Genomic DNA, 1,142,500 nt, shown 5'->3' with positions numbered 1-1,142,500 from the left:
ATTTATTAAAGCTAATATTTCTATAAAAATAACCTCATGGAGAATCAAGAAAGATTAATGTATAGTCCATCGAGAGAAATCACCAGTCAAATGACTGTCAATTGCACATTATTTCAAATTTGAGGGGGGGGGGGGGCACTCCACACAGCGATCATTTCACAGTCCTGTTCCTAGTAGGTAGATAGCATCTTAATACTGAGCCACCAGGCATGTATCCAGTATCTCGTTAATGTAAACACAAGCCATTTAGTTGTGTCAGATCTAAACACACGTAGGGAATCTGTTAGTCATGTGAACGACAAAGTCAGCATACAGGAATTATTCACCTTTTTCTAATGTGTACGTAATAAGGGCAGGTAAACGTACAATGTTCTATAGATTTAGGGCATTGACCCCACACAGGACACAGTGAAGTTACAATAGCATTCTTCCATCATCCTCATCAATTAAAATGTATTCGGTTTTGACAAACCATAAAAGTCACACACATAAAATACATGAAAAACATGAGAATTGGGAGAAAGCAGCTCGGCAAACTCAGAATTCATGAAAATACATCACGATCAACTAGGTCAAATCATTTAAGGTTTGTTATCCTTACTCGATAAGGCGATAATCATTCAATTTTCGAACGACGCAAAACCCCAAGAGTATACATTCTTTAAAGTGCATAGTGCCTGTAACAGTAACCAGAGAGGATGGAAAAATAATCATACAGGTGTGTTCAGACGCAATGCTAAACTCAATAAATAAAATGTTCTTAAGGTGAATAATGCCTTTCAAAGTGCCCGACAAGATTAGGTCAAAAGGAGGCTGTTATTCCGTTTTTCCGGGAGACAAGGCCTGATCAAAGAATTCATTATAGAATTTTCCAACACAGCCTGCAACCTTGGAGACAAATGGCCCCCCTTTTGTGTTTTATTTCTTAAGTGCGTTGTGTGATTGAAAAGTGCCAGAAAACAAAACAAAAAAACATTAAAAAAAAAAAAAGTCTAAATCAATACAGAAAACTTCACAAAGAAGACAATCATTTTCCCACTAGCCCCCTTAAGCGAATTGCAGCAGAAATTAATGTATATATCATTTCCCAGATATATTCTGACTGGAGTAGCCGGAGGTAGAATAGAGCCGGTCTGCATTTTCTAATATTCAACACCCTCAGCAGTGGTAAAACGATGTCCCTGCATGGTTCATCATATAGCTGGCAGAAAAAGAAGGAATGCAACATATTCTGGCTTGAATTGCAGTCGCAGGGGCAGTGATCTAGGTGGACCTCATGATATATTTGACTTGGGTACAACACTTCAAGTAAGCAATGCCAAATCTAAATCTTGTAAGAGAGAACTTTTTAGAATGGCTAAAAGGATACAGAAGATATCGCTCCATTCCTTCCATAGTAACCAGAGGTAGATAATCTGCTACGTGCTTTTTGCTGAGCTCCGCATATTCTCTGCGTTCCATTAAGATGTTTAAAAAAATCTCTTTTTAGTTGGGATTTCGTCACAGAGGTAATAAGAGAAGTGTTTGTAAAACTCAGTGGCCAGATCACTCATGAATTCATTAAATCTATTAACAAGTGTAGGGAGCTTGCTCTGTATATACTATACCAAAGTGCAGTATAGTGTGCACATAGTCCAGTGGAACCCCAAAGGTAGGTAGAGGTAAAGTTAGAAAGCACCTCACTCTCTATTTGTGGTAGTGTGGTCAAGCAGTAAGGCAGTATCAGAGGACAGTGTTGGCATTTGTTGTGCACACTCAGTCAGCAAATGAATTCACACACTCAAAGACTGAACTTCAGACCAATTGTTTTTGTATAAAAATATTCTTTTAGTTATTTTATTTTCTAGAACCAAGCAAGCCTGGCACAGGTAATCAATAAATACTTGACCGTAGTAATGCAGTTTCTAAACAGTTTGAATTGTAATTGCATATGCACTTTGTTTTAACTTACAGTATAGTTGCAGAGAAATGCAATATTTTGTAAATACAGTACATAGACTTGATTGGGCTTTTCAGTAAAATACCAGGTAAGTTACTTTTTGGATTACTTTTCTTACACACCTAGATAGATTTCCTGTAAACAGGTAAGTAAAATCTTTTTTGTTAAACAGTACAATTTTAAGGAATTTCTTTAGGTTTTCAAGCTCCACACTTAAAAGCATTTTCAAGAAAAGCAGTCAATGTTATCCTATGGAGAAAAAAAGTGTTACTGGTTTTAAGGTAAGTATTTGGGAGTGGGAGTTGAGGTTCTGGTGGCGGACTCAGGGGTCCCCCAGGGTCAAGGATGCAGTCTTGTTACACCCTCAGCGGCATTAGGGCGGCCTGGTGCAGAGTCCTGAGGCCCACTGTTATCCAATGAGTGAAAGGGGGCCTCCGGTTGGTGGCTGTTGATGAGCAGGCCACTTGGTTGTTGGAGCAAAGCTCCTGGACTTTAGCTCAGGGCAAATGAGGAAACAAAGTAGCACCAAAGGTGCACCCTCAGCGGCACTAGGGCGGCCGGATGCAGGGTGCAGTTTCGACATCGGGCGCCCTGTTGTTTGTAATGGGGAACCTCCGGTTTAAAAAGGCACTGCAGGCTTGGGGACGAAGGTCTTCTGGATGCGACCACCACTTCGAGAGGTGATTTGGGAAGTTGGGGGTTGGTTATGCCCCATCGGTTTGGCCACCCAAGGCCGTGGGGTGTCTGGTGCAGGGGTGCCTTTTGGGGTCGGATCTTCTTACCAGCTCCTGGTCGCGGGTGGGGGGACCTTCCAGATTTAGGCTGCAGGCGTCGGCTGGAGGCTTGAGGCAGGTCAGAGGTCGCCGAATCTTGGGTCAGGATCGCTGGGGGGACCTCCTCGTGGTGTTTGCCCACTCGAGCTTGGGCCGTGGATGGCGGGTGCAGAGTGGTGCGTATTTGCGGTGTCCGGCCAGAGGTAGCAGATGAACAAATCCAGTGTTCACAGGAGACAAAGTCTTCGTGGTTGAAAGCAGGCAGGTCCTCTGGGGTTTTCGAGGTTGCTGGCAGGAGCAGGTTCGAGGTGGAGACAGTCCGGTAGGGCTGGGGCCAAGTCAGTGGGCGTCTTCCGCTTGTTAGCCTCGGCACGGCTGTTCGGTCCTTCTTCTTCTTCTTTGCTTGTTGCAGGTTTTTGTCTGATGAAGCAAGGTGCAGGGGTGCCCTTAAATACAAAATGTAGGCGCGTTACAGGTAGGTAAAAGGTAGGGACCAATGTGTCCCTTCCCTGGGGTGGGTACACCCCCTATCATGCCACCCCCCAGTGGGAGGGGGGCATGAGCATGTCCCTGGCTGGCGGAGTCCCCCCATCTGCAAGATGGCGAGGACTGAGAGTTGTGCTTCATCTCGCCTCCCCCACCTGAGGGGTGGAGTTGGCAGAGGTGGGCACACCTCTCTTCCTCATTTGTTTTTCCTGCCGGTTCTCCCGCCCAAAGTGGGGTCAGTATCAGTGGGGACTAGTTGCTGAAAGCAGCAAGTGGCCTGGGGAAGCTCAAAAAAGGCAGCAAGCCTTTGAAGCTTCCCCTTTGTGAACCCTGCCCATCCTGGGGGAGAAGGCTTGGCACCTCGTCCCAGGATGTGCATTGTTTCAGGCCCCCGAGAGCAGCAGGCTCTCGACCCCGGGGGTCCAGAAACATGGTGGCAGCTGAAAGCAGCCACTCAGCCTGGACACTAGTGGTAGGTTAGTTTTCAGGGGGCATCTCTAAGGTGCCCTCTGTGTGCATTTTTCATTAAATCCCACACTGGCATCAGTGTGGGTTTAATGTGCTGAGAAGTTTGATACCAAACTTCTCAGTGTAGCCATTATGGTGCTGTGGAGTTCGTAATGACAGACTCCCAGCACCGTATACTCTAAGGGTGGCACAATAAATGCTGCATCCCTTAGAGGCCTTCTCTGGTCACAGTGCCCTGGGTACCCATGGTACCATTTACCAGGGGCTGACCTGTGGCCAGAGATCTGTAAGAAAGTGGCTCTGTATATACTGCACCAAAGTAAGGTACAGTGTGTACAGAGTCCAACAGTCCCCAGACGTTTGGGAGAGGTTAAAGTTAGATATAACTTTACTCTCTTAAGTGGTAGCTTGGTCGAGCAGTAAGGCAGTATCCGAGGACAGTGTAAAGCATTTATTGCACACACTCAGTCAGCAAATGGTCTCACACACTCAAGAACTGAACTCTAGGCCAATTGTTTTGTATATAAAAATATATTGTTGTTTTATTTTAGAACCACAAGTAGGTATAAAAATACTTTCTCAGAATGAGATGCTCTAGTTGAATACTTTCAATAAGCAATAGACTTTTCAATGCAATAGATACAGTTGTTGCAATATGCAACACAATCCTAACACAATAATAACATTGAGCTCAATGGGAATTTTAAACAAATTGCAATAACATTTACTTTACGTGGGTTTTTCTTACTCAGGGCTGGATCCTGGATTCAGCCCTTGTGCATCTCCTGAAAACAGTCGAAGGAAATCGTTTTTGTTATACAGGCGATTTAGAAGGAATATTTGTAAGATGCAAAAATCGACAGAATAATTTCTGGCAAAAACCAGGCAATGTTATCCTATGGAGGAAAGTTTGGTTATCGGAAAATCGCAGTTGTAATTACTTTTTAGAGTCGGTGCTGGGCATCAAGATCCAGCACTGGGATCTCTCCTGGTAACAGGTGAGTAATTTCGTTTTGGTTGATCGGATGATTTTTAGTGAATATTTTAAAGTTTCAAAATTCGACACTTTGACTAGTTTTCCCTTGGAATTTCTTCTAAGTTAACCTATGGAGAAAATGTGAGTTATCGACTTTCAGGTAAGTACTCGACTGGCAGAGTTAAGGTTCTGGGGTTAGACTCAGGGGTCTCCCAAGTTCAGGTAGGTACAGTAGTTACACCATCTGCTGCACAGGGGCAGCCGGGTGCAGAGAGAGTAGGCCCAATTTTAGCCTATGGCGGGTAGGGGATCTTTGGTTGGTGGCTGCTAGCACGCAGGACACACGGCTGTGAGAGCGGAGCTCCTGGTCACTTACACAAGGCAAGTGGGGAAGTAGAATCGAACAGATGCAGCACTTCCAGGGGCACTCGGGCGGCTGGGTGCAGGGTGCTTTTGAGCCGTCGTATGCTCAATGGATTTCAATGGGAAAGCTGTGTGACGAACAAAGCCTGGAAGCTCGGGGACGGAGATTCTTCAGGTGCAACCACCACTTAGAGAGGTAAGTTGGGAAGCTATAGGTTAGGTAGGCACCCAGGAGTTGGGCACAGGGGGCCGCAGGGCGCCGGGTTCAGGGGTGTCTTTTGGCGTCGGGAAATCTTACCCTCTGCTGGTCGCGGTTGGGGGGGGGGGGGGGTCCCTGGAGTTGAGGCTGCAGGCGTCGTCAGGAGTGTCGAGGAGGGTCCTTGGGTGCTGGATTCTTGGTCACAGTCGCCGGGGGGACGTCCTCGTGGTCTTTGTTCACTCAGGCACAGGCCGGGCTCGGCGGTTGCAGAGTGTGCTAGATTCGCGGTTCCTGGCTGGCACCAGGGGTTGTTGCTTTTTGAGCAGAACCAATGCACGTGGGAGTCCCAGTCTTTAGATGAGCAAGGCAGTCAGGTCCTCCGGGGTTTTTGAGGTTGCTGACCACTGGAGACGCCGGGGTTTAGCAGGAGCAGGTTCGAGGGTCGACAGGCCGGTAGGGCTGGGGCCAAGTCAGTTGGTGTTTTCCTGTTGTTAGCAGCTGCATGGCAGGTCTTCTTTCTTCTTGTCCTTCTTTGTAGTTTCGGAATCAGGATCTGAGGAAGGAAGGTTCAGGGTTGCCCCTAAATACTAAATTTAGGGGCGTTACAGGTAGGGAAAGGTCAGGGACCAATGGGGCCCTTTTGCTGGGGTGAGTAGATCCCCTATCCTGCCACTCTCTAGTGTGAGGGGGGGTAGGAGCCTAGTCCTAATTGGGTAGGGCTCCCCATCCTCAAGATGGCGAGAGCCCGGAGTCGTGCTTCACCTCGCCTCCCCCACCTGAGGGGTGGGGTTGGCAGAGGCTGGCACACCCCCTTTCCTCACTTGGGTTTTCCCGCCAGTCTTCCCGCCAGAGTGGGGGTCAGAACCGGTGGGGACCAGTTGCTGAGTACAGCAAGTGGTCTGGGGAGGCTCACAAAGGTGGCATGCCTTTGAAGCTTCCCCTGCCCATCCTGGGGGAGGAGGCCTAGCACCTCGCCCCAGGATGTGCTTTGTTGCAGGCCCACGAGAGCGAATGGCTCTCTACCCAGGGGGGCAGCAACATGTCTGCTGGGTGGCAGCCTAGGCAGCCTCTCAGTCAGGACGTGGGTTAGTTTCAGGGGGCAACTCTAAGTTGCCCTCTGTCGTGCATTTTACATTAAATCCCACACTGGCATCAGTGTGGATTTAATGTGCTTAGAAATTTGATACCAAACTTCTCAGTCTTCAGTGTAGCCATCATGGTGCTGTGGAGTTCGTGATGACGATTTCCCAGCACCATATACTCTTAATGGCAGTACTGCACTTACAGTGCACAGGAATGGACCTGGGTACTGTAGGGGTACAGGGCTCATGCACCTGTACCCACACCACTGGCATAGGGCACCCAGCTAAAAAGGTGACTGAGGTATGCTTGGGCAGTGTGTTGTGGGCATGGCACACAGGGATGTGTGCCATGTCGACTCTTTGTTTTGTTCTGTACCAAGACACTCAGCCTGCAAAGGCAGTGTGTGTGTGTCAGGGTCTCTAAGGGTGGCACAATAAGTGCTGCAGACCTTGGGGGGCCTTCTCTGGTCACAGTGCCCTGGGTACATAGGGTACCATTTACCAGGGGCTGACCTGTGGCCAGAGATGCCAATTGGGTTTAGGTTTCAATACAGTTTTTAGGGAAGGAACACAGGCCATGGGCACCTGATTGGCAGGAGCCCAGGGCACACTCAGTCAAAGTACATCAGCAATTCAGCAAAATGTGGGGGCATACCATGCAAGAAAGATGGCACTTTCTCACAAGATCCCAATTGGGGTTAGGCTTCAGTGCAGTTTTAGGAAAAGAACATAGGCCCTGGGTACCTGATTAGCAGGAGCCCAGGGCACACTCAGTCGTAGTACATCAGCAATTGAGCAAAAAGTGGGGGCATCCATTCAGAAATAGGGCACTTTCTCACAACAAGGCTTTGCAACCCCACACCTGTTCTTGAAATGAATATGCAGTCATCGGTGTATATTAGAGCGGGAGATTTCTTTGCCCCACCCTTGGCACGTCAGCCCCTCTTCATTCAGGCAACTCTCCAAATCATTTATATACAGACAGAACAGGAAAGGGGCTAGCACGCATCCCTGACGGACGCCGCTGTTCATTTTAATCGGTGATCACAGTTCTCCTTCCGCCCCATACCTCCCTTTGCTGGTCATGCCGTAATACATCTGTGCTAAAAAGTGGACCAGCGGAGCATCTATGCCCATTCTTAACAACTTTTGCCATAATTTCCCCCCTCACTACGCAATCAAAGGCTGATGTCAGGTCCATGAAGCCCAGATATAAGCATTCTTCCATTTACTTTTGGTGGCCTTCAAAGAAGCCCTGGACCTAAATTGTAAATAAAGTGCATTGCATATGAAGGTTCAATTTCATCCATAAAGATTTCAAACTGGAAGCAATTTTTGAAATCTAAAAATCTATCAGTGAAAGTGCCTGGCGCTACAACATTAAGACATGTAAACTCAGTATAATCCCAAAATCTTTTTTTTAGTTTGGGAGGGGGAGGGGGGGGGGTAGTTTTTCCGTCATGGAATTTGATTCCTCACACAAAACCCTGAGCCCCAGTTTTAACAGCAACTGCTCAACCTCCCTAAACCAAACCAATTGCCATTCCTGTTTTTCAGTGGTTAGTAATTCATATACTGCTTCCTTTTACCAGGAACTGAGTGGTTCGAGGCATGTGGGCTGCTGAATTCATATCTGTGCATAGATCGCCGCCTAGTGTTGGGTCCGGATGTTTGCACGTTGTTGTCCTGGAAGAGTCTTCGAAGTATCCTTGGATAGGTGACTCCTCCCCTGGACTACAGTGCGCATGGGCATCCTCTCCATCCTCAGATTGTTTTTTTCCGCCATTGGGTTCGGATGTGCTATCTTCGCTCAAGTTAGGAAAATATTTTGTCGAGGCCAAAAGGCCTTTAGTTTGCGTCGGTACTGTTTATCGATCGGGTTTCGATACAATCTTGTTAGTTTACTAACTTTCAGCACCGACTTTTTTCGCATTTACCTGTCCATCGACTACTTCGACGATGGAATCGAGGACGCCATTCAAAAGGTGTCCGGTATGCAATGCGAAGTACCCACACATCGACGTCCATCCGGTGTGCAACAAATGCCTTTCGCCGGACCACGACGAATCGACATGCATGGCCTGTGCCCGGTTCCGTTCCAAGAAGACTCTACGGAATCGACGAGCGGCGAGACTCGAGGCGCAGCATGCGGCACCGGCCCCAACAGACATTTTCGACGAGGCCGAAGACGTCGAGGAATTAGAAGTCTTGCCCTCCAGTCCCGTTTCCGAACACGAACCCGGATCGGACGAGGTGGACGAGTCACTCTTCCACAGAGGTGAAGACGACACCGAGGTAGGAGACGACGAGGAGGCCTTAGGGGCCGAAGAGAGTAGCTCCAATGATGAACAAGGCCTACCTGTTCAAACCGAATAAACACCAGTGCCACAGCCTATGGCTCCGGTCGAGGGATCGCCTTCGGGCCTTACCCGAGACCCATCCCGCAGTTCTTCGGCCCCGCCCTCGGGCCCGGCCTCGGACGTTCAGCGGCAGCCATTACTGCATAAACCAGCTGGTTTCCCTACCGCAAAACCGAAACCGAAAGCTGCTCCGGTTCCTCCGAAACCGAAACTGGCGCTGGTCGGATCGAGGCCTTCGACGCCAGCGCAACGCGTCGGCACCGACCGCACCAAGAGAGACTTCGGTGCCGAACTTGAAGCGGGTGACGTCGGAGTCGACAAACGGAAAAAGGCCATCGGCACCGACAAACCTGCTCGGCTACCGGCACCAGCGACACCGAGGGCCGTATCGCCTGCTGCGTCTCGCATCGCTCCCTCGACGACGCCTAAGCCTCACGTATCGAAGACTTCAACGGTGATCTCCGCACCTCGACTCGAGGAACCGCCGGCGCCGAAAAAATCCTCGGCCGCCTCTACGAACCTGGCCGGTGCCAAAGCCTCAAAGACGCCCCAAGTACGACCTGGTGCGACGCAAGGCAGCAAAACCACGGCTGTCCTCCAGGACACGTCGGGTTCCGGTTCGATCGGAGCTCCAGCAGCCTCTTCGGTGCCGGCCAACATTACCTTCGGCTTGCCTCCGTCGACAATCCCAAAAATGTTCCAACTCAGGACACGGGTCACCCAAACTACGGTCACACCTGCTGAGACGTCTCCGGCACGTGTCATCGACGCCGACACTGGCAGGATGATTCTCCACGACCGAAGGATAACTTCGGAGCCGCCATTGGACCCTTTCAGGATCCCACTAAAAAGGAAGTTGCCTGTAGAATCAGAACCTCTCCTTTATGAACCTTTCCATTCATCCTACCAGGATCCACACCGGTTCTCCCCCACACGCTCCGACACGGATGCATTGGAGGACTACATGGATGACCAAGTCCCCTACCATGTAGACACAGACCCTGATGACCAGCAGGACCCTGATCAAACTTGGGGCGACCCTGCAGACCCCAGTGCACCTCTCGATGCACAGGACCCACAACTCTATGGGGCAAAAACATCTCCTACGGAGGATACTGCGGCGTTCAACGCTCTTATTGAACGTGCTGCAAATAACCATGGGGTACAGCTTCACTCTGATACCATCGAAGATGACTTTCTAATGGACACCTTTGCATCCTCAGAAAGACATGTAAAGACTCTGCCAATGTTGAAGGGGGTCCTCAAACCAGCCAAGGACATTTTCAAGGAACCCACCAGGGCACGAGTGATAAACCCCAGGATTGATAAGAAATACAGATCAGCACCTGGGGATCCTACTTACATCAGAGGCCAATTACCACTCGACTCCATCGTCGTAGCGAATGCACGCAAGAGGGCACACTCGCAAACGACAGGTGACGCTCCTCCCCCGGACAAAGAGTCCAAGGTGTTAGAGACCTCTGGCAAGCGAGTTGCCGCCCAAGCTGCCAACATATGGCGCATAGCCAACACTCAAGCGCTCCTTGCTCGCTATGATAGAGCGCACTATGACACACTGGAGCAAATATTCCAACATCTCCCTGACCAGTTCAAGGAAGGCGCAGAAATGCTCATCAGAGAAGGACAGCTACTCACGAATGCTTCCATCAAATGTGCACTAGATGCTGCAGACACGGCTGCCAGAGCCATAAACACAAGCGTCATGCTGCGACGACATGCCTGGCTACGGATCTCAGGATTCAAGCCTGAGGTACAAAACAATATACTCAACCAGCCCGTCAACCCCGACTATTTATTCGGGCCAGAGGTTGACACCACCCTCGAAAAGATAAAAAAGGACACGGACACTGCAAAGTCCATGGGCGCCCTACAAACTCAGTCCTTTCGGAGCGGCTCCTTTCGTCGCCCCGGAAACAAGGGAGCAGGTAGAGGACAGGGGTCACAACAAACATATAACAAAGGCAATACACAGACCACCTACGATAAAAACAGCCGAGGTGGATATCGTGGCTCCAGTACAAAGGGCAGAGGACGTGGCTACGGCAACACCAGGTCCTCCCCCAAGAACAAGCAGTGACGCCCTCTCCCTTCCTCCCGACCACATAACACCTGTCGGGGGAAGGCTACAAAGGTTCCTGTCCACGTGGAACTCCATCACCACGGACAGGTGGGTCAAAGATATTGTAAAATACGGTTACTGTCTGGAGTTAACCTCCACTCCACCCACAATACCACCAAGAAGCCGTCCTATGTCCTCAGAGCACTTAACGCTCTTACAGCAAGAGGTGCAAAGTATGCTTCTAAAAGGCGCTATAGAGGTCGTACCCATCCAAGAGCAGGGTACGGGAGTGTACTCCCTCTACTTCTTAATTCCAAAAAAGGACGGGTCGCTCAGACCTATATTAGACCTGAGACCCCTGAACCAGTACATTCTTTCAGAGCACTTTCACATGCTCACTCTACAGCAAGTCCTTCCGCTTCTCAAGCAGGGAGACTTCCTAGCCACACTGGACCTCAAGGATGCGTACTTTCACATACCCATCCACCCCTCACACAAAAAATACCTCAGGTTCACTGTTCAAGGGCAGCACTATCAGTTCAAAGTCCTTCCCTTCGGCGTGACAACAGCGCCCAGGGTTTTCACGAAGTGCCTAGCTACGGTGGCAGCACATCTACGGAGGCAGCATATACACGTCTACCCCTACCTAGACGACTGGCTCGTTCAAGCGAAGTCAGCCCAGCAATGTGCAAGCCACATGTCCCGCACCATTCACCTTCTTCACAGTCTGGGGTTCTCACTAAATTACCCAAAGTCCCATCTCCAGCCCGCACACGTACAACAGTACCTAGGTGCGACTATAGACACTCTGGCGGCCACAGCTCAGCCAAATTTAGTGAGGATCAACAGCATACAACTGCTGATCTCCAAGTTCAAACCCAATCACTCACTTCCAGCGCGAGTGTTTATGCAGTTGATAGGCATGATGGCCTCCTGCATCTTCATAGTCCCGCACGCGAGATTACATATGCGCCCACTTCAGGAGTGCCTAGCACGTCAGTGGAATCAGGCTCAAGGACAGTTGAAGGACCTAGTGTTGGTGAGTGGTCGGGCATACAACTCTCTGCATTGGTGGAATCCACAAAACCTTTGCAAGGGCCGACCATTCCAAGAGCCTGTCCCACAGATAGTACTGACAGCGGACGCGTCTCTCCAGGAATGGGGAGCTCATGTACTCCACTACACAGTGCAGGGACTATGGACAACACAACAAAAGAAGTTGCACATCAACCTTCTGGAACTGATGGCAATCTTCCTAGCCATGAAGGCATTCAAAGTACATCTATGCAACAAGGTTGTGTTGATCCGGACGGACAACATGACCGCAATGTACTACATACAGAAACAGGGAGGAACACACTCTCCACAGTTGTCTCATCTGGCTCAGAGCATGTGGAAGTGGGCCATTCAAAGGAACATGTTCCTCATGGCGGAACACCTCCCTGGCAAGGACAACCAGATGGCGGATCTGCTCAGCAGACACAGCCACCAGATGCACGAGTGGGAGTTACACCCATCAGTACTCCAACCGTACTTCCAGCAGTGGGGTCATCCGGAGATAGACCTATTCGCGACAAGCGAAAACGCAAAATGCCAAAGCTTCGCCGCCAGATTCCCACATCCGCAGTCGCAGGGCAATGCGATATGGATGAACTGGTCCGGCAGATTTGCGTACGCTTTTCCCCCAGCGCCATTGATACCGCTGGTGGCTCGCAAACTCCGACAACACTCCCTGACACTCGTCCTAGTTGCTCCCACTTGGGCACGCCAGCCGTGGTACACCACCTTCCTCGAACTTTCCGTGGTGCCGCATCAAAGGCTGCAGATCAAACCCGCGCATTTGACGCAGAACCATGGAGAGGTTCAGCACCCAGATCCGCAACAGCTGAACCTGGCGATCTGGCTCCTGAAGTCCTAGAGTTTGGCTATCTCAACCTGCCACCTGACTGTATGGACATCATCAAGGAGGCCAGGAGACCCACCACCAGAGCTTGCTATGCAGCCAAATGGAAAAGGTTCGTCATTTATTGCGGTAATAATGACATCAACCCGCTGGACGCATCCATCCAAAACATCATCTGTTACCTCTTACACCTATATCGATGCAATCTGGCGTACACCTCTATACGTGTCCATTTGACCGCAATCTCAGCCTATCTGCAAACTAGGCAGCACCTCTCTCTATTCAGAGTGCCTGCCATCAAAGCATTCTTGGAAGGACTCAAACGAGTCATTCCACCAAGCCACCCACCGGCTCCAATGTGGAACCTCAACTTGGTCCTCACACGCCTGATGGGTCCACCCTTTGAACCTCTACACTCATGCGAGATTCAATTCCTTACCTGGAAAGTGGCCTTCCTTGTAGCGATCACTTCCCTAAGAAGAGTTAGTGAACTCCAGGCACTAACCGTTCAAGAGCCATTTATACAGGTTCACGCCAACAGGGTCGTACTACGTACCAACCCCAAATTCATGCCCAAAGTAATATCGCAGTTCCACATGAATCAGACTATTGAACTGCCAGTTTTCTTCCAAAACCCACAAACTGTTGCAGAAAGGGCACTACATACACTAGATGTACGGAGGGCCCTCATGTACTACATCGATAGGACTAAACCCTTCAGGAAGACAAAACAACTGTTCGTTGCCTTTGCCCCACACCACAAAGGTAACGCCATCTCCAAAGCAGGGATAGCCAGATGGATAGTTAAGTGTATTCAAATCTGTTATCAAAAAGCAAAACGCACATTAACTATTCCACCACGAGCCCACTCAACACGTAAGTTGGGGGCTTCCATGGCCTTCCTAGGAAATATTCCCCTGCATGATATATGCAGAGCAGCCACATGGTCCACTACACACACATTTACAAAACACTATTGCGTAGATGTGCAGTCAAAACAGCAGGCAGCTGTAGGACAGGCTGTTCTCAAAACACTTTTTCAGACCGCTGCAGCTGGCACGGGTAGCCGCCGCCAATAGAGGGCACTGCTATGTATTCTATGCACAGATATGAATTCAGCAGCCCACATGCCTCGAACTGAATATGCTACTTACCAGTATGCATCTGTTCTTGGCATGTAGGGCTGCTGACATTCATATCGCCCTCCCTCCTCCCCGGCGCCTGTCGCAGCTGCAGCTCTCAGAATTACTGCAAGCATGGTCATCACTTTCTGTATCTACTCCATCACTGCCACAATGGCGAAAAACAATCTGAGGATGGAGAGGATGCCCATGCGCACTGTAGTCCAGGGGAGGAGTCACCTATCCAAGGATACTTCGAAGACTCTTCCAGGACAACAACGTGCAAACATCCGGACCCAACACTAGGCGGCGATCTATGCACAGATATGAATGTCAGCAGCCCTACATGCCAAGAACAGATGCATACTGGTAAGTAGCATATTCATTACTGGTCCTTCAGAACAGCAGTAAGTGAAATGTTCTTTATCCCTAGGTCTTAGCGAACCGGGAGCAGTGACGTATTTATTGGTAGATTTAGGATTGATCTTGTACATTTTTTTTCCCGCCACCTCTAGTTGTTTCAATTGTTCCATGCCCCACAATATTCTGCACCATAGAGGGCAGCACCCACCCATCTGGCCCAATGTATTTCAATTGCAAGGGAAATTAGGCAGAAGACAGATCGATTAAGTTTCTTAACAATTGCTCTTTCTAAATGCTTGAGTGTGAAAGTGCTCTTTTGTATCTGGGTGCCCATGTTAGATTACTGGTTAATCTAACTCCCAGATGATCAAAAACCTTGACCTGGTCTAATATATTTGGAACCAGCCTCTGTTTCACTTTAAAAGATTTATGAGTGTGTATATATACCCACTGTGTATTTATAATTTTTGCAGCGTGAATCTTTCTGGATTCACTATGCTGTGCATTATTCCGCGATCTGGTGGTTAGGTCCGGATTCGTAGTCTTTCTTTTTTTTTTTTGTAGCCCAGGTGGGCGTCGACGTCCCACCATTTGGTGTACCTCTCGTGACGTCGGCGTGCTTCCTGCTGAAGTCCCACCTTTGGGGCGCCATCTTCAGATTCTTTTTTACGCTGTTGGGTCTGGATCGTCAACGAGAAGCTCCAGAGTTTGAACGAAGAAAGAAGAAGAGCACGAGTTTCATCGAAGGAAAATAAAGCAAAGACTACAGAGAGGAAGATCATAGAGCCGGTACGACGAAGAAGGAAGAGAACCTCGAAATCTTCGACGTCCAACGGAGAATGCGCACTCAGGAACTCTGAGCGCAGGAATGGACAAAACACCTTTTAAATTCTGCCGTAACTGCCACCACAAATACGCCAGAAGGACCAACATCCGGTCTGCAACCTTTGCCTGCCTATCGACCACGAGAGCAAGGACTGCAACGCCTGCTCCGCCTTCACGCCGAAGACCCTCCGGGTGAGAGAGAGGTAGAGGAGAGCCAACTTCAACATGGAAGGCAAGGGTAAGGCCCCGTCTCTGTACGACCTGGGCCTCTCCACCGACGATGAAGACAACATCGCCGAGGGACCTGATGACTTCACGGTCGCAGAGACCAATAAGAAAACGTCTGACAAGGTAGGAGAGATGTCGAGCACAAAACCCCCGAAAGGGCCCCGAAAACCAGACACTGACTCGAAAAAGTCAAAGTCCTCGAAAGGAACACCGGCGCTGAAAATTTCGACGACCGCGAGTGGATCCAAGGACGATAGGCCCAGCGGATCCTTCGAGAAGGACTCCCAGGTGCCGAAGACCACCGAAAAACAAGGTTCGTCGAAACAGGCCCACGAGGTGGGACGTTCGACTTCGAAAGTCAAGGCCGCGTCGACGCAAGCTCCGTCAAAAAGACCAGCGCTCGACGCCGAACATGCCTCCGAAATGGAGAAGCAAAAGAGAAGGCTCAAGGCGGAGATGGAGAGCATCCTTCAGAGGAAGAAGGAGTTCGATGAAAAGATAAAGAGATTCACAATCCCAGCGAAACCGGCGACGGTTCTCGTCGAAGTCAAGGAGCAGGAAGAGTTCGACGCCGAAGAGCAGTCGAAAGCTCCAGAAGAAGGGGAAGATCTCTATTATGAGGGAGAAGAAGAGGAGGAGGAGCAGTCGATCTACGGCTCGGCACCGTCGACGACGCAAGAGCTGGAATGGCAGGACCTCGACGGCGAAAACCCAGAAGAGCCCGTAGAGACATATCATTCGAGGCCTTCGCCGCCAGATGATATTGGGGCGTACAACATGGTCGTCAAAAGCGCGGCAGCAGCTTTTGGCGTGAAACTAGAGGAGGAGAAACCGAAAGCAGATTTTCTACTCGAAACACTGCTACCCATCCAAACTAGGAGCCAGTTCCTCCCCATGCTCCAAAGTGTGATGAACCAAGGGAAAGAGGCGTTTAAGGACCCAGCAACATGCCGATCCATCACGCCCAGAAGAGAAAAGAAATACAAACACTCCTCACAGGACCCTCCATATATCAAGGGATCCGTCACTGCTGACTCCATTATTGCATCCACGGCCAGAAAAAGGGCCAATGTCCCGGCGACCTCGGGGCCACCTCCTGACAAGGAGAGCAGAAGGATGGACCTCACTGGAAGGAAAATAGAGAGGAACGCTGCAATGCACTGGCGCATGGCGAACTCACATGCGCTACTGAACCGGCACCAGTACCAACATTGGGGCGAGATGGGGGACCTAATCAAACATCTTCCCAAACAATACCAACAAAGGGCTTCCCATCTAGTGGAAGAGGGGAAGAATATAGCTAACTCATGCCTTAAGACGGCATTGGACGGGGCAGAGACATCAAGCAGAATGATGGCGATAGGAATCACTGAAAGGAGGCAGGCCTGGCTCAGAATTTCAGGATTCAAACAAGAGGTCCAAAATAATATACTGAATACCCCTTTCAACGGAGAGACACTGTTCGGGGCACCAGTGGTTGAGAAGCTCACCCAACTCAAAAAAGAGAATGAGACGGCAAGGTCCATGGGGGCCCTGCAATTCAGGGGGATGCAAAGAGGTACCCCGACTCGGAGACCTTACGGAAGGGGAGGTAACCAGCCGGGAACGTCACACCAAAGTTGCCAGCAAGGTGAGAGCCACGGCCAACAGGGGCAACAGAAACAAAACTGGCAGTACCAGCCTAGAGGCCAGTCCTTTCGCGGTAGGGGGAACGGACGAGGACAAAGAAGAAGAGGGGGAGACCAACCCACATCAAAGTGACTTCGCACGGAGAAGATGGCTCACCCACAATATACCTCCGAGGGTGGAGCACAAAAAGAACAAAATGGGGGGGGTACACAAACCAAACGCCTACGAGCATGCAACACCAGTAGGCGGAAGACTGAGGCTTTTCCTTCGGGAATGGCAAAAAATAACTACAGACAAATGGATACTCAACATCATTCAGTACGGATACTGCATAGAGTTGGAAAGGAGCCCTCCAAACAGAAAACCAAAAAGAAGGGAACACTCAATACAGGAGCTAGCACAACTCGCAGAGGAGGCACTACAGCTGCTCCAAAAGGAGGCCGTAGAACCAGTACCTTTCAAGGAGAGGAACAAAGGAGTGTACTCAAACTACTTCCTGGTACCAAAGGTGGACGAGACGCTAAGACCCATCCTGGATCTACGGTTCCTAAACAAGTACGTAAGGACGCAAAAATTCAAAATGACATCCCTACAAGAACTACTCCCACAGATGGGAGACGGGGACTTCATGTCCACAGTGGATCTCAAAGACGCCTACCTGCACATCCCAATGAACAGGCAGCACAAAAAACTGTTAAGGTTCACAATCAACAAAGATCACTACCAATTCACAACCCTGGCATTCGGGCTGAAGTCCGCACCAAGGGTTTTCACAAAATGCCTTGCAGCAGTAGCAGCGTACCTGCGGAGGGAAGGGATTCATTTGTATCCTTACCTCGACGACTGGCTAATAAAAGCAAGTTCACGCGAAAAATGCGAGGAACACGCACAGCGGGTCACAAGGACACTAACGGACCTGGGGTTCTCAATACACTGGGGGAAATCATCAATGAAACCAGAGCAGGTGAAGATATTCCTGGGGGCACAGATCAACACCATAGACAGAACGGTGATGCCCAGCGACAAGAGAACAATAGCCATGCTGAAGGAGACGCGCCTCTACCAGAAGGGGCAAGCTCTGACAGTGAGAACAGCGAGCAAGATCATGGGGATGATGGCGTCATGCATCCACCTAGTCCCCAATGTACGGCTTCACATGAGACCATTCCAGGAATGGCTGCAACAGCAATGGTCACAGGCAAGCGGAAGTTGGGAGGATCTAGTGGTTGTTACGCACGCAGTGCAAGAGGAGATAGCATGGTGGAACAGGGAGAACATAACTATAGGAAAGCCCTTGACACCACCAAGCCCAACTGTGACCATCACCACAGACGTATCCCAGATAGGATGGGGAGCACACATGAACAAGCTCAGAGTGAGGGGTCTGTGGACTCCAGCAGATGCGGTCAGGCGCATCAACTACCTGGAATTGAAGACCGTACTGCTAGCCCTGAAGGCCTTCCAGAGGCAGCTATACAACCAAAAAGTGTTGATACAGACGAACAATACTACAACAATGTTCTACATCAACAAGCAGGGAGGAACACAATCGTTCCCCCTTTCCACTCTGGCACAAGAGATTTGGAGATGGGCCATCCCACTCAAAATAGACCTGCTGGCCATACACCTACCAGGGAAAGACAATGTGGAAGCCGATTGGCGCAGCAGGCAGACCTCGGCATCCCACGAGTGGGAGCTCAATGGACAAGAAACGCAAAGGCTATTCAAAAGGTGGGGTACACCGACAATAGACCTGTTTGCAACACACCAGAATGCAAAATGCCGAAACTTCGCATCCAGACAACCAGAAAAACAATCCCAGGGGAATGCCCTATGGATAAGTTGGTCAAGGACATTTGCATACACTTTTCCACCAATACCAATGATACACAGGGTACTCAACAAGTGCAAGACCAGCAACATGACAATGATACTGGTGGCACCACAGTGGGCAAGACAGACATGGTACTCACAAATAGTGGAAATGGCACAGGGCCCTCCACACAAATTCGCAAAAAGAAAGGACTTGCTCTCCATGCAGAACGGAGAGGTTCTACACCCAGAGCCAGAGAGCCTTGGACTGGCAGCTTGGCACCTGAAGACATAGAGTTCGCACACCTTAAACTAACTCAAAGTACTATGCGAGTGCTGCGGGAGGCAAGGAGACCAACACCACGAATGTTGTGGGGAAAAGTGGAAAAGGTTCACAATGTGGTGCAGCAAAAATGAACTGCAAAATAAATTGACAAGGGAATCAACGGTGCTTAGATACCTCACACACCTACTAAAGGCTAAACTATGCTTATCCTCGCTGAGGGTCCACCTAGCGGCGATCGTAGCTTACACACGAGGTGAGACAGGAGGGAGTTTCTTTACGTCACGAGTAGTAAAGAGATTCCTGGAAGGGGCAAAAAGAATAGCGCCACCAAAGAGGATGCCGCCTCCGGCATGGAACCTCAACATAGTCCTTACGGAACTTATGAAGGCGCCCTTTGAGCCCATTCACAAGGCCTCCCTTCAAATGCTAACAATGAAGACAGCCTTTCTGGTGGCAATAACCTCACTGCGCAGAGTAAGCGAGCTGCAAGCGCTAACACTGCAAGAGCCCTACATCCAGATACACAAGGACAGAGTCGTAATGAGAACGGACCCACACTTCATGCCAAAGGTGGTGTCAGCATTCCATATAAATCAGACAATTCAAATACCAAGTTTCTTTCAGAACCCAGCAACAAGCGCAGAAAGGGCACTGCACACCCTAGACGCTAGAAGGGCGGTGATGCACTACATCGAGAGAACCAAAGAACACAGGAAAACCAAGCAGTTTTTTGTGTCCTGCGCAACGAGCTTCCTGGGTAGACCAGTGACAAAAGGCGCCATCGCACGATGGATTGCACTAACAATACAATTCTGCCACAAACAGGCGGGGCAAGAAATATCGGAGGGGCCACGGGCCCACTCCACAAGAAAGAAAGGGAGCAACAATTGCCTTTCTGGCAAATACACCCGTTCAAGACATATGCCTGGCGGCAACATGGGCTTCGGTGCACACGTTCACCAAGCACTACTGCGTGGATATACAGATGAACAAGGAAGCACATGTAGGACAGAAGGTGCTCCAACATATATTCAACGACCAACGCTCATCTTCCACCCAGCCGCCACAGAGATAAGAAACCGCTACAAAATCTATGCACAGCATAGTGAATCCAGAAAGATTCACGCTGCAAAACAAATAGTTTCTTACCTGTCGGTGTAGTTTTGCAGCTTGAAGATCTTTCTGGATTCACTAGCGAACCCACCCACCTCCACCAGGAAGATGAGGCAGGAGAAAAAGGTGGAAAGACAAAGACTAAAATAACAAGATAATACTGAAAGGATATATAAAAGGGAGATTACTAAAACGCCTAGGGTAAAAAAAAAAAAAAGAGCGAGGAAGGGAAAAAAGAACCCGAAGATGGCGCCCCAAAGGTGGGACTTCCGCAGGAAGCACGCCAACGTCACAAGAGGTACACCAAATGGTGGGACGTCGACGCCCACCTGGGCTACAAAAAAAAAAGAAAGACTACGAATCCGGACCCAACCACCAGATCGCGGAATAATGCACAGCATAGTGAATCCAGTAAGATCTTCAAGCTGCAAAACTACACCGACAGGTAAGAAACTATTCGTTTTTTGATTTAGCTATAACTTTTGACCACATGAATAGATTTCAGCTTAGTTTTGTGACGATCCGTTAACGAGGGAAACATGTTAGGTGGAGTGAAATGATCATTGATATCTTATTTTGGTACCCAATGAAATTAATGGGGAAAAACACAGTGACCATAACTGGCAAATGGTCATATGTCACTCAAGAGTTGTGTGCTATATCCATGGGACAAAGACCATCTTTTACACTCATAATAGGATAATACCATCCACTTGCACAAGTAGCACTATCCAGGCTTCTGGCTAGGGCCGGACTGACCTTTTATTCTGTCAGGCATTTCACTGATGGACTGGAGCCATTGGAGGCAGAGTTTGATATCAGCAGCTGCTTTTGCTACCTCTGTCTCTTTCCCCAGTTCCCTGAGATCAGTTGCAGCAGGCACAGGTGGCATCAAGGGAGAGAGAGAAAGAGGGGGAGAGAGGATGGGTGGATGGAAATAGAGAGCGAGGAGGGGAAGGAAGCAGGGTTGAATTGTACATTTTTGCCATTGCAGCCCTACTACTGACAGACACATGACAACATACTATTCCCTACCCAAATAATGCAGTCAGATAGAACACCATATTGTTATTTCTGAATTTAGTTCCTAATTTATACTCCTTTATATCATATTCCACCACACTATATACTTACTAAATAATAATAAAAAGAAAAAAAGAAAGTCTCTTTCAGATGCCTCCTCTGCTGAAGAGCGAAGTAAGCTCTACCATTTCCTCAGAAATCTCTGTAGCTAAAGCCGCCATTTTCTACCTATGAGTCATGGAAATGCACTTTACCCTTTCCCGCCTTCAAACAATTTGCATCTCAGTTATTTACATAGGGTACTTCAAACCTTTTTCAAAAGATGTTTCTGAGCACTTCTGACCTCCTTTTAAGAATAGAAAACAATGAAACGAAACCTTCCTTTTTCAGCAACTTATCAAATTGCGTCGCTGCTTATATGCTAAATACAGTACACGAAGTGAGGCTATTCTGGGGTAGCTCTTCCTGATGATTAAATGTTTTGAAATTCGGTCGTGTATTAGAAAGCTACTGTGATATAAATCAAACGCGCAGTTTTTCTATTCGTCAGTCGTGAAAATTAAAGGGCCATTGACAACAATGTAAAATACATTAAATAAAATGTTTGATTTATCTTTTCTCTTTCTACATTTTATACAAATAAATGACAATTCCCATTTCCCTTTCACTCCAACCTATCAATACAATTTTTATTTGTTTTCATTCCATTAAAAGGGCGTGCAGTGCTTTGTGAAAATCCTACACTTTTGGGTTTCATGTATAAAATACGGACTGCATTTTTAGAGACTGTAGTGGTTTGCCCTGGAGGTCACAGCACTTACTAAGCCCTCAATCTGCGGCCACCAGCTATATAAACATTACTTTGACCCCCCTATGGGTTCCATAGACACCCTATAAATGAAATGGCGCTCACGATGTATTGAGTGTGAGCTAGAGATTCCTCATACAGTCTTTTACGTTGTAGTAACATCATAGATCCCTTTGAAAACCTAATATTTTTGGGCAGAACAAGATCCTGAAGATAGACCTCTTCTCCCACTTTGCTCAATGATCCCAAGATCTTTGTTTCATTCTGCCATTTTGTGTTTTTTAAAATCTTCAACAATTGAGTACATGTAAATCCTGCAACCCAGTACTACAAAAAACATTTCTCCACACTTGGCCGTGAGATAAGTGCCAGAAAGGGTTTTTTCCTCTTTCAACAAGGAAAGGTCCCAACCACTCTGAAACAAGTGATAACCTCTGCGATTGAGAAAAAATTATCAGCCGGCCCTCTGGAACCAGTGGCTTTACAGGTCCATCTCAAACCTCCCCTTCATTGGCACAGTTTGGAAGGAGAAGTTGCTCCTTAGCTGCAAGAACTCATACAGTCTCACTCCGTTGTGCATGACAGACAATCTGGATTCGGACCGTGAACAGGGACCATAATCCCAACATCAGACCTTAAAGAAGGGGAAGTTACTTGTAACCCTAGGTGCGCATGTAGGAACAATTGAAATATATACCAAGGATGTGCAAACAATACAGGCTAGATCTGGCATTATTTCTAAATGCAGTAACAGCCTCCAGTGCCTACACAGGCTAATGTTTTCCGTAGTTGGGAGTAACGTTGGTATCTATGAACGCTTGATTTATTTAGTTTAGCACACAGCTGAAAAATTAGCTTCCTATTATGCGTGAGTTTTCTTTTCACAAATACTAGATTCCTCGCTGGTGATTGTTGGACTTGATGTGGCAGGATTCCTCTCCGTCTTTGACCCGCTAGGAGAGCAGGGCTAAAACAAAAAGGAATATTCGCCCTTCCCTTTATTCGTAACATGACTCATTTTACTCTTCCACCTCCCCAGTATCTAGGTTAGATGGGTCCTCCATGCTGGCTAGGTTTTTGGTGCAATTCTAGATACTGCATGGGTGTGAATTCTATTGTCTGTCTGCATCCCTCTCGACTCCTATACCATGTCGTCATGTAGAAGACACATGCAAGCATGGACTATGCATCTATCATTGTAAATTGTGTATTGGTTAGCTCTGGAATGGTATGGGAGTAATGAAGATCTTATGGACAGCATTACTTTGTCAATTCTTTACCCCACATCACATATGCAAAATAGGTACATGATGTCCTGCCTACATCCCCCTTCATAATCTTGCCTTCTCCTTCCAAAACACCTGCCCTCCAACGCATCCCTTAATAACCTTTTTCCAGAGAGCCATCCACCAGCCCTTCAAATCTCTCGGGTCTACAAAAACCCGGGGAGTTAGGAAAGGTGGCGGTTCATCATTTGTCATTCCACCACTCCATTTGGATTCATAAAATCAGAAGTGGCTGCATATCTTCAGCTGACCTTTTTCAGCTTTTCTTGGGTTTCTGGATTCTTAGGTAAGGTAGAGGGAAGACTTGGGGATTGGCTGCTCCCTCGTTATTACATAAAAGCAATGAAACACTTTTGTTTACTAAGAGTAGTTAATAACTAGTTTTCAGCCACCCCTGTCTGTTGCTAATCACTTGTAAGCTATACTCGAGAGTATGTTCCCTCAGACCAAGAAAGAAGCACCAGTCCCAGTTTTAAATGACAGCTCAATGTAAGCAGATAGCAGTGGGCTCAACTTTTTCATTTGCATTGCTTGCGTTTGCTCTCAAGGGTGTTTCGTGAGGAGGATTATATTAATAAATCCAAAGGAATTTAAAATGTATATGTGGAATTCTCTCCCATAGGTATTTAGCATTGCACTTCGGTATGAGGGTCCCCTGTTCTTTAAACCATGTTTCTGGAGAATACATTCAGCTTTTGAGGTTAATTGGCTTACTTTCTGTTTGCACAAATCTGTTTGAAATGCTCAAACGGCACAAGCCGTGACGGAACGGGGACTGAGGGCTGAAATGCAGGCTTGAGGAGGAGGCCCCTGCAGTGTCTACCACCTGCCACTGGACCAGCGCTACACAGAAGAGCCTGCTACATCTGTGTCTGCTGCCGGGAGGGTCCTGCCGCCTCTAACCCGAGGGGGCTGCCTCCACCTTCAGGGACACTGCTAACAGACGGGGAAGCCGTCGCAGATGCACAAATTTCCTGTCAGCGACGAGAGAAGAAAGAAGCAGAGAAGAAACATGCACGAGAGGACGCTACGCTGCTTGCAAGGGGACGCTGCCTCCACCTGGACTACACCATATTCGGGACTGCGAGGACCAGGCTGCTTTGTGGTCATCTCACCTGGTTCCTCTTCCCGACTCCTCCCCCAGCAGGTACTTGACGCCTCGCGGCCCCCGCTTCGCGGGGGCCGCTCGCAGGCTCTGACATTCTTCTCACTCGCTTGGGCTCATTTGCTGTTTTATTGCAACAGAGGACGCTACGCTGCTCGCAAGGGGACGCTGCCTCCACCTGGACTACACCATATTCGGGACTGTGAGGACCAGGCTGCTTTGTGGTCATCTCACCTGGTTCCTCTTCCCGACTCCTCCTCATCCGGCCCCCTCCTTTAATAGTAGAGTCCCGCCTCTACGCGCCAGCGGGACGCGCGCGGGACGTAGCCCGGGGCGAAGACCGGGCAAAGAGCGGGCCGTTTGAGGCCGTTCGAGCACGGTCGAGGTAGACCCAGGTCCCACCCCTTAGTCCAACAATCGTATACCAGGGATTTATCTGAGGTTTGCCGCACGGATCATGTCTCCCAGAGAAACCAGGAGTAAATCAGCGCTGGCCGCTGGAGCGGCCACTGGCACCCTGGATATGTACTTTTCCAAGGCAGGTTCCTTGTTGATCGATGAAATAACTACCTTGGAAAGGCGTATCTCTCAGGAAATTGATTGGGTGAGGAGATCCTCCCTGGGACCCCTTGCACAGGTTACCTCCCCAGTGGCCCTTAATGCGGGGGTCGAACCTGGCATCCCTGAGCCAAACACTTTGATTACTTCAGTCGCAGATTGTGACATCTCAGTCCCAACAGAGCTTAGTATTTTATCCCTTCCACCACCAAGATCCCACCCTGCTCAAGCTATCCCAAAACCTAGTACCTCTGTCCAGGTTCTCACTTTGGCTAGAAAGCATCTAACTAAACCGTCAAGTCAGGGGGAGCGGGAAGGTGCAATCCCGAAGAGGAAAAGAAGGGCACAAATTATAAGGGGGCAAAAGTCTAAGATTGCAAAGCTTAATCCGTGGAGTGAAGACAATCAATTAGGTGTAACTGATACAGGGACTAACCTACTAGACATATCTGATCACACACTTCAGAGTCATAATGTTACACCGCGAGAGGCTGATCTCTCTCTCTCGGATGTAAATTCTCTTTTAAAGAAATCACTTACCCCATTAGTAGACCGTCTGGCACAACTAGAATCATCCCTAGCGAACCTCCAGAAGGGAATTGATTTACTTTTGGACTTTTGTAGATTAGCTAGCCAACATGCGAATCCTACGCAAGCACCCCCAGTTAAGGAAGGTTGTCCTTTACCTAAGCCCTCTCAAACTCATCACCCCAGGCCATCCACCCCTCACACATTAAAATCTCTGACTTCACCTTGTATCGCTAATTCTAGCTCTCATGGGACGACAGCAGAACCTACAGCAGTGATACAAGGTAATGGTACTAGATGTAGGCCAATTAATTTACCTCCGGAGGCAGTCCCCTATACAGTCATCCTAACCGGTATTCCTGAACTCCAACCATCTGTCAAGGAACCAGCTGAGGCTCTAAAACATAAGGTCATCCACTGGCTCTCCTCAAATAGACCCCTCCCACAGGGTATTCATAGTGAGGTCCTTATGGTGAGGAGAGTTCCTTGGCATGTAAATACCAGAAAAACCATCCATGGAGACTGTGCATTGATCAACTTCAGGGACCCCCGCACAGTCTCCCATATATGCAGTTGGCCTTATAATACCCAGGGGTCCTCCATTCAATCCCTTCCACTCTCATTCTTTTACCCGCATATGACGTCTGACCAGGAGGAGGAACGATGGGTATTAGTTGGTAGGAGAGGGAACAGGGGCGGCCAAGGGACAAGAAGGGAACACCCTGCCATGGGACCCCCTCGATCTGACCACCTTCCCATATATAATAGGTTTAGCACTTTAGATATGGTGGATTGACCGTCTGCCATGCGGGGTGGAGGTGACCTGAACCAAAGCAAGCCTTATACATCCCCCATTTACCTAGACACTTCCACCGAGAAGGAGTACCTGGAACACAGCCAATCGCACGCAGAAGGATGTTTAGGGATTATTTGCCCTGCATCCAAATTGGCCATGAACAGGTGTCCCCATGAATGCAATTCTGCTTTTAACCTATCTATGGGGTCGAATTCTGGTCCGGTTTTTGATTCAATTGTACATCCTGCGACAGCCGTCCAGTCTCCCCTCAAGATTTTATCTTGGAATGTCGCGGGTCTAGCTACTAAATGGAATAACCCGGCCTGGAGATCTTTTATCGAAGACTAAGATATTTGTCTGCTCCAAGAGACCTGGGCAAGGGAAGACACCACCCATGCGGGTTTCGCAGCATTTTCTACTCACGCAATTTGGGGGGGAAAAGGGCGTCCCTCAGGAGGCCTAGCAATATGGGTGGCAACCGATTTGGGTTGTAGGGCTTCTATCTTCCCGACAAATTCAGAAGACATTCTAGCTGTATTGCTGGAATGGCCTAATTCCCAAAGCCTCCTATTGATAAATATTTACTCAAGGCCAATTAACATAACACAGGAATCGCGTACAATTGCGAAGCTTGTGTCGGTCCTTAATGTAATTCCGGAGGGTACCCTTTTTTTAATTGGAGGTGATTTAAACTGCCAGTATGAGCCCCTCCCAGGCATATTGGAAGGACTGTCCTCGGAGGAGGACCTTTTGTGGTCCATCCCGCCCCCACAGGCTCCGGTCCGAAGATCGTGCTCCCCCTTAGCCCTACAAATCACTTCCTTGTCCCTGAAATTTGGCCTTCGGGCCTGCAATGGAAGGTTTCAATCGGATATCCCTTCCAGATGCACTTTTAATCGAGTGGGCAGTGAATCACGTCTAGATTACGTCCTGGTTCCCCTGACTTTATGGCTACACATTAGAGACTTTTGTGTCATAATTAGGGATGACAGTGACCACAATGCCCTCGAATTAGTTTATGATCATCCTGGGCTTGAGGCCAGAGATCTACAAAGGGTGCTCCCTGAGGACGGCCTGGCTCTTGCAAACAACAGGCGTAGAGTAAAATGGGAGCAACTAGCTTCACATCCTGGGAAGATACCCAAACTATATGCGCAGGTAATTGCCGTCTTTGAAAAGCTTCAGGCACTCAAGATGGAACAAACTTCCCAGGACACATTCACTCAATTGGGGCAGATTCATGGTGATCTGGTGAAATCACTCTCCGAATGCTTAACCCAGAATATAAATAGGTCTAACAGAAAAATTGCCGGTTCCCATTGGTATAACAACGCTTGTCGAAAGGCAAAAACTGAACTTTTGCTCTCAATTAAAGAGGGAAAGGGCAAAGAGGAAGTCAGGGCAAGAAGAGCTGCCTATAAGTCTTTGATTACTAATGCCAAAAGTGAATGGGAGCACGACAAATGGGCAAGACTTACTACCTTTCTGGCTAGAGGGGACTCACGCAAATTTTGGTGTTGTGTCAACACGGGCTCGGAGGAGCTTGCCTCTGCCATACAACCTAATATATCACCTAAGGTATGGCAAGACCACTTTCAGTCTCTATATAAATTACCGCAGGATGACCCGACAAGCTCCACTCTTATGTCCTGTCCAGTTGGTACTGGGGAGTTGTTTACGGTGGGCGAGGTATGAGCGGTCGTAGTTGGTCTGGCATCTGGAAAGGCACCAGGCTTGGATGGCATGCCTGGTGATGTATTCAAGCAGGAGCCGGATGACTGGGCACCCTACTTCATGATCCTTTTCAATGCTATCCTTGAAGGCATGGCTATACCGGGTACTTGGCTGGGCGCAGAGATTGTCCCAATCTTTAAAAAGGGCTCTCCTCTGCTCCCAGCCAACTACAGACCTATTAGCCTTATTGATGTGCCACAAAAGATCTTTGGCAGACTTATGTTAAATCGCCTCCAGGATTGGATCGAGGTGAATGCGATCATGAGCCCATACCAGGCAGGGTTTCAAAGGGGTATTTCAACTACTGATCAAATCTTCCGCTTGAACCTCATCTACTGGAAGACGGTGCTGTTCGAGGGCGGCAGTTTATACACGATTTTCGTGGATTTACGTGCCGCCTTTGACCTAGTCCCCAGGGACAAATTGTGGGCTGTATTACTGGACCTTGAGGTTCCCGCGGACATCTTAACAATCCTGAGGAGACTGCATCAGGGAAACTTTGCCAGGGTAAGATGTGGCAGGGGGGGCTCTCTCTCAGATGCCTTCCCCGTTGACAGGGGGGTCAGGCAGGGTTGTGTCCTTGCACCCACCCTTTTCTGCCTCTTTGTCAACGGGGTTATAAGTTATCTCAATGAGTTGAGTAACATCGACGCCCCTAAGCTTGATGGCAGCAGGGTACCCGCAATCATGTTTGCGGATGATACCCTGCTGCTTTCTAAATCCCCCATGGGCTTGCAGCGGGTTTTGGATGGGTTCACACGTTTTTGTGCGGGCGGCGGATTGGAGATCAATGCTGGAAAAACTAAGTATATGATCTTCAACCCGCCCCCCAAAACCCGCGTATCCCCCCTCATAGGGACCTCAAGACTAGAGCGGGTTCATACGATTGAATACTTGGGGATAGTAATCAATCAGTCCATGTCGTGGGACCCCCACAAAACCAAGGCAAATATGAAACTCTCTCAGTTTGTGGGGGGTATTGCAAGGATGACGAAAGGATTAATTTATAGGCCATTCACGTCCCGCTTGCAAATTTATAAAACCCAGGCTAGAGCAACAGTGACTCATGGAGCTGAAATATGGGGCCATACGTCAGGGCAGAAGCTGCAGACCACGGAGAATAATTTCCTTAGGCAACTAACACCTTTACCAACTAGCACCCCACTCTTGCCACTCAGATTGGATCTGGGCTTAAGACCGATCTCAGAGGTTCTGGGTCTTAAACCCTTAACTTTCTGGTGTAAAATATGGTCTTCCCCGGATCTTCTGAAATATAGAGCTGAGCTGTTGGAGATTTTGCGTCTTTGCAAAAGCATTCAAATCCCATGGCTCAGCTACATCAAGTGCATTTGTGAGGCAGTTGGCAGACCAGAACTGTGGTATGATCCGGCATCTGCTTGTCCCAGGGTCTCTCGAAAGCTCATTTCGAAGGCTTATTATGAACACAATTTGAAAGCTGCCATCATGAGCTCCCGAGAGGGCTCCCAAACAGCTCATTTCTTGGGGTTCAAAGATTTTTATCACCTGGAGCTTACATTTGATGATATGGGCCCATCATTGACTAGGAAACTTTTCATGCAATGGCGCTTTAACACACTACCCCTTAGGGCATATACGGCTCTGTGGGCACATTCAAATCACACAGCCCAATGCCCTACTTGTGCGCACTCCCGTGAAACAGATTTGCATGTTATATTTTTCTGCCCGGCCTATCAAAGACCAAGGAATTACTGGCTCCGTCCCATTCTCAGAAATATGGGTTTCAGACAGCATGCCCCAGCTTACAGAATATTGAAATCAGATCTTTCTGCTCCTATTGTATTTGCGGTTGCAAAATTTTTAACCTCAATGTGGTTTATCCGTACGCACTGTTTTAAGTCCTTTCAACCGAATGAATTATTTTGATGATTTTAGTCTAATTGTTTATGTTTTTGAATCATTATCGCTATTTTACTTTGTATAATTACTGTTGCATTATTTGTACTCTTTTATGGTCCTGGTGACCGAAATAAAGACAAATTGATGATGATGATAGGAAACTCCATTGCCAGTGAGCTGTCAGAATTCGCTTCCATTTCACTCATAAGCGCTTTGAGGTATGAAGTAGATGAAACGTAAACGATGACAGCCGAACCTTGCGATTCAGTTGTACTGAGTGAGGGCAGTGGCTGCCAGGTCTGTAATAACCTCATATAAAATAGTTTTTTTTTAAACTTTTATATAGCAGCCACAGATTTTTTATTTTTTTATGACTGAATTGCTTGGAACATAATATTTCTGCCTTTTCTAAGCAATAATCAAGACTTTTCTTTTTTCCACAGCTACCATGATATGGCTGGTAAATATGGCAGATGCAAATCCCACAAATGACTTACAAGGTGCTGAAAGCTCCCGCCGCAGTGCACAAGGTACATTCTTAAATGTCATCTGTTACCCATTTGAATACATGTAAATAGGATTATTTTTATGTTGCAGTTCAAAGTTATGTTTGAAAACATGATTCTCTCTCATATGATCTTCATCTATATGCATAAAGACTAAATATTGTTGCCCATGTGCATGATCAAACATCAGTACTTGAAATATTTTGACAATCATAACTAAACAATGTGTGTAAAGAAAAAAAAACATTTTCGTTTAATAAAAACAGGTGTATAATCAATATTAGCAATCCCATTTAAAAATTAAAAACTGGTTTAAAACACTCTGGCCCTGATTAAGATGTCACTTTTTTGGTGAAAAGCCCGGGGATCCCGCACCGAGTAGGTGGCAGAGTGGGGTAGGACCCTTGATGTTTGTTTGACTACAGGGCTGCCCTTTTAACCCGTGTGGTGCCCGGAGATGAGTTTCCTCTTCCATGAATGGATGGAGTGTTAAGAGGATTAAAAAGGATAAATGATCTTTTATCAAAAACAAGGAGCAGCTACCTGCCCTTTATTCAAAGCAGTATAGGGAATCTCCTTCTGCATTTTTCCAGGGAGGGTGATTTTTTTTGTTGCCCTGAAGAAAGTCCGGGACCTATTCAGGCCCTTGCAGGACTGAAAAATGTGGGCATTAGGGTCATAGGACCATAAATACTCCAATTTGACCCCTCATTTTATATTTTGAACGACCCTAGCAAATCTAAGAATAAAGGGATACTGGGATTTGCTTGTGTTTTTTTAATCTTTATTCTCCCTGGTCATTTTATCATAAAGAGCTTCCTGGAATATGGTTGAGCCCACCCTGACTTTTAGGCGTCGGAGTGATCCGATGATGAAGCATGACACCACTAGGGTGTGTGAGGGTAATTAAAATAAAAGGAATCATTTCCTTCCCAACTCCTTACTGAGTCTCTTCATCTTAGGACTTCCCATCGGACCCTAAATAAGACTTATTATGAAGAATAGCGTGGTGTAATTCCACGCACCCAAAGAATACTCATCGTGATGTAGTATATTAATAGAGGTAACCCACCGACCATAAGGTTGGCCATCCAGAACACCTGATTACGATGCAACTGCACATGGTGCGGTTGCAAACTCCAATTTCTCTGTAGGAGCTTGTGCGGTGGGCGGAAATCGCCCGCAGCACATGCTCCCATTGAGAAATGGGAGTTTGTAAAAATCCCTGCACCGTGTGGCAGGCACCTCATGGTGCCTGCCACACGGTGCAGGGATTGCCCCCCCAGGCCCAGATGCGGAGGGCCAGGGGAGGAAGGGGGCCCTGCTAGTGGCCGCAATGTCACTTTCTGACAGCCTTTCCATGTCTACATCATAATCCCGACGGTGGAATGCCGTCTTTACGGGATTATGAGGAGCTTCCAACCGACTGACAGGCTCCATGAGCCCGTCGGAAGGTGTCGGTCGGTCCCTCCGACTTGTGCCTCTGACCGCACACATCTGAATGCATCGGTTGGACCACAGCAGTAGATGCGGTTCAGACAACAACCGACAATCTGTCGGTTGTGGTCCGAACCCATCGTAATGCGGCACTCTGAGAGGTATTACCTATAGACCACTTTTAATTTATTCTTTTTTAAAAAGAAAGGTCATAAAAACTACTTCACACGCATACAAGCAGTCATTAAGCACCACAATGCACAGTGCAGTGGTAGTTGGCCATTAGTTCCTTTTCTTTTTTTGAGGGTGAGATCCCTGACTGGGCTCTGCCATTTTATCTGTATTCGCTCATAATTGCTCTTATGAATAATTTTTGGTCTTCTCTCAAATCTTAATGTTGTCTACATTTTGAAATGAGGTAGTTTTGAAATGCATCTGTTTCAACCCTATTTCATGATATCAAAGACCTGTTTTTTCTGAAAGATTTATCTAGACCTTGACCTGGTGGCTGCAAATTTGATGAAACCAACCAAAGTATGTTTGAAGTAATCAGCATCTCTAGCAGCTAGGTCTAAATCATATAATCTGGACATCATATCTACTTTACTTGAACCGCACATTGGAACTGCATCGAAAGGGGACCACTCAAATATGAAAGGAAGTGGCAATGGGAGGAAATGTTAAGAGGTGTTAGGACATCAGAAAGAAATGCGGAAATGGACAATAATGCAGTACATCATAGACATACGAACCGAAGTATATGTTATATACCCTCCATCATTGAGGTACAGAACAATGTCCACATTCTTGTCAGTGTCAGGGGTTGAGAGCAACAAAAGTCTCTGAGCAGTTGCCATATGTCCTTTGGTCACGAAGACGGAGGCTATAAAGAGGCATATACTCAACTGTAATATCACAATATGTCAAGTCTCGCAGCCATGCCGCTTCAGTGGGGCTGGAGGCACCACACCAATGTAGAGCAACCTGTTGCGTGCAATTGCAGTATATGGCGGAGCACTTGTATGTATTGGCTTAACATAGCCTAATAGGGCTAATAGTGGGTTTGGTGCGAGTGTCTGGCCCGTCATGCGTGATAGTGTGGAGTGGACAGCTTCCTAAAATGTAAGGATAGGACTCCATTCCAAGCCCAGTTGGCGAAATCAGCATATTCTGCCGCACACCTGGGGCAGCGATGCGACCTAGTCGGGTCAAAGTGAGCCAGAAACCAGGGGGTAGCATAGGCACGGTGCAAGTACTTAAAATGTAATAACATGACAATGGTTATTGGAGATCAGCCCAATTTGCGCACAACAATAATACCACATTTTATCAGGTAAGCACCCCAGATCCATCTCCCATGCAGCCCTCGCTCATTCTGCCCCAATAGGTTTCAGCCATATGCAAGTGTGATATATGTGGGACACTAGATGAGCATTATCTAGGACTGTGATTATCATAGTGAAGAGTGGGAAGTCATTAGGTTACTTAGGGTATGAAGGAAGAGTGGCATGCCGAGTACCATGTAGCCTGTGTAAGATAAATCTATCCATGTAGGGCGCATCATGGCCCTCAGTCAGCGAGGAAATAGGCCGTAAGTCAGAGTTAGTAAATAAATCGCCCACGGTATGTAAACGATATGTGGACAGGGTGTGCTGGGTCAGCTTCTCCTTAGCTCTTCCGGAAGTGGCGGCCTCTTTGGCAAGCTCATTCACTAACCTTGCGCTCCTAGCTGATTTTAACCTACATTTTGACGACCCAAGTAAAACTAATGCCTTGGAACTCGCCCAAAACCTTGCAGCAATTCAAGTAATACAAAAAGTCATAGGGCCCACACATATTAAAGGCCATACTTTAGACCCTGTGTTTACCAATAACATGGAGCTGGCAGTTCAGACACCCATTCCCCTACCTTGGTCAGATCATTCACTGATCCCTTTTTCCTTAAAATCTTTCACCCAACGTGATCCTTGGGAACCGAGCACCAGGAAAGCCCGCCCTTGGGCCAAACTTTCTACAGAGTCTTGATCTGCTGTGCTTAATAACTCAAAACCCAAGCACTGTCCTATCATCCGAGACATTTACACACTAGATAGAGTCCTCACTGGACATTCCTGTTAAAACTACCCACCGTTAGATGGAGAGAAAATCTTTCCGTGGTATTCACCCAAGCTTAGACTGCTTGAACATACCTGTAAACGACTGGAGAGGAAATGGAGGAAGGACTATAGTGAGTCAAGCAAAATGAAATATAGAGAGTCCATAAAATGCTATCAAGCAGAAATTTAAAAAGCTCAGGCACTTTATTTCGAAGAAAAAAAGTATTCAGTGGCTAATGCCCCCAGAGAAATCTTTCGTATCGCGAAGACCCTCGTGGAGCTGCCTCTCCACCAATACTTCTACAGGAATAACCTCCGATCGATGCAATGAACTTGCAGAATATTTTCAGGGAAAAATTCAGACTATATATATAACACGTTTCCAGACTCCCCATGTCCCAGTGATCTCCTTGTCCCGGTGACCAGGGACCGCCCTACTATAAACAGGCCTCTGGACCACATTAAGCACACGCTGGAGGAATTTCCACTCCTGGACCTGGATACCCTATCAGATATTATTGTGCAAATAAAGTCGGGCTCACCTCTTGACCCTGCCTCTCCTCACCTTTTGTGTAAGGTTGAAGATGTGGTGCTACCGGTCATACTGGATGTTATAAATCTTTCTATCACCAATGGCCTTGTACCACCTTCTTGGAAACATGCCATGGTAAATAATAATAATAATAGCAGTTTTTTCTTGACGTCGGCCAATTCCAGTCTAATGGAACGAAGGACACCAGCATGTTTAGCTGTACAGATATTTGTGTCCAGACACTGGGGGGCAGAATAAAATGTATAATCTCTGCTGTGTGGGTGTCTGGATCTCCAGGCATCTGCAAGATGGAAAGAGTTCAATAGACTGGAAAGAACATGCATGGCCTGTGGCCTGGCGACATGAGAGGAGCCAGGAGAGTCAAGGGCAGGGTGCAGGACTAGATTAAAATCGCCACCCATGAGGACATGATAAGCATGTATACGGGTTATGTGAGTGGCGAGCTCATAAAGGAAATCTGGAGAGTCCACATTTGGGGCATAGACATTGACTAGCAAAAAAGATCTTGCTGCGAGTGTACCAGCAACTAAAAGAAAGCAACCCTCTGGATCAGCAGTTGTCTTCCGTGCAACGAAGGGAATACTTTTATGGAATAAAATGCAAATCCCCCCCCCCTGGATTAGGAGCTATACCTAGCAAAGATACGGTTGGCTCCCCAGGCAGGAGCATAGGCTGAACGCCATGCCTGGTCAAATAGGAGAGGATTTGTCTCCCTTTCCGAGGATTATTCAGCCCACTAATGTTCCATGTTATACTTAAAAGGGGCATAATCCCAGCACAGTTAATCGGCGGCCCCATACTCGGTACAGTGGGTACATGACTGTGCGTATGTATATAGATAATCCATGGCATAAATGATAGTACAACCTCTGTATATAGAACAACATATTACAACGGTGAAACAGCACACCACCCACACCGAAGGAGAATTTTTTGTTTTTTTGTTTTTTGTAAACCCAGTGAAGCCCATTAATGCCCAGAAGCAGACGGAATACTCCTTGGGGTATGGCAAAGCTCATAGGGAGAAATGCAGTGATGAAACAGTGGTGGTAAACTAAGATTATATCAGTCTTTCAAACAGAATACATTAATTGAACGAATCGTATATAGTGCCTCATTACTGCATATTGAACAGCATGTGGGGAAGGGGAGTAAAGTTTGCAGCCTATAATTTTACACAGCCCGCATGCCTTCAGGACTGTGGAGTAGTCTGCAAGTCTTTGGATGGTGGGCTCGGCGAACGAGCAGAGGGGCGGTCCTTAGCTCCAAATCCCAGCTGCTTGCAGAAAAGGACGGCATCCCCCGGCGAATCAAAGATATATTGTCGACCAGCTAACTGAATCCGCAAGCGAGCAGGGTACATCATTGCGTAGCTCACATTGTACTTCTGTAGCAGACGATTGACATCAGTATGTTCGAGGCATGTGGGCTGCTGAATTCATATCTGTGCATAGATCGCCGCCTAGTGTTGGGTCCGGATGTTTGCACGTTGTTGTCCTGGAAGAGTCTTCGAAGTATCCTTGGATAGGTGACTCCTCCCCTGGACTACAGTGCGCATGGGCATCCTCTCCATCCTCAGATTGTTTTTTTCCGCCATTGGGTTCGGATGTGCTATCTTAGCTCAAGTTAGGAAAAAATTTTGTCGAGGCCACAAGGCCTTTAGTTCGCGTCGGTACTGTTTATCGATCGGTTTTCGATACTCTCTGTTAGTTTACTAACTTTCAGCACCGACTTTGTTCGCATTTACCTGTCCATCAACTACTTCGACGATGGAATCGAGGACGCCATTCAAAAGGTGTCCGGTATGTAATGCGAAGTACCCACACATCGACGTCCATCCGGTGTGCAACAAATGCCTTTCGCCGGACCACGACGAGTCGACATGTATGGCCTGTGCCCGGTTCCGTTCAAAGAAGACTCTGCGGAATCGTCGAGCGGCGCGGCTCGAAGCGCAGCACGCGGCACCGGCCCCAGCTGACATCTTCGACGACGCGGACGACGTCGAAGAAGTAGAAGTCTTACCCTCCAGTCCCGTTTCCGACCAAGAACCCGGATCGGACGAGGCCGACGAGTCACTCTTCCACAGAGGTGAAGACGACACCGAGGTAGGAGACGACGAGGAGGCCTTAGGGGCCGAAGAGAGTAGCTCCGATGATGAACAAGGCCTACCTGTTCAAACCGAGAATTCACCAGTGCCACAGACTATGGCTCCGGTCGAGGGATCGCCTTCGGGCCTTACCCGAGACCTATCACGCAGTCCTTCGGCCCCGCCCTCGGGCCCGGCCTCGGACGTTCAGCGGCAGCCATTACCGCTTAAGCCAGCTGGTTTCCCTTCCACGAAACCGAAACCGAAAGCTGCTCAGGTTCCTACGAAACCGAAACTGAAAGTGGCGCTAGTCGGATCGAGGCCTTCAACACCTTCGACGCCGGCGCACCGTGTCGGCACCGACCGCACCAAGGGGGACTTCGGTGCCGAACTCGAGACGGGCGACATGGGAGTCGACAAACGGAAGAAGGCCATCGGCGCCGAAAAACCTGCTCGGTTACCGGCGTCGACGCCACCGACACCGAGGGCCGTCCCGCCTGCTACGCCTCGCAGCACTCCCTCGACGACACCGAAACCTTACGTGTCGAAGACGTCGACGGTGATCTCCGCACCTCGGCTCGATGCACCACGGGCGCAGAAGATATCTGCAGCCGCCTCGACGACCCTGGCGGGGGCCACGACCTCTAAGGCGCCCCGAGTACGGCCTGGCGCAATGCCAGGCTGCAAAACCAAGGCTGCCCTCCAGGACCAGTCGGGTTCGATCGATCCAGCGGTTTCGTCGGTGCCGACCAGCATTACCTTCGGCTTGCCTCCATCCACAATCCCGAAGGCGTTTCAACTCAGGACACAGGCCACCAAAACTGCGGTTACGCCTGTCGAGCCGTCTCCGTCACGCGTCATCGACGCCGACACTGGCAGGATGATTCTCCACGACCGAAGGATAACTTCGGAACCGCCATTGGAACCTTTCAGGATCCCGCTAAAGAGGAAGCTGCCTGTGGACACAGAACCTCTCCTGTATGAACCCTTTCATTCACCCTACCAGGATCCACACCGGGCCTCCCCCACACGCTCCGACACGGATGCATTGGAGGACTACATGGGTGAACAAGTCCCCTACCATGTGGACACGGACCCTGATGACCAGCAGGACCCTGACCAAACTTGGGGCGACCCTGCAGACCCCAGTGCACCTCTTGATGCACAGGACCCACAACTATATGGGGCAAAAACGTCACCCACAGAGGATACTGCGGCGTTCAACGCTCTGATTGAACGGGCGGCGAACAACCATGATGTACAGCTTCACTCTGATATCATCGAAGATGACTTTCTAATGGACACCTTTGCATCCTCAGAAAGACATGTAAAGACTCTGCCAATGTTGAAGGGGGTCCTTAAGCCAGCCACTGACATTTTCAGGGAACCCACCAGGGCACGAGTGATAAACCCCAGGATCGATAAGAAATACAGATCAGCACCTGGAGATCCTACTTACATCAGAGGACAATTACCGCTCGACTCCATCGTTGTGGCGAATGCCCGCAAGAGGGCACACTCGCAGACAACGGGTGACGCTCCTCCCCCGGACAAGGAGTCCAAGGTGCTGGAGACCGCCGGCAAGCGAGTTGCCGCACAAGCTGCAAGCATATGGCGCATAGCTAACACTCAAGCGCTCCTCGCTCGCTACGATAGGGCGCACTATGACACAATGGAGCAACTCCTTCAACACCTCCCTGACCCCTACAAAGAAGGTGCAGAAATCCTTATCAGAGAGGGACAGCTACTCACAAATGCTGCCATCAAATGTGCACTAGACGCTGCTGACACGGCTGCCAGGGCCATCAACACTAGCGTCATCCTACGACGTCAAGCCTGGCTACGTATCTCAGGATTCAAGCCTGAGGTACAAAACAATATCCTTAATCAGCCCGTCAACCCCGACTTTTTGTTCGGGCCTGAGGTTGACGCCACCCTCGAGAAGATAAAAAAGGACACGGACACTGCAAAGTCCATGGGCGCCCTACAAACTCAGTCCTTTCGGAGCGGCTCCTTTCGTCGCCCCGGAAACAAGGGAGCAGGCAGAGGACAGGGGTCACAACAAACATATAACAAGGGTAATACGCAGACCACCTACGATAAGAACACCCGAGGTGGCTATCGTGGCTCCAGTACCAAGGGCAGAGGACGTGGCTACGGCAACACCAGGTCCTCCCCCAAGAACAAGCAGTGACGCCCTCTCCCTTCCTCCCGACCACATAACACCTGTCGGGGGAAGGCTACAACGGTTCCTGTCCACGTGGAACTCCATCACCACGGACAGGTGGGTCAAAGATATTATAAAATACGGTTACTGTCTGGAGTTAACTTCCACTCCACCCACAATACCACCAAGAAACCGTCCTATGTCCTCAGAGCACTTGACGCTCTTACAGCAAGAGGTAGAAAGTATGCTTCTAAAAGGCGCTATCGAGGTCGTACCCGTCCACGAGCGGGGCACGGGGGTTTACTCCCTCTACTTCTTAATTCCAAAAAAGGACGGGTCGCTCAGGCCTATATTAGACCTGAGACCCCTGAACCAGTACATTCTTTCGGAGAACTTTCACATGCTCACTCTACAGCAAGTCCTTCCGCTTCTCCAGCAGGGAGACTTCCTAGCATCACTGGACCTCAAGGATGCGTATTTTCACATACCCATCCACCCCTCACACAAAAAATACCTCAGGTTCACTGTTCAGGGGCAGCACTATCAGTTCAAAGTCCTTCCCTTCGGCGTGACAACAGCGCCCAGGGTTTTCACAAAGTGCCTAGCTACGGTGGCGGCACATTTACGGAGACAGCACATACACGTCTACCCCTACCTAGACGACTGGCTCGTTCAAGCGAGATCAGCCCAGCAATGTGCAAGCCACGTGTCCCGTACCATTCACCTTCTTCACAGTCTGGGATTCTCACTAAATTACCCAAAGTCTCATCTCCAGCCCGCACACGTACAACAGTACCTAGGTGCGACTATAGACACTCTGGCGGCCACAGCTCAGCCAAATTTAGTGAGGATCAACGGCATACAAGCGCTGATCTCCAAGTTCAGACCCAACCACTCGCTTCCAGCGCGAGTGTTTATGCAGTTGATAGGCATGATGGCCTCCTGCATCTTCATAGTCCCGCACGCGAGATTACATATGCGCCCACTTCAGGAGTGCCTAGCACGTCGGTGGAATCAGGCTCAAGGACAGTTGAAAGACCTAGTGTTGGTGAGCGGTCGGGCATACAACTCTCTGCATTGGTGGAATCCACAAAACCTTTGCAAGGGCCGACCGTTCCAAGAGCCTGTTCCACAAATAGTACTGACAGCGGACGCGTCTCTCCAGGGATGGGGAGCTCATGTACTCCACTACACAGTGCAGGGACTATGGACGACACAACAGAGGAAGATGCACATCAACCTTCTGGAACTGATGGCAATCTTCCTGGCCATGAAGGCTTTCAAAGTACATCTGTGCAACAAGGTCGTGTTGATCCGGACGGACAACATGACCGCAATGTACTACATACAGAAGCAGGGAGGGACACACTCTCCACAGTTGTCTCATCTGGCTCAGAGCATGTGGAAGTGGGCCATTCAGAGGAACATGTTCCTCATGGCGGAACACCTCCCCGGCAAGGACAACCAGATGGCGGATCTGCTCAGCAGACACAGCCACCAGATGCACGAGTGGGAGTTACACCCATCGGTACTCCAACCGTACTTCCAGCAGTGGGGTCACCCAGAAATAGACCTATTCGCGACAAGCGAAAACGCAAAATGCCAAAGCTTCGCCGCCAGATTCCCACACCCGCAGTCGCAGGGCAATGCGATATGGATGAACTGGTCCGGCAAATTTGCGTACGCTTTTCCCCCAGCACCGTTGATACCGCTGGTGGCTCGCAAACTCCGACAACACTCCCTGACACTCGTCCTAGTTGCTCCCACGTGGGCACGCCAGCCGTGGTACACCACCTTCCTCGAACTTTCCGTGGTACCGCATCAAAGGCTGCGGATCAAACCCGCGCATTTGACGCAGAACCATGGAGAGGTTCAGCACCCAGATCCGCAACAGCTGAACCTGGCGATCTGGCTCCTGAAGTCCTAGAGTTTGGCTATCTCAATCTGCCACCTGACTGTATGGACATCATCAAGGAGGCCAGGAGACCCACTACAAGAGCTTGCTATGCAGCCAAATGGAAACGGTTCGTCATTTATTGCGGTAATAATGACATTAACCCGCTGGACGCATCCATCCACAACATCATATGTTACCTCTTACACCTATACCGATGCAATCTGGCGTACACCTCTATACGTGTCCATTTGACCGCAATATCAGCCTATCTGCAAACCAGGCAGCACCTCTCTCTCTTCAGAGTGCCTGCCATCAAAGCATTCTTGGAAGGACTCAAACGAGTCATTCCACCTAGTCACCCACCGGCTCCAATGTGGAACCTCAACTTGGTCCTCACACGCCTGATGGGTCCACCCTTTGAACCTCTACACTCATGCGAGATTCAATTCCTTACCTGGAAAGTAGCCTTCCTGGTAGCGATCACTTCCCTAAGAAGAGTTAGTGAACTCCAGGCACTAACCGTTCAAGAGCCATTTATTCAGGTTCACGCCAACAGGGTCGTACTACGTACCAACCCCAAATTCATGCCCAAGGTAATATCGCAGTTCCACATGAACCAGACTATTGAACTGCCCGTTTTCTTCCAAAACCCACAAACTGTTGCAGAGAGGGCATTACATACACTAGATGTACGGAGGGCCCTCATGTACTACATCGACAGGACTAAACCCTTCAGGAAGACAAAACAACTGTTCGTTGCCTTTGCCCCACACCACAAAGGTAACGCCATCTCCAAAGCAGGGATAGCCAGATGGATAGTTAAGTGTATTCAAATCTGTTATCAAAAGGCAAAACGCACATTAACTATTCCACCACGAGCCCACTCAACACGCAAGTTGGGGGCTTCCATGGCCTTCCTAGGAAATATTCCCCTGCATGATATATGCAGAGCAGCCACATGGTCCACTACACACACATTTACAAAACACTATTGCGTAGATGTGCAGTCAAAACAGCAGGCAGCTGTAGGACAGGCTGTTCTCAAAACACTTTTTCAGACCGCTGCAGCTGGCACGGGTAGCCGCCGCCAATAGAGGGCACTGCTATGTATTCTATGCACAGATATGAATTCAGCAGCCCACATGCCTCGAACTGAATATGCTACTTACCAGTATGCATCTGTTCTTGGCATGTAGGGCTGCTGACATTCATATCGCCCTCCCTCCTCCCCGGCGCCTGTCGCAGCTGCAGCTCTCAGAATTATTGCAAGCATGGTCATCACTTTCTGTATCTACTCCATCACTGCCACAATGGCGAAAAACAATCTGAGGATGGAGAGGATGCCCATGCGCACTGTAGTCCAGGGGAGGAGTCACCTATCCAAGGATACTTCGAAGACTCTTCCAGGACAACAACGTGCAAACATCCGGACCCAACACTAGGCGGCGATCTATGCACAGATATGAATGTCAGCAGCCCTACATGCCAAGAACAGATGCATACTGGTAAGTAGCATATTCAATTTACGGTGTGCGCGTCCTGCACCTGTGATGTAAAGTCTGGGTACAGTGACACAGTCATACCCCGATAGTGCAGTGGCCCTTTACGGGCCAGGCGATATCACAATCCCAGTAGTGGAGGAGCCTGGCAATGATGAGGCGTCTCCCCCTGTATCAGTCACGGATCAGGAGTCCTGTGTGCCTGCTTAATCATGAATGCAGCTGTGAAAGAGTGCCTAACAAAGAGTTGGACTAATAGGTTCTCAACAAAGGTATCCATGTGACCGAGTTGGTGGTCTCGGGCGCCCCCACAATGCAAATGTTGTCCCGGCGGGAACGTCCCTCCAAATCTTCACTTTTCGTAGCCATCACTTTGAGAGTTCGCTCCATCTTCTCAAATCATTTATTCATCATAAATAAATAAATAAATAAAATCGTAGTGCCGCCATTCTCTGTCAGAGATTCGTTGCTCAGTAGCGTCTAATCTAGTTTCATGCCTCTGCATGCGTTCGTGCATACCATCTAGCTGCATAGAGAGAGCGTCGAAACAAGAGTCTATAGCCTTGAAACCAAATTTCAGCTCCGCCATTATTTCAGCTGCTCACTCAAGGGGGGAAGCATTGGACGTAGACGGAACAGAGTCTCCCTAAGTGTGGTCCTCCGAGTTCTGATGCCAAAGAGGTCTGGTCGAGCCAAAATTAAGATGCCGCTTCTTAGGATAACTTAGGCCCATTGCACCGTTATGAGAGCAAGTTAGGAATAGTCCAATTATGTTGCAATCACGACTGCGCACAGTAAAATTGCTCTAGGGCACAATAGTAGGTCCAAACCAACCACCAACCAAGTGATTGTAAGGCAGGTATCAGAGGCAGGTCAGGCTACACTCAAGCCACCCTGTGTGGGAAGGCACCGACCAACAGTTCCAGTCAGCAATCAGCACCGCTGGGGCACAGAGATCAGGCGTAGTCAGTAATAGAGAGTAGAAAAAGATCTGCCAGAAAAAAAGGAAGGACTGCCTAATCAAACGGTGTTCAGCTGTGTACGACAATACCGGGATCCAGAGGTACCCTCACCACAAGGATTGATACCGCCCCATGCAGTAAACATTGGGGATGAGGCACTCCGATATGCGCCACCAGCCAAGCCAGCAGGATCCGCCCCACAGGGCAGTGTCCAAAGATGGGCTGAGGGCCCACCGGCACCCCCCATGGGGGAAAACCGGGAGGGAACAAGAGGGCCCGCGGCAGAGCTGTACCCAGGGAGCAACCGGCAGCGGCTGGGCAGAGGCACAGGGCCGCACGCACACTCTGGAGACACCGTCCAAGCCCGGCTCATCTCCCTCAGCGGCTGCTGCTCTCCGCTCCCGGGCCGGAATGGCCTACCGGCATAGGCAGGACGTCGCAGTGGAGTTAGGTCACACAGCAGCAACGTCCAGCAGGGCTCACAGCAACCGGGGGCTAGCCAACCAGGCAGAAGCGCCACCCCGCCCTCAGGCTCACCCTTGGCCACGGGGCCTTTGAGGACTGCTTCAGGCTGCAATTGCCGACAGGGTGGCAACAGACCTTGGCAGCAATCCAGGTGTCATCCAGCAGGTACATCAGGATCCCCTCACTTAATTCCCCCGATGCCACTTGGCCATGGGGATAGGGGTGCACTAATTCATGCCGACAGGCGGCCATACATCGGCAGGTCCTTTAGAGCTTCAGTGCCGAGCAGCCATCTTGGTCCTCGGCTCGGCCACGACCCCCGGCTGTTCCACTTTTCTAACCACATCACTGCACGTTCAGGATATTGTCAGCATTTTCATGATTGTTTTCTAAAATTATTTTCATTACTCTGTCGCCGCCTCTGCCTGTTTTGCCCTTGATGATGAGTTAAGAAAAAAAAAAATCTTTACATGTACAAAGCATTCAACTCTTCTCTCTTGTTTTAGCTAAGACGCGAGACCCAGCTAACAAACCAGACATTGAGGTTCCTGTGGAGGATGAGGGTGGCTTTGGTCCTCAGTGGCAGCAGCAGAGGGATCAGACCATTGGCCCCTATGAATCCACTCCAGAAACACGAGCTGCTGTTCAAGCAATGCCCCACAACAACCCGCCAGCTGAGGATCCTGAAGAAAGTGAGTACCTTTTCCCAAGTATTTTCAGCAATAATGTACAACACCTCAGTTCTTACTTGGGAATTTACCCAGATTGACTAAAGATTTGTATTCTAAGTGTACAATTAATGGACAGGATATTTGTCCTCAGTGTAAGAAATTGGGGTAGTTGGTTGACTGGGGTGTGAACTCTGGTCAAGCAGCTATCACAATCCTTGTTACGGTGAGGCACAAGCCAGCCCTAAATTAACCTGTGCTCAAGCCTCTGGTAGCTTAGAACAGAGAAGTCAGACTTAACTTGCAGGCGATGTGTAAAGTATTTGTGTAACACTTCAAACAATAATAAAGTGTAAAACACCACACAAATAGGTAGAATCCCACATCAAGGTAGAAAAATAGTTATTTTTAATAAATAAAACAAAATGACAGAAATCCAATCAGAAGAACCTGAGATATGCAATTTTAAAGATTGCAATAAAAATAGTGCCAAAAAACACAAAGCGTCAACTATGGACATCTGGTCACGCCAGACTGGGACAAAGTCAAAAGTTTAGTCAGACCACGAAGGGGCACTGGCCAGCTGCAGTGACCCAGTTTGGTCCGCTGAACAAAGTCCCTTAAATCCTGGTTTGTGGAGCGTTGCAAGGAGCCGTGTCGAAGATTCTTCACTAAGCTGAGGTCGTTTGAAGGTGCGAAGAGGCTGCTATGCAAGGTCCTGCGTTGTCGTTGAGGATCCATTGACAAGGGCTTGCAATGCGAAGTCCGGTGTCGAGGATGTGTTGCGCAGTCAGGGCGATGGGTCGTTCTGAGGAGCTGCAAGGCTGTGATGTGCCGTCCAACATAGTTGTCCAGGCAGCCGTTGATGAGGGATGCGAAGGCCTACTGCGAGGATGCGTCGCACAGCTGCAGTTCTGATGGGTGATTGGTTGCGATGCTGGTTCTTGCAGCGATATCGATACACGCAGCAGCGATGGGTCATTTCTGTTAAGAGTTGTGCTGCACAGCAAAGGAGATTCGTTGGTTCCGCTGGATTCGCAGAGGCTGGCAGAGCACCTTAGGCTCACTTCCAAGGGTCCACGACTGGGGTGGCACCACTTGTCTGTGTTAACTCACAGATGGCAGAGTCCAGGTGCTGGCTTCAACGTTGTTGGACCCTTCTGGCCCTGAGGCTTAAGTCTGGAGGCCAACCAACTCGCCCTTGGAAGTCACCTTGGGGTCCTGAGAAAACAGATGCAGGTCCAGTCCTTCACACCCAGGTATGAGGGCAGCAGGTCAGCATAGCTGGGCAGCAGTCCAATAGAATGGCAGTCCTTCTTCCTGGCAGAGTATCCACAGGTCCAGAAGTGTACTCGAGTTGTTGTCTGAGGTCCAGTATTTATACCCAGTGGGGAGAAGCTTCTAGAGCCAGGCCTTTAAAGTGCACAGGTGCCCTGCCTTCCTTGACCTGGCTCCAGACTAACTACAGGGATATGCAGCCCTTTGTGTGGAGGCAGGCCACAGCCAATTCAAGTGTAAGCGGGGATGTGCCCAGCATCTCCCTCCCACCCTGCCAGTGAAGGCCCATCCAGGCACACCTAAGCTTCCTATTGTGTGTGACTACTTAGGGGGAATATTCAAAGCCCAACTGTCGACTACATCCAGTCATGTGACGTAGGCATCAAATGGCTACTGCAGGAAAATGCCAACTTTCTAAAAGTGACATTTTCAAAATTGTAATTTAAAATCTGACTTCACCATAAGTTATGATTTTTCATTACAATTCCACAGATTCCAAACATGAACTGGTTATCTGATCCCTTTTGGAAATTACGACTTATTAAATATAACAAGGTAACTCCAAGCTGTCCTATGGAGAGGTAGGTCTTTCAATAGTGAAAAATGAATTTAAGAGTTATTCCCTGTCAGGACATGTAAAACTAAAAAGTGCACCCACAAGGTTTTTAAAACTGCACACACAGGCTGCAATGACAGGCCTGAGACAAGTTTAAGGTGCTACTTAAGTGGGTGGCACAGTCAGTGCTGCAAGCCCGCTAGTAAGGAGCTTTTAATTTACAAGCCCTGGGCACAGGTAATGCCACCTTACTATGGACTTACAAGTAAATTAAATATGCCATTTGGGTATACGCCAATCTTACCATGTTTTAAGAAGAGAGCACAAACACATTAGCACTAGTTAATAGTGATAAAGTGTGCAGAGTATTAAGGCTAGCAAAAAAGAAGTCGGCCAGACAGGAGGCCTGAAGGCAAAAAGCCAAACCAAGGATGACAGGTCTAACACTCACTCTTTCCTTTTCTTAAATATTCCAGCTTATTTGCATGTGAAACATATCTCATATATGCTCTTTTGTTAGTCACTTCTTCCTGTGAAAGGTATTTGACAGGTACATGTTAACTGGATCTACTTTGGTCTCCAGCAGTCATGACTGGTTCTTTCCTAAGTGGCCAGTGGATAGCTTTCTACTGGCAATCTAAAGTTGTCACATGCCTTTTGGTTCCCTTTCCTTTTGGTGTTCCTGTGGCGTTAGGTCAGTTTGGGTCAAACTGATATGCATTGCCAATCTATTTATTACAGCACAGCTGAATACCATTTCATCCAAATATGTGCTATAAGCCAGCCTTTTCTCAACACAAGGCTTAATATTTGGTGGTTGTCAGTCTAGCATGAACGAACTTGCTATGGAGCAATAGCACCTCTGTGTGTCACAACAGCATGGATGAACAAACATATTATATGTGAAAAGATAAATCACAAACTACACTTACATGTAAGGTTAGGGTTACATTTTCATCGTAAGAGCTCACTAGTCTATTTTAAGTGACGGGACATGGTTCTTTGTTAAACCCATTTGGTACTGTGGTAAGGAGGTGCTAGTCCTGATGGCAGAGGGGATAATAGGGTAGATGAGCAACATTGTCAAAGGCAGCAGACCGATTACGTAGTGGAAGAGAGCTGGTCGTGGTTAGCAAATTGGCTATCTACATGAAGGTCGTTTCTGTGGAGTGAAGATCATAGAACTCCGACTGAAGGGGAAATAAGGAAATAGGATAAAACTAGTAAAGACAAGGTGTTTCAGTATTTTAGGGAATAAAGGCAACAGGGATACTGGATGGCAGTTTGAAGAGGTGGCAAGACCTGTCAGGTGAGGGGAACAACCTTTACAACGTAACTATTACAACGCACTACACTTACAACGCAATTTTTACAACGCAACATCCACTACAACGCATTCCATTACATCGCATGACACTACAACGCATTTTTAAAAACTACCTTTACAACGCATTCCATTACATCGCATACTACCTTTACAACGCATACCATTACAACGCATAATATTATCCAACACTTACCCTACTGTTGCACCCCCTGGAGTTAGAATAGTAATTTTTACCCCCATACTATCCAACACTTACCTTAAATGCAATGTAATATTATGCGTTGTAATGGTATGCGTTGTAAAGGTAGTATGCGATGTAATGGAATGCGTTGTAAAGGTAGTTTTTAAAAATGCGTTGTAGTGTCATGCGATGTAATGGAATGCGTTGTAGTGGATGTTGCGTTGTAAAAAATGCGTTGTAAGTGCATGCGTTGTAAAAGTGTGCGTTGTAACGACATACATCCGTCAGGTGGCTTGATGATAGAGGTGGCATCACAGTAGAACATGACTGGAAGATGCCAGATTTGACTTCCTGATTAAAAAGATGTTAAGTAGAGTCTTCACAGTTTGAGGATTGAAAAAATCAAATGGATCATATACAGAGATGGCAATTTTGGTATAATCATGAGCTCTGTGGGTTATGCTGAAATGAATACAGAGAACCTGGCAGTGTGGGTCTAGGGTAATCTCGGGGTGTAGGAGGGTTCGGGCGGAACAGTCAGACGTGTGTTAAGGGTTTGTAGGAAGCAAGATCTGCATTGTGGGATGGTTGTTTATGGCTGAGAAAGTAGATTATTGATAGTACGTACTAGTTGATTTTAGGTGGTGTAGAAGAGAGCCAATGAGATTTAAGCAATAGATTTGCCATTGTCTTTGTTCAGCTTTGGCATTATCTAAGGTAGTTTGAATGCATTTCCAGTGCTAGTTTGTAAATTTATATTCCTGCACTTTTCAATTAACATGCACATCTAGATCTTCAGTGACCCAATCGGAGGAGTGATCCAGGGTGGAGGACTAGATATGGGTGGGAAGCAAGTATTGATGCCTGCAGAACAATCTCTGGCCCCTGCCTAACTAGTCCTCACTATAGTATTCAGCCATCACTCTGTTCACCTGGAACAGCATTCTTCGTGAATTTGTGAGTGGGATGAATACTCCCCTCATAAATATCAGAGTAGTTCTCACTGGATTGGACCAGGTCAATATCCGGGAGTTTTGGGTAGTTAGTGCAGTCAAACCCTGCTTCAACTTGCTGAGATTGATGCTGGATGCAATGGCCGTTGTGTCTGCAAGACTAATTGCAGAGCAAAGGCTTGATTCATCTACAGAATATCTGCAGTGACCTAGAGTGTGGTAGGTTAGGACCATTGTAATTCAGTCTGCGTTGGTGAAGTCTCTATTGTATAAAGAATTTGCAGAAATTACGCTGTGGTTTTGCTTTCGCTCTAGAAATAGAAGTGTTTTATTTTTTCCTAATTGTAAAAGGTTGAATTCTGCTCATATAAAGGGCATTTCACACGCTGGGCACAGCATTGGTGAAATTCTGCCCACAAGGTATTTTATTGTAATCCTTCGATTGCATGTAGGGATGAATTTGATTGGGTATCGTAGAGTTCTTGGCTATGTTTGATGCTGTAAGACGCGCTTGTGTCTGTTATCTGTACTGCACAAGACTAGGGACTTGAAGCTCCGCCCACTCTCCCCATATTTTTCATTTGCTTGTGTCATGGTCCACTGTAAACTGTAACTGTTCATTTATCAATAGGCTTAGTAGTTAGAGTTGTTGTTATTCAGTAGGCTTTAATTACAACCTCCGAGCACTATTTTCTCAAATAGCTTTGTCCTGCCTGCTGGTGCAAGCAGAATACGCTCTCTCCTAATGCTTTTTTAAAAAAAAATGCATAGCTCGAACGCATTTGCAATAGGTCACACATTTGCGAGAGTTTAGGCTATTGGCATTGTAAATGACAATGCCTTTTATTTATCAATTTAAAAACAACACATAAATAGAAGGCATGATCATTTACAATGCCAATATCTCAAACTCTCGTAAATGCTAACAAAAATGTAATGATTGTGATCTGGAGTAAAACACACATACCAAATACCTCCAAATCTAGCAGACATATGCCCTGATTTAGAGTTTTGGTACAAAAGGGGGTGGTGAAGGACTGAGCATCAGAACCAATCAAACACTCACACCCAGTCAAGAGATGTGGGTTTAATCCATCACCGTTCTTTAGCCCACTCTGCCACCCCAGTTCAGACATGGCCATATGCAAATCAGTCTGACCCTGTGCCTCATGGGAACAGTCCAGCCCGAACTGCCAAGCCATGTCTTCCCTGGACCGGAAACAAGCTTCCTAGGACCGGTTTCTGGCATTTCAGCCGTCTTCAGCCAGGCTTGCTTGAATCCAGTGGCAAAGTGAGCAAGGGACTCACGTCTGAGCATACCCTGCCAACTTATGGCGAACAAAGCAGTACAAGCTGGACTGTTCCCATGAGGCACAGGGTCAGACTGATTTGCATATGGCCATGTCTGAACTGGGGTGGCAGAGTGGGCTAAAGAACAGTGATGGATTAAACCCAGATCTCTTGACTGGGTGTGAGTGTTTGATTGGTTCTGATGCTCCGTCCATCCCCACCCCCTTTTGTACCGCTTTGTTCGCCATAAGTTAGCAGGGTATGCTCAGACGTGAGTCCCTTGCTCACTTTGCCACTGGATTCAAGCAAGCCTGGCTGAAGATGGCTGAAATGCCAGAAACCGGTCCTAGGAAGCTTGTTTCCGGTCCAGGGAGGCATGGCTTGGCAGTTCGGGCTGGACTGTTCCCATGAGGCACAGGGTCAGACTGATTTGCATATGGCCATGTCTGAACTGGGGTGGCAGAGTGGGCTAAAGAACGGTGATGGATCAAACCCAGATCTGTTGACTGGGTGTGAGTGTTTGATTGGTTCTGATGCTCCGTCCATCACCACCCCCTTTTGTACTGAGTTAGAGTTTGGCAGACAAGTGTGATACATATGCTGTCCACCTTATTACAAGTGCATTAGGGTATAATTAAGGCTCCGTGTTTTCCGTTTTTATTGATTTCACAGATGAATACAGATATACAAGAGTTTGTATTTTTTTGAAATGTGGATAAACAAGGAAATTATAATGTTTTTGAGTGATTGTAAATGTTGTCACTCATGTCATTCCAGACAGCTGTTGGCCTGGCCACCAAGTAATGGAGCTAAAAAAGATAGACATTTTAGGAATGAGTTTGAAACGACTGGAGATGTGAACACTTATGATACTAAAATATTTGTTTTCATACAGGACTATTCATTTATTGCCTGTAGGTGTTCATATGATTGAATCCTGTTAAGCACTCAAGTACTAGTGTACTCTTCTCGGTTTAATATATGTGGAAATGTACTAGTGTCTGCTTCATTTTTACACAAAACCAAAAATAAATAAATTACAGATAAAATTTGCAAAAAATAAATATGGATAAATACAGAAAGAAATGTCAAGAAAATAAATACCATAAAATGTGATCCCTAGATATATTGGACCTTTTATAAGTTGGAGGGCATATCCCTCACATTTGTGGTGGAGTACCCATTTGCCACACTCTGGATCAGCCCCGTAGTCTTTACCTTACTTAAACAAGCATTTGCAATGCAATAGGTCTCGCATTTGCAAAAGTTTAAGCTATTAGCAATGTAACTACCTTTTAGTTATGTTTTAAAAATCAACACATAAATAAAAGGCATTGTCATTTACAATGTCAATAGCTCAAACTCTCCTAAATGCGAGACCTATTGCAATGCAAATGCTTGTTACCCTTACCCGCAGGGTGAAAAAAAAATCTTAACTCTAAAGCAGTACCACCCTTCACTGCTTTTGAGGTGATTTCAAAGAGAATCATTACAGTTCTTTCAGTCTCATTTCAAAGCTGAAGCATTTTCATTGTTCTATAAAATGAAACCATAGTTGTTGCTTATTAATCTTAGGCAACCAACAACCACTGACAAAGTCAATAGTTGTGGCTTGTTGTAGGTGTATTGTTACATCTTGTATTAAATATCTGATGCAATGACAGAAGCAGCAAAATACAGTCGGGCTAAGCACATATGTTTAGCCTACCAGTTTTTAAGCCACACCCTTAATTAGAAGAGCCATGCCTCCTGGAGAGACTCACCCTTCCGTCCACAAACACACACACACAGTTTTATCATTCCACCTAAAGCCCTGAGTAAAAATATGAAAGGTCTGTACATATAATTACATCAATAATGAAAAACTGATTTCGGGAGACTATCGCAACAGACACTTTTAAAAGCTGAAGAGATGCAAAGATCCAGTTGAAACCTCAGGATTCAAAGTCAGAACTTGTAGAATTCCTGTAGTAGTGTTGCGCAGCATCACAACATACTGAGCCGTTTTCCAGCACCCGAACATGTGATCAGCAAGCTAATTAGGAGTTTGATTAATTAAAAACAATATATATATATATATATATAAGATTCTGCTGTATGTTATTGCAATACACATTTGTGAACTGTAGGTTACACTCAATATTCTTGCAGCAGGCATATTAACCCCGTTGGGTTATTTTACGGCAATTCAAAACCGTGACCTAATTAAACACACAGTTCCCTGCAGAAAATGTATTCAACGTGAATTATTTTACAAGTATCATATTTCTTAGACAGACAGGTTACAAGTAGATGTATTGTAAAGCAGATGCATTAACCCCCTAAAGCCGTTTTCAACTACTGCCTGTCGATGGCCAATAACCTAAACTTGAACAGTATTTAAATCTCATTCGACCATGTTAAATTTCGGGGGGGGGGGGAATAACATTAATACTTATGCGATCCAAGGCTACAAGCTGTCATTTACTGTTTCTCGTCTCGGAACTCCATCCTCAATTTGTGGGTTCTCATGCAGCCATTTTTCCCCCAGCAACGACAGGAGTGAATGGTTAAACAAAGCAATATTAAAAACCTTACATAGATTCAGATACACTGAATTCCACCCCTTACCATAGTTTTGCAGCGTGAATCTTTCTGGATTCACTTTGCTGTGTATTATTCCGCGATCTGGTGGTTGGGTCCGGATTCGTAGTTTTTTTTTTTTTGTGTACCCCAGGTGGGCGTCGACGTCCCACCATTTGGTGTACCTCTCGTGACGTCGGCGTGCTTCCTGCGGAAGTCCCACCTTTGGGGCGCCATCTTCAGATTCTTTTTTCCGCCGTTGGGTCTGGATCGTCATCGAGAAGCTCCAGAGTTTTAAACGAAGGAAGAAGGAAAATACGCGAGTTTCATCGAAGGAGAATTTACAGAAGACTACAGAAAGGAAGGTATTACAGCCGGGACGGCGAAGAAGGAGGAGATCCTCGAAATTCTTCAACGCCCGTAGGAAAATGCGCATTCAGGGACTCTGAGCGCAATGGACAAGACACCATTTAAATTCTGCCCTAACTGCCACCACAAGTACGCGCAGAAGGACCAACATCCGGTCTGCAACCTTTGCCTGCCGATCGACCACGAGAGCAAGGACTGCAACGCCTGTTCCGCATTCACGCCGAAGACACTCCTGGTGAGAGAAAGACAGAGGAGAGCCAACTTCAACATGGAAGGCAAGGGTAAGGCCCCGTCGATGTACGATCTGGGCCTCTCCACCGACGATGAGGACAACATCGCCGAAGGACCTGATGTCTTCACGGTCGCAGAGACCGATAAGAAAATGCCTGACGAGGTAAGAGACACGTCGAGTACGAAACCCCCGAAAGGGCCCCGAAAATCTGAAAGTGACTCTCGAAAAACAGAGTCAAAGTCCTCAAAAGGAACACCGGCGCCGAAAAATTCGACGACCGCGAGTGGATCCAAGGAGAGAAGGCCCAGCGGATCCTTCGAGAAGGACTCCCAGGTCCCAAAGGCCGCCGAAAAACCGAGTTTGTCGATGCAGGCCCACGAGGTGGGCGCTCGGCGACAAAAGACAGGCCGCGTCGACGCAAGCTCCCTCGAAGAGACCTGCGGTCGACGCCGAACACGTCGCCGAAATGGAGAAGAAAAAGAGAAGGCTCGAGGCGGAGATGGAGAGCATCCTTCAGAGGAAGAAGGAGTTCGACGAAAAAATGAAGAAATTCAAGATCCCAACGATCCCGTCGACGGAGGTCGTCGAGATTGAGGAACAGGAAGAATTCAACGCCGAAGAGCTGTTGAAGGATCCGGAAGAGGAGGAAGAAGGCCCCTACTATGAGGGAGAAGATGAAGAAGAGGATCAGCAGTCGTTCTACGGCTCGGCGCCGTCGACGACTCAGGAGCTGGAATGGCAGGACATCGACACCGAAAATCCCGAAGAGCCCGTGGAGACTTATCCTTCGAGGCCTTTGCCACCAGACGACATCGGGGCATACAACCTGGTCGTCAAGAGCGCTGCGGCAGCTTTTGGGGTGTAATTGGACGAGGAGAAGCCGAAAGCAGATTTCCTACTCGAGACTCTGCTCCCCATCCAGACGAGGAGCCAGTTCCTCCCCATGCTCCAAAGCGTGATGAACCAAGGGAAGGAGGCGTTTAAGGACCCAGCAACATGCCGGTCCATCACGCCCAGAACGGAAAAGAAGTACAAGCACTCCTCGCAGGACCCTCCTTACATCAAGGTATCGGTCACTGCCGACTCTATCATTGCTTCCACGGCCAGGAGAAGAGCCAATGTGCCGGCGACCTCGGGACCACCTCCTGATAAGGAGAGCAGAAGGATGGACCTCACTGGAAGGAAGGTTGAGAGAAACGCCGCAATGCACTGGCGCATGGCAAACTCTAATGTGCTACTGAACAGGCACCAGTACCAGCATTGGGATGAGATGGGGGAACTAATCAAGCATCTCTCAGAAGAGTACCGACAAAGGGCTTCCCATCTAGTGGAGGAGGGGAAGAATATCGCCAACTCATGCATTGGACGGGGCTGAGACTTCGAACAGACTAATGGCCATTGGGATCACTGAAAGGAGGCAGGCCTGGCTCAGAATTTCTGGATTCAAACAAGAGGTCCAAAACAACATACTGAACACCCCTTTCAACGGTGAAACGCTGTTCGGGGCACCGGTGGACGAGAAGCTCTCCCAACTGATTAAGGAAAATGAGACAGCAAGGTCCATGGGGGCCCTGCAATTCAGAGGGATGAGAAGAGGCACCCCAGCTCGGAGACCCTACGGAAGGGGAGGTAACCAGCAGGGAACGTCACACCAAGCATTCCAGCAAGGACAGCAGGGTGACAGTCACAGCCAACAAGGACAGCAGAAGCAGAACTGGCAGTACCAGCCTCGAGGCCAGTCCTTTCGCGGAGGGGAAATGGACATGGCCAAAGAAGAAGAGGGGGAGACCAACCCTCATCTAAGTGACTTTGCACGCAAGGAGACGCTCACCCCCAGCATACCCCGAGGGGTGAAGCGCAAAATAAAACACAGTGAGGGGGTACACAAAACAAGCCTCTATGAGCATACAACACCGGTAGGCGGAAGACTGGGGCTTTACCTTCAACAATGGCAAAAAATAACCTCAGACAAATGGATACTCAACGTCATACAGCACGGATACTGCATAGAGTTGGAGAAAAGGCCTCCAAACAGGAAACCAAAGAGAAGACAACGCTCTGGTCAAGAGCTTGCTCAACTCAGGGAAGAGGCGCAACAACTACTCCAAAAGGAGGCCATAGAACCAGTGCCATGCAGAGAAAGGAACAAGGGAGAGTACTCAAACTACTTCCTGGTCCCAAAGGTGGATGAAACACTAAGACCCATCCTGGATCTACGATTCCTAAACAAATTCATAAAGACGCAAAAATTCAAAATGACATCGCCACAAGAAGTGCTACCTCAAATACAAGGCAGAGACTTCATGTCCACCGTGGATGTCAAAGATGCCTACCTGCACATCCCGATGAACAGGCGCCACAAGAACCTGTTAAGGTTCAACATCAACAAGGACCATTACCAATTCACAACCCTGGCATTCGGTCTAAAGTCCGATCCAAGGGTTTTCACAAAATGCCTTGCAGCAATAGCAGCGTACCTAAGGAGGGAAGGGATTCATGTGTATCCTTACCTAGATGACTGGCTAATCAAAGCAAGTACTCGCGACAAGTGCGAGGAGCATGCAGAGCGGGTGACACGAACACTAACAAGCCTGGGGTTCTCGATACACTGGGGGAAGTAATCAGTGAAACCAGAACAGGTGAAGATCTTCCTGGGAGCACAGATCAACACCTTAGACAAAACAGTCATGCCCAGCGACAGGAGAACGGTAGCCCTGCTGAAGGAGACGCGTCTCTACCAGAAGGGGCGAGCTCTGACAGTGAGAACAGCGAGCAAGATCATGGGCATGATGGCGTCATGCATTCACCTAGTCCCCAATGTACGGCTTCACATGAGACCGTTCCAGGAATGGCTGCAACAACAATGGTCACAAGCGAACGGAAGTTGGGAGGATCTAGTGGTTGTTACGCACGCAGTGCAAGAGGAGATAGCATGGTGGAACAGGGAGAACATAACTATAGGAAAGCCCTTGACACCACCAAGCCCAACTGTGACCATTACCACAGACGCATCCCAGATAGGATGGGGAGCGCACATGAACAAGCTCAGAGTGAGGGGTCTGTGGACTCCAGCAGATACGGTCAGACACATCAACAACCTGGAATTGAAGACCGTACTGCTAGCCCTGAAGGCCTTCCAGAGGCAGCTATACAACCAAAAGGTGTTGATACAGACAGACAATACTACCACAATGTTCTACATCAACAAGCAGGGAGGAACACAATCGTTCCCCCTTTCAACTCTGGCACAAGAGATTTGGAGATGGGCCATCCCACTCAAAATAGACCTGCTGGCGATACACCTACCAGGGAAAGACAATGTGGAAGCCGATTGGCTCAGCAGGCAGACCTCGGCATCCCATGAGTGGGAGCTCAATGGACAGGAAACGCAAAGGCTATTCAAAAGGTGGGGTACACCGACAATAGACCTGTTTGCAACACGCCTGAATGCAAAATGCCGAAACTTCGCATCCAGACAACCAGAAAAACAATCCCAGGGGAATGCCCTATGGATAAGTTGGTCAAGGACATTTGCATACGCTTTTCCACCAATACCACTGATACACAGGGTACTCAACAAGTGCAAGACCAGCAATATGACAATGATCCTGGTGGCACCACAGTGGGCAAGACAGACATGGTACTCACAAATAGTGGAAATGGCACAGGGACCTCCACACAAATTTGCAAAAAGAAATGACTTGCTCTCCATGCAGAACGGAGAGGTTCTACACCCAGAGCCAGAGAGCCTCGGACTGGCAGCTTGGCTCCTGAAGACATAGAGTTCGCACACCTTAAACTACCTCCAAGCACTATGCGAGTGCTGCGGGAGGCAAGGAGACCAACAACACGGAAATGTTATGGGGAAAAGTGGAAAAGGTTCACAATGTGGTGCAGCAAAAATAAACTGCAAGATAAAATGACAAAGGAATCAACGGTGCTTAGATACCTCACACACCTTCTAAAGGCGGAACTTTGCTCATCGTCGCTGAGGGTACACCTAGCGGCAATCGTAGCTTACACACGAGGTGAGACAGGAGGAAGCTTCTTTACGTCACGGGTAGTAAAGAGATTCCTGGAAGGGGCAAAAAGAATAGCGCCACCAAAGAGGATGCCACCTCCGGCATGGAACCTCAACATAGTCCTGACGGAACTTATGAAAGCGCCCTTTGAGCCCATTCACAAGGCCTCCCTCCAAATGCTAACAATGAAGACAGCCTTTCTGGTGGCAATAACCTCACTGCGCAGAGTAAGCGAGTTGCAAGCGCTAACACTGCAAGAGCCCTACATCCAGATACACAAGGACAGGGTCGTAATGAGAACGGACCCACACTTCATGCCAAAGGTGGTGTCAGCATTCCATTTAAATCAAACAATTCAAATACCAGGTTTCTTTCAGAACCCAGCAACAAGCGCAGAAAGGGCACTGCACACTCTAGACGCTAGAAGGGCGGTGATGCACTACATCAAGAGGACAAAAGAACACAGGAAAACCAAACAGTTTTTTGTGTCCTTCGCAACGAGCTTCCTGGGTAGACCAGTGACAAAAAGTACCATCGCACGATGGATTGTGCTAACAATACAATTCTGCCACAAACAGGTGGGGCAAGAACTATCCTAGGGGCCACGGGCCCACTCCACAAGGAAGAAGGGAGCAACAATTGCCTTTCTGGCAAATACACCCATTCAGGACATATGCCTGGCGGCATCATGGGCTTCGGTGCACACGTTCACCAAGCCCTACTGTGTGGATATACAGATGAACAAGGAAGCACAAGTAGGACAGAAGGTGCTTCAACATATATTCAACGAACAACGCTCATCTTCCACCCAGCCGCCACAGAGATAAATGACCGCTACAAAATCTATGCACAGCATATTGAATCCAGAAAGATTCACGCTGCAAAACGAATAGTTTCTTACCTGTCGGTGTAGTTTTGCAGCTTGAAGATCTTTCTGGATTCACTAGCGAACCCACCCACCTCCGCCAGGAAGATGAGGCAGGAGAAAAAAGGGTGGAAGGACAAAGACTGAAATAACAAGATAAAACTGAAAGGTTATATAAGGAAGTTACTTAACGCCTAGGGTTAAAAAAAAAAAAAAGAAAAGAGAAAGGAAGGGAAAAAAGAACCCGAAGATGGCGCCCCAAAGGTGGGACTTCCGCAGGAAGCACGCCGACGTCACGAGAGGTACACCGAATGGTGGGACGTCGACGCCCACCTGGGCTACACAAAAAAAAAAGAAAGACTACGAATCCGGACCCAACCACCAGATCGCGGAATAATGCACAGCATAGTGAATCCAGAAAGATCTTCAAGCTGCAAAACTACACCGAGAGGTAAGAAACAATTCGATATCGTAGAAAAGTGTCGCCATACAGATGGAGCTTTACTTAAAACAACTCTGGCAATCAGGAGTGTAAAATTGCCCTGTCATACTGAAAACCTATTCAGTGATTTGCATTTCAAGAGCCGAACTAGTCCCCCTACCCCGACGTACAAGTTTCATGAGCTTTCACACATGCCTCTCCCAGCGCACACACGCCCCTCTATCTTTGGCAACAGACGGACAGCTCTCTTCTTCTGGCACCCACCCCATGCATCACCATTCCTCACCTATGGCGAACCGTTCATCTCGATATCGTAATCCTGCATATCGAGTTTTCCCTCGTGGCCCTTGTTTCAGCTGGTCCCCAATGCACGGGGTTTCATGAGCCTGTGAATAGTCACTAGCCTGTCACAGCAAGGGCGATACATCACAGTTCTACATTGGTTGGTGCCATACCTAAAGTTCCATGACCCCTCCGCGCTCCGAGTTTTAGGGGTTACTTCCTCCAGCCTCCACGCACCGCCGCTACACACAACGTAAGTGATGTCACGATTAAGACAAGGAGGTGCTGATTGTGGCCTTACAGTTTTGAATAGTCTTGGAAACTTAACGCGGAGTGGGGGTGGGTAAAGACTTGGAATGGGAGGGGGAACTAGGAAGCAGGCAGGTCTCCGCAGCATGTGGGCGTGAGTATAATGGCTATACCACATCTTACTTGAGTTGGTCAGAAATTACAGCAATTAGGACGGTCAGACATTCGCATCAAACGTATGTGCAATCCAAAATGGTGCGGTATTCTGAGGTTTCGGGACAAACGGTCGGGTTCGCTTGAGGCTGCTGAAGGAAACTGAAGACATCAGTTGCAGCCTGACGGATGCTCACCGGTGCCTCCTTCCGCAGCCCTTCCCTCCCGGTACTATAAAATATTCAGCCCACGGAGCCGTCACGTGTGCAGCGGGGGCATTGAGCACTCGAAAGTGAAAGCACGGTGGAAGCCCGCGAGACGCCGTGAGCGTGCACATCTGCTGTCCGGCCGCAAGATGACATCGCCAGAGAAGAGACGGCGTGAGCGTGCACATCGGCTGTCTGAGCAAGTGCACATCTCCTGTCCCCTTTCGGCAACCAAGTTGACCACAATAGATCTTGCCAAGGCAAGCAGCGCATGCGCTGCGTCGCTAGGCGAGACCTAACAAGGCGAGCAGCGCATGTGCTGCGTCGCTAGGCGAGTCCTAAAAAGAGAAGCAGAGACACACATTCAGTACTGAGTATTTGCCACATAACTTGCTGAGAACACAGTTTTTATGTTCATGGATAAAATATGGCTATTCATGATTAGTGCATGGACGACCAATGTTTAATCTTGTTTTGAACATGTTTTTGTCTGAGGTAGCCACTTAAATATTATCCTTCTTGTGCGCTCTACCGATTACGCTCATGGCCTCTCAAATTCCAAAAATGTACGGCTGCTTTTTAAAATAACGAAAGATGTGAGTAACTTACAGCATAATCCATCTGTTGCATAATTCACAGATTTAACCCAAAAAGGTCAAATTGATCAAAATGTTATCTAAACAACTGCAAATGTGGTGCAGCAACACACACATGCTACAAAGGTTGGCTACCGTTCAGCTGTTGATTGCTGTATTAGGTTCATTGACTGATATTATTTGACTAAGTAGATTTACTTTTAGCTACAGGAGAAAACAAAACATCTACAAAATTAAAGGCATTTCAAACCTGGTCTAAAGAGCAATTCCTTATTTGTGTTGAAAATGCTTCTTTTACCATTGCATTTATTTCTGAGATTTGATGGGACCAGTATTGGCAGCCTATTTTTCTGTTATAAGTACTCCTCCTATACATTTTCTGGCGAAAAAGAAATTCTTAATAGTTAATTCTGGCCTTCTACAAGCTGAGCGATTGGGGGGGGGGGGGGCATATTATGAGCCAAAAGGATCAGGCTCGCAGCTGAAGAAGAAAGAGGGAGATGCTTTGATGTCCAGTTTGCAAGGGCGACTAATAAATATAGGTGTTTAATGGGATTATTAGCAAAGCAAAAGGCTTCTAGAGAAACAGATATTTAGCTTCAAGTTAATGGCTTCTGTCATGCTTATGTGAGTGTCAGCAAAACACATGCACTAGGATAAGAAAGGAAAGCTTTATGCTATTCCTTGTCTTGTTATTTTTCCCTTTTTTTTTTCCAGTTTTATATAGCGCAAACTCGACCCAAAGGTATCTGAGCGCTTTTCATGAGTGCCAGTTGCATTACAGATGGACACATTCATTTTTAGGCATGGGGAGATTAAGTGATTGGGATAAATCATGTTTGTATCCTTTTCACCCTGCTACGGGAGACCTGAGCTGGGAGGTTGACGGGACGATAGTACAATGGCAACCGCTGACGTTTAGATATCTGGGGATTTGTATCTACCATAGTGATCAAGATCTTTTAGATGGCAACATCACGGGAGCGGTCACAGCGTTAAAATCCCAGATTGAATTCTGGAAAACACTTAATCTTTCGGTCATCAGCAGAGTGGAGTTAATAAAAATGGTCAAGTTGCCACGTCTCGTCTATTATTTTGCTAATTTGCCACTCCACCTACCGGTGTCCTCCTTCCGCTTTCTGAAGAGGATTGTCCGTGACTTTGTTTGGAATCATTCCCGGTGCAGGGTGGCGCTGGTAAAGTTGTACCTACCTCGCTCAAGGGGGGGTGCTGGCTCTACCTAATTTCGAGCATTATTTTCGGGCATCGCAAATCCTGTGGGTGGTGGAATTACATATATCGGACTCGGTGGATCGTGACCCCCATATTCTTTGGAGCAGATTCTTTCTATATTTCACCCCTATAATAGATCAAATGAACCTCTTCCGTTGCTGGTTTTGGCTGCACTGAAGTGTTTTCGGAGGGCGCTGCGTCTTTCTAGATACGTTACACCATATGCGCCGGTAGTGCCTTTATTAGGTATGCCGACCATTCAGAGACGTGTATGCAGCTCTGATTTGACAGACTGGGAAGGAGCAGGCATATCTACTTTGGGGGATCTCTACGGAGAGAGTGTATTGCAGACCTTCCTAGATGTTATGGAAGTGGATGGGGTGTCTCCGGGCCAATTCCTTAGTCATGCCTCCTGGATGGTCGCGATGAGGCGCTGGTGGGGCGATGTTGCGCAGGAACATCCGACGCATCCTATGATGCAATATGTGCACGTTTTGGGTACGGGGCACCACCTGGTAAAATGGTTCACAGAGTCCATTAGGGAACATACCTTGACGGACATAACGCTGTTCAGCGCTTAGTGGGAGGTCGACCGAGGAGGGCCCTATTCGGAAACTGAATGGTCCATGGTCTTGGAAAGCCCCAAAAATGTCCCCAGAAATGCTCGCTTTCAATTAATACAGTTTTATATTGTCAATAGGGCTTATCTTTCCCTGGACAAGATTAATTTATATTTTCGTAGACAAGATGCGTGCTGTCCGCAATGTAAGATGACGGACGCGAACCTCCTGCACATGCTCTGGGCCTGCCCCACTCAGCGTGTTTACTGGGAGGGAGTGTTTGAAGCATTGGCCGCATGTACGGATAGGGAGGTGCCGAATACATGAGAGACCTGCATTACTGGTGTCTTCCCCAGAAACAAAAAACACAAAGCATCCACCTGGTTTTTGGATCTGGGTTTTACGGTGGCCAAGCGATTGATCACCCACCGGTGGAAGGCGGCAGAACCTCCGTCAACTAAAGCTTGGTTTCTGTCAATGTTGAACTGGGTGAAAGCGGAAGCGGTTTCATTGGTTGGGGAAGACACAATGGGACTGTGTAAATTCCCTATTTCCGCTGAATGGAATATAATGTTGTGTGCGTTACAAGGGCTGTTGCTGCCACACTGGATGGTCATCTCTCCTAACAATCTAGTTGTGCATCTATGAGTTAACTGACGGGCTCTCCCCTTTGGATTCACGGGGGTCTGTGTCTTTTCCCACACCTCTTTGCGGTCCCTATTTCCTTTCCCGCCCCTATTTCCTTTCCTGCACCCCCTTTTTGGCAGTTTTCTCCCATGTTAGGGGTTTGTGTTTTTTTATTTTCCAAAAATTGTTTGGCTATCTGCACAGATTAATGTGATATGGCGGAGTGAAGCCAGAAGTGTACTTGTGATTGACACGACTTGTTCGAATATCATCTTCTTTATTGTACAATAATGTGACGATGCAACATTCTGATTGGTGGGTAGGTATTTTTTGACTAATGGGACATGCTATATGCCGATTTCAACCATGTCAAATCGACAAATGTACTAATGTTAGCGTACAGCTACTTTGTGATTTAGGCTTGATTATTCTCTCTACTAGCCTTGTATGGTGCTCTATACGATGATACACTTTCTTCTTTATATGTTCGCAACCACAAATCTTTAATAAACAGATCCAATAAAAAATAAAATGGGGAGATTAAGTGATTTGTTCAGAATCACAGGATGTTTGAGCCTCCTGCCAGTCTTGAACCTGGTTCCCCAGCTTCAAAGTCAGCTGTCCTACTCGTTAAGCCACACCCTCTTTTTTGGCATTTGTATAATGAAATGTCTAAATTAAACAAGCAGTAGCAGGCCAATGGGTCTCGCCTTTGGGAACTGATAGGCTTTGCCAGTGGTTTTTAGGTAAAAAAAAAAAACTGAAAAAAAACCACCTATGATGCAGCCACGATGTCCTTTTAAAGGCGCCTGCAACACGCATGGACACTTTCAAAATGACATGGGTCCTTTTTTAAATTTTATTTACAAATCTACGTTCGAACAAAAAATACCATGCTAAAACTTTTTTTTTTTTTAAGAAGCAAGGGAAGCAACATAGGAACGGAAGCAACTTCGGAGCGAGGGTGGGGTTACGTAACACGGGAACATGGATGGTGCAGGTGGGGGAAGCAAAATGAAGGGGATAGTTTGGGGGCTGGAGAAAATAAAACGGTTAATATATAGCAACGTGGAGTTGTAGAGAGACAGACATTTTTTGAAATTCTGAATTTTTTTATCTTTGACTATGCGATATTAAGTAAAGTTAAATCACAATTGTATTGGTTGAAGAGTTGCAGTGATTTTAATTAATCTTGCAATTCGTTCAGGCAAAGAAGCAACGCAGAAGCACACAGAAGTGAGCCCATCACAGAGGAGAGTGGGGAAGAAGCACACGTGGTAGATCGTTGCAGAGGGCGGTGGAGAAGCACACTAGGGTACCAGCTATAAAACGCATGAACTCTCTTGGAGTGCTTATGACAAAATAAAAATAATTACCTAAAAGTGAGCAATGGAAGTTGGCAGTGCTCCAGGGGTGAGGACAGACTGAAGATGGACAAGGCAAGCTATTGAACTAGAAGCAGGCAAATGAGAGTGACGGTAAAACCAACCAATAAATGGTAAGCAATGGGCGGGCTACAAGCAGCTCTATGTTCTTGGTAAGCCCACAATATGCCTTTCACAACCAGAAAGCTTGCTGCCTGGTAGGCTGGGCCAACAAAAAGATACATGCAAAAAATTTGACTTCCTCAGTGAAAAAGATCATTAAACGTACTAGTCAATCTAGCCCTCACTTTGTTTTAAAATGTCATTGATTAATGAGATGGCGTAATATAATCACAGTTCCCTAGATGTAAAACTTCATGGCTGTCACGTGGCATGTTTACAGTCCAGTGTAACAGAGAAGTACAAGTTTGTTGCATCCTTTGGGTCATGGCTGAGCCGAAGATAGAACCAGATGCTTGAGCCAAGGGCTCCCCAGTCCCTGACCTGCAAACCAAATTAGCATGTAGAATCTTGGGGGGGAAAGCATAGAATCCATTTGGTTAGTAAGTTACTAACATCATAGTGAAACAACCTGCATAAGAAAAAGATGGTGCTCAACCTTGCATGACGAAGCATCAGACACTAACTAGATGAGCATCTGAGATCCCCCCCCTTGGCTCTCCTGAAGAAAGGTAGGCACTCCTGTAGGTGATGGCCCATGAGCGGGTGTCTCTGTGAAACGGTGAGCGCAGCATGGGAGGGATGTGCCACAAACCCTGAAAAAAACAGGAAGCAAAGACAGTCCAAGGTGCAGGAGCTTGAAACATAACATCTGGCGGCATTGCATCTGGAAGACACTCAACCTGCTGCCCACTCCTAGGGGAGTGAGGTGCACCCTTACCCAGAGGCAGGACCTGAATAGATCAAATTTCAAGGCAAAAAAGAAGCAGGATGCCACAGCCACCAGTGATATCTGCCCCTGTAGGGTTTTAGGAATTGCTACTAAACCAAGCAGAGAAGGCAACCAGAAGGTATCTGTAATGCCACCTGAGAAGGGGCCAATTTGTCTGTATTAGCGCCTCTCCTCACTTAGGGAAACTGACATAAAGACGTGAAGACAGGATGCCCTATGGAATTCCACTTGCTAAAAGGGCCAGTAGCTTGAGTACTGTTGGGGGTGGGGGGGAGGGGGGGAGGGGGAGGGGCCTCCTTCCTTCTCTCACAAACAAGTAATTACCGCAGAGCTACAGCAAACCGCAAGTATCAAAGCAGAGAAATAGGAATTTACCATACAGTGCCCGGAGTCCCCACAAAACACGCTGAGAGACAAGACAGTGGAATAAAACAAAGGTAGAGTAAGAGAGGCATTATGTATTTATTTCTTATTAAGCGCTTCTGTCACCCAAAGGGTATCCTGGCGCTGAGACCCCATTAAACCATCGGAAGAATGTTTACATTGCCCTAGGGAACAGATAGGTCTTAAGGTCCCTTTTAAAGGAGAGCAGATCTTGATTACCCCTCAGCGCCAGAGGAAGGGAGTTCCATAGTGAGGCGGCCGTATAGCTAAAAGCGCGGCCACCTATCCTTGCTCTAGTGATCCTTGGAATCCGCACCAGAAACGCCGATGAGGATCTCAGAGGTCGGGCAGCTTGGTACCATGAAAACAGACCCTGGAGTGGAATTGGTCCGAGTCCATGCAACGCCCTAAATACAAGACATAACGCCTTGAACGCGATCCTCTGTTGTATCGGCAACCAATGTAGATCAGCTAAAGCTGCGGAAGAAGAAGCAGAGCGTGGGCGCGATAAAGCCAGTTTCGCAGCCATGTTCTGGATCCTCTGCAACTTAAGGATCAGTTTTTTAGGAGCTCCTAGAAGCAGTGCGTTGCAGTAGTCTAACCTACTGAGTATGATACTACGCACCACCTCTGCTCTGACACCTGGGGGGAGTATTGGCAAAATTTTGCGCAGGGCACGAAGCAGGCCCATACAGGTCGCTGCGGTCTTATTTACTGAACCATCCAGCTGTAGGTCAGGTTCAAATACCACCCCTAAGTTACGAGCCGACTGTCAGGTCCCCAACCAAGAGGTCACATGTCAAGAAAGGAATGATGGTGGCTGTGTTGTCAAGACTGTGCAAACAGCATTTGGTGCGAGGTCGAATGCAACATGGCGGCAGAGCGTTCCATAATCCGAAACGGGTTAGCGCTCTAGTTGATCGGGCAGAATTGCGTGATACCGGTGAGGCGCGCGGAGAGCTGCGCACTTCACCTGAACCGTGAGAGGAGTAGGAGGTACCTTCAACGCGTCGCGTTTAGTCAGGGAAAAGAAGATACGCGTCGCGAGAATTCTGAGGAGAATTAGAGATTGGAAGCAGCCAACAACCCCAAGTAAGACTGTTCCATATTTTCTACCACAGAAAACGTTCCGAACTTCGCAGCAGCGGAAGTTTAACTGAAGCACCGGTTCATGTGAATGAAATTACAGCGTTCAAAAGACAACACAAGTTCTGACGTAGCATAGTTTTTTGGGTTCGAGTTGAGTTAGCTCAAGTCAAAGAATATAACAGGTTTTCAGGTACACTGAGTAGTTCCGATTCCTGTCAATAAGAAAACATAGGGAGTGGATACTCTTGAGGGCAGAATACAAATGACACAGAAAAGTTAGAACAAAACTACAGAGAAGCAACAGTAGTTAGAACAACCAATAAGAGGTGAAGAAGAATAAGAAAATAAACCAAGGCTTCCGTTCTCTGTCCAGTAAGTGAGTTTAGAGAAAAAGGGGCTAGAGAGAGATCAGGAAGGGAGAAGGAAATATAATAACACCAGATTTTTATCTTACAGCGAAAAAACATAAGAACAGAAGAACGAGTAGCATAGAAGAGAAGCAAAGGCACACAGCAATCAGGGTGGGTACAATAGAGAATAAGGAAAGACACAGGAAGGAAGAAAAGGGAAGTAGAAAGTGATTTACATGTAATTGTTTATTACAGCTCACGAACAACAGCAAGAGCCTGAGAAAAGATAGACTACATAAGAAGAAGCAGAAAAGAAGACCACCAGTGTGTGCATTCTCTTCTCTGTCCAATTCCCCTTTCCCCCTTGGGGCTCTTCTGGCTACGCATTTAGAAATTGTGGAGGCCGGGGAGTTCAGAGGAGGAATTGGGAGCTTGCGTCATCCTGCTCCTGTGTCAACCACCAGCGAGAGAAGAGCTGGTTCTGACAGAGTGAAGTGCCCACGAGGTATTGGCACCTGAGCAGAATGGCGGAAGGTTTGGATTTGAAGAAGCTAGGAAACATTTTGGATGAGATACAAAGAGAACTAATTACCGTTAGAGAAGAAAACAGGGAACTCAAAAAGGACACCACAGAATTGGCGCAAAGAATAGGGAGTTTGGTTGCGGGAGATGAGTATAAGATATCTTCCCCAGTTTTGGGTTCATTTGAGGAAGCAACTCCGTCCCAGTCAAGGGGTAACACACAAGTAATACATTCTTTATCCCCGGTGATTCCCTTAGCACCTCCAGAACGCTTTAGTGGAGACCCCCAGAAGGCCCAAGTCTTTTTAACTCAATGTTCCTTGCACTTTATGTGCAGACCAGCCTTGTTTCCTGATGCTCAGTCTCGAGTGGCATTTATCCTTTCCTACTTAAGTGGGGATGCCGCAGCTTGGTCAATGCCTTTGGTCACCAGAAACGACCCTGTGCTATTCCATTTAGAAGACTTCAAGAAAGAGTTCATGCGAATTTTTGACCGTCGGAAGGTGTCTCAAGCTACCGACAATGAACTTTTAGAGATCCGACAAGGAAACAGAGAGTTAGTTGCATACTTGGCCCAATTCAACAAGTTGGTGTTAGAAACGGAATGGCCAGAGAACAAACGAGCCGCAGTATTTTATCGGGGGCTAAAGGATGAGTTAAAGGATGCCTTAGCACAAGTTCCCAATCGTCCCACAGACATCTCTGCTTTGGTGGATCTAGTGTTGGAGATCGATTTTCGCCAGAGCGAGAGAAGAGGCGAGAAGAAACGAGATTATCGACCCAGTGTACCGCGTTTTGATAGAGCCAGATATGAACCTCACAAGGAGCTAGATACCAATCGCGGAACCGAGCCTATGCAAATAGGAACTATCCGTGGACCTCTTACAAAGGAGGAGAAGGAGAAGAGGCGGAATAATAAGTTGTGTCTCTATTGTGGAGGAAGTGGGCATTTTGTTCGAGATTGCCCCAAGAAGCCCAAGACGCAGTCGGCGGAAAACGCCACGCGCCACCAGTAGCTGGAGTTGGACTGGTGGTTGCAGAAACAAAGTCAGCTCCAATGAATCATGCTTTGGCAAATACGTTACAAGCAGACACTCCTCATTTGGTGATATCTGTCACTCTGAGCTATCGAGAACAAAAGAGAAATCAAATAGCTGTGATGATAGACTCGGGAGCGACAGGTAATTTCTGCGATTTACAATTCGCAAGGAGAATTGGATTACTAGCAATCCGAAAGGAGAAGAGTGAGCCCGTCAGAGCAGTGGACGGTACTAATCTGTCATCAGGCCCCATTGTGAGTCACACAGAGCCAGTGCATCTAGAAACCACAGAAGGTCATCATGAAATATTACAATTCAATCTAATAGACGCTCCGCAATTTCAATTGATCTTAGGGTTACCATGGCTCACGGAGCATAACCCCACCATAGATTGGGCCGCAAGAACAATGACCTTGAACTCGGATTACTGCAAGGAAAATTGTTTCAAAGACTGCAAAATTGAAATAAAAGAATCACCTGCTTATCATTTAAGTGTAAACGAAAATTCAGTTTGTTTGATAGACACGGTAACCTTGCCAAAGAAATATGGAGAATATCAGGATGTCTTTAATGAAGCTGAAGCAAAGAAATTACCTCCTCACAGGGAGTATGATTGTAAAATAGACTTGGAACCAGGAGTGAACTTACCCTGCAGTAGAATCTATGCTTTGACCGAACAAGAGGATAAACATTTAAAGAAGTATCTGGCGGAATACTTAGAGAATGGGTTCATCCGACCTTCGCAGTCTCCAGTATCCTCCCCTTTGTTTTTCATTCCAAAGAAAAATGGAGAATTACGCACGTGCATAGACTACAGGGCAATAAATCGAATAACAATCAAGAATCGTTACCCTTTACCTCTGATTTCCACTCTTCTGGACCAGGTGAAAGAAGCTAAAATCTATACCAAGCTTGATCTGCGAGGGGCTTATCACCTGGTTCGAATCAGAGAAGGCGATGAGTGGAAGACGGCGTTTAGAACGAAGCAAGGTCTATTCGAATACCAGGTGATGCCATATGGGCTATGCAACGCGCCAGCTGCATTTCAACATTTTATCAATGATGTATTGAAGGATTGCATAGACCAAATAGCAATTGTGTATATTGACGACATATTGATTTACTCGACAGAAGTAGAGACACATGAAGAACATGTCAAGAAGGTACTACAAAGACTTCGTGAGAATGGGTTATTTGTCAAATTGGACAAATGTGCATTTGATGTAACCACAGTCGAGTTCTTGGGATTTGTACTTGCTCCAGGAGGAATCACCATGGATGAACATAAGATAAAGGCTGTGACTGAGTGGAAATCCCCTACCTCAGTTAAAGAAATCCAAAGTTTCATAGGATTTGCCAACTTCTATAGAAGGTTTATTCAGTCTTTCTCAAAAAAGTTAATCCCAATCACACGTTTATTGAAGAAAGGAGTTCCTTTCCAGTGGGATGCGGAAGCAGAGGCAGCATTTGAGCAATTAAAGAAGGATTTCACCACAGCGCCTATTTTGTTGCATCCAGATCCTGCAGAACCATTCTTTGTTGAAACGGATGCGTCAAATCTGGCCTTGGGAGGAGTGTTATCGCAGAGACACAAAACTACAGGTCAGCTCCATCCAGTGGCCTTCCGCTCTCGAAAATTAACACCTCCAGAAATTAATTATACAATCACTGAAAAAGAATTACTGGCCATAAAGGATGCTTTCAAGGAGTGGAGGCATTATTTGATGGGAGCTCGACATGTAGTAACAGTGTATACTGATCATCGAAATTTGAAGTTCCTAAAATCAGCCCGAACTTTAACTCCCAGACAGCTACGCTGGTCCTTGTATTTCTCTGAATATGATTTTGTAATCACCTTTCGACCTGGAGCCCAGAATGGAAAAGCGGATGCCCTATCTAGATTAGAGACGGAAGGAGTCACGGAAAAGGTTCTGGATCAGGCAATAATTCCAGCGGAAAAGGTGATCAATGCCGTCTTGCAAGAAACCGTAGAAAATCAAGAGAAAGAAGATCCTTTGAGTTGCGAAGAGATGAGGAGTTGGTTAAAAGAAGATTCCAAAAGAGAAATTCGAGAAGGACTACCCTATCACCATGGAGCATTATACTTGCCCACTCCAGAGATGCAGTTAAAGGCCTTAAAAGAATGTCATGATAGCATCTTATCAGGACACAAGGGAATTAACAAGACTAAAGAATTGGTACGCAGACGATTCTGGTGGCCAAACATGATCAAGGATATACATCAGTATGTGGCGACTTGTGAGACTTGTGCAAGAGGAAAATCAGAAAGGAAACGTCCACAAGGCCTGTTACAGCCCTTGCCCACCCCTCCGTTTCCCTGGCACACTGTGACCTTAGATCTCATAGTAGATTTACCCTCTAGTCATGGTTATGATTCCATTCTAGTGTGTGTGGACGCCTTTACAAAGATGGCGCATTTTGTGCCCTTGAAGGGGGTACCTTCTGCCCAGGAGTTAGCAGATGCTTTCAGTCAGCATGTAGTTCGTGCACATGGTATACCTAAGGTTTTGGTGTCAGATAGGGGCTCTCAGTTTCTGTCACATTTTTGGAAGGCATTCACCAAGCGTTTAAACATAGAGAATCGATACTCCACTAGCTTCCACCCAGAGTCAGATGGGCAAACAGAACGCACAAATCAGGAACTGGAGCAATATCTGAGATTGTGTCTTTTAGAACAGGAGGGAGATTGGCCTGATTATTTATGGGCAGCAGAATTTGCACATAATAACACTACAAATGCATCAACTGGATACACTCCATTCTTTCTGAATACAGGTAGACATCCACAACATTCCTTAAACTTCCAAGAAGTGGGTGTTCCAGCAGTATCCAATTGGGTAGAACAACTGACACAAGCCCATAGTAGAGCTATCAAGAATCTGACAGTAGCGAAGGCAAAATATAAACACTACGCAGACAAAAAGAGAAGAAAAGAACCAGAATTGTTGGTAGGAGACAAGGTTTGGTTAAGTACAAAAAATATTAGATTAAAAGGGGTTAGGAAGTTCCAACCACGATACATTGGACCTTATCCAATTGCAAAAAAGCTTAGCACCTTAAATTATCAGCTAAAATTACCTAAGAGGTTGCGGATACACCCAGTTTTTCATGTTTCTTTATTAAAGAAGGCAGAACCAGAAGTTAGATTGAGTAAGACCCCAAAGCCAATTCAGACTGAGAAAGGAAGCGAGTTTGAAGTTCAACAAATTTTAGATTCCAAACTACAGAATGGAAAGTTGTATTACTTATTAGATTGGAAGGGTTACGGTCCGGAGGAAAGATCCTGGGAGCCAGAGTCTGAAGTGAATGCTCCACGACTAGTAGCAGAATTCCACAGAAGATTTCCAAGCAAGGTCCGGAAGGAAGGAAGATCTTTGAGGGAGGGTACTGTCAGGTCCCCAACCAAGAGGTCACATGTCAAGAAAGGAATGATGGTGGCTGTGTTGTCAAGACTGTGCAAACAGCATTTGGTGCGAGGTCGAATGCAACATGGCGGCAGAGCGTTCCATAATCCGAAACGGGTTAGCGCTCTAGTTGATCGGGCAGAATTGCGTGATACCGGTGAGGCGCGCGGAGAGCTGCGCACTTCACCTGAACCGTGAGAGGAGTAGGAGGTACCTTCAACGCGTCGCGTTTAGTCAGGGAAAAGAAGATACGCGTCGCGAGAATTCTGAGGAGAATTAGAGATTGGAAGCAGCCAACAACCCCAAGTAAGACTGTTCCATATTTTCTACCACAGAAAACGTTCCGAACTTCGCAGCAGCGGAAGTTTAACTGAAGCACCGGTTCATGTGAATGAAATTACAGCGTTCAAAAGACAACACAAGTTCTGACGTAGCATAGTTTTTTGGGTTCGAGTTGAGTTAGCTCAAGTCAAAGAATATAACAGGTTTTCAGGTACACTGAGTAGTTCCGATTCCTGTCAATAAGAAAACATAGGGAGTGGATACTCTTGAGGGCAGAATACAAATGACACAGAAAAGTTAGAACAAAACTACAGAGAAGCAACAGTAGTTAGAACAACCAATAAGAGGTGAAGAAGAATAAGAAAATAAACCAAGGCTTCCGTTCTCTGTCCAGTAAGTGAGTTTAGAGAAAAAGGGGCTAGAGAGAGATCAGGAAGGGAGAAGGAAATATAATAACACCAGATTTTTATCTTACAGCGAAAAAACATAAGAACAGAAGAACGAGTAGCATAGAAGAGAAGCAAAGGCACACAGCAATCAGGGTGGGTACAATAGAGAATAAGGAAAGACACAGGAAGGAAGAAAAGGGAAGTAGAAAGTGATTTACATGTAATTGTTTATTACAGCTCACGAACAACAGCAAGAGCCTGAGAAAAGATAGACTACATAAGAAGAAGCAGAAAAGAAGACCACCAGTGTGTGCATTCTCTTCTCTGTCCAATTCCCCTTTCCCCCTTGGGGCTCTTCTGGCTACGCATTTAGAAATTGTGGAGGCCGGGGAGTTCAGAGGAGGAATTGGGAGCTTGCGTCATCCTGCTCCTGTGTCAACCACCAGCGAGAGAAGAGCTGGTTCTGACAGAGTGAAGTGCCCACGAGGTATTGGCACCTGAGCAGAATGGCGGAAGGTTTGGATTTGAAGAAGCTAGGAAACATTTTGGATGAGATACAAAGAGAACTAATTACCGTTAGAGAAGAAAACAGGGAACTCAAAAAGGACACCACAGAATTGGCGCAAAGAATAGGGAGTTTGGTTGCGGGAGATGAGTATAAGATATCTTCCCCAGTTTTGGGTTCATTTGAGGAAGCAACTCCGTCCCAGTCAAGGGGTAACACACAAGTAATACATTCTTTATCCCCGGTGATTCCCTTAGCACCTCCAGAACGCTTTAGTGGAGACCCCCAGAAGGCCCAAGTCTTTTTAACTCAATGTTCCTTGCACTTTATGTGCAGACCAGCCTTGTTTCCTGATGCTCAGTCTCGAGTGGCATTTATCCTTTCCTACTTAAGTGGGGATGCCGCAGCTTGGTCAATGCCTTTGGTCACCAGAAACGACCCTGTGCTATTCCATTTAGAAGACTTCAAGAAAGAGTTCATGCGAATTTTTGACCGTCGGAAGGTGTCTCAAGCTACCGACAATGAACTTTTAGAGATCCGACAAGGAAACAGAGAGTTAGTTGCATACTTGGCCCAATTCAACAAGTTGGTGTTAGAAACGGAATGGCCAGAGAACAAACGAGCCGCAGTATTTTATCGGGGGCTAAAGGATGAGTTAAAGGATGCCTTAGCACAAGTTCCCAATCGTCCCACAGACATCTCTGCTTTGGTGGATCTAGTGTTGGAGATCGATTTTCGCCAGAGCGAGAGAAGAGGCGAGAAGAAACGAGATTATCGACCCAGTGTACCGCGTTTTGATAGAGCCAGATATGAACCTCACAAGGAGCTAGATACCAATCGCGGAACCGAGCCTATGCAAATAGGAACTATCCGTGGACCTCTTACAAAGGAGGAGAAGGAGAAGAGGCGGAATAATAAGTTGTGTCTCTATTGTGGAGGAAGTGGGCATTTTGTTCGAGATTGCCCCAAGAAGCCCAAGACGCAGTCGGCGGAAAACGCCACGCGCCACCAGTAGCTGGAGTTGGACTGGTGGTTGCAGAAACAAAGTCAGCTCCAATGAATCATGCTTTGGCAAATACGTTACAAGCAGACACTCCTCATTTGGTGATATCTGTCACTCTGAGCTATCGAGAACAAAAGAGAAATCAAATAGCTGTGATGATAGACTCGGGAGCGACAGGTAATTTCTGCGATTTACAATTCGCAAGGAGAATTGGATTACTAGCAATCCGAAAGGAGAAGAGTGAGCCCGTCAGAGCAGTGGACGGTACTAATCTGTCATCAGGCCCCATTGTGAGTCACACAGAGCCAGTGCATCTAGAAACCACAGAAGGTCATCATGAAATATTACAATTCAATCTAATAGACGCTCCGCAATTTCAATTGATCTTAGGGTTACCATGGCTCACGGAGCATAACCCCACCATAGATTGGGCCGCAAGAACAATGACCTTGAACTCGGATTACTGCAAGGAAAATTGTTTCAAAGACTGCAAAATTGAAATAAAAGAATCACCTGCTTATCATTTAAGTGTAAACGAAAATTCAGTTTGTTTGATAGACACGGTAACCTTGCCAAAGAAATATGGAGAATATCAGGATGTCTTTAATGAAGCTGAAGCAAAGAAATTACCTCCTCACAGGGAGTATGATTGTAAAATAGACTTGGAACCAGGAGTGAACTTACCCTGCAGTAGAATCTATGCTTTGACCGAACAAGAGGATAAACATTTAAAGAAGTATCTGGCGGAATACTTAGAGAATGGGTTCATCCGACCTTCGCAGTCTCCAGTATCCTCCCCTTTGTTTTTCATTCCAAAGAAAAATGGAGAATTACGCACGTGCATAGACTACAGGGCAATAAATCGAATAACAATCAAGAATCGTTACCCTTTACCTCTGATTTCCACTCTTCTGGACCAGGTGAAAGAAGCTAAAATCTATACCAAGCTTGATCTGCGAGGGGCTTATCACCTGGTTCGAATCAGAGAAGGCGATGAGTGGAAGACGGCGTTTAGAACGAAGCAAGGTCTATTCGAATACCAGGTGATGCCATATGGGCTATGCAACGCGCCAGCTGCATTTCAACATTTTATCAATGATGTATTGAAGGATTGCATAGACCAAATAGCAATTGTGTATATTGACGACATATTGATTTACTCGACAGAAGTAGAGACACATGAAGAACATGTCAAGAAGGTACTACAAAGACTTCGTGAGAATGGGTTATTTGTCAAATTGGACAAATGTGCATTTGATGTAACCACAGTCGAGTTCTTGGGATTTGTACTTGCTCCAGGAGGAATCACCATGGATGAACATAAGATAAAGGCTGTGACTGAGTGGAAATCCCCTACCTCAGTTAAAGAAATCCAAAGTTTCATAGGATTTGCCAACTTCTATAGAAGGTTTATTCAGTCTTTCTCAAAAAAGTTAATCCCAATCACACGTTTATTGAAGAAAGGAGTTCCTTTCCAGTGGGATGCGGAAGCAGAGGCAGCATTTGAGCAATTAAAGAAGGATTTCACCACAGCGCCTATTTTGTTGCATCCAGATCCTGCAGAACCATTCTTTGTTGAAACGGATGCGTCAAATCTGGCCTTGGGAGGAGTGTTATCGCAGAGACACAAAACTACAGGTCAGCTCCATCCAGTGGCCTTCCGCTCTCGAAAATTAACACCTCCAGAAATTAATTATACAATCACTGAAAAAGAATTACTGGCCATAAAGGATGCTTTCAAGGAGTGGAGGCATTATTTGATGGGAGCTCGACATGTAGTAACAGTGTATACTGATCATCGAAATTTGAAGTTCCTAAAATCAGCCCGAACTTTAACTCCCAGACAGCTACGCTGGTCCTTGTATTTCTCTGAATATGATTTTGTAATCACCTTTCGACCTGGAGCCCAGAATGGAAAAGCGGATGCCCTATCTAGATTAGAGACGGAAGGAGTCACGGAAAAGGTTCTGGATCAGGCAATAATTCCAGCGGAAAAGGTGATCAATGCCGTCTTGCAAGAAACCGTAGAAAATCAAGAGAAAGAAGATCCTTTGAGTTGCGAAGAGATGAGGAGTTGGTTAAAAGAAGATTCCAAAAGAGAAATTCGAGAAGGACTACCCTATCACCATGGAGCATTATACTTGCCCACTCCAGAGATGCAGTTAAAGGCCTTAAAAGAATGTCATGATAGCATCTTATCAGGACACAAGGGAATTAACAAGACTAAAGAATTGGTACGCAGACGATTCTGGTGGCCAAACATGATCAAGGATATACATCAGTATGTGGCGACTTGTGAGACTTGTGCAAGAGGAAAATCAGAAAGGAAACGTCCACAAGGCCTGTTACAGCCCTTGCCCACCCCTCCGTTTCCCTGGCACACTGTGACCTTAGATCTCATAGTAGATTTACCCTCTAGTCATGGTTATGATTCCATTCTAGTGTGTGTGGACGCCTTTACAAAGATGGCGCATTTTGTGCCCTTGAAGGGGGTACCTTCTGCCCAGGAGTTAGCAGATGCTTTCAGTCAGCATGTAGTTCGTGCACATGGTATACCTAAGGTTTTGGTGTCAGATAGGGGCTCTCAGTTTCTGTCACATTTTTGGAAGGCATTCACCAAGCGTTTAAACATAGAGAATCGATACTCCACTAGCTTCCACCCAGAGTCAGATGGGCAAACAGAACGCACAAATCAGGAACTGGAGCAATATCTGAGATTGTGTCTTTTAGAACAGGAGGGAGATTGGCCTGATTATTTATGGGCAGCAGAATTTGCACATAATAACACTACAAATGCATCAACTGGATACACTCCATTCTTTCTGAATACAGGTAGACATCCACAACATTCCTTAAACTTCCAAGAAGTGGGTGTTCCAGCAGTATCCAATTGGGTAGAACAACTGACACAAGCCCATAGTAGAGCTATCAAGAATCTGACAGTAGCGAAGGCAAAATATAAACACTACGCAGACAAAAAGAGAAGAAAAGAACCAGAATTGTTGGTAGGAGACAAGGTTTGGTTAAGTACAAAAAATATTAGATTAAAAGGGGTTAGGAAGTTCCAACCACGATACATTGGACCTTATCCAATTGCAAAAAAGCTTAGCACCTTAAATTATCAGCTAAAATTACCTAAGAGGTTGCGGATACACCCAGTTTTTCATGTTTCTTTATTAAAGAAGGCAGAACCAGAAGTTAGATTGAGTAAGACCCCAAAGCCAATTCAGACTGAGAAAGGAAGCGAGTTTGAAGTTCAACAAATTTTAGATTCCAAACTACAGAATGGAAAGTTGTATTACTTATTAGATTGGAAGGGTTACGGTCCGGAGGAAAGATCCTGGGAGCCAGAGTCTGAAGTGAATGCTCCACGACTAGTAGCAGAATTCCACAGAAGATTTCCAAGCAAGGTCCGGAAGGAAGGAAGATCTTTGAGGGAGGGTACTGTCAGGTCCCCAACCAAGAGGTCACATGTCAAGAAAGGAATGATGGTGGCTGTGTTGTCAAGACTGTGCAAACAGCATTTGGTGCGAGGTCGAATGCAACATGGCGGCAGAGCGTTCCATAATCCGAAACGGGTTAGCGCTCTAGTTGATCGGGCAGAATTGCGTGATACCGGTGAGGCGCGCGGAGAGCTGCGCACTTCACCTGAACCGTGAGAGGAGTAGGAGGTACCTTCAACGCGTCGCGTTTAGTCAGGGAAAAGAAGATACGCGTCGCGAGAATTCTGAGGAGAATTAGAGATTGGAAGCAGCCAACAACCCCAAGTAAGACTGTTCCATATTTTCTACCACAGAAAACGTTCCGAACTTCGCAGCAGCGGAAGTTTAACTGAAGCACCGGTTCATGTGAATGAAATTACAGCGTTCAAAAGACAACACAAGTTCTGACGTAGCATAGTTTTTTGGGTTCGAGTTGAGTTAGCTCAAGTCAAAGAATATAACAGGTTTTCAGGTACACTGAGTAGTTCCGATTCCTGTCAATAAGAAAACATAGGGAGTGGATACTCTTGAGGGCAGAATACAAATGACACAGAAAAGTTAGAACAAAACTACAGAGAAGCAACAGTAGTTAGAACAACCAATAAGAGGTGAAGAAGAATAAGAAAATAAACCAAGGCTTCCGTTCTCTGTCCAGTAAGTGAGTTTAGAGAAAAAGGGGCTAGAGAGAGATCAGGAAGGGAGAAGGAAATATAATAACACCAGATTTTTATCTTACAGCGAAAAAACATAAGAACAGAAGAACGAGTAGCATAGAAGAGAAGCAAAGGCACACAGCAATCAGGGTGGGTACAATAGAGAATAAGGAAAGACACAGGAAGGAAGAAAAGGGAAGTAGAAAGTGATTTACATGTAATTGTTTATTACAGCTCACGAACAACAGCAAGAGCCTGAGAAAAGATAGACTACATAAGAAGAAGCAGAAAAGAAGACCACCAGTGTGTGCATTCTCTTCTCTGTCCAATTCCCCTTTCCCCCTTGGGGCTCTTCTGGCTACGCATTTAGAAATTGTGGAGGCCGGGGAGTTCAGAGGAGGAATTGGGAGCTTGCGTCATCCTGCTCCTGTGTCAACCACCAGCGAGAGAAGAGCTGGTTCTGACACCGATTTAGCTCCTTCCACAGAACCCGGAATAGAAGGTGGCCAAAAATCGTCAGGCAGCGCACGAGGGAGGCGATCAGCAGAGCAATGGAGAACCTCCGTTTTTGACCCGTTGAACTGGAGTGAGTTAGCTCGCAGCCATTCGGCTGTGGCCGACATACAGCGATGAAAAGTGTCTTTCGAAACCGACTCACTGCCCTCAAATGAAAAAATCAGTTGAGTGTCATCGGCATAATTGATGACTGATATGCCGAATGACTTAATAAGTTCTATAAGGGGTCGAAGATATAAATTAAACAGGATCGGACTAATCGCCGACCCTTGAGGGACACCCTGATTCACCTGTCGAGTGGCTGATCGAAATGGTGGTAAAGCCACGGCTTGCTGTCTGTCACTGAGATAAGACGTTAACCAACTTAGGGCTAAATTGGTTACTCCCACACTTTGGAGACGCTCCAAGAGAACCGCATGGTCAACCGTGTCGAACGCGGCCGACATGTCGAGCAGCACCAGAAAAACTGATCTGCCCCTGTCGACACGCGTTCGTAGATCATCCAACACGGTAACCAATGCGGTCTCAGTACCATGGGCCGGTCTAAAGCCATACTGAGCTGTATCCAGGCAAGAGTTTAATTCCAGATAGTTGGACAAGGCTCTTGTGACCCATCTCTCAAGGACCTTTATTACAAAAGGTAAGAGCGAGATGGGCCTATAGTTGGCTGGGCATGATGGATCTAAAGAAGCCTTCTTTAATAGTGGAGTTACTATTGCCACTTTCCAGCTAACTGGAACTGTCGCCGTCATCAGTGACTGACAGCAAATGGAGTAGAGTGGAGGGAACAGCTCATCCTGAAATGCCTTCCAGATCTTATGAGGCATTGGATCCAGTGGTGAGCCCGAAGACACTCCATTGGCCAATGCACCGAATTCTTCCGATGAAGGAATGGGAAAACAAGGCAAACAAAAAGTATCTACCCTGTTGTTATCCCGGAGCGGCACCGAGTGGCAGAGGGATTCCAGTGAAGGAGGTAGCGGTGACACCAACTGTCCGGGCACTGAGAGTCCATTCAGGATAGTCCTAATTTTCTCCTCAAATGCAACGGCCAGAGAGTCACACAGATCTTGGCAGGTCGGAATAACTGGAGCTGTACAAGATGGATTAGATAAGTTGTTAACCAGCTTAAATAGGGTTTGCGATTTATTTGTGGCCTTGTCCAAGGTATCTTCTAAGAACTTTGCTTTAGCGCTTCTTAGTTGAGTCTTATATACCTGTAGGGCCACTTTATACGCTGCCCTGTCCGACTCCTTGTATCCTCTCCTCCAAGTACGCTCAGCCTGTTTGCAGCAGATCTTATGCTGTCTGAGATCGTCATTAAACCAGGCGTTAGTCACTCTGGATCTCTCCCTCACCCTCCGCAGAGGGACCAATTCGTCTAGGGATGTCGAAATTTGCTGACAAAGTGCAGTATAGCTCTTATCTACACTATCCTCCACCTGGAAACCCCTAGGCAGTTGGGCGGCTCTCTAAGAAGGCGAGCCCATTGACGATTAAATTTAAAGCCACTTATGTTGGTTGATTTTAACAGCCCAGGTAAAACAATGGACATATTAATCAAAGAGTGATCTGTCCAGCCCTGCTCCAGGATCTCTTTCACTACCACCACCTTCTTCTCAGCGAAGATCAGATCTAACATGTGTCCCTTAACATGCGTGGGTGATGAAACCAACTGTGTGAACTGAATTATCAGTCTATGGGTGATGCTTAGGGACCCATGAGAAAGTGAAGCAAAAGATGCCAACTCAGTGCTTGTGCTGGCAGCAAAGGAAACTAATTCAATTAATGACAGGAATTAAGCAAACACTGGGGACCTCCTGCAAAATGTTGAGTTTATCCTGGACACCTACACAGACCACATCGACAAAACCTTACAGGCTATGCTTGATACTAGTACTGCATTCGAGACCGAAGTAGACATGGAGGCAGAGAGCGACTCCACAATAAGAGCTTTCTGTCTAGACGTGCAGAATTAAATGTCAGATCTTGGAGCCTACAGCAGGAAACATGGAAAGTAATAACGTACTCGTCTTCTTCAACTAAAACACTGCAGTACAGTGACAGTCATTCCTTCGTGGACATTAAGAAACAGTTGCCCCAGATGAAACTGAAATATGTACTAATACACTCCGCACAGCTGAGAGTTGTGACTACGCATTTCATTGGCTGACTCTTTAGAGACTTGGGATTGGCTAGAGAATAGAGGTCGGTCCTAATAGAGCAACCGGCAAAACTTGGCCCTCAAAGGGTCATCCACCAAGAAGCACAACAGCTGCTGTCGCCTGGAAAAGCCCTAGATAGAAGAAGCAGCAGCGGTAGGAGCACGACCAGTGGCAGAGGTCATGCAACGATGTGACCCCCCCCCCCAGGCAGTAACATGGAGCAGCGAACTAGAAGCCCAAGGAGAGGATGCCAAGTCTGTCACTGTGGACTCCATCAAAGACCTAATCTTAGCCCAATGGTCAACCCCATGATGGCTGATGACATTGTATGAATGCCACAAAAAGAACACTGAATGGAATTGAGGTAAACCAAGTAGACCTCAGCAATAGCTGGTTGTATGTATCTACAATCCTATAATGGAAAAGACGGGCAAATGGGGGTGGGACTGCCGGGCTCATGACCCAAGCGGAGAGCCGTTTTGAAATTGTGTATTGGCTAAGGTCGAACAATTGCTCTGACATGGACTGAGGAGTTGGGAAAAGGCTTTTTTTGGTCTAGAGCTTGGGCTCAAGCAAACCAGGAATAGACAGCAATGGCAGGGTTAAAAAACCTACGGATAAAGTTAGGCACACATGTCCAGAACCTTGCTTGTGGCCTCCACGTACCAGGGGTCACCTGTCAAAGGGACCCTGGTCTTACCTGGTAGCTGACCCTACCTATGGGTTCAGGTACTAGATAGAAATGTATTAGGTGAAATGTGCGAGCAATGTCCACGCTCGCCAAATGATACAGAACCATGCTTATTTGAAATGGGTGAATACCTATAAATTTCCTAAAAAAAATAAACTTATGTAACCAATGAAGACCTAACACAACTGTAAAGTGGAGGTGATGTGGCACTGCTTATTTGATGTACGCCAGAGGTCCACCAGTTTATTTTAATAGCGCACTGGATTCCCTTTAGAGTAAAAACACAACATATTTATGAAGAAAGCAGTTCAGTTATGTTCGATGACACATTAAAGTGTGAATTGGTTGTCTAATCAAGCACAGTTCTTAGTCATTCACCCCAAACCTGTTGCAGCCTGAAAAGAGCAAAAATATGGAGGGGAGACTTAACGGGACAGGTTCACACATACTCTGCAGGGCATCTATAAGCAAGTTATTGCACATAAATTCAACACCAGCCTTCAGCAATGGCATCTCCTTGATATCTGCAGAGAAATGCACCCTGACTCCTTTAACACCCCAGTAGACGTGATACACACTTGGCTGAACGCGTTCTTGTGTACAGCAGAAGGGTGGCAGTTCATAATAAAGTCAGAATACCTGGCGGACACCAAATCTGATCACAGCACGTTACTAGTGACACTGAAATGGGTGGACCCATTCCCGCCATACCTACATGCCGTTTAAAGGCAATGGCTCTACAAGATGCAGTCTTAAACGTGGTGAGGAAAAACAAAGACAGTACATTGAGGAAAACATGACACAGCACTTGAATGGGACGCAATGAAGGGGAATTCATCTCAGAACTTCACATGGAATCCAAAACTTTATTCAATAATTGGACTTAGAACGCCACATTACTGGAGCAAATTAGGTGCAGCTACGTATCACCCTTGATGGTATCCAGGCGCTGAGGGGATGCGAGTAAATTGGGAGGAGAGTGCGGAAATCATGTCTCTGCCCACTGAGGCCAATGGAAGACATGGAGTGCCTACAACTACCTGTGACTATGCTGAAATGGAAATGGAATTCATTCGGATATCTAGGCATGCAAATATATCACTACGAGTATAGCTTGGTAGCTGGTAATCTCAGGAAAGCTTTAGCAGCGATTAGACATTACATCCCATTCTGATGCAAACTACACCTCGCACTGATGGGCAGGATCGCCATAGCCAAAAGGATAATGCTACCAAGGCTACTTTGCATTTCTTGAGCTGTACTATTCTGTGTAGCATTGCATATGTAATCATCAGAACTAAAGTGGAGCTCAGAATGGAAAGATGGGTAATTGGGAAAGTTCAGCTACCCTTAAATAAGGGAGGATTAGGGGTCCCAATTTTGAAGTACATTGCCCACAAGCCCAGATACAAGGGCCAATAAGGTGATTTCAAGAAGATGATTAGCCTGAATATCTCGGAGTGCTTGCCACTGACTCGATACTCAAGGCAGTGCAGAGTGATGGAAAAATGATACCTTCCTGCCCAAAACTATCAAGACAAGATACTGCTGATGGAGATACCTGAAACGGCTAACTACCACGGCATCATAGGCACCAGACATTCCGCTATGGTGCCTCCAGAGATTCCATTAGATAAGACAAATACCCTTGACTGGAAGCAGGGGTAAGGAGAATTGGCACCCTATGTATAAAGGGCACTCTCTGCACCTACGCCAATATGAGAGACCGGTACGGCATCACTGTAGGCCTGGTCATGACATAAAATGCACTGAAAGAACTGCATAGCTAACGTGGGGAGAGGAGTTGACTGAACCACCCAAATCCAATTTTAGCAAATGCATGTCCCTGGCAGAAGAGTGATGTCAATGATTTATAACCAGCATTAGCTACTTACTACACAGACCTCACTAAACCGAAAGGAAAATAAGTGAAATTGAGAAGGGGACTGTCAGACCTTGAACAAGCAAAGAGTGTGAAATACAGGAAAGGGGTGCAGAGAAACCGAGATTTAAATTCACCCAATTCAACTATTTGTATCATACATACTATCCTCAAAGAGAATAGGTCATATGTACAATGTGGCATCAGACGACCCCAGTACCGAGCATCAGCAGCGGACTTCATATGGTGAGGGGAGTGCGCTGGATTCTGGATCACAGTGGTGAATTAGTTTCAGAAATTACAGAAAGATAATTAGGATGTAATCTGGGCCCATGCTTGCTGGGACAAATACCCAGAACCAAAAGTAAATTAATTTACCCAGCCTTCATAATGACAACACAAAGGATAGCCAAAACTTTGGAGGCATCACCAGTCAGGCTATGGCAAACAGCCCTTAAAAGATGGGCCACTGTCAAAAGTTACACTCCTAGCACTGCAGAGGTTAAGGTGAAATAGAACAAGGCTGCAAAGATTGACAACTGATCCCTGAGGAGCTTTAATGCTTGAAATACGATTGAAGCCCTGCTAGAGAAAGCAAATTAGAAGACTCATCCACTATATGCTCCACCTTACCCCAAGAACTAGAATGATGGTAATGGGATGGCAAAGTACAGACTGATTAATGGACCGTGACACACATACATGCTACCTACGTATTCATCAGGCATTAACTGCACAGAGGTAGGACTGACATGGGTGATGGGACCAGAAGGAGAGACACAGGTATATGAGCCAGACCAAACAATTACACCTACATAACAAAATGCACCTGGCCTCTACCCCTGCACCTATTAACCTCGCTTATTTACTACTGACTCTGGCAGTCTGTATTTTGCCGCAAAAGGGCTTGCAGTTTGTTTTGCCATTGGAGCCAATACTGATGTCTGAGACTCCTCTGTTTTTAGAATTGTCTGGGGGCAGATTGCTTTTGTGTGTCGTGGAACACAGAAAAGATCTAGCTTGGGCCCTTTGCAGGCCCTGATCAGGTTTCAGTCAAGGGCTTTTGTAACTAGGTGAGTAGTGAGGTGATTCATTTTACTCTTATTGGCACTCTGAAGAGGGGCCCCTTTTTGGGTCTATTGAACCTCAATGACTTTAATTATTTTTCTAAGGTTTTCCCTTGACGGTACCTTTGACGGATTTTCTATCTTTTTAAAGTGTCTTAGGCTAGGTGGTTGAGTTCCTAGGATTGCTTTTGCTAGTTGCAGACATTAAGGTTCGACAACAATCCTCCAGCCCGCAGCATCCATATCAGAGCCACTGTTGCTTTTATGTTCTTATGTCCGCTTGGGTTAGGCCAGCTTCTGTGCAGGCTGCCCTTTGCCAAGTTTCTGCAGGTAATATCTCCCTGCATGTCTTCTGGATGTCTTCTCATTTAGAAACCATGGGACTGGTTCTACAGATTCCTATTTTTATAGGAAATAATGCAGGATGTTTTACCTTTGACAAAAATTCTCAGTGGATTGAGACAATAAGAAATACGTTGTTTTACTATGGGAGCCTGGCTGTTCATTCATACAGTGCTGCATACCTTTTGGCTCGTTATTCCATGCTGTTTGGGAGATAGCCATGATGGTGGTTCCCCCTTTCCAGGACCACGCAGACTTTTTGCTGAAGTAGTATGTGATGGATTTGGAGCATCTTTCCTACTTTTTAGGTCCTATCTTTACATTGTGGAAACATTGACCAAGTCTGTGAGCTCTTCTGTGGCTCTTCATAGGAATGCTTGGTTGCCCCTCTTGAACCAAGAAATGTTTAAGAAAATGTGTTGGACACAACCTTTAATAGTTCCCACCTTTTTGGCAAGCAAACTGTCTTGGCTTTAGATGGCACTACACAGAGTCACATCTATGCCAGATCTTGGAGATTTGAGATCGTAGATGGGATGGTAGAATCACAAATTCTACAACCGTACAAGCTTCACCAGCACTTCTGACCTGATCAGCAGCTATCTAGAATGCCTTTTGGCTACGTAGGTCGTGGTGTTTTCAAGGGGCAACCAGACCAGCAGCTTTAGCCTTCATCTCCCATGGCTTCCACAATCTCTATGTGAAGCATGTATGGTTGAGGAGAAGAAAAGTTAATTTTTCTCACACATCGTCCATAAGGGTAATTGTAGCCTTTGGCCCATGCATGGGGATTTGTTCCTGCTTTCAGGAGCCCATCTGATGAAATGCTCTTATTCAAGTCCCTCTGCCGTTGCTTTAAAATTGCCTGGCAGGTTGCTGGTGCTACAAGGGGCTACTTTGGATTGGATCCTTTTTCCCCTAAAGTGCATCTCATGCAGGTCCTGACACGTGGTTTTTCCCTGTGGTTTGTTGTTTGGTTTTGCTGCTGGATATTTACTTGATACTTCAACCCTCCTGTTTAGTGTCGGCACTTCTATGTCCTCTGGCAGCTGTTGATTGTGCATCATGACTCATGGGCACCTTGTGTCCATAGCTTGGTTTCTTTCTGTGCACTGGTTGGGCCATGTTATTTCCTCAGACATTGTTGTCTTTTCTGAGTTAGTACCGTCGTGATAGTCTATCCTTTAGCTTATGCTACATACCTCTTGTCTTGAGTGGGTGTACTATTTTATTATTATACTTGAGAACTGGCACCATAGGGCACCTTTTGGGGGAAAATTAATTATGCACAGGTTTGATTGTGCCACAGTTCCAAGGTTTGTTGTTTGAAGTTATGGAGTTGGATCTTGTAAACGGGTGCTGTGGATGCTTTTACCCAGCCTGTGCTGGGAACGGAAGTATGAACAATCTCCTTGCTCTTGCTACGTTATATAAATGTCTCTGAATTGGGTCTGTTCCCATCTTCAGTGGGCTTCCTATTGGTGCTTGCCTTTTTTGGTTGTGCTTGCTCCGATCCCGTTTGGGACCTTTGGGTGACTTTTCCCTCTTAGCAAGTCTTTGATTCTGTCTACCTATGCTTGTGTTGCAGCGTGTGGGATTGTGAAGGGTGACTCATTGTTCTACCACTCCTCTGTCTGTTCTTCATCTTCAACTTACGTTGTCTAGGATTACCTATTTTTTTAGATGGTTAGCGCCTTCACACGTATATTAATGCTTGATTTTCTTGTGTCTGAGTAGGGGTTCAGATGATGTGGGAAGTTGTCATATGCCCATCTTATGGTGCTACCCATCTGTCGATATTGTGTGTGGTATATCAGCTGCACCTTTAGGTACTCGAGGTGAAGGTATTTTTTCACAGGGAAATGGATTCCTCCAGGTCGCTGTTGTCACCATGCTTGCTAGTAAGTCTTTTAACCTGCTAGTTCTTGTGTTTTATCTTTAGGTAAGGAGCCTCTGTCTGGCCTAATTAGTTCCAGTTTTGAATAAGTTTGCGGTTCAAACAGTGCTCAGTTGTCTTATGGCTGTTCAGTCTTGTATGTGTATTTTGAGGGCTACGTGTTTGGTCAGTGTTCCACCTTACTGCATTCTGTCTGTTGTATTAGTTCTGCTGGGTAGGCATTGTTCTACTTTTATCTCTGTTGGAAATGTTGGGTTATTCAGACTCTGTCTGCATGGTTTTGAGTGGTTATTCTTGATTTTACTGATGTTTTCACTGTTAGATTATTGTTGGAAATGTTAGCCCCTTTTAGGCATGTTTGGCCTGACTTAGGTTGATTTCAGGCTGAACCATTGAAAAAAAAAAATAATTGGTGCGATATAGTGGATAGTAATGATCTGGGCACATATCAACTTGTCTAGCTTAGGTGTTTTGTGGGCTCTGAGCCGTTTTTAAACAGTATGGCTGGATCTTTTCCACTATCTACAAGTGTTCCTAGACTGTTGTGAGGGTCCGATTCTATTCATCATCAGCCATTTATTCCACCCAAGGCTTGCAGGCATGGCTGCTTACATTTCACGGCTGCAGGTGAAACTATCTAACAGAAGAATAAGTTACTGTTCGTAGTGTTTGTGGATATAGATGCACATGCTCCGCATACTCCCACCACCTGTTGTTTGGGTTGGATGATTGCAAACTTTTTTTATCTTTGAACAAGTCTTTTGAGTAACACGGTCTCAGTAGCTCCTTCATTGGTCTTGGATGCGCATTGTTAGATTTGTTTTCTCTGCCATCGGGTTGGAACATTATTTGACTGTGCTCCTGGCCTCGATGAGCTTGTCAATTCCCTTCGTGGCCTTGGAGTACGTTCTCTTCCACCCTGTCTCGAGATGGCTTCTTGCATCACTAACAGTGCCAATCCCATTCCTCCAGTCTAATTCTGTTTCGACTGTAGGGTCCTCTCAGCCCTTGAGGCCTTTTGGGTTGCTGCCGAAAATGTCACGCCTGAGGTACTGGAACGAACAGCTTTCAAGAGATGGCCCCAGCATCACTCTAAATACCCCTGGGTCGATCTTCTCAACATCTGCAATCTGCCTCTCACTTGAGCACGAAAAGAGCCATTGTGACTGTTGCTTGGCTTTCTGAAAAAAAAGACTGTATGCCAGCAACAAGAGTGACAGTGGTCCCACAGCAGGATGGCACAATCCTCCTTCGAAATGGCAGACATCATTGGTGATGACAATCCCTCAGCGCCGATGAGGAGGAAGAAGCACTTGGTGAGTCGCCTGGCCTTCCAGCATACCAGCCCAGTCCTGTGTTTCTCCACTCTTGACTTCTCAGAGTCTGGTGAGGAGGAACCCTTGGAAGAAGAGCATGTGTACTAAGATGTTCCATCCACCTCAGCCATATCTGGTCCACATTTGAAGACCATGCCTCGCATGAGTACTACTAATGCACCAACGCCTCTAAAACCTTCAAAACAGCTGCACACCTGAGCCAAGCACTGCTCCTCCGGGGGACAGGCTTCAAGCCTTGTGCCGAAACTGCAGCCATTCATTGGTATGCAACTGCCTCTAAGCACTGGCCAACTTCGACCCAAGGCTTCCGTGCAAAGAAAAGCTCCACCCAGAGGTTTCTGTCCTCAACCAGCCCATAGCCAAAGGTCCTCGCTCGGTGCTGAGCCATTGAAGGCGGCTCTACCACCAAAGCCGAAACCATTGTCGCCACAGTTGACACGGAAGCCATTGTCTGCTCTGAAACAGTCTGCTGTTGATGTTGAGGAACACCCTCTTCTCGAGAGTCTACAGCAGGAGCTGGACGAATGCCAGAGAAGGATCATTATCCACCCACGTACTGGAAAGATCTCTGCCTCTAAAAAGACTTTACCCAAAAAACCGAGGCTTGCCTTTGAGGAAGTCTCTCCATCTGACCCTTCTGTGCCCATCTTGCTTCCCAAGCGGCCTAAGAATGCGGTTCCTCCTCCTCCGCCTCCTCCCCCACCACTAAGAGTATTTCTGAAGGATGCTCTATCTACCTAAAGATTCTAGATTTCACATTGACCTTCCTTCTTCCCCATTCTGAGGAATGTTGTGTGTTTAATATGATTCCAGGTTATTTTTTGTGCACTGCGTTTCTATCACTTTTGGCAATCCCGCCTCCTCTAATAGAGACGGTACCAATGTCGATTTGGGACCATTGCACCACCTACAAGCGCAGAGGAATTCATATTTCTAAGATCCACCCGGGGGAGATTCATGAGATTTAGAGCCTGCGGGTAGATGGAGTAACTTAAAAAAATATCATTACCGAAGGTATGTAACTTGTTCTCACCACTTGAAGAGGCAGAATGAAAGGAGGCTGGGGAGTGGACAGGAGAAATATAACTGGGAAAAGGAGACGCCTCAAAAGGGGCGAGAAAGGTGAAAGAATGAGACTCATGCAAGGGTATTGAAATGGAAAAGGGAAAGCAAAGACAGAAAATGGACTGCGCTTGGGCAGGGGTAGAAAACAAGAAAAAGGAGGAGGAAAATATGGAGGAATAATTATCTCTTTTTGCGTCTAGGGGTTCTTTCCACGATTTGCCAGCATTTGTCCACGCTCCTGGTGCTTACCTGTGTGCTTCTGTGGTGCCTGGGGCTGCCGCCTCTCCTGTTGGTTCCTGTCCCTCCCTCCCGCCGTCGCCAGACATCGCGACCGCAGTGTGGGGGGAGTGTAAGACGGGACTACACTTCCCAGAAACCCTGGAACCCCGGAAGCGGAATTTGCGTATTTTCGCGCCCTGAGGCGCTACTAAAGTGACTCTGCCCCCGGCAGAGCGGGGGTTCTTTCCACGATTTGCCAGCATTTGTCCACGCTACTGGTGCTTACCTGTGTGCTTCTGTGGTGCCTGGGGCTGCCGCCTCTCCTGTTGGTTCCTGTCCCTCCCTCCCGCCGTCGCCAGACATCGCGACCGCAGTGTGGGGGGAGTGTAAGACGGGACTACACTTCCCAGAATCCCTGGAACCCCGGAAGCGGAATTTGCGTATTTTCGCTCCCGAAGGCGCTACTAAAGTGACTCTGCCCCCCGCGTCGCGGGACCGCGCGCGGGCGGCGCCGGGCTAAGCCCGGGCAAAGGGCGGGCCGTCTGTGGCCGTCAGGGGTCAGAAGAGGCCGGGTCGGGCCACCCCCCTAAAAAAAAAAAATAATAATAATAATCTACCACCAGAGTCAGTAACCCTTTCATATGTGGGCATTGCTGTAAAGTACTGTGATATATGCAATTGTTGGGACTATAGTAATACTTTGTATGTTGAAGATCTGCCCTCAGCTGTATAGCGCTGATTAGGTCTGCGCCCTTTGCACGCGATACATCTTGTTATTGCGGCGTGTTTTTGGGCCTCATCATTTCGTGGTCCCAAGAAAATTGGTTTTTTCCTGGATTGCAAAATCATTGCACCTTTATTAATTACTTTTTGTTGTTTGTTTTTAAGGTCTGACTCCGGGTATAAAGGTGTGCATATTTTATACTTTATGTTTAGTTTAGTTTAGTTTATAGTGTTAGTGTCATTTCATAGTAAGTGCTATTTTTATAGGCAGTAACTTATCCTTGCTATTTTATTATTTTTTCAAGGCAACATGTCTAAGACAGCTGGGACTCCTCGCCCCATCGTTTCTACACTTGATAATTATTTAGTCAAAGTAGTAGATAAGATTAATAAGGAACGACGATTATCCCTGGGTCTGGGTTGTGGCAATGTCCCTGATCTTACGAACCAACTAGTTACTGTCGAGATCCACCCCATTGATGATAGTCATGTAGCGGTTCCTATAGATTCTCCAACGAGGGAGGGTACCTGTGGAATTGAACCAGCACAGGTTCTCCCCTCTGATAATGACCCCTCTAAGGTATCTGATATCAGTAGGTCCCCTAATGATCCTGTTACCTTGGGCTCCGCGGTCCCCAAACTGCAAAGAGTATTAAGGTCAGGGTCACATCAAAATAGACCTGTTCTGTCCAAAAAAGGGGGTCGTAAAAGTAAAAAGACCGCCGTCTCTGTCCCTAACACGGGCACGTCTGAGCCTATTTGTTTAACTAACGATAACTATTCCACTTATTTAAAATTGGCACCGGATCAGCTTGAGTTGCTAATTGGTATGATTGATAGTAAGTTAGATAAAATCATCCTGCCACTCTTAGACAAACTCGAGGCTGTTTCTAGGGAAGTAACCAGATTGGGGGAGTTGATGCAATCTGGAATAAATTTTAATTATAGTCCACAACCGCCCGCTGTGGCCAGCGTGACTGCGGGTAAGCCTAGCAAGTCTGTGCTACCCTCTAAAGACCTATCCAGTGTTGGTCCGATATGCGCGGGTTCAAATATCCCCTTACAGCCAATTAGTAAGACCACTTCTGCTACTGAGCGGCAGGGCTTTGCTGGTAATCTAACACGACCTGATTCTGGGGACATCTTTAGTGCTATTCCAGCTACACCTTCTTGCTCTAACGACATCCCCTTAAACGTTGCTACCTGTGCCCTGGGGAATGCGATAAGGACTTCTGGAAGGACTTCTGGTAGGGGGAAGTCCAACAACTGTGGCCTCCCGCAACCAAATCTGCCACCTGACTGTGCACCTTACGTGGCAGTTCTGACTAATGTGATACCTATTAGAGAGGATGGTTCCTATCGTTCTTTGGAATCACACGATTCCCTCAAAAATAAAACTGTGGCTTAATCGGGAGTGTGGCTTCCCCGTGGCTATGGCAGATCAGATTCTGGCTACCACTAGAACCAATTGGATTGGAACGTCTCCAAAAAATATTCCAGGGGATTGTTATCATCAAGTTTAGTAACCCCCACCTTGCTACGACAGCTCTGATTTGAGCCACATCTCGGCCCAGTAATAATCAGGGTATCTCTCTCCGCCCTCTAGGCTTTTTCTATAGTCAGCATATTGAGCACTCTTCACTGTATTGTGGGGGGGGGGGGGGAGATCGAGGAGAGAAGAGGTGCATAATTTGGTAAATAGCTCTCAGGTTAACATCGCTAACCGGTTTCAATGTTTGAGTGGGCTGGACCAAAATGACTGACATGAGTTGGGTAATACACGAGAGTTAACCAAAGATACCATACCTATGGATAAGGAGGGCGACCCTGTAGGCTGTTCGGAATCCCGTCTGGAGCTGGGTATGGTTCCCCTGGATACAACGGGGAGTCAAGTTATGCCGGGTACAGGCCTAAATGTGTGTATTCCAGGGTTAATGGACAATATCTCTGGGTTAACCGTAGACTGTACGCCTCTGGATAAGGAGGGAGATCCAGTAGGTAACCCTGTGCCAGTTAAGGAGACCCCTAACACCGCTAGCCCCCTACAGGGCACAAATTGTCCCCATATGGGGTCAGGTATCCATGGCTCCTCTGGCTGTTATATCGCCAGTTGGAATATTGCAGGAATCAGATCTAAATCAGATAGCCTGGGGTGGGCGGAATTTTTAGATCTTTTTGATATAATTTGTTTACAGGAAACCTGGTGCATAGATTTTAAAGGATATAATGGTTTCATTTCATACCAGCTACCCGCTATTGGCTCAGTTTCGGGTAGAGCCAAAGGGGGCCTATTGGTCTTGATCTCAGTTAAAACCCCTTTGTTGGTTAAAAAATATGTACAAGTTGGGGCTCACTCCCAGATTCTATGGCTGCATAAATCTGGTGGTAGGAATATTCTTTTAATTAACTTTTACAATAATCTTTTTAACGATTCTAGGGATCAGGCGGTCAAAGTTCTTTCAAGGGCTCTGGAGGATTTTCTCAAGGACTCCAATGAAATCTTCGACTTATTTCTAGCAGGGGATTTTAATGCCACCACCTGTCCTCTCTCAGATGTTAATGTTTGTGGGTTGGTAGATGGCCACTGGGATGGGATTCTTCATTTTCAACATAACTATTATGGAGATGCCCTAAATAACCTCCTTGCATCATATAATATGTATATTATGGCCAATGAGAAAAATGATAAGGGGGAGATTTGTCCTACCTTTATCGGCCGGGGAGCAAATTCAGTAATTGATTTTATTTGTATCTCCTCGAGTCTTGAGGCCTGGACCACGGCACCTAAAGTAATAGATACCCAACTTAGTGACCATAACTGCTTGGTAGTTAAGGTTATGTTATGGGAAAATAATGGTGCCCGGTTCCCGGGTCGGACCGTTAATAGTATCGAGGCTGAGCGCCCTAATGGTACCAGACTCAGATGGAAGGGGGACAAGGCTGATATTACGTCTGATCTTATTATATCCAGTTGCCTAGCAGACATTACTGCGATCCTAGAGGACACCCAAGGCACTTTTGGCTCCATTGAGCATTTCATTGGCATTAATGCGGCCATCGACTCTAAGCTAACTAACACATGTAAACTCAAGGAGGACCGACCGCGGGGTAGGTTCAATTCATCCTGCACTTTGGCTTTAAGGGAAGTGAAATCTGCTCTATCAGTAATACCAAGAGATAAGGGCCTGGTTGTAGATTTAAGAGCAAGATATAAAGAAACCCTTAAACGTAGAAAATTGGAATTTCAACAGGAGGCATGGGACAACCTGACAAAAGCTGCTGAATTGAATAATTGTTCCCTGTTCTGGAAAACTGTCAATTCCCCATTCCTTAAAGATGACAAAATTCCGGAACTAACCTCCAATGTCATGCAGGAAGAGTGGGTTTTACACTTTTCAAAATTTTTTGAGTCAGATGGTGCACCAAGGGATTTAGGGGACAGATGGCTGCATAGGCCACTAAATTTTACTGTCCAAGAGGTTTTAAATAGTATAAGGGACAGTAAAGGGGGTAAAGCACAGGGCCCAGATGGGGGTACCAATTGATGTGTATAAATTGGTACCAGAAATATGGGGGCCCTTGCTAACCAATATTTTTAATGCAGCTGTCAGTAACGAGATGCCCCCGACCTGGGAAGAATCCATCCTAATCCCAATTTTTAAGAAAGGGAACCGTGGCGAAGCCAAAAATTATCGCCCAATTTCCTTGTTGGATTCTTCCGTAAAAGTCATGAGCCGAGTGCTCTTAGTGAGGTTGGAAGAATGGGCGGAGGAAAATGGCATTTTAGCTGAGAGTCAGTTTGGGTTCAGGAAGGGTCGTGGTACGATTGAGCAGTGTTTAAATTTAGAACTGCTCATCGGTAAATATACTTTGGCAAAGACCGGCACTATTTACCTCTGCTTTGCAGATCTGAGTAGTGCTTTCGATCTGGAGGATCATGGTATTCTCTGGGCAAAGTTGCTAGAAATGGGGGCCCCAGAGGGTATCGTGTTCTTTCTAGCACGCCTTTTCTCCAAACTGAGAGCATGTGTTCGCTATGGACCTAAAGGTGAATGTACAACTATGTTTAAGATCGGGCGTGGAATACGCCAGGGATGTGTGCTGGCCCAACTGCTTTTTACTCTTTTTATTAACGAGTTAGATTCTTCCCCTAAATCCCTGGCAGTGGATGCTCCTAAAATTAATAACGAGTATGTCCCTGTGTTACTTTACGCGGATGACGCGGTTTTAATTTCACGTACCCCATATGGTCTTCAACAGCTGTTGGATGGTTTTATGCAATTTATAAAAAGGAGAAAGTTAGTGCTAAATAAATCCAAAACATATGTCATGGAATGTGGCCGCAGGTACGGCAAGAAACAGCCCCCTTTTTTTTTATAGCGGGACAAAAGGTACAGGCTATTGACAATTTTTCGTATTTGGGGGTTACTTTTACAAATAAGAATACTTGGGTAAATGAACATAAGAATGTTCGGTCTAAAATGGCCAGGAGCGCTCATGGAATTTTTACTATGGCTACAAAGTTGAGAGATAGGCGGGTTAATGATATGTTGAAAATTTTTCAATCACGCTGTGTTTCAATCGCCTTGTACGGAGCTGGCATTTGGGGCTATGCCCCTGCAGGGTCTCTCCAGGTTGAGGAGAATGAATTTCTGAAGAAACTTTTGTGCCTGCCAAGCTCTGTCTCTAATGCGTTCGTGCACAACGAATTGGGTATCCACCATCTCGCCGATTTGATTCTCCTTAGACCATTGACCCTATGGCGCTCCATTTGGATTAAAGAAGAGACCTCTTTGTGCAGAGCTATTATTTCTGATTGTCTCTCTTTAGCCCATTATTCAAAAATCCCATGGCTAAAGTATGTTGTGGATAACTTTCGGGAGATCTTTAACATTAATATCATCGTGGATCACTATGGGGCAGCTGAGCTGTCCAAATCCGATCTCAAGCAGTGTCTCCTTGATCAGTTTTCCATCAGAAGACATCAAAAAAGCTCTGATCTTTCATCATATGTTTCTTACCATGATTTAAATGAATTTGTGGGTTTTCAACCATATTTGTCTCAAGTAACCTGGAAGGCACACCGGTTTGGGTTGACCAGACTTAGGATGGGAGTAGTCCATAACCTTGTTGCCTTCCTCTCTTTGCATTTACATCCTGTCGGCCCATGTCCATGTGATTACACTACATCTCAAAGCACTGTGCACTTTCTCTTGCTCTGTCAACTGTACAAACACTTCCGGACTGCCTATTTGAAACCCCTGTTTGTTAAATTCAGGGTTAGGTCATTACGCGACTGTATGTGTTTACTTTTTAATTTACATAACCCTGATGTGTGTTTTTATACGGCTACTTTTCTTCTTAAATCAATCAATGCTAGGAAAAGTATGCTTTTTTAATTATTTTTGCTGATGTATTTCCTGCCTCTGAACATTGTAATATTGTTGTCTTTTTTAATGTCGTGCTTTTATGAACTTGTTTTTATGTTCGAATAAAGCCTTATGAAATGAAATTAAATGAATGCGTCTAGGTAATTTGCCAGTTTTATCTTTCCTGCCCCCTTTCCTATTCTCGTTTCCTTCTATCCCTCCAGTGCGTGGGTGTTGATGAAGTTGTAAATAAGTAGCATGCGATGGAGCTGATGGGTCCCTGGACATTTGAGCAGCTCCATTAAAGCCAAATACTATGCGTGGTCCATGGGTGTCTCCAGCAGTGCACTGCCCGTGTGGAATGTTCTGTGACCGTTTAAAACATGTTTAAGCTTACCACATTCTGTCTGTTTATTGTCTTTGATCTATGGTTTGAAATCAGAGTGTGTAGTTGAAATAAACATGCTCATGTGTATTTACCCGTAGATGGAATGCCTAAAATATTTATGTGATATGATCTTCTTAGTAGTAATGCCTCTGCACCGATGCCCATGCCAATGGTTCTCCACCCCCTATTACACCCCAGGAGACACACAGTTCCGATGCTCTTGTTTTCACACTTCCAATACTGCTGTTTTTAGCTCTTGGCTACAGATCTCTTTTCTGTAAGCAAACACATCTCTTGCAGACATACCTGTGGATTGCAGCTAGCTAGCTAGTAACTCCAAGGGAAGATGTGGACATGTTCTTCAAACCAGGGCATTTCATCGACTCTTTGGTAGCCCTCCTGCTTTGGGAACCGCCTGTGACCTACTAGCAGGTCCTGTATGCAGTCTCTCCATAAACAGTAGGATGCCTAGAAGGAATCCATAGGCTGTAGTCCTCTTGTCAACATGTAGACCACCTCTTAGATCAGTGGGATAGGCAGGTAGGTGTATTCCAATCATAAATGTGCCACCTGTTTAGTGTAGAGCATGCTGTTTAATCATGGGGTCTTTGATATGTCTCCATAGGTGTGCACTCTTCAGTTGCTCTCTGGGTCAGTGGAGCGGTTTCTAAGCGCATGGGTTCTGGTAACTTAGGGTACCGTCAGTTTGTAGGTATTGTATTAAGGATGCGAGTATGTGGCATTAATTGCTAGAGTATATTTTACATCCCAATTAATTGAAGGTCATGTGAACTATATGAGATATGTTTTTACTGCTGCTTTCTGTGCATTCGTTTTACTGTGCATGCTGAGAACAAGAACTCAGGAATGCAAGGACTGCTTATTAAAAAGGTAGCATTGAAGGCTTCGTGCATGATGTGGTACACTAGGTAGCCACTTCTTGTGGTACACTAGGTAGCCACTGCTTCTATTGCAATGCATGGATGGTGAAACGTCCACCATGCCCTCCAGCTATTTTCTACATGCCATTACTCCCATAAGCCAATTCTAGATATTTTAAAGATTGCTGTTGCAGAAAAACCTAACTTGTCTGCCTCACCATCTGTTTGGCCATTATCTCTACCCTTAATTAGTCTCCGACTCCCATCCCACATGGTCCTTTGGGGGTAACAAGCTTTTACATTTTGTTTCTTAGTTGCTCACCACATTCACCAACGGTCTTGTGGAAATATGGATTTTTCTGGTCAATTATGTCCCCTATCTTGGACCCCAACGGTTCTATGTGCATGTTACAAGTACATGTATGTTCCCTCCAGTTCCAGTTATGAAGACGCAAATACATGTGCGTCCACCGTTAACATGTCCTCTTTTAGATCCGCCATGAATGAGCCGGATATTCCATTCCTAAGTACGAAAGGCCACCGCCTTTATATGGTTCATTTATGCCATTTTACAGTCCAGGCAAGTAGGCCCTGATCCTGTCATCAAGCTTTTCTGCTTTCTGCCTCTGAAAGCTCCAGTCTGAGCCTGCATCTGTGACCATGAACTTTGTCTCATCCTCTGCGCGGCTCACAGTGCCTGACATCAGCTTGCTGCCTGCCAAGAACTGTATTTCACCTTCGGAAATTATCTGCTCCGCTCCCTGCCCAATGCATTCCTGTCTAGTAGCTTAAGTAAACATTCTGCCAGCTACCGAGCAAAGGCCCGGCTTCTCTGTCTTTATGCAAGTAATTCATAGCCCTGTTACTATGGAAGATTCCTGCCCTCGCATCTAGTGTAGACACTTAGACGCTTGTACACGCACTAACAGTCAGTATAGTCAGTATAGAATAAGATTCTACTCCAAGAAGGCCTCTCTTTTGGATAACATAGTTCTTTAAACATAGGATGTTAGATATGATTTAGGATTAGGTTGACTTGACCCTCCAGACATCTGTCGCCACATGTAGAGCTAAATGTCAAGTCCCCTTCACCCCCTAGCTGCACGTCAATCACACGTCATGCTGCTGCGCGCGCATCTCTGCAAAGTATTTCTGCTGACATTGCGAAATTATTTCATAGGTCCACCCATATGTAACATCACAACCAATGACGTTTCCTTGTTACTCCCAATTACGCCTCCTTCAGCTACGCATGTGAAATGTTATCTTTGCTATCAAATGTTACGCCTCTTGCATTTGCTTCGCTGTAATGCCTATTGTATAAAAGTTATTAATTATCAATAATGTATGTACTTCACTTCCTGAACCTCCGTGGTGATGGAACCTGGAGACCACGATTCCGAATCGTCCATTGGAATAAAGCCCATTCCGAACCTCTAATACCACGGATTCTGCCTCTTATTTATTGAGCTATTTTTATTATGTTCCGTATCAAATTAAGTCCCGGTAATTAAATTATTTACCACATAAATGGCGCCCGAACAGGGACACTTTCTCATCTCACGCGCCGGCGGTGCGTTGCAGGCCCGGTCTCCTGCCACAGCTGGACGGACAACAACGCGTACCAGCAGGATTTCCTGTATCTCCCTCCGGTCAAGCGGGGGCGACTGAGGCTGCGATCAACACCCAGACGAGGCGGTGAGAAGTGCGAAGTATCCCGACCAGAGCCTAGCTGAGAGAGCAAGATCCGAGGTATACAGAGGCCCACCAGGTTTCCGATGTCCTGAAGTGTCCGAAGTTGTCGAGTCCAGTCCAGTCCAGTCCGGTCCAGTTCAGTTCAGTTCCGTTCCGAGGCCTTCCGTTCCGAGCTACCCGGTGAGTACCATTACTGGGGAGGCGTTCTGGCGTGCACATAAGTTGTGCCGGTCCAGACGGGTTTGGGTACACAAATCCGGTCTGCACTGTTTTAGCAGTGTATCTGTACTGTTTAGCAGTATATCTAGTATATCAAGTATATAAATTCAGAATAATTCCGTTTAAATGTCGAGAATTACGTTTTCTGATTAAGTTTTCTAAGATCGTCATCTTCATTGCTGCTCATTTAAAAATGTTAAATGTTAAATGTATTAATACGTCCTGCATATTGTGGTGTGAATGACTGTTCATTATCGTGGTTTATTGTATTAAGTTTGTTCAAGACCAAGTATCAGACCAGTTCTCAAATATGCCGCTCTTTTCGAAACTAAGACAGATCACAACTAGAAAAGGGGTACTCGAAGAAGCTGTTCCTATTCCTCCTAGGGACACTCCAGGGTACTTCATGTATCATAAACACGGCCTAGACGCTATATTATTTCTTGATCTATGGGTAGACTACACTAAGGAATTACCAGAAAGTCAGAGGTGGCCCGCAGCTGGGACCTGGGAAGCAGAGTGCATCGTGAAAGTAGAGGAAGAATTATGGAAAAAGAAAGCTAGACAATCACAGAAAGACGCCATTGAATTATGGCGTAAAGAATCGTATAGACGTACAGAAAAAGCACGTAGACAGGAAGAGAAGAGTAAAGAGAATTCAAATAAAGTTCAAGAAAATCTATTAATTGAAGAAGGTACACGAGTGAAATCAGAACAAGTAGACAGACAAAGACATGCCCTTATGAAGGGTATGTATCCCCTTCTGACCGAAGGATTACCTAAGGCTACTGCGGGGATACCAAAAGACTTGCCACCCCCATTATTTCCAATAAAAGTACATCCTAAGGGGCATCCTAGAACCGCAGAAGATGTTTTTCTTTCCTCATATTTAGATGACGCAGCTCCCGAGTATGCTAACCCCGCCCCACATAGACCGTCGGCCGGGGAGGTTCAACGCCAAGATCCTGTATCTGTATCCTTACAGCATCAAATCCTGACACAAGTTCCGGCAAGCACGTCCGTTTCCACATCTGTTCCTACAGCTACTTCTATAGCTGTGTCGTCCACACCTATAGTTGCTGTATCGCGTTCTACGAATCCTTTCACGCCCGATACTCCAGACGGGGCTACTGGAGGTGCTACCAATATTTTTTCTACGCCACCCAGAGTAAATAAACTTACCTTTCAAGAGTCAGCACATCCACGTACCCCCAAACTCATAAATGCCCGCACGCTTAAGGAACTTCTAGTAGATTGTAGATATGACCCTGTGCCCGGCAAAGAGGACGAAATGATCATGGCATCATTACGTATCAGACGAGCCGCGGTGTATTTAGGGAAGTTACCAGGAATGACTGTGCATCTAGATAATATATATCATTATGTCCAAACAGGGCGAGATTCTGAAAGTATTAACAGAGCTATGGAATACCAGAAAGTGGAGATACAGGGGGAACTGTTACGTTTCCTCATAAATTGTGTGATCAGAAATCAAGACCGACCGGGGGTAGATCCGGAAATAATGCAAACTCTTACCAGATGGAGCCAGAATATATCAGAAGGGAGACATGATAGGCAAAAATGTATAATAGCCATGTGCAGAAAGATCCGAAAAGAAATAGAACGCCTACACGAAGAGAGATTAGCGGTAGACCAGTTTGAACAAAACGAGGAGGAGGGAGGATCAGGACTGTCCACAGGACAGTCAGAAACCATAGCCTATGTAGGTAGAGGAAGATCTTGTAATAATACTAGATACTTTACTGACCCAATACGTCCGATATGTCCAGATAATAACAGGAATTTCCAAGCACCTATAATAAATATGAGATCCCCCGAGCATTCGTTCCAAGCCGCTGACAAATTACTGCGAGAACGAAGGGGTTATCATTTTCTTGATTCTATGGATGAACAAGAATTAGCCAGGTCAGCCGTTCATTGGATTGACAGTCCCGGAAAGTATGATGATGATACAGTAGCACACACATTTTTGAACCTCACCCCAGATGAACAGCGTTTAGCTGGGATTTATATGATTCAACAACTCCTTATACTATATAAAGGCCAACATTCAGATCCTGGTCCCTTACCTGATATATTGACTGAATTACTCACGAATAGATGGAAAGGTTCAGGTACTAAGTTAATTAAGGAAATACTAGAATCTAGAAAACAGTACATTCTTTTTGTATGTCCAGAACATGTTTCATTGCCCATCAAGGAAAGACCGATGTATTACATGGACAGACAGAATCCCTTACGAGAAGTACACCCAATAAAGGGCGAGGACAATCAGTTTAAACGTGTATATGTATATACGCCTATATCGAAAATAGAATTGTTAGAAATGAAGAAAGTGGTACCCAGTCATGACAAAGACCCAGCGGGTTTCCACCGAGAAATTAAAGACATGTTACTCATGGGAGAGTATACCTATCCCGACATTATGACAATATTAAAGGTATTAATGCCTGCTGGCATTTATGAAAAACTCAAGGAAAAAGAGTGGGAGGTAGGAGACCAAAAGATAGATTGGACAGCATTAGAAAATGAAGAAAAGGCCCGAGGTCCAGGTTCGGGGCTTGGGGACAAAACTAAAGCACTGCCAGGTTTACTAGTACAGGTACTGCCACGTTTATTAACTACGAAAAAGGAAGACTGGGGTGCAATCTCAGCCTGTAAACAAAAGCAAGATGAAGACACTAGTGATTTCTATGCCCGATTCGAAAAATGTTTTGGTATAAATAGTGGTATAAAAGCAAGTAGCGAGTCATACCCACATCTGTTTGTGACAAAATTAGTTGAAAATTCCTTGCCCCAAGTGAAGAATAGAGTATTAAAATTCGAGAGTACCTGGCAAGGTAATACCCCATCACAAATGTTACAAATGTTACAGTACCATTACAATAGAATTAGAGAGGAACAAGAACATGAACAAAGACGCATGAAAGACACGAAAATGAAAATGCTAGTCTCCCAGACAATTCCAGCTGAAGGTCATAAAAAGGGTACGACACATTCCGGTGATTCAGCAGGACCTATAAAAGGGACATGCAACTATTGTAAACAGCCAGGACATTACATACACGATTGCCCAGTCCTGAAGCGTAATATCGCCACAGGTATTACAAAAGAAAGACCACGGCCACTTAGACAGGATCAGAATGAACAAGGAGCACCGCAGCATGCACAGGCCATGCCAGCTCCACAACAGTCTATACAGTTTGTGCCAGCCGCACCAGCGTTGCCTGCTGCTGCCACACAAACCACGACACGACAGCTGTACCAGACCGCACAGTATGACTATCCTGATTATCAACGATATGCATGAACCAGCCTAGAGAGGGAAGTTGACTTACCCCTTATCGAGGTCCCTGTAGACCAAGAAGGACCTTATGTACATAGTGAATTATTAGGCCAAGATAGAAAATTTTTACTAGATACAGGGGCAAGTCGAACAACTATAAAACGTAGTGAAGTTCCAGGGGCACCCCTCTCAGGCTCACAGAATATTTCCCTTGGTTTTTCAGGAAAACCTATTGTTAATGAAGTATCACAGCCTCTTCCACTTACGATAGGACCCTTGACCAGAACTACAGATTTATTGCTTACTAAATCATGTCCAGAAAACTTGTTAGGTATAAAAACACTGAAAGCTCTAGGAGCTATAATATGTTGTTCTCCGGAAGGAGTAAGATTGTTTTTACGTGATTTCAAAGGTCATTATGTGTCTCGAGACATGGATTCCCGACTGCAGAATTTGCCCACACATTTATGGGCACAAGGCCCTACAGATGTTGGTTGCATGAACATTACGCCATATCGAGTCACACTAAAGGCAGGAGTGGTACTACCACGAATGCGACAATACAAGTTACCCCCAGATGCTGTAATGGCTTTACTGCAAATCATTGACGAACTTATCGGCCAAGGAGTGGTTGTGGAGACCGACTCCAATGTATGTAATTCACCGATAATTCCGATTCTTAAACGAACTGATCCAAAGGCTCCCCCAGTATATCGATTGGTTATTGATCTGCGCGAATTAAATAAATGTATTGTACCACAATACCCCGTAGTTCCAGACATCTCTTCATTACTGACAGCTATTGATTCCGAAGCAACGTTCTTTACTGTAATTGATCTCAAGAATGCCTTTTTCAGCGTCCCAATAGATCCAGAAAGTCAATACTTGTTCGGATTCAGTTTAAATGGACGTAGCTTTAAATTCACACGCGCACCTCAAGGATTTACAGAAAGCCCCAGCATCTATAGCCAAGCATTGAAACGAGAACTTGACAGTATACACATGCCAGTCAACACTGCTCTGCTTCAATATGTCGATGATCTGCTGATCACCGCCCGAAGCGAACCTGAATGTGAAAAAGCATCACTGACGGTTTTACAATTTCTAGCCGAAAAGGGGCACAAGGTGTCCCCTTCTAAGCTGCAATTCTGTGTCCAGCGAGTTATTTACCTTGGTCACTCGCTGTCCAAGGAGGGAAGGCAGCTTACACCAGATCGTATCCAGTTAATAGCTAATATGCCAATACCCAAGACACAAAAGGAGGTGCGGGCTTTCATAGGCCTCACTTCATATTGTAGGCAGTGGATCCCTCAGTATGCATTTCTAGCAAAACCACTCATTCAATTAACAACACAGGAGGCAGCCACATCGACTGTCCTCCCTTGGACTCAGGAACACACACTAGCTTTTGAAAGCTTAAAGAAAGCTCTATGCCAAGCACCTGTTTTAGTAACACCATGTTACAGAAAACATTTTACACTCTTTGTTACAGAACGAGAAGGTACTGCCTTGTCAGTACTCACACAGGAGCAAGCAGGATCACACAAACCGTGTGCTTATTTTTCTAGTACATTAGATCCCGTAGCTCAGGCTCTGCCTGCGTGCCTGAAATCAGTGGCAGCGACAGCTTTAGCAATCAGACAAAGCGATGCCATAGTGTTAGGACATCCATTGACAGTACAAGTACCACATGCAGTAGAGGTTCTTGTGAATCGAACGCAAACACAACACTTGACTATAGCGCGACTTACAGGTTACGAATTAACATTGTTTCAGCCACATATAGAAATCAGACGTTGTAACACATTGAATCCTGCCACACTTTTACCTGTAAATGGAACAGACCCACTAGCTCATGATTGTATTGATGTTATTACAATAACGACGAAACCCAGACAAGACTTGACAGATGTCCCATTGTCAGATCCAGACCTGACGTTGTATGTAGATGGTTCATGTATGAGAACAGGTACAGGAGAGTTAGTGGCCGCTTACGCAGTCACAACAGACACTGAAATTATTGAAACCAAGTGTATAAATACCTTGTCCGCTCAAGCAGCAGAGCTCGTCGCTCTGACACAAGCCTGTATTCAAGCCACAAATAAAAGAGTCAACATATACACTGATTCACGTTATGCATTCGGAGTTGTACATGACTTCGGCGTGCTGTGGCGAGAGAGAGGTTATTTAACTTCTCACGGTGCCCACATTCAGCACGGACCCCTCATTCATGCCTTATTAGATGCAATACATCTACCCATTGCAATATCGATTATGAAATGTAAAGCTCATACGAAAATTACTGATATCATTTCTCAAGGCAATGATCTAGCTGACAGAACAGCTAAACAGACTGCTCAAACTCAAACATCCGACATGACAAAGACAATAGTCCAGACACCAACACATTGCATGATGGTTAAGGATCCCGCTCTTGATGTAATGGACATACAGACACATGCTACTCCAGACGAAATAAGGAAATGGACTGAATTAGGAGGGATCCAAACGGATCAAGGATGGATGACGAAGGAAAAATCTGTGTGGTTCCTTCCTGATTCAATGGTCCAAGTCATTATTAACACTATCCATAGTCCAGCACATCTAGGAGAAAAAGCTATGCTAGACAGCATTCAACACATTTGGTTCAACAAACATTTACGAGCAGCAGCCAAACAAAAAGTCCGTACCTGTATGATCTGTTGTCAGTTCAACCCAGGAAAAAGCATTCCCGTAGAGCAGGGTGGATTTCAGCCTCCTGATCACCCTTTTGAAATTCTCCAGATGGATTATATCCAGATGGAACGATGTCGAGGATTCAAATATGTTCTCGTAGTTGTTTGTGCTCTTTCCCGTTGGACAGAGGCGTACCCGGTTTCAGATTACACTGCCCCGACTACTGCCAAACAATTAGTTCGAGAATTCTTCCCACGATACGGTTTACCACGTGCTGTCTACTCAGATAACGGCCAGCCGTTCTCATCCGAACTAATGAAACACGTTTCACTTCTGCTAGGATATCAGTGGAAGTTTCATTGTGTCCGACACCCCGAGGCAGCAGGTCTCGTGGAACGACATAATGAAACTTTGAAAATCAGATTGTCCAAAATATGCAGGGAGAAAGGTGTCGACTGGGTAGTAGCATTACCAGTTGCACTCTTTTACATGAGAATGGTAGCACACTCTCGAACAGGGCTATCCCCGTATGAGGTGATCTTTGGCAGACCACCAAATATGTGGGGGACGCCTATACCACGTAAAATAACTGATATTGACTGTAATATGCTGACAGATTATTTGGCTTCCTTGATGTCTGCACTACAATCTTGTCGTTCACAGGTAGCTGCAGCTTTTCCTGACAACACTGAGGTGAAACCCCATGACGTAATTCCGGGGGATCTCGTTTTAGTGAGGAACTTTGATCGAAAGACTCAGCTGGATCCTAGGTGGAAGTCGCCTCAATTGGTCTTGCTCACCACAAGGACAGCCGTGAAGATCGAAGGCAGAAAAGGCTGGGTACATTCAAGTCATATCAAGAAATTTTATGGATTACCATCAGATATAAAAACTACACCTTGCGTGTCTTCACCCATTGACTCAAAACTTCCTTTGGTTGACTCAGGTAGTCACGAACATTATAAACTAAAACTCAGATCTAATCAGTCAGGAAATTTGATTGTTTAAGTCCTCTCCAAGGTGAAGCGGTTGAATTTGTCTCTGACATGTATCCCTTAGATCTGAATAGAGAAAGAACCCGAAAAATGTTGAAACGACATACATACTGTAAATCACTGCGTAGTCATTGCACAGTGACGTTATTAATTTTGTTTTTCCTAAGTCTTTTAATAATTACTGCAAGTATATTGTTGCACATATGTTATCCTATTTCTAGACATGTTTATAATATTACTGCTGAACATTCTTTTAGCGAATTACCTCCGCATGAATTGTCATACAGATTTGCGCTGCGCAATAACACTTTTATTAGTATGTTACATCATTCCCATCAGGTTAGCAATGCTACAAATTGTTGGATATGTGGCCGACTCCCTCCCTATCAGAACTATAAAGGAATTCTACCTCTTTTTCCATACCTGTTCACACACAACGGCTCCTGTGGAGCATGGTTTAGTTTAATTAATTCCTTAGATTCAAATTCTGCAGTTTATCAAGACAACTGGGTATGGGGAAATCTGAACTTAGTTTTACTTAAAGTCTGCCACCCCAACAAGGAGGGACTTCCCAAAAGAACAGGAACTGATCTAGAAAATGAAGTATATGGATTAGGTAACTTTACGCTTAATCTTATGATCCTAAATATCGAATCCGAAGCTACTCCAACTTTGCCCGCCATGTCAGTATTTCCAGTAAAAGGTGAATTATGTGTAAGAAAGAATGGTTCCATACATATGGGCCATAGTAGATGCACCACTGTAATAGAATTTAGTGATCAAGGCAAATCGACATTTAGAGCTTCCCGCCATTCCTATTTTATATGTGGTCAGACGGCATATGTACGTTTGCCTCTAGATTGGGAAGGTACCTGCTACATTGGATTCCTTTTGCCACCTGTTTTTCTAGCTCCTCCCGATTATCACAGAAATACTCATTTAGTACACAATAGAGAAAGGAGAGATCTCCCAATAGTCGATTACACTGAAACAGCATGGGAAAAATACACAGATTTCAATAAAGGTCTCTTTCCCTATATAGGTACCGTTACTAATAGTAAGCTGATACGTAGATTGACTAGAACCCTTGAAGCAGTAGTGAACGAAACTATTTCCGCCTTAGGCAATTTAACAGAAGAGCAGTCTGCTATGCGGATTGTTGTGCTTCAAAATCGTCTTGTCCTTGACGTCATCCTGGCCGATAGGGGCGGAGCTTGTAGGGTCATCGGATCAAGTTGTTGCGTTGTGTCGTCGTACCAGAAAATTCGCCCTCTGTATATAAAGCCATAACGCGCCTTCATAAGATTGTGAGCCAGATACACCAGAATCCAGGCACTTGGACTTGGTCCGGGTGGTTTTGGAGCGTGTTATCAGCCTGGGGATGGAGAGTTCTATCCTTCCTAGGTATTGGCCTTCTCATACTATTCAGTTGCTGCTTATGCCTGCAATGTGGACCAGCGATTTGTGGTCTGTGTGCCACATCGTGCATTCCACATCAAGATTTTCATTCAAGATCCCGGAAGAAGAAAGAAGAACAAATGATGCTATATGAACAGATCAATGGATTAATGAAGATTGATATCTCTTGACGGGCAAGTAGGGGACAAGGAGGGAATGTGGAAATATGGATTTTTCTGGTCAATTATGTCCCCTATCTTGGACCCCAACGGTTCTATGTGCATGTTACAAGTACATGTATGTTCCCTCCAGTTCCAGTTATGAAGACGCAAATACATGTGCGTCCACCGTTAACATGTCCTCTTTTAGATCCGCCATGAATGAGCCGGATATTCCATTCCTAAGTACGAAAGGCCACCGCCTTTATATGGTTCATTTATGCCATTTTACAGTCCAGGCAAGTAGGCCCTGATCCTGTCATCAAGCTTTTCTGCTTTCTGCCTCTGAAAGCTCCAGTCTGAGCCTGCATCTGTGACCATGAACTTTGTCTCATCCTCTGCGCGGCTCACAGTGCCTGACATCAGCTTGCTGCCTGCCAAGAACTGTATTTCACCTTCGGAAATTATCTGCTCCGCTCCCTGCCCAATGCATTCCTGTCTAGTAGCTTAAGTAAACATTCTGCCAGCTACCGAGCAAAGGCCCGGCTTCTCTGTCTTTATGCAAGTAATTCATAGCCCTGTTACTATGGAAGATTCCTGCCCTCGCATCTAGTGTAGACACTTAGACGCTTGTACACGCACTAACAGTCAGTATAGTCAGTATAGAATAAGATTCTACTCCAAGAAGGCCTCTCTTTTGGATAACATAGTTCTTTAAACATAGGATGTTAGATATGATTTAGGATTAGGTTGACTTGACCCTCCAGACATCTGTCGCCACATGTAGAGCTAAATGTCAAGTCCCCTTCACCCCCTAGCTGCACGTCAATCACACGTCATGCTGCTGCGCGCGCATCTCTGCAAAGTATTTCTGCTGACATTGCGAAATTATTTCATAGGTCCACCCATATGTAACATCACAACCAATGACGTTTCCTTGTTACTCCCAATTACGCCTCCTTCAGCTACGCATGTGAAATGTTATCTTTGCTATCAAATGTTACGCCTCTTGCATTTGCTTCGCTGTAATGCCTATTGTATAAAAGTTATTAATTATCAATAATGTATGTACTTCACTTCCTGAACCTCCGTGGTGATGGAACCTGGAGACCACGATTCCGAATCGTCCATTGGAATAAAGCCCATTCCGAACCTCTAATACCACGGATTCTGCCTCTTATTTATTGAGCTATTTTTATTATGTTCCGTATCAAATTAAGTCCCGGTAATTAAATTATTTACCACAGTCTGGTGGCAACATTCCGTCCAACTGATACACGGTCATTACAAGAAACAACACATTCAATTGAATAAGCCCTAACCTTTTGGCTTTGCCAATGCTTATTTTTAATGGAAATAAGTGCTTCCAGCGCCCTTACAGTGTTATCGCAAAGTGAACTCGGAACTGGAAACACTTTATAAAACCCAAGTTGAATGCTCATACTAAAAGCTTCACCGTTCATTACAAGACAGGTCCATATAGGCTTGTTTTCTGCCGAGTTAATCATTGTATGGTTGCAAACGGTATTTTATTACCGGAGATGGAAAGTGTTTAGTTAAACAAAAGATGGCACCTTCTCTATCTTCGGCTTGTAACAAGGTGTTAAAATGTCGAGATGTTAATGCCACACTGTGCAACACTATGTTTCCTTTTCTTGATAGATGATCTTTCTTTTTTCCAGACCGTTTTCTCATGGTGGTGGCTGCTACCTACACAAGGCCACATCGTTGTGCAGAGTTTTAAGGCATCATTTAACTGTCTTTTTTTCCTGTCACAGGGGGAGTGAAACTTGGTCTTGGAGACTTCATTTTTTACAGTGTACTTGTCGGAAAGGCCTCTGCCACTGCCAGTGGCGACTGGAATACCACTCTGGCATGCTTTGTCGCCATATTGATAGTAAGTATAATTTAAAGATGCAGCTTTTAGAAAATGTGTGATCAGTGGAGGGAGCATCCGAGAGAAGATAAATGAGAGGCAAAGCTTGGGTGTGCTGCCCCATTTGTCGATGTTCATTGCATGCTGTTCTCGCTCCACATATGGATCCGGTATATCCAACGTAGACCCCAGAGGGCTGTAGTCTCCTGATCTTTTCAGGATTGAACACTAAGTAGCATGTTTACATTTAAATTGATTGTAAACTTATCTCATAAGGATATTCTAGCAATGTGTCTTGGATCCGGCCCTTCCGCACCTACTACATTTACAGTAAGCCCCTCCCAGTTACAAAAGGGCAGGAGGTGGGAAAAGAGCATCAATAAGATAATTTTTTAAAGAGACAAAGTAGCATCTCTAGAGGGGTTGCCCTAAGAGGAATGAGAAAACTGTGTGGGTGGTGCCTTGTTGGCCCTGCCTTTGTGTCTTTTGAAACAGAAAGGGCATTTGTACATTGCACCTATTCTAGATTCACTTGTTGTGCATTGTTATGTTTGACGTTCCTTCCAACATACATTTCTCTTTTTCTCTGCAGGGCCTGTGCCTTACTCTTCTGCTCCTTGCCATTTTTAAAAAGGCGCTGCCAGCTCTCCCAATTTCAATCACCTTTGGGCTCGTGTTCTACTTTGCGACGGACAACTTGGTGCAGCCCTTTATGGACCAGCTAGCCTTTCACCAATTTTATATCTAGCTCTCTAGAAAAGGAACATTTCCCCATAATTTTTGTCTACTGGCAAATTTGCTAAAACTGGAAGAACGGAGGATGTCCTCAAGAAATGAAAGAGATGGTCAGCCTGAAGCTTAAAACAGCTCTTCTGTTTTGTTCATGGCAGTAATATTCGTTGTGAACACCTGTTCAAATATCGACTGGAATCGTGCATTCCCATTTCTGGCTGCTAGGACATCATGCACTAACAGGGGTCACTACTCTAGCCAAGCCTTTGTTTTTAAAGGAAATTGGGCTTTTTACATGGCACAAAGTGCAATAATAGCCTTCAGGGTACAAAATTGTTTTCATTAGCAAACTGGTAACTTTTGGAAAAGGGATTATGACGCATACACCTGTAAATTGCTCTGCCATTGGTATCCCACATTAGTAGTGACCAGAATTCACTTTCTTTTCAGTGACCTGTGTGAAATAAGTTGATGGGGTCAGTGTAAATCCTTTTGGCCAGTTTTTGTCGTCACTTAAAACACCGTCACATTTTGCACTGCCTCAAATCCAAGGATTGAGTGAGCGTGGCATCTGGACTGTGCTTTGCCATCAAGATAAAGCCTTTTATATGCAGGGTTGCTCATTCAAGCTTGCAGTACCATTGCCTATAGGCTAAATTATCCCTGGATACTTGGATGTCTTCAGAGTTCTGTGCTTGCAGTGCTTCACCTTCCACAAGCATAAGATCTGCTCATCATTATAGATTTATGTAATTAAAAGAAATGTGTATTATTGTCAATTAGGATTAAAGACCCTCAACCTTACCAAGACTGCTGAGTTTCACCATAACTACATTATTCATTAGAAAATGTCCACCACTAACTGAAAACAGTAGTTCCGCTGTAACAGGTAACCGGGATTTCCTCTGTAAATCTGATGCATGAAAATATGATAACCATTGGTGCTAAGAACTTCCTCACAACTTCTCTACCAAGATTACTCTACAGGCGTTCAGTGGTCTCCAACCTTCTGGTAGTTTTACAAGGAGGCTTTGATTTGTAAATGAAATCCAAAGTTTTGGAGGAAAAAAAGTGTAAACCACTATGGTTGAACAGGCAGTCAAGTAAATATTGAACTCTGGATGTACATGGTTGGTTGTGTGCAAACCATGGTGTATCCATAAAAGTGAAACCATCCAGTGCTCAAAGAAAATCCAGTACTCTTAAGTGTCTGCATGCTAGGTGGACCTCTTATGCTGACGAGTTGAACCACCTTTAGCCCATTGCACTGGACAGTGACATGGCTTCATATGCATTTGTGGTCTTTAAAGACTTTCTCAAGTTCATGGTTTAATGTGGGCCACAGCATGAAAGTTTGAAATTCAGATTGTCACAGACTTACATTGTACGTCTTTGGCAAATACAAGTGCTTCTTGTATAGTCTTGGCGACACCCAAAGGCATTCTTTAACAGCACTTTAACATGTGGAGTGAGGACCATTAGTCACCTGGATTGTACCCGCGCAGGGTTCACTTCATATCTTAGACACAAGCAGCAAAGAAAACAGTCTGTCAGTATTTGGTTATTTCTATTATTTCTGTGGATTTTTATTTGAAATTAGTTTTTGTACCTTTTTTTTGTACTTGTGTTCATGTTTGTGAGAGGGCTGAGAGGGGACCTTGACTGAAAGTGTAACTGTGCCTGTAAAAACAACTTCTTGGATTTCATGTAGTGAGATTAAATAAACTGAGAGATTTCGCACAGGGACCTCTGTGTTTACCAATATATGCCTTTTATCTTTTTCATTTTGCCCTTTGTGGTTTGAAGGGGTGTTGAATCAAAATACTTCAATATTGAATTTAGGGATTTCACTGTGTAAGGCGTCCAAGTCAATGGTCAATAAAATTGTGACGCGCAAGCTACTGCATGAGTTGGTGGCCTAACAAAGTTCTTCTTATAAAAAAAAATCTCTTCCGCAAATCTTTTGTGCATCATAATGTTGATACTGGATTTTTATTTGTAAAATATTGCAAATTTAATGATTTCTTCAAAACAAATGCTGGACCGTTCCGGGGTGGTTCTTCTCTGTCCAAATCTTCGGGTAAGTTGAAGAAAAAAACATGAGAAATCTAAGCGAGACTCGGCCTCTTCCTGCCACTCAGACTCCCTTGAGAAGGCACAAGGGCGCCACCATATATCTCATTCTCACTCCCATAGTTATTTGACTTTGGAGTCGATCTTTCAACTTATTCCGTAACAACCAGAGTTTACAGGCCCGTCCACCACTCCGAAGTAGTTCCGCAAAGCCATGCTCTGAATCTTTGGATCTTTCCCTACTCTCTTAAGGACGCCAGTTGGCCCCATGGAGCCAAAAGGTTCTCCACCTGGATAACCACTAGCAGGCTCCCCTCTCTGCCATCTGAACCCTCTAATCCGATACCGACGGTGCCATATGTGGCTCCACTCTTGTCTCCTCGGTCCACACCAACTCCTGGCACATTGACGCCGATACCGACTCTGTAGATGCCAGACGATGAGGCCCCCATTGTCCTCTTGGAGGTTGAGCCAGCACTGGTCCGACCTCAATTGGAGTCGCGCCCTGCTGCTTGTCCTTCATAGACATGCTGTTCGATGGCACTCGCCTATTTGGGGACAAGGCAGACTTTGCTTTCGAGCGGGTCAAGGAGAACAGGGTCACTGCATACTCCCTCGGCTTATTTGCCTCACCTCTACAGCCGCATCTGCTCCTTTCGTGGCTTCAACAGAGGTGCCACATACCGCCAGCCAATCCAACCTCCACAAGGCACCAAGCACTTTCTCGGTCGAGGCATGATGCCCACTGCTCTTGCAGTCAATGTTACCCGACTCACCGGTCCACTATTCCCACTGCCGCAGCGCCACCTGCCAAACCCCTGTGCCCTTAGTGGAGCACAGCCACCTGGGAGGCAGAATCTGACGATTCTTGCTGGGTTGGCACGGCCATCAGACAGGTGGGTCCTGCAGATTGTTCAGTGAGTATATGCTCTACCTTTTTGTTCTCTTGCTGCCGTACCTTCCATTGTCCCCACAGCGACTGAGGTAAACCTTTTTGGCCAAAGAGGCTGTCTTGAGATTGCCAGCTCCAGACGTAGTACATGGTTGTTATTCCCCCTGCTTTCTAGTGCACAAAAAGGATGAAGGCCTTCATCCTATTTTTGGACGTGTGCCTTTCAACGCCTATCAGCAGAAAGAGAAATTCAAAATGCTCATGTGGTCTAGGTCTTGTCTGTCCTCTAATCTGAAGCTGGGCTTGCAGGATGCCCATTTCCATATATCTGTCTTGCAGGCCCATCGGCACTACCTGCGGTCGTCTGGGGTCAGAAGCATTTTCAGTTCACTCTGCTTCCCTTTGGTGTCACCTAGTGGCGGTTGGTGAGGCGTAAAGTATTCCTATGTATCATGTATGCACCACACAATAGGGACACCTATTCAGATAAGATAGCAGTTATTGTAATAGGGACCTGGTCCGGAAGAAAGCCAGAGACACCATCTAGGGATTTTGCATTGGCTGAAACATGATGACCTATGGACTCAAGGGCTAATTACTACCCTCAGTGTCTCACCTGCTTTTAACTTTACCTTATTATTGAGGTTTGAGTAAAACAATATTGTGTACCAATAGTTAATTTCATGTCAGTTTATGTCACGTGTTTTCTTGTTTAAAATACGCATTTTTCTCTCCAAACTCTCACATGCAGATTATCCATCAAACTTGTATTCATTTCTTTCTAAAAGAAGACAGTGGATCTCTGAGGCTATCAACTCCCCTGGAGAATGCCATTCATTCCAGGCGCAAAATGCTCATCATTCTTGTTTTATAAGATAATCCCTTCAAACCTAAAAATGCTATTCTTTCTCTCCTCTCTGTTCATGCATTCTTATTCTGTCTTAAGCCATTGCAACATTCACTATTTTTCTGTGAGACCACTATATTTCCCCAAAGTGTCATACACTACATTACAGTAAGCCATTCATCCTGCCATTCTTCAACAACATTGTAGCAGCACCATGTGTGCCCGCAGTTCTTCCAAAAGGCCCCTTTCCACCTTCAAATTCCCTTCGGCTGCAGCATTGCGGCGATTCAACTGAGAAATAAATTATGTCATTTGCTTCAGATTTGGCTCATCAGAAAATGCACTTCTTGTCCCACCAGAACGCCCTTGTGGTCCTCCCAGACAGGACCACTCACTCACCTCGTACGTGCTCATAATGCCCAACCCATAGAAGACTGGTAGGAACACCTCAGAGCTGATCACTACCACCAACTCTTCCTCAGTGGACACAAGCCTCATTACTTCAAATGAAAGGGAAACTGCAGAGAGGCCTGTGAGCCTTGACTGATGGCGGAGGCGCACAGGGTAGAGATTGTCACCTTGTGAGAAGCAAGGGGCTGGGGAGGTGGGTCAATGCCTTACCCAAGCTCCGCACTTACTCCCGGCTGCAGAGGTTGCCAACTCACCGACCACTGGACCCGGACCAAGGGATGAGGCGCACACTGACTTACTGACCCTGCCCAGTCACATAACTTCTTTCTGCTATTGCCAGTAACTTGGAGGCAAAACACCAGCTGGAGTAGGGTTCTGAGGAAAACGAATACAAAACTGCAAATATATCTGTGGTGTATTCCCAAGTCCAGAAGGGTAAGGACCAGGAAGCAGCATGAACATCGTGCAGCGCTTTTGCTTCCCAGGCGCTATGAGTCAAGTGCTCCAAGGGTTGTCATCACACTCTGTTTGAAAGTGTACAACAGCACAGCAGTTCGGCCTTCTGTCCCACCCCTGTGATGCCTGGCCTGAACTAATAGAGGTGCTGCAGAGCAACGCAATTATTGGCTGGGTCAGGCTCTGCGACCGCTGCTAAGGAAACTTGGGGGCTGTGGCAACAATCCCCAAGCTCCTGCACTGCGCAGTGATAGACGAGGGTTTAAGTGCGCATGTCTGGCTGGACACAGCAAGGCACCGGTCCAGCCCCACATGCGCACTTCGCCTCAAGAAGCCTTTCAATCCACAAGCTCCCAGTCACACCCCTATCTCGTTTGCCCGCTGCAGCAGGCTGTAATAAAGCCAAGCCATTCAGCATGGCTAAAAAAAATAATTACTAAATGAATGTATGTATATATGGGTAAAGTAAACCGGGGGCACCAATACAAACGGGGGCACGCCCCAATGAAGAAACCGCCACTGGTCTCACCAGCGCCCCTCTGGTGTTCAGAAAAGTGGTGTTGGTTTGGCAGCACACCTTCAGAGATTAAGGATGCTCGTCTTCCCCCTACTTCGAAGACTAGCTGTTGAAGGCTGGCTCATTCCAGGCAGTCGTCAACCACCTCCAGACTATGCAAACCTCCTGTTATCTTTGGAGTTCACTGTCAATGTGCCAAAGTCACACCTGGCTCCTCTTCAGACGCTCCCCTTCATTGGAGCCATTTTGGATTTGTTTCAATTTCATGCCTTTCCCCCAGAAAAGAGAGTCCAGGGCATTCAAGCTATGATCCTAATCTTTCAGCCACAGTCCTGGATCTCAGTGAGGTTGACTCTGAGGCTGCCTGGACATATGGCCACCAGCATCCTGCTGATCGAGCACACTAGGTGGCATATGTGAGCTCTGTAGTGTGATCTGAAGTCTCTGTGTGCCCAGCATCAAGAGGATTCTCCGACAACACTCAGATTTCAGAGGAGACTGCTAATCTTCCATGGTGAGTACTGGACTACGATTGGGTCTGCGGCAGACCCCTCTCCCTTCCCCACCCAGAGCTGACCGTGGTGACTGATGCATTACTCCTGGGTTGGGGTGGCCATTTGGAAGTGGTTCTCCGGCTGATATCAATCTACTGGAGCTGAGGGCCATCCTCTTGTCATTAAAAGCCTTCCCTCCAGCCATCAAGGAGAGGCTGGTTCAGGTGGTCACAGACAACACCACTGCCATAAGGTACTGAAGCAAACAGGGTGGGGCTGCAGACCCTATGCCAGGAGGCCCTGCGCCTCTGAAATTAGCTGGGCCTCCAAGGAATTTTCTTGGTGGTGAACCATCTATTACGCTCTTTGAATGCCAATGTGGACGAACTCCGCCGTTGACGGCTAACGGAGTATGAGCGGCTCTTCTGTGAATGGGGAGAAGCTTGGCGCAATCTGTTCACCACCACAGAGAACACACAATATCAGCACTGCTGCACATTGGAGTTTCCGAAGCATCTCTCGCTCAGAGACTCATTCAGCCTAGATTTAAACTTGTGACTCCTGCATGACTTCCCGCTGATACCAGTCCTGCCCCAAGTTCTCAAGAATATCAGGACCGACTTAGTGGCTCAAGATTGGGTACGGAGAGTATGTTATCCAGAACTCCTGAGCTTGAGCATTTGTCTTCCTATCAGGCTGCCCCTCCATGAGAATCTGCTGTTGCAGCAGCAGGTCAGGGTTCTGCAACCGGCCTTCATGCTTAGAAACTGAGCGGCATCAGCAGATCACGTTTGACCTTCCTCTGGAAGTAATTGATGTCATCTTGGCAGCCAGATGTCCCTTGACAAAAAACTGTATATGCCTGTTGTTGGGACAGATTAGTGGTTTGGTGTGGCATATGCTAGATGATCCTCTCCAGGCCAAGTTGTCTGACGGTCTGTTGTTTGCTTTATCTCTCGCTTGGCAAGACTTTGCTCTGCGCGCAGTTGAATGGTACCTTCCAGCTCTTTTACAGTTGCCGGATCTGCCTTTATTGTTTAGATCTGTAGTTGTTTCGCATTTTTTTAAAAGGGTTACAACATTTATTTTCTCCCTCTCTCTTTGATATGCCCTAGTGGGACCTTAGCTTGATCCTTACATTCCTGATGGGCATTCCCTTTGAGCTGCTTCACACCTGCCCCTTGTAGCTTTTCATCCTCAAGACAAGTGTTCCTCATCACCATTACATTTGTGGAGTGTGTGAGTGAGCTTCAAGCTCTCTGTCAACCTGCCGTACACCACCTTTCTTCACCGACAAGCTGGTATTGTGGAAACAGGCATCTTTCTTGCCTGAAGTGTTCATGCCGTTCCACGTCAGTCAGAATATCACCTTGCCAGCCTTCTATGTTTTGCCTCACCTGTCTAAGGAGGAGGAGAGACTCCATTGCTTGAACCCCAAAAGCACAGAACTTTTACATCTATCGTACCAAAGACCACAGGGTGGACGATCAACCCTTTGTGGGGTTCTCTGGAGGGAAAAAGGCAAGGCTGTGCAGAAGAGAAACATCTCCCGCTGGAATATGTGCTCTTCATTAGGATCTGCTACGCATTGGCCAAAAAACATTCTTCACAACAACTGCATGCTTATTTTACCGGGGCCAAAGCTGCCACTGCTACGTTTGCATGCAGAGTCGCTGTCCTGGACATCTACCAGACAGTTACGTGGGTGTCCCTGCATACGTTCAGGAATCATTATTGTCTGGACAGTCCGGTTTGCTCCGAGGGGCATTTTGCCCGCTCAATCTTGCAGGACTTTCTGTTTTGAGTGCATTCACCGACCCACCTCCAAATAGGTACTACTTTAGTATCTATTCAAAAGGTGAAGAATCTCTCATCTAGAAGTCTCTATCAGATGAACAAGTTACTTACCTTTGATAACATTCTTTCCGGTAGAGACTTTGTCTACATGCAGATTCCACGCCGACCCGCCCATTCTCCACTCTGTCTTTGATTCGATTTTATCCATTAATAACATCCCAATTCTATGAATCTGCACACTGATCACACCAATTTGCTTTTGGAGCTCTGCGTCTGGAGGAGGCGGACACTCTTGAAAGCAACTGGTGTCCGCTCACGGGAGTTACGCCTATATAGGCTCTGCACTTAGTTTACTGAGCAGAATGGCGTAAGTGCATAACCACACTGCGCCACCACATGCGGGCATGCACGGGTACACTTAAAAAGTTTCCCGATCTACTCTGGCGCCCAAGGAATATTCAAAAGGTGAGGAATCTGCAGCTAGATATTCTCCACCAGAAAGAGTGTTACAGTAGGTAAGTAACTTGTTTGTCTTGAATGCTAATATCACCAGAACTTCCCAGGAATTGTTGTTAAGTTTGCCTAAGTCAAAAAGATTTTCTCGACACTCAGTTTATTGGACTTCCAGGAACTCGGACAGCTCTTTTGTGATATCTAGTGTGAGAGCCTCTGACATTACCTCCACCAGAACCTTCAAAAGGCTTACGTTGGATCCCTGTTTTGAGTTTTCTAGTGCCTCGATCCTCTTTTCTGTGTGTCACCAAGGCCCACAAACCATTAGACTTGTAGGTCTTTACTTATTTTAGTCTAGTGCTGAGCATTTTTGGGATATCTGGGACACTTTACGCTTAAAGCTCCATAATTTGATTTCCAAAAAAAGTACCCAGGCCAAATTTGCATCCTTTCCCACAACCCCTATCCCATCCCGTGTTGAGAATTCTAAAGGTACCCAGGTTTTGTGGTATTATCTTGGAGGGAACAAAAAAATAAAAAATAAAAATGTAAATTCTTTTCTAAAGATCTGAAAAAAAAAGTCCTGTGCCAGAAAGCGTAAAATAACAACTAAAATGTTGCTGTGCTAAGATCACCATCTTCCAAGCTTTCAGCAATAACTAGAGTTGAAAACAAGGTGTTCGAGGCATATGAGCTGAAGATCGCATACTTTTGCATAGATCGCCATCTGGTGTTGGGCTCGGATGTTTGCACTTTGTTATTGTGGAAGTCTTTGTAGTCACGAGATGGGCGACTCCTCCTTTTGTCAGTAGTGCGCATGGGCATCGACTCCATCTCCAGATTGTTTTTTTCCGCCATCGGGTTCAGATGTGATTTGCTGCGGGTCGGTGTCATTTAGATTCCCCTTCGACGCCTAAAGCTCTCACCACTCGACAGTATTGTTTTGATTGTGATCTCTTGACGCATATCCAGTTTCAAAGAGATTTTCGAGTCCGGTTGTCGACGTGAGCCGTCAGGCCGATCGGCGCAGTCAACCAGCATATGGAAAGGACTCCATTTAAAAAATGCAAGAGTGGGTCTAAATTCCACACACAGATCTCCACAAGATCTGCAACCTTTGTCTCTCTCCAGAGCACGAGAGTTGACACTGCCAGGCCTGTAATTCTTTCAGGTCCAAGAAGACTATACGTGATCGCCGGGATTGACGTCACGAAATGTCTAGATCGACCGTTTCGGCACTGGACAACATCTTCGAGGCAGGCCCGATGATCTGGAACCTGAGACAGGAAATGAACAAGCCAGCGTCTCCGAAGCCGACAAATCAGACTCAGAAGACCAGTCGATTACTCCAGGTCTACGGAGCGTGAGTACTGACGTAGATGGCCGTGCCCCGAAAAAACAAAATGCTCCGGTAACACCTTCACCTTTGAGTCCGGCTCCGAAGCCCACAAAGCCTTCAGGCAGCTTGGGATCGAGCCAGCCACATCACGGTGCAGAAAAACCATCTTCGGCACTGAAACATAAGCCCAAGGTACCGTCGACACCAGACTCTTTGGCACCAAAGCAAATTCAATCCAAGACTTAGAATCCGGAAAAATTGCCTAAATCTTCGGAGTCGAAAACACCACCTAAGCAGAAGGACACAAAAACCCCTCGTAAAGGTAAGGAAGGTAGGCCAAAACACCACTCGGAGCCCAAGTCCTCGGCGCTGAAAAAAGACAATGGATCCAAGGAACCTTTTCATCCAGATCCACCGGATCCTAAGCAAAAGACACTCCATATTGACCCCATTACCTGACAAGTCACCTCTATACCACCTAAAAAGAGGAAATTGGACACCCAAAACACCTGAGGTACCCTCAAAGAAAAAAGGCTCAGCCACCTCACCTATGAGGCCTTTTTCGCCACCTCCACAGCTTCCAACCATTATACTTTCTCCAGCACTCTCTCCAGTTCCTCCTCTATCACCTGCACCACAAGATGATGATGAGGATTTAGGGGGTGGGGATGAAGACATAGACCCACCCCATCATGATACAGATATTGATGATGACACCCACAGTATCCCACCTCATGACTCTTGGGAAGATTATAATGTCCCAGATATACCTGAGCCAGATTTATACCCCTCCAGACCATCCCCTCCAGATGACAACGTAGGTTTTGCGCAACTAATAAACAGAGCTGAACAATACCATGGGGTTCAACTCCATTCAGACCCCCTGGAGGAGGACTTTTTATTAGAGACATTCTCGCAGCCTCAAAAAACAACAAACACTCTCCCTATGCTCGAAGGGATGATTAAACATGCCCCTGAATATTTTAAAGACCCTGTCAGAGCTAGGGTGCTCAATCCTAGAATTGAGAAAAAATACAAACCAGCTCCAAGCGATACGGCTTACATTAAAGGTCAAATTCCTCTTGACTCATTAGTAGTGGCAAGTGCCGTAAACGGGCAAATCCCCAAACCGCAGGTGATGCACCTCCGCCAGACAAAGATTCTAAACTACTGGACGTATCAGGTAAAAGAGTTGCGTCCCAGGCGGCAAACTTCTTGGGTATCGCCAACTCACAAGCCTTACTAGCGAGGTATGACAGGGCTCACTGCGTTGAGCTTGAAAACCTCATACAGCCTCTTCCAGACCAATATAAGACCAAGGCAAACTATCTTATACAAGAGGAAAAGTTCATTACAAATACCTCTATTAAAGGTGCCCTGGATGCAGCAGATACAGCATCTCGCACAATTAATACAAGTGTGTTACTACGCAGTCATGCGTGGTTACGCATATCTGGTTTTAAGTAAGAGGTACAGTCTACCATCCTCCATCAACCCTTGGATCAGGAACACTTGTTTGGATCTACTGTGGACACATCTTTAGAAAAGATGAAAAAGGACACAAACAGCCAAATCTATGGGGGCTCTACAAGCAACAACTAGTCAAGGTTCCTTTCGTCGCTCCTCTTATAGGGGCGCCTCCAAAACAACTGGCACAGAAAACACCTCTTCCACATACAGGAGCCCCACTCAAGCTTCCCCTAGCAGAGGATATTTTAAGAGGGACTTACAGAGGCAATAACAACAGAGGGAGAGGACGTGGTTCTAACAACTGCAACTCCCCCACCACAATACTGTGACTTCCCCCCACTCCCCCCAGACAACTCCACTCCAGTCGGGGGAAGACTATCACAGTTCCTACCTGTCTGGAATTCCATCACCACAGACAGGTGGGGAAGACAAATTATCCAGTATGATTTCTGCCTGGAACTCACTTCTACCCCCCCCCCCCCCCCCCACATACCTCCCAGACAACGTCCAATGTCCACAGAACATCTAACGCTTCTGAAGCAGGAAGTTCTCTCTCTCTTGCAAAAACATGCAAGAGAACTGCTTCCCCTACACCAGCAAGGTACAGGGGTTTACTCTGTACCTGTGTATATACAATCCGACCACTTCCACATGGTCACGTTACAACAGGTCCTCCCGCTGCTCCAACCAGGCGACTTCCTTGCCACTCTAGATCTCAAGGACGCCTACTTCTACATTCTTATTCACCCTGGTCACAGGAAATACCTACAGTTTGTACTGGACGGACAACATTACCAGTTCAAAGTCCTTCCATTCGGAGTCACAACAGCACCCAGAGTCTTTACAAAATGCCTCGCGGTGGCAACACATTCATGTGTTTCCTTACCTAGACGACTGGCTCTTAAAAGGCAAGTCACGCACTGATTGTGTGCAAAACACACAACACAATCCAGCTGCTACACAACTTAGGATTCACAATAAACCTCACCAAGTCACATCTCCAGCCGTCCTACACCCAACAGTATCTAGGTGCAACAATAGATACTTCCAAAGCTCTTGCATACCCCACCCCAATCAGGATAGCCAGTATGCAAGCCCTCATAACAAAATTTCAACCGCAACGCTTACTACCAGCCTGGGTGTTCATGCAGCTAATAGGGATGATGGCCTCTTGCATCTTAATCGTCCCTTACGCAAGACTCCACATGCGTCCACTACAGGAATGTCTAGCACAACAGTGAAACCAAGCACAGGGTCAACTTACAGCTCTGGTATTGGTAGACAGCCGCACATATCGCTCTCTGCAATGGTGGAGCACAAGAAATCTTTCCAAAGGGAGGACGTTCTTAGACCTGGTTCCACAAATAGTGCTAACAGCGGACGCATCGCTCACCGGCTGGGGAGCTCATCTCTTAAACCACACCATTCAAGGTATGTGGACCCCTCAACAGAAACTCCTTCATATCAATCACCTGGAGTTACTAGCCATATTTCTCGCCCTAAAATCATTTCAGAAGCATCTCCTAGGCAAAACTGTCCTAGTCCGAAAGGACAACATGACAGCAATGTACTATATACAAAAACAGGGGTGTGGGGACACACTCTCTGCGGCTTTCACGCCTAGCACAAAGCATTTGGAGATGGGCCATTCCTCAAAAGATATACCTCTTATCAGAGCACCTACCTGGGATACACAATCAAATTGCGGATCTGCTCAGTCGTCAACAACAGCAGATTCATGAGTGGGAACTTCATCTGCAAGCTCTTCATCCGTCTTTTCAAATGTTGGGCCACCCAGACATAGATCTGTTTGCCTCTCATTTAAACACAAAATGCCCAAGCTTCACCTCCAGATATCCACACCCACTGTCCAAAGGCAATGCGATATGGATGAACTGGTCAGGCAGATTTGCGTACGCTTTTCCGCCTCTCCCGCTCATTCCATTACTGGTGCGCAAGCTCAAACAACAGTCTCTCACAATGATCCTGGTTGCGCCAACATGGGCCCGACAACCATGGTTCACAACACTGCTGTAGTCCCACACCAAAAGTTGCACCTTTCCCTAAAGCTTCTCACACAGAACCATGGAGAGATAAGACATCCAGAACCAGTTCAACTGAACCTAGCGATCTTGCTCCTGAAGTCTTAGCGTTTAGTTACCTCAATCTCCCATTAGACTGCATGACCGTCATTAGAGAAGCTAGACGTTCCACCACTAGAGCATGCTATGCAGGTAAATGGAATAGATTTGTCGTTTATTGCAATAACACCATCAATCCACTAGATCCTTCAACTCAAAACATTATTTGTTATCTCCTGCATTTACAAAGATGTAATCTAGCATATATATCCATACGATTTCATCTTGCTGCTATAGCAGCTTACTTACAAAACAGACACCTCTTGTCATTGTTTAGGGTGCCTCCCATCAAAGCTTTCATGGAAGGCCTTAAAAGGATAATTCCTCCCAGAGTTCCACCCTCTACAGTATGGAATCTAAACATTGTCCTAACAAGGCTCATGGGTCCCCCATTTGAACCTTTACATAAATATGAGTTACCGTTCCTCACATGGAAGGTAGCTTTCCTTGTGGCCATCACATCTCTCAGAAGAGTGAGTGAACTCCAGGCATTAACCATACAGGAAACAACCAATATAACAAGGGGAACCCCTGGCCGATTGATGTAGGTAGGAAATCAGGGGAAAAATTGAAAATCACTAAGAAAAAGAATATTTATCTACCTATATATTTCAATATGTACACAGTATCATTTATTAAGGCATTGACACTAACTAGACCAATAGACAGACCATTTAACACGGAAGAAAAATATTCATTCTTAAATTTTATTTTTCATGTTATATTGCGGTCAAAATTGATCAGTTCCAAAATAATTATATGGACACAATTTATAATAATGCATTAAAGTGACAAAGCGTTATATGTACAACAATGTGAATCAAACTACAAAGAAAGGTCCCATATAGAGTAATTCACAACAGACTCTCAAACTCACACCAATGTCATACAGCACCATCAAAACATCCATCTCACTTATACCGACAATAGCTCAAATGAACATAGAGGTCCCGCATACAAAAGAATCAAAATTCAAAAATCAATATATAGATATTCAGTACAGTGTATAATCGTACATATTTTTTTATATATATATGATATATATAATTTTAAATACAATTTAAATCTTTAAAGAGCAAACAAAAGAAATTGTATGGAGGGTCTCATTAGATGCGCCGACGCGAGTTTCTGTGACCACACCCTAATTCGGGTACCACCTTCCTCAGGGCGTACAAAGACCGTAAAGAACGGGCTAACGATGTAATGGGACCTAACGGATATAAAATAATATGAAGAGAGAATTAAGATATGAAAACTCGCATAGAATACCTCATTTATTTCATTACTCTGAAATTACTCATATCGTACAATGGTCTTCAGTCACGAGTGTCAAAGCCACACAATTTTTCAAAACTTGAACAACACTAGAAAAACGCATGATAGCGATTGCACCAATTCAAAGAAATGCAGACATAGAAATCAAAAAGATAATAAGATGAAATAAAAAACAGTCTTAAAAAAAAGAATACAATGAAATACATATGACAGAAAGACATAGGAGGGAGTGTGAAAAAAGAAAATAGTCAGAAAGGATGAAAAAAGAGGGAAAAGGAGAATCAAGAAGGGCTGGCAAATAGTGTCCAAAATCAAAAAGCCTCAAACATAATGAAAAAGCAAGAAAGTGAAAAATAGAGAATAAAAGTATATAAAGCAAAACCATACAGGAACCATTTTTGCAAATCCATCACAACAAAATGGTTCTTTGGACAAACCCTAAATTCTTACCTAAAGTAATTTCGACCTTTCACCTTAACCAGTCTGTTGAACTCCCAGTATTTTTTCCTCAACCAGACTCAGTAGCTTAACGGGCTCTTCATACGCTTGACGTCAAAAGAGCTATTCTTTACTACATTGAAAGGACAAAAAGTTTTAGGAAAACTAAACAACTTTTCGTAGCTTTCTCACCACTACATAAGGGCAATCCTATATCAAAAGCTGGAATTACCAGGTGGATCGTTAAATGCATTCAAATATGCTGCCAAAAAGCAAAGTGTACATTATCCATTCCCCTAGGGCACATTCCACACGCAAGCTAGGGGCATCCATGGCATTCATAGGAAACATCCCCATGGATGACATTTGCAAAGCCGCAACATGGTCTACACCACACACTTTCACAAAACACTACTGTGTAGATGTGCAGGCAAAACAACAAGCTAGTGTGGGCCAGGCTGTACTGAGAACACTTTTTCGAACTACTGCAACACATACAGGTAGCCACCGCTAACAGGGTAACTGCTGTATAGTCTATGCAAAAGTATGCGATCTGCAGCTCATATGCCTCGAACGGAAAATGCTACTTACCAGTATGCATCTGTTCTTGCCATGTAGAGCTGTAGATCTGCATACGCCCACCCGCTTCCCCGGACACCTATATGTGTTGCAGTACTATCTTACTTAGATACATTAAATAGGGACATCTTTTCTATTTCTAACTAACTCCATCATCACCCTTTATGGCAAAATCAATCTGGTGATGGAGTCGATGCCCATGCGCACTACTAATCAAAGGAGTCTTTACCTATCTCGTGACTACAAAGACTTCCACAATAACAAAGTGCAAACATCCGAGCCTAACACCAGATGGCGATCTATGCAAAAGTATGCAGATCTACAGCTCTACATGCCAAGAACAGATGCATACTGGTAAGTAGCATTTTCCTTTTTGTGTGGTTTTAACGTATTAGCAGTTTGTTGTTGAGAAAGATATACATTTCTGAAAACTAGATGAACCTCTGAAATCAGTAAGGGGTTGTAGGAGAGTAGGGTCTGCTTTTTATAGTTACCCCCACTTTTTGCTGATGTTTCACTGTTTTTGACTTCGTCTGGCTGGGATCCTGCTATTCAGGACCCCAGCCTAGCTGCTTTCTCCTCTAAATTGATTGCATGTACTTTAGGTACACTCCAGATTGGATTCTGGGGTACCCTTATTAGTCCCTAGTATATGGTATACTATATGCCCAGGGCATAGGTACCCCAGAGGCCTCTCAGGGGCTGCAGCATGTATTATGCCACCCCTAAGAGGCCATTCAAAATGACACAACAGGTCTGCTACAGCAGCCTGTGTAAGGTGGTATATTCCCCCATACATAGATATAGGTTCACTATATCTATCCATATCACTGCACATTACATATATCAGTCACTCCTATGGTAGGCCTTCATAATCCTGAAGGCAGGGTGCTTGGTTTTATGTGAGAGGCTGCTCCTGCATGAGCAGAGCCCCTATGCAGCCTTCGGAACCTCTATTCCGGGGTGGTTTGTGATGGAGCCAACCATATTAAGTACATTATAACCTCGCGGTAAATGCTAACTTTAAAACGGCTGCATGGAAACATGTCGTGTTTGGTGTCAAACACCTTGGAATCATACCTCCCTGCCAGTAACTGAAGGGGAGGTATGATTCCACCATCCTAGAGGGAGAAATATGACAGCACCGGTACATCCGGTACCAGCTTTCTCGACCCTGGCATCACTAGATAGATGCTGCCAGCCACAGACACGCGTCTGCCCTCCTGCTTCTGGACGAAACTCCGGCAGGGGAGGCTGGACAATAGGTTTCCTGTTACAGGGAGGTGTGACCACCTCCCAGACAGGCTTTAGTGTATTGGAGCTGGGTGGGTGCACTCCAAGAGTGCTTGGATGTCTGCACTGGGGGCACATTTGGTGTCCCTGTGCATAGTCCAGCTCAAACCGGTTGCAGGGGCTATCAGTCCCTGCTCTGGCGCGAAACTGGACAAAGGACATGGGTGTAGCCACCCCTCTGTCCTGACCCTCCCATAGGTGGGTCCCCAGAGATTGTCCCACCCCTTCCTTGGATATAAAGTAGGAACCCCTGGCTACAGGACTTTAGATTTTACCTGGACTAAACTCTGCTACAGAAACCAAGTATCCTTCGATGATCTACGCTCTGCTGGACAACTGAAGAATTTCCCTTGGAGTAAAGGAGTTACTCCCCCGCAAGGCAGGCACTGCGACGCATCTCACCGGTTTGCATCTACGCAGCTCCTGGAGGACTCCGAAGATTTTGCAACACAGAAGGTGGGTTCCTAAGCTTCCCCGAGGCCGACTAGTGCTCTCAGCAAACCTGAGACCGCAGCCCTCGTGGGGAGCTTGCAACCCATACCCCTGGACACCGCGAATACTTGCATCCGCATATGCTTTTTGGTGATCCCTGAGGCTGTGCTTTGGGCTACTTGTAGTCAAGACCCCGAGCAGTGATTCCACCGAAGATTACCAACCTACACTCCATGAGTGTTCCGTGGGCTGGTATTTAGTGATTCCTCTCGAGGTCCCTTCACGATCCCTGGTCCGTCGACCTCTGGGTCCCTGAGATGGGAACTTTAACTTTCCGTGGGCTTTCCTGGTTGTTCCAGACGTGCCCTGACTCTCCATTGCTTGGGGCGTCCCCAGGACCTTGCTGGTCCTCACCCAAGCATCTTTTCTCTGACCGCGTGGGTTGTAGTTGCCAAGGCTTGTTGGTCTCCAATCCAGACACTAACCCCCCAGCGCTCGACATCCTTCGTGGGACAGCTGGCCTGCGGACTTTGGTCATTGTCGTCGTCTTCTGGGCCCCGTGGCTGCAGAGTCCAGCTTCACCTCATCTCACCTGAAGCACCCGACATCGGTGGGCATTCGTCTACCGAGCCCCTGGTCACTGGCAAGTGACCCAGACTCTGTCCCCTCTGTTTTCAGGTTCTTCTCAACTCCGATCCAGGCTTGGATCACACCAGACACTTTTCCTCTTCACGGCAGCAGCACTTTGCAGCATCACGCCATTGAAAACGACAAAGATTCCCGACACCATTTGACACCTATGCACCCGGCTTCCCTGTGTTAGGTAACACGAGTACTCCGGTGCTCACTTGGGTGCTGGCCTTAGAACCTTCTAAGTTCGACAGGGTTTGCTCAAAGTCCTCTCCTAAGTGTCCTTATTCTGTAAAATTCCAACTGCGACTTTCCCATAGGATTGTACGGAGCTCGCGGCTGTGTTCTCACACTGCACGCGTCCCCGTGGGTCCCCTGTGTCACTACCTTGAGAGGTTCTTTGGGGTCCCAGTGATCCTACGTGCTCTAGGCACTGTGTCTAGTCAAGTTGTGTTCGTTCTACCACTTTCTTAATATATGGTTTAGTCTCCCCCTGGGACCCACTGTGTATTGTGCTATTTACTGTTCTAGTACTGAGATATTGTGTGCTTTGTTCTCTAATCTCATAAAGAGGTTAGGAGAGAGTATTTAGAAATAAATACATATATTTTATATATATCTTGTGTGGTTCTCCTTTCATTTGGTCATTCAAGAGGTTATAATCTGGTAAACCAAGCTGCTTTACATTCCTTCGAGGCTTAGCCTGAAGGCTGCTCTCCATAGCTACCACTAGGATAGCTTTCAATAAAGGTTGTCTTTAACCTAATCATCAATAAGGGTCGTTTGGACTGGTGCAAGGTGCCCACTATAACTAGTGGACAGCATCTACCAGGCCAACTTCTCACAGGGGTCATTTGTTCAGATCACTCATGGTATACCCAAGGCGAATAATAATTGAAATCAACACAGTTGGCATCCTAAGCCTTTCCTTCCACACTCCTTGTACCCCAGCACTGATTATCACATAATTCACTTAACTTTTTGTGACTGCAAAGTGAGAGGAGTTTACACCAATCTCCATGTTAGGAAAAATAAGCAGCTATTTGTCAGAAGGCATAGCTTGACACTTGACCTCTGTCGTTGAAGTGCAGCAAATGTGACAAGATACAGAATTTAAAAGCATCTTTATTGCTTGGACTTTCACGACCCGCCAAAAATAAGCTTGCAGCCCACAATTTGGGGAACACTGGTCTAGTGTGCTTTCTGCTCCCTGGGAAAGCAGGTTTGGAGACACCCCCACCCCAAACTGACTCCCATGGTACATGGCTTGATGCCTGGGTGGGGACCCCGTCCTCTTTAATATTTAACAGTTTTTTCCCCCTGGTATCTAGTGAGCATTGTATCTCTCCTCTGGGCAGATGGGCAGGCGGTGTCCCCACCTCCCTCATCTGCCACCACAGCAGGGGAAAAACGAATGCTTGTACCATACTGATAATGGGACATCACCCAATGTCTTGGGGGAAGGGGATGGTGAGTGGATCCTACCCCTTTTTTTAATTTAACGTTTTTACCCTGTAGTCCTTTTCCCCCTTCATCCCAAATTGAACACCAGACACAAACGAGAACCAAAAGTAAACACAAAGCTTGAGCACGGCACAAACCATGGCTTAGTGGGGTCTTGGAACAGAAAAAAAGAGAGGCTTAACAGTGGTTGAACATTGAGCACACCGAGGATGGACACGGAGGCTAAACACCGGCCACCTAGACGCTGAACACCGAGCACCCAGACGCTGAACACCGAGCACCCAGACGCTGAACACCGAGCACCCAGACGCTGAACACCGAGCACCCAGTCGCTGAACACCGATCACCCAGACGCTCAACACCGAGTACCCAGACGCTTAACACCGAGTACCCAGACGCTGAACGCGCTGAACACCGAGCACCCAGACGCTGAACACTGAGCAGCATTCAAGCTGTACTCTGGACAAAATTCTGAACTGCCAATACACCATAAATCTGAGTTCCAAGCACACTATGACTAAACTCTGAGCATACCAAGGCTGAACTCTGTTGGCAGAAAACAGTGGGTATGGGCTGAACACCAAGCATACAATGAACAACCAACTTGAAGACCTAAGCAAAGGCGCCCAATGAGAAGTTAGCAGGGCTGAAGTGTCATCCCATAACTCAAGTTGTCAATGGGGTTACCAGCATCTCTTGCAGGAAAAACGACGGTTTAGGGTTTTTGCTGCCGGAACCTGTAAAACACAAGTGTTATGTAATATTTTGCACCTTAGGACTCGAGAGGTCTGCTATGGGGGGGACATATATATTATTAAGGGAGGTTTGGTGCTTTGACATTACTTTAAATGGCAAAGTTGAGTGAGCAGTTAAAACTTCTCTATCAATCTACTGTGGCTGTCTGGGATACATTTTATACTGTGTCATGTTTGTAATGGCGCAACTAGTGCTGCGGTCCACCAGTGACGCTTTAAATTACAGGCCTGAGGTTCCCCTGGTACCATATACTAGGGACTTACAAGTAACTTAAGTAATGCCAATTGGGTTTTAGCCCATCAGCCATCCACATTTACAACGATCAGAACCATTACACCAGTGCATGCACATTCATTTGGGAACATTTTCACCTTTGTACAGAAATAATTGAAAAATGTATGCGCTATCATAATACTTCATTAGTTTTGAATACTTGCAGTCTCCCCATAGCTGGTTATGCAAGTGTGAGGAAACTTTGTGCGTTTCTGACAGGCAATGTAATTGGGCTCGCACGTCACTGACACGCAGCGCACTTGCAGCCTAAGTCGTGTCGCGAGCTTGGCTTTTATGTCATTAGGAGCGCACATAAGCTTCAAAACGTACAGCCATTTTATTTTAAGCCAACATCTCTGTGCGTGGTTGAGAAGTGTAGCAAACTATTGGAAACACACGTACACTCCCATCGTGCCGCCATCTTGATGTGAGCTACAATCTGTCTGCAAGGCCCTGAGGTGGAACAGCTTGCACAAATATTAATTTGAGTACTCCTGAGGTTCACTTTTGTAAAAAAACTAAATTTAATGAGCAGCTTCTCACAAGTTCACAGTGTATCGCAAATTACAGGAGTCTTTGCAACTTGTTATATCTGATACGGTGAGTCTTACCTGATGTAAGCCCTGCTGACAGTCCTTCCCTTCTGTTTTTTTAACGGTGTTGCTTTTAACTGTTGCTCTGTTTCTGCTGACTCTTTTAATTACTGTATGTTTGCACACTCGGGGGCAAATCGTTTAGAATTGTATTTACGCAATCCTTGCTCTTTTGCACTTGATCACGCCCGGTCCACCACAGCTGAGTGCTGTTTGCGCGGAGGGCAGGGTGATCACTGGGTAGTTTCCGGTAGGCCAGGCCAGGAGGAACACCTGTTTCCGGTGGTGAGCGGTCTAGCTATTCCGCCACCGCGCTATTTAAACTGCATGGAAAGGACGCGCAGCGGGCGCGCCAAAGGCAAGCCCGTCTGCGCCCGGACTGTGGTCCTGGCCACAAACCCTGGTCCATTTAAACCAGATGCTCTACAATACACTAGCGAAGAGATCCGTAATCTAAACAAGCTAGATTCTAACCCAGGCTGCATTAGATGTATCCTGGACAATGGATTTTGGCCCTATCAGTTTACATGCTCTTGTGGTTTCGCGCTCCCTGATCAACATGTGATGAAAATAGGCTATGTAGCTACCATGAAGCCCAAATTCAAACAGACACATACTCCCAGATGGACAGAGATACACTGTGGTCTAATTAATGTAAGGTCACTTGCTAAGCATAAAGTTGAAATCGCAGATACCATCCTGCAATATAATTTGGATGTGTTATTCCTCACAGAAACATGGGCATACCTGACTTTGTGATCGCAGTCCCACAGGGCTTTGTCTCATCTAGACTTGACAGACCCATTAAGAGACACAATCCTCATTACGAAGGGTTGAAGTTCTCGATAGAATCAAACCCAAAACATACCTTTAATGGCCCTCTAGTTTACCGCCCTCCTGGGTCTAGAACGCATTTCATTACTAATTTAGACTGCCTTTTCGAACCTTACCTCTCTACAAAGATGTCTACGATCTTGGGTGACTTTAACATACACCTTGAGGTGCTGTCCGATAAAGACACAGTCAAGTTCACGGAAACTTTAGGCATGTTGGGACTAATACAGTTGGTACACAAACCCACGCATCAGGCAGGGCACATCCTTGACTGTATTTTCTCCTCGGTACCAGGGATGATAGTGAAAGATCTACATCCACTCGTCTGGTCAGACCATTCCTTAATTATATTTGATTATCCTTCCCAAACAAAACCAGAAGCAAGGGCCGCTAAAGCACAGGAAAAAAGCAACAAAGCATAAAATAGTTATAAACATGCTTGAACTCCAACTGGAACAGATAAAGAAACGTTCTCCTGCCTCGACTCCACCTTGTTTTCCCTGACTCCATTTTGTATCGCCATTTCTTGACCTTTTTCCTTCTGCTGATGCTGAGACTATCGTATGCCTTGTCCTTCCCGCTCCTTGCAGTTAAGCCGGTTTTCGGAAAGGGATTGAGAACACACTTAAGCCACCGCCCCAGGGCCGTCTTATCTGTACCAGATACCCTGCCCATAACAATCAGCGCCCTCTGGTCACGCCACAATGTTGCAACTGCTGCCCTCCCTGAACAACGTGCTTGGGCAGGTTTAGGCTATGTGGAGCCAGGTTGCACCCAGAGCGGATTGTGTGCTTTTGTGACTGATGCAATAAGGGTCGGGGAAATGGGTATAAGAGGTTTGTACGCTGCGGAGTGAAGCAGCAGCCTCCTTGGTCTTGTCTCAGACGGGCTTGGGATTCTGTTCCATAGCCCGGGCTATACAAATAAATCTTGTTCTCTCTGCAGTCGAAGGCTCCTGTGTCTCCTTTTTTGTATGATACAAGATGGATAAGGTAGATTTAGGCGTCCCCTGCGCCAGCAACTCCCAGACATCCCGGAGGATTGGGATCATTGGTTCTACAAATGGCGCCTGAACAGGGACCCCACGGGAGCACAGGTCTGGCCCGGTGGATGTGAGGACATCCGTGAAGGAAGCCCGACGGAGGTACCCTACCCGAGGGACTCTGAAGTCCGATAGACCGAAGGTCCTGCTCACGGGCCCTCCCCACACGGTCTGGGCCACTTGACCGTGCCTCCGCTGGGGTCCCCCGGAAGGGGATTTCTGTCTGGAGTTGGACACAGTCCTGCGTCTGCAGAGAAGTACTAGGTCTGTCAGGTAAGGGTGGACTGATCACCCACCTAGACCTCTGTCTGTACTGTTATTGACTTTTGCAAAAGCCAAGCCAGCGAGGTGAGTTGTTTAGACCCGCCTTTGTCTGTCTGAGAATGCCGGTGTGTAGTGAGTTCAGGAAATTATGTTGTTGTGTATGTACGCAGGACTCCCAACTGGAGGCAGTGTGTCCGCTCCCTCCAGAAGGGACTCCCAATTATGAAATGTATGTTAAATATGGCCCCTCCCCTATCATGTATTCTTCCTTATGGAGTAAATATACAAGAAAAAGGAACATAGAATTGCAATGGCCAAGATAAGGGAGTTTTGATCCTCAAGTTTTGGGCAATTTAGAAGAACAGCTTTTTAAGAAGAGGTCTAGACCTGCCATGTTTGAGGCCATACGATTATGGAGAAAGGAAATAGATCAACGGGTTAAAAACAGAAAGCTATAGAAAGGAAGCAAGAGAGAATGACTATGGCCGACCACGCTAAGGAACATCACCGAGCCCAGATAGAGAAAACTATAGAAGTAGTAGACAGAACACATCAAGCCAAAACCCAGGGCTGTTACCCTGTCCGCAATAAAGGGCCACTGGGTGGTCATGATGGGGAAGAGGGCGATTCCCTGGTAGATTCCATACTTGAAGCCCCACCCACTTATGCACCTATGTATCCAGCTGTCGCCCCCGCCCTTCCACTCCCTTCGCCGGTAGTGACAAATCCTGTGGTCCCCAATGCCCCTCAGGTTCAGCAACACATACCAGTCTCTCTCCCTCCATCTCATACTGCCCCAATTTCCTTGATTGCCCTCACCCCTCCACCCTCCAGTGCGTCTGTATTACACCCTCCCTCCCCGAGTACCTCTAACCCTCATAACCCATCCACGCTCACTGACACTCCTGTCCGACCCCATGATGACTCGGCCTATTCCTTATTGTCACTGCCTCGCAGTCTACAGGGATGGTTCATGAACCCCAAGAAAGTCATTACGATCATACAGTTATTCTGGTCTCAACGAACGGGATGCCCAGAGACAGCAGTGCCAGAGCTTGATGGACAATGGAAATATTTACCCAGTTGACATTATTTGGTCTACTCTCAACCAATGGACGACTATACAACAGACAGACAAGTCCGCATATATCTGTACATTGGTAATGAAAAGGTATGAAACGCTTCTGCTGTCTATTCCCAAGGGACTGATTGATCTACGACTACGATTGACAAAAAGTGACGTTCAAGGGTGCGATATGTATAAGGCACTAGTCACTTTGGTTGCCTTCAGGGATGCCACGTCCCTCCCTGAGTGTCCCGGTAATAAAGCCATACCCATGAGAAAGGTAGCACCGGTCTTTGTTGACACGGTAGCCGCCGATGTCGATGCCGGCGTAGCTGCAGCCCCTGCCCACTGGCGTCGGATGTGGGTTCATGTGCCATGGAAAAGAACAGATGTTTTGCAACTCAAATCCCAGTTGCCAGACCCCCGGAAGAATCCATCTGCTTACTATAAAGAATTAGGTCAGATAGTAGCATCAGGCATACTAACGATTGACGATATTGACTTACTGTTTGGAAGTGTAGTGCCTACTGAGATTTGGGAGCGGATCTGCCATACTGACCTTGTGGCTGAATTAGGAGGAACATGGGGGGGCCCTGGAAGCAATGGAGGCACGGCAAGAAGGTGGGGTATAACCAGATCCGGCTGTGGTAGCGCTACCTGGCAGGTTGATTACATTCATGAAGACTTACCTGCCTGAAAGGGTTGGTAATTGGGATAAGATTAATGCATGTAAGCAAAGAAAGGAAGAGAGTGTAGCCGATTTCTTCATCCGCTTTGAAACAGAATATCAGGGCCATAGTGGACTGGACTCACGTGCCGAGGGCTCCAGTCAAGTGTTCACAGATAAATTTGTCAGTAATTTGCTTCCTGATCTGTCCACAAGACCGAAGAAAGTCGAAAGTACCTGGTCGGCTCAATAGAGAGAATGAAGAAAAGGAGGAGAGCAAAAAAGAATAAGGATTTAGGGACATATGTATCAAGCCCTTTTCCCGTTCGCAAACGGGCCGATTCTCAGAATCGGGCCGTTTGCGCACGGGAAAAGGCATTTTGGGATGTATCATCCTAAAAGGGCATCGCAAATTAGAGAATCGCAAAATTTGTGATTCTCTATTTTGCGATTGCATTTAAGGAATCGCAAATTGCGATTCCTTAAATGCACTGTATGAAGCACAGAAAAAGTGCAATTTGGACATAAGGAATCGCAAATTACCACCAACTTGAAGTTGGTGGTAATTTGCGCTTTCTTTGAAAAATTCACTTTTTGGCATTTTTCAAAGTGCCATGTGGCGTACAGACATGCCCTTAGGGCATGTATGTGCGCCACATGCGCACACATACATATTTCAGGGGTGCAACAGGGTGTCCTTTTGACACCCTGGCACCCTTGAAATTGCATTCTCATTTTGTGAATCTAAAATTGCGAATCGCAAATGGAGAATGTCTTTCCATTCATTCCTATGGGCCTCCTAGCTCATAGGAATGAATGGGAAGGTATTCCTTAATTAAGGAATGCCAAGGAATCGCAAAACATTTGCGAATTATTTGTTACATCCCGTTTGCGATTCTCAAATAACGATTCCCTAAAAATTGCTATTTGAGAATCACAAATACGGTATTTGGTACATATGCCCCTTAAAGACTAAAGCCCTGCTGCAACAAGTTTACCTGCCAAAGCGACCAGACGCTAGAAATAACGCTTCCTCCTCCAACAGTGAGGGCGTCTTTCTGAAACTTCCCCAGCTACCCCCCCCCCCCCACACCCTCTTACTCCTCTTCACAGACACCGTCTGGGCCCTTGCACAGCGATCAGTGTGCTTACTGTAAAGAATACTGTCATTGGGTTAATGAATGCCCCGTTCTTGCAAGAAATATCCAGACAGGCAAGACTCGGCCAAGGGAACGCAGAGAAATTGGGAGGGACAGCGCTTCGTGACCCACTAGGCCCAATAGGGATGACGGCCCCCTTCGAGACAGACACTTGCCCTGCGTTCCGGTCCACCCAACAGATTCGATGGCGGTCACGAAGCAACAGGAACATACTTTAATGATGATTACTATGAAGAAGATGAGACTGGGTTCTATCAAGCATAGGACAGCCAGGAAAGGGGAGGACGAAGGGTGCGCATTCCGGTAGATCAGAGGGGTCCATATGTTAACTTGACGGTCTCTGGCAGTAATAAGAACGTCCTCGTTGACACGGGGGCTACCCAATCCTCTGTTGCACACAGTTCCGTTCCGGAGACACCCCTTTCTGGCAATACTAATGTCTCCGTGGGATTTTCAAGAATTCCTGTTGTTATCCCCGTTTCTGAGCCCCTTCCCCTGGATATAGGTCCCTGTCATGTTAATGCCCCCCTTGTTCTCACCACTGGGTGCGGTGAAAATTTACTTGGTCTTGACATACTCAAAGCCCTACATGCGACTATTTCCTGTACCCCGGAAGGAGTGTCCCTTACTATACAAGACTCCACAATACGACATATGTATCTGTCCGGCTCTCTCCCAACGGAATTGCAACACCTTCCCGTCCTCCCTTTGGGCCTCTTCGGACACTGACGTGGGCTTACTTCACATTCCCCTACACGTGGTTCATATCCAACAGGGTGTGATTTTGCTAGGCTACGCCAATACGAATTGCCGCCCGAAGGTGAACAAGCTCTTCTTGATATCATCACTGATCTCGTTAACAATGGAGTGGTGGAAGAAACACGTGGCAATGTGTGTAATAGCCCCATTATTCCAGTTCTTAAAAAGAACGTTGAATGTCCTGACGCTCCCAAGGTATACAGATTTGTTATTGATTTGAGAGCTCTTAATAGGATTACCGTTTCACAATATCCTGTTGTACCTGACATTAATGCCCTCCTCACTATGGTTCCATCTACTGCCACACATTTTTCAGTCATTGATCTAAAAAATGCCTTTTTCAGTATCCCTATACACCCCGACAGCAGACACCTTTTCGGGTTTTCATTGGGTGGGCATAGTTTCTGTCGCGCACCCCAGGGTTTTACAGAAAGCCCCAGCATTTACAGTCAAGCCCTCAAACAACAGTTAGACACATTGGTCTTGCCACGGGTTCGGCGCTACTACAATATGTAGATGACTTGCTTATTGCCGCAGACTCCGAAGCTATTTGCAAGGAGGCCACGGTGCGTCTCCTTCAGCATCTCGCCACCCATAAACACAAGGTGTCCCTCAAGAAATTGCAGTTTTGTCGAGAGAAGGTGACCTATCTCGGACACCTCCTCTCGAAGGAGGGTAGACTGCTTACAGCAGACCGAGTGGCTATCGTTATGTCTATGCCACCCCCACGCACACAGAAGCAGGTACGTGCCTTTATAGGCCTCACCTCATATTGTAGACCATGGATCCCCAGTTTTTCAGCAATAGTCAAACCTTTGCTCACCCTTACCACGAAGGACGTTACTGATCAGGATTTTCCATGGACAGTGGAGTGCACAGAGGCTTTTCAGACACTAAAGGATGCCGTGTGTACTGCACCTGTCCTGGGCACCCCTGATTATCGTAAACAATGATTTCTCTTCGTCCATGAGACCCACGGTTGTGCCTCTGCTGTTTTGGCCCAGTTTTTCGGTGGCCAATATAGACCATGTGCCTATTTCTCTACTACATTAGATCCAGTCGCTTAAGCACTTCCAGGTTGTTTAAGGGCCACAGCGGCGGCAGCGCTCTCGGTGAGGCAAAGTGCAGGCATAGTCATGAATTCACCTCTGACACTGATGGTACCACACTCAGTTGATACACTTCTGAACAATACCAAAACACAGTATCTCACAAGTGCACGACTTACGGGTTATGAACGGACCCTTTTCGCCAGTCACATCTCTATCAAGCGCTGTACTGTACTTAACCCTGCTACTCTTCTCCCTACACATACATCGGCCATGCATTCAGACCCCCATGATTGTATTAAAAGGACAGAAGAAGAAACAAAGGGACGGGTGGACCTACAAGACCTTCCACTCATAGATGCAGAAGGGACACTGTACGTGGATGGGTCCTGCCTGAAAAGACCAGATGGGTCTACGTCAGCGGCCTACCCCATCACTTCCCTAGTAACAGTAGTAGAGAATGCCCAGATACCTCAATCCTCGGCGCAAGCTGCATGACTAATGGCACTGGCCAGAGCCTGCGAACTCAGTCGTGGGATGACGGTAAATATTTATACTGACAGTCAGTATGCCTTTGGGGTGGCCCATAATTTTGGTTGCTTGTGGAAGGAAAGGGGGTTCTTAACATCCCATGGAGCGCGGATTCAACATGGTCCACTGATCCATCGCCTGTTGGACTCCCTATCACTCCCTAAGAAGGTAGCTATCATTAAATGCAAAGCCCATAGGAAAGTGACCGACGACACAGGAAGGGGCAATGCTTTTGCCGATCAAATAGCTAGACAGACATGAGTAAATCTGATCAAATGTATGTGGCCGGTCCAGCTAGATGAGTGTGCGAAGGGGGGCATGATTGAAGATACTGTTCAGAATGTGATAGCTATTCAGTCACACGCCACTCCAGGAGAGTTGGCCAATTGGAATGAACGCTGGGCCGAGCTAGATGAGCATGGATGTTGGGTACGACTGGGAGAGGAACGGCAATGGATGTTGCCTGACAGTTATATTCTACCAGTGGTCACTATGGCTCATGGACCCTGTGGTAAATATTTCATTACCGGTACTATTTTTTATGCGGTAAAGTCTAGTAAGAATAACTCAGTAAATATAAGAGGCAGAATCCGTGGTATTAGAGGTTTTAAAAGGCTTTATTCCTATACAAAGGAATACAATTCGAATTGTAGGCTTTCTATTCCATCACCACGAAAGTTCAGGAAGGAAGGGCATACATTATTGACAGATAAGCAGTTTTATAGAAAATGCATTACAGTGAAACAGATGCAAGAGGCGTAACAGCTGATAATACAGATAAACTGTGCATACGTAACTAATAGAGGCGGTCTTATGGGCGTAATTTAATAAACGTCATTATACATGATGTCACAAGTGGGTGGATCCATAAAAGAATCCTGCAATGTCAGCAGAAATATTTGGCAGAGATGCGCGCGCAGCCGCATGACGTGTGATTGACGTGCAACTAGAGGGTGAAGGGGACTTGACATTTAGCTCTACATGTGGAGACAAAAGTCTGGGGGTCATGTCAACCTAATCCCAAATCATATCTAATATCCTATGTTTAAAGAACTGTGTTATCCAAAAGGAAAGGTCTCTAGGATAGAATCTATTCTATACTGACTGTTAGTGCGTGTACAAGCGTCTAAGTGTCTACATGAGATGCGAGGGGGTAGGAATATTCCATGGTAACGGGGCCTATGAATTACTTGCATGAGGACAGCGAGGCCTGGCCCTTTGCACGGTAGCTGGAGGAATGTTTACCTAAACTGCTAGACAGGAATGCATCGGATGAGGAGCGGAGTAGATAATCTTGAAGGTGAAATACAGTTTTTGGCAGGCAATATGCTGGATCAGGCACCGTTAGCCGCGCAGGGAGTAGGACAAAGTTCATGGATACAGATGCAGGCTCAGACTGGAGCTTTCAGAGGCAGAAGGCAGGAAAAGGCTTGATGACAGAATTCAGGGCCTACTCGCCTGAATCTGTAAAATGTGGAAAGTGAACCACATAAAGTCGGTGGCCTTTCATACTTAGGAATGGAATATCTGACCCATTCATGGCGGATCTGAAAGAGGACATGTTGACGGTGGACGCACATATATTTGCGTCTTCAAAACTGGAACTGGAGGGAACATACATGTACTTATAGCATGCACATGGAGCCGTTGGGGTCTACGATAGGGGACATAACTGATCACAAAATTCATATTTCCTCATTCCCTCCTTGTCCCCTACGGACCCTCAGGAGATATCGATCTTCATCAATCCATCGATCTGTTCATATAGCATCATTTGTTCTTCTTTCTTCTTCCGGGATCTTGAACGAAAACTTGGATGTGGGATACACGATGTGGCACACAGACCACAAATCGCTGGCCCACATTGTAGACATAAGCAGCAACTGAATAGTATGAGAAAGCCAATACCTAGGAAGGATAGGATTCTCCATCCCCAGGCTGACAACACGCCCCAGAACCAACCGGACCAAGTCCAGGTGCCTGGACTCTGGTGTATCTGGCTTATAATCTTATGAAGGCGGGTTATGGCTTTATATACTGACGGTGAATTTTCTGGTATGAAAATGCAGCAACTTGATCCGATGACCCTACAAGCTCCGCCCCTATCGGCCAGGATGACGTCAAGGACAAGACGATTTTGAAGCACAACAATCCGCATAGCAGACTGCTCTTCTGTTAAATTGCCTAAGGCGGAAATAGTCTCGTTCACTACTGCTTCAAGGGTTCTGGTTAATCTACGTATCAGCTTACTATTAGTGACTGTACCTATATAGGGAAAGAAACCTTTATTGAAATCTGTATATTTTTCCCATGCTGTTTCAGTGTAATCGACAATTGGGAGATCTCTCTGTTGTCTATTGTGTACTAAATGGGTATTTCTGTGATAATCAGGAGGAGCTAGGAAAACAGGTGGCAGAAGGAATGCTATGTAACAGGTACCATCCCAATCTAAAGGTAGACATATATATGCGGTCTGGCCACATATGAAGTAGGAATGATGGGAAGCTCTAAATGTAGACTTGCCTTGATCACTGAATTTTATTACAGTGGTGCATTTACTATGGCCCATGTGTATGGAACCATTCTTTCTTACACATAATTCCCCTTTTACTGGGAATACTGACATGGCGGGCAAGATTGGTGTAGCTTCAGATTCAACGTTCAGGATCATGAGGTTAAGTGTAAAATTACCTAATCCATATACTTCATTTTCTAGATCAGTTCCTGTTCTTTTGGGGAGTCCCTCCTTGTTAGGGTAGCAGACTTTAAGCAAAACTAGGTTCAGGTTTCCCCATACCCAGTTGTCTTGATAAACTGCGGAATTTGAATCTAGGGAATTAATCAAACTAAACCATGCTCCACAGGAGCCATTGTGTGTGAACGGATATGGAAAGAGGGGCAAAACTCCCTTATAGTTTTGATAGGGAGGGAGTCGGCCACATATCCAACAATTTGTGGCATTGCTGGTCTGATGGGATTGATGTAACATACTAATGAATGTGTTGTTGCGCAGCGCAAATCTATAGGACAACTCATGCGGAGGTAATTCGCTAAAAGAATGTTCTGCAGTTACATTGTAAGCACGCTTAAGAATAGGGTAATACATATGCAATAGTATGCTGAAAATAATGATCAGAAGACTTAGAAAAAACAAAATTAATAGTGTTACTGTGCAGTGACTACGAAGTGATTTACAATACGCATGTTTTTTAAGCTGCATCTGCTGATTTCTTTCTCTATTCCGGTCTAGAGGATACATGTCAGAGACAAATTCAACCGATTCACCTTGGAGAGGACTTAAACAATCAAATTGTCTGACTTGCTAGACCTCAATTTTAGTTTGTACAGTTCTGGTTTTGACAGCTCAACCAAGGGGAGCTTTGAGTCTGTCTGTGAGGGAATACGAGGTTGAGTATTCACACTGGATGGTAGTCCATAAAATTTCTTGATATGACTCGAGTGCAACCACCCTTTCCGTCCCTCGATCTTCACGGCTGTCCTTGTAGTCAGTAGAACTAGCTTCGGTGACTTCCACCTAGGCTCCAGTTGGGTCTTCCGGTCGAAATTCCTGACCAAAACCAGGTCACCAGGAACCACGTCATGGGGCTTCACCTCAGTATTATCGGGAAAAGCTGCGGTTACCTGTGAACGACAAGATTGTAGTGCAGACATCAAGGAAGCCAGGTAATCTGTCAGCATATTACAGTCAACATCAGTGATTTTGCGAGGTATAGGCGTCCCCCACATATTTGGTGGTCTACCGAAGATCACCTCGTACGGGGATAGCCCTGTTCGAGAATGTGCTACCATTCTCATGTAAAAGAGTGCAACTGGTAAGGCTACTATCCAATCGACACCTTTTTCCCTACATATTTTGGACAATCTAATTTTCAGAGTTTGATTATGGCGTTCCACGAGACCTGCTGCCTCGGGATGCCGGACACAGTGGAATTTCCATTGGTAGCCTAACAAAAGGGAAACATGTTTCATTAGTTCGGATGAGAACGGCTGGCCGTTATCTGAGTAGACAACACGTGGTAAACCGTACCGTGGGAAGAATTCTCGAACTAACTGTTTGGCAGTAGTCGGGGCAGTGTAATCTGAAACCGGGTAGGCTTCTGTCCAACGGGAAAGAGCACAGACAACTACGAGAACATATTTGAATCCTCGACATCGTTCCATCTGGATATAATCCATCAGGAGGACTTCAAAAGCATGATCGGGAGGTTGAAATCCACCCTGCTCTACGGGGATGCTTTTACCTGGATTAAACTGACAACATATCATACAGGTACGAACTTTTTGTTTAGCTGCTGCTCGTAAGTGTTTGTTGAACCAAATGTGTTGAATGCTGTCTAGCATAGCTTTTTCTCCTAGGTGCGCTGGACTATGTATTGTGTTAATGATGACTTGAACCATAGAGTCGGGAAGAAACCATATAGATTTTTCCTTCGTCATCCATCCTTGATCTGTTTGGATCCCTCCTAATTCAGTCCATTTCTTTATTTCTTCTGGTGTAGCATGTGTCTGTATGTCAATTACATCAAGGGCGGGATCCTTAACTGTCATGCAATGTGTTAGTGTCTGAACTATTGTCTTTGTCATGTCAGTTGTGAGAGTCTGATTCTGAGCAGTCTGTTTAGCTGTTCTGTCAGCTAGGTCATTACCCTGAGAAATGATATCGGTAACTTTTGTATGGGCTTTGCATTTCATAATCGATATTGCAGTGGGTAGATGAATCGCGTCTAATAGGGCTTGAATGAGGGGTCCGTGCTGGATGTGGGCACCGTGAGAAGTTAAATAACCTCTCTCTCGCCACAGTACGCCGAAGTCATGGACGACTCCGAATGCATAACGTGAATCTGTGTATATGTTGACTTTCTTATTTGTGGCTTGAATACAGGCTTGTGTCAGAGCGATGAGCTCTGCTGCTTGAGCTGACAAAGTGTTAATACGATTTGTTTCAATGACTTCAGTGTCTGTTGTGACTGCGTAGGCGGCCACTAACTCTCCTGTACTTGTTCTCATACATGACCCATCTACATATAATGTCAGGTCTGGATCTGACAAAGGGATATCTGTCAAGTCTTGTCTGGGTTTCGTCGTGATAGTAATGACTTCGACACAATCATGTGCCAATGGATCTGTTCCGCCCACTGGTAACAGTGTGGCAGGATTTAACGTATTACAACGTCTGATTTCTATATGTGGCTGAAACAATGTCAGTTCGTAACCAGTGAGTCTCGCTATAGTCAAGTGTTGTGTTTGTGTGCGGTTCAAGAGAACCTCTACTGCATGTGGTACTTGTACTGTCAATTGGTGTCCTAACACTATGGCATCGCTTTGTCTGATTGCTAAAGCTGTTGCTGCCACCGATTTCAGGCACGCAGGAAGAGCCTGAGCTACTGGATCTAATGTACTAGAGAAATAAGCACATGGTTTGTGTGATCCTGCTTGTTCCTGAGTGAGTACTGACAAGGCAGTACCTTCGCGTTCTGTAACAAAGAGTGTAAACTGTTTACTGTAACATGGTGTTGCTAAAACAGGTGCTTGGCATAAAGCTTTCTTTAAGCTTTCAAAGGCGTGTGTATGTTCTTAAGTCCAAGGGAGGACAGTCGATGTGGCTGCCTCCTGTGTTGTCAACTGGATGAGTGGTTTTGCTAGAAATGCATATTGAGGGATCCACTGCCTACAGTATGAAGTGAGGCCTATAAAAGCCCGCACCTCCTTTTGTGTCTTGGGTGGTGGCATGTTAGCGATTAACTGGATACGGTCGGGTGTAAGCTGCCTTCCCTCCTTGGACAGCGAGTGCCCAAGGTAAACAACTCGCTGGACACAGAATTGCAGCTTAGAAGGGGACACCTTGTGCCCCTTGTCGGCCAGAAATTTCAAAACCGTCAGTGACGCTGTCTCACATTCAGGTTCGCTTCGGGCGGTGATCAGCAGATCATCGACATATTGAAGCAAGGCAGTGTTAACTGGCATGTGGATACTGTCAAGTTCTCGTTTCAGTGCTTGGCTATAGATGCTGGGGCTTTCTGTAAACCCTTGAGGTGCGCGTGTGAATTTAAAACTTCGTCCATTTAAACTGAATCCGAACAGATATTGACTTTCCGGATCGATTGGGACACTAAAGAAAGCATTCTTGAGATCAATTACAGTGAAGAACGTTGCTTCTGAGTCAATAGCTGTTAGTAATGAAGAGATATCTGGGACCACAGGGTATTGTGGTACAATACATTTATTTAATTCGCGCAGATCAATAACTAATCGATATACTGGTGGTGCTTTTGGATCCGTTCTTTTAAGAATCGGAATTATCGGGGAATTACATACATTGGAGTCGGTTTCGACAACCACTCCTTGTGCAATGAGCTCGTCAATGATTTGCAGCAACGCCACAACAGCATCTGGTGGTAACTTGTATTGTCGCATTCGTGGTAGTATTACTCCTGTTTTTAGTGTGACACGATATGGTGTAATATTCATGCAACCAACATCAGTGGGGCCTTGTGCCCATAAATGTGTAGGTAAATTCTGCAGTCGGGGATCCATATCTCTGGACACGTAGTGACCTTTGAAGTCACGTAGAAATAGTCGTACTCCTTCCGGAGAACAACATATTATAGCTCCTAGAGCTTTCAATGTTTTTATACCTAACAAGTTTTCTGGACATGATTTAGTAAGCAATAAATCTGTAGTACGTGTCAATGGACCAATCGTGAGTGGAAGAGGTTGTGTTACGTCATTTATTATAGGTTTTCCTGAGAATCCAAGGGAAATATTTTGTGAGCCTGAGAGGGGTGCCCCTGGAACTTCACTGCGTCTTATAGTTGTTCTGCTTGCCCCTGTATCAAGTAAAAACTTTCTGTCTTCCCCTAATAGTTCACTATGTACATAAGGTCCCTCTTGGTCTACAGGAACCTCAATAAGGGGTAAGCCAACTTCCCTCTCTAGGCTGTTTCATGTATATCGCTGATAATCGGGATAATCTGCTTGTGCATACTGATACATCTGTTGTGTTGTTGCTTGTGTTGCAGCAATAGGCTGCGCTTGTGGTGGTGCTACGATCTGTTGTGGAGCTCCCTGTTGCGGAGCTAGTTGTTGCGGAGCTAACCTAGGTTGTGCATGCTGAGGGATTTGTTGTTGATTCTGATCCTGTCTAGGTGGACGTGGTCTCTCCTGGGTTCTACCTGTAGCAATATTATGTTTCAGGACTGGACAATCGTGTATATAATGACCTTGTTGTTTACAATAGTTGCATGTCCCTTTCGTAGGACCTGCGGAATCACCCTTTTTATGACCATCAGCTGGAACTGACTGTGCAACAAGCATTTTCATTTTTGTATCTTTCATACGTCTTTGTTCGTGTTCTTGTTCTTCTCTAATTCTATTGTGGTGATATTGTAACATCTGTAACATCTGTGATGGGGTATTACCTTGCCAGGTACTTTCGAATTTCAATACTCTATTCTTGACTTGTAGCAGAGAATTTTCAACTAATTTTGTCACAAACAGATGTGGATATGACTCACTACTGGCTTTTATACCACTATTTATACCAAAACATTTTTCAAATCGGGAATAGAAATCACTAGTGTCTTCATCTGGTTTTTGTTTACAGGCTGATATTGCACCCCAGTCTTCCTTTTTCGTAGTTAATAAACGTGGCAGTACCTGCACTAGTAGTCCTGCTAGTGCTGTAGTCTTTTCCCCAAGTCCTGCTCCTGCAGCTCGGGCCCTTTCTTCGTTTTCTAATGCTGTCCAATCTATCTTTTGGTCTCCCACCTCCCATTCCTTTTCTTTGAGTTTCTCATAAACACCGGCGGGTAATAGGACTTTTAATATTTTCATAATGTCGGGGTAGGTATACTCTCCCATGAGTAACATGTCTTTTATTTCACGGTGGAAACCTGCTGGATCCTTGTCATGGCTGGGTACTACTTTCTTCATTTCTAATAATTCCAGTTTAGTTATAGGCGTGTACACAAACACGCGTGTAAAGTTATTACCGTCACCTCTGATTGGGTGTACTTCGCGTAACGGGTTCTGTCTATCTATGTGATACATTTTTCTTCCCATGATGGGAACTGGAACGTGTTCTGGGCATACGAAATTTAAATATTGGTTTCGGGATTCTAGAATTTCCCTAATCAAATCAGTACCTGACCCTCTCCATATGTTCGTGAGTAGTTCTGTCAATATGTCAGGTAAGGGTCCTGGATCGGAGTGTTGGCTTTTATATAATATAAGGAGGTGTTGAATCATGTATATACTAGCTAAACGCTGTTCGTATGGGTCAAGATTCAGAAACGTGTGTGCAAGTACATCATCATTGTATTCGCTGGGACTATCAGCCCATTGTACTGCTGACCTAGCTAATTCTTGTTCGTCCATGGAATCGAGCATATGGTACCCCCTTCGATCTCGGAGTAATTTATCAGCGGCTTGGAATAGGTGTTCAGGGGATCTTGTATTTAACATAGGGTTTGGAAAATGTCTATTATATTCTGGACGTATTGGACGTATCGGGTCATTAAAACCTCTAGTATTATTATGGGGTCTTCCTCTACCTACATAAGCTATCGTTTCTAATTGTTCTGATTCTTGCTCCTCCTCCTCTTCTGATTCTACTCTGTCTGTTTCTCGTCTTTCTTTATGTATTCGTTCTACTTCCTTGCGGATCTTTCGACACATGGCGATTATACACGCCTGTCTATCATGTTTCTCTTCTGATATGTTCTGACCCCATTTGACAAGTCTTTGCATGGTATCGTGATCTGCCCCGGGCCTGTCTTGATTCCTAATTACACAATTTATGAAAAAACGTAGTAGTTGTCTTTGTACATCCACTTTCTGGTATTCCATAGCTTCGTTAATACTTTCTGGACCTCGCCCTGTTTGGACAAAGCGATATATATTGTCTAGATGTTCAACCATTCCTGGTATCGTCATTAAATATAATGTAGCTCGTCTTATACGAAGTGATGATATGAGCAATTTATCCTGTCTACCTGGTACTGGGTCGTATCTACAATCCACAAGCTGTTCTTTAAACATGTCGGATGTCGCTAATTGGGGTGTACGTTGGAGTGCTAAATCTCTAAGGGTCTGTTTATTTCGCGGCGGGGTGGCAAACATGTCTGTCGTACCTCCTGTAGCACCATCTGAGGCGCTAGGCACGAAAGGATTCGTTGGACGTAGGATAGAGATTGTGGATGCGGGAAAAATTGTAGAAACGGACGGACCTGTGGGAACTTGTGTAGGAGTTTGTAGTTGCGGGGATACAGACGGATGCTCTTGGTGTTGAACACCATCGGCAAGCGGTGTGGGTGGCATAGCATTAGCATACTCGGGAGCTACGTCATCTAAATAGGAGGAAAGGAAAACGTCCTTTGCTGTTTTGGGATGTGTTTTGGGATGTGCTTTTATCGGGAGCAATGGAGGAGTTAAATCTTTTGGTATTTCCGGGGTAGCCTTAGGTAACCCTTCGGCCAGAAGAGGATACATACCATTCATAAGAGTGTTTCTTTGTCTATCTACTTGTTCTGAGTTTACTCGGGTACCTTCCTCAAGTAATAGATTTTCTCGAGTTTTATTTGAATTCTCTCTACCTTTCTCTTCCTGTCTGAGTGCTTTTTCTGTACGTCTGTATGATTCTTTACGCCATAATTCAATGGCATCTTTCTGTGACTGTCTGGCTTTCTTTTTCCATAATTCTTCTTCTACTCTCATGATGCAATCTGCATCCCAGGTCCCTGCTGCGGGCCATCTCTGATTTTCTGGCAATTCTTTGGTGTAGTCCACCCATAAATCAAGAAATAATACGGCATCTAGGCCATGCTTATGATACATAAAGTATCCTGGAGTGTCCCTAGGTGGGATGGGAACAGCTTCTTCGAGTACACCTTTTCTAGTTTTGATCTGTCTTAATTTCGAAAAGAGCGGCATTTTTAGATCTGGTTACTTAATCTTAAACACACTTAATACAAATAAAACACAATAATGAACAGTCATTCACACCACAATGTATAGAACGTATTAAAACATTTAACATTTAACAGTTTTAACGAACAATGATAACTAATAGGAAACTAGTTACTGACATAATACTGACACTAGATAATATTTATTTATATGCAAGACATACTATATATACTGCTAAACAGTACAGATACACTGCTGAAACAGTGCAGACCGGATTTGTGTACCCAAACCCGTCTTGACCGGCACAGACTATGTGCACGTTAAATGCCTCCCCGGTAATGGTACTCACCGGGTAGCTCGGAACGGAAGGCCTCGGAACGGAACTGAAACTGGACCGGACTGGACTTGACTCGACTGGACTCGGAACTTCGGAACCTGGTGGGCCTCTGTATACCTCGGATCTTGCTCTCTCAGCTAGGCTCTGGTCGGGATACTTCGCACTTCTCACCGCCTCGTCTGGGTGTTGATCGCAGCCTCAGTCGTCCCCGCTTGGCCGGAGGGAGATACAGGAAATCCTGCAGGTACGCGTGTTTGTCCGTTCAGCTGTGGCAGGAGACCGGGCCTGCAACGCACCTCCGGCGCGTGAGATGAGAAAGTGTCCCTATTCGGGCGCCAATTTATGTGGTAAATATTTCATTACCGGTACTATTTTTTATGCGGTAAAGTCTAGTAAGAATAACTCAGTAAATATAAGAGGCAGAATCCGTGGTATTAGAGGTTTTAAAAGGCTTTATTCCTATACAAAGGAATACAATTCGAATTGTAGGCTTTCTATTCCATCACCACGAAAGTTCAGGAAGGAAGGGCATACATTATTGACAGATAAGCAGTTTTATAGAAAATGCATTACAGTGAAACAGATGCAAGAGGCGTAACAGCTGATAATACAGATAAACTGTGCATACGTAACTAATAGAGGCGGTCTTATGGGCGTAATTTAATAAACGTCATTATACATGATGTCACAAGTGGGTGGATCCATAAAAGAATCCTGCAATGTCAGCAGAAATATTTGGCAGAGATGCGCGCGCAGCCGCATGACGTGTGATTGACGTGCAACTAGAGGGTGAAGGGGACTTGACATTTAGCTCTACATGTGGAGACAAAAGTCTGGGGGTCATGTCAACCTAATCCCAAATCATATCTAATATCCTATGTTTAAAGAACTGTGTTATCCAAAAGGAAAGGTCTCTAGGATAGAATCTATTCTATACTGACTGTTAGTGCGTGTACAAGCGTCTAAGTGTCTACATGAGATGCGAGGGGGTAGGAATATTCCATGGTAACGGGGCCTATGAATTACTTGCATGAGGACAGCGAGGCCCGGCCCTTTGCACGGTAGCTGGAGGAATGTTTACCTAAACTGCTAGACAGGAATGCATCGGATGAGGAGCGGAGTAGATAATCTTGAAGGTGAAATACAGTTTTTGGCAGGCAATATGCTGGATCAGGCACCGTTAGCCGCGCAGGGAGTAGGACAAAGTTCATGGATACAGATGCAGGCTCAGACTGGAGCTTTCAGAGGCAGAAGGCAGGAAAAGGCTTGATGACAGAATTCAGGGCCTACTCGCCTGAATCTGTAAAATGTGGAAAGTGAACCACATAAAGTCGGTGGCCTTTCATACTTAGGAATGGAATATCTGACCCATTCATGGCGGATCTGAAAGAGGACATGTTGACGGTGGACGCACATATATTTGCGTCTTCAAAACTGGAACTGGAGGGAACATACATGTACTTATAGCATGCACATGGAGCCGTTGGGGTCTACGATAGGGGACATAACTGATCACAAAATTCATATTTCCTCAACCCGCCCACATCAGTGCTAAAGGTATATGCAAGCGTCTGGAACCAACATGGTATAATGATAAGATGCCCAGCTGTGCGGAAAGACTAGTAAGACACTGTATGATTTGCCTTATGCATAATCCAGGAAAGGGAACGCAAACGCCAGTGGGTGGGTTCTCTCCCCCATCTTATCCTTTTGAAGCTCTACAGATGGATTATATCCAAATGGATAGGTGCAACAATCTTAAGTACGTGTTAGTGGTGGTTTGCGCCTTCAGCAGATGGGTCGAGGCCTACCCTGCTAAGGATTGTACGGCAATGACCACAGCTAAGGTGCTTCTGAAAGAATTCTTCCCCAGATTCGGTTTGCCTCGTTTAATATGGAGGAACAACGGGCAACATTTTACAGCAAAGGTTGTGGAAAATGTGTGTAAGGGGTTGGGAATAAACCAAAAATGTCATGCTGCTCACCACCCATAATCTGCAGGATTGGTGGAAAAATATAACGGAATATTGAAACTAAAAATAGCCAAGATTGTTGCTGATTTGGGTATTTCCTGGGTAGACGCTCTTCCCTTGGCCCTTTTCTGTCTGTCAGAACGACTACTCATTCCAGGCTAGGTGTCTCTCCCCATGAGATAGTGTTCGGTAGGCAATGTATGGGGCATCCCTAGACCCAAGAAATTGTCAGAAGTTGAATACCCTGTCTTGACTGATTACTTGTACCAGTTGACTAACACCTTTCGTACCATTTACCATCAGGTTCAGAAGGCCATCCCAGACAAAAGTGAGGGTCCAGGTCACGCCATCCAACCCGGTGACTGGGTCCTCGTAAGAAATTTCCAGCGTACCAAGAGCCTCGAACCTAGGTGGACATCTCCTAAACAGGTTCTGCTGGCCACCCGCACTGCACTGAGGGTCGACGGCAGGAAGAACTGGATTCACGCCTCACACTGCAAAAGAGTACCCCTACCCCTGCCTTATGACCAATGGGTCAAGGAGGGTATTCAGGATACAGAGATTGAGGTGGTCCCTTCCTTCGTTCCCTTCAGCGACACGCGCCTGCAGCATACATTAACAGAAAAGGACAGTGATCGAGAACTTCAAGGATCAATAGATCCCGAACGCAGAATAAAGGAACAGAACGACCAGCTGTTTCCGGACCACACTGAAAGAAGGGCCCTTGACTTTGTCTGGTTCCTATAGGCCGTAGGGCTGTGATCTTTTCGGCTGAGACCGGTGCTGCAGTGTTGGACCAGGGTATGTCCCTAGGGCTCCTGGTATCCACCTTCAGTGAAGCAACCACCAATCACAGACAGCCGCTAGTGGTCCCAGACTTAGCGCAATGGCTTCCATTCATTACCCTCCAGTGCAAAAGAAATACGGAACGCTTTTGCACAGCAAATGTTTCATGACTACAGTTGTAGCCCTTCTTACGTTCCTCATTCTCTCTGTTGTTGGATGGCTATTGCTCCTCGCCTAGCCTCCGTCACCTCCTGCAACTGTTCCGACACCCCAGGAACATGTGCACTTAACGCTACCTGTTCACGAGCTTCCCCGTTGCAGGGAATATTTCAACAACACCTTCATCCAAATGCTACATCAGCCCCAATTGGTGGTGAATAATTCGGACTGTTGTGTTTGCGGTCTCCTTCCTCATTCTATGGATAAAGGCATCCCCTTCTTCCCATATCCATTTTCTATCACAGGCTCTTGTTTAGCCTGGATGATGCTCGCACAGGATGCATTCACCAAGAATGGCTCTACAGACCAGGTCTTTGGGGAATTCCGGGAATCATTCTATCGAAATAAATCAGGTGACGTCAACTACCCCTTCTGTCCCGCCAATTTTTCGATATCTCTACCCCCTCAGGAACTGGGTGAGATGGTGGTGTTCAATTCCTCTACCAGGATGACCTTTTCCTGATTCCGCATTCGGCAGCAGGTTCCGAAGAAAGTGACACCACTACTTGTTGTTCATGCTGAAGGACGTGTCTGTATCACTAGTCGGGGTTCAAGGCCAGTGGGTACACCTGCGCTATCACCCGAGCCTTCAATACTACTACTCCTCCTCCCCTGATTGCGTCTCCTAGTACCTACTTCGTTTGCGGTACCTCTGCTTATATTTGGCTCCCCGGCAACTGGTCGGGTACTTGCTAGCTGGCCTTTCTTCTGCCACCTACGTATACAGCATCTCCGGCCCATCATCAACAGGATACCCGTTGGCTAGCGCGCAACAGAAGGGACGTTGTCTCTGCTGAAGATACGTCTGGCCAGGAGGCCGGGGATTTTTTCAAAGGTTTTCTGCCTTTCTGGGGTCCGATGGTCAATAGCCGTGCTATACGTGGCCTCACCCAGGTCCTCGAAGCGACTATTAAAGAGACAACGGGCGCCCTCTCCAACCTCACTGCGGAGAAGTTCGGGCGGATCGCCTCATGACGCTACAGAACCGCATTGTCCTTTACATCATCCTGGCTGACCGTGGTGGTGTCTGTAAACTGATCGGATCAAGCTGCTGCATGTATATACCAGACAACGCTCCAATGGTGTACGAGGCCATACAGAGGCTACATAAGATCTCGTCAGACATTCATCAGGATACCGGTACTGGGTAAGTAACAGGTTGGCTCTGGGGCCTGATATCCGACTGGGGCTGGAGGATTCTGATCTTCGTTGCCTTGGGAGCCGTAGTCCTTCTGTCCTGTTGCCTCTGCATCCAGTGTCTGCCTATGCTTTGTGCTATGTGTATGCAGGCACTTCGGCCGCCTCCAGTGAATATTCACGATACCAACAACAAGATGATGCTGCAACGTGAAGCATACGACCTTATGCAAATAGACATTTCATAAGTACCTCTGTTTTGCCACTCAATGGCAAAAGGAGGGTCTGAAGAAACGTGCTCCTGCCTCGACTCCATCTTGTTTTCCCTGACTCCATTTTGTATCGCCATTTCGTGACAAAACCCTACTTGACCTTTTCCCTTCTGCTGATGCTGAGACTATCGTATGCCTTGCCCTTCCCACTCCTTGCAGTTAAGCCGGTTTTCGGAAAGGGAACAAGAACACATGTAAGCCACCGCCCCGGGGCCGTCTTATCTGTACCAGATACCCTACCCATAACAATCAGCGCCCTCGGGTCACGCCACGATGTTGCAACTGCTGCCCTCCCTGAACAACGTGCTTGGGCAGGTTTAGGCTATGTGGAGCCAGGCTGCACCCAGAGCGGATTGTGTGCTTTTGTGACTAATGCAATAAGGGGCGGGGGAAATGGGTATAAGAGGTTTGTATGCTGCGGAATGAAGCAGCAGCCTCCTTGGTCTTGTCGCCGACGGGCTTGGGATTCTGTTCCATAGCCCGGGCTATACAAATAAATCTTGTTCTCTCTGCAGACGAAGGCTCCTGTGTCTCCTTTTTTGTATGATACAAGGTGGATAAGGTAGTTTTAGGCATCCCCTGCGCCGCCGACTCCCAGACATCCCGGAGGATTGGTATCATCGGTTCTACACAGACACTACCGACCTTGAGCACGAAGGTGGATCAGGCTGTTGAGGAATACATAGATTGGCTTAATAATGCTTTTACGGCGACAGTGCCGATCTGTAAAAACACTCAATCAAAATTTGTAAAGCGCACTACATACCCGCGAGGGTTTCAAGGTGCTGAGGGTGGGGAGAGGGGGTGCTGAAGCTACTGGTCAAACAGCCAGGTCTTGAGTTGTCTCCTGAAGGCTAGATGGTCTTCGGTCTGTCATAGGATGGTGAGAGAAGGATTTGCCTCCGGCTGTGGTTCTACGGATGTGTGGGACGGTAGCCAGGGAGAAGTCTGCAGAGCGGAGTTTCCTGTTGGGCACGTAGAAGGAGAGGCGACTGTTGAGATAAGCTGGGCCGGTCTTGTGGAGTGCCTTGTGTGCGTGGATCAGGAGCTTGAAGGAGATTCTTTTGTCGACAGGGAGCCAGTGCAGGTTCCTCAGGTGGGGGGTGATGTGGTCGTGGCGCGGGACGTCGAGGATCAGGCGTGCGGAGGCATTCTGGATTCTTTGCAGTCTGTTGATAAGCCTGGTCGGGGCTCCGGCGTAGACGGCGTTTCCGTAGTCGAGTCTGCTGCTGACTAGGGCCTGGGTGACTGTTTTCCTTGTGTCTGTGTGGGAATCCACCTTAGATTTTACGGAGCCTTCGGAGGGTGTTGAAGCAGGTGGAGGAGACAGCGTTGACTTGTTTGGTCATGGTGAGTTTCGAGTCGAGGATGACTCCCAGGTTTTGTGCGTAGTTGGTGGGTGCGGGGGCCGTCCCCAGCGACGCGGGCCACCAGGAGTCGTCCCATGCTGAGGGGTTGGGCCCGAGGATGAGGATCTCCGCCTTGTCTGTGTTCAGCTTAAGGCAGCTATCCTCCATCCAGTCGGCGACGGCCTTCATGCCCTGGTGGAGGTTGGATTTGGTGGTGAGGGGGTCCTTGGTGAGGGAGAGGATCAGTTGCATGTCGGCGTAGAAGATTATGTTGAGGTCGTGGTGTCGGGCGATGCGTGCGTGAGGCGCCATGTAGACGTTGAGCAGCGTCGGGCTGAGGGAGGATCCCTGCGGGACGCCGCATATGATCTCGGAGGCTTCGGATCGGAATGGGGGAGGCAAACTCTCTGGGTTCTGCCGGAGAGGAAGGAGGAGGTCCAGTCCAGGGCCTTGTCGTGTGCGTAGTGTACGTAGTGTGCGGTGGCAGACGGTGTTGAAGGCGGCAGAGAGGTCCAGAAGGATGAGGGTCGCCGTTGTCCAGTAGGGTCCTGATGTCTGTGGCGACGATGAGGGCAGTCTCAGTGCTGTGGTTGCTGCGGAATCCTGACTGGGAGGGGTCCAGGATGCTGTTGTCTCCGAGGTAGCGGGTGAGCTGGATGTTGACTATCTTCTCGATGACCTTAGCTGGGAACAGAAGCAGGGAGATGGGCCGGAAGTTTTTCAGTTTGCTCGGGTCCGCCTTGGGTTTCTTCAGTAGGGTGTTGATCTCGGTGTGTTTCCAGCCTTCAGGGAAGGGCGCTGTCTCGAAGGAGAGGTTGATGATTGGGGTGCGATGGAGCTGCCGGCTTTGTTGAAGATGTGGTGTGGAAAAGGGTCAGACGGCGAGCCGGAGTGGATTGTGCCCATGGTCTTGATTGTGTCTTCTGTGCTGATGTTGGCCGAGGTTGTCAGGGGGTCGTGGTCGGTGGTGGTTCCGGCGCTTTGGGGCTTGTTAGGGTCGTCCGGGGGTTGAAGCTATTGTGGATGTCGGCGATCTTGCGGTGGAAGAAGGTGGCGAGGGAGTAGCACAGGGCTTGCGATGGCGGGATGTCGTTGGAGCTGGGGTTGGAGAGTTCCTTCACGATGTTGAAGAGCTCCTTGCTGTTGTGTGCGTTGTTGTCGAGGCGGTCTTTGAAGGAGGTCCTCTTGGCGGTCCTGATGAGGTGGTGGTGGTTGCGGATGGCGTTTTTGTGGGCTGCGCGGCTGCCCGGCGACTTCTCGCTGTGCCATATGTTCTCTAACTTCCGGCAGGTGCGCTTTGACGCTAGGATTTCCGGGGTGAACCAGGTTGCTCTCTTGCTCGTGTCTTTGAGGGTTTGTTTTTTCAGCGGGGCTAAGGTGTTGGCGCAGTCGTCCATCCATCGTCTGAGGGAGCGTGCATCATCGTCGGGGTTGGTCGGTGGTTTGAGTGTGAGGTTTGTTTGTAGTTGTACTTCGGTGATTTTGCCCCAGCAGCGACGGGGGATCTGTAGGGTGCGGTGATGTGTGACGGTTTTCCGAAAGGTGAAGTGGATGCAGTGGTGGTCGGTCCAGTTGGGTTCAGAGACGTGGCTGAAGGAGACAGGGGGGCTTGAGGAGAAGATGGCGTTGAGCGTGTGTCCGGTGATGTGTGTCGGCGTCGTGACGAGCTGTTCCAGTCCGAGGTTGGCGAGGTTGTCTATCAGGGTGGAGGAGTTGCTGTCGTTGTTGTTCTCCAGGTGGAAGTTCAGGTCTCCGAGGAGGATGTAGTCGGTGGAGGTCAGTGCGTGTGTGCTGGTGAAGTTGGCAATGGCATCGCAGAATTGTGGTCGGGGTCCGGGTGATCTGTAGACGAGGGTGCCTCTTAGCGTGGTCTTGGGGTCTGTGTGGATCTGGAAGTGCATGTGTTCGGCGGTGCTGAGAGTGTCGTCGGTGTTTGTTGAGACCCTGATGGTTTTCTTGTGGACGATGGCGATTCCTCCTCCGACTCCGTTGGTGCGGTCTCTGCGGGCGATCTTGTATCCGTCGGGGATGGCTTTGGCGATGTCTGGAGAGGAGGTTTCGTTTATCCAGGTCTCGGTCAGGAAGGCAACGTCTGGTGCTGCGGTGTCGAGTAGGTCCCAGAGCTCGACGGCGTGTTTGCGTGCGGAGCGGGTGTTGATCAGGATGCATCGGAGCTGGTTGTGTTTTGTCGTGGTGGGTGTCTCTGCGTCTTCGATGCAGGAGAAGCTGCAGTTCCGGCAGGCGAAGGGACCGTGGGTGCGCATTGGGGTGGTCCTGCAGCAGGAGGGGGTCCGTCCTGGGTTGAGAGCGATGAGGGTGCTGGCGTCGTATCGGAGGCGGTCTTCATGGCTGGTGCGGGGGCCAGGGGTTCTGGCGCTGGGCGCGGTCCAGGCGTGGACGGGCTTGCCTTAGGCGCACCCGCTGTGTGCGGCTGCCATTTTAAGGGGAGGTGGGAGGGAGGAGCAGCTGGGAGGCGGGTGACAGGGGGCAGCGAATGGATGCGGGGCCGCAGGGGATGCAGCGGCAGGAATGCACAGAAGGAAAAAAATGGGCAGCGGGGCACCGGGGGACAAAGGTAGACACAGGAGCGGGGAACAGAAGAAAATGGGCAGCGGGGCACCGGGGGACAAAGGCACACACAGGAGCGGGGAAACAGAAAGAAAATGGGCAGCGAGGCACCGGGGGACAAAGGCACACACAGGAGCGGGGAAACAGAAAGAAAATGGGCAGCGGGGGACAAGGCACACACAGGAGTGGGGAAACAGAAAGAAAATGGGCAGTGGGGCACCGGGGGACAAAGACACACACAGGAGCGGGGAAACAGAAAGAAAATGGGCAGCGGGGCACCGGGGGACAAAGGCACGCACAGGAGCGGGGGAACAGAAAGAAAATGGGCAGCGGGGCACAGAGGAGCAGGGCACAGGACACTCAGAGCGCAGGTGGCGCTGCAGCGGAGGGGAGTGACCTACTTGGCAAGGTCAAGGGTCGCTCTCCTCACCGCGCAGCAGCCGCCATTTCAAGGGGAGGTGGGAGGGAGAAGCAGCTGGGTGGCGGGTGGCAGGGGGCAGCAAATGGGCGCGGGGGCGGGGCCACAGGGGATGCAGCGGCAGGAATCGCAATCTACCCTCAGCCCTCTGGTTTACAAGAGAAACAAAAATGTCGCAGACTGGAAAGACGCTGGAGAATGAATTATGAGGCAGAAGAAAAAAATAGTTACAAGCATGCACTAGCCAACTATAAAACCTTACAAGCTACTGAAAAAAGGATCTTCTTTACCCATCAGATAGAACATTCCAAAAATTCAGCAAAAGGGCTATTTTTGGTGGTAAAGAAGCTCACGACCATACCGAATAGATCAACTCCAGGGAGCAGTCAATCCTTATGTGATGGCATTGCCAGTGCATTTAGGAATAAAGTCAACGACATATATAAGATTTTCTCTGCCACCCCCAATAAGCCAGTCAAAGTTGCTCCTATCATTGAGACTCAAAAGAACGGGCTTTTGTTTTTCCCACAGGTATCTAGGGAGCTGGTGGGGAAAATTTATTCAGGAAATTAAATCAGGATCCCCACTGGATCCCTGACCCCCTGCAGTTCTAAAAATTATAGCAGGGGAGCTAAGTCCAATATTAACAAACATATTTAATAATATGTTCTCATCAGGCACCTTCCCAGCGGTTTGGAAAGATGCAACCATTCTCCCTTTATTAAAAAAAGCAAATCTAAACACATCTATAACTAGCAATTATCGCCCGATTGCCAGGCTAACTTTCCCCGCAAAAATGGTGGAGAAAATAATTAACACCTGTAGGAAGGTGGATATCTGACTATGGTTACCCCCAAATTTTTGCCTAGTGTCTAGCTGGTTTTTCGACTTAGTTGGCCTGAGATCCTGCTATTCAGGATCTCAGCCTGCTGTTCTCTCTACTAAATTAAAACTATGCACCCTAGGTGCATAACCAATTGGAAGTGGATCACCCTGTCAGCCCCTGTACCAGTGTACACTAGGTACCCAGGGCATTGGTGTACCCAAGGCCTGCCAGGGGCTGCAGCATGTATTATGCCACCCCAGGCTTGGCCTAACAATCTGACACAACTGGCTGATCACTCAGCTGGGGTAAGTTGGTGTAATCACCTCTTACTTAGGTGTAGTATACCTATACCTAACCTTAAATGGGACACCTGGTAACCTCTAAGTCACTCCTATGGCAGGCCTTAACAATCCTGAAGGCAGAGTGCTTGGTTCCATGTGAGATGGTGCTCTGGCATGAGCTGAGCCTGTCTGCAGTGGTCGGAACAACTTCCTTCTACTGTTTCCAGATATCGTCATACCATATACTCTTAAGTGCATTATGAACCTCGCGGTTAAATGCTATCTTTGGTTTGGCTTTATCAAAACATGTCGAGTAAGGTGTCATACGAATTGGAATACTAACCCCTCGCCAATTCTGGCGACGGGGTTAGCATTCCACCCTTCTAGAGGGACACGACATGTACAGTACCTGAAACCCGGGTAAAATCAGACATAGCCTCAGCTCCACAAAATGGATGCTGCCACCACAGACACAAGTCTGCCCTCCTGCTGCTGGGAGTCCTTCCAGCTTGGGAGGTGTGGACAAAGGGTTTCCTGCCAGGGGAGGTGCGTGCACCACCCCAGACAGGATTTTGTGTATTGGTCAGGTAGGGCTTGAAAGAAACCAGACATGCCTGTGGCTCACAAGGAGCCTCGGTGCATATGCCAGTTCAAACCGGTCCTGGGGCACACCAGTCCCGGGCCTGGGGCGAGCTGGACAAAGGATTGGAGGTGTAACCACCCCCCTTCCTGGTCCCACCCATAGGGAGGGACCTAGCAGGTAGTCCGGCCCCTAGAATCCGAATAAAGGTAGGAGCTGTGTCCTAAGACTTCAGACATCCTGGAATCAACTTGAAACTAAGAAGAAGACGGGAACTTCGACATTCTGCTGCACAGAAGACTGAAGAAAATCTCCCCTGTGGTCAGGGAGTGACCACCTTGCTAACGCAAGCACCATCCAGCGAATCAACGTCTGCTTTGCCGCCGCCTCCCGCCGGAGCCCGAGCCCAGAGACTGACAAGACCTGGACCTCCAGACCTCTCACCGCCCGATCCACAGTCCCTGCAAAGAGGAGACCCGTGGAGGCACCGAGACACGTGGAGCCAGCCATCTTGGAACGACTACGACAAGCTGACCAGTGCAACAACCGAGGCTCCCTCCAAGTTGTGCTTTGGGTCCTGAGAAGCCCAACCCTCGAGCAGCATCTGCACCAAAGGTGAGCCCTCCAGCATCTCCACGATCTGCGTGGGGCCCTTCTGCATTTTGCCACTCGACGCGCCTAACCGGTTGCTGGCCCGCTGGCTAGTGGCCATCTTGGCGACGAAATCTACGACAAACACCGCTGGTCTGGTTGCTCCAGACTGGCCCTTGCTCCCCTCCAAAGGAGCAATCCCTCTGACCTTGCTGGTCAGAACCAACAGCTGATTTCCGATTCCTCCTACAATTGCTTTTGCCAAGGCTTGTTTGCTTCGATCAAGTCGCCGACACCGCCGACAGCGAGAGCCTGCGTGGGACAGCTCGTGAGCCGACTCCTGGACGTCGTCGACCTTCAGGGACCACGTGGCTGCGGAGACAAGCTACCCCTCATCACCTGTTTGCACCCGACATCGCCTGGTACCCACCTGGTGCCACGCTGGTCACTGGCTAGTGACTGTGAACACTGTCCCCTCTGCTTACAGGTCTTCAACATCTCCGATCCACTCTTGGATCCACTGCATCTCTTCCCGACCGACCGCCTGCAGCATCTTTGTCCCAGGCTCAACGGAACAGATAGAAGAAACCCGACGCACTTTGAGGCCTATGCACCCGCTTCCTGTGGGTGAGGTAAAGCTGGTACTCCGGTGCCCATGTGTAGTAATACATCTCTAGTGCCTGTGTTCCAAATCTTAAGTTCCTAGGTCATCCGGAAGATTCCTTTTGCAGTAACTTTGTACTTTTTACGCACCCATTGAAACCTATGGGAGCCCGCGTGTGACTATTTGCTCTGCACACGCCACCCGTGGACCTCCTGGTCACTAACTGACGTTAGCTCCTCGTAGGCCCAGCGATTCTAGAGGCCCTAGGCCTTTTCCCTTTTCTGTTCGTGGTACTTATACCACTATTTTAGTATATGGTTCGAGTGGCCACCAGGGCCTATCCATATAAAGTGCAACTTCTGTGTATTCTGTGATAATCTTGTTTGACGATTTGTGCTCCTGTGCTCATAAAGAGACTAGGGGTTACTTTGAGAAATAAATACATATATATTTTGAATATATATCTGTGTGGTGTCCTTTCATTGGTATAAAAGGGGGTTACTATTGGTAAAACAGCTTGCTTAACACGCTTCACGAGTTTAGCCTCAAAGACTGCTTAGCCTACGCTACCACTAGGGCAGCTAGTCCGAAAAGGTTGACTTACAACCACACCATAAGGGTTGCTTGGCATGGTACAAGGTGATCACTTTAACTAGTGAGCATCATATACCAGGCCAACTTCTCACATTGGTGGCAGCGGTGGGATTTGAGCTTGCTGTGTTTTACCATTGTAATCTCTTGGTTACCAATTGAAAGATCACATAGGTACCTGTAGGTACATATAAAACAAGATTAGATATACTTAAGTTCTACTGAACTTAGTTGTTGTAGAGCAAAGGGAGTAGCACACCCTGACTACAACTACTAGATAGGTTTAGTAGGTAAACCCAAGTGTAGGTAGATTGCAACACATCCACCCACACTTAAGAGCAATGGCCGGGGCAGAGGGGTCCACTGTACCCATCTCTGTTGAGAGTGACCCCCAGAGGGCACCATCCAGCTTTGCTACCCTTAATCAGAATGAGCTCAGGCATTTGGCAACTCTTAGAGGCCTTAAACAGCCCAAGAACCCAAACTCTGCTGAGCTCAGAGAGCTCTTACAGAATGATGAGAATCAGAGAGCACTCAAGAAAGCTTCCCAGTTAGCCCCCTTAGGGACAGGAACAGGAGGCCCCCCTTCTAAAGATGCCACTGAAGTACCCCTTCCCAATAGTCACCCCTTAGATGGGATGCCTACCACAGAGGATGAGAGTGAAAAGGATACTGACAGTAGTGAGGATGAAGGGAGAACTAGCCCAGTGCCAAGTATTATACTTGGCCCAGCTAAACCAAGGCTATTGGGGACTGACAGTGGGTTCAACCCACTGGATCTCCCCAGTGGACTTAACACAGGGCTTGGAAGGCAAAGGAATCGCTCAGGTGACTCCAATGCTTCCCATGGCTCTAGAGGCTCTCAAGGTCACTCCAGGAGAAGGATGACCACCCCTCAGAGGAGGGAACATGAGGCCAAGATGCAAGAAGCCCAGCTGAGGATCAGGAAGCAGGAGCTAGAAGTAGCCCTGATGGAAGAGAAACTGAGCAAGGCTAGGCAGCATAGAGAGAGTGGGTCTATACCCACTGGTGGCAGCAATGTCCCTAGGGACAAAGATAGGGTCTTTGACAATAGGAACCTGTCCAAGATTGTGCCCCCCTACAAAAGTGGGGATGACATCCACAAATGGATGACTGCTCTTGAGAGAGCCTGCAAAGTGCAGCAGGTTCCTGAAGACCAGTGGGCAGCAATCTTATGGCTCTCCTTTGAGGGGAGAGGCAGAGATAGACTCCTCACTGTTAGAGAAGAGGATGTCAGAAATTACAGAGTCCTGAAGAGTGTCCTAGTTGATGGGTTAGGCTTAACCACTGAACAGTACAGGTTAATGTTCAGAGACACCCAGAAGACACAGACTCAGGACTGGTCTGAATATGTGGAATGTGCCACTAAGGCTCTGGAGGGTTGGTTGCTGGGAAGTAAGGTGTCTGATTATACAGGATTGTACAATTTGATGATGAGAGAGCAGATTTTAAGTAATTGTCAAAACCAGCTTCTCCATCAACACCTGGTAGACTCAGATTTGACCTCTCCCCAAGAATTGGGAAAGAGGGCAGATAAATGGGTCAGGACCAGGATCAGGCCTAAAAACCAGGGTGGTGACCAAAAGAAAGATACCACCAAGCCTCAAGAGAAGGGTGGGGATAAAGAAAAAGAGAAACCTTCCTCAGGGCCCCAAAACTCCACACAGAGTGGTGGGTCCCAAGCTCCCTCCTCTACCACAGCTAAAAAGCCCTACTGCCATGAGTGTAAAACTCCTGGGCATTGGAAAACTGACAGCGGTTGCCCAAGGGCTAAAAACAAAACTGTTCCTCCAATTACTCCTGTCACACCACCTATTGCTGTCAGCAGTAATCCCCCAGGTGGTGGGAGTGCCCCCAGAAATCTGGGTGGGTTTACTTGGGGAACACAGGGGGACCCTGGCTTAGCCAATTCCCCTGCAGCAGATACTCTTGTCTGTGATGGTGGCATGGGGTTTGCCAACTTCACTGCCTGTCCCAACACTTTGGGTAGGTACAGACAGGAGCCCTACATCAATGGTACAAAAGCTGAGGCCTACAGAGACACTGGAGCTAGCATCACAATGGTGGCCCATTGGCTAGTTCCCTCTGAGCAGCTTTTGCCTGGTTTCTCCTACCAGGTGACCAACATTGATGGCAAACAGAACAGTCATCCCATGGCAGAGGTATGTCTCAGCTGGGGAGGTGTCACTGGCCCTAAAAGGGTGGCAGTGTCCCCAACCTTGCCTGTAGACTGCTTACTGGGGAATGACTTAGAACTCTCAGCTTGGGCTGGAGTTGAACAAGACACCCATTCTAAAATGGTAGGCCTGTCACAAAAGGGTAGGGGGGTTGTGCCATTCACAACCCCTGTCCAAATAGATTTCCTCCCTGAAAAGGTTGGAAGGGCAGTGGTAGCCACAGCCCAGGCACAGACAGACTTCCCTGTAGAGACTGGCAGAGCTGTGACAGTCACAGCTCAAACACAAACTGAGTGCCCCCCTGAAAAGGTTGGCAAGGCTGTAATGGTCTCAGCCTATACTCAGACTGACATAGGTGTAGTGAAGCCTGAAACAATGGATCACTCCACACAAACTGAGAGTAGTGGGGAGGAAGAAAAGTCTCCCTCTCCCCAGACATTAGGAAAAGGTCAGCCTCCTCAGGGATCTGACCTCACCCCTTGTGAAGGAACTGCCCCAGAGGTAGCCAGGCCTGGCCTGGCAGAGCCTCTGATGTCAGTGGCCCCTTCCAAGGTGGGACCCAGTCTGGTGCAGGTAGCCTGCCTCTCTCTACCCTGCCTCAGTCAGCCCAGGGCTGCAGAGGTCAGGGAGGCCAGTGGACCCCCAGAGGGCCCCTGTCCACAAGAACCCCCCCATCAAAAGAATGAGGATTGCCTGGCTAGTAGCCCTAGTCAGGTGATGGGTAAAAACATTCCTGAGGGATCTCCTTTACAGGTAGTTAGGGACCTCCCCCAGAGGGATTCTGTTGGGCACAGGCAAACCTGGGACCTTAGGGCCCCAAACCTGACCTGTCCCTCCAGTAAGCCCACAAAAGGGACCCAGCCTCCAGCTTTAGGTAGCCAGAGGCTGACCCTGAGAGCACAGTGCAACTCAGTTAAGGAAAGAAAGGCATCCATGGTGGAGGGGGATTGGAGGAAGCTGAGGCCTCACTTTGAGGACACTCACTTCAGTACTCCATCTCAACACCAGCCTTTTACTTTGCCAAGACACACCAAAGGTAGAGATTCCCTATGGTGGAGACCCTCTGATACCCTTAGGGTGAGGGATTGCTTAGTGGACCATGAGACAGGGGTTAACCATGCCAGTGCTGGTTCCTCCTTATATGGCCACTTGGGCAATATAGGCTTACCTGGTCAAGGTCAGCCTTATCTCCCTTCGTTTGGGGGGGGGGGTTGTGTAGGAAGGTGGATATCTGACTATGGTTACCCCCAAATTTTTGCCTAGTGTCTAGCTGGTTTTTCGACTTAGTTGGCCTGAGATCCTGCTATTCAGGATCTCAGCCTGCTGTTCTCTCTACTAAATTAAAACTATGCACCCTAGGTGCATAACCAATTGGAAGTGGATCACCCTGTCAGCCCCTGTACCAGTGTACACTAGGTACCCAGGGCATTGGTGTACCCAAGGCCTGCCAGGGGCTGCAGCATGTATTATGCCACCCCAGGCTTGGCCTAACAATCTGACACAACTGGCTGATCACTCAGCTGGGGTAAGTTGGTGTAATCACCTCTTACTTAGGTGTAGTATACCTATACCTAACCTTAAATGGGACACCTGGTAACCTCTAAGTCACTCCTATGGCAGGCCTTAACAATCCTGAAGGCAGAGTGCTTGGTTCCATGTGAGATGGTGCTCTGGCATGAGCTGAGCCTGTCTGCAGTGGTCGGAACAACTTCCTTCTACTGTTTCCAGATATCGTCATACCATATACTCTTAAGTGCATTATGAACCTCGCGGTTAAATGCTATCTTTGGTTTGGCTTTATCAAAACATGTCGAGTAAGGTGTCATACGAATTGGAATACTAACCCCTCGCCAATTCTGGCGACGGGGTTAGCATTCCACCCTTCTAGAGGGACACGACATGTACAGTACCTGAAACCCGGGTAAAATCAGACATAGCCTCAGCTCCACAAAATGGATGCTGCCACCACAGACACAAGTCTGCCCTCCTGCTGCTGGGAGTCCTTCCAGCTTGGGAGGTGTGGACAAAGGGTTTCCTGCCAGGGGAGGTGCGTGCACCACCCCAGACAGGATTTTGTGTATTGGTCAGGTAGGGCTTGAAAGAAACCAGACATGCCTGTGGCTCACAAGGAGCCTCGGTGCATATGCCAGTTCAAACCGGTCCTGGGGCACACCAGTCCCGGGCCTGGGGCGAGCTGGACAAAGGATTGGAGGTGTAACCACCCCCCTTCCTGGTCCCACCCATAGGGAGGGACCTAGCAGGTAGTCCGGCCCCTAGAATCCGAATAAAGGTAGGAGCTGTGTCCTAAGACTTCAGACATCCTGGAATCAACTTGAAACTAAGAAGAAGACGGGAACTTCGACATTCTGCTGCACAGAAGACTGAAGAAAATCTCCCCTGTGGTCAGGGAGTGACCACCTTGCTAACGCAAGCACCATCCAGCGAATCAACGTCTGCTTTGCCGCCGCCTCCCGCCGGAGCCCGAGCCCAGAGACTGACAAGACCTGGACCTCCAGACCTCTCACCGCCCGATCCACAGTCCCTGCAAAGAGGAGACCCGTGGAGGCACCGAGACACGTGGAGCCAGCCATCTTGGAACGACTACGACAAGCTGACCAGTGCAACAACCGAGGCTCCCTCCAAGTTGTGCTTTGGGTCCTGAGAAGCCCAACCCTCGAGCAGCATCTGCACCAAAGGTGAGCCCTCCAGCATCTCCACGATCTGCGTGGGGCCCTTCTGCATTTTGCCACTCGACGCGCCTAACCGGTTGCTGGCCCGCTGGCTAGTGGCCATCTTGGCGACGAAATCTACGACAAACACCGCTGGTCTGGTTGCTCCAGACTGGCCCTTGCTCCCCTCCAAAGGAGCAATCCCTCTGACCTTGCTGGTCAGAACCAACAGCTGATTTCCGATTCCTCCTACAATTGCTTTTGCCAAGGCTTGTTTGCTTCGATCAAGTCGCCGACACCGCCGACAGCGAGAGCCTGCGTGGGACAGCTCGTGAGCCGACTCCTGGACGTCGTCGACCTTCAGGGACCACGTGGCTGCGGAGACAAGCTACCCCTCATCACCTGTTTGCACCCGACATCGCCTGGTACCCACCTGGTGCCACGCTGGTCACTGGCTAGTGACTGTGAACACTGTCTCCTCTGCTTACAGGTCTTCAACATCTCCGATCCACTCTTGGATCCACTGCATCTCTTCCCGACCGACCGCCTGCAGCATCTTTGTCCCAGGCTCAACGGAACAGATAGAAGAAACCCGACGCACTTTGAGGCCTATGCACCCGCTTCCTGTGGGTGAGGTAAAGCTGGTACTCCGGTGCCCATGTGTAGTAATACATCTCTAGTGCCTGTGTTCCAAATCTTAAGTTCCTAGGTCATCCGGAAGATTCCTTTTGCAGTAACTTTGTACTTTTTACGCACCCATTGAAACCTATGGGAGCCCGCGTGTGACTATTTGCTCTGCACACGCCACCCGTGGACCTCCTGGTCACTAACTGACGTTAGCTCCTCGTAGGCCCAGCGATTCTAGAGGCCCTAGGCCTTTTCCCTTTTCTGTTCGTGGTACTTATACCACTATTTTAGTATATGGTTCGAGTGGCCACCAGGGCCTATCCATATAAAGTGCAACTTCTGTGTATTCTGTGATAATCTTGTTTGACGATTTGTGCTCCTGTGCTCATAAAGAGACTAGGGGTTACTTTGAGAAATAAATACATATATATTTTGAATATATATCTGTGTGGTGTCCTTTCATTGGTATAAAAGGGGGTTACTATTGGTAAAACAGCTTGCTTAACACGCTTCACGAGTTTAGCCTCAAAGACTGCTTAGCCTACGCTACCACTAGGGCAGCTAGTCCGAAAAGGTTGACTTACAACCACACCATAAGGGTTGCTTGGCATGGTACAAGGTGATCACTTTAACTAGTGAGCATCATATACCAGGCCAACTTCTCACAACACCCAACTTACACAATTCATTCAAGAAAATGGACTACTCGACCCCTCTCAGTTTGGTTTCCGTCCAGAGTATAGCACGGAGACAGCTCTTATCAAGGCCACCGAGGAGATCAGAGCAGTGATGGATAAGGGCGGTGCCGCTGTGCTGATTCTCCTCGATTTGTCAGCGGCCTTTGATACTGTGCCCCAAGATACACTGCTTCAACGTCTTGAACACATAGGGGTCAAGGACCATGCTCTTTCCTTGATATCATCGTTCTTGAAGAATAGAAAACAGACAGTGTCCTTAGATCAGTTTCAGGCAACTCCATACGTACTGCCATGCGGGGTCCCTCATGGCTCTTCACTAAGCCCATCCTTGTTTAATGTTTACGTATCAGAACTAGTCCCGTTAATACAACAGTTTGGTTTCAATTTGACATCATACGCCGACGACACTCAGGTTGTGGTCGCGGCATACAAAAACACATTATCCCCTGCAATACAGTTTCAAAAATGCATGAGGGAAATCATCTACTGGATGGGAAGACATTGTCTAAAGCTGAACTTGGATAAAACCGAAGTGGTGATCTTTGGTAACCTTCAACCTAAATGAGATGGATTATGGTGGCCGGCTGAAATTGGACAGCTCCCAAATCCAGTAGAGAAGGCCAAAAGTCTTGGGGTGCTGACAGACAGCAAACTCACCTACTCCCAACAAACCAACGCCACAGTTTCAGCCTCATTCTATCTGATAAGGAAACTTAAGAAGGTACTGCCTTATATTCACAAAGATCTCAGGAGAACAGTTGTAACAACTTTGGTGCTGTCAAAATTAGATTATTGTAATGGCCTGTACCTCGGGCTGCAGAAACAACATCTGAAAAAACTTCAGATGGTGCAGAATGCTGCACCCAGGCTTTTACTGAACATACCTAAGTACCAATCAATCAAAGAGGAGATCCAGAAGCTCCACTGGTTGCCTGTGGCGCAACGTATTAAGTTTAAGGCGCTCTGCCTTGCCTATAAAGCAGTGAATAAGTTAGGACTCGTACCTTTGAAAAATCTCTTCTCATGGTACCACCCAGGCAGAGAGTTAAGATCTACCAATGCCAGATTAATGTTGGTACCAAGGATCCGAACTGCGAGTTGGGGAGGCCGTAGTATTGGCTATTGCACGGCCAAGCTATGGAATACACTCCCTGCACACACGAGAGAGGCCAACTCTCTCCTCTCCTTCAGAAAAGAATTGAAAACTTGGTTATTTTTAAACTAACTCCACCCCTTCCTACCTTCTCAGGGTTTACGTTCCAGTTCAGTGCCAAGACACCCCAGGGTATTCGCGCGCTTTAGAAATCATATTAACATTAACATGTTTGAACATAACTTAAAATTGTAACTATGTGTAGTGACATGTTTAAACTATATCTGCATCAATTATAAGTTAGTAATATCCTCACATAGCATGGCGTCTGGCAATATTTGGAATCTATCGCCACTGCAATCTTTTTAACGTCTTGAGAATCAACATTAAAGTGGGAAGAGTGGCGTCAATATTTTGTCCACTACATCTCTACATTTAAAGATGATGATGAAGAGGATCATACTCCTGAAAAGAAAAAAAAGATAGCATTTTTGGATCCTGAAGGTTTCACATCAATTAGATGTTTTTAGTAATGATTTAGAAGATTTAGATAAATACTTCAAACTCACTGTGTGTGTGTGGCAATAGATCGATATATATTTTTCCACAGGAACCAGGGTATGAAGAAACAGTTCACAGAAGATTTTGTGGCAGCATTAACATTTTTGGCTCTCAATTGTCGTTTTGGCAGTGTACATGACAAACATATTTGAGATTAAATTGTAATGCATGCTGCAAATTTGAGTATTCAAGACGGCTTATGGTGAAGGGGGAATCTCCACTCTAAGACGTAATTGATATTGTAAAGAGCGGAACTAACCAGCAGGTACACGAAGGTGGTGAGAAAAAAAAGGGGTGGATAGAACTAGAAATGCTAAGATAAAAGGTACAACGTCTACAGTTTCTTGGCCTCAGGAAAAAATATCGCAAAAACAACTTTGATAGAAAACAAAATCAAAATACCACTTCAATGAAGTGTTATATATGCGGATGCAGCAATCATCTGCCCAATGACAAAAAGAGTTCGGCTCGTAAACAGAAGCGTTCAAATTGTGGCCAGCTTTGTCGGAAAAAGATGGATAAGTTGGTAATGATGCTAGATTCAGCTGTGGAGTCTATATCTGGCTCATCTGATAATGAACATTTTAATATGCTTGTATTGAATATTACCATAGATGTTTTGAGTGTGGGTGGTAAGAGCAAGAGGCCAATGTGTGTAAGGACTATTGAGGGTGTAGATGTATCCATTGTAGTGGATTCTGGTTCCCCTTTCACAACTGTAAATAAGAATGCGTGGTATGACAAATTTGACAATATGTCAAATTTGTTCTTGTATTAGGAGAGAATTTGGAACAGCCTAATATTGCTCCCAAGACATTTACGGTAGAACCTGTAGACATGGTTGAGTATAGGAAGTTAGTATTCAAATTTAAAAACAGAGAGGGTCTTGGGAAATTATATGTTTGATCAAGGTGAATTGGTGATTATGTTGAACCCTATTAGCCCAGAACCGGTTTTGTTTCTGCAAGCAAATGAGGAATTGGGACAAGATAGTTTGAAAAAGTTTCCAAATCTCCAAAAGATGTTTTCAGGTAAAACAGAAAAACTTTAAGGGATCCAACATAAAATATTGTTGAAACTGGATGCTGAACCTTGCTTACATAAGTTTAGTATACCTTTCAGTTTGAGGGACAATGTGGCAAAGAGATTCAGGAATTATAAGCCATGGGGTGGTCGAATAAGTTAAGTCTGCAGGGTGGGTGGCACCTTTTGTTGTAGCAAAACATTCCTATCGTATATTGAGATTTTGTGCTGATCTTAACAACCTTTACAAAAACATATGATAGATCTTTTCCCTTTACCAAAGATCAATGAAATGCTGTCCCTTACTAAAGGTTATAAATGGTTTACCATAATTAATTTAACAGCAGCTTAAAAGGTTCCATTACATCATCATAGTAGAAGTCTCACCACAATCGTGTCCCCCACTTGGTTGTTTCAGGTCTAAGAGCTTACCTTTCGGATTGGCCTCTGCAGCAGCCCTGTTTCAAAGGTTGATGCATGAATCATTCAAAGGCATTAAAGATTTAATATTTTTTCCAGGTCGATATCTTGGTCATGAGTAGAACCAGAGAAGAACACGACTTAAAACTTACTCAAGTGCTGAAGATTCTAGAACATGGAGGGTTGGCAGCAAAAGACGGCAAGTGCAGGCTTGCTAGGAACGAAGACATGTGCTTGGGTCACAGGGTTATAGGTGATGGCATTAAATCCAAAAGAGAGTTACTGGAAGCTATCAGGGATTCACCCAAACTAAAGCATAAGGACGATGTATGAACATTTTTAGGCCAGGCAAAAATTTGTTCTAAATTTGTTAAAGATTTTTTTGTCTAAAACGTACTATATATGTCAGTAGCTTAAAGGTAAGAACAAATTTGAATGGTCTGAAAAATGCCAGGAAACTTTTCTATCTCTAAAATCTGATATATGCAATGCACCCCAATTACATGGTTTTGATCCTGCTTTACTGAAAGGGTAGTTACCACTGAATCAAGTGGGAAAGGCATTGGGCGATTCTGTCTCGAATTATTCTGGAAGGGTATCACCATTTCATTTGCTTCTTGTTTATTACCACCTACAGAAGAAAAGTATTCTGTCATTGAGTGAGAAGCGCTTGCTTGTATGTAGGGATTTGAACATTTCAGGCAGTACTTTTGGGGTGTCAGTTATATTATGCAGTGACCACAAACCACTTACTAAGCTTTTGACCACTATAGTGTTATATGGTGTATCACTAAGTCTTTCTCGTATGTCTGTAAAGTTGCAAGACTACAATTGTGAAGTGTACTCTGGGTGTGAAAAATGTTGTTGCTGTCTTTTTAGTCGATTGCCATTACCTTTGAGAGAAGCTTGTGAAAATTAGTGTAATTAATTTTGCGTTGCAAACATCACCAGGGACACTTCTGGTATTACATGTGAGGAAAGGTTGGATGCTCAGAGAAGTGACTGGACACTTACAGTAGTGAGTAAAATGATCATTGAAATTTGTCCAGAGAAAAGACATTTGGAGACGTTAGTGAACATTTTGGTATTTAAGGTAAGGGTTATCCTTTGTAGGTGGATTCGTTATGAGAAAAGGCAAGGTCATTCCTCCAGAAAAATTGAGACCAAAGTTATTGGAGATTTGCCATGAAGGACATTTAGGTATTGGTAAGAGCAAATGCAGAATTTGTATTGGTGACCAGGTTTAGATCGGAAGATAGAAAGGAAGGTGAAAACTTCCATATAATGTGAGAATTCTCACAAAACTCATTCTACACTCAAAATCACCTTTACATCCTATCTGTAGCCCATATGTGCTGTGGGGAAGAATAGGAATAGATATTACTGTTTCTATCTCGGAGAATGGTGAGCAAAAGTATTTGAGTGTTGCAGCTGGCCATTTTGCTAAATGCCCTGAGATTGAAATTGTGCACAAGACAAATTCTAACACGATTGTGCATTTCTAGAAAGGGTGTTATTGAAGGAGGGAATGCCCAAGTTTGTTTTTAGTGACAATGGTCCAAAATTTACTTCAGATGTTTTCTAGTTGTTTTTGAGTAGGAATGGTATCTCACACAAAACTACTTTGATGTATCATCCTGCGGTTAATGGTGCTGTAGAACGGTTTAACCATGTCATTAAGGGAACTATCCAAGTGGCTGATAGCAATAAGTTGCAGTGGAAAAAGGTATTGCTCCGCACTGTGTGGACATAAAGGTTTACTCCATGTGCTACTACACGATGTAGTCCTTTCGAGCAAATTATGGGGGAGAACACCTCATGTGACACAGTAAAGACAAAGTTGTCTGAAACCCAATCAGTATATGGGGAATTTTATGACAAAAACATAGTAGTGAACCTGTTCACATCATAGTGGGTGATTGGGTGACAGTGAAAAGCAGTGGAATATTGAAGAAAGATCAAAGTAGGTTCTCGCAACCACTGGTGGTAGAGAAATTATTTTGTAATTCTATGTTGAGTGAGGGTAAAGTATGGCATCTCAACTCTGTATCCCTATGTAAAAGAGAGAATGGAGCTGAGTATGCCAATCAACATTGACAACTGACCGGGGCACCACATAATTTCCAGGCTATTATGAGGGAGAAATTTGATTAAGATGAATTGCACGGTTAGATAAATCAGGAAGTGCCTGGGTACACAATGGCAGTAGTAGAAATATCAGAGAGCGGTTGTGTAAGAGATGAATGACTACAATAATCTAACATTGATGTTGATAATACAACCGGTTTGTGTGGACGAGCTGTGAAAAGACTAAGGAGGCTGGAAGGTGACTAAATGAATGTTAGGATTAGAATCCTAATTTATGGACAGCATATGTATAAAATTGTCCATAGACCTTCATAGAGTTGAAGTTTAAATTAGTGAATCAGCTATATTATGTTTGACATTGTACTTTTATTTTTGTATCTGTAGGTTTAGTATTAGATAATGCAATTGCTTTTGTTATTTAAAGGAGGGAGGAATGTTTTGATGTATTTGCTTTAGGATAATTGTTCCCTGCAAGACGCTGTGCATTATTAATGTTCTGCTTGGAATTTGGATGTGATGAGGGTTTCTAGAATGTAATGAGAGGGTGCATTGAACGATGAAGGACTTTAGCACAACTACCTCCTGATGAGGTGATGGGGTTTATTGCTTGTAACTTAAATATTGGATGTCGCATCATATGCGTATGAGGATAATATTACACATAGCTTAGGTGAACACGAAAGACAGAAGATCAACACCAAACATGGAAGTTAAACACAGGAGATGAAAACAGTCAGTGGACACCAAACAAAATTGCTGCGCATGTATAAATGACCAGCAAAAGCAGAGGATGAACATCAAGTGCAGCCTGCAGAGGGAGACCATAGGCAGGAATCCTGAGCGAATGCCTATTGTCTCCGCGCATTGGCTATTATTATTATTATTATTATGTGATTTCTAGAGCGCCTGGTGACCCGTAGGCATCCCCGCGCTATAAATCTGTGCAGACCAGGAGAGGGGGAGAGGGGGAGGATTATTTAGGAAACAGAAGGGTCTTGAGTTTTTTACGAAACAGGGTGTGCGAGGGTTCCAGACGTAGGCTGTGAGGGAGTGCGTTCCAGCCTATAGAGGCTTTGACCGCAAAGCGACGGCCGCCGGTTCGAGCCTTCCTGAATTTTGGTACAGAGGCCAGATGTTCGGCGTCAGAGCGGAGGGGTCTGGAAGCTTTATATGGGGTAACCGTGTGTCTTAGTGCGGCTGGGCCAACTCCATTGATAAGCTTGTGGGTGGTGCACAGGGCTTTAAATTCTACTCTCTGGCGGACCGGGAGCCAGTGTAGGGCTTTGAGGGCAGGCTTGGCTGAAACTCTGGGGGGGAGGTTCATAATGAGCCTGGCCGCCGCATTTTGGGTGCGTTGGAGTTTGGCCAGGGTGTATTCCGGAGCCCCAAGATAGATGGCGTTACTGTAGTCGAGCCTGGCTAAGACAAGACCCTGGATCAGTAATTTCCTGGATAGCGGGGGGAGAAGGGGTAGGATCTTACGCACGGACCGCAAGAGACCAATGCACGTACCAGCAGTCTTGGTCGCCTGCGTCTTCATGGTCAGGTCGGGTTCCAACCATACTCCTAGAGTTTTGATCTCCTTTTTAGGTGCGGGGATTTCACCAAAGGAGTCAGGCCAAGCTGAGGGTGGGATGGACGTCCATTTGTTACCCAGAAGCATGATCTCGGTCTTTGCCCCGTTCAGCTTCAAGGCCGAGTCACACATCCAGGTATGGATGTCCTGGAGGCAGTTCAGCAGGCTGTCAGGATGGTTATCCAGGTGAGACAGGGAGACGACTAGTTGAGTGTCGTCTGCGTAGTTTATTATTTTTATACCATAGGGGGCCACTACGTCTTCCAGGGGGGCCATATAAACATTAATGCGTGATCATGGTGTGATAAGGGGGGAGGGTCATAGAATTCGGGATTATAGGATAGCGCTTCAGACGTGAAAAATGACGATGTGCCGCGACATGCATCTGTGGTTGTGATATAAACAGCACTACAAGTCTCACCCAGAGTAATGTCACTTCCGGAGGCTACATCTGACCTAGAGCTGCACCAAGGGCATAACCAAGCAACATCAGGGAAAATCTGATGGCATTTTAATGTCTGGCACATGATGTCAGATGGCATGTTCAATGGCACAGGAAGTGTGTGGGCCATTTTGTCTCTAGGCCCAGCACTTCACCAGTTTGTAAGTCTCCCAGCACAGGATTTGCTATGTTGGGCATGTTACTAGTCCGTTTATTATATTAGGTTCAATTCCGCCCGTTGCTTGATTATGTTTTTTTACTGCTGTGGACATTGTGTTTTTCCCAGCACACAATTTCCTGATTGCCATACAAGTGGATTTGATGCAGGAGAAGAAAACACAATGCCATTGCTACATTCCACCCACTGAGGGTAGATGTTCTAAATTAAACAGAGAACAGAAAAAAACAAGCATTGGAATGTTGGCTCTTTAAGTCTGCACCAGCCATTACTGGCCCTGTGCCCTTCATTGTCTTCAAGTGGAGCTCGCAACATTCCAATGTCTTAATTAGGCATTATTGCTGGCACGGCGGACAATAACTGCTGTTAAGTGCCCTCCCGCAGCCATGGGCCTGAGCTGCAGGCGCACATCATGGCCTCTAATGAGGACGCCATGTGCCCGTCCATAAGCGCCCTTCTGCTCTAACACAGCAAGGTAGCATTACTGTTCCTGGCGGCGCCTTTACCCCTGGTGTATGAGGTGCAGTAGAAATGTCATGTTCGTGTTGCTTTTATGACACACATTATTTCTAATTGAGTTTTCAGAACTGGTGTTTTTCTTTATCCTTCGTTTCTCCTATTTATTGATTACCCTTTGTGATATTCCGCTATCTGAATTTGAGTCGTATCTAATTTAGTATTGTTTTTCAAATTCTTACAAAACAATGGCTGAACAGCGCTAGGAAATGCATCTTTGGGATTCACGTGCTTTGTACAATCAATAGTTCTCCCTCCTGGTATTTTCGAGTCTCCCTCTTACATCATTTTCTTCAATGGAGATTAATGGGAAAATAGAAGTCTCCCAGTATCTGCCTCTGATATATGTGTGTGTGTGTATATATATATATATATGTGTGTGTGTGTATATATATATATATGAGTGTGTATATGTATATATGTGTGTGTGTGTATATGTATATATATGTGTGTGTGTATATGTATATATGTGTGTGTGTATATGTGCGTGTGTATATGTATATATGTGTGTGTGTGTGTATGTATATGTCTATGTGTATATATATATATATATCTATATATATGTGTGTATATATACATATATGTATGTGTATATATATGTATTTATACGAAATCCACACTCCTGATATGGCAGCAGGACAAACAGGTACGGACCACAGCGTGTTCTGGTTTCAAAAAGCGGTGCTTTATTGAATGGTGAAAATAAATTAAATCAGCATCACAGAAATGCGAAGACTAGTGTCCAGCCTGGCGCGTTTCGACCGCGTTTCCGCGGTATTTTTCACATGACGTGCTGGACCAATCAGAACATTTTTATTGAGTGCACATTCTAGAATCACCTCCCCTGGAGCCATCACAATGAAAGAAAGACTTTGCAATTCATAAACCTGCCCGATACTTTCTATGCATGTGTCACAAATATAACCAATTAATGTCTGACGACATAAAATACTGGTTAAAAGTGAATTAACACGAATAAATATGTGACTGATGAAATAGTATAAAACTCGATATTACAAACTATACAATCTGAAAGAAATACGTAGTGATAGATTCCTTACCTTAGAATTTTCCCCAGGCGTCAGACTGGATCCGGAAAGTTTTTCGTCAGCAGTACCCCTGCGCGTCGGTAGGCGACTTCGTGCGGCTCCGTGTAAGTCATTGGCGCCGGGATGACGTCGCTGCAGCTACTTAGACGCGCCCACGCGCGCTGACGTCAGTTCTTTCTTTTTCCGCACCAGCAAGCGCAGATCCGCGAAGAGTTAGTACCCCCAGTCATTTTATTTTTTTAAACTTTTTATTGTTTTTGTTGTGAACAAAACAGCAAGACACTTGAGTAGACATTTTGCTCGTATCTTTTGACAATACAACATCTAAATTTACACCCCAGACAAAAACATCATATCGGCAATGTGGTCCATAGCCGGCATCAACCATTCCCATTGCCTCCCCAAGATCTACTACATCAGTCTGAATCAGAGGTGTCATCATGTGGCGTCGGTGGTGGGTCATATATGCCTCCCCTGAATTTGTTCCATGCCCCCCATACCTTGTCCCACTTGCGGGGGCAACCCCGCCTGATAAACGCTCAGCGCTCAGCAAACATGGCCGCGTCCATATCTCTTCCCCATGCGGTCTGTGAAGGCACCCCCCCACTTTTGGGCTATGTTCTTTTTCGCCGTCATTATCCCCAGCGTGGCCCAGCTCTGGGCCTGGCGACTGAGGTCATTGGGTTCCCACACATTCAGCAAGCAGCGTCGGGGCTCCGGCACCAACGATACGCCGCACGCCTACGACATTGTCCGCATCACCCGCTTCCAGAAATCCTGGATTACGGGGCAATCCCAAATGGTATGATAAAAGGTGCCTTCCTCCCCACAACCACGCAGGCAGAAGGGGTGGGATGCTCTGCCCATTTTGTGTAACAAATGTCTGGTATAGTACGAACGGTGCAAAATTCGGAGCTGCACCAGCCGCAGCCTTGATGGTATACCCGCCTCGCGCGGCGAGGCCACCACCTCGCGCCATTCCGGATCGTCAAATTCGCCGATCTCATCAGCCCACTTCTCCCGCAAGGTCCGGCATGTTATTGATAAGCTTGCGGTACGTGAAGGACGTAGCCTTCTTAAGCATGTATTCCGTCAGTAACCTGTCCTCCAACGGGGATGCCTCCGGAACCTCCCTGCCGGGAGCCAGCTTTGCGATCAGGGCATGTTTAATCTGAATGTACCGGAACCATTCCGAGGGAGCCAGGTCATATTGCTGCTGTAAGCGTGCGAACGGGACGACTGCCCCCTTCTGCCAAATATCGCCTATCACCGAAATTCCAATGTTGTCCCAACCATCGAAGCCCTTACTTTCCCTCAGCCGTCCCAACTGCTTTGCATCCCAGAGCGGTGTGAGTTGCGTCAAAACCCCCCGCCACCCCAATTTGGCCTGGGCCGCATGCCAGATAGACACAGTTTGTCTCAGCGGGCCAATCAACGTCGGGGCCAGTCTCCCATCATATAGTGGCGACAGTATGCCCCTCTCGCCCAATATATCTCTATCTGCCTTAAATGCCGGGTCCGACTGTGGTGCGTGGAGCCATTGATTAATTACCTTCAGCTGCGCCGCCCAGTAGTAGAGTTGGATATCAGGGAGCGCAATTCCCCCATCGTACCACCCACAAACTAATTTACACTGCGCAATTCGCGCTGGCCCGTTGCCCCAGAGAAGGCTAGAGACTTGCGCCGCAATCACACGGAAGTAGGCCGGGGGGACCGGATACGGTGTGTTCTCCAGCACGTATAAGAAACGTGGCAAAGCCATCATTTTGAAGAGCGCTGCTCTCCCCAACAGGGTCAGCGGCAGTGTTCCCCAGTGATGCACATCCCGCTTGAGGCGGTCCATTGGGGGACACAGATTGCGCCGGAAAAACTCCGTCTGATCCAGTGTGATGTGGACACCTAAGTATTTGAACGTTCCGTCTGCCACGCGGAGCGGATATCCCGCCGGCAGCTGCGGGGGAGGGCCATGCAGTATGAACAGGACCAACTTTGACCAATTAATCGTGTAGCCGGACGCTCTGCCAAAGATTTCACAAATATTAAGTAGTGCTAATATAGAACGTCTAGGGGAGGACAGATACAGCAACACGTCATCCGCGTACAGGGAGACGCGGTCCTCCCAGCCGTCAGACCACTTGAGACCCCGTATCATGGGCTCCCAGCGTATCCAAGTCGCAAGTGGCTCAAGTACCATGGCAAAGAGCAGTGGTGACAAAGGACAGCCCTGGCGCGTGCCACGCGTCAGGGGGAAGTCCTCCGACATATGTCCATTGGCCATGACATGGGCCACTGGGTTAGTGTATAGGAGTCGAACCCAGGCACAGAATTTGGGCCCAAAGCCCAGATGCAACAACACTGCAAAAAGAAAGGGCCATTCAACCATATCGAACGCCATTCGCGCGTCCAGAGAGAGAAGCACCGCCGGTTCATGCAACCGTTCCGCCCGGGCCAACACCCCGTGCAGTCGCCTCAAGTTATGGGATGTACTTCTGCCGGGCATAAAGCCTGTCTGATCTGGGTACACAATCTCGGACAAGTGCGGCGTCAGTCTGCTGGTCAGCAGCTTCGCGAGGATCTTGGCCTCTGCGTTAAGCAGCGATATGGGACGATAGGAGGTACACTGATCGGCAGGTTTATCTAATTTTGGAATCACCACAATTGTGGCCGTGCGTTGGTCTAATGGGAGCTCGCCCGATCGCAAGCTATGGGTAAACATATTTAATAAATGTGGGGCAAGTGTCTCGGACAGCCTCTTATAGAGTTCAATCGGTATGCCGTTAGGCCCCAAAGCCTTACCGGGCTGCAACGTGCCAATAGCCGCCTGTATCTCCTCCACCGTGAGTTCAGCTTCCAGGGCCTCCCGCGCTACAGGCGTGAGTTTGGGCATCTTGAGGTCTCTGATGTATGTCAGCGCCTCCTCCACTGTCATAGAGGAAGCGGAAGAGTAGACCCCCCGAAAGTGCCCTGCCAGAGCACGCACTATCTTGCGCGGGTCGGACGTCCTCTGCCCCTTATCCGTGCTAAGTTGCGCAATCCACCTATCGCCACTGTCACGCTTATCAAGCCATGCCAGCAACTTTCCAGTTTTATCACCCACGTCATAAACTGTGTGCCTCGAAGCTTCCAGGCGCTGTCTGGTGCGTTCTGCGAGGTGCTCCCTATATTTCGTCTGCACCAATCGCAGTTCGTGGGAGGCCGCGGGAGACGGGTCTTGGGCCTGGTTGGCCTCCGCCGCTTGAAGCTCAAGCTCCAGTGACTGCAGCTCAAAAAGCTTTCCACGCTTGTACTCCGCAATGGAGGCCATAGCCTGTCCCCTAACGACCGTTTTGTATGCCTCCCAGAGAACAGCAGGGGAATCAACCGAGGCGGCATTTTCTTGGAAGTAAAGGCTCGTCACCTTCGCTATTGATTTACGAATATCAGGGTGCCGTAGGCAGCTGGGATGCATCTGGTAGGTGCGGCGCCGCATCAAGTGATAGCGGGTGTACTGCAAGAGTATCGGGGAGTGATCAGATATCCCTCTAGGTCTAATTTCTATACTATCCATATTTTGGAGGCAGCGAGACGACCCCAGGAAGTAGTCTATGCGTGTTAAGCTATTGTGCACCCCAGAGTGATACGTGAATTGCTGCATCGCCGGGTGATGCAGCCGCCATAAGTCCGTTAGCCCAGTTGCCTCCGCAAAGCTCTCAAGATGCGAGACTCCCCCACCCCTCGTCCGGTCATGGAGGTCGTTCATAACAGCATTGAAGTCTCCGCCCATTCTCACCTCCCCCTCCGGTAACGCCAGCAGAAACTCGCTGAGCGCCGGGAGCGCCGTGGCATGCAGTGCAGGTGGAATATAAACAGACACTATGTTAAGGGACCGCCCCTCCCATTGGGTATGGATCGCCGCAAATCGCCCGACCCATCAGTTTTAACATTGTGCACTATTAAGTGGGACTGTCGGCGCACCATTATGCCCACCCCTTAGATCCGAAGGTAAATTCAGACAGTGTCACCATCTTATAGCCCCATCTATCCATCGCCCTACTAGCAGTGCCAGTAAGGGGTCTCTTGAAGCAAGACCACCGCCGGGGCGTATCTCTTTTAATACTCTGCAGGACCAGTCCCCGTTTGATTTTGTCTCCCAAGCCCCGCACATTCCACGTGAGTAGGGAGAGAGGCCGCACCGGGGTCAGATTGGTCTCAGTGGGTGTTTCTTGCGTTAGATCTGACATTACGGCAGGTGGGGCAAAAGGCAGCGAACATTGCGGCGAAACCGGTGTAGGACATGTGTAGTGCAATGAAGGCGTGCATTGTGTGATGTAAGTGTCATTGTCATCAGAAACTCAAACATAGAAAAAAAACAGTGAAACAATCCCCACCCCCCAAACCCTCTCCCTGCCTCCCTGCCATACGGACCTAGAACTGCCCGCCACCCCAACTCAGCAGAGTGCTCAAACCCCTTAACCCCAAACAGTACTTGCGTGCAAAGGAGCGGGAGGTCCGAGGAAGACCAAGACATCCCCTGCCCCAAGGACCCATAGACTGTTTAATAAAGTAACATGAAGCAGGCCACTCCGGTGGTAGTAGGTCTCTAAGTTCACTAGATATCAGCATGTCTAGAGAGGCGCCGTAGGAGCGCTTATCCGGCAGATCCCTCCTCTGCCTCCTCCGTCCGCCGGTCCCGACCACCAGGGTCCTCCGCCCCCCGGGCTGTCGTCCCCTCCGGTTCTGGAGGCGGAGGGGCGGCGCCACCTGCGCCGCCTGGAGAATGGCGTCTGTCGCAGAAGTTGAACATGCGAGTCAGGACCGGTCTAGGGGGCGCACCAACCTTCGGTCGGCCACCAGGTAATCTGTGGGCACGCTCCACCGAGAAGAAGGCCGAGAGACCCCTGGGCTGCAGCTTGGACTTTATCAGGTCCTCAACATAAAAGTCCATGGCAGGATGCCCCTCACTTTCGGGAATCCCAGTGATGCGCACGTTGTTGCGACGGGAGCGTCCCTCCTGGTCGTCCAGCCTAGCCGCCATGCGCTTGTTCTCCGCCTCCAGCTGGGACACTTTTTGTAGGAGATAGCTAGAGTCTTTTGTTAAGGTAGCCGTCACTTGCTCCACATCCGTGACCCTGGCCGACATTTTCTGAAAGTCCGCACGGAGGAGGGACACGTCCGAGGAAATCGTTCCCACGGTGGATTGTACCTGCGTCAGGGCAGCCATAATGTCCTCCAGCATTACTTTCGGCGTCACCGGCTCTGCTACCATCTTGTCGGCGCGTCCGCTGCGGTCCAGCGTGGAGCTAGAATCCTTATATGCGAATTTGTCCAGCTTGCTTTGCTGACTCGCCCGGGCTCCCTTCCCACTCATGACCGCTTCGGGAGACGCCGCCAAAGATATCCCTCAACCGTCGCCAGCCAGTCGGCGGAACAGGGAGCCCCGACCGGGCACCGGTAGGCCGAGGCCAGCGCAGGAGTTGTCCACCACAGCGGGCCACACCCTCAGATACAGTACGGGTAGTCAGGCGCAACACCCAAAGCAGTCCAGGGCCCAACACCGATCACCCCCGCAGCCCGCAGCTCACCTCGTCGATCTCAGCAGGAGGAGGGAGCGCCGGGGGTCCCCAGCACCGATATTTAGCAGCACCACCAGTCGCTCCTCGGCCGTCCCACGATGGGCTAGGGGCAGCACCGTCGACCGGAACTCCCCCGGGGCACGCCCCGGCCGCCACCTGCCAACTGCCTCCTCCGGCACGGGAGGGCCACGGCCACTGGGCCCGACCACGAGTCTTCTGCGGGGTCGTCTTCCCTTGGGCCGCCCAGGCCCCGCCTCCTCCCGGCTCCGCCAAAGCACCAGGCAGACAGGGACGATCCAAGCGGGGTGCGATCCGCACGCACCACTGCAGGGCCCACCGCGAGCTCCCCCGGAGGGCCCCCCAAGCCGGGCCAGATTTTCCTTGCGGCACCCGGGACACTCCGTCAACTCGAGGTCCCGGCATCAGGCACCGGCGCAGGCCGCAACCCTCCGGGCAGCACCAATAACGTTCTGGGCCACATAGAGACCCAGGAATTGAAGCAGGCGGGGTCGCTTCGCCTCAACTCCCCGTCCAGGGACCTTGGGGGTAAAGTCGGACACGGATGATCAGTCGGATGGAAGGGGAGTCAGCCTCACCCTCGGAGCTCGGTTAGGCTGCGGCCATCTTGCTTGGCCGCTAGCCACGCCCCACCAGAGTTTTTTCGAGGCCCGTTGTCTCATTTTCTCGAGTCGATCAACTCCTGGTGTCATAGGGATGCCCGGGTTTAAGAACTGTGGGGACTGTCATCGCATGATGTCGGTGACGGACCCATACCGTGTGTGTCTCTATTGCCTGGGGCGCGACCACGACTCCAAGTCGTGGCCCAACTGCCAGACCATGGCGCCGAAATCTTTGCGGTAGCAGTTCCGAAAGTTGCTTGAAGTCCGGCAGTCTGCTCCGCGCCGCTCAAGGTCCCGGACCCGGGGGAGGTCGAGACCAGTCACGGAGCCGTCACCATCATTCTTCTGGATCTAAGTCTTTGCACTCAGGGTCAGGTAAGTCGAAGCATTCCAAAAAGAAGTCGAAGAAACGTCGTCGCTCCTCGACTTCCCCTTGCCGGTCGCGCAACGTGGCTGAGGGTGCGGGTGGTGCCACCACCACGGCTCCGGCCGAGCCTGCAACGTCGCCGCCGGCCTACCCACCCTTTCCGTGTCCATCGGCGACACTTGCCCATGTGCAAGAGTTTCTTGCTGCCAGGGCCCGACTCTTAGGGCCGTCTGGCCCCACCGGTGCACCTACGGGCCCCGCAGGCCCAACTAGGGGTCCTGTTCTTCCATCGCTGGCAGCTCCAGCTCCAGCATCGACGGCAGCTCTGGCTCCGGCACCACAGGACCCCCTGGGATCCGGGATCGGACCCTGGTCGATGCCGTTTGACCTTTTAACGCCTCCACCGACGTCGACCCCACCGGCACTACCTCCGGCGTTGCCCACTCCTCGGGGCGACGTCGTCCCCAGTTTCAGCCCTGAACCGGACACGGTGCCAGATCGGCTCCACTTGCCGCCGATTCCGACGCCGATCTGGGCTTTTTCCCCTATGTCTGTCCTCCTTATTTTCAGCCTGTTCCACAGACTTCGGAGGAAGGGGAAGACTGGGAGGGGTCTGAGGAACCTCTCGCACAAGATTGTGCTTATGACCCGGACTGGGCAGAGGATTTGGGGGATGCCAGTGGTCTTGACACCTCACCTGACCTTGGCATGCTGTCTCCTCCTACCGTGGCCACGGAGGAGGGAGCCAGTTACGTAGTGGTGTTGCGCAGGGCGGCCGAGGCCCTCCACCTCGAACTCCCTACAGTGGCCATCAGGACTAACCTCCTGACAGAAGTGCTCCAGCTGGCGGCAACCTCTTCGGAGCACTTGCTGCCCGTAATGAAGCACTGTCTGATGTTCTTTTGGGCACCTGGTCCAGGCCCAACACAGGGGCTCCTCTTCCTTTCCCAATACCCCACTCCTGAGAGCTTGGTTGTCAAAGCCTCGACTTCCCAGAGCACGTTCCCTTCTGCACCTCCGGATAGGGAATCCAAGAAGCTGGAGCAGCTTGGCAAGAAGCTGTTTTCTTCTGCCTGCTTAGGGCATGCCTCTTGGGCTGTTATTCCCACTCTGTGTAGGACACGGTTGCGCAGGTGCTGCCTAACTGTCCGGAGGAGGCCCAGACAGTACTCTCCCAAGCTATTGCTGCTGGGAGAGACGCAGCTAAGTTCACCATCCGTTGTGGGCTTGACACCGCCGACTCGCTGGGCAGGGCGATTTCCACGACGGTGGCGCTTAGGCACCACGCCTGGCTGAGGACAACTGGCTTTTCGGGGGATGTCCAAAACACTCTGATGGACATGCCGTTTGATGGCATTCACCTTTTTGGCCATAAGGCAGATAGTGCGTTGGATCGCTTTAAGGACTCCCGGGCTACGGCCAAGTCCTTGGGGTTGTCGGCTACTCGGCCTCCTCCGCCTTCTGCTTTTTGCTCCTTTCGTGGCCACGGAAGGGGTGCCCCACCACGTTTGCAGGGCCACAGGCCGGCGCAGCCACAACATCAGCGCGCCCACGGACGTGGGAACCGTCGAGGCGGTTCAAGGGGCCATCGGGCGTGTCAGTCCACCTCCACACCCGCAGCATCCACTGCAAAGCCTTCCTAGTCCAGAATTTCAGGCCCATCAAACGCCAGTGGGTGGCAGAATTCGCCATCATCTCCCCCATTGGCGCAACATCACTTCGGACAAGTGGGTACTGCAAATTGTCCGAAGGGGCTACTCCCTCTCCTTCGAGACTACCCCTCCAGCAATGCCACCTCAGTACCACCGCATGTCGGGGGACCATCTTGCGCTTCTTCAGCAGGAAGTCATGGCCCTCTTGTCCAAGGGGGCCATCGAGCACGTTCCTGGGCCAGAAGTAGGTCGTGGTTGTTATTCCCACTACTTTCTGGTCCCCAAGAAGGACAAGGGCCTGTGTCCTATCTTGGACCTCAGGATCGTCAACCGCTTCCTCCGGAAGGAGAAGTTCAAGATGTTGACGCTATCCTGGAGACTGGATGGTAGCATTGGACTTGCAGGACGCATACTTCCCCATCTCCGTCCTGCCAGCCCACCGGCATTACCTGCGGTTTACGGTAGACCACGAGCACTTTCAGTTTACCGTGTTCCTCTTCGGCCTTACCAGCGCCCCTCCGGTGTTCACGAAGGTGATGGCGGTTGGCGCGGCTCATCTGCGAAGATCAGGGGTCCCAGTCTTCCCCTATCTCGACAACTGGCTGTTAAAGGCGGGCTCGCCCCAAGCAGTCGTCTCCCACCTCCAGACTACGGCCGACCACCTGCATTTGCTGGGGTTCTCCATCAACGTGCCAAAGTTGCACCTGATTCCCTCTCAGAAGCTCCTCTTCATCGGAGCGGTTCTGGATTCGGCGCAGTTTCGGGTTTATCCTCCCGAGCAGCGAGTCCGGGATATTCAGGCTATGATTCCGATCTTTCAGCCTCTATTCTGGGTTTCGGTCAGGATGACCCTCCAGCTACTGGGCCTGATGGCCTCCTGCATCCTGCTAGTGGATCATGCCAGATGGCATATGCGGGCTCTGCAGTGGGACCTGAAGTTCCAGTGGGCACAGCATCAGGGTAACCTGTCCGACCACGTTCAGATCTTGGAGGGCACTGCACGACAATTGCAGTGGTGGCTCACGAATCGCGATTGGGTCAGTGGCAGATCCCTCTCCCTTCCCCAACTGGAACACACAGTTGTGACAGACGCTTCCCTTCTGGGATGGGGCGGCCACATGGAAGAGGGGGATATCAGAGGCCTCTGGTCTCCGGCGGAGTCCCGGCTCCATATCAACCTTCTGGAGCTTCGGGTGATCCGACTTGCACTGAAGGCATTCCTTCCCTCTGTCGTGGGGAAAGTTGTGCAGGTGTTCACAGACAACACCACCGCCATGTGGTACTGCAACAAACAGGGCAGGGTGGGGTCGTGGACCCTTTGTCAGGAGTCTCTGCGCCACTGGAATGGCATCTGAACTCGGGCGTGGCGCAAGGTCTCTTTCAGCAGTGGGGAGAGCCTTGGTTAGATCTATTCGCTACCGAAGAGAACGCGCAATGTCATCAGTTCTGCGCGTTGAAAATTCCAAGGCGGCACTCACTAGGTGATGCTTTTCGTCGCGAGTGGAGTTGCGATCTACTATACGCCTTTCCGCCTACACCACTTCTATCCAGAGTGCTAAAAAGATCAGGCGCGACCGGGCCCAAGTCATTCTTGTGGCTCCAGACTGGGCTCGAAGAGTATGGTATCCTGAGCTACTCAGCATGGCGATCGATCCCCCGCTCTGACTGCCTCTTCGGGAGGATCTTCTGTCGCAGCAGCAGGGGAGGGTCCTTCACCTGAACCTGTCCAGCCTCCACCTCCTTGCGTGGGGATTGAGTGGCGGCAGTTGACGTCTTTCGACTTGCCTCCCGAAGTCTGTGACGTAATCTTGGCAGCCAGACGTCCCTCCACTAAAACGGTATACGCCTGCCGGTGGAAAAAGTTTGTGGCATGGTGCACAGCAAAGGTTGTGGATCCCCTTTCTGCCACTCTTTGAGGTCCTTCTGTTTCTCCTTTCTTTGGCCCAGCAGGGCTCTGCTCTGGGCACTGTCAAGGGCTATCTCTCGGCCATTTCAGCCTGTTTACGGCTTCCAGATCAGCCATCCCTTTTCAAGTCCCCGGTTGTAATTAGATTCTCAAGAGGCATTACTCATCTGTTCCCTCCTGTTCCTTTCATAATGCCTCAGTGGCACTTGAACCTGGTTCTGACCTATCTGATGTGTGCTCCCTTTGAGCCACTTCACAACTGTCCTCTTTGCCTTCTCACTTTAAAGACTGCTTTCCTGCTTGCCATCACCTCTGCCAGAAGAGTGAGTAAGCTCCAGGCTCTTTCTTCTAAGGACTCGTCCATCTTTTCTGCCAAAAGTTGTCACTGCCTTTCACATCGGGTAGACCATCACTTTTCCCACCTTCTTTCCGCCGCCGCATCCCTCAAAAGAGGAAGAGAGGCTCCACCGTCTGGATCCAAAACGTGCGCTCTCATTCTACCTAAACCGCACACATCAGTTCCGGGTGGATGACCAACTCTTTGTTGGCTACGCGGGCGCCAAGAAAGGTCGGGCTATGCACAAGCGCACCATCTCTCGGTGGGTCCTTCTGTGCATAAAGGCTTGTTATTCTTTGGCTAAAAAGGAGCCTCTGGTGGGGCTGCGCGCCCATTCTACCAGGGTGACGGCAGCCACTACTGCTTTGGTACCAGGAGTTCCCTTGCATGACATCTGTCAGGCAGCTACGTGGGCCTTGCTGCACACTTTTACTAAGCATTACTGCCGGGACAGCCAAGTCCGGATGTGGAAAACTAGCTGCCATGGCTGTTTGCATCAGCTGAAGCCATTTTGTTTGTGGCAGCCATTTTAGTTAGCCATGTGCTCGCCATGTGCTTTCCCCCTCTTCACTGTTGACTGCCCTTGTATCCTGCTTGTGTCATGTGATATAGCTAACTCCTTCAGCATTGAGCCAGAGCCTTGTACATGCTCAGAAAGACCTGTAGCTGCCAATACCCCTGTCCTACTATGTAACTGTCAGGCGATTCTTACTGATGTAAATAGTTTAGTCTCTCCTCCCACTCTGTTGACTAAGCGATTCTTATGTATCTTGATATGTATTTGTGTGCACACTTGTACTGCCTCTTTTTGAGTCTTCATGCTAACTCAGCAATAAACTGGCCATAAAAGGCCCCTGTTCTCTGTGCTCCTTAGACTGTCTCCTACAGTGGCCTGAGAGTACTGTATGACACAGTCTCCCTCATGTGAGGTTAATAAACTTGTTCTTTTGATATTACAGCTTCCGTGCCAATCTCTTCTTTGTTGGTTTAAGGACCAGGTGCATCAGAGAACCCCTTAAAAGGTTTTTGATTTCTTCAAATTGACGCCCGACGTGAACCTCATCGGAGAAGTGGCTATTCAAGGGAGTGGTCGTGACGGAAGACAGGAATCTACTGAGGAGGACAGGAATCTGCTGAGGAGGTACCCTGCGCACAGAGATTCTTTGTCCTTGCAGCCCAATGTGTTTCTTGTTTTCCTGATCTGACCCTTCAAGTGTTTGCCGCTCCCGACTGAGAACTTCTTTGGAGTGAGTATATTAAAACGACCGTTAGGTCACTCAGAACTTGGCAGTGGAAGCTGGAGACTTTGGTTTGGTAAGGTTGCTGTAGCAACACTTTTTGGAATGACTTGGCCAAGCTTTTGGTTTGTTTGTTTGTTTGCTGCAGCAAATGAAGGCAGGTAATGAGGAGATTTTTTTCTAAATTTTGAAAACTTGAAAGGCACACATTGAATTAAGTGTCCCTTTGTGAATAATATTGTATATGCTACAATATTCTTGGCATGCCTGTTTTTAGTACACTTCGTAGAACGTGTTGCTGTCTTGGAGGTACCAATATGGATTTAGGAAGTACTCAGCTGATTCCCCTAGAGGGGATACCTAAATAGGTTTAGGTATATTAAAAAAATGCTATTTCTTCCATGATGACTAGTACCACATCGAACAAAATATGTATATATAAAACGGAGCCTGATCTGCGCACTTAGTAAAATTCACAAGTGGTGACATGGAGATCTTTTGAGTGTTCTGTCAGCCCAACTGGTCATTTGGTGTATTATTGGAAAAGGTCTGAGGCGCGAGCCTGTCTTTTTGAACATGGCAGTCTTTTGGCTGTCTATTTGTCTTGGTGTAATCTCTGTACCTTTTTTGAGAGTCCTTTCGTTTGTAAATATGACTTACAATTGGTATTTACAAATGGTTTGGTTTGAGTACAGTCTGTGGGCTGTCTCTTGCTTCGTCCCAAGTGTTGATTTGTGGGTTAATTGTTTTTTTTTGTTGTATGTGGATGTGGACTGACATACTTATGAAGTACTTGTTTCAGTAAGTAAACTATGTTTTTTGTGTGAGAATGGCTTGCTGTAACAAGCAGTGTGGTGTGTTCTGAGTGTATGACCCCCTTCTTGAAAATGTCTGGAATGAACTCAATTTGGTTTGTTGTTGTCATTCTGTTATGCAAATTTCATTGAAAGGATTACATTTTAAAATTCAAGAAATGAATTATGTAACATATGCTAAATAGCTGCACGCTACCATTAAAGTGAAAAAGTAAGAAACTATAGATGTGTGACAATTGCAACAATGGTAAAGATAAATTAGAATTCACACTCAATAGGAATAAAATAGGCAACATAGAAAGGAATAACTAGGACTAAAATACAAAATGTTACAGCATTTTCCTTAGATACATTGTATTAGATACTAAAAGGCATTAACATTATTTGAGTAATTAGTTGCTGTAAAATAAAAGCGCCTCTTTTGGACTACATTACAAAACGATAGATTTTGACTGGCTTGAAATGCCTGAGTTTTAAATAGATTAAACTGTGCTCACATTTCAGCGCCAGAAAGAGAACCTTTCCTTTTACAGCTGTTCAAAGCTGTCTGTACCGAAGGAAGCTGTCAAAGGTTAGAAATGGTTTGCAAACTTTTTCGGGACAATACAGTAAAAGGGGTTTTCTCCTGAAAAAGCTTAAGAAGTTGACACCTGCTGGTCGTAAAAAGCACAGCTGAGTAAATAACACATGGCTATTCCTGGCCATAAGCCACAGAAGTAAATGCTGGGTAAACTAGATCTTAAGTTAGTGCAACATTGTATGAAGGCACGCACATTAAAGGCTACTGATTTTGAAAAGTTAGAATTAAGGTTTTATTATTTTGGATAAAATAGAAAGGATTAAAAGTGTAGGACTTTCTTTTTTGTTGCTTTTTACATAAGTACATCTGTGAATCTGATGGTAAAATGATTACTGCCCTTTAAAAAGTGGCGCAGGCTATTTCATGTTTCAGTAAAGCTTCTGTGCTTAGTGTTATCAATAAATGCATTTAAAGGCGAAAGGAATAAGGCTTGCTTTTCATATGTGGAACGATCAAAAAGGGTTAGTGATCATTATTCAGGAAAGATGACTACATGAAAAAAATTGTTCAAACCCATTGCATTAAAATCGTTTTTACACTAACAGGATTGTTCTAATGTCTAATACCACTATTGTGAAAATTCAATAATATTTAGCACTGTAGAAAATTACTCTGTGCACGTTGTGCGTTTAAATTTCAATGTTTAGATGGTTATATACTGTGCATCAGAATTTAAAAGGTGACTATTAGTTTTTTTAACAATGACAACATTACTGAATCTTAGGGACAAACTTAATGATTCCTAGTATGGCCTGTAGTCTGCAGTATCAAATACATTTACAAAGTTATGCAAAGAGTACACAGACATGTGAATTACATTACAAGCCTTTATGCAATCTTTCTTGTACAAGAATTCTGAGCACATTATGGCATTATGAAAACTTTAGTTCTTTAGGTGCAAGAACGCACAGTGCACAATAAATAAATAATAATATGGAATATAAGTTATATCCTACCTTTGAAATGTAAGCACACAGACACAGAGCAGGAATATTTTTCAGCCATGCTTAGCCCTTGCACAGAGACGGGACAGCTGGTTTAAGGGTCAAGGGGTCGAGTTCTGCATTTAGCAGCCTAGCAGGGCTATGGGCAAGGTTTGCTTTGGCACTTCGACCTCTGAAAAGATTCTGAAAGAAGAGATGACAGCGCAGAGAGAGAAAGAGAAGCTTTGCTTATTATTTGTGACAAAAGACCAAGCAAGTTTTGCACAGTCCTAGGAAGAGAAGGAAAGGCAGTAACATATGTGGGCCTGTGTAGAGCATAGCTCTGCCATGTATATAAAAATAATGGTTTTAGCTTAAAGATTACTGTGCAAGGGCTAAGATAGGGAGGCAGTGGGATTTAGTTTGCATTCATGCGCCCTCATGTTAAAATAGTACAATTGCTAAGTGAATTGGTAATTGGTTATTAATGCTTTTTAAGTTAACTGAATGTGCTTGTGTTAAGCTGAACAAGAAAATTGCCACTTTCTAAAGTGCTATTTTCAAACACAGAATTTAGGAACAATCCTTCCTAACAGATGAGTTATTACATTTTGAGTTCAGGGATACCAGACTCTATATGTCCATCTTGCCGTTATGGGGAGATATGCAGGTAAACATGTTACACAGCATTCCCATGTCATTCTGTGGCCAAGATAGCCTTTCAATAGTGAAAAACGAAATTGACAGTATTTCACTATCAGGACATGTTACCCACACCAGTACATGCCCTACCTTTTACATACATTGCACCCTGCCCCGAGGGGTACTTGGGGCCTACCATGGGAGTTTCCAATGTGTGAGAAAAGGGAAGGGTCAGGCCTGGCACGTGTGTACACTGGCCAGGACAACATGACAGTTCACAGACTGCGCAGGGGCACTGTGGTGGCAGGCCTGAGACACCATTTTAGGACTACTCCTGTGGGTGGCACAATCAGTGCTGCAGGCCCACTAGTAGCAGTTGAATCACCAGCCCTGATATACTCTGTGCACTTTACTAGGAACATACTGGTAAGACAAATAAGTCAATCATAGATAATTAATTAAAATAAAGGGTAGAAGATGCAAAAGAGTTTGGGGATAACACTGAAAAAAGGGCCATTTCCAACAGAGAAGTGTCTGCAGTCCTGTACAAGTAGTGAAAGGTTATGACTTATGAAACACAAGCTTGTTAAGACAAGAAGCACAAAAGAATGCTTGTTCTAAAACTTCCCTTTCTTGGGGTTCTTAAGATGATTAATATAGGAATACACAAATATAAGGATTTAGAATATATCTGTATTGTTTTTCTTTTTTTGCCCCTCGGAATTTAGTAAATGAACATAGACTTCCTTGGCTGCTTCAAATAGTGTAACGTTTTACTCTTGTCAGTTCACCAAAAAGTTCCTTTTATACTCGCTAATAGGTCCAGGCTGTTTTTTTTACTCTCAGATAAAGTGGTTCTTGGGTGCCTTGCTAATGTATGGGGCACCCCAAGACTAAGAGAGTATTCTGAGAGTATCCTCTCTGTTGATAGATTAATTGTATGCCTTGTCTAAAGATTTTTTGTTCTATCCACCAATAGATATCTGCTGCCGTACAATCATTGCCAGAGGGGCCCGGACATCAGATTCAGTCTGGGGAGTCAGCGCCAGTCCAGCTTGAAGCCAAGGTGAAGGGAACCAGCACAGGCATTGTTGGCAACTAGGACCGCAGTGAAGGTAGAAGGCCGGAAGCACTAGTGTGTACCCCTGCCACTGTCTTGGGCGAAAGACGGGGTCACAAATCAGAATGGAGAAATTGTGAATGCAGTTTTTGATGCCCAGCTGAGAGAGTCACAGACCGACAAGGACGGCAAGGAGGCTTTTGCTTGAGGTGACCCCCTTTGATACAAGGGTTGCTTCAGATATCCCAGCATCAAGCCTTTGAGTCCTGGTCTCCAAGTGAATGCAAGTCTGCACCTCTGTTTGTTGATCAAGAGATACCTGGGCATACTGGGTACAATCTGTGGCCCCAACAAAAGAGCAGTGCGCCAGCCGAGCAACACAGGAGTTAGGGAAGGACTTGAGTTCAGGGTACAGGTGCTGTGCCTTTGGTGCCTGTTAGATTAAAGTGAAGAAAACAGGTGCACTGCCTGAGACACTGGACAGGATCGTTGAGGGCATTTGCCCCGGAGGGTGATTGCCCTATCTTGAAAGAAGAAACTTTTCCCTTAAAACTGGGCCGTGATTGTTTTCTTGAGTTGCAAGTTGTGCAGCTCCACCATTGGATGAACAATAGGAGCCTGCCTGTGAGGCTCAGACGGACAAAGGGAGAAGACTCCTCTCTGGCTGGTTGTACAGCGGCTTCAATTCCCCAAGGACTTTTTGTTAGTACTGTACCCGTTTGGTCGTCCCATTTTTGAGGAGGAGCAGCACTTTGCGACTCCTCGTCCTAATTCCCATGGCCCCGTTTGGTCCTCTGGTCCCCTGCAGCCAAGATAGTTTTTGTAATGATCCTTGTATTTTCTTTAATATTTGCATTAGTAATGTTTATTCTGCAAGAGAAACATTTTGCTAAACAATTGATAAATTCTTCTTTGCCCTCTTCCTAAAGTATATTAATTGATACTCTAGCCCTCATAAAAAGAACATTGGAAAGGTCTATTAAAAATACATAGAATGAAACATAGAATTGGACTGGATGGTTTTGGGATTTGCTTTCTGCTTGGGGTTGGAAAATATTAATAGTTCTGTTTGTAATAATAGCCATTATTTTCTCCTGCTATCTGTGTGTTCATTATGACCCAATGCTCTGTTCCCTTTGTGCTCCTGTCTATACCTTATATATGCCCGCTTAACAATGTTTAGAATGTAAATACCCACCTAGCAATGGATCAAGATATTAATTTGAGAATTAATGTGCAAAATATTTCCTATATTCCTTCTAGATCATAGCGGATGTCTTCAGCTAATGCTAAAACGGCCATCTGTGGAAAACTAGCTGCCGTGGCTGTTAGCAGCAGCTGAAGCCATTTTGTTTGTGGCAGCCATTTTAGTTGGCCAAGTGCTCGCCATGTGCTTTCTCCCTCTTCACTGTTGACTGCCCTTGTATCCTGCTTGTGTCATGTGATATAGTTAACTCCTTCAGCACTGAGCCAGAGCCTTGTACATGCTCAGAAAGACCTGTAGCTGCCAATACCCCTGTCCTACTATGTAACTGTCAGGCTATTCTTACTGATGTAAACAGTTTAGTCTCTCCTCCCACTCTGTTGACTAAGCGATTCTTTTTTTTTTTTTTTGAAAATTCTTTTTATTGGCATTTATGAATATAAGCATACATACATCACATTCCGTGGAAATGAGTATGTTACATGAGTAGCAGAATAAACCATTATCAATATAGAAAGCACATATGTGTCTTGTTCCGTGGAGATGCGGTCTGTACTGTAGCAGATTTTTGCCCGTAAAGAAAACTGGGGGGGAGAACCAAACTGGGAAGTGCCATGAAGTTCTGAATGATTGGGTCAGGGCTATGTCCTAAGTCTGCCATTGCCTATTCGACAGTATAGCTGCCTCCCACCTGGGGGGGGGGGGAATGGGCGCGTGCGCAATCCGGTGTGGGGAACCGTGGGGTGCGTCAGGTGAGCAGGGGTGAACCCAACAGGCCCGAGGGTGGTGTGGGGGGACACTGGGGGGGATCCCCCGCCGTGGGGACCCGCACCGCATGAGGCGGGACGGTGTCGGGGGTATGCATGTCGGTAACCGGGGCATCCAGGTTCTGGGATTGTCTGAATTGGTGCAATAGGAGCGCCCATTCTAGAGAGATTGGGGTTTTGCAGGTACCTTTGGCCTCCTCCTCCCGTATTGCGTCCTCCTCAGCTGCAGCCCATTTAAGAACCGCCCCTACCCATGCCGCAATCGGAGGACCAGTAGGGGACCGCCAGTGCATGGCTATACAGCGTTTGGCCAGTAGGTGGGCTAGGAAGACGAAGCACATCGGCACCTTGTGTCGCTTCCTCTGCCCCAGTATACCCAGCGCGCACCCCTCCCAGGTAGTCAAATGGGTCAGTCCGGTAAGATCTCTAAGTGTCGAGTGGATAGATGACCGATAGTTCTGAATGCCCGGGCAGGTCCAGAACATGTGGAAAAAGGCTCGGAGAGGCACCAGTAGCGGGGGTGTCAGGTTTAGTTTAGTTTAGTTTAAAGGAGCTTGTAAAGCGCCTGGTGACGCCTCCCGGCGTGTCCCCGCGCTAAGGAGAGAGTTAAATGCGAAGAAGAAAAGAGCTTATCGCGGATCGAAGAGGAAGGTTTTCAGTTTTTTCCTAAAAGAGGGCTCGTTCACCTCTAACCTGATGTCCATGGGCAGGAGGTTCCAGGACTTCGCTGCCATTGTGCGGAAGGATCTACCTCCCATTCTGGCCTTTTTAGGACGGGTACTTCTAAGCAGCCCTGTACCTTTGGATCTAAGGGTTCTGTTAGGTTCATATGGCGCGGCCAAATCCGACATATAGGCAGGTGCCTTGTTATGGAGGATCTTGTGACACCATAGCAGAGCTTTAAAAGTTATCCTCTGCTTGATAGGCAGCCAGTGGAGAGTTAGCAATGAGGGTCGAGAAGGGGCTCTGCGGGGCAGTCTTAAAACTAGGTGTGCTGCCGAATTTTGTATGACCTGTAGTTTCTTTATGTTTTTCTCCGACGTGCCTAAGAGTAGAACATTCCCGTAGTCAATCCGGGAGGTAATTAGTGCCTGCGTCATTGTCCGTCTGGAATTGAGAGGCAGCAAGTCAAGGGTGCGGTTGAGGGTCTTCATCACTCCGAAGCACTTGCCTACAGTTCTCTTTATGTGGCTATCAAAAGATAGCTTATTGTCAATCCATACCTGATCGATTTGTACAACCATGTAATAAGGTGTCGACCCCACCCCATTCGTAAAATTGTGTGGAGGACTGGGTGTGTGGGAGGCTCCCCCAATGTAAGATCAGAATACGGTCGAAAGTGGCTGAGGAGTTGACAGTGAAGCAGGAACTGGCCTGGGGGCAGATCGTAGACCTCCATGAGCTGCCGGTACAGCCGGAGCTGTCCCTCGTCAAACAATACTTCTGCCTCGACAATGTCCCTAGCCGCCCACTCCCGAAGCATGGCGGATGTGAAGAATCCTCCATTTCTGGGCCAGCCGACTAGTGGTAGTAATGGCGTGTATGGAGGGCAGCGCGGTGCCATGCTGTGTATACGTTGAACGCCTTTCCGGGCGATGTCTACCTGCAGGGGGTAGGTTCACGTGGGGCGGGAGCCCGGCAGAAGCAGGCGACGCAACTCGGGCATGGGCATATATCCTGTGGCAGTGCATGTCTCGAGTGTGTATCTCTCCGCCGTCCAGTATGAGAGCCACTGGAGCTGCGACACCAGGAAGTAGGCTTCGAATGAGGGTGCCCCGAGTCCCCCTTGCGTCGTGGGCAGTTTTAGCTTGGCCAGCGCGATTCTGTGCCGCCCCTGACCCCATATTAGAGAGCTGAGGAGTGTATCTAAATCTTTGAAAAAGGAGCGGGTGGGATCACTGGGAGATTGGTGAAGTAGTACAAAAGCCGCGGGACCAGTATCATCTTTGCCAGGGCTACCCAGCCAAACGGGGCCAACGGGAGGCTCCGCCAGAACCCAATGGAGGATCGTATCCCTGCTAGTGCCCTACGATGGTTACCCTCAAACATGTCGACTGGGGAATGATATAATAGGATCCCGAGGTATCGGGGACCCTCCGTCGCCCAATGCAGCTTCCGGTCACCGATCCAGACCTCCTGGGAGGAGGCGCCCGGGTGGAGGGGGTAGACCATTGACTTGTCCCAGTTCACTTTCAAGCCCGAGGCCTCCGCGAACTCCGTCAGGGCGGTATCGAGCATGGTGAGATCCGCTGTCACATCCCGTATATAAATGAGGAGATCGTCCGCATACATGGATACGCAATGCGTAACGTCCGCCAGTGGGATACCCCAGGCTTGCCCGTCCCTACGGATCCGGATGGCCAAGGGTTCTACCTTGTCGCGTGCCAGGGGCGTAACAAACACCCCCGCAGCCCCCGCGGTGCGGGGGGGCCCCCAGTCTTCGGTTAGGTGAAGGGGGCCCCCTCAGCTCTTCGGTAAAGAGCTGGGAGAGAAAGGCTTGCTGTAGAAAGCAGGTGCAGTCTGCAGCCTGCTCAGAGCTCCTCGCGCTGACCCAGGGCAGGACTGAAGAGAAACAAAGTAACAAGTTAAATTGTTTGTCTTCAGTCAGAGCCCGGCCGGAAAAGGGATGGGGGTGGGGGCCCCAGAGAGAGCACTCCCCACAAGGCACAGCCTCTGAGAAGGGAGGAGGAAACAGAGAGTTGGCAGAGCCAGGAGAAGGTTTGCAGCTCCAGGAACAGGACTCTGTTGGGACGCATTGGAAGGTAAGCAAGCATTGGAAATGCAATTGGCTTCGCAGTCTCCCTGGATGGCACGGAGTGTTTCCTCGGTGGCCTGCAGTGTCCCCGATGCTGATAGTGAACATGGAAACCTTCCCAGATCTCCACAGAAGAGATAAAAAAAAATGGCTCAAGAATGTTTGAATATGGATGTACGTGTACAAAATGACAGAGTACTTTTTTTAATAGTTCAATATAGCGCAAGCTCGTCCCTAAGGTATTGGAGCGCTTTACACAAGCACCAGTTACATTACACAAGGCCACACTTATTTTTTTAAGTGATTTGCCCAGAACCACAGGATGTTGAACCAACGCTGAGACTCGAGCATGATCCCCCAGTTCCAAAGCCAGCATCTCTGGCTGCTATGCCACATTCCATTTGTATCAGTGGTCTTCCCAGTTGCAAAGGAAGGGAGAACATGTCTGTGGTTGTTGCACATTTTTGAGCGACATTTGAGACCAAGTGCAAAACTATCTGGAGCCTTCAGCAAAATTCAATTTGGCACTGTCTGGTGCTGGCACCCTCGGCACCTGCCTAGTATTATTGACTCGCTTTATCATCAGCCCTTTTATTTACTTTTAGACTCTGGCCATGGGCGTACATACCAATGGTGCCGCATGTGCAGTGGCATCGGGCCTAGGAATGGGAGGGGCACACTGACTATAGCTGTCTTTCAGTACCCAACCAGGAGCCAGGGGGCATTTTCACCTCCTTAAATGAGGGCGCGTGAGGCTCGTGCTATGCCATTGACTCCAGCTTAACTGAAAAACTCACATTTTAGGGGCCTCCAGAGTACTATAGAGTTGGGGAAAGTCATTCCCAGGTTCCACAGCACAGAACCTTCATTTTCTTTATTTTAAATACATTTTAGGTATTCAGTTTCTGCCCATGCTGTGCACTTTTTATTTTATGTTTGTTTTCCTATGAATTCTATTTCTTGTTATTCACATTGGTAATATTCTAATTGAAGAATCCAATAAAGAGCAGGTTATAAATTGGTACTTAAAATCTAATGAAACATAGAACGAGCCCAGAAAAGCAACGAAATGCTAAAAATAATAGAGATATATTCAGGTAAATAAATGGGACTGGAGTGTAGCAAACAATCACCAGTCATATGGGAGAGAGTAGGACACACATAAGAAGGGAAGGACATTATGGGTGGAAGGGGAGAATCCATGTAAGATGTCATATCTAATAAGTATTGGCAAAGCCAATAGTTCTGACGTTGGTTGCAGGACTATTGGCTGTACCAATGTATGTTTCTTTTGCTGTAGTTTATTATGACTTTATTGTTCCAAGATGGCTAATGGATGCTGAGAGAAGAAAGACATGAAGAAATCATTGAAATACGAAAGGGTGTAAATACAGTGGGTGGACAGTGGTGTATGAGAGACAATGAAATACAGGGTGTAAATACAGTGGGTGGACAGTGGTTTATGAGAGACAATGAAATACAGAGTGTAAATATTGCAGGTGGACAGTGGTGTATGAGAGACAATGAAATACAGGGTGTAAATACTGCAGGTGGACAGTGGTGTATGAGAGACAATGAAATACTAAAGGGTGTAAATACAGTGGGTGGACAGTGGTATATGAGACACATTGAAACACTACAGGGTGTAAATACAGTGGGTGGACAGTTGTGTATGAGAGACAATGAAATACTACAGGGTGTAAATACAGTGGGTGGACAGTGGTGTATGAGAGACAATGAAATACAGGGTGTAAATACAGTGGGTGGACAGTGGTGAATGAGAGAATGAAATACTACAGGGTGTAAATACAGTGGGTGGACAGCGGTGTATGAGAGACAATGAAATATCAAAGGGTGTAAATCCAGTGGGTGGACATTGGTATATGAGAGACATCGAAACACTACAGGGTGTAAATACAGTGGGTGGACAGTTGTGTATGAGAGACAATGAAATACTACAGGGTGTAAATACAGTGGGTGGACAGTTGTGTATGAGAGACAATGAAATATGAAAGGGTGTAAATACAGTGGGTGGACAGTGGTGATTAAGAGACAATGAAATACAGGTTACAAATACTGTAAGTGGACAGTGGTGTATGAGAGACAATGAAATACAGGGTGTAAATACTGCAGGTGGACAGTGGTGTATGAGAGACAATGAAATACGAAAGGGTGTAAATACAGTGGGTGGACAGTGGTGTATGAGAGACAATGAAATATGAAAGGGTGTAAATACAGTAGGTGGACAGTGGTGTATGAGAGACAATGAAATACGAAAGGGTGTAAATACAGTAGGTGGACAGTGGTGTATGAAAGACAATGAAATACGAAAGGGTGTAAATACAGTCGGTGGACAGTGGTGAATAAGAGAATGAAATACAGAGTGTAAATACAGTGGGTGGACAGTTGGATATGAGAGACAATGAAATACTACAGGGTGTAAATACAGTAGGTGGACAGTGGTGTATGAGAGACAATGAAATACGAAAGGGTGTAAATACAGTGGGTGGACAGTGGTGTATGAGAGACAATGAATATGAAAGGGTGTAAATACAGTAGGTGGACAGTGGTGTATGAGAGACAATGAAATACGAAAGGGTGTAAATACATTGGGTGGACCGTGGTGTATGAGACAATGAAATACTACAGGGTGTAAATACAGTGGGTGGACAGCGATGTATGAGAGACAATGAAATGCAGGGTGTAAATACAGTGGGTGGACAGCAGTGTATGAGAGACAATGAAATGCAGGGTGTAAATACAGTGGGTAGACAGTGGTGTATGAGAGACAATGAAATACTACAGGGTGTAAATACAGTGGGTGGATAGAGATGTATGAGCGACAATGAAATACAGGGTGTAAATACTGTAGGTGGACAGTGGTGAATAAGAGACAATGAAATACTACAGGGCGTAAATACAGTAGGTGGACAGTGGTGTATGAGAGACAATGAAATGCGAAAGGGTGTAAATACTGTAAGTGGACAGTGGTGAATAAGAAACAATGAAATACAGGGTGTAAATTCAGTGGGTGGGCAGCGGTGTATGAGAGACAATGAAATACACGGTGTAAATACAGTGGGTGGACAGTGGTGTATGAGAGACAATGAAATATTACAGGGTGTAAATAAAATGAGTGGACAGCGGTGTATGAGAGACAATGAAATACAGGGTGTAAATACAGTGGGTGGAGAGCGGTGTATGAGAGACAATGAATTACAGGGTGTAAATACAGTAGGTGGACAGTGGTGAATGAGAACCAATGAAATACTACAGGGTGTAAATACAGTGGGTGGACAGCGGTGTATGAGAGACAATGAAATACAGGGTGTAAATACAGTGGGTGCGACAGCGGTGTATGAGAGACAATGAATTACAGGGTGTAAATACAGTAGGTGGACAGTGGTGAATGAGAGACAATGAACTACTACAGGGTGTAAATACAGTAGGTGGACAGTGGTGAATGAGAGACAATTAAATACTAAAGGGTGTAAATACAGTAGGTGGACAGTGGTGAATGAGAGACAATGAAATACTAATGGGTGTAAATACAGTGGGTGGACAGCAGTGTATGAATGACAATGAAATACAGGGTGTAAATACAGTGGGTGCGACAGCGGTGTATGAGAGACAATGAATTACAGGGTGTAAATACAGTAGGTGAACAGTGGTGAATGAGAGACAATGAAATACTACAGGGTGTAAATACAGTGGGTGCGACAGCGGTGTATGAGAGACAATGAATTACAGGGTGTAAATACAGTAGGTGAACAGTGGTGAATGAGAGACTATGAAATACTACAGGGTGTAAATACAGTAGGTGGACAGCGGTGAATAAGAGACAATGAAATACTGGGTGTAAATACAGAAGGTGGACGGACAGTGGTGAATAAGACAATGAAATACTACAGGGCGTAAATACAATAGGTGGACAGTGGTGAATGAGAGACAATTATATACTACAGGGTGTAAATACAGTAGGTGGACAGTGGTGAATGATAGACAATGAAATACTACAGGGTGTAAATACAGTAGGTGGACAGTGGTGAATAAGAGACAATGAAATACTACATGGTGTAAATACAGTAGGTGGACAGTGGTGAATAAGAGACAATGAAATACTACAGGACGTAAATAAGGTTGCACGACATAGACCATGAATGAAGACAGGGCAGGGAGTAAACACAGTGGGCTCTGAAGTCGTGACCCGCAGCTGTCCTGCAGAGAACTGTACGCCAGTGCCCCATTGTGAGAAAGTGGTTCTGTATATACTGTTCCCAAATAGGTACAGGGTGTACAGAGTCCACAATCCCCAAGGGTTTGACAGAGGCTAAAGTTAGATATAACCTTACTCTCTAAAGTGGTAGCTTGGTCGAGCAGTAAGGCAGTATCAGAGGACAGTGTAAAGCATTTGTTGTACACACTCAGTCAGCAAATGGTCTCACACACTCAATAACTGAACTCTAGGCCAATGGTTTATATATAAAAAATATATGCTTGTTTTATTTTAGAACCAACAATTGGAATTAAAATATACTTTCTCAGAATGAGATGCTTTATATAAATACTTTTGCAAGATGTAATTGACTTTTGTAAACAGTTACAAGTGGTTGCAATAGGCAACACTATTTTAAACACAATAATGCATTGAGTTCAATGGAAGTTTCATGTTATTTGCCACGGATTACTTTTGGAATTCCAGGACTGGATCCTAGATTCAGTCCTGGGTCAGTACTCAGAATCAAGTGATGAAAGTTGACTTAATTACTGTAATGATTTTTAAACAATTTTTAGCTATTTTAAAAGTTGACACTTAGAAAATATTTCAAAGAAAACAGTCAATGATTCCCTATGGAAGAAAATTCAGGTTACAGGTACAGTATGTTCTCGTTACTTTTGTAATCCAGTACTGGGTGCCTAGACTCAGTACTGGGACCTTTATCCAAAACAGGCAAGTAATTACGTTTTCAGATATTATACGATTTTTGAAGAATATTTAAAAATTGCAGAAATCGACACTTAGAAGACATTTCACAGAAAAACAGTCAATGGTTTCCTATGGAAGAAAATTGAGTTAAGGGTAAGTACAGTTGTAGGTATTTTTCAGAGTCAGTGCCGGGCACCAAGATCCAGCACTGGGAGCTCACCTAAGAGTAGGTGAGTAAATTTGTTTTTGTCTCTCGGCTGATTTTTGGTGAATATTTGAAGATTTGAAAAGTCCACACTTAGAAGAAATTTCAGGAAAAAGCCAGTCAATGTTACCCTATGAGGAAAATAGAGTTTGCGGTTCAAGGGTAAGTACTCGACTGGCAGAGTTGAGGTTCTGGGCACAGACTCAGGGGTCCCCCAGGGTCAGGTAGGTACAGTTGGTTCACCCTCAGCGGCTCTAGGGCGGCCGGGTGCAGAGAGAGTTAGGCCCAATGTTATCCTATGAGGGATAGGGGGGCCTTGTTTGGTGGCTGCTGTCTGGCAAGCCACGCGGCTGTGGGAGCTGGGCTCCTGGTCACTTACTCAGGGCAAGTGGGGAAGTAGGTAGGTGTAGAGTTTTCACTGCCAGGGCCACTCGGGCGGCTGGGTGCAGAGGGCTTTTGAGCCTTCGGGCACTCAATGGATTTCAATGCTACAATTTACAATTTTTATTTACAATTTACAATGGGAAATCTCCGGTTTAGAAAAAGACTGCAAGCTCGGGGACGAGGATTCTTCAGGTGCCACCACCACTTCGAGAGGTAAGTTGGGTAGTTGGAGGATAGGTAGCTACCCCGGGATTGGGCACAGGGGGCCGTGGGGCGCCGCGTGCAGGGGTGCCTTTTGGTGTCGGGAAATCTTACCCTCTGTTGATCGCGGTTGGGGGGGGCACCTTGTTCTGAGGCTGCAGGCTTCTTCAGGAGTGTCGAGGGAGGTCCTTGGGTGCCGGACTCGGGGTCACAGTCACCGTGGGGTCGTCCTCAGGGTCTTTGTTCACTCCGGCACTGGCCAGGCTTGGCTGGTGCAGAGTGTGCTGGGTTCGCGGTTCCGGGCTGCTGCCAGGGATTAGAGATAGGTTTTGAGTAGAGCCTCTACTCATGGGAGTCCCAGGGGCTTAGAGCCAAGAGGTAGCCAGGTCCTCCGGGGTTTGTGAGGTTGCTGGCCACAAGAGATGCCGGGATGGAGCAGGAGCAGGTTTGAGGGTCGACAGGCCGGTAGGGCTGGGGCCAAAGCAGTTGGTGTCTTCCTCTTTTTAGCAGCTGCAGGGCAGGTCTTCTTTCTTCTTGCTCTTCTTTGTAGTTTGGAATCTGGAATCTGGGGAAGGAAGGTTCAGGGTGCCCCTAAATACTACATTTAGGGGTGTTACAGGTAGGTGAAGGACAGGGGCCAATGGGTCCCTGTCCTGGGGTGGGTACACCCCCTATCCTGCCTCTCTCCTGTGGGGGGGAGCAGGAGCCTAGTCCTGATTGGGCAGGGCTTCCCATCTTCAAGATGGCGAGAGCCCGGAGATGTGCTTCTCCTCGCCTCCCCCACCTGAGGGGTGGGGTTGGCAGGCTGGCACATCCCCTGTCCTTATTTGGGGTTTCCGGACAAGTTTCCCGCCAGAGTGGGGGGTTGCAGTGGCCTGGGGAAGCTCACAGAGGCGGCATGCCTTTGAAGGTTCCCCATGCCCATCCTGGAGGAGGAGATTTAGCACCTCGCCCGGGATGTGCATTGTTGCGGACCCAGGAGAGCAGGGGCTCTCCTACCCAGGGGTCCAGCAACATGTCTGCTGTGTGGCAGCCTAGGCAGCCTCAGAACAGACGTGGATTGTAGGTTTTGGTTTCAGGGGGCCTCTCTAAGATGCCCTCTGTGGTGCTTTGTACATTAAATCACACACTGGCATCAGTGTGGATTTAATGTGCTGAGCAGTTTGATACCAAACTTCTCAGTCTTCAGTGCTGCCATTATGGTGCTGTGGAGTTCGTGTTTGACAAGCTCCCAGCACCATATACTCTTAGCTGGCAGCACTGCACTTACAGGACCCAGGAATGGACCTGGGTACTGTAGGGGCACAGGGCTCCTGCCTCTGTGTCCACACCACTGGCATAGGGCACCCAGCTAGAGGGGTGGCTGATGTATGCCAGGGCAGTGTAGGTTGTGGGCATGGCACACAGGGATGTGTGCCATGTCGACTCTCTGTTTTGTCTTGTATCCAGACACTCAGCCTGCAAGGGCAGTGTGTGTGTGTTAGGGTGCAGGGCCTCTAAGGGCGGCACAATAAGTGCTGCAGCCCTTAGAGGCCTTCCCTGGTCACAAGGCCCTGGGTACCTAGGGTACCATTTACCAGGGGCTGACATGTGGCCAGGGTTTGCCAATTTGGGTTTTGGCTGTTAGGCAGTTTTTAGGGAAGGAACACAGGCTCTCGGCACCTGATTGGCAGGAACCCAGGGCACAACAAGGAAAAGTGCATCAGCTATTAGGCAAAAAAGGGGGGGGGGTTACTGCAACAGAAACCCACTTTCTTACACCCATAGCCAATTACAGACCCCGCATCACGCATAAAGGTCAAGCTATTTTTATTCTCTAAAATTTCTCCCCATACTTTCCTAAATAAGTAACCATTCCAGGATGGTTGATATGCATTTGACCTGTGGAAGGGTACACGGGACAGATGGGTGTCCTTGTGTACTGTGGGTAAGGCTGTGACGAGAGTGGGTGGACTGTTAAATAGACAAACAAGGAAGCAGTTCATATCTTGTTCTCTCTTTTCCATAGTTGCGGAGAAAAAAACCAATCACTAGGTAAAGAGGGGAGCTTGTCATGGCCACTAGTGAGATTCTACAGAGCTACCCCATTTCAACACCAGCAATGTTCCATGATTGTGTACTTAATAAATAAAATAACATGACATAATTTTGGCCCTGCCATAATGGTGGCACATATCGGCCCAATGTGCTCACCCATGGTATAATGGAGCCCAAACCGGGTAAAATGCGGGCACTGGCATAATAGTGGTAATTCCTGTCTGATTGCGTGGTGCACAGCCCTCATGCTTGCTTCGGCATAATGGCGGTAATTCTTGGCATAAGATTGGCGCATATGACATGCAACTATGACACATAGATAAGGCGGAATCTATCATGTGTTTTAGTGGTTCATGACAATAATTGAACTTTTTCACAAAAAAAATAACCTCTTGATTTAGGGAATTTTAATTATTTTTCAAGAAGGCAAAGCTGGTATTTAATAGCAAAACGTGTCTGCTTTCATAAACTGACAAGCTGATATTTTGGAGACAAATGACTGAATTTATTTAAAGCTGAAATTTGAGTGGTTAAAGGGCCCACTTGGGAAGGCCAACCCCGAACACACCTCTTTCACTTTGGTGTGCTTGCTGTACTCACTTGCTCCTTCAACTTGGTTCTCAGCTTTTCGTTACACCACTTTTAGGATTCACCAGCCGCCACTGGTGCATGCGCAGCAGGCCCCTGACCTGAGAGCTCCTGACTGAATCCGGAGCGTGGGGGGCCCCCTCCATATTCTTTGCAGGGGGGCCCCCTCAAGTTTCGTTACGCCACTGTCGCGTGCCCCTGTGTATTGCGAATTCCGGGGAGATATAGCGACCGAGGCGGACCCGGGACGTAAGTTTGGTGTAGAGCAGGCGAGTGTAGGCTGTGAGTGTGGGGCCGAGGCCCGCCCATCCCAGGACGGCAAAGTGGAATTGCCACGTTAGAGTGTCAAACGCCTTTTCAAGGTCCAAAATCAGACACGCCGCGTGAGGAAATCGGTCACCAATCTGATCCTGGATGTGAAAGAGGCGCCGGATATTATGAGAGGTATTCCTTCCCGGAACGAAACCGCATTGGTCCGGGTGTACTAACGGGCATATGATTTGTGAGTATCTGTCCGCCAAAAGTTTCCCTAGAATTTTGCAGTCGGCTGTGAGTAGTGTGATGGGGCGGTAGGAGGCTAGGAGTTGAGGGTCTCGGTCGGGTTTCGGAAATGTCACAATCACCGACGCTCTCATGGAGCCAGGTAGTTCGCCGAGTCTAATACTGCTGACAGACGAGGGGTCAGCAGTGGAGCAAAAGTGGCGTAATATTCAAGTGGGAGCCCGTCAAGGCCTGGGGCCTTGCCGCGGGCCAGTGCTCATACCGCGCTTGTAATCTCAGTGGTTTTTATCTTTGCGTCCAACCCCTTCCGGTCTGCAGCGGAGATTCGGGGAAGGGGAAGAGGGTCTAGGAAGTGGTCGACGGCCCCGGGATCGAGAGATGAGGGAACAGTGTAGACTGCCGAGTAATGTTGATAGAACGCCTGGAGGATCTCGTCCTGAGACTGCACCAGGGCGCCCTGGGGATTTATAATTGCGGTGATAGGCCAGACTTCAGTATCTTGCTTAGCAAGCCATGCCAGGAGTGTGCCCGTCTTGTCACGGTCCCTGTGCATTCGGGTGCATACGCCCGAAAGTTGTGACGACGGAGGTCCACGCACGCCGTCTGGTACTCCGATTTGGCGTGGGCGACCTGAGCTACCGTCGCCACTGCTCGGGCATAATCCGGGAAGATCATGATGTGGTTGTTTTCCACTCGCAAAGGCGCTGCCAGTCGCGCCGCCCGAAGCACCGCATCTCGATCCCGGAAGTGGAGGAACTTGGCGAGGGATGGTCGAGGAGCCGCGCCGGGCGGGGGCTTTAGGGCTGGCACTTGGTGAGCCCGCTCTATGGAAAAGAATGTTGTGCGGTCTGATGGCGGGGTAAAGGATTTCAGCCACGTGTCCATGTAGTCTATGGGGTCGGCACCCTCGACTCCCTCTGGCAGCCCCAGCACTCGGATGTTACAGCGTCTTGAGCGGCCCTCCAAATCCTGTGCGCGTTCCTCCACCGCGGCTAGGCGAGTAAGGACCCCCTGGAGCGTCTTCTGTTGCTCTTTTAGCATTGGCTGTATTTCCTCTAGTGTCTGTTCCTCCGTACGCACCAGGTCCGCCAGTTTACGGTGATCATCGCGGAGGAGGTCGTCTGTCGCCAGGGTACCAAGGCGTTCTTCCATAGACAGACGGGACAGTTCGATGGCGGCGAGGACTTTATCCAACTTGTCCGAGATTGATAGGTCTGTGGAGGGCACCGTGTTGGGGGACCAGGTCGAGGTCCGAGGCATGTTCTCCTGGGCCGTCTCCGGGACCGCTTGATGCTGCGCGCGTTTTGACTTCCCCATCTTGATTCCACGTGGTATGGAGGGGTCGGCGTCGTCGACCAGGTTGCAGGAGCCCTCAGTGGCGCCAGGGATCCGCGGGAGGGCGAAAGGCGCAGCAGCGTTGTCCCCCGGGTGAAGCCGCACAGGGAAGTAGCAGCCCGGGCCGGTATATTGGATCTCCCTCCGCGGACAAGGCACCGGAGTCGTCCACGCCAGCCACCAGACACCACAAGCAGGGCGCTCCCAGTACCAGGTCACCCCCACTGAGGCTCCGTTGGCAGCCGACGCTACGGGAGGTCACCTGCGGCGTTCCCAAGATCGAGGGGGGACTCGAGAGCCGATCTCGCGGCCTCCGTATAGGCGAAACCCTCTCTCAGGGCCCACAGCCGAGGCGAGGCCACCGAAGTCCCCCAGTATATCGGTGTCCGGGTCCCGACGCGGGCGGCCGGGGGGCCCGGGCCACGACACCCCCCCTCAAAGCTGTCGCCACCCGCGTTCTCCTCTACGCAATCCACAGCGTCCAGCACCTTGGGTGTCCTCGTCGGCCCCGCCGGGCCCCGTCAGGCTTCGGGACCCCCCGGGGTACCAGGGGGGGTCTCGTCGGCCCGTAGCGGGCAGGCGGCCGGCAGGTCTGCCGAGGGCACAACAACTCCCTCGGGTATCGCCGGAGAGGCCGGCGCCTCGATGGTCACAGGGATCAAGGCCTCACCGGCTGCGCTGGGGAGGATCCGGCGTCACCTGGGAGGCCATGTTAAGCTCAGGCGGGTTCCGATCGGGCAGGCTGAAGGGCCTCCAGGTCCCGCCGCCCCCACCGGAGCCCGGCGCTCCCCTAGCCCCCTCCAGAGCCGATCACAAGGGGTACCTGGGGTGTACAAGGGCTACAGCGGGGCCACCTCCGGCTCACGGCGGGTTCAGTGCGTCTAAGATGGCGGGTGTGCCCGGGGTGGCGAAGCCCCTCCACCTCACGATGTTCCATGTCGCTCTCCGTGGGTCCGTTCCCAGTTTACACCCTCCGGGCGTCAGTGCAGACAAGGCAGGATGCGCCGCAGGTTTCACCGTCTCTCCTCACACCGTCTCCCGTTCCGTTGCGAAGAGCTCCGACGCCATCTTGGGTCTCGGGCTCCGGTGTTGGCGGCAGCAGCCGGACAAAGTCCCGTTCTGAGGGCTAGGAATGCGCCCAGGCGTCCGCCGGCATCACACTATGATGTAGCCACCTTCCGACGCCCCCTGTGCCGATTAGCACCCATGTAGACGCTCCATAAGGCTTCCGAGAAGCGCCCAGACGTGGAGCCTCAGCAAAGCAGGACCGCCATCGTGGCTTGCTTAGCCACGCCCCCTTGACTAAGCGATTCTTATGTATCCTTATATGTATTTGTGTGCACATTTGTACTGCCTCTTTTTGAGTCTTCATGCTAACTCAGCAATAAACTGGCCATAAAGGGCCCCTGTTCTCTGTACTCCTTAGACTGTCCCCTACAGTGGCCTGAGAGTACTGTATGACGCAGTCTCCCTCATGTGAGGTTAATAAACTTGTCCTTTTGATGTTACAGCTTCTTTGTTGGTTTAAGGACCAGGTGCATCAGAGAACCCCTGAAAAGGTTTTTGATTTCTACACGGAGAGACAGCTACTTTGGCCGTTCTGTTCTCCAGGACTTTCTGGTGTGATCTTGGTTCACAGACCCACCACCGGGGTAGGTATTGCAGGGGTATCTATTCTAAGGTAAGGAATCTATCACTACGTGTTTCTTTCAGATGCACAAGTAACTTACCTTCGGTAACAACATATCTGTAAGAATCATTAGTAGGGATAGATTCCTTACCGCCCCACCCATCCTCCCCGTTCTGCGAACTGATTTCTAGGGTTAAGGTCATCACTTTCAGGGCCCTAGTTTCATGGCACCAGTGGTCAGTTTCTTGCATGGCTCTGCGTTCCTGGCATGGAAAGTCGTGTACAGAACTGACGTCAGAGCGTCTAAGTAGCTCAGTGACGTCATCCCGGTGCCAACGTTGCACGCGGGGTCGCACAACGACGCCTACCGACGCGCAGGGGTACTGCTGACTAAACACTTTCCGGATCCAGTCTGACGCCAGGGGGTAATTCTAAGGTAAGGAATCTATCACTACTAATGTTTCCTACAGATATATTGTTACCGAAGGTAAGTAACTTGTGCTACAGGATAAAACATGGATAAAAAGCAAAGTGCATACTTCATCAAAAACCATAGGGTTACTCATGTCAACTCCTGTATAGAAAATAGTTCCTTCAGTCCTAGAGCATAGATTTGGCTGTCGCTACCGAACAAAGTCATTAACTTTGAAAATGTATCCAAGCTCCCCCATAGAGTGCAAAAGATTGAAAGTGCAAGTGCAATAAGGTGCAAATTAGCTAAACGTGTGCAAAATATACAATTCATAGATTTATGGCAAATGTATGAGCAACTGTTTGAATCTTTAAATACTAAAGTGCAAGTGCACGATGAACACATCGGTTGAATGCAAATAGGCAATAATTTATCATAATTTGCTTGGTTGGCATCATCTGAGACAGCATGGTACATCTCAGCCAAAAAACACAACAACCTCAAAGTAAAAACTCAAAATAAATAATCAGAGTAAAAATGATCAAAGTAAAAACCAGGGTCAAAACCGACAAATACACTATAAGTATATACATCAATAAAGATTACAGTACATTGGAAATTGAAAACCGGGACGGAATGAAATAACATCCTGGAACATTAAAGATAGACTGCACGAGTGGAACCAAGCTGTTGGGACATTCATTGTTGATTCACAAAAAGTTGTGAAGGTCTTCTCCCGTATTTAGACCATTTGGCATTCGAGTGTCTGGTAGAACAATGAAGTGTGATTCCTTCCAACTGGCGCGACTCTTTCTCCCTGTTGCCACCACATAAGGACTTTGGTACAGAACCAATCACATAAGATTTGAGGTCATTCAAGTTGTTATTATGGACATGTTTTAAGTGCCTGGCGACTGGGTAGTATGGATCCGAATTAACCGCAGCACGAAGGTGTTGCACGAAGGTGTTGCACCTGGAGTTTAGTACTCCCTACGTACTTGAGTTGTCAGGTGCATTCCAAAATGTACACTGCGAACTCTGTACGGCACGTGAGATGACCCTGAATTCTAATAGGTCTATCATCGAATGCTGTGCTGTATTCGGTGATGTTTTTACCAAAATTACATGATCGGCACGTGTTACATTTAAAGCAACTTGACCTGGGAGACAACCAGTTATCGGAAACAATTACCTCCGGGCTGCTCTTAACAAGTGCATCACGTCTAAATGTGAGAGTAGGAAGTTTGGGCACGATTTGAGATAGTGTTAGATCGGATAACACTATCGACCAATGTTTATAGATAATCTTCCTGATTTCTCTCTCCTGGCAGATATAGGCAGTTATCAATCTGACTGGTTCTGGGATATCAGTCAACTGGATGAGTAGTTGTACTCACATTGGTGGTGGCATTTTGATCCTGAAAGAATTCCTCTCTATTATGTTCATTAGCCTTATTCAATGGCTGTATAAGCTCAGTCTGCTTGTAACCCCTGGCTAAGAATCTCTGTAGAGCTTCCGCCTGACATTTGGCAAGATCCGCATCTGAACCACAAATTCTTCTAATGCACAGAAAATCCCCATGGGGATGCTGCGGATTAGGTGGGGTGGGTGAGCACTACTGGCGTGTAGCACAGAATTGCCAGCAGTGCTCTTCCTGTGAAGTCTAGTCTGAATGATGTTATCCTCTACATATAACTCCACATCATGGAATTGCACACACCTGATGATGATATGCGCAGTAAAATTCAGATTAAGCTTGTTGACCTTGATGTTATGAACAAACTGATGTGCAGATTCCTCAGATCCCCTCCATATGATACAAACGTCATAAATAAACCTCCACCAATGGAGGACGTGTGCATCATAGACCTCCCTGTGGTCAACCCTGAGGACATGTTCCTCCCACCAGCCAACGTGGAGACACGCATAGCTGGGGGTGAAACATGACCCCATGGCAACTCCCGGTAGTTGCTGAAACAACACCTTGTTAAAAAGGAAACAATTGTTACTGAGACACATTTCTATCATGGCTACAATCATCAGATTATGCTCATGTAGCAGAATACTCCTAATGCCCAGATAATGTTTGACTGCATTAGGACCGTCTACATGGTTGGTGTATACTGGTATACAATGAACAAATGTCCATTACGATAAATAAGCAGTCATCATCCCACCTTACAGATTGCAATTTGGACAGCAAGTGGCCAGTGTCCTTTATGAATGATGGGAGACCCTCCACGAATTCCTGTAGATAATGGTCCAGGCTCTAGGAGACTTCGTTGAGCCGAAATGATCGTTCTCCCTGGTACCGGTGTAACATGTTTGTGTACCTTCGGGATAAAGTACAACACTGGAGTGATCGGATGTTCGTTCTTAAGGAAACTGAATTCATGCTTAGTAATGAGACCCTTGCACTTCCAATGAACCAGCTCTTTATGCACAGTGTCTCTTAAACGTGCCAGATCAGTGGGCAAAGCTTTCCTGTAGCAGTCGATGTCATTTAAGTGGCGATCAGCCTCCTGTAAATATAAACCCCTCGGCCACAGGGCGATATTGCCCCCCTTGTCTGCCTGGTTCACAATCAAGTTCTTATTGGTCCTGAGTCTTTGCACAAGTTTGGAGAATTGTATATCTCTAGACTTCCTGTGGATTTTCTTGCGCATGATCTTCCTGTTTAACTGTTTGAAATCCTCAGTGACACAATCATTGAACACATCTGTGGCGTCCTTGGGCATCATAGGCACGAAGCTGGAAGCTGGACGGACGGGAATCACTGGAGCAGAATTGCTACTGATGCCGATGTCCGATATGTCCCATTGTGATGGCTCCGGTGTTGCTTCATCCTCATTAACTAGGGATTGTAAAGTTCTTAATGTATTGATGTCAGAGACCTGAAGTGTGGGAAAAGAATTGGAAAGTTGTTTAGACCCAGGGACACTGTCCGAGGCGCTCTTAAGCTTGTAAAATTTGAGCAATTTGAGTTTTCGTATTAATTTGAATAGGTCCACCCTCGATTTAATATACTTTAAGTTTGTAGGAGGGCAATATGATAAACCTAGAGATAGCAACTGGGTTTCCGCAGCGTATAGAACCATTTCAGAGAGGTTTATCACTGTGTTGTCTGCGCCAATTACCGTTGAGACCACTTCTCCTTGTTGTATCCTCCCCTGTCGCGATTGCTTTTTTTTTTCAAGTAAGCTGTTGATTTTCTCGATCTCCTTGAGAATTTCAATCCTGCCAATTTCAGCATATTTAATTAGGATAGACTCCATGTTCAATGATGCTTCTAGGTTATTTGTTGCCCACTCTTTCATCATCAAAGGATTAGGGTTTTCAAAAGTTGGTGCAATCATTATTCTTAATCCCTTTGAGCTTCTATAAACTTCACAATATTTTTCTAAAGATTTTCTCTTTTCTCTCCCACCATTTATTAAGTGTGCATATATATATATATATATATATATATATATATATATATATATATATATATATATATATATATATATATATATATATATATGTACTTGCATTTTCTTCTATATTCCTCGTAGCTTTTGATGGCTTTTTTCCGAAAGCGCTGCCTTGAGATCTGATCAGCACAGAAACGTGACCCACTTTTGAACTCAGTCCTTGGTGGTTAACAGGCCCTTTATAAAGCCGCATTAAGATGTTGCCTTGTGATCAGATTTCCTTGAAGCGCGCCTGATGGTCCCTGGAAGGGGGGGGGGGGCGGGCGCACTTCTTGGGATTCAGATGCTTACTGCAGTAGCGCAATTCCATCCAGCCTTTTTTCCTTAAACTTTCTTAAATCAGTCATGTAATAAAGTGTTGTTATTGCTCTCTGCTCGTGGAGTTATTAATAGGTAATGCCCTTTGCCGCGGTTATTAACCACAGTTATTTACATGTGCTGCAGGTTTGCTTCTGAATGAAGGTGAAGATGCACACTGACAGAAAGGGCAATTAACAGCTGTTAATGTCTGAGAGTATGCAGGCAATACACACCTGAACCTAGAATGCATGCATGCAATTGAAGTTAGTGCCCGCATTGGCGTAGCTAGTCTCACTCGGTGCAGAGTGCCAGGTATTATTAATTCTTGAGTGAAACCATAAGGTTGATTGAACCATGGGCTGTGCTGTCTCCGGGGGCATGCACGTTAATGTCATTACTGCTACTAGATGACGCAAAGCGCGGGTCATGTGCATTTTCCTATAGTGCTCCAGCAGTAAGATGCTTACAGAAGCTAAGAGGATTAGGGTGGAGGACAGGCAGGGGAGGGATAGGGCGGAGAGGGACAAGGCACACAGACCATACACAGGAGGCTGAATTCCAGGTTTGCTGTGCACAGTTGACCATCGGCTCGTGTCCACTCTCCTGAAGGATACTGACATTCACGATCACCTCTCGCCACCATGTCGAAGGAGAAGCTGGAGTCGCTGGTAAAGAACATGGAGGTCATGTTGTCCGAGGTGGAGCAGCTGAAGGCCCAGTGCACCAGGCAGATGGAGGAGGCCAACAACGCCATGCTGGAGCTACGCCGCGAGAACAAGGAGCTGGCTGAAAAGTATGGGCAGATGACCCAAGACATGCGGGAGGCCCGGGAGGCCATTGTCCAGCTTCAGGACACCAAGTTCGCCTTCGAGGCCAAGGAGCGACAGGCGCAGAAGCTCAGCCGGCAGCTGTGAAGCAGGCGTGGGTTCAAAGGAATCTATGCCCAAAAGGGTGGTCTTAGCTGCGAGGCCTTATTTCGGAGTATTTTCTGGATCTGGCTGGGGAGGAGCAATGCAGGTCATTCTTGCAACAAAATATGCACTCTAGACCATGGTGCATGGCTCTTCAAACCTTTTTGTGACCCAACTGCACCTCCTACAAGGTGGACACTTGGTAGTGGATGCACACCACCCCAACCGGTGTGCAGAGACTTCTGAAGGCCACAAATGCAAGACTTTGACTCCGATTGTTGTTGAAAGACACTACAGTGGCCTCCGGTTCCAAATTCACCACTCAACGCAATCTCATCGATCATCGAGGTGAAAATTTGAAACCTCAGCGAATATGACTCTCAGGACGATGAGACAAGTCCTGACCTTATATTATCCGCCCTTAGCACTTGGATTTCAGTATTTCCTTGTGACTTGCAATGATCTTTGCCTGGGAAGTGCTCTGTTTGTCAAGAGCCTCATCCTCTCCTGCTGCTTCTAGCTTGGAGGAGGCTGCGAGGGGAATCAAGCTTGGAGCAGTCGGAAGGACACCAAGCATCTGAGAAGAGTCTGCTTATAGCACTTAAGACTCGTTGACGCATCTGTGTTTTTTATTAAAACAGTACATATGTGTGGGTCACTCTATATTGTTTTTGTTGTAAGGGGCTGTACACCACTGCACCTCTTTCCCCAGTTTGTCACAGCTTAGGAGCCCTACCCAAATCAAACCTATTGCTAACCAACCTGATGGCATTTTCATTTATATATTTTTTTAATGAATTATGAGGTTTCTTTGGGCTTTTTGAGTATGTTTGCACTTATTGCTTGTAAGGAAAAGAAAACAAGCATTGGCAAAGCTCGCGGGTCTAGTGTTGCCTTCCAGCGTTTTGGCTTTGTCAAAGCTTGTTTCATCATGGCCTTTGCAAAACTTTATTGTTGGAAAAGCTTGCGGGCTCTTGCCAGTTAAAACAAAAAAAAAAAAAAAAAAGATTTTCTACAGCAAAAATATTTTTGGTCTCAAAAGCACACGTTGCCATATTAGCCCCTGGCACTGATTTACTCTGTGTGCGGATGAGCTCCTCCTGATAGGGCCATTCAGAGTGAAGTTAACAGATGATTGAAGGGGACGGACACACTGCCCCATGTTGTGCTGTAGTGGGCAGAAGAAAAATGAGAATGACACAATAAAAGACCCGCGGGATGAAGAAGGCTGGCTGAAAGTCCCTAAAAGTAAGTATATTATACATTTCATTCTAGTAGCATCAAAAGGTCTCTCTGACGCCAGAGCTCAGAATACGCAGGGGTGAGATTACCAGCCCTACCCTGGGATTTCTTGACCTCTCTCTGTTCCACGAACTTGATTCGTCTTGGCCTTTCATTCCAGTGCGTCATTGGAACACAACCCAGTTGAATCCATGTTATCAAACTTAAGATAAAAGGCGCTACTGGCATGAGTGGGTTTCAGACCTATAGGGCTGCAAGTTAAACACCCTAATCTCAACAGCAGGCACTAAACCCTCTGAGCTATATACCCTACGAGGCTGCATTATGTGACTCTGGAGCCATTGTAAATTCTGTATAATGATGTCTTTTTACTGCGCTTCCACATAATTACAAATTGCTGCATAATTCCAGAATCCATCACCAAACAGGGTGATTCCAAAGGGTTCAAAGGTTATGGAGAGCGTTTCAGATGACATGCACTGTAGCGATGGATAGATGGCAAAAGGAAACTAGTTTCAGTCTGTTGATTTATGTATTCAAGCAACAACAGGGTGTAAGAGTCTCCCAGGTGCTGCTGACATCCCTAATATAGTCTAGAGCCATGGGGGGGTGGAGGGGGGGGGGTGGAGGGGGTGGTCGTTACTGGGTTATGTTCATTGTTCATTAGGCATCGGCATTTTTATTAGGCCTCATTTTTATATATTTAAATATGTTTCGAACAAGGAATGCTTTGTTTTGGTGTCGGTGCCAATCCGTGTTTGTATTAAAGTATTTCAAAGAACATTTCTTTAAAGGGGGATGGAACGGTGGATTTAAAAGAAATTCGAATATTTAGCATCTCTTGGTAAAATCTTTGTTGCCTCCTAGAGAGGCGTTTTTCTGATAAATATGCAATGTACAATGCTGTTGTGCGGGTCCGTTCCTTAAAACGCACGGTTCCACAACCCCTCTCCGTGTGTGTACACAGACGATATCTGACACTGGAATAGACAACTGTGAACGCAGCTGGGAGGGCCCAAAAAGAGGCACATTTTCTTTTTGTCAAGGTGTTTGTGTGTGCGTACAAGCTTGTGTTGCTGCGTATTTACCTTTGCAAATGTTGATATGTGGCCCAGCGGCCAGAGCTGCCCTTGGAGGTGGGTGGTGGGGCTCGGGGGAATCCTCCCGCCCGTCTGCCAGCTCAGTATCCTGTGACTGGGGCAAATCACTTCTTCTGTAATCTGATGCTCATGTAAAACGCTCTGATGCCCTCGGGTCACATTCGTGCTGTATAAAACTTCCCAAAAAACTACTCTGGGAGGAAGAAAGGAGCATGTAAATAAAAGTGCACTTTTGTGTTTCCAAGACAGACAGAATCATTCGTGAGCGGTGGAAAACATATCTGCTAAATGTGTGTTTTTATTTCTTCCGAGTATTTCTGGATTGTCAATGCAGCAACTTGTAGTCTACGGATGGCCGCGAGTGTTAAAATGTAATAGTAGTTGCCGGACGACATACCAGACTTAAGGGCCAATGACTGGGCCGAGGCCATAGCTACCCTCCGGGGCTGACTGGGCCGAGGCCATAGCTAGCCTCCGGGGTTGACTGGGCCGAGGCCATAGCTAGCCTCCGAGGCTGACTGGGCCGAGGCCATAGCTAGCCTCCGGGGCTGACTGAGCCGAGGCCATAGCTAGCCTCCGAGGCTGACTGGGCCGAGGCCATAGCTAGCCTCCGGGGCTGACTGGGCCGAGCCATAGCTAGCCTCCGGGGCTGACTGGGCCGAGCCATAGCTAGCCTCCGGGGCTGACTGGGCCGAGCCATAGCTAGCCTCCGGGGCTGACTGGGCCGAGGCCATAGCTAGCCTCCGGGGCGCAGCGGTGTCCTCCCGATATCGCCTCGTCCAATTCAAATATGTACACCGGGTACATTATACAAGACTCCGCTCTGGGGGATGGGGGCCGTCCAGTCTCCCCAATGTCTTTGTTGCAAAAGTGACGAGGGATCCTTCATACACACAGTGTGGAGCCGCACAGCCCTACAACCCTTCTGGCGTAAAGTCTCTGCATGTTTGGGCAGGGTTTTACCCTGGGATCTCCTCATAACCCAAAACTGTTCCTACTATACCGCACTGACGGATAGGGGGTAATCGGTATAAACAGAGCCCACTCTTCCTGGCCCTTACTATCGCTAAACGGGACAGCGCCCAATTATGGAAGGGGGTCTTCCCCCCCCCCCACCCGACGGTGGGGAAATGGAACAAGCATTGGCATAGCCAATAGGTCTCGCCTTTGGGAACTTGTACGTGTTTAGCCATGCAACAGTTGTTGTTGCACCAAAGAAATTGTGCTGCCTAAATAAATACTATAAGGTCCCAAAAGCGAGACCTATTGGCTATGCCAATGCTTGTTCTTTGTAAAGAAATAGATGCTTGTTTCTATTTCTTTACTTTTGCTATAATCGCGGCACCTGCGCTTTATTTTTAACATTAAAAGTAAAGCGCCGGAGCCGCGATTATACCAAAGGTAAAGAAATAGAAACAAGCATCTATTTCTTTACAAAGATGAGTGGCAGAAGAATGGGCTGGAAAAGGGGGAATAACAGGAGGAGGCAAAGAATGAAGGTGGAGATACTGGACTGTGAAACGAAGCAGGTGAGGACTGTTCTTGGCATATCTTGATGTAGCGCCTTCATGAAGTACAGTACCCGTGACGGATACATATGGCGGCTGCGCGCGTTCACGCGCACATGCACGCAGGCTTTAGGCCAGCGGCTGCAGCACTTTGAGAATCCCCTTACAAAAATTCGAGCAACAGCGCATGCGCTGTTCTAGGCTCCACCTAAAAAGGACCTTGACAGATGTATGGGCGCAGAGCTGGCGGTATTCCAGGCGCGAGGCTGCCCCCGGAAACACAGGAAAATAGGGTCCCGATGGGCTACATACCAGGGTATCGACCTTCCCTCCTCCCTTCTCAGACCCCCTGATGGGTGAAGTTACCGGCACTTCCCTGACCATTCCAGGCCGCACACTATGTACCATTGCTGCGTGTTCGAATGCTCACCTACACTTCCTTAAATGTATGGGTTTTGGAACTGTCTGCGCAAACTTCTTGTTGTTTTATATGTCAATTGCAGTTAATAATGTATACCAACCCTGTACATCCGAACTATCTCGGTGTCAATGTATGTATGTAGGGCTACAGCCCAGCTGGTATCACGGAAATACAATAAAATGTGTTATTAATAAAAATGTCATAATAGTTCGAATATAATGACATAAAACCTGTTGTGTAATTTGTCTTTTGATTGTATAAAATGCTGCATAATTCACCCTACCCTTGCTGTCTGTTTCTTCCAGCCTGCCACAGAGTGGGCCTGGGTTGCCGCATAATTCATCCTACCCTTGCTGTCTGTTTCTTTCAGCCTGCCACAGAGTGGGCCTGGGTTGCCGCATAATTCATCCTACCCTTGCTGTCTGTTTCTTCCAGCCTGCTACAGAGTGGGCCTGGGTTGCCGCATAATTCATCCTACACTTGCTGTCTGTTTCTTCCAGCCTGCTACAGAGTGGGCCTGGGTTGCCGCATAATTGCAGGATTCGGTTTATTGTTGATAGTTTACAATTTTAGTATAACTGTGGTAAATAATTTAATTACCGGGACTTAATTTGATGCGGAAAATCTATAATAATAGCTCAGTAAAATAAGAGGCAGAATCCGTGGTATTAGAGGTTCAGAACGGGTTTTATTCCTATACAAAGGAACATAATTCGAATTATGGGCCTTCTATTCCATCACCACGAGAGTTCAGGAAGGAAGGAGCATATATTATTGACAGATAAGCAGTTTTATAGAAAATACATTACAATGAAACAGATGCAAGAGGCGTAACAGCTGATAAGAGGTGCATACGTAGCTAATAGAGGGCGTAATTTAATAAACGTCGTCATACATGATGTAATATGTGGGTGGATCCATAAGAGAATCCTGCAATGTCAGCAGAAATAGTTGGCAGAGATGCGCGCGCAGCCGCATGACGTGTGATTGACGTGCAAATAGAGGGAGAATGGGACTTGACATTTAGCTCTATATGTGGAGACAGAAGTCTGGGGTTATGTCAACCTAATCCCAAATCATATCTAATATCCTATGTTTAAAGAACAGTGTTATCCAAAAAGAGGGGTCTCTTAGGATAGAATCTTATTCTATACTGACTATACTGACTGTTAGTGCGTGTACAAGCGTCTAAGTGTCTACACTAGATGCGAGGGGGTAGGAATATTCCATGGTAACAGGGCTATGAATTACTTGCATGAGGGCAGCGAGGCCTGGCCCTTTGCACGGTAGCTGGAGGAATGTTTACCTAAACTACCAGACAGGAATGCATCGGATGAGGAGCGGAGCAGAGCAGATAATCTTGAAGGTGAAATACAGTTTTTGGCAGGCAGATAGGCCGACAGGCCGAGTCAGGCACCGTTAGCCGCGCAGGGAGTAGGACAAAGTTCATGGATACAGATGCGAGCTCAGACTGGAGCTTTTAGAGGCAGAAGGCAGGAAAAGGCTTAATGGCGGAATCAGGGCCTACTCGCCTGGACTGTAAAATGGGATAAGTGAACCATATAAAGCCGGTGGCCTTTCATACTTAGGAATAGAATATCCGGCCCATTCATGGCGGATCTGAAAGAGGACATGTTGACGGTGGACGCACATGTGTTTGCGTCTTCATAACTGGAACTGGAGGGAACATACATGTACTTGTGATTTATACATGAAACCGTTGGGGTCCAAGATAGGGGACATAACCGACCATAAAAATCCATATTTCCACATTCCCTCCTTGTCCCCTACTTGCCCTTAGGAGATATCAATCTTCATCAATCCATCAATCTGTTCATATAACATCATTTGTTCTTCTTTCTTCTTCCGGGATCTTGAACGAAAACTTGGATGTGGGATACACGAGGTGGCACATAGACCACAAATCGCTGGCCCACATTGTAGACATAAGCAGCAACTGAATAGTATGAGAAAGCCAATACCTAGGAAGGATAGTATTCTCCATCCCCAGGCTGACAACACGCCCCAGAACCAACCGGACCAAGTCCAGGTGCCTGGATTCTGGTGTATCTGGCTTACAATCTTATGAAGGCGGGTTATGGCTTTATATACTGACGGCGAATTTTCTGGTATGAAAATGCAACAACTTGATCCGATGACCCTACAAGCTCCGCCCCTATCGGCCAGGATGACGTCAAGGACAAGACGATTTTGAAGCACAACAATCCGCATAGCAGACTGCTCTTCTGTCAAATTGCCTAAGGCGGAAATAGTTTCGTTCACTACTGCTTCAAGGGTTCTGGTTAATCTACGTATCAACTTACTATTAGTGACTGTACCTATATAAGGAAAGAAGCCTTTATTGAAATCTGTGTATTTCTCCCATGCTGTTTTAGTGTAATCGACTATTGGGAGATCTCTCTGCTGTCTATTGTGTACTAAATGAGTATTTCTATGATAATCAGGAGGAGCTAGGAAAACAGGTGGTAGAAGGAATGCTATGTAACAGGTACCATCCCAATCTAAAGGTAGGCGTATATATGCGGTCTGGCCACATATAAAGTAGGAATGACGAGAAGCTCTAAATGTAGACTTGCCTTGATCACTGAATTTTATCACAGTGGTGCATTTACTATGGCCCATGTGTATGGAGCCATTCTTTCTTATGCATAGTTCCCCTTTAACTGGGAATACGGACATGGCGGGCAAGATTGGTGTAGCTTCAGATTCAACGATCAGGATCATGAGGTTAAGTGTAAAATTACCTAATCCATATACTTCATTTTCTAGATCAGTTCCTGTTCTTTTGGGAAGTCCCTCCTTGTTAGGGTAGCAGACTTTAAGCAAAACTAAGTTCATGTTTCCCCATACCCAGTTGTCTTGATAAACTGCTAAGTTTGAATCTAAGGAATTAATTAAACTAAACCATGCTCCACAGGAGCCATTGTGTGTGAACGGATATGGAAAGAGGGGCAAAACTCCCTTATAGTTCTGATAGGGAGGGAGTCGGCCACATATCCAACAATTTGTAGCATTGCTAGTCTGATGGGAATGATGTAACATACTAATAAAAGTGTTGTTGCGCAGCGCAAATCTATATGCCAACTCATGCGGGGGTAATTCACTAAAAGAATGTTCAGCAGTAACATTGTAAACATGTTTAGAAATAGGATAATATATGTGCAACAATATACTTGCAGCGATTATTAAAAGACATAAGAAAAATAAAATTAATAACGTCACTGTGCAATGACTACGCAGTGATTTACAGTACGCATGTTTTTTCAACTTCATTTGATTATTTCTTTCTCTATTCCGGTCCAGAGGATACATGTCAGAGACAAATTCAACCGATTCACCTTGGAGAGGACTTAAACAATCAAATTGTCTGACTGACTGGACCTCAATTTTAGTCTGTATAGTTCTGAGTTCGTTTGCTCAACCAAAGGGAGCTTTGAGTCTGTCTTTGAAGAAACACAGGGTTTAGTCTCTATATCGGATGATAGTCCATGAAATTTCTTGATATGACTCGAATGTATCCAGCCTTTGCGACCTTCGATCTTCACGGCTGTCCTCGTGGTGAGCAGAACAAGTTGAGGCGATTTCCACCTAGGATCCAGCTGAGTCTTCCGGTCAAAATTCCGCACTAACACCAAGTCCCCGGGAACTACGTCATGGGGTTTCACCTCGGTGTTGTCGGGAAAGGCTGCAGCTACCTGTGAACGACAAGATTGTAGTGCAGACATCAAGGAAGCCAGGTAATCTGTCAGCATATTACAGTCAACGTCAGTTATTTTACGAGGTATAGGCGTCCCCCACATATTTGGTGGTCTACCGAAGATCACCTCATACGGGGATAGCCCTGTTCGAGAATGTGCTACCATTCTCATGTAAAAGAGTGCAACTGGTAAGGCTACTACCCAATCGACACCTTTCTGTCTACATATTTTGGACAATCTAATTTTCAGAGTTTGATTATGTCGTTCCACGAGACCTGCTGCCTCGGGGTGTCGGACACAGTGAAATCTCCATTGATAACCTAACAAAAGTGAAACGTGTTTCATTAGTTCGGATGAGAACGGCTGGCCGTTATCTGAGTAGACAGCACGTGGTAAACCGTACCGTGGGAAGAATTCTCGAACTAACTGTTTGGCAGTAGTCGGGGCAGTGTAATCTGAAACCGGGTATGCTTCTGTCCAACGGGAAAGAGCACAAACAACTACAAGAACATATTTGAATCCTCAACATCGTTCCATCTGGATATAATCCATCTGGAGGACTTCAAAAGGGTGATCAGGAGGCTGAAATCCACCCTGTTCTACGGGAATGCTTTTACCTGGGTTAAACTGACAACAGATCATACAGGTACGAACTTTTTGTTTAGCTGCTGCTCGTAAATGTTTGTTGAACCAAATGTGTTGAATGCTGTCTAGCATAGCCTTTTCTCCTAGGTGCGCTGGACTATGTATTGTATTAATGATAACTTGGACCATTGAGTCGGGAAGAAACCATATAGATTTTTCCTTCGTCATCCATCCCTGATCAGTTTGGATCCCTCCTAATTCAGTCCATTTCTTTATTTCTTCTGGTGTAGCATGTGTCTGTATGTCAATTACGTCAAGAGCGGGATCCTTAACCGTCATGCAATGTGTTGGTGTCAGAACTATTGTCTTTGTCATGTCAGATGTGTGAGTTTTATTCTGAGCAGTCTGTTTAGCTGTTCTGTCAGCTAGGTCATTGCCTTGGGAAATGATATCAGTAACTTTCGTATGAGCTTTACATTTCATAATTGATATTGCAGTGGGTAGATGTATTGCATCTAATAAGGCATGAATGAGGGGTCCGTGCTGAATGTGGGCACCGTGAGAAGTTAAATAACCTCTCTCTCGCCACAGTACGCCGAAGTCATGTGCAACTCCGAATGCATAACGCGAATCTGTGTATATGTTGACTTTCTTATTTTTGGCTTGAATACAGGCTTGTGTCAGAGCGATGAGCTCTGCTGCTTGAGCTGACAAGGTATTAATACAATTTGTTTCAATGACTTCAGTGTCTGTTGTGACTGCATACGCGGCCACTAGCTCTCCTGTACTTGTTCTCATACATGAACCATCTACATACAACGTCAGGTCTGGATCTGTCAATGGGACGTCTGTCAAGTCTTGTCTGGGTTTCGTCGTGATAGTAATAACTTCAATACAATCATGTGCTAGTGGGTCTGTTCCGTTTACTGGCAAAAGTGTGGCAGGATTCAATGTACTACAACGTCTGATTTCTATGTGTGGCTGAAACAATGTTAGTTCGTAACCGGTGAGTCTTGCTATAGTCAAGTGTTGTGTTTGCGTGCGGTTCAAGAGAACCTCTACTGCGTGTGGTACTTGTACTGTCAATGGATGTCCTAACACTATGGCATCGCTTTGTCTGATTGCTAAAGCTGTCGCTGCCACTGACTTCAGGCACGCAGGCAGAGCCTGAGCTACGGGATCTAGTGTACTAGAAAAATAAGCACATGGTTTGTGTGATCCTGCTTGTTCCTGTGTGAGTACTGACAAAGCAGTACCTTCGCGTTCTGTAACAAAGAGTGTAAACTGTTTACTGTAACATGGTGTTGCTAGGACAGGTGCTTGACATAAAGCTTTCTTTAAACTTTCAAAGGCGTGTGTATGTTCTTGAGTCCAAGGGAGGACAGTCGATGTGGCCGCCTCCTGTGTTGTCAACTGAATAAGTGGTTTTGCTAGAAATGCATACTGAGGGATCCACTGCCTACAATATGAAGTGAGGCCTATAAAAGCCCGCACCTCCTTTTGTGTCTTGGGTACTGACATGTTATCAATTAACTGTATGCGGTCGGGTGTAAGCTGCCTTCCCTCCTTGGACAGCGAGTGACCAAGGTAAACAACTCGCTGGACACAGAATTGCAGCTTAGAAGGGGACACCTTGTGCCCCTTTTCGGCCAAAAAATGTAAAACCGTCAGTGAGGCTTTTTCACATTCATGTTCGCTTCTAGCGGTGATCAGCAGATCATCGACATATTGAAGCAGGGCAGTGTTGACTGGCATGTGGATACTGTCAAGTTCTCGTTTCAGTGCTTGGCTATAGATGCTGGGGCTTTCTGTGAATCCTTGAGGTGCGCGTGTGAATGTAAAGCTTCGTCCATTTAAACTAAATCCGAACAAGTATTGGCTTTCCGGATCTATTGGGACGCTAAAAAAGGCATTCTTGAGATCAATTACAGTAAAGAATGTTGCTTCGGAATCAATGGCTGTCAGTAATGAAGAAATGTCTGGAACTACGGGGTATTGTGGTACAATACATTTATTTAATTCGCGCAGATCAATAACCAATCGATATACTGGCGGGGCTTTTGGATCAGTTCGTTTAAGAATCGGAATTATCGGGGAATTACATACATTGGAGTCGGTTTCCACAACCACTCCTTGGGTAATAAGCTCGTCAATGATTTGCAGTAAAGCCACTACAGCATCTGGGGGTAACTTGTATTGTCGCATTCGTGGTAGTACCACTCCTGTCTTTAGTGTGACTCGATATGGTGTAATGTTCATGTAACCAACATCTGTAGGGCCTTGTGCCCATAAATGTGTGGGTAAAGTCTGCAGTCGGTGATCCATGTCTCGGGACACATAGTGCCCTTTGAAATCACGTAAAAACAATCTTACTCCTTCCGGAGAACAACATATTATAGCTCCTAGAGCTTTCAATGTTTTTATACCTAACAGGTTTTCTGGACATGATTTAGTAAGCAATAAATCTGTAGTTCGTGTCAAAGGACCAATCGTAAGGGGAAGAGGCTGTGATACTTCGTTAATGATAGGTTTTCCTGAAAAACCAAGGGAAATATTCTGTGAGCCTGAGAGGGGTGCCCCTGGAACTTCACTACGTTTTATGGTTGTTCGGCTTGCCCCTGTATCAAGTAAAAATTTTCTATCCTGGCCTAATAGTTCACTGTATACATAAGGTCCTTCTTGATCTACAGGGACCTCGATAAGGGGTAAGCCAACCTCCCTCTCTAGGCTGTTTCATGAGTATCGTTGATAATCAGGGTAGTCATACTGTGCAGTCTGGTACATCTGTCGTGTCGTTGTTGGTGTGGCAGCAATAGGCTGCGGTGGTGGAGCTGGCATAGACTGTTGCGGAGCTGGCATGGCCTGTGCATGCTGCGGAGCTCCTAGTTGGTTCTGATCCTGTCTAAGTGGCCGCGGTCTTTCTTTTGTATTACCTATGGCGATATTATGTTTTAAAACTGGACAATCGTGTACATAATGACCTGGCTGTTTACAATAGTTGCATGTCCCTTTTACAGAAACTGCTGAAACACTGGACTGTGTCATACCCTTTTTATGACCGTCAGCTGGAACTGTCTGGGAAACTAGCATTTTCATTTTCGTGTCTTTCATGCGTCTTTGTTCATGTTCTTGTTCCTCTCTAATTCTATTGTGATGGTACTGTAGCATTTGTAACATTTGTGACGGAGTGTTACCTTGCCAGGTACTCTCGAATTTCAATACTCTATTCTTAACTTGGGGCAGGGCATTTTCAACTAATTTTGTCACAAACAGATGTGGATAAGATTCGCTACTTGCTTTTATTCCACTATTTATACCAAAACATTTTTCGAATCGGGCATAAAAGTCACTAGTGTCTTCATCTTGCTTTTGTTTACAGGCTGAGATTGCACCCCAGTCTTCCTTTTTCGTAGTTAATAAACGTGGCAGTACCTGTACTAGTAAACCTGGTAGTATTTTGGTCTTCTCCCCAAGCCCTAGACCTGGACCTCGAGCTGTTTCTTCGTTTTCTAATGCTGTCCAATCTATCTTTTGGTCTCCCACCTCCCAATCCTTTTCTTTGAGTTTTTCATAAATGCCCGCAGGCATTAATACCTTTAATATTTTCATAATGTCGGGATAGGTATACTCTCCCATGAGCAACATGTCTTTAATTTCACGGTGGAAACCCGCTGGGTCTTTGTCATGACTGGGTACCACTTTCTTCATTTCTAATAGTTCCATTTTAGATATGGGTGTGTATACAAACACACGTTTAAACTGATTGTCATCACCTTTTATCGGGTGGACTTCGCGTAAGGGATTCTGTCTATCCATATAATACGTCGTTCTTTCCTTGATAGGCAGTGAGACATGTTCGGGGCATACAAAAAGAATGTACTGCTTTCTGGATTCTAGTATTTCTCTAATTAACTCAGTACCTGAACCTCTCCATTTATTCGTGAGTAATTCAGTCAATATATCAGGTAAGGGACCAGGATCGGAGTGTTGGCTTTTATATAATACGAGGAGTTGTTGAATCATGTAGATACCAGCTAAACGCTGTTCATCTGGGTTGAGGTTCAAAAACGTGTGTGCTAGTGTATCATCACTATATTTTCCGGGACTGTCAACCCAGTGAACGGCTGACCTGGCTAATTCTTGTTCGTCCATAGAATCGAGTATATGATAACCCCTTCGTTCTCGGAGTAATTTGTCAGCGGCTTGGAACGAATGTTCGGGGGACCTTATATTTATTATAGGGGTTTGAAAATTTCTGTTATTTTCTGGACGTATTGGACGTATCGGATCAGTAAAGCATCTAGTATTATTACAAGATCTTCCTCTACCTACATAGGCCATAGTTTCTAACTGTCCTGGGGGCAGTTCTATTTCTTCCTCCTCTTCGGTTTGTTCAGGCTGGTCTACTGCTAATCTTTCTTCGTGTATTCGTTCTACTTCTTTGCGGATCTTTCGGCACATAGCTATTATACTTAATCGTTTATCATGTCTCCCTTCTGATATATTCCGACTCCATGTGGTAAGAATTTGCATTTCTTCCGGATTTACCCCTGGTCGGTCTTGATTTCTGACCACACAATTTATGAGGAAACGTAACAGTTCTCCCTGTAACTCCACTTTCTGGTACTCCATGGCTCTATTAATACTTTCAGAATCTCGCCCTGACTGGACAAACTGATATATATTTTCTAAATGTGTAGTCATTCCTGGTAGCCTCCCTAAATATATTGCAGCTCGTCGGATACGTAATGATGCCAGCAGCATTTCATCCTTTTTGCCGGGCACAGGATCATATCTACAATCTATTAGAAGTTCCTTAAGCGTGTTGGGAGTTACCAGTTTGGGCGTACGTTGGTGGGCTAATTCTTGAAAGGAAAGTTTATTTACTCTGGGTGGCGTGGAAAAAATGTTTGTTGTACCTCCTGTAGCACCGCCTGGGGTGCTGGGTGTGAAAGGATTCGTTGAACGTGATATAGCAACCATAGGTGTGGGTACAGCTGTAGAAACAGATGTGCTGGCCGGAACTTGTGTCGGAGTTTGTTGTTGCGGAGGTACAGACGGAGGGTCTTGGCGTTGAACCCCCTCGGCAGGCGGTCTATGTGGTGCAGTATTAGCATACTCGGGAGCTGCGTCGTCTAAATAAGAGGAAAGGAACACGTCTTCTGCGGTTCTGGGATGTCCTTTGGGATGTGATTTTATCGGAAACAACGGAGGTGGCAAGTCTTTTGGTGTCTCCAGAGTAGCCTTAGGTAACCCTTCGGCCAGAAGAGGATACATACCATTCATAAGGGCATTTCTTTGTCTGTCTACTTGTTCTGCTTTTGCTCGGGTACCTTCTTCAATTAATAGATTTTCTCGGACTTTATTTGAATTCTCCTTACTCTTCTCTTCCTGTCTGCGTGCTTTTTCTGTACGTCTATACGATTCTTTACGCCATAATTCAATGGCATCTTTCTGTGATTGTCTAGCTTTCTTTTTCCATAATTCTTCCTCCACTTTCATGATGCAATCTGCATCCCAGGTCCCAGTTGCGGGCCACCTCTGACTTTCTGGTAATTCCTTGGTGTAGTCTACCCATAAATCAAGAAATAATATGGCGTCTAGGCCATGTTTATGATACATGAAGTACCCTGGAGTGTCCCTAGGAGGAATGGGAACAGCTTCTTCGAGTACCCCTTTTCTAGTTTTGATCTGTCTTAATTTCGAAAAGAGCGGCATATTGAGAACTGATCTGATACCTAATTTTGAACACGTTTAATACAACAAAACACAATAATGAACATTCATTCACACCACAATATGCAGAACGTATTTAAAACATTTAACATTTAATATTTAATGAACAACAATGATGGCCATTTAGGGATCTAGTCACTAAGCATAATCCTCGACACTAACTAGGTAATTCTGAATTATATACTAGACATACTTGATATACTGCTGAACAGTACAGATACACTGCTGAAACAGTGCAGACCGGATTTGTGTACCCAAACCCGTCTTGACCGGCACAACCTATGTGCACGTCAGAACGCCTCCCCGATAATGGTACTCACCGGGTAGCTCGGAACGGAAGGCCTCGGAACTGAACTGAACTGAACTGGACTCGGACTCGGACCGGACTGGACTCGACTCGAAACTTCGGAACTTCGGAACCTGGTGGGCCTCTGTATACCTCGGATCTTGCTCTCTCAGCTAGGCTCTGGTCGGGATACTTCGCACTTCTCACCGCCTCGTCTGGGTGTTGATCGCAGCCTCAGTTACCCCCGCTCGGCAGGAGGGAGATACAGGAAATCCTGTGGGTACGCGTTGTTGTCCGTCCAGCTGTGACAGGAGACCGGGCCTGCAACGCACCTCCGGCGCGTGAGATGAGAAAGTGTCCCTGTTCGGGCGCCATTTATGTGGTAAATAATTTAATTACCGGGACTTAATTTGATGCGGAAAATCTATAATAATAGCTCAGTAAAATAAGAGGCAGAATCCGTGGTATTAGAGGTTCAGAACGGGTTTTATTCCTATACAAAGGAACATAATTCGAATTATGGGCCTTCTATTCCATCACCACGAGAGTTCAGGAAGGAAGGAGCATATATTATTGACAGATAAGCAGTTTTATAGAAAATACATTACAATGAAACAGATGCAAGAGGCGTAACAGCTGATAAGAGGTGCATACGTAGCTAATAGAGGGCGTAATTTAATAAACGTCGTCATACATGATGTAATATGTGGGTGGATCCATAAGAGAATCCTGCAATGTCAGCAGAAATAGTTGGCAGAGATGCGCGCGCAGCCGCATGACGTGTGATTGACGTGCAAATAGAGGGAGAATGGGACTTGACATTTAGCTCTATATGTGGAGACAGAAGTCTGGGGTTATGTCAACCTAATCCCAAATCATATCTAATATCCTATGTTTAAAGAACAGTGTTATCCAAAAAGAGGGGTCTCTTAGGATAGATTCTTATTCTATACTGACTATACTGACTGTTAGTGCGTGTACAAACGTCTAAGTGTCTACACTAGATGCGAGGGGGTAGGAATATTCCATGGTAACAGGGCTATGAATTACTTGCATGAGGGCAGCGAGGCCTGGCCCTTTGCACGGTAGCTGGAGGAATGTTTACCTAAACTACCAGACAGGAATGCATCGGATGAGGAGCGGAGCAGAGCAGATAATCTTGAAGGTGAAATACAGTTTTTGGCAGGCAGATAGGCCGACAGGCCGAGTCAGGCACCGTTAGCCGCGCAGGGAGTAGGACAAAGTTCATGGATACAGATGCGAGCTCAGACTGGAGCTTTCAGAGGCAGAAGGCAGGAAAAGGCTTAATGGCGGAATCAGGGCCTACTCGCCTGGACTGTAAAATGGGATAAGTGAACCATATAAAGCCGGTGGCCTTTCATACTTAGGAATAGAATATCCGGCCCATTCATGGCGGATCTGAAAGAGGACATGTTGACGGTGGACGCACATGTGTTTGCGTCTTCATAACTGGAACTGGAGGGAACATACATGTACTTGTGATTTATACATGAAACCGTTGGGGTCCAAGATAGGGGACATAACCGACCATAAAAATCCATATTTCCACATAACGAGTCATTTGTCATGCTTGTATTTTATGTTTACTTTAGTACTGGCAGCACTGACATAAGGAGAGGTGATGATCCTTTCCTTCCCCGAAGAAAGACACATATGTCATCAGTGATGTAATATCTGACGTCATCAGCAGCGGATTGCGGTCGCGTGAGTTATAGTTGCCTGCACTAACTATAACGGGGAATTTTCTTGATAATCGACTGCGTGTGCCGGATCCTTGCTGCCTACCTGCGTGGCCCTGTGTGTTCCTTGGGGCTACCTGTTCTTCAATTGGTCTTCACGACTCCCCCCCGCCGTCGCCTGACATCGCGACCGCTGTGTGGGGGGAGTGCTCGACGGGGACTACAATACCCAGGTCCCCTTGCGACCCGGAAGCTGAAGTAACGCATTTTGCGCGCCCGGAGGCGCTACTTAACTGATCCCGCCCCCCGCGTCGCGGGATCGCGCGCGGGTCGGCGCCGGGAGAAGCCCGGGACAAGGGCGGGACCGTCTGTGGCCGTCCGGGGCCGGAAGAGGCCGGGCTGGGCCACACCCTTTTCGTCCGTCATTGTAAGTAAGCCGCTGTTAGTCCCAAAACCTGGACAATTGATGATTATTGACACTTACACACTGTTTATCACTTCACGTTTGGTTCCGTGAAAAATGACTGGGAAGGGGAAGCGTCCCGTAGCTCCATCCACAATTGCAGGGACCATGGACCAATTTATCACCCGTGCTGTTTCGGTCCTGGAACATGAAATTGCCATTACTGAAAGACGTCTCTCGACAGACCCCTCATTTATTAGGCGTTCATCACTGGGCCCCCTAGCTCATGCAAGTTCACCAAGCAATAACAGAGAGCAGCCACGAGAGGAGGCACCACGATTCACATCAGTCACAACTGACTTAGTGGCTGCATCGCCAGTAGAGGAAGTAGTATCTATACTTGCACCTAAAACCCCTCGCCTCCAGACTAGAGCAGGGGCCAGATCTTCCACATCCGCTAGACTAGTTGCACAGAAAAGGAAAAGGGGGGGGGGGGGTGACGGATCGCTCTAGACCAGCTAAAGTTCCCAAAGTACCTAAAAACATTGTCCCTCTTGATTTACCAAATATTAGCCCCGGCACTTCTGTGGAGGAAGCTGGTAGACTTGAGTTACCTCCATTTGATCCAAGTAACTTTGCTCTCCAGTTAGAAAGCATCGTTCGTACCTTAATTTCCCCTTTAATGGAAAGGATCGAAATGGTTGCATCAAAAGTAGATAAACTGGAACAAACTATTTTGGATAATTTTTGCTCGCTGAAGAATGTCGTTAAATTATGCACCAAGGACATATCTAAAATTAATTACTCTGTTGGTTCTGCTGGTCCTGTTCCACCTACATCTGTCATACCGCCTGTCTTCGCCCCTACTCCAATTTCTGTAGAAACTTCAACCTTAAACAGCAATCAGCCATTACGGCAGGCGGGAATGACACAAAACTGTAAATCCCCGAGGCGTGAGGGTAGGTTAAGTAAAGCTACACAGGACACCAATACAAACACTATGCACTTAGGTGGTTCGAGCACTAATTCACACAGCTTAAACGTTGCTCCTCAAGGTAATGACTCTAGGCCATCCTCGATCCAACTCCATCTTCCTCGTGAATCCTTCCCCTATGTTGTAGTTTTAACGGGTGTTCCCGAACTTCCCACTAACAAAAATGAATCTTATGAGCAATTAAAAAACAAAGTTAGTCACTGGCTCAACATTCATAGACCAATTCCAAATGAACTGAATGGTTGAATTCTATTTGTTAGAAGGGTTCAATGGGTAGGATCCCTACCTAAAAATACTCAGGGCGATTGTGTCGTTGTTAATTTCAAAGATGTGCGCCTTTCAAAGTTTATCACGGAAAACAATCCCTATGGTCCTAGATCTGGAATTGAGGTGCACGACCTAAACTACTTCTATACCTCACCCATTTGTCATTGACAATTTCATAGCACTAATACCCCCTTAACTCCTATGGCATTAGGGGCTACTGATAATCTGACAATGGATGGATTGGTAATCACGCCTGAGATCTCATCGTTGTCATCGCACATGTTGGAAGTGAGGGCAAATGTATCTGGAAGCCCTGCTGAGCATCATGTCATATGTGCGGGTAAAAACTTGGGCACTCTTTTGTCTTGGAACCTGGCTAGTATTACAACCAAAATTGAAACACCTGAATGGGCGAGATTTATTAATGATTTCGATGTCTGCCTATTTCAGGAAACATGGTCCCTCGAGGCCCGGTACATGCCGGGTTATTTGAATTTTCATGTCCCAGCAACCAAAGGCCCCAAAGGCCGCCCTTCTGGCGGACTAACTATATGAGCTCGCCAGGATTTGTTCTCACGTGCTACTGGGATTGATACTGGGTCCCAGGATATCCAACTGGTCAGGCTCACGTTCGGCCCCAAGAGGACTGTGGATATATACAACATCTATCTTCGGGGCAAGAAGGGGAAGAAGTCAAGTGCGCTGGAATCCTTTTCTGCACTCATAGAATCTAAATCGAGTAGCAGGGACCTGATTGTAGCTGGGGACTTTAACGTCACCTTCGAACCCCTCCTAGACAGCGATTCTGAATGGGGGCTTGACCCCGATGAGGACCTACGCTGGGGCATCCCAGCCCTCGCGCTACCTCCCATCAAACGGTGGTCTGTGGTGGCAACACAGGTTAACGCACTCTGCCTAGAATTTGGACTCCGGGCATTGAACGGAAGAGTCAAAGGAGATAAGCTTGGAGCACCTACCTTCGACAACGGCCGCTCAAGCAGTAGGATTGATTATGTCCTCTGCTGTATGAGGCTGTGGTCCCTCCCTATAGACATGGAGGTGGTGCAAAGATTGGAGAGCGATCACAATCCTATTTGTGTCTCTCATAGCTGGTGGGGCAAATCATGTTCATTGACAAAAGAACCAATTTTGGCCCCCCCCGCAAGTGTGCCAACCAATGATCTTCGAAGGCTAAAATGGGCATCAGTAAAGTCTAATGATTCAGTAACAGCCCAGATTAACATTAATCTCTCTGCAATTATTGTAAATCTTGAGGATATTTCGCAAACCCGAGACCAAGTAATTAGGTTGCATGAGTCATTTTTCGAGGGTTTACGTCCCTTTTTTTTTAAGCAAATAAGGCAGGGTACTAAGCAGCCGCCCAAGCAACCTAGGTGGTATGACAAACAGTGTAAAAATGCAAGATCCACCCTGGATAAAGCCTTATCCAGTGGTAGCACCCCACTTATTCAATTAGCAAGATCTGCTTATAGGAAAAGCATCGCACAAGCTAAAATAAAGTGGGAAGAAATGTTTTGGCAGGACCTAAAGGAGGCCAGCGATTCCCGGGATGCTAGACTGTTTTGGAATGTTCTGAAGTGGGGCAGAGGAGGTCTATCAGAAAGACCTTCAAATCATGTCTCACAAGAGGATTGGCTGGGCTATTTTAAGCCCCAATATGCGCGTGATCCCCACTATATTAGTCAGGGCACAATGCCTTATGCCTTTTATCTGTCCGGGCCCTTCACCCCCGAAGACTCTCTAGCTGCACTGTCCTGTGTAGCTGCAGGACGGGCCCCTGGGTTGGATGGTATTCCTTCTGATCTCTTTCTAGAGAATAAAGATCCATGGAGCAAGTATATCGCTCTTATAGCGAACGCCGTGGCTGAAGGCGCGCCAGTACCTAAATCTTGGGGGGGCGCCGTCATAATTCCAATCTATAAAAAGGGCGACAAAAGCCTCCCGGGGAACTACAGACCCATCAGCCTAATTGACACAATTCAAAAAGTCATTGGGAGGATGGTTCTGAATGAGGTACTTAATTGGATTGAAGCGAATGAGATTCTTTCTAGTCTTCAGGCGGGTTTCCGCAAATCCATTAGCACCATTGACCAGGTGTTTCGCTTTAAGCAATTGTTATGGAAAGTTGTCGAACTGGGCAAAGGCAGTCTCTATGTCACCTTTGTGGACTTAAGAGCTGCCTTTGACCTCGTTCCTCGTGAACAGCTCTGGAGGGTCCTAGAAAAGCTAGGAATATCCTTGGAACTCCTGACCTTAATTAGAAGATTGCACGAGTTCAACTTTGCAAAAATTCAATGGGGTGGCCTGGGGGAATCAACCACTGAGTTCCCAGTAGAGCGGGGTGTCCGCCAAGGATGTGCAATGGCCCCAACACTATTCTCTTTGTACATTAATGGAATAGTGGACTATATGCTCCAGACCAACACTGATGCTCCAAAACTGGCAGGTGTTACAACACCAATATTAATGTTTGCCGATGACACTCTTATAGTGTCAAAAACCCCGAGCGGCATGCAGAAGGCATTGGCAATTTTTGAAAACTTGGACTGGAGGTCAACGTGGCAAAGACAAAGCTTATGACCTTTAACCCACACACTAGCTATAGGGTTGGTAAGCTTAGGATGAACGGCCAAACTCTGGAGGAGGTAACTAACTTTACATACTTAGGCATTCACATGTCCCACAATAATCGGTGGAATAGGCACCTGGAAATGTCAACATTGAAACTTACCCAAATATCGGGAACGCTGGTTAAAGAGTTTAAAAAATCTCTTACCAAACCTCTTAAACCGGTGTTACAAGTCTATGAGGCAAAGGCCTTAAACTCGGTTCTGTATGGAGCTGAGTTATGGGGCTTTGATACATTAACACCCCTCACGGTAGTTGAAAATAAATTTTTCCGCTCCATTACAGGCTTGCCACAAAGTACGCCAATGGTCCCACTGCGTTATGACCTAGGTAGGAAGTCCATCAAAGATTTGGCTAACCTCCGTCCAGTTTTATACTGGAGGAGATTATGGACTACTCCGGAGCTTCGACCCTACGCAGTGGGTATCATGGACGTAATTCAGGTTGATAAGTTTCACAAAATTAAGTGGCTAAGGAACCTCCGAGACTCACTAAATGCTTTGGGACTGGAAAACCTATGGAATGATCCAGTGGCCGCTGACTTTCCTATAAAAAAGCTTTTGAAAAAACTTTATTGGGACAAGGTAAATCACAGGGTGTGGGCAGCCTCCACTTCCCCTTCTATGACTAGTTGTTTTTTAGAGGCAAAGGTTATACCCCTTCTGGAACCCTATTGGGATCTGATAACATCACCAAAGGATAGGAAACTCTATTTCCAACTCAGAGCAGGCTCCCTCCCATTGAGGGCTTTAACTTCTGGGTGGTTTGGTGGAAGTACATGTACCTGCCCTGCTTGTGGAGACAAAAGAGAAACCACTGGCCATTTCCTTTTTGTGTGCCCTGTATATGCCGCCCCTAGACGTCACTGGCTTTCCCCTTTATGCAAATTGCTGGGTACTAGGAGCTCTGTTGTAGCTATTCGAATTCTATGCACGAGCACCTTACCAGTCCATTCATTAGGCCTAGCTAAATATTTGGGGTGGGCATGGTCACTTAGATTAAAAACCCTTCATTCTTTAGAGAATGCACTTGGGCAGGCTCAAAGCTTTTAAATGTACTGCTGTCACTTTTGCCTTAATTACTCCTTTTAATTCATGTGTATTTCACGTCATTTGTCTGCTGTTTGTTTAATATTTTCTTATCAAAAGGTTTTTATCTATTTATTGGAATGTATTTATTGAATTAGTGATTGTGATTTTTTATATATTTGTGATTTGTTGTGTCTTGTATGAATTATTTTTAATTCGAATAAAGACTTATGATGATGAGTTTCTTTCAGCCTGCCACAGAGTGGGCCTGGGTTGCCGCATAATTCATCCTACCCTTGCTGTCTGTTTCTTCCAGCCTGCTACAGAGTGGGCCTGGGTTGCCGCATAATTCATCCTACACTTGCTGTCTGTTTCTTCCAGCCTGCTACAGAGTGGGCCTGGGTTGCCGCATAATTGCAGGATTCGGTTTATTGTTGATAGTTTACAATTTTAGTATAACGAGTCATTTGTCGGTGTTTTTTTTCTTACTCATTGATTGGTAATGCCAACATAAGCCAGGCTCAGATCACGAGGCCATGGATTAACAAGCATTGGCAAAGCAGGTTGGGCTGGGTTTAGCGTGCTAATGTTTGCAGTAAAAGCACATCACAGCAGCCAAGACATTCAAGTTTGTGGGTGTTCACCCACAGCAGAGGTCTTCAAACTGTGGGACGCGCCCCATGAGGGCTCAAGGATGTGTTGGGGTGGGGTGTGGGGTGTGGGGAGGAGGGTCTCAAATAGGTCTTCAAGTACTTTTAACTGAAGATGACCTGTAGGCGCAAAAGGGGTGTTTCTAGGCTGCCTTCATTTACATGCCGCACTTGAAGCCATCAAAAAAGTGTGAGGACAGTACTACTGAGGGGCATGGGGCGGTGTCAGTGAGGGGGAAGTCGGGGGTCAAGGACATGGCTAAAAAGAATTACAAATTCTGCATGTTATTGTTTTTTTGTTCACCTTCAGGTGACTGCATATAAAAACATGCACACACCTCAAATGAAAAATAAATGCAAGTTAAACTAATCAAAGTGAAATGTACTCTTTTAACCTTATAAACCTCAGTTGGCTCGTGTGATCCCTGCAGATGTCTTTGTGTGACCAGAGAGTCACATAATTAAATCCTGATTGATGCAGTGAGGAATAGTGACTTGTTTATAGTGCTACGAAGTTCCAGTCTGTGACACAAAGCACTGAGGAAGTCAATATTTTAAAATTGTTACACTGTATGAAACAGGCTGCTATGAATACAAATTAAGAGACAAGTGCTTTAAAAATACACATTTTAGTGATAAGCATTCAGATTATGTCTATTGTAAATATTTTTGTGTGTGTCCATTCAAAAGGTGCACTCCTTTTAACGGACACATATACTACCTCTCAAAAAGATGAAATGTTTGTCATCATGAGGCTGAGTGACTCCATTAATTACAAGCTACACTGGCTCCAAAGCAGCCTTTATATTTGTTGATTAACCATTGCACACATTCACATTTCTTTCAGGAAGCAGGCACCTTGGTGAGAAGTCATGTTTCTACTTTAGTTCTCTACTGTCAGTTTCACAGCATAGGAGCCCCCCCCCCCGTTCCCCCCCCACCTTACCTGAGAGAGCACTGGACCCCATTATGGCAGTCGTATCATGAAAAAGAACATTGGGTGCATTTTCCTTGCTAGCATTAGGACCCAGGTCACAATTGTTGTGCATGGAACTGGGCCTGATCAACAGGGGAGAGGGGGGAGTAAATGTGTTTTATGTTGTTTTTCACACCAAGTGGCAGAAAGCTTGCTTTGGGTATCTGGCCTGGAAGTAACAGCCCTGCTGAGTGGGCAGAGTGGACAGCCTGCTTTGCGTATACCTGGAAGTAATGGCCCTGCTGAGGGAGCCGAGTGGACAGCCTGCTTTGCGTATCTAGCCTGGAAGTAATGGCCCTGCTGAGGGAGCCGAGTGGACAGCCAGCTGTGGGCATCTGGGCTAGACGTTACGGCCCTGCTGAGTGGGCAGAGCGGACACCTTGCTTCACAGAGCAGTAGGTATCACTGCTGCTGCAGCTGCAGGGTATACTTGCTATGCCAGTGTTTCTTTGAGCCTTGGAGTACTGACCCAAGGGAGAGGAGAAATGAAGCAGAGGAGACTCCTTGAGCGGGCATCAGAGAGAAGAGGGAGAGGGATGGTGAGAGGTGAGAGGGAGAGGGATGATGAGAGATGGGAGGGAGAGGGCTGGTGAGAGATGGGATGGAGAGGGATGATGGGAAGGAGAGGGACGTGGAGAGATGGGAGGGAGAGGGACGTGGAGAGATGGGAGGGAGAGGGACGTGGAGAGATGGGAGGAAGAGGGATGAAGAGAGATGGGAGGAAGAGGGATGAAGAGAGATGGGAGGAAGAGGGATGGTGGGAGGGAGAGGGACGTGGAGAGATGGGAGGGAGAGGGATGCTGAGAGATGGGAGGAAGAGGGACGTCGAGAGATGGGAGGAAGAGGGATGAAGAGAGATGGGAGGAAGAGGGATGGTGGGAGGGAGAGGGACGTGGAGAGATGGGAGGGAGAGGGATGCTGAGAGATGGGAGGAAGAGGGATGCTGAGAGATGGGAGGAAGAGGGACATCGAGAGATGGGAGGGAGAGGGATGCTGAGAGATGGGAGGAAGAGGGATGAAGAGAGATGGAAGGAAGAGAGATGGTGGGAGGGAGAGGGACGTGGAGAGATGGGAGGAAGGGGGATGAAGAGAGATGGGCGGAAGAGGGATGAAGAGAGATGGGAGGAAGAGGGATGCTGAGAGATGGGAGGGAGAGGGATGCTGAGAGATGGGAGGAAGAGGGATGGTTGGAGGGAGAGGGATGTGGAGAGATGGGAGGAAGAGGGACATCGAGAGATGGGAGGGAGAGGGATGCTGAGAGATGGGAGGAAGAGGGATGGTTGGAGGGAGAGGGATGATAAGAGATTGGGAGTGAGGGACGCTGAGAGATGAGAGGGACCCTGAGAGATGGGAGGAAGAGAGACCCTGAGAGATGGGAGGAAGAGGGATGATTGGAGGGAGAGGGACCCTGAGAGGGAGAGCGTCGCTGAGACATGGGAGGGAGAGGGACGATGAGAGATAGGAGGGAGAGGGCCAATGAGAGATGGGAGGGAGAGCGATGATGAGTGATGGAAGGGAGAGGGATGATGAGAGATGGGAAGGAGAGGAACCCTGAGAGATGGGAGGGAGAGGGACCCTGAGAGATGAGAAGGAGAGGGACCCTGAGAAATGAGAAGGAGAGGGACCATGAGAGATGAGGAGAGGGACCATGAGGGATGAGGAGAGGGACCATGAGAGATGGAAGGGAGAGGGATGATGATCGATGGGAGGAGGATGGCTGCTGCGAGATGGAAGGGGGAGGGATGGCGTGAGATTGGAGGGAGAGGCACCCTGAGAGATGAGAGGGAAAGGGAGGATGAGAGATGGAAGGGAGAGGGACGCTGAAAGATGGGAGGGAGAGGGATGATGAGAGATGTGGGGAAGAGGGATGATGAGAGATGGGAGGGAGAGGGGCCCTGAGAGATGGGAGGGAGTGGCACGATAGGAGATGGGAGGGAGAGGGACAATGGGAGTTGGGGGGGAGAGATGATAAGTGATGGGAGGGAGAGGGATGAGAAGAGATGGAAGGAAAAGTTATTATGGGACAATGAGGAAGAGGGACACTCAGAGATGGGAGGGAGAGGGATGCTGAGAGTAGAGAGGAAGAGGGAAGATGAGAGTGAGAGGGATGATGAGAGATTGGAGGGAGAGGCACCCGGAGAGGGACGATGAGAGATGAGGGGGATGATGAGAGATAGGAGGGAGATGGACACTAAGAGATGCAAGGGAGAGGGATGCTGATAGATGGGATAGAGGGATCCTGAGAGATGGGAGGGAGAGGAACAATGGGAGATGGGCAATGTGAGGGAGAGGGACGCTGAGAGATGGGAGGGAGAGGGATGATAAGAGAAGGGAGGGAGAGGGATGATAAGAGAAGGGAGGGAGAGGGATGATGAGAGATGGGAGAGAGGGATCATGAGAGATGAGAGGGATGATAGATGGGAGGGAGAAGGACCCTGAGAGATGGGAGGGAGAGGGCTGGTGAGAGGTGGGAGAGAAGGATGATGAGAGATGGGAGGGAGAGGAACCCTGAGAGATGGAAAGGAGAGGGACGAAGAGAGATGGGAGGGAGAGGGATGCTGAGATTTGGGAGGGAGAGGGATGCTGAAAGATGGGAGGGAAAGGAACGCTGAGAGATGGGTGGGGAGGGCTGGTGAGAGATGGGAGGTAGAGGGACCCTGAGAGATGGGTCGGAGAGGTATGATGAGAGATGGGAGGGAGAGGTATGATGAGAGATGGGAGGGAGAGGGATGATGAGAGGGAGAGGGACACTGAGAGATGGGAGGGGAGGGCTGGTGAGAGATGGGAGTTAGAGGGACCCTGAGAGATGGGAGGGAGAGGGATGATGAGAGATGGGAGGGAGAGGGATGATGAGAGATGAGAGGGAGAGGGATGATAGATGGGAGGGAGAGGGGCCCTGAGAGATGGGAGGGAGAGGGACCCTGAGAGATGGAAAGGAGAGGGACCCTGTGAGATGGAAAGGAGAGGGATGAAGAGAGATGGGAGGGAGAGGAATGCTGAAAGATGGGAGGGAGAGGGAAGCTGAGAGATGGGAGGGGAGGGCTGGTGAGAGATGGGAGGTAGAGGGACGATGGGAGGGAGAGGGATGCTGAGAGATGGGTCGGAGAGGTATGATGAGAGATGGGAGGGAGAGGGATGATGACAGTTGGAAGGGAGAGGGATGGTGTGAGATGGGAGGGAGAGGGATGATGACAGATGGGAGGGAGAGGGATGATGGGAGGGGGAGGGCCAGGGACACTGAAAGATGAAAGGGAGTGGTGCATTGAGAGATAGGAGGAAGAGGGATGATGGGAGGGAGAGGGATGGTAAGAGGTAGAGGGACCCTGAATGATGGGAGGAAGAGGGATGCTGAGAGATGGGAGGGAGAGTAATGGTGTGAGGTGGAATGCAGGGGATGATGAGAGATGGGATGGAGAGGGATGATTGGAGGTAGAGGGACCCCGAATGATGGGAAGAAGAGGGGTGATGAGAGGTGAGAGGGATGTGTGAGGTAGAAGGGAGGGGATGATCAGAGATGGGAGGGAGAGGGACAGTGAGAGATGGGAGTCAGTGCTGTTAACAAGTTTCAGAGGCGACAGCAAGGCAGTACCTATCATTAGTGAAACGGGTGCAGTGATACTTTTGCCCAGAGGCCCACTGCAAGTCACAATTATGAATGCTTTGCAATAAAAGTGGGCATGGTGGCTCATTTTATGTGCTAGCCTTAGGGTAGATGGTGCCCTTGGCACCAACAAGGGGGGCAGCATGGAGTAGCTCACTTTATTTTCAGAAAGATACTGGACTTGTTTCGAGATTGAAGTGACGGTCAGACATAGTGGGGAAGGAGTGACGGAAGAGGAGATACCCTGCTTCTCAGGGCGACGGCCGTCAGTGCAGCAGGTGGAGAGCAGTGGGGCCCACAGCACCCCAATAATGCGCAGTAGTGTTTTTGGTCAGTTGTGTTCTTCTTTGTTGCTGTTGCTTTTTTCTAAGCCCCACATTTAGTGTGGTTTATGAGCTACAGAAAAGCACCCCTGAAATGACCTCATGATTCCTGCCCCGTTATCACCCCTCCCCCACCCCAAATCCTTGCCATATCGTTTTGGAGGGGGGCCCAACTTCAATACATTTTGATTGGTGGGTGGGCCTCAGAGGAGAAAAGGTTTGAAGACCTCTGACCTACCCAGACATGTTGGTGCTCCCCAGAGCACCCCCACATTACTGCCTCTAACCCCAAACACCTGAATGATGCTGAGTCACCAGTGCCCCTAATAAAAGTGAAATCCCTCAAACCCAGGCTCTTTGAATGATGACGAAGGCTCACCGTTTTCCATTTTTACTGCTTCACGCACAGGAATTCGTTCACCACAAAACAATGTGTTTCCATTTGTATTTATTTTTTAAAGCAGAAAGATACAGACAAAGATCCTCCACTGAGAGACTCCACGCTGCAGACTGAGTGCCAAGCCAGTGAGGGCGCACATTAGCCTGGCCCGGGCTGGTAAAAGAGGGGTGACATCTTCTTAAATAGCTGCAGATGTGGACATATATGTAGAAATATTTTTCCCTATAACCGTGTTTCGGTATTCCATATGACAACTCATAGGTCTGAATCCTGACAGTCATCGTCACACCCTTGTGAGTAACTGTTAAATAGATGTGAAGATATACTAGTTTCAACATCCTTTTTTCACACAACAAACAGTAAATATAGATAAATTACAAAAAGATGAGCAAAAAATAAAGATGGGAATGGTAAAACAGTAAATACCTTAAAATCGAGAGCACCAATCCATCGCGCGGAAGTCGATAGAGCAGAGGGGAGGGTTGTTCTGCTGCTTTGTGGACTTCCGTGCAGCATTCGATCTCGTGGACCGGGAGCTGCTGTGGGAGACGTTGATTGGGTATAACATTCCAATAGATTTGCTAGGGCTGATCCAAGCACTTCAGTCTGATAATTGGCCCAGATAATTCTAGATGTAGAGGGGAGTCTATCTCAGAAAATACAGATTGCCAATGGGTTGAGGCAGGGGTGTGTATTTGCCCCCTTACTTTTCTCCTTATTTATTGCAGACTTACCCCTAATTCTAGGTAATGAAAGGGGGATTAGTCCGAAGTTAGATGGGAAACACATTTAATGTCTATTATATGCGGACGATCTTGTTATAATTGATCAAACTGAGAACGACCTACAAAGAAAGGTTTAATTAATATTGTGGTGCAAAAAAACTTGTTGTCAATATGGACAAGACAAAGATTCTATGCTTTGGTCGGAGGAAAATAGGGTTTGCATGGTTCCTGGGTTCTGAGAAGTTGGAAAATGTAGCTGAATATAGGTACCTGGGGATGTTGTTCGAGAAAAGTCTGCATTGGCACACCCACCTTGACGCTTTAAAGCTCAGGGCATCAGCATTGGTTAGTGGATTAAAAAAATTCAATGGTAATTATGGTGAAATGTCCGATAGGCCGGTCCTAAAAGCCTACGCAGCAATGGTACCACCACCATTTTTATATGGTGCTGAATTGTTATATTTGAGTGGCAAAAACGGGTGGGATGTTGAGGAGGGAAAAACCCTGAAAAACCTATTCTCATTGCCTAAATCTTCAATGTTCAGGCGGGGAGATTGGAATTGGGAATTACCTCATGGACTATAACAGCTTGCATGGCCCTATTACGATTCTGGCAGCGCCAGGGAACGGGAGAAGATTTCAAGATTTCGCAATGGTGCAGAAACGAGATTTTAAAGAGTGAGCATAAAATCTACTATTAGTAAAACGTGTTGCATGTTGAGGGTTAAGCTGTGTCCTCAGACTCATCAAATTGAGGTAGATAAGAGAGAACTCAGGGCTCTGGAAAAAGAAATCTCTCGAGCACAGGACCAAGATTACTGTCAAGAATTCCTGTCATACAAGGGAAACACGCCCTTATGTAAACAGGAGAGCTGTTACATAACTCAAGGGAAACACGCCCTTATGTAAACAGGAGAGCTGTTACATAACTCAAGGGAAACACGCCCTTATGTAAACAGGAGAGCTGTTACATAACTCAAGGGAAACACGCCCTTATGTAAACAGGAGAGCTGTTACATAACTCAAGGAAAACACGCCCTATAAAGGGAGGAACCGGGAGGTACAAGGCTGTCGGATATTGTGTTTACACCGACGTACCTGCTTCGTGAAGAGCAGTGTTCCGGAGTGGTGCTCCAGTAAGGCAAGAACGGAGGTAGGTCGAGTCGTTACTCCCTGGGCCGTGTCTTGCCCCATCGTCACCTGTGAAGGACCCGGAAGCTCTACCGGTCAACCATTGAGCTTCGCTTTTTGACTCGGCTGAGTCCAAGCGCAGTGGCGCTTTTGCTGGTTGGAGTCGTAACTCCCAGCCCGACCAGAGACACAGGGACTGCCAGCTGTAACGCACACCAGGAGGTGTTTGCCGCGTTACAGACTCGGAAGTCCACAGGATCGATCGAGCGGCTGCTCTCGGTTCAGTCTTCTTGCTTGTGATTGGGGTATCGGTGACGCATCACCAGGAGGTGACTCCGCGTCCCGGTGCAGTCTGAGGAAGAGGTTGAGCGGCTGCTCCCTTCAGGTAGAGACCCCGGCTGGGTGTTTCCCTGACTCCTCGATTCTCCCCAACACTCTTCGTGCCCCTCACAGCCTACCGATTGGCATTGTCGGCCATTTCATTTCTGCCCTCTGTTGGCATACGCCGGGATCGGCGTATATGCAGAGGACGGTTAGGACCATCCGTGCTGTGGGCTGGTAACGTACTTAGCCTGGAGGATTCCAGTGACTATAACTTTTGTTTGTTCTTTGTATTTTATTTGCCTTCATTAAAAGAACTAACCCTTCACAAGTGGTTGCGTCCTCATTGTCGTGTCTGTTAAACGATCCTGAGACGTTCAGGGCGTTACAATTACCTCCTGCAGAAAAGATCTGTACGCTTTATGGCCACCGCGTGGCACAACGAACTACATTTCCCTTACATTGATAGGTTGCCCTGCCGTTGGTTAAGAAGGGAATTACTAAGGCTAAGAATTGGGGTTAACCCCTGTTATGTTAATAATGGGGTAAAAAGATCCATGATTGATAGTAAGGGAAACTGTGTCTGCACCTTGGGAACAACTTGTGACATTTTACATATAGTATTTGACTGTCAGAAGGTTGTAGATATACGAAAATAGTTTTTACACCCGATTTTTAAAAAGTATGATATCAAAAATAGGGTTCAGGCTGTAAACCTTTTAACTGAAATGAGTACTTTGGACATTGCCTTTGCCATGGGGAAGTTCATTCAAAAAGTTAAAGTATTCCTCAAATGTGAATGTAATTGAAAGGCTGTTTTATAGTTTTAGGTGCTCTGTGTATATGAACTATGGATTGGACAATTGAGTGTATTACATGACATTTTATGGTGTTTTATGATGTTTTTAAGAATTGTGATTTAAAATGTTGTATTAATGTAAGTTTAAAAAATGTTTAAGGACTATTGGTCCAAATAAACTTGTTTTGAACTGACTGACTGAGAGCACCAATCATATTGTGAAGTTTATATTAGTTAATTGCCCTTTTTGTGTGTAAGTATTAAAACACCTGTGTTCAAGCACCATGCTTTCAGCACTTCACACCCATCCTAAGTCACAGCTACTATTAATCAGGGGTGTGACCCACCAGGCAGTACTGCGGTGACGTCAGTATGCAGGCAAAGAAGGACCCAGTGAATGACGTCACAATAGGTCCTAAGCAGGGAATGAGGTCCAATGTGGTCGTCATCAACTAAAGGGCCGCCCTGGAACCCTGGTCATGGCGAGTGTTGCTGATTGTGAACTGTGCAGTTGCTCCCCCTTGGGGCCCTGGGACATAATCCCGGCGTAAGTCCAAAGCCACGATAACACTCAGCACGGCACTTCATGATTGAGCACTTTAGAAGGTTTCCTTAGCGCCGACCAGTTCTTCTTTTCAGAATGTACGAACAACAGTGAAATATTACTATGCTCAGCTCTAGAATCCTTACGTTAATAATCTTTGCGATGCAGTTAGTGGTAGCCACACGAGCCCTTTGCCATTTTTAGGTCTCGCCTGACCCAGCGCATGCGCTGGTCTGGCGAGACTTTTTGAGAGGGCTCCAAAAAGTGCTACCAGGCCAGCCTAGAGCTAAAGTGCATGTGCGCGGGCGCGCGCGCGGCGCGCTTTACCGCAATTACTTTCACTTTCGCGCCCACACGGCTGCTTTGATGTTTGATCGCGATCGCCATCACTTTCGCGGCCACACGGCTGCTTGGCATAGCCAATAGGTCTCATTTTTGGGACCTTATAAGTATTTAGTTATGCAACGGTTGCATGGCTAAACACTTATAAGGTCCCAAAGGCGAGACCTATTGGCTATGCCAATGCTTGTTTTGGTTTATCCTCTGTTGAATTGTGTCTACCCTGTCATCCCAGACATCTACTGCCCAACTTCTGATGTTGGAAAACATTTTTTAGGACAGTTGCCTATGAATTGTCAGCATTTCTAAGGGTAGCGCATGGCACTTTACGATTTAGCATTTTAAAATAAAGTACGGCCCTTGACCAGTTCTTTGCTTTTTAGACGGTAAAAAACAATTATGAAACGCTTTATGCTCCGCTCCAGATGTTTTAAATTAACAACAATTTGAACCATAATCCCCGTTAGTAGAGTAGACTGTCGAGCTCTCTCATCCTCCAGCAGCAGCCAGTGGAAACTCTCATGTGGTCATCTAGTGAGGCCCTGGCGGTTTTAACATTTGATGTGAAGACACCGCCGCATGTCCTGAAACCTGACAGATGTTTCCGCGCGCTCGGTGCCGCTGGCGTCTCATCTTTCTATGAACTGACTGATGTACACGGTGACAATGTTTTTATGCATTGATTTTACTCCTTCACACTATTATTTTATGCTGCACTCACTTTAATGGACTGGAATGTCTAAATACAATATTTAAACTGTTGAATCAAACTGAATCTGGCGCAGAGATGTAGAACACATTTTTCAATGTATGCAAACATTCAGACATCCCCAATGGTAACTTGGTATTAATATAAAAGTTGAAACAAAACGTTTTTAATCGTCTGGTAACTGCTCAACTTGCCATTCGGAAGGACCGCGGAACGCTGCCAAGGAGGGCGTATTGTTAAAGTCTTACTTTTGCTCACGAAGGGTCGTGTCGCTGGTGGGAGCTCTTCCGCATTCGGCGGATAGCCTGCACGCTCCCAGCGTGCACTAGACTCCAGGGCTACCTGTCGACTTCACCGGGGGACTGCGAGGACCAGCAGCCCCTCCATCTAACAGCTGGTGCCTCTTCCCCCGGAGGTCACGCCCCCCCCCCTGACGCCTATTTACTTTTCGCGACACCCGCTTCGCGGGTGCCGCTCATCTGGTAACTGCTCAACTTGCCATTCGGAAGGACCGCGGAACGCTGCCAAGGAGGGCGTATTGTTAAAGTCTTACTTTTGCTCACGAAGGGTCGTGTCGCTGGTGGGAGCTCTTCCGCATTCGGCGGATAGCCTGCACGCTCCCAGCGTGCACTAGACTCCAGGGCTACCTGTCGACTTCACCGGGGGACTGCGAGGACCAGCAGCCCCTCCATCTAACAGCTGGTGCCTCTTCCCCCGGAGGTCACGCCCCCTGTCCTTCCTATTACAAATTGACCAGCCCCAAACGCAACGCGGGACGCGCGCGGGGAGAAGCGCGGGCGAAGCCCGGGCCAAGGGCGGGCCCGTTTAAGCCCGTTCAAGACCGGGCAGGACTGGACTGGGCCACCCCATTTACAGTTAGTGCTTTTAAACTTTTCTGCCATTGATATCTCACATTGACATTATTAATATTGGACTGAGAACAATTATTGATATTAATATTGTAACAACTTGTACGGTACAATGTCTCCGAGAACCACTAGGAACACTGTTAAAAAGCAAGCACAATTAGCTGGTGAGATCATCGGCCCAATTGACCAATTCATAACTAAAGCCAATGATGCTATTGAGCAGGGCATTATCCTACTGGATCGAAGGATCTCACAAGATCTGACGATAGCCAGGCGCTCATCGATGGGCCTATTGGGCACTGCAAAATCCCCCTTACGTCCTGTTGATCTACCTCCTCCAGCGATAGTGCATGCAGAAATGCACACTGTTCCTCGTACAGTGGACCTTTCTGCATCTCTGGATTTGTCTGACTCCCATCTATCCTTGGAAAAATCCCCAGTTATTTTTGCCACCCAACCAGATAACACATCCTCTTCAATGGCTAGGGGCACACGAGAAGGAGCTATCCCTAAGAAAATAAAGAGGAAGTCAACTGTTAAGCCTCCCCATTCCACCATTCCATCTGCTACAATCATCTCTGTAACTCCTCTTGTCTCAAATTTCCCCCTGGAAAACCTTAATTTTCCACCCCTCCATCACTCTCCTTCACTGCCAAATGTTCAAATAGTGGATTCTATTCCAGCTAACTTGAACATAAGCTCCACCAGCTCAAGCAGCAATTACAGCAGTGGAGATATGATGGACGGTAATTTCAAAATTAACGCATGCACCAACGATAGCTTACTGCTTACCAGAATTGGCGATCTGTTTAAATCTCACTTGGAACCCATAGAAAAGGCCCTACATATGGTTCAGTCTCAACTTACTCAACTGTCTCTAGTACTATCTCAAAGTACAGGACACAAGAAGGATTCCAATTTGGCGAAAGGCAGGCCCACTATTTCAAATACTCCTAACGCCAAAGCGTTAAAACCAGGAACCTCCGTTCAGAACCCCAAATCTAACAAACAAAAAGTCCCTGAGAAGCCTATTCAAAATCATTCCCTAGTATCTGTGAATCAGCCACAACCACCTCCTAAATCCTTTAACCCGTTACCATCTCGCCCTGTAATCAATCCTAAATCAATAGCACTTCCCCCACCAAACCCTCCTCCTTCCCTTCCCACTTCTATAGCCCCTACCCCTGCTTCTGTCCAATCCAATATTACTACCGGCTTCAACACTATTCCTATTAACCGTAACAGAAAGATTCCCCCTATCCATCTTCCACCCGAGGCCTCCCCATACGTAGTAATAATGACTGGGGTTCCGGAACTCCCCCCAAATCAGGATGAACCGGTTTGGTCCCTAAAAAATAAAGTAATCTTTTGGTTGTCCAACAATAGACCGCTTCCAATCTTTATGGACAACAGAGTTACTACAGTGCGTAGAGTGCCTTGGTTAGGCAACCAACCAAAAAATATACAGGGCGACTGTATAATAGTAAACTTTGAAAATCCCAATACAGTTGAGCATGTTTGCTCTTGGGGTAATCAAACTTCTACCGAAGGGATCGCTACTCATAATTTGTCGTACTTCTATCCCCCTAATACACGACGTAATGCAGGCCCTCCATGGTCCTGGATGAGGGTAGGGAACTGGGGCAGAACCAGCGACCGAAATCAGTGGTCGGGGCATGGTTTTAGCAACCCACCACCAGGCCACTTTAGTAATTGGAGAGGTCCACTACTGTCCAACAGATATGATTGCCTAGATATGGTGGATTGACTATCATCTCTACCTATGTTGGATAGCAGTTACAACAGCGCTTTTCCCAACCCAAAAGTCCCCTGTAAGACCATTCGGGTGGCCGGCTCCTCCTTGTCATCTTTGCATGGTACCCAGTCTGAGTCTTCTCTTCCCCAGTTTACCCTGGTCCAACAGCAGTCATCCTCCCCTCACCAGGACGCGTGTTACAGCATGTCAGCTACCCCTGCAGATCCGCTTCCAAACCCACAATCTCCTACTCCCCAACCCAGGGAGTCTAAACCCATCCCTCCCTTTCCTGCTATAACCACTCAGTCTCTGTCCCAACTTTCACATCCCTCTGCTGAACTTCAGCCCCCAAATTCTATTTTTACATCAATCCAGGATCTTCCAATTATATTCTGGAATGTAGCTGGCCTAAGATCGAAAATCCATCTTCAGTCTTGGGTGGAAGTTACTAATAAATTTAAGCTAATATGCCTTGAAGAAACTTGGGCAATTGACCCTATTCATATACAGGGTTTTAAAACATTTCACCTTCCTTCCTTACCGTCCACTCATGGCAGACCTAAGGGCGGTTTAGCTATCTATGTTTCCAATTTAATTCCTTTTACGATCTCGGAAGTTCAGTTAGACTCGTCAACTTTTCAAATCCTTAAAATAGTTCCTGACAATAATTCCAGTTATTATCTCATTAATATGTATAATAACTCCTCACCTAGCGACTGTGTAAAATCTTTGTCGGAAATTACTCAGTTTATACAAGACCAAAAAGTTATGAGTCAAGAGTCAAATTGTCATATTGTGTGGGGTGGGGATTTCAATGTGTATTTGTGCAACAATCATGGTAAGGGTATCTGTGGGCTCTCAGACGAGCACGATGTTCCCTTGGCCCACTTCACCCACAATGCAGTGGGTCAAGCACTAAATACCTGTATTTTCACATTAGAACTTGAATTCGCTAACACCCTAGTGTGTCCCGCTGTAGAGTTCAAAACGACTTTTCATGGTAGAGGTGCTACCACAACCATCGATTTCATCCTATGCTCTCAATCCTTAAAACACCGATTGAAGCAATTTACAACTGGCACCGACCCCTCAAGTGACCACTACCCAAATAGCATAACCATAGCACTAAATTCACCATCCTCAGCCTGCACAAAAACAAGCCTCTTAACGCAACACTCTCTGGAGATGAATAAAATTAATGGTTATACTGTCAAGTGGACGTCGATCAATCCCACAGAGATCACCAGTAAGATCATTCAAAAAACCCTTCCTCTTATTTACCATTGTTTGGAGACGTCATCTTCCCCCAAGCTGATTCTCTCCAGCTTCACCAAAATATTAGAAGTCATCAGACAAGAGCTCACCCGTTCCTATAAGACTCGTAACAATGATAAGGACTCAAGAGGGTGGTTTGATTTCCGCTGCCGTAAAGCGCAGCGTGCATTGAAAAACGCTCTTCAAAAAAAGACCAGGGACAAGCCCCAAATTGCCTCCTTGAGGAAAAATTATAAGATGGCACTGCAATCCCGTAAACGGGAAATAAAAAATAATCTCTGGGCCCAATTACACCAGAGTACTTTAACCAAGGACTCCACCATGTTTTGGAGAACAGTCAAGGCCCCTTTCCTAGTCGATGAAACTGCGATACAGCATCTAGATGTGGCAGTACCTGCTGATAAATGGGTAGCACACTACTCGCAGATCTTCGCGGATAACCCCTTGACAACTGAGGCCCCCAGACCAGAGGCGGAAGTTCCTACTAGTAATAACATCTTCCCCATTGACCTCCATTTCGATCTAGAGGAGATAATCATAGCACTGACCGCCTCCAAGACCGGTAAGGCGCCCGGCCCAGACGGGGTCCCCTTAGACATATTTGTGAGCAATATAGATCTGTGGTCTCCAATCGTCATGCAGGTCATGTCTGCAGTTACCCAGATTGGCCTTTTTGATTCCTGGTCTACTTCTGTGCTCCTGCCCATCTTCAAAAAGGGAGATCGGGACAATCCAGCCTGCTACAGGCCCATCTCCCTTTTGGATTCCCTCGGCAAGGTAGCTGGGAGACTAATTCTGGGGCGATTAAGGGATTGGGCTACAGAGAATAAGATCTTAACCGACTTACAGTTTGGGTTTCAGGAGGGCCTGGGCACCGTGGAACAGGCCTTAAATCTGACCTTACTCATAGGTAAATACGTAGGGGCCAAAGGTGGTAAACTTCATCTAGTCTACGTGGATTTGAGTTCCGCATTCGATTGCGTAATACACTCCAAGCTCTGGGCGATTTTGAAGCATCTGGGCATCGATCTTGCACTGCTGAATTTTCTCCGAGAGTTATACTCGGACGCAAAAGCTTGTGTGAGATACGGTATTAAAGGGGAGCTTACTGAATCCTTTAATATCGAAAAAGGCGTAAGGCAGGGATGCGTCCTTGCTCCATTCCTTTTTAACATCTATACTAATGGACTGGAGCAAGCGATGTTGGTTGACAGCAAAGATCTACCCTGCATAAGCTCCCGCCCCATCCCTGCATTATTGTATGCAGACGATTCAGTCATCCTAGCAAGGACACCGAATCAACTTCAGATCCAACTAGATAAATACTGCAAATTTATGTCTTCTCTTGGTCTCAAAGTCAACAAATCCAAGACTTTTGTTATGAACATCGGGAAGAGAGCCCAAAAATGTAAATCTCTCCTTATTGAGAAGACCAGATTAGAAACTGCCACTACCTATCCGTATCTAGGTATCCTTATTGATAACCACCTGTCCTGGAAATCTGCGATATCCAGCAAAAAACTGCAGTTTCAACGCACAACATCTGCACTGACTTCGTTCTCTAGGAAACTGGGTAAGCCCGCTCCCACTGTGCTCTTGAAGATTTACCAAGCCAAATGTATGAGTGTGGCAACATACGGTGCCGGAGTCTGGGGCTATGTGTCCACTGACGAGCTACAAATTATAGAAAACTGTTTTCTGAAATACATATTAGCCCTCCCTCGTAGTGCTCCCACTTTCGGTACCCATGTGGAACTCGGCCGGGAGTATCTGACCGATATCATTAGCTACCAGCCGATTCTACTATGGCACCGTATATGGACTAAGGAGCAATGTCATCTAACTAGGTCACTAATATCTGACTGTCTCTCTTTGTCCCATTGGAAAAAGATTCCCTGGCTGCTATATATATCGAGATTTTTAACTGATTTGAATCACCCTGCATTTTTCACTGACCCTGAATCCTTATCGGATATATCCAGAAAATCCTTGAAAAAGCTACGTGCTGATCATTTAAGTGATCTTCGTTTGTGTTCTGAACTTGTCAAAAAATCAAACGTTCATTTAACGATGGTCCAATCTCCTCATGGCATTCAATTGTATTTGTCATTTTTTCTGTCAAATTATGAGAGGTATGTTTTAACCAGATTTCGGTTTGATTTATTTTATCGTCTTGTCTCATTGCCTGTGCCCTTAGACTGGTCACGGGAACTACCAAATTGTCCCTGTGACGGTCTTACTTGCCAGTCAACCCTGCACGTAACCTTTTTCTGCGGTTTCTATAAGTCCCCGCGGAAACGTTGGCTGGTTCCTTTGCTTCGACACTTAGGGCTGAGAAGATGCAGTCCGGCTCTTTTGGCACTTCAATATCTAGATACCCCGTACATAGCCAAAACCGTAGCCTGCTTTCTTAAAGCCTGCTTGAAAACTCATTCTCAATTATTGGCAACTGTTTCTTAAGATTTTACAGATTGTTCGGCTATTATTTCCGTACATAGAGTGTTAGCGTTTACTCCTAAATGCCTGCTTCCCTCAACAGCCATTGAACAAACTGATTTTTACTGTTTACTGTGTTATTATTCTTTGTATTTAGAGTGTTAGTGCTTATATATAAAATGCGTTCCTTTTTAAGCAGTCAATGAGCAAACTGAATTTTTATATTGTTGTAATGCTTTAAATGTACTTTTTATGATTGTAAATTCAATCGAAATAAAGTATTTTATTGATTGAATAAACAATATTTAACCCGGTCGGGATTTTTTCCTACCACCGGCAATGAACAAGTGAGCAGATGTCAGCAGCGAGCGCTTAACCCAATCAGCTAGGATAGAGGGGCGGGGCCGCGGGATGCCGAGGGACAGCCTGGCCTCGTTCTCTTAAGCCCTGCTAAGTCTCTCTTCTGAACCCTAGTGCAGCAGGGCAGAGCACGCTGGCAGCAGAGGAAAACGAGGCACTGGGGACTCGTGTGTCTCACAAGCAGTCATCCCATGGGCCATCCTAAGGAGTTCTGGGACCCTGGGCCAGACGTGCTTTGGGGTACCCTGTTTGGAGAAATTGTACATTTATGACACATTTTCAGCTCAACCTAACCCCCTTCAGCACAGCGGGGGAGAGAAAGGCGGGTTTACTGATTGGTGAGGTACAAAGAGGCGAGACACAACGATATAGAGGCGAAGAGAGAAAAAAAGCAGAGCAATGTGAGGTAGAAAGAAAGAGGTAAAGAGGGGGGCTAGAAAGACAGGAGGTAGGAGTAAGTTATAGGGAGCTAGAGGTAAAGAAGGGGAGGGAACTGTGCAAGAAGAGAGGGGAAAGCACAAGAAATGAGCGCGGCAGAGAGAGTGGTAGGTTGAAAGGTGGTAAAGGGTCGGTAGGGAGAGCTAGAGGTAGGCCGAGAGCGGAGGGGAGAGAGGGTATTAAAGTGAGAGAGGGAGAAGAGAGAGAGAGAGACATACGTAGAGGGAGGGAGAGAGGAGAGAGAGCAAGAGAGTGAGAGAGGATGAAGAGAGAGAGAGGGGGAGAGAGAGACATGGAGGGAGAGAGAGCACACGTGAGAGTATTTTGCGACCTCGTTCTCAATTTCCCAGGAAGCCCCCTGGAAGATGGGGGACCTCTGCAATTGTCCACTTTTCCTGTGCCTTGGCAGGCCTGGGGCGCTTGGCACGAGCAGGGGCTCGGAAGCAGAGGTTGGCAAGCCAATAAAGTAACGGCGGGATCAAGGAACGCCGGGCGCCGAGTCGGGTTTACTGTCAGCGACTGCGGGTATTGTGCACATCCAAACATCAATAAACCTTGGGATTTCTTGGCGGGACCATCATATCAGAGACGGATATTATTCCTGTTTGGATATAAGACTCCTGTTTAAGACTTGAGACGAAATAGGAACATCAATTTTATTCTAGACTAATACCCAGTGACAGATAGAATACAGACGTCGAAATAGATCGAAGATATACGAGTACCATCTCTCAGGAATTATATGGTCCCTACACAGAGGACATATCAGATATTAAACTGATAAGAATACATTTTTTATGCTCTTTTGTCAGGAATTCGTGTCTGGTTCAGATACATACAATCGTCACCTTCCTCAAAGACCTCATTGTTTGGACGTGGTAGGTAACACACCTGACAACAAGTGCACAAGCTATCCCTTTGCCCTTTCACCTTGCTTGAAAATGATTACATCATCATCCAGCCCTGTGTGGTGCACATCGAGGATGCCCTCAGCAGTCACCACAGCCCCGTCTCCTTCTGTATCTGAGGGTAGGGGCTTGCCCAGCAACACTGAAGGGCCGTGAATCTTAGGTAAGCACACAAAAACGGCTACCTGTGATGGTCCTGCAGCGAGTTACACCTCAACTAGTGACACTAACTGCATGTCCCCACTGTGACCAATACAAAGGTCACATCAGGATGCATTGGTGGCCCGTCCGTTGACCTCCTCTGTTCTTTATTTTCGGGCTCACCCAGACTGATGACGTGAATCCATTTTTAAGTATACTTGGGACATTCTGTGATTGGAAACGTGTCCCACTTTGTGAATGTATTTTAATGTCAATAACTCATATTGAACCTTAAATAAGCATGCGTATTCGTTGGTTGAATTAAATAACATAATAAAGCTGTAATTGGTCAGTGAAATGCCAAATACTAAAAATTGGGATGTTTTGCTCTTTCTGTCCACACCTCTGACTCCATCCACCCTACCCAATCCTCGGGTTGTTCCCGTCTTCTGATTCTCCCTCCACAGTTCCTCTACTTTTTTTCACCCCGCTTCGACCACTGAGTGGGGGTAGAGTAGGGTAGATTGGAGTGGGGTAGTTGGATAGATTAGCATAGTAGATTTGAGTGGGGTAGATTGGGGCTGGAGTGAGGTAGAGTAGAGTAGAATGGGGTAGGTTAGAGTGGAGCAGATTGGAGTGGGCTAGATAGGATTCGGGTAGATTTGGGTAGAGTAGTATGGGATATATTGGGGTAGATTGGAGCAGAGTGGGGTAGATTGAGGCAGAGTGGAATGCAGTGTATTGGAGTAGAGAGGAGTGGATTGCACTGGAGAGGAGTAGATTGGCGTGGAGTGGGGTAGATTAGGCTGGAGTGGAGTAGATTAGAGTGGGATAGATTGAGTGGATTATGGTAGGGTAGATTGCGGTGAAGTGGGGAAGATTGGGGTGGAGTGAGGTATATTGGGGTGAGATAGATAGGAGTGGGGTAGTTTGGAGTGGTGTAGATTGGAGTGGAGTAGATTGGAGTGGCGTTGGATAGAGTAGTGTGGGATTGGGTGGGGTAGACTGGAGTGGAGTAGATTGGGGTAGATTGGAGTAGGGTAGATTAGATGGGGTAGATTGAAGTAGAGTAGTATGAGGTGAAGTGGGGTAGGGTAGATTGGAGTGGGATGAAGTCGGTTAGATTGGACTGGTGTGGGGTAGATTTGGGTGGCATGTAGTAGATTGGAGTGGAGTGGAGTGAGGTAGATTGAGTAGAGTGGAATTGAATGGAGAGTGGGGTAGAGTGGAGTGTGGTGGGGTAGATTTCTGGGTGGATTGGAGTGGGTAGATTAGAGTGGGGTGGGGTAGATTGGAGTGGAGTAGGGGTGATTGGAGTGGAGTCAAGATTGGAGTAGAGTGAGATGGATTGGGGAAGAGTGGTATAGATTATGATGAGTGGAGTGGGGTAGATTGGGTGGATTAGAGTAGGGTAGATTGAAATGAGTTGGGTAGATTGAGGAGGGAGAATTGGAGTGGGTAGATTGGAGTGGAGTGGGGTGAATTGGAGTTCAGTAGATTGAAGTGGGGTACATTGGAGTGGGGTAGGGTTCATTGGGAGGGATCGTGGAGTTGGGTGGGTAATTTGTGGTGGGGTAGATTGGAATGGAGTGGGGTAGATTGTAGTAAATTGGGTAGATTGGGTGAAGTGGGGTAGATTGCAGCAAAGTGGAGTGTGGTGGGATAGATTGGGCTATATTGGAGTGGAGTGGTTGGGATAGATTGGAGTAGAGTGGGGTAGATTGGAGTGGCGTAGATTGGAGTGGGGTAGAGTGGAATGGGGTAAGTGGAGTGAAGGGGCATAGAGTAGAGTGAAGTGGCGTGTTGTGTCGTGGAGTGAGTGGCATAGATTAGAGTGGCATGGAGTCTTGTGATGTGTCATAGAGTGTCTTAGAGTGGCGGGGAATAGAGTGGAGTGGCATGTCGCAGATTGGGGTGGAGTGGAGTGGCATTGAATGTAGTATACCACATAGGGTGGAAGAGCATAGAGTGGAGTGGAGTAGTATGGAGGATGCATGGTGTGGTAGCGCACAGCCATTACAGACAACACATTTTCTATTGAAATGACCATTAGATTTGCACTGAAAAACGGTTTTACTGCACACAAACGATAATGTGTGCAAATGCCATCACCTAGTATGTTAATGTGTTTTGATCGTATTCAGATATTTGCTTTCACCACACTTCAGAATTTCAAAATATAAAATGGTTCATCTGTACTAATTCTGATATATTCTGAAGCATCAGGACAGTTCGTTTTTTTGTTGTGTGCTAAAAAATAGCATCCTACACCCTCTGCTCTTACATGGATGCCCAGCAAGATTGTCACATAAATTCTTTCACTTTGAAGTCAGAGAAAGAAAATTAAACACCAAGCTACCTCCAAAGCGACAGCCTGACATTTGACCTCTGTCTTTGAATGCACAGCAAATGTGACAAGATAAGAAAAAGATTTAAAAGCATGTTTACAGAAGTGTTCTGGATCGGTGGGCTACCTAGACACAGGCCGGAGTTGTCGGGTGTCAGGCTAGTAACCTCTTTTCGGTTCCCAACTTGCGCAGGAGCAGAATCTCGCTAAATTCCCAATGCCCACTTCGGAACACCCCTGTTAGGTTTTTAGTCTCCTTCACAAGGTATGTGCCAAGGAGGGAAAGGGGATGGGGATAAGAAGCGACTGCCAAAGCTCTCTAATTCTGCTTGTTCTGGTTTCGTCTTTTTCTGTCTTCTTTTTAGTAGCTGAAACATATAACAATTCTCACAAAACGTTCTTATTATAGTTAATACATTTAATGTTTCTTATCTAACTCAATCTAACCAGAATTGCTTTTGGCCTTTGCCTCTCTTCTGAAGTCTTTCTATGTAGATAACCTTGTAACTTGAAAGGTCTTTAGTCAAGCATGGAAATGTTATAATTGTTGCTCTTTTTCTCTTCCAGGAAGAGCTTGTACTGGGAGCCATTCTGCTATATTCTCATCACCAGGAGAACTCAGGTAAGTATACAGAGAATGAGTTTCTTATTAATTCTACTTAAGAAATGCAGAAAACATTTAGGAGTTGTCAAGGTATTTACTATTTAGTCAATTTGATATGTCAATGGTCTGAACGTTTTATCTCTACTGTGGAAACTCTAATGTCTATTTATTTATTTATTGATTTATTTATTTTTGACATTTGTAAAGCGCTAACAAATACCCGTGGGCGTCTCGGGTCTCTATTTATTGTCTAGTTCTAAGTAGTTCTAATTTCTGTTAACCTAGGTATAAACAATAATATTTTTGAGGGGAAGATTCCACTTAGAGAAGAATCGATTCTTCACTCTCAGCTGAAAACGTTTTTAATGCGCGATGTTAAAACTTCACATACGTGCATTCATATCTTCAGAGAACGTTTGCTCCGTGTCTGAATACCAATACTTGAGCCGAGCATGCACTGAGAGAAATTTCAGTATTTTACGCGCGAGCATGCACAGCATCAGTCTGACCTGAAAACTGAAGACAGTCTACGAAGGCAGGAGCCGGTGAAAATGACATGTCGCCCGCCGACACTACCCTCAGCTGACTAAAGCGACGGGGAAGACAGGTACACTCTTGCCTCAGGAAATTCTACGGTGAAGTGCGCATTAGAATGTTGGTGCGCGCTTCAAATACAGGTAGAAAATCCAACTAACACTAGAGCGATGATCAAGGGGCAAGTTGGCGGCCATCTTAGAATTCCAACGCCGCCAACTCGGCTTCCATCTAGGACCTCTGTTGAGTTTAACACTCTGCCTAAAATGTTTTGAGTGCAAAATTCAGGCAATGGTGGGCTTGTGAGGAGGAAACCTCCTGGGAACCCTGACGTCGGGCGCAGAGTGGTCAAAGCTCCAGAGGGCCCCAGAGTTCTTTGTGTTGGTTGCTTGTGGACAGGGCCGCTGTCCTCAGGAGTTCTGGTCTTTCTCAATGAAAAGCAGTCCTCCTAGGGGTTGTGGAGGTACTAGCTGCAGGACATAGGTTGTTCTTTTTGCAGGGTCTCTGAAGCTGCAGACAGGCCGATAGGGCTGGGGCCAAATCAGTGGTTGTTGTCAGTCTTCTCTGCACAGCGTCTTCTTCATCCTTCTTCTTCTTAAGTAAGCAGGAAGTAGTTTCAGGGTCTGGGGAGCCACCTAAATAATAGATTTAGGGGTGTTTTAAGGGAGTGATAGATAGGGCCAATGGGCACCTTAACTGGGGTGTCTACACTTTCAATTATGTCACCCTGCTGTGGGAGGGTGCATAGACCTAGCCCTGATTGGAGGAATCCTCCAATCTTCAAGATGGCGGGACTGAAAAATGTGTTTCACCTCGCTTCTTACACCTTAGGGGTGGAGTTGGCAGAGGTGGGCACACCTCCTATTCTTCCTGGTATTTTCTGCCAGTTTTCCAGCCCAAAGTTGTGGTGTAAACCGTGGGCTGCCATCTTCTGCTAGCAGCAGAGCCTGGGGGGTCGCATTACAAAGGTAGCAGGCCTTTGAAGCTTCCCTCTCGAGCACTGTGCCCCTCCTGGGGGAGGAGGTATGACACCTCTGCCCAGGATGTGCTTTATTTCTGGTCCCAGAGAGCGGTGGCTCTGGACCCAGGGGTCCAGAAACACGGCTGCTGGTGGCAGGCAGCCTAAAGCCAGTTTGTGACTATACCAGGGTTGGTAGTTTTTCAGGTGGCACTTCTGAGGTGCCCTCTGAGTACATGTTTCAATAAATCCTACACTGGCATCAGTCTGGGTTTATTGAGAGGAGTAGTTTGGTACCAAACAGTCCTGGTTTCAGAGAAGCCATCATGGTGCTGGGATACTCAAGTTGTCGAGTTTCCAGCCCATGTACTCTCTATGTCTTCCCTGGCACTTACCATATCTAAGAATAGACGTAACTATTGTAGGGGCAATGCCCCATGCACCCAAGTACCATTTACTAGGGGCTTACAGGAGGCCTGAAGGGCCAATTGTGGAACAGTTTTAGGGAAAGAACACTGGTACTTGGAACTTGGACAGCAGAGACCCAGTACTCTACAGTCAAAGTTGCATCAAAAGCCAGGCAAAAGTGGGGGAGTACTGCAACAGAACCCCAGTTTCTAACAGTAAGCTATGATGTTTATGATAATAGGTGATGAACCCTGATAGACCGGTGAGGTTGGGTTACACCAGCTGTACAGAAGTCAACTCAATCCAGCAGGTCTCAGGGACAACTCTCCCATCCACTCTTGAGAATGTAAAAGAAGCAAAGAAAAAATGCAAGCAATGTGCAAGCTATAAATAATGCCTGGGCAATGGAGGTCAGAACCAAAAGTTCTATGATTTGGAGGAGCAGCTTGGAAAATACGGAGAAAGAAGCGAGGCCAGATAGTTTTCTCTATCAGGTACGAGAGACTGGTAGTATTGAACATGAGACGGAGCAAGAAAACTAAACCAAATAGCACAAGACATGGACTAATGCTAGTTCAGATTGTCTCACAAGCACAGCCCTGAAGAAGTCCCATATGTTAGGGGAAGATACACATTGGCTGTTCATTACCTGACCATGCATGAATTTGAATACTCCCAAAAAGTTGTTTTTCTCGGCTTTCAGAAAAACAAATGTCTACTTTTGGAGAATATACATTGATTATACTTTGCTATGAACCCGTTGGAACTATTCCAAATCAGATTGCATCTCCAATTTTTTTCCGGCATCGCAATGTTGATCTGAGTAATCATTTTCTTTGGCTCGCCCAGTAGCCAGAAGGTAAACCATTTACGGGCTTGTCGTCAATATTTTTGGTGCCTTTCACCATTTTACTCTTTAGAATACATGTCAACATGTGGACTGATAACAGAATAAAGAGCTTAGCCACAGGTGGCAGTCTTTTTGTAAAGTTAACACAATTGAAAGAAGCAAAATATGAAAAAAAACTAGAGCCGCTCTAAAAAGCATGAAGGTGTAGGTGAAAATTAAGACAAAGTGGGTGTGAGAAACACCTCAGTCCTCCACAGAGGTAGCTGTGGTACCCACAGAACCTTCCTAGTTCTGTGCAATGGTTCCTTCAGCAACAGAATTATGAATACATAAAATCATGAGTAAGTGGGCGGGGACTTCTTAGTGTGAGTTGGAACCTTCTGTGTTTTTCCTTGGGGCTCAACTTATCAGCAAATTCAAATTGATAATTCCTATCTCTTTGAATCAAAGCCCCAGAATTGATCAGTCCTACTGGCACTTGTCCTGATGATGATCCATGGTATATTCTGAGCGCTATGGTCGAAACATCGTTGACAAACCTGGTGGTTTTATGAAAACTGACAGACTGACAGGCCATTAAAAATATTGTGACTGTAACAAAAGGTCCTTAAAACCACTGTATAAGACATCCTCACTGTATAAATTATATTTATTGACATAGATGCCGCATACACTGTTCTGCTTTGGATCACTACTGTATTTTGACGAAAATACTAATGTTACTACTGAATACCACTAAAATATTGCAAAATCAGAAAAGGTGGTGTGTCCTGTCCACTGCCATATAGGAACAGAATATTTACAAATGATAAATAAATTAGATAGAGCTTTCCATTTTTTTTGTTGCAAGTAGAGATAGAATACCCCTCTTGAACAACCATGCCTTTAGCTTAAATTGATTAATACATTGATTTGTGGGTGCAAGGAGTCAGGAAGGTGAGCAGCAGCACTGCACACAGGAAGCACTTTTACATTCCCCTACCAGCCCTTTCAGTGGGACCCAAACAGGAAGGGCTCAGACCACCTGCACAGACCACCTGCTAGAGGAAATTCACATGACAGACACCTGTCACAGGGCATCATACTCTGGGATTCATTTGACCCAATAACAAGAGAACCCCTCAGCCATCCACTGTCCAGACAACCCCTGAAATGAATAATTACTGGGAAGATAGTTCAGTGAGATGAGTTCTTTCTATAGCTCTGACTTTTTACTGTGGACTGTCTGTGCGTCTGTCTGTGTGTTAGCGTGAATACACACCCTCTCTCTACACAATAGAAAGCCAGAGCTAAAAAAAAAATGACTGAGTGTGAACTATAGAAAGCCAGTCAACTTCAAGTACAAGAGCGCAGCAGACAAAAAAAGCATAAAAAGATAGAATATTTGTCATCCAGTAAAATTCAAAGTATATTTTTGACACCATATGTCAGCCACATATTGCCAAAGTAAAAACTCAGACCACATAACATATTATTGCTGTTGTCCAATTGTTGTAACTTAAGTTTCCTGGCTATTTCGATCTGTCCACACGCTGATACCGCGCCTCACTACTGACCTGTCAGCTTCTCCTACACCTCCCATTCACTTCCTCCCTTCTCATGCTTCAGAAGCAGTGTTATTAATTCCTCAAATACCCATCCCCTCCTCCGTCTACTCCCCTTCCTACTGGCATATTTTTAGGTCGAACCAACTAGACGGCGTTTGCGCTAGTTGTTGGCATAGTGTGAGTTACCAAGAACATAGAAAGGGCTTGAAGACCGCCCATTGCTGACGATTGGTTAGCTTTCCTCCTTGTCACTCTCATTTGCATGCTTCTTATTTGTGTCCCACCTTGTAAAACTTGTATTAGCCTCTCGTAGAGAGCATTGTGTTCTTTCCGTCGCTTTGATTGGCTGGGAATTTTGCTTCCAATGCTTGCTTTTAAAGCAACCCCTAAAGAGTGCATGTGTTTTCAAGCCGTCTCCTTCATGTACTTCTCTCCTTCTGCGTGGATGTCTGTCTTCCATTGGCACTCGTACGTGTGCTCTCGTACCGTCCCTCCCTCCTGTTGCTTCCCCCTCCCCCATGTGCTTCCCGAGCCCTCCTGATGCTTCCCGAGCCCTCCATGATTGGACCTCACCAGGGCACAAGTCCTAAAAAAAGAAGTGGGGGGACGCTCCAAGTTAGGTGGTGTCACCGGAAGTGACCTCACAGCCGGAAGTGACGTCACGAGATGGAGTCCCCACGAATTAACAAAGGTTAGAAGGCGATGGGGGCAGGTTCAAAGGGCAAAGGAGAATGTTTACGTTGGAATTAGTCACCATATTGACACTCAAAGGAGCGGGGAAATTAAACATGCGCTTGTTCGGTGCGTATTTATTGCCCACAGTAAATTTGCCGGTCTCCGTCTGAAATGCATAAACACATACTGACCTTTTCTAATATACGGCCACGAGCGCCCGTCTGTCATACTGAACGGCTCCATCAACGTGAAACAACTTAAAGAGCTCTGTTCGCCCTCTCTCGACAATAGAAGGTTAGGTTTGGTGAGTGCTGAGCGCGCGCGCAGGCTCGGGTACCGGCTCCATCTTTTGGGCAGGGTGGACGGCGTCCACCCGGTAAAAACACGGTAAAATAAGTGGGGGGACGCCGTCCACCCGCGTGGTACCCCGACTCGAGCCCTGGACCTTACACAGTTGAGGGCACAATTAACTAAGAATGCTCCTTAAATGAAGTCTGCTCGGCGACTCCTACTCCACAGGGCGGCGGCTCCACAAAACAATGCTTGTGCTTTGATTGGCTTGGAGTGTGTTATTGATGTCTGTGAACGCTCACGGATGGTCCTGTGTTGTCGGTGTGTTCGTTTTTGAACAACAGCGCAAATCCATGATAAAGAGGCTCCTTTTACATACGAGACTAAAGTGCGTGCCACAGCGCATCAAAACAAGCTCTGTACTATCGAGGCACACACACAAAAGAGGCGCTACATGGCACAGTTGATGAAATTGTTGCGTACAATCTGGCATCTATGGGATGTGTGTTTTCTTTGTAACTGCAGGAGCTCCATGCCGTTACGCAAAATGATGGCGCGCCCCCACTGAATATGATGTGGGGCCCCATATCCTCATATATCTCGAGTGCAGACCCATATCTACGAGGCCATGCAAAGCCACTTTTCTTTGCATGGCTTTTAATGGCCCCATAGATATGGTGTAAGTCAACGCAGCGGAAGCTGCTTCGTTGCCTTGCACTGCTTCAGGGAGGCGTTCCATGTGCATTGAGGTGGGTGTTCCCTCTCAACACCCATGGGATTTTACGCATTCCCAGATTTACAAGGATCTGTAAACCTGGGAATGCAAAAGTGTACGCCTCCCATGGTAGGCATAGCGAGGAGAAATATGTTTATTTACCCTCGTTTGTTGGTCTCGCCTGAGCCAGCAGATGTGCGGCTCTGCGAGACATTTAGTAGGTGGGTTTTCAAAGTGCTACCCCATGTTTTGGCTGGCCTAGCGCTTGCGTTCACGTGAGAGTGCACGCGCGCAACCGCCAGCTTTCAGCGCCCAATCAGGCGCCATCTGTCTTTCCTCTCGCTTGCTCTCTGAATGCTCCTCCGCCCCTCCCCTTAGCGTGATTTTTTGGGTGCGCGCGCATCACTAGCGTGTTTCTGAATCGGATGCCGTGTCTCTTATTAGAATAGAAGCTTCCCGCGTCGCGCCCCTCCTTCGCTCATCTTCCTTCTCAGCCCTGCCTTGTTTAAGCACTCATCAAAAGCGTGCTGTTTCCAGGTTCCTCCCTCGTGTACTCCTCACCCCCACCATGTTCCTCTTTCCTTCCCTTCCTCAGCAGGTGTTATTGACTCTTTCAGCCAACTTCCGTTGCTGCTCTGGCTTCCCCACCACATCCTTGTTTGAAAGTTGAGGTGTGGCGCAATTGTATTGTGGTAGTATTGATATAGCCCATGCTACCCCTATGCGGGGCGCTGAAGGGCTGGAGTAATGGGGCAGTGGCGTCTGGTGGCTCTTACCTTGCTGACAATGGTGGTGCGCGCCTCCTGGTATACCCAGCCGTCCTGGCAGGGGAGCAGTAGCACCCCGCTGCAGTTGGAGAGTGGCGCCCCGGGCCCCCCACAGCCCAGGGTCGTGCGCTTCCACTCGCTGTCCTCATAGCGCTTGCAGTGGCTGTGCGCCAAGCTGCCCTTCATCTGGTCGGGTGCTGCACTGCCCCCGCCGGGGGCACGGTGTAGTTCAGCTCCTCCTGCGCGCTCCAGTCGCAGTGCCTGCTCAGTTCGGCCACAGCTGGGCTGCGGCACCAGTACTGCTCCGGAGTTTGACCCAGAAAGACCAAACCGATGAAGAGAAATGCGAACGTTATGCCGGTCATGCACAGGAGCAGGAAGACCCTCTTCTGGTACCTCCCGAACTCCCCAACTTCTTTCAAAACCTCGTCAAAAGTAGCCATTCTGTCCCCAGCACTTGCCCTGCTGAGGCAGGCGCTGCTGGTGTGCGGTACTCAAGGAACAGCGCCGAGGCTCTGCTTGCCAAACTTACTGACAGTTGCATGGAAGTGCTGGAAGTGTTCCTGGCCGCCTCTCACTCTCTCTCCCCACCTCCTTATCTCTCTTCTCCTCCTTATCCCTGAGGCCTCCATTCATTTTACACATGTTCTAAAAAAAATTCTATTGACCTCTTCTTTGTACTCAAGTTGTGCGCATCACACACAGGTAAACCAAAAGTACAGCTCCTGCACACAGGGGCACACAGAACTCTCAAATATTCAATCACCATGTATTTTTCTTTGCATTCTGTAGCTTGTGGACGTTATTTTATAATGGGGATAAAAACTGCAAGTATCAGTGCAAACAAAAATACGTACCTGCAATGCAAAGAGGCCTTGGGTTGCCTTTGGCAATGCTTGTTTTGTAATCCAAGTTGGTCTTCGCACAGATAGTAGCTTCGTTGAAACCATATATGGCGCCCCTCCCACCTGCCGTCTTTAATTGACAGTGTATTGGAAAAATGGTAAGGTGAGGGTGACCAGAGTTAGGAGAGCCAGGAGAAGAAAAACACACAACATGTAGATATGGTTGCAGTACCTACCAGAAACTGTCCTTGACACAGTTTTCTTCAGTGCCAGGCAGTGCTTAATTTGAGCCTGTGGTTTCCGGTGCTCAGTTCCGGCACTTAATTGCCTGAAGCTGCACTCATGACAGCTGACACATGGTGGCATTGTTTGTGTAATTTAAAAATGAGCAGAAAAAACGTTATTTGTAAATTCAATATACATTAAAATAATCTAATACCTGCCACCCAAGCCATTCTTAAAGCTTTGGCGCTTCAAACAGTATCAATTGTCACACTTCAGTGTGAAGGTTAGTAGTTGTGTAAGTACAGTCGCAATGTATGGTGCAAACTGCGGTGTCCTCCTGACGAGGACCCTGGCAACTGTTTTTTTTTTTTACAAATTAAGTACTGAAGCCAGGTCAGAGGGAGACTGCTGCAGGCAGCTCCTGCGTCCCTTTGAAGGCCAGCACACTGGGCAGTCTGAAAAAACACATTGGCAAAAAGCAACAAGCATTGGCATAGCCAATCGGTCTCGCCATTGGGACCTTATAAGTGTTTAGCCATGCAACAGTTGGTGTTGTTGCACCAAGGATATTGTGCTGCATAACTACATACTTATAAGGTCCCAAAAGCGAGACCTATTGGCTATGCCAATGCTTGTTTCCTCTTTCTATGTGTGCTGCATTCTGCAGCACACATAGAAAGAGGAAAACGCCTCCATGGATTGTTTTGTGCAGGAAGGTCTTCCTTCCTGCACAAAAAGAATCCTTCCAACAACGCAGACACACTTGCGCCATGGTACAAGGGTGCCTGTGTTGGCGCTGGGTGCTATGCGCCATATTGTGCCCTAGCGCTGGCTGAAAGGACAGGAATGCACCGTATCTCGTTAATACCTGCCCTTTCTTGTTAATACCTGCCCTTTGAATTTGGCTCAGCAAAAAAACTTGCGGCATTGCCCTAAGCCAAGTCATTGTAAATGAGGCACCGCGCTTACACTGATAGAAGTCCGTGACTTCAGATCTGCGAGCTGCGATGCGACTTTAGCTGGCAATTTAACAAACATGCAAAACAAAAAGCGTGGGTTTTTTCACTCCAAACTGTTAAAAAAATGTTAATTTATTGATAGAGAAATGATTTAGCCATCAAAAGAGTAGACGTAGGTTGAGCACCCCCTACATTGTTTGATTTAAGTTTGTCTAGTTGCACTAGTTTTTTAACATAGCACAAACTCGACTTAAAGGTATTGGAGCACTTTAGATGTGCACCTGTTACGTTACACAAGAACGCAATCATTTAGTTTTTATATGTTTGGGCACGGGAGATAAGCGATTATCCCAGAATGACAGGATGTTGAGCCCACGCCTAATCTAGAACCTGGGGGCAGATATATCACTGAGTTCTGTCACCCTTGCGCCTCGCAAGGGGGTGCGAGGGCGACGCAAATACTAAGTCAGATGTATCAAGCTACGCAAGTCCACCCTGCGTTTCCCTGAGTGGTTCGATAAATGTAGTGTAACGCAATGCAGCCAAATGTTATGTTATGTTAGTACCACTTATATAGCGCCTAATTACCATCGGTCGCTTAGCCCTTGTCTAAGGGTCAGCAGACTGGCACCAGATAATACTTGCCAGAAACATTTGATCAAACTGTATCATGTTCAAAGGTCTGGTCGTACAAACTTTTTTACATCTCTTTCAAAATGAAAGGAGAGTGGTTTCTCTTTGCAAACTTTCTGGCAGTCCGTTCCACAGCTAAAGTATCGGGACAGAAAAAGCCTGACTGCCCCTAGTCAATTTGTTATAACATGGGTAGGTCAACAAAGTTGCCCCAGAGGAACAAACATAGCGTCCCGGTACATATCGCCTTAGAAGGTCCTTATTATAGACTGGCACCGTCCCATCCAGGGTCTTATGTGCAACACAAAATACCTTGAACCTGGCCCTCTGCTTTACTGGAAGCCAGTACAAGTGTTGCAGCAGCGGCACGGCATTCGTCCGTCTAAGTAAATTGAATATTAATCTTGCAGCGTCATCCATAACTACTTGGAGCTTACTAAGCAACTTGTCCGGGAGGCCAATGTATGACGCATTGACATAGTCCAGTCGCGACACAATCAGAGCTTCCATCACAGTTCGAATCATTGAGAAGGATAGGAGGGATACCAATTTCCGAAGGTGTCTAAGTAGTCCCACGCTGCTTCCTACCACTGTCGTCCCCTGCCCGGTCATCGGCACCTTCTTATCCAACTTCGTCCTCAGACTCTTCACGACATGCACAGATGTCGGGGTAGCACCTAACTCCTGGGGCCAGAAACGATCTATCCAAGGATTACCATAGGTGGGGATTGCTAAGACCTCTGTCTTATCTGGGCTCACTTTGATCGAGTTAGCCATCATCCAGTTCATCATAAGCCTAAGGATGTTCTGCGCGTTCAACTGCGCTAGCTTAGAGTTATCAATGGATATATGTCGATACAACGGAAACCAATACTTCGTATGCTTTTACAAGGAAGATTTTATTACGCAAATACCATTACAACGCATATTTATAGTTCGCATACTGTTGCTTCGCAAATGCATTTAAAATCATTTAAAATACTTTTACTACAAAATCAAATACTACGCATACTTTTACAATGCATTTTTAAACGAAATAACTATATATATTTTTTTTAATGTAACCTAACCCCTGTTACGGGATGCATGGTAAATAGCGGTTTAGGGTGGAGGAGTACAACTAACCTCCCGCAAACGTACTTCCATTTATCTATACCTCTACAAACATTTATTTTATACTTTTAAATTTGTCTTACCTGTTCACCATTCTTCCATGCTTCTCCACCTTTCCACCTCGATCTTCTATATTACATAATTATGTATACGCTTCTACGTACTACATTTTACTTAAAAATCAAGAACGGACAAATCTTTTCTTTAGACTAATATTTAACCGTGTCAATACATTTTAATCATCATTTTTATAACTAAAAAATTGGATCCGCAACACTTTGAAATAATTATTTTTTCTTTTATTCTTTTTTTTTGTTTAATTTTTCTGTCCCATATTATGTTACTCAAATTGGTACTGCCCCAACTCTTCCTCGCTTTTGATCACAATCTGTAGTGCACTTGCTGTACTTATCCTTGGGTTGTGGTGTTATGTCATATTTTTTCCTTTCGCGATGGAAATCTCACAGATATTATGGGATGTTGAGATTGAGTTTGAATATCAAGTCTTCTGATTTTCCTTGTGTTTGGATAAAAGAGCGATCCAGTCGCGCCATTAGGGCAGCTGGCATTTATAAGTGGGACCTGTCCTGTTATAATCCCAACTCGTTATGACGGGCCCCAGATCTCTTTCGCCGCTTTCAGAGGATGTCCCCCTTGTCATCGCCCCAACACTGGTGCAGAATTGATAGTTAAAGGCCCAGAGAGCTGGAAAAGTAGATAGCGGCTTGGAGAATAACAAGCGGAAGAGGCGCTAAAGTGACGCGCCCGTTATTAATCACCACAGCGTGAATCTCAGAGGGAGGTTGGTGAGAGCCATGTGGAACAAAACCATTAATCATTTCTAAGCGCCGGCAGCCTTTAGTGTCAGGGATAGCAAAGGCCATTAATGCGCCGTCACTCACATTTCACTACTTTTAATACTCAATTTAATACTCAATTACTACTCTAAATAATCAATTTAATACTCAATAAATACTCTTATTTATACAAATTACCTACATTGAAACACTATTTTCGTTGTTACAGTATTTGCGTTGTAAAGGTATTTGCGTACTAGAAACATGCTTGGAAAACCTTGCATAGAAATAACACCTGCGAAGTAAAAGATGCGTGGTAAAGGTAATGCGTAGTATTGGACGCGTACTAATGGAATTTTACCGTTATTAATCCGGAGGATCAACTGGGTGTCATCAGCGTAATTAAACAGTTGGCAGTCAGGCTGTGCTAATGCTGCCGACAAAGGCTGAAGATAGATATTAAATAGTTATGGGGACAGAGCAGATTCCTGAGGAACCCCACATGGGAGTGCTCTTTCTCTTGATACATAGCCGCCCTGCTGTACCTTCTGTGTCCGATCCTTCAGAAATCTTCATTGCATTGCGTTGCTCTGCACCAGATCGCGAGAGGATATCAAAAAAAGCTAGTACGAGCTGCTTTACAAAGGGCCTGGTTCACACCCAGAGAGAACTTACTAACACCTAAAAAACATGAAAAGACTGAATGCATGACATGTGTACCAACGTTTAACCCCAAAGCCAATAAAGTTAAAAACATAATCTTGAGAAATTGGAGGTTAATTGAACAGTTCAACATTCCTAAACCCCTGTTCGCCTTTAAGAAAGGTAAAAACCTGTGACAGCACTTGGTGAGAGCCATGCGGGAGCCAATGCAGAAAAAAGATACAAGATCTTTACTCGGTTTACCTGCTGTAATAGGGCATTATCGTTGCAACAATTGTGTGGCGTGTGCTAGCACGAGTAACACCAAAATAGTATTGATTAACAACAAAGAGCATGTGATACAAGCCTTTTCAAATTGTAATACAAAAAATGTTGTATACGCGGTGACCTGTCCTTGTGGGAAAATGTATATTGGGCAGACGACACAGATGGTGAAACTACGAATTTTGCAACATAAATCGCGCATTAGATGTAGAACACAGGGAGCTCCCTTGGTACAACACTATGTCGAAGTTGGCCATAATGAGAACGACATAGAATGGACAGTTCTTGCAGTTATCAAGGCAAACAACAAGGGGGAAGTAGAAATGAAGCTTAACCGTATAGAAGCCCGCCTGATTGAAAGGTACCATACTGCGATTGTGGGCTTAAACGAGAGAGATGAATTATGGGCCCTGATCTAAGAAAGGCGTATGATGAGATAGATATGCTTAGATGGTGATGTGACCCGTAATGTTTGCACATGTCTAGATATTGAGATACAAGAATGTAAGCCCGGCTTTTTCGAACATGCAGTGCCTTGGAATGACCTGAGGATGTATTTTACTTGGAATGATCTGAGGATCTACTGGTGGTAGCGGATTAACACATTGCTTTAATGAATACGAACTCTCAGCGCCGTATGCAAATCCGATACCCTTATACATTTTTGGTACACACAACAGTAAACATACATATGATTAGCTAAGGTTTTTCTCTACTTGTATAAGAAATATTGACGCTTGGGATTTTTACCTCCAACTTTTTAGCATGGATAGTATCCATTTGTTGAGGAAAAACGTGTCTTGGACTTTGCCCAGGGAGTGTGTGTTTTTTATACACCCCGGACATTTAATATGTAGAATATGAGCCTAGGTCTTACCATATATTTAAACTAGTACTATGGGCATATGGGACGCCTTATTTTCATGCAGTTCTTTTAAGTTCTTCAGTGATTGAGGAACAGCGCATCTTGAAGTTGACGCAAGGAATACGTATCTTTGTACATGATAGCTCCCGAATTGCATTAGGAGGTTTAGAGTATTTACCAATTACCTCCCCGTCGCAATTAGTTGAACAGACTTACTGAGCGCGGTAAAGCAGCCCCAGTATGCATATGGAGTGTTTGGAGGTGGGCCCTTTAAGAGTAAGCTAGGGATTAGTTCGCCCTTACTTTTCCCTTGAATCACGTAAATTCAGTACGCACTGATGCATACGAACGCGTATATACCGGAAGAGCATCAGGGAAATCGATGTGGTTTTCGAACGTGTGGCAGAAGCGGCGGACTAAAAAACGAGAGATGTTCTCAGCGACCGAGTAAGTGCAGACTGTTTGACGCCAGTGATATACTGAGGCAGGCGACCGAGACTGAGTGTGGTGATTTATTGAGAGCCATATGTTGGAAGTTTGGTGGTGAATTTTTTTGCACATGTTATGAGTTTTGAAGGCGGGGAATAGTGATTTGTTGTATTTGTTAAGCGATGTGAGCGGTGCATCTGAGCCAGGTGATCTAGAACTAATGTGGCTAATTACTTAGACCCTGCTTGTAGACTTAGAAGTAATGTGGCTTATTACGTAGACTCCCCATATTGGATGTGTGTCGGTGGTTTCGTGACACGTATAGAGAGATGAAGACTAGGAGCATTGAATAATTGTGTTTAATCAAGGTGTTCGTCTCTCTACATTCAGACTTGTACTTGTCTTCTAGTTGATGACATGGATGATACAAATTGGATGAAGAATAAGAGTATCCCGACCACAGTATAACTTAAGCGATTTGCGACATCAGTGCACTAAGGTAACTGACCAGCAACGCATAAGCTTTGGCTCACAACGAGTGATTATATGTTCTTTGAGCACATGTATATTCTTGTTGTACATATATCTTGATATCTGATGCACCACTACAGGTGCAGCAATGAAATGTTGACCCGGAGTACCCCGTGCCAGGGACCTGTGAGGATCCAATACAGGTACAGAGTAGGCACATAATCCTTGGGGTGAGTGGGTCCGGACCTATCCCTACCCTTAGAATATATTCATAGCTGCATGGGGTTGAAGGCTGTTTGAGGCCACGTTCTCCGGTTAGGAACATCACCGGTGGTTTATTCCTTCTTGATTTAGTTGTCGGGTGTGTGTTTTTTTTCCACTGACTGCTTTGAGTCTTTCCGAGCACTGAATGGGCAAATTGGGGCTAGTTTTATTAGAATATGTTTGATGGTTATTATATTATCATTATTATTTTTATAGATAGTTTGTATTGCCCGTCCTGAGGAAGCCAAATAATTGGAGGCTGAAACGCGGACGCGTCGACACACTGATCTATGAGGAGTCCACAGATTGGGTTGGTTAAAAAATCAGTTATTTTTGGCGCATATACAAAAATCAGGAGAGGAGTAATACCTCTGACGCCAAGAGGATTACCTCAGAATGTATTACTGTTAACAAGAAGTGTACATTATTTGTAGCAAGAGCCAGGGGAATTTATTTGTGACAATGTGTTGTGTATATAAGATATGTATATAGGTTGGATGAAGTTGTATATATAGGTTGTTATGTGATGAACTTGTCTTTATGTATGGTCAAATGTATATATTATGTGTATAGTACACTGATGTCTATCGAGAGATTCGCTTCTGAAAAATAATTGTTGAAAATTTTTGGATATAAGTAAATATTAACTACCGAGAAAATTCAGTGTTTCTTGTGTATAAATAAATAAGAGATTGATCCCTCTAAGCCCATTTTCGTTTATATATTAGCTCTGCACCAGAGAAGCATTCCATGGGTGGAGCGTGGGTGTTACCATGCACCCACCCATGGACTTTAACGCATTCCCATATTTACCATTACTGGGAGACCTGGGAATGCATCAAAATGCTACGCCTCCCCAGGTGAGGCGCAACGAGGAGAAATATCTTTATTTCTCCTTGTGTTTTTCCTCTTTCTATGTGTGATTCATTCTGCAGCACACACAGAAAGAGGAAAATGCCTCCGTAGATCCACGCACTCATGCTTCTAAGTATTCCCTGCAGACTCAGGATATATAATTATTTTCCCAAGATGTCTTAAGCCTGAAACACTCTAACAGCCCTGTTAAATGTACCAGAGGGCAAAACAAGTGTGGACAGGCCAGACCGAATGTGCAGACTCTCCTTGAGCCACCTTCATGCAGATTTTCTGTTTTATTTTGTGGTTTTGTTCTCACACACACATCACATTTTGTTACGTCTTTCTGAGTAGGTGTTGGTGTTTTAGAACTATAGCAAAGTTTGAAGCAGACATTTCTATTGGTCCCACTCAGATGTGGTCGACGAGACAGCAAATAGAAGTAAAACCTGTGACCTATCTGAAAAATGTTTTTATAATTGACTTCAAGGGCCCAGATCTCTCTTGGTAACACAGCAAGAGCCAGATTTTATCACAGTGTCACCCAAGTGCCACCCAATGCAGCGCAGCAGCCAAACATGCTGCACTGTTTCTGTGACAGGGAGGGAGCAAGAGAGGACCATAGCTACGGAGATGGGGGTCTCTCCTCCCCTCTCCCTAGCACTGGTGCAGAATTGTGCTGCCATATGCCACGCTCACACCTTTGTGCCACAGTGCGAGGGTGTGTGTGAGAGTCTAGTATAGGATTTGTACTGGGAGGGTTCCCTTCAAGTACAAAATACCATGCCTAAACCACATTTTTAAACCTTTCTTACTTTGTACATCTGCTGTGCAGTGCAGCACACATGCAAAGTCGGACAAAAAGGAGAAATAAAAACATTTCTACTTAACGGTGTAAATTTTTAACACAAAACCCTTTCTCAGCTTTTTGGTAGATAAGGTTTTGCGTCAAAAAGCCTGGATTGTTGCATGGGATTGCCATATAACTCCCCCTTGACGCAAAGTAAAGAAAAGCTGTGCGTTATTTTTAGGCAATTTTTAGTGCCAAGCAAGTTTTGCGCTGGAAAGAAGGGAAAAAAACATTTTGTGCTGGTTTGCGTCACTTTTGTGGTGCACACAGTGCACAAAATGTTGGTAAATCTCGCCCCAAGTTTCCCGCCTGGGCTTTAGTTTTATGAAGCAATCTTAGCAGGTTCGTGTATCCACCTGGTCCATTTCAAGCACAAGAAGTTTCCAACTCCCAGAGTGTAGTGACGTGTAAAATGTAAAAAATGGGTTGAAATCATGGCTGTAGCATGTTTTGCTAATTGTTGATTCATAGAATCCCGAAATATGAACTGAAATTGTAGTTTCATGAGCATGAATTCTTGGATCTTGCGAGCATGAAACGACGATTGAGAAGGCATTACTATTTTTTATTTCACCCCACTGTGTCCCATGGTGCTACCCTCCCCTCACTCTCACAGTTGCTACCCCAAAAACTCTGTGATTCTGCCCCTGCAATGCTTCCCCCACCCATGTTACTTTCCCAGCCTCTCTGGATACTTTTTATGTCTCGCCTACTTAACAAAGAGTGAGCCATCTGTTGCAAGACATACTTTTAGCATACAGTGGGTTTAGAGAACGCCCGGTGCTGACCGTTGGTTGCTTCATTTAACCCTCATTTCTTCTTATTCATTAGCGTGTGTGGGTTTTCCTTTCTCTTCTTGTGTTTGTCCCTCTCTTTGAGCATAGACACATTACTGGATCCTCAAACTTCTTGCTTTTTCAGGTGCAATATATATATATTTTTCAAGCCCTCTATGAGAGTGAATGTGTTTTCCATCCGTCTCCCCGTGTCTTCCATTTCTCCACCACACTAGTCTTGCTGTTTCTCTGCCCATGTGCTTCTCCCCCACCCCATCTGTGATGCACTCGACCTTGTGTGCTTCTTCACCTTGCTGCTTTTTCGCCCAAGTTCTTCTTTCTCCCAGCTCTGCAATGTGCTCTCTCTCATCCGTTTGCATCACCCTCTCTCCATTTGCTTTCATCTCCATGTTGCTTGATCCACCTGTGCTCCCCTGTTGCTTCCCTTCCCGTCCCTCCTGTTGCTACCCCAGTCCTCCATGATTCCCCCACCGGTGTTGCTCCCCCAGACTCACGCTATTTTTAGGTGGAGCCCTGCAGCGCGCATGCGCTGCTCTGCGAGGCTTCTTGTGCTTACTCTGTGTGGGTCTGACTCCTCCCACACATTGGATTGGCTTTTGCGTGTGTCTTTCAATAATGAAAGCACGCAAATGGCTAAAGGCGGGTGCATGTCCCATCTCTTTTGTAATGTTCACTCCCACGGTGTTTTGCTCTGGGGAGCGAGCAGCGGCGTGCAGGGTGGCAGCTGCATTCCTCATGGGTCAGGTTACTATTTACAGACAACGCGCCGAGCTTTCGCTTGTTTTGTTTGTTTCCTAAACAGCTCACATTCCATTTTTGTTTTTTTATTTCTTGATTCTTGAGTTGGTGGTTAACTTGGCAGAGTTCTAAGATAAATTGATTAACTACTGGTGCTAGAGATATATTTCCGTGCTAGGTTACAAAAGTAAAGTTTCTATAATTTATGGCCGACTGGGGGTGTCTTGTGTGAAAGACTTGGCTCTGTTGCTGGCGTGTGGCACGTCCATCGATGTACCTGACTTTCTAACTGCATTGTGGTACCTCATCCATATTTCACAGAGTTCGGCAGATTGCATTCTTGTGATGAGTGAATGGAATAGGGGTGTAACCTGAGTTGAAGCAACCTGTGTACATGAGTAGGCGGTTTTTGGAGGAAATTGAATAAACCACTTGTCCGCCCTCCGAGTTGACCTCTTTTAACGCCTTTATTTGATTTGTTTGAGCTCATTAGCTGCACACGTTTTTAATGCTACTCCCCGGCAGCAGCTCATTTAAGGTTCGAGTCGAATGGAACAGTAGGCACTGTACAAGATTGCAGGTGTTTTCCCAATGTGTCCCTCGTGTACTGCTGTTGCTCTCTCATCTGTGTGCTTGTCTCCCCTCTCTCAGTATTGTGTTCGCCCACGTGTGCTTCTCATAAAAGCTCCCCATTCCTCTTCATTGCCCATGTTGCTTCCTACCCGCCCTCCATATTGCTTCCCCCACCTGTGCCTTCTGCGTTGCTTCTGCCCCGACCTCCATGTTGCTTCCCCCTGTTATGCTTCATTCCCCACCTGCAGCCTTCGTGTTGATTCCCCCCACATGAGTCCTCTGTGTTACTACCTCCTAAAAATGCTATTGTGTTACATTTTTTAATTCACCAATCCAACTCGGATTTGTAAATAAAAAGAAAAAACAGCAAAGCCATTGCGAGACCTATTGGCTTTGCCAATGCTTGTTTTGTTCTGTTTGCAGGTGTCGGCATGCTTGGTGCATGTGCACATGCCTACAAGATGATAGAAACCACCTTGTTATAGGCTTTTTCAGTTGTTTTTTTGCCATGCCACACGCCATCTGAGATGCTGTACAACATGGCTAAAAACATTGTCAAAGCCAATAGGTCCCAAAATTGAGACCTAATAGCTTGGCCAATGCTTGTTCTGCTGGTAGAGACATCCATCTCACAGTGGTATAAAGGTCTGCCTTGTGTATTATCAGATTTGTTTAATCCACATATGCAATGAGTTAGCACCAACTGTGCGGCTGTAGTATGTCAGTGTTCTCATAGGGTTCTGATAGCCTATTTTTAGTTCTTTTAAAATTAAACATAGCAAATCTTTGATTGTGATACTTTATGACAGATTATTTGAAATTCAGATACGGAATCCCTATATTTTTTGTGCAAATAAACAAACAATTGCAAACGTAATGCAAGAGCACATAGCTGGCTCTTTATTCAACTTGATACGTTTTTGTTTTGCAGCCTGCAAATCTTGAAAAACCTGCTTCTCCTGACCCTTGACTTCTTGGAAAACCGGAGAACATCTAAGAACAGCATTAGAGCACTATAACAGTAAACATAAAGGAGACACACGTGAGAATTTAGAGAAAGCTATTACTGCCATGGCGTTGTGTTAGGAATGATATTTTAATAGGCGTGGCCTCTCTTCATTGGTCTATTTGGATGCAGCTGTGGTGCATCTTCAACAAACCAGTCGAGGCATTTTGAGATTATTATTCAGAAGGGGAGGCACAAAGACTGTCAGAGATTGTTTAGTTTATAAGAAATAGTAAAAATTTTATAAATCTAAATTAAAATATTGAAGTTTGTTCATTGTAAATAGTAAAAACAATGAAAATTAAATATAGAAATAATTGACTTCAGGCTCTTTAAAATCTGGGTGTAAGGGGCTTCTAGATGGCTGCATTTGTTGGCGCTCCACCGCAGCTCTAACTCTGCAAGGAGCGCGGAAGGGCCTTGGCATTGGGTGTCGGAAGGAGTGTGGGCCTGAGAGTAGCTCTCTGGGCTGCACCCTGCACTTCTTCCAGGTGAATGTGCTCACCTGGGGGTAGCGTTGAGGATGTTGGGCGCGCCCAGATCTCTGGGTTCTTCCTCCCAGAGAGCGAATCAGAGATTACGCCCACTGCTCCCTGCAGCGTGCTATGGAGGCCATCAAGGGCCGCATTGTAGTCTTTAAAGCAAGATGTGGGGTCCCTGAAACTGGTGAATTACTTGTTTTTGGGTGTACAATGCTGGTTGTTTACTTTACTTACCATGTATGGAAGTTACAGGGGAACTCGCGGAATAAGTTGTTACCAATAAAAAAATGCAATCTGAAAATATGGATGTAAACTGTGAGCTATGATCACAAGCCACGAGAGAAGGCGTCCCATGAAAATAATGTTGCCGCCTTCCAAATGATGTAAACGAGTAAATGAACAAGCGTTTGCAAAGCCAGTGGGATTGGCTGCCAACCTTTTGGCTTTGCCTGTGTTTGTTTCCTTTCGTCATTGCTTTTATAAAAAATGTACTTTCGGGAGAATTAACAGGCCCTTGCCAATATAATAAAAATGCCTAAAAACTAAAATGTAAAGACACACTGCCAATGCAGCCCCTAGCATAAAGGAACTGCTTTGTCTGTGCTTGTGCTCTTTGTGAACTAACAGAGTCACTCACTGTGAAGTTAGCCAATGGCTGAAGTGGACAAACCCACTTCCCCATGCTGCATGGGGTAGTGGGCAGACAACAATGTGAATGACACAACAGCAGACCAACGGATGAGGAGGGCTGGCTGAAAGCTCCTCAGTGTAAGTATATCAGACATGTAATTTTAGTAAAAATCAAAGGTCGTAGATAACCCGATATTGAACAATATAATAAATTATACAATGGACAGAACTGGATCCAAGCCAATACAATGGGCTATGTCACAGAGCAAATTCTCAACCACAAGATCTTCGTTTTCTCTAAGACAATGGAAGGTCGGTGCTGAGCTTAAATGTTCTGTGTGTGTTGTTATATTAAGGGAGATTTCCTTGTTGTCCTGCATCCAACAGGTTTCTTCAAAGTGTGGGCCACACCTCTCTGGATACCCTGAACCGAAAAATGACTTTACAGCCAGATATCTCCAGAGCTGTGTTAAGATTCATTCTGAAACATCAGTGGCTGCCAATGGACCCTTAAAAGAAGAGATATGTCTTAGTTGCCCATAAGTCACATACATGACTGACTTTGCATTATACAAATACTGATAGCGTATTGTGATTTCAAAGGGTTGTTGTGTGTTCCCTAGGTATTGATTTGACTCGTTAGTGGCCTCTTTGATAGTCACCAACTCCTCATTAGATATTGTAGCGTCATGCCTGTTGAGTCTCCTAGAGAAGTTTGTATTTGGGGTCATTATCCCATCTGCATGCATGTTACACTCGTCTATCTGACACGTTACTCACTCAGTGAGATCTCTTAGTGCAATACAACCATGTCAAGTTTGTTTCCCCACAAACCATAACGTATGTGCTGTTTCCTCTCCTTCACAAGGTAGCCAGGTGTGAGGACCAGGTGAGAGGGCTTCCTCTTTCTGAAATGCTTTCAATGCAGTTTTGGAGATATAAGCAGACCTGACGTCTCCTTCTGTAAGAGGACCAAGTAAAATTGCCCCAGGAAGATCCAACTTAAGATATATTATAGGCTCCTGGAATTGATCTACTAGCCGAACTAATATTGAATAGGTTTTGCTTCTTTACGGTGAGATCATTTAATATTGAATAGTATCTCATTTTACTTTATATAAAAGGTGCCTTTGCCGGTGATGAAGGTGGTTGAGAAAAGCCAGGAGTTCATTCTCCTCTGTAAAATGCTTCAAAAACGTGTAATTCCTTCTCAGTTAGTATCTGTGTTTTGTCATTGGGATAGGTTATCCTCGAGACTAATTTTTTTTCACAATTAAACTGTTTAGGAGGTGAAAATGCTCTGCACATTTGGGAAACCAGAAAATTAAGCGTCATCTGGTACTCCAATATTTTATACCATCTGTAACAAGTTTCTCAATATGCTATGATCAGTGCAAGCTTCATTTACTAGAGCGTTTGTTTGCAAAACACACTACAGAGTTGCAGAGTTTGTCTTAAAATATCGCCCTGGATCCCACCACGCCGCCGAGACCTGGAACACCCTGCCCCTCCACCACAGGGAATCCGTGTAGTTGAATCCGTTCCTGAAGGACCACATGACCTGGCTCTTCGACTGAACCTCCACACCCAGCCGGATCAGCAGCCCCCCCACCCCCCTCCCTCAGCACATTGAGACCCTCATGAGGTGAGTAGCTGCACTTTACAAACTCCTGACTGATTGATTGAGTGATTGAGTGACTGGTACCTACATTTTAGTTTTGATCCAATGACTGTGGTGACCACTTTTTAGGGGTATTTTTTCTTCTAGATGGGTTTATTTGTTCAGATTGTTGGTCTGAAAGTAATTTCCTGCAGCACTGCTTCAATTCCTCTGTACTTAATTTTGCAAATGATTGAAGCTACAACAGTCTCACAAAATGGGAATAAAATCACTTTTAGCTCAATGTTTGCCCTTCCTTGTCGTTGAGGCACCTTGTTGAGTGCATTCCTCCAGCCTGGTGCACTTCTTTGCGACGTGTCCCTTATACCTTAACAGCTTGAACTGATACCTTCTTTCACACTCTTGAGGAACCCTGAGGACTAGAGATACAGGACTCTGACCTGACATCCTTACAGCCTTAGTACCAGTCACTAAACTGGACATCACTAACACACCCACAGTAGATTGTCTGGTTTGCCAAGTCTGAGTCCTGTGGGCTCGGGCTCAGGATTTCCACTGACAGTCAATGAAACGAAATCCCTGCAACTCAAAATCAAACAAGGGACCATTCCTGGACAGACCACTTCTGTCTTTGAAGTGCATTGTGCAATAGAACTCCATGTACTCTGACACTTAGAGTACGATGAGGTCAGAGAGGGAATTGTGGGAGTTTTACGCCACATGTATCCTTGAAGAGCTCAGAAACAGTGTTTCGGTCCACGATTCTCCAGTAGTCTCGGCTCAGTTGCGCTGCGAATCACGCAGTGGACTCCACAAACACCTTCCATCGAATAACATGGGCCATGGGCCCCCATGATAACTGTATTTACAAAGCTTTGCTTTCAGGATCTACACCACAGCTCCGTCCAGTGACTGCATGTGGCAAAGTTCTGTTCAATCTACCTCCTGATTGCTAGAGGAAAGGGTGACATCACCCAGAAGCCAAGGTGTCACCCTGAAGTATTACAAATGTGAAAGGTGTCACGTTTCTCCTTAAGAGAGACCTCAACCGAGCAAAAAAGTAAGAAAAAAACATCCTTGGCAATTTGATAATGCAAGCTGGAAGATGGAGAATTATGTTTGTAGTACATAAGCCAGTTACAAAATCCTCCACTGACATCAGCAACATGCAAGAATGTCACTGATAACTGAGGAGAAAAATCTAAGTGGACTGCAGCTGCAAAAGGGAAAGAACCAGGAACAACAAGCATGAGAGGCAAGATGGCGTCCGCTAGCTCGTACGAGTGAGCTGGCTACTCCTGGATTCCCCCACCCGCATGACGATCTAATGTGCTGTGGGAAGGGGAAAAGCGCTTACCGACTGAAAGGCTGGCTGGGCGATTAATTGGAATTTCAGTCCTGCCGGTATGCTGGGCTCCGTCTTTGCTGTCTTATCGGTGAAACTTTGGCGGCTCCGCGGTGTTCATTGGAGCCTGGTGAGGAGTCAGCGTGGTTCCTCCCTAACGGAAGACGTGCTTCACGCAAGCCTGAGCGGGGAAGCTGACGGGCTGCAGACGATGCCTCCGAAGGTCGGCAAAGGAAAGCTGCATTCCTCGGGGGACCCCGCTGGTGTTGGAGCTACGGCTACAAACAGTAAGAATGTAGCAAACAGTAATAATAAAGCAGTGGGGAAAGATTCTGTTGCAACCTTGTCGGTAGCATACAGCTTGGGTAAGCGCACTATTCCCCTGCTCTTTTCGACTGGGAGAGATAAAAAAAACTGCTGCATCCTTTAAAAGTGGATGTGTCTCCATCTGCGGCTGAGGGCAAGAAGGGAACAGGATCTTTGAAGCAGTTGGACTCTGGGGAGAAGGATGTCAGTAATCTGTCAACTGGTTTGGGTGTTACTGTTCTTGGCCAACCAGTTATTTTGAAAGAGTCTCAACCAATTGATGAAACCACATTTGCAAGCTCATTATTAATTTCGTCTGGCAGTACTTCTATTGCCGAAGGGATGGTTAGTAGTCACGGTTTGGAGACATTTCTTGCCCCAAATGTTGTAACCTTATCGGAGTCACGTCCTGAAAAAGAGCTAGTTGATCAGACTGCACTATTTCTTGTGAAGGAGATAGATTCCGGGGATTATTTTTTTCCCCTTTCAGATCACTCAGACCCCTCTAGCGATGAACTAGAGTCAAGCGCTAAGAGGCAAGCCAGATCTGGTGGGGATATGAGTGACCACAATAGTACGCTCCCGGAAGATACGGGACGGGACACATCGGATGACTTTCCAGACAATGCATAAAAGCCCTGAAGATAGGGAAGGAGTTGATCAGCTAGATGGCAACAATGGCGCTAATGCTCTACAATGGGACTACTCCTTCTCAACCGGAACTGATAAGATCTCTGGTTCCATCAACAACATAAGAATTGGGTTGGTAGTTTGGTTTGCCCTGTTCCCATCATGCACTGGGACAGGCACAGACTAATTTGCATGTAGCCAGGTTCTGAGCTGGGATGGTGTAGTGAGCTAAAAAACGGTGATGGATTAAAACCATGATCTCTTGACTTGGTAAGAGTATTCTGCATCATTCAGAAACTCTGTCCATCACCACCCCCTTTTTACCAAATCGATTTTATCCACACTCAGTGTGGGAGGGTATGCTCAGACGTGAGTCCCTTGCTCATTGCACCATCAGGATTCAGGCAAGCCGGGCCGACGAAGGCTGTGATGCCAGAAACCGGTCCCCGGAAGCTTGTTTCCTTCCCAGTATAAGAATTGGCTTGGTAGTTTGGTTTGCCCTGTTCCCATCATGCACTGGGACAGGCACAGACTAATTTGCATGTAGCCAGGTTCTGAGCTGGGATGGTGCAGTGAGCTAAAAAACGGTGATGGATTAAAACCATGATCTCTTGACTTGGTAAGAGTATTCTGCATCATTCAGAAACTCTGTCCATCACCACCCCCTTTTTCCCAAACCCATCAACAACATGGACATGGTCAAAACAAAAATGGCTGAGACACCATTGGAAGAGGTCTCACTGGATCTCATCTACCAATCCATCATGACTCATAGGGAGGAGGCATGGGTTGAGAGTCAGAGGGCCCAAAGCTCATACCGTAAGCTCCAGAATTCAGTACGTCGCATAGCCAAGACTTGCACGGAATTTACCTCACGATTTACTGAAGCAGAAGCACGTATTTCAGGCGTAGAGGATGAACTCGCAGCACAGAAGGCCTTGAGTGAGACTCTTCGGGCTACAAAAGATGACACTTAATGGAAATTGGCTGACCTAGAAAATAGGGCTTGTCGTAACAATCTAAGAGTTCTCCAAATTCCAGAAGGTATGGAAGGACAGAATCCATGTAAGTTCATTATCGAGTTGTTTACAGAAGCTTTCCCCGAACTTGCCCAGTGGGATTGGCAGAGAGAGATTCAGAGGGCGCATCGGTTTCCGTTCCATGTGCACTCTCGACCTGGGTAAGCACCTACAAGACCCAGAGCTTTCCCGATCTCCCTCAACAACTTTCTTGCTCGCGAGGCCCTATATGATTTAGCTCAACCGGATAAAAAAAGAACTGGGAAGGGAACAGAGTTCTTTGTCCGACCTGACTTTTGCCATCAAACGGTCGAAAAGCGTTGGCAGTTGCGCCAGTTAATTGCACCTTTTCAGACCGAGAGGGCACAAGCTTCCTTACTGAATCCAGCAAAGTTAAAAGTCCTCCATGAAGAACATACTGAATTTTCTTACTTCTGAGGGTGTAGCTAAAGATTTTCTACAGTCTTTATGAATAGATTGTTGCCACATTTAGTTGCTGGCATTGGGCTATTCTGTAGCGTATTGGGTATAAACCTACTGTATTTTTGTTGAAAAATGTACAACCTGCTTTGTGGGCGCACCCTTTCCCTTGGGTCCTTTTTTTTTACACTCTATGTACACTCTATGTACAATTTCTAACTGGGTTGAGTTACTATAGCAGTTGTTTGGAACACCATCCCGCTGCACCTGTATTATAGTTGCTGTTATGAAAAATGTATGTTATTATTTTTTCTACGCAGGTGCAGGAGATGTGTTTTGTGAGCACATAGGGTGGGATCGTGGAGCGGGGGGGTATCCGGGTGGTGGAAGCTCGTCATCTCTAGGACTATCTGTCCTAAAGCCTCATTGAGGGGGGACACTTTCGGAGGGTGGGGTGGGTGGGGAGGGCAGGGGGTGGTGAAGAGGGGGGGTGGGGGGAGGTGTGGTTAAAAAGAAAAACAATCCACAGTGTCATTGTAAGTTCAAGAATCTCTAGGACGTTGGATTTTGGAATGGTATATTTACTTAATTTATGGCCAAGTTAGTTCTCCGAATTTGCACATTAGACGTCTGTGGCCTTAATAATTATAATTAGAGGCCAAGAGTGGCAGCAGAGCTCAGGTTGATTCAGCCCGATCTTGTGTGTTTGCAGGAAACACATACGCCATGGGGAAAGCGTCAGATTTTGTCAGACTTAGGTTACACTGTTTTAGCAGTTTCCAAACCATCAAATATGACTAGGGGGGGGGTTGCGATTCTAGCTAGGCCACCAGTATTTAATCGCAGGACGCGAGTATGTTGATAATCGGGGTCGTTGGGCGATCCAGGAATGTATTCTGCGGGAAATGAGGTTCACATTATGCTCTAATACTAATACTGACGAGGCCCTCGTTCTGGAACATTTAAATGGAGAACTCGCACTGGTCCTATGCGGTGATTTTAATATATATCAATCTGAGTGGGAATGAGCTACATACCGGGATCCAGAACTATAATGGTAGGAAACCTAAGGTTTTTAAGGCTCTGTCCCATCTGTTAATTGATCATGGTGTAGTGGATGTGTGGGATAGCTTCCATCCGCAAGACCCGGGGCACAAGTTCTGTTCTTATCCGCATAGTAAGCTGGTACGGCTCGACTATTTTTTTGCATCCCCTTTATTGTTTGCTGACACCAAAATACAAGTTTACCCAAGGATTACTTCGGATCATGTGCCAGTTGTAATTGACATTCTCATGTTGGTGACATCTAAATCCCCAAAAGGTTTCACTTTTGATAGGAAACACCTTTTGGATACTACTTTTATTGAGCACATGAGGGGCTGGATTAAAGACTTTTTTCAAACTAATCGGCATTGAACCCCGTGTGGTGTAGTCTGGGACACATTTAAAGCGTGCTTCAGAGGTGAAGTCATGAGTTATGGGTTTTTATAAATAAAGGCAGGCCAAGGTGTTAATTCAGGCGCAATATAGCAAACTTAAGACAGCAGAAGAAGGTCTGACAGGTGGTATAACCTCTGGGAATAATTTATCTGATCTTCAAGCAACGCTGGCTAGATGTAAAGCCAATATTAATCTAGTCTGGAGTAAAGAAATTGCGAAAAAATATAAAATCTATAAAAAAGAGTGTGATGAATATGGGGAGGCCACGGGTCGTTGCCTTCCTCAGAAGCTGAGAATGAAGGAGGCTCTGCAGAGAAATCAGGGTATGAAAAACTACTGTGGGTATTACAATATACAATCCTCAAGAGATCCTTAAAGTATTCTTTGACTTTTATACAAACCTTTATACTGAACAGGACGCGGGGGACCATTCTTTAGATTTAGGGCTTCCTTCTTCATTTTGGGAAAGGTTGGGTCGGGAGGAAGTCTAGATGTTGAACGTATTACTCTTGATGAATTGGAGCTGGCTACATTTAGTATGACAGGGGGGAAGGCCGCTGGCCCGGATAAACTCCCTGTCGAGGTGTATAAGACATTTTTTCAAGATCTTAAGGTCGATATGTTTGAGACTTTCCAAGTAGCTTGATTGGGGGATGCTCCACGATCCTGGGATGAGGCTAACATCATAATATTTAAAAAAGAAAGATAAACCTTCTGACCTCCCAGGGTCCTATCGCCCGATTTCACTCTTCAACTGTGACGGCAAAATTTATTCTAAGATTCTTGCGAATCGGTTGGTGAAATTTATCTCTCCCTTGGTCTCGTTACGACAACACGGTTTTATTCCGGGAAGGGGGACAGTGAATCACATTAAGAGAGTCGTGACCCTTTTCGACATCGCGCAAGTTGAGTCTAGGGCGTTGGGACTGGTCCTGCTCGATGCCGAAAAGGCGTTTGATCGCGTAGCCTGGGATTTCCTTTGGGGGGTCCTGCAGCGAATGGGGTTTGGCCAAGGATTTATTCAGGCTCAAAGGCTTTTATACCAATCTCCCACTGCTGAGATCTGTTCAATGGGTAGTAGCTCCGAGACTACAGATTTCCAGAGGTACACGGCAGGGCTGTCCTTGCTCGCCGCTCTTGTTCGCACTTTATATTAATCCTTTTATAAACATGTTAGAACCGAGCGATCAAATTCCACCTTTTATTGTTCCTCAGGATCAATATTCTGTATTGGCTTATGCCGACGATATTGCAATAGTAACTTCTGACCCTGACTTCTCTACCTGAAATTGAACATCTAGCATTTCAGTATGGTCTTGTATCTGGTTATAAGTTGAATACATCTAAAACACAAATTTTGTGTACGAACCAAACTTTGGTTAACGATCACAGAGTAGTCAAAGAAGCTTCGTATTTGGGCATCAAAATTCGATCTTGTTTAAAAGAGCTAGTTGAGGTCAATTGGGGCACCATCATCGATAAGGTGAAATTATCATTAGAGAAATGGGAGAGCTTACATCTTTCTTTGGTCGGGAGATCTAACCTTCTTAAAATGAATATATTACCCAGGGTCATGTACTTTTTTAGAGCAGTCCCCCTGGAAATACCTCAAGCCCAACTTCGCCATTTGCAATCACTCTGTGCTAGATATCTGTGGGCCCCAGGGAAGCTATGCAGAGCTGTTTGTTTTATGACTCTCCCTCGGGATAGAGGTGGATGGTCGGTTCCGGATTTTTTTTATTATTATTTAGCATGTATGTTGGCAAATATGCACATTTTATTGACAGGAGAGGAAGTTAGCAACCCAGATGAGCCCCCCTCTATATATCAGATGGTTCTTGGCTCTGAGGCCAATAATTGTCTGTTTAACCCTTTTGATGCGCATGACGGAGCGGTTCCGTCATGCGCATCGGTCGCGCTGTGCTGATGACGGAACCGCTCCGTCACGGCCCCGCCCGCGCAACGAACCTTCAGCACGGCGCGGTAATCCGCGCCGCGCTGAAGGGGTTAAAAGAATTGATGGCAGTTACTATAAGAGAACCCGTTTTAAAATCTTGGGATCAGTTTTTAAAGTTTGGAACACAGTTCGAAGAACTATTCAGATGCCAAGGGTATCTTATTATACACCTACTTCTGCAGATCAGATACACCCTTCGATATTCTGGGACCATGTTGCAGCTAATTGGAGATTGAAAGGTATCACTCAAATCGGGGATTTTTATCAGTGAGGAGGGATCTGCTCCTCTTTTTCATGCTTGCCGGAAAAATATCACTTACCGAAAACTCAATTCTTTAAGTTTTACAAATATTGGATGTTTTAGGTAAACATGCAGCTGTTATAACACCCTATAAGATTGTAGAAGCTATTCGCCGTAAAGAGAAAATGGTGTCTCTTTATAAACTATTGTTATCAGCTAGGACGGATGATTTGGATAAATTCAACTCCAAGTGGGGGAACTGGCTTGGGGGTAACTCGGTCTCTGTAGAGAGGTCGATAGAGATTGTAGAGAAAATCCTCCTTGCGGCAAATTTAAAGTCACAACACTATAAAATGGTATTTAATCTGTATCACACCCCCACAGTGATGTTGAAATGGGGGGGCCAAAATTATGGGAAATGTTTTCGGTGCGGTACAGATAATGCTGATATTCATCATGTATTTTTTCTATGTCCGAATTTAGCTTTTTTGTTAAGTGATATGGAACGGTTTTTGTCAGTGGTCACCGGAGTATCAGTAAAACGTACGGCTTCCATGATGCTGTTAGGGAGGATTTATGTCCTGGTATGCCAATGTATAAATTCCGTTATTTAATTTTCATTGCCACAGCGGTTGCACGGCTATGTATAGCGTCCTCTTGGCTTCAGTCGGAAGCGCCGTCTTTTGAGATGTGGCGTGCTAAGTTCCATAATATTTTTAATTTGGAGTTTAGTTTGTACTCTGTTAAAGGGCACAGAAGACGGAAACGTGGTCTATATGTGTGGAGGGCCATGATTGATTACTCAATGGATTGATACTAGTATTTTATCTAGAGTTTAGTTATGTTTTCATGGAATGAAATTAAATATTGAAAAAAAAAATGTTGTTTTTTGTTGTACATCGATTTTGCCACTGGATTTTTTAATAACTTTAAAAAAAAGAAAATGGAATAGGTCTCGCCTTTGATTAAGGTAAAGCCATTTGCTTTGCTAATGGTATTTTATAGCAAAGCAAATGGCTTTAACTTAATAAAAGGCGAGACCTATTGCATTTTTAATGCTTGTTTTGTTTGCAAGCATTTAACACTGCTGCTGGTGGGGTGACGGGAGGGTGTGTGGTGGGTAGAGTGGAGCAGAGGGGCTGGGGAGCTGGGCAGGTTCTCCTTTTGTCATGAGCTGTAAACAGGGAGCAGTGAGGGAGCCTGCAATGGTGAATAAATTGATAAAATGGAGAGAGGGTGGAGGGAAGGGGCAGGACTGCGGGAAAAGGGGAATGGAAGACATCTCTACTTTACACACACTTCGAGTAGTGAGCTGAAAACTTCACAGAAAGCAGCGACGCGAAGGACTGGGGGTCAGGAGCGAGAGAAGCGCAGATAGTATGAGAAGGGCACGGGGCCTTTTAGCCATGTACTGAAAACTTTATGGGAAGCAGCGGAGTGAGTGTGGAGGGCACCGGGCAGCAGCAGGGAGCGGGCGATGGGCAGAGTCCTCTGGACCGGCCAGGCCCCGTCGGTAGCCAGCCTTGGGAAGCGGAGACGTGTTCCAGCAGGGTGCCTTTGTCTGTGCCCCAAGTAGTTCAGCGCAGAGCATTAGAGCTTATGCTAATCCGATGGAGCAGCTGTCTCCTTTTGTCATGAGCTGTAAACAGGAAGCAGTGAGATAGCCTGCAATGGTGAATAAATACATAAAATGGAGAGAGGGTGGAGGGAAGGGGCAGGACTGGGGGCGGAGGGGAATGGAAGACATCTTTACTTTACACACACATCTAGTAGTGAGTTGAAAACTTCACAGAAAGCAGCGACGCAAAGGACTGGGGGTCAGGAGGGAGGGAAGAGCAGAGAGTATGAGAAGGGCGCAGTGCCTTTTAGCCACGGACTGAAACCTTTATGGGAAGCAGCAAAGTGATCGTGGAGGGCGCCGGGCAGCGCCAGGGAGCGGGCAAGGGTGGAGGGAAGGGTAGAGCGAGTAAACAAAGATGGCGTTGGGCTGTCCACATGAGCGTGCATTTTTTTGTCCCTCCGTACGCCGTACGAGTGCACATCTTGAATCAATTACAAAAAGCCCTCGCATGGCGAGAGCAATGCTGCGCGCTGCTAACGCCAGACGAGACCTAAAAATATAGAAAAACTGGGCTTTGAACATGATGACAAATTGGGCACGAATGCATTATGATGCATCTTTCTGTCATGATTGCCTCCCTTATACACAATTTAAACTGGAACTGACATCAAAGAAAAGACTCATAAGTCATCTTAGATTGGGGACTTCCAATACTCGTCTCTGGATAGTCAACCATCTTGGTAAGGGTAGTTCATATTCCTGACAATGCCTCTCAGGGCCAGCCCGGAAACCCAAACCAGCCCTGGCAATTTTGTCGGCCCAACTGCAAATGTGAAGCACAGCTGCTTTTGTAACTGGCGGTCGATATGGCAGCTCTGCTGCAAACCCAGTCCCTGGTAACAAATCCGGCGCCCAGTGCTGCAAAACCGGCCCCCATCCTTCCAGCATCCTGGGCAAATACCTGATGCCCTCTACAGCCAGTCAGGCACTGAAGCCTCTTCTTTCAGAATCATGGCGTTGGGCGAAAAGGCAAAGAAAAGTACTGAGTTTGACACCATTTCCCCGCTGCCAGATTCTGCATTCCCCTATTGTCCATGCTGGCTATTGTCATCTCTAATTGTGGAACACCCCTCCGGATGACTGGTATCCCTGAACTATAAGTGTAGCCCAGTTTGCGAGAACTCCCAGCTACGTGCTGGATGCACACCCAGCAACACACTGTCCGGGTGAGGGGCCTGCACACAGACTTCCTATGACTGCGGACAGTCTCTGATGAGTCCTGGCCACAGTTGTGACAATGAATAGGCTCAGGAGGTAGGATTCTATTAGGGGTTGGCTATTTGGGTAGGTGTCAAGGATTGGAAGATGAGAAGCTCTCTCTGGTTTCCTTCTTGATTGCCCTAAGAAAGCGCGCCACCTGGCACTTATCATACATGTCAAAGTAACAGGTCTAATTAAGAGGATTCCATTCAAGAGGAAAAAATACTAACAGGAGAAAAATACCTCTTTGGCAATACGGATAGTCTTGATTGAAGATGATAAACCTAACAAGAGCTGGGAAACAAGATACAAAAACTGGACTGAGAAAGGGTAGAATAACAGTCATGGGGCCAGATATATCAACATTACATTTTGCGAGTCTTAATAGCGAATTTTACTGATTCGCTATTATAGACTCGCAAAATGCAATGTATGTAGGAATCTGCAAATAAGGAATGGCTTCCCATTTATTTCTATGGGCCAAGAGGCCCATAGGAATGAATGGGAATTGCGTGCGCAATTTGCGAGTACCCAATAGGTACTCGCAAACTGCGCATGCAATTTCAAGGGTGCAAGGGTTCCTAAAGGACACCATGTTGCACCCCTGAAATGTGCATGTGTGCACATGTGGCGCACATACATGCCCTAAGGGCATGTATGTGTGCCACATGGTACTTTGAAAAATGCTAAAAAGTGCATTTTTCAAGGTAAACGCAAATTACCACCAACTTGAAGTTGGTGGTAATTTGCGATTCCTTACAGCAATATCGCAATTTGCAATGGCTACTAGAGCAGCATTTAAGGAACCACAAATTGCGATTCACTAAATGCTTGCGCAAAATAGGGAATCGCAAATTTTGCGATTCCTTATTTTGCGAGTAGGGTTTTTCATCCCTACATTGCACACAGCTAAATTGCGATCGCAAACGCTGAAATTCGTTGCGATCGCAATTTAGCTTGATACATCTGGCCCTAAATCGTCCAGCTGGAAAAATCCAACAGGTAAAACGGGGCAGAAGTCTATGATAAAAAGTTTTCAAGGTGATGAATAAACAAAATGTAGGAAAGAAAGTGCTGTGACACTGCCTTTTTTCGTATAAAGTTTCCTTATATATTAATAGAACAGGAAATGACTTCAAAGGAAAGTGGATGAACGCCATCTTCGGTAGGGAAGCTCTGGCAGCAGAAACTGGGGAAATTGCTATCTTGGATAGGAATTATTATAGCCCTGACCATACCCACAGGCACAGGAAAATGTTATTGGAAGCAATGCAGGAGGAAGAAGAGAGATCAAATGGTCCGCAACCTGAACTTGATCCAACAGTCATCTTGGATACTCTGTGCTGCCATACTCCTTTCTCAGAGCTTTCAGCTCAATATCATGCACCATGAGCAGAGCAGCCCAGCACCAGTGGAAGCTTTTCTGTGCTGTTGTCACCTTACTGAACACAGCAGAAGTGGCATCCTTCCTGCAAACCAAGCACACCTTCTCTGCAGAACCAAGGTCGCTCTCCTGTGGGATCTTTTCTGAGGATGCTTAATACTTCTGGATTTCACTAAGTAGCTGAAGATAAATCTCTTCAAGGAGTATTATCCCCTGGATCCCCAGAAAAGATAATCTGCTACTTACCCCTTGTAAATGATCAAACCTTGTCCTTGGTCCCTCGCCAAAGTACTCGGACAGCCCGTTGGAGCACAGCAACATTGTGGCTTTAGGCACCATCGGTAAAGAGAGCAAATCTTTACAGTTGCATCCCCGCAACTTCTAACTGCAGTGGGAAAAAAGGTGTCACTGTTTGCAGCTGCCAGTAAATGAAGCTCATGTGTGGTCTCTAGAGGGACAAAGTACAGTGTACAGTTCAAATGTAGTCCTTCAGTGAAAAAAGAACCTCTTCAGACCAACATCCACATTTGAGTGAGATCCATCAGTACTCCGACAAGCTGAAAATGTCCCACCCTGTGGAGCCCTTTGTAGCCAAGCATGGAAAAAAAAGAAATTTATATGCTGTGTTCGTAGATGTCCGTGTGACTTTTGACCGGTTGGAATGGCGCTCTTTCTGTGAAATGCTGCTTGCCATGAGACTGCCACAATGTCTTCTACACTCGGTTGAGGCCTTGCACTCCCTTACATGGACCAGGATTCATCTGGATAATAAGGGAGAATGTCGAACAAAATTATGAGTTAGAGCGGCCTCAAGCAAGGCCGTGTCCTGGCCACATTGTTGTTTGTATTATTCTTAGCAGATCTTCCGAAGGCTCTTTTCAAAGCAATGACCCTTCCTTCCAGAATGAAGGGTTGTCTTATACATATCTTACTTAATGCTAATGATCTTGCGCTGATTGACCTGGCTGCGATATAACTGCTAAGTGTTCGCTGCTCATTGCGCTATTGACTGCTTGATGATCAACCCTGCTATCAGGTGATGGAGTTTGGCAATTTACATTCTCCGTTTGGCCGGTCCTTGGAGGGCTTAAGGCTCACGGTGGTCAGGCAGTACAAGTACCCGCGAGTCTTACTCACAAGCAGTTTACATTGGTTTCCTCATTGGAAGAAGGAAACAGAACTTGCCCCGAGGGCCATGAAGAGCTGGGGGAGGTTTAATAATCTCCCCTATGATGGTTACTCCATCCAACCTGTCAGCAAGGCTGATAAGCAAACATGGTCAATGTTGCCATTGTTGAGTGTGCAGATCATCCTTTAGACTGTAACCCATATTGAGTAGAAGTAAAAGAGTGATATCTGAAGAAGGCCTTACACTTGCCCATGTTCACTAGTATTGAAGGGATAAGCATTGAATTAGTAAGTAATAGTGTTCTCAACAACCCACAATTGGGTACAATTATCATATAATTGTATGCTTATACAAAGAAATGACGTTATTCAGTTGGAGTTGGTTTTTCATCTTTATTCATTATGCAACCGCCAACGCGTTTCGTCCAAACATGGACTTCTTCAGGGCTACAAAAATATATGAGAAAAAATACTATTTACAAAGAGTATATACATACATTAAAAACAGTTTATACAACAATATGTACAATGTCGTTTGTGATTTATTATGAATTCCTTCTTTTTAAGCATACAGAATATAGGTACATATCACTTGATGTTTAGTGATATGCCCTGAGGCATTTTCCTCTCTCTATGTGTGCTGCAGAATGCAGCACACATAGAAAGAGGAAAGGAAAAAATGAGAAGAAATAAACATATTTCTTCTCGTTACGCCTGTCCTGGGGAAGCAGACGGGGCTCAGTTACAAACCCCTTGCGCCACCGTACATCACTTTTTCCCATGTAAAAGTGACGCACCAGTGGCATAACAGGCTTGTAAATAAGCCCCAGAGTTTTGAAGCGTCCCCAGGTTTATAGATCCTTGTCAAAATACATGGGTGTTCCTTGGGAACACCCGTGGAAAGCCTCCCTGACACAGTGTAAGGCAATGCAGTGATGTGCGCTGCGTTGTTTTACACACTACCTATGAGGCCATGAAAAGTCGCGCAAAGTGATAGATACGAGCCTGCACTTTGCGCCGCCGGAGCATCATAAAAAGTGACGCGCAAGGGGCTTGTAAATAAGCCCCTCTATTTTAAGGTTGAAGAGTTATGGCTGAGGTTCCTCAAGTGCTTGAGTAGATATGACTCAGTAGCTGGCCCCTGTCCTCGTGTAATCCTGGATAGTGGTTTAGTCTGGGCAAATGTAATTAAACAGCAAGTTCTAAAATTGTTTGATAATTATAAAATAGCAACTGTCCTGCCTTATCACACAGGCTTTGGATTTAACACAGGTCGCACGGGTTGTACCAAATTATTGTTCTTTTACAAGGAATTTCGGCTGTGTTGTTAAAAAGCTAACTTACAAAAGTTAGCTAACTATCCGGCATGTTCCTGGGGGTTGAAGCGTATTTAAATAGTGTGTCTGATTAGCTTAAGTGTCGTCTAACATTGATGGGTAAATTGGATTTGAATTAGTGTCCATACTGATCTGTAAAGATCTATGTTGAATATTAGGAAAACCACCTTTTTTTTCTTTTACACTCCAAGTCGTGTCACTTGTCATTTTTTGCCCAAAGTTCTGCATGCAGAAAATCTGTCTTTTTAACTATGATTTTGGGATATATGGAAATGCAATAAATCTTTCATTAAGAATGACTGGCATGGATATTGTGATAGGAGTTGGCAGATTTAAAAAAAAGTGTACTGTATTGATTATTTACATTTATGAATTTTCGGTAAATGTATCCTAGTTGCTTTAATACGATTGATATTCTGTTTGTCTAGACATTTGAAACTCATTAATAAATTAAAGTAAACACCGGTCCCCAGCAGATGGATAATTACTGAATACAAGGCTCTAGTACTGGGCCTGCCTGAAGTCACGAAGGTGCATGGCGTCGCTGAAAGCAGGAAAGACCAGCAGAAGATACACTCGGGTTCTAGAGCAGCAGGCACACACACAAAAAGCCTGCTGAATGCAAGAAACCCGAACAGGAGATAGGTTCGGGTTCCAGAGCAGCAGGCATGCACACACAGCACGCTGAAGCAGGAAACCCCAACAGGAGATAGGTTCCGATTCTAGAGCTTCATGCACGCACACACAGCACGCTGAAGCAGGAAACCCAACAGGAGATAGGTTCAGATTCTAGAGCTTCACGCACGCACACACAGCACGCTGAAGCAGGAAACCCCAACAGGAGATAGGTTCAGATTCTAGAGCTTCAGGCACGCACACACAGCACGCTGAATGAAAAAACCCCAACAGGAGATAGGTTCAGATTCTACAGCTTCAGGCACCCACATATAGCACGCTGAAGCAGGAAACCCAACAGGAGATAGGTTCAGATTCTAGAGCTTCACGCACGCACATATAGCACGCTGAAGCAGGAAACCCAACAGGAGATAGGTTCAGATTCTAGAGCTTCACGCACGCACACACAGCACGCTGAAGGCAAAAAAACACAACAGTAGATAGGTTCAGATTCTAGAGCTTCATGCACGCACATATAGCACGCTGAAGCAGGAAACCCAACAGGAGATAGGTTCAGATTCTAGAGCTTCACGCAAGCAAATATAGCACACTGAAGCAGGAAACCCAACAGGAGACAGGTTCAGATTCTAGAGCTTCATGCACGCACATATAGCACGCTGAAGCAGGAAACCCAACAGGAGATAGGTTCAGATTCTAGAGCTTCACGCAAGCACATATCGCACGCTGAAGCAGGAAACCCAACAGGAGATAGGTTCAGATTCTAGAGCTTCAGGCACAAACACAAAGCACGCTGAAGGCAAAAAACCCCAATAGGAGATAGGTTCAGGTTCTAGAGCTTCACACATGCACATATAGCATGCTGAAGCAGGAAACCCAGCAGGAGATAGGTTCAGATTCTAGAGCTTCACACACACACATATAGCACGCTGAAGCAGGAAACCCAACAGGAGATAGGTTCAGATTCTAGAGCTTCACGCACGCACACACAGCACGCTGAAGGCAAAAAACCCCAACAGGAGATAGGTTCAGATTCTAGAGCTTCACGCACGCACATATAGCACGCTGAAGCAGGAAACCCAACAGGAGATAGGTTCAGATTCTAGAGCTTCACGCACGCACATATAGCACGCTGAAGCAGGTAACCCAACAGGAGATAGGTTCAGATTCTAGCGCTTCATGCACGCACATATAGCACGCTAAAGCAGGAAACCCAGCAGGAGATAGGTTCAGATTCTAGAGCTTCACGCACACACATATAGCACGCTGAAGCAGGAAACCTAACAGGTGATAGGTTCAGTTTCTAGAGCTGCACGCACATATAGCACGCTGAAGCAGGAGATAGGTTCAGATTCTAGAGCTTCAGGTACGCACACAAAGCACGCTGAAGGCAAAAAACCCCAACAGGAGATAGGTTCAGATTCTAGAGCTTCACGCATGCACATATAGCATGCTGAAGCAGGAAACGCAACAGGAGATAGGTTCAGATTAGAGCTTCACGCACGCACACACAGCACGCTGAAGGCAAAAAACCCCAACAGGTGATAGGTTCAGATTCTAGAACTTCATGCATGCACATATAGCATGCTGAAGCAGGAAACCCAACAGGAGATAGGTTCAGATTCTAGAGCTTCACGCAAGCACATATAGCACGCTGAAGCAGGAAACCCAACAGGAGATAGGTTCCGATTCTAGAGCTTCATGCACGCACATATAGCACGCTGAAGCAGGAAACCCAACAGGAGATAGGTTCAGATTCTAGAGCTTCACGCAAGCACATATAGCACGCTGAAGTAGGAAACTCAACAGGAGATAGGTTCATATTCTAGAGCTTCAGGCACAAACACAAAGCACGCTGAAGGCAAAAAACCCCAACAGGAGATAGGTTCAGATTCTAGAGCTTCACGCATGCACATATAGCATGCTGAAGCAGGAAACCCAACAGGAGATAGGTTCAGATTCTAGAGCTTCACGCACGCACACACAGCACGCTGAAGGCAAAAAACCCCAACAGGAGATAGGTTCAGATTCTAGAGCTTCACGCACGCACATATAGCACGCTGAAGCAGGAAACCCAGCAGGAGATAGGTTAAGATTCTAGAGCGTCACGCACACACATATAGCATGCTGAAGCAGGAAACCTAACAGGAGATAGGTTCAGATTCTAGAGCTGCACGCACACACACACAGCACGCTGAAGGCAAAAAACCCCAACAGGAGATAGGTTCAGATTCTAGAGCTTCATGCATGCACATATAGCACGCTGAAGCAGGAAACCCAACAGGAGATAGGTTCAGATTCTAGAGCTTCACGCAAGCACATATAGCACGCTGAAGCAGGAAACCCAACAGGAGATAGGTTCAGATTCTAGAGCTTCATGCACGCACATAAAGCACGCTGAAGCAGGAAACCCAACAGGAGATAGGTTCAGATTCTAGAGCTTCACCCAAGCACATAGAGCACGCTGAAGCAGGAAACCCAACAGGAGATAGGTTCAGATTCTAGAGCTTCAGGCACAAACACAAAGCACGCTGAAGGCAAAAAACCCCAACAGGAGATAGGTTCAGATTCTAGAGCTTCATGCATGCACATATAGCATGCTGAAGCAGAAAACCCAACAGGAAATAGGTTCAGATTCTAGAGCTTCACGCACGCACACACAGCACGCTGAAGGCAAAAAACCCCAACAGGAGATAGGTTCAGATTCTAGAGCTTCACGCACGCACATATAGCACGCTGAAGCAGGAAACCCAGCAGGAGATAGGTTCAGATTCTAGAGCTTCACGCACACACATATAGCACGCTGAAGCAGGAAACCTAACAGGAGATAGGTTCAGATTCTAGAGCTGCACACACATGTAGCACGCTGAAGCAGAAAACCCAACAGGAGATAGGTTCAGATTCGAGAGCTTCAGGTACGCACACACAGCACGCTGAAGCAGGAAACCCAACAGGAGATAGGTTCAGATTCTAGAGCTTCACGCACGCACGTATAGCACGCTGAAGCAGGAAACCCAACAGGAGATAGGTTCAGATTCTAGAGCTTTACGCACGCACATATAGCACGCTAAAGCAGGACACCCAACAGGAGATAGGTTCAGATTCTAGAGCTTCACGCAAGCACATAGAGCACGCTGAAGCAGGAAACCCAACAGGAGATAGGTTCAGATTCTAGAGCTTCAGGCACAAACACAAAGCACGCTGAAGGCAAAAAACCCCAACAAGACATAGGTTCAGATTCTAGAGCTTCACGCATGCACATATAGCATGCTGAAGCAGAAAACCCAACAGGAGATAGGTTCAGATTCTAGAGCTTCACGCAAGCACATATAGCACGCTGAAGCAGGAAACCCAACAGGAGATAGGTTCCGATTCTAGAGCATCATGCATGCACATATAGCACGCTGAAGCAGGAAACCCAACAGGAGATAGGTTCAGATTCTAGAGCTTCACGCAAGCACATATAGCACGCTGAAGTAGGAAACCCAAAAGGAGATAGGTGCAGATTCTAGAGCTTCAGGCACAAACACAAAGCACGCTGAAGGCAAAAAACCCCAACAGGAGATAGGTTCAGATTCTAGAGCTTCACGCATGCACATATAGCATGCTGAAGCAGGAAACCCAACAGGAGATAGGTTCAGATTCTGGAGCTTCACGCACGCACATACAGCACGCTGAAGGCAAAAAACCCCAACAGGAGATAGGTTCAGATTCTAGAGCTTCACGCACGCACGCACATATAGCATGCTGAAGCAGGAAACCCAGCAGGAGATAGGTTCAGATTCTAGAGCTTCACGCACGCACATATAGCACGCTGAAGCAGGAAACCTACAGGAGATAGGTTCAGATTCTAGAGCTGCACGCACGCACACACAGCATGCTGAAGGCAAAAAACCCCAACAGGGGATAGGTTCAGATTCTAGAGCTTCATGCATGCACATATAGCACGCTGAAGCAGGAAACCCAACAGGAGATAGGTTCAGATTCTAGAGCTGCACGCACGCACACACAGCACGCTGAAGGCAAAAAACCCCAACAGGGGATAGGTTCAGATTCTAGAGCTTCATGCATACACATATAGCACGCTGAAGCAGGAAACCCAACAGGAGATAGGTTCAGATTCTAGAGCTTCACGCAAGCACATATAGCACGCTGAAGCAGGAAACCCAACAGGAGATAGAATCAGATTCTAGAGCTTCATGCACGCACATATAGCACACTGAAGCAGGAAACCCAACAGGAGATAGGTTCAGATTCTAGAGCTTCACGCAAGCACATAGAGCACGCTGAAGCAGGAAACCAAACAGGAGATAGGTTCAGATTCTAGAGCTTCAGGCACAAACACAAAGCACGCTGAAGGCAAAAAACCCCAACAGGAGATAGGTTCAGATTCTAGAGCTTCACGCATGCACATATAGCATGCTGAAGCAGAAAACCCAACAGGAGATAGGTTCAGATTCTACAGCTTCAGGCACCCACATATAGCACGCTGAAGCAGGAAACCCAACAGGAGATAGGTTCAGATTCTAGAGCTTCACGCACGCACATATAGCACGCTGAAGCAGGAAACCCAACAGGAGATAGGTTCAGATTCTAGAGCTTCACGCACGCACACACAGCACGCTGAAGGCAAAAAAACACAACAGTAGATAGGTTCAGATTCTAGAGCTTCATGCACGCACATATAGCACGCTGAAGCAGGAAACCCAACAGGAGATAGGTTCAGATTCTAGAGCTTCACGCAAGCAAATATAGCACACTGAAGCAGGAAACCCAACAGGAGACAGGTTCAGATTCTAGAGCTTCATGCACGCACATATAGCACGCTGAAGCAGGAAACCCAACAGGAGATAGGTTCAGATTCTAGAGCTTCACGCAAGCACATATCGCACGCTGAAGCAGGAAACCCAACAGGAGATAGGTTCAGATTCTAGAGCTTCAGGCACAAACACAAAGCACGCTGAAGGCAAAAAACCACAATAGGAGATAGGTTCAGGTTCTAGAGCTTCACGCATGCACATATAGCATGCTGAAGCAGGAAACCCAGCAGGAGATAGGTTCAGATTCTAGAGCTTCACACACGCACATATAGCACGCTGAAGCAGGAAACCCAACAGGAGATAGGTTCAGATTCTAGAGCTTCACGCACACACATATAGCACGCTGAAGCAGGAAACCTAACAGGTGATAGGTTCAGTTTCTAGAGCTGCACGCACATATAGCACGCTGAAGCAGGAAACCCAACAGGAGATAGGTTCAGATTCTAGAGCTGCACGCACATATAGCACGCTGAAGCAGGAAACCCAACAGGAGATAGGTTCAGATTCTAGAGCTTCAGGTACGCACACAAAGCACGCTGAAGGCAAAAAACCCCAACAGGAGATAGGTTCAGATTCTAGAGCTTCACGCATGCACATATAGCATGCTGAAGCAGGAAACGCAACAGGAGATAGGTTCAGATTCTAGAGCTTCACGCAAGCACATATAGCACGCTGAAGCAGGAAACCCAATAGGAGATAGGTTCCGATTCTAGAGCTTCATGCACGCACATATAGCACGCTGAAGCAGGAAACCCAACAGGAGATAGGTTCAGATTCTAGAGCTTCAGGCACAAACACAAAGCACGCTGAAGGCAAAAAACCCCAACAGGAGATAGGTTCAGATTCTAGAGCTTCATGCATGCACATATAGCATGCTGAAGCAGAAAACCCAACAGGAAATAGGTTCAGATTCTAGAGCTTCACGCACGCACACACAGCACGCTGAAGGCAAAAAACCCCAACAGGAGATAGGTTCAGATTCTAGAGCTTCACGCACGCACATATAGCACGCTGAAGCAGGAAACCCAGCAGGAGATAGGTTCAGATTCTAGAGCTTCACGCACACACATATAGCACGCTGAAGCAGGAAACCTAACAGGAGATAGGTTCAGATTCTAGAGCTGCACACACATGTAGCACGCTGAAGCAGAAAACCCAACAGGAGATAGGTTCAGATTCGAGAGCTTCAGGTACGCACACACAGCACGCTGAAGCAGGAAACCCAACAGGAGATAGGTTCAGATTCTAGAGCTTCACGCACGCACGTATAGCACGCTGAAGCAGGAAACCCAACAGGAGATAGGTTCAGATTCTAGAGCTTTACGCACGCACATATAGCACGCTAAAGCAGGACACCCAACAGGAGATAGGTTCAGATTCTAGAGCTTCACGCAAGCACATAGAGCACGCTGAAGCAGGAAACCCAACAGGAGATAGGTTCAGATTCTAGAGCTTCAGGCACAAACACAAAGCACGCTGAAGGCAAAAAACCCCAACAAGACATAGGTTCAGATTCTAGAGCTTCACGCATGCACATATAGCATGCTGAAGCAGAAAACCCAACAGGAGATAGGTTCAGATTCTAGAGCTTCACGCAAGCACATATAGCACGCTGAAGCAGGAAACCCAACAGGAGATAGGTTCCGATTCTAGAGCATCATGCATGCACATATAGCACGCTGAAGCAGGAAACCCAACAGGAGATAGGTTCATATTCTAGAGCTTCACGCAAGCACATATAGCACGCTGAAGTAGGAAACCCAACAGGAGATAGGTGCAGATTCTAGAGCTTCAGGCACAAACACAAAGCACGCTGAAGGCAAAAAACCCCAACAGGAGATAGGTTCAGATTCTAGAGCTTCACGCATGCACATATAGCATGCTGAAGCAGGAAACCCAACAGGAGATAGGTTCAGATTCTGGAGCTTCACGCACGCACACACAGCACGCTGAAGGCAAAAAACCCCAACAGGAGATAGGTTCAGATTCTAGAGCTTCACGCACGCACGCACATATAGCATGCTGAAGCAGGAAACCCAGCAGGAGATAGGTTCAGATTCTAGAGCTTCACGCACGCACATATAGCACGCTGAAGCAGGAAACCTACAGGAGATAGGTTCAGATTCTAGAGCTGCACGCACGCACACACAGCACGCTGAAGGCAAAAAACCCCAACAGGGGATAGGTTCAGATTCTAGAGCTTCATGCATGCACATATAGCACGCTGAAGCAGGAAACCCAACAGGAGATAGGTTCAGATTCTAGAGCTTCACGCAAGCACATATAGCACGCTGAAGCAGGAAACCCAACAGGAGATAGAATCAGATTCTAGAGCTTCATGCACGCACATATAGCACACTGAAGCAGGAAACCCAACAGGAGATAGGTTCAGATTCTAGAGCTTCACGCAAGCACATAGAGCACGCTGAAGCAGGAAACCAAACAGGAGATAGGTTCAGATTCTAGAGCTTCAGGCACAAACACAAAGCACGCTGAAGGCAAAAAACCCCAACAGGAGATAGGTTCAGATTCTAGAGCTTCACGCATGCACATATAGCATGCTGAAGCAGAAAACCCAACAGGAGATAGGTTCAGATTCTACAGCTTCAGGCACCCACATATAGCACGCTGAAGCAGGAAACCCAACAGGAGATAGGTTCAGATTCTAGAGCTTCACGCACGCACATATAGCACGCTGAAGCAGGAAACCCAACAGGAGATAGGTTCAGATTCTAGAGCTTCACGCACGCACACACAGCACGCTGAAGGCAAAAAAACACAACAGTAGATAGGTTCAGATTCTAGAGCTTCATGCACGCACATATAGCACGCTGAAGCAGGAAACCCAACAGGAGATAGGTTCAGATTCTAGAGCTTCACGCAAGCAAATATAGCACACTGAAGCAGGAAACCCAACAGGAGACAGGTTCAGATTCTAGAGCTTCATGCACGCACATATAGCACGCTGAAGCAGGAAACCCAACAGGAGATAGGTTCAGATTCTAGAGCTTCACGCAAGCACATATCGCACGCTGAAGCAGGAAACCCAACAGGAGATAGGTTCAGATTCTAGAGCTTCAGGCACAAACACAAAGCACGCTGAAGGCAAAAAACCACAATAGGAGATAGGTTCAGGTTCTAGAGCTTCACGCATGCACATATAGCATGCTGAAGCAGGAAACCCAGCAGGAGATAGGTTCAGATTCTAGAGCTTCACACACGCACATATAGCACGCTGAAGCAGGAAACCCAACAGGAGATAGGTTCAGATTCTAGAGCTTCACGCACGCACATATAGCACGCTGAAGCAGGTAACCCAACAGGAGATAGGTTCAGATTCTAGAGCTTCACGCACGCACATATAGCACGCTAAAGCAGGAAACCCAGCAGGAGATAGGTTCAGATTCTAGAGCTTCACGCACACACATATAGCACGCTGAAGCAGGAAACCTAACAGGTGATAGGTTCAGTTTCTAGAGCTGCACGCACATATAGCACGCTGAAGCAGGAAACCCAACAGGAGATAGGTTCAGATTCTAGAGCTGCACGCACATATAGCACGCTGAAGCAGGAAACCCAACAGGAGATAGGTTCAGATTCTAGAGCTTCAGGTACGCACACAAAGCACGCTGAAGGCAAAAAACCCCAACAGGAGATAGGTTCAGATTCTAGAGCTTCACGCATGCACATATAGCATGCTGAAGCAGGAAACGCAACAGGAGATAGGTTCAGATTAGAGCTTCACGCACACACAGCACGCTGAAGGCAAAAAACCCCAACAGGTGATAGGTTCAGATTCTAGAACTTCATGCATGCACATATAGCATGCTGAAGCAGGACACCCAACAGGAGATAGGTTCAGATTCTAGAGCTTCACGCAAGCACATATAGCACGCTGAAGCAGGAAACCCAACAGGAGATAGGTTCCGATTCTAGAGCTTCATGCACGCACATATAGCACGCTGAAGCAGGAAACCCAACAGGAGATAGGTTCAGATTCTAGAGCTTCACGCAAGCACATATAGCACGCTGAAGTAGGAAACCCAACAGGAGATAGGTTCATATTCTAGAGCTTCAGGCACAAACACAAAGCACGCTGAAGGCAAAAAACCCCAACAGGAGATAGGTTCAGATTCTAGAGCTTCACGCATGCATATATAGCATGCTGAAGCAGGAAACCCAACAGGAGATAGGTTCAGATTCTAGAGCTTCACGCACGCACACACAGCACGCTGAAGGCAAAAAACCCCAACAGGAGATAGTTTCAGATTCTAGAGCTTCACGCACGCACATATAGCACGCTGAAGCAGGAAACCCAGCAGGAGATAGGTTAAGATTCTAGAGCGTCACGCACACACATATAGCATGCTGAAGCAGGAAACCTAACAGGAGATAGGTTCAGATTCTAGAACTGCACGCACGCACACACAGCACGCTGAAGGCAAGAAACCCCAACAGGAGATAGGTTCAGATTCTAGAGCTTCATGCATGCACATATAAGCACGCTGAAGCAGGAAACCCAACAGGAGATAGGTTCAGATTCTAGAGCTTCACGCAAGCACATATAGCATGCTGAAGCAGGAAACCCAACAGGAGATAGGTTCAGATTCTAGAGCTTCATGCACGCACATATAGCACGCTGAAGCAGGAAACCCAACAGGAGATAGGTTCAGATTCTAGAGCTTCACCCAAGCACATAGAGCACGCTGAAGCAGGAAACCCAACAGGGGATAGGTTCAGATTCTAGAGCTTCAGGCACAAACACAAAGCACGCTGAAGGCAAAAAACCCCAACAGGAGATAGGTCCAGATTCTAGAGCTTCACGCATGCACATATAGCATGCTGAAGCAGAAAACCCAACAGTAAATAGGTTCAGATTCTAGAGCTTCACGCACGCACACACAGCACGCTGAAGACAAAAAACCCCAACAGGAGATAGGTTCAGATTCTAGAGCTTCACGCACGCACATATAACACGCTGAAGCAGGAAACCCAGCAGGAGATAGGTTCAGATTCTAGAGCTTCACGCACACACATATAGCACGCTGAAGCAGGAAACCTAACAGGAGATAGGTTCAGATTCTAGAGCTGCACACACATGTAGCACGCTGAAGCAGAAAATCCAACAGGAGATAGGTTCAGATTCTAGAGCTTCAGGTACGCACACACAGCACGCTGAAGCAGGAAACCCAACAGGAGATAGGTTCAGATTCTAGAGCTTCACGCACGCACATATAGCACGCTGAAGCAGGAAACCCAACAGGAGATAGGTTCAGATTCTAGAGCTTTACGCACGCACATATAGCACGCTGAAGCAGGACACCCAACAGGAGATAGGTTCAGATTCTAGAGCTTCACGCAAGCACATAGAGCACGCTGAAGCAGGAAACCCAACAGGAGATAGGTTCAGATTCTAGAGCTTCAGGCACAAACACAAAGCACGCTGAAGGCAAAAAACCCCAACAGGAGATAGGTTCAGATTCTAGAGCTTCACGCCTGCACATATAGCATGCTGAAGCAGAAAACCCAACAGGAGATAGGTTCAGATTCTAGAGCTTCACGCAAGCACATATAGCACGCTGAAGCAGGAAACCCAACAGGAGATAGGTTCCGATTCTAGAGCTTCATGCACGCACATATAGCACGCTGAAGCAGGAAACCCAACAGGAGATAGGTTCAGATTCTAGAGCTTCACGCAAGCACATATAGCACGCTGAAGTAGGAAACCCAACAGGAGATAGGTTCAGATTCTAGAGCTTCAGGCACAAACACAAAGCACGCTGAAGGCAAAAAACCCCAACAGGAGATAGGTTCAGATTCTAGAGCTTCACGCATGCACATATAGCATGCTGAAGCAGGAAACCCAACAGGAGATAGGTTCAGATTCTAGAGCTTCACGCACGCACACACAGCACGCTGAAGGCAAAAACCCCCAACAGGAGATAGGTTCAGATTCTAGAGCTTCACGCACGCACGCACATATAGCATGCTGAAGCAGGAAACCCAGCAGGAGATAGGTTAAGATTCTAGAGCGTCACGCACACACATATAGCATGCTGAAGCAGGAAACCTAACAGGAGATAGGTTCAGATTCTAGAGCTGCACGCACGCACACACAGCACGCTGAAGGCAAAAAACCCCAACAGGGGATAGGTTCAGATTCTAGAGCTTCATGCATGCACATATAGCACGCTGAAGCAGGAAACCCAACAGGAGATAGGTTCAGATTCTAGAGCTTCACGCAAGCGCATATAGCACGCTGAAGCAGGAAACCCAACAGGAGATAGGCTCAGATTCTAGAGCTTCATGCACGCACATATAGCACGCTGAAGCAGGAAACCCAACAGGAGATAGGTTCAGATTCTAGAGCTTCACGCAAGCACATAGAGCACGCTGAAGCAGGAAACCCAACAGGAGATAGGTTCAGATTCTAGAGCTTCAGGCACAAACACAAAGCACGCTGAAGGCAAAAAACCCCAACAGGAGATAGGTTCAGATTCTAGAGCTTCACGCACGCACACACAGCACGCTGAAGGCAAAAAACCCCAACAGGAGATATGTTCAGATTCTAGAGCTTCACGCACGCACATATAGCAGGCTGAAGCAGAAAACCCAGCAGGAGATAGGTTCAGATTCTAGAGCTTCACGCACACACATATAGCACGCTGAAGCAGGAAACCTAACAGGAGATAGGTTCAGATTCTAGAGCTGCACACACATGTAGCACGCTGAAGCAGAAAACCCAACAGGAGATAGGTTCAGATTCTAGAGCTTCAGGTACGCACACACAGCACGCTGAAGCAGGAAACCCAACAGGAGATAGGTTCAGATTCTAGAGCTTCACGCACGCACATATAGCACGCTGAAGCAGGAAACCCAAAAGGAGATAGGTTCAGATTCTAGAGCTTTACGCACGCACATATAGCACGCTGAAGCAGGAAACCCAACAGGAGATTGGTTCCGATTCTAGAGCTTTAGGTACGCACACACAGCACGCTGAAGCAGGAAACCCAACAGGAGATAGGTTCAGATTCTAGAGCTTCAGGCACGCATGTATAGCACACTGAAGCAGGAAACCCAACAGGAGATACGTTCAGATTCTAAAGCTTCACGCACGCACATATAGCACGCTGAAGCAGGAAACGCAACAGGAGATAGGTTCAGATTCTAGAGCTTCAGGTACGCACACACAGCACGCTGAAGCAGAAAACTCAAAAGGAGATAGGCTTGGGTTCTCCTGAATCTGGCATGTACACGCACCACACTGAAGGCAAGAAACCCCAATGGATGATAGGCTTGGACTCTGGACCTTTAGGCACACACTGGCATCACACTGAAGGCAGGAAGCCCGAACGGGAGATAGGCTGGGGTGCTATAGCATCCGGCGTGCACAGGCCCCACACTGAAAGCAGGAAACTCCGATTAAAGATAGGGTAGGGTTCTGGAGCATCAGGCACATACAGGCACCAAACTGAAGGCAGGAAACTGCAAAGGGAGATAGGCTTGGTTTCTAGAGCATTAGACAAGCACACAGAGCACGCTGATGGCAGAAAACACGAACTCGAGATATGTTCGGGTTCTAGAGCATCAAGCACATGTACACAGCACAATGAAGGCAGGGACTTAAGTAAGAGGAGAGGCTTGGGTTCTAGAGCACCCAGAATGCAGAGGCACCACGCTGAAGGCAGGAAACCTCAACAAGATATGGGCCTAGGCTCTAGAGCATCATGTATGCACACAAAGCACAATGGAGGCAGGAAACCCCGACAAGAAATAGACCCAAGTTCTAGAGTGTCTGGAATGCACAGGCACCACACTGAAGATAGGAAACCCCACCAGTAGATCAGCTCGAACACTAGAGCATCTAGCATGCACAGGCACCACACTGAAGGCAGGAAATCCAATGAGGGATAGGCTCGGGTTCTAGAGCATCTGGCATGCACAGGCACCACACTGAAGGCAGGAAATCCAATGGGGGATAGGCTCGGGTTCTAGAGTATCAGGCAAGCACAGGCACCACGCTTAGGGCAGGAAAGCCCAACAGGTGATAGGCTTGGGATCTGGAGCATTAGGCACGCACACATGCACCACGCTGAAGGCAGGCAGCCCCAAGAGCAGATATGCTCGGGTTCTAGAGTATCAGACATGTATAGGCTGCAAGGTGAAAGCAGTAAACCTCAATGGGAGATATGCTCAGATCCTGGAGCATTCAACATGCATACACACCATAATCCCAAAAGGAGATAAACACAAGTTCTAGAGCATCGGGCCCGCACACACACCCTTCTGAAGGCAGCAAGCCTCAAGAGGAGATAAGTTCAGGTTCTAGAGCATCGGGCCGGCACACACACCCTGCTGAAGGCAGTAACCCTCAAGAGGAGATAAGTTCAGGTTCTAGAGCATCGGGCCTGCGCACACACCCTGCTGAAGGCAGTAACCCCCAATATGAGATAAGTTCAGGTTCTAGAGCATCGGGCCCGCACACACACCCTGCTGAAGGCAGTAACCCTCAAGAGGAGATAAGTTCCGGTTCTAGAACATCGGGCCCGCACACACACCCTGCTGAAGGCAGTAACCCTCAAGAGGAGATAAGTTCAGGTTCTAGAGCATCGGGCCTGCGCACACACCCAGCTGAAGGCCATAACCCTCAAGAGGAGATAAGTTCAGGTTCTAGAGCATCGGGCCTGCGCACACACCCTGCTGAAGGCAGTAACCCTCAAGAGGAGATAAGTTCAGGTTCTAGAACATCGGGCCTGCTCACACACCCTGCTGAAGGCAGCGAACCTCAAGAGGAGATAAGTTCAGGTTCTAGAGCATCGGGCCCGCACACACACCCTGCTGAAGGCAGTAACCCTCAAGAGGAGATAAGTTCAGGTTCTAGAGCATCAGGTATGCGCACGCTGCAGGCAGGAAACCGAGAGATAAGCCCGGGTTTCGGAGTATTCGGCATGTACATGCACTACGCTGAAGGCAGAAAACCCCTACGGGAGAGAGCCTCAGGTTCGAGAGTGGCAGGCATAGCCTCAGGTTCGAGAGTGTCAGGCATGCACAGCCACCATGCTGAAGGCAGGAAACCCCTCCGGGAGAGAGCCTCAGGTTCGAGAGTGTCAGGCATGGCCTCAGGTTCGAGAGTGTCAGGCATAGCCTCAGGTTCGAGAGTGTCAGGCATGGCCTCAGGTTCAAGAGTGTCAGGCATGGCCTCAGGTTCGAGAGTGTCAGGCATAGCCTCAGGTTTCGAGAGTGTCAGGTATGGCCTCAGGTTCGAGAGTGTCAGGCATAGCCTCAGGTTCGAGAGTGTCAGGCATAGCCTCAGATTTGAGAGTGTCAGGCATAGCCTCAGGTTCGAGAGCATCAGGCATGCACAGCCACCATGCTGATGGCAGGAAACTACAAAAGAAGATACACTTGAGTTCTAAAGCATGAGACACACACAGGCACCAGAACAACAGAATGTAATCAATAGAACAATAGATTGTAACCGAGAAACATTCTAAAGGCTGTTGTGTAAATAAGCGTGACAACACAGGAAAGATATGGCAAATAGAGCAATGTAGCAATAAGAACTTGCTATAAAAACGATGTGCCCTGAGAACTTTCCCTCTTTTCTAGAGCCCAGACAGCACTTGTCTTTTTGAAACCCAGTGTTTCACCATCAGCTCATGTTTCGTCCACTCTCCATTGTTCTGTACATGCTGCTCGTGTCGGGGAGCTTACGAGCGAGGGTATAGTTACTGGTGGAGTTCCTTATACTGTGTTATTTTTACCTCGAACACTGGTTCTATAATATGTGAGGCAGAGAGAATGGAGCGGAGTCTTATGTAAAAGACACACAATTGATGGACGGAATGCAGAACAAATCAAAACATTCACCCCCAGTCAAGAGATCTGGGTTAAATCCATCATTCTTTTGCTCACCATGCCACCCCAGTTTGGACCTGGCTATATGCAAATCAGTCTTGACCCTGTGCCTCATGGGAACAGTCCAGCCCGAACTGCCAAGCCACGTCCCCCCTGGACCGGAAACAAGCATCCTAGGACCAGTTTCTGGGTTTCACCCCTCTTCAGCCAGGATAGCTTGTGTCCAGTGGCACAGTGAGCCCAGGACTCACGTCTGCTGAGTCTCATGTAGCCATCACAAGTGTTTTTTACCAAAGAGATTGCATAGCTTTGGTGCAATCACTAAGGTCGATATAGATTGGCTAGAAAATTCAAAGGATGGACTTGGGCGCCTGCGCTTCAGGCAGTATATTGTAAGTTGCTGTATAGCGCTTCCTACCCCTATGTGGGGTGTTGAAGCACTTGCCCATGCAGGTAGCACGCTGAACCGCGGGGGGTGTGGTTGGCACAGTGTTGCCTTTGCTTTGAGCGTATGTGAGAAGTGTTTCCATGTTGTGCGCAGTGACCACCGAGGTGTGGTTATTGTATTATCGCATGCAGCGCTTAGTGATGCATGTCCCTTTTGTGTTGATAGTTTATTAGTTCTCGCCTGACCCAGCGCATGCGCTGGTCTGGCGAGACTTTTTGTGAGGGCTCAAAAAATGCTACCATGGCCAGCCTAGAGCTACAGTACATGTGCGCGGGCGCGCGCTTAGGAGCAGAGGCTGGCAAACCTCGTCATGCTCATTAAGCACCCGCGATCACTTTCACTTTCGCCCGCGATCACTTTCGCGGTGCCCCTTTGATGTTCTCGTTCAAAGAACATCAAAGAACATGTTGTGTTAATGCTTTGCTGCGCCCGTTTGACTTACAATGTGCTTTCTCTTTCCACAAACTCGATGTTAGTGTTCCTTTATTTTGATATGCTTTTAGTATTACTGTTTTGTGACTTAAAGAACATTAAGGAAATGTTACTGTGAAACTGGACAACGTTCACAGTGTTTATTTCTGATTGCAGAGGCTGCTTCATGTCCGTTGCACCATTCAGGGAGTCCTTTCGTTGGCGCTTTCATGAGGACATGATGAGGAAGCTGGAAACTTTTGGCACATTCTCTTTAAAAGCACAGCATGTTGGCGACTGGTTAATCGATTAGACCTATGTAGCGCTTTAGATCTCAAAGCGCTATGGTGGGTGCAGCAGTTACAACTCATGAAATATGGGGTGCAACTCACAAGGAGGGGGCAGGTTTGAGTGCACAGTGGGTGCAATCGAACTCTTAAGACGATGGGCTGTGTGTTTCCATTATCAGCACTCAGTCTTCGCTAAGTGATCTTGTTTGTTTTGTTGTTGTGTTAATGCTTTGCTGCGCCCGTTTGACTTACAACGTGCTTTCTCTTTCCACAAACTCGATGTTTGTGTTCCTTTATTTTGAGATGCTTTTAGTATTACTGTCACACACACAACTACAACCACACACAACCACAACCACACACACACACACAACCACACCCACAACCACAACCACACACACACAACCACACACACAACCACAACCACACACACAACCACACACATAACCACACACACACAACCACAACCACACACACACACAACCACACACACAACCACACACACAACCACACACACAACCACACACACAACCACACACACAACCACATGTACAACCACACAACCACACCCACAACCACACCCACAACCACACACACACATCCACACACACAACCACACACACAACCACACACACACAACCACACACAACCACACACACAAACACACAACCACACACACACAACCACACACACAACCACACACACAACCACACACACAACCACAACCACACCCACAACCACACACACACACAACCACAACCACACCCAACCACACCCACAACCACACACACACACACACAACCACAACCACACGCACACACACACAACCACACACACAACCACACACAACCACAACCACACACACACACAACCACACACACAAGCACAACCACACACCCAACACACACAACCACACACAAAACCACACACACACACAACCACAACCACACACACAACCACACACACACAACCACACACACACACACAAGCACACACACAAGCACACACACACACACAACCACACACACACAATCACACACACACACACAAATCACACACACAACCACACACACACAACCACACACACACACACACACAACTACACACACAACCACATACACACACACACAACCACACACACACAACCACACACACACCCCCACATACCCACACACAACCACACACACAACCACACACACAACCATACCAAGCATTGGCATAGCCAATAGGTCTCGCCTTTGGGACCTTATAAGTGTTTAGCCACGCAACAGTGGATGTGGTTGCACCAAGGATATTGTGCTGCATAACTAAATACTTAGAAAGTCCCAAAAGCAAGACCTATTGGCTATGCCAATGCTTGTCTTTAAGGCTCTTCATCCGATTTCCAGTGCTGGTTCTGGTGGAGGTCATTCAGTCTGTGATATTACGGATCCACAAGAGGTAGCATCTGTCGAGATAAAGAGTGAGGTGGGTTCAGAGATTTATTTATTTATTTTATTTTATTTATAAAGTTTTATATAGTGCAAACTTGACCCTTACAGGTGTCAGAGCACTTTACAAATGTTCCGGATACAGGTGGAATAAACAACAACATCATCGAGGAGGGAACAAAGGGTAACAGAATCCACAAAGCAACCCCCTCAGGGGCCAAACTACAAAACCAAGAGAGAGATTTGCCCATATAGACTACATTAAAGGCCTCCATTGTATGATTGCAATCATTTCAATTGAAGAGATTGGCCAAGATGGAGTGTGGTGTCCTGATCTGGTTTGTCATCATAGAATGTCAATGCTCTCAGGATGTGACTGCTTGGGACCTGCAGGGCGTCTATGTCCCCGCCCTCTGTTGACCATACGTGCTTGTCTCGCTGATTTTGAGAAATCAGGGAATGAAGTGATACAGATAGTATATAGTAACATAGATCAAATCAAATTGATAATGAGGTTGAGCATCATGAAGACTAGATTAAAACTGAGAGCTAAATGATTATGCTCAAGGTGCCAGTTAACCAATCCCTTATGCTATATTCCTCCGATACCTTTAACAAATTAAGACAAGCATGGGAGTCAAACTGGGGCCAGCTAGCGAATGAGGATCAAACTTTTGTGCTGATGGCTTCCTGAGAGGCTGTGATACCCTCCAGACACCATCAGAATAAATCGAGTAAGTCCATAGAAGACATAGGTTCCCACAATGCTTATGACCGATGCAGTGTAGTCCTAACGTTCCACATCTAAAATGACCTGCTGAAGATGGTGGCTTTCTCCACATGAGATGGACATGCCGATTCACCTGCCACTTCTAGTTGGTGATACCTAACACTTTTTAGTGAGCCCTGAGCCTCATCGTAGATGATGAAGGATTCCCAAATGCTGACAAGAGACCGATCAGACTAGGACTAGTCCTAGAAGAACAAGAAATACCCCAAACCTGTAGGAGCATTAATGCCCCGAGCATCGGAAAATGGAAAGCTTGCATAGAGATGTGCTATATCTCTAAACTTCCTGTTTATGAAGCCAGTGGCTGTCACCAAAAACGTTATAAAAATTTAGGGAGGAAGTTCACAATATAAATAATAAGAGAACATGATCCCTGAAGCTAGAATCCTATGGCTAAGGGTAGTCACTGGGTAAAAGGATACTGATAAATGTGAATGATTTAACATTAAGCCATTGGTTGGCACGTCATATTGTATTGCTTCGCCCTCCCAAATAATAGAAAATACCGCCCTCCCACACGAAGGCTCAAACACGGCGAAGCAATAAAAACAACCCCAAACAGGAAAGGGATTTCACTCTCATAAAATGAGACACATCAAAAGACTGTCCTCAGAATAAGTCATGGGGTTTTATTTGTGCAACACTCTGTAACAAAAAGGCTTTCCCAGATGTCAAATTAACAGCATTCTAATGTATAAGTATATATATATGTGTGTGTATCTATATATAATATACAAGCAATAATATCACACTTATAAGTAGGCAAATGCAACTGTTAACTGTATGGATATTAATATTTAATGAAATACAATCAGATAATAATATGGACGTCCACTGCAAGAAATCAGAAAGCTATATACACTAAATACATCAGATGATTACAACCACTGAAGACTTGAATGTGCACACAGACACTCACACATCACAATGACGATTATAGCCACTGGAGACTTGAATGTGCACACAGACATTCACACATCACAATGTCAATAATTAAAAAAAAACACATCACCGGCTTCAAACTTCATCTTGGCCCACTACAGACTGGGGGATTCACAGCCGGGGTCAAGAGACTCAGCAAACCGTGAGCTGCTGCACTGTAGACGCGTCCGTCATTCAGGCCAAACCAATCCCAGCCTCCAAGTCAACAAACCCCAGCTTTATAATCTCAAAGCCCACTAGAAGCTTCCGAGAGGGCCTCCTCTGCGCCAAGGAAACTTACTGGAGTTGGCCATTCTCCATGCAAGCATTCCAAAGGCAAAAGAGTTCTCACGTTCCTTCTGCACTCTCACATGTTCCAGCCTTTATCTTAACGAAGCTTACGAAAGTCTCCAGCAGTACAGTCATCAATCTCCAAAAGTACAGCTACAAACAACCTTGAACGTGAATAACCTAACAACTTGAGTACTCTGCCTGTGTGTGCAAAAGTTCAAGCTAGCTGACAGAATTCAAGATGGCATGAGGGCATGTCACAGCCAATAGTAAGAACTTCATAACACTTCCCAATGTACAAGATAATGCATATTTGAGCACCACTGCTTATGTCACTGCAATCCGAGACCAAGAAGTACATTCCACACCTCTCTCTCTCGCTCATGCTTTCAAATGCACATCCCACACATTCTATTCCTGACAAGACTGTTCTACTCTGTGAAAGTTCTCTCCCTGCTACAAGGAGACACAAAATAAATCTTCAAGGAAAAAGGCACATGTAGGAAATATGATCTCGTACATTCAAGCTAGGGTAAAGTAAAACACCAAAAGTCAATTAAAATAATGGTAGTCAAGGAATTGATAAAAAAAGACTACATTAACTGTCCTTTGTGGGAAAGTGCCACTTTTTGACATGGTCACCCCCACTCTTTGCCCTAGTCCTATGCTTTTGACTGAAAGTGCAGTGGTTCCCTGCTAACCAGCCCCCCAGTGCCAGTGCTCAAGGTAAATGTCTAATTGTAACCCAATATGCAAGGACTTTAGTACCTCAGTAAGTCCCTAGTAAATGGTACCCCTTGTACCCAAGGTATGGGTTCTAAGGAGGGTCCCTATGGGGTGCAGCACGTATTATGTCACCCAAAGGGACCCACACAAAAACTGCACGCAGGCTGCTATTGCAGGATGTGTGAAATGATGCAAACCATTTTGAAAACACGACATGCCACACTTCCTGTGTGCCATGCCAAGGTTTACTGCAGATACTATAATTAAGTCACCCCTACAATAGGCCTTAGAGCCCTAGGGCAGAGTGCATTATATTTAAGGTTCCTGGTTTTCCGTTTAAACTGATCTTTACATATAAATACAGACAGAAAACATTTTTTCTTTGTCTGTATTTCTATATAAAAATGGAAAAATACTTACAAACCAAATGCTCCTGCTGCCTCTATGCTAGCTGTAAAATATGTATCTGAGGAGCACAGGGGCTGCGGAAAAAATATGAGACTGCGGCAGTCAAACTGCTGCTCTGAAGAGGAGTGATCAAGTGCACCAGGGAGCGCTGTGTCTGCAGAACGAGTGTTTCAATAGTCAGTGCTTCATTTTTTGGGCAAACCAAAATTACTATGTAAAACATTTAGGAAACGCAAATGGCCCTTTAAAAATGTATGTCTTAATCAGCATTTATGCACAAAGCATCTGTTCTCTGCCATGAAGTGATTGTACAGACCATTAAAATCATAGAAACCTGTCAAAAAGTGCTCGTTCTGCCTCATTTAAAAGGCCTGTGACTCTTGCCCACTATGGATAGCTGCAGTCCTGTGATGTTTGAATTTCAGTATCTCTTGCTGCACCAGTCTTCACATCCAGTTCCCTGTGTATGTTGAAGGTGACCTATATTAATCTGGTGTAGAGGCCCCTCATCCTGGTGCTCAAGCAAAAACTCATCTACAGGCAGCAGCAGCAGCAGCCCTCTCATAAAGACAATCTTCAAAATCAAACAAGCAGGTATCAGCCAAAAGGTTTGTTCATGTTTGGGTCGCCAGGAAGTAGGCTGCGTTCTAATGGCTGGAGAGAGGGCCTCCCAAAGCCTGGGCCCTGGAACTTCAAGACTCTCTGAATGTTTGTGTCATCAAGCAGACACTCTGTGATGGCTGATAGAATGCAAGTAAAGGAGGAAGTAATGCAGACTTTTTGCCAGACATCTGCGCAAACGAGACCTGATCAATAACACTAATTCACGCATCTTTACTTAGAGGACAGGCAAGACATTTGTTGCCAATATCTGAAGCGCACTTAGCATGGGCTCCAATTTGAAAGACAGTTACAACAACCTATAACAGCCAAGTGCAAGTGTGCATGTCTATTTAAGTAAATGTGGAAAAATACTAGCTGTAGCATCTTCTTTTGCTTGCGACAAAAATAAATGTGGGTTAATACAGATAAAATGACCAAAAAATAAATATGGATAAATACAGACAGAAATGTTTAAAAAGTAAGTACCATAAAACCTGGAGCCCTAATTTTTATTATATGTGAGGGCACATCTATATGAGCAGATAGACACCTGTGATATCTACTTCCATTAAAAGATATTCCAAATGATCAGGCAGCCATCTTAGGCCATGTACTGGGCACTGGTCATTACAAGTTACCCAGCTATATGATGGCTGCACTGAAACCAATATTGTTTGGTATCAAACACCTCATCTCAATAAATCTATACTGATTCCTATATAAGATTTATTGTGACATGCACCCAGAGGGCACCTTAGATGTGCCACCTTAATACCTACTAGTCCTCTAGTGTGCTGGCTGACTGGTATTGTCCAGCCTGCCACCACAGATGAGTTTCTGACCCCCTGGAGGTGAAAGCTTGTGCTCTCAGAGGTTAGAAGTAAAGTCTGCTCCAGCAGAAGGTGATCACACCTCCTCCAGCAGAATGGCAATTGAATTAACATGTCAAGGCCAGAGGTTTCAAAGCCTCTGCCGCTCTTGATCTGCGACAACGGTTTCTCGCCAGACCCAAGCTATGCCACCGACTGCCCTGAGGCCCATTTGGCACCAGAGCAGGCAGGAAATTAGTTCATCAGCAGGTGGGTCTCACTTTCGGGTGGGCCAGCTGAAGTGGACAGCCACGGAAGGGTTTCACCATTTTGAATTTCTCCCCAGGAAGTGGTCATTTAAGGGGTGTAGTCACCCCTGGGGTAAATCGCCCATTTACTGCTACCCTACACTCCCCTAAACCCCCCTAAATTCAGTATTGACACCAGGAACTCAGACTCATCTACTGGGAACTGAGGGAAGGTCAAAGAAGAGGCAAGGTCATGAGAACAGAGGTCCTGGACCTAAATTGGCACCAAATTCTGCTTGGCTAATTGCACCGCGACAATCTCAAAATCCAACTCATTCAGAAGCTGAACAACCTCCCCAAACCCTTGGAGGACTGTTCTCACCTTCAAAAACCCAGCAGGATTCCCCCTTGGGGGTGAAGGAGCCACCCCCTTTCATCTGCAGGCACCAACCGCATCGATCCAGTACTTCATCTTGCTGGCCATTGGGCCCACCGAATGAGCAACTCACCAGGAAGAGGTTGTCATGAGTCCAGCAGGTCTGTCCCATTTTTCTCATCAAGTCTCGATCTGCTGACCCGTCCAGTACTCTAGGCACAGGAGCCCTTGCAACTACCAAGGCTTGCTGCGTGTCCAGTCCAGACACAACTGATGCCAACACCAGCCTGCCATAGAGGGACTTCAGGATCCATGAGGTCTTCATCGGGAGTGGCCCTGCTGTCCTGTTTTTTCTCCCTTTCCAGGTCACCAAAGCTAAGTGAGAGCCTCTAATTACAGTGACACTCCGGACAAAATACCCCTGTGCCCGAGCCCCCTAGCTTTTGTTCACCTAAACCAGATGTGCCCCTGTGCTGCAGATACCCTCAAGAGCCACATCCCCCTTTGGGTTCTGTCAGACTTATCCCCAAGTCCCCACTTGCAGTCTTTCTTTTGCTGGTGCTTCTTCCATATAACGCGTAGCACTAGAGGCTACCAACGGCCAGCACTTGTGCACCTGGACACACAATGGCAGGTAAAACCGAACTACTGGTAGTTTCTTAGACCTTGGCCCCGTGCACCTTAAGTCCTAGAAGGCATCCCCAAAACAACTTTGCAAGTATATCTATACAGTGTATGTTTCTTCCAAAGGATAAAATTACCTTGTTAAAGGCATAAACCTCAAAATCGTTATTCAACTATATTTTCAATATCTGCAAGAAACGATCGCTCTGGAAGTACTTACCTGAGTCCGATGATCTTGGTATCTACAATTCTATAAAAATCTGAGTGTGTGTCCCCTTTATTGACTCTGTGTGTGCCACAAATGCTTAACACTCCCCTCTGATAAGCCTCAGCTGCTCAACCGCACTACCACAAATAGAGCACTTGGAATTATTAATTTACGCCCTGTAAACCAATATGGGTCGTCTGGACTTTTTGCATGGTGTGCCCTTACATTGGCACTACAACATAAAAAGCCAGCTTCCTACGTCATCCATCCTGTGGGTAGAGGTAGAAGGTAGAAGAAGACATAGAATACTATATCTATGAATTGAAGGGGGGGGGCTGCTTTGGGTAGAATCCCATATATCATGAGGGAGGTCTTTCGGTGCAGAATGGCTGCGGGTACTTCCAGTGTCGATTGGAGCATCATAGTTATTATATACTATGAGGCCGTGTTCACATGAACAAGTGATCGTGAGGATGGTGAGGCTTGTAACAAGCTGAGGTTTGCATCTTGTTCATAAACTTTTGCATCTCAGTTCATGAAAAGTATGTGTAGGTTCGAACACGCAGTGTGACTATGATCATTAGACACTGACTACTCAATCATCATAAATGATGATCTTGATTTTCATAATCAGATCTTGAAAAGGCAGGTGGCCGACTGCTAAGGAGCTCTCGTCGGGAGCTCCCAGGCTGGGATCGGCTTTATGACGTAAATCCCAAGAAAAAGCCCCCCATCAACCCATCATCCCTCTGCAAATGCAACGCAACGCAGGCGCGCAACGCCCATTGGGCTCAAAGGGCTTCAGCCCCCCGTTCCCCGTCGTGTGTGTCAGCCCGGCTGAGACAGCTTCCCGGGCACACACACAGCTGCACCGAGTGCTTCACAGGTCTTTAAAAGACCATTCACTTATTAACGAGGCTTTGTTGTGTTTTCACCCCTTCTTAGAGCCCCTGCAGCTCCACTCTGCATATTGCTGGAAGAATCAGCTCCCCCCGAAATCTTTAGTAGCCCCCCCGAAATTTGGCTCTAGTTTCGCCTCTGACGCAACGCAATGCTGATCGCAGATAGCTGATCGCGGCAAAGACCCTACAGTGGCGTAGTGGGAAGGAACCCGGGAAGATCCCCCGAGCTTAGGATCGCAGTCATCACAAATCCCCTGGCTGTTTTGAGATGTGCCTGCAGACGGCCAGCTGCCCTGCCATTCCAAAACACCCATCCCCTCTCAGAGAAACAGGAATTCTTTTTGAGCCAGGTCTAACTGTGGGGGCTCACTGCCTTTCCCGATCTTCTGCGCCCTGCAACATGCCGGAGAGGAAGAGAGCTAAGCAGCCATATTAAAGCAGGGTGAGCCCATCAATGCCCTCCTTTGCGGACCACTCGATGCCTGCAGCCGGCCTCCAGTCCTGATGTCCCGTACACGTTATTTCCTATTGGAGAACAAGCATTTGCAATGCAATAGGTCTCGCATTTACACAAGTTTGAGCTGGTGGCATTGTAAATGACAATACCTTTTATTTATGTTTTGATTTTTAATACATAAATAGAAGGCATTGTCATTTACAATGCCAATAGCTCAAGCTTGCGTAAATGCGAGACCTATTGCATTGCAAATGCTTGTGCTTAAGTGACAGGAGACAAGTCAATGTGTGGCTTCGCCTGTAGCAACGTTGGCCGTTATCATATTCTAGAAATAGTAATCAGATTCCGTAAATCCCTCGAGGCTCCATTCGAGCAGGCAGGAGAGGTGCCACTAGGTCTTTGTTCAGCTTCACCTGTGGGGTCCGTGCCAAGCGAGCATGGCTGCTGCAGACCCCATGTCAGTGAACACGTGGTCCAATAAACCCCAGATGCTGCTGATGGCGGGGTTGGCGACTCTTTGAGATTTCCTGAAGAGGACAATATTTTTTTTATACAGCAATTTCAATATGTCAATGATCCTCTGTGCAGTGACTTTAGTGCTTGTGAAGGGCACAGGAATGCACGAGAGACAGCACAAAAGAAAATGAAGGGGGTCCCAGCACAGTACGCCACTGCATCTGCACATGGCGCGAGAAGGCAGGCCGGGTCACCGTGCATTGATGCCCACTGCGGAGACTGCGCATGCGCACCACTTGCACTGGTGGTCTTGTGTGCTCATCTCAGCATAGGTTGTGGAACAAGCCCTGCAAGGACTTTTGGGCAGTGCCAGCCATACATCATGCCACAAATGTTGATTCACTGTTACATCGTTCACTGATACAAGCGCACACTGGAGATGAAAGCAGCTGTCCCTGATTGCATCTTGTTGCTTAAGAGACAAGGACTGGACGCAGTATCTCCCTTCTTTGGAAAAGGATGCTTACGGACACCTACAAGCCTCCGCCAGCTTCGGGTTAAAAGGAACCGACACCCCTCAATAACACGCATTGGCATAGCCAATAGGTCTCGCCTTTGGGACCTTATAAGTGTTTAACCATAGCTATTGGCATATATGGAGGATGGTTGCACTTGAGGCAAAAGTGCTCGTTAAGCATCAGGCATGCTGGTGGCATTGCGCTATATTGATGCATCCCTCGAGGCGCTAAGGAGGTACCCTTCCCAAGAGCAGCAGGGTCTGCGTGAAAAGTAAACAACTGAGGTCGGACGTCTTGAGGTAATTGAGGGGGTGGGCGTGGACGACCCCAGCACTGCAGGTTGTGCTACACTGACATAGTGAGACTGCCTAATGCTCATTGTCACTGAAATATTTAGTGCCTGAGCGGTTCGTACTTATTAGCATCTTTTTAGCACGTTAATGTATAATTTGTGGGAACTTTTAAAGGGTCCTCAAGCGGACAGTAAACTTGCAGAAACCCACACTCATCCCCCAGTACAGCGTGATCTGGAGCGCCTTTTATCATATCTTGTATATGACATCTGTTGCTTTATTTACATGCTGGTGATTTCTTTCAACGCTCGGCTCGGGCTCCCAGAGTCAAGCCAGACCCTTGGCTCGGCTCTAGCTTGGCTCTCCCTGTACATTTGTTAGCTCGTCACCTCTGTGATTGAGTAGTGGAGGGTTGAAAGAGAGTGGGGGAGGGACAGATGCAGCGCTTGCATCAAACACAAGACCGGTCACAGCAGAGTCGTGGCTGTCCCCATCCTGCAGCACTGCCTGGCGCAGCACTGGTCCCCTGGTGAAGGCACTTCTGAAGCCTCCCAAATGTTTATTCAAGCAACAGACAGGACAACGTCCCCACACGGCAGCCCTCGCACCATCCCCTGGACTGTTTCTGTATGATATCAGGGCTCTGATCAGCCCTGCCTGCCAGACCGTCCCCTCGTTGGAACCTGCCTTAAAATGACTTTGCAGCAATTAGCCATAGTTTCCTTCCTGGTTCCCAGAGAACCATCTGGAGCCTGCATGGGGGAAACGGATCATACCATCCCTGGGAGGAGCCAGGGCACTCGCACAGAAGCCTCCGTACGACTTGAAATTATTCCTTTGCCGCCCCTCCCCCCTCCGATCGCAGAAGGCGCACGCACTGTGGAGAGCGCTGCTTCGCTGCAAGTGATTGATTTCTCTTCTAATGCCAAGATCAGTTAATGGAGAAATGTGATTACGTTTCAGCCCGGTGCCGGGCCCAGTCTTTGATTGCACTTGCAGTTAACAAATATGCAGCGGCGATTTTTGTACCCTGGTTCTGGTTGCCATTAGCAGCAGCTCCATGTTAAAACAAGTGGGAGGGGTGGGGGGAGTTCAGCCGAGAGCACAAACAGCGTTTCCCTTGCGAGAGCGAGCAGGGGCACCATCTGTATCAAAGTTAATTACAAACAGATGTTTTCAAAGCTCGCTCCCGCAAGGGAATCGCCAAACATGCACGCGTTGCCATTGAAAGCAATGCAATGCGTGCACGTTTTTGGGCGAAAAAGGGAATCGATTTCAAGAGGTCCCCTCCTATGCAGCACATGCGCGCTGCGTAGGCGAGACGTAACAAGTGGCAAGCAGACGCTGTGTACACAACACAAGAGGGGGGAACGGTGTGCAGGCCTTGGTGGGGGGACTGGGGGTCTACTGAAGAAACAGAGCATGGCGCCACTTCAAGGACACTGCGATCGGTTTCTTTTTCTTTTTAGGTCTCACCTGACCCAGCGCATGCGCTGGTCTGGCGAGACTTATTGAGAGGGCTCCAAAAAGTGCTACCAGGCCAGCCTAGAGCTACAGTGCATGTGCGTGGGCGCACGCGCCGCGCTTTACCGCGATTACTTTCACTTTGGCGGCCGCTTTGAATAGCCAATAGGTCTCGCTTTTGGGACCTTATAAGTATTTAGTTATGCAACTGTTGCATAGCTAAACATTTATAAGGTCCCAAAGGCGAGACCTATTGGCTATGCCAATGCTTGTTTACTTTAACACTGAGCGCGGTGTCCTTCAAGCGAGCGCGGCGCTCAGTGTTAAAGTTAAAAATTATATAAAGAAACCGAGCACGGTGTCCTTAAAGCAGCGCCGCGCTCAGGTTTAAAATTTAAAAAAATTGAGTGCCAGAGGGCCCTACCTGCAACCACGGGCCAAAATAAAGCAAGGACTACACTGAAAAACCTTAAATACCCAACATCTGTTTACTTTTGGCCAAGGACACTCCGAGGAGAAATGAACTTTTATTGCCTCTTCCCTCTAAGTAGCTTCAAACTTGAATTCAAAATTGACGGCAGAGTTTGTGTGCAGGGCTTGTCGTACACCGGCCAGGAATTATCATTTAGAAACACTCATCATTTTGAGAAGGGAGAATACAAACAGGCTTCTGAAACACTGCAGATGAAAGGGGCTGATTGTTGATTTCTTGGCCGAGCGATCGCGGATAGAAAATTAATTACTGTTGTAATTTCCTCGGTGAGACTTAATAGCCCCGGCTTGGTATTGCAGCGAATTGTAAACAGCCTCCTAGCGGCCAATTAATTTCACTGGAGAAATCCCCACCCTGTGCCACCAGACAGACAGCCTTGCGCCTTCCCCTGCCGAGAAGCATTAATGAATTAGGCAGGGAGTGGAGATGGCAGGTGGGAGGGGTGCAAAGGTGATGAGAGTGAAGTGGTAGTGGCAGGGGAGAGAGGAGAGGTGGGGACCCGAGGTGGAGCTGTGGTGAGAAGGAGAGGCGTGTTTGGAAGAGGTAGGCGTAGAGAAGGACAGAGGGGAGAGTTAATGAGACAACAGAAGAAAAATCTATAGGGAACATGGCGCAGTAAGAGGTGTTGTGGAAAAAAGAAAATGTGTTACATAAAAAGTGGGAGAGAAAGGGACCAGGGAATGGAGACGGGTTGATGGAGGCTGGAATGACAGGAACACGGGGTAACCAACGGCACAAGGCAGGACATGGAAGAGGTGGATACATAAGGGTAGTGCATTGTTGGAGATGGAAAGAATGGCGAGCGGATTAAGGAGTGGCAGTCTAGAAGGCTGCCTCGGTAACCCCGGGCCTCCTAGAATAAAAGAGACACTGCTAGAGGTGTCGCATTGTAAAAAAGAAAGAGCGCGGTGTCCCTAAAGCGGGCACCACGCTCCAAATCAAAGTAAAAATAAATAAAGAAACGGAACGCCGTGTCCCTAAAGCGAGCACCTCGCTCCAAAATAAAGTAAAAATAAATAAATAAACGGAGCACGGTGTCCCTAAAGCGGGCACCTCGCTCCAAAATAAAGTAAAAATAAATAAATAAACGGAGCGAGATGCTACTTTAGTGGTGTATGTAAACAAGCTGTCAAAACATTGGACGGCCCACGGCGGCGCCCAAGGTAGATGGCAACAGGAGGACGTAAACAAGCTGTCGCCATTGTGAAAAAAATATAGTGCCTACCGACTAATTATGGCGACAGTGTAACACCGCAAGTAAACGAGCCAGTCTGGATGGCCCGTCCCAAAAGGAGACAGGGCGGTAACAAAGAAGCCTGATTTTCAATCGGAAGCCATCGTTTAGCATAAACAATGACGCCAGCCAATCAAAATGATGGGCGGTTCTTCAACTCCAATTCTGAAATCTACTCGATTACAATAAGCCTCGGAGAGCGAGCAGCGCATGCGCGCTGCAACGCAGGTCTGCAAGACCTAAAAAAGGAATTTGAGCTGGGTCCAAGCTGTGGAGGCGCTCGGATACTGCCTCTTCACTCGCCTACATGCTTGTAATTTGCCGGCTCAGTGGATGGTGAGAGTGAGGCAGCCATGATGTCGGATGGAGAGTCCAAGGCTGCACACCTCTGTTGTCAGCCTGCCCAGGCCCAAGGCGTGATCACTCCGAAATGAAAATACAAGGTAGGAGCGACTGCAAATCGAAAATGGCAGAAGATGGAAAGGTGAGCCCGACACTGCTCCCCACTTGCGCGCTCGGCAGATCTCAGTTCGCACAAAGGTCTCCCATTGTGTGTGGAACTCCCATGTGATCCGGGAGTGGCTCGTCCGACTGACCTACGGTGCCACCTGAGTGTTGCAGGTCTGCCCCAGATACTTGGTGACCAAGGGACTTCCACCCCCCCCCCCCCCCCCAAGCCCATCTGTGAAGCTGGGACAATTAAAGAGGAACCGCTCACCGCGCTATGGCTTTGGCGTTATCCTCATTCACTGCTCTATACTGTTGTAATATGTCCATATGCTATTTTATGCCTGCATGCTTTGTGTATTTTTTCAGCAACACTTCCAGCTCATGCACTTACAGCTATCTAAGTTGACGCGCCCCATCATAGCTGTTTCTGAGCTGTATTGCCTATATATCCTGCTGTCCAGCGTATACACTGCTACATTCAACAATTTTGAATTCTGAAAAAATAGAAGTAATTATTTTGGGGAATAAAACCTCCTTTTGGTCTCCAACTTGGTGGCCAGATTAATTAGGGTCTGTGCTGATTCCTGTCAAGAAAGCAAAAATCTGGGTGTCCTAACGGACAACAATATCACTCTTGGTGGCCAGGTAAACTCAAAGATACTACATTTCATCCCCTGGGAATGTCCATAAACAGTTGTGACTTCCCTTATCTTGTCAAAGCTAGACTACTGTAACGTACTATATCTCAATATGCAGCAGCAACACCATAACAAACTGCAATTGTTACAAAATGCTGCAGCCAGACTTCTGCTAGGCATACCTCAATTTAAGTAGTCAGAAAAAAATTAAATCAGAAATCTCCATTGGCTCCCAATAAGGCACAGGATCAAATTCAAAGCCCTCTGCATGGCTTTTAAGGTGTTACACGATATAGGCTCACTTCATCTCAGGCAGAGATTTAAATGGTATATTACCAATAGAACACATCGCTCTTTGGGAGCCCAGACCCTGGTGGTTCCCAAATGTAAGAAAACCAACCGGGGTGGAAGAAGCTGCATTACCTGCACAGCCAGTGCCTGGAATCAGCTCCTCTTTCGCATCTGTTCCTCCCCCAACCTGATCACTTTCAGGAAAGATTTGAAAACATGGCTGTTTAACAATTAGGCCCAGCAAAGCCTTAGTCGTCTTTCTGTCCATTTTTATTGAGCTAGCGCCAGGACACTTTCGGGGAACCGTTGCGCTCTATAAATTAATGTAACACATATATGTGATTGTCCATGTGGCTACATTTACTCCTCATGTAACTCGTACAGCTAAGACTGTCTATAATTGAGTTATGTGTATACGATTACTTTGCATTTTTTTCAACTTCAAGTACTTGCATTTACACAAATGTAACTCGGGTAACTATTCCTCTGCCATTCATGTAAAGTGCTCTGATACCTTCGGGTTGAGGTCCCGTTATACAAAGCTCTATAGATAAATGATTCCATAAAAACAAATCACGATGAACCGCCAACATGTGCTTCGTGACAACAGTGGCATTTTCATGTCTAATGAATCAATAGTCTTGTTCATGCAACAAATGTTACAAAGAAAATGTCTATCAAAGTCACAGTCATCTAAAATAGAGCAATAAATTGATAGAAGGAATTACTAGAAATCTTATCGAATTAAATTCTACAGAATGTGCACCCCCAAGATAAGGGTTACAAAAGAATAAAATGCATTGTTTTTAGAAATGCCCTGATAGTTTCTTGAATTGAATTCTATTCATCTTCATCCCAACAATAAGGATGTCAATATTGATTGAGATCAATCACAATCTCAGCTCTCACGATAAACTCAGCAAAATCTTGCAGGAGGACAGGAGACAAGACAGGTGCTGCTGCTGTTCACATTATAAATCAAAAACCAAAGAAGCCATGATTGGGCCAAGAGGACTACAACTGAAGGTAGATAACTGATCAACAACAAAAAAAAAACTCCCCACAGTGAGTGACCCTCAGTTGGGTGCTGAGATGTCATGATATATAACTAACGGATACCATTCTGGAGATGTTACATGTGTCTCTCTTTCAATACAATTAAGCTGTCCTTTGGTCTGTTTTAGTCCTTAGGAAGACCAGCCATGATGTATAGTCAATAACACTTGAACACAGGGTCGAAACGCCGACTACATTATGTTAGTTATCCTTGGAAAAATGCGATGAACATATAAGGATACACTGCACAAATTTGTTTTGCCCATTTTGATTATATGTGATTCAAAGGTCCCATATCTGTGTATGTGATTACTGGGAGATTTTGATTTACACTAAGTAAATGTTACTTTGATGTATTGTTTTTTATGTTCTTTATGTTCTCTGGACAGCTGTTGAAAAGAGAAATATGAAAATAGTTATATATATATCTTTTGATAGATGAAAAATAACATATTTAAAACATAATTTGATGCTGTATCGGTGGTAATAAGATATCATTTTTTTAAAAGATTTGTGTTATTTGAATCAAAAGAGGATTCACAGATGTTGAAAGGATCACTTATAGGCCCTTTATAGTATTTAATGTTCAATGAAAAACATTATGTACAATTCCCCTCGAGTAAATTTATTTTACCCGAGATAACTGTTTGTAGCTCATAAATGAATTTATCGTGAGAGCCGAGATTGTCAGATCTATGATCATTCTAATATAAAAAGGACTTTTTATTCTAAAAAAGATACCAAGAATCACAATTGTGTTGCTTCTACCTCTCTGTGATCAATTGATAGACTGATGTACTTATACATATATGTAAATGTGTAACATTTAAATACACTTTGGAAGGGTTTGATATACTATTCCCACTCAAATCTGAGCATAAGTAGGCAAAGTTTTGGACTTTGGAGGGGTCGCATATACCATTCCAATCACTTAACTTAAAAAAACATTTAATTCCATAGCAAAATGAAAAATATTTAATAATTTTTAAATACAAGATATATTCATTACATGCAAATAAAACTACATTTAATTGAAATAATACAGATTTCATATTAAAAAATGAATTAAAAAATACATAGGATTGTATTTTTAAATAAATGCAACTCCACCCCTACTTCTGAAAAATAAAACTAGTAACAGACCAATGAAACTATTAAAAGATATATATCAATGAAACATTATTAATATTGAATACATTATTAAATATAACTAAACTTAAAACAAATCATAAATATAAAACTCTTCATTAAAATAATATAACTGAATAAATAGCTCAACTAATTAACTAGTAATGAAAAAACAACACAATAATCGAAACAACAATTAATCAATTCAATATTTTACATAATTATCATTTAATAATTGAATTTATATAAAATCATTGGAAAAAAATGTATATTTTAAATAGCTTTCCTTGTCAATCCCGTACAAACCCAAAAGCCCATTTCTACATAAAACAATTACTAATAACATTTAAAAAATGTAAAATTTAACATTAATCATAATAACTATACTAAAATGTTTAAAATAACAAGTAGTCAATTGAACAATTTGCATACTTATCACCTATTAATTATGTAATCAACATAAATTATTAACTAAAAAAGAAAACAATTATATTTAAAAGAACTTCCCATAATTGTCTCCCTACAAACACAGTTACCCGTTACTAAATGTAAAATTACTAATTATGTTTAAACAAATTAAATTTCACAATCAAAATTACAAACTATACTTTAAAAAATTAAGCAAATGTTATCATAATACTAATATATAATAATATTCTAATAACTAACATATTGAATGAATTAATAAACAATAGTTCATAAAACTATATTAAAGAAAACAATATTCTAGTAACAATACTTTAAAAATTGATATTTTATGCCTAAAAATATATTCTTACCTTCTAAATTCTGTCCCATGATATTTTTAAGTTGACAACATTTATTGACACAATATTCCTGTATCACAATATGTTTTCCTCAATATTTTGCAGAACACATTTTGGCGGAGGTCAGTGCCCTGGCATGGCTAAAATCTTTCTTTCAAGACAGAGGTTAAATTGTCTTCCTGAGTCTTTATCACTCTGCTGTCAAAAAGTAGCACAAATTAAAAACAAGCATTGGCATAGCCAATAGGTCTCGCTTTTGGGACCTTATAAGTATTTAGTTTTGCAGCACAATATCCCTGGTGCAACAACATAACCCGTTGCATGGCGAAACCTTGTACCTTATAAGTGTTTAGCCATGCAACAGTTGATGTTGTTGCACCAAGGATATTGTGCTGAAGTTATCCAGCACAATATCCTTGGTGCGACAACATCAACTGTTGCATGGCTAAACACTTATAAGGTCCCAAAGGCGAGACCTATTGGCTATGCCAATGCTTGTTTTTTTCAGTTTTGTGTGCCTTTCTGGCTCTAGTTTGTCACTGTTTGAGTTTGTCTCCCTCCCTATGTGTCTCTCCGCAGTTCTAGTGCTAGGATGCCTGCGGATGACAGTTTCCTCTCTACAAATAACTACATAGAAACAAATAAAGAAAAGTACTGCATTCCTGCTGAGAAGTGCTGTTATTTTAATGTTGAAATAAAAGTAGTGTAGGTGCTAGGTACCGGACAGCCCTTGCCCATTTAAATCACCACTTACACTAATTACCTATAGTATTCTGAGTTTTCAAAATTAACTTTCTGCTCGATATCGCATGCTTGAAATCGTTGAATGTCAACTTTTTCTTTGAAACTGTTTGTTAAAGTCAGGAATCAGAGAGAAACTTCCTGGCTGGGTTCTTTGCACCAAGGAAACCAGAAGGGGCTCGGTGTGACACTAGACAAGGACGGCTGTTTCATAACACCATAACTATGCGTCCTTGCTGCACTTGATAAGGAGCCCCGAAGCTGGTGGGGCGGATTAACAGGAAAACACAAACTCATGAAATAAATAAAGCTATACTTTTTGTAGTGGAGGTAGGGACGTTTTAAGGATTTTAGGGGCCCTGGGCCAAATATATTTTGGGGGCCACTGTTCGGAACAGCTTTGATTTTAATGATCCAGTTTCAGCTCTTACATGCCCTCTTTGCTCAAATCAAAAACGTGAGTACTCTGATATTCAGGAAAAGTGATGTTTTGTTTTCAGTATTGTAACACAGCAGCAGCTCACTAATATTACTGTAAATCTCCGTGATACCCCCCATTTCACATATGTGAGGTCCTGTATTGATCTAAAAGAAACGTTTTATATGGATGTTGCAAGAAACAAAGACATTTTGTCTGCCAAATGTCTGTAATAGACTCTAACCGATTAAAAATAAATGATAGAAAAACGCTCTTTACAACAATCTATTCAAAACGTATTCAAGGTCATCAGGGCAAGGCCCAGAGGCGCAACTAGAGCCAAATTTCGGGGGGGGCTAAGAAAAAATTTCGGGGGGGCTGAATCTTTAAGCAATAGGCAGAGTGAACTGCAGGGGCTCTTAGAAGGGGTGAAACAACAGCGAGGCCTCATTAACATGCAAATGGTCTTTTAAAGACCTGTGAAGTGCTCGGGTGCGGCTGTGTGTGCCCGGGAAGCTGTCTCATCCCGGGCTGCCACACGCGACGGGGGGGCTGAAGCCCTTTGAGTCCAATGGGTGTTGCGCGCCTGGCAAGTCCCGTTGCAGAACAGAGCTGGCTCTGTCAGGGCCCCCTGAAAGGCTGAGGCCATGGGCCAGAGCCCACTTTGCCCATGCCTTAAAACGTCTCTGAGTGGAGGGTGGACAGCGCATTACAAATCTGTGCAAAGAAGCTATGCTAGTCTCTGACGTTGATAGCCAAAGCACAGGCAAAATGAGAGAAGGATTTATGATCCTGGTTGTCTCATGAAGAATGGTCCATGGTGAGCGTCCACTCCAAATCACTATCAAGCAGAAGGGAGGATGAGTGATGAAAGTGTCACTCCTTTCAGCCTTCCTATATCATTGGGTGAGTAGGTGGGTGAAGCGAAAATGTGCGTAAGGGTGGAAGAATACTAGTGGCATCACAGATGTTTGCAGCTTCCCTCTTCAGGGATTGGATGGATGTATGCGTCGTGACGAACTCTGACCTTTATCTCTATAACTTTCGATAACGTCCAGCTTTTTTTTTTATTGCAAGGAGGGTTCAGAGCGTACGGTAGACAACATTGTAATATAGGTTAGATTTTCATGTCATTGTTATGCATAAAATTGCTCTCACATTGAGCACAGAGGACATCAATACCCCTTTGAGGAATTATGGCTCTCATCAAAGATAGAAAGCCGTGCGGCCGCCCGTGAAAGTTAAACTGATCGCGATCATAGACACAAGACAAGCCCGGCTTCTAAAGTGGTGAGGGCGCGAGTGCCCGCAGCACGAAAGTGAAAGCAAATATGTCATATGTTTACAGTTACGGCAAGACGCGGCGGGGGAGGAGCGTTCAAAGAGCAGGCAAGAGGAAGGCAGATGGCGGTGTTAGCAAATTGGATAAGGAAGCTTTTGAAATGTACAGCGGAAACCAAAGTGCTCCTGGGACAAGGTATCTTTTAGGGCTTTGGTGGAATGTGTTCTCTGGCCTGATTCATACAGGGGAAAAAGCAGGGTAGTAATGCCGCGCGGCCGCCGTGAAAGTGAAACCGATCGCGATCATAGACACAAGACAAGCCTGGCTTCTAAAGTGGTCCGGACGCGAGCGCCCGCCGCGCGAAAGTGAAAGCAAATTTGTCATATGTTTACAATTACGGCGAGAGGCGGTGGAGCGTAGCGCGCGCGCTTGGCGGGGGAGCGCATTCCAGGCGGGGGAGCGGACCCTTTGAAGTATGATGCCGAGGTTGCGGCTACACGTGCACGCGCCAGTGGGCTGAAGCGCTTCCCCAAACGGATTGCATGGCGGCACGATGCACGTGATTGTGCGCGTGCTCGCCATGCAATCCACTTTTGGGAGCACTTTGAAATGCCCCTCTTACTAGAGTCTCGCATAGAGATTGCGTAAACGCAATAGCTAGGCGAGACCTAATGAAGACTGTAAGTGGAAGACAGTACTTTGGCTTAGAAGCAATAAGACAAAGGAAGCAAATACTTTGACCCAGAAGTAGTTAGTCACAGGAAGTAAATACTTTGAGATAATGAGGACTAGATAACCAGTGCTGAGCGCCAGTTTAAGAACAGTGCTGTGCACAATTGACTTGCATGTTTTATCCTATTAAAACCTGAAGTCTAACAATCCTCATTCTCTGTATATGGTCATTTCGGACCCGATTACGAGTTGGGTGGTGCTGTGCTGAGTCCGCCCCGCCGTCGCACTGCCAAACCCGTTAGGAGTTTCCTCCTGTCTGGCGGGCTTTTTTTTTTGCTGTTCCCTCAGCAGCGCCTCTAAAAACAGACACCGCAATGGAACGCCGCAAACAGTTCCTGCATGGCATGGGTTGTAAAGTTAAGGCTGTGCAGGAACTGGTGTGCATGCACAAAGAGGGGCATATGTTGTGCCCCCTTGTTTGCATCCACAGGCGCAGAGGCACCAGGGGGCCCTGTAGGATGGTCCTGTAATGGACAGGTTGTGCCGGGGGTGTCTTAGGCCGGGCATACAAAGAAAATGAAGGTATTCTTGGAAACCAACCAGTGGAAAAAGCTCTGGGGCGTATTCACAAAAGCATTTGTTAGTACCGGCAGTTGTCCTACAGAAACACTCTGTGTACTTTTACGTGCCTTTGTGAATCGGCCCGAAGCGTCCAACTCACTATTAGTAAAAGTGCAAGGAGGCCTCAATTCTGTCTATCTGAACTAATTTATATGGATAGTCCTTGAATATTATCATTTTATTACAATTTTAGATGCTTTACGCTAATTCACAAATGCATGTACGAGTACGTAACAGAGTGCTACAGTGAATAGCGCCCCCCCCCCCCCCCCCATCTCATCCGCAAGGAAGAACCTGAAACAAGCGTGGAGGGTCACACAGAGCGTCTGTGCAAGTCCCCAGATGAGAACAGCTCTGGATGCGAAGCTCCGTGGGGCCCCCACTGACCACTCTTGGAGTCTCTTTGGCATCAAATACTCTAGAAAGTCACACATGTGCGCCCGCGGGGTTACACCCTCTTGTGTGTGTGTGCATATACAACTCGTTGGCTTTGCGAATGTGGCAGTGTGTGTCCTTTGGCAAGGCCTCCTTGTCTGCCCTGGCCAGGGAGGAGTGTGTCCGACCCCCCTGATGTTAGTAGCATAGCCAGTGTGTTCACGGGCACTGGTTCAAGGTAGGAAATGGGGCCCCTGGCTACTTTCTGTTCTGTGAAATATAGCAATAATCAGGGTTCAGTGGGCCCCTCAGGTCCCTGGGCTCCGGTGCCACTGAACCTGCTGCACCGGTGGAAACTACCCCCCTGCCCCATCGCGCTCACCGGCCTTTGGGTGTCTGTCCCAGGCTGACAGACAGGCCGCTGCGTTCCTCTTTTTCACAGCTCCCATGTCCCCCGGGGGCTGCCAGAACCCAAGCCGAGAAGCCACACCCAGCCAGTGACTTATTGCGCGGTTAAAAAAAGTGTGTGAGGAGAAAAAAAGAGCGCGCGTGGAGGAATCCGAGCTGAGTCCAGCTGCGCGTCGTCTGGGGGTTTGTGGAGAAGTGCTCGGTGCCTCTCTTCTCTCGTAGCCAGCAGTGCCAACTCTGCCAGGGTGAGGTACCCTCACGCATCCTGCGTGACTGCACTGGGACCTGAGAGGATCTGAGGGGGCGCAGCGGAGACAGGAGGGCACCAGGGGGTCTGCACACCCCGGAGGCGGCGGGCCCACCCCACACCTGGCCACCACGCATCCACACGCCTGAGGTAAGACGCATCCCTGAAACGAGGGCGGGAGCCACCTCCTCCTCTGGCTCACCCCCACTCTTCCACCCCTCTCCCCCCGCTCACCCTCACCCTCCCACCCCTGCCCCCCTTTCTGCTCCCCTACCTGAGGATAGCTTCTTAATTTGCTCTGGCGTGCAGTGCCAGGTGTGTGCAGCCTGCAGTGTGATATACACAAGCACCTCATTTAACAATCACTCGCTTCTTCAAATAATTGTACTTGTGTTCTCAGTCCTCCGTAAGGATGGAGGACTGAGGCAACCCTCCTGGGATTCAAACGTGTGAACTCCATTTGCACACTGATTTCAGCAACGGGCGCATTCACCCAAAGAGTTGGACTGATTCGAATACCATGGGATAGTGAGGGAATGCGGTTCCTAAACTGAACAGAATGTCCCCGTTTTTATAGCGCTCGTCTTTGGAGTTACCTATTACTAAACGCTCTCAGTTTTCACTAACCGCGCCGCAATAAGATCGACATTTTCCTTGGATCACTCATACTGGTCTACAGCGGAGCCAGGATTTGAACCTAGGTCCCCTTGTTCTTTAATGGCATCTCGCACTTAGACTTCGCCATTCTTGTAGAAGGGGAACAAAACACCTCGATTTACAGACTCTGCGTGTTTCTAACCTCAGTTTTGCTTTCTTGCGTAGAACTGGCTCCGAGTTCGTGAACTGCGATTGATGTTAAACTGGCGCTTTTAAGAACACCCAGTGCTGGTAGACAAGGGGCATGCCCTGAATCACAACGCGGTCCCTGGGGAAGCTGGGATTGGAAGTTATGTCAACATTTTAACGATTAGGATTAGGGGAAGGACTGGCAGCAATTACTCCCCAGAGCAGGAAGTGTTTGTGTACAGTTGGCAGTAAATATCGTGTTACAAGCCGTAGCTCACTGCCTCACAGCACGAGGGAGACGGCGGGTTCGGTGCCTCGACCCAGGCAGCGCAGTCCCGCCGGGGACTACCTCTGTCTTTCTAAACGTACTGTAGACGTGCTGAGAAGTGCTGGTACCTTCCACTGAGAGCGCCGCAGAGCTGCTGTGAAGCGCTGGGACTGTCCTGGCAAAAGTGCTGCAGAGAAGTGCTGACACTGTCCCAATAAAGGTGCCCTAGAGCTGCAGAGAAGTGTTCATTGAAAGCTCCGTAGAGCTGCTGAGAAGTGCTGGTCATACCCAATAAAAGTGCAGTAGAGCAGAACAGTGCATTATTCCCCATTGAAATCTGTTCAGTTGATGAGAAGTGCCTGGACTTTCTCATTTAAAGTTGTATAGACTGGTAAGAAGAGCTGGGCTGTCCTAATGAATGTGCAGGAAAGCTGCGGAGAAGTGCTGATACTGTTTCACTGATACTGCCGTAGAGCTGATCAGAAGTTTTGGTATTGTCCCATTGAATGCACTGTAGAGCTGCAGAGAAGTGCTGGTACATACATATTGAAAGTGGTGTTGAGCTGCTGAGAAGTGCTGTTACTGTCCCTTTGAAAGTGCTCTACAGTCTATGACAAGTGGTGGTACTGTCCCTTCGAAAGAGTTATAGAGCATATGACCAGCTTGTATTGCATCGTTGAAAATGATGTGCAGCTGGTGAGAGGGTGCTGGTAATGTCCCATTGAAAGTGCTGTACAGCTGATCAGAAGGTTTGGCACTGTGCCATTGAAAAACTGTAAATCTGCAGAGAAGTGCTGGTACAGACAGTCCCATTGAAAGTGGTATTGAGGTAAAGAGAAATGCTGGCACTTATGCACTAAAAGTGTTGTAGAACTGGCAACAGGTGCTGGGACAGTCCCTTTGAAAGTGTTGGGGAGCTGGTGACAAGTGCTGGTACTGTCTCTTTGAAAGTGTTGGGGAGCTGGTGACAAGTACTGATACTGTCGCTTTGAAAGTGTTGGAGAGCTGGTGACAATTCCTGGCACAGTCCCTTCGAAAGTGTTGGGGAGCTGGTGACAAGTACTGGTACTGTTGCTTTGAAAGTGCTGTTGAGTTGGCGAGAAGTGCTGGTACCTTGTTATAAAGAGTATTGCAGACCAACATAGAAGTACGTCTACTGTTTTAGTAAATGTGTAGCAGTGCCCCATTAAATGTCATGCATGTCTTTATAAAACTGATGGAAATTGTTCCATTAAACGTCACAGAACTGCAGTATTTGAACTGTTATATGAAATGTACTGTACTATGTGTAGACTCGCTAAGGAGTGCAGGGACTGTCCTAGTAAATATTTTTCAGAGCTGCTGAGAAGTGCAGGGGCTGTTTTAGTCAATATATTCCAGAGCTGCTGAGAAGTGCAGGTCCTATCCTAGTAAATATATATTGATCTGCTGAGAAGTGCAGGTACTGCCTTGGTAAATATATCACCGAGATGCTGAGTATTGCAGGTACTGCATTAGTAAATATATTCCCGGGCTGCTGAGTAGTGCAGTTAATGTCTTAGTAAATATATTACCGAGCTGCTGAGTAGTGCAGGTACTGCCTTGGTAAATATATTGCAGAGCTGCTGAGAAGTGTAGGTACTGCCTTAGTAAATATATTACCGAGCTGTTGAGGAGTGCAGGTACTGCCTTGGTAAATCTATTACCGAGCTACTGAGAAGTGCAGGTACTGCCTTAGTAAAAATATGACCGAGCGGCTGAGAAGTGCAGGTACTGCCTTGGTAAATCTATTACCGAGCTACTGAGAAATGCAGGTACTGCCTTAGTAAATATATTACAGAGCGGCTGAGTAGTGTAGGTACTGCCTTGGTAAAATGAATTACTGAGCTGCTGAGAACTGCAGGTACTGCCTTGGTAAATATACAACCGAGTTGCTGAGCAGTGCAGGTACTGTCTTGGTAAATATATCGCAGAGCTGCTGAGGAGTGCAGGTACTGTCTTAGTAAATATATCACCGAGCTGCTGAGAAGTGCTAGACTGTCCAAGCAAACATATTGCAGAACTGCTGAGAAGTGGTATTATTGCCCTAGTAAATATGCTGCAGAGTTGTGGATAAGTGCAGGTTGCCCTGGTAAATGTATGACAGACCTGATGAGAAGAGCTGGGGCTGCCCTGGTAAATGTATTGAAGAGCTGCTCAGAAGTGCTGGGACTTCCCTATGAAATGTATTGACAAGCGGCTGCGAACTGCCGATACTGTCCTAGCAAACATATTGCAGAGTCGCTCCTAAGTGCTGGGACTGCCCTAGTAAATCTGCTGCAGAGCTGCTGAAAAGGCAGGTACTGTCCAGAGGTGAGGGCAGATACGGGTGCCGCCCCAGTGAACTCTTTGCAGAGCTGCTGAGAAATGCTGGCGCTGTCCTGTTAAAAGTACTAGGATCCTCCTGGCAAGGACTGGTACTGTCCCAGTAGAAGTCCTGCAGTCCTACAGACAAGAGCTGACTCTGTCCTTTGAACTGTAATTTAGCCTTACTGAGAACGAGTTGCATGAACCGTGTAATTGTAATTGTAACATTTATAGAGCACTTACTACCCCAGACTAGGCATTGGATGTCACTTTGTAACCATGTTCTGAAACAATATTTCTTCCTCATGTAAAGCGCTCTGATACCTCCGGGTCTAGCCAGCGCTATATAAAACTCAATAAATACATTGAAGCGCTTTTCGGTGAGTAGCACGCTACTCCGGAACCCAAAAAGGATTAGCGGTGAAGTAGTATTGGGAAATATGAAATTAATTGGGCATGTGAGTCTGTTAGTTGCATTGGAAATCTTTGTACTCAGCATGGACCTCCTGAGAAGTGCTGACATTTCTAGTAAGTGTATTTTAGACTTGTTGAGTAGTTTTTGTGTTGACCTGATAAAAATATTGTAAACCTGACTTCAAGTGCTAGTACTGTCCTATTGAACGAATCAGAACCCTCCTTAGAAGGGCTGACACTGTCCCACTGAAACCTTCACAGAACTGCTGAGAAGTGCTGACACTGTCCTATTGCATATATCCAAGACCTGCTTAGAAGGGCTGGCACTGTCCCACTAAAAGCATCACAGAGCTGCGGAGAGGTGCTGGCACTGTCCTATTGAACGAATCAGAGCCCTCCTTAGAAGGGCTGGCACTGTCCCACTGAAAGCATCAGAGAGCTGCTGAGTAGTGCTGACACCGTCCTATTGCACATATCCAAGGCCTGCTTAGAAGGGCTGGCACTGTCCCACTGAAAGCATCAGAGAGCTGCTGAGAAGGCCTGGCACTGTCCCATTGAAAGCATCAGAGAGCTGCTGAGAAGGCCTGGCACTGTCCTTTTGAATGGATCACAGACCTGCTGAGAAGACTTGACGCTGTCCGATAAAATGTATTACAGACCAGCTGAGAAGGCCTGGCACTGTTCTATTGAATGTATTACAAACCTGCTGAGAAGGCCTGGCACTGTCCTTTTGAATGGATCACAGACCTGCTGAGAAGACTTGACGCTGTCCGATAAAATGTATTACAGACCAGCTGAGAAGGCCTGGCACTGTTCTATTGAATGTATTACAAACCTGCTGAGAAGGCCTGGCACTGTTCTATTGAATGTATTACAAACCTGCTGAGAAGGCCTGGCACTGTCCTTTTGAATGGATCACAGACCTGCTGAAAAGACTTGACACTGTCCTATAAAATGTATTACAGACCAGCTGAAAAGGCCTGGCACTGTTCTATTAAATGTATTACAAACCTGCTGAGAAGGCCTGGCACTGTCCTTTTGAATGTATCACATGCCTGCTGAGAAGGCCTGGCTCTGTCCTTCTGAATGTATCACAGACCTCCTGAGAAAGCCTGGCACTGCCCTATTGCATACAACATGGACCTGCTGAGAAAGCCTGGCACTGCCCTACCGTATGCATCGCAGAAATGCTGAGAAGAGCTATCACTGTCCCATGAAATACACCGTATTATTTTTAGACCTCTTGAGCAATGCCAGAAAAATCCTATTAACTGTAGTGTAACCCCGAGAAGTGCCGGTACGTCTACGGTAATATAAAACAAGCGCTTGCATTGCAACAGGTCTCGCATTTGCGAGAGTTTAAGCTATTGGAATTGTAAATGATAATGCCTTTTATTTATGTTTTAAAATACAACACATAAATAAAAAGCATTTGCTGAAACTCTCTCAAATGGGAGACCTATTGCATTGCAAATGCCACACACACAAGCAGACACGCATACAGACTCATTAAAGAGTTGATAAACAAGTCCACTTTAAATGAAAAGGCAAGAAAGTAGTCGCACACAGGAAAATTAGGGGCAGATTTATGAGGTTTTGCCGTAGGGAAGCGCAGCAGGCCTTCCTGCTGCGCTTCCCTACGGCAAAAGAAAAGGGCAGGGATGCGCCGTATCTATGAAATGCAGCGCATTCCTGTCCTTTTCCCCTGCGCCGGCGCACAATGGGCTGCCTGCGCCAACGCAGACACCTCTGCACCATGGTGCAAGGGTGCCTGCGTTGCGGAGATGAATATTTTTGTACAGGAAGGGAAACCTTTCTGTACAAAAATAATCACAAAAGGTTTTTCCTCTTTGTATGGGTGCTGCAGAATGCAGCACACATAGAAAAAGGAAAAACGAGGAGAAATAAAGATATTTCTCCCCGTTGCGCCTCCCTTACGCCTCCCCTGGGGAGGCGGAAGCTTTTGGCGCTGCCTCAGATTTACGATTTCTCGTAAATCTGGGGCAGTGTCAAAAGGCCATGGGTGTTGCTGGGAACGCCCCCAGCAACACCCATTGCACGCCCCTTTAACGCAGAACACTGTGTTAAAGGGACTGATATTTATGAGGCAGCATTAAGCCAAAAAAAGTGGCTCAGTGCTGCCTGATAAATATCACGCAGGCTTCTGCGCCACGAAACGTCACAAAAAGTGACGTTCCGATGGCGCAACGGGCCTCATAAATCTGCCCCTTAGTTTGTAACAGAGTTTGTAATGGGCGCGGGTGCTCAGATTAGCCATATAACAAAGTTAGGTTAAGCGTACAGCGCAGCAGCTGCTTATCGTTGGTTGTGGGCCGCCATGTTAAAACACAAAGCACGTCGTGTACTGTGTTGAAAAACAACACATAATAACAGCAGCACGGCCGGCAGCCATGTTAAAAGGGTGTTGGGCGCTGTGTCGATAAATAATACAAAAGGGCAGCATGGCTGCCTTCTTAATACATGAAGCATGTCCGGTGCCTTGTTTGGAAAAAAATGTTGCACAAGTAATTAATTGTGAAAAAAGGCGGGCGGCCGTTGCATTTTTCGTTTCCATTTATTTGCTTTAGTAGTATTCGCCTCACGCCCCGCTTTAGATGTTTAAAGCTAAAGCGCGGCGTGCCGAGATTGCTACAAAAGTAATTAAATGGAAAAGAAATATTCCGTCTGCCCTCTCTTTTTTCTGTTTATTTGCTTCTGTAGCAATTGTGGCACGCCGCGCTTTACCTTTAAACATTGAAAGGGGGGCGTGACGCGAATACTACTAAAGCAAATAAATACAAAATAAGGCAGGCCGCCCACGTTACTGCTGCTAATAAAGTAAATAAATACTGGGGAAAAAACGCTTTACTTTGTACATGCTGGCTGTGGGAAAGCACCTCGCGATGGAATAGGGGAAAATTATTAAAGAAGTTAGTGTTCACAGCCTAGATAAAGCAGACTGTGTAACAACACAAGTAAAGAGTCCAGTCTTCATGGGAGGTTACAAATGCAGACAAGGCGTTACTAAGTAGGGACTAAGAATCCTATTAACGAATCAGAAGCAACCATTTAAAAAAGGACAGTAGCAGGAGCCAATTGAAAAGATGGGCGGAGAGTAGACTGTGCTTCAAGTCCATACCTGAATACAGCATGCTTTGCAGAGCAGCGCATGTGCTGCCCAGGCTCGACCTAAACACTGACACTGTCCTGTGAAATGCATTACATACCTCTTGTGAAGTGATGAATCTGTCTCTTTAATTACATTGTAGACTTGCTAAGAGGTGCTGTCGCTGTCCTATTAAATGCATTGCATTGTATAGGGACCTGCAGAGATGTCTTAGCGCTGTTGTGCTTTAAAAAGACATATTGGGCACCTATGGGCAAGTGTTGTCTTTTACCTGCATAGAGACATGTAGCCACTCCTGAATGCAAGGAACCAGAGTGGTGCATAAGTGCTGGTGCAGGCCAATCAGAGGCTTCTCTACAGGGAGGCAGATGAGGCTCGTGTCTCAGCTGCTTTTGTCCTGCCCCCAACCTCCTTTGTACCCCACCACCATAACGTCTGACGGTACCAGGAGGGAACACAAACAGACACTGTGTCCTACCACGCACTAATTTGTCCAACCATCTTTCACTGAAAACAGTGTTCTTTGCCTAAAATTTTTTAATCTGACTTTGTATGCATGTATGGGTGTGTATTTCTATATCTACATGTATTTATACAGATATATATGCACACATACAAAGTCAGATTCAAACATTTTAAGCAACATATCTATCTATCTATCTATCTATCTATCTATCTATCTATCTATCTATCTATCTATCTATCTATCTATCTATCTATCTATCTATCTATCTATCTATCTATCTATCTATCTATCTATCTATCTATCTATCTATCTATCTATCTATCCATCTATCTATCACATTTTGCAATAACACAAAAATAATGCAAAACCACTGAAATTCTCATGTTCTAGTTTATGGCACTAACTACAACTGATGCTAGAAAGTGTGCCTTTGTAATTCGGTGTGAATCCTTTCAGTGATTTTGGAAAAATTAAGGTTCGAAATGTATAGATATTTGGACAGTTTGGTTTGCGGGACTCTCCAGGAAGGCCAACAAGTATGCAAGTTGAAATAATAGAACAATCTGATTTGCTGAAAGACAGTGCTTGATTTGTGAAAGAATGAGTGACGGTCCCTGAAACTCTGCTCAGAAGGCTGCAGCCAGCGCTATTACAAGTCAGTGCCCTGAATACCAAGGCTGGTAGACTGAAATCCACTTCATGCCTCTTTAATTGACTACTGGACACCCCGCTGCACAATTATCTCACTCTTGCAGGTCCCTGCTTTCTCCCTTTGAGACAGGTTTTCTATCTTTCTCTTTCTCCTTCCACCCCTTTTGTTTATTTTTCCCTATTTTGCTCCTGCGAAATGCCCAATGTGGAAAAATAAGTGCCGGTCCCCAAAAATGAGTGTCGGTGGGCTCTACCGGCAACCGCTGGCTCAAATTAAGCACTGCCAAGGGGCATTTTTGCCCATCGGCCACCTGCGTGAGCTTGCACTCTGATTGGCTGGCCCCAACATGAAAACAAAATGTTGCAGCTACAGGGCATCGGGTGGCCTGAAAATGAAAAAAAGTTACATGCAGGGGGCATGGTAGCGGTACCCTGACTGACTGGACCTTGTGGAGGGGATCACAATCCAGCGAGGCAATCGCGGGAGCCAGCGTGGCTCTCTGTGCTCCTGAGAGAGTCTTGCGGGAAGACAGTGTGAGAGCTGGCTCCCCTGAAAGTCCCATGGGGTCGGGAAACATTTTTTTCCAAAGAAAGAGGGCCTGGGTGTCTGTGGTGGGTTGGTCGCATACAGGCGGTTGGTGCAGGTCCTGCCAAGCTGTGTGTGGTAGAGTGTTGGTTGCCTGAGGGGTGGGGACGGGAGTTGGCATAGTTACACATGCTAATGAGATCCTAATTAAAAAAAAGTTTAAAACTAGAAATACTGAAGTAACTACAACTTGAGCCCTTGCCATGTGCTGTTTATGACCTCACATATTACATCCCTCATGACATTTTCTTTGACACCATTGATAACATCACTGATGACATCTGAAATAACATCATTGATGACAACACTGTTCATTGGGAAGGTGCTAGTTACTTCAGTTGACAAGTTAACAATAACTGGTGAATTCCAGTGTTTTTGTAATTTAAAATGTTACATTTAAACTGACATTTTCACCTAACTATAGCTTTAAGATTTGCTTTTTCAAGTGACTATATATATATATTGACGTCATTCCACTTTAACCATTCTTTTAAGTATATTTAAGTATATATATATATATATATATACATCTTGCAGCTTTGATGCCTGAATTGCTGATTGCTTCAACACACAGGTACGGACCTCACAAAGTCTTCAAAGATGAAAAAATCACTTCAAACAACAGGGGTTACTCCATGATAGTAGTTTATTTGACCATCATAGTAAAAACAGACAAGTGTCCGCCCTGGACGCGTTTCGATCGCAAAAGCTATATATACATACATATATAGTCACTTAAAAAAACGGTTAAAGTGGAATGACGTCAAAGTTAGTTGCAGATATTAATTTGTAGGTGTCCCCACCAGTATATAAATATAACTTAGTAGGTGGTCCCACCAGTTTTATCTGTTGCCCAATGTGTGCCCCCCTAAAATTCACTTCTAGAGACTCCACCGACCCCAACACACGAGCTGTCATTTGCAGTGGTGAGATAGGAATGCACCACCGCATTACAGCACTGTTCAGAAAGGCTGCTATTTCCCCATTAAAGGATTAACACTCTGTATAGACATGTACTTGTGTCTCAATTAACTCTTGCAGTGCTGCACAGAAGTGCTGCTGAACATCAAGCACAAATATATATATATATGCTTAGCTATAAGAAATCACTTCTCTCACAAAGTAGTGCACTCCCAGTCGTGTGCGTGTGTGTGTGAGGGGGTATAGTTCAGCTTTTTCTATATACTAGATGTTATGTTTTGTTGAAGATTTTTATATAGCACACGTTCACTATTGATTTCTTGGCACTAGCGCTGGATCGTACAATGGAGTAATAATGCGCTTTCTTAAAAGGCCTGTTTTTTTAAATTATCCTGAAAAGTTTGAAGTCCAGTACCACGAGCGGGTGTACAGGAAAGAAATTCCATGGCGAAAAGAATATCAACTTTTGATTCTAGCATATTTAGTGGAATGTTTGTAACAATCATGTGTCTTTTCACATTTTTATGTCTGGTGTTAGCTAAGACCTTTTTATTTTTAACAAAAAAAAATATACATATATATATATGTACTATATATATATATATATATATATATATATATATATTCACTGAGAAAAACAAAGGTTAAAGTAACGTTATAGTTAGGTGAATTTCTCAGTGACATGTCATGTGATAAAGGCTCCCTGGAGCCGAAACGCGTAATTGCCGACAGAGTTTGAAGGCAATAAACTAGATTCTGCGCATCTAACTGTGGTCCGTGACCAATTTTGTTGAAACAACATAGCCGCTGTGCAGTGGAGTTCTTAGGATATATATATATATATATATACACACACATATATATATATATTTAGAAAAGAAACTCGGTAGCAATCCCCACCAAGATATCCACGGCAACAAGGAAGTCCAACAGCACAGCAAGGTCAGTCAATAACGTTTTATTTCATCTTCACCAGGTGCACAACAACAGGGACGGTCGACGCGTTTCGGCGAATGCCTTCAACTGGACCAAAAATATATATATATATTATCTACTGGCGGTCGCCAGTAGATAGTTATAGTTAGGACCGAGTTCCCATAGGAAATCTGAAAATTCTATTTTGAATAACTTTGGTGCCGGTTGACGAATCCTCGCAAAATTTTCAAAACTAATGGGGCGCTCCGCTCAGCTCCTACCCTGAAAGTCTCGGGGTGATTCGTCAAGCGGGGGCTGAGAAAAAAGGGGGGTCCCAAAACGCATTTTCCCCATGCATTTTCCCATAGGACCTTTAGTCAAAGATACAGCCCGAACGGCTGAACAGAATTACTTGAAATTTGGCAAAGAGGTAGTCCTCAGTTCAGGCATGTGCCTTTTGCATATATGGTGTCAATCTGTTCAGTAGTTCCTGAGAAAATTGCAGTTAAAAATACATAAATATCTATATGCGCGCACCGTACTCACCATGCGCACACGGTGCGCGCACCATAACGTGCGCGAGCGTAATTCTGATTGGTGGTTACATGTCAGTCAACATTCGAATCGGTCGAAATCAGGAAGTGTCGGCCGCCATTTTGTGTGTGACAGTGAAAAAGAAAGGTGGAGAACGTGAAAAGGGGGCAGGGTAGAGAGTTCCGGACCCCCTAGCCTTTGTCAGGGGGTCCCTGAAGGACCCCGAAGGGTGAAAAAAACATTTTATTTTTTTTTCCAAAAAACGCGGGGTGCGCGCACCATGAAAAAAACTTAAAAAAACAAACATTTTTAACTGTTTATAAGTTTATAGAAGGTATTAACTATGCTGTTCAACTTTATCCAAATTAAAAAAAAAAGAGCTGAGCCATTCCATATTACAGGATACAGTCAATCTATAACTATATACATAGGTAGTTTATTGTAAAATAAATATATAAAAAATATAATAATACATACATAAATTAGCATTTAAAAAACCTTACAAATTCACTTAAAAAACCATAGGTTTCACACATGTTATAGTTAGCTGGACATTTCACTCGTAAAAAACCATTGAAATTCCCCCGTTATAGTTAGTTCAGATAACTATAACTCGCGCGACCGCCACTCTATCACAAGGATGATGTCATCAGTGATGTCATGAGTGATGTCACTGACCATGTCATGAGTGATGTAATATGTGACGTCATCAGCAGTGGATTGCGGGCGCGCGAGTTATAGTTATCTGAACTAACTATAACGGGGGAATTTCAATGGTTTTTTACGAGTGAAATGTCCAGCTAACTATAACATGTGTGAAACCTATGGTTTTTTAAGTGAATATATATATGTATGTATATTCACTGAGAAAAACAAAGGTTAAAGTAACGTTATAGTTAGGTGAATTTCTCAGTGACAACATTAACGTTTTCGAACTAAAACAAAACACAGAAATTCACCAGTTATAGTTAGCAGAGGTAACTTTGACTTGCGCCCTGCCATGCACTGCTTATGACCTCACATATGACATCACTCATGACATGCTCTATGACATCTCACATGACATCATTAATGGCATCACTGATGACATCATCCAAACTTCGTTTTCACGCATATTGCTCTATAAATTAGTATGGCATTACAGGCTTGACAGTAAGTACAAAATAGCTCAGGAGAATATCAGACATCGTTACTGCCATCAGAGACCCAACACCATTAGGTGTAGGAAGCAAGTATTATGTGCAACATTGACCCTATACCATACACTTTACAGCTAGCTTAGTTCACATTAACAATCAGCCCCAGATATACGGGAAACCCTCATTGAGTAAGGTGTTCAATCTGCATTCTTCTGTTCAGAGAAAGCCAAGTTACTAAAAATAGTGAATGCCAGTTCCAAAACAAAAGACCTACTAAGGGCATTTTTTATCCTTATCAAAAACCTGAAGCTCACCAAACCTACATGGAGAAAAGAAGTTGAAATCTGTAGATAACTGGGTACTGTAAACAGTGCTTACTCTATGGAGAGAGTTTATTCTATACCACACTGTTTGCAAACAGTGAAACTTTCATAAGAAACATTCCAACGGAAAATTAAAAAGTATCTACTAACATCAGTGTACACTCTATTCCAAAGTAGTAAAAAATACACTATTTGCTTAAAATAGCCATGATCTGAAGATGTTAAACATTCTACAACCTGCCCCTTTTATACTGTCTTGAAAACTTTATAGCCCATCTTCTCAAGCAAAACAAGCACATGTATAGTAGGGGTGGGCGGAATTTGTGAAAGCGACTTTCGCAAATTATCGCGAAAATGTTAAAAATCTCCGCAAACACGTGGAAATATCGCGAAGATGCGGAAGTTTTTTTCCCGCCCGTTCGCGGTATTTTCTGCGTGGTCGCGGCTCGCCAACTTACCCATGCGGTTGCTCGCGGGTGCGGCGATCTTGTTTTCACTCTTCTCGCGGTGCATGATCGCGAGAAGAAAGACGTGATCGCGCGACGCATGACGTTAAAGCAGGTGCGAACTGTCGCGAGACAGCGCAAATGGCTACCAACAATCCAACATCTCGTGGAGAACGCGACCGGATCGGGAAAACTTGTCGGCGAACGCGGGGATTCAGGTAAGGCGATCGCGCGCGCGCGAGAATGTATTATTTTACAGCGCGAGCAAGAAAAAAATTATCGCTAAGCTGCGGTATGCGGAAATTTTGACATTTTCGCGCTCTCCGCGGAACGCGAAAATGTCAAATTATCGCAATTTCCGCGAGCGGAACGGAAATTTAGCCCAGGCCTAATGTATAGTAGAATCTTACTACCGTTGAACACGTTTTCTGCAGTACCAAAAGACTTGTGTGGAACATAATGAACACAAGTCATCAACTGTCACCTGCACACAGAGTTACTCTTGAATGCAAAGATTTATACCATCTTCCATACATCTACGCACCTATGGTGCATTAGGAAAGTGGCGTAACGAACCTTGAGGGCCCCCCCACAAAGTACGTGGAGGGGCTCACTCTGGACTCAATCAGAAGCTCTCAGACCAGGGTACTGTGCTGAGGGGGCCCCCTGGAGCTCGGGGCCCTAGCCGCACTGTGGGTGCTGCGGGGGCGTTTGTTACACCACTGCATTAGGAGCAGTTGTGTTTTGTGAACCTTTACACCCATTAGCTGGACCCGTGCTGTAAAAAATTAGGTTAAGTATGCTAGCACACTCATTGGATGGTGTCATCAGTGGTGACATGAGTGATGTCATCAATCATGCCATTTGAGATGTTATCATTGATGTCATAAATGATGTCATAGAATATGTCATGAGTGATGTCTTTTGTGAGGTCATAAGCAGTGCATGGCGGGGTGCAAGTTATCGCTAGCACTGCTAACTGTAACTGGTGAATTTCAGTTTTTAAAAAATGTTTCAAACGTTATGTTGTTATTGAGAAATTCACTTAACTACAAAATTATTATAACCTTTGTTTTTTTCATTGAATTTCTAAGGTTTATTTTTAAAATAAAAACAGATCTTTTTATAACATCTAACTATAACCTAACTGTAATCTTTGTTCTTTTTAAACATAAGGTAATATTTAATTATGATACGTTAATCCAACCCCGCTATGCTCTGCCCTCTCAGATGACAGGTGTTCGCCGTAGGGTGTGTTGATGGACTGGCCTCCCCTTCAAGACCTCTTTTACAGATAATGGGTGTGAGTAGTAGAGTGTAAGGATGGACTGGCCTCTCCTTTTAGACCTCTCTCAGATGACAGGTGTAAGTACTAGGGTGTATAGATGGACCAGCCACTCCTTTCAGACCTCTCTCTTAGATGATGGGTGTGCGTAGTAGAATGTAAGGATAGACTGGCCTCTCCTTTCAGACCTCTCTCTTAGATGATGGGTGTGCGTAGTGGGGTGTATAGATGGACTGGCTTCTCCTTTGAGACCTCTCTCTCAGATGACGGATGTGCGTAGTAGGGTGTATAGATGGACTGGCTTCTCCTTTGAGGCCTCTCGCTCAGATGACAGGTGTGTGTAGTAGGGTGTGAGGAGGGGCTGGCCTCTCCTTTCAGATCTCTTACTCACATGACAGGTGTTTGTAGTAGGGTGTGGGGAGGGACTGGCTTCCTGTTAGAGACATCTCTCTAAATGACAAAAGAAATATGCATTATAAACTTTGAATTGGGTCTGATTTAGTCTCAGATTATGCAGTACATACCTGATTGGTATTAACTGAAATTTTAAGAAACTTTGTAAATTGATTAAGAGCTATTTTCTATGATTGTTTTTTATATTTTAATATGATTATCATTGTAGGTGGTTAAATCAAATTGTGCATGATTGTGATATTTTTGTATGTAATCTCATCGTGCTTTTATGGTCATCTACATGACCGAATTAAGATAGCTCAGCGTCGCTGGCACTGTGCTAATTCGGTGCTTAGAAACTGCTAGAAAAACAGACCTTTGAGGTGAGCAGATTCAGAGTGTTGCTAGTGTTGCACGGTGCTCTATATAGGAGCTGTTCTCCAACTAAATTTGGGCACTACCCAGAGTTTCTTGCTTCCTATTTTGCATAATTTATTGGGCAACCTAAGCCTGAACGGGCATTGTTTTGCGATATATATATATATGTTGTTTTGTCATTAAAGATTTTCATTAGTTTTCCAACATACAGCAGCAGGGGCACCCCCTGAATATACCACCAGCAGGGACACCTACCTAAATATACCATCAGCAGTGATACCCACCCTAATATACCATCAACAGTGACACCTGCCTAAATATACCATCAACTGGGGCATCTCTCAAATATACCATCAACAGTGGCACCCACCTAAATATACCATCAGCGGAGGCACCCACCTAAATATACCATCAGCAGAGGCACCCACCTAAATATACCATCAATAGTGTCACCCACCTAAATGTACCATCAACAGGAGCAACCACCTAAATATACCATCAACAGAGGTACCCACCTAAATATACCACCAGCAGGAGCATCCCCTAAATATACCATCAACATTTCGCCAAATGGGAACTAATAGGGAAAGAGACTTTGGGTGATGTATGGAGAAGGGAGGCGTATATCTCCTTCACAGAGCTGCAGCGGGACTATTCCTTGGGTCAAGGTGAATGGCTACAATACATGCGACTGGGCCATGCGCTCAACACACATATCAGGGAAGGGGAAGCAATAATGGAGGCCGGCCCGTTGGAAGATCGGGTAATGACAGAGCAGATACTAGATAAGACTCTTTCCATATTCTATAAAACTTTGATTGGTGTTGGCAAGCCGAGACAGTGATCTATAAAAGTAGGGGGTGCCCCAAGAAAGGAGAGAAAATTTGGGAAGCGTGGAGGGTATACCGGGGACTCTGATAGGGTGGGGGTTATGATCGTACAGCCTATGCTTGATGTCTCTAATTGGCAACGTGTATGACAGATTTGAATGTCAAAAGCTTGACATGATTATTGATGTACTCTTTGTATGTGTATACATGTCCTGGTTTAAAGATCTACATAAATATATATATATATATACCATCAACAGAGCACCGTCTAAATACATCACTAACAGAGACACCCATCTAAATATACCATCAACAGAGACACCCATCTAAATATACCATCAGCAGGGGCACCCACCTATATATACCATCAGCAGGGGCACCCACCTAAATATACCATCAGCAGGGGCACCCACCGAAATATACCGTCAATAGGGGCACCCACCTTAATATATGCTGTCAACAGGGGCACCCACCTAAATATACCGTCAATAGGGGCACCCACCTAAATATACCGTCAATAGGGGCACCCATCTAAATATATGCCGTCAACAGGGGCACCCACCTAAATATACCATCAACAGTGGCACCCACCTAAATATACCTTCAGCAGGGGCACCACCAAACTATCCCATCAACAGAGGCACCCACCTAAAAATACCATCAGCAGGGGCACCCACCTAAATTTACCACCAGCAGGGGCACCCACCTAAATATACCATCAGCAGGTGCACCACCAAAATATACCACCAACAGAGGCACCCACCTAAATTTACCACCAGCAGGGGCACCCACCAAAATATACCACCAACAGAGGCACCCACCAAAATATACCATCAACAGTGACACCTGCCTAAATATACCATCAACTGGGGCACCCACCTAAATTTACCACCAGCAGGGGCACCCACCTAAATATACAATCAGCAGGTGCACCACCAAAATATACCACCAACAGAGGCACCCACCTAAATTTACCACCAGCAGGGGCACCCACCTAAATATACCATCAGCAGTGATACCCACCAAAATATACCATCAACAGTGACACCTGCCTAAATATACCATCAACTGGGGCATCTCTCAAATATACCATCAACAGTGGCACCCACCTAAATATACCATCAGCGGAGGCACCCACCTAAATATACAATCAGCAGAGGCACCCACCTAAATATACCATCAATAGTGTCACCCACCTAAATATACCATCAGCAGAGGCACCCACCTAAATATACCACCAACAGGGGCACCCACCTAAATATACCACGAGCAGGGGCACCCACCTAAATATACCACGAGCAGGGGCACCACCTAAATATACCACCAACAGGTGCACCACCAAAATATACCACCAACAGAGGCATCAACCTAAATATACCATCAACAGTGACACCCACCTAAATATACCATCAGCAGAGGCACCCACCTAAATATACCACCAACAGGGGCACCCACCTAAATATACCACGAGCAGGGGCACCCACCTAAATATACCACCAACAGGGGCACCCACCTAAATATACCATGAACAGGGGCACCACCTAAATATACCACCAACAGGTGCACCACCAAAATATACCACCAACAGAGGCATCAACCTAAATATACCATCAACAGTGTTACGCACCTAAATATACCACTAATAAAGGGTGTGCAAACTCAAGTCTTTCTTGGTGCATAAACCAACTTTTGTCACAAGACTTAAGGAGTCCTTTTTCAAACCTTTATCAAAGTTGTGAAGTCACAGAGCTGGGTAAATGTCAAAAGAAATGCAGTGAAACAACTTGCAAAGTGAGCTTATGCGGCGAAGGAATCCGCAATAAAATGTTTTATAATGAGAATTGCCTTTAAAAAAAACAAGTTTCAGCGTGAGAATGCTCTTTAAAATAAAGTGTCAGCAAGATTTTTTCTCGCCAAAGAAAAGCATTTCCCCGCAGGGAAAGTTATGCTGCGAAGAAAACGAAGTCTGTATTTCCCACAGCACCTATTTCCAATCTCGCTGCCAAACACTGAATTAATAGTTGCGGGCACTGGGGTAGCAAGGTCAGGTGGTACACGGTGCGGAATTTTTTTTGTCACACCGGGTTGACAAAATGGCAAAAATATGTGTTTAAACACATATTTTTGCCATTTCATTACCCCCCTCAGTGATGACATCCGGGGTGGCCCGCACCCACCTCACCCCCCCCTTCCTACGCTACTGGTTGTGGGCGCCAGCACTCATTTTTGTAGATATTAACTTAATTTTAATTTTCATTATCAGACTTTGACCGAGAGCAAGAGAGAGAAAGGCAGAAAAGGGAGAAAAAGGGAGGCAAAAATTGGAAAACTGTCCATTGGCAATGCCAATAGGTTTGGCTGATATATGAAAGTGCTACCCACTCATACGTCCACTGAAAGGCTGCCATGTTTGCAACCAATATCTTTGCCATGGTGGAATGATAAAGCTGAGATATATTGTGGACCATATTGTAGCATTATGGTTTCCTGGTTAAAATGCAATGACCAATGAGTTCAAATAAGAGGCAAGCAAGTAACCTGTTAGCATTGTCTGGACAAATGTGGTATGCTCTACAAATGGAAATTGAAATATGAGACGGAAACAAATGAAAGGGGACATATACAAGGAGAAAATGGCAAACTAAAGGACTAGCCCCATAGCTCTGGCACTAAAGCGAGCAGATGTCACATGTGATCAGAAAAATGCTCACAGGGCTCAAATTAAGAACTGCCTTCTGCAGGTGCTATAGAGCCCAAGCGCATGGGCACTAGGGTCCTCTGCAGCCCAATTGTGGCTTTGTTTTATGACTCTACAGGAAGTAAGAGAGGCCCAGGACACCATTCGTACATCATTGCATTTGACACACTTAGTTCCAGTTCTGGCCATTCAATTACCAACTCAATGCATTCTGGGAATTGTAGTCCTCCTAAACCTCAAATATCCAACAGGACTAAAGTTTGGGAGGACAACGTGGGGTGTAAAATTAAACACTTGGCTGACTCCAGTGTCCCTGGTGGCTTGGAAACATCTGCAACACTTATACATGTTAATATTAAGTGTTCTTGTAAAACCATCTTAGAGCGGGGTGAGTGATCAGATTCAGGACTGGATCAAGGAGGGCGGTTAACATGTAGAAACAAGCATTGGCATAGCCAATAGGTCTCGCCTTTGGGACCTTATAAGTGTTTAGCCAGAGATATTGACTTTGCATATGTCTTTAAGCTGTGCTGTACAGAAGCAGAGTGGGCTAAAGAACGGTGGTGGATTAAACCAAGATCAGTTGACTGGGGGAGAGTGCTTGCAATGTTCAACACTCCGTCCATCATTTCCTCTGGTTTTGCTTTGTTCGCCATAAGTTGGCAGGGTATGCTCAGACGTGAGTCCCTTGCTCACTTTGCCACTGGATTCAAGCAAGCCTGGCTGAAGACGGCTGAAATGCCAGGAACCGGTCCTAGGAAGCTTGTTTCCGGTCCAGGGAAGACATGGCTTGGCAGTTCGGGCTGGACTGCTCCCATGAGGCACAGGGTCAGACTGATTTGCATATGGCCATGTCTGAACTGGGGTGGCAGAGTGGGCTAAAGAACGGTGGTGGATTAAACCCATATCAGTTGACTGGGGGAGAGTGCTTGCAATGTTCAACACTACGTCCATCATTTCCTTTGGTTTTGCTTTGTTCGCCATAAGATGGCAGGGTATGCTCAGACGTGAGTCCCTTGCTCACTGCCACTGGATTCAAGCAAGCCTGGCTGAAGACGGCTGAAATGCCAGAAACCGGTGCTAGGAAGCTTGTTTCCGGTCCAGGGAAGACATGGCTTGGCAGTTCGGGCTGGACTGTTCCCATGAGGCACAGGGTCAGACGGATTTGCATATGGCCATGTCTGAACTGGGGTGGCAGAGTGGGCTAAAGAACGTTGGTGGATTAAACCCAGATCAGTTGACTGGGGGAGAGTGCTTGCAATGTTCAACACTCCGTCCATCATTTCCTTTGGTTTTGCTTTGTTTGCCATAAGTTTGCAGGGTATGCTCAGACATGAGTCCCTTGCTCACTTTGCCACTGGATTCCAGCAAGCCTGGCTGAAGACGGCTGAAATGCCAGAAACCGGTCCTAGGAAGCTTGTTTCCGGTCCAGGGAAGACATGGCTTGGCAGTTCTGGCTGGACTGTTCCCATGAGGCACAGGGTCAGACTGATTTGCATATGGCCATGTCTGAACTGGGGTGGCCGAGTGGGCTAAAGAACGGTGGTGGATTAAACCCAGATCAGTTGACTGGGGGAGAGTGCTTGCAATGTTCAACACTCCGTCCATCATTTCCTTTGGTTTGGCTTTGTTCGCCATAAGTTGGCAGGGTATGCTCAGACGTGAGTCCCTTGCTCACTTTGCCACTGGATTCAAGCAAGCCTGGCTGAAGACGGCTGAAATGCCAGAAACCGGTCCTAGGAAGCTTGTTTCCGGTCCAGGGAAGACATGGCTTGGCAGTTCGGGCTGGACTGTTCCCATGAGGCACAGGGTCAGACTGATTTGCATATGGCCATGTATGAACTGGGGTGGCAGAGTGGGCAAAAGAACGGTGGTGGATTAAACCCAGATCAGTTGACTGGGGGAGAGTGCTTGCAATGTTCAACACTCCGTCCATCATTTCCTTTGGTTTTGCTTTGTTCGCCATAAGTTGGCAGGGTATGCTCAGACGTGAGTCCCTTGCTCACTTTGCCACTGGATTCAAGCAAGCCTGGCTGAAGACGGCTGAAATGCCAGAAACCGGTCCTAGGAAGCTTGTTTCCGGTCCAGGGAAGACATGGCTTGGCAGTTCGGGCTGGACTGTTCTCATGAGGCACAGGGACAGACTGATTTGCATATGGCCATGTCTGAACTGGGGTGGCAGAGTGGGCTAAAGAACGGTGGTGGATTAAACCCAGATCAGTTGACTGGGGTAGAGTGCTTGCAATGTTCAACACTCCGTCCATCATTTCCTCTGGTTTTGCTTTGTTCGCCATAAGTTGGCAGGGTATGCTCAGACGTGAGTCCCTTGCTCACTTTGCCACTGGATTCAAGCAAGCCTGGCTGAAGACGGCTGAAATGCCAGAAACCGGTCCTAGGAAGCTTGTTTCCGGTCCAGGGAAGACATGGCTTGGCAGTTTGGGCTGGACTGTTCCCATGAGGCACAGGGTCAGACTCATTTACATATGGCCATGTCTGAACTGGGGTGGCAGAGTGGGCTAAAGAACGGTGGTGGATTAAACCCAGATCAGTTGACTGGGGGAGAGTGCTTGCAATGTTCAACACTCCGTCCATCATTTCCTTTGGTTTTGCTTTGTTCGCCATAAGTTGGCAGGGTATGCTCAGACGTGAGTCCCTTGCTCACTTTGCCACTGGATTCAAGCAAGCCTGGCTGAAGACAGCTGAAATGCCAGAAACCGGTCCTAGGAAGCTTGTTTCCGGTCCAGGGAAGACATGGCTTGGCAGTTCGGGCTGGACTGTTCCCACGAGGCACAGGGTCAGACTGATTTGCATATGGCCATGTCTGAACTGGGGTGGCAGAGTGGGCTAAAGAACGGTGGTGGATTAAACCCCGATCAGTTGACTGGGGGAGAGTGCTTGCAATGTTCAACACTCCGTCCATCATTTCCTTTGGTTTTGCTTTGTTCGCCATAAGTTGGCAGGGTATGCTCAGACGTGAGTCCCTTGCTCACTTTGCCACTGGATTCAAGGAAGCCTGGCTGAAGACGGCTGAAATGCCAGAAACCGGTCCTAGGAAGCTTGTTTCCGGTCCAGGGAAGACATGGCTTGGCAGTTCGGGCTGGACTGTTCCCATGAGGCACAGGGTCAGACTGATTTGCATATGGCATTGTCTGAACTGGGGTGGCAGAGTGGGCTTCAGAACGGTGGTGGATTAAACCCAGATCAGTTGACTGGGGGAGAGTGCTTGCAATGTTCAACACTCCGTCCATCATTTCCTTTGGTTTTGCTTTGTTCGCCATAAGTTGGCAGGGTATGCTCAGACGTGAGTCCCTTGCTCACTGCCACTGGATTCAAGCAAGCCTGGCTGAAGACGGCTGAAATGCCAGAAACCGGTCCTAGGAAGCTTGTTTCCGGTCCAGGGAAGACATGGCTTGGCAGTTCGGGCTGGACTGTTCCCATGAGGCACAGGGTCAGACTGATTTGCATATGGCCATGTCTGAACTGGGGTGGCCGAGTGGGCTAAAGAACGGTGGTGGATTAAACCCAGATCAGTTGACTGGGGGAGAGGGCTTGCAATGTTCAACACTCCGTCCATCATTTCCTTTGGTTTTGCTTTGTTCGCCATAAGTTTGCAGGGTATGCTCAGACGTGAGTCCCTTGTTCACTTTGCCACTGGATTCAAGCAAGCCTGGCTGAAGACGGCTGAAATGCCAGAAACTGGTCCTAGGAAGCTCGTTTCCGGTCCAGGGAAGACATGGCTTGGCAGTTGGGGTTGGACTGTTCCCATGAGGCACAGGGTCAGACTGATTTGCATATGGCCATGTCTGAACTGGGGTGGCAGAGTAGGCTAAAGAACGGTGGTGGATTAAACCCAGATCAGTTGACTGGGGTAGAGTGCTTGCAATGTTCAACACTCCGTCCATCATTTCCTTTGGTTTTGCTTTGTTCGCCATAAGTTGGCAGGGTATGCTCAGACGTGAGTCCCTTGCTCACTTTGCCACTGGATTCAAGCAAGCCTGGCTGAAGACGGCTGAAATGCCAGAAACTGGACCTAGGAAGCTTGTTTCCGGTCCAGGGAAGACATGGCTTTGCAGTTTGGGCTGGACTGTTCCCATGAGGAACAGGGTCAGACTGATTTGCATATGGCCATGTCTGAACTGGGGTGGCAGAGTGGGCTAAAGAACGGTGGTGGATTAAACCCAGATCAGTTGACTGGGGGAGAGTGCTTGCAATGTTCAACACTCCGTCCATCATTTCCTTTGGTTTTGCTTTGTTCGCCATAAGTTGGCAGGGTATGCTCAGACGTGAGTCCCTTGCTCACTTTGCCACTGGATTCAAGCAAGCCTGGCTGAAGACGGCTGAAATGGCAGAAACCGGTCCTAGGAAGCTTGTTTCCGGTCAAGGGAAGACATGGCTTGGCAGTTCGGGCTGGACTGTTCCCATGAGGCACAGGGTCAGACTGATTTGCATATGGCCATGTCTGAACTGGGGTGGCAGAGTGGGCTAAAGAACGGTGGTGGATTAAACCCAGATCAGTTGACTGGGGGAGAGTGCTTGCAATGTTCAACACTCCGTCCATCATTTCCTTTGGTTATGCTTTGTTCGCCATAAGTTGGCAGGGTATGCTCAGACGTGAGTCCCTTGCTCACTTTGCCACTGGATTCAAGCAAGCCTGGCTGAAGATGGCTGAAATGCCAGAAACCGGTCCTAGGAAGCTTGTTTCCGGTCCAGGGAAGACATGGCTTGGCAGTTGGGGCTGGACTGTTCCCATGAGGCACAGGGTCAGACTGATTTGCATATGGCCATGTCTGAACTGGGGTGGCCGAGTGGGCTAAAGAACGGTGGTGGATTAAACCCAGATCAGTTGACTGGGGGAGAGTGCTTGCAATGTTCAACACTCCGTCCATCATTTCCTTTGGTTTTGCTTTGTTCGCCATAAGTTGGCAGGGTATGCTCAGACGTGAGTCCCTTGCTCACTTTGCCACTGGATTCAAGCAAGCCTGGCTGAAGACGGCTGAAATGCCAGAAACCGGTCCTAGGAAGCTTGTTTCCGGTCCAGGGAAGACATGGCTTGGCAGTTTGGGCTGGACTGTTCCCATGAGGCACAGGGTTAGACTGATTTGCATATGGCCATGTCTGAACTGGGGTGGCAGAGTGGGCTAAAGAACGGTGGTGGATTAAACCCAGATCAGTTGACTGGGGGAGAGTGCTTGCAATGTTCAACACTCCGTCCATCATTTCCTTTGGTTTTGCTTTGTTCACCATAAGTTGGCAGGGTATGCTCAGACGTGAGTCCCTTGCTCACTTTGCCACTGGATTCAAGCAAGCCTGGCTGAAGACGGCTGAAATGCCAGAAACCTGTCCTAGGAAGCTTGTTTCCGGTCCAGGGAAGACAAGGCTTGGCAGTTGGGGCTGGACTGTTCCCATGAGGCACAAGGTCAGACTGATTTGCATATGGCCATGTCTGAACTGGGGTGGCAGAGTGGGCTAAAAAACGGTGGTGGATTAAACCCAGATCAGTTGACTGGGGGAGAGTGCTTGCAATGTTCAACACTCCGTCCATCATTTCCTTTGGTTTTGCTTTGTTCGCCATAAGTTGGCAGGGTATGCTCAGACGTGAGTCGCTTGCTCACTTTGCCACTGGATTCAAGCAAGCCTGGCTGAAGATGGCTGAAATGCCAGAAACCGGTCCTAGGAAGCTTGTTTCCGGTCCAGGGAAGACATGGCTTGGCAGTTCGGGTTGGACTGTTCCCATGAGGCACAGGGTCAGACTGATTTGCATATGGCCATGTCTGAACTGGGGTGGCAGAGTGGGCTAAAGAATGGTGGTGGATTAAACCCAGATCAGTTGACTGGGGGAGAGTGCTTGCAATGTTCAACACTCCGTCCATCATTTCCTTTGGTATTGCTTTGTTCGCCATAAATTGGCAGGGTATGCTCAGACGTGAGTCCCTTGCTCACTTTGCCACTGGATTCAAGTAAGCCTGGCTGAAGACGGCTGAAATGCCAGAAACCGGTCATAGGAAGCTTGTTCCCGGTCCAGGGAAGACATGGCTTGGCAGTTCGGGCTGGACTGTTCCCATGAGGCACAGGGTCAGACTGATTTGCATATGGCCATGTCTGAACTGGGGTGGCAGAGTGGGCTAAAGAACGGTGGTGGATTAAACCCAGATCAGTTGACTGGGGGAGAGTGCTTGCAATGTTCAACACTCCGTCCATCATTTCCTTTGGTTTTGCTTTGTTCGCCATAAGTTGGCAGGGTATGCTCAGACGTGAGTCCCTTGCCCACTGCCACTGGATTCAAGCAAGCCTGGCTGAAGACGGCTGAAATGCCAGAAACCGGTCCTAGGAAGCTTGTTTCCGGTCCAGGGAAGACATGGCTTGGCAGTTCGGGCTGGACTGTTCCCATGAGGCACAGGGTCAGACTGATTTGCATATGGCCATGTCTGAACTGGGGTGGCAGAGTGGGCTAAAGAACGGTGGTGGATTAAACCCAGATCAGTTGACTGGGGCAGAGTGCTTGCAATGTTCAACACTCCGTCCATCATTTCCTTTGGTATTGCTTTGTTCGCCATAAGTTGGCAGGGTATGCTCAGACGTGAGTCCCTTGCTCATTTTGCCACTGGATTCAAGCAAGCCTGGCTGAAGACGGCTGAAATGCCAGAAACCGGTCCTAGGAAGCTTGTTTCCGGTCCAGGGAAGACATGGCTTGGCAGTTCTGGCTGGACTGTTCCCATGAGGCACAAGGTCAGACTGATTTGCATATGGCCATGTCTGAACTGGGGTGGCAGAGTGGGCTAAAGAACGGTGGTGGATTAAACCCAGATCAGTTGACTGGGGGAGAGTGCTTGCAATGTTCAACACTCCGTCCATCATTTCCTTTGGTTTTGCTTTGTTCGCCATAAGTTGGCAGGGTATGCTCAGACGTGAGTCCCTTGCTCACTTTGCCACTGGATTCAAGCAAGCCTGGCTGAAGACGGCTGAAATGCCAGAAACCGGTCCTAGGAAGCTTGTTTCCGGTCCAGGGAAGACATGGCTTGGCAGTTCGGGCTGGACTGTTCCCATGAGGCACAGGGTCAGACTGATTTGCATATGGCCATGTCTGAACTGGGGTGGCAGAGTGGGCTAAAGAACGGTGGTGGATTAAACCCAGATCAGTTGACTGGGGCAGAGTGCTTGCAATGTTCAACACTCCGTCCATCATTTCCTTTGGTTTTGCTTTGTTCGCCATAAGTTGGCAGGGTATGCTCAGACGTGAGTCCCTTGCTCACTTTGCCACTGGATTCAAGCAAGCCTGGCTGAAGACGGCTGAAATGCCAGAAACCGGTCCTAGGAAGCTTGTTTCCGGTCCAGGGAAGACATGGCTTGGCAGTTCGGGCTGGACTGTTCTCATGAGGCACAGGGTCAGACTGATTTGCATATGGCCATGTCTGAACTGGGGTAGCAGAGTGGGCTAAAGAACGGTGGTGGATTAAACCCAGATCAGTTGACTGGGGTAGAGTGCTTGCAATGTTAAACACTCCGTCCATCATTTCCTTTGGTTTTGCTTTGTTCGCCATAAGTTGGCAGGGTATGCTCAGACGTGAGTCCCTTGCTCACTTTGCCACTGGATTCAAGCAAGCCTGGCTGAAGACGGCTGAAATGCCAGAAACCGGTCCTAGGAAGCTTGTTTCCGGTCCAGGGAAGACATGGCTTGGCAGTTTGGGCTGGACTGTTCCCATGAGGCACAGGGTCAGACTGATTTGCATATGGCCATGTCTGAACTAGGGTGGCAGAGTGGGCTAAAGAACGGTGGTGGATTAAACCCAGATCAGTTGACTGGGGGAGAGTGCTTGCAATGTTCAACACTCCGTCCATCATTTCCTTTGGTTTTGCTTTGTTCGCCATAAGTTGGCAGGGTATGCTCAGACGTGAGTCCCTTGCTCACTTTGCCACTGGATTCAAGCAAGCCTGGCTGAAGACGGCTGAAATGCCAGAAACCGGTCCTAGGAAGCTTGTTTCCGGTCCAGGGAAGACATGGCTTGGCAGTTCGGGCTGGACTGTTCCCACGAGGCACAGGGTCAGACTGATTTGCATATGGCCATGTCTGAACTGGGGTGGCAGAGTGGGCTAAAGAACGGTGGTGGATTAAACCCAGATCAGTTGACTGGGGGAGAGTGCTTGCAATGTTCAACACTCCGTCCATCATTTCCTTTGGTTTTGCTTTGTTCGCCATAAGTTGGCAGGGTATGCTCTGACGTGAGTCCCTTGCTCACTTTGCCACTGAATTCAAGCAAGCCTGGCTGAAGACGGCTGAAATGCCAGAAACCGGTCCTAGGAAGATTGTTTCCGGTCCAGGGAAGACATGGCTTGGCAGTTCGGGCTGGACTGTTCCCATGAGGCACAGGGTCAGACTGATTTGCATATGGCCATGTCTGAACTGGGGTGGCAGAGTGGGCTACAGAACGGTGGTGGATTAAACCCCGATCAGTTGACTGGGGGAGAGTGCTTACAATGTTCAACACTCCGTCCATCATTTCCTTTGGTTTTGCTTTGTTCGCCATAAGTTGGCAGGGTATGCTCAGACGTGAGTCCCTTGCTCACTTTGCCACTGGATTCAAGCAAACCTTGCTGAAGACGGCTGAAATGCCAGAAACCGGTCCTAGGAAGCTTGTTTCCGGTCCAGGGAAGACATGGCTTGGCAGTTCGGGCTGGACTGTTCCCATGAGGCACAGGGTCAGACTGATTTGCATATGGTCATGTCTGAACTGGGGTGGCAGAGTGGGATAAAGAACGGTGGTGGATTAAACCCAGATCAGTTGACTGGGGGAGAGTGCTTGCAATGTTCAACACTCCGTCCATCATTTACTTTGGTTTTGCTTTGTTCGCCATAAGTTGGCAGGGTATGCTCAGACGTGAGTCCCTTGCTCACTTTGCCACTGGATTCAAGCAAGCCTGGCTGAAGACGGCTGAAATGCCAGAAACCGGTCCTAGGAAGCTTGTTTCCGGTCCAGGGAAGACATGGCTTGGCAGTTGGGGCTGGACTGTTCCCATGAGGCACAGGGTCAGACTGATTTGCATATGGCCATGTCTGAACTGGGGTGGCCGAGTGGGCTAAAGAACGGTGGTGGATTAAACCCAAATCAGTTGACTGGGGTAGAGTGCTTGCAATGTTCAACACTCCGTCCATCATTTCCTTTGGTTTTGCTTTGTTCGCCATAAGTTGGCAGGGTATGCTCAGACGTGAGTCCCTTGCTCACTTTGCCACTGGATTCAAGCAAGCCTGGCTGAAGACGGCTGAAATGCCAGAAACCGGTCCTAGGAAGCTTGTTTCCGGTCCAGGGAAGACATGGCTTGGCAGTTTGGGCTGGACTGTTCCCATGAGGCACAGGGTTAGACTGATTTGCATATGGCCATGTCTGAACTGGGGTGGCAGAGTGGGCTAAAGAACGGTGGTGGATTAAACCCAGATCAGTTGACTGGGGGAGAGTGCTTGCAATGTTCAACACTCCGTCCATCATTTCCTTTGGTTTTGCTTTGTTTGCCATAAGTTGGCAGGGTATGCTCAGACGTGAGTCCCTTGCTCACTTTGCCACTGGATTCAAGCAAGCCTGGCTGAAGACGGCTGAAATGCCAGAAACCGGTCCTAGGAAGCTTGTTTCCGGTCCAGGGAAGACATGGCTTGGCAGTTCGGGCTGGACTGTTCCCATGAGGCACAGGGTCAGACTGATTTGCATATGGCCATGTCTGAACTGGGGTGGCAGAGTGGGCTAAAGAACGGTGGTGGATTAAACCCAGATCAGTTGACTGGGGGAGAGTGCTTGCAATGTTCAACACTCCGTCCATCATTTCCTTTGGTTTTGCTTTGTTCGCCATAAGTTGGCAGGGTATGCTCAGACGTGAGTCCCTTGCTCACTTTGCCACTAGATTCAAGCAAGCCTGGCTTAAGACGGCTGAAATGCCAGAAACCGGTCCTAGGAAGCTTGTTTCCGGTCCAGGGAAGACATGGCTTGGCAGTTCGGGCTGGACTGTTCCCATGAGGCACAGGGTCAGACTGATTTGCATATGGCCATGTCTGAACTGGGGTGGCCGAGTGGGCTAAAGAACGGTGGTGGATTAAACCCAGATCAGTTGACTGGGGGAGAGTGCTTGCAATGTTCAACACTCCGTCCATCATTTCCTTTGGTTTTGCTTTGTTCGCCATAAGTTGGCAGGGTATGCTCAGACGTGAGTCCCTTGCTCACTTTGCCACTGGATTCAAGCAAGCCTGGCTGAAGATGGCTGAAATGCCAGAAATCGGTCCTAGGAAGCTTGTTTCCGGTCCAGGGAAGACATGGCTTGGCAGTTCGGGCTGGACTGTTCCCATGAGGCACAGGGTCAGACTGATTTGCATATGGCCATGTCTGAACTGGGGTGGCTGAGTGGGCTAAAGAACGGTGGTGGACTAAACCCAGATCAGTTGACTGGGGGAGAGTGCTTGCAATGTTCAACACTCCGTCCATCATTTCCTTTGGTTTTGCTTTGTTCGCCATAAGTTGGCAGGGTATGCTCAGACGTGAGTCCCTTGCTCACTTTGCCACTGGATTCAAGCAAGCCTGGCTGAAGACGGCTGAAATGCCAGAAACCGGTCCTAGGAAGCTTGTTTCCGGTCCAGGGAAGACATGGCTTGGCAGTTGGGGCTGGACTGTTCCCATGAGGCACAGGGTCAGACTGATTTGCATATGGCCATGTCTGAACTGGGGTGGCAGAGTGGGCTAAAGAACGGTGGTGGATTAAACCCAGATCAGTTGACTGGGGGAGAGTGCTTGCAATGTTCAACACTCCGTCCATCATTTCCTTTGGTTTTGCTTTGTTCGCCATAAGTTGGCAGGGTATGCTCAGACGTGAGTCCCTTGCTCACTTTGCCACTGGATTCAAGCAAGCCTGGCTGAAGACGGCTGAAATGCCAGAAACCGGTCCTAGGAAGCTTGTTTCCGGTCCAGGGAAGACATGGCTTGGCAGTTCGGGCTGGACTGTTCCCATGAGGCACAGGGTCAGACTGATTTGCATATGGCCATGTCTGAACTGGGGTGGCCGAGTGGGCTGAAGAACGGTGGTGGATTAAACCCAGATCAGTTGACTGGGGGAGAGTGCTTGCAATGTTCAACACTCCGTCCATCATTTCCTTTGGTTTTGCTTTGTTCGCCATAAGTTGGCAGGGTATGCTCAGACGTGAGTCCCTTGCTCACTTTGCCACTGGATTCAAGCAAGCCTGGCTGAAGACGGCTGAAATGCCAGAAACCGGTCCTAGGAAGCTTGTTTCCGGTCCAGGGAAGACATGGCTTGGCAGTTGGGGCTGGACTGTTCCCATGAGGCACAGGGTCAGACTGATTTGCATATGGCCATGTCTGAACTGGGGTGGCAGAGTGGGCTAAAGAACGGTGGTGGATTAAACCCAGATCAGTTGACTGGGGGAGAGTGCTTGCAATGTTCAACACTCCGTCCATCATTTCCTTTGCTTTTGCTTTGTTCGCCATAAGTTGGCAGGGTATGCTCAGACGTGAGTCCCTTGCTCACTTTTCCACTGGATTCAAGCAAGCCTGGCTGAAGACGGCTGAAATGCCAGAAACCGGTCCTAGGAAGCTTGTTTCCGGTCCAGGGAAGACATGGCTTGGCAGTTGGGGCTGGACTGTTCCCATGAGGCACAGGGTCAGACTGATTTGCATATGGCCATGTCTGAACTGGGGTGGCAGAGTGGGCTAAAGAACGGTGGTGGATTAAACCCAGATCAGTTGACTGGGGGAGAGTGCTTGCAATGTTAAACACTCCGTCCATCATTTCCTTTGGTTTTGCTTTGTACAGAAGTCTGCAGCATGCTATAAAATTATAATAAAGAAGTGTCAGAAGCATTTTTGTTACCTTATATATAACCAAGAAAGCATTATGTACAACTGAACGACCATATTAAAAAAGTATTAACAATAAATAATGTTTTGAGTTGGTTTTTTTTGACCTTTCAATGCTGGCAACCTCTATCTGCCTGTCCCAATGGTAGCTTGCTATGTTTTTTTTTTTTAGTTATGGGGGGCATAAATAACAGGAGGGTGAAGGTTGGGAAATAGTACCTGCATAACAGTCAGTGACAGGGTCAGTCTGTATCTGAGAGTGTCATCATCATAAAACTTTATTTCGGCCGCAAAGGCCATAAAAGTACCAATAAAATATGACAACATACAATTCTTAAATACAGCAAAATAAAACCAACATTGTTCATAAAATAGTATAAAAGGATACAAAAAGTGCAAAAATACATTTGAACTTGATGATTAATTGCAGAAATTTCGACGTTTAATCCACATAGTATTTAGAAAACGTGAAACTGCAAAAACAATTGGAGGATGGGTGTCGTATTTCAGAACTCTTAGGGCTTTTTCACACTCTCTGAATCCCAGATTTTTACAAATGGGTTTTACCCAGCGATTTCGTGACTGATGGCACGTTGGGCAAAGAAAGAAAACATGTTTTTCATCTTCAATTCGATAACCACAGGCAGGGCAAGCAGTGTTTTTATTGGGGTAAAAGACCTAATCGGTAGACTGCCTATTCTCAGCTGGAAGTACAACTTCCTAGCAACAGCAGGAAAAATCAGATCTAAGAATTCCTCCCTCCTGTAATCAACTTTGATCGGAAGAAACTGGGCAGTCAATCTGCCAGCACCAGAGTTCACATGCAGGCTCATAAGATGGTAATATCTAAACTGTTCAACCAAATTTGCCTTAGATAGAGCCGAGCAAGAGACCTCCGGGGAACCCCATAATTCTGAAAGGCCAATCTTATCACATGTATCCCTGATGTGATTTAACCAGGGGATTTTTCTTGTTATTAATTTGGGGCCAAACCCCCTTGAATTCTTCTCGGTAGGAACCCAACTCCGGATTGGACCAGAGTCTCTTCCAATAGGTCACTGGCCGCAACGCCACCACCTCCTCCACGGGTAACAACCCTAGATCAAACCTAAAGGGAACCAACGGGGTACTTGGAGGCAAGCCCAGCAAATTTCTCATAAAGGAATTTTCAGTCCTTGTTAGGCTGAAGGTCTTGCAATGTCCCCATAATTCAGCTCCATAAGTGGACGCTGCTCTGGCTTGAGTTTTATAGATTTCTACCACTGGTGCTACAGGCTTGAAGACCGATCCTCTAAAAAGTTTAGACATTCCTCCTGTAATTTGGGTCAGCTTGAGTGCTGAATTAGCAACTTGACCCCCCCACCCGAGATGTTCTTGGAGAGTAATTCCCAGATATCCAAACGTCTTTACCCGCTCGAGAGGAATGCCATTCAACGCTGGGTTCGGGCGTGTGTGCTTGGGGGGGTTGAGGATCATAAACTTCGTTTTTGCTAGGTTAATCTCCAGACCTCTTTCCCCACAGAAGTCCACAAAGCCATCTAAAATGCGCTGGATACCGGTAGATGTTCGAGACAACAACAAAGTGTCGTCAGCAAACATCAGAGCCGGTACCCTACCCATGGCAAGTCTTGGGACATCAGTGTCCTTAATGCCTTCCAGATGTTTAATAAGCCCATTAATATATAAGCAAAATAGCGTGGGTGCTAGCACGCATCCTTGGCGCACTCCTCGGTTCACAGGGAAACGTGCAGACAACTCTCCGTATTTCCCACATCTGACCTGTGCAAAGTTTTCTAAGTGAAGTCTTCTCAAGACATCCAAAAGATACAGGGGGACATTAAGTGCCTGGAGAACTCTCCACAGATTTTCTCGCGGCACCAGGTCAAATGCAGACCTCAGGTCAACAAAAATGAGGTAGAGGCTGCCACCCTCCACACTCACAGTTTTCCAATAGAGGACCTGAAGTCGAAATAACTGATCAATAGTTGAGATGCCCTTTCTAAAACCCGCCTGCAGGGTACTCAGGATGTTATTTTCTATCTCCCACGTCTGGATTCTGTCCAGGACTATACGTCCAAGTAACTTTTGAGTAATATCAATCAAACTAATAGGCCTATAGTTTGAGGGTTGTAGTGGGCATCCTTTTTTAAATATAGGCTTGATCTCTGCACCACGCCAGGTCTCTGGGGGTTCTGCGCCAAGTAAGATAGAATTTAACAGGACACAAAGATACGGAGCCCATACCTTGGGTTCTGACCGATAAAGATCGCCTGGGATTTTATCTAGGCCCGGCGCTTTATTGGGTAACAGTTTATAAATAGCAGTTTCCACCTCCATTATCGTAATCACCGGAACATCCTCTGCTCGACACTCAGTGGTGAAAGAAGGGGCAGTTGTGACTATTGAGTTGGAGTTTATGCCTGAGTATAAGCTCCCAAAGTGGTCTTCCCAGGCTGCTGGGGCTATGTTAGAAAATATAGTAGTCACAGTTTCTTTTCTACCATTGCTAACAATAGCCCAAAAGGATTTGAAATCTTTATACTGTAAGGCTAATCTTAGCTCCTCCCACTTGTGGTCCTACCAAGTCTTTCTTGCCCTTTCTTTTTTTTTTTTTTTTAAACCGTTTATTACAGAATCCAAAAGATATACAAAGATGGGCCTACAACCTTCAGGCCGGCCGCTAGCAAACAAAAAGCGCATATAATACAAACAGTAGAACACACGCTGCGGCAGAAGTGAGATCACAGGAGTTGAGAGAAGCGTTGGCAGCCACACCATCCGGACCCCACACAACAGTTTCATTTTTATATAAATAACGAAAAAACAAGTCCACAAGGCAACCCACAATCGGAAACAATAGCATGTGCTCCCCTGGGGGGGACCCCACCGATACACAGGAATATCAAGGGGAGGGATAGGTCGGGACGGAGACAAAGTGGACTCAATGCCCAGAACCAGGAAGACAAGCAGGCTAAGGAGACGGGGCCGGTGACGGATCAGGCATCAGCGGCGGGGTACAGATTCCCCCACGGTAGGCGTTCCAGGGGCCCCACACTTTCACCCATTTCCCAGGCTTACCTCTCGCAACATACACCACCTTTTCCCGAAACATACACCAATCCATGTTGTCCTTCCACGCCGAGACAGTCGGTGACCTCTGGGAACCCCACAATTGGGCAATATCACGCTTGGCCACCATATATCCCAGAGTCACCCACCACGTCTGCGGCACTGAGTAGTCGGTTGGCTCCCACACATTCAGGAGACATCTCCTCGCCTCGGGCAGCAGCGGCACATGCGTAACTGCCTGCAAAACCTCATGCACACCACGCCAGAATCGCGCCACCTCCGGGCATTCCCACAAAATATGGAGAAAGGTCCCCAAAGAACCACACCCACGCTTACACAACCCGTCCACAGCATAGCCCATACGCATCAGACTCGGCCCCGTAACATAGACCCTGTGGAGTATCTTGAGCTGGACGAAGCGAAGGCGAGCCGGTATGGCCACCTCTTTCGGGGAGGCCACCGCAGACACCCAGTCCTCGTCATCCAGCTCCAATCCATCAGCCCCCCACGCCTCACGAAGGCCAGTCAGCAGTCCCGAGCGATCATTGATGAGTTTTTTATAAATTAATGAAATCGTGCCGTCCGGTACATGCCCATCTAGCACTCTATCTTCCAGAGGGGAGTACTCCGGGATGGAGGCAACGTCCGGGAATACGGAGCACAACGCATGACGGATCTGCATATATCGAAAGTACTCCCTGTCCTGCAACTGGAATTCCGTCTGCAGCACATCGAACGTTTTGAATCCCCCCCTCGTGCAGAGATCGCCCACCCTGCTGATGCCTATCATGTCCCATTTCTCAAAACCCTTCGAGGTCCACAGGGAGCCCAGCCGCTCAGATGCGTATAGTGGCGTCGCCCGGGTCAAACGATCCTTCCACCCCATCGCCAAGTTAGCCGCGTGCCACACTCGCACCATGACCCGCGTGGGCCCATCAGACGTGCGTCGAGCGAGCTAGAATAAAGCGCCCGATTATAGTCGTCGCCCGGCAGTAACATTTTATCCATCTCAAAGGCTGGGTTTAAAGCGGGCCCATAAAGGCCGTGATTTATCGCAGCCAGCTGGGAGGCCCAGTAATATCGCTTGATGTCTGGGAGGGCAACCCCCCCGTCGTACCACGGGAGCGCCAGCTTCGCCAGGGCGATACGCGGTCTACCCTCCCAGAACAGGCGGCGCTGCAAACTCTCCACTTCGCGAAAGTAGCGCGCCGGGACAACGTTCATTGTGTTCTGTAAGGCGTACAGGAAACGTGGCAGCGACATCATCTTAAACAATGCCGCCCGGCCGAGCGGCGAGAGCGGCAAGCGCCTCCAACGCGCGACATCATCCTTCAGGCGCTGAAGGGGGGGAAGCAAGTTCTGTTTATACCGGGTCTCCACGTCCAGGGTAATGAAGATACCCAGGTACCTAAATCCCCGCGGAGCAATCTGGATAGGACAACCCCGCGGAAGGATAGGAGCCTCCCCAGAGAGGACATACACACAAGATTTAGCCCAATTGATGACTAGGCCGGAGTTGAGGCCAAATGAGTGCAATACATCAACCAGTACTATCAGCAATTTACGCGGGGAAGCCAGGTACAAAAGAATATCATCAGCGTAAAGAGATACGCGGTCCTCATACTCGGGGGTCCATCGGAGACCACGGATAGAAGGATTCCACCGCAGCCACTCCGCCAGGGGCTCCAAGGCAAGCGCGAAGAGGAGCGGCGATAACGGGCAGCCCTGCCGCGTGCCCCTGCCCAGCTCAAACGGAGCCGACACTCTACCGTTCACAGCCACCTGCGCCAGCGGTCTGGAATACAACAATTTCACCCAACCGATGAATCCCGGGCCAAACCCAAACTTCACCAGCGTCGCCCAAATATATGGCCACTCAAGTGTGTCAAACGCCATTGGTGGCGTCCAGGGACGCCAAAATGGCCGGCTCCCGTATGAACGGGACACGCGCGAGCACCCCATGCAAGCGCCGCAGGTTGAGCGCAGTGTTGCGATGAGGGATAAAACCGGACTGATCCTGGTGAATCAGATCGCACACCACGCCAACCAGCCGATTGGCCAACACCTTGGCGAGAATTTTGGGTTCCGCATTCAGCAGCGAAATGGGCCTGTAGGACGTGACCCGGTCCCGCGGCCTCCCCTCCTTGTGAATAACCACGATAGTAGCCAGACGCTGGTCTAGCGGGAGGGAACCCGCCAAACGGGCCGCGAGGAACATAGCACGGAGATGCGGCGCCAGCGTATCCGGTCGCAGCTTGTAAAATTCGATAGGAAGACCATTAGGACCCATGGCCTTGCCGGAAGCGACCGAACGTATGGCGAGGGCAATTTCCTCAGATGTTGGGGCGGCGTCCAACGACACTCTGTCCTCCTCCGAAAGGGAAGGCAGCGCGATATCCCTGAGCAGAGCATGGGAATCCTCCTCCGAGCGGGAGGACACCGGGGAATACACCCCACGGAAATATTCAGCGAAGCAATCAACAATTTCTCCCGGTTCAGTGACACACACACCATCCAGTTTCTCAATCGACGGGACAACTCGACTCGCTCTCTCCTTTTTATCCAGCCACGCAATCAACTTCCCAGCCTTATCACCCACATCATACAGTCTCCCCTGTTGCTCTCTACTGAGGCCCCTGGCCGCCTCCGTGACGAGGGCCTTATAGGCCGCCTGCTTGAGTCAGAGAACATGTAGTTTGTCATCCGTCACCCCACATTCTAGGTCACCCTCCAACTCGGTTATCTCAGTTTCAACACGGGTCACCTCCTCCCGCTCGCGCTTCCGGGAATGGGAAATAAGGGACAGGGCCTCCCCCCGGAGTACCGTCTTGAAAGCCTCCCACAGAGAGACCGCCGATGACACTGACCCCACATTATCGTCAAAATATCGCTTAAGGGATTTAACCAACTCTGCGCGAATGGTGGGGTCACGCAGGTACCAGGGATTAATCGGGACCACCCTACCCTCCCCCCTCGGGAGAATGTCGAAGTGCAACAGGAGCGGGGAGTGGTCTGAAATACCCCGCGCCAAGTGGCGCACCTCCCCGATCCTCCCCGCATGCGCCGCCGGCACCAGGACATAATCTAGCCTTGAGAGACTGCCATGGGCCCCGGAATGAAAGGTGTACTGTTTCTGCGTAGGGTGTTTCAAACGCCAACAATCCACCAGCCCCAAAGTATCCAAGAGGCCAGATAACCACGCTTGGGCACGGGGGAGATCCCTAGGGGGGTGACGGTCCTCAGCTCCGGAAACCACCGCGTTGAAATCCCCCCCAACCACTAGAATCCCCTCCGGAAGGCCAAGGAGGAGGCTCCCCAGATCCGCAAATGTAGTCGTTTGCAACCCTGGCGGGACATAGACAGAAACAAAAACAATCACTCTGCCCTCCATTCTACCCACCAGAACCGTGTAACGTCCCCTGTCATCATGGAGCACCTCATCAACTTCCAATGGGAGCGAGGTTTTAGCCATGATGCCCACACCCCTGGAACCAGACGTGAAGCCCGAATGGGCCAGAAGGCGGTAGCCCCGTCGATTCATAGCACAAAAGGAGTTGCCAAGGAGGTGCGTCTCCTGCAGAAAAACTATATCAGGTGAAATTCGTTTCAGGAACTGCAGGACCACACCCCGTTTTATCCTGTCCCCCAGTCCATTAACATTCCAGGACAAAAGACTCAGTCCCCTACCCCCCATCATAGCCGAAAGCGATCAATCGTCCCCCGAGAGCACTTTAGGAATAGCACAACAATACTTTTGCCTTGTGGTACAAATGAACAAAACCCCACCCCAACCCAACCGCCCCAACAAAACTCCCCCCTCCCTGCACCCCTGCATGAGCCCAGACAGCCCCCCCAACTTGCAGTGTGCCTGTCGCCCCTATATAATTGGAACTAGCTAGACCCCCTAGAGGAGGAAAGAGTACCCCCTCAAGACCCCGCACAGCCTCCAAAGGAGGGGAGACGAGTAAAACAAACAAAAGACCCTAAGCTTGGCCGAAAGTGGCCGCGTCATCCGGAGTGAGCCCCGGCATCAGTACCTCAGACCCGGTCCGGTGGGCAATCTCCTCCCGCAGCCCCCCCCCCCGCCATCCCGATCATGACCCCCAGACAAAGTGTCCAGCCAGTCCCCGGCCATTTCAGGACGGTCAAAAAAGTGAGTGCGACCATCCACCTCCACCCGCAGCCTGGCCGGGAAGAGCATGGCGTATTTTAAGTTCATGCCTCGAAGGCGCCGCTTGACGCCCACGAAACTCAGTCTCTGCTTCTGGACCGCTTGGGTGAAGTCAGGATAAAAGTTCACCTCCATGTTCTCCAGCTTAATCGGCCCTTGCAGTCTGAAAGCTTGCAAAATCGCATCCCTGTCCCGAAAGTTAAAGATACGGGCAATAAGAGGCCGCGGAGGGGCACCAACCTTCGGTCTGCCCCCGGGAACTCTATGGGCCCTCTCCACGGTAAAGAATTTACTCAGCCCTCGAGGCTGGAGATGGGTAGTGATCAGGTCCTCCACAAAGAGATCCGCCGCCGACTCCTCCCGTCCCTCGGGCACTCCGATGATGCGGATATTATTCCTCCGGGCCCGGCTCTCGGAGTCCTCCAGGCGCCGATCCATGAGCGCACTCGCCTGACGGAGCCGGTGCACCTCCGTTTGAAGGGCCGCCACCTCAGTCGTGAGGCCCGACGCGGTGCGGGCCAAAGAGTCGACCCGGTCGTTAGTCTTGGAGAGATCAGCTCTCACAAGGTTGACATCAATGAGGACCGCGTCGATTTTGTGCGCTAAAGTGTCGAACTGCTGGCCCACCGAGGCCTTCATCTCAGCAATGGCGCTCATGACGTCTTGCAGAGACAGATCCGTGGGCAAGTCCGGGGCATCCGGGGGGCACTCAGAGGACCTGTGCGATCCGCCGGGAGACCCCTTCGGGAGGGTGTAGCGGTCCATGATGTTGGCCTGATGTGCGGCGCCACGCCGGGTTGACTTGGCCTTCAACCGATCCCCATCCTGCTTCGTGGCCATCGTCGCGGGTCTCACACCCGCACCAGTCACGCAGTGAAGAGCAAGCAATCAAGGCCACGAGCTCCGGGGGGCCACCCCAGGACGGCAGAGCGGGCCACAGCAGGCAGGCAGGCAGGGTCTCCCAGCGAGGCCACCCCAACACAAAGAGCGCCGTGATCCCACTTGCGAAAACGGCAAGGGGGCGCGAAAGTGAAAGTGAAAGCGTGGGGTGCGCGACTCGCCAGGCCCAGCCCGCCGTTGTTGTTCACTTTGCCACTGGGTCGCCCCCAAACGCGAATCCGGGGCCAGGAGAGAAGTAGGCCGCAAACTTCAATCGGTGCTCACTCCGGCACCCGAGGCTCCGATTCGAAAACGGGAAACGGGTACCACCTCGGCTCAGGCTCACCGACACAGTCCCCTCAACCGATGCAGGATGAAGACAGGATAAACGTAGGAGGTTGCGGAGGTCCTCGGGAGCCTCGCACCTACGCGGCCATCTTGGTTGCGCGCTAGGCTCCTCCCTTTCTTGCCCTTTCAATCTTTTGTTTGTACTGTGCTCGTAGTGTTTTAGTCCTTACTTTGTTCTTGACCTTGATTGCTAGGATCAATTCACTTTTTAACTTCCGGCACTCAACGGTATACCACAATTGGCTTTTAGCCAATTTGGCCCTAGAGCTCCCAACCGGAAAAAACACCTCCGAAAGTTTTGAGGCGAGCTGGCTATGGATGTCTGCCGGACTTGTTTCCCTCCCAGTAGAAAGGCAGTTTAACTAAGGTGGGACAAAACCAGTCTATAGATTTCTGCCATTTTGTTTGAGCAAGCAAGGATACGTGGCCATTTTACTCTCCGTCTGTTATTATGCAGAATGAGAGGTTGTGGTACGGTAGTGGCCACAGTATCATAACTGGACAAACCCCAGCTTTCTGGTTTTAATGTCATGACCAGAGCGTTGTGGTCGCTGTCATCTCGATCTATAATCCTAAAATCAAGCATCTTGTCCCAAGATCTTGTTTCGATGAGAATATAATCTATAATAGAAGTTTGCCCCACTCTGTTAAAGGTAGCTTGTCCAGGTCTATCGGAGTTAAATCTACCATTACATGACCTCAAAGATAAGGAAAGAGTGAGAGCAATAATCTGTAGCACCAATGGGGTCCAGGCTTTGACCAGGGGGAATCAAGGGGTCGGGAATGTTCCAATGTGTATTTTCCACAATCGGATCATCTAAGTCCAGCATACTAAGTGGTTCATACTGGCAATTGAAGTCACCGCCTACTATCCCAGAGTACTCTGGGTCTAAGGTCAGAATATAATCATTCAAATGTATTATAACCTTAGAGTCCCGGCCACTCGGGGAAGGTCTAGAGTAAACATTCAATAAGGCTAAATGTTTGTTCCCAGGCAGATCAAGTAGAACACATTGAATGTCATGTGAGCTAGTTTGAAGCTGTCTAGCTGTAACACCCAGATGCAGAGCCACCCAGATGCTAAGGCCCCCTGAAGGTCTTCCCCTACCACTGGTTATTGCAAGTATGTTATAAGACGCAAAACCAGCCCGTTGAAAATTTTCCAGTGCCCAGGTCTCTTGCATTAGACAAATATCAAATGTGTCTATAAAGTTGCCCCATTCTTCGCAAATCAGTTTACTCTTTAGGCCTGCCACATTCCAAGAAAGTAAATTGATATTCATCTTGGGCTCCCCTATAGTAGCAGTCAGATCACTAGCATGCCTGTTTGTAGCTAGAGGGATAGTTGCCCTACCCGAGCTTCCCCGCTCACATTCCTTCACCAACCCACCCAACGATGGCAATGTAGGTGGCTCTTTCATTCTGCTCCTAGGGCTTTTCCAAAATGGGTCAACAATATCATTCATATTGGACAATACTTCTGAGGGCCCCTGCTGAGGAAGATTGTGTTTCTGGTCCTTGGAGCCTTCCATGATATTTTGTAGACCTTTGTGGTCCCCAGCCATAAGAATCGACTTGCTAGAATCTAGGCGTCAGTCGACTAGGTCCAAGACACTAAATCTGTTATTATGGTGGAAGGCTTCAAGTGGGGGCGGACAATGTTGGTTATAAACTTGGTTATTATTGCCAGGACAAAAGAAACGACCTTCCAGATCATTTCCTGAACCGACCACCCAACCCCTCAAAGGAGCATCATACCCATAACAAGAGGCACCCGGATAGAAATAAGTGAGTGGAAATGCTTTTATAACTGATTCAGGGCTACCAGACTGCATTGTATAAATATGTCTCACTGTTCTCGGGTCCCTAAAGTTAATTACGACACAGTCGCCCTGTATATCCTTAGCTCTAGAACCTACCCAATCTATACGTCTTACAAATATAAATTTGTTTCTACACTGGTTAGGGAGAGGTTTATTACAGTTCAACCAGTGCGAACACTTATTTTTGAGTTCACTGAATGCCTCCCTTGATCCATAATTCAAGGTAGGTACCCCCACAAGGACCACTACATAGGGAATAGATTCAGGGGGCAGATCCAGACATGGCAACTTAGGTTTAGCTGTAGCCCCTGGCTTCAGTTGGGTTAACTTGTGAGGAATGGGATCAGGACTTCTAGCCTCAGGTGGTGTATTAGCTATAGCATGATCCGCCTTTCTCCTTACATTCCCCAGTGAGACTAATGAGGTTAGCTCATTATGTTCTACTTGAACAGTAGTGCCTACTCTGTTTCCCTGTGGGGTAAGTTGGACATTCAAATCTATCGCTTTGTTAATTGTTTTGGTGTTTGGGCAATTATAGCCATCTAATTCTTTGTTCAATGAAACTGAATCCGCAATTGGGCCCTCCCCAGCCCGTGTCTCCTTCCCCCCAGACAATGCAGCGAACATTAGTTAAAATTTAGAGAGTCTTTTTTCGATGGAATCAAGTCTATTATGAATTGGGAGGCAAGTCACAGTGAATAGCTGTTCCATTTTAGCCCAAAAGTCTCTTCTGGACTCTGGCGGAATCGGGTCCTCTGTACCTTGGGTTATAGGCTCAGCAGAAAGAACTCTATGCTGGATATCTGATTTAGCCATAGGGTCAAAGTTCCCGACATTTGCCCGTTTTTGAATTTTTGTTTTCTTATTGGTCAAGACTGTACCTCCCCGCTTACGTCTGACAACCTGATCTGTCGGCTGACCATTGGCTTCCTCGTTCGTATCCGGGATCAAACATACATGAATTGGCAAACCAGATCTTGTTGTTCCGACATTATGCACGAGTGTAGGGGAATCAATCCCAGAAAAGTCACCACGCTCAGTTAGACTGCGTACATTGCAATCAACAGCTGAAGGTTGGTTTCCTTCACCTCCATGGTCGGCAAGAATGGGGTCTAGAACTAGATTAGGCTGGCTGTTATCTACATGTACAGGTGACTTTGCCAAGGCAATTGTGCCCAATGAGGACCGTTTAACGAACTCTTGGTCGATGGAAAGCCTTTTTTCAGTCAGCTCAATTTCCCTCTGTAAAAAGGACGTGGCCCTGGTAATAAAGTTGTCCAAGGTTGCAACCACTCCGGCCCCATTAAGAGACTTCCGCCCCTTCTCCAGACCTGGAGCGGCCATTACCACCGAGTGGTAGATAGTGATAAGAACAAAAACAAACAAGGCTGCCTACCAGAACCCTTTCGAGTTGACACAATATATCCAAAGTAATAATGATAGCTTGACTCACGGAATAATGTCCAATGGAGATAAGAGGGAGGCCCCGTCCCGTCCTCAAACGTACTCGGACGGGCTCAGACGGGCCCGCCCTTGGCCCGGGCTTTGCCCGGCACACGCCCGCGCGCGTTCCGCGATGCGCGTGGAAGGTGAGCTTATGTATTAGCAGGCGGAATCCAATCACCGGGAAGAGGCAGCAGCTGGTTGTGAAGCTGTGACTGCTGGTCCTCGCAGTCCCGCTAGGTGAGCCCGGCAAAGCAATCCAGAGAAGTACAGGGAGATCTGCTGCGAGCGGCTCCCGCAAAGCGGGGGCCGCGAGCAGTTAAGTAGGTAGGCAGGCGGAATCCAATCACCGGGAAGAGGCAGCAGCTGGTTGTGAAGCTGTGACTGCTGGTCCTCGCAGTCCCGCTAGGTGAGCCCGGCAAAGCAATCCAGAGTAGCACAGGGAGATCTGCTGCGAGCGGCTCCCGCGAAGCGGGGGCCGCGAGCAGTTAAGTAGGTAGGCAGGCGGAATCTAATCACCGGGAAGAGGCAGCAGCTGGTTGTGAAGCTGTGACTGCTGGTCCTCGCAGTCCCGCTAGGTGAGCCCGGCAAAGCAATCCAGAGAAGCACAGGGAGATCTGCTGCGAGCGGCTCCCGCGAAGCGGGGCCGCGAGCAGTTAAGTAGGTAGGCAGGCGGAATCCAATCACCGGGAAGAGGCAGCAGCTGGTTGTGAAGCTGTGACTGCTGGTCCTCGCAGTCCCGCTAGGTGAGCCCGGCAAAGCAATCCAGAGAAGCACAGGGAGATCTGCTGCGAGCGGCTCCCGCAAAGCGGGGGCCGCGAGCAGTTAAGTAGGTAGGCAGGCGGAATCCAATCACCGGGAAGAGGCAGCAGCTGGTTGTGAAGCTGTGACTGCTGGTCCTCGCAGTCCCGCTAGGTTAGCCCGGCAAAGCAATCCAGAGAAGCACAGGGAGATCTGCTGCGAGCGGCTCCCGCGAAGCGGGGGCCGCGAGCAGTTAAGTAGGTAGGCAGGCGGAATCCAATCACCGGGAAGAGGCAGCAGCTGGTTGTGAAGCTGTGACTGCTGGTCCTCGCAGTCCCGCTAGGTGAGCCCGGCAAAACAATCCAGAGAAGCACAGGGAGATCTGCTGCGAGCGGCTCCCGCGAAGCGGGGGCAGCGAGCAGTTAAGTAGGTAGGGAGGCGGAATCCAATCACCGGGAAGAGGCAGCAGCTGGTTGTGAAGCTGTGACTGCTGGTCCTCGCAGTCCTGCTAGGTGAGCCCGGCAAAGCAATCCAGAGAAGCACAGGGAAATCTGCTGCGAGCGGCACCCCACTGAGAGTGTCAGTTAGTTAGTTAGAGAGTGAGAGAGTCAGTCAGTTAGTCAGTCAGTCAGTCAGTCAGTCAGAGAGTCAGTCAGTCAGTGAGAGAGTGAGAGAGTGAGAGAGTCAGTCAGTCAGCGAGAGAGAGAAAAAGAGTGAGAGCGTCAGTCAGTCAGTGAGAGAGTCAGTCAGTCAGTGAGAGAGAGTGAGAGAGTCAGTCAGTGAGAGAGAGTGAGAGAGTCAGTCAGTGAGAGAGAGAGAGAGTCAGTGAGAGAGAGAGAGAGTCAGTCAGTGAGAAAAAGAGTCAGAGAGTCAGTCAGTGAGAGAGAGTCAGACAGTTAGTCAGTCAGTCAGTCAGTTAGTAAGAGAGTCGGTGAGGGAGTGAGAGAGTCAGTCAGTGAGAGAGAGTCAGTCAGTGAGAGAATCAGTGGGAGCACCAGTCAGTCAGTCAGTGAGAGAGAGAGAGTGAGAGTCAGTCAGTCAGTCAGTGAGAGAGAGAGTGAGAGAGTCAGTCAGTCAGTCAGTGAGAGAGAGAGAGTGAGAGAGTCAGTCAGTCATTCAGTCAGGGAGTCAGTGAGAGTCAGTCAGTCAGTCAGCCAGTCAGTGAGCGAGTGAGAGAGTCAGTCAGTCAGTGAGAGAGAGATTGAGAGAGCCAGTCAGTGAGAGAGAGAGTGAGTCAGTGAGTCAGTCAGTCAGTAAGAGAGTCAGTCAGTCAGTGAGAAGGGGGAGAGTCAGAGAGTCAGTCAGTCAGTGAGAGAGTGAGTCAGTCAGAGAGTCAGTGAGAGTCAGTCAGTAAGAGAGAGATTGAGAGAGTCAGTCAGTCAGTCAGTGAGAGAGAGATTGAGAGAGAGATTGAGAGAGTCAGTCAGTCAGTCAGTGGGAGAGAGATTGAGAGAGTCAGTAAGTCAGTCAGTGAGAGAGAGTGAGAGTCAGTCGGTCAGTGAGAGTCAGTCAGTCAGTGAGACAGAGTGAGAGAGTCAGTCAGTGACAGAGAGAGAGTCAGTCGGTGAGAGAGAGTGAGAGAGTCAGTCAGTGAGAGAGAGTTAGTCAGTGAGAGAGAGAGACAGTCAGTGAGAGGGAGAGAGGGAGAGAGTCAGTCAGTGAGAGAGAGAGAGAGAGAGTCAGACAGTGAGTCAGTCAGTCAGTCGGTCCGCGAGAGAGCAAGTCAGTCAATGAGAGAGAGAGTGAGAGAGTCAGTCAGTGAGAGAGAGAGAGTCAGTCAGTCAGTGAGAGAGTCAGTCAGTCAGTCAGTGAAAGAGAGATTGAGAGAGTGAGTCAGTCAGTGAGAGAGTGAGATAGTCAGTCAGTGAGAGAGTCAGTCAGTCAGTTAGTCAGTCAGAGGAAGAGAGTCAGTCGGTGATAGAGAGTCAGTCAGTGAGAGAGAGAGAGTCAGTCAGTGAGAGAGAGAGAGTCAGTCAGTGAGAGTGAGAGAGTCAGACAGTGAGAGAGTGAGAGAGTCAGTCAGTGAAAGAGAGAGACAGTGAGAGAGTGGAAGACCTGGGCTTGACTCTCTGGGTCACAGAACGGCGCAGCATCACAAACAAGATATATGGAGCATAATTTAATAATCTCCGTGCGACTTGGAGTCTCATTGTAACTAGCCCCAGGCAAACCAGTAATATTGCTCAAGATCCCAAGCAGAAACAAATTCCACTACACCTGGGAAGCAGTGTATGCTGTCATATACAGTGGGAAAACCAAGGTACATTTAGACACGGGTAGTCCACAAGGAATACAGAGCATAATCAGAGACAAGTATACCACGAAGGACTGAGGGAACCGACAACTGTAAAACAATTAATTAGAGGAAGCAAGTATGAATGCAAACTAGTAGGATAAGCGAGAGAGTGGTAACAACTGCCCCTGTTGCCAGACATCCATCCATATTTCAAGAGAAACTTAATAGGGATCCACAGCGGGAGGTACAATGAAAGAAACACAACTAGAAGAGAACTCGCAACTAGATGAGGAATCATCAAAAGATGAATAAAACACATGGTGGTTTGATAACGATGTAAACATGCGAAAGCCTTGCTAACCCCAAAACGTGTGCCTCTTTGAGAGATGTGATGAAATTGGTGTTTATAGACAGTATAGAGGTTACAACGGGTAGAAAAGTGGACCGGCATGAGGGTTTTGCTTTTGTGTCTTTAGTCTCCATGCCATTTATGAACAGAAAGTAAAGGTCACACTGTCGGAATACATTGTCACTTTCAGCAAGCGCAGTCCGCGGTCCCTAAAGTGAAACCGGACCGCGCTACATAGAACAAGCAAAGAAGAGTGGGAGGGGTGAAAACACGGAGCGCAGGATGCTAATTAAATAACCTGATCCACAACAAGGGAAGAATGCAGCTGCCAGCCTGCGTGCTGATGCTCGCTCCCGAGAGCAAAACGCCGTGGGAGTGAACATTTGAAGAAGAGGTGGGACATGCAACTGCCTTTGGCCATTTGCATGCTTTCATTATTGAAAGACACACGCAAAGGCCAATCAGATGTGTGGGAGGAGTCCGCCCCACACGGAGAAGTTTTGAGCCCTCATAAGAAGCCTCCCATATGGCAGGGCATGCGCGCTGCGCTAGGCTCGACCTAAAAAGACACGTTTTTAAGCCTTCCTTACTGCCAGGCAGTGGCTTAACACCGGTCCCCGCAGCCCCTGCGGTGCCGGGGCCCCAACCTCCGGGGTGGCCCTCAGCAGAAGACTCTGGCTGGAGAGCTCCTGATTAAGTTCGGAGGGGGCCCCTCCACGTACCTTGCAGGGGGGCCCCTCAAGTTTTGTTACGCCAGTGATGCCAGGAGATTGGCATGGCTTTAATATACAAAGGAAGGGCATTCCATACTTTAGAAGCTTCGAGCACAAAGCTTTTGCCTGCCCAGTTCGTATCTGAATCTGGGAATTAGCAGCAATTTGGTCGAGGCAGAGCGCAAAGAGCGACTTGGTGAGTACCACGTAAAACTCCTCCTCGGGACGTCAGGGCCTATCCCGTGCAGTGCCTTGAACGCGGTACACAAAGCTTTAAAGGTTTACAGGTGATTTCAAAGCTTCTAAACATTGCTGGCTGTGAAGATCCCAGCGCCCGCATATGACTCACTGTTGATCCGGGTCACTGCATCGCTTTCTCTCCCTGTGCTTCGCTTCTTTTGTTTGCCAAGTCTTTAGAACACTCCACATTTGAGTACGAGTCCCCCTGTAGGAGATGAAACAATTATTGACCTGGCACATTCAGTACCCCACGGATTAGTGGTTATTAACTCAAATTGCAAATTTTGCCTTCAAAATGGGCCATAACATGCAGAATTTAGTGCACCAAAATCTGCACGGCCCAGTATTTCCCAGGCATTTTCCTCAGGTATAATTCGGCGGGTTTGATGTGACATATGAACTTGAGTATCTTGGGGGGAAGGGTGGGGGATGAGGTGCTGATTGTATCGCACCAAGTAATTGCTGGTAATGACATAGCCTGTTTGGTATGACCCCTGGTGCAAGGAAGGAAATAAGCCCCCTGCTTGCTTTTTGAATTGGGAAATCCAGCCATGTCCCTGCCACTGCACCTGCTGCACACATTTTGCACAATCAATAATTCCAATCCCTGCACGAAGGATTGCACAAGAGGTGGAATCAGGGCCTAAGAGACACACTAGCAACACATTACGTTTTATAAAAAAAGGTAGAATTGTTCCAACATATTTTGAAGGTGTATCGTTTAAAAGATTGTGTGTCACTGCACTGGTCCAAAAGGGATTCTGTTTGTTGGGGGTGTCTGTGATCAGTGAGTCTCTGAAAGTTAGTGTTATCCACTACCTGTGAGCTTCCTTTCTTAGGGCAACAAATGCCACAGCACCACCCTACTATACACATAAAGTGCACCTTGAGTTGTGGAGTGCGGTGGCGGCAGACACAGCTGGTCGCAGTTTAGTAAGTCAAGGTGGGACTTATGACAGGTGCTGGCGATGAGAAGCGGAAGAATCTGTTGCCCTGGGGAGGGGATGAAGCACCGATATCCCTCCGCGGTGGATTCCGTGGAACTTTACAAGTGCTTTAGGCATTAATGTCTGAAACATTACCTTGTTAGAGCCAGGTTTACTCTTATTCAGCAGGAGTGCTTGCGCGGTGCTAAGCAGCACTATGTGATGCAAACAGCTGCTCCAATCAACTTTATGGAAATATACTTTTATGTGAAAAGTTGAAGGAGTGCAACGCAAAATGTCTGTTGGTGGCTGTTAGAAATGGGGGTCTCTAGCTGGCAATGGTGTGCACCTTTGTCCAATTAGGGACCCTTCTTCTTAGTCAGGGTAAGGGAGTTACACTCTTAAAATAACCCCTGCTCACCCCCTTGGTAGCTTGGCATGAGCAGTCAGGCTTATCTCAGAGGCAGTGTGGAAAGCATTTGCACATAACCAACAGTAATACAGTGAAAACACTACAAAAGGACACCACACCAGTTTAGAAAAATGTTCAATGTTTTTATATAACCAAAACAAGACCAAAAGGATAAGAATCCATCATACAGTACTTAAAAATATACCTTGCAAGATATCCTTTAAATTTGCAGAATATCAAAAACACGGTTCTTCTGAGTCGGTAGCTCCATCCGGGGCTACCGCGAAAACAACAGAGTCTCACAGTTCCAGCCGACTGCGTCAGTACGGGCCAGCTAAAGCGTGGACAGACTCGAGAACAGTACCTTTCTCGTTGCGGCTGGCATGCTAGTGCAAGACGGTCATGGCAACCGTCGCAGTTGCATTGCAAAATGGAAGTGATGCAGGGTGCAGTGCCCTCACGATGCGTTGCAGGCAGCGGCTTGGTCCAAGTGGCGTCAGTGAGACCATGGCTTATGGTGCAGGGCAAGGTGGTGCTCGATGCGGTGCTGGCAGGTTGAGGTGCAAGCGACAGAGCCGGTTACCAGGAGCTGGTGTTGGTCGGCCCAGACTGCTCTATGGGACGAGGCCGTGCGTTGTGAAACTTACGAGTGGTGCCCCAGCCATGATGCGGTCATGGGTGGCGAAGTCAGCAGCAGCAATGACGTCGGTGAGACCAGGAATGGTGAAGTGAAGCGAGGCATAGCGCAGTATCCACAGGTCACGGTGCAAGCAGCAGCTCAGTGGCGGCAGTGGTGGTCGTGGTGACCAGGATTGCGAAGCGAGATGCAGATAGTGCCCTCTGCGGTGCCGTCAGGACACAGAGCCAGCGACGGAGTTGGTGACCGAGTCGGGTGCTTTTCCCTTCTCTGTTGTAACTGAAACAATGGTTCTAGAAGAGGTACCCAGAGGTTGGGGTAGTCTTTTCAATCCCTGAGACTTTCAGAACAGGACACAAGCTCTACTTTAAGCCCTTGGAGATACTCTGCACAAATAAAGGAAGTTCAGTGCAGTCCTTTCACTGCCCAAGGCAGAAGCAGCAACTGCAGGCCAACCCAGCAAAGCAACAGCACAGCAAAGGGGCAGTACTCTTCCTGGCAGTTCTTCCAACTCTTCTTCTTGGCAGCTTCCTTGATTCCAGCGAGTTCCAAAGTTCTGGGGTCTGGGCACTTTTATACTCAAAATTCCTTTGTTCTCTCAGGCAGAGAATGTCTGTGGTTAGTCCAAATCAGTTCTGTCCTCTCTGGCCCAGCTTCCTGGCAGGAGGTGGTGACAGCATTGTTGAAGGCAGACCAGGCCCATTCAGGTGTAAGGAAATCTCCTCCCACTACTCTAAATGCAGCCCATGTCTATTTAGCCCGGCCCTGACTCATCCAGAAAAGGCAGGACACACCTCGTCCCCCCGAGTGGCTGCCTGAAGAGAATGCATATCCCCAGCCCCTGTCACTCCAAAGTCAGACAGCCAATCCACAAACCCAGCAGAGGCACACAGGATAGCTAAGCAAAAAATGACCTACTTTCTAAAAGTGGTATTTTCAAACACTGAATATAGAAATCATTTTTACTATAAGATGCATTATTACATTCTGACTCCAGGCATACTAAACTCCATTTCCCTATCTTGTCCCAATGTGAAGTTATGTTTATAAGATGTTATAAATAAAACTCCCATTCTACCGTATGGGACAGATAACCTTTCCATAGTGAAAAATGAAATGCACTGTAATTCAGAACATACCACACACATTAGTACATGTCCTACCTTTAACATGCACAGTGCCCTGCCCACAGGGGTACCTTGGGCCTACCTTAGGGGTGACTACTTTTATGTAAGAAAAGAGAAGATTAGGGCCTGGCAAGTGGGTGCACATGGCAGTTACAAACTGTGCGCAGACCCTGCAGTGGCAGGTCTGTGATACATTTTAAGGGCCACTCGTGTGGGTGGCACAATCAGTGCCGCAGGATCACTAGTAGCATTTAATTTACAGGACCTGGCACACTCAGTGCACTTTAATGGGGGCTTACCAGTAATTCAAATATGCCAATCATGGAAACACCAATCCATAATGACAATTTACAACAGGAGCGCTTGCACTTTAACACTGGACAGCAGTGAGAAAGTGAGCAGAGACACTAAGCCAGCAAAACAGAGTCAAAACCGGGAGGTCAGAAATCAAAATGACTGGGGAAACACACCAAAATATGCCAGGTCTAATAGTGGCCAACTTTCCATTATCTATGGAAGGCAGCATGAAAAGAAAAACAAACAACAATCAGACAAGGGCGCCAGCAGCCTTCAGATAAACAAACTTTTCTTTGGAACTGAGTTTTAGGGAGACTGCTACAGGGAGCTTGGCTGCACCAACCTAACACCTAACCATCACACTCTTTCAAGTGTGAGAATTCACACCATTTCAGGCCGCACAAAGCTATAATAATGGCAAAAGAGGCTGATATTATTCATTTTAAATATATTTTGATGGTTGTTGTGCTCATCTCAAAACAGTGCTGCCACCATCAGTCACTAGAGCAGGTGCTGACGATTAAGTGCTGGTGCGGAGCACCGAAACCACCAGTACAAATTAAGCACTAGTGAAAGAGCACAAACAATAGGCTTTAGCACAGACAAAGCCCAGTCTCTTGAAATAACATGACCTGAATTTATATGAAATCCTAGCCAAATAAAACGAGTTGCAAAAATGGTGGAGAATTGTCCTCCTAATCGAAATTGATATCGGAGGGAGTGTCTTCAGTACAAACCGGATGCTGAGGTAGGTCTGGGCTCTGCTCTGCGTAGTGCAGCGATGCAGGTTTTCTTTTCACGCTGTGCTGTTTTTATGATGTGCGCTAAGTGAATGGTAGTTAATCTCTGCCTAAATTTTACAGCGATGACTTCCAGGGTGAATTCCAGCTATTCCTTCACTCTGCATTGCTCCTCAAGTGAGGACAACCGCCTGATGCCCTGCCCACCTCCCTCCCACAGCATCCACCCTCATCTGTCCCCCTAGCCTACTGCTCTCTCCAACCTATTTCTTTTCCCTACCTCTTCCCAGAAATCATAAAAGCATGCCTCTGGCCTTCCTCACTCTGTGCCATGCACTGTTCACTCTTGACTCCTAGATGTCGTTCTTTTTTATGTTTTTTCTTTAATTCACTGCTGTGTCATCTAACATTAACCAAGAAGCATCCATCATCTCGGCCCATCACAGCCAACTCAAATGAAATGTATGTTTTGCATTATAATTGTACAGAATGTATTATTTTCCAATCAAAAACATCATGGACGGTGGTTAAAGAAACGAGTACACTACTGTTGTTAATGGGCAGCACCCTCTTAGAGGAAGAGCAGGCATCCTTCCTGTGCTGGAAGGAAACAACATATAAGGATGGGTTGGGTAAAAAGAGAGGATTGGCTAATGAGTGCCGGGCGAGTGTCCTTGGCCATGTCGATGTGGAGTGTTGAACCCTCTCAGAGATGAGGGTAGTATCTCCTTGTGCACAAACCGAAATCATACAGAATAAAATTTGCATTCAATGTTTGAAGTGGCGATTTGCGGGCAAGGGACCTCTTTCAAACAACAATCTGTATTTGGTCAGCCTACTCCTTCTGTACTTTCCTTTAACTTTGCACCTGAGAACAATATTTTCTTCATTTTATTCAGAAACTGAAATACATATTTTTTTTTATCTGCTTTTTTCGGTTTCCCCTCTGTTTGTCGACATGTTTCGGCCTAAAGTTTTTTGCCAGTCGTCCCCAGGACAAAACAACAAGGAATTTTTTCTTTTGTATGTACATTTATGGATCACTTTACATTGCTCTCCCCTATAACATTCTGGTTCTAGAGCTCTGAGATTCCTATGATGCCGGCACTCATGCATGAGCTATCCTGGGCACATGAAAGTATGATGTACATGATACTGGATGAGTTCATTGAGGTCATTTAAAGTCACAGTGGCCTTTAGTCAGTGCAGTCATTGTTCATATATTTATCTCCTAAAGAAGTTCCCTGTATGATTTAATTCAATTATTTTCTCAGCATGTGGGTAGATAGCCCTCGGTGCAACAGCAGTGTTCTGTCTTAACTCGAGCTCTATAAAGATTAGGACTTCCTGTATTCGTGTAGCCCAGAAATTATGTAAACGTCCTTCTGAAGTTCGTAACCATGCATACTTCGCTCATGTTCCTTATACTCATAGAGTAGTGGCACTGGCACAAAGCAGGTGGGTGTAGTAATAGGCTACTACACCTAAAAACAGGCCAGGGTAGCTAGTAGATAAATATATGAATAATTACTGCACCAACTAAAGGTCACTGCAACTTCACCTGACCTCATATGAACATATATGAATATAAGGATTTTACATAGGCTCCTATTTCCAAGCCCTTCCATAATCTCAAAATAGGAACAAATATCAGGTAATTCTCTCTGAGAAAGTCTGCAACCCCATGGACGCTGAGTCATCAAAATGCCAGGGGTATTGGAAGTGACATCACATACCCTGTGACCCTAATAACATCAAAGAAAGTGACATCAAATGAGCATTGACCCTGCTTTTTTCCAACAAGGCGTGTCCCATGACCCTGACATCACAACAGTTGACATCACTGAAGTGCCATAATAAGTGCATGATTAGTACAACGGAATAACACAGGCACATGTCTATTTTAGATACCACCTATATTATGGTGCTGACTTGATCTTTGAAAGTTTTGTGATTTCGTACTTACCCTGAATTGTAGTGAGCGAGCAAACCGAATAAATAAGAGCTAGGGGGTTTCTCCCCCGAGTAAAATTTGAAAAGAATTGGGTGAGCTCATGCCGTTTACAGCACAATTTTCACATAAATGTGCTAACATACCATAGGTGTGGAAAGGGCAGTCATTAAATATTCATATTCTTTCATGGTGTGCCAAGCCAATGAAACCTGATGCTAACCAGGAGGGGATGCCATTTAAAAAAAATGTGATATGGGTGTCATTGTATGGGAGAAAAATACGTCCATTGTGCAGGGCCAGAATTTTGTCATGTGTGCCCCCATATTCCATGGGTGCCCCCTTATTTAAACAAGCATTTACAATGCAATGGTCTCGGCATTGTTAAAGTTAGAGCTATTGGCATTGCTCATGACATTATTTTTGTTTTTGTTTTTAAAACATTTGAAGAAACGGCATTGTTATTTACAATGTCAATAGCTTAATCACTCTCAAATGCGAGACATATTGTATTTGCACCCACACACAGAGCCACACACACAAAGCCACCCACACACACAGAGCCACTCACATAGCCACCTACACACACACACACAGAGTTACCCACACACAGACAAAGCCACCACGCATAGAGCCACCTACAAAAAAAGCCACCCACAAAGAGCCACACACACAGAACCTCCCACATGCACACAGATCCACCCACACACACACAGAGCCACCCACACACACACACAGCCATCTGCGCCCCCTCAGCCGGCTTGTGAGTGTAACGTCCCATGTGCTTGTGCTGGCGTCACTAGGATAAGCTAGTCCCCATTGTTTGGTTTGCTGCACGCGTTAATGACAGCTTTGCGGTAATTGTTCATTGTATTTAAGGCATCTGGCCAATCTGAGCTGTCAGTCTAAGGAACAGGGCCTGGATGCTCGCGTTGGCCCCTATACTATGGACATCTTATCGTGTAACTATATAGCAAGCTGCTTCCGTGTGCATTCGCATCTCGTCTTTATGAAGTCTGCAAAGGGAGATGTTGAATTTGCTTATGCAACTGAATGAAAGGCTGCAGTGGGTTCAGAGCTCGTATATAAAGAGGTGTACATATTTTTTATTAGCTGTGTTGTGGGGCTTTTTCTGTGTCTGTCCAGCGATAAACTGATCGCCGCACTCCCATGTCAATTCCTTTTAATGCTAGGAGTCTCCTTCACGTGCTCTTTGAAATGACGCGGTGAAACGCCCGTCATGTTGTTTTACTGAAGGATGGGGTGTAATATCTAAAACCACGAGGCCAGCCAAGCAGTGTGGCTAGAAACCTCCTTGTGACGCCAGCTCGGGTGCTTGAGCGGCACAACTTTTGGCAGTTTTCCACTCGGAAGACTTTTGGAGAGCTTCATTGCAGATGTACGGAACCTGGGGGTTTTGTTCGATAACAACCTTCAGCTGGCTTCACAGGCTAGCAAAACTTCCAGTACCTGCTTTGGTCTACTGCGACTTCTACGCCGTGTCCTCCCATTGCTGCCTGCAGATTCTCGTAACACGGTTGTTAGAAGCATTATCCTCAGCAGGCTGGATTACTGTAACTCTCTGTATCTCGGAGCCCCCCAATACATTCTGCAGGGGCTACAGAGAGTTCAGTCAGCTGCTGCCAAGTTGGCACTTGGTCGTAAGTTTGACTCTTCCTCCACCCAGGCACTCAGAGATCTACATTGGTTACCCGTTAAAGAAAGAGTCCGTTTTAAATCTCTGTGCCTGGTGCACAAGGCAATCCATGGACTAGGCCCGATCCCACTCCAGGAAAGATTTGCCTGGTATTCCCCGGTAAGGCAGCTGCGGTCATCCAAGGCCAACCTGCTGGTACAGCCCAGTTTTAAACGGGCAAGACTAGGAGGGAGGGCATTCAGGGTGGTTGGAGCTCAAAGCTGGAACGAGCTCCCACCAGCTCTCAGACAAACGCAGTCTTTGATAGAATTTAGAAGGAGCCTCAAAACCTGGTTGTTCCCAGCAGAGTAAAGTCTCCGACTTGTCCTCTCGTGCGATAAAACATCTTGTCTGGTCAGAGCGCCTGGATACCCGTAGGGTTACAGTTTTTGTTTTCTCTCTGCGCTATATAAATCCTTATATTATTATTATTATTATTATATGAGACCGGGTCGCCTCTGTTCAAATCACTGTCGCTATGTAACCCACGCCCCCTTTTTACTGTCCTGTACAGTACGGGGGGGAGGGAGGCTGCACGTAGCGGACTTTCCTGCACACCGCGCTTCTGCCATTTCTAATCTCTTTAAACCAGTTTACTGTATCCTGCAAGCGTTTCAACGTTGGTGATTGCCAGGAAGTACGTAGCACATCGGGGGCTTGATGGCAAGCAGTGTGTGCCAGTGGTATTTAGCCAGCAGATAGACCCATAATTAAAGCATGAGTTGTTTGACTAGCAGGAGCGGCAACTCTAATGGTGTTTTTAGTGCTTCGTGTAGTTTTCCTAGTGACTGTTGTCTGTGTGAGTGATGTTGTGAAGCCTGGGCAGTCATCAGTGAAATGATGAGCGAGGGGGCGGAGGGACGGAAAGGCTCTCTCATGGATGGGCTTCACCAGACGGCGAGCCATCCTCTGAAAGGCGGGACCGTCCAAGTTGGAGGGACCGTGTTTAGACCGAGGAGCACCGAGGGAGCCGAGAGCAGGGGGAGTGGTGGACGGGGATGACGCCATGAACACCACCGCCTTTCTCCGAGGTCAAGCAGAAATGCCTCGGAGAAACGCAGTGGCATTTTCGGATTGGGGGGGGCGTGTTTTTCTTTCTCTCCTCTTCCCATTGGCTGGAATGTTTACATTCCAGAGGAGAGGAAGAAAGTAAAAAACACGCCCCCGAATCCGAAAAAGATGGGGCTTAAACAGACAGACGCCCCTCTCCTCCAATGGCTGGCCTCCGTTTAGGAATCCAGCCAATAGAGAAGAGGGGCGGGTTCAAGCCCCGTACTAAAAAACGTTAAATCTCGCGAGCAAGACTGCGCAAGCGCAGCCTTCGCTAGCCGAGACCTAAAAATGACATAAAATGTACCATTGCTAGATATTTGAAATTCATGTCATCCACAAACCATAGGTGACCATTAAATCAAAAATTACCTCAGTATGTCCAGGCAGCATTTTGTTGTGGTTGCCACCCTCCCATATGCCAGGTTTCCACCTTTATGCCAAGAATTACCTCTATTTTGCTAGTACCAGCATTCTGCCACTGGTGTCCACATGACAAGAATTTTTTCAGGTAGGCAGGTATTTTTTCCTGGGCGCCCTTTATGCTATGAACTACCTCTGATATACCAGTACCAGTATTTTAACATTGGTGCCCTTTATGCCATGAATTACCCCCAGTGTGCCAGTGCCAGTATTTTGTTACAGGTGTCTGTCATTCTAAAAGCTGCTGCAAGTATACCAGCGCCAGTTTATCACCTGGGTATCTCTATAAAGCAATAATCACCTTCAGTATGCCAAGGCTAGTATCACATCACATTCTCGCTCACATTCACTCATTCACACTCATTCTCTCACTTGCACTCATTCATTCTCACTCTCTTCCACCCCCTTACGCTCATTTTTATTCATCTCGTACACTCACTTTTATTCACTCTTAACCTCACTCATTATCACTCAGTCATACTTATGGACACTAAGGCCCAGGTTTTCCTACGCCTTTTACCAGATTTGCGTCACTTTTGTGACTCAAACCCAGTGTAAAGTGTTAGGGTGGGATTTGCTAAAAAAACACAAATCAGGATTTGCGTTGAATAGTATCCCAAATGAATCAAAGTTGGGCATTGGGTTATTTTGGGTCAGGGAGCATGGGTATTCCCATACAACCACCCATGAGTTTTGACGCAAATCCTTATCTATAAACAGCAGTAGACAGGAATTTGCGCCAAAATCTTTCGCTTCCGCGAGGCAGGCATAGCGAGGAGAAATGTTTTAATTTCTCTTCTTATTTTAAAAAATATATATTTTTATTAACATTTTCAATTACAAACATTGCTGCAATACCATTCGTATTCATTGTTGCATACATCAAGTTAACGGACAATGGCCGAACCATGAACCGCAGGAATTTGTCCACATACATTTTGGGTTTTCTTTTGCACCCTCATCTTTGCCCACATTTATATACAGTGTATTAGCATCTTCTATTGACACAGAAGCTAGCCGGTATCTTCTGATAGTGATTCTTCATGTGGGGGATCGAAAATGTTTCCTCGATACTCATTCCTCTTTCCCCTATGTATGTATACTGATTTTTCACTTATCATTAATTGGTCCTTATCTCGACACCACCTACCCACCGCGGGGGTCTGTCTGGCTCCCCATAATTGTGCTATATTTCTTTTCGCTAATGCCATGCCTAGCGCTACCCAAGTTTGAGCCGCATGATTGAGATCCGTCAGTTCCCAGAGGTTGAGTAAACACCTTTTCGGCTCCAGCTCAACCGTTATTCCTGTTACCTGCGAAATTGTGTGCATGATTGCTTTCCAGCATATGGTTTTTTCTACGCATTGCCAGATTGTGTGCCAGAATGTGCCTTGCGTCCCACACTGCCGGAGGCAAAGTGGTATATCTGTCTTGTGTAATTTATACAGCAGTGTTCTGGTATAATACGTGCGGTGTAGAACCTTCAGTTGTATTAGTTTGAATCTGGAGGGGATCGCTGCCTCCTTGGGAGATGCCATTGCTTCCTGCCAGTCTGACTCGTCTAGTTCACCCAGGTCAGTCTCCCATCTAGTTTTTAGGATTGTTGTCGGGTCCGGTTGGTTGTTTATTATTTTCTTATAAGTTAGTGAGAAGGTTTTTTTCGTCATATGATCAGTGAGTAGTCTATCTTCTAGGGGTGACGACTCCAGTAGTTGTGTGCCTTGTGGGATCAGTGTCGCGAGTGCATGTCTAATTTGCATGTATGTAGGCCTCCGAGTTTGCTAGGCCATAGGTCTGTTGTAGCTGTGTAAACGGGATGATCTCAGCTTTCTGCCATAAGTCTCCAACCTTTGAGATGCCTATTAGGTCCCATTGCCTAAAACCTTTAGTATTGCGTAGCTTGTCTAATTTTTTTCGTGTCCCATAGTGGCGTAGCCTGCATCACAACTCCCTCCCATCCCAGTTCTCTTTGCGCCTCATGCCATATTCTGATTGTGTGCGCTGTTGGCCCTGTTAGAGTCTTCGTTCTATTCGTATTATATAGTTGCCCCATCTTACCGTCCACGCCTAAGAGATGTCTGTCCATGCGCTCAGCTGGTTCTCCTGTGCGGAGTGAAGCCATAGATTTATTACTGTCAGTTGGGATGCCCAGTAGTATGTTTTGATATGGGGGAGTGCTATGCCTCCATCGTACCAGCTTTTAACCAACTTATGCATAGCAATACGGGTTGCTTTACCATCCCATAACAGCTTATTCACTTCATTATTAATTGCTATGAAGTATGTCGGGGGGACCGGAAATGGCATATTTTGTAGGATATATAGGAATCTGGGGAGCGCCATCATTTTAAAGAGGGCTGCCCTGCCTAACAATGTGAGTGGTAGGGACCGCCAGTGGAGGACCTCTCGGTGAAAGTGTGCCAGGGGTTTCATGAGATTTTCTTCAATAAAGTGTGTGTCCTGATATGTTATATAAATACCCAGATATTTAAACCCCTCTCGAGCTATTTGTATGTCACAATTGCGCGGGAGTCGTGGGGGATTGCCCAAGAATATGAAAATATGTGATTTCGTCCAATTTATAGTGTAACCTGACACTCGTCCATATGCCGCACAAATATCTAGGAGGTTGTTAAGGGAACGTGAGGGCTAAGCCAAATACAGCTGCACATCATCGGCTTAGAGCTAGGTGCGATACTCCCATCCCATTGCCCACTTGAGCCCACGGATTACCGGGTCTTGCCGTATCCATGCTGCTAGGGGTTCCAGTACCATTGCGAATAGTAGCGGCGATAATGGGCAACCCTGCCTTGTCCCTTTACCCAACGGGAAGGTAGCCGAGATGCGCCCATTTGCTACCACCTGCACCATTAGTTTTTTTGTACAATAGTTCCACCCATCGTATGAATTTGGGTCCGAAGCCTAGACGGTGAAGAACCGCGAACAGAAAGGACCATTCGACCATGTCGAATGCCATTCGTGCATCTAGAGATAGAATGATTGCGTACTCTTTGATAGTGGATCTGCGCGCCAGAACATTATGGATCCCTCACAGATTCAATGCCGTATTGCGATGTGGCATGAATCCTGATTGATCCGGGTGAATCACCTTTCTAAATATGGGTCCAATTGTGTTGCCAGCGCTTTCGCTAATATGTTTGCTTCTGCATTGATAAGGGAGATCGGCCTGTACGACATGCAGTTGTGTGGTGGTTTGCCCGGCTTGTGTATTGCAATTTCTCTTCTTATTTTATACTTTGCATGTGTGCTGCATTGTACAGCACACACTCTAAGTGGGAAAAGCCTTAGAGCATAGTTTTGTTATTGGAAAGAACGCCTTCCAGTACAAAATCTATGCTTCAGCGAAGGCGTACACTATGGCATAAGGGTGTGTATGTTGGCACATGCCCGCGAAAAGTGCGCCGGCACACAGGGAGAGAAAAAAGTGGCACATCTTAGTAGATAAGGCACATTTTTTCTTTCTCCCTTTGACGCAAGGCAGCGCTGCAACTTTGCTGCAGCGCTGTCTTAACGTCAGAGGATAATAAACATGGGCCTCAGTCTTATAAAATCTCACTCACTACCTGTCACTGATGCTTCCTCACTTTCACTCACACACAGACATGTTACACATACAGACACACTTGCCTTACAAGAACACGCACTCTCTCTCACTTGAACACACTCTCACCTGCAAGCAGGCACACAACATACATGTAAAACTATTTTTACTCACCACAGCTGTCTCTAAAGGTCCCATTCCAGCGAGGTGGGCTCCTTTTTATTACACTAATAGTGAATAACAGGATATTATTCACTATTAATATAATGAAAATAGGGCGGAAAATATTGATTGTGGAGCTTCCCTGTGTTTCTGGAACTGATTTTGTTATCTCTGAGGCCAATGCTCACAAAAGCAGTGCCAGGGGTCGCAAGGGGCAAAGCCTGGTGACCTCTAAATAACATCCATGGACAACCCGAGTTACAAGGAAGGGGTGGGAGGGAAGGAGGAATGGGAGGGTTGTGGATCGAGGAAGTGAGGAGTATGGAGGAGAAAGAGGGAGGATTTGGAGGTACTAATGAGAGAGGGTATAAAAAGCACACAGAGAAAGAGAGAGTGGCCGGAGGAAGAACAAGAGGGGTGGTGAGAGGAAAGAGTGAAAGAGAGAATTGTAAGCGGGGGCATGTGGGACAAATGAAGGGCAAAACACATGGGAGGGATGGGAGGGAGCCAGCAGTAGAAGGCAAAGGCCTAAAGTTGTCAAGTAGTTCCTCATTCAGGCCCATGCAATCACTCCATTAGAGGGGGAAAGGTACACCCTAAAAGCCAATAGCATCACGGAAGAGAGAGAAAAATACTCCTCTGGTTTCAGCCAAGATGTGACTGAGAATGTCTCAGGCCAGTGGCTCGTCAAAAAAAATCCAGTGGTTGAAGAGGTTGTACTCAATACCAAAACTGATTATATTGAAACAAAAGCTGTTTGACAGCTGCCCCAGCGACCTAAACTTGAAAAAATGGACTGTGAAGGCTAAATGGCGACTGTGAGGTCTAAAAATGTTTAAAGTAGAGTCATGAGTCCTGAAGGGTTTGTAGGTCTCGCCTGGCGTAAGACTGAGCAGACATGCGCAGTCTCGCTGGCGAGATTTAATGATTTGAAGAGATTTCTCTAGTGGGCTTTAAGCCCCGCCCCTCTTTTCCATTGGCTGGCTTCACCGTTTATGCTAAACGGTGGCCAGCCATTGGAAAAGAGCGTCTCGTGACGTACACTTTTCTCTTTAAGCCGTCCCAGTTGGACTGGCTCGCTTGCTTTACGTTTGTAGTAAAGCCTTTTCTTATCTTTATGGGGCCATGTGTTTCAAACACATGGCCCCATAAAGACAAGAGATCACCGCCTGGAGCTTCATAAAGCTCCGACGTCACCGCAAGCCGCGCTGGGATTAGCCCAGCCTCGCAGGTTGCCCAGCAGGCAGCGGAGGGGGGGCTCGTCTCTTGTCTCCTTTGTGGGACGGCGCCCCTTTGAAGCGCCCCGAGGCACGCCCTGTAGTAAAGAGAACTTCACAGGAATCCGAAACATGAGCGCGCAGGTCTGAAGCTGGGCTACTGTACAATGGCGAGAAGAAAGCCCGGGAGACCCCAGCGCCGCAGGCCACCTCCCCGGAGAACGCGCTCGTAGCAAAGCCCAGCAGACACCGGCTGTAAAGGCAGCGCGGCAGGGGGAGCGGCAGTATCCCGGACACTGCTCGTCATCCTGGTCAGCTGTGTCTCCAGGAGGCAGGGAGGTACACATTCCTGTGTAATCTCACCCCTGAGCTCGTATACTTTTCACGTTCCTCATGTCTGTCCCACCTATCAACCGCGACCCGTGGCCTTGGTGCAGATCAGGGCATACAAATTCTCCCTACTTCCACGGATAGAGTAATTTCACAGATACACGCACACACACTCATCACACACTTGGGCCCATTTTACTAACATACGCTCGATTACTCTATCAGCACTGAACCTGCGGAGAGAAAACTCCTAAACACCCTGCATCTACAAAAAGGTCAATGAATCAGTTTGATACTATCCTGCGTCATGATATAAACAATAATAATCAAAAATAGAGTACTCAATAATTGACAAGAAATAACCACCAACACTGTGAATTAAAATAATGGTACTTTATCTAAAATTAGTTCAAATGAAAGTCAATCAAAAGCAAAATCATTATTCTCATAGTTACCTATTCTAGCTAAATGTCATGAATGGGTCAGGACAGGTCTCTCAGTAGAAGTCTCCCGAGTCGCCGTCCTCACAGCATCGATCCTCACCAACGCAGGTTTGGGAAGAAGTGGCCTTAGACCCTCTCTAGGCTAACAATACTTATAGAAAATCTTACAAATTAAAGAAACATAAAATGTTCTGAATATCCGCTGAACCGCTGAGCAGAGCGAGCAGGAAAGGATGTAGCATCGCTACATTTGGAAAATCTCCGCTCAGAAAAATCACAAAAATAAAAAGACGGAAGAAGGAAACTCGAGTTTTGCAAAAGTTACTTTTGCGCGCACATTTCCTCGGAACCACCACTGTAATCACAAAGTTCATTGTGGCTCCCTTGTCCTCCAAGGTTACTTGGACTCACGCCCAGAGCTGCTGTCCTCACGGAAAACTTTTAAACCAGGCGAAGGCTGTGGTCAGGTGACTCTCGACCATGTTCAGCAAGGCCCTCTCATCAAAATTCGATCACCCGAGCACAGGCTTTAAACGGCAGCCATTTTATCACAGGCCAAAACGGACCATCTTAATTAAAAGAGACAAAAACAATGTTACCACAGCATAGTGATTGAACAGTGTTAACCCCACTAATACCCTTATGTGTATGTAATTATCTAGCTTTTTGCAACACAGTAAAGCATTAATACACGTTATTTCAAAAGCGTTTTGTGCTTTAAAACAAACAGCACTTAGCAACATTCATTTAATTAACCTGCACATTATTATTAAGCAACATGTATGCACTCCCACGTGTAATTTTCTCTCATTAGTAAATGTTGGTTAATCAAAACAAAACAAACTATTAATTAGTTGATTCAAATTAGTGTTTTTAAATCAAAACATATAAACAAAACTGGAGCTTAAAAACCCAATTGATTTTCAACAGAAAACTCTGCTCCAGCAGCCTCACTTCCCACATGATCTCCCACACTGAACCTTACGTGGCCTCTCCTAATGCCCTTTGCCAGTTTTCCACTCTGCCTCTCTGATGTTGCCCACGGCACACTTATAACCTGGCCGAGCTCTACCCTCCCTGCCCGTGGTGTCAAACACTGTAGAATCATACCCTACCAGCTAAGGTCCCTTCGGTTAGTATCCGTAACGCCAAGGGTGTCGCGTGCCCCTTCTTTCAGGAATTACAACTCTGCTCTCAGGTATCTCTGCTAGTCTCACCCAAACCTCTAATCCCAGAGTCCCCTCTCGCTACACCCCTCTTCATACATCTCATGTCCCCTCTATACACTCACACATTTTTTAAAGGGTATTTTGCTTCATGGGTTTACAATCTTCCCCTCCCGCTTCTCCCCGCACTCCTCCATGCCTAAAAGCGTCTCTTTGTCCCTCTGACCCTCGCTTTGGTCCCAGGTTGGCGTTGCTTGTTTATAATAGCAACAATTAAAAGAAAGACTTTTCGTACTGCTTGTTATTCATTTTTAGTGTGTTTCACGAAAGACATCCGATTAAAGTTTAACGCATTTACCTGCAAGAAACAACATAAAATAAATATTTATATATTTTTAATAAACGTCTCGTTTAGGTAAGATGGATCGGGCAGCCCGGGCAAACGTTAGGCTCTCCCCTGTTCATCATGAAAAGTCTTGTCTTTGAAACTCCCCCATTGTATGTATCCTGCAGCATGCAGGCTAAAGAGGAACCTCTCCCAGTCCCTGTTGGCTGTGCCACTGCCCTGTCTGTACATCTGCTCTGAAGTGCCATCTTATCATGCAGCGTGAAGCTTTAGGGTGGGTCCATCCACACTGAGGAGGCCCCGCCCAGCCCCTTGAGTGCTGGCGCTGTGCTAAGTGTGCTTAAAAAAGATCGCCATATACTTTCAGAAACCGCGTGGAACTGTTTGAGGGGTGTTGGCGAGCGCGCCGCACGCAGCCTTTCTTACCACGGAATGAAACGCAGGCACGAACCGCATTTTTACCGCGGCGGATGCAGAGGCCACACACAAGCTTTGTTAAGGTTAGAAAGCAGACAGTTAATTTGCTGCAGGTCAGTGACTTGTGAGTTGCAAAGATTCGTCAGCGATTCGGTGCAGGAAATTACAACAGATTTTCTGTTCCTCGTCACAGGGAGGAAGGTTATCGGATGACTCTTTTCCTCTATAATTATTCTTTTCAGCTGTGGTAGTTCAATGGAAACGACTGGTGGCAACCAGGACTGCAACTCCCAGAATCCATTTGGTTGTTAAATGAAAGCCAGTATCTGCGGAACAGCGTCCTTCGTGACTTGAAGCCAACTGGTTGCACTACTAGTGAGGAATGCAAATCTTTCTTATCGGACACAGAAAGAATGGTGCTGATCAGTGCTTGAAATGGAAAAATTGAAGTGCAGGTACTCTGTACTAGAGTACCTGCTTGTTTCTGAAAAGTGCCGGTACTCTCCAATTAAAAGTATAGCATTTCTCTTGAAGTGCCGGTACGCTCCCTCTCAAAATAAAAAAGTGCCGGTACTCCGGACCGGACAGTACCGGCCCATTTAAAGCACTGGTGCTGATGCTATCTGGTAACTGTTAAAAACGAATAATTAGAAAACAAGTATTCTAAGCGCACCTTTTATAGCCGAAGCAGCATTGCACCAATAGCATGCTCAACAAGTGTCGACAAACGGAATGGAAACATGCCTTCGTGCATTTCTTGTGAAAAGCCAGGAACAGCGTCGATGTAAATAATGCATCCATTTCAGAGGCTTCCGTGTAACCGGAACCGTGATAAAAATATTTAAATGAGTTTGAGCAGCCATAAATCCCAAAACGCCCCGCTATTCCTATACCAAGATGCCACCCTTTGGTTTGAAATAGTCCATTCTAAATGCAGAACGTTATGAATTTAATCTCCATTTTGGTACAATATTGGACTTTGTAACATGAGTCGATGCCTCTCTCTACAGTTGTCTGGCAGCGAAGGGGACAGGAGGAAAAAAAGGCACAGAATCACGGGGGCAACGAAGGAGACAGGAGAAAACAAGCATTTACAATGCAATGGTCTCGGCAATATTATAGGTAGAGCTATTGGTATTGCTCATTATTTTTTTTATCATTTTTGTATCCCTAAATAAATGGCATTGTCATTTCTATTGGCATTACCTTTTTTTTGCATATGTGATACCTATTGCATTAGCAGAGAGAGAGTGAGGTATTGAAATAGAGAGTGAGGTATTGAAATAGAGAGTGAGGTATTGAAATGGAGAGTGAGGGATTGAAATAGAGAGTGAGGTAGATAGAGAGCGAGGTAGTGAGATAGAGAGCGAGGTAGTGAGATAGAGAGCGAGGTAGTGAGATAGAGAGCGAGGTAGTGAGATAGAGAGCGAGGTAGTGAGATAGAGAGCGAGGTAGTGAGGGAGAGGGATGTTGTGAGGTAGTGATATATAAGCATAGAGTGATGTTGTGATGTAGTGAGATAGAGAGAGAGGTAGTGAAAGAGAGTGAAAGTGAGTTAGTGAGATAGAAAGAGTGAGGTAGTGAGATAGAGAGTGATTGAGGTAGTGAGTGAGAGAGAGTGAAGTTGTGAGGTTGTGAGCTAGAGAGTGAGGTAGTGATGTTTTGAGAGAGTGGGGCTAAAATGCCGGAATTATGAAAGAACCCAAACATACATGAGACAGCCAGCCTAATCCAAATCGTCAGAACAAAACACCCCAACTGTGAAAGTCGCTAACCAGTGTGCAAGTCAATCTACTTAATGGTAGCTCACTATTTATTCGGCAGCCAGCATGACAACTCAATTAGTTGAAAGGCGACAAAGGCTGCACGGTTCTGGGATTTGGCAGCAGGGAGAGCTGGCGTGGCCTTCCCTTCTTTAGAAAAGCCTCTTAGGAGAAGTGAGTGCAGTCGGGCTGGGAACACAGCGTTCTCCGGGCACACGCCAGAATGAACCCATTTCCGTTCAACAAGGAGACCCTATCCGATGCCCAGACAAACTCCCTACCAAAAGCCCCAACTAATGGGGCATCGTTTCTGAGGAAAAAAGACAGAAGATCGAGTCATTTTTCTGTTGCACAAACTTCCCGCTGTTTCCTGCCATTTGTCTTCCAGCTACGCATGCTTCTCCAAGAACATTACTTTCAGACGTGTAAAAAGAGCATGCCATATTCCATTAACTGAAAGCGAGAAGGCATTGCTAGCGTATAGCAACACACTTCAAACTAATCTGCACTTATTTAAATGCAGAAAAGAAACTTGCAGCTCCTTCAACAGATATTTTCTGCTGCTTAATACCCGGCTCTGAGATTTCCCTCATTCATGGCCTGACAAGAGCGAGCTCTAATGACAGTTCCATTAGTCAACGCAAACTGCGATGTATCCGACTGATTCCAAGTTCAGCACAAAACATTAAACTGGCATTCGCTGTGAAGCTTTGCCAGGATGCCAAGGAAAGTATCTTTTTTTCTGACAACGATTACTCTTGTCTGGTGAATAGCTGGAAATGAGGGCCCTGCAGGTGTTTACAACACGGTGCATGGGAGTTGTGGCTGAAGGCAGCGCCAGTTTCTCTTAGTGTCTGTCAGGGGCAAAAAGGTGCTCAGAATACGTGCTCATCCAATCCTTGGCCTCTTTAGAAAGCGCACAGAGCCATGATCGCGTATGCCAGTCGCAGTTGCGATTCTATGAAAATGTGTGGGTAGGGTGGTACTCTATGGGAATTTTAGTGAACATGTTTAAGCCACGATCATGATTATATAGACCTTGCCCGTTTCAAGGACCGTCACTTATTTTTAAAGCACTTAAAGCCCCGGCGACCCGGAGTACCACTGTTTGCACTAGTACCTACTACCATGTGTCTGAGATGCAGCGGGGCTCTTTAAGGAGGACAGTGCAGGAGGAGGGTGGACTCGGGGCAGGAGGAGCGCGGACTGGGGAGGGGGCAGGAGGAGAGCGGGGCGGGAATCGGAGGCTCGTGTGCACGGAAGGAACAAATATGTACTCACTTCACAGCTCGATGTGTTCTCCGGAGCAACCAGGTGAGGGAGGGTCACATGGGAGCGGCTGTTTACCGCCTCCGGACATGAATAGACCAGGCCCCCCTGAACCCACACAAGGGGGGGGGGAGGGGCGGGCAGGATCGATAGGGCTGGCCCCCAAAAGGGGGGGGGGGGAGAGAGAGAAGAGTCTTCAACGGGTCTGTGCTGCTCAGGAGGTTTAGAGCAAGGACGAACAAACAGGCAAAATGCCTTAACTAAACGCACAACAGCACGAAGATCCTCACGGCCCGAAAGTAAACACATGGCTGACTTTGACACGGCTGACTTTGCTAAAGTCGAGTGGAAAAAGAGCAAGGAGGAACAAACAGGCGAAATGCCTTAACTATACGCACAACAGCACAAAGATCCTCACGGCCAGAGGACAACAATAAAATGGCGGATGGAAGAATCGTAACTTTTTCGGATTCGGGGGCGTGTTCCTGCTGTTCTAAAAGGGCGTGGCTAAAAAGTGGAAAGAACAGCAAGGAACACGCCCCCGAATCTGAAAAAGACGGAGCCTATTTGGAGGGACGGCTCTCTCCTCTAATAGCTGGCCTCCGTTTAGGAAGCCAGCCAATGGAGGAGAAGCTAAAAGAGAGGCGGGCTAAATAGCCACTCTAGAAAACATTAAATCTTCCGACTTCCGGTTCTGCCTTCGGCAGACCGGTAGTCCTCGACCTAAAAAAGGCACAATCACGGGGACAGCGAAGGGGACAGAAGGAGAAAACAAGCATTGAAAATGCAATTGGTCTCGCCTTTGATTAAGTTAAAGCCATTTGCTTTGCTAATGGTATTATATAGCAAAGCAAATGGCTTTAACTTAATAAAAGGCGAGGCCTATTGGATTTTCAATGCTTGTTAAAACATGAGTGGCTGGGACGTTGATGTGAGGCCAACAAGCGTGGGATGAGTTTGTTATTGAATGAGAGGTCTAATAGTTATGCCTCTGCAGTATAGATGCCTGTGTCATTTTAGTGTAATAGACAAAGAGACTTAGCTTGTAGTTTTGTAGGCTTGGAGGAAGGGTGGCCATTTTCCTAGCCCGGTAGTTGTCGCCATGTGTGCTGTAAGCCTGGGGAGGCCGCCTACTCTTCCCTTTGGGATATTGGGGTCTGGGCACATTCCCAAAACGCACACTTGGCCTTTCTTGCCAGTTCTGATTTGTCACATGGCTGCTGCACATTATTGTGTGAAGCAGCCGAGTGAAACTCGATGTCCTACGTAGCTGGAAGGTGGGAAGGGTTATCACACCAGATCTAACACACATTTAGAAAGTCTGGTAACCGGCACAAGAACTGTGAAATGGCTCATTGCCATGTGTTTTAAGCTGGTGGGCATTTCTTGAGAGCGCACAGTGGTTCTATAAGCACTGCTTCCCCAATGACATATATATCTGTCTTTTGTGCAGCCTGCTTGTCCTAAAAAGCACATTTTATGTTTGGCACAGTCTATGCTTTGATGGTGATGGGGAATAATGCTCCTGTGTACTACGGAAGACCCTAAGTATGGGAACATTTCAATAGTCCCACTTCAGAAACGTGTTTCACACCATAGACTAGAAAACACATGCAGTGAAGTGTGCCAGTCAGTACCATTTCCCTCACAGGTCTTCCTTTCCTGAGCCCATTGCATTGTGGGGGCTTGCATGACATTATTGTCAGGGCTGATTTTAGTTCCTAGTTTGACCCTTTTGGATTAGAGACCAAGGCTAGTTGAAGATGACTCAAATGACATGGGCCCACTTGACAGACATATCTTTTTTTACATCTCTTTATTAGCTTTTGTGAGTTGACAGAGCTGATGTTATGCACACGCAAACATGTTTGTTATTATCCTGTATCCAGCTCCACAGTACATCCCGAATAAATGATCAACCAAATAACCACAAATAATAACACACATATTAACTCAGTAGATTCCAAACTAAATACATGATTTACAGCATCAATAAGCTCAAAAAGAAGAAATGCAAAAGGGTTGACTTTAAGCAAAAAGGTGCATGTACAGGAAGCAGTAGTTAGGCAGACTCAGGCATGCATTGTCCCCCTTCCCAGTACCTGCTGTAGTGGGTTTATGGGACTCTTCAGTTTCATTCATGTGCGAACAATGCAAAAATATTATTTTAAACAGTTATGCAGGAGCACTCCAGCATACTGTCATTCATGGTGATCTCTCGTCGTTTTTAGGTCTGGCCTGACAGCAGAGCTGCAACCATATGTAATGTGATCAACCTGAAATAGAACTTCCAAGAGTACTAGTAAAGAGTGGCATTTGGCACCACCCCCATGTTGGCAGTCCCAGAGTACATGTTTTAATTGGTCAGAAATTGGGTGCTTCCACAGAAAAAAGTACTTGCCCTCTACGCAGCTGTGATTATTTGGTTTATTTTTCCAGCTGCCTAAGCCAGTAGCAGTATGGATGCAGGAGCTTGAATGTTTGGGGTCACACCTGATGCAGGTAAAGTGCCTTTTGTGACTAAGGGGCATATGTATCAAGCGATTTTTTACTCGCAAACGCCGCGATTCGCAAAAAACAGCGTTTGCGAATACAAAATTGCTAAACGGTATGTATGAGCCATTTTTCAGCGCAAGTTTAAGGAATTGCTAATTTTGCGATTTCCTAACTTTTCGCAAGCATTTAAGAAATCGCAAATTGCGATTTCTTAAATGAAATGTAACAGGCAACAAAGTTTTGCGAAAAATCCGTAAGAAATCGCAAATTACCACCAACTTCTAGTTGGTGGTAATTTGCGAATTCTTTTAAAAATGCACTATTTTAAATTTTAATAAGTGCCACGTGGCGCACATACATGCCCTTAGGGCATGTTTGTGCGCCATATGTCCACACATGCTGATTTCAGGGGTGCATCAGGGTGTCATCTTGACACCCTTGCACCTTTGAAATTATTCTCAAATTGCGATTAGCAAATTGCGAATCGCAATTTGAGAATTACTTCCCATTCATTCCTATGGGTCTCCTGGCCCATAGAAATGAATGGGCAGGTATTCCTTAATTGCGATTTCGCAATTTGCTAATCGCAATTAAGGAATTTTAAGAAATCGCTAAATTTTAGCGATATTTTAAATACATCCCATTTTGCGATTCTCAAATAGCGATTCTCAAAAAATCGCTATTTGAGATTCGCAAATTCGGGTTTTGATACATATGCCCCTAGATCATTTATGGTGTTTGTTTTCCCCAAGCAGCAACATAAACGCAAAGAGGGCATTCATAAAGAATCTATTGTGGTCCCAGCACCCTCCGCTTCCAGCTATAGCTTTAGACTTCCGAGTACAGTTTTTTGTTTGACAGCGGCATGGGATGCACAGGACTACACTCGTCTAAGTGGATTTTTAGGCCAGCTTGACAGTGCAGCAATCAACATGAAAGAGCTTTCAGGGCACTACTGAGAGAGGGTGGTTTTGGCTCCGCCTACATGTTGGTTCCCCCTGAGACTATAATTTGATTGGGCCGGATTTGTGTAAGACTGCTGGTATAGCACTTTTTTGCTTGTGGCAAAGCTTTTACTTGACACTACAGGACTGAGTTGGTTATGATGGCAAATCAATGATCATGGCTACAAGTCTGGTCTGTGTATTATAAAAAGCTATGTTAATGGCAAAAAGCTTGACATATTTTTGGGGAAAAGCATATGTTTAAATTTCATATACTTTTTAATTACTACAAATGGGGGTGCGCTAGGTAATGAAGTCAAAAAGACCGTAGGTACTTTAAAAAAAGTTTCTTTATTTTAAACGCGTTTCATTCCCTCAAGGGGAACTTTATCAGGGCTGAAAAAATTACATATAAAAATAACAACTCATGCCGAAAAAATGTCATTTTTATGTGTCTTTTCTCAGCCCTGATGAAGTTCCCCTTGAGGGAATGAAACGTGTTGGTTGAGCTTTGTTTGCCATTAAAATAAGAAATAAAATAAAGAAACTTTTTTAAAGTACCTACGGTCTTTTGGACTTCATTACCTAGCGCACCCCCATTTGTCGTAATCAATCTTGGATCTGGAGCACAGAGGCGTCACGCAACGGCTGGCGCTGGGGAGTTTTGCGCAGGAACAAACATTTGTTGGAACCAGCATGAGGTGCAGAGCTAAGAGTCCACCGTTGTAATCTTTTGACATTTAAATTTCATATACATTTACGTGTGGATTGCCATTACTCTATATTACAGCCTACAGATCGTTTTTTTGTTACATGGGATAACACAGATTACTGTAGTTTCGGTCTTGGTTACCCAGTGTGACTAGTAACCATGAATATAGAAGGCTTGCTCTGTGAGAATCCCTGTCAGACCCCGTTAGGAGAGATATTATTTCACTTACCCAGGTATAAATATGTAGAGTTCTAATGTCACCAGTGAATCCCTCATAGATGCCTTGTGGAAACGTTTATGCTCAGTACAGTAGGCCTGAGCTGGTTATGGTGACAAGCCAAGTTATTGTTGAGCTAGGAAATGTTATGCCAGATGGCATAGGTCTGGTCTGATTGTTATGAAAAGTAATTACAAAAGCAGTAGGCCTGGCTTATGTATTGTGACAAGCACGTGATAAAGCCAATAGACCTCTAACAGTGGATTGTTATCAATTTATGTAACTGTCTGTCTAAAGATATTTGGTGACATGTCATCTCAGATTACTATAATAGACAAAGGTTTAGGTGTTGCTCACTCACTCTGACAAACCCTGGCAGTAGAATTTCACGTTGGTGCTTCTCGTTAGGCCCAATTGAGAGGGGTTGTATATTGTTTTGATAACAATAATGTTGAACATATTTGTAATCTTATAAATATATGCGCGATGGTTGCCAGTTTATGCCAACTTCAGTAGGCCTGTGTTGTATATATTGTCAAGCCATAAGTAAAGGCTTGAGGCTTTATCGATTTAGTGGTAAAAGTTGTGTCAGATTCCTTATGTGTGATTTGTTTATAATGAAACATTCTGAGAAAGCAAGTATGCTTTACTTACTCATCATAAAAAATATGGGTTAAAGCCAGCAGGCTTTTAAGGGTTTATTGTTATTACACTGTGCTAAAGCCTGTAGGTCTGGTATTTTGTTACACAGAATCTTGCTGATGATTGTGGAAGGGAGGGGCTTTGGTGTTGGTGTCCCAGCCCAAACAATCCATAGGGATAGACGATTTTCACTATTTTCACTATGGTAATTCATATTAAAGACTTTATTAGTAGAGATTTATATTGTATTTTGTATTTGTGTTTTGACTGTGGTATACCTGATTGTTGCCTTGTGGGAAGGCTTCTGAGCAACACAGAAAGTCTGAGTTGCTCCTGGAAGCAATCCGCAGTTAAAAGGTATAGGTCTGATTGTTTATAACAAAAAGGTACAATAAAGGCAAACGGCTTGACATATTGATTGTGAAAGCATATGTCAAAATCAATAGGCATTTCAGTGTAAATTGTTGTCTATATTTAAGCCCATACAGAGGTATTTTGTTAGATGGAATCTCACAGATTAGTGGGCGTGGGTTTTGGTTTCCCGGTTACTCCCTCTGACAAACTGTGGTTATAGAAGTTTTGCACTGCCAGAATCCTTGTTCTGCCCTCTTAGGAGAGAATGTATTTTACTTTCCCACTATACACATGACCTATCACAGGACAACCAAATGCCTATGTACCGCACAATCCAAAACGTTTCCTTGTATGTTGATGATGCACCCACCTCCAAAACCTGGTTGTCCTCAGCTTCAAGTTTCAAATCGACTAGGAATGGGAGAGGCACTAACTAAGGATTCTAATGTTCAGTTAGAATTGCTCAATCTCACACAAAAAATCACATTGAGATACTCTGTATGCGACAGTATTCTTTATTAGTGAATTGTAATAAAAGACATTTAGAAAACTACTAGTCCAGAAGAGCTTCTTTAGGGCTAGTCATAGGTTGTAACAGCTTAAGAAAAAAATCTCAGATTTCTGTCCAAATGTGCATCTTTTGTTAAAGAGCCAAGAGCCCAATTGATAATTCAATATCCTGTGTATCTGCAAAGTTAAATTAAGTCATCTGCATGTGCCAGAATATTCTACTTTGCTAACTGCAATTTTGTGTACTATGTAATGTTATGACTGTATGCCTGATGTTTGACTTGTGGTGAAGTTTACATTCAGTGCAGGAGTCTTCAGTTGTTTATGGCAAGAAGCCACTGATAACAGCTAGAGACCTGATGGGTTCACTAGGAAAATATTTCTGAGGCCATATGTTTGATGTTTATTGTGAAAAATTATGATAAACACATTAGGCCTGACATATTGGTTATGTACAGCATCTGTTAAAGTAATAAGGCATTTAACAATAAATGTTATTTCTCTTTATTAAAACATACAGATAAGCATTTTGTTACATGAATTGTGACAGATTACCTTTGTAGGGAAGGATTTCGGTGTTGGTTATCACCTTTCTCAAACACTAGGGGCAGATTTGCACCGTAATATATCTAGTGGAAATGTCTTCTCATAAGTCTGTCAGGGTTGTTTAATAAAACAAAATCATTAAATAATATATACATCTACATGTATAACTATATATCCACAAATAGATGCATAGAGGACCTTTGGGTAATTTCTGTTCTGCCATTGGTCGGTCTGACTGTCATTTACAGTCTGCTTCCATCCATGTCAGCGAGCTGCATGGGAGAAAGGCTTAGCGATTGTCTCTCGTGCCCTGTGAATGGCAGGATGTGCTGATCACATACCTCCACTTGCAAGTGAGTGCCCTGGAGTGTCCGGGCTGGTTAGCCAATCCTTTAGCTTTCAATGATCTTCTTTGATAGCTCCCTTTTTGCTTATTAAGAGAATACTACAGCTCTCCAGGCAGTGCTAAAGGGGTCACTTCCTCTAAACCAGGAGGCCATTATGGAACCCTGTTGTCCATAGTAGTCCTAAGATGGCCAACATGCTGGCTCTAAATGTGCCAGCCATGCTGGAACTTTAAAAATCAATAGACTATTTACACTATATCTGTAAGATGGAAATCCGCTGCAATATTTAGTTTACTTATTACAAGAATATGGCCATCGTCTTTAGACAGCAGCATGTTTTCCTTTTTCTACTTTTCCTTTAATTTAGCTTGCAAATGTTGTTGAGTTTGCATGTGGTTTAATGTGGCTCTCTCAGAGGATGAATGCAGGAATGAGGCAATGGATCGATTCGGAGCTGCACCCCCCCCCCGCCACCCCTCTCCCAGTGCCTTGAGACCCTCACGGGTGAGTAGCGCGCTTTATAAAACCCTGATTGATTGATTGATCGATTAATGGATGCATGAGTGCCAAGATGAGCGACAGACTGCATGTATGATGAGTTATTGAGTTACCTAAACGCATCAGTGACACAAAGGGCACTTTCATTCATAAGCCATTGACAGTGCTTGTTAGATCTCAGGGTAAGCAGGTATTCAGTCCACGCTGTTGACTCATTCAATTTCCAGGCTTGTTTCGTGCTTTGTCAACAATGCCTTGCTTTCTGCCTCACCCCATTTATACAACTCCCATGCCCACAGCTCATGTGAAAGTGCATGTGAGGACTTCCATGCCATAGCCACTTGATGTTGGCTACCAATAGGGCTAGACCATTGAACCTAGCCTTGACCTTTCTCTTAATAGTTCTGTTACTCCAGTAGGCTCTGATAAGACATGAGTGACTTCTTTCAAATATCCGCAGAGTGCCGGGCAGCCCCAAAAGATGCCCATTAAGTCCGCATTTGTTTGAAAGCACCTCCGATACATGTCAATGGATTGGGGATAAATTCTGTGTAGTCTGTGATGAGTGAGAAGTTATACTTGAGTAGTCTAAATGTCGTATTCCTGGAAGCTGTCAAGGGGATTTCAAGCGTCTGTGCCCATTACTGGTTGGTGAATTAATTGTCTGGACAAACCTAATTCCCATCTTTTCCGCAGTGTGTCGAGAGTAGTTATAGTCTGTTCAGCTGCACCGCCATTACAGTATTGCAGAGGCCATCCAGCATTTCCCATGCATCAGTGAGACCTGCCATGTTGTCAGCGCATCCGATCAGCAGTGCTGCATTTCCAGGCGTAGCTCAAGAAACAGCTCCCTAGATCTCAAATGGATGTGGAGGTTGGTGGTAGGTCTGCCCAGGGTCGGACTGGGACAGAAAATAGAACCGGGCACCAAAATAAAAAGTGGCCCCCATTGGCAAACCAGATAGCTAATAAAAATGGTCCATGTTCACAAATAGGACAGGTTTGAACTTTGCAAGGACATGTTGAACAGATGTTGCAAGGTATAATGGATGACTGCATGCATTTGTCCCTGCTATAGGCAATGCTTGTGTTAATATCGAGGAAATCAAGAGTAAGATGGTCCTGCCAGACCGGAAAACAGACCCACAAATGTGCACAAAAACCTGCCCACATGGTCACTTCTCAGACCAGCCCTTCGGGCACTGCCTGATTGCCCTATAGATCAGCCAGAAACTGGGTCTGGCACAGTTTTCGAAAGGGCGGTAAAGTGCGCTCAATATACCTGTTTTCGAGGTCGGCTCTACTAGCCCTTCTCCAGGTTATGCTATGTGTATTTGTAAAGCGCTCTATCACCCACAAGGGTATCCTTACGTTGTGGACGGCTGTAAAGTTAGCAGAGGGAATGTATTTTTTAAGACAGAAAGCCATGCTGTCAGAGATGCTGTCATAGTTACACTGCTGGGCTCCAACAACCACTTGTGTTAAGATCCTCTTAAACACTGGCCAAAAAAGCAATAGATGTGTGATAATCCGATTACTGACCATTCAGCGCATGCCAACTATTTATTGATGTGTTATCCGAACAATACTGCATTACAGCATGGAAATGACATATACATTTACTATACTGGCTGTAACTCTGTACAAGCAGAGTCATAAAACGTGCTGTAATGGTATTTCCGCAGGTTATTTCCTATTTTTGCATGGCAAACATTAAGTGGTGGGAGATCAGCCATAAGGTGCCTGTGTTCCCATCCCACCAAACTCACAGTTCCCCTGCCTCATTGAAAGGTGGGGAAACCTTTAGGATTAGGAGAAGAACACTTCACTCTGTAGCCCATCCACTGCAGGGCAACTGGTTCGCCATGATGGCTAGCGGATGATCGCGTGGGAGCCACGGCATGAAAATAGTTAATATCCATATCCCACAGACAGAAAACTCTTTGCCTGTCAGCAATATTTTTATCAGAAGAAAAACACCAGCTTTGGGGATTTCATGCAGCAGAATAGAAACAAACTCTAAGTGGTCCACATCAGCATGGCACAGTGGGAGGGGGATCAAAGATAGGCGTGGACACCCTAAAAAACAAGCATTGGCATAGCCAATAGGTCTCGCTTTTGGGACCTTATAAGTATTTAGCCATGCAACAGTTGCATAACTAAATACTTATAAGGTCCCAAAAGCGAGACCTATTGGCTATGCCAATGCTTGTTTCTGTTTATTACTGCTCTGTAGTAATGGCGGCGCACGGGTGCCACCATTACTACATAGAAGTAATAAACAGGCTCACGGAGAACATCAAAGCGGGCGTGCGGCCGCAAAAGTGAAAGTGATCGCGATCAAACATCAAAGCGGCCGTGCGGCCGCGGAAGTGAGGCGCGCGCGCCCACACACATGCACTGTAGCTCTAGGCGACAGTGGTAGCACTTTTTTGAGCCCCCACAAAATGTCTCGCCAGACCAGCGCATGCGCTGGGTCAGGCGAGACCTAAAAAAAGTGGCCCCCACCCCTGCTCAATCTGCATACAATAAAGGACCGGCCCAGCGAGAGACTGGGAATGGCATCTCTGCCTCGTTGGTAAAAGGGAGGTAATAGAGGCCCATCTGCCGCCAGAAAGGCCTTGTAGGCCCCCACTGGGCCTCTGGCGGCATCTCAACAGCAGAGGCACAGCCTAAATCAGCCACCACGCTGCCCAAAAAAGCGGCCCACAGCTGCAACTCAGATACCGGCCCATCGTCCATTGCCTGAGTGCCTGCCTTACCAATACGACCCTGCAGCATGGCAGCTCGCTCGCCATTTAGCTTTTAGTGAAGGGCCTTTGGATTGGTGGATGTATTTCAGGCACCTGCACGTGGCAGGTGAGGATTTGCCGATATGGTGGGAGGTCCTAATCCAGGGGCTGGAGGCAGGGTCTCAGTCGTCTGCACCCTAACATGCTAGAGTGCTGCCTACCAAACTCAAAATGGCCACATAAACATGGACTTGCAAATCCTGGCAGAAGTTATGTAAATTCAGTACACCGCTCTATTAAGGGTGTGCGTGCTTGTAGTAGGTATAGCGCCAGCAGAAGGCAACAGTCCCCACACCCCACCATAGCATGCATGTTCTTACACATAAATAAAACACAACACACAAATTTTTTGTTTGGGTAAGAAACTGCTGCAGGTTTATTACATACACCGTTATGTAATGTGGTGGGTTATCTTACGGGCGATCCAAGGGCAGGCAACCAACTGGGCCGCCTGCCCGCCTGATGAAACAAGCAGCACTGGGGCGAACCCCGTCTGTGCTGCCCATTCGGTGATCCTCTTCCCGGATCACGGTCCCTTATTACTCACGCCCCTTTCAGGGCGGAGCGTAGCAAGGCAAGCCCCCAGTTGTTCAGGCCCACAACCGTCCGAAGGACTGACGGGGCGCCGACACGGTTTTCCAGGAACCTCCCATGAGGCTCCTGGGCTCTGGCACCCCCTATGGTGCCGTGCAGAGGTACCCTTCGGTACCCATTTGCTTCCAGATCGCCCTGTAACTCCGCCTGCAATGAAAAAAGAACAACATTACAACATTCTATGCCTCCCCTGCTGCTTCCACGCCGGGTAAGTGGTAGGGTGGGAGACGGCGTGTACAGGGCATGAAAAGAGGAAGGACAAAGGGTGGGGGAGGCCTATATACCCCCACCCTCGTTCCTCGAGCCCCGGAAGTGACGCGCCCTGCGCGCCGCAGCCACTGGCTGCTAGGAGTGGGGGGACTCCTCCCCGAGGGGTCCCCTAGCAGAAGGGGGGTGGGCTGGTGCCTGGCTGGCACTAAGAGGCCCGCCCTTCTAGGGCGCCCTGCGAGTGAATAGCTCTTTAAGTACAAATTATTTTTCATGTTCTGGTCCTTGTCTGGAATTAGTAATGAATTAGTAGAAACAACCTGACCTGGGTCAGGAGAATGCAAAGCAAACAAGCATTTGCAATGCAATAGGTCTTGCATTACTAAAAGTTTGAGTTATTGGTGTTGTATAATTATTTGCAAAGCCAATAGCTCAAACTTTCAGTAATGCGAGACTTATTGCATTGCAAATGCTTTACCTTTGGTATAATCGCGGCACTCGCGCTTTACTTTTAATGTTATAAGTAAAGCGCGGGTGCCGCGATTATACCAAAAGTAAAGAAATAGATGTTTTTTGTCTATTCCTTTACTTTTGGTATAATTGCGGCACCCGCGCTTTACTTATTACATTAAAAGTAAAGCAAGGGTGCCGCGATTATACCAAAAGTAAAGAAATAGAAAAAAAAAATCTATTTCTTTACCTTTAGTATAATCGCGGCACCCGCGTTTTACTTTTAATGTTATAAGTAAAGCGCAGGTGCTGCGATTATACCAAAAGTAAAGAAATAGATGTTTTTTTCTATTCCTTTACATTTGGTATAATCACGGCACCTGCGTTTTACTTATAACATCAAAAGTAAAGTGCGGGTGCCGCGCTTATACCAAAAGTAAAGAAAAACAAGTGGCGCGCGCGTCACGCCTGTGCCTGGGCACGATCATAGCTCCTCCCACGGCCTATTGGTGTCTATTACGCGCTTGGTGCGCGTAATAGACACCAATAGGCCATGGGAGGAGCTATGCACGCGCCTCGGGCCAATTGCGTGCAGTCTTTTAGAATAAAACGCACGCAAAGGCCAAAGGAGGAGCTGAAAAGGAAACGCACAAGCACGAGCGTGTGCAATTCCTAGGTCAGCTTGATTTCCCCGTTTTTCACCTACTAAAGGTCTCGCGACCTGCGCGAGCACTGCTGCACAGTGCAACGCAGGTCGCGAGACCTAAAAAACCTAGCCTGGGCCAGGAGAATGTAATGCAAAATGCACGGACTGGGCCAGGAGAATGCAAAGCAAAAAGCCCAGACTGTGCCAGGAGAATGCAAAGAAAAAACACCTGGACAGGGCTGGGAGAATGCAAAGGAAAAATACCTGTACAGGGCTGGGAGAATGCAAAGAAACAACCTGACCTGGGTCAGGAGAATGCAAAGCAAAAAAAACTTGACGCAGGCAGGAGAATGCAAAGAAACAACCTGCACTAAACCAGGAGAATGCAAAGCAGAAAAACCTGGAGTGGGTCAGGGGAATGCAAAGAAAAAAACCTGGACTGAGGCAGGAGAATGCAAAGAATCAACCTGGACTGGGTCAAGCGAATGAAAAGAAAAAACCTGGACTGGGTCAGGAGAATGCAAAGATAAAAACCTGGACTCAGTCAGGAGAATGCCATCAAATAAAAATAGGACTAGGTCACGAGAATGCAATTAAAAAAAAAAACCTGGATTGGGCCAGGAGAACTCAAAGTAAAAAGCCTGGACAGGACCAGGAGAATGCAGAGAACAAAACCTGGTCTGGACCAGGAGAATGCAAAGTAAAAAAACCTGGACTGGGCCGGGAGAATACAAAGAAAAAAACCTGGACTGGGTCACGAGAATGCTAAAAGAAAAACCTGGATTGGGTCACGAGAATGCAAAGTAAAAACCCCGGACTGGCCCAGGGGAATGCTAAGCAAAAAACTGGACTGGGTTGGGAGAATGAAAAGAAAAGAAAACCTGGACTGGGCCAGGAGAATGCAAAGACAAAAACTTGGACTTAGGCAGGAGAATAGAAAGAAAAAAACATGGACTGAGTCAGGAGAATACTAAGAAAAAAACCTGGACTGAGGCAGGAGCATGCGAAGAAAAAAACTGAACTGGGCCAGGAGAATACAAAGAAACAACATGGACTGGGTAAGGTGAATGAAAAGCAAAAAATATTGGACTAGGTCAGAAGAATGCAAAGAAAAAAACCTGGACTGGGCTAGGAGAATGCAAAGAAAAAAACTGGACTGTGCCAGGAGAATGCAAAGACAGAAACCTGGACTGTGCCAGGAGAATGCAAAGACAGAAACCTGGACTGTGCCAAGAGAATGCAAAGACAGAAACCTGAACTGGGCCAAGAGAATGCAAATATAACAACCTGGGCTGAACCAGCAGAATGCAAAAATGCACAAAAAAACACCTGGACTGGACCAGAGGAATACAAGCAAAAAAACTGGACTGGACCAAGAGAATGCATAGAAAAAATACCTGCACTGGATCAGGACAATGCAAAGACAAACACCTGGAGTGGGTCAGGAGAATGCAAAGACATAAACCTGGACTGGGTCAGGAAAATGAAAAAAAAAACCTAGACTGAGCCAGGAGAATTTGAAGACAAAAACCTGGACTGGGCCAGGAGAATGCAAAGACATAAACCTGGACTGGGCCAGGAGAATGGAAAGACATAAACCTGGACTGGGTCAGGAGAATGCAAATACAAAAACCTGGACTGCGCCAGGAGAGTGCAAAAACAAAAACCTGGACTGGGCCAGGAGAATGCTAAGATGAGTAGCTTGAACATTCTCAACTCTGGGAAGATACTCAAAGTGCATGACTTCCTTTGGTTTAATAGGCTATGTTAGTGGCCACACAGGGCAATAGAGGACTGGTGCTGCTCAGCAGCCATCCACCATCACCGAGCACAAATATTCCTGGCTGGCCCAGTCCACCTGTTCCCCTCCTGCCCCCTACAACCTTAATGAGCCCTAACACCCAGAGCTCTCGCTCACATTTTTCTTCAACCCTGACTCCAGAGGCTTGTCTACTACCCCACATAGTAACATAAACTGTTTTAGGATGTCCTACACCTGGACATTCTGGAAAAGGAAAAGGGGTTGTGCAATAAAATATATATATATATATATATATATATATATATATATATATATATATATATATATGTATATATATATATATATATATATATATATAATCACAATCCAATATATTGGATAGAATCGAGCCCACACCACCCACACCATCAGTTTATGCAGGTAAGTTCTTTATTCAAATTGCAGACAAGGACGACGCGTTTCGACCACGTCCGCGGTCTTGGTCACATATATATATATATCTACACTTACCTTGCCGCCGGGTCCCGCGTCTCTGCTCTGCTCTCCTCGTGGCTGTAGGACTCGAGGAACAGGAAGCCACGAAGAACAGCCAGGCTCCCTTGACCAATCACAACGCTGCATTTTGAGCTGTTTCCTGGTTTGACGCTCAACCAGGAAATGGGGGCCTGGGCATGTTCTTCATGAAGGCTGTAATACAGCCTGCATGGAGAACAGGGAAGGTGCGCATGACTGGTTTGAGAGTGCCGACCAAACCGTCATTGTGCACTTAGGAGTGGGCAAACCACTCCTTCCCTGCCATGCTCTGAGAGCAGAGCAGCCCCACCCACCCACTCGCCTGCAAAGGAAACATAAAATGATAATAACTTAAAATTATTATCATTTTATATTTCCTTTACTTTGCACTGCTCAAAAGCATGGGGCGACGCTCCTCCGCCATAGTGGAGGAGCCGCCACTGGAGAGCCGCTCACCCTTTTCAGTATTTTTCATGTGTGTAAGATGGAAGGAAGGATGAGATTCAACAGTTTTCAAAGCTAAATCAGATTCCCTTCATTCCCAGCACTGTCACAACCCCTGCAGGGCGGGGACCCCTCTCCACAGGCCGTATCTTCTTAAAACAGGAAGTGATGGCTGTTTACAAAGCGTCCAGTGTGTCCCTTCCCAGCACGGGAGGGCCTGGAGCCACATTCCCGAGGCCTGTGCCTCTCATCAGTGGGAGAGAGTAGGAGGGGACGAAGATCAGGCAATCATTTCCAAGTTCATGAGATTAACTTAAATAGACACAGATGTTCTCTGAGCCCTTAAGGGCCAATTAGTCAATGGCATTTGGAACTAAGGAATGTTATAAACACAAGCTTCCAAGAGGCCCCTGCCTTGTGTCACACCTTCAGAGAGTACTGGGCTTTAGCTATCAGTGCACAGGGACTCCCTGCAACAGACATCTATCTACATGTTACCCACAGGTACTAATGCTCAAAAGTAGCTTTGGTACTGACAAAAAGATGTGCTTGCAAGCAAGTGGAAGCTGCTGATTGGGGTGTTTATTTTTGCAGTACAGAGCCCACATTGTTTAACAGTTGCAACCACAAGATCTCTTACATTAGAAAGAGCACAAGATCCCAGATTTTTGTTGCTGTTGTAAATTTGTTCATTCAATTTTCAAAAAAATAGTACAGATAATATTGCAGCATAATATGACCTTGTACATACGTATTATCAAACTGCTGTAAGTGCCAAGGTAGAACAGGAGAGTGTGAGGCCCCAGATTTAATGGGGGAATACCTGATGATTTAATCATTTCTAATCAGGCGTAAAATAGCCCTACATTCTGTAAAACCCATATTGAAAGTTATCTTTGAGCTCTGTGAGTTTATAAACTCTAGATTTGATCTCAGTCTTACATGTGGTTGTAGAACTCGTGAGTGACTCTCAGTGTCCTCATAATGTACATCAAGGGGTATTTATCATATCTGTATTGCCAATGCAAACATAACAGCTCTTAATTTAGAGGTTGTGATCTCTTTTTAATCCAGTTTGTGATGTCACAACTGACCGATTGAATCATAGTGACTGAATTGTCCCACAACATTTACTTGCAGAAAGCGAAGCTCCGTGGAGAATGCCATGGTCGCCTTGGGCTCCCTGTCATGTGGGCCAACTCCAGCCGGTCCTGGCTTTCTGTCCATCAGCACTTTGCAATCTGGGATTTTTGACCCCTTGCTTAAAATTTGCAAAGCAAAACTGCAAACCCCAAAATGCAACAAGCTGTTGCTAAAGGCCTGGGCAGGCCGCAAGTGTCACACATAACACAGGGTGATCCGGCACTTATTGCCCCTCTGCCCACCCACCCCACTCTAAGGAATCCGAGTACACAGTGTCTCGCAAAGTGCTGCCGTTTCCAAAGCGAGAGGTAACCTTACTGAACACCACAAACATTTTCTTAACTTCAAGTCAGTTATGGAGCACACATGATCACATTGGAGTTATATAGAATGACGCACCCCCACTAAGTGCATTTTAAGGGTAGCCAGTCAGTGTGAATGGGCCGGCTTTAGCGCTGGTGGTGCCTGGTGCGACAATCTTTTTTAGTGCCCCACACCCCATGACTGCCTCCTCGGATTCTCTCACTACCACCAGGCAAAAGTGCCCCTCATCTCTCCCATCATAAGTTATTGCTAAACACATTGCCCCCCCCCCCCCCAGAGGTCAGCGCACTCTCCACAGGTCAGTGCCCTGTGCCGCCACACCGGTCGCACTGTCCTAAAGCCGGCCCTACTTGCTTTTCTGCCCCACATTTATGTGCTCCTCATTTTACATAATGTAACCTATAAATAATCCATTCCATTCCCTGCAGAAATATACAACAAGCATTTGCAATGCAATAGGTCTCGTATTACTAAAGTTTGAGGTATTGGCATTGCAAATAAGAATGCAACACCAATAGCTCATACTTTTAGTAATGCGAGACCGAGTGCATTGCAAATGATTGCATAGTGAGCCAGGAACCATCATTGGCACCAGCACTGCATGTCTAGGTGCAGTATCGCAAGCTGTTCCTAGAGGTCCTTAGTGAGCAAGGTACCAGCACTGCATGTCTAGGTGCACTACCGCAAGCTGTTCGTAGAGGTCCCTGGTGAGCAAGACACCAGCACTGCTTGTCTGGGTGCAGCACCGCAAACTGCTCCTAGACGTCCCTAGTGAGCATCATAATCTTTGAAGATATGGTAAATCCACCGTACCCATAATGCATTGCATGCAAGACAGTACCATGAGTACATTCAAATAGCTATGCCCATATATACAATTAGCAGCTTTGAAATGTGACAAAAGAATGATATTAATTCCGGATTAGGTTAGGTTGTACTCTATGTGGATCTGATGAAGGGAAATTTATAGAAGGTCTAATATAAATGTGAGATGTGTTAGGTGCAGTATCGCAAGCTGCTCCTAGAGGTCCCTAGTGAGCAAGGCATCAGCACTGCCAGTACCGCAAGCTGCTCCTAGCGGTCCCTAGTGAGCATCATACACTTTTGGTCACATATGGTACTCCCATAATGCATTGCATGCAAGACAGCACCAAGAGTACATTCAAATAGGTAAGTCCATATATACAATTAGTAGCTTTGAAATGTGACAAAACAATTATTATATTAATTCTGATAAAGTTGTACTCTATGTGGAGCTGATGAAGGTAAATTTATAGAAGGTCTAAATAAATGTGAGATGTGTAGGTGCAGTACCGTAAGTTGCGCCTAGAGGTCACTAATGAGCATCATTAACGTTGAAGATATGGTAAATCCACCCTATCCATAATGTATTTCATGCAGGACAGAACCACAGTACATTCAATATATACAATTAGCAGCTTTGAAATGTGACAAAAGAATTATTATATTAATTCCGGATTAGTTTGTACTCTATGTGGAGGTGCAGTACCGCAAGCTGCGCCTAGAGGTCCCTAGTGAGCATCAAACTTTTGGTCACATATGGTACTACCATAATGCATTGCATTATTGCATGCAAGACAGTACCACAAGTACATTCAAATAGCTATGTCCATATATGCAATTGATAGCTTTGAAATGTGACAAACCAATTATTATTTTAATTCCATTAGGTTGTACTCTATGTGGAGCTGATGAAGGGAAATTTATAGAACGTCTAATATAAATGTGAGATGTGTAAGTGCAGTACCGCAAGCTGCGCCTAGAGGTCCCTAGTGAGCATCATAAACTTTGAAGATATGGTAAACCCACCCTATCCCTAATGCATTGCATGCAAGACAGAACCACAGTACATCCAATATATACAATTAGTAGCTTTGAAATGTGACAAAATAATTATTATATTAATTCCAGATTAGGTTGTACTCTATGTGGAGCTGATGACGGGAAATTTATAGAAGGTCTAATATAAATGTGAGATGTGCTAGCGAGTAAAGTAACCACTGCCAACCTTGTTTGGGACCAAGTGAGTGTCCTGTCTGAAGGCCTTTAAGAAAATAATGCCTTGAGGCTGTAATTAAAACCTAGGGTGTAACAACACATGTAATAGGGGGTGTCCTCATGTGAGGTTACAAAAAGAGACAGGGCAGGTACCAAGGAGGGACTACAAAGCCTAATGACCAATGAAAAGCCACCATTTACAAAGGACAGGGACAGGAGCCAATTAAAAAGATGGGCGGGAAGTAGGCAGAGCTTTCTGCACTTATCCTTAATACAGCATGCCTCAAAGAGACAGCCCAAGCGCTGCCTAGGCGAGACCTAAAAATATGCAGTTTTGCCTTACTAGCCACAGATGGGAAATATGTTTTTATTTTGAACTGAAGCAATGATGCCTGTGGTAATTGTATGCGCTAAAATCCCATGGAATGGCAACTTCTGTGCAGTTTTATGATATAAAAATCAGCCCAGTGTAGTAATTCTCCATTTCATTGGGTTTTCTTATTATTGCATAGTGATAGTGTAAAATTACTGTGCAATAATAGTAAAATTGCTTGCAATGTTACTGTTCCCACAGTACTGGAAACTCATAATCAGGGCCATTGTGTTTATGCATTGTTTATTAAGCATTCATTCAGTGTAGGCACCATCATCGTGTACTTATCCTCCACATCTCTTTGCACTACGCCATCAAAATGCGACAATCCCCTCCATCTGGTTATGGGTAACAACCAGCAAACAAAATCTAATACAATAAATGACAAATGAGATTAATAAACATGCCACAAGGACACACGTTTTCAGTACCAGTCTTTACTTTTTGCATGTGATTGTTTTAGGTGGTAGAGATGGAAGGCTCAGCCTTGTGCGTCCAGTGGTGCCCCTCTATCCTTTTATCTCTTTCGCAGCTGTCGCCAGACAATTGTGTGAGAATCGACAGAGGGACTTTGGCTTCGCCCACATGTTCACATGTTTTGATGTAGCACAAGTCTGCTTCCACAAAAAAATGCTTGCTCTCCACACAGCCGTGAGCATTTTGTTCAGGGGCGGCTCGCCGAGGGAGTGCTGCGGGGCGGTGAGGCGGGGGAGGGGAGGGGCAGGGTGTTAGGTAGTAAAACTCCGGCATATGGAGGTACGGAGTTAAGTAAATAAATAAATATATAAAACAATTTACATTGCCTGTGCTGCATCTCCAGCTCGGCTTCCTTCCCCTCTCTCCTTCCTTCCGTCCTTCCTTCCTTCACTCCCTTCCTTCATTCTTTCCTTTCTTCCTTCCTCCCTCCCATCCCCCCTCCCTTCTTTCCTGCCTTCCTTCCTCCCTCCCTCCCTCCTTTCTTCCTTCCTTCCTCCCTCCCTACCTCCCTTCCTTCCTTCCCTTCCTTCATTCTTTCCTTCCGTCCTTCCTTCTCTCCCTTCCTTCATTCTTTCCTGCCTTCCTTCCTCCCTCCCTCCCTCCCTCCTTTCTTCCTTCCTTCCTCCCTCCCTCCCTCCTTTCTTCCTTCCTTCCTCCCTCCCTACCTCCCTTCCTTCCTTCCTCCCTCCTTTCCTTTCTTCCTCTGTTAAACACTGAGACAAAATACTCAAGTTTCAGAGACACTTTCATCTCATATGAATGCAAAAAGTACTTTCATCTACAAACAATACAATTTTCACAGTGAAGATTGAAAGACCGAACCAAAGCGCACAGAGGTCATCTAATTACTCCCACGTCACTGTGGAGCAAGGACTGTGTATTGTATTTCCCACAAAACGTATGATCTCGACCAACACTTAAAGAGAAAGTCGCTAGTGCCACCGCTGGGGTGGGGTCAGTTGTACATGAAACACGATACCAGATGAGGAGGGCAAGAGATGAGGGGGGAATACTTGTGTTAACACCACAACAAGACCAGAGTTGGTGCTACTTCCCTCGACATCAAGGACGAAATGTAAGGGGCAAACTCTGACAGGCTCTTGTGACGTACGAAGATGGAGGGCAGGCCATGTCACTCTCTGCTAATGTGCATCGACGCGTCACTGGTTACAAGAAGGATTCAGTGTGAGGTTCCACGCATCCAGCGGAAAACATCTGTGGGCTGCTTGTACTAAGTAGTAAAGCCAAGTGTCGCCTCCTATCAGATAAAGAGGGGCTATGGGGCAGTTTGTTTACGTGCTGGGATGGTTCCTAAACTCCATGGAGTGAGGTGTGGGCCTCTGTGTGGCGTTAGTGACCAGAACAAAACTCTGAAGCTCCTTGAACAGAGATGTTCTGTCACTGGGGACTTTGGCACTGACATGATGGCACCTCTGTGGATTAATCAATCAATCCGCATTTGTAAAGTGCAGCACTGTCCCCCCTAGGGGTGTCTGGGCGCTGAATGGATGAATCATACATTCTGGTAATAATCGGAAACCTAAAGCCCCATACAATTAACCACTTCTGGTGAGCTACACAACCATAACTCCTTCAGTGCACTGGCCATGACGTCACTCAAAATGTCAATATCTGATGTCATTGGTGACACCGCTGGTGACTTGACGTATCTCCTCACCTTAGTCATCACTGATTCAATCACTGCTTATAATGCAGCTCTAAGCATAGACTGCAACTATTAATTCAGATGTCCTTGTAAGGACTATATCGCGACGAGAGGCTGTTGCAGTAACACTCACTTGCACCCCACTGACCCGCAATACATATCCTCAAGGATATTAATTGTACTGGACAGGCTGCAGTACCACCTAGACCCTACAGATGTCCTCACCAGGGATACAGCAAGGATCAAGGCTGCATTTCCACTGTCAGCCAATAGATGGACAAATGATCAATTGTTTGTGGCTTCAGTGATGACATCTAAAACACAATGAAGTCTGGTGGAGTTACACACGCTACCAAGGCCTAGCCTGCAGGCATTACTTGTAGTTTGGAGGCTACATTACTACTACCAACATAACGTTGTCTTCACAGTGGACACATATGGAAACAACCATTGGCAAAGCCAATATGTCTCATCTGTGGATCTATTTGATTTGCTAATGCTATTAGCAATATGTTACTGTCTATACATTTACATTTAAATTTACGTAAACAAAAACTTGGGATTTGTTAACATTGTACACTCTCTTTGCTTTAGTTCACTTTTGTGTTGCAATTGGAATTGACTTCACTAAGCATTGGCAAAGTCAAGAGGTGTTCTGTTACCAGAGCCCACAAGACATGGTCTTCGGCTGTGCCCATCAGATAACGGGTAAAGATTCTAGTCCTCATGCTCCCAAACCCAAATTTTCAGATGAAAGCCATGACTTCAGTCTATCTCTGCCTCCAGTCCCAATGCCCGGGGCATGCTGGGGAGTACATCTGGCCATTCCCAGTGGCTTTCTGTTCAATGCATATTTTGAAGCCAGTTCGTGTGGCCACTCCCCTTGTCCCATGTCCAGTACCCCCGCCTCCAATGTCCCCTGAGCCTGACATGCTGCGGCCACGCCCACTGAACATTTAGACACATCCTCTTCCTAGTACATCTTCCCATAGTGCCAGCTGGGCACAGAGCATTCCCTTCAGCTTCACACCCTAAAGCGCCCAGAGGGCATAAACGTCGGACAATGAGGTTTTGCTTTCTCACTGTCCAAAAAGGCACCTTTATGCCCCTCTGAAACGTTCTTTGAAACAGCCTGCATGCAACCTTCCAAGACACAACACCGATTTGATTTCAGGAATGTTTATTCCAGATTTGGTCTATCGGGCTAGCGTTCTAGACATTTCAAATGCATTTTGTCTGTGGTTTTGCAGAATCAAACTTACATGAACGGATAGTTCGCCAAATTTCAAGCAGATTCTTCAGAAGGGCCAATGCTATTACCAATGAAAAGTTTTTTTCTGTTGTCTTGTGTTTGGGCATAATTCATATAGATTATTTTTGCCATTCCAGTGAAAATAAATGTGGCCTAACATAACATGTTACTGGTGATAATTGTATTATTAAACCTACGTTCATACATTTATAGCTGCATTTCATGCTACCATCATAGTGCAGCCAAACTAAATTCAGTAATAATGCACACTGTTTCACAGATACCATATTACAACAACTGCACAGAGGGCAATAAATGGGTTCACACCAGTGCCTAATTTGAGCCGGTGGTTTCCGGTGCTCTGCACCGGTACTTATTTGTCAACACCCGTGCTTGTGGCAGTCTGCCACACGGTGGCGCTGACTGGCTAATTGAGAGATAACCACATTAACAGTTAGTTATTAATTCAATGTACATCAAAAATTATTATTACCTGCCGTTCAAGCCATTCTTGCAGCTTTGGGGGCCTGGAATAGTGCGAATTGTCACTCTTGTAGGAGTGTGATGGTTAGTAGTTGTGTTGTTACTATCATTGGTTGCATGGCAGGAGCAATGTGTGGTTCAAGCTGCAGTGGGCTCCCGACGAGAGCCCTGACACTCATTTTGTTTACAAATTAAGCACTGGACACTCACAAGACCTACTCAAGGAGATTCTGCCTCAGTGCTCAGATTTGATCCCTTGAGCGTGGGTTCCCCTTTAATACTCTTTTTTGGAACGTGCACGAGTAAACAGCGCTGCATACTCGGTGCACACATCCGAGTAATATGCAGCTTCTTGCCACTGCCGAGGGAGCGTCAGGAGGACCAGGTCCAGGCTAAGAGGGTTATTTCATGAGGTGGGTGGTGAAAGCTATGGAAAGAATGGCATCCATTTACTAACCATTATAAAAGCCTGTGCGGTGCAGTGGCACCAGGGCCCGGGCCCTAGGGGCCCCATTGAACCCTGATCATTGCTGCATTTTACTACCCCAAGAGCAGCCAAAGGAGACATTTTCCTTGCTTGCACCAGGACCCCTGGGTGGCAGTGCCTAATTTGAGATGGTGGTTTCCGGTGCTCGGCACTTAATGAATTGTGAGCACCGGCACTTATGACAGTCTGCACATGGTGGCAAGGTCAGTCGAATTTGAAGATGAGGACAACAGCTGTTGATTAATTCAATATGCAAAACAAAAAGACTAATACCTACCACCAGGACCTTTTTTTATGCATTTGGGGGCCTGGAATTGCCCCACTTTTAAGAGTGTGATGATAAGTAGCGTGTTGAGGCTGTTATTGGCATCTCCGGCAGAGGCAATGTGTGGTGCAAGCTGATGAGGGCCCTGACACTTATTGTTTTTACAAATCAAGCACTGGCCCATGGCATCCTCGCTGCGCTACTCCTCAGTGCAAAACTGTGCGGCAGCGCACGTGCGCAACCCTAAGTGAATCTTGGCCTGTTAGTCTGGCTTCTCCCCCAGCTGCCTTTCAAACAGAACCAAAAACTCACATCTGAACCAATCCACTGTCCTTAAATAAAATCTGACATGGGCTTATAACTGTTTTAGAGAGTCTTTTCTTTAGAGCACTTAATCAAGCGGCACAGGCCAAAGAAAACTGTGAGTTTTGTGGTTTCTCTGGATTATGTCTTACTTTGGCCTAAACTTGTGGGACTCTGTACAGCTGAAAATCTGCGGCCTTTGTGTGAGGTTTGCTGAGCAAGTCTGAGCCATGGACTCACCGCACACTCAAACTCAAAAATGGCAAGAAATCTAATATTTTTCTTTGCGCGTGTGGTTATTCTATGGGTATATTTTAAAGCTGTATTATGTATGCAATTTGGAGATGCTGTATACATTCTTTCCAAAAAAAGATCCCGACAATTTGTTTTTGAAGCGTTCCCAAATAAATCGGATGGAAGGAGAAGAGGGTGATCAGGAGCCACAGCAATCCCTCCAGAGGGGGGATTATACCTGGTTTACAGGGATTTAAGTCTTTTTCTAAAACAAAACCTAACAAGACTTGTATCAGCGAAAATTGTGATGGTCTAGTCTACGTCTCGGTGTCCAAGGCCCTCATTTGCAGATTGTCTCCCTTGCGGAATGAACATCTGCAAACTTTGTGCTAGGTTTGTTTCATACTTTCAAGGCTACTTTTTCTTTTATTTGTCTTAACATGAGAGATTTCTCTTCTCAACACACTGTGCAGAAATAAGGATGCGCACATTGTCTGCTTTTGTCCTAAATTACCACAAGCACGAGCCACTTTATTAAAACACGCCATGAACATTAGAGGCATAAGAACATGCATATCGGCAATCATAGTGGCTTTGGAACCAACAGACACTTCATTGAACTGCCAATTAATAAAGTTCCTCTCTGTTCACGCACAAGCATTAAAAAGGAATCCTGTGCCTTGCTCGCTAACTTCAAATAAGACGGACTGCTCAGAGGCAGATCGTACTTCTGAACGCAAGGCGGAACAACACTAGAACACACTTCAATTTTATATAGCGGTCTAGGTGTCAATCAACGCTCCAGATTCACTACTTGTAAACTACGCACGTTGAAAATGTCTGCATTTTTTTTTAACAATGATATTTCTATATATGTAATACTAGTTGAAAGATTTTTATGACTTTTAGGAAACAACATTTTTATTGCAGCCTTCTGTTTTAGTAATTGTATTGTTATGGTTTTAATGAACTGAAACAATACCTTTTTTTGACTTGACTTGACTTGGATGCGCAGATCACACTTACTGCACCTCTTACATTTGTTTGATCAGGGGTAACTTTAGACATGCGTTAGTGAGAAGGAGTGTGTGACTTGAGACCTCATTATGACAGCCAGAGATTTTTGGGTGGTGCCCTGTGAAAAGAGGAATTACTGGGGGTGTATGCTTCCATGTCTCTAACCTCCTGTGATCTACCCCCCCCCCAAACTCCCCTCCCCCATTTACTAGATGGACATTTTATATGTTTCGTGGAGGTGAATTTCCGGGATGAATAATTCAATCTGACTTTGTGTATCAGGAGACGGATATACTTGTGCAATGAACTCGTTTTCACACATAAATGATACTAATCCACCAATAATATTTCTGATGCGGAGCTAAAATGGCTGCCTAAAATCACACCATTTTATTGAAGTAGAGGTGCTGGGATTACAACTAGGCCTGGGCGGTGAACTCCACTCGGTTTGTGGATTTTGAAGAGTTTTTCGCACTCCGTGCTCTGTGGTGCTCGCGGACTTCTGAAAAACTCTGCTACGGAGTTTTTTCCTCGCTCGAGTTCGCCAACGGTAAGTTGGTAAGCGAGGCAAATCCAACGCTAGACCACTTCCCAGCAAGATTTCTCAACGCGGGCGGTGGCAGATGGTGGCTACCGCTTGCGTTGAGAAATCTTCTGTTTGCGTTGCGGAAGCTGCTGCCCGAGTGGAAATTCTCCTCGAACGGCAGAAAGAAGCAGCGTCCTCTTGCACTGTGTGGGATTTTACAGCGCAGGACAAATACCCTGCGCTAAAAATCAGTGCGAACAGCGCAAGGTAACCCACTCTGCGTAGCTTGGCAGACTTATTTGTCACTTCCCCGGCTTAATTACATTTGGATTTCATTGTTTTATACTTTAACTGCGGGGCCGCAAGTCCTCTTCAATGTCATGTATGGCCTCACACTCCCTTGCTGAACTTGAGCTGACTGGTCTCCAGAGAGATAGCTCTGCTGCTCTGCTCTAAACTCTCTCTTTCAGATTGTTTAGTTTCCTTTCTGTGCCCATCATCTTCTCCTCAGCGCATTTTCCGAATCTCCCCTTTGTCCATCGCCCTTTTACGTTATCAGTAATCTCTAGAGTGGCCGGATTCTAGCTCCAATCCTCCTTCACAAATTTATTTGGTTATGAGGAAGTCTTCAAAGGGAGCTGTGTTTACTTTTCTTTCTCTGACCTCAAAGTGAGAGGATTTATGTGACAATCTTGCTGGCCACTGAAGTTGTGAAAAGAACGACTTTTTTAGCACACAACACAATGTAGATGTCTGTAAATTAACTGTGCATATATTTCAGAATATATCAGTAACAGGAAAGCACAAATGAAGCACAATTATTTGGAATTCTGAAGTGTGGTGGTAACAAGACAAATATTTTAATACAAAATCAATACACTTTGGGCCTAATTATGAGTTTCTGGCAAAGTGGTGGCGCGGCACTGCAAACCACAGCTTCGCCAAAGCTTGCGCCGGCCGCCAGATTACGACTTTTGAGCACTCTGGCAGGCGAGCCGCATCACAGTGCCTCATTTAAAGGCAGTGGTGCCATTAGAAAAGGCACCGCAATGGGACTGCACTACAAGGTTCCTGCACGGCATGGACTTGGAAGTCCATGCCATGCAGGAACCTATGTGCATGCACACAGGGACACATGTTATCCCCCCTGTGTGCATCCACATATGCTTCAGGCACAGGGGGGCCTGTAGGGCCCTCTTTGTTTCCTCTTCGCCAGGGCTTTTATGGTGGTGGAACTGCCATGAAAACCCTGGCAGAGAGGAAACACATAATATGCTTGGTGGAACCGTGGCGGTCCCACCAAGCGTATTGTGGCCTCTGACCACCGCTCCTACACCAGAGAACGGAGGTTCCCTGGCAGACCAGCGGTCCCAGGGCGGTTCGACTGCCCGAGTCGTATTCGGGCGGTCGGACTGCTGGTGTGATGGTGGCTGGATCCGCCATCGCCGCGCCATCAAGAGTCTGCCAGTCCAAGGACCGCCAGACTCGTCATTAGGCCCTAAGTGATGCTGTTTCCACACATTATTGCTTGTGCGCTGTATATTTTTAGCCGAAAAACAGTATGGCTGAACAAATGTAATGGTCCTTTCAATTGAAAATGTGCTGTCTGTAATGCCAGTGCACTCCACACCATGCATACTCAACACTACGACACTCCACTCTACACCACTCCACAACACTCTACTCCACTCTATGCCCCGGCAGTCTATCCCACTCTACAACACTCTACTCCACTCCGATCTACTCTAAGCCATTCTATGACATACTACGACACACCACTCTACTACACTCAGCTCCATGCCACTTCACTGCATGTCACTCCACTCCATGTCCCTCCACGGCACTCAACCCTATGCCACTCCACTCTACAACCCTCACTCTACGCCATGCCACATCATGCCACTGCACCCTACTCCACTCTACGCCACGCCACTCTATGACATGCCACTGTACTCTACGTGTCTCAAATCTACATCACTATATTCCACTCTACGCCCCTCCACTCTAAGCCCCTCTACCTCCACTCTACTCCACTCTACAACACTCTACTCCACTCCATGGGACACCACTCTATGACACTATACTCCACTCTACGCTACCCCACTTCACTCCACTCCATGGCACTTCACTCTATGCCACTCTTTTCTACATCACTTTACTCCCTCTACAACACTTCAATCTATGCCTCTCCACTCTATGCCACTCCATGAGACTCCACTTCACTCAACAGCACTCTATCTACCCTATGCTACTCCGCTCTACAACTCCCTACTCCCCACTATGCCACTCTGCAACACTCTGCTCCAGTATACACACTCCCTCTATGCCACCCCATGCCACGTTACTCTACTCCACTCTATGCCACTTCACTCTATGACAATCTATGCCATTCCACTCTCCGCCACTCCATTTTACGACAATATTCTCCACTCTGTGGCAGTCTACTCTACCACACTCTACAACACTCTAATCCACTCCACTATTCGACACTACTCTATGCCACTCCATTCTACAACACTCTGCTCCACTCTGGTCCACTCCACTCCACTCTACAACAATCTAATCCACTCTGTTCTACGATGCTCTACTCTACTCAACTTTCTCTACACCATGCCACTATATGCCGCTCCAACACTCTACTCCCTCCATGACACTCCAAGACACTCTATGCCACTCCACGCCACACCACACCACTCCACTCAACCCAACTCCACAACACTCCACTCCACGACACTCGCTGCCACTCTACACCACTTCACACCACTCTATATCACTCCACACTACTCTATGCCACTCCACTCCAGTCTGTGCCACTCCACTCTATGACAATTCATTCCACTGCATGCCACACTCCTCTATGCCACTAACCTTTCGCCACGCTGAACAGAAGCCATGCTGGTGCACAACTTGGCTAAAAACACATTGGCAAAGCCAATAGCTCTAGCATAGGTGAGGCCTATTGGCTTTGCCAATGCTTGTTTTAAGTTACAGAGATAGAGGTGGGCAACGGGTCTTATCAGCCATCCCTTTTCTCTACAGTTTCTGGCCCTGTACATTTGCATGATGGCCAGGAACATAGATGGGCAGATCTCGTCAGACGTGCCCCAGGGCATGCTGCTGGATGCTCACGGTTTGTTTCCTTACCTTACCACCCGCCATATTCCTCCCAGGCTAGTGTGACCTCCTCCCAGTATATTATGGACACGGCGGCAGGTTTACAAAGGACTTGCGTTGGCCTTGTGTGATGCGAGTAATCATAAGGCAATGAAAGTCCTTAACTGGGATTTACTAAGCCATACAAAGCCACTTTGCATGCTTTAATAAATTCAAAGTAATACACCACAGCTCACAGCACTGCCTTGCATTACTTTGGATTGCATAGGCACTACATGGGTGGAGCATGGGCGTTCCCATGGATCCACTCGTGTTTTGATGCAACCTAGATTTACAAAGACTTGTAAACCTGAGTTTGTATCAAAATGGTGCGTCTACCCAACAGAAGTTGTTTATTCCTCGTTCCATGTGTAATGCATTCTGTAGCATACATAGAAAGAGGAATATGCCTTTAAGAACCGTTTATGTGCAGAAAGGCCCCCCTTCCTGCACAAAAAAACAAACACCCTTGCATGATGGTGCAAAGATGCCTGCTGTGGCAGTAGGCAGTACACCCTGCACCAGCGCAAGGAGAGGGCCGGAATGCTCCATATCTTTGGAAATGCGGAGCATTTCTGCCCTCTCCCTTTCACACATTGCAGGGCAGCAAGTTTCCTTGCTGCGTTGTGTTGAGTTAAATAATAGTAAATCCACCCCTCTACTGTCCTGCATTTTTGCTGGGACCGCCTAATGCATTCTGGGTGTTGTAGTCTTGTTGTGCTTCGATGGAACTAATTAGACCAAGGCACCTGATTTGTAGATAAAACGTTCAGGTCCGTAGGTATCCATACTGACCTGGTGTGGGGTGGTTAGGCTCAGGGCACGACCTGAGGCCCAGAAGTGGGTATCTAGTGTAGGGAGTATTGGGGTAATGTGATTAGGCCGTAGTGCTTGAAACAGGTCTCTTTGGCGCTGACGCTCCTTGCCAGGTTGGCAACACAGATGCTAAAAAGGCACCTAAACAAATGGAGAATTATCGGAGTATGACATGGGGGTGGCGTACACTCACCCTTAGTGCCAACTCGATTGTTTCATTAATATGTGGCACCAACTTGGCTACTTCCTATGTCCATTTGGCTGATGCAATATTTGATTGAATAATAGTGCCTTGAAGGAGCAGGTGGCCGTGTCTTAGAGTGTTACCCGAGGCTTCTTCAGGGCAGAGCACGCGGTCACATTGATTGAAACCTTCCGAGGGGCCTCGTGTGTAAGGCCTGCTCCTGAGGGGGGGTTTGATGCTCACCCTCAGACTGGCTTTGATAATTTCTTCTAGGCCCGAGCCAGCGCCGCTGCTGGAGATGCTCCCCTCTCGCTGCTTGTCAAGAGCAAGCACAGTCCTGCCCTCGACGCGTTTCAGTCGGAGCCGGAGGCAGGCGCTGGGGATGGTGGGCGGGTCCGTAGATACGTGTCGGCTGGGTTTCTGGTCAGACTTTCTTTCTCACACACTGAAGCGGGCCATTAAAATGTTATTTCATATTTACCTGGATTGCCAGGGTCTTTGTACCATTGCCAGCGCTACGGAAATCTTAAATAGATGAACAAAGTGTCTAAAAATCGTGCGAATAGGTGGAATATGTTCTCTCTACAAACATCTTAAAGGGGAACTCGAATTTTCTTGTAATTATCAACAATCTCATGTCTTCAGTTTTCCAACCTAAAGGAGCTTTAAAACATAGGGGGAAAGTGAAATATATGCTCTTGAGGTTGTAACCATCTTCGCCAATTGTCTCAATGTCTCACAACCATCATCGCTGCTTGTCTTCAATGTCTCTCAGCCATCATCGCAGCTTGTCTTCAATGTCTCTCAGCCATCATCGCAGCTTGTCTTCAATGTCTCTCAGCCATCATCGCAGCTTGTCTTCATTGTCTCACAACCATCATTGCAGCTTGTCTCCATGTCTCACAACCATCATCGCAGCTTGTCTTCAATGTCTCTCAACCATCATCTCCGCTTGTCCTCACTGTCTCACAACCATCATCGCAGCTTCTCTTCAACCATCATCGCAGCTGTCGTCAATGTCTGGCAACCATCATGGCAGCTTGTCTTTAATGTCTCACAACCATCATGCAGCTTATCTCCATGGCTCGCAACCATCATCGCAGCTTGTCTTCAATGTCTCACAACCATCATCACAGCTTGTCTCCATGGCTCGCAACCATCATCGCAGCTTGTCTTCAATGTCTCACAACCATCATTGCAGCTTGTCTTCATTGTCTCACAACCATCATCACAGCTTGTCTTCATTGTCTCAGAACCATTATCGCAGCTTGTCTTCATTGTCTCACAACCATCATCGCAGCTTGTCTTCAATGTCTCACAACCATCATTGCAGCTTGTCTTCAATGTCTCACAACCATCATCGCAGCTTGTCTTCAATGTCTCACACTCATCATTGTAGCTTGTTTTGAATGTCTCACAACCATCAGCACAGCTTGTCTTCAATGTCTCACAACCATCATCGCAGCTTGTCTTCAATGTCTCACAACCATCATTGCAGGTTGTCTTCATTGTCTCACAACCATCATCACAGCTTGTCTTCATTGTCTCAGAACCATTATCGCAGCTTGTCTTCATTGTCTCACAACCATCATCGCAGCTTGTCTTCAATGTCTCACAACCATCATTGCAGCTTGTCTTCAATGTCTCACAACCATCATCGCAGCTTGTCTTCAATGTCTCACCACCATCATCGCAGCTTGTCTTCATTGTCTCACAACCTTCATCGCAGCTTGTCTCCATATCTCACAGCCATCATCGCAGCTTGTCTTCAATGTCTCACACCCATCATTATAGCTTGTCTTTAATGTCTCACAACCATCACCGCGGCTTGCCTTTAATGTCTCACAACCATCCTCAAAGCTTGGCTTCAGTGTCTCACAATCATCATCACAGCTTGTCATCAACACAGCTGCTCTTCAATATCTCACAGCCATCATCGCCGCTTGTCTCAATGTCTCACAGCCATCATCGCAGCTTGTCTTCAATGTCTCACAGCCATCATCGCAGCTTGTCTTCAATGTCTCACACCCATCATTGCAGCTTGTCTTCAATGTCTCACAACCATCATCGCAGCTTGTCTTCAATGTCTCACAACCATCATCGCAGCTTGTCTTCAATGTATTGTATTGTATTGTAATTGCATTTATATAGCGCTTACTACCCCTGACGAGGAATCAAAGTCCTTTTTCGCCAAATAACACGCTACTCCGGAGCCCATAAAGGATTAGTGTTGAATTAGTATAGTGAAATATGAAAGTAATTTGAGTGGTGGATTGGTTAGTCAGTTATTTGAATTCAGAAGGATAGCGGACGGATAGAAGAGGGAAAAAAGTTTGCATTTATATAAGGGCTTGTTAACCCTGATGGCGTCTTTCAGCGCTTTTTTCGGCGAGTAGCACGCTACTCCGGAACCTATAAAGGATTAGTGGTGAATTAGTATAGTGAAATATGATAGTAATTTGAGTGGTGGATATTAGTCAGTTATTTGGATTGAGAAGGAAAGCGGAAGGAGAGAAGAGGGAAACGGTTTGCATTTATATAGCGCTTGTTACCCCTGATGGGATGTCTCACAACCATCATCACAGCTTGTCATTCATACAGCTTGTCTTCAATGTCTCAGACAAGTCGTGAGGAGTCCTCGCTCTCACACACATTGGAATGTGGGAGGGTGAGCTTCTGTGGCCCGCTACCTCGCCTCTCACTAATTAACCTCCCTGTTGGTTGGCGGCCACTGTGATGTGTTTGTGACTTCCTAAGGCCGGATGAAACCGCACTCGCAGGTAAAGAAATGTGAGAGAGTAGGTGACTAAAGTCTCACTGTGACTTCCTAGTACCATATGAACCTTCCTTCATGTTCAGTGGTGGTGCTGATGTGACATCTCTGGTTCTCTAGTGCCCCAGAGGAAGCTCTTCTATATCGAAGGATGGTTCACTGTGCCCACATATTCAACACCAAAGTATACAGAAAAGTGATGGATCGAATGCTTTAATTAATCTCAAACATTGGTAATTACTTGGGCAGCATCCCAGTCCATTGTTATTTTTCACACCATGCCACCTCAGTTTGGAACCAGCCATATGCAAATCAGTCTTGACCCTGCTCCAATGAGAACAGTCTAGAACGAACTGCCAGGCCAGGGCCTCCCTAAGTTTAGGCTGGGCTGTTCCCATTGGAGCAGGGTCAATACTGATTTGCATACGGCTGGATCAGAGCTGAGGTGGAATGGTGTGCAAAATAACAATGGACTGGGATGCGGCCTGAGTAATTACCAGTGGCTGAGATTAATTTGAGCATTCCACCCATCACTGTATACTTTAGAGTCCCTCATATTTAAAGGCATGTGGATGGATTAGTAGCTGTAGCGTTCCTGTGTCTCTCCAGCTATTCAATCTCTGGTAATGATAAAAGGCAAGTTAATGTCCCATTTCGGTGGTTCCTAAGCCTTTATGAAGCCTCTCATCACATCAGTCACAGGGTGGGTGACTAGCAGGACGTTGCTGTGGTGCCTAAGTTCTGGATCCACAACCTTTCTCACATCCAGTGGATTGTGCGAGGGCAGGCTGCGCCACATTTACTGCAACGCTCTATGTATGGTGACTCATTCCATTGCATCCAATGGAATATGAGAGGATAGACTGTTGGTTGTTCTTGTGACACCCAATCCCCAGGTGACCCATGTCTCAGCATCCAGTGGATTGTGATAGGGTAGACTGTCCGGTTCTCTTGTGCTGTCCAATCCCTAGGTGATCAACTCCTCAAATGTGATAGGATGGACTGTTCTTCTTGTGGCATCCAATCCCCATGTGACCCATGTCTTCCCATCCAATGGATTGTGATAGAATAGATTGCCGGGTGCTCTTGTGACATCCAATCCCCAGGTGACCCATGTCTCAACATCCAGTGGATTGTGATAGGGTAGACTGTTGGGTGCTCTTGTGTTGTCCAATCCCCAGGTGATCCACTCGTGAAATGTGATAGGATGGACTGTCTGTTTTCTTGTGGCATCCAATTCTCAGGTGACTCACTCCTTCCTATACAATGGTATATGAGAGGATTGGCTGTTGAGTGTGTTCTTGTGCCGTCCAAAGTCCAGGTGACCCACTCTTTCCCGTCCAGTGGAACTTCATAGGATAGGCTGTTTTGTGGGATCCAGTTCTCAGACGACCCAGTTCTTCATGTGCAATAAAATTTGAGAGCATGAGCTGATGTGGTACTCACGTGGCATCCATTCACCAAAAGACCCCTTCCTTCACATCAATGGAGTGGTAGAGATTGGGATTTGTGGCATTCTTGTGTCTTCCAAGTTACTCACGACCCTTTTCCTTGTGTTAATTTTCATTGTGTTAGAAGTAGTTAGATTACTATCTTACCCCATTCCAGCAATAGCTGGAGAGGGAGTTCAGATGGAGTTTGTGATTTTTAACAGGTTGAGATTTCCGACTAGATTGTATTGTACTGTCTATGTTTTTTTAATCTTTATTTCTTCGATTAGATTTTTAAGTCTACATTTTTGTAATGCGGGCAAATCACTGCTTAGCACTTGGCTAAGTTTAATCACTCCTGTCCTCTTAACAATCAGCATTCAATCCATTTGTGGGCGGCGGTAAGTTCCTCTGATCTCCGAAGTTCACAGTCTATATCTAACATGCAGTCCCTAGACTCGAGGCCGTGTCACTCTCTTTTTGCACCACCTTTTGTATACTCTCTGAAACTGTCCTTGTTTCAAAATAACCTACAATAACCTATAAAAGTTGATAATCTGCGTTATCATTACTGAAAAATCCTTCATTTAAACAATGTGCCATAGCCTAAAAAATAATAATTTAGTCATGGTTGCATGCTTTTGGTTGGGACACTCTTTCCAGTCTTCTCCTTGTATCCCAAAGCATTCCGGGCAACTTCTGCCCTTCTTCAGGGTAGACATAGAGTACTTTATCAGAATCCAGAAAACAATGAGAAAAAACTCTGTGTTGCCTGTGGGTCACACTCTCCTGTGAGTGCAGTTCACAATGATGGCTCAGTATGAAACCTACCTGAGACGTGCGAGAGGCTGTGCAGAGAATATATATGTGGGATGCAATGCTATGTTTTGAGGCGTCGAAGACAACCACTGTTACACTTTACAAGACTTTGTTCAACGATGACCTAGAACATAAGGGATACAAGGTAATTATAGTAAAAAGATTAGCAAAACAACAGCACAGGTGAATATAGGAGCTATAAACAGGCAGCAAACGCCCAATATTTTTTTAAGGGCCAACAAGAGCCCGCAATTACATTTTTGCAGATTTGCTAGAATTGTATTTTTTTACTCCCATCATTTCTCTCCTTAGGTGAGCGATGGCAAGAGCACCCTTCATAGAACCGTTGTTCAGAGTTTTTGGACATGGTGCTTAGCTGACTAACTAGATAACATGATGCGTATAAATGCAAAAACAACAGTTGATGGACAGAATGCAGGACAATGTCATACATTCACCCCAGTACAGAGAGCTGGGCCTAAATCCATCATTTTTTTGCTCACCATGCCATTTCCAGTTTGAACCCAGCCATATGCAAATCAGTCTTGACCCTGTGCCTCATGGGAACAGCCCAGCCCGAACTGCCAGACCAGGTCCTCCCTGGAATAGAAACAAGCATCCCCAGGACCGGTTTCGGGGTTTCACCCCTCTTCAGCCAGGATAGCTTGAGTCCAGTGGCATGGAGAGCACGGGACCCACGTCTGGGCATACCCTCCCCCCTCGGGGTGACAAATGCAAAAACAACAGTTGATGGACAGAATGCAGAACAATGTCATACATTCACAGAGATCTAAATGATTACCTGAAGAGTTAAGAGCAGCTACACTTCAACTTCATCGAACTGAACGCAGTTGGCAAAGGGATTATGTGCCCAGAATAAAGGAAGTTTATCTATTTCATCTTAAAAAATATAAAAAATCCATCATCCAGATCTAAATCTGTATTTTTCTCAGATACAATTATAAATTCAACTAACAAATCTAAAGGAATCTTTGGACTCGTTACTGAATTATTCAATCTTGACTACAACGATCCCGCCTACACAGACTCTGAGCGATGCTCTCAACCTTTTCTTTATTAATATCAAAATAATCAAAGACAGCATTCTTGTTAGCCCTCCCACTGCAGTAACCCCAATCAAAGAGAGGAGCCCTTCTACATTGTCTGAATGGCCCGCTATCAGCAGGGTGCGCTTCTTGGACCTGCTAACTAAAGTAAAGTTAGGATCCCTGAATGATATATGTCCTCCTAAGATCCTAACAGATGATTTCTCTCTCTTTCCGGACCCCACCTTATCCCTTCTCAATAACTCCCTCAGTCAAGGGTTGGTCCCCAGCTCCTTTAAGGAGGCAAAAGTGCTTCTGCTATTAAAGAAAGTCGGGGATGACCCACACGTGTGGAAAAACTATTGCCTCATATCATTGCTACCATACTTAGCTAAGGTTCTGAAGGCTCATACGGCCAGTTGCCTATATTCCTTCCTAGAGGACACGCATTACCTCGACCCACATCACGTAGGCCTCCGACCAGCTCACTCTACTGAAGCAGCTATCCTTCCAGTCATGGATGACATGAGAAAAGAAGCAGACAGGGGAAATCCTCAGGCGCTGGTACTTCTTGACCTTTCGGTGGCTTTCGACATGGTCAACCATGAACTTCTGATTGACCGTGTTGAAGCCGCAGTCCTACAGGGCTCAGCGCTAGATTGGATCACCTAATTTCAGAAAGAGCATTGTCAGTTGGTCTGCCTACCCCCTTTCAGCTCCCCTAAGGCTCAACTCTCTTGTAGACTGCCTTTTTCTTCCCCCACCTCTTCGATCTATACATACGATCCTGGAGTATGCTCTGGTAAAGATGAAGGTGAAGATTTACATCTACGCAGACGATATGCAATTATTCTTGGCTATCGACAAGGCGCCGAAATGTAAAGCTCCCTTTCAAAACACACCACTATTCATCCGAGACTGGATGAATAGTAATCAGCTCAAACTGAATTCCGACAAGACTGAAATTGTCATTACCAGCACCAAGCTTGACTTGTTGAATCTGAATTTCTGGCCCGCAGCTTGTCCATGAAACCCCAAGTATGGGCCGTAATATCAACTTGCTTCCTGCAATTGCATAAAATACGTAAATAGGTCAACTTCTTACTTTTGAAGCCCTCGTCCAGGTAATGATTGCATTAGTGATCTCTAGGCTAGATCACGTAAACTCTCTTTACCTGGGCCTCCCTGAGGGACTCAACCGCAGGCCACAACGGACACAGAACCAGGAAGCCAGGCTGATCTTTCATAAACCTAGAAAACGTCCCATCACTCCCCTGATGAAGGAACGGCATTGGCTACTGGTATCACAGCGTGCAGTATTCAAGAGCGGCCACATCATTTTTAAATCTCTACATGGCAACAGCCCAGCGTTCATTTCGGCACGTTTCCAAAAATACGCACCCACTCGCAATTTAAGATCCTCTCATCTGAATCTCCTGACCATTCCCTCATTTAAGAAGAAGAGACTCAGTGGCTGTAGGTTTTCCGTACTCCCCTCCCCGAATATGGAACTCTCTGATATTAAAAATGAGGATGACACGCTGTTCCATCAGATTTAGACAGCTCTTAAAAACATGGCTATTCAAACAGGCATACGACTAATGCTGAGAGTGTTGTGTGGTGGTTCTGTTATTCTAGCGCCAAGACACCGTTCGGTGTACGTGAGCTCTATAAATGCTTATAACATAACAATGTTCCTTGAAATTGAAATGTCCTCTCCTGGATGACTGAAATGCATGATTTTATACAGTCTTTCCTTGAAGAAACGCGAGAACTGTCAATGTCAGCTCCCGAACTAAACATCAGGTCACAGTGTGAGAATCCATGCGTCCATTACGTAAAAATTAATATGGACTGTACATGTGACAAGACACATTTGCAGGTTTCCCTTCATACTGTTGAATACTTGAAACAGCAAACATTAATGAACTTAGCTTTTATCCACTTATTGTGTTTACAAGCAATTCGAAATCATCGAGGAACCAACAAAAGCTTTCATAAATGAATAAAATAGCAGATAACCTTTTCATGATAACCCGAATGGGAAGCAGGGATAACAGGTCATAGGTCATATTAACGTCTGACAATCCACAAGACTGGGAAGAAGAACCTTAGCTCAGAGGTTTGTGTAGATCTGCTCCTGGTCAATGCCATGCTGGTCTCCTGAAGAGTCCATCTCGGCGCCCCCTGAATATCGACAGCAGACTATCGAAGGGACACAATATTGGGGACACATCAGTTAAAATAAATATTGAAACGTAAGCAAGAATAGACTTTTTATTCCTCACTCCTCATGTATGTAGCTGTGCTGTACATATATCTTCAAGATACGTAGATGTGGTGTTAAGAATAGCAAATCTTGCTTCACTATATTCACTTACCTTTTGATATTCTGTCCTTGATGTTTTTATATATAGCAAAGAACAATGGTTCTTGTGGACAATGTATGGGTAATCAATAAAGAGGCATAATAGCATTCATATACTTCACATCATTCTTCTCTATAATACAAGTGCCCGGTGTGCCCATGTAAGTACCACATCCCCATTTAATGTCACTTTTATGGTGAGGTCGCCCCTATCAAATCTGGTATGTGGACTACGGCATTACTTTCTTTTAAGCCTACTCTATTTTCTTCTGTTCTCTCTGCTGACATCTTCTTTTATTTCTTATCCGTCCCGTTTCAGGTGTCCCATATCCTTAGGTCCTGATGAGACCCCTCATTTGTGTTTCTGGGGTCGAAACGTCGTCGGCTTATTTTGAAATGAACCTTGACCGGTCCTCTCTGTAACAAATAGTATAGAGGCCTTTGTATAAATATCGTTATAAGGTCTTTTTCATGTATTAAGAAACCTTTCTATCCATTATAATTGGACACAAGTTGTTGGTGGTCACTTGGGACTATATTGTTTGTTAAAAAAAAATCCAACAATTATTCTGATAAAACAGTATTTGGCTTGTGCAGTATGTTTCTTCCTATGACATTACATTTCCAGAACGTGAATGCTAGTATGCCTCTATCCATACATTGTCCACAAGAACCCTTGTTTTTTGCTGTATCGTATACCCTGGTTCATTGTGAGTAGGGGGGCCCTTGTTTTTTCTGACTTGATATTTTTGTACCCTGACATTATGTGTGTCGCTATTCAGTCGTACAATTGCTTCTATCTTCAGGAAGTCATACAAGAGCACATCTTCGCAAAGCTTACCATAATGGGTGGGGCATGGGGTGAGGACCATGACATGTTAGTGGCGTATCCCTGGTCCTGCGCGTGTACACAGTGCAAATCTGACACGTGAGCTTCTCTCAGGCTTGACAATATTATAGAGGGCGCCACCCTCGCATGTGAAACTCATGTGCTTGGCCAAACACGCAGCGCACGGCGCAAGCACACCAGCCGCCACTATAATGTGACGTGCTCTGACCACAAGCAGTCGTTGCACCTTTATTTATTCCCTCGGATCTGTGCCCAACCACTAGGGTGCATGCTGATACATTGTAGGTGTTGGACCTGGCCCTTTTGGCAGGTTCAGCCCTAAACTTTTTGCATTTATCCTGGCCTTTTTCCCTATGTAGTGTTAGTAGTTTTAGGCCTCTAGGCACTTTAGCACTGTGTCCCAGTGTAAAGTGCGTGCGCTCTGTGTTACATGTAGTGTGACTGGCCTGCCCTCCCATAGGAATGCATGGGGGATATGTGTGTCCATGGTAGTTCCTGATGTGAGAGGAGTGCAGGGGCGAGTTTGGTATGTGCGAACTCGTGAGAATAAATGCTGCGCAATGGTGTGCGCAGATTTATGGTGACTGGTGGAGAAGTGCCACTTCTAGAAGTTGGCACGTCTGTGTGCTGTGTAATGTGAATTGCCTGTCTGGCTTGTGATTGACAGGAGCTGAGAGGGCTGGGGAATTCCAGGAGCCAGGGTGAGTCTGCCCGGTGGTGAATGGAGAGATCTGCATGTAGATAGGAGGGAGGAGTTGCACCTGGGACCTGAAAAGGGCTGGGCCTTCCCTTCACAATGCTGGCTCCACCTCCTGGGGTGCGTCTGATGTCCCTGGCCTGTCCTGTGAATAGAGAGGGGAGCTGGGCAAAACAAAGTGCTCCTGAACCAGTTGTATCTGGTTCTCCCCTTGCCCTACAGTTGTTGAGACAAAGGAAAATGTAGTATAAAAGAGGGGGCTGTGACCCCATGAAAATGTTCTTGTTCTGGACTTGAATCTCCCAGGGGCGTGCTGCTGCTGGGGCTCAGGGGAAGGCTTGCCTCCCTGGGCCATGCCCTGCCCCTGGTTGCCTGGAGGACTTTCCCTTGCTGGGAGCTGTTTTGCTCCATCTTTGATGCCCAGGACTTCTTGGACCCTTGTGATTTTCCTTTTAGTTTGCCAAGGCTTGATGAGGTCCTAGCGCCCTGGGAGTGCTTTATTTTCCTTGCAGCAAGGTGCTTTCCTGGTCCTAAGGGAGAGCGTTTTTTTTTTATTCTTTGGTTCCTCTTTGCAGAACCTCTGCCAGGAGCTTGGGCTGCGCTGCGCTGTGCTTCTGCCCCTTTTTCCGAGGGAATCCCAGTGTGAGGGATTCCCCCAGTGATGCTGTTGGAGCGGGTGCCTACCCCGCGTTCTTGATAATGTGGCCGCGTTATGGCCGCACGCTGTAATTAATGGAAAGCGGGTGCCCACCCTGCTGTAGATGCCGCAAAATGGATGTTACCCATCGCGGGGGCCCACCCTGCAGTTTACTGTGTTTCGCGGGTGCCCACTTCGCTTATGCCGCTATTTCATGGCAGGTGCCCACCCCGCGTTCCAGTGCCGCGGCCCGAGCCGCCAGAGAAATCTGTCCGGGCCGCTGCCCAGCGCGACCCGGAAGAGGAACAAGGCTCTGCTTCCCGGGGGCGGGGCTTCCACGAAGGAGGAGGGAAGCCCCACGAGTGAGAAGGGATCGCTGCTGAGGTGCAGAAGTCAAGAAAAGGCTGCCCCCGCCATGCACTGAGAGAGAGAGAGTCCCGGAGGAGTGGGGGCTCTCCAGTGCATGCTGCGAGGGAGAAGCCCCGAGTCCCGCCGGAGGAGCTGATGCGGAGGGGGTGCGGGGCACATTGTCGGTGCCTGCCCCTCTGCGCTGGGTAGGAGTCGCCAGGAGAGCCGGTGAGTGGAGCTGGTTGGGGGAAGCCAGGCACCGCGCCTGTGCCTCTCTCCAGAGCAGCCCCCCTTTGCAGAGGGCTGCTCCAACGTTGGCCTCATGATCCTTAGGGCACAGAGGGGCCCATGATTTTCCCCCGATGTTGCTCCAACCTCGGGGCATAGTTCATTTATTTAAAATGCCAGTGCGCGCCCCAGTGTTTAGGGCCAGTTCTTCTTTAGTGGTGTATAGTTGTTCATGTTCAGGAGCCCGCGCGCTCCAGGGGGACATTATTATTCTAGAGCCCCAGGTGGCTCCAACGCTCGGGCCATATTTATTTACGGAGCCAGTGCGCTCCAGAGGAGCAGATGATTTTTAGAGCCCGGGTGGCTCCAACGTTTGGCCCCTTTTGTTTTAAGGGCTAATGAAAGCCCATGCCGCATTTGAGTATTTACAGCTGCCCAGCAAGTAGTGGGCAGCTGCATCGTTTAGGCGCACCGTTCTTTTGGGGTCTTGTGAAGTCAGGAGTCAGATGCGCTCCTTTACCCCACACTTTCCCAGCTGCCCAGCAAGTAGTGAGCAGCTGCCACATTTAGGTTGGCGCAGTGGCTCACCCTTGACTTTCGCTGCCTAGGCAGCAACCCTGACTCTTGGGACCTAGGGCATTTGAGCCCTGTTTGAAATGGCCAGTTGGCCAGGGGGGGACTGGGAGTTGTGTAGGGCGCCAGGCCCAAATGTGATTTATGTTCATGTGATTATGCCTACTGTGAGCTATGATTAAGATGTTAGTGTCTAATGCAGAAGACTTCTAACGTGAGTGGGGTGCTAGGAAATGTTATTCATTTAGGATGATTTACGCACCCTGTGTTGATACCTCTAAATGTGCGTTATGATTATGAGGTTGGTTCGCATATATAATGGATAATGCTAGTGAGAGTTATTCCCTAATGTAGTTATACTTAGGAGGTTAGGGTCTAATGTGTTTAGAGTTGTCAGAGAATTGCATAATGTGGCTATGTTGATGAGGTTGGCGTACAATGCGTTTGGCGCCTAATGTGATACTGTGCATAATGTAGTTTATGTCACAGGCTGATGCTAAGTGCAGTGATTACCAGTAGTCCTGGTTGTGTTCTATGTTTATGCTAAATTCTACATTTACTAAGTTCACTTTGTGATGGTTCTGACAGTGGTCCATGTGGCTCTGTCATGTGTACATAATCCCTTGTAAATATGGCCCAGTGCCAGTTGGCACAGTGTATATTGTGTGATTACCATTCTAATGTGTTATGATAATACAAAGGCTATTTTTATATAACCTAGTGTGGAGTTTCTTTTGTGGTGGGCCTGGGATGTTGTCGCTGTGTGCGTGCGCAAATGCTTTACACATTGCCTCCGGGATAAGCCTGACTGCTCGTGCCAAGCTACCAAGGGGGTGAGCAGGGGTTATCTTTGGCGTGTAACTTCCTTGCCCTGACTAGAGTGGTGGTTTCTGCCTGGCATTGGCGCACGCCTTAGCCAGCCAGAAATCCCATTTCTAACAGTAGGGTAGTGGCCTGGTGGTTCACTACAACTATTACCCCCATTTGCAACATCGTGTGTTAAGGGATGGGGTCGGGGGGTTAGAAAAATAGCCATTTTGCTTTCACTGTTGCATTTACTGCAGGGCGTCGTCTATTTACCTCAAATTCATGTCGACAGTTCAAGTATTCTGGCCAGCCTCACTGTGAAATCTAACATAATTATCTTTCATGACTGTCAACAGCTTCTTTAAAAAATGTTGACCTGTAGCTGATGTTGAAAGAGGCGTAATACTGAGTGTGTCGACAGCTCGTGTCAGCGCTCATCAGCCCTGTCAAGGGGCGCTGGAGGTTTCACGTGATAGCACAGTGCGTTCAGCTCCTGTAGCAGAGAGGAGCGCGTACCCTGGAGTTCACCAGTTCGGTACCCGGCTTGTGACTGCTTTTCCAAAGTAGTGTTACCTTTAAAATTATTATAGTATGTGCATGATATGTTTCTGTTTAGATCGTGTGCACAACTCGGGGAGGTGAGGCGATTTAGCAGCGAGGGCAATCTCCCCCAGTTTCCTCCTGGCCCCCACTTCCTTGCACCCTGGTTTACTTTGGAAGGTAATGACCTCCTTCTGTAAATAAATATTACAGGTAAGTACGGGACCTTTACAACCACCGTGACGCGCCAAAGGAGCTTAGCAAAGGGCGTTCATTGTTTTTTGAAAATCTCTTCATTGATTGGGACAGGACACAGTACATTTTATACATTCCCCAAACCACGTTGCTATTGCTTGTACGTTTTACACGTTCCTGGGTGAACCCCTTTTCCCAGGCGTTCATTTATTGGACAGTTTTCTAGAGCACTGACCAAACACGAAAGGATTTCAAAGCACTCTCCAGTATCACAGTAGAACAAGCATTGGCAAGGCCCACAGCTGCGGCGCTGGCTGCGAACCTTTGGCTCCGGTAGTGTTTGTGGTTGTTTTTTGTAAAACTGTACAAATTAGTGGGGGGAAGGGGGGGGGGAGGTGTGTGTGTGTGTGTGTGTGCGTGCGTGCGTGCCGGCATGTGTGTGTGCACGCACAGTCTGCAAGAACATAATGACGTCACTCACGGAGAGGCAAGCCAGTGGCTGAAGTGGGCTGACACACTGCTCAATGCTTCCACTAAGAAGGGGGACCCCTGACAAATAATGCGGGCAGGACTACCAGGGGAATCATCAAAGTACAAAAAGAAGAAAGAGTACCTGCCAACGGATAGATCGCAATAAGGCCCTAAACCAGGGTCCAGATACTTAGACACCACAACCAATAGGCAAACCAGGACAAAATAGGATATAATAGAGACAAACAAACAAAGTCTAAATGAATTAACGTATTTTAGAAAAAAGTATTTTTATTTTATTTCATCATAGTTTTTTTGTGTAGATGTGGAGATCATTTTTTTAAATTGTAAAAAGTCAAACAAAGTAAATTAGAAAAAGTAATGACACAGAATATCAAGATAATACAATTTCAATATAGCGAGTTGCTAACAGTCCCACAAGCGCTCCTTCAGACAACCACACATTCATACTATCACGTATCCGACAACAACATCAAACAACATGTAACATTGATGCATATTCATAAAAACATATAACAAGTTGAAATAATCGTTTAACAACTGGAATTTAAAGGGGTGGACTTAGAAAAGTCCATGCGGCTAAAAGGCACCGATGAGCACGTTTACAGTAGCCGGAAATGCGATAATCTAAGTCCACCCCTTTAAATTCCAGTTGTTAAACGATTATTTCAACTTGTTATATGTTTTTATGAATATGCATCAATGTTACATGTTGTTTGATGTTGTTGTCGGATACGTGATAGTATGAATGTGTGGTTGTCTGAAGGAGCGCTTGTGGGACTGTTAGCAACTCGCTATATTGAAATTGTATTATCTTGATATTCTGTGTCATTACTTTTTCTAATTTACTTTGTTTGACTTTTTACAATTTAAAAAAATGATCTCCACATCTACACAAAAAAAACTATGATGAAATAAAATAAAAAGACTTTTTTCTAAAATACGTTAATTCATTTAGACTTTGTTTGTTTGTCTCTATTCTATCCTATTTTGTCCTGGTTTGCCTATTGGTTGTGGTCTCTAAGTATCTGGACCCTGGTTTAGGGCCTTATTGCGATCTATCCGTTGGCAGGTACTCTTTCTTCTTTTTGTACACTGCTCAATGCTGTATGCTCCTGGGGGCGGAACACACATCTGAATGACACACTGATGGACCAATAGATGAAGTCAGCTGGCAGAATGTTTGTGGAAGCAAATTATACTATTTTATGAAACTCAAAAGGTCTTGGCTAACGGCAAGCCTAAATATAGGCATAATTGCATCTAACAAGGTTAGTTGTAGTCTTGGACAAGTAGAATACGCAGTATAAAGATGCTTGGGCTGCAGAGGGAAGAAGGTGTAGAGCTTTGTAGGGTGGGCAGGGCACCACACTCGAATATTTGAGGCAAAGCCCTGTTACAGTTGTCACTCCAGTGGAAATCAATAACAGACAGGTTTGTGCAGAGGTTAATCGACAACAGTATTGCACATTATATGGTATATCTATATATTTTTTTTAACAGAGTTTTATATAGCGCGAACTTGACCCGAATCGGGTATCAGAGCGCTTTACTTAGCACCAGTTGCATTAAATGAGGACACATTCATTTTTGTTAGGCACTGGGAGATTAAGTGATTTGCCCAGAATCACAGGATGTTCAGCGTCATAGACTCCAACCCAGTTCCCCAGATTCGAGGTCACAGTTCACAGTATGCAGTAATAGACGTTGGGGCATATCAACAAGCAGGCGGTAAAAAATTATCGACGCTTTTGCGTCTGTTTTCGGACAAAAAGCGGTCACACTATCGCGTGAAAACATGCCTTATCTCCATTTCCCTTAACGCCCATCTTTGCATCTCTAATGAGATGCGAAGTGGGCATTCCTCCCCAGGATAACGGGAGAAATGTCGCTTAGCGACATTTCTCCTAATTATCAAGCCTCACGCAAAGCAGCATAGCGACAGGAAAAGTTGCGATAACAGAGGTTATCGCTACCTTCCTTACACCTGCTTTGAAACTGACTTAGCCATGATATCCTATGGAAGGTGGATATCATGGCTAAGTATGTGAGGCCCTATCAGCAAGCTATCGCCAAACTTCGTGGGATTATTGCTGGGTTTCCAGCAATAATCACACGTTTGGCAGTTAGCGCTAGGATTTTTATCGCTTTTGAGATAAGCGTTGCTGATAGCACGCTATCTCAGCGATAAAAATCCACGCTAGCCGACAATAATTATCCTAGCGCTAAGTGCGCTCAGCGATAATTATCGCCGGTTGTTGCTGATATGTCCCATAGGCACTAGGCCAGGAAGGAGGCAGCTCAGAAATGAAGCACTGCACACAGGGCTATCCAGCAGGCTGATGGTGGACTATGAGAGAGAGAGAGAGTAATAGACCCAGGACATTCACCCCTTGGAGTCAGCAGCAGCAGATGAACGAGAGGTACGTCCCTTGGGACTGCCTGTTTGCCCTCTGGCTGGGTTGGAAGGACTCTTCCACCGTCTGTCTCAAGTGTACTCTGAAGGGAGGAGGTTTCAAGTGTCCTTTGTGTATGGATAGTCTAAGGGACTTTGGGGTTTTACTAAATTGGCTGAAAATGATAAACTCAGTTTGGCATAATTAACACAAATCCATGTATTAAAAACACCTGTAAATCTGGCATTACAACGTGAACAGCTGGTCTAGCCTGCATACAGAGAGAATTTACATCCATTTTGCACACAACTGAAATCCCCCTAAAAGAGTGTTAATAGAAAACACATAATTCACCATCGCCATGTATTTTCCGTAACATAGAAAAGGTTCGTGCTGGCATTTAAAAATACACTGTTTGCAGTAATTGGCTGGTAGGTCATTTTGCACTGATCACTTGGTGCAAATGTTTTAATTGTGCCGAGTGATGCAAATGTTGGCGCACATTTCCTCATTAGCGGTACTATTTCTATTATCTGGCCTCTGTTGTTTTATTCTCTGAAAAGCGTTCTAGTACTTACAAGGCAGTACTTGAACTGCAAAAACGTATTGACACCAGCTTAACAATTCCACTAACTGCATTTTGCAGTACATACAGCAGGGCTACAGCAGTACTGCTTAATTTCTACAAAATGCAATCCATAAAGCCACGAGTTTAAATTTAAAAATTGATTAATTAATTTAAGTGAATCCTATACATAACCTTTTGTAATGTTTGATACATAATAAGTAAATATATACATTTTAGGGTACATGGGATTTTTTTCAAAATAAATAAAAGAAATATATAAAACTATTTTACATTAGTATTTAACATAATATTGTTTACTATTTTTGTGAAAATGTAATACATTAAAAAAAATGTCCCTATACTTTACCATAGGGAGATCTCCACCCCGGTGTCAAAGAACTCCACCTACATTTGTGAAGTTACTAGTAGTAACTTAACACCATTGTCTTACATTTGAATTAAATATTTAATTAATTTAAATAAATTAAATAAACATTTATTTTTAAAGATTTATTTAAATATGTCACCAAAAGTAAAATGCTTTTATTTTCTTATTACCTATGAGAAATTACAAAACGTTATATGTAATTTGTTACCATTAAACTAGATGTAGATATATTCTAACAAAACTCAAACTGAATTAAGTTTATTTTAACATTATTTGCTCTACGGTGCTATTTTAAGTGCCTGCCTCCATCATTTTATATGGAAGGTGTTGCAGTACCGAGTTTCGGCCATGTACGGTGCTGGGCGTACTCCAGGTCTGGCTACTACTGTTATGGGTCCTTTTGGTTGTAGTAACTTTAGATTCGTAATTTTTCTCCACCTGTTTGAGGGGATGGAGACATGCAAGTCTATACTTTCTAGTGAATTTACACTTGGAAATGGTAAAAAGCCAAAAGCAATACATTTACTACAAAGTGTAAGAGTAAATTTAAATGTGTAGATCTACTCACATGTATATTTTCCTTTGTGAAGAAGCCCCTATGTGTGCACTGTGGCCCCGTCCACTTAAATATATTAAACTGAGAAAATTGAACAATACAAGCACCAGAATGCTTAGGGAAATTAGCAGCTGTGTCAAATAAAAGAAGCATGCTAACACGCCTTGTTCTGCTATGATAGCCCTAATAGTCCCTAAGAGGGCCGCTTATAATGGGAAAATAACTTTGGATAAACATACCAGAAAGTGGGTACAACTACAAACCATAGACGTGAACCTATGTTTAGCATGGGTTGCGGCATTTTCAGGGATTCTCAGAATCAGATTGCGCATGCTGAGAAAACCTGGAGGAAAACCTGCTGTTAAACACAGTATGGAAAATACTCATATGTTGCATAGATAACAAACCCATTAAAGGATATTAAAGACTTGCACCGTGAATTTCCTTTTCTAGGCCGAGCCTACCAGACAGCGCAACTTGTCTGGTTACGAAAAGGCATATTGGAGCTTACCAAGAACAGAGAAGGGCTTGCAGCCTTCCCAATGCTTACAATTGGTTGGCTTTGCTATCTCATTTGTCTTCTTTTTATTGGTGTCTCAGTTTGTTAATCTTGTGTTTGTCCCCCCCATGGAGCATAGCCTCTTCATCATCTCTTTCCACTGCATGCTTTTAGGAAGTAGGCTTTTCTTTTTGTTTAGAAACTCCATGAGAGTGCGTGTGTTTTCCAGCTATCCGTGTAGTTTTCTTCACCCATGTTAGTCTCTCTTGCCCAAGGTTTTCTCCGCCACCCCCTGCACTCATGTTGCTATTTCTCTCTCTCGCATCTGTGTGCTTCTACCACATGGTTTACATTGCTCTCCTTTGCTTGTGTTCATTCTCACTTCTCCCACCAAGTTGCTTCTCCCCCACCCACTACCTCAACATGCTCCTGCATTCCGGTCATCCTTTTAAATATTCTTTTTTCTTTTTAACGGTACTTCAACGCTACTTTTTTTGTATTTACCAATCTATCTAGGGATCAGTAACTAAGAAGAAAATAAAGTGCCCCCATTATTTTGTAGGAGTCCGCATGTGTGTTGAAAGCATGCACAAGCCCATAAAATAAGGAGGCAGTCGCATCATCGTGCTTTTTTAAAATTATTTCTTAAAAATAGCAGTGCTCCAAAGCAGCCTTGATGCTGAACAGCATGGCTAAAAGAGATTCGCACAGGCAATAAGTCCAGTAGGCGAGAACTATTGCCTTTGCCAATGCTTGTTTCCAAATGTCTTTATGGAGTCTTTTGTATTATGTTACACAATACCACCAGATTAACAAGTCACAAAATGCAAAGAAACTAAGGTGCTATTGAATATAGTGCTACTAAGCACTTACCTTCCAAGGGGATAACTGTGGGGACATCTTGCCAATAGTGACGGCTAGGCCCAACTACAATTCAGAATTTATATTGGGCCCCTATAGCACATACACGACAAACATCTGGGCCCTTGATCAGGGCAAATGATGGGCGTGAGTTTGCAAAACATTAGGGAACACAACCCTCAATAAATTATCGTAAATCCAGTTGGGTCAAGACTTGATGTAGGGTTAATGATGGGTAGCAAGAAGCGGGCTCCAGTTGCCTTGGCATGGGACTTGTCCACTTTTAACGATAATTATGTAGGTTCCTGTTCCCTGCCCTTTAGGAAGGGCTACTAGACCAAGTAACTGGGCCATGGTGTGGTTTGTCTTCATTTGTGGCATCCAAAACAAAGGGATAGATGGAATGTGTTCCGGTTCAGGCATGACCCGGCCTGGCAGTTCGTGTTAGACTGTTCCCATTGGAGCTGAGTTAAGGCTGATTTACATATAGCTGGGTCCGAACTGAGGTGGCATGGTGTGCAAGATAACAATGGGCTGGGATGCAGCCCAGAATAATTATCTGTGGCAGAGATTAATTCAAGCATTCCTCCCAACACGTTTTTGTTTATTTTAGCTTGTCTTAATTTGTGGCATAACTGTCTGATGTCTTTGGCGTAATTATCATCTAGATTCCTCACTGTGATCAGGAGATGCACACTTGGTTATATGGATATCAATTAGGGGTCACCAGGGCAACTGCTGCTGCCTCTGACTTGCTCTGTCGTGCTTGTGGCATATCCCATGCTACCCCTGGTCTCCAAGGTAAAGAAGGCAGTAGGGATATTTCTATTGGCACGCTTTATCTATTAGAAAGACTTGGGGCTTCAGATACTATTGGGCAGTTCACCCACAGTGAACAAAGGTGCTGGAAGTAGGGGTGCGGAAGGTGCTGCAGCACCCCAAAATAAACCAGCTGGAGTTCAGAAGGTGAATGAGCAATAAAGATGCCTTTAAAGCTTGTTTTTATCTTGTTACATGCTATGCGTTCAAAGACAAAGGTCAAATGTCAGGCTACATCTTCTGACAAATTGCTGTTTATTCTTTAAACATGGGGATTGGTGTTTACTTTTCTTTCTCTGACTGCAAAGTCAGAGAATTTAGTAAAGTGAACTATATGACAATCTTTCAAGTGTTCAGGGAGAGTGAACAGAAGGGTATTGGATGGCAATTTTTTTTTCAAGACACAGCAACATTTAAATATCTGTAAATGAACTGTAAAAATATTTCTTAAAACAGCAGTTAGGAAAGTACCAGAGAAGCACATTTTTGTAATTCTAAAGTATGATGAAAACCAAGATTTTAATAGGATAAAATCAAGTCACTTAACTTGGTTATGTGAAAATGATAAATATTTGGCGATTTCCACATGTCTCTGCGCTATATAGCTTTATCAGTAAAATTGCAGGTCAGTGTGAATTTTGTTTCCAATTCAATAGAAAATGTGCTGCCTGTAAATGACAGTATGCTGACAACAATACTTTAGTGATATATTTGCAACAGTGTGCTCCAAAATGGACCGCCGGCTACATACCATTTTTAGGTCTCGCGCCTAGCGTTGCACTGCGGAGCAGTGCTAACTCAGCGAGAGTCCTTTTGTCCAGGGTTCAGAAATGGACCCTGGAATCGTGCACGCTCGTGCATGTGTTTTTTCTGTTGGCTTTTATTATTGGGCTTTTAGTGGCTGTATTTTTTAGACAGAGCACGCAATAGGCCAAAGGCGGGCGCATCGCTCCGCCCACGGCCTATTGGTGTCTGTTACGCGCACTAAAGCCTATCTGGTTTCAATTATCGTGCCCAGACACGGGCGCGATAATTGAAAGCATATAGCTGTCTGTGGCGTGCTTTATTGGCGGCTATCTCTGCTTCCAAAAGCGATTGCTTTCGGTTTCGCAATCGCTTTACTTGTGGCTTTGCTTTCAGTTTTGCGATCACTTTACTTGTGGCTCTGCGGCTGCAATACAGTTTGTTGCTTAATTGGGAGGAATGCGTGGCTAATCTTTACGCGGTTACAAGGTAAAATAAGTGAAGGCGGTTACAAGGCAAAGTAAATGAAAATGCGCGGCAAATATTTACGCGGTTACAAGGTAAAATAAATGAAGGCGGCTACAAGGTAAAAAAAATGAAAATGCGCTGCAAATATTTACGCGGTTACAAGGTAAACAATGCATGCCTAATAATTGCACTATACTTCTCTTTTTCTAATGTCGCTTCAGGCTTACTGAAATAATTGACTGTATCTGCTTAGCTACAAAACAAGGACTCATTGGGGCTAAGTCATACTTTCTGACTGGACTGAAAACGTGTGAATTTGGATAGAGTTCTTTCTCTTTCCGTTACCCGATTCCCTTAAGTTGTGTGTGCTTGTGTGTGTGTGTGTGTGTGTTTGTGTGTGTGTGTGGTTGTGTGGGTGGCTGTGTGTGTGTGGTTGTGTGTGTGGTTGTGTGTGTGGTTGGTTGTGTGTGTGTGCTTGTGGTTGTGTGTGTGGTTGTGTGTGAGTGGTTGGGTGGTTGTGTGTGGTTGTGTGTGTGGTTGTGTGTGTGTTGTGTTTGTGGTTGTGTGTGTGGGTGTGTGGTTGTGTGGTTGTGTGTGGTTGTGTGTGTGTGTGTGGTTGTGTGTGTGTCTTTCTGTGTGTGTGTAGTTGTGTGTGTGTTTGTTTGTGGTTGTGTGTGGTTGTGTGGTTGTGTGTGTGTGCGGTTGTGTATGGGTTTGTGTGTGTGGTTGTGTGTGTGTGGTTGTGTGTGTGGTTGTGTGGTTGGGTGTGGTTGTGTGGTTGAGGTTGTGTGTGTGGTTGTGTGTGTGTGGTGTGTGTGGTTGTGTGTGTGGTTATGTGTGGTTGTGTGTGTGTGGTTGTGTGTGTGTGGTTGTGTGTGTGTTGTGTTTGTGGTTATGTGTGTGGTTGTGTGTGTGTGATTGTGTGTGTGTGTGTGGTTGTGTGTGTGTGGTTGTGTGTGTGTGTGGTTGTGTGTGTGTAGTTGAGTGTGTGTGTGGTTGTATGTGTGTGGTTGTGTGTGTGTGGTTGTGTGTGTGGTTGTGGTTGTGTGTGTGGTTGTGTGTGTGGTTGTGTGTGTGTGTGTGTTGTGTTTGTGGTTGTGTGTGGTTGTGAGTGTGGTTGTGTGTGTGCGTGGTTGTGTGTGGTTGTGGTTGTGTGTGTGGTTGTGGGTGTGGTTGTGTGTGTGTGGTTTTGTGGTTGGGTGCGGTTGTGTGATTACACATCACATAATTACACTGTATTCAATACAACATAAATATACTCCACATACCACTCAGTACTACATAATTGCACGTCACATAATTACTCTCTACTTAATGCAAGATAAATACACTCCACACAATACCACTCTGTGCCACATAATAGCAAGACACATAATTACACTGTACTCAATTCAACATAAATACACACCTTTCACTCAAGTTCGTGCTGTATAAAAAAAACAAAAAAAAAACAATTGCAATGCAATAGGTCTCACATTATTGAATCTTTGAGCTGCTATTGGTGTTGCATTATTATTAGCAATGCCAACAGCTCAAACTTTAATAATGCGAGACCTATTGCATTGAAAATGCTTGTTCACATTCCCTTTGAGTTCAGAGATGTAACTTTGATGGCAGCACCCAAACTCAGGGAATTTGTCCCAGCACCACTGACAGGGAATGAAGCATCCCAGCACTGATGAACTTACTGGAGCGCCCACACTTCCAACAGAATCTTAAGGACCATGCTGTCGTTCTGTGGCACAGCTCAATCAATCTACCAGTAGATTTGTAGAGCGTTACTTATCACCCACGAGGGTATCCAGGCGCTAATCTATGTTATTAAAATAAATAGGTCGATTACGTGCTTCGACCGCACTTTGGTGAAACATGTTCTTTGGAATAACAGCCTTACTACAAAGAGTTTAACAACTGTGTCTGATTGCCAAATCCTATTCTGTTTGCAGAGTTAAGATGTTCATGATTTTAATCGTAGTTAATCTGCAATTAAATGCTTTCTAAAAATAGCTGTGTTACTAACAAGTAGAACAGCTCATGTTTCATTATATTTGGTAAACAGTGCGGAAAAGTGGCCTGAAGCAAACTTTTGCTGACTTCCGCAAACACAACGCCCTAGACAAGTACACTGCCTGCTTGTTGATAGAAAGATGCAGAGCCAAGAAACTAATGCCCTTCCTCTCTCCCACAGGCAAAGATGAAGCTCTTATTCCTATTGGTGACTTTAACGCTGTGTCCAGCGCCCGCCTCTTCTGTAAGTATTCATTCATCCATGATCTCTGAATAGTGTGGCTATAACCACCTGTATCCTGTGCTAGTGTGGGTGGAGTGAAATAGGTCATAAGTGGAGTCTTGTACATTGTCAAGTACATTCTAGAATTATCAATGCACTTTAATGTGATGCTTTGCAGCCCAACAAGAGATTAAAAATGTCAACAAATTAAATCATGGATTTCAATATAAACACAATTTTAATGGGGCATAGTGCCGACAGTCCAGGAAAAAAGCAACAAACAGTTTTTTAGAAATTAAATAAAAGTACAAGAGGCAGATCAACAGATACATATGAGACAGAAAGGCGCACAGAGCTCAAAACTGGTTCAGACAGTTTTAGGAGGTTATGCATGTGAACTTAACAAGCACATACGGAATAACGCAAGCTGTTCATCCTAACAGAAATAATACAGCAATATTCAATATTACAAATTCCTTTATCCTTGGTTCACATGCAGTGCTTCAAATGGCGTTTCGACCCTTGATAATTTAACAAGTCATCTTCAGGACACAAGAAATGTGTAGAGGTCCAAATGAGATGTGGAAGGAAGCAAATGGTACTGACAAAATGCAAATATTTAACAGAAAATAAAACATGAGGAGCTGCTGCTCATGAGGGGGGGCGTGGGGGGAGGATCACTTACCTGGATAGAATGTAAGCAATGGGTTTGAATACCTATAAAACAAACATTGGCATAGTCAATAGGTCTCGCTTTTGGAACCTTATAAGTATTTAGTTATGCAGCACAATATCCTTGGTGCAAGAACATCAACTGTTGCATGGCTAAACACTTATAAGGTCCCAAAGGTGAGACCTATTGGCTATGCCAATGCTTGTTTACATTGTTAGAGCCTACGAGACACCTGTTAATTTGTTGGCTCCCCAGCTCTAGTGCGAACAGCAGATAGCACAGGGAGTGTAAGAAGAGCAAATGTGCGTGCAGTTTGTGTAATCTCCATCATAGTATGGTAACATAAGAACTACAAATGTGTATGCGCACATGCAGTTTAAGCCATATTCAGGGGGCAGTCGGAGCAAGATAGGTGCACTGAATATACCTAGTGTACTTCTACGTGATTACGGTAAACACAATTCCAGCGGCACAGACAGGGCAGTGTGTCAGTGCCGATGAAGTGCATACGGTCTTCAAATTACAAAGTATACGCAGAGACCGTAGAGTTGGTGCACTCTACAGTGCTCTGAAAAAGCAGGGAGCAGTGGTTCATCAGTGAGAAGTGGCAAAATGTATACTCTCATGGCAAGTTGAACAATGAAGAGGGATTTGCAAATAGCTTCTAACTGCGTGTAAAGACGGTGGGGCACTAGGTGTGTGACTGACTGGTAGGCATATATAGAAGCGCTTGTGCAATGACTGCGCAAAAATGTGGATTTTGGGGAGGAGGCTCTTGCACTGCGTGAGCACAGCTTACGGGGGAGGGGCAGAGGCAAGGAGCACTGGTGCTGAAGGCTGGCGGTTTGCACGTGCATGCTCGCGTGAACGCAAGCTTGTCGCCAGCCAGCAGCACTTTGAAAACTCACCTACTAAAGTCTCTCCGAGCATCGCATGCGCGCTGACTCAGCGAGACCTAAAAAGGACTGCTAGGTCCCAACCTCAAAGCCTAGGTAAAGGGGCAATTATGAAAAGAAAGTGGGCAAATGGGTGAAGTGGAAAAGGGCCATATGGGAAATCACACCAGAGGTACTCGCGGAAAAGGCAGTGTTCCTAAAAATAGAGGGGCAAGAAAAAATCAGAACCAGCAAAAGACAATGGTGACAATAAATATAAATGAGTCATACTAAAGTTGGGGTCTTACCGGACCAACTGGACAAACCAGTGGAGACCAATAATTGTTAACTGCTTGGGCTCTAAATAATGTCTTCTGACTCTGAGCAATATAAAATTCATTGTTTAATTATTCATTGGCATTTTCGATAATTTGTTGGTCTCCAAAGTATTAAATTATGTTCATCTATTATTCCAAGGAACCATTGTATTCTTTCATTTAGTTACTCATGTGCTCTTTGCCCTTGTTGTTTTCTTGTCCAATATAGAGAGTGTCTTTCATTGTGGAATTCTTGGACACTTGTAACACTGGAAAATGCCCAAAACATTTACAAAATAGGAGGAAGGAGGTGAAAGTCCAGGGTGTGTTTACAGTATCGCTTCCAACTCTGGAGAAGAAGACTTATTATTAACCCGGCTAAGTTCCATTTTTCTCATTTAACTGTGTTGCTCAGATGATTTGTTTTTGCCGATCTACCTTTACTGCAGCGCTCAGAGGATGAGTCTCTCAGTCTGAAAAAAGCGCGGCTTGTTTTACGTCTCTGGGCCACATGCAGACGGTGCAGAGGGTCTCCGTCACTCTTCTGAACTTCAGACTTTCAGGAGTGAGGCAGAGATGCAGAATGAGGAAGCTTGACAAAGAGAACCTTGAAAGAGTAGGATGACACCTGAAAAACAAATGTTCTTCACCTGCTGGTTGGCCAGCAGGTTTTTGGTGGATAGCCTTAAGCTTCTGATGTTAAATCCAAAGCGCTCTGGTGAAGAAGACAGGCTCCTGACCAGGAAAACATTTTATTTTATCTTACCTGTGTTCTTTCACCTGACTCCATCAATCTTGTATAATTCATGACTTGATTATCCGCATCTGTTGGTCCCAAAGAGGCGTGAAGGCTGTAGGTCGCAATCATGGATAGCCTCAGTTTTCCTTGGTTTTCCCTCCTGCATTATCAAGAGGTCATTATTGAAATGTGAATCTGATTTTCCCAAAATTAAACTTCCTTTTAGAGATCATTTGTTCATGCATCAGATAATTCTGTTGTCTTTGTGCAACTGTTAGAGCCCGTCCACTTGTATTTAACAGCTTTATTGTTGTTTTTACTTAGAGAAGGCTTTAGGAAGGAGTCATTTGAGGTCCCTGCTCAAGGATAATTGTATTCCGTACGGTCGACTTTGTTGTAAAAGTAGTTAATGTTCCCATTGCCATCATAAATCTGAGTTTTCTCTCCCACACCCCACTGTCACAAAGCCAGTTTATGTTTGCTCAAAATATTTACGAAGAAGGTTTATACATCTTCACCTTTATTATTGTGGTATGTACCCCCATCATTACACAGCCTGTTTATGTTTCTCTCGCATTACAAAGATGCTTTATCCTCCTCCCTGTATTACAAAAGTGACTTGTGCTCCTTCACCACTACAAAGCTTATATATGTTCTTTTCACTTTTACAAGACTGATTTAGGTTCTTTCACCAATACAATGGAGGTTTGCGATTGTCCACCATTACAACGGTGGTTTGTGTTCATCCACCAGTACAATGGTGGTTTGTGTTCGTCCACTATTACATTAGTGGTTTGTGCTCCTTCACCATTACAATGGAGGTTTTTCGTTTGTCCAACATTAAAATGGTGGCTCGTGTTCCTACACTATTAAAATAGGTGGTTTGTCTTTGTCCACCAGTACAACAGTGGTGTGTGTTCCTCCTCCATTACAACTGTGTCTCATGTTCTTCTCACTAATACAAAGCTGGTCTATGTTCCTCCACCACTGCAAAGGTGCTTTATGTTCCTCCACCTTTAGAAATGTATTTTATGTTTCTCTCCCTATTAACAGATTGATTTATTTTTCTCCACCATTATGATTGTGAATATGTTCCACCACCATCACAAAAGTGATTTATGTTCCTCTCCCTATTACAGTTCTGAAGGCTGCTTTATGTTCCTCCACCATTAAACATGGGATTGTGTTCCTATCACTGTTATTGGTCTGGTGTATGACCCTCTAACATTACAAAGGTGGTTTATGTCCCTCTAACATTACAAAGGTGGTTTATGTCCCTCGACCATTACAAAGGTGGTTTATGTCCCTCTAACATTACAAAGGTGGCTTATGTCGCTCGACCATTACAAAGGTGGTGTATGTCCCTCTACCATTACAAAGGTGCTTTATGTCCGTCGACCATTACAAAGGTGGCTGTCCCTCTACCATTACAAAGGTGCTTTATGTCCGTCGACCATTACAAAGGTGGTTTATGTCTCTCTACCATTACAAAGGTGGTGTATGTCCCTCTACCATTACAAAGGTGGTTTATGTCCCTCTACCATTACAAAGGTGGTTTATGTCCCTCGACCATTACAAAGGTGGTTTATGTCCCTCGACCATTACAAAGGTGGCTTTTGTCTCTCTACCATTACAAAGGTGGTTTATGTCCCTCGACCATTACAAAGGTGGTTTATGTCCCTCTACCATTACAAAGGTGGTGTATGTCCCTCTACCATTACAAAGGTGGCTTATGTCCCTCTACCATTACAAAGGTGGTGTATGTCCCTCTACCATTACAAAGGTGGCTTATGTCTCTCTACCATTACAAAGGTGGCTTATGTCTCTCTACCATTATAAAGGTGGTGTATGTCCCTCTACCATTACAAAGGTGGTGTATGTCCCTCTACCATTACAAAGGTGGCTTATGTCTCTCTACCATTATAAAGGTGGTGTATGTCCCTCTACCATTACAAAGGTGGTGTATGTCTCTCTACCATTACAAAGGTGGTTTATGTCCCTCTAACATTACAAAGGTGGCTTATGTCCCTCTACCATTACAAAGGTGGCTTATGTCCCTCTACCATTACAAAGGTGGTGTATGTCCCTCTACCATTACAAAGGTGGCTTATGTCCCTCTACCATTACAAAGGTGGTGTATGTCCCTCTACCATTACAAAGGTGGTGTATGTCCCTCTACCATTACAAAGGTGGCTTATGTCTCTCTACCATTATAAAGGTGGCTTATGTCTCTCTACCATTATAAAGGTGGTGTATGTCCCTCTACCATTACAAAGGTGGTTTATGTCCCTCTAACATTACAAAGGTGGTTTATGTCCCTCGACCATTACAAAGGTGGTTTATGTCCCTCTACCATTACAAAGGTGGCTTATGTCTCTCTACCATTACAAAGGTGGTTTATGTCCCTCGACCATTACAAAGGTGGTTTATGTCCCTCTACCATTACAAAGGTGGCTTATGTCCCTCGACCATTACAAAGGTGGTTTATGTCCCTCTACCATTACAAAGGTGGCTTATGTCCCTCTACCATTACAAAGGTGGTTTATGTCCCTCGACCATTACAAAGTTGGCTTATGTCTCTCTACCATTACAAAGGTGGCTTATGTCTCTCTACCATTATAAAGGTGGCTTATGTCTCTCTACCATTATAAAGGTGGCTTATGTCTCTCTACCATTATAAAGGTGGTGTATGTCCCTCTACCATTACAAAGGTGGTTTATGTCCCTCTAACATTACAAAGGTGGTTTATGTCCCTCGACCATTACAAAGGTGGTTTATGTCCCTCTACCATTACAAAGGTGGCTTATGTCTCTCTACCATTACAAAGGTGGTTTATGTCCCTCGACCATTACAAAGGTGGTTTATGTCCCTCTACCATTACAAAGGTGGCTTATGTCTCTCTACCATTACAAAGGTGGTTTATGTCCCTCGACCATTACAAAGGTGGCTTATGTCCCTCGACCATTACAAAGGTGGTGTATGTCTCTCTACCATTATAAAGGTGGTGTATGTCCCTCTACCATTACAAAGGTGCTGTATGTCCCTCTACCATTACAAAGGTGGCTTATGTCTCTCTACCATTACAAAGGTGGCTTATGTCCCTCTACCATTACAAAGGTGGTGTATGTCCCTCTACCATTACAAAGGTGGCTTATGTCTCTCTACCATTACAAAGGTGGTTTATGTCCCTCGACCATTACAAAGTTGGCTTATGTCTCTCTACCATTGCAAAGGTGGCTTATGTCTCTCTACCATTATAAAGGTGGTGTATGTCCCTCTACCATTACAAAGGTGGTGTATGTCCCTCTACCATTACAAAGGTGGCTTATGTCTCTCTACCATTATAAAGGTGGTGTATGTCCCTCTACCATTACAAAGGTGGTGTATGTCCCTCTACCATTACAAAGGTGGTTTATGTCCCTCGACCATTACATAGGTGGCTTATGTCCCTCTACCATTACAAAGGTGGTGTATGTCCCTCTAACATTACAAAGGTGGCTTATGTCCCTCTACCATTACAAAGGTGGTGTATGTCCCTCTACCATTACAAAGGTGGCTTATGTCTCTCTACCATTACAAAGGTGGTTTATGTCCCTCGACCATTACAAAGGTGGCTTATGTCCCTCTACCATTACAAAGGTGGTGTATGTCCCTCTACCATTACAAAGGTGGCTTATGTCCCTCTACCATTACAAAGGTGGTGTATGTCCCTCTACCATTACAAAGGTGGCTTATGTCTCTCTACCATTATAAAGGTGGTGTATGTCCCTCTACCATTACAAAGGTGGTGTATGTCCCTCTACCATTACAAAGGTGGTTTATGTCCCTCGACCATTACATAGGTGGCTTATGTCCCTCTACCATTACAAAGGTGGTGTATGTCCCTCTAACATTACAAAGGTGGCTTATGTCCCTCTACATTAAGTCTGCCAAACTATAAATAGGGCGCTTTAAGTTTTACGTAGTCCCTATAACCCTTACAGAACCTGCAATACAGAGGGAGTGAAGTAGTAAACCGCAGTAAGTACATTACGTATATGCTGTGAATATGAATGATTTGTTGCTGGTTCGAACAGTGAACTGCTATGTTAGTGATGTAAAAATGTGTAGCTTAAATATGTTATGTTATTTCTATTTATAGAGCACATGTTCACCTTAAAGGTTTCATGGCACTAAAACAAATGTGAGTGAGTGAAGAGCGGCAGAGGATGGACAAATGAGGACAAAATAATGACCAAAATTAGTAAAAACTACTCAGCAGGAGAAATACATATTAATACTATATCAATATATTAATCCAACAACTCATGTTCACACCGAGCTAGTTTTTGCATGAATTTGTGACCTGGATTAGAGCGACTCACCTGCACTCAGGAGTCGCCAATGTGTCAGACGAGTTGCCAAGAATCTGTGTGCCAATGTGTGGCTTTTCTGCTTGACGTTTGCCAATGTGTGCCTTCTGCATGCCTCCAGTGGGAGCAAGACTATTGCAAGGGGAAAGTGATGCAATGTTGAGTTCTCCAGTCCTAGTTTCTTTTCTTTGTTTTCTGGCATAGATAGTTGTGTGCTTGCAATGAACATATCAAGACTGAATGCAATGGGAAAAGAAAAATGACTGAATCAACTACTCACATCTGACATGGGATGACAGGACAAGCCAAGTTTACAAACGTGTGAAGTATTTTCATCTTTGTGTCATAGAGACTTATCTCAGTGCATATTTCGCAAACAGTCTTTGTGCATTGTGCACCCCTCTATTAAGACGCATTAGCACACTAAAGTCAGCCCTATTGCCTTTGCCAATGCTTGTGTATTCGTCGAAGGAGAACATTTGTCAAACAGCGATTGCTTCAGCACATCCAAAGAAATGGAACTGCAAGCAAACCCCATGGTCTTTCATCCTGGGCATGATAAAACAGTTCCAGAGTCAAGATACACTCACTTGTGGCTTACTGCATGAAATTATTATCAGAATTAGCTCTGAGCCAAACCTGTGAGAATCTTGGATTATACCAGCTTATTTAATAGCCAACCCACCAGGGAGGGCATATGCTCGATCTTGTGTTTGCCAATCAGTCGGAGACGGAAGTACTTAACATATCACCTCTAAGCTGGACCGATCATCTTCTCATACATTTCAGGATGACTATACCTAGGACCACATTGGATAGGAAAATTCAAACTACCTATTGGTGGGGGAGGGAGAGACTGGGCGACACTTTCAAAAGATAGCCCAGTCCCTCTCTTCCGAAAACAGACTCTTTTTAATCTGGCTGAGTCAGTAGATGAGAATTACAATAGATATAGCAACTTTGTCATCAATATCCTTGATGGATGTGTCCCTAGGAAAAAGTTTAAGGTTAGGAGAATACCCTCGGCCCCTTGGTTCAGCGAGGAGCTGAGGTCGCTACGCTCTGTTCACCGACAGGCCGAGAGAAGGTGGCGCAGATTTTATTCAGAAACAGATAAAAAAGCACTGAAAGTATCACTGGCACAATATAAACAGGCCATTAGTGGGGGCAAATCACAATTTTATGCCAGCTCCATTTTACAGGCACCCAATGGGACAAAGGCTCTCTTTAATATCGTGAGGGACCTCTGCAACCCCGGATGCCTGGCCAACAGAGTTCAGGCATCACAAAAACTCTGTGATGAAGTTGCCACCTTCTTCGATGACAAGGTTGCTAAAATTGTGGGGAGGTTTGACTAGGTTATCACTAGTACCTGGTTGACCGATGAGGAAGTCAGGACTGATATATCCCTCGAGTACTTCCAACCCCTTACTGAAGATCTTTTTAACAGTTTTGCCCAGGAGATATCCTCTGGGTCGCCCCTTGACCCTCTCCCTCATAAGATCTGGAAGGAGCATGGCCCTGACCTATTTCCATGGTTGCGCCAAATATGCTGCCAATCCCTGAGTGAAGGAGCAGTCCCTGAGGGTTGGAAGCAGGCAGTGGTTGCCCCCCTGCTGAAGAAGCCATCTCTGGACCCAACAATTCCAGCCAACTTTCAACCCATATCCCTTCTGCCGTTTCCTATCAAGATCTTGGAAAAGATGGTTAGTAAGACCTTGTCATGTTATCTGGAAGAAAACCATCTTCTGGACAGGGACCAATTTGGATTTCGGCCTGGGCATGGGACGGAAACTGCTTTGACAACTGTGTTGTATAAACTTCGAATGCGAGCCGACAACGGTGACACCTCGGTGTTGGTGTTACTGGATATGTCGTCCGCATTCGACACAGTTAGCCACGCGGTACTGGTAGCGAGGCTGGAGAGACTGGGGGTGAAGGGCTGTGCTCTGAAATGGCTACAATACTATTTGCCAAATCGACAACAGGCGGTTTCCATGGCGCCATTTGCCTCCACCTGGTCTCCGGTCCGCTATGGAGTGCCCCAGGGCTCGGCAATCAGTCCGATCCTTTTTAATGTTTATCTATGCCCTCTGATCCCTATTATAAAATCTTATGGGATCGACGTGGTCAATTACGCCGATGATACCCAACTGTTGTTTTCCCTGGAAGGGAAGCAGGCACTGCCTATTAACACCTTTCAGGCGTGTATGGGTCAGGTTTTGGATTGGTTGAGGGCCAACTCTTTGCAGTTTAATGGTGGGAAGACAGAGTTGTTGCATTATTCTGCAGCGAGAGTGCCTAAACCCCTGCTGGGCGAATTCAGGCTCAGACCAGAGGATGATCCCATAGTGGCAGCAAAAACGGTTCGCAACCTGGGGGTCATGGTGGATGAGGACCTTCAGATGCAATCTCAGGCCAACAAAACAATCAGCATCTGTTTTGCCTTGTTGAGAGCTCTTCGGCAAATTCTTCCCCTTCTACCCAGTGAGGCTAGACCCCTGGTGGTTAGAAGTATAATCCTGAGCAGACTGGACTATTGCAACTCCCTGTATTTGGGTGCCCCTCAATACATCCTGCAGGGGTTGCAAAGAGTCCAGTCTATAGCAGCCAACTTAGCTCTAAATAGACAGCGTGGCTCCTCCGCTGCCTTGGCGTTGAGGGACCTTCATTGGCTGCCCATCAAAGACAGAATCAGCTTTAAGTCTCTTTGTATGGTTTACAGAGCATTACATAACACAGGTCCGGTACCCCTGTGAGAGAGATTCTCCTGGTATGAGCCCAAAAGACTCCCCCGGTACACTAGTCAAAGCCTGGTGTCTATCGCTAGAGTAAAACTGGCCAGGATGGGAGGCAGGGCCTTCGGCCCAGCAGCAGCATGTCTTTGGCATGAGATACCCAAAAACCTTAGCGAAGCGGACTCCCTGTTGGATTTCAGGAAGAACCTTAAGACCTGGCTATTTGCCAGGAATAGGTAGTAACACTCCTGATTGGTAGCTCAGCCGTTTCTGCTGCTATAGGTCATGTTGCTTTTGAACATGGATTAATTAATACAGAATTGTTTGTAGGGCACATTTTGTGGATAAGGGCTCCTGGTTTTTGTGTTGGGTCTCATTGCAGAATATCTGATCCCTGGGCCGGCTGTAGAGCTGGTGGCACCCGGAGAAACAATGTTTGTTGGCACCCCCCATCCACGGTGGAGGTAGAGACCACCTCCACTGCGGATTCGCTCACCACTACCTTTTAACAGTGCCCCTCAAGTCTCCATGACCCCTCTCTTTCAGATGCATTTAATTAGTTCTATAGCGCCACTCATACCAGTGCAGGGTGTCAGAGCACTTTGCATCACACACACATTACACAGAGACAATCAATCATACATGTGTAAATCAGTCTATAGGAAATGTTACATAAGACAGAGGACTAGAAGGTGTACATGCCATCCATACTCGTAGGAAGTATAGTTTGAGTGTCTGGTCTGGAGAAGCACAAACTCAGAATTAAAGAAAAAGGAACACCATAGTTGGAACTTCTCTTTAATAATAAGAATCAATTTCTACCAAAATGAACCCTTTTTGCAACATGAATCTATGCTCTAATCTTTACCTTGCAGTTTGCAGGCCGTTCTTTGATCACAGTTAATAATACATTGTTCTAGATTAGCATTTTACTTTATAAATTGGAAGTAACAAAAGGATTTCTCTTAGAAAAGCAGTAACCCACCGACCTACCTATTTACATTATAGGCACTCTGTGATCTGCATTATACACGATCTTTGCAGCAGGCATATTCATTCAGTGGGGTAACTTATGATGAGTCAAAACTTCCACCAGACAAAACTCAGATCTTCCTCCAGGATGAACATTAATCACGGAGTTATCTTGACATTTTTGTGGTTGCCTGAAAATTGCTGGAGGCTAGGAGCGCGGCAGCAGGGGCGGTCGCACTGCCCTGTAGCTGGCCCTTTATGTTCCAATTTTGAGCTGGCCCTGTATGTTCCAATTTAGAGGTGGGCGGGCCAACAATTTAACATGGAGAGCTAAGCCAGAGCCAAGCTAGGGGTTGGCTCTGGTTTTAGGAGCCAGTGCATTAGCCGAGCCCTGAAAATCATCAACAAACATCATGGTAGAGTATGGTCAGGTGTCTTAAAAATTCAAAAACGCACATTTCTTTATCATGCAGAAGCACTACATAAAAATATGTCTCTGTGTGGAGAGGTATTTATCAAAAGTGATAATTTCTAAACAGAAACTGAGACACATCCAGGCCCCCTGTGATGTCAATTCCATTACTGAACTAAGAAGCAAGTCAGTTGTCATGTCTATCCTATATGCGGCCTCGTTTATTATTATTCACAGATCAATAGTATAGGTTATTAAATGAAACACAAGAGAGGTTTTTGTACAGTGCACGTCCTGGACTTGCGTGTTTGAAAATGTTCTGATATGTGATATTGAAATAAAGAAGGCTCAGTGGCAAGGTATTTGCCTAGGATCAGGATCACACAATTTTGTCAAGCAAGGAAGGCAGAATTAATGCCAGGTTTTCCAGGTTCATGCTGTGCAATTCAGGCACTAAATGTGGATCTCTTTCTGACAACAGAGGTTCATGCATTATCTTTAATTCTTAGAGGATGGGATTAGAGCATGGGTGATGGCAGAATCCACATTTATTGTTGGCAGTTTCACAGAGCGCGAGCCTTACCTACGGATAGACGAGCATTTCACAACAGAAACAGATTCGGTAAGACTTTTTTTTATGACTCAGGCAGATTTGGCAGGATTCACAGGATGTAGAACCAAAGCCAGGATTGGAACCTGGCTCCCCATGTTACGGGGCCGGCATTGAAACCACTAAGCCACATGGCCTCGTGTGAAAGCTCGGCTCGTGTTGGGCTCGAGGTTCCAAGAGTCCTCGAGTCGAGCCAGAGCCAAGCATCTGGCTGAAGCCCGGCTTGAAGTTTCAGCACCTCGCCAACCTCTGCTCCAATGTGCACTTGCTCCTTGTGCAATGATAGCTACTGTTGTAAAGTTAGGAAGTCCAGTACTCATTGTGTAGGTTGTAAGAAGCTTTATTAGATCTTTGTTACAATTAGGTAAGTAGATCGCTCAGCCCCACCAGAAGCAGCATCTGGCTGCTCAGCCCATACCTCCAACTGACACCCCAATCCAACAAGCACGCTACACTCTAGAGGACCTCACACCCTGGCGGAGCAGCAGGGACTTGGAACGCCGAGTAGGACGCATTAAGATGCAACACTTACTCATGCAAGACAATTCACCAAAATGATGGGAGTACTGGACATGGCATGTTGCAGCCTTTGACCCCTGATAAAACCACATGGTTGAACGCTAGTCCCCCCCTTAGCCCCCACAGAAGCCTCCAGTTTGCTGGTAGGAGGCTAAGGTAAGGGCACAGGTGGAAACTACAGAAAGTGCATTCTATTTCTGAGCAGTGCCGGGGGTACCAAAGGGCCAGTCAGGGGGAGCAGCTCAGATTCCTTATTCACAGCCATGAGTTTGCGTCTCCGTGCCCTGTTACGAGGCACTGGTAATCGAGGCCTTAGGACCTGGTGGATGTTTGCGACAAGACACTAGTGGTTGTACATGGAGGGTGTAAGGGGTATAGCTCGTGTCTCAGGATTCTACATGGTATATAGTAAAACGCAGAGGTCACACTGAGATGTGTGATGTGCACTGTAGGCCGCAGCCTCACTTTTCACGTGTCACGCGCATGGTTTGGGGGCATCTGCGTTGAGGACAGTCACAGGAGGCGCAGTGACAGGTCTGTGACAGTCCCATGATGTCTGGAGGCCACCACTGGAGGTATTTCCAGTCCATCCTGTTTAGTTCTCATACTTCAAACATTTGAACTCGAAAATGCAGCTAAAGCGAGTACTCAGAAAAATATTCTCTTCCCTGCTCCAGGCAAACACTGTGAGTGAAGGTATGCACTGTACTTAATCAAGCTGAGAGCTCCAGAGGCCTCCCCAAACATGGTGACACCTGCCTTCACCATTCCTGTTAGTGCAAAAGGAACACTATTCAGCACAATCCTTATACTGTATTTTAGGGGTCACCGTGAGGTCTTCTTTCAACAGGACGTGGAAGGATGGGGAGGGCTGGCTTGTTCAAGTAACTCTATCTCTGGACTGGCACTGTTGGCCACACGCCCATCACAAAGGCTGGTTGCAGCACTTGTGCATAGGCAAGACTCCAGGACAAGGCGTTTGCACTCACAGGACTATGAGACCGAACTTATCCCTCATATGAGCATGCTCCAATCTCATGCTTCTAGGGGCGGTCGGGCGGGGCTACATTAAGGCCACTGTAGGCAGGTGCCTTAGAGCAGCACCTAAACTGGACACAAGAGGGCAGAATATTGCAACAAATGACCTCAAATAGAGCCTTCCGGTTAGCAGGAAAGGAGAGTTTGAATGACCTAGAGTTAACAGAGATGCACGCCTATAACCCAAGTACAGGCTCCTTCAGGGCTGTTCAGTGAGCACCAGTAGAGCTACAAGAGGAACCAGGGAGACGTATTAACGCAGCACATACCCCTCTCACTGTTGTCCCTCTGATTGTCAGGATACAGCTTCATCTTAGTTCTTCTGCAAACTCTTACTGTCTCGCGGCGCTCTGCAGCAGCCTTAATAACATACAGGAAAGACAGAAATATACAAAACCCAGTGATTCTAGACCATGTGTAACCCTTCGTCTTATGATCAATGCACAAGAGGCCAATGTGCACATTCTTCCTGAAGGCCACCAACTTGTTTTGTAGAAAAATTTCCACCAAATGCACTGAACATTCTAAGAAGATGAAGGTGGCTACACTGAGACATGACCTTTTTGGCCAAGGGCAGACCTTTCAAAGACACACAGCCATCACAGACAAATGAAGCCTTAATTGGCTTCAAGATGCCAGACTGCTTGAGGGTTCATTTGTTTTGTGTGCCCTGTGTCTGTTTTATTCCATGATTGAATATTGACATCACAAGTCCTAGACTTAGCTGAGAATAGGCTATACATTCAAAGTTCTTCCAAAGAAGGGGTGGGGAGGGGCAAAATGTTTTGCTCGGGCTCAAACATTCTTAAAGTGATACTGTCGGAGTGGTGGGCAGGTTGGACTATGGAGAGTTGTTTTTAGCAGGCTATCCTGTATACTCCTAGGTTCCCATGCCAGCCGTGTCAATTTCCACCTTCTCCTGCAAGGGTGTTCTGCAGACGTTTGGCCTGGGTACTCGACCCCAATGTTGTGCCATCTGTGGTCTCTTCCTGTTCCTGCCCACTTCTGATCCCAAGGGCCTGCTTGAATTGTAAGTCCCTCACAACATCTACTCTGAGTTATTCGACATCAAACGGAAGGCCTTAGTGGCGGCTACAGGGCTGTGAAGCAGAGATGTCCGGTGCCAAGATGCGCACAGGTTGGCTAAACCTAAACCCTTATGTACACGGTCTCGGGGAGTGTTGTCTCTTCTTGCAAAAACCATAAAGTATATCAATGTAAAACACCTTAATTTCATTTATTTCTTTGATCTTGCTATTGTGGATTTAAACATTTTTTTTTACTGCTTTGCATATATTATTTTCTATTATACTACTGAATTTCTTCTACTTTAACATTTTAATATATATCTCTCCAAAAGACTTGTGAGTGTTTCTCTCTTTACACAACTTTAAAATATTTAACTTAATAAAACAAAACTCATTATCAACATCTCAAGAAATTGTATCTGATGTGTCAAATGACAAAGATGAGATAAAGTCAATGTTGTCTCAAGTCCCATTGGGACAGGAAGTCAACTATATGAATTTCAAATCAGGAGGGTTATTATAGGCATGTGAGGGACGTGCAGGGAAGGCGTTGAGACATGGCAGAGGCGTTGAGACATGGCAGAGGCGTTGAGACATGGCAGAGGCGTTGAGACATGGCAGAGGCGTTGAGACATGGCAGAGGCGTTGAGACATGGCAGAGGCGTTGAGACATGGCAGAGGCGTTGAGACATGGCAGAGGCATTGAGACATGGCAGAGGCGTTGAGACATGGCAGAGGCGTTGAGACATGGCAGAGGCGTTGAGACATGGCAGAGGCGTTGAGACATGGCAGAGGCGTTGAGACATGGCAGAGGCGTTGAGACATGGCGGAGGCGTTGAGACATGGCAGAGGCGTTGAGACATGGCAGAGGCGTTGCCTATTATGCTTCACTTGGGCATGGATTTTACACAGTTACTGTTTGTTTGAATGCACAGTCACAAATATTTAACTACGAGACTTTTTAAATGGTATGTTTAAAAAAAAAACTTGAATCTCATTTTAATTTGTGCCTTGGGTAATGTATAACAGATATTGTGGTTGCCTGTATTTTGCCAAGACTATCTGGAGGAGAGGCGGGGGTTTCAGGGAATCAATGAACACATGAGAAATGCACAAATAAAACCATTCCTCCCTCTACCGTTTCAGTATCCCAGTTCCGTTCTGATCTCTGCCTCCAACTCTCTTTCAGGGATCTTTATATCCGGAGCCGTCCGTTTTTTCCAGCCAGTCCAGGAATGGCTCTGTTGGGCACCTGGCGTGCTCGCAGTGGGCTGGCAGGGTGGGGGTTGGTTTCCCTGTTGGTGGGGGCTGTTTGGTTGCTGGGGACAGGGTGGCTGTATTTCCTGCCAGCACTGCTTTAGTGCTTTAGAAATAAAGAACTCAAAACAAATGATGTTAAAGTCTCTTGCATGTTTGCCACCAGTAGCGTTGACCTTCAGGGCTTTCGGGGGTGGGGGGAGGGGGGAGGTGTGCTGTTGTTTGACTTAGAAAGTTCAGTGCATATGCTGGACTCTTTAACATTCAAAACTGTGTATTTCTTTAGAATGATTCACCTCCATCTCAGTGACGAAATATTTCCTAATCTGTGATTGGCTGGATGCCCATGCATGGGTGGTGCTCTCAGCGCGTCTCAAGTGTTCAGCCAGCGGCACTTAGAATGCTTAGGTTTTTTATGACCACACTTACCAATTGCATCAGGAGCTTGGGTAATAAGACCAGACTAGTGAAGGTGTCGCACGTGACGCCATGTCACGTGGCAGGCGTGCGTCTGCGTGTAGCAGAGATTTGCCTTTGTGTTCAAGTTAAATGCTGTAGCAACGACTGGTGTCTGGGTTTTTGTTCGAAAGGGGGCAGCCCCGCCAAGTATCACGCACCAGGCGTTAGACTAACGCATTTCAGTATGGTGGTCCGCATCACCGCACTGAAATGGAAAGTCACGCATAAATGAATAGCGCCTCCTTGGCTGTCAAGCCGTAAGCTAATCATGCACCAATAACCAATGCAGACTTAGACATACGCTGAATTCAGCAGTGCGCTCTGTGCGCTGTTCTCGGCAGGCTCAGGGGCGGGCGGAGGTGCTCTGCAGCTCTAGTCCCAGAGCAGCTACAATGCAACAATGGTATACTAAGGCTCGATTCTAGGCACACATCGAGTCACCTATACGAACCTCTTATCACTGCCTACCTCTTGTGGTTGGAATATTATATGAATGTTTATTACCACCACCACCTAATGTTCAATGTTCAATAACTGTATATAGTGGAATGTTCTGTTGCCCTCTGGGATCATCAGGTGTCATCTACGGGTCACCTATGCTACCCATTTATTATATACCTGTTTTGTACGTAATGTTGAATACCAAATGTCTTATACTATCTCATATCTTTATGTTTTATAACTGTATACTGTAAAGCACTCTGATACCCTTGTGGGTCACGTTCGCGCTATATAAACCTTATAAATAAATAAATATTACCCGCTCAGCGTGGCATTCCTGATAGATGGCGTTGGTGAGAGCGGCGTCACTCTCGCGCGAATGGTTGTGGGGGGAAGGCTGCACTGGTAATGGCAGTGCGCAGCTCTGAGGTCAATAATTCAATTGAAATTAAATAAAAAGGCAGATCCCCGCCGCTGCGACCACCCGTAGCCGCTGGAACCCTCATCTACTGCTCAGACTGAGAGTCCGTCTGAATCATGCCCAGGAGGCCGGCTTTTGCCCCAGGAGTCGTTGCGGCCATGAGGCGGACGAAATCGAATTGCTGCTCCACTCGCAAAAAAAGTAAGTGAGTCAGTGTCATAGCTGCCAAGGTTTCAGATCGCTATGTGTGACATTTTCATAATTTCGGTGTAATTATGAGTGACATTTGCGACTATGAGTGACACTTTTTTGCGAGCAAAATCAAGCAATTTAAACAAGTGCGATTTACCACCCTTTAACAGTGACCCTCAAAGCCCTATTACCACTCTCTTACATGGTTTTGTTTTGTTTTGTTTTATAGCGCTACTCTTACCATTGTAGGGCGTCAGAGCACTTTACATCACACAGAAACAATGAATCCCAAGTGTATAAATCCGTGTATAGCGAATATTACATAAGAGGTGTAGGAAAGGAGTCGTGGGCATTCATACTGGGTATAGTTTGAGTGCTTGATTGTGAAAAACGCAAACTCAGAATGTTAAATGTACCATTGTGGCTGGGGATTGTCTTTACTAATAAGAATTGATTTCTACTCAAATGAACCATTTTTGCATTATTAGGATAATGAAAAACTGTGAGAAATCAACTCTAACCTCTACCTTGGAGTTTCCACACAGCTCTCTAATGAGGATTAATAGTTCGCTGTTCAATATTAAGATTGTAATGTATACATTGCAACTAATAAATGGATCTCTCTGACAAAAGCAGTAACCCACTGAACTATTTACATCATAAGCATTTCTGTGATCTGCATGGTGCACGTGCTCTGCAGCAGGCACATTAACCCTCTGCGCTACTTTATAAGCCAAAACTTCCACTAGTGAAAACTCAATAGACCCCCAGCAGGTCCATTAGTCACCAGAGTTCTCTTGAAATTTTGTATTGTTGCCTAAAAGTTGCTGGGGGCTGGAAACCTGTCTGGTGTCATTGGAATGCGGCAGACACTGGGCGGGCGTGGGATATTAGGTGACACGAGGTCAGTGCCCGCCACTAAGGCCAGTAAGTGTGCAAAAGGAGGTGGGTGCATTACCACCGATCCGGGAGAAGGCCTGGGTGGCCTGTGGGGATGAGTCTGCTAGACCTTGTGGAAACTGGTCAGGTCAAAAGGGGCATTCAGGTGAGCACAGAAGAGCTGTGCTCACCCATCATGTGTGACAACGTCGGTGCGTAAACATGTCTTTACCAAACATTGCTCCATTTGTGTTACTTGGACTGGGGGCAGGGTTGTGTAAATGACTCGACCTTGTGCACTGTAGTGCATTTGTTGTTGCAGTGAACCCCTTTGGGTCTGTACCCCAATGAGGGAGTCTGCATCTTGAGTTTTCAGCTCAACGCTGTTTCCCCTACTTCCGAGTCTGCCGAGCTCCCCTCCCATCTTCTCAAAGAATGCCCTACCGGCCGATGCCCCATCCTTCTACCAATGCCAGCGCTCCTTGGAGCCCATCTGAGGTCAGAGAGGCTAAGGGTGACTTCCATATGGGAGTTTACTGTTGGGTCTCACACCTTTGATACCCTCCATCTTCCTTTCACTGAACTGCTGCTCTCCACACACACTTCTAATCTTAGTGACAGTTTGTCATGCTGCTCAGCATCTCTCCAGCTTCTCACAGAGTAATTAATGCTTATTGCAGCCAAGCGTCTCCCTGACTCATGCAAAGGAATACTGTTAGTGGAAAAATAAGATGACTGTCACCTTTTCATAAACAGCCCTCCCGAATCTCTTCATTTCAGGGCTCACTTTCTAGTCATGAAATCATGTTGGCCTTTCTTCAGTTCCGTTGATTTATTGCATTGGTATGAAGAGTTCGATTGGACTTGCAAGACTGGAGGGCTGTGAGGGCCACCCAGCCTGACCCTTGACACCCCTATGACTGGTGCTTCTCTTGGTGTTGGTCTTGATATCCGTAGGGGTAGGGTCCATGTGTCTTTGCTCTTCGTCAAAGGAAGGTGCCGTGGGTTTTCGAGCCTGTGTGTAAATGCTCCTTGTCACTCTGCTCCCTGTTTGTGACCCTCGTGCAAATGGCATTGATCGAATGCAAGAACTTATGTGCCTTCTCTGATTGCCGCGAATGATGAAGTATGTGTAGAGATGCCGCCCTACCACGACTGATGCACCATCTGTATGCCAGCGCCGAGTCCCCATGTGCATACAGCGGGGGTCTAGTGCCCCTCTCTGCGAGCCCTGCTCCTTGGCGTCCATCTGTATGCCAGCGCCTGCCCCCCCCATTTGCATACAGGAGGGGTCTAGTGCCCCTCTCTGCGAGCCCTGCTCCTTGGCGTCCATCTGTATGCCAGTGCCCGGCCCCCCCATGTGCACACAGCGGGGCTCTAGTGCCCCACTCTGCGAGCCCTGCTCCTTGGCGTCCATCTGTATGCCAGTGCCCTGTGGAAATATGGATTTTTATGGTCGGTTATGTCCCCTATCTTGGACCCCAACGGTTTCATGTATAAATCACAAGTACATGTATGTTCCCTCCAGTTCCAGTTATGAAGACGCAAACACATGTGCGTCCACCGTCAACATGTCCTCTTTCAGATCCGCCATGAATGGGCTGGATATTCTATTCCTAAGTATGAAAGGCCACCGGCTTTATATGGTTCACTTATCCCATTTACAGTCCAGGCGAGTAGGCCCTGGTTCTGTCACCAAGCCTTTTCTTGCCTTCTGCCTCTGAAAGCTCCAGTCTGAGCCTGCATCTGTGACCATGAACTTTGTCTTACTCCCTGCGCGGCTAACGGTGCCTGATCCAGCCCGTCGCCTGCCAAAAACTGTATTTCACCTTCGAGATTATCTCCTTCGCCCCTCATCCGATGCATTCCTGTCTAGTAGTTTAGGTAAACATTCCTCCAGCTACCGCGCAAAGGGCCAGGCCTCGCTGCCCTCATGCAAGTAATTCATAAACCCTGTTACCATGGAATATTCCTACCCCCTCGCATCTAGTGTAGACACTTAGACGCTTGTACACGCACTAACAGTCAGTATAGTCAGTATAGAATAAGATTCTATCCTAAGAGACCTTTCCTTTTGGATAACACAGTTCTTTAAACATAGGATATTAGATATGATTTGGAATTAGGTTGACATAACCCCAGACTTCTGTCTCCACATGTAGAGCTAAATGTCAAGTCCCTCTCTCCCCTCTAGTTGCACGTCAATCACACGTCATGCAGCTGCGCGCGCATCTCTGCCACATATTTCTGCTGACATTGCAGGATTCTTTTATGGATCCACCCACTTGTAACATCATGTTTAAATGACGTATTTTAGTTACACCCATGTTTAGTTACGTATGTACAGTTTATTCTGAGTTATCAGCTGTCACGCCTCTTGCATCTGTTTCACTGTAATGCATTTTCTATAAAACCGCTTAACTGTCAATAATATATGTTCCTTCCTTCCTGAACTTTCGTGGTGATGGAATAGAAGGCCCATAATTCGAATTATGTTCCTTTGTATAGGAATAAAGCCCGTTCCGAACCTCTAATATCACGGATTCTGCCTCTTATTTTACTGAGCTATTCTTATTAATGTTCCGCATCAAATTAAGTACCGGTAATTAAATTATTTACCACATATATGGCGCCCGAACAGGGACACTTTCTCATCTCACGCGCCGGAGGTGCGTTGCAGGCCCGGTCTCCTGCCACAGCTGGACGGACAACAACGCGTACCCACAGGATTTCCTGTATCTCCCTCCTGCCGAGCGGGGGTAACTGAGGCTGCGATCAACACCCAGACGAGGCGGTGAGAAGTGCGAAGTATCCCGACCAGAGCCTAGCTGAGAGAGCAAGATCCGAGGTATACAGAGGCCCACCAGGTTCCGAAGTTCCGAAGTTCCGAGTCCAGTCGAGTCGAATCCAGTACGGTCCAGTTTCAAGTTCAGTTCCGAGGCCTTCCGTTCCGAGCTACCCGGTGAGTACCATTGCCGGGGAGGCGTTCTGACGTGCACATAGGTTGTGCCGGTCAAGACGGGTTTGGGTACACAAATCCGGTCTGCACTGTTTCAGCAGTGTATCTGTACTGTTCAGCAGTATATCTAGTATGTCTAGTATATAATTCAGAATACCTAGTCAGTGCCGAGTATTATGCTTAGTGACTAGTTCCCTAAATGGCCATCATTGTTGTTCATTAAATGTTAAATGTTAAATGTTTTAAATACGTTCAGCATATTGTGGTGTGAATGACTGTTCATTATTGTGTTTTGTTGTATTAAACGTGTTCAAAATTAGGTCTCAGATCAGTTCTCAATATGCCGCTCTTTTCGAAATTAAGACAGATCAAAACTAGAAAAGGGGTACTCGAAGAAGCCGTTCCCATTCCTCCTAGGGACACTCCAGGGTACTTCATGTATCATAAACATGGCCTGGACGCCATATTATTTCTTGATTTATGGGTAGACTACACCAAGGAATTACCAGAAAGTCAGAGGTGGCCCGCAGCTGGGACCTGGGATGCAGATTGCATCATGAAAGTAGAGGAAGAATTATGGAAAAAGAAAGCTAGACAATCACAGAAAGATGCCATTGAATTATGGCGTAAAGAATCGTATAGACGTACAGAAAAAGCACTCAGACAGGAAGAGAAAAGTAAGGAGAAGTCAAATAAAGTTCGAGAAAATCTATTAATTGAAGAAGGTACCCGAGCAAAATCAGAACAAGTAGACAGACAAAGAAATGCCCTTATGAATGGTATGTATCCTCTTCTGGCCGAAGGGTTACCTAAGGCTACTCCGGAGATACCAAAAGACTTGCCACCTCCATTGTTTCCGATAAAAGCACATCCCAAAGGGCATCCCAGAACCGCAGAAGATGTTTTCCTTTCCTCTTATTTAGACGACGCAGCTCCCGAGTATGCTAATACTGCACCACATAGACCGCCTGCCGAGGGGGTTCAACGCCAAGACCCTCCGTCTGTACCTCCGCAACAACAAACTCCGACACAAGTTCCGGCAAGCACATCTGTTTCTACAGCTATACCCACACCTATGGTTGCTATATCACGTTCAACGAATCCTTTCACATCCAGCACCCCAGGCGGTGCTACAGGAGGTACAACAAACATTTTTTCCACGCCACCCAGAGTAAATAAACTTTCCTTTCAAGAATTAGCCCACCAACGTACGCCCAAACTAGTAACTCCCGACATGCTTAAGGAACTTCTAGTAGATTGTAGATATGACCCTGTGCCCGGCAAAGAGGACGAAATGCTGCTGGCATCATTACGTATCCGACGAGCTGCAATATATTTAGGGAGGCTACCAGGAATGACTACACATTTAGAAAATATATATCACTTTGTCCAGTCAGGGCGAGATTCTGAAAGTATTAATAGAGCCATGGAGTACCAGAAAGTGGAGATACAGGGGGAACTGTTACGTTTCCTCATAAATTGTGTGATCAGAAATCAAGACCGACCAGGGGTAAATCCGGAAGAAATGCGAATTCTTACCACATGGAGTCGGAATATATCAGAGGGGAGACATGATAGACTATTAAGTATAGTAGCTATGTGCCGAAAGATCCGCAAAGAAGTAGAACGAATACACGAAGAAAGATTGGCGGTAGACCAGCCTGAACAAAACGAGGAGGAGGAAGAATTAGAACTACCCACAGGACAGTTAGAAACAATGGCCTATGTAGGTAGAGGAAGATCTTGTAATAATACTAGATGCTTTACTGATCCGATACGTCCAGATAATAACAGAAATTTCCAAAACCCTATAATAAATATAAGGTCCCCCGAACATTCGTTCCAAGCCGCTGACAAATTACTCCGAGAACGAAGGGGTTATCATATACTCGATTCTATGGACGAACAAGAATTAGCCAGGTCAGCCGTTCACTGGGTTGACAGTCCCGGAAAATATAGTGATGATACACTAGCGCACACGTTTTTGAACCTCACCCCAGATGAACAGCGTTTAGCTGGTATCTACATGATTCAACAACTCCTTATATTATATAAAAGCCAACACTCCGATCCTAGTCCCTTACCTGATATATTGACTGAATTACTCACGAATAAATGGAGAGGTTCAGGTACTGAGTTAATTAGAGAAATACTAGCATCCAGAAAGCAGTACATTCTTTTTGTATGCCCCGAACATGTCTCACTGCCTATCAAGGAAAGAACGACGTATTATATGGATAGACAGAATCCCTTACGCGAAGTGCACCCGATAAAAGGTGATGACAATCAGTTTAAACGTGTGTTTGTATACACACCCATATCTAAAATGGAACTATTAGAAATGAAGAAAGTGGTACCCAGTCATGACAAAGACCCAGCGGGTTTCCACCGTGAAATTAAAGACATGTTGCTCATGGGAGAGTATACCTATCCCGACATTATGAAAATACTAAAGGTATTAATGCCTGCGGGCATTTATGAAAAACTCAAAGAAAAGGATTGGGAGGTGGGAGACCAAAAGATAGATTGGACAGCATTAGAAAACGAAGAAACAGCTCGAGGTCCAGGTTTAGGGCTTGGGGAAAAGACCAAAATACTACCAGGTTTATTAGTACAGGTACTGCCACGTTTATTGACTACGAAAAAGGAAGACTGGGGTGCAATCTCAGCCTGTAAACAAAAGCAAGATGAAGACACTAGTGATTTTTATGCCCGATTCGAAAAATGTTTTGGTATAAATAGTGGAATAAAAGCAAGTAGCGAATCGTATCCACATCTGTTCGTGACAAAATTAGTTGAAAATGCCTTGCCCCAAGTTAAGAATAGAGTATTGAAATTCGAGAGTACCTGGCAAGGTAACACTCCGTCACAAATGTTACAAATGCTACAGTACCATCACAATAGAATTAGAGAGGAACAAGAACATGAACAAAGACGCATGAAAGACACGAAAATGAAAATGCTAGTTTCCCAGACAGTTCCAGCTGACGGTCATAAAAAGGGTATGACACAGTCCAGTGTTTCAGCAGGTTCTGTAAAAGGGACATGCAACTATTGTAAACAGCCAGGTCATTATGTACACGATTGTCCCGTTTTAAAACATAATATCGCCATAGGTAATACAAAAGAAAGACCACGGCCACTTAGACAGGATCAGAACCAACAAGGAGCCCCGCAGCATGCACAGGCCATGCCAGCTCCGCAGCAGTCTATGCCAGCACCACCACCGCAGCCTATTGCTGCCACACCAACAACGACACGACAGATGTACCAGACCGCACAGTATGACTACCCTGATTATCAACGATACTCATGAAACAGCCTAGAGAGGGAAGTTGGCTTACCCCTTATCGAGGTCCCTGTGGATCAAGAAGGACCTTATGTACACAGTGAACTATTAGGCCAAGATAGAAAATTTTTACTTGATACAGGGGCAAGCCGAACAACCATAAAACGTAGTGAAGTTCCAGGGGCACCCCTCTCAGGCTCACAGAATATTTCCCTTGGTTTTTCAGGAAAACCTATCATTAACGAAGTATCACAGCCTCTTCCACTTACGATTGGTCCCTTGACACGAACTACAGATTTATTACTTACTAAATCATGTCCAGAAAACCTGTTAGGTATAAAAACATTGAAAGCTCTAGGAGCTATAATATGTTGTTCTCCGGAAGGAGTAAGATTGTTTTTGCGTGATTTCAAAGGGCACTATGTGTCCCGAGACATGGATCACCGACTGCAGACTTTACCCACACATTTATGGGCACAGGGCCCTACAGATGTTGGTTGCATGAACATTACACCATATCGAGTCACACTAAAGACAGGAGTGGTACTACCACGAATGCGACAATACAAGTTACCCCCAGATGCTGTAGTGGCTTTACTGCAAATCATTGACGAGCTTATTACCCAAGGAGTGGTTGTGGAAACCGATTCCAATGTATGTAATTCCCCGATAATTCCGATTCTTAAACGAACTGATCCAACAGCTCCACCAGTATATCGATTAGTTATTGATCTGCGCGAATTAAATAAATGCATTGTACCACAATACCCTGTGGTCCCAGATATCTCTTCATTACTGACAGCTATTGATTCAGAAGCAACGTTTTTCACTGTAATTGATCTCAAGAATGCCTTTTTCAGCGTCCCAATAGATCCGGAAAGCCAATACTTGTTCGGATTTAGTTTAAATGGACGAAGCTTTAAATTCACACGCGCACCTCAAGGATTCACAGAAAGCCCCAGCATCTATAGCCAAGCACTGAAACGAGAACTTGACAGTATCCACATGCCAGTCAACACTGCCCTGCTTCAATATGTCGATGATCTGCTGATCACCGCTAGAAGCGAACCTGAATGTGAAAAAGCCTCACTGACGGTTTTACAATTTTTGGCCGAAAAGGGGCACAAGGTGTCCCCTTCTAAGCTGCAATTCTGTGTCCAGCGAGTTGTTTACCTTGGGCACTCGCTGTCCAAGGAGGGAAGGCAGCTTACGTCAGATCGCATCCAGTTAATTGCTAACATGCCAATGCCCAAGACACAAAAGGAGGTACGGGCTTTTATAGGCCTCACTTCATATTGTAGGCAGTGGATCCCCCAGTATGCATTTCTAGCAAAACCACTCATTCAGTTGACAACACAGGAGGCAGCCACATCGACTGTCCTCCCTTGGACTCAAGAACATACACAAGCTTTTGAAAACCTAAAGAAAGCTTTATGTCAAGCACCTGTCCTAGCAACACCATGTTACAGTAAACAGTTTACACTCTTTGTTACAGAACGCGAAGGTACTGCCTTGTCAGTACTCACACAGGAACAAGCAGGATCACACAAACCATGTGCTTATTTCTCTAGTACATTACATCCCGTAGCTCAGGCTCTGCCTGCGTGCCTGAAATCAGTGGCAGCGACAGCTTTAGCAATCAGACAAAGCGATGCTATAGTGTTAGGACATCAATTGACAGTACAAGTACCACACGCAGTAGAGGTTCTCTTGAACCGAACGCAAACACAACACTTGACTATAGCAAGACTCACCGGTTACGAATTAACATTGTTTCAGCCACACATAGAAATCAGACGTTGTAATACGTTAAATCCTGCCACACTGTTACCAGTAGACGGAACAGACCCACTAGCACATGATTGTATTGAAGTTATTACTATCACGACGAAACCCAGACAAGACTTGACAGACGTCCCATTGTCAGACCCAGACCTGACGTTGTATGTAGATGGTTCATGTATGAGAACAAGTACAGGAGAGCTAGTGGCCGCGTATGCAGTCACAACAGACACTGAAGTCATTGAAACAAATTGCATAAATACTTTGTCAGCTCAAGCAGCAGAGCTCATCGCTCTGACACAAGCCTGTATTCAAGCCACAAATAAGAAAGTCAACATATACACTGATTCACGTTATGCATTCGGAGTTGTACATGACTTCGGCGTGCTGTGGCGAGAGAGAGGTTATTTAACTTCTCACGGTGCCCACATTCAGCACGGACCCCTCATTCATGCCTTATTAGATGCAATACATCTACCCACTGCAATATCAATTATGAAATGTAAAGCTCACACAAAAGTTACTGATATCATTTCCCAAGGCAATGATCTAGCTGACAGAACAGCTAAACAGACTGCTCAAACTCACATGTCTGACATGACAAAGACAATAGTTCTGACACCAACACATTGCATGACGGTTAAGGATCCCGCCCTTGATGTAATTGACATACAGACACATGCTACACCAGATGAAATAAAGAAATGGACTGAATTAGGAGGGATCCAAACGAATCAAGGATGGATGACGAATGAAAAATCTATATGGTTTCTTCCCGACTCAATGGTCCAAGTCATCATTAACACTATACATAGTCCAGCGCACCTAGGAGAAAAGGCTATGCTAGACAGCATTCAACACATTTGGTTCAACAAACATTTACGAGCAGCAGCTAAACAAAAAGTTCGTACCTGTATGATCTGTTGTCAGTTTAACCCAGGTAAAAGCATTCCCGTAGAACAGGGTGGATTTCAGCCTCCTGATCACCCTTTTGAAGTCCTCCAGATGGATTATATCCAGATGGAACGATGTCGAGGATTCAAATATGTTCTCGTAGTTGTCTGTGCTCTTTCCCGTTGGACAGAAGCATACCCGGTTTCAGATTACACTGCCCCGACTACTGCCAAACAGTTGGTTCGAGAATTCTTCCCACGGTACGGTTTACCACGTGTTGTCTACTCAGATAACGGCCAGCCGTTCTCATCCGAACTAATGAAACACGTTTCACTTTTGTTAGGCTATCAATGGAGATTTCACTGTGTCCGACACCCCGAGGCAGCAGGTCTCGTGGAACGACATAATCAAACTCTGAAAATTAGATTGTCCAAAATATGTAGAGAGAAAGGTGTTGATTGGGTAGTAGCCTTACCAGTTGCGCTCTTTTACATGAGAATGGTAGCACATTCTCGAACAGGGCTATCCCCGTATGAGGTGATCTTCGGTAGACCACCAAATATGTGGGGGACGCCTATACCACGCAAAATAACTGATGTTGACTGTAATATGCTGACAGATTACCTGGCTTCCTTGATGTCTGCACTACAATCTTGTCGTTCACAGGTAGCTGCAGCCTTTCCCGACAACACCGAGGTGAAACCCCATGACGTAGTTCCTGGGGACCTGGTGTTAGTGCGTAATTTTGACCGGAAGACTCAGCTGGATCCTAGGTGGAAATCGCCTCAACTTGTACTACTCACCACGAGGACAGCCGTGAAGATCGAAGGTCGCAAAGGTTGGATACATTCAAGTCATATCAAGAAATTTCATGGACTACCGTCTGATGTAAATGATACACCTTGCGTGTCTTCACCGATTGACTCAAAGCTTCCTTTGGTTGAACTGAATGATAAGGAACTATACAAACTAAAATTACGGTCTAAAAAGTCAGACAATTTGATTGTTTAAGTCCTCTCCAAGGTGAATCGGTCGAATTTGTCTCTGACATGTATCCCCTAGACCTGACTAGAGAAAGAAACCGAAAGATACAGTTGAAAAGACATGCGTACTGTAAATCACTGCGTAGTCATTGCACAGTGACGTTATTAATTTTGTTTTTCTTAAATCTTTTAATAATCGCTGCAAGTATATTGTTGCACCTATATTATCCTATTTCTAAACATGTTTACAATGTTACTGCTGAACATTCTTTTAGTGAATTACCCCCGCATGAGTTATCCTATAGATTTGCGCTGCGCAATAACACTTTTATTAGTATGTTACATCATTCCCATCAGACTAGCAATGCTACAAATTGTTGGATATGTGGCCGACTCCCTCCCTATCAGAACTATAAGGGAATTTTGCCCCTCTTTTCCTATCCGTTCACACACAATGGCTCCTGTGGAGCATGGTTTAGTTTGATCAATTCCCTAGATTCGGATTCCGCAGTTTATCAAGACCACTGGGTATGGGGAAACCTGAACTTAGTTTTGCTTAAAGTCTGCTACCCTAACAAGGAGGGACTCCCCAAAAGAACAGGAACTGATCTAGAAAATGAAGTATACGGATTAGGTAATTTCACGCTTAATCTCATGATCCTGAATGTTGAATCCGAAGCTGCACCAATTTTGCCCGCTATGTCAGTATTTCCAGTTAAAGGTGAATTGTGTGTAAGAAAGAATGGTTCCATACATATGGGCCATAGTAGATGCACCACTGTGATAAAATTCAGTGATCAAGGCAAGTCCACATTTAGAGCTTCCCGTCATTCCTACTTCATATGTGGTCAGACTGCATATATACGTTTACCTTTAGATTGGGATGGTACTTGTTACATAGCATTCCTTCTGCCACCTGTTTTCCTAGCTCCTCCTGATTATCATAGAAATACTCATTTAGTACACAATAGACAGCAGAGAGATCTCCCAATTGTCGATTACACTGAAACGGCATGGGAAAAATACACAGATTTCAATAAAGGTTTCTTTCCCTATATAGGTACAGTCACTAATAGTAAGCTGATACGTAGATTAACCAGAACCCTTGAAGCAGTAGTGAACGAAACTATTTCCGCCTTAGGCAATTTAACAGAAGAGCAGTCTGCTATGCGGATTGTTGTGCTTCAAAATCGTCTTGTCCTTGACGTCATCCTGGCCGATAGGGGCGGAGCTTGTAGGGTCATCGGATCAAGTTGTTGCATTTTCATACCAGAAAATTCGCCGTCAGTATATAAAGCCATAACCCGCCTTCATAAGATTGTAAGCCAGATACACCAGAGTCCAGGCACCTGGACTTGGTCCGGTTGGTTCTGGGGCGTGTTGTCAGCCTGGGGATGGAGAATGCTCTCCTTCCTAGGTATTGGCTTTCTCATACTATTTAGTTGCTGCTTATGTCTACAATGTGGGCCAGCGATTTGTGGTCTGTGTGCCACCTCGTGTATCCCACATCCAAGTTTTCGTTTGAGATCCCGGAAGAAAGAAGAACAAATGATGTTATATGAACAGATCGATGGATTGATGAAGATTGATATCTCCTAAGGGCCAGTAGGGGACAAGGAGGGAATGTGGAAATATGGATTTTTATGGTCGGTTATGTCCCCTATCTTGGACCCCAACGGTTTCATGTATAAATCACAAGTACATGTATGTTCCCTCCAGTTCCAGTTATGAAGACGCAAACACATGTGCGTCCACCGTCAACATGTCCTCTTTCAGATCCGCCATGAATGGGCTGGATATTCTATTCCTAAGTATGAAAGGCCACCGGCTTTATATGGTTCATTTATCCCATTTTACAGTCCAGGCGAGTAGGCCCTGGTTCTGTCACCAAGCCTTTTCTTGCCTTCTGCCTCTGAAAGCTCCAGTCTGAGCCTGCATCTGTGACCATGAACTTTGTCTTACTCCCTGCGCGGCTAACGGTGCCTGATCCAGCCCGTCGCCTGCCAAAAACTGTATTTCACCTTCGAGATTATCTCCTTCGCCCCTCATCCGATGCATTCCTGTCTAGTAGTTTAGGTAAACATTCCTCCAGCTACCGCGCAAAGGGCCAGGCCTCGCTGCCCTCATGCAAGTAATTCATAAACCCTGTTACCATGGAATATTCCTACCCCCTCGCATCTAGTGTAGACACTTAGACGCTTGTACACGCACTAACAGTCAGTATAGTCAGTATAGAATAAGATTCTATCCTAAGAGACCTTTCCTTTTGGATAACACAGTTCTTTAAACATAGGATATTAGATATGATTTGGAATTAGGTTGACATAACCCCAGACTTCTGTCTCCACATGTAGAGCTAAATGTCAAGTCCCTCTCTCCCCTCTAGTTGCACGTCAATCACACGTCATGCAGCTGCGCGCGCATCTCTGCCACATATTTCTGCTGACATTGCAGGATTCTTTTATGGATCCACCCACTTGTAACATCATGTTTAAATGACGTATTTTAGTTACACCCATGTTTAGTTACGTATGTACAGTTTATTCTGAGTTATCAGCTGTCACGCCTCTTGCACCTGTTTCACTGTAATGCATTTTCTATAAAACCGCTTAACTGTCAATAATATATGTTCCTTCCTTCCTGAACTTTCGTGGTGATGGAATAGAAGGCCCATAATTCGAATTATGTTCCTTTGTATAGGAATAAAGCCCGTTCCGAACCTCTAATATCACGGATTCTGCCTCTTATTTTACTGAGCTATTCTTATTAATGTTCCGCATCAAATTAAGTACCGGTAATTAAATTATTTACCACAGCCCGGCCCCCCCATGTGCATACAGCGGGGCTCTAGTGCCCCTCTTTGCGAGCCCTGCTCCTTGGCGTCCATCTGTATGCCAGCGCCCGGCCCCCCATGTGCATACAGCGGGGTCCAGTGCCCCTCTCTGCGAGCCCTGCTCCTTGGCGTCCATCTGTATGCCAGCGCCCGGCCCCCATGTGCATACAGCGGGGGTCTAGTGCCCCTCTCTGCGAGCCCTGCTCCTTGGCGTCCATCTGTATGCCAGCGCCCGGCCCCCCATGTGCATACAGTGGGGGTCTAGTGCCCCTCTCTGTGAGCCCTGCTCCTTGGCGTCCATCTGTATGCCAGCGCCCGGCCCCCCATGTGCATACAGCGGGGGTCTAGTGCCCCTCTCTGCGAGCCCTGCTCCTTGGCGTCCAACTGTATGCCAGCGCCCGGCCCCCCATGTGCAAACAGCGGGGGTCTAGTGCCCCTCTCTGCGAGCCCTGCTCCTTGGCGTCCATCTGTATGCCAGCGCCCAGCCCCCCATGTGCATACAGCGGGGGTCTAGTGCCCCTCTCTGCGAGCCCTGCTTCTTGGCGTCCATCTGTATGCAAGCGCCCGGCCCCCCATGTGCATACAGCGGGGATCTAGTGCCCCTCTCTGCGAGCCCTGCTCCTTGGCGTCCATCTGTATGCCAGCGCCCGGCCCCCCATGTGCATACAGCGGGGATCTAGTGCCCCTCTCTGCGAGCCCTGCTCCTTGGCGTCCATCTGTATGCCAGCGCCCGGCCCCCCCATGTGCATACAGCGGGGGTCTAGTGCCCCTCTCTGCGAGCCATGCTCCTTGGCGTTCATCTGTATGCCAGCGCCCGGCCCCCCCATGTGCATACAGCGGGGGTCTAGTGCCCCTCTCTGCGAGCCCTGCTCCTTGGCGTCCATCTGTATGCCAGCGCCTGGCCCCCCCATGTGCATACAGCGGGGTCAAGTGCCCCTGTCTGCGAGCCCTGCTCCTTGGCGTCCATCTGTATGCCAGCGCCCGGCCCCCCATGTGCATACAGCGGGGGTCAAGTGCCCCTCTCTGCGAGCCCTGCTCCTTGGCGTCCATCTGTATGCCAGCGCCCGGCCCCCCATGTGTATACAGCGGGGGTCTAGTGCCCCTCTCTGCGAGCCCTGCTCCTTGGCGTCCATCTGTATACCAGCGCCCGGCCCCCCATGTATTGTATTGTATTGTATGCGGTATTTGTAAAGCGCAACGATCACCCAACGGGTATCTCGGCGCTACAGTACATGATACACTGACAAGTGGCTTGGAGGGAACGGGAATGGAACAAATAGAGCAGTAAGGAAAGTTAATAAGCTCTAGGAAACAGCCATGTCTTGAGTTTTCTCCTGAACTGCAAAAGGTCATAAGATTGTCTGAGTTCCAGGGGAAGGCCGTTCAAGAACTTAGCTGCAGCAAAACCCTACCCCCTGACTTGGCTTTCTGAACCTTTGGAACTTTCACCAAGTAAGCAGTAGCAGAACGAAGACACTTGGTAGGTGTATACCACGTGAAAATCTCTTGAAGGGGTATGGGTCCTAGTCCGTGCAAGGCCTTGAAAAACAAGCATAAGGACTTAAATTGGATCCTCTGCGTTAACGGTAACCAATGAAGCTCTGCGAGGGCCAGCGAACCTGATGAACGCCGCGGTTTCATCAGCGCCAGTTTGGCCGCCATAGTTTGTACTCTCTGGAGGCGTTCAATCAAAAATTTGGGGGCGTCCAGTAGTAGAGCGTTACAGTAGTCTAGTCTACTGAGGATAATGCCACCAGTGACCAATGCTCTGGCCGCCTCTGGTAGTAATGGAAAAAATTTCTTCAGAGCTTTAATCAAAGAAAAACAAGTCCCTACCACCTTATTGAACGTGCATCTCCAAAGTTAGAGTGGCGTCGAGCATGACTCCCAAATTGCGTACAGCTTTAGCCGGCAACAGAGTAGGTGTAGATAGAGAGGGCCAAAGATTTCCAGGAAAAGGAGGGGGAATCCTCCCGGTGGTACAGTAAAGAACCTCAGTTTTGCCTGAATTAAACTGAAGAGAATTTACTCTCAGCCAGTGGCTGTCAATGGAATGGAATGATTACCCTCTAAAGAGAAAAAGATTTGTGTGTCATCGGCATAGTTCACAAGTCTCACACCATGCGTTTTTATAATTTCAACCAGGGGTCGCATATAAACGTTAAAAAGAATGGGGCTCATATAGACCAATATCGTTAATTAATTCAGATAGCAAAGTCTTTTAAAAAATCTTAGCATCAAGAATATCAGGGATAATTTCTACCATAGTCTCCAGGTGGCAACATGGGTTTGTACCTGAGCGGGATACTTCGGATCATGTCCGCAGGGTTATTGCTCTCATGGACTGGGCGCAGGGCACCAATACATCTATAGCAATCACCCTGTTGGATGCTGAAAAAGCATTCGACAGGGTGGCCTGGCCCTATCTTTGGGATATGCTCTCTTTGAAGGGGTTTGGTCCTACTATGATCTTGGCCTTGAAAGCCTTGTATAAATCCCCTATGCCCTGTATTAAAATTGGGGCAAACTCGTCTGCCCTGTTTCCTATTTATCGAGGGACTAGACAGGGCTGTCCAGCCTCACCATTACTTTTTGCCATTTATATTGATCTTTTTCTTAAAGAGCTGAATCAAACTGAGGATATATCCCCAGTTTTGGTTGCGGGAGTAAATTATAGAGCTCTAGCTTATGCTGATGACGTGGTGGTGATCACTACAGATATTGTAAGAGGTATCCCAAAGGTGGAAGAATTGGCAACCAAGTTCGGTGTATTCTCTGGGTATAAACTCAATATGTCCAAAACGCAAATTCTTTTGGTGGGGCAGAATCCCCCGTCTCATTCCTCGGCTCAGTTCAATATCGTCCCTGTGGCAACATATTTGGGTATTAAGATCACTACTCCAGTCTCTGCTATCCCGGAACTCAATTATAAATCAGTTCTAAAAAAGGCTAACTCTACGTTGGAGCGTATTAATCATTTGCATTTGTCTTTATATGGGAGGAATAATGTGTTGAAAATGCTAATTCTCCCTAAATTTCTATACCTATTTAGATCTGTGCCTCTAGAATTACCTCTTACTTTTTTTAAAGAACTTGAGAGAATGGCAGCTAGATTCCTGTGGGGTTACAAACGTCAACGTAGAGCTTATAAGAAGATGATTGTTCCTAAGGATAGGGGTGGGTGGAGCACACCATACTTTTTGTTCTATTATTTAGCATCTGTTTTACAGTTCATTTCTCCCCAGTTAATTGGAGCGAAGGCTCAAATGCTAGAATCCAATGCTCAGTCAATTTATGAGTTTTCCTTGGGAGTTGCGGCGCGTGGATGTTTGTTAAGAAATATAGAACCTAGTTATTATAAAAAAACAAAATTTAAGATATTAAAAGCCACCTTCTTTGTTTGGAACCTAATCCGGCGCCATGTAGGGATTCAAAAAATTTCGAGATATATCCCCTTGACGTCATCACATATTTTCCCTCCCATTTTTAGAGATTATACAATGACGAGATGGCGAAATAGCGGCATTAACACTCTAGGTGATTTATGGCATAATAATCATATTATAACATTTTCAGAACTTCAATTTAAGTTTAATCTTACAAACGTTGATTATTTCAAGTATCTCCAGGTGTATAGCTTTCTCAAGAATATGACCTTTCTGGTTAGTTCTGGACTTGTCGAGATTCCTATTATTGATGCTTTACACACGAAAAAAAGGATTGGTTTCTATTATAACTTATTATTATCATCTTGTCCTGATGATATGTTGGTTATCCAACAGAGATGGGCGGAGAAGATAGACTGTGATAATAATATGATTCAGATATCTATTTCGCTTGCTAATTCTGTTTTGTTGACGGGTAGACTGCGTACTCAGCACTATATGGCTATTTTTGACCTATATTATACCCCTGCAAAAATTTCAAAATGGGGGTCTACAGCTGGAACTGCATGTAGTAGATGTGGGCTATTTGCTGCTGATGCAGTTCATATGTTTTATAGCTGCCCACTATTAATACCTCTGTTACATGAAATTCAATCCTTTCTTACTGTATTATTTGGATTGGCAATAACAATAACAGCAGAATTAGTATTGGCAGGAGTGTCTTTTGAGTTACCGAACGAATATAACAGAAACTTGGTATTTATCTCTATGGCAATTTTTCGGGGTTGTATCACTCAAGATTGGATTAGTCCTGAACCACCATCTTTTCGCACCTGGAGGGCACGCTTATTAGCAATGTATAACTTGGAACATGCTATCTATAGACCAAAAGGGATTAAAAAAAAGGATATAGGAATGAAAATCTGGGCGCCAGTCCTGCAATGGATTCAGGGGGAAGTGGGCTAATTCCTGGTCCTTTTCTAAAAAATTTTTTTTATAATGCTTTGTGTTTTCTAAACTCCGATTTGAGATTAGGTGTTAAATATAAGTTGTATGTATACTCCGCTCTATTATTTATTGTATGTTGGTATTTGTCTTCCGACCCACTATCATTCTGTTTGTATTGTAACTGGCTTGCATTAAAACAATAACATTTAAAAAAAATAAAAAAAAAAGAATGGGGCTTATCGCTGACCCCTGTGGAACGCCATGGTGGACATCAGAAAACTTGGACTGATGCGGCGGAAGGGAAACCGCTTGACACCTATCCGAGAGGTAAGATCGAAACCATTCAAGAACAATCCCAGACACCCCAACTTCTTCCAATCTGGTCAGCAAGATGTCATGATTTTTTTTTTTTTTTTTTTTGTGAAACCGTTTATTACAAAATTCAAAGAATATACAAAGATGGGCCTACAACCTTCAGGCCGGCCGCTAGCAAACAAGAGGAGCATAAGATACACACAGTGGAGCGCAGACAGCGGCAAAGGGAAACATACAGGAGTCAGCCGCGTTGATGGCCACACCATACGGACCCCACATGACGGTTTCTTTTAAACAGAAATAACAACAAACAAAATCCAACCACAAGGCAACCCACGATCGAAAACTGCAGCATGTGCTCCCCTAGAAGGGGGACCCTACCAAACCATAGGAGTATCAAGGGGGGGGAGAAGGTCAGAACAGGGACTGGGTGAACTCAGTGCCCGGTACCGGAGAGCTAAACCGGCTAAGGGGACGGGGCAGGCGATGGATCGGGCAATAACGGGGGGGCGCAGATTCCACCACGGTAGGCGTTCCAGGGACCCCACACTTTCACCCATGTCCCAGGCTTACCTCTCGCTACATACACCACCTTTTCCCGAAACATGCACCAGTCCATATTTTCCTTCCAGGCCGAAACAGTCGGGGGCCTCTGGGAACCCCACAGTTGAGCAATATCGCGCTTGGCCACCATATATCCCAGAGTCACCCACCACGTCTGTGGCGCCGAATAGTCGGTTGGTTCCCACACGTTCAACAGGCATCTCCTCGCTTCGGGCAGCAGCGGCACACGCGTAACCACCCGCAGGACCTCATGCACACCACGCCAGAATCGCTCCACCTCTGGGCATTCCCACAAAATATGAAGAAAGGTCCCCAAAGAACCACACCCACGCTTACACAACCCGTCCACAGCATAGCCCATTCGCAATAGCCTTGGCCCCGTTATGTAGACCCTATGGAGTATCTTGAGCTGGACGAAGCGAAGGCGGGCCGGTATGGCCACCTCTTTCGGGGAGGCCACCGCAGAGACCCAGTCCTCGTCGTCCAGCTCCAATCCATCGGCAACCCAAGCCTCGCGAAGATCAAGCAGCAATCCCACGCGGTCATTGATCAGTTTTTTATAGATTAACGAGATCGTGCTTTCCGGGTCATGTCCATCCAGCACTCTATCTTCCAGAGGGGAGTACTCCGGGATGGAGGCAACGTCCGGGAAGGCGGAGCATAGTGCATGACGGATCTGCATATACCGAAAGTACTCCCTGTCTTGCAACTGGAATTCCGTCTGCAACATCCCGAACGTTTTGAATCCCCCCCTCGTCCAGAGATCCCCCACCCTGCTAATGCCTATCATGTCCCACTTCTCGAAGCCCTTCGAGGTCCACAGGGAGCCCAACTGCTCAGATGCGTACAGTGGTGACGCCCGGGTCAAACGATCCTTCCACCCCATCGCTGCATTAGCCGCGTGCCACACTCTTACCATGACACGCGTGGGGCCCGTAAGACGTGCGTCGAGCGAGCTGGAGTAGAGCGCTCGATTATAGTCACCACCCGGCAGTAGCATCTTATCCATTTCAAAGGCCGGGTTTAGGGCGGGCCCGTATAGGCCGTGGTTAATCGCAGCCAGCTGGGAGGCCCAATAATACCGTTTAATATCCGGGAGGGCAACCCCCCCGTCATACCACGGGAGCGTCAGCTTCGCCAGGGCGATACGCGGTCTCCCGTCCCAGAACAGGCGGCGTTGTAAGCTCTCCACCTCGCGGAAGTAGCGCGCCGGGACGAGGGCCATTGTATTCTGCAGAGCGTACAGGAAACGCGGCAGCGACATCATCTTAAACAATGCCGCCCGGCCGAGCGGCGAGAGCGGCAAACGCCGCCAACGCACGACATCCTCCTTCAGGCGCTGGAGGGGGGGCAGCAGGTTTCGATCATACCGGGCCTCCGCGTCTAGGGTGATGAAGATACCCAGGTACCTAAATCCCTGCGGGGCGATCTGGATAGGACAGCCCCGCGGAAGGATAGGAGCCTCCCCAGTGTGAACATACACGCACGATTTAGCCCAGGTGATGACGAGACCGGAGTTGCGACCAAATGAGTGCAATACATCAACCAGGACTATCAGTGATTTACGTGGGGAAGCCAGGTACAGGAGAATATCGTCAGCATATAGAGACACGCGGTCCTCATACTCGGGGGTCCAGCGGAGACCACGAATAGAAGGTTCCCACCGCAACCACTCCGCCAGGGGCTCCAAGGCAAGCGCAAAAAGAAGCGGCGATAATGGGCAGCCCTGCCGCGTGCCCCTGCCCAACTCAAACGGAGCCGACACTCTACCGTTCACAACCACCTGCGCCAGTGGGCCAGAGTACAACAATTTAACCCAGCTGATAAACCCTGGGCCAAACCCAAATTTCGCGAGCGTCGCCCAAATATATGGCCATTCAAGTGTGTCAAACGCCATAGTGGCGTCCAAGGATGCCAAGATGGCCGGCTCCCGCATGAACGGGACACGTGCGAGCACCCCATGCAAACGCCGCAAGTTAAGCGCTGTGTTACGATGGGGGATAAATCCGGACTGGTCCTGGTGGACCAAGTCACACACCACGCCGACCAGCCGATTGGCCAGAACCTTGGCGAGGATTTTGGGCTCCGCATTCAATAACGAAATGGGTCGATAGGATGTGACCCGGTCCCGAGGCCTCCCCTCCTTGTGGATAACCACGATGGTAGCCAGACGCTGGTCTAGCGGGAGGGAACCCACCGAGTGGGCCGCAAGGAACATAGCACGGAGATGCGGCGCCAGCGTATCCGGTCGCAGCTTATACAACTCGATGGGAAGACCATTAGGACCCATGGCCTTGCCGGAAGCGACCGAGCGTATGGCGAGGGCAATTTCTTCGGAGGTTGGAGCGGCGTCCAACAACACTCTGTCCTCCTCAGAAAGAGAAGGCAGCGCGATATCTCTGAGCAGGGCATGGGAATTTCCCTTCAGAGCGGGAAGACACTGGAGAATATACCCCACGGAAATAGTCCACAAAGCAGGAGACAATTTCCTCCGGTTCAGTGACACATACACCATTCATTTTCTCAATCAACGGGACAACACGACTCGCTCTCTCTTTTTTATCCAGCCACGCAATCAATTTACCAACCTTATCACCCACATCATACAGTCTCCCCTGTTGCTCCCTACTGAGGCCCCTGGCCGCCTCCGTGACGAGGGCCTTATAGGCCGCTTGCTTGAGTTGGAGCACATGTAATTTATCCTCCGTCACCCCACGTTCTAGATCCCCCTCCAACTCGGTTATCTCAGCTTCAACACGGGTCACCTCCTCCCGCTCGCGCCTCCGGGAGTGGGAAATAAGGGACAGGGCTTCTCCTCGGAGTACTGTCTTAAATGCCTCCCACAGTGAAACCGCCGAAAACACAGATCCCACATTCTCATCAAAATAGCGCTTAAGGGATTTAATCAGTTCTGCGCGAATGGTGGGGTCACGCAGGTACCAGGGATTGATCGGGGCCACTCTACCCTCTCCCCTCGGCAAAACATCAAAGTGCAACAAGAGCGGAGAGTGGTCCGAAATACCCCGTGCCAAATGGCGCACTTCTCCCACCCTCCCTACATAAGCCGCAGGGACCAGGACATAATCTAGCCGTGAGAGACTACCATGGGCCCCTGAATGGAAGGTGTACTGTAGCTGCGTGGGATGTTTTAGACGCCAACAATCCACCAACCCCAGGGTATCCAAGAGGCCAGATAACCACTCTTGGGCCCGGGGGAGATCCCTAGGGGGGGTGACGATCCACAGTTCCGGAAACAACAGCATTAAAATCCCCCCCACCACTAGAATCCCCTCCGGAAGGCCAAGAAGGAGGTGCCCCAGGTCCGCAAAGGTGGTCGTCTGCAGCCCCGGTGGGACATATACTGACACAAAAACGATCACTCTGCCCTCCGATCTGCCCACCAAAACCGTGTAACGTCCCCTATCATCATGGCGCACCTCATCAATCTCCAACGGGAGCGAGTTTTTAACCATAATGCCCACACCCCTGGAGCCGGACGTGAAGCCCGCATGGGCCACAAGGCGGTAGCCCCGTCGATTCATAGCGCAAAAGGAATTGCCAATGAGGTGCGTCTCCTGCAGAAAAACTATATCGGGCGAAATTCGCTTCAAAAACTGCAGGACCACACCTCGTTTTATCCTGTCCCCCAGTCCATTAACGTTCCAGGACAACAAACTCAGTCCCCTACCCCCCATCATTAACAGAAGTCATCACTCGTCCCCCAGAGAGCACTGTAGAGATAACACAAAGATACGTTTGCCTTGTGGTGGAAACGAACAACACCCCACCCCAACCCACCCATACCAACAAAACTCCCCCCACCCTGCACCCCTGCATGAGCCCGAACAGCCCCCCCAACTTGCAGTGTGCCTGTCGCCCCTATGAAAGAAACTAGCTAGATCCCCTAGAGGAGGAAAGAGTACTCCTTCAAGACCCCACACAACCTCCATAGGAGGGGAATGTACAAAGACAGACGCTCGATCGAAAGTAGCATCATATTCGTCCTGAGTGAGGCCCAGTATTGACCCCTCAGTCCCGAGCCAGTGGGCCGCCTCCTCCCGCCGCCCCCCCCCCGCCATCTCGATCACGATCCCCAGACAGAGTGTCCAGCCAGTCCCCTACCGCTTCGGGACGATCAAAAAAGTGCGTGCGACCATCCACCTCCACTCGCAGCTTGGCCGGAAAGAGCATGGCGTACTTTAAGTTCAGGTCCCGGAGTCAGCGTTTAACGCCGAGGAAGCTCAGTCTTTGCTTCTGGACCGCCTGGGTGAAGTCAGGGTAAAAGTTCACCTCCATATTGTCCAACTTAACCGGCCCATGTAGTCTGGAAGCTTGCAGGATAGCGTCTCTGTCCCGAAAGTTAAAAATCCGGGCAATGAGAGGTCGCGGAGGGGCTCCGACCTTCGGCCTTCCCCCGGGAACACTGTGGGCCCTCTCCACAGCAAAAAATGTACTCAGGCCCCGAGGCTGGAGATGGGTAGCAATCAGGTCCTCCACAAATAGATCCGCCGCCGCTTCCTCCCGGCCCTCGGGCACTCCGATGATGCGGACGTTATTCCTCCGGGCCCGACTCTCGGAATCCTCGAGGCGCCGATCCATAAGTGCGCTCGCCTGACTTAGCCGGCGTACCTCCAGTTGTAGTGCCGCCACCTCAGTCGTAAGGCCCGATGCGGTGTGGGCCAAAGAGTCAACTCGATTGTTGGTCTTGGAAAGATCGGCCCTCACCAGGCCAACGTCTACAAGGACCGCATCGATCTTCTGTGCCAGGGTGTCGAACCGCTGGCCCACCGAGGCCTTCATCTCGGAAATGGCGCCCATGACGTCGTGGAGAGTCAGATCCGTGGGCAAGTCCGGGGCATCCGAGGGGCCCTCAGGGGACTTGTGCGGTCCGCCGGGAGATCCCCTCTGGAGGGTATAGCGGTCCATGCTGTTGGCCGGATGGACGGTGCCACGTCGGGTCGACTTGGTCTTTGACCGATCCCCATCTTGTTTCGTGGCCATCGCCGCTGGTCCCACAATCGAACCAGCAACGTCGTAGAGGGCAGGCAATCAGGGCCACAAGCTCCGGGGGGGGCACCCCAGATCGGCGGGGTGGGCCACAGCAGGCAGGCAGGCCGGGTCCCCCAGCGAGGCCACACCAACACAAGAGGCTCCGCGATCCCACTTGCAAAAACGGCGAGAAAGCGAAAGCGAAAGTGCGGGGTACGCGACTCGCCAGGCCCGGCCCGCCGTTGTTGTTCACTTTGCCACTGGGTCACCCCCCAACGCAAATCCGGGGTTCGGCGAGAAGAAGGCCGCAAACCTCAATCGGTGCTCACTCCGGCACCCGGGGTCCAATTCGAGAACGGAAAACGGGTGCCACCTCAGCTCAGGCTCACAAACACAGTCCCCTCAATCGAGGCAGGATGAATTCAGGATAAATGTAGGAGGTCGCGGAGGTCCTCGGGAGCCTCGCACCTACGCGGCCATCTTGGTTGCGCGCTAGGCTCCTCCCAAGATGTCATGATTGACCGTATCGAAAGCGGCAGACAGGTCAAGTAGAATTAAAATACCTGATTGCCCCCTGTCTGCCCGCAGCCGAAGATCATCCAATACGGTCACAAGTGCAGTCTCAGTTCCATGGCCAGGTCGAAAACCGTACTGGACATCATCCAACCTGGAGTTATATTCAAGGAACTCAGACAGACTTTTGCTGACCAGACGTTCAATGATTTTTATCGGAAAGGGAAGAAGGGAAATGGGTCTATAGTTAGCCGCACAGGTTGGATCCAGAGTCGATTTTTTCAAGAGTGGAGTAACCACTGCTTTGTTCCAACAAGCTGGAACTGACCCGGAGGTCAAAGAGCTATTGCAGATCTGGCAAAGAAGAGGGAAGAGCTCAGAGCCCAACTCCTTCCAGATTTTATTAGGAAGGGGATCTAGGGGGGACCCCGAGGACACACTCCCTGCAGTTCTATAAAAAGTGTCCTCCGAAAATAACTCAAAATGATCCAAAATGGGCGTAAAGCCCATCTCTGTACCTTTGGCCCTTCCCAGCTCCAGTACCTCAGTGGGATTATCCACGGAATCTTTGCAACTAGGTGAATCAGTTCGCCTTAGTCCATCAATTATGTTGCTTATTTTTTCCATGAAAAAAGTGGCTAAACTGTCACACAGAGCTTGGGTCGGCAGGACTTTAGATTGTATACATTCAGGGACAGTCATATCCTTCACTATTTTGAAGACTGTCCGTGCATTATTTTTTTTTATTTAAAATAATATTGGTAAAATATTCAGACTTAGCCAAGTCAATTTCCTTCCTGTATTCCCTTAATAACACCTTCCAGTCAGACCTACCCTCGTCCGAATAAGTTCTCCTCCATTTCCTCTCAGCCTGCCGACAGGCATACAGCGGGGGTCGAGTGCCCCTCTCTGCGAGCCCTGCTCCTTGGCGTCCATCTGTATGGCAGCGCCCGACCCCATGTGCATACAGCGGGGATCTAGTGCCCCTCTCTGCGAGCCCTGCTCCATGGCGTCCATCTGTATGCCAGCGCCCGGCCCCCCATGTGCATACAGCGGAGGTCTAGTGCCCCTCTCTGCGAGCCCTGCTCCATGGCGTCCATCTGTATGCCAGCGCCCGGCCCCCCATGTGCATACAGCGGGGGTCTAGTGCCCCTCTCTGCGAGCCCTGCTCCTTGGCGTCCATCTGTATGCCAGCGCCCGGCCCCCCATGTGCATACAGCGGGGGTCTAGTGCCCCTCTCTGCGAGCCCTGCTCCTTGGCGTCCAACTGTATGCCAGCGCCCGGCCCCCCATGTGCAAACAGCGGGGATCTAGTGCCCCTCTCTGCAAGCCCTGCTCCTTGGCGTCCATCTGTATGCCAGCGCCCAGCCCCCCATGGGCATACAGCGGGGATCTAGTGCCCCTCTCTGCGAGCCCTGCTCCTTGGCGTCCATCTGTATGCCAGCGCCCGCCCCACCATGTGCATACAGCGGGGGTCTAGTGCCCCTCTCTGCGAGCCCTGCTCCTTGGCGTCCATCTGTATGCCAGCGCCCGGCCACCCCATGTGCATAGAGCGGGGGTCTAGTGCCCCTCTCTGCGAGCCCTGCTCCTTGGCGTCCATCTGTATGCCAGCGCCCAGCCCCCCCATGTGCATACAGCGGGGGTCTAGTGCCCCTCTCTGCGAGCCCTGCTCCTTGGCGTCCATCTGTATGCCAGCGCCCGGCCCCCCATGTGCATACAGCGGGGGTCAAGTGCCCCTCTCTGCGAGCCCTGCTCCTTGGCGTCCATCTGTATGCCAGCGCCCGGCCCCCCATGTGCATACAGCGGGGGTCAAGTGCCCCTCTCTGCGAGCCCTGCTCCTTGGCGTCCATCTGTATGCCAGCGCCCGGCCACCCATGTGCATACAGCGGGGGTCAAGTGCCCCTCTCTGCGAGCCCTGCTCCTTGGCGTCCATCTGTATGCCAGCGCCCGGCCCCCCATGTGCATACAGCGGGGGTCAAATGCCCCTCTCTGCGAGCCCTGCTCCTTGGCGTCCATCTGTATGCCAGCGCCCGGCCCCCCATGTGCATACAGCGGGGGTCTAGTGCCCCTCTCTGCGAGCCCTGCTCCTTGGCGTCCATCTGTATGCCAGTGCCCGGCCCCCCATGTGCATACAGCGGGGGTCTAGTGCCCCTCTCTGCGAGCCCTGCTCCTTGGCGTCCATCTGTATGCCAGTGCCCGGCCCCCCATGTGCATACAGCGGGGGTCTAGTGCCCCTCTCTGCAAGCCCTGCTCCTTGGCGTCAATCTGTATGCCAGCTCCCGGCCCCCCATGTGCATACAGCGGGGGTCTAGTGCCCCTCTCTGCGAGCCCTGCTCCTTGGCGTCCATCTGTATGCCAGTGCCCGGCCCCCCATGTGCATACAGCGGGGGTCAAGTGCCCCTCTCTGCGAGCCCTGCTCCTTGGCGTCCATCTGTATGCCAGCGCACGGCCCCCCATGTGCATACAGCGGGTGTCGAGTGCCCCTCTCTGCGAGCCCTGCTCCTTGGCGTCCATCTGTATGCCAGTGCCCGGCCCCCCATGTGCATACAGCGGGGGTCTAGTGCCCCTCTCTGCGAGCCCTGCTCCTTGGCGTCCATCTGTATGCCAGCGCACGGCCCCCCATGTGCATACAGCGGGTGTCGAGTGCCCCTCTCTGCGAGCCCTACTCCTAGGTGTCCATCTGAAGGCCGCGCTTCCCCTCATTTTATCAAATTACACTCGTATCCAAGGATTAAGCACACTCAGGAAAACAAATAAGTTGTGATTTTACAAATATTGCTTATTCTGTAGCTGTGGCAGAACACGCTGCCTGTGCTGTAAAGTGCCCCCATCTATTTAATGGCACTTTCAGCCAGTACTGGTTTTGAAGCCAGAAGCACTTTTCATTGTGGGACCTGAAGTTTCACCTTCCACCATTCATGTCCCAGCACAACAAGTGCTGTTGGCTGAGGACAGAAGTTGATCATGGAAAATAAATCATGCAAACCCTTATCATAGACTCCTTTGTATGGTCTTTAACACAGTCATGTCAAATGTGATCATTTCCCTGTGTGAAGTCAGAAGTTCATGGAGGCAATATGTTTCGAAAGTTTTCAAACACCATGCTGTGCGCTGATGTATCCCATTTCCAGCCTTCTTACTAGGCAGAAGCGGGATATTTTTCACAGAATAGTGTCCTGTCTGCTGCTCTTGCAGTGTGAGCTCTCAGCCCCCACAGAGCCAGTTGCACAGTGTATTGACGAGCAGTCCTGAGAAGGCAGGGAGCCTGCAAAGCTACAGCAGACAGGCAGCTGCTCAGAGGCAGCCTGCGAGCTGCTGGTAGCCCAGGGTTAACTCGTTGGAGCCCCTGCCCCAAGGCGAGGACATTTCCCACCCAGGCATTCTTCTACAGGAAACCGACCTGGCTGCTTCCGTGACTCTTCCCAGCACGCCCCCAGACACCAAGAGCATAAGGCATCAACGAGTAAGTGCTTTGAAGCCTCAACAATGCAGTGTTTTACAAAATAATGCATGAATTTATAAAAACACTCCACATACCGTTTGTTCCACACTTTTTAGGTCTCGGCTAGATGAAGAGAGTGTAGTGTATATCTCTGGGCTTCAGCCCTCCCACAGGCTTTCCATTTGCTCGCTCCATCGTCGCTCTCAAATCCTTTGTCCCCATTTGTCCATGGCATGAATGCGTCATGGCTCTCCTGTGTTTGGCCCTCCCCCCACAGGAGGCACAAAGTACTTGTAAACATCCACGGACCTCATTTGGGGAAAAACTATTTTTCTTTGTCTTGGAACGCACCATCATGTTTTCAGTTCACGCAGTGTCTTTTGTGTTTTTAAATGGAGTTTTATGTAGCGCAATCACCACCCGAATGTATTATTATTGCGCTTTACTTGAGCGCTAGTTACTTTGCACACGGACACGTTCGTTTTTTTGTAGGAAGAGGGAGATTAAGTGATTTGCCCGATATCACAACAAGTTGTGCCAACGCTGAAAGAGCACTTTACGTGAGCGACTGTTATTTTACACAATCACGTTCGTTTTTGTAGGAACCGTGAGATTAAGTGATTTGCCCAAGATCACATGATGTTGTGCCAATGCCGACACTCGAACCCGGTTTCCCAGCTCCATAGTCAGCAGCTGTGGCCTAACACCACATTCCCTCCCCCTGCAAGGACTCTTCACACTTTTCTAAAAACGTTTAAAAACTATTACTTTGAACAAGTACCTCTCCGTGCTGTGCAATAATGTACCGTATTAATATCAAAGTTTCAACATCTTAAGGAAATGCACTCTTCTAGTATTTTATAAACCCTATCATATTTTATGTGACGTTTGTTTTATGATCTACATTGCAAACACTTTCAGAGCGTTGCGTGGGCAGTTTGCTCGCCCATCTCTAACCCTTGTAGCCACAGCTCGCGCTGTTTGGAACCCCTATCTCCGCGGTAGCTGGTCTTAGCTGGGCCAATAGAAGGCGCGGTCAGCGGCGCACTGGACATCTGTTTCCCCACTGGGTATGGCAGTGCAAGCGGGATCCGAAGTGATTAGCCACTGGATCTGAACTGAGGAGCCGGGAGTTGGGTTTCGGCAAGCATCATTAACTGCGACACAGAGCATTATTATGCAAGAATTTGAGAAATTATTTTCCCTCTGGATATATTTACCCTCAGCAGGCAGCGAAGGTGCTGGCAGGCCTGCCTATGACATGGGCTGATGGCATTTGATATGAGCCTTATTTATTTATTTATTTGACTTCTGAAATCAGCTGGATTACCTGATATATCTAGTGTTGACACTGAGGTGGTTAATCCAAGCCACCACCTTCCCTAGATGGGCTGCTCTGATGGTTGCCAAGCAACGCCTGTGTCTGTCTTTGTGAAACTTGGCATATTCAGAAGTTTTGGACTTTGTCTGGGCTCTTGTAAAGCGCTTCGGTAGCTTCAGAGCACTAAAATAAATTAGCCATCCCCGTCATCTTGTTTAAACCTGCAATTAGCTGTTTTCCCCCCTAATTGTCAGCCAACGGTGGTGTCACAGCTCCAGTTTTGTTCGAATAATCTACAGCATGAACTGCCATCCGTGAAACAAATTTCAACCTTTCCTCCCTCCGAACACGTGTCTCTTCCCTGTTGTGCCATGTTTGTTACAGGCTGAAGGCGAGGGCACGCCATCAATTAAAGCAGGTCATATTTGTTGCCCAGCATTCCAAGCTCAAAATCACAACACTGGCCATAAGGGTTCTATGGCGGCAAGTGGCACTGAGCCGCCCCTCGACCAGAAGTAAACCCCCACCCCTTTCACAGCAAGCGCTACACCAGTCTCCACCGGCACAGCTCAGCATTCTCCCTCCTTTACAGAGCAGCGTCATTAAAGATTGAAGAGGGCAGGCGCCGAACTGGTGCAGCACAACATTCTACAACTGGTCTCGCTGTTCTGCAAAACAGTACGAAAGTGTGTATTGGAACTAAAAAATGTCCTAGTAAAAAAAAAAAAACTTTGACAACAAGGAATTCCAGTAACATGATTTGGACACCAATAGTCAATTTTGTGGATTTTATAGATTTTTAAAATGTTTTTCAACTCCACATAATTACACTCTACTCAATACCACATTACTACACCCCACATAAATCTACGCTATGCCACATAGCAGCAATCCACATAAATACACTCTGCACCATGCCACATATTTCCCCTCAACATAATTTCACTCAATGCCACACAATTCAACTCTACACATTTCCATTCCACACAAACATAATTCCACTCCACAACACAATTCCACTACACACCACATTCATCCAATCCATAACACAGAATCCCGCATCATGTCACAAAATTCAACACACCACATAATTCCACTCCACTACATGCCATTCCACAACACACAATACCACACCACATAATTACACTTCAGGACACATAATGCCACTCCACATAATTACAGTAAACTCAATACCTCATAATTACTATGAACATATTTCCACTGCACACCATACCACATAATTCCAGTACACATAACTCCACTCAACATCACACAATTCCATGCCACACAATTCCAATCCAACCTACATAATTCCACACCACACCACATACATCTGCTCCACTGCCTAACACAAGGCTAAAAGACATTGTAATTGCCGAGACCTATTGGCTTTGCTAATGCTTGTTACAATTGTTGCCATTCTCTACGCTGCGTTGCCAGCTCTGTTCGACAAAGTCTCCCTGTCCACAATGTTGGGACCTGCAGGTCAACACCGAGTGGCCTGTGGGCGCCTGCAGCTTCCTCTAAGGATAGAACTGGAAGACTCCATGCAGCGACCAAGGCACGGATTGTTTTCAATTAATGGCCTCATCAGATGCTGTAAATGGATTCCCGTTGTTGGCTCAGAGATTAAAGGACCGCGTGCATCGAGTGCTCATGAGTCACAAAAGAGCCTGCAGGTGGGCGAAACTATTCTAAGAGCGGCTTACAAAGAAAGGACCCTGTGTTCCCGTCTCGCTGATTGCCCGCAGCCGTGTTCGTGAAATAGGCGCCATTTCACAATATCCCTGTGGCCTTATTAAGGTAGACAAATTCTCCAAACCAGGGAACGGTTTAGTTTATTCATTAAAATAAGGAGCTCACTGGAGCCCTCCTCCATGAACGTCCCGAAGCAGCTGTTGAAAGGAGCCGTTGCCTAGAACCTTCACGGGGAAGAGTTGCGGAGTGCAGAACGCAGTTGCAACCAAGAACAATTCAGACGTTAGGTGACAATAAAACATATCATTACATTGCAGTGTAATAAACAGCATCACATAACATCACCTTCCCCCTTGTGAGAAAGTGCCTCTTTTGCATGGCTAGCCATCCCCCTTTGGGCTGGTAATTGATGTGGCTTCCAGTGTAGTGCACAGGGTCCCTGCCAACCAGGTGCCCTGTGCCAGTGCTCCTTCCCAAAAACATATCCACAATTGGTACTTCTGCCCCCTGTAAGTTCCTAGTAAGTGGTACCCTGGGTACCTAGGGCCTGGTAGCTGAAGAGGGTCCCCTGGAACACCCCCCCCCCCTCACTAGGAACATGCCATTGCCCTTGCAGCCTGCATGGCCTTCTGAGGAGAAAAACGACAAAGTCGACATGGCACTCTGCCTGGGTGCCATGCCAGCCAGCACTGCCTGGAGGTATAGCTAAGTCAACCCTCTAGCAGGCCGTACAGTCCTATGGCAGGAAGCACTATACCAAAGGAGGGGGCATATCTGCATGAGTAGATATGCTCCTACAATATGCAAGTCAATTCTTAAGAATTGTAAGTGCCAGGGAAGCCATAAGCAATACATGTGATGGAAACTCGACATCTCAAGTTACCCAGCACTATGATAGCTTCACTGAAATCAGTAGTGTTTGGTACCAAACAGCTCCTTGTAATAAATCCACACAGATGTCAGTGTGAGAGTTAATAAAATGTGTACTCAGAGGGCACCTCAGGAGTGATCTCTGAACACCTACCAACCCCTGGTGTGGGAATTGACTGGCCTTAGGCAGCCTGTCACACACAGACATGGTTCTAGACCACTAGGTGGAGAGCCTCTGCTCTCTGGGACCAGAAACAATGCACATCCTGGGCAGAGGTGTCACACCTCCTATCCCAGGATGGGCCAGTGCTCAATGGGGAAGCCTCAAGGGCATGCCGCCTTTGTAATGCGACCCCCAGCCTCTGCTGCTAGCAGCAGATGGCAGTCCCCGGTTTGCACCCACACTTTGGGCGAGCAAACCGACGAGAAAACTCAGAAAGGCTAGGAGGTGTGCCCACCTTTGCCATATCCACCCCTCAGGTGAAGGAGGAGAAGTTAAGAACACTTTACAGTCCCCTCCATCTTGAAAATGAGGGGAATCCTCCAATCAGGGCTAGGTCCATGCTCCCTCCCACAGGAGGGATGAATAATAGTGGGCGTAGTGACCCCAGGTAAGGTGCCCATTGGCCCAACCTACTACTCTTCTAAAACACCCCCTAAATTTAGTATTTAGAGGGCTCCCCCACACATAGAAACTAGATTACTATAACCTACGAAGAAGAAGGACAAATAAGAAGCTATGCAGCAAAGCAGGAAGACGACTACTGACTTGGCCCCAGCCCTACCAGCCCATCTCCAGCTTTATAGACTCTGCAAAGGAGACAACACCTGTTCTGTGGCCAGTGACTTACAGAATCTCAAGGAAGCCTGCCTGCTCTTCAACAAAGACCAGATCTCCAGGGCTTCAGATCCAGCTGGAACCGTGACTCCTGCACACTCTGCACCTGACGCCCATTGCCCGAGTAGGAGTGGCTCACCTGTCCAGTGAAGTTTCCCCAGCCATCCTGACCTCGAATTCAGCATTGGCTGACCTCTCCTGAACTCTACGCCGCCGCCGCCTGCAGAATGAATCCAGAGGCTTCACTGACCGCTATCAGTTCTCGTGAGAAGATTTCGATATCTAAACGCACCCCTGAACCCAAAGTTCCTGCGCCTTAGAACTAAATTGGTGATGCCCCTATGACCCCCTCCATCTCTACTTACCTCTGCTGTTGTTGGTCTACCTCCTTCAACCTCTGGTGCGACGCCTGCAGCCTGTTTGTCGAAAGCAGAAACCGCATTGAAAAGCATTGGGCGCCCATAGCTGAATTTGCACCCTGCACCCAGCAGCCCCTGTGCCGCATGTGGTGTATATGTGGTGCTGCTATGTTGCCCCCCTGTGCTTGACCTAATCCTCAAAGCTTGACCTCTGCAACCGATTTACTTATTTGCAAGCAGGGTGGCATCAAGCACCCACAGTGTTTATTGAAACGCATTGGACCGAACTCCGATTTTGACCTCTGCACCCAGACGCCCCTGTGCTGCTAGTGGTGCAGTTTAGGTACTCACCTGACCCTTGTCCCTTGCTGACCCTTGGTCCCGAAGACTTGAACTGTAAGTGTGATACTTACCTGTTTAACTGCAATATCGTTTTCCCCAGAGTATAACATTGAACTGTTCAGAAATTGTTGTATCCACTTTTGAAAGTGAAAAGTATTTATCATTAAAAATTTACTTACCTTATTGCGAAGATCTTTGTCTTAAAATAAAGTACAAAGATTATTTTTCTAAAATTGGTGTGAGTCTCCTTTTTGAGTTGTGTGTCCATTATTGGTCAATGTTGTGCAATAAATGTCTTACACTCCTCTGTGTCAGGCCTAAGACTACTCGCCCACACTACCACTAACAGGGCACTCTGGGTTTTACATTGATACCTGTTCACTTTTAGGGAACCCATGGACTCTGTGCACGGTATAACCACCTAGGGGCACACCATATACAGAGCCAGCTTCCTACACCCCTTATTAAAAAAAACGACAAACAAATAAAAATAATGTGGAAATGAACTAAATAGTTTGCACTGGTTCAAATAAAAATCTTTAAATCTAGTGGGTATAGGAGCATCCCGAAGTGGTCTGTAATTAGCAGACTTAGTATACTCATCATTAGTGGTCAAGTTTTCTGGAGAATGTGAACTTCCACAGACATTTGAATGACATGGGTTGGTATGAGATCCAGAAATAGAAACAATTGAACCTGTAGTAGAAGGCCCAGCATGCACTGGAGAACCTGGAACAGAAATGGCACATGAATGTCCTCGCGCAGAACTGTTGCCAAGTGCACTGGTAAACTTTTCTTGATCATAATCTAACCAAGATTCATTACAGTAGAGTTTTCAGTGAAACAAACACCCTAAGAATCTTTCTTGCTTGCTCTGCAGTCAGCTTTATCAAACTTCTTTTGCTCCACCAACATTTTCCTAGCAAAGGGTGCTGACCCTTTGGAAAGTTTCAAATGTTAACAGGAGACATGTATTTAGATTCTCCCTTCTTAACTCTGTAGGGGTTCTTTACCAACACCCAATCGCCTGCCTTAAAGTGTTTTGTGTCAAATCTTTCCTTTGTCAAAGCCTGCTAGACAGACACTCTGTCTGACATTGTTTTGAGATACTCATCAGAGTTTTCTTTACGAGATTTCAACCTGTACACCCAATCTGGACTTAACATGGTCCTACGTGAAAATTAAAAATGAGACAGACCTGTAGTACTGTGTGGAGTGATTAAATAGGTCCACAATCTTTGCTTCAAAAATGTCTCCACATCAACCAACAAAGCCAAGGCAGATTGAACTCCTTCTTTAAGAAATCTATTCATTTGCTCCACCAGTAGTGGCCCGTCCCCTGCCAAAGTGGTGAGGCGGGGAAAGGTGTGGGTCATTTTGGGGTATAAAATAAAAATAATTACTTACCCGATCGCCGCCGCCGCCTGCTGCTTCGCGCTCTCCGGGTACAGGATCCCAGAATGCACTGCGGCCAATCATGACGCTGCAGGAAAGCAGGGTCAGGATTGGCCTGAGCGCTGGGACTTTGCGCTCCCAGGCAGACTGGGAGCCTGTGCCCGCTTCCTTTATCCCTAAGCAATGCAGCTGGGGCTGGAGAAAGCTTCGTTGCGCATGAGGGTTTGGCCGGCCTGAAACAGCTGGCCAAACCCTCATGAACAGAGAAGGGACAAGGGAGTGCACTAACACTCCCCACCACAATGTCATTCCCCTGGACCTACCCCCAAGACTCATCAGAGTCCTGGGTCGGGTCCAGGGGGATTCAAATAAAACAATAAGAAAATGGTTTTAAACCCCGTTTTATTATTGTTTTATTTTTCGGGTGGTGGCGGGGGGCAGTGCTCCTCCACCCTAATGGAGGGGCCGCTGCTGCTCTCCACCAAACCATTCAAAGTGGGAGAATACCGAGCCACCTGGAAGTGTTTGATGTGTAAAGATTCAATAAAATGTGTAATGAGGGACAAAGTAAAATGTGTTCCATTGTCATTGACCAAATCCTTGGTAGCACCTTCAATGCTGAAAACGTTCTCCAAGAATTTGATCACAAAGTCAGTATTAGGAGCAGGTGCAAAGTCAAAATACACCCATCTTAAAAAATAGTCAATCAGAACAATCATCTATCTCTTCGCAGATGGTGAGAGATCAAATGGAGCAGCAAAATCTAAGGCAATTTTGTCCCCGACATTGCCTGGCGTGAGAACCATGTGTAATGGGGTCTCATAAACTCTCCAATGTTTGTCAGAAAGTAAAGAGGTTGTATATCCATAATCCAGTGCCTCCAACACCATGATGCGTATCCTCATCAGACGCGCGGACAAAAAAGTGATCAAACTTAGAGAGGACATAGTTAACCTGGAAAGAGAAATTGAATGTTCTGAGCTCAAAGGAAGTGATCACAACTATGAAATTTATGACAGGGTTATTAAAAGTCATCAAATATACCTGAGAGACAAAACATTAAGAAGGATAAAGAGGGATGACAACGATTATAAGGAAGGCAGAATTTATACATTTGCCAAAAAATTTGACATCAAACCAGTGGGTGAAGGAAAAAGATCTAGAGAGGACACCACAGAATCAATATCAGTAAGCAGTAGTTCCATTTCCTCAACTAACAGTAATCTGTCGGGCAATGGTGGGGCTACTTCACTAACATCCCCAAGCCGACCCATTTTTTTATTAGAAATAGAGAGGTTGAGGTTGGGCAACAGAATAATGAAAAAAGATCAAAAACAAGGAGGGGAGGAAAAAGGTGGAAAGAAAAAAGACAGAAAGAAAGAAACCCCTGCAGGAATCACAACTCGGTCCAAAACAACATAGTGGATGGTGTGGATAATACTGCATCTAATGAATTGACTATTGTTAATTTATCTTGTCAAATTAATAGTGGGCTCAAAGCACGATCGAACTTCATGCCCAGTAACACACATGTGAATATTGATCTTTTCAGGGATAGGGTTACTAGGGACATCTATTCTTTAATGTATAACCCGAGTAAACATGGTAACCATAGACAGAATTTAACAAAATCTGAAAGGATTGCCCTGAACACATTAACGAAGGACGATTCCATTTTCATCAGGGAGGTGGATAAGGGGGGCAATGTGGTGGTCATGAATTCAATTGACTACATGGGTGAAATTGACAGACAACTTGCAGACCCTGTCTGTTATGAACGGATAGTCACCAACTCCATTGCTTCCCTTGCCATTCATATCAACACAAGGCTACATGATTGGCGTAAGAATGGCCTTTTATCCGAAGAAGAGTGTAGCTACCTTACAGTAAGCCATCCTGTGGCCCCTTGTATATATGTTCTTCCTAAGAGACATAAAGGGGGGGCGTTCCCACCCGGAAGACCCATCATTTCGGGATTGATTCACCTACAGAGCGATTATCACAATATGTAGATAGATTCCTCCAACCTTTTGTAATCAACTTACCGTCCTATATACAGGACACTAGGGATATCCTTCAGAAATTTGAGGGTCTCACTTGGTCGGAAGACCTTATGTTTATTACAATGGACGTTGCCAGTCTTTATACCTGCAGTCAAAAGCAATTTGGTAGCATGGCAATACAGTCTTTTTTTAAAACTAGAACAGCGGACCATATGGAACATAATGAGATGCTTATGGACATGATTGACATCATCCTTTCGAAGAATTGCTTTTTGCATAATGGTTCATGGTATCACCAGTTACAGGGCACTGCGATGGGCTCCAGGTTTGCTCCCTCGTATGCCTGCCTTTTTATGGGCTGGTGGGAGAGGAAGCATGCCTGGGGCAAATATGCCTCCCCCTGGATAGACATGATTGTCTTCTGGGGGAGGTATATTGATGATATCATACTACTCTGGAAGGGCTCTGTGAGCCAATTAATTGAATTCCACACATTTCTGAATGACAACCCTTACAATGTCCACCTTACTATACAGCATAGTACTATCGGGATTGAATTCCTTGATGTAAAATTCTATGTGGAGAATGGTAGCATTCATAGCACTATCTTCCGTAAACCAACATCATGTAATAGTATTTTACATGCGACAAGCGCACATCCTAATTCTGCGATTAGAAATATTCCGTACGGAGAGATGGTGCGGGTTCGCCGTAATTGTAGCACTGAGGGTGGATTCGAAAAGAACATCGAGGAAGTTAAAAATAGGTTCAGATCGCGAGGCTATAATGAGAGGATCCTTTCAAAAGCTGACTCTAGGATACGCAACACATCAAGAGCCGATGTGTTGATTAAGAAATCCACTGTACAATCTAAAAAGGACTCTAATTCTCATTTGGCGCTTACTACACAATACACAGATAATAGCAGTAAAATCTTTACTATCCTAAAAAAGCATTGGGGTCTTCTGTATGCTATACCTAACCTTAGAGATCACTTGACCACAAATCCTCGGGTTACCTTCCGTAGGGGTAGAACGCTGAGAAACATGCTATGCCCTAGCTATCTGAAGAGAACCGCTACAAGTTCATGGTTACCAACGGCACCGGTTGTTTTTTTCAAATGTCATGCGTGCAATGTATGTGCCCTAGCTAAGGACAAGACGAAGAGTTTTTGCTTATAATACCAACAAGGAATATACCATTAAACACTTCATAAATTGCAATACAAAATATGTTATATACATACTGGGCTGTGAGTGTAACAAAATTTATGTGGGCAGTACTGTGAGGCCCCTGAAAATACGTTTTCAAGAACATATACATGCACTTAAACATAATGACCTAAGGTATCCCATGACATATCACATGGGGTAGAAACATGAGGGTCTCTGTAAAGTGTGGTTCTATGGGATTGACCACGTCCCGGTGCCATCACGGGGTGGGAACCGTGAATTGGCACTAAGATGTAGTGAAGCCAGTTGGATTTGCCGTCTGAGGTGCATTGAAATGGGACATAACACTGACGATGAGATGCATTATAATTTATAGACATATGAGCTCTATATCTGCAAGTGACTAGATAGGTATATATGTTTCTCTCTTTCCGTTTGATGGTGTGCTTTTCTGTACCCCAAATTTAAGAGTTTAACAATGTTGTCTTTTTCTTTTCCTTTCTCTTTCTCTCTTTGGTTCTTATATCATGATATCTTTTGTATATATACATGTATTTTTCATTTTTACTTTTCATCTTTCTGATCTCTTTCATCTTTATGGAGTCGTATACCTAATGAGCCGGGTGTTCTTGTTAATCTTAATTACTTTGGACAATATTGGTTTGGGCACCTTTGGATTCCTCTACCAAGTTGGTTTCCAGTCAGCAACATTCTTTTAATCTATTATGGTACCTTTTAGAAATATGTTCTTTTTGTCATGAACCTAATGGAATATATTTTCTATGATTTACGGTGATCCGATAAATTGGCCGTGCATGTTGTAGTGATGGCGTCCAACAACACAGGGGGATGACATGTGGAATATGTTGGCCTATCTATGTAATATGGCCGCCGGGATGACTATATGATTTCAACCCATTACGTGACAGTTTTTTTTTTTGAGTGTCTGCCCTCCTGAAGTACGCCCATACTGCGACCCTTACAGTCAGAAAGATTATTATATCATATTATATATTATATACAATATGGCCGCGGGGATGTCAATACGATATCGGGAAATCCACCCATTACCTGACAGTTTTTGTGAGTGCCGAGGCTTTGTTTGCCCTCCTGAAGTATACCCATACCGCAACTCTTACAATCAGAAAGATCACTATATTATATTATATATATTGAATTAAAGGTTCTCATAGCGGAGAGCTCATTGTTCGGAATACTAGATGTGCATACTTCCGCGTTATGAGGTGAATACGTTTTTTCCTCTAATATCGTGGAGTATAGAAAACAAATATAGTATGTAAATTGATTTAAATATATAAAGAAAAGGTTCCTCTTTGCTGAAACAATTGATTGGGGCGCACATGGTGTTGGTTTTGTCAGTATTATAACGCGCCAGGATACTCTTAAAAGATGGCGCCCATACGAATGAAAACGGGGTTATAGTTGATATGAGGAGGTTATGATGTCACCGCGTCTATACGTTCTGCGGTTTCGCGTTTAAATGGTAGCGCGAAATGGAGGTTCGGCAGCTACCGATTCTTGTCAGTACCGGGCGACGTTGCGGCGTGTACGTTCACAGGTGAGTCGCGTTTGGGAGCTTTTTCGCATTGCGTTAAAAGTGAGGGAAGTTGGTTTAAATGTGTACGCCAGTACTTGGGGTTTAATGCCCCGTTAGCGCGGCTTCAGCTGTATGGCTTTCAACGCTGCTTTGGGACACTGGTTGTTGTCAGTACGGATGGGGAGCGTCACTTTTGAGAAGCATGCTCCGCTTCCAGCGTGTTAGCTCAGCACTTTGATCTACCAATATGAATATCTTTTAAGAAGTACTCGTCGCTTTTCACTTTGCAGATGCAGTGCTGCATCATTAGGGAGTGTACCATACGTTTTGTTGTAACGTGCACGAGCTATTCATGTGTAAGGGGACATTGTGGGACGTATTAGTCGCCTGCCCTTCTTAATGTGCTATAAGCGCTCTCATTTCCAAGTACTCCTGGCTTGTTTTTCATCTAGTCAGCTAGCATGCACTTACAATCTGTCCAAGGATTAGCATTCTTACCAGTGTTTTATGTAGTTTTTGGGCACCACACAAGATTCTGTAAGATATGCCTATCGCTAACCAACCTATAGGTACACAGGATGTTAGTAATATGGTTACCGTTTACACGCGCCGCTGGACATCGGTATGCTATACATATAGCTATGATGTTACTGAGTATGATTTTCATCCAATCATGGTTAGGAGTATCTGCGTGTGAAACTATGGTAAGTAACAGATTGCAAGTACACATTTCTGTAACCATCGGGTTCCCCTGGCCATGCTTTCATATTTATTTCTCCTCCCTGTAGGACTCTGTCTCTGTGGTGTGGGGAATACCCACTAACACGTTTATTAAAAGACTACTTTGATACGCTTCACGCTTCTCTTCTGTCTGCGTCTGGCTATTATACCGGATCAACCATTGGGACTGGAAAGAAGCCACCCATGTTAATTGATATTTTTCATTATGGATTATTCTAAATATGGTGGCACACGTAACAGCTGAGGTAGGCCTTATGGGACTTTGTTTTCATTTTTACTTCTATATGCCATTTAGTGTGAATCATAGAGTAGGCGTTTGACCCTGCCAACTTGGTTCATATTACAGAATTATCAGCTATTTGGAGACTATTGGCTATTTTGTACCGGACGGTCGCTCCTAATTTGAATTCTCTTATATGGATAATACATTTGGTATGTAACTCGTTGATTTGCTAAGCACAGAGTTTTTGTTTAACTGCGTGGACTTATTGTATAAACACACTCTCTGTGAAATAAGACTGTTTGGGGCCTTTTTGTGTACCTCTCCTCACACGTGGTTATGTGTGCTCTTTCCCTTTCCTATCAGTGAGGGTTATCTGTTTTGTTTTTTGCCCTTTACCTATCGGTGAGGATCACCTGTCACCCTAGCTCTTGTATATACTTTCAACCTGTTCATAGTTGAAAGAAGACCCTAAGCTCTTGCATGACCAACTCTAAAATGGATACGTAAAACTTCTTCCTTGAGGTTGGATATGATATCAAATGAACTAAGGTCCATCATGTTTGGGACTTACAGTAAAGAGTACCTTTTTCTCTATGTTTTTTAACTGATTTTCATGATACAGTTACCTTGGAGTTGGTAAACTGTATAAATGACTATGGAGTAACAATATATCATACATTTTATGTTCAAATGTTGTATATTAGGTCACATGTGTAAAATTGTCTTTTAATGAGTTTGTATATATGTTTTGTGTATATATGTAATATGTTATGTATGATACTTTTATAAGAAAATTGCGATTAGATGTTGTAAATGTTGGAATAAGATAGGTTTTTTATGTGCTCCTTCTTTGTAAATTTCAGCCCTGAAGAAGTCCTAGCAGAGTAGGACGAAACGCGTTGGTTGAAGGTTGTTTTGAAAATAAAAGAAATTATAAATCATCGGTCAGATCAAGTGACCTTTCTCGCATTAATTTGACCAAGTTGGATTGATATGGACACTTAAGAATTCCTGTATATGTGTCAAGAAGGGTGGTGCGGTTCTGATTTAGTATTGTGCTGATTGTTTCCTGTTTTAAGGTAGCACCCTTGGGCAGGGTGTCCCTTCGGAACCTGCACACAGATTCAGATAATTTGTTGTAAACACTTTTGGTATTACTATCCATACTGGTGCTGCATTAGCGCTCTATACCCAACTGTCCTCTTTTTGTAAATATATCGATTAACTAATTTAACTACCTGAAAATCCATGGATGGCCACCAATAACATTGTTTCAAACAATTGGATGTGCTACTAACATCCAAATGGTCTTCTTGAGGTAGCCTGACAAGTGTCTCTTTTAACAATGTGGGTGGGACACATCTGTCATTGATGACTGACAATTCCCGTGAAACTTGAGCAAATGCTTTTAAGGCATTATTCAAGTTTCTTTCCTTGGGACAGCCCACCTCCATAGAATGCATGACTTTCTGGAGCACCTCATCTCTTTTTAAGAGCATTCCTGGACGATGACAGCACCCTTACTGCTCAATAAGTCTTCTAGCATGGCAAAAACACACCCCACATCCTCATGAAAATCTTCCTCTACACTTGTAGCAATAGACATTCTAGACAAGCAGTCAGCCCTTGAGTTCTGACCACCTGAAATGTACTTAACATATTCCTGAAGTCGGCACAATAACCTCACAAGATGCGCTGAAGCTTTACCTGTGCCATTTCCATTAAGTATCTATACAAGGGGTTTGTGATCAGTGTGAATGATGAATTAGCTCCCCATAAAATGGTCTTGAATTTCTCCACCGCCCCATATGCAAGCCAATGCCTCCCTTTAAATTTCACTATAGTTTTTTTTTCTGACACTTTCAGACATTGTGAAGCAACTGTTACTTCTCTGTCATTCACCCACTGGGATAATACAGCTCCCAAGCCAATCTGACTAGCATTCACAGTTAACATACACTTCTTGCCAGAAATGAACGATGATAATGCTGGTGGACACATTCAAGTCAATTATTTTACTAAAATGAGCATTCGTCTGATCTTAATGTTCTGCCATATTCCCTAAACACAGACAGAACATTTCTAAGAATGCAGCTGTGTTCATGCCTGGTCTCCATGAATATTCAAACACTGCCTTGGAATTCCTGTACTCCATTAATGTCAACCAAAATGGTGTCCATCAGCTTTTGGAACACAGCAGAGGCCAAACCAAAAGGCATTCTTTGAAATTTAAAGGCACCAAATGGTGTGATGAATGTTGTTAACTCCCGAGATGCTGTGTCAAAGAGGATTTGGTGATAAGCTGACCTCAAGTCCAGTAAACTTAAACATTTTGGCCTGACCTAAGTTTCCTTTAAGGAAAACGGGCGGCATTTGAAAAACACAAAAGATTGCTTTATTTAAAAGCAATCACAGACATGGTGGTCTGCTGACCTCGGCAGGCCACCATCCTTGGGATTTTAGCATTTCCCAATGGGTTGCAAACCGAGGCCTACCTCATTAATATTCATGAGGTACATCTATTTACGACTCACTAGGAATCGCAAATGAAACTCAAAAGAGTTTCATACATTTTAAACAGCGATTTCCTAATTGCGACTCACAGGAAATCTAAATTTAGAACTCTCTATTTCAAAGTTTCGTACATGTGCGGTCTTGATGTCTTTGGGGTAATCAAATCATGAGCGATTATGTCACTTCCACTACCCCCTGCATTGTAACAAGTTTACAACTCTGTGCAACAATTATATAGACTCAGTAAAGTTTCTTATAAATAAGACTTACACATCTTCGGCCAGCAGCTGTGAGATGTGCAATATCCAAAACATGTCGCTGTTAAAGAATCTTTCCCTCAAACGGCCTCCAATTGATGAACTCTCCCACAGTCGGTGAAAACGCGTCTCTTGCGTTGATAAGCAAAATAACCGCCCGAGTTACATCAATATTTAGGTGGAGAGCCTGAGGCGAAACTCAGGGGCAGCTGCTGGATGGAGCAAGGCAGTCAGGAGACTCGATCCTGCCGGTTTTGTTAGGGGAGTGAAGAGAATCTGGTTTTAACTTTACAAAACGTTTCTGCGAGATGTCTTTAGCATAAACCTTTTTTGGACATTTAATGATCTGCTGAAGAGAAAATTCTAGCAGTCCTTTGCTTCTTGGAGATGATTATGAGTGTCTCTTGGTTTAATTTTTATGATTATTATTTTTTTTTGTAATCTCTTTATTAGGTTTTTGGTGTATGTCAAAGAAAGCTGTAGAGATCACACACATAGACCTTCAAACATCACCAGGTAGTAATGTAGCATCGATTCAGGTGTGGTCTTCTTATGTAAGCCACATGAAGGGGGAAATCGGGGAAGAAAAGGTGCACATTTTGGAAGGGAGGTGTGAGGGAGGAAGGCCGCTCCACAGAAGACAGGGATAGGGGCGTCCAGTTGGCAATGCCCCATTGCAGATCGGTGGTGTTGTTGCACCATAGTGCATTGTAGTTATTCGATCCCTGGGGGGGGGGGGGGGGGGAATGTAGTCGGCAGGGCTTGGAGACCTGCTGTCACTGCTGAGGGGATTCAAGACGCCTCTATCAACGCTCTGCCCTTAGCCTGCCAGATTAGTCAAATAAAGGTAGTGTGCAAAGGTGCTGTGGAGTGAAATATTATTGTTCTGGCCGTGACATATAGTCTATTAGTGGTTTGGATACAGAAGTGAGTTTCTGATCCATTTGCTGTAATGTGGCCGTGATTTGTTCCATCCTGTGGACCCATAGCCCAACGTGGGGGATATCTTGTTATTTCCAGTGCAGAGCTATTAGTTGCTTGGCTGCAGCTGTCATATGTACAATCAAAATGGAGGGACTAGGATCTAGTCTAGGTCCATCCACCTGTGCACAATCATACACTACCCCACTTTCACATACTTGCACTCCCAACAACGGAAACAAAGTGAAGATCTTTGGTAAAGAGCCCTCTAGCGGGGCCCATGGGGCATTGCAGCGCAGGCCCCAGGAGGAGCAAAAGTCCAATGATGAAGCATGACACCCATTTGGGTGTGTGAGGACTTTATCTTCCAAAGAGGAAGACTTCCAGGAATCTTCTGATTCGCCAATCTGACTCTCTTCTCCCCAGGAACGGCGTCCCTACATTTGATTACGTGCACCTGTCATATCTCATATGAGTATGCTGTCAGATTTGGAGGTGTCATGCCAAAAGGACTGTGCACGGGTCGTCTGGGATTGGATATCCCCGGGTCCCTTTTATATGGCCTAGAATTTCTTTCCAGTAAGTCTGGATAGGTGTCCATGTCCACAATATACCCATGAAGGTGCTTTCTGCTTTGCCGCGTCGCCAACAGAGGTTTAATGTGGTGAGAAAGATGTTTTGCAGGCGTGCAAGGATGAGGTTCCATTGGAACATGACTTATTATGCAGATTCCTGGTGTGATATGGTACGTAACGTCTTGAGGATAATATACCATAGCATTTCCCAGTCTTTAGGGAAGACGGTCCTGTGTTGATCCCTTTGCCATCGATTCTGATATGTGTGTGAGAACCTAGGCCTGGATTCCTGGAGTACTTTGTAGGAGCACGAGATTAAGCTTTTCAAACCGGTGTACGTGTGCACCAGGTTTTCAAAGGGCATGAAGGTGCACTTTGCTGCGGATGAGTTTCCATCCTGAAAGGCCAAGTGTCTTTGTTGGCAACATTGGAGCCATGCTTTTTCAGAGACTTGGAAATCGCGCTTACATTACTCAACCGTTTTGATGGCATGTCCCAAGAACAGGTCCCTTGCTGTCCTACCTTCTACCTGTGTCCATTCTGGAAATGCGAGGGCGCTAGTACTAGTGAAACTTCAGGGTTTCTGGCCACGTGTGTGTTCGGAGATGTGAGGGTCGTGAGGCCTCTCTTAATGGCTAGGTGATACCAGATGTCTAAGACTGTTTTGGCGGAGATAGAGATATACACCGTTTTGGGTCGGTGTTTTCTTCGGAAACCAAGCATGGTCCCAAAGAGGGCGGCAGGTGACCATTTAGTCCATGTGTCACCAGTGATTTTCGCTTTCGCGTACCACCCACTCCAATATGCAGTGCAGATGTGCCACCCAGTAATAGTCGCAGAGGTTCGGACAGGCCAGGGCCCCCCCCAGACCCTACAGAGCATTAGTAGTTTGTTGGATATGCGCTGGTGTTTCCAATCCCAGATGAAGGCGCGTATGGTGGATTGGAGTTGGGCAATGTCTGTTCCAGGGATTGGCGTCGGTAGAGATTGAAAGAGGTAGAATAGTCTGGGAAGAACTTTCATCTTGCTCACATTAATGCACCCCAGCCATCTTAAATAAAGAGGTTGCCACCTTCTCAGGTCCTCCAAGATATTTTTCCTAAATGCCGACCAGTTAATTTTCGACCAGTCTTCTAACCTCATGGTAATGGAGATGCCTAGGTAGTAATTGGAAGTTGACGACCATTAAAAAGGTGTTTGTGCATGTAAATGTGGTATATCATGTGCTTTTATGGTCAGGTTGAGGATATGTGATTCGTCCTTATTAACTTTAAATCCCGAAACATGTTCAAACTGGTCCAGTAGTTTGGCTAGTGCTGGTATGGATGCTCCAAGGTTTGCTAACATAAGCAATCTGTCAACTGCGAAGAATGATATTTTGTGTTCCCGACCCCCAAAGGGAATGCCCTCGATCTTTTGAGTTTGCTTGATTTTAATGGCTAGCTGTTCCACTTCCAAAGTGAACCGGAGATTGGGCACCCCTGTCTAGTGCATCTGGCTAAGTGGATGGGAGAAGTATGCTGCTTATTGATCTGCATGATCACTGTGGGAGCAGAGTAATCTGCCATTATTTTGTAGATCATGTTGGGGCCGAGCTTTATTTAGGCTAGGACCGCTTCAAGGATGGTCCATCTAACCATATGAAATGCCTTTTGGGCATCCTGAGAGAATAAAAAGGCTGGTATGTCTCTCCTGTGGACCTTATCTATCAAATGGGTAAGATGCCTGATATTTTCAGCCCCCTACTGGTCTCGAATAAATCCAACTTGATTGGGATAGTACGACACCAAAGGAGATTTTCTAGTCTCGTTGCTAGGATATTAGCTTTGGGTTTTGCATCGATATTTAGGAGGGCTTTGGGTCAGCATGACCTGTGGAGTGCTGAGTCCTTCCCCAATTTGGGGGTTAGCGTTATATCTATTTCACACTACTTGGGCGTAAGACTTATGGCTTTGGAGAGGGAATGGAAAAGCAGGAGCAGATGTTCTTGAAATACTGAAAGGAAGGTTTAATACAAATCGGTAGTGAGGCCATCTATGCATGGTGATTTGCCTACGGGAAGGGACTTGAGCCCGTTTTGTATTTCAGGACCATCTGTTGGAGCTACCAAGGCTTCTAGGTGATGTGGTCCAATGGATGGCCAGTCACAGTCTTGTAGATGGGCCTGTATGGCCCTCAGGTTTTCCACCTCCTTTTCATATAAGGTTTAGATTAGAAGAAGGTGTGGAATGTGGCCTGTTTATCCTGCTCTCCTTTTGTCCATTTCCCATTATGTTTTTGGGGTTGCGGAATAAAGTATTTGGTTCTATGATTTTGGGGCCCGAAGTGAGCCTCCTTTGTCGTAAAAGCACTGTGCTATTGACAGGAGGGCTCCTTCTGCTGTATTGGTTCTGTGTGTCCTTGGTTGACCTCTTACTATTGCTAATTTATGTTGCGTAGCCATGGAGGGGTTCAGCTTAGCCAAACTCTCTAATGTTGTGATCTCAGCTGTGAGATTTTTTTCTTCTGGTCGTGCCTTCCTCGCCTTGTCAATCTCAATAGTGATATGATGGTTCCCATTATAGTGGCTTTAAAGACATCCCAGAGTATATGTTTAGACATGGTCTGCTCTGTGTTGTGTGTGAAATATTTTGATATAGCTAAACTAATGGTCTGTGTATTTACCAGGTCTCACAGGAGTAGAGGGTTGAGACGTTATGGGTGGGGAGAGGCGAGTGCTCGTGGGGTGGAGCACTGTCCACGTGACCACTATGTGTGCATAGTCAGAGATTGAGATATCAGACATTGTGGCTGCTTCAACAGTGGATATTAGTGATTAGTACATAGGTGATGAGAGAATATGATGAATGCACCTGGGAAAATATGAGTAGCCGTTCTCATCTGGGTGTAGATAGTGCCAGGAATCTATTAGTTCCAACTCCGCTATTTCTTTTCTCAAAAGGGCAGATATGGTCCCTGTGCACTGATATATATTTTCTTTTCCATCACGTTCTGGAGACCAACCTAGATTAAAGTCTCCTCCTACTGATATATATACTTTGGCATCTTGAAGTTGAGTGGCTAGGGTCACAGGAATTGGCCTGTGCCGCGTTGGGGCATAGATGTTCAACAGGGTGAGGGGTTGTGACCCACCTGGGAGCACCAGTTTCAGACATCGGCCTGTGGGTCTCAGATAGTATCGAGAGATTTCTGGTCCAAGTAGGACTTGCAGAGAATTGCTATTCCGGCTGTTTTGGAGGGTGAGGAGACCCAATATTGATCTCGATAGCGAACGTGTCGCATCCATCTCTGGTCCTCTTTGAGGAGGTGGGTTTCGCACAGAAAGACAATGTTGGGAGCGTGTTGGACAAGATAGCGATAGATTTTACATTTTTGTTAGGTGACTTAAGCCCTCTAACATTGAGGTAAAGTAGTTTGTTAACAGCTGGGTTCATGATAGATGAAGTATGTTAAATGGTGTCTTTGCTGCGGAGCAAAGATGACTCTCCCATTCAGGGTGCCCTAGTGTTTATGAGGGCTGTGCCAGTAAGCAAGTGTGCTGTGTAATAGGGGAAGGGAGAGGCAAAGAGGGAAGGAGTAAGAAATAACAATAAAACAGGGACAACTGGGCAAGTCCAGAATTCTCCAGGCAGTAAAAAGGTGGGTAGGATGTTTGTTCTTCACTGGAGGTGCGACTCTTGTTGTGCGACTGGGAGATAGGTGGGGGTCTTGGTGGTGAGTAGACCTTCGGTGTAGTGTTTATCTTGGCTAGCAGTGATGAAAGTTGCCGGGATCCATCGAGTGTGGTGAGGTAGTGCACTCCATTCTCTGGGTTCCCCTCCAAGCCCTTGTAGAGGTTAGTGTATTAGATTATGTCTGTTGGGAGTTTGGGTTTCTTGCCATTTCTGCAGGAATGGGGGAGGTACTGGCCGAATCCACCGTCTTTTTCTGTTTTATTTTCTGGAGGTGGGCGATGATATCAGCTCTAACCTCCTTCGGGGATTTGTGTTTGGGCCTGCTCTGTCTCCTTCCAGCATGGGTGCATTGCCATTCTGGTCGAAGGCTTAGGCGAGGTTGTGGCTGTTGGTTACATCGGGATTTCAGTTTCGTATCCTGTGAGAAACCCAGTACTGACAGCGCCTCGTCCAGTGTGTGGAGAGTTTGCTTCTTTCCAGACCGTGTGAAAATAAGGCTGAAGGGGTGTCCCCATTGTTAATTCATATGGCGTTCGTTGAGGACAGCTGTTTCTAGGTGGAATTCTCTGAGGCGCTAAAGCGTGGATGCTGCGAGGTCCTGAAAGAGGTAGGTTGTGTGGCCCTTAAAGATTAAATCAGCTTTGCCTCATGCTCGCATCATGTCTTCCTTTTCATCGAAATAGTGAACGTGAGTAAGGATATCCAGAGCCTCGTCTGCTTTGACAAAGTTGCTGATTAATCTGTGTGCTCTGTCTAATTCAGATGGCAGCAGATCAGGGTTAACTTGAACAGCCTGGAGGTGGTCTGTAGTAAATTGGAGGATGTCAAAGCCCTTTGGAATCCCCCAAATGTGTATGTTGTTCTACCTACTGCAGTTTTCAAGGTCTTCCTGTTTCATTTGAAAGTCAAAATGTTGTTCCTCTCACTGGAGCACTTTGCACCATAGTATTTCCTGATCTTCTTGCCTGGAGCTCATCATGCATTCTGAATCGTCCACACATTGGCCCACCTACGTGATTTCTTCATTCCCCATTTACTGTATGCAGGATTTGATATCCGTCCGGAGGAGACCAATCTTGGAGTGGATTTCTGAGAAGAATCTATCTATGTAGTCTTGTGTGATTGGGTTAGCGTGCGCGTCCGCAGAAGCCTAAGGTGGTGATTCTGCACGCTTGCATGCTCCCCCCCCTGTCCACTGCCACAGCTCCTCCACTGTGCTTTCTCTAGATTGTTTGACTTTGACCATGATGGCTGTGTGTGATGGATATCAGTCTTGGGGGGAAGAGTGTGTGAGGTAGAGTCTGTGTATAGTCACTGAAGGGATTTGTGTTTTTTATATATTGCCCTACTCTTTTAAAAAAAATTACTGCTTCTGTTCCATGAGTGTTTGGGGCCAATCCTGTGATCTGATCATGGGCTCCCCCCCTAGGCCACAGAATCGTGTTAGCTACTGTTGTCAGTGTTGTGATCACAGCCACGCAATCCCCACTCGCTGCTCGGTCTGGAAGCACAGGGGCTTGCTGATGAACTCACAGATGTTGCATTGTAGTTCAGATGCTCCCCTGATATGGCCAGTGCTAACTCTTAGGTCCTTTCTGTGTTCATGCTCTCCCACTGCTGGGCAAGGGCTCCGTGTTAAAGGGGCCCTTCTCTGTTTGTTGTGAGCTATAGCCTATATGGTCTCCCCGGGGTCAAGTGTTCTCCTTCTCCTTCTCTGCACTCAGCAGTGGTGAGTGTTCCCTTCACTGACATTGTTCTCTGTGGAGAACTTAGGCCCTCCATTCCAACTTCCTTGACCTACTGTCGTTTGCGGGCGGGTATATGTGTGTTGCATCGGCCACCGATCATCTCTTTGGCGTTGGGGGTGCCCCGCTTGCGGAGCATAGATGCCGGTCACTAGAGTCGTTTAGGGAGTTCATCATCGACAGGGCCGCCACTCTGACCCCAGCTCCTCCGCAGCCCTTCTTCTTGGCTGTGGGCAATCATGGTCTGGCCGACAAATCAAGGTAGCGTCCAGGCGTCTTCCCAGACCGCCAGAACTGCTTCAGTTGTTGTGGCCCTCCAGTAAAGGGCTTGCACCTCCCCTGGGCTGTCTATTATTGCTGAGGGTTCCTTCCGGCGATTCCAAAATGATGGGGAGCTGTTGCCTCATAAATAGGAGTGTTGTGTGCCGCTTTGAGCAGAGCTCTACATCACCCGTCCTTCTCCATGCTTGGCTATGCCACGCCACCAATGTTTATTATTTTTAAATGGAATTTAAACAAGCATGGTTTCGGTATGAGATTGGAAAAAATTAACTTCACTGCAGAGTGAACAAAAAATCTCCTCAAGTTAAAAGAAACTCTGAAGCAATCGAGCAAAGACTTTGGGACTGAATATGAATCGGGCAATGTGGTATCCCGGATGGTACACTGCTTCACCCGGTGTTCCTGCACCTGGATGTACTGGAACAGCGGGCTCAGTTTTACAGGCTGGAAAACCTAGTCAGTAAAATCAAGTGCAGAGAAGCTACGGGCATAAGATCATCCTTGCCCTTGTCCGGCCCTCTCCTATGGCATAGGATTAGAGGGAAAGATTCACCTAGCCTGCCAACAATCTGGCCTGCACTGTATACTGTCTCCTACACGCTACCCCACCACACTGACCTCCCCTTAACTCTTGTGCATTGTCATTATTTTCAAGTGCAATGTCTATTTCGATGTTCTCTTTCTTGAGAACAACCACTGACATTTTGTTCCTTCATCCTTTATCTATGAGTGACACATCACTACTCAAGTGAGGTGATAAATAAACCATTCCTCTCACAATATCACCCTTCTACACTGAGTTCTGGTGCCACCTGAACAAAACTCCTTATTATATTTTATGAGGTGGCCATCCATTGTTCTGTATTTTGTTTTATATCTTTTATGCCTTTTTCTTTTTTGTAAGAAATTCTCCATTCATTTTCACTTATCACCTCCTTGCAATTAGCCATGGGATCTATTGTGGCTACAAAACATTCCTGCTCACCATTCTCAATATCTTCATTTGATCCTTTTAATGAAACCCTGTAGAGAAAATCAGCTCTGGTATTGTTTTCCCCTATTATGTTTTTTATTTGAAAAATTAGATATCAATGTGACTAAACATGAAGATGCTTTACCTGTACTTTGTCCATTTACCCTGTTTATTAATGGTTTGTTCTCTATTACAAGATCAAAATGTTTAGGCCCATAGGAATATCTTTAACGTTTCTACAGCCCACGCATAAGAAAGCACTTCCCTCTCAATGGTACTATTGGGGATCTCAGAATCCATGAGTGCACGTGATATAAAAGCTACACTGTGTTCCACATTTCTCATCACTTAAAAAAAGCTCCTAAGCCAATGGAGCTGGCATCCACGGTCACAACATATTTACCGTCACTATCAAATGGCTTAAAAGTCAATGCGCCTATAAATAACTTTTTAATAGCTTCAATGGCTTGGGTTTGCTCATCACTTATACACATTGTTATCTTTTGCGCAGCAATGTTCTCAAAGGCTCCTCATGAACTGCATAGTTCTGGAAAAACCAGGCATAACATTCTCTTAAATGTAAAACTGATTTCAGTGCACCTGTGTCTTGTGGCTTCTGTGTGCATTTATTAGCCTCCAGAAGCTCACACTTATAATTCCATCTTCTGGTATGGCCTTAGTACTCTACCTCCATTCTATTGAATTTACATTTTTTTACTAACTGTCATGTTGTGTTCCTAAACTTTGTTTAGTGTGACATTGTGTTAATCTGAATCATTATCAAAAATCCAAATGTCATCCTGAAACTATTGGACCCCATGTATACCCTTGAAAAGATTATGCCTAAATTCCTGGAAGATACTGTCCGTAGAGACCAGGCCAAATGGTAATCTCTGATAGCTGTAGGCTCCAAAGAGGGTGATGAATGTTATTCAGTCATATGAATCCTCAAAAAAAGCAATTTAATGATATGAGGACTTAAGATTGATGGTAGAAAAAACAGACGCTTTCTCAATTGTTGCTTAAAGTTCATGTATATTTGAGAGTGGATGGCAGTCCACTACTATATTTTTGTTTACTGAGCAGAGGTCAGCACAGAGACGTATCTCCTCTGACTTTTTGAGTGCTATTACTGGTGCTGAGACCCACACAGAAAAGTCAATGGTCTCAATAATTCCGTCCGTACAATATTTTTCTAAATGTGTTTTTTAAACTCAAAGATAGAGGGCGCACTGATTCCCAAACTGCACTTTTAAGTAAGTTTACTACTTTTCGTTATTCATAAACTGAGCTTTGGTAGTAACTTACACTTTTGTAGTAAGTCAAGCACTACATATAGCCAACCACTGGTACTGCAACACACTTCCTTAGAAAATAATGGTGGTAGGCAGTTAAAATAAAACCTCTTAGGAAATAGTGGTAAACTAAATTAAATTATTTAAAATAGTAAAAAATGTAAATACATATACATTAATTAAAAAATATATATATAAATAGTGCATATTTATTATTTAATGATAAAATATGTAATAAAATCTATTAATCCAGGAAATGTGACACTTTAATTCAAGGGGGGCCTTCACAGTATGATAACACCAACTGGGCACACAGGACCCCCCAAGTAGACTAACCTGTGAGCTTAATTGAGAAATTATACTGCATATTAACCAACACTTCTCCTTATGCCACCATCACCATTGAATATATTGCTGCCTGAAGCCCCATTGGTCATTTCAGAGTTATGCCTACTGCAAAGGAGATTTACTGTCTGCACAACACTTCTTTTAAAACATTCTCCAAAGCATTATCCTTAAGATTAGGACTATAAACTGGGACATATCACCTCAGTTTATAACTCCCCTCAGCTGGCTCCTAGTCTGTGCCAGGCCCTGCCCACCCACCTCAGGGGGCTACTTTCTCTTCTATCCAGTAGCCTGACCAAATACCACTTTCTGGTGAATTTGATTGTGGGTGCCCCACACTAGTCCTCCATGGTCACAGGCCCATCTTCCACTCAAAACAGGCCTCCTTTCTTATCAGAATGGGTCCCAACTACCAGAGTCTCATTGCTTTGAAATGCAGGTACTTAACAACAAAGGATACCAGTCCTGAAACGGGGAAAGAGGACACACAGAATACCGCACACTTCAGTACAAATGAGTCGATATTGGGGAGATGAGGGGCGCTACGCACCTGCAGACTGTGGGTGGAATGCCATGCGTGGTACAAACTAGTAACGTCCTGCCTCCTAGAAGCAGTCACTTAGACCTTGCTGTGGGATGAATCACCAGGCCCAGACTGTACTATTGGGCACTGCTGGGAGGGCTGGTTTTGTGGCTGAGGGCTAGCCAGGCATCCAGCCTTCAGTGCGTCGGTGCTTTAAAAACAAATAATGCAAATTAAAATGTTTTAAAGTGTACCTATGTTACCACACTCGCTTTAAAACCATTTGCTTTTGCCTTTGTTTAGTTCTTGCCTCCTTCAGCATCACAAACTGCAGCACTGACCGCTCCATTCAGGGCTCTTACCTGGCCTCAGAGGGGCAGGGGAGCTGTTGTAGGGGGGTAGGGAGGTGACAAGTCTGCTGCCGCTTAACTCTCAGAGCTTGAGCCAAGCCACCAATATATTGTATTGTACTGTACGGCGACATTTAAATAGTGCGTGATACCCCAATGTGGGCGCTGAAGCAATCTCTGGTCAATCTCTGGGGAAGACGGCTGTCATAGTATGAAAGTGCCCATATCACCTTGGCTTGGCTGACTTGGGGTGTGGCATTGTAATTCCAGGGATGACGCGGCCTTTTGTCCTTTGCAGAAGGTTGGTGGTGATTTCATTGGTCAGGCAGTATCTCTGATATTCATGGACATTGTCAGTCCTTCAAGTCATAGACTATTCTAGTTTGGGGAATATTTTTCATGGTTATGATCTGGTCCTTTATCAAATCCCTGGTGACCTGCACTGCTGCAGTCCCTCTTCAACAGCCTTCTCCCTGATGACAATGCATCCCTGGTGGCCTGCACTGCTGCAGTCCCTCTTCAGCAGCCTTCTCCCTGATGACAATGCGTCCCTGGTGGCCTGCACTGCTGCGGTCCCTCTTCAGCAGCCTTCTCCCTGATGACAATGCATCCCTGGTGGCCTGCACTGCTGCAGTCCCTCTTCAGCAGCCTTCTCCCTGATGACAATGCATCCCTGGTGGCCTGCACTGCTGTTGTCCCTCTTCAGCAGCCTTCTCCCTGATGACAATGCATCCCTGGTGGCCTGCACTGCTGCAGTCCCTCTTCAGCAGCCTTCTCCTTGATGCCAATGCATCCCTGGTGGCCTGCACTGCTGCGGTCCCTCTTCAGCAGCCTTCTCCCTGATGACAATGCATCCCTGGTGGCCTGCACTGCTGCGGTCCCTCTTCAGCAGCCTTCTCCCTGGTGACAATGCATCCCTGGTGGCCTGCATTGCTGCAGTCCCTCTTCAGCAGCCTTCTCCCTGATGACAATGCATCCCTGGTGGCCTGCACTGCTGCGGTCCCTCTTCAGCAGCCTTCTCCCTGATGACAATGCATCCCTGCTGGCCTGCACTGCTGCAGTCCCTCTTCAGCAGCCTTCTCCCTGATGACAATGCATCCCTGGTGGCCTGCACTGCTGCAGTCCCTCTTCAGCAGCCTTCTCCCTGATGACAATGCATCCCTGGAGGCCTGCACTGCTGCAGTCCCTCTTCAGCAGCCTTCCCCCTGATGACAATGCATCCCTGGTGGCCTGCACTGCTGCAGTCCCTCTTTAGCAGCCTTCTCCCTGATGACAATGCATCCCTGGTGGCCTGCACTGCTGCGGTCCCTCTTCAGCAGCCTTCTCCCTGATGACAATGCATCCCTGGTGGCCTGCACTGCTGCGGTCCCTCTTCAGCAGCCTTCTCCCTGATGACAATGCATCCCTGGTGGCCTGCACTGCTGCGGTCCCTCTTCAGCAGCCTTCTCCCTGATGACAATGCATCCCTGGTGGCCTGCACTGCTGCGGTCCCTCTTCAGCAGCCTTCTCCCTGGTGACAATGCATCCCTGGTGGCCTGCACTGCTGCGGTCCCTCTTCAGCAGCCTTCTCCCTGATGACAATGCATCCCTGGTGGCCTGCACTGCTGCAGTCCCTCTTCAGCAGCCTTCTCCCTGATGACAATGCATCCCTGGTGGCCTGCACTGCTGCAGTCCCTCTTCAGCAGCCTTCTCCCTGATGACAATGCATCCCTGGTGGCCTGCACTGCTGTTGTCCCTCTTCAGCAGCCTTCTCCCTGATGACAATGCATCCCTGGTGGCCTGCACTGCTGCAGTCCCTCTTCAGCAGCCTTCTCCCTGATGACAATGCATCCCTGGTGGCCTGCACTGCTGTTGTCCCTCTTCAGCAGGCGTCTCCCTGATGACAATGCATCCCTGGTGGCCTGCACTGCTGCAGTTCCTCTTCAGCAGCCTTCCCCCTGATGACAATGCATCCCTGGTGGCCTGCACTGCTGCGGTCCCTCTTCAGCAGCCTTCTCCCTGATGACAATGCATCCCTGCTGGCCTGCACTGCTGCAGTCCCTCTTCAGCAGCCTTCTCCCTGATGACAATGCATCCCTGGTGGCCTGCACTGCTGCAGTCCCTCTTCAGCAGCCTTCTCCCTGATGACAATGCATCCCTGGAGGCCTGCACTGCTGCAGTCCCTCTTCAGCAGCCTTCCCCCTGATGACAATGCATCCCTGGTGGCCTGCTGTGGAAATATGGATTTTTATGATCAGTTATGTCCCCTATCTTGGACCCCAACGGTTTCATGTATAAGTCACAAGTACATGTATGTTCCCTCCAGTTTCAGTTATGAAGACGCAAACACATGTGCGTCCACCGTCAACATGTCCTCTTTCAGACCCGCCATGAATGGGCCGGATATTCTATCCCTAAATATGAAAGGCCACCGGCTTTATATGGTTCATTTATTCCATTTTACAGTCCAGGCGAGTAGGCCCTGATTCTGCCATTAAGCCTTTTCCTGCCTTCTGCCTCTGAAAGCTCCAGTCTGAGCTCGCATCTGTATCCATGAACTTTGTCCTACTCCCTGCGCGGCTAACGGTGCCTGACTCGGCCTGTCGGCCTATCTGCCTGCCAAAAACTGTATTTCACCTTCAAGATTATCTGCTCTGCTCCGCTCCTCATCCAATGCATTCCTGTCTAGCAGTTTAAGTAAACATTCCTCTAGCTACCGTGCAAATGGGCCCGGCTTCTCTGTCTTTATGCAAGTAATTCATAGCCCTGTTACTATGAAAGACTTCTGCCCTCGCATCTAGTGTAGACACTTAGACGCTTGTACACGCACTAACAGTCAGTATAGTCAGTATAGAATAAGATTTTATCCTAAGAGACCTCTCTTTTTGGATAACACAGTTCTTTAAACATAGGATGTAAGATATGATTTAGGATTAGGTTGACATAACCCCAGACTTCTGTCTCCACATGTAGAGCTAAATGTCAAGTCCCATTCTCCCCCTAGTTGCACGTCAATCACACGTCATGCTGCTGCGCGCGCATCTATGCCAAGTATTTTTGCTGACATTGCGAAATTCTTTCATGGAACCACCCATTTGTGATATCATACCTAATGACGTTCTTTAGTTACGCCTAGTTACACCCATTTTAGTTACGCATGTATGTTTTATCTCTGTTATCAACTGTTACGCCTCCTGCATCTGTTTCACTGTAATGCCTCTTCTATAAAAATGATTACCTGTCAATAAAGTATTGTCCTTCACTTCCTGAACCTTCGCGGTGATGGAATATGAAGCCCACAAATTCGAATTGTGTTTTGGAATAAAGCCCGTTCCGAACCTCTAATACCACGGATTCTGCCTCTTATTTTATTGAGCTATTCTTATTAATTCTCCGCATCAAATTAAGTACCGGTAATTAAATTATTTACCACATATATGGCGCCCGAATAGGGACACTTTCTCATCTCACGCGCCGGAGGTGCGTTGCAGGCCCGGTCTCCTGCCACAGCTGGACGGACAACAACGCGTACCCACAGGATTTCCTGTATCTCCCTCCTGCCGAGCGGGGGTAACTGAGGCTGCGATCAACACCCAGACGAGGCGGTGAGAAGTGCGAAGTATCCCGACCAGAGCCTAGCTGAGAGAGCAAGATCCGAGGTATACAGAGGCCCACCAGGTTCCGAAGTTCCGAAGTTTCGAGTCGAGTCCAGTCCGGTCCAAGTCCAGTTCAGTTCAGTTCCGAGGCCTTCCGTTCCGAGCTACCCGGTGAGTACCATTGCCGGGGAGGCGTTCTGACGTGCACATAGGTTGTGCCGGTCAAGACGGGTTTGGGTACACAAATCCGGTCTGCACTGTTTCAGCAGTGTATCTGTACTGTTTAGCAGTATATCAAGTATGTCTAGTATATAATTCAGAATTACCTAGTTAGTGCCGAGTATTATGCTTAGTGACTAGTTCCCTAAATGGCCATCATTGTTGTTCATTAAATGTTAAATGTTAAAATGTTTTAAATACGTTCTGCATATTGTGGTATGAATGACTGTTCATTATTGTGTTTTGTTGTATTAAACGTGTTCAAAATTAGGTATCAGATCAGTTCTCAATATGCCGCTCTTTTCGAGATTAAGACAGATCAAAACTAGAAAAGGGGTACTCGAAGAAGCTGTTCCCATTCCTCCTAGGGACACTCCAGGGTACTTCATGTATCATAAACATGGCCTAGACGCCATATTATTTCTTGATTTATGGGTAGACTACACCAAGGAATTACCAGAAAGTCAGAGGTGGCCCGCAGCTGGGACCTGGGATGCAGATTGCATCATGAAAGTAGAGGAAGAATTGTGGAAAAAGAAAGCTAGACAATCACAGAAAGATGCCATTGAATTATGGCGTAAAGAATCATATAGACGTACAGAAAAAGCACTCAGACAGGAAGAGAAAAGTAAAGAGAATTCAAATAAAGTCCGAGAAAATCTATTAATTGAAGAAGGTACCCGAGCAAAATCAGAACAAGCAGACAGACAAAGAAATGCCCTTATGAATGGTATGTATCCTCTTCTGGCCGAAGGGTTACCTAAGGCTACTCCGGAGATACCAAAAGACTTGCCACCCCCATTGTTTCCGATAAAAGCACATCCCAAAGGGCATCCCAGAACCGCAGAAGATGTTTTCCTTTCCTCTTATTTAGACGACGCAGCTCCCGAGTATGCTAATACTGCACCACATAGACCGCCTGCCGAGGGGGTTCAACGCCAAGACCCTCCGTCTGTACCTCCGGAACAACAAACTCCGACACAAGTTCCGGCAAGCACATCTGTTTCTACAGCTGTACCCACACCTATGGTTGCTATATCACGTTCAACGAATCCTTTCACATCCAGCACCCCCGGCGGTGCTACAGGAGGTACAGCAAACATTTTTTCCACGCCACCCAGAGTAAATAAACTTTCCTTCCAAGAATTAGCCCACCAACGTACGCCCAAACTAGTAACTTCCGACATGCTTAAGGAACTTCTAGTAGATTGTAGATATGACCCTGTGCCCGGCAAAGAGGACGAAATGCTGCTGGCATCATTACGTATCCGACGAGCTGCAATATATTTAGGGAGGCTACCAGGAATGACTACACATTTAGAAAATATATATCACTTTGTCCAGTCAGGACGAGATTCTGAAAGTATTAATAGAGCCATGGAGTACCAGAAAGTGGAGATACAGGGGGAACTGTTACGTTTCCTCATAAATTGTGTGATCAGAAATCAAGACCGACCAGGGGTAAATCCGGAAGAAATGCGAATTCTTACCACATGGAGTCGGAATATATCAGAGGGAAGACATAATAAACTATTAAGTATAGTAGCTATGTGCCGAAAGATCCGCAAAGAAGTAGAACGAATACACGAAGAAAGATTAGCGGTAGACCAGCCTGAACAAAACGAGGAGGAGGAGGAGGAAGAATTAGAACTGCCCACAGGACAGTTAGAAACCATGGCCTATGTAGGTAGAGGGAGATCTTGTAATAATACTAGATGCTTTACTGATCCGATACGTCCTATACGTCCAGATAATAACAGAAATTTCCAAACACCTATAATAAATATAAGGTCCCCCGAACATTCGTTCCAAGCCGCTGACAAATTACTCCGAGAACGAAGGGGTTGTCATATACTCGATTCTATGGACGAACAAGAATTAGCTAGGTCAGCCGTTCACTGGGTTGACAGTCCCGGAAAATATAGTGATGATACACTAGCGCACACGTTTTTGAACCTCACCCCAGATGAACAGCGTTTAGCTGGTATCTACATGATTCAACAACTCCTTATATTATATAAAAGCCAACACTCCGATCCTGGTCCCCTACCTGATATATTGACTGAATTACTCACGAATAAATGGAGAGGTACTGAGTTAATTAGAGAAATACTAGAATCCAGAAAGCAGTACATTCTTTTTGTATGCCCCGAACATGTCTCACTGCCCATCAAGGAAAGAACGACGTATTATATGGATAGACAGAATCCCTTACGCGAAGTCCACCCGATAAAAGGTGATGACAATCAGTTTAAACGTGTGTTTGTATACACACCCATATCTAAAATGGAACTATTAGAAATGAAGAAAGTGGTACCCAGTCATGACAAAGACCCAGCGGGTTTCCACCGTGAAATTAAAGATATGTTGCTCATGGGAGAGTATACCTATCCCGACATTATGAAAATATTAAAGGTATTAATGCCTGCGGGCATTTACGAAAAACTCAAAGAAAAGGATTGGGAGGTGGGAGATCAAAAGATAGATTGGACAGCATTAGAAAACGAAGAAACAGCTCGAGGTCCAGGTTCAGGGCTTGGGGAAAAGACCAAAACACTACCAGGTTTACTAGTACAGGTACTGCCACGTTTATTAACTACGAAAAAGGAAGACTGGGGTGCAATCTCAGTCTGTAAACAAAAGCAAGATGAAGATACTAGTGATTTCTATGCCCGATTCGAAAAATGTTTTGGTATAAATAGTGGAATAAAAGCAAGTAGCGAATCGTATCCACATCTGTTTGTGACAAAATTAGTTGAAAATGCCTTGCCCCAAGTTAAGAATAGAGTATTGAAATTCGAGAGTACCTGGCAAGGTAACACTCCGTCACAAATGTTACAAATGTTACAGTACCATCACAATAGAATTAGAGAGGAACAAGAACATGAACAAAGACGCATGAAAGACACGAAAATGAAAATGCTAGTTTCCCAGACAGTTCCAGCTGACGGTCATAAAAAGGGTATGACACAGTCCAGTGTTTCAGCAGGTCCTGTAAAAGGGACATGCAACTATTGTAAACAGCCAGGTCATTATGTACACGATTGTCCAGTTTTAAAACATAATATCGCCATAGGTAATACAAAAGAAAGACCACGGCCACTTAGACAGGATCAGAACCAACAAGGAGCCCCACAGCATGCACAGTCCATGCCGGCTCCGCAACAATCTATGCCAGCTCCACCACCGCAGCCTATTGCTGCCACACAGACAACGACACAACAGATGTACCAGACCGCACAGTATGACTATCCTGATTATCAACGATACTCATGAAACAGCCTAGAGAGGGAAGTTGGCTTACCCCTTATCGAGGTCCCTGTAGATCAAGAAGGACCTTATGTACACAGTGAACTATTAGGCCAAGATAGAAAATTTTTACTTGATACAGGGGCAAGCCGAACAACCATAAAACGTAGTGAAGTTCCAGGGGCACCCCTCTCAGGCTCACAGAATATTTCCCTTGGTTTTTCAGGAAAACCTATCATTAACGAAGTATCACAGCCTCTTCCCCTTACGATTGGTCCTTTGACACGAACTACAGATTTATTACTTACTAAATCATGTCCAGAAAACCTGTTAGGTATAAAAACATTGAAAGCTCTAGGAGCTATAATATGTTGTTCTCCGGAAGGAGTAAGATTGTTTTTACGTGATTTCAAAGGGCACTACGTGTCCCGAGACATGGATCACCGACTGCAGACTTTACCCACACATTTATGGGCACAAGGCCCTACAGATGTTGGTTGCATGAACATTACACCATATCGAGTCACACTAAAGACAGGAGTGGTACTACCACGAATGCGACAATACAAGTTACCCCCAGATGCTGTAGTGGCTTTACTGCAAATCATTGACGAGCTTATTACCCAAGGAGTGGTTGTGGAAACCGACTCCAATGTATGTAATTCCCCGATAATTCCGATTCTTAAACGAACTGATCCAAAGGCCCCGCCAGTATATCGATTGGTTATTGATCTGCGCGAATTAAATAAATGTATTGTACCACAATACCCCGTAGTCCCAGACATTTCTTCATTACTGACAGCCATTGATTCCGAAGCAACATTCTTTACTGTAATTGATCTCAAGAATGCCTTTTTCAGCGTCCCAATAGATCCGGAAAGCCAATACTTGTTCGGATTTAGTTTAAATGGACGAAGCTTTAAATTCACACGCGCACCTCAAGGATTCACAGAAAGCCCCAGCATCTATAGCCAAGCACTGAAACGAGAACTTGACAGTATCCACATGCCAGTCAACACTGCCCTGCTTCAATATGTCGATGATCTGCTGATCACCGCTAGAAGCGAACCTGAATGTGAAAAAGCCTCACTGACGGTTTTACAATTCTTGGCCGAAAAGGGGCACAAGGTGTCCCCTTCTAAGCTGCAATTCTGTGTCCAACGAGTTGTTTACGTTGGTCACTCGCTGTCCAAGGAGGGAAGGCAGCTTACACCCGATCGCATCCAGTTAATTGCTAACATGCCAATACCCAAGACACAAAAGGAGGTGCGGGCTTTTATAGGCCTCACTTCATATTGTAGGCAGTGGATCCCTCAGTATGCATTTCTAGCAAAACCACTCATTCAGTTGACAACACAGGAGGCAGCCACATCGACTGTCCTCCCTTGGACTCAGGAACATACACAAGCTTTTGAAAGCCTAAAGAAAGCTTTATGTCAAGCACCTGTTTTAGCAACACCATGTTACAATAAACAGTTTACACTCTTTGTTACAGAACGCGAAGGTACTGCCTTGTCAGTACTCACTCAGGAACAAGCAGGATCACACAAACCATGTGCTTATTTTTCTAGTACATTAGATCCCGTAGCTCAGGCTCTGCCTGCGTGCCTGAAATCAGTGGCAGCGACAGCTTTAGCAATCAGACAAAGCGATGCCATAGTGTTAGGACATCCATTGACGGTACAAGTACCACACGCAGTAGAGGTTCTCTTGAACCGAACGCAAACACAACACTTGACTATAGCAAGACTCACCGGTTACGAATTAACATTGTTTCAGCCACACATAGAAATCAGACGTTGTAGTACATTGAATCCTGCCACACTGTTACCAGTAAACGGAACAGACCCACTAGCACATGATTGTATTGAAGTTATCACTATCACGACGAAACCTAGACAAGACTTGACAGACGTCCCATTGTCAGATCCAGACCTGACGTTGTATGTAGATGGTTCATGTATGAGAACAAGTACAGGAGAGCTAGTGGCCGCGTACGCAGTCACAACAGACACTGAAGTCATTGAAACAAATTGCATAAATACCTTGTCCGCTCAAGCAGCAGAGCTCATCGCTCTGACACAAGCCTGTATTCAAGCCACAAATAAAAAAGTCAACATATACACTGATTCACGTTATGCATTCGGAGTTGTACATGACTTCGGCGTGCTGTGGCGAGAGAGAGGTTATTTAACTTCTCACGGTGCTCACATTCAGCACGGACCCCTCATTCATGCCTTATTAGATGCAATACATCTACCCACTGCAATATCAATTATGAAATGTAAAGCTCATACGAAAGTTACTGATATCATTTCCCAAGGCAATGATCTAGCTGACAGAACAGCTAAACAGACTGCTCAAACTCACACATCTGACATGACAAAGACAATAGTTCCGACACCAACACATTGCATGATGGTTAAGGATCCCGCTCTTGACGTAATTGACATACAGACACATGCTACACCAGATGAAATAAAGAAATGGACTGAATTAGGAGGGATCCAAACGGATCAAGGATGGATGACGAAGGAAAAATCTGTATGGTTCCTTCCTGATTCTATGGTTCAAGATATCATTAATACAATACATAGTCCAGCACACCTAGGAGAAAAAGCTATGCTAGACAGCATTCAACACATTTGGTTCAACAAACATTTACGAGCAGCAGCTAAACAAAAAGTTCGTACCTGTATGATCTGTTGTCAGTTTAACCCAGGTAAAAGCATTCCCGTAGAACAGGGTGGATTTCAGCCTCCTGAGCACCCTTTTGAAGTCCTCCAGATGGATTATATCCAGATGGAACGATGTCGAGGATTCAAATATGTTCTCGTAGTTGTCTGTGCTCTTTCCCGTTGGACAGAGGCATACCCGGTTTCAGATTACACTGCCCCGACTACTGCCAAACAGTTAGTTCGAGAATTCTTCCCACGGTACGGTTTACCACGTGTTGTCTACTCAGATAACGGCCAGCCGTTCTCATCCGAACTAATGAAACACGTTTCACTTTTGTTAGGCTATCAATGGAGATTTCACTGTGTCCGACACCCCGAGGCAGCAGGTCTCGTGGAACGACATAATCAAACTCTGAAAATTAGATTGTCCAAAATATGTAGGGAGAAAGGTGTCGATTGGGTAGTAGCCTTACCAGTTGCACTCTTTTACATGAGAATGGTAGCACACTCTCGAACAGGGCTATCCCCTTATGAGGTGATCTTCGGTAGACCACCAAATATGTGGGGGATGCCTATACCACGCAAAATAACTGATGTTGACTGTAATATGCTGACAGATTACCTGGCTTCCTTGATGTCTGCACTACAATCTTGTCGTTCACAGGTAGCTGCAGCCTTTCCCGACAACACCGAGGTGAAACCTGGTGTTAGTGCGGAATTTCGACCGGAAGACTCAGCTGGATCCTAGGTGGAAATCGCCTCAACTTGTACTACTTACCACGAGGACAGCCGTGAAGATCGAAGGTCGCAAAGGTTGGATACATTCAAGTCATATCAAGAAATTTCATGGACTACCGTCTGATGTAAACGATACACCTCGCGTGTCTTCACCGATTGACTCAAAGCTTCCTTGGGTTGAACTAAGTGATAAGGAACTATACAAACTAAAACTACGGTCTAAGAAGTCAGACAATTTGATTGTTTAAGTCCTCTCCAAGGTGAATCGGTCGAATTTGTCTCTGACATGTATCCCCTAGACCTGAATAGAGAAAGAAACGGAAAAATGCAGTTGAAAAAACATGCGTACTGTAAATCACTGCGTAGTCATTGCACAGTGACGTTATTAATTTTGTTTTTCTTAAGTCTTTTAATAATCGCTGCAAGTATATTGTTGCACATATATTATCCTATTTCTAAACATGTTTACAATGTTACTGCTGAACATTCTTTTAGTGAATTACCCCCGCATGAGTTGTTCTATAGATTTGCGCTGCGCAATAACACTTTTATTAGTATGTTACATCATTCCCATCAGACTAGCAATGCTACAAATTGTTGGATATGTGGCCGACTCCCTCCCTATCAGAACTATAAGGGAATTCTGCCTCTCTTTCCATATCCGTTCACACACAATGGCTCCTGTGGAGCATGGTTTAGTTTAATTAATTCCCTAGATTCGAATTCCGCAGTTTATCAAGACAACTGGGTATGGGGAAACCTGAACTTAGTTTTGCTTAAAGTCTGCTACCCTAACAAGGAGGGACTTCCCAAAAGAACAGGAACTGATCTAGAAAATGAAGTATATGGATTAGGTAATTTCACGCTTAATCTCATGATCCTGAATGTTGACTCCGAAGCTGCACCAATTTTGCCCGCTATGTCAGTATTTCCAGTTAAAGGTGAATTGTGTGTGAGAAAGAATGGTTCCATACATATGGGCCATAGTAAGTGTACCACTGTAATAGAATTCAGTGATCAAGGCAAGTCTACATTTAGAGCTTCTCGCCATTCCTACTTTATATGTGGTCAGACTGCATATATACGTTTGCCTCTAGATTGGGATGGTACCTGTTATATCGGATTCCTTTTGCCACCTGTTTTCCTAGCTCCTCCTGATTATCATAGAAATACTCATTTAGTACACAATAGACAGCAGAGAGATCTCCCAATCGTCGATTACACTGAAACAGCATGGGAAAAATACACAGATTTCAATAAAGGTTTCTTCCCCTATATAGGTACAGTTACCAATAGTAAGCTGATACGTAGATTAACTAGAACCCTTGAAGCAGTAGTGAACGAAACTATTTCCGCCTTAGGCAATTTAACAGAAGAGCAGTCTGCTATGCGGATTGTTGTGCTTCAAAATCGTCTTGTCCTTGACGTCATCCTGGCCGATAGGGGCGGAGCTTGTAGGGTCATCGGATCAAGTTGTTGCATTTTCATACCAGAAAATTCGCCGTCAGTATATAAAGCCATAACCCGCCTTCATAAGATTGTAAGCCAGATACACCAGAGTCCAGGCACCTGGACTTGGTCCGGTTGGTTCTGGGGCGTGTTGTCAGCCTGGGGATGGAGAATGCTCTCCTTCCTAGGTATTGGCTTTCTCATACTATTCAGTTGCTGCTTATGTCTACAATGTGGGCCAGCGATTTGTGGTCTGTGTGCCACCTCGTGTATCCCACATCCAAGTTTTCGTTCGAGATCCCGGAAGAAGAAAGAAGAACAAATGATATTATATGAACAGATCAACGGATTGATGAAGATTGATATCTCTTAAGGGCAAGTAGGGGACAAGGAGGGAATGTGGAAATATGGATTTTTATGATCAGTTATGTCCCCTATCTTGGACCCCAACGGTTTCATGTATAAGTCACAAGTACATGTATGTTCCCTCCAGTTTCAGTTATGAAGACGCAAACACATGTGCGTCCACCGTCAACATGTCCTCTTTCAGACCCGCCATGAATGGGCCGGGTATTCTATCCCTAAATATGAAAGGCCACCGGCTTTATATGGTTCATTTATTCCATTTTACAGTCCAGGCGAGTAGGCCCTGATTCTGCCATTAAGCCTTTTCCTGCCTTCTGCCTCTGAAAGCTCCAGTCTGAGCTCGCATCTGTATCCATGAACTTTGTCCTACTCCCTGCGCGGCTAACGGTGCCTGACTCGGCCTGTCGGCCTATCTGCCTGCCAAAAACTGTATTTCACCTTCAAGATTATCTGCTCTGCTCCGCTCCTCATCCAATGCATTCCTGTCTAGCAGTTTAAGTAAACATTCCTCTAGCTACCGTGCAAATGGGCCCGGCTTCTCTGTCTTTATGCAAGTAATTCATAGCCCTGTTACTATGAAAGACTTCTGCCCTCGCATCTAGTGTAGACACTTAGACGCTTGTACACGCACTAACAGTCAGTATAGTCAGTATAGAATAAGATTTTATCCTAAGAGACCTCTCTTTTTGGATAACACAGTTCTTTAAACATAGGATGTAAGATATGATTTAGGATTAGGTTGACATAACCCCAGACTTCTGTCTCCACATGTAGAGCTAAATGTCAAGTCCCATTCTCCCCCTAGTTGCACGTCAATCACACGTCATGCTGCTGCGCGCGCATCTATGCCAAGTATTTTTGCTGACATTGCGAAATTCTTTCATGGAACCACCCATTTGTGATATCATACCTAATGACGTTCTTTAGTTACGCCTAGTTACACCCATTTTAGTTACGCATGTATGTTTTATCTCTGTTATCAACTGTTACGCCTCCTGCATCTGTTTCACTGTAATGCCTCTTCTATAAAAATGATTACCTGTCAATAAAGTATTGTCCTTCACTTCCTGAACCTTCGCGGTGATGGAATATGAAGCCCACAAATTCGAATTGTGTTTTGGAATAAAGCCCGTTCCGAACCTCTAATACCACGGATTCTGCCTCTTATTTTATTGAGCTATTCTTATTAATTCTCCGCATCAAATTAAGTACCGGTAATTAAATTATTTACCACACTGCACTGCTGCAGTCCCTCTTTAGCAGCCTTCTCCCTGATGACAATGCATCCCTGGTGGCCTGCACTGCTGCGGTCCGTCTTCAGCAGCCTTCTCCCTGATGACAATGCATCCCTGGTGGCCTGCACTGCTGCGGTCCCTCTTCAGCAGCCTTCTCCCTGATGACAATGCATCCCTGGTGGCCTGCACTGCTGCGGTCCCTCTTCAGCAGCCTTCTCCCTGATGACAATGCATCCCTGGTGGCCTGCACTGCTGCGGTCCCTCTTCATCAGCCTTCTCCCTGGTGACAATGCATCCCTGGTGGCCTGCACTGCTGCAGTCCCTCTTCAGCAGCCTTCTCCCTGATGACAATGCATCCCTGGTGGCCTGCACTGCTGCAGTCCCTCTTCAGCAGCCTTCTCCCTGATGACAATGCATCCCTGGTGGCCTGCACTGCTGCAGTCCCTCTTCAGCAGCCTTCTCCCTGATGACAATGCATCCCTGGTGGCCTGCACTGCTGTTGTCCCTCTTCAGCAGCCTTCTCCCTGATGACAATGCATCCCTGGTGGCCTGCACTGCTGCAGTCCCTCTTCAGCAGCCTTCTCCCTGATGACAATGCATCCCTGGTGGCCTGCACTGCTGTTGTCCCTCTTCAGCAGGCGTCTCCCTGATGACAATGCATCCCTGGTGGCCTGCACTGCTGCAGTCCCTCTTCAGCAGCCTTCCCCCTGATGACAATGCATCCCTGGTGGCCTGCACTGCTGCGGTCCCTCTTCAGCAGCCTTCTCCCTGATGACAATGCATCCCTGCTGGCCTGCACTGCTGCAGTCCCTCTTCAGCAGCCTTCTCCCTGATGACAATGCATCCCTGGTGGCCTGCACTGCTGCAGTCCCTCTTCAGCAGCCTTCTCCCTGATGACAATGCATCCCTGGAGGCCTGCACTGCTGCAGTCCCTCTTCAGCAGCCTTCCCCCTGATGACAATGCATCCCTGGTGGCCTGCACTGCTGCAGTCCCTCTTTAGCAGCCTTCTCCCTGATGACAATGCATCCCTGGTGGCCTGCACTGCTGCGGTCCCTCTTCAGCAGCCTTCTCCCTGATGACAATGCATCCCTGGTGGCCTGCACTGCTGCGGTCCCTCTTCAGCAGCCTTCTCCCTGATGACAATGCATCCCTGGTGGCCTGCACTGCTGCGGTCCCTCTTCAGCAGCCTTCTCCCTGATGACAATGCATCCCTGGTGGCCTGCACTGCTGCGGTCCCTCTTCAGCAGCCTTCTCCCTGGTGACAATGCATCCCTGGTGGCCTGCACTGCTGCAGTCCCTCTTCAGCAGCCTTCTCCCTGATGACAATGCATCCCTGGTGGCCTGCACTGCTGCAGTCCCTCTTCAGCAGCCTTCTCCCTGATGACAATGCATCCCTGGTGGCCTGCACTGCTGCAGTCCCTCTTCAGCAGCCTTCTCCCTGATGACAATGCATCCCTGGTGGCCTGCACTGCTGTTGTCCCTCTTCAGCAGCCTTCTCCCTGATGACAATGCATCCCTGGTGGCCTGCACTGCTGCAGTCCCTCTTCAGCAGCCTTCTCCCTGATGACAATGCATCCCTGGTGGCCTGCACTGCTGTTGTCCCTCTTCAGCAGGCGTCTCCCTGATGACAATGCATCCCTGGTGGCCTGCACTGCTGCAGTCCCTCTTCAGCAGCCTTCTCCCTGATGACAATGCATCCCTGGTGGCCTGCACTGCTGCAGTCCCTCTTCAGCAGCCTTCTCCCTGATGACAATGCATCCCTGGTGGCCTGCACTGCTGTTGTCCCTCTTCAGCAGCCTTCTCCCTGATGACAATGCATCCCTGGTGGCCTGCACTGCTGCAGTCCCTCTTCAGCAGCCTTCTCCCTGATGACAATGCATCCCTGGTGGCCTGCACTACTGCAGTCCCTCTTCAGCAGCCTTCTCCCTGATGACAATGCATCCCTGGTGGCCTGCACTGCTGCAGTCCCTCTTCAGCAGCCTTCTCCCTGATGACAATGCATCCCTGGTGGCCTGCACTGCTGTTGTCCCTCTTCAGCAGGCGTCTCCCTGATGACAATGCATCCCTGGTGGCCTGCACTGCTGCAGTCCCTCTTCAGCAGCCTTCTCCCTGATGGCAGTGCTCGCACATACATTGCCTTTGCAGGGTTGGTGATCCACAGATATACAGGCTTGTCTGTCATCTACTATGATTTTTATGTTGCTGGTGTTTCTTTATGGATTTTGGTTAATGGTCCCTTTGCTGTGCTCACTTACTTGCAATGTTTTGAATGGCGATTGCCTTTTTAAAGAAATATTTCACAAGAATTAAGGGCTTGCATATGTGTGTATCTTAAATTGTTCTTTTTGATTGCATCGCCTTGTAGTTGTTTTTTGACGGGCTCTTTGAGAATTACTAGATGTGGAGGTTTCCTTTCACAAAGCATGAGTGTGTGTGTGTGTGTGTGTGTATGGGGGAGGGTGTTTGTGTGTTTGTGTGTATGTGTGTGTGTGCTTGTGTGTGTGCCGTGTGTCACCTTTTTGTGGCACATTGTCTATGTGCCTCCTAAGAGCCTGTTTGTCTTTGTTCCCGTGTTGGGAATACGGCATGGGCTCAGATTCAAAGCGATTCCCTCATTCGCATGCGACCACGCCCCCTTGCAAATGAGGGAACACCCTCTCACAATAGCACTGCAGCTACATGTGCACCAGCGCTATCAGTATTACAGAGGGGGGTGCAGAAGCATCTGCGGCTCCTTCTGTGGTACAAAAGTGCCCTGGGAGTGCCCTCGCAGGCGCACGCAACCATTGCACTCCCAGGGCACGTTGTGTAATACGGTTCCTTTGGTGCCCAGACAAAAGCATGCAACACTAGAGCACAGTGCAATGAAAACCAAAACTATCCACTTCCTCATGCAGCTGAACCTAGCATCGACAGCAATGACGCTCCTCTTGGGACCAGGACCTCATGCCTACAAGAACTGCCAATATCAGTCCTATGGTTGTCGTATACGCAGGGCCGACTTTAGCGCTGGTGGCGCCCAAGGCGACACTGTTTGCTGGCGCCCACTAATGACCTCCTTCTGTACACATTCCCTCACAACCCCCTGCTAACAGTGCTGTTAAAGTCTCCATAACCACTCTCTCGCACGTGCATTTCTTTTGTTTTATAGCACTGCTCAACCAGTGTAGGGTGTCAGACCCCTTTACATTACACATTATACAGAGACAATGAATCATACGTGTGTAAATCAGTGCACAAGAATTGTTACATAATACAAAGGATTACAAGGTGCCACATGTCAGTTCAGTTAAGTAAGCTTTATTCAGCCAATGCCATACAAGTCATAAAATACAAAACATATTTCATATAATTTGTTCTCTACATATAAATGACAATTAGACATAGTTTTCATCATAAGATTTTGTAAAATGTCTCTTCATGATTTGCCCTAATCAATAAGGAAAAAACCTATAAAATAATAAACATAGTAAAAACTGCACATTAGGTCTCTAAAAAGATTTTACAGGTGATAAAACTGGCAGGTAGGACTCTAACCTGAGAATTTGCATGGCAGTGGGAAATTTTGTCTGCCTTTCACTGGGGGTTAGAAACAAATATGGCTCAATATAACTACCCCACCTCTTTTTATATATGTATGTAGGATGTGTTCTCATTTTTAAACTTTTTTAAAAAAAATGTGTCTGTAGTATGAGACCCATCGGTCCATTTATATATGTTTTATGCATCTTATAATTGGAGTGTACCTTATGTAGTGTCTTCCTTGAAAATAACTTTATTATCCCCGGTTATGTCCTGAATTTTTTTTAATGCTGCTCTATTTATTTATGTAATGTTTTTATTATCCGTACTTTTATGGTTGCAATTTGCCAAATAAAGTTTTTTGTGACTGACTGACTCTAATATACTTTGCTGAGGAAATCATTATAATATACAAAGTGGTGTAAAATTGACAGGTGCTTTGGGACTCAATTTCGTGCCGAGAGATCATGCAAGCAGAATTTTTATAAAACCTCTAAAAATGCTCTAATTAGTTCAAAGCCCTCCTTGCTATGCCGCTGGTGACACTGTGGTTGGGGGGTAGGCTTTACTAATAAAAACTAATGATTATCCAAATTAACCTTTTTTAGCAACATTAGGATAATGAATGGTGCGAGAAAAAATCATTACGCTCTACCCTACATTAGGATAGATTTGCTGCATTTGCCACATAATTCATTGTCTATTGCATAATCTGCAGATTTTAACAAAAAGACTTTGTTTCTAGCTTAAAGGGTTCAAACGTTGCTAAAAATGCAGCATCGCTTGTAGCTGCACAGTGGAAGGCCCTTTGCAAAGGTTGAGTGGTCACCTTTCTGTTGCGTATCGCTACATTTGGGTGTTGCATTGGTACTATTGGGTGCAACCAATGTCCACTGTTAACATGTATAAAAATGATGATCTAATACTATCACAATGTATGGTTGATTATGCAGCATAATCTGCCTTTGCTTGCCACATAATTTACTCAACCCTGGCGCATAATTTGGTCCTCATCTGCTGCATATTTTAGTGACCCTGCCTATTCCTTGCAGCTTGCATGCAGCTCTTTGATGACAGTTATTAGCTAACTGGGCTATATTAGGACTGTAACTTATAGACTGCAAGTAACAAAAGCATCCCTCTGACAAAAGCAGTAACCCACTGAACTACCCAACTGATAGGCGCTTTTGTGATCTGCTTGGCTTTGCATCAGGCATATTAACCCTCTTTGCTACTTTACAATGAGTCAAAACTTCCACTCGACAAAACTCCGATCTCCCTCCAGCAGGCCTATTAATCACCAGAGGTATCTTGACATTTTTATTGTCGCCTGAAGATTGCTGAAGGCAAGGAACACTGCAGCAGGGGTTTTAAATACAACATATATTTGAAAACTCAGCCCCTTCCCCCACTCCCAGTTCAGTGCAATCGCAACGCCCTTAAGCCGGCCCTGCATATATGGTGCAGTCACACTTAACATAGTTGTTTAAAAAATGGCTCTATTTTGCCAAGCCGGTCTGGGCTTTCATTTAACAAACTAATGGGTTCTGACAGCTTTTGTCTTGGTACAGCTGAATTAAGTTAGAATATTTTATCAGAGTTGTGCAGCGTCGTAAACACGGAGGGAGACAGATTTACGACCCTGTCACACAACAAATACTTGTTGCGCTGCGTTACAAGGAGAAAGGAGGAAAACGCCATATCTACAGATTTATGGCACCCTCCTCCTCTCTCCCTAGCGCCGGCGCACAATCAGGCTGCGTGTGCCACCCACACACCTTTGTACCATAGTGCAAGTGTGTGTGCGTGAGTCTAGCATAGGTTTTGTACTGGAAGGGTACAGACCAGCTGATTAACTTTTCCTACTTTGTTTATGTGCTGTATAGTGCGGCACACATGCAAAGTTGGAAATGAAAGGAGAAATGAAAGTAGTTCTCCTTTAAATGCCTGTTTCAAAGCGGCGTTATGTTTTTGTGCAAAACTCTGTCTAATATTGTTGTGTCAAAAAGCATGAGTGGTAGCACGGGAATGTCCATGTCCTAGTCAGAAGGCAGTTTGCACCAGCACATTTCTCCTGTTAGCGCTGCCTCCTGAGGAGAGCCGCGGCACTTTTTATTTTACAAATTAAGCACTGCGTGTGTGGAGTCCATAAATCTACTACTTTTTTACTTTTCCAGGAGTAGTCATAGCATTCTTGGTAAATCTCGTAAAATTTGAGAACTAAATGTGTTGTCAATCAACTGTTCCATTGTTAACAATGATGTTTTAAAAGTAAAGGGACTATGCTTAAACAGCGCCACGTGTTTCCAGTTAGACAGCAATTGGCTGGCGGGGAAAATGGCAGAGCTGGACTAGGAACAAAAAGAGCATGCGGGTATCGCAAGTCAACCAGATCCTCCTGCGGGTGTTCTCCCCTCAGGGAAATACTTTGAGAAAATGATGCCAAATAGGGCACTTTATCAGACATATTTCCAGATGTGTCCAGCCCGATCAGCCAGGCCCAGTGAAAGAGAAATAATGAATTATTCGAGTACTTCAGGCTCTTTTATAGGAGCCATGGGCAGCATTTTTTTAGTAGCAATAACATTATACTATGTAGGTGCATGCTGCCCTTGGTACAAAATGGGGGCATATTTATCATTGTGTTGCGAAGCCCATGCACCACGCAAGGGGGCGTTTGGGTGATGCAACAACTAAGGCAGACTTATCAAGTCACGCAAGGCCACCTTGCCTGGCCCCGCATGGCTTGTTGAATCTAGAGCAGGGGTCTCCAACCTTTTCTGCAGTGAGAGCTACTTCTGATCCGTGAAAATCATTGCGAGCCACTAAAGGCCAAGCAACTTGTACATTATTCCCAAAGTCCCTCCACGCCCAGCTTCATTGACGAGGGATAAACAGACACCTATTTAGTGTCTACAATGCACAATGTGAAACCAGAGAGCCTGTTATTAGTCCTGGCTTTCCTCTTCAACAAACTGCGTACTCCTGACCTCTGCCATAACCAGCTAAGAAACTACAATCATAAGAAATCATACTAAAACTAGAAATGACATACTAAAAACCATAACCTCTACATCTGTCTCTCTCACACCTTTTCATTTGCTTTTGTGCAGGAAGGTGTATCTTACTGCACAAAAACAATAGTGCTTACAACACTGGCACCCCATGCACCATGACGCAAGGGTGCCTGCGTTGGCGCTTGGCAGTACAATTATGCGGCAGCTAAACAAAAGGACAGGAATGTACCGAATAATGTTAATTACGGCACATTCCTGACCTGTTACGCAGCGCAGCAAGGTGGCTTGCTGCATTGCGCTGCGTGAAAGTTTGATACATTTGCCCTATGGTAGGTGCAGTGGGCACATGGTTCTTCACATGAGACACACAGTTTTTCTGGCATCACGGTCTATGCTAAAGGAAACCGTGAGAATCCAGGAGAAACAGCACAGGTGTTACATACAGGACATTGTATAGAATGAAGTGAGCGCATGTGAGGACATCTATGGGCCATTCTTGGATTTATAGGGAGCATGAACATTAAGAGGTTCTGTTTAGAGGATTGAGCAGCTTCACCAGACACTTTGCATTTATATTCCATCTATTTAATGTTGGAATCTTGGGCCAGATGTACGACCATTCGGTTTTGCGGGTCGCAAATTGCGATTTTTTTATTTCTCACAATTTGCGACTCGCAAAATGGAATGTAGTAATGTGTCTCTGACACATTTAGCGATTCCCAATGTGGTCGCAAATGACCTGCCTCATCAATAATCACGAGGCAGGTCGCAATTTGCGACCCATTGGCAATGGGCTACAATCACAGGGATGGTGGCCTGCTGGGGACAACAGACCACCATGTCTGTGTTTGCTTTTTATTCAAATAAAGCAACAGTTGTTTTCAAATGCAGCTCATTTTCCTTAAAGGAAAATGGGATGAGTTTAAAAGAAAAAAATGAAAAGTTTTCTTTTCATTTTTTAAAGTCAGGCCGTGGTCCACGGGACACTTCCTGCTCTTATAAAATATTTTCACTGCCAAACACAAAGGGGAAGGGGTGCCCTATGGATTACTTACCATTTGCAACTGGCTTACCATCAATTTGAAATTGGTGGTAACTGCAATTGTTTTGCAACTGCATTTGCAAAACAATCGTACATCCCCCTGTGACTCGCTATTAGGAAGGGACACCGTTGGCACGCCCCTTCCTAATAGCGACTCGCAAATCCTATTTTGCGAGTCGGTAATAGGTAACCAACTCGCATAATAGAGTTTGTACATGCTACAACCCTTTTTAGAAGTTGGAAACGGCCCGATTCTCTGTTTGCGACAGCTAAAAGCGGTCATACATCTGGCCCCGTATCATTTGGACACAGGGCACACGATCTCTCGTGCATTGACTTGGAGAAGTTCCGAGATAAGTCTATGAGCTTTAGACAGTGTGGAGCCTGGAAAGGGGCACACAGCTCTGCTACATGTCAGTGTACACCTTCATGATATGGAACTTTATAATTACAATTTCTAGAGTGCTGCTATCATATATATAAAAGTATATATCTGACTGATTCTTCAATGCCGCGGGGTGTGCTCAGTTATGTTATACTGCTCCTTACGTGCCCTAGTAGGTTGCATATCTAATGCTAATGTATGCCAACCTGCCTGTGGCACATCATGACAATGATAATGACTATTTTTGTACAGCGCTTAAGACTATTCACCGCGGATGTCAGTAATGAGCAATAAACTCAAGAGGCCATCTTGGCTGCTATTAGCAGACTGCTGCTCTTTGTGGCAGCTTGTTAGGGTGACCATTGAGATGTTCAAATAGACTTAGACTCCTTCTTGTGCCAGGCGGCTAATCGTTGTGCCAGGAGGTAAGTCATTGTGCCAGGAGGTAAGTCATCGTGCTAGGAGGCTAATCAATGTGCTGGGAGGCAAATCATTGTGCCAAGGGGCTTTTCCCTTTTCCCTGTCCAAGCCCATTTCGGGGAGCTTGAAGAGTACTTGACATGTTGCAAGCCACCCAGTCACTGGTCTAAAAGGGCCAGGACCTGGACAATATGGTTAGCCATTGGCTTACAGATATTGTGATGATGCTAGGAACCCCTTTTCCCCATTGCTGCAAGCAAACATTGTCATGCCAGTTGACACATTGCCCTAATCTGTAAATGACATATTGACATTGCCCCCATTTCTAAAGCATCCTTGCTAAGCCGGTTTCTCCAGTCGCCCAAAAGCATCATCGCTCTCCAAGTATACACACTTCCTCCCACTACGTTAAACACCATTGTTGCACCATTGCTCACGTTGCTTCTGTGTATACATCTCTTTTGCCATAGCAATGTGCAACAGACCATTGTCATAACACGCCCCACATTCATTGGTAGGCAAAGGGCACAGCCAAGCTGGGATGTTTGGAGCAGTCAAGCTGGCCACACTGGTGCAGATGTGTTCAGCATCCTTGCCAGTGCTACATAGTCCAGTCCTTCATCTTCACGTGATTAGGAGAAGGAGGCGGGCTTTTGATGCGGGAGAGTAGAGTAAAGTAACCGGTGCATGTGGGCACATGCACGCTAGGAAGTCTGGCATACTTCCGGGGTAGCTGCTTACTCTGCAGACTTGCTCTTGTTGGGTAGTAAGGGCAGGTAGCACAGACAAATCCAACATAGAACATTTTGCGCATCTTGGCATCACTTTTATGACTCAAACCCAGTGCAAAAGAACCAGAATTTGATTAATTTTACCCGTCAATTGCGATTTGCCAGTGTAATGGGATTGCCACAATTACGCAAATAGTGGAAGGGGCAGGTTTGTGGGTGTTTCTGGGTGGTTCAGCCTGCATAAATTGGTGAACACCCACCAAACAGTACATTCAAACTCACTGGCTTGTGAGTATTCACAGATCTCTTGTAGAATGTTTCCCACCCTGGAAAGTAACCCCTGAACCCCAGTGCTTGATTCATGAAATGTACAGGTGTAGGGGCCCAAAGTTTTTCTAAGGAGCCTTCCTCCGAAAGACAAAATTCCAGGCTGCCAAATACCTAGGGTGTCTAGTCTTGACTCCACCTCATGCCTCCTTCTCCACCACCCTACACATCTTGTCTCTTTTCCTCATTCTTACTGTTTCTTTTTCATCCTTGCTTCCTTTCTTTGTCACTGTTTTAATATCTTTCTCTTCCTTCATTTTCTGCCTGTCCCCTTTTGCTCCGGGTCAGAGTCTGATGATAAAAAATAAGTGTTGATTTCCAACAATTAGTGCCAGTGCCACCACCAGCTACCACCAGCACAACTAAAACTATGCCTGACTCTCAGATTGATAGCCATGTGTGTCTACTTGCAGTGCCTAATTTGAGGCTGTGGTTTCCGGTGTTCGGCACCGGAACTTAATTATCAACACTTGCATTTATGACAGTCTGCCACATGGTGGAGCTATTTGTCTAATTTTGAGACGAGCACAACAGTTGTTTATGAAACCTTAAAAATGGCTAATACTTGCCATCCAAGTATTCTTATAGCTTTGGGGGCCTGGAATAGTCTGAATTGTAACACTTGGAGGAGTGTGATGCCTACCTGTTGAGTGGGTACTGGCATTGGCAGTGCTGGCAGTGGCAACGAGTGGTGTAAGCCGCAGTGGTCTCCTGGTCTGGGGCGTGGCTCTTATTATTTTACAAACTAAGCACTGGCTCCAACCCAGGCTTTCAGGAGCTTTTCCTGGTGTTCGGACCGGAGCAGAGGCAACGCCTTGTCAGTGTTCACCACAGCGGTCCATGAAGCTGGCAGGCGTGGCTGCGTGGAGTTATTGGTTGCGGTGGTGTACTCGTGTTAAACACACCGTTACTTGAACCTGCAACCACAGAAAGGGATTGTCTTTCTCTAAGTTTCTTTAACGTTGTGTTTTAAGCCTCAAGGCCATGGGAATGACAAAGAAGAAACCAGGCTTTGAAAGCAGCTCTGGGCCCATGGGCAAACACTGGCTTCCGCCCCCTCCTGTACACATCCTGGTGGACCCCTCGTGCCTGAGGGGATATACGTGGGCGAGGAGCAGCGCGTGGGTCTCCCAGGAGTCTCCTGTTTTGTTTCCTGACAGCTTGACCCCTGACCCGACCTGTAGCAGGTAAGAGGGGGCAGGTGGGGACTGTGAACAGTGACTTAATCCCATTTCCTGTTCCCAGAAGCAGCTCCAGGGCAGGGGCTGAGTAATTTAAACCCGGGTAATTGATGTCAGGGGTTCAGAGCGCGGCCCTCATTACTGCTCCCTGACCACAGACCTTTTGTGTCTCTTCTGTTTTCATCTTTCTTACACACAAGGGCACGTGGAGGGCAGCCAATGAAAGAACAAAACAAAGAGAAACTCACTCCAAGCTGAGTGTACTGCTGCTCTGAACAACAGAAAGGATTATGCAGCAGACACCGCAAGCTGAATAAATAGACTCTTGGTGTTTAATATTCTGACGTTTTATGTCAAATTTAGTGGAATTCCTTTTAATTCGGATTTCTTATGAGACAAAAGTAGCAAAGCATCGTTGGTGGGAAGCGGGGGCAACCGTTGTGAAGGGGGGAGGGAGGAGGGGAGGGAGTGGCAGGTGTGGGGGGCGGAGTGTTTGTTCCGCACCTTCCAGTCTTCTTGTTAAGGAACTTTTATCAAATAAAAACAGAATATTCACTTCTTTTTATTCAAGTAACCTTAACACCCTTGCACTTGATCAAGTAACCTTAACATAGGGTGATCAGAATTGTAAAGCCAAAAACCAGGACATTTCCCAAAACAGAAGAAGGACTACAATTTTACTTCAACCCAGCGCCAAGAATGACAGTGCTCCTTCGCAGAGAATTACAGAAGAGGCAGTAAGAAGTGAACATACCATTTTTAGAGCCAGTAGCATGCCTGTTAATTAAATTATTTTCTTATAACAGCTGCTAACTATCCTTGCTTTGCAAAACATAAAAAGATACCTCCCACTATTTTTAGCCGACCCTCTGTAAAACCGGGACATGCGCTTAATTTCATGAAATGTGCCGGGACAGCTGGCGAAAAACCGGGACCGTCCATGCAAATCTGGGACGCCTGGTCACCCTACCTTAACACCCTTGCACGTTCCCAATAAGACTCAAGCATTGGTAAATCCAACCGGTCTGGCTGGTGTGGTTTGAAGACCTTTTGGCTTTACCAACTCTTGGTTCGTTGTGAAATAGTTTTGTGGTAAAGTTTTACAAACGCAACAGAAAGAGGGGTACGTATGGGCGGCCATCTTTGGTTTTAAAGCTTATTCAAAGATGGCTGTTCGTGCGCCTTCATACCTGGGCATCTTGGCGCCATCGTTCAATGCTTTTAAAGCCCATTCATAGATGGCACATAGTTCATGCAGGTTTTATGATGCTGAGATGGACTGGCAGTAGTTTCTGGGAAGCTGCCTGTCCCTTGAAAAGTAAAAAAAAAAAGGGTAAAATGTATAAAAAACTTTATTTAAAGAGGATGCATTGACCACAATACAATGGCATTTCTTGTGAGTGATGTCACTGTGCTTCAGTAGAATGTTGTCAGTCATACAGTAGAGAAATAGCAAAGGTGGACTGACCATTGGCCAATTGTCCCTTGTTGTATGCTGAAGTGGGAGGAACAAAAACGTGAATGACACAACAGCAGACCAATGGATGAAGTGAGCTGCTGAAAGTCCCTGTAAGTAAGAATATCATAAATAAAATAGTTACTAAAATCAACAGGTCTTGTATAATATTAAATCTAAAAATATTATTCTGAGACACTATTGGCTTTGAATTACTGCACCCTGAAGGTATAGTTTAAATACACAAGAATGACTAAAAAAGATTTTAAAAGATGGGAAGAAAAAAAACAGAGGCAAATTACAGTATTAGCCCAATAATCCTGGCACTGAAGTGTATTTCTTTTATATCGTCTCAGAATAATATTTTCTTTGCATTAGCTTGTCTTATGGCGCTTACAATCTTAATGTTGTAATTTCTAACTGGCTAGTTTGCCACGTGTAGCTTGCTACTCACCGAAAAGCGCTTCAACGCCTCATCATGGGGAGGGGATGTGGTCCGTCGGCTAGACTGCCAACTTTGGTGCTGGAAACCAGGGTTCAAGCCTCGGGGTCGCGTCCACATCCTGTGATTCTGGGCAAATCACTTAATCTCCCCGTGCCTGAATGTGTAATGTAAATACGGTGCTCGTGTACAGCGCTCCAATACCTTCGGGTCGCGCTATATAAAAGATGCAAAAAATAAAATAAATCAGGGGTAGTAAGAGCTTTATGAATACAATTACAATAACAACTTACTGAATGAACGGCCACAACACTGTGTCATTTCTTTACATTAATACCCTCTTTATTGAGAATGAAAAGTTTTAGTTCAGCACTAAATGCATATAAAAGCTATTGGGTTCACGTTTAGAGTGTGTGTTCTTATAATGATTGTTATACACGTTCCACCTTAAATATTTTAAGAAATGATGATATATTCGAATTTGTGGTGTTTGGTGTGAAGTTTATAATGACAGTTTCCTCACTTTGTTAAAAAGATAGTTTTGATTTCTTTGCTTGAATTATTCTTTTACATTTATTTATCTTCTGGAGAGGGAGGTCATTGGCAGAAAGCAGCTATTTTCTTATGTTTCACTAATGTTGTACTTTACTATTTGTATGTTTTTGTTTGCTAATTTTAGTAGAAAGTGGTTGCTAATTTACAATCAGTATTTCATAACCTGCTGCAGTCTAGAATTTGTAATAAAAAGAGTGTTTAAAAATGTCTAGATGCATGGAATCAGGGTCATGACAGGTTAGGTTTTTGCTTTCTATTGACATTTCAAACTACAGAACAATGCAAACTTAAGTGTTAACTAAATGTATCCTTGATGTTTTTATTTTTTTAATCCATTTGTTTGTGTAGATGTGGTGCCATTGTCTAACTGTGTTTCTGTTATATAAAAATCAAGTGTAAACAACATAACAACAGATATAAGTAGTAATCAAGTAGTTGTAGGGTACTCACGTGGGATGTGTACAGTCGATTGTACATCATTATTGTTTTTTTAGTTTTTTTATTGTTAATTTAATGCACATGCTTTGATGTGTAATGAAATATTTCTGGTACATGAATCTACAGAAAAGGAAAGAAAAAACACACCACTATTCTTGCAATCAAGAGTGGTAATCAAACATTAATGCTCATCCTTAACACAATTGGATCACAAATAATATATGTTCAAAAACATCAGCTTCAAACAAAGAATAAAAGCCCCAGGTAGCCAATGAAGGGCCACCAATAAATGGCCAGCATCCCATCAGACTCCTCATGCATCCCTTCCTCCCACTCGATCTTACAATACTTGTTCAAGAGTCGCTGACTTGGACATCTCTGCCAAACACACCTCCAGTTGCAACCACCGCATTCAAATGTCCATCTGACCTAGACACAATGCTGTGCCTGCTGAAAGTAGAACTGATGTGCAGCGTTTTAGCTAATGGTATTGAGAGCTTACCATGTGGCTGCGTCGCTTGAATGCTTTTGGACTTCATTTTATAATGTACTATGGGACTCTTTCATCAATACTTTGATTTAGGCAGATTTGCCAAGCTACACCTGCCTGCACAATAGGAAAACGAATGAAATGAACTAGAAAGCATACATGACATTGATGGGTTATATTTGCCAAACATGCAGACATGTAAGTGAACACAGATAGATCAAAACTGACAATTTGAGACTGAAAAAGTACCGGGTTCTCACCTCCAGCCCGAGTCCCCTTTGCAGATAAATATTACTGGTAAAACAATAAAGTAATGAAAACCGAGTACATCTTCTACTCTTAAAATACTGTCGCCCACCTGGGACCGGACTTGATATAACGTTTGCACCTTTAGAAACTCACCATGTCAAGAACTTGGTTCTTTCTGGTTACCAAAACCAAAAACATGAACAATATGTTAATATCTACAATAATGGAAAAATTGTACTACAGTCCTCTGGTGTCAATCTTTACATTTAGTCCACCATTTCTACCGACCTCAAAAAACATATAACACTCAATCCCACACAGAGTCCCTCTACTTTGTTCCCCTTTCAACTTTATACTCACTAAATGCCCCTTCCTCCCTATACTCCCACCCCCCTCTCTGTGGCTCCATGAGCCCCCTGTTTCCTGCCACGCCATCTCCCTCCTCCCTTACGCCATCTGATACTCTCACCAACCTTCCTTCCCTCTTCCCTTTTGCTCCCTTAAACCAATCCTCCAGCTCGGTCACCCACCTGACGCTAACCAGCCAGAGGGGTCGCTGATTACTACCCCTACCCTCCTCTGCCTCTACGCCTTCACCTTCACTGTCTTCTCCTTTTGTGAACATTTTTAGGTCTCGCCTGACCCAGCGCATGCGCTGTTCTGGCAAGACTTTTAGTGAGGGCTCAAAAAATGCTACCATGGCCAGCCTAGAGCTACAGTGCATGTGCGTGGGCGCGCGCGCGCTTAGGAGCAGAGGCACCATATTGCAAACCTCGTCATGCTCATTAACCGCCCGAGATCACTTTCACTTTCGCCCGCGATCACTTTCGCGGCGCCCCTTTGATGTTCTCGTTCAAAGAACATCAAACATCAAAGAACATGTTGTTGTGTTAATGCTTTGCTGTGCCCGTTTGACTTACAATGTGCTTTCTCTTTCCACAAACTCAATGTTTGTGTTCCTTTATTTTGAAATGCTTTTAGTATTACTGTTTTGTGACTTGACTTAAGGAACATTAAGGAAATGTTACTGTGAAACTGGACAACATTCACAGTGTTTATATCTGATCGCGGAGGCTGCTTCATGTCCGTTGCACCATTCAGGGAGTCCTTTCGCTGGTGCTTTCATGAGGACATGATGAGGAAGCTGGAAACTTTTGGCACATTCTCTTTAAAAGCACAGCATGTTGGCGACTGATTAATCGATTAGACCTATGTAGCGCTTTAGATCTCAAAGCGCTATGGTGGGTGCAGCAGTTACAACTCATGAAATATGGGGTGCAACTCACAAGGAGGGGGCAGGTTTGAGTGCACATTGGCTGCAATCGAACTCTTAAGATGATGGGCTGTGTGTATCCATTATCAGCACTCAGTCTTTGCAAAGTGATCTTGTTTGTTTTGTTGTTCTGTTAATGCTTTGCTGCGCCCGTTTGACTTACAACGTGCTCTCTCTTTCCACAAACTCGATGTTTGTGTTCCTTTATTTTGAGATGCTTTTAGTATTACTGTCACACACACAACCACAACCACACACACAACCACACACACAACCACAACCACACACACAACCACAGGCACAACCACACACACAACCACAACCACACACACAACCACACACACAACCACACACACAACCACACACACACACACAACCACACCCACAACACACACACAACCACAACACACAACCACACACACACAACCACACACACAACCCCACACACAACCCCACACACAACCACACACACAACCACACACACAACCACAACCACACACACAACCACACACACAACCACACAACCACACCCACAACCACACACACAACCACACACACACACACACACACACAACGACACACAACGACACACAACGACACATCCACACAAACACACACACACACAACCACACACACAGCCACACACACAACCACACACACAACCATACACACAACCACCCACACAACCACACAACCACACACACAACCACACACACAACCACACACACAACCACACATACAACCACACACAACCACACACACAACCACACACACACATAACCACACACACACACACACACACAACCACAACCACACACACAACCACACACACACAACCACACACAACCACACATCCACACACACACCCACAACCGCACCCACAACTACACCCACAACTGCACCCACACACACAACCACACCCACACACACACACCCCCACACACACAACCACACACACAACCACACACACACACACCCACACACACAACCACACACACACAACCACACACACACAACCACACACACACAACCACACACACAACCACACCAAGTATTGGCATAGCCAATAGGTCTCGCCTTTGGGACCTTATAAGTGTTTAGCCACACAGCAGTTGATGTGGTTGCACCAAGGATATTGTGCTGCATAACTAAATACTTAGAAGGTCCCAAAAGCGAGACCTATTTGCTATGCCAATGCTTGTTTATTCTGTTCCCCAAGCTCACTGCCCATCCCACCTCAGTATCACCATGAGAAACTGCCCCTCCCACTTCCCCTTCAGCCCCATGCCTGCCCTTAGGGGCTGCAGAGAGTGTGTCTCCAACTAGACGGTATGAGTGGTCCAATGTCATTATCCCAACCTTTTCTTCTCACTACTCCCCTCGCACTGTAATGCCATCTCTCCTGGCCTGCTCATAGACACTCATTCGGCAAGTACACCCTACCCCTCCACGCCTTGTCCCTTTTCATCACTTTCTACCTTTGAGGATCACAACATACTCAGCCCTTCTCACCCCAAACCCTACCATCTGACCTGTATCCAAATTCCAACACCCTATCGTCTAACCACTCACCACATCACAGCCTCGCTTCGATTCTACCTCGCGTACGAGAGCTATTGGCTTTGACAATAATAAGTAGCTATGCTTTAGAGCAGCGCCGAAGCTGTGCCGCAGGGCTAAAAATAATTTGATAAAGATCTATGACACTGCCAGCGCTAATGCACTGTTTTTTATAAAAGGAAAAGCTCACTAGTGCTGGGCATGTCATAGTGATTTTTTTTATTATTATTTTTAGCGTGCACTCTTCCTACCCTCTTGCTTGCCCTAGCCCCCTCCTGCATCCTTCTCTAGCCCTGCCCTACCTAGTCCGCGTCGCCTCATCTCCCAACTCACTCCCCAATTTTTCGGAATAAACAGGAACAAACAGGGTAGTAGAGTGTTGGGGGATGAGGCAACATGGGGGAGGGAGGGTGGGAGAGAAGAATGTGGGTGGGGGAGAAGACAGGCTAAGAGAGTGCAGGGTAGCACATAGACAACGGACAGTGGGCAGCAAGGCCTGGGTAAAGCACACGGACAATGAAGGGTAGGCAGGAGGGTGGCTGGGTAGAGCACACAGACAATGAAGGGTAGGGAGGAGGGTGGCTGGGTAGAGCACACAGACAATGAAGGGTAGGGAGGAGGGTGGCTGGGTAGAGCACACAGACAATAAAGGGTAGGCAGGAGGGTGGCTGGGTAGAGCTCACAGACAATGAAGGGTAGGGAGGAGGGTGGCTGGGTAAAGCACACGGACAATGAAGGGTATGCAGGAGGGTGGCTGGGTAGAGCACACAGACAATGAAGGGTAGGCAGGAGGGTGGCTGGGTAGAGCACACAGACAATGAAGGGTAGGGAGGAGGGTGGCTGGGTAGAGCACACAGACAATGAAGGGTGGGCAGGAGGGTGGCTGGGTAGAGCACACGGACAATGAAGGGTAGGCAGGAGGGTGGCTGGGTAGAGCTCACGGACAATGAAGGGTAGGGAGGAGGGTGGCTGGTTAGAGCACACAGACAGTGAAGGGTAGGCAGGAGGATGGCTGGGTAGAGCATACAGACAATGAAGGGTAGGCAGTAGGGTGGCTGGGTAGAGCACACAGACAATGAAGGGTAGGCAGGAGGGTGGCTGGGTAAAGCACACAGACAATGTAGGGTAGGCAGGAGGGTGGCTGGGTAGAGCACACAGACAATGAAGGGTGGGCAGGAGGGTGGCTGGGTAGAGCACACAGACAATGAAGGGTGGGCAGGAGGGTGGCTGGGTAGAGCACACGGACAATGAAGGGTGGGCAGGAGGGTGGCTGGGTAGAGCACACAGACAATGAAGGGTGGGGAGGAGGGTGGCTGGGCAGAGCTCACGGATAATGAAGGGTAGGCAGGAGGGTGGCTGGGTAAAGCACACAGACAATGAAGGGTGGGCAGGAGGGTGGCTGGGTAGAGCACACGGACAATGAAGGGTGGGCAGGAGGGTGGCTGGGTAGAGCACACGGACAATGAAGGGTGGGCAGGAGGGTGGCTGGGTAGAGCACACAGACAATGAAGGGTGGGGAGGAGGGTGGCTGGGTAGAGCTCACGGATAATGAAGGGTAGGCAGGAGGGTGGCTGGGTAAAGCACACAGACAATGAAGGGTAGTCAGGAGGGTGGCTGGGTAGAGCACACGCACAATGAAGGGTGGGCAGGAGGGTGGCTGGGTAGAGCACACAGACACTGAAGGGTGGGCAGGAGGGTGGCTGGGTAGAGCACACGCACAATGAAGGGTGGGCAGGAGGGTGGCTGGGTAGAGCACACAGACACTGAAGGGTGGGCAGGAGGGTGGCTGGGTAGAGCTCACGGATAATGAAGGGTAGTCAGGAAGGTGGCTGGGTAGACCACATGGACAACAGAGGGTAGGAGGGAGGGACGGGAAATCACATGGAAAACAGAGGGTGGGTGAGGGTTGAAGAAGCCCACAGACACCCATAATCCATAAATTCACAAAATCCAAACCCCTTCCCCCAGTCGATTGTGTCCGACTGTGTGTCATTAAGACTGAGGTTTCGTCCAGTTTCTCCACTGATGCCAATCACCCGCAGTAGCACCAGGGGGACTGAACTTCTCCTTCTTACCCCTTCCCGGACCTGCTGCTGACCTTCTCTGTCTGGAATACTTCACTTGGCAGACATCATCCCACAACTGATGACTTCTGCTAAATGTCTGGGATTTCTTCTCTACTTCAGCCTCAATCTTAACAGTCACACCCAAGCCGTGGCCAAATCTGCCGGGTTGCAAATGCACACATGTAATAATCTCCAGCATCTTCTATCTCTCCAGGATCTGCAGCTGGTGGTGGAGGCCCTGGCGGATTCTTGCCTAGACTATGGGTCTACACTCCTCACTGGCTACCATGAAACAGACGAGCCCCCCACACAGCAGCGCTCCATGACTCTGACAGGTTCCTAGGTGTTCCTCGCCAACACAAACGCAATGGGCACACATCCGCCTGCTCCTGTCTTTCTCACATAGCTCCCAGTCAAGGCCCGCTGCTCCATGAGACCTGCCGGTCTTACCTTCAAAGCCTTGATCACCAGACTCCAAAATACCTTGCCCAGAAAACATTACTTTTCTGGTGGCTCTTGCTTTCTCCACAGCAAAGACAAAAGATCTCTCTCCAATTCTTACTTCAGGGAAAGTCCACACTACGCTGATCCTTTTTTGACAATTACCCAAGAGTATGAAATGCCCTCCCTCTCTGCATTTAAAATGCCCCAATCTTTCAAAACTTTAAATCCCTCCTGAGCAACCTGCTACTTGAAAAACACTTACCCATGCCTGTCTAAATCACCTTGTAGCTGAACCCTTTGTGCTTTAATTAGATCACCCCTGCTTTATTCATTTTATCCATCAATTATCCTCACGATGAATTCCTGCTTCTGTGATATCCAGCACTCCCATTTGGTTAGCCCTATTTCAATTACTGGGTTCTCTTCTACCCATAAACACTCACTTGTATGACCAAAGGAGCCTTATGTAGAATCCCACGATGCTGTTATTGCATGTTTGTTCCTGTGGAGTTTGCACTTGTTCTTTCATTGTTGGCAATCCAGTTGTTTGTTCCTCATAAGCCTTACTTTCATGATCAAGGGCGCCTTCTGCAAATTGCTGCCTTAATTGTTTACGCGTTTACTCTTGTGATTTTCCACTTGTACCTTAACTATTGGTAATCCAGGTTTTATCCCTCTGCGCACCTATTTATCTCATCCCTCCTTGCATGTTGCTGACCCTGTTTACCACTTGTATTGTTATCCCTGCTCACCTTAGACATGCTTCAAACTGTTAAATGATAATTTTCTAGCACAGCTCACTTGTTAAAGTGCCTTTACAGACTAAATGTATCTGCCTTTGTACAGTGATCCTGTGTAAAACTCAAACATTGTAAACAATTCAATGTACCGTTTCCCACCTACACACTTCTGTACTAAAACCCTCTGTAAATCTCTAAATAATATATATGCTTTGTTATGTTCTCCAGCCAAGACTTGTGGCCTGATTCGCAGAGGTAAACTTACGCTTTCATGAGGCCGTCCTATCTTTTTATGTGCGGAGTTATTCGCCCGACTGCAGAGTCTCCGTAGTCGTAAACTTACTATTAAATAATAGTTTGGGAATACCAAAAAAGAGTAAACTTACACAAAATTGTAAGTTTACCTTTGTAAATCAGGTCCCATGTTTATTTCTGCATGGGTTTTCACCCCCACCTTTTGTACAGCGCTTTGAAACCCTTCTGGATGAAGTTTGCGCTACATATACCAAAAAACAAAAAAATAAGCGTATAAATGAACACGCCTTCTGCATGAAGGACCAAACCTATTAACTCGCCTTGTCCTGCCTACGCCCCTTCCATCGCCCTCCTCCATTTCTACATCCTCCTCTTCCTCACTATACAGCACTCCTTTGATTTGTAGCTAGGTTTCCACCACTTAATCCTTATATACCCAGACAAAAATATAAATTTGAGAATCCAGTAAAAGCGTTGTATCAGTTTGATCACAGTATTTATGATTTGGGTCTTTCTATTGACCTGAAACTGTGAGTGGGTGGTTTGTGCCAACCACTGCCCATCCAGCTCAGACTCTACCACCATTTAGTATCCTGTTTGTGATATATTTACCCATGTCTGCCATGGCTACTTTAATATGTGAATTATTTCTTACAGGCTCGGAAGTCAAAGAGGCAGAGCAATGACTTCTGGGGCAGCTGGGGAGAATGGGGCGAGTGCAGTCGGACATGTGGCGGAGGAGTGAGTTTTAGACACCGTCAGTGTTACTCGCGCAGGTAGGTCAATTTCCTTTCCTTGCTGATGTTTTTCAAGCAATGTACATTCAGAAGACTTATGTGACTCAAACCAAATTAGGTCTTTGTTAAAATCTTCATAGGTTTTCATTCTGGTCCTATCCTGTCATTATTATGAGTACCGTGTGTAATGAGTTCTGCAGTCTCGGACCATCTGTTTCATAGTGGAAGCATATGTCCATAAGCGTGAGTCCATTGTTCCCCCTCTACTCATAACCCTACCCCATAATCTGCAACACTAGAGCAGTATTTGAGATGAGCAGTGTATGGGAATTCACAGAATGCTGTAATTGGTGAAGCCAGTCAATGCCTCACTCCACCATATTGTAAGTTCCTCCTTTCTTAGGTCCTTTAAGAAGTTCAAATGTTCCTCAGCCCAGAAAGGACTAGCTGTGCACTTGTGGCTTATTTTTAAGCACATAGGAACCAGGTGATGTGTGTTCAAAACCTGTCTTCCTCAACAGATTGCATGACCCTGGGTGTGTGAAGCTCAATTGACTTTTAATGGTTTTCACATTTTTATTAATTTGGAATTCTGGAATTAAAAAAAATCTACTGAGGCTTATGTAATGAAGCATGTAGATTAATGAAGAACCCAAACTGAGAAACCACATTGGAGGAAACCAAATCATGGAAAACCAATTTAAAGGAACAAGCATTTTAAGGAAATAAAAATATTTTGAAAATGAAAGGAACCATTTTAAAGGAAAGATAAGTTTAAAAAAGCACAATAAAATCAAAAATGAAATTAAATTAGACATTTTTAAAAAACGTGAATAACTAAACAATAATATTTTATTTGACTAGAAACTAGACAGTACAGGAAATCTGCAACCAAGTTTATGTTAACAATGGAAAACAGTAATGTGCCCCATCTCACATTCCAGTTAGGGAAAAAAGTAATTTTACAAACTTTAAAAGATGCTACATTAATACATGTGTATGTAAACCATGCAGAAAAATAAACAGAGAGAACTTTTTTTCCATTATTAGTGTCCGTTACACCTTGAAAAATAATCATGCACAAAACAGGCATTCTATGAGTTGGTTTCTATGAAATGGGAAATGCCAATCCAATCATCTTGAAAAGTTTCATTAAAAAGCTTGGGTGCAATGGCTTATCACTCAGTAATGGTATACAATGAAATTGTTTTCTAATAAATCACATACAACCCAGTACAACCTAGTGGACTGAGGTTGTGATGAAGCGTGTTAAAATGTTAAATATAATAACTGCACCCATTTGGTTTTTATGGCACTCCATGCCACACATATGCTGTTCTTAAGTGCTGTGAATATCATGTTACTATTAACCAACATTCAGTACTCAATTTACCAACCTCAAAAGGACCGCATGAGTCAGCCTGTTATATTCCCAAGTTAGACCAAAGTGGCGAAGCAGCTTATTTCTTAAATTAAATTAGCGCTAACTGCCAAACGTGAGATTATCACTGGAAATCCATCGATTATCGCACAGGGTTTGGCGATAGCTGGCTGATAGGGCAAGGCATACTTAGCCATGATATCCTCCTTCCATAGGATATCATGGCTAAGTCAGTCCTGAAGCAGGCGTAAGGAAAGTAGCGTAACAGGGGTTATCGCTACTTTTCTTGCCGCTATGCATCATAGCGTGGGGCTTGATGATAGGAGAAATGTCGCTTAGCGACATTTCTCCTGTCATGTTAGGTCAGGAACGCCCCCTTTGCATCTCATTAGAGATGCAAAGCTGGGCGTTAAGATTTCAAGCGCTAATGCAAGGTTTCACGCGATAGCGTGACCTTGCTGATTAGGCGATAAAATTATCTCCGCTTTTCGCCCAAAAACGGACGCAAAAGCGGCGATAATTGTTTATCGCCTCGTTGATGATATGCCCCTGCGTCTCTTCGGCTGATTGCTCACTGCTACTTCCTAGCATTGAGACCCTTAGGCCTCAGAGCCTGCTTCATTTCATGTTTTATTGACAAAACAAGTTTGGTTTTGAGGGCACTTTCCAGTTCTGGTGGAATGTAGCATTTTATAATATCAAAACCTTGACTAGTCACCGAAACTAGGGTAACCACCTCCTTTCTGTTCACTAGGGACACTATTTTCAGCCCTGAACTTTCAAGTAGTGATCACATAATGCATTCTGGGTGTTGTAGTCTTGCTTCCATTGAGCTAGTCAGATTAACACACCTGAAAATGATTTGTTGGTGAAAAGTGCTGGAGCTGGTCTATGCACTGACCTGGAGTGAGGTGGTCACCATTAGGGCCAGAACATACTGAAGTTGAAGATGTAATGTGTGACTCTGGAAGTATTCTGTGTAACATCTCTGGGACTGAATCTAGTGTGGGCATCTCAGCTAGTCACCTTATTTAGGTGAGATCAGTGGGCATCTCCAGATTTCAAAGTTTAATAGGAGGTCCCATTAACAAGCGGACCTTTGTTCTGCACTGCTTGCCACATCAACAAGCACGGCGGGGCAGGATGCGAAGAGGGGAGGGGAGGGGGGAGAAAGTCGACAGACGACAGAATAGGTATTATTGGTTTATTTAATTATACCTATTCCGTCATCCGTCGACTTCACCCCCCGTCGGTTTGCGCCACGCCCTACCGCACTTACCTGTTTCGGCAGCCGCTGATTGAGACCCACCAGCTCATGCCCTGCTGTAGCCTGAAGCAGATATCTGCTCTGGAAAGGCTGAGACTCTAATCATGGAAACATAGGGGTCTCTTCACAAAGGCCTTTTGAAGTATGTATAGTAGGATCCTGTAGTACTATTTTACGTACTCTTATGTGACATTTGGCTCCAAGACATCTAAAATCGGGATGTTCAGGGAATATATTCATATGCAGGTCATACAAACAGAAATTGTAATTGTAATTACTACCCCTGATGAGGCGTCAAATCGCTTTTTCCGCTAGTAGCACGCTACTCCGGAACCCAAAAAGGATTAGTGGTGAATTAGTATAGGGAGATATGAAATTAATTTGAGCGGCGGTCATGTGAGTTTGTCGTTTGAATTGAAAAAGGATAGTGGCGGCGTCGACGAGCACTCCAGTAGAACTGTTTCACGCGCTCATAAATGCTTTTCTGATTCAGCCTCCTTCTGAGTGGAAACTTACTGAGAAAACAATCCCTGTAGAGCTAAGGGCACACGCCCAGGCCTGGTGCTCGCCCTTATGTGCTGTCCCGCCGGGGACCCAGTGTTCCCAGGGAAGAGCAATCCCCACCACAGTGGCCATCCACCTGGGGTTGTACAATTCAATTGCTTGTCTTTTACCCATAGTGAGACGTTACATTTTAATTTAGGGCAGGAAGGTGATCAGGTTTAATATAAACTTTCAAAGCACCTAGTTTAAAGCAACAGTTATGCATTAAACCTGAACCCACATGTGGCAAAGCATAAAAAAAGGGACATGATTAAGCAGGTGTAGGGATAGGATTAAGGTGTAGGGCTTAGGGTCAGGTTTTAAATTTACAATTAAAGTTAGGTTCTGGACCTTGGGTGTGTGTTGTAGGGGTGTAGGACTGGGGTAAAGGAGAGAGAGGAGAGGTACGATTAGAATTAAGAGTCAGAGTCAATAATTGATTTGGAATTATTTTCAGTGCTTTTTATTTTTATTTCGGTGGAATGCTGCTAAACGCGTTTGCCTTAGAGGGAGCTATTTATGTCTCGAGCCACAACGCTGCAATAATAATCCACCTCTACAGCTGATGAGCTTTCTCTACAGATCTTTCAAGACTTTGAAATAAACATATAGCAAACCATTTGATGAACTTATTTATTTATTATTTATTTAGCAGATGTCTATAGTGAATGATCGCTCAAGGCATAGATCCTCATTCCAAGTTAACAATAACAGCGGCACAAGATTTTACATAGAACTGATAAATGATGCTGACGACGAGAAAGGGGTTTACATCGGAGGTAGTGGGCCAAAGAGTAAGTAGAAGGCAAGAATTTAGGGACTCCTTGCAGGGGGTTGGGGGAGGAGAAAGTGGTTTGGTGGGGGAATGGGAGGAGGCAGGGTGACCTAATTGGCAGGCTGACCTAAAATGGTGAGGTTCAAGGTGGGAGAGAGGGTGGACCATAAGGGATGGGGAGGAGTAGGGTTGAACACATTTCATATCTCACAGTTGTGACAGAGCAGTAAAGATCTGGTTAGTCCTTCAAAGCAAGGGTTACTGGATCAAGTATAGTTGAACAGGTGAGTCTTTTGCAGACCTTGAAGCAAGAGATGTATTGTACAGCTCTAATATCTGTATGTTGGGAATTCCAGAGGGTGGAAGCCGCTCTTGACAAGGAATGCTGTAGAGCATGGAAGGTTTGGAATCAAGGGGGCAGATTTGCAAGCCCCGTGCTCCACTTTTGCGCCGCCGTTGCGTCACTTTTGTGACACAGCGGCGGCGCAAAGCTAGCGCCATGCTGCGACAGATTTACAACGTGACGCATCTAGGGAGATGCGTCACGTTGTAAAGCCCTGCGTCACATTAAACCCGCATAAGTTTTAATGTATGCAGGGTGGGCGTTACCTCGGAAAAAGCCTCGGAAAAGTGACGACACAGTCACTTTTCCAACGCTGGTGCGTCAAATCCTTACGCCTGCTTCAAGCAGGCGTAAGCCGTGACGCACCATGTTAGGGATAGGGCAGGTTGGAACAGTACTGGAGTTGCGTCGCGCTTGCGACACAACTTCAGCACTGCGCCAACCTTACGCCGGCAGATGCGTCACGCATCTGCTTGTCCTTGCGCCACAATGCACCGCATTGTAAATGCGGCGCATCTGCGGTGGCGCAAGGGCAAACTTGCGTGACGAATCTTCCCTGGCGCATCCCTGCTGATTTGCAGGGATGCGCCAGGGAACGTAAATCTGCCCCAAGGTGTTTCCAGGAGAAGGTTTTCTGTACTTCTCAGAGTCCTCAAACCTGATGCCTTTATAAAGGTTAGAGAAAGAGGAGAGGGCTTTTGCACGGCTTGATTTGGAAGCCAAGCCTCCCAGCTTTACTTTGATTCTGGCCTCAGTGGAGAGCCAGTGCAAGCATCGAGCACTGGAGAGATGGAGTCGGATTTCGAGGTTGGTGAGAGTAGCCTGGATGCTGCATTTAAGACCGCCTATAGAGGAGGAAGGGCAGTTTTTAGAAGCACCAGCGAGGACCACATTGCCAAAGTCAAATCTCAATAATTCCAAAGCATGGGCGCCACCTTTAGGTGGACTGGTTGTAGGGTTGGTTTCAGTTTCTTTAGCATATGAAGATGGAAATCCGCACTTTTGGCAGTTTTGTTAATCTGTTGGGTCATGGTTAGGTGAACAACCTTTTCTTCACCCTCATGGTGCTGGGGGATTTTATATCCAGCCATCAAATACATTCTCCTTTTAAGGCTCTGAAAATGTTGACTAACTTATGCTCAAGTTCAGCTGGAAATCATAAGATTTGTATCAGTTTCAAATGTGCAACATCTAGACATTGTTTCAGCTGGTAAGCATGAAGTTCCAGTCTCCCTATATGTTGGAGAGATTAGGCTTTTATTCAGCTGGTGAATGATTACTTCAAATGTCTATAATTGATGTAGGCACCTAAATGAGTGTCATATACAAAACACTTCAGCCACCCAAGCTAACAGAATTCCACTTCACCAACACTGCCCATTCACAAAGAACAGCAACCCGCACACCTCTGATGTTTCTTTTTCTAATCGCCTCATTTGCAGAGGAACCACTGTAAATGGAAGCAAACCACAGTGCATAGAGCTTGGGAGGGCTGCTGACCTTGTACATTTTGTCAGGATACAGAAAAATGTGTTAAAAGCAGTGTTTACATTGGTAGAAGTGTAATACACACACCTCAGAAGACCCACGAGGCTGCCTTAGTTGTCAGCATATTACAATAGTAAAAAGAGGCATCTGTGGAGTTTCATGCTGGACTTTCATCCGGGCAAAGGCAGAGCACGCGCAGGGATGACCATATTCAGTGGTCACCAAGTGACACTCCAATGTTTGGTGGGATTTGTTGCACAAAAAGCAGTGGCTTCAAAACCCACAGTTCACAGTTCTAGGATGGGTTTTCGCTGATGTAGTATTGTTACCTGCAGGCAGGTGCAATGATGACGGCGCCACCTGCTGGGGGATGTCTGGGGGTTCAGAAGACCTCAATTACTGCCTCCAGATGGCTTCCCTTGGGGGTGCACTCATTTTCTGCCACCTGTTATAGAGCACAGCCACTGCACCTTTTAAGGCCTCTTTGCCTCTGCGCATTTTTATTTATTTATTTGACGAGTTTTATATAGCCCTCGCTAGACCCGGAGGTATCAGAGCGCTTTACCTAAGAACGGTTGTACAGAGTTAAATCAGTTACCATAACATAAAATAAAAACAGATAGGAGTCATTTGGAGCATGCGGGTGGGTGTGGGAGGTATTGAGACAAGGGTGTAGGATCGCGGAGGGAGGAGACGGGGAGGGAAAAGAAAGCACAGCGGAGAGACGAGGAAAAACAATGTCCAATGTCCCGCTGGGTAGGTGATGGCCAAGTGAGTGAGACCAACGCCAATCTCCTCCATAGCTGCCTAAACAGCTCCACCGGGCATCGGCCATGATAGCTCGGGCACCGCGGTCAGTCAAACATAATAAGGATTCTGCCCAGGGAGCATCGGCATAGTTCCATCTGCTGCACTAGTCCCAGTGTTACTGGAGTTACATGGGCGCCATTTTAGGGACAGGTATTGCTCTCATAAAGATCGCCGAGGAGATGAAGTCAGCATTCCAGTGTGGTGCTCCTAAAATTATTTGCGTATAGCTCGGTCTGAACTGAGGTGGCGAAGTGAGCTAAAGAATGATGATGGATTCAACCCAGATCTGTGACTGGGGGTGAGTGTCTGAAAAGTTTCAGTGCTCCGTCCATCATCTCCTTGTGTTTGCTTGGTTCGCTCCTAAATTATCGACAGGTGTAACAACAGCAGTAGATAGGGACAGTAATGAGACCGGTTACAGACGATTAAGTCACTCATAAGATACGCCAAGTTCTAAAACATGGTCGCCATCTTAAGGTTAGGCTCAGCACTCATGAGAATCGCTGAGATGGTGGGATCAGCTTTGCAATAACCCACTCCTAGACATATCAGGCACTGCATCATAAATTCTTGCTTACTTGGGCTTCTGTGCCCGGTGTCTGGGCCTTGTAGCACTCCCTTCGTTTTGCACCTATGTGCTTCCCCGGCGTGGGAGAGAGAGATAGATCCTCATGTCAGATGCCCCCTTTGGCAGCCATCTTAGGGTCAGGCATTGCGCACAGCTCTCTACACTCATCTCATCTGGTTTTCCCTCCAATCCTCTGCGGTCCCAGAGGCCTCTCTCTTGTGACCTCCCTCTTATCTGGTGCCTCCTGGGCCTCTGCGACTGAGGCTTGCCCGCTTTGGTGTTGTGGCTGCCATCTTAGGATCAGGTGCGCCAAAGGAGGGAGTCTGCTCCACACCTGATGCTGCCTCCTTGCCTATAGCTGCGCCTCATTGGCCTTGGGGAGCGCAGGTAAGTGTACCCCAGCTGAAGTGCCGCGTACTGAGGCAAAGAGCTGTGGGAGCACAGGCAAAGGGGCCTATTCACAAACTGCATTTTGTTGTGTGTTTAGTAGTACTACAATAGTACTGCTTACGTACTACAAAATGCTATTCACAAATCTACGCATGGGGGACTATGTCTCTGCCTCCCCTATCTTTTCCGTGTGGAGATCTCCACCCGACTGCTGAGACCTCTGTACATGTACTCCTATGTTTTAGTAGTAAATGTGGGAGGTTTGAGGGAGTGGCTGGAAGATGGAGAATAGTTACTACTAAATGGGAGAGGTTTAGGGAGAAAAGGGAGGGGGTAGGGGAGGGCTAGAGAGGGGTATCGAGACAAACAGGCCCCCATCCACAAAAGAGTAAGCCCATTGCTATTCATAAACTGCACTTCTATAGTTACTACAGATAGAAAGGAACCAAAACAGCAGTAAATGTACTCCAGCCCATACCTGGAGCAGGTCCAGCACCACACGTGGCCAACCACCAGTGTTTTAATGGGAAACAGCCATAAGAACACAGCTGTAACCACACAGTACCCTTACCACGAATACGTTGCAACGCATGCACTGTCATCACGCATAGCCATTACCACACATTTCTTTACAACGCACATGCCTCTACCACACATGCCTTTACAATGAATGAACGTTGTAAAAAGGTATGAATGGTAAAGGCACGTAGGTTGCCCTTGTTGTAAGGGCATATGCTGGTAATGGTGGTCAAGGCACCGGCGTGGTCAAGGCTATTGACTTCGTTAGAGGAAACGGAGAGACCCTTCAACTTCCTCTTGATGACCTGTGCCGCGCCTCACCTCAGAAGAGCTGCCTCGTCTCCTGTCGAGGTAAGACGGATTGGGCCTGGTGGGAGGTACGGATTTAGTGTTTTTAGGCTGGGGGTGGAGTTTTTAAAATTCCTTTGGAGAGGTCCTGGTTTTAGGGCTCAGGGGTCGGGTATTTTGAAAAAGGGCTGGAAGGGTCATGCTGGGATCTAGTTTTAAGACATAGGGCAGGAGTCTGTATTTTTAAAAAGGTCTGTGGGCCAGCATGGTTCGCGCTGGGGTCTAGTTTTAGGGCTCAGGGCAGGGGTCTGGTATATGTAAAAAGATCTGGGCTCTGGGGGGGCACGCTGGGGTATACATTTAGAGCTCAGGGCAGTGGTTGGGTATTTTAACAAGGGCTGGATGGTGGGGGGTGCACCGTGGAACTAGTTTGAGGGCAAGGCTCAGGGAAAACCTTTACCACGCATCGGCTTTTAATATACAAACCTTTACAACGAAATTCATTGTAAAGGCATGCATGGTAAAAGCATATTCGTTATAAAAAATGTGTGGCAAATGTTATGTGCCATAAAGGAGTTTGCGTTGTAACTCGTTCGTGGTAAAGGCATACGTTGCAACGGAATGAGTTGTACTGTCATACATTCATTTTAATACCCTCTCATAAAAAATAAAGGAGGAAGGAACTTAAATTGAAACCCTATAGGAAATAGCATGAAATTAAATTGATTTATTTTGACGTTTTAAAGTTAGATACATTCATTTAAAGGTTACAAAATTAAATTTAAATATAAAATAAATATTATTTTAACATATATTAATAACCTTTTTAATGTAAAAATAAATTTACCTTTTTTCTTTTAAAACAATTAAATACATGTAAATTAATTCCTTTCATAACTTTTAGTAACTTTTAATACAGAACAAGTAAATATAAATATTTTACTTTTGGTGGGCTTATTTTAATAAATCTTTAAAAGAAATTTAATTTAACATACCTAAATTAAATATGTAATTCCAAATTATTTACTTATGGTGTAGCACATTTTTTAAAATGTTGTTCTACATTGGAAATACATATTTTTTTTAAAAAAAAAACTTTCATAATTAACTTTGAAATATTTTTAACATTTTCCAAAAACTTTAATAATTGTTTATCACATGTCCCTATATTTTACCATATGGAGATCTCTGCCCTGATTGCCGAGGTCTCTGCCAAGTGTGCGGAACATAAAATACCACTAGTGTAACTTTATGACCGTGTTTCATGTTGTTTCTGATTCCACTCCCAGATTCAGGGGGTGGAGACATGTAAGTCTACAATTTGTAGTAACTTTACACTTAGAAATGGTGAATAGCCAACAGTAGTGCAAAGTGTAAGAATAAACTTACATGTGTAGATTTTTACTTACCTGTAAATATACCTTTGTGAATACCCCCAAAGTGTTTCCCTCATTTTTATGGTACCACACCCCAATGTAGTTTCACCTTCAGTGTTGCAAATATGGGGTAACTGCCTGATGTGAAAAGTTCCTGCGTAGTTGGGGCGTTTAAAGAGAGGTATAACGTTTTTCTCTCACATCTCTTGGTGTGTAGGATTTGGAGGGTTAGAGCTGTGTGTTGAGTTTGATCTCACCCTTACTTAGGGGTCTATTAGGATGGCGGACGGATGGACGCCGCCGGGCACATTAGCATGGGGGTGATGACCGTGGCGGTGAGAAATTCCGCCCACCACTTTTCCGCCGGTAGCCTTACGCACACTAGCCTGGCGGGCGAAGCTGGACCGCTAAAACGGGTCCGGTGCAGGGCCAGGCTCTCCCGGCATGATTATGATGCCGGCGGTAGCCAGCCTTTCTGCTGCGGTGGAACCACCATGGAAAGGCATGCGGAGAATGTCTCTGGGGGCTCATTGCGGGGCCCCAATGTGTTGGGGGGTGTGGGTGCACTGGCATGTCCCTGTACCAGGTGTCAAGCATTGTGCAGTGGCTGCCACGCATTGCAGGGAAATGCAGGACATGCTCCTTTTGACATCGCGGCTGTGCTGCTGGCAGCAGCAACCGCCGCAATGTTAAAGGCTGCGATCGTACTGCCGCGGTCGGATTTCGACTGCGGAGCATACTAATTGGACTGGCGGTTATGCCGCGGTTCTGGCGGGCGGTCTTTTCCCGCTACCATGGCGGTCTGAGTGATTTTCTGACCGTCATCCTAATAGACCCCTAAAAGTTTCTGAAGGGTTTGTATTCAGGGTGCCTGGACAACTGTCTCTTGAGGCGTCCTGAGAAGGCACTACCACTAGTGAAATGCACTATGCATTGGGGGAAAGGAAAGATTGTCAAGCTGTGTGGTTGCTAGTGAATCCAAATTTTAAAATGGCATTAGTGTCCTCTCACTGTTAGAGTGAAACAAACTACTTGAAAATATTGTGTGTTGGTTTGAAATCTCAGGAGCCTCCCTCCTAGTTCTTCCCAGTTGTACGCATACTACTCCGTGGCACAACTTTAACTGGTTAACTGGATGCACCTGGTGCAGACCAGGGCAGTGTGCTTATTACAGTGACAGCATTGTTCACAGAGCAAGTGCAAACCCACAACGGCACTGGGAGCGTCTTACTAGTGAAAGGCGGAGCAGCTCTTTGAAGCCAGCGGTCTGCTTTTTATAGGGCGTTCACAACCCAGCCTGAGTTTGAAATGGGGGCAGAGATCCCTCTGCAGGTAGGGAGTGACTGCTTCCCTCTTTCAAGGGTCACCCTACGAGGGGGCACACACTGATTGTGCATCTTCATGATGCGGGGAATCAGCGTGCCTCCTAATAGTTTGTATGCCTCTGCTTATACACGTGTGATATGGTTTGGGCACAAAGGCAACAGATTCCCTCATTTGCATGGGAGAATCACCCCATGCCATTGAGCTATACATGCGCTCGCAGATCGGGTCACTCCCCACGCCGCTCAGCTCCTCCTGAGTGTACGTGTCCCCCTCCCGCTGCCGCTGCCGTGGTGAGTCTGCCTCTGGCGTGCCCCCTGTACTGCTGCCTGCTCTGTGTTGATTGAGTGTACTTTATTGTTTCACTCGGTGAGTGTCCGTCTGTTTTGCTCCTTTTGCCCTCTATTGTGCTGATTTTACAGGTCTTGTCTTGCGCTCCTTAGCGCCCCTGCTTATCTGTGCCCTTCGCTCCTTGCCTCCCTCGCTCCCCGCTTCCCGCCGTTGCACCCCTGCAGCCCGCCCACTTTTCTTCTGTTTCCCGCCGCTGCCTCCCTGCGGCCCCGCCCCCTTTTCCTCCGGTAGCCACCCATTGGCCGCCCCGCTCCCGCCTCCCAGCTGCTCCTCCCGCCCACTTAGCCTTTTATGGAGGATGCAGCGCGGAAGCACAGCGGACGCGCGCAGCGGGCGCCACTGGCGTGCCGAAGGCGCGCCAAAGGCAAGCCCGTCTGCGCCCGTCCGCGCCTGGACCGTGCCCAGTGCCAGGACCCCTGGACACCGCGCCCCTCGCAACACCAGACTCTGGTACGACACCAACACCCTCAACGCCCTCAATACCGGCCTCGACCACCACTGCTTCCAGGCTGCCCTGAAACGCACCCACGGACCCTTCTCTTGCCGCACCTGCAGCTTCTCTTGCGACCGAACCACCAAGCCCCCAAGGACCGGATCCAACCACCTCCGCTGCATACTCCTCAACATCCGCTCCGCACGTAAACACGCCGTCGAGCTCTGGGACCTACTCGACACAACAGCCCCGGACGTAGCCTTCCTGACCAAGACCTGGTGGAACGACTCCTCGGCACCCGACATCGCCATAGCCATCCCAGACGGATACAAGTTATACCGCAGAGACCGCACCCACGGACTCGGAGGAGGAATATCCATCGTCCACAAATCCACACTTCAGGTCCACACCCTCACAGACGACCATCTCGACTCCACCGAACACCTCCACTTCTGGATCCACACCGACCCCAACACCACCCTCAGAGGGACACTCGTCTACAGACCCCCCGGACCCCGAGCCCCGTTCAGCGACTCCATCACTGACCTCGCCAGCACCCACGCACTCGCCTCCACAGACTACATCCTCCTCGGGGACCTGAACTACCACCTCGAGAACAACAACGACTCCAACTCCGCCACCCTGATCGACAACCTCGCCAACCTCGGACTCCGACAACTCGTCACCGTACCCACCCATGCCGCCGGCCACACGCTCGACCCCATCTTCTCTACAAGCACCCACGTCACCTTCAACCACACCACCGAACTTCACTGGACCGACCACCGATGCATCCACTTCAATTTCAAGAAGCCAACCACGCACCACCGCACCCAACAGCTGCCCACTGCTGCTGGGACAAAGTCACCAAGGACCAGCTGACCTCCATCCTCACCCTGAACCCTCCTGGCGACCCCACCAACCCAGACACCGCCGCCCGGAAACTCAGACAATGGATCGAAGACTGCGCCAACACTCTTGCCCCACTAAAGGAACCCCCCATCAACCTTCCCAGCAAAAAGGCCGCCTGGTTCACTGAGGAACTCCGGACCTCCAAACACACATGTCGGAAGCTGGAAAAGATCTGGCTCCATGAGCGCACGCCGGACAACCACACTGCCTTCAAGGACGCCACCCGCAGACATCACCAGCTCATCAGAACAACCAAAAGATCCTCCTTCAAATCCCGCCTGGACAATAACGCACACGACTGCAAAGAACTCTTCAGCATCGTAAAGGAACTCTCGAACCCCAGCGCCAACACCAATGACATCCCACCCTCGCAAGAACTATGCGACTCACTGGCCACTTTCTTTCACCGCAAGATCATCGACATCCATGACAGCTTCAACGTTCCGCCCACCCCGACCTCGACAGACCCCACTCCGAACAACACCAACCTTCTGACCTCATGGGCCCACGTAAGCAACACCGAAACACACAAGATCATGAACGCCATCCACTCTGGATCACCAGCAGACCCCTGCCCACACCACGTGTTCAACAAAGCAGATGCTACCATCGCACCCCAACTACGGAAAGTCATCAACATCTCCTTCGACTCAGCGACATTCCCGGAGAGCTGGAAGCACGCCGAAATCAACGCCCTCCTCAAGAAGCCCAAGGCGGACCCCAAAGACCTCAAGAACTTCCGGCCCATCTCCCTGCTCCCCTTCCCGGTGAAGGTCATCGAGAAGATCGCCAACATACAGCTGACCCGCCACCTTGATGACAACAAGATCCTAGACCCATCGCAATCAGGATTCAGACGGAACCATTCTTAGCCCCACGCTATTTAATATCTTTATGGCCCCTCTGGCGGCAGTCGCGGAATCCTTTGGTGCCCAGGTCATATCTTACGCCGATGATACCCAGCTCCTGTTCACTTGTGGCAGGGGCGGTACTTTTGATGGCGTACAGATCAAGGATTGCTTGGGGGCGGTCTTCGAGTGGTTCAGGTGCAATGGGCTTAAGTGCAATCCCGACAAGTCGGAGCTGCTCTTTTTTGGTTGCACCTGTGAACCAGACTGGAAAGCCTGGTGGCCTCAAAATCTATTTCCTCCTAACAGCGTGTCACTTAAAGCAAAAAACCTAGGAGTAATTGTGGACAATGAGCTGTCTTTTGGGCCACACATCTCGTGTCTCTCAGGTAAATGCTTCGGCATTTTACGTATGCTGAGAAAGTTCCTTCCTTTTTTGTCTGTCCAACATAGGAAGACTATTGTTCAGGCCTTGGTTGGATCGCGTCTTGACTACGCAAACGCCCTTTTTTTGGGCCTTCCAAAATATCTGTTGACCCGTTTGCAAGTGGTCCAGAATTCGGCAGCCCGTGCTATTTACGGGCTCCCTAGAAGAGCCGGTGCTTCGGCCCTTTTGAGAGACTTACATTGGCTGCCGATCACTAAAAGAATTCGTTTTAAGTGCCTGACTTTTGCCTTTAAGGCTTTACACGGCCCTTGCCCCAAGTACATGAGGAAACGTCTGTCCCGATATGTACCAGGCAGGGCCCTGAGATCATCTCTGTTATTTAAAATGACAGTCCCGGCCATTAAGCGTGCTAGGATGGGTGGCAGATCTTTCCGCTACCTAGTCCCGAAGGAGTGGAATGAACTACCACTCTCTCTCAAACAGGCCCCGAGTCTTCTTGCTTTTAGGAAGGAGCTTAAAACGTGGCTCTTTTCTAACTAAGTACTTTCGGATAACCTGTGTCTTTCTCTCTATCTTTCTTTGGCAGTCGCTATGTGTTGTTTCTATCTGTTATCTTTCTTCAGCAAAGCGCCGGGATGCTCCTTGGAGTAGCCGTGCGCTATAGAAGAAATAAATTAACATAACATAACATAACATAACCACAGCACCAAAACAGCCCTCATTGCCGCCACAGACGACATCCGACGCCAACTAGACAACGGGGAAACATCTGCCCTCATCCTCCTGGACCTGTCTGCCGCCTTCGACACGGTCTGCCACCGCACGCTAAGATCGCGCCTCCAAGAAGCCGGAATCCGGGAGAAAGCCCTGGACTGGACATCCTCCTTCCTCACTGGCAGAACCCAGAGAGTCCGCCTCCGACCCTACAGAGCAGAAGCAACCGACCTCATCTGCGGCGTTCCCCTGGGCTCATCCCTCAACCCGACGCTGTTCAACATCTACATGGCCCCCCTCGCACAAGTGGCCCGCCAACACGACCTGAACATCATCTCCTATGCCGACGACACCCAGCTCATCCTCTCCCTCACCAAGGACCCGCACACCACCAAAACCAACCTCCACGAGGGTATGAAGGCCGTCGCCGAGTGGATGCGGAACAGCCGCCTGAAGCTGAACTCGGACAAGACAGAAGTCCTCATCCTCGGCCCATCTCCATCTGCCTGGGATGACTCCTGGTGGCCGACTGCACTGGGAGCATCTCCGACACCCACGGACCACGCACGCAACTTGTGAATCATCCTTGACTCCTCCCTCTCCATGTCCAAGCAGGTCAACGCCGTCTCCTCCTCCTGCTTCAACACCCTCCGCATGCTCCGCAGGATCTACGAGTGGATCCCGATCGAAACCAGAAGAACGGTGACCCAAGCCCTCGTCAGCAGCCGGCTGGACTACGGCAACGCACTCTATGCCGGAATCCCCACCAAACACCTACAACGACTACAACGCATCCAGAACGCCTCAGCCCGCCTGATCCTCAACCTCCCCCACCGCAGCCACATCACCCCTCACCTGAGAGACCTGCACTGGCTCCCTATCAAAAAGAGGATCATCATCAAACTCCTCACCCACGCACACAAAACGCTCCACAACTCTGGACCAGCGTACCTGAACGGCAGACTCAACTTCTACACCCCCGCCCGCCAGCTCCGTTCTGCAAGCCTCGCCCTCGCCGCTGTCCCCCGAATCCAACGAAGAACCTTCGGAGGCAGATCCTTCTCCTTCCTCGTGGCCAGGACCTGGAACACCCTCCCAACCCACCTACGGCAGACCCAGGACCTGCTCGCCTTAAGGAGGCTCCTCAAGACCTGGCTCTTCGAGCAGTAGCAGCACCCCCCCCCTCCCCCTTTAGCGCCTTGAGACCCTCGAGGGTGTGTAGCGCGCTTTATAAATACTGTGATTGATTGATTGATTGATTGCGCTGGTACAGAATGAGCTCCAGCGCTAGCAGCATTGCAGAAGAGACCGTGCAATCCCGTAGAGGCAATTTCTTTAATTTAATACAATACAATAGGCATTTATGGAGCACGGGCGGCTCCGGAAGGAGTGGTCCAGGGCTAGCAGCAGGTCCTTCACAAAACTGGCTAACATCCTTGAGCATCGTCCTAAGCATTAAACAGATGGGTCTTCATGCCTTTGCTAAAGATAATTTCCGATGGTGCAAAACAAAGAGTAGTCGAATAAAAACAAAGAGGAGTCGAAGCAAAACAAAGAGGAGTCAAAGCAAAACAAAGAGGAGTCGAAGCAAAACAAAGAGGAGTCAAAGCGAATTCTAGAGTTTTGCCATAAGAAAAGTAAAGGATCTTTCACTGCACCTAGGCATATAGACTCTTGGGATATGCAAGAGTGAATTGGACCGCAGGGATCTACCCTGAGAGTAGGCTTTAAGTCTGTGTCTCAAATACAGAGGGCCCTTATGCTCCAATGCTCTACAGGAGGCTTGCTTGTGTCGAGAAAAAGAATTTCAGTTTTCTGGGAATTCATTTGAGGCAACTTTAACCCATACAATCGCCCACTGCATTTAGGCAGTTCTTGAAGGAATAGAAGGCATCAGATGCCTCGTCCTGGAAGGGCAGAAGACGTTGTGTGTAGTCAGTGTAAACAATCACCTTCAGACTCCATGATTCGACCAAATTAGCCCGGCGCTCAAGATAGACATTAAAAAGCGTGGAGCTCAAGGCAGAGCCCTGAGGAATCCTGTGCTTAGGGGCCTTGGAGTCTGCGGTAAAAGGAGGAAGAAACACCGCTTGATATCTGTCCTCCAAGTAAGATTTAAGCCAGGACAGTGCATTCCCTTAACTTCCAGGCTTCCCCAGTGTGTTCAGCAGGATGGGGTGCGGGACCGTGTCAAATGCTGATGACAAATCCAGGAGAACAACCATAGCCGAAGCACCCCAGTCAAGGTTAAGGTTGATAAAATCAGAAACCTCCAGTAAGGCGGCCTCAGTGCTGTACCGTGGCCGGAAGCCACAGTAAGCATCATGGAAGAGGGAGCTAGATTCTAAGAACAAGATGAGTTGTTAGTTGACCGGCTTCTCCAACATCTTGAATGCTGCAAGAAGAAGGGAGATCGGTCAAAAATTGCTGACTGACTTACCATCTGTATTAGTTGTTTTTGCAGTGATAGCAGGAGGGCCTGGTTCCACCACTTTTGAACAATTGCAGACTCCAGACAAGCGCTCAGCAATTTGTTCATAATGGGGTTGACAATCGGCACAACTGACTTCAAAATATCCATAGGGCAGCAATCCCGGGCAAGCCAGACTTACATTTAGCTGATTTTCTCCAGTGAGATAGGCTCAAAACCCTCAACACCAGGCCAGTAGACAGCGCCCTCTCTGAGGGAGCTTCAGACGTACACTGGTTGGAGAACTGATCATAAATTATTTTAATTTTGTTGGAAATAAATCCGCAAGCTCCTCACAAAGGTAAACAGAGGTTGTGAGTGAGTTTTGTATAGCCCTCAGAGAAAGAAAAGAGTTCACGATGCTGAACAGTGCACAAGGTTTATTAACCGCAGCATTAATTGATATCGTAAGGAACTCTTTCTGAGCTCTGCGGGAGGATTTGCAAACACTGGCAAGTGCCTTTTTTTCACCAGTTTTGTGTCCCTATCATAAGCTGTGCACCAATTGTGCTTCAGCTGCTCAGAGTGTGCCTTCTCCTCTCTTAAGGCTTCCGTAACACAGGGGGCGGACGGCCTTGAATGGTTCTGGGACATCGATTTCACTGGGGCGACATGATCCAGAGCATCATAGATCCAATTGTCCACCAGCACCAAGTCTCGGTCGACAGGGCCTGTGAGAGTTATAGGAGTCACCCAGCATCTCCACTAGCAGGGTTTGCTAAATTTGCCGCTATGGTCTGCTGGAGTTTTGCCGGGATGCCACCTGCTCTGAGGGCGGCTTAGTAGCAACCTTAAAGAGGAATAAGAAGTGGGCTGACCTCGGTAACTCAATGGATGTAAATTTTTGTATAATTGCTGTTTATGTTTTTTAATTATTTTTGTAATTTTGTTTAGTAGTTATTACATTTATTTAAGTTATTTTTGTTATTTGTATTACCGTTGCAGGTTGTGGGTGTATAGGGAGACAAGGGGGAAGTAATTTAATTATACAATTTTTTTTTCTTTTTTTGTAATATTATTTTTTAATGAATATTATGCTAATAGTGTAATTTTTAAAATTGTATTTACCTTTTATGTGCTGGTTGTGGGGTTTATAAGGGTACATGGTGGGAAGTAATTTAATTGTAAGTATTTAATAATGAGTTTTTAATTAATATTAATTATTTAATTGATAATTAAGTAGAGCAATGATAATAAATATTTTTTTAAATACAAATATTATGGGGTCTATTAGTATGTCAGGCGGATCGCCACCGCCCGCATGGCGGTGGTGATTTGCCTGACATTATCCCCCGCCCGCCTCCCATTTCCCCCCTCCATATTATGATGGCGGGGGGTACCGCGGCAGACGGGAAGACCATCCGCTGCTTTTCCGCCCGGTCGACGAGTCAACCGGGCAGAAAAGGGGCTGCATATGGTGGCGGTGTCTGCTAGACACCGCTATCCATATTACAATGGTAGCAGAAAGCAGCCTCAACGCCGCCAGGGAAAGGCATGAGGTCTTCTCAGTTGGGGCCCGTTGAGGGCCCCCATGTGTTGGGGGGATGGGGGTGCACATGGGGGGTACCTATGGTAACCCCCTGCATTTGCAGGCACAACATGGCAAGCACCGCGCGGTGCCTGCCACGTTGTGCATGCAAATGCACAATGTGCATCCACAGCATTGTGGTGGGCGGTGCTGTGAGCACCGCCGGCCACAATGTTGTGGATGGGGGATGCCACCGTGTCGGTGGCATCCTAATTGCCGGTGCAGGACCGCCGCACCACTGTCCGCCCGCCATCCTAATAGGCCCCTATGTATGTGGAATGTGCGGTTTATAGGAGTAGAGGGTGGGAAGTAATTTATTTTGATTAATTAATAATTTTAGGTGTGTATTGTGGGGTTTGTAGAGGTTCAAGATGGGAAGTAAATTAATTCTAAGTAATTGATATTAATATTTTTAGGTAATAATGATTATTTAATTTAAAATTAATTATGTTAATGGGGAAATTACATTTTTTTAACTAAAATTATAGGTGTGGGTTTTGTTGGGGTATATGGTATAAAGTAAATTACATTTTAATTAGGTTACAATTAATTTTTGAATTGAGAATAAGTATTAAAATTACAATTTATTATGTTAATTCTGTCATTATTTTTTAGTACCATAGAGAAGTGTTTTGTATGTTTTGTGGGATTATATTGTGGAAAGAAAATTAAATGTAATTAAATAAAAATACATTTGAATTTATTGATAATTAGTTTGTTGGTAAATATTTATATTAATAGTGTTAATAATTATCTTTTTTAAGTTAAGCTTTAGGTGTTGCTTGTAAGTTTTGTAAGGGTAAATGGTGGGTGGTAACTAAAATAAAAATTATTTATTAAATTATTTTTTTGTTAAATAATTGCTAAATTATTTTTTTTGTATGACTTTCTTAAATTTACATTTTAATAATGTTTGTAATTATTTATATTTATTTGACATTATAATATGTATTTATTTTGATACTTTTTTTATATGAAATATATTTGTTTTATTTTAATGTTTATATTTAATTTATTTATTTTTGTTTTGTTTTTGAATGGATTTACAGGGGGCCACCCTAGATACCCCCTTGGCTAACAACCGTAGGCCGCCGGGGTAAGGGGGCCCCCAAAGTAAATTTTCGACAGCCTTTCTGTAATCCTGACGGCAGAATCACCATCCATAGTGATTACGGTGCGGTTCCGACCGGCAGGAAGACTCCAAGAGCCGGTCAGAACCGAGCAGGAATGACTGGCCAGTTTACGGTTCGATCACTGACATCGTAATCAGGCGGTCAGACCGCAAACGGACCATGTCGGTCGGAAATCCACTGACAGCTTTGTAAAGCTTCCGATTAGCGTTCGGAGGCTTTCCGACCGACATCATAATCGCCCCCTTTATGTTATTGTATATACGTGTAAGTATTTATTTTTATATTATTACATTTCAAAAAGGATTAATAAGTAATACATAGATATGTGTAAATAAACATATGTATATTAATATATCTATTTGTTGTATTCTAAAAAAATAAAATAATCATTGTTATATTTTTCAAAACATTTATTAAATAAATGTTATATTCATTATATTAGGATTATTATTTAATTTACTTAATGTTTATTATTTACATGTATATATCTTTAAAGATCGATATTTTAGACAATTATATTATTGAAAGCGAAGTACAGAGAGTTGATATTTTTAAAATCTATATTTTTGAATCGATGTTTTTGTATGTAGACATTTTTGTAGTCGATATTTTGTCAGTGAACTGTTTAGCTCCAATGGCCATTTCTACTTGCAGTAAATAAATTGTATTGTCAAAACTGAAATTAATATTACTTAGACCTTACTAAACTAGCTCTATGACTATTCTGTTAGCCACTATGTAGTGCGTTGATCTTGTGGACGGAGCCTGTTGAACAGCATTTGGGACATCACGACTTCAAATAGAGAGACACAGGCCGATGACGTCTATAAATCCCTGTACAAAGTCACCATGCCAGTGTAATTTTCTCAGTACTTCCTGTCTCCAATGTACGTAGAGAGGTCTTTGATGAAAGGTTGGCACTCTCTATCAATAAGCTAATCTACGTCAGAACAAATAGAGGTCAAGCATGAGTTAATCAACTGTCATGAGGTGGCAGAGCATCTTTAGGCACTCTTGGAAGTACCTAGTCTAGGCAATTCAAAGCTCTATGCACTGTCTTTAGGGCAGCTCATGGAATAGGCCCTAAGAACCTGCATAGAAAATTCAGCTGGTATTCTCCAACTAGAAACCTTCGTTCTGCTTCTGCATTTCTGATGAATGTAGTCAGGTTCAGGCGGTCCAGATCAGGTGGCAGATCCTTCTCTGCCGTTGCTTCTCGGCTATGGAACACTCTCCCTTTGGATCTACGTCAGGTCCAAAGTCTTATGGATTTCAGGAAAAAGTTGAAAACGTTTTTATACCCTAGGCTGGAGTAATTTTTCCCTCTGATATTATCTCTCTTTTCCTCCCTTCCTGTGTCACACCTCGGCTGCCCCTATTAACTTCTGGTGGGGACTCTCCTTTTCAAGCGCCAGGATACCCGTCGGGTGATAGAGCGCTATATAAGCACCTCATTACATTACATTACATGGTAGAATGGTGAGATGCTCAATGTACATTCTTTCTTTTACTTCACCTGTAATTGGACGTAATGTCACCTATCGGTCCGGGATAATTTGCATGATCCCTGGCTAGTACTTTTTTTAGCACGTGGTGTCAGATAGTTGACGCAGGATTTCTTGTTTGTAGTTGTCTGGGTGGAGTAAAACAATATTGCCCTCTTTATCCGCTTCCTTGATTATAAGATCACCAGGATGTATGCATTAATGGTTCAGTTCAAAACGATGTAAATTCGATCGAGAATTGGGTCAATTCATAAAGGCATTTTGAGTACATGAAGTTTCACTCTTATATTACCCTTTTACCTACTCTTCCATACCTTTGTGAATTGGCCTAAAACATCTCAACTGAGACTATTAGTACAAATATATAGAACTGGACCCTTTTAGTAACAGGAATATTGGATGTTTTGGGGCGGATTCACAAAGGCATGTAAACGTATGTCGAAAGAGCACTCCTTTAGTACCATTTCCCGTACTCATAAATGCTTTTATGAATCGGCTCCGAAGCGTCTATAGGATTAGCTTCTGCCAGAGTGATCGAAGTACAGACATCTTCCACATCTCTGCTTGTCAGCTTAATGGTCTCTGACCTGTATTTAAAAAATTTGTGTAGAGCAATACAGGTCAATTATAGTCTCTGCCTTACCCCAGCTTGCCCTTTGCTTTGAGGGTGTTTATCAAGGTATATATTACCTTTCCCCCTCCAAGGCCTTGTTATAGAAACCAACAGCATTCAATCAATCGATCAATCAATCAAGTTTCTTGTAAAGCGCAACTACTCACCCACTAGAGTCTCAAGGCGCATTATGTCGGTGCCACCTCATTACGAAGAAAACCTAAAATGCAAATCATTCCCTTTATGACCAGTCTCGCAAAACTCCATTTTGATGAATTTTTGAAAATGAGGAAAACCCTTTTCAAGAAATATTCTAATAAATCTGACCAACAAAAACACCAGACAACGAGGCAAAGAACATAAGAAAAAAGCACAAAAATGGAAAAAGAGAAGGAGTAATGGAGAGGAAAGGGGGTGTGATACTAGGGTACAGGCAGAAGCAGGACTAAGGGTGACCACCTCCTTCTAGGTCATTACCAACCTTTTTCAATTTCCGAACTTTCTTGGATCTTGCGTTTTTTCCACTGAACTAATTAGACTGACCCTCTCGAAAAGAGTGATTTGTAGATGAACACTTCACTGATGATCTGGAGTGAGATGGTCACCCTAGATGGAGGGAGTAGGCAGCAGTAGGCATACTAGAGTATAGCTAGGGTGTAAGCGCTAGAGTATTAGCATTAGATACAGGTAGCGGTACTAGGGTTTGGGCAGGGGTAGAGGACAGAGGTAAAAGAAACAGTGGAGAGAGAAGAAGAGCTAATGGGTTTAAGAAAACAGATAGTGAGAGGAAGAGAGAAAAGAGGGGATGGAGTGCTCTCCACAGACAAGACAAAGGGAAAGGACTACTGTTGGGGGATGTAATGTTGATTATTTACTGTCTCAGTACTGTGGCCACAAGTGTCATGTCAAATCAAGTTGTTTCCACTGTGAAGAGTGTCCAGTTTCAGAGAAAAAGGAACATAAATATGAGGAATTAAAAAAGAGGTTAAAAATGAACATCAGCAAAGGACAGCCCCTTGCATTTTGTTTCCATTTTAGGCAGAATCACCGCTTATCCAAACCAGCTGCAGGTCTGTGGTTTTCCCCTCCAGAAGGACACAAATGACTCACATCAACAGGACAGAGTTACGAAAACAAAGAGTTCACGATGCAAAAAGACTATTTACTCGTTCCTCCCTCCTAATATGCAGGCACTGGGTTCAACAATGGAGGCATTTCAACAGTCAGTTCCCCAGAATAATGAGAAACATTTTCAAGGAAGAAAAGGTAAAAACAGACGTGGAGGAGCTGTGCTCCTAACTAGGTATTTCAAAAAATTATGATTAGCTGAGACAGAAACTGTAAGATGGAGAAACAGTACCTTTGACTCAGTAGAAAGAAAACCTCTCTGAATAAAGTCATCACTTACAGCCACATAGCTAACAGATGGTTCGGCTTCTGAATATCGAGTCCAGGAGATCGTGAGACAAAATATAGAAAGGTAAGTATGTATAGATTTTCTATACCTAACTCAATATGTCTGTCTGTCTGTCTGTCTGTCTGTCTGTCTGTCTGTACATAAGTCTATAAGTCTATATATGTATTACACACACACACACACACATATTATCTACTGGTGGTCGCCAGTAGATAGTTATAGTTAGGACCGAGTTTCCATAGGAAATCTGAAAATTCTATTTTGAATAACTTTGGCGGCGGTTGACGAATCCTCGCGAAATTTTCAAAACTAATGGGGCGCTCCGTTCAGCTCCTACCCTGAAAGTCTCGGGGTGATTCGTCAAGCGGGGGCCGAGAAAAAAGTGGGGTCTCAAAACGCGTTTTCCCCATGCATTTTTCCATAGGACCTTTAGTCCAAGCTACAGCCCGAACGGCTGAACAGAATTACTTGAAATTTGGCAGAGAGGTAGTCCTCAGGTCAGGGATGTGCCTTTTGCAGGTCTGGTGTAAATCTGTTCAGTATTTCCTGAGAAAATAGCATTTAAAAGCATATATATATCTATAAGCGCGCACCGTGCGCGTACGGTAAAACTTACCGTACGCGCACGCTGCCATGCGCGAGCGCGATTCTGATTGGTTGTTATATCTTAGTAAACATTCGAATCGGTCGAAACCAGGAAGTGTCGGCCGCCATTTTGTCTCTCACAGTCTGAGGGGGTGAAAAACAAAGGTGGAGAACGTGAAAAGGGGGCAGGGTGGACAATTCCTGACCCCCTAGCCTTTGTTAGGGGGTCCCAGAAGGACCCCCAAGGGCCAAAATTTCTTTTAATTTTGTTTCGAAAAATCGTAGCGTGCGCGTACGGTAGAAACGGAAAAATTCCGCGAACTGCGTAACGTGGGCGTGCGGTGCGCGAAGCGCACTGCACGCCCACAGCGCGCGCACGGTGCGTGAAGCGCACCGTGCGCGTACGGTACGCGCACGGTGAAAAACCTTAAAAAAAACCCCAAAAAAACATAACTTAGCATTTAAAAAACCGTACAAATTCACTGAAAAAACCATAGGTTTCACACACGTTATAGTTAGGAATTAGCATTTAAAAAACCTTGCAAATTCACTTAAAAAACCATGGGTTTCACACATGTTATTGTTAGCTGGACATTTCACTCGTGAAAAACCATTGAAATTCCCCCGTTATAGTTAGTGCAGGCAACTATAACTCACGCGACCGCAATCCTCTGCTGATGACGTCAGATATTACATCACTGTATTTAGACACTTATTTACCCATGTCTTCTTCCATTAATTTTTAGCTATACATATATTACAAATATTTTTTTTTTCAGAAAGACACATATGTCATCAGTGATGTAATATCTGACGTCATCAGCAGAGGATTGCGGTCGCGTGAGTTATAATTGCCTGCACTAACTATAACGGGGGAATTTCAATGGTTTTTCACGAGTGAAATGCCCAGCTAACTATAACATGTGTGAAACCCATGGTTTTTTAAGTGAATTTGCAAGGTTTTTTAAATGCTAATTCCTAACTATAACGTGTGTGAAACCTATGGTTTTTTCAGTGAATATATATATATATATATCCCTGGGTGACTGTGTCAGAGGTGCTTCAACCAATCACAGAGAGGCATTTCCTTTTTAAATAAGTGAGCTGAAAAACCATTTAAGAATCTGGGGGCATCTGAGGAAGTTTGGAGAAACGAAACGCGTCATGCCGATGGTTACAATAAAAGGCAGCTTACCTGGAAACCCGTGTGTGCTCCGCATTCTTTACCAAGAGGGAGTGTGGTTTTGATATTTTGGGTGCGGCCACATGCACCGTAAGGAGTACCAACCCCCCAGTGTTTCAGCGGCTAGTGTGGCAACTTGTGGACATTCTAAAAACTTTTTAGAAACGCTGAAACCACCGCATGCCTGAAACCGTGCCTGGTTGTGATCGGATGGAGCGCGACTTCGCTGTAAGATCACTGCTCACTGAAGCGGTGTTAAAAGGCAGACTTCGGATTCACAGCGGTGGGGTGAGGGACCAGGAGAGCTGTTTACCGCCCACAAAACAAGATCAAGGCACGTACTGGGGAAAGAGCAGACACCGCCCACTGGAGCTAGTACTTACGCCATTGGTGTCTGCTCGACACGAACTTGGAGTACTGAGTTCGGGCCAATCCCTGGGTGACTGTGTCAGAGGTGCTTCAACCAATCACAGAGAGGCATTTCCTTTTTAAATAAGTGAGCTGAAAAACCATTTAAGAATCTGGCGGCATCTGAGGAAGTTTGGAGAAACGAAACGCGTCATGCCGATGGTTACAATAAAAGGCAGCTTACCTGGAAACCCGTGTGTGCTCCGCTTTCTTTACCAAGAGGGAGTGTGGTTTTGAGATATATATTATCTACTGGCGGTCGCCAGTAGATAGTTATAGTTAGGACCCTGTTTCCATAGGAAATCCGCAACATTCTATTTGGAATAACTTTGGCGCCGGTCGACGAATCCTCGCGAAATTTTCAAAACTAATGGGGCGCTACGCTCTGCTCCTACCCTGAAAGTCTCGGGGGGATTCGTCAAGCGGGGGCTGAGAAAAAAGGGGGGTCCCAAAACGCGTTTTCCCCATGCATTTTTCCATAGGACCTTTAGACCAGGCTACAGCCTGAACGGCTGAACAGAGTTACTTGAAATTTGGCAGAGAGGTAGTCTACAGGTCAAGGAAGTGCCTTTTGTAGGTCTGGTGTAAATCTGTTCAGTAGGTCCTGAGAAAATAGCATTTAAATCAATATATATATCTGTGGCAGCTTACGGTGCGCTTACCGTGCGCTTACGGTAAGCTTACCGTACACGTACGGTGCCGTGCGCGAGCGCGATTCTGATTGGCTGTTAGATCTTAGTAAACATTCGAATCAGTCGAAACCAGGAAGTGTCGGCCGCCATTTTCTCTCTCGCACTCTGAGGGGGGGAGGAAAAACAAAGTTGGATAATATGAAAAGGGGCAGGCTAGACAGCTCCTAACCACCTAGCCATGGTTAGAGTGTCCCAAAAGAACCCCCAAAGGCAAAAATTCTATTTTTTTTTTTTTTTAAATAAATAAATAAAAAAAATCATCCACATTTTCCCCACCCCGTGTGCAAAATGTGCCCGTAGGGGACCTTTTGTGCATGGCCTATAATTTCCTCGAACATTTAATAGATAACCTTTCACAACGAAGCGCATAATATGTCCTCCGTGTGCGGACGGTGCGCGAAGCGCATCGTGCGTACATGGGCCATCCAGCGTAAGGTGGGCACGCGGTGCGCGTAGCACGGCACTAACTGCGTAAAGTGGGCGCGCGGTGCGCGAAGCGCACCGTGCGCGCACGGAACGAACTGCGTGAAGTGGGCGCGCACGCCACGAACGGCGTAAAGTAACTTAGCATTTAAAAAAACGTACAAATTCACTGAAAAAACCATAGGTTTCACACACGTTATAGTTAGGAATTAGCATTTAAAAAACCTTGCAAATTCACTGAAAAAACCATAGGTTTCACACATGTTATAGTTAGCTGGACATTTCACTCGTAAAAAACCATTGAAATTCCCCCGTTATAGTTAGTGCAGGCAACTATAACTCACGCGACCGCAATCCTCTGCTGATGACATATGTGTCTTTATGAAAAAAAAATATTTGTAATATATGTATAGCTAAAATTTAATGGAAGAAGACATGGGCAAATAAGTGTCTAAATACAGTATTAGCATCAGCAGAGGATTGCGGTCGCGTGAGTTATAGTTGCCTGCACTAACTATAACGGGGGAATTTCAATGGTTTTTTACGAGTGAAATGTCCAGCTAACTATAACATGTGTGAAACCTATGGTTTTTTCAGTGAATATATATATATTCATATATATAAATATATATATATATATATATATATATATATATATATATATATATATATATATACCTTGACCATATTTTATTACCTACTGGCGGTCGCCAGTAGGTAGTTATAGTTAGGACCACGTTTCCATAGGAAAACCTCAACATTCTATTTTGAATAACTTTGGCGCCGGTCGACGAATCCTCGCGAATTTCTCAAAATAGGTGGGGCGCTACGCTCCGCTCCTACCCTGAAAGTCTCGGGGGGATTCGTCAAGCGGGGGCTGAGATAAAAGGGGGGTCCCAAAACGCGTTTTTCCCATGCATTTTTCCATAGGACCTTTAGAACGAGCTACAGCCCGAACGGCTGAACAGAATTACTAGAAATTTGGCAGAGAGGTAGTCCCTAGGTCAAGGAAGTGCCTTTTGTAGGTTTGGTGTAAATCTGTTCAGTAGATTCTGAGAAAATAGCCTTTAAATCAATATATATATCTGAGCCCGCTTACGGTACGCTTACCGTACGCTTACCGTACGCTTACCGTAAGCTTACGGTGGCGTGCGCGAGCGCGATTCTGATTGGCTCTTAGATCTTAGTAAACATTCGAATCGGCCGAAACCAGGAAGCGGCGTCCGCCATTTTGTCTCTCGCACATGATGGCCAAAAACATGTTACGGGGCTGTTTTGACAACTCCCTCCCACATAGTCATGTTGAGGGAGTCCCCAAACATCCCCCAAGAGCAAAAACGGTTTTATTTTTTTTTCGGCAATTTCGCGGGGTACGCTTACCGTACGCTTACCGTACGCTTACCGTAAGCTTACCGTACGCTTACGGTAAAAAAATAAAAATAAAAAAAACACTATCCACACTTACCCCACCCCCTGTGCAGGGCTTATTAATAGAGAAAAAAAACGTAATTTTGGCAACATGAAATTATAAAATCGAAATAAAAAAAACACTATCCACATTCACCTCACCCCCTGTGCTTTTGGTGGCCGAAGGCCACCAAATGTACAGGGCTTATTAAAGTTGATAAAAACCGTGCACGGAACGAACTGCGTTAAGTGGGCGCGCACGCCACAAATGGCGTAAAGTAACTTAGCATTTAAAAAACCGTACAAATTCACTGAAAAAACCATAGGTTTCACACACGTTATAGTTAGGAAATAGCATTTAAAAAACCTTGCTAATTCACTGAAAAAACCATAGGTTTCACACATGTTATAGTTAGCTGGACATTTTACTGATAAAAAAACAATGAAATTCCCCCGTTATAGTTACTGTAGGCAACTATAACTCACGCGACCGTAATCCTCTGCTGATGACATATGTGTCTTTATGAAAAAAAAATATTTGTAATATATGTATAGCTAAAATTTAATGGAAGAAGATATGGGCAAATAAGTGTCTAAATACAGTATTAGCATCAGCAGAGGATTGCGGTCGCGTGAGTTATAGTTGCCTACAGTAACTATAACGGGGGAATTTCATTGGTTTTTTATCAGTAAAATGTCCAGCTAACTATAACATGTGTGAAACCTATGGTTTTTTCAGTGAATATATATATATATATACCTTGACCATATATATACTTTCAAGGTACACAAATGTGAAGCTAAGAATGGTAAATCTGTCCTTTCCTCTGTGTGCTCACCTTTCGATATTGCGTCCCTGGATATTAGTGCGCCACAATATTCTTTGTACTCAATATTCAAGAGTACAATCCCAACATATTCCTATGGTGTTTGGTTCACAGCAAAAGTGTCCCTTCCATCATCCCTGTGTCTTTTATTAGTAAAGCCCTCTGAGGGGCCTTGGCCGTGCCTGTGCGCCATAACACCACAGAGACACAGAAGTGCATCTTTTAAAGTCATTCGGCTTTTTTCCTCACACTGAAACTTTAAATCTATTTCTTTATTTTACAAGTAACTCAGCTACAGCAGCACTCAAACACTTTTATGATTTGATGGTTCAAACTTGCTGATATAAAGGAAGGAATTCAGATATTTCAGTACAAGCCCACACTTGCTGCTATCTAAAGTTATATCAAACAGCTGCATTTCAGCTGGGGTTCTCTTTCCCATATACTTTGATATTTATGACAGATAAAAGGTCATGCACAAGAGATGGGTTTCCGTTCGCACTGGTTTTGAATCTAAAGTATGTCCAGCTTCTTTATGTTTTTTGTGTGCCAGACTCCCAGCATCCCTAAGATTGGCAGCTCAGTGAACTGATGCACAAGGAGACACAGTGAGCTGCCAAGGATTACACAATTTGTTGAAGTAGAGAAGTCAGGATTAATAGATATTATCTCCTCACCCCTTTCCTCCTACCTGTCCTTAGTATCACGAGGCCCCGCCCCTAGACTACTAATTCAGTAGTCATCTTTCCTTGGTCCCTCTAATAGGCCATCGGCCCCATTAAACCCCAACAATTGTATGTGTATTTTTTGTGTGGAGGGTTGACAGCAGTGTCCTCCTATGGAAGGGTAGTGACGAGGAAGGCAGACATGTTGGAAATGCCTAGATTGGTTATCGGTAATCTATTTACCTCGATTCACCCTTTCTCCTTCCTGTTCTTACGTATGGGGACATACTCAGAGGGTTGACCAGTTTTAGGGCAGCATGCCAAGAACACGTTAAAACAGTGTTGTGCCATACAACCTTTCATGATTCTGTGATTTAGTGACTCTTCCTTCTGGGTCAACAGACACTGCGGTGGGCTCTGGAAGGTATCACCGGGGGAGATATGGGTAGCGCCCTTTTATGGAGCACATCAGAGCGGTTAATAAAATAGGCTATCTTAGAGATGCCCTCTCTTCTCAAATGTCAAGTCTGTGATCAGGAATTGAGAATCAGATTCATGGGGTTACTGGAAAACAATCGAGGCGCGTCTACTGGTTCAACAACAAAAACAACATTCCATTCGTTTTTCTTTTCTTTTTAAATACTCGTGGCAGCACTGGGGTCAGAAAATGTGCTTAATGGGCCCAAAGGATTTTCATGTTCCTTACTGCGTTTTATTTTTTATATTTATTTTGAGGTTTTATCTGCTAGCCGCTTGACCTTCTCCCCCACTTTTTGTTGGTAGTTTTTTCAGAGATCTCGTAGCTCCTGCCAATCCTCGCAAACGCTGAGTGTGAGGGGGTTTATCAATATTGTGAAGTGATCCGTTATGAGGAGGTGACTGACAAGTTGTTCGCATAATGCTCGATAGTGTTGTTTTAATAGTGTTGTGCAATGAAATACAGTCATCTGCAGAAGAATTAGCAAGGTTTCACTAAGCGTTGGCAGCTTTATCAATTCCTGATCTTGTAATGACATTGATATTGACTATCAACTATGCTCATTCAATTTTATACTTGTATTATACTTTTGTTAGCCTTAATTGAAGTGCTCCCAGCTGTTGGCAGTTAACAGAAATAGTTTGCCCAGGAGCTCCTAGTCTGGGAAAGGATGAAACTAGGATGAGGAGCAAGGTTTCTTGTTTGCAGCCAGCACTTTAGCCCTTTACGGCCAGATGTACTACTTTTTTTTTTACTTTCAGTAAATCAGAGGACAGGTAAAAAACTTTTTATAAATGTGCTATAATTCAGAAAACTTTCTACAAACCACAAAATGTATTTAGAAAGGGTTACGGATTTTGTATTTGGAAGGGGCATGTTTTGGGCATCCATACCAAATTCCAAACTGGCACTCTATGTATGAATAGTTTGCGCCCTTCATTTTTAGTTGCAAACCATTGATAAGTTACTGGATCCCAAGTTGGTGGGAGAGGGGCTAACTCATTTGAAAAAGGGAAGGGGACTCTTTGGAACCCCCTTCTGCTTTAAAGTGTTGCACTGGCTTGTCGGGCACTTTGGCACTCGGACAATGCCACATGGGCCACTTAAAAGGATCAGTGCGTGGGCTGATCTTTTTGGGCCCATTTGCCTTAACAGGACCAGTAAACCAGACCACTCACTGACCCTGTCAAGTTTGCCCATCCGACAGTGCCACGGTGCTAGAGTGCCCCACGAACAAGTTCAGCACGGCCATTTTGTGAATTAGGGTGGCAGCTTCACGGAGAGTAATCAGTGGTCCAGATACCTCTGCCAGCGCTCACTGAGGTTTGTAAATACTGAAAACTACTTATTAAAGCAGCCCTGTTTCCTTTAAGGAAATCAGGCTGCTTTACAAAGCGAACTTTTCAGTTTTGAAATGGTAAGAAAGGCGTGGTGGTCTTTTGTCCCTTGCAGACCACCATCCCTATCTTTACAGTCCAACTGGGAGATTCACAATTTGCGACCGGCAGCAAGATTATTGAAGAGGCAGGTCATTCCTCAACACCTGCGAATCGTTATTTTACAAATCGTGCATTACTACTGCAAAATAGTTTGGTGGTCACAAAAAGTCGGTGCACAAATTGCGAGTACTTTTTGCGGCCACAGTTTTAGTATACGGCCCTTTGTCACACATGCATCGATTGGAAAGTTCACTGTGAATAGATGCTCAGATTTGATCAATTCTGGAGCTTGTGCAGTCATTTTAGTGGCTGTGAAGTATCGCCTTTAACTCAATGACACTGCCTGCGTGAAATGCCATTGAAAATAAAATGCAATCAACCCGAGGAACTTTTGCACATTTTAAAAAGGTAATGTTTGTGTATTGTGTGGAATATTGAGTCTGGTATGCTGAGGTTGGAACTCGTGACCTTCAGCTCACTGCCCATTTAAGTGGCGAGCATTACAACACTGGCACATTTGCCGGCTCTTCCAAACAAATGCTCAGTATAAGACAGAAGCAGTGAGTTACAGACTCGGGAAGCACATATGGATGAGGATGGATTAAGGGGTTGTTGCTCCCTGAACTTCGAAGGTTCTGCACTCTGTAGCCATTTACTCCTCAGACCACTGCCGCTGATTCACCAAAATCCCAGGGTAGCAGAACTGACATCACACACCCTTTGATCTTAATGACATCACAGAAAGTGGCATCATATGACCTATGACCACAAATCTTCAGAGAATGGAATTCACACGACCTGAACACTGATGGCTTCACCATAATTGACATTGCTGAAGTTCCATAATAAATGCACGATTAATGTAACCACAAAACATAGACAAATGTCTAGATTAGAAACCAGCTAAATGAGTGTGCTGAGATGGGAGATGATTGGGGGGGTTCTCCCCCATGAACATTTAGAAAAAAAATAGGTCATATACTGCAATTTAAAGCACAATTTTTACATAAAGTTGCTAAAAAACCATAGGCTCTGAAAGGCTAGTCATTAAATATTCAAATCCTTTCATGATTTGCGAAGCCAATGAAATCCGATGCGCCCCAGGATTTGAGCCTTTTTTTTCTAAAAGTGCTATGGGTGCCCCATATGTAAAAAATGACCTCCTGTGTGCTAGGACCACTGAATTATTATCATGCCCCCCTCGCCGTGCCACGGGTGCCCCAATAAACCAAAAATGATATGCAATATGCCAGTTCCAGAATTTTGTTATTAATGCCGACCATATACCATGAGTGACCCTTTTGTCAAAGATTACCTCTAGTATGTCAGGTCAGCACTTTTTTATGGTTGCTCCATCCTCTCGAATGCCATTGTTGTCCTACTTGATGACTAGAATTACCACAAAAGTGCTAACAGTATTTTGCCATGGGTGCCCCTTTGCCAAGATTTTATCAAGTGTGTTCCTTCAGCGCCTTGAGACCCTCACAGGTGAGTAGGCACGCTTTATAAACCTCTGATTGATTGGAAGTGTGCAATCACCAGAATATTTCCTCGGTGCCAGGAATTATCCCTATTATGCGAATCCCAGTATTTTACCATAAGCAAACGTATGGCCATTCTGCCAAAAATTTCCTCCAGTATATCAGTGGTTATATTATATAAGCCAAGAATTTCCTTCAGTATGCCAGGACCAGCAAGCATAACACCACATATTTATTCATGCAGACTTGCATTTACCCACACGCATTCTCACTCACTCACTCACTCACTCACACACTCATTCTTTCACATTCACTTGCACTTATTCATTCTCACTCACTCTGTTGCGTTCACTCTTATTCTCACTCACTCATTGTTGCTCATTCTCACTCATTCATTCTTACTCTGACTTACTCATAATTTCTCAGTCACATACCCTTGCACCCACTCTTACTCTTTCTTCCTCGTTCTCACAGATGCTCACTTATTCACACTCACTCTGACACACTCATTCATTCATACTCACTCACTCTCACTCACATCCACTCTGACACACTCATTTTCACTCACTCATTCTCACTTACTGACACTCATTCTCACTCACTACCCATCACCGACTTTTACTCACTTTCACTCACATACACTGAAGCTCACACATATGCATGATGTCTCTCACTCACACAAACATACTTTCACCTGTAGGCATTCACAAAGCATACATTTAAAAGCATTTTTATTTACATCATCTGCCAGTGTGGAATAGGGTTCCCTGCTATTCTTGCACCCCAAACTTTTACCTCAACAATACACCCAAGGATTGATCAATCAGAGGCTGTATTTAACTTGAATTTCATGAGGCAATGTGTCCCAGGGTAAAGCACCTCCCAATGCATCAGAAATACTAAAAATGCAATCAGTTAAGTAAGGGAGCATTCAATAACTGCATTTCAGATCACTGAAATAATTGCAATGGTTTTATTCCAAAATTCAAAAGATGCGGTACAGAATAATTGCCAGGAAGGCTCTCAGCAAATAGAGCACTACAGAAAGGGGAAAATCTAAAATATTCTAAGTCCCAAGTGAGCAGAAAAATTAAAAGAGAAACAGACAGTATCCATAGAAGCATGTAAGTCTTTCGGAACGTCTTCTGGTGTCCTCCCCCAAAATCGAGGAATTTTATACACTATTTCTGTTTATTTATTCACTATGGGCACATGCATCATTGTAAATTGCGGTCGCAAGGGGCAGATTCACAGAACCCACCCCTTTGCAACCGCAATTTTTGCATTTGGGATGCATCATCCCAAATGCAAAAATCACTATTTAAGTAATCGCTAAAATTGCAATTACTTAAATTGTGATTGCATTTAGGGAATCGCAAATTACGATTCCCTAAATGCAATGCAACAACCCAAAAAAATTGCGATTTGCAATTATGAAACGTAAATTACCATCAGGTCAAAGTTGATGGTAATTTGCAAGAACTTTGAAAAATTCACAAAAGTGCATTTTTCAAAGTTCTGTGTTGCACACATACATGTCCTTGGGGCATGTGTGTGCAACATGTGCTGAAATTGCAAATTCAGGGGTGCATCAGGGTGTCCTTTTGGCACCCTTGAAATTTCATGCGCAATTTGCGAGTACCTATTTGGTAATTGCAATTCCCATTGATTCCTATGGGACTCTAGGCCCATAGGAATGAATGGGAAGCAATTCCTTATTTGCAAATCGCAATTTGGGAGTCGCAAATAGGAATGTGTTTTTTTTTGCGATTCATAAGCATTTGCAACTCCTAAATTGTGATTTCTTAAAAATCGCAATTTAGGAATCGCAAATGCACAGTTTGATGCATGTGGTCCTAAGAATGCTAAATCATCGTAGAATGATCAAATATGTTACAGTCTCAGCAAATCAGAGCACAGCTTTATTAAGTGTCATATTGCATTAGCAGCTCAGCACTATCACACAGCATGAATTTTGAAAAGCCCTGGTGACACACACTCAGCAGCAAGATCGCCGTGAGGGGAACGGCCTGTCGTGGGGAGCCAACAGACCAGGATTCCTGCCTATTTTACCGCCGTGAGGGAAACGGCCCTTTAGACTTCAACTCCCAGTGCTCCTAGCTCCGGGCGCCTGCCGCTGACATCATCAGGCAGCGCCTGGGCTGCATTTAAACCACCTGAGCGCCCCGCAGCGCGGGACGCGCTCCAATGCCCTGGTGACACACACTCAGCAGCAAGATCGCCGTGAGGGGAACGGCCTGTCGTGGGGAGCCAACAGACCAGGATTCCTGCCTATTTCACCGCCGTGAGGGGAACGGCCCTTTAGACTTCAACTCCCAGTGCTCCTAGCTCCGGGCGCCTGCCGCTTACATCATCAGGCAGCGCCCGGGCTGCATTTAAACCACCTGAGCGCCCCGCAGCGCGGGACGCGCGCGGGCAGCGCGCGGGCGAAGCCCGGGCCAAGGGCGGGCCCGTCCTTGCCCGTCAAAGGCCGAAGGAGGCCGGGCTGGGCCACATCTCTTGGTTCATGACATTGGGTTAGTTCGGAATTTCCCATATTGATACTTAATTGACTAAACTTATTGTTGTTATATGTATAATCCAGCCATCAGCTGTGCATAGTGTGTTTTATTGCTAATCACCTATTGTATAGAGATTAGTTATCTTTTGAGAAAAATTTGTTTACTGCTTGATAGTGTTAGATTTCCTGTTATATCGTACCTTATTTTTTGTGTTTTCCAATTTTAAAAATGATAAAACGGGGAAAGAAAGTTAAAACTAAAACCCCAGTCACACGGTCACACACTAAGTCATGGGCAACAGACTCCCAACCCTTACCCACTCTGACCGCCATAGATAAAATGCTACAACAGACCATCGGTGTTGTGGCCAACGCCATTGAGAACACAGAGAGACGGCTCTCTATTACACCATCACTATGTATGCCAATACAGGAAAGAGACACTTCAATTACTATGACTGAAGCGTTGGACGTTAGCTCCTATATGACCTCATCCTATATAGATCTGCCCTGTAGCCAGTTGCCTGCAGAAAATTCTAAAGATCCCCAAGACCGACCCATTACTCTGACCCCTCCTGTTGTAGAGAAAAGGTTAGATGTATGCAAGCCTTGTCCTAGGAATAAGAGAATAAATATTTCAAACAAATCGAGTAAAAATAAGCACATAAACCATGATTTGGTGACCCCATCTAGCAACCTACCCGAATCCACGCTAGGAATACCATGCTGGGTTGCTAACATGGTCTCGGACCTACAAGCGTCCCTTGAACGGACAATTGTTACCCAACTTAAGCCTCTGGTATCAAAACTTGATAAACTCCTTTCTATTGTGAATACCAGGGGTGGAGGGAAAACTGAGGTAGCTAATTCACAAAGAATCCTCGCATCCCTTGCTACGGAAGCACCACCACATAATGCTCCTTGCAATATAACAGCTGGAAATAATAGCCCACCAGCACAGACTGCCAATGCAGGAGCAATGCTAGGTATCCAAAGACCCACACCTGCCCTACTCCAAGCCTCACCTAGTACTGGTTCCCAGAAAAAGAGTAGCCAAACTATAGGAAATCTGGCAAGTGCAGCAGATAAAGTTTCAATTAAGGCAAAGGAAGGCGAATTGGGGGATAAAATTAATACATTTATGAAAAGTAACGCAACATTAAGAACCATTCCCCAACAGTTGCCAACAATTAACTTACCCCCTGAAGCCCAACCATTTGTTGTTGCACTTGTAGGTGTACCACCCTTAAGTGAGGGGAAAAGAGAAATGGAGGATGAGCTAAAAAATAAGTGCATCCAATGGCTCACGGTAAATAGACCCCTACCAGCAAATACTTCAGGCGAAATCCTGCTGGCCAGAAGAGTGGGTTGGATTGGGAGGAACCCAAAGACAGTGGCAGGGGATGTAATAATTTTAAACATCAGGGATGCCTCTGCCGTAGAGCATATATGCAGTACTTACACCTATAGGCAAAACACCCAAATAACCACACTACATCTCTCATATTTTTACCCTTCCCCTAGTTTGGAACCACACCGCCCTAGAGCTAGGCTTGCCAACAGGGGGCACTACCTCTCATTTCATAACCCGGAAAATGGGGGAACATATAGGGAAGGTTGGTCTACCCGTGCTCCCCTCTTCCCGCTACAACCACATTGGAACAGATTCAGTGTATTGGAAGAGGTGTATTGACTCAGTTTAGGTGTAAATCCAAATCAACAAGTCATTAATGAAGCCCCTAGCCGGGTAGGGACCTTAGAGGGGAAAGTTTCATTAACAAATTCTAGAGACAATTTACAAACTGATCAGACACCTGGGGGAAGGACTAGCAACAGAAGTAGTTTGGCCACTGAGGGCCCTGATAATTTGGTACAAGGCTGTGTAAAATTGGTTTCATGGAACATAGCTGGCCTAAAAAACAAACAGCATACTCCAGAGTGGGCTGCATATATGGCAAAATTTGATATTTGCCTAATGCAAGAGACCTGGGCATTGGAAGAGAGCTTCAGCCAGACTTTTGCTACCTATGACATTCTGGCAACGTCCACAGGCAAAGGCCGCCCATCTGGTGGATTATCAATCTGGATAGGTACACATTTGGGAATCCAGGCAACGCAAATACCAACAAAATCCCTGGATCTCCAATGTGTCTTATTAAAACCTCCAAATAACCCACCAGTAGCATTAATAAATGTTTATTCGAGACCAACTAGAAACGGCAAAGAATCAGACACAATCAATGATTTGGCCTCATTTATTTTAGGGCTAGACCCTTCTATTGCTATAGTTCTTGCTGGGGACTTTAACTGCCAATTTGAACCGCTGGGTGGTGTCGAGCTGGTCGACCAGGACGAAGTAGATATGCTATGGCACATCCCAGATCCTGATATTGTCCCAGTCAGAGCCTGGACACCTTTGGTGTTACAAGTAAAATCCCTCTCCCTTGCAACGTCCTTGCGGGCATGCAATGGGAGAGTGGATCCTGACCGCCCAGCAATAGGAACATTCAATCGGGCTAATAAGGTGTCCATCATCGATTATGTAATGGTAGAAGCCAAAAATTGGGACAAGCTGAAGGATTTTAGAATAGAAAAAAGACAGGACAGTGATCATAATGCCCTGGTCTTAACTTTGAAGCCAGGGTCTTTTGGGCTATAAAAAACTCTGAGACTAAATTAGCTATGGCAATGCCCCCCCTCGTATTAACTAATAATAGAAGGAGGGTGAAATGGCCCCATTTGGCAAAGTCACCTTTACAGCTTGCAAAAATCTACCAAACCGTGATACCCTTTATATCTCAGATGGCTGCTGCAACCGGGCATCTACAGGTATTGGAAACACACAAACAACTAGTTACGATGCTGGGAGATGTTTTTCATCCTGTAGTCAGAGCCAAGAGGTGTGCGCCGAAAACCCATCCTTGGTACAACGGCGCATGTAGGAAATCAAAAAAGGAGCTCCTTGCAGCAATTAAATCAAAAAATAAATTGAATATCAGGGTTGCTAGACAGACATATAAGAAGGAATTGTCCAGGGGTAGGATGGAATGGGAAGAAGAGAGATGGGAAAAATTGAGGGATGCTCTAGTGTCAAAGGACGCTAAACTTTTCTGGGCATTGGTGAATTCCACCACGAGAGATAGTGGGGAATCTTTCCTACCAAATATTGCTCCCTCAGTGTGGGAAACACACTTCGCCACATTGTATACTTCTCCTTCGGCTGTAACATCGGAGTACCCGAATAGGGATATGGCAATGCAATTAGATGACCTTCTCTGTACTCGGCTGGACCTAGACCTCCCGCACGAGTGTCGACTGCGGGGGACCTCGGACTGTGGAGATCAGACAGGTCACCTGGACACCAGGGTGCGGCTGGCATCTGGAAGTGTCGAGAGCATCTCAATTAAGGAAGTTGAATCCGCAATTGCTAGACAGCCTCCCAATAAAGCACCAGGCCTCGATAAGGTGCCAGGTGATCTTTTTCGTTCCCAACCCAAAATTTGGGCACCTGACTTAGTCGTACTGTTTAATGCAGTTTTGTTAGGAGCCAATCTGTCAGATACCTGGGCCGGGGCCGAGATTGTTCCTATTTTTAAAAAAGGCTGACCCTTAGTTCCCTCAAACTATAGGCCGATAAGCCTTCTGGACACTACCCAGAAACTCATGGGCCGGATTATTCTGGATAGAATACTTGGGTGGGCGGATGAGAATGAAATAATAACTACCCTCCAGGCTGGGTTTAGATCTGGTATTTCGACCCTGGACCAGCTTTTTAGGCTACAGGTCCTGTTTTGGAAGACTGTAAGTTTAGAGGGTGGTAGCCTCTACCTGGTCTTCGTAGATTTACGGGCCGCTTTTGATCTCGTGCCCAGGGAAAATCTATGGAGGGTTCTGAAAGAACTAAACCTTCCGCCCTACCTACTAGATGTCCTGAAGCGTTTCCACAAAGGGAACTATGCCCAGGTACGATGTGGGAAGAATGGAGAACTATCGGACCATTTTCCCGTTACTAGAGGAGTACGCCAGGGCTGTGCCCTGGCTCCCACGCTTTTTAGCCTCTATATAAATGGTCTGGTGGGTGAGCTAGATACTGTTAGGAATAGCGATGTCCCTTGGTTGTCATCTGGACGGGTGCCTACTTTGATGTTCGCAGACGACACTTTGTTGTTGTCTCGAACCTCTACAGGCATCCAGAGGGTATTGGACGGCTTTGTATCATTCTGCGCTTCGCGGGGACTTGAGATCAACTTAGAAAAGACGAAGTTTATGATCTTCGGCCCCCCGAAGCGCACCCGCCCCTGTCCAGTTTTAAATGGCATCCCACTCGAAAGGGTTAGAACTTTTGTATATCTGGGTGTTACCCTGACTGAAGATTTCAGCTGGGGTCCCCAGGTAGTCAAATCTGCCCTGAGGCTTACACAGATAGTGGGAGGTATCAATAAGTTCCAGAGGAAAACCCAATTTAAACCAGTCTCGCCAGGTCTTGAAATGTATGGTGCCCAAGCTAGACCCGCCGCAATGTACGGCGCAGAGCTCTGGGGTCATACTCGTACACTGACCCTTTCTAAGGTTGAACATACATTTATTAGAAACCTGTTAGGGCTCCCCCAGAGCACCCCGCTTATACCCTTGAGACTAGACCTAGGTTTAGAGCCTATCTCTGAACTCTTATCGAGCCGACCTCTCCTGTATTGGAGAAGGCTGTGGACAGCACCTGAACTCGGTGACTATAGAGCTGAGTTCTCTGCAATCTGGGATCAGCTGAAGAGCAGAAATATACCCTGGCTATCCCATATTAAAGCTGTAGTATATCTGATAGGCCTGCCCCAATTATGGGAGACCCCCGAGGAAAGTTGCACAGCGGTACAGAGAACGGAGCTGTCGGCCCTACTTAGACAGTATAATCTAGCCCTGTTACACCGCTCACCATTTATGGGTAGGTTGACCACAGAATTCCTACAAATAAAACTGGTGCCCACCAGGGAGGAGTTTTTAGATATGATCCAACCAAGAAGATCTAGCTCACGTTCTATTCTTTTGTTCTGCCTACAATGGAATACGTAGATCTTGGCTGGTACCACTGTGTAGAAATTTGGGCCTAAAACAATGTGCCCAAGCCTGTAGGATTTTACGTTATGACACCTCACCCCCCATTGTGTTCTCTGTCTCTCGTTTTTTATATGGTATGTGGCGGAGGAGGTCTGCCCTGATTAATTAATTAATTAATTAATTGTTCTTAATATTCTTAATATTGACGAACTGAATTGTTCATTATGTCTTTCTTGATAACTTTTGTTTAATAACTTCTTATCTCAAGTGCTTAATTATTTATGTATTTTATTCTGTATGTACATATTTTATCTGTGCTTTTATGGTCGTCGACTGAAATAAAGTTATCAAATGAATGAATGAATGATTTTGTCCACTCTATGCTAATGTCATCCGGAGATGGTAGAACAAACTCGATGCATGTACAACGACAAATTATTGTGAATGAATAGGGTGGAGGGAACTAGAGGAAGGACCTTGAAGGGACATACAGTTTTGCCACCAGCTGGAGAGAACAGCATGAACAATGTCGATGGAAATAAACAAACAAGACTCTGCTTGACTGTGTGCTGCAGAAATAAGGAACAGTGAAATGTGCAGGGGGGAGAAATCTATGTAGAAAACATGGCTGCTTGGCCCAAATTGAGGCCTAATTAACAAGGGCCGGGAAGAAATACTTTTACACCTCATAGGAATCAAAGACATTGGCACTATATCAGTGTGTACATGTATAATTAACCCCTTCAACGCGGCGCGGATTTCCGCGCCACGCTGAAGGTTCCGTGCGCGGGCGGGGCCGTGACGGAGCGGTTCCGTCATGCGCACAGCGCGACCGTCGCACATGACGGAACCGCTCCGTCATGTGCGTCGAAGGGGTTAAGTGTAAAACCACATTCTGAAACTTGTTAATAACACACAAAAATACGAATGCACATAAACCTTCGACACCAGCAAAGGCCTGGTTCCAGCTCCCGGTGCTTATTTTTTTATTCTACTAATAGTGAATGATTTACTATTATTCCTTATTGATATTATAAAAAAAAATGGGCGGAAAAGAATGAGAGTGGAGCCCTGAGGACCATAAGAGAAAACGTCCCCCTTTAGGCCAAGGGTCGCATGGGCCTTGTCAGTGGTTGCAGGGGGCAAACCAGGGTCACAGCTGTGACCCTTGGCAACCCCTAAAGGGCCTCCATGGCTCAGACCTTGATTGCCCCTTAAAATGGCATGTTTTTGATCTTATCTTTGAGTATTGCAGAGGATGGGGCAGTCTGCTGGAAGATAGAAGCTAAATATGGCTTTGGGCTTAGTTTCGGGGTTGGCAATAACAGGACGTTTGTCAAAAATCAGCAGGTCCCCCTGTTTGCCCACTTCTTACCTGCCTCATTTAAAATGCGGTCAAAGACGGTGTTCACATGATTGAGCCACCGCTACCTTCCCGATTAGCAAGACCCTCTTTGTGGTGCCAGTGTCTATGGCAGATGTCTTCAAAGGGGGGGGGGGAGGGGGGCCTTAATTGATCCAGGGGGGTGTCAGGCTCTGGCCAAGAGAAAGAAATGAGTGGCAATAAACCACTCTGTGATGTGCCCTCATTAGCATCTTTTATGGTTTATATGCTGGATGGGAGAATGTGTCTGGATACTTTTACACTTTAGTGAGGCCTGGCTGACCAGAACAGGATGTTTCACAATCATGTATTTGATTGCATTTTTAAAAGAGAAAAAATAACTTGAGTACAATGTTTAAATATGTTTAGCCACATTTACCTGCCAATTTAACAGAATCATTTGTGACAAATTGTGTGGGGGCGGCTCCGAGGATTTCTTTTTTTTAACATTAGGGCTATGCGGCATCAAAAAGTTTGAAAACTACTGTTGCATCGACGGGGGGTGCAATTAAAGGCAGCCCATCTGACATCATTGCCTCCACCTGACCTTCTGTTTGTGTCTGCTATTGAACCCAGGGTGGGGCATTAACTGTCCCTCCCAGCATCTGGGGAACATTAGTTATGTGAATCCTATCTTGGGGGCGTTAGTTATGTGAGTTCCGGGCAATTGCATAGGGGATGCAACTTCCGCTGTCCCTCCTTGGCAGTGCATAGCTTCCCTCGCTGCTTTGTGTCCGCCAAAGCTGCGCCTGCCGAGCATGCGAGACTTGTTTAGGGGGAAAATGCCAACCTGAATAGTGGACAACTCGAGGGTTGTGATTTACTGAGGGTTGCACAGGCGCATTTATGCTGAACCAGCACACTTTCAATAATGGTAAGTAAATCCACACAATGCGTTTGTGTTGCACCACGCGAACACCCACGCAAAACTGCAGTAAATCACCACGCAGGGGCGCTGCCAAATCTAAAGTTGGTCCCTTCATTCATGGGCGTCGATTCACCAAAATGGCAGGGGGTGCAGAAGTGGCATCACACACCCTTTGACCTTAATGACATCACAGGAAGTGACATCACAAGACCCTAAATCGTCCCAGGAAGGCATGTCAAATGACCTGAACATCCCAACTATTGATTTCACTAAAGTTCCATAATAACTGCATGATTATTGTACCTGCATTACACAGACACATTTTTATTTTAGATTCCACCGAAATTAGGGCCATATGTAGGAAGCCTAATACCGGTCGGTAACGGCCGATTTTCGGTAAATATACCGTTACCGACCGGTATTTAGGCTTTTGCTATGTAGGGGGAACATTTCAGGATTCGGTATTTTACCGAATCGGTAAAATTACCGATTCGGTAATTTTACCGATTCGGTAAATACCGAATCCTGAAATGAGATGTAGGGGGAGTGTGTGGGTGTAGTGTGGATTCGTTATTTACCACCAACTAAAAGTTGGTGGTAAATGACGAATGGCTTTGAAAATGCATTTTTTTGCACTTAGAAGTGTGCAATGTGGCAGACATACATGCCCTTAGGGCATGTATGTGTGCCACATGTGCACACATGCAGGAATCAGGGGTGCAACAGGGTGTCACTGTGACACCCTGCCACCCTTGATTGTGCTCCCCCCATTACCGAATCGGTATTTACCGATTCGGTAATGGTAACTGGCTTCCCATTGATTCCTATGGGCCTCCTGGCCCATAGGAATCAATGGGAAGCCAGTTACCATTACCGAATCGGTAAATACCGATTCTAAAATACCGACCCATTCCGAATCGGTAAATATTACCGATGGATTACCTACATAGCATTTACCACTTCATAAATACCGAATCGGTAAAATTCGGTATTTATGAAGTGGTAAATGTTAGGCCACCTACATATGGCCCTCAGTGTGCTGACTTGAGCTTTGAAAGTCCCTGAATTATAGGGATTGACCCAAGAGAGTAAGCCAGACTTCTTCAAGGGGGTTTGTTACCCGGAGAAAAATTTCTGAAGAATGGGTGATATAGTGCATTTTAAAGCCCATTTTCACATACATTTGATAAAATGCCCTAGGTGCTGTAAGAACAATTGTTAAATATTCATATCATTTCCTGGTTTGCAAACCCAATGAAACCTGACCCTCCACAGGAGTTCACCCCATTGTTTTTTAAATGTACTTCGGTGCACCACGTATGTCACAATTTACCTCCATCATGCCAGGGCCAGCACTTTACAGTGGGTGGCCCCTTATACCACAAATAACATTAAATTCGCCTGTGCTAGTATTTAGCAGTTTCTGCTGCCCATCTACCATAGGTGACCCTTATGTCAAAAGTTACTTTAGTATGTGAGGGCAACCATTTTTCATAGCTGCCACCCTCCCATAAGCCAGGTTGCCCACCTCGATGCCAAGAATTACTTCTATTGTGCTATCGCCAGCATTTTGCCGCTAGTGTCCACAAGTCAAAATTGTCCTCAGGTATGTAAGTATTTTTTCATGGGTGTCTTACATTCCATGAATTAGCTCTTTTATGACAGTACCTAGTATTTTACCATCAGTGCCCTTGATAGCAACAATTATCCACAGCGTGCCAGTCTCTTGTCACACCTGTCTGCCATGCTAAGTATTCCCTCAGGTGTGCCAGAGCAGGTATATTGCCTTGGGTATCTCTATAGGACAATAAGTACCTTCAGTAAAACAAGGCCAATGACAAACTCGCAAGCATCACATCACATTCTCACTCACACTCACATTCACTCACTCACAATCATTGTCTCACTCACACTCATTCTCACTCATTCACTCTTAAACCCCTGACACTTAATCTTTCTCACTCACTTGCATTCACTCTGAAAAGAAGATACAAGGTAGGTGGAGTAGAGCTTCTTTATTCCGATCCAGTCGCTCAGATTCCCGGCAGCAACTGCCAACCCCGACCGCTCCACATTCCCTGCACGGAACCTTCATTCCAGGTTCCGTGCAAAGAACCCGAACGCGGTAAGAACCCCAACACACCCCCCTTCCTTCACAAAAAAAACACAAACCCCTAATTACATAGAAACAAACACTACCCACATATAAACACATTAATCACCAAAACAGAAAGTCAAAATCTAACATAATCCTGTAATTTAACAGGAGATGACCTGGTCCTGGCAGGAAGAAACTTAGTTCTCAAAGGGCCCTGTTGAGGAGCAGGGTTGCTCTCCGAAGTGCGACCACCATGCATATCGATGCTGGAAGGTAGAATTGTACCCTGAGTATCAACACCAAATTTGGCCCTCACAAACTCCACCTTGGACTTTGGTACCACAGAAACAGCAGACTTATTCCAGACCTTGCCATTATCCAGAACGACCACATGGTCTCTCACCTTACTGACCTTAACAGGAGCAGAAAACCGAGAGAAACCCTTACGAACAAAAATAGGTTTCTTAATCCTTACCCAATCCCCTTCACACACCGAAGACTGCTTAGGACAATTAGAGCCATACTTGGCTTGAGTGGCAGCTCTAACATCCACCACCGCACCCAACCTAAGTGGATCCACTACCTTCCTTAGCATCCAATCCTTGTTGAGCTTTGAACCCGCAACTCTCCCCCTTAACAAGGAAAATGGAGACATTCCAGTACTACAGTGTGGGGTTGTCCTCATTGCCCACAACACGTCCGAAATCACAACCTTCCAATCCAGACCATTAACGGAGGCCAACTGTAGCTGTTCCTTGATGACACGATTAAAACGCTCAACCAACCCATTACTACGTGGATGGTAAAGAGAGGTAAGTGTGTGTTTGATGCCATGCTTGCTTAGAAAACTTTGCATCTCAGTAGACACCAACTGCGTACCATTATCTGCCACCAATTCTTCTGGAAATCCCTCCCGAAGGAAAACCTCCAACAGAAATTTAATAATCACACTTGAGTTGATACCATCCACAAATTTAACCTCTGGCCACTTGGACATATAGTCAATCAAAACTAGCACATATTTGGGAGAAACCCCTAAACCACTGAATGGACCAGCCACATCAAAAGCCAATTTGAACCACGGTGTCTCCTTGACTGCAATGGGACTGACGGAGGACGGACAAGTTACCTGAGATTTGTCACTCAGCACACACGCACCACAATCCCTGACACAATGCTCGATGGACCTATCGACACCCGGCCACCAAAAATCTTCCCTCACCCTCCGCTTCATCGCTCGAATACCCAAATGACCTTCATGGGCTAAGTCTAAAACTTTCTTCCGTAATGACAAGGGAACAACCAGCAACCCACCCCTGCGCAAAATCCCATCAACCAAAGACAACTCGTCACTAATTCTCGAGTAGGGAATCAATTCCTCAGGAATAGCAGTACTATTGGGCCAACCCTGAATTACCAAATCAATTACCCTGCAAAGCTCCACATCTTCAGAAATGGCCAGTTTCCAATCCCCTTCAGATAAGGCAGCTCCCGTATCAGCAACAGTACTGACTGCACACACCATTTCCACAAAGTCCTTGGCAGGTTCACTAACACTTCCAGAAAGAGGCAGCCTAGACAAACAGTCAGCCACACAGTTCTTCACACCAGCAACGTACTCCAGGCAATAATTGAATTCATTCAGTCTGTACTGCCATTTGGCAATACGAGGCGTAGCTCTACCACCACCTTTGGTGGTAAACAGGTCTACCAAAGGCTTATGATCAGTTCTGAGAACAAAATTGTTTCCCCACAGAAAATTACGAAAATACTGTACACCCCACCATAGCGCTAACGCTTCCTTTTCGATGGTAGAATAGGTTCCTTCAGCACCACGAAGTGTTCTGGATGCAAAAGCAATAATTTCTTCCTTATTGTCCGATCTCCTCTGCATTAAAACAGCACCTAGACCCACATTGCTGGCGTCGGTGGTGACAATACATTTGTCGTTGATGTCGAAAAGTTTAAGTGGCTGTGCCTGTATTATAGACTCCTTGAGTAACCTAAAATCAGACGCACATTGCTCAGACCAGGTATACTTCACATTTTTCTGAAGAAGACTACGCAAACATACAGTTCTGTCTGAAAAGTTGGGTACAAATTTAGCGTAATACTCAACTAGCCCCAGAAAAGAGCGTAACTGGTCTTTATTTTTGGGTTCCGGTGCATTCTTAATGGCATCCAGTAACTTCATTTTTGGTTCAACACCCTTAGCGGAGATATGATGACCAAGGTAATCTACCCCATCTTGCAGAAATCTGCATTTGTCCCTTCTCAGCGTCAGACCACTAGATTTGACTATGTCCAACATGTGCTTAACTCTGACATCGTGCTCCTGTATGGTCTTCCCGTGAATAAGAATGTCGTCCTGGAAAAACACCACCCCCACAGTCCTCGTCGCCAATGAAAAGAAGATACAAGGTAGGTGGAGTAGAGCTTCTTTATTCCGATCCAGTCGCTCAGATTCCCCGGCAGCAACTGCCAACCCCGACCGCTCCACATTCCCTGCACGGAACCTTCATTCCAGGTTCCGTGCAAAGAACCCGAACGCGGTAAGAACCCCAACACACTCATAATCTTTTTCACTCATTTTCACTCAATCTCACACAATCTCACTCATTATCTGTCGCTGACTCACTTTCACTCACCTCTTACGCATACAGACACACATGTTAAAACGTACAAACACTCAGCTACATAAACACACCCTCATCGGAAGCATGCACACAGCATATATTTAAAACCACTTTTGCTCATCAGAGCTCCCACCAAAGGTCACATTCCAGCCAAGCGTGCTCCATTTATTTTTTACCCTAATAGTGAATAATAGAACATTATTCACTATTTGCATAATGAACAAGCATTTACAATGCAATGGTCTCGGCATTGGTAAAGTTAGAGCTATTGGCATTGCTCATGACATTATTTTTGTTTATGTTTTTGTTTTTAAAACATTTAAAGAAACGGCATTGTCATGAGCAATGCCAATAGCTCTAACTTTACCAATGCCGAGACCATTGCATTGTAATGCTTGTTGTTAAGCCCTGACAGCGAACACCGACAGATGCAAAGTGTAGCCCACATAAGATCTATGCAGGCGGGCAACTAGAGCCACATTTCGGGGGGGGAGGCTGAAAAAGGTTTCGGGGGGTGGGGGCTACGTCTTCCAGCCATAGGCAGAGTGGCTGTAAAAAGGGGCAGCCTTCGAGACGAGACCTAAAAAGCCTGCCGAAGTCAAGCACCTGTCTGTGTCTGCCCTGCCTCGACTGCTGAAATTGAGAGCCTGTCGTGCAGGTTTTTAACACAGATCCCAGAACAGTAGTCCTGCCTCATCAAAGCTGCTGCAGGAACGAGTTCACCAAACACAACCACCAGCGTCGCCCAGCAAGTAAAGTGGGCCTTAGCCATGAGACAGTTAAACGACTGCATGCCCAGATATATATCCACCGCTAAAACACTGGACTTTTGCCCATATGGCAAGAACTGTTGAGTTCCTCCAAGCGTTAGCCAGTAGGGAAATGCAGAGTAGAATGCACGTGTACGTGTACGATGCAACGTAGTCATTAAGAGAACTCAAGGACAGGGAAGAGAGAGCTGTCACAGAGGAGTTTGCAAAGAAGTTTGTTACCGTTCAGCTAAAATTTTACTGCCCGTTCGGTCACACATTCACTTACCTTACACTAGCAGCTACTCACGTTTAATCCGCTTGAAAATGTAATAGTTCCCAGTTTCCAACCAGCTAGCGGACTGTTTATAGTAACCTCAGAGGCACGTGCGTACTTCAAAGCCAATGAGCACATTCAAATTCTGTGCAGCTGCGTAGGATTGGATGAGGTGCCGAAAATGCTCCAATCTTGTGTCACTTTACAGATTAAGAGTCTTTTCCACTCTCAGACGACTGCCAGTATACATTCAGGCGTGGGATTGGCTGTCATGTGATTCGGAAGTAGCGCATCGGTGGACGAATTTTTATTCCCGCGGAGCGCAAAGTGAGCAAGTCGAAATATAATGTCAACACTTCTGTTTAGGGGGCGATCCTCATCTCGGACTGCATAACTTGAGGTTTACGTAGCACCCCAAGAAATTCAGCTGATGGAGGAGGAAGCGCCCTCACTGCGGGTCACAAGGAGCACCCCAAAGCCCCTTGCTGATGGAGAGATCAGCAATTCGAGGCCCACAACTCGAAGTAAGAATAGCGCCCTTCAACCACCATGCTTGCTCAGACCAACAAGCACACCACCGCCTTTCTCCGAGGCAATGTATGCAGCCCAAATGGAATGTCCCTTTCTCATTTCCATATGTAATGGCGATTCACTGCTCTGGGTAAAAGCAGCTGGTTCTGGTAATCCTTCCACCACTTTCCAAAAGTGCCAGAGGCAGACCGTCTCGCTGAGCCATTCTTGGTTATTCAGCGAGTTCGATAAATTTTTACAATAATTCTTCCATCAGCCAGATTATTCTTAAATGCATGGTGACAAAAGCTCAGATAACATTCTTGCGCTTCTCTTGTTAAGCCATGGCATTATTTTGTGCGCTTCTTGAGCTATGCAGGGTGTGAGCATCTTGAAGAGCAGCCCCGGCTCTACCTCTCCCCCAATGGCCGCTCTATGACTTAGAATGAGAAACCGGAAGAATCGTATCCAAGCCTCTTGTCACCATGCATTTAAGAATAATCAGGCTGACGGAAGAAATGTTGCAAACATGTATTAGACTAGCAGAGTACCGAAGAATGACTCAGCGAGCTGGTCTCCATTTGACCGTTTTGGAAAGTTAGATAAGGGATTAGCAGAAAGGAGCTGCATTTACCCGTTTGGGATTTCTGAGAGCCAAGGAGATACAGCGGCCCCAGCTCTACCCTGCCCCCTCCTCCAAAGGCCTCGCCCGCACAGCCTGAGAGGCCACTGTTATGTTCTGGGCCCTAGGCCCCCATAATTGTTGAATGACCACACGTACACATGGATAGGTGGTACCGATGACTAGCCACGAGCACGTGCACTCGGGCCCTTTTATTAGCGGGGTCACCTGACTGGTGACACCCGTGTTGGATGGGTGAGGGGGTGTGTGTGGGCCAGCCCTCGGGGGAGTGGCTGGCAGAAACACTAGACTGTGTCCAGCAGGACACAACATTCCTCCCAAATTTTAATAAAACGAAAAGACAACAAACAAAAACGTCCAACCTATGGAAAGAAAACGAGAAAAACAAACTAAAAGAAATGGAAGCCTCACAGTTCAAGAGATGTAGTTCGCAGGACAGCGGTGGACAGGTGCAGCTGTGAGCATCAAGACATCTTGGCACATGTCCATACTTTAACCAGGTATATCTGGGGACGAACACAGTGCTGATGATATCCGGACCTTTCGGCTTCGCTTCAGTTGAGGAATGGTCCACCTACGAGATGTTCATCAGTCCAGCATACTCTTGCTGTGAGGCGATTAGTGTTTTATTGTTCAACATGGGTGCATCAGGAGCGTATAGATGAGTCCACTGCCACACCGGACGATTGCGTCGCTTGATCCTTTGACGACAGACTTGGCATTCTGTGACCTGTTGAAATTCTCGGTTAGATGGCCTGGCTACTTCCTGGAATCCATTGGTGGGGCACAGTAAAGTCCATCTCTCACGCTCTGGGAGGCCCCTTGGATGAGTTGCCCTGGGACTGCATATGGGCTCTGACTCTGGAGCCACTGCCTCGTCACTCGTGCAAACTTCAGGGGTGGATGTGTCTTGGTCAGAAACATGCGCTCGCTACCAGGATCAGAACATGCGCCGGTTAAACAGATGGTCACTGCATTTTCGGATCGTCGATTGTTCTGGCAAGTGGTGGGGGACTCCAGTTGTTGTACTTGAAGCTCCAAGGATGGTAGTGATGCACATGACAGATATGGAGTGGATGCCATGAGACGACTCGCACCACATCTGGTGATAACTAGCAGTGAGTAGGGATGACTGGCGAATCTTGGCAGTCATGATACTCGTCGGACACTTGGTGCAGTTCTTATGATTTGGCATTTGTGTAAGTAGAACAGGGATGCCCTTTCCTTTAAGCAGCCGGCGACAGGTGGATGACGGTCACTATGAAGAATGATGTCACCTCACCCCAGTGGCTGTCGTATCTTAGAAGGTGCACTCAGGTGATCGTGCGAGTACTTGTTCTAGTCCCCTTTCGTTGATTTCCACTGCTCACTTGTTGTCGTCCGTTTTCCTGGAATAGGACTTTCACTGTCCTATATCTCGCCACTCCTTATCTTCTCTAAAATGTGTCGACAGACTTGTAATGCAGGTCGCTTCTTGCTGCAGTGGCATTTTGCTGCAGTGGCATCTTGCTGCAATGACATCGTGTTGCAGTGGCATCGTGCTGCAATGGCATTGTGTTGCAGTGGCATCATGCTGCAATGGCATCGTGTTGCAGTGACATCGTGTTGCAGTAGCCGTGCAATGCAAGTCGCTTCTACACCTGCTCTGAAATGTGGCGATAGGGCCACGAAATCTCACAGGGACCTCCTGCTCACTCCGTTGTGTTCTCTGGGCTATACATTTGCTCCCGCCACCGATCTCTCACCGGTCCGGTCAGGTAGGATAGGGCGTCTTCTCAGGTGCGCCCGCCAATATCAGGGATGGTAGTGGAAGTAGGCGTGCTTTGAGGGATCCGTATAGTCCGGCTGTGATTTAGGGTTGCTGTGGGAGGTAATTATCTCCCTTTTCTTGCGTCAGTAGTGGTGACGCGCCACTCGGAGTGCTGGATTCTCCTCCTGCCTGTAAATGGACCGTTGCACACCACAGTCTTTAAGGCAACAGCGGGGGCACTCCCTGAATAATCACTAGCTCCCTGCTGGGCGATTTTGACGCAGGTTGGGTGATTACAATCTCTCTTCCTCCTGCTTTCGGACCACACAGGGCCCCTCTCCCTTCTGGGAATTTCCTTGGTGCTTTGCAGATGGCGGGTAATCGCCCTTCCGTCTTCTCTTTTCCTTGCCTCCGCTCTGGCAGCAGTGGTGCTGTCTACTTGCTTTTTCTTTCTGTGGTGGTCACTTGCCACAACTAGTGTATATGCTTGTCTCTTACTTTTCTGAGAAATATCAGCCAGGTTCTCTTTACTGTGACGGGACGCATTGGTAGTGGCATCAGGGTGTCTCTCTCTCTCCTGGTCGGGGGTCTCTCTCTCTCCACCGGCCTGGGGATTCTCTTCTTCTCTCCACCAGCCTGGGAGGCTCTCACTCACTCCACTGGCCTGGGGGGTCTCTCACTCTCACCACCGGCCTGGGGATCTCTTTTTCTCTCCACCAGCCTGGGGGTCTCTTCTTCTCTCTCCACTGGTCTGTGGGGTCTCTTCTTCTCTCTCCACCAGCCTGGGGGGTCTCTCACTCACTCCACTGGCCTGGGGGGGGTCTCTCACTCTCTCCACCGGCCTGAGGGTCTCTTCTTATCTCCACCAGCCTGGGGGTCTCTTCGTCTCTCTCCACTGGTCTGTGGGGTCTCTTCTCTCGCCAACAGCCTGGGGGTCTCTTATTCTCTCTCCACCCGCCTGGGGGGGTCTCTTCTCCTGTGCGCCGTGTCTGCTCGGGCTTTATTATTTCACCGTGCTGTCACCTGCACTGGACCTTGTTTGGCCCTTCGATACTTCCCTTGTCTATATGCACTTTTGCTCAGTTTGGTCTTTGTTGCAGTAATGAGGTCCTGCTATCAGGAGCATGAAAATGGTCTTCCCCTCGTGTAGGAGGGAGAGTTTTTAAGTTCCCTTTTCACTGCTAGGACAGCTTTCTTGGCTGTCACCGTTGGGCCTAGCAGTCAGGCGTGAGAGTTAGTAGTCTCTATTGAGACTCCACCGTAATGATTGTGCCAGTGTCCGTTTCCTTGGGTCCATTGGTTTTGAAAACCTAGTTCGTCCTTTAAGTGTGGTACCACTCCTGACCACTAGGTGGCGCTGCAGCCACTCTTTGCATGCCGCAGGTCGTTTCTCTGCAGTCTCGCGGCCTGGGACCCTTTTACTTGACAAAACGGACGGCGCAGGGACTGGGGAATGGAGGGCAGGCAATTTGTGGTGGGTGCCTTCACGCTGCAGACACTTTCGTTATTTGGCGAATGCTGCCTGAGATGCTTTTCCGAGCATGGATCGGCCTCAGCAGCTTTGCAAATGCTGCGGGCCTCGCTTAACCGGTCATGGGCTGCCACGCTTCTCCCTATCCGCTGCTGAAAATCGCAGCCATTCTGCGGCGACACCTGGAGCTGGGCCCAGACTCCTGCCGGCAACCACAGCCACGCGCCTATCTCTGGACTTCACCATCGAGGTAATGGGGCACAGTAGGGCAGCGCACAGGGGCTCACTTTTTCTCTTCTGCTTGCTTGGCGTTACTGGGGGTGTCTTCAGTGCAGCTTGCTGGCAGTGAAGGAGGCATCTTTAACACGGAGTTCACTGCCAGCATTTCTCCGCGCCACACAGATCACACAGGCTTCATGCCGCTCGTTCACCGCTTCGGATGTCTCTCTCGCTGGCCGGGTGGCGGCCTTCTCGCTCCCACGTATGCCGCAGGCGCCACCTCATGCCCGAGCAGTCGGGTTCTTTCCTTTCTCGTATGGGCGTATTTCGCCCCTTGCTGCTAGCGGGGTGCCCCCTTCATTGTCCGCCCACACCCGGCGCGGTATAGACGTGCCTCCCCGCTGAGCGGCGCTCCTACTGCTGGGGCTACCTGGAGTAGGGCGAGGATCACTTACGGACATCTGATCCGCGGGGCATAGCGTGATCGCCGCCTGTAGTGGAGCTCATTCTCTCCGCGATTGCGCAGCTCCTCACCACTTTCTCGTGACTGCACCACCGTCAGGGGCCAGGGAAAACAGTGGGGCAAGAGCAGGGATCTCCTTTCATGCGGGGTGGTGTGGCCACTTCCTCAGGGCAAAACTGCATCAGCATGGGAGCCTCCGATCCCCCTTCAGGAAAAACGACCACAGCGGTGCTCCGGCCGAGCTGTCTACCCCGTCTCAGGCACGCGGGATCAGACCCGCCTCGTCGCCAGTGTTATGTTCTGGGCCCTAGGCCCCCATAATTGTTGAATGACCACACGGACACATGGATAGGTGGTACCGATGACTAGCCACGAGCACGTGCACTCGGGCCCTTTTATTATTGGGGTCACCTGACTGGTGACACCCGTGTTGGATGGGTGAGGGGGTGTGTGTGGGCCAGCCCTCGGGGGAGTGGCTGGCAGAAACACTAGACTGTGTCCAGCAGGACACAACAGCCACAACGGAGGAGCAGAGCGGCCTCTAGCAACTGTCTGGGACAGGAAAGCAATGCAAAGTTGAATTGTAAACTCCACGTCTGCCACAGAAAATAAATGCATTTAACCTGTGAGGTGCGCTGGGGTGAAGTCACCATAATTAACCAATACAGGGTTGAAAATGTAAAAGCAGAGTCTGAGACAGGAAAGCAATGGCTCCTTAAAAGGTAAGCGCGAGGTATCTCAAATAAGGCAACTTCCTAAAACAAGCCTTCGATTATTAGCCTCCTGCTTGGTTTTATTACAAAGCCTAATGAAAGTTGGAAGATTGCCGGACACGAAGTTTGGAAGTGGAAGTGAAATAGCTTCTTTGAGTCAGACGACATTCTGTGGCATCACATTCAGGAAAATATAGAGTATTTTGTCTTCAACATTGAGAGTCTGGGGAAGGGAGCAACATTGCACTGTATCGCGTCTATAACCAATTATGTAAACACGGGAGAGAGTGGTTTCAGATGGCTGTGTAAAGGAAAACGAGCTATAGGAGGAGAAGTAAAAGAAACTGTGCAAAATTAAATATGCTGCATACATCAATATAATTTACTCTCCCTAACACGCCTACTTTGTGACCCTTAGCAGACATGCCAGCCCTCCCGATTCAGGCGGGAGACTACCGATTTCAAGGCTAGTCTCCCGCCTCCCGATTCAAGCTCCAGAAACCCGATTCCTCGGGGTTTCAGCTGACAGGGATTGGTATTGTGTAACGCGCTAATTCTTCCAGCAATAGTGGCGATGCAGGGGCTCTAGGAGGGGTGAAAATCCAACAAAGCCCCATTAACATTTTAAAGACCTATGAAGTACTGGGGGTGCCCGGGAAGTTGTTTCAGCCCGAGGTGCCACACACGAGGGAGGGGGGGGGGGGGGGGGGGGGGTTGGTGTATGCGCTGCCAGCAACCTGCCAGGCCAGTGCACAACACTTGCATCGCCCTCTCTCTGCCTGCCATTGCACTCCATGCTTCTGAAAGGTAAGACAAAAACGTGCATTTGCGTTTCAAATGTCCGATCCTGCAGCCGCACACTTCCAAAGCCCATACAGGACAGTAACCCGATTCACGGCCCCATTCTCCCGATTTTTTCCAACAATTCTCCCACTTTGCTCTTCTGAAATGTTGGCATGTATGCCTTAGTCACGTGTCCTTAACATGCGCCGATGTGTTCGATTTTCCGTGACTGCGCATGCTGTCCCCTTAACTGCTGCGTGATAACAAGTGTAAATGGTTTGCTTTGGCAACCTTGGGAATGGTTGTGCTTGGTCATTAGCAAACAAATATATTTGTTGTGCGCCTTAGTAAATAAAATTACATAACCAGAACATTACAACCGCTGTTACCTGCATTGGATTTAGCTAGCAGGATCCCTGCCACCATATATTTCACTTTATAAATCTATTGTTATGATCCAATGGTGCTTGGCTATAGGTCAGTAAGTAACTAGACACTGCTCCTTTCTGTTCCTCGCTCTGTTTGGTGTTGTGAAACTGAAAGCGCCATGAAGTCTAACAAATCACAGCATGTGGTTACGAACAGAGCAATTGGCTTTTAACTGCTAATTCCTCACTAACGTAACCAGCTCTATTGTACAGCGCTCTAACACCTTTGGGTAATGTACGCGCTTTATAAAAATGCACTAAATAAATAAAATAAATAAATTAAATGGTGACATAGATCACATAGATTGTATTAGTAACTTCTGCTTTCAAATCGGCTTTGTGTTGTTGCTGCTACTGCAAAGTGACGTACACAAGTTTCATCAATGGAGAGCTGGTCTCTTCCAGCCCAAAGAGCCTGCACGGATGCCTGTTGCACGAAGCAGCCCCAAGAGCTGTGGGTCGCTTGGGAGGGATGTCAGAACGTGACGTAGCAGAGGACAGGAATCATGACTTGCCTCTTCAGCACTTAGGTGGGGCAGGGGGGGCTAAGGCTCGGCTGGACAGGGAGCGCAGATTAGGTTATTATATTGATCGAAGATATTTCCAAAAAATAATTAATTAAGATGTCGGCTGTCGACATCTCTCGGGCCCCGCTGTATTTATATAGTACGGCTCATACCGGAGATGCTGGTGTGCTTCGAGGACGGGGCCAGCGCTGTGCATAGTGATGTGAGGCGCTGTGAAGTGGTGCTGCGTGGCACTCTGACAGCGCTCCAGCACAGCCAAAAAAAAACCTTTGAAAGCCTGCTAGCTCACCGGCACAGCGACACCAAATGCTACTGCGGGAAGATTGAGGAAAAGTGTTATTCCAAAGCAATCTAGTGGAAGAGGTAATTCTGTCTGGACTGCTGCAGGCCTGTGGGAGGGACGAGTCACATTTCGGCTTATTGCCCCGACCATATTTGTCCAAACATGACCCCGTAGAACCAGGGCCCCTGCCCTGTGGCCCCTGCCCTGCAGCCCGAGGCTTTCTAAGTGTGAATTCTCGTCTTGCCTCGAGCTTCCTACGAAATGTGATGTGGCAACGAAGTTTAAACTGGGGCGTGTTTATCCGTCTTGGAAATTCCAGTTAACCCTTTACAAATGGTTTGCTTTGGACTCAGTTCCCGGAGTGTGGGGTTTCGGACAGAATGTTGCAGTTGCATCTTACATTTGTGTGGTATAAATGGCTGGTTTGTGCTTCAGATTTCATTTTAATTTAAGCAGCAGAGCCGCCGACGCATCTTTGCAGCTGATTATAAATCTCCTCTTTCTAAAAGTCCATTTCAGGCAAATGCGCCGACCACTCAGAACCCCCCTGTAGCTGGCCCGCTGCAGCGCCACCTGGGAGGCAATGTTCATATGGTGTAGAAAAGGAGGACAGACTCACAGGGTGGGGGTGGAGCTAAGCACACGTCTCTAGCTTGAGTGTTACCTTCATTTTGTTTGAATTCACCAAATCCAAGAGTGTCACCGAAAGATGGTTTACACGTAGTCACAGTCGGTGAGTGCCACTGACACCAGGCCCTGTAGTATGCCCCCAGGACTTCACCGGACCACTCACTTTAACCACCCCAGGGCAGAGTCCTTGCTCCGCTCACTTCAACCACCCCAGCAGCCCCGCTGCCTCACTCTGTGTAACCACCCCAGGCAGCCTCACTGCCCCACTCACTGTAACCACCCCAGGGCAGAGTCCTTGCTCCACTCACTTCAACCACCCCAGCAGCCTCGCTGGATCACCATGTGTAACCACCCCAGGCAACCTCACTGCCTCACTCACTGTAACCTCCCCAGGGCCAGTCTCACTGCCCCACTCACTTCAACCACCTCAGGGCAGTCTCTGTGTAACCACTCCAGGACACCCTTACTCAGTGTAGCACATTCCTGGCTTCTGAGCCGAGACGCTCATAAATAAGGGGTTGTCGCTCCCGGGACTGTAAACAAGCCCCGCCCCATCAGAGGGAGCTCCCTGGGCGTGAAATCGCTTAACCTGGCGGGGAGGTCTCCCCCCGTGAGCCGCATTCTCCCTCGATGGTTGCTCGGCAGAAGGGATTAGCGCAGACAATCGATATTGGGCTGGCCCGGGACAATAATACATCAGTAATTTAGCGTTTTATCCAAATTAAGCGGTCATAGTCGGCCGCCAGGACGGCTCAGTGAGTTAAACGCTCGCCGCTGACACTTACCGTCATCATTAAGTTAAGAGTTCACATTCCTTAAAGACTGGCTCTGCCTTGCATCCTTCTGTGGTCGATAAAATGAGTGCCACTGCTTGGGCAAAAGTAACCCTTATTGTTAGAAGTGTAGTGCGAGGACTGTATGAAAGTACCGTACCGTTGTTGTAGTTTTAAGCGGTCGTGCGGAACATGCCTTATTCGTGCGTTTCTAAAACCCCTCGAAGGACAGGGCAGCGGGTACATGGAGTTGAAACTAAGCAAGTATTGCTTCGGTGAAGCAGTTGTGTTACCGCCGTGTCCGGTGAACTCGGGTCCACAACGAGATAACAGAATATTTACCGATCGTGCAGGTGAGCGGCAGAGGGAGCCGAGAGCAGGGGGAGAAGACAGGCACACCACCGCCTTTCTCCGAGGTCAAGAAGAAATGCCTCGGAGAAAGGCAGTGGCATTTTCGGATTCGGGGGGCGTGTTTGTCTTTTCTCTCCTCCAGCCATTGGCTGGAGGAGAGAATGCGAAAAGTTGCAAAAAACACGCCCCCCGATCCAAAAAGGACGGGGCATAATCGGAGTGACTGGACCTCTTCTCCAGTGGCTGGCCAGCATTTAAGAGGCCAGCCAATGGAGAACAGGAGAGAAGAGGGGCGGGTGCAAGCCCCTCTTCTCAAAGACATTAAATCTCCGGAGTTCCGGTCTGCCGACCGGATGGTCCCGAGACCTAAAAATGGGCAGAAAATAAGGAATGCGGAGCCACCCCTGTGTTCTTGGAACTGATTTAGCCACCTTTGAGACCAGGGCCGCAAAGGCATTGGTAGGTGTCACAAGGAGCAAGCCAGGGGGTCGCAGCTATGACCCCTGGTGACCCCCTCAATGACGTCATGACATTAAGGGCAACAGTGAAGGGAAAGATGTGCAAGGTTGCGAAGAGGCAGCATCCTTCAAACAGTCCTTGCTTTTAATTGAACAACTCTCCTTTTGTGATTTTTACGCCACATGCATACCATGCCAAAACGAAGACTTCAAGTCCCAAAATGCAAAGTGCTATTGGACAAAAAGCCAAGACTGGATCATGGTATCACATACGACACAACATGATCTCGATATTTGATAAATACATTAGAACACTGGGCACAGTCACCTTGACGTGAAGTGCATTTGACACTATCCTTAAAAATCAAGTTTTGAACGCAGCGGAAGACTTGAAAGCTTTCCATACAAGAATCCCATCACTCTGGCCTGCATAGCTAAACCCTTCTATGTCAATCCGCATCATTATGTGGCGGATTATTGTTCAATGAAATGCGCCCGCACTAAGAAAAGGCGCTTCTATGGCTCCTCCCTGCCACTTAGTTAATTGAAAAACTACACAAAAGGTGTTGTTGTGTCTAGAGAGTTAAGTTGGCCTCTAGAACTGCCTTCTCTTTTTCACTAGTCCTCGAATGATATACTCTGCATACAGTCCTTAATAAAAAAAAAAAATAAGTGCCAGGACTCTCGTCAGGAGGCCACTGCAGCTGGCACCATACATTGCCCCTGCTATGCTGCCGATGATAGTAGTAACCCATCTACTAACCATTACACTCCTACAAGTGTGACAATTCAGACTATTTAAGCCCCCCAAAGCTATAAGAATGACTTGGGCGGCAGGTAATAGTTAGTTTTAATGTATATTGAATTAATTATTAGCTGTTGTGGTGGTCATCTCTAAATTAGCCAGACAGCGCCACCTTGTGGCAGACTGTCACAAGCCCGGTGTTGACAATTAAGTGCCGGTGTCGAGCACCGGGAAACACCTGCTCAAACTAAGCACTGCCTGCATATGCACTTGAGCAACAATGCACATCCTTGAAACACACTCTTCCTACAAGTGGGGCTTTGCGCCACACCTTCCTCTGAGAGGCCATGCCCACTTCCCTCAGCATTTCCTTCAGCAGGGCTTCGCTGTGAGCAGTTTTGTTAAAAACACACGTTTTTGCTTAACTGGAGCTGTGTTCCAAGGCAGATTTGTTGAAAACAGAAAGCCTGTGTGTTTGGTGACTGTGCGAGTCGCAGAAAGTAAACAGGGTCCATTAGGACCCTGTGTACCTTCTGTTCTGGGCTCTGCTTTTCCTCCTGACATTCTAGGGGTCGCAAGAACAGTGGCAGGGGTCGCAATAGACAAGCCAGCACGGGTCGCAGATACGACCCCTGATGACCCCGAAACGACGTCCATGCCTTCATTCCTTGAATTTCCGGCTAATGCTTAGGTGCATCTTTCCGCAGCTGGACGGGCCCCTTTCTTCCGCTTTGACTCAAAAAGGCGGGAAATTGCGCGCTTTTTCCGAGCGACCACTTCCTTGCACCTTAACATCCACATTTGCTGTGAATCTGTGGAAATCCGAGGATGTGATGTGGCTGATTTTTTTTCTTTTCCTGGTAACATTCTTTTCCTCTTGCTTGGAGCCGGGGGCTTCCGCCAGGCAGGTGTCTCACCTGCTGAGACTGTTCATGGGGCTCGAGCTGAGCGCGAGACGAGATGTGAAGACACGAGACCGAGGCACGGAGACGCACCCCGGGGGCATCTTCATCATTTAAGATAACACTCACGTTGTGATATTCCCAGAACTATCTTAGAGGCCTGTGAGAGCGAGATAGAACCAGAGTATCTTAACAAATGTCCGTTAAAAGTAACTTTCCCCCAATATCACCCCTTTATGGGTTCTAAGCCAGCTACTAGAGACCCCTGAAAGCTTGCCTAACGTAGTTCTTTCATTTAGTATCATAGCGCTGTGAATCGAAAAAAACACACCGACAGTGATTTATAACACAGTGACGTGGCAAGTAAAACTGGTTATTCGCTGTAATAAGTTCTTTGTAGCACACCAAATTTGGACATATAAAATTTCCCATACATTTTAGTTTCCGAGAGTCCAAGTGCAATTTGAGACTAGTTATAAACGCAAATTATTTGATTCTGTCACCAAAAGCAGACACCAAGGCATTCAGAAGCCACAGACACGTATCTCCTGTTTAGAACGTATGATTGGTTGGCCTGCTCTGAGAGTAGAGAGATATGGAAGAGGTTAAATCATGGGAAAAGCGGCTACTGCCATGTGCACCCTTGAGCATAAGGATAGCATTTTATATAATCTATCTATCCATCCATCCATCCACCCACCCACCCACCTACCCAACCACCCACCCACCCACCCACCCACCCACCCACCCATCCACCCACCCATCCATCCATCCATCCATCCATCCATCTATCTATCCATCTATCTATCTATCTATCTATCTATCTATCTATCTATCTATCTATCTATCTATCTATCTATCTATCTATCTATCTATCTATCTATCTATCTATCTATCTATCTATCTATCTATCTATCTATCTATCTATCTATCTATCTATCTATCTATCTATCTATCTATCTATCTATCTACACTCTATCCTCTATTCTCTATTCTCTAAACACCATGATTCGTATCACACTCCTGCCACTTCTAAGAGCTGAAAACAGAAGACGTTACTATTGCATAATTTAATGGTACTCAATTTACGATCTAAGGTAGGATGGAAGGCTGGGTTGTCCGTGCCAGGATTCAAACACACGTCCTGCAGATTACAGTAGATGTCATAGGCAGAGTTTAACCCGCATAGCTATGCATGGCATAGTAAATCTGTCACACCACATATCGTTTGCTTGCCTTATTGTGCACTGGGAGGTCGTTCCATGGCTGGAGTGTGAACCTTCCCATGCATCTACCATGGGTTTTGATGCAGCCCCTGGTTTACTAACACTAGTAAACCAGGGGATGCATCAAAATGCTGCACCTTCCTAGGTGAGGCATGACGAGGAGAAATATGTTTATTTTCTCTTCGTTTTTTCCTATTTCTACTTCTGCTGCATTTGCAGCGCACATAGAAAGAGGGAAATACCTCCGAGAATAGTTTTTGTGTAGGAATGTGCCCCTTTCAGCACAAAAACAATCCTGTCTGTAATGCAAGCACTCTTGCACCATGGCGCAAGGGTGCGTGAGTTGGTGCTTGGCAGCCACAAGTGTCCCATGGGAGAGTGAGAGCCGGAATGCGCCATATGTAAGTACATGTGGTGCATTCCTGCCCTCTCTATTTGACGCATCGCTGCAAGTTGTCTTGCTGAGTTGCATTCTGCTAAATATTAGTAAATCTGGCCCCAGGTTCGAGTCTCAGCATCGACTCAACATCCTGTGATTCTAGGCAAATGACTTAATCTCCCCGTGCCTAAAAAACAGCGTGTGTCCTTGTGTAATGTAACTGGTGCTCATGTAAAGAGCTCAATATCTTCAGGTCGAGGTTGCGCCCATAAACCTGCAAAATAAATAAAAAAATAAAGATGGGTCAAGTTTCTAAATCATTCCACCATCAAAATCAACGAACCTTAAGTATGACCTATAACAGTAAGGCTGAAATCTCCCCAATCCTATGAACAGACGTTATGACAACTCAAAAAGAATCCTTATAGGGAAGGAAGTTAAGATCCGCTGTTTACCCTGTAATGACCACAGAACTGACGGAAGGTGTCAAGATGGAGAATAACCCCGTGAAGTAGGTTTTATGATGTAAAAGTTCTTAAAAACTCCTTTCACTCACTATTGCACCAATTTTTATTCTGGGATTCTACAAAATCCCTGAATGGCAAACCATTGAGGTTTCAGAGTGGATAATGAAAGATTATTTGAAAGACTGAAGAAAAAGCACAGTATGGAGCTGAAAACCAATGAGAAAAACTCCACCAATCAAAAGAAACCCAGGGTTTTGAATGGTGATGGTTGGTCTCGTGTCATTTTGAATAGTTTCAAACAATTGGCCACGGAGACCCGATTTAATAGTCACAACCTCTTAACTTCCAAACCGACAGATTTAGTTTGAGAGGAGGGAAGGATGGTTTGAGAGGAGAAGGGAAGAGACACAGTACTGAAGGAAGGTTTGAAGCAAGAGCTTTAAGTACAAGGACCTATGATTGAAGCTGCCAACATGGAACCACCAAGATCACTTCTTGACTAAGACTTTCAGGATAAGAGGAAAGGGAGGGCAGACATAAAGTAACCTTCTGGGTCACTTCAATGGGAGTGCATCTGCTCCCCCAGATCCCTTCTTCTTGAACCTGGAGCATAAACCTGTGTACACAAAACAAGATATCGTTCCCGAGCACTGACAAATAAGTGTTAAACGGAAAGTAATTCGTATTTCAAAAAGAGTTCAGTCCATATGTTTCGGAAAAAAGATCTTCTTTCATTCTTTTATCCATTCCTTAGGATCTCCCCTTTTGGTCATAACACAACGGTTCGTGATAACAGGAAAACATAACTGTTGCAGCCAACACGTGTTTCGTTTTGGGAGAATGGCCCAACGACTTCCTCAGGGCAAAGACGATCTTAAAAAGGCAACACACCACACATTAGGTAAAACCTAAATGTGGTCCCATACAGTCTGGGTTTGGGTATAAAATGTATCCCTCATAGATCAAAAATGCAATATTTGCACATATCTCAATCAGTGAATCAATCCTGTCGGCGCATCTCATAAAGAAAAATGTATATTAGGAAAAGGAGAGTACTCCGGTGATAGTCAACGCCTAATATCTGTGTGAACTTAGGCGTTGACTATCACCGGAGTACTCTCCCAAAGAGTAAGGCTTGCATTTTGAGGTCTCTTACACTGTGACAGAACTGAACCTTTTGAGTTGTTTGGGTTCTCTAAAGGCAAAAACCCATCCTCTCACTTATATGGGACAGGACATCCTGCAGAAATTTATTTGCAATATATTTCACCTTTTGCTCCAAGACAGAGGTGGAGTCTTCATTATCTGAAGAAATATCAGATGCTGATAGCATTTCACTTTCCAGATTTCCTGCATGCCTCATATTTTGGATTGTCTTTTTTCAAGGACGTCAATTTCTCTAAAACAATTCTTTTAGTCCTCTCATGTTCTTCCTCCCTGCCCTTCTTTTTATCTTGGGTGAAGGAGAAGATACCCCTGAGGATTGGCAAGAAACAGAATGAGAGGGAGAGGCATGCCTCCTCTTTTGGGTATGTTTCCTCACAGATGTTTTTCTATTACAATCACAGAGCAGGTGTAATCTTCCAACGTCAGCTCTAGTTGACGTGGGCATTTTGTTAATGATAAGTTATGGTAAAGAACAAAGGGACAGATGTATGAAATTTCCATTTACACAAAGTGTTTACAAATTGTGCACAGACTTCTTGTGAATGGAAAGGAATTTTGCCAATAGAGTTATGTACTATTAGGTTGGTTCACAAAATTACGAATCGTAGTGGGTTACAATCCCCCTACCTCATCAATTTTCATCACGTAGAAACGGGGATTGCATTTAAAGAGTAAAGGTTTTTGTTTGTTTGTTCCTTTGTTTGAGAGTTGGCTGTGGTCCTATCGACCACTGCCTACTCCCGAACAAACTCGTTTTTAGGTCTCGGCTAGCGAAGGCTGCGCTTGCGCAGTCTCGCTCGCGAGATTTAATGACTTTGAGAAGAGGGGCTTGCACCCGCCCCTCTTCTCTCCTGTTCTCCATTGGCTGGCCTCTTAAATGCTGGCCAGCCACTGGAGAAGAGGTCCAGTCACTCCGATTATGCCCCGTCCTTTTCGGATCGGGGGGCGTGTTTTTTGCGAGAAGTCTCAGGGAGGAGACAACAGCAAAACACGCCCCCAAATCCGAAAAGGACGTGGCGTTTCTCCGAGGCATTTTCTGCTGTGCCTCGGAGAAAGGCGGTGGTGTCCCGGCGTTGCTCCCTCACCTGATCTCCTGTGATCAGCAACCCAAGACGTTGAAATGCAGTATTTATTTCCAGGCTTTCCAGACATACATTCCCTAACAACATCCGGCAGCCAGCAGCCTCCTTCATGTCCAAGTATCGTCCATTTTAAGTCGCTGTCAGCAACCCACGCTAGACAAAGACACTTGGGCAATGCCACCATATTGTAACACATGTTCAAACTGCCAGAAACACAGAAGACCAAGTAATATACATCCGGTTACGGGCAAGTGCACTGGTTCGCGTACATGCTGGATGTAGCAAAGTCCGAAGGGCCGCAGCCAATACACACGCGAGAACGTCCCTACACTTCATATCGAGAGCCTACCTACCTAGAACTGAAACAAAAGCAATTTCCCAGGGAGGACAATGCGAACAATAAGCCAGCCTGGCGCGTGAAAAAAATCCACAACAAACAAGAAATACTTTACAAAATGTCGACCACAGATGCCATGCGCAGGTGTTTGGGCTCTAGACTCGACTCCGGGGTCAGCCATTAGGTGGAAGACATTCCTCCAGATTTACCGGAAAACACTGTGAATGAATAAATAGGCTGGCACCAAGTGGCATTAAACGGACAAGGAGACCGACTGGGGTGAGCCCCCTCAATCCAGGTCATTACGGACACCTTTACAGGTGTATTTACATCGTCAGTTAAAAGGGAACATAAGACCACAGCATCCAGAATGAATGATGACATCAATAATAAAACATTTGTAACTGTGCTCATAATGACCTGCACGTTGGTGGTCACCCTAAACTGAACGTGAAGGAAAACTGCAGAGAACTGTAAAAGTTTACGCTGTCGGGGAGGAGCGTCACCGCAACCTGTGCTGCTTCTGCTGTCTCTTTCGGTGCATTGTGGGATCGTGGCGGGCTCCTCCGGATGCTCGAGCCTGGTCGCCCCCCTCCTTCCCCAGCAGGTTCAAGATGGCGGCCGCGGAGGCAGCGGTGGAGACGCAGGCGCCCGTGGAAGAAGACACCTGCCCGGGCTCCTTGCCGGATTTCGCGGTGGTCTGCTCATTCCTGGAGCGGTACGGGATGCTGCTGGAGCTGCCCGAATTTACCTTAGCGCAGCTGGAGCGAGTGTTGCGGGATACCGGCCCAGGTGAGCGGTATTTAGTCTTTCACGTCTTTAGTCCCTGATTTCCCCAACAGCCACTCTAAGATCTGTGTGTGTGTGTGTGGTAGGCTCTGTGTGTGTGTGCGGCTCTGTGTTTGTGTGTGCGTGTGTGTGTGTGTGTGTGTGTATGTGTGTAGGTGGCTCTATGCATGGGTGGCTCTGTCTGTGTGTGGGTAACTGTGTGTGTGTAAGTGGCTCTCTGTGGGTGGCTCTATTTGTGTGCAGGTGGCTCTATGTGAATAGCTCTGTGTGGGTGGCTTTGTGTGTGTGGCTCTGTGTGTGGGTGCAAATGCAATAGGTCTCGCATTTGAGAGAGATTAAGCTATTGACATTGTAAATAACAATGCCGTTTCTTTAAATGTTTTAAAAACAAAAACATGAACAAAAATAATGTCATGAGCAATGCCAATAGCTCTAACTTTACCAATGCCGAGACCATTGCATTGTAAATGCTTGTTTAACATTCAGAAAGGGGAAGGGGCAGCCGTGGCCCGTGCAGGTAACAGCGGTGGGGCGGGGTGGGGGGGATTTAGAGAGACAACACAGAGGGAAAATTAAATAAATAAATAATTTTCCATTGCTGTCGTCTGTCGAAATCCCCCTCACCCGGCCCCATCACACCACCGCTCTTACCTGAACGGGCCACGGCTGGGAAGGGGTCCCATCTCCTTTGAGGTGTCTGTAAAATTCCAAAATTTCACAACCGGATTTTGGTTGCAAAATATTGATGCGTACTTAAACTAATCGCTATTTAGAAGGTACACCCTAAACACATACCTTCGAAATAGCAATCCGTTATGAGTTTAGTACATGGGAAAAAGCCATTTTGTAGTTGCTAACCCTGGGGCTTTGTGACTCTCAGGTGTTGCAACTGCAAAATGACTTTGTACATCTGGCCTCTTTTTCTAATTCCGGAGGTTTTGTTTCATGTTAAATACCTGCCCTCCCCACCCCGTGTGCTCACCGATCCATAAACTCAACTCCCCCAACCGCCTGGTGTAATTTCCATCTCTTATCCTCCGCATCCTACAGCCATTCTCTCCTCTTGCCCATCAGTGTCCCCCTCTCCCTTGTCCTTACACTCCTGTATCGCTTCTATAATGGGCGCCATTGTGGAAAAGGTGTAGCGCCGCGGCCAGGGCGACTGACTCCGGAATCTGGGAATCACGGTTCGATTGCCGGCGGCAGATTAGCCCATCACCATGTTACTCTGGGCAATAGCTTGCTTAATCTTCCCGACGGCCCCCAGCGCCTAGAGACCCTTAAGGGTGATTGTTCGCGCTTTACAAATGTGGATTATTATTATTATTATTATTGCTTTTTAGCTAGGTTCGCTCTTTGCAAGTCTCCGACAAATGTTCCTACGGCCATATAAATATATACTATCAAACTAAATAACTAATACCATGTTCTTATGGTTATATAATGATGCATAAAGATATCGTGCATAAGACCACTGACGTGACCATTAATTAATATCAGCTCAAATCGCTGAGGAAGCCACAGGCCCACATCCTTCCAGCGGCCGTGATCAAAGCTACCATGTTTGGAGCAGCCGGTTTCCATAACTGATGCTAGGAAGGCCAGTTTTAAAGGCACCCCATGAATCAACATGTGGCCCCCTGAGGCTGTGTTATCATTCCATTCTGTGCCTTTCCAAGCTGTGCTGTCTGCAGCTCTTGCACTCCCTCCTACAGTTAGTAAGTACACAGTGGGGTTTCTTGGGAAACTGGCCAACAGCTTGGATCTGTGACTGTGGCCTGGTGCAGGCACTAGAAACACCTGGCTTCCCCACCCTGATACAGCTGTTAATTCTGACTGCTCAAATAAATGTATTTTTAGTTTTGTTATGCGGAAGGAGTTTGCATGAGAGCCCAACCCAGTAAAATCAGAGTCAATGGTCACTGTCAGCATCCATTGTGCAGCCAGTGGACACCACCAGAGTGCTGTGCAGACGGTCTGTAGTTTGTGTGAGGGTGAGCCTTGAAGCTTACCCTCACGTGCAGCGTTAATTGGGATGTCATGGATTCACAGGAGGTGGGAGTGACCCTCCTTTTATCATGAATGACAGGAGGGAGTGAACATTCCTTGAGCTGACCCAACATGCTCAAAGCCACTCCTTAGGGATCGGGCCAATCCTTACAATGAAGGTAAGGTGTGTCTGAGTCAGATGAGTACTCTGTGTGAGGACCAGTGTGCTCTGGGGAGGGGAGACAGCCTTTACAACGCGGTCACTGCATTGCGTTCCCTTTACAACGCGGTCATTACAATGACCACGTTGATCGCGATGCCCTTACATCGCAAGTCATTAGATCGACTTGCTGTAGGGGGTGCTCTAACCTAAGTAATAGTATAATTTACTATTCTAACACCTTCCCTACTGTTGCGCAGGCTGGATATAGAATAGTAAATTATACTATTCCTAAGTCCAGCGTGCCCCCTACAGCAAGTCAAACTTATGACTTGCGTTGTAAAGGTATCACGTTCTAACACCGCAGTCGTTGTAGCGACTGAGTTGTAAATGAACACGATGTATTAGCATGCGTTGTAACATGCTATATTCCCGGGGAGCGGTCTCCATAGTGTGGCCTGCTAGGGAGGCCCATCTGAGAGGCGGACGTTGTCTATGCCCCTTTGTGACCTCTCGGAAGGGCGGTGTTTGCTTCCTGGCCACTGCCGAGTAGGGTTTGCTCTTTCATCTCTGTGCATACCTGTGATAGGTAGGGAACCTCACTTAAAAACACACAAAACGATGTGTGGAATTCTGGAATAAATCACTGGCAAATACTCTGTGCTGCACTAGAATCAATTTTTTTGCACGTGCAGGCAGGCTCCAAATTTCCTTCATAAAAATGTTTGCATTTTGTCTTGTGCCCTCCATTCAGTCTATATCCTGTTAAACTGTGGCTGGCAGCCTGCCAGCATAATGCAAGTCACACCTGCACCACGTGTAGCAGAGTTGATTTATTCTGTGCTCGTTTGAAGGGTATGTCCGCAGGCAGTCTCCCCAGTCATGTTTTTATGTGGGTTTATTCTGTGCTTGCATTCCTGTCCATGCATGTTCTTGTGGAAATTGCTAAATTGATTCTAATGCCAGCTGGCATCTGCTGGGCTGCTGTTTTAACATCCATTGCGTTCATGTTGTTTTCATGTGTGCTACTGTTTGTGTGAATTGGAATAGAATTTGCTACATGCTAGCAGTATTTACATAGAGACATTTTACATAAGACTATATCCCTATGGAGGTGTGGATTATTTAAAAAGAATATAAGCATTACTGCCCTCTGCCGAAGGCATTAACAGCTGCTAAAGTTAACGCCTGAATTATGGGTCAGAGCCAAATGCAAGGACCTTAGTTTGACTTAGCCATGACATCCAATGGAAGGTGGAAATCATGGTTACAAATGCCCTGCCCTATCAACAACATAGCGCCAAACGTTGTGCGATTATTGCTGGAATCCCAGCGATAATTGCACATTTGGCAGCTAACTCGGTTATTTTATTGCTCTGGAGATAAGTGTCGCTGATAGTGCGCTATCTCCGCGATAAAAACAAGCGATAGCCAGCGATAATTATCCTATCGCTATGTGCGCTTAGCGATAATTATCACCGGTTGTTGATGATATGCCCCGATATTATTTTGTCTAGTCCCAAAGTTACATTTCCTACCTCAGAAGGGGATCTGCCATTGATGCTGGCATCTCTGCAAGGCCAACATTTTGAGTCCTTGACTGTACCTCCAAAATTGCTTCCATCAAGGTTTTATTTCTGGTGCTGATCACCTCATTTCAATTGAGGGTTCCCAGATTTCAAGACTGCTTTCCCTACACTTTTGTTCGGGTTGCCTTCACCGTGGGCCTAGATTAATTCCAACCATGACCTGTTTGTTTCGTTGTAATCGGGGGATCTTTTTAGTGATGTTTTGGGCAGATAATATGTCATCTGAAATGTTTACCAACATGGCATCTTGGCACTAATACTTCTAAAATGGATAGAATTAGACAGTATCATGGCGCCATGGGGCTAGGGTGTGTGCATGAGTCTAGCATAGGTTTTGTACAGGAAGGGTACCCTTCTTGTACAAAATACTATGCCTAGACATGATGGAAAGCTTTTCCCACTTTGTATGTGTGCTGCACAGTGCGGCACACATGCAAAGTCAGAAAAACACGGAAAAATAAGAGCATTTCTTCTGTTAGCGCCTCCCTTGAAGGGGCGTTAACTTTTTGCGTAAAACCATGTCTACAAATCTTTGTAAATATGGTTTAAGTCAAAAGGCATGGGTGATTGCATGGAACGCCCATGTTCCACCCATGTAATGCCGTCTTTGGCGCCAAGTAACACAAAGCAGTGCTTCACGCTGCTTTGAGGGTGCTTTCCAGCACAAAACAAGTTTTGCGCTGGAAAGTAAATTGCAAAAAAACTATTTCCGCTTTTTAGCGTCACTTTTGTGATGCTAACCCAGCGCAAAATGTTTGTAAATCTACCCCCAAGACTCGAAGTGATTGAGTTAACATCACTCCGATTACCACATTTTCAATGATCTGAACTTTTTTCAATGTACATTTAGGAAGTTCCAGAACTAATACATTACAATATTCAAGCCAAGATGCTATAATTGGTCAGTTCACAGTAAATATCAGGCTTGCAATCTGTGCCAAACAGTCTAGTGTACTGTCAAACATAAAGACAAGATTACGTACTGAGGGTCTCATTTAAAATCATTTGGCGCTGGGCAGTACCGCAAGTCTTTTTGGTGTGCTGCCCTACACCAAATCAAAGGGGCATAAATGCACCGTATTTACAAGGTACTGCATTCCTCTCCTTTCAGCCAGCGTCAGCGCACAATTTGGTGGCTAGTGCCAACACAGACACCTTTGCACCGCGTGCAACGGTGTCCGAGTTGTTGGCAGGATTGTTTTTGCACAGGAAGGGACACCTTCCTGCACAAACACAATTCATGGAGGCGTTTTCCTCTTTCCATGTGCGCTGCATAATGCAGCGCACATGGAAAGAGGAAAAACAAGGCGAAATAAAGATATTTATCCCCGTCGCACCTGACCTGTGGAGGCATACAGTTTTGGCGCATTCCCATGTTTACAGATCCTTATAAATCTGGAAATGCACTATAACCCGTGGGTGTTTCCTGGGAACACCCACTGCGATGCCCACGGAATGCGTCCCTGACGCAGTGTAAGGCAATGCAAAGACTTGCACTACGGTGTCTTACACCATATCTGAGAGGCCATGAAAAGCCATGCAAACTGGCTTTGCGTGACCTCGTAGATATGGGTCTGCACTCTGCGCCGCCGGAGCATCATAAAAAGTCACGCACCATCGGCTCAAAGGACTTTCAAATAAGCACCTGCGTTTATTCAATTGGAGCTCTCCCAATGATGAATGCCACATCACGAGTCCAAATAGTCCAGGATCCTCCTAGAATAAGTACCTTTGTCTTTTCCTCTAGTTAGCTTAAGGCAGTTCTTTTTAATAAATGGCACTACTTTCAATCAATAAAATTAGACGGCATTAAGGAGGTATCACTGTTCATATTTATGATTATTTGGGTTTTATCCACATAGGTCATAAGGGCCAACTCATACAGTTAGACAGGTCAGAGGGGCCACATAGATGCTAAACAGAGTTGCCACACTCTGATTTAGAAGAGGATGATTTATGACGTGACAACTTGACTGCCAGGCATTGATCCTTCAGAAAAGATGCCAGCAAGCCCAAAGCCAACTCTTTGACCCCTATTTCATTAAACTGGGAGACGAGTATATCAAGCGACACCATGTCAAAGGCTGTGGATAGATCCAGTTGGATGAGAGCTGCTCCTTCTGCCCCATCCTGGATCATCTGGAGCCTGTCCATCATGGCTAGACCCCTGATGGGCTCAGAATCCTGACCGTAACCCAACATGGGAAGCACTGTCACTTGTAAGCTTTGAAAGTTGGTTATTCACCAGGGCTTTAGCCACCTTTGACAGATATGACAACAAAGATATTGGCCAGAAATTGCTGAAAATCATACTATCTGCAGTTGGGTTCTTAAGTATGGGCCTCATAATTGCCTTCTTCCTTTCCTCTGGAGGTAACACTGTAATGAATGACTATAGCCTTATAGCCCGCCGTAGCGGGCTATACCGGCTGTTAATGGCCCGCTGCAGCGTTAAAGGCCCGAGCCGAAGGCGAGGGACTTTAACAACAGCAGCGGGCCATTAACAGCGGTATAGCCCTGCTACGAAGGGCTATAAGGCTATTAGAACATTCTGCCACTAGAGGGCAGAATGTTCTAACAAAACAAAGCCCTTCAGGGAGCGCGAGGGGATTGAAATCCCCTCAGGCTCCCTGAAGTCTTTGTTCACAGCCAGAGCTGTGAACAAAGACACATTGGAATGTTGGTGCTCCGGGCTTATACCGGCCAGTATTAGCCCGGAGCGCTCCATTGTTTTCAATGGAGCTGCCAACGTTCCAATGTTCTAATAATATATTAGGTTAATTCAGGAGCTACTGCATTCATCACAAGATGGACGATTTTAACAGGACATGGATCTAACAGAGAACCTGACTTTACCTTTAAGGCCACACCTTTTACTTCCATTACTGATGCTGTAGCAAATTGTGTCAACAATGTATCTGTGTTTTTTTATTTATTTTTTGGTCCGGCTCATCAGTGTTTCAATCTATCAGTAGCGACACTAAGAAGGCGACTTAAGTGTGTGACTTTTGCATAATGGACAAAGGTGAAGGCCGTTATGAGCAGGTTCTACAGAGAGATGCCAGACTTTGGGCAGAGACTGTGGGGGTCCCATTACAGGATATCCGTAGAGCAGCTGCACGGCCTTCTCCATCTTCTGTCATTTATGGATAGCACCTTCAAGTGTGAGGTAGTGGAGGGCTCTAATTTAGTGTCAAGGCGCTCTCATCAGTTCAGAACATGTGAGGAGGTTCAGTTGTGCACTAGTTTTGATTTAATCAAGTGTGTACTGGCAAAAACAGAAGGAAGACAAACATGGCGAGAACAGTAGTGAAGATGCGACATGAGAAAGAGTTAGAAGTTCAGTGAATTGTAAACTAGGAAAGAACAGATTTTGACGGATGTTTTCCAGTTGCTAGCACCAGATCCAGGGAGACAGAAGAGATGAATTTTGAAAAAGAGACATCAAAGACCATGCCAAAGTTACTGGCAGAAGAGGACAGAGGGAGTGGGTAGCTGGGAGAAAAGGGGGAAAGATCCTGTAGACATGCGAAGATCCTGTAGACATGTGTAGAGAGAGCTGTATAGAACAATATTCTGGTTCTGTTAGAATTAAGTTAGAGAGACTCATGGGATACCCATAGCTGATCAGATGAAATATAAGAGAAAACAAAGTCAGGATTGGATTTGAAAGTAGATAAAGAAAGAGAGCCTGATTCAGAAAGGTACTGGTAAAGCTGACACCAAAGGTTTACATCAACCTTTGGAAGAAGATGTGCACATTTTTGGAATGCTCAAAGAATTCAGGGAGTAATTTTGGTCACCTGAGACATTCACAGCTAAACAGGAGTACTCACAATCATGGGCAGTTACAAATGCAAATTTAAAAGTACATTATCCTTATAAAAATGCTTAATATAAGTGTTTGCACTTGCTAACTTTATCCTCAAACCCCCCAAACACACATTTTGGGGGTATTCCCAGCCCTTTAACACTGTGAAAACACATTTACTCTTGCCTTAGACTAAAGTAATTTTCCATCCTTTCCAGGGTGAGATTGAACGATTTGAATATTCCAATCTCACAGGTTTGTCAGGTGACTAAACTTTACATGGTATTTTCCGATCCCTGCTTATGGTAGCACATTTACCCCTGCCTACAATTACACCATGCTGGGGGACATTTGTGGCTGAGTTATAGTTACTTTAGGGCACAGGTTTTAGTTACTTGAGATAACTAGAACTGCTGAATTTCAGTGGTTTTATTAGCTTAAAACATTATGTTTTAATTAACATTTTCAGTTAACTACAATGACCCTTTACTTTTGCTTTTTCAATAAATTCCTATTTTTTAATGCAAAGTAAGGTAGTATTAACCAAGTTGTCACTTTAACCTTTTTTTCTTGAACACACACACACACACACACACACACACACACACACACACACGCACACACACACACACACACACACACACATATAAATATGTATTGTCAAGCTATGTATTTGTGGAGTAAAGAAAAATAGACCTATATTCACTTCTATATACTTAACATGATAATAATTTGATAGTCGATATTTAGGTCACAATATTGTTGTGGGACAACATTTAGTCCACAGTGTACTGGTGCTATACATTAAAGATGATTAAAAAGATAGAGTAGAAGGGATATAGTTTGAAAACTAGTGGAGAAGAGGAAAGATTGAAGGGATGACGGAAGGGAATGAGTTGTGGAAGAGTTGGGATTGGCACAAAAAATGGAGGTTATCTAACGCCTGGTATATAACCACTTCATGCGTAGTTACTATTTCATATGCTTTGCATACATAGCAGTTCATTCTGTTCCGCAATTCATTTGAAGATGTCTCTTGTTATCTCCCTCCGGTCAGTTAGGCTCCTACATGTGTTGACTCAAGATGTGTAGAAATGATACCTCTCTTCTTCTTCCTACCTTATTTTAGAGCGTGGTGATGATCTGACTGACTGTGGAGTTTTCTTGTGGTTTACCTGGAAGTCTTATGTCTATTTAAGTGAAGTACGATTTACCATATGGTACGGTACTAAAATATTGCAACCAAAATATTGTCCTACATAAATATTGCATCCATAAGATCATTTACAAAAATATTGCCCCATTGGCGTGAATAATAGAAAACCTACACCAATTTGGAAATTTGGATGATATTTTTGTAAACAATATTTAGGACATAATATTTCTTTCAGATGATATTTTTGCTAATGATTTTCTAACATACAACTTACCAGATGCCCACATATCATCAGAGACACCATATTCCATTCCAGTTTTTTATTCTACAAAACACTATAATGTAGCACTTTAGTCAAATTGGTTTAATTGAAGAAAGGCTCTTAATTCCCAGCAAGCATTTGGTTAATAAAAGAATACCAGGAACTGGAATGTAGTATCTCTGAACACGATAGAGACCTGATTACAAGTTTGGTAAGGAGGCTCAAAAGTGATCTGGTTAATAGAGGTGTCTGAATTTGGTCAATTCATTTCGGCCAACATGAGGATTTAAAAAGAAATTGTCAATGCTGTATATCTAATTAATCTCTTTTTCCCCATTTCTGTGTGTTTTCTGAGTGGTAGGATTCACCTTTCTACATTTGTTTCTGATTATTATTTTTTGGTTGTTGGATGTTAACCAACAGCTAATTGTATCAAATTCTTCACGTGGTTGGCAAATGGAAAAAGAAATCCCACATGGTTTAGGAAACATTTCTAAAAATCTATCTACTCCTTTTCTAGCTGCTGATTGCAATGAGGAGGTTTACATTGTTTCCTGAATATTGTGTTTGGTTTAATTCTGAGAAAATGGCATCAGTTACTTAGCAACCTACACACTCCAGCGAATGTGACATGTCATCTTGGTTAAAGGGAAAAGTAAAAAGGTTTATTAAACTTGCATAAAGGTTAGTACAAATATTTGTATGTTAAATTTAAAAGCAACATATTTATTTTAAATGTAGAACAATTTAAAAATGTTACAGTACTATTGACTTAAGTTTTAGTCATATACTTCATTGATTTAAATATATTACATTTAACATTATTCTTTCACAATTTCTTAAATATAAATATCCCACTCATTCATTCATTCACATATTTTTTCAATTTTGTAATACAATCTGAAAAGCACATTAAAAATACATGATTTCACCAGAAATACAAATCAGATCTATGACACTATATGCACACCAATTTAAAAAAAAAAAAAATGAGACCAAATTTCATCTAGTCTGTAAATCATTTCCTAACGATCAAGAATTTTAACAAGGTAAGTCGGACCTTATTCATTAATAAAACTGCTTGTGAAAAAACTAATTAACAAGGATCTAAAATATTGTTGTATACGTTTTCCTTAACCTCCGGGCCAGAACAATACAATTTAAAATTGCAATACTCTCCCTGACAAAAAAAGTCGAGCCCAATTAATTATTGAAGTCCTTGTGCAAAAACTGCATAGCAAGGATTTAAAAATCTTCACATATTTCATTTCCATAACCTCAGGGCCTGTACAAAAAACACACAAAAAAACTGATTCGCAAAAGTTAAAAAAATCATAACGTATCTTTTCCTTAACCTCAAGGCTTGAACAATAAAATTTAAAACTGCAGGCACATTACAGTCAAGACGCTGGAGGAAAACCAAACCCTCCTTATATGATTTAAAAGAGTTCCCCCTAAGCACACGGCTAAAAAACACAATCTGTAAGAAGCATAGAGTAAACAAACTAACATAAAATGACTAGTGGTTTGACAAGATGTCACATCACAGGCGTAGCTTGGCAGTGAGGAAAACCAGTAACTGGAAAAGCCCCTAAAAAATGTATCATGTTAAGTCGCAGTCATAGTAGATAAAATCTATGTTGCGGGGCTTTAATCCACATAAGGTAGGGTTCCATGCCATTACATGTAGCAAGCAAGGTATAGTGCTGGAATGTGTAGCATCGCTGTGCCTGACCCACCTGTAACGTCAGGGTCAGGCATGGCCGGAAGAAGAAGGGGAGGAGCGGGGAGCGTAACGGCAGATAGGGATCTGCAAGCCAGGAATAAAGACATATTCACAGTAGCTGGTGTCCAAGCCTTATTTAATGCAAAGGACTTGAAAGGCTGTTACCGTGTAAATTGTTATCTCCATCCTTACATTACCGCTTAATTCCAAGTACTGTGACTTCACCTGGGTCTTGGAAGAGGGATTAATGTTGGGTCTATTTACTAAAAAATGTATCATCCCAAGGTCTTGGAGCAACTTTTTAACATAGTTAGGCCAAGGAATAGATTGTGCACTGTTTCGTTTCAAACAGAAATATCCCACTCAAATTAAAATATGTAGAGTTAATTAAAAAAAAATATTTTTGTAATTGAGTTTTTTTTGTTTTTAAATTAAAAAAAGTTAGTTTATCATAACATTATATTTTAAATTGTGTTTACATTTTTTAACAAAAAATAATTTTGCATTTATATTTTAAAAATCGAATTAAATTAATTTAATGTAACCTTTCCTTTGGGCTTCTGTTTTAGCTACATGCTTCCATTATGTTCTATGGCAGTGTGTTGCGGTATCAGTGGCTGGCAATGAGTGGTGCTGGACTTACTACTGCTCCTTTTTGTCAGTATTAACTTACACCCCTAATATTGGCATTACCCTTGTTTCAGACTACACTTTTGTGTAACTTTACACCCTTTAATGGTGAATAGCAAAAAGTGATGAAGTTTCACAAAAGTGTTAGAGTAAACTTGCATGTGTAAATTACTCAAAAGTGTAAGTTACCTTTGTGATAAGCCTGTATTATGTTCAATTCCATGTTTAACATGTTGCGCAGCAATTCTAAATATTGTTTACATCTTTTACATTATTGTTGGTCCTTTGGGCAGGTTATTGCAATGTTTGCCCGCAGAGCATGAATAAGTTCCCATCCTTCGTGGCTCCAAAATGTGTTTATGTAAATCTTTAGTGAGTATTTCAGGTCATATTAGATACGACGGATTTTATAGTCATGCTATTTGGATATGAAAAATGGTAGCGTATTGCGAAATATGGTAATTTGATTGAAAAGTTGAGTATCTACAATACACGCAGTAGAGAAGGAATGGTTCTAGAGTAAGAATTCGCCATTTGTATTTGATGGTTCGTGAACAGGAAGCAAAAGCATAATGAGTGATATCAAAGAAGAAAAACCATTTCCATGAGGGTTGATGATGTTACAGACTTGTGAATAATGGACATTTATGATGTGGACTTGCACCGATGAAAAAGAATTATAAATAACATGAACTAATTAAGATTTATGACCACATCTGCTGGCAATATGAGTTATCAATTATCTTCTCTGCCATTGTGGGTCCAAGCTGCTTGGGAGGGCCATTAATAGAGGGAGGGTTAATAACGGCTATTATTGCCCTACAGGTAAGGGCAATCAGGCTACTAACACCCCGATCCCTCATAAAAAGGTAAAAGGAGCTCTCTCTTACCTGAAAAACTGGGAAAACAGTTCAACTTCCTGGGCGCACCCACAGCTGCTTCTGATTTTGCGCTCCTCTCTTTGATTGTGCTAAGGAGGAAGAGCAAGCAGACAAAAAAGTTGAAAAAACGTTTGTTTGTTTAGATTTTTCTACTTTTTTTTGGCTGATAGTGCTGCCCTCGTTCCAAAAGCAAGAGGAGGAGCCCAGACCACCCGTGTGACCTGGAGGCTGTTGTAGTAGAAGCTGCGTGAACGCCACAGGAGAATGGAGTCCCTTTTTTGTTTCACATGCAAAATCTTTTGTAAAAAAAAAAAAAAGATTCTTAAAAGGGGCTTAGGTTTCGCCCATTACTTACCTTTACGTACCATTGGTTGGCTTGGACACCACTCTCGTTTGCTTGCTTCCTATGTGTCAGTGCCTTCTCCTCGCCTCCGGCTTCCTCTTGGACTTCAAATCTTCGTCCAGGCCATGGAGCTTGGACCAAGTACTGCTTCCTGCGGCCTGTGTCCCCCCACGGGCCGCAGACTCCTGTATTGGTTTTTTTCATGTAGTCCCTCTCCTTTCCCACCCCCCTCTTCCAGTTGTTACTGCTCCCTTTCACTTGTGTTTGCTGTCCAGCCCCGCTCTTCTCCCTCAACATGCTTCCGAGCTTCAAAAGTATCGTATTTACAGGAATGGCAACGACACAAGTGTCAGAAACACATTTGTGCTGACAGAATGGTTTTTTCTTTCATTTCACACTCAATTAAGAGAACGAACCGCACAAAATAAATAAAAAACGTGAGGCTTCACTTTACACTTAACGCTCATCTTCTTGAAAAACAATTTTCCAGAGAGAAATGGCATTCTGCATTGAGAGTAAGCCTTGGCTGTGAACTCCACTCCACCCATGGAGTTTGCAGAATTTTCCTGCACTCCGCGTTACGCAGAGTTCGTGGAGTTCCGAAAAACTTTGCTCTGCATAGCGGAGTTTTTTTCCTCGCTCGAGTTCATCAAAGTCAAGTTGGTGGGCGCGAGCGAGCAAAATCCACCACCAAGCGAGATTTTTTTCTCGTTTGCGATCGTCAACGTCAAGTTGGCGAGTGCAAGCGTGGAAAATCAACCTCCCGGCAAGATTTCTCAACGCAAGCGTTCAGATTTCCCATTGCGAGTGGTGGCGTATGCTCGCGACCGCTCTTGTTGAGAAACCGTCTGCATTGAGAAAGCTGCCGCTGCAGTAAAAAATCTACTTGAGCGGCAGAAAGGAAGCAGCGCCTATTCGAGCTGTGCATGGTTCTGTTTGTGATTATTGCACAGTGCGAACAAACACCCGGTGCTGAAAATCACTGCGAACGGCATTGATCTAACGCACTCTGCTGCTTGCGGAGCTCCACGTAGAGCGGTGGAGGTTTTTTTGCACTTCGCGGAGTTCCGCATATTCAACGAACTCTGCCTAGGCTTAATTGAGAAGAGAAGAAGTGACGTAACAGGCAGAGTTGCTAACTTTGGAGCTGGGGAACCAGGTTTGAGTCTCTGCGCCAGCTGAACATCCTGTTATCCTGAACAGATCACTTAATCTCCCCATGCCTATAAGCACAAGCATTTGCAATGCAATAGGTCTCGCATGTACGCGAGTTTGAGCTGTTGACATTGCAAATGATAATGGCTTTTATTTTTGTTTTCAAAACATAAATAAAAGGCATAGTCATTTACAATGCCAATAGCTTAAAGTCTCGTAAATGCGAGACCTATTGCATTGCAAATGCTTGTTACTCTTCTGTGCTTGGGGTGGACTTCAGGCGTGGCACGTCGCGGTGGGCGGTGTGGAGTAACCGCCAATCATTGATTCCCGGCTTTACAGTGCTTAAAAGTAATCTTTCTCCCCACCACCATCTTGGGTACAAGTGCTGTGAACCGGGCTTTGTTGTGCAGAGTTCACCCAGACATGACAGTAGTTCAACCAGTTATGGCTACCCGTAAAATTCAAAACTGTGCTACCTGCACGCCCGTTTGTTTTAAATGGTTACAGCACGGCGTATCTCCGTAGCGTTCAAGTGAGGCAGTGGTCCATTCCCCTTCCCCAGCCCGGGACCACTTATGAAACGATGTATACTTTACAGGTCGTACAATAAATATGAGGGGATGCAATACTTACGTCATGGCGTTGTCAGCAAGTGTCCTTTTGTAATCTGTTTTTTAACATTATCAGACAATGTATTGTATAAACACCTGTTGGCGCCTCCTCTCAAAGTAGAGTGCGCTTGACGGAGTGTTTGGATCCAGTTTAACGCCCAGCACTTAAAACGCGAGATGTACATAATTATGTGAGATATCCGACGAAGGGCTTTCATCCCCAAATGCAGTGGCGTAGTACTATGACTTGAATTGCACACCACGTAAATATGCAAATATATAAATGACTGGGTGATTTCGAAAAAAAAATGGAAACCAACTGATTGCAAAAAGTGTTGACAATTCTGTTTCACACGTATCACATTTCTACAGTGAAATGCGCATATCGTTCACCCATCTTCAGTACACTGAAACACTTAGGAAACACCAGAATGCCATTTGTTTGAAACGCCTTAAGTTACAAACATATGCACTTGTTTCACGTGGATCTGTCACTCTTTATAAACTGGACAGTTTACTGATAATTCTGATGAAGTAATTTGCGTGTCCGCTGCCCTGCTGGGTTATCCATAAGAGCTGAACATTTCGCAGTTGTGTGAAAATCCATATCTTCAAGAAAGCTTTGCGCTAGAAACCTAAGAAACCTCGCAGTTATCGAAAAATCGCGATGCAAACCTGCATAAAAAGGCAATTTATTTTCTGCAAGTCACGGGCCTGAAATATAGGAAAATATTGAACTCCAAGCAATATTTGCAAATTCCGCTAGATGACAGTCATGCCCCAGAATGGCTTCTGCGCCTGGCCCTTCACATAAAAAAATGTGTTGGAATAGATATTGGCCATGCACAATATAATTTATCGCGGGGAGAGAAGGGGGTTGCTTTTTCGCCTATTCCGACTTCTTAAGGAATAACATGCAAATTTTGTTGCTAACCACTTTTGTTATAAATTTATAAAGAGACAGGAAACAACTGTAAAACTGCATAAAGCGCTGCACCTATGTACACCATAACACGAGTGTGTTCTACCCGCGTCCATACAACACCCAAGCAGCCACTTCGCATTGTCGTAAAATTGGGAATTGGATGTAAAAAAGAGAAAGACAGAAAGTCTGGTACAGTGTGAAGTGTCACCCTGTTTGTGCCAGCTGAGAAACAAAACCAGGACAAGATAATTACGTGCTTTAAGATCGGCAGTAAAGATCGGACCCTTTGAAGTATGATGCCGAGGGTGTGGCTACACGTGCACACGCCAGTGGGCTGAAGTGCTTCCCCAAAGCGTGGAAGGTAACCCACAGTGATACGGAATTGTATTTAAAACAGCAACACTTGAGGAAATTTTTTTGAATCCGTGCAGTGGGATCAAATAAAATCTCGATGCACATAAGTGCCTGTAATGTTTTTAAAGTAGGCCCAACACCTGAACTAAAATGTAAATAAACGGTCCTCTGAAATTCTGCGCGTGCGCACCATCGTGGCGGCATGCGCGAGCCTGGCCCGCGGCGGGAGAGTGTGTGAATATTCAAATCTCAGACTCCCAGAGAGACCGCGCCCTTTGCCTTCACTGTCCGTGGTTGCTGATGTACCATGGCAGCAGGGTCACCCATCTGTAGTTACTTATGCTGAGCTGCGCCGCTCGGGCTTCTGGCACCCTCTCGCATCATGATTGATGTTTGCTAATTAAACCAGACCCCGGCGTCTCAGATTGTAAAGCCAGCCCTCTTGCGGCCGGCAACTCTCTCCTCGCTAATTCCGTTCTTGCTTGTTTTGGACACAATGCCAAGCAATGGATTCTAAAATATATCTGGCAATGCGAAGACTTTTCCATTTCTGTTTTATTATTTTGCGCAGATCTAGTTCCCTGATAACCCAGGCTTGCTTCCAAAGTTATCAATAAAAGCCTATCTAAACATTTGGATTATTTTCAAATCCATAATATGGCTTTTTGTGGTGGATGTGACAAGTCACCGTGGAATATATGCGCATAAATACAGTAAAGTGTTACATCCTTTCTTCTGTATCTATCACCATGTTAAATGATGTTACTGGTATTTTTTAGGACAAAATGCTGAGCAAGATGTATTAATGCCAACCCATTTAAAAATCACCTGACAGAAAATAGTACGAAATGTGCTTTGAAGAGCACGTAACTTCCTCTAAAGTCGAATTTGTAATTTTCTGTGTCTTGCAAAGGATACCCGTGTGTAATTGCCCTTCATTATGGTTTTGTTAAATGGGGTAGCAAGAAGCAAGTATTGGGGCTGAGGAAGAAAACGGGGGTATGAAAGAGTACGAGAAAGAAGGCGCGCGGAGAGTAGACAGAGTGTAAGACATTCAGGAGATAGACGAGCCAGAGTCTGGGAGGAGGGGAGGCAATGCTGGAAGTCTGAGCCAGACGGGGGAGGCAACCCAGAGTAACCCGAGACGACGAACTAGCGAGAGGGGAGCGACAGGACAGGAGATTCACTAAGTGGCCTGAAGCGCTTCCCCAAACGGATTGCATGGCGGCACGATGCACGTGATTGTGCGCGTGCTCGCCATGCAATCCGCTTTTGGGAGCAGTTTTGGGAGCCCCTTACTAGAGTCTTGCTGAGCGATCGCTTACGCGATAGCCTACACAATAGCCAGGCGAGACCTAAAAAACTGCATGTATCCTTGTGTAATTTAACTTTTTCTCGCGTAAAGTGCTACAAAAACCTTCAGGTCGAGTTTGCGCTATATAAAACTTTGGTTGCTTATGACTGTTGAGATTTTGCATCTAGGCTTTTGCATGACAGGACTTCCTTGATGTCTCACCTGTTGTAAAACCACCAAAGCATAGAAATGAGGATGGTATTAAGGAACGCGGAGTTCAGTGGAGAAGCGAAGCAGTGTAAGATGCACAACTATAATTAACAAGCAAGGAAAGCTCCTCCCCCCAAGCTTTCATATTACTAATTTTTCCATGTATAACCTTTCATCTGTTTTGTTCTCCATATACCAAGTAAGAACTTTTGACATTGTCAATCATAATAAAAATGTAGTGTCCCTTTAAATAGGATCTTTCCATCCTTAGGAAATATAGTAACAGAACAAACGTGAGGGCACTCTAACTTTAACAACTTGTGAATGTTTAATGTGCACTGCCATGGCAAAACATAATTGGCATGATTTGGTAAGAGTTATTGCAACAGAAAGAAACATCTTAAGACTGGGGCCTTCTTTACAATTTTGAGACACAGATCTCAGGTGAGATAAGATTAATCAAAATTACAAAGCACTTGAGAAACAAAAGACGTCTAGAAATGCCCAAAAGAAAATGGCAAATTGTTCAATTATAAAATAAAATCTAAAACACAACCTGAAAAGTAGCATCTTGGTCGGATTTCTAAATGGGCTTCTACCCTGATGTGAAGTGTGGCCACATTGAAACAAAACAAGCATTGGCAATTCCAATAGGTTTCGCGAATGGTGTTTTTTTCGATATGTTGCAGAGCAGCATGGGCTGTGGTGCAAAATGACTTTAACGTAAATAAAACAAAGCAGGATGTGGCATGGCTGGCGCTGACTTTGTCATGGCACTTTTTTTGTTTACTTTAAGGCATGTTACACAGCTGCCCGCACTGCTCTGCCCATGTTGAAAAACATAGCCAAAGCCAATAGATCTTGCATAGGTGAAACCATTGCTTTAGGTGCTTCAGTTCTTAAAAGCACGTGCTGAGACAGGTACCTATCGGGCTGTCCATTTTCGCCCTCACCCTCAGGAAAAATAAATCTTAACTCTGCAGCAGGCCCACCCTTCCATGCCTTTGAGGTAACTCGTCATAGTTCTTTCACAGTCTCAGCATTTCAGCACGGAAGCATTTTCAATATTATCTTATGCAACTAACAACTGTTGACAAAGCCAATAGTCCTGGCTTGCAGCAGGTGTAATGTTACTTGTTGTATTATATATATGGATGCAATGACAGGAGCAGCAAAATACCAGTCGGGCGGCACACTATGCTAAGCCCAGATTTTCAGTTTATGCGTGTTTAAGCCACACCCTTAATTATATCAGCCACACCCGTTTGAGAGACCCCCCAGTTTTTTCATCTCACTTAAAGCCCTGGGCGAAACCTATTGGCTATGCCAAATCTTGTTTAAATTGTCTTTCAGCCAACAACAGCTCCTGGCCTCCTGCTCCCGCACAGCTCCCAGGTCCAGGGCTGGACTGGCCGTAGCGGGCACCGGGCAATCCCCCGGTGCGCCGCACGGGTGGGGGCCGGTTTTGGGCCCCTGGGGGCCGTTTTTGTTATAGGGCCGTTTTTGAAGCATAACTGCAAAATCGGCCCTGTAAAAAAATCGGCCGAAAACCGGCCCTGGCAAATAGCTCGGCGGCACCCCCAAACCTCCGGGGCCGGCCGAGCTCTTTGCCAGGGCCGGTTTTGGTTCCCAGTCCGGCCCTGCCCAGGTCCCACAGCACATCGGAGGGATGTGAGGAGCTTCCTGCACAGAAGGCTCCCTTTGTGGGGCTCTAATGACAGCCATAGCACGGAAAGGGATCATTTTGATTGGCAGGCCAGCTTCCAACGTTCCACCCAGGGTGCCTAAATATATCATATTGCTTGTATGTTATCTTTGTAAATAGCTGTACGAGAATACTTCTCAAGAAGATGCCTCCGCAACTGCCTCAAGTGAGCACGCTAATGCTTGTGATATGCAATTAATACCTTTACAGCAAATAACATGTTTTCATTGCATAGCAACAAAAACACAGACATTGCAATTGGACTAAAATTGGATTCATTAAATTGACAAATGGACTAATGGGCTTGATAATATGCCGCAGAGAATTCCAATAGAAGCCCATGTTGACACCAGAACCTGGGCTTCTATGGAAATTCTCAAGGGCATATTATCAAGCCCATAATCGCCGCTTTAGCGGCAGTTTTCTGCTGCTAAAGCAGTTATAATTTTAACGCCATTTCTTAATAATATGCCCCTAGATTCTTAAACAGCTGGAAAAACTTCAAAGCAGTTTCGTTCTCTAAGTGGCATGAGTGGCTAACTTTCCTTAGAGGAGCTGAAAACATTGCTCTCCAATCCTGGCCGTGGAGGCACTCATGGTGCTCGAGCTGGAACGCCCTCAACACAAACACCTTTACCTATAAACCACCATGACCATCACAATGTTAAACTCACCTCCCCCCTCAAATTACTCCGTTCTCCCTGTAGATGACTCGCCTATGCTCCGTCAGCCACCCGTATACTAGGCCCTACTACCATATGCGCCACTATCTTCCCTCACTCATATGAGACATATCCATTTTATTCACCCCTGTGGACTCTATTATATCATAGATGATGAGGTAAATAACTCTAATTGACTTTTAACTTACTGGTTTCTACTACTCATGTCTGTATAAAGGCTAATATATAAGATGTATGTACGGCATTGTAGTTCACTCCATGCGACATGATGTGACATGCTATGTAACCCGGCAATATTCATCTCCACATGCCTATGTATTATTCAATATATACAGTACTGTTCTATTCCTAATGTAGAATGTTTGCAATACTTACATCTGCATGCCTATGTATTATTCAATATATACAGTACTGTTCTATTCCTAATGTAGAATGTTTGTGATACTTACATCTGCATGCCTGTGTATTATATTCAATATATACAGTACTGTTCTATTCCTAATGTAGAATGTTTGCGATACTTACATCTGCATGCCTATGTATTATATTCAATATATACAGTACTGTTCTATTCCTAATGTAGAATGTTTGCGATACTTACATCTGCATGCCTATGTATTATTCAATATATACAGTATTGTTCTATTCCTAATGTAGAATGTTTGCGATACTTACATCTGCATGCCTATGTATTATATTCAATATATACAGTACTGTTCTATTCCTAATGTAGAATGTTTGCGATACTTACATCTGCATGCCTATGTATTATTCAATATATACAGTACTGTTCTATTCCTAATGTAGAATGTTTGCGATACTTACATCTGCATGCCTATGTATTATTCAATATATACAGTACTGCTCTATTCCTAATGTAGAATGTTTGCGATACTTACATCTGCATGCCTATGTATTATATTCAATATATACAGTACTGTTCTATTCCTAATGTAGAATGTTTGCGATACTTACATCTGCATGCCTATGTATTATTCAATATATACAGTACTGTTCTATTCCTAATATAGAATGTTTGCAATACTTACATCTGCATGCCTATGTATTATTCAATATATACAGTACTGTTCTATTCCTAATATAGAATGTTTGCAATACTTACATCTGCATGCCTATGTATTATTCAATATATACAGTACTGTTCTATTCCTAATGTAGAATGTTTGCGATACTTACATCTGCATGCCTATGTATTATTCAATATATACAGTACTGTTCTATTCCTAATGTAGAATGTTTGCGATACTTACATCTGCATGCCTATGTATTATTCAATATATACAGTACTGTTCTATTCCTAATGTAGAATGTTTGCGATACTTACATCTGCATGCCTATGTATTATTCAATATATACAGTACTGTTCTATTCCTAATATAGAATGTTTGCAATACTTACATCTGCATGCCTATGTATTATCCCCTAAATGATGTACTATTCAACCCTTGTTGTAGAACTGTTGCTATTGCATCTTATGCACAGCCTCCTCCCCCTGGTACTAATTTCCTAATTTCCTTTCCTATTCCTGCTGTGGGTTAGTTTCGTTTTCCACTCTATTTCTCTCTGCTGTAAAAGTTAATAATATTTTGAACATAAAAAAAAAAGAAAACTAGATTCCAAACAGTAAAAACTGTCAGCTGTTCACTTTGTGGCTGCTGGTGTTTGGACCCCTGCTGTGTGCGACCCCCAATGGATTCTTACACACTCTGAGCTGTGTTTAAATTGTACCATTATTTGCTCCCTCTAGTGCCCGCCTTGTAATATGCGGCCAGCTGCCCGTGGACAGCTAGGGTATGAGGGTCTGGGTAGACTGGCAGGGTCAAGTCTGTGTAGTGCGTCTGCACCCACATGGTTATGAGCGTGGAGCGTGTTACTGAGTGAAGACGGAAATCCATGTAGGATCCCCAGGGTGTGTCAGGACAGGGGATGGAGACTGGAGGGAGCCTTCCAACGTGATCTTTTGAAGTGGACCAGGCTTCTGTGAAAGGAAGGAGGGACACAGACAATGTTCCCTCTAATTCTTTTCCTCTGAGTGCGGCAATGGAGGGTCTCTGTGCGCTGCAATCTTGGCTACGTGTGCCAGGAACCAGAACGCGCGCGTGTGCAGCACCAAATGTCCCTCCAAACGTTTACTATAAAAAGTGAAAAGATGGTGCATTTTTACACATACAGCGCCACGTTAAGGGTCTTAAGGTCGGTTTGCAAATTGGATAAACACTCCATGACATGAATTGGTTACACAGGCAAGTACACTTCAGGTTTAGAAAAGCACAAGACTCCAAGGGGCATATTATCAAGAACGGCGTTAAAATTATTGCCGCTTTAGCGGCAGGGCAACTGCCGCTAAAGCGGCGAAAATGGGCTTGATAATATGCCCTTGAGAATTCCAATAGAAGCCCATGTTCTGGTGTGAACCTGGGCTTCTATTGGAATGCTCAAGGGCATAATATCAAGCCCATTATCGTCGCTTTAGCAGCAGTCTCCTGCTGCTAAAGCGGCGATAATTTTAACGGTATTCTTGATAATATGCCCCCAACGGTGGTACCATCATAAGATTTTACTAAAGATTTTTAACTGGAGCACTGTTCATTGGGTGGGGAATTGTTGCCCCTTTTGTTACTTGCAGTTTAGAAGTTTGAATCCTAATATAGAACAGTAAGCTATTAACTATCAAAGAGCTGCATTTCCATTCATTGCAATGGCAGAAAACCTGCGACAGCCCACCCGAGCGGAAGAGTAATATAGCTTTTGATTGTAAGAACGTAAGGGTGTCTTTGAACAGTAAATAGAAAAATTCAGCCTGAAATTTAAAAATCAGCATCAAGAGGAATAACCTTCAATCATGTTTTACTTGAAGAAAAGTTTAAACAAAACACAGAACAAGGCACAGTAGGGCAGCCGATTCAAGGGAGTTCCTCAAATACTACAATAGATGCCTAAATAACAGCCAACCTCTATACGTCTCAAACCACAAAGTGACTAGCTAGAATTCAAGCTCTGCATTTTTGACCCCATACCTCCTGCTATGCTGTAGGTACCACAAGGGAGAGGGGCTGCAGCTTGCAAAGAGAAGAGCAACTTTAAAAACACAACGTGTACTTTCTGAAAGTACACGCTGGGTTTTTAAACTTGCTCTACTCTTTTGTTTGTAAAGCACCATGTGGGGATTCCAGTGGAGGAGAATTGAATGCGCCGCAGCCGGCTCTGGCCAGACTTGGATGAGCTGCACCGTTCTCACGGCTGGAAGCAGCACTGAGGACTCTGCGCCATTATCATTGTTTACAGACGAAACGCAGACCGCTGCCAGCACTGTGCAAGCCCTTTTATGTGCCCTCTAGGCCTCTAAGCTATGGCTGTCAAGACTTATGAACTGTAACTTACTATAGACCGCCATATGTTTTTTGATAAGTGGCGTGCAGTTCCATCATCATGGCCTGCCACTGATGTTGATGTGGCAGGTGTGATATGCCCCCTCGCCTCCCTTGACCGCAGGGAGTGAACTTAAACAAGCATTTGCAATGCAATATGTCTTGCATTTGATAGTTTAAGCTATTGGCATTGTAAATGGCAATGCATTTTATTTATGTGTTTTGAAAACCACATTTCTGATGCCAATAGCTCAAGCTCTCACAAATGTGAGACCACTTTAATGCTGGCGGCGCCCCTTTCTTTAGACGCTGCTCACCGCATTCAAGTTACAGTGAGCCGCGTCCATAAAAAGTGAAGGCACGAAATGGGGTGCTTTTACAAAAAAAAGAATTGTTTGTGAAGTTCACCAACAAATGTTTTTTTGTAAAAGCGCCGAAGCAGCGAGGGTGGTGATGGTGTCCCTAATTTCCGTGGCGTGTTTGCAGAAGGAGCAGGCGTTGAGCAGGACACAGTGGAGAGGTTGTGGGGTGGTCCTGGTCTTGTGGGCAGTGGTGGTGTGGGATCTTTCCTTCTGTCAGCAGGTGAAGGGTCCCTTGGTGTATAGTGGAGAGGAGGAGACGCAGCTGTTGTTTCAGGGTCCAGGTGTTCCTTGGTGGTGTACCATTGGGTGGGGGAGGGCCAGGGGTTCTGGCGCTGGGTTTTGTCCAACAGGCTCATCCGCTGCGTGGCCATGCAGCAGCCTCCTTTAGTGGTCCTGGTGGGTGATCCTAGTGGGGCTGGGTGCTGGGCAAGAACCTGTGACAGGCAGCGTGGGGTCAGGGATAGCAGCCAGCACAAGGACAGTGCATGGGGAGCAGCAGTGCAGTGGCAGAAGGGGCAGCAGTGCAGGGGGAGCCGCAGCGCAGTGACGGGGGTGGCAGCACAGGGACAGTGCAGGGGGAGCGGCAGCACAGTGATGGGGTGGCAGCACCAGGACAGCGTAGGGGAAGCGGCAATGCAGTGACGGGGGGTGGCAGTGCAGGGACAGCGCAGAGTGAGCGGCAGCGCAGTGACAGGAGTCGTGGTAGCAAATGGTCAGCAGCAGTGCAGTGACGGGGCAGCACCGCAGGCACAGGGCAGGGGGAGCGGCAGCACAGTGACAGTGGTGTCAGGGACAGCAGGCAGCACAAGGACAGTGCAGGGGGTGCAGCAATGCAGAGACGGGCCGGCAGCGCAGATGGAGCTGCAGCGCAGTGACAGGGAACAGCAGTACAGGGACAGCGCAGTGGGATCAACAGCACAGTGATGGGGGCAGCAGTGCAGATACAGTGCAGGGGGAGCGGCAGCTCTGTGACAGCGGGTGGCATCGCAGGGACAGAGCAGGGGGGGCAGCAGCGCAGTGGCAAGCGGGCAGCAATGCAGGGGGAGCGGCAATGCCCGTGACAGGGGCAGCAGCGCAGGGACAGTGAAGGTGGAGCGGCAGCACAGTGACGAGGTGGCAAAGCAGGGACAGTACAGGGGGAGCAGCAGCGCAGTGACATGGCGGCAACGCAGGGACAGTACAGGGGGAGCAGCAGCGCAGTGACATGGCGGCAACGCAGGAACAGTACAGGGGGAGCAGCAGCGCAGGGACAGGGGGGCGCATCACAAGGACAGCGCACAGAGAGCAGCAGCACAGTGACAGGGTGGCAGCGCAGGGACAGTGCAAGGGGACCGGCAGTGCAATTAAGGGGCAGCAACGCAGGAACAGTACAGGGGGAGCAGCAGCGCAGTGACATGGCGGCAACGCAGGAACAGTACAGGGGGAGCAGCAGCGCAGGGACAGGGGGGCACATCACAAGGACAGCGCACAGAGAGCAGCAGCACAGTGACAGGGTGGCAGCGCAGGGACAGTGCAAGGGGACCGGCAGTGCAATTAAGGGGCAGCAACGCAGGAACAGTACAGGGGGAGCAGCAGCGCAGTGATGGGGGCAGCAGCGTAGGAACAGTGCAGGGAGAGAAACAGCACAGTGACGGGGGTGCATCGCAAGGACAGTGCAGGGGGAGCTGCAGCACAGTGACGGGGCAGCAGTGCAGGGACAAGGGGAGCAACAGCACAGGGATGGGGAGGAAGCAGTACAGGGCCAGCGCAAGGGGAGAGGCAGCACAGTGACAGGGGGAGGCATCACAGGGACAGTGCAGGGGGGCAGCAGCGCAGTGAGAAGCGGGCAGCAGCTCAGGGGGAGCAGCTATGCGGTGACGGGGACGGCAGCGCAGGGACAGTGCAGGTGGAACGGCAGCACAGTGATGGGGTGGCAACGCAGGGACAGTACAGGGGGAGCGGGAGCGCAGTGACGGGGCAGAACCATTGGAACAGTGCAGGGGGAGTGCCAGTGCAGGGACATGGGGGAGCAGCTGTGCAGGCAGTGCAGTGATGGGGGTGGCAGCGCAGGGACAGTGTGGGGAGAGCGGCAGCGCACTGATGGGGTTGGCAGCACAGGGACAGTGCAGGGGGAGCAGCAGCGCAGTGACAGGGGCCCGGCAGCGCAGGGGCAGCACAAAATGAGCGGTAGTGCAGTGATGGGGGTTGGCAGCGCAGTGTCAGCAGCATCGCAGTGATAGGGAGCAGCAGTGTAGTGATGGGGTGACACCGCAGGGACAGCGCAGGGGGAGCAGCAGCGCAGTGACGGGAGCGGCAGTGCAGTGACAGCACAGGGGAGCAGCAGCGCAGGGACAGCAGGCAGCAGCAGGGGGGAGGGAACATTGGCAGGCAGCCATGAAACCCGTACTACCAATAAACATGCTATATATTTTTACTTTGCGTGATTGAAGCTGGCACTGCTGCTGTCTATGCTGGGCCTGCTTTGTGTGTGAATACAGTCAGCACTTCTACGAGCTTTACTATGTCTGTAATGTGAGTGATTGAAGCTTGCACTGCTGCTGCTTGGGCTGTATCTTTTCTTTATGTGTGGGAAACTTCCACTATACTCCCTGGCCTATATATTTGTTCTGTGTGTGATAGAAGTGGACTGCTTCTGCAAGTTCTATGCTTGACCGGTGTAAGGCTTGCATTGCTGCTACATATATTCTCCATGCTAGAAATGCTGTGTCTGCGTAGGGCACAGTCATGCATGCTGTCTATGTTGTATCAGTGTTGTGTGTGAGAATTGATCTGCACTGCTGTTGATCCTGTTTTGTGTGTGATGGAATCGATTTTTGATGATGCCTATTCTATGTAAGTAAAACCTGGACAACCGCTACTCAAGCTGTAACTGTTCCTTGAGTGGATAGGTTTTTAGATGGCATTTTATATCTAGGGTGGGCAGCGGAGGCCAGCATGGATCAGAGATAGAGGACAGGGGCGGGTGGGCTCGCGGGGGAAGCGGACAGGAAAAAATAAAATAAAAAACATACCTTTTCGCTGCTTCCTCGCCGCGTCTCTCCTCCATAGTCCTCCCTCGCTGACCTGAACAACAGGAAGCACACCCAGGCTCCCAGTCAGCCAATCACAACGCAGCCTTAACAGCATTGTGATTGGTCTGAGCGCCGTGTTTTGATGCTCAGACACTTGACTGGGAGCCTTGGTATGTTCTCCATGCAGGCTGTAATGCAGCCTGCACGGAGAACACACAAAGTGCGCAAGACTGATTTGGGTGGCTCGAGAGAGCCGGCCAAGCAGTCATTGCACTCTTAGTAGGGTGCTACCACTCCTCTCCTGCCCCCGCCCCCTCATGCAAAGCTGCAGAAGTAGGAGAAAATAAAATTATAATAACACAAGTTATTATAATTTCATTTTTTCTGCTTAAAAGCAGTGGGGCAACGCTCCTCCGCCTCAGCTGAGGAGCCGCCACTGCTGCTAGGGTTTCTGTGACCCTTACACAGGGGGTCCGCGAGTGTTAAGAAAATTAAATAACATTTGCAGATTAATAAAGTATATATACATAAAAAGCAAAATTGAAAATATTAAAATGATCAGTGGGAGCAGTGAAAGCACAGCAAACAGAATCTAGTGTGGATGAAGAGTGGCCTCATTTCAAGCACTATTGTGCACCGACACAAAGAGAGTATGCACTAGGAGCACAAAAGAGATATGTGAGAGCCTTGCGTAGTGCTTACTCTTTTAGAAATAAAAGCACATTTTGAAACTCTCCAACCATTCCATTAAAATTATAATTCTCTTACATATTTTGGTTTGGGAATTAAAATATTTCATGATTTATTTTGGTGTACAATTCTTTTCGTATTTTTGTGTATTGTGTTCAGATTCAAATCATAGAAATTGTTTCAGCTGCGGTCCTCGGCTGAACTGCTGGTCTAAAGGTGGTTGCATTTAATAATTGGATCAAGATACCTGAAACTGGAATAAAGCATATTTATCAAAACATTTAGTGCCTCCTAGCAGGCTTTTAAGTTGGATGTTCTGCTAGGCAACATTGGGGTATCGTCTTTCATTCGGTCAGTGATCCAGAGGTGCTCCGCGAAGATAAGGGAGTCATCATGGTGGAGAGTGGAATTGTACTTCCGTACCTAAGTTCTTTAAAGTTGACAAACTTTGCATCCTTGTGACTTTGGGAAGTAAGTCACTTTCAGTAAACTACACCTGCGGCTGAGTGAGATTTCCTCTGTTCTCTGGGGGAAGGTGGCTTTATGGGCATTCGGCTACATTTTCCAGAACACTGTGGGGCATATTTTCAAGGCTCTATCGCCGAGTTATCGGCACATTATCGCAGCCAAAGTCGCGATAAATTTATCGCCCCATTCACAAGCTGGTGCAAATAGCCGATATCACCAGTTTTCCGGTGATAGCATCCTCAAAAATCATCACCACAGATGACCCCAGCAACTATCGCTAATGAGATGCAGAATAGACGTCCCCGAGCAAAAATCCGTGACAACACCACACCTCAACATTCTCAACGCCCAGCCAGATCGGCGATAAGCTCACAAAACATGTGATAAGGCGCGTTAGCAGCACGAAATTAACACCTGCTCTGACCTGGAAGTGTTGTGGGCCAGCCGTGGTGGCAGGTGCTTCCTGCTGTGTGCTATGTAGCTTGGCTGCCCTGCTCCTGGGGGTAGGTTGCCTAAGATGTCCATGGGCTGTTGTAGGGCGCCGATGTCGAAGGTGTGGTGGTCCTCTCCAGCATCACTGATGGGTAGTCAGGTCTGCTCTGCTGGAGGTGTTGTTTGTCCCTCTGCAATGTGAAGGGGAGATGCATGTTGACATTGTGTTGACATATATGTTGGCGCATTGTCCTAGTTTATATGCAGACTGTATGACAATGTACATTGTGACTGTTTGGGAGGTACTAAATATTTGATGCGGGACAGTGGACATTTGAACTACATGACGGATGTGAGGTTGTACAAGTACATTTCCATCTCACAGTTTCCTGCTATGTTAGATGTGATTGGCCTGTTTCTGCGCATGAGTGGACCCAGTTGTGTCCTCTGTGCTGCAGTCGGTGTTGCACTTTGCACCACATTGTCGTCGGATGTGCTGTTATTGCTATGTCTGTGTGCTGCAGTGTGCCACGGGGATCAGGGACATGATCCCAGGTCATTGTGGGTGTGCAGTGTGCTACACATCGTCGTGCATGTGTGCCATTGTGTCCATCTTCCCCCGTCACCCCAGTCCCTGGTTGTTACTCACCCTGTTGATGTTGTGTCAGGTCCTATCGAGCTGTGTCCGGACTCCCAACTCCTTGCGCCGTCTCCACCCTGATGACTGTGGCCTCCATTTCCTCCAGCTCCTCCTGTGGTGCAGGACTCCCACCTCCTGTCGCCGTTGCTGCCTTCCTGTTGGCAGCGGGTTTGTGCTCGGTTAGGCTTTTCACATCATGTCGGCGCCTCTTGTCCTCCTCCATAGACCTCCCCGACACTCCGACTGCATTCACGTTTGTCATATTGACGTTCAGTGGATGGTAGTGTTCTGTCACCTCCCTGACGCTGATCTGGTTTTCCTGTGGACTGCACCCCGTCTGCCCCTTCCTCTTCTCCTTGGCCTTTCCCGACCACGAGGTTCCTTGCTGGTGGTCTGTGGGACTTGTGGGGTTCGCGTTGGCCTCTGCACTCGGTCCGGGAGCATCCATGGTGCTACGCAGTTTCTTTTTTTCTCCCTTTTTTTTGTTGCTTTTATTGTGCATTTTCCTGCATGACGCGTGGAAATTGCAGGCCTGTCGCTGGTTTTCGCAGATTTTTGTTTCGCGAGTGGCCTCATCGCAGCTTTTGTTGTGTTCGTCTTTCGCATTTTTGCGGTGTCGCGTTGACTATATCATGGACATTTGGCGTGTTATCATAGGCCTATAGCATGGTACCGCCGGCTTGAGAATACCAAGTTACCACAGTGTTATTTTCCCGCGATAGACTGCGATGTGTGAAGTTGCGTTAAGCTAATTTTGCGATGATTATCACACGTTCTTGAGAATATCCCCCTGTATTTCTTCTAAAACTTTCTCCAACTTAGCAAAATGGCAAACAATGTATAAAAGATTGGAATTTTGTCAACCTAGTAATTTGGCACAATTATACTTTAAAGTGATTTAGGAGACATTGGCTTCATTATTATATTTTACCCTCCAAAAACCACTTTAAACATTATGAAAACAAAAAAGATAATAGAGTGAAATAACCTTTCATCAGATCCCTGTAGTTTATTAAAGACTCTTCCTTAATTCACAGCACAAAACACCAGAAGGAGAAAAAGCATTTTGACAAATGACACCCATCTGACAGGGAGCAGGGGGAGGGGTTTGTCATCTTGTCACTTTCTCTCCCATGACCTGGTTTTGTGATTTTAATCATGGAAACTTTTCTGGCACCAAACATCTGGAATCAAATGACTGCTGGATCTTCAAACCTGAAACAACACCTATTCTGACCATATTTATTTTTGCACTACCCAAACCCCAACCCAGGACCTACAAACTACTCAAAGTACCAAACCTCGGAGCCCACCCTCATTTAGAGGCTGCTACACACCTTGACCCCACCTTGACCCTCCAAAGAAGCCAGATTCTGGCTAGAACACACTTCATGAAAGCCTGATGACCGCTAGAGACTTCAGTGGCATCCCTCAACCTGCAAACCTTCACCCTCCAAACAAGCCAGATTCTGGCTATAACACACTTCATGAAAGCCTGATGACTGCTAGAGACTTCAGTGGACTCCCTCAACCTGCAGACCTTCACCCTCCAAACAAGCCAGATTCTGGCTATAACACACTTCATGAAAGCCTGATGACTGCTAGAGACTTCAGTGGCATCCCTCAACCTGCAAACCTTCACCCTCCAAACAAGCCAGATTCTGGCTATAACACACTTCATGAACGCCTGATGACTGCTAGAGACTTCAGTGGAACCCCTCAACCTGGAAACCTTCACCCTCCAAACAAGCCAGATTCTGGCTAGAACACACTTCATGAAAGCCTTGTGACTGCTAGAGACTTCAGTGGAACCCCTCAACCTGCAAACCTTCACTCTCCAAAGAAGCCAGATTCTGGCTAGAACACACTTCATGAAAGCCTGATGACTGCTAGAGACTTCAGTGGACTCCCTCAACCTGCAAACCTTCACCCTCCAAACAAGCCTGATTCTGGCTATAACACACTTCATGAAAGCCTTGTGACTGCTAGAGACTTCAGTGGAACCCCTCAACCTGCAAACCTTCACTCTCCAAAGAAGCCAGATTCTGGCTAGAACACACTTCATGAAAGCCTGATGACTGCTAGAGACTTCAGTGGACTCCCTCAACCTGCAAACCTTCACCCTCCAAACAAGCCAGATTCTGGCTATAACACACTTCATGAAAGCCTTGTGACTGCTAGAGACTTCAGTGGAACCCCTCAACCTGCAAACCTTCACTCTCCAAAGAAGCCAGATTCTGGCTAGAACACACTTCATGAAAGCCTGATGACTGCTAGAGACTTCAGTGGAACCCCTCAACCTGCAAACCTTCACCCTCCAAACAAGCCAGATTCTGGCTGGAACACACTTCATGAAAGCCTGATGACTGCTAGAGACTTCAGTGGCATCCCTCAACCTGCAAACCTTCACCCTCCAAACAAGCCAGATTCTGGTTATAACACACTTCATGAAAGCCTGATGACTGCTAGAGACTTCAGTGGCATCCCTCAACCTGCAAACCTTCACCCTCCAAACAAGCCAGATTCTGGCTATAACACACTTCATGAAAGCCTTGTGACTGCTAGAGACTTCAGTGGGACCCCTCAACCTGGAAACCTTCACCCTCCAAACAAGCCAGATTCTGCTATAACACACTTCATGAAAGCCTGATGACTGCTAGAGACTTCAGTGGAACCCCTCAACCTGGAAACCTTCACCCTCCAAAGAAGCCAGATTCTGGCTATAACACACTTCATGAAAGCCTGATGACTGCTAGAGACTTCAGTGGAACCCCTCAACCTACAAACCTTCACCCTCCAAACAAGCCAGATTCTGGCTATAACACACTTCATGAAAGCCTGATGACTGCTAGAGACTTCAGTGGAACCCCTCAACCTGGAAACCTTCACCCTCCAAACAAGCCAGATTCTGGCTATAACACACTTCATGAAAGCCTGATGACTGCTAGAGACTTCAGTGGAACCCCTCAACCTGGAAACCTTCACCCTCCAAAGAAGCCAGATTCTGGCTATAACACACTTCATGAAAGCCTGATGACTGCTAGAGACTTCAGTGGAACCCCTCAACCTACAAACCTTCACCCTCCAAACAAGCCAGATTCTGGCTATAACACACTTCATGAAAGCCTGATGACTGCTAGAGACTTCAGTGGAACCCCTCAACCTACAAACCTTCACCCTCCAAACAAGCCAGATTCTGGCTATAACACACTTCATGAAAGCCTTGTGACTGCTAGAGACTTCAGTGGGACCCCTCAACCTGGAAACCTTCACCCTCCAAACAAGCCAGATTCTGGCTATAACACACTTCATGAAAGCCTTGTGACTGCTAGAGACTTCAGTGGGACCCCTCAACCTGGAGACCTTCACCCTCCAAACAAGCCAGATTCTGGCTATAACACACTTCATGAAAGCCTTGTGACTGCTAGAGACTTCAGTGGGAACCCTCAACCTGGAAACCTTCACCCTCCAAACAAGCCAGATTCTGGCTATAACACACTTCATGAAAGCCTGATGACTACTAGAGACTTCAGTGGAACCCCTCAACCTACAAACCTTCACCCTCCAAACAAGCCAGATTCTGGCTATAACACACTTCATGAAAGCCTTGTGACTGCTAGAGACTTCAGTGGGACCCCTCAACATGGAAACCTTCACCCTCCAAACAAGCCAGATTCTGGCTATAACACACTTCATGAAAGCCTTGTGACTGCTAGAGACTTCAGTGGCATCCCTCAACCTGCAAACCTTCACCCTCCAAACAAGCCAGATTCTGGCTATAACACACTTCATGAAAGCCTGATGACTGCTAGAGACTTCAGTGGCATCCCTCAACCTGCAAACCTTCACAATCCAAAATATTGCTCGTCTCCACTGATTCCATTTGGATCCTGTTTCCACAATACTTGATCTGACCCGACTTGGAGGCCCAGAAAGCACACAGGTATATTTATAAAGTGATTTATAAGAGCTGTTATTCACTGATAGAAAGATGATTTTTAAACCATTATGTTCTCTTTCAACCTCTGAGTTCAATTTAATGAATTATTTCTTTTTAATACTGTGATTCATTTGGAAACGCCATCATCCTTCCGAATTACTTTCTTTTCGGACCACTCCAAGCTTGGAGACAGTACCCTATGTGGATGCTAAAGACATCAATTCTAATATGATAGCAGGGTCATCTATGATGGGTGAGCATTGGCTTCTGGGTCACCACTTGACCCAACTCATAGGTGACCCGATAGAAACTCACCTGCCAGATTCACTGATAGTTGTGACTCAGGAACATATGGAATTCCCTGACTGGTTCCTTAAAACCTTCCCAAAAGCACCCATAGATCAGAAGAATGCTCTCTACCCTGTAGTTGCCCCCCACCCCCGAGGCTATAACACTGCCTTGACGCCTTGATCAAGAGAGCGCTAGGGCGGTACATACTTTACAAAGTCTGAACCAATCACTGGTAAATCCATGTGGCTTAGTCCAAGTCTCACCATTTAAACATTAGTATTTTAGTATTTCAGTTTCAGTTTATTGTTTATTGTTATTAGTGAATAAAAACCGTCACAATACAAGTTAAATACATATTAAAAAAATGATATCTTAGTGGTGTTGACCAGTTTCCCTGCTCTACTGGACCACAGATCCAGTGCTATTTCCTGCACCGTAGCATTCTGCGATTCACGGTTAAACAATGTTTGATTTCTTCTACATCCCTTTAACTTGTAATATTTGTTGTTGTTGTGCTGATGCTGAGTTTCTTGCTTCTCAGTGAAAATGTAACATGCTGCCACTTTTGGCTTTTTCTATATTAGAATAGCCAGAAACTAACCTTTTTTGTGTGAGGAATGTATATTTATGTGTGTATTTAGGTGACTGTATTAAATAGCGCAACCACAGCTGGTACGCAAGGGAGCACTGTAAAAAAACATTTGAAGGGGCAGGCAAGCAATTCCGAATTTTGTAAAATAATAATGCAGTAGATGAAGACACAGGAGCTCTTTTGTAGGCCATGTGAGGAACTAGGGGCCGCACTGAGGATTATTGGGGTGCTCCTGAAGGGCCAAGTCTTGACTTCCTCTCTGAATTGTGAGTGTGGGGTGCAAGTTTGGTCTGGCAGGGAACGTTGTTCCAGCTATTTGGTGGATAGATGCAGAAAGTTTGATGTCTGCTTATCGCCTTTGTGTACTTCTGATTCCAACCCTGCAGCTTTTTGCTTTATGTTGGACACCTGAGGTAGCAACTCCTTGTGTTACATCGGGTGCCAAAGGCAGCAGCTCCGTGTGTTACGTTGGGCGCCAGAGGCAGCGGCTCCTTGAGTTCTGTATGATTCCTGGGGCAGCGACTCCTTGTGTTACGTTGGGTGACAGAGGCAGCGGCTCCTTGAGTTATGTTTGACTCCAGAAGCAGCGACTCCTTGTGTTACGTTGGGTGCCAGAGGCAGCGGCTCCTTGTGTTACTTTGGGTGCCAGAGGCAGCAGCTCCTTGAGTTATGTTCGATTCTAGAGGCAGCGACTCCATGTGTTACGTTGGGTGTCAGAGGCAGCGGCTCCTTGTGTTACGTTGGATGCCAGAGGCAGCGGCTCCTTGTGTTACGTTGGGTGCCAGAGGCAGCAGCTCCTTGAGTTATGTTCGGTTCCAGAGGCAGCGACTCCTTGTGTTACGTTGGGTGCTAGAGGCAGCGGCTCCTTGTGTTACGTTGGATGCCAGAGGCAGCGGCTCCTTGTGTTATGTTGGATGCCAGAGGCAGCAGCTCCTTGTGTTACGCAGGATGCCAGAGGCAGCGGCTCCTTGTGTTATGCTAGATACCAGAGGCAGCGGCTCCTTGTTTTACGCTAGATGCCAGAGGTGGCTAGTGTTTCGGCCAGGTTTGTTGCCGTGCTGGGTCTTCCTAGAGTAGATATTGAAGATTTATGAAGCCTAGAGTGGTGGCGGGCTGTGTATGTTTTTCAGGCAGAGGGTGATGTGGTAGTATGTTTTCTGTTTTCATTCCTTTATCGAGACAGTGGTAACGTCTATGATGCTCCTCTATGTGCGAGAGTAGAAACAGAGACCCTGGTGAGCAACACATCACCCCAATATCCTGATGCAAGAGGCAGCAGACCAGGGCTTAGATGCTAGGTCCGAAGTAGGTTTTGGGCCGGTTGGCTCTGTCTCAGCGACACCAGCTGGTTCCCTGCTATCTTTCTAGTTTTTGGCAATTCTTGTCTTGAAGGAGATGTCGCTGTTGGATACACAACTGTCCTGTCGGCGACTTTCATGGAGGACTGAGAAACCGAGTCTGCCCCCCAGAACCTTGGACTTTAATGACAATTCCCCTGGCAGATCTGCTGTTACCCTCTTTAACTTCTTTCCTGAACACTGAAATATATAAACAAGCATTGGCATAGCCAATAGGTCTCGCCTTTGGGACCTTATAAGTGTTTAGCCATGCAAAATTTGCATAACTAAACACTTATAAGGTCCCAAAAGCGAGACCTATTGGCTATGCCAATGCTTGTTTTAACTGCTGCAATCTGTTGAAGCCTCACGGAGAACATCAAAGCGGCCGTGCGGCCGCGCGGCCGCGAAAGTGAAAGTAATCGCGGTAAAGCACGGCCCGCGCACATGCACTGTAGCTCTAGGCTGGCCTGGTAGCACTTTTTGGAGCCCTCACAAAATGTCTCGCCAGACCAGCGCATGCGCTGGGTCAGGCGAGACCTAATGAAAAAAAGAATAAACTAGCACTAAAGAATGTGAAGCTGGTAAGTGGTGTCTATGAAACAATAATATTATAAAGGAATTCAGCCACCTTTTGAGAAAGTGACAGACTGTTGCCTTAGGGGACTAACTCATTAAAATTACTCAGTAATTGCGGGTTACGCCAAGGGAGTGTGACACACCAAAAATTGAGCATTTCGAGACAATATTTTTCATAACGTAGAACCTTTTCACTGTACACTTGTTTAACAACCTTTGGATGAGGAAAATTAAAATATAATTTGTTAGATTGATATACGCAATGCACATCATAAGAAGGGTGCCAAAACTCTGTGTACATTCTGTTTTTTCAATCTGTTTAGTATTTTTTCACCCTTTCCTCGGTATGCAAATTTAACTGGTGTCTGGTGAACATACATGGAAAAGATTATGCGGCATGCAGGTGGTAAACCTAGCTGTGAAATCCTGTTGTCTGTAGAGGGGCCAAACTGGTGTGACACCTGTACTTATATGCACAGTCAACCACGGGGTCTGAAATAACCAGCGCTGTAGGAAACAGTCGAAGCCCCTGGAGATGGCGCGGTGAAGACCCAGAAACATCGCGCCCGTCCGGCTCAAGGTTTCTGAATCTTGGCTCATAGGTATCCTTTCAATACGATAAATATGTATTTATCTGTTTATTCATTCACTTAATTGTGAGGTGTTCTGCTGCGCAATGGTATTATTGAAAACGTAGAGGATGTTCTCTAAGAGCGAACACAACATGCAGTCTCCGTGAGGAAGGGAGGCCGATGACCCCGAAAGCTCATTTCTAAAATATGAGACAGATCAATAAAGGGACCGTTCCTCCAAGATAGCTCATTGCGTCAGTTTTTTTTCTTAAAAAGCAACTACCTTTCATCAATCTACTCCGCTATTGCTCCAACTTTTATTTTAGGAGAGTAACATGTACTGCACAGATGCCTTACATTTTTGTTACTTTCATTAGGTCAGTGCCAGGTCAGTTTTCTAGGGTTGCAAAACTCGGGGACAGATTGACAAACCTTGAAATAAGTGGGACACAAGCGGTCGTCAGTTTCTTGAAAAACGTAATGCAGTGCACGAAGGTTTGTGCACTGAATCCACACATGGCCAGCAATCACTTGAAAAAGTGAAGCTGCGATGGAGGGTGCAGGCTCATGGTTGAAGATGTGTAGTGAAGGCTGCAAGTACACGGCCTCTGAAGATCATTGGGCGCTGGTGACCATGCAACGATGGAGGGTGCAGGCTCATGGTTGAAGATGTGCGGTGAAGGCTGCAAGTACACGGGCTACTGAAAAGATGAACATTGGATAATGCTGGAGGGGCCAGTGTATGTACAGCCGTGCAGACAGTTGGCTTTTTAAGAATGGTCCCATCAAGTTCAAAGTTAACATCAAACATTTGGAGCATATTCATTACAGTGAAGTACATTATCCTTTGAATTGGGTCCCACTCCATGGCAACCATTTGGAGGTAACTTTGCTACATTCCCTTTTGTGGATTCCAAGTAGGCACTTCCTGTACACTGTTAAAGCAGATACAGGGGATGGGCAGGGAGCCGATGTCTTTCTAACAGGGGCTGTTTCACCGGCCATGCAGCCAGTCCAAAGGCTTCACCAAAGTCTGCCTTGAACACACCTTGACTTGATAAACCAGGTGAGTTTCAGTCATTTGAAACAAAATATCCTTTTTAGGTCGAGCCTAGTGCAGCGCGCAAGTGCTGCACTAGGAGATGACCTTTTGGAATCGGTCTGCACTTCTCAAACACTCGTGCTTGTGGCGGCATCCACCTTGCAGGAGCGAGCAGTGGCGCGCAGGGGCCATCTGTTTCAAATTAGTGTGGCCACTCGCGCGCTTGTTGACATTTCTCTACTCTCGCTCCCCTGCCTGTCTCACCCTCGTGCCAGGGCTCAAGAGTACTTGGCTCTCACAGTGGCAAGAATCGTGCTCTTCCCACAGATGAATTCAGTTTTTTTTACAAGGTTGTCAGAGAGCAAGAGAAATAGAAATGCACTCGGAAAACATCCTTTGCTGATCGCGCTCCTTCGGTAGTGTGCACGGAGGGCTGTTTGGGCTGCCCACTTTCAGTATGTGTGTGTGGGGAAAGCAGTGGGCTGGGGCGGAGAGGAAAGATTGAAACTTATTTCTGCTTCTGTCACTCGCCTCAGCCCATGTCTGGTAAAAGGAAAGAACAGCGACGCACACGTTGATTGGAAGGTACACAGTACACATGTAGCAAGCATGTCACGTGTAAATAAAGCGATCACTCAGGCGGGCCCTTGTAAGTACAGTCCGGCGGGGCAGAAGGCTATTGTTAGAAATCTCACAGCAACGGGGCTGCAGTGAGTCAAACGCTGGCCTCAGATTTACACCATTGCTGTGAGGGAGTCTGACTAAAATCTGATCGATTTGGGGGATCTTTCGTTTATAGTAGGAGTCATTTTGAGTTTTCTGACTTATGAATTCCTCTCTTTAGAGACTGGCCCGCCTCTATGGTCTCCTACAGCTGTTAGTTTGCAATATGAGCAGGGGAAGTGTCCCTCACTCCCTAGCAGTACCCTACCCAGCAAACGGTGCAATTTTTGACGGATGAATATAAAAAAAACACACACAATCCTGCTAACTTTCCTCATCAGCTGGACTTCGGGAAGGGCTAATTAAAGAAGGCACGTGCACACTCTATGAATTTCATTGTGTGTGCAAGAGCAACATTGAAAAAGTGACAACTCGCACACTTTGACACACAAGTTGTGTGTCTTCATCCGGGCACTCAGCAGCCTGGCCTGCCATGCTAGGCAGCTCGCTTTTAGCTTGTTCTGCTGGGAAGGCAGGCAGAGAGCTGGGGGCCCAGAGTAGTACAGGAGAGCCATCAAAGCGGCAGGCTTGTTTTTTCTGTGTGCTCTTATCTGGCACGAGGTCAGGCCTTGTCGCGCAATCATTTTCATAGTAAGAAGGCCTTGCAAGCAGCCTTGAAAACAACGACCATAAAGGAAGGAAACTCTGTCCAAGCCGACATTGCGTCTCTGGCGTCACCTTTCTGCCAGCATGACTTGCGCAACGTTAAAAACAGAATGTAGGTGTTCGTCAAGGTCACACTCACGACTTTTCAAGGGCCGGGCAAAGAAACACTGCCCAAGCTCCTTAGCTTCTGATATTTCAACAAATTAAATAATAAAACAATGGACGCCTTAAGAGACTGCGCGCCCAGTGCCGGGATAAGTCGCCTTTGGGACCTTATAAGTGTTTAGTTATCCAGCACAATATCCTTGGAGCAACAACATCAACTGTTGCATGGCTAAACACTTATAAGCTCCCAAAGGTGAGATCTATTGGCTATGCCAATGCTTGTTCTAAATTATAATTCAAACCCAGACACTGCACTTGGCTTTACAATGAGTTGCATTTGGAGGGGGGATTCAAAGAGTAGTGGGAGGGACGTGCAGGGAGAGGGGGTTCAAGTAAATAGACATGAACCCCACTACTAGAATCAGCTGCCACTATCTCTTTGGTCCCTAGTACCCCACAGAGTCCAAGCGCTCTGTTGGTGAACAATACACTATATTGATGTAACACACTGGTCAAGCGACTGGTGGCATGGGTGTCCTGTACAAGAAAACATGCTGGGTCTGTCCGAACGATAAAGCGAGGAGCAGGTTATCACCTGGACAGTGACAAGTGTCTTTAAACTCTACAGCCTGTCCCAATTGAGTGCATTGTAGGGTCCGTTTCTCAAGAGAATGAAGGTAAATGGACCACTGAGGACGGATTATCCTCTCGCGCCGTTATGCCAATCAGAAAGGTAGTGTAAGTTACATCAAACAAACCTGGAGAGCCCACCCTGTCAGGGACATTACAGGAAGTGATCTCACACAACCATTCACCAACAACTGTCCTTTTATTTTTATTTTATTTTATTTTTTTTTTTTTTTTGAAAAACCTTTATTGACATTTCAACCAATAACAAGTATGGGCCTACAACCCCCGGGGCCGGCCGCTAAGCAGTCAGAGCAACAGAAATAAATATTTATCACAGGCAGCACCTCGGGGAGCAGAATCTCCATGCTATTATACTCTCGGCCACTGAACAGCCCAAGTAGGAGACCAGGATACAAAAGGTTTTCATTTTATAATAAGGGAGGATGGAAGGATCAGGTGCCAAACAGTTTCCCAGCAGCAAGAAATGGCAGGCAGAATAATAAACGTCAACAATAAACAGCAATTTATCTAGTCAATGGCGCTGAAACAGGAAGGTCAGGATGTGGAGAAATATCACGGCCATTTGCGCCTGCAGTCCCCTGCCCTAAAACCCAGAAAACACCACGGAAATTGTGGCACACATGAAAACGCAGCGATTAACAACGAAGGAGTTCTACCATGCTGATCCCAGAAAAGAAAGACAAAGAAGAATAAGAGAAGAAAAAGGAGGCCATGGAAAAAAAGGGTTAAAGACTAAAGGATCCCCTCCCCCAACCCCCCACCCTGCACCTCTGCAGATGAGTACGGCCCCCCCCCCCAGCAGTGTGCCTGTCGCCCCAGAACCAGACCCGAAATATAGAAGAAACAGAGAAAGAGGAGTAAGAAAAGAAACCCCACCAGACGGGGGGGTAGAGAGAATATTAATAAACTGGAGGAGGACCTTCAAAACATGCCCCCGGCTTCTCCCTCCCGCACAATATGTTTTCCCCCAAAGCAAACAATAAGCAACACAGAATCGGCCATGTCAAAGAAGAATGGGGAGCATTATGCGCCTATTACACTAACAGTTATGCCGTGAGAGCACGCAACCCCTGAGCCCGCCCGCCTATTAGATGACCACCTCTGAAGGATCAGCCTTATCCTTGGCCACTCTTTGCGAATCTATCCATGCATACCCATCGACCCAGTGCCATGTCCAATGTTACAAAGAAGAGGAGCGTCCAAAAAAGAACAGGAAGCGACACACACCGGTAGGGTGGAAGTCTCTGAATACCAACACAGTCAGTAGTATGGAGAGTCGTCTTTCCCAGTGCTGCCCCAGGATCTGCACTGCACACAAGGTCAAAGAAGGCGAAATCAGCCAGAGCAGGCGATCGTTGCTTGAATATTGCCTGGGTCGCCGGAGGCCGCGCACGGGACAAGGCCACCACCCCCCACTCAGGTCCAAGACCTCCGGAACAGACCAGACCCACAGCCAACCGATCACACGTTAGTATACTGTCCGGAGTTTCCAGCTGGTCACTATCCACAGGGGCGGCCACGACCCTGTCCTCCTGTGTGCAGTGTAGGAAGTCCCCGTGTACCTGGGGACAGGCAGGCAACAACTGTTCCGATGCTGATGCCACCCCATCAAGCTTACTCCCCAATACCCAGGCGCCGTGAGCCAAGGTGGAATGAAGGGCACCGAGAGCCTCGAGAAGATCACCATACCCCAGCACAGCTCTCGGCGCTCGCTCCGCTACGCTCCTCATAGTCGCACACTTCCAATCGTGCTGCGACCCAGTGTACAGGATGGTAGACTTCGTCCTGTCAAGATGGCCGCCGGGTAGGTCCAACCCAGATTGGGACCAGGACTCAGGGACAAGCGCCTCAGGTTCCATGTCATTGGAATCAGGGTTTCGGGGGCAGGCAAAAAATATATCCGGTGTGTGGTCACAGGCAACAGTCATCCCCACCACGGACCTGCGCCCGCGAAAATCCGGGAGCAGGCCGCAAGAATCAGGGCGAGTTACGGGCGGCGGCCGGGCAGCTCACCGGCGAAGGCTGAGGCAATCACCGGGGAATCTTGGATTAGCCACCTCGGGCATGCACTCGTTCCGCTACGCTTAGTGGTAGGAACGACCACGGCGAAATGTGGGCCGATATTCGCACCGCTCCGGTTAGTCCGACTCCACCCAGTCACCAAAGGCCGCTGTTGTTGAACTGCCGCCCGGCCATGTCATCCACTCGAGGTCCCGGTTCCAAGGTTGCACAGGCCGCAAACTTCAAATGGACATTTCTCCGGCGATACCGCCGCCAGAAACTTCGGAGTCACACGATCGGTTGCCGCTCTCATTCACCAACACGGGCATATAGCGCAGGCTAAGGATCTCATGCAGGATATCCGTGCGGGATGCGGAGGTTCACGGAGCCGGGAGCCTACGCTGCCGTCCCGGTCGCCATCTTGGCTCCTCCTCTCTGTCCTTTTATTTTAAGAAGTTTCATGGCCACCTTAAGGCAGAATATCTATAAACAGGTACTAATGACTTACACAAGCCACCAGCTGCTCAAACAAGCAAAGGACATGACAGCAGGCTCACCGTTAAAATATCTGGGGCAACATTACATAACATTTCTTTCCCTCCTATATGTATTTTTCAGCCGGTAATGCCGGGGTGAAGACAGGTCTCTACCAGCGTAGGTGGAAACATGGCTGAGCCGACCATTCCTGCCTGGTGATTGGCTGCAGCACAAAAAGTAAATGTCTCCGCGGAGAGAATTAGACCATCAAAAAGCTGTGCTAAGATTGGACATGTGTGCACTGCCACCACAGGGTTCATCATGCAGTTCCAGCATTAGTACCTGTTGGTGGCCAGGTCTAAGACTCCATTAGCATAAGCGAAGCGCATGCAAATGAAGCTGGCTGTGACATGCAATGGCACCTGTCAGTGGAAATTGGCCCACCACCCATCGTCACTGGGCATTGTACGATGAGTGACCCATCAAGGTCCCTAAATAATCAGATATCAGATGGGTTAAATCATGCCAGCTGCAAAACAGGCAGTCTGCAAGAGCAGTCATATGCAGCACTAAATGGGCTCTTTATGCCACCCCTACTTACCCTTAAAAATGCCCGTTTGTATGTGCTAATCACAAATTCCAGATTTCGATATTCAGACACTATTTTGCCATGCTGGCAATGATAAATTCACATGATATTTCAAAGAATCAACACATCTCACTTCACATACTTACAGCTTTACATCCCAAAGGCTTGTTTTCATCATAAACATTTAAAATATTAACATTTAACCTCTCCGCATTTTTCGCAATATTCCTTTATATATGTTCATTCCGTCTGCAGTCCCCTCGGTTCCTCATCTTCTGGTACCCTATAGTTTGATGCACTTTTCTCTGACAGTCCAGCTTTTTCCTATGTTCCTTGATGCACAGGTTTTGAAAGATTTGTTTTGAAATAATACCCTGGGAACAAATCCAACCTATGACAATTCAAGAGATGCCTTTAATGAAAAACTATCTTAAATCACTTAAAAGTTTTCCTTAAAACAATGGCTCATGTGTGAAAATATGTCCTACTTAATTTGTCATTGGTCAAATATTCTAAAATAAAGTAAATTTGTTAGTATGTTAATACAATAACAAACCCCACTTGGGATCCTATAGTGCTAATCGGTGACACACACCGCCTACAGTCACAGTGTCAGTCAATTGCTTTAATGCCCTACTCAATGGCCTCCCAGACTCAACCGTGGCATTCTGCACACTGCAGCATGCCTCATCCAGGGTCTGAAGAAATATGATCACATCACCCTCATCCTGATGGAACTCATTGACTCCCATTGCCACTCCACACCATCTTCAAACCGGCTGCATCATTTACAAAGCCATCCCAACCAGCACCATTGCTGGTCTTGCTGACCATCTTTGGTGATTTTCAGCACACCAGCAGCCAGGCCACCATCAAAGTGCAGACTAGAAGTGTAAAAAGGAAAAAAAATAAGATGGTAGGCATGTTCCATGTATGCATCCAGGACCTGGAACAACATCCCCAGATCTATCAGGAACTCCCTAACACGGCTCCAATTTAGGAAAGAGTTGGAGACTCACCTCTTTGAAGAACACAACACCACATGCACTAACCATCCACAACCCAGCTTCCTCTTGTGTTACTTGTTGACTTTATGCTTGTCTCTGACCCTGCACAGTGCTCTGGTGCCTTTGGCTAGGTCTGCACTATCAAAATACCATAAACAAACATATGTAAGTTTTAAACGAAAAACTTTATTTTCTGCATTCAAAGTTAATCAGTTAGTGGCAGATGTTTTATGCCTGCTTGACTGAACGCCAAGATGACTTAAAAGAACACATGCTTGATAAATAAAATGACACTATTGTATTATTTTTGCATCTCTTTTTATTCAGCAAATCGATTCAGATCTTGACTTTAGTATCTTTGCTTTTTTCCTCTTCTTTCTTCAGGGCGGATGGGGGAGCCAACTGCATAGGGCCAAGCCGGAATTATCGCTCTTGCAATACAGAGGTAAGAGACCTGAGGGTCTTCTTACACATGCTCTAATGTTGGTGAGCACAGCATGTGTGAGTGGTGCCGTTAGACCAATGGCTGAAGAATGGGTGACAATACCTACTTTTCTATGTGCTGAACCTTGAGAAGTGGCAGCCATTTTGGCCGCCTTGAATAAACATGCAGGAAAAACTGGCACAATTTTGTACATTGAAGTGTCATTCTATAAGTCTGTAAATGCCAAAAACATTTCCCCAGATTTACGCCACAGCAAATAAAAAAAAAAAGCTTTACATCCCAAAGACGTTCCTTTAATTCAGGGGTGTCCAGCATAGCTCCAGAAGGGCAGGATCTATGCCTTTTTTTCAGGTGATATACCCACAGTGAAAATTAGAACTATATTGGTTAATTGCATACATATATTTCGTGAAAATGCTGAAAAGCCAGGCACTGATCCTGCCCTTCAGGACCTACCCTAGACTCCCATATACACATTTTGTGCCCCGTATTTAGTTACTTTTGTAATGCCCGACATAAATTCTAAAATTTCCCTAATTTTGTAATCATTCTACATTTTATCCACCTGCCGTTTTTTCTATTTCATATACAGTAAAAGTCAGAGACAATTGAGGACATTTGAATGCTCAAATCACCAGTGTGGGCAGGGCACACTGCAGTTTTGTGCCGCTCTGTTTCTGTTCTCATACTGCCGAATTGTGAAACCATTGCCTCCATTTCATTGAAGGATTTTTACAAATCTTTGTCTGGAGTTTGTGTCTGGTAGAATGCAGGGCTTGGCGGCTCTGATGTGGATTCATCCTAGCCTAGGTGGTGGTCCCGCCAGGTCCATTTTACAAAACCTAGAACACACGTCCCTCCTCAATGGAGTAGGAATTCCCAACTTCAGAGATGAAGGCCCTCATTTATGGGGATTTGGCATAGGGGCGCGCATCACCCTGCTGCGCTGCCCAGCATCAAAGTAAAAGGGGAAGGAATGCACTATATTTATCCAATACGGTGCCTTCCTGTCCTTTCCCCCTGCGCTGGCGCCATTCCGCCAGCCTAGCACCGACGCAGGCACTCTTGCACCATGGTGCAAGGTTTACAGTGTTGTTGGCAGGATTAAGTGCAGGAAGGGGCACCCTCCTGCACACAAACCATCGAAGAAGGCGTTTCCTCTTTCTATGTGTGCCGCAAACTGCAGCACAGATAGAAGGAGGAAAAAATGAGGTGAAATAAAGATATATCTCCTTCTTACGCCTCACATGAGGAGGTGTAAGGTTTTGATGCATTCCCAGGTTTACAAGTCCTTCTAAATCTGGGAATGCGGCAAAACCCATGAGAGTTGCGTGAACACCCATCGCAACGGCCATGGAACATCTCCCTTGCGCAGAGTAAGGTGACGCAGTGATTTGAGCTGTGTGGCCTTATTCAAGATTTATGAGGCTACTCAAAGCCACGCAATGTGGCTTTGCGTGGCTTTATAAGTATGACTCAGAGCCTTGCATAATGCATGTACCACTTGAAGTGGTGCAAACTTGATGCAAGGCTCTTATAAATATGCCCCGAAGTCTCCAACAAAACTAACAAAACGGAAGGGACCCTATTCTGAAGGAAATGCAGCTGGTGGTAAATTGTCGCTCCACCTCAATCACCACTGCACAGAGGTGGCACTGGAATTCCACATTCATGCAGATAGTATAGGATACACCCTGTTAGTAAAAGTCGGGCCGGGATTCTGTGGACACCCTGGTCCATTCCTCTTAGCACCAAGACTCTTTACTCAATCTCTGTGGCTTACAGAGCAGAGGAAACAGACAGGTGCCTCACTGGCCCCTCCCCTAGAGTGACACAGGGTGTGGACACTGCAGCAGGTTCCAGGTGATCAGTAAAGAGCTAATAAACCAAAGAAGTCTGATGGTCTACACATTCAAGAGAGACAAATAGAAAACATGCAAAAGGCAGGAAAGAAGCTTTAAAGTGCTGTTTGACTATAAAGGATTTCCATCAACAACCAGTGATTGGTCAGTATCATCATCTGGATATCCATCCTTCCCACTACTATAAACCTCTCCAACAAGAGGTGTTCCATGTGGTATAGGTGTCAACCGGAGCACCTGAATGTAACCCGGGAAGGGGAAAAAAGAAGACAGCAAAGATCACTGGCTTAGTCAAAAAATATATATACCAGAAATGATATATGAAAGGTGCAGTGCAGAAACGTGAATATTAAAAAAGGATTTAGAGGAGAAAAGGAATTTTATTCAAGATATTCCTACTAATCCTTTAAGTAAAAATTGGTGCAAAAACAGCTTTTAACAAATAGGCTGTGTGACAATACGGTCGACATGTTTCAGCCTTCTTGACCCCATGGTCAAATGGCTTTCTTCAGGACCTTATAATATACTTGTATTGCTACTGCAACAATGAATGTGACAAAAATTAATGAGTAAGTGCATAAAATACAACCTTCGTGGTGTATAACTCTTCGTGCGACCAGTATATATGAATTATCTGTGCACAACAAAGAAAAGAAAACACAATTGCAAGTTTAATCATTTGCACTCAAGATTGAATAGTATATATTGGACAAGACCAATAACATGTCTCCAAGTGCTTACCTGATTAGCACGAGGAGTAAGCCTCACCTCACCCGGTGCTGACTCATGTTAAGGGAGGCCCCGCCCTGTAAAATATAGGGAAGGGTTGCGACAATGTGGTTAGAGATGAGAGAGACCTCTCGTTGGTATTGTACCAATAATCATCGGTATTAAGGGATCGCATTTAGGATCCAGAAACACAGGACAACCGTTCAAAAACCCTGTTAAAAACTCCCCAAGCAGAAAGACGATATAGAATATTACAATCAAAAGCAATTCGGGTGTCTGTTCAGTTGTGCACCATTTGCTTCAAAACTTAGGTGCCGATTACGATCCGGTAAAAACCGGGTACGAACCGTCGGTCGGAGCGTATTCCCCGTCCGACTCGTACCCGGTCGTAAAACTTTACAAACATGGAATTACGATTCGCACGGAAACACCATTTCCGTACGAATCGTAAAAAACACCGACCGACGAAAACATACATACGAATGTGATCCGGGAATGCTGCGACGTGACGTCGGGACGCTTTCAGGCAGCGTTTCACGACCCAGGAATTACGATTCGAACCGACAGCAGTGCGGACGGCAATATTTTCACGGCACCCAAAAAGTGCCGGAAAAGCGAAGTACGGCGCGAATCGACCAGAGTAGGTGGCCCGGTATGCACCGTACCCCCCCCCAGCCCCCGTACGTACGCGCCGACCCCCCCCAGCCCCCGTATGTACGCGCGTGTACGTTCGAGTCGTACCCCCACCCATGTATGTACGGTGCGTACCCCCCGTGTATGTTCGAGTCGAACCCCCCGTGTACGTTCGAGTCGAACCCCCCTGTATGTACACCCGTGTACGTTCGAGTCATACCCCCACCCGTGTATGTACGGTGCGTACCCCCCCGTGTACGTTCGAGTCGAACCCCCCTGTATGTACACCCGTGTACGTTCGAGTCATACCCCCACCCGTGTATGTACGGTGCGTACCCCCCCGTGTACATTCGAGTCGAACCCCCCTGTATGTACACCCGTGTACGTTCGAGTCATACCCCCACCCGTGTATGTACGGTGCGTACCCCCCGTGTACGTTCGAGTCGAACCCCCCTGTATGTACACGCGCTGGGGGTACACACCGTACATACACGGGTGGGGGTACGACTCGAACGTACACGGGTGTACATACACGGGGGTCGGCGCGTACATACGGGGGCTGGGTGGGGTACGGTGCGTACGTACGGGGGCTGGGGGGGGTACGGTGCGTACGTACGGGGGCTGGGGGGGTCGGCGCGTATGCGGGCACGTCTCCATGGTTGCTATGGGAGTTCGGTGCGGACGGTGTTTTTTCCATCCGGTTGTAACCTCGGACGCACGGGATGGATCGTGATTCCTCGGTCGGACTTCACCTTTCACATTTGTACGGTAAATCGTCCGAGGACGTGTCGGACACATTTTCCGACCCGAGGACGTGTGGGGAATGATTCCCAATGCGGTTCGTAAGGACTTTTTACCATGCGAATCGTGATTGCCAGTTCGTACGGCACTTGTACGATTCGTACGGTAAAAAGACCGGATACGAGTCGCACGGGGAAATTTTTTACCGGATCGTAATCGGCACCTAAGTGTCTATAAACAAAACAAAACTGCATCAGCAAGCTCTACAGCGGTGTGACAGTACTAGGGATAATTACTGAACTGTCCATTTGGTAGGCTGCGGGCAAAATCCAAAAGAGACTTAAGCACGCATTAGTTATCCACCCCTCATAACAGAACGCGCGACAAGTTGTATACAAAACTCATTGCAGAGAAGTCGTTTGCCTACCTCTCCGTCGGTACCTCAAGATATGTCTGAGCCGTTTGGGAGGTAACTGAAGACATGAATTGTGGTCATTTAAACAACCACGGAGCACGTAAAATTACGTGTAGATCAATCGGCCAATGACCGTCCTGTGACGTCATCGGTAGAAACTAAGTGACCAATCCTAGTGTAGTAACGTTCCAAAATTAAAAAACTACAAAATAACGTGAGCAAACTGGGAAGTAGTAGTTTTTTGAAAAATGTCAGCTTTATCGATCATGACAGTGAGGGAAACTTTAACAAATCCACAAAAAGTTTATTCAAGAGGCTGGTTTATGTGTAGAGGTCCCAGACTTGCTCTCATAAACAATTATTTAAGGATAACACCTTATTTAAAGTTTCATTAGAGAGGAGTGAAAATAATTTGAGCGTTTCGTATGAGTACACGTTTTATGTATGTGTATTAACCTAGATCTATAAAACAGTGTGCGAGCTGCCGCATGTTCGGAAAAATAATAAGAAATAATAATAACCACAACTGTCTGTGCTGGGTCATGTGAAAAATTGAACTGTACCCCCTCAACTAGTCTACTGCAAAAAACGCCATGAAAATGCATGCCATTACAGTATTTATGCTGATGAGCATATGTTGGCAGTTAAGAGAATGTGAAAACAAAACTGCAAAAAATTTTGCCTCATAAGGAAGACCAAGGGATACCATCGTTTAGGCCTTCTAAGTCACTGTGAATTTTGAAAACCCATCTTTGTTCTTTATGGAACAAAAAATGAGATATATCACTGACATGAGACGGTACAAAAGGTTTTTCTAGAACAGTCCAAGTAAAATCGTTGGCTTGGTGATTGGCCTCAAGAAAGTGTCGTGTTAACCTGGTATTCATTTTTTTGCATCTGAATGTACTCTTGTGCTCAAGCACTCGATCAGGTAAATCAAATTTTCACTATTACAATTAGTAAAAGTCCTTTGTTCCCACGGTGTCTTAGTGCCAATGTCTATAGATTTGGAATGTTTAGTTTGTGGGCAGATTGAGCATGTACCACAAGGGTGGTGTCCCTGGACCGCTGGTAAATCCCACAATGTACCAATTTGACGTGGTCTGTCTTCTTGAGGTCTTGTATGAACCAATTTGTCTCTAAGGTTGATTCCTCTCTTTAAAGAAAATAAGGGTAACTGTATCTTTTCTTTACATGAGTTTAAAAGGCGCCAATGTTTCTTCACACACTTTTGAATCCCATTGGTTAAAGTACTGAAAGTGTGGACAAAGGTTAACCGGTCTATCGGAGGTTTTTCAAAGGGCGGTTCTATTAAAGCCTCCCTGTTGTTGTTGGAGGCCCGTTTGAAAGCTTTTTTAATCAAACTTTTTTGGTATTTTTTCTCAATCAATTGTTCAGTTAGATTTTGCGCATGCATCTGGTATTTGTCCGGTGTTGAGCAATTACGTCTTACACGCAAAAATTGCCCATAAGGGAGATTGTCTCTGAGAGATTTGGGGTGTTGGCTGTCGTAACGGAGGAGAGAATTCCGAGCCATAGGTTTCTTATAGAGTTCACTTTCTAATCCTGTTGGAGTAGTGAAAATGGATAAGTCCAGAAAAGACAATTTTTCTTTGTGCGCTTCAACTGTGAACTTTAAGAAGTTGTTTCTGGTATTCAACCACTCTAAAAAGGACGAAATCGACGACAGATCTCCGCGCCATACTACAAAAATATCATCGATGTAGCGCTTCCATAATCTGATTGAATCGAGGAAGGGATTGTCGTGATTGAGTACATGTGTCTGTTCAAAAGAATGTACGTATAGATTGGCTAGACTTGGAGCAAAAATGCTTCCCATGCTGGTACCTGAAACTTGAAGGTATACAGTATCTTCAAATTTGAAAAAGTTTTCTTTCATAGCCAAATGTGCAAGCGTCATGATGAAGTGAACAGGAGTGATGGAATCCAAAACCGTATCGTTCAAGATGGAGAAGATGGTGTCAAGAGTTTCATCTTGAGGAATGGATGTATACAATGATTCTACATCAAATGATACTAGAAAATCTTTTTCGATATCAAAATCCACTGTAGGTAGTAAGCGTAAGACATCTTTGGTATCTTGTAGATAGGTAGGCATACCTTTTACCAATGGTCTCAAAAAATGATCCACGAAAGTAGACAGAGGTTCTAATAATGATCCTTGGCCTGATATTATGGGCCTTCCTGGTGGTGGACGTTGGGTTTTGTGTACTTTAGGTAAAGTATAAAAGTATGGCATCACCGGATGAGGAGTATGCAAAAACAGTGCTTCTTGTGAAGTAATCCAACCATTAGCTAATGCTTCTTCCACTGCTTCAGTAATGGCTTTCTTAATTCTTTCTGTTGGGTCTTCAAGGAGAGGTTGATAGAATCTTCTATCCTCTAGTTGTCTTCTACATTCCTGTCGATATGTCTCAGTGTCCTGGATGACAACAGCTCCGCCTTTATCGGCTGGCTTGATTACAATTGTCTGATCTTGCGTGAGTGCTTTTAATGCCAGTTGTTCTTTCTTCGGGAGGTTGCTGTATTGATTTTCCTTCTTCTTATTATTGCATAAGGTCATAAACTCTTCCATGACAGCTTTCTCAAAGGTAAGAACTTGAGGAGGTACACTATGTGGTGGAGGATTGAAGGTAGATCGTTTCTTCAGACCAGTGTTGGTCTCTTCTGTGGCGGTGAGGGACAGATCTTTGTTGTTATAAAAGAAATGTAGTCGTATTTTGCGGAAGAATTTGGCCAAATCGCACTGTACTTGAAAATCATCTCCATGTGTTGTGGTTACAAATCCAAGGCCTTTGTTGAGGACTGATATCTCATCTATTGTCAGAATTTTCTTGCTTAGATTGAGTATCAAATTGTCTCTGTGCTCGTTCCTGGTTGCGGTTGACCCTTCTTGGTTTGGCTGCATGTGCTCATTTGTTGAGGCATAGATGTCGGCAGATTCCAATGTACTTGTGACTGTCGTCCTCTTCTTCTTCCTCTGGACCTCCCTTGGCCAGACCCTAAAAAAGGCTGGTAATTCGGGTCCTGTTGGTGCATTAGGAACGGATTTGGTGGTAATGGCTGAAACGGCTGGGGGGGATATCCCCAGGGTGTAGGAGGCCACCAATGTTGGAAATGGGGTGTATACTGTCCTCTCCAGTTCCTTCTATTGCCACGTCCTCTATATTGTTGCCTGTTCATTTCTGGGCCATCACTCTCATTTATGTCATCATCAGAGCTACTCCCTGAATATGTGGAACCATAGCGACGTCCTTTTGTATTAAATTCCGGTGGAGTATATGTGTCACTGGTGTAGGGATAGATCACCTCATGCTTGAATTTGGCTAAGTCTTTCTTGAACTTTTCAATCTTGGAAGTCAATATTGAATCTTTAAGTTCCTTGTTACTTTTGTTAGCTTCTTCTTGTTTTTTTTTTAACAGAGTGGCTGTAACAGTGACCTTGATTTGGGCCTCTAAAACCTGTATCTCAAGAAGAATGGCGTCTGCAACTCGTTTCGCTGTACTGACTATTAAAATAAGCCAATCGCGCGTGCAGCGCCATGCTATGAGGGACCAATCTTTCAAAAATGTTTTGTCTTGTAAAAAAAGACGGGGGCATTAGTAACGATCAAACCCGAAGGGGCACAATTGCCCCGTAGGTATTCGGCCATGATTGCGCCATGTATCATAGTCCGTGTATGTGATTTTTTCAAGGACAATATCTGGCTCCAATCATCTGATGTTGTGCCTAGTGATCCAAAAGCATTTTCTAAGATGCTAGGTGTATTGTCAAGTATTGATTGGTAAACAAAATCATCGTATGCTAAGCCACTAAATTCTGCCATGTTGAAAAAAATGGAGAGCAAATGTGTGTCTGTCTAGATCTGCTATAGACTGGGAGAGTTAACAACAGAGCGCCCAGAACGGGATGTCAAATAATTAATTAATTAACTAATTAATTAACCACACGGACTACCAAAAACAAGTGTAGTCAATAGAAAGGGGTAATTAAAAAGGACCCGCAGCCGTCAGCTGCACATGAATTTGAAAACAGTTAAGAGCATCAGACATGTTAATTACACACAATTCTACTGTGTAGGAAATGAATGACAATTATAATGATAAATAGTAAATGGTTAATGTAGGCCAATGAAAGATCACTAAATAAACAGATATTCTCAGCATGCAGGAGCACCAGTCTCACAGTCTAAGCTGTATTCTGCCATTGTGAGGAGTGTGTGTCAAGAGACCTCCTGTGCAGTCTGCTCAGAGCTCTGCCTTTCCATCTTCTGCAGCCCAAGGTCAATAGTCCTTCACAGACTGTCCCAGGCTCAGCATTCCCTCCTGTGTGTGACGGCGGAAGCATGGAGGTCAGGGTCCATAGTCCTTCACAGACTGTCCCAGGCCCAGCATCCCCTCCTGTGTGTGTGGCGGCGGAAGCATGGAGGTCAGGGTCCATAGTCCTTCACAGACTGTCCCAGGCTCAGCATCCCCTCCTGTGTGTGTGGCGGCGGAAGCATGGAGGTCAGGGGACATAGTCCTTCACAGACTGTCCCAGGTTAAGCATCCCCTCCTGTGTGTGTGGCGGCGGAAGCATGGAGGTCAGGGGACATAGTCCTTCACAGACTGTCCCAGGTTAAGCATCCCCTCCTGTGTGTGTGGCGGTGGAAGCATGGAGGTCAGGGGACATAGTCCTTCACAGACTGTCCCAGGCTCAGCATCCCCTCCTGTGTGTGTGGCGGCGGAAGCATGGAGGTCAGGGGACATAGTCCTTCACAGACTGTCCCAGGCTAAGTATCCCCTCCTGTGTCTGTGGCGGCGGAAGCATGGAGGTCAGGGTCCATAGTCCTTCACAGACTGTCCTAGGCTCAATATCCCCTCCTGTGTGTGTGACGGCGGAAGCATGGAGGTCAGAGGACATAGTCCTTCACAGACTGTCCCAGGCTCAGCATCCACTCCTGTGTGTGTGGCGGCGGCGGAAGCATGGAGGTCAGGAGACATAGTCCTTCACAGACTGTCCCAGGCTCAGCAGCCCCTCCTGTGTGTGTGGCGGCGGAAGCATGGAGGTCAGGGGACATAGTCCTTCACAGACTGTCCCAGGCTCAGCAGCCCCTCCTGTGTGTGTGGCGGCGGAAGCATGGAGGTCAGGGTCCATAGTCCTTCACAGACTGTCCCAGGCTCAGCATCCCCTCCTGTGTGTGGTGGCAGAAGCATGGAGGTCAGGGTCCATAGTACTTCACAGACTGTCCCAGGCTCAGCATCCCCTCCTGTATGTGTGGCGGCGGAAGCATGGAGGTCAGGGTCCATAGTCCTTCACAGACTGTCCCAGGCTCAGCACCCCCTCCTGTGTGTGTAGCAGCGAAAGCATGGAGGTCAGGGTCCATAGTCCTTCACAGACTGTCCCAGGCTAAACATCCCCTCCTGTGTGTGTGGCGGCGGAAGCATGGAGGTCAGGGGACATAGTCCTTCACAGACTGTCCCAGGCTCAGCATCCCCTCCTGCGTGTAGCGGCGAAAGCATGGAGGTCAGGGGACATAGTCCTTCACAGACTGTCCCAGGCTCAGCATCCCCTCCTGCGTGTAGCGGCGAAAGCATGGAGGTCAGGGGACATAGTCCTTCACAGACTGTCCCAGGCTCAGCACCCCCTCCTGTGTGTGTAGCGGCGAAAGCATGGAGGTCAGGGTCCATAGTCCTTCACAGACTGTCCCAGGCTCAGCATCCACTCCTGTGTGTGTGGCGGCGGAAGCATGGAGGTCAGGGGACATAGTCCTTCACAGACTGTCCCAGGCTCAGCATCCCCTCCTGTGTGTGTGGCGGCGGAAGCATGGAGGTCAGGGGACATAGTCGAGAATTAGGACAAAGAGTAGCACGAGAAACTTATAAGAGGATCAAATGGCAATTATGAAAAATCATTCTCTCACGAGACCTAAACATAACACTAAAACACGCGCCGACATAAATAAACATATGCATTTTAAAACACCACGAATAACGAAAAACCTCTTCATGGGAAATGCTAACAGTATTATATTATGTTGCACGACTAATGCTATTGTTGCCGAAGCAAAACGGTAGAGGTCAAAGGTCATGTGCAACTATGTTATAGGACATTTAGGTGAATAATCACCGCAGTGGAACACAGCATTTTATGCTTTTCAGCTGATAAGGTCATATTTTTACCACTGATGGTAAAAAACAACACTGTAGAGAAGATTAATTCTAAATTGATGGCCCACTGACAGAATCCACGAAGTAAGACCCTTCCTCTCTTAATTCCTGAGCATGCAGTGGCCATTCCTGGTATCTCCTTTGGGTATTTGCAGATGGTTATAGTTTTGACCTTGAGACCACCTCAGAGGTCATCTGGTTATCAGCAATGAATATTACTGTTTGTAGTAAGTCTTCTTCCCTCCAATGAGAAGGTCCCTTCACTGGTATTCACTCACCGCCTGCAGTAGTCCAGCGGTATTCCATCGGTATTCAGATTGAGTGGTGTTTGCTAGTTGAGGTATTTCCCCCCTCTGGAAAGGGAGTCGTCTTACAGCAGGTGGTATTCTCTCATTTTCCAGTGGTAGCAAAATGCCCACCCTGTCCTAGCCAGAGACCCAAACAAGACTATCTGGGTGTCAGACTCTTTCTCAGCAGTACCCGGCAGGCTCTAGGACTCGGTTCAATTCCAGGTACATCATCAAAGTCACCTACCTTTAATAGAATACCTTACACAGAACTTAGAACACATGCCTACAATCTTGGTTAACCAGAGCTTGGAATGAAAATAATGCAACCTGGGAATTCACAATCTGGGGAGACTTACTAGGGTGTTGTAGAAAGAGAAAATCCCAAAAATATTGCCAGCGAATTGTATTTAATACATATATTTTTTTTTTCAAACTTTGATCTGGCACACACACGGTCACACACACTCCCCCCTCCCCCCTCATCCATTGGACTGTTCAGGTGTCACTCACCTTTTGCTTCCACTCAACACAGCAGACACAAGTATGATTTACTCGTGTGCTTTCTTCTTTAACCCCCAGGACTGCCCTGAAGGCTCCCGAGATTTCAGAGCGGAGCAGTGTGGAGAGTTTGATGGAATGGAATTCCAAGGCAAGAGATACAAGTGGCTCCCTTACTACGGAGGTAGGTGCCAGGGCCGCCATTTTGAGGAGCATGGGGCAGTGTCAGAAGTTGTGCTTTGGAATAGCTCCAGTGTCTCCTGGTTGGAGATGCGTTCACTCTCTGACAATAACCTTAGGCGCACATCTCCATATCTTCTCAGGGTCTTGATTTAAATAACAACACGTATTGTCTGGCAGAAATATTGCCTGCTAAATATGCTTTACTAAACTACCGTCCCATTGCAGTTAATAATAGAACATCCCCATCCAATGGGACAAGATTTTTTAAATGATGTTTAAGACACAATATCTCTCTCTTTAAGGCCATATTTCTGCTTACAATATTCGGACATGCAGCATGTGGTATGGCTTGAACACGTTTGCATAGATGACACTTCTACACACACGTATCTACTGACTGTGTGTTATGACGAGAGATCACACGGTGTAGTGAACACAAGCTTGGAAGGTTGGAAGAAAAACAGGGAAATGTCTTCTGGGATGTGCACTTTAAGGGTTTGCATACCCAGGGGAGCACCAAACCCTGGGCAGATCCAGAGCTTCCAGGCACTGATAGGTTTGTATTGAACAAACAAGATGTTGAGTGTCACTCCTGCTGCAGGTGGGGACAAACCAAGATGTAGGTGGTGCGCTCAAGAGAGCGTTCGAGACCAATGGTAATGCTGTAACTTGGAACCGCTGTTTCTTGTATCCCAATGTTATTCCCTGAACTGAATGAGCCGAATAAGTGAATGAGGAGCACAGTACAGGGCAATAATATAAACTGAATCCCTGATAGACATTGCTTGAGTGGTACAGGTCCTTCGGAGTCAAAGCCGTCTAATGGAGGTGGCCCTTTGGAAAGTGTCTAAATAGCGCTTCACATCAGGGTGAGCATCAGAGTGTATTATTTTCCAGCAGCATTGACGGGGGCTCTCAGGAGTAGAAGTGTAGGGCCCACTACCACTGATGCAGTCCTTGGTTTTCTTGTGTGGCTGCTGTATATTTCCTTCAGTGTAAAGCATCCGTTGTGTAAATCTGGGCATTATGGTTCGAGGGTCTAGATGCTAGAGCCCAGTCATATACATCACAGTCAAATGCCCTATCTGATGCCTGACGGGAGTCTCTGTTGGCTCAGTAACTGCTGAAGAGAGCTGGGTCCAGATCAGTGACGTAAGATTAGCCCCCCCAGCAACCATGGTGCGGGGAGCCCCTCGCTCCAGGGGCTCCCTCCGGCACTGTGCACAGGTGGCAAACCCCCGTTCTTAGAGCTCCATCCAGCCTCCCTTTCACTAATCCATACATCTACCCTTTCACTGATCCATCCATCCACCCTTTCAGTCAAATATCTATCCATCCGTCAACCCTTTCATCCACCCATCCATCCACTTACCCATTGATCCACCCATCCACTTAGTCATCATCTACCCTTTCACCCATCCACCCACCCTTTAAGCTATCCATTCATTCATCCACCCTTGCTTTCATCCATTCATCCACACTTTCACTCAACCATCCACTCTTTCACTCACCCATCTACCCTTTCATCCACTCATCCATCCACCGTTCACTCAGCCATCCATACACCTTTTCATTCAGACATCCATGCTTTCACTCATCCATGCAACCATTCACTCAGACTTCCACCTCTTTCACTCACACATCCAGCCAGCCCTACTTCCATCCTTCCTTTCACTCACTCACTCACTCACTCATTCACCCACCCTTTCACGTCTATTATGAGCCTTTGTCTGCCGAGCTCCAGACAGAAGAGGCCCATCCAGAACCCCACCCCCGCTGTAGCTGCTAAATCGGGGGTCACATCGCCCCAGTGCATGACCCTCCCTGTCTCTGAGACCCCAAACAGTGGCAACCCATGTGAGTGCCCCAGGTTGCTGGCATCGTACAGCCCTCCCCCAGGTCAGGGAGCTGGCAGTGAGCCTGGGGCTGTCATGATAGGTTCAGGTTGAGGCGACCACTGATGTCTGGCCTTCCTTCAGCTTTCGCAGAGGGGTGCTCAGGGCTGGAGGGCCTGGAGCTGTAACCACATAATGGAGGTAGGAGGAAAGTGCAGAAATGATAGTGCTTGCATAGGGATGCAGTGCATCCGCTACCACAAGGTGTGTCCCCCCGCCCAAGAGCCTGTGTTAGGGACACCCCTTATCATGTGCATGTGGTGCAGCCCCATCATGGCCATTGAAGCAAGTTGCCGTGAATAGGTCTTAGCTCTAGAGACCACATGAAGCTTGGATAGTTCAACTTCCAGGTCAAGATCATGGAGGTCACGGCGATGGCCGTGCTGGAGTAAAGGTTTTGTGGATATGAGGTTCATGTCACTGCAAAGGTTTATTACACAAAGGACCAAGGCAGAACTGCCAAATTGCGAATGCACAGCTACACACTTTGTCCAGCGGAAAGTAGCTTGCAATTTTTGGTACACTGTGGTGCTCTCCAAGCATTGGGTCTCCCGCGCCGACTCTCGGTTGCAAGATATTTTCCATCTTTCTTCTTCTCTGTCACGGCGCTAGACTTAGTTTCTTTGGTAGTAGATGGATACAAGTCCAATATTTTGGGCTTTTTTTTGCCAATGAACCTTTTTAACATTTGTACTTGGTATTTTTATATCACAAACGAACAAGTCCTTTCGCAAGAAACAGGTGTCGGCTGCCAGTGTTTCTTATGTAATGGAATTCTGAAATGAAATAAAGGATATACAGAAGAAAAAAAAATCGATTTATGGACTTCCTCTTTTTACCATAATGGTTAATGCCTAGCTTACGGATTTGGACTGATTTTGGACGTGCCTCGGCATCTGTGCAATCTATCACTGCAAAGGTTACCAAGGTGGTGACCAGTCTTCTGTGCGTGCCCTTGATTGTGTGTGTTCGATCAGTAACAGAGGAAGGTGACTGAGGGGATATCTGAGACTGCGCCTTTAAGCCGGGTTTTCTCTGAAAAACGCGGCTCGTATCTTGAGGTCAAGCCAAGTGCGTGCTGCCTGGGTGTGGCCTCTAAGTCTGTGACAAATGTGGCGTTTAAGCGGCAGGGCGCAGCACAACTAATTGAAGGCGAGAAGACGGTTCTAAGATGTTAGGTTTTAGGAAGCCCGAGGGTCTTTCTTGCTGACACAGCTCAGCAAGTTCATGAAAATGTGGAAAAATATTTAGCCTGACAACACACCTGAAAAACAAGAAATGCCAGGTGGCTTCTGTGTTTATGGCAGGTGAAACTTTACCCATGGGGTGCACTGCCAAAAATACACTTTGGATCAATGCCGCACTGTAGTCAAAATAACTTTCTGTGGCTGCTTTGTTTATTAAATCTTTTTATTGTATTTTATTGTGTACAGTTAACACATAGTATCCAGTAAAATTGTGTGTACTCCCTTTAGTAGCTATACTAATTTGTCAGTCATTCATTTCATTCATAACACAAGCTCACCATCACAATTTGCTGAAAAGTCATCCAATATCTATTTATATGCCACAAAACAACTGCTCGATGTAATTGGAATATCGGCTAATTTTTATTAAAAAACATTAATACAAATATGAAAATTGTATATTGGGCACAATTTATAGAAAACAACATTCAAGAACATCTATCATTGTTAATATCTCATGTAGATACTACAGAGGAAAATTCAGAATAACCTATTTTGAATAAAACAATTATTAAAAACACATATCATATCCTATATACATCAAGTGTACATCATATTGAACAAATAAAACCAGTGAGTAAACAGTAAATTTGTCTTGATAAAGGTGGTCTTCATTCCTCTTAAACCACCGAAACGCGTCGACGCTTGGTGTGAACTAAATCCAGCACACTGACCAGTCATTGTAATAACAGTATCTGGAATATATACATGTATGGCAATTGAAGGTTTTGATTTGGATTAGTCTATAAAGCAGGATTACGTGTACTGTCGTTTTCTTGTTTGTTTCTCTTTTTGCCTTAATTACTTTAAAAAAAACTTTCTTCTCAATTTTGATGGTATACAAAGACTATAACCTTCTCTCACTGGTTTTATTTGTTCAATTTGATGTACACTTGATGTATATAGGATATGATATGTGTTTTTAATAATTGTTTTATTCAAAATTGGTTATTCTGCATTTTCCTCCGTAGTAGTAGCTACATGAGATTTTAACTCAAATGTGGTACTCGATAAATTGGGCACAATATACAATTTTCTTTTTGGTATTTATGGTTTTTAATAAAAATTAGACGATATTACAATTACATCAAGCAGTTGTTTTGTGGCATATAAATAGATATTGGATGACTTTTCAGCAAATTGTGATGGTGAGCTTCTGTTGTAATTGAAATGAATGACTGACAAATTACTATAGCTACCAAAGGCAGTACACACAATTTTACTGGATACTTATACGCCCTGTCCATTTGGCTTGTGGGGCCTCTCTCTTTCTTTTTTGCTGTTAACACATAGTACAGGCATTTATGACTAGTGCGTAGCACACATAGGGGTCGATTAAAAGTCTGGCGATCCTCGGACCGCCAGACTCGTGGTGGGGCTGCGGTGGTGGTCCGAGGACTGCCACATCATGACTCTTGTGGTCGTGCCGGCCTTAGACCGCTGACACCGGCAAAGGAACCGCCTTCCCCTGGCAGGGGCTCGGCAGTCCAGAGGCATCTATATGCTTGGCAGGACGGCCACGGTCCCGCCAAGCATATTAGGAGTTTCCTCTCCGCCAGGGTTTTCATGGCGGTTCCTACTCTATTAAAATCCTAGCGGAGAAGAAACAAAGGGGGCCCTGCATCATGCCCTGTGGGCACAAAATGTTCTCCCCTGTGTGCATGCACAGACGTTCCAGCACAGCATGGACTTTCAATTCCAGGCCGTGCTGGAACTGTTTTTGACGTCCCCATTGCGGTGCCTATTTTATAGCACCGTGTGGGAACACCAAAGGAATCGCCCACCAATGAATACAAAAGTAATTATACAGTGGGCAGTTTTCATGTGGGTTTGGCGGTGCGGCGGTAGTGCGGTCCCACCTCCGCACCATCAAACTTGTAATCGGCCCCATACTGTTTAATTCTATGCACATTTAACATAAATGTGTCTTAAGTTGAAGATTCAATGTATTTTGGGTATACAATATTCTGTGGCTGCTTTTATATGGATGCATCCTCCAAGATGCCATTGGTTCTGCTCCCTAATGGCCTATCTCAACATACTAATAATTCCCACCTACAAATCAACGTTGATATAAAGCACTGTGAGTAAAGAGACTCTAGCCTTGAGTGGGGAGTTTTACAGTAACAACCTCAGCAGATCAACCGGTGCTTATGTGAGATTTGATATTGTTACAAAAGTAGATCACAGTAATTTGCATTGTATTGTGCTATACTATATTGCATAACATTGTATTGTGCGTCCGTGTCTGGTTAGACATTGAAGTCATACTTTTCATAGCTCAGCCGAATGTATCTACAGTTGTCTCCCCAGCGAGAATGACCATTCCCCGACTCCACGCAAATGCTTCAGTGCCCAGGAATTTGCTGTGTCCAATATTGACCTTAGCATGAATTTCGCGGTTCAATAGTCAACGATTAGACGGGCGCTCATGCATTTTATTTCCTATTAGGAACAATGAGATGCTGCGTGAGAGCATTGGGCTGCTATATTTGTACTTGTAAGATGTTGCTGGCCAGAACACTTTTCCCAGAAGAAGTACTTGTGAAGGTTTCAAATTTTCAGTGGCCTCAAATCCTGTACTGTGATTTAATTCCTTGTTTCCTTGCTATGTCTAAATCAACCAATCAATTTCCATTCCAGTGAAATGTCCTCAGTAATGAAAAAGATTTCCATTATTCGCCACTTTTTCTTCCACCAGACATTCTAGATTTTGCTTAAAGATATGAGGCTCCTGCCCTGACAGAGATCTTAATTTCTGCTGCCCTTACTGCATCTGGTGTCAACCTTGGTGGCCATCTGATTTAGACCAGTCTGCGGTCCTGTTTCTGAGGGGATTTTTGTAACCAAAATATCTCTTCCAAATCATAGAGTATTGTGGTTTCAGCCATTTTGTTTGCACTTATGAAAGCTCTTAATAAAATCTTATATTTTCTTTCAGTTTTCAACAGGAAAACACCCTGGATTGTGGCAACTTCACCTATTTAGGACTATTTACATATTCAGTTCAATGCCTTTAGATGTGGCAGAATGGCTCTGTGTGACTCTTGGTGCAAATCCTCGGGCATCAGTCGGTTCGCCTTTACCTTCACAAGTTGCATTGGCTTCCAGATCGTAAGAGAATTCTGTTTAAGGCCATGGTCTTCACTTAGAGAGGGGCCTGACAATCTACAAAAGATAATATAAATGTGTGCCCCCCACAAAGCCTTAGAGCTTCAGGTCAGCGCTCCTCACTATCCCCAAGATCCTTCGGGCAAGAATTGGTGGGCACGCTTTCACTTATCTGCTGGCCAGACAATGGAATCTTCTACCCTTGAAGTTGCATTTGGCTTCAACACTTACTACTTTTAGTGAAAAAAATGTGGCTGTATCAACCTGGATAAATTAGATATTTGGCTGCCATACTCTGGAATTGTCTACTTTATAATGTGGGTGACTCCACTTTGTTCCCTTCTGAGTATGCTATTTCTCTTTGCTTAGTCTCTTTCATGCTGGAGTTGCCTGATATTTAGCACCGAGATACCCTCAGACAGGGTATCTCTTTGCACTTTATAAGAAACATTCAAAGGCCCAGCCACTAGTGCAAAGTTACTGCTAGGTAACTATTACTATTAATGGGGTGCGTTCCATTGTTTTGTGCTCACTGTGCCCACATCATCAGGGATGAACCACTGGCATATAAGCCTTGGCCACTCCGGAAAAGGAACAGTTCCATCAAAAACTGAAAAACAAGCATCCACTGATATATATTTTTCGCCCTTGGGACTCATGCGTGAGGGCTGCTCCAGTCCCTGTGGCGTAGTGAGCTCCAGGACCCATGTCAGACATACCTCTGTCACGGTGGTTCAATGAGAAAGGCAACAAGCATTGGCATAGCCAATAGGTCTCGCCTTTGGGACCTTATAAGTGTTTAGCTATGCAACAGTTGCATAACTAAATACTTATAAGGTCCCAAAAGCGAGACCTATTGGCTATGCAAAGCGAAAGTGAAAGTGATCGTGCTCGCGATCACGATCAAACATCAAAGCGGCCGCAAAAGTGAAAGTAATCGCGGTAAAGCGCGGTGCGCGCGCCCGTGCACATGCACTGTAGCTCTAGGCTGGCCTTGTAGCACTTTTTGGAGCCCTCTCAATAAGTCTCGCCAGACCAGCGCATGCGCTGGGTCAGGCGAGACCTAAAAAGTGATGGATAGCAAGGCTTGAATTGATATTAATCCCTGAAGCAGTTCTGGAACTTCTTGTGCTCCCATTTAGAGAGGACAAAGCCTAGTGGTTTGAGCAGAACTGTACTTAGTGGGGAGGGGCCAAGCGTGATGTGCATATAGTTTATCCACAGCTGTAATGACACAGAAGAGCTCAAATATGGCATGAAATATGGAGGCAGCCAGATCAGGACCCAATGGTTCAGACTGATTCAAGCATTTCCATCTATCTCTTGTGTGATGCGACACATCCTGTAATGAGACGCCTTATTGAATCAGCCTACCAGCCATGTTTATATGAGGTGTTTGAATATCTGATATCAAGGTCACTGCAATGTCAAATGTCAATAGTGATTTGAAGAAAGTATTGCCAATCTGATGCAGTTTATGGGTCAGAGCGTTATCTAATTACATTCAGTGTTCAATGTTGAAAGAGCAAGCAGCCAGCAGCTGTGTATGCGCAGTTGGGCATTTAAACAGAGTTTATTTACACAACTTCAAATAAAAAAGGTGAAAGTCCTTTGTAGTGATATGGCTGTGCCAGAAACCAAAAACAAGCGCAAGGCAGTGTCCATACAAAACAAGCCGAAAGCACAAGAGGGCACTGTAGTATTTTAACTGGGAGACCCTATAAAGGGTTCATGTTTATTCCCAATCAGTCTGATTCTAACAGAATGTCCTCAGCCCGAGGGCTCGCTTGTGGATAGAAGGCCTTCGAGGCATAAATGAATGAAGACCAGTCCTCTGGACTGGCGTGAATAGTGCACGCGAGGAGTGTGCAAAGGGCAAGGAAACCACCTTCAGGAAGAATGGAGGTGCTATGAAGGCCTGTCACAGTTAGGGCTCTGGATGGTGGTGCACTCTGAGGTGATAGGCTTGCACCAAAGGTACCCAGAAAGTGAAATGGAAACCAAAGGAATGAATATAGACTCAATCGTAGCTATATTTAGTGGACTTGTCCAGCCGGACAGAGGTCTAATATTTACTTGTAGGTTTAGGATATAGTCATACAAAACAATACATAAAATGGGACACAATCATGTGTCCTACAAAGCCAGTAGAGTACATAAACAAGGGATAAAACGAACAACAGGGGGCTCAGGCAAAGCTTTTCTGCTTTGTTACACAAGGAGGATATACAGTCTTACAAGAACAAATCACTACAAAACACCTTTACAGCGGAATGAACAAAAGGTTTTTTGCGTATAAGGTGTATTAGGGTGTCAACGGCGTTTCGATCCGTTTGAAGAATGGACGGATCATCATCAGGACTTAAATAACATGCCTGTTAGATAGTGCCTCATTAGATTGGGGGAGCAAGGGGGGAAGGAAGATACATAAGCGAGACAGTTAGGAGGATTACAGATAACTAGGAAACTCAATAGTGGCAACGCAGTTACAAAAACATGCATTTCAGACTCTGAAAGTTCTGGTTAGCATGCATTAAGATACGAGAGCCACATGGGAAGAGGTTGTGAGTAGTATGGGACGTGAAAAAGGGGCTGGTGGGCTCAAGTGGTATATGGACCATGTATATAATACGGTGTGTAGATAAGGTGTGGTGGTTAACCTTGTAAGGTAAGGCCACGAAGGGGCATTCAGATGAACGGTTAGACAAGTCGTTGCGCCAAGGTAATTAGTTAAGTGCACAGACAAGCGTATGCAGGAGTGTCAACCAAGGCGAGTGCAATCGCTGCAAAATAGATTAAAGTCATGAGACATGCTGAATAGCTAAGCGCACAGACAAATGTATGCAGGAATGTCACCCAAGGCGAGTGCAATCGCTGCGAAATAGGTTCAAATTATGACGAGTGAAGGTGGAGGATTGTAGAACATGCTTAGACTGTGGAGATTACTCAATCAGACATTGGAGCCAGCAAGGCTGAGTAGGACCTGGTCACATAATTAGTCAAGCGTGTTTGTGCGATAGTATTGGCGGTGTCTAACCAAGGAGTGTGGGTAAAATAGTGCGCTGGTAGTATCTAGGCAGTAATTCAGAAACAGTTGAACAGTTATAACGTTCTGACAGTTGCATACATAGGCTCAGTTACATACTAAATAAGGAAACTCAGTACGGTGAAAAGTCGAGATGGCGGCAGTAGAATCACTTGGATTAAGAAGAATAGCCAGTTGCATACATAGTCTCAAACACATACTAAATAAAGAACTTCAGTATAGTATAAATTCAAGATGACAACATTAGTAAGATTATGGAGAATAGCCAGTGCATATAGAGTACAATATATAAGTATAAGTGATGGCGTGGTCAGAAGTGATCAGAATTGAGGGGGAGGCGCTAACATGAGGAGAAAAGCATGCAAAAGGGCTCGTAGAGTCATGTCTTACCGCAATTCCAGAATGGGGGAACTTGGGCGGGGAGACGAGGGCTATTATAATGGCGGCTCCTAAGGGAAGGAACTACGTTTTAACGCGGATCTACATGGTTGAGGGACCGAGTGAAGGGAAAGAAACTCACCAGATATGATGAATTCAAACTCACATACGGGGGGAGTCGCCTTCGCGTGCTCTAACGGCTCAGTCGCCTAAGGAAGGGAAGGCAAATTAGTGTGCAGACAGCAATTGGGAGGTATAAACGGGGGAAGCGGGGCCAGTGCTTACCAGTATGTTGCAGGGAAGTTGCCGAATAACAGGATTCTTCCAGAGCGCGCATCACATGACCAACTTTTTGTAACCCTGCGGGAGCAGTGATTGGAGCAATTGGATCAGGTGGGAGGGTACTAGAAACTGGTAAGGGACTATGGGACAAAACCCCAATGAGTGTTAATAGAAGAAGGACTAGTGCAAGAGACAAGGTGAAGACACCATTTTGGAAGTGTTGGTTGTGCATAGAGGAGAGTGACCTTTAGTTTATAAACAGAGTTATGATGACATATAATTTATAATTGCAAAAATAAAACAACTTTTTGGCAATTTAGAGAACATTAGCAGTATGGGTCATACATCTCGGAATTATGTCATATCAATGACATCCAGTCCTCAAGGCGGTTCAATCCAGTATTTAAAGCTGTCTGTTTTTAGGATCCATTTAAGTTCTTCTTTGTTCAGTATTTTCGAGATGTCGCCTCCTCTAGGAGGTTATTTAACCACAGTGATGATAATCCAACGGATATCGTTTTAAGAGTGTCCATTTCGTTCGAAATGTTCAACCAAGGGTGCATTCGCTGTTTTGCACCTGATTCTGCTCCTGTGCTGGGAGATTCGTAGACAGATCTTTTGTGTTGTTTGTCCAACGTATATTTTGTTGCACGGGCAGAAGAGCGCATACACAACATTGCATATATTACAGTTTGTGAACGTTTTCAATTCAGTTTTGATATCTTTGAATACAAACTCTTTAGCCTCCATTGTAAAATCACATACCACGCAGTTACCACATTTCGAGTGACCCTTTAAAGGTGCTAGGGACCAGAGATCATTCAATGTAGGGTGGCTTTTTTTGTTGCTGGGTAATGCTGCACGGACAAGATGATCCTTGATGTTTCTGCTTTTCTTAAAAGCAAACATAGGACGTTACAAGTTGAGGGTTCCAGCATTGAGAACCGGCCAATTTTTTATGATGGTTTTTCGTATTGAATTTGAGACTGGGGAGAAGGTAGTTACGCATACCAGACGGTTGGAGTTGATTTTTATTTTGGGCTCCAGTAGAACCTCACGGGGGCAGTACCATGCTCTTTTCATTGCATTACGAACAAGTCTGCGGGGGTAGCCTCTATTGGTCAGTTTGGTACATAGTGTTTTGGCTTCAAGGAAATAATCATCCTTTAGGGAACAGTTCCTTCTGATCCGTAGGAACTGAGAGAATGGAAGGGAATCTCTGAGTGCCCGTGGATGGTTACTATCATAGCTCAATAAGGTATTGCGTTCCGTTGGTTTACGAAACAACCCTGATATGAGCGTGCCCTCATTATGTTTAATTTTTAGATCAAGGAATGCGATGGATGTTTTATCGTGAGTAAGGGTGAATTTCAAGCCACCGCAGTTGTTGTTAAGCCAGTGGAGAAATGATTCTAGAATAATCTCACTGTCCTGCCAAATCATAAAGATATCGTCTATGTATCGTTTCCATTTTCCAATGCATGAGCGAAAGGGATTAGTGTCTGCTAGTATTTGGTTGACCTCAAGATAGTCCATGTAGAGAATGGCCAGATTAGGGGCAAAAATAGCGCCCATCGAGGTACCTTTAACTTGCTGGTAGAACTGATCCTCAAAGAGAAAGAAGTTTCTGGCGAGACAGACCTCCAGAAGTTGTAGGATAAAGGTAGTGGGGACTATGTGTGGCCGGGGTCTGTGATTGAGGACCAACTCCATGACTAGTAAGGAGTCCCTTTGTGAGATATTTGTGTACAAGGACTCGAAGTCCAATGTACACAAAATCTCACAATTAGGGTCAAATGGATGGTTTTCTATGAGATTAATCATAGACATACTGGTGCCGATCACGATCCTTTAAAAAAATTCCCCGTACGACTCGTATCCGGTCTTTTTACCGTACGAATCGTACAAGTGCCGTACAAACTGCCAACTACGATTTGCATGGGAAAAACTCCATACGAGTCGCATTGGGAATTATTCCCCACACGTCCTCGGGTCGGAAAATGTGTCCGCCACCTCCCCGGACGATTTACCCTACAAACGTGAAAAGTGAAGTCCGACCGCGCAAGTACGATCCATCCCGTGCGTCCGATGTCACAACCGTATGGAAAAAACACCGTCCGCACCGAACTCCCATTGCAACCATGGAGACATGTGCCCACATACGCGCCGTACCCCCCCAGCCCCTGTGAGTACGCGCCGTACCCCCCCAGCCCCCGTGAGTACGCGGCGTACCCCCCCCCAGCCCCCGTGAGTACGTGTCGACCCCCCCGTGTATGTACACCCGTGTACGTTCGAGTCGTACCCCCACCCGTGTATGTACGGTGCGTACCCCCGGCGCTGGGGGTACACACCGTATATACACGGGTGGGGGTATGACTCGAACGTACACGGGTGTACATACACGGGGGGGTTCGACACGTACACGGGTGTACATACACGGGGGGTCGACACGTACACGGGTGTACATACACAGGGGGTTCGACATGTACACGGGTGTACATACACGGGGGGGGTCGACACGTACGAGGGTGTACATACACGGGGGGTTCGACACATACACGGGTGTACATACACGGGGGTTCGACACGTACACAGGTGTACATACATGGGGGGGTCGACATGTACACGGGTGTACATACACGGGGGGGTTCAACACGTACACGGGTGTACATACACGGGGGGGTCGACACGTACTCAAGGGGGCTGGGGGGGGGTACAGCGCGTACCGGGCCCCCTAATCTGGTCGTTGCGCGGCGTACTTCGCTTTTCCGGCACTTTTTGGGTGCCGTGAAAATATTGCCGTCCGGACTGCTGTCGGTTCGAATCGTACTTCCTGGGTCGTGAAACGCTGCCTGACAGCGTCCCGATGTCACGTCGGCGCATTCCCGGATCACATTGGTATGTATTATTTCGTCGGACGGTGTTTTGTACGATTCGTACGGAAATGGTGTTTCCGTGCGAATCGTACTTCCATGTGTGTAAAGTTTTACGACCGGGTACGAGTCGGACGGAGAAAACGCTCCGACCGACGGTTCGTACCCGGTTTTTACCGGATCGTAATCGGCACCACTGTCTCTAATGTAGCATTCAGTGAGGGGGACAAAGTCTTTGATAAAATGGTTGACATATTGGCCCAAGGGCTCCAGAATAGAGCCGCAACCAGACACAATAGGGCGGCCCGGAGGGTTGTCCAATCTCTTATGAACCTTAGGCAAGGTATAGATCACAGGCGTACGTGGGAATTTTGTATTCAGGAATTGATACTCATGTTGGCTGATGCAACCTTGCTGAAGGCCTTCATCGGTGATTTGTTTTATTAGAGTCTGTAGCTCCTTTGTTGGGTTTGTAGGTAGCTTACAGTAATGGTTCGTATTGGACAATTGGCGATTGATTTCCTCTCTATAGTTATTGATTTCCTGGAGCACAATGCCGCCACCCTTGTCAGCGGGTTTGATCACTAGGTTATTATTCTCACGTAGGGTGGATATGGCAGACTTCTCTTCAACCAAAATATTGTAAGGAATGTAGTGGTGTGAGTCAGCTAAGCGTGATACTTCTTTAAGAACCAATTTTTCAAAGGTAATGACCTCACTGGGGATCATGCTGGCAAATGGTGAGAAAGTAGAAGGGGGTCTGAAGGGTGTATTCGACAATTTCATAGGGCTAGGGCTCCATAGAAAATAAGTGTGCAGTCATATTTTTCGAAAAAAGCGCAGTAGTTCGGATTGCAGGTCCAAAAAATGTGGGTATGTTGTACAAAAGAGAGCCCTTTACTGAGAATTGAGATCTCATGGCTGGAGAGTTCATGGGTAGAGAGGTTAAAAATGGGAATAGACATGTTGCAGGGACTCAAGTAGGAGTCTGGAGCAGAGTTCACCATTGATAAAACTTCTGCCTGGTCTGATGCTCCCCTGGGGGGTTGTACCAACGTGGTTGTTGCTTGGCGCGAACTCTCTTTGGAGTATCTAACTGGTCTCACCCTAAAAAATGATTGCTTGGGTTTCTTGTGGAGTTGCTAGTTCCTTCTCCTGCGTCAGAGTTGTCAGAGGACTCAGCTGAAGTGTCCGACAACCCAACTAAGTTATTACGCCTGTTGAAGCTGCCCCAGGGTCTGGAGTTCTGGGGGTTATTATAAGACCTGTTTGTGTAAAAGTCTTTAACCAAATAAGGGTATGCACGCTCTTGTGTGAAGGATTTGATATCCTTTTTAACTTTATTAGATTTTTTGTTTTGCTCTAGTCGATGGAATTCTCCTACTGTCTTTTCTACTTTTTCAAATAGTTTTTTGGCCTCTGGTACAGTGTTACTTTTCTCAATGTCCTTGATTATGTCAGATAGCTTTTTAAGTTCTTCAGTTGCTATATCGATCCCCAACACTATCCAGTGTCTGGAACATGTGGTTCCAATGTAGCTGAAATTATTGATGTATTTTGGATTATCCGTAAACACACCGGGAATATTTCTGATCTGTAGACCGACTGGAATAGTATTTGATTTAAGGTATTCAGTGAGCATACGTATCATAAGCTCAAGGCCAACACATTTTTTCTTTTGTTTTTCAAGATCCTCTGAGAGATTAGTGCTAATACTTCCTGGAGTATCATCTGAGCTGGTAAAGAGTGATGGGCCTTCACATATCTTTTTAATATAATTGTCTGAATATAGCGGGGCATTGTCAGACATACCAGATCCGTGTGTGTGGTGCAGGGAAGAAAAGGGGGAGAGGTTTATTGGGGATCGTGATAGAAGAGGGAGCTAACAGAGACAGGAAATTTGCACTCGCCTGGGTTGACACTCCTGCATACGCTTGTCTGTGCACTTAACTAATTAACATGGTGCAATGACTTGTCTAACCGTTCGTCTGAATGCCCCTTCGTGGCCTTACCTTACAAGGTTAACCACCACACCTTGTCTACACACCGTATTATATACATGGTCCATATACCACTTGAGCACACCAGCCCCTTTTTCACGTCCCATACTACTCACAACCTCTTCCCATGTGGCTCTCGTATCTTAATGCATGCTAACCAGAACTTTCAGAGTCTGAAATGCATGCTTTTATCACTGCGCTGCCACTATTGAGTTTCCTAGTTATATGTAATCCTCCTAACTGTTTTCGCTTATGTATCTTCCTTCCCCCCTTGCTCCCCCAGGCTAATGAGGCTCTATCTAACAGGCATGTTATTTAAGTCCTGATGATGATCCGCCCATTCATCAAACGGATCGACACGCCGTTGACACCCTAATACACCTTATACGCAAAAAAACTTTTGTTCATTGCGCTGTAAAGGTGTTTTTTAGTGATTTGTTCTTGTAAGACTGTGTATCCTCCTTGTGTTACAAACCGGAAAAGCTTTGCCTGATCCCCCTGTTGTTCGTTTTCTCCCTTGTTTATGTACTCTACTGGCTAAGTAGGACACAGGATTGTGTCCCATTTTATGTATTGTTTTGTATGACTATATCCTAAACCTACAAGTAAATATTAGACCTCTGTCCGGCTGGACAAGTCCACTAAATATAGCTGCGATTGAGTCTATATTCATTCCTTTGGTTTCCATTTCACTTTCTGGGGACCACTGTTGTTGAAAATAATTGTCTCCCAAGGTCCCTGGTCGACTTCTCTTGGGTTCCCTTGTTGTTGCAGAATATGCACCAAAGGTACAGCATGAAATGTCAGGAAAGGGGCAGTGTGACCCTCACTGTCCGCTGCTTCAGAATCAGAGACCGTCCCTGCTTCTCTTATTACTGTCTAGCTCTGGGTTAGAACCTCATCAATGTTTATCAAACGTCGAAATATAGTAGTTTCCATAATAATTGGTTGTATTTTTCAACTTTCTTTCCATGTGCATTGGCAGCCAGTACGTTGTACGTACTCTGACGTACTAGTGGCTCGCTCCACCTGATCAAGTAGAATTCAGTGTTTCATATTCAACAGCTTGCAACTCCAAACTTAAGCTAAGGGAGGGTGAGATATCCCTGAATAGCCGAGACGGTATGTCCAGTACAGGAGCTCATCCGCATTCATCATAACACGTTGGGTCCATGTCCTATAGTTCAATGGAGACGGGCACTTTTCTGTTACAGCCCAATCACGTATAAGGAAAAAGTACCTCTGAAAATCATCACTTTCTACAGACTCATGCACTTCAGCACCCTTCACCTGGTCCCCCATGACCCCAGACACTGTCCTGGCATCTGAGTGATTCACAGGGTGGAAACTAAGTGCAGATTATGAAATGCCAGTTATGAAGTCAACAAAGAGGTGAACTGGAGGTCGGCAGCAACGACACATCTGCCTAAAACAAGGAGATCAGGAGATATGCAATCCATTCACCTGGTTTACAGTCAGAGGAACCACTGAGTTCCCCCAGAGTCAGAGCCAAAGCTGGCTCTGCGTTGGAAACATGTTGCTGGTAGACCTTTTAACGCAGGCTGCTGGTTCCACTGCTTCAGATGTCTACCCAACTTAGGGCCTTCCAATGCTTTTTTTCCCTTTTTGCGGCAACCATGCAATGCATCAGATTTATTTTTCCAACATTCTCCCATCTGTAATTTTTGTACATCTTGCATTTGCTCTGGAAGCTGTGCCTACCCTCTCGGTAAAGAAGCTGCACAGCACAGACAGCTGTGAGCACCTCCCTAGGTGTCTTGCTCCTTTTTGGAAACCTATGAAACATCTGCTCCAGAAGATGGGTTTGTATCTATTGCATGGGGTTTTACCAAATATAGGGGTCATAAAGGCATCCTAATTTAATCTCAAAAACAAAACAAAAAACTGTGGTAAATAAAATAAATATTACCGGACTGAATTTCATGCGGAATCTTAAATTAAAGTAAATAGCTCAAAATAACAAGAGGCAGAATCCGTGGTATAAGAGGTTTTCTAATGGGCTTTATTCCATTCAAAATGGCCGACTCGAGTGGCGGCCTTCAGGTTCCGTCACCACGAGGGTTCAGGAAGTGAAGTACAATAACTTATTAACAGACATACATTTTTATAATAAGTGCATTACAATGAAACAAATGTAGAAGGCGTAACATTTGATAAGAAAAATGACGTAACAGTGACATAATCGAAACTAGGCGTAATAAGGAATAAAAGAAACATAATTGGCTTGCATTATCAGACATAGGTGGATCTATAAGATAATACTTGGCATAGATGCGCGCGCAGCAGCATGACGTGTAATTGACGTGTAACTAGGGGGTGAAGGGGACTTGACATTTAGCTCTACATGTGGAGACGAGAAGTCTGGGGTCAAGTCATCCTAATCCCAAATCATATCTAACATCCTATGTTTAAAGAACTATGTTATCCACAAGGAAGAGACTCTCGGACAGAATCTATTCTATACTGACTATGTGCGTGTACAAGCGTCTAAGTGTCTATATGAGATGCGAGGGGCAGAAAACTTTCCATAGCAACAGGGCTATGAATCACTTGCATGAAGACAGAGAAGCCTGGCCTTTTGCTTGGTAACTGGAGGAATGTTTACTTAAACTACTAGGCAAGAATGCATCGGCTGAAGAGCAAAATAGATAATTCGAAGGTGAAATACAACTTCTTGGCAGACAGGCGAAAACTGGCCGAGGCAGGCACCGTTAGCTGCACAGAGAGTAGGACAAAGTTCATGGATACAGATGCGAGCTCAAGCTGAAGCTGTCAGAGACAGAGAGCAGGGAAAGGCTTTGAGGACAGAATCGGGCCTACTCGCCTGAACTGTAAAAATGGAGTAACTTGGCCATATAAAGTCGGTGGCCTTTTATACTTAGGAATCGAATATCCAGCCCATTGATGGCGGATCTGACAGAGAACATGTTGACGGTAGACACACATATGTTTGCGTCTTAGAAACTGGAACTGGAGGGAACATACATGTACTTGTAACATGCATATAGAACCGTTGGGGTCCAAGATAGGGGACATAACTGACCAGGAAAATCCACATTTCCACATTCCCTCCTTGTCCCCTTCTTGCCCTTCACGAGACATCAATCTTCATCATTCCATCGATTTGCTCATGGAGCATCATTTCTTCTTCCTTCTTCTTCCGGGATCTTGAGCGAAAACCTTGATGTGGAATACACGATGTGGCACACAGACCACAAATCGCTGGTCCACATTGCAAACATATGCAACAACTGAAAAGCATAAGAAGGCCAATACCTAGGAAGGATAGAACTCTCCATCCCCAGGCTGATATCACACTCCAAAACCACCTGGACCACGTCCAAGTGCCTGGATTCTCGTGTATCTGGCTTACAATCTTATGAAGGCGTGTTATAGCTTTATATACAGATGGCGAATTTTCTGGTATGAAAATGCAGCAGCTGGATCCGATGACCCTGCAAGCTCCGCCCCTATCGGCCAGGATGACGTCAAGGACAAGACGATTCTGGAGAACAACAATTCTCATCACTGATTGTTCCTCTGTCAGATTGCCTAGGGCGGCTATAGTCTCGTTTACTACAGCTTCAAGAGTCTTGGTGAGTCTGCGTATCAGCTTACTATTTGATATTGTACCTATATAGGGAAAGATACCTTTATTGAAATCTACATACTTGTCCCATGCCGTCTCAGTATAATCGACAACTGGGAGATCTCTTCGCTCTCTATTGTGTACTAAATGAACATTTCGATAATAATCAGGAGGAGCTAGGAAAACAGGTGGCAGAAGGAATGCTATGTAACAGGTACCATCCCAATCTAGAGGCAGACGCATATATGCCGTCTGACCACATATAAAGTAAGAATGGCGAGAAGCTCTAAATGAAGATTTGCCTTGATCACTATATTCTACTGTAGTAACGCATTGGCTATGGCCCATGTGTATGGAACCAACTTTTCTCACACATAATTCACCCTTTACTGGAAATACTGACATAGTGGGCAGAATTAGTTCAACTTCGGATTTGACATTCAAAATCATAAGATTAGGCGTAAAATTACCTAATTTATACACTTCATTTTCTAAATCAGTTCCTGTTCTACTGGGGTGACCCTCCTTATTAGGGTGACAGACTTTGAATAAAACTAGATTTAGATTTCCCCATATCCAATGTTGTTGATAAACTGCTGTGTCTGGGTCTATGGAATTTAATAAACTAAACCATGCTCCACAGGAGCCATTGCGTGTAAATGGATGTGGAAAGAAAGGCAGAACTCCTTTGTTATTCTGATAGGGAGGGAGTCGGCCACACACCCAACAATTGGTCGCATTACTAGTCTGATGGGAATGATGTAACATACTAATGAATGTGTTATTGCGCAGCGCAAGTCTATAGGACAACTCATGTGGCGGTAGGTCACTAAAAGAATGTTCATCAGTTATATTGAAAACACGTTTAGAAACAGGATGATATATGTGCAAAATCATACTCGTAATAATTACTAAAATACTCAATAAAAACAAAATTAATAATGTCACAATACAGTGGTTACGCAGTAATTTACAATAAGCATGTCGTTTCATTATGATTCTGGACTCTGCATCATTCAGACCTAAGGGATACATGTCGGGACAGATTCAACCGCTTCACCTTGGAGAGGACTTAAACAATCAAATCGTCCGACAGTTTAGATCTGGACCTGAGTTTCTGTTTATAGCACTGAGAGTCATTTTGTTCAACAAAAGGAAGTTTTGAATCAGTCTGTGAGGGAGTGTAGGGCACAGTGTCTATATCTGAAGGTAGTCCATGAAATTTTTTTATATGGGTGGAATGCACCCATCCTTTCCGTCCTTCGATCTTCACAGCTGTTCTGGTCGTCAGCAGGACCTGCTTAGGCAACTTCCACCTAGGATCCAATTGGCTTTTCCTATCAAAATTCCGAACCAGGACAAAGTCCCCGGGGACCACGTCATGGGGTTTCACCTCAGTGTTGTCAGGAAAAGCTGCGACCACCTGTGAACGAGAAGATTGTAGTGCAGACATCAAGGAAGCCAGGTAATCTGTCAGCATATTACAGTCAACATCAGTTATTTTACGGGGTATAGGCGTCCCCCACATATTCGGTGGTCTACCAAAGATCACCTCATACGGGGATAGCCCTGTTCGAGAGTGTGCTACCATTCTCATGTAGAATAGCGCAACTGGTAAGGCTACTATCCAGTCCACACCTTTTTCCTGACATATTTTGGACAATCTGATTTTTAAAAGTTGATTATGTCGTTCCACGAGACCTGCTGCCTCGGGGTGTCGGACACAGTGGAATTTCCACTGATATCCCAACAAAAGTGAGACATGTTTCATTAATTCGGATGAGAAAGGCTGGCCGTTATCTGAATATACAACACGTGGTAAACCGTACCGTGGGAAGAATTCTCGAACTAGCTGCTTGGCAGTAGTCGGGGCAGTGTAATCTGATACGGGATACGCCTCTGTCCAACGGGAGAGAGCGCAGACAACTACGAGGACATATTTGAATCCTCGACAACGTTCCATCTGAATATAATCCATCTGGAGGACTTCAAAAGGATGGTCAGGAGGCTGAAATCCACCCTGCTCTACGGGAACACTCTTTCCTGGATTAAACTGACAACATATCATACAGGTACGAACTTTTTGTTTAGCTGCTGCTCGTAAATGTTTGTTGAACCAAATGTGCTGAATGCTGTCTAGCATAGCCTTCTCTCCTAAATGTGCTGGACTGTGAACTGTAGCTATAATGGCTTGAACCATGGAATCAGGGAGAAACCATACAGATTTCTCTTTCGTCATCCATCCTTGATCTGTCTGGATCCCTCCTAGTTCAGTCCACTTCTTTATTTCTTCTGCTGTGGCATGTGTCTGTATGTCAATTACATCAAGTGTGGGATCCTTAATTGTCATACACTGTGTTGGTGTCTGAACTATTGGCTTTGTCATGTCGGATGTGCGATTCTGAGCAGTCTGTTTGGCTGTTCTGTCAGCTAAATCATTGCCTTGAGAAATGATATCAGTAACCTTCGTGTGTGCTTTACATTTCATAATTGATATTGCAGTCGGTAAATGAATCGCGTCTAACAGAGCATGAATGAGGGACCCGTGTTGAATATGTGTTCCATGAGAAGTTAAATAACCCCTCTCCCGCCAAAGCACTCCGAAGTCATGTACGACTCCAAATGCATAACGTGAATCAGTATATATGTTGACTTTCTTGTCCGTGGCTTGAATACAGGCTTGTGTTAGAGCAACAAGTTCTGCTGCTTGGGCTGACAAAGTATCTATACAATTTGTCTCAATAACTTCAGTGTCTGTTGTGACTGCATATGCGGCAACTAAATTTCCTGTACTTGTCCTCATACACGAACCATCTACATATAACGTCAGGTCTGGATCTAGCAATGGAACGTCTGTCAAGTCTTGTCTAGGTTTCGTCTTTATTTCAATGATTTCAACACAATCATGAGCTAGTGGGTCTGTTCCAATTACAGGTAATAGTGTAGCAGGATTCAATGTATTACACCGTCGGATCTCTATGTGTGGTTGAAACAATGTCAGTTCATAACCAGTAAGTCTTGCTATGGTCAAGTGTTGTGTTTGTGTTCGGTTCACAAGAACCTCTACTGCATGTGGTACTTGTACTGTCAATGGGTGTCCTAATACTATGGCATCGCTTTGTCTAATTGCTAAAGCTGTCGCTGCCACTGATTTCAGGCATGCAGGCAAAGCCTGAGCTACGGGATCTAATGTACTGGAAAAATAAGCACATGGCTTGCGTGATCCTGCTTGATCCTGAGTGAGTACTGATAAGGCAGTACCTTCGCGTTCTGTAACAAAGAGTGTAAAATGTTTGCTATAACATGGTGTTGCTAAAACAGGTGCTTGACATAAAGCTTCCTTTAGGCTTTCAAAAGCTTGTGTATGTTCCTGAGTCCAAGGGAGAACAGTCGATGTGGCTGCCTCCTGTGTGGTTAACTGAATGAGTGGTTTTGCTAGAAATGCGTACTGAGGGATCCACTGTCTACAATATGAAGTGAGGCCTATAAAAGCCCGCACCTCCTTTTGTGTCTGGGGTATTGACATGTTAGCAATTAACTGGATGCGATCTGGTGTAAGCTGCCTTCCCTCCTTGGACAGCGAGTGACCAAGATAAATAACTCGCTGAACACAGAATTGCAGCTTAGAAGGGGACACCTTGTGCCCCTTGTCGGCTAGGAAATGTAAAACTGTCAGAGAAGCTTTTTCACATTCTGGCTCGCTTCTCGCGGTGATCAGCAGATCATCGACATATTGAAGCAGTGCTGTATTGACTGGCATGTGGATACTGTCAAGTTCTCGTTTCAGTGCTTGGCTGTAGATGCTGGGGCTTTCTGTAAATCCTTGGGGAGCGCGTGAGAATTTAAAGCTGCGCCCATTTAAACTGAATCCGAACAAGTATTGGCTTTCCGGATCTATTGGGACGCTGAAAAAGGCATTCTTGAGATCAATTACAGTAAAGAATGTTGCTTCGGAATCAATTGCTGTCAATAACGATGATATATCAGGGACCACAGGGAATTGTGGTACAATACACTTGTTTAGTTCACGCAAATCAATAACCAATCGGTACACTGGTGGAGCAGTAGGATCAGTTCGTTTAAGAATCGGAATTATCGGTGAATTACATACATTGGAGTCTGTTTCTACAACTACTCCCTGGGCAATTAGCTCATCAATGATTTTCAGCAAAGCCACTACAGCATCATGCGGTAACTTGTATTGTCGCATTCGTGGTAGTACCACTCCTGCTTTCAGTGTGACTCGATAGGGTGTAATGTTCATGCAGCCAACATCCGTAGGGCCTTGTGCCCATAGATGTACTGGTAAAGTCTGTAGTCGGGGATCCATGTCTCTAGACACATAGTGACCTTTAAAATCACGTAAAAACAACCTTACTCCTTCCGGAGAACAACATATTATGGCTCCTAGTGCTTTCAGAGTTTTAATTCCTAACAGATTTTCTGAGCATGATTTAGTAAGCAATAAATCTGTAGTTCGTGTCAAAGGTCCTATCGTAAGTGGTAGAGGCTTTGATACTTCATTAACAATAGGTTTTCCTGAAAAACCAAGGGAAACATTTTGAGAGCCTGAGAGGGGTGCCCCTGGAACTTCACTACGTTTTATAGTTGTTCGACTTGCCCCTGTATCGAGTAAGAATTTTCTATCTTGACCTAATAATTCACTATGTACATAAGGTCCTTCTTGATCTACAGGAATCTCGATAAGTGGTAAGTCAACTTCCCTCTCTAGGCTGGTTCATGCGTAACGCTGGTATTCAGGGTATTCATACTGTGCAGTCTGATACAGTTGTCGTGTTGCGGTTTGTGTGGCAGTAGCAGGCAACGGTGGTGCAGCTGGCACAAACTGTATGGGTTGCTGTGAGGCTGGCATGGACTGTTGCCGAACTGGCACGGACTGTCCATGCAGCATAGCTCCTTGTTCATTCTGATCTTGTCTAACTAATCGTGGTCTCTCCTTTGTAATGCCTGTAGCTATATTACGTTTCAGGACTGGACAATCGTGTACATGATGGCCCAGTTGTTTACAGTAATTGCAGGTTCCTTTTACAGGAACTGCAGAATCACCAGAATGTGTCGCACCCTTTTTGTGACCATCCGCTGGTACTGTCTGAGAAACTAGCATTTTCATTTTTGTATCCTTCATGCGTCTATGCTCGTGTTCTTGTTCATCCCTAATTCTATTGTGATGATACTGTAACATTTGTAGCATTTGCGACGGAGTGTTACTTTGCCAGGTACTCTCGAATTTCAATATTCTATTCTTTACTGGAGGGAATGCATTTTCCACTAATTTTGTCACAAATAAATGTGGATATGAGTCACTACTTGCTTTTATACCACTATTTATACCGAAACATTTTTCAAATCGAGCATAATAATCGCTTGTGTCTTCATCTTGCTTTTGTTTGCAGGCTGTGATTGCACCCCAATCTTCCTTTTTTGTAGTTAATAAACGTGGCAGTACCTGTACTAGTAAACCTGGTAATAGTTTAACTTTATCCCCGAGCCCCGAACCTGCAGTTCGGCCCCTTTCTTCCTCTGCTAATGCTGTCCAGTCTATCTTTTGGTCTCCCACTTCCCACTCTTTTTCTTTCAGTTTTTCATAAATGCCAGCAGGCAAAAGCACCTTTAATATCGTCATAATATCAGGAAAGGTGTACTCTCCCATCAGTAACATGTCTTTAATTTCTCGGTGGAAACCCGCTGGGTCTTTATCATGGCTAGGTACTACTTTCTTCATTTCTAATAATTCCATTTTTGATATGGGTGTGTAAACAAATACACGGTGAAACTCATTGTCTTCGCCTTTTATTGGGTGCACTTCTCGTAAAGGATTTTGTCTATCCATATAGTACGGCGTTCTTTCTCTATGGGGCAGCGAGAGAGAATCCGGACTTACAAAAAGGACATACTGTTTACGTGACACTAATATCTCTTTAATTAACTTGTTACTAGAACCTCTCCATCTGTTCGTGAGTAGTTCCGTTAATATATCAGGTAAAGGACCAGGATCAGCATGTTGGCTTTTATATAATATGAGGAGTTGCTGAATCATATAGATTCCAGCTAAACGTTGTTCATCTGTACTGAGATTGAGAAACGTGTGTGCTACGGTCTCATCACCATATTTTTCAGGACTAACGATCCAGTGAACGGCTGATCTGGCTAATTCTTGCTCATCCATGGAATCGAGGAGGTGGTAACCCCTTCGTTCTCGTAGTATTTTATCTGCGGCTTGAAACGAATGTTCAGGAGACTTCAGATTTATTACAGGCGTTGGATACGTTCTGCTATTATTTGGACATACAGAATGTATGGGATCAGAAAAACATCTAGTATTTTCACAGGATCTTCCTCTGCCTACATAGGCTATGGTCTCTGACTGTCTTGCAGAGTCCCCTGATTCGGACACTTCATCTTGCTCAAACTCGTCTGTTCCCAATCTTTCTGCATGAATACGTTCTATTTCTTTACGGATTTTTCGGCACATGGCTATTATACAATTTTGCTTATCGTGTCTCCCTTCTGATATATTCTGACTCCATCTTGTAAGAGTAAGCATTACGTTCATGTCTACCCCCGGACGATCTTGATTTCTGATCACACAGTTTATGAGGAAACGTAACAGTTCCCCCTGTATTTCTACTTTCTGGAATTCCATAGCTCTGTTAATACATCCTGGATCTCGTCCTGTTTGAACAAAATGATATATGTTATCCAGATGCGTAGTCATCCCTGGTAACCTTGCTAAATACTCTGCGGCTCGCCTAATACGTAATGATGCCAGGACCATTTCATCCTCTTTACCAACCACCGGGTCATATCTACAATTTACAAGGAGTTCCTTAAGCGCACGTTCACTTACGAACTTAGGTGTACGTGAATGTGCTGACTCTTGAAAGACAAGTTTATTTATTCTAGGTGGTGTAAAAGTACTGCTAGCACCTCCCGTGGCCCCATCTGGGGCGTCGGGTGTGAAAGGGTTCGTTGAACGTGACACAGCAACTATGGGTGTCGATACCCCTGTAGAGTCGACTGCGGAAACAGATGCGGAAACAGATGTGCTTGCCGAAACTTGCGTCGGGACTTGCTGTTGCACGGGGACAGATACCTGATCCTGACGTTGAACCCCTCCGCCAGACGGTCTATGTGGTGTGGCGTTAGCATACTCGGGGGCTGCATCATCTAGATATGAGGAAAGGAAAACGTCTTCTGCGGTTCTGGGACGCCCTTTTGGATGTACCTTAATTGGAAATAATGGGGGTGGCAAGTCTTTTGGTATCTCTGGAGCAGCCTTAGGTAATCCTTCGGCTAGAAGGGGATACATACCATTCATAAGAGCATTACTTTGTCTATTTACTTGTTCTGATTTCACTCGGATACCTTCCTCAATTAATAGATTTTCTTGAACTTTATTTGAACTTTCTTTACTCCTCTCTTCTTGTCTACGTGCTTTTTCTGTTCGTCTATGAGATTCTTTACGCCATAACTCGATAGCGTCTTTCTGTGACTGTCTGACCTTTCTTTTCCATAACTCTTCCTCCACTTTCATGATGCACTCTGCATCCCAGGTTCCCGCTATGGGCCACCTTTGACTTTCCGGTAATCCCTTGGTATAATCTACCCATAGATCAAGAAACAATATGGCATCTATGCCATGTTTATGGTACATGAAATGTCCTGGAGTGTCTCTAGGAGGAATAGGAACTGCTTCTTCAAGCACCCCTTTTCTGGTGGTAATCTGTCTTAACTTCGAGAAGAGCGGCATATTAACAACTGATCTGATACTTACTCTTGAACTTACTTAATACGAGAAACACAATAATGAACAGTGAACAATGAACAGTCATTCATACCACAATATGCAAGACATTTTCTGAATACTTTAAACATTAAACATTAAACATTTAATAATGGTCGACAATGATGACAGTCTGCTTAACTAATCACCACGCTGAATTCTTGACAATAACTGAATACTTCGGAATACTTGATATACTGCTAAACAGTACATATACACTGCTAAACAGTGCAGACCGGATTTGTGTACCCAAATCCGTCTTGACCGGCACAACCTATGTGCACGTCAACATGCCTCCCCGGCGATGGTACTCACCGAGTAGCTCCTTGAAACGGAAGGCCTCAGAGAATGGACAGGACTCGATAACTGCGGACATCGGACCCTCTGGACGTCGGAATTTCGGAAAACCTGGTGGGCCTCTGTATACCTCGGATCTTGCTCTCTCAGCTAGGCTCTGGTCGGGATACTTCGCACTTCTCACCGCCTCGTCTGGGTTGATCGCAGCCTCAGTCGCCCCCGCTTGACCGGAGGGAGCTTACAGGAAATCCTGCTGGTACGCGTTTATGGTCCGTCCAGCTGTGGCAGGAGACCGGGCCTGCAACGCACCGCCGGCGCGTGAGATGAGAAAGTGTCCCTGTTCGGGCGCCATTATGTGGTAAATAAAATAAATATTACCGGACTGAATTTCATGCGGAATCTTAAATTAAAGTAAATAGCTCAAAATAACAAGAGGCAGAATCCGTGGTATAAGAGGTTTTCTAATGGGCTTTATTCCATTCAAAATGGCCGACTCGAGTGGCGGCCTTCAGGTTCCGTCACCACGAGGGTTCAGGAAGTGAAGTACAATAACTTATTAACAGACATACATTTTTATAATAAGTGCATTACAATGAAACGAATGTAGAAGGCGTAACATTTGATAAGAAAAATGACGTAACAGTGACATAATCGAAACTAGGCGTAATAAGGAATAAAAGAAACATAATTGGCTTGCATTATCAGACATAGGTGGATCTATAAGATAATACTTGGCATAGATGCGCGCGCAGCAGCATGACGTGTAATTGACGTGTAACTAGGGGGTGAAGGGGACTTGACATTTAGCTCTACATGTGGAGACGAGAAGTCTGGGGTCAAGTCATCCTAATCCCAAATCATATCTAACATCCTATGTTTAAAGAACTATGTTATCCACAAGGAAGAGACTCTCGGACAGAATCTATTCTATACTGACTATGTGCGTGTACAAGCGTCTAAGTGTCTATATGAGATGCGAGGGGCAGAAAACTTTCCATAGCAACAGGGCTATGAATCACTTGCATGAAGACAGAGAAGCCTGGCCTTTTGCTTGGTAACTGGAGGAATGTTTACTTAAACTACTAGGCAAGAATGCATCGGCTGAAGAGCAAAATAGATAATTCGAAGGTGAAATACAACTTCTTGGCAGACAGGCGAAAACTGGCCGAGGCAGGCACCGTTAGCTGCACAGAGAGTAGGACAAAGTTCATGGATACAGATGCGAGCTCAAGCTGAAGCTGTCAGAGACAGAGAGCAGGGAAAGGCTTTGAGGACAGAATCGGGCCTACTCGCCTGAACTGTAAAAATGGAGTAACTTGGCCATATAAAGTCGGTGGCCTTTTATACTTAGGAATCGAATATCCAGCCCATTGATGGCGGATCTGACAGAGAACATGTTGACGGTAGACACACATATGTTTGCGTCTTAGAAACTGGAACTGGAGGGAACATACATGTACTTGTAACATGCATATAGAACCGTTGGGGTCCAAGATAGGGGACATAACTGACCAGGAAAATCCACATTTCCACAAAACACAGATGTCGCTGGTATGTTCCCCATGTCAACATTAGTGGAGACGCTGGCTTTGAAACGTGTAGGTACTCCATGTTAAATATCAGCAGTGTAGGCATTTCATGCTCTCTCGATTGGCATATTGTCAATGTTACAGGCAGGACTCAATGTGTAGACATTCCAAGTTGAGTATGTTGGCACTTTTTCCCCATTCTGCAAATGGTGTAGACATTTAATGCTGAGTAGGTTGGCACTTTCTTCATTCTGCAGAAAGTCTCACTAAAGCAGGCATTCCATGTGCCTATATTGCCATTTTATTTGCATTCTGCAAGACGGCCTCGATGCTTTTTGTTGGAATCGAGGTACCACATTCTTTCATGTGACTCCAGTCCTTTTCTTCCCAGCACCAAACAAATGTGAGCTGAACTGTATCCCTAAGGGAGAAAACTTCTACTACCGACACAAGATGGCTGTGATCGATGGCACACAATGTGAACCAGGTAGAAGGGACGTCTGCGTAGAGGGAGTCTGTAAGGTAAATCACCACAAATGCCTGAATGAGGAAATATAAATGTATGTGTACTTACCCATAGTGGTTCCCTGCACCTGCCCATGAGGAGAAGGGATCCTTGTGATGGATGCTGGAGGGACCATACTTTGATCGATCGTCAATTTATATATTGTAATATGTCCATAGTTACTTTCCCCAGGTTCCAATGTGTTGGTATGTTTAAATTTTGAGTTTGTTCTTGGAACAAGGTAAAAAGACGTTACGTTGGGTTTGCTTTACTTTTTTAACGCAAACCTGATGGACAGTGTTGTGTTGGTGTTTACATTCCAACACAAAAATATGATTTGCATTAGATTGTAACCAAAGTAATGCAAAGCTGTTCAATGCATTGCGTTGCACTACTTTGCGTAAAGGGGGCGTTCCATGAGTGGTGCATGGGCGTTCCCATGTAAACACCCATGGGTTTTGACACAAAATCTTCGTCTCCAAGAACTGTAAACAGGTATTTGCACCAAAATCCTGCACCTCCTCGAGGCAGGTGTAACAAGGAGAAATATTTTCATTTCTCATTGTTTTCCCCTCTTTGCACGTGTGCTGCATTCTACCACAGCCACGCTAAGAGGGAAACACCATAAAGCATAGTTTTTGTACAGGAATGGGCTCTATTTTTTGTACAGGAAGGGACATCTTCCAGTCCAAAACGTATGCTTACCACAATGCAGACACCCCTGCACTATGGCACAAGGGTGTCTGCATTGGCGCATTTCCGCATAAAGCGTGTCAGCATAGCGAGTGCACAGAAGAGCACCATACCTTACAAGATTTGACACTGTTAGCTCTCCCCCGTTCATGCAACGCAGTACAGCAACTGTACGTGCTGCGCTGTATTGCATGATTCTTTAATAAATCTGGGCTTTCATATCTACCAGCAGAGCCAGTTGGAGCCATTTTCAGGCCCCGGTCCCAACTTGGTGCCCTGCCCAAATCGTGCCCCTGGGTACTTTTCACTACATCTCAAATTTAAACCTGTCAACTTATCAACTCTGTGGGCTGTTATAGGCACAAATCTTCTACTTGTTTATTCACATCCTCCACAGGTTCATAGGTTTACAGTCTCACTTTCAGCCCCTCCACCTGTAATTGAAAACCCACCCTATTGGTTACTGGCCATCCCCGCCCAGGGATGATACCCGCTCCCAGGAAGATTGTGTAACCCTACTAAATCACGGGTCGAGCCTATTTGATTGAAAAAAAATCCCTGCACTCTGACTAGACCACATTCAATAAAATGTTTTTGAGAGTATTAACATGAAATAACTCTGAGGCAACCTTCACCCTCTCCCTAGTCCAGGCATGGATAAGCCAAGTGTCCCAGGCAAGTCAAAGAGAAGTGGCCCATGTTCACAAATCTCAAATGAAGACTTGTTGTGACACAAAGGTTTGGTCAGAATTGGGCTGTACTCATCAAGGAAAATTTGGGGCAATCTCTGCATTTTAAAGTAGGCTGAGGCAGTAACATTTTGCAAATCGTGATAGGACTTTAATGTATCTTTACAGGTGTTACGAGGATTATTACGCTAAAAAACATGGTGGAAATTAGTGTAAAAGTGTGAATTTTAAGGCACATCACTGAGACTTAAGGAGGCAAGGATGTGCATGTGTGTCACTTCCTTCCAGCTTCCTTGACTACATGCATGCAGGCATAACTGGAACTAAAAACTTTTTTAAACTACCCTTCTTGCTACATATTTCCGTAGACGCCCCTACTTCGTGCTGCAGAATATGTGCACCCTCATATTACCAGAACGGCTGCCTAGTTCTCTTTCCTTTAGCGTAAACCATGGCTTTTTTCTTCTTCAAGTCTGTATATGTGTCATTGTGCGCCCTCTTTTATGTAACGCAGTTTTTTTCACTGTTCCCTCCTTTGTCCTCTGTCTCTCCCAATCTTCTTCTGTGACACTGGTCCATGTCATTGAACAGAGCGTTGGATGCGACAACATGCTGGACTCTTCGAAGAAGGAGGACAAGTGCTTGGAGTGCGGTGGAGACGGAAGCGCCTGCTACGAGGTCAAGGGTACCTTTGACACCGCCGTGCTTTCCAAAGGTAAGTGATGCTTCCTGGTGGACTGTCAGTCCCAGAGAAATGGGCAAATAAGAGCTTGAAAGAGAATTCATTAGTGACCCTTTGTGCATCATGTGAGAACACAAGGAGAGATGATTATCCAAGCTGCATGACAGAACTAAGGGGCATATCAACAAGGGCTTAATCTCTGCTTTTTTAGCTTTAAAAGCCAAAAAAGCAGAGATAAAACTAGCGCCCTATCAGCAACAGGGTGCTAACACGCAAATTTGCATGTTGGCACCCTTTTACTCTACGCTTCCCCTTGCATCTCTAATGAGATGCAAAGGGGGCGTTCCAGAGTAAAATAATAGGAGAAATGTCGCTAAGCGACATTTCTCCTATTATCAAGGATATCGCTAACCCTGTTAGCGATAAAGAAGCAGCGCTAATCGCGGTTAATGCTTCTTTTTTACGTCTGGTATTTTTCTGACGTAGCCATGATATCCTTCGTAAGGTGGATATCATGGCTAAGTATGTCTATCTCTATCAGCAAGCTATCGCCAAACCTTGTGGGATTATCGCTGTATTTCCAGCGATAATCTCACAATTGGCAGCTTGCGCTCTGAATTTTATCGCTTTGGAGATCAGCGTTGCTGATAGCACGCTATCTCCGCAATAAAATTCAGAGTTGGCTGGCGATAATTATCCTCACGCTAAGAGCGCTGAGCAATAATTATCGCCGGCCCTTGCTGATATGCCCCCTAGATTTTATTAAAGACACAGGACCTGATTCACAAAGGTAAACTTACAGTTTTGTGTAAGTTTACGACTGTTTGCTATTCGCAAAGGGATTTTCGAGTGGTATCTTTACGCGTGGAGACTCTGCATGTTAATATACTGCTCCTAAATACCTTTGTGAATAGCAAGCACTTATACACTTGCACAAACCTGTAAGTTTACCTTTGTGATTCAGGGCCACAGGGGTTAACATGAATCTCTTTCAATGGCACTCCTGCAGCACTTTAAAGTACATTGCAACCAAACACTTGATAAATGACAGAATTAGGCACTCCAGCATGCTCCCTTTTGGATGCTACACCTCTCCTTCCATTTTCTCTTCTCCCTATTTTAGCATGCCAAAAACACCTTCCCAGCTTCTTCCACAATTATTCCTTCTTTCTGATTCATCATTACTGAGTTTCTGGGACAAAATCAACATAATGTTTATTTTTTCCCCCCAAATGTTTTGAAATCAGTAAAGTCTCCGAAACCTAATCCTTTGAAACAGTACTTAACTTATTCACTTTATCCATAATTTCTTTCTCTAAATTACTTTTTTCACTAAACGTTGATTTGCTTTAGAAACGGCATAGAGGGGTAGATAAATAAATAAAATCTAGAATCTTTTATGGCAAGAATGGAGGCTGGCATTACGCATGTTCAAAGCCTCTCAAAGCAGTATTTGCAGCATGCTCCACCGACCACAAATACAACTTTGCAAACACTCCCACATTCGACAAATCAGCCATTTTCACAATATCTTCCAGTCTCCCTCCAGATACTTGCCATAGCACCTCTTGTGGAATGTGCCTGAAACTTAGAAATGGTAACTACTGCTTCTTCCATAACTATCTTTACTCACCTAGCACTACTTGCAGAAGTCACCACCTTGTATGGCTTTACCTGAGATCAAGAGTTGATCCACATTCATAGTTCTAAACTCCTCTTGTCCAATATTCTGTCATACATTTTACCACACAGAATTTTGGAAAACCCTCAAACCTTGTATAAAATAGATTTTGACATAGTTTTAGTTGTCTTCCGTATTTCAAAATCAACTGCATTACCTCCAAAGCTCTTACCTCTGTTACTCTCCTAAAAGAAACTAAAGAAAGCAAAGTAATCTACTGCCTTGAATTCATTGAGTTATTTCCTGACTATGTCTCAATCATCTTGAGTACCAAACCAACATCCACTAAAAAATCATCCCCTGCCTTGGGTGCCTCTTAATCTGAACCTCCTTCAAAACTCTGAACACAAAATGGCTTTTCCTATTGACTTCCCACAGAGAATGATCTGCTGAAGCTGCACACCTATAAAAATGTACTGTCCTATAACTTAGACCTCTTTCAAACAATTTTGCTAAAAACAATGTCACCATAACTACAGGGACTTTCATGGAATCCAAACACCTCTCCAAGCATCAACATACCCGTAACTTCTAAATCTATCTATATTTTCTGGGGAACAGCCATTACAACGCGGTTTTTACCACGCAGTGCAGTTACATCGCATGCGTTACAACGCATGCGATGTTACAACGCTATGCCATTACAACGCAAGTACATCGACTTGCGCTAGATGGCGTGCTAACATTACAAATAGTCTAGTTTACTATCCCAACTCCTTCCCTACTGTTAAGTGGACTGGAGTTGGAATAGTAAATTACACTTTTTTAATGTTAGCACGCCATCTAGCGCAAGTCGATGTAAAGACTTGCGATGGAATGGCATAGCGTTGTAACATCGCATGCGTTGTAACGCATGCGATGTAACTGCACGCGTGGTAAAAACCCGCGTTGTAATGTCATACATCCATATTTTCTTCTCGGCTCTGGGGCACAGGTCTCATCGAAAACCTCTGCAGACTTTCTAGAAAGCCCCTAGAATATTCCAGAGCCCCCGAGTTTATCCAAACAAGAAGGTTGCACGCACCCAACACTACCAAAGGATGTTCTTTTCCTTCATAACCCATTAAAAGACCTCACTGAGCTGGAATTGGAAAAAGCTCCTCCAGAGCTAACTCCATCATAACTGGAAACCATGCCTGAGACACCAAAAATAGATTTATCAACACGACACAACATTAATTTTACTCACTTTCAATTGAAATTTCTTAATCATAAATGGAGGAAAAGCCTAACCCCTCACACTGCCCTCCAATCCTGCAGCTCCTTGTGCCTGGCAGTCAATCCGTATCCATCCTGGTGCCGTGGGACAAAATAACCATACACTAGTCATCGCATCACAGGCAGAAACAATGCCAGGTCTATATTGGTGTAAAAATCAGTCAATTTGATTACTGTTCATGTGGTTTCAGGCAGCTGCCTGGTGAGAGAGAATGGAACAAGATGGCAGCGCCCGGGGCCTTGGAGGCCTGACTGCTGCAGAGGAGCGGACCAGACCATGTTTGGTGACCGTTTCCGGGGCCGTTGCGTGATTCCCGACAGTGTGCCCATGATGTGACGGGACTGGCTATAGCCAGAGAGCACTATGCATCCCAGCCCGCTCCAGCTGGATCCTAACTGCAGTCTCACCTGGGAAAGCAGTAGGCATATGTGCACTGCATGCGATGAGCGTGCTATCGGGGACCGGTTGACCTGCTCGAGGCACGGTGCCTTGATGGTGCCGGGTGGAGGGGAATTGGCTTGCCGGTCCTCACTCTGCTGCTCACAGATGAAACTGGAGATGGCAAATTGTGATTCAGATGGGATCCGCTGCTGCCGCACAGACTCCTGTGGAGCAGAGGATCTAGATATCAAGACGCTCCTCTTGCACATGCAGAAAATCCTCAACTCAATTGATGGGAAGCTGGATACACTTACCACTAGGGTGGACAGAATGACCACCACCCTTGACAAGCATGAGAAGAGATTCACAACTGCAGAAACCCAAATGTCCTCTCTTTAGGATGGCACTGTGGGGCAAGTTACAATGAAGACGTGTAAGCAACAATCTGTGACTGGTGGATATCACTGAATCCACCATCATTGGTAACATGGCTGCCTACGTTGAATCCCTGGTTAAATCCATATTTGGGCGGACAGCCGTGTTGTGTATGATGTAGGATCAGGTGAGATGCAAGTCAGTGCAGGGCTGGTAGCTGACTTTGCTTCCAATCCTGGGGCCTCTGGACATTGGCTGTCTGACCATGGTGACTCATCATTTACGGAGGCGACAGTGACTTGTTGGTGATCCATTGCTTCATATATTGTACTAGTAGTTCACTACACTACCGATAACTGGACTGCTTAAGCATCTGGTTTGAAACCTAGCATTCGTAGTCCCACTGCTCACTATACCATTCGTACCTGGCAAACGCTTTCCAGTGGACGCGTTGGCTAGCCGGGCACTCTGAGTTCCCCCATGGAGTAATCCCTTACAGTATTTCAATGTCTCACAAATAATTTGTTAGCACATCCTGTTGGTGTGGATTAGTTTTGATTTTGGGTGGGTGGCCACTGGCTGGTTGGAGTTGCTAGTGTGGGTGACAGTTCAAGGGGGATTAACATGATGACGTGACAAATCCACTACACGTTCGACCTTATAAAGCACTGACCTGCAACTTCTTGTACAGATCTACATATGACACACCCAACACCCCTTCAGACCATGTTGCAGCCTCGCTGAATTTGATGGCTCATGCACATGAGTTCTGACAGAACCTTACACCTTTGCTTTTTGGCATAGAATGTTCGCGGGCTAAATAACCTCTGTAAGACTAAACAAATCTTCACATTCCTACATTCCTAAACATGCACAAAAGTTACATAGCCTTCTCCCAGGAGACATGCCTCAGCGTGACCACAGGTCCTTCTTCACCATCAGGTGGTGTGGATATAGGGCGCTGACAACGTATTCATCATAAACTAGAGGCACGGCCATCCGGTCGAAGCGTGGTGTACCCTTCCATCCTCTTAGAGTTGAACGACCTGCAAGGCCACTACAATACCATACAAGCAATCATATATGGCAGGCACATTACTCTCATCAACACCTATGGCCCCACCACGGACAACCCAGAGTTTATTTAACAAGTCTGGCACAAATGCTTGATGGTATCCCCACAGGCAATACTCTGTGGGTGGGCGGAGACTTCAACCTGGTCCTAAATAAACTTATGGACTGCTCCAAAGTCACTGGTCACACTCACCATGTGGCTGCATCAGCGCTTGCCGATATAATACATTCTAACGGACTGGTGGACGTCTGGAGACACAGACACCCTGCAGGTAAAGAAGGCACACACGTCTCCTCAGTGCATAACTCTTGGCATAATTGGACTACTGGATTAACACCAAGGATTTGGGTACCTGGACTAAATCTGATGAACATCTACCCAGCACGTTATCGGTTCATGCCCCAATTAGAGTGGTGATTGGAACAACTGAGTTCAAGCACTGTGCTTTCACTTGGCGACTTTATCCGTCTGCCCTTCTCAATAATGCATTATGGGAAGAGATTAAGACTGTAATACTGACAACAAAGGCTTGAATGAGTCATTTGGCATTGTTTGGGACCCATTCAAAGTTTTCATCCATGGCATAAGCATTGCCAAGCAGCATGTGGTTCTAAGACCCCTGCACGAAAGGCTCAGTACAACGAAAGCAGAGATCAAGAGCCTAGGGAAGCAGCAGCCAACCTCCATTCCACCTCCTAGGTGCTTGCTGAACTGCATACCAAGTTTGTCAAGGCAGCTTACCAAGCAGAAAAGTATTTGCACAAATATGCTAATGCCAGGATGTGTGTGGAGGCATACCGGCCGAGCAGAACCATTGCTGTATCCAAATTCATTACTAGATATTGTTCATTTAGAGAAAAACGATGGCAGCATTATTTACGAGGCCGACGATGCAGGAATTTGTAAGCTACTACTCCAACCCGTACATGTTTCACCTGGATAACCCCTCTGTTGACTAATCCGCATAACACATTGGCATGACTGGAGGGCCCCTGATGACAGTTCCTTGACATGGCGATTACCCTGGAAGAGATCACTACAGCGATCTCCAGGCTTTCCACATGAAGTCCCCCAGGAGCGACGGGTTACCAGCTGAATTATATAAGGCCTACTCCCCATTTCTAGCCCCGTGACTATTGCAAGTATATAATGGATCGCTGGTGGACGGCTCTCTCTCACCCGCTTTTAGGGAGGTCACTCTCATAACACTCCTCAAGCGGGCAAACGTCCTTGCAATGTGAATCATACCATCCTTGTCCCTCACGTGAACGCCAAAATGATTGCCAAAGTTCTCGCTAATCATCTATTACTACTATTGCCAGATCTCATCCTCTGGGGTCAGGCAGGTTTCATTCCAGGCAGATCAACTTCTTATCATATTAAACCCCTGCTCGCCAACATACAGCAACTAAATCCAGAGGTAAACTCAAAAGCAGTCTTTTCAGATGCCACCAAGTCGTTTGACACCTTGGAACAGGGATTTTTGTTCGCCGTGCTGTCCAGAATGGGTCTCACAGCTAAGTTTTTCGCTTGGGTCTAAATGTTAAACTATAGACCAACTACTCCTTTTGAACCCAATGTCTATTGGATAGGGTACTCAGCAGAAACGCCCCTTATTTCTATTATTGTATGTCCTTACCTCAGAACCCCCGTAGTGTGCAAGTAGGCAGCTACATGAACAGCATTGCTCGAACTTCACCCCTGGGAATCTTATTGCATCTCCGTACGCTTATGACATCATCTTATATTTGAGTGACCCAGCCCAGAACCTAACCCTGTTATTGTAGAGTTCTCCTTATTCAAATCACAATCGAGAATCAGTATTAACTGGAATGAATCCACAATCCTCCCGCTCCCCTGGTGCACAACGTCGGTAAAACAAGTCTTTCATAGCTGAAAGCTATGGGGTAGCTATAACAAGGATTGAAGAACCAGTGAACAGGCGGTGGTATCTCCCTCTTTATTTAATGGGATGGCTGGTCCGAATGAAAATGGTTATATCACCCCAGCAATTGTTCCTGTTTTATAATGTGCCCATTGCACTAAACCAAAAGTACTGAGATCCCACATGATATCCCTTGCCTGGGTGGGCAGGCAACTCAAAACTGGTTGAAAACATTGACATTGCCCCATAAAACAGAGCTTGCTGCACCGGGCTTTGAGCTGTACGTATTACTGTATTCAGACCACTTCGCACACTACTGGTTGCATCCCCCCAACACATGACACACATAGCAATTGTACACAACACAGCACTCCCTCATTCCGTGAGTGCCATGACTGGTCAATCACCTAGGTGCGGTCATACCAAGATTAACTGTGTGCTTGTACACAAATAACATGGGATGGGATCCACAAACGTATGGCACACCCTGTCCTTTATACATCGGAACTGCCCCTGACACATTATCCCGTTATTCATCTCAAATGATTCCATTTACCATAGATATAAGGCCACGAATGCGTACTTGAATTGAACTTGGAATTTGTAAAGCGCTACTGTCACTCCCAAGGGAGCATCCTGGCACGCAGCTGCAGTGGGATGTGTCCCACCTACCCCATCACCATCATTATTGTTTGGTACCTCTGGTACTGGGATCCATGGGGCCCTGGTGCGAACACAGATGTTGTGCAACACACAACATGCAACGATCATCTTGCACACTACGTCCGGGCTGTACAGGAACTTCCCACCTGTGCCGCGTGACCGTGACTTCAACACACCAAATGTGCGTTCAACTATGCCCCTGGTGTGTATGTGGGCCGCATTGTACTGCCTCTGGGAGGGTGTGTTCGGGTCTAGGAGGGGTGTCATCATCCAAGGGCAGAGTGCATATCCTTGATCACCTGTGACAGTGCAGGGAGAAAAGAGTCAATACTTGGTTCGGCAGGATGTGATGGCAGGCCCACCAACTCAGTGATGCCTGTGCTGGCTGTGTGTGGAGTGAGTGTAAGCCAGCCCTCAGGGAGTAGCCCCGGATGACCATGGAGTGGTGTAGTTGTGTCTGGTAGGTGGTCGTGTAGTCTGACATGTCGAATGTGGATTGGTCACGTGTGCATCCCCTATGATGTGCTTTGTGGGTTCTTGGCTGTGGGATGTGTGGTGTGTTGATTTGGTACTTACCAAAGAGCAGTCCAGTTCCATATGTGCCATCCTGGAAGCGCTGGTTGATGATGGACTGTCGGAAGATGAAGGAATCGTGCACACTGCCCGGGTAGTTTGCGACGACATTGGTGGTCCACTATTGCCTGCACATTGATGGAATGCGTGTGCTTTCTGTTGCGGTAGTGGTGTGCAGTATCCGCAGGTGGCACAAGTGGAACATGTGTGCAGTCAATTTTGTCCCCAACTCGGCCTGGAATCCGGCTTGGGCGTAGAAGCCTTGCTTTGTCTCCAGCTGTTCCTGCGTAGTGTTGGGGAAGTGAAGGTACTGAGGTGTGAAGCTGAGGATGGCATCCAGGACAGGTGTGATGAACTTTGATAGGGCTGGCTGTGAGACTCCTCCGACTCTGCAGTTGTTGGCTAGAAGGTACCAGAGGCCAACAGGTGCAGCACAGTCAGCAGCTTAGTCTGTGGTGGGATGTTGGTCCTCCGCTGTGTTGGGACCGTCAGCCTGTGGGCGATGTGTGTCATAATGCTGAGAATGGTTGTCCTATTGAGCCTGTAGTGGGCAATGACTTCCGCTGGTGTTAGGTCTGTGAGAGTGGTGCATTTTCGGTAGGTCCGCTGTCTTACTCTACGCTGCCTCTGTGGTGGTCCGATGGGAGTGTTGGTCTGGGTCCTGGCGGTGGTGACGGTCCAGGGGGTGGTGGCGGTGGGTGTTGTGGCCTTGTTGGTGCTCCGAGCTGCATGATGAGTAGCTTCATGGCGTTGTTTGTTCTTCAGGTATGGCTGTGTGCGGGGCTCCGTTGCCTACTGCAGGTAGGCGTCCGTCTTTACACGTGCTTGAGGCAAGTGTTAAATACCTACGGCCACCGCGGCTTATCGCCAGTTTTTGTTTTGCTTTTTCAGTTCTGGCAGTTCGGTGTGAAAGTGGTGTTGTTTTTTCGTGTGTTTTTGCACGGGTACGCCTACTCTGCATCTCATTAGAGTTAGTTGGTGGTGACGGCCGTGGTGTTAGATTTTGGGGCAGTTATCGCGGGAATACTGGCGATGTCTGCGGTTTGCACCTGCTTGTGAATGGGGTGTTAAATTTGTCTCCACTTTTGTTGCGTTAAGGTGGAGATAAATCGGAGATAAGTCCTTGTGAATATGCCCCCTAGTGTATTTCGAGCACGAAAAGTGGCAAAACTCTCCTTACCAAAAATATTGTGAATCACAATCAACATAACAGTTTTCAGTATCAACCTAGTGACATTTTAGCCCTGATTCCGAGTATAGGGGCTATTTATCACACCTGACAAATAACGATATCCTGGGTTATTTTATTTAACTAGTGCGATAAATAGTGCTATTCCGAATCTTTGGTTCAAACATGTGGATTTTGTTGCTTAATGATAGTACAGTAAATACCATACACTTTACCCCTGTGAAAATTCAGCAGGTTTGACCAGTCTAAATGTAGTGAATGGTGAGGTATTTAATGCATCCGGTAACTACCAGGTGAATTAAATATGATCCAACCCATAATTCCAACCAGTGTGTAAAGGGGGAATGCAAAATATCGAATGACTCGGAATAAGGGCAATAGTGTTTGTTATCCCGTAGCATCTTGATTGATATTCGATATGGGACACTTGAGTACTTTGCAGTAGCTCAGGTGGTAGTTTGTAGCTTTTATATATTTGTGGTGGCATATAAGGTGCAGACTGCAGGCAGAATGATTGAGTCGCCCATCCCACAGCCTATGACATAGGAGGCCAGGCCTTTCAAAAAGCACATATTAATGCATGTTGCTTTAAGCTACATAAGTTATAACGACTAAGCACCTGGGCCTCAAAAACAATGGTAAGGGGCACACAGTTGCATGTGGCCCTTCATATATGGACTTCTGCATGAATGTAGGCAGTGCGATGTAGCACAAAGTCACAGCCCTGTTGATTGAAATTCATAATCAAGCCCTTTTGTGCTGTAGTGAACCATAAAAAGCATAACCCCATTGCCTAGCTCCCCCTATGAAACAATAAAATTGAGTGCATTTGTGGTCTGGTAAACTCCAAACCTTAGTACATCTAGCACCTTACACCATTTTGTATTTGACACATTAACACAGGACTCTTATGTTCCATGTATCAGTTCCCTAACTGTTACTCTTTGGTTTATGTCTCCATTTGATGTTGGTTTAGTTTTATTGTTCTCACAATCTCTTGATGCTCAAGTGAATGATGGCAACACGTTTCAGATGGATCTATCTTTGATTGTCTTTTTATCAATCTGCTGCAGGATACAATCAGATCATCATCATCCCAGTTGGTGCCACAAACATCCAGATTAAAGAAGTCAGCCCAACAAGGAATTTCCTAGGTAATGTAGACCTTTCCAAATTAGGTTGCATCTGTTGTAATCTTACTCTGTGCCTACTAGAGAACAACACAAAGAGTACCTAGCTTTACTAGTCCAGACCAAAGTATTAACAGGCAACTGTGACACAAATGCCTAAGGCTTATTTCCGTTGCTTCTGTTTATCAGTATGTAATTAAGAGAATCATCAGGTTAGCAGTTTGTATGTATATCTTGACTTTTCAATTATTTGTTAACAACCACCTTATTCCCTTCACTCTCTTCATGTTTATATCCCTTCCATTCTTCAACCCTGTCTTTCTTTTTCATAAAGGGTTGTATTTTTTAAGATAAATTGGGTCATAAGTGAAGGTTTATGATTGAATTTACTACCTTTATATGCCTGCCAGGAATTCATCGAGAAATTCTTGACTATCGCACCTTTATGTACCTTTGCAGATATCTCTGTTATGAGTGCAGAGTTCTCCACACTCGTAAATCCCACTCGGGGTGGGAGAGTGGGTGTTCAAGGTGTTATTATCCCTGAAAGTTTGTGTACGCCCAAGAACGTGGACATTTGATGGGAATTTATATACTCCTCTCCTTCCCCTTTCCAACATGGCAAGGATCAAATATGTAGTCCAGCCAAGGGCTGGCATAAACCTCTTTCCAAGACGGTAAGGGGAATGGAGCCCCTCTCAGATAATGTGGACTGGTGGAGAAGTGGTTTCTCCTTGGAGGAAAACATTTTCTCCTTGGTGAAAAAAAATTGATGTGTGTTTGCACAGCGGATCCTATTCACCCTGTGCGGATTTCTCTTCTATGGAGAACTCTGCAAAGTGGTAATAGGATGCAGCTGGGAATGTCACATGACCTTGTCAGAAATATGCCTGGAACTAGCGCCTGGAGCAGCTTTCCAGGCATACTTCTGAAGATGTTTGCAAATTCCAGAAAAAAAGGAAGGTATGAACAGGAAGAGATATCTGCCCCTACTTTTCCTACTTTCTTTCTAAATCTGTCTTCCATGTTCACGTGCATAAGCAGTGCAGCTGGGCCGTAATCATTTTGGAGAGATATAACTAGGTTATTCGTTCAGGTGTGTGGACAGGGGCAATATACACCCTGAAATTAGGAAGTGGTATCTTCTATGGAATTTTGTGGTAGTCCCAGGATATGCTATGTGTGTGATCCTGGTACACTGCCACTTGCTTGATTCCTATCCAATGTCTTACATCTCTGAAATGCATTCTAGGTTGGATTTTTATGAAATGATAGAATTTATTTACAAACCTCCATAGAGTGATGGCACGTGTCCCATTGGTTAATCAGCAATCCTCTACAGCACTGCTAGCACAGTTGTGAATGGCAAGTGTAGCCATCTTTCATTCTGTGCCAACTCATCAATTACAAGGGATAATATGGTTTGAGTGGACTTATTATAAGTGCAGATTATATGATGTCAAAAAAGCATGGTTCTTATTGGACCAACACAATTCTATATCTACCCAATATTTACCCCTACATCTAGAAACATTGAATTCCTGTATTAATTATTTAATGGTCCAACAAGATTGTGCAGCTGAAAACAGGTTTCCTCATGATTTGATTAATTTGCTGGGATATCTAGCTGGCCACATATTAAATTGTCCACAGTTGACTCAGCGTCATTGCACTTATAAAGTAACGATGGAAAAGTCGACACACTATGCTCCGGGGGGAACTAGTGCTGACAATGGGCAGTAGACCGGACATTTGCAGAAACATTTGAGGTAACATTGCACCTCATAAAAGCTTTGCTCGACAGTGCATGAAAGTTTTACTAGCAGGAAACATTGGGTACTGTTTCCCAACAGGTATAGTACCCCAGTCACTCATCCCTTGCTGGTTCATTAACATTCAGAATTCTTTTCCTCAGCCTTTTAGGTATTACCTCACACCTCAGTGCTTTGATTCTTGACCACAGACCAGATCATAAGAACGTCTGGCCCAATTTATAAATAGGGGAATGGGCTGTGGGTCCACCATTAAGATGGAATAAATTACTCTGTCCCCATGGTGGAGACTCCACCCACCTAATTTATAAATGACCACTAAGCAGACGGTTATTTATAAAGGCATTGGCAGGAACCGCTTTCACAGCAGTTCCTGTTAATGCATTTTGCTGTTTACTGCCGGGCTGCGTTGGAAGGACGCAGCCCTTCAGCAAACAGTATTCTTTTTTTCTTTACTAAAAGAAGATCCCAAAACAGGGTTTTCTTTTTGAAAAGAAAAAGCAATGCGCCCCTCGCCATGGCTGGGGAGGCATTATAATGGTTTTACTGTTTCTTCTGGCGGTAAGGAGCAGTAAAAAAATTACTGCATGTTCGCCCAGCTAAATTGGGTGGGCAAACATGTTTCTCCCCAGGACCATTGGAGAAGTTTGGCCAAGGCAGAGACAGGGCGTGCAATTACATTTGGTGGGCAAACCGCTATATTGTCAGGGAGTGAACTCCATCATGACGGAGTTCCCTTTCCGCCAATATATAAATCAGTCCCGCTGTCTGGTAGCAGATATGGCATGTGACATCATGGCGCACTTCTTCAAAATTTTCATTTTAAGGATTTTCATCTTAACTTATTTGCTGTTGCATCAATGATTTCAACACCCCGGTTGTAATTGGCCATTTTATCATTTATGATGTTACCTAATTCTGCTAGAGACGGGGCACTAACTTTACCCATCTACCCCAGGGTCTACTTTAGATTCTTCCTAGTCAGGGCTTCTCAATAGTACAGTTGCTGCATTGCAATAATAAGGCTCGGTGGGAGGACTCCAGGACTTTACTGGTGCATATATGGTGAAATTAGGTCAAAATCTTTTTTAAAAAAGGTTATGCATGAGAGAAGTCGAGCAAAGTAACATTTATGATGATTTATTTCAGGAAATTAAATTTATTGAAGCAATTTAAAGAGTTTTCCTATTGGTTTGTTGAAAAAAAAAAGCTGATGAACTATTATATCAAATATATAATTGGAACATTTTTCAATAAGTTCACAATTTAATGAAATTTCAAAATCGTGATTGCCACCTAATAACCCTGGCAGAAACTCATTTTGAAACCTGTCTATCTCCAGGACTTCACTTCCTGGCAGAGCAGACCCAACCTTGTTGCTAGTTGTACAGTGGTTTCACTACTTCACTTGCTCACTTTGCCACTGGATTCAAGCTAGCCTGGCTGATGAGGGTTGTTACCCCAAAACCGGTCCCAGGATGCTTGTTTCTGGTTCAGGAAAGACCTGGCTTGGCAGTTTGAGCTGGACTGTTCCCATGAGGCACAGGGTCAAGACTGATTTGCATATAGCTGGGTCTGAACTGGGGTGGTAAAGTGAGCTAAAGAACAATGATGGATTCAACCCAGATCTGTGACTGGGGGTGAGTGTTTGAAAAGTCTCAGCGCTCCGCCCATCATCTCCATCACACCTGTTCTAAAAGAGTCCTGAAGCACGTGATCAGGGAGTAGTAGACTTTACTGTTGTATTGTACTGAGAACTCAAGTGGGTCTTTTCACCTCATTGTCAGCGAACCGTCCACTGCACACTGCTTTGTGCCTTTGCTTATTAGCATATGCAAATGTACACAAGTTCTTCTTCACCAGAACCTTTTCAGAAATCTCAGGTATGCTGCTTATCTTCACATTATCACTCACATAAAGTTCCATCAAGAATCAGTTTCAATAATGGATCGCTAATGTGTTCCTCCTTTGGGAAACCTGTTGCTAGAAAAGATTTCACCATTTATTTATAAAACTTTCTTGGTATATCAAAATATTTTTTGTATCTATTGAATGATAGGCAACTTAAAACTGCCCGTTAAGGATTCATAGCATTGAGAGTCAAAAAGGTTAGGTCCAAAGTCATGCTGTGAGCAAAGTTCAAGTACCTAGGACGGTGCAAAAATCGCTAAAATTCTCAGAAATTCTCCCTACTTCTGCTAATTTAGTACTGGAGTGGTGAGTCAGCGAGTGCTCTTTTATTCTGCTAAATTATAGATGAGCGGATCAAGGCGTTGTAATTCCCAGGGAAGCCTTTTCTCAGCAAAAGGATCTATCATGTAGAATTACTACTGCCTGGTAAAAGTACTTCTTCATCGATGAAATAACAGTATGATATTCTGATGAATGATTGATGATTTACATTGTATCTCAAATTATTTTTTTAATTTTAATATCTTTTTGTTTTGTAAATAACCACGGGAACATGTTTTCAAATGCAATAAATATTTATTCATATATCTTGGAGATCCTGCTTTATTATTTGCCAGGATAGGAGATAGTTTTGCTCTCTTCTCATGAAGGATTACAAGTTACGTATGCAGCTCATACTTTACCGCTGTTCATGAGCTCTATTGCCATTTTGCAGCCATCAAAAATGCCAGAGGAGAGTATTACCTGAATGGACACTGGACAATAGAGTTTGGCCGTGCTCTAAACATTGCAAGTACAGTTTTTAATTACTATAGAGGCTCAGAGGGAGACCTTGCACCTGAGCTCCTGTACGCAAGAGGCCCGACGACGGAACCCTTAGTCATTGAGGTGAGAGACTTCTTGCTCATTACATCTTTTCTTTGTGTCTTTCTTCTTCTGACGGTATCAGTCGGTAGTGAATTTCTCACCTGGTTTGAATCAAAGACATGCTATTTACAAACTCTACATCCTAGGTGGATAGAGAAAGGACATGTAATTAGATTAAGATAATTGATCAGGTCTGTGTTATTTCCTCTTAGTTGATAGCAGAGAAAGTCAATGTCAGCAAATTTCGCAAAATCGTTTGAAAGGAAAGGTCAGTCTGCTATCCCTTCCAAGAGTTTTAGGGTTTTCAAATGTCCTAGAATAAAACCAAATAATGATCATAGAGCTGTAATAATTCAGGATGGTCGGACAGTCATCTTAACCTGTACCTAATACCATTTATTAATACCATGTATTGAATACAATGGAGTGCTCCGAGCTTCTACGGGCCAGTAGAAGACCGCAATGCAACATTCCAATGTTGTTTTACAAAGGCCTCTCGGAGCCCGAGGGGATTTAAACCCCCTCAGGTTCCGAGAGGCCTTTGTTTTATTTGTTAGAACATTCTGCCCTCTAGTGGCTGGGCTATACCGGCTATTAAACTCCCGCTCCCTTGTTAAAGGCCCTCACCTTCGGCTTGGGCCATTAACGCTGGAGCGGACCTTTAATACCCGGTATAGCCTGCTACGGCAGGCTATAAGGCTATTGTAGAACATTGGAATGTTAAGAGCTCAATTGAAAACAATGGAGTAGCTCCAGGGTTATAATGGCTGATATAAGCCCGGAGCTCCAGCATTCCAATGTTTGTCTTTCTGTTTCTCTCTTTTTAATTTAGAACAATGTACCCTTAGTGAGTGGAATTTTCTAATAGCCTTATAGCCCTTCTGCCTCAGGCTAGACTGATTGTTAAAGGCCCTCTCCTTCATTATAGGCTCTCGCCTGCAGCTTAGGCATATATCTCGGGTTCAGGACCTTTGATAATTGGTATAGCCCTCTGCAGCAGGATATATTAGTATAGTTGCTTTATACTTAATCTGTTACTCCAGCAAGCATGGTGTCATGCTTCTCACATGCATTGCAAACGCACCTATGCCCATGGTGAAGATGCAGCCTTTGTTCACAGGCTCCCAACACTAGTTTTAGGGGCCGATTCACAAACTTGTTCCTACATGTTGAAAATCTACTTTCTGTAGGTTTATTCTCCTCCACTTTTAGTAGATTTTTGTGCCAAACCCCCAGAGGAGTCATGGGAATCTACACTTATTGTAGGCTTCCATGAAAACTTCATCTGCCATGTATTCATTCCTGCAGACTGTTCACAGGGCAGACAATCAGGTGCCCCATAAAGACATAAGTGTGGACGACATGTGACTAGCCCATCAAACCTTTCTTTCTGTTTTCTTGTATGTACATGAATAACATACTTTTTCTGATGGAGAAATACCTTTGTAAACACCACCATAGAAAGGTGCTGCACTACAATATTGAGTTTTATATATTGTCCAGCTATAATATCCTACCAAGAATTCAGAATATCATCTACCAAAGTATATTGTCAAAGTTCGAAAAGGTGGAGTTCTGATTGAGAATAGTATATATACATTCTTGCCTTTACAGGACTCAATCCCTTGAATACGATGTTATGGCAGGTCGATATTTTAACTGCGACTATGGAAATGAGCCTTTAGTGAAGTAGACATATTTCTGGGTTTTAACCTTGTAATCAGAGGCAAATACAATAATATTTCTTAGGACAGGCAGGCAATTTGATGAGATTATGACTGGAAATCGGTGCGTAAAAACAGACACAAGATCTCACCTAGAGAGGCCTACAAACCTACCAGCACCACTTGTAGGGGATTTAAAGATTTTTGGGAAGTTCATCACAGAAGCTGTTATTGGGATCTATTCTTGAGCTGGCAGCTGCCATCATATAACTACCCGAGATTGATTGCAATTTACTTAATATTTAGGAAGGCATTCCATATAACCCGACAGTCAACATTGGGCTAAAGTGTATATATTGTTTGCATGTGTGCAGTATAAATGTAAACACATGGGACCCGATTCACAGAGGTAAACTGAGACGAAAGTCTAACTTTATGACTTTTGGTATTCACAAAGGGCATTTATGAGCAGTAAAGTTAGCATTTTGTCTCAGTCAAACTTAGGTTTTGGTCTTAAGTTTAACTGAGACCAGCTTTCAGTCTTTTTAAGACCAAAACTTAACTTTAACTGAGTTAAAAGTCTAACTTCACTACTCGTAAATACCCTTTGTGAATACTGAAAGTCGTAAAGTTAGGCGTTCGTCTCATTTTACCTTTGTGAATCGGGCCCATGGACCGTACAGGATAAGAGATCATTCAAAGACAGCTGATGCGGAACAGCAGAAAACTTTAAAACAGAGGAAGGGGAGATAATAGTAAACCTAATTTTTTTTTCATTTCAGCTCATTAGTCAAGAGCGGAACCAGGGGGTGGAATTTGAGTATTACCTACCCCACCAAGGCGAAAGCTTGGGTTACCAATGGAGCTATAGTTCATGGACTGAGTGCAGCGCTGAGTGCGGCGGAGGTAGGTGTCTGTCAATATCCATAGTCACATGCAGAGTTTATTTTGTAAAAGAAACCTAATCTATGTATAATGCTTTTCTAAAACAAGTGCATTCCAAAGATGGCCTCAAGGCGCTTGATCCAAGATGTAGCAACACAAGGTGGCAATAGGCGTGTCTTGAGGGCAGTGATGGTCATTCGTTTTCCCCAGAAGAAGTTGCTAGAATTGTGCAGCTTTGAAGCCAGACAAGAGATAGAGCTTTTGTCTCTTTGACCCATGCACACTAGCAGTGACTCGGATTATCTACCTTCGGCAAACCTCAGAGGACAGCGGAGTTTGGAGGTTCAGACGAAAGAGACAATATTGTGGAAGGTCTCGTGGACACTGCTGAAACACTTGAATCATATTATTATTAGACGTTGGCGAAATGTAAATTATGCTGGCATGATTTGTGTAATTTCAGAAATTCCGCTTTATGCTTCTTATGCGAAATCCACCAAATGTCACCACTTTTATTATTTATTCGTCAGTCGCTGAAAAAAATTACTGCGATCAAACAAGAACAACGAGTAGCTGTTTTGTGGCGCTTTTGTTTCAATGGGTCTCTGTGCCAAAAATTGACGCGAGGGCACATCTCACGTTAAAATATAACACGAAATGACAGATTTGAAGTTTGCAGAACTTTGCATAATTTTGCTGTAACTTCGCGTGACAGCGGGAAAGCAAATTGTACACATTTTGCACGCCCATAATGGTTATGCTCACTGGGAGCCAGCAAAGGGTGTGGACTCCTGTGTGAATGGGATCAGGTTAGTACTTTACAGCTGACAGACAAGTTGTACCATATTAGACTTTCTGAATTCACCCTACATGAGGGAAAGCCCAAGTCCCACGTTAAGGCTGATTCCATGGAAAGTTTGGAGGAAATCACTGCTGTGATAGAGGTGACATTATGAGGTAAGGGAAGAATGCAGATTTGGGGTTTTGGTGGAATTAACACAACCAAATGACTGTTGAATAGAGATACATGAAACAAGGAGACGGCAGCACACCACTAAGGGGCCCATTTACTATTATTCCAAGCCACACAACTTGCTGTGCTGTGTTGTGTGAAAGGGAGAGAGCAGCTCCATATTTACAAAGACATGGAGCGTTTCTGCTGCCTCCCTGCACTGGCGCACTGTGTGCTTCTTAGTGTCAACGTCGACACCTATGTGCCATGGTGCACGGGTGCCTATGTTACAGGAAGGATTACGGACACCTTCCTGCACATAAACAATCCATAGAGGCCTATTCTTCTTCCTGTGTGTGCTGCAGAATGCAGCTTACATGGAAAGAGGCAGTAACAAGGAGAAGTAAAGATATTTCTCCTCATTACGCCTCTGTGGGGTTGGCAAAAACCCAGGTCTAAAGTCTTTGTAAATCTGGTTTTGCATTAAGATACATTGGTGGATGTATGGGAACGCCCGTGCTCCAACCATGTAATGCCTACTTGATGCAAGGCAGGTCTATTTGTTTCATTGTGTTACTTTATGTTTGCTAAACCATGCAAAGCCACACAAAGTGGATTTGCATGGTTTAGTAAATCCCAAAGATGACGTGCGTCGGGCTGCTCCACAAAAGTGAAAAAACCCAGACACAAAATCATAGTAAATCAGGGCCCGAATACCTATAGCCTGAAGAATGATAAATACATATATGTGTGATTGGAGGGGACTGTAGGCTTCGACAGTGCATATTGTGTTAGTCCATATATCACTTGTTTCAGATTAGATCAATTCCAATTATTGGATGGGGGTTCTTGTAAATTTCAGATCTCTGCTCTTAATTTGATGGCTTTTCTCCCTGTTCTTGTGCTTGTCCTGGGCTGACGCATTTCGATCTCACGGCGTTCTGACTGGATTAGTTGTATCCAACCATTGCTGACTTGATGGGTCTTTTTTTTCAGCACTTCATGGGAGTATCTGTCTTTCCTTGGCCTCTCCCCCTCGTTTGTCTCTTTTGATATCACTGTGGCCCCAACCACCCTATATGCTCTTTACTTACTCTCCTCCACTTCTTCACTCATCTGTTACCCCCCAAAGCACTCCAGTCAGTCTCCCTATTCTGCTCCCTTGTCTTAAATTAATTATGTTTTGAATATTTATTTATTTGTTTGTTTATGAGGGCCCAGCAGTGGCAAAGGGCTCCATAGCAACTCACTTACTTTTATTTAAGTCCAGCAATTTCTTTTTCACTTTTATCTTACTGTTCTAAAATGGCCTTCGGCCATGTTGGAACAGTAAATCTAATATGGCAAAGTGTCCACCAGTGCAACAGGATGCATGCTCATGCTTGCATAATGATGGGTGAAATCCATCTTGGAATGACTTTGCATTAATAAAAATAACATTCCAAGATGGCTGCCCAATCATCCGCAACCATGCTTGTGTTTCATGAAGCACTGCATCTATTTTGCCACTACAAAATCTCAGTGCAGACAAGCTTTGGCAAAGCAAAAAGCTTGGTCTTATCGAGCTCTGAACTACTGACGTTGCACAGTTAAACAAACATTGACAATTACTCACAAATCGGAATATATGAATGCAGCACTTGTGAATGTTGGCGTATGCGTACAAGATACGCCTTGTTGGCAGCCGGCATATTTTAAGCGTGTGGTACACTGACCATCATAATATATAGATGGAAATATGGCTGACCAGTTGCTTTGGGTAAGCTTTAATTTCAGTATTAATGATTGCCTATGACTATAGAATAATATAGCGACAAAGTAAAGAAAGTTCACCAGTTCAAATTACATCTAAGGTTTTGCTAGCCGACGTAACAGCTGAAAGAGGCCACTAGAGCCGAAACAGGATTGAGAAGAAATCAACACATTTATCACCTTTCATGCACTTGCACGAGGGATAGCAGGATGCTGTGCTTAGAGTTATGACACTATCAAAGTGAAATAAGAATATCATTTAGTGGTGGTACAGTCTAGCATCAATAAATACCAACAATAACGGGCACATTCAAACTTGGCTAGGACAGTGCTTGTTATATCACTGTCCTAAAACTACCAATGATATACAAGTCTACTGCTTAGAAGTCTTCTCTGCTTCAGACATCTCATGTCTCAAACACTGACTACACATCATGACGATGAATCAGTGGATTTCGAACTGACAAATAAATAAATAAGACATCATGGGCCCGATGTAGGTGGCTAAATACCGGTCGGTAACCCCGAAATTCGGTAAATTTCAGGGTTATCGAGCGGTATTTAGCCATTCCTAATGTAGGTGATGATTCGGTATTTACCGAATCTGTATTTACCGAATCGGTATTTACCGAATCAGTAAATGCAATGTAGAAAGCACATAAAAGAGTGCTTATGTGCTTTAATAATTCGTTAATTACCACCAACTTCAAGTTGGTGGTAATTAACGAATTTCTTTACAAATTCACTTTTGAATTTTTTTTTAAGTGCCATGTGGCACACATCCATGCCCTTAGGGCATGAATGTGTGCCACATGTGCCCACAGGCACATTTCAGGGGTGCAACAGGGTGTGCTTTGGACACCCTGGCACCCTTGAAATACCTCCCGGTATTACTGATTCGGTAATACCGAATCGCTAATACAGAATGGCTTTACATTCATTCCTATGGGTCTCCAAGCCGATTTACCGATTTGGTAATAAGGAATATTAAGGAATCGGTATTTTTTACCGATTCATTAGCCACATAAGAAATACCGATTTCTTAATACCGAATCGGTAAAATTTGGTATTAAGGATTCGGCATTTATGGATTATCTACATCTGGCCTCATATCATCCAGACATGGATGTCCAGCTCCCACCTGAGACCCAACTCAACAAAGACAAAATTCCTGTTATTTGTCAAAAACAGCAAACAAGAAACAGTATAAAACTGCCTCAATCACATGAATATTAACGGCCTCGAACCCCAACTTTCACTGCATTCTAAATCACTTGCATTTACCCTGGGCACCAACCTCACCTTCAGGGAATACATTGGCAAAAAAACACAAAGTTGGTCCAGTACCAGCTCTCTTCTTAAGAAAGTCAAGCCATTTCTTTCTTACAACGACTTCAGGACTGCTGTTCGAGCTCTTGTACTGTTGCATCTAGATGGTGGTCCATAGCCACAGATTTAACATTCATAATCTAGGCATCTTTCCTTGCTAATGGTTACACATGCATCATGAATCTTGCTTCTTTAATATCTTACTGTGATGGTGGCTAAAGGAGTCTATGTACAGCCACATTATTGGTAGTGAGAGATTAAACTGGATCCCTGCAAGCTTATATAAAGGCCTATTGTGGAATTTCTATAGCACAATTATCTCCTTGCAAATATACATTGATCAAATGTCTTAGAAGGCTCGCCAATACTAAATTGAACAGAAAGATCTTGACTCTATATCATTTAAGAAGGGCTATTTTCCTCAGGGCACCAGGAGTTGCTCCTCAGAGCCTGGTTGTGTCGTTTGGTGAAAGAAATAAACAGAATTTAGGAAGATCTGCTGGATGCATGGCTGGGACTACGCAGGGACTTGTGAGAAACACCTAAAGAATTTCCCCAAAGCTGGAAGAGCTAAAGCCTCCGAGAGCAGTGGAATCGGAGGAAAGAGTTTTAAAATCTGCTATACACAGGAGAAATATGCAAATGGGGACGCACTGCTCTTACTCCTAAAGCCATACAAAATGGAGCGGCAACAACAGCAAAAATGCAATAGTTTTGACCGACAGAATTTCAATTGTTTCAGGATCTGCAGAACAAAGCAAAAATATGTATTGCTCTATGCAGTTTCTAATTTAATCTCATTGTGTCAACATCGATGTATCAATTTGCTATCCAAAGAGAGTACTGGTCTTTTGGATTCCATTTATATTACACTAGCCCTGATGAAGTTTGTAATACATGAGCGAAACGTGTTGGCTGGCTTGTTGAATTATTTGCTGTTTATTGGAAGAAGAATAAAGAATACATCTATAAAAGAAATCTGGACTCCCTTGGTTCTTTGGACCTAAAAACTATACTAAATTTGCTGTTATTGCCTCTCCATTTTGTATGGTTTTAGGAGTGTGGCTTTGGGACTGCTGAACCAGGGAGGTGGGCAACACTATTATCTAAGGAAATAGACTTTCAGGAGTCAGCCTGTAGATGCGGTAAAGATCCATTAGCTGTCCATACTTATTATAATGCTCTTACTCCTGCCTTACGTACAACCAGACTCAGATTTTAGAAAGTGAGCATTAGTGGAAGTCAAAAAAGAGATATTAGCAAAGGTTCTGGCGGCATTGGTACTTTCCAGCAAAGCTGACTGTGGATTATCGGGAAAAGAGTTTTATGTTCTCGCAAGGAGGCTTTTTTGGACAACTGAGTGTGGCTGCTGAATGACTACAGATAAATGCCTCCTCCCGAGGTACCCTTGGAGTTGTTGAGGCACAGTCTTGACCAGGTTGGGGCAGGAGTTCTCTCCTCCTAGAGATAGAGGGTGGAATGTATGGGTTCTGATAATTCCATTGACATTGGCTGTTTATATTTTTTTTATATCCCACTTTGCTCTCCATGTTGCATTGTCCACTCAGGACCCGAAGTGTTGGATTTCACTGGGGAAAACTATGCAGAGTTTACGGCATAGTGTGTGCTATTATTAAATGTGATATATGATGGGCGTGGATATGAGGTGGTGGTAAGTCTATTCTGTTGACATTTGGGATCTGATCTCCTGTTGTGTTTTGTTTAACAAACATATTTAACCCTAAAATGAAACACATACAATGTCATGGAAGATGAAGCAGTGTCCTTGATGCCGCAAATGCTCCCAAGAATACTGAGGCAATAAGCAGGCTTTTTCTTAATTAACACCAATAGCAATGTGCGCATCGTCCAATCATGTAACCATTCAGTCTCCTTTGATCACAGTAATATAGGTCTTATTGATGTACAGACCAGTATCAAATAACACATGTCGGCGTATGAGTATTAATTGCATCTGTGCATTGGAACTCACTTTCATCATGATTATTAGTTTGGTGCCATGTTGAAACCGTATGCTATAACCCCCCAGCCGTCTTAACACGTTGAGTCATATGTTCATTACATACTGAATAACTTGCATTATGAAAGGGTTAGAAAAGGTTGTAAAGTATCCAGCAGCTTTGAATCATGTCATGGACAGCATTGTGCTCTGGTAAGGTGATCCTAGCCTCCTTTGCTGCCATTCTCATGATTCTCGGATAACATTGGTTGTCATCTAACATGGACAAAACTTTTAAAATAATTGATTTTAATTTTCAAATAGTCAGATAGGAAGATTATTGACCATAGTACAGAGATACCTATCTCAAGTAAGCTGAGGAGTGCCATTACCCAGCCTGCCCATTACCTGTTTGGCTTTTTATTTGAGAAATGGAACGAGATGAGGTGTTTTTTTTATTCTACTGAGGGCCTTTCTGTGCAGGTTGCTTGATTTTAAATACCCTAAATATCAATCACATGATTATAATAACAACTCAACAAAACTGACACATTCATTACTAGCATATCAAGAACAAGCGTGGTAATTAAAAATGAATATAAAGTTTGTGATGTTGGCACATGCTCCTACTCTCCTTTTAGTTTAGGTAAAAAAATTACAAAATGCATCTAGAACCTGTGAATTTGCATCTTAAAAAGATCATTGATTCAGTTAAATCAAAGTGAAATCTATCAATTTTTATGGCGTCAACTCATCTTGTTTCTGTAATGAGACTAAATACAACCAAATGAATATTTTGGCTATCTGTCTATATCACTTCCTAAAGCCCCATCTGCTTCTTACTGCTGATATCTATGGAATCATTTTCATAAGGTCCATAAACTGCACTAGAAAACAGTTATGGCCATCGGTAGTGCAGACCTGCACTACATCTTTGCTGGACAAAACTATTAATCTGCGTGCTGGAGGAGATAAAAATATAGAAGATCGACATGAGCTTGGCAGCCATGATTTGCAGTCAATATCTACACATCTTAGTTTAGATTTACTAGTACGTAATGTTCTCAACAGCTTGCTTCAGAAGTATCGCAGAACCCCAGTATGATCCTTATTGAAAACAAGCAACAGTAGTATGAGGACAATAGATATGAAGACATGGATAATCCTGAGTGGCTATTCAGAACACACCCCAAGTAAATCCCATGTCTTTCAGCTATGCCCTTCCAAGGCAGTCTCTCTGCTGATTGGCTTGAGCAAATCATGCTTGGTTTGATGAGTAGATGTAAAATTTGCAATCTTTGAATTGTAAATTTGATTCCCTTTAGAAACTGGATATTTTTATTTTTCTGCAGTGGAGTTTGAAGAGCACCCCACAGAGAGTTCTCCACGATGAGGGACTAGTTTTAACGGAAGGATATGAGTTTGCACCATTGCTCCGCCATGCCTTTGCCTCAAAATAGGATTGGAAGGCGGTTGTGCTGTAACCAAAATATATCCTAGGATATAACCTGGAATACAGGATTTAACCCCTTCGCCGCGGCGGGAATTCCGCCGCGGCGCTGGGGGTGCGGGGGGGCAGCGCGGTGGCGCTGTGCTCATGACGGAGCCGCTCCGTCATGAGCCACGGTTGAGCTGTGCTCATGACGGAACGGTTCCGTCATGACTCCGCCCAGTTGCGTTGTCCCCCCGCACAGGCGGGGAAACAGCGCCGCGTGGGCGGAGCGGCCGCCAACGGGCGTGGCATGACGGAACCGTTCCGTCATGAGCACACGGCAACCGTGGCTCATGACGGAGCGGTTCCGTCATGAGCGGGGAAGGGGTTAAAGTGTTGCACGTAGTTGACATCCTGTTTGGCCAAGAAAGTTACAAATATTATGCATAAGACTTAGGAAAACTAAAAAAGACCTGAAATGTTTGCAGATCTGGGCACATATTAAGGGAAGATCCAACATTTAAACTCAAAGGAGAAATGACACCACAGCCTCTTCTAAAAGGGGAGGAAAAATGACAAAGCATTGCAGCCACTTTGAGCTTTGCCCAATATATGAATATTCTGATATTTTTCAATTCTTTTGCCTTCCACTTGTGTGAGCTATATGGCGACCCAATCATAAAACTCAAGTATGTATCTTGCAATGGTTTATTAAAGGATACAGCACCTTTGTACTATACCTGAATCTCTCTGCTGCTGTTGTCCTACTGTACAGCACTTCTGTGTCAATAAGTAAATAATCAAGTACTTAAATGAATACCCAGAACACTTTATTATATGATGAACCATCTAAGTTCTCAAGCTTTTCTTTGTTTTTAATTTGTTATGACAAATTCAACTCTTTATCAAGGTTAATGCTGTGAACTTTCTTCTTTCTTTCCCTCTTTAGGTTACCAGTCGCGACTAGTGTTTTGCACGATTGACAACGAGGCATATCCCGATTACATGTGTCAGAACAGCAGACCGCCCGAAAATAACAGGACCTGCAGCATGCACTCCTGCCCTGTGACGAAACGGTGAGACATGAGGAGGACACCGTCCCACCACTCACACTCTGCATTCAGGAGGGAGCCATTTATAAGGGCCCCAAGTCTTAGACTTCACACAGTGGATCAGATTCTCAAAAAGTAGTTGTATATTTAACCCCCTAGCTTTCCTCCTCCATGTGGACAATATTTCTGACTATCATGCAATTCACACAGCATTCCACAGCTCTTAGGAATATGTGACTGTCACATATTCCCAGGCATAGTTGTGGAGTTATTTTGTGAATTCTATGTTATTCATATTAGATACCATGGGGCAAATTTATAATTATTTCACGCAGCACAGCACGCCACCTTGCTACGCTGCGCTGCCTGAAAGGAAAAGGGTAGGATTGCGCTGTATTTAACATTATTCAGCAAATTTCTGTCCTTTCCTTGCGCTGGCTCACAATGTGCTGCCTGGAGTCAGTGCAGGCACCCTTGCACTCTGGTGCAAGCATGCCTGTGTTGCAGACAGGATTGTTTCTGTGCAGGAACCTTCCTGCACAAAAACAGTCATCCGAGGCATTTTTCTCTTTCTATGTGGGGTGCAGAATGCAGCACACAGGGAAAGAGGAAAAAACGAGGAGAAACATATACTTATCCTTGTCATGACCCACCTGGGAAGGTGTAGCATTTTGACGCATTCCAAGGTCTACCGATAATTGTAAACCAGGAAATGCACCAATATCCATGGGTGGATGCATGGTAGCACCCACGCTTCACCCATGGAACGCCTCCCTAGGTCAGAGTAATGCAAGGTGGCGATTTGTGCTGCCTTGGGGTGCTCTGGATTTATCAAGCCAGACAGGGCCACCCAAGGCAAGCTTGCGTGACGTGGTAAATCTAACTTAGTAGTTGCATCACCCTTGTGTGGCGCAAGGGCGGCGCCACTCAATGATAAATTTGTTCCCATGCATGTATGTGTACATTTCCATGATGTACATTTACACATGCATAAACGTACCTCAGAAATACAATTGTTCAAAGGGGAAAATATATTTCCTTTACAACCCCTACAAATGTTTAGGGATATTGCTACCCCATCTGCTCTCTAAATACAAATTTACTCCTGCACTTGACAGAATAAATCACAGACCATGTCCAGGCAGGGATGTGCTTATTAGGTTTGTGAATGCCTCAATACCGCGTACATTTGAGTGTGTTCACCAACTATCCAAGACTTCCCTGCTCTGGAACGTCCACTTCCTACGCCTACATTCTGATGTAACATTATTTATGAAAATTCATTTGTGCATTAAAGTCCAGATTACATGGATATACAGTTTTGTGAATAGATCCTAGTTTGAGGAATCTTCCTTTAGAACCGTGATTGTCAGAACCAGCAGGTCACTGTTAGCTATTGGGTCTTCAATGACACTTTCTAAGCTTAGGTGGGTAAGGTATAGTGGCTCTACACTGGATGGCTCCTCATATGAAGCAGCACATACATTCTTTGAAATTAGAAAGTCTTGAATGCATAAAAAGTAAAATTCCACGTAGCAAGCTACTGGCTAAGAACACATGCTCTACACTTACACCACCACCACACTATTGCTTGGAAACAGCGACTTTTAAAAGTGGTGGGGCACGTGCAGCACATAAAAGTAAAATGATTTTCTAAAGTACGGATATGCTTACATTTGCATTGCAGAGGTGATGGGGGCACATTCTATATATATAGTCACTTTTTAATCATATAGAATGTGCACCGGTCACCTTTGCAATACAAATGTGCCAGGCAAAGATATGCATGCTGGGTAATAGCATTCCAGCCAATCCAAGCACTGCTGTCATGCTGCTTTTAATACCAAACAGCATAAGAGCAGTGCTAAGATTGGCTGCGTCACAGAAACACAACGCTTCGTCGGAGACTGATAAGGCTGTGGTATAGCTCTTCCAGGTCCCACGTAGTGTTGATAATGGAGCTAGAACTGTGCATGTCAGGCTGGCCACAGCAAAAACACGGCCAATCTGACATGCGCAGTTCATTAACACAGCCTCAGTCAATCATCGACACATTTCTCTGTAGCCCCGCCCCTATTCCCTACAGAACAAAATGCATTGGATATGGAGTCTGTCTGGGGTGTAGTGGCTCGCAGTAGGAGGTCAACACCCCCACGCTCCTATGGATGAGCCGCCCCTACTGGGAAGAATTTCCATAATTTACATATATACCCATATCTAATCCTTTCTAAAAATGGATACGGCCAATATTTTGAAAAGGTTGTTAAAATTCTATGAAAACAATGACAGCTACCCATCATTCAAACCACACTACGTCTTGATACATACTCACTACAAACACAATCACTATCCAGGCGTAATTATCCATCAACTTTCTGTCAAATGTGTTTGGGCCAGATGTACTAAAAGACTGGTCACAAAAAATGGTCACTAATTTTGCACTGACTTTTTGCAAAAAGTCTTTAATTTTGTGATATGAGCTATGTACTATTAAGTTGCATCGCAAAATCTTCTGTCACAGGGGTTAGCAGCACAACCTGTGTAATGGACATTAATTCAGCTGGCCACTATTTGTGACCTTGTTTGTTTGCGTACAACCACAGAAATGGTGGCCAGCAAGAAATAGCGGACCACCATCTTTGTTTTTGCATTCCTAAGCAGAAAAAGCAGCCCATGTTTTTTTAAAGGAACTAGTGCAACTTTTAAAAAAAGTTTTCATTTGGGAATCCAATGGGGGGGCAGGTAGTGGCCACGTGGACCACTGCCTCCTTCCCACAGTGTCGCCTGACAGGATTCACTGATGGAAAGGGTCCTATTTGGGACTCATTTACCACCTCATTTCAGGTGTCATTAACTTATCAATGGTTAATGACCGTAATTGCAGTCGCCAACCATTGGTAAAGAACATTGTGACTCATGCCACCTCTTAATTGCGAATTACAGCATGTCGCAAAACACATTTTGCAAGTTGGAAAGCCTTTTCTGACTTGCAAAATTGGTTTAAGAAATAGAAATACGCCATTTTGGTCTTACGGTTCATGTGATGTTGGAAGTGGCAGGGTTTGTGATCTCAAAATGGCTTTGTACTTCTGGCCCCATGTACCTTTGTTGCTCATACTGTTCTTTTGAAGTCAACAATATGTGCTCCAAATACAACTTAAGAGTGTTTCAACACAGTACAGACCCCAAATATGTATGATTGCTCTTTGTCTGCTCACTCAATTTATTTTAATTAGAGGAGTTTCAAATATGAAAGTAAAGTCGAGGGTCAATAACCCTTCAAAGACTCTGGGTTTGAATTATGATTTGGCGGGTGGCCCTCGGCCGCTGTCCATCTGGGTGGCGGAGGTCAGCGATCTGCAGCTATGTGTGGAAATGTATTAGTAGTAACTTTACACTCGCACTTACTGTAGTAGGAGGCTCTACCTGGAGTTAGAAACATCTAAGTCAACCCTTCGGTGTAAATCTACACTCGGAAGTGGAGAATAGCATAAAGTGTAGTTTTACACCGAGGTGCAATAGTAGATTTACACATGAGTACATTTACACATTTAAATTTATCTTTGTGAATAGGCCATGTTTAAATATAGAAACGTTTTTTAGTGTTCTAGTTAGAGTTGAGAATTGTATTTGCAGGGGAGCTCCATTTTTAGTTTAAACAATATATTTCTCAATCGTGGTCTGCACGCACCCTCAGGCCAACGCTCTGTATTAGTCGGAAATACCTGGCAATTGTGACTGTCTCTTGCACGTGACAATGGTGTTTTAGAAGGGCAGAGAGTATTTCTCCCAACCCCATCCAACCCAAGAAACGTAATGTGTTGACTTAACTAAATACCTGTGTAACACGCGTGTTTGTTCTGTGCAAAAGGATGTCTTACATACATCAACCGGCATTGTGGAGCCGCAGTGGAGGTTGGACCACAAAAATGAACAGGTAACCAGGAAAGCAGAAACACCAGATTTTTTTTTATTTCTGCTCATCATCTGTGCATTTGCACTGTTGTACCTCTTCTCTTTTTCGACAAAAATGCTGCAGGAAATACAATATCTTGCGGGTGAACCAATCAGGTGCTTCCTTTGGTGGCATTTCCTTGCCATGTGTTTTTTGTCTACGGGTTGTATTCTGCTTCCGCTTGCCCAAGGAGAGCTTTGGTGATGCTGCTGAGCACTGTAGAATGGGGCTTGCTGGAACATAGTTGGCTTGGTGCAGTTCAGACTGATGGTCAGAGGCACATCTGCCATGCCTTGTGGGGGAGTTTGTGGTGTGTTGGTGCTGTCGCTCATGACTGGGACAAAGCAGGCTGGTTTTAAAGAGGATTGGTTTTTAGGATAGATCAGTTCACTTAGTAAACATCAATATATATAATTAAGCATTGAAATCTAAATAAGGAAGGTGGACCTGCTAGGGGGGCACTCTCTCTACCTGGCATACCATATGCTCTGGGCATGGCATTCTACAAAAATTGAAATGTGTCACAGGTATGTCTTCAAATCGATAGGTTTTTTCATAGCCAAAATTCTACAATGGATAACTATAGCCTGCTCTGTCCCAGTGTGTGATATGGCAGCCCTCTTCCTGGTAATGTCATTAACTGTGCCAGTTCAATGCCTTTGTGCCCCCTGTGTTACCTACAGCTGGAAGGTCAGCGAGTGGGGGCCCTGCTCTGCCACATGTGGTGGTGGAACGCAGTCTCGCTCGGTTTATTGCGTCTCCTACGATGGAAGAAGTGCTCAAACGGTGGTGAGTGATGCTGAGTGTGCTGCCTTCTCGGAGAAACCCCACAGCCAGCAAGCTTGTAGTCTACGATCCTGTGCAACGTGGAGCGTTGGTCCATGGTCAGAGGTGAGTGCACACTCCATACGTTTTTGTCTCCTCCACTTGGGTCTCCCGTGCTACCATTTAGGCTGAGCATTGCATGTTAAAAAGAGTTCTCTGTACTAAGCATTTTCTATAACACAGAATGTACTTAGCATGTTCAAGGTTGAACTTTGACGTGGTGTGTCTCAATTTGAGCTCGGTCGGTGAGATACTGAAGCTCTGATTTACTTTAGAAACAAGAGCCAAGCATAATTCCCAATAGGCGACTTAGGACACCTTCCTAGATACAATGCACACTGTCATCTAGTGGGTGTATTGATTAGCATACAACACATTTCAAAGCTGCCACAAGCCCCACCAACAGAGGCTGAGCCCTCAAAGCAACATTGGTACTTGGGTTAGAGTCCCATGAGAAGTGCAACTCCTGGCAATCCTGTTTGCAACTTCCTGTTGGATCATCGCTCAGTCCCACGCTCTTCAATATCTGCATGGCCCCCCTTGCCGCCATCGTCAGACAGCATGGGCTCAGCATAGTATCCTACGCCGACGACACCCAGCTCATCCTCTCGCTCATGAAAAATCCCGAGAACACCAGGCGCTGCTTCCAGGAAGGAATGAAGGACGTCGCAGCCTGGAGAAAGGACAGCTGTTTGAAGCTCAACTCCGAGAAAACCGAGGTCCTCATCCTTGGATCCTCCACCTCCGCCTGGGACAACACCTGGTGGCCCCCCACCCATGCGAGTCCACCCACCCCTACAGACCACACACGAAACCTCGGCATCATCCTCGACTCCTCCCTCTCCATGACCCGTCAGATCAACGCCGTCGCTTCCACCAGTTTCAACTGCCGGTGCATCCTCCGCGAGACCTTCAAATGGATCCCCCCCGAATGCAGAAAGATCGTCATCCACGCACTCATAACCAGCAGAACTCTCCTACACAAACTCCAAACCATCCAGAACTCCGCAGCCAGACTCATCGTCGGCACGCCGCGTCACAAACACATGACCCAACACCTACGAGAACTCCACTGGCTCCCCGTCGAGAAGAGGGTTACTTTTAAACTCCTCACCCACGCCTACAAATCCCTCAACAGCATCGGACATGAATACCTCAACAAGAGAGTCTCCTTCCATGTACCTGAGAGGAACCTCCACTCCGCCGACCTCACCCTGGCAGAGATCCCCCGCATCTGCAGAAACAGAGCAGGCGGGAGAGCCTTCTCCTACATTGCAGCCAAGACCTGGAACGAGCTCCCAGTAAACATCAGACGCTCCCCGATCCCTGCACATTTTCAGGAAGGACCTCAAAACCTGGCTTTTCGACTGATCCGGAGCTGCACCCCCCCTCCCCCCAACGCCTTGAGACCCTCATGGGTGAGTAGTGCGCTTTATAAACCCCTGATTGATTGATTGATAGTCTACATGTAATTATTTTTGTCTCCTCAGTAAGGCAGTCTATGCATCATAGTCCGGCATGTGGTAACCTTATGACTTCTCTGGACCCTGACTGAACCACTATTGAAAGCCCAGGGACCACGAGCTAATCAATTTCTATGATGTGGACCTCAAAACAATACCCAGAAATACAAAAACAAGTATACATCAAACAAATACACAAGGATGGAGCTTTTCAAAGTTTAGTTTTATTTCTAAAAGGTGAAGCTACATGCTAAGTTGTAGGATATCACACAGGAGCTGATCCACAGAGGGCCTCCGAACTCATGGCGGACGCCCCGCAGTAGAAGGGGAGGCCCAGCACTCGTGGGGGGACCTCAGTACTGCAATCACCCATCACAGACGCCATTTGTGATTCGGCCCCTCAGTCTGTTTTTGCTCCTAGTGCCGGGTGTCTTTTTGTCCTTGCACAGCAGTGCCTCAGTTAGAGCCTTCATTCGTCCATACTAGATTCTGTTTGTTGCACTTGAGCTGCTCCCACGAGTCAAGCTAAGGATTGTAATTTAATCTATAGCCTCCACTTTCAAATGGATTCACCTTTATAGAGTGTTTTAAAATGTTACATTTTACATTTTGTTTTTTATGTATATATACTTTATTAATCTCCCAATATTATAGATTTTTTTAAACAGTGTAGGTCCCCCTTAGTAGGTGTCGTGGACCCGCTGGGATCCGTGTCCCACAGACTAAGATCTGGTGGACTAGTCCACTTTCGATATATCTAATATGCTCACAAAGGTGCCATTAGTAAGTACATTTCAGACTGTAAGGTTGTAGCCGCTGCAATCTTTAAATGCTATCAAATGTTGAAAAGCAATGATGACCTTATGTGCTTGCAGACCCACACATCTGACATTCTTACAGAGCATGCAAATCTCTTATATACAAGGACTGAATAAAGTCATAAGCATGCCTCACGTTATTACCTGTGAATTGGCAACAATACTTTGTTTCCCCCTGTTGCATTTATGTGTGAGGCTCCCGTTAGCTCCTAGCCAGGATACTCTATCAAAAGTAGTCCTGAGGACCCCTTAACTTCAACCTTTGTTATGGACCCAGCTGGAATCTGATAAGCACCCTCCCCGCCTACACGTTGCGGCTCAGAACAAAAGCAGACAACCTGCAGGTGCTGCTGAATGTATCAAGTTTAGCATTGTATTGTTGGGCCCTAACTCTTGGCAGGGTAGACGGCGTCCACCCTATGAAAATAGTGGGTAGACGCCGTCTACCAGCGTGTACCTTCGACTTGTGCCTTGGGTAAAGTTAAAGTCTTTGTGCTCTTTGACTGTCTACAGAAGCCTCCAAAGTACTGAAATCTCATACATTAACATTGGTCTGTTGTTTCTTACCTATATGGGAAGTTTTGCCAAAACTAGAATAGATAACCATTTTAGCTTGCGAACTGTGGAATAGAGCTGTAATCCTAAAGTTATTTTTAATATCTCTGAACTGGTTACGGCTACACTCATTCTTAGTCACTCTTTTAATTAAGCATCCACCCTGTATCGACTCATCATTGTCCCGTTATTTTATTATATTTATACGCCTGGTCAGCCCCCCTTCAGAAAACATTATAAGATCAAAGAAAAATATGGCAGAAGGGATATAGGGAAAATAGAGAAACCAATGCCAACTGCAATATCAATTCAACTCTCCAATAGTGTTGCTTCTCTTAAGTCTTTCCTCCAATTAACTGGCTTCCCATCTCAGCCTATCTGCGGGAGGGAGTCTTTATTTGACTAATTCTCTGGGGTGTTTTGCCTTCCATACCTTCTATAGCCTTTTGTTGTTGCTGAACTTTTTTTCGCCCACTTTATTAGGATGACATCTACTTCCAGTTCCCCCTGCAATTCAGATGACTTCCTTAATTTATTAATGCCTGGCTCCCTGTTTTTTCCCACTGACACAAGGATGTAATTCAGTTCAGGGACACCTGTAGTCACACTCCTTAATATTTATGGTGGGGTGCATGGCCGGCCAGAAGCTGAGCTCCCACTGCCTGTATCTTATATGTGCTCTTCTTCATTTTTAAATCTGGTTTTGTGGGCTCAGTGCACCAGCCCTCCTCTACTTTCCCCATAGATGCTGCTCCAATTTAGCAATGAGTTGGAGACTCGCCTCTTTAAAGAACACTTCATCGTAATGCACATAATGCATAGTCCACAGCCCAGGTTCCTCTCCTATTACTCCCTGACTTTAGGCGCGCCTTTGACCATATACAGCACTCCATTGCTTTTTGGCTAGGTGTATGCTATAGAAATACCATACACATAGAGAGGTTATTTATCCTGTTTAAAGATCCAGTGTAAAGATGCAATTGGAATAGATGAATCACCTGAAACTGGGATTAATGGATTTCTCATCACATGTGAACAATTCTCCCATATCCTGGTACCGTGCGGCAACCCTGCTCTTCGGATTGCACTTCCTAGTGGGGGGAACTTAATAGCCCTACTCTCAGGGATCTGGCACATTAAAGCAGGCCAAAGGCCCACACATCTCACTTCCCTTCTGCACAGCCAGCGAATATTTTACACAGACCCTTATTCCCCCAAATTGACCCTTGCTTCCAGTTGAGGCTCTTCTAACTCAAGTTTAGTTTCCCGCTTGGAATCAACCATTGGCCAGCTGTAACCTTACCCACTTCTTCCAGCACAGCCCTGTTGATGAAGTCCTGCATGGATCTCCCATACTTTGCTGGTCTTCCACTTTGTGTGTTCCTTTAAATTGTCGGTAATAATAATCACTGGTAAAGCAAATAAGGGCTGTTCTTAAGACTATTGGGACATTTGTTTCAGTGCTCGGCAAGCTGTGGGGAAGGAGTTCAAGAACGGACTGTCAGCTGCAGAACAGAGACCGGCACTCCCATACAGGACTTTGCATGCTTCCTGGCAGCAAAGCCGGCAGACAGACAGCCCTGCGTCGGAGAGAACTGCATCCAGGAAATTGGCTGGCATATTGGAGAATGGGGGTTGGTAAGTGTGACAACGCGTCTATATCGCGCATATCAGGGCATGCGAAAGGTCCTCTCTAGTTCCTAAGTAGCTGTAGAATGCATGGCACCTTTGTATTGTTGCAGCATTTTAGGCACATCGTCATGCCAACGACCCCTAACTTAGAAACCATCAGCACATCCCACTGCACTGAATGCAATACATCTACGTAAAACCACATTGACACTGGTAGGATTTGGGTTAGGGTAAGTGTTTGGTTTATGGTTAGGGCTTGGGTTCAGCTAAAGTTTAGTTGTAAATTTATTGATACATTTAGGATTAGGTTTATGATTCAATTAAGGTTGATACTGAGGTTTGGGTTACAATCCATATCTAGAGGGATTGTTAGGTTCCAGGTTATATTTATGGTTAGGGCTAGGCTTAGGAATAGGTTTAATGTTAGGATGAGTGTTGAGGTTAGTTTTGGTGAAGGAGTAGGCTTAGGTTTACAATAAGATTTAGCATAAGGTTTTAAATTAGGATTAGCCTTTTGTTTAACTTTATATTTAGGCGTGGGACGAGGCAAAGACATAGAGTAATGATTAGGGTTAGGGTGCCGTGTTTGGGGTTAGGTAAGGGATAGGGTTGTGAAGCGCTCTGTAAGGTTTAGAGATGATGAAGATTTATAGATGATTTAGGGCCAGATGTAGGTAATCCACAAATACCGAATTCTTAATACCGAATTTTACCGATTCGGTATTAAGAAATCAGTATTTCCAATGTAGGTAATGAATCAGTAAAAAATACCGATTCCTTAATATTCCTTATCACCGAATCGGTAATACCGATTCGGTAATAAGGAATGCCTCCCCATTCATTCCTATGGGCTTGGAGGCCCATAGGAATGAATCTAATTCCATTCTGTATTAGCGATTCGGTATTACCGAATCGGTAATACCGGGAGGTATTTCAAGGGTGCCAGGGTGTCCAAAGGACACCCTGTTGCACCCCTGAAATGTGCCTGTGTGCACATGTGGCGCACATACATGCCCTAAGGGCATGGATGTGTGCCACATGGCACTTAAAAAAAGATTCAAAAGTGAATTTTGAAAGGAATTCGTTAATTACCACCAACTTGAAGTTGGTGGTAATTAACGAATTCTTAAAGCACATAAGCACTCTTTTATGTGCTTTCTACATTGCATTTACCGAATCGGTAAATACCGAATCGGTAAATACAGTTTCGGTAAATATCGATACGGTATTTACCGAATCATCACCTACATTAGGAATGGCTAAATACCGGTCGGTAACCCTGAAGTTTACCGAATTTCGGGGTTACTGACTGGTATTTAGCCACCTACATCTGGCCCATAGTGGCTAATGGCATTATATACACGCCTAGTCAATATACTGGTAGTTTATATAGGGGGCTCTATATATCGGCAGGTCAAGGTATTGATGGTGTCTATAGTAACAGATAACTAGCAGATATTGCCAGGGGATCTTGGTGGATTGCTATCTTTATTATTATTTAGTACTTTAATGGTGTTGGGGTACTAGTTCTCCTACGCTCCATGCCCAGTTTTAATACTCTGCCAAGAAAAATCCATACTGGTTTACCACAATGTGGATCCCTCGCTTCATAAGAGCTTAGAAAGTGCCTTTTTACCTCTAAGGTGCAGGCCCGCTCTCCATCCATCTGGGGTTTTGAAGAGCGTGGGGTTGTCTAATGATGAAGCATTACACCTGGGGAAAACCCCTTCAACGTTCGTGTATGTGTCAAAAAGCTGTGAGACAGACAGTAAAATACTAGTAGATAAAAATTGTGAATAAGCCCCGGGTAGAGTTCTCCAGGTGCTGTCCGACAGTTAACTCGGGTAGCCTTTGGTGAATATAATGGTGTAGGAGGCTGGCCCACACTCGAGGCCCCACGCCTCAGATAGACTTTGGGGGGTTGGTGTTATGGTGGAAATATGTTTAGCTATCATGCACCTCAAACAAAGCTCTTTGTGGCTGACCTGATGCAGTTCACCAGCGGTTTAGTATATGTCGCAACCATGAGTTAAAACTGCCTATATGTTGTGGTTGACTGTGGCATCCTTTGCATTTTAGTGTTCGAAGAGCTGTAATTCAGGTATCAGGAAGCGCCAGGTAATCTGCGCTGATAGTGACCGCAATTTCTACAATCCCGAGAGATGCGAGGTCCAAGAGCCGCAGATTCCCACCATGATCGAGAGTTGCAATACCCAGCCCTGCTACCAGCGCCAGAGTAAGTCTTCACAAGCGGTTGTTTGGAAGGAAGCGTGCAAGGGTTAATGCGATGTCTGCATTAGATCCAATATATCCTGCTGTTCATATCTGTTGGCTGAGTCAGAAACAATAGGCCAACGTGTAAGACAAGTTTGCACATGCTTGGAAGTTTTGAGTTGTTAGGCGATTCATATAGGTTCGCATGAGGATATGGAGTATGAAATAAATGCGTTGTCTTGTATATGTCCATTCATGGTATTCATGAATCTCTCTTTATTGGGTATATTTTTATCGCTTTGAAATACTTGGAAAGTGCTTTAGAATACTAAGGGGCCGATTCCGATGTCGGATGGACTCAGGTCCGTCCGACATCGGGCAGGAGTCGTAACCGACCGACCTGCTGTCGTCGGTTACAGCCCAGCTAGTACGATGCGACCGAACAGGGTTCGGTCGCACTCGTATCCAACACAATGTAAGCATGCATTCCGAGCAGAATGCATGCCTGCATCCTGGAAAGCAGGGGTGCAGTTCACCCCAAGGTGCCTGCCACCGGGTGCAGGGATCCACAGAGGGGCACCATATGTGCCCCCAGGCCGCCATACGGCAGCCTCGCACCCATGGGGGCCCCACTGGGGGCCCCTAAAAACAGTTTCCGACTGCCTTTTCGTGCCGGAAAAACCGGCACGAAAAGGAAGTGAAAAACTGCCATCATACTCCCTCGGTCGCAAAGAGGCGGCCGGGGAAGTACTGGGAGATTTCCAGACGGGCTCTCCGTGCCTGTCGTCCACAATCCGGAAATCCGTGTCGGTTTCCTTACCGACCGAGCCCATCAGAATGGCTCGGTCAGAAAGGAATCCGGCTGACATGATCCGAATCGGTCGGAAGGGCTCCGACCGGAATCGGAATCGGCCCCCAAGTAGTAGTAGTAAAAGGTGAAAATAGTTACAATAGTCATATTCCAGGTCCTACATGTCCATTTACTTATCGCTGTGCAAATAAAATGTACACACCAAAAATATTATATGTGGGTGGATGTGCTCCCACTTTCTATATCTTTCCTGAAAATATTATGGGCTCAATGTACGAAGAATTCTTGCAACGCATCGCAGTGAAGCAACCAAAGTTGCTGCGTTACATGAAAGGGAGAGAGCAGAACTGCATGTATCAACCAAGAAAGGGCGCTGTTTCTCCCTCTGTCTCTGTTGATGCACTTGGGGCTCCCTTGCGCCAACGCACACACATCACGCACCATAGTACAAGGGTTTGCGCATGATATCAAGCATAGGTTTTGTCCTGGAGGTGACCCTTCCAGTGCACAATACAATGCTTTGACATAGTTTAGCACTTTACTTACTTTAGATTTGTATGTGTTCAGCACACATGCAAAATAAGAAACGTTTTGAGAAAAGAAAGCTTTTCTCTAATGTTACGTCTGCCTCTGGGAGGGATATATTTGACTCAAATCCCTGTTTACCTTTTTTAGTGACTAGGGATTTACATCAAAACCCATGGGAGGTGGCCATCAGGGCACGGTTCCGCCTGATACAGCTTAAAATCCTGCACATAGTCCATATAGCACGCGATAGGTTACAAAAGATGGGGAGGATCCCGCTGCACTCCTGCCTACACTGCAAAACTCCTGTGGGCTCATTCTACCACACAATATGGGAGTGTCTAGAGATTCAGAAATATTGGTTGATTATATTGAAAGAATTGGGAGATGTAGTAGAAGCGGAGAGCTCACCTAACCCCCAATGTGTGCTCTTGGGAATGCCGGGGATGTAGATATTCCATGTAAGAAGTTACAGTTCTGTTAGTTGGGTTTGGTAGTAGTGAAGAGGGCTGCGTCACAGGTCTGGGGGGTACAAAAGGTCCCCACGAAGGAACAATGGATTGCAGGGATGGACTATGCATGGGGGCTGAAAAATGGTCTGTGCCGCAAGAGGTTGTCTGAGAAAAGATGGGGCTGATGGAGGGAACTTTATGGGCTGGGGATGGACAGCAAGCAGCAGACACTGAACTGAGTGCGGAGTGCGGTCCCCCTGGCCCTAGCGGGGATGGATCAGAGAAGGATGGTATTCTCAGGTGCCACCCCTTGCCCCTCCTCCACTTGCCTCCTGGCCAGTTGCACATTGCACCGTGCCAACCTCTCTGTACAAGGGACTGTGTTCCGATGCAGATTTTTCATGGGTTGTTTCTCTTGACATAATGTGGGTATGCCTATTTTTATATTTATGAAAAAAAGCTAAAAAATATTTTTTTTAAATGTACCTATAGTCATGTGATGACCCCACATTAGAAATGGAAGCTTATAGTTCAACACCCAAAATTTGCCATTTAGACCACCTCGCCTTCTGAGATGGATCAAGTATTCTCTTATTCCAACAAGAATCAGTGGAGCAGCACACTCACTGCCCTCTCACTCCATCAATATCAAAAGAGGTCTTCTACAACTCCACTCTGCATTGACCATTAATGCTCCTACCCATGAGCTACCATTATAATGCCCTTTACACATGTTCCTGTCTACGACCTTGGGCAGGGAATGACGTCATACGCTTTGTCTTTACAGGTGTACCCAGTATGCAAGATACCCATGGCTATGACAACACCGAGCAGTTCTCTCTTACTCGCTACAGGCCCGAGGACCCTGCGTCAAAAGGTGATTGACAGATGATAACTGCATTATTCTTTCTATTGGAAGTTATTCTCTTTTGTGTCTTCAGGTCATTTCATCTTTGCAAAAGGACAGAATACCTAAAGGCTTCACCCACAACATGTATGTCAATAAGGAGTATCAGATGCAACCCTTGGCATGCTTTTTGGTCCTCCCTGGCACCAGTGGTCTCAGGGTTAGGAGACTAGGACTGCAGCAAAAAGGTAACCAGGAACCCTGCTTACTTTCTGTAACTTCCACTGTTTGCTCTTTCCCATAGCCTCACAGAAGCATATAGACAGCAGTGCAGGGGATGTGACGTCACTGCAGGGGCAAACTGTCAATGATTCCCTTACACTACTCCTAATCTTGCAATGTATTGATGCCCGTGACTTGGGGCTTCTCTTATTGTACTCAACTTTCACTTTACTCGCCTTTCGATTGGTTACCTGGTCTAGACGTGTTGGCTTGGAGGACTCTGCCTTCACTTTCTGCTGCATTGCAGCACCCCTATTTGTCTCTTCAAAACCAAACATCCATAAATTGTTCCTGCCTCCCACCCTCCTTGGCGAGGAAGTTCCTGCTCTGGGATGCGTGTTCCCAGCATCCCACAGGGGGATCGGCACCGCTGAGCCACCAAACACACGCCCACACTAACTGACGTCTTTAGAGGGCAGCGGGGTACACCCTCTCGCCCTCTCCTTGCTTAATAAAATCTCTCCCAGTATTCAGTGCATCTAGATTTGAATACATCCCCAGCCCCAACTCCAGACCCTGAGATATTGCTATTGGTTAAAAACCTGTAAACCTGTAAAAAGAAATACCATGTGGCAGCCTAGAAACAGTGCAGGAGACCTTTCTAGCATGTGACTCACAAAGCTTTTTGCATATATGATGCCTCGTTTACAATCGTTTGACACACTGCAGTGCAGCAAACCTTCCTGCTGCGCTGCCATGCATCAAAATAAAAGGGCAGGAGTGCGCTGTTTCTACAAGATACGGCTCATTGCTATCCTTCTGCTCTGCTCCCGCGCACAAACAGCAGCCGTGCGGCAGTGCAGACGCCCGTGCGTCTTTTTGCAAGGCTGCCTGCACTGAGGGGTTGCTTGTTTTTTTGCAGGAAGGGACACCGTCCTGCACAAAAACAATAATTAAAGGCATTTTCCTCTTTCTTTGCAGCACGTATAGAAAAAACAAGGAGAAATGTAAGTATTTCCCCACATTGTGCCTCCGTACGCCTCCCCTGGGGAGGCGTAGGATTTTGACGCATTTCCAGTTTCACAAAATGTTGTTAATCTGGGAATGCGCTCAATTCCATGGATGTGGCGTGGGAACACCCACAGCAACGCCTATGGAACGCCCCTTTCACATAGAGTTATGCGTGAAAGCAAAACATATTTACCAGGCCATGAAAAGTCATGCAGGGTGACTTTACATGTAGTTGTAAATATGGGGAAGCCCATTGCGTTGCCAGTGCGTCAATAAAAGTGCTGCACCGGCGGCACAATGGACGTGTAAATAAGCCCCATAGTTACCATTAAGGTATGTATGTACTTGGTAGTTTCTTTATGGAGAAAATAACAATAAAAATACAATATGCCCATGCACGGGCATCTTTGCATGTGAAATTGTACACTCTGTACAATTACGCGTGGATAACTTCCATCACATTGTTTTTAGTGGGAATTCTGAAAAAAAGAAGTTCTCCTGAAAACCCAAAACTATTGCAGGTTACCAGGAGTACTCTTAAAAGATATTGTGAATTTTTAAAATAGTTCATCGGCACCCACGCAATGGTTTAAACTTACACATGCAGATTTTCAAGTATTTTTGGGGGTTATAGAGTTTATATTAACAACGAGGGCCTGCCCCACAAATCTATCAGTGGGTGTACTCTCAACAGACAAGAACTGATTGTCTTTTAAAAGCCACTTTTAAAGCTCATAAAACATTGTTTCATACTTGTAAAAACATTTACTCACTCATATTTTCGTATGTGTACATCTTCAACTGGAGCAGGGAGTGGGCACTTTAGGTTGAGAATGACCCACAGGTTTATGAACACCCACAAATCTACTTGTTTGTAGGCATTCACAAACTTAGGTCCTCCCTAACAAAGACTGGTAAAGTTTTGAAAATGTTTCCTGGCAAGGACAAGAAAAAAACTTTAATAGGATGGGAATGAGCAGGGAATGTCCCTAAAATTGGTAGGTTGAATCAAGCGTGTAATTCACGTGTAATTCAGATCTAGGACAGGAATAAGACATAATTACAGATAAAGATTTGTGTACAGGGCTCTTAAGCGGTTCCTTTGGGAACTATAATGTGCTGGTACCTGTACACTCATACAAAATAACCTTGGTATGAAAATGTCAAGGGAATTACATTTCTAAAAGATGGACATTATTTCTAGCTGTAGGCCCTGATTACAAGTTGGTTGTAGTTTTCCAACACTTGTTTGCGCAGGGATCTGAATTCGGGGTGTGGTGGTATTTATTGCATTCAATCATTGCACCAAAATCTGTATGTTATTTCCCAAAAACTCGTAATAGATGATATTCATCGAACCCCACAGTATCACTGTTAGTCAGGTGTGATAAACAGCACCTTCACTCGGAATCAGGGCCAAAGAGTTGTCCTCGAGGACTCCTATCTAATCTCTACATATAAAATGTTGAATTGCCACTGACACTTTACATCTTTTCTCCTCCTCTTCCTACGCGACACCCAATGAAAGAACAGATCCAAGACAACCCAGCAACCAGGACCGTCCAGAAGAAGACTCAAACTTTCTCCCTAACCGACGTGATGCGCTTGACCCTCGCCATGAGAACGCTCGCTGCAGACGTACAAGGTAGGATAAGCGGTTACACCAGCGACTCCCGGGATGGAAATGGTTAAACAACAATGGGGTGACCCTGTGTCCCTCAGAACCTGGGTATGGATATATAAAGAAAAACAGTTGTTCTGTCGGGCCTACGAAGTATTTCTTTTATAAAAAAAGGGTATTTCTTTTATGTATTGATCTACAACCTTCATTAATGGTATCCGAAATATTTAAACACCATGGAACACACGGCAAAGAACACTGACAAAAATTGGTGAGCATTCTGGTGTTTTATAAATTAAAGCATGTATATATACTCACACATTTATAAACAAGGCTGTCAAAGCAAGGTGAAACTTACAGTGGTGTGTACTAAAGTGACATTTGTGCTCAGTGGTAGGTCATGGTGCATATATTATGTACAGAGTGATTAAAACCACAGTATATACAAGGGAAGAGACGGCCAGACTATTATGTAAATCGCAATGACTGTTGCTTATACAAATTATTCATTCATTTGCACCCAGAGTCTTGATAAATCTGGACCATAGGAGATTGTCGACGTTTCAACCCAAACAATGCTTAATTAAGAAGTCAAGGCGTGTCATCATCAGGACAGGCGTGGGGGAGTAGGGGATGACAACCTATGGATAAGGAAAGTATAAATCAAGGTGTGTTCCATATGGGAAACCAATGTTTAGTACGCAAGTTAGAGTTAAAGTTGGGTAGTCAACACTCACCCTTAGTAAATCACAGAATCAATCGTGATATGTAGGTCATCATTCAAAGCGAACAATCAGTCTGATTTATAAGGGGGAACATATGAGTATTAGAAAATGCGCCCCCTGGTCCCACCTATAGTCGCTGGACCACGCATGTTAAAGCAAACAACCAGCGCGCACAAGCCCTCTGGGAACAACTCACCAGCCGTAGACTTGCTTTCGGCGTGGGAGATCTAAAAAGGAAACAGGATAGTGGATTTAGGTTGCAGCCCCTATGTGTTGTAGAGGTATAGTTTCCCCTTCAAAGCATCCGCCGGACCCCGCTAAGGGGCTTGAGACAGGTTCTGCGCACACGTTTAAGGATGTAAATAAAGTTGTAAAACCATCAATTAGAATAAGTAGATACACAGTTGAGGTCAACACCAGAAATGTCTTTGCAATGAAATTTAATAGTGTGTTTCTTCAAATGGTTTGAAAAGGGAAAGCAACCAGCCGACACGTGTTTCGTCAACGGGAACAACCCGTGACTCTTCAGGGCTGAGTAAGAGTGACCATGGCCGGGAGAGTAATCAGGAAAGCGAATGTGTTCCAACGGTGGTCTGATATAGTTAACGATGAGCAGAGACGCCACGGTCAAAGGGAGCGGATGCTTCAGAGTAGGAGTCCGTAATAGGACTGGACGTAGGATGTGTCAGTCCAAGGGTCGATCGTTGTGTACGGTCAATGTGGGTCAGTTCGTCTCGAGCTCGCTTACCGACACATAGGGGCTGCAACCTAAATCCACTATCCTGTTTCCTTTTTAGATCTCCCACGCCGAAAGCAAGTCTACGGCTGGTGAGTTGTTCCCAGAGGGCTTGTTCACTCTGGGTGTTTGCTTTAACATGCATGGTCCAGCGACTATAGGCGGGACCAGGGAGCACATTTTCTAATATTCATATGTTCCCCCTTATAGATCAGACCGATTGTTCGGTTTGAATGATGACCGACATATCACGATTGATTCTGTGATTTACTAAGGGTGAGTGTTGACACCCCATTTTACCTTTAACTCTATCTTGCGTACCAAGAATGGTTTTCCTATTGGAACACACCTTGATTTATACTTTCCTTATCCATAGGCTGTCATCCCCTACTCCCCCAGGCCAGTCCTGATGAAGACCCGCCTTGACTTCTTAATTAAGCATTGTTTGGGTTGAAACGTCGAAGATCTCCTATGGTCATAGCGAATTTCATAATATTCTGGCCTTCTCTTCCCTTGTATATACTGTGATTTAATCACTCTGTACATAATATATGCACCATGACCTACCACTGAGCACAAATGTCACTTTAGTACACACCACTGTAAGTTTCACCTTGCTTTGACAGCCTTGTTTATAAATGTGTGAGTATATATAAATGCTTTAATTTATAAAACACCAGAATACTCACCAATTTGTGTCAGTGTTCTTAGCCTTGTGTTCCATGGTGTTTAAATATTTCGGATACCCTTCATGAAGTTTGTAGATCAATACATAAAAGAAATACCCCTTTTTTTATCAAAGAAATACTTCGTATGCCCGACAGAACCACTGTGTTTGTTTATATACCCGGGATGGAAATGGCAGAAGCCAGCCAGTTCAACTAGAAAGTATCAATAATCATCTACATAATGTCAGCAGTTTATGTATTTTGGAGGTGCTCTATTTGTGTGCTGTGTCAGTTTGCAGCCACTTGTCTGCAGGGAGACACCTCACAAGCTGAATTTACAAACTTTTCTCGTTTAGCCAATCTGATTGTCTGGTTGATGAAAGTTTGGAGAGCTATGGGCTCTCATGCTGGCAAAGTTTGTACCCAGGTGAAAAGGAGTTTGGACTGAGGAGAAAAAATAAAATGAAGAGCCTGAAAGCAGACAAACCTGCTAAAATGAAACATACTATAAAATGGTACACACATAAAAAGTCAGGAAGAAGCTTTGTCACGCGTCGTCTACCCTAGGCCTGCATCATTATCTCTGCCTACCTCTGCTTGGCTTTCATTCCAAAATGAGTGAGTTGCCCAACATCATCATCCTAAGAGCATTTCAGATAATCAGATGCGTGAATGAGAGCTGTGCTGGAGATCCACAAATGCATTACTTACAAATAGGCTTACAAGCACAAACAATGTTTCTGTTGACAAGTTAGCTGGCTGGGGCAATCAATGTAACATGATGAATAAGTGCAACTCCCTGACCATTTTAGGTCTCGCTTTGGTAAGCATGTGCTAGTGCATGCGCCCTCGCTTGCAAGAATTTTGTGTTGAGTAATGGACTTGGAAACACCCATTTCTGACCATTTGTTAGCATAATTGTCACTTTTCTTTGCTGCCTTCTAATTGGGCAGCCCTTGCCAGACGTCACTTCCTTTTCCTTCTGTGGCTCATGGACCAAGCACAGATTGATTTAGTTTTATTAGTGTGCTCCTGTTGTCAATCCAGTGATCGCGCTGTGAATCAGGTGCTATCTGTTTTAGCCCTCACACTCTCCGTATGTTGCTTTTATCCCTCCCTCCCTCCCACACTCTGACTCTGTTGCTTTTATCCCTCCCTCCCACCCTCTGTCTGTGTCCCACCCCATCTATTCTGCTTTTAGCCCAGCCTCTGTCTGTTTTACTTTGATCCATCACTACCACCGTCTTTCCATTTTGCTTTTATCCATCGCTCCCTCCTACCCACTCTCTCTCTGTTTTGCTTTTATCCATCCAACCTTCCCACCCTTCATCTGTTTTGCTTCTTGCCCTCCACCCACTTAAAATATTTAAAAGTGCCCTCTGAGTTGGTTCAAGCATGCCTGCAGCTCGGTTTGTGTGGTAGAGGTTGCTCGGCTTTCAAGCCGCTCTTATAGGCACATGCACTATCCATCTGCAATCTCAGCAGCCTAGTGGAGGCAACCAACCCAGAGAGCTTTTAGTCCTCTGACCAAGGAGCCACTGGCAACTGATTATGATATGATCTTTTTACAAGTGGAGTATGTCAAGCTGATTCTTTTGCAAAATGACTAGATTTTTACAGCCATCTTGCACGGCTTTGCCTTTTGTAAGTAGGAGGAGAAAGGCAATTTGTTTGTACTGCTTGGTTTATTTTCTTAATCACTTGCTGCTCTCCACCAATGCAACAACACCCAACACCACCCAATTGCCAAAGCCAATAGCTCACCCATAGACAAGAACAATTAGCTTTGCCAATGCTTATCTAGTTTCTAGCTCCTTCCCATACGCATGATCCAATAAGCCCCAGAAAACGATGGCCATAATGCGTACATATTTAGAGACTGGTATACTGTAACAGTCAGTTTGCCTCACTAAATGCTAAAGGATCATTGTTGTGGTGTTCCATTCACACTACTATTTTTGGCTAATTACGTTTAGCTTTATTATAACACATCTTATTGTCACCCTGTACAAAAAATAAACTATATATATATATATATATTTTCACTGAAAAAACCATAGGTTTCACACACGTTATAGTTAGGAATTAGCATTTAAAAAACCTTGCAAATTCACTGAAAAAAACATAGGTTTCACACAAGTTATAGTTAGCGGACATTTTACTGATAAAAAACCATTGAAATTCCCCCGTTATAGTTAGTGCAGGCAACTATAACTCACGCGACCGCAATCCTCTGCTGATGCTAATACTGTATTTAGACACTTATTTGCCCATGTCTTCTTCCATTAAATTTTAGCTATACATATATTACAAATATTTTTTTTTCATAAAGACACATATGTCATCAGCAGAGGATTGCGGTCGCGTGAGTTATAGTTGCATATATATATATATATATATATATATATATATATATATATATATATATATATATATGAAGCTCAATGGGGAGTGTCCAACAACGAGCCGCACTCTACTCAGGTACGCTTTTCCCCAAACGGCATTTATTGGTATGGACAGGCAGGCTCACAGTAAATGAGGCAGTTGACGGTAGTCCAACGCGTTTCAAGACATTTCTCTTCCTCAGGGGCGTGACGGTCAAAGAGAGCATGACAGACTTCAACTTCCTTTAAAGCGATATCGCACACCATGATTGGTCGCTCTGGATGAGACAGTGCGTTGCATTGTGGTTGTTGAAGTTAAATATTTCTACAAATGGATGCTCTCGCAATTCCTGCTAATTAGAAGCTCTAACATGAGCCCTGACGAGCTTGGCTGTCCTCAATCCATTTTCTGAGTCCCACATAGCGAGCCCAAGATTCCTCCGAGCTCGTGGCCCCGATGCTTTCGGTTGGTGCATAGCTCAGCGGCAGGACGGCCTCTATACATTAAGCTCAATGGGGAGTGTCCAACAACGAGCCGAACTCTACTCAGGTATGCTTTTCCCCAAACAGCATTTATTGGTATGGACAGGCAGGCTCGCAGTAAATGAGGCAGTTGACAGTAGCCCAACGCGTTTCAAGACATTTCTCTTCCTCAGGGGCGTGACGGTCAAAGAGAGCATGACAGACTCCAACTTCCTTTAAAGCGATATCGCACACCATGATTGGTCGCTCTGGATGAGACAGTGCGTTGCATTGTGGTTGTTGAAGTTAAATATTTCCACAAATGGATGCTCTCGCAATTCCTGCTAATTAGAAGCTCTAACATGAGCCCTGACGAGCTTGGCTGTCCTCAATCCATTTTCTGAGTCCCACATAGCGAGCCCAAGATTCCTCCGAGCTCGTGGCCCCGATGCTTTCGGGTGGTGCATGGTTCAGCGGCAGGACGGCCGCTATACATGAAGCTCAATGGGGAGTGTCCAACAACGAGCCGCACTCTACTCAGGTACGCTTTTCCCCAAACAGCATTTATCGGTATGGACAGGCAGGCTCGCAGTAAATGAGGCAGTTGACAGTAGCCCAACGCGTTTCAAGACATTTCTCTTCCTCAGGGGCGTGACGGTCAAAGAGAGCATGACAGACTCCAACTTCCTTTAAAGCGATATCGCACACCATGATTGGTCGCTCTGGATGAGACAGTGCGTTGCATTGTGGTTGTTGAAGTTAAATATTTTCACAAATGGATGCTCTCGCAATTCCTGCTAATTAGAAGCTCTAACATGAGCCCTGACGAGCTTGGCTGTCCTCAATCCATTTTCTGAGTCCCACATAGCGAGCCCAAGATTCCTCCGAGCTCGTGGCCCCGATGCTTTCGGGTGGTGCATGGCTCAGCGGCAGGACGACCGCTATACATGAAGCTCAATGGGGAGTGTCCAACAACGAGCCGCACTCTACTCAGGTACGCTTTTCCCCAAACAGCATTTATTGGTATGGACAGGCAGGCTCGCAGTAAATGACGCAGTTGACAGTAGCCCAACGCGTTTCAAGACATTTCTCTTCCTCAGGGGCGTGACGGTCAAAGAGAGCATGACAGACTCCAACTTCCTTTAAAGCGATATCGCACACCATGATTGGTCGCTCTGGATGAGACAGTGCGTTGCATTGTGGTTGTTGAAGTTAAATATTTCCACAAATGGATGCTCTCGCAATTCCTGCTAATTAGAAGCTCTAACATGAGCCCTGACGAGCTTGGCTGTCCTCAATCCATTTTCTGAGTCCCACATAGCGAGCCCAAGATTCCTCCGAGCTCGTGGCCCCGATGCTTTTGGGTGGTGCATACCAATAAATGCTGTTTGGGGAAAAGCGTACCTGAGTAGAGTGCGGCTCGTTGTTGGACACTCCCCATTGAGCTTCATGTATAGCGGCCGTCCTGCCGCTGAGCCATGCACCACCCGAAAGCTTCGGGGCCACGAGCTCGGAGGAATCTTGGGCTCGCTATGTGGGACTCAGAAAATGGATTGAGGACAGCCAAGCTCGTCAGGGCTCATGTTAGAGCTTCTAATTAGCAGGAATTGCGAGAGCATCCATTTGTGGAAATATTTAACTTCAACAACCACAATGCAACGCACTGTCTCATTCAGAGCGACCAATCATGGTGTGCGATATCGCTTTAAAGGAAGTTGGAGTCTGTCATGCTCTCTTTGACCGTCACGCCCCTGAGGAAGAGAAATGTCTTGAAACGCGTTGGGCTACTGTCAACTGCCTCACTTACTGCGAGCCTGCCTGTCCATACCAATAAATGCTGTTTGGGGAAAAGCGTACCTGAGTAGAGTGCGGCTCGTTGTTGGACACTCCCCATTGAGCTTATATATATATATATATATATATATATATATATATATATATATATATATATATATATATATATATATATATATATATATATATATATATATATATATATATATATATATATATATATATATATATATATATATATAATGCACATACAAGTATAGAATTATCAGTTCAATACTTTGCACATGGCCAGGTTTTATTGAGTGTGATTAATTAATGGGTTTTACTAGTGTGTGTCTTCTACACCTGCCCGAACCTCAATTTTTGCTGGAAGCATTTCCAGCAAAAGAGCACTTATGTGCTACAATTAATGGTCATAACTCCCTGCCACATATGGTTTGTAGTTAGTAAAAAGTATTTTTACTTTTTACTGATAATCCTCAGTGTTAGCGTTTAAAGCTCCATCTCCACTCTGTTCAAAACACAAGGCTGTCCATCTGAGATTATAAAGCCAGCCTTCATAATGTATTTGAGATTCCGTCCCACCTTCCTTCTGGGAGCTTGATGGGGACCCCTTCCACTGGTTTATCCAGTCCCCCACTGCAGTGTAGAAACCCAACGATCATGACATATATGAGGTTCCATCTGAGCTACAACCCACTAACTTTAAGAAGTGCTCAAAACTGGCTTGGAGCACAAGGAAGATGGCGGCGTGGGCCCGCAGCTCTGTGTCGGAGGAAGGTGCTTTTCATCGTTTCGCCGTCTACGAAACACTACGACCCGAAAAACGAGCAGATCAAGGTTACTAAAAGAAAGAAGATCATGAAGTGTCAATGAGAGTCTTCAATTACAGCATTCTGGCCCCGAATCTGTGCAGCACCCACCACAGGCCGAATCGCGTGGCCGAGCTCCGCAATATGCCGCTAACTAGGAGGTCTACTTCTACAAACAAAAACAGAGCGACAGAGAGAAGGCTATACAGAAGAGACAAGTAAGACTCTTAACTCTTTCCGTCATCCGATAGTATTAAGGAGCCGTTAACACTTCTTGGGTCTCTGACTGCATGGGGGCCGCATGGTGTGCCTGACTCCAATATGGCGGCTAAGTGCAAGCATCCTACTTAACAACTACCTGCTGGTTGTATGCTCAGTGACGCTACGATTGATTTGTGACTATAACGAATTAGGAGACCAAAAACGGAATTCTTTTTGTTAAAGTCTCTTCATAGAGGTAACTATATTGGTACAAGTAATGATAAATAAGGTGTGATTTAGAGACATGTCTGCCTGACTCTGTAATGGATGCCTGAGGTGACATATAAGGGATCTCCACTGGAACAAGGAGCTTATAGAACCTGATGCTCCACTGAGATAAGGGACTTGTAAACCCAGAACAAAGACTCTTACCATTAAGCTCTGCTTACACTATATCCGACTGGGTCGGGAGTCAGGTTTCAAGAGATTTGAAGAGTTTCACTATCTAACGATCCTAACTCAGTTTTCCAGAGTAGTACATCACACTCCACAATAACACTACCACTGACAGCTTTAACAACTTTGAGAACTCTATTAATTTATGACACTGCACAGGAGGACCAATGCATGGTAAGATACCAGGAATCGGGACAGTGAGACGCAAAACTAATCTAATCTTGATGGCAGATGGATCAAATGTTGGTCTCACATTGATCTCCTATGTTACGCATAAGGACCATCTAACAGTCACATATCTCTCGCGATAAGACAGATAAGTCTTCCCTGACAAGCTGCATGCAGGTTAATGCGAACCAGCCATACAAGGAAACACAAATACACAAAGATGGCTGAAAATAAAATAAAACAAACCTTAAGAGAGTGAAAGCCGATCTGCCGAATCAGGACTCACCGGTCAAAAACAAATAAGATATCAGCACCACAATGGAAACAATCTTAAATTAGCTGAGGTTCATGACTTGGCAAAATCCACCAAAGAGAACACTGATATCATGCAAAATGAGATATTTACAATCCGTAAGGACATCAGAGAGACCAACAATAGAATTGCAGAAGCAGAAAGCAGAATAAGTCAACTAGAGGATGGGATGTCCAAATCGACAAAGACAGTAGCAAAACTTGATTCCACCACACACCTGCTCTCCAAACAGATATCAGAATTTGTGGACAGGAACAGAAGAGGGAATTTATGTATTTTTGGCATACCGGAGGGGAGTGAAGGCGAAGCGGAATCATGTATTACCTTCCTTAAAAAATGGCTACCACAAATTACTAGGTTGTCCTTTGAAAAACCTCTGGAATTTGATAGAGCCCACAAGGTCCACACCAGGAGGGTGCTGAATCAAACTCACCCTAGACCCATTGTAAGCAAACGTTTGAGATACCAACACGTTGAAGTTATCCTGTCCTGTATGAGAAAGAACCAACATGATCTTTGGGGTAACAATACAATCTTCATAGCACAAGACTACTCCAAGGCAACAGTGGATACAAGGAAAGGCTTTCTTGCCCCCAGTCCCAGACGGAGGTCTTTAGGTTACCAATTCTCCTTTGTGGGACCTGCAAGGTATCGAGTAGTAGTACAAGGCGCTCCTCACCTCTTCCCAGAGTGTGATGCTCTCAAGAAATTTCTAGATGACACCGTAGATCATACAATGGATACTTCCGTACGAAAAGACCCGGCAGTAAAACCTAAACCATGATCTTTAAGAAGCTGACTAGGAACACACATCTTCAAGACTTCAAACCGAATAATTGCCCATGATTAAAAAGCTGTTTTCCTTGGTGCATTGGTGGGCGTAAATGATACTTAGGACGCTAAAGAAGCTAAGGAAGATAAGGAAGCTCTCTTTTGGTTTCTAACAGTCCTAAAGTTGTTTATAATTGTTTATAATTGATTATGTAATGTGCTATACTCAGTTTTAACTCATAGCTCTAGGGGCAACATGATCCCACACATTGAAATAGTTTGCAACAGAGATAACCGTGGTCATGGGATATAAAATCCGCGCAATATTGTTGATATATGTCTACATGCTCCTCTCTAGGAAACTGTTATACGAGTTATAAATGAAAGTTCAATAGAGCTATAGTAATGCAGTCTGAAATTGGCAGGTTAGAGCAGATGAACAGTCTGTATTCTTGGTTTTTCGTAGAACCATGTTCTCATAGTCTTTATATGTTGTGTTAGAGCAAGTATCATTCACTTGACCACAGACAGGCTTTTATTCAGCACTACTAATAGTTTAGATCCGTAGCAGTGCTAGTACTTTCCATTTATAGGTGCGTCTCCGAGAGGAAGGCGTCTCCTGCTATCGCCATGTCTACCGCTTCTATTAGAGGGAGGAAGGGAAGTATAAGGGGGGAGCAGGGGAGGGAAGGGTTTGTATTTTTACTATCCTGTTGTTTGTGCTTTAATTTTGGTTTTATACATATTTTCTCTTGTTTCCCTTTAACCAATGACGCTAATCCAAAATGTACATACACAAAATGGTCGTACAATAGAGACTCTTCTGCAGCTGTTCCCTACTTTGTATCCTCACTCACACAAATCTCCCATGAAATACTCAGAATTAGGCGATACAAAGCTGTCGGTAGCCTCCATTTCAGAACATGCCGTATCTCGATTATGTTCTAAAGATGACAAACCAATGAAATTACTGGTCGTGGATTTCATACAACAACAATACGACATCTCAAACCCAACAAAATATTAAAATAATATCACTGAATGTTAAAGGCCTTAACCATCCGGTCAAAAGTAAAAGGATTTTCGACTACATCAATAAGCAAAGGGCAGCCATAACCCTCCTGCAAGAGGCAAAACTAGACACCAACCTAGCCAACTCTTTTAAAGGTCACCAATTTACAGATGTGGCGTGTCGCGCTGCAGCAGGCAAGAAAAATGGAGTCCTAACAATGATATCCAGGAACGCCAGGACAGATTTAATATCACACACTGCTGACAAGCAAGGGAGATGGGTTATCACAAAATTAGCTAAACTCAACTCTGATTTCTACATACCTAACATTTATGCTCCCACAAATGGTGATCCGGAATTTTGGAGGGACTTAGCGGAGCAAATCAAATTGATCCCCGATACAGCCACACTCAGCCTGGGGGTCTTTAACCTCACACTGGACCCCGATTTAGACAGGAACTCTACATGTCATTTCAGACAAAATAAGGCACATAAAGCTCTCAAGAATCTTTGCAGTAAATTTAATATGATAGACACATGGAGGTTACAAAACCCGGCAGAAAGAGACTACACATTTTATTCTTATCCACATAACTCACACTCCTGCATCACCCTAACTATTACAGACTCAACCCACCACTAAGAGAACCCCTATGGAGATTCAACAATGATATCCTCACCACAACACAGAACAATATTTTCATTGAAGAAGCAATTAAAAACGACATGTTAGAAAATAAGGAAAACGAGACCGCATCGCACTAGATGGGAAGCGCTGAAAACTACAATTAGGGGAGTTGTAATAAAAATCAAATCAAATATGAACAAAGAAGCAAATGGGAAACTACACACATTAGAGAAGGAAATATCTGACCTAGAGAAGATGCACATACTTAAGAACGATCCACAGATATTAAATAAAATGTTAAACCAAAAATATGAACACAACAAAATAATCAGTACTAGAGCACAAAAACGTTTATGCACATGTGAAGCCAGCAAATAAAAATTATTTGAAATCAAGAAGTTCACACAACCTCAACTGAGGCGAAAATAACCCTGATGATGTCCTTTAGCGTCTACCTGAGGCGGCAAACTCCCCTCATGATGATCACAAGACCCCACATGAGACTACAAATCCCCTTGTGACAGACACAAGGCCCATATGAGGCCACAACAGCCTGCCCAAGGTTGTATAGGAGATTCCATCTAGGGCGACCACACCACTCCTCCCCCCATGAGATACTACACTGCTCCTGAGGCTACGACTCTCACCCTTGATGTACACGAGCCTGCATATGGGATTACTACAACCCACCCTCCATGAGTAGCTGAAATACCGTACCTTCATTATACACACAAGACGACAAGGATACAAATACACCCCAAAGGTATGACATACATGAGACCATTCTGGGCTTAAAACCCAAAGCCCTCATGACAAATAAGCCTCATTAGCATTTTAATGTAGCATTCAACGCCATGCCGTTTCTCGTGTCCTACTGCAGAGCATCCCCTATCGGTGCAATTGTCTCCAGACCCTACATCGCTTTCATCGAATCATCCTTGCCTGTCTTCAAGCTACACGGAATAAGGTCCCCAGATTATTTTTCCTTTAATGTCCACAGTTCTCAGGCCTACGGCCTCTTCAAGACTGTCTTACCCACAAGGCTTTGCGGAGTAGCTAAGATAACTTATAAATCAGCATTAGGATATATCGTCCCTCAAAGTAAATGTGATCCATCTTATTTATCTTCAAAGAATGCTAAAGCAATGTCTTCAGTTGCTAAGATTTGCAGATCAGGATCTCAACTTATGGACCCTACCTCTTGCATTAAAAGGATAAGAACACATTTTCCATATTTTCTTGTAAATATCTGCTATCTGTGACCAGGTAGGATTGATTCTCTTGCTCTTCTCCTCACATCCACTAGTGTGGAGACTCATTCGATAAATAAACAAAGAATATGTGAGATTACACAGCCGCGGCCCATGCAGGTAAGAGCGGTGGGGCCAGGTGGGGGGGAGGGGGCAAAATTAAATAAATAATCAGTTTTCCATTGTCATTGTCTGTCGAAATCCCCTCAACCCACCTGGCCCCACCGCTCTTACCTGCACGGGCCACGGCTGGGATTACTTCTATGACTGCAGCATCACACACACAGCAAAGAAGCAGTACATCCATAACATGCACATGTACCTTTTCAGGCTGTGCAGGTTATGCCACTCGTTGCTAAGACTGATATACAAATAAACATAAAAAGATGCATACTGTGACAAAAACAGCAATGCGCATTACTGGTCGCACAATTCTTTTGCCCAGGTCCCTTGGTTGATGCTAAAGGTAAAATACCAAAGTGCACAATTAATGTATTGCCAAATATCACACTCTTTGATGTCATTACATTGATCACTAGCTCTTTCATGGCACAATGAACTGTGAGGGTTTCATTCCTTTCTCTAGAAGGTTTTCTGTCCTTACACTTTATAAAGCATATTCGCCCAACAGGAGCAATGACATCGAAAGTCCTCGCGTTACTATTACTGTACAACACCATCCCTCGACTAGGGCAGAGACTTCTTTATCTCATCTTTCTAGAAATTGAACAGAAGTCCTTGCCCTACGGCATCACAGTAGAGACTAAGTGCCTGATTTAGAGATTGGCGGAGGGCTTACTCCGTCACAAACGTGACAGATATCCCGTCCACTGTATTACGATTCCCATAGGATATAATGGGATCGTGATGCTGTGGACAGGATAACCGTCACGTTTGTGACAGAGTAACCCCATCGCCAAACTCTAAATCAGGCCCTAAGGAACCACCCGCAAACAGTAAACAAGGCTTTCTTTTGTCTAGGGACCCCTAAAGTCCTCTATCAGGCCTGATCAGAATCTTCTAGGCAAAGCCCATTCCTGCTAACCCTGCCATTGTTGACAATATTAGCATCATCACAGACTAATCAGTGGTGGTAGACACCAATGGCAGCTAGATCAGCGAAGCAAAAGACTGCGGAATGAGGTTTGTGGGTTGGATGTATATTGCACCCTCCATTGACTTAAGGTTCTTTGCGTTGCAGGTATGGATGCTGTCCCGACGGGATCACAGCAGCCCGCGGCCCGGACAATGCAGGATGCCCACAGCTGTACAGCGATGATTATGTCAGCAGGAATGAGCGGGCAGAGGAAGACGCCTCTCCAGTTGTAAGTAGCTATATGTCTCACTCTATCTTCTGTAGAACTCATAGTGGAGGTTTTGGACATCCCACTTTGAGCAGCGGCATCTAAGCTTATCTCGTTTCCTGAGTGAAGATTCTTGAAGTTTGTCAGCTTTGCAAAACTTGCTCTGTGACAAAACCTCCTGCCCAACAAAGATTCTCCCAAGGATTTCTCAACAAAAACTTTAATTGAAGAGAAGTTTTGTTCTTTAAAAAGTGGGTTCTGCAGTCACTTGCGAAACCCATTTTTACAGGATTTGTTTTCAGTCATATGGAGGTTTACTAAAGGAAATCTTCCCAACTTCACACCTGCTTATCGTTTGTTCACCTGTGAAATAAAAATACAGATTCTGGCTTCTTGCTGCACAGATGCCCTCGTAAACCAGTACCCGCACTGCAAGTAATTTGCCCCTTTGATGGTTGGTTAGGCATTGGTCTGGCTAGCCTGACATTAACCTATGTTATTGGTGGGCTGTGTTAGTATCTGTAATGCAGAATTGAAAGACATGACCAGGTGATGAGGAGAGATTCCCCTGCTACTGCCCAGGTTTCAGTTAAGGTATTTTGGACTATTTTTACCACCAGAAAATAACAACAGAAATCGGAGGCATATATCACTTCTAGGTAAATTTGAAACTGGCTAAACAGCATGATCTACCCTGAAAGTCCCTGGGACAGGGTGTGTATCACATTCTCACACTCTCCCATGCTTATGTGCAGTAACATTCAGTGCACTGTACCTACACCGTGTCATCAGACTTCATGCTCCTGCTCCAACATGTCCCGCACAGGCCAAACTACAAACAATACCCGATGCAAACCATAGCGTTGTCACAAACTCTAGAAGACTGTGATGCGATACCCTCGCAATCACACACTACAAAGGGCGCACAGGAATCCGATGCAAACCATAGTGTTGTCACAAACTCTCCAAGACTGTGATGCAATACCCACGCAACCGCACACTACAAAGGGCGCACAGGAATCCGATGCAAACCATAGCGTTGTCACAGACTGTCCAAGACTGTGATACGATACCCTCGCAACCGCACACTACAAGGACGCACAGGAATCTGATGCAAGCCATGGCATTGTCACAAACTTTTCAAGACTGTGATACAATACCCTCGCAACCGCACACTATGAAGGACGCACAGGAACCCAATGCAAACCATAGCGTTGTCACAAACTCTCCAAGAGTGTGGTGCAATACCCTCGCAACCGCACACTACAAGGCCGCACAGGAACCTGATGCAAACTATTGCGTTGTCACAAACTCTCCAAGAAAGTGATACAATACCCTCGCAACCGCACTCTAAGAAGGGCGTACAGGAACGCAATGCAAACCATGGCGTTGTCACAAACTCTCCAAGAGTGTGATACAATAACCTTTCATCCAATCAAAAAAAGGGGGACTAGGAGCAGGTTAAAGTTCCATAATCCCTGCTCCCATTAAGCAATGTATGAATACAAAACAGGGGTAACTGTTCCTATTGAAAGAGTGATAAATAGTGAAAGTGTAGATGGAAAATCAATCATTTGAGAGGGGGGATTCCTTTTTGGAGGATTGAGCCCTCAAACACCGAATGGGTGTCATGCTTCATCATAGGGCTCAGCTCTTCGTGAAGCCGGCACTGCATTGCCCCATGGGCCCCGCAAGAGGGCTCTTTGGCAGCTATACTTTTCACTATTCATCTCTCTTACAATAGGAACAGTTGCCCCTTTTTTGCATTTATACAATACCCTTGCAACGATAAGCTGCAAAGGGCACACTGGAACCCGATACAAACCATAGCATTGTCACAAACACTCCGATGGTGTGATACAATACTCTTGAAACCACACAATACAAAGGGCGCACTGTAACCCAACGCAAACCCTTGTGTTGTCATAAACTCTCCAAGAGTGTGTTACAATACCCTTGCAACCACACACTACAAAGGGCACACAGGATCCCAATGCAAACCATAGCATTGTCACAAACACTCCTACGGTATTACAGAATACCCTTCCAACCATAAACTACGAAGGGCGCACAGGAACCTGATGCAAACCATAGCATTGTCACAAACACTCCTATGGTATTAAAGAATACCCTTCCAACCATAAACTACGAAGGGCGCACAGGAACCTGATGCAAACCATAGCATTGTCACAAACACGCCTATGGTATTACAGAATACCCTTGCAACCACACACTACAAAGGGCACACAGGAACCCGATGCAAACCATAGCATTGTCACAAACACTCCTACGGTATTGCAGAATACCCTTGCAACCACACACTACGAAGGGCGCACAGGTATTTGATGCAAACAGCAGCACTGTCAGAAACACTCCTATGGTGTGGTACCATACCCTCGCAACCACACACTACAAAAGGCACACTGGAACCCAAAGCAAACCATAGCATTGTCACAAACACTCCTATGGTATTACAGAATACCCTTGCAATCACACACTACGAAGGGCACACAGGAACCCAAAGCAAACCATAGCATTGTCACAAACACTCCTATGGTATTACAGAATACCCTTGCAACCACACACTACAAAGGGCACACGGGAACCCAATGCAAACCATAGCATTGTCACAAACATTCCGATGGTGTGATACAATACTCTTGAAACCACACACTACGAAGGGCGCACAGGTATTTGATGCAAACAGCTGCACTGTCAGAAACACTCCTATGGTATTACAGAATACCCTTGCAACCACACATTACAAAGGGCGCACTGGAACCCGATGCACACCATAGTGCTGCCACAAAAACTCCTATGGTATTGCAGAATACCCTTGCAACCACACATTACGAAGGGCGCACAGGATCTTGACGCAGACCATACCGCGGTCACAAATTCTCCAAGGGTGTGAAACACATTATTTGTGTACAATACAACACATTAGGTCCAGGTAGGCTAGCATGATGCCCGAAAACTCTTTTCAGTGGCAAAACAATGTAAAACATTGGGACTCCTGGCATCAGATCAAGCTACTGGGTTTCATTAGGTCTCGCCTGACCCAGCGCATGCGCTGGTCTGGCGAGACTTATTGAGAGGGCTCCAACAAGCATTGGCAAAGCCAATAGGTCTCGCCTTTGGGACCTTATAAGTGTTTAGCCATGCAACAGTTGCATGACTAAATACTTCTAAGGTCCCAAAAGCAAGACCTATTGGCTATGCCAAACGGCCCTGCGCCGCGAAAGTGAGAGTGATCGCGATCAAACATCAGAGCGGCTGCGAAAGTAAAAGTAATCGCGGTCAAGCGCGGCGTGCGCCTGCGCACATGCACTGTAGCTCTAGGCTGGCCTGGTAGCACTTTTTGAAGCCCTCTCAATAAGTCTCGCCAGACCAGCGCATGCGCTGGGTCAGGCGAGACCTAAAAAGTGCTACCAGGCCAGCCTAGAGCCTAGAGCTACAGTGCATGTGCGCGGGCGCCGCGCTTTACCGCGATTACTTTCACTTTCACTTTCGCGGCCGCACGACCTCTTTGCATAGCCAATAGGTCTCACTTTTGGGACCTTATAAGTATTTAGTTATGCAGCTGTTGCATAGCTAAAAACTTATAAGGTCCCAAAAGCGTGACCTATTGGCTATGCCAATGCTTGTTTTTCCTTGTTCTGGAATTAATTTCTATCGAAACACTGACACTTGACAGCTTTTAGGCTTCCAAAAAATATGACTTTCACATTTTTGACACGAAATGTGATGTCTTCGTCCTCCACAATTATAATGGAATTGCTGATATATAAATACACAGGTTTTCTCAACATGCGCCTCCCAATATGAAGGATGTTTAGCAAATGATGTGTGAGTGTGCGTGCAGGAGAAGTTGTGTTTGCCCCCTTGTATTTGTGTAACACCAGGGAACACAAGTTTCTTACTTGATTTTTTCTCATTCTTTCATTTATATGTTGTGTCTTTCCTTGTGTTTTAAAACCGCATATTTGTTTTTAAGTCACTGAAATGTAATTCCCTTGCAGAACCCATCCGAGGAGTGCAGGGGCTCCAAGTTTGGCTGTTGTTATGACAACACGCAGCCCGCCTCTGGCCCACTGGGGGAGGGGTGCCGCAACCGGCCCAGCCATCGTAAGTGCCTTCCTTTTAACCAATTTGCTTTAGTTTTGCATCAAACCTTTTGGAACCCTTTCCAAGTAATTCTCTCTCCTTGGAAATGAAGCTCTCCTTCCATTGCAGCTTGGAAGGCAGCATTCAGCAAATAGTCTAGACATCCCATAATGCAACCTCCTGTTATGCAATTGGTCACAGGGTCAAAGGAGAAGAGATGTGACAGTCAGGGTTGTTTTTCACAAAAACATGCCAAGGACGTTTAGCAGCTCTGATGTCAAAAATGATCTTTCAGGTGTAAATTGTACAGGTGTGCCTGTCCACCCGCAGTAAATGATTTGTGAGCAGGGTCACACAGGCAAGCTGGTTTAACTTGATATTTTAACCTCGAAGCTAAATTATAATTTAGAACATGAACTTCAGCAATTTCCCTGAAGCTCAGGAAATAATCCTTCTTGTCAAGTGTTAAAAAATGGCTGATTTTGTTTTTTAAAACCTTTAAGATAGCAGGGTCGTGGAATGATGTGCTTTTAAACTCCCAGGATCTCAAGAGACTGACTGCTGTGCAGGAAGTGCTAGACTGCTAGGGATCAGGAATTTGAATTCTTGCATAAACCATACCCAAGCCCAAGGAATGAAATAACATGAGTGTATGTAAAGCAAAGTCTCATTGAAAAAATTAGGATCGAAAATGTAGTGATTTTGAAAATGTGTGGCAAAAAGTAATGGTTCACATATATAGTTCAATGTGAAATAGAAAGAAATGTAATGATAAAAAATGTATTTTACCACCTTCACACTTTTGTTACAATGTAATACTTAACCTAACCCTTAATAGTCACTTCAACAATAACCCTTCCGCGTTAATCCTTACCCTATTGTTTACCCTTACTTAACCCTGATCTACGGCATTCTTTACCCTAATCCTTGATACCACCCTTAAACCTAATCTTTCACTAACCCTAACAGTACACGCAACACTAACCCATTCCTTCTCCTAATCCTAACTCAATCTCCAACCCAAACCTCTTGCTTAACTCTTAATTTTAATTCTTATATTATCTATACTCTTACTGTTACGTTAAACCTAGTCCTAAATCTAATCTGACCCTAACCATAACCCTCTATTTCACACTAGCTCCGTCCCGTACCCTAATCTCATCCCATCCCTTGCTCTATTTAATCCTACCCTAACCTTTCCCCTAACCCATCCCATACATACCCTAATCCTAACTCCATCCCTAACTCAACCCTGTACCCTAACTCTTACACCGTTCTATACTCTTAATATTTCTCTAACCGTAGAATTAAGGCTAAACCTAATTTAGCCCTAACCATAACCGTATACTTAAACACAATCTCCTTCCTAGGCCCTAACTCCATCGCCATGTCTTTCGCTACGCTTATCCTAGCTCTAACCCCTTCCACTAACCCATCCCTTTGTACTCTTACCTCCATTTCTTACCCTAACGCTTACAACCATTCCATACTCAAGCCATTGCTCTAACCCTAATCCTTAAACTAAACCTAATCCCACCCTAATCATAATAACATGCTTCACATTTCCCATCCCTTGCACTAGCCTTACCCAAACCCTAACTCTTCCACTAACCTACGCCCTTATCCTAAAGTTAACCCTTTCCCTTACTGTAACTAAATCCATACACCAACCCTTGGCAATAAGTGCTTAAAAAGTGCATCTGGTGTAGGGATGCAGTGTGTAGTCCTGCATCTCTACAATCTCTAACAATAGGCACCACAGCATGGCCCTTTCAAATAATGAACATAAATAATTTTGATATGCCAAACACAACTAATTTGAAATTATTAACATTATATCCATCATTCTGAGTTGCCCAGTGTATAGGCAAATATTTTTTGTGCTAAACTAAATCCAACTCCCCTGGGTCAGGATTTATCAAGTCAGAAAAAGAACTGCCAATTAGGGGTTTGTCCCCAAAAAAGGGGAATAACGTGGGTTTTGGTAATTAAAGCACCAAATGTCTAGATATGGCAATAATCATAAGGCATTTTTCACTCGAAAACGCCTAATCTACTGCATTTTATCATTGGGAAACTGTGGGAGGGCGGTTTTAGCTGACAGAACCTCTTAACTGCAATAGGAGTTACCACACATACCACACTACTTTTTAACCTCAACTTTTTTATACAACAAACATTCATAGGACTTTTTAACTCCAAACCCTTAAATGCTTTTGTGAGGTTTGAAGATGAAATTAACGGTACAGTCTTATGTTACAATTCATTTGATCTGTAACACTGTCCCTTTCACCCTACCTCCTCTAGAAAATGTTTTATCACATAATTTAAGCTGTGGGTGAGACATGTACCTGTTAGTTCTCAATCGGTCGCTTGTTTCGGCGAGTGGCAGCGCAACGTGCACTAAAGCTGTGGCTATTCTTAGCTGCCTCCCAACAAGAGGGACACTCCACCGATCCAACCATCCCTTCTCCCCTGTCAAATATGTTTAAAGTGAGGGGTGATGGAGCCCTGGGAGAGGTGCCTAAACAGGAAGGAAGGGCGTAGCAGCACTAGGGGGCCATTGCTGAGCTTCAGAACACTGCCAACCTTTAGAGTCCCTGCTGCGATGATCATCAGTGTCATAGGCGCTCACAACATAGGTGGACATTGTTACGCAAAGGTCTACAATGACATTCACAAGAGAGGGTTGTCCGTTGAGGTAGTGTAGGTTGAAGCCCGGTTACTTTGCTGCTTTCTCTGCTCCATAATTCGATGCGGTACCTAATCCATCTGCCCTTTCTGGTTTATCCACAGCTTACCCTGTTAGGTGCCTGCTGGTAAGTGCCCTTGGACCTTGTGCAGATTGGACGACACGGTGGTATTTTGTGCCCGACGTTGGGAAATGCAACCGATTCTGGTACGGTGGATGCCATGGCAACAAGAACAACTTTGCTTCTGAGGAAGAGTGTGTAAGCGCATGCGGGGGTGCTGCCGGAATGAGTGTGCAGCACACCTATGACAAAGAACAGGTGAGAGTGGAGCTGACATCACAAGAGCAAGGGGGGAGACACCGAGGACATCACACCTCCCACCACCACCACCACACAGAACACAGGGCTGAGGTCGAGTCAGGCGGTCAAGACACAGGACGTCACCATGAGAGAGACGAGTCAAGGAGGATCATTTATGTGGACGGCAGCCAAGGTGGAAGAAGTGAGTCCCACCACACCACCAGTGGAGAAGCAAGGCTCTTTGATGGCAGAAAACCTCAGTCTGGGGATTATGACCAATCTATCGTAGAGACTAGGATAGCCAATGGAGGAAGGCAACCTGGGCCAGGAGAGGTGGGCACTTCCGACCAAACAGAAAGGTGGAAAGTCATCACTGGCCGCCACCGCCATCGCGAAGGCAGGCCTCACAAGAATCCATTAGAAGAAGAAATGGTCACACGAGCAGAAGGGGGGAGGCCCCACGAAGGTGTGGCTCCTAATCAGCCTTCTGTTTACAGGTAAGGTGTTTACATCTCTTTATCGTGCTTAGTGCCCAACCCTGTGCCCTCCTTGTAATCCATGCTTTTGCTACGCAGGCAGGTTGGTGGCTCCTGTAATAGAGATTCATTTGGGCTTCTGCAAATCTTCAGCTCCTTCCCTATGGATAAAGTTGAGGCAGTATTATCATGTGCCCCAGAGCAGCATTGGGTTTGTCATGGATGTCTTGGGATAGTCCAATCAGGATGCTCTTTATCTACTTCCCAGTTTTTAAACGTAGATATGTGCATTTGGGGAAATATCCAGGAACCCAAGAGCGGCATATGACACACAGTAGTTGTGTTTCTCAGTACTTTTAAACTTTAGTTTAGGTTATGTTAGGGTAATTTTTATGTATAGGGTGCACATATACATAGGCTTCATGCTGCTGTCGGAAAACATAACAAAGGATAATATTGACTATTAAAAATCTCATACTGACAGACACAGGGAAGCAAAGAGAAGGGCGGGGCGAACAGGCTGGTCAGCCCCTATCAACGTAGTTTACCAGTTAAACAGCCATGTTTTCAGCTGTTTCCGAACGCTCATTAGGTTGGACACTTGAGAGCATATTTACAAGGGCAATGCGCCACCGGAGCATCACTTTTCCCGACGCTCCGGTGACGCCAATACACTGCTTCATATTTACAGGGGCAATGCGCCACTTTGTGTGCCTTAAAGTTGCCTTGCAAATATGGGCCTCCTCGCTGCCATTTTCTGCGGCAAAGTGGAGTGCAATTGGTGTTGCTGTGGGCGAACCCACGCAACACCAATGGCTTTTTGACACTGCCCCAGATTTAAAAGGATGTATAAATCTGAGGCAGTGCCAGACTCTAAAGCCTTTAAAAAGGAGGCGTTAGAGTGGTGCATTCTGCAGCATACATAGAAGGAGCAAAACGTCATTAATGATTGTTTTGTGCAGGAAGGCGTCCCTTCCTGCATAAACACAATCATCCCTGCAACACTGACACCCTTGCACCATGGTGCAATGGTGCCTGCGCTGGAGCTAGGCAGCATTTTATATCGCAAGGGAAACCACAGGGGTATACCTTATTCTTGTCAGTACGGCGCTTCCCTGCATTTTGTAAATGATGCAGAGCGGCGCTGCTAAACTGCTTGCAGTGCTGCGCTACGCCATTTAGTTGAATTTTGCTACCCTGTTCACATTTGCGAGAATGAAGTGAAAAGAAATGCAGTGTGTCATTCCACTGTTATTGCGATGTGGGTGTCTCCACGCAGTAAGTGACCCATTTCCTTCACAAGTCTTACCTCGTATACAATGTTGCCAAGAGAATTTCACAAATGCATGCAAAAGTCACTGTTTAGGAACCAGAGGTGAATGTGATTGGAGTAAACAGTTAAGGGTTCGATGTGTTTGACAAATGATTGTGCCGTACTCCACTATCTGTTGATATGACATGTCATGTCTCTATAAGCTAAGGTGAAGCAAATAGGTGTGGCTTTCATGAGCTAAAACTAGGGGTGGGCGTAACTGGCGGAGTTTCACTCCACGAAATTCCGCGGAGTTAAATAAAAACTCTGCGAGATTCCTCAGAGTTCTGGGAATGGGTGGAAATTGGCAGGTCGCGCTGCTCACTCTGATTTTTAGCACCGGGAGTTTGTTCCATGTTGTAGAATCAGCACGAACAGCACCGTACAGCACACAAGAGGATGCTGCTTCTTTCTGCCACTTGAGTAGATATTCTACTCAACCAGCAGCTTTCTCAACGCGAACGTCGTGGCCTACCTTGACCGTCCACATTGAGAAATCTCGCAGGGAGGCGTTCAAGGCTCAAACATTGTGCCAGGGGATGCAAATTCTCACTCGCACTTGCCGACTTAACGTTGTCGAGCTGCGCGTGAGAAAAAACTCTGCCACACGGTGGTTGGTGGAGTTTTGCCATTCCAAGTAGAATGCAGAGTGGGCAAAACACTGCGCACTCCACCGGCGGAGCGGAGTTTATCGCCCACCCCTAGCTAAAACATGCATGCACAAGTGCTGTTCAGCAGTTTAAAGTAAGACCTATGGGCTCTGCCAATGCTAGGAAAAGAGTAGCAAAAGAGCTTTGCTTTCTTTATAAAATGCATAAAGCAGATACAAAAATGAATGTGAGGTTCTTTTCAGATGTAAAATATTTCCTCATGCATTCCAATGGAAGCACTTCCTTGAATATGGAATGATAACCAAGCAAGGAATTAATAACAAAAGGTATTGTAAATAGCTACTCTGTCAAGCCAGACCTAAAAAGTGAATGCTCTAGCCGTGACTGAACAGGACACTGGGAATCTGAAGAAATGATGGAATACCAGACGGTCATGGCTCCGTGAAAAACTGCTGGATGAACAAGAACACAGTTGAGTCATGAAAGTTCATTTCTGTACACCTGTTTCCCTTAAAACAAATTCAGAAACTTGTGATGTGTGTACAATACATTGGCTGGAATAAGGGAACTGTACATATGTAGAATATCATAGTCATTGCTGTGCTAGCAACACATAAACGTTCATTGTAAACAATTTGGCATTTCGAGCTAGTGTTGCAGTAGACTTGTTCCAAAAAATGCCGGCATCCATTTGTCAAGATGCTGTGGACCACGTTGATGGGACGGCAGCTGTGGCAGTGGATCAAGAAAGGATGCAGGGATGCAGGCTCTGCCCCATTATCTACAAGCCATCACTTAGGCGTCCTGTCAACCGTGTCGTGCTCTAGCCCTCACCAGGCTGAGTTTCTAAAGTGTTTGTCAGAACTGGGCACAAGCAACCAGTTTTGTTCCTGTTGCCAAAAAATATTTTTGTATTCGGAAAAATTGGATGAAAGAGTGTCAGACTCAGTTCCGGGGGGACAGTGCAAACAGGGCCTACTGGGCATTAGCTATGGGGGGCTGGCGCATTTATCTCTGATGGCCTGGGGTATGTCCAACTATGGCTCTGTGAATGGGGCTAAATATAACCTCTGCATCACTTGACTGTCAATAGTAGAGACACACAGGCTTGTCAGGGAGGTAAGTGTGGAGGTGCATAAAGTTCAGAACTCAGCAATCACCTTATAGCGCAATAGTTGATTGTCCAACCATATATTTAAAAAAAGTACTTTAATAAACTCAAAACCAAACTATTACACACTACAATATGCAGGCATGACTATCCACTGATGGAAGGTTGGGGGGTCTGTACTTAGGGCTCAAGGTCCTCTACCCTCCATCTTCCATTAACTAATGTAAGATATGGTACACCAGGTTTCAGACACAGGTCCAGCGCTACCCCTCTTGCTCAGAGTTTGTGTGCTCGGTTTTACAGTCTTTGGAGCAGATTTATATCTTGGCGGTATTAATACTCCATCACAATGGCGACTAGTATCTATACTGCCATGATAATAGTCCACCAGGCCAATTTAGATGTGGGCGGACCATAGGTTTAATCACCACAAAGACTACTCTGTCCCTGCCATGATTAAACCACTCAGTCGGCCCTGTGGAGTAAGAACTGTCAGAGGTAGAACAGTAATTCAGCCCACCTGATTTAGATGGGCACATTTATGGGTCAGTTTTCACTGCTCGTCACTGCCAGGAAAACCATGACGGTAAGGAGCAGTGAAAACTGCTAAATGCTCCCCTGGACAAGGGAGAAAATTCCCACACGAGGGGAGCATTTTCTTTTTTCTTTTCATACAGAAAATACCATTTCAGGATTTTTCTTTTTTTAAAGAAATAAGTAAAACAGTCTGGTGCAGAGCTTCGTCCTGTTGATGGAATCCTGCACCAAACTGCAAAATTCATTGACAAGAACAGCCATGATGGTGGTTCTTACCAATACTTTATAAATGACTGCCACCTTGGTCATTTATAAACTTGGAGGTGGCATCCCCTTGGCGGAGAAATGAGTCACACCCCGAAATCTAAATTGCCCCCTTTGTCCCAGAATGCAAAGCTCACCAATGAAAATCCTTTCCACCTTCACCCTCTGAACATGGTCTCTAATCCTTCCTAACTCCTCTGGGAGAAGATGCAGGGCTGCAAGGGCATGAACACTCCAGTCCCATCCATGAAAGCAGTAGCTGCAGTGGCCACTACCTGGTGGACTGGCTGGTAGGCAGTCTCCGGCATTGGTGGCGGTCTATCAATATTTGTTGGCGCTCTCTCAGGTGCACGGTGAGTCAGGTTGGGTCAGAGGTCTTGGGGCCCCAAATGCTTTTCTCAGGGTGACGGTGCAGCTCGAACAACACTCAAATAAAAGGGACTGTGGCTTGGTCAGGTCCAGCCAGTCTTCTCAGTGGCGCATTCTACTTTAATCATACTTCTCGACTTGCAGCGCACTGTCTGCTTTGGGCACAAATATTTAAGGTTACAGTGGTGGAGCCCACTGAGGCAAAATGGCACATGATATTTACTATTCAGCACAAATTGTGTTTTGCGCTGGAAAAGTGCCCTTTTTTCAGTGCAAGAAATGTTTTGTACCGCTTTGTATCTAGGAGGCACTACAGGGGTCTATTGTCGCAAATACCCATAGGTTTTGACACAAAGCCCAATCTACTAATATAGCCAGATCTGGCTTTGCATCAAATACTAACACTTGAAGCAGGTATACAAAAAGGGGGAATGCATTGATTTGCCCCAGAAAGGGGTGCATTACATGTGTGCTGCAGTGCCCAGCACATATGCAGATTTATCAAAATTTGATGCAGCGCAACGCAGCAATACAACTTGCTGCGCTGCAGCTAATGGAGAGGGCAGGAATACGCCATATCTACTAACATATGGCACATTCTTGCTCTCTAACTGCTCTGGCACACTATGTGCTGCCTGGTGCCACTACAGGCACCCTTGCTCCATGGTGCAAGAGTGCCTGAGTTGCAGGCAGGATTGTTTTTGTGCAGGAATGAACACCTTCCTGTGCCAAAACAATCCTTAGATGTGTTTTCCTCTTTCTAAGTGTGCTCCAAAATGCAGAAACCAACGAGGAGAAATAAAGATATTTTTCCTCGTTGTGCCTCTATCAGGAAGGCAAACAATTTCGACGCATACCCAGGTTTACTATTTTTGGTAAATTTAGGAATGTGACATAAAGCATGGTTGGATGCGTGGGAACACTCCCTCTCCATCCATGTAAAGCCTTCACGACACAGAGTAAGCAAGGCAAGAACTTGCACTGCCTTGCATTACTCCAGATTTACCACGCCATGCAGGGACTTAAGGATTGTGTTGCCGCTGTATCCTCCTGCGTGACAGAAGGCCAACACAATCCTTTGATAAATCTGGGCGCCAAAGCGTGGGATCCCCCCCGAGTTTGGCTTGACATGGGAATTTGTATGGAAGGGTTATGTTTCCAGTACAAATCCTTTGCTAGGCAGAACACACTCACCTATGCATCATAGTGCAAGGCTATGTGTTGCTAAAAGATGTTTTGTTAGAGTGCCATGGCAAGGGATGACACCAGCAGCATGCCAATCTAAATAGATATAGCTCTTTACCATGTTTTCCCCCCTCGGTCAATGCTGCACAGCAGATATGCTTAGTGTACTGCATTGAGTGGAAATTTTGTAAATTGGGGGCTAGATGTGTGCTGAAGTGCACAGTATACACCTAGTATGTGGAATCCTACTGAATTTGTCTAGGCACAGGGATTTGTACCAGAAGGATACGCTTTCCTTACAAATCCTTTTCCTAGACTTAGCACTCACCTCTGTTCTATTGTGCTATGCTGTGCATTGTGCATCGTGCAAGGCAGCCTTGTTCCAGCACAAGGACTGGAGACGAAGCCTGCAGCAACAAAGTGATGGAAGGAATGCTTGAATGAATCTCTGCCACTGGCAATCACTCGGGCCGCATTTCAGTCCATCTTTTTTTACCCGCCTTGCCACTGTAGACTAAAGCCCACCTCAGTACAGACCCTGCTCTTTGTGGCAACAGTCTGTACAAACTGCCAGACAAGGCCCCCTCTAGAAGGCACCCAGACCAATAGTATACAAGCTATACCTCACTGAAGACGCCTAAGGTCTAATGGCGCGAGAGGTCAAGGGTCGTTTTGAGATCTCAACATAGAAACATTTAGTACTAAGGTTCAAAGCAAACTGTGCACGAACTAGTAACACCGCTGCTTCACACTCTCCCAATGCTCTCTCTGTTTTTGTAGCTGGAATATATTTGCAGAAGCATGGTATTGTGAGGGCTCATTTTGTACATAAGTTTATTTGCAAACTTTTCACATCTTTCTTTCTCTACCCAGACCTGTGGTGGACAAAGTAGAAACCTCCATGCTGGAAGCAGACCTGGGACAGAGCATCCGCCTGCTGTGCAGAGTCAGCGCCTTTCCAATCACCAAAGTTGAGTGGTCAAAGGATGGAAGGCCAGTTTCTTCGAACAGGTACACCCTAACTTTAATAAATGAACTGTAAACACATCTTGGCTCCAACTAGCAATATTGGGCAAACATGGAGTCCCTTTCAGTACTATGCTAATTAAAAATAAGTAGGTTTTTCTGTAGTTTTCTGTACTCGCCACAAATCATGCAAGATTAGTCAGCTTGTTAGAGGGCAGGATTTTGCACCACACAGAACAGTGAAAGAGCTGTTTGATGTGCTGTGGATTACCAACTAACTTCAGATTCATCTCATTATCATACATTGCTATAGACTATGGAAAAAGGGATTCACAGAGAAACATAAGAGGTAGCACAAATATATGCAAAAGAACTGATACATTGTGTCTGCTTCTCAACTACAGCTTAAAAGAGGCACATTTCTCTATCCTAAAATATAAGAGGGAGACATATGAGAGCCACAGAGACGTAAAGCGCTAGAGAGAGAGACATTGTGAATCGTGTTTCTTTGACACGTGAACCAGAAAAGCAACACGTCTGTCAGACGCTGTCATGAACTGTCCTTGCTTACCATTCCCTATGCCACACAACCCCACAGTCATGTCAGTAGTGCAGAAGCAATGCACAGGCAATCCAAAAGGGACAGCTTTTGTAATGTGACTGCTAGTTGTCAGCTCCAGGTTAGCAAGTTGGTAAGACAATGAAATTCTTAGACTGGCCTATCATGGAATTCAGAGATTTCATGTCAGGGTCACCCATCTAAACTAGTAGGTAGGGCTTGGCAGAGATCAGCTGGGTCTACTGAGAAATCTCCTGATTTCACTGTGCATCAAGCTAAGTCTGACCACAGAAAATCTTTCCGATATCCTCACCCCATTTTTAATGGTGACTTATTGCATGTCCATGGGCGTGGGCAAGTATTGCCACATTTTTACCCCATGTTGTCCTGTTGAAACATAATCTTTGGCCATACTTTTCAATTTAATACATGGGCAGAATGAAAGAGTGGAGAACGCCCTTGGCTGTCTGGGAATGAAATGGTTGTCTTGTCATTATTTTGAAGTGTGGGGGCAGTGTTGCGCTATGCTGGATTTGTGCAAGTAGATGATGCACCTGGAGGCCTGTGCTGGTTTTGGGTTGCTGAAGAATAACACAAGGTTCATTGTGTCTTACATCTTCCCTATTGGTTTCACAATGTTTCCATGTGACTCATGACAGGCACAGCTACCACTCCGACAACTCTCTGGTCATCACTCAAGTCAGCGTGGAGGATTCTGGGAGCTACACTTGCACAGTGTCCAATGGGCAACGCGAGGAGAGTCATCATGTCCATCTAAGAGTCCATGGTAGGTCCTCTTAACAGGCCTTTGTCCATTTTTTTTATACAGGTCGCTGCTTTTGTTTCTCTTTATAGATCCCTATTGAACTTCAATAATCCCCTTATCACCTGCAAAGATGGCACTCAACACTAATAATGTCCTACTTGCTGCCCCAAAGAAGGAAAACACAGATTCTAGTCATTGTGGCCCATGATGTGTGCCTTTAATTAGCACTGTGGAAAGTCAAAACAACACTTGACACTCAGCATGCATGCTTTTTCATGTAAGCCACATATGCTCGGTTTTGCACGTTGTGATATTAATATTTTAAATATGTATGTTTTAACATGTAAGCTCTTTTTTATGCAAATCACCCATATATTTTATGTATTTATTTAATATTTATATGGCGCAACTAATTATCACCAAGGGGATCTCTCGGCGCCTGGGAGGCAGACAACATGAATAGAAAATGCTCAATCAAAACAACCACGTTTTGGGAAGTTTCTTAAATTGTGCCAAATTAGGGCATGCTCGCAGACCCTCTGGCAGCCTATTCCAGTGGGCGGGGGCTAGATGAGAGAATACACGCCCTCACATCTTGGTTTTTCTGATTCTGCACGTGTGAAGCAGCCTTTGACTGCTAGATCTCAGGTGGCGCCCTGGAGTGTACCATTCCAGTTTTTAATTAGATATGCCGGTCCCTGTCCTTGCAAAGATTTCAATACCAGACATAGGAGTTTAAAGACTGATCTTTTCCTGATAGGAAGCCAATATAGTTGACGCAGTAGAGGTAGTGATGGGGTTCGTACGGGCTTATTAAGGGCAAGGCGAGCTGCTGTATTTTGGACAACTTGCAGCCTTGATAACAGATCTTCTCTAATCCCTACCAGTAGAGAGTTCCCATAATCTAGTCTACTGACTGGAAGCGCCTGAATGAGGACTTTTCTGGTATAAAGGGGAATGCATGGGAAGACTTTACTCAGCAGGCGCATCATGCCAAAGCACTTGCCAGAGGTGATTTTTACATGCTCCTCCATGGAGAGTCTGTCATCGATCACAATGCCCAAGTTCTTCGCACATTTTTTAGGAATGGGAGCTTCCCCCAATTCCACCAGCCACCACTCAGTGGACCTTAACTCCTCAGCTTTCCCAAACAGCAGGATCTCTGTTTTATTAGAGTTCAATTGTAAGAAATTCTTGCTCATCCACAGCGCATCCCCGGGTTTAAAAAATGTCAGAGCGCAGCGTTGCCAAATATGGTGTTACACCACGCACCAACAGTTTCTTGTACCTATCCCTCCAAATTTCTCTCTTTCTACACCTGACCCTACAAGTGTAGCTGGGTCACACCACCACGGCCTACTCCAGAAGGTGGTACAAGACTTGGACCTCAGATGTAGATAAACAATTTATTCAGACATTTAGAGGTGGGCAGTAATAGGGCAACCATCAATAATTGGTGGCTGACACATCTGCTCACCACTCTCATGCCAGAGTCTATTCAGTGTGCATGAATGGTGGTTTTCGTGGCCAGGTGGCTGTTCACCCACCTTGCGACTGGTAAAAACCATTTGATGGCACTGCCTTTGATGTACATGGAGTGAGAATGGCTCTCCTGTTTAAGGCCATGTGCACCAGACTTTGTCCTGTCTGGATTGGCTGAGTCATCCGTTGTCCCAGATGACAAAACTACTCAAATCACATGTGCTCTGGGAGATATTTCCCAGCATATCAGATACAGAAATACTTTTTTTTAAGATAGAGTTCCCATTTGGGGTTTCAAAAAGGGCAGACAGGTCTGCGATGCTATGGTGGACCTATTATTGCTGACTCTTTTCACCTAATTGTTAACGTCCTGGAGGCAAGGCACAATTTGAAGAAATAATAGTGTCAATATGGTGGTGAACTTTAGCTAAAGTCGTGCTAAATGAACCCCCTGGTCTTCATTTCCATATAGAAAATGTAGGGCAGTTAAAATGACTAGAACAATCTGAAATAATAACAATATCCTTGCACCCTCTGGGGTGGAGATAGACCCCGAAATAGATGCTTAAAACCCAATGGAAGTTTTCATCTCACATTATTTTACTACTGGTAGGGTTTCTGCAGGAGCTTATGTGCCAGAGAGAAAGTTAAAAATGATCAATTAAGATTTGATATTTAGCCTTTTGTCTTGAGATCGCCTATGAAAAAATGCCTTGGAATCTGTCCAAAATGTCAAAAACCCACCACCCAAGGAGGAATAATATTCCCAACCCACAAAGTCAAAGGTAAGAACAACTGACCACAAAGTCTAATTTTGTTTACAAGATAGGGCCTGATAGGAAGCATGGGCTTTGCAAGGCTCCACCCTGGCCCAGAGGTTTGTGCCCCCAGTACAACCTTAGCTAAGCAGTCCCTGAGGAGGAGTTTCTAGTTCCACAGAGCTGTGATGTCTAAGGCTTGAGACGTGGCATTGGCGATCCGACACCACACTGATGAGAACATGTAGAAGGGGCCTAACGCACCTGATGACCAGACGCAGTGGCGTCAGGGAAGGAGACTGTGGGACAGATTTACTAAGAAGTCACACAAGGCAACACAACGCAGCAAGACAACTTGCTACGCTGTGTTGTGTGATGGGAGAAAGCAGGAATGTGCCCTAGCTACTAAGATGTGGTGCAGCCCTGCTCTCCCCCTGCGCCGGTGCACAGAGTACAGCCTAGCGCCAATGCATGCACCCCTGCGCCATGGTGCAAGAGGGCCTGCGTCACAGGCAGGATTGTTTTGTGCAGAAATGGACTGGCCTATAGGGCAATCAAGCAGTTTCTAACAGACTGGTGTGACAGGTCAGTGTGTGAGCCAATTTTTGGGCTGTTTGTGGATCTGTTGTATGGTCTGCTGGGCCGTTATTTACAGTTGATTTCCCTGCTATTAAAACAAACATTGCCTGCAGCAAGCTCCAATCCATGCAGTCTTCCATACCTTGCAAAACGTTTCACAGCAACAGTTCACTTAGTTAAGTTCAGTGGCGCACGCCGCAATATGGAATTGATGTCATTAAAAGTGTTAAAAACGAACTGAGGATTTTTCTCAGATAAAATTCAAATTGAAAAGGTACAACCGGAAGACTGATATGGACTACAAAAAGGTAGGTGGGTCAAGTTGCTTCCAGCCAACCAATACAGTCCTTCATCATTACCCCCCCTTAGGAATGTAGACAGTCATAGATGCTTTTCTAAGTGTGTTTACTTGACTGGTCCAGCGGTACATCCACATGAAGTGTACTCTATGCATATTTCAGTCAATGTGAAAAGCACCTATAGGATGTGTATTACTGCCTTCTCAAAGCACCCTATTCCCCCATTTAGAAATATACCTGACTATGAATGGATGAAATTTTAACTTTGTGTTCATTAGCAGGAGATTCAAGATCAAGGGAGAGCGCAAGAAGCCAAGCTCTTCCTGGCCATGGCCGCAGACACAGAGTTTCTACTGGAGAAATAAAGACAGGTGAAACGTCTACATCCCACAGCGGCTCTGAGGTTAACCAACAAGGAGGTCGCGTGGCACAGTCAGGCTCCAGGTACATGTGTACTACCCCTGACCATGATGGGAAGATCATATACTCTTTTCTTTACTTGACGAAATTTGTGTCAGGCTGACTTATCTCCCACACCACATGGGGGACATCCAGGGCCGGAGTGGCCGTAGCGGGCACCGGGCATTTCCCCCGCTGGCCACTAGGGTGGGAGCCGTTTTTGTTGCCGGGGGCCTTCAATATCGGCCCCCTGTAACAAAATGAGCCGAAACCAGCCGTAGCAAACAGCTCGGCCGCAACCCCCGTTGCCCCCTTCGGGGGGCCAGCCGAGCCGTTTGCCAAGGCTGGTTTCTGTTCCCAGTCCGGCCCTGGGGACATCATCCACCCATCTCACTTTTTCATACATTTATCCTGGGGCTGCTCCTCCGCTATGGCGGAGGAGCCTCGCCCCACTGCTTCTACCCAGCAGAGGCAACAGTGAAAAATAAAATGATGATAAAATAATTTTAATATTTTATTTTTCACTGTTACCTCTGCTGGGTAGCCAAGTCACAGGGCGGGGCAGGGCCGGTGTTCTGTCGTGGAGGGATGGGCACTGCTAAGTGTGCATGTCTGTTTGGCAGGCCGTCTTTGGACGGCCAAACCGACATGGGTAAGATGGCCAGCCAAACAGACATGCGTAAGATGGCCAGACAAGCAGACATGTGTAAGACGGCCAGACAAACAGACATGTGTAAGACGGCCACACAAACAGACATGCGTAAGACGGCCAGACAAACAGACATGCACAGTTAGCATTTCTCCAACTCGAGCTGTGTTGCACAGCCGGGTGGAGAACACACAGGCTCCCAGGCCCTGTCTGACCGGCAAACCAGGCCGCTCAGACCAATCCCAGCACTTCTCTCATGCTGGGTAATGGCATTCCCAGCACGAGAGCAGCACAGGGATTGGCATCTGAGATCCTGCACAGTGTGCACCAGTTGAGGATCAGGAGAGGAGCAAGATGGCGGACGCAGCATCAGGTAAGTGTAATTCATTTTTTTAATGTTTTTCTTTGTGTTTGATTTTTGGATCACCCCATCCATGCTGCAGCCCTACCAGGTTGCATTAGAAGCAGCCGCCACTGCATTTATCCCAGGAAAATCTGCTCTATGTATAATGACTAGTATAGAAAACATCACTTTCTCTGCTGCAGATAGCTTGGAAGACCATTGACCAACAGAAGGCCTAATACACCAATGTCATAAGAAAAAGAGGTGCTAAATTTGTCCTGTGTTTCTATTACTTCTAGGCTCAGTGCGGGCAGGGACGGGCCAGATGTAGTCGATGCAAACCTTGGGCAGCGTGTCAAACTGTCTTGCAAGATAAACCTCTCCCCTAGTCTTATGGTGCAGTGGCAGAAGGATGGAAAGCCGATGTCCTCTTCCAGGTAGGTTAAACTTTACATACCACAAGGTGCCTTCTAGCTGAAAGAGTAGGACACCCAAAAACTAGGGAAAGGGGGAGTATTTGCCGTTTTCCAGAAGAAGAGGCGATTCCTTTCTTCAAGGAACTTCCGCGTTTGGAGCGTGAAGTCTCTAACTCTGTTTTACCTGCTGTGTATTCCCCAAGAGTGAGGGCATAAAGTGTGAGCCTATGAGCATAGATGTAAGTGTTTGAGGGTGTTCAACGGGCATTGAAGTACATGGCACTAAAGGGAGCGAGTGGATTGTTTTCAGAGTCAGTGACATGGATTCTCATGACCCAGATGGCCATTTTAGAACCTTCTTCACAGCTTGAATATAGATGGTTTGAAACATGAATGTGACAGGGATTTTTATTGGTCATTGTCAGTGCTTAATTTCTCAGAAAATAAGTGTTAGGCCTGGGGAATCACCTAGGATTAAACTGCAGCTTGCATCACCCACTGCCTCTGCCAGTGATGCAAAACGCTAATACCAATGGCCTGTAAGTGCTTCTATTATTATGTTTCACTGCATATTGAATTGCGAAAACTAATGTGCTCCACTGAAAATAGGCAGACAGCACGACCATGTGGTGAGTTGCCATACGAAAGCGCTGGTGTCAAGAATTAAGTGCAGGTGCCCAGAGCATCGGCAGACACCGACACCAATTAGGCACTGGCCATTGTGATTCAAATTCCATTCCATTACTTATTTTGCAGTGCCATCGATCACTTTTGGTACCGTGTATGCAAACCATGGTTTCTATTGATTTTACTCTAATCTCAGGCATTCCATCCAATATTTTAAATTAACAATGAGGGAGATTATGAGCACAGATGCAGACGACTGCTTAATGTGAAACTATTTGGCACTGGGGAAAGAATATTTTTAGGGAGAGAGAAAACAGAAATCACAAATATGTTTTCATTTAATAAAGAAAAGCCAGTGTTCTTAGCAATGTTTCAATTTTTCGTAGTTCTGTTGTGTTGAAACTGTTCTACACATAGGATCCTTTACTGAACCAAAGTGTCTTCACCCAATCATTTTCATGAATCACTTGACCATCAACTAAAAGCTGAAATTCCAAATGAGATCACTTGTTTCAAGACTTACATGCATTTACAATGTGTATTAATATGCATACAGTGCATGAAAAGAGCATCAGCTACATTGTCCCATTGTTTCCTCTTTTAGAGACCCATTTTTAAGTCTATTTGTCACAGAAATGTGTTTTCTTGGACGTTGACCCTCTCTTTGAGTTAACAGGTCTTTGCTTGAATTGTAGACGCTTGAGAGATGCTGTCGTAGATATCAGTATTATTCCAAGACAAGAACATGTTCTGAGGGCATTAATCACTTTTGATTGTCTGCCTCAGAATTATGGACCTGAACCTAAAGTGAGGGAGCTGAATGATGGATGCATGCACGTAACAAGTGCTGTTAACTCCTGACAGCACGTGCCAATAACATTACTAGAACCCATAACATTTTTTGGGGAGTATCCTGCATGTCAGATTTTCAGGATAACTTTTGGATATGTTCATGGTTTCATTTTGATTTATTATACGTATTTGTATCATATGGATATTGTGAAAGTGAAGCATGGCTCAGACCTCTTAGACCTACATTTGATCCCCCCGGTCCTACCAAACAGACAGACAGACAGACCTCTGATCTTGTGTGTCAGGTTCAGAACTATTTTTTCTGACCTTAAGCGTAAGGATGTTTCCCAGTTCCAGGTCTTGAGGGTTCTGGTCTGTCCGAGGTAGGGGCGACCCTTTCCGGTAGCCACGGTGCTGCTGACAATTCAACATCAGGGTAGACAGTGCCTTCCTGAAGGAATCCCCAAGAGGAAAAAACCAAGCAGGGAAAACCCTCTGATGGAAATGGTGACTCCAGGAATCCAGGAAACAGGGCACGTCAGTAAGAAATACCAACAGGAACTAATATCACCAACAGGAGCGAAGAGACGCATAGCCTGACTGGACCTTGTCAAGAAATGATTGTACAGTACCTATGATACGTTGTGGTGCTATTATATTTTGTTGAGGAAGAGTTAGGCATTCAGGATACCATCGCCATAGAGCATCAGCCAGAATGTTTTGGGAACCTGTTATATACGTGATGGTGAAACCGAATTGACTAAAAATATAAGGCCACCTAGCTTGGCGGCTTTTTTGGCATTGAATGTTGCAAAGACATTGTACATTTCTATGGTCGGTCCTGATTTCAAATGGTTCGTTAGAACCCATTAGAAATTGTCTCCATTCACGGCAAGCTAGCTTCATGGCTAGGAGTTCTCTCTCAAGAACAGAATAATACCGTTCTGAATCATACAAAACGTGTGATAAATAGAACACAGGGTGTTCAAGTCAATCATCTTCTTGTTCTTGCAATAGGACTGTCCCTATTGCTCTATCTGAGGCATCTGTCTCAACAATGAACTTCTTTGTTGTATCAGGATGACGTAAAATAGGGGCCTGTGTGAATGATTTCTTTAATGACTGAAACGCTTTCTCTGCAGCGTCTGTCCATTTGTACTCTTGTCGCAGATTTTCCTTTTTTAATGTCTAAGATATAAAACTTATTTGATGGGCAAAGTTAACAATGAACTGACGGTAGAATTTTGTTAAACCCAGGAAGCATTGAGTCTCTTTAATGGTAGACGGTGATGGCCAGTCGAGAATAGCCTTTACCTTTTGGGGTTCCATAGCTGTTCCGGTCTTGTTGATCCGATAACCCAAATACTCCACTTCGGACTGATCAAATTAACATTTTTCTGGTTTGCAAAATAAATTGTTCTGTCGTAGTCTTTCCAGTACTTATGTGATGTGTGTGTGATCAAGGCCAGGGTTGGAAGAATAGACAAGAATGTCATCCAGATAGATTACCACAGTCTTGTTCAAGAGGTCTGTAAAAACGTTGTCCATGAATCTTTGAGAGATAGAAGGAGCATTTGTTAATCCTAAGGCCATAACCCTATATTCAAAGTGGCCTAAGGAAGTTCTGAATGCGGAATTTCATTTGTCTCCTTCTTTGACTCGCAGGCGATGATAAGCTCATGAAGATCAAGCTTGGTAAATAACCGTGCCCCTCTGACTGACTCTAATATATCTTTGATGCGGGGCAATGGGTACCGATCTTTTATTGTGACCTTGTTTATTCCTCTAAAGTCTATGCACAGCCGAAGATCTTTAGTCTTCTTTGGTACAAAAAAGAGAGGTGTCCCAGCAGGTGATGAAGACATGTAATAACACCACTTTGAAGATTTTCTTCGAGATATTGCTTCAGTGTTTCTTTTTCTGGTTCAATGAGAGAGTATATTCGTCCAAAGGGTACTATGGCCCCAGGTTCCAAAGGAATGGCACAATCATATTCTCTATGAGGTGGTAACAGCATATATTCAGGTTTCTGGAACACGTCAGCATACATCTGATAGTGACCAGGTACCCCTTGTATGAGATTGATGGTGTTACACAATTCCTCTTTATTCATAGGCAACTCCTTGGTCGACCAGTATTCTTTGGAAGAATAACAAAACTGATGGAAAAAATGTGAGGACAAGGAGATGGTACTGGTTTCCCAATTGATATAAGGGTTATTTCGAACAAGCCAGGTAATACCTAGGACCATGATATGATTAGGAGAGGCAATAATATCAAAGAACAGATGCTCTTGATGCCTTTCCAAAGCCAGCGGTAATAACAGTGTCATTTCTTTAACTGGGCCAGAAACAAGCAGGGTTTTAACTACCGTTTGCACTTGTTCAGGTCTTTCCTTGAGAATACGTGGTGTCTGTTTTTCCGTAGCCCATAGCTCATTATATTAATGCCACTAGCTCCGCAATCCAATAAGGCTATTACTTTTTCCTCCATACCATTAAGTAATCCTAATAGTATAGGTAACAGACAGAGGGAATCAGATGGTTCTTTTGAGGAACAGATTGAAGGTATGCTAGTCCATCCCACCCTCACCCTTCCTACAGAGGGTGGGATCCAGAGTTTCCCGTTGGCCTTTGTGGGCGAGTGGAGCAACTATGAATCATGTGACCAGGAGAACCACAATACAAGTACGACCCTTGTTTCCTTCTGTATTCCCGCTCAGTCTGGGATAATGGTCCTCGAGTCAGGCCTATCTGCATTGGCTCTTCTGTAGGAAAGGACGTTTCGGGCACGGAAGCATCCGTTCTGCTAGTATTTAGTTGTGCTGTTCTTGTATGTTGTTGAACACGAGTCTTGCGCCTCTCTAACTTACACTCATTTAGGCGGTGCTCAACAGACAAAGCCAAATCCATCAGACCACGATGGTAAAATCTCCAGGTGAATGCACCAGTTGGTCCTTGATGTCTTCACTAAGTCCTCGACGAAAGAGAGTAACCAGAGTACGTTGCAACCAGGTGGTTTCTGCGGCTAATTGTCAGAAACGGGTTATGTACTGCAGGACGTCTAGCTTCCCTTGTTGGATATCACACAGGGCTTCTTCAGCTGAAGTTTCCAAACCAGGCCTTTCAAACATATGTCTGAAAGTAGCGACAAATGTCACATAGTTGGACAAACATGGGTCTTCGGTGGCTACCAAAGGGGTCACTTACACTAATGCAGGACCAGACAAAGCAGTAATCAGATATCCAACCTTGGTTCTGTCTAGAGAAAACTTGGCTGGACAAAAAACAAAAAATACTGTCAAGGAATCCAAGAATTCCTTCAATTTATTCGGATTGCCAGAATAACGTGGAGTGGTGGCTGAGACCATTGGTACATCGGAAGATCTGGCTGCTACTTGTCATAATGCCTGGTTTTCCTCTCGCAACAGTAACAAATCCTGGGCTAGTTGTTGAACTGTCTGCACCAACGCTTGTGCCACCCCTACAGATCCTTCTGCCGGTATAGCCGAGAGAACATCCATGTCATCAAAAATGAGTTTTGGGCGTTGCAGTCTGTCAGGTTCAGAACTCTTTTTTCTGACCTTAAGGTGTAAGGATGTTTCCCGGTTCCGGATCTTGAGGGTTCTGGTCTGTCCGAGGTAGGGGCGAACCTTTCCGGTAGCCACGGTGCTGTTGACAATTCAACGTTAGGGCAGACAATGCTTTCCTGAAGGATTCCCCGAGAGGAAAAAACACAGAAGGGAAAAACCTCTGATGGAAATGGTGACTCCAGGAATCCAGGAAATAGGGCACGTCAGTAAGAAATACCAACAGGAACTAATATCACCAACAGGAGCGAAGAGACACCAACAGGAGTGAAGGGACACCAAGAGGAGAGAAGAGTGTTGCAATGCAAGGAAAATGTGAAATCCTGCCCCTTAAATACCCCAAAACAGGAAATGACGCAACAGGAAGGACCACCACCATCTTTGATTGGGAGAAGCAAAGTGAAAGAATAAGGAGAACCCCCATCTTGGAATGGTGTAGAAAAACCCATCCCCAAGGTACTCTGGGAACCGGACAGAACATTCATGGGAAGAAGACAAGGAAAATAGCAGCAGACAACACACTGTCAAGCCCTTGCTAATGCAGGTAAGCAGAGGGGAATCAGACAGTGTGCTGAGAAACTGTGGTTCACTCTTGAACCGCAGTCTTGTCAAACAATAGCCTTATTAGTGGGCCACTGCCTAAACTCGCGGCGTGTCCAGCAGGAAAGGAGAGAAGCCGTGGGATGCACCTTGGCACCCAGGAAAAAAAAAACAGCGGACCTCCGCACTGAGCCTCTGCGCATCCGAGACTGTGAATCAGGTGCCGCAGACCGGCCTTTGGCCCGCGGCGTTAAAGCAGGAGGCGCCGTGAGCCGGTCCGCGGCATCACATTGTGTGCTTCATGTCCCTGCTGTGCACTCCCACTGAGCCTGGAGGCAGCAGTGAATGCTAGACTTCTGATTGACTGAGCTAAACTTAGTATTTCTGTTTGGAAATTTTTTTTTATATGGGCGAGAAAACATTCATCTCTCCTTCCTGGCACAAAAGGAGTATTAAACTAAAGGTAAAGGAACAATATAATAAGAGTATACCCGAAATATTATTCACATTACTTTAGAAATAAACCCTATAGAAAAATAGCAATAACTATTGGTGGCTTCGAAAATCAGAAATGTAATAGATCATTTTTATTTAAACATTTTCTGAACATCCTTTGAAAATGCTCAGCATTGTATATATTACATTACACAGGCAAGGCTGGAAACTCATCCTACCACATGTAAATATATAAAATACTTTGTAAGACTCTTTTTTCTGTTTGCAAGCCTGATTCATGGGACAGGTTTCTTAGTTAATTAAACCTATATTTGTGTGACACTATATATTTCACTAGTATTTCTTTGACGATTGTTTGTTAAGACAAAGTAAATAAAATCAGAAAATATGACATTGGTTACAAGTCATTACAAAATAATATTTTTCCTCACTGGGACATCTCGCTCATTCTGTGTATGTTTCATTCCGCCAAATCACCTTCCATCGTCCTAATGCAGTGTTGACCAAGCCCTAGGAGAATCGCCCCCCTCTTTGAGAAGTTAATTCTACAATACCATGAACTCTTTAAGTGCACAGCTCCTACTAGGTGCTATGTCTGCACTCTGTCAAATATCTAAAAATTAAATACTGCATATAATTCTACACCAGCCTGAAGAAAAAATAAACTCCTTCTCAGGGGTCTCACTGATACTTAGTCCATTCAAAACAATAATAAAGAATTTGGCAAAGAAGCTGAAATATAAAAGAACATTTTTATTAAACTCAAATGAGTGTGACTACGTCACACAGAAGCAGTAGCAACTGAATGAGGTAGTCCATAGAATGGTCTTACTTCACGTCTTATATACTCTTTATCCTGCCCCAGGCATGTAAGGGAGTTGTACCAATTACATTCCTAAACAAATGGAAAATCTGGAGGGTCAGCAAGTGAGTAGCCTTTGGGGTTTTAGCAGGATATGGGCAAAACAATATAATTACATGGTTCACAAAAGTTAATCTGATTTAGATGGCACTGCAGGGCATGGCATGATTACATGTAGAGTATCTTGATTAGCAATCTCAGACAAAGATCGATCAGGGAAATTGGCTTTGCAAGGTCAGTTTCTTACTGTTCATTCCAGAGTCAGAAAGAAACCTAGTTAATGTATACATAGACTAAGAAGGCCAGGCCACTTTGTTCGCCAGGCTACCTTCACAGGCCTACGTGAGGGCAACACAAAATGGTGGCACAATAAAATGGAGTCAGTCTCGAGAATTACAGAACCTCAGACCCTCCTTTTGCCATTACGTAGGCAATAACCTAAGACTCATGTTAATCTGAATCTAGGTCTATGTCGATATTCATTAGATCATCAAGGTGTTGCTGTAGCATCATCTTATTATTCTCTACTTCTCTCGGGACAGGTCTCCGAACACACATAGTAGCACAAAGACTCACTTCTGGTGGACCATTTTTGGATGCTAGAGGCGGAGCCACTTCCTCTTCCATGGCAATTCAGTCAAATGAGAACTTAATTAACATTTACTTTATACAATTGCACTGGAATCGCTTGTGCAACTGTGCACAAAGTCCGTTCAAAGCCTCTCTCGCATGCTTCTATCGTCCATCAAATCTGCTTCCATTGTCTTCTTCCGCATTGGGCCTCTCGATTCAGGCCTCTTCATGAAAATAGTACTGCTTAGTTGGAGTGCCCTCCTGGCAAACACTCACAGCTCACTCGAAAGTCTCAATGTCTCAAGGCAGTGCACCAGTGTCTCTCCTCTGCGGCAGGCACTACAGATAATGTGCTCTTCATTGGTCATGGGCACAGATCATCTTGTTCAGACCCGAGTACTATTAATCGGAAAGAGCAACAGACTTTCACGCTCATCAACACTTTCAGGCTCTAACACTCGCTATGCAGTGTCAGAGGATGTTTGGGCTGCTCTTTCATTTAATTTTCCTTTCATCATGTAGTGCCTTAGATCCTCCGGTGCACTGCCCTTCCGTTGGAGCAAAGAAAAGAGAGGGGTTGACCAAAACTCAGGCCAAGGGGCTCAAGGGACTGCACACTGTCAGAGGTTACCAGCACATGACAGGTAAAAACTGAAGCCTCAAACCAGCCCTGCTATCAACAACAGGGATCCTTCTCTTTCGCTCTTTTACACTGAAACTCTGGTTTTGTGATGTCCAATGCCGTCTGATGGAGCAAGTACGATACCATTGATGGCGCGCTGGCGATCGCTGTCCAGCCTTGCTACTTTCTGGGTGCTGGGACTGTAGGGCCAAGACGTCCGCCTTTCATCTGTAGCTGTCACTGATGGGAATTAGGCTTAAATCAATGTTCTGCAGGTTATTATGACTTTATTCCCACAGAATCTAGTGACGTAGGAAATGTGACACAGTTGTTAGTTTCCTTCAGTTTAGTATAAAAACAGTTCATTGTATTTAACAATAGGACTGCAGGCAGGTGGCCTGCAATCTTCAAGGGAGTGGCCAGAAGCCATGGGACAACTCTGGTTTAGAATGCACTGTCACTCTCATAAGATGCAAAGGCAAAGGCAGTACTTCTAGTCCAGGGGTCTCCAACGAGTAGCTCGGGAGCCACTGGTATCTCGCCAGTACCTTCAAAGTAGCTCTCTGAGGTGAAGTTAAGCCCAGAATCAATTTCAGAGTAGGTGCCTATTAAAGAAGGCAGCACTGATCATCTCAAGACCCTAAGAGTGACAGCCAGCCAAACGTATCACAGTAACTCATACCAACACTCAAACACACAGTGTGCCAGCCTATAGGATCTACTACATGACAGTCTGTATCCAATCTCAATATAATTAAGCCACAAGGAGATTGACCATGTTGCAGTCTCTCCTTTATCAGTCACAACATGTGTGTGAACAGTGCACCATCAAAAAGGTATGGCACCAGTAGCCTGAGCTGTAATCAGTGCTGACCCACCAAGATGCGTGACTGCAGGAGTCAGAGTGAAAATGTGTCAGTTTAGATGCATGATCAGCTCAAAACCTGAGGAGAACAGGGTATGATACAGACCAGAGAAAACTAAGAGACTTTTAGAACAGATCACCATATTAAACGCTTCTAATAGAGAAAGAGGTTGCTCCAAGGGGAGTGTGAAAAACAAGAAAGTGCTCATGAGGTAGGACAGATATAAAGGAGGGGAATCCAAAAGGCAAATTCAATAACCAATCAATTAAACATTCTGGTATCATTAGTAAAACTGGACGTGGTTCATAGTGGCACCAGTTTTACAGATAGGCCAGTCCCTTATGGATTTACAAATATTCATTACATGATTTTCTAATGGGATAAACATCTCTTAAATTACTACATCTGTGTGTTCCTACATTCCTTATCTAGAACACCTCAAAAGGGGAAACGCATGATACAAATTATCAGGGGCATGCAGATACCTCCCTTTAATAATTGTGCAGCAAGTGCACCATGCAATACACAGGCTAAACAATATCTCCTCATGATCACTGAGAATACCTGTCACCCTAGTCTAATAATTCTCAGGTCTCTGGTGTCTGATCTACAATTTTTCCTTTCCCTAGTCACCTGTCCGGAGGGGGCACTATACCCACTTAAAATCACAATCCTGCTACTCAGGACAGCAAATAAGAAACTCTTGGTGTCTCTTATGACTACATGTAGAATTGCAATATCATAAGGAAAGTTAGGTCCCCTTTAGCAAGAGCCGCAGATTTATAGTTCATCCTTAGGGTCTAATCAGGGAGCATCAATCTAGGCTGCTCGTCCCTTAAAGGAAGGAGCAGTAACATGACTAACTGCAGGTGACACACTTTTAATCCTGTATATCTCTTTTTTTTTTTAAAGAACAATTATTCTAACATTCGAACCAAGAATATGCTTATAAAAATGCTTAAAGAGAGGAAACCCTTAATTGAAATGTCTTCTTGTAATACAAAATAATGAACCGTAGTTTTGGAACCTTTTTTAAAACAACAGCCTGAAATGCAAAGTTCCACCCGTGTTTAACTGAGGGCGAAGTCCTGGCTTGAGTAAACATTCCTGTCTATTCGTGACCTGCTATTTTCTCTGCGGCCGTAAAAGCTTGTCTCTCAGTGTTATAACATGAGCACGGTGTCAGTCTTTTTCAAACTCTGACATATCAATGCGTGTTGCGTTTGAGTTCAGCAAAGATTTACTTCAGCTGAAGTATTTGCCTTTTTTATATTTAATACAATGTATGTAAGTAAAAAAATACTATAAGTTTATTTTTCTACAAAACACACAATTTCGTTTTTGATGCCTTCTTATTCCTAGTGAATGTGAATGTGAATTTTATCTTTTAAGCATTTAACAGTTTGTACATATGCATAATTGCTTACTCTATAAATTAAATAGCAACATATAGCTATTGTAGCATATCACATGGTTCATTTCCGGATTTTTATTTAATTTCTACTTAATTAATTAACTGACATTTTGCTTAACAGACTGAAAACATCAAGAAAAAACCACAAACACACATTGAGCTCATTTCAGACATAAACAGAAAGGGGTCAAACACTCAGGACACACAATACAGCGCGTTTTAGTCATTTATTTCATAAATAGCGCCTTCGCTATTTACTTACAGAAGTTGCACTAATGGGAAAACCACATAGACATTTAAACACACATTTAACCCACAGATCAATACTCAAGACAGAAACAAAGGACAGCCCACAGAATGTACTTAAACCAAACCATTTGTGAATACTAGTTGTAAGTCATATTTACAAGAAGCGCTTCTCAATAGTGTTCCAAAAGACTGCAAAAACAGCCCCACAGACCTTTATTTCCGAGAAGCCAAGATACACTCAATTCCCTAGCTTTGGCTGGCAGAACACCAAAAATCGCTCTGCATATCTCCATTCATAAGATTGCGCAGAACTAAGGATCCTTGTATGTATTATGTCCATATTTTAATTCCCTGTGGATACAGAATCACCAAGGAAGAAATATGTTTTTATACCTAAACCTATTTAGGTATTCCCTCTAGGGGAGCTGGCTAATTTACTTCACATCACACCAAGAAAAAGCAACACATTCTTCAATGTGAGCTTTGAAAACAGGTATGCCAAAAATACTGCAGAATATGCAATATTATAATCAAAGTAGTGCTTAAGGTACTCTTCGTACGTTGCACCGTTCAACAAAACCAGATAGAGAAAAATCTCCTCATTACCTGCCTACACAAATTGCAATTCGCATATACAAACCTATACAAATCCAAAGTTGGCCAACACAAATTCCAAAATTCCAAAGCTATAGTAAGTGTTACTAAACTACCTTACCAATCCAAGGCAAAAACCAACAGTAAGAGTCGCATAACGACTTTTACCAAACAAATGGTTGTCCAAATTCTAACTTCCAAGTTCTAAATGACCTAACGGTCTTTTTTTTAAATACTCACGCCAAAAATGTTCTCAGTCAGAGGTGACATCATGTGGAGGATCAAAATCAGGAAGATCAGAAATATACTGGGCTGCAGAGACAAAGAATCCCCAGAATCTCCGTGCACAGAGTACCTCCTTAGTAGAGTCCTGTCCTGTCCTCCTCAGTAGACTTCTGTCTTCTGACAAGATCACTCCCACAGATAGCCACTTCTCTGATGAGGCCCACGTTGGCCGCGCCATTTGAAGAAAAAATAAACTCCTTCTCAGGGGTCTCACTGATACTTAGTCCATTCAAACCAATAATAAAGAATTTGGCACAGAAGCTGAAATATAAAAGAACATTTTTATTAAACTCAAATGAGTGTGACTACGTCACACAGAAGCCGTAGACACTGAATGAGGTAGTCCATAGAATGGTCTTACTTCACGTCTTATATACTCTTTATCCTGCCCCAGGCATGTAAGGGAGTTGTACCAATTACATTCCTAAACAAATGGAAAATCTGGAGGGTCAACAGGTGAGTAGCCTTTGGGGTTTTAGCAGGATATGGGCAAAACATTATAATTACATAGTTCACAAAGGTTAATCTGATTTAGATGGCACTGCAGGGCATGGCATGATTACATGTACAGTATCTTGATTGGCAATCTCAGACAAAGATCGATCAGGGAAATTGGCTTTGCAAGGTCAGTTTCAGGTGAAGAGGTCAGTTTCTTACAGTTCATTCCAGAGTCAGAAAGAAACCTAGTTAATGTATACATAGACTAAGAAGGCCAGGCCACTTTGTTCGCCAGGCTACCTTCACAGGCCTACGTGAGGGCAACACAAAATGGTGGCACAATAAAATGGAGTCAGTCTCGAGAATTACAGAACCTTAAGCCCTAGTTCGTTTCTGTCCCCAGCCTCACTGAAGTATTGATTTCTGCACTGGTGTCTTCAAGGAGCAGGTTGTGGGTCTGTTTTTAATTTTTTTATCATAATGATTTCTTTCCACTGGTTGTGTTGTAATTACACTTTTTCTGTTACTTCAGCATTTTGTGTATGAAATGATCACCATGAGAGGGTATAAGGGCACAGTATGTAGATGTAGATATTATCTCATCTTTGTGAAAATCAGAGGTCCAAACAAACTCGCGACAGAGCACTATTGTTTGCTAGTTGGTAGAGAGGCGACTTGCATAATTTAGGAATACTGGTGTGTTAAATAAAGTGTCATAGTTTTAATGAGATGCAAAGCCAGTTTGCCTAAGTAACAGCTGTAGGTGTGGATCTGGGTGGGAGTTTCACTTAATCTCCTGGAGTGCCTGGTTCTCATCAAATCTTAATCTCTGGGTCCAGACACAGGCAGCAAGCAGACGGCTCCCTCCTGATCAGCCGCGTCAATGCGGAGGATTCCGGCTACTACACATGCGGCTCCTCAAATGGGAATGAAGGAGATTTCCGGCAGGTCCAGTTAAAAGTTCATGGTAGGTTTTACATGCTTTGTTTCTGTCTTTTCCACTCTGCTTGTCCTCCTCTTACAAGTTGACTAATCAGTCTCTGTCCATAAAACAATGGAAAGGTAAGTCCACACGATCAGATTCCACTCACAGAGCGGCCCAATGGGAGAAGGCCAACCATTATTCTATGATAGTCCTCTTGTTCTGTTTTTAAGTCTGCCTAGAAGAAGTATTAGCATTTATCAGCTAATGGTCTTGCTAAAGCAATGAAATGATAGCTAACAGTAGGGTCACTGTGTCTAATAGCACTGTGAGCGCACCTCCTATGGGCCTGTTTACATCTGTGCCTGTGTCTATAATTCAGCATGAGCTCAGAGGCAAAGAGATTCCCTCATTTGCATGGGGTCAGGTATTCCCTCATTTGCATGGGGTCAGGTGTCCATGCAAATGAGGGGTCGCCCTCTGAAAATAGCGCCTCTAACCACAGAAACCTTTTGTCAGCAAGTTTTGAGTCATTATTATGTTCTGTATGAAATACTACTAAAGTGTGTATGTGCCACTTGGTGCTTCTGAGTAATACGTTTAATTGTGGCTTCCCCAAACGGATGTAAGAGGGCTGCCTACTGTTTTGAAAAGAGTCTCACGGTTAACAAAAATAGTGTTCAGCAAAAAAAGAAGAAAATCTAGGGTGGCCCTGCCGACAGAGCAAGTTTTTAACACTGGTCTTACTCAACCTCTGGAACATCTGATTCGGATGAATGGGGATTTCGGAGGGGGCTAAGAAAAATTTTCAGGGGGGCTGAATCTTTAAGTAATAGGCAGAGTGGAGCTGATTTCGGGGGGGGGGGGGCGGGGCTGAATCTTTAAGCATTAGGCAGAGTGGAGCTGCAAGGGCTCTTAGAAGGGGTGAAACAACAGCAAGGCCTCATTAACATGCAAATGGTCTTTGAAAGACCTGTGAAGTGCTCGGGTGCGACTGTGTAAGTGCCCGGGAACCTGTCTCAGCCCAGGCTGCCACACACGACGGGGGGGGCTGAAGCCCTGTGAGTTCAATGGGTTTTGCGCGCCTGGTAAGAGTATGGCATTGGAGTACGAGTTTCTCATCACCAGAAGTAGATGCACTATCTAAACCCAGATCCCTCCCTGCCCGCCCACTCCCTTTTCTGCGGAGCAGCCCTTTTTAACATCTAAAAAGATCCCAAGTTAGGTATCCTGTGTACTGATAGCACGTACTCAGCATCTGAGGCCGTGGAAAGAGACAAGCAAGAAACTGACGTAAACATGTAGGGGCGGTGCTTGTATGCAAATCTGCTCTGTCACGTCAGTATGGATTCGGCAAGGAGCTGCACGGTGTCACCTAGTGACGTGAGTGGGCGTTGCTAGAGATAAGATTTTCGGGTCCGGGCTGGTGCCTGGGGAGCATTCGAAGTTGAAGGCAGTGGCGTAACACAGGCCCCCGCATGGTGCAGGGAGCCCGAGCTGCAGGGGGCCCCCTCAGCACAGTATTCTGGCCCGAGAGCTCCTGATTAAACACGGAGCGGCGCACCTCTGGGTACCTTGCAGGGGGCCACCGCAAGTTTCGTTACGCCGTTGGTTGAAGGTCACAACTCGAAATGTTATTGCTGTTTAGGCGTGTTAACTTGGCATACACGCTGGATTTGTGCTCATTAAAGTATTCACAAGGCACGAAGAATTGTTTCTGTAAGCGAATCTACTCACACCCACACTGTCATACTTGCATGTTTAAAGGTATTCACCAACTCCTCTCCAATCCCTTTCTGCCCTAGTAAAGGTCATTCATGGACTCTTGACAAAGGCAGATGTAAAGCTTATTCAATGGTAGGACAGGAAATGGATTCTTCCCCCAGAGAGTAAGCAGTATCTCTACGAGGTAAAATATTTGTACCCTGGGGGGAAAACAGTGTTAACAAGACAAGTCACACTTACTCGACAGATTATCACATGAGCAAATATAGGTTTGTGTATTTGCTCACACCAAAATAAAATTGATTATTGTTTACTAGGTATAGAAATATGACTGATTTCCAGGCCAGTTCTGTAAACTCTTGTGAATCCCGGATAGTCATATATCTACATTAGTGCAGGTCACAGACCATGAACACTTTTGTGAGTTTCCGTAAGAATCTTGCCCCGCCTCCTTATTTTTAATATATATTTTTTTATAGGTTGCTCATTATTGCTTTACGCTGTTTCTACCTTGTTATTATTTATTAAACATTGACACGCATTAAAAAAAATGTAAATGATGCCTCAGAGAATGGCATATACAGTTGTCCTTAACAACTGCACCATAGTTTAGCAAAATTGTCTATAACCTTTCTCTGTTTATCTTTTGCAAATTTTTGGGGAATATTTTATTTAGAAAATTGCCAAAAATAGTTTAGTAAAGGTATCTGCAACCATCATCTGATTCTTTCAAGTTGCAATTATTGTTTTGGTACATTTCAGTTTGAATGCATGTATTTGTATGCCATCAAGAAGCATTCTGCTGGGCAGAGATGACCATAGAGCAAAGTGGCTGTTCTGTAAACATTTCTACTGGCTGAAGGTAGCTCAATGAGCCTCCGGCGGAACCCCTAGGGGTGAGTGGTACAGGACAGTGCACAAGTAAGGAGGAAGCGATCCTGGTGGCAACAGTAGTGCAATTTCTGCACACCAGCGTACCATTGCCTGCTCCTTCACTATCCTTTTCAATCCAAATAACAGACTAACGTCCAGTCAGATTTCACTACACAAATCCTTTATAGGTTCCAGAGTAGCATGCTACTCGCCGAAAAAGCGCTTCAACACCTCATCAAGGGTATCAAGCACTATATAAATTCAAACCTTTTCCCCTTCTCTATGTCTCCGCTTTCCTTATCAATCCAAATAACTGACTAACATATCCACCACTCAAATTACTTTCATATTTCACTATACTAATTCACCACTAATCCTTTATGGGTTCCGGAGTAGTTTGCTACTCGCCAAAAAAGCGCTTTGATGCCTCGTCAGGGGTAGTAAGCGCTATATAAATGCAAATACATTTCAATACATACTAACCACACTACGCAAAAGTGCATTGTTTACAGTCTATGTGCCAGATCATGCTAAACACCTGATGCAAGAGCGCATTGTATACAACCTATGTGCCAGATCATACTAAACACACGATGCAAAAGTGCATTGACAGCAGCATATTTATGCCAGCTCATAATAAACCCATGATGCAAAAGTGCATTCTTTACAGTGTATCTACGTGCCAGATCATGCTACATACCTGATGGAAAATTGCATTCTTTACAGCCTAGCTAAGTACTACAGCCTAAGGGCCCGATCATACTAAAAACACGATGCAAACGTGCACTGTTTACAGTCTCAGTGCCAGATCATGCTAAAAACACAATGGAAACGTGCATTGACAGCAGCATATAGATGCCAGCTCATAATAAACCCAAAATGCAAAAGTGCATTGTTTACTGTCTATCTATGTGCCAGATCATACTCAACACTTGATGGAAAAGTGCACTGTTTACAGCCTATCTATGTACTAGGTCATACTAAACACTCAGTGCAAAAGTGCATTGTTTACAGCCTATCCGTGTGCCAGATCATACTGAACACATGATGGAAAAGTGCAATGACAGCAGCAAATATATGCCAGCTCATACTAAACCCATGATGCAAAAGCGCTTTGTTTACAGTCTATCTCTGTACCAAATAACTGACTAATAACCACCACTCAAATTACTTTCATATTTCACTATACTAATTCACCACTAATCCTTTATGGGTTCCGGAGTAGTGTGCTACTCGCCAAAAAAGCTCTTTGATGCCTCGTGAGCGGTAGTAAGCGCTATATAAATGCAAATACATTCCAATACAATACTAAACACACTACGCAAAAGTGCATTGTTTACAGTCTATGTGCCAGATCATGCTAAACACCTGATGCAAGAGCGCATTGTATACAACCTATGTGCCAGATCATACTAAACACACGATGCAAAAGTGCATTGACAGCAGCATATTTATGCCAGCTCATAATAAACCCAAAATGCAAAAGTGCATTGTTTACCGTCTATCTATGTGTCTGATCATACTATACACTTGGAAAAGTGCGCTGTTTACAGCCTATCTATGTACTAGGTCATACTAAACACTCAGTGCAAAAGTGCATTGTTTACAGCCTATCCGTGTGCCAGATCATACTGTACATACGATGGGAAAGTGCATTGACAGCAGCATATATATGCCATCTCATAATAAACTCATGATGCAAAAGTGCATTGTTTACAGTCTATCTACGTGCCAGATCATACTAAACACTCAATGCAAAAGTGCGTTGTTCACAGCTTGAGTGCCAGATCATACTAAAAACACAGTGCAAAAGTGCATTGTTTTCAGCCTGTTTGCCAGATCATACTGAACACCTGATGCAAAGGTGCATTGATTGCAGCATATATGTGCCGCCTCAAAATAAACCTGTGATGCAAAAGTGCATTGTATACAGCTTCTCTGTGTGCCAGATCATACTAAACACACGATGCAAAAGTGCATTGTATACAGCCTATGTGCCAGATCATATGAACACCTTATGCAAAAGTGCATTGATAGCAACATATATATATGCCAGCTCAAAATAAACCTGTGATGCAAAAGCGCATTGTTTACAGCTTCTCTGTGTGCCAGATCATACTAAACGCCTGATGCAAAAGTGCATTGTATACAGCCTATGTGCCAGATCATACTAAACACTCAATGCAAAAGTGCATTGTTCACAGCTTAAGTGCCAGATCATACTAAAAACACAGTGCAAAAGTGCATTGTTTTCAGCCTGTTTGCCAGATCATACTGAACACCTGATGCAAAGGTGCATTGATTGCAACATATATGTGCCGGCTCAAAATAAACCTGTGATGCAAAAGTGCATTGTATACAGCTTCTCTGTGTGCCAGATCATTCTATACACACGATGCAAAAGTGCATTGTTCACAGCTTAAGTGCCAGATCATACTAAACACCTGATGCAAAAGCACATTGTATACAGCCTATCTATGTGCCAGATCATACTAAACACATAATGCAAAAGCGCATTGTATACAGCCTATCTATGTGCCAGATCATGCTAAACACCTGAGGCAAAAGTGCATTGTTTACAGTCCATGTGCCAGATCATACTAAACACCTGATGCAAAAGCGCATTGTATACAGCCTATGTGTCAGATCATACTAAACACCTGATGCAAAAGCGCATTGTGTACAGCCTGTCTATGTGCCAGATCATACTAAACAGCTGATGAAAAAGTGCATTGTTTACAGCCCATCTGTGTGCTAAATCATACTAAACACCTGATGCAAAAGTGAATTGTATACAGCCTGTGTGTAGATCATACTAAACACCTGATGAAAAAGTGCATTGTATACAGCCTATCTGTGTGCTAAATCATATTAAACACCTGATGCAAAAGCACATTGTATACAGCCTATCTATGTGCCAGATCATACTAAACTTACGATGCAAAGGTGCATTGACAGTAGCATACATATGCCAACTCATAATAAACCCACGATGCAAAAGTGCATTGTTTACTGAGTATCTATGTGCCAATCATACTAAACAATCAATGTAAAGTGCATTGTTTACAGCCGTAGTGCCAGATCATACTAAACACACAATGCAAAAGTGCATTGTTCACAGCTTAAGTGCCAGATCATACTAAAAACACAGTGCAATATTGCATTGTTTTTAGCCTGTTTTCCAGATCATACTGAACACCTGATGCAAAGGTGCATTGATTGCAGCATATATGTGCCGGCTCAAAATAAACCTGTGATGCAAAAGTGCATTGTATACAGCTTCTCTGTGTGCCAGATCATACTAAACACACTATGCAAACGTGCATTGTATACAGCCTATGTGCCAGATCATACTTAACACCTGATGCAAAAGTGCATTGTACAGCCTATTTATGTGCCAGATCATACTAAACACTCAATGCAAAAGTGCATTGTTCACAGCTTAAGTGCCAGATCATACTAAACACCTGATGCAAAAGCGCATTGTATACAGCCTATCTATGTGCCAGATCATACTAAACACCTGATGCAAAAGTGAATTTTATACAGCCTGTGTGTAGATCATACTAAACACCTGATGAAAAAGTGCATTGTATACAGCCTATCTATGTGCCAGATCATACTAAACACCTGATGAAAAAGTACATTGTATACAGCCTATCTGTGTGCTAAATCATATTAAACACCTGATGCAAAAGCACATTGTATACAGCCTATCTATGTGCCAGATCATACTAAACTTACGATGCAAAGGTGCATTGACAGCAGCATACATATGCCAACTCATAATAAACCCACGATGCAAAAGTGCATTGTTTACTGAGTATCTATGTGCCAATCATACTAAACACTCAATGCAAAGTGCATTGTTTACAGCCGAAGTGCCAGATCATACTAAACTCACAATGCAAAAGTGCATTATCAGCAGCAGCATATATATGCCATCTCATAATAAACCCACACTGCAAAAGTGCATTGTTTACAGTCTATGTGCCAATCATACCAAATACTCAATGCAAAGTACATTGTTTAAAGCAAAGTGCCAGATTATACAAAACACATGATGCAAAAGTGCATTGTTTTCAGTGTGACCACCTGCCTGACTGTGCCAAGCACATGATAACAATTGTGAAGTGTTTACTGTCTAAACACAAAATACACAAATTGCAGCTTTTACACTCTGTTTGTGTATTTGGATCCACTAAACACATGATACAAAGTGTAGTGTTTACATTCCCTTCATCTGGCTGGCAACATTTAGCACATCATGATGCAAACTGCACACTGTTTACTGCCTGTCTGTGAGTCTGGCTGCAATTAACACATGCAACAAAAAGAATAGATGAAATGAAGTGAGCTACCACAGTCCTTAACAGTCAATAATATGGCAGCCCAAGGGGTAGGGTCTACCTGGCAATGTTAGAGCTCGGGAGGATGGAGCCACCAGTGCCGGCTGTCACCTATCTAAAGTGGCAGGGTGGCTGTGGTGGAAAGTTGGGGAGGGTGGTGAGAAATAATATGCTGATGCTGCGGCCGCCTTTCTGCTCCTCTCGTCAGGCCGGAAGGGGATGGGCCCTCAAGGCACAGGCTGCCCACCGGATCCGCATGCTGCTCTCACGCTATGAGAGCAGTGCCAGTATTGGTCTAAGCAGCCTCGTTTGCTGCTCTGACAGTACATTGGAGCCTATGACTGTGCTGCAACCCGGCTGTGCAACACAGCTGGGTTGGAGAAACATAAGTGCACATGTCTGTTTGGCCGGCCTAATATACAGTGCAACTACTCCTCCTCCCTGCCATGCCCGGCCCCGCCCAATTCTGATAGCGCGGCTCAGACAGCATAAATAAAATTATAATAACATTGTGTTATTATCATTTTATTTATCATCTGCTGGTGCTGTGCTGTGGGGCAACGCTCCTCCGCCATTATTGAGGAGCCGCCCATTGGAGCCACCACCAGAGAATTCTACTGCATGCAGGTCAGGGTGAAAGAGACAAACATATGAACACACCTTAAGACAAACCTCTCCCTTTTAAGAACGGAAACTGTCCTCATAAAAATAAAATCTTTAGAGATAAGAAAAACTGAATTTTTCAACAATACAGTTGCACACAGTGCCTAAAGTATAACCCCTAAACGTCTTGGGAGGAGAGACAGCAATTATAGAACTATGTCTTGTCAGTTCAACTCCCTTCTTAACGGGTTTATCTTGACCATTCCTCCTTGTCTCTTTCTTGCTCAGTTGACTCATACGCCACATTTGCCCATCATCTAACCACACCACAGTCTTAACCTATTTTAGTGATACAGAAGGGCATAGCAACTCTGATCCCCCTTCCTGCCAGGGTTACGCTTGGCAATGACCGACGCATGCCTGAGTTAGGATATTACAGTCCCAATTTTAAAACGGGATACTCCCACATGAAGGGTGCTTAACTTGTGAAGCCACTCTGCCACTCCAGGGTGAAAACTAGCGGTCAGCTGTGTGCGGAAAAGTTGCAAGCACGATTGACAACTGTTCACAGTTACATTACAGACAAGCATTGGCAAAGCCAACAGGTCTGGCTTGTATTTTGAGTCCTGAATAAAACATGAAAAAAGCCTGCTGCAGCAAGAACACACAAAAAGATTACTTACAATACACAATGAACCTATGAGACAGATAATTTAATATGTGATGATCCAGTGTACTCTAGAGATCAAAAGTAGTCCCTCATGCATTGCAATGGAAGCCCTCCTTAAGAGGCGGAAAGATGAACACAAATAGTCAATTGCATGAGATTGAATTTGGCATACTCCATTGGGCAGGGCCAAAGCACACTCTATCTACTTTTTAAAGTGTTGATAACACTGGGTCTTGCAGAAAGCTGCATTGCATGCCAGGCCCGATAAGGAATCGCACACCAGTTGCAGTAATCAGATGAGCAATCTGGCAATATACCAGATGTTAAAGACATTGAAAACAAATTAGTTCCTCTTGGTCTAAAAGTTTATTAGCCATAGATACCAACGTAAAGAAACATTTAAACATGTACGATCCATTACTATAAAGAGTCAAACAACCGCAGAGATTCGCTTCTTCTTGCAATATGGACAGCTGGCGAGCGTCCATCATGGAGACTTTATGACGGCCACCATCTGTACAGAAAATCCTCCTCCTGCAAATAGGGGGTGATATCTACAATGATGTTCTGGCTTATTAATAAAAATGGAATTATGCCCATGAATGGACACAGGCCCAAACTTCAAAGTTCCTAAAACAAAATTGACATCTAGCGCCAAGACATCAGCACTCTTGGGTGTACCCACAGTAAGGCAATGTGCAGCCAAGGTAATGAGGAAAGTGCCACTAACTACAGGAAACTGGAGAAGTGGTGACCTTATTGCAGACTTCCTCCGGAAGAATATTCATTTGAAGGGTTACAGGATAATTTGATATTGTCTGTTTTACTATTACAAAGTATAGTGTTCAAGGCATATGAGCTGCAGATCACACACTTAGGATAAGATTGCCATCTGGTGTTGGGCTCGGATGATTGCAGGTTGTTGTCTTCGGAAGAAGCCTTTTGGTCACGAGATAGGTGACTCCTCCTCTGGACAACAGTGCGCATGGGCATCCACTCCATCCTCAGATTGTTTTTTTCCGCCATTGGGTTCGGATGAACTTTTCCACTCCGGCTGAAAACTTCTCAAAATCCAGCTTTCGAAGCGAAAAATCTCTACAACTCGACATCGAAATTTAATCGGACCGGTTCCGGACACGGCTCATGGAAAGGACACCTTTTAAAAAATGCCCCCAATGTGGAGCAAAGTTCCCCCAAAGTGACCACCACGAGGTCTGCAACCTGTGCCTCTTGCCGGAACATAACGAATCCAGCTGTCCAGCCTGCGCCGCATTCCGATCCAAGAAAACCATCCGGGACCGAAGAGCTCGACGCCATATCATGGCCAGACCAGCTCCAGAACCAGAGGACATCTTTGCCCAGGATGTCCCGGAAGACGACTCCGATGACCTCCAAATCATATCCGAAGCGGACGATTCCGATGACCTCATCACTCCGGGGCAACGAGTGAGTACCAGTGCCCCTACCCCAACCCCCCCCAAAAAGGCATTGGTCAAGACTCCGCCAGCTGGCCCCAGTCGCGACCGAAAATCGTCTTCAGTAGCCCCGCCCTCGGGCTCGGTTCCGAAGAAATATAAGCCTACAGGTGACTCGGGCTCGAGCAAACCACATGTTATAGTGCCCACAATACCTTCGGCACCGAAGACTCAACACCTCTCGGCACCGAAGCAGGCTCCGAAACCATCGAGACCGAAATCTCCACCGGCACCGAAACGTTCTTCGGCACCGAAATCCCCGACGGCACCGAAAACTTCTTCGGCACCGAAATCATCATCGGCACCGAAACCATCATCGGTACCGAAACAACTGTCTAAAGTCCAAAAAGACTCTACCGATCATCCAAAACATAGATCGGAACCGAAAAAATCGGCACCACGACCTCTTTCGGACAATGAAGAACTTTTTCGCCCTGATCCCACGCAAAAAAGGATTTATATCAATCCGAAAGGAAGCTGGACACAACACCTTCTCCAGCTCCCATAAAGAAGAAGGACTGCGCCACCTCACCCATTCGTCCTTCCTCTCCTATATCACCTCTCACCCCACCCCCCCTTCCCCCACCTCCTTCTCCTCTACCATCTCCTTCACATACACCACCTTCACAGGATGATGATGAAGACTTAGGGGGAGGGGGTGATCCGGATGACCTTAACGATCCTAATGATCCTTTCACACTCCCGGATACGGCACCTTTAGATGACTGGGCTTACCCTTTACCTGAAATTCCTGATCCCACTACATACCCCTCCAAACCCTCCCCTCCAGATGACCACCTAGGGTTTGGGCAGCTGATAAACAGGGCGGCACTTTTCCATGGCGTCACCATGCACTCAGATACACTCGAAGAAGACTTTCTTCTAGACACATTCGAACAGTCTCAAAAATCTGTTCAAATCTTGCCCATGATTAAGGGAGTCATAAAACACGCCACAGAGGTCTTTAAAGACCCTGTCAGAGCTAGGGTTCTTAACCCCCGAATTGAAAAAAAATATAGACCTGCCCCGCAAGATCCCGCTTACATTAAAGCACAGCTCCCTCTAGACTCTTTAGTAGTTTCAAACGCAAGAAAGCGGGCTAACTCCCAAACAACAGGAGCCACACCGCCCCCAGACAAAGAGTCCAAGCTATTAGAGGCCTCAGGCAAAAGAGTTGCAGCACAAGCTGCTAACCATTGGCGTATTGCCAACACACAAGCCCTATTAGCCCGATATGATAGGGCTCATTATGATCAGTTAGAAGATCTTTTACAACACCTACCAGATCAATACAAATCCCAGGCCAATGACCTCATCCAAGAGGGGAAACTCATATCTAACGCATCAATCAAATGTGCACTAGACGCCGCGGACACTGCTTCTAGGGCGGTCACCACAAGCATACTACTTAGACGCCATGCATGGCTACGTATTTCAGGCTTTAAGCCGGAAGTACAAACAACAATACTTGGTCAACCATTCAACCAAGAGCAACTATTTGGGCCCGCAGTAGATACTGCACTTGAGAAGATGAAAAAAGATAATGAGACTGCTAAATCAATGGGAGCACTACAGTCTCCACAGCCGTGAGGCTCCTTTCGACGCTCCTTCTATAGGGGAGACTCCAAAAATGTTGGGACAGACACCTCTTCCACTTTCATAACCTCCGCACAAACATCCCCTAACAGAGGATATTTTAGAGGAGGATATAGGGGAAACAACACCAAGGGCCGAGGTCGGGGCAATACCAACACCCGCACCTCTCCAGCCACTAAACAGTGACATGCCTCCACTCCCCCCAGACCATTCCACTCCGGGTCGGGGGAAGACTCCAACAGTTCCTACCTGTCTGTAATTCCGTTACAACAGACAAGTGGGTAAGACAAATTATTCAGTTTGGTTACTGCCTCGAACTCACAAACACCTCCCCACACATACCACCCAAGCACCGTCCAATGTCACCACACCATCTTACACTCCTCAAACAGGAAATTCGGTCCTTGCTTCAAAAACACGCAATAGAACCAGTTCCACTCCAACATCAGGGTACAGGAGTATATTCTCTATACTTCCTAATCCCCAAAAAGGACAAGACCTTAAGACCCATACTCGACCTCAGACTACTAAACCAGTACATACACTCAGATCACTTCCATATGATCACTCTCCAACAAGTCCTCCCACTACTTCAACAAGACGACTTCCTGGCCACATTGGACCTCAAGGACGCATACTTTCACATCCCCATGCATCCTGCTCACAGGAAGTACCTAAGGTTTGTGGTAGACGGACAGCACTATCAGTTTACAGTCCTCCCATTCGGAGTAACAGCTGCACCCAGGGTATTCACCAAATGCTTAGCAGTAGTGGCAAAAACCAAAGGAAATGATGGACGGAGTGTTGAACATTGCAAGCACTCCCCCCCAGTCAACTGATCTGGGTTTAATCCATCACCGTTCTTTAGCCCACTCTGCCACCCCAGTTCAGACATGGCCATATGCAAATCAGTCTGACCCTGTGCCTCATGGGAACAGTCCAGCCCGAACTGCCAAACCATGTCTTCCCTGGACCGGAAACAAGCTTCCTAGGACCGGTTTCTAGCAGTAGTGGCAGCGCACCTCAGGAGAAATCCATGTCTTCCCGTATCTCGACGATTGGCTCATAAAAGCCAATACTTTCGACAAATGCGTTCTCCACACTCACCGCACTATTCAAACCTTACACAACTCGGGATTTACCATCAACTATCCCAAATCTCAACTGCAACCCTCCCACATACATCAATATCTGGGAGCCACCATAAATACTTCCAAGGCCATAGCTTATCCCAGCACAACCAGGATAGCCAACATACAAAACCTCATCTTAAAATTTCAAACTTAACACTCTCTTCCAGCAAGAGTGTTTATGCAACTGTTAGGCATGATGGCGTCAAGCATTTCCATTGTGCCTCACGCACGACTTCAAATGCATCCCTTGCAAGAATGTCTAGCACAACAGTGGAACCAGGCTCACGGACAACTTACCGATCTGGTGTTGGTGGACAGCCGCTCACTGAAGTGGTGGAACACCATCAACCTTTCCCAAGGGCGACCGTTCTTAGAGCCCCTTCCACAAGTAGTGCTGACAACCAATGCATCTCTCACAGGGTGGGGAGCCCATCTCCTTCAACACACCACTCAGGGCAAATGGACCACTCAACAAAAACTGCTCCATATCAATCACCTAGAACTTCTAGCGGTGTTCCTAGCACTAAAATCTTTTCAAGTACATCTAAGGAACAAAACTGTCCTCATCCGCACAGACAACATGACGACAATGTACTACATACAAAAACAGGGGGACACACATTCTCTCCAACTGTCCCAACTCGCACAGAACATCTGGAGATGGGCAATTCCCCAAAACATCTACCTGCTAGCGGAACACCTTCCAGGGGTTCACAACCAGATTGCCGATCTCCTAAGTCGACAGACACAACAAATCCACGAATGGGAATTACACCCCAAAGTCCTACTCCCATTCTTCCAAAAATGGGGCCAACCAGACATAGACCTGTTCGCCACACACGAAAACGCAAAATGCCCAACCTTCCTCGCCAGGTTTTCACAGTCGAAGGGCAATGCAATATGGATGAACTGGTCAGGCAGATTTGCGTACGCTTTTCCGCCTCTCCCACTCATTCCATTTGTGGTACGCAAGCTCAAACAACAGTCTCTAAAACTGATTCTAGTAGCTCCCACTTGGGCACGTCAACCCTAGTTCACGACACTTCTGGAACTATCGCTAGTTCCACATCAAAAACTGCGCCTTTCCCCGGCCTTATTAACCCAGAACCATGGAGAAATCAGACACCCAGATCCACAGCAACTGAACTTGGCGATCTGGCTCCTGAAGTCTTAGAGTTCGGTTACCTCAATCTCCCACCAGACTGTATGAATATCATAAAAGAAGCTAGAAGACCTACTACTAGGGCATGTTATGCTGCAAAATGGAAAAGATTTGCCATTTACTGCACTAACAATAATATACGTCCACTGGATTCTTCCATCCAAAACATTATTTGCTATTTACTACACTTGCAAAGATGCAATTTAGCGTATTCCTTCATACGTCTACACCTGGCAGCGTTAGCAGCCTACTTACAAAATCAACAACACTTGTCACTATTTAAGGTACCAGCCATTAAAGCCTTCATGGAAGGTCTCAAAAGAATTATTCCTCCCGGATTACCACCTTCTCCAGTGTGGAATCTAAATATTGTTCTAACAAGGCTGATGGGCCCTCCATTTGAACCTATGCACAAATGCAAACTGCAATTCCTTACATGGAAAGTGGATTTCCTTGTCGCAATCACATCCCTGGGAAGTGTAAGTGAGATACAGGCCTTAACTATTGAAGAGCCATTCCTACAACTACATCATAGCAAAGTGGTTCTTAGGACAAACCCAAAATTCCTACCAAAAGTCATTTCCCCTTTCCATCTTAACCAATCAGTCGAGCTGCCAGTCTTCTTCCCTAATCCAGACTCAGTAGCTAAGAGAGCCCTTCATACCTTAGATGTTAAAAGAGCCCTGCTTTATTACATCGACAGAACCAAACCCTTTCGCAAAACCAAACAACTGTTTGTTGCTTTCTCTCCACCACATAAAGGCAACGCCATTTCAAAATCATGTATAGCCAGGTGGATAGTTAAATGCATCCAAATATGTTACCAAAAAGCTAAACGCACTCTTACAGTTCCCCCTAGAGCGCACTCCACACGTAAAATAGGGGCTTCCATGGCATTCTTAGGGAATATTCCCTTAGAAGATATTTGCAAAGCAGCCACATGGTCTACCACACACACCTTCACTAAGCATTACTGTGTTGATGTGCAATCCAAGCAAAAAGCTTCTGTAGGCCAAGCTGTCCTAAAAACTCTATTCCAAACTGCTGCAACAGATACAGGTGACCACCGCTAGGGGAGACACTGCTATATAGTCTATCCTAAGTGTGTGATCTGCAGCTCATATGCCTTGAACAGAATATGCTACTTACCAGTATGCATCTGTTCTTGGCATGTAGAGCTGCAGAGCCACACCCGGCCACCCACCTTCCCGGGACCTGTATCTGTTCCAGCATTGTCTTAATTAGACATTACACATGGACATCCTTTCTTTTTATTCTTATACACTCCATCATTTCCCATCATGGCAAAAAACAATCTGAGGATGGAGTGGATGCCCATGCGCACTGTTGTCCAGAGGAGGAGTCACCTATCTCGTGACCAAAAGGCTTCTTCCGAAGACAACAACAACCTGCAATCATCCGAGCCCAACACCAGATGGCGATCTTATCCTAAGTGTGTGGCTCTGCAGCTCTACATGCCAAGAACATATGCATACTGGTAAGTAGCATATTCCTTTCAGGTCCCTTCGTCTAAATGGTTTGATTGATCTGAAACAGCACTACAAATCCCAGAATGCTCTGATTTTTTTGCATGAAATTTCAGTACTAGAAAAGTGCTCTGCCAACAATGAGCATTCTACAACCAACCCTAAAATTATTGCATTCTCATGTAGTACAGATATAGGAGGCTTGTGTCTTATCATTGTATTTTGAATTCCAAGACCATTGTAACAACATATGTCATCATGATTAATGTGATTTACCTACATTGTTTCTCTTCTCCCGTAGGAGGACTGAAAATCACAGGCCCACCAGCTAGTGTGACTGTACCAGAAGGAGATAACACACAACTGCAGTGCATAGTGGAAGGTACCAACGTCAACGTCAAATGGTCGCGGTAAATACACTTTTACATTCAACCTCTTTAGCTCACATTCCATTTCTTCAAACCATCCATGACTGTCCTCAAACCAAAGGTGGTTCAGAGAAGGGTCGTAACAGAATAAACCCAGGTACCAAATTCTGCACCCACGCCTCAGGGGATTTGTAAGGACTTGCAGGACACTCTGGATAAACATGGTGGGTACTACATAACCCACTCCTCCCTGGAAGTTCTTGGGTTTCTGGAAACACTCGGGGTTGACAGAGTTCCCTAGGTGCTGGCTGACCAGGCCCCAAATACTGTGGCCACCACCCATGAACATTTTAAGAAATTTTGTTTTATGCATCCATAGTTTGAAATTTGGAGGACATTCTGAGTAAGATAAAATGGTGGGGTACACACAAGCCAAACCTCCTTGGATTTGCTTAGGTTTCCACGTTTGAGAAATGCTAGGGCTGGTAGGGTTTCCTGATGCGTCATCTTAGCCCCGGGCACAGACACTGATGCCACCTCCATGGGAATTGTGTGTTATAGCCAATACTTTGAAGTTTGAAAGGTATTCAGGTTAAGAAAAAGTGCTGGGATCCATGTAACCTACACCAAGCTGAACATTAAGCCTACCCACATATGTGCGATTAAGAAAATAATATGGGAAGGTGCACCCAATTACGAAAAGTCCAAAGTATCCAATTTTTTTTAAGAATCTTCTTTATTTTTCTTCCTTTACTTCATTTTCATAAAAATAAAGCCTCTAGCCAAAGCGCTTCGTTCATGAAATGAACTTCTTCAGGGCTTTCATATAACTTTATATAATCAAAAGATGAAATGATAGAATGTCTCTGTCCCAAATTATTATAATCCCAGTCTCCATGTGTTATGATACATCATGAAATTGCAAAATCCAAATATATAGGGTATAGCGTACCCAGTAGTGACACGCGTATCAGTGTCCAGTATGTAAGCCAAGCGTTACATATCCCGAATGTCAAAGGAAAAAGGTGATATATGTGAGATACCATTTTTATCAGAGTAAGTGAAGTGTAAGAATGATGGGTGGTGAGACTTTTTTCCCCGTGGTTTGAAATCTGATCTATGCTGATGTGTAAATATGAGAACTTAGTACTTTTCCACAATATTTGAGCTTTGAAAGGCATCATGGGTAAGGACACTTTGTGCAATGCATGCAAGTTACACTTCCTTAGATTTGTTGGGACGCCACACCTCACAAATTTGTGGTAAGTGCAGTTTCTCTTGTGTGCTATTCAAGCCCGAGTATAAAAGCTGTAGAAAGCCTACTTTCCAATCTCAATGGCAAATGCTCATCCTAAGTTCACACAGATTCAGTTTTTACCTGTTCCTTTTCTCTGGGATATGACAGCCAGTGCATAGGGTCTAATTTTACCAAAGTGATATGTGGGGTAGCTGGGTGGAGGTACAAAGTTGCTGCCACTACACCACAGTGTACATGCATTAAACGTCCACCACCCAGCTTCCTCTCCTAATACTCATTTACTATGTGCAGCGCTCTGCTACCTTTTGGCTAGGTTCACCCTATCAAAATACCGTATACAAAGACAATGTGACAATGGACTGTGGAGTACATCAACCTGTTGGAGGAAACATAGATTATATTTACCACTGTCACTTCTATGAGCGCTATCTCTTACTAAATGCAGCCATTGAGGGTATTGTACAAAGAGATTGTGCATGTAATATTACTCATTTAAATTAATAACTGCTTCTTCCCGCGATAAAGAAACGGGGTGCCAGTGCAAGCAGATGGGCATCATATCCACACATCCGAAGATGGAAGCTTGATTTTGCGTAACGTGAAGCCTGCGGACGAAGGATCGTATACCTGCAATGCATACACCGGCTCCAGCTCAGTCAGCGCCAGCGCGGAGGTGAAAGTAATGAAGAGCAAGCCAGCAGGTATGCTGATTTCCATTCATTTGCCAACCTTGAAGCCCCTACAGAGCCCCCCTTCTCTGTCTTGGGAATCCGTTGCATGGTGTTTGAGGTATTTAAAAGATAACTTTCTTCAAATCTGCATCAGTTCTGCAAAGGAACATGGATATATTGAATTTAAAGGGCTACATACACCTCTCACACAGACATACACTACACCGAATCTGGACACCACCATTAAACCATCAATAGGGCTTGAAAGTTTCTTTGGAACAAGATCTCGGTTGGTGCATTGTCCGGTGCAAAACCATAGGAAGCTATTAGTTACAGATTTTCAGGTGTACCCATGAGTCTCGGGTGGACAATTAGTTATTTAAAAAGAAAAACAAATGATGGGTGAAATGCTTGACTTAATCCCTGCAAATCATAATTTCTGTGGGCTGACTTCCTGTCCATCGATTTTGCTCACTTTGCCACTACAAACAGGCATCAGCCTTCTACAAATTCTCTTCCAAAAGGAACAGTGCAGATTGACATGCCACTCCGTTTCTCCTCTGAACGAGAACAAACGCAACCAGAGACTAGATTCGACTTTGTTGGGCCTCTGTAGAGCAGCCTCCCACCCGGCACATTGTTCCAGTCAAATATACTCTTGTAAGCATAGAGCAATTCCATCATATCTGCAGCATCCTCTTTGTAGTCAACAAAATATGACATCTAGTCTTATGCATACCAAACAGCCTGTAGAATCTATGACATCTCCGAGCATCACCATCCTAAAGTTGAACGTTATGTTATGTATAAGACTGGGCAGTCTATGTTGATGGCTTGTGTCCAACAATGTATCATTTTGGATAAAAGGATCAGAGTTTAAGAGGCAGCCAGCATCATTCTTCCACATGTGAAATTCAATAAATGGGACACATTCTCACAACTATTCCATAACACATATGAAACTAACTGGAAAACAAAATTGGAAAAATTGATTTTCATAATGTATGAAAACCTCTCGCTTCCAGTATTACTTTATTTATTGCATTCAGCCTAAGTCCCCTTCTTTATATCTTACACCAAAGCCAATCCTTCTGAACCTATGAAGCTTACTCAGATCTCCACCACATTTTATCAACCTGCATACTGCAAATAAACATATCCACCAGGAAACATCCAAACCTAAGTTTAACTGCACTTACATACTATTAGCTGCATTTCAGTGGCCTTTTGCAATAGGCCAATGATTGGTAATAGTCCTAGGTCATACTACTATGTCTCAGGGGTTCTTGAGAATTCTTTTATCCTCTTATTTCCTAAATCAAATATCCTTGACTTACCAAAATACCCAATATCAAATAATCGTTCTTCAATAAGAAAGAAGAAATATACATCTTAGTCTTTTAGTGATGCCATGCTGTCCTTTGGTCTTCATCTCAACAGTTGATCTCTTTCGTTTTGGTGTGTCCACCACCTCTTTTAATAAGTATCTAACCAGTGGATGAACACTCCTTGCCTCTGTGTAATCCTTCAGCAACTGGCCTTACTGATTGTTTAGAATTACATAAAAACAAAACAGTACAGAAAAAAGGTATCAAAGCCTTACCAATGGAACGCTAGACAACTTGAACTGCATCAAAAACAAAGATTTTAATAGTCTGTGACCCATTTGCTTTAGCTGGTCAGTTCTTGTGGCCATGTCAAATGGGTGTGACTCCCCCCTCCACCCCCCCATATTATTGTAACTGAACTTCTAGTTTGTCTCAGGCTGTCAATCAATGCAACTATATGCTCAAGCTGGTGAAGAAACTCACTTTTCTTGTCACTCTTTATCTGCATTTCCAGTATTTGAAGGTAAAACAAATAACACTGTGCCTTTGTCGAGGGGATCGTGGTTAACCTGGAATCAATTTTGACCACTTTGCTTTTGTACACAAAGCCTGTGGCTATATTTAATCAAATACATTTGAAACTTGCCACAGCAAGTAGATTTTGAGCCACTTGTATTAGGTGTTGATCTTAATACAGCTAGTTCAACAGGAGGGTCCAGCTATGTCAAATCTACGTCCACCATTTTAAGAGAGTTTCGCTCTAAAGATATATGCTCAACAGTGAGCTGACAAGTGCAGCCATTTAACTGTAGTGTAGAACTTGCATAGGTTGGCAGAGCGTGGTGAATAGTGTTGGAGAGGGTGCCTCTTTCTAGTGGATTTAGTGAAGGAACTTGTCTAGAATGTTGATATTTTTATCTATTTTAGTAAGCTTAAATATCATTTCTTATGACTTCACCAGGCTCCTTTTTTCAGACAGGTTTGCGGTGCTATTGGATACATTTTACGGATTAGGACTAAATTCTAGTGGATTCAGTGAAGGAACTAGTCTATTATATATAATTTCATACGAATAGACTAGGGTCCTCCATTTTCAGATCCTCATGGGAAAAAGGAGAGTTTGAGGTTTTTGAAAGGAACTTTCTATCTTTAATGACCTATTATCCTGGCACGAAGGATTTAAGTGACTTGAGAGGGTGTTCTAACAGGATTATAGTCGGTTTTGAGTGGTCCTTTAGGGTCAAAGCTGGCAGCAGGTAAAGCAGAGGAATCGTTGCATCATTCTCATCATCTGCAAGGACAGGGTATCATCTGCATCAATTGCAGAGTTAGTGACATTGCCCGAGGAATATAGAATTGGATCTAAATGAGAGGAGCTGGTAAGTCCAAATGTGGTCTGAGCTGATAATATTCAATGTTATTGGTTGAATGTTTTTGAGTCTTAGAGGGAAGTTTATATTTGGTAACAAGAGAGGTATCTGATGCTAGCTGTGACTTTTACTGGATATGTGAGTCTTCCTGCATCAGGGAGGTGTTGGCCAGGACTATCCGAGATGGTAGCAGCGTAGTCCTTGACAACTGAAGCAGGCATTACGGGGAAGGGTGATAGTCAACTTAAGTGACTGGAGAAGCCACTCTACTACTTTGTGTCTCAGCAGTGTGAATTTAAGTAAAATTGGTATATGGATAGTTGGAAGGCGCAAAGAGGGTTACTAGTTATGCAACCAGGATAATGTTTTTACAATATCTTGTTACATGGAGCAGAGCTGTTCTGTATCAACATCTTTAGGAGGGGTAATGGGTGGTTGTTGTTAGACACATTGCACAAACTCCCAGAGACTTGAAAAAAGCTGTTTTGTGACCAGGAAGATGTTTTCAGTTTATGGTAAGTGTATGATATTTAATCTTGGAATATGTTGCACTTCTTTTTGGTTTTACTTCAACCAGTCTCAGGTTTGTGACAAGGTTGTGTTCAGCGCCCAGGATTTGTAGTCCTGATCTCCTGATAGCCTACTGCTTTTCCTTAATGGCAAATGTGATCTTCGTTGTTGTTTCAGAGAATTGAAAAATGCATTTTCCCTGTTGATGAACTGTGATTTTTATTTTCAAAGGCCAATCCTCAGTTCATGTTCATCATATCTTCTGTGAGCATTCTGAAAATATTCTGTTTTTTTTCCAGCTCCGGCATCTTCTTCTCTGGAGCTGAGCCCAAACACCGGATGCTATGACCAGCCCGACCTCGCCAACTGTGATCTGATCGTCCATGCTCAGCTTTGCTCCAACGAATACTATGGCAGCTTCTGCTGTGCCAGCTGCTCTTTGCAGCAACGAAAGACCAGTCACCAGGGATGAGATAAACTTGGCTCCTCAACTGTTCCTTTCACAAAGAGCGTGCCATCTTTACTCTGAAGGACACTACTGTACACTGGATATGGTCAAGAGGACCTCGTCTTCCTTCTCTTGACATTCTCTCCATCTCGACTGCTCATTCATTCAGTGACACCACCTCACCTTATGCAGAGTTCAATCTCCCCAAGTCTTGAGTGCTGTCAGTCCAACACTCTATGCCATTTGTGGGACAATCTCCAAACCCAAGGCTGGGAAAACACATACACTGACAAGTAGAATTTTACCAAGAAACAATACTTCAGTTTAGTAGAGAGGAAGGCATTTTTTGTAATGGGCTGGTGAGATATTGTGACCCCGTGGTCAAAGCTTTTCTAGAGAAGTTCTTCAATTCCACACTATTTAATGGAAGAGTAATGCATAGGTTCACACTGGGGCAAACACAATGTAAATAGTTTGACTGTATTTTTACACATATGAGGGTAAATCTGGAGTGTCAATAATTTGTGATGCACCTTGCATTCTGAACGCTAGAGAAGGTTCTTTGTCGTTTACATTAACCCGATGTCTGAAGGCTGGATTTGCTCTTTTTCCAAATTGAATTTGTCTCCTCCATTTTAGTTTAAATCTTGCCCTAAGTTACCACTCAAACCCTCCCAGGGATTGGAAGAGAAAACTCCATGTGGAAATAGGAGGTGTATAAAAGAGCGATGCGTTCATTTTGTGAATTGCATTATCTACAGCTCAGTGGACATGAAAGCATCAGGTGTACCACATCTCATGAGTCACCACAGTAGTCCCACCTTCTGCTGCTTTCATCACAGAACAGCAAAGACACCAAGACCTCAGTTATGAGTACTTTGTAATTACATTGTCATCCGTTACATTCAATTAATAGCAATCCTGTGGGGTTTGTCATTTTTCAGATGCAATAGATATTAGCGCAATGGGGCATAACTTGTAGGTTTTTATGCTTATCATATCAATACCTGCATGTATCCTTATTTACCAGGCCTTTTCCATCAGCAAATTTCAGCAGGTATTACGCCATAATCTATACCGATAAAAAGGTGACTGTCTTATTTTTACAACATACTCAGAATCATGACACCTGAGCAAATATTGGTAGGCCCGGGCATTGGAATTTACTAAGCACTCATAAATTGAGGCACTGCTGGTGTACCTTTATTAACTACATGCTGTGGTTGCTACAATATTGCAGCTCAAAAAGCCTATGTACAACACGGCAGATCACACAAAGGTTGTCCGGAGATGTCCGTGTAGATAGCTATCTGAAAGTGTCACCCAGCATCAGCATTGGTCGTATACTCAAAATATGGTTGTGCCTTTTCTGTATTACAACATAATAATAAAGTTCTATCAATAAAAAGGTAAATAAGTAGTATTAGACTGAGCATTGTTGTTTCTTTTCCCAGAATGTTTACAGAGGGTGGGCCTTATTCCTCTTACACTGGGCATTAAATGCACAATTTAGGGACAAGTACTGGACATGTCGAGGATTCTCACATTTTTTGTTGACTCGCATGCCTTTTCTCTTTCAAACTCGAAATTAACATTGTTGGGCCCTTTTTATCTCATTCTGCTTCCTTCAGGCTTTATGTAGAATCATGAGGTTTTTTGAGACTTGCCGTTTCCACCACAATCTTATAAGAGGATAATTTCAAACAAGTCTCAGACTCTGATAAAGCGATTGCTTCTGTCATCTTTTTCTTCAAAACCCGTTTCATCTGATTGTGAAGCTCCAAGTCAAAACAAAAACAAATCAAATTAACTTAAGATAAAATTCATCTAAATTTAGAAAAAGAACCAGAATCAGAGCCCCCCAATGTATGGTTGGTCCCAGGGCTTTCGTGGAGCAGCGCTATCCGCCATTGCAAGCTAACTGCTTCTACCAGCACAGATTTCCTATGTCAACATAATCTTGTCAACATTTTGTTCTCAATTTATCTAATAAAGTAAATGCCTTAAAACCACTTTAGTCACCTAAAAAGACCAATGTATTTCTTTAGCTAAAACCTGTAACATGGGTAAAAGGAGATAACCATACCCAAGTAAGTATACAGGACACTTTTTCCAATGCGCTTTGCCCAGCTTCCATCTAAAGGATTAATGTTTAATTTTCTTTGAAAAAGTCACACCTTTATTCTTTATGCTGTATATTTTTTAAAAGATGTGTCTCTTGATATTACATTAAAGCATTAAATCTTAGTGGAGGTTGAACAGAGTGAGGTCAGACTATTGAAATCATCTGCATATAAAGTGTATGTAACCCGTTTATGACCAAGCATAGCTCTCCTATACTAGGTCATAAACCGGTTGTAGATGATTTCATTATTTTGATCTCTTTACAATTCTTAAAGATTGAAGGCAGGTTGGGCAAAAAGAAAGAGAAAAAGATTGGAGTCAGAAGACACCCTTGTTTTAACCTATTGTGGTTTACAATTCTTTCTGTTTTCATTTTCAAGTCCCATTATTGCTTTACACTATATGTTTGAATATAAAGCTATAAGCAACTTAAGGATAGCTAGTGGAATATTTAGGCCATCACCATAAGGCCAGCATGTTGGTCTATCTACCAAATCAAATGTTGTTAAAATATTTATTGATGCGACATGAACTCACTGATTGAATATATTCTTAACCCACCTTTAAGACCGCCATTCTTCTGAAATACAGACCTCACGGGGTCAATCAGACCACAATGGTAAGTCCAACCCACCCTTGCTCAAAGAGCAAATATGTCTAGTTAGTTAGTTACAAAGATACACATAATTGTCTTGGGCTGTCTTGTTGGTTCTTTAATATGGATCAGAGTGCAGGCTCAAAATAGGGGAGTGTATGGAGTCACAATTTTAATGAATTTTTTGATTTGCCATAAAAAAGCAGGTGACATCTGCCCTTATTAACTTCTCCTGTGGAGCAAATTTGGGTTTTAAAAAAACTGCCAAAATCTACTTTGCCACCAGGGGCCACAAATGCGATCTAGGGATGAATGAGCTGCCTGAGCGGGCCACTGGCAGCCACCGTGAGTGGGCTACCAGTAGCCAATCAGAATGGTTTTAACATAGGGACCTATTGGGTGAAACAGCTCCAGTCAGTTATTTGCTGTTCCAGCAATGCGTAATGACTTTAGCTATACCCATTTTGAGGCGACCCATGTTTGGTTTTATCTACTCAGATATTCTGTAGAAGATATTGATAACATGTTGGGCACATATGTTAAAAAGAAGTGGTTATTTATTATCACATGTCTACCTTTCTATTGCATACATTCTACTGCTTGTGGTTGAATTAGCTTACGTTGACTTATGTTACCTAAGGGTTTTCGGGTTAGCTGCCATCTTCCTTAGGCATGGCTGAATTCAAAGCTAGTTGGGCTTTCCACTGTCTAGGTATTTGCTGAATCTGACAATTTGGATCTGAATCTTTGCAACAATTTTGATGATACTGACCGTAAAGTGCATGTTTAACCACCTTGAAAAAGTCACAGAGGTGAAAGCACCCAGAGACTCAGAAAAGCACCTGCCTTGCAGTCACATGTGGAGGCCCAGGGAGGAGAATATCAGACTAGGGACTGGGGTGCGTGTGGGTGGTGCCAACTGATGCTAATAGAATTGCTCACAGAAGTTCAGGGACTACCCTGTGTTTAATGGCGTAGCTTAGACGATGAGATTTGAGGGGGAGAATCTCAAATTTCTCAACTAAAAAAACAGTGGGGCGCAGGGTGAATGGGTGAAATTGTGGGGTAAACCTTTCTGAGGCTCACCGGTGCAGGGGTTCACCCTTCTTTGCGCACTAGTCCTTTAGACTGACAAAATAGAGATTGGCACAGAAGCTGTAATATTAAAGAAAACAAATGTATTAACCCCTCATGAGGGAGACTATGTCAATACGGTACCCTCAGGCCACTGTATGAGGTAGTCCAAGGAGTACAGAAACCATGGGCCTTCTCTACTGTGATAGTTGCAGTGTAAGCAGGGAAGCTCAAAAAGAGGCAGTACAAGTGTACACACAAATACCCATTTGTATACAAGGGTACATGAGAATCGCTTGGTCAACAGAGTGGGAGGGGTTACATAGTTGCTGACATCAGTTAAAACAGCCTGACAGTTCTATTCTAAAACAGGTGTATTCTGGCAGCTACAGGTCTTTCTGAGCATGCGCAAGGCTCTGGCTCTGTGCTGAAGGAGTTAACTAACTGATGACTCAAGCAGAATAGAAGAGCAGGCATCAGTAAAGAGACAAGAAGCACATGGCCAGCACACGCCTAACTAAAATGGCTGCCACAAACAAAATGGCTTCAGCTCATGCTAACAGCGATCTCTGCTAGTTTCCACAAAATGACTGAGGTTCGGGATGGACTTCTCCCATGAGAAGCTGTGCCAGTACTAATTTGCATTGATGGGCCTCTGGTGCCGATCTAGAGTTGCCGGACAGGTGCTCCATTGCAACAGAGACAGTGTACCCTGTCCACCACACTCAAGTGCGCCAACTCGATTTTGAGTCAGGCAGGCTAAAAAAGTTTTATGCTGACAAAGTATAATTTACTCCGTCGGTGTAAAACTTCCTCAGACAGCCCAACAGAGTAGGTGCCATCGGAGGTAAGCCATCCAACCGTCTGCCCTATTTGAAATAAACAATCCGATGTTTTTTTTTGTTGGTTTTTTTTTTTTACTGTCCACTGCCTAGTGTATCCTGCTGGTGAGGGACAGCAAAAAAAAAAAAAAAAGAAGAACAATGACGACCATACAATGGGTGTAAACCCCCAGTGATGTGGGGCTCTTTTTTAAAAAACAAACTCCCACTTTGCAGTTTGTTTTGAAAAATAAAAAACTTTGGAAAGGTTTGAAAGATGATTGTCATGTTTGACGGAGATGTCTGTCCAACTTTTCCTGTGTTCACAGGAACTACCATAACAGCGGTTCCTGCCAATATATAGAAATGTTTGCCGGACTGGTGACATCTCTAAATTTGGCGGGTGGAGTAAATGCAGGGTGGCAGACAAAGTCCTCCGCGACCATGTCTGTGTTTACTGCATCTAAATCATGCACTCTGTCTAGTGTGGCACATTGGTCGAAACAAATTTGATTTGGAATGCCACACAAGCAATTTGCCAGCAGTTAGACTATTTGCAAGCTTTCGGCCCATCACCTTTTGGGTGCCTGATTGCCAGTAATATGCCCGGTAACCTGAGAATGGCACAGCTCTCCAAGCCTACAACTGCCAATGTTTCTGAGTTCCAAAAAGTATTAAATTGGCATCCATTTGAGCTGTACTCCTATGGGCACAGATTTGCTACTTTTTTGGTAAACCGGTCACTATATAGATTTAAATTCCTGATCCAAAGAATGAATACGTTGAAACCTCTAAGTGAAATCAGGACAAAGAGAAAAACCCACACAAACATAGCAAACCCGACTCAGGTCCCCCAGACCCAGCTACCAAGCCAATGAAGCATTTATTGGCCCACCCCAAACATGTCCGCTGAAGGAACACCCCTAACTGTCTTGCAGAAAACTTTAGAACTCTCAGCTATAGTCAAGGTGGCAATACGTTTGCCCGTTCACGCTCTTTGTGCATGGTACAGTGCAAGTGTCTGGGACAATATTATACATTGGAGCAACAGAGAAGGAACTGAACAAACCGCCCACAAGTACGTTGTGGTAGCACACCCTGTAACTTGGTAACACACATTGATCTAATGTAGAGAGAGTAGAGGATCCCTGACAGAATGCCCTAAAGAGAAACGGCCCAACTTCGCATATCACAAAACTTGATGCCCTTCAAAGTAGCCAGAACTTAAGATCAGCCGGCTTGGAGTGAACACTGTGTGAGCAGTAGCTGCCGGCACAGGTAAGAGCGGTGGGGTGAGCGTAAGGTAAGTGGTTTAAAAAAAAATGTATTTAACTTAATCCGTCGTATGTCCACTTCCCCGCCCCGCTGCTCTTACCTGTGCCGGCTGCGACTGTGTGTGAGATAATGCTGTCTGAATATAGTCACCATGGTCTATGGATATACACAGTGTGAGGGCCCGAGGCACTGATCAGATTTCAACAATATCCAGGGGCTTAATTTAGGTGCTCTGGTGGACTCTCAACTCTGAAACTAATGAAGGTCTGCTGGTGCAGTACATATCCAGAGGGCAACTTTCAAAAGTTTTAAGATCCACTGTGAAAGATTGGCCGCACAACAAGATCTCAAAGCCATGAGATTTCTCTTGCCCATAACAGGAGTTAATCTTACTTAACGATGGTGATTAGAGTCCTGGTCCACCTCTAAACCTGGCCAAATATAAACCAGGAGCCACCCCTACCCAGGTTCAGAAGAGGCCTAGTAACTATCGGTTCAAGATGGCAGAAGTTGAATTGACGCATCCTCCCCCAAAGAGCTGATCTTACAGGCAATCCAAAAAAACAAACACTCCGCCTCCTCCACAGCTGGAAAGTCACTGAATCATTAATCAAGAAACGCTACTTTAATATCGAAGTATTTTTTTTTATTAGAGCATGTCATTTTTTTTCAAAATACAGTGATTTATAGTTCTTTTAATAGCAACTCGGCTAATATTATATTTTATTCATACAATTCAACTTTCTCACCATCTCACTGTGTTATACATTGCCATTTCCACCAAAAACCTTATGCACTCCTACCACACACAAACCACTTACACCATCCCATAAAAACATTATTTGAGCCCCATGTACATCAACAGTGCATAATAGATCAAATATATTATTTTCCTGTTTAAAGAATCCTAAACATATCTGTATTCATAGCCCTCTTAAATATACAAATGTTGTATTTGAGTAAACATGGTGATATCTTTTTCTTATTGATCACCAAAATTACTTTATTTTCTAAATATCTCCCAAGTCCTGTAACCATGTCATTATCATCGAACTGTTGTGACTTCACGTGTCATCTGGGCATTTCATTACTAGTACTTCTTTTGTGCTGACACGTGTTTCGGTGTCAAATGGCAACGTCGGACACCTTCTTCAGTGCACAAAAAGACCAGTGTAAAAACCGGAGGATGGCAAGGGCAGTGACAAAATATTGAAGCCACCCAAACTTGCAGAGGGTTCGTCCTGAGTACATGGATACTAGTAGCATCAGGGTATGCAATAGGATTCGAGCTTTGTTTGCCTTGTGTCTTCAAACTCAGGCTCTCGTACCTATCTTGGATGTGCTTATCGGCATGGAGTAGAGCCAAACGTGCCGCAATGTGGCTGTTATGCCCTGGGACGTCCGTCCTTTTAGGATACCACTCATGTAGAATTCTCAGATCCAGTGCTTCCTGTGGTCCTCTCTTGCAACTGGATTTTGGTGAACGGGAACTGGTATCGGGCAATCCAGTCATCATGCAGAGCTCGGACAACCAAAATAGGCGTGGTAGGGATTGATGTGGTTTCCTCCATCAAGATCTGAGGAATACAGTAAATACCAAGGTGCAGGGCAGCATATTGGATTTAGAGGATGGAGTTAGAGGCCTAAAATCAAGAGTAACCCACTATACGATGAAGTCAAGAAGCTTGGAAGTGGAGGATACAGAAGAGAGAGCCTCATTTTTTTTCCAAATATCTTATTGATTTTTATGCAATTAAACATACAGTTGCACATGTATCATACAAATCAGAAGAGATGCTTTTACCGTCCTGTATACATAAAGTCGGGCATTTCCATCATACGGTCATAGCAGTATATACAGCGATAGCATGTGTACTTGTATACTTGTACAAAATATTACTTTCTCTTTTGTTATGCGTACGTTGTTACCTCCATTGACAAACAGTGTTTGTATACCATGAGTGCATATTCCTGCCAATTGTTTTAAGTCTTCAAACTCACCCGTTAACTTACAGGTACCCTTTATGTATATAACACATGTCGGAACATTACGGATAATAACACATAAGTGATATTCATGAGCATTTTTGAAAGCGGTAGATATTATTTTAATGTGAAATCCGAAAACTAAGGGAAAAATAAGAAGAAAGAACAAATATAATATCAATAGTGAAAACATTGTGGAAGGTGCCTTTTAGAATATGCTGTAGCGGGGTCGTATTGTTTGTAGTTAGTTAGAGCTGTGTTTCATGTTCTGTTCATGACCGAAAGGACGTCCTAGTAGTGAATGTCAAAGTTTGCTTTCGTGGAATGTTTCTCAGGCATACAAGTTTGGGTCTTATCCCGACAGATACTCCAGGTTTCATCAACACGCACAGTATGGTGAACTCACTGGGCACTAATTCCAGCATTATCGCATACCTGCTGTGTAGGAGGCGTGTGTGCTAACAGAAGGGAGAGCCTCGTGCAACAATTTACAAGTTGTAGGCTTGCAGGAGGAAGCAGAGGACAGCTGTCCTGAAGCAATCTTGGAACAGTTGAGCTCCACCTCACTGCACAAGTGCATCAATCAATCAATCAATCAAGGAATTTGTATCGCGCACTACTCACCCGGAAGGGTCTCAAGGCGCTTGGGGGAGGGGGTCTGCTACTGCTCGAACAGCCAGGTCTTGAGCTGTTTCCTGAAGGCGAGGTGGTCCTGGGTCAGCCGCAGGCGGATGGGCAGGGAGTTCCATGTCTTAGCCGCCAGGTAGGAGAAGGATCTTCCTCCGGCGGTGGCTCTCTGGATGCGGGGAACGGCGGCGAGGGCGAGGTGCGCGGATCGTAGCTGGCGGGTGGGCGTGTAGAAGGTCAGGCGGTCGTTGAGGTACCTTGGGCCCAGGTCGTGGAGGGATTTGTGTGCGTGGGTGAGGAATCTGAACGTGATTCTCTTGTTGACAGGGAGCCAGTGCAGGTCTCTCAGGTGGCTCGCGATGTGGCTGCGTCGGGGGACGTCCAGGATGAGTCGGGCGGAGGCGTTCTGGATACGCTGGAGTCTTTTCTGAAGTTTGGCTGTGGTTCCGGCGTAGAGGGTGTTTCCGTAGTCTAGTCGGCTGGTGACGAGGGCCTGGGTGACCGTCTTCCTGGTTTCGGTCGGGATCCATCGGAAGATCTTGCGGAGCATGCGGAGGGTGTGGAAGCATGATGAGGAGGCGGCGTTGACTTGTCTGGTCATCGATAGGGAGGAGTCCAGGATGAAGGCCAAGTTGCGTGCGTGGTCCGTTGCTTTGGGTGCGGGCCTAGGGCCGGGGGCCACCAGGAGTCGTCCCATGCGGAGGGTGATGGTCCAAGGATGAGGACTTCTGTCTTGTCTGTGTTCAGTTTCAGGTGGCGGATGGTCATCCATTCGGCGACGTCTTTCATCCCTTCGTGTAGGCTGGCTTTGGCGGTGTCGGGGTCTCTGGTGAGGGAGAGGATGAGCTGGGTGTCGTCGGTGTAGGAGATGATGTTGAGGTTGTGTTGGCGTGCGATGGCGGCGAGGGGTTTCATGTAGACGTTGAAGAGGGTGGGGCTGAGCGACGATCCTTGCGGGACGCCGCAGATGACTTCGGTGGCCTCGGAGCAGAACGGAGGGAGGCGTACTCTCTGTGTTCTGCCGGCGAGGTATGAGGTGATCCATTCCAGAGCCTTCCCTTGGATGCCGGTGTCGTTGAGGCACAGACTCTCTTTGTGCTTGACGGGGCCCATCGTGCTCTAATTCAAAAATGCACCCGCACAGCCCATTTTGATAGGAATACAGAATTATAAATGCCAAAATCAAATTTTGAAGACAGGGCATGGACTGATGTTAACATATGCTTGTCATAATAGATATGTCACATTTCTTAATCTTGCCACCATAACCAACTCGGTCAGCAGCGGTAAAGTGCATAACATGTACATGTAGGAATGGTGATTGCGAAAGTAATGGGGCGGGGTCAAAAAGTGTGAGGGTGGGGTCAAAGGTGTGGTTAAAAAGAACAAAGTATTCTGTTACTATTTTGTTGATCTTTCACCTTCAGGTAACAGCATATACAACAACACACACCTTAAATGCAAGTGGAAATGCACTATGCACTAGATGGAATAGGTTCTCGCTTGACTGGAAATATGTAGTGATATTCTTACACTGCAGTAGTCATTCTCTCCAAAACATTCATGTATCAGATACTAATTGGTTATGTACTTGGCTACTTCCACCGCACTCATCGGGCTGCTGTTTTACCACCTGAGTCGCTTTTCCCCGACATTGCAGCAAGTGAATGTCATGACGCTGCTGACCTTTGAGTCCCCGAGCGTTCTCCTGGATGAATCCGAGTGAGTGCGGCGATTTCCTGTCTTCCGCCCTCCCGACCCCGTGGCTGCCCCCCCCATCTGAGGTTGTTGCTTGGGCGCCCGAATTCACCTTCCCCTGACTAAGCTGCAAGTTAACTACAGAGACGCTGCTGTCCTGTGTCCCCGAGTGTCTCCATCGACGAACCGAGTGAGAGCGGCGACTTCTCTGTCTTCTGCCCTCCCGACCCTGTGACTGCCTGTGGATTGCAATTCCTCCTTTTTGTGCTGGAGATATATTGGGACCAAAACCTGGGTCCTCCATCTTGACGGCATTGACCGGATACAAAGATCGCAGCATGCGGCCAGTCTATGTCTTGGTGTCGTATCACGTCAACCCCCCTTCAGGACGTCCTCCATCTCAGTGGTAGCGATCATTTTCGGGATCACCGCATGCAGCCTGGTCTCGGTCTTGGACCGGCAGCCTAATTTTGCACCTTAAGGTGGACTCTCCCATCTAGGACATTGCAGACAACTTATCGGTGGGGATGGTTCAGTACGTGACAGCCATTTTGTCTCCTTCTACTATCCCTCTCCGCAGCCTGATCACTCCAACTCGGTGAGTGTGGCCGACCCCTGGTGCTGCATGGCCGTGATCCCGACCAGATCAAGGGTCTGCCTACATGACTTGATTGGGACCATGATATTAACCTTTTTTTAATAGCAGGTATTGCGGAACTCTTTTTGAATTAATTCCTACTACAGCCTCATTCCCCCACCTCCCTTTTGTTCACCGTTTTACTGCATTTATTTTACCGCTTCTTTACTATTGTTCTTTCATGTATTAGCCATCACTGGCTAACTGTTTGCTGTTTTGTATTCCTCCCTTTCCTATTTATTTGATCTACGCATATGTAACTAATGTAACTTTCATGTTCACCTCTATGTAAAGCGCACTGATACCTCAGGGTCTAGACCGCGCTATATAAAACTCTACAAATAAATAAATAAATTAAATAAGTATGAATCCCACAGTAATGTAGAATGTGGTGGTCCATAAGAGCAAAGCATATTGATGGCCTTTTTATGGGTATGCTGCATGTTGGCACATGCAATTTAGAACGTGATGCATCCTTGCCCCTTTCTATTATGCAATGGCAACAAGGAAATCTCTGTCACCGTACCACCTAATGAAGTCATAAATATAGTTCTAGCATCAATATTGCTCACCTCAAATGACCAGCTACCAAATGGTCATGAATGAAACAATTGACAACACACAATATGAGAGCCAATACAATAAACATGAAGTCAAATCCAAAGTTCTTTCAGAAGTAAGAACGAGTCTGTTTGTGCTCGAACACTGTATTTTACTCTTTGGAACCACCATTCCTAAATTAAAAGACTATTGTTTGTGAACCGGGACTCTCAGGATCACATAGCTTTGCTGACCTTTCGGATTTCAATTTGTATTTAACTAGTGTGGACGAACGACGTATGACTCCGGTAGGACCGTATTACTTATCAATTGTATTACTACGCCCATGCAAACTGCCCTGAAGAAGCCCATGTTTGGGCGAAACGCGTCAGCTGCGTATGTTTGTTGTGTTCTTAAGCTTAAAGAAAAATAATAAAAGAGCATTGAAGCACAAACAGACTTGTTACGTACTTCTGAAAGAACTTTCGATTCAACTTCATGTTTTTTGGTATTTCCTCTCATAGCTTGTCTTTTCTATTATGCATGTGCAGGTATTACAAATTCTTGTATCCAGTGTCTTAAATAATATACTAAACTGTATTTCCTAAACAAATGGTTTTGTTCCTTAACATGTTTTGACTGGCAAACTGCCCGAAAGAGGTGTGGTGGTAAGCTAAACAACTGCCAGATCTATGCAGCAGAGGTAGGCGGATTTCACAGGCTCATACAGCAGGGCTAGGGCTCTGGTTATAGAGATATTTACGGTTTGGAAGTTAGATGTGGACCTAGGAGCTTATTTACAAGTCAAGTGCGCAACCAGAGCATCACTTTTAATGATGTTCTGGTGGCACACTGGGCTTACCCATATCTATGAGGCCACCTAAAGCCACCCTGTGTGGCTTCTCATGGCCGTGTAGATGTGGCATGTGGCAATGCAGCGCAAGTTGCTGCATTGCCTCTCACTGCGATGTGGAGGCGCTCCATGGGCATACAGTGGGTGTTCCCACGTAACACCCATGTCATTTTACACATTCTCAGATTTACAACAAGCTATAAACTTGGGAATGCGTCAAAACCCTACACCTTTCCTGGGGTTGGGTAAGGGTTATTTTTGTGAGGGAAGGTTTCCATTCCCCCACAAAAAACCCTGATTTCAATGCAGACACCCTTGCACCATGGTGCAAGGGTGCTTGCATTGGCGCATGGCAGCCATTTGTGCGCCAGCGCTGTGGAAGAGGACAGGAATGCGCCGTATCTCACAGATACAGCAAATTTCTGCCCTTTTTTAGGACGTACGGCAGCACAGCAGGAAGGCTTCCAGCGCTACCCTACTCCAAAATATTGTAACTAAGGCCTCTAGTTTGTTGGAGTCCCCACCCCTGGAAGAATGACACTATGCACAAGGTTTCTGGGTCAGACTTTAGAGAGCAGTTAATGTAATACCTGACACACAGAATTTACACTGTCGGGCTAAACAATTTTACAGGGTACGAACTCTGACAGGAGGATTGATTATCACTGAAATATCATTTAAAAAAATATATATTTGGGAATGCGAAAATGTTGTCCCCAGACAGACCTTGTCAGTCTGTTAAAACTCACACATATACTAATAACTGGAAGCTTTTGATTTCACAAATAGAAACTCAGTTTCCCCAAAACAAACATTAATCTTTTTCATGAAAACTACATTATTTTTGTCCTGAAATACATGCTTTTCATTTTAAGTACATACTGGATGCTGAAAATCTGTAATTTTGTATCTACTCTTTGCAGCTATTAGAGTCACTTATGGATACATTTTGTCTTTCATGATAAGCTTCACAACTTCATGCCCTAGATGTTCACAATATGCTAGGAAGTACAAACAATATGCCAGCTTTACACAAGGAGCCTGACAACCACTTCCATCATTGGCTCCACCCACTTCCATAATTGGCTCCACCCACTTCCATCATTGGCTCCACCCACTTCTACCACTGGATGTATACCCTAATTTGAACTGCAGCAAGTGTGCAGTGACATTTCTGTAATATTCACTGTTGTCTGTATTCTTAGGAAGATTCAAAAACATGACTGATACTTTATACTTGCCTGGAGACTTTTGTTGCACAACAGGCATCTTGATTTTATTAAGCAAAAAGTTACTATTTGTGAAATTATGTTTGTGTTCCTGGGGCCTTTTTTGTAATGATCTGATTTGCTCAGACATGCGTCTGATATGAAATTAAGGACTGAATATAGTAATTAAAGATATCGATGCATGGAACTGCTTTAAGAAATAATATAGGACATTTTAATGAGTGAGGCAGTTCTGTTTGTTCATGATATATGGGGTATAGAGGCTTCTAGCTTTGTTCTTGAGTAGTTTATGGGCACTCCATTACCCTGAAATCCCACTCCCCATCCTTTAGAAATTATTAGACACTCAATAAGTCATCATCCATGCACTTTCTGCCACTAACCTTGGCCCTCATGCATCCATCCATCCGTATATCCACTCATTCATTCTTGCATTCACACTCTGACACATACACATTAAAACACACACACACATTCAACAACATGTGCAAGATGAATTGAAAGAATGCAAGTAGAAAAAAAAACATGCAGCTGTCTAAGCACATCAGGAATGAGAATGAACTTGAGAATGAATAAAGGACGAAAATCAAAGAAATGGAAGGGGAACTATAAAAGGAGAAAATTGAAAGCTAACGTAGCCAACCAGCCCTGACACTATATAGCACATTCACTTTCAGGTGGATGTGCATATGTGATCAGAAAATGGCCTCATTCACAAGACAAGAGAACCAATGACTGATGTGGACTGAGCCATCACCCCATTCAGCAAACTGTCATGAATGGAATCAAAGTGTAAATGACACTTAGAAAGACCGGTTCAGAAGAGGCCCGCCTCAAAGGGTCTATATGGGTGTATTTTTATACATGTGGATGCATGCATCATTTAATGATTTTTTATTACAAGGTCCTAGCAGACAGCTTAACCCTGTCTGGCCTTCCAAAGAGAAGAAATATTACAGTGCCAGTCGTATCCCCCAAGGGTTTGTCAAAGGAAGTAACCAACATCAAAATCATTCCCTACAGGAGAGATCTGTGAGATTTCACATAAAAAAAATACATGACTGCAGGCTTTAAGATGGTGCAAAAACAATCCACTCTTGAAGGCCTGCTCGCTGTAACACGTGTCCCATAGTAAATAAATCAGGCCAACTGCCTTTGTCATAACTTTTCATAATAAACAGATCAAACTTTGGGCATTTGAAGTACCTTTTCCTAATAAACTAATCAGGCGTATAGCTGTCATCTCTGGCCCATCAACCCAGATCTACCATATTGAGCTTCTGCTTTCCCACAAGGCAACCATCGGTATGCAAATGATAAAGGTAGACAAAATTACTGATGGCAAAGCAAAATACTACCAAGGATTCTTAGAGTGCAAATCTTCTGCACACTGTTCATCCGAGGGGTAACTAACACCAAACCCTTGCCTAAGACGGCCATCTCTGAGATTCCACGTCACAAAATACCTATCTGTAGGCTTTAGTACAGAGTAACAACAAACCACCGTTAAATACCTACTGACTTTAACATATTCTTTTCACAATCCACATGTCAGGCCTACTGCCTTTATCATAACGTTGCACATAAACAGATCAGGCCTATAACCATTATCATTGGATTGTCACCATAACCTACTTAGACCTAGTGTGTTGGTCATCACTTTTCATGTACACCATAAGAAAATTACAAATGGCCACAATATTACAGTTGTCAAAACAATCTTCAGTCTCATGGTTTGTTCTGGTGAGTCACCAATACCCAAACCCTGGCCACTACGGTAATTACAGCAAGCACATCTAAATGCCATCCCTCCTAAGAGGCCTAATCAGGATTTTCACAGTTCAAATCTTCTTTCCCCAGAATATGTCAGAAAGTTAACCAAGGCTAAACTCCTTGCCTACTACAGCCCTCTGTGGCATTCCATTAACAAAAAACCTGTGAGTAGCTTTAATACAGAGTAATAAAATCCACCCTTAAATGCCAATTCACTAACATGTGCTCATCACAATTAATATGTCGGGCCCAAGTTCCAAAACTCTTGCGACTATGGTAAACTGTGAGCTTATGTGTAGCAAAATAGTTGCCTACCCAGAGCTGATAGTTAATACCTGGACCCGAGCAAAAAATATTTTTCCTCGTTACGCCTGCTCTGGGGGGGCGTATGATTTTGGCGCTGCCCCAGGTTTGCATGATTGACGCGAGTAAGGCAAGGAAGCGACTTGCGCTGCTTTGTCTCACTCCATATCTTTGAGGCCGTGCAGAGCGGCTTTGCGTCGCCTCATAGATTTGATTGAGAGGCTTAAAATGCCAGAGCGTCAAAAAAAAGGGACGCTCCAGCAGCGCAAGCCTCTCATAAATAAGCCCCCGGGGGTTCAGAAGGCAGCAGGGATTAGGATTCAAATCTCTGTTTCAGATACGTTCGGAAATACAATAATTGTGTCCCATCAGCCTGTCATGTTATGGAAATATACACACTATTACCCCAAAACTTCCTTTTTACTCTGTGAAAATAAGCTCAGTTGCCCCAAACAAATGCTTTTCATTTTCTTTAAAAATAGGTGCATATCTTTCCTGAGTAACAATATTTTGAGGTTAGTAAAATGCTTGTTGCCAAATCATGAGTTTATACCTTCATCAGGTACACAGGCGAGGGAGGGGTCTCCATCCTTGTGGTGCCTCCCATAGAGAGCAGGCTTGGCGGCTAGTCGTGTACACACAATGCTGCAGCAATAAAGGAGAGCTGAGGCTGTGCACAGACCTTGCAGACAGGTTAGTTTCTTCTAAACTCTGCTCTATGGGCTGTCTCTTTAAACATGGGTTAAAAGTAACAGGCATCTGCAGGCCGCTCTTCACCCGCACATAAACCCACGACCCCCCTCTTTATTCACTGAGGAAATAGTGACCAATGACCTCTGAATAATAGTGAGGAGAAGCGGGCAGGATATGTGGGGGAAGAGCACGAGTGGGGGGGGGGGGAATGAAAACTGGACAGGAGGGAATAGGAGGAGACTTAGAGGGAAGAAGAGAGCAAATAGTAGGACAGTTGTGAGGCATGTGATGACAGTGTGTGGATAAACAGATTCAGGGAAGGAAATAAAGAAAGAAGAAGGGGAAAAGAAGCAAAGAGGAGAAAGAAGAAGCAAACAAGCATTGGCAAAGCCAATGGGGCTATTGGGCTGCTGACATTCCAAGGAAAACGGGGTGGGGGCAGGAAGCTCTAGCACAGAAATTCTAGTGCTCGACCGCAGCATAGGTCAGTGGTATGCCACTGCTGGACTTTCGTTCAACTTCACAATGCACTCTGGGAATTGTAGTTTTGTTATGCTGGGAAGCAACAGCAGGAGGGGGTATGAATACACAAAGACACACAGGTGCAGGGGAGGAGGAAGGGAGCAGCGAGAACAGACAGCGGATTGGTAGGAAACAAACAGGAGGGATGTGGGGAAGCAAAAGAGGGAAGGGGGAGTTCGTAGGAAGCACCAACAATATAGTCAGTGGGACGGGGTGGGGTGGCAAAAGAAAGACCAGGTGGCAGGACACAACTTCAGAGACATGCTCTTTCGAAGAGGGCATGTCCAAAATATTTTTTAAAAGTCTCAGGAAGAAGCCCGCTCCCAGTGGAAGGACACTAGCCACAGACTGGAAACTGTACTTGGTCCAAGCTGACCAATCAAGAAAAGGAAACAAAAGCCACATGGGAGCCAACCAATGGTAAGTACAGTTAAGTCGTGGGTAGGCTTTAAGCCCCTTTTACATTTTTTTAACAAGAGATTTTGAAAGCACTGTGCAGACAAAACTTAGAAACAGGAGCTCAAGAACACTGATTAAAGTCAGAGAGGTAGAGAGCAAGAACGGGTGAAGGGGACACAGGAAATGACCAGTGTGCTTCCTTTCTCTGGCACAGAACATGAGCTGTGATTACGCCAAATTGCACCCCGTATCTTACTCACTAGATTTGGCGCATATGGTCTTTTATTTACCTACTAAAAGCGGTTGAGGGGAGCAATTCAGGAATATACTTTCAATATAAACATGCTTTAAAGGACCACAGACTCCGAACTTCAGTTTGTCGATTTATTGTAAGGCCGAAAACAATTGGATGTAGACACAGCGAAGAATCAAACTATAGATACATAAAGATCAGTACAGAGCTGAGTCTACAAATATAGGTTATTCGGCACAAAAGGCATAAAATAGTAAACTCCAAAATCAGAACGCAACAAAGAATAGATGCAGAGTCCAGGTCCCTTTTCATTAGGAGAAATAAAATATCTTTCCCTACACTGCTCTGATGGAGGTCCAGCCTAATGCCCTTCCATCATTTCCCAAAGGTGTCAGCACGTGTTGACTTCCTAAGAAGTACTCACGTCAAACGGGTTGATAAGCTTAAGGCTTGTAACTCCCTCTAGGGTGCTTCTTCTCCTCCGAAAGCTAGCAGAAGCCTGGTTTCACTGTCCCTGCGCTTCATACAAAAACATGTAATTCGACTGATAATACGTCATCAGAAATTTCCATTGCAACTTTGTCAGTGTGGTGATTTTCCAGCCAGAGGCATGATGAACCTTCTTTGTTCGGATGGGCTTGGTTCCCAGATAGGCCAGGCACGGAAGGCATCCTCCCTTCTTGCCTTTCAGCCATCTTCAAAGACATTCCGGGTATCTCCTTCAATCTGAAAATAATTAGTTTGCATTCCGGGACCTGCAGTAGGATGAGAACACTCTCTGTTTTTGAACACATCATCTATTTAATTAATTATTTCTCGAGAGACCAAGGAGATGTGAAACTAAAACCAATCTGTGCTTTTGGGCCTAGACTCGGGCAACTTAACTAATCAAACTTACATTATATGAATATGATATCATCTTATATCGTATACATTCAGAAATCTCAACACATTTTCGGTCCTACTTGAATATATTCACTTTGATTAATGTTTAAATGGTTCCACTAAACACATCTTAATAATCACAAAACACTGCAAACAATAAACTACATGTGAGTGCATCTTAACCATGAATATAGTGCACCCATACAATATAGAGTGCTGAAAGCGCTCTATCAGATGCAAGTCAACATCTGGACCCTAGCACCCAACCAGAGCTGAGAGCCAGCACCTGACCCTAGCACACACCCAGAGCTGAGAGATAATACCTGGACCCTAGCATACAAAGAGAGCTAGGGAAGCTGGATATGGCCATGTCTGAACTGGGGTGGCTTGGTGAGCAAAATAACGATGGATTAAACCCAGATCTGTGACTGGGGGTGAATGTTTTGCCAATGTGCAACATTCCGTCCATCATCTTGTGTGTTTTGCTGTTCGCCCTATGTGGGAAGGGTATGCACAGACGTGGGTCCCGTGCTCACTACGCCACTGGAGTCAAGCTATCCTGGCTGAAGAGGGGTGAAACCCCGAAACCGGTCCTAGGATGCTTGATTCCGGTTCATGGAAGACATGGCTTGGCAGTTTGGGCTGGACTGTTCCCATGAGGCACAGGGTTAAGACCGATTTGCATATTGCCATGTCTGAACTGGGGTGACGTGGTGAGCAAAATAACAATGGATTAAACCCAGATCTGTGACTGGGGGTGAATGTTTTGCCAATGTGCAACATTCTGTCCATCATCTTGTGTGTTTTGCCATCTAACATACAACCAGAGCTGAGAGCTAACACCCGGACCCTAGCATGTATCCAGAGCTGACAGCTAACACCTGGACCACAGTACATACCCAGAGCTGATAGCTAATACGTGGGCCCTAGCACACAACCAGAGCGGAGAGCTAGCACCTGTACCCTAGCATATACCCAGAGCTGAGAGCTAACACCTGGATCTAGGCACACAACCAAAGCTGAGAGCTAGCCACTGAGCCCTAGCACAGAACCAGAGCTGAGAGTTAACACCTGGACCCTAGCATATATCCTGAGCTGAGAGCTAACACCTGGACCCTAGCACACAACCAGAGTTGAGAGCTAGCACCTGAGCACTAGCACAGAACCAGAGCTGAGAGCTAGCACCTGGACCCTACCACACAACAAGAGCTTAGAGCTAGCATCTGGACCCTAGCAAAAACAACAGTTGATGGACAGAATGCAGAGCAATGTCATACATTCCCCCCAGTACAGAGATCTGGGCCTAAATCCATTGTTTTTTTGCTCACCATGCCGTTCCAGTTTGAACCCAGCCATATGCAAATCAGTCTTGACCCTGTGCCTCATGGGTACAGTCCAGCCTGAACTGCCAAGCCAGGTCCTCCCTGGACTGGAAACAAGCATCCTAGGACCGGTTTCGGGGTTTCACCCCTCTTCAGCCAGGATAGCTTGACTCCAGTGGCGTAGTGAGCACGGGACCCACGTCTGGGCATACCCTTCCCACATAGGGCGAACAGCAAAACACACAAGATGATGGACGGAATGTTGCACATTGGCAAAACATTCACCCCCAGTCACAGATCTGGTTTTAATCCATCACTATTTTGCTCACCACGCCACCCCAGTTCAGACATGGCCATATGCAAATCAGTCTTGACCCTGTGCCTCATGTGTACAGTCCAGCCCGAACTGCCAAGCCAGGTCCTCCCTGGACTGGAAACAAGCATCCTAGGACCGGTTTCAGAGTTTCACCCCTCTTCAGCCAGGATAGCTTGATTCCAGAGGCATGGAGAGCAAGGGACCCCCATCTGGGAATACCCTTCCCACTCGGGGTAACAAATGCAAAAACAACAGTTGATGGACAGAATGCAGACCAATGTCATACATTCACCCCAGTACAGAGATCTGGGCCTAAATCCATCGTTTTTTTGCTCCCCATGCCGTTCCAGTTTGAACCCAGCCATATGCAAATCAGTCTTGACCCTGTGCCTCATGGGTACAGTCCAGCCCAAACTGCCAAGCCAGGTCGTCCCTGGACTGGAAACAAGCATCCTAGGACTGGTTTCGGGGTTTCACCCCTCTTCAGCCAGGATAGCTTGATTCCAGAGGCATGGAGAGCACGGGACCAACGTCTGGGCATACCCTTCCACTAGGATGCTTGATTCCGGTTCACGGAAGACATGGCTTGGCAGTTCGGGCTTGACTGTTCCCATGAGGAACAGGGTCAAGACTGATTTGCATATGGCCATGTCTGAACTGGGGTGGCTTGGTGAGCAAAATAACAATGGATTAAACCCAGATCTGTGACTGGGGGTGAATGTTTTGCCAATGTGCAACATTCCGTCCATCATCTTGTGTGTTTTGCTGTTCACCCTATGTGGAAAGGGTATGCCCAGACGTGGGTCCCGTGCTCACTACGCCACTGGAGTCAAGCTATCCCGGCTGAAGAGGGGTGAAACCCCAAAACCGGTCCTAGGATGCTTGATTCCGGTTCATGGAAGACATGGCTTGGCAGTTCGGGCTGGACTGTTCCCATGAGGCACAGGGTCAAGACTGCTTTGCATATGGCCATGTCTGAACTGGGGTGGCATGGTGAGCAAAATAACGATGGATTAAACCCAGATCTGTGACTGGGGGTGAATGTTTTGCCAATGTGCAACATTCTGTCCATCATCTTGTGTGTTTTGCCATCTGGACCCTAGCATACATCCAGAACTGAGAGCTAACACCTGGACCCTAGCACACAACCAAAACTGAGAGCTAACACCTGGACCTAGGCACACAACCAAAGCTGAGAGCTAACACCTGGACCCTAGCATATATCCCGAGCTGAGAGCTTACAACCGGACCCTAACACCCAACCAGAGCTGAGAGCTAGCACCTGAGCCCTAGCACACACCCAGAGCTAGGAGCTAGCACCTGGACCCTAGCATACATCCAGAGCTGAGAGCTAAAATATGGACCCTAGCACAAAGCCAGAGTTGGTAGTTAGCACCAGGACCCACGCATACAACCAGAGCTGAGAGCTAGAACCTGGACCCTAGCTACAGAACCAGATCTCAGAGCTAGCAGCTGGACCCTAGCATACAACCAGAGCACAAAGCTAGCACCCGTACCCTAGCACTAGAAACAGAGCCGAGAGCTAACACCTGCACCTTAGCATACAACCAGTGCTGAGAGTTAATACCTGGACCCGAGCACAGAACCAGAGCTGAGAGCTAACACCTGGACCCGAGCACAAACCCAAAGCTGAGAGCTAGCACCTGAGCCCTAGCACACATCCTGAGCTGAGAGCCAGCACATGGACACTGGCACAGAACCAAAGCTGAGAGCTAGCACCTGAACCCTAGCACAGAGCTGAGAGCTAACACCTGTACACTGGCACACAACCAGAGCTGAGAGCTAACACATGGACCCTAGCATACACCCAGTGCTGAGAGTTAATACCTGGAGCCGAGCACAGAACAAGAGCGGAGAGCTAACACCTGGACCCTAGCATACAACCAGAGCTCAGAGCTGCACCCGGACCCTAACAGAGAACCAGAGATGAGAGCTAACACCTGGACCCGAGCACAAACCCAAAGCTGAGAGCTAGGACCTGAGCCCCAGCGCACATCCTGAGCTGAGAGCCAACACATGGACACTGGCACAGAACCAAAGCTGAGAGCTAACACCTGGACCCTAGCACACACCCAGAGCTGAGAGCTAACACCTGGACTCTAGCACATTACCAGAGCTGAGAGCTAACACCTGGACCTAGGCACAGAACCAAAGCGTAGAGCTAGCACCTGAGCCCTAGCACAGAACCAGAGCTGAGAGCTAACACCTGGACCCTATCATACATCCAGAGATGAGAGCTAACACCTGAGCCCTAGCATATATCCAGAGCTGAGAGCTAACAGATGGACCCTACCACACAACCAGAGTTGAAGTTAACACCAGGACCCAAGCATACAACCAGAGCTAGAACCTGGACCCTAGCACAGAATCAGAGCTCAGAGCTAGCGCCTGGGCCCTAGCATACAACCAGAACCGAGACCTAGCACCTTGAGACCTAGCACCTTGACCCTAGCACCCAAGCAGAGCACAGAGCTAGAACCTAGACCCTAGAACACACACAGAGCTGAAACCTAGCACGTGGACACTGGCAAACAACGAGACCTGTGAGTTAACATCTGGACCCTTGCACCCAACCAGAGATGAGAGTGAACACCTGATCCCTAGCACACACCCAGAGCTTAGAGCTAACATCTGGACCCTTGCACCCAACCAGAGCTGAGTGCTAATACCTGATCCCTAGCACACTCCCAGAACTGAGAGATAACACCTGGACCCCAGCAAACACCCAGAGCTGAGAGCTTGCTCCTGACCCTAGCACACACCCAGAGCTGAGAGCTAACACCTGGACCCTACCACACAACCAGAGCTGGGAGCTAGCACCTGAGCCCTAGCATATGAGAGCTAGAGCTAACACCTGGACCCTAGCACACAACCAGAGCTGAAAGCTCGCACCTGGACCCTAACATACAACCAGAGCTGAGAGCTAACACCTGGACCTTAGCACACAACCTAGAGCTGAGAGCTAGCACCTGGACCCTAACATACAACCAGAGCTGAGAGCTAACACCTGACCCTAACATGCAAATAGAGCTGGGAGCTAACACCTGGACCCTGGCATATATCCTGAGGTGAGAGCTAACACCTGGACCCTAGCACACAATCAGAGCGGAGAGCTAGCACCTGAGCTCTTGCACACAATCAGAGCGGAGAGCTAGCACCTGAGCCCTAGCACTCAGCCAGAGTTTTGAGCTAGCACCTGGACCCTAACACACAACCAGAGCTGAGAGCTAACACCCGGACCCCAGCATATATCCAGAGCTGAGAGCTAACACCTGGACCCTAGCACACAACCAGAGCTGAGAGCTAACACCTGGACCCTAGCACACAACCAGAGCTGAGAGCTAACACCTGACCCTAGCACACACCCAGAGCTGAGGGCTAACATCTGGACCCTAACAAACAACAAGAGCTGAGAGCTAACACCTGGACTCTCATACAACCAGAGCTGAGAGCGAGCACCTGAGCCCTAGCATATGAGAGCTAGAGCTAACACCTGGACCCTAGCACACAACCAGAGCTGACAGCTAGCACCTGGAACCTAACACATAGCCAGAGCTGAGGGCTAACACCTGGACCCTAGTACAGAACCAGAGCCGGGAGCTAGCACATTGACCCTAACATACTACCAGAGCTGAGAGCTAACACCTGGACCCTAGCACACAAGCAGAGCTGAGAGTTAGAACCTAGACCCTAGCACACACCCAGAACTAAAAACCTAGCACGTGGACACTGGCAAATACTAGACCTGTAAGCTAACACCTGGACCCTAGCACACAACCAGAGATGAGAGCTAGCACCTGGACCCTAACATACAACCAGAGCTGAAAGCTAACACCTGACCCTAACATGCAACCAGAGCTGGGAGCTAACACCCGGACCCCAGCATATATCCAGAGCTGAGAGCTAGCACCTGGAACCTAACATACAACCAGAACTGAGAGTTAACACCTGAACCCTAGCACACTCCCAGAGCTGAGAGCTAACATCTGGAGCCTAACAAACAACCAGAGCTGAGAGCTAACACCTGGACCCTCATACAACCAGAGCGGAGAGCGAGCACCTGAGCCCCAGCATATGAGAGCTAGAGCCAACACCTGGACCCTAGCACACAACCAGAGCTGACAGCTAGCACCTGGACCCTAACATACAACCAGAGCTGAGAGCTAACACCTGGACCCTAACATACAACCAGAGCTGGGAGCTAACACCTGGACCCTAGCATATATCCTGAGGTGAGAGCTATCACCTGGACCCTAGCACACAAGCAGAGCTGAGAATTAGAATCTAGACCCTAGCACACACCCAGAACTAAAACCTAGCACGTGGACACTGGCAAATACTAGACCTGTAAGCTAACACCTGGACCATAGTACAAACCCAGAGCTGAAAGCTAATACTTGGACCCTAGCACACAACCAGAGCTGAGAGCGAACACCTGACCCTAACATGCAAATAGAGCTGGGAGCTAACACCTGGACCCTGGCATATATCCTGAGGTGAGAGCTAGAACCTGGACCCTAACATACAACCAGAGCTGAGAGCTAACACCTGGACCCTAGCACACAATCAGAGCGGAGGGCTAGCACCGGAGCTCTTGCACACAATCAGAGCGGAGAGCTAGCACCTGAGCCTTAGCACTCAGCCAGAGTTTTGAGCTAGCACCTGGACCCTAACACACAACCAGAGCTGAGAGCTAACACCCGGACCACAGCATATATCCAGAGCTGAGAGCTAGCACCTGGACCCTAACATACAACCAGAGCTGAGAGCTAACACCTGGACCCTAGCACACAACCAGAGCTGAGAGCTAACACCCGGACCCTAGCACACAACCAGAGCTGAGAGCTAACACCTGGACCCTAGCACACACCAGAGCTGAGAGCTGACACCTGGACCCCAGCACACAACCAGAGCTGAGAGCTAACACCTGGACCCTAACATAAAACCAGAACTAAGAGCTAACACCTGGACCCTAGCACACACCCAGAGCGGATACCTTGCACCTGACCCTAGCACACACCCAGAGCTGAGGGCTAACATCTGGACCCTAACAAACAACAAGAGCTGAGAGCTAACACCTGGACCCTCATACAACCAGAGCTGAGAGCTAACACCTGGACCCTAGCACACAACCAGAGCTGACCGCTAGCACCTGGAACCTAACATACAACCAGAGCTGAGGGCTAACACCTGGACCCTAGCACATAACCAGAGCCGAGAGCTAGCACATGGACCCTAACATACAACCAGAGCTGAGAGCTAACGCCTGGACCCTAGCACACAATCAGAGCTGAGAGTTAGAACCTAGATCCTAGCACACTCCCAGAACTAAAAACCTAGCACGTGGACACTGGCTAATACTAGACCTGTAAGCTAACACCTGGACCCTAGCACACAACCAGAGCTGAGAGCTAGCACCTGGACCCTAACATACAACCAGAGCTGAGAGCTAACACCTGACCCTAACATGCAACCAGAGCTGGGAGCTAACACCCGGACTCCAGCATATATCCAGAGCTGAGAGCTAGCACCTGGAACCTAACATACAACCAGAGCTGAGAGCTAACACCCGGACCCAAGCACACAACCAGAGCTGAGAGCTAACACCTGGACCCTAAAATACAACCCGAGCTGAGAGCCAACACCTGGACCCTAGCACACAACCAGAGCTGAGAGCTGACACCTGGACCCCAGTACACAACCAGAGCTGAGTGCTAACACCTGGACCCTAACATACAACCAGAACTGAGAGCTAACACCTGAAACCTATCACACCCCCAGAGCTGAGAGCTAACACCTGGACCCTAGCACACACCCAGAGCTGAGAGCTAACATCTGGAGCCTAACAAACAACCAGAGCTGAGAGCTAACACCTGGACCCTCATACAACCAGAACTGAGAGCGACCACCTGAGCCCTAGCATATGAGAGCTGAGAGCTGACACCTGGACCCTAGTACACAACCAGAGCTGAGAGCTAACACCTGGACCCTAGCATACAACCAGAACTGAGAGCCAACACCTGAAACCTATCACACCCCCAGAGCTGAGAGCTAACACCTGGACCCTAGCACACACCCAGAGCTGAGAGCTAACATCTGGAGCCTAACAAACAACCAGAGCTGAGAGCCAACACCTGGCCCCTCATACAACCAGAGCTGAGAGCGAGCACCTGAGCCCAAGCATATGAGAGCTAGAGCTAACACCTGGACCCTTGCACACAACCAGAGCTGAGGGCTAACACCTGAACCCTAGCACATAACCAGAGCCGAGAGCTAGCACCTGGACCCTAACATACAACCAGAGCTGAGAGCCAACACCTGGACCCTAACATACAACCAGAGCTGGGAGCTAACACCTGGACCCTAGCATATATCCTGAGGTGAGAGCTAACACCTGGACCCTAGCACACAAGCAGAGCTGAGAGTTAGAACCTAGACCCTAGCACACACCCAGAACTAAAACCTAGCACGTGGACACTGGCAAATACTAGACCTGTAAGCTAACACCTGGACCATAGTACAAACCCAGAGCTGAAAGCTAATACTTGAACCCTAGCACACAACCAAAGCTGAGAATTAGCACCTGAGCCCTAGCACACAACCAGAGCTGAGAGCTAGCACCTGGACCCTAACATACAACCAGAGCGGAGACCTAATACCTGGTCCCTAGAACACACCCAGAGCTGAGAGTTTGCACCTGACCCTAACATACAACCAGAGCTGAGAGCTAGCACCTGAGCCCTAACATATGAGAGCTAGAGCTAACACCTGGTCCCTAGAACACACCCAGAGCTGAGAGTTTGCACCTGACCCTAGCACACAACCAGAGCTGAGAGCTCAAACCTAGACCCCAGCACACACCCAGAACTGAAACCTAGCATGTGGACACTGGCAAACAACTAGACCTGTAAGCTAACACCTGGACCATAGTACATACCCAAAGCTGAGAGCTAATTCTTGGACCATAGCACACAACCAGAGCTGAGAGCTAGCACCTGAGCCCTAGCACACAACCAGAGCTGAGAGGTAACACCTGGACCCTAGCACACAACAAGAGCTGAGAACTAATACCTGGACTCTAGCACAGAACCAGAGCTAACATCTGGACCCTAGCACAGAACCAGAGCTGAGAGTTAACACCTGGACCCTAACATACAACCAGAGCTGATAACTAATACCTGGACGGTAGTACAGAACCAGAGCTGAGAGCAACCACCTGTACCCTAGCATACAACAAGAGCTGAGAGCTAACACCTGGACCCTAGCACACACCCAGAGCTGAGATCTAACATCTGGACCCTTAAACCCAACCAGAGCTGAGAGCTAACACCTGGACCCTAGCAGCCAACCAGAGCTGAGAGGTAGAACCTGGACCCTAGCACACAACCAGAGCTGAGAGCGAATACTTGGACCCTAGCACACAACCAGAGATGAGAGCGAACACCTGGACCTAGGCACACAACCAAAGCTGAGAGCTAGTACCTGAACCCTAGCATAGAACCAGAACTGAGAGAACACCTGTACACTGGCACACAACCAGAGCTGGCACACTGGCAATGTTAGCAGGCTGCACCCACCCCGAGCACAATCATGGGCGGGTCCATCACATTAAATGGAATTGAACCTAAAACATGCGGCCAGAAAGCAAGGGAGGGGCAAGCAGTGGGCCCTGGATCTCAGGGAGTTCCCTCCAGCCTTACACTTTCATTGGAAGGAGAAATATAAAGCAAAATGTTACAAGACTTTTTGAAACCAGATATTATTAACTCAATGTTTGACTAAGATGAACCCACGCTCCATAATAGTAGAAGTAAAAGGAAGGATGGAGACTTGATGTAATATGATCCCATTCTGATGAAATGCTGGCATTTCTTTTCAGATGTTAGGTGGAGGTTTACTGTGCAGTAGCTCTGCTCCCTGCCCTGGATGCAGTCAGTGACTATTGTGTTCATTCTGAAAAGGCTTGTTACTGAGTCAAGTCAGGCAGCCTCTTTCATCAGGCCTTAGCCAGGGCCGGGATTGAAAGAGTACTGGCACCTCCCTGCACAAATTAACCACTGGCAGCCAGCTCACCATTGGTAACTTCCCATCATCCGGTTGCAGACAGATGCACACAACATGCAAGAATGAACACCATTTTGAAAGGGCCAGCATTGTACGAGGGGTCAGTACCATCATGCTGGGGGTGCCCAGAATAAGCCAATAGTGATTGCCAATATGTGAGGGCTAGCATTATAATATGACTAGCAATCTACTAGGAACAGACGGGCCGAAATATTTTTATAAACAGAACTAAACATAAATTCTGCAAAACCTATAGGCCATGATCTTCATCTAGGTGTGGCGCAGCGGCCAGGGCAGCAGACTCCGGCGCGCCAGCTCTGCACCATTTGACTCTGGGCAATAGCGCATCTAATCTCGACAGCTCCCAGCCCCTTGAGACCTTTAGAGTTGAGTTGTTCGTGCTTTACAAATATCAGGATTTATTTGCTTTGCCAATATGAATTAATATATTCAGAACTGCATGTACCACTTCTAGTTGTTACACTTTTCTTGAGAACGTATAAAAAAAAAACATACCATTTGACACTTTTTTCCTTCAATTTTGTCATGAAGATAGATGAACTCCGAACATCCAGGAGGGTCGGGTTAGTGTGGCACACCATGACATTTTTTAAATATATGACTTTAAAGCAAATGTATGTAAAAGATGTGCTGAAAAGGCACTATTTGACTCCATTTTCTTCAACCGTTTCTCAGGGGAGAATTTCCCCAACCTGAAGAAAGATGCGCACACTCACTTGGTGCAATTCGGGTCGGGTGTTAAAGTCCAACTAGTTAAGAAGATCATCCACCTTCACTGGTGAAAGCGAAGGGCAGACCGAGCGCAAGTTTAGAGGATGCCGCTCACCAGGAAGAGACTACAAGAGACTATGGGCCGTATTTATGACCCGGTTTGCATCGATCATGCACCACGCAACGTGTTGCAAGAGCAATGCAAACCTTAAGTCAGATGTTTGAAGCCACGCAAAGCCCCATTGCAAGGCTTTGAGTGGCTCCAAAAATGTGTAGTAACACAACGCAGCGCAAATCACAGCGTGGCGTTACTCTGCCCTAGGTAGGCACTCCATGGGCGTTGCGTGGGTGTTCCCACGCGACTCCCATGATTTTTCATGCATTCCAAGATTTACAAGACCATGTCAACCTGTGAATGCCCCAAAAAGATAAGCCTCCCAGGTGAGGTGTGATGAGGACAAATATCTTTGTTTCTCCTCACTACTTCCTCTTTCTATGTGTGCTGCACCCTGCAGCGCACCTAGAAAGAGGAAAAAGTCTCTCAGGATTGTTTTTGTGCAGTAGGGTGTCTCTTCCTGCACATAAGCAATCCTGCATGCAACACCTGTGTTGTAAAGGGTACCTGTATGGTAAGCAGGATTGTTTTTGAAGGGCCTCTGTGGCTCTCCCACACACGTGAACAGTCGCAGCTGGCATGGCTCACAGGTGGGGGGGTCGGCACGGGGTTGCACAGGGTGGGGGGATGGGCGAGTGGTCGCAAGGGAAGGTGGGTCACGTGCGAGGGGTTATAAAAAAAAATGTGCGTGTCCCGCGTCTTCACTGCTCAGTCTGTTCCTGCTTTCCTGCCTAGGAAAAGCTGGCAGCCTCCCTCCCCTAAGCCAATGACAAAGTTGCAATGGCAGCATTGTGATTGGTTGGGACGCCGACCCCACAGACATCTATGGAGAGGCCATTTTCTCCATGTAGGCTGCATGCAGCCTACATGGAGAAAAAGGAGAGTGAGCATGGCTGGTTTGGTCGGCCCCAGAGGGTCGACCAAACAGTCAGGGCCCGCAACATTGGGCAAGCCACTCCTCCCGTGCCCTCAAGCAGACCCGCCCACCCCCAACCAAACCCTTCTGCTTTCTCGCAGTGCGAGAACCAGAAACATAAAATGGTATTTATAATACCTGCCCTGTTATACCATATTTACTTGTTTGACATTTCAGTATTTATTTTTTATTTATTTTTTCATGAGGACCATTAGGTTACAAGTTACAAATTACATCCGTTACAAGAGCATAGCAAAACACAGGCAAAAACAATGTTGGCTGCTGAGGGAAGGAAATATAACGGGGAGACGAGGAAAAGCTATGTCCAATGTCCGTCTGGGTAGGTGGCAGCCGAGGGGGTGACCCAGAGCAACACTCCTCTATAGCTGCCGAAACAGCTCCACCGGGTAAAGGCCATGTTGTTCTTCAAAAAAATTAAATGAATCTAATGAGATTATTTATAATACCATTTTATGTTTCTGCTTCTCGCACTGCGAGAACGCAGTGGGGTGACGCACCTCCGCCCCTATGGAGGAGCCGCCCCTGGGGCCATGAAATAATCTCATTAGATTCATTGCATTTTTTTTAGTAAGTGAAAAAGATGTGGCTCAATAAATACTGAAATGTCAAATGGTATAACAGGGCAGGGTTCAAATGTACAGTGGGAAGCACCCGCTGGGACAACCAGGGCGCACTGAGCAAATCGACCCTTTCAAGGGCTGAAGTAAATCCTACTGCTTTATGGCACTATGACCCATCCTCGCAGGTTCCTAATACCCATTTTGGGCAGCAGGGGGCAGCAGAGCCCAAGGCATACATAGGCACAGCACAGATATCTTTCCACAGCATTTTAGAATTACATTTTCTTTATTTGCAGTTTGCTTTTAGTGTGAACCGCATTGGTCGAGAAGCAGAGCACTTTACATATACAGATATACAACCAAGAGTTAAGCTACACAGTATGCTTGGCTTTTTTGCTATACTGCAGAGTGCTCGAGTGTGAGGAAGTAGGCAGCCACCCACCAAGCTATCATACAGTTTAAGGTACTTAAATTAATTTTTTTATAGCGCTTACTGCCCATGAGGAGGCGCTGAAGCGCTTTATGAGTAGCAGACAGTCTTATCTTCAGAGCCAGAATGAGTCTAGATAAGGCCACTCTAGTTTCGGGGAGTATTTGCAAGCAAGGTGTCAGGAAGAGAAAGGGTACTAGAGGAAAGACAGACATGTAAGGATCCTGGTTTTCGACCCTCCTTGCAAGATCGGAAGAGAGCAAGCATTAGGGCCGAACTCAACAACCGAAAGGAACTCTGCAAAAATGCTCAAACTAGCCCTATTCATAACCCTCCCACTACTCCTCTCTCTCCATCCATCCATCCATTTTCACCGTCCCCTTTTTCGCCTCTCTCTTCTCACTCTAGTTGTTTCTCTCTAGCTTCCCCCTTCCCTTTATCTCTCTCTTGAAGTCTCCCTGTGTTTGCTGCAATTAACCTCGAGAGCTGGTGAAAGTGACGGAGGCACGAGGAGCGGCCCGGGGGTTTCAAAGCTGCCTGCAAGGGCTCCAGCCCATCCGGGAAATGCCCGGTGGAATAAAGGGTTCGTCCGGACCTGGCAATCACGGAGGTTCGGGAGAACGGGAAACTGGAAGCTAGTATGACAACTCACCATCCTCACTTCCGGGTTTGGGGCGGGCCATACAAGTAGACTTGCTGTATGAAACAGCCAAGATGTCTGGCAAACTCTGCCAGTTGTTTTGGCTCTTTTCGCTCAAGATGAGTTAATAACCAGTCATTGCATGGCCACACTTTGTTATTTTCATTCCTTCTCTGTTTTGTCGGTCCCCAGTTTTACTGCAACTTCATTTCCTCATCTTGCACTTCTCCCTCCTTCACTAATGCTTATTTAGCCTTAGCTACAATCCCTAGTGTGGCGTCCTCCCCAGCCCGGGAACATGCAATCAATATGCCGCACACAGTGCTCTGGATTGTAAGTCTTAATTCTTCAGCATACAAACACACACTGCATTCTCATTAGGTCATAACCGTTAATAACCACACCCTATCACGTCCCAGAGAGTTACATAATCCCTTGTCGAGTCCACCCAGGACTGCAAGGGTCCTAGTGCACACAGTCTCACAACACAGGGTGGTAAAGATGTGCTGGCTCAGTACGATCTTATTGTATCTGGGTGTGCAGCATGCCCCTCCTCCTCGAATGCACCTCTGGGTGTGCAGCATGCCTCTCCTCGGGGCATGCACCTCTGGGTGTGCAGCATGCCTCCTCTCGGCGCATGCACCTCTGGGTGTGCAGCATGCCTCTCCTCTGCGCATGCACCTCTGGGTGTGCAATATACTTCTCCTCGGCGCATGCACCTGTGGGTGTGCCGCATGCCTCTCCTCAGCACCTGCACCTCTGGGTGAGCAGCATGCTGTTGCTCGATGCATGAGCCTTTGGGTGAGCAGCATGCCTCGCCTCAGCGCATGCGCCTCTGGGTGAGCAGCATGCCTCTCCTCTACGCACTCTCTTCTGGGTGAGCAGCATGCCTCTCCTCAATGCATTTGCCTCAGGGTGTGCAGCATGCCTCTCCTCGGTGCATGTGCCTCTGTGGGTGCAGCATGCCTGTCCCCAACGCATGCGCCTCTCGGTGTGCAGCATGCCTCTCCTCTGGGTGTGCAGAATGTCTCTCCTTGGCTCACGTGCCTCTGGGTGTGCAGCATGCCTCTCCTCGGAGCACGTGTCTCTGGATGTGTAGCATGCCTCTCCTCAGTGCATGCACCTCTGGGTGAGCACCGTGCCTCTCTTCAGCACATGTGCCTCTGGATAAGCGGCAGGCCTCACCTCAGCGCATGCGCCTCTGGGTGTGCAGTATACTTCTCCTCGGCACTTGTGCCTCTGAGTGCGCCGCATGCCTCTCCTCAGCACCTGCACCTCTGGGTGTGCAGCATGCCTCTCCTCGGTACATGCCCATCTGTGTGAGCAGCATGCCTCTGCTCGGTGCATGAGCCTCTGGGTGAGCATCATGCCTTGCCTCAGTGCATGCACCTCTGGGTGAGCAGCATGCCTCTCCTTGATGCATGCACCTCTGGATGAGCAGCATGCCTCTCCTCAGTGCATGTGTCTCTGGGGGTGCAGCATGCCTGTCCCCGACGCATGCGCCTCTGGGTGAGCAGCATGCCTCTCCTCGACGCATGCGCCTATGGGTGTGCAGCATACCTTTCCTCGGCGCATGCACCCATGGGTGTGCAGCATACCTCTCCTTGGTGCATGCCCCTCTGGGTTTGCAGCATGCCTTTCCTCAGAGAATGCGCCTCTGGATGTCTAGCATGCCCCCCTTAGCGCATGTGCCTCTGGGTGAGCAGCATGCCTCTCCTTGACACATGCGTCTTTTGGTGTGCAGTATGCTTCTCCTCAGCGCATGCACCTCTGGGTGTGTAGCATGCCTCTCTTCAACATGTGCGCCTCTGGGTGTGCAGCATGCCTCTCCTCTGTGCATGTTCCTTTGGGTGTGCAGCATGCCTCTCCTCGAAATATGCGCCTCTGGGTGTGCAGCATGCCTCTCCTCTGGGTGTGCAGCATGCCTCTCCTTGGCTCATGTGTCTCTGGGTGTGCGGCATGCCTCTCCTCGGAGCACGCGTCTATGGATGTGTAGCATGCCTCTCCTCAGTGCATGTGCCTCTGAGTGAGCACCATGTCTCTCTTCAGCGCATGTGCCTCTGGGTGAGCAGTAGGCGTCTCCTCGGCGCATGCGCCTCAGAGCGTGCAGCATGCTTCTCCTCAGCGCATGCACCTCTGGGTGTGTAGCATGCCTCTGCTCAGAGCATGCGCCTTCAGGTGTGCAGCATGCCTCTCCTCAGAGCATGCACCCGTGGGTGTGCAGCAGGCCTCTCCTCGGTGCATGCACCTCTGGGTGTGTGTGCAGCATGCCTCTCCTTGGTGCATGAGGCTTTGGGTGTGCAGCATGCCTCTCCTCGACACATGCGCCTCTGGGCGCGCAGCATGCCTCTCCTCTGGGTGTGCAGCATGCCTCTCCTTGGCTCACGTGCCTCCGGGAGTGCTGCATGCCTCTGCTCAGAGCATGCGCCTTCAGGTGTGCAGCATGCCTCTCCTCAGAGCATGCACCTGTGGGTGTGCAGCAGGCCTCTCCTCATTGCATGCACCTCTGGGTGTGTGTGCAGCATGCCTCTCCTCTGTGCATGCGCCTCTGAGTGTGCAGCATGCCTCTCCTCAGAGCATACGCCTCTGGGTGTGCAGCATGCCTCTGCTCAATGCATGTGCCTCTGGGTGTGCAGAATGCCTCTCCTCGACACATGCGTCTTTTGGTGTGCAGCATGCCTCTCCTCTGTGCATGTGCCTCTGGGTGTGCAGTATGCCTCTCCTTGGCTCACGTGCCTCTGGGTGTGTAGCATGCCTCTCCCTGGAGCATGCACCTCTGGGTGTGCAGCATGCCTGTCCTCGACACATGCGTCTTTTGGTGTGCAGCATGCCTCTCCTCTGCTCATTCTCCTCTGGGTGTTCAGCATGCCTCTTATTGGCTCACGTGCCTCTGGGTGTGCAGCATGCCTCTCCTTAGAACATGCGCCTCTGGATGTGTAGCATGCCTCTCCTCAGAGCATGTGCCTCTGGGTGTGCAGCATGCTTCTCCTCTGCGCATGCACCTCTGGGTGCGTAGTATGCCTTTCCTTGACACAAGCGCCTCTGAGTGTGCAGCATGCCTCTGCTCAGAACATGCGCCTTCGGGTGTGCAGCATGCCTCTCCTCTGTGTACACACCTCTGGGTGTGCAGCATACCTCTCTTCAGAGCATGCACCTCTGGGTGTGCTGCAGGCTCTCCTTGGCGCATGAGCCTTTGGGTGTGCAGCATGACTCACCTTGGCGCATGAGCCTCTGGGTGTGTAGCATGCCTCTCCTCAACACATGTGCCTCTGGGTGTGCAGCATTCCTCTCCTCAGCGAATGCACCTCTGGGTGTGCAGCATGCCTCTCCTCGATGTATGCGCCTCAGGGTGTGCAGCATGCCTGTCCTTGGCTCACATGCCTCTGGGTGTGCAGCATGTCTCCCCTTGGAGCATGCGCCCTGGATGTGTAGCATGCCGCTCCTCAGCGCATGTGCCTCTGGGTGTGCAGCATGCCTCTCCTCGATGCATGTGCCTCTCTGTGTGCAGTATGCCTCCCCGCGACACATGCGCCTCTGGGTGTGCAGCATGCATCTCCTCTATGCATTCACCTCTGGGTGTGCAGAATGCCTCTCCTTGGCTCACGTGCCTCTGGGTGTGCAGCATGCCACTCTTCAGAGCATGCGTCTCTGGGTGTGCAGCAGGCCCCTCCACTCCATGCATGCACCTCTGCGTATGTGTGCAGCATGCCACTCCTTGGCGCATGAGGCTTTGGTTGTGCAGCAGGCCTCTCCTCTGTGCATGCCCCTCTGGGTGTGCAGCATTCCTCTCCTCAGCGAATGCACCTCTGGGTGAGCAGCATGCCTCTCCATGATGTATGCGCCTCAGGGTGTGCAGCATGTCTCTCCTTGGAGCATGTGCCTCTCTGTGTGCAGTATGCCTCCCCTCGACACATGCGCCTCTGGGTGTGCAGCATGCCTCTCCTGTATGCATTTGCCTCTGGGTGTGCAGCATGCCTCTCATCGGCTCACGTGCCTCTGGGTGTGCAGCACGCCTCTCCTCAGCGCATGCACATCTGAGCGTGTAGCATGCCTCTCAGAGCATGCGCCTATGGGTGTGCAGCAGCATGCCTCTCCTCAGAGCATGCACCTGTGGGTGTGCAGCAGGCTTCTCCTCAACGCATGTACCTCTGGGTGTGCAGCAGGCCTCTTCTCAGCGCATACACCTCTGGGTGTGCAGCATGCCTCTCCTCAACACATGCATCTCTCGTGTGCAGCAGGCCTCTGCTCTGCGCGTGCCCCTCTGGGTGTGCAGCATGCCTCTCCTTGGTGCATGAGTCACTGGGTGTGTAGCATGCCTCTCCTCGGCGTATGAGCCTCTGGGTGTGTAGCAAGCTTCTCCTCAACACATGCGTCTCTGGGTGTGCAGCGTCCCTCTCCTCGGCGGATGCACCTCTGGTTGTGCAGCATGCTTCTCCACGGTGCATGCCCCTCTGGGTGAGCAGCATGCCTCTCCTTGGTGCATGCACCTCTGTGTGCACCATGCCTCCCCACGACGCATGAGCCTCTAGATGAGCAGAATGCCTCTCCTCCGTGCATGCACCTCTGGGTGTGTAGCATGCCTCTCCTCAACACATGCGCCTCTGGGTGTGCAGCATGCCTCTCCTCAACACATGCACCTCTGGGTGTGCAGCATGCCTCTCCTCAACACATGCACCTCTGGGTGTGCAGCATGCTTCTTCTCGGCGGATACACCTCTAGGTGAGCAGCATGCCTTTCCTCGGTGCATGCGCCTCTGGGTGTGCAGTATGCCTGACCTCGGTGTATGTGCCTCTGGGTGAGCAGCCTGCCTCTCCTCAGCGCATGTGCCTCTGGGTGTGCACATGCGTCTCCTCGGGGGAACTGCGCTTCTGGGTGTGCAGCAGGCCTCTCCTCAGCGCATGCGCCTCTGGGTGTGCACATGCCTCTCCTCGGAGTGTGTGCTTCTGGGTGTGCACATGCCTCTCCTCGGAGCATGTGCTTCTGGGTGTGCACATGCCACTCCTCGGAGCATGTGCTTCTGGGTGTGCAGCAAGCCTCTCCTCGGCGAATGCGCCTCTTGGTGTGCACATACCTCTCCTCGGAGCATGTGCTTCTGGGTGTGCACATGCCTCTACTCGGAGCATGTGCTTCTGGGTGTGCAGCATGCCTCTCCTCGGCGCATGCGCCTCTGGGTGTGCTCATGCCTCTCCTCGGAGCATGTGCCTCTGGGTGAGCAGCATGCCTCTCCTCAACGCATGTGCCTCTGGGTGAGCAGCATGCCTCTCCTTGGCACATGTGCCTCGGTGAGCAGCATGCCTCTCCTCGGCGCATGTGCCTCTGGGTGTGCACATGCCTCTCCTCAGAGCATGTGCCTCTGGGTGTGCAGCATGCCTCTCCTCAGCGCATGTGCCTCTGGGTGTGCAGCATGCCTCTCCTCGGCGCATGTGTCTCTGGGTGTCCAGCATGCCTCTCCTCGGAGCATGTGCCTCTGGGTCTTTATTTTGGCAGCTCGGGGCTCGTCACCGAAGTCCTCCGCAGAGCACAAGATAAGTCTTATTTCAGTGCTGTGCATTGTCTGAGATTGTTCACTTTTTTTTTTTAATGAAGGTGTTTATAGAGGGTGCATTGAAGTGAATGAAAACCATCCAAGATGACTAGTTTGTGGCCAAGTAGCTAGTCACTCTTCCATGCGTAGCCTTGTTAAAATTACAGGTTAGTTAGATTAAACTTGGGAAGCATCTTAGGGTTGTTGGGTTCGAGGAGCTATGGTCTGATCTTCTGGCAGTGACAGCAGCAGCTTTAAGGACCGCGTTCCAGGGGCCCGATGGATTCTGGAGTGCTGGCCATAAAGAGTTGATCGAGTCTTGGACCACACCAGTGATCTGACACCGGTTTATAAGCCACCAGTCTTCATACATAAATACATTCAGTAAGCAGGAGGGATTGGACTGCTTGGGGGAATTCGGTTCAATGTTGTGCTATTCTAGTGAAGGCGTTATTGGGGTGAACAGATTGAAGTTTTTGTCCAGGGTAAGGTTCAAAGACGGTGTGCTCTGACAATGGACGGCTTGCAGTCGATTAGATCGGTTTCCTAAAGCCTGGTGTACAATGGGCGGAGCAGTATGGTGGGGGGAACAGCAAGAACCTTTGGGGGGGTTCAGCTCGAGAGGGTGTACAGGCGGTCATGAAAGTCACCTAGTGTCTTCGTACGACAGGCTATGTCTTCTGCAGAGGAAACATTCAGGTGTGGGGTGTATCATCAGCATGGCGATAAAAAGAAGTGTTGCTGTGTCTCAGGAGGGGAGTGAGGGGTCATGGACAGGCTGAGGAGAGAATGGAACCTCGGGACAACTCATTGAAGAGGCACAGACCTGGGGAGACAGGTCTAGCTTAACTTGCCCAGATCGGTTAAGGTAGGAGTCAAACCTTCTCAGAACTGCGCCGCTGCTTCGAATTTAGTTTTTTAAAGGCGGCATAGTGGACTCTGTCAAATGCAGCTGGGAGTTCCAGAAGACCTAAGAGGGAGGGTTTACCACGATCTAATATGTACACTGACTGCCTGTGTATGCCAGTAGTTTTGTAACAAAAGCTCGTTTAACGCCCACCCTTCCCCTTATGGGGACGCATGCTTGCTGGGAAGATAGTTCGAGGAAGCTGTCGGTCCTGAAATGGAATCCAAAGTGGACGAAAGCCTCTGGTTTCTCAAGCAAGGTTCCGTCATTTCCCCCAAACCTGTGGTGCAAAACTCAACCTGTCGCTGATGCACATGTAGATTCGGGTACCTCTCAGTCCACCCAGGTGGAGTGAGAATGAAGGCCACAAGGGCTCCACCATCTCTGCATCCATGATCTGGACTGACATCCCTGTATCCACCAGGGCTCCTCTAATTTAGAAATGACGCACACCTTTAAAGAACAGTACATCATAAGGAAGTCACATCCACTTCTCTCGCAAAACAACTACCCCTCCACACACGCGTGGACTGTACATTTGCATTTAATCTTGAGCTTATGTATATGGAGTATATGTTATATAGGCAGAGGAAACATCACTCGGGTATGTGCCACATATGTATCAGAGTTGTTCAAAAGCACTGAAAAAGATTGATGTTTCCATCCCATATTTCAATAACTTTCATTGGGGTCTTCCTCAGGAATAATGGCGGCACCCTAACGAAACAACAAACAAGTACAATGTGTCTGTGATCCCAAACAACTACTGTTGACCACGTGCCAAACAGGGCTTCTTACCTATATGTAGCTCTCTTTATAATCATGAAATGTCTCAATATAGAAATACAAGGGAGAAGTTAGGGTAGGAAAACACACAAAAGACAGAATCCGAAACAAAATCTACTTATCGCCACACTTACCCAAAAATGTTTGTAGCGCGATTGTGCCCATAATTTCCCAAATGAAAACAAATTGTTGAAATCTAAATCAGGAACACAATTGAACCAAGAAAAAAAACAATGGTGTGCACCTGTGGCTCCAAAAAAAACTAAGCATTCATTTTTTAATTTTTTTTTCAATTTTTATTGGCATTTTAGCGAATTCAACCATTTGAATACAATCAGGAGAAGAAAAAAGGAACAAAAAACAAAAACAGAAAGCAAAACGGATTACAGCTACCATCACGGTCTACAATCATGGGTGTTAGCCCCACCAATACAAATATATCTCGTCAATTATTCAGAGATGTCCAGTAGCAGACCATCTTATGCATGCATGTTTATAATTTGGGTCATAGTATATCATTGCCATCATACAAATCCAAACCAAGAAGAAGTTAGAGAAGAGAAACAACAAAAAGAAAACAGACAATGGGTAACTGGAGCAGAGGGGCGGTGCGAACACATCTACATGATAAGATCTAGTTGGGTCAAGAACATTCCGAACCTGCTAAACTGGGCTGGTGCGGCCCCCCCACCCCCGTCGGTACTCTCCCAACTTCTGTAGGCTAAGCGGGCCCATGGTATATTCCAAGTCTACGCATCCTTTCACCATATGTCAGATGCCGGAGGCCTCCAATAGCCCCAGCCTGATCTCCTGAATCCCGGTATCTATTTGTGACACACGGTTCGACTCTCCCCCTTCATTGCCCGATCCCGCCAGTTTCTCCCATTCAGCCATTACTTCCTGCCATTGTTGAGCTATCGGGAGCTTCCTCACCCCTATGGCCTCCTACCATGCCAATGCTCTGCCCTCAGCCCCCGCCCATGCAATGACATCCTTATTGCAAATTGAAATCTGAGGACCTCTCGCAGACTTCCACTCTATCGCGATCCTGTATTTAGCTAAGCCCAACGCAAGATCAATCAATCGATTCCCAACTTTGCGTTTGGGCGGTCTGGGGAAGAGACCTAGTATGCACGTCTGGATTGTTAAGGCAAACTCCCTACCAAGTACGTCCTTGATCTTAACCAACACCACCTCCTAATAGGGGCGAAGCCACTGGCAGGCTAAAGTCATATGGCCAAAGTCAGCATCTGGGTGTGCACACCTAGTGCATTGTCTCACTTCCCCTCCATATGTCACGTTGAGCCGATGTGGTGTCATATAAATCATATGCGTATAGTTCAACTGGATATATTTCAGTCGGGTGTTCCTGGACACCTTCTCTGAGTATCTCAAAACTTTATGCCACTCCAAGTCAGTGAGGACTGTACCCACCCCCCCCCACCGTATTCCAGCGCGCCTGCAGTCTATCCAGTGGGCCAGTGGAGGCCTCCACTAAGGTGGCATAGAGCCACTGCACAAGATGCCCAGCCATACCAAGAGTAAATAACACATGTAGAACAGGGTGTGTATCGGGTTCCTAGGACCCATAATTGCACAAACGTGAGTGTTAACGCTTCTTAGCGGAGGAACTGGCCCGAGGAAGTCCACTATCTTCCATCAAGTCTGCAAAGGGGATCAGAGCCTTTGTATAGGTAGCAATCCCCCACAGTCTCCAGTCCAGCATCTGACCATCTGGCCAGTTGGACGTCTGTGAATATAGACTGGGGGTCACCGTGTGGTAGGCCTACCAAGGGAATCAAGGGGGATTACTTTACGGATTGTTGCCTTTTACTGCTGCATCGTCTCCACGTCTGGAAAGACGTGCGCTGTAAAAGGGAGCAGGATGGGATGGATGTAGCTGGTAAAAGGAGTTTTGCAGTCACTATCCCTCGACTAGACACCAGATCTGTCAGGCAGGTACCCTCCTCGTTCACTCCCTCCACCCATTGCGGCAACCATTGTAGTTGAGCGGCAAAAATATAGAGTTTGAAATTTGGCGCCGCAAGTCCGCCTTCCGACAGGGCGTTGGGAGGATTTGTAGGGATACCCGCGGGCGTCCATCCCTCCAAATCAATTGCCGTAGGAGAGCATGCAGAGGTCTAAACCAACTTCTTGGCATCAACACCGGAAAATTCACAAACAACACAAACAAATAGAGCAGCCCGGGGCAGCATGACCATTTTAAACAGTGTAATCCGGGCCATGATGGGCAATTGCAACGAGTTCCAAAACTGGACGCAAGAGCGAAGGGAAGGCAACGTCTTCCCCAAATTCCCATCTTTAAGATAGTCCAGGTCGTGAAAAATTTGTATACCTAGGTATTTAAATGTACGCTGTGCCCAGAGGGTAGCAGGCGGCAACGCCTCAGACCTGGGTAAGGGCCCAGTTATTGGCAACAAATAGGTCTTGGTTGTATTAACCTTAAGGCCCGAAAAGACAGCTAAATCGCCTAGGATTTGTGAGAGGACCCCCCTAACTGCCCCTGTAAGGTACAGCAATAGGTTGTCTGCATACAGACAGACGTGATGGCAACGTCCGCCCAGGGTCAATCCCAACACACACCCTCCCAGTCGGAACCGCTCCGCCAGCGGCTCCACAGCCAGGGCAAACAGGAGCCGGGAAAGAGGACAGCCCTGTCGGGAGCCACGTGAGATCTTGTAGGGTATAGATATAGCTCGTCCTGTCTTGACCCTCGCAGTGGGCGAGGCATAGAGAAGCTGTACCCACCGCACCCAGTCTGCCCCAGGCCCATACGACGCATCATCTCAAATAGGTACTCCCAGCTCACGGTGTCAAATTCTTTCTCCAAATCAACTGTTAGAACCGCCGCTTGCTGGAGCATCCGCGTGATACAGCACGGAGTATAGCCTGCGGAGGTTTTAAGACGTGCTACGAGTGGGGATAAACCCATTTTGGTCTGGGTGAATCAGACTCCATGTTTGGGAGCAACCTACCCGCCAATACTTTACTCAGGATCTTGAAGTCCAAGTTTAACATGGAGAGCGGTCGAGAGTCTCTCACTCCCGCGTCGGGTTCTTTGGACTTGGGGAGCAGAATCACCAAGGCCGTCTGGGTGGAATCGGGCAAACCGCCCTCCCTCGTACGCCTCCAAATACAGTGCAACCAGATGCGATGCCAAGATATCAACAAACCTCAGGTAGAACTCGGCCGGGAGACAATCAGGCCCAGGTGTCTTACCGTACGCCAATGCAGCTAAGGCGGCCCGACTTCCTGCACTGTGATCCCGACGAGAGGGCCACAGTCGGGGTCTCATATAACTCCTCATAGTATATCAGGGTCGTGCCCTGTTTCCCCCGATTCCAGACCAAGCTGCGTCACAGGCGCCCCTCCCATCTCAGGCTTAATCAAACATGCTAACAGTTGGCCCGCCCTACCTTCCTCCCTCTGTACTTTGTCTAAGTAACCTTTATAATTGTAGCACCTCAGTCTAACCAGCGTTTCGTTGTACCGCGCCCTCGCTTCTTGTGAGGAACGTCTGGGCCACGTCATCCAAACCCTGCAAATGATCCAATCTACGGATAGTACCTTCCAGGTCCAGGAGTTTGCGCTTAATGTCCCTGTGCGCCCCGCACGCTTGAGCCATGCAATGGCCACGCACCACAACTTTAAATGCTTCCCACTCTACCTGTGGAGAGGAGGCAGTGCTGGCATTAATAGGGAAGTAAGTGTCAACTAATGTTTCCAGTGAGGACAGGAAGGGGACATCGTCAAGTAAAAGCGGGTTTAGTTTCCAAGTAGGGATCAGGGGCGCTGAATTAATGGTTGGTGTAGCATGAGTAGGGGGCTATGATCCGACAGGGTACGCCCCAAATACTCCGTGTGGGGGACACAGCCGTTGAAGGCCGGGGAACATAGGAACAGATCACGTCGGGTATGGACTTGGTGTACCGGTGATAAGAAGGAGTACTCCCAATCCCTTGTATGTTGCAGTCTCCAGGTGTCTTCCAGGCCCCAATGGGACATCCAGGCCTAGAAACCCGATGTAGTACAATGTGGCTGAGTCCCTGGCATGGGAGGATGCGAGCGATCAATGATAACATCCGCCACACTGTTAAAGCCGCCCCCCCCCAATATGAAAGAACCTGTTAGGCATTGGGCCAGTGAGGCAGAGAAAGACTCCAGTAAACCGACCTGGTCCTGGTTGGGAGCATAAACACTGCCTAGGGTCACCTCCCATCCCGCCAGTCTGCCTACAAGCAAAACATACCTCCTCTCTGAGTCCAACCACGTGCGTTCAGGTGAGAAGGGGACCCCAGGTTTCACCCAAATCAAGACCCCTCTGGCGAAGACTGAGAAGGTGGTCGCAAAGACCTGCCCCCGCCACCTCTTCTGTATCCTCCCAGCCTCCTCTTTATTAAGATGCATCTCTTGGAGGAAAGCTATGTGTACGCCCCTGTGCCGAAGGTAGGAGTAGACGTTATGGCATTTGGCTATAGATCCCAAACCACAGATGTTCCACGTGAGGAACTTTATGGTGTTAGTTGTGTCTGCCATTGCCACAGGAACCCTCTCCCAAGTTGCATGGGGGGGAACCCCCCCCTCCGCCCACATCCCAATGCATGTGCCACCACCCTCCTCCGCAAACAACCAAACAAACAAAAATATCAAACAATAAACCCTCATCTTGAACAACTCCCCAAGCCCAGGACAGCCCGACAATGTTCAGTCGTCCAAACAATGTGTGGAACATGACCCTGAGTGAGGCCTTACTCAAGTAAGGTTCTCAAGGGGGTGGACAGGGACCGCAAAAGACAACTAAGGATTAATGCGCAAACCGTCCTCTGACGCGCCGGCCCTCCCAAGTCATAGTAGAACAGGCCCTGAGACCACCCCCAGTAACCCAGGAGCACCCCAAAAGTTCGAACTGGTACAGAGTCTGGGCTGCCTCAGATAACGTTGTCAGCTGTGCGTGGCATCACCACCGGCATCTTCACACTGTCGCTGAGGGATGTGTCAGAGTCAGCGTCCCCAGTGTCTTTCGAGGAGTGAGCTGCCATCTCCGGGGTGGGGCTCCTTCCCTGAATCAGCGCCGCCACAGCTTGCAGAGCTTCCGCCCTCTCTTTTTCAGTTTGGGAAGAGGACGGTTTCCCGGAAGCTCCCCTCCGGGAGCGTTGCCAGGGACGTTTCCCAAGTCCCACCGATTTCCTCAGTGGGCCTGCAGGCTGGGAGGCCCCAGTCCCATAGGCCTCGATCCAGTCTCACGCCACACCCGGGCTCCCACAAAAATGGGTGGTACCGTCTAGCACAATCCGCAGCCGAGCAGGGAACATCAAGGAATATTGCAGGCCCTCTTCCCTCAGCGAAGATCTCTGTCCCAGAAATGGAGCAAGCGGGCCACAACCGGCTGTGGAGAACGCCCGGGTGCCAGCGGCCTAGCCGGAACCCTGTGGACCCTTTCAAGAGTGTAGAAGGGCGACAGGCCCTCAGGCACCACCACAGAGCGCAGCCATTGCTCCAGGTAGGCCACCATGTCGTTGCCTTCGATTCCCTCCGTCAGGCCCAAAAGTCGGACATTATTCCGTTGGTTCCGTCCCTCTGCGTCTTCGGCTCTCCGTTCCAGGACACCCACCCTATCCGTGTGGGCTCCCACCTGCTGCTCCAGGGCCTTTTGGGCTGGGGTTATCTCAGAGATGCTGGCCTTGGTTCCCTTCACCCTCTCAGAGAGCTTCTTATGTTCTTCGTGCAAAAGACCCAGCCCCAGCGCCACAGTGCTGATGTCCTGGTGGAGGGTTGCTTTCGTGTCTGCTATAGCCTTTAATATCTTTCCCAATTGCTGCTGGATTGGAGCTTCCATAGCAGTTTGCAACTGTTCCTGGGCATTGTCGTCCGGGTTTTGCGTGGCTCCGGCCTGTCGACCTCAGGGCTTACCCATGGCACCAACTCACCCCCAACCGGTGGGCCGTGCCTAGTAGAAGACTCAAACAAACAACCAGCACTGTGGTCTCACCCCACGGATCAGGGCCCGGGTACACCACCCTCAAAGGGGCTCAAATGCTGCCTCTATACCAGGCGCTCCATTGCAGGGCCCGGCAAAGTGAGCGCTCCATTGCAGGGCCCGGCAAAGTGAGCGCTCCTGGATTCACGTGTCAGCCTGGACTCCAGTGACGCCCAGTCACACATCCATGTGTTGGGTCCAACCCAACATCCTCCAGGCAGCGAGACACACCCTGCCACGCACTATTCAATCCAGGGCATCCTTATTCTCGCCCGGCAATGTCCGCCGTACTCCGGGGCTCTGAATATCCCAATATGCAGGCAGAGGGAGGGGGATCTCCGCGCCCCACGAGGCAGGCGTACAGGTCAGGCAGCCCCAGGCAGTCACCGCGAACAAGGAACAGCAGCAAGACTCTCTGGGTCACGTGCTCTCAGCTAGGTGGGAACCCCCGCTTACCAGGGGGCCCCTCCACCCTGTCTCCAGAGCTGGTGGGGTCTCCAATGTACGTCACCCCAGTTCAGCTAGCAGGAATACCACAGCCACATCAAAGGGGGACATCCGATGAGCAGCAATCACACACCAGTTCCTGAGCCCCGATACAAGCCACCAGTTTCTGAGCCCCGATACAAGCCCCAGTGATTAGCACTGGCGCTCGGCAAAACTCCCCAAGCAGGCCGGGTGCACAGGCCAGACAGCTGCTGCCATTCCACCATCCAAGCAGGTACACGAGGTAGGGCCTTAGTGACTTACCGGCCCATATGGAGCTTCAGCCCCCGCAGCAACCGGCGCTCACTTCATAGGGCCCAGCCAGTGCCCGTGCAGCTCCTCCTTCGCTTGGAGAGGTCCCCTCCTGGCACGGGAGCGGTGTGCGGGCCCTCCTCTACCAAGGCTAGTGGCACCGCGCATCAATTAAAGTCACGGGCCCCCGGTCGGGCTCCTTGCACAGGGCAGCCGCACCACAGCAGACTCTTCTCGCTGCGGCGGTGTTAATACTCCCGCCAGGGGGCCGCCGGTCTTCTGCTGTCCGTCGCCACCAGGATCAAAGTGGCAAGCGCCAGCCCGCTCTCGGAGCACGACCCGCAGAGAAGGACAGACTGTGCTCCACCTCCGGTTGAATCGCATTCAGGCTGCCATTGTGCCTGCTACGCCACAAAGCAGATGCCAGGAGCTCCGAGCAGCCTCGTCAGCGCGGGGGTGGGGGTCACCCAGTCACAAAAGCAAGCCCCCGGCTTCCCAGCATCATGGGGTACAGTTTGAATGTGCTCCCCGTTCTCTGGTGTCCCTAGGTATGCTGATAAGTGTCGGGCTGAGGCGTAGCTCCAAGCTCACGCGCCCGCCATGCTTGGCTCATTAGCCACGCCCCCCAGAAACTAAGCATTCATGTAGTGAGAATGAATCTCGCATCTCCAATCCTGAACAAAGCCAGACTCATGGAAAAAAATAAAAAATAAAACCGGTTTGCCAATGGGTACAAATTAAACGCAAAGGATCTGTCGCCATCAAGTGGAAGCATAAGACAACTGCATACCTATGAGACCTACAGCCTCTTTTAAAGATTTTTTCTCATGCTGTGTACAGCATCCTTGATGCGGTGCAACATGGCTAAAAAAGAAAAGAGTAGCCATAAGATATTTCTGACTGAGTCATTTAGTAGTCGTTCGCACCACACACTTAAAAATGATGCATCCGCTTTTTTTCTTTTTATTTGCCAAAGTGAGTTGGACTCAAAAAGAAAAATAAAAAATGCCCAAAATCATTTTTAAAGCACAGGTAGGAGGAAGCAACACAGAGGGCACATGTGGAAAGGAGCAACACAGAGGGCTTTAGTGGGAGGTGCAATGGGGGGTGGGGAGGAGAAACAACGGCTACCGACAAGGGGTGTGCAGGTGAGGGTAAGCTGCATGAATGGCAGGGGGACAGAAGCAAGATGGAGGGTGGGGAGAAGAAACAGGCGAGATAACAATATGGAGCAATCATGAACGTCATTTAGGGTCGCATTTGTGACCCCTAGCTTGAGACTCCTGGCACTACCCGTGTGACCCCTTTCCTAATAGACTTGTAAAGTAGTGTCAGGAATGCTAAACTGGGCTTTCCTGAGCATTTTTAGGTCGAGCCTAACGGCAGCGCACATGCGCTGCTCACTCTGCAAGGCATTATATGTATTAGGGTATGCAGTGGAAGCCCAGCCCACTCTCTGCCCACATTTGTCATTAGCTTGTGTCAGTGTCCTTCCTAAATGCTGGCTTCTGATTCGGAAATAGGCTCGTTAGTCCTGCCTTGGTCCCGCCTTGTCTCCATTTGTTACAGCCCATAAGGACTGAACCTTTTACTTGGCTTGCTACACAGTCTGCATTATAAGGGGGTGAGCACTATTTTGTTTATTTAAAGTGATGGGGACAATGGCGGGCGATTTTCGAATACAGTGCTATGTGCTCTAAATTGTATGCTGAGCGCGGCGTCTGCTTTAGAGACACCTTGCTGCGTTTCAATATTTTTTTTAAAACTTTGATGAGCATGGCGCCCGCTTCAGGGACACCGTGCTCTGTTTATTTTTTATTTGGTAAAACTTTTATACTGAGTGCGGCACCCGCTTCAGGGACACCACGCTCTGTTGTTTCTTATTTTTTTTGCCTCCTTAAAACAAGCATTTGCAATGGAATAGGTCTTGTATTTATGCAAGTTAAAGCAATCGGCATTGTAAATGACAATGCCTTTATTTATGTTTTAAAAACCAAAACATAAATAAAAGGCATTGTCATTTACAATGCCCATAGCTCAAACATGCGTAAATGCAAGACCTATTGCATTGCAAATGCTTGTTACTTTTAACTCACAGCCAACATTAACGACTAAAGGAGGACGAGCATTCTCGGTCCTAATCCCACAGCTGTGGAATAAGCTGCCAGGACACCTTCGGAAGGAAAAATAACTCCTCCATTTTAGAAAATAATTAAACACCCTCCTCTTCACAGAAGCCTGGGCATAATCACACGCATGGATCGGAGACCAATAGTCACTCACTGGGGTGGGCAATTGCTACTCAGGGCCAGACTGGGCACTGAAACCAGCCCTGGGCAAACTGCTCGGCCCCACCCTGGCGACCCACCGGGGAAATGGCCGGTGCCCGATACAGCCAGTCCGGTCCTGTTGCTGCTCTCACTTTAGCACTTAGAGACCTGCCGGTCATTACGCACTGTACAAATCTCCATTAACAAGAACAACAATAACATTAACATGTTGCATGCAATAAAATACATTCAGCAGTGAAACTACACTGCACTGAAACAGAATGTTACCATTTGTGGCCCGTGGCACATGGGCTGAGCTGCTTTTGCAGAAGGCATCTCCAGCAAGAACCTAGCACAGGAGTAAGATGAAAATAACAAAACCTTGCAACATAATTTATTGTTGCTGATTGAGAAGGCTGGCAAAGGGCGCCTCTATGTCTCTTGCTGTCTATGGACATGTCAGGGAAGAGGTGAAATACAGGAGAGAGTAGAGAGAAAAGAAATGTTAAGAGAGGAACGAGGGAGCAGCAGAGAGAGGAAGAAGACAACAGATAGGTGAGATTCAGAAGCAAAAGTGTGTGTGAGAAAGAGAGAGAAAGAAAAATAAAGAAAACTGAGCAGGATGGAAAGCTAAAGAGATATATGTTGAGAGAGACTGATAGGCGTGAGAGACAGAGAAGAGAAAAGTTTAAGACAGACAGGCAAAAAAGAGGCAGCTGACAGAGGAAAGACAGATGTGACAGACAGATGAGAAAAATACAACAGAGATGAAGAGATGTATGTTGGCGCGATAAAGACACACAGGGGTGCGAGGAAGAGAAATGAGAGAGAAGTTTAAGCCAGAGTGCCGGAAAATCACGATGTTATCGGTTATCACCAAGGTTCATAACATTTATATGGCTTTATATCACCAAGAAAGCTTGTATTAACGGTTTTCTTTTTTCTCGTTTCTTATGAAAGATTGCCACCAGTAAGACAAGATATTCTAAGCTTTCTTCAACTTCAGTCTTGTAGTCATCATTCTTTATGATGTTGCAGGGTGATTTAAAACCTTCAAAAATCAAAAGACAGACTTCTCTTTGGCAATACAAAGACAGCTTCTACTGTTGTGACAGGGAGACTGACCCTTCCTCACACAGGCAGGCAGACGGTCTCAATTTGATACATAACAAGCAACTTTTTTTTAATACACAGTTAAACAATGAGGGTTACAAAAGTTCAGAAGTAGATCATTTCACCAGTGACAGATTAATAAATGCCGATTGTAAGAAACATGAAATCACCTGTGACTCTTGACTTTAGTCTAATTCAATTCATATTCTTTATTGCAATTTTTAACAATCATTAACAAATGTAGCCATTCTTTATTCATGAATACATGTGTGTTTGTGGTACATGTAGCTTTAGGGTTGGTGTGCTTTATCACTGAGCACCCAAGACCTGCGTGTGCTCTAAGCTAATTGAATTTCCTGCACCCATCATTTAATTATGTTACAATCTATTGGCAAACACTTTAACTGAAACCCTTACAAGTTACTTATTTCATTGTGTTGGTGTCCTAACTGGAAACATTCCTCCCGCCTTTGCACCTATTCTCCTACAACATGCTAGGATCAACTGTACTACACAATATATTAGTAATAAGCCCACAATAGTTGGCAAAAAGACTCCCAACAGTCCCAACTTCCAATATGACAGTAACAACAACCACACACTAAACCAATTATCTGGGGCACCTTCGTCATATACCATTTTGTTTGGTAAATTATGCAGTGTCTGTATGGCGTCTGATAAAGTCCCATTATCCGCATCATTCGCTGGGATGAAAGTGCAGCACGCAGCTCCAATTTTCTCACATACCCCTCCTTGCATGGTCGTCATAAGGTCAAATATATAACGGTGCTGCATTACCATCATTCTCACAGCACACAGTTCTTCCTTTTTTGTCATTGAATCGGTCCTTTGTGATGTTGATACACTTCAGAAGTTCCCACGGAGTTATTTTGCAGACATCGAGCTGTTGCTTTAGCCTGAACAATCGCCAGAATGATCCTAAAGAAGAGTTGAGCATCACTGAACAAACAATACTCTTGGGGAACATCATTCCAGGTGCTTGTACCACAATGCTCTGCAGTTCTCTTACTTTGGTTATCATGTAGCAAGGTTGTTGAACAGCTCATAGGGTGGCCATGCAAAGCTGACAGATTAATTCCAGGAATTACCAAAGCCACAGTATGCAAGGTCACAATGGAGCAGATTCCACCCCAGTTTAGTGGTACCCCCATATGTCGACGTTATCTACTGAAGAGCAGAAAAGATAGAAACAAGAGCCAAAAAAAGAAGATAAAAATACATATCTTTACTCAAAAAAATAGTCCAAAAGCAGAGGTGGAGGGAGTTAATTTTATGATGACAATCTTCTTTCCCCCTTTTGTTCTATTTACATTGTCGATAATGCTTGGTGAGATGCTGGATCCAGATGAATATCGGAGAGGTGAAACCAGGGCTTCCTGCCATCCATCTTGAGGGCAGTGGGAGTTGTCATGGTCACAGTATATGGACCCTCTAACTGCTTTTCCCTCCATTTTTCGAACAAAGTTCCCGATATATATCTGGTCACCAATGTGCACAATTGGGAGGTCGGCGAGGCTTGCTTCTCCTTCTCTTTAGTTACCTGTTTAGAGATGAACTTTGCCTCTTTCATTTGTTTGCAGAAGTACATATGCATCTCATCATTCAGGATCTCTGCAGAGCTTTCTCCCTGTACATTTCTTCCAGTGGCAGGGACTTGGGTATTCATGTATTTCTCTGTCCCTATCAGATGGGGTGTCAAGTGTAGGTCAGAACTAGGTGTATTCCTAAGGGAAAAGAGTGCTAACACTGGGCAATACCACCCATTCTTGGGACACGTAGCACATAACTTACTGATCTTACTCTTCAAGCAGTCCTTTAGGCGCTCAACAATGCCATTACTTTGTGGATAGTACATAGGGGATAATTTATGTTTTATCCCTAACTGTGTTGCGATATGCCTAAATATTGCGTTTACAAAATGAGTGCCATTGTCTAATCTTATCCCTTCTGGGATTCCCCACTGTGCAATTACTTAATGAATTAGAAATGTAGCTGCTGATGTAGCATCACAATGGACGCATGGTCCTGCTTCAATCCATCAAGAACAAGCATTTGCAATGCAATAGGTCTCGCATTTACGCGCGTTTAAGCTATTAGCATTGTCAATGCCAATAGCTTAAACTCGCATAAATGCGAGACCCATTGCATTGCAAATGCTTGTTTAAGCTTGCAAGCTCAATTACACCAACGTCTAGGCCAAGGATGTACTTGGAAAGATGGGTTGACCGGTCATTTCCTTTCTTTCTGTCTCCTTTAATAAGTTTCATCTTTACATGCAACATATAAATGTGATCAAAAATTAACAAGATGACACCTTTAAATACAACATTTGATCCGGCCTGTTTTTAATTACATTTGAACCGGCCTGTTCTTAACTATAACATTTGATCCGGCCTGTTGAACACTTACTTTGAAAAATACATCACTCCAGTTTAAAAATAAATCTGCGTTGCACCTAACCTTTGCATAAAGAATGACCGGCCCAACAGCCTGCAGCGAGTGTTGTCTGTATCCTCACAACAAAACAAGGGTGTGTCTCTATCTGTGTGTCCTTGTCTGGATGGGAGAGGGAGAATAAGGGAATGAGTCAGTGGGTAGAAAGGATGAATAGAGTTGTGTGGGTGGGTGCACAACTGGTTAAGTGTACCAATAGATGAATGGTAAGAAAAGTTCATGGTTGGTTGGCTGGATGAATAAGTGAATGCACATATATGTGAATGCATAGGTGGGTGAATGAGGGAACATTCTAGACCTGAGTAGTGCCATTTTCAGGGCGAGGCAGCTGTGGGAGACTGACTAGCAAGAGGTGGTGATGCAAATGAAAGAACACAACAGTGCGTTGATGGGCGGCGTCCCTGCTCCTTGCCCCTCTGTCAGCTTGTGGCAGGAACGTGCCAACACACACACACCCACACCCAATACATGACTCTACATGGGCGGCTCCACTGCTGCTCCAGGCACGGTGGATTCTGGGAAATCCCTAGATCTATGAAAGTGAACCGGGGTCCTGTTCACTGCAGTGGGGAGTGGAGCAGGGCCAGGACACAGGGGATACCGGCGGTTTGACATAAGGACATTGTGCCTTGGCTCAGGCATTCTTCAGTACCATCACTTGCAGTGATGCAGCGTTAGACCTGCCATGCGTGTGCCGCTGCTGTGGCGTGCTGGCAAGATCCTGAAAGGGAGCGCACCAAGCCTCACGGCCTCTGCAAAGTCAGTGGCACGGTAAACGTTCGCACCATATAGGTGCTAGTATTGTTGTAAAAAGAGCATCACTCCATCCATGCACACTGGACAATCGAACAGGTTGTGTGCAAGCAAGCGAAAAAATAAATTCTGCATATGTTAAGAGTTTCATTTAAACTAGACCATGTAAAGAAGGGAGGTAAGGCGGAAACCTAGAGAAAAAAATTAGAAAGTTGATACGAAAACAAATTAAAATGGAAAGAAAGATTAAATAAAAATGAAAAAAAGAGATGGGAAATGAAGTTATGTAGTAAAAGCAAACTGAATTTGATATTGTAAAAATATTAAGAGGTAATAACTCAGAAATAAAGAAACCAACATAAATACAAAAAATAGAAAGAAGGAAGCAAAAATGGAATGCAGAAGAAAACAAGCAAGATACACAAACCAAAGGAAAACAGACTAGCACGGCCGCTAAAGTGAAAGCGACCGCGCTGTGTTTAATTAGTAACCTGATCCACGACAAGGAATGCAGCTGCCACCCTGCGCGCCGCTGCTCACTCTCGAGAGCAAAACACCGTGGGAGTGACACATTGGAAAGGAGGTGGGACATGCACCCGCCTTTCACCATTTGCGTGCTTTCATCATTGAAAGACACACACAAAGGCCAATCAAATGTATGGGAGGAGTCAGACCCACATAGAGAAGTTTCGAGTGTTCACAAGAAGCCTCCCATAGAGCAGCGCATGCGCGCTGCGCTTGTCTCTACCTAAAAAGGGCAGACCACAACTGAAGTACCTGTGGTTACTGCACCTATCAATCATGTGCACAAAGTCCATATTAAGGGCTTTAAAGGGACGTTGTGGTCGTGAAAAGGTAGAGTTTACCACTTTCGATGTGGGGTTAGGGGAAAATTGCTGACAGACATTGCAGTTAGGAAGATACATGGTAAGTATGTTGTGCAAATTGGGAACAAACCAGTCTTGTATTTGTGTAGAGAATTAATCTCTTGAAGTATGGACTGGTAAATGCAACTGATCAAGAGCTATCATAAGTAAAGCCTGTGGCGTCACATGTTTCCCTGTAGATAGCCGTCTATGCATTAGGTGATTCCATGACTGGGTGCATCCTCTATCCTCCCATAACTGTTTTTCATGTGGAGAAGCAGCTTCCTGCAATTCTCGTAGACGTAATTTCAGCATGAGATGTGTCTTTATCTGTGGTAGGACTGGATGCAGACTCAGGTGGTGAGGCAGTCTGAGCCACTAGAACAGGAACATGTTGTGAACAAGATGGTACCGGCAGGGGCATGTACCTAGCTGCATCTTTAGCTGCCCAATTCGCTAGTACATTACCCCAAGAAAAAAAATCCTGTCCACTTGTGCTGCACATTTCACAACAGCCACTGCATGTGGTATTGCAAGTACCTCTATTAGGGCCTCTAGGAGGTTCCTATGCACAACAGGACCTCCGACTGACTTAAGGAAACCTCTCCTGTTCCATCTCATAAAGCCAAAATGCACAGTGGTTGTCACATAAGCTGAACCTGAATAGATTGTAATGACTTTTCCTGCTCCTTGCTTATGAGCTGCTATTTTAATTGCTATTAGTTCTGCTTGCGCAGAATAGTGCACTGGTAATGTCAACTGCTCCACTATATGAAGTATATCAGAAGAATCATGCTGTTGTGCTTTGACTGCTGCTTCTCCTGTGCCCAATTCCTGTGTCCTGGTCAATAGTAGAAGAACCATCAACAAAATAGGCAATGCTACCTGGTATAGGATCCTCTGTTGCTTGACTGGATACATTGGGAATATAGGTTGCACAGTCCAGCGCATCATCCTCAGAGTCTAATATTGGATGTGCAAAGAATGTCTCAGGATTCACAGTATGTCACTTCCTAACCTTCAATGATGGTAGTGACAGTATCACCTCATATCCTGACACACTGTGTAGTTAGAGTAGTCCTAGCCTTCTGAATAATAGCAAATACCACATAACCTGCATAAGAGCATCAAAGGTGCCCCCATAACAATGGGGGTGCTTTTCTGCACTGCAAGGGCTGCTGTGGCGAAAGCCTGCTCAGAAGGATGTCTTCATCACTGAATCCAGCAGTCCACTAAAATATGCAACCGGTTTATGTTCTAAGGGATATTTCTGTATAAAGACAATTGTCATCACCGGACCATTGCGGTGGCAGAATAAATAAAACTCCTTGGTGTAATCAAGAGTTCCCAGAACTGGAGCCTTTCAGTTTTTAATTTCTGAAAAGTCTCCCTCATCTCTGGTGTCCATGTTATCCTGTAATTTCTGTATCTTGCCTTTTTGACAGAAGATAACAAGTGTGCTATTAACGTGCTATTATCAAAAACCCATAACCTCACATAATTACAGAGGCCAAGAAACTTCTGTGTTCCTTCGACAGCTTCTAGGTCTGTCTTTTAGTGAATGGATGCTGCTCTTTCAGGGCTTACACGTCGCCCAAAAGCTGAGAACAATTAAACTAAATAATGAACCTCTTCCTGACAATACTGAATTTTCTCTCTACTTTGTATCCTCTCTGGGCAAGAGTCACTAGAAGAGATATAGTGTCTTTTCTGCACTACTTCTCAGTAGGACAACAAATCAATATGTTAATGACATATTGCAACAATGTGCTGTCACACTGGAAATTTGACATGCCATTCTTTATCATTCTGTTGAAGACGCTAGGGGACTCACAATACCCTTGGGGAAACGAGAGTACAAATACTGAGTCCTGCGATAGAACGCAGTCAAATAATGTCTGTCTGGATGGAGACGGATGCTAAAGTAGGCATTCTACAGATCAATAAAGGAAAAAAACTTAGCATCCTGAGGAATATTTGTCAGAATGATAGAAGGGGAGGGAACAATTGGAAATTCTGACTTAGATTTTTTGAGTAGTAAATCGGGGTAATGCAAGGGGAGACTCGAGGGTAAATTACTTTGTGTTCTAGCAATGCCTGTATAGTAGGGGCAATGCCCTCATCTCCTTCTGTAGAAGGAGGATACTGCCTTATTCTGGCTAAGAGTGCACCTTCCTTTAATGTAATTCAGAATGGTGTAGCAGTACAAATCATGCCTACCTCATGGGGACCCTTAGTCCATAAAGTGTCTGGTACCTGGGACAGATCTGCTTCCCTAACAGAATCAAAAGCGCTACCTGGTATGTGCATCCTTATTTTTAACACTGTTGATGGAGCACGGTTTTCGCGAAAAAAAACTGCTTGGATTAAACCCCCATGATAAAAATTACTAATCACATGGAGTGTAAACTAAATGCGAAAAGGGACTAACATAAGGGAAAATGAAACTGCACAAGCGCAAACTAAAATGCTGGAATAGGCCACAAGAGATTATGACTAATGGCAAATAAAAGAACTAATGCTGCTTGTTTATTTTATACTAATATACGTTGGAAATAACATTAATTCAGGGTGCACATGGGTAAATGCAACATACATGGGTATGCGTTTTGATATAGCATTATAAGTGGTTAATGATGATTGTGTTTGTTTTCCGTAGAAGTATAGTTTTTGGTCCTGCAGAAAAGCCCAGAGTCCTTTTAGAAAATAAATGAGAGTTTAAACTGAGAGGAGAGGGAGGGCGGAAACTGGGTGTCCTTCATGGGTCGTGTGTGCCTGCCAAAGTTTGCATTGAGAAACAAAATAATCTTCGGAGAAGGAATACTTCCTTAGAGAGCGACGCAATTGAACAAGCGAGACTCAAAAGTTGTTACTTGACCGAGATGGAGGAAATGTGCACTATGACGGCTGTTTGAAATTGTATTTCCTGGGCTGGAAGTTGATTAAATGAATAAAAGGGACAATGGACAATCTTACAAAAGTGTCATGATGAGAGTGGTGTGACAGTACACCCCCTTCCTTAACCAACAGAATTAAGAGAAAATGCGTGTTATGATACAATGTGGGTTGGGCTTTTGGGTTTTAGAGTATAATATTAGGTACCCGTTGGGAGGGGTTTAGGTGGTTGCATAATTTTCTACTTTGTGAGAGGAGAGGGCTGCGTTGCCGTCTCCTATTCTTCATTGGGCTGGCTGATTCCTGACTTAGTCTTTGTTCTTCAAACTCTAAGTGAGGGGCATTACTGTTCTCATGGCCAGAGAGTAGTTTTCCTAAATTCCTTTGTGGGTTAGTATGAAATCTAAATTTTCATAATTATTTTGCAAATTACTATTATCTCTGATCTTTTGTCTCTACGCCTATCCGCTCACTCATTACATTGCTGTTGAGATTTTTTTTGTCACTCATTTATTCTTCTGTATGATTGTCTATGATTTGTGCTATGTTGTATTGATGAGCAATCACATTATTTTAGATAAAGCATTATAACTGTACTAGTGAGTTTGTTTTTATTAGAGTTATTGTTATGATGAGCATTTCTAGATTCTGGTATTAGTTTGCCAAACCCTGATTACATAAATAGAGATCGCATCGCCACAAAGATAATGCGAGGATGATTTGGTAATCCATATTTGGTAAGTTTAGTTATCACTCACCAAGCATGAAGGGACTTGTTGGGTTATGAATTGGGCCCAGGTAATGGAAATTTGTTAGTCCCAGATCGCTGGATCACTGTCCTCAATGGTATGTGATTTTGAAGAACTACAATCATTTTCTTGGGATCAACATCGAACATTAACCATTTTTGTCTGGCTCAATGAAGATAACTACAATCCCATAAAACATGATTGATTATGGTCACTGGCTATCAGAGCGCCATAGGTTGGTTTTACGTCTAAAGCCTCTATTTGTAATATTAATTCAGTATCAGGTATCCACGAGTCTTGCGCTTGCCGCTGAAAATAAATCTTTGGGTAACTCAACCTCCCCTCCTAACAACTCTGGTGTCTCTCCTATTGTTGTAGAAACTGCTTAAATAAATGCCCCCATATCAGCAGGTTGTGCTCCGATTTGATCTCCAGTAGATTAATCAACTGTTCCTGCCATGATTCTTGGATGTAGAACACATCATGGTATCGTCAGATCCAAAATGAATAGTCATTCAATTTGGCCATCAGCTCTCTTCCTAATAAATTAGCTGGGGCAGCTGGAGAAAACAGTAAACCGCCATCAATGTACCGCCCTCCTACTTTTATCGCCACTGGTTTAGTGAAAGGAACCCTTATCACTTCCCCGGAGAATCTTTGTGTGTACAATGATGTTAGAAATTGGAAGGTCTGCCTCACTAATGCAGGATCTAGTTGCTCCTTGAACTATGAGGAATGCATACCTTTTGTCATTGATAGCTACCGTCACAATGGGTTCCTCATCTGCCCTGTGCATCACTGACAATACTGGACACATGGAAATACTCTGTTGGCACCCTCATTGTGTATATCCTCCCACATAAGTCACCTGGTAAGGATTTTCTCCCCGCACAACTACATCTCCTCGTCCACTTTGAGGTGGGGTCACCATTGGGGGAGTTTGGCAGTTTTGCTGAGGCGGCACCTGTTGCGCTTGAGGCATTACTGGTGGCTGTGTATTCTGTGATGGTGCTGGCGGCACATATATGATTTGATTGTGGATGTACTGCTTTGTTTCCTGGATGACTGTAAACTCCTATTCTTCCAGTTTGCTCATACCATCTTTTAGTTCTGCAGTCTCTAATAAAATGTCCATACCTCTGGCAATAATGACATACCTGATCCAACATTTGAGGACCTATCCTGCCTCTTTCTATTCCTTCTCGTCCTCCTCTACTACTCCCCTGCATCCTTACATTATCCTGCTATTATGGGTACTATTGTTAGCTAGTCCCTGGGACCGATCTCACAGACATTGCAGTCATCTGACTGGCGGCTGCCACTACAGCTCGTTCCACTGCTCCTTTCTTTGTCAACTTGTCCTGCACTAACTTGGCTGCTGTTTTCTCGGTCCCCTCCTATTTGCTCCTTTATTTCTCCTACTTTTTTAACAAAATAAATGTTGTATTTCTGTCCAGGGCTTGGCTTCTAATGCCACTGTATTATCTAAGCAATCCTCTACATCAGAGGACAATCCTTTTTTTAATACGTGATAAAATAATAGGACATGTCCTCCTGTTACCTCCCAACCCTGACCTACGTCTTGCGTCCACTTTTCTTTCATTCTATTAAGGAACCGAACAGTATCCTCATATGTCTGCATTGACTGAGCCATGAGTGATCCAATGTCTGAACTATCAGGGTACATTTTCCTCAGCTGGCCCCAAACTACTGTTAAAATTAAATGGAGACCTATCAAATCTAGTCTCTGTGAGGGTTAACATGTCTCAAACCAGCCTTTTGAAAAACAGTGTCCGTTTCATCCCCTATAAGAGAACTAAGCAGACTTTTTATGTCCCCTACTAGTAAGGTGATTCCTGCAGTTTGTTTTTCAAATCTCTAATCCATTTCCCTGCTCCCTCTGTAAGCAGTGGCATATTAAGGGCATTTGATGTAAGGGAAGGGTACACGATGAGGATTATGATGTCTAGCATATTTCTACTATACACGCAAACATTCCCGCATGTAGGTATAATCCCAGTGTGGATCTCCCTTACCATAAAGAATGCATTCACCATATTGCATGGATCAAAGGACACTTCTTGTGGCCAAGGAGTCATTTGTGTAGCTAACCGGTTGGCCCAATCTACTAAATTATCTGTTTATGACACAACATTGTACCAGCTGTTCCTTCCTTCAGCAACTATCTCACTAGGGGTGAGATCTGTGCTGTGCAAAACTGATTGAGCACTCATTTGTTACACTGATCTACCATGTAGTGTCAATCCTCCCATAGTTTGGGGTCTGGCTGGCCTTGAATTCCCTTAAACCGCCACCGCTCAAACTCAGCCGCTCGAGTTTTAATAACTCTAGAAAGGATATCTGCTCTCTTTCTCAAGTATCAATATGTTTAGGCAATCTCCTCACACTCTTTGTATGGCCCAAACCAGTAAGGGGTCTTTCATGGATATCAACATCATAGGTAGGGTGCTTAGGTTTTGAGGGTTAAAGAATTTCCTCCATACCATCCACATGGTTATGTAAAGATTTTATCCTATTTGTTATTCTCCCAAAACTTCCCTGAATGTGTCCTGGAAGTCACCGGTCTATCCCTCTCTCCTCACGTCACTTGGATCTCTCCTACCCTCACTTCGCGATAGCCATTCTTGAACACTTTCTGGTGAAACTATTGCGTTCCTCTTCTCCTTCTGCCGAGGTGGTAAACTGTGTTCAGTCCTTCTAAGATCCTCATCACTTTCTTGAGATACTGGCCATCATGCCATCCCTACATCCCTATCAACATAGTTACTCCACCTTGCATCATCTGCATCTCTTCTCTGTGAGGTAGACACTCACTCTCTAACTACCCTTCCTGGGTTGTCCATTGTCTGCTCAAATGTGATGTTGCTGATGAAACATGTGACTGGTCATCACTATCTCCTGGACCTTGCTCTTCACTTCTAAATGCAGTGTAAACTGTGCTTCTAGTAAACCTGGAAATTGAAGATCCTACCTTACTTTCCTGCCTAGGTGTACTCGCATGATTTGGCATTTGTGGAGCGACATTAGGGGTATCTTTTGGAGACTGTGAAGGGATCTCAATTTCAGGGTTCTCAAATCCCACTGCGGCTTCCTGTAGCTGCACCAGTGGTTACATACTACGTACCTTGGGAGAGGTGCTCATAGGATCATATGGGGGTGAGGGAACAGACGAGATATAAGGGGTACCATCTTTTGAGGAGGCCTTAGATTTTCAGCAAAAAAAATCACCAGCAAGCTAAAGTAGCTTCTCTCTTCTAGAATTTGGCTCCTGTATATTTACTTCCAAGATACTATTAGTATGCTTAATTATTTTGTAATCGAATGTCCCTTATTTTGGCCAGGGATACGTAGGTTTGTGTGGCTTTAAACCATTCTAAGTTATAGTCTTGAAATTGTCTCTGATCGTGTGAAAAACTCTTTTGCATATGCGCTAAAGGAGTCTCCATGATCATTCTTATTTCTAATGCTTTTTATAATTTAACTTTTTATCTATCGGAACAAATACTTTTCCTCTTTTAAAGCTTACACAAGTATTTATAAACAGGAAAATGCATCAACGTTTTTCCTTACCACACATGCGATGCAAATTAAAATAACATGTGAATTATGTAACATTACATAACAATATCCTGCTGTGGCCACATTTCATTCATATACAGATGCACTCCGCATCAGCATAAAAATATTAACACTTCTACTACTTCTAAATAATAAACAAAGTTATTCTACTCTAAACGGAAAATACAACTGGCAACCCCTGGTCACTTTCCTCCGTGCTCTGAGAAGATAACCTTTTCAAACCATGCATCTCTCAGACAATTAATTGAGTTCTGGACATTAGGCTCAGGGCAGAAATTTGAGTGTTCAGATCGTACCTGGAGGTAAAGTTTAACCACATGAGCTTTTCAGCTGTCTCGCTAAGTCAAACATTGGACCACATAGTGGCACCTTCCAATTTCAGATTACCCACATTGACCACTTCCAACCTTATATTGGAAATAACAAGTTAACCAGTTATGTAGTGCCTTTCTGACTATTATGCAACGCATGTACACAATCTTGCATGCAAAACCCTTATGTCTCTTATAACCTTATATCTACATCTATGTTTACCATTGCCAAGGGAAACAAGTCACAGAATATATATATATATATATATATATATAAAAACATGGAACGTAGTTCGCACTGTCCTCGCCTCAAAAAGCTAGTAGATCCCGGATTCTCCCCAACCCCGTGCACAGGCAGAACTGCAGTGGACATGGTGTTTGCTTACCTCATCAAAGTTGCGCAATGATCTATGCAGCCGATGTAGGTGGTCTTCTTGTGCCAGCAGTCAGGTGGGGACCTCTTAGGCTGGCTTTCCAACTATGGCAGGGTGATTAAATACCTCGCCAACTATGGCAGGGTGATTTAATACCTTCAATAATGAAGACACAGACTCCTCTTTGGAAATGTAAAGACCGCTCTTTACTGTCATGACAGGGAGACTGACCCTCACAGAGGCAGGCAGGCAGCCAGTCTCAAAATGATGCATCACAAGCAGCTTCTTTTATACACAGTTAAACAATGAGGGTTACAAAGGTTCAGAAGTAGATCATTTCATCAGTTAAAGATGAATATATGCAGATTGCAGGAAAAATGAAGTCACCTGTGACCCTTGACTTTAGCCTAGTTCAATACATATCCTTTATTGCAGTTTCTAACAATGCTTAACAAACGTAGCCATTCTTTATTCGTAAATGCATGTATGTTCGAGGTAAATGCAGCTCCAAGGTTTATGTGCTTTATCATTGAGCACCTAAGACCTCCGTGTGTTCTAAGCGAACTGGATTTCTTGCACCTATTATCTAATCAGGTTACAATCTATTGGGAAACTAAATCCATGCCAGTGAGCCCGTGTGCTTCATTCAAGTGCCATGCGGATGGAACTTTTGGAATGGATCAGCGATTTATCTTTAATATGACCCGATGATCTCTAAACTGCATATGCAGTCCTTTGATAGTAAAAACTTGAATTTCACTTACTTTTCTTGCAGATGTTAATGCCCACACTAATGTCAGTTTCTAGAAAAGATATTTCAGTTCGCCGTTACGTATAGGGGGTCGAACTGACTCTTCATCAACTATGAAAGGACTGTATTTGGATGCCAAGGGTTTGGAGGATGCTTCAACAGGGGATAAGCTGAAAAGGCATTCTGGCTTATTGGAAGAGCTGCTAGGACATGATACAGCTAAATGCACAGATGCTGGAGAAAGGCCCACTCATGCCAGATGCAATAGATAAGGCAATATCTATTCTGGTGCAGGGGATAAAACATTAATAATATTATCCAAACACCATAAACAAAATTGTTTGCATTCCAACTTGTACGTTTTATTGTTGTTTATGAAGTGGCCTTAGATAGGATTTCTTTACGATCCACTGAATGCAAGAATTTATTGTTAAAGTTAAAGGATTTCAGATGTTGATGAAGTACTTGGCAGTTGTGTAGTCAACAGGTTGGGAATCAGTTTCAGCTGAATACGACATTTCTTTAACAGGAAAAGTAGATCCGTGAAAGAATACTGTCTGGGCCATTTTGGAGCAAATAGTATGATTCGGCATGGCTATCTCTTCATATTGTACAGGATGCTAGGAATCAAGAGTATTCGGTAGGTTTGGGGGGAGGGGAGGGAGGCAGAGGCATAAGCATAAGCAAAAACTTCTTACAATGCTATTGAAAATGCATTCCCAAATACCCTTTGCTGATGATGCTAACTTGCGTAAAATTGGCATTTCAGATTCGGAGTTGTTCCAAACAGATCCTGCTTCAGATTGCCCCAATGACAAAAGATTCCATTTAGAACTTGTTGGTGTAATTCCCATTAGTGGCATTCATTTGTCATACTGTTCAAAGTGTCTGTTCACTAATTATCTGAGCCACATATATGCTTTGCTGCTAGTTTAATATGATGTTTCAACGACCATTCCGAAAGCTTTTGAGTGTCCAGCAACAATGGTCAACATTTTGTGCATCGTTGCATGTTTATATAATGGTTAATCCTATTATCTGTGCTCACTAATACAGAAGTACCTGTTATCCTTGGAAGAAATGCTCAATGCCACAGTTTTCAGTTCTAAGAGATTTATGCACAGACTCAATTCATGCGTAGCTCATTTTCCACCAATTTCCAGGTCCTATCGATTGATAGGATTGATATCCTAAAACAGAATTGCCCTTTGCCTCTGGCTCCTCAAAGTGGCTGGTATGTCTGCTACACAATACAGATTGATCTTTCAGAGCCAGTCCTCATCAACTGGAGGCCATCATCTTTGTGCTTACCGAAGAGCACCTCTCCATCATAGGGTATGACCAAAGTCTTAGTTTGGTCTGAAAGATGTCGATTTCAACCATCTTGGCTTCTGAAGAACAGCATCTCCTGGAAGTTACTGATTTCGAGTGGATGTGATACCCATTGCACAATCAATCCTCTCTGATAATACTCGTTCTTCCTCTTGAAGTATTATCTTCACTTCAGCATTTCTGTCTTCCAGCGGAAAGTTATTGTAAGCATTGATGTTCAATCATATATGCCCATCATAGGATCACAAAGGAGTTGACTGCTCACACTTGAGTCAAGGCAGAGAATCTCTTCCCTATGTTGTCTAAATGCCTTCCTTCGCTGTCTGGCAAAGGGGAGCATGGTCTGGATGCATTCTGTGATCTATGCTAGGCAGCTTACCTTACCAGAGTTGGCTCTAGGATGACCAGTCAGACAGGCCAGTGAATCATCAGGTGCTTTATAAGTTATCATCCAGATGAGGGTAACAGCAGAATGTGCAGCTCGATTTTTCATTACTTTGATATTCTCATTCCAGATAAGTTCAACTACAGGGATAACTCTGACAAACATTTGAGATGGCTACTTAACACCATACAGAAAGCAATCTGTTTGTTTGACTGGGATAGGTAGGTCAAACCACTTGGACGCTCTTTCCAAAAGCGCATGAAAGGCAGCATTATCATTTAATGGTGAATGAGCTGAAGTGGAACAGTTGGTGAGGAGACAGGTGCTAAGTAGTCATCCCATTCTGAGCCTACATCCAGCTCATTAGGTACTGCATTCCCTTTCATTACCAGAAGCGGGAATCTTTGCCTGGCTGGTGGTGATGCAGGCCTTGACTGAGGAGTTTGTTACAGTTGCGATCTACGACATGGAAAAGAAAGAACAGCGGGAGGAGTAGACGGCTGTACAACTGGTGGCTATGGTTGTGAGGATGGTTATTTTGGCGATTTCGTCTTTGAAGGCTCTGTGAACGTTTTGTAATGATCAGCTAACATAAACCTCAGGTCTTTAACCAAAGCCCTTGGGCTTAAAACATCTTCTGCTGGTACTGCAATTCTTGCCTGAAAGGCTTATATACTTTGCGGTACTAAATAGGTCTAACTTGGGTTATTAGGTGTTGGCCTGAGGAAAATATTCACGTTCCATATATTCCTCATCTTCCTCCTGATACAGGACATGAAGTTTCGTCAGACTGCAGGCTGGGCCAAAGAGGCCGTCTTCATCCGAATGTTCAACATCCAATAAATAGCTCAGTGTAGAGTAGAACCTTACCAGGTGAGCTATCCTCTGGCATCAATGTCACAGGAATGCCTTTTTCTGATATCAAAGTTATTATTTACACTCATTGACGGTTTCTTGTACGACAGAGCCACCATCGTCGATAAGATGGAAGTGATTGCAGACAGGATACGCTATTCTAACATCTCAGATAGAAGAGAATAGTGCCCTGTTCCGCCTCCTGGGCATACCTCCATCATGCGCTTCTTATAATGTCCATTAGAAGCTTGGCGTTGGGTTACTTGAAGACCTTATTAAACTGGCCCTTTTGGCACTTTAGTGTGGTATCTGGGTGAACCAACATGCAGGCTTCAACAGGAAGGTGATCTTGGATTGCCTTGCTTGTGACAAAGGCTTAGCTATTCCTTGGTTGTTCCATATCAAACAGGAACTGACTGACCTGGGGAGACCAGAACTTTTTTACGACCCAACCTGTACATCCAAGGCTGATATCTCTTCGGTTAAGAATGCGTTCACAACCAGGAATACACTGCACAGAGAGCAACTAAAAGTAGCCAAATTTTCCATTAGGGAATATGACAGTTTGCAATTAACCCCTCATATAGAACCTTATTTGTCCTGGATTGACACCACTCGGGACAAAGAACTGATAACAAGATTTAGGCTGGGCTTAAAAACTTATTAGTTATATCAATATAAAATGTAAGACATTTTTTTACATCATGTATGAAGTGCTTTTTCTGCAAAATCTTAATTCTGGAAAACAATTCTTTAAAACTTCAGGTCTTTCAAGCGCAATTCCGATGGAACTTTTGGAATGAATCCGGGATTTGTCTTTAATATGACCCAATGATCTTTAGACTGCATATACCGCCCTTCGATGGTTAAAACTTGAATTTCTCTTACTCTTCTTGCAGTCATTAATGCCCACAGTAATGTCAGTTTCCAGGAAAGATATTTCAGTTTGTCATGGTGCATAGGGGAGAACGGACTCTTTATCAACTGTGAAAGGTCTGTATTTGGGTGCCAAGGATTTGGAGGATGCTTCAACAGGGGATAAGCTTGAAAAGTCCATTTAAGAACACCTTGTCAATTCTATTTGACGACAAGATGTCTTATCGGAAGATCTCCTGGAACAGTATAGAGCCAAATACAAAGATGCCCGAGAAAGGCCTGCTCTTGCCAGACATAGATAAGGCACTACCTATTCTGGTGAAGATGATAAAACATTAATATTATTGTCCAGACAACATAAACCGAAATGTTTCTATTTCAACATTTTAGCTTAGTAAAGTGGCATTTAAGTTTTCCACTGGGTCAATTTAATTATACAGATGTGTTAATTTGTCCCTGTGATGAGTCTTCACCACAGAATTTGCTCCACTTCACTTTTTTTGTAAATATTATAGGGCCCTTTCCAAAAAGTTTTCAATTCCATTAATTAGAGCCTGTGGTATTAGAAAATGTGCTGAGGCCTTATTGTACCTGCAATCCTTGAATTGCCATTCCCTCTGCTGTTCCGTTTGTTGTTTTGTTAAATGTGCACTTACTAGGAGAAAACAAATGGCTTTTTGATAGCTTACCATTGTGTTTTGCTGGTATGTTGCACGTTTTTGTTCTGGGATTTTACTGTGTATTTATTTATTTTTAAATCAATGATCAACTGTGATTTTGTATTTTTTTAAGGATGTTTTGTCTAACTGTATTGTGATTTTATGGCTCTCTTACTGCTGAAATAAAGATCTTACAAGAAAGATGTGAACAGGATACAAAGGTTATAGTTCTTTTTGCCCTTACAGGCTATGCATCACACTGTATTGCTCTCTGATTGTACCGTGGGCCTCCCACTTCGATGATGGGGAATAAGTCAAGCAAGTGCATTTATGAAAGATCCAATACTGTGTCAGGTACCAGCATACAAATGGTCACCCAACCTGATACGTTAAGTCTCTCGAAGATCACAGACATCATAAAGGCTGAGTGATAGTTTCTGGCAAGCGTGACTGATTACTTCACTGTCATTGCTTGGTACTATGCCCAGTTGTGGAGCACCTCTTGCTGGTGATATAATTAAACATCACTTAAGGGTGGAACCACTCACATTTTCATTGTCTGGCAGGCAGTTACAAAGAGACTCAGTTCAAAGAGCATAGATGTGTAGTGAATAAATGGGTTCCCAGCAAGAGACAGAGGTTTAGAGGGCCAACTGCTGCAAATGATCTGTGACAACCCACATGGATTACTACCTGAACATTGTAGAAGATGCTAGACACTGAAATAAGAAAAAGAGAGAAAAGCTGAAGAAAAACACAAAGCTGGGACCTCGTGCAGAAGTCGCAAATGCACAGAAGGTTAAGATCTACACTGCATACATTAAGAAATGGAACTGGGGATAGTGTAAATCCATATGGGGTTTGAGGATGTGATTGTGTGTGATGTAAGCCCAAGTGTGAGGTATCAGGTGCACACATCTCTGCTGAACAGCAATAAAAGCAGTTTCTGGTCCTGCTGTAGGTTTATCGGGTAAGCACATTTTAAGAATGAGAGTGGGCTAGGACATAGGAATGACATTAGAAAAACTAATATATATATATATATATATATATATATATATATTTTACAAATAACTCTTTCTTGCAGATTATTTCTTAGAACAGTAGCTGAAAGCAAAAATTGAAAATTAATCTATGTGGTCTTTAAAGATAACTAAAAATATGCAAAAACCTAATAATAGTATCATCCTTTCAAGATAACATTTATTTATTTGGCTTTTATTTCATAAAAAAGTACTTTACCTTTTAAAGACAGAACACGCATGGCTGTTACCTGTAACAGTGGTCTTCTACATTGACTTTTGAAAGATTCATCAGCGAAGCATGAGGCTTTGCTATACTTGCTTGCTAAAGGGAGCTTAAGGTCTTGGAGATGTATCTGAGTTGCAATCACACAAACTGAAGTTACAGGACAATACCTTTTTCCCTACACTTGACTGACAACTCAACATCATGAAGGACATACAATTAAACGAGAATCCATTTGCAAATTTACAAACTAACTCTGGCCAAATTCAAGTACAATCCTCTAGATTTCATGAGCAGAAACCAGAAATGCTACTTGAGTAATAAGAAAACTTTACAACAATGTATTTCAGACCACATTAAAAAGACATGAAACGGTCCTAGATTGTCTCTTTCTCTGTATTTATACTTAAGGTTACACTCACTGCAGATCACTTTAGTGTTAAAAACTGATGCATTTCAAGAGCAAGAAAATACAACATATAAAGAGAAAAATACATTTATAGATATATTTCTAATTAATATTTAGGTTGACTCCATCTTTAGAAAAGGACAATATAATTTCTTTACGGTTTCCAAACCATATCAATACTGCTCTTTAATTTTATTTTACTTAAACGACAATACAGTAACTTTTCTTGGTCATGATTGTTGTTGCAATGTGCTACTTACAATAAAGTGAAGGCAATACAAGAGCAACAAGGCAAGGACAGCCTCTCTTCTATATGCCACTCCCTCTCCGGTCCAGTTTTCACAAACAATAAGAATCAACAATAAATCACTCTTATGTACAATTTCTTAAAACAAACGTCAATATCCTCTGGTTTTTTTCACCTTTGGCAAGATTACTTACAGCTCATACAATACAACTTGTAATACTCTGTACTATTTAAAATATTCTAAATGCATAAAAATAAAGATTTTGGCTTAATTTTTAAAATTTATATATTTACATATAATATTTTTTCGCAGTCATAATGGAAGCTCAACATTCTCAGAAATACAGCATTGCTGAGCAGTTCAGGACTTCCACTGGTGTGTCCAGGATTATTTTGCAAGTGTCTCTGGAAGCAAAGGCAGGCGGCATTCATGACTTCAAAGTTCCTCTTTTTACATTGTCTCTCATGTGATTTAGATTCCCTTGTTAAACAGGCACACAGGTTCGTGAGACACTTGTTCGTCACTACACCAGGAGTAGGATTTTTTTGTTTGGACATTTCTGAATTCGTCCTGTAGGAATGGCAGTGTGACATGCTCATTTAGAGATTCAAATGTTTTTTAGTTTGAATGTAGTCTTTCATGAAATTGGCTGATTACCACACAAGAAACTTTAATCCCTAATAAAATCAGCAAAAGGCATAGGATAAATTAAAGTTCAATCTCAAATGTTTTTTGTAGGTCACTGGAGAAGGGATTTGTTGGAGAAGGATTAGTGCGTTGCTTTGACTTGCTTTCTAGAGCCACCCACTGGGCTTCAAATGGATCAATCTTCTGAGCAGGAGTAGAACCCTGGAACTTGTCCCCAACAGCCCATTTACTGGTATCTACACCATTAAATGCAGCTGAACCATTGGGGTGTTGAACAGCAGGTTTAAAGAAAGGACTAGCATTATTACAGCTGCTAGGTTCATAGCGTGGAAATGTCTGCTGTTTGACCAGGCCTGGAGAGTGATGGGGATGGGGCACCTGTGAATGGCTTGCTGAACCAAATACATTGGCCACCATCTGCGAAGGAGTAATTCCAACAACGGGAACACTTGTGGCTGGATAGGTCATTCCATTTATTACTGTATAAGGTTGCTGAACAAAGGCAGGTGGCATTGCTTGCACCACTGTGACAGGCATGGGCACTGTTTGTGAAGCGATATATGTACTCACTGGATACGGATGCACTGGTTGTGGGGCTGCAGGCGAGGGATGGGGTAAGGGTTGTGGTGCCAAGAATGGTACAGGTGACTGTTGAGCCCTCACCGTTTTTGCTACCTCATCCAGCCAACGGTCCGCTTCTGAGGGAGTACGCTTGTGATTTGAATTGGGAACAGATGTAGCTGTGCTAGAGGCAGTGCCCCATTCAGTACCTGAAAGCAAAAAGAAGAAAAACACGTTGTAACTATTAAATCATTGAGTACTTTAATGAGAGCTTTGAACCTTATCAACATCTGTTATTGCACAATCAAATTAACATTGGAGTTTGCAAGAAAGTACCATGGTTTAATACATTAGCTTTCCTTTTACTGCCCCTCACATTCCGCCCATTCAATTGAATGGAATGAATAAAACAAAGGCAAAACCTAGGTTTTCTCTCCTCAATGTTCCTCATTACCATTTAAAAATGCTTCATATTATTCATCTAAATTCTATTTTTTCAGTAGATAATATGATTCTCAAAATCTATCACAATCTGTAGATCACAAATAAATTTGATGCACATAGAAACTTAGAAGTTTGCATCAGATTAGGATCGGCAGGCCAGGGTGGTCAGTTTACTTGCCTCATTTCGCCTTCAGCTTTCCATTTTGTGTTCCAGTAATATTGCATTCCTGTGGGTCTACTGGTTATTTATTTTCAGTGCCCCAAGCTCTTCCAATGAGAGCACGGATTCTCAAATGGTTTGTTAATGTTATCCTTTGTTTTACCTTAGAAACCAAACTTGGGCATGGTCATGGTCTCACTGCATTCATTTTTAGGTCTCGCCTGACCCAGCGCATGCGCTGGTCCGGTGAGACTTATTGAGAGGGCTCCAAAAAGTGCTATCAGGCCAGCCTAGAGCTACAGTGCGTGTGCGCGCGCGCACCGTGCTTTAGCGCGATTACTTTCACTTTCGCGGCCGCATGGCCGCTTTGATGTTTGATCGCGATCACTTTCAAGGCCGTACGGCCGCTTGGCATAGCCAATAGGTCTCGCTTTTGGGACCTTATAAGTATTTAGTTATGCAACTGTTGCATGGCTAAACACTTATAAGGTCCCAAAGGCGAGACCTATAGGCTATGCCAATGCTTGTTAACTTTACTCAATACGATACTGACTGATCCAATCGGGTGCCACCCCGATCAACTGCTCTAGTACATCTGTCCTGATCTAACCTGACCTATGCGACAACAAAGCTGGATTCATTTTATGTATTTTTTGGCGATTATTTCATGCTTATTGCAGCTGAACATCCCCTTCTGACATCAATCATAACCAACACAGCTGTCCACCACATGAGCTATATTGCAAACCTTATCGTCTATGTGGGAGAATGTGATTTTACATAAAAGGCTTTCCTGAAAGAAAAGCATCTCTCAGTTTTTTTCTGGCTGAGCTCCTGAAGAACAATTTTCTTACCTTACCTAATGTCATTTCAGGTAGATACTATATATAACAGCAGACTGTTCACCTTTTGAGGTTTCCCAGGTGCCAGACCAGATCCGGATATTTTCCAGCAATTGCTGCAGTGCACCGGCAGGTAGCACCATTGGGCTCCATGGTGGCATCACACTGCCTCCGAAAGCGAGGCACAGAGTCCTGCATGATCATACCAGCTTTCTTATCAAACTCTGATGCAACCTCAGAGGTTGGTCAGCAGTAGCGGACTGCAAACCTAACTTGGACCCTGTTTAAGCCCTAGAAGTCCACCCCACCGAATGGGGAGGAGGAAGGCATGTAAGGACTGTAAGAGTATCCACCAGTAAGAGGGTGACCTTTCCTCTGTTATAAAGTAAATTCAGATAAGATTTCTCGAGTTGAGAAAAAGCAGCCGCTTACTGATGTGCCCCATACTTAAAAAAAAAACAAAAAAAACAAGCATTGGCATAGCCAATAGGTCTCGCCGTTGGGACTTTGCAAGTGTTTAGCCAAGCAGCACGTTCTGTGTAACTGTACTAAATTGATGTAGTGAACTCCCAGTATTAGAAGTTGCACCACAATTCATACTAACAAGTCTGCTTTCACTCACTTTTGCCTTTGTTTAGAAGAACTTAATTAGGTTGCGCTCTTCTCAATAGTGCTGCTAGGATGCAATGTGTAGTCCCAACCCTTTACAACAGGGCTAATGCAGTTTATATTCGCCATTCCCATCACATATTTGCAAGAGAAATAAAAAGCCTCGGCCTAGAAGGAATCTATGTACTCTTTCAAGATATTTTAAACCTGTGCATGCAAGTCACCTTTTCGTCGTGGTTTGATGCTGGGGCGCATCTTGTTTCTAGATGTGACAGGCATGAGGGTGTCCAATTAGAGAAGAGCAGGGTCATTTTGCAGGTCATCCAAGGCTTCGTGCTGGAAAAGGAGCCGACAGCCCCCACACCCCTTCCCTGCTCCCCATGTGATTACCAGAACATTAACATAAATTACAGATATCTTCTTCCTAAGCTGTAAGTCTGGAATGGAGGACTCAAAACAAAAGGGGGGGATGGAGGAAGTGGTAAGGGACAGGGAGTTAGCACAAACAGAATAGACAGAGGGGGGTAAAAGAGGCAGAGCTAAGACAGCAAAACGTAGAAGGTGTTTGAGATGGTAAGAACGAGGGGGTAAGAGTAGAGAAAGAAGGAGAGGAGGTAAGAGGTGGGAGGTAAAAGTGACAGAAAAAAGGAGGAAGGCGAGAAAGATTAGGTAAAACACAAAAGATGACTCTCTCCTAGATACTCGTGGAGACAGGGAACGGGCGTTGGAGCACGGGCTAAAGGAGACATTAGCAGGTGGAAGGGGTAGGAGAAAGGGAGAGGTGAGAAGGATAAGAGACAGGGGGGGGCAGAGACCGGGGAGCTCGAGGGGCAGCAGGCAGAGAGGAAGGGGAGGGAACAAGGACGTGGGGCACCAGCCTGCACGTGATCCCGCCGGACATTGGCCTGCCCTCGCAAAACTTTACTGTATTATTTGTGCTAAGAAAGGAGTGGTGGGAGGAGGTGCCTGGACAGAGGGAACCAGCGAGACACTGCAAGGAGCTGACGGGAGGGATGAGGGTTGGGAGAGTAGAATCGATGGAGAGAGAACTTGTAAAGTAAGAAACGTAATCAAAAACATGAATGCACGGGATTACATTTGCACGAAAAGTTAAAATCACAGGGAGCCCTTTTAACCAACAGGAGAGGTGTTCCCACATGTAAAGTAATTGTAATGTGCACTCTTTGGGGTGTTAAACAGTGTCACGCCCGGCCCCTCCTCCGGCAACTCAAAGGGGCATGTATTGGAGTCATCACCGGGCGACCCGTGTTACCCCGTGAGTCAGCCAGCGCACACTGCCCGAGCCTGATCCGCCCTCACACGTGATGCTGGTCACCTGGGTCAAAGGCGCAGCCTCAGTGCCACGAAGCAGCGCGTACACTTCAAAGCACCAGCGGAGAGCGAAGCATCCCTAGTCGGGAGTCCTGCCGCCAGCGGCGGAGCATCCATCCCCGCCTCGATGCCCGCCCGCAGACAGACGCGGCGTTCAGACCTACGTTGATGCAATGGTCTGTGGCGAGGGACACCCTGCAGATAGACCCACATCACAAAGCGCCCACTAGACAAGCGCGTGACAAGAGGCGCCATGGCATGGTCAATTGGAGCCTGAAGCTAGCCGCCCGCATGCCACGCACTACATTAACAGTTTGGCCACAGTATGTTGAGCATGTTCCTACACCCCCCCTCCTATTTATACGTCAGATAGATTTCCTATTTCCAGGATGTCACACAAGGATTCAATTACACTATCAACCTGAAAATCCGACACAGATCAGTACCATCAGGAAGGGACAATAGAACCCAGTTATTTACATTTACATATACACACGTATATACATATATGATAAGCATTCAGTGGGGCCGCCTTCCGTAACAATAGGTACTTACAAGACAATACACATGGCAAGCCCCAGGGATGCACTTTACACGAAAAAGACCACTAAATCAGCCGCTCACACCCACCCAGGCAACTTTCACAGCCCAAGGCTCCCCAACAAAGAAACATAAATCTCACCACGAGCTCTCCTGCGGCAGGCTACGCACTGAGCCTCACGGGTCGATGCTCGCCTGAAGGGTCCTCCGGACAGCAGATAGTGGCCCTCGGTGCCCTCCTGCAGCTGGATTCCGCCAAACAGGACCAAAGGCCGAGTCCCTTTGTCGCTATTAACACCAGCTGCCCACGTGTTTCCTCCTTGTGCAGCCTCGTGCACGGGAGGGGGCGTGGCGGGCGCTCGTGCACTCGATCCTGCCCTGTTAGCTAAAGTCCGCATGTGACTGAGGTCCCCCTCGAAGCCAGCCAATCGCTGAGCGAGACCAGACGGTTCCCTACCCTCGCTCAATCGGTGAGGTGAGTGTCAGGCTTTTGGGCGGAACCAACCCACCCGAGGGGGCAGGAGTAAATAAATAAACACCGTGGAATAAAACAAGAAACGAAAATATCTGCTCGCTCCCGAGACCAAAACGCGGTGGGAGTGAAAGTTTTGAGGAAAGGCAAGACACGCACCGTCTTTGGCCATTTGCGTGCTTTCATTATTGAAAACCACACGCAAAGGCCAATGGGATGTGTGGGAGGAGATGGCAGACCCACACGGAGAAGTCTCTTGGAAGTCAGAAGTAATTCCAAGAGACCTTCTCCTAGAGCAACGCATGCGCGCTGCGCTAGGCGAGACCTACAAAAACATTCTAAATAACTTCCTAGTGACAAAATGATTGCTGGTAAATCTCCACCATGTAATTGTAGATGCTCTAAATAGTTTAGTACCATCTAAATAATTGTTGCCTTTTTTGGGCATCACTATAAACTATTTGTGTTGAACATGAATGCCATTCCTTTGTTTGGGACTCTTGTACAGTGTCACACAGTAAGGCCAGATGTTCTCCAGAACGGCTACCATTAGGTCTTATCTGTTAAAGTGATCTGTGCACATTAATAACCGGTCTGTTTTTTTATAAAGAGACTTTATCATTACATGGTTACACAGATCATAGGTGTCGTCGGTAGCTGCTGGTACAAGTGAACTTCCAGGTTCTTTACCTTTGGGTTAGTTAATTTGGAGATACTTGAAACAGTAGCTAACAGAAGTACGTACGTTTTTCCTCCATGGGCAGGTAACTGCTCTTTATTATATAGTGCTAAATCTCTAAGAGGTGCTCATACATTCACCATTTGCAAACGCTGCCTTCCTCCAGATGATCCAAAAGCTAGACGTCATCAACCTTTAATTGGTAATCTAGAAGTAAAGACCTAACGACCCTGTTAATGGAAGCATATACCCCTTAAAGAGTTAAATATTCCAATTTGTCCCATGTTGTGCCCGTGCCCATCACTGTATACCAGCAAACAAATGATGGACGGAATACTGACAATGCAAACATTCTCCCCCAGTCAAAAGATCTGGGCCTAAATCCATTGTTTTTTTTGCTCACCATGCCATTCCAATTTGGACCCAGCCATATGCAAATCAGTCCTGACCCTGCGCCCAATGGGAACAGTCCAGCCCGAACTGCCAGGCCTATCTCTGTATAGGGGTGAATGTATGACATTGTTCTGCCTTCTGATCATCAATTGTTCTTTTTGCATTTATCACTGTGTACCAACATGGTGGTTCTCATCAGTGGAAGGTGACAGCTATGTTTAACCCCTTCGATGCTCATGACGGAGCGGTTCAGTCATGAGCATCGGTTGGGCTGTGCTTATGACGGAACCGCTCTGTCATGAGCACAGCCCCTGGGGGAAGCGCTGGCGCTCCCCCCCTGGGGCATCGATCTTGCCCCCACAGAGGGGGATGGCAGTGGAAGAGTTTCCGCTGCCACCCCCGAGCCCTCCCACGCTTCCCCATGACGTCAGCGCGCACAGCGCGCGCCGTCATCAGGAAGCGCTGGACGCGCTGGAATTCATTTCTTTTCAGCGCGTCCAGCGAAGGAGGTAGGTGTTTTGCCTCCGGTGGGGCGGGGGGGCTATTTTTGGATGCCTTGAGGCATCAGGGGAGAGAAAAGAGTATTTCCTCTCCCCTGATGTCTCAATGCTGGGCATTCCTGCTTCACGATCGCGCACAGCGTCGCGATCGTGGAGCAGGGATGCCCCACTAGACACCAGGGATGTTTTGGTAGTGTAAAGGAAGCGACCCCTTGGGCAAGGGTCGCTTCCTGGGGGCCCAAATTATTATTAAGACTTTTTCGGTCTTGTGTGGAGCCGTTTCTGGTCCCGGGGTTTGAGGTTTGCAGGGGATTCTGGGTAAGGAAACATTGGGAGATCCATGCAAGCCATACCTCCCTGGAAGCTGCCGGGTGTCTAGTTTTCAGAAATGTATGGGTTTGGTAGGTTTCCCTAGATAGCCGCCGAGCACCGGGCCAAAAACCCAAGTGACCCCCCTTGCAAAACCAGGTGGTTTTGCAATAGGCCATTTTGATGTCACCTCACTACGTTTTGGGCCCTTGCCTGCCGCGGGTACTTGGGCCTCCCACACAAGTGAGGCACCATTTTTACCGGGAGACCTGGGGTAACGCTGGGTGGTGGTAAATTTGTGTGAGCCCGGTGATGCCACAACTTTCCCACAACAAAATGTGTGAAAAAAGTGATTTTTTCAGCTAAAATTGAGGGTTGCAGGGGATTCTGGGTAAGGAAATGTTGGGAGATCCACACAAGACATACCTCCCTGGAAGCCCCCGGGTGTCTAGTTTTCAGAAATGTATGGGTTTGGTAGGTTTCCCTATGTGCCGGCAGAACTAGGGTTCAAAAACTACAGTTAGTCACTTTGCCAAAAAAGGGTCATTTTTCACTGCAAAATTGAGGTGTGACCACGTTGCGTTTTGCGCTGTTTCCTGTCGCGGGCACTAGGCCGACCCGCATAAGTGAGGTACCATTTTTCTCGTAGGACTTTGGGGAACACGGGGGGTGGAAATTTGTGGATCCACGCAGATTTCAGAACTTTCCATCACAGAAATGTGGGGAAAATGTGGTTTTTTTGCCCATTTTTTGGGTTTGCAAAGGATTCTGGGTAACAGACCCTGGTGGGATGCTCTCAAGTCACCCCATCCTGGATTCCCCTGGGTGTCTAGTTTTCAGAAATATATAGGTTTTCTAGGTTTCCCTAGGTGCCGGCAGAGCTAGGGTTCAAAAACTACAGCTAGTCACTTTGCCAAAAAAGGGTCATTTTTCACTGCAAAATTGAGGTGTGACCACGTTGCGTTTTGCGCCGGTTCCTGTCGCGGGCACTAGGTCGACCCGCACAAGTGAGGTACCATTTTTCTCGTAGGACTTTGGGGAACGCGGGTTGGGTGGAAATTTGTGGATCCACGCAGATTACAGAACTTTCCATCACAGAAATGTGGGGAAAATTTTTGTCAATTTTTTAGGTTTGCAAGGGATTCTGGGTAACAGACCCTGGTGGGAGGCAGTCAAGTCACCCCATCCTGGATTCCCCTGGGTGTCTAGTTTTCAAAAATTTATAGGTTTGCTAGGTTTCACAAGGTGCCGGCAGAGCTAGGGTTCAAAAACTACAGCTAGACTCTTTGCAAAAAATGTGTAAATTTCCATTGTGAAAATGTGGTGTGTTCACGTTAGGTTTTGAGCCACTTCCTGTCGTGGGCACTATGCCTAGCCACACAAGTGAGCTATCATTTTTATCGGGAGACTTAGGGTAGTTCAGATTTGTAAAGCAACTGTTATTACCTATTGATTTTTTATGCATTTCTCCCTTCCAAATGAAAGACATTGTGTAAAAAAAAAGTCATTTTGAAAAATGACCAATAACTCTCATGCTAGTATGAGTATTCCCAATTTCGAAAATGTGCAAATATGCACTGTTTCTAAACTCTGTAATTTGTTCCCATTTCAGAAATACATAGGTGTCTTTCATACCGATTTTTCCATGTATACATTTTCCCACAATAATTGCTATATACACGGAACATAATAAAAAACCATTACAAAATGCTGCTCAGTTTTTTACTCTGGGTTCGTTGGGCTCTTGGTGAACCTACAAGTCCTATATATCCCCACAACCAGGAAGGTCCAGCGGATGTAACGGTACATTGCTTTCAAAGAGATGTCATAATTAGAAGAAGTTACAGGTGAAAACGTTGACACAAAAGGCTGCTTTTTTCAACTAATTTTTCCTATATTTAACTGGTAGTTTCTATTAAGAAACCTTGACGGATCTACACAAATGACCCCTTGCTGAATACAGAATTTTGTCTACTTTTCAAAAATGTATAGCTTTCCAGGATCCATTATTGCCTTTGTACCCATTTCTACCATTAACTGGAAGGAGGTTGAAAGCACAAAAAATAGCAAAAATAGGGTATGTCCCAGAAAAATGGCAAAACTGTGTAAAAAATGTTGGATTTCTGACAAAAATATGTAATTCCCTGAAAGCTGGAGAAATGGTGATTTCAGCCCCACAAACCCTTTTTTGATACCATTTGCAGAGAAAAACCCAGACGCTTTCATTTGCAGCCAGTTGTTCCCATTTTTCACAAAAAAAACAAAATGTTGCTGTATTTGGACTAATTTCTGGGAACCCTCTAGGAGAATCCACAAACCCTGGGTACCTTAGAATCCCCATGATGTTGGAAGAAAAGGACGCAAATTTGGCGTGGATACCCAATGTGGTCAAAAAGTTACAGGGGCCTAAGCGCGCACTACCCCAAATAGCCCAAAAAAGGCTTCGCACAGGGGGGGAAAGGCCTAGCAGCGAAGGGGTTAATATAGGAAGGAAGAGTAAGGCTGAGACTCTTGAAGCAGTGGTATAACATAAATGATAGAGATCCTCTGCGGAATGTATTGATGGCCCCCCCAGAGTCTCCCATATAGCACAGATACTCAATGGCCTTGGGCTGAATGGGGGCCCATGGATAGTTAGACCCCCCCCCCCTCTGTCTGCTCTACATGGGCTGAAGGGGACTGTGTTATGCTCTTGTCTATAAGTTGTGTCCTGGACATAACTAATGTTAACAGCCACTTCTCTATAATATACCTAAACTTGCTAATCACTTCTGGGTCAAGTTTCAAATATCTGTACAGTATTTTCCCACTGAGGGGCTGCACCAAAATCATATTCAAAATAGCTGTCTACATGTTTCAGGAGAGCAAGCCCTTTTCTTTATCCTAGTGCAGTAGAAACCAGAATGGATAACTACTGAAGTTTGGGACAAAACTGAAAAGGGACAAGTCTGTGAGAAGATAATTGAAACTTTTGGTGTTTCACATTGATCCAGAATATTCAGTTTACGCAGGGGTGATAGAGTAATGATCATCTCCACGGCTTTCAATTTGACGAAGACAATCTGCCCTGGAAGGAGTCTCACCGGTTCACCCAATAGTATTAGGAAAATAATCAACGCATGAGGAAATGAGCTTAAAGTGCTTCAGATTCACATGCTGTACACAACCCTGCCATCTAGTGTTGGACTTTGACATTGCAAATTCTTTTTGTTTAGAGAAAGTTCTGGCTTCGAGGTGGCTCATGTTACCTCCCTGATACCCAAAATGCACCACGACCAAGAGTTCACCTTAGACTGTGTTTTCTCCTTTGGGTAAGAGCTAGTGTGGCGATGAAAGGCATTAAATTGTCTATGAACTAGAGAAAGATAAAGAATATAGTTCCAGACACACTGCTATATGTCCATTTCCACTGTGGGGGGCAGGGAAACGGGGGATTTTCAGCAAGACTCGTAGCAAACTGAATGCTACAGGTAAGTAGTGTTTCCGTTTGAAGCATTTACTACTTTAGATTACATGCATGAAAGCAGTACTCCCCTAAAAAGATAGTTAGCATGCAAAAGGAGGAGATGTCTCGAACAGATATTTTAGGTAAGTTCCGACCACCTTGTACTTCTAGTCATGCTTGAATGTCCATGCAGTAATGCTTGGTGATGTGTGAATGGATCACCAGGTTGCAGCTCTGCAAATGTCTACTAGTGGATTATTACAGCGAAAGGCCATTGAATCGCCTTTCTTATAAGTAGGATGTGTGCATAACATATATGGAAACACCTTGTAAGCCACCTGGCATACCTCGCTTATTAGATTGGTTTCCCGAGGTGTGGTTGTGCAAATGCAACAAACAATTGTTTGGATTTGTGATTCGACTCTGTACTGAAATGTAATACATGATGGCATATAAAGTATGTACAGTTCTTTGCGCATACGACTGTGGTTGAGGGAAGAAAGAATATAACTCAATTGACTGATTAACATGAAAGGGCAAAACTACCTTTGATAAGAAATGAAGGATGCGTTCTAAACACAATTCTGTCTTTATGTACCTGTTTGAAAGTTCTTCAACTGAAAAGGCTTATAGCTCACTGACTTTGAGTAAGGATGTGACTGTTACTACGAAATCCACTGTCCATGAAAGGAACTGCAAAAGCGCAAGGGCGGCCACCATAAACCGAGGGAGGACAATGTTTAGATTCCAGGAAGGAATAAGCAGTAAGGTTGGTGGTGTCAGCCTTTTACAACCCTCCATGATGGGTAATGATTAGGACTACTAAAATTTTAAAAACAGACTGAAATCTGTTTTGCAATTAGACAGGTATCGCTGCTAGGTGTATGCATACTGATTTGTAGACCAGCCTGATTTCTGTAAGTGTAATACGTAACAGTAATGTACGAAATGTTACCATATGGTTGTATAACATGCCCAAAGTGGTTGTTTTTCTAGCCTCTAATACTATTTCAATACACACCGCAGTGAAATGTAGCTATGCAAATGCTAAGATCTGTAGTCCCAGATTGCAAGACTGAGTTCCCACAGATTGGAATGCAATATTGTTGGCTGAGCAGGTCTGGGTACAAATGCAATTCTCTTGAGTGTGGACTGACATTTCCACAAGAACTGAGCACCATGCCTATTGGGCCTAGGGTGGAGCTATGTGGATAAGTTGCACTGATGTTTGAAGTATTTTGCTAATAATAAAAGGAAATAGAAATATTGCGGTGAAGTGTAAGTAAATGTCCTTGACCACTTGATCCATAGAGCATTGCCGAAAAGACTATGTGGGAAGGTATCTGGATGCAAAGTTTTGGCATTTTTCATTCTCATATGTTGCAAACAAATCGACTGTTTGTGTGCTTCAATGTTGGATGGAATAGTTGAGCATCAGATTGTTGATTTCCCACTCATGCGTTCGTTGACAGTTCCTGTTGAGGAGATCTGCAAAGTCCTTGCCCACTCCTGGAAGGTGTTCCTCTAACAGATGTACTTGGTGTTGAATGGAGTAGAAGAAACCCAGATAAGAAAGCTGTTTCAAGTGTGTGCCTCCAAGCTTCTTAAGATAATACATAGATTCCATGCTGTCTGTCAACAAACACTACTTTGTTGCAAATTTGTTTTTCAAAAGCCGGAAGGGCTAGTTTTACTGCAATCAACTCCAGCACATTAAAGTGAAGAAGTTGCCCCTGGGGTGTCCATTCGTCGTGGACAGTTAAGGTGTTCACGTACATTCCCCAGCCTATGAGGGATACTTCTGCCTTGAGGATCACTTGCAGCTAGATAAAGGAACAACCTACTAGTAACATGTTCTTTTGACGCCACCATTTGAGCTCCACCATCACTAGGGACTCCAACACCACAGCTTCGAAAACCAGACCACCACGACAGCCAAAGACACCTCAGACCCCACGACCACCACCCACAACGACCACATGCTCACCTGGACTAACATCAACGATGACAACACCATCAAAATCATGAACACCATCCACTCCGGCTCCCCGTCAGACCCGTGCCCACACCACATCTTCAACAAAGCCAGCGCCACCATCGCACCCCATCTCCGCAAGGCCATCAAACATCTCCTTCGAGACCGTGACCTTCCCGGAGAGCTGGAAGCAAGCAGAGATCAACACCTTGCTCAAGAAACCCAAGGCAGATCCAAGGGACCTTAAGAACTTCTGGCCCATCTCCCTGCTCCAGTTCCCGGCAAAGGTCATCGAGAAAACCGTCAACAAGCAGCTGACCCGCTACCTCGAGGAGAACAACATCCTGGACCCGTCCCAGTCCGGGTTCTGCAGCAACCACAGCACCGAAACTGCCCTCATCGCTGCCACCGATGACATCAGGGCCCTGCTGGACAATGGCAAAGCCGCAGTCCTCATCCTCCTGGACCGATCAGCCGCCTTCGACATGGTCTGCCACCGCACCCTACGCACACACCTCCACGACGCAGGGATCCGAGACAAGGCTCTGGAATGGACCACCTCCTTCCTCTCCGGCAGAACCCAGAGCGTCCGCCTCCCCCCTTTCCGTTCCGAAGCCTCCAAGATCATCTGAGGCGTACCCCAAGGATCACCTCAGACCGACATTGTTCAACATCTACATGGCCCCGCTCGCCGACCTCAACATCATCTCCTACGCTGACAACACACAACTGATCCTCTCCCTCACTAAGGACCCCTCACCGCCAAGACTAACCTCCACGAAGGAATGAAAGCTGTCGCCGAATGGATGCAGAACAGCCGTCTGAAGCTGAACTCGGATAAGACGGAAGTCCTCATCCTCGGCTCCACCCCCTCAGCCTGGGACGACCCGTGGTGGCCGACCGCCCTGGGAGCAGCACCAACACCCACTGACCACGCACGCAACCTGGGGTTCATCCTCGACTCAAAACTCTCCATGACCAAGCAAGTCAATGCCGTCTCATCCTCCTGCTTCAACAACCTCCGCATGCTCCGCAAGATCTACAGGTGGATCCCTACCGACACAAAAAAAACGGTCACCCAGGCCCTCGTCAGCAGCAGGCTGGACTACGGAAACGCCCTCTACGCGGGAGCCCCGGCCAAACTGCTGAAACGACTACAACGCATACAGAACGCCTCGGCCCACCTGATCCTCGACATCCCTCGACACAGCTACATCACACCCCACCTGAGAGACCTGCACTGGCTGCTCGTCAGCAAGAGGATCACCTTCAGGTTCCTCACCCACGCGCACAAAACACTCCACGACACCGGACCAGCATACCTCAAAAGACGACTCACCTTCTACACCCGAACCGCCAGCTCCGCTCCGCCTACCGCGCCCTCGCCACCATCCCCCGCATCCGAAGAGCGACCTCCGGCGGCAGATCATTCTCCTACCTTGCCGCCAAGACCTGGAACACCCTCCCCATCCTCCTACGGCAGACCCAAGACCTACTAACGTTCAGGAGGCTACTCAAAACCTCGCTGTTCGAGCAGTAACAGCACCCCCTCCTCCCCCCTAGTGCCTTGAGACCCTCACGGGCGAATAGTGTGCTCTACAAACTCCTTGATTGATTGACTAAATTTCCCAGTCGCTTGTGACCACTGTCTTGCAAGACATCCAAAAGGCGATACACAGGCAACCTTGCATTTGGTACTAATGAAATACACAACACCATTATCAGTACCAGTTTCATTATTGCCCTCACTGTCAGATGTAGTGATTTGATAAAGGGGAAGCAGCCTTCTAAATGCAATCGCTCTCTCATTGCTTAAGTATGCTTTATCGGTTATTACACTAAGTGTGTATCTAAGGAAAGCCTCAGTACACTTTTACGAAGATGGGATTATTTAGCATTTATAGTGGAATGGTTCTTGCATTTGTGTCAGGCATTGTGCATGGCTGCTCCCTTTCACCAGCAAATTGTCTAGGTGCGGAAACACATGCATCTAATGGCACCATAAATGTACTGCCACAACAGCCAAGAGATTTGGTGAATAATCTGTGGATTGTTGTCACCCCAAATGGCAATGCTTTGACTAGCGTAAGAATGAATACCACATGGCATGAATCTGAGGGACCAGCGGTGACCGAGATAAATAGGTATATGGAAATAGGCACCTTTGATTAAGGTTGAGGGCCTCAATGTAATCCCCCACTTGGATCAGGGAGAAGACATCCTGCAAATGGCCATTTTAAAGTGACTAATGAGATGTAAAGGTTGAGAACATGAAGGTCACTACTCTGTTCCCCACTTCCATTGGTGTGGCCATTGCCTCTGAACTCACCTCTTTGATACTGTTTGATTGGATAGTCGCTGGCCCTGCTCCTGAAAGGGCTGCTGTATTTTATAGTGCTGCCTTGCGGTGGAAGATGTGCCTTTCGCTCTTCCATTTAATTGAGGCCTACAAAACCCTGGCTGGTGCTGTAAAATACAATGGCTTTGGCAGTATCTGTATCTTTTTTACTATCTCAATCATCTCACTGACTTGTAGCCCAAACCGAATTTGTCCATTAAATGGGAGGCTTTTAAGATGCTGCTTCACTTATGGGTGAAAACTGGAGACTCTGAACCATGCATGTATTCTAGCCAGCAGTGTGCTAAAGTATACCTGCATTGCTGCTGTAGCTACTCGGCGTCCTCTGCATACTTGCAGCAAGTCATTCTCTTTTTTTTTGCATGTTTGCAAGGTGTTGTAGCAGTGCTTTCATTGTTTCCCTGCCATAGCTAGATAGAAAAGCCACTTGTATGTGCAATGCACCACTACCCCCATGTTGAACGACTAGTGTCATGAGCGTTCCAGCTGCAGCAGTGTGTTTGCTTTCTTATTCTGGTGGTGTAGAGTCGCCCGTGACCTGTATGAATGCTATTTTCCTTGCAATATGGACCCCCAGTGGGTATGTGGCCTCTTATGAATATTAAAGATTGCAGGTGTAAGCTTCTCTATTCTGAGTGTAAACTACCCTTGATTTCACCGGATCTTAAAAGTTCTTTAGGGGAGTATTGATTGGAAATGGGGAGCGCTTTCTGCCTTTGAAGGTGGTTCAATTAAGAAGTCATATTTCTCTTCATCTACATCGGGGGACTCCAAACTTGTCTGTAATACTTATGTTCAATGAAAATCATCCAGAGCTACTAATGTTAGTGATCAGCCGATCCAAGATGGTCAGCAGTGATCACATCAGTGTATTAGGCAGGGTTGTCAGAAGGAAAGTAAAAGAGCACTCAATTTGGAATGCATCTACATGGGTAATGCTTAACAGCCGTAGCTGCAATCCTCATGGCATCGAGGAAATAATGAGTAATAGATCTCTCTAACTCAAATAATATCTTTACATTCATTGTGAAAACGTAACTATTTTTCACCAAACATCAGCTTTTGAGTTCTGAAAAGACACACATTTTTGGTCAAACGCATGCTTTTTAAATTTGGTATTCAAACAATCAAACCAAGCAAAAGTTTCTATATTAGTAGGCTGGGCTGTACACAGGAGAGCTACTCACATGTAGCTGGATAGCTACTAGTAAGCTCATGAGCTACTCGGAGACACCCGATCTACATATACATATATTGGCACCTAATGATGAGCTCCAGCCCTAACAATGACTACGCGAAACGCAGATGTATTGTTTGTTGGTTTTTGGTAAGTGCCCTTTTTTTTTTTTTTACCACCCCCCCACACACTTTTTGCCTGGTATTTGAAGTGATTTCGACTGGAAGTGCACTGGGTTCCTGCTAACCAGGTCCCCAATGCCACATCTCTTTTCCAAAACTGTGCAGTTGTTTGCTCTAATTGAAGATCCCTTTAGTACCCGCTAAGTCTCTAGTGAATGGTACCCCTGGTACCTAGGGCCTGAGGTATACTAAAGAGGATCCTCTTGGGTGGCAGCCCGAATTGTGTCACCCTAAGGGACCCCTTATCAAGCTAATGCAGACTGCCACTACAGGCTGTCTTGGTGCAGACAAAAGTGAAAACACATGGCACACAGCCTGTGCGCCATGCCTGTAGACGCTGCATGCAGTATAGGTAAGTCGCCCCTACAGCAGGTCTTTCAGACCTAAGGCAAGGTGCACTCTACTACATGTGAGGGCCTAACTGCCATAGCAGATATCCCCCCGTACTGGTCAGTTCCATAACTGTCAGTTCGAGTGATCAGGGAAGCCATTTTAAAAACATGTGCTGGACACCGGTGAAAACTAGTTCCCCAGCTACATGATGGCTTCCACGACAATAGGGATGTTTGGTATAAAGTATCTCATATTAATAAATCCACACTGATGCCAGTGCCGGGTTTAGCAACACCTGCACCCGGAGTGCACCTTAGAGGTAGGTGCCCCCAAAAACCCTACAAGCCACTGGTATGTTGACTAACTGGTTCTTACCAGCTTGTCACCAAAGATGAGTTACTGATCCCCAAGGCTGAGGGCCTTTGCTCGCCGGGGGCCGTAAATCAAGCCTGCTCGAGTAGGGGGTGCTTTGCACCCCTGCCCACAGGGTGACCTTCGGATTAGCATTCCAGGGCCGGGGAGCTTCAAAGAGGCCCACTGCCTTTGGTATGTGAATCTGGCTTCTCTCACAGGAGAGGAAACCAACCCCTTTGTCTAGAGCCCTTTGACACCTGGACAGGGGAAAAAAGTAGCTAGGCAAAACAGGCGTGTCCACCCTCAGGCAAGCACCACCCCTGAACTGGGCTACCTGAAGTTGATCCGAACTTTCAGAAGTGACCATCTTGTTAATGGCAAATTTTGAATCCCTGGGACAGGGTTACGCCCACTGGCCTCAGGAAGTGGTCATATAGGGGGCGCGCAGTGACTCCAGGGGTAAGTAGGCCATTGGCTACTACCCTACTCTCCCCTATCGCCCCATAATTCAGTTTTTTGGGGAGGCCCGGCACCAGAAAATCAGATCCTGCCGACCAAAAGAAGAAGGACCAAAGATCCCCGAAAAGCAAGAAATGTAGAAGAAGCAACTGACTTGGAGCCAACCCTCTCGGCCTGCCGGGTGTTCATGACGATTGCGCCAAAGTCGGCTCATCCTGCAAGCTGCTGTGCCCCAAAGGCGTGGGAGGACCACCAGCACTTTTGCCAAAACTCAAGAACTCACATGGAGCAGCGGAACTGCTTCACTGCACCCTGCAGGCACCCTAAGAGACCAGAGAGGCCCCCGGACTGCCAAAACCCTACACTGGAAAGCACCACTGCATCCGTGCTGCCTAGCCCGAGCAGAAGCGGACCAACTGTGCCAGCATAGTCCCCAGCCCTCCAGAGTCAAAGCTCACCTTGGACTTGCCCACTGTGGACTTCTTGCCGCCGCCTGCAGCCTCTGTTTGCACATCCCCCCTACTGCGAGTGATCCCGGTGACGAAAATCCTACCCCTAAAGACACCTCTGCACCTGTCGCCCCTGGCCCATGGAGAAGAGGACCAAAGGTGTCCCGGCCTTCCCAAGCATCGTGAGTCCGGAGCCCCTCCATGTGGTTCAGACAGACTGGCTTCCCTGACCAAGGCTGCAGCCTCTTTTCAACCAGAGTGACACCGCCCCCCCAGGATAGCATTGGGCACCTAATGCTGAAAAGCACCTCTGTACCTGGCCGCCTCAGTGCTGCCTGAGGTGACCTGTTGGTGCTGCCTTGGACCTTGCCCAATACTCACCTTAAGTCTAGGAGATTGGTCTCGTAAGTTGTTGTACTGTACCTGAATGCCATACTTGTTTTCCTCCCATAGGATAACATTGTATCTTCTAAAAAATGCAGTGTTGACTTTTTAAATGCAAAAGTATTTCTCTTAAAAAACGTACTTACCTGATCGTATTGATTCTGGTGCTTAAACATATATAAAGATATGTGTTATTTTCATAAATTAGTGTGGATTTCCTTATTGAGTAGTGTGCATAATTTATTGATTATTATGTGTATTTGCAGATGTCTAACGCTCCTCTCTGATAAGCCTAAGGCTGCTCAACCACACTACCCCTAAAAGAAGCACCTTGGGATTACTAGAGCAAGCCCCTGTCCACAAGTACGGGAATACCTGGCTCTTTGCATGGTATACCTCTTTTTGGTATACCATGTAAAGAGGAATATTCCTACAGTGGTGAAGCTCTCACTGGGTATAATAGTGCTACATAAACAAATGATGGTCGGAATGCTGAATAAATCAAACATTCACCCCCAGTCAAGAGATCTGGGTTAAATCTATCGTTCTTTTGCTCACCATGCCATCCCAGTTTAGGCCCAGATCTCTGTACTGGGGTGAATGTATGACATTGTTCTGCATTCTGTCCATCAATTGTTCTTTTTGCATTTGTCATCCAGAGTGGGACTGTTATGCCCAGACGTGGGTCCCGTACTCTCCAAGCCACTGGAGTCAAGCTATCCTGGCCGATGAGGGCTGAAAGTCCGAAACCGGTCCTAGGATGCTTGTTTCCAGTCCAGGGAGGACCTGGCCTGGCACTTCGGGCTGGACTGCTCCCATTAGGTGCAGGGTCAAGACTGATTTGCATATGGCTGGGTCCTAACTGGAATGGCATGGTGAGCAAAAAAACGATGGATTTAGGCCCAGATCTCTGTCCTGGGGTGAATGTATGACATTGTTCTGCATTCTGTCCATCAATTGTTCTTTTTGCAGCTCTCACTGGGTATGGCTGTAAGGAGGAGTGCTCCTGGGAAACTGATCTTAAATCATACCAGGGATCACTCTGCTGTTCAACACGTCCTGGAACCTCATTAATTGGCAATGGGTCTGCAGTTATATCCTTGTAGAAGCTGCTATACACAGAATGTGTTGGTTGGATGGCGACTGGGGAGGTGGTGTGGGTGGATCAACTGTTTGTGGCACAGGGGGTGCTGCCTTCACATGTTGGGATGAAATTTGCCCTTGTATCCTCAGATAAAACTTCCTTAAACGCAAGCCTATATTTCTTGTGTTGGAAGGGGATCATGCTACAACATGTCCGATTATATGCTATATTACATGTTTAATTATAGGATCAATATAGGTTGTCTTTTACTTATGATCTGGATGATCACCCTCTTTGGATCCCAGAGTTGAAGGATGTTTCGGATTCAAATTTGGTGGCCAGGCCAATCGGCATCAAACCGTTTCCACTGATGTGGATGGCACCAATGACTGTGCTTTTTAGGTCGAGTCTAGAGCAGCGCGCGTGCGCTGCTTGTGAGACTTTTAGTAAGGGGCTTCAGAAAGCTCACCATGCTCACCACACGCTCGTGCGTGTGTTTTTGTTTTTCGCACAGGCTATTGGGCTTTGCGTGCGTCTTTCTAAGAAAGACAACACGCAATTGGGCAAAGGCGGTTTCATGTCCCGCCTTTGCTCCGTCCACTGCCTATTGCTTGCGGTGACCCGCACAGGCATCATCTGTTTTGAATTATCGTGCCCAGACGCGTGCGCGATAATTAAAAACAGATGTTTCGCTGTGGCGCGCGCACCATTCGCGTGCTTGTTATCAGTACCTAGTGAGCGCTGCCTACAAAATCTGACCGATCTCCATAGAAAGTCCTACTTACAGCATGTGACAGCTGTCAACAAAGGGCGCTCTTTAGCAATCCGACAGCTGCCCATGGAGATTGCTACTTACTGAAAGTGAAAGCTGCTAATAAAGACTGCTTCTGACGGAATGGGACAACTGTAGGCAGCGTTGCTTACAAAATGTGACAGCTGCTTACAGAGAGAGTTACAGAGCATGGCAGCTACCAAAAGAGAGTGCTCCTTACAGAATGTGACAGCTGTCAAGGAAGGGCGAGTTTACACAATACCCCATAGTGGATGCTAGTGAGACAATGTAACCGCTTCGCATACAGAGTCGTACTTTCAAAATGTGGCAGCTCCCAGGAGAGTGCTACTTACAGTAGGTGACATCGGCCCATGGAGATAGTTACTTAGAGAGCGTGACAGCTGCAAACAGAGTGTGCTACTTAGAGAACTGCCATAGAAAGTGCCACTGTTAAGAATGTGACCTCCCACTTTTACAGTTATTTTGTGACAGCTCGGCTATTAACAGACCATACCTGCGCAGTGTCCACTGACAACTCAGCCGTCTACAGACAGCACCGATGGCATCTGCGCTTGAGACAGTTTTTCTGACCAGTCCTCCTGCATCAGCTCAGATGCCTGTACCCCCTCAAATGATGGCACAGCCCTCCGGAGCGCTTCGGCAGTCACCATCTGTGACAGCCCACCAGTCTATAGAGAACGCAGAGACATTTCCGTGTCTCCCTGTCTAGAGATCGCACCCCTGCAGTCTCCTCCAGGAGATGTCTGCATACAGCATCCCTTCAGACTAGCCCGACAGCCCAGATTCTAAAGTTTCCAGTGACAGCTCAGCTGTCTACAGATGTCACCTCTGCAGTCTCCCAGTGACAGCTCTGCTGGCTACAGAGAGTAACAATGCACAGCTCTGTAAAGGCCCAGCTGTCTCGTGGCTCATTCAGGCACCAGTTGTCTCTGGAGAAAATGGCGGCACCTCGGCCCCCCAGTAAGGCTGGCAGCCTCTCTGCCACATTTGGGACAGATGGCGGCAATCGTCTGGGGTCTGCGCTCCCCTCGCCATACCCAGCAGAGGTCGGTCGTGCGGCGCTGCCTTGCAGCTTGGCCAGCTCTTACTTGCTTTAACTCTAATGTGGAACCAGCAGGCTGACTACTCACGTTAACCCCTCCCTGGCTGCAGAGCCCAGACCCGCTCTGACTGGGTAAACACGTGGCCTGTGGGTGCAGTTAGAGCATCACTTTTAAGTCCTTGCATTGCTCTGTACTGTAAAACTTGCACAGCGCTTCATAACCCCAAGGAGGCTGCGAAGCACTCTATGGCTGTGCAATTAGACGTAATCAGATTTAAGGACTGTCCACCCACCAAAAGCCCATCTTGCAGGATAGCTGGGCGGGAGACGCCAGAAACCCCTTACCCAGAAATATGAATGGGCCCGCTAGGAGAGCACTGGCAGCAGCTTTGAACCAGGACTTCGTATCACTACGTCACTGCGCATCGTGTAAACATAACCGGGGCATTAATGTCCTCCAAAGTTTCCTTCTCGTATTGTCTACTTCTCCAGTCCCATATACTTTCCCTCCATTTTCGCATTCTTTATGTTTTACTCTCCACAATTACTGTACCCGGGGTGATCAGGCCTCCTCGAGCTTCCCTCCCACACCCTGTGTCCCTTCAGCAAGTATCAAGTTCAAACTGACCCTGTCGTCATGTCAAGGGTAGAGCGTCGGGAAAGTTATGACATGCATTTAACGAGTATAGAAAATAAATAGGATGCCACAAATCTCTCCTTTCCCATCACTGCTGGTTTTAGAAAAATGGATCATAAGAAGGAAAACAAGCATTGGCATAGCCAACAGGTCTCGCCTTTGGGACCTTATAAGTGTTTAGATATCCAGCACAATATTCTTGGTGCAACAACATCAACTGTTGCATGGCTAAACACTTATAAGGTCCCAAAGGTGAGACCTATTGGTTATGCCAATGCTTGTTTTGTAGGTGGTTCATTGGGAAAGGCATGGAACTCTAGGAAATTTTGCTTGCTTTGGAGCAGAGCCTCAATCGGAGGTTGATCCCAGGAGGAAAGATCCTCATTCCTGTGACCCGTTTTTTTCAAGGCTCTGGGTCTAAAGGTCGGTCCTCAGTGACCACCGCCAAACCTGAAGCGGTTATTAGTACTGGGTGCATGTTTCGGTGTGGGCCCTGGAGGAAGAGTCATTAGAGGACATATACAAGGCAGTCCAGATCACCTGAATGACTGGCCTGTTGTCTGAACCGGACGTTTTGATGACCACGACAAACAAAAGCTTAGTACAGTCCTAGTGCTGCGTCGCAGAGTAGTACACCTAGCATTTGTCTCTTTGGTGAAGAATAGTTTTTTGGTCCAAAATCGTTAGAAAGAACACAAACAGCCTCACTTTAGTCTCTCCGTAAGCAGAGATTACAGACCAATGCTGCTCCCACCACAGAAATTTACTATTCAGGAAGAGCAAAATGTAAATGGGTGTTCTCCATACTCTCCCCATGAGACATTTAAATACAACACTACTCTCTAAGCTCATCCAACACTTATATTCTTGAATGAAAGTGTTCTGGTCATCCAGCACTAAGAGTGTTTTGTTTTGTGCACATCGGCCCGGAAAGGATGTTGCAATCTCCGAACACTAGATGGAAGGAGTGTTCACAGCATGTGATCTACAGCAGCACATACAGCACACATTCACACATTCTGCTGCCTTGACCTCAGAGGAGGAGGGTATATGTTCAGGTCATAAGTGGCTTTTTGATAACGGAATATTAAATCTTAAGATGTAAAACAAAACAAAATGAAGCTACATAGATTTTTTTTAAAAGGGGAAGAAAACTTTAAAAAAATTGAAGAATGCTTGCAGGAATAAGACTAGTTTACATACTTTCTCAGCTAATACTCAGTGCAATTTTAACTAGCCTGCTTCAGGAAGACTTCTTATTTTAACACAGAATTAACTGACCAATCTACAGAAAACATTTCCCAAAAATATATACATGCACTTAAAATAATTTTATCCTGTAATCCAGAAAAAGAAAAAGATGCTAAAGGACTAAGCCGCATTAGTCTTAGCTGAGGAAAATAATAGTGCCAAGGTTGAAGGAATCAAGAAATCCGACTCTACTCCGTGTGCTTAGCTAACAGGGAGAGGTAAAGGAGTTGTCTGGGTGGAGGGGCCTTATGTTAAACTTATACTGCAACAACATGTCACTTGGCCAAACCACAGCGCAAGGAGAAGAAATGTACTGAAGAGGGAGCACGCAGGTGAAAAATGATCTCCCTCAGCATAGGGAGGTGCAAGAGTGAAACAAGACCAGCTTTGTCATTTTGGGATGGAAAATCCCAGAAAGAATGCTTAAGGGTTTAAAGCTTCTGGTCTTGTTCTCGAGTCCTTCTGCTTGTTGCGGGTACTCCTCTAACACAGGAAGCCGCCCCAACAGTCTCCGTATCCCTCCACCCTGCTATACATGAGCCACAGACATGTGCGTCAATGAGATCAGTGACATTAGGTGAAGGCCCGCAACTTCACATAGCGCCGGCAGGAGTTACCAACTTCCACCAGAGAACAGACTTCTATCTCGCAACACTGGACCAGTCTGGAAAGGGCTCTTCCTCCTCTGCTCATCAGGATCAACTTGCCAGAATCTTTGCTGAGCCTCGCTCCTTCCAGGCTCTCTTCTTCTCCTCAGAGGTCATATTGGTCTTGGTAGGAAGCAGAAGGCTGGTGATCTAAGCACAGGGCATGTGTTCCTGGCTCCAGGATGATGGTACCTCACCTAACTGGGAGACTGGCAGACCCCTGTCCTGATTGTAGCAGCTTGAAGTGTTGGTTAGGTCTTTTCTCCTGATGAGCAGTGCTGTTAAACCACGTGTGGGACTCATGCTCCAATCTTTATAGTCCAAATCTAGACACATATGATTTAGTGTCTAGCTTTGAAATTTAGGATGGGGTGTCCGCTCCTTTGAAGTCCTCTCTCCCCTGCGTTGCCTCTGGAGAAAGGGACAGTCTGTTACAGCAGGAGTGGTTCCAATTCCGACTGAGCATTTACAGACTACGGAAGTAACCAGGGATCACACTTGGATGTCAGCCTCCACTGAAATATGCCCCATGTGGTTCAAAGGCCCAAACCTTCCTCTCAATCAAGATTCCCTTGCGCACAGAGCCAACATTACCAATCCCAACATCTCCCCGACAATATGCCCAGGTCACACAGACCAGTAACTTGTTCTTAAATCAGAGACCTTTGATGTGCATAGAGGATGTCCTTCTCCCGCTCCAGCAGCGTGTGTCCCATTCCAGGCCTCGGAAGTGTCAGCAATACATCTCTGCTGTCTGGGGGTTGCAGTCCTCATCTCCACAGGTCTCTCCAGGCCCTGGGCTTCCAAAATTGAATCCTCAAGCTCCATGTTATGGGACATTCACAGGCATGCACATGCATACCATCAAGCGCATGCAAGTATCACACGAAGTCTGGAGCTACATATAATCCATGAAGGCCAAGTGCAAGAAGTACATCACCAATGAACTATACACGAGTGGGACAGGAGGCCCCATTCCAGGGACATGGGTAAATAGGTTTGTTCAACTACTGATCACTACTGAACACAAAATGGGTATGTTGCCACAGCCCTGCTCATGCCACTTCAATCTCGGTAAGGGCAGGCTTTCTCCACCATGGCTTAATGCGTCCCTCCCGGTCTAACAAGAATCAGTACCAAGAGATCCAGCTATTCATGTATTGGGCACCATCATGGAATGGCTGCACGCACGTCACTATGCAGGGAACTTTTCAGTGCCTCAAAGTAGAGTGTGTTACAGTAGTGTGAGCAGAATTAGGGCTCATGTATGGTCAAGCCTGTGACTCTGTTGGAGAAAGGTGAGAACACGTTCTAGTCTCAAACTGGAGACTGGTATTCCAGACTACATCAAACCTGATGTTTGAAGGAGAGATCTTGATCGAACCATACACCAGATTCTTTTTCTTGTTTTTTTACCTTTTTTCTTTTTACTAGTCACTTAGAACATTAAGGGAAAAGAAAAGTGCAAGTACTGCTCCCTCTCTCTATCCTGAAATGTGTGTCTCGGTCAAGAAGCTCAAAATAGACTCATCTGAATGATTTAGCCACAGACTCGTGAACCACAGAGTTACCCTTTAAATGATGCATTGGGATATTAGATGGTGCTATACTCAAACAACCGATTCACTGGCAGCACAGTGATACAGTGATTGCAGTAAAATGTTCCACTGGGACTGGACTCAGGCCAGCCAACCACACGGTAGCCATAACCCAAGTTTCTTTATTTGGTAGCAATGCCCTTTTCTTCTGGACCCATAGTAACAGGATGTGGAGTGAACAAGTTGTCTGATATGAAAGATTAAAGGTACTAATACAACGTGATTAGGTCCCAAAAGGAACAGCTCTCATTCTCTTAGCCTGAGAAGGCAGATAAAGGGAATTGTGTGTAGCCCAGTTTGGCTCTAATTGTATAGTACAGTCAGATACAACGACTTTAATGAAGAACAAAAGTTTAGTTCCCACTAAACATAGTTCTCCAACCAAAATTTCTTCAGAGAGTCTCAGCCTAAGAATCACAGCATCAACATAATTCTCCTGAGAGGGTGGAGATACCAGCATTTGAACTTGTAGCCAGATTAATACTGCATCCTTTGAATTGGGGAAGTCTACAAGGCTGGAAAAAGTTTATATGATAACCAATTATTATTATCTTTTTTTAATCCGGTCTTGGAAAAAAGTACAAACCTTGAATAATGTTCCACACACCAGGCCAAGAAACACACAAGAAAATAGACGCCACTTCACATAGGGTCCTCGAAGAAGTGTGTGCAGACGTGGTATGTACAGGCGTGGGCAGGTCTAGATGCGTGGAAGAATACGCATGGGAAATATTGGCTGTGCAGCCTTTTTATTTATTTAAAACTGCCCAACCGGACTTTTATATGGTGGGACAATTTGACAATTAGCAGAGGGCTAAAGGTACCACAATACCAATGTGATACTATAAAAGCTCAAATCTGCATTTCTACTATCCTTTTCAGCTTCAAACTACTAATCCCGACACCCTGACATCATTCGGCCTTTCCCAGTCTTACCAGCAGGAGTGACTGCAGCTCCAGAGTTAGTAAGGGTGGGAGCAGCAGGGGCACCAGCCCAGGGGTTGGTTTCACGAACAGGCATTGCTGCAGCTGGTGCTACAACAGGTTGGGCTGCCGGCAAAGAGAAGGCAGAAGCAGTACCATTCACTAAAATCGGAGCAGACAACATCAAAGCTGTTAGTTCATGCCTGGCATGACGAAACAAGCAACATTACAACGATTTAGTTTTGTTAACACATTTTTTTTCTATTCACCATCCAAACAAAAGCTTACAAAAGACAAACATGGCGATTAAGTTTGCAATTAAATTAGTCTGTAAAGCAACTAAATAATTGTTTTGAAAAAGGCATATTAGTATGAAGACTGAAAAGAATCAGCATTATGCAAATGTAATCTTACCATCATTATTGCATGGCTTCATTTAAAGTGAGAAGAAGTTAAGGAGTTACACATCACTACTTTAGGTGCAACAAAATGTAGGCAGGTTAAAAGGAAGTAAGCAGCCAAACAACAGGATACCGCTGATACAGGTATAAAGGAAAAGCATGTGCATTTAGAAAACATTGCATGAACTGGAAGATGAGTAAAAACAGTCTAGCTGTTTTAGTTCCCTTTTACTGCTTAAAGCAAGGTATATCTAGCTCCTATCATGGTCCAAATTCACATGCTTTGCAACAGGAAGTAGGATAACAGAATGGTAAAGCAATATAAACAGATACCAGCTTATTAGGGGAACTCGATTGTATGCCATAAAGGAGGCCTTTAAACCTCAACTGACAGGACAATGTAACAATGCAATAACAGCATTCTTTTTTATTTTATTTTTTCATTTATCTAATAACCAGCAATATTTCTCCACCCGATCAACTTCAGACCCGATTGTTCCATTTAAACCTGAGGCAAGAAACATCACGATAGTGGATTCAGCTGATGACTAAAAAGGCCTTAAATCCATACTGAGGGCGACGGAAAAGTTATAAACAAAAAGCCCATGGAGGTAGAAAATGTAGACCTAACTAGACCCCTGCTTGATTACAGGCGCAGTGTTATTACTGCTAAATATACATTTAAAAAACATCAAACACACTTCAGTAAAACGTCTATATTTAAGGTTCTGAAGATACCTTTATGCTCAAATGCCTGTGCTTCTTCCACCAAGCAGCTCAGGATTAGATTCACTTTCTTGCCGAGTTCCATTGGGATAAAATCACAAAGAAAAAAAAGAGTGAAGGGACCAGCTAATGAAATTTCTGGGAATTCAGTCGAAAGGGGCCAAAGTGATCAACACCCATTGGTACAAGCAGGAGTCACTTTGTTTGCTGCTGTCTCTGCTAGAACACTACACGCAACGTACTTAGATGGCCATTCAGTGCCTGGCTAATGCATGTCACAGCAGGATGAACAAGTTACTTACCTTCTGTAATGCATTATCTGGTAGAGACCATCTAGCTGCAGATTCCTTACCTTTGAATTAACCAGGCGTCAGGCAGGATCTGGAAACTTTTGCTAAGCAATACCCCTCGCGCGCACCGTTGAGTGGCGCCATTCGGTTCCGCTTGCCGTCGTCGGTTATGGCGTCGTGTTACCTATATAGGCGTCACCCAGACACGTGAATGTCAATACCTTTAGGTTTTTCAAGCCATAAGTGCAGAGCCACAAGTAACTGACATAAATGTATGCAAACTAGGGCCCTGAAAAGGGAAGTAACCCTAGCCCTAATAAAATCAGTCCGCAATGCGGAGAGGCATGGGTGGGGCTGTAAGAAATCTGCAGCTAGTTAGAGTCTCACACATAATGTAAGTAACTTGTTCATCTGATAGAGACTTCTAGCTGCAGATCTCTTCCCACTGAATTTGATACCCAAGCCATACCATCCAGGCGGTGGGTTGAGGACCAGTACCTTATACTAGGAAGTCCTGTAGGACCGAACTGGCAAAATGTCCGTCCTTATGGACCTGATTGTCCATGCAGTAGTGCTTGGCAAACGTGTGCAAGGATGCCCACGTTGCCGCCTGAGAGATGTCAAGGACTGGGAAATACCGCACCAAGGCCGTAGTTGCAGTCTTCTCCCTGGTGAAATTGGCCCTGAATCCCTCAGGGGGCTGCTTCTGAGCCAGGGCACAGCAAATCTTAATGCAGAGAACGACCCAGCGAGAGATGGTCCTTTTCTGCACTGCCCGTCCCACGTACAAAGAGTTGGTCGTCCACCCGGAACTCTTTTGTGCGGTCATGGTAGAACGACAATGCTCTTTTTGGGTCCACACTGTAGAGACGCTCCTCTTCCTTAGAGGGATGGGGGGGAGGGGCAAAGGAGGTGGGCAGCGTGATGCATTGACCCAGATGGAATGGGGTCACAACCTTTGGCAAGAAAGAAGCATGTGTGCGAAGCACCACTTTGTCTGGAAAAGACATCATGTAGGAAGGCGTGCAAGATAACGCCAGCAGTTCACTCACCCTCCAGGCAGATGTAATCGTCCCTAAAAAAGCGGACTTGATGGTAAGCAGGCGGAGGGGACAGTTGCGTAAAGGTACAAAGGGACCACACAAGATAAGTGAGGACCAAATTAATGTCCCCCTGTGGCATAACAAAGGGCATGGGCGGAAACAAGTGCGCCAGCCCCTTTAAAAACCTATTTACAATCAGATACCTTAAGAGAGAGGTTGGTCTGGCAGCCGTAGAAAAGCAGACCGAGCAGAAAGGTAACCCTTAGGAGTTCCCAAAGCAGAGCCCTGTTGGGTAAGGGTCCGAATATATAAAAGAACAGTGGAAAGAAGCAGAAAGAGGGTCAATAGGCCTTTCTGTACAGAATAATAAAAATTTCTGCCAACAGCAGGAGTATACCGTCTTAGCGGAAGGCCACCTGGCTGCCAAATTATATACTTCGGGAGGAAGGTCAAAAGTCATCAACTGCTACCACTCAATCTCCACGCATGGAGGCACAGAGTTTACAGGTTCGGGATGAGGACCCTCACCTACTGGTGCGACAGAAGATCCTCCCAAAGGGGCAGCCTGATCGGAGGATCGATGCTCATCTTCAGAAGCTCTTGGTACCAGACTCATCGTCCAGTCCGGAGCCACAAGAATGACTTGGGTCCGGTTGCTCCTGATCTTCTTCAGAACCCTGAGCAGAAGTGGTGTGGACGAAAAGGCGTAGAGCAGGCCTGAGCTCCACTCGTGACAAAAAGCGTTGCCAAGTGATAGCTGTCTTGGATACTCCAGCGTGCAGTATTGCTGACACTGTGCGTTCTCTTAGGAGGCGAACAAATCGACCCAAGGTTCTCACTACCGCTAAAAGAGACCTTGCGCCACCTCTGACTGGAGATGCCATTCGTGATCCACTAGGCATCGACGGCAGAGTTCACCCGCCCTGATGTTCAGAGAACCTGCCAGGTGTTGAACCACCGGGGTTATGCCCTGCTGTTCCAGCCATGTCTAGAGACGCAGGGCCTCTCAACAAAGGGTCCACAAACACACCCCGCCCTGCTTGCTGCAGTACCACATGGCGATGTTGTAATCCATAAACACCAATGCTTTCAATGCCAATCGAATCGCTCGAAGCTCCAACAAATTTATGTTGCGCCCCCACTCTGCCAGAGACCAGTGTCCCTTGATCTCCACCTCTCCCAGATGGCCGCCCAATCCCAGAAGTGACGGATTTTGTCACAACTGTGAGCTCTGGATGGGGAAGGGAGAGGGGTCTGCCATTGACCCAACACCAGTGCAGATCTCTCGCAGTTCCTTCCGAGATCTGGACCGAGTTGGTAAGATTTCCTCGATGCAGGTCCCATTGCAAATCCCGCATACGCCAACTGGCATGCTTTACCAACAGGATGCAGGAGGCCATGAGGCCTAACAGCCTCCGAGTCAGTCTCACCGAAATCCAGGACAGAGGCTGAAACATCAGAATCATAACCAGAATATCCTGGGCTCGCTGCTCCGGAGGATGGGCCCGAAACTGCACTGTATCCAGAACAGCTCAGATGGAAGGGAGCGTAAGAGAAGGAGTTCAGTGTGACTGCGGCACGTTTATAGAGAACCCCAGCGAATGCAGGAGGTCTGCCATAGTCTGAAGGTGGGAGACAACAGCCTGGGGCGAGGACACCTTCAACAGGCAGTCGTCCAGGTAGGGGAAGACTGAAACCCCTAACCTGACCAGATGAGCTGCGACCACGGGCATCACCTTTGTGAACAGCCAAGGGGCACTGGTAAGGCTGAAGGGGAGCACGGTAAACAAAGTGCTCGCGGCCGCCCTTGAACCGCAGGTAACGCCTGTGGCCTGGCAGGATGGGAATGTAAAAATATACACATCCTGCAGGTCCAACGCTACCATCAAGTCTAGAGCAGACAAGATTTTCGATACAGTAAGCACCTTGAACTTCTCCTTTTTGAGGAAGAGATTGACGGTCCGAAGATCTAAAATGGGCCGCAACCCTTTGTTCTTCTTCGTTATCAGAAAGTAGCGGGAATAACAGCCACTGTCTACTTCTGAAACCCGGACCCTTTCTAGAACTCCCTTGGCCAAGAGAGCTGTAGCTTCCTCCTGGAGTAATTTCAGATGATCCTCCGTCAGCCGTTCCTGATTTGGCAGAATGGGAGGAGGAAAAGAAAGGTAAGGCAGAGAATAGCCCTCCTGAATGATCTGTAAGACCCACTTTTCCAATATTATGGGCCTCCAGTTGGGGAGATGGAGATGATGGATTATACCGGCGAGTGGTGTGGTCTTGCAGATGTCGCCTAGGAGTGCTTGGAGGCTGCAGCTGCCGAGGGCCGGGTGGCCGAATATTTCTGGCTTCCATTCCTAGGTTGGAATAAACCGCGTCCACGTCCCTGCACGGCTTGGGAAGCCTGTGCAGGACGGTAGCTGGGATAGGGCTGACGTGGCTGGAAACCCCTTCCGTTGCCACAAATGGGGCGAAAGGTAGACTGGCCATGAGGAGTAGAAGAGAGGCCCAAGGATCTGGCCGTAGCTCAAGAGTCCTTGGGCCGAATCTGCCTTTCCCCCAAAAAGACTGGTTCCAACAAAAGGCATGTCCATCAAATTTGCTTGGACATCGCCTGAGAAGCCAGTTGTCCTAAGCCTGGTGTGGTGCCTCAAGGCCACTGTCCTGGAAATCGATCTGCCCAGAGTATACGTTGTATCAAGGCCACACCTTACGGTGAATTTTGCTGCATCTCTCCCATCCTGAACTGCTTGAGAGAGCACAGCCAGGGCCTCCTCCGGGACTTGTGGCAGCAATTGTGCAACAGTCTCCCAAAGGGAGTGGGAGAAACGGCCCAATAAGCAAGCGGTATTCACTGACTGCAATGCCAGGTTGGAGGAAGAAAACATCTTCTTACCAATTGAATCCAGCCTCTTGGATTCCCTACCCAGAGGGGTGGAAGGGAACGCGCCCTGGCATGTGAAGGCATGCACCACCAAACTTTTTGGGGTAGGTTGTAGGCTGAGGAACTTTGGGTCGCCCGGAGCTGGGCGATGGTGCCCTGAAAATGTTCTATTCACAGGAGCCCCTGTGCTAGGCTTGAACCACATGCCAAGAAGGACATCAGTTAGTCCTTCGTTAAAGGGCAAAAGGGGTTCAGAGGTGGAAGCCCCAGGTTGAAGCACTTCAGTCAGGAGATTAGTCCCGACCTGCATGGAAGGCAGCTCTAGTCTGAGGACCTCTGCTGCCCCTTTAACCACCATGGCATAGAATGCCCCTCGGCCCCCCTCTGTAGCCATGGTTGGCGGAGAGAGTATGCCAGTTTCTAGTCCACTGGCTTTCCCAAGTTCCCCATACCAGTCTAACTGCTCCGCAGAGTCATCCTGGTGTTCCAAAGGGTCCATAGACCCCTCCCATTCCTCTCCCGAGCCCAACACATCCTCAAAGTGTTCAGACGACAACATAGAACCCCTGGGTTCAATCGACATCGAGCGATATTGTTCCGACTCCATGTCGTCGGGGATAAGGATGGGGCTGATGGCGCCGATGGGCACCTGGGCATCCTTACCTCTTTTGTCGACGGACGACAGCCGAGGTGAAGATGAAGTCCCCTTGGACTTCTTCTTCTTCTTGTGCCTCTTCCCAGAGTGTCCCGAAGACCTCGAGTGGGACGAAAAAGACTTTGGGCTCTGGGAGCGGTCCCGCGACCACCTCATCTTCGATCGGGAACGAGACCTCTACGGAGTCTCGCTGGACGGTGTCGACTGCCGGGCCGCAAGGAGCTTCATAGCCCGCTCCCGCAAGGTCTTCGGAGCCATAGCCCGAGCAAGACTTTGAATCGTGGTCGCGCTCGAGATACCAGAGAGACAGACGAGGTAAGGGGGGAGGGGGGCAGTAACCAACATCATGTGGTGGCAGGTACCACGCAGCTTGAACCCGGTCTTCCTCGAAGACATCCTCGCACACAAAGTTAGAAAAAATTCCAAATTCAACAAAAAGTCGAGAAAAGGCTTGTCAAAAAGCGACAGAGGGGTAGCTCTTCCCACATTGACGCTTAATTGGCGCGGAAAGAAAAGAACTGACTATACAGGTACTACAACGTCATAACCGACATTACCTCCGCCGCTGATGTCACGTGGAGCCGAATAGAGCCACCCAACGTTGCGCTCAAGGGGTATTGTTCAGCAAATAATTTCCGGATCTAGCCGGACATCTGGGAAATTCAAAGGCAAGGAATCTGCAGCTAGAAATCTCTATCAGATTATGCTGCAACGACTCCTTTAATCCACAATGTGCATGCACACCAACTCCACACTAGAATTTTTTCCGCTCTGCAGGTGAAAAGTGAAAGTGGAGGGTACAGTACGACTACTATGGTCTGCAGCGTGCACTTGAAGTTGCTAAAGAAGTTTTTTAAAAGTGTGAGAAAGTGATGAATGCCATCATTGCTACCTTCTGGAGAGGAGGGTGGGCACATCTGAATCTACAGCACGATACGCTGCAAACTGATGCTTACAGTAGAATAGGATGTTAAGTAGGAAATCCATGGTCACCCCCTTTTTGTGTGTAATGCACTCTGGGAGGGACACCAAGTTTCAGTTTAAGTTTGGTGTAGCATGTCTGGATACACTTGACAATCCACCATGCAATGCCCGTTTTAGAAATAGAGTAATCTTTGTGTAGTTTAGTAAAAGCTAGAAAGAGTTGGTTAGCTTAGCGGAATGACTTAGTCTTGACAACATAGCACATGAGCACTCGCTTGAGGTGTGCAATGCCCTTTCCGCAACTGAATCTGGTTCTAGAGAATGAAAGCGGGCAGCACAATTGTCTGGATGATGTGAAAAGGTGAGATTACCTTAGGCAAGAACTTTGGATTAATTCTAAGGACCACTTTGTCTATGGAACCTAAATGAATGGTTCTAGAATTGAGTTAATGTCACTCAATGATGTGTCGGAGTGAGGTTAAGGCTACTAAGAAGGTAATTTTTCAGGATAGAAACTGTAGGTTGCAAAATGGAAAGGTTCAAATCGTGGACCTATAGGCCCGTGAGAATTATGCAAAGGTTTCATGTAGAGGTTGGAGGTATTCTAGGTGGTATTACCCTTTTAATTCCCTCTTAACCGCAGAGATTTTGAATAGTGATGAATGTTCTCTATTTTGGATGTATGTTGTGAGCATGACTAAATGGAGACATGTTGTAATAAATGCAACACTTACCTTTGAGGTGTAAAAGATAGGAGATTTTTGTTGAACCCTGGCCATGAAGGGGTCTAGTTGTTTTAAGATGCAATAGCGGATACATCGTTTCCACTTGGCTGCATAACATGCACATGTAGGTGGCCTACGAGCTTCATGCAGTATGGCCATACACTCATCAGGGAGCTTTAGGTGGCCCAATTCTAAAACCACATCTGCAATACTGATAGGTTGAGCGGCTTGAGGTCTGGATGCCTGATGTGTTGCTGCATGAGAATGTCTTATCTGATCGGTAGCTTCTTGTGGGGCCTTCTAGACTTCCCAAGGAGCACTTAGTACCAGGACTGTCTGGCCCAAGTTGGGACCAATAAGATCAGGGTCATGGGCAACTGCCTCATAATTCTCAACACACATGAGATTTGTGGAAGTGAGGAAAGGCTTAGGCAAATATCCTTGACCAGTTCATCCATAGTGCATTGTCCATAAACTGCGGATGTGGTTATCTGGAGACAAAGCTTTGGGAATTTTGTATTTCCTTGGATGGCAAAGAGGTCGACGGCTGAGGTTACCCACCACTGGAAATACCTGTGTAGGACTTGCGGGTGGAGCTCCCACTCATGGATTTGTTGATGCATCCTGCTTAGGTCTGCAAAGTCATTGTCCAACACCAGAAAGTGTTCTGCTAACAGGTGGATCTTGCCACCTTGTTTCTGTATGCAGCACATGGCATCATATGTTGTCTGTCTTTAGGAGGACCACTTTACCTCACACAAACTTGAAAAAAGCTAAGGGGGCTAGGCGAATGGGCAGTCATTCCAGGTGGTTGATGTGTTGACCCCGATGCTGAAGGGTACAGGTACATTGCACAGTACTGCTGGTGAGATTTATGCCTCACCAAGTTAGTGATGCATTGGGGCTGGGGGGGGAGGGAAGGGGAGAGAGGGTTGATTATCACATTCTCAAGTAGATCTAAGAAAGGCATGTAGATCAAAAATTTGTTTCATTGCAGACGGGGTAGAGTGATGCCCTTTATCAAAACCAGATCTTCTCAATGACGCTCCGCTTGTGACCATTGCCTCACAAGGGGTCAGTCTTTCTTTGTAAAAAGGAAGTAGAGCAAATGCACATCTTCACCCTATTGGTCTGGTGGTATGACCTTTATTGTACCCTTCCGGAGGTGTGAGGTAGGCTGTACTGAGAATGTGGCATCAAGGTAGTATTTGTGAGGGGGGGTGGGAGGGAGAAGGAAGGGTGACAGTGGGGTGTGGAATTCTACGCTGCTGTGGAGGCGGCGCGTAGACCCCGCGGCTGAGCTGCTCTATGGGAGATACTGTCATGCAGCCCGCCCGGCGAAGCGGAGCACCCGGACATCGGCGCTCACACCGGCTGGAGACCTGTCCAGCAGGCGCTTGAGGAGTCCGGGGCCCGCCAGGCACAGCGACCGGCGGACTAACAGAGCCTAACTTCCCGGAGAGTTGGCGGTGCCGGAACCGCTGCATTACTGGATGCGACAGAGCGGAGACACGTGGACTCTGGTGACTCTCGGCCAGGCAACGTTCCGGTGAGTGGAGGGGCGCTTGGAGCTGCGGGCCCCTGGGGGTTTGCCGCTTCCCCCTGACAACAGGCCTGCATGTGAGGTGCTCTTAAGGAGCTGGCCTTCCCAAGTAAAAAAGACTTATCCTTGAGGGTGATCTGGGCCCTGTATGCACCTGGGGCATTGCTGCATTATTGGAGGCCCGGGCTGATCGGGGACACTTCAGGACAAGCGCTGAGGGAGCTGTCTCTTGCCCCAGCGATTCCGCTGGACCTTGAGTTCCTTGGTGAGCTGATCGGAGGGCGGCCGCCATTTTGTGATGGGCGCGCTGAGAGACCTGCTAGTTGATTCTTCTTGGGGTGGAAGACCGACTGGATTGGTGTGCAATGTGCCCCCTATAAAATCTTGCGGAGACGTTGCGAGGGGACGGGGGACCCCCTTGTCGATTACTGTCCGTGATCCTGGCGCAAAACTGATGCACGCTGCCCACTGATCCTTAGGTCCCTCGGGGCTACTCCTGCAAGACCTGACCAACGGAATCGTTGCGGTGCAGCTCTCCCCGGGAGGGGGGACAAAAGAGCCTAGCCAGAAATAAGAGGGACAACCCTACTACTTGGGACCTGGGCTGCGAGGGCACCCATTAAGAGGATCGCGACGAGAAGACCCTTTGCGATATCTGAGCCTGGACTGACTGGTGGAGGCACTCCCTGAAGGAGGCTGGAGAAGCAACGTCACGGTGGGGGCTGCCCTAGCCAGGAGTGAGCCCGGCGACATCACTAGGTGACCCCGCTGTCCCGGTTGTGGAGACGTGACATTGGCGCTGCAGCTGCCCTAGCATACGGGCATGGAGACGCGAGTGAGAGGAGACACATGGGGGGTTAAGATGGGGCGAGTGGACAAAGCGCAGCCGAAGCGGTCGTTTGACCAGAAGAGGTCTAAATCCAGCAACGCCTCCACCGAGGATGGAGCAAGGGAACAGGACCAGCCTACCAAGGACCCATGCCAGGACATCCGCGGCCTACTATTAGCCATGGAGAAGAATCTTCAGGGGGGTATCACATCTCTTGGTTCCAAGATGGATGCACTGACCTAAAGGATGGACTGCATGGCTGAAAGGCTGGACAAACACGCTGAACGGCTTGACATGTCGGAGCGCAGACTTACAGAAACGGAGGAAGCACAGACCGCCCTGGACACTGAACATAAACAGCTGGGCAGGGTCCTTAAAGTCCTGCAGGACAAAACAGAGGACTTGGAGGCGCGCTCTAGGCGATGTAATCTCCGCATCACGGACCTCCCGGAATCAAAGCAAATGGGCAATATGGAGCACTTCATGGAGAGGCTCCTGAAGTCACTGCTGGGCGAAACCTCATTCTCCAATATGTTTGTGGTGGAGGGGGCGCACCGCTCTTTGGGCCAGAGGCCGGCACCAGGAGCTGCCCCTAGGCCGATCATAGCAAAGTTGCTCAACTACCGGGATCGGGATGTTGCACTGAAGCTAGCCCGTGAGAAACAACCGCTACGATTTGAGGGATCAACGATATCCCTGTTACCGGACTTCACGATCCGGGTCCAAGAAGCACGATGCCTGTTTGACCCCATGAAGAGACAACTTTGTTAACTTGGGGAGGACTATGCCATGCTATACCCAGCGAAACTTCGGGTGAATAGGTAGGGCCTCTCCCACATCTTTACAGACCCGAAGGCTCTGCAGAAGGTGCTGAAAGACTGGTTGAAGGAGAGGAGGCACAGTCCGGCGAAACACTTGCTAGATGAAGCGACAGGCGGGCTGATGGATGAACAGGACTAATCAATCCTTGGTGACACTATTTGATGAGTATGACCTAAAACCCCTGGGTGGGAGGAAGTGTGGCTGTGGCAGCACTGGGTGTAGGGCTACTGGTCTTTGCTCTCTCCTCCTAATGTCTTTGATGGTCTGATTCTTTGTTTGGTGGGCTCCACTGTCCAACGTAGACACACTGGGCCCTTTCTTTCCAGGGGGCAGGCTGAAGTGAGGGAGTTAAATATTGCTCGGCTCGAGCCTCTACTACACATGCAGACGGGGATTGCACAGAACTCATGTACACCTCGAACTGCACTTCTAACAGGGCATATTATAGTGCCGGGGTCCCGCTTGCTGCAACGCTCTTGGGGTAGCCCCTGGGCTCTGGTGCCATACACTATTACGCAGTTGCAAGCTATCCATATGACGGGGTTCGGAGTGTGGCCTTATATGGGCCACACTACTTTCTGTTGAGTGAGCTACATCCACCCATGCGTGAATCACACTGGGGACGAATCTTTCTGTTGGGGCGTGGGTGGGGCTGATCTTTTGGTGGGAAGGATGGTACCACAGCCAAGTTGGGGTAGGACAGGCGTCGGTGGGGGGTGGGTTTGGTACACGTTCCGAATTGACACAATGTTTAACTGAGGAGCTTGTTTCTAAGTGTCGAAATGTAGGGTTTGGGGGTTTGAAATGTACAGGCTTGGTTGGGTTAGGCCTGGCATGGGGGGGGGGGGGGGGGTAACGTGTTGAGACTGCTTTTGGACGTATTTTTTCCCTTATGACAGAGGGTCGAGACTAGTCATGACAACCCTCTGGACTCTGTGGTCGTGCTTACTTGGAATGTACGCGGCCTTAATGATTACAGGAAAGTCCGTAAAATTTTGAGCTACCTATATAGGCATAAGATTGATATAGCTCTCTTACAGGAGACACATCTTCCTCTAGATAGTCCCATCTTACGTACTAAAGGGCTACCAGGCAACATGCATGCTGCTGGCTTCACTACTCATGCTAGGGAGGTCCTGACGTGGGTCAACCTGAAGACGCCGTTTCGTCTGACGCCTTTGGAGACAGATAGGGAGGGTCGGTTTGTTCTCACCAAGTGCTGTGGTAGGGGAACGGAGTTACTTCTATTAAACGTTTATGGTCCTAATTATGATCACCCAGATTTGTACAATAACCTGACTGCCCTGACTCAACCTCACGCCCAAGAGCAGGTCCTGTGGGGAGGGGACTTCAATTTTGTTAGGGACCCGGCTTTAGACAGGTCGTGTGGCCCGGACAGACGCCCCTCGGCTTCAGCTAGAGTCGTGGAGACATCATTGATTAGGTTGGATATGTGTGATGTTTGGCGACTCAAACATGCGGGCCAGGGAGGGTATACACATTACTCTGTGTATCATGATGGCCATAACAGAATGGACTACTGGTTCGCCTCTAGACACTTATTGCCCCACATTCGGACTTGCACGATTCTACCACGCACTTACTCTGATCATTCGCCCCTGCTCTTGGTACTCGCATCCCCCGAGAAGCAAATCCCCCCTTTCCTGTGGCGCTTCCCACCCTACTCTCTTCTTGACGCCATTTTTAAGGAAGAAATTGCTACGGCCATCAAGATGTTTTTTGAGACTAACATGGGGTCAGTAGACTCCTTCCAAACAATATGGGAGGCTTTCAAGGTATATATCATGGGGGTAGCAATATCTAAACATGCGGGGGTTCTCAAATCAATTCGAAACAGACTGGCGGATCTGGAACGCAAGATAAAAACCCTAGAGGCTTCCCAGCTTGCTAATCAGAGCGAAGCACTTACCCTAGAATTGACGCAGACACTCCGGGAATATCATGAAGAGGCGGATGCAGAACTAAAGCATCTTGGGAAATACACCACTGCTCGTACTTATGGTGAAGGCGAAAGGTCGGGGGCGGTACTTGCGCAGCTCCTCAGGCAATGTAGAGACAATACGGCGATAACAGAAATCAGACCACAACCCGGAGACCCTCCGCTAACGGAGGCCCAAGTGGCGGAGCAATTTCCAAAATATTATGCGGACCTCCACTCCTCCCGTGGTTGCAGTCCCGACGAACAAATATTAGACAACCTGACTCATATAAAGCTACCGTGGCTGTCCAACTGGCACCGAGAATTTCTGATGCGGCCGATCGAATGGGACGAAATAATACTAGCCCTCTCTGACATGAGGGCGGGGAGTGCACCGGGGGGTGATGGCTTCACAGTTGCCTTCTACAAGGAGTTTACTGACCTACTGCTGCCACACCTGATCACGCTGTTCGAGGACATGTGTGCCACAGGAGACATGCCCCAGTCTATGCGGGAGGTGATCTTAGTGGCTAGACTTAAGCCGGGAAAGTCTCCTGACGAGTGTGCCTCGTATCGGCCTCTGTCCCTGATGAACATGGACGCAAAAATGTTTGCGAAACTGCTCGCCAATCGTCTGGCACCACTTGTCACGGCCTTGGTGGCCCCGGAGCGGGCTAGATTCGTGCCCAGCAGAAACCTGACGTACAACTTGTGTACCGTTTTTGCTGCACTACAGCACACAAGGCCGGATGTACCGGCTATTGCGGTATTTTTGGACATGGAAAAGGCATTCCACTCGGTCGAATGGCCCTTCATGAGGCAGGTCCTCAGTCGCATGGGGGTTGGGGAGGTGTTTTTGCATCTTCTTGCTGTGATGTACACTTCCCCCACGGCGCGTATCAAAATTGGCTCCCTGGTCACTAACCCTATCCGTATATACAGGGGCACAAGACAGGGCTGCCCCTTATCTTCGATACTATACGCCCCAACTGCTGAGCCCTTGGCTTGCGTCCTACGGGAGTACCATAGTTATAGAGGCATTCGCTTTCCTAACTACCGCCTAATCGTCTCCACCTACGCGGACGATACACTGCTCTATGTCAGAGACCCTGAGATCAATCTTTCTCCGGTCCTTTGTGAGGTGGTCCTCTTTGGCTCTCTGTCCAGCCTAAGAGTCAACTGGAACAAATCCATTATGTTTCCCCTCACCCCAACCACGGTGGCCTTTGAGCCTGAATACCCTCTGCAGTGGTCTACGGATGCGGTGCAATATTTGGGGATCAGGTTGCACACTGACTCCGAAGTCGTACTCAGGGAGAACTATGGGGTTGCTATCTCCAGGTTGGAAGAGGATATTGACAGATGGGTGCGCCTCCCTTTATCGTTGATGGGCAGAGTGTCTCCTATGAAAATGATTGTGCTACCATACTTTCTCTTCTTCTTTACGAACGTACCCATGGTTCTCCCTCGGGTCTTCTTTCAGCGCCTTCAATCCCTAATGGTACACTTGGCCTGGGCGGGCAAGCAGGCACGCGTCGCCTGGCAAATATTGACATTTCTGTACTCGATGAGGGGTCTGGGTGCTCCCGATTTGGAATTATATTACAGAGCTGCTCAATGATCCCAAGCATATCATTGGATACATGGACCTTTGACATCCCACACGTACGAATTGAGTCAATAGTTGCTGCCCCTAGGCCTCTCCCGGCCTTGCTGTTTACACCCCCTGATAGGCGCTCGGGTATAATGGACTCCCTTAACTCGGATCATTCACGCCTGGCATTACTTATTAGCTACTCAGGCGGGTAATATATTGTATTCTCCGATGGCCCGCCTTGATTGGTGCCATTGACTCGCTCCATGTAAGGAAAGGGAGGTTACAGTTGCTTTACAGACGCTAAATCCCCACACCATAGGGGACCTTTTCACAGATGGCACCGTCCGTTCATGGGACGACATGTCCGGAGGGGAAGTTAAGCTGACGCCCCTTGCACAATTCCAATTCCATAGACTTCGACATGCTCTCAAGGACTTACTGGGGGAGGATATGTCATCAGGGCACAAACACCTGCTAAGCTGGTATCTAAGATTTACTGCATCACACTGTCTGCTAGGGTTGGTAACTATACCAAACCGTGGCTGGCCTGGCAGCGAGACCTGCAGGTGGACCTTACGGATGACAAGTGGCTCTACTGCTGCACGAGCACTAAGCGAGTCTCGCTTAATGGGCGGCATAGACTTGTTCACTTTAAATACTTGAACAGGGTTTACCATACACCGGAACGCCTACATCATTATGGGCTGCGCAAGGAACATCAATGCGAACGATGTGGGGAACAAATTGCTGACTTCTCCCACTTAGCCTGGACATACCCGGGGATCGCTCGCTTCTGGGGACTTGTATTTATTGAAATAAATCTGATCACAGACCAGACGTTGGCTCCCGACCCGTTCCTAGCTTTGCTGGGGTACTCCAAGCCTCTCCCTAAGGCACTAAGACGACTGGTAGATATGGCACTGCGCTTAGCTAAGAGAGGTGTTGCGATCTGTTGGCTATGCGGCCCGACTCCTACGATAGCTCAGTGGTCTAAAGACATGATGTTCTGTTGCACCCAGACCGAAAACTACAGCGAACTGTTACCACCTCGCAACAGACCAAAGAACTTCTGGGACCTGTATATGACGAGAAGGACGAACACGGTGGACACCGACCCTAACGATGCCCCTGTCCCATGACGACCTGCCCCGCTGACTATGACCCCACCAGGTAGCGTTTCACCTGACTGACGCAGGCTACATTGCCCTTCTGGCTTTGCCCATTGCTGAAATGGCTCAGACGGTGGAGGGAACTATGACATTCGAGGACAGGGCCTTCCAAGGGCTTGATGTAATGTAATTTTTTTTTTCTTTCTTTTCAGAATAGTGCTACGAGACTTATTTTTTTGATTGTCACATGCTGTTAACTTCATTTGAAATATGTCATTGTCTCTTGTTTGCTGCATAAAACTCAATAAACATTAAAAAAAAAAAATTAAAAAAAATTTGAACACAGGGCGGGGATATAGTGAAGATAAAAATTGGTCTTCATTATCCCTTAAGTGTTGGAAGACATGTTTCAGCCTCCTGAAAAAATGAGGCGTTCTTCAGGACCATATAACGTGAACTGTGATTTGGCAAAAAAAAGAGGCCACCTGAGTTTTTTCAGCACACACTCTAAGGTGTGCTGTGCATGCTGTGGTGTAGCCGTACTTACGGACCCACTGGCTGGTCAAAACCTGGCAGACAAAACACAACATAAAGGACATACAAAACATGTAGAGAAGCATGATTGTGACTGCTCGTGTCCAGCTTTGTTATCCTTTTGCTTGTGATGTGCTTACTTATGCATGCCTGCACCAACCACCATGCATGAATTTGCATACATTAGGTGTATGTTGCATGTCTATGTGTGAATGAGAGTATGTAATGAATTCTTCAAACCGACTCACGGAGTGCACTTGAATGGCCTCTTTTTTTGCCACTAAACAGTTCAAGTTGTAAGGTCCTGAAGAAAACCTCATAATTTTTCAGGAGGCTGAAACATGTCGACCAACACTTAGGGGATAACGAAGACCAATTTGTATCTTAACTATATCCCTGCCCTGTTTTTAATTGTGTCCTAGGACCCCAGGAATAAAACATTTTCAGCAGGGGATCCCAGAGGCATTTTTAATACCACCACCCTGAGCACACTTCACAGATAAAAAAACCCCAAAAAAACGCTACGCTGTAACACAGGCGTTAAAGCACAGCTGTGTTGCATTCGGCAGCCCATCTGGGAACCAAATGATGAAGCATGCCTCCAACTAGGTTGGTGAGTGAGGGTTCTTCTTAAAACCTATTGAGTTTACTGTATTCCAGTACACGGAATTAAGTCGTCCTGGTATGAGGATTCCTTAGTGGGTTCGTCCATGTTGTTCTAGACAATGTGGAAGGTTGTCACAGTAGAAAATCCCACCAGGTCCTCAGTGCCAATTTGTCTGGGAAGAAGGTGGCGTAGTGCAGTTCTACTGAGAAAGCACCCGTAGTTCACTCTCTTGATGTGCTGAGATACTTACAATGAGCACGATTGTCTTTGGAGTCAAGGTCTTAAAGAACAGCTGTGCTTTGCTCAAAGGGTGGGTATATGAAGAATGTTAAGACCAAGTTCAGGTACGGTACAGAAAGACCAGAAGGGCGGGCAACCTTACAATGTGCTCACCACAAACCCTTGCTGGTCTAACGAAAGAACAAGCAAACATCTAAAAGTCTAGCTTGTAGGAGCCAGTATTTCTAGCCCTGCACCAGGCAACACATTTGTCCGAGGCCAAGCATAGACATCCTTGTGGGTAGACGCCCTTCCACAAAGGCAGACATCAACTACCTCAATCAGCAAGTCTAAAGCAATCAGTTGTCGCTTCTCAATTTCTACGCTCGGAGGTGAGGGCTGAGAGGACATGCCTGCAGAACCCTGCACTGTTGTTGAGACAAGAGATCCTCTTGAAGCGGTGGCCTAATCTGAGGGAAAATGCTCCAGAGCTCTAGATAATCACCCAGGCCCAGTCCAGGGTAATTAAAATAACTTGTGCCTGGTCTGTCCTGATATTCCTATGAACTTGGGGGAAGAGAGGTAGCAGTGGAAACGCATACAACTGTCCATTGCTCCATTCCAGCTGGATTACTTCCCCCAATGAATGCTTTGGAGGAAACTCCAGCCTGCACAACTATTGACAGAGCACAGTCTATATTAGACCTAGCCAGGGCAAACCCCACAGTTTGAAAATGCCCTTTGCCACCTCAGGATTGAGACACCAATCATGGTCTGCCAGCCAACATCTGCTTAGCTTACCTGCTATGTATTTGTCTGCCACCACAGAAGATCCTGAGCCGACCCCTGGAGATATGGATGGAGTCGGAGAGGCATCTCTGATGCTAGGCCCACTAAAACTTGAGGTTCAACTGCTAGGCCCAAACAAGCTATCTGGCATTTGGATGAGGAGGATTCATGAGGCCAACTGTCCAAGAAGCCACAGATCTATCCTCACTGATATCCAGGATTGGACCCAAAACATTGAGATCATATACTGAAGGCATCAGACTCGCTGCAACAGTGTGAGGACCTTGAACTCAGGGTCCAGGACAAGCTTATTTACTGGAATCCTCTGTGTGGTGCACAGAAACCCATGGATGTCACTACATTGTCATTTGGAGGTGGCGTCTGACTGACTGCGGGAAGTTCGTCTTTAGCAGCCAGTCATCAAGGTACATAAATACATGCATCTTCGGTCTCCAACGATGGATAGCAACCACTGTCATCATTTTTGTGTTCACCAGAGGAACTGAAGTACAGCTGAAAGGCAGCACAGCAAACTGAAAATGTTTCTGACCCACATTGAGCTGCAGCTAACGGCAGTTGGACTGCAGGATGTGTATAAGGAAATAAGAGTTCAACAATTTCAAGAACACTGTGCAGTCTCCTGGATTCAGAGTTGAAGAGACCGGAGCCAAAGAGACCCAAGATTGTCCGATTTGTTGTTTTTCTTCGGAAAGAGGAAGTAGTGTGCATCTGCTCAATGGTACCTTTAGACAACAGAAGAATGACATTCATCAGAATTGGCAAATATTCTTCCAAATGTTTCTCTGGAGTAGAGGAAGGGGAGGGTTGGGGGGGGGGGGTGATAAGAAAGGCAGGGCACAGCCCCTTTGAAAATTTTGTAAGACAGACCGATCAACAGCCAAGGAGAAAATACCATATTCTGCTCCTGTCAGCCAGGCATGGGACTGTGAAGGCAAACTAAAACGGCTTGCCAACTGCTGCAGCAGAGGAGAAAGAGTTGGAGAATTGATGCCCCTGCTGCTGTGAACAGTGTTTGATGTTACCAAGGCCTTGGCTTCGAAAGGCCTGGATTGGTTGCTGTAGTACAGGTTAGTATTGCCTAGAAGCAGCTTCCTGGCCCCCGAAGTACCCCTAAACTTGGTATCGAAATATCTTAGCTGGCAGAAACAGCCCCAAACTCCGAGCTGTGGCAGGACTGTCTTTAAATAGTTTTAGTACCAAATCAGATTTCTTTTTAGGTTATGTTATGTTATGTTAATGATGTTTATAAAGCGCATTGTTACCCTGAGGTGTCCTGGTGCTGAAACGTTGCCTACATGGTAAAGAGAAAATGTCCAATTAAGAAAAGAGCCAGGTTTTCAGGCCCCTTCTAAATTCTAGGAGCCCGACTGCTCCTCTAAGCTGCAGGGGGAGGCCATTCCAGGCCTTTGCGGCGCAGCAGAAGGAACTCCTGCCCCCCCAACTGGCAGTTTTAACGCGTGGAACTTTTTCCAACGTTGCCTCAGCCGAACATAGAGCCCTGGAAGGAATACACCATTAAAGAGGTTATCTCAAAGGCAGGGCCGTCTCCTTCGAGGGCCTTAAAGGCCAGGCAAAGGGCCTTAAATTCCATGCTTTGTTTCATTGGAAGCCAGTGGAGGTCCCAAAGTCCCTTCTTAGCTGAGACAAACCTAGGGATATCCAGAAGGACCCTGGCGGCTGCACTTTGGCACCACTTGCAGTCGGTTAAGCTGCCTTTTTTGGATGTTAAGATACAGGGCATTACAATAATCTAGGCGAGACAGGATGAGCGCAGTTATTACTGTCCTAAGACTATCCCCAGGAAGAAGATATTTAATTTTCCTCATAATCCTGAGGAGATGGAAGCAAGAGGATACCACTCTGCCGATATGGTCCCCGAAAGACAGTTTGGAGTCCACCATCACTCCCAGATTTTTTGCCTTAACAGTGGGGGCTGGAGGTGGACCCAATGTTCAGGCAACCAATCGGTTGACCAGAGATTTGAGGGGTTGCCAAAAATGATCACCTCTGTCTTCCCTGCATTTAACCTGAGGCAGTTTGCTGACATCCAGCCTGCAATAGACTGCATGCACTTATAGCAGTCCCAACCAGTCTCAGCCTCTTTACCCTTTTGTATAGATAACACTATTTGTGTGTCATCTGCATAGGAGGTCAGCTGGAAGCCAAATGATCGTATGAGGGCTGCCAGCGGAGACACATATATGTTAAACAGCGTGTGGCTGAGCGCCAACCCCTGTGGAACCCCACAGGGCAAAAAACAAATGGCCTTGAACAATCTTTACCCATATCTACTGTTTGGGTTCTGTCGGTGAGGAAAGGTTTTAGAAGGGCGATAGCCTTGCCTGTAACCCCCCTTTCGTCTAACCGGTCCAACAGTACTTCATGGTGGACCGTGTCAAAGCCCGCCAAAAGGTCCAACATAATCAGAATCGCAGCTCCACCCTGATCTAGTGCTTCTCTAATTTCCTTGGTTGACTTGATCAGCGCCAGCTCTGTGCTGATCAGCGCATTAAACAAATGTTATTGGGAAAATCAGCCTTTTCACTCAATAACTAGGAGTTATTAAATTACATAATAATTAAGGATGCTTGCAAAGCATGAAAACATGCCTGATCTCATTTAAAAGTGTCGCCTGAGAACAACACTGGTGCCAATAGCTCTTCCTATGGAATCAGTAGTGTTCAGGCCAGCTCAGAGCACATAGTTTGGAGCATTGGGACCATCATTTACTTATTTTAGCTAAAGAAACCCTGAGCTCCTCCAAGATGGCCGGCAAAGTCTTGTTCGGCATATCCCATAATGCATGGGTGTTTCATCCCAGGAGACAAACTGCGTTAATGTTCAGAGGGGTAAATTCCCAGAAGAAAACATTCTATTTCCAAAGTCATCAATTCTTTTTTCTCTGACCAGAGGATATTAGAAAGGAATCTGGATTGACCTTTGTCAATGCAGGAACTATCAGGCTTTCCAGTGCAGAATGTTTTACTAGGAAGTCCAGGTCACCCAGATCCACAGGTTGAGCAATGGAGACCACGAGCATGGTTTAGACAAAGCTGAAATTCACCATAAGGATAGGAGTAAGGGCTTCATTGAAAGACAAAAACTGTTCATATGAGGCCATTAGCCTTGGTTGAAGAATTTCAGTTAACACATTTCTCTGTCTTAACAGTGGGCAGTTGCAAATCTAGAGGTTCCGCTGACCTCCGACTATCACTACAAACAAGGCACGTTCTTCCGCTTGCTCTGTTTCAGGGGATGTGTCTCACCAACCTGCATGTTGGATGTCTAAATACAAGGCATCATCAGTATAAGAAGTGATTTGCCCAGAGTTGCATCTCGTATCCCGAAACTGACCTATTGTGGGATGACATTGGTATTGGGTCGGAGATCCTGGTTGTGATCAGATTTTGGCTGGTCCTGGTAGGTTCCATATCAGCGCTGGTACATGTGTGGACCTTGGAGTCAGAGTGGAGTTAGTGTGGGCCGGACAGCTGGTCTCGAGAGGAGAGACACACCCGGTAGAAGTCCAACTAAAGACTCGTGAGCATCAGGCTCCAGGGAGTCTGAAAGCGCACCCAAAGGAAACGGAAATCCACAGAAAATATGCAGCATGGCTTCTTTGGAGATCACCATCAGCTGTGGGGTTGAGCATGGCCTAGGAAATTAAGGACAGTCCAGGAACAACTGAAGAACTGGATATGATTTGGTTGATACCTGAGAAAAGCAATCTTTATCTTGTCTCACACCTTTTTTGCTAGACTTAGTGGCAGGATGCAAGCAAATGCCACTTGGCCTTCTTTTGATTATATCGAGACTTTGACTTACAGGAGGACATCCACAATGAAGTAGACTTTATGTGAGAGTGTCTTCAAGACCAGGATTGCGACTAGGCCCGCGACTAGTGAGGGAGCAGGATATGTGCTTCGACCAAACCTTTTAGGTTAAGGGAAGTAGAGCTTCACCTCCTGCTCCCAAATCGCTTTTCAGTGCATAACGGCACATATGCTGCATGCCTGGAGAGCCATGGTCAGAGCCCAAGCACCATTAACACACCTGGTGCGGATCCATGACAGACATCCGTTATTTGCAATCTCTGCAAGGTTTGACTCATGCTGTTTTTGGTGAGGATTTCGTTCCCTAGGACACCGTCATCAAAATTTAGTAGTCGTAAAAAGACCGTCAAAGTTAAGATCAGAGCTTTGCATCCACATTGAAGGGTGCAGAGAGAAAGAAACAGATGTAAGGGCCCAGCAAGGACACTTTCATGCAGCTCCACTCAATCACATCTAGGGAGGAGTGGCGCTACCGCAGAACCGCACAGTACCACTTTCCAGCAGACAAGAGCAAAGATACAAAAATCACCAGATCCAACCACCTGGCACCTAGAGATATTCTGAAAGTGAGGAATCTGTGGTTAAAAGCATCCATCGGAAAGTAGCTTCTTGCAAACATACTGATTTCAAGGTAGTTGTTTTGACAATCTCTGCACTAGAGAGGTTTCTAAGCAATATTAGGTGTTTTTGTAAAACAAAACAAGCTCATAGTGTGATGACCGGGTGTTACTGGGAGCAAAATATTTGCTTTATTGAAGTGTATCACAAAGGATACCACCCAAGCAGACACTGTCTGTTTTGCCTGACAGGGCACAATTGCAGACATGTGAACGTACCCCTTTAGAAGTTGAGCCCAGTCCCAGGCTTCCAACCCAGCATCTAGGCAAAGGGAAGAAGAGTAGGGGCATCTTTCAGTACGGTCTGGCCTCTTAGGGTTAGAATCTCTGCCCTTTCACACCATTGTCCTCATCTCTTCTACACTCCTCTGCATTGCATTGTAAAAACTAAACACCACCCTCTCATAAATATATGAAGTGGCTTCCGTACAAGTAGGCGTACACATATTAGGTTATACTAGAATTTCAAAAATCCCTGGTGCCTTAGCAGTGCCTCCAGAGGTCCTGGACTTCTAATGCTTCTGGATGGACATTCATCTATCTTTTACTGGTATCTTAAATGTGCTTTCAGGCACCCAAGTAAGCTTCCACCAAAGTCCCATCAGGATTCGCTCTTTCCCAGTTCCAGATATGCAAGCCTCAGACTTTACTCCCTTAGGAAAAAAAGGAATATCCAAATCCCCTTTGAATTCAGAATAACACTAAAGACCTAGATACTTCCATAGGAGGATACAGCTATCCTCAAGTCATACTGGTCTGTATACACTGCTTGCAAAGCTGTTCTTCACACACCCTTTGCATTCTTCGTCATATGTAATGTGCTGCTGCATGCTGCTGCGCCAAGACTGGTGTGCACTATCCGGGCCTCATGCACAACAACAAAGCTAAACGCAATAGCTCAAACTTCCGCAAACACCTTTCCTCATCAAGAATGAGTAACCACCTACTCAACCATTTAGAGCTCCTTGAAGCCTTGACACAGTAGGAAAGCACAATAGAAAAGCATAATACAAGAGGCGTGTAGGGTTGAAAGTACCTGCCGCAGTAGCACTGTGCCGACCTGCTCCTCATTTGATCATTTCTGAGGAACAAAGTATGTTTGACGAACAGGGGACTCGCATCATGAATTCCCTGGCAGTTGCTCTACATGATTTAGGGATTTGATCACCAGCAGAGCACTCAACATCTGCTGTACACTCGATATGCTTTTAAAAAAAAGATTTATTTATACGGTTTTTGCAGAATAAAGCAAAAATACAACAGGGGGAGGGGGAATGGGATTACATTGTTACATCCCAGCAAGTAATGTAGCCAACAAATTTACAGCATTATAAGCAGAATGGTATACAGTAAAGCACTGACCCATTGTCAATTAATATACAATAGATATGCATCAGCAGGAGACGGTGTTACCATATATAAGCAGGGCAATTCCAGTGCACAAAACATGAACCAGATTACATGATCATAATGGCACAGCAATGTAGGTAACTACGGTGTGTACTAATGGGCTAGCAGCCTCCCCATTAGAAAGTGAGGTAAGTGATCAAAAGGGGCCATGAACACTCAGGCATCATTTCCCAGTACACCACAAGCTGATCCTGGCAGTAGGCAGCGTCCTGCAGCCAGCACTTGAATTGGGGGGGCAGGGTGTCTAGCCCAGTGCATCTGCACTGGGCTAGACAGGAGTCTAGCCCAGTTCAGGAGTAGCAGCATTGTGGTCAGTCACCAAACCCCAGGTGGGACATCCTTCACATAACCAAACAGAATCACCAGGGGTGAACGCTGGAGTAAATAGTCTCTGATAATTGTGATGGTATTATAGACATCAGTCCATTAATAGGCCACTGCAGGGCAGTTCCATGAGTGGTGTAAAAAGGTAGCAGTATTTATGCGCATCACAGGCACCGCACATTCTCCGAAAGCCCCATCTTACATTGCTGGGCAGGTGTTCAATACATCCTGTGTCAACGTCTATAATTTGGCAAGAGGGCATTAATCTGAGAACCACAAAAAGCCCTTTGTTCACAGTCAATGGAGTGTCCAGATCTGCCTCCCAGGCCGACTTAGCTCTCGGACCAAGTACAAGAGCCTTCTACTGCATTGTTGCATATAGACGTGTGATTAGTTTAGGAGGAGATGGATTTTGTTTATCAGAGCATCTAGTGTGTGAGGGTCGGTGTGACCCTCAGAAAGGTGTTGTGAAAGGCTCAGAAGGCAGCTAGGAGTGCATGATACATAAAGAAATCTAGGGGTGAATGATGAATGAAGCTTATCCGCAATATGTTGTACTGTAAGGAACTGCACATCTGGGTAGAGGTCACCAAAGGTGTGGAGCCGCAGCCGTTTTAACTGACGGCAGGCATCATCATCATTCATGGCGGGAAGCATGGGGTTTCTGGTGCAGTCTAATCAGGCTTGCAGTCACAGCCTATCCCATGCCCATAGTGTGTCAATCTCTACTCAAGCCGGCAGAGAAGCAGGTATAGGGCAGCACCCAAGGGCCAGGGGGCCACACTGTCTGATTAAACAGCTGTGTGCAGCTGGAACAAGGAGGGGTGCAACTAGAAGTGTGCAAATTGCGCTTGGGTGCAGTGGAAGTGCAGGTCCATGTTGGGGGCACAGAGACCGCCCTGCTAAAAAGGGAGGGTCACTATTTCCCATGCAACACTTGGCTGTTTACTGGCCAACGCCAAAACTGTAAGGTTGCTTCAGAGCCCAGAGCTGCTTAAGAAAAAGCATCGAAAGAGTGATAGGGATGTTGATGAACAGGTATAGGAACTTGGGGAGGACTACCATCATGGCGACTGCAATTCTCCCCGAAATAGACAGTGGCAGTCTAGACCAGGCTGAGATTCGTTCCTCCAGCCATATCATTAACTTACCGCAGTTCACTCTCCAGAGCTTCAGAGATAACGAACTGGCTCAGTTGACCATTGTAGTGGGTATCCAGATTCGAACAGGATTGTTGCCGGGATGAGTGGGAGGATAATGGATCTAGGCCAATTAAGAAAAGTCCCTGCATGCCCATAAAACCCAATGATCTCTCGGACTATGGGGGAGATGTTAGCCTGATGGTCTCAGATATATAATGTAACATTGGCCGCGTACATGGAAACCAGTATCTTGCTGGCAGTAAAGGCATTATTCCTCTATGCAAGTGGTGTTACCGCAAATTGGCTGCTAGGGGTTCCATCGCGGCTGTATATAGGATGGGCGATAGTGGGAATATCTGTCTTGTGCCTCTGGAAATGGGAGGAGGTGTAATCTCACCATTTATGCACAACCGCATACTAGGTAGCGTTTAAAGGAGTTTGATCCAGCAAAGTAATCCAGTACTGATCCAGATACAGGTCAAAAGCTGGAACAAATAGGCCCACTCTAAGGAGATGAACGCTTTAGTGACATCAAGTAGGACAGCGGCTGTGCCGAGGGTGGGGTCTAGGGAGTGAATGAATGCAAACATAGTGCGTAGATTGATGGCTGCGGAGTCTCCTGGAATGAAGCCAGACTGATCAGGTCAAAAGCGGTAGTAAGCGGGTAGCAACTGATTTAGGGAGGATTTTGTTAGCAACCTTTATCATACAGCATGGCCTGTCGGAGCCACTTTGGTGGCTTGTAAGGTTTCAGAATGGTGACAGTTACTGCTTCACATAGGGAGGGTGATAGCGCACCAGGTTGTAGTGCCTCCTTGCATGTTGCTAGCAGGTTGGGGTGGAGGGGGAAGGGAGCATCTGGGCGCATTATTTGTAAAAGGACACGATTAATTGGTCCAATCCCGGCACGTTATCTCCTGGCAAACCCTGGTGTGACCTTCACTAAGTCCACAACATTAATGGGCACATCTTGGATTTAGTACTAGGCATCCTCCAGCTAGAGGAGTTGGATTGAGTCAGGAAATGCATACAAGGCAGAGGGTCATGTACCGCAGTAGAATGATACAGGTCAGTATAGAAACGGGTTATGTGCATGGTATGCACAATATGTCGTCCGGACCGGTGTTAACAGTCTGTTGATCATCAGCAAGTTCCATGATGTAGTCGCTGGCCCAAGGTATACTGAACAGCCTGGCCAGCATTTTGCCTACTTTAAATGCCTCCCTATAGCACCTAGCCACCACCTCCCTACCCAAATAGTGTGTATCCCTGGTCGCCGCATCCTCATACTGTACCAGTTTATTTCTGAGGGTACCAAGCAAACTTGTGACCCAAGACTCAAAATAGTTGACTTCAAGTGTATGGATATCAGTTTCTGGGCAAGTCACCTGCATTAGCATCTTCAATACCACGGCCTGTCAGGACATGCAAGCTCCGCGAATGATAATTTTAAAAGCTACTCAAAGTACTGAAGGTGAATCCACTGATTTTGCAATAAAGGAGAAATACTCAAGCATGTCCGTTTTGATCCTGTCCTGGAAGACAGGGTCTTTAAGTGCATTAGAGAGTAGTATCCACGAGACGTCGCGCTTACAAATCGTAGGGGGAGTAATTTCTAAGAGGACAGGAGCATGATCTGCCAAAGTCCCAGGGAGAGGTTCTATTCTGGTGGACAAGGTAAAATCATTCCTTTGTGAGGAGTCGGTAATGCATGAGCCTTTGGCACTCTTGTCATTATCATTATTTGGATACGGAATCCATTTGAAATGAGAGCGGGAGAGAGAGAGAGAGGAAGGGAGAAAAGAGAAAGAGAGAGAGAGGAAGGGAGAAAAGAGAAAGAGAGAGAGAGAAAGGGAGAAAAGAGAAAGAGAGAGAGAGAAAGGGAGAAAAGAGAAAGAGAGAGAGGAAGGGAGAAAAGAGAGAGAGAGAGAGGAAGGGAGAAAAGAGAGAGAGAGAGAGAGAGAGAGAGAGAGAGAGAGAGAGAGAGAGAGAGAGAGAGAGAGAGAGAGAGAGAAAGAGAGAGAGAAAGAGAAAGAGAAAGAGAAAGAGAAAGAGAAAGAGAAAGAGAAAGAGAAAGAGAAAGAGAAAGAGAAAGAGAAAGAGAAAGAGAAAGAGAGAGAGAGAGAGAGAGAGAGAGAGAGAGAGAGAGAGAGAGAGAGAGAGAGAGAGAGAGAGAGAGACAGAGACAGAGACAGAGACAGAGACAGAGACAGAGACAGAGACAGAGACAGAGACAGAGACAGAGACAGAGACAGAGACAGAGACAGAGACAGAGACAGAGACAGAGACAGAGACAGAGACAGAGACAGAGACAGAGACAGAGACAGAGACAGAGACAGAGACAGAGACAGAGACAGAGACAGAGACAGAGACAGAGACAGAGACAGAGACAGAGACAGAGACAGAGACAGAGAGAGAGAGAGAGAGAGAGAGAGAGAGAGAGAGAGAGAGAGAGAGAGAGAGAGAGAGAGAGAAGAAAGATTGTGTTTTTGTACAGCATGGGTGTGCGAACCTCTGGTCAACTTGTCTATGTGTAAGCTTCAAGGTGAGATGCAATTATAAAAAGTAAAGTTATGGAGACTGAAGTCACTCATGTACCTCTGTATGCAAATGCACGGCTCACTCCTTAAAATCGCCCTACCCACCCAGGACATTGTATTCATGTCTTTCAGTTGAGCTAGGAGAGATCCTTTGGTCTGATTCAGTTATTTAAACACAGTCTGGATAGTTCAGTCTGTGGCTAAGGACACAGCTCTAATGAAATCTATACAAATGAGATATTAGACGGCACAATCCACCTCCTGTTTACTGCTCTGGCTGAAGAGGGTTTACGCCCCATAGCCTGAGTTGAATACCCTAGAGACATTATGCAAAGTCTGCTATCACTATTTATTTATTATTTATTTATTTTCAAGTTTTCTAGAGCGCGAACCGGACCTGTGAGGGTATTAGAGCGCTTTAAAGGAGTGACAAATGGTATACAAAAGACAGGGAGGGGTGAATACATTTGGGGTCAAAACAGACACAGATAGATATATATACAGGAAAAAGGCGATCACAAATCCCGGGTGGGGAGTCCAGAGGTGCCAGGCAGGCATCAATCAAAGAAACCATGGAGAGGCCGTAGTATGAGGTAGATCAAGGTCGCTAAAGTGAGTACGGTGCAGGCGTTAGGAGAGGAATTTGCCCATTAGGAAGGTTTTGGCCTCCTTTTTAACGCGTGCCAGAGACTGAAGTTTCTTCTAATGGCGGGCGGGAGTGAATTCCACACTCTTGGAGTGGCCCCAGAGAAAGCTCGATTGTATGTTGGTTTTTTTTTACGCAAGCGTGCATGTTGGAGCAAGAGGTCTCTGGCAGATCGGGAGTTTCTTGCTCCTCCGGATACCACAAATTTCTGGGCGAGAAATGCAGGAGAGTTGGAGTATAAGGCCTTGTGGGAATCAAACTTACCTTAAGGCCGCCACCGCCAAGAGTCCGTACAGACCACACGGTTGTGCCGCCACCGCCAAGAGTCATCGCCAGCCAGATCCCGCGCCGCCGCAGAACGGGACTACGAATCCCGGCAGCACTTGCGGCGGCGCACAGCACGCACGCATCAACGGCGCCAGGAGGCGCATAAAATCAGCGTAAGGCCGGCGGAGCGGGGGGAATCAAACTTACCTTAACGCCGCCACCGCCAAGAGTCCGTACAGACCACACGGTTGTGCCGCCACCGCCAAGAGTCATCGCCAGCCAGATCCCGCGCCGCCGCAGAACGGGACTACGAATCCCGGCAGCACTTGCGGCGGCGCACAGCACGCACGCATCAACGGCGCCAGGAGGCGCATAAAATCAGCGTAAGGGCCGCTTCGCGGGACGCGAGCGGGACGCCCGGGGCTAAGCCCGGGCAAAGGGCGGGCCCTCTACGGCCCTCATCGGCAGGAAGAGGCAGGGGCAGGGCCATACACGCTGCAGGAGTCAAATCGGACATCATTGCACAAGTAAGTTGAGCCTATAGAAGTCCCCACATTTATTTTATTGTACGAACTGCGGTTACGTGATAAGTCATGCCTAAAAAGGTTGTTACAGTCCAACACAACAAGATGAACAATTACTTGGTTCAGACTGTACAGAAGATCAATACGCAAAGGAGGGAGTCATTGGGGCTAAGCCAATCACCGGATTTGCTCTGTTTGTCCCCACCCACTTTCGCCACTATTTCGTCTGATGAAATTAACACACAAGATGTTTTTAGTGCAACCACGTCTGTAGACACTGTTTGCCAAGTCATACCTGATATCCCGGACAATGTAACCCCGGCTTCAGAAGACTCGTTTATTGAGGGTAATATAAATGATTTGAATGACATTAATTCTGACCAAGATGCACAGTCTCAGACGTCCCAGGTGCTTACTTTTGATCTAACTCCTACAGCTCATGAAGTTAGACCCAAACGTCAATGCACTAAGATCCCTCCAAAGCGGGGTGGTCTACGTTCTGGGGCTAAATGGAAGAGGGTTAATACCTCAAAGTGTATACAAATGAGTCACGCTGAGGATCCTTCTATTTGTTCTATTGAAGAAGCCCTTTTTGATAAAATTGCGGATTTCATTGAGACTAAAATTAATTCTATTATCAAACCCCTCATATCCAAGATTGATAAATTACAAGCAGAGGTTAAGAAGCTGGGTGGTTGTCAAAACACAGTTGCAAGCAGCATTGAAAATTTAACCACGCTAGTTACTCTTCTGAACAGTAACCATGGGGAAGCCGCTGACGGAACTACTTCGGGTGTTGGAGAGGGAACAGAGCCTTCTGGGGAGAATCCATCGACACTGATTCCCAACGCCGTTGTTGGGAGTTCTACGCTTCAGTGCCCCCCAGCAAATCCAATCCCTGCGGCGAATGTTCCCCACACGCAAACATTACAACCCCATACTTCTACGTCGGATCCCCTGCAATTTATCGTTGAAGCCACACCCGTGGTGCTAGTCCTTGCAAATGTCCCTCCATTAGAAAGAGGCACGGTGGAAAGTTCTAACTCACTGTGTAGCAAAGCCCTACATTGGTTAACCAGTAATATGCGGCTAGCTCCAGGAGGACAGCAACATCTCGCAAGTGTAATCAAATCAGCAACTAGGGTTTCTTGGCTGGGTAACCGGCCAAAAAAATTCAAAGGTGACTGTGTGGCTGTGAGCTTTTCAAATCAACATGTTCTTCCTAATATTCTCGCAAATATTCTCCCCCCTCAACGAAAACAAGGTACTGTGGTTCCCCTTACTTTGAAATTCTTTTATGGGGAACAGCAGAACGTATCAATCCCAAGGACTCCTGCTTTAGGATGGAATACAAATTGGGATCTTCACTCTAGATGGGGACAAGATATAAGGAATAATGCACCAGTCCACCGACAACAACCCTTTGTATTTAACCCGGTTACACAACCTTTAGAACTGTTTAACCGTTTTGCGCCACTATCTTTTATGGATCAAAACGATTGACTTTTGCCAAGTCAAACTATTGATGTTGAGGGACCACATCCGGCTCCCGTTTTATCACTTCAGTTTTCTGCAGGCAATAGGGCCTATAGGGCCTGTAGAATTATGAGCTGGAACATTGCTGGGCTTAGAACCAAATTTAAAGACAAAATGTGGTTGGACAAAATCAGGAGTTATGACATCCTTGCTTTCCAGGAAACTTGGGAAACGCTAGAGTGTTTGGCTTTAGATGGCTATTCTCACTTTTCAGTACCTGCAGTTCCCAGTAAAGCAGGAAGAGCTAGGGGTGGGTTAGCTGTGTACATTTCTCTTGACGTTAAAGGAAAACCTAGATACATCCAGTCTAAATCCAAAAATTGTTTAATGGTTGAATTGACTTTATCAAATTGTAACCCTATTTTACTTGTTAATTTTTATAATTCTCCGACCAGTCAATTTTCTAACGAGCATTTGTTATCCTTGGAGGATTTCTTATCTACTCATTGAGAATAGCTGTTTCGAGTATGAGGTAATCCTTATGGGAGATTTTAACATCCATCCTTGCCTGGCAGGTTGTCAGAGGGAAACTGAGATACTTCCTTTTTATCCTTCATCTCCGCATTTTGAACACACTCCAAGCGGAGAGATATTGGAATCATTTTTGGCTACCCTCAACCTTTATGAATTTTGTACCTGCTCAAATGATTTGAGGCTACCAACATATGTGGGTCATGATTCTGGTACAATTATTGATTATATTTTTGTTTCTTTAAGTATTCTACCTAAAACATTTGCTTATATGGTAGAAACTTCTGTTTTTAGTGATCACAATCCTGTGATTTTAGAGGTTTTAGCATATGGAGTCCTGGAAAATAGGAAGATTGACACATTGTGCGCGACAGGTCTTGCGCTAAAAGATCAAAATCGTAGACTGAAATGGGACCAAGTTATCCCAACATCCTTTTTACAGGAGACATTGGCCAAAGTTGCTGATGAAATTGCTATTTGTTTAGATAACGAAAACCCGAGTGCCAAAATGGTGGATGCCTTTGGTGTCATTTGTCATCAAGTTAATTCAGATTTGACTGTAAAGGCAAAGTTAAACAAACCAATGGGCCCTAGATGGTTTGATACAAACTGTTCTAGGGCCCATTCAGCCCTTCTTAAGGCCTTAAAGTGTAAACCCAGAGACAGACTACTGATAGCAGCATTGAGGAAACAATATAATTTTGCTATTAGGAAGAGGAAATCTGAGATTAAAAGTGAGGCTTGGAACGATTTGTTACTGCCCGAGACACAGAAAGATAGTGCTAAATTTTGGGCAGTCATAAATCACCCATATTTTGTGGGACTAGATAATCAAAGAGCTGACTGTATTATCCCAGACGAACAGTGGGTGTCACATTTTAGTAACATTTATAGTCACACTACAATAGATTATGAAACAACAGTATTAAAACCATTGACTCATATTCCTCCTTTTACTCAGGAAGAGGTGATACTTGCAATAAAAGACACACTTTGCAAAAAGGCACCGGGGCCAGACGGGGTCCCTGCGGACTTCTTTAAGAGCGCTCCTCAACTTAGCTCAAAAATTTTAACTAATATTTTTAATGTAACAATGGAATTTATTTTCCCCCCCAGTTGGGCAATTTCGACCATTGTGCCAATCTTCAAGAAAGGACAGAGGACAGACCCGGCCTGTTACAGGCCTATCTCTCTTATTGATTCGAGTGTCAAAATCCTGGGGAGAGTCCTGTTAGGCAGATTGTCCACGATTTTAGAAAGTAAGGGTATTTTATCTAATGCACAATACGGCTTTAGAGCCAAGAGAGGAACTTTAGATCAGTGCCTAAACCTAGAGCTAATTATAAACAAATATGTAGTCGCTAGGGGTGGTTCACTGTACATGGCCTTTATGGACCTCTCCTCAGCTTTTGACCTGGTTAACAGGTCAAGGCTGTGGGGGATCCTTTTGGGCATGGGCCTTGACCCACCTCTAGTCGATTATTTAGCCGAGCTACATAAGGATCTCATGACTTCAGTTAGAGTCACTAGGGAAGGAAGATGCACCTGTCTCTAAGTCTGAGAGGGGGGTTAGGCAAGGGTGTATACTCGCCCCCCTCCTCTTTACCTTATATATTAATGACCTTGAGGCAGTAATGAGAACATCACATAGTGATATTCCGCGCGCAGGGGAGACAAAGATACCTGTCCTCCTGTACGCGGACGATGCTGTTCTTCTTGCACGCTCTGGAGTTGCATTGAATAAACTCCTTTTATCTTTTGGAGCTTTTATGGCATCTTTGGACATGAAAATTAATACAGAAAAATCACATGTAATGATCGCTGGACAAGCAGGCAGAAAAAAAAAAGATGCTAACATTTTATTGCGTGGGGAAGGAGGTTAAGAGAGTCCCTTCTTTCCCATATTTAGGAGTGACTTTTGACGAAAAGGGCACCTGGGGCCCCCAGCTTCTGGTTAAAAGTAGCGCTGTTGCTAGAGCGACCGCTGGGTTGTTGGGTTTTGCCAAAAAACTGGGCGCTCGTCCTATGGAAAGCATAATTAAAGTTTATAAAGCAAAATGCTTGTCAGTCGCCCAGTATGGCTCTATTATTTGGGGATATATTAATTCTACTAAAATACAGAATGTAGAAAATAAATTTTTAAGATCTCTCCTTTCTGTTCCCCAATCAACCCCGATATTTGCACTACATACAGAGGTAGGCTTGGGCTACATATCTGATACTTTAAAATTAGCCCCAGTGATTGGTTGGCTAAAAACCTGGCTTAACCAGGAGCTCACATTAAATCACATCATTTTAAAAGACTGTTTAGCCCTGGACAGAGCACTTAAAATCCCATGGTTAAGATACGTGAGAACTCAGCTATCCCTAGCAGGTCGTCCGGAGCTCTTCTCATCTCCAGATGAAATAACTCACGAAGATTTAAAATTAGTTAAAAACACCCTGTTAAATCTATATGCTATGGAAAGGGAAGCACAAGAGCTAAAAATACCCATGGTAAGGAAACATTATTTGCTTACCTCTGTTCCTGGAATGGAACCATACCTTCTTTGGGTAACAAATCCTTACCACCGTTTTCTCTTAACGAGATTTCGTTTCGATTTAATTCACTTCATATTGGGTAATTTTGGAACTTGGGCCAGACCTGATGACGCTGAACCATGCGATTGCGATTGTTTCTCAGTTCAGGACACGATGCATTTTACTATGTTTTGCGGTCATTATACTGAGATTAGAAAAAGATACTTGCTCCCTATTTTACGTACTCAGGGCTTTATTCAGGTAAAACCAGCCCTGTTGTTTTTGCAACTTCTTCCTAATACAAAAGTAGCCTTTGCTGTCGCTAGTTTTCTAGTGGCAGGAGCACGTCTAAATAAGTTCCAAATAAGGCACAGGCACTTTATCTCAGAAAAATGAATTTCCTCTCTTTCTTAATTAACCCTTCTTTTTTATCCTTTTTAAAATATTTATGTATGTTTTATTGTATAAATTTAATACTTCTTTTTGATAATTGTATGCAAATTTAATGATCTGATGAAATGTTGCTATGTATTTTTGCTCGATCTTTTATGATTTTTAATAATCGAATAAAGATAATTGACTGACTGACTATAAGGCCTTGTGAGTGATGCAGGCCAGCTTTAGGTGGATTCTGGCCTAGAGAGGAAGCGAGTTCAGAGCTTTAAGGTGTGGAGAGATGTGGTAAAATTTCTTTGAACCTGTTAGGAGTCTGGCTGCAGCGTTGAGGCAGGCTTTCAAAGGGGCCAAAGAGAACTTGGGTAGACCTGCGAGGGTAGAGGAACCATATTCTAGTCTAGAGAGGACTAGTGCCTGAATTGCTATTTTCAGGTCGGCAGTGGTGAGGAAAGGCTTTAGGTTTTTTAGGTAGCACAGGTGGAATCTGGCTGTTTTGGCCATCGAGTTTTTTATGGCCACGCATGTTCAAGTTGCGATGAAGGGTTATTCCGAGGCATTTAGCAGAGTCCACTAAGGTTGGAGTGCAGTTTAAGGCTGTGATAGACTTAATCCCTTCCTGAATATCCGGGTTGGTGTTGGGTGGGGGGGATTAGAAGAAATTCGTTTTTTTTTGCGTTGAGTTTATGCTGATTAGAGGAAAGCCAATGGACGGTCAACTTCAGGGCCTCATTCAGGGAGAGAAAGTCCGCAAGGGAAGAGATTTTGATGTAGATCTGGGTGTCGTCGGCATACATATGGTAATGTTGGCGGTGCGTAGTACTTCAGCGAGGGATCTCCTCTCATTGTTGAGGGATCCGTTGAACCAGGGGTTCCTGTCTTTGATTTGGGTTCTTTTTAGTTTTAGAGGAGCAAGGTCATCAAGAATGTTGGATATAGTCTTGTAATAGTGCTCGGTGAGGTTGTTGACCGTATTGATATGAAGGGGGGGGGGGAGGGGGGAGGTCGGTCATACGAGCCGCCAGTCTCCCGTGATCAAGGTTCTTGGTGTCTCTAACCCACCGCTTGGGAAGCACGGGTTGTGGTGCCCATGTCTTGCGGGTGCCAGACAGAAGGAAGGTGATAGCGTGGTGGTCAGACCAATCACATGGGTCTATAGAGATAAGCTTAACCGCCGGTTCCTTGGCGATGATCCAGTCTATGGTGGCACCTTTCGAGCGAGTTGGGAGTGTGCAAGCTTGGGTAAGGGCTTGGTCAAGGGCTTGGTCAGCCAGGAAGTCTCTAATGGCGCCGACTTGAGGGTCCTTGGAGTCGTTCCAGTGCAGGTTGAAGTCGCCAAGGAAAATGTCTTTGGAGTTGGGGGAGACATTGGCTGTGATGATTTCCAGGAGGTGGTTGGTGAAGGTGTCATTCTTCCCTGGGGGGTGATAGAAGATGTGCAGTCTGCACAGTTGAGTGGTGTTACTGCCTATGGAAAGTGCAAGGTATTCGCAAGAATCTGTAGGATCGGCCAGAAGCTCTGAAACAAAGGAGGTTAGAACGGTAGATTCAGGCAATTCCTCCCCCCCCTTTCTTAGACTGCCTGTCCAGCCTTACGATGTTGTAGTTGGGCGGCACTAATAGATCTAGGCAGGGCGATGAGGATTCATTGAGCCAGGATTCGGTCAAGATCGCTAAGTCTGATTTTTGGCTCAGGATGAGGTCAGCAACATCAGCAGCTTGTTTAACTTCTGGGTGGCAGTTAATTAGGAGGCTGGATAGAGGGGGGGGGGTCGGAGTGAGTGTGGAGAGTAGGGGCAGAGATGGGTACTAACGCTAGGTTGCTATTGATAACTCCTCTGTTGCGGAGGGTAGCAGATCTGTTTGGGTTTTGTTGCAACCGTGCAGATAGCGTGTTTATCATTATCCAGGGCAGACTCGTAGCTAATGAGGAGGTCTCGAATTTCGTCCTCCCTGAGGTCTGGTAGGCTGGGTGTAACAGGGGCAGATTTGTAGGAAAGGAGGATCGCCAAAGTTTCCTCCTCCGATAGGGGGCAAGGCTGCTTGCGAGGTCGCAGGTGTCTCAGGGATAGTGGGTGAAGTAGGGGCTCGGTGGAGGGGTGGGGGTGAGTAGCATTCTGTGGAATCCTAGGATTCGAGAAGGAGCGTTCAGTGAGGAGCAGGAGGTTTTTTAGGTCCAGAATGGAGTTGTGGATGCTCTGGGTTAGAATGGTGGCTCTGCGGTGTAGAGTATTGATATCCCTATGAGAGGGATGCTCTTGCGGGCAACGGACAGATGGTGTATGGATATGAAACTCTGGGAACAGTAAGAGTTTGCACTGAACTTTAAGCAAGACAGACCCTCTCTCCCCTTGATCCCCCGCCCAACTAATCTCTTCCAACCAAGTGGTGGTAGAGTTTTCGCTGGGTCCCGAATGTCTCTGACACAATAAAATCTTTGTATGTGAGCCAAGAAAACATGTTCAAATTAACATCTGAAGAAAAGATTTGAGTTCAGGCAGATTAATTTTGCAAGGGCATAGGCAGATAGGCTATCCTCCGCCAAGAATTCGAACCAGATCTGAAAGACTATGGAGAAAATTTGAGTTGCTACTAACTAGCGACAAGAGGTATGTAGACCCTCTTGTGTTCTAAGAATCTGCTTTACCGTCTCAAAAACTCAAGGAACAGCTGCTGGCGAGTTGCCATTCAAATAAATGCAAAAACAACAGTTGATGGACAGAATGCAGAACAATGTCATACATTCACCCCAGTACATAGATCTGGGCCTAAATAGAACAATGTCATACATTCACCCCAGTAAAGAGATCTGGGCCTAAATAGAACAATGTCTTACATTCACCCCAGTACAGAGATCTGGGCATAAATGCAGCATTTGTTTGCTGTAACACTTTTAGCCCTAAGTGGGATGGGTATGCCCAGACGTGGGTCCCTTGCTCACGGTGCCACTGGATTCAAGCTAGCCTGGCTGAAGAAGGGTGACATACCCTGAAACCGGTCCCAGAATGCTTGTTTCCTGTCCAGGGAGGACCATGATTGGCAGTTCGGTCTGAACCGTTCCCATGGGGCACAGGGTCACAACTGATTTGCATATGGCTGGGTCCAAACTAGGGTGGCGTTGTGGGCAAAAGTACGATGGATTTAACCCAGATGTTTTGACTGGGGGAGAATGTTTGCATTGTCAGCATTCCGTCCATCATTGGTTTGCTGCAACGCCATTGAAATAAAGGCGCCAAGCATGGAGTGTTGCGGAGACCGAAGAACTGTGCAACTGCCCAGCATCACACAAACATAACTATTTAAGAGAAAAGCACTCACAATCTACTAATCAGTGTGGTTTGCCGAGACCCTCTACTGCTGACCACAAAGTTATTATAACCAATCTAAGTCCTTACACTCTTCTGCCCTTGGTGAAGCAGAATCATGTCTGCTGTGATGACAACGGCCAAAGGAGTGTTAGGCTGACCAAGACACAAGCTGCAATTCTGCTGAATGTTGACTGCCTCACTCCTACCAAGAGAGAACTATGACCACAAACAAACTCACCCAGCTTGTTCCACAAAAAGACGGTAAAACTGGTAAAGGCTACTTTGACTGAGGTTTTTGGCTTTGTCCTGCAGGCTAGAAACTGCATGTGCACCATTAAATGGCATGGTCATTGAAACCCTACCGATAACCTTCTCTTCTACTTCAGTTTAGTAAAGCGGAAATAGAGGAAAAGGCATTTAAAACACACCTATTTCCAGCTCACCACACAAGTCAAAGAGTTGACTGAGAGCCTAACCATGATCTTCCGAAATGCTTCTAACCATGTGTCTGTGAGCTGTTTCAGCAATCACTGCTGGTGGACTGATATCTAGAGCGAAGCTTGAGGCTCACAATCTGAAAAACGTAGATAGATCCATCTTGTTTCACCTTGTCTGCTCATGTAATTTACTGTTGAGGGTTTACCCATCTATATTAACGTTTTTCCATTTGTCAAGACTGGATAGTAGGACTTTAGGCAGAGCTATTTAGTATTCTTAAGTTCATGCAGATGCCAAGATGGAGAAGTACTGCCTGCACAACAGAACAGGCAGCCTGCCTCCCTAACCTTGAAAAACATCTACTCAAAGACAACATAGCAACAAGAAGTCTTAAATAAATACATTTTACCTTTTTCCATATCAGCCCTGCTACAGATTAGTAAAAGGTATTCTTGCACTCAGCCATTCAAGCACTACCGCACAGCACATTTACTACAATGCTAAAAAGACATCATCTATAACGAAACACATATAGGTCAAGCATCAAGATTTGCTGCGCTCAGTTACAAACCTTGGAAGGCAGGAGACTGAGGTGCAGTTGTTGGGACAGGCTTGGTCATTGGGGCAGACGAAAAGGGGTCCTCAGGCGGCCCACTGAAAGCATTAGTGATCTGAGAACACAGGGCGCTAATGCTATCTCCTTCCCCTTCTACTTCTACTTCGTGTACTGCAAAAAATAAAGAAGAAGTAAATAGAAACAAACTCCAAATCATTAAGAATTGTCCTAAGATATGTTGTGTTCTGTTATTGCTCAAAACATATTAAGGGCAAAGAATACTACATTAATCGAGAGCCACAAATAGTTTTTTCTTTTTATAATGCACCATACTCACCTGCCCCCTCCATCCTGTGTTCAACTCCCTGCTGGAATACACAGTAGGCACTGGTCACAGGGACCAGCTGTCCTTGCTCTCTGCTTAATTTGCTATCTGACAAAATTTATCAAACAGCACCAAAGTTCTTAGAGAATGAAATCTTTATTGACCCAGTTTCTCCCCCCTCGCTTCATGGATCTGCGCAGAAAGACAAATAGGAAAAACACTGCCAAATGTCCGCAATGCCAAGTATATTAGCAAGTCGCCACTTCTTTGACTTCACCCTCTTCACCCCACTTGTATGATATTTTGGAACACCTGATTATGAGTTCCTCGTAATATTCCGACCCATGCGTAAACTCATGTTTATGCATGGGTAGGAATTACGAGTTTGAAAGTTTTTAACGCATCCGGTAACTATCGGATGCATTAAATAACTCGACCTTCTTTAAATTTTGGCAGGTCAAACCAGACGATATTTAACAGGGGAAAACATACAGCATTTACTGTATCATGCAGATTTTGGTGCGTTCAACACCACAATCTGCATGTTACTCCAGATGAACTCGTAATAGGTGTTATTTATCACACCCGATAAATAATGTCTTCGGTTGTAATCAGGCCCTTAGAAAAGGCATGCAGATCTATCAAATGGTGCCCAAGTTATTAGTAAATCAAAGTTATTTTGAATCCCCACTCTTACTGTTGCCCCCCCCCAGTAGATCTGAATGAAACCTGAATCCTAACACTTTGTGGGGCATATACTAACGGCCTGACAAATTAATTGTTGATTCAAACAGTGCTAAAGTTATAAGCAAACAAAAATTGTATTGCCCCTGCCTCCCACTTTAACTCCCTTCACAACACTTAACATACCCACAGAAAAACAATCCTTCCAAACTTCTGCCACATTTTGTGCAGGTCTGTCACACAGACCCAAAGTTATTAGCAGATGAAAAATCTGTGCCCCTCTTATTGATCTGCACAAATTAGAAAATACTGGATTTTCAACTGAAAAGATATATAAAAGCGTTAATTCTTTGAAGCCTACACAGCCCCCTTTTCAAATGCAAATCTCTCAAAAACGACAGAAAGGATTTACATCAAACCAACAAAAGAACTCTTTTTGAGTAAAGTTCTACTTCTGCTAGGTTTGAGGTAAATCGGTTCAGTAGTTAAGTGTGCGATCTAAAATGTGAAAACGCATCTCTTTTGAACCCCCATTAACCTTTTTTTGTTTCACACTGAATGGAACCTCACAAAATTTGGCTTGATGAACCGTATCCGAATACACTAAGCAGGTGACACATTTGTATGTATGTGTGTATATGGTATTTCTATAGTGTGAACCTAGCAAAAGGCAGTGGAGTGGTGTACGTGATCAAAGACAAGCGTAAAGTCAGCTGGTTATAGGAGAGGTGGCTGGGTTGTTGTAAATTGTTGCATTATGATGTAGTGTTCTTCAGAGACAAGTCTTCAACTCTTTCATGAACTAGAGCTGCATTGGGGTGGTCGTGATGGATACACAGATGTGGATTTAGATCCTGCATGTATCGATGGAGAGGGCCTGCTGCAATGTTATTTTCTTTCTTACACTTCTTAGTCTGCAGTCTATTGGTGTCCTAACTACCGGTGTGCTGAGAACCACCAGAGATGGTGAGCTTGTCTGCATGCTAAGGAGCAGCTCTGTCCACAGGGAACGAAGTTATAGGAAAATAAAAAAATATCTTTTCAATGTTAATGTGAGTTACACAGCTGTAGTTAATGTTAGGTCACAGTTTCCACTGAAAAGATATTTTTATTTTCTTTATTTAGTTTTCGTACCATTCGAAGAATATGGAAAAAAAATTTAAAAAACAAACTTCATACAATTTTCTTCGTACTGATCTTTCAAGCGCGGGGATGTTTAGAAGGAAGGGGTACAAAAAGTGACATTTTCCTTTTAACTCACAAAGGAATCTTTACTCTCAAAAACAGACAAAAAAAATCTGAATGGAATTACACTAACATAATGAAAGAGGAACTTTACACAAGAAGCGTCTTTGCTTGGTTTGGTGCAAATACGTTTAGTAGTTTCCGATAAATTAGAGGTTACAAATATTTCTGTTGTGCTTTAAAGCGCTCATAAGTTAGAGATATCTGGAACCCAGGTCCGGGGACAGTTTGCACATTGAATTTTTTAAAATTAGCAAATCTTACTGGGCGAGGGAGATTTTCTCCCACTGTCCATTTTAGGTTAGAGGACTCCAAATAGAAGCACTGGACCCAAAGTCTGACTGGCTGCAAGAGAAATTGTACTGCGGGGTCAATTACAGGAAGCAGGGCACAACAGGCCAGCAGAGCACAGTGGACATCAGAAGATGGCATGGGTTCAGAAGGAGATGTAGCCACATTGGAGCATAGTGGGAAACACCAGGTAGCAATGTGTATTTCATTAGAATTGCTGCATGGGTGGGAGTTTCGGTAAATGATGTTGTCTGTAGTGAAAGATCAGAGTGAATGTGTTACTTAAAGTTTGAATTGCCTGCTTCTTAAGGTTTTGTGGCACTTACTGAGCTTTTTACTACGTTTACGACAAGTTTAGGGTTTATATGCTGTTTTAGAAGGTCGCAGGTCCAGCTCTCACTGTTGGTCCCCAAACAGCCGGATTCCTGCCCTCGTTGTGCCTTATTTTTCCCATTTCTGGTCTTTGCCTTTCGTGCCTTTCCCTTTTGTGCCTGCGCCTCCTTTTTTCCCTCCTTTCTTTCCCGCTTGTTTTTGTCCCCTCCTTTTTGTCCCACTTTTTTGCTGCCACCCATTTCCTACCTTCCGCCAGCCCTACCCACTGACTCCCTCCTCCCAGGACCTACTTAATGGAGGCCGCAGTGCGACCCAATTGAGCAGGTCCCCGGCCCAACTCTCATTCCTGCTGTCAGCCCCTGAACAGCCGGATTCCTGCGCTCTTTTAGCCTTGTTTTTCCTTCTTCTGGTCTTTGCCGTTCGTGCCTTTCCCTTTTGTGCCTGTGCCTCCTTTTTTCCCTCCTTTTTTCCCCCCCGCTTGTTTTTGTCCTCTCCTTTCTCCCACTTGTTTGCCGCCACCCATTTCCCACCTTCCACCAGCCCTGCCCACCGACCACGGACCACCTCCTCCCAGGACCTACTTTATGGAGGCCACAGTGCGACCCCATTCAGCAGGTCCCCGGACCAACTCACATTCTTGCTGTCAGCCCCCGAACAGCCGGATTCCGTCACTCCATGTCCTTTGTTTTTCTTTCTTCTGGTCTTTGCCTTTTGGGCCTTTTCCTTTGCGCCATTCCCTTTTGTGCGTGCCTGTGCCTTGTTTTCCCCCCTCCATTTTCAATCCCCTTGTTTTATTCCCTTATTTATCTCCTGCTTGTTTTGCCCCAGTCCGTTTCCTGCCTCCCTCCAGCCCCGCCCACCGCACTGCCCTCCTCCCAGGACCTACTTAATGGAGGACGCAGAGTGGCTGCGACGCTGTTGCGCCAAAGGCAAGCCCATCTGAGCCCATCCGCGCCCAGCGCCAGGAACCCTGGTTCTCCTACGCCCTACAGCTACACCGCCGACCCTGGACCATGGACGCCAAGACAAACACTGCTGCCTCACCTCCCCACAATCTATGGTAGGACCTTTTCCTGCTTCATCCGATCACCCACCAACACGCCATCCACCACCATGTAAATCAACCAACACAATGCACCTACTTCACATTAACTTGCCTGCCTTTTAATCAACACACACTCGCTTTGCAAACACGCCATCAAGTTCTGGGACCTCATCACCACCCTTATCCCGATGTCATGTTCCTCACCGAGACATGGCTCTCAAACACACATCAGCTCCAGACATCGCCACGGCAACACTCGACGGACAGAAGATCACACACAGACTGCACAAACAAACCTGGAGGAGCTATCGCTATCGTCCACAAGGAACATATTCACTGCACCACCGAGACAGAAGACACCATCCAGGCCATGGAGCACCTTAACTTCAAACTCCAAACAGATGGAAAACTCAACATCAGAGGCACCCTCGCCTACAGACTACCTGGACCACGCCCCAGCTTCTGCACCATCACCCCTTACTTCATCGCCCCACTCACCATTGACTCCAAAAACATCTTCCTCGGAGATCTGAATTTCCACAGCAATGACCTCACCACCACCAGCCTACTCGACAGCATGAAGAACATCAGACTCACCCAACTTGTCACTGACCCCACCCACAATGCAGGACACATGCTGGACCCCATCTTCACCTCCAGCAACGGGGCCAAGTACAGCCACGTCAGTGACCTCACCTGGACCAGCCACTCCATCGTGAACTTCATCTACGCCAGCCACGCACCTCCACTGCTGAGCCACCTGGTGCCCCCCCACCGCAATTACAGCAAAGTATTAAAGAGGCAATGGACCGACACCCTCAACACATTATGCTTTAACATTGCACCTAATCTGGACCAAGCTGTCAAAAACTTAAACTCCTGGATCACCAACTGCGCTGACATCATTGCTCCCATCAAGACTAGCAGATATAGGAGATCCACCAAGCAAGCAAGACTGTACACCAAGGAACTGAGAATAGCAAAAAGCCACTACAAGTAACTGGAAAGAAGATGGCGCATAAGCATGGACACCTCAGAAAGAACCACCTTCAAGACCTCCCTCAACCTCTGCCACCAGCTACTGAGAGAGACAAAGAGGAAAGCCCTAGCCGACTGTATCAAGTCCAGTTCCAACCACAGCAAAGAGCTCTTCATCATTGTTAGAGAGTTTGCCAACCCTGCAGCCACAGAAAACAGCATCACCCCTCCCAAGAACTATGTGACAGACTCTACAACTATTTACACAAGATCACCACCAGCTATTAGAACTTTGAACCTCAGCCCATGTCTTCAGATTTCCTTCACCTTCACACACTCATCGAAATCAACATGGACCCCCGACCAGCTCATACCCCAGGACACCACCACCATCTTGAGCTCCTTTCACTCATGAGACACCACGGACCCCTGCCCGCACCACATATTCAACCTTGGAAGCCGCATGATCAGCAGTGAGCTCACCACCCTCTTCAACTCCTCACTTGCCACGGCCACCTTTCCTGAAGACTGGAAACATGTAAAAATCAAAGCACTCCAAGAAACCTTTGCCGACCTGAGAAAACTCAAAAACTACTGCCCCATCTCCCTTTTCCCGCCAAAGTCCTGGAAAAAACGATCACCTGACAACTCACAAAATATCTGAAGAACCACCTTCTCCTAGACACCGCCCAATCTGGATTCCTCGCTAACCACAGCACACAGACTGCCTTTATCGCAGTCACCGATGACATTAGAGCCCTCCTTGACTGGGAAGAAACAGTGGCTCCGATACTCCTTGAACTCTCAGCAGCCTTTGATACCGTAGCTCATCACACCCTGATTAGAAGACTGCATCACATTATTATCCAAGGTAAGGCCCTCACTTGGATCGCCTCCTTTACCGGAAGAGCACAGAATGTCCGCTTACCTCCATTCACTTCCAAACCCAAGGACATCATCTACAGTGTTCCTCAGGGATCCTCCCTATGCCCTACCCTCTTAAACACCAACATGACCCCCTTGGCCAACATCATCAGACTAAACGTTGTATCCTATGCAGATGACACCCATTCATGGACAGTAAACTGGCTATAAAGTCCCAGATCAAAGCAGTTGTCTCTGCCTGCTTTCCCACCCTTCACATGTTAGTTGAAGTCTTCAAATGGCTCCCCCTGAACACCAGGTGTACAATCACTCAAGCCCTACTCATCAGCAGATTAGACTACGGCAGTGCACTCTATGCTGGGATCACCACACACTTTCTGCAGAGACTCCAGACCATACAAAACTCTGCTGCCAGACTCATCCTCGACCTTCCTGGATGGACCCACATCACTCCCCACCTAAGACAATACCACTGGCTCCCCAAACAGAAGAGATGTTAATTCAAACTGATGATCCATGCCTACAAAGCCCTGCACAACCAAGTACCAGCATACATCAACCATCGCTTGAATATTCACCACCCTACCAGGCAACTAAACTCTGGCTCCCTCTCACTCGCCCACACCCCTCAAATGCACTGAAGCAACAGCGGAGGATGCTCCTTCTCCTACCTTGCGGTGAAAACCTGGAACAACCTCCCACTGCAGCTACGGACCTCCACCTCTCTACTGGAATTCTGGAGAGCAACCAAGACCTGGCTGTTCGACTGATTCACCTAAAATATCATGACCCTCACGCATCTGGATAGCCTCTCAGGCGAATAGCTGCACTACATAAATCCTCCTGATTGATTGTTTATTTAGGTGTTTCAGAGTTTATGAGCTCATTCCAAAATCATTCTTGTTCACAAAGCCCATACTTACTCCAGTCCCTCTAGTATTTGCCCAGTGTTACCTGGATTTGTAATTTGGAAATCTGTCTTCCTCTGCATGGTTGAAGGCAGTTCATTCATTCGGAGAGAGAGCTGGCGCTTGAATGGTGACATTTTCTGGCTAAGCACTGGAAAGCCTCGGAAGGAACCTTGTCTTGCCAGCTGTTCAACAGGGGCATGCCTTCGAGGAATGGCATGGGGATGGTTCAGATCTTTGCTGTCTAGCACAAAGGACTCTTCAATGCTGGGTGAAGTTGGCAACGTCGGAGATGGTGCTGTTGTCTCTGTTACAGTAGGTGTAATGGTGGCAGGCACAACTTCTGTTTCAGCTGGGAAAAGAATGGCCAGTTCCAACAATATTAAACGCCAAGGACTGCATGAATCAAGGCTAAGTTGTGAATCAAATGTAACAGAAATAACAAAGAAGGAAAGCAGCAAATATTAGAGGCTAATCTTAGTCAAAATAGAAAGAGGGATAGTAATGATACCAACAGCAAATATTTAAAGCATTACACGCAAGTGATGGGGGACAACAATACATGCATTCATCAAAGGGAAACCATTATTTTATAAACATCATTGTTTGAGTGGGTTAAAATCCAACACAATCTTATTTTGAAAGAGAACATTGGGCATCCCAGTGTAGTTCCCACTCTTGCTGCTGTCCATTGCCTCTCTATTTACCATTAAAAACCTTAGTTTTCCACATTCTTACTTCAACCGACCATAAGCAGGGCCCTCGTCCGGTATCTGTTAACTCTAAGGAACTCTTACACTTACTGCTTGAAATCTACTTGGGTGATCAGATGTTGCAAGGGTGTGGCTTGTCATATAATCATTGCATCTGGAATAATCCTGCTTACGCCTGCTCACCCTCCTAAATTCCTAGTTCACAGGGGGAATAACCAATCACATTTTTGTCTTACAGTGCTTTCGGCAGCCATCACCCATTAGCGCAAAGTATACACTATGCATATCTTGGATGCAATGTATCTACACCAAGGGAAGCACCAACCACAAACAGCCTTTAAGATTGTTTGAGCCACTGTTCACACAGGTGAAGTTGCTTACTTTTACTAACTGATGGACTGGAATCATCTTTATGTGCATTCTTTTCATAAAATAGTTTCTTAGCTCTCTCAATTCTACTGTTCTGTCTTGCTCATTGTTTTGACCATGACACTGTTGCGTTCATGTTGGTGACAGAGAGTCTGTTGATTTGGTAATCCTAGTGTCCTCCTACAGGTAATACCATAAACAAGATTGAGGAAGCCACTGTGTCCAACCTACCCCAACACACAGAATAAATCCAGAGACATTAGCCTGGTAGGACAAAAGCAGAGTTCTCCAGCCACCAGATAGTGAAAACCCAAGAATGTACTTGGCATCCTGTTACCTTCCTTTCAAGTGCGCTCCAAATGTTATAGGTAAACCCAGAGACAGAGGTCTGGTAGGACAAAAGCAGTGCAAATAGTAAATGTAAATGTAAATTGATACTTGTATAGCGCACTACTCACCCGCAAGGGTCTCAAGGCGCTTGTACGAATAGCGCCGTGGAACCCATCCTGGCTTTCCCTGTGAGGCGTCCACTCCTGGGCACCCCCAAGGTGGAGGCCAGGCATCCTTAGCGTTGTGGGGGCCGTTGTGGAGATTAAGCAAGCTATTGCCCAGAGTTGCAGAGTGGGACTCCATGATTGGAATGGCACCGAGGCGAGAATTATCAGGTCCGTGGAATTTTTGAGCCCAAGACCCGCCGAGGAGGGGAATTGAACCCTGGTCCCGGGCTAGATCTCTGCATCAGGGTCTGCCGCTCTAATCATTGAGCCACACTTCTCCACATAGTGGATACACAAGAATTGTTTTGGCACCCTGTTCTCTCTATTTCAAGTGCACCCAAGTATTTTATGTAAACCCAGCAGATCTGTCAAGCATGATTTACGTTCCAATAGGATTTGTAGGAAAGTGGCTCTATATATACTGTTCCCAAATAGGTACAGTGTGTATAGAATCCACAGTCCCCAGAGGTTTGGCAGAGACTAAAGTTAGATATAACCTTACTCTCTAACGTGGTAGCTTGGTCGAGCAGTAAGGCAATATCAGAGGACAGTGTAAAGCATTTGTTGCACACAGTCAGCAAATGGTCTCACAAACTCAAGAACTGAACTCTAGGCCAATGGTGTGTATAAAAAATATTTGGTTGTTTTATTTTAGAACCAAAAATAGGTATCAAAAATATACTTTCTCAGAATGAGATGCTTTTGTTATATACTTTGCAAAAGACAATTGACTTGGAATGCAATAGTTAGAGTTTGTTGCAATAGGCAACACAATTTCAAGCACAATAATACATTGAGCTCAATGGGAATTTTAAGTTACATGCAATTGATTACACTCAGGATTACTTTTCTAACTCCAGGACTGGATCCTAGATTCAGTCCTGGGACAGTTCTTGGAAACAAGTGAATAAATACTTTTTAGCTACTGTTGTGATTTTTAAGCAATATTTTGCTATTTCAAAAGTTGACACTTAAAAACTTTTTCTAATCAAATTAACAATGTTATCCTATGGAAGGAAATTCACTTAGCAGGTAAGTGGGGTTATGGTTACTTTTTCTAGGTCAGTGTTGGATCCTAGATCCAGCACTAGTGTACCACCTGTAAGCAGTTGAGAAACTGCGTTCAAGTTACACAGGTGATTTGTAAGGAATATTTATAAGTTTGCAAAATCGACAGAAGAATTTCACAGAAAAACAGTCAATGGTTTCCTATGGGAGGAAACTGAGTTAGTGGGAAGTACGGTCGTAAGTACTTTTCAGGGTCAGTACTGGGCACCAAGATCAAGCACTCGGATCTCTCCTAATAGCAGGTGAGTATTTCCGTTTTCGTTACTCGGTTGATTTTAGGTGAATATTTTAAAGTTTAGAAACTCCACACTTACAAGAAATTTCAAGAGAAACCACGAAAAGTGAGTTATCGGCTTTTGGGTAAGTACTCGATTGGCAGAGTTAAGGTTCTGGGCATAGACTCAGGGGTCTCCCAGGAACCGGTAAGTACAGTTGTTACACCCTCAGCGGCACTGGGGCAGCCGGGTGCAGAGTGAGTTAGGCCCAATGTTATCCTATGGGAGGCAGGGGGCCCTTGGTTGGCGGCTGCTGACTAGCAGGCCACGCGGCTGTGGGAGCTGGGCTCCTGGTCACTTGCTCAGGGCAAATGGGGAAGTAGGTAGGAGTAGAAGTTACACTACCAGGGCCACTCGGGCAGCTGGGTGCAGGGTGCTTTTGAGCCTTTGGGCGCTCAATGGATTGCTATGGAAAAGCTCAAGGACGAACAAAGGCTGCAAGCTCGGGGACGAAGATTCTTCAGGTGCCACCACCACTTCGAGAGGTAAGTTGGGTAGTTGGAAGATTGGTAGGTATCCATGAATTGGGCACAGAGGGCCGCAGGGCGCCGGGTGCAGGGGTGCCTTTTGGTGTCGGGAAATCTTAACCTCTGTTGATCGTGGTTGGGGGGGGGTTGTCCCTGGTTCTGAGGCTGCAGGCGTCGCCAGGAGCGTCGAGGTGGGTCCTTGGGTGCAGGATTCGGGGTCACAGTCGCCGGGGGGACGTCCTCGGGGTCTTTGTCCACTACGGCACAGGCCAGGCTTGGTCAGGGTTTGCGGTTCCAGGCTGATGCCAGGGGTTAGATACTTGCTTTGAGCAGAGCCACTGGTCGTGGGAGTCCCAGGTTCTCAGAGTCACAAGGTAGCCAGGACCTCCAGGGTTTGTGAGGTTGCTGGCCACAGGAGGTGCCGGGATTTAGCAGGAGCAGGTTCGAGGGTCGACAGACCGGTAGGGCTGGGGCCAAAGCAGTTGGTGTCTTCCTCTTCTTAGCAGCTGCACGGCAGGTCTTCTTTCTTCTTGATCTTCTTTGCTGTTTTAGGATCTGGAATCTGAGGAAGGAAGGTTCAGGGTGCCCCTAAATACTACATTTAGGGGTGTTACAGGTAGGTAAAGGGCAGGGACCACTGGGTCCCTGTCCTGGGGTGGGTACACCCCCTATCCTGCCACTCTCCTGTGGGAGGGGGGCAGTGGCCTAGTCCTGATTGGGTAGGGCTCCCCATCTTCAAGATGGCGAGGGTCCGGAGATGTGCTTCACCGTGCTTCACCTCGCCTCCCCCACCTGAGGGGTGGGGTTGGCAGGGCTGGCACATCCCCTGTCCTTACTTGGAGTTTCCGGCCAGTCTTCCCGCCAGAGTGGGGGTCAGTACCGGTGGGGGCCAGTTGCTGAGTACAGCAAGTGGCCTGGAGAAGCTCACAAAGGCGGCATGCCTTTGAAGCTTCCCCCTGCCCATCCTGGGGGAGGAGACCTAGCACCTCGCCCAGGATGTGCATTGTTGCAGGCCCAGGAGAGTGGGGCTCTCCACCCAGGGGCCCAGCAACAGGTCTGCTGTGTGGCAGCCTAGGCAGCCTCTCAGACAAGACGTGGATTGTAGGTTAGGTTTCAGGGGGCATCTCTAAGATGCCCACTGTAGTGCTTTGTACATTAGATCCCACACTGGCATCAGTGCGGGTTTAATGTGCTGAGAAGTTCGATACCAAACTTCTCAGTCTTCAGTGTTGCCATTATGGTGCTGTGGAGTTCGTGTTTGACGAGCTCCCAGCACCATATACTCTTAAATGGCAGCACTGCACTTAGTGCCCAGGAATGGACCTGGGTACTGTAGGGGCACAGGGCTCATGCTCCTGTGCCCACACCACTGGCATAACGTACCCAGCTAGAGGGGTGACTGATGTATGCCAGGGCAGTGTGGGTTGTGGGCATGGCACACAGGGATGTGTGCCATGTCGACTCTTTGTTTTGTCTTGTACCCAGACACTCAGCCTGCAAGGGCAGTGTGGTTGTGTTAGGGTACAGGGCTTCTAAGGGTGGCACAATAAGTGCTGCAGCCCTTAGAGGCCTTCCCTGGTCACAAGGCCCTGGGTACCATTTACCAGGGGCTGACGTGTGGCCAGGGTTTGCCAATTTGGGTTTTAGGTTTTAGGGAAGGAACATAGGCCCTGGGCACCTGATTGGCAGGAGTCCAGGGCACACTCAGTCAAAGTACATTCAGCAATTCAGCAAAAAGTGGGGGCATACCATGCAAGAAAGATGGCACTTTCTCACAGGATTTGAGACAGTAGTTTCAAAATGGATGCCCACAACCACACCTCTTTTTCTGTGAGGTGCAGAAAGTACCCTCTCTGGCCAGTCAGGTCAGCCTACGTTTTAATCCTGAGAGGCCTTTTATCCCTTTTTCACACCAATTCAAATAATAATCACTAACTGAGAGACCTTCAGAGCAAATGCAAATCAACCTCCAGGAACATGAGGCAGTGAAAAGGCAACTTCCTAAAAGTTACTTTTTCTTTAAAAAAAACAACTTTACCATTGAACTGGATGCTTAAGAACTTGCTAAAAATAGCTGTTTAATTATTTGACTAGCTAATCCCATTCCAAGATATAGTATTAGGATTTTAAAATTAACACTGGTTTTCTACACAGCAAAACTAAGCCTGCCACAGTGAAAAAAAAACTTCTGGGTGCCAGTCACTGTAAGGACTTGTTAATATTAAATGTGAGCATATCCTACTTTTAAATAAAACACACCCTGCCTTGTGGGCTATAAGGCCTAAAGATGAGTAACATAACATATAAAAGGGTGGTTTTGACCTGTCAAAAAAGTTTATTTTGGCAGGCCGAACTGCAGGTTTTACACTGCTAAAGTTGGGCTACACAGGGTAGGTCTGAAGTCATGTTTGCACTGCCACTGTAGTAGATGGCACAACAGTCTACTTGTGGCATTTAAATTATAGACCCTAGGTACACTCTATAACATATACAAGGATTTGTAGGCAAGCTAAATATGCCAATTAGAAACATGGCAATTCAACCATGTTGAAACAATAGCAAAGTCACTTTACTACTGGTCAGCAGGGGAAAGTGCACAAAATTCTACAGCCAGCAAAAGTAAAAGGGTCAGCAAAAGGCGGAAAATCTGGGGTGACCACGCAGAAAAAGTGGATTTCCTACAGCCTGTTTTTATCAATACCATACCTACATTTCTTTTTCCCAATTTTAAATCACTATCAGACCAAGCATAGTGACAATTCTTTCAAATTATTTCCAGTGCATTCATGTTTTCTTCGTGGTGGTGACCAAATAAGAATACATATATGGTACCAAAAACAACAAAAGCTTTAACACACTGGAACAAAAAATTCAGACAAGCTGATCAGAGGGATAAAGTGAAAGCAATGTAAGACCGATGTTTTCAGTAACTTTCTGAAGCACAACAGTTCCACAGGATCTTTGCTGTCCCCAATTGTGGAGAATGTATACAATGAAGGATCATCCTGGAGGAGCGTAAAGGATCGGAGGTATAGCGGTGAGGTGACAAGTCAGCCAGAAATTTGTATACTCTGTGGTGAAGTATTTTGAGAATCGGTACTAAGAATAAGAATCGTCATCTTCCTTGAACGGGGAGCCAGCAGACAGAGTTATTTTTTATGCGACATAACCAGAGTTGCGCATGAAACCACATGGGTTAGAGTGTGCAATATTTATGGTTGTGCTACTGTGTCTAGGGCTTGAACATATGTGTATGCATGTATGAGTTATTTCTGTGGAGCAAACCTAGTCAAAAGGATGTAGAGTGCTGTACAGGGTCAAAAGCATGCAAAAAGTCAACAAGTTATAGGAAAGGTGGCTGTTTTGTGGATAGTTAATACACTGTGATTTTGTGAATTGACAGTGCTGGCATTCAAACACAGAACTTTTTAGAGTATTAAATGCGTTCATGAGGCCTACTGCCTGTATTTCTTCTATCCCAGCCTCCCAGGAATTGTGCGACGTTCTGGCTAACCGCTTTGAAGAAACAATTGAGACTACGTAAAGGAACCTCGCTAACCACTCCACTCCCACTAATTATTTCCTCGCCATTCCTCCTATTCATAAGTCCTCCACCACTTTGGAGTACCTTGAACCCATCACCACAGCACTAGCTCTAGAAATGATGATGAAAGGCAAGTCAGATTACCCCCTCCGGACTTCTCTCCACCACACATTATGGAGACACTTGCCAACTCTCTGCTTCCTGACATCATAGCACAGTCCAAACTCTCTAAACACTTCCACTGTACCGCAGGGCGTGAAAGACAGAGCAAGTTATGCCCATTCTAAAAAAAAAAAAACAATGTGGACCCCCTGAAACCCGCAAATTATAAGCCCATATCTCTTCCCTACCTCAACAAAATTTTAGAAAGCCTAGTCAATCAACTCTCCCGCTATTTGGAATCCAATACCATCTTGGATCCTTCACAATCTGGTTTCGGAACCTCACACAGTACAGAAACAGCACTGATGGTGGTTCTGGGCACCATCAGACTCTCCCTTGACAAGGGTTGTCCAGCCAAAGCTGGTGCTACTTGACCTGCCTACTGCCTTCGACACCATCTCACCATTATGGTCCAAAGACTTTCCAAGATTGGTGTCGAAGCCAAAGCTCATAGCTGGTTTAAGAATTTCCTTTCAAATCTTGTGTCACGATACTGGACAAAGGAGTACCTCAGGGATCTTCACTGAGCTCCAAGCTCTTTAACATATATGTTGCATCACTGGCTCAAGTAGTAAGGTCATGTGGCCTTGATGTCATCTCACATGCAGATGCCACACAATTGATTATTTCCATGGGTCCAAACTGCAAATCTACAAAACCCAAATTCTAGGAATGTATGAGAAAAATTGCATCCGGGATGTCCCAGAACTGCCTACAGCTCAACGGCAATAAAACGGAGATAGTGCCATTTATCAAGGCCCACGAATACTGGTAGATGAATGATGGCCATCCAAACTAGGCACCTCAACACAAAAAGGTGGTCAAAAATCTTGGCATCTTAGTTGACGACAGTCTCAAAATGGGAGAGCAGGTAGGCTTCACATGCAGCACCTGTTTTGGTAATATGCGCATGCTGAGAAGAGCGTTCCAGTGGTTGCCTCTCCACACAAGAACAACTCTTACGCAGGCCCTTGTGGTCAGCTACCTAGACTATGGAACCGCTCTAATGGTAGCAGTCAATTAATCTCTCATCAAAACTACAGGTGGTTCAGGGCACTGCGACTTGCCTTGTCCTCAAACTTCCTCCCCGCACTTCTTCGGAGCCCACTCTAAGATCACTGCATTGGCTTCCCATTAGGAAAAGAGCCCTTTTCAAGTTACTGGAACACAATCCCCATCAGGTAAAGGCCCGGCTTATCTCCATACCAAATTACTCCCAATCTACCCACAGAAATCTCAGATCCAAGGATCAACTTTTGCTCCGCTCATGTTGTATTCCCACAGCCAGACTCAGAGGATGATCCTTTTCCTATTTTGACCCACATCACTGGAATAGACTTCATCTTTACAGCCACGTGTGCTCTGATTTTGTTTGTTCCAAAAAAACTTCTCAAAACCATTTTTTTCTAACTGCTCCTCTTTTTCTTTTGCTCTAGCGCCGAGATAACCCTTTGAGGGTGATTTGTCGCGCTTTATCAAATATACATAACATTATTCTTCAGAGAGGTGTGTCTCAAACAGCGTTCAAGCAGTCCTGATGGATACGGGGATGCTGTTCCAAATTTTCTGTTTTTGTGCATCGATGGAAAAAAGCCTACAGCCTTGTTTTTTTAGGTCGACGCCTAACAGAAAACAAAGATGTCTGGTTTGCTAACGACATCTTGGGGACTTTCAGAAAGTTTCCCTGGGATTTGTTGCTTACCATTGACATTGATGGTTTAACTCACATGTGCTTGCTTTCTATTTGCTGACTATTTGTTTTAGGCTGTCCAACTTTAGTTTGTATCTTCTCTTGCCCAAACCCTATTTACTGTATTCTTCCAACAGTACTATATTTCTGTAAAAAGACCTTTAAATCTTGTTCTTATCTTGTCATATTTTCTTGTGCATTCAAAGACAGAGGTCAAATGTCAGGCTCTGTCTTCTGAGGAAGCTTGGTGTTTACTTATCTTTTTCAAAACTTCAAAGTGAGAGGATTTATGTGACAATCTTGCATGAACTGGGAAATAATTTTTTTTTAGCAAACACTGTTTGGACCTCCTGGTGGTAAGGACCGAGTCAGGATAGCAAGCATTCGGATATTTCCTCCCGAGGTATGTGATCCTGTGCTACCCTAAGGAGCACAATGGGAATTTGAGTGCACTTCATTTACTGCAAGGTAAAAGTAAGAAGTGGTTAACGTTGCTTGCTTTCGAATGTCATATTATCACGCACAACAGTCTCTAGTAATGTAGGTTTGTGCATTTAAACGCCAATGCGCTCCTAATAGCCACAGGAGCTATGCACACTAAAGGCCATTTAATTACAATGCACGTCCGCAACCACAATGTGGCATGGCACCGCAGCATTAGTAAAGAAATAAATAATACAGCAATGGCAGCTGCTTCATAAAGCTTTTTTCATAACTATTAGTTTTTTTACTAAAACTACGGCGCCCTGCTGCTTTGTTGCTTGACATCTCCCACACCATCCTGTGCTGCTGCTGGCATGAAATATAAAATGCATTTTAAATATCTACATTGAAGAGCTGACGTAGAAAAGGGTTGCTTAGACAGGTAAAATTAGCTTAACCCTGGGGATTTCCTTTTCAGCCATATAGCTTTTATGTTCAATGAAACTTTTAGGAAGTTAGAAGTTCCATATTTGTTCAGTGGAAAACCGAAAAGTTCTCAGTTCATTTGTTATTTGTGTTGGCAGTTAAAGATGGGACTTCCTAATGGCAGTCAAACTGTGCACACAACCTGAGTAGTGGTGTTCTTAATAACTTGTGTTAATAACAGGCAGGCAAAGATTTGATTCTCTTTTCACAGTTCTCAAAAATTATGTAGATACAGTTTCAACTCCTATTCCCACACTGACTGCCCCTTTATAAGGTGAGTAGATAAAGTGTTTTAGCCACTTTATTCAGCTTTGTATTAGCAGGAAATCCCAATGCAGTTGTTACTGACACCCCAAAACCCTCAAGGAGTCCGTAAACCAGTCTATTGGCGCTGCCCCTCTGCTTTACAGCTTGAGCGATGACGGAGCTGCATTTTAGCTTAGGTGGTAATGATGCACTATCCCATTAAAATAAATCTGGATTTATGTTTTTTTATCAGTGGGATTTACATTAGCTTATTTACAGCTTCGATTGTATTCCTACACATCTCAATCTTTCTCCTTTCCCTGAGGAGTCCCTCAGGGCTCTTCACTAAGCCCTACTTTATTTAATATTGACATCACACTCTCTGCCAACCTCATTAAAAGCTTTGGCTTTTCCTTAACATCCTATGCAGGCGACACCCAGATTGTCGTATTTCTGGCCAAAAGTCAGCAATAGACTCCATGACTGCATGCAAGATGTAAACACATGGATGAGTAAGAACTGCCTTAAACTGAATGCGGATAAAACCGAAATCATACTCTTTGGAGCACAAATTTCTTTCTGGACGCCTTCATGTTGGCCAGCAGAAATAGGCAACCTTCCCACTTCCGCTATCAAAGCTCGGAATTTAGGTGTTCTGAGTGACCTACAATTATCATGTCAATGCTCTCTCATCTTCGAAATTTTTTACTTTAAGGATGCTAAAAAGATCTTTCCTTTCATCCCTTCACATTTCCAAAACACCTTCATCGCATCACTAGTTATGTCTAAACTAGACTATTGCAATGGTTAGTTTCTCACTGCTCCCCAACACACTCTTAATTAGGCAACAAACTTTGCAAAACTAGGCAGCAAGCCTTTTGTTAAAGATACCAAAATACCAATCTGTATCCTGCACCATTAAAAATTTGCACTGGCTCCCCATCAGACAGAGGTGCACTTTCAAGGCACTCTGTATTCCTTATAAAGCACTTCACAGTTTAGGCCGGACCTATCTGCAGCATAGCTTCAAGTGGCACAACCCAGCCAGAACCCTTCGATCGGCCTCTGCAAAACTCACTGTTGTACCCAGATTCCGACTGTTCACTTGGGGCAGTAGGAGCTTCGTTTTAGGCATATCCAAAGCCTGGAATGCTTAACCATCAGATACCAAAAATGCTCCCAATCTACTGAACTTTAGGAAACAGCTGAAAACTTGGCTCTTTAACTCCTGCAAACCTAGACATATCTGCTTGTACCTTCCTCCGTTACTCTAAGTTAGCGCCAAGACATCTTCAGGTAATCATGCACTTTATAAGACTTATTAACATAACATACTTTTCTAGGCAAAATGTTTACTGCAGTAGACTTTTTTCTAACGATATTACTTTCACCAGTCTGAACATGAAGGAAAATGTTGCGATTACAACACAAAACATTGAAATGTATTTTTTTCCGGCTCTTAATACGTTTGTTGCGTACTGGGTTAATGTTTGGCCCTTCAAGTGTGTGCCATGATCTCTCAAGGGACAGGTAAGAACGGCAAAATTCCTTACAGGGAATCTTCACCTCCTGTGATGTGTGATTTTAATCATTCTGACGCTTGGGGTTCTGAGTTTGTGTACATTTCCTTTACATTTTTTTAAAAATTCATTAACAGTCCAGCTGGGCCTTTTTTTCCAATTGGAAATACTTTTTTTGTAAATAAAAACAGTCTGAATGATGTCTCCGGGGCTTGCTCTCAATTTTATGATGCAATGAAAGGGACATTTTTTGTTCAAGCCTTTGAGCTGCATGTACATGTAGTAGTCCCAACTCAAATTCCTTGTCAGGTTTAGCAAGCACTGGCAAAGGAAATAGGTCTTGCATATGTATGCAAGAGCTGTTTGGAGTTGACAATTTGTTTTAAACCATGGTACAGAGCAGAACGGTTGCTACGCAACATGACTAAGTAAACAAAAAATAGTTCCAAAACACCACCAGCGCTGACTGCGTCATAGCGCTTTCATTTGCTTTGCTTTCAGCTATGATGCACAGGGGTCGGGCTATTGTACCACATGGCTAAAAAACATTAACAAAGCCAATAGATCCTTCAAAGGCTAGACCTATTGCTTTGCCAATCCTTGTTCTCTTTTTGCAGTCTTTTGCAGAGTGCAGTCTGATGGTGTTCTGGGTGTAGGTGTGCTTACAGCCACCAGAGATGGCAAGCTTGACTGCAAGGTAAGTTTAGCTGATGGTCGTGATGACTTTGTAAATGATACAGCTGGTTATGAAAATGGTGTGGACTGGCAAGGAAGTTCCATCAGAATGGGGCAATGTGATAATATGTTTTCAGGCCCTTGAGGAGATGGGCAGCATGTGTAGGATGCCCTTAAAGGGGGCGAGGTGGGGGTATTGAGGAGTCTAGGAGGCTACCAAGATGCAAACGTAAATGGGCTTGAACAACAGTTCTAAAGTTGCTCTCTGGAAGAAATGGTTTCACTTTAATTAGAAGAGAGACAGCTGGTACCAGCCCATCTGTTTTTACCAGCATGTCCCTTGATGGTAAGGTTGGTGTCCAGGGTAAATCCAAATGATGTGTCACTCAGCGATAGTTAGGGTTTGAAGGGGTCAAGGTTCATGTTATTGAGCCACAGGTGTTTCTTGTTCATGGCAAATACAAATTCTGTCTTGGTTGTGCTCAACTTCAGGTAGATGCTGGGTAATTAGGTGTGGATGATGTACAGGCAGTGTTTGAGGCTTTGGGTGGCTGAAACAGAGGATACTGCCAAATAGAGTTGTGTATCCTCTGCATATCAGTGATCTTGATGCTGTTAGGTGAGTGGAACACTATGAGACTCTCTGTAGAGGTTGAAGATAAATGAGGGCTATGTTGAACCCTAGGAGACTCCACAGGTGGCAGATATGTTTGTGTCCCCTGTGATCCAAACTGGAGCTGGATGGAAAGATAGGAGGGGAATCAGTGAAGTAGATAGCCACTGAAACCCAATCGAGATGCTGAGGCGCATATAATGATGCGATGGTTGACTGTCGAGAGGTACGGCAATATCAGGGAGTATGGATATCTTCATCTGTGGTCAAGAAGGCATCTACTACAATGTGTAAGATATGGTCCCAGTGCTACAGCGTGATCTCAAGCTCGACTGGGGGTTTGTCGTGCAGGAGATGGCTCGCAATAATGTGAGCTTGGAGTTGAAGATAGACTAAGTTTTCAATGATCTTGCTGATGAATTCTAGGTGAGTGATGGGGTGACAGTTGATGCGTTTATCAGAGTCTTGTGTAGGGGTCTTTAACAGTGGGATCTGACCTGTCTTGAGAGCTCTGGGAAGATTCTTTGCATGACGGAGGCATTGACAATAGTGAGTTGGGGTGAGGGAGCATAAACAAAGATAGATCTGAAGAAGGATTAGGATAAGGCATTAATTTAAAAAAAAAGTAGTTTTGAAGGGGGCTAAATAGGCTGGCAAAAAGTGAAAGATAGGGCTTTGAAGAATGACCATTGATGGATTCTACAGGAAGAGATGAAGCAGGCTTGGTGTTGTCGATCGGGTTGTTGAATCTTCTATATTTATTTTTTTACTGAAAAAGTATGTAGAGTGAGGAAAAGGTGCATCTGGCAGGTGATTTAAGTGGCATTTGGGATGCGTTTGTTATGTGACATCCAGTACTACACTGAATATGTTAACGAGGCTGGGGAGGGTGTCTCTTGTGTTACCGATTTGAGCTTGTGATTCTGGGAGGTGGAAGTTATCCAAGAGGGATCAGAAGGACGAGGCGGCAAGACGATCTGAGAATTTATCAATAAAGTCCTTATTCTGCCCAGGAGGCCTGTGGATGAGATGGAAGGTGGTGTTCTTAGTTGCAGAGAGTGACAAATGACATGTCTGGAATTCCAAGGAGTTGAATGATACTTGCTTGCCTGGAGTGTAAGACCAGGACGACTAATGGATGACAGAGAGGCCTCCCTTCTTAGAATGTTGTAGGGTGTGGGAAGAAGAACATTGAGAATGTGTGAGAATTTGAGGCTGAACAATGTTTCTATTAGGAAGAGTGCATCAAGCTTATGGGTGATTAGGTCTGCGATGCCTTATGCATGAAGCACTGCAGAGGGAGAATTAATGAGCATGAGTTGAAGGTGTGTTCAGTAGTTTGAAGATGTATGGTAGTGAGGTGGATGTGTACGGGGTCGATTTGTTGCGTGTGGAATACTTGGAGTTTTTGGGCCATTTAAGTCTGGCTGTGGGGATTGGCAGTATTGTGTTGGGTGACGCACATAATGTTATCTTACCATGTAAGTTTCAGCTGAACAACCATTATAGCTTAGGGCCCTTCGAGGCTGTAACTGGTGCAAACATGCAATACTCTTGTCTGAGTCCATCCTTTGGAGGCCCAAGCAGGCAGTGGCCTTGTCTGTGTCTACCCTTTGCTGTGAAAGCCAGGTAATGGAATGCCCTGCAGAGCTGATTGAAGTAAGGAGAAGGCAGAAAGGGATATCACTTCCTTTGCAGATGAATGATGGGAAATGTAGTGATATGACTTCCTATGAACATAGATGAAGAAAATTGACATCCTCGTCCCTGGGTTCCTCTTTTAAAGATGCTTTTAGTGAAAAACCAGTGATGTCACTTCCTATGCAGATGGATGAGGGGAAATCCAGGGCTGTGACATCATCTCTGGATGGACAATGAACCTATCACAAGCTGTGCACTTCACCTTGTTATAGTCCCATGGCACACGCTGGTTGCGAACAGTATTTTTTTACCCACCTGATAATTGTTTACACCCTGAGGAAGACAAGAGGCATGCATTTTTTCTTCTTCAAACACTAACGTTGTGCAAGCCCTGTATCAATCAAATATGTAACACTGCCATAAAACCTTACTACCATGCTGGCCTATTGAGCGCATACAATCCCTAGCAATACCCACAGTCTCTTTCAACTAGACTCCTTAGAGACAAATAAATGGAGGTTAATAGTGATGTTACAAGTATAGCCATTTGGAGTTCTGAGCTTTGTGCCATTTCCTATGCTGCTTCAAGTTGGGATGGCATTCCAGTGACATGAGGTAGTTTCTGCTGTAACATACGTTGTAGCAACATATAAGCAAGGCAAAAAGATCAAGACGGTAATAGGAGACAGAAAGAATGTAAGGACAGGGATGAGAGAGTGAATGCATTTCAAAAGAAGGGAAGCAGGAGGAGAGGTCAGCATCAGAAGGAAAGAGGAAGGACATAAGTAGATGAAAGAAGAGAAATTAGGAAAGAGAGAAAGATTAGAAGAGACAGAAGGTCAAAGGATAGATATTTTAATCAATGCTGTCCATCCACTTCACAGTTTGAGCTTTTTCAACAGCCAATGAAGCGGACATACTTAATATACTCTTCCAGTTATAATAAATATTATACTGCACAAACACGCAGGAGGGAGAATCACACGCGAATCAGTGAAAAATAGAAACACTGGATTAATAAACAGTGGCTTGTTCTTTTTGTAGCGCTTCAAACAGCATGTCTATTGTTGGGAAGCACTGCAAATACCCAGTATTACTATTACACAATTTAATGGTGCTCAATTTAATAGCCTTGCACAGATGGAAGGCTGAGTCAGTCTTGCAGGCTACTAAAGTTGTGACTTGCAGATCTCTTCCAAACGTAAGGGGAGGGCATTTTACTCATTAAGCCATCCTGCAAGCAAATTAATTGCTGTTTCCACCATTTTTGCAGTTTTATTATAGCACTAAATGTTGTCCACAATTCGGCCTTCTAGGAAAGCTTGAATTTCATCTTGTTTTTTTCAAAGCTTTAAAATTGGGTGTTGCTAAGGACTAGTTAAGGTGTCCACCTGATACATATGAAAAGATGAGAAAAAAAACATCAGAAGCAAGAATGCTTCTGGATTAGGATTTTGCCTAGTTTTCAAGATATGCACGCCACAATTCTGTGGTACACTGTAGAAATGTAGTTGTAGGAAGGTACCTTTATCCTCTACAAACAATGGATCTTTCAACAGATGCCTGCTTCTAAATTAGGCTGGCAAATCACAAGCATACAAGCTACAGGGAGAGAGGCTATCATATTGAAAGCAGGCTCAGCTGCACTGCCTGGACGTCAGAGCAAAAGTGATTGTTAAAAGTGTGTGATATTTGCCATATGGCAGCTACACACGTTGATCAGCTGTGGTTGAGGTTATTGATTTGGCAGAATGTGCTATATTACTCTATAGGTGTGCAAAGTCCATTGTTCCACAACTTTGCAAATTGCATGAACTCTGAGAGGCTTGCAACAGTTGCAAACAAAACAAAAAAATGAAGGCCTGCTTCAAGAGCTCTTTGCACTTTGGAGCTGAATGGACTCCATCTCTGCAACCATCAGCAGTCTGACTCGGGCATTTTGGCAGTGGTCTGTAGCCTGAAGCATAAGCATTGCTGATTTCAGCTTTGTGGGCCAAGAACTTTAAGGATAAATTCTGGATCCAAGAAATGGAAGCCATCCTTCTGTAGTCAAAGTATTTACATTAAGAGACTCTGAGGCCAACATGCTCTTATTGTGGAATCGCTGTTGTACTTAAGATCACCACGCAGATGCAGAACCCTTGTGGTGAATAACCATGTCCTCCTGAGGTATTACTGCTATTTGCGATTTGTCAGGAAAAAACAGCATGGTGTGGAGGTTAGTGAAACTTAGACCTAGATGCACTCTGGAAATGGAGGAATCCTCGGTATGGTTGCAGTAATGGTGCCCCGAGGCACAAAGATTGTGCCAAAGTACATCAAGGAATCCTAAAACTGAGAGAAGGTCTAAAGATGTGATAGTCTCAGTCTGGATTAGAAGAGTCACATGTAGCAATTAAGGCCCAGTAAGGAATGGCTACACATGCCATATTTTACCCACAAGAGGTATATTTAAGAAAAGAGACAACCTCTCAGAGAGTTAACGTCAGAAGAAAATGAAGATAAGAAACTCTCACTAATAAAGGAATCAGTGTCAAAACAGGGTTTTGGGTGTTGAAAGGACTAAGATGGGGCTGGGGCTGCAGAGGGAAACCGTCATGATTGGAAAGAACTGCAAAACAAACATCTATACAACAATGGTAGAGAAAACGGTCTCTACCCCCGAAAACATTAGAAACCGTGATCACTACAGAGCAACAGAATTATTTAGAACTCAGTGGCTTACTCAACATATCACAGCCTGGCTTTCCCACCAACCATAATACTGAAAGTCTGGCAGGAGACCATGGACACCCTGCAGAAGACATTTGACCAAGATAGATCTACGATGCTGCTGCTGTCCGCAGCATTCAACACTGTCTCACATTCCATCTTAATTGAGTGCCTTTTTGCAAAATTGGTGTTTGTCACCACGCTCTTGAATGGCTTGTTACACTTCTGACCGAAAGAGGACATAGGCAGTATCTCTTGCCACTTTCAACTTAACAGCTGCCTGCATTGTGCACCATATGGCTATGGGCTACTCCTTCAGCCCTACACTTTTTAACATCTAAATGTGGCCTTTGGCTGAACTGGTTTATTCCTTTGGCCTCAAGATAGTGTCATATGTGGATCATGGAAACTATCTCTGACAATATGACCGTCATTAAAGCCAACTTTAGAGCATGTAGGAGGGCAGTGGCCAGTTGAATGCATTCCAATTGCCTTCCATTAAATTCATTCAAGATTCAGATGTTTGTTTGGCAAACAGACATCTTTCGAGAAATGAAAGGAGACCCAGAACTACGGGCTCCCCCTATTCCAGTTCTTCTGACAGGAATTTTGCAACCATAGTCGACTCTGAGTTAATAAGGGTCACCCAAGTGTACCAAGTAGCTGGGACATGATATTCTATTTTGAAAATGCTTTGCAAAGTTTTCAAGGCTCCTCCTATTAAAGCCAGCGAAGTAGTCATTCAAATCTTGAACTTATCCACGCTAGACTATAGAAACGTGCTGTGTTAAGGAGGTTCAGCTAGCTGAGTGCCCCAGCAGCAGGTGGTTCACAATGCATAATCCATGTTGGTCCTTAATCTACCCAAAACAGCACACACAATACACCCTCAAAGGTCAACTCACTGGCTCCCTGTTCGTATGCGTGTTATGCTTAAATCCACATATTTGGTACACAGGACCCTGAATGGAAGAGTCAGTACTCTTCTATTTTGCCGCACACTTACCTGTTCATAGCCTTGAGGGAAACGGCCAGCAAGGGGGTTTACCAGCTTTCCTCCCGCAATCCGCATCCCGCCGTGAGGGGAACGGCCATTGAAGACTACACCTCCCAGCAGCCCCACTGCGCGTGCCTTTGATGTCAGCAGGCAGCGCCGGGGGTGCTTAAAGACGCTCCTTGTGCCCCACAGCGCGGGCCGCGCCCGGGCGGAGCCCGGGCCAAGGGCGGGCCGTCTAAGGCCGTCAGGGGCCGAGGGAGGCCGGGCTGGGCCACCCCCCTAGCCTCTAACATTTCAGTAAGGCATTTCATGCTAAAGAGTCATTGCTAATTTTTTGCAGTCTATTACCTCTTGGCAAGTATATTGGTGTGTATTACACTAAATGGCAGGGAAAGGGAAGCGTACAGGGGTGGGTGGGACAGTATCCGGTACCTTAGACCAGTTCATAACTAGGGCTGTATCAGTCCTAGAACATGAAATTGCTAAAACTGAGCGGCGCCTTTCCACCGAGCCATTGTATGCTAAACGTTCATCTATCGGATCATTAGCAGTAGTAAAATCCCCCATCAGGCCAGTAGGGCATGGTATCAGTGATCCGCTCCTGTATGGGGATGTTGAGGCTAGCCCTATTATTTTACAGGACAGTATGAAGAACACGGAGGCCCTTGGTGAGGCTGCCTCAGAATTTGAGGGTTCTTTAAGATCCGAAGCAGCCTATCCCCAGACAAGGGCTAGTAAAAAAGTAAAAAGATCTACTAACCCGAAGAGGAAAAGAGGAGGGGATACCCAAAGTGGGAGGCAGTCGAAAATACCTAAAATTTTGAACAATATATCCAAAGTGCCTGGTGTTTCACTAGCTGATGATCGTCTGGGTTTGGACGAGACAAATAAATGTCTTTCTTATCAATCACAATTAGGAGAAATGATCCCCCAGATTGAACAGGTGGTGCGATCATTAATACTCCCCCTCTTAGAAAGGGTAAAACTGGTTAACGAAAGAACTGAACGCCTAGAACAAACGATCCTTGATAATTTTTGCTCATTAAAAAAATGTTATAAAATTAGCAACAAAAGACAGAGCAAAACTTAACTCTATGCCTTCTGACGCATCCACGATTCCTGCGCCTATTCCCACTGTTGATCCTGGTGTGATAACTAAGGTTATTTTAGGAACTGATCCACTAAAGGTTTTAGCTAAAGCCAACCAAATCAATCCAGGGGTAGGCCAAAGAAGAAATGAATCTGGGGATAACAAGGTAGTGAGAGAGGACGTAAATAGAGTGAATCATGATAAATCCACTAAATTCTCCATGGCCCATATCCATCTTCCTCCAGACTCCCTTCCTTATGTTGCCGTACTAACTGGTGTCCCCGAGACAAAAGGTGGCAAATCTGAATCCTATCAAGAACTTTTTAAAAAAGTGACGTTCTGGTTAAATAAGAACAGACCAATTCCCAGCAACATGAATGGGAAGATCCTATTCGTCAGAAGGGTCAACTGGGTTGGATCTAGACCAAAAGATGTTTTGGGTGACTCCATCATTGTCAATTTTAAAGATAGGCGCATAGCACGCTTTATCTGTGATTGTGCATTCCCTGGGGATTGGTCGGGGATTGGGGTGCATGATTTAAGCTATTTTTTATAATCTAGCACCTAATCCAGATGGAAGAACTAGGCAGGACTGGGTAGGGAGAGGAAATAATTCTGGGCTTATCATTGTCTCCTCTGATTATCACAATGGTTTGTGTAATCTAGATGATCTGAACTGACCAGAGATAGAAGGGCTGAATTTAATAGTTTCTAGGGATGCCACTGCAGATGGAGATGCGCTCATGGGTGGAGCAGATGTAGCCCAATCTGCATCACCCAGGACGTCTAATTTAAATAGGGTCCCAAATTCAATTCTGAACAGGGAGAACCAGAGGCAATATGAAGTAAGCTCCAATATTACCCATCAGACTATAAAGTTAGGATCAGGGGTGGGCACATTGATCTCTTGGAATGTTGCGGGCCTGAAGGTAAAAATGGATTCTCCCGAATGGGTTGTATTTATTGGTAATTTCGATGTCTGCCTTTTTCAGGAGACTTGGTCCTGTGAGTCACAGCCCTTGCTGGGATATTTGAATTTTCATGTTCCAGCAACAAAGGGACCCAAAGGGCGCCCTATGGGAGGCCTAACAACTTGGGCACGACAAGATTTATTTTCGATGGCTAGAGAGATATCAACGGGGTCTCCTGACATTCAACTAGTCAGGTTATCTCTGGGACCGTTGGGTGATTTGTATATTTATAATCTGAATCTCAGGGGGACTAAGGGGATAAGGTCACGGGTCTTGGCTAATTTGGATTCCCTTATAGATCAGCACTCAAGTGAGATGGGAGTGATCGTCGCGGGGATTTGAATGTAACTTTTGAACCCCTTCTGGATCCAGACTCTGATTGGGGTCTTGATCCTGAGGAAGATCAGTTTTGGGGTATACCTGGACTTGACCTTGAACCAATTAAAAGGTGGTCAGAGGCTGTGGTCCAGGTCAATGCTCTCTGTTATGAGAGAGGATTGAGGGCACTGAACGGTAGAACGCCGGGTGACAAGACAGGGGCCAATACATTTGATAACGGTCGATACAAAAGCAGGATCGACTATGTCGCCCCAAGCAAGTCGCTGGTGATTATATTGTTGTTAATTTTAACAATAAGTACGTTGTTGATAATTGTTTTGGGATGCTTCAGTGCTGGCGAACGGGGAAATTAGAGCCCTCCCTTTGGGCTTTTTTTTATCCCCCGGTTAGCCGACCATTCTGGCTTGACAAGAACTATCCTGACCTTTATTTGAAGAGTCAAATTCAACCTCCCCAACGCCAGACTGAACTCAAAACCCCGAATTGTCGTTTAGCACCCACTAGTCCTGCAGAAATAATTGTTCTACATGTAATTGCCGGGGATTCTGGTCATGAATGTGGGAATATAGCTACATCTAATAGATTTTCTCCATTATCCCAGCTAGAGGAGAATGATTGACTACCATCAACATCTGATTGCTCTCTGAATCAGGGTCTTAATCCAGTGTCCCTAGTTTTGAATACCCCCCATAACTGTAAAATCATTAGTTGGAACATCGCGGGGCTTAAATCTAAAAAGTATGATCCCAGATGGCTAGATTGTATTAAAAATCACAATCTTATCGCCTTCCAGGAAACATGGGAATGGGAGGGTAATTTTTGGTTGGATGGATTTGAAACATTCCATTTACCCGCTCACCCTTCTACGGCGGGCAGAGCTAAGGGGGGGCTTGATATTTTTATTTTCCTTAAAGTTCAAAGGTTTAACAAAGCTGATTGAAGCAAGCTCCCATAATTGTTTGATAGTGGAGCTAACTACACCCAACCTGCCCAAACTACTATTAATTAACTTTTATAACTCGGGGGAATGTTCATCTAGGAATGAACACCTACATTTTTTAAAATGTTTTATAGAAACTTATAGGGCGCAGCACCTTACTTCTTTTCAAATTATCCTTATGGGCGATTTTAACATTCATCCCTGCATTGAGAATTGTCGCGTTGACGATGATTTGGGCCCTGAATATTCGTCGCCACCGCACTTTGAGCATTCGTTAATGGGGAGGGTTTGGAGGATGTCCTCGCGGGATCTGACCTTTTTGAATCCGGCTTTAATGATCCATCTGACCGGGTCCCGACTTTCAAGGCAAAGGGACGGGACACGATTGACTATATATTTTTGTCTCCCACTCTGCTATCTAGTGTAGTGTTTTACAATGCTATCCAGTCTGCTTTTAGTGACCATAACCCAGTAATCTTGGCGTTATATATAAATACGGGTTTTTTGACGCCTCTGTGTAAGACCTCATTAGTTAATCGTATGGTAACATCAGATCAGGGGAGAAGGCTTAAATGGTCAAAGGTTACCCCAGATTCCTTTTTTTCTAACCTCTGCCTGAAAGTAGAACCCGATATTGTTACTTGTACGGATAACACATCTCCGAAAGCTGAGATTATTTCAGCATTTAAAGGGATCTGTAGACAGGTCGCCAAGGACCTGACCGTCTCCTCTAACTTTAAACCTACAATTGGTGAAAGGTGGTTTGACGTAAATTGTTTCAGGGCTCACCAAACTTTAATGCTAGCATTGAAAACAACACCAAGAGACAGTAAGCAGATAGCTATCCTTAGAAAGCATTATAAGTCTACATTACACACTCATAAAAGTAAAATTAAATTTGAGGCCTGGAACGCATTAATGTCGGCAGAAGTCTTTAAGGACAGTTCGAAATTCTGGGCCATTGTCAACATCCCCTTTTTTACGGGCCTAGGGAACGACAGTTTAGACACTAACATCCCAGAACAACAGTGGTTAGAGCACTTTGAGTCTATTTATGGTTCAAATGAGACCCAGGACTTGTTCCCTTTTCCAGATAAACATGGAGAATTCTCTACTTTGGTCTTCAATGTGGGAGACGTTGAAAAGGCTATATCGGAGACCCTCATTAACAAGGCCCCGGGTCCTGATTGTGTCCCCGCAGATATGTATAAGGGTGAACCTACATTTTGGGCTAAAATCCTTACAAACGTTTTTAATGCTTCAGTTGCTCAGGGGTTTCCAGAATCCTGGACACGGTCTACCATTATTCCAGTCTTCAAAAAAGGACAGAGAGGGGATCCACGATGCTATAGGCCCATATCTCTGATCGATTCTGCCGTTAAGATTCTGGGTAAGGTGATCTTGACAAAACTCTCAGACTGGGTCAATGACAACGGGGTGTTGTCTAACCTTCAATATGGTTTTAGGTCAGGTAGAGGCACTACGGATCAGTGCCTCAACCTACATTTATTTGCTGGCAAGTATACAATAGCTAAAAAAGGTTCCCTGCTAATGGCTTTTATGGACCTCAGCAGTGCTTTCGATCTGGTCAACAGATCGAAGCTGTGGTCCATCTTACTCGACATGGGCATTGACCCGTGTCTGGTCCATTTCTTAGCAGATTTACATCAGAACCTCTCAGCTGTAGTTAGAGTTACTCGGGATGGTAAATGCTCTAGACCTTTTAAATCGGTTAGAGGCGTCCGACAGGGGTGTATCATGGCACCGTTACTTTTTACTCTTTATATTAACGCCCTAGATAGATCCCTAGATTAGGCCAGTCTGGACGTTCCCCGTTTAGGAAATAAGTCAGTCCCGGTTCTCCTCTACGCAGACGATGCCGTGTTATTATCACGGACCGCTGTAGGGCTCCAGAGACTTCTGGATGCATTTGGGGCCCATATGAAATCTCTGGACCTGGTGGTGAATATGTCCAAATCACATGTTATGATATCTGGCCAACGACCCAGAAAAGACAGAACTTTTTTCTGTAATGGAGTAGAGATCTGAAACTGTCCTCTTTTATGTATCTGGGGGTCTTGTTCGATGAAAGAGGTTCTTGGGTCCCTCAATTTAAAGCCAAGAAAAATGTAGTAGTTAGATCAACTTCAGCACTTCTGGGGTTCTCACAGCGGTTGGGAGCCAGACCTTTTGATGCTATTCTCGCCATTTACCGCTCTAAATGTCTGGCTATTGCCACATATGGTGCTGCTATCTGGGGTTATAAACCTGCGAAAGGGGTGCAGTTGGCGGAAAATAACTTTTTACGCACACTCTTGTCTGTGCCCCAATAATCCCCTACATTTTCTATTCATCAGGAACTAGGGTTGGGGTATGTGACAGATCAATTGAGATTGGCTCCATTAGTTTGCTGGATCAAAACATGACTAAATCCGGAGTTGACCCTGAACCATGAGATTTTGCGGGATTGTGTTGCTTTGGATACCGCTAGTAATATCCCATGGCTGTCTTATGTTAAGTCTATGTTTTACAAACTAGGGCGCCCTGAAATTTATAACACTCCAGCAAGTATTAAAAAAGAAGATGTAAATTGGGTGAAAACATCTTTTTTAACCTCAGCAATGTTAGAAAGGGAGCAACTAGAGTTACAAAAACCTATGGTTAAAGCCCATTACTTAGCCATTTCCACTTTACTGATTGAGCCCTATTTAAGTGTTGTGACTAAACCTTACCACCGTTGGCTCCTGACCAGATTTCGTTTTAACCTAATCCCCTCTTTGTTAGGTAATTATTCTGGTTGGTGTAAATTGGAGGAGATGGGCCCGTGCCAGTGTGACGACTTTTCTACACAGGACACTATGCACTTTATCATGTTTTGGGACTCTTACAACGACCTACGGAGGAGGTTTCTAGTCCCTCTTTTGAGGGAAAAGGGCTTCTTCCAGGTTAGACCGGCCCTTTTACACCTTCAATTACTGGATGATGTTAGGACTATTTTCTGTGTGGCTAGTTTTCTTGTTGCTGCTGTTCGCCGCAGAAAAAAAACATTGCCCATGAACAATCTTGAATGAATTTTAATTGGCTTGGTATTTTAACTAGGATTGTGATATCTTCTTGTAGATTGGATCTTCTAAGCTATTTTAATTTTCTAAATTCTATCTGTTTTTATGATAACATACCTTTTTTTATTCTTGTGTACTTATGCATTGTACTTTTATGATTTTAATTAATCGAATAAAGTTGCTTTGACTGACTGACTATGTGCTTTGTAGCATGAAGTTATGGCAATTTGTAAAAGATATGGTGGTCGAATTAAGAGTCGAGAGCGATCATAATCCAATATGTGTCACGCACCGGTGGTGGAAGAGTGGTCAAACAGTAGAAGAGGTGACGGAATTTAAGCCACCTGAAGTTGTCCCCTCTAATGACATGCGTAGGCTCAAGTGGCGTGAGGTTAAGACTAACGATAAGGCCCCTGCTAATATTGTTAAGGAGTTAGCCAAAGTTACATTGGAACTCGAGGGTGCTATGGCCATTGAGGCAGGTAGTGTACTAGCCACTGGATTTCATGAAACCTTTTTTGAAGGAATACGTTGGCACTTTCTGAAACCAGCAAGAAAAGACAAAAAGGCACCACCTAAGCGGTTATGATGGTGATTGTCGGAGAGCCAGAGCTGACTTGGCTGCAGCCCTTTCTAGTGGATATAATGATCGCGTCCGAAAGGCTAGGCAAACATACAAAAAATGTGTAGGGCAGGCCAAAAAGAAATGGGATGAGCTTTACTGGCTAGATCTGAAGGGAGCATGCAATGCCAGGGACGCAAGATTATTTTGGAATATCATTAAGTGGGATAGAGGAGGTCTGCCTGATAGACCCTCAAACCATGTTACTCAAGAAGAATGGTTAAAATATTTCAAACCGCAATATGCATGTAATTTTAAATCTAATCCCATTTGGGAGATACCTTATGTTTTTTATTCTCATGGTCCTTTTAGTAGCGAAGATGCCTTAAAGGCTTTGGGATCTGTAGCAAGTGGGCGAGCTCCGGGACCAGACGGGGTCCCATCTGATGTCTTTCTCCACACTAAAGTCTGTTGGAGCAAGTATATTACATTACTGGCAAATGCTGTGGCCGAAGGCGCGCCAGTCCCTAAATCATGGGGGGGTGCAGTTATAATCCCAGTGTTTAAGAAGGGAGACAAGGCACTACCAGGTAATTACAGGCCAATTAGCCTGATCGACAATCCAGAAGGCCATAGGGAGGATGGTCTTGAACCAGATATTAGAGTGGACCGAAGACAATAAGATCTTGTCCCCTTTCCAAGCTGGCTTTCGTAAGTTAATTAGTACAGTGGACCAGGTTTTTCGTTTTGTTCAACTTCATTGGATGGTAGTTACCTTGGGAAAAGGCAGTCTCTATGCCGCTTTTGTGGACTTAAGAGCCGCCTTTGATCTTGTGCCTCGGCCACGGTTGTGGGCAGTGTTAGAAAAGTTAGGGCTGCCCGCAGAAATTTTGACCCTGGTAATGAGGCTACATGAGACTAACTTTGCTAAAATACAGTGGGGAGGCCCTGGAGATGTTACTCCCGAGTTCCCGGTAGAGCGTGGTGTGTGCCAAGGTTCTACCATGGCCCCCACACTCTTTTCATTATATATTAACGGGATAGTAGAATGTATGCTTAGCGTCAATACAGAAGCCCCAAAGTTGGCCGGAGTTATTACTCAGATATTGATGCTTGCGGATGATACGCTTATCGTATCAAAAACACCAAGTGGCCTGCAAAGAGCTCTGCTAGTGTTTGAAGATCTTTGTCTTGGTCACGGTCTGGAGGTGAACGTGGCCAAAACGAAACTCATGGTTTAACCCACATACAAGCTACAGAGGGAAAAAGCTTTTTATGAACAGGCAACCGTTAGAAATGGTTAATAACTTTGTTTATCTGGGTATGCACGTAGCAAAAGATAACAAATGGAGTAAGCACATAGAGATGGCTGCCCTGAAATTTAGACAAATATCGGGAGCCCTAATTAGGGAGCATAAAAAATCTTTTACTAAATCAATAAAACCAGCGCTCCAAGTCTATGAGGCCAAAGCCCTAAGTTCTGCCTTGTATGGGGCAGAGCTCTGGGGGTTTGACCAGCTAACATCTTTAACTGTATTTGAAAATAAATTTTTTCGTAGCATAACTGGTCTTCCCCAGAGTACCCCTTTGGTACCTTTAAGATACGAACTAGGTAGGAAGGCCATTACGGATATAGCTAAACTGCGTCCGGTTTTATACTGGCGGAGGCTCTGGACCACTCCGGAGCTCTTCCCTTATGCCAAAGGGCTCATGGATGTTATAAAATTAGATGTGTTCCATAAGATCGGATGGTTGAGGAACCTCCATGAGACCTTGATTGACCTGGGTATGGAGGGGCTGTGGAGTGACCCAGCGGCTGCTCTGTTCCCTTCAAAGAAATCTTTGAAAATGATATACTGGGAATGAGTTGCATATCACGTATGGAGCAGAGCAAATTCCTCTGGGATGACTGGTTGTTTTCTGGAGGCAAAAACTATACCTGCTCTAGAACCGTACTGGGACTTGGTTACCAAACCTGGTGATAGGAAACTTTATTTTCAGTTCAGAGCTGGTTCTTTACCACTTAGGTCTCTCAAAGGAAGATGGGCTAGTGCGTGCATTGTGGGCTACAAGCAGAATCAACCGCCCATTTCCTGTTTGTTTGTCCTGTATTTGCTACCCCAAGACGAGTTTGGTTGACTCCATTGTGCAAGACTCTAGGCACTAGGAGCAGTGCTGTTGCACTAAGAATCTTACGCACAAGCACTTTACCAATTATCTCTATAGCATTAGCTAAATTTTTGGGGTGGGCATGGATCCTAAGGAAAAAAGCCTCCAAGTAAACATCTGAAGTACTCTTATTAAAACTTATAAATAACCGGATGTGGGTTTTCTTTCTTAATTGATATTCTTTTACTTTGTAGTAGATGTAGTTGATTTTTAACCATGTAGATTCTACTTCTGTAGTCTTTTCGACTTGAAAATGCTCTTTTTAAGTATTTATTGTTGGATTTTATGAATTGTATTGGGCATCAGATGTAATGTTTTGTTCTATGTTTGTGTCTTTTATGATCTTTTAAAATCGATTAAAGACGGATGATGATGGAAGAGTCCCAGGTATTTGATGAGGACACTTGTCTACTATCATCCTAGACCTAGACGTAATCTTCGTTTATCAGATGCCTCCCTGCTCACAGTCCCAAGAATAACACTTGGTAGGGGTGATAGTGGCACTTTGTTCTTCTCTGCTCCAAGAAAATGTTTTAACATTCCTATTTCAATTAGCTTGGAGATTAGCTTTCCTCTAGCCAAGAGAAAAAAAAACATTAAACTTGGCTTGTCAACAATCATAATTGTTCTCCTTCTCATTGCATGTAACAGTATTGCTCACATTGCCAGGACGCCATTTCTGGGTGACGGTGCGCTTGATAAATACCCCAAACAAAACAAAAAGAAATGTCAAATGAAGCAAAAAGATACTCAATACTTAAACATTTTACACAAAGAAGAAACAGGCCACTGTTTGGGATCTTCATTACATACAGTGAAAAATAGACTGTCCTGACACGGCTCAGCATTCTGGTACAGTGGAACATCTTGGAGTCTTACAATGGCAAAAGAAAGAGAAAAGACGATCTATGAAAGAAAATTTATTATGCAGTTTTTGAAGCAGACCGGCTTTTAAATTTGAATTTGCATGGAATTTACAGAAAAAAACATAAGATGCTGCTTTTTCATACAAATATTTTCTTCAGAAAATAGTCAAATCACTTAAAATTCTAGTACCATGTGTACAACTATACTGCATGCAGGTCACAAAATTCTAGAGTGTGGGAATTTAAAGGCGGTGCCATTACGTAGAACAGGGCGTAACTGCAGGGTTGTGTTCTTAAACACAACCTGATCTATCCTTCAAAAGGTTAACCAATCTGTCCTTTACTAGTAGTTGAATGACTGCTCAAAAATGTCTATTGGTTACAGTGATGTGCCTGGCACTCTTATGCAACATCCCATAGCCAGTGCTTAATTTGTTAAAAAAGAAAATAAGTGCAAGGGCACTCGTTGGGAGGCATATGCAGCTTGCACCACCACCACCCATTGCTCCAGCCAGCGCTACCAACGACAACTACTAACCATCAAACCCCTAAAAGTATGACAATTCAGACTATTCCATGCTCCCAACGCTAAAAAAAAAAAAGGTTTGAGTGGCAGGTACCAGTTATTTTTAATGTATATTATATTAAGAAGCAACTGTTGTGCTCAGGCCTAAATGACATCTCTAAATTAAACAAACATCGCCACCTTGTGGCTCAATGTCATAAGTGCTGTTTTGACAATTAAGTGCAGGTGCCAAGCACCAGCTCAAATTAAATGCAGTCCATAGTTTTTATGTGTACCCTGTTTATTCTGAAGCCAGTTTTAAGAATGATGGCGTTTTCCCTTAGGAAATAGATATTTCCCCTGAAAGCATAGCTTTAGTATCATCAAAAACTGGAAACTGCCCTCCTTTCTTCAAAACCTTTGCAAACTACAGTGGAGATCAAGAAATGCGACAAATTCTATAATTTCACTGCCAGTTTGACAGAAGAAACATGAAGCTATTAATTTTCTAAAGTATACAAAAAGGTGATGGGTGGAATTTTTGACTTAATCTCAGCCACTGGTAATCACTCCTGGGCACTGGACCCACGTCTGGGCATAACCATCCCTCTTATGGCAGCACACCAAGGTATTCCAAAAGGTGATGAATGGAATGCTTAAATTAATCTCAGCCACTGATAATTACTTGGGCCGCATCCCAGTCCATTGTTATTTTGCACACATTGCCACCTCAGTTTCGACCCAGCCGTATGCAAATCAGTATTGACCCTGCACCAACAAGGACAGTCCAGCTGGTGCAACCAGTACACAATGTGCCACTGGACCCAAGCTATACCTGGCTGATAAGCCCTAACTAGGGCGAAACCGGTCCTGGGTTGCTTGTGTTCCAGTTCAGGAAGGACCTAGTTTGGCAGTTCGGGCTGGACTGTTTCCACTGGAGCAGTGTCAAGACTAATTTGTATATGGCTGGGTCCAAACTGAGGCGGCATGATGTACAAAATAACAATGGACTGAGATGTATCCCTGAGTAATTACCAGTGGCTGAGATTAATTCAAGTATTCCATCCATAACCATTTCGTATACTTTACTATTAATTTCCTGTGCACATTATGAACCTGCATTTCAATGCACAACAGCTACATTGAGATGTATACATCTCTTGCTGCATTGTTAAAAAATCATGAATAAGCGTTTGACCAACAAAATGCAAACTTTTAAAACAACCGATCAAGCAAATGTGGACTCACTGGCCACTAACATAGCTTGGTTACCTTTCTTAGCATCCTGAATTTGCCTCATCACTTCCTCCCGCTCTGCTTGTTCCGTCGCTGTGGTCACCCTGAATGATCCCTCCCTTGTGAACGTAGTCCTGCTAGCGTCAAAGGTAGCGGTGACACCACACTCCTTTTCTCTTTTTTGTTTCCGCTCCAAACACGCAGCAAAGGCACAGCCAACTGCATGGCTCAATCTTTCTCCCTAAAAGGAAAACCACAATTTATTTTTGAGGAAGCAGCACCGTGGCAAACGGATATGGACTGTTTCCTTCCCTCAGCCATCTCTGCTGAAGCAAGCCAAGAGTCACCAAGATCAGTGGGCATACACCTATACCGAAAGTGCTCTTTACCTTCTTCAAAGTAATCCACTTTTAAGAAATAGAAATTAGGGGGCCGTGAGGGAATACCAAAAATCAGTGTTCGCATTTGAAGCAGGGAATCGTTGAGAGGGGATGTTTGACTTATAAAAATCCTCATTTTAATTATAGATATTTAAGCTTAAAGGACATCAACAAAAGTGACTCCTTTCAAATACAACTGATCGTAGTTCTGGGCTGCTTTCAACCCAAATCCACTTACTGTTTAAAAAGACAGAAATACAAAGCCCACCCCATGCCTCTGCTCATGCCCAGTGCCCTACCATTAATATTATCACTAAGGGAACCCCCTTTCAGCACTTGAAAGAGATGGGGGGTAACAAGCTGGGGCTGCGATTCCCAGTCAACATAAAATGTTTATCATTAGAGACTGTAAATATGGCCCTGGTTTTATGCTATTTATTTTGTTTACATTTCCTCCTACATTTATCCATATTTATTCTATGAAAAAATAATTGCAACATGTATTTAACAGATACATGCAGCATCACAATTTGATGCCGGACTGGTGCAGGCATCAGAAACCAAACTTTATAAAACAAATATGTGCACATCTGCAGCCATTTCAGCTTTATAGGGAAAACGATGTTGTTTCTTTAATTTCCTGTACTGTCAAACTGCTCAGCAATTGGACTGGCAGTCAAGAAGGACAGACTCTAGAATCATTTAAAAGAAAATAAACTTCGATCTTTTAGCATACTAAAACATAAATACAGACAATGCACATGGTAAAAATGGAACATTGTGCGCTTTCACTGGTTTTAAACTGCACAGCGCATCTCAAGCTGCAATACTAGCCAATTACTTTCACATGCACAGGCTGCTCTGTGGCTCCTTCTCTCAATGACATCAAAAAGTGGAGAGGGCCATTGCTTTAGGCTAAGTTTTCAGCTAGAAAGAGCCTCTTGTTGGGAGAGAAAGCACTGCAAAAGGGGTCAGAGTTGTTTGCAGAATTGTAATCAGCTACACTGTTCTGCAACACTCCGCCGAACCTATATCGCAAAGATGGCCGATGACTCCATGTCATCTAGGACACCATGTTCCAAATCTAAGCCTTCATTTAACACAATACTGCTGGTTCAACTCCACTGAGCTTAAGTCCTAGAATACAATGGACTGTACAGAGAAAAATTAATTGAATTTACTGTATATGAATTTAGTACTTTCATTCAATCATTTCAAGAGAGGCAACTATACATTTGAGGAAGTGATGTTATTGCACCACTCGAACCATTCAATTCAGGAAAGGTCTGAAAAGGTACAACTTGTAGTGGGGGTTCCCTAAGGTGTGGGGATAGCTCTCGGGCCTACCACAGTCTTAGCGAATGACGTGACACCAGACGCAGTTGGATAGTTACGTGCAGTGCCCACTAGTGGTGTCTGCACCTTTATTAGGGTGTAAAGTGTAACATATTATAGTAGTGGCCGGATGGCTCACTACATCCCTCATAACCTTTAATAACAATGAAAACAATAATAGTGGAATAACCACAACAAAGACAGAACATCAAGAAGCAGTTTCGGCATAGACCTTGTCCCTCAGCATACAAAGTCTTTCAGCCTCTGGCTGGGTCGGGTCTTTGCAGGTATGGATATCCTCTCTGGGTCGCAGTCATTTCCCCAGTTCTGGCCATGCGGAATCAAAGAATGATAAGGCTTGCTTCGACTTCCTCTGGAGAATCCTCATTCACACTATCTCCCCCTTGGCCGAGCATCACCAGCTCTTTATCACTAACACTTGGCTCCGTTGAAAATATCTGATCCCTCGCTCAATTCCCAGGCCCTTGAGTTTGTGTTATGTTTTTTAAACCAGGAAGCATTCCGCAATATCACATGCTCACCTCTTTTCGCAGTGAACATAGTTCCTTTCACGTCGACCACTTCCCATGGTTTCCGCTCAAACAGTGTTCTAAATTTCCACTCAGGGTGCCTGTCCTTGATTACCACTGGTCTTCTTGGCAGATTTCCTACTCATGAGCATTCCTCCTCCGGCTAGCCATTCCATTGTTCCCTTTCCTCTTGGGCTGTGCAGCTGTACTATCTAACACTGCCGGTACCCACTTGGCATTCACCAGAACTAGATCACGTACAGGGCTCCTCAAAATAAGCTCACAAAGCAAAGAACCAGTGCCGCTATGCAGCGTTTGTCTATATGCCCTTAAAAACTGATGATGGCATCCTTCCATCTCTACACCATGATCAACACCAATCCGGAGTGCCTTGTTGAGGCCACTCGGGGTCACTCGCCGGTGTCTGATGTTTAGGTGACAAAGGTAGTCTCTAAATTCCTGATCTCATCCGGCAACCCTAACATGGCAAAAATCCTGTCCAACGCCGGCATGACACACTCAAAAGCAGTGGAGCAAAGTAGTTCCATGACCGGAAACTTGAAGTGACTGTCAAATAGTGACTAATGTTAAGCGACCATCCGGGAAGCTTTCGAAGTCCATACTGATGGATGACCATGATTCTGTGCTAGGACTTTCCCTAATTACAGGCATTGTTGGGGGCTCTACTCCGATAACTAGGCAGGAGTGGCACCCACGTACCAAGTCTTAAACCATTCTGTCCACACCTGGGAACCACACCTTGGCCCTCAACCTCGCTTTCGTTTTGGCCAAGTCCGGATGACCATGATGAGCGCACTCGACAGTCCTCCTCTAGAGACTCTTGGGTATCACAATTTGTTGGCTTCGTAGAACCAGACCTTTCACTGAGCTCATCCCGACACCTCCATAGGCTTGTTCTGGCTTCTCTTTCCGCATCCATCATGTAGCCTACTCCTTCCCGAAAACTCTTCCATCGATGCTCCCTCCGAACTTCCTTCACTTTACAGAGACACTTGTCCTCCTTGGTGAGTTCTTCGATCACTTCAAGAGACAGTGCTCTTGGACACAATAGTTCAGTGACCAATCTTACGAATCTCTCAACCCCTCGATCAATATCTTGCTGCATTCTAAGTCTGCTGCCAGAGGATGACGCAACTGATAATCCGCCGGGTTATTGACTAATGGAACATAAGTCACCTCAAAGTCGTACTACTTAAGTTGTACCACCCACTGTTTCATCCATGGCGGCCCATTCCACGCCGTCCCTCCAAACAGCGGCACCAACAGCTTATGGCCTGATCACTCAGAACTTGTGCCCACACAGGTATATGTTGAAGTGATGGCCGGCCCGCCGAATAGCAAGGGCCTCGCGTTTGATTTGGTCTCTACCGTAGACAGCGCACAACTTGCATAGGCAATAGGTACCCATTCTCTGAGTGTATTGCTAGAGGAGCACTGCTCCAAGCCCTACGAAGCTGGCATCCACGATGAGTTCCGTGGGTCTTCCTGGGCTAAAGCAAGCCACCATGACTCCTTTTAACAGAGCTCCATTCCCCTCCTGATATGCCGGAGATGCTGCACATGACCAATGCATGGAGTGTCCTTCTTCATGAGGGTCCTCAGAGGTACAGAGATGGTTGCCAGAGGAGGAATGAACCTCCCACAATAGTTAGCCATCCCTAAGAAGCTCTGCATCTCCATAGGGCTCTGGGGAATGGCAGCTGCCCGGATGGCCTCAAATTGCGTCGTATCCACTTGCAGCCCCTCGTGGGAGAACTTTTAGCCGAAGAACTCCACCTCATTGATGTAGAAGGTGCACTTGCCATTATGTAGTGTTAGTCCTTGCTTTGCAAGCCTCTGCATCGTCGCTCTTAACCGCACATGATGCTCCTCCAAATTCGGTGAGAATATATGGATATCATCACTGACGTTTATGACTCCCACTAGTCCAGACAGGGCCTCTCATTGCATTCTGGAATATCTCCGTTGCCCAGGACACCCGCAAACTAAGCTGCTTGAATAGCTTCAAACACACATCTTGAGAAGATTGTTATGTATTGACTTGATTCGTCCAACATGAGCTGGTAGTAGCCGGAGTTGAGGTCTACTTTTGAAAACCATGTTGCCCCATTAGTGTCTGTTACGATTTCATCAATCGCGGGAGTAAAGTGGCTTTCTCTGCGTATTGCTTTATTTGGTAAACGCATGTCCACACACAGCCTGATTCCTCCAGGCTGCTTTGGTTTGGGAGCGATCACTAACGGAGATACCTATGGGGTAGGCCCTGCCACTTTTTCAATTACCCCACCTTTCCAGCTTCTCCACCTCTGCCTCTACAACGGGTCACAAATGAAATAGTACACGTCTGTGTCGTAGAGCCACAAGCTTGACCAATCGGTCAATGTGCAGTTTCACCTTGACGTCTTTCAGGCATTCGAGACCCTAGAACTGCTCAGGGAATTCCGACATTATTTCTTAGGCATGCGATTAGTGAACTCGTCGTGTGAAGAGCACCGGTCCCAAGTCTTCAGCCATGTGGCAGCCTAGCAGCATGCCTGAGCTGTCTTGGGTGACATGAAATTTGGTCTGACAGGCTACTTTGCCATGTCTGACCTCCACTTTGATGACTACTTGCAAGGGAATCGGCGTGTTGCTCCCATATGTGAATATTTTTGCTTTGGTGCCCATCAGTTTGGGATGGGGCTCTAATTCGTGATAGTGTTCTGCATCAAGGATGTTTACAGATGCTCTAGTGTCTATGAGAGCTGTTATTAGACTCCCAACAATGTTGATTCTGCACATGGGCAGCAACCTTTTCTACTGATTTCGTCATCCTATCAAAGAGATAGTGAATACTTCTTCCTCTTCATCATCCTGTTCCAATAGGCACATTTGTTGGCACATGACTTTTCAGTGATCCAAGGTCTCCTCCTTCTCAGAGACTTGCTTAACACGATCAAACCTCTTGGTCTTTCCTCCCGCATTGGATGTACGATTGGCACCCAGACAAGCTTTTGCAAATTGTCCCATTTTTCTGTACTTCAGACAGGGTTTTCTGATGGCCGGGCAGCCCCTTGGCGGGTGACTGTCCATTCCGCAGTTACCACAAGCGGGCTCCCAAGGACGTGCGCTGGCACTTCCTCGCCCTCTTCCAGTCCACCTCCTGATGGCCTCCACCCTTTCTTCCTTGATGTTGGCAAGGCCTACAAGAGGAAATGACGAGGCTCGGCATGCTAATGTGTGGTCCATCTCTCTGGCCCTCGCATCAGCTAGTTCGTGCGATCTGTCCAGTACCAGTATGTCAACAAATGATATGCCAGGCTGTCTTAATATGGGCTTCCTAAGGCCAGAAGATCTATAGCCCTAAATCAACTGCGCTCCTATTTCAAACTGTTTCTCAATGCCCATACATGAACTGGCCAACTTGCATAATCTTGCAAAGAACACGTCGACAGTTTCTCCTTCTTGCTGATGGAGTTGTCTTAATTTGAAGTGTTCGTAGTCAGGATTTAATTGAGGATCGAAATGCTTGTTGAGGGCCCTTACTGCCTCATTCTAGTCATTAACATCCCCTGCGTTAGGCAAATCCTAAATTAGCTCATCTCCCCCATATGTAACATTGTGGACAGCTAGACCGTGCCATCAGTCTCTCGTGAGGCGCGAAAGTAGTTTTCCAGCCACCCAATCTATTTCCATCATTTTGGCACCGCAGTAACAGGGTCTGCCAATTGACTGAATGGAGGTAGCGCAAGCAATGTTCGGGTACTCCCTCCGCCTCATCCTGCGCTTGCACGGACATGGTGACTTACTCCTTCGTGGCGATGGTTGTTCACTGAGATCGTCACAGCCTGACAGGCCGCCGCACCACAGACTACCACACTCCTCCAACCTCCACTGTATATCCCCACATGCTCGCCTGCGCTTCTCCAGTAGGCCCAAACCTCACCACACCTCCAGAGTGGCCACGGGTCAGTGGCTATGGAGTTGGTATTATAAATTCAGTACGTGAACCTTTGGTCCCTTTACGTCGCTTTCTGTTTTTTTTTCTCCATGCCTGCCCCATGAAGACAGACTGCTAGGGGGCAGCACAGCTGCATTCACTCCCCTAGGTCTCACATGGCATGTTCTCCTCGCTGGCTCCAGCCGCCTCCTGCACTGGGCGTAGGATGCCTCGTGCTGAGTTTGCTATGGCCTGCTAACGGCCACGCCCACTGGCTGCAGCTGTATCTTGGGACTTGGTCCGATGCCGGATGCACACGCAGGCTACAGCGCGCCTTTGCCAGCCGGCCCACCCCAGCACTGCGTTCTCGCTGGGTGCGGCCTGCTGTGAGACCCCCATGAGCCACCTCGCGCGGACTACAGGCACTGCTCCCGCCTCGCCTCACTGCTGGCATCCGCTGCACCCTGGATCACGCGGGTAACGACCCACACGGTCTGCCTTGCCACCGCCAGAAGTTCCAACACGCAACCCACAGCGGTGAGTCCCTTCAACCACCATCTGTTGGGTAGCACCACGCAGCAGGCTCGCCCCCCTCATCGCCAATGTAGTGAGGTTACCCTAGGGTGGGAGAAATAGCTCTCGGGACTACCACAGTCTTAGCTAATGATGTGACACCAGACGCAGTTTGATAATTAGTGCAATGCCCACGAGCGGTGTCTGCACCTTTGTTAATTCTCTCGAGGACGCGCCCGTCCCAAGGGTGTAAAGTGCAACATAATATAGTAGTGACCGGATATCTTACTACACAACTGAGGACCCAGAGCAGGGTAGCCAATCACATATAACTAGATGGCCGAACCTGAACAATTGTCAACACAGGATAACTTCAGATTCATCAACGTTGAATCAATCAATCAATCATACATTTGTAGAGCGCGCTACTCACCCGTGAGGGCCTCAAGGTGCTGGGTGGGGGGGGGGGGGGGGGGAGGGAATGACTGATCAAACAGTCAGCAGGTCCTGGGTCCGACGCAGGTGGATGGGGAGGGTGTTCCAAGTCTTGGCGGTGAGGTGGGAGAAGGATCTGCCGCCGGTGGTTGTTCGGTGGATGCATGGGACGGTGGCGAGGTCAGCGGAGTGGTGCTGGCGGTTGGGGGTGTAGAAGGTGAGTCACTTGTTGAGGTATGCTGGTCTGGTGTCATGGAGTGCCTTGTGAGCATGGGTGAGGAGCTTGTAGGTGATACTCTTGTTGACGGGAAGCCAGTGTAGGTCCTTCAGGTGGGCAGTGATGTGGCTGTGGATGTCGAGGATGAGGCGTGCAGAGGCGGTCTGTATGCATTGGAGTCTCTTCTGGTTGTGGTTGACTGTCTGGAGACCTTTAAATGTGGTGACTGGTACATAAGTGACCAATGTGTATAGCTTATTTGGTGAATCTTCATCCTCATTGCGTTTCCTGGATAGGCGCGCACACATGCGGTATGGAACATTCCGGATTCCTTTAGCCCAAACTGCTTTGTTCAGCCTGGTGTCAATGCGCACATCAGGAATTCCCATTTCCTTAACCGCAAATGTACGAATTGCTTTCAGAGCACGGGGTGCACGTCGCTTGAAGCCAACTCCATGGATTCGTTTGTGGACATTGATGGTGTATTCCCTGGTAACCACCTCATTTATGTCAGATCTGCCTTTCTTCTTCTCACCCCCTTTCTTAGCAGGTTTCATTTAGAATCAGAGTCAATGACGGAATGGTTGAAAACTGAACAATTGTCAAAATCCTGTAGCCCACCTCCCACTACAGTCTAACCCTCGTACGTATACAGCCTAACTGAGAACAGCAAATATTTCAGTGAGTGGGGCATTACAAATGTGATGGGCATGCTGTCCACTTTATTACAAGTGCATTATATTGTATGTCATTTGTTATAAGGCGGACTGGACATCTGTCTGAGTTCCTGTCCTCGAAACTCTAAATGAGGGCCTTAGTTATGTGCTTCAATTATCACTCCTTTTCCTTTTTAGGAAACACTAACCTAAATCTACAAGGAAACTGCTCATGGAAGACAGTAACAACGACCTGCGAAGGGCCTTACAAAAAAACAAAAAAAAATAGCCCTGTGTTACCGATTCATTCACCCACTGTGACAACGTCCATTCATTACCATAATTCCTGAGTCTTATCCATGTTGAGTTAATGGTTTTCTAAAGCATCTCTCTAAACAAGCTGACAGGATTGCCACTTCATGATGGTAGTTGTATGTCAGAATATCACACGCAGAAACTCTGTACAACAGAAATATTGTCCTCCTTCATATAATTTACAAAGACATCTGCCTACTGTGCGCAGATTTTCTTTAATTGACTCCATAGGGGCAATATTGTTGGAAATGATATTTAGACCTATGCACCTGTCATACGATATTCTGGTACCATAGCATTAGAACATGTGCAGTCAGTTTAGTGGTACAACACCCTGCACACAAACCATATTTCATTGAAGAGCTTTCACCAAACAGTCGTGTAATGGCCTTCGAATGTGGCCCCATTTATTACTTATGCAAAGCTGGCTCTGCACCATCCACAAAGAATAATATGAACAAATGACCAGGAACCAACATCAAAGGAATGTAAGCTGCCAACCTCATTCCTTGACATTCAAACTACCTTCCACTAAACATGCTAATACTCACAGTGTCTTTAACAGCCATAAAACAATGGCAAATCCAGCGTCTTGTAGTGCCATCCCGACAGATATAAGAGAATGCCCGATCAAAGTTCCTATCAGGGGCGCAGAAAGAAACTTTCTCGATTGTCTGATCTACGATAAGATCCTGTCAAAAAAAAAAAAAATACAAAATAAGAAACATGGTAAGATAAAGGCATTTACAGGAATGACAACAAACCACTGGACAACTGCCAATTTAGATAATGGCAGGTGAACTTAATCTAACCTCTTTTCACAGCGGTCTCTGGGATACAAGAGACTTTAGAAGTAAATCCACACAAGTCCAAACAAGCTTTCTTTCAGGTGCAAATCAATGATTGCAAAAACAACATAAGAAAGCTCTTTGAGCTGTTAAATCAGTCCTATACCACTCTCGGTTTTGAATGCAACGGAAGTAGTTTAAAGGGCTGCAATAATGAAGCAGGATATGAATCCCAGCCAGGTCTGGTCTGAAATCTGCAAACCCAAGGAAAGGAACAGAAAAACCCTCTCGGCTAATGGCCCCACCAAATCAAAAACCTTTGCTCTGTTACATATACAACCAAAAAGAGACAGCATGTTTAGGACAATTTTATATTGCTCTCTCGCTCTCCAAGTGCAGATTTACGACTGAAGCCCACTAGACCCCAATCCGTTTCCACACCCATTGGAGCTTTCACCCTTGGCCAGTGGAAAGAGCAAAGCACTTACCTAAACAAAATTAAATGTTGTTCAGCAGTTGACTGCTTGGACACACTTGGACAGACAGACAGACAGACACTGTTGAATTTAATCGCCTCAACCAGCACATGCAGATAAGATGGCTGTATTTTATTACACAGACCAATACAAAGGTACTGACTGGAAGGAAGAATAAGAATGAGGGAGGAGGAGGAATAAGAATGAGGGATGAGGAATACGAATGTAGGACAAGAAATAAGCATGAAGGACAAAGTAAGAATGAGCGACGAAGAATAAGAATCTAGGCTAATACGAATGAGGGATGCAGGATGAGGAATAAGTAATGAGGAATAAGAAAAAGGATCAGGAATAAGATAAAAGGACAAGGAATCAAATTAAGGATAAGGTGTAAGATTAAGGATGAAGAATAAGAATGGGAGCAATGAATCAGGGATGAGACATAGGGGTGAAAAGTGACAACTGAGGGATGAAAAGTAGGGATGATGAGTGGGGGATGACGGGAAAGCAGTAGGAATGAACAGTGAGGGATTATGAATGAGGAGGGACGAGAAGTGAGGAATAAAGAGTTTCTAAAACAGATGCTGTTCCTGCAGCATAGCGCAGATTTCTTGCCAACATTAAGGTCCACATGGAATATTTTAAACAAGTCACTCAGGCATTTATGATTTCTCACATCGACCACAGCAATGTTCTATTGACCAGCTATCCCAAAATCAGCCACCCGGCCTGTAGTCACCAGCAAACTTGTTTTCAGGTTCCCAAAAATGTGACAATTTTAACTCAGACCTGGAAGATCTCAAATACCTCCAGTTGGAGGGTGAATATACCGACATAACAGCCCGCCTCATATGTCACCAGCGACCTCCCAAATACCCTGCTCAAAAACACCACATCTCATATCAGGTAGTAAATGCTCTGGTATGTGCAAAGTACACTTCAGCCATGCAGTTTGTCGGTTTAGAAAGAAGGCTACCGCCTCCTGCTTCATGCCAGGTAACAGACTCAGAATCTGGTAACACCTTCCTTAAGAATTCAGATTGGAGGGGAGGAGCCTAGCGCGCAACCAAGATGGCCGCGTAGGTGCGAGGCTCCCGAGGACCTCCACGACCTCCTGAATTAATCCTGGCTATATCCTGCCCTTGTTGAGGGGACTGTATCGGTGAACCCGTGCTGAGGCGCCACCCGTTTTTCGTTTTCGAATCGGACCCTGAACACCGGTGGGAGCACCGATTGAAGGTTGCGGCCTTCTCCGCGCTGGCCCCCCGGATTGGAGTAGTGGGGCGATCCGGGGACAAAGCGAACAACAGCGGCGGGCAGGGCTGGGCGACTCGCGTATCCCGCGCTTTCACTTTCGCTTTTGCGCCCTCCTTGCCCTCAAGCGAGGTAGGGTTGCGGAGCGGGGTGCGGTGGTGTGGCCTTGTCCAGGTGCCCGGCTGACCCGCCGGCTGTGAGTCGTCCTGCGGTCCAGTGGTCGCCCCCCCCCCCCCCGGAACCCGTGAACTGGTTTATCGGCCCTTTCGAGGAGATTGGCACGACGGTGGGAGAGCAGGCATGTCCACCAAACAAGATGGCGACCGGGCGAAGGTGAAGACGACCCGCCGTGGCCCAGCGCCTCAATCCAACAGTATGGACCGTTACACCCTCCAGAAGGGATCTCCGGAGGCATCGCGCACATCCCCGGCGGGCCCGACGGAGGCGTCTGCTCAGCCGGTGGATCTGACCCTCCGGGACGTCATGGGCGCCATCGCAGAGATGAAGGCCTCGGTGGACCAGCGCTTCGACACCCTAGCGCAAAAGATAGACTCGGTCCTTGTGGATGTGAGCCTTGTGAGGGCTGACTTGTCCAAAACCAACGACCGGGTCGATTCCCTGGCCCACACCACAACGAGCCTCTCGACGGACGTGGTGGCCCTCCAAAAGGAGGTGCGCCGGCTTGGCCAGGCGAGCGCCCTGATGGACCGGCGACTGGAGGATTCCGAGGGTCGGGCCCGGAGGAATAACGTTCGCATTGTGGGGGTGCCGGAGGGACGAGAGGCGGAGGCGGCAGATCTTTTTGTGGAAGAATTGATCCTTACCCATCTCCAGCCCCGGGGGCTGAGTAAGCTTTTTGCGGTGGAACGTGCTCACCGGGTCCCTGGGGGCAGACCGAAGGCCGGTGCCCCGCCGCGGCCTCTCATTGCCCGGATTTTTAACTTTCGGGACAGAGACGCTATCCTGCAGACCTCCAGGCAACAGGGACCGGTCAAGCTTGATAACATGGATGTGCATTTCTACCCAGACTTTACTCCGGCGGTCCAAAAACAGAGACTGAGTTTTCTCGGAGTTAAACGTCGCCTACGGGACCTGAACCTTAAGTACTCAATGCTTTTTCCAGCTAAGCTAAGGGTGGAGGTGGATGGTCGCACGCACTTTTTTGACCGACCCGAGGCGGCTGGGGACTGGTTGGACACTCTGCCTGGAGATCGGGGCCGAGGGAGTGGGGGGGGTGCGGTTGGCGGGGAGGGCCCGCCGGATCAGAACTGAGGGGTGAATAATAGGCCTTGCTCTGGACAACATTCCTTTACCATTTACTGATCGTGTATGTTCCCCTCCTATGGAGGTCGTGCGGGGTCTGTTGGGGGCTTCCCTCCTCCTCTGGGGGACTAGTTAGTTTTTCATCTATGGGGCGACAGGCACACTGCACTTTGGGGGGGCTGTCTGGGCTCATGCAGGGGTGCAGGGAGGGGGGAGTTCTGTTGGGATGGGGGGGTGGGGGGGGTGTGTTGTTTGTTTGCACCGCAAGGCAAGCCCTTTACTGTATTGTTGCTCTCGAGATGCTCTGTGGGGGACGACTGATTGCTTCTACGTATGATGGGGGGTAGGGATTTGACTGTGTTGTCATGGAATGTTAACGGCCTGGGGGACAGGATTAAGCGTGGTGTGGTCCTGCAGTACCTGAAACGTATTTCACCAGATGTTATCTTCCTGCAGGAGACACACCTTATAGGTAACTCCTTTCATGCCATGAATCGGCGGGGCTATCGTTTGGTGGCCCACTCGGGCTTCACCTCGGGCTCGCGGGGGGTGGGTATCATGATCAAGAACTCGCTCCCGTTGGAGATTGATGAGGTGCGCCATGATGAGAGGGGACGCTACACTGTTCTGGTGGGTAGAATGGAGGGTAGAGTGTTTGTTTTTATATCAGTGTACGTCCCGCCTGGGTTACAATCTACTACATTTGCGGACCTGGGGCGCCTCCTCCTGGACCTTCCGGGTGGCCTGCTGGTGGTTGGGGGGGACTTCAATGCGGTAGTGTCTGGGTCTATGGATCGTCATCCCCCTAGGGACCTCCCCCGGGCACAGGCTTGGCTGTCCGGCCTTTTAGATACATTGGGCCTGGTGGATTGCTGGCGACTAAAGCATCCCGCACAGCGGCAATACACCTTCCACTCGGGTGCCCATGGTAGCCTCTCGCGGCTTGATTACATCCTTGTCCCGGCGGCCTATGCTGGGAGGGTGGGAGAGGTGTGCCATCTGGCGCGGGGTATTTCAGATCACTCCCCATTACTGTTACATTTCGATGTCTTCCCGAGGGGGGAGGGCAGGGTGGCTCCAATCAATGCTTGGTACTTGCGCGACCCCACTATTCGTGCCGACTTGATCAAATCCTTACAGCGATACTTTGATGAGAATGTGGGGTCTGTCCCTTCGGCCATCTCCCTGTGGGAGGCTTTTAAGGTAGTTCTCAGAGGGGAGGCCCTCTCCTTTATCTCCCATGCCCGGAGGCGCGAGCGGGAGGAAGTAACCCGGGTGGAGGCCGAAATTGCGGAACTAGAGGGTGACCTGGGGAGCGGGGTAACGGACGCCAAGTTGCATGTTCTGCACCTCAAGCAGGCGGCCTATAGGGCCCTCGTCACGGAGGCGGCCAGGGGCCTCAGTAGAGAGCAACAGGGGCGATTGTATGATGTGGGTGATAAGGCTGGTAAATTGATTGCGTGGTTGGACAAGAGGGAGAGAGCGAGTCGTGTGGTTCCTTTGATTGAGGGGATGGATGGTGTGCGTGTCACCGAGCCGGAAGCCATTGTCTCCTGCTTCGCGGATTACTTCCGCGAGGTATACTCCCCGGTTTCTCCCTGCTCGGAGGAAGATTCCCATGCCCTGCTTCGGGACATCGCGCTGCCCTCCCTTACGGTGGAGGACAGGGATTTGCTGGACGCTCCTCCCACCTCGGACGAAATTGCCCTGGCTATTCGCTCGGTCGCATCCGGCAAGGCCATGGGCCCCAATGGTATCCCCATCGAGCTTTACAAGCTGCGACCGGATGCACTGGCGCCCCACCTGCGCGCGATGTTCCTGGCGGCCCACTCGCAGGGTTCCCTCCCGCCGGACCAGCGTCTGGCCACAATCGTGGTGATCCACAAGGAGGGGAGACCCCGTGAGCGGGTTACATCCTATAGGCCTATCTCGCTCTTGAACGCGGAGCCCAAAATCCTCGCCAAGGTGCTGGCCAACCGGCTGGTCGGCGTGGTGGGCGATTTGGTCCACCAAGACCAATCTGGCTTTATACCCCATCGCAACACGGCTCTGAATCTGCGACGCTTGCACGGGGTGCTCGCGCGTGTCCCGTTTGTGCGGGAGCCGGCCATCTTGGCGTCCTTAGACGCCACCATGGCGTTTGACACGCTTGAATTGCCATACATCTTGGCGATGCTGGCGAAATTTGGATTTGGACCGGGATTCATTAGCTGGGTCAAATTGTTGTATTCGGGCCCATTGGCGCAGGTGGTGGTGAATGGGCGAGTCTCGGCCCCATTCGCGCTGGGGCGGGGCACGCGTCAGGGTTGCCCCTTGTCGCCGCTCCTGTTTGCACTGGCCTTGGAGCCCTTGGCGGAGTGGCTGCGGTGGCACCCCTCTATCCGTGGTCTCCGCTGGACCCCCGAGCATGAGGACCGCGTGTCCCTCTACGCCGATGATATCCTTTTGTATCTCGCCTCCCCGCGTAACTCGCTGATTGTCCTGGTTGATGTTTTGCGCTCCTTCGGTCGTAACTCAGGCCTTGTCATCAACTGGGCGAAATCCTGCGTATATGTGCTTTCCGGGGAGGCTCCGGCCCTACCACGGGACTGCCCGATCCAGATTGCCTCCCAGGGGTTCCGGTACCTGGGTACATATATTACTCTAGACCCGGAGGCCCGCTACGAGCAGAACTTGCTACCCCCCCTCCAGCGCTTGAAGGAGGACGTTGCGCGTTGGCGGCGTCTTCCGCTCTCGCCGCTTGGCCGAGCGGCCTTGTTTAAGATGATGTCCTTGCCGCGCTTTCTGTACGCGCTCCAGAACACTATGGACTTGGTTCCGGCGCGCTACTTCCGTGAGGTGGAGGGCCTGCAGCGGCGCCTGTTCTGGGACGGGAGGCCGCGTATTGCTCTGGCTAAATTGACGCTACCGTGGTACGATGGGGGGGTTGCCCTCCCGGACATTAAACGGTATTACTGGGCCTCCCAGCTAGCTGCAATTAATCATGGCCTTTACGGGCCCGCCCTGAACCCGGCATTTGAAATGGACAAGATGCTCCTGCCCGGTGGCGATTATAATCGAGCGCTCTACTCTGGCGCGCCCGACTCCCGTCTGACGGGACCGACGCGTGTCATGGTGCGTGTCTGGCATGCGGCTAATGCAGCTATGGGGTGGAAGGACCGTTTGACCCGGGCGTCACCGCTATATGCGTCTGAGAGGTTGGGCTCCCTGTGGACATCGAAGGGCTTCGAGAAGTGGGACACGATCGGAATCAGCACAGTGGGAGATCTCTGGACGAGGGGGGGATTCAAAACTTTTGAGACGCTGCAGACGGAGTTTCAGCTGCAAGGCAGTGAGTACTTTCGGTACTTACAAGTCCGCCACGCGCTGGGCTCCGTCTTCCCTGATGTCGCGTCCATTCCGGAGTCTTCCCCCCTGGAGGACAGAGTGCTGGATGGCCATGTCCCAGACAGCACGATCTCCCTTATATATAAAAAACTGATCAACGACAGATCGTGCCTGCTGACTAGTCTCCGCGAGGCCTGGGTTGCCGACGGGCTGGAACTGGACGACGAGGGCTGGAACTGGACGACGAGGACTGGATTTCCGCGGTGGCCTCTCCGAAGGAGGTGGCCATCCCGGCTCGCCTTCGCTTCGTCCAGCTTAAGATCCTCCACCGGGTTTACGTGACGGGGCCAAGGCTTCTACATATGGGCTTTGCTGGTGACGGATTGTGTAAGCGTGGCTGTGGTGCCTTGGCAACTTTCATGCATATTCTGTGGGAATGCCCAAAGGTGGAGCGATTCTGGCGTGGTGTGCATGAGGTCCTGCGTGTGGTGACGCGTGTCGCGCTGTTGCCTGAAGCGAGGAGATGCTTGCTGAATGTGTGGGAACCAAATGACTATTCGGTCCCGCAGACGCGGTGGGTGACTCTGGGATACATGATAGCTAAGCGTGACATTGCTCAATTGTGGGGATCCCAGAGGCCCCCGGCGGTGTTGGCCTGGAAAGAACATATGGATTGGTGTATGTTTCGTGAAAAGGTAGTGTATGTGGCGAGGGGTAAGCCTGGGGCGTGGGTGAAAATCTGGGGCCCCTGGAACGCCTATCGCGGGGGTATTTGTGAGCCGCCACTGCTACCGGCTGCCTCACCAGCTCCGTCCCCCTAGCCGACCCCCTCCCTCAGCCGTGGGCATGTGGTTCCCCAGTCCCTGATCTATTCCCAGTCCCCTCTTCAGAGTTTGGCTGCTGGTTGGGATCCCCCACTTAAGGAGCACGTGCCGTCACTTTGGATGGCGGGTTGCCTTGCGGGTGTGGTTTTTTGTGTTGTTCTGTTTTGAAAAAAGGAAACCGTATTGTGGGCTTGGAGTTATGTGGCCTGCGCTATTGATATCTCCTGATTTACCGATCTGCACCGCCAAGAGACTCTTACTGTAGATATGTCATATGCTTCTGCCACTCTAGCGGCCGGCCGGATGGTTGTAGGCCCATACTTGTAACCTTTTTAAAATGCAATAAACGGTTTCAAAAAAAAAAAAAAAAAAAAAAAAAGAATTCAGATTGGCCCTTCATTACGCTCCTTCCAGGATGGCCTCAAAATACACCTGCTCAATTAGTATCTCAAGACTTACACCCACATGCATCCCTTACATCACTAATCTTCCCTTCCCGGTTATATCATCTATCATGCCTAACCTCAGCATTCTTGCCACCAACTGTTGTCAGGACAGCACAACCATACTATGCAGGTCTTTGTCTATTGTTCTTATTTGAGGCCAGGGCAACAAGGTTAGTGTAAAAGAGCATGTAGGTGTGTGTGTGTGTGGGCATGGGCTTTAAAAACTATATGTACAATTTTGGCCATTCTCATACTGTTGCCCCTGAATGAGTCTTGCGCCAGAGTGCTGGTCCCAATACAGTGACGGGTCTTCCTCTAGGCTCCTCTCTGATATAGTACACTCTGAAATACCATGCTTGCAATTATATAAAAACAAACCATTGCTGTACTGAGGAAAATAACTTAAGATATGCAGGTTGTCGGTAGACACTTATGATTTGGGAAACCAGGACATTGTATATGGCTGAACTGATTGACAAAACCTCAAAAGTGCATTTATTTTCTTTAATTACTTCATTTAGTTTGAGTTTGTCTTTTAATATTTTGTTTACTAAACGAGTTTCATATTTGTGTTAAACACATCTTAACACTATAAAAAATGAAAATATGTGAATAGCTGTAAGCATTGGAACTAAGGAAGAGAAAATTAAACAGTTAAATCTATTAATATCGCAGTTCAGCAAATCGGATTTCTTCAGAATTAGAGAGCTAACTACTAATTACGCAAATCTTGTAGCATGGTGTGTTTCAGTTCGGGAATTTCTTCCGTATCCTGATAAACCGATCGAGTATGGATTTTGCTCATGCAATAAACAGCAAAGGAATGAGATTTGAGGATTTAATACCAAGCAGTAAAGGGGAAAAACAGGCTTGACAATAGAACATTCTGTCTGAAAATACAATTCATTAAAGCATTTTAAGAAATACATTAGCGACCATGCACATAACTTTAACAAATACATTTAATACATTAACTCATGGAAATATCCCTTTGTTATGCTCCAGTTGGAACAACTGTCACGCTTTATAAACATGCCTTATTCATTCATTCATTCTCATGAGTAATTTTGGACAAATATACTTAATCCTTAAAAAGCAGAATGTTGACAACAGATATGGTCTGTATTTATCACGTAGACATGGGAAAGTGAATTCTAGTATAAACTTCAACTCATTTCACAAGGCATCTTACAGCTAAGCACAAAATAACCTTTCAATTAAACTGTATGTCTAACCTTTGTTTTTTCATCCACCACTCTTAGTCCGTCGGCTGAAACCCACAGGACGGCCTTCACAGCCTTCTTTCCAGTCTTTCAATAGAATGAAAAAACAGTGTTATACACAGTACGTAATAGGACAATGAGCAAATTTAGTGAGCACAAAAGAGTAGCTAGTGTGAGTGCAGCTCCAAGACCATGTTTAATTGAGCCCAAAGCCAGCGACTCCAAACCAAACTATAAACCATTCCAAGAGGAAACCAAGCAAAAGCCAAGATCATAGAACCACACTGAAAAAGGATAGGGCAAGAACAGGTGATCACGTTGTTAAATGCAAAGATTTATCAGTATAATTCTTAGTTTATTATGAAAATGTACACTCAAAAATCTAAATGTACACATTGATGCATAAGGAGTTACACCACTGGTAGCTTTGGAAGGAGTGACATCTTTAACAGTAATCAAGAGGTACATTTTAAAGTCAAGTCTCTTTTTGCTGTAAAATCCACCAAAACTCTCACAAATTACCATGGCATTGAACTAAGCATCAACAAAACAAATGTTTCCAAATATCCTTAACATCAGGTGCTTTATCTCTTATTACTAGTGATGCCAGTGTTTTCAGCAGTATTTGAGCACACTTTCCTTTATCTCACAGAAGACATGTTCCCCAACTGACAATCCTGGAAGAAAGGATGGTGTGTTTGATATCTATTTTTCTGGTACACTTGTAGGAATTCTTCAAATCAAAATACATTGTTTTTGTAAAAAATAAAATTGATAGTACCCATCCCCCAAACCAAAAGATAAAAAAGCAAATTCAAATTGAATATAATCAAAATTTTATGTTTTTACGTGTATCATAAATCACTTCAAAGACCAGAAATGAACGCTGTTTAGAAAGTGCGAAGTTGAAATATCCCCAAACAGGCACAACGGTCCTGACATTATAAAAAGCATGTGGATCTTTGAGCGGAATCATCCCACTAACATTTCACAATAACATTTTGAATCAAAAGTGAACTAGGATATAGCCCACCCATTCCTTATGCATATAGCTGAACTAATGTGACAGATTATCGCACATGAAGTTATCAGAATTCGCAAAGCTACAAATGATAGTTAGCAAAAGAAAAACGCACAGTAAGAAAGATTTACTTCAAACTTTTTTTTTTAGGTCTGGTCAACAGACAGCATTAGCTACCTCATCATCCTTATGTAATAAAAGATAAATAAATTAGGTCAGACCTCTTTAGTCACTGGCCACTTCAACTGTCATTCATGTTTTCCTTCCGCCTACCACAGAACACATTGGGCAAGCCAATTTGAACCTTTGGCTCTTGACACAAGTGACAGACTTTTTGTTCATCACACGTGCCCATGCACCAAAAATGAAGTGCACTTGAGCTTTTTTCTTTTTTCCTTCCTATTCCAGGTCCATTTTTAAAAACTCATCCTGTGAAAAAACAATATTTTCGGGTTATACTAATTCAATGTTATCTTTTCTTTGGCCATAAAAATTGTATTTTCCTAGGATATGTAGCAAGACTAAAAAGTGATGGCTATTTTTTCTTTTAATTTCATTTTTTTTGCATGCATATGTCGCCATGTATAGGCAGTGGCATGTTTTCTTTTCTAGTCACTGGCTACACCAAGTTGCCAAGTGCGGTCACTCTAAATAAATGTATTCATCAGTCGTTTGTGTAAAGCCCCAACACACAGATAGCAGCCATCGCACAGTGACTTGAATGTGTGTACAAGAAGATTGCACGCTGAAAAGTATTTCTTCAGGATAAGACTTACAACTGCCCTAATTCTCAAGCAAATGGGATGCTCCATACAACCACTGTAGATATGATTGTCAAAGTGTGCCTACATAAAGGATCATTTTCTTAGGTAACTGACTAGACAGAGGTGCAGATGGAGTTTTAGCTGCCGGCAGAGGAGAAGGGATGAGCCTTCAGATCCCTGCGAAGCTTCAAGAAATATTAAGCAGAGAGCAAGATTCTTCTAACCTGATTTCCCCAAAAGTGATCTGAAAGCTGTTACGATGATAGAGAGGGGAGCAATTATAAATCTCACTATGTCGAAGGTGGTTGAAAGCATCTATACGACTGGATGATATAGAAAACCATCAAACTGACTAATGTTGCATAGTTTTGTGGTTATTTGTTAGAGTATTAGAAATGTGGGCATCACACACTGCGGTGAAATAGTGTCCATGACCCAAATTGAGGATACCAAGTCAAAGGCAAGATGGCAGCAACAAGGAGAAAGGGCAGTTATTTTCACAATAGTACCTACTGACCAGATTACTACTGCTTCAAAGCATGCTCTGTGTTTCATCTCTACCTCAGAATCTGTTGTCAGGATGACATGTACACCTCAAGCTCTACCATTCTGTGACAACAGGAGCTGCAGGACTGTGATGGGGAGGTGCAAGGCTGTCAATAAATCTCAGAGAACCTACACAATCCCACAACCCTGTGCGAACCCACCTCCAATGTAACATAAGCTGTTACAATGACATCTGATTCTGAGCTACAAGGACAGCTCCTGTTGCCCTTCAATAACATCAGAGGAAGAACAACTTTAGAGGCAGAAGGCTTTACCATCATTCAGACTCCCTCAACACAACAAAGAGCATTGGTATATTGTAATAAAATTTCCTAATGGGATTTCGCCTTTGTTTCAATAAGCATCCTTCAGCGGATTACTCAATGAGTTTTTCCACACTAAGTCCGAATGTACACTCTTGTTACACCTAGAGTGGCAAGATACGCGCCTTTGAAATAGGTTTGCTCTTTCTAAGATTGACCATGTCGAAGGCGGCACACCTCCTGAGTGATGACAAGCCTTCGGTTAAGCTCCTTTAATGTATTACATTTGATAAAGTGTTTCTTCAAATTACCCAATAAGAAAAATTATAGGATATTCTCAACAATACACAATTAAATGTTTAGTGTGCCAATAAGCGCAGTAAATATGACCAAACATTAACACAACTTTAGACTATTAAGTTGAACCTGACATGACAATAAAGAAAATATGTACACAAAGAACACATTGTGTTAACTCTTTAAAAGCTAAAAGTCCAAACGTTAAGCTCTTAACACTTGAAACTTTTTGAGATATACTGCAAGCATATCACTTTCGAGGGATACGCTAGTTAACTTTTCATAAACCTGCTTCGAACACGTTTTCAACCATAAATATGCACACAAGAACCATACATTTCCAACTGTATAATCTAGAGGTACATCTTTTCACTGTAAATAACAATAATTCTGTCAGTAATGAGACAATGCTAGTGAGAGCAAGCACTAGAGACAGCAAGTACAAGCCTCTTGATGCTATTGTGAATTGAGACGCCATACCAGTGGTGTAACTCCTTACCATTTAAGCGCAAACGTGGCAAGAACTTACTTTTCCAAAGAAGCCTTTGAAGAACTTCCTTTCCTGGAGGAACAGGGGGGACAAGTCGAGTACTATTACTGAAGGTTGTTTAAGGTGTCCCAGGGTGTAAAAATCAACATGCACACAAAAGTTGGGAATGGAGATGGGGTATTAGGAATATACTGTAAATAATGGCAGGTAAATATGGAAATCCTGAATGTTTTAAGTGCGTTACATGGAAGAAAAGAGTAAGTTCAAGTCTTGAAGGAGGAAACAAAGACCTATTTAGCCCATGCAAAGTACATAATAAGGCTTGATTTATTTGCATTGGAAATTTTAGTTTTCAAGGTTTGAAGGTCAAACTCGGCAGCAATTGGACGATCAGTAATTCTTTGGTTTGCAAGTCGATGGGAAATAATTGCCATCTTAATATTCAAACAAATTTCTCCCCAGACAAAACTAGTTAAATCATAATGCAGGCAAGACACACTGGTCTGCCTTAGTTACCTTACATAAAAAAAACTGGGCCAATACAAAATATGTGCCAATCCAGAAAAGAGTCCAGTCCTATGAAGAAGTAACATCAATAGGATGAATTTTCAACAAACATATGCATTCCAAATAGAAACTCATTTGCCACAATCTTAATGTAGCAAATGCATCTCTTAGATTACACGTTTGTAAGGCTGTATTGATGTTCTACTATGGCACACCTTTCTACTAAGGGGGTAAAACGTTTTTAAAAAATAAAGTATGACATTCCTTACTTCTATTTATTTTGCTTTTTAACTTTTTGTAATCATTTTTCTTATTTGGGTTGTGCACAATTTGACAAACTGCCCTCACCCTCACACAGAAGGTAGAATTAAAAAGAGGAAAAAGTCAGACTGAAACAGCAACACAAAAACATTACATATTCTTTTATTTTCCACAAACAAAGAAGCAAGACCATGTAACCTTTGACTCTGATGGAACACCACCTGTTTTTATTGGGATATGCCGCCTTTTAACCTTTTTTTTTATTTTTTAAATGACTATAGTTCAGGCCATTTTGTTAGTCACATCGGCAGGTGTATTATCAGGCTTCTGCTTTTCACTATGTCGATCGTAAAAATCACTGCACTTTAAGATGCTCCTGCCCCCTTTGTAGGAACTGAAAATAGCATGTAGGAGAAAAATGACAGAAGCTGTGCAGAAAGTGTGCAAATATAAACCAGATGTGCAAGTATTCATCAGCCATGTGTTGCCGTAGCTACTTATTTGTAGGATATAAAAATGTTTACATTCAAATATGAATGAAGAGACATTTTCTGCAGCAGTCAAGAGGTCAAAGATAGTGTCACATGTCAAAATATTTTGCCCAAGAAGGTGTACACGGAGAACTTGCAATATGTTTCTTTCTGCGTATAATAAAAAATAAATGGTTAATTCACTATGTATAGTCTAAAGCCTCCTGTTGACTGAAGATCTGACAATCATTACTCTGGGGACTTTGAGTATCAAAAATGTTGTGGAATCCAATATCGAAGGGAATAATGTAAGACTTCGTACCGGTCACACCTTGAGATTCAGCCGCTGCAGTGAATATATTAGGAGGTAAATTCCACAAGGATACTGACATGCAGGCAAAGGGCTGAACATCGGAAAGTGGGAGTGGGCTGGGGAGGTGTTCAAGCTCTGCTCTTTGTAAAAATCACCTAAAGTGGGAAACAGGCAGAGGCGCTTCAACTCCGATCAGGCTGAAGTGGCTAGAATATCACTAATGTTAAACACGATCTTGAAGGCCTTTCTAAACAGGCTTCCATAGGGACAGTCTTGCGAGTATTTAGTATCCTGCTGCGCCCAACACAAATCCAACAGTCAGTGGAATATAGCAGGGCTGTAGAACAGTATTCTCTACTGACCCAAGGTCAAAGTATCTTAACGATGGTGATTTCTTTAGACTATCTGACTCTTTAACCAATGTTTGGTTATGAACGTTGAAAGAGCTGGTAGTCCCATCGGATCATATAATGGAAGATGGGATATAAATGTCTTCGTACAAAGCGAGTCTATAGGCTCAACTGATACTTTGAATACTATATGCTCCCTTGGATTCATGTTGCATACGAATAGGGTGTACCCGTAATCTAGATGCACATTACCTGACCCTGTTGCATTTTACAATTTTTCTATTTTTGCTGTTTTTTGTTTAAAGCTAAATGAAAAGGATTTAAAAGAATAATGTTGGAGAAAGCATTCTTAATTACAGGTAGCAGTTCATTTAGTCCTAGCATAAGCACAGTAAATATCATGAGTTAATTCTATGATGCACCTCTGGTATCTGAATAACTATACATTTTTGTAATTATTTTGCTGGGAAGAAAAGATTTTGGCAAGATTTAACAACTAATTAGAGGGTCGAGAAACTGCTGCCAAGTCGAATAACTATGCTTTTTATTAAACAGTCAGTAATAATCAGCGCGTGAAAGCTACAGGCGATTTAACAGAACACTTTATCCCTAAAGGATAGTTAATGGTTAATTTTGTTCATAGCTGAAACGTGTTAAGAATTTTTGGCAGAGAAAGATCAATCCAGCAAAGTTAATAGAAAAAGATGTCATGCATCAATGCAGTTAATTGTAACACATGTGAATTTTCAACAGATAGATTAATTTTCTTTACCTGCTAAAACAAGAAAATGCATTAAAACCAATTGTCAATGGTCAAACAATTAAAACACAAATGACAGCCATTTAAAATGAGAAGGTACTTTAAAGACAAGGTTACACAGGGCCTGCTTGTGAGTAAGGTAGTCCAGTGCAATGCCTCCACCAGCACTTGGCGCTGACACCATTTATCTGCGTTCTATTGACAACTTTCTCAGGAGGGATTGGAATACCGAGCTATTCAGCAAACACTGCAAACACACACTTTTCAACTGATCAATATCGGCAGTTTATACCAGTCTAAATGTGTGAAGGGGAAACAGTGGGTAAATAAAGATACCCCGTTGAATTATATGAAGCAGAACGCCATTTCCACATACAACAGCTTCTTTTCAAGAGGAGAAATGGAAACAGGAGTTACTGACCACACCTAGTAAACACCAGACCCCGTGTCCTGCCCACTTCGAATCATCCCCACAAAGTTTAAATGCAACCTGTGACATATCAAAGTACAATAAAATTAAATACTGTTGACAGTAGTGCTCTTCAAAGTTTCTTTGTATTATAGACCACTGCTCAAACTTGCTTATTTCCACTGGCGTAGCTAGGGGGGGGCGAGGGGGGCGGTCCGCCCCAGGCGGCACAATTTTGGGGGTGGCCGCGCGGCACTGGTCGCCCGATGCGGCCTTTATAATTTATTTGGTTAAACTGTGTCCCCAAATAAATAACGGCTGCCGCGGCCGCAACCGGTCACCAGTGCCGCGCGTGGCCCAGTTTGAAAGTGTGCGCTGAGCGCACTTAGCACTGACCAGCCTCCAGGGCCGTCAATCACTCTAGTAGCGCGAGCGCTACCAATGACGGCCCTGGGCAACAATACAAAAACACATGAATTTATTGTGGCCAGCCCTGCCCTCGCGATGAGAACGACGTAGCAGTGATGCGTCACGCGCTTCACGCTACGCGCTCTCGCGCTCATTCTGGCCTGGGGGCAGTCAGTGCTGATATCTGGGTAATTTGATGGCTCTGGAGACAGGTCTGGCGGCTAAAGAAGTTTGAACCAACCTCGCCCCTGCCTGCCATAGAGACCCGGGAGCGAGTCACAAGTGAGGTAAGACTAGAGTTTTCCAACAGGGCTTTAAGTGGGATAAAAAAACTAGGGAGGGGGAGGGGGGGGGCTCTCAAAGGGGGGTGGCCGATTTAATTAAGGACGTGGCTTTAAAACACTTACCCTAAAAATATCTGATTAGCATAGTGTGCCGCCTGACTTGTATTTTGCTGTTTCGGTCATTGCATCCAGCTATGTGATACAAGAAGTAACATCATACCTACGACCATATTGCCAGCACAACCTTCTTTGATAACTGTTGCTGGCATATTTTTCAGTTTTTTCCCCATGCATAGAGTGAAAGAAAAAAAACAGACTGGTAGTTTGCAAACTACTGGGGGTCTCTCTTGCCATCTCAATAGAGGACGCACTCTTACTACGTCATCACAAGGCCTTTCCCCCTCTACCTTTGCTTCTGCCGCCCTTAGGTGGGCGCTGCTTCTCTCTGCATAGTGGGCTGTTATCAGGACTTCCACAAAGCATGCAAAGCTGCCACAAGCCCTCCGGTGCATAAATGGAGGGAGGTGCTTGCTCAGTCTGAAATAGGCAAAGGCGCTAAGTTGTTCCAAGAGGTGCAGAGGGGGCGTAGCACGATTGATAAAGCCAGGGCATGGGATGTATTGGTTAAAAGCCTGAAAAACCCTGCAACCGACTCCCCTGAGAGCTCCTTACTTTCAGACCCTGACCAAGGAGAAACCTAAACTTAACCTCTTCCATACAGGAGGATAGGGGGATCTGGGCCATACCCTCTCTAAGATACTATAGGTGACAGTACACACTGCTGTGCAGGAGGAACGAAGGACATTGTGATTCATAAACTGATGTGAGGCAGGGGATGGGGTGGGGGTAGGGGGAAGTTGATGAACGGGCCCGTGTCAAGACTGTGATTGGAGCAGGTCGACTGCATTTTGTATGTGATATGTATGATCTGCCATGCTAAACAGAAAATAAGTTTATATCTGAACGGCTGCACTTGTTGAATATTGCCAAAATCTCAGATTTATACACTTGCTGCTGTCCTGCACTTTACTGTTTATTTTTGATTAAAAGCAAAAACATTTTGTGGAAAAAAAAGTCTTATTCACATTTTCATCTTCAATCTTGTGAACTGTGCTAAAGTTCTGTTTTGTTTTTGCATGGTTTATAACAAACGCTGTCAGTTTAGCATTGTCTCTGGGTTTTTTAACGCTTGAGACGTTCAGTGGTCAGTTTGCTAATCCACCTACTGATGCTAAATTGCCCCCTCTTTGCGACAAACTAACCCACGCTGGAACATAATCAGCAGACTGGGGAACACGTCAGGCAATAGCGCCTTGGGCAGACCTTAAGCATGGGAAAGGCCTGGCAGAATAATGGCCGATTTTGTTTGGCCCGGGAGATCAGGGGAAGTGCTAACATCTGTATAGCTCATGAAGCAGTATTGGGGTGAGGTGTATGCACAGCCCAGAAAGTAAAAAGACAATGCGAGTGTATGCACAATCCAGGACCAGATATACAGTACTATTTACAGTTGCTTTCACTACTTTGTAAGAGAATTGGGTTTCTGTATTGCCCAAAAATGTTTCAAATGCATGTAATTTGAGGTGGTTCCCTTTCAAATGTCATTTACAGACGGCTGCTATCCAGACAGCCCTTGAATAAACTTATTTTGCTCACAGCAGGTACTACTGGGATTGTCTCCAAACGGGAGTGCCCAAAACATGGACACAATCAAGAGTTAAGTTCCTGCACCTGGCTATCATCCGCCACTTTGTGGTAGTTATCAAGGACCTACAAATCGCAGGCCTGACCTACAAACTACCTCACCTTGCCCATCAAAAAGCGCAATCCCATCTTTCACCCCTACCATCTACCAAATGGCAGTGCACAAGAACTAATCAAAAGTCCTATGCTAACAAAGTCTTAGTGGAATTTCTGAACGTGGGCCTGTCTCAGTCCTCACTTCAGTGTTTGGATCGCCACCCTCCAGCCACAGAAAGCAAGCAATACACTTCTACTGTCTGGGAAGCTGTCCTCGTCCACCATTATAAGCTAAGGTCAACCGGGGGCATCCAATATGGATTCCAATGGTTTCAGTAATCAGGCTCATGCACCCACCGAGTCCTACTGCTGCGCATGTGCTTATATGCATGTGTACACACATGCACAAGCACTCTACAAACTCACAGGGTGCTAGTGCGCAGTTCTACATTTTCCCACAATAGCAGAACTTTACATTGATAGGAGTCAGTGGGCAACACTTTTACTGAATAGGATAAAAAGGTTTGGTCAAATGTGAGATTCTAAAGCATGATATGCTGCCATCATCGTCTTATGTTCTAAACCCACGATAGAGATAGTTGCCCTTCGTTCACTCTTGAGTATGCATGGTGCGCCCCCAAGTCACAGGCACGCCTAGGCCTCTCCGCACATGCTAGGTTAGCATGACATAAGGGCCGAAATAAAAATCAGACTAACAGATAAGTAGGCATTCAGGGCAAAGGTACATACCCTGCAGGGGACATTCCCGTTCAAACAGAAATCATTCCTAGCAGCAGATAGACTGTTTGCCTAATTCTAGTGCTTTTCAAAATACTTAACATAAGCACCATCTCACATATGTATTGTTTTAGGTTTACGATTTTACATCCTTAGTTGCATGCAATCTTAAAAAGCCTCACACACACATTACACAGAGACAATCAATCATACGTGTTTTAAATCAGAGTATAGAAAATGTTTACATAAGCCAAAGGACTAAAAGTGTAGGAGTCACATGTCATCCATGTCCCATGTCACAAGTCCCCAGATGGATCATGCAGTCTGTGTATTCTCTTTTGTACTGCCAGTCACTGGTCTATTCAACTGTGTAGCCTTGGACCGCGTCATGTATGTGCATGTAATTTGCATGATCGAGGTAACTATTAGCGGCAATACTATGTGTCTCTCGGACCTCTTTCAAGTGCTCGCCATCCTTTTTCCCCAGCACTCCCCCCCTCCCCCCCCCCCCCTCCTCTCCAGGGGCGGCAATCTGAGGGACAGCCCCGGGCGCCACAAGCTCTAGCTACGCCTCTGCTTATTTCGATTCCAAATAGCAATTTCAAAGCAACAATAAGCTATTAATGGGAGGGAAAAGATAACGGAGCGTGCCTCATATGGTAATTCAGTGGTCCATCTGTTACTGTGGTAGCGACAGAAGTTAAGTTACACCTTAATAGTGTTTGGAGACTTGACGGAAAGGTGAACTCTGATCCAGAAATAAGCTACACCACATCTGTCACAGCTCCTAGATTAGGGATGACCACAAAACAAAAATACAAATGAAGAAGAATGTAGAAGATCTAGCATCCCTGCCAGAATGCTATAAAGAAACACTCTTCTGCTCCGACAGAAATTTACATTACCACAGGTCTACCTTACTGTACTAAACAAAGAAGACAAGTTAAAAATAAACTAAACGGTTTCCCAGCAGCAGAAAGTGCGGAGCTGTGGGCCTGCAAATGATTAATGAGACCTAACTGCAGACACGTGATACTTTCTCACCTTTCCAAAGAAGTGGCAAACTCGTTAAGAGGCATGGGTGTCTCACGAGTACCCATCACAGAGGCAATGTGGGCACCATAAGGTGAGATACAGTTTGGACCATTATAGGATTCCAACAAGCCATTGCTAATTTGTCTTCAGACTTATTGCAGCTGACTCATCCAGTTCCCTATGAGCACTCTTTTGTAACGTAAATGAACTGCAAAATCATGACTCCTCGGTTATAGACAGGCCTTCAGTATAGGTGTAAAAATGTCAAGTCAACCGAGACTAACGTAAAGAAGATGTATCCACAGAATCCAATTAGCTGGATTTTGCAAGCATGCATCTTTAGTAAAAGACTGAGTTTAAGCTGCATGTTTATGTGTCCAATTTGAAGCACAACATTCCATCTGTAACACGAATGCTACCTTGAAGGAAGCAATACAAAATGAATGTGGAGGTACACTTTGGGAGGGCCAAAAGGACTTCTGAGACATCTACCTGTACAGGCTGCGTGTTCTGCACATGCACCCAAACCTCTCCCATCCGTGGCAGTAATCACTGTTCCCATATACAGATTGCTAGCATTGTGTCGATAATTGCTGGATATATCAATGCGCTTATTTTGCCAGTTAAGTCCTCAGCTTACACCACACATGCATACAAAGAAAGAAGTTACAACCTTTACCTCCAGGCTCTTAACATGCATTGGTTGGTCATTCATGTTGCATGGCACATATATTACGTTTAAATTTGAGACATTCGTATATGCACCATATTGATAAAACAGAGTGAGAGAGAGAGAGAGAGACTCGGAGCAGTTCAGTTCTATAACTTGGCACACCTACATCATGGCAGCACACTTCAGCATACTGATACACCATCATGCCAGTTCCACACCTAGAACAAATTAAAAGGCCAAACTATTACTCACACAACTTTGCTCGTTTGGGTGCTTCTCGAGGCACCTGAAGTTCAGCTAACATGCCTCTACCCACAGTATCCATCACTTCACTGCTATCATGCATGGAGCAGGGTTTCCATGCAATGGGAAGTGGTCTCGTACAAGCTGAATTGAATATGCTACTTACCAGTATGCATCTGTTCTTGGCATGTAGGGCTGCTGACATTCATATCTGTGCATAGATCGCCGCCTAGTGTTGGGTCCGGATGTTTGCACGTTGTTGTCCTGGAAGAGTCTTCGAGGTATCCTGGGATAGGTGACTCCTCCCCTGGACTACAGTGCGCATGGGCATCCTCTCCATCCTCAGATTGTTTTTCGCCATTGTGGCAGTGATGGAGTAGATACAGAAAGTGATGACCATGCTTACAGTAATTCTGAGAGCTGCAGCTGCTACAGGCGCCGGGGAGGAGGGAGGGCGATATGAATGTCAGCAGCCCTACATGCCAAGAACAGATGCATACTGGTAAGTAGCATATTCAGTTCGAGGCATGTGGGCTGCTGAATTCATATCTGTGCATAGAATGTATAGCAGTGCCCTCTATTAGCGGCGGCTACCAGTGCCAGCTGCAGCGGTCTGAAAAAGGGTTTTGAGAACAGCCTGTCCTACAGCTGCCTGCTGTTTTGATTGCACATCTACACAATAGTGTTTGGTAAATGTGTGTGTGGTGGACCAGGTGGCTGCTCTACATATATCATGCAGGGGAATATTTCCTAGAAAAGCCATGGAGGCCCCTAACTTACGTGTTGAGTGGGCTCGTGGGGGAATAGTTAATGTGCGTTTTGCCTTTTGATAACAAATTTGAATACACTTAACTATCCATCTGGCTATCCCTGCTTTGGAGATGGCGTTACCTTTGTGGTGTGGGGCAAAGGCAACGAACAGTTGTTTTGTCTTCCTAAGGGGTTTAGTCCTGTCGATGTAGTACATGAGGGCCCTCCTTACGTCTAGTGTATGGAGTGCTCTTTCCGCGACAGTTTGTGGGTTTTGGAAGAAAACGGGCAGTTCAATAGTTTGATTCATGTGGAACTGCGATATTACCTTGGGCATGAATTTGGGGTTGGTACGTAGTACGACCCTGTTGGCGTGAACCTGTATAAATGGCTCTTGAACTGTTAGTGCCTGGAGTTCACTAACTCTTCTTAAAGAAGTGATTGCTACTAGGAAAGCTACTCTCCAGGTGAGGAATTGAATCTCGCATGAGTGGAGAGGTTCAAAGGGTGGACCCATCAGGCGTGTGAGGACCAGGTTGAGGTTCCACAATGGAGCCGGTGGGTGGCTTGGTGGAATGATTCGTTTGAGTCCTTCCAAGAATGCTTTGATGGCAGGCACTCTGAATAGTGAGAGGTGCTGCCTGGTTTGCAGATAGGCTGATATTGCGGTCAAATGGACACGTATAGAGGTGTACGCTAGATTGCATCGGTATAGGTGTAACAGGTAACAAATGATGTTTTGGATGGATGCGTCCAGCGGGTTAATGTCATTATTACTGCAATAAATGACGAACCTTTTCCATTTGGCTGCATAGCAAGCTCTTGTAGTGGGTCTCCTGGCCTCCTTGATGATGTCTATACAGGCAGGTGGCAGGTTGAGGTAGCCAAACTCTAGGACTTCAGGAGCCAGATTGCCAGGTTCAGCTGTTGCGGATCTGGGTGCTGAATCTCTCCATGGTTCTGCGTCAAATGCGCGGGTTTGATCCGCAGCCTTTGATGCGGCACCACGGAAAGTTCGAGGAAGGTGGTGTACCATGGCTGGCGTGCCCACGTAGGAGCAACTAGGACGAGTGTCAGGGAGTGTTGTCTGAGTTTGCGAGCCACCAGCGGTATCAACGGCGCTGGGGGAAAAGCGTACGCAAATCTGCCGGACCAGTTCATCCATATCGCATTGCCCTGCGACTGCGGATGTGGGAACCTGGCGGCAAAGCTTTGGCATTTTGCGTTTTCGCTTGTGGCGAAGAGGTCTATCTGTGGATGACCCCACTGCTGGAAGTACGGTTGGAGTACTGAAGGGTGTAGCTCCCACTCGTGCATCTGGTGGCTGTGTCTGCTGAGCAGATCCGCCATCTGGTTGTCCTTGCCCGGGAGGTGCTCTGCCATGAGGAACATGTTCCTCTGAATGGCCCACTTCCACATGCTCTGAGCCAGATGAGACAACTGTGGAGAGTGTGTTCCTCCCTGCTTCTGTATGTAGTACATGGCAGTCATGTTGTCCGTCCGGATCAACACGACTTTGTTGCACAGATGTACTTTGAATGCCTTCATGGCCAGGAAGATTGCCATCAGTTCCAGAAGGTTGATGTGCATCTTCTTCTGTTGTGTTGTCCATAGTCCCTGCACTGTGTAGTGGAGTACATGAGCTCCCCATCCCTGGAGAGACGCGTCCGCTGTCAGTACTATTTGTGGAACAGGCTCTTGGAACGGTCGGCCCTTGCAAAGGTTTTGTGGATTCCACCAATGCAGAGAGTTGTATGCCCGACCGCTCACCAACACTAGGTCTTTCAACTGTCCTTGAGCCTGATTCCACTGACGTGCTAAGCACTCCTGAAGCGGGCGCATATGTAATCGCGCGTGTGGGACTATGAAAATGCAGGAGGCCATCATGCCTATCAACTGCATGAACACTCGCGCTGGAAGTGAGTGTTGGGGTTTGAACCTGGAGATCAGCATTTGCATGCTGTTGATCCTCACTAAATTTGGCTGAGCTGTGGCCGCCAGAGTGTCTATAGTCGCACCTAGGTACTGTTGTACGTGTGCGGGCTGGAGATGGGATTTCGGGTAATTTAGTGAGAATCCCAGACTGTGAAGGAGGTGAATGGTGCGGGACATGTGGTTGGCACATTGCTGGGCTGATTGTGCTTGAACGAGCCAGTCGTCCAGGTAGGGGTAGACGTGTACGTGCTGCCTCCGTAGATGTGCCGCCACAGTAGCTAGGCACTTCGTGAAAACCCTGGGTGCTGTTGTCACGCCGAAGGGAAGGACTTTGAATTGGTAGTGCTGCCCCTGAACAGTGAACCTGAGGTATTTTTTGTGTGAGGGGTGAATGGTTATGTGGAAATACGCATCCTTGAGGTCCAGCGTGGCTAGGAAGTCTCCCCGCTTGAGAAGCGGAAGGACTTGCTGGAGAGTGAGCATGTGAAAGTGCTCGGAAAGAATGTACCGGTTCAGGGGTCTTAGGTCTAATATAGGTCTGAGTGACCCGTCCTTTTTTGGTATTAAAAAGTAGAGGGAGTACACTCCTGTACCCTGCTCGTGGACGGGTACGACCTCTATAGCGCCTTTTAGAAGCATACTTTGCACCTCCTGCTGTAAGAGCGTTAAGTGCTCTGAGGACATAGGACGGTTTCTTGGAGGTATTGTGGGCGGAGTGGAGGTTAGCTCTAGACAGTAACCGTATTTGACAATATCTTTGACCCACCTGTCCGTGGTGATGGAGTTCCACGTGGACAGGAACCTTTGTAGCCTTCCCCCGACAGGTGTTATGTGGTCGGGAGGAAGGGAGAGGGCGTCACTGCTTGTTCTTGGGGGAGGACCTGGTGTTGCCGTAGCCGCGTCCTCTTCCCTTTGTACTGGAGCCACGATATCCACCCCGGGTGTTTTTATCGTAGGTGGTTTGTGTATTGCCCTTGTTGTATGTCTGCTGTGACCCCTGTCCTCTATCTGCTCCTCTATTTCCGGGGCGACGAAAGGAGCTGCTCCGAAAGGACTGAGTCTGGAGAGCCCCCATGGACTTTGTGGTGTCCGTGTCCTTTTTTATTTTCTCAAGGGTGGTGTCAACCTCCGGTCCGAATAAATAGTCGGGGTTGACAGGCTGGTTGAGTATATTATTTTGCACCTCAGGTTTGAATCCGGAGATTCGCAACCAGGCATGTCGTCGCAGCATGACGCTTGTGTTTATGGCCCTGGCAGCCGTGTCTGCGGCATCTAGTGCACACTTGATGGAAGCATTTGTGAGTAGCTGTCCCTCTCTGATAAGAATTTCTGCACCTTCTTTGAACTGGTCAGGGAGATGTTGGAGTAGTTGCTCCAATGTGTCATAGTGCGCTCTATCGTAGCGAGCGAGGAGCGCTTGAGTGTTGGCTATGCGCCATATGTTGGCAGCCTGGGCGGCAACTCGCTTGCCAGAGGTCTCTAACACCTTGGACTCTTTGTCCGGGGGAGGAGCGTCACCTGTCGTTCGCGAGTGTGCCCTCTTGCAAGCATTCGCTACGACAATGTAGTCTAGTGGTAATTGGCCTCTGATGTAAGTAGGGTCCCCAGGCGCCGATCTGTATTTCTTATCGATCCTGGGGTTTATCACCCGTGCCCTGGTGGGTTCTTTGAAGATGTCCTTGGCTGGTTTGAGGACCCCTTTCAACATGGGCAGAGTTTTTACATGCCTTTCTGAGGATGCGAAGGTGTCCATAAGAAAGTCGTCCTCGACGGTGTCAGAGTGAAGCTGCACTCCATGATTATTCGCAGCACGTTCAATAAGAGCGTTGAACGCTGCAGTGTCCTCTGTGGGAGATGTTTTTGCCCCATAGAGTTGTGGGTCCTGTGCATCTAGAGGTGCACCTGGGTCTACAGGGTCGCCCCAAGTTTGATCAGGGTCCTGTTGGTCATCAGGGTCTATGTCTCCGTGGTAGGGGACTTGGTCACCCATCTAGGCCTCCAACGCATCCGTGTCGGAGTGTGTGGGAGAGAATGATTGTGGATCTTGGTAGGGCGAGTGGAAAGATTCGCAAAGGACAGGTTCGGAGTCCACAGGCAGCTTTCTTTTTAGTGGGATCCGGAAAGGGTCCAAAGGTGGCTCCGAAGTTATCCTCCGTTCGTGGATAACCATCCTGCCGGTGTTGGCCTCGATGAGATGTGACGGAGACGTCTCAGCAGGTGTAATCGTGGTGTGGGTGACCCGTGTCCTGAGTTGGAACATTTTCGGGACCGTGGATGGAGGCAGGCCAAAAGTAATGTTGGCTGGCGCCGAAGAGGCTGCTGGAGCTTTTATTGGGCCGGAGCCCGACGTGTCCTGGAGGACCGTTTTGGTTTTGCTGCTTTGTGCCGCAACAGGTCGCACTTGGAGCGCCTTTGAGGCTTTAGCGCCGACCAGGTCTGTAGAGGCGGCCGTGGTCTTTTTCGGCGCCGGTGGGTCATCGAGTCGAGGGGCGGGAATGGCCGTCGACGTCTTCGATGCATGAGGCTTTGGTGTTGCCGTGGAAGCGATGTGAGACGCAGCAGGCAGTGTGACCTTTGGTGTCGGAGTCGATGGCGTCGACGCCGGGAGCCGAGCAGGTTTGGTGGAACCGACGGCCTTTTTCCGTATGCCGACTCCGACGTCGGCCGCTTCAAGTTCGGCACCGAAGTCTCGCTTGGTGCGCTTGGTGCCGACGCGTTTCGCTGGCGTCGAAGGTGTGGAAGGCCTCGATCCGACCCGCGCCACTTTCGGTTTCGGTTTCAATTGAACCAGTGCAGCTTTCGGTTTCGGTTTGGAAGAAGGGAAACCAGCCGGTTTAGGTAATAATGGCTGCCGCTGAATGTCCGAGGCCGGGCCCGAGGGCGGGGCCGAAGAACTGCGGGATAGGTCTCGGGTAAGGCCCGAAGGCGATCCCTCGACCGGAGCCATAGACTGTGGCACTGGGCTCTCTTCAGTCTGAACGGGTAGGCCTTGCTCGTCATTGGAGCTACTCTCTTCGGCCCCTAAGGCCTCATCGTAGTCTCCTACCTTGGTGTCGTCTTCATCTCTGCGAAAGAGTGATTCGTCGACGTCGTCCGATCCGGAGTCATGTTCGGAAACGGGACTGGAGGGTAGGATCTCCAATTCTTCGACATCTTCGGTCTCGGCGTTGAAGATGTCTGCCGGGGCCGGTGCCGCGTGCTGCGCTTCGAGTCTCGCCGCTCGTCGATTCCGTAGAGTCTTCTTGGAACGGAACCGGGCACAGGCCATGCATGTAGATTCGTCGTGATCCGGCGAAAGGCATTTGTTGCACACCGGATGGACGTCGATGTGGGGATATTTCGCATTGCATACCGGACACCTCTTGAATGGTGTCCTCGATTCCATCGTCGATGTCGTCGATGGGCAGGTAAGATGCGAAAAGTCGGTTCTGAAAGTTAGTAAACTAACAAACGTAGTATCGAAACCGATCGAGAAAACAGTACCGACGCGAACTAAAGGCCTTTTGGCCTCGACAAAGTTTTTCCTAACTTGAGTTAAGATAGCACATCCGAACCCAATGGCGGAAAAAAACAATCTGAGGATGGAGAGGATGCCCATGCGCACTGTAGTCCAGGGGAGGAGTCACCTATCCCAGGATACCTCGAAGACTCTTCCAGGACAACAACGTGCAAACATCCGGACCCAACACTAGGCGGCGATCTATGCACAGATATGAATTCAGCAGCCCACATGCCTCGAACCTATGCGTTCTGAACTTAACGAGACTCTGCCAGCAACCATCAACCTTAGTTAAGAATAACTAGTACAACTTGAGGGAGAGCCCGAGGCACATGGTTCGGATTCTGTATATGTATATGTTTAACGAACCATGCGAAACTCAAATTCTCCACACTAAATCAGGAAGACCTTGTCTCTTGGATAAGACCACAAACCATTCCTAAATCCAGGGGATGGCTACTTCTGTCCACAAGTGTAAGTTGCAATAAATAACAGACTGCCTCAATTTCACGGAGCATTCGAAATACAAAAACAAGACTCAATGCATATCGCCCCACAGAAAATGTGTTCGGAACAATGAACCCTGCAGCATAGACCCCCAAAATGAATATAGTCTCCACATCTCCGCACCATCACCCCCATCAGTGCACAGCTATAAGGAAATTTTAAAAAGTGAAACGTGACAGGATCATAGAAAACAAACTGCTTAACTCCGCCATCACCGAGAAGGAGCTCTGAAGAGTCCATACCTACCGATCCTGCAACCAGTCTTTGAAAAACAGCACAACCTATGTAGAAACCACATCCTATGAAGGGGCGGGAGGGGCAGTATTACACTAAAATTCACAATTTCCTTATCCTGTATTAACATTGAAGAACTACAGATGGACAGCTGTGACTATCTTGAGGTGAAACGTAGTCACCAGGGCTTCTCCCCCTACTCAGAGCATGTGGATGGAACAAACCACAGTGTATTTTTGTAATCGATGTTCAGCACCGAAAGTCACTAGTCGTGCTAGCCACTATGCATCATTTGCAACTTTATAACCACTCTGTCTAGTGGACCTTCGTAGAAGACGTTACAATATTCAGCTTTCATTCAGAATTTGGGTTACTCCTTTTTTAAGTCCTTTGTAGCGAGTTAAAGATTTGTAAAGCGCGGGTGCTACATTGACTCCACAGAAAACTCTGAGAACTCAGAACAATCTTCTCAATAAGTGATTATCTGCTTTTACCAGACAAGCACAGCTAATGGACTGATTCACAGAGCTTCCAAACACTCCCTCCACCAGCACTTGGCGCTGACACCATTTATCTGCGTGCTATTGCCAACCGTAAATTGTATGCAGTGTTGGAAACAGGATTCTGGCAGCTCAGGCAATGCTACAGTTTTGAAGAGCCCCATTGTAATTAGATCGACTAACTTGTCTCAGTTTCTTTAAAGTGTTTGCTCTTCTTTTGACGAGGTCAGTTGCATTTCTGGAATACTTGCGCAAGATGCTTCTGGAAGCTGAAAACAGACTGTGCAGGTTCAATAATGATAAATTTCTAATGATCACAAAACTCAAGGGTCTTTTTGAACATTTAATTAGCAGAAAACTGATCCAGTTCCTAAAGTCTTGTCAAAAGGATAACATTTGGGTCTCAATTTTGGAATTGTGCTCCCGTGCTTCGATTGTCATCTGCCACCTCCATTTCACATCCACGTAATCACTTTTTAAGTAGCACCAAAGAACTATTAATCCCTTGACTAAAATTACCAAGACAAAATGATTATTCAGCGAATCAGTATGTTAATTACATATGCAATAACGTGTGCTATATTCACTTGTACCCCAACCACTTGCTCATTTCAATTTTTATTCAATACTGTGAAAGGTATACAGTACCGATTTAAGTCTTTTAACTGCCTCCTCACAGATATGCATTCCTCTGGATTCATCGACTTCCACATGTCCAAGGTACTGTAAGGAGAAAGGAACACGTTTTTACAAAAGCACCATTCTAAACATCTGTCCCGGAACAACCCAAAAATGCACAATTGAATTATTTTCTTTCTTTCCAATTTATCAACACCGGACAAGTAATTTAGTGAAGAAGAGCACCATCCAGTCCCTCTGTAACTGGTGTCATAAGTACAGAGGCTGAGAAAATCAACAGAAATACTCAATTTAATATTTGTGCAACATAAGGTCCACCATTAGGGACAGATATCAAAGGCCATATGACAGAAATCTCCCCATGTATTCAATGGGTGTTTGCATCCATTTTGTGCACCCCAGTGGCACCCGGTTATTACAGAAGCAGCCACAGAGGCTTGTGTGTCCAATTTTGTAATATGTATAGCACAGATGTACACTTGAACTTGTGCGATCCTAGCGGTAAGCAAATAAGGCATTGGGGGACATTTGTTTCCTATATTTGCATCAGAGCATGGACCCATGCACATGAGGAAATGCCTTTGCCCAGGTGTTGAGGCACAAGAACAAACACGTCAACCCGCACCATCTTCAAAACATGCTGCATCATTTACAAAGCCATCACAACCAGGACTCTCACTTATCTTGCAGACAAGTTCACCATCTCTGGTAGTTCTTGGTACACCCACAGCCAGGACTCACTTATCTTGCAGACAAGTTCACCATCTCTGGTAGTTCTTGGTACACCCACAGCCAGGACAAAATCTGACTGCGCATAAGTGTAAGAAAGAAAGAACAAGACAATAGGCCCCCTCCATCGATGCACCCAGGATCTGGAACAACATCCAAGTATCTATCAAGAAAGCTTTAACACTGCTCCAATTTAAGAAAGATTTGAAGACTCCCCTCTTTAGGGAACACTACATCACAATGCATTAACTGTTTATAACTCAGCTTCCTCTATTACCCGCCACCTTTAAGCTTTCCTGTGACCATCTACAGAGCTCTGCTGCCTTTTAGCTAGTTTTGTGCTATTGAAATACCATATACATACATACATAAATTAAGGCGCGCACTGACAGAGCACCACGCATGAAGTGTGAAGTCAACGTCTCCCTCCCTGAGGGCATCCCTTGGAGGGAGGTTAAGGGGGGTACCAGAAATCCCATGCATGCCACCTAGGCTGTTAGCCAAACACTGCAGCTGCCTGCAGAAGAATCTCTGCCCAACGCCGCCCATCATTTAAAGACAGACGTCCTTTCAAACTGCGAGTCAGTCTTTCAATGCTGTGCGCTCTTGAATGCAGACACAAGCTCATGCCTGCACAGAGGACAGGGCATTTTTATGTAATACAGTGCAATTTCCCGGTATACATGGGATACCCCCTACCTACGAATAGGGATAGTGCACCATTTTAATATCCCTGGATATCTATATATATATCTAGCTATATCTATGTACATTCCCAGTCTTGGTCACAAACTGAACACCCCTCACGGCGATTCTTAGGCAGTAGTGGCCCTGTCAATGAGGCGTGGCGGGCCGGGCACTAGGAGGGGAGAGGAAGGTGGGGACCGTGGATAAAAAAATATTTTTAAAGAAAGAATAAAACCGTCACGCCGCCGCTGTCTCCTGCCGCATAGCAACCTTCCTGGTTCTGCGCACAGGCTCCCAGAATGCACAGGGGCCAATCCTGACGCTGCAGGAAAGCAGCATCAGGATTGGCCTGAGCACCTGCAACGTGCACTTCCAGGCAGCCTGGAAGAATGTGCTTGCTCTCTCCTGCCCAAGCGACGCAGCCAGGACTGGAGAGGACTTTACTCCGCATGAGGTATTTGTCTGGCCTGAGACGGCCTGCCAAACACCTCATGCACAGAGAATGGGAGTGCCCCACTCCCCCACCAGCAGTCATCCCCTAGACAGGCCCCCAAGACTAGTCAGAGTCCTGGGGGGGCGGGGCAAAGGGATTAAAATAAAACAACAATAAAACGGGTTTAAAACCTGCTTTATTATCGTTTTCTTTGCTGGGGGGGCAGCGCTCCTCCATTCCAATGAAGCTGCTGCTACTGTTTAGGCAGCTGCTTGGCAAAGCCTCCGCGTGCAGGGGTCTCTCGATGTCAGCAAAAGTGTCTCCTCTGTGTAACATCCGTAAAACCTCATTTATTTATAAGAAAAAGCCTTGCGATGTATATACAAATTAGCATTATTATGAGTTTACAGATAACCCTGTCGCCCCGTGGATAAATACTGAATGACATTGTACAGCATGCAAGGCCTTGCACTCTGTGTTCGAGGCATCATGATAATGCGCGAAGCGAAATGTGTAAGCAAAGCAGTTTCATAGAAACAAATCCAACATTGTCACACACGCGAATAAGTGCAAAAGATCATCATACAATTTTATTGTGCAGAAAGAGGGCAATGTATGAAAATGTGCAGTGTGCTACATGGGCCTAACTCAGGCACGTAACAGTATACATATCAGGGGCGGCTACTCCATTTGATCACAGGAGTGTCGCCACACAAGCCTCAGAACTGAAAAATAAAACTGTAAAAGTTTATTTATTCCCATTTTATTTTTTAGCACCCCGTCTCGAAGTAAGTGTCAGAACGGGGCAGGGCCAGCGCTGCCGAGTGGTACCAGCAAGGAGCTGTGCACTTTAAAATGCGCATGTCTGTTTAGCCGGCTGTCTTGAAACGGCCAGCCAGACATGCCTATTTTAAAGTTCTCTAACCCAGCTGGCTCAGACAGCTGGCTTAGAGTAAGTGCAGACCTTCAGTGCTCTTAAGAGCCTGCTCTATCCAACCCTGGTGCTGCTTACATGCTGTGAAATTAGTGCCAGGATTGGGTAGTGCAGTTTCCGATCATCTGGCGCTTCGTGGAAAACACCTGAGAAAGGAGAACGCTCGGGGGGAGAATGAATATGAATATATATATATATATATATATATATATATATATATATATATATATATATATATATATATATATATATATATATATATATATATCCAAAAAACAGGTTGCCCACCTATGAGAACGTCCACATGGAATTGGAAACTTCTTCCAGCGAGGTTAACAGCCTCCTCAGCATTCGGCTGTCGCACAAATGATTCTGGCTCAACGAGTTTCGAAATCTCACTTTCTTGTTCACGAGCCTTAATGGAACACACACCGCAACCAGGTAAGAACGTCTGCATTTATTGAAAAAGAGTCCCGCCCACATGGGCCCGTTCTCCCGCCTCTCGGCGTATGCTGCGCCAGCAGCATTCTGGTACTTGCAGTCTCTTAGGTATTACCCCAGTGGGTTTAAAGGTTGCTTGTTAAGTTCCAAATTAAATAAAAACCTCCGTGGGTTGGTGGCAGTTGTAGAGGCTGCAGGGGACTGTCATTATCAAAACACACACGCTTTCAAATCAATTCCATCCCACCATCGGCTGATGAGTTTTCATCTGCCACGGGTCCGCCAATTCCATGTGGACGTTCTCATAGGCGGGCAACCTGTTTTTTGGATATATATATATATATATATATATATATCTATCTATCTATCAGGATTCAAAATTGTATTTGACAACATGTTATTTAGTTCTGATGAGCAAGGAATTTCATTCCTGAAGGACATCATAGCTCTGCCCCAAAAATTATGGTGATGGAAACTCCAGCCAAAAGAACAAACAATTTACTAACCTTCGGCAATGCTCTTTCAGGTGGATACTCTACTCTCAACAGATTCCTCACTTTTAGACTATTTCCAGGTGCCAGACCGTATACAGGAGATTTTTCAACATGGCGCTTGCACACCAGGAACATGAAATCTCTTCCAGCTCAGGGCTCTAACTCATCACTCAAGGTTTTTTTTTTTTAACTACCCTTTTTTGGGGATACTACTGAAAATAAGAAATTAAGAAACTGTGTGAGACATACAGTATAGTTCTCAAGAATATTTTGATAATAGGGTAATTAAGTGAATGTTCACAGTAAAAAACACGGAAAATCCAACTGTGGAGTGGCTACCAAAAGCATAGGCCCTGCATCATCTATTTGAAAAACATATAAAACTTCCCCTTAATGTCTCTCTGTGCTCAAATGCACGACTGATTTGTACATTCTAGTCGCATTAACCAACGATATACCATTGCCAAAATCTAAGTGGGACAAAGAAGTAAACATAACTAAAAATTTACACGAGGAGACATAAAAATAGCAGTAGCTCCCATGTGGCTACAATCTTTCCCCATACTACGGCAGTCTATGGTCCATGTAGACTGTCAGCTCTAGTAGGATACTTTGCGCAGCCACGCAGCTTTCGCATGGGCAAACGACGACTTCCAGGCCATTGCAATACAGGGCTTAGTAAGCAGGAATTCCAGATCTGCAAATCTGTATTCAGGTTTCAGTGCTTAAGAAGTAAGGAACACACCAAGCAAACACTCTTCGGGCACACATCAAATCTCATTGCTCATCACTGATGACACATTGTTAGCGATCATATCAGCGTTCCAGGAAATTAGAACCTCCGAATATGAAGTGCTACTAAAAAATAGCGGCCCAGCCAGCTGCTCCTCCACACATTTTTAAAAATATCCTTCAATCAACATTGACACTTATCCCAGTCAGATATTTTATCAATAACTCTTTAATGACCGGACTTTTATAAAGATATTAAAACAGGCATAAGTCCATTACTTAAGAACAACTTGGAACCTCAAGACCACAGGTTACAGACCAATCTGCAATGCACTGTTCTTTAGCAAACTAATGGCGAGAAAAGCCAAAAGCACTTGCTAAATCTCAGAATTTATAGGAAAAAAAAAACTACTCCGTATAGAAAATTGGATTCCGGCTAGGGAGAGGATCAAATCTGTCTTGAGTGCAATTTGCAATTACTTGTGTAGGACTTGGCCTTCTATGCAGGGTCACCACCAAACTTTTGCATTCTCCCCTCCGGTTTGCTGGATTTATTTTTGTTGGCCTTTGATCTCGGTGCAGTTTACCACTGTAAGCAAGTGCTAAAATACTTGTGCTCACTCTCTAATACATGGTGAAATTGGCTTACACCTGATTGGCATATCTAATTGCCTTCTAAATCCCTAGTAAACTGATATACCATATACCTAGGGCGAGTAAATTAAATACTACTAGTGGGCCTGGAAAACTTATTGTGCCACCCAATTAAGTAGCATCTTAAAACATGTCTCAGGCCTCCCATTGCAGCCTGTGAGCAGTTTTTAACTACCAGTTCGACTTACCAAAAAAACTCCCTTCTTAGGTCAGCCTGGGCAGCGCATGCACTGATCTGTGAAGCATGTTGTATTCAGGTATGGACTCGAAGCTCCGCTCACTCTCCGCCCATATTTTTCATTGGCTTGCGTTATTGTCTTTTGTAAATGTTCGTTAAAAGTTTTTCTAGTCTCTCCTTAGTACCGCCTTGTCTATATTTGTAACCTCCCATGAGGGCTGGCCCTTTCACTTTTGTAGTTACAGGTAGGTTTTCTTTACAGTGTACAGCACTATTTTCTTTAATAATTTTCTACAACAGCACAACACAGACGGCGTGCTGCACTGCTTCCCAGAATTTTGCAGTGTTGAAAAAATAGACTTTGGCGAACCACCACGGAGAAAAGAAAGTCGCGGCTTGCCCAAGTCTTTTTTTTCCAATATTGCAAGATTTTAGTAAGCATCGCACCACAGGCGGCGTGCTGCACTGCTTACCAAAATCTTTCAATAATATAAAAATAGACTCCGGCTTACGGCGATGAAATTAAGGAAGGCGTGGCTGACTGAAGTCTATTTTTTCAAAATTTCACAGTACAGCCGACTCCTCCTCCTCCTCCTCTGCATTCGCTCTCTCTCTTACGCTGTAACAGGAAGCAATGCAATAGGTCTCACATTTGCAAGAGTTTAACCTATTGGTATTGTAAATGAGAATGCTTTATATTTATCTGTTTTGAAAATAAACACAAATAAAATGCATTGCCATTTACAATGCCAACACCTTAAACTCACAAATGTGAGACCTATTGCATTGCAAATGCTTGTCAATACATATTTCACCCTTAGAGTAGGCCCTAAGCAGACCATAGGGCAGGGTGCATTGTACAGATCCTCCAGCGTATTGTGATTTTACTATTCATGGAATTGCGGCAATAGTTGCAAAGTTGGGGGCGTGGCTAGCAGCAGTTCGTGATGGCCGCAGCCCGGGAGAGCTCCGGGACCCTGGGAGTTTCTCCCCATAAATCCGTTCACTTCTCGTGCACGGACACGGTTCTCGTTGATCGGAAACCGATCCGCAAGGCCCACGGAATGTGGAAAGCTGCTCTGGGGCGCGAGAGGTGCGGAAGTGACGACCTCTCGTGGGACGAACGACTGCGGCCTATGGACGGCGCCCAGACCGGGGCCTGAAGTGAGTTGTGCCCGCGAAGTGAATAGAGCGGCCCAACGGAGCAGTCCGGAAGCGGGAGACAGGCGCGCCGCCGCTGCTGCAGAGGTTCGATCCCTGGCGGGGGGAAAAACTACCTGCGGACTGGATTGTGGACGACGAGGTGTACCCGAGTGACGGAGTTGCAGTGCCACTCAAGAATCCCGGACGCAGTGAGGACGGAGCACTTCCACCCCCCGAGACCAAGCTGGAAGGCCAGAAAAAACACAGGGGGGGACTCGGTGCCAGAAACAGCCCCGGTGAGAGACGGACCCAATGCCCGGTACTCCGAGGGAAGTGGTTTAATAACACCACGTACGGAAGCACACAGCAACAACGCAGCTGGGCTGCGCAAGTCCTAGAACCGGCCTCCAATAGGCAGTCGGCCCCCAAATGAGAAAGGACAGGCGCAGTGAATATCGCGGCCCAACGGCAGTACAGAGAGCTTGAGAGAGACGCGCTGCCTGCCTGATGATCGGTTGGCGGCGGGGGCAAACATACTTGCTGGCTGGGCTGTGGGCGAGGAGACGGACTCGTGATGCGGGGTTGCGACGGGAATATCTGACGTAGTGAGTAGGGGGCAAGTGGAGGTCGGAACCACCCCCGGGAACTGGCTGCACGACCAGACAGGACACAGGGGCATACTCTGTGCAAGCCGTGGCCCCGGTGGAGGACGGAACAAGCGCCCGGGGCTCTGGAAGAGGTGGTTAAATTGCACCACGCACGGGCGCTACAGCGACACGGAGGGCAAGTGAGCCGCCCAAACTTTATATATAGCCGGCATTCCAGGCGGTGATCGGCCCCCAAAAAGAGAAAGCGCGGACAAGTTTCTTCCTCATCCAGGCGCCAAGCCCCCAGAGCATCGGTGGCCGTATCTCGTCGCCACCCGCGTATCGACAGGAGTTACACCCAGACGGCCCTTTTACGGGCGAGAACCACCGGGACAGGCCTAGAACCGATACGGACACTCCAGAAGCGCGCAGGCACGTCCTCCCATTGTCTGGTTTGAGACGCGGAGTGGGGAGCGGCAGGAAACCCGAAAGGCCGCGTGCAGAGATATTCGCACTGCAGGCAGCGGCGACTACTGCCCATACCCCATAGTGGTGCTGCAAGTGCGCGGAAGAAGATGGGAGGCAGAGGCCCAGAAGGCCATCCAGCGCCGCGGCTGGAGAAATTTGCTTACAACAAAGAACCACCAGAGTCTCTCAGATGGTGGCAGCCAAGGCGGCCGCCCCTATGATGGCGTAACAAGATGAGGTTACGCTGAAGGACGTAATGGCAGCCCTACAGACTGTGCAGTCCTCCATTGGCTCCATCTCGACAGATATTTCACTAATACGTGCCGATTTTTCAAAACTAACGGACAGACTGGCGGAGGTGGAAACCACAACAACCGCGCTTTCCACTGAAACAGCGCCCCTACAACGGCAAGTGAAACGCCTGGAAGCTGACAACAAGGTCATTTTGGCTAAGCTGGACGAGCAGGAAGGACGCTCGCGCCACAATAACGTTCGCCTGGTAGGCGTACCAGAAAGCTCGGGAGGTCCAGCACTAGACCTCTTTGTGGAAGATTTAATCAAGAACCAGTTGCAGCCACGAGGACTGTATAGTTCTTTCTCGGTGGAGAGAGCGCACCGCATACCAGGAGCAAGACCGCGCCCGGGGGCCCCCCCTAGGCCAATTTTGGCACGCATCTTCAATTTCCGAGACCGTGATGCAATTCTGCAAGCGGCGAGAATAGCCCCGCCCATCCGGATTGACAACAGTACAGTCACGCTGTGCCCGGATTACACGGCGGCGGTCACCATACAAAGACGTAACTTCCTTGATGTAAATAAAGAGTTGCGTGCAAGGGAAATCAAGTACTCAAAGCTCTTCCCGGCAAAATTAAGAGTAGAGGCGGAAGGCAAGATATGGTTCTTCGTGACGCCGGAGGAGGCTCAGGAGTGGCTGGAGGGCTGGCGCCCGGCGACAGGACCCAGGTCATCGGGGACACAACATCATCATCGCACGGCCGACTCATCACTCCCCACGACTAGAGAGCGCAGTGTATCTGGCGAATGAAGGGCCACTCATGTATAGGCTTCCGATTAGGACGGTAGTCTGAGAGGTTGGCACCTGACGGATCGTGTAGACTGCACTCCCGATCAGGGATTGCGGAAGAGACACTTCCTATATATTGCATGAACTCGCAGTTGGGTCTTGACTCGCCCTGGTCATCGGGGCGTGGGCGGGCGCTCCCTGCAGGTATGAGCGGGCTTTGTTATGGCTGCCGTGACAGTATATCCTTCCCCAGGGAGGGCTCCTGGGGTTCATCAGAAGACTCACACCCCTTACCATGGTACAAGTTTGGGGTTTAAAGCACTCTGCTCAGTTGGGGTGGCGGGCAGTTCTGGAACCGCCGGACAGGGAGGCAGGGAGGCAGGGAGGGGGGAGGGGAATGGGTCTCAGTATCTGATGTTACCGTTTGTTATTGGTTTTTTATTGTTTCAGATCCACGAACTATATGAGGGTACTTTGCAATATACACTGTCGATTTATCTGTAGTGAAAGGCACTGAGGGGTTCAACTGTGGCACTAAAGCATGGCACTCACACCAGATGGATTTGAGGACACAGGTACCCCCTCGCCGCCATTAGAGGCGCCCGGCACCCCCTTGCCGATCATATCCTGGAACGTTAATGGGCTGGGCAACAAGATAAAAAGAGGACTGGTCCTCCAATATTTAACACGTAAAGCCCCAGCAGCCGCACTGATTCAAGAAACCCACCTGGTGGGGTTGGCCTGTAAGGCCTTAGATAGGTGGGGATGGCCCATTCGGCGTTCACCTCCAGATCCCGGGGAGTGGGGATACTGGTACACAAAAGCTTTCCTCTGATCATTAACAGATCGTGGACCGACGATCAGGGCCGTTTCGCCGCGGTCTCCTGCCAGTGGGAGGGTAGAGTTTACAACTTAGTCTCAGTCTACGTTCCACCAGCACTGCATCAAGTTGCCTTTCAAGAGCTGGGAAAATTCTTACTAAACATCGCGCCGGGAGAACTGATAATGGGGGGTGACTTCAATGCTACAATGGACGGCACGGTAGACCGCATACCTCCCAGACATCCTACCAGGACTACACGCACATTGGCGGAGTTTGCGGAGGCTCTGGGACTTGTTGATGTGTGGCGCGTAAGACACCCAGTCGAACGACAGTACACTTTCCACTCCGGCGCCCATAATAGTCTCTCGAGGATTGACTATATTTTCACGCTTGCAATGACCCCGGGAACACACTTTGAGATATTCCATTTGCCGAGAGGCATCTCAGACCACTCACCTGTTCAACTAGTCTACCTCTCACGGACACCGGGCCGGAGACTACTCTTCCCTATATACCCCGGGTATCTTAAGATTCCCAAGATAGGTAAGGGCCTCCTGCAGACTACGAGGCAATATTTCAATGAAAACGAACACTCAGTAGCTTCCCCCACCACACTTTGGGAGGCATACAAACCAGTGCTCCGTGGGCCTGGAACAGGAGGTGCTGCGGGCGGAACTTGCACACACTAATAGCATAACGGAGGCTACGACACTCGCCCTGACCCTGACACAACAGGAGTATAGAGCATATGCATGGGAAGCAGCGAAAGCTCGAAACACGACAACACAGCACACGATTTACGAAATGGGGGACAAAACGGGTAAGCTTCTGGCCTGGTTGGATAGACGAGAAAAGGCGAGTCGCTGGGTGTCCCAACTAGTTAAGAATGACGTCACTACCACTACAGACCCACAACACATAGCTGACATATTTGCGGCCCACTATGAAAAAATGTACACGCTCACAGCCACGGCCACCATAGACGATAATTTATCCTTTCTCCGGGACATCTGCTTACCTACCTTATCGGACGCAGACATACAGGATCTGGAGGCGGCGTTGACTGAGGGCGAATTGGTACGGGCGTTGGGGGCGCTTCACACAGGGAAAGCGATGGGGCCTAATGGCATACCAGTGGAATTTTACAAAAGAGCGGCCACAACTGTGGTCCCCCATCTGCTCAATTTGTACAATGATAGTCTGCAGAGGGGAATGCTGCCGAGGGATCAGCGTTTAGCCACCATTGTAGTCATACATAAAGCAGGTAAGCCGCCGCAGGACTGCGCGTCATACCGCCCGATATCCTTAATTAATGCAGAAGCCAAAAGACTGGCAAAGACGCTGGCACTTAGGTTGCAACCGCAACTCACCACGCTGATACACCCGGACCAATCGGGCTTTATGCCGGGTCATAATACAGCCCTCAATTTAAGGCGTCTGAACGGAGTAATGTCCCGCATACCCACCATCCAAGAAGATGCGGTAATCCTATCACTGGATGCACGTATGGCGTTTGACCTTGTTGAATGGCCATTTTTATTTGCGGTATTACAACGCATGGGTTTCGGCCCTAAATTCCGGGCATGGATTCAACTCTTATACACCAAACCATTGGCCCAGGTGGTGGCGAACGGGCGCATCTCAGGAGACTTCTCATTGGGCCGGGGTACGAGACAGGGCTGTCCCCCGTCGCCGCTTCTCTTTGCGTTAATACTGGAACCGCTGGTGACATGGATAAGACAGGTACCAGATGATCCGCGGGATGAGGTGGGAGATGGGGTGGGAGGACCGTATCTCACTTTACGCGGATGATGTCTTGTTGTACATGACGTCCCCGGCACGCTCCATTGTCAGTCTGCTAGACATCTGCACCGTGTATGGACAAGTTTCCGGATACACGATAAATTGGGAGAAATCCCTATTGCATGTCCTATACGGGTCCACTCCGAGGCTGCCGCCCAGTTGTGAGCTGCAGGTGGCAACCAGGGGATTAAAATATCTGGGGATATATATCACGCCCCAACGAACACTTTTCATTGAAGAGAACCTCATGAAACCGCTTAACAAATTCCGACACGATGTAAAACACTGGAGGTCGCTACCATTGACGCTGCTAGGCAGAGGCGCCCTATTCAAAATGATGGCGTTACCAAGATTCCTGTATGCCCTGCAAAATACTCAGTTTCCGGTCCCCCCGGAATACTTCAAGGCAATTGACGCGAAACTCACTACCTTATTGAGGGACGGGAGGCCAGCTCACATAGCGATGCACAAGTTACATCGTAGCTGGTATGATGGGGGGGATCGCTTTGCCCAATATAAAACTGTACTACTGGGCTGCACAGCTTATGATTATAAATCAGTGGATTCATGCATCACAGGAAGAGCCAGCTTTCCGACTAGACCGGTATGTCCTGCCGGCAGATCACATTCTAAGGGCCCTATACACAAACACGAGGAAAAGCACTCTTACGGGTCCGACAGCACACACAGTCAAAATATGGCACACTGCGCAACGAGCGCTGGGCTGGGAAGGTAGATTGACGCAGGCAACACCGCTCTAGGAGACCCAACGGCTGGGCAAGCTATATAACACTAAGGGATTTAAACAATGGGACCTCATAGGTATCTCTAAAATAGGGGACCTTTGGGTGAAGGGCGGGATCGTTCCTTTTGAACAATAGAGAAAAATATGACATGGCCCCAACCGAAATTTTCAGATATATGCAGGTCAGGCATGCACTGCTAAATACAATACCACTGGATACACAACTACCGGAGACCTCGCCAGTAGAGGATAGACTTCTTACGGACCACATGACCAAAAAAGCCATTTCCCAAACCTACCGTAAAATCATAAATAATCAGCTGGACCCCACAGTGTCCCTACGAGATGGTTGGCGGGAGGACGTGGGAGTACTGGACGAATCAGAGTGGCAGGAGGCATTAGCATCTCCAAGAGAGGTGGCGATCTCCTCTAAACTCAAACTTGTGCAGTTGAAGATTCTTCACCGTATATACTATACACGCACCCTGATGCACAAGTTGGGTCGGGCGCCCGACTCCCTGTGCTTACGACATTGTGGGCAACTGGGCACATTCTTTCATATAATATGGCAATGCCCGCAGATCGTAACTTACTGGGAAAAACTCATGAGGGTCATTGCAAGAGTTGGGGAGGCGGAGGTCCCGCCTGAGCCAAAAAGGTGCCTCCTTAACATATGGGAACCAACAGATTTGAATCTGAGGATGCAGGAGCGGGCGACACTGGGGATGACGATTGCAAAACGTAATATAGCACAGAACTGGGGTTCGGGGCTGCCCCCACATAACAGTGGAGAGGAGACATGGATAGTGCTATGGTGGCGGAAAGAGCGGTATACATGCACAGGGGATGCCCCAAAAAGTGGTCTAGAATATGGGGAAAATGGAATGAATTTCGGGGAAATAAATGTGAACCTCCAGGGGCCGAGTCAATCTCGGATGCTAGTGTATAAAGGAGGGGTTTATTCTTGTGGCGGGGTGGGGGTGGGATGCTTAGCCGTAAGCAAGGTCGTAGATGGGCTAAAATTTAAAATTAAAACAAAGGGGAGGTTTAGGTTCACGCAGATGCGACACAGAAATAATGTAAAATGTATGCTAAGGAGGAAATACCCTCAAGTATTATGCTGTAAAATGTGGATCAAGTTTTATATTGTGTGGAAAAATCAATAAAATATTTATAAATTTTTTTTAAAAACAAATAGTTGCAAAGTTGTGCAATGCCTGCATAATTAAATTAACTTGCTGCAAAAAACTAAATTGAACAGCATTTTCTTCCAGTTGCGTTTGTATTATTGTACTCGTTTTCATAGCGTGAAAAATAGCGCCTTGTCGGAGACTCTGACAAATTGCACATCATTAAGTGCCTCTGCTCTCTTCAGTGAAGCCTTTGCGCAGGCATGAGATCACAGTTTCTCCTTTACTCGCAGAATTTTACTAATGCCTGCCCTGGGAGTTAGAAGAAGGGGTGTAGGGAAAGGGCAGTTACAAACATCAGAGGTGCACTGTCACGAGGTGCCCCTCCATGGTCAGATGCAGGAAGAAGAAATGAAGAAAGAAATATATATCCAGTGAAAGGATGTCTCCGTGTTATTTTCTTTTGGTTTTGGTTATTACTTCTGGGATTGATGCCTTCATCTGCTGGAAGAGAAGGAAGAACCGCTTACAACTCCTGCCAAGCCCTGACGTTAAGGAGCAAAGGAACTCGGCCATCCCGTAAACCTAATGAAAAATCTGAAATGAAATACCGTGCATTTGCCTCTCCTATTTTGGCTTCCTCGTGTTTGTTCACACGTGGTGTCAGAAGTGGGATAAGGGTCCATTAGACTGTATATAATGGAGAACCTCATCCAACAACTTATCGTAGGACAGGAAAAGCTTGAGTGGGCCTTAGAGAGGCATATGTCATCGGTCCAGGCCGATAGGGAACTGAACAGCACCTCGATAAATCAGCAGCTAGAAAGCCTCTACGAAGTATCAGACAGACAGGACGTTTTTGCTAAACAACTGCCCGTGAAACAGGGGGCTCAGACCGCCTTCCCTACTGTTCCCCTACAGAAGTACAATGAGGGAGAGGACCCCAACTCATTCCTCCTCAATTTTGAACGCGCAGCCCGTGCCTCCGGCTGGCCCGAAGCTAAATGGCCTTTCTTCTTAGCCCCGCTACTGACTGGAGAGGCCCAAGCGGCCTCTCAGGCTGCTAATCCTACTGGCACTTCCTCATATACAGAAATAAAGGGAATTATATTGCACCACCTGGGGTTAGATGCCGAAGCATATAGAACACGCTTTAGAAAAGAAAAAGGGAAGCCTGGAGACACACCAAAAACCTTGTTCCATAAATTGAAGACAGCTGCAGATAAGTGGTTAAGGCCTCAAGATCATACCAAAGAGGAGATTATGGCCATTATCCATCTTGAACAATTCCTTGAGACCTTACCCTACCCAACACAAAGGTGGTTAAAACAACATACTGGCCTTACTCTTGACCAAACGATAGATATGGCAACCACCTATTCCAGGGCACAACCTAGAGCACCGATCTGGGAGGCGGAGAACAAACAACGACCAGGGGTAGGAAAACCCGATAAAAAACCACAGAGATTACCGCCTTAGTTTATCAAATCCAGACCCCTTAAACCTGAGGCTGTGACTGGAAAAGGACTGCAATGTTACGACTGCGGTACTTGGGGCCACATAGCCCGGTTCTGTCCTTTGAGAAAGACCACCAACCTATGGATATAAACTATTTACCCCGACATGTCCTGTATACGGAGGAATTCGGCACCGGGTATTATGTAAGTTTGGTCCTAGATGGGGTTTATGTGAAGGCAGTCCTTGACTCGGGATGCAGGCAATCAGCCATACAGAGCACCCTCATTAAGCTAAAAGACAGAATTCCACACCGGTTGATACCCATTAATTGTGTTCATGGGGATGTAAAAATCTATCCAGCCGCCCAGGTAAAAGTGAGACTAACTGATGGGAGGGACCTACAGGCTATCGTAGGGGTGTTAACTAGTCTACCCGAAAAACTCATCCGGGGAACCGTTCATCCCGAATTTATGGAACTTCTTCAAAATAAAATTAAGGGGACCCCTAATAGATCAGCTGTGCTCATCAGTCAAGCTCCCTGGCAGGGCGACAAAAATTTCCGGTATGCGCAGAAGAACAACCCTACCCTTCAACCCGCTTGGCAACAGGCCTCCCTGACCATTACCACATATCCTGCCTTTATCATTGAGAACGACTTTCTCTATAGGGTGGGAGGTCCAACCACTACCAAACAACTGCTTGTACCCAGAAGCTTCAGAGAACAGGTCATGTTTTTTGTGCACAGTCAACTGCTAGCAGGCCATACCGGAGCCAAAAAAAACAGTCAGACAATCCTTGAACACTTCTATTGGCCGGGTATATATGTACACATTACCAAGTACTGCCAAGAGTGCGAAGTATGTCAGAGGAAAAATCCTTATCGCCCTCCTGCTGTTCCATTACAACCCCTACCGATCATTGGCAAACCGTCCGACCGTGTCGGGATGGACCTTATCGGTCCCTTGCCTAAATCACGAAAGGGTAATCAATATGCATTAGTCGTTATCGACTACGCTACCCGTTACCCAGAAGCATTCCCTTTGAGAACTCCCAACACAGCTTCTATCTGTGAGAAGTTGATGGAACTATTTTCATGTGTTGGCTTTCCACACTAAATCCTCACGGACCAAGGCACCCCATTCGTTTCAAAACTGATGGCCCAATTGTGTAAGTCCTTAGATGTCTCACAAATCAGGACATCAGTATACCATCCACAAACGGACGGGTTGTGCGAACGCTACAAATGGTACCATCAAACTCACCTTAAAAAAAAATGATGACCGTTGAAGGCGCCAACTGGGATGCCTGGTTACCTTTGGCATTATTTGTCATCCGCTGCCAAAAACAAAGCAGTCTTGGTTGTTCTCCATTCCAGCTCCTGTACGGTAGACAACCACGTACTCTTTTGGAGTTGACGCGGGAAGCCTGGGAAAAGAATCCCCCGAAGAGACCCTGGCACTCCTTGACTATTCAAAGGGATTGAGGTCATGGTTGTCCAAACTAAGGGAGTTCGCTCATAACAACCTAGAAAAAGCGCAACAGCGACAACAGGTGTTAAATGACAAAGGAAGAAAATGGCGGCATTTTCAGCTGCATGACTGCGTTTTGGTCCTCCTGCCATCATCTCTTCCCAAACATCGAGCAGAATAGAAAGGACCGTACAAAGTGGCAGAAAAAATAGGGCTAACCACCTACCGTGTCCGTCTTTCCAAACATAAAACCCAGATATTTCACATCAACTTGCTAAAAAAATGGCTAAGGACTCCACCTAAAATCAATGCACTCCTAACCACAAAACCTGAAACAACCATGACTACCATATCATCCCTAGATATAAACACAACCCTTCAGAAAAGTCAAGCAAAGACGTTACAGGCTTTGTTGTCCACCTTTTCTTCTATCTTTTACGATGTACCTGGACAGACCAATTTGATCGAACATACTATACCCTCTGTACCGGGGAAGGTCATAAGGCAACGCCCATATCATATTCCTGCTGCACGCAAAATGAAGTATGTGAATCTATAAGCAGTTGTGCACAATTGTGCATGGTGTTGTACATTGATGAGAATTATGAAGTTCTTACTATTGACTGATATGGCCTCATGTCATCCTTTTTCCTGACTTTGACTTGCTTCAGCTTTTCTGCGTGCACAGCAGTGCTTGCAAGTTGCTTGGGTTATTCACGTTCAAGGTCTTTTTGTTTTTGTGAGAGATTGTTTATGTACCCGGAAGGCTTTGTGAGCTTCGTTAAGATAAAGGCTGGAACATGCGAGATTTGGAGAAGGGGACGTGAGAACTCTTCCTGCCATGGGAATGCTTGCTTGGAACCTGGCCAGTTCTGGTAAGATTCCTCTGGCCTGGGGGGAGGTCTTTCCCAAACTTTTAGTGTGCTTTGAGATCATAAAACTGAGGGTTGTTGCCACAGAAACCGGGAGTTTGGAATATGAGTGGGGACGGACGAGTCTACCTCGGAGTGTGGGAACCTGGTTGCTGAGGCTCTCAATCACGGCTGTTTAACTTCCCCAGTCAGGAGTGGGTGAGATGCGGTGTTTGCACCAGGTGATGTATTGAGTTTTGGTTATTGCCATTGTGATGTTTGGCCAGTGGCTTTGATCATTTGATGTATTTTCTTTGTGATGTGTGAGTGAGTCAAGGTGCACCTCCAAAGTAATCATTTGATGTATATATATCTTTCTGATCTCTTGCAGGACGTCCAGTATATTTGCTTGAGTCTTATTTCATAATTTTTGCTGTGTGTTTATTCATCAGATTTCAGCGGTTAGATTTACCAAGTGTGTTATTATTGCTTGGATATAAACATTATATATATATATATTCACAGAAAAAACCATAGGTTTCAGGCACGTTATAGTTAGGAATTAGCATTTAAAAAACCTCAGAAATTCACTGAAAAAACCATAGGTTTCAGGGGTGTTATAGTTAGCTGGACTTTTCACTTGTACAAAACCATTGAAATTCCCCCGTTATAGTTAGTTCAGCTAACTATAACTCGCGCGCCCGCAATGCACTGCTGATGACGTCACATATTACATCACTCATGACATGGTCAGTGACATCACTCATGACATCACTGATGACATCTCAAATGACATCACTGATGACATCACTGATGACATCATCCTTGTGATAGAGTGGCAGACCTCCTCTCACCCTAATATAACCTTTGATACACACATTCAAAAATAGAGAATAACATTTTCAAAACAATGGACATACCAATACCAGTTACAACAACCTCTTCAGTAATTCTAAGATCCACATACACATCCACTCATTCACCAACAGTCCTATACAGTCACTCATACATGTACTCACTCATCATATGTACTCATACACCTATACATCCTGTTACACAATGCCACTCATCCATAGAGTTACTCACACACATAGTCACTCATGCTAATAAAGAATCAAACATACATTTACTTGCATATACAGTTATACACACACCACCATACTTACTTCTACGGAAACTTACACATACTTAGTCTTTTAAACAATCACTTATAGAAACACATACTTATTCATACAGGAACTCTTTCAATCTCTCACTCTCACATATACTCACATATATACACCAATAGTCACATATACTAGTTTAAAACATATGTAGTTACTCATAAAGACACTATTGAGACAGTCATTCACTCACTAACACACCCATACACACACTCATCCACCCATACAGTCCTGCACACATGCTGTGTTCAACACATACAAACAGTGAGTCACTCATTCATGCACCTATGCACTACGTAATACCCCCCACCGAACCATGCAGACACTCAGACTGATACTCAAAAAACCAACTAATAACCTATATAGACACCCATGTAGCTACTCACCAACCCATGCAGCCACTTATACACAAAGTGAGAGACTGATACAGATATTTACATATTTAAACATTACTCACTAAGCCATGTATTCACTATGATACACTTAATCAGTCAGTTACACAATCAATTTTTCAAAAACAAATCATCCATTTAGACACTTATATACCCATTTATTCTTCCATCGACCTTGAGATATACATATATAAAACATATTTAATTTTCAGAAAAACACACATTCACTGGATGATGTCATCAGTGATGTCATCAGTGATGTCATTTGAGATGTCATCAGTGATGTCATGAGTGATGTCACTGACCATGTCATGAGTGATGTAATATGTGACGTCATCAGCAGTGCATTGCGGGCGCGCGAGTTATAGTTAGCTGAACTAACTATAACGGCGGAATTTCAATGGTTTTGTACAAGTGAAAAGTCCAGCTAACTATAACACCCCTGAAACCTATGGTTTTTTCAGTGAATTTCTGAGGTTTTTTAAATGCTAATTCCTAACTATAACGTGCCTGAAACCTATGGTTTTTTCTGTGAATATATATATAGATAGATATATATCTATATATATTACCTACTGGCGGTCGCCAGTAGGTAGTTATAGTTAGGACCCTGTTTCCATAGGAAAACCGCAACATTCTATTTTGAATAACTTTGGCGCCGGTCGACGAATCCTCGCGAAATTTTCAAAATAGGTGGGGCGCTGCACTCCGCTCCTACCCTGAAAGTCTCGGGGGGATTCGTCAAGCGGGGGCTGAGATAAAAGGGGGGTCCCAAAACGCGTTTTTCCCATGCATTTTTCCATAGGACCTTTAGACACAGCTACAGCCCGAACGGCTGAACAGAGTTCCTTGAAATTTGGCAGAGAGGTAGTCTACAGGTCAAGGAAGTGCCTTTTGTAGGTTTGGTGTAAATCTGTTCAGTAGATTCTGAGAAAATAGCCTTTAAATCAATATATATATCTGAGCCAGCTTACGGTGCGCTTACGGTGCACTTACCGTACGCGTACGGTGACGTGCGCGAGCGCGATTCTGATTGGCTGTTAGATCTTAGTAAACATTCGAATCGGTCGAAACCAGGAAGCGGCGGCCGCCATTTTCTCTCTCGCACTCTGAGTGGGGATTAAAAAACAAAGGACCAAAACATCCCTTTATTGGCATTAGTCACTTTATTTCCAAGTACTGTAGCACGGAGTCACTTTAATAGTTTTTATTATATTTTTTTGAGATAGGGATTGAAATATTCGCAAATAGTTGAGTCTTCTGAAGTACAGAAATAGCATTAGCTACTAAATGGAATTATGCACTTCAGTGAACTGATCCCATTGGGTAATGGCAAAAAATAGGAGCTCTTCCTTTTAGATTAATAATTTATTACTAAGCTATTGACCTGTGAAGATGGATATATATGGAATAAGGTAACTGGTTTGTTTATTGTTTATGTTTATTGGATGTATCATCTTGTGTTTGTCTAAATTTTTGGGGACTATACAGGAGGGTATGTCTTTAATTCCACCTTTAGGGAGCACGTTAAGTTATTGTCACATTGAGTTATGAATTGTACCACTTGTGAATGGTAGAAATAGGGTCATGAATGCATTTATTCTTAAAACTCAAACTGCTAAATCAATATGCGAATTGTCTAGAATTGTGATGATTACGCCATTATAAGCATTCAAGCATATACATGTTGATAATATTTATATTTGAAATCCTTATGAAATGACCCTTTACAAGTATTTTACCAATATTTTTTCTATGTTCATTGAAGTGGAACTGCACTGTCACTTTAAAAACAGGGGTCGAAGCTAAGCACAGTCATGTGATCAAGGCCGCTTGAACGGCCGAAACGCGTCAAGGCAACGAATACTGGAATAAAAGACTAATTGCACTATCGAAGGTCTGCACTCGTCATTTCTGCGCGAAAAGCAGAGGGAAGGTGTCATGAGTCTAAGTGATATATATATATATTCAGTGAAAAAACCATAGGTTTCACACATGTTATAGTTAGCTGGACATTTTACTCGTAAAAAACCAATGAAATTGCCCCGTTATAGTTAGTTCAGCTAACTATAACTCGCGCGCCCGCAATGCACTGCTGATGACGTCACATATTACATCACTCATGACATGGTCAGTGACATCACTCATGACATCACTGATGACATCTCAAATGACATCACTGATGACATCACTGATGACATCATCCTTGTGATAGAGTGGCAGACCTCCTCTCACCTTAATATAAGCTTTGATACACACATTCAAAAATAGAGACTAAAAATTTCAAAACAATGGACATACCAATACCAGTTACAACAACCTCTTCAGTAATTCTAAGATCCACATACACATCCACTCATTCACCAACAGTCCTATACAGTCACTCATACATGTACTCACTCATCATATGTACTCATACATCTATACATCCTGTTACACAATGCCACTCATCCATAGAGTTACTCACACACATAGTCACTCATGCTAATAAAGAATAAAACATACATTTACTTGCATATACAGTAATACACACACCACCATACTTACTTCTACGGAAACTTACACATACTTAGTCTTTTAAACAATCACTTATAGAAACACATACTTATTCATACAGGAACTCTTTCAATCTCTCCCTCTCACATATACTCACATATATACACCAATAGTCACATATACTAGTTTAAAACATATGTAGTTACTCCTGAAGACACTATTGAGACAGTCATTCACTCACTAACACACCCATACACACACTCATCCACCCATACAGTCCTGCACACATACTGTCTTCAACACATACAAACAGTGAGTCACTCATTCATGCATCTATGCACTACGTAATACCCCCCACCGTACCATACAGACACTCAGACTGATACTCAAAAAAACAACTAATAACCTATATAGACACCCATGTAGCTACTCACCAACCCATGCAGCCACTTATACACAAAGTGAGAGATACACTTAATCAGTCAGTTACACAATCAATTTTTCAAAAACAAATCATCCATTTAGACACTTATATACCCATTTATTCTTCCATCGACCTTGAGATATACATATATAAAACATATTTAATTTTCAGAAAAACACACATTCACTGGATGATGTCATCAGTGATGTCATCAGTGATGTCATTTGAGATGTCATCAGTGATGTCATGAGTGATGTCACTGACCATGTCATGAGTGATGTAATATGTGACGTCATCAGCAGTGCATTGCGGGCGCGCGAGTTATAGTTAGCTGAACTAACTATAACGGGGCAATTTCATTGGTTTTTTACGAGTAAAATGTCCAGCTAACTATAACATGTGTGAAACCTATGGTTTTTTCACTGAATTTCTAAGGTTTTTTAAATGCTAATTCCTAACTATAACGTGTGTGAAACCTATGGTTTTTTCAGTGAATTTCTAAGGTTTTTTAAATGCTAATTCCTAACTATAACGTGTGTGAAACCCATGGTTTTTTCAGTGAATTTGCAAGGTTTTTTAAATGCTATTTTTTTTTTTATTCTTCATTTTTTTCAAACATATTTTTAATTTAATTTTCTTATCTTTTATAAAGACTATGCTTAAATTTTTAAAATCCTTAAATATTTTTTTTATATATATTTTTTAAAATAAACATGTAAAATTTATTTCCAGATTTTTTTTTTTTTTTTTTTTTTTAATAGTACGCGTACCGTAAGCTCACGGTAAGCGTACGGTTTACGCAACGTCCGTAATCTATCTACGCTGCTTGCGTATAGTTACGCAATTTGCGTAGCCGCGCGTACTGCGCGTGGGACGCGTGCGCGCTTACGCAACACGCGCACGTTACGCGGAAGTGCCGGGGAGTGACTGTTATGCGCATGCGCGCAAGCGCGTGTCTTTTTTACGCGCACGCGTACTTTTTGCCGTAAGCGTACCGTAAGCGTACCGTAAGCGTACGGTTGGTCATGTGATCATGAAACACAACTTTTGATTGGTTGAAACTACTTTCAGTTCTAGAACTCTCCTACACCACACCCATTCCCCTCATTTCTGCTTGTGATCCCTTGGGAGAAGGAGCTGGTTTGTCTTTGGGATACGATGGCAGAACAGCAGAGCTCTTCTGAGAGTGAGGCTAGCACCAGCAGCACTGTCTTGAGGCAGAGAGCGAGGAAAGTAAAGCCTTCTTATGTTTGGGATTATTTTACTTTTCCAGAAGGCCAGCAAAAGGTGAATGCACCCTTAGTTACTTGCAAGCTGTGTAAGCGTGTACTTTCTAGAGGTAATCCTAACAGGAAGTATTCCTTTGGGAATCACACCATGAAGAGACACCTCCAGGATGTACACAGAAGGACACATGGTCATCTTTTTGGAGGTAACTCTTCAGAAAGACGAGCCAGTACATCCACAGCAGCTCAGCCTGGACCATCACCTGCAGGGCAGACTCCTTCTTCTGCAGGTCAGGTGAGCCCTTCATCTGTGGGGGGAGAATCTCCTTTTGCTGGCCCTCTGGAAATTAACCCTCGGTTTGCGAGGGTTGAAGTACGGTGCGCCACTTGTCACGATCTAATTACTTATAGGGAGACCAGTGTTTCCCTGGTGAACAGTAAAATAGATCAGCACACTTGTCGTACCGTCTAATATTCCCAATCTTTCTTTCCTCTGTCCCTGCATGAACACAACGGTTCTTTTAAGAGCCAACCTTATCTTTCATCTTTTTTTTACATATGTTTTTAAAAACTTTTTTTTATTTTTTTTTACCGTACGCGTACGGTAAGCGTACCTTTTTTTTTATTTTTTAAAAAAAACACTAAAAATCATTTATCACATTAGAAGGTCCTTGAGAGACTACAATTATTATTATTGACTTACCATACTCACTCAAAAAAATATTTATTCATTTGTTTTTTTTAAAAATAGTTTTTAAAATGAAAATCTCTTTTTACAATTTGAAATCACTTTTACAGACTGACACATTCTGAAACCTTTTTTTTAAATTTTTTTAAATGCACATGTCCAAGCTGTTTTTTTTTCAGACCACCACCGTGTGTATTCTCTGTGACTGCCTACACTCCAGCAGGGGCAACCAGCCTCAGTGATGCTGAATGTATTTGCATTACAGACTTAAACCTGAAAACCCCACTCGCTTCTAATTACTGTGCATGACTATACATGGCAAGCACATGGGTGTGTGCTAAGCCTCTGCTTCTTCCCTCAAAAATTCGCTCCTCTTTTCCATCTACTGCAACTGTGAAATCACCAGAGCAAGACGCAATAAATCTCTGCCTATAATTCTTCTATGCACACAGAGTCATGTTTTCACATTAGTGCCAAAACGAAATTTCTTTGCCAATTTGAAAGCACACTTACTGCTCTTTTTTTTTCGGGCCAAGTGAAAATCTCTTTTTACAATTTGAAATCACTTTTACAGACTGACACATTCTGAAACCTTTTTTTTAAATTTATTTAAATGCACATGTCCAAGCTGTTTTTTTTTCAGACCACCACCGTGTGTATTCTCTGTGACTGCCTACACTCCAGCAGGGGCAACCAGCCTTAGTGATGCTGAATGTATTTGCATTACAGACTTAAACCTGAAAACCCCACTCGCTTCTAATTACTGTGCATGACTATACATGGCAAGCACATGGGTGTGTGCTAAGCCTCTGCTTCTTCCCCCAAAAATTCGCTCCCCCTTTCCATCTACTGCAACTGTGAAATCACCAGAGCAAGACGCAATAAATCTCTGCCTATAATTCTTCCATGCACACAGAGTCATGTTTTCACATTAGTGCCAAAACGAAATTTCTTTGCCAATTTGAAAGCACACTTACTGCTCTTTTTTTTTCGGGCCAAGTGAAAATCTCTTTTTACAATTTGAAATCACTTTTACAGACTGACACATTCTGAAACCTTTTTTTTAATTTTATTTAAATGCACATGTCCAAGCTATTTTTTTTTCAGACCACCACCGTGTGTATTCTCTGTGACTGCCTACACTCCAGCAGGGGCAACCAGCCTTAGTGATGCTGAATGTATTTGCATTACAGACTTAAACCTGAAAACCCCACTCGCTTCTAATTACTGTGCATGACTATACATGGCAAGCACATGGGTGTGTGCTAAGCCTCTGCTTCTTCCCCCAAAAATTCGCTCCCCCTTTCCATCTACTGCAACTGTGAAATCACCAGAGCAAGACGCAATAAATCTCTGCCTATAATTCTTCTATGCACACAGAGTCATGTTTTCACATTAGTGCCAAAACGAAATTTCTTTGCCAATTTGAAAGCACACTTACTGCTCTTTTTTTTTCGGGCCAAGTGAAAATCTCTTTTTACAATTTGAAATCCCTTTTACAGACTGACACATTATGAAACCACTATTTTTGATTTATTTAATTGGACGTGTCCAAGCTGTTTTTTTTTCAGACCAACACCATGTGCATTCTCTGTGGCTGCCTACACTCCACCAAGGGCAACCAGCCTTAGTGATGCTGAATGTATTTGCATTACAGACTTAAACCTGAAAACCCCACTGGCTTGTAAATACTGTGCATGACTATACACGGCAAGGACATGGGTGTGTGCTAAGCCTCTGCTTCTTCCCCCAAAAATTCGCTCCCCCTTTCCATCTAATGCAACTGTGAAATCACCAGAGCAAGACGCAATAAATCTCTGCCTATAATTCTTCTATGCACACAGAGTCATGTTTTCACATTAGTGCCAAAACGAAATTTCTTTGCCAATTTGAAAGCACACTTACTGCTCTTTTTTTTTCGGGCCAAGTGAAAATCACTTTTACTGACTGACACATTATGAAACCACCATGTGTAACTACAACAAAAACAATTCCCATTTCTATTATTCATTTCTTAAGTTACCACATACATCCCCTCTCAAACTGTAAACTCACCTTTAAAATTAGTTAGTTGTGAAAGAAATGTGACACTCAAACAGCAGATTATCAGAGCCAGGATCTCTGTTGTGTTCACCTCTCTCCTCTCAGCAGAACCAGATAATGGCAAACTTTCCCTCTATTTTTCCACACATATACATGTAAGTTTCAAATCTCAGTGCTTCCCCCTTTTTTTCAAATGTAATGACACATTTCTATTGGTTGAAAACCAACCCTTTTCCAAAAGTACCCTGCCCCCAACTTGACTTCTGCCTAGTACCCTTCCCCCAACTTGACTTCTGCCTGCTACCATAGCAACAGCTCATGGAACACTGCTGTGTGCAGTTAGGTCAGAAGTTCGACACACAATGTTTCAATTCCACAGAGCAAGAGTGCTTGACTTTTCAAACCTAACAGCAAATCCATAGTACTGTTCTTTGGTTACACATTTTTTTGTACCAATACAAAACATGCTTCTATTAATTTTCACATACAGCCTAGTTTTTTTTCTAGAATGGTATGAAACAGCCAATCAGTTCTTTTTGTTTTGTAAAAAATATGTATGCCTCCATTTCCAAACTGTCTTTCTTTTCATATTGCCATTCTACTGAAAGACACCTCCTGAGTGCATCCAGTTCTCCTTTGAAGATGTTCACAGTGTGGATTGTAGGGCACAGCTATGTCTTCTGGAGTGAAAAGTTTGCAGAGAAAACAGATATGGTGAGAGACCTTGCTTTGCCAAATGTAGACATTAAATGGATTGGTCAGAGAGGGTTAAAGTGGCACCAATTGATGCCATTGGTGAAATCCTTCATTCAAATCCAACACCCTGACCTCATAATAGTGCACTGTGGTGGCAATGACCTAGGCACTTTGACTGGGGTAGGTCTGGAAATGCTTATGAAGGACACCTTTGCACAACTGTTTACACTTTTCCCTAAAACTGCCTTTGTGTTTTCCAACATATGCCAAAGGCAAAAATGGAACTGGTCCAATCATTTCTGTCCACAGATTGACAAAGCAAGAAAGCACGTCAACAAATCTGTTTCTGCTTTCCTCCGTGACTATGGTATGGGTGCCATTTACCACAACAACTTGCGTTACGACATGCAAGACATTTATAGAGGAGATGGTGTGCACTTCAATGATGAAGGGAACAGAGTCTTCCTCTTGAACCTTAGACTCTGCATCGGTACTTACTTGTAGGTACCACTAAAAAAATGACTCCATAAACACAACAGCTCTTTTTAGAGCTCCCTAATTTCTAAACTCTTAAATCTGCTTTTCATTTATTTATTTTTATTTTTTTTACCGTACGCTTACCGTAAGCTTACGGTACGCGTACCCCGTGATTTTTTTTAAAATCAATAAATGTTTTTTTTGTACTTTTCTGTCCTTCTTTGACCCCCTTACAATTGTTAGGGGGTCTGTAACTCTCCTCATTGCCCCCTTTCCTTGTTTTCACTCTTTTTTTTCAGAGTGAAATACACAAAATGGCGGCCGCCGCTTCCTGGTTTCGGCCGATTCGAATGTTTACTAAGATCTAAGAGCCAATCAGAATCGCGCTCGCGCACGCCACCGTACGCTTACCGTAAGCGTACGGTAAGCGTACCGTAAGCTGGCTCAGATATATATATTGATTTAAAGGCTATTTTCTCAGAATCTACTGAACAGATTTACACCAAACCTACAAAAGGCACTTCCTTGACCTAGGGACTACCTCTCTGCCAAATTTTGAGTAATTCTGTTCAGCCGTTCGGGCTGTAGCTCGTTCTAAAGGTCCTATGGAAAAATGCATGGGAAAAACGCGTTTTGGGACCCCCCTTTTATCTCAGCCCCCGCTTGACGGATCCCCCCCGAGACTTTCAGGGTAGGAGCGGAGCGTAGCGCCCCACCTATTTTGAGAAATTCGCGAGGATTCGTCGACCGGCGCCAAAGTTATTCAAAATAGAATGTTGCGGATTTCCTATGGAAACGTGGTCCTAACTATAACTACCTACTGGCGACCGCCAGTAGGTTGTATGTATGTATGTATGTATGTATGTATGTATGTATGTATGTATGTATGTATGTATGTATGTATGTATATATGTATATATGTATATATATATATATATATATATATATATATATATATATATATATATATATATATATATATATCTCGTTGTTCATTTGAATCTTGTGCATTTGGCATCTGGGAAAGCCTTTCTGTTAGAGAGCACTGTGTAAAATAAAACCCCAAGCCTTATTCTAAAAGAGAGAGTCCTTGCATTTTGTAAAATAAAACCCTTTTCTAAAGGTGTTGTTTGTTTTGTGATAAAGTCGTTTGCTGCGCCGGGTGTTGAGCCATCGTGTGGCAGCTGTATTATCTGATAGGCGCAAGCAAGACAGGGCCATCCAAGGCAGGATGAGGGGCAGAGCTATGCAGAGCCCACTTGCACTTCAAAAGACACAGTTTCAGCTCATGCGCAAAGAACTTCACACTAGCATATTTTGCATGCAGGCAAAAGTGGGACCAGGGCCGGGAGGAAGTAAATCCCAGACACCTCTGTAGGAGGGAAAACTCTAGAAGTTTCTCCCACTTCAAAGGGGGCAGCAGGTATAAAAATGGAACCCTCAGACCCACTCTTCAGCTCACTTCTGGACCTGCGGAAGGAAGGACTTTCAGAAGATGGCTCTGCTGCCTGTGGCCTCCTATGTACTTCATTGGACCGCCCTGCTGCACCAAGAGGACTGCCCTGCTACCTGAAGCCTGCGCTGTGTCCTCAGATGACTGCCCTGCTGTTGAGTCCTGCTTTTCTGCATGAACCCAAGACATCCAAGTTGACACCAAGGGCCAGTTGGCTGGCCTCCTGAACAGGGACAGAAAAGGCTTCAACCATCTTGAACATGCACCTGGTCACAGCTTGAGTGACCCTCCAAGTGGTGCCCCTCCAGTTCTGGAAGCTTGGAAGTGGTGCTAAAGGTGCCCAAATTGCCCAAATCTCAAACTTCGGACTTTTGTGAAGTTTTTTGCCAAAAGTGCTCTGAGAACCAGGGACCTACCTGCTCGCCAATCCACCCAAGGTGTGTTGCCAGTCGGACTAACTTCGCTGCAGCTCCCGCTATGTTCATCTCCGCAGCAGCAAATCTGGTTCAGCGGCTCCTTGCAGAAGGTGTATTCGGTTTCGTGGAGCTCCTGTTAGCTACAGCCTGCACCTTCGTCCCATTGAAGATTTTTTACTTCCAAAAAAGAGACCAAGTCATAACGTAGAAATCGGCACAACAACTTCGTCTAGCGGGTCCCAGATGACTACACCTCCTCCTCAGACACCGCCAGCTGCCTAGCCTGTTGAACTTTACTTTCATTTTTCTTCTTAAATTTTCTTCCAAAATTTCAAAGATAAGCGTAAGCCAGGCCCAATCCTCTTTGTGTAACCGAACCGCTCTCGATCGGGGTTGGCTATAACTTTTCCCTTTGCCCCGTCTCGTACGACTAGAAGTCTGCTATTTTTCACTTAAACCTTTGAAAATGTGTAACTCATGTTCTACTGATTTGATTTTTGTAATTTTTGATTCAGGTAATTGGTTAATTTGTTAACATTTACTTAATTTTTCTAGATTGGTGTTGGATTTTTCTTGTGTTTGCACTATATTACTGTTTAAGTGCTACTTGAACATTGCCTCCAAGTTTAGCCTGATTGCTCTTGTGCCAACCTATCAAAGGGTAAATCACAAGTTAATTTAGTGACTTTTGTGGTTCACCCTGATAAGTAATGTGGCTACTGCTAGAAAAGAGCTTGAAAAAGGCTCACCCCCTCAACCAAAAACCCCATTTCTCACAACCTGAAAAAACATGCTCAACAACAATGGTGTAGCTGCATTAGTATTCCTGGACCTTTCAACATTTTCTGACACACTACACAATGACACATTACTTCTTGGACTGAAAGAAGTTAGAATAGATGGCATCACTCAACTGGATTTGCTCTTACCTAACAAATTAAATCACCTTTCTCTAAAAATCCTTACTGCACAAAAATCAGGATCTACCATCTCACCTCTACTTTTTAACATATACATTAAGCCACTATTAAATCTGAGCAACAATTAATTTCAAACTCATCTGCTACAACTATGCAGATGAGACATGGCTAGTGCTCAGACTGAAAAACCCGAATACTATAGGAATATCAAAACTTAACCCCTGCCTCATTGCTGGAGATCAATGGATGATGTGGAATCACCACAAGCTGAATGCTTCAAAAAACTGAAATATTGACCTGCAGTGAATTAGGAAATTAAAACTGTATATATTTAAGGCCAGATGAACTTCGATGCCTGCCAAATAATAGTGACAAAACATGACAGTTCTTGGAATCATCTTTCACTCTACACTTTCCAGGAACACTGAAGTGGACAGGCTGTCTCAATCAACTTTCTAAACAATGAAAACATGTAGACACATCTTTCCACATCTTGGATTTCCTCAAAAGGTACAAGCAACAACATCAATCATCCTCTCCAAACTTGACTATACCATAGCACTCCACTCTCAATCTTCAGAAGGGTACCAAAAATCCAAAACTAAGCAGGAAGACAATTTCTAAATATAAGAAGCCACATCTCTCTGGTCCTGAAGGGTCTACAGTGGCTCCCAATTGTAAAGAGATCCTCTTTTAAACTACTATGCATCACTTACAAAGCTTTAAATGGCAAAGGACTAAAATTCATCAAGCAAAGATCACAAAATACTCCCAACAAAGGAACTTACATTACAGACTAGCACTGTGCTTAGTGATTCTATGTCAGGATTTGAGGCGAGGATTATGCTTACAATTCTCTTTGCTTTTATTACATTAGCAATTTTAAAAAACATTTTTAACCTCAGAATAAGCACAAAAAAACGAACCAGTCCCAAGAGTCTCTGGGAATAGTTTGAAATTACAACCAATCATGTAACAGTAGTAGTTCATAACATTAGAGAATCAGGCTCCTCCTGCGTCTGTCATAGTCCTTTCTCCATGTTGAGCCTTCCTCTTCCTTTGCTGCTCGCAGCCACAGATAAGTCATTCCCACTTTACTTCTCTCATTTTATGCAAGGTGCAAACGTTAAACAGTTTTTTGTAAAAGTGTGTCAGGAGGGGGTGCAGCGCGAAGTGCTGGTATACCTCGGCCGCGGAATGCTTACTCGCTCCTCTGCTGCTGCAAATTAGGTGCGGCTTCTCGCCATAGTGCGGTTCTCCACCCGTCGCGTGGCTCTGTAGTGCTGGCAGCACTCTGCACCTGCGATGCGCGATTCCGTCAGTTTCAAAACTGACAGGATCAGAATTGTGCGCCGGGTAGCAGTTTTACACCAGAAGCCTTGGCCTAACAGTGGGGTCTGTACTGAATTGGCAACTCGCCTGACATCGCAGGCTGATGCCCATTCAACAGGGTGGGTATCGTGTGACAAACAACACCCTCCGGGGTCTGTATGCAGATTTGTGACCATGAGGGTCATTGTGAGGGAACACAAGCCCAGGTTATTAACCCCATCAATTTTAAGACCCAGGGGTGTTACCAAGCCTGGACCCATAGTGTGAGGCTCTGCCCACGCCAAATCCTTCGACTGCCCCATCAGTCCTAACTAGCAGCCCATATTGCACTGGTGAGGGCCATTCAACAATAGTGACACGTCTTGTTTATTGACCTAGTTCTCCAATTTAACAGCGCGCTATAACATTCCCCATGTAGGCCTCGGGGGATATTGAGGACCTTGATGCATACGCCCGGTTAAAACAAGCCTTCAGTGCTCAGAGTCTGCCTATCCTACCCCTCTATCCCCATTGCTGCAGGATGATGAATCATCCTCTGACGAGGAAGCAGGGTCCTCCAGACCGTGGCACCCCGCTACCCCCAGTGAAACTCCCCTTGCCACGGCAGAGTCAGACATGCTGGATCCCGATCTGATCCTCCACCCACAGTCGGCTCCTGTAGCAAGGTCACGCAGTATGTAGCAAACTGCCTCTTAAGACCACCGGAAAAAGAGGAGTGTAGCTGTCTGCGGGTGGAGTTTTGAGGAAATTAAAATATCATGAGGCCTATGTGTCCCCGTGTACCCCGTCACTCATGTGCACATACATGTAACCTATGTATTTCCCCTCCATGGCCTGTCTATCATGATGCTTATGCTATAACGTGGCCTGTCATCATCCAGTCTCCCATGAGAGAAACGACAAATCTGCTCTGAGGCCTACACGTTTTTGCATCATGTTTTCCCGCATTTCCATTATTGTGGCCCAGCCAGAGCCGAAAAGAGGTTTCAGGCCTCAGAACGCTCTGAAAGCTGCAGCTGCGTATCCTTGGCCTTGCACACTTGGGCCTCAGCCAAAGGGGCCCCGACCAAGGTGCCGAGACAGTATTGAGCACGGTTATCTGCTTACTCCTACTGAAACCACATTCCTGCCTGGGGAAGGAGGAATAAACACGACCCATCTGCAAAGGAGAAAGCCTAGCCTTTCTGTCTCTTTTCATGTGATTACAAAGCTCACGTCAGTGAAAAGCCCATAGCCCCCATGTAAGACTTCAGTAGTAAATGAAGAAATAGATGCCACATTGGCTCTTGGCGATGGGCAACCTAGGTCACAAATCAGTCCCTGCTCCAGACTTTAGATACCAGATAATACAAGATGTGCTGGTCGCCCTGACACTGAAGGCCTCACTTCCAGACTACAGACTCCCGGTTGCATAGCAACCCTTTCACACGTCAGTTACACGTCATGCTCGAGTTGAGCACAAGTAAGGCAAAGTTCCAGTAAAGTTCCAGCTGATCACGCAACCCCCTCCAGGCATCCACCCACCTATGACACTTACCTATTATCATCAAGTGGACGCCCACCTTCACGCCTACTTACACGCCCACATGCTCTTATCTCATTCTCTCTTGCTCCGCCTGAAGCACTCCTGCTTACGTATATTATTACAACGTATATATACTGTACTCTGTGAATAAAGTTTGAGAATATTTTGAGAATACTCTGAGAATTAGACCCTTCCTGATCCCTTGTGGTGATGGAACTATTCTCCCTATAACTCGAGTTATTTGAATAAAGCCCTTTTGAACCCGATACCACGGACTCAGCCTCTTGCTTCATGCATGATCATATTGATATATAGAAATTCCGAACGCGTAATATTTTATTTACGACATTAATGGCGCCCGAACAGGGACAAATCTCCTTCCCCATGCGCCGGAGATGAAGGTCCAGTTTTGCCCCCTTCCACAGCCGTGACGGACTTCGAGTGTACACGCCGCGGGTTTTCCCGCCAACTCCCTCAGGCCAACGAAGGAGACGGACTGCGACCAGGCATCCATACGAGGCGGTGAGGATTGCGGATCGTCCCGACCCAGAGCCCACCCTGCGAGAGAGCTGTGTCCGAGGTTTCTAGAGATCCACCTAAGATACGCCATTCCCTGCGCAGCGTCAAGTGTCCGAGGCCTTCAAGTTCAAGTTCAAGTTCTGCTTCCCGGTGAGTTTCTCATGGGGGTTGCAATAATGACGGGTTCATTTAATGAACACGGTAAAGACGTGTCTCACTTGTGAGACCGGTATGTTCAAGAGCATGCATTCAAGAATTAATGTTTTCAAGAATTAAAGTCCAAGTTTTCAGGTGCACCGATATAACTGTATGAATGTTATTGTCTTAGTAAGGTTCAGTTAGGTTTGAATGTGTCAGGTTTTTATGTACGTTTGTTTCATTGTGATTTTTGTTTTTGGGTCATTGTGATTTTTGTTTTCAGTTACATTCCAACATGCCGTTATTTACAAAACTGCGTGAGATATGTACCAGAAAAGGTGTACTAGAGGAACCAGTTAACATTCCGCCTAGAGACACACCTGGACATTTTATGTACTGTAAGCATGGTTTAGATGCCGTGTTGTTTTTAGAACTATGGGTGGATTACACAAAGGATTTAGAGACAAAGTATAAATGGGCCATTACGGGAACGTGGGATGCGGAATGCATTATGAAGGTAGAGGAAGAGATATGGAAGAGAAAATCTAGACCTGCTCAGAAGGACGCCATTGAGTTATGGCGCAAGGAATCACATAGAAGAACAGAGAAAGAGTTCCACAAAGCAGAGAGAAGTAGGCAGGAGTCTGAAAAAGCCAAAGAAAAGAAATTACAGGAGGAAGGGGAGCGGGTAAAAAGAGAGCAGGCTGAAAGAGAAAGAAATGCTGCCGTTGCTGGTATTTATCCCGTCCTTTCAGAGGAACTAGCCAAAGTGGCCCCAGTAGAAAGACCAGTTAGAGTGCCACCGCAAGTACCCCGAAAAATAAAACAAACAGCATCCGAAACGTTCATCAACACCTACCTAGAGGAATCCCCACCAGCATACGTGGACGGATTTTTCCCTGCACCCCCAACGCAAGAACAGCTCCAGGAGCTAGAGGACGGCGGGGAGGGAGGATCCGGGGCAACATCAGGAGGAGGGCCGACAGTAAAAGTAGACATCTCCGAATGTATATATGACCCAGATCCAGGAAAGGGCAGAATGCTCGTGTTTTCACTACGGCTTAGACGAGCAGTCGCAGATTTGGAAAAATTACCAGATATGGATAAACATCTAAAGAAAATGTACACATTCATAAGAACAGGGGAAGGTTCTGAGTGTATAGCAGAAGCTGTACAAAATAGAATGGTAATTATTAAGAACTATATCCTTCGCTTCCCAATTAATTGTCTGATCAGGGAAAAAGACGAAGGCGACGGGGACGTAGACCGTTGTTATATTGGTTGGAGTGATCGCATAGATGCCGGTCAGCATGATAAATCAGGCCAGACAGACATGTTGACCAAAATTCGAAAGGCAATAATAGCGTCACACGAAGGAGGCCCGAACGAAAAGGCTGAGTTATCATCTGATGACGAAGCAGGGGACAAAGACAGAATACATTATGTGGGCCATGCCCGGCGATTCGAAAGGCCCAAGGGCCTCAATCACCGTAAACAGGGAACTGCCATAAAAGAAAGATATTCCCTTGAAAGTTTGTTCCAGATCACCGAAAAAGCGGTGAATAAATGGTTAGGTAACGATCAGCCCCTCACCCCGACCGAAAATGAATTAGCACGGTCAGCCACCCTGTGGATATCCCAATATGACATATATAATAATGATATCGTAGCACAAACGTTCTTGAGCCTCCCACCAAACGAACAGCGCATAGCTGGTGTTTACATGGTCCAACATTTGATCACGTTATATGAGAGTCAATATTCTGGTCCTGGTCTATTGTATAAGTTGCTGGACGACATAATACTAGACAGGTGGATGAACATGGGTACTGAACTGATTAATGTCATTCTGGATCAGCGACACAAGTATATAGTATACGTGACTAGGTCCCTGCTTCCCGCTCCACCACAGGTTAAGGGACAGACATACGACAAGCTGAACCCCCTACGAGAGGTTCATCCTGTAAAGGATGCAAATAATGAACTACAACGGGTGTATGTCTACACCCCCTTGTCAAAATTAGAGATACTGGAAATGAAAAAAATGTTACCATCTCATGATAAAGACCCGGGGGGTTTTCACCGAGAACTAAAAGACATTCTTCGCTTAGGAGAATATACATATGCTGACATTCTAAAGTTATTAAAAGTACTATTGCCTGCTGGTATTTACGAGAAGCTGAAAGGACAGGACTGGGAGGTGGGAGAGAAAAGGCTCAGCTGGGATCTGTTGGAAAGAGAGGAAGAGGGAAGAGGCCCGGGGGTTGGTCTGGGTCCCCGAGCGAAAGACCTACCTGAACTCCTTGTACAAGTTTTGCCCAGATTATTAATTACCAAGAAAGAAGACTGGGATGCTATTTCAGCCTGTAAACAGAAACCAGACGAGGACACTAGCGATTTTTACTCTAGGTTTGAGAAGTGTTTCACTATCAATAGTGGTCTTAAGCCCGGTAGCGATTCATATCCCCATCTTTTCGTGAGCAAACTAGTAGAAAATTCCCTACCAGAGGTAAAGTATAGGGTACTGAAGGTTGAGAGTACTTGGCAAGCAAACAGCCCTTCCCAAATGTTACAGATGTTACAATACCACCAGAACAGAGTTAGAGAAGAACACGACCAGGAAAAGAGACGCATGAAAGACACAAAGATGAAGATGCTGGTGGCCCAATCGACACCGGCAAACACAAACACGAACAAGAATAATACTGTAGGAACCTGGGTTCACCAGGCCCTAAGGGCGGTAACGTGGCGCGAGCCGGTCAGGCAATCAGAGGGCTATGTGTTAAGCAACCATACACCACACGCTTCTCATGGACTAGAGTCACACACAATAAGGGACGCCACACCGTTTAAATTATGCAAATACTTCAAGTTTATCCAAGTATAGCTGGTCAGTTGCAGTTCAGGAAATAACAAGGTAATACATGAATCATAATACCATCGTTCAGTACATGCGACACTCTTGGTGATATCTATGCAGTGCCTAACCTCGTTCATGTACCCACGCCCGCTGGTTAAATGCGGGAGATTCTAGCGCTGTGCGCGCTTATGTAAAGTCTTTCCCTGAACAGGCCGTCTAACACAGCGTACTACTTGTAAGGGGGAACATTGGGTTCATCAACATGGCGCCTGTCGAACTGAGCGCTCCTCGTGACCACTGGCCCCTAGTACTGTGAAGCAAGGCACATAAAACACAGCGCTACGCGCAATCAGTTACATGTGGAAACGTTTGCGTAAAACAGTTATCACAACGCGTTACTCGTAATCAGTTGCATATCACTACCTTCGAGCAGGGCATATAACACAGTGCGCTACTCGCATTCCTTGGCAGGTAATTTACTTTCGAGCAGAGCATATAACACAGTGCGCTACTCGCAGTCCCGGTCTCTCCGGCTGGGGAAGCAGGGTCGGTGGCGTGAAGCGCCACCCGAGGGTGATGTCAGTCAGTTCTTTGGGCGGCTTCCAGCGGGGAGGGTGACCGGACTTGAGGAGCGGGTCCCTATGCTCCGGTGCAGTTCACAGAGCACCGCGCTCAGTATTACAAAAGGGGAGACACGGACAGGATCCCTCGGCGGGGTCTCTCCGTCGCGCAGGCAGGGGAGGGGACTCCCACGGCGGGGACAACCCGGGCCAAGTGCGGTGTGGTTTGCAGACCAGCAGGGGGCGCACCAGGGAGGATCTCGGCCTCCGGGCTTACCTCCGTTTCGGCGTCAGCAGGCGTCCGTCCTCACGACGTTGGGGGAACTCGGCCCCGACCTTGTGCACCTCCTCACACGGCTGCGACGGCAGCGACGGGGCCCCGGGCTTCGCCTGGGCCTCCGACACAGCAGGGCACTCCTCCAGGCCGCGGCGGTGAGCGCGCTGACTTCGTCGTCGCAGGGGGGGGGGGCTCAAATTAAGGATGGGGTAAAGTGCTCAGCGGAGCACGCTGCCGGGGGTCCCAGACCAGGGCAGGGAGCGCGGGGGTCACAGCGCTAGTACCTGGTCGATCCCCGGTGGCTTGGCAATTGGTTTAGCAATTAGTTCAATAGGTTAGCTTGGACACGCAGTCTCAGCTCTGGTATTCAAGGCTTACAGCTCGCTCTTGTCATGCAGTCTCAGTTCTTAAAGTTAGGTTTCAGTTCTCAGTTGACAGATGAAGTCTTTTGGCGCAGATGTATCTGGCGCCCTTAAGGGGTTCTGTTACAGGGGGTAGGAATGGAGAGGGCGACTAGGTCCTTCCTAGTCAGGCTGGCAGAGAGTCTCTGGGTCCTCCTACTACTGGGCAAGATCAGTGGGATTCACAGGGCACCTCACTCACTTAAGAGGCAGTACCTAAATCCTGTCACTCTCAGAGGCATAAGTCCCTGGCTAGGCCCTACCGCCTACACTCCTGGTGGATTCTTCCAGCTCTGCTTCACCCCAATGGCCAACTCATCACAAAAGTTTCCCTCCCACTCTTAAGTAGCCCTAGGTCAGGTGACCTCTAGCCAAGGCGGCAAAAGTAAAACCCCACCTCCCTTCTAGAAGGTTCCAGCATCTTCCAGGAGCTTCCCCACTCTAACTATGGGACAAAAAGGCGGGCTGGTGTCGCAACATTGTTGTGGGTCCCAGCCAGCTCCTGGCAGCTAGGGTGCTACTATGAAAAACGACCACCCTGCAGTAGCAGGGGTCTGTGGCAGCCATCTTGGGAGAAGGGAGCACCTGCACCTTAACACTGCCTGGCAATGAAAAGGCGCCCGGAGACCTAGTCCAACATAAAAATGAGGGTGGAAAAAATGAGGCACAATACAAAAATAGAAGGGGAGACCACCCTAGGGCTGACAGGTCCAACAAATACGAAACAAAGTAATGGGACCTGTAATTATTGCAAGAAGCCAGGCCACTTCGTAAATGAATGTGCAGTCCTGAAACACAATATAGCTATAGGTAAAACAAAGCCACGTCCTTATCCTCCCAAAGAAAATAACACACATCAGACATCAGATACGTTTCCACCGCCGCCTGTCCATGCACCTGCACCAGCCCACGCCGCAACACAAATGTATGAGCACGCTCAGACTGACTATCCAGGATACCAAGCATATTCATGAAGCAGCCCAGAGAGGGAATTCGACTTGCCCCTTATTCCAGTTCCTGTGGACCAAGCGGGTCCCTATGTGCATGCACGTTTACTAGGACAAAATAAAAAGTTTTTGATTGACACTGGGGCGAGTAGAACTACCATCAGTCATTCCGAGGTTCCAGGGGCACCCCTCTCGGGCTCAAAGAGTATATCCCTGGGCTTTTCAGGAAAGCCTATTATCAATGAGGTTTCAGAACCAGTTTCTTTAGGAGTTGGTCCACTAATACATACAACAGACTTACTGCTTACTAAATCATGTCCAGAAAACTTACTTGGCATAAAAACATTAAAGGAACTGGGAGCAATTATCTGTTGCTCGCCAGAAGGAGTGCGACTGTATTTACGTGATTTCAAGGGCCATTTTGTAATGAAAGACATTGACATCAGGCTTCAAAATGTACCACAGCACCTATGGGCACAAGGCCCGACTGACGTAGGTTTCATGAACTTTACACCATACCAGGTCACCCTCAAGGAAGGAGTGGTGCTGCCACGGATTAGACAATACAAAATTCCACCTGAAGCTGAAGTAGGGTTGCTGAAAATAATCGATGAACTCATCGCACAAGGGGTGGTGATAGAGACAGATTCAAACATATGCAATTCACCTGTTCTTCCTATTCTTAAAAGAACTGATCCCAATACATCACCTGTCTATAGATTAGTTGTGGACCTGCGAGAATTAAACAAATGTGTGGTGCCACAGTACCCTGTGGTCCCGGACATTTCTTCATTATTGACTGCCATTGATGCGAAGGCTACGTTCTTTACAGTTATCGATCTGAAGAACGCCTTTTTTAGTATCCCAATACATCCGGACAGCCAATATCTTTTCGGTTTCAGTTTAAAAGGCCGTAGCTTCAGATTCACAAGAGCACCACAGGGCTTCACGGAAAGTCCTAGCATCTACAGTCAGGCACTCAAAAGACAACTAGACGGTATTCACATGCCTACCACTACAGCACTGATACAGTATGTAGATGACATTCTCATCACTGCACGATCAGAAAGTGACTGTGAAAATGCATCACTCACTGTTTTACACTTCCTAGCTGACAAGGGGCACAAAGTGTCCCCTTCGAAGTTACAATTCTGTGAACAGCAAGTGGCGTACCTTGGGCACTTGCTATCCAAGGAGGGTAGGCGACTGACACCAGAACGTATTCAATTGATTTCTGGCCTTTCACGGCCCAAGACACAAAAGGAGGTACGTGCATTCATTGGCCTCACTTCATATTGCAGGCAGTGGATTCCCCAGTATGCTTACATAGCCAAGCCCCTAATACAGTTGACGACACAGGAGGTAGCTTCTACTAAAGTCCTCCCTTGGACACAAGAACATACTGTGGCATTTGAAGAATTAAAAAGAGCTTTATGTCAAGCACCAGTTTTAGCGATCCCTGATTACAACAAATCTTTTATGCTTTTTGTGACAGAGCGGGATGGAACAGCACTATCTGTCCTCACACAAGATCATGCAAGAAAACACAAGCCCTGTGCTTATTTTTCTAGTACATTGGACCCAGTAGCACAGGCTTTGCCTGCGTGCCTAAAATCTGTTGCAGCAACTGCCTTAGCCATAAGACAAAGTGACTCGATAGTGCTGGGCCACCCCCTGACAGTACAAGTACCACACGCAGTAGAGGTTCTCTTGAACCGAACACAAACCCAACACCTGATGGTAGCGAGACTGACAGGTTATGAGCTGACGTTATTTCAACCACACATAGAGATCAGACGATGCAACATACTGAATCCTGCTACTCTTTTGCCCTCCAGTACAGAAAACGTTTCCCCACATGACTGTGTTGAAGTAATACATACCGTGACTAAACCAAGACAAGACTTGACAGATGTTGCACTCCCAGACCCTGACCTAACACTCTATGTTGACGGTTCATGTATGAGGACGGGGGCGGGAGAATTAGTGGCAGCATATGCAGTGACCACTGCTACTGAAATCATAGAGACTAAAAGAATAGACATACTGTCAGCACAAGCAGCAGAGCTCATCGCTCTGACACAAGCGTGCATAAGAGCAAAGCACCTGAGAGTAAACATTTACACCGACTCACAATACGCATATGGGGTAGCTCATGACTTCGGAGTACTATGGAGGGAAAGAGGTTTCTTGACCTCTCACGGGGCCAAGATACAGCATGGCCCCCTTATTCAAGCCCTTCTGGAAGCTATACATTTGCCTACAGCCATAGCTATCCTGAAATGCAAAGCACATACTAAAGCCACAGATACCATTTCTCAAGGCAATGATCTGGCAGACCGAACAGCTAAACAGACAGCTCAGACCCCACTAGACATGACGAAATCACAGGTACCATCAATGACCAAAGCCATGACAGTCAGGGATCCTTCCAAGGATGTACAAGACATACAGACACATGCTACTCTAGACGAATTAAAGAAATGGTCGGAACAAGGAGGGGTACTGACTGATCAGGGTTGGATGACTAAGGGCAAAGAAACATGGTTTCTTCCTGATTCGATGGTACAAGTGATCATAAATACCGCACATAGTCCTGCACACTTAGGAGAGAAAGCAATGCTAGACAGCTTACAGAATATATGGTTCAACAAGCACCTGCGTGCAGCAGCGAAACAAAAGGTCAGAACATGTATGATCTGTTGCCAATTCAATCCAGGTAAAGGCATTCCAATGGAACAAGGTGGATTCCATCCACCTGACCATCCTTTTGAAGTCCTCCAAATGGATTATATCCAAATGGACAGATGTAGAGGTTACAAATATGTCCTGGTAGTAGTATGTTCACTATCAAGATGGACAGAGGCCTATCCAGTTCCTGATTATACTGCTGTAACTACCGCCAGACAATTGGTGCAAGAGTTTTTCCCACGTTATGGATTACCGCGTGTCGTATATTCCGACAACGGTCAGCCTTTCTCCTCTGAACTCATGAAACAGGTGTCCCTTCTGTTAGGGTATACCTGGAAGTTCCATTGTGTACGACATCCTGAGGCAGCAGGCCTTGTAGAAAGACACAACCAGACCTTAAAGATAAAACTAGCAAAGATTTGCGCAGACAAAGGTGTAGATTGGATGGTAGCCCTGCCGGTTGCCCTCTTTTACATGCGAATGGTAGCCCATTCTAGAACAGGCTTATCTCCCTATGAAGTCGTCTTTGGTAGACCACCGAATATGTGGGGCACTCCAATGCCTAAAAAGATCACTGATGTTGATCGTAACATGCTGACAGATTACCTGGCTTCCTTGATGTCTGCACTACTCTCTTGTCGTTCGCAGGTTGCTGCCGCCTTCCCTGACAACACCCAGGTCAGGGAACATTCCCTCGCTCCTGGGGATTTCGTATTAATACGGAACTTTGATAGAACGAGCCCTCTTGAGCCGAGGTGGAAGACGCCCAAGTTGGTATTATTGACCACGAGGACCGCTGTCAAAGTCGAAGGACGGAAAGGATGGGTTCATCTTCATCATTGTAAACGCTACTTTGGAAATAACGATTCGTTTAAAAAGGACTTTTCAGACTTTGAGCCCCCTTTACTAGAGGAGACTCCCCAGCAGGAGTACAAAGCTAAACTTAGATCTAAAAAGTCAGAACCCGTTTGATCAATTAAGTCCACTAGGTGGTGAAGCGGATGAACATGTATTCTGGCTTGCATAAGATCTTGGACACTACTGAAGAGAAAAAGAGCAAGATGAAAAACAAATACTGTAAAATATTACGTGGTAGATGTATAGTGACTTTGATTTTTCTATTTCTTCTGTGCATCACGATAATATGTATCAGCTTAATACTACATGCTATTTTTCCTCCTATTGCCTCACTCTTACACTCTTCCACTAATGATACTATATTGCACACATTTAGTGATCTGCCATCCCATGAGCTAGCATATCGACTTGCCTTACGCAACAATACCTTTATTCAGATGCTGCACCATTCACATCAGACTAGCAATGCTACAGACTGCTGGGTCTGTGGCCGACTTCCCCCGTATCAGAAGGTGAAGGGAGTGTTGCCTCTTTTCCCTTCTCCCATAATGGTTCTTGCGGAGCATGGTTTGCCTTAATGACATCCATCAACGGTGATGCCAAAGAATGTCAAGACAAGGAGTGTAGGGGCGACTGGGTATGGGGTAACTTGAATAAAGTCATGAATAAAGCATGTTTCCCAGATGAAGAAGGTCTTCCCCAAAGGAAAGGTACAGATCTAGAAAATGAAGAGTATCTGCAAGGAAATGCGACCCTCGACTTTATAGTGTTGAATGTCAAGCCCATACACAATTTAGGTCCATCCTCAATTACAGTCCTACCAGTAAAAGGGAACTTATGTGTCAGAAAAGAAGGCTCAGTACATTTGGGGAACAGCGAGTGTAACACTATAATAGTGTTTAAAGACAAAGGAAAGTCTTACTTCAGAGCATCACGACACACCTACTTTATTTGTGGCCAGACAGCCTATGTGCAACTGCCCTTAGACTGGGGTGGGACGTGCTATATATCATTTCTTTTACCACCCGTTTTCTTGGCCCCATCGAATTATCATCAAAATCTCCAACTAACACTTATCAGACACAGACGAAGGCTCGATGCCTCTGGCATTGACCAGACTGAAACAGCTTGGGAACAATATACAGATTTCAACAAAGGATTCTTTTTCTTCATAGGTCCCGTCCAGAATAGTAAACTTATCCGCAGGCTAACAAGGATTCTAGAAACAGTTGCTAATGAGACTGCATCAGCCCTGGGGAACTTGACCCAGGAACAGTCTGCTATGAGAATGGTCGTTCTTCAGAATCGTCTTGTTCTTGACGTCATCCTGGCGGATAGGGGCGGGGCCTGTAGGGTCATCGGTTCCAGCTGTTGCGTTTTCATTCCTAATAACGCACCGTCTGTATACAAAGCAATAACAAGACTCCACAAGATTGCCCAAAGCATACACCAAGACCCAGGCACGTGGACTTGGTCCAGTTGGCTCTGGGGAGTAATATCGGCATGGGGATGGAAAGTGTTGACCGTCTGTGGACTAATACTACTGATGATATTCAGTTGTTGCCTATGTCTGCAGTGTGGCCCGTCCATTTGCGGCCTGTGTGCTACTGCATGTGTTCCACATCCCCATTTACAAAGCATTAAAAATGGTAAAATAATGCTGCAAGAACAGATTGACTGTCTCATGAGAATAGATGTGACATGAGGGTCCACTAGGGGACAAGGAGGGAATGAGGAAATTAAAATATCATGAGGCCTATGTGTCCCCGTGTGTTCCCCGTCACTCATGTGCACATACATGTAACCTATGTATTTCCCCTCCATGGCCTGTCTATCATGATGCTTATGCTATAACGTGGCCTGTCATCATCCAGTCTCCCATGAGAGAAACGACAAATCTGCTCTGAGGCCTACACGTTTTTGCATCATGTTTTCCCGCATTTCCATTATTGTGGCCCAGCCAGAGCCGAAAAGAGGTTTCAGGCCTCAGAACGCTCTGAAAGCTGCAGCTGCGTATCCTTGGCCTTGCACACTTGGGCCTCAGCCAAAGGGGCCCCGACCGAGGTGCCGAGACAGTATTGAGCACGGTTATCTGCTTACTCCTACCGAAACCACATTCCTGCCTGGGGAAGGAGGAATAAACACGACCCATCTGCAAAGGAGAAAGCCTAGCCTTTCTGTCTCTTTTCATGTGATTACAAAGCTCACGTCAGTGAAAAGCCCATAGCCCCCATGTAAGACTTCAGTAGTAAATGAAGAAATAGATGCCACATTGGCTCTTGGCGATGGGCAACCTAGGTCACAAATCAGTCCCTGCTCCAGACTTTAGATACCAGATAATACAAGATGTGCTGGTCGCCCTGACACTGAAGGCCTCACTTCCAGACTACAGACTCCCCGGTTGCATAGCAACCCTTTCACACGTCAGTTACACGTCATGCTCGAGTTGAGCACAAGTAAGGCAAAGTTCCAGTAAAGTTCCAGCTGATCACGCAACCCCCTCCAGGCATCCACCCACCTATGACACTTACCTATTATCATCAAGTGGACGCCCACCTTCACGCCTACTTACACGCCCACATGCTCTTATCTCATTCTCTCTTGCTCCGCCTGAAGCACTCCTGCTTACGTATATTATTACAACGTATATATACTGTACTCTGTGAATAAAGTTTGAGAATATTTTGAGAATACTCTGAGAATTAGACCCTTCCTGATCCCTTGTGGTGATGGAACTATTCTCCCTATAACTCGAGTTATTTGAATAAAGCCCTTTTGAACCTGATACCACGGACTCAGCCTCTTGCTTCATGCATGATCATATTGATATATAGAAATTCCGAACGCGTAATATTTTATTTACGACAGTTTCCACAACCCAATTTGGAGGGGAAAGTCACCCTAAGACGTGACATATACCCCAAGATTGCCACTTTCCTGGCTAAATTCATAAAAGACCCCAAGAAGGGCATAGACCGGTCCTGGAGAGCTTGCCTAGACAAGCTTCTAGACACCATCGGCCCACTGACCAAGATCCTGGACATGGTGCAGGATGCAAAGTCTTCGGGTTCCATGATCTCGCCGGAGTCCCTTTTTCAGGATGGGCGCAGGGGTGGTTATCTTCCTAGGCATCGCCAACACTCCTTGCTGATCAAAGTGGGTACGAAGCTTGGGGACCTCACCACTTCAGAGGCAGTTGCAGTGGCTCAAGAGAGAGTCTTTTATAAAGGAATTGGGTAAATTTGTAAATACATTCACCTCCATGGACAAGGCCCAGACATGTATAAAGCGGGTGTTTCCATCCTGGGTTTTCCAAGGCGTTGGCTGTGGTAGGGCCCTCACGGCCGGCCGGGTTGCATCTCAAACCTCTTCCAGAGGGCAAGGCTGCAGGCGAGGCTACTACCAAGACTAAACGTACTTCGTAAACTTTTACCCCACCAGGGGCCAGTTGTTCAGAGGCAGAGGATTCAAAGGACAACCCAACCCAGCCAATTTGAGTGTTCCCCTTTCTTCTATGGTCCAGATAGGGGGCAGACTGGCGTCTTTCCTCCACGCCTGGAGGGTTATTGCAACAGACGCTTGGGTCCTGCAAACAGTACAGGGTTTCCACATAGAGTTTTATGGCCCTGTCTGATCCAATTCTATTCACGGGAAGCCGCTCTGATCGACGCGGAGGTCCACGCTTAGTTGGCTAAAAGGATTATTCAGATGACGACTATTCACCCCAATACATTTGTCAGAAACCTCTTTCTAGTGGACAAGGCTGATGAGAGTCAACGCTTGTGACCAACCGAAGGGAGTTCAACTAATGGTTAGCGTTCTGACATATCAAAATGGAGGGCAACCACTTCCTGTGAGATGTGCTCCAGCCATCCGATTGTATGGGTTGCCTGACTCTCAAGGACGCCTACCTGTTGGTTCCTATTTTTCCACCTCACTGGAGGTTCCTTCATTTCCTTTGGCGTCAACAGGCGTTCGAGTTTAAGCCTTCCCTTCGGGCTCTCCTCAACCCCTTGGTGTTTTACCAGGTACCTCATACCAGTGGTGGAGCACCTTCGGGAGCAGGGGATATGCCTAATTATCTATCTGGATGACATGCTCCTGATGGGCCAATACCCCCATCAGCAGTCAGTCTAACTGCAGAACACAATAGATCTACTAGATAGTTTGGGGTTCGTGATCACCGAGTCGAAGTCCCTTCTGGTTCCTCTCCAAAGGGTGACCTTCTTGGGGTTCACAATGGACTTCACTACTACTTCTCTCAGCCTGCCATCTCGAAAGATCACAAAATTCAGACACGAAAGATGTCGAACCCTGGAGAAACTGCGGACTTTGTTATGGCAGATCGCACGTCTGGTTGTGCTCCTATCCTCCTCGATTCAGGCCATCTTTACGAGTCCCCTACATTACCAGACCCTGCAACAGCTCAAGGCATCACACCTTCACAGGGGTCCTAGGTATTCTCAGAGGGTCTCCGTCATGGACAAAATGCGGGTAGAAATTTCCAGGTGGCTTTCTCACATGGAAACATGGAATTGGAGGGTGATCTTTGGCTTGGCCCTGAACCTCGTCTGAGTCAAACACCAGCAGGTCCACATGGGGCGCATGCTGTGGCGAGTTCTCTACAGGAGGTTCATGGTCCCCTCAGGAGCAGGCCTTTCACATCAACTGCTTGGAACTCCTGGCCAGCTCATTCGCGGTCCGATGTTGGACGAAGGACAGAGTCCAATTTTGTGTTTCACTCAAGATGGACATCAACCATCTTGGTGGGGGGGGGCACACACTTCAAAGTTCTCTCATACCTCGCAACCAGTTTTTGGCAATACTGCCTGGACCATCAAGTTGCGATGACGGCTGAGTAACTCCGGGGTCAGGAGAATTAGGTGGTAGACTGGCACTCCCGCCATTTACGGGACTCCAGTCTCTGGAAACTCAGTTTAGAAGTGTTTGCAGAATTACAAGACAGATGGGATCCATTTTCGGTGGACCTGTTCACATCCCGGCTGGACTGCCAGTTACCCAGTGAGAAGCCGGATCTGCAAGCAACTACGACAGTCACTTTGCTGCAGGATTGGACTCCGGAGCAGGGGTATGCTTTTCTTCAGCCCAGATCCGGTCACAGTGAGCGGATGAGGTAATGATCACATCGATTTGTAGGTCTCAAGTATAGTTTCTAGTTCTTCTGGAACTTTCCTTGGATTCTCCAATCAGACTACCCATGTTTCATCATCTCCTTCACAATCCGAATCAGCTTCCTCACCAGTTGTTGTTGTTGAAGGACTCCCTGGTGCCTTGGCAGATTACAGGCGAAACTGGTCATCCCAGGCCTTTTGTGACAAGCTGAGGAACTCTTATCCAAGGCATGGGCGGATAGTACCATCAAGAGGTACAAGTCAGCTTGGACCTGATTGGCATGTTAATGTCTGCGCATGGGTTAAGGTCCCATGGTCGCCGATGTAGTCAAGATGTTCAATTGTTTGCGTGTTTAGAGACCGAGGGGTTGGCCTATCGGTCCATCAACACTTTCTGCTCTGCTATCTCAGCAGTCCAAACACCGGTGGAGGGCAAAATGGTTGGGGAACATGCTTTCGTCTGCCAGCTCCTTAGAGTAATTGGATTGTCCCTTCCACTGACACCGCAATACTCAGCAAACAGGTTCCTGTTCCATAAGGAGCTTTCAGCTAAACTGGGGATGCTGCTGTTCTTAGTATCCTGTACAAGGCTTTTGGATGTTCGAGCCCTGTTTTATAACTGGCAGGATTTTTCCCCCTCTAGAGTATCGTTCACTATTTGTAGGCGTGTGAAGTCCAATCCCAGGACTATCTTGTATTTGGATTTTCCAGACTCCTTGAAATTGTGCGTGGTACAGTGTCTGAGGAATTCAGACCTCCAGGTGAGAGACAGCCCCTTATTGCTCTGAAGAACCTGTATAAGCTATTGTCTTCTCTCACCATTGTGAGGTGAGTAATGGAAGAAGCAGGCATCGAGCCGGCAGCTTTCAGGTGCATTCTGCCAGAGTGGCCATGTATTCGAAGGTCTGTTTACTTGGAGCAAAACTGGAGGACATTATGAACTCAGCAGATTGGTCCTCAGATTCTACCTTCAAAAGGTTTTACTTCAAGCCAGTGATGGATATGGCTCATTTGGTGGTGAGCAAGGTTTGAACCAGCATAATCCTCGCCTATGGTTCCAACATAGAATGAAAATTATTCCTAACAAGCATGTAGAGAAGTTTCAATTCTATTGGGGACACGGAGACAAGTATTATCCTACCCGATGAGATTGAAACTTATCAACACAATAGTCTTAGGAATAATTTTCATTCATGCTTACATCATCAAACTTTATTTTCGATCACTAAGATCATAAAAGTACAAAACACAAATATTACACATACATGAGTATACATACAATCATGCCGAAAATGGACCACAGGTACAACTGTAAATTACAGAAAGGTCTCGGGACGACCATATCAAAAGATAAAAGTCAAAACATGCTAGCAGCAAGATAAATGTAAAATAGCTATACATAATCTCAGGCTTATGCCATATGATAATCTTGCACGTAGGTTTAATGGGCGCACCCATCAAAATCATTATAGGTCCCTAGAGATTAATAGCTGCTTGCAGGAATCCACATGATCTCATTTTCTGCCTACAGACAGATAGCCTTCTGGATCCTCCAAAACCAAGGAAAAGCTAATTAAGCAGAATCCCTTTAGAAACAACCCTTAAAATCTAGGCTCGCATCATTGGGCATTGCGGTAAAGCGGAGAGGAATGCCTACGATTCGAGGTTACAAAGTCTGCAGCACACCACAAGAGTGATCACCTTTTGACTTTAGTTGTATATGAAAGAACATCAATAAGACAATACATGAACACAATTTGTAAGAATATTTTACATCTTTTTTGAAGAAAATGAATGGCAATGGTTGATGTCTTAAGTTACTTTACTATTATAGGGATAAAGCAATGTATTTTAATATTTGAGCAGCGAAAAACCAAAAACAAATCTTAATACATTTTGACTTTGATACACATCAGCATAATAATTAGTTCACAGAAGGTGCCAAGAGCTTCCCGCATTTTACTGGTTCTCAATTGGACAGATTTGTGTTAAACTGCAGTTCAGAGGCCGATCTGAAATTTCTTTCTCAGTGTCTGAAACTTCAATCTCAAAGGAAGCAGAAAAATAAAATTAGCAGGACACAGCTTGGCCTTTGGTTCTTTAAAAAAGTGCATTGGGAGGTTTAACAGAGGGAAATGCCTTGGCAAGAAAACCAATGGAAGGGATTCATATTTTCCATTTTGGAAGAAATAGGAGGTCACAAGGTACTTCTTACCCACATATTTGAAAGTGCTTGTAAAACGTTCCAATTTTTTTCATCTGCTTAGGAAAATTATTTTGTAAAATGTACACTTGGTTTTATCTCTTCAACATTTTTTGGAGTCGATCAGCCCAACCTCCGCCAATACTCCTGTTGATAGGGTCTGGCATGCTTGGAAGATCATGAATTAAAGAATATTTGATGAGTGCCCCTCAGAGCTACACGTGGTATAAGCTTTTTTTTTTGCCATTTGATCTGGAAATTGTGCAAAAAAACGCACCATTTGATCTCTTTATTTTCTAAAAGTTCTCAGATAGAAAGTCGGATTCTCTTGGGAGTGGAAAGAGGTAAGACTCTTGGATTACACCTAGAACTCTGAAAGTTCAACAGCTGTAAGTGAATCACTACATTTAAAGGTAAAAAATGTTATCCTCTTTATGTTTTTAAAGCATATGCTGCATAACAATAACACTTACCTATATTTTATTACAGTTTTTTGATCAGCAAATGTTTAACTAGAAGGATAACTGAGATTCAAACCTCTACAGAGGAGAACAAACAAACACTTACCTTAACTGGAAAGCTGCATTTGCCAGTTCGAACGGATTCTTCATCTGTTTGCCATTGGTGCGGCCTACTTGCCTCTGGTACAAATGCATCTTTCTTTCGTCGGAAGCTTTGCCTTAATTTGTTCATTTCTTGGGTGCCATGTTGGAAATGAAAAAACACAGGAAAGGGAATTAAGACAGAGAAATGGACAGGTGGGACTCTCACTCTACTGTTGTGACAAAAGATATAGGAAATAAATACAACATTTATGTTTATCTTATTGACAAGAATCAATTGGAGTGATTTATGTTTTTTAATAAAATGTATTTATTGATTTTCAAACGGCGAACAGGAGATAGGATGAAAGGGGGAGTTGGAAGTATACCTTACAAATTGCAAAGCATCATGAGATAGTGACATTCAGGCATGTACAGTGGAGCTCATACTGGAAAAGGTAGCTGTAGTAGCTTGCATCAAGATGAAACAAAAGCGCAGGTCATGCAGAGATGAGTCCGTTCAGCCACACAAGAGATCTTGGAGGAATGTCACTCACTAACGAGAGGCATCTCCCGGAGTAGTTGGGGCCGCCACCGCCTCCGATCCTACAGCCGCATCCCGCATCTACAAATACAAAGCGAGTGGGGCCCAGATGTCTTTAGGCCAGGAGTGCACCGATATAAGTTCCCAACAGTGAGACAGCTGTTCCTGGCAATACATAACGTCCTGCAACCACTCAGATCTTGGGTGCAGGCAGTCTCCCGCAGTTTCACCAGTAGAAGCAGCATCGCAGTGAGGCACAGAGACTCAGGGGTGGACCCCCTTGACATATCCCAGGAGGGCCACCATCGCCGTCTGCTGAGAAAGGTGACCGATTATCTGGGCCACCTTGGCATATGCACTGGACCAGAAACAGTCCCAGGCTAGATGTAGGGAAGTGGTCTGCAGAGCAGCACATCGCAAGCATTGTGAATCCTCCGCAAGTCCCATCCTGAGCAGCTAAACGGATGTGCAATAAGGAATTTGAAGTGGATAAGGTGCAGTGTATAGTTCAGGGATAAGGCCTTAGATTGGGTGCAGCAATAGCGCCACTGTGCTGCAGTGATGGGGGAGGCGGAGATCTGTGTCCGCTGCCCAGGCAACATGAGCTCCAGGGTCGCATACTGGCGCCTTCTCCTGCATCGTGGTGTACAGACGAGTGAATAGCTTGCATGGGGAGGGACTGAATCAGATGTTCTAGAGCATTAAGCAGGGGAGGAGCCGCTGGAAGCGTGCTGTGTAGAGCACACATGCAGAGAACAGATGGTGATATAGAAGGACCTCGAGTGCAATGGGCTGGGGGATGAATGTCAGTGCCAGGAGAGAGGAAGTTCTCGGCTGGGTACAGATCACCAAACATGGGGAGTCCAAACCGCCTAGCACGCCAGTATTCCCCCCTCATTAGTCAGTATGGGGAAGAGGGTATTTTGGGCTAGCGGCATGCAGGGTGCATTTGGCAGCAGATATGTGCTCATCTCAGCAGTCCATGCCAGGCCCAGCGGGCGCAGGCAATTGTGTCGACCTGAGCATGAGGAGGTCTGTATGTCTGATATAGCACTGTAATCGGTGGACAAAGGGCTGCTTGATTAGTCTCCACTGCAGTGTGTGGTTGAAATGAGGTAGGGAGAAGCCAGAAATTAATGAATTGGGCATGTGCAAGTAGGCGTGTGGACGCATGTCAGGGCTTTAAGGCCGGCTTGCTGAAAGGACAATGTGAAGGTTTCCCATGCTACCCTCTGCAGTTTAACCACCCAGGTCAGGGACACGAAGTTCAAACAAAGGGGCACATGCATCAAGCTATTTTGCTTTCGCAAACCGTGCGAATTGCAAAAAAGGACAGTTTGCTATCGCAAAATAGCCCTAAGCAATACCTATTTTGTGATTCCCATAATATCGAATCCTTATTAGCGATTCACTACTTCTGCCTCGCAAAGCATGTAAATTCGTAATTTAGCACTTTCAAAAATACCATCTAATCTATTCAGGTGGTAACCAGGTGAAATCAATCAAATCAGGTGGGAACCACTGGCAAATTATATAAACAGGCCCAGAAGGCCTCACAATCTTTCACAATGGCAGCGCTCCACGTCATGGCTAGGAGGAGGAGGAGGCGGCTACGAGCAGCAGCACAGAGCAGAAGGAGGATACAGGAGCGCATATTTAGAATGCGCGGTACTTTGTTGGGGGAGACAGAGGAAGAGATATATGACAAGTATAGGTTAAATGCAGACATGATAGCTGAATTAGATCCCCTACTGCAGCATCAGACTCGCAGGTAGCCATTCGTCCCCCCTCAGTGAATTAGTACATTTACAGGAACAGAAAATCATACCATTCACTGAATATAACAAGTCATTTGCAATTCCAAAAACATAACTGACATAGTGGCTAGTTTCCCTGGCAGTACACATGACTCATACATATACAGACACAGTGGCATACACACTCGTCTCCTGGGGTGGGAGGGGGGAATTCGACGAAGGATACCTGCTTGGTAAACATATGTTACAATGTCTTGCATACTCTGGGCACATGGTGACACATAGCAGTGAGTAATCTGTTGATTTCAACCCTGTAGATGACAGCGCATACGCTGTGCGCTCTTACATCCTGACGCCATACCTCAGCGCACATCACCACCCACAACGTCATAGAGTGCACCTTTGGCCTACAGAAAAGTAGGTTCTGCTGCCTCCACATGACTGGCGGTGCATTGCAGTAACGACCAGATACCTGCTGCAAAATTGTGGCCACATGTGCCATGTTGCACAACATTGCGACTTCGAGAGGCATACGCCTTGAACTTTCTGATAGTGAGCCTGAGGAAGACAACCAGCCAGGACAACCACCACAAGCAGCACGCGGGCTGAGCGCAGCTGAGGGGAGATAGAGACGTGCAGAAATAACATAGCATTATTTTTAGGGTGGATAATGATGAAACAAGACACTACATGGTTCCATTGCCATTTTGATTTATTCAAAAAATAATTTGCTCAGGTTGTGTTAATGCACACATACCGAGCTGAAAATGTGCCCAATGTAAGTCTGAACGCAACAGGCTGACTTTGCCATGGCACCTGTACATCAGCCCAGACAAATTCGGATTATGGTTACCTCACCAAATGAAATTCTGTGCTCATGTCCACACTATTTACAGGGCCACGCACTGCCATTGCCCGTACAGGGTGCTCTGACACATCCCTGTCTGAGCACTCTGATACAGGAGTATTCCTGGTGCTGCGCCTCCTGCATTCGGTCACTGGAACCATGTTGCTACTGAGGCTGGAGGCATTCTCACCTTGCAAGAGATGAAAGGTGTGCCTGCATTGAACGCATGTGTTTGCATTGCAGGCGCTGTACCCTCAACATTGCGTTCTACAGCCCAGCAAAGGACGTTGAACTGTCACCTTCAACAGCGCTCAGTTGTGCACCTGCCCTGCCCCTCCTGATACGGATATTTCTATTTCGACCTAGGGCACATGGTCTTGATGTGGGTGTCTGCCCAGACTGTGCTGTTGGAGGGTCAGGTTGGCTATCTTCTTCCATTTTGAATGCAGGCAATGGTGGCACTGTGATCCTGCGTCTTATGGGTGCAGGTGTTGTGGGTGAAGGTGACACTGCAATGTCTTCTGATGACTGTGGCTTACTTTCCAGGGGTGCATGACCTTCACTGTCTTCCGACTCCTGCGCAGATGCATCTGTGATGTGAAACAGTGCAATTTTAGTTTTCAAAACAGGACATATATTTCATCTTGCACTTAGTATCATCATATTTAGTCATTACTCAACACACTGTGTGTAGAGATTAAACTTGCTTGTCAAAATTGATTGCATCTATGCTGGTTTGCTTCCCACTTGCCTTTCCAATTGGATTTACTGCCTGCTATTCCCATAATGCATTCAAGTGTTACAAGTAAAATATGGTCTTGAGTACTATTTGTTACACTATCCCGGATCTGACTTACAGATTTCGTTTAGGTAATCTAGCATTGTATGGTCATTTGCATGCATCTTACCTTTGGAAGTACTGGGCGGTGCAGAGGACTCTATCAACGTCACTTCAACAACAGTCTCAGGCTGAAGGGGCGACTCCACCAGGTCCTCTAAGGCTCTGGGTGCTGTTCTTGTGGATGGTCCTCTTCCAGCTTTTTAGCATCAGCTAGTCTTGCAGCAACCCTTTGCTTGGCCCTGCTCCGCAGGCCATACCACCGCTTGCACAGACCCGTAATGGAGCGCTGGGTGACCCCCACGGCGCTGATTTTTTTATTGTATTCTCAGCCATAATTTTCTTTTTTCGGACTCAGAGACATGCAGTGACTGTTTCCCAAAAAGTTTCTCATGGCTCTTCACAACTTCCTCTATGCAGTTTTCCAGCTCCTTTTCACTGAACTTCAGCTTTCTTTTCCTCTCCTTCTGTGGTGTTTCTGATGCCATGCTGGGTAATTGCACAGGTTCTGCAGTCCCAAAAAGCTTCCATGTGCTGTTCTCCTGCAGTCTGCCTCCTCCTCCTCTCTCTCAGTACACAGGTAACAGCATGGAATGACTTACTTCCTGCTTGTGACATCATCATCTTGCATCCGATTTACGGATTCACTATTAGAGATTCTCTTATAGCGTATTCACTAAAATAGCGACTAGCTATTATGAAATCGCTAATAGTGATTGCGATTAATACCAATTCGCAAACAATTTGCGATTAATTTGATGCATTGAGGTTAGCGATTACCAAATTGCAATTTGGTAATAATCGCTATTCTGGAATCGCAAATTTTGATTTTGATGCATGTACCCCATAGGGACTGTTCAGCACCTTTGCCTGGTGCCTCTAGTGACAGGAAATAAGGCAAAGAACACCCTATTGAAGTGCAACAGCGGCGTATGTGAGGAATATATTCATCTGATCAAGAAGCGCATATTGAAGCCCAGGCGAGAAAGAAGGCAAAATAAGTACGCCCATTCCAGCATGTCAAACGCCTTAGTGGCATCTAAGAGCACTTCAAGGGCCTCAAGCAGAGGGTCTATGATGTGCATGAGTGCGAACAGTGTGCAGAGGTTGTGTGCAATTGACCGACCAGCCACGAATCCAGGTTGGCCCGGCCAGACAATAGTAGGCAGGAGTGGCAGAAGGTGGTTAGCTATTAGTTTGGCAAATATATTATAAATGTTTATCGTAGACAGCAGCCAAGAAGAGTCATACCTATCTTCCGGCTTGGCAGGTTTCAGAATAGTTACGATGACAGCTTCACATAGTGAGGGGGTTTAGCTGGTCCGAGGGCAAAGAGGTGAGGTAAAGAAGCGAAGCGTACTCTTTGTAGAATGATGTGATGAGCCCATCTAGAACCAGCGCTTGGTCACCGGACATGCTCTGAATGACCTGCACTATTTCCCCTCTCGTAAAGAGGACATCCAAATAAAAGCGGTGCGCATTGTGGAGTTACAAGAGTTGGAGCATGTCCAGATATGTGTCTAAAGCCTCAGAGTCAGGGGCCATAGTGGCAGTGTACAAGTTACAGTAGTAGGACGTCATGACTTGCACTCTCTCATCTGACCTGGTGTGGAGTACCTGCTGGTCAGCCAAGAGATCTGGGATATACGAGTCGGCCCAGGATTTAAGACGACGATCCACCAGCATCTTGCTGGATCCATCTCCTTTGCAATGGTGACGCACAACCGGCTCCCTATTTAGGCAGTGGTTTTCCCGAGTCGCCTCCTCCACATATTCTGACAATTTTACCCTGAGCGCAGCAACGATCAACGGAGTATTCGTGGTGTAGAATACCAAATCTAGCATGCAAATGTCTGCTTCTAGCTTGCTGAGTTGCGTACGGATTGCCCTGAGGATGCCAGATTGTTTTGCGAAATAAATCTCGGGTGGCCTGGAGAAGTTCATACCGAAACACCGCATCACATAGTGCGTTTGGGATCACATAGTGCGATTGGGGTGAGCTTCCAGGTGAAGGACAGATGGGGGCATTGGGGATAGTGAGTTCTAGTAGGACCAGGCGTGGTCCGAAAGGATTTGGGGGAGATGGGTCACATTTGCAATTCAGGCAAGGGCGTCATGTGAGGAGTCAATAGTCTATGCGAGACAATTTGAGGTGATGCAGGTACCTTCAGTGCCATGGAAGTCGAAGGCACCAAACGTCACACAAACTTTAATGATTGAGTCCAATTGAGCAACAGCACCCGGATGGGGTCTCTGAGAGGCCCTGAATCGATCGACAGTGTGATCTAAGATGACAATGAAATCACCTCACTATATAATCGTGCTAGGCCCCAGTGTGGACTGTAAGCACCAGTGCTCTGTGAAGAATTCCGAGCTATCTGTGCTGTGGCCATATATGGAGGCCAATATTTTCTGAAAAGTTATGTAGGATGCCCTGAATAAGAACAAATCTGCCCTCCGGGTCGAGGAGTGTATGTTGTGTGCGCCAGTGTAGTCCCTTACGTAGGAGAATGCCCGTACAACATGTATAATTAGAATATAGAGAGGCATGTGACTCTGAGAACTAGCCAGCCCGAAGACGAGAGGCGGTTGCCTAAGTCAGATGTAGCACCTGGAGGAAACATGTGTCAATGTGAGGTCTATTGAGGTACGCATGTACTGGTTGCACTTGTAGTGCCAGAGGCACTCCCATATATTGGAACCACGTGATGATCTTTGACTACCATTATTTTAATTGACTTTAGGTTTTTTCTTCAATTTACGACATCATTTTTCCTGCATGTGCTTTTTTCCTCGAAGATTCCTTTCATGTCAGAGTAGAACAGCCTTGCCAGGAACAGAACGTGTGGGATGTGCACTTGAAAGCATGACAGAGAGAGACGTGTGGAATGTACTTCTCGGTCTCAGAGTGTAGTGTTTTAAACAGTGGTGCATTATGTTGTACATTGGGAGATGAAGTGTCTAGTGCTATAGGCAGTGGTGCACAAATGTGCACTGTGTTATACATTGGGAAGTATTATGAAGTTCTTACTATTGGCTTTGACATGTCCTCATGCCATCTTGAATTCTGACTCTGTCTAGCTTGAGTTTTGCGCACCCAGGCAGGCCCCCAGATTACTCAAGTTGTTTAGGTTATTCATGTCAAGGTTGTTTTCTGTACTTTTGGAGACTTTCAGAAGCTTCATTGAGATAATGTGTGGGATGCATGCTTGGTACCTTTCAGGGCAGTAATTGTTGTTGCCAGACAAATGTGTGGAATGTACAGGTCTGTCTCGGAGTCAAAATACAGGTGCCTGGCCAGCTTCTGTTTTGACCTTGACACAGACCAGAACAGTCAGCTCAGATTTTCCTAACAGAAGAAAGGGAGCAAAGTTTCTAAAACCTTCTCCTCAGGTTGAGTAAAAGGTATTAAAGGCAGGAAATCTTGGCATCCAGACGGGTGCTCGCTTGTGGAGCAGACATGTTGCCACAGGGAACTTGTTTTTAGGGTCCTGATCGAAGCTTCCTGTCTGGCTGTCAAGGGCTCCTCCAGCTGAGTTGGCAAAAATGCAGAGAGAAAGCGATCGGTGAGGTGTTTTCTTATGATTACTGATATTGTGATGTGAGAGTGGGTCTGTGTGCACATTCAGGTCTACAGTGATTTTAATCATCCAAGGTGTTTTAATTCTGATGTGCGAGTGTGTCTGTGTGCACATTCAAGTCTCCAGTGATTATAATCACCCGATGTATTTAGTGTATATATCTTTCAGATTTTTTGCAGTGGACGCCCATATTGTTATCTGCTTGTATTTTATTTCATGTATTTTATTCCATGCATTTAACAGTTGCATTTGCTTACTTATAAGTGTGTTATTATTGCTTGCACAAAAATATATATCTCTATATACATTTGAATGTTGTTCATTTGACATCTGGGAATGCTTTTTTGTTAGAGAGTGTTGCACAAATAAAACTCCATGCTTTATTCTTAAAACAGTATTTTGATGTGCCTCATTTTATGAGACTGAAATCCCTTTCCTGGTGTTTTTATTGCTTCGCCGTGTTTGTGCCTCTGTGTGGTAGTTAAGTATTTTCTATTATTTGGGAGGGCGAAGCAATACAGAAGCTTACACTGGTCGTTGAGTCCTCGGATATTCCAGGTCAAGCAGTCAATGGATGTCATGGTCTTCACAGGATGAGTATGAGAGCCTCCAGAGCAGCACCAGAGATCTCCAGTTCTAGTTTGCTGCCATTAGGAAAGGGACAGCTACATTGAGTCAGGTAAGGTATGTAGAAGAACACAAAGGAAACAACAACCGAAGACCCACACACCACCCACTTCAACCTCCCCCACCACTACTGGTTGAAATGATCCATCCCACCATCCACCCAAACCCATTACCAATAAACAATGCAACACATTGGGAGTTATCCCAGGGTAAAAGCAGAGGACCAGCCGGACAACACAGGCAGCGGTAGTCTGGGTGGCTGAAAGGAGCCGTGAAGAACTCCTGTAGGGGTCAGTGAAGGTAGTCCAATAGGAAAAACGAGTGGCAGCCATGAGCCGATTATGGGATCGTCACCCCCAGATGTGAAACAATGAAGGCATCAGTACTACGAAGGGTAGGTAGAGGTGGGTGAGCTATGATCTCACTCACAACAGAGGAACAACGCAATGCAGAACAAGCATTTGCAATGCAATAGGTCTCGCATTTACGCGAGTTTGAGCTATTGACATTGCAAATGACAATGCATTTATCTGTTTTTAAAACTTAAATAAAAGGCAGTCATTTGCAATGTCAATAGCTCAAACTCGCGTAAATGCGAGACCTATTGCATTGCAAATGCTTGTTCTCTCGAGCGCCCTAGAATCGAGATCAGATCCATATGTATCATATTTTGTTCCCCTGACGCCAGTTCTCCGTATATATTTCCACATGTTCCAGCATGCCTTGAGGTCTGGAATATAATATTTACATTCTTTGACAATTGTTTGCGCTCAACAATAATGTACGTGTCACAATTTACCACGAGAAGCTGGGGTCGGCTTCATTAGGTAATGCAGGGATGTTTATGTGTCTGGCTCTGGTAAAGTAACAATGTCGAGAATGGGGAGTATAACATGACAAAAACATCGTATTGGCGTGGGTGCCACTTAGCACTTCATCACATAGAAATGACAGTGGAACTTTAATTATTTTGTGCCTGTGGGACAAAATACTGGCAGGTTCAGAAATGACAACAGGTCATGCTAGAAGCGTTATCCAAGGCTGGAGCGATTTCTTCGGCCCGTGGAAAAAATGTTAAAGTGTGTAAAGAGATGTTTTATGTTTTGGAGACCAGAGCAAAATGTCTAATTGTGAAAACAAATGGCCCACTTGGTGGTGCAAAAAAATCAACAAAAGGGTGATGAAAGGGGAACCCCAGCTGGGTCTCCAGAGGTCCCCGATAGGAATGGACCCAAAATCACTACAGCGAGGAAAGGTGGTCAGTCAGAGGCACCCGCAATGGATTGTGTGTGAAAATGTACACCCTCCCCCCCCAATCCAGGACTGGTGTCAAAGGGACGAGGAGAGGGTTGCTTTCAACAGAGTACAAGAATGAGATTAAAATGAGTATAATTCCATAAGGAAATACGCGGCCGGATACCCATTAGCTTCAGTGCCAAGGGAGTTGCCATAGCAACTCAAAGCAAAATATAACGCTAAGTGCACATTTTCTCGGCATGAGCGAGTGGAATTTTAGCTTGCGAAGACCATGCTAAAGAAGCCACAAGGTGCCTCACGCTTTCATTTTATTTTACACGTTAAGTAAAGTCATTACTTAGCTCTGATGAATCAATACAATTGTTTTTGAAGACACTCCTTGAACAACTGAACGATGGAGCCAGACTAAACGACGTTTGTCGCTCTTAAAGTCACAGAGGCTGGGAAGCAAAACATTCTTTTGTTAATGATCCTTCCAACACCCGGCACTTTGAATTGCTTAGTAACTTAACAACAGCGCACTTTAAATAAGAGGAAGAAAGAGTAGCGGAAGACGACGGAGGAGAATAGTGGGCAAGAGAAGGCACGGAAGAAAGAGTGAACGGAAATGAAAGGAGGGGGAGGTGTGAAATCAGGAAAGCGAAAGAGGCTCGAGAGGGATAATGTAAGGACGAATGAGAAGGATGGATACGCAAATAAAGAAAAAGTGAAAGCAAATTTGTGACGCGACGGAGCGTGGCGCGCGCGCTTGGTGGGGGCGGGGGAGCGCATTACAGGCGGGGGAGCGGACCCTTTGAAGTTTGATGCCAAGGGCGCCAGTGGACTGAAGCGCTTCCCCAAACGGATTGCATGGCGGCACGATGCACGGGATTGTGCGCGTGCTCGCCATGCAATCCCCTTTTGGGAGCACTTTTGGGAGCCCCTCTTACTAGAGTCTCGCATAGCGATTACTACGCAATAGCTAGGCGAGACCTAAAAACCAGATGTTAGATCTCTAGTCATTGTCACTGAGGCGGCCAACCCATCATTTGCATGATCAGTTGACCCCACCCTCCCCCCCCACCCAAAGTGCCACAAATACTTGGGCCGACCAGGGCTGTCACCCCCACAGGGCCGACAGGCCTGCTGCTCTAGATCGCAGGGCCACAGCCACCGTAAAAGAGCCACACAGGACCAGCTACTTCCTGACCTGCCTCACGACGGCGCACTCTCTCAAGGGCCCATCCATGGGATAGATTCACCGCGGTGCACCCCATAGCCAATATCCTGAAGGGACGAGCTGGTTTTCAAGGGATAATCATCCACGCACCATGGATGTTTGATGGATTTATTTTTTGGCCGGTGTTGCCTCGCTAGGCCGAGGCCATCTTGTGGCCTGGCTCTCTGGCACTCCCATAGGAGTGCTTTCTTAGAGGAAATGGACTACATGGTAGGAAATGGCTGGTACCATTGCGTAGCTGTCCATTGCAAACAGTGCGCCTCTACTAGAATGCATGCACAGTATCCACTGGATAGTGTGATGCTGCAATCTTGCCCTTTAAACAAATTGGTCCGCCATTTTCCAACAGAATCTCCCTGCTGACAAAAAGGTCTACATGTGGTATTGTAGCCATTCTGTTTAAAGGAATGTGACAGGCAAGGGCAGACTTGATGATCTGAGCGGGGCCAGTGCAACGCAGAAGGATAGAGCTTGCTGCTATGCTACCCCTTTTCCTCATCCTACTGAATTTGACCCGTTCAGCCATGTGGCCACCCAGGGTGCTGAGCCGCATTCTTTGTCCATTCATTCTCTCTATCCCCCACACCAACGCCTGACTTTTCTCAGTACCATATTTTAAGACTTTGCCCTATACTGACCCTTAAGTTGCCCAGACGCTATATTAGGACATTAGTTATGCAAATGAACCATTAAAATGTAAAATGACATCAACATGCATGTACGGCTTAACAGTATACACCACATGCAACAAAATTAATTGCTTCAAAATGATAAATATGGTTGCTGCATGCTGTAATGATACGCTAACTACACTGCCAATCAAACATTACAATTTTGTTTTTCAAAAAGTTCCCCTAGCACAGTCTAATTGTGTTTCAATAGCCTCTCACCCCTTCGTAGATGCCAGGAAGAGGTGGAGGGCACTGGAAGTGAAGAGAGGTAGAGACCAGTTGAACTTCAGAACCACCATATGCCAGTGTTGGCACAGTACATGGTTGAATAGAGCTTGCAGGTGCTAGGGCAGCTGCTCCTCTCATTTTTCCCTCCGCAATTGCCTGTAGCCCAATTCGCCTTCCTGACCGACATAGCGAGCTCAACCCTCTCTTCTGTATACCATTAGACAGTATGTTCAACCCCAGCCCCTTCTCCTCTATATACCATGTAGCTCATCTGCCAGCTCCACTGTTCTGCTCCCTCCCCAAGCCCATGGTGTTCAATCACCACTCCTGTGCACCGCCATGCTGTTAAACATCTGTTCCGCCCACATTTCAGAGTCTTTGTCTAATTCTGCCTCCAATTCATCCACCATGGTATTCTATTCATCCTGTTTCTCTTCCTCAGCCTGCCTCTGGTTCATAAAGTTTTACCAGCTGTTTTCCAACTTTCAATCGAACAGCCTTTTCTTACTGGCTAATTTATCGACCTTCTGCCCCAAGAAAATTGAGTTATGACTACCTGTTTGACCAGTATCATCTGGACAAATCACTGTCTCCATGTATTGTATTGAAATTAAATTGAAATTGCATTTATATAGCGCTTATGACCCCTGATGAGGTACTGAAGCGATTTACGTCACATAGCATGCTATCCGGGACCCCAAAGGTACCCGTCAGTCCATTGGTTAATGGTATTAGTCTTGGGCTCTCAAAGAAACTATTCCATGCATTTACTCCAGTTGTTTCTTTGTGGTACATTAATGGCTTGGGGCCAGATTTAGATCTTGGGGACAGGTTACTCCATCACAACTGTGAGAGATACCCCATCTGCCGAAATATAAATCCTATAGTATATAATGGGATTTATATTTCATCAGATGGGATATCAGTCACCGCTGTGATGGAGTAACCCATCCCGCGAGATCTAAATCAGGCCCTTAGGAATGATTTAGAACCCCCTTTATCATTAACATCTAAAGGGGTTAACATCTAAAGGGGTTATGTGACAAGCAAATAGTTGAGAGAATGAATTGATATGGTTTCAAAGGAAGAGAGATTAAGATAGGCTATGATTTAGAGTAATTTATATAGACAGGGGCAGGCAGAAGGTTGAACTGAAGGAGATTGCCTTTCAAAAATAAATATGGACAAAAACATTGAAAGTCTATGTCCAGATCATTTTTTTATGCAGGGATTTAGGAATATAGCAGAGAGACTTATCGATAGCAGGCAATCTGTGTATGTAAACCTGCCGAAACAAACACATTTCAAATTGTCCTCTAAAGGAATTTGGCTTCTAACAGTCTTTCTGGAGCTGCTTAAACTTTCAAGAGGTGGCAGATAGTTGCCTCACCGCAAAACACAACCCCAGTGCTTGCTGAGACCACTTTACGAGAGACCGTCAAGCAGTGACATTGGGGGGGGGGGGGGGGGAAGGGTTAGAGGGGGGGGGGGGAGGGGGGGGTTGGCCAGACCAGGCACCAACATAGTGGCTTGATATCAGAGCTCCGGATTGGCCGCACCGATAAAGCTGCTCAACCCCACCCTGCTGCCGAACTCAGCACTCTCGAACACTGCGCGGATGTGGAAGTCCCTTTGGCATGAGCGGACGGTGACAGGGTAGTCACGGGTGGCTCCGCTGCTGGCTGCGAACCCTGCAATGGCAGTAGCCCGACGCAGCTTTCGGAGGCCCCGCAACGACAGGGGTCGCGGGCGAGCCGGAGGACGGGGCTGCGGCCCTGCGGAGCGGCTCCTGCAAAAATCGAGGCTGGAAGACCTGGGACATGGGACTGTGGGAGTGTGCCTGATCATGGCGTGGTGAGTTGCGCGATCAGCCCCTATTAGCGGCCTGGATGCTCCTTGCCCCCTGAGGATGAGTCACGAGAGGGCGCCACCCTCCAGACGGGCTTTTTCCCCAAATCGATCGACATCTGTCAACTTGCGCACAATATTTGCTGTCATTAACCAAATCGAGCCTAGCCTACCTGCAGCGTCGGTTTTGTTAGATGCCGAAAAGGCATTTGACTCCTTGGAATGGTCTTTTATTTATGCAACACTCGACAAACTGGGCTTCCCTCGTAAGCTCTGTGTTAACGGAGAAATCACAGATCAGTTCCCTTTATCGCGAGGCACCAGGCAGGGTTGTTCACTATCGCCCTTTCTTTTCATCATAGCGATGGACCCGCTGGTGCGACACCTCCAAGAGTGACATCTCCAACGGGGATGTAAAGAAAAAAGGGGGGGGGGCGAACAGGGCTTTGGAAAGGAGGTCCAGCTAAGCGAGCCCTAAAATGTACAACCAAAAAAGTGTCGAAGCTGTTCCTTTAACAAACGAGACGGACCAAGTGGTGTGCATGAGAGTTTGTGTAGAGGCAACAATGTTGGATATGGAAGCCCTCACACACCCATCAGAATGTCATGCTTCATCATCGGGCTGCTCCACGTCGAGTCGGCTGGTGCAATACCCGACGGGCTCCTTATTAGGGAACACTCTTATGGAGATCTTTTATCCAACAGCCGTCCGGTGAAGTGGGGGTGAGGGGCTCTAATTTAATGTAGATGAAAGGAGATAGTGATTGTGAATTAAAATAGGGATGGGAGGGCTTCTCAATCAGTTTATTATGAAGCCTCCTTACCTACTTAAAAGCTATGAGGTGAAGTGTTGGTAACGTAGATTTATGTGCTAGGTTGTATACACTGCCTCATCTAGGGTCAACATGTTTCTCGCTCTATCTGAGGATTACTCTAGCGATTCTTCAGGACCTAGCATTCATATTGGTAGCTAGTGTTCCACAAGTTTACCTGTAACCCGGTCTACCCTACCAATTCCATAGGATAGCACACTGCAGTTCCTGGTAGGCTACGCAAGGAGTTCCTTGCGTTAGACACGCCGAGTCCGTGTCACCGGTCATCCTACCCCGCTCTACCAGGACTGGGATCACCATAAGAGTGTTCCCTAATAAGGAGCCCGTCGGGTATTGCACCAGCCGACTCGATGTGGAGCAGCCCGATGATGAAGCAGGACATCCTGATGGGTGTGTGAGGGCTTCCATATCCAACATTGTTGCCTCTACACAAACTCTCATGGACACCACTTGGTCCGTCTCGTTTGTTAAAGGAACAGCTTCGACACTTTTTTGGTTGTATATCTCCAACGGGGACTCAGATTTCACCAGGGGCCCCTTTTGGCCACGCTATATGTAGATGACATTATTTTATTTGTGCGCAACCCAGCTACAAATCTTGCCCCACTAATTCATGAGGCGAGTCGCTTTGGTGGCTTTTCCAGGACAGTCATTAAATGGGCCAAGTCTGAGATCTTTGCCTTAACAGATGGTACAACACCTTTCACGTTAGACTTCCCCTTACAGTGATGTAACAACCCCCTAGATATTTAGGTATTTTATTACACTGTACAGCTTCAGATGCCATCCGCCTCAATTAAGGCCTTGCCATAGATCGCTTATCGATGCAGATTGATCACTGGGTAACGCCCCCACTGCCTGCTGGTAGGATAGCCATTATTAAAAAGGTCGTTTTGCCTCGCTTTCTCTACCTGTTTTTAAATATCCCCATACCACTCACAACTACATTTTTCACTACTCTCTGGAGTGTGTTGACAAAGCTGGTCTGGGCCGGTGGACAGGCCCGGTGGGGTGGCAAACGTTCACTATGCCCTTTGAGCGAGGCGGTTTTGGAGTGCCTGATCTGTACTTATATTATCTAGTAGCGCAGACACATTATGCCTATTTCTGGTACCATCCGAATGCACGGCTTCAGTATTTGAAGCCTGAGCACTTGCAGGCACGGCCCTCCCCCTCTCCACCATCCTCCCACGTGGCCTATCGAGGTCACCCATGGAAATCCACACATTACAAACCATATGCTGGGCCTGGGAAAGGATTTGTAGATATCTCGGGGTTGACTTTACTCCTCACACCTACCAATACTCGATAACCCATGGCTACCCCGGCCACTGAAACACTGTCGCAATATGCGCTCACCCAATGCTGCCTTTGAAGCGTGGGAGATATGTTCCAAGACAGCCGGGTGCGCTCAGTGGCAGATATCGTAGAGGACCGAGACATATCCATCTTAGACAATATTTTAATACAGGACGCGTACCTCGCAGGTAGCCTGGGCGGGGGATTTGGGACAACCTATGACAGACAAGATGGGGTCATATTGTTGTGAGCAGACCAGCTATATTTTCAGCACCTAAGCACAAACTACTCCACTTTAAATATATACATAGAGCTTATGTTACCCCCACACTAGTTGCAAAAATGGATCCAACTAGGCCGGACAATTGCCAGAAGTGTGCGGCTGAGCACGCGGATTTCATCCATCTGGAATGGAACTACCCCCCACTGTCCTTGCATTCTGGGAGACGGTCTTTAGACACTTGGCATTAAAGGTGGTAGCAGAACAGACCCCCTCCTCCCCACTGCTTGCGCTGTTGGGATATGTCCGCCCTCTAGGGGCTGGGATTCGGCACTTTACTGCTATCGCCCTGCTATTAGCCAAAAGGCAGATCTCCTTACATTGGGGTGGGATTGCGCCGCCGACAGTGAAGGCCTAAATGAGGGATCTCATGTACTGTGACACTACTAGTGATATTTATGCAACGCTGCTGCTCCTGGCTTCTCGACCTAAGAACATTTGGCAGCCACTCCGCTCCTATTTGCTGCTCCACCCTGAACTCACTGGCTGAAAGCCTTACAAAGCTGCACATAGATGTGTTGTTAGCTAGCCACCTAAAGAGGAAAACAATAAAACCTGCATTTAACTATCCTTGTACGAACCTGCATTGTTATGTGATTGTTGGCATTATATCCGTCATTGTCACATCGTATCCTAATGCTTACTTGACATACTATGTACTGCTTTTGTCATGGCAATTTTTTTTAAGAAACATAAGAAAAACATGTTTAAATAAAATAATAAAGGAGCGACATTGGAGTACATTTCAGTACCCGTAATTAGCATTTGACTTTCACAACACCATTGAGAAAGCTCTTGTGCACATCGCCCCACTGTAGTAGGTTTTATATAAATTCTTGGAAACCCAGAAAGGACACCTGTATGTACCTACTGGAGCAGTAAATTAAATACTATGGAGTACATGTGGCAATGTTCGTTGTGACTCCATAGAAACAGAACGAAAACAAGTACAGTGTACTTTACAAAAACTGCAAAATTCCATTTATAATAAGACTCAGTGTCAGACATTGCAGAAGCCTTGGAAGAGTTTCCTTCCGTGGGCGGGAATATAATGACTTGCCAGGAAATTGTTGAAGGTTACTGGACACAGAGTTGCTATGATTCAGCCATGGTGCATGGTTTCAGGCAGAGCAACATGTACAGCAAAAGTAGGGCAGCATTACCATAACACAGTCACAAGCAGAACCCGGGCAGGCCTCCTGCTACTTACTAGAGCTTTGTCAAAGCTCGACGGGAGTAGGCAGGGCAGATTTGAGGATACCGGGCTTCCTGCCTCCACTTATACACTCCTACTCACAGCTAACTGAAACTGTCATATTTGTAGTACAGAAACACAACTTTCAACATAGCTACTGTTTTAAATTGAGACAATTAGTAAAGACATATTCCCAGGTGACCTCTGCACATCGTGATATACCTGAACCACGATCCCCCTGCAACCCTATCTGAGGACTCAAAAGCACAGGTGGAATCATCCTGCATTAAGACTTACAAGCTTCTTGTGAAGTGCTGTCTTTTGTGTAACAAACCTAAAACTACCTGATTTTATTATGTCTCCTCCCTACCTGAATGACCCTATTTACTGAGACCAAAGCTATTCATTTGGAAACTATGTTTACATTGTAGCATGGGGACACATTAGGCACTTAGGCAAGAGGAAACTTACCAAGGTGGTACAGTATCCTAAAAATGGACTATCTGGCAGGAAATAACTAGATTCATCATACATCCTTTCTTTGCCAAACAAGCGACATGTCTCTATCCAGTGGAATCCTACAGCTGACAGTGGCACTTTAGTCCTATTTCAGCAAATGTCAGTTTTCCTATCTTAAAAAGCTAGCAGGTATAGAGGCTCCGAGCCCTGCTATTCTGTTTTTGAGGACTGGAGGTGAAACTGAGGATCTGAGGGACTCCACATATTCACACTGCACCAGTGGACTTTGTTGGGGGTTTGCTTCCTACCTCCCCCACCTTCCTACACATTCTGCAAGCGTTTGATAACCACCATGTATTAGGAATGCTACTTCTCTGCAGTTCTAGGGCTGGCTTTTGGATTATAAAGGATGTTTCTGCAGGGGTTTCAATCTGAGATTCTCAACTTTAAAGTGGGTGGAAAACAATCAAAAAGTTGCTGTTAACACTTGCCAAGGATGTGCTGCCAAGAAAAGTCAGACTCTACCCCTGATGCATACACGCGCCTGATGAAACCATCTACTGAGGGCAAACATTCCCCGTTTCAAGCTTTGAGACCTCTTTTCCCCACAATGGCCATCAGTTTCAGCTCCGGCTCATGACATCAGGCCACCCATCCAAGCAAGACTCTCAAACGCCCATCAGTCTTCTTCTTCATAACCCAAAGGGGGCTAGAGGGCGTGAAATACATTTAGCTGGTAAGGGAATAGAAGTTGTAGCACTGTCAATAATGGCCACAAAAGGTAGAAATGAGTATTACAACAAGTAGTAAAAATGTACTGCCTCTGGATTGCTTAAATTCTTTCTAGGGAGGTATGTGGAATACATTATAGGTTTCTAGATTGTTTTACTCCACGACTTAAACAGTGAGAAAAGACCGCAACTTTTAGCAAATAGGCAGGTGCCTTTACTGCATCCATTTATTGAGACAAACTGAATTAATAATGTATATGTAGGCCAGACTGATTCGGGTTTCCCATGAATGGGCCAGCATAAATACACTACTATAGGTGGCAGAGGTAATGATCTCCGCCCCCACACCACCCCTCCCACCCCCGCTGGGGCATCAGCCAAGAGCCAAATAAGTCCCTGAGTGTACTACTCAAGCACATTAAAAGGCATCGCACAATGAGTAGCCTGTGCCCTGAACCTCAAGCCTAAAGTGTTAAATGTACTCACCTTAGCACTGGCGTGCTCAATTCTCAGTGTAGATTTAAACTGATGTCACTGTTCCTTGAAGCCCTACAACACAACAAATATGCATTTTGATTAGAAATGAAACTTGCCTGACACAATACAGAGCAACAGTAGCAATGAGACATTTATCAGATAAGCCATCTTGAGTTTCTCTTAAGACACACATTTGCATCTCCAGAACGGCAGTGGATTCACCTATGGGCTGTGGGCACAAACAAAGGCAGCACGCGCTGTTCCCACTCAAGAACAGCCACTTCCTCTCGGCGCGAGCAGCTGTCAACAGTCACGTTTCCGAAGCATAAATGATTCAACAAGCGCGCAGCAGAGCAGATGAGGAAGTGGTGAGATTGCAGATTCCAGGAGGTGTCAGGGCTACGAGAGCTGAAGCTGCAAGAGGTGCCACCTTTTCATGACGCCATCACAGCCCGCGATGTCAAACTCGAGGGAAAAAAGATCTGGTTTGTAAGAAAAAGGCCTGACCTATTTAAGTCAGCAAGTGACTATACTTCCTTCCCGTTCAAAGGGTACACGAATAAAAGAAGGGACACGGGAAACAGCAAGTAGAAGCGAACTCCTCATGAACACGTTTCGGATTTAAAATTAGGCATGAGGCAGCGGAGTCTGACATCCTCAAGGTAGGGATAGTGTAAGCGGAGGGGGTCTGGGTATTCAGAACAAGCAAGATGGGCGGAGGTGAGGTGAAGATCGGGAGGTGAGCCGTGACGAGGATCGAGTTCAATATGTCCCTTGTCAGCCGGCATAAAAGGTAAACGAAACCAGATCATCATTTTCCAACAGTGGGGAGGTGCTGCTTGGGAAGTGTAGTGAGAGTCAAATCGGGCACAGGTAGGGCTTGGAAGAGCGCCAAAAGCCTGATAACTAGATGTGGATGCGCACCACAAGCCTTCGTGAGAGGCCGGAGGTGGAGGGCACCACAAGTCTTCCCGAGAGGCCGGAGGTGGAGGGCACCTCACGCCTTCCTGAGAGGCCGGAGGTAGAGGGCACCACACATCTTCCACCACACGTCTTCCTGAGAGGCCGGAGGTGGAGGGCACCACACGCCTTCCTGAGAGGCTGGGTGTGGAGGGCACTGTAGGAGAGTAGGATTTGCTTCTTATGGTTACCTCCACTTTTTGCTGATGTTTCACTGTTTTTCGACTTTAGTTTGGCTGGGACCCTGCTATTCAGGGCCCCAGCCTAGCTGCTTCCTCTCTAAATGGATTCCATGTACTTTAGGTACACTCCAGATTGGATTCTGGGGTACCCTTATAAGTTCCTAGTATATGGTACACTATGTGCCCAGGGCATGGGTACCCCAGAGGCCTACCAGGGGCTGCCGCAGGTATTATGTCACCCCTGGGAAGCCATTCAAAATGACACAACAGGTGTGCTGCAGCCTGTTTAAGGTGGTGTATGCACCCCTTACCGAGATATAGGTTCCCTATATCTCTCCATATCACTGCACTTATAAACCTATCAGTCACCCCTATTGCATGCCTTATCAATCCTGAAAGCAGGGTGCTGGGTTTTATGTGAAAGAGTGCCCATGCATGAGCAGAGCCCATCTGCAGCCTTCGGAACCTTAATTCAGGGGTTGTTTGTGATGCAGCCAAACCATATACTCTTAAGTGCATTATAACCTCGCGGTAAATGCAAACCTTGGAATGGCTGCATGGAAACATCTCATGTTTGGTGTCAAACACCTGGGAATCATACCTCTACACCAGTAAGTGGTGTGGGAGGTATGATTTCACCCTACTAGAGGGAGGAACAAGACTGCACCGGTACACCCGGTAGCAGCTTCACAGACCCTGGCATCACAAGATGGATGCTGCCAGCCACAGATATGAGTCTGCCCTCCTGCTGCTGGACGAAACTCCGGCAGGGGAGGCCTGGACAATAGGTTTCCTGTCACAGGGAGGTGTAACCACCTCTCAGACAGGCTTTAGTGTATTGGGACTGGGTGGGTGCACTCCAAGAGTGCTTCGATGTCTGCACTGGGGGCACATTTGGTGTCCTTGTGCATAGTCCAGCTCAAACCGGTTGCAGGGGCACTCAGCCCCTGCTCTGGCGCGAAACTGGACAAAGGACATGGGTGTAGCCACCCCTCTGTCCGGACCCTCCCATAGGTGGGTCCCCATAGTTTGTCCCACCCCTTCCTTGGGTATAAAGTAGGAACCCCTGACTACAGCACTTTAGATTTACCTGGACGAAACTCTGCTATAGAATCCCAGAACTTCTACTATCTACAAGACGTTGGATGACCGAAGAATCTCCCTTGGAGTAAAGGAGTTACTCCCCTGCAAGGAAGGCACCAAAGACGCATTTGTCCGGTTTGCATCGCCGTTGCTCCCAAAGGACACCGACGATTTTGCCACACAGGAGGTGGGTTTCCAAGCTTCCCCAAGGCCGATCCGTGCTCTCAGCAAACCTGAGATCCAAAGCCCTTGTGGGGACCGTGCAACCCAAACCCCTGGACACCGCGACCATTTGCAGCAGCATATGGTTTTTGGCGATCCCGGAGGCTGTGCTTTGTGCTACTTGTAGTCCAGACCCGAGCAATGATTCCACCGAAGATTGTTGGCCTACACTCCTCGAGTGACCCATGGGCTGGTATCTAGTGATTCCTCTTGAGGTCCCTTCGCGATCCCTTGTCCGTCGACTTGTGGGTCCCTGAGAAGAGTACTTTGACTTTGAATGGGCTTACCTGGTTGCTCCAGACGTGCCCTGACTCGCCCTCGCTTGGGGAGTCCACAGGACCTTGCTAGTCCACACCGAAGCCATTTTTCTCTCACCGCGTGGGTTGCCGTTGCCAAGGCTTGTTGGTCTCCAATCCAGAGACTGACCCCCCCCAGCACTCAATATCCTTCGTGGGACAGCTCGCCTGCGGACTGTGGTTGTCATTGACGCCTCCTGGTCCCCGTGGCAGTGGAGTCAAGCTTCACCTCTTTGCACCTGAAACACCCGACATCAGTGGGCATTCGTCTATCATGCCCCTGGTCACTGACAAGTGACCCAGACACAGTCCCCTCTGCTTTCAGGTTCTTCACATCTTCGATCCAGGCTTGGATCACCCCGGACACTTCTCCTTTCCACGGCAGCAGCACTTTGCCGCACATCACCATTGAAATCAACGACGATTCCCAACACCATTTGACACCTATGCACCCGGCTTCCCTGGGTGAGGTAACACGAGTACTCCGGTGTTCCCATGGGTGCTGGCCCTAGAACCCTCTAAGTCTGAAAGGGTTTGCTCAAAGTCCTCTCTTAAGTGTCCTTATTCTTTAAAATTCCAACCGCGATGTTCACATTGAATTGTACGGGGCTCGTGGCTGTGTTCTCACACTGCACACGTCCCCCGTGGGTCCCCTGTGCCACTACCTTGGGTGGTTCCTTGGGGTCCCAGCGATTCTACGTGCTCTAGGCACTGTGTCTAGTCAAGTCGTGGTTCTTATACCACTTTAATATATGGTTAGGTCTCCCCCTGGGGCCCATTGTATATTGTGCTATTTACTGTCGTTTAATAACTGTGTTATTGTGTGCCTTGCTCTCAAACTTCATAAAGAGGTTAGTAGAGAGGGTTTAGAAATAAATACATATATTTTAGACATATATACCTTGTGTGGTTCTCCTTTCATTTAGTTATTCAGGAGGTTATAACCTGGTAAACCAAGCTGCTTTACACTCCTTCAAGACTTAGCCTGAAAGCTGCTCTCCATAGCTACCACTAGGATAGCTTTCAATAAAGGTTGTCTTAAACCTAATCATCAATAAGGGTTGTTTGGAATGGTGCAAGGTGCCCACTATAACTAGTGGACTGCATATACCAGGCCAACTTCTCACAGGCACCACACGTCTTCCAGAGAGGCCAGAGGTGGAAGGCACCACACCCCTTCCAGAGAGGCCAGAGGTGGAAGGCACCACATGCCTTCGTGGGAGACCGGAGGTGGAGGGCACCACACACCTTCGTGAGAGGGTGGAGGGCACCACGCGCCTTCCTGAGAGGCTGGGTGTGGAGGGCACTTCCTGAGAGGGCAGAGGTGGAGGGCACCACGTGCCTTCCTGAGAGGCTGGGTGTGGAGGACACCACAAGCTTCCTGTGAAGCTGGGTGTGGAGGGCACCACAAGCCTTCCTGAGAGGCCGAATGTGAAGGGCACCACACGCCGTCCTGAGAGGCCAGAGGTATCAGGCACCACACGCCTTCCTGAGAGGCCATATGTGGAGGGCACCGCACGCATTCCTGAGAGGCCGGATGTGGAGGGCACCACACGCCTTCCTGAGAGGCCGGAGGTGGAGGGCACCACAAGTCTTCATGCAGAGCCAGATGTGGAGGGCACCACATGCCTTCATGCAAAGCCAGATGTGAAGGGCACCACAAGCCTACATGAGAGGCTGGAAAAGCCCTCAAAGATCTGTCAACAGCTGTCCCGAGGGACTGTATTGCCAAGACCATGTTTCACCTCTTTGCAATTAAAGGAGCATTGGCAAAGCCAAGAGGTCTCGAGAATGAGAACAATTGGTTTTAGCAATGGATTTGCAGCCATGCTGTACAGCAGCGCAGATAAAAATCTTTTTTTAATTTTTTTTAGGTGCTATGACACGGCCAGTGCTAATGCGCTTTTTTTTTTCTTTAAAAAAAAAAAAACATTAGCACGGACTGAGTGGTAGCTCTTTTGAAAAAAATATTTGTATTATAATAGCCATGGGCACCTCCATCCCCTCTCGCCTGTACCTCCATCCCCTCTCGCCTGTACTCTACCCCCTCCCATGTCCTTATTTCACGCCCTTCCTACCGCCCTCTCTATGTGTTGTCTTTTCCCAATCCACTTCCCCATTTGTTTGGGGGAGTGGGTTGGTGGACGAGGGAGGGAGAGAGCGATGGGAGTGTACAAGCAAGAGGGGATGGGGAAGCATATGGACAACTGTTGGGGGCTTGAGGGGCTAGGGGGAGCACACAAAGGAGGGTGAGCAAAAGAGGCTACTCCTGGCACACGGGAAACAGAGGGTGGGCGGGAGGGGATAGGTCAAGCATTCCGACAAGAGCGAGGATAGGCAGGAAGGGCACACACACAGATGAAAGGGGGTGGGCAAGAGGGACAATCACACGGACAACTAAGGGTGGTCGGCAGGAGCAAACACAGACACTAGAGGGTGAGCAGAAAGGGCAAGAATAGGGGCAATGGATGTTAGGAAGGCACACAATTAACAGAGCATAGAAGAAAGGGGCTGAAAAAGCACACAGACAACGGAGCGTGGGGAAGAACACAGAGGGGGGAGAAAAACACGAGGAATACGGCTGGAAATATACACACTCTTGTAGAGAGCTTAACCAAAAAGAAACAAGCATTGGTCTTGCCAATGCGAGAGCTATTGGCTTTGTCAATATGTTTTTTGTTTACATGTTGCACATTAGGACGAGTTGTTGTGCAACATGGCTTAAAGAAAAAAAGCGACACGATGAAATCAAAGATTGTCGCATCATTGCTTTTTTTTTTTTTTTTTTTTTTAATTCAAGCCCTAATGCACAGCAGCTCCTGCTGCTGTGCAACATGTAAAAAAAATGTTTTTAACTAACAAAGACTGTAGATCTCGCATAGGCGAAACCTAATGGTTCTGCTAATGCTCCAAGACCACGCAGTTCGTTATTGACTTGAACTGGAAGCCCGCCCTCCTGGAAACATAAACAAAGGTTGTCAAGAATGTATTTTGGTCAGCGTCCATTCCCAAGACCCCTTAATATTGCTTTGCGTACCTGAACTGAGCCTCTCTACAATCAGCAGAATTACAAAACAAACCTGTGATCAATTTCTTACCCAAAATGTTCCAAATTATTCGAAAAATGTTTTAACAACTAATGCATACCACTAATCTACTATAAACATTATGATGTGCACATCAACCGCGTGGCACACCAAATGTGCTATCTGCCCTATTCAATTTTATAGCAAGACTATAGGCTTTCTGTCCTAAGGCAGTAAGGAACGAGGAAAACAATAGTGGTCAAGGAGTGGCGGGCGAACTACGGTTCAAGGTACGGCGGGGGAGGAGGGAGGCAAGCAACAATGGGGCAAGCAGAGATGGGGGTTGGTGGACGGGGCACACAAGGGGCTGGAGGAAACCAGTGGAGGGAGATGGTGGAAGAGACTGGGCAAGAGACAAGAGAATGCGGGTGGAGTGGGAGGTGTGCGTTTCAAACGAGCAGCAAAATGATGCACTCTTATGGCGTGTTCCACTAAAAAGTAAAAAAGAAAAATATACATTGCCTATGGAGCCGTGCAGCCAGCGGAAGGACACTGGTCGCAGACAGAAAACTGTACTTGATACAAGCTCCACAGAAAGGCCAAAAACAGGAAGAGAAAGTCAATGGAGTAGGTGCTGACCAATGACAAAATAGGAAATGAGATGGACATGAAAGCCAACCAATGTTAAGTAATGGGAGAACCCTGTTCAAGTTTTTTTTATTTACAAGAAATTTCGCAAACGCTGTGCAGGCAAAATATAGAAAAGTAGCACCTGAAAAAGTGCACTTTGAAAGGACACAGGAAGGCGTCAGTGCTCCAGAAGAACAACAAACAAGAAAAGAGGAAGAAAAGCTCCTCATAACTAATGAATAAAACAATCAAATAAGAGCAACAATGAAGTCAACCAACCAATGGTAAGCAAGGAGTAGGCTCCAAGCTCGTTTTAAGGTAATAAAATGTCTCACAACAGACAGAGCAGCTGCAAGACCTAAAAAATTTCAAAGGCAGTGTATCTTTTTTATCGACACCAGCCTGAAGGTCTCAAGCATCTCCCACTTTAAGTGACTAAAAAAAGCGCCAAAATGGTGTCACCACAAATTATTTTCAGATTTTGCTGGGAGTACTGAATTAATGTGCAAGATTTTATTGTAAGTTGTAACATTTGTACTAATTTCCAAGATATATAAGGTCAAAATAATCAATGCACAGACTGTAGAATACTTCTGTAGACCACCTATGTTTTATGGGGAACTACATGTCTGCACCACAAAAATGTGTTATATTTGTTTTTTTATTTGAATGATTGTAGACGTGCACTTTTGAACCATACTTAAGACAGAATACTTCCTCAAATGTTTCTCTTAATTGGCAGTCCCCAACAGGACTGGGGAAATGAAACTGGTACTGTGTCATGCATTTCATCTTTCGGCTGCTGCGAAAACAAATTAATTGATTCATTTCAATGGGGGATAGGAGCTTTGTCCCCCTTTCTGACTCGTATGACCGTAATTTAAGCATAACCGTATTGTGAGATGGGGTTCCCGCAGAACAACTGAAAACAGTGGTTCCTCCCAACTACAATTTACAAAGAAAATGTCTCCAGTTGTTAGGCTACTTTGTACATTTTATTACCTTGAAGCAATTGTCAAAAAGTTGGCCGATCCGCAAAATTAAAGCATTCAAAACGAGAATGGCACAGAATTTACAAATTTCCATCTAGAAAAAGATATTGGTTATAAGATTTACAACATTTTCAGTTTCAAATTGGGGGAAAAAACGTACAAAGGAGTGTGTGTGTGTGTGTGTGTGTGGTTCTAGTTGATCTGCCTCACATCAGGTACAACAATTCAAGGTTACCAACTAAATGGGAGTCAGCTAGGATTCTGCAACGTGCAGAGCAACCCCCTGCTGTAACAAGTCACAATAGGGCTCTGTGTCTCCTGCTTAAACAACTGTATTAAGAGTGGTAGATCAATGACCTTACAAACAAAGGTGTTGTTTGTGAAAGGGTTGGCACACACAGACAAGAAGAATGCCAAGTGCTAGCCTTGCCACCTATCCCTAAACACCCCGTTCGAATAGAGTCCCCTGGGGAAAGTGCTCATGCACTTTACTCTTGGACAGACCTAAAAGGCTACAGATCTTGATTGTGGGACTTTCACATTCAGTGCAGACAAGCGAAGGACGCATTCTTTCATATACACATGGCAAGGGTTGCACTTGCACTGGACATTAGAAAATATGCTGAGGACATTAAACCGGTTGGAGTATGACCATCCTACAATCATTTGCGCCCATTTTTAAAAGTTCACGTTAAAACGCTTCCAGGTGTAATCACCGTGAATATTTTGAGGCAGAGCCAACTGGACAGCACATGTACGGTTTGTTGCGAGGCATATTGTGACTTAGAAAGAACATAGAGGGCTGAGAGTCTGCCCATTGCTACCCATTGGTTGGCTTACCTTGACACCCTCATTTGCCTACTTTTTATTCATGTCCCAGCTCATCAAACGTGTGTTTGTCCCTCCCTTGGAGCACTGACTCTTTACAATATCTTCCGATTGGATGCCATTTCTGCTTCCACTGCTTGCTTTTTAAACACTAATCTGTTCTTGTGTGTGAAGCACTCCATTAGAGTATGTGTGTTTTCAAGTTGTCTCCCTTGTGTATGCATCTCACCCTGCACTCACTGTTGCTCTCTACTACCTCACAGCTTCTCCCCGCTCCCTCCCACTTACACTCAACCCTTGTGCTTCTCCCCAATGCTTCCTCCATAGCGCCCTCCATGTTGCTTTCTCCCAACCCCAGCATTGGTTTCGCCCAGCGCTCCCCCGTTGCTTTCGTGTCCCCTCCAGATCTCCTCCCTGTTGCTTGTGAGTCCTCTCCCATGTTTCTTTGGTGTTCATGCCATGTGTTACTTTCTCATTTCCCCCTACCTCTGCAGTGTTGCTTCTGCTTCCCCCAATTAAAAAAAACAAAAAACATTTTCTGTTTGGTAATCGATTCAACTCAGATCAATAGCTAAAACAAAACGAGCATTGGCAAAGCCAATAGGTTTTGTCTAAGTGAAATATATTGGCACTGTTAATGCCTTTAAGACATGTTGCCCATCTGCTGTGCAACATGTCTTAAAGTCGACCACGTCATTCGCTTTTTCTTTTCTTAGCCATGTTGCACAGTAGCCCGCACTGCTGTGCAATATGTAAAACAAAACAACAACAAAAAAAGCAGGAGCAAGAAGAGGGATAACCAGGCATGGGCAGAGCAGAGGAAGTAGGAGGGAAGAAAAAAAAAAACTACCTCAACCACAGCGCTAGTAGCGGACGGGCACTAGTTAAGTGGAATGAAACTGTGCTTGGTCCATGGCTCCACAGAAAGAAAGGGAAGTGACGCTTCACCTGTGCTGGCCAAATAGGAGGCAGCAAAGAAGAGTGACACTGAAGACAGTAAATGGTAAACAGTGGACGGGCTCCAAAACCATTTTTGGAAACAAAAGTCTAGCAAACAAGAGAGCATGCTCTAGTGCATGCTCACACAGGCTCGACCAGGCTTTGCTTACACTGGCCAGTCAGGAGGCAGCAATGAAGAGAGACACTGAGGAGAACAAATGTAAAGCAATGGGCAGAATCTAAGCCCATTATTGAAAATGAAAGTCGCGTAAGCAAGAGCGCATGCACATGCAGGTTCGACCTAAAAGTAGTCGCCCAGGGGTCGGGCTCTCGGTGACTGGAGGTCAGTGTGCACGAGTCGGTCACTGGTGACCAAGGGCAGCAGCTCAGCCTCGAGGCACAGAAGAACTACAATGTCACACAGCACTTTATAACTAAAATTTGTAGAAAGCACTTCTGAGCACTTCTTCCTGCTGCACAACGAGACTAGAGAGGGGCACAACATCTTATAGTTCTGTGTGTAAATGAAATGTATGTATAAATCCTTCCTGTGCTTTGAGACTTGTAGGCAGATAGGAGAGAGGTTACTAAATCAAATAGCGCTATTGATACAATATTTGCAAATGCTGTGTAAACCGCCACGCACTGCAGCACACTGAAACGTGAGAGTACTAAATACAAAAATATGTGTAAATGATATAGAACTTCTTACTGGAGGCTTGGGGAGGACTGAACCCTGCCCAGAAAGCTAGATTTAAAATATGCGAGTAGAATGCCTCATACTGCGGAGGGTGCAGATGTAATAAAGTATTTAGTAATAAACCGTTGCATACACACACACACACACACACACACACACACACACACAGTAGTTGTGTATATTTGTCATACCACTCCTTAATGCAGCAGTCGGAAGCGCTGTAGAGGGCGCTAAATCGTAAAACACTAAGACAACTATTTCTTGATCTTCTTGACAACACCTCAGACTGCAGTAGCGTGGAAATGTACAATGAGCACTAAAGATCGTAGCGCTAGATATATACAGTCGCAACGGCTTACTACAGTGCCTCGAGAACGTGAAATGAGTACTAAATCATATAGAATTAAAACGAGTTCGATGTATGTTCTGTTGAACGTCTCTTCCTGCAGAATCTTGAGCTGGGGAAAGGGAGTACTAAATCATGTAACGAAATGAATAACTCGTCTGTGTATCGCCTGTATGATAAATACGTTTATGTACGGTACTTGCTGGTCACTATTAGAATGGCCGTGATCTTAAAATCGCCCTTTCATCCCCTTTTGACTCTTGGAATTCCTCTTTTGTGACTGCGATACCCAATGGGAACCTTCGAGTCAAAATAATGATTTCACTTGGGACACGGAGTGGGTGCTGCCCTCTGTCCCAACACCCCACAACCTCAGAACTGCAAACATGCATACTTTCAGCCCGTGCCTCACTGCCCCTCCCTCAAGGATAGGAAAACAATGGTCTCAAACTTTTAGCCAGACTAGCGTACCACCAATCTGTTTTTTTATTTTTTATTTTCCAGGGCACCGCATGTCCTGATTCAGCTTCAAGGAGCTGTGGCTGTTTCTTACACCAGAAGTCACTATCGCGTCATAGCTTTTTACATTTTTTTTTTTAGCCATGTTGCACAGCAGCCCATGCTGCTGTGCAATAGGTTTTTTTTTTTTTAAGCAGGAGGGTCAAGGAAGTAGGGAGCACTAGACGAGGGCAGGGGGAGTTGAAAGGTGGGAAGAAGAAATAGTACCTTAATCACAGTGCGAGTAGCAGACGGGCTCTAATTACATGGAATCAATCTGTGCTTTGTCCATGCTCTACATAAACAGGAGTGACGTTTCACCTGCACTGGCCAATTAGGAGGCAGCAAAGAAGAGTTGACACCGAAGCCATCAAATAGTTAGCAATGGGCGGACTCTGAGACCATTATTAAAAACAAAAGTCTTGCAAGTGAGAGTGCATGTGCTGGCTCAACCTAACAAGCATTTGCAATGCAATAGGTCTCGCATTATAAAAGTTTGAGCTATTGGCATTGCTAATAATAATGCAACACCAGTAGCGCAAACATTCAGTAATGCGAGACCTATTGCATCGCAAAAGTTTTTTTTGTTGCTTTTTTATATAGCGCGACTTGACCCAAAGGCGTGCATTTATTTTGTATTGAGTTCAGTGCAATTATGTTATTATGTGGCACAGAGTAGTATTATGCGGAGTGTATTTATGTTGCATTAAGTAGAGAGTAATTATGTGACGTTGAATTATGTAGTATTGAGTGGTATGTGGAGTGCATGTATGTTGCATTGAATACAGTAATTATGTGACGTGTAATTATGTGGTTCTGAGTGGTATTATGTTGAGTGTATTTATGTTGCATTGAGTAGAGTGTAATTATGTGGTGTGTAATTCTGTGGTACTAAGTGGTATTTTGTGGAGTGTATTTATATTGCATTGAGTAGAGTGTAATTATGTGGCTTGTAATTGTGTGGCACTGAGTGATTTCGGGGTGTATTTATGTTGCATTGAGTAGAGTGTAAATATGTGGTATGTAATTATGTGGCACTGAGTGGTATTATGTGGAGTGTATGTTGGAGAGCGAGAGGGTTAGAAAGAGTGAAAGAGAGAGAAAGAGAGAGGGGGAGAGAGAGAGAGAGAGAGAGAGAGAGAGAGAGAGAAAGAGAGGGAGAGAGGGAGAGAGATAGAAACAGGGGGGAGAGAGAGAGAGGAGAGATAAAGAGAGAGCGGGAGGGGAGAGAGAGACAGAGAAAGAGAAATAGAGAGGAGAGAGTGAAAGAGTGAAAGAGAGAGAGAGCAAGAGAGGGTGGGAGAGACTGAGAGAGAGAGAGAGAGAGAGAGAGAGAGAGAGAGAGAATGAGGAGAGAGAGGGGGAGGAGAGAAAGAGAAAGAAAGAGGGAGGGAGAGAGAGAGAGAGAAAGAGAGAGGAGGGAGAAAGGGAAAGAGTGAGAAAGAGAGCGAGGGAGAGAAGAGAGAGATAGAGAGAGGGGAGGGGTATTGGGGTGATTCCCACTTCCGAAATGAATAAAGTAAGGCCCTGAGAAATGTGGGGCAGAGGGGTCATTATGTCACAATCCTCACCTCACACTGTGTTTCAGGTCTCTTGTGCTGTGACATTTAGAGGCAGAGGATGTGGCGCTGCGGTCAGAGCTGCAGTTAAAAATGTTATGCTACAACTCCTGCTTTGTAAAATTAGGATAAGAGCAAACTTGGCACCTCGCTGCTGTCCGAAGTATCATCGTTTTGAGTTTAACAAGGGTCAGAAAGTACTTGAGACAAGAGCAGCTGTTTAAATGCAGACAAACATCGATGAGCTACAGCTCCTAACAGCCTTCCAGCAGCGTTTGAGCGCTATGTACCTGGGATCAGACTGGTCGCTCTCGTCTGGCCCAAAGTAACCGACTGCAAACGGAGTGAAATGTTGACATTAATATGATGCCATCCTTCTGATAGATACGTATACACCTTTAGAGGCACAAAGGGCTTGTGACCTGCTGAGTGGTGCTCAGACCACACGCTGCACCTTAAACAAAGACTGCTGCAGCAGGGACGCCCCCTTTTAAGGCGGTACCAGTGATTGCACAGGACATCCTTGGATCACAATATTTGGTAGCCCTTTTGTGGTCAGGGTAGATATGCATTGTATTGTTTGTCTGTCCGTTAATCCAGCGGATGGCACATGGTTCTGAGCTCCGAATAAATGTCGTCTGTGCTGGTGCCATCTCATGCCGCCTCTTATCAAAGGAACCTGCTGCTGGGACCTTCTGGCCTGGAATAAAGAGCGCGACTGCGTGTATTAATACCAGAGCTTGACCAATGGCCACCGAGAGTCAGTAAGGAAAGAACTTCAGCCAGTGACAACCATTCTCTGGAAGCCCATAGAAAATGATATTTGATACAAGTGCAAGGAGAAAGCCTCAGACCCAATGTGAGCAGGCTGGTACATGAAGGACAGACGCGTTATACGACGATGCAGATTTCTGAATGAATGGTATTTAGTGGCCATTGCCACACATCGGCTGGTATCTACAACAAGCAGAGAGCAAACAGTGGCACCCCGAAAAACACTCCTGTCCTGCAGATCCAGCAGAATGCTTGAGAAGCATGCAACACCAACATCAAAACCGGGTGACTGATCACAAGCAAAGCTTTCCAGTGGGAAAGGCACACAAAATAAGTACTGAACGCTCTGCAGTTACTGCCCATGTCACTGACATCAGTTTGTGTCAGAAGTTTTTCACTACACGTGCACCCCAAAAATAATACTTATTACCGAACATTCTTAGTTTGTCCAGGACATAAAGAACACCCAGAACTGGATGCCTGGAAGAGAGGGAAATAAATGGGGGCGAGAGAGAGGTAGATAGAACGAAAATCAGGGACAGAAATTAGGAAATCCAGATAAGGGGGGGGGGGGGGGGGGGGGAGATAACGATAGTGACAGACAGAGAGAGCAAGAGAAAAATGAAAGATAGGAAGAAAAAAAAGTCACGGGACAAAAATAGACAGAGATACAGAGAGAGGGAGAGAGAAGACAGACAGGAAGTGGCAGAGAAAGAAAGGTGGAGAGACAAGAAGAGAGCGAGAGAGTGACAGATGGCTAGAGAAAGATGAGAGAAAGTTAGGGAGAGAACGGGAGGCAGACAAAGAGAGAAAGCAAAACAAAGACAGAGCCAGGCAGGGAGAAAGAGACAGGGAGAGGCAGACTAAGAGCTAAGAAGAGAGCGCTACAGAGAGAACCAAAAAAAATACTGAGAAAGAAAAAAAACATTGTGAAACAAGCAGGAAGTGGGATGATGGAGGGGGTGGCAAATGTGTGCACTTTCACGGGCGCTTTGATGTTCTCAGTAACCGCGCGGCTCACTGAGAACATCAAAGCGCCCGCGAAATGTACACGCAGGCTACCAAATGGTGCGCACGCCCGGCGCACATGCACTGTAGTTGGGGGCCTGGAAAGCACTCGTTTGCACTTCCAAATCCCCGTTTTCTATAGCTCTCGCCAGAGCAGCGCTAAAGCGCTGGCTCAGGCGAGACCTAAAAAGGGATTGTTGTCATGATGCGAGGGATGCAACATCCCCCCCACCCCAAACAACTCCAATAATGAACCGCTAATTTCACTGCTGGTCAGCTACATGGACGCCTCCATCAGATTAAGTCTGAAAATTACACGGGATAGGAGGAAACATACAGGGTTTGCAGAGATTAGTAAATAATTCAAATGATACACAACCAGATTTACCAAGAAATACAAAGATCTATTCATTAAACACCGGAATTAGCTCAGGTGATAAGACAAGCCATTTAGAGCAGCTCCGTATGGCCCTCCCTTACCTTAATAGAGAAACTGCTTCTTAAAAGAGGACGTAGCCTATTTATTTACTTGTAGGTTTGCCAAGCAATGGCTGAGTCTGCTCAACTTATGGCTCTAAAAGTGGAGGATGAGAAAAAAGGGTAAGTTGTGGCAAAACTGTCTGGAAGTCTTGAAGTTTTAAAACAGCCCAGCTTGTCCATTCAGAGACTAAAATAAAGCCTTCTTCTAGTCTAAATCTAGATGGGCGCATGTAGAGGTTTGGTCAGAGCACTGGAGGATCCGGCTCTGGTAAGAGTGGAGTTTACACATCTCTCCCAATTTGTAGGTAGCCTACTTCGAGTTTAAGGAGCTACAAGGAGGGACTTTGAAGGTTGTCCCACGGGTTTGACATGTTCTTCTTCCAAAGTGCTTGTATCTGGTCAGGAATAGTAAATTGAGAGAGGTTCACTGTAAATTATGAGCCATTTTATAGAGAAGACATTCTTAGAGCGATGGCTGTGGGGAAGGGTTGACATACCATTCCAATTATCTAGAAATGGGATTTTACTTTCACGTGTAGCCAGCTGAGGGGCATTAGAGTGGGCACAATGTGCTTTTGGCACCATGTGTCAAAAATAAGTCAAGCCATGTTATTCGAACTTTGCTGAGCTTCGACAGCTATTTGACTGAAATCAAGAATAATTCTTAATTATATATAACGTGTATTTGTGAAGCGCACGTTCACCGCAAAGGGTATCTTGGTGCTCAATAAATGGTGTTTGTGTATATATGTGAATATATATATATATTTTAACCCTAAGGGTAGTGAATTCACGGACTAGCAAAGCGTGTGAAATGAAGAACAGAGATCCAATCAATATTGTCTGTGCAAGACACGAGGAAGAATAAATGCAGGGCAAAGCTAGAGGCTGCCTGTCCAGCACCACACTGTAGGTTTCAATTTCCTACTATGAAAGTCCAGGGTGATTTGAAGGTTGTGGATGGCAGTTTCAGGTCGGCTTTCTTGAAGTTAGAGATATATCAGAGTTCTGCATCGGCTATTTGTGGAAAAAGAAACCATTCAAAAAGCAAGCAGAGAGGCGCAAATACCTAAAGGATGACCCCTTCCCCACCTAATCCCTTGAGCCCCAGAACATCCCCTGCGGCTCGCATACGATCCTGATTGTGTTTGATGTATAGATGCTGCGCTCGGTGGCGTTTGGGGCGCAGTCAAAAGCGATTCTATGCTTGTCCGCGGCCCAAAGCAGGGGAACAAAAACCGCAAACGTTTGCAATATTCCCAATATGAAAGGCCTTAGGTCAGTCAGAAAGAAGGAACAAGGATGTATGCAATTTCGTAACAGCTTTAAAAGGTGTCTGGAAGTTAGCTGACACAGTTATCTTTTAAAATAGCGCCGTCTGCGCACCCTCTGGTATGGGGCGCATGGGTGATGTACGGATGGACTTGGGGGGGCTAGCTGCGGGGCTCCTTATATGAGCCCGATGGATTATGTGTGCCCATGATGTCTACTGTGATTAGCTATAAGTATATGGATATGTAATGCTAATGCCATCTTGTGTGTCTTTTGTTCCCACACCCAAAATAAAGCTGTGTGAAAAATAGCGCCGTCTTTAGATAGTGACATTCCAGCCGCTTCCTTTCATACATTCAAGGTATGTATCTGCTTGTGCCTCTAATGGGGAGATCCATCGGTAAAGCTGCACAGTGGTTAATACTTACTTTAAGCAGCACATCACATTATTATTATCGCCATTTTCTCTCTTTAACGTCGTTGTAGGGGACTCTAGTTTTAAGAGCCCCGTTTTGACTCAGACTTCACGAATCCTGGCACGTCATCCAGTCCTCAGAGTAACACTGCCTAACCGGTGTAATCTCCAGAATAACAAACCTCCAGCGTCGAGCTGGGTATGAAAACGCAGACTCTGGTGCCCAAAGAGGTTATCGCCAGGGCACAAGACCTAAATAAACAAGTAGGTGCGAACGTTAAAGTGAAAGTAATTCATTTCGCGGGCGCTTTGATGTTCACAGTGGCCGGGCGGCTCACTGAGAACATCAAAGCGCCCGCGAAATGTACAGTCAGGCTGCCAAATGGTGCGTGCGACCGGCGCACATGCACTGTAGTTGGGGGCCTGAAACGCACTGTTTGCACTTCCAGATCCCCGTTTTCTATAGCTCTCGCCAGAGCAGCGCTAAAGCGCTGGCTCAGACGAGACCTAAAAAGCACCCATGTCTATTTGTAGTCGCCGCACATGCGTGGTGCGTGCACCTACAAAATGATGCTGGGTGCTGTGCTAAAGTTCTTTTTTCAACTTTAGCCATGCTGCACCAGCATCGCAAATGCTGTGCAGCATGGTTAAATCCATTGGGAAAGTCAATAGGTCACAATGGCTAGACCTATTGGCTCTGCCAATGCTCGTTTAAAACTCCTTTCAGTACCGGATTGACAGCATTTACGTAGCGCAGCGTACCAGTTCGCGGAGGCCAATAACTGGCAGTGAAGTACAATCTACAGCAATTAAAAAATCATATAGAGTTGGAATTCAAATGAAATACACTAATGTGAATTAAATGCCCAAAAATTTCAATTTCAATGATAACTACACTTGAAAAATGTATGGAAGGTAAAAAAATACATCAAGAATAAAGAAAGGGGTGGGAAAACAAAACAACGCAAAAGACAGAATGGTTAAAAGGAATAACTAAATAATATAATAGATTAAATTACTCAAAAAAATCATCTGTCAAATAGGTTATAACAATTAAGAAAAAGATCTTAAAGAGTTGCCAAACATTGAAACATCAAAAAAGGTAGTAAAGATAGTCTAAATAGATCAGTTTACAAACTCAATCTCCATAACGTTTTAAATATGGTTTCTATTTTAGAAATCGTCTTCTCTGTGCTAACAATGGCAACACATCTCTCCACTGTGCTCCTGGGTTTTAAAAATGAGTGACAAAAAGATGCTCTCCTTGTGGTTTATTATGATATTCAATGAGGTGCCTTAATTTTATATGGATTAATTATTTTTAGGAATTCTGTATCTTGTGGAAATTATGCCTTGTATATTTTTGTAGGATTCTTATCAACTGTGGGGGAAAAAGAAGAGGGGAAGTGGATCCCATGATCCAGGGTCAAGCTCGTCCATCCATTAACCAATCCATCTAATCAAAGTTTCCAATCACATAAACACTGATCCATGTGCACACACTTGCTTTCTCATTCATTTATAAGGGAACAGACAAGAACATTAAATGTAAATATATGGCTTAATGTCTCTTTTTCAATCACAACATGGCAATTAAAAGTCTGATGAGAGTTTATTGTGGTAAGCCTATAAAGATGACAACCACAAGATAGCAACATTGGCTCATGAGATGGAAAGTATGCCAAACACAAACTGACTGCTATATGCTGCTTGAACTATCATGGTCACTTTCTGCGGACCATTCACAAGAACACAGCTTCAAGCAATAATGGGTTCCATAGGTTGCGTGGGAGAAAAAATACACAATTAGAACCCTGCACAGGCAGAAGAGTCATTGAGGGCCATACCAGAATATAGAAGGCTGGGGTGGCTGCCAAATGACCGTATCTGCCATTCCTGCCTTGGTGTGATATGCTCCAGGGCACAGAAGTTTGTAGGCACCAACGATTAGTGAACACCTAGATTGTAATGACCGATTTGGCTTCCATGGGGATGGTTGCGAAGAATTCGGATACGTGTCTGCTTACAAACACTACGACTCTTCTTCCTCCAGGCCCCTTACCTGCCAGTCTCCCAAGGTCTACTACTCTTATACACTTTACACCCTTCTCCCGCCACACAGTACCTTCCTCAGCTCTTCGATCCCTGCATACGCCCAACTCCCTCTGCTTGAGCCGGCATCTCTACTAGTGCTGCATTGATTCATGTAAGAGAAACATGCACGGCTAGTGAAGCTTGAAAAAAGCCTCTTGCTAAAAAATAAAAAAAACATTTGCATTACCAAGGGCTATTACACATTTTAAGTGGCAATAGTGCAGTGAAAAACACAAGAGGCCTCGCTGAGCTTTAGATTCTGAGTAGTGTACATTTCTCCCAAGCTTTGACACTTAGTCTTAGGAGAAGAGTCAGAGCTCTCTTGTATACTGTGTTCAATATCATGAGGTGCTGTGTGGCTTCAAGACGAGAGATCCACAACTCTACAAAGCTGGCTTTCCAGAACTATTGAGCATCACACAGTCCCCACCTAGGAGTTCAGACACTGTAGTGCTCAACAGCCGCACAGGAGCGCTAGGATTTAGGTGGAGACTTTGGGGTTTGGGGAGTCCAATGTCCAAGCTTTTCTGTGATTACTGATTAGTGACACATGGAGTCCGGCCTGGGCAGCCACCGCACCAACAGATCGAGCCAAGAGGCATCTTAAACTTCAGCTACCTCCTTCAAGAATCAAAAAGTAGTCCCGGTCCCCAAAAAAGACTAAGTGAGAGGGGGCAACATTAGACCAAGCAACAGCTGTCGACCAGTGCAGGAGGCCAAAACGTAAGTACCAAAGACGGCAGGTTGCCTCTGGATACCTCCTCAGAGGAAGGTGCATGCGTTTTGAAGGGTTATCTAGGAGCAGGCTGATCTAGACTAGGGCCACGTGATAATCGCCTGTAAGAAGGTCATTAAAAGGACATGGCAATCCTTCAAGAAAATGTCACGCCAATGTTCAGGAGGAAAGAAGCTGCTCACAATTTAAGAGATGAGCATTTTAGAGAATCCCGCACCATTTATCGCCACGAAACTACGGAAGACAGCTGAAACGCCTCAAATTCCTTCCAACCATCTCAAATGTGTTCGCCCGCACTTAGAATTCCACGGGTGACTTGTACTAATAAGGCAGACTGTAATTTGTTTTATTCCACTTCTAATTGTAGCACTACTTAGAAAACACAGTTTACGTTTTTCCGTATTTAAAAGGTTTCGAGATAGCGCCAGATTTGTACTTGCAGATTTACAACTTTCCCACGTTAAAAACAAACGCTTTACCAAACAATGGCAGATAACTTGTAGTCAAGTTATGAGAACCCTTGTAATGACCATCTGCACCGAACTTAAGACACATAACAACACAATGTATCAACTAGAAATCAGAGCAGCAGCCCCTGCCACTCAGGTTCTGCATTTTCATAAATGTTCCAAATACAACCAAAGAACGCAACAAAGTTTATCCTCCCAAAATCCAAATGTAAAATGAAATTAAATAAAAAATTGTGATGTTACAATATTAATATTTTTAAATGTGTAAATATGTAGTTGATAATTTCTTAGCGTGAATTCTGACATGTGATTTACGTAACTACTTTGCTTTAGAAATAAGCATTAAAAATGCAATAGGTCTCGCCTTTTATTAAGTTAAAGCCATTTGCTTTGCTACACAATACCATTAGCAAAGCAAATGGCTTTAACTTAATCAAAGGCGAGACCTAGTGCATTTTCAATGCTTGTTTCCAGAAGTGCCGTCACTTCCTGCAGAATGGACTCCTACAGGATGAGGTGACTGCCATGCTCGAGTTACGCTGCAGTTTGTAGTATTCTCAGCTATTCTATTAGCATCGTTTTAGCTTTTGAAAAGTTTTTTTATAAAGTAATCACTTTTTAGACGCCCATTTTGGAGGGAATGGGTGGGGGGCGCACGAGGAGAGGGCAGGAAGGATAGAGGAAACGCAGAAGAAATAATTTGGCAGGATAGAGGGAAGAATACGGGAGCAACCATGGTTAATATATAACGCACGAACAGCTGTTGTCCCGATACATTCAAAGTGCAGCCAATTTAAGGAAACTTAACTATATTCATCCCCTTGCCGGTGTGCTGAGTGTAATATCCTATTTATTACAAATGTTGAGCCTGGTGAGGGGCAAAAACTCACAAGAGGCAGATCCTGGAGTTAGTGATGCCACAACCCCCTCCATCAACAATGGTATTAAACAGCAAGTTACACTCTGCTGCGTCTGCACATCTGCTTTGCCCCATGGCATTTTTTATTGAATCAAAAAGAGTATGCAAGGGGTTTCCCTGTGACATTATAAACATACAATGTGCGAGGCAGTAAAACTGTTTCTCAGATCACTTTAATTGCACCGGGCAATAACATGGACTGTGACCTTTGCTTTGCAGAGAAATGAAAAGCGCCGAGAACAGAGAAATGAAAAGCACGAGAACACAGAAATGAAAAGCGCAAAAGCCATTGTTGCAGGCAAAAGCGGTAATACAAAAAAAAAAGTGCTTAGCAGCTAATTAAGAGACACTGTCTCCCGCCGCAAGTAAAAGTTCAAATCTCGGTGCGCGGGGCCAAAAGCAGACAGGGTGGCAACCCTCAGTGTAATGATTGCCTCCGGTGCAATCATTACACTGTGTTTTGCATCATCCATGACGCAAAACGACGCGCACCAATCAAAATTGGAGGTGGAGCCGCGACACGACTACTGGAATCGTATCGATTCCAAGAAGCCCTTTTATGACGAGAGCAGCGCATGCGCTGCTTTCGCCAGGCCGAGACCTAAAAAGTCTTCAAGAATAGTGGACAGGACCACATTACTCCGACCCGCAAACTTCTTCAGCAGGAGGAATCTTTTACAAAGTGCTCTGTGCCTCACACTGAACGATCCACTGCATAGGACCTACCTATTTGCAGTTAAATATAAAACTATGAAGTTAAAACAGGCCCCCCTTTTAAAATAATACACAAGGCTTGATAGATTTTTAAAATCATTACTTAGACTGGACAAAGTTACCTCACTTATTCCGCTACGCCTCAAAGTTTTGAGACAGACGTATACAGTGAGGGTATGTCCGAGGTTGGATAGGAATCCGCATGCAGACCATACAGTGAGGCTATGTCTCAGGTTAGATAGGAATCCGCATGCAGATGCATACAGTGAGGTTATGTATGAGGTTGAAGCTCTTCAAAGAAAAAAATGGTTTCAGCACCTTACGGGCAGTTTGAGGGAGATGGTTTAGAGAATCTCTGGAGCAATCCATCCGCTGCAAAATTATATTGAGTTGAAACGATCAAGCATTAGAATATGAAATGTAAGGGACTTCTCCATAAGACTTAATATTACCATCCACTTCTCCAAGGAGAAAATGCAGTGCTCAATTTGAGCCGGTGGGGCACCACCGGCACTCATTTTTGGGGACCAGCACTTATTTTTCCATCATCAGATATAGACCGTGAGCAAGAGAGGTAAACACCCAAATGAGAAAGAATAAGTAAAGAAAGACGGAAAAACAGGCACAAAGGGAGAAAGCAAGAATTAGCAAGAGTAAAATAAAATGTTAGCAGTGTCTGGTAATGGATTAACGAGGCCTGAAGTAAATTTTACTTTTTGCAGCCTTGGCATACAGCGTGTCAATTTTTAATAGCACCCCTGTAGCACCGGACCATATTCCTTTACAAACTAAGCACTGGGCAATGGTTAGAGACCAACACTCACAAACTAATTTTAACTCAGACGGTCTGAACACATTTCAAAAATCCAAAGAGATACAGACTCACACAGGCAGCCTAGCCTCCCTTTCCTTCCTCTGTACGGTTGCTCAGTGGACTAACGCCTCCACTCCAGGAAACTATGCTCGACCACTTGGCCACATGTTCAAATGCTGGTCAGTCTTCTCAGCCTTCTGAGGCCAAAAATATGGGCATCATTGAGTTTGTTACCAATAAATGCCTGTTATTCCTCACCAAGTCGCCAAAATGGGAGAAGATGCGCTTTAGAGTTACACGTTTTGTTCCGTTATATTACGCTGTGCACTGACAGACTGCTCAAGTTCATCAGGTGATTCACTTGTCCAGAGATTGAAGCATAACCTACTTCCACCAGCTGCCTAAACGAGATGTATTTATAGCTTTGCAGATGTGTCCAGCAATGCCTACACTGCACTTATACTGGGTTCCAGATGGAAATTAGGTATTTGTGAAAGTGCTTGAGGACTTCTACTGTGTCCAATTCAAATTGTGTAGAATAGTGAAAGTCAAAATAAGAAAAATCTACAGTCAAATCAATGGCTACAAAAATATAAATCTACGAAACAAAACTAAAAAAAATGGATTGCTGGAAATGTTCTAAATCAGCCTTATTTCTAGAGCTTCTTTAGGCAACTTTGTTTGCCACATATTTTCAGCTTGTCTGCATCATTATAGACAAGGGTCGAGCATATACAAACTAGTTTTGGCCCCACCCCAAGAGAAGGAAATACATGCAACTATAGTAGAACACAAAATCAAGCTCCACCTGATCTAGGAGATCAAACAAGACGAAGTATGGAGCAACAAGCATTTGCAAAGTCAAAATGTCTCTGCCAATGCTTGTGTTATGTGCGTTGGTAAAACGTTATTGTAGAGAGGGGGGGGGGTGATTCCGGGTTCTCCCCATTATTTGAAAAAAATGACAAAAAAACGGAAAAACATTGGAGCCTGAAACACGAGCCCGATTCCTTATTGCACGGCACTGTTTTGTAGCCTCCCTGCAGCCCGTAGCGACAGAGGAGTCCTAAGCAGGCAGCGTAAGAGGTGTTGAGGTATGAACGCATTTATTCCCGTCAGATGCTCTCTTAGCCGCCGCGGGCAGGCGCTCTCCTAATCTGCACAATGATTAACAGTCTTCCTAATCATGGGACCGGCCCCCAGCCTGGCACGAGGTCGGCAGGATTTGCAATCGGAGCTCAGTCAGCACTGAGGGGCAAAGGTCACGCAAACAGCTGAGTAACGTCCAAAGCACCACAGAACGTAATGCGTGTAACCGCTTCAAGACTGGAAAGAGCTCTGCTTTCTGTCATTCCGAGGCTCACAGATCACGTTTAGTTTATCGTTCAGCACTGCCCAAGAGCACACAGGCACACAAACCTAGCTCGCAACGGACGGGTGTATCTAGATCGTGAGAGGTCCCGGAAAACAGGCTCCAATATTTAAAATACATTTTAAAAAGTTGGTTTCTTCTGAAGTGGTTTTTATTTAGCCCAGATGTTCTTTCATATGATCTATGTCACTCGGGGCGTGTGTAAAGCGCTATATGTCACCTTGCATTAGCCTCTCAGCACTTGGGGGTAGGGAGGAGTGTATACAAATAGGGATACTGACCAGCAATGCTGGTGGTTGTAGTCACTAGTCAATCAGCCTGCGGAAGGGCAATATGTTGTATGACAAGACCTTGTAAAGTTCTTCTAGTTATAAAATTTAAACCAGTCACTGACGTAGTGCTTTGTACATGATCACAATTATGGTAAATGAGGGCAGTGATGCACAGGGAGATGAAATGGCTTTCCCAAGAATTACATAATAAAAGACTGTTACATGGATTCTCAGTTGGTAACCTAGTCATTGGACCTCAAATAAACCTGAATGAATGCTCAAATGTAAACCTGAAAGCAATTCACAAGACGCTTCCTCAGAAACTAAAGCATATAAGAGTGAAGATACAGTTAGAACAATGATATATATATCCTGATTTCTGCTATAATCAGAGCTCAGGCGCAAAGGAAGTGTTGCTTTTTTCAAACAAACTTTATTGAGGACGGTGACTTCATAACATTGTAGAGAATTAGCACAGAAAGGTCTTTTTGTTGTTGTTGTTGTCCCCCTCTTTAAGGCAGCCGTAAAGGATACAGTATACGAGTCCATACTACAGGGGTACATATAAGGCATTGAAAGAGTACTGCAATTGCTTTCGGAGAAATGCAACATTTTCCAAAAATGAGACATCCAAATCGCAAAACGTAAATGTCCTATTTGACTAAAATAAACAACCCCAGCAACTATCCCCCCTCCCTAACCCTCCCACCCCGAGCTCCTGGTCTGTTTATGGGCATAAAGGAAGTGTTAGCATTTGCAGAGCCCTAATGTGATCAAACAGCTCCCCTCTACAGATTCCATTCGTAGTAATCAAATATTTGGCAGTAACGGTATGTTCCGTATTCAGTAGAATTGCAAGTGAGGCAAAAATCAATCACACCCTTGCTTGAATTCAAACTCTGACAAAACATGATTCCTGGCAAAGTCAGAGGTCATCAGGACTCTGATACAATGAGAGTGCTGCTATAATATGCCACCTCAAAAGGCACATGTGGTTTTTAGACAGGGCAAGTATACAGGGGTGGGGAGACGGGGAGGCCCTCCTCTGCCCAGCACCTGCTACTTTTGCTGAGGGTACCTTCTAGAGCTCGGGGCCCCAGCATCACGGGAGTTTATTTTACGCCAATGCAAGTAGAGCAATGGAGCATCATACTCTTCTCCTGAAAATCACCATACCTCATTGAAACTGCCAAACAAATGCATAGAAAGGGCAAGATAGAGCGACAAGTCTCCAAGTGTAAACTATTTTTCGGTCTCGCCTAGGCAGCGCTTGCGAGGTCTCTGCGAGACATGCTGTATTCAGGATATGGACATTAAGCTGTGCTCATTTTCAAGGACTGCCCCTTTTACATGTGATGTTACTCAGCCAGTTTGTGAGCACTATTTTCTTCTTTAAGGTGGAGCACCCAAGACCAGTACTCATGGTTTACAGAGCTCTGTTGTAAACAGGGCTGTAAATCTTGCTCTCATCTTAGCACCTTTGCTGTGCATTCAAACACGGTGGTGTCTCTTGAAGTTGATTTTGCAGCAGTATCACCGCCCTACGAGCCAAGTAATTTATCTTGTCGTCCCGGATAAATCAACACCAGCAGCTTCCTTCCGAGACAGCAGCACAGCAGTGCTTCCAAGCCCGTTCGTGGCGCGCCAGGGTATCAGGCTGCCAATTCCTCAGTCAGCTCTGCAAGGCATTCTGCCAAATACAAATAACAAAACAAACACAAAAAAGCATTTGCAATGCAATAGGTCTCGCATTACTAAAAGTTTGAGCTATTGGCGCTGCAAAAAAGAATGCAACGCCTATAGCTAAAATTTTAGTAAAGCAAGACCTATTGCATTGCAAATGCTGATCGTTTTTGCCAGCACACTGTGCCACATTTTCATTAAAGGCTGTCACGTGCATGGCTTGAAAACCTCTGGACACACAAGGACATGTTCTTTGCAGAAGGCCTCTTAATCCTCTGCGCTACTTTAGCACGAGTCGAAACAGTCACTAGATAAAACTCTGATCTCTCTCCAGCAGGAACGTTACCTTTACATATGGTCCCCTCCCACACAACTAGACTTTCAAATTAAAATTAGTTTCTTCCACTCGGCGGGCAGGAACTCCTAAGAGCTCAATCCAGGAACCCTCAGAGCAGGCAGCATGCAAGGAAATAGGCAACTTGCACAGCACTGCTTCCTAGCAACTTATAAGTCACCAATGGTTTACATTTTAGTATTTACAACATCCTGTTATCATGCCTGCCTATCTGCCACAATCCTTTACGAAGTTCTTGGCACAGTAATTTCTTGCGAGCCAACAAAGGGGTAGCACACTATCTCCGGACCACCCACACTCTATTTATGTTACTCTCCAGTTGCAATGCATTTGCAAAGCAATAGGCCTTGCATTAGCGACAATATGAGCTATTAACGTTGCAAATGACATTGTTTGTTAGATTTATTTTTTCAAAGAAAAAACACGCAAGTAGCATAAGTAACATGAATTTGATTTTATTACTTATGCTACTGCTGGGATACTTTTTAACAAAATAAATCTAACAAATTATCATTTGCAACAGCTCAAACTTTCACTAACGCGAAACCTATTGCATTGCAAATGCTTGTTTAATTATTCCACTGTTAAAATGCAAGTCATGTTCGACACGTTTAGGCAAAAGCTTTCGCCAGGACCATAGAGGCCACTTTTCCTGAGTGTCTCTTAAAGCTACAGTTATGCAAACTCCTCCCACCTAAGTGACTGGCTAAAAAGACTAGACTTCCCATTTCAAACATAAATGTTCCCCATTACGTCAGACATTTTCAACACTTATTCACAATTTTAATTCATGTTCCATCTAAGGTGCAGAGAAGCATTCCTATTTTTCTTATGTAATATATTTTACAGCAGTACACTGATTTATGCCTGAGAAAAAGTGAAAGTATATACATCATTTATAAATGGAAACAAAATAAAATAAAATAAGGCAACAGCTCAGCCTACAGCAAACATGAACATATTTTGACGAATGATTGTGCGTATCATTTAATTTCAAAGTGCTTATCAGCCTGGTCCATACCAAGTGCAGATGCTTACAGAACTGTAAACATGCAACATCAAATGTTACTGACCTTTAGAAGCCATCATACTGGAACACTATCTTGGCTAGAATACCAAAACCAATTTAAAGTGCACATGTTGGTAGGACCATAAGTTATTGATCTTCATTATTACAGATGTATTAAGACAATTGCATTTTAGGATTTAATAAAAATCAATTTCCAAAATCCTACCACTCTTCCCACCGTGTCATGATATTCTATATTAAATACATGCAGGGTAAAGTGAACGGTTTTAAAGTGCATGTGGCGGGATTTAACATAATCCAGGATAAAGTACCCAATTTAAGAACACATGCCGATGGACCCATAAATACACAATAACAATCTTTGGACATATTTTAAAACGGTTACCTTTAAAGTATTGGTTCAGCTAGCCAACCTGATATAAAGTGCATGTGGTGAAATTTCCTATTGCATGAATGTCAATTAAGGTACCCGATTTAAAGTGCATGTTCCATAAATACAGGATAAAGTGCTGTATCTAAATGCATGTGGATCTAGAACTGTTAAATACAGACAACCATTATTTTGTATTTTGTTACAACCCACTGCATCAATACGCCATGTTCAATTCTATATCCAGTCTATTGTACTTACACTGCACTGTTCAGATACTCGCTACATCAATTTATTACACATTTAATTTATTACACATTAAGGCACTTATTAATGAAGAGGTCCACCCGCTGAAATTGTAACACTCGGACCTTAAAGAGAAGACATATATAATGACTGGAGATAGAGAAAAATATCCACCCTGTTAAAACCAAAGATGAAGCCCAAGTTACTTACCTTCGGTAACGATATATCTATAAGGAACATAAGTTAGTGAAAGATTCCTTACCTTAAAATATCCCCAGGCGTCACTGGATCCAGAAAAGCTTTAGTCCGCAGTACCCCTTCGCGTCGGAAGGTGGAGTCGTGCGGCTCCGCGTCTGTCGCTGGTGTCGTAGGCGCTGAGATGACATCACGTAGACTACTTAGGCGCCACCCACGTGCGCAGACGTCAGTTCTGTACACGACTTTCTGCGCCAGGAACGTAGAGCCATGCAAGAAACTGAACAGTGGTGCCATGAAACTAGGGCTCTGAAAGGGATGACCTTAACCCTAGAAATCAGTTCACAGAACGGGGCGGATGGGTGGGGCGGTAAGGAATCTATCACTAACTAATGTTTCCTACAGATATATCGATACCGAAGGTAAGTAACATGTGCATCTGAAAGAAACACGTTCGTGATAGAGTCCCTACCTCAGAATAGATACCCCAGCAATACCAACCTCGGCGGAGGGTCTGCAAACCAAGATCACACCAGAAAGTCTCGGAGAACAGAACGGCCAAAGAAGCGGTGTCTCTTGACTTGGCTGTCCAGGCAGTAGTGCTTGGTAAAAGTGTGCATAGGAGGCCCACGCAGCTGCCTGACAGATGTCCTGCAAGGGAACGCCACGTCCTAAGGTAGTAGTGGCTGCCGTTGCCCTGGTAGAATGGGCACGCAGCCCCACAGGAGGCTCCTTCTTAGCCAACGAGTAACAGGCTTTGATGCACAGAATGACCCACCGAGACATGGTCAGTTTGTGCACGGCCAGACCTTTCTTGGCGCCCACGTAGACAACAAAAAGTTGGTCATCCACCCGGAACGGCTGTGTGCGCTTCAGATAGAACGAGAGCGCACGTTTTGGGTCCAGACGGTGAAGCCTCTCTTCCTCTTTGGAAGGATGCGGAGGCGGAAAGAAGGTGGGCAAAGTGATGGTCTGCCCAATGTGGAAGGGTGTGACAACCTTTGGCAAGAAAGAAGGAAAAGTCCTTAGAACCACTTTGTCCGGATGAACAGAGAAAAAAGGAGGATTAGAAGAAAGAGCCTGGAGCTCACTCACTCATCTGGCAGATGTGATGGCTACCATGAAAGCCGTCTTGAGAGTGAGAAGGCGTAAGGGACAGTTATGAAGTGGCTCAAAGGGAGCGCACATCAGATAGGTCAAGACAAGATTTAAAAAGTCCCATTGAGGCATGATGAAAGGCACGGGAGGAAACGTGTGTGTAATGCCTTTCAGGAAGCAATTAACAACCGGGGACTTAAAAAAGAAAAGTTTGATCTGGAAGCCGTAGATAGGCGGAAATGGCTGAGAGATTACCCATGATAGTCCAAAGAGCAGAGCCCTGCTGGGCCAAAGAGAGAAGGAACAGAAGAACCTCGGAAAGAGGGGCTAAAAGGGGATCCACAGCCTTTGCCGTGCACCATGCTACAAATTTGTTCCCCCTGCAGGCGTATACCGTCTTAGTGGAGGGACGCCTGGCTGCCAGAATAATATCACAGACTTCCGAAGGAAGGTTGAAAGCTGTCAACTATCGCCGCTCAATCTCCACGCATGGAGGTGGAGGCTGGACAGGTTCAGGTGGAGGACTGTCCCCTGCTGCGGCAACAGAATATCCTCCCGAAGAGGCAGCCGGATCGAGGGATCGATCACCATGCTGAGTAGCTCAGGATACCAGTATCTTCGTGCCCAATCCGGAGCCACAAGAATGACTTTGGCCCGATCACGCCGGATCTTTTACAGCACTCTGGGCAGAAGTGGTATAGGCGGAAAGGAGTACAACAGACCGCAGCTCCACTCGTGATGAAAAGCGTCGCTGAGCGAGCGCCGCCTTGGAAATTCCAACGCGCAGAACTGAAGACATTGTGCGTTCTCTTCGGTGGTAAATAGATCCAACCAAGGCTCTCCCCACTGCAGAAAGAGACCTTGCGCCATGTACGAGTTCAGACGCAATTCGTGATCTATCATGCACCTGCGGCTGAGTTCGTCTGCCCTGGCGTTCAGAGAACCTGCCAGGTGTTGAACCACCAGAGAAATGCCCTGATGTTCCAGCCTTGTCCAGAGGCGCAGAGCCTCCTGACATAGGGTCCACGATTCCACCCCGCCCTGCCTGTTGCAGTACCAAATGGCACTAGTGTTGTCCGTGAACACATGCACCATACTTCCCTGGACAGAGGGAAGGAATGCTGTCAGTGCAAGTCGGATCGCCCGAAGCTACAATAGGTTGATACGGAGCCGGGACTCTGCCGGAGATCAGAGGCCTCTGTGGCCGCCCCATCCCACGAGGGACGTGTAACGCCCTGAACGTCTCAGGATCGTTTAACAGACACGATAATGAGGACGCAACCACTTGTGAAGGGTTAGTTATTTTAATGAAGGCAAAAATAATACAAAGAATAAACAAAAGTTATAGTCACTGGAATCCTCCAGGCTAAGTACGTTACCAGCCCACAGCACGGATGGTCCTAACCGTCCTCTGCATATACGCCGATCCCGGCGTATGCCAACAGAGGGCAGAAATGAAATGGCCGACAATGCCAATCGGTAGGCTGTGAGGGGCACGAAGAGTGTTGGGGAGAATCGAGGAGTCAGGGAAACACCCAGCCGGGGTCTCTACCTGAAGGGAGCAGCCGCTCAACCTCTTCCTCAGACTGCACCGGGACGCGGAGTCACCTCCTGGTGATGCGTCACCGATACCCCAATCAAAAGCAAGAAGACTGAACCGAGAGCAGCCGCTCGATCGATCCTGTGGACTTCCGAGTCTGTAACGCGGCAAACACCTCCTGGTGTGCGTTACAGCTGGCAGTCCCTGTATCTCTGGTCGGGCTGGGAGTTACGACTCTAACCAGCAAAAGCGCCACTGCGCTTTGACTCAGCCGAGTCAAAAAGCGAAGCTCAATGGTTGACCGGTAGAGCTTCCGGGTCCTTCACAGGTGACGATGGGGCAAGACACGGCCCAGGGAGTAACGACTCGACCTACCTCCGTTCTTGCCTTACTGGAGCACCACTCCGGAACACTGCTCTTCACGAAGCAGGTACGTCGGTGTAAACACAATATCCGACAGCGTTGTACCTCCCGGTTCCTCCCTTTATAGGGCGTGTTTTCCTTGAGTTATGTAACAGCTCTCCTGTTTACATAAGGGCGTGTTTTCCTTGAGTTATGTAACAGCTCTCCTGTTTACATAACCTCTCAACCGCTAAGCATCCTGGGAGATGTAGTCAGTTTTCGCTGGTTACCGTTTTCCTCCCCTCGCATGACAGGAATTCTTGACAGTACATCCTCCCTCTCAGCGGCTCCCCACGGGTCCAGCGCTGGCAGGAAAACGCCGATGGAACAAGGAGACCAAGCGCGGAGCATGAACCCCTTCAGCCGGTTCCCATGATTGCTCCTCCGGGCCATAGCCTTTCCACGCAACCAGGTACCACAGCTTCCCCCTGCGCCATTTGGACGCCCGTATGCCCGACACTTCATACTCCACCTCCGACTCCACGCATACCGGCCTAGGTGTCCCAGACGGCTTGGAGGGTGCTGGTTTGAGCAATGATACATGAAAGACAGGGTGTATCCGCAATGACTGGGGCAAGCACACCTTCACGTTCACGGGACCCATACACTTGGTAATTCGATAGGGGCCCATGTACTTGGGATGGAACACACTGTTCTTTCGAAACCTCATGTTTCTTGTGGATATCCAGACGTAGTCTCCAGTGCGGTACAGTGGCCCGGGCCTTCTCTTCCTGTCTGCCGCAGCCTTGTATCTTCTCTTGGCCTCTATTAGGACAGCCCTTGAGCGCATCAACGTGTCTTTTATGTGTGCCACCCTGTCCGCTGTGGCGGGAATCCTGTCCTCTCTGAACGGATGTAGAAATGGCAAGAACCTGGGATGTTGGCCATAGTTGCTAAAGAACGGAGATGACTGTGTGGAGCTGTGAGTGGCGTTGTTATAGGCTATCTCTGCAACCCATAGCAAGTCGGCCCATTCTTCCCTGCCCTGGTCCACAAAACTTCGCAGATACTGTTTGAGCGTTTGGTTCAGGCGCTCGGTTTGGCCGTCCGTTTGAGGGTGGTAGCTGGTGGACAGGGCGGTCTTAACATGCAGCGCAGTGCACCAAGTCTTCCAGAATTGCGCAGTAAACTGCGACCCCCGGTCCGACACGATCACCCCAGGTAATCCATGCAGTCGTACCACATTCTTTAGGAGTAGTGACGCCAATTCCCCGGCCGTAGGGACTCTCTTGCAGGGGATGAAGTGCCCCATTTTCGTCAAGTAATCCACCACCACCAGTATTGCCGTCATCCCCTGGTCTACCGGTAGGCCCACCACGAAGTCCAGTGATATGCTATCCCATGGTCTATCCGGGGTCGGAAGTGGATGTAAGAGCCCTTGGGTTTGGCCATGGTCGGCCTTCATGGTAGCACACGTAGGACACTCTTGTCCCCACCTCCTGACATCCACTCTCATGGTTGGCCACCAGAAATGCCGTCCCATGCTAGCCACCGTTTTTTCAAAGCCCAAATGACCTGTGCATGGAGAGTCATGGCACCAGATGAATGCTTGTTTCCTTAGCCTAGGCGTGGGTATCAATAGGCACCTGCCCTTCAGGGGTATCCCGTCCTTCAGCTGCCATTCTCTGTGACTGAGGAGCCACCTCCGCCATGCGAATGACCTGATCCCTCTCTTTATTCCCCTCAGGAAAGTATCCGGTTGGATAACCCCCAATACCATCCTCGGGGAAATGATGGAACGCTCGGTCGCAGGCAATGGTTCCTTAACTGCAGATTGACGGGACAGGGCGTCCGCCTTCCGGTTTTCCGTCCCCGGCCGATATGTGATGCGGAAGTTGAACCCCGCAAAGAAGATCATCCACCGCAGCTGCCTGGGAGAAAGGTGTCTTGTGGCCGTCATGAACTGTAGGTTCCGATGGTCCGTGTACACAGATACCACATGTCTTGCCCCCATCAACCAATGCCTCCATTCGGTGAAGGCGTCCTTGATTGCGAGAAGCTCCTTCTCCGCAATATGGTAGTTGCGTTCGGCGTCGTTGAGTTTGCGGGACATGTACGCAACGGGATGAAGCACCCCTGTGTCGTGGTTGCGTTGGGACAAGATAGCCCCCAGCGCCACATCCGATGCGTCCGCTTCCACCACGTAGGGGAGATCCGGATCGGGGTGAGCCAACACCGGCGCCTTACCAAAGGCGCTTATCAGGGCCTCAAAGGCTGTGTTCGCTTCAGGGGACCAGACAAACTCCTTGGACTTCCTCAGTAGCTGTGTGATTGGGGCCACCAATCCTGAAAATCCATCTATAAACCGCCTGTAAAAGTTGGCGAAGCCAATGAAACTTTGGACGTCCTTCACGCTTTGGGGCACCGGCCATTCTTTCACCGCCTTGATCTTTCGTTCTGCCATCTCCTGTCCCTCTGGACTCCGCATCACTCCGAGGAATTCCACGGATGTGACGTGGAAGTCACACTTGCTGAGTTTACAAAACAGCATGTTTTCCCTCAGCTTTTGGAGCACAGCTTTGACGTGGTGTACGTGCTCCTCCACACTGGACGAATAGATGAGGATGTCGTCGATATATACGACCACGTAGATATCCAACTCCTCTCTGAATACCTCATTCAAAAAGTACTGAAAGGCTGCCGGGGCGTTGCACAGACCGAACGGCATGACGAGGTACTCAAAAAGGCCGAACCTGGTCTTAAAGGTGGTCTTCCACTCGTCTCCGTCCCTCATGCGCACCAGATGGTATGCCCCTTTCAAATCCAACTTGGTGTAGATACGAGCTTTCTTGACCTGTTCCAGAAGTACACTGATGAGAGGCAAGGGGTACCGATTTTTTATGGTTATCGCATTCAATGCCCTAAAGTCCACACAGGCTCTCAGCTCCCCATTAGCCTTCGGGATGAAGAAGAGTGGCGAGGCGGCCGGAGACTTGGACGGGCGGATGAATCCTAGCTTGAGGAGTTTATCCAGGTACCCCCGGAGATGCACGTTTTCAGGCTCCGTCAGGGCATACAGCCTGCCGCTGGGAACGCTGGCCCCTGGCACCAGGTCGATCTGGCAGTCAAACTGTCTATGTGGTGGTAGCACTTCCGCCTTCACCTCATCAAATACATCCTCAAAACTGTGATAAGCCTGGGGGAGAGCCACATCTTTTTCTGCCGCTGTAGCCACCGTCTGACTCCCGCTCTCATCTGCGTCAAGGGATTCCGTTCTTTTTCCACAATGCAGGATGCAATACGGTGACGTCATTTCGATGCGATGTGTTGGCCAATCCACAGAGGGGTTGTGTTTCTGTAGCCACGGCAATCCCAATATGACGCCATATTGGGGCGCTCGGATGATGTTAAAATCGATTTGTTCCAAATGGTTCCTCCATATCTCATCGGAAGGACCCCCGTGTGCTGCCCGATGGGCCCCGTCACCAATCGCCTTCCGTCTACAGCATAGACGTCTTCGGGTACAGCTTTGGGAAGAAGCACTAGCCCTAGCCTGCATGCCTCGTTGTGGTCCATAAACATGCCAGTGGCCCCTGAATCCACCATGGCCACAACGGGTATCCTCTGGTCATGCACTCCCACGTGCACCGTGAGAAACAGGTGTCGTTGTCCCTTAGTGACCGAGTTGGAAAGTGAAGGGATGGATGAGTGACTCCGAGATGCCCCTTCTTTGGTCTGGGAGTCCTCTAGTTTTCCGCCGGTATGTCCACCACGGCTGTTACCGACCGGTTGGCCCGATAACGTGACGTCTTCGGTTTGGCAGGGCATTCACGTACGTAGTGGCCTTTTTTGCCACAATTTAGGCACAATCCTTGTTTACGGCGTGACTCTTTCTCCGTGGCTGTGAGGCTCGCTCGTATTGCGCCGATGTCCATGGGTTCTCCCTTGGATGCGGTGGAAGTTTCAGGACTTCCCACCGTCACATAGGATGGAAGGGATTTTCCTTTTCTCCCATGATCCCCCTTTCTTTCACTTAGCCTATGTTCCAGCCGTAATACCAGGTTGATAAGGCCCTCACATGTCTTGGGTTGAGGGTCAATATGAGCCACGGCGTCCTTGAGCTCATCGCACAGCCCGTGATGGAAGAGCGCCGTCTGTTTAGCAACAGGCCACTTGGTTTCCGCAACCAGCCTTCAGAACGCGTTGAGATACTGCACCAGGTCGTTGGATCCCTGTCTCAACTCAAGCATTTCACGGTCCGCCGTGTACGAGTCAGCCCTTCTGTCGAATACCTTCAGGAATTCCTCGCGAAAAGCACCCCAATCACATAAGATGGGGTCGTCCCTGCTCACCAGAGGTACGGCCCATTGTGCCGCGTTTCCAGCCAAATAGGAAATAAGGAAAGCCACACGAGCCTGACTCGTGGGGAACGCCTTTGGTTTGCACGATAAATGTAGCGCCACTTGTGTGAGGAATACCTGCACTGTGTTAGGATCCCCACTGTACCTCTCTGGTGTTGCCAAGGGGATGGCTACGGGCATTTCCACTACTACCGCAGGGGTCTGGTTCGTGAGGGAGGTGCTGGGCGTGAGCGGGTCCAATTGGATAGCATCCAGTCTGGCTTTCACATCGGCTGTTTCTTGCCTAGAGGCAGCCAATTCAACTTGCACGGTCGCTAAAGCAGCCAGCACATCATCAAGTGTTGCCATGTCTGTTATCGACCGGGAGACAGTTAGTGTTATTAAGGTCGGATATTTTGATCTCAGGATCGTTTAACAGACACGATAATGAGGACGCAACCACTTGTGAAGGGTTAGTTATTTTAATGAAGGCAAAAATAATACAAAGAATAAACAAAAGTTATAGTCACTGGAATCCTCCAGGCTAAGTACGTTACCAGCCCACAGCACGGATGGTCCTAACCGTCCTCTGAATATACGCCGATCCCGGCGTATGCCAACAGAGGGCAGAAATGAAATGGCCGACAATGCCAATCGGTATGCTGTGAGGGGCACGAAGAGTGTTGGGGAGAATCGAGGAGTCAGGGAAACACCCAGCCGGGGTCTCTACCTGAAGGGAGCAGCCGCTCAACCTCTTCCTCAGACTGCACCGGGACGCGGAGTCACCTCCTGGTGATGCGTCACCGATACCCCAATCAAAAGCAAGAAGACTGAACCGAGAGCAGCCGCTCGATCGATCCTGTGGACTTCCGAGTCTGTAACGCGGCAAACACCTCCTGGTGTGCGTTACAGCTGGCAGTCCCTGTATCTCTGGTCGGGCTGGGAGTTACGACTCCAACCAGCAAAAGCGCCACTGCGCTTTGACTCAGCCGAGTCAAAAAGCGAAGCTCAATGGTTGACCGGTAGAGCTTCCGGGTCCTTCACAGGTGACGATGGGGCAAGACACGGCCCAGGGAGTAACGACTCGACCTACCTCCGTTCTTGCCTTACTGGAGCACCACTCCGGAACACTGCTCTTCACGAAGCAGGTACGTCGGTGTAAACACAATATCCGACAGCGTTGTACCTCCCGGTTCCTCCCTTTATAGGGCGTGTTTTCCTTGAGTTATATAACAGCTCTCCTGTTTACATAAGGGCGTGTTTTCCTTGAGTTATGTAACAGCTCTCCTGTTTACATAAGGGCGTGTTTTCCTTGAGTTATGTAACAGCTCTCCTGTTTACATAACCTCTCAACCGCTAAGCATCCTGGGAGATGTAGTCCGTTTTCGCTGGTTACCGTTTTCCTCCCCTCGCATGACAGGAATTCTTGACAGGACGCATCCGTCACCACTGTGTGCTCCGGTTGGGGAAGGGAGAGGGATCTGCCATTGACCCAATCGCGATTCGCGAGCCACCACTGCAATTGTCGTGCAGTGCCCTCCGAGATCTGGACATGATCGGACAGGTTGCCCTGATGTTGTGCCCACTGGAACTTCAGGTCCCACTGAAGAGTTCGCATATGCTATCTGGCATGTTGCACTAGCAGGATGCAGGAGGCCATCAGGCCCAGGAGCCAGAGGGTCATCCTGACTGAAACCCAGGATGGAGGCTGAAAGATCAAAATCATAGCCTGAATATCCCGGACTCGCAGCTCGGGAGGATACACCCGAAACTGCGTCGAATCCAGAACCGCTCCAATGAAGGGGAGTTTGAGAGGGACTCAGGTGCGACTTCGGCATATTGATGGAGAACCCCAGCAAATGCAGGAGGTAGGCCGTAGTCTGGAGGTGGGAGACGACTGCCTGGGGCAAGCCCGCCTTCAACAACCAGTCGTCGAGATAGGGAAAGACTGGAACCCCTGATCTGCGCAGATGGGCTGCGACCACCGGCATCACTTTCGTGAACACCCGAGGGGCACTGGTAAGGCCGAAAGGGAGCACGGCAAACTGGAAGTGCTCTTGCCCTACCGTGAACCGGAGGTAACGCCGGTGGGCCGGCAGGACGGGGATATGAAAATATGTGTCCTGCAAGTCCAAAGCTACCATCCAGTCTCCGGGGTCGAGAGCTAGAGTCAACATCTTGAACTTCTCCTTCCGGAGGAAGCAGTTGACGTTCCTGAGGTCCAAGATGGGACACAGGCCCCCTTTTTAGGTCTCGCCTAGCTATTGCGTTTACGCAATCGCTATGCGAGACTCTAGTAAGAGGGGCATTTCAAAGTGCTCCCAAAAGTGGATTGCATGACGAGCACGCGCACAATCACGTGCATCGTGCCGCCATGCAATCCGTTTGGGGGAAGCGCTTCAGCCCACTGGCGCGTGCACGTGTAGCCACAGCCTCGGCATCATACTTCAAAGGGTCCGCTCCCACGCCTGGAATGCGCTCCCCCGCCACAGCATGCCGAGAGATTGTTTCCTTATGGCGCCTCTCACAACTGTCCCTCCCCCACCACAGACTAGTTATTCGTGTCTCAGCTTTTCAGTCCCGTGTATGTTTCTCCCAAAGAGTATAGTCTCTGTGACTGGATTGCATCGCTGCTTCCACAGGTTGCTTTTCAAGCCCTAATTTTATCTTTTGTGTGAACCTCTCCATTACAGTGTGCTGTATTTTTGAGCCACCTCACTCCTGAACGTCTCTTCCACTGTACTCCGTATTGCTCTCAGTTCCCAGACTGTTTCTGTCCACGCTCCTCTCTCATTCGCTTGCCCATATGCTTCTCTCCATTGCTTTCCTGACCCATGCACTCCATGTTGCTTCCTCCAGCCTCCCCCGTTGCTTTCTCATCCCTTCCAGAATTTCCCCCTGTTGTTTTTGCATCCTGTCCTGTATTTCTTGGGCATTCCTCTTCACTCTCCTCGTGTTTCTTCACTGTTCGGCCCACCCTCTCCCTTGTTGCTTCCGCTCCTCCCACCATCGTGGTTGCTTTGCTTTTCACCCTCCCCATGATGCTTCGCTGTTCTCCCAACCCCCCCTTGTTGCTTCTGCTCGCCCCCGCCTACCTGCTTTAAAAAAAATACTTTTGCGTGATTTTGTTTTCTTTTTAGTTACTGATCTAACGTGTATCCGTAATTAAAATGCATGGCATTTTGTAAGGGCGTGCATGCGTGGTATGTGTTACACCTGCAAAATGTTACCTGTTGCTGCTTAAAATGCTTTTTTTTTAAGTATAAATATTAGCCCCACTGCACAGCATTGCAGATCATGTGCAGCATTGCTAAAAACCATTGTCAAAGCCAGTAGGTCACAAAGAAGAGACCTATTGGCACTGCCAATGCTTGTATTCCACGTTGGCAGCCACTTGCAAGGAGTCAGGGTGGGAGCGAGGGGCCTGCCAGGCACACTGGGAAGATGTGGCGCGCACAACAGTTTGTGTACAGGCTCTCACCTTGGGCTGGTGGACGTGGAGAGCGCATGTGTTTAAAGGATTGATTCACTCACGGGAGACATCCTCATGGAACTGACTCACCCTGTGGCACCCAGCATACACACGTTGGCAGATGAGTGTGCCAAGGTCCAGTAAGCGCTTCTAGGTGGCACTTGTTGCTGGGCTGTCCAATTCAACCTACAGTGCCAGTAAACGTTAACAGCAGCTATTTACCAGCCCTTTTAATAAATCCCTTTAATGCCGTGGCACTGCTGGATCTAAGGGCAGAGTATTTCTGCACTAGTGCGAGACTCAATAAGAAAGTGCCTTAGGTCATGGTTGCCATCTCTGCCTTAAAGTGGCAGTTGCTCTTTTTTACTATGCCTGGCAACTGCGAGTTCTGCTACACTTTGAACCCAGTTTGGCCCTTGGGGGCCCTTTTGTAGTTTTGCCTCGGCATACGGCGACCTTTACTTTAGTCTCCCATTATTCCTGTGACCTAGAAGATTTGCTGATTCCTCAGAGCACTCTTCTTTACCTTTTGACCACTGGAATATTTACTCTTTCATTTTACGTGCATTAGTTCAGTTGTTTTAATTGAAACAAACAAAAACTACAATTCCCAGAGTGCACTGATTTGTCAAAAGAAATACCAAGAGGGCCAGCGTAGCGTCCTGGAGTCGGTGTATACTCATCTAGCAGCCCTAAAAGGACGCGGAGCTAATTGGTTTACCGTGATGTGAGCCTCTTAACTGATTTAATAACTGGGCGGTAAGTAACAGACTGTGGCAAAGTCTGTGGCAGATGTACTAACAAGCATTTGCAATGCAATAGGTCTCGCATTTATGCGAGTTTGAGCTATTGACATTGCAAATAACAATGCCTTTTAATTTTGCTTTCATTTTAAAAACATAAATAAAAGGCATTGTCATTTATAATGCCAATAGCTTAAACTCGTGTAACTGCGAGACCTATTGCATTGCAAATGCTTGTTCCTTCTTGGGAACCAGAAAGTAGTGGGAATAACAACCACGTCCAATTTCTGGCCCAGGAACGCGCTCGATGGCCCCCTTGGCCAAAAGGGCCGCGACTTCCTGCTCAAGAAGCGCAAAATAGTCCCCCACCATGCAGTGGAACTGAGGTGGCATCGTTGGAGGGGCAGTTTCGAAGGGGAGGGAGTAGCCCCTTTGAACGATTTGCAGCACCCACCTGTCCGAGGAAACGGAACGCCAGTGGGGGAGGTGATGGCGAATCCTGCCACCCACCGGCGTGGGGTGAACCCCAAAGCTCGGACTAGGAAGGCTTTGAGGTGGATGCTGCGGGAGTGGAGGTGGCCCCCTGTCCCGCCACGGCGGGAACCAAGTCCGCGGCCGCGCGGAGGTTGGTTCTGCGCAGACTTGTGGCTGAAAGGACATGTCAGGGCGCCCCTTCTGTGGCCACGAAAGGAACGAAAAGCAGACGTGGCCGGGCGTGTGGTGGAGACCTAAGGACTTGGCTGTAGCCCGGGAGTCCTTAAAACGCTCCAGCGCACTATCTGCCTTAACGTCAAACAGGCGAGTGCCATCAAAGGGCATGTCCATAAGAGAACTTTGTACATTGCCTGAAAAACCAGTGGACCACAACCAGGCGTGGCGACGGAGGGCCACTGTCGCGGAAATCGCCCTACCCAGTGAGTCCGCGGTGTCCAGTCCACACCTGATGGCAAACTTTGCTGCATCTTTCCCCTCAGCAACAGCTTGGGAAAGCACTGTCCGAGCTTCCTCCGGACACTGAGGCAGCACCTGCGCAACCATGCCACACAGCGTGGGAATAGCGGCCAAGAGGCATTCGGTGTTCACCGACCGCAGCCCTAAGATGGCAGTTTCTTGCCGAACAGTTCCAGCTTCTTGGATTCCTTATCCGGCGTAGCGGTAGGAAATGCGCTCTGGGAAGTTGAGGCCTGGATGACCAGGCTCTCCGGGGTTGGGTGGGTAGACAGTAAAGCAGGGTCACCCGGGACCGGGCGATGGCGCCTGGCTACGTTCCCATCCACGGGAACCCCGTGGCTGGTCTAGACCAGGTGCCCATCAAGACGTCAGTTAAGGCCTCATTGAACGGCAGCAGGGGCTCTAAAGAGCTTGCCGCCGGCTGAAGCACTTCAGTGAGGAGATTAGTCTTGAGGGTCACGGTAGGCAGGTCGAGGTCAAGGGCCTCAGCTGCTCTACGGCGCACCACAGTGTATGTAGCCTCCTCCTCCATGGCCACCGCAGGAGGAGAAAGAAAACCAGGGTCAGAGGAGAGGTCAAGGACACTGGCATCCTCTAACTCTTCTGTCCATTCCTGTTCCGATTCGCACTGCCGTGCAAGAGGATCCTTAGACCCCTCCCAGTCGTCCCCTTCCTCCACTGCCCGAGGAACAGGCTGCGGAGGTGGGGGAGGGACAGGGGAATACAAATTGTCGAACGGCGCCGGACGGCATTGGTCCAGCTCAGTGTCCCATTTATGGTCCCAACTAGGGGCAAAATTGTCCGGAAAACCGGGCAAAGGCGGTGGCGGAACGAACGGAACCCACTGCGGTGTCGGGATCGGAGCCACGGGCGGCGCCAGCAGCGGAGCCGGCGGCAAGGGAGGGCCCTCAACTGGGACCGCGGGGCCCGAAGGCGCGCCGGCAGGTTCCAGAGGCCTGAAGAGGCGGTCCCTGGCTGCAAGAAAATCTTGCACCTGGGCAGGAGTCAACTACGGACCCGGATAGGGCAGGTAGGCCGTGGGACTCACAGGCTCCAATGGAGCCGCGGGGGTGGTACCCCTGCCCCCTCGTCCACATCCGGAGACCGTCAGGAGGACGTCGGAGAGCAGAAACGCTTCTTCGACGACTTCTTAGGTCGTCTCTTACCCGATTCAGAGTGTGAAGACTTCGACCATGAGGAGCGATGATGATGGCTCTGCGATTGGTCCCTCGATCAACTCCTGGACATTGAATGGCACGGAGACGACTGCCGGGCCTCTAGCAGCTTACGGGACTGCTCCCGTAAGGCCTTCGGAGCCATGGCCAGACAGTCGGAACATGACCGGGAGTCATGGTCGCGCTCCAGACAGTAGAGACAGACGCCATGGGGGTCGGCCACCGACATCTTGCGGCGACAGGCCCCCGCAGGACTTAAACCCAGGCATCCCTACATGCCAGGAGTCAAAGATTCAAAAGGAGACGACAAAAAGTCTCAAAAGTATAGTCAAAAAGTGAAAACCAAAGAAAAGAACAATGGAACCTTCTCACCGTCAGCACCTAACCCTAAATTACTCCCAATTTTTTAGTCCCTTGCGAATTTTATCAAGGGTGTATGTGCACACAGAAAAGCACCCACAGTTACAATGCTTGTTCCTACAGGAACTCAAACAATTAAAAACAAAAGCACAGGTGCACCACACTGAGTCAATCAGGTCGGTTAGGACAATTCTATAATCCAAGTCCAATCAAATAAGAAAGAGAGAGTTCCTTGATATCATCTCTTTAATCCATTTTCATGTTAGGAACACAACACAGCCGACGCGTTTCGTCCAGATACAGGACTTCTTCAGGGCTGTTAAAAAATATATATATATCTTCCCAAAAATGCCCATGCAGGAATGCAAAGTCATATCATTTAAGCACCACATATGCTACAAATTTACAGACAGATGACAAATAATGTATTTTTCTCTTCTAGTTTGTAACATCACATGTTCAAGGTAAACATCAAAGCAACAAATAGTTTTTTACAAAAGATTTTTTACAGACAATCTATATTTCCATTTGATAGGGGCCAACATTATCTCACAAGATTGAGAGAAGGAAGCATAACATATCATTATATCATTTCAAATAATTGATTATACTAGCGTAAACCTATTAATATTTATTATTTATTTTTTATTTATAAGGAGCTTGTGGTAACAAAGATTACAGCAAGTCAGTGTTGGATTATATTCTCAATACTTTCATGACAAGAACAAGAAAATACTACTACCTAATGTGATTGAAGAGAGGGAGTCAAGAAGACAGCAAAGGGACAGAGGAGGAGGTGGGTGTACAAAAGAACACTGTGATCTAAATCAGGAGGTAAATATTCCTTATGTTCACATTTCCCCTCAAACATAAAGACAATTGTTAGAGGTGTAGAGAGACCCTATTCTATGTTATATGGGATCAAAGTGCGTTCAGAATAGCAAGAGCCATGTGTGAAATGTATATCCTAGTGGTAGCTTGGCCACGTCCTACTTAGAACAAGATAAATAAAAGATACCACTTGATCAAATAACAAACTGGTAGGATGTGTACCTACCGTTGAGTGCGGAGGAAATCAATGAACCTCCATAAGTGGTGAGGAATGTACTGAAGATGGATGTCCTTTGGATCAGATCCCAAACCAGGAATATCTGAGATATAAATAATACAATATATGTTCAGTGCCCCTCTACTAGGTAGTCCCCAGTAAGACATACGTAATGGCAAGTGAGACCCATGAACATCATGAGATGTATATAATATAACCCAGGTCTAACATGGTTGTACCAACGGACCGATTCTTTGGTGCCCATAACGTTCAATGTCCACTAAGAACTCTTACCTATAAACCAAGTCCGGATGTTAAGGATGAGTGATAGCAATCTCCTTCCAGGTAGAGAAGAGACAATCTGGAAAAGAGGGGGAAGGAGGGAGGTGGAGATAGTGATTGTGAGAAGGTGTTCTCACAAAACGGATATAAATACTATCAATGTTTATTATATGGGTCTCCCTTATCCTCATGGCTCTACCTGCGTTAGGACAAGGAGACGATAAACAGAAGGAATGAGGGGAAGCAATGGTACACAGCAGAACTAGCAGCTTACATGTATCCTATATTTAAGGTTGACAGTGATTACGTCTTTATGCAGCATATATTTCATCGCGTTTAAGCGGTATAGACTTATCCGAGACATGAAGAGAAGTTGACACGAGCGGGAGCAGTCTATATGCATCCCATGTTTAAAATTCAAAGTGCCCATTAGAATAGACATGGGCAGGATGTAACTTCATATCACATAACTCACAGTAATCGGGAAATATAACCCATACCTAAGGACAAGAATTAAACTTAAATGTAAATACCCACGCTACCGTGTGGCAATAGTATAAACAAAAAGTTTATATTTAGGTAGCAAAGACTCTAGCGTACAGGGAGTCACAACTGGCCCGATGTAGAAAAAGTAAACCTAAAACTCAAAGACAACGCTCCCCCCATAGTGGCGCCTACCGTAATCTAGTAGTCACGATCAGTAATAAGAAGCAGCAGCAAGTCTTCCTCCAGTCAGGATGAATCAGAGAGCCGTTCATCCAGATTAAATAGTACGGGGAAGCCACTGAAGTGGAGACACCTGTGTGGGCTTCGCAGTATCCGTGCACTCCAGGTCACATGATGCAACATGTAAACCGAGCAGCCATCTTTGAATATGCAAGCGTTGCCCAAGTGTTTCTCAAATAGGGGATTTTCAAACCATGTATATATGGGATAAGAGATAAAAGCCCAATAAGTAGTATTGTGTGTATATCTAATTAGAACTCTTACCTTTTAGAAATCGACATTAACTGTATTAAAGACGCAATGTGTATCCGCTTCAGATCACATGATACATCATGTATAGGGGCGGCCATCTTAGAGTGTGCAAGATTTATATAAGATCTGTTCCATTATATATTTTTTTGAGACCAAAAATGCGTAAAACAACAAAAGGGGAAGCCCAATAGCTGACATTATGTATATGTAAGGCTTATGCTCTAATTACAGATTTGCGGCCAAATTTCAATGAGATAATAAGCAGAGAGCCCAATGAGCAGAATTATATATATGTGTAAATTTATGCCGCTATTTTCGAACCCGATCGAATGATTCATCACTTTCAAACGCGGCCATCTTATAATATGCAAACAATGTGTAGGCTCTTCTCTATTGGGTATTGATGGGGCCAGATATGCATAGAAAGGAAACCCAAATGCTACCAATATATGTGTCATATGAATAATGCTCAACGTTTGATCGGGTCTTATCATTAGTCTTGATAAGCCGAGTTATATGTGTATTACCAGCCCTAGATTCATAGGGCCACACCTGGGATATAACCTAAAAACAGGATCACGTGGAGAATCCATTATATGAATAGTGGGTTTACTACAAATATTCCCACTATCTCTTTCATGCCAAAACTTCGTAAGAAATATGTGGCAGCCAACTTGGCCTAATCCACATAATGATATTATATATTTTACACGCCGATATAAATTAGAGATCGGCATAGTGGCAGTCATACTCTCCATATAACCATAAATATGGTAATATCTTTATTGGTAACTTACAAGCCCATAGTAAGTACGTAGAGGCAGAACAGACCACACACCTCCCCAGGTGGCCAACTTCCAAAACACACGGGATTTCCAACGATAGAGAGACGGTAGAGAAATAATGTGGTCAGTAAGGTCATGTTAACGGTATAATATAGATATACCAGAGTAGAACAAGGGAAGCTCCTATAGAATCCTCAGAGCTCCATACATTGTCAGGGAAAGGCTCATCAATTGTCTTAAGAGCTCCTAGGGAATCCTCAAAGTTCCATATATGATTAGGGAAGGGCTCGTTATATATCTTAGAAGTCCCTTTCTTTTTCTGAAAAACTTCTAATCCCAGTCGAAGAAATGATTGACCCCATATCTTAATGGTCCTGAGAGGATAAAGATAGAGAAGAAAAGAGAGGATGAAAAAAAGATAAAGGATAACGTTACAGGAGTAGTATAACTAGTGTTATCATCCAAACAAACAAAGAGTAAAAGGTGATAAAGACACGGTTAGCAGGTCATTAATTAATAATCATATTTCAATGAACAGTAAGGCATGTACAAAAGAGAGGATCATTATTCAAGCCAGGGAAAAATCAAGGTATGTTACAAACATGATCCCATGCTTGTTAGAAGTGATGCATAGCATCAGGGATTTTTATCTCTCTCTAATTACAGGAGAATAATAGATCGATATAGACAAACATTGGTATTATCATTTGTTTGTATATGGTCGAGACATTGGACCACCAGATTCCCCATAATCATATAAATAACAGACTGCCAAAGAGAGTTATAAAGATCTATAGTAGGCCAGCAGTCTAGGCCTAGAGAATAACTCATAACAGAGATGACAAAAACCTTGATGTATGTATATTGTCAGCAGGGTAGGGTCCAATCCTTACAAAAAATAGTGCATTTCATCGTCACTATTATGACCCAATTCAACACTTCTTAGTTTATATATCCAGCCTGCTTCCCTCTTTCTTAGAGCTAATTCCCTATCTCCGCCTCTTGGGTGAACCGGGACATGATCTATCCCTATAAACCAAAGTTCCTCTTCACTCGTGTGATTTTCCTGCATGTGGAACGTAAGGGGATATCTAAGGTCCCCATTGCGGAGTGCTCATACATGTTCCTGTATTTTTATCTTCAAAGATCTTAGTACTGCCCACGTAGATCTTATTACAAGGGCAGCCTAATACATATACTATATACTTAGAATTACAGTTTATTAGATGTTCAATAATGTACTTGCGTTTGGTGTTATAGCTGAAATCTTTGGTTTTATTTCTACCTATTTTACAGACACTACAGTCTTTACATGTGTAAAAACCCGTCACAGTAGAAGTAAGCCAAGTTTGCTTTTTTGGGGTTTGGATGTAACCTAGGACATAACATATCTCTCAGATTTTGTCCTCTTCTATAAGTTACCTTTGGTTTCTTATATAAGATACCCTGTAGGCTTGGTATATCTGCCAGTAGGTGCCAGTGTTTTCTAAGGATGTTATACACCCTACTACTTCGATCATTGAATTGTGTGCTGAAAGAGATAGGGGCTTTTCTACTCTTCTTATTAGGTTTCACTGATAAGGTATCTGCTCTTGACACCTCCATCACTTTTTTATGTGCGTTACTCAGTATCTTTTTGGAATATCCTCTCTCCAAGAAGCGTTTTTCTGTCTCCTTGAGATTGGAGACAAAGGTCTCTTCTGTGCTGCAGTTCTGTCTCATGCGGATCATCTCCCCGTAGGGGATGTTTGAGATTACATGTTGTGGATGAGAACTCTTGAGAGTGCAACATAGAATTACATGCCGTGGTCTTTCTATGTGTGCGACTCTGGATGTAATTATTTTGTATAAAAAAAGTCACATCCAAAAAATCAATTTCCTCCTTATTGTAATTGATGGTAAACCGGTCATCTGTCTGAAAATTCGTAGCATATGTGGTGCTTAAATGATATGACTTTGCATTCCATAGAATATGACTTATCGTTCTATGTTTGGTATGTTTTTGTTGCAAGTATTTTTATATATGTATATATATGTATTTTTTAATAGCCCTGAAGGAGTCCTGTATCAGGACGAAACGCGTCGGCTGTGTTGTGTTCCTAACATGAAAATGGATTAAAGAGATGATATCAAGGAACTCTCTCTTTCTTATTTGATTGGACTTGGATTATATAATTGTCCTAACCGACCTGATTGACTCAGTGTGGTGCACCTGTGCTTTTGTTTTTATAGTCAAAAAGTGACTAGGGTACGTGCTTTAACCGGATCTGCGCTTGCTGGCGCGGAAAAAGAAAGACCTGACGTCAGCGCGCATGGGTGGCACCTAAGTAGTCTCTGTGACGTCATCTCGACGCCAGCGACAGACGCGGAGCCGCACAACGCCACCTTCCGACGCACAGGGGCACTGCTGACGAAAACTTTCCGGATCCAGTCTGACGCCTGGGGATAAGGTAAGGAATCTATCACGAACATGTTTCTTTCAGATCATTCTATTTGGGAGTGATAAATAGGACCACATTATAAATGTCTTATATGAAAATGTCCCATTTGTAATTCCAAGCCAATTCATTAAAGAAGGTAAAAATGACAACCCAAACAAAAATCAATTGCACTCTGATCACGCACTCAATTATAAAATGTATCTAAAGGTGAAGATGAAGTTCTGCATTTACATTCAACCCTCTGGGGATCTCTGTACTCATCAGTATAATCAACTTTGACTCAGATCTCCTCAACATCAATTCCCGATTTCTCCATCTCGGATTTTTTTAGCAATGTACTGTCAAACCCTCTCTTTTGCCATCATGGGTTTTCCGGATAGGTTTTGCCACTGTATAAGAAAAGTCGTTGTTCTTAATTGCACAGAGATGTTGTAATATTCTTAATCTCAATTTATTTATTGTGCTTCCAACATATCTTTTGCCACAACTGCATTCCAAAGTGTAAACAGCATAGGCAGTTCATTATCTTCCTTTTCTGCCCATTCTCAAGTTCATAACCAGATTTATTTACATGAGGCTAAACACCCAGTAAATTCCTTCAGACAGAGGAGCCTTGTTACCTCAAATGTTTGTTTATACCTAGATCTGCTTCATCTTTTATAGCTCACAAGCAAACTGGCTTGCACTATCTGGAGGACATTTCAGATTTAAAACCCTTTTTATTATGGAAGTCTATTTGGGCAAAAATCAAAACCAGTTTTATAAAGTCTATCATACAAAAATGCCTTACATTAGACCAGGTTATTTAGATTCCCTGGTTGCCCTATATAAATGATAATTTTAGTTTGTTTGATCTGCCTGTTTTGAGTGACCACGAAAGTATCCCTTTTATTGAGAAGAGTATAATTAAGGCCTGTTTTACAAATTATAGACTGGAGCGAAGAATGTGTGAAGAATCCAAAAAGCAAACAGTTATGACATATACATGATTTGTCAGACGGCTGACAATCATACCTGATCTGGATAACCAATAGCCAGCAGCGTTTTGTCCTAGGCAGACTGCGGTTGGGCACCGTTCCTCACTTGGTTACCTTTACGGATATGAATAAATGTCCTAAAAGTAATACCCTCTACCTGTGATGGTGTATCGACAAAAAGCATGCAGCACTTTATCTTATTATGTGGTGTATATGCTGGTTGGAGGAGACATTACTTAAAACTAATTTCTATTGCACAAAATATCAGGGATTATAAAACCGTTGTATGTCATATATTCGCACTGGTGTACCCTTTTGTATGTTTTAGTACTGCAATTTATATTTAGAGCGCTATACACCTCAAGAAAAGCATTGTATTGTAGTTCAAATTAACAGACGATTTGAAAAAAAAAATAATAAATAACTTATAACCAACGTTATTAAGAGACTTGCGGCAGGACACATTCTAACAGTTCAAAAATTATCGATGCACAGCATTACAGCAGTCCAATCATCAGAATTAGAAAACATTACACAATAAAAGCGACGCTCCATAATAGCCACACCATTTCCCTCATATTCGCTCACGCTTCTGAGGACAGCCACGAACCTTGAAAATCCGTTTCTTCTGGTGAGCGCACCAGTCCATCCCTGTGTGCCAGTGCCTGACAGTCGGTGGCTTTGGTAGATTCCACACACAAGCCACATCCCGTTTGGCGACCAAACAGGCAATCCCCAAAAAGAGATGCTCAGCTCTGGGGCCCCCAATCGTCTCCATCAGCCTCAATAGGTCCAGGGTGCGGCCCAGGACAGAAGTACTTGACCCACTCCCTCCCAGAAGGGCTTCAACACTGGATTCCCCCAGGCCATGTGGGAAAAATCTGCTGCTAGAAGTGCACAACGCCCACACACTGCCTGAGCATCGAGCAAGTGCTGTAAGCACCTCTGGGTGAGATACGTCGCATGCAAGTAGTTAAATTGAACCAGACGCGATTAAATCGCGAATTCACGAAGCACCATACACACCTCCCTCCATTTCTCTTCACCCAGATCTCCCACCCAGTTCGCCCATCTCTGCCGGGTCCTCTCAAGACCATCAGGGGTATGGATGACCAGTGAGCGGTAAATCAGAGGTTGCCCCTTTATCCAACTGCAGTAAGAAAGCCTTTCCTTCCAGCGGACTGAATTCATGTAGCAAGTCATTCAGGAGCTCGTGAGTCTGCAGGGCGTGGCGTAATTGGAGGTAACGAAAGACCTGTGAGTTGGATAGGGTATACCCAGTTGTTGGGTCCAGAAACGACACAATGCTACCTCCCCTGTAAACATCTCCCAGGTAAGAAATCCCCATTCAGTCCCAGGGGACAAAGTCCTTCAGGGTCGAAAGCTGACCAAGCCACATTCCCCGCCATGAAGGAGTCATCCCAGTGAGAAGGGGATCCCAGCCAATGAGCCGAAGAGCCGTCCTCCAAAGGTGGGAGTCACCCGTGTACAAGAAGGTAATGTGGTGGGCAGACTACCTCCATACCAAAAACCTATCAGACCATCCAAACCCAACAAGTGAATTTCCAACAAGTGAATTTCCAGGCAATACGCCGGGTCATACTGCCCCTTGAACGAATCATTAACTGGCACCAAGTGAGCTGCAAGGTAGTATAGGTAGATATCCGACACATGCAGGCCACCATCAAAAGGGGGATCTGTGCAGTGAGTGAATGGCCACTTTGTGCCTACCACCTGCCCAGACAAAGTGAGAGATCTTGGCTGTCAAGGAGTGGAACCATTTGCGGGGGATGGGGTAGAGATAATTGCCCAGAGTGTACAAATAAAGTGGCAGGCAAACCTTTTTTTATAAAGGGCGGTGCGCCCCATGTGGGTTCAATGGCAGATTGCCCAGCAGCCGAGGTTGCGCTCAAGCCTCAGGTCCTGCCCCCGGAAATTAAGGGCCCAGGCCAGGTCTTGGAGTGGTCGACAAGTGAATCCCTAAATATTTGAAGGAACTGTGCCAGGTAGGAATGTTGGGACACCAAGCCCTCCCCGGGGCATCACCCTTGACCTCTGCTAGGCAATACTTGCCTTCGTTAACCTGGAGCCCAGACGCCTCACCGTATAGCTGAAGAAGTGTCAGACACCAGGGCCTAGAGAGCTGGGAATGCTGCAGAAACAGAAGGATATTGTTTGTATATAACGCTATTCGTTCCTCAAACCCACTTTCCCACCATCAACTCCAAACCTGGGCATTGCAGCGTATAAGCCGTGGCATGGGTTCTATCAACCAGGCAAATAACAGTGAGGACAGCGGACACCCCTGGTGTGTACCGCGCTCAATAAACACAGGGGACAGAACCCCATTTAACATGGACCTGGGCAGTTGGGGTATGATAGAGAGGACTGATCATTTGGCTGAACCCTCCCCACCCCCCCCCCCCACCCCCCCAGCCCCCCAGCCCGACCACTGGAAGATTATCCATAAAATGCTAAGGCACTGTATCAAAAGCCTTGGTGAAATCAACTAACAAGAGGGCCAGGGTGGCATTGAGGTCCTGTGCCCAAGACAGCACCACAAGGACCCTCCTAATACAATGGTGCTTGCTGCAGCCCAGCATAAATCCACACCGATCTGGATGAATCAGATGTGGTAACGCCCAGCCACGTCGCATGCACTTTCGCATAGTGCCAAGGCGCCATCAGCACACAGCTCCACTTCCACTCTTGCCCAGTCGCAGAAGAGCACCACAGCTGGGTCCCACCAGGAGTTATCGGGGAACCCTCACTGTGGGCAAATGAAGGGGAGTGCCCATCATCGCTTGCCAGGCCGCCGGCATCCACGTCTCCTCCACTCTACTGCAGTAGCTGGGCCTGAGCAGCCACACACCTTCCAGGTCATCACTAAGCCCCCGTCGGGGCAGGATTCGCCCCCTAGACCAGAACTCCTCCCACCGGTACGGTTCCACCTCACCGGGTCTCAGACTGCCTCACGCCGCCTAACAGGTGAGACGGGCGATCCCACCTAGCTCGGTGGCTCCACAGCAGTGTGCCACCCCCGCAGTAGCCCAGCAAGTCTGATGCTGCAGTTAGGCAATCTCTCGCAGGATCGTGGACAGCTCACTTGACATTACAGGGCACTGCAAGGAGCACTGGTACCCCACTGCTCAGGGAATTCGATGTTGTCAGGTAGGATGGCAACAGATAAACATCAGGCGAAGGGAGCACCCTTAAGGCTCAACCGTCATCTTGGCCGCGTCAGCCACGCCACCCCTCCACCAATTTTTATTGCTTTTAAATGCTATATTTACTGGTGAAAAGTTTTATGATCTTTTATGTTATCAGCATTTGTGCTGAATAAAGAATTTGAATTGAAATGGATTTACACCATGTTCACGCGCTTTACATTTAAAAGACTTCTTCCAAAAGTCACTTTGCCTCCAACTGAGCCATTCACAAGTATCCGATTTTATGTTTGACATATAACTCTGTGTAAGTAAGTCACCCAAGGGGGCTACTTTCCTATAAGTTATTTGTAGTTGTTCTGGTAGGAGATCCTTCAGATGCTCATCTGAACTTAGTATGTATATGTAAATATTTATATATTTTTTTTTTTTTAGAAGAAAGCATGCATTCCAAAAGGAATCCTCCGTAAACCTGGTTTATTGCAGTGATTCGAGAATTCAAAAAGTCCTGACTACTCTTTTTTACTCGTTAGGACCCCCTCCAATGTCTCTTTTGGGTAACCACTTTTCTTTGAATATTGCTATCATGTTGTTTCATTCTAGATCAAAAGCTTAATTGGTGTTGCAGTTGTGGCGTGCTATAAAGTAGTTCTCCATACGGAATGCCGTGTATTAATGATTTAAGATGTGGATTTCATGTTTATGTTTCTAGTTGGTGCAAACATTCACTATACGGGAATTTGTAAACTAGTTATCTGGTATACTACAAAATGGCCACCGCATTCATATCTGGATGTGATACTGTTTCTACCCTCATCTTTGTTGTTGACATTTTGGGGGTTATATGGGAGAACATTATAAGTGA

At 46.0% G+C, this 1,142,500-nt stretch overlaps 3 protein-coding genes, 1 long non-coding RNA gene and 1 pseudogene across 17 annotated transcripts in view; 3 read left to right on the top strand and 2 right to left on the bottom strand.

Moving 5' to 3' along the window:
• The window catches only part of PSEN1 (presenilin 1), a 241,125-nt gene extending 130,323 nt beyond the window's left edge, over positions 1 to 110,802 (top strand). For both annotated transcript variants that reach the window (XM_085627269.1, XM_085627270.1), the window contains 4 exons: positions 30,166 to 30,252; positions 43,897 to 44,082; positions 108,211 to 108,329; positions 108,901 to 110,802. In XM_085627269.1, the coding sequence (XP_085483395.1) occupies positions 30,166 to 30,252; positions 43,897 to 44,082; positions 108,211 to 108,329; positions 108,901 to 109,056 (548 nt within the window). In that variant the 3' untranslated portion in view covers positions 109,057 to 110,802. The remainder of the gene's footprint in view (positions 1 to 30,165; positions 30,253 to 43,896; positions 44,083 to 108,210; positions 108,330 to 108,900) is intronic.
• Positions 110,803 to 211,587: 100,785 nt separating this feature from the next.
• Positions 211,588 to 213,798, top strand: LOC146799644 (uncharacterized). The gene has a single exon (XR_014969301.1). It is a non-coding gene; the product is annotated as an uncharacterized LOC146799644 (long non-coding RNA).
• Positions 213,799 to 329,776: 115,978 nt separating this feature from the next.
• Positions 329,777 to 817,626, top strand: PAPLN (papilin, proteoglycan like sulfated glycoprotein). 3 transcript variants are annotated; one of them, XM_085627249.1, is made up of 28 exons: positions 329,777 to 330,053; positions 448,864 to 448,926; positions 554,461 to 554,579; positions 663,565 to 663,625; positions 675,046 to 675,148; positions 703,611 to 703,741; positions 705,698 to 705,821; positions 715,903 to 715,983; positions 720,358 to 720,530; positions 722,956 to 723,079; positions 731,433 to 731,559; positions 735,407 to 735,472; positions 736,174 to 736,381; positions 740,613 to 740,789; positions 742,863 to 743,019; positions 745,573 to 745,662; positions 748,399 to 748,510; positions 762,068 to 762,191; positions 766,193 to 766,298; positions 769,074 to 769,767; positions 776,009 to 776,146; positions 777,320 to 777,447; positions 780,823 to 780,988; positions 782,235 to 782,372; positions 795,098 to 795,225; positions 810,555 to 810,663; positions 812,405 to 812,580; positions 816,058 to 817,626. In XM_085627249.1, the coding sequence occupies exons 2-28, from the start codon at positions 448,870 to 448,872 to the stop codon at positions 816,228 to 816,230; spliced, it is 3,990 nt and encodes a 1,329-aa protein (XP_085483375.1). In that variant the 5' UTR covers positions 329,777 to 330,053; positions 448,864 to 448,869; the 3' UTR covers positions 816,231 to 817,626. The 3 variants fall into 3 exon arrangements, with proteins under 3 accessions (XP_085483375.1, XP_085483376.1, XP_085483377.1); XM_085627250.1 differs by having other exon boundaries at positions 329,792 to 330,053; positions 780,826 to 780,988; XM_085627251.1 differs by lacking the exon at positions 735,407 to 735,472 and having other exon boundaries at positions 329,792 to 330,053.
• A 65,407-nt stretch (positions 817,627 to 883,033) lies between these two features.
• The window catches only part of NUMB (NUMB endocytic adaptor protein), a 421,644-nt gene continuing 162,177 nt past the window's right edge, over positions 883,034 to 1,142,500 (bottom strand). For 2 of the 11 annotated variants that reach the window (XM_085627239.1, XM_085627243.1), the window contains exons 2-12: positions 1,090,466 to 1,090,528; positions 1,071,791 to 1,071,918; positions 1,022,613 to 1,022,687; positions 1,006,388 to 1,006,420; positions 1,002,980 to 1,003,054; positions 993,918 to 994,058; positions 985,082 to 985,286; positions 955,254 to 955,559; positions 948,529 to 948,684; positions 910,347 to 910,496; positions 883,034 to 885,170 (exon numbers count right to left, since the gene is read on the bottom strand). In XM_085627239.1, coding sequence (XP_085483365.1) covers positions 884,461 to 885,170; positions 910,347 to 910,496; positions 948,529 to 948,684; positions 955,254 to 955,559; positions 985,082 to 985,286; positions 993,918 to 994,058; positions 1,002,980 to 1,003,054; positions 1,006,388 to 1,006,420; positions 1,022,613 to 1,022,687; positions 1,071,791 to 1,071,916 — 1,977 coding nt within the window. In that variant the 5' untranslated portion in view covers positions 1,071,917 to 1,071,918; positions 1,090,466 to 1,090,528 and the 3' untranslated portion in view covers positions 883,034 to 884,460. Of the gene's footprint in view, positions 885,171 to 910,346; positions 910,497 to 948,528; positions 948,685 to 955,253; positions 955,560 to 985,081; positions 985,287 to 993,917; positions 994,059 to 1,002,979; positions 1,003,055 to 1,006,387; positions 1,006,421 to 1,022,612; positions 1,022,688 to 1,071,790; positions 1,071,921 to 1,072,322; positions 1,072,391 to 1,090,465; positions 1,090,529 to 1,133,014; positions 1,133,092 to 1,142,500 lie in introns of those variants that run through there. The other 9 variants (XM_085627238.1, XM_085627241.1, XM_085627242.1 and 6 more) reach the window with 8 other exon arrangements.
• LOC146799642 (large ribosomal subunit protein eL31 pseudogene) lies at positions 990,201 to 992,952 on the bottom strand (annotated as a pseudogene).

The sequence above is a fragment of the Triturus cristatus genome, chromosome 9 (genome assembly GCF_964204655.1).
Source record: "Triturus cristatus chromosome 9, aTriCri1.1, whole genome shotgun sequence".
Lineage (NCBI taxonomy): Eukaryota > Metazoa > Chordata > Amphibia > Caudata > Salamandridae > Triturus > Triturus cristatus.
This window is presented reverse-complemented; position numbering and strand designations above follow the sequence as displayed.

Coding starts and splice junctions, on each gene's coding strand:
- PAPLN (XM_085627249.1), top strand. CDS start 448,870: ATGAAGCTCTTATTCCTATTGGTGACTTTAACGCTGTGTCCAGCGCCC. Junction 745,663..748,398: donor CGAGGACCCTGCGTCAAAAG/GTGATTGACAGA, acceptor ATGAAAGAACAG/ATCCAAGACAACCCAGCAAC. Junction 769,768..776,008: donor AATCAGCCTTCTGTTTACAG/GTAAGGTGTTTA, acceptor TTCTCTACCCAG/ACCTGTGGTGGACAAAGTAG.